This window comes from Lepidochelys kempii, chromosome 4, assembly GCF_965140265.1.
Source record: "Lepidochelys kempii isolate rLepKem1 chromosome 4, rLepKem1.hap2, whole genome shotgun sequence".
NCBI lineage: Eukaryota > Metazoa > Chordata > Testudines > Cheloniidae > Lepidochelys > Lepidochelys kempii.
Genome location: NC_133259.1, coordinates 29,555,475 through 30,642,807, shown reverse-complemented (window position 1 = coordinate 30,642,807; position 1,087,333 = coordinate 29,555,475). Strand labels below are relative to the sequence as shown.

General features: G+C 40.8%; 10 protein-coding genes across 46 annotated transcripts; 5 read left to right on the top strand and 5 right to left on the bottom strand.

Annotated features, from left to right (window-relative positions):
• The first annotated feature begins 189,029 nt into the window (after positions 1 to 189,029).
• Positions 189,030 to 226,091, top strand: GIMD1 (GIMAP family P-loop NTPase domain containing 1). Of its 2 annotated transcripts, none has more exons than XM_073340849.1 (3): positions 189,030 to 189,105; positions 192,747 to 193,162; positions 225,221 to 226,091. In XM_073340849.1, the coding sequence occupies exons 2-3, from the start codon at positions 192,770 to 192,772 to the stop codon at positions 225,488 to 225,490; spliced, it is 663 nt and encodes a 220-aa protein (XP_073196950.1). In that variant the 5' UTR covers positions 189,030 to 189,105; positions 192,747 to 192,769; the 3' UTR covers positions 225,491 to 226,091. The 2 variants fall into 2 exon arrangements, with proteins under 2 accessions (XP_073196950.1, XP_073196951.1); XM_073340850.1 differs by lacking the exon at positions 225,221 to 226,091 and adding an exon at positions 206,959 to 208,290.
• Positions 209,033 to 273,880, bottom strand: AIMP1 (aminoacyl tRNA synthetase complex interacting multifunctional protein 1). Of its 2 annotated transcripts, XM_073340847.1 has the most exons (7): positions 273,776 to 273,880; positions 238,170 to 238,303; positions 234,570 to 234,683; positions 226,790 to 226,951; positions 223,362 to 223,576; positions 220,099 to 220,267; positions 209,033 to 209,284 (listed from the first exon to the last, which is right to left on the bottom strand). In XM_073340847.1, coding segments are annotated over exons 1-7 (963 nt in total). In that variant the 5' UTR covers positions 273,778 to 273,880; the 3' UTR covers positions 209,033 to 209,117. The 2 variants fall into 2 exon arrangements, with proteins under 2 accessions (XP_073196948.1, XP_073196949.1); XM_073340848.1 differs by lacking the exon at positions 273,776 to 273,880.
• A 167-nt stretch (positions 273,881 to 274,047) lies between these two features.
• Positions 274,048 to 555,064, top strand: TBCK (TBC1 domain containing kinase). 21 transcript variants are annotated; one of them, XR_012158510.1, is made up of 40 exons: positions 274,049 to 274,267; positions 290,522 to 290,750; positions 292,976 to 293,048; positions 331,203 to 331,317; positions 333,096 to 333,169; positions 335,741 to 335,882; positions 336,921 to 336,981; positions 338,869 to 338,930; positions 339,727 to 339,788; positions 341,175 to 341,323; positions 342,514 to 342,652; positions 344,997 to 345,096; positions 347,336 to 347,385; positions 347,807 to 347,936; positions 348,910 to 349,008; positions 351,864 to 351,926; positions 352,820 to 352,946; positions 353,653 to 353,703; positions 363,764 to 363,847; positions 369,339 to 369,424; positions 378,098 to 378,134; positions 385,864 to 386,025; positions 402,452 to 402,627; positions 436,617 to 436,792; positions 445,778 to 445,937; positions 460,302 to 460,690; positions 469,458 to 469,523; positions 479,029 to 479,185; positions 482,481 to 482,590; positions 483,328 to 483,553; positions 484,139 to 486,251; positions 489,859 to 490,248; positions 490,339 to 490,483; positions 504,058 to 504,107; positions 505,790 to 506,034; positions 506,757 to 506,914; positions 508,489 to 508,563; positions 510,627 to 510,685; positions 544,230 to 544,396; positions 547,325 to 555,064. XR_012158510.1 is itself a non-coding variant. In XM_073340839.1 (26 exons), exons 2-26 carry the CDS (start codon positions 290,558 to 290,560, stop codon positions 460,410 to 460,412), a joined length of 2,682 nt encoding a protein of 893 aa, XP_073196940.1. In that variant the 5' UTR covers positions 274,049 to 274,267; positions 290,522 to 290,557; the 3' UTR covers positions 460,413 to 462,115. The 21 variants fall into 21 exon arrangements, 1 of the variants encoding a protein (XP_073196940.1); XR_012158518.1 differs by lacking the exon at positions 489,859 to 490,248 and adding an exon at positions 276,440 to 276,640; XR_012158520.1 differs by lacking the exon at positions 489,859 to 490,248 and having other exon boundaries at positions 506,788 to 506,914.
• Positions 312,815 to 320,237, top strand: LOC140910769 (zinc finger and SCAN domain-containing protein 29-like). Its single transcript, XM_073342560.1, has 3 exons — positions 312,815 to 315,461; positions 316,038 to 316,182; positions 320,213 to 320,237. Exons 1-3 carry the CDS (start codon positions 314,876 to 314,878, stop codon positions 320,235 to 320,237), a joined length of 756 nt encoding a protein of 251 aa, XP_073198661.1. The 5' UTR covers positions 312,815 to 314,875.
• Positions 509,997 to 613,850, bottom strand: NPNT (nephronectin). 6 transcript variants are annotated; one of them, XM_073340843.1, is made up of 15 exons: positions 601,226 to 601,291; positions 599,558 to 599,645; positions 598,306 to 598,406; positions 581,111 to 581,161; positions 555,602 to 555,694; positions 549,273 to 549,365; positions 545,189 to 545,308; positions 544,222 to 544,341; positions 542,785 to 542,919; positions 541,705 to 541,827; positions 537,779 to 538,237; positions 520,726 to 520,821; positions 520,276 to 520,374; positions 514,570 to 514,826; positions 509,997 to 512,920 (listed from the first exon to the last, which is right to left on the bottom strand). In XM_073340843.1, the coding sequence occupies exons 3-15, from the start codon at positions 598,379 to 598,381 to the stop codon at positions 512,825 to 512,827; spliced, it is 1,818 nt and encodes a 605-aa protein (XP_073196944.1). In that variant the 5' UTR covers positions 598,382 to 598,406; positions 599,558 to 599,645; positions 601,226 to 601,291; the 3' UTR covers positions 509,997 to 512,824. The 6 variants fall into 6 exon arrangements, with proteins under 6 accessions (XP_073196944.1, XP_073196945.1, XP_073196941.1 ...); XM_073340844.1 differs by lacking the exons at positions 599,558 to 599,645; positions 601,226 to 601,291 and adding an exon at positions 613,679 to 613,850; XM_073340840.1 differs by lacking the exon at positions 599,558 to 599,645 and having other exon boundaries at positions 601,226 to 601,569.
• An 8,067-nt stretch (positions 613,851 to 621,917) lies between these two features.
• GSTCD (glutathione S-transferase C-terminal domain containing) lies at positions 621,918 to 746,174 on the bottom strand. Of its 6 annotated transcripts, none has more exons than XM_073340830.1 (14): positions 745,619 to 746,174; positions 744,995 to 745,148; positions 743,094 to 743,274; positions 731,518 to 731,949; positions 727,101 to 727,562; positions 721,543 to 721,797; positions 720,743 to 720,836; positions 648,343 to 648,458; positions 647,450 to 647,494; positions 644,988 to 645,116; positions 636,605 to 636,738; positions 634,326 to 634,356; positions 628,863 to 628,932; positions 621,918 to 623,561 (listed from the first exon to the last, which is right to left on the bottom strand). In XM_073340830.1, exons 4-14 carry the CDS (start codon positions 731,926 to 731,928, stop codon positions 623,425 to 623,427), a joined length of 1,884 nt encoding a protein of 627 aa, XP_073196931.1. In that variant the 5' UTR covers positions 731,929 to 731,949; positions 743,094 to 743,274; positions 744,995 to 745,148; positions 745,619 to 746,174; the 3' UTR covers positions 621,918 to 623,424. The 6 variants fall into 6 exon arrangements, 5 of the variants coding, with proteins under 5 accessions (XP_073196931.1, XP_073196933.1, XP_073196934.1 ...); XM_073340832.1 differs by having other exon boundaries at positions 746,001 to 746,174; XM_073340834.1 differs by having other exon boundaries at positions 623,469 to 625,026.
• Positions 745,708 to 778,293, top strand: INTS12 (integrator complex subunit 12). The gene is made up of 7 exons (XM_073340836.1): positions 745,708 to 745,846; positions 760,863 to 761,026; positions 762,614 to 762,766; positions 763,336 to 763,523; positions 770,020 to 770,179; positions 772,802 to 772,954; positions 775,961 to 778,293. Exons 2-7 carry the CDS (start codon positions 760,871 to 760,873, stop codon positions 776,540 to 776,542), a joined length of 1,392 nt encoding a protein of 463 aa, XP_073196937.1. The 5' UTR covers positions 745,708 to 745,846; positions 760,863 to 760,870; the 3' UTR covers positions 776,543 to 778,293.
• Positions 778,294 to 785,338: 7,045 nt separating this feature from the next.
• Positions 785,339 to 841,487, bottom strand: ARHGEF38 (Rho guanine nucleotide exchange factor 38). Its single transcript, XM_073340837.1, has 14 exons — positions 841,286 to 841,487; positions 824,831 to 825,021; positions 821,639 to 821,762; positions 812,724 to 812,871; positions 810,107 to 810,124; positions 805,755 to 805,954; positions 805,099 to 805,232; positions 803,100 to 803,204; positions 802,526 to 802,648; positions 799,272 to 799,592; positions 797,456 to 797,596; positions 793,502 to 793,700; positions 793,091 to 793,347; positions 785,339 to 786,365 (listed from the first exon to the last, which is right to left on the bottom strand). Exons 1-14 carry the CDS (start codon positions 841,485 to 841,487, stop codon positions 786,180 to 786,182), a joined length of 2,349 nt encoding a protein of 782 aa, XP_073196938.1. The 3' UTR covers positions 785,339 to 786,179.
• A 15,165-nt stretch (positions 841,488 to 856,652) lies between these two features.
• PPA2 (inorganic pyrophosphatase 2) lies at positions 856,653 to 903,775 on the top strand. The gene is given in 12 exon segments (XM_073340829.1): positions 856,653 to 856,682; positions 856,684 to 856,935; positions 862,065 to 862,109; positions 874,956 to 875,009; positions 878,124 to 878,243; positions 879,456 to 879,542; positions 882,777 to 882,903; positions 891,530 to 891,657; positions 893,877 to 893,962; positions 896,694 to 896,763; positions 902,411 to 902,450; positions 903,582 to 903,775. Coding segments are annotated over 12 exon segments (1,068 nt in total). The 3' UTR covers positions 903,611 to 903,775.
• Positions 903,776 to 952,412: 48,637 nt separating this feature from the next.
• Positions 952,413 to 1,037,555, bottom strand: TET2 (tet methylcytosine dioxygenase 2). 5 transcript variants are annotated; one of them, XM_073340826.1, is made up of 11 exons: positions 1,037,234 to 1,037,555; positions 993,726 to 993,998; positions 980,775 to 984,165; positions 978,773 to 978,863; positions 970,368 to 970,461; positions 968,903 to 969,111; positions 967,423 to 967,573; positions 965,049 to 965,138; positions 963,131 to 963,268; positions 961,038 to 961,398; positions 952,413 to 957,116 (listed from the first exon to the last, which is right to left on the bottom strand). In XM_073340826.1, exons 3-11 carry the CDS (start codon positions 984,118 to 984,120, stop codon positions 955,720 to 955,722), a joined length of 5,877 nt encoding a protein of 1,958 aa, XP_073196927.1. In that variant the 5' UTR covers positions 984,121 to 984,165; positions 993,726 to 993,998; positions 1,037,234 to 1,037,555; the 3' UTR covers positions 952,413 to 955,719. The 5 variants fall into 5 exon arrangements, with proteins under 5 accessions (XP_073196927.1, XP_073196926.1, XP_073196925.1 ...); XM_073340825.1 differs by lacking the exon at positions 993,726 to 993,998 and adding an exon at positions 985,429 to 985,659; XM_073340824.1 differs by lacking the exon at positions 993,726 to 993,998.
• Positions 1,037,556 to 1,087,333: the final 49,778 nt, after the last annotated feature.

Genomic DNA, 1,087,333 nt, shown 5'->3' with positions numbered 1-1,087,333 from the left:
CATATGTGCTCTAACAGAGGTTTTCCTTAGGTAAAAGACTGTAGCTCTGGAGCAGGAAAATCTGATTTCTGTCCCCCTGCTGCTATGAAGTTCTGAGTGACCACAGCATGCATCATACTGACAGTCTTGATCTAGGGATTTGTCAGGTTGTTTTTAATTTCAGTGCACTTCTGGACTTTCTTGTTCTGGCCAGGGTTGGAAATGGGAGCACCAAAATAGCATGAGCAAGGCTGTTCTCATAGTACTGACAGGAAGTAGAATCTTAGTACAAAAATTCCCACTAGCGAGCCTGTTTTCATCAGATTTCCAGTTCAAAATTTGCACTCAGAAGGTTCAGATACTTTAGAGAAGTATACAGAATTCTGGAAATTTATCCAAATCAAACTCCTACTGTCAAACCTTTTGAGGTTCGCCCATCACAAAGCCTCTACAGGATATGCATTGTTATACAATTTTGATTATACATGCAGCATAGTATGCCTCCAAAACCTGAAAGTTAAAAATATATAATGCTGGTAGTAAAAGTTAGAATTGACATGTAACCATCTGGCAATGTGAACTGGTATTGTTTTCACAGTCAGTGCATAATTTATCCAGTCAAGGAAAAAAATACACCCTTAGTGTAAACAGGCACAACTCTAGCAAAACCTAACCAAGTTCTTCAGTGACACCTAGACTACACAAACATTCCAGCACCATCTGTATATATGCTGTACTGTAGTATACCATTCATCATCCACAACTAATGCAATATGCCTTTTGTGTGTTTGTAGGGGTGGACTATTTCTTGAAGATAAATATTTGCAAAGAGGCAATTCGTCTCATGACACCATAAACCTGTGCTTGTGATATCATAATTTCTGTGCCAGGAATGGTTTTGTTACCATCATCAGGGAAATAATTTCTTTGAACAAGCAAACAGAAGGAGGCTCTTAATGAAACGATTTTTCAGTACATACAAAGATTTAAATAAATTAGTAATTGATTTTAATGTAGGCTTAAAAATGGTTTTTGAAGGGTTATTAAAACTCATGCTTCAAGACTTCAGCCAATCTAGCTATAAGGTGTTAAGATTCATAGAAGGCAAATTATCCCACAACTGCCTACTGTAGGGTTTCTTGCACGGTCTTCTGAAGCATTTGGTGCTGGACACGGAGAGAGAGGATAGTGGACTAGATGGAACTTGTGTCTGACCCAGCATGGCAATTTGTATGTTCCGATGTGCTCTGTGGCAAACTGGAAGGATCTAAATTATAGAACAGGGGTGGCCAAACAGTGGCTCCTGAGCCGCATGTGGCTTTTTTTACAGTTAAAAGTGCAGCTCATGGAGCCCCTTCCCCCCATTCTCCACCTACCAGACCTACCTACGCGGGGGAGGTACCTGCCAGGATGCAGGGTGTGCCTACTGGGGCTTGGGACCCAGAGACCCCGCTCCCCTCAGGACAGAATCCCTGAGCCCCAGTACCTTGCCACAGGGCAGAAGTCCCGAGACTCAGCTGGCACGCCCAGCTATTGAACTTCTGAAGATTATTGTATATGGCTTGGAAGGTCAGTAAATTTAGCAATATCCCCTGGTTTTTGTTACACCTCAGTGCAGCAAACTGAAAATGTTATGATAGCTTTGGGTTTATTGAATTAAACAGCAAAAGGAATAATACAAGTAGTTCCTATCAATTGTTATTTATTTTGATATCACATTCCAGTTATATTACAATGCCCCCCAGTTTTCATTGCGCCACAGATTTTTTTTCAACTAGAACACGTAACCGCTGTACGGGATACCACACACCCATCCCTGAAGCGGTTAAAGGTGGCTAAGTGGGCCAATTAACCACTTAAGCTGCACCTGGAGGAGGAGCCAGCGAGCAACTAATTAAAGGATTAAGCTCAGCTGGGTAGGAACAGGCAGAGCTTGTGAAAAACAGATAGCTGAGAGCAGGCAGGGCCTGGAGGAAGGAGATCTGCAGTCACTCTCTCTGTGGCTGGGGATCGTAGGAACAGGAAGCAGTCTAGGGAAACAGCTGCAAAGGGAGGATAGTGCAGACTTTAGCTGCTGGTTATGGGGGTCCCTCGGCTGGAACTTGGAGAAGAGAGGGCCTGGGATCCCCTAACAGCTAGTGGAGAAGTGACACTATGGAGATGCAGTGAATTGGAAGCCTGTGTGGAATGGCTGGTACAGAAAGACTTTGGTACACAAACCCCCATCCCCAGAAGGGGAAAACTGCAGTGACCTGTCTAGAAGACAGGGTTTGAGCCTTGTGAGGGAAAGAGACAGAGTGAGCACCTGCAGGAAGGGGCATCACACTGAATGACCTTCTCCCCAGCTGTGGCTATAAGGGGAGGGTTTCTGGTTGTGAGTATGGCTCCTTGTGACTCCATGTTCTAGAAGTTGCTAGAAGGGGAGCTGGAGGTTTTGAAAGCACCGCAGGGAACATTCTGGTCCTCTCACATGTTTGGGATAAATACATTAAATGCTAAACAGATCAGCAGTGAAATACTCAAGTTAGCATTGTTATTTAAATTCACGGTAGAGACAGTGTGTTGAATGCTGTAGTTCACAGCTCTCTGAGCTAAAGCTGCTCAAAAATCAGTGACTATATTGCAGTGACTTTTTTTTAAAAAAATTTGTTTTCTATTTTATTTTTAAAAAATCATTTCATGAGCTTTGATTTTTATTTAAATTTTAACCAGCTCTCTTGATTGAAAAATACATTTTAAATTAAAAATTCTTTGGGTCCACTTCTGGATTTTTTTTTTTTTTTGGGTCAAAGTAGAGTTTTTGGACAAAACATTGATTGAAAATTTGAAATTCTGGAAGTTTCCTCCAGCTGTATTCAAAACTATTGTTTCACACTGCAGGCAGACTTAGGGAGACAACACTGGTGTATGCTTTGCTTAATATTTTCAAGGCTACCCTCACAAGCACTAGAAGCCACTTTTAAAAAATAAAAAGGTTCTGGAGCAAAACTCTGCTGCAATGAATGGATTCTAATATAGAAAAAAATGGTGTCTGTATATATTACACTTAGTGCTACTAGGAGTTTAAGTTTGTACTGCAGTGTTACAGTAGTTATTTTTCAAATGTTTCATAAAATGAACATTGTTTGTGAGGAAGCTGAAGGAAAGGTAGATGCACAGAAAGGAGACTGTTCTAAGAAGTATAAGGGGTATCCTGGAAGATGGCATGAGCAGGAGAGTGGGGAAAATATTAGGCAGGAATAACCGCACTGCTATGCAAATAAGTTTGTAATAACAAACGCAAGGCAGGCGCTGCTAAGTATGGAGTGGTATCATTCAATTAATCTCGTCACAAAGACAGTGGCCAGATCCTCAAGGTACCTAGGTGCTGTTCTGCTCAGCACTGCAATATTTTTCACCTAGATGGCCTGCCAGTTAGTGCAATCCTCATCCCAGAGCTAGGCAATCAGGATCCCTAATTCATGGGGATAGTTAGGAGCCTAAGAAAGGGATCCTCAAAGCCAACAAGCTGAGCAGGGAGCCAGCGAAGCCAACCAGGAAAGAGGCAGAGAGAAGAGAGAGGCTTCGTCACTAAGTGGCTGACCTAGTGTGCCAGGCTGACAGGCCTGAGAGAGGCACCTCAAACCCTCTTCTGGAATTGGGCACCTAAACCAGGTCAGCCACTTAAGTGGTCTGTGCCCTAATAGTTGAAACTCTTTCTCCTGCTGCTGTTCAATACCTCTCTCTCCCATGCTACGTTTCCCTGTGCCCCCAGATATCTCTTGTGGGTTTGCTGTGCTACTCCTGCACCCCCATCTACTGGTGACTTGCATCCAGCCCTTCTGCTGCAGGGACTAATAGGCCTCAGGTCTGAGACATACTCAGAGCATACCTACAGGATTGGGCCCTGTCAAGGTTCCTCCCCCACTCTGAACTCTAGGGTACAGATGTGGGGACCTGCATGAAAAACCTCCTAAGCTTATCTTTACCAGCTTAGGTCAAAACTTCCCCAAGGTACCCTTTGTCCTGGGATTGGCCGCTACCACCACCAAACTAATACTGGTTACTGGGGAAGAGCTGTTTGGAAACGTCTTTCCCCACAAAATACTTCCCAAAACCTTGCACCCCACTTCCTGGACAAGGTTTGGTAAAAAGCCTCACCAATTTGCATAGGTGACCACAGACCCAAACCCTTGGATCTGAGAACAATGAAAAAGCATTCAGTTTTCTTACAAGAAGATTTTTAATAAAAATAGAAGTAAATAGAAATAAAGAAATCCCCCCTGAAAAATCAGGATGGTAGATACCTTACAGGGTAATTAGATTCAAAACGTAGAGAACCCCCTCTAGGCAAAACCTTAAGTTACAAAAAAGATACACAGACAGAAATAGTTATTCTATTCAGCACAGTTCTTTTCACAGCCATTTAAAGAAATCATAATCTAACACGTACCTAGCTAGATTACTTACTAGAAGTTCTAAGACTCCATTCCTGTTCTATCCCCGGCAAAGACAGAATATAGACAGACACACAGACCCTTTGTTTCTCTCCCTCCTCCCAGCTTTTGAAAGTATCTTGTCTCCTCATTGGTCATTTTGGTCAGGTGCAGCGAGGTTACCTTTAGCTTCTTAACCCTTTACAGGTGAGGGGAGCTTTCCCCTGGCCACGAGGGATTTCAAAGGGGTTTACCCTTCCCTTTATATTTATGACAGGCCCCAATGGTGAGATAAGCATCCCCACACCTAGTTTGAGAATCCCACTTCAGGGCCTCTGGGGCTTTGGTTTGAGTTAGGATTCCAAACAGCTTAAGAGCTGTGGGGTCAGGGTGAGCCGCAAGTGCAGAAACTTGGGTCCCTAGCAGGACTTAGGCACCTGCATGGTTAGGCAGCAGCAGAGTGACAGGTTTTTGAAAATGGCAGTGGCACCTAAATACATTTGAGGAGCTGGGCCTGTGTCCCTGTCTCCTAGTAAAACAAAGAGCAGGAGAACCTCATACTCCTGGTTTAAATGAGGGCCTGATCCACAGCGGTCAATAGAAAGACTTTGTCCATTAACTTAGATAACCCACTGAAGCCCTAAATATCTTACAAGCCACGTAACTGGAGAATGAAGTGGAGAGATGGTGATAATCCTTCAATCAAACAGTAAAGGAAAGGAGGCAAAACACCATGAGTGGTAGAACCACTGACTACTTTCTTTTGGCTATATGTAGCCTTAACGGTAACATTTTCAGGTGTATCTCACTTGACAGCAGTTAACTGTCAGTTAACAGAAATCCTACTAGATTTGCCATTCCTATCTTGTGAAACCAGATGCCTTTGGTATAGCTAGGATTACAAAATGCTCCTAAAGCAATATGGTAATTTAAATTACATTTTGCAGACAAGTGAGGTGAATATGCTGTAGATGGAGATCTCAGTCAGCATTTTTTTTTAAATAAATGATTGTGACAGTCGTGCTAAAGATGTTTTTCAGTTTCAAGTTTTAATCTATTGTGTGGAAAATCATAGAATCATAGAATCATAGAATATCAGGGTTGGAAGGGACCCCAGAAGGTCATCTAGTCCAACCCCCTGCTCAAAGCAGGACCAATTCCCAGTTAAATCATCCCAGCCAGGGCTTTGTCAAGCCTGACCTTAAAAACCTCTAAGGAAGGAGATTCTACCACCTCCCTAGGTAACGCATTCCAGTGTTTCACCACCCTCTTAGTGAAAAAGTTTTTCCTAATATCCAATCTAAACCTCCCCCACTGCAACTTGAGACCATTACTCCTCGTTCTGTCATCTGCTACCATTGAGAACAGTCTAGAGCCATCCTCTTTGGAACCCCCTTTCAGGTGGTTGAAAGCAGCTATCAAATCCCCCCTCATTCTTCTCTTCTGCAGGCTAAACAATCCCAGCTCCCTCAGCCTCTCCTCATAACTCATGTGTTCCAGTCCCCTAATCATTTTTGTTGCCCTTCGCTGGACTCTCTCCAATTTATCCACATCCTTCTTGTAGTGTGGGGCCCAAAACTGGACACAGTACTCCAGATGAGGCCTCACCAATGTCGAATAGAGGGGAACGATCACGTCCCTCGATCTGCTCGCTATGCCCCTACTTATACATCCCAAAATGCCATTGGCCTTCTTGGCAACAAGGGCACACTGCTGACTCATATCCAGCTTCTCGTACACTATCACCCCTAGGTCCTTTTCCGCAGAACTGCTGCCTAGCCATTCGGTCCCTAGTCTGTAGCTGTGCATTGGGTTCTTCCGTCCTAAGTGCAGGACCCTGCACTTATCCTTATTGAACCTCATCAGATTTCTTTTGGCCCAATCCTCCAATTTGTCTAGGTCCTTCTGTATCCTATCCCTCCCCTCCAGCGTATCTACCACTCCTCCCAGTTTAGTATCATCCGCAAATTTGCTGAGAGTGCAATCCACACCATCCTCCAGATCATTTATGAAGATATTGAATAAAACTTGCCCCAGGACCGACCCTTGGGGTACTCCACTTGATACCGGCTGCCAACTAGATATGGAGCCATTGATCACTACCCGTTGAGCCCGACAATCTAGCCAGCTTTCTACCCACCTTGTAGTGCATTCATCCAGCCCATACTTCCTTAACTTGCTGACAAGAATACTGTGGGAGACCGTGTCAAAAGCTTTGCTAAAGTCAAGAAACAATACATCCACTGCTTTCCCTTCATCCACAGAACCAGTAATCTCATCATAAAAGGCGATTAGATTAGTCAGGCATGACCTTCCCTTGGTGAATCCATGCTGGCTGTTCCTGATCACTTTCCTCTCATGCAAGTGCTTCAAGATTGATTCTTTGAGGACCTGCTCCATGATTTTTCCAGGGACTGAAGTGAGGCTGACTGGCCTGTAGTTTCCAGGATCCTCCTTCTTCCCTTTTTTAAAGATTGGCACTACATTAGCCTTTTTCCAGTCATCCGGGACTTCCCCGTTTCGCCACGAGTTTTCAAAGATAATGGCCAATGGCTCTGCAATCACAGCCGCCAATTCCTTCAGCACTCTCGGATGCAACTCGTCTGGCCCCATGGACTTGTGCACGTCCAGCTTTTCTAAATAGTCCCTAACCACCTCTATCTCCACAGAGGGCTGGCCATCTCTTCCCCATTTTGTGATGCAGCAGTCTAACTCAGACCTGTTGAACAGAGACCATGAGGATGTGAATTTAAAATTGTCTGTCACAAGGGGGGTGGGGACAGACTCATACTTGGCTGGCTGGCCAAGTGAGGAGCAGGGAGCTAGTTAATAGTTCTGTCTAGATTTCTTTCATAATAAAGAAGGGAGAAGGAATAGAGCTCTTTGTCAACTTAATTTTCAGTCTCTGACCTTTCACCTGAATCACCCTGGTTTGAATCCAGCATCACCAAAAGGACTGGAACTTATTCTGATGATGTGACAGTAACATTTTCTTCATGTGCTGAGTTTGGCAGTATTGGCTTCAGTCCCAAAGAACTAGAGCTTCTAGCACAAATCAGTTTTGGTCCAACTGGCAGTATTTGCTCTCTCAGAAAGAGGCCCAATGTGGAAATAAACCAAAGAGAACTTTTTTTTTTCCTATTGACACGTAGGCTCTCCAAGGGCCTGGTCACACACAGTGAAATTAATGAGAGCTTTGCCATTGACTTCAATAGGAGCAGGATCAAACCCAAGTAAAATGGCAAGATACATGGTGGTAAGGTATGTGGGGAAGCCTGTAGTGTTCTGCACTCCACTTGACCTGTGACAGGAGGAGGATTGACACTTTTAGCCTTATCAAAGCATAAAACAAGCTTTCAGAAACACAACATTTTTCATCTAGCAAAGCAGAATGATTTCATTTGTGGCCACCACAACACAGTCCACAAGGAGACGTGATGAATAAGCTGAGAGATTCTGTTCAGCAGACCTGTTGACTTTTCATATGTGGGGAAGAGTGAACTGTTCTAGTGTTTGTTAGAAATTTATGTATTTGCATGTTTCCAGACAGCCTGCTGTAATATCCTCTAACCCATGATGATACAATTTCAGCACAATGCCCTAGAGGCCTGATGCACAGGATCCTGTTTATGCTAAACCAACTCACACATTTGATTCCCTGCATGCCCAGCTGAAGATTTACAGTAGTGACTGACCTATGTGCTCATTGTGGCTATGAAAGAAAGTGGAAGAAACGGCAATAGACACACTAAGGTTTGCAACTTAGGAAATCACGAAATGCTACGAAATATTTGAGGGAGATTTTCAAAACTAACCTCCATTTGGCACACACAAATTCAGGGCACCCTGCATTATGGCCTTTGAGCCTAGGTTGGGGTGATACATTTCCACGGGTGCTATTTCTATTGATCACTTCACTTCAGCCCATCACTGTAACAGTGGAGTGCCTTCCGCAGAGAACTAGCGACTTCATTATTGCGATCAGAAGAGTTTATGGACTTTCTAGCCCTTTTTGAAGTAAAATCTCTGCTTGGGAGTAGGATTTTAATATTTTGTTTTAATTTTATTAATTTACTTTTAAATGTTTTCAGATTGGGGTTTTTTTTGTTTGTTTTCGGGTCATTTCTTTTCCTGTTGGTTGGCTGGGGCTTTGGGGCTCAAGGGGAGGTCTGGTGTGTGAGCGTCATTCTTGCACTGTAAAGCCCATTTGCCTACTCTCCTCCTGAAACTTTTTCTTGTATTTCTTCAAGTTCTGCACTTTGGGACAAACTCTGCTTCCAGTTATGCTCAGGCAGTTTCATGGCACTCCATGCAGTTGTCTATAGCAGTGGTTCTCAACAAGGGGTACATGTACCCCTGGGGGTATGCAGAGGTCTTCCGGGGATACAGTAACTCATCTAGATATTTGCTTAGTTTTACAACAGGCAATTGCACAGTCAGTGCAACTAAAATTTCATACAGACAATGGCTTTAGACTGCTCTATATACTATACACTGAAATGTACGTACAATATTTATATCCCAGTTGATTTATTTCATAATGACATGGTAAAAATGACTCAGTAATTTTTCAGTAACGGTGGGCTGTGCCACTTGAATTTTTATGTCTGATTGTGTAAGCAAGCACTTTTTAAGTGCGGTGAAACTTGGGGGTACGCAAGACAAATCAGACTCCTGAAAGGGGTATCGTAGTCTGAAAAAGTTGAGAGCCACTGGTCTATTGTATAAGAACAGACCTTGGATATATCTACACTGCAGCTGGGAGGTGTGATTCTCAGCTCAGGTAGATATATATACATGCACAGATAGTAGTGTGGCCATAGCAGTGTAGCTGGTGGCTCAGGTTAGCTACCCAAGTACAGTCCTGTCCAACCCCTGATCTCATACTGCCTGGGTCACCGCCCATGCCACCATAACCATACTACTATTTTTAGTTCACTACTTACATGCACCAGCTCTGCTAGATGTCTCCCTCAGCTGGATATCACACCTCTCAGCTGCAGTGTAGACATACCCTTTGTCCTGTGTGTACAACCTAGTTTAGAGGGCTTTTGTTTGTTCAGTGGATTAATGAAATCTTCCAAATTGGGGGGAGGAATACAATTTCTGTGACCCCCCAGTATCAATTCCTAAAAGCCTTTTAAATACCCATTAAATCTATAATTTCCCAGGATCAGATCTAGTGCTAGCATCCTTTGTTTTTAATAATCCATGCCAACTTGCTCTCAGTGATAATGAGAGAACTTTCCCCACAAAATCCTTTAGTAAATCTAAATTCAGATTTTTAATTTCTAACAAGCAGGTATCGCTTGTTAAATACTATCTTTAAAACAAGATTTGTAAGGATAATCTTTACATTGATCTTTCCAAAGTCTCATCTGACTTTGTACACAGTTTGTTTGCCATAGCTTCCACCGTGAAGATGTAGATATAAATTTGTTCCATAGTACTTTTACCCATAAAGAACAGTAATCATTTCTTGCATCACATTTTTGTCCTGCAGTAGAATGCTATTCACTAATCATGTCCGTGTACTAGGTTTAGGGAGATCAAAGGAGGAATTCCATAATGAGTGCTTGATCAAAGAGTGTAACGTAACCTATTTTGTAATCAGTTTTATTTTGGGGGAGGTCTAGTCTAGTAAAAAATACATTCTAGAATGACTGGTAATAAAAGGAATAAAAAGAGATCTCTGAAATGGTTTGCTCTTTCCAGGCGTTGCATGTGTCTTTCGTCTCCTTCAATACACTGAAGATGCCTACAGAAGAAACAAATCTACAGTATCTTCTGAGTACATGTGGTTCAGCATATTCTCCAACAAATAGCACAGCATGAACTTTTTCAACAAATTCAAATGAAATAGAGCTTGCATATAACATAGCAAGGGTTAAGTCCCCAGTTTCTTCCATAACTTAAATTAACTAGCTTTCCTTTTGTATTTGAATGGGATTTGAATAAGATGTTGACCTATTTGAATTCGGAATTCTAGGAAGAGAAACTTCTCCAGAGCAACCTGATTTAAAATATTAATGCTCCTTTGCTGCAAAATGAGCTTCTTAACAGACACAGTTTAAATTAGGGCCAGATTTTCAGAAGTGATCAGCTCCTGCTCCAAAAATGCCATGTACTTTGAATGACAATGTGAATCTGGCCATTTGATTTAGGTGTGTAAATTAGATCTGGCTGGAGCTGAGCTTTTCTCAAAATCTAGCCTTTAAGCTTTTGTTCTTTCCCTTTAATAAGGCGATTCAGCCATTTTATTAAACAAGATACCCCTGTAATTGATTGTGGTTGTCCATGACAGAGACTTTTTGTAACTGTTTTGAATTTGTCTAAATGCTGGTATACTAATTTACTGGGTAAACCAAACCATCCATCTAACTTTAAAAAATGCTCATTTCTCTTACGATAAAAGCATGAGTTGCCAATGCATACGAGTAGACTAACAAAATATAGTATGTAAAATGGATAAGAAAATCAAAATACAATGTCACACAGTATCACACTGGATTTCAAAAGCAATCTACTAGCAGGCGCTACAGGAAAAAAGGAATAAAAGCAACAAATGAATGGCTTAATCTAAAGGCTATTGAAATGGCTTAATCTAAAGGCTATATGGGAGTCCAAAAGGCTTTGGATCAAACCACAAAACAAACTAACTAGAGTAACTGAAAAGAAAGATAATATAAATTGGAGCGCCATGTGATAAAACACTGACTTGTAGTTTGACTAGCCCCTGGTAATGAGGCCATCTTATATTTATGCCCATAAATCCTTTATTATATCACAGATTCATTAAAGTAAAACTTTGCATGTATTGTATGCCAAATATTCAAGCTGGCAGAACAGCTGTAGGAGCAATTTATTCAGGGACTGCTGCATTAGGAAGGGAGAGGTCAAAGGAGATCCTGCTGCTGTGGCCAACCCTCTCCCTGAAGCATCTCCCAGACCCAGAAATGTGCAAAACACTCCTCTGTCCCCTGCCATGTGGCTTTAAGAAAAGAAACTGCAAGGAAGCACCAGCTAGAAGCTAAACCCAGCAGAGAAGCATCTAAAGCTGGGACTAATGGACACTGAAAGGATTTTCCACAATTTTTACTGGATTGTCTCTGCCCTGTGCTGACTGGTAGTTTGCTCCAATCCCATACTGCCCCGTCTCAATCTCTTCACCTCAGTCTCACTCCACATTTGCCTGCCACTCATATCTTCCTCTTCACCCCTGCTCTGACCCCTCACTCTCTCCTTTTCCTTGCCTTGTCTTTCTGTGTAGCTAATCTTCTAACACATCCACTCTCCCACCCTCAAAAATGGCAGAACTAACATGCCCGTTGTCACCATCACATTGATTGCTCTGCTTATGTGTTCTTATCCTTTCCCCTACTCCCTGCCTCTCTTGTCTATTTAGAATGTAAGCTCTTCAGGGTAGGGACTCTATTACTAGTGTTTGTACAGGACTAGCACAATGGGACCATAATATTGGTTGGTCCATTGACACTACAACAAATAACATGCCTTACAATTATCTATCAGAGGAAACTCTGCAAGAAGAAACTAACAGGGGGGCTTCCTTTTCATGGACCGCCTCCCACCGGACTTTCTGTGGAAGGGATGATCTCATCATGGTGAGATCTATTAAAAGAACAAACATCTCACAAGATCAGTGGTGTAAATCTCATATCTTCAGCCATTTAAGCTGTACAAATAGCTTAGAGTGCAGTCCTTCATTGGTAGTGAACTAGATGACCTAATAAGTTGTTTCCATTTCTAATGTCTAAAATCCTTTGATTTGCCTCACCTAGAAATTCAGAAAGTGCAGTGGCAATATTCAATCTCTTGCAGACATAGCAAGTGGAAGACAGAATCCAGACTTGGATAGAATCTCCTACCTTTGGCTGTTTAATGTTGCTTAAACTGAATTGTTCCATAAATGGTTAGACACTCTTAATAATGTGACTATAGCGATGGATCTTGGACATATAAAGTATCACAGATATCCTCATTTAAATGCATGTCTGCCAAGAGTCAGTGACCCATTCCTTAAAATGTGATGTAAAGTCAAAAATCACCAAAATTCTGCAAATCTTTGAAAACATCTGAAGAATTTGCCAGACCTTTCTGCACACTTCTAATTGACCTGCAATTACTTAGTATAATTTTCCATTATGCACTTTTTAAAAACTTACTATGTAGTCTAAAGTGCTTCTGCCATATTCTTTGGAAACATTGAAACATTGGAATATTCCCCATAATTCTCTTTAAAATCAGAATTTCCCAACATAATTTACCAAGTTTTGCAATATTTTCCCAGTGATCTTACCCATTAACTTCTTATTGCTCACATACAGCTTTTCAGGACTCTCACTTGTACCAATCATCATTCTTCCATAAATTCCTGTGCAGCAAAGACCAAGGCTTCTGATTGTATCAGGAAATCTCTGTGCATATCCTTTCTGCTGTTGGAACACTGCATCATTCCTAAGCCACTAATAAAACTTGTAGTAGAATCCTCTTCTGCAAGTCCATTTAATTTCATGTTCTCAGTCTTCAGGTTTCTTGATTTATCCTTCCTTGGACTGTTTCTTTCTCCTTCATATGAAGACAGCACTTTTGATCTTACCCGCAATATCCACAGACTCTATGGGTTTTAATCTCTTGTCTTGCTTCAGGTTTCAGAGCTTCCCTCCCTTTTGCCCCCCACACATTGATCAAGAGCTCCCTAGTGAAAGATCTAGATGCCTGTTTAACTACCGTACTCAGTGTTTCAAAATCGTTTGTCAGAACTTGGATTGTGGCCATCAGAATATGGATATTTTGGGTCATGCAGTTACTCCCATACTTTCTTCACCCCCACATCTGGAAGACAGATAAATCCTCCAGTATCTTGTTTAATCTTATCTCATATTAATTTTAGTTATGAGGATAAGTTAAGAGCTGATTCCTGGCTATTAAGCTGAGCGAAGCTGAACTGGATTCAGGGGTCTGTGACGTGTTGCGTTACCACAAAATGGCATTTGAGCAACATGTCCTGAGATTGGTGGGATGGTAAACTGTGCTATCAAGATCTTTACTATATTCTAAACTTCCTTGACTCATAGTAGGCTTGGCCATTGTCATTCTAATAAGTTAGCCCTGTGCCTGTCTATATTAGCTCTTAGTCAAATGCATGAGCCATTTGCATGATTGTCAGTGCAAACTTCCATTACTAAAACCAATTAAATCCCAAGGCTTTCATTGTCATAAATGACAGTTGCATTGTCCTAAATATGCATCCTGTGCTGCTGAGTAGCCCAACTGTTAGACTCCTCTGTAGGCCCTATGCGTTCAACTCATCGCTATTAATTCACTGGGCTCCTTCCCTTCATTTCACATTATTAGCACAATTCACTGAATGTAACTATGTTACATTCAAACAATTAAACCCTTTTGAAAGGGGGGGATGTGGTGGTGTTGCAGATGCCTACATCTGCTCATATTCAGGTTTTTATCTCCACACAATTTTATCTCCATCATTGTTTTGGGGGTTGTTGTTTTTTTAAAGTGCACAGGGCCAGAGCCTAAGCTGCTGTAAATCAGTGTAGCTTCATTGACTTCATTGGATTTAAACAGGCTGTCAGTCTGGCCCATAATATCCTCCTGAGAATGGTGGAACTAAGGGGGATGAGTGTCCCAAAAATGTAGTCAACATGTAGTCAACAAGTGAATACTTAGGAGCAGAATGAAAATATTCTACTTGTCTATTCTGTTAATTAGCTATGATGAAATAGCTCACATGTATCTTCTGCCATATGATGCAAACAGTGCTTTAATTGCCTGACAACAGGTAAGCTACTGAACCCAGTGGCAGTTGTCAGAGGACCGAGATGTGTAGGGTGGAGTCCAGAAGGTGACAAAAAGACAGTGGAGAAGCAAGATGGCCAATAAGGACTGAGCAAAGAGAAAATGGTGAAGGAAAGGAAGGGTGACAGAAAATGGAAGGAAAGGGGACAGAAGCAGAGAACAGCACATGGGAAAGAAAGACGGGAGAGCTAGAGACAAATGTAAGACCTCCTGCCTGAAATAGGACCTCTTGTCAGTTTGTTTTGGGAAGAAAGGAATAGAAATTGAATAAGAACTCAACCGCAATAAAAATGGTAGGAAACCGTACAGCTTAAATGAGCCACCGAAGAAAGGCTATTTGTTTCCATTAGTGGAAGGGAAACATAGTGACAAAGGAAAGAAAATATTGATGTGTAGTTATGTATGATGTGGGTACACAGAATCACTGGTAAACAAAATGCTAGTCTCAAACTATCCTAAATTTAGTGAGATGCAAACTCAGTGTTATGTATCATGCTTTACTCATTCAACAACAAAATCTTTAAATAGTTTTAATTAAACTTAGCATTTTGGGATGTTTAAAACACTCATCCATTTGAAAGAAAAAAATGGGAAAATAACATAGGGTGAACTCCTGGACCTATTGACGTCGATGGGAGTTTAAAATTCCTTTGAAATAAAGGGGAAGAGACTTTATGCACTACATAGTCTCTGGTTATGATGATTTTTAGGGTAGTATTTGACACCAGGGGGCATCCATTAATGAAATTTTTAAAAATATTGAATTACAACTTTTTTTTTAAGCGCTATAAAGTTAAAAACTAATGCCTCTATCCTGGAGGTTACTCTGTAGTTTTGGATCATTGTGTTCCCCCCCCCCCCCGCCAATGGGCAGTGGGATAAGGGAGAGGGGACTTCACAGAATTGTGACAAATTGCGATGACAAGGCCAAGTGAGTAGCTTGTAATTCAGAGGAATGAAGTGAAATCATTGGGAGGGCAAAAAAGACAGTGGTTATACAATTGCTTTGTTTGTATAAACATACATCTCCAAGGTGGCTGTATGATTTCATTAGGGGAACAACTCCTTGGGTCATCCCATCTCTGTTTTTCATAATACTTCTACTAGTGTTTTGTCCAGTCTAGGTTTAAATGTGTCACTTGGAGGGACTTTCTAACCCTTTATTTAGGAGAATATCCCATAAGCTTATAAATCAATGTGAGGTAGTTTTTCCTGGTACTCAGACATTCTTAATTTTATTCTGTTCTCACTTACATCCTTTTGTATTCTTCAAATATTTCTTTTCCTTGGTGATATGAATACCCATCAAATATTTGTAGGTTGTCACCCATAGTCATCACTGAACCAGTCTACATTTATTTTAATCTCTCCTCATGTAGTAAGTGACTCCCTACTGCCCCTCAAACATTTTGAATGTTCATTAAACTCATTCCAACTTGTCAATCTTTCTAGAGGTGTCCAGAAATGAACAGAAAACAGAAAGAAAGACATGATCATATAAATATTCTTGGATCTGATTCTTCCTCATGTATAATAGAGTAATTCTTGCTAACCGTGATAGGAGTCAATCTTATTTTGGAAAGGGAGTTTCATTAATTTATTTAACTGAAAGCATGTTAAATTTTCACCATGAATCTCTCCTAATGGCTCTTCAAAATTCAGTAATGAAAACTTGGAGCAAAAACCAGGCATTAGTTGTAACAATAGAGAAATATAAGTAGATGCAGCATTTTGCCCCAAAAGTTTACAATCTAAATTAGTCATACCATATACTAGGTAAGTGTTCAAAAAAGTAAAGGGGTGTAGACACCATTATTTCCATTACTGTAGCATCTAGGAGTCTTAGTCAAGGACTAGGACCCCACTGTGCTAGGTGCACTCCAAAGACAAGAACAAAAGGCAGTCCCTGCCCCAAAAAGCTTACAATCTAAGTATCCGACAAGTAACTACTGATACAGACAGGCAGATGGGGAGAGTAAAGGAAACGATGAGTCTTTATTGGCCATCCTGATTGGCAGTGGTCTCAGCACACTGGCACCTAACTGTTGCCAAGGTTTTTTTGGTAAGCATTATGGCAAAGGAGGGTTTTAAAGAGAAATGTGTAGAAGGATAACATGGAACTGTAGATAAGACCTGTGTTAGGAAGGGTTGCACGCGCAAGAGGAAAGATTTCTCTTGACTCATAAGAAATGGGAGGGAATGCCAAACATGGGCTGGCATGCTAATACCTGGGTGAGAAAAGGTAAAAGAGTAGTTATACGGAGGAAGGTTCTGAGAGAGGAGCAAGTGAGAATATTCTTTAAGGGCATGATTCCAAATCCATTGATACCATTGGAAGTATTCATTAACTTCGGTGAGATTTGGATCAAGCCCTAAACACACAACTTGTATACTATGGGTGAAATTCTGGGCCCACTGAAGTCAATTGGCATTTTGCTAGAATTTCCTGCTATGTATATATATTGTAAGTCCAATAACAAGTTGTGCCTAAAACAGCTGACTAATGTGATTAAGCACCTCCAAATATTGGGCCTGATTCTGATCTTGTCACACTGATTTTACACTAGAATAACTCAACTGATTTTAAAAAACAAGCCTATAATTTGAAAAAAATCATTTCTTCAAAACACTTCTTTAAATGTTTACGAAGGCAACTGTGTATCAGAACCTCAATTATCAAATGTCTTTTATCAAATATTGCTTTATCATACCACCTAAATTAAAATCTTCTGTTGAAATACCCTAAATACGTTTTAGAGCCACAGTCAGTCAATAAACTGAAGTCAGTCCTCACTGAGATGGTTTGAATGTTCTGCAGTTATGCATTGAACACAAAACAACTCCATTTGGCACAACAGTTTCACTGGATTCCTCCCCAAAGGAGCAGATTCACTCTCTCTAATTCCAAAAAAAGGATGTGGTAATGAAATGAACTATCCCAGGCCAGAAAATGCAGGTGTACATTGTGCTATTGACACCCAGTGCTGAGTCCACAGAGAACTACAGCCAGAAATGTCGTCCACACCCAGAAGTCTCTCTCAAGAATTAGACAAGAACCGTACCCACTCCCCACCAAACACACACTTAAAAAAAAAACTGGTTGTGTTGTTGCTTTCCCCAGTTTGTACTTTCTCTTAGGCAGCCAGTTTACCTGAATAACACAACCCTTAAACGGTTGTTAATTTAAAAAATCTAATTTCACAGTGGCTTCTTAAAATGTTTTTTAAGTGTTCTAGTTGGGCTACCATTTATTCCATGTGATTCTTCACACATTGCTTGTCCCAGACTAAGACAAACCAAAAGAGTTGCTGGGACAAGAATCTTAAAGCAATCATTTCATATATTAAAGGAAATAGCTTCTGAAGAAGCTCTCTCTCATGCATACACAACTACCATGTCCTACTTTCTCTTTGGCCTCTTTGAAGGCTAATTTGTGAACCCCTAACTCATAATAATGAGCAGTCATTCTCACAAGCAGTTTCATAGAGTCAATAGAACTACTGGGAGTAACTAGTCAATACTATCAGTAAAATGGGTTCACAATAATGCCATTAATAGTCCTACCCACACTGGATGGGATAAAGACATACATGTTTAGCTTCTGATTATACTGGACCCATGCTTCAATCTACGCACACACTTTAGCACTAGCTGGCATTCAGTTCCATGGTGCTACCTCAGGAGTCTCTTCCTTCTTTTTAAAAATAATTTCATATTTCAGAGTGGTAGCTGTGTTAGTATGTATAAGCAACAAGGAGTCCTTGTGGCACCTTAGAGACTAACAAATTTATTTGAGCATAAGCTTTCATGGGCTAGAACCCACTTCATCAGATGCATGGAGTGGAAAATACAGGAGCAGGTATAAATACATGAAAAGATGGGAGTTGCCTTACCAAGTGTGAAATGAGGAATTATAACATTCAAAAACAAGTAGAACACTTCAGTCTCCCTGGTCACTCAATAACAGACCTAAAAGTGGCAATTCTTCAACAAAAATACTTCAAGAAAACAGACTTCAATGTGAAACTGCAGAATTGGAATTAATTTGCAAACTGGACACCATCACATTAGGCCTGAATAAAGACTGGGACTAGTTGGGTCATAAAACCTAAACCTAATGTCCCCCTACTGTTACTCACACCTTCTTATAACTGTTTGAAATGGGCCACTCTCATTACCACTACAAAAGTTATTTTTCCTCCCTTGGTATCCTACTGTCAACTGAATTGTCACGTTAGACTGACCTCACACTTGGTAGGGCAACTCCCATCTTTTCACGTATTTATACCTGCTCCTGTATTTTCCACTCCATGCATCTGATGAAGTGGGTTCTAGCCCATGAAAGCTTATGCCCAAATAAATTTGTTAGTCTCTAAGGTGCCACAAGGACTCCTCGTTATTTTCACTCAGTTGAGTTGTGGGTGGTAGGGGATCACTGAAAGCTAAAACATCCTTTTCCATTTTTAAAACACAAGTGATAGTAAAAAACTCTCCAAATTAAATTCACAAATCCTCATTTACAACTGATGCAACATTGATTTATTTCAATTAGGCCCCAGTTCAGCAAAGGACTTCAGCGTGTAGTTTAACTTTCATGTGTAAATAGCCCAACTGAAGCCAATGGGACTGCTCATGGGCTTAAGTGATTCGCCAAATTGATGCCATAGACTGAGAACTCCCTAGGGCAGAGATTCTGTATTCAATGGTGTGGAGTTGTCATTTTGGTTGGCATCAGAGTACAGCACAAATAGTCACAAAAAAGCCTCTACAATTGCAGGGACAAAAGGGAGAGGAGGGCAAAATGCTGAAGTTGAGGACTGAAGCAGAAAATACAATTGTCTGTCTTGAGCTACAGCATGACCACCACTATCAGATGCTGTTTCTGTGTTTCCTAGGACAACTAAAACAACATTATGCACTTCCATAGCAACACACAACTATTATGTCATGATGCAAAATACATTCAGTGCATGCAGGGGGCAAAGGTTGAAACATATCAACATTAAAGAATAAAATCTTCGTAGAGTTGGACAAAGTTTTTTCCCCCACAGTAATTTGCATACTATAAAATCATACTAGCACTGCCTGTCTGAGCCCATTGCATTGTCAGATTTAGAATGCTTCCATACACTAACCAAGACCATTGTTTGCTTTTGATTTGTGAATTTTTTGCATTGCTTGTCCTGTGCAGAATGAGAAACTGTTCTTTTCCCCCTTATATACGTGGGAGGGCATTTGTCCAGTGCTTCAGAGTAGACAAGAAACTAAGCTTGAAACTGTAGATCTATTTTGTGTTCCAGTTTAGGATCAAAGGGCTTGGAAGTAGCATGTTTAGAATAGACTACTAACTGAATTTTATTCCCAAAAGGGGGCAGGGAGAGTGAAGTTCTGGAAATGGGCTTTTGTCCTGATTGCACTACCTCTGTTCAGTGAGATCTCTAATGCAATCTGAAATATCATTCGTTCCTTAGAAGATATTTCCAGTACAGGACTGTTGATCAGATGTTCGGCCCAATTTGGGACTACATTATTTGATTTTCCTTTTACAGTTTTTGCTGACTTTCACTGGTGTGTTTCACCCAGGCTGTAGCTGACAGGACTGCTATGCAATCCTACATACTCTGCAAATTACCAGACCCAGCATTATCTGTCTTTTCAGATGTGCTGCTGGCTCCAGACCTTTCTCTATTGCAAAAGAAAGGTAAAATTGGTCAGTACCAAAGGCATGTCCCTCTAATCAGTGTCTTCAGAAAGTGTCTAAAGAACATATTTCTCTATTGAAACCTAGCTTCATCTACTTTGCTTTGCATATACCTAGATTTAAATTGTTTGAGAGCCTTCCTCTAAATGCTAATACAAAATGACAATGAGTGGTGTAGATCTTCTCTCTTCCAGACCTCACTCCCATAACTTTAGTCATTCATGAATGTTTCAACTATTCTCCTCCTTCATGGGCTTGGTCTGTTGTAAATACAAATACAAAGACTCTTTTTTTTCATTTTGGCTCATTAGGTTCATAAGCCATTTAAAAAAATCAATTTGTCTCAACCAGACAAATTATTCTAGAGCCTGGGTTGTAGATCAAAGATGTTAACATGTCGTCAAATTCTCATGATTCTTCCAAATGTACACCTTCCCATAATTGTCTAGTACATTTTCGCCATTTTCTGTATAGTTTTACATGTGTAACCCTTCTGCCTGTCAGAGTTGGCAGCAACAAGGGCCAGGTTCAGTATCTAGGGGTTTCATTCCAATAACACAATGCAAAACCGGCTCGAGCCCCCACGCAGTGACCTGGGACAAATATATACCACCCCCGCTGGGCGCCTCCAAGAGGCAATACTTCCCCTCTCGCAAGCACATAGTCTGAGTGTAGCAAAAAGCCTTTTAATAACAGAGAGAAACAATGTGGCATTATGTTGGGGAAACACCACTAACAGGATTCATAACACAACCCATGAGCAAAATACCCACCCCAAGCAAATTAGGGCATGTTCTTTCCCTTCGGTTCTTGAGTCCAGCAACCCAAAATCTCCCAAAAGTCCAACGACGCAAAAGTCTCTGTCCCTGGTCAGGGCAGCCCCAGAGTTCGAACGTGTATCTGCAGAGTTTAACCTCCCAACCTGGGTGGAGATGGGAGGGAGAGGGGTTAAGGGGCACCTTACATGGTCCAAAGCTGATGGCCCCACCTCTCTATGGGGCTCCGCTCTGCCAGCCGCCCCATGAGCATCTCTAGGCATCCAACAAACTGCTCTGCTCCACCAGCTGCTCTGCCATCCGTCCCGCAAACTGCAATGATCTGCTCTGCCAGCCGTCCCGCAAACTGCTCTGCTCCACAAGCCGCTCAGCTCGCCGTCCCACAAACTGCTCCACCATATATCTTCAGGCTCCCCCACTACTTAACACAACACTCAGTGATTTCAGCTTTTAATACGTTTAGCTCTCTTGTGATTTCAGCTTGTAATAAGGGAGCCTCAATACTAGTGCACCATTAGCTCAAAATGAATTCAGCTCAGCAGCCGGTAACTAGACTCCTAATGGAATCAAAATTAGCTCTGATATTCCACAGTAGAGAGAGGAGGAAGTGCAATTAGCATGTAAGGCCCTTACCAGGGGGCTCATGCCACCAAGTATTAATACCTGTCCCCAACCTCTCTCAATTCACAGAGTTTTGGAACCCATGTCTCTTGCCTAGCGAGTGCTACTTGGTTGATGGCGAGTCCCTCCATCATAACAAAAGGCCAAGTACAGTTCCACTGTCCTTGATTCCCATAATCAGGGTAATAACCATTTATTCTTCCTGCCCCAATAACAGAGACATTGGGGATCCCACAGCAGCCAAAGTGACCATTTGGGTAGCTATGGCCTCATTCTAGGCTGGGTGGGTGTGCCTATGCAAATGAGATCGGCCCCTGAAGTTCTTTTCCACAACTTGCCACACCTCACCACCAGATGTCAGGGTGGAGCTCATCCTGACTCTGCTTACACATGGCTAGTGCATATATCATGCTTCCCTCTAGGTCGGTGGTTACCAAAAAAAATCTAGAAGTTTGGTGACCTTTAGGAAATGTTTTCTGTATTTCTTGGTGGACATGTAGATCAAGTCACCAGCAAAATTGTCATTTAAATTTGTCTTCTCAAGAAGACTTGACTTAAAGCAGTCAGTAACTGAATGGTCTTGCAGGGGACATATCTAGGAAAGATTTCATTCTCCAAGAAGTGTTGTCTTCATTACAAAAATATCAAGCTATATCACAACTGGAAAAAGCACAGTTAGCTAACGTCAGATGCACTATTACTTTGAGGTTACTGTGGACCCAGACAAGTGGTGGTTAACGATCTGAGCTGTCCAGAGCTGAACAGAAGTCCTGGTATAATTTAATCAAAAGTAGCTGACATGAAACTGGACACAACTTATTCTTATATATACTGGTCACAAAGCCATGGGCATTATCATGCTAGCTAGCTCAATTCCGCAGAGTTATATTCTGATTCAATAACATACTGTAGTGAAGTCAAGCCCCAAGTCAGAATAGAGGTACATTGGTGACGCAGTGTGGGGAAACTAGCCTGGCTGACCTATCTGTGGAATACAATTATCTCATCTTTGATGGGGAAAGATCAGGCTACAGAAATAAGTATTTACAAGTAAAAGCTATTATCTCAAGAACCTTGGGAGTTAGCTGGAGGAAAAGTACAGTCACTGGAATGAGCACTGACAAATACAATGTTTAATCCCTAAAGTTTTATTTCCCAAAACCGAACCTATTACCTTGAATACTCCATAAATAATATTAATAGAGAGATTTTGAACTGGAAATATCTAATGATATATGAGAGGAGGCTAAAACAGGTTTCACTGAGGCTCTTTTTCCATCTTGGTAATGCTATTAAACGTTGCTTTTAAAATATAAAGCCATTTATAATCTATCTGGATCAAATCCTATAGAAGATCCTGGATTTCAAATATATAAATGCCATCTAAAGCAACAGTTTGGGGAACAAATATTTATCACTGAACTATCAAGATTACTGAATAGAGAGATTGTTTTGGATCTGTATGCTGTGATATGGCCTGATGCTGTAGGCCGGGGTGGGCAAACATTTTGGCCCGAGGGCCACATCTGGGTGGGGAAATTGTTTTGTGGGGTTGAGGCACAGGGGTGGAGTGCGGGATGTGGGAGGGGGTTCAGTGTGCAGGGAGGGGCTCAGGGCAAGGGGTTGGGGCAGAGGACGGGTACGGGGTGCAGGAAGGGGCTCAGGGCAAGGGGTTGGTGCAGAGGAGGGGTACGGGGTGCAGGAGGGGGCTCAGGTCAGGGGGGTTGGGGTGCAGGAGGGGTACAGGGTAGAGGAGGAGGAGGATCAGGGCAGGGGTTGGGGTGCAGGGTGTGGCAGGTGGTTTAGGGCAAGGAGTTGGGGGGGCAGGGTGCAGGAGAGGTTCAAGCTCTGGCCAAGCACCGCTTACCTAGAGCAGCTCTGCGGTGGCAGCAGCGCAGACCGGGGCCAGGGCAGGCTCCCTGCCTGCCCTGGCCCCACGCTGCGCTGCTCCAGGAAGCGCCTGGAACCACGGCCCTGCACGGCCCGTGGGAGTGGGGGGTGCAGAGGGCTCCGCGTGTTCCCTCATCTGTGGGTACCTCCCCCGAAGCTCCCATTGCCAATGGTAACCCATTCCTGACCAATGGGAGCTTTGGGGGAGGTACCCACAGGCAAGAGCAGTGTGCGGAGCTCTCTGCCACGCCCCCCACCCCCACGGGCCGCAGGGACGCGATGTGGCCTCTTCCCGGAGCAGCTCAGTGCAATCCCGTGGGCCGGATCCAAAGCCCCAAGGGGCTGGATCCGGCCCATGGGCCGTAGTTTGCCTACCCTTGCTCTAGGCCAATGGATAATTGTCTCAAGCCTCAGTTGCACTTTAACAAAAAGCGCATAAGCATATGTAGGTTTTGTGAGAGAGTATGTTCAGTAGAAGTGGCTAACTGAGCCAATAACCCACATGCAAGATTGATTTAAGTGGTGATTCAGTCATGTTCTAATACAATAGTATTCAATATAAGAGCAACAGGTTATAGAAATACCTAATCAAAGTTTTAATACATCTGGGATGTTAAGTATTATCAGCCTCATTTTTCAAGTTGAGAAACTGAGGTAAAAAGTTACTTGCCCAAATACACACAGGAAACTTTTTTTTGCAGGGGGGATCAGAGCTTCCTACCTCCCAATGTTATGCCTTAAACAGAAACCGCAATTCTGGAACAAAAGTAGTGAATCAGATCCTCAACTGTTATTAACCAGCATAGCTCTGACTTCAGTGAGGATTTGACCTTGTAATTTGAAACAAAAAGAACGTTTCTGTCTATTCTTGGCTCAACAGCCAATTATAAATCCTCCAGCTCTGTTGGTGGTTCATATTTAAAGATAAGATTTAGCATGATCAATATAAACAAGAGTTTTGTTGAGAGTTATTTCATATGCTGTCATTAATGTCTTAGGACGTATGTACTTGACTGAGTTTCATATACTGTTTCTGTCAAACATTAGTTACTCAGCTTTATAAAATATATTTGTGTTTATCTAACATACCCTATTCAGTGTACTGAATAATCTTGAATCTCAAATGTTTGCTAATTATATTTATACTCTAGCTTATCCTATGATTTATTCTTAACTTCTAAAATAAGACGTATTCTATATAACGTTTAAAGACATAATTGAAAGGAAAATGTGTAAATAAGTTAGTGTAGAGCCTAAGACTCTTTAAATAACACCTACTTAAGCATGTGTTAGAAAAGAATTGACTAGGTTGATCACTTCTTGGGGATACTTTTTGATAAACTGGAATTTATATACATAAAAGTAAATCACACACTTTAAAGCCTTATATGATCCAAGATGCAACATTTTAACCAAAAGAATTAACTCAATTAAATTTTAGATTTAATGTCCTGAATAAAGCCTTACATTAGTGGGCCATAGCTTGTCAGCTGTAGTTCAAAAGTCAACCTACAATCGATCACACATCCATTGTAAAAGCGCAAGATTGGGTAGCAGTTGGTGTCCTCTATACACCACCAAATTACAGTAGGGAACGGGCTAGGGTGACCAGATGCTAAATACAAAATATCGGGACTGCCACAGGGGGAACGCCTTTTCAGTTGTTACACTCACCCGGCACGTTTGGCAGCAGGAAATAAATCTTGCTGCCGAAGACAGAAGTACCCGCTGCCAAAATGCTGCCAAAGTTAGTCAGCGACTGAAGGACCCGCCACCAAAGTACACTTTTCAATTTTTGATTAACAAGAACATGGAGGACATGTGGGGCCTGATTCTGAACTAACTTAGATTACTAAAATCAGGAGCAATTCCACAGAAGACAATGGACTTAGTGATGTAAAGAATTTGGCACCAGTTGCATAGTTGTGGAAAAAATTTCTTGTAGAATTTCCCATTTTTTGAAGTCTTCTAATTCTCCTGCCTGCTCATCTAAGGCCTGCTCATTACTTGAGGGTTCGGACAACATTTGTGCTTTCAAGAAATCTTGCTTTTTGTTGTGCATTTTAATCAGATTTTTCTTTTCTCCATCAACTTGACAGTATATTAGATATACTTGGATTAACGGTATCGTTTACGCTTATTCGTGTAATGTTGTTTTGAGTTGGGATCTTTAGATTTCATGCTCCATTTAGGACAACAAGGCCGCCTCTTCCTCCCCATGTGTTCACTCTTGCTAGAGCTTTAAATGTTTTGAAAATTCTTACTCTTTTGGAAAGTTTTTCTATACATTTAAGGCCTAATCCAAAGCCCATTGAAGTCAGTGGGAGTATTTCCATTGACAGTAATGGGCACCCATAGTAGGTGCCCAGGGTAGAACTGGTAGAAACTTTCACACTAGTAAAACAATTTCTAATTGAGACCTCTATAACTTAAGGTACATTTTCCTGCCTTGCAAAGGACTTGTTCAAACTTGTCTAAATCATTGTAATCTTTGGCGATCACAATTTTAATAAGACCCAGGTGTATTAAACCAGATTATATGACACATGTTAAGGTTCATGTCTGATATCAAATTAAGTATCTGGATGATTTATGGAAGAGTTCACCTCCCTTTCCCCCACATGAGGTTTAATACTAATCTTCAACCAGATCTTCCAACACTTTCTGTATTTAGACCTTCCTACCTTGAAACTTTCAATGTTTTTATTATCACAAGAGACTGATATCCAACCTAGCATCTGTTGTTAGTCCCCTGTCTTTTCTCTTTGGGAGAAGGTCTGAGCCTAGTGTATATCAATGTGATTACTGGATTCTGCTAAATTCCTAGGAAAAAAGCATTGCTTTCCTCTGTCTCATAGAAGTATTAGATTACATTATTACTCTGTGTTAATGTGTTTGGCTGTAAAGGAAATTGTTGAGTAGTTTCTTAAAAAAAAAAAAAACCCATCGCCCACCAACCTCCAACAAATTCCATAAAGCATCAGAACACTCCTCATTAGCTCATACTGACAAGGACTGGCAAGACTGCCTGTATTGGTATTGACGGATCTTTGGCTAGATTCATATTGAGGGACACAGGTGTAAATTACACCTCCTCTTGCCAGCCTTGTCCCCCACACCTTGGGATATTTCACCTCAAGAGAAGGTAGCTGGTGTTACATGCCACTCCTACGCTCTGGGGGTTTCAAGTGGTAGAAGGAAACTTTAAAACACATCAAGTGTTCATCTTAAGCTCCTATCAGTGGAGGCTGCCTTGGTAACAAGCTAAATCAGTATATAATTACAATCTGCTTTTCTTTCCTTTTTCTCAAATCACTGCCGCTTTTTGGATTGTGCCGAACCTTTGTGGTCCTTGGGCATCTGTGGTCTTATTTCTATATATTTCTTTTGTGCTTTTTGGGGCAGGGGTTCTTTCCTTCACTGTCTAACTTCTCCCATCTTTTAGTTATGGATTACCACTGATTTTTTTTCATTAGTATTGTTTTGACTCTATTACCCAGTTGCTTGCAGAGGTACAGAGATAATTCACCTCCTACAGTTAGGTGCAGTGGAACCAGTTCCAACAGAACACAGAGGGAAGGGATTTTACTCCCACCATTTCCTGACCCAGAAGAAAAGCAGAGGATGGTGACCCATCCTAGACCTACAAAGACTCAACAAATTTGTACGCTCCCAAAAATTCAGGATGGTCTCATTGGGCACAATAAGACCTGCACAGGAACAAGGGGACTGGTTCTCAGCCCTCCACCAACAAGACACATACTTCAGTGTATCAATACATCCAGCACACAGATGATTTCTACAATTCACAGTGCACACAACCACTTCCAGTACAGAGTGTTACCATTTGGTGTCTCCACAGCACTAAGAGTGTTTTCCAAAACTCTTGCAGTGGCTGTTGCCCACCTATGCAAACAAGGGATCATATTTTTCCCATGCCTGGATGACTGCCTTAGCAAGGGCCGATCATACGAAGAGACACAAATGGCCACACAGTGTACCATCACTCTTTTCCAAAGGTTAGGACTGCAAATAAATTTCCAAAAATCCACTCTGATACCCATACAACAAATAGAGTTCACGGGGGCTTACCTGGACTCGATTCCAGCCAGAGCCTCATGTCCACACACCAGATTCCTCCTCATTAAACACCTCATAGACACAGTGTCCATCTGCCCAAGGGTTGAAGCCAGAACATGCCTACAACTTCTGGGCCATATGGCAGCCACCACATTCATGGTGAAATGCACCAGACTACACATGAGGTGCCTCCAGGACTGGCTGAGCTCAGTATACAAACCCACCAAGCACAGCCTCCACATGATAATTCTACCCACAAAGCTGCTGCAGTGGTGGCCAAAAAGGGAGAACATATGTACAGGTGTTCCCCATCACCTAAATCCTCCTGCGCTTTTGCTCATGACAGACACCTCCCTGGTAGGCTGGGGAGCATACCTGGACCACCACACCACACAAGGCAGAGGGTCCACAACGGAGACCCATCTGCACATGAACCTCTTAGAATTCAGAGCAGTCAGGTATGCATGTCTTCACTTCTTCCCCCTCATAAGAAACAAATCAATTGGAGTCTTGATGGGCAATATAGCATGCATGTTCTACATCAACAGACAAGGGGGAGCATGATCACACTCCCAATACATAGAAGTCATCAAACTGTGGAATTGGTGCATCCAACATCACACAGACATCACGGCTTCCTACCTGCCTGGATGTTGGAACACTACCACCGACATACTCGGCAGACACTTCTCACGAGAACACAAATGGGAATAAAACCCTTCAATCTTACACCAACTATTCTCCCTACAGGGTTCCCCATTGATAGACTTATTTGCCACAGCAAAGAACCACAAATGCCATCTATTCTGTTCTAGGGCGGGACTCGGGACCACATCCCTAGGAGAAGTGTTGCTGATCCTGTGGAACAAGACACTCATGTATGCATTCCCACCGATTCCACTGGTACAGAGTCCTCCGCAAGATCAGGGATGACAATGTCAAGGTCATACTTATCGCTCCAGGATGGCCCAGGCAGACTTGGTATCCAAACCTGCAACGCATGTCGATCCTCCCTCCAAGAAATCTCCCAAAGAGACTGGACTTCCTCTCGCAGAGTGACGGTCATATCCTCCATCTACAATCAGAGAAGCTCCGTCTGAAAGTGTGGCTCCTACGTGATTCCAAATACATGAGCTGGCCTGTTCAGAGCAAGTAAAACACATGTTACACAGTAGATGAAACTCCACTTGCAATACTTACCTACAAAAGTGGAAACTATTCTCTACGTGGTGCTGGCAGAAGGGCCTCACACCCTGCACCACGTATCTTAGACTACATTTTAGAACTAAAGAATGACGGACTATCGCTCAGTTCCATCAGAGTACACCTCGCAGCAGTCAACACTTTCCATGACAAACTGGACAGCTTCTCGGTTTTCACACACCCTACCACCACCCTGTGGGTGCTCCACTACCCACCCTCCTCCCCTCTACTTCTGAGTTTGATTCAGAGGACTCCATAGTAGAGAAGGAACCGAGGGGGTCAGGATGTGCGTGTGCCGAACAGACTCCAAAGATGCCATGAGACGGCAACTGCACAGATGCATCCCGACCAGGGACTGCTACTGAAGATCTCCGATCAACGCACCATCACTGGGAGTGGAGCACCCTCAGAGGGACACGTCTTGAAGAACCTCAGTTACTGCACAAGGTGAGTAACCTTCTCTTCTAGTTTCAAGTCACATTGTGTGACATGATAGCAGTTTGCTGTGAACTGAAGGCATAGTGTTCTCCATGGATATCCAATGGCCCTTTACTTTGATGCTAAGCAGCATGCATTCTGGGATGTCAGGTGGGTTTAATTTTTTTAAACCCTGTTCTGCTGTCTCCTCCCCAGAAAGTAAGTATGGCGTGGCTCGTGCCATTTTCAAATTGCTACCTGCCAGCATTGACCAACAATGATCCATCCCCTATGTGCATATAGTCAGGTTTCAGAGTAACAGCCGTGTTAGTCTGTATTCGCAAAAAGAAAAGGAGTACTTGTGGCACCTTAGAGACTAACCAATTTATTTGAGCATGAGCTTTCGTGAGCTACAGCTCACTTCATCGGATGCATACCGTGGAAACTGCAGCAGACTTTATATACACACAGAGAATATGAAACAATACCTCCTCCCACCCCACTGTCCTGCTGGTAATAGCTTATCTAAAGAGATCATCAGGTTGGGCCATTGCCAGCACAAATCCAGGTTTTCTCACCCTCCACCCCCCCACACAAATTCACTCTCCTGCTGGTGATAGCCCATCCAAAGTGACAACTCTTTACACAATGTGCATGATAATCAAGTTGGGCCATTTCCTGCACAAATCCAGGTTCTCTCACCCCCTCACCCCCCTCCCAAAAACCACACACACAAACTCACTATCCTGCTGGTAATAGCTCATCCAAAGTGACCACTCTCCCTACAATGTGCATGATAATCAAGGTGGGCCATTTCCAGCACAAATCCAGGTTTTCTCGCAAAAAGAAAAGGAGTACTTGTGGCACCTTAGAGACTAACCAATTTATTTGAGCATGAGCTTTCGTGAGCTACAGCTGATGATCACTTTAGATAAGCTATTACCAGCAGGACAGTGGGGTGGGAGGAGGTATTGTTTCATATTCTCTGTGTGTATATAAAGTCTGTTGCAGTTTCCACGGTATGCATCCGATGAAGTGAGCTGTAGCTCACGAAAGCTCATGCTCAAATAAATTGGTCAGTCTCTAAGGTGCCACAAGTACTCCTTTTCTTTTTGCGTGAGCTATTACCAGCAGGAGAGTGAGTTTGTGTGTGTATGGGGGTGGGGGGGGTGTGAGAAAACCTGGATTTGTGCTGGAAATGGCCCACCCTGATTATCATGCACATTGTAGGGAGAGTGGTCACTTTGGATGAGCTATTACCAGCAGGATAGTGAGTTTGTGTGTGTGGTTTTTGGGAGGGGGGTGAGGGGGTGAGAGAACCTGGATTTGTGCAGGAAATGGCCCAACTTGATTATCATGCACATTGTGTAAAGAGTTGTCACTTTGGATGGGCTATTACCAGCAGGAGAGTGAATTTGTGTGGGGGGGTGGAGGGTGAGAAAACCTGGATTTGTGCTAGCAATGGCCCAACCTGATGATCTCTTTAGATAAGCTATTACCAGCAGGACAGTGGGGTGGGAGGAGGTATTGTTTCATATTCTCTGTGTGTATATAAAGTCTGTTGCAGTTTCCACAGTATGCATCCAATGAAGTGAGCTGTAGCTCACGAAAGCTCATGCTCAAATAAATTGGTTAGTCTCTAAGGTGCCACAAGTACTCCTTTTCTATGTGCATATAGTCTCACTTGTCACTAGACTGCTTGGACTGTATTACAGCACTTAGAGCCAGATGAATTCAGCATTGGACTTTGCCTGTTGAACCACTGAGCCAATAATGTGGGAGCGGGCAAATGGTCTATGATAGCGGCAGCAGGAGAACACTCTGAAGCGGTGGCAGGATGAAGCAGAAGACAGTAGGAGGCTGAACTGTTGGAACAAGAGGACTAATTCCTAGATCACCTACATAGTGTTCAGCACCATTTCTGGGCCCAGAAAACCAGTGTTGATTGGTGGGAGATGATTATTCTGCAGAGCTGGGATGACCAGCAGTGGTAAGAGAACTTTTGAGATCTACCTTTTTGTAAATTCTGCACAGAAATCTCAACTCTAGAGCTTCTCTGACAGCATGCACCTCATATTGGTTCTACACCTGTGGAGGAAAGGGTCCTCCGCTTCCATTTGGAAACTGGCCATCCCAGAATGCCACTGGGATAAACTGATTCAGCCCAAATAGAATATCCTCTGGCACAATACATTGAAGGAAATTGGGGGAGGGGGGAGGGTGTAAAAATCCAAAACAGAGATTTGTACTGAATTTAATGTACACAATAGCCACAACAAGGAATACTGAAACTCCTTCATTTTCATATTATATAGATTAAAATCCTCTGGATTCACATCTACCTGACATTTCTGTAGCTTTTCCTGATTGTAGTAGAATTCAGCTCTTCTATGTTGTCAGTGCACAGGGCCCTGGTTAATACTCCTCTTAGCCTTCATCTTTGCTTTAGAACTATGTCTCCTGCTTTGCTTTCAGTGTTCTAAAAATACACCGAGGGCCAGATTTTCAAGGGTATTTAGGTAGCTGAAGATGCAGAAAGGCGGGTATGTTTTTTTCAAAAGCACCTAAGCAGGTTAGATGCCTAACTCTCATTGAACCAGTGTGAACACCTTTGTAAATCTTGCCCCAGATCATGTGAGTTAGGAGAAACTGTTTCTTTTCCCTCTTCACGCAACGTGGCTTGCTAGTTGGAAACAGCTTAGGTCAATGTACACTAGGGCAGTGGTTCTCAATGAGGGGTACACATACCCTTTGGGGTATGCAGGGGTCTTCTAGGGGGTATATCAACTCTTCTAGATATTTGCCTGGTTTTACAACAGGCTACATAAAAAGCAAAGTCAATACTAACTGAAATTTCATACAGACAATGACTTGTTTATACTGCTCTATATACTGTACACTGAAATGCAAGTACAATATTTATATTTCATTTGATGTACTATATATTTATATGGTAAAAATGAGTAAGTAAGTAAAATGAGTAAGTAAGGTAAGTAATCTTTCCGTAATAGTGTGCTGTGCCACTTTTTTGTGTGTTTGTCTGATTTTGTAAGCAAGTAGTCTTTAAGTAAGGTGACACTTGGGATATGCAAGACAAATCAGATTCCTGAAAGGGGTACAGTAGTCTGGAAAGATTGAGAACCACTGTGCTAGGAAACTTTTAGTGCACAGCGGTAGGGTCCCTAGAGTCATGCAGCAGGCTAGAGCACTAGATTTACACCACACTCTCCGTATAGACCAGCTCTAGGAGGTCCATACCCCTTCAGTTTAAGTGGAGATAATCCAGTTCAACCAGGCCATCATCTGAAAGACATACTGCCATGCCCGGGAGGGTCAAGAAGGGTCACATGCCCCTCCGCAGATGCCTGGGGGAGGAGCACATTCCGCAGGGAACTGCAGCAGCGCAAGGAGCAGAATGTGGGGCCACTGCTCCCAGGAGCCAGCACCCCTTGCCGGCAGCTCCTCCAGCAGGGCTGTATCGGTACCGCCCCCAGCCCTGTTCTCTGGTGGGGCTGTGCAAACCCCAGGAGACACAGCTGCATGGAAGGGCTGGGGGCAGTACACCCACACCCACACTACTAGCATGGGGCCGCCCTCCTTTTGCCTGAAATCAGTATTTGGCACAGTGGGAGGACAGAGGCCCCACCAGGTAACGTGGGGAGGGGACAGGGAGAGTGTGGGGGCCTAGGCTGGGAGCGAGGTGGGGAGGGGTCACTTGGTGGGTCACATGGGGAAATAACACGCGCCCCCCCCCCTTGTGTCCCTCCCATGAGCCGCCTATCTTGCCCTCTACATTCATTGTTTAGTATATCCAGTACCCTTCTTCTCCGTTCTTGACTGCAGCTGCAATTTTCCCATCCCATGTTAGTTTCTGTTCCTTTTACTATTGTCATTTGTTCCCATGTGAGCTATTATCAATAGGAAATCCACAGAATTCATTGGGATATCTAGCAATCTTATTTTGATATAATTAGACCTAAAACCAAGAAGGCAGCAAACCATCCAGTTTTCTTTGTCTGGGGCTGGGCTGTTGCTCATGTGTATTGTTAGGTGTTTGGACATGAAATTACCTGATTTGTTGTTAAAATGGGAATTTTGCATTCAATGATTGGTGTGCATGCAAAACTAGCTCCTGCAAATGATCAACTGGAAATTAAATACTTGGGCCTGGGATTTAATACCTTATTAGCATTCAGTAATATCATAGCCCATATAGGGCTTCAGTGAAACTATTAATGGATTAGAATGCTGCAAAGGTCTCAGAATTTGGCTCATAATTTTTTGAATTTTTTCTTGAGGTGTCAGTAGCATTTTAACTTCTGTGGAAATCTTTTTAAAAAATGGAATTCTTGAAGTTAAACTTTAAAGTTATAGAAACTGTGCTGCAGATAAATGTTAGCTTTTTAAAAGAAACTGCCATGAAAGTTTTAGCAGCATTGTTCAAGTTTCGCCACACATCTCCATTAAAAACAGCTGCAGAGTTTGGAATTATCTATTTCTGGTCATGCCTTCCATTCTGCTGAGAAGGTCATGTTAGAACAATGTTCTATTACATTGTCATCAGTAAGTCTAATTCTTTACTGTTAAGACTTTAAAAAGAGGATTGCACTGCATATATCTAAACAGATTATTTTATCTGGTCACAGACTGCCATGCACATTTCACTAATCCATATTCTAGTCATGTAAATATTTTTCAAAAACACATTTTACCTTTATATATTGAAGTAAAATAGATGTTTCCTTAGTTACATGTTTCCCTTCAAGAAATCAAGGGCAGAATTTTCATCACAAAACCAGTTAAACCACCTGCACTTCTCATTGTCTAGATCTCATCCCTCTTTCATTTCCTCTGGATGTCTGTAGGACATCTTTCGTTCCCCCCCCCCCCGCCCTCAGATGCGGGGGGGAAGGGAAAACTATTCTTTGAAATCAGGGCTGAATCTCCTACCGTATCAAACATAGCCCAGTGGGCCAAGACGTCATATGACTTGAAATAATTTTCTATGTTACCCTTTTAGCTAATCTAGGTAGTAATTGTACCATCTGTGTACAAATACGTATCAGTATGTCATACTTATTCTGTGCCCATGGAAGGCCAAAACCTCAGAGGAACTACTGCCAGGGAATCATTTTTATGAGTGGTGGAATGGGAAGCAGAGACACTATAGAGGGACTCCTTGGCCCCTTGAATGTCATTTCATAAGGGCATTCTCAACAGAAACACAGTGTATGTGGGGAGGGAGGCTGTGTGTGGGCCAGGGGAATGACAATAGCATGGCCTCTAAAGGTATATCTCCACTGCATCTGGGAGCAAGCCAGGCTTACACTAACCCACTAAAAATAGCTGTGCAGCAGTGCTTGGGGCAGGAGGGGCCTGGAGAGCCCAAGCTCTAGCCCAACCTATGACTGGATCTCTGCTTCTTGCTGAGATTCACAAGCTGCCAAAGTCTTTAAAAGCGAAAAACCTAAAGCAAAGAAGAAAGTGCAGATGTAGCACTTGGAAGACAAACAGGAATCTTCTATGGCGTAAAAAAAAAAGAGAAACGTATCCAAATGCTTAGGATAGGATTTTCAAAAGAGTTGATCATTACCATAGAGCTCAATAGGAGCAGAGTTAACGTTGGTCTACGTGCTTTGAAAATCCCACATGCCAAGGTTTAAAAAGAAAATTATTTCCACTCTGACAGAAAATTTGTATCTGATATACTGATATCTCAATTTTGGACACTATTTTCAATTTGAGGCAATTTTACCCATTATAAACTTCATCCCCATTTAATAAGTACAGTATAAATATTGCACATTGTATATACTATATGTATAAACACTGAAGGGTTTTTATACTGAACATGTTAAGAGTACCTCACTGCCCAAACCTTCAATATAAACAAAATGACACTGCATCTTCAGTGTCCTTTATTCTGCATAGGCTTATGATGAGCTATTAGCATTATGCCAGTTATATTTTAGTCCTTTAAACAGCCCATGGGTTGGAAAATCATCAAATGCCTTCTGTGGAAAAAATATACAAAACATCCGAATGCTCACTGCTGAATATGCTAAATGAGCTAAATAATGGGAAACACATTTACAGTGTATTTTAATGGTAAGCCTATCCAATTTGTGATTTAAGAGGTCAAACTATTGGTTATTTTTGCATTCCTGGTAATTTAAGAAGCAGCAGACTGGGAAATGTGTACTCACAGGCCTTATAAAACTGCCTTCCTTATTTTGAATAATAGGCATCTATTGTAAAAGCTGTGCTGGTGGAAAAGCCCCTTTCCATCTTTACATACTCTGGCTGGACAGCCCACTGCCCATGAGGCCTACAATGAAAAATGAGCATTTAAAGGGCGGGGGAGGGGTGGATGAGCTACAGAAAATCCTCCCACCTAAGTCTCTGGAAAATTTGAACGGTCCAAAAGTTGGGACCAAAAAAGCTGCTGACACCATATGGTAACGTTCTCCGTGAAATTACTGCACTGTGCGCAAGTTCTGAGAATGAGTTTCTCTCAGGAGTCTGAGCCAATGCCTGAGCACTGGGCAGACTGAGGCTGGAAGAGATGAGAAGAGAACACGGAACCGAAAGAACTTCTACTATGGGAGTTTTTTTGGAAGGCTTTAAATAGGGGCCAAATTCTTTCCTGATAGAAACTGGTGCAACTCCAATGACTCTTATACCAAAAGTGATTGTGTGCATGGACCAGTCAAAAGATGAGGGCCTGATTCTCCTCAGATTTACACCAGTTTTACAATAGTCTAATATAATTCTACTGACTTCAGTGAAACTACTTCTGTTCTACACAGGCGTTAACTGAGTGCAGAATCAGGCTCCCATGTGTCTATAAATAAACAAACATGTTTTTTATGCAATACAGTATCTGCCTAATTGCTGCCATTAATCCGGGAGAACTAAAGAAACTGAGTTTAAAGAAATGCCCCTTCATTTAAGTAACTTGATTCTTCTATAGCAGCCATTTTAGTTTCTCTGACTGTAAAGAAGGAATCGTGGTACCCACCTTCATAAAATCAACTCAAATATTAGATAACCATATTCACTGTGTTCTGAAAGTCTTTTTTTTTAATGATTAAGGTATTATTAGGAAGCTGAGGAAAAGGCAAAGCCCCCTGTAAAAATGCTTTGCTGCCATCTGAGAAGGGATGCTGCTTGAGGAAGATTACGTTGTAGCCTGTGAGAAATTTTCAGGCTTTGACCTTTTTCTCTATTTTGCATTTTGGGAATCTTCAGTGACAATTTAATTTCATAATGCCATATTGCTATTTTATTAAATTATCACTGAAGACGCCATATTTTCTTCTGAGTTATGGCGCCCAAAGTCCCCTCTTACCAGCCCATTGCCATGGACTGCAATTCTGGAGCAAAGATCTGGTTCTAGTCTGCCACTAAATATGGACTAGATTATCACAGCTCTTTTACTGAGTTCCATGGGACCATAAGGTCTTGCTCCCCCTTCATTCCCTGCTTGTGACTAGCCCGGGGGTAGAGAGCAGAGGTACTTGCCCAATACTCCCACCTACAAGCAAGTGGGCAAGGAGTGGAGGAACCCTGGCTTCCTTTCCCCATCTCATTTGTCAGACTAGCTGGTAGAGCACACAGCAAGGAGTTAGCTGCTCTACAAAAAGTGAAATGACTTACTCCTTTTCTTTTTCCCCAACCAAGGTAACTGGGGGCTGAGTCACAGTCCATTCTCTAGTCTGCTCTTGGAGTAGTGCAGATGCTGATTACCCCTAACTGAACATAGATTGTAAGGTTACAGTCTAGCCCTGTGTGACCTTAGTCAAATCAACTATCTTCAAAATGGAAATAATATCAGTATAGTCACACCTCATGGGACTTTTTGAGGCTTCATCTATTCCCGATACCATAGAATTTCCACATCCTTGGGTAGGAGGTGTTGTACAAGTGCAAAGTATTAATTACTGTTTATCCAGCTAAAAGTTTGTCAAGCTATGGGGTGGTTAAAATTATTTTGGCGAGAGCTTGTTTTGGGCTTGTCAAGGTCACAATGAGCTATTTCATTGTGTACTTAGTTGCTAAATGTACTAGCTGAAATAATTTCAGAAGTATAACTGTGGTGTGTGAGGACTATGTTGGAATTGAAAGTTATTGCTTGAGTGGGGTGCTTTACTGGTCCTGCTTGCAGGCTAGTGGGCTCTGTAGTCTGTGATTGGACTCCATCTGAAAAGAACCAGCTTAAAGCAAAGTGGGGTGCATCGTGGCTCTCTGTTTTAAGGAGCAGCCTGTTTTGTTTCTCTGTTTTGGGGTTCTTGTGTGTTCTGAATTCTAAGAAATAAAGTAGTGTTACCTTGAAACCTTCCAGCAAGAGTATTTTATATTTTTATCTAATTTCTTTGTGTGGTGTGAAATACAATATTTATCTGTTTAGAAGGTATGTTAGCTAGCTCCTCTCTTCATTCTCACTACTTTTTCATTCATTGGTTCTTTCATTCTTCTCTTCAAATTTTGCATCCATCATAACTAGCTATGCAATTAAATATATGCAATATAGATGTCCTCCAGTTTCCACATGGGGGTTAAGAAAAACAAGAAACCTAGCTAGTTGCATGACACTCCAGTTTGAATGCCCTCTAGTGGAATAGTTTCACTGTCAATAGACTAACTCACAAAAAGAGACCACTTTGTTCTAATAATCAGGAAAAATTATTTCTTCCTGAAAGGATTCTACAGTCTTTCCAATTGAGTTTGTGCTCCCATCATCCCCAGGAAACCTCTGTTATCCATTGGAGAACCAGGCAGAATCAGGTGGAGAGGAGGGGTTGTGTGTGTGTGTGTGTGTCGTTTGTTTCTTTATAGTCTCACACCAGTCTAACATCTCCAAAAGCTGTTCATTGCAGAGCCATGTGATAGTGAAATTTCACACACTTTTGATTAATTCAGACCTCCATTTTGCCCACTTGTTCATATCCATATCCATTCCACACCTCTTAACAGCGTCAATCAGTTGCCATTTTTAATATCCTGTCAGAGAACATTTCTCCTCAAAGGTCAACATTTTCTAAATTGATTTTGGGTGTCCAACCTGAGATGCCGTAAAAAAGGCCTGGTTTCCAGACAGCGCTGAGAACCCATGCATTGACTATCAGATCTCTTTAAGATGCGCAAACCATTACTCAAAACCATTGGTCATTTTTCACATTTTTGGCCCAAATGTGAAATTCCCACCTCTAACCCCACTTTCAAAACAAAACAAAACACAGTACTGGTTTAAGGCCAATATTCAGTCCTGCACCAGTTACAGATTAGGACCCCAAATCTTGAAGGCTCAGAAATAGGGACTCTTTGCCACTGGAAAGGGAGAGTCCCAAAAGTACATGCAGACATAGCACTTGCTTCTAGCCCTGGTAGGAAGCAAGGTTTCAGATTGTAAAGCTGTGACATGTTTATGTAGAGAAAAGTTAATGTCATTTTAGCATGTTTAAAAATGTATTATATTATATTTCTTTTATTCCTTCAAAAGTCTATAAAGTTGGATTCATGGTAACTAATCTACCTAGAATTACAGATGGGGGATATATAAGGACAAAGGTACGTATAAATATTATAAACGCTTTAAACCATTTCTATAATTTTGTTACCGTATCGGGTATTCTGCATATTAATGACACTTGTTTGAGAGAAACCTTCGATTGGCAAATCTGAGTTACAATCATATACTATGGTCATTCCACAGTCAAACTGATTCAGATATTTATACCACACAATTGTGTGTTTTGACAGATAACTAACTCAGACTAGAAGGAGCATGGTCTACTTTTTTTTTAAGCATAAGATTAAAAACAAAATCCCTAAATTTCAGTTAAACTGAAATCTACTTGCTGCATGGCCTTGAAAAAAACAATTAATCTCTGAATTTCAGTGTAGCCATCTGTGAAATGGGCACAGAAATACTTAGTCATCTGCCTCACAGCAGTTGTTGTGAAGACCACATAGTTAAAGATGTAAAGTCCTGAGCATTCCTTCAATGAAATAAAAATGAAAATCTGAAAAGTGTAATGTTTTTCAAATCAGTGTTTTCTAAAACCACCTTACACATATCATTTCAACAGAAATAATCTAAAAAGAAATAATATTTTTAATTTTGTTTATTGTATTTTGGGAATATTTATTTTTCATTTTGTCTTTAATACAGATTTGGCAAATAGGTACTCCCTCTAGCATATGACAGGGAAATTATAAATGGCTGGGTCATATAGTATGATTTATAATTCTGTCAATCATGATATTTTACTTGTTAAAGTCTATGGCAGCTTTTTATTGACACGAGGAAAAAACAAATGCAAAGGTAAAAGGTATAAACAAGACTAAGAATACCAATTGTCGAATTATTTTCTGATAGTATGATCTGGAACTCAGTATTTGATTGTTCTTTGGATGCATTCCAGACACACAACCTGCAGGACCATAAACACATAGTGTTTTATGCAGTGTCTACGATGTCCATTGTTTGTTTTAAATTGACTGTCTCAAACCTGACAATGTGGTGGCAGAAGTTTGCAAAACTTTACTGTCATACTGATGCCTCCACCATTTTTTCACTGAACTAAAAATGCACACATGCAAGTGACCATCAGCACTTGCACCCACTTGAAAAATTAGTTTAGTCCTGTGCATGAATGCTAGTAGATGCATATGTGTTTTTTCTTAGTTTTTAGTCATTCAAGTCCCATTCACAGTTATGAACAAGTGGGCCCCAATTCAGGAAATTTCACAATTGGGTATGTTATCCCCTCATTCTTACACTGGACTTGATCTTGCATAACTGAACTCAATGGGAATTATGCCAGTGACTGATGGGAGCAAAATCAGTCCATTGGAATTCATGAGATCCATGTATAGATTGTTCTCTGTACAAAATTGTCCATAACATATAAGTCACATACTGTTTTTGGATAAGCATGTGCCTCCCGTCGACTTCATCTGAGGGCAGAATTTGGCTTTGTTTTTATTTTTAAGACAATAACTTTTAAAGAAACTAAAGTATTTTGTTTTGTTAAGCTACAATTTTTTCAATGATCTGAGCTATCAATTTACCCTCTATTAGTCAATACTCAAAACAATTAGATTATTTTAGAAAGGATACATTGTATTTTTTATACATAACAAAGTTGAATTCTTGGTAATAGCAAAGCTCAACTCAAAATTAACTATAGTGTCTTGACAACCGTGTCCACTTGTCTGTCTGTCCAAGAAAGTGCAACACTTAACTTTGCAACTTTAAAAGTTAGGGAATAACAAAATTAAGGTTCTCCTTGCAGCACTTTACAAAGCACTCTTTTTATAAATAAACAAAATTGCCTCAAAGAAATACCTGACTCTCACCAATTTCTCCTTCTAACTGGAACAATCAACAAGACTCTGAATTTTTTGTTTGTTTTGGTAAAAAGGGGTAAAACAAGCTGGTGCCACAACTCCACCTGTAATGAATGTAATAGGGAAAGCTGGTAATGGCCCATATATTTAGGTCAATTAACGTTTTCCATTATCCTAAAATCCTTTTTTGTATGAGTAAGGGTTGCAGATTGAAGTCAGTTTGTTGGGAAGAAAGAATGTCAGTCATGTACTTGACAATGTAATAAGTTTAATTTTTCTCTATTGTTTGCAGAAGGCCTTTGAAATTTGGTAGGGAGAAAGCCCAGTGAAATGACTCTTCTTTGTCCCATGAAATTCCATACAGGTCTGGCTGAGATATAAACTTTTTAAAATTCCCTTTGCTCTTCTGTTGCTAACTTATCAGCAAAATTTTGGCAGCATGTCAAAATAACAACTGAACATGAAAATTCTAATCTAAGACCAAGCAGCAGACATTGCACAGGGAACCTCAGGAGGATGCAGTCTTTCTGCAATGTGTACGCAGAGATATCTCCTATCATTTGAGTTGACTGACTATATTTATAAATTCTGGCCATTTAGCCGGGGGACTCATTTTGATTAGTAGCAGCAGTTGATGTGGCAACTTGTTTTTCAGGTGTCTCTCTTGGGATGACTGTGTTTTAACCCATGGTCATCCCAAGGGACACACCTGAAAAACATGTTCTCATTTTGTGTTAAATGAATACTTTAAAATAAATCATTTAGTAGCTTAAACATGACACATACCTGGCATCACTTTCACACACCTGGAGAATAGAGTTAAGTGTTCATGCAAATGTCTAATGGCATATAAAGGAATCACTGAAGATATCCTGTACTAATATCCTGGGTCAGGCAATATCACCCATTACTATTGCACTTTTTTCTTCAAGCTACAACATCTATCGAAGGGCTCCACGCTTCTCAACTATGGGACCTGACCCTGAAACCCTTTTTTGTATGAGTCAGGATTGCAGAATGAAGTCAGTTTGTTGGGGAGAAAGAATGTAATAAGTTTAATTTCAAATTCAGTACACATGAAACATTTCATAGACCTTTCTGTATTGTGTTTTATATCCTCACTTCTCATCCCTATTATAAAAACACTCTCGCTCCACATTTACTGTAAGTGCAGACCGTTTAGCAAAATTGCAGGTGTTTGCCAAAAGAGTTACTTCATTTTGGACTTCAGTTCATAGTTTAAAAATTAATATTTACTTTGGCCTCTATTTCATTTTTGTTTATATTTTTCCCTGACAATCTAAGTCCAGCTTCTATGGAGTCACCTTAAGACGGGATAAGATGCTGGCTTTAAACGACAATGGAAAAAGAGTAACATCAGTGATGATTAGGTGTGTCTGTCAAGAACTTTTTTTTTAAATCAATTCCTGGGAGCTTCTATAGTGTGTTTGGATTTATTGCCCCAACTACAAATTAAAAAGTTAAGATAAAAAACTGCCCTTTTTTGTTGACCGTTACAAGGGCGACAGTGGTGGTAATTTCCATGTTGGTATATTGGAAATGATTAAGTACTGAATGTGAGTATAAAAACATTAATTTGTTTCTAAAAATTTGAAAAATCATCACAAATTGTTATAAGTCTGGATTCACAAATCAGTATCCTGAATCTAGTAATATTATTACAGGTTTCATGAGTTCTCCATATGATTTTCTGATTTTTAAAACCCTTCCAATCGTCAATTTGTCAACCTTAAATATGTCAGCAGCCTATTGAACCACAAGTTTAATTCATGTAGCATTTAAATGAATGCATTGCTTTTCATGCAAACTTTGTTAAAATAGGGTCAAATCATTTTGATATTCTCACACACACATTCTGTTGAATCAATAAAACAGTAGGCAAACCCAAAGACAGGGCTGGAAAGAGGTAGATGAAACTCTGTATTAAGCATGCAATCTGTATGATTAATTGAAATGAGATCTTCTGGTCACATTACTTTTTCTGTAGTCACACAAAGAAAGCATCTGCTGCTGCATCATCAGAAACACAGGAGGAAGTATTTAGGCATTAACCCTTTTATACCTGTGAGGTGGTATATCCTGCTGAGAGTGTTAATGCATCTCTCATTAACAAGTACAGTAAAAGCTTCTGACCCACTGGCTATGTGAGGGTTAATGTGTTTCTCATGCATATGACTGCTGTCTCAGTTGTGAGATCAGTTATAGTCCCTGGCCAAAGATAACCACTAAAATGTAACAGATGCTGGTTACTCCACAGCTGAGGTGGAGTATTTTCTTTCCTCCTCACTGGTCAGTGATGATGTCCCAATCCTCTGTTCATTGGAAATGTCAAAGGCACGAGCAGGTGATTACAAACTGAAATGAATAGATTGTTTTAATTGTGTTCATGTCTACAGACACCGTGATGATTAGCATTAGTTTCCAAAACACACACAGAGTAAATCTAAATAAAATGAATTGAATTAAATAACCTTTTTTTCTAAAATGTTGTACAAATAGCAGTGATGTACAGTATGTACTATTCTAATATTTAGAACATCGTAAAACTGCTTACCACTTAACATCTTCAAAGCCATTTAAACCCACTGGTTTAATATCTTTAGGCTCACATGTTCTCAGGCTAAATTTGAGTGCCCAAGCTTTTGTGTATCTAGGGCAGATAGTTAGATGTTTTGAGGCCTGGTCTACACTTAAAAGTTTTGCCAAAACAACTGTCAGGAGTGCAACAAAACCTACACTCCTGACTGACATAGCTATGCCAGGAAAAGCCCTCATGGTGGTTATACCAATACAAAAGTCCTTTTGCTGGTATAGTTTTGTTTTTCCCCAGAGAATGGTATAAGATATACTGGCAAAAGAACTTGTATAGCTGTGTCTCCCCTATAGCTATACTGGCAAAACCTTTCTAGTATAGATAAGGCCAGCTATTCACTTTGCATGTATGCACACGTGAAAATCAGAGTTGCAGGTGTTGCCTGATCTTTAGATTATGTATGTATTATATTGATTACTTAAGAATCCCTAGTTATCACTTTGAGGGTTGCCAGGTTCTTGCCCCAAGATCAGGGCCAGTATTATTCAAATTATTATGTAATTGGGAACCCTGACGTGCACAGTTGCAACTCTTCAGCCAATCGCTCAAACAAATTTTTTTACATTTTCAGGAGAGACTGCCCACTTCTTGTTTACAATGTCACCTGAAAGTGAGAACAGGTGTGCTCGTGGCACTGTTGTAGTGGGCATCACAAGATACTTACGTGCCAGATGCGGTAAAGATTCATATGTCCCTTCATGCTTCAAGCACCATTCCAGGGGACATGTCCCCATGCTGATATCGAGGAGAACACATCAAAAATCCAAAGCAGTGTGGACTGACGCATGTTCCTTTTCATTATCTGAGTCAGATGCCACCAGCAGCAGGTTGATTTTCTTTTTTTGTGGTTTGGGTTCTGTAGTTTCTGCGGACTGTTGCTCTTCTAAGACTTCTGAAAGCATGCTCCATATCCCGTCCTGCTCAGATTTTGGAAGGCACTTCAGATTCTTAAACTTTGGGTTGAGTGCTGTAGCTATCTTTAGAAATCTCGCATTGGTATCTTCTTTGCGTTTTGTCAGATTTGCAGTGAAAGTGTTCTTAAAATGAACAACATGTGCGGGGTCATCATCTGAGACTGCTATAACATGAAATATATGGTGGAATGCGAGTAAAACAGCAGGGGACGTACAGTACTTCCCCCAGGAGTTCAGTCACAAATTTAATTAATACATTATTTTTTTAATGAGCGTCATCAGCATGGAAGCATGTCCTCTGCAATGGTGGCCAAAGCATGAAGGGGCATATGAATGTTTAGCATATCTGGCATGTAAATACCTTGCAATGCCAGCTACGAAAGTTCCATGCAAATGTCTGTTCTCACTTGTCTGGTGACATTGTAAATAAGAGGGCAGCATTATTTTTTGTGTAAATGTAAACAAACTTGTTTCTCTCAGCAATTGGCTGAACAAGAAGTAGGACTGAGTGGACTTACAGGTTCTGGAGTTTTTACATTGTTTTGTTTTTGAGTGCAGTTATGTAACCAGAAAAATCTACATTTGTAAGTTGCACTTTCATGACAAAGAGATTGCACTACAGTACTTGTATGAGGTGAATTGAAAAATACTATTTCTTTTGTTTATCATTTTTACAGTATAAATATTTGTAATAAAAATTATATATACTTTTATTTCAATTAAAAAACAGAATACCATATATATGAAAATGTAGAAAAACATCCAAAATATTTAATACATTTCAATTGGTATTTTATTGTTTACCAGTGCCATTAAAACTGCGATTAATCGCAATACATTTTGTATCTCAATTTTTTTGAGTTAATCACGTGAGTTAACTGCAATTAATCAACAGTCCTAGCTTTTAGTAATCATGTAGTCCATACTTCTAACCGTGCAATGTGATCATGCAACGCTCGCTATCCCAGGCTGCAATATACAGTAGGAAAGATAGTCATTGAAATAGTTTCAACAGCTATCAGTTAAAGGAGATGTGAAGTATTTTTATTTCCTTTTACTATATTTGTCCATATGCCCAGTTCATAAATTTATAAAGAATAAAGTAGCCTCCCACACTTAAATTAAAATGTCTATCCAAAAGCCATATTATTAGGTACAACTTTGATGTGTGAAGCTCTGGCTGTTTCAGTATTGTGTGCTCACAGATCTCAGGTCTTGTACTTCAGCCTTACATGTTTTAACAGAAATTACAGCTTGCATCTTGATCAGCTAACACAAAATGATGAAAGTATACATACAAATTAAATGTTAAAGGACCATTTAGGTTGTACACTTAAAATCAGAAAACAGCCAAGAAATCCTAAAGTTAAGCAAAGTTAACTTCTATGTTATAGATCTGTACACTTTACTGTTTGTCGTATAATGAACAACAATTTACTAAGCTACATGTTTAGCCAGAGAAAAAGAAACAGAAAATGTTAGGTATTCTACAGGCAATGCAGCTATAACTGAGCTCCTTGAGGCAAGAGCCATCCTTTTAAGTGGAAAGCACCTACTACGTCATGGGTATGATCATAAACAAAACAATAACAAGAACAGAGTTTGAAACTTTAACTTTTGCATTCCCTGACTGCCTTCACATTGGATTACCAAAAAGTTTTGATTAAAAGCATTGTAATATAACTGACGTATTGTAAACATTGACAACTAATTTCAGTAACAGAAAAGGTCAAATATCATTGCATGCAAAATGTAAACAGATGTGCAGCTGCACTTTGGCTCAAATTTTCAGGAAACATTCTCAAATCACACTCCCTGCAGTAAAGGAACTTACTCTTGCCTACCATATTCACCTCACTGATGCATGACAAGTGAGCTCAAGGTTTCATGCGGAGGACTTTTAAAATGCTAATGTTTTGTTCAGCAAAGGCAATATCTCTTTCTCTTTTTTATTATATATATATATATATATATATATATATATATATATATATATAATATAAAATGTAAACGTATGGCTATCTGTGCTTTACAACCAGAGTCCTCTTTCTTCTTCCACTTCTGTTTCAAACATTAACAACTGAAACAGATTTACTTTCTGTGTAGGATTATAAAGTAGCAGTACAAATCACTTAAGTCAAGCTTATATATATATGTATATTAGTTCTACCATATTTTCAGAAGCCCCTAGTTTTCATCTGAAATAAGAGCAAAAGTGTACAGCAGTATAAAGAAAGCAGAGCCATCAGTGTTCAGATGACATTTTTGTCTTTTTTCATTCAAGGGAAGATAGGAGACGCAGCCGAGACAATGTACTGTCTTTGTCCTAGTGTCCGACTGAGATGGGGGTTTGGCTAATGCTCAGGTAGGGTGGGGGCAGACACCGTGCAAAATGGCAGCAATAGTATCAATTACCTTTTGGTAATAAAGTTCACAACTTCAGGACTCTTCTGGATTCCCAAGACGTAGCAATAGCTGGGCATGCTTTTATTCAGCTGCATCTGTCAAGAAGCATTTTCATAGCTATGAACAATGCTGCAGTCATCATCTGTGCCTTTGTTACCTCCACAATGGCTTACAGAATCATGCTCTAACTGAGACTACCCTTGGATGTCACAAAGAAATTAGTTAGTGTAAAATATGGCTACTCACTTAGCTTTGCTTCTCAAGTGCATCATTTTTAGGTTTGATTGAAAAATTTCCATTGAAACTGCTTTTCAATAACAAAGTTGGGTTTTCAATTAAATGACCTTTTTTGCCAAGCTTTTTTTTGCTATATGTATCTGCTTTTGTGTGCAGAAAATGTTGATTGGTATTGTGGGGGGGGGGGGGGAGGGAGAAATTGAGCATCTGAAAACCAAAAAGTCTCATTAAGAGGCAAGAGCATGGTGCATCATGGAAGATGTAGTCCATCTATTAAGCTCAGCCCATGGGGAGGGGAACAGGCGCATGAAACACAAAACTACTGATCTAAGGCACCAATACAGCATTTCATAATAAGAGTTTTTCAGTTTTGGGCCAAAATATTTCATTTTTAATTTTTTTTGCCAAAAGTTGAAACTTTCTGTGCAACATAAACTTCATTTTCTGACCAGCTTGAATTATTTTACACCTGTTTTCCATAAACTTCATTATCTGCCTGTATGTTACTGGTTGTAATTCAAGGTTTTGATTTAGATCTAGAGCCTTAACATTTGCCATTTCAGAAGGAAGGGGCTGCCACCTTTCTCATAGAAATTCAAAGTTACTCAGTGGAATTGAATCTGCTGGAAAGGAAGCCTGCTGCATAATTGGTGGATTTTTTAAAATATGTTCAAGTTAAGTAAAAAGAAAATTACATGGGAACAGGGAAGTACCAAATGTTATAACCAATAACAAGTAAGAGAGAAGAACTGCCATCTTTCTCATAGAAATTCAAAGTTACTCAGTGAAATTGAATCTGCTGGAAAAGAAGCCTGCTGCATAATTGGTGGATTTTTAAAAATATGTTCAAGATAAGTAAAAAGAAAATTACATGGGAACAGGGAAGTACCAAATGTTATAACCAATAACAAGTAAGAGAGAAGAACTGCCATCTTCTTCAGTGTTCCCCCTTCTCTCTCCAGCTATTATGGTTGGGGGAGGGGAACCTTAAAAGCAGGAACTGAGTATAAAATCATGCATTGATGTCTGTCACTATTTGTAGAGAGCTTCAAACAACTCTGAGAGGTTTGAACTTTTCCATTCATCTCACTGCAGTCTGAGATCCCTGTTCTCTCCATGTGTGTTTGTCCTGATAATCAGCATCCATTGGGATGTTTTGTTAACAGTACTCAGCAATGAACAGCGTGGGACCAGAAGCTAGGCTTGCTCAATGAAGGAGATGAGTTCCAGTGATCCACCAGAGCCCAAGCCTATCAGCCATACTGAAAGGCTTTTGCCTAAAGCTAGCATCTTGAATGGTAGAATTTTATTTGTAGGCTACAAAGGGCCATTGAATTGACTTTCTGGCATGTCTCTGCTTTAATCAGCATTTTACATTGTACACATGCCCCCAAAATAGGATGGGGGTATTTTTAATAAATCAGAACCATATATAATCAAATTTGGTTCGTTGTAGTACTTCATTATTCATGGTAGACAGATATGACAGCAAGATCTTACAGGCTACACCACTTTTTTTTTTCTTCGTGTCCCCCTTGTGTCTCGTTCCTGTTTAAAATGTCAGCTCACCAACAGTTAGGTTTCACTGAAAGTGAAAATGCTAGATACTCTGATTATGGAAAGAGTTGTCCTTAAAAGGACTGAGCATAATGAAAAGTACTCCTTCCTTTTTAAAATATTCTTTCTTGGTTTAAAAGCAAACTTCATCCAAAACCATCTCCATTCCAAAATGAAGACCATTATTGGTGGTCTTCAAAATCTATTTTTGATAGAGCTCTAGGGTGGCAGACATAGTAGGGAACAGACTTCTCTGATGGTGGTGGTAGTGGTTTTAATACATGTTAAAGGTATTATTTCATAAAACATACGTTTATTATGCAGTTATCTCAGCTTGCAGGCATATGGCTCTCCAGTCTGTATAAAACAGTACATAACTATAACCCATAGAGACTCCAGGTTTATTTAGGTCCCCTGACTCTAAGCAAAAATAACAAAATAGCAAAATGTGAATAGAAGGTTGCTTAAATGTAATGGTCTTTTAAAAATCCTATAAGGAAGCACAGCACTTGTCTAATTTTAAATTCTGTGGCTTATTATCTCTACTGAGATGCAAGTAAAAGCTATTTAAATAATTTTTTTTCCACACACTAGTTTCAACCATGCTCTCTAAATAAATCATGCAACCCTATAAAAATGTTTAAATGGCCAGATGTCATCTGATGTAGTAAGAAACATCTGGTAAGGAACCTGTCCAGAGAAGAGCAATTTTTTTCCCGATCGATCTCACTCACTCACACACACACCCCACCCCTAGCCTCAGAAACACAGGCCCGCCCCCTAAGATCTCAGCCAGTCCCATATTTGATGGTTCTATGTTTGGATATGGTATTGTCCGAGCACTTACTCCCATATACACATGTATCTACTTTTTCACTCGGCAAACTATCTTTAGGAGTTGACTGTTTTTGTTTTATTCTTTATCTAAACCACTCTTCGTCAAGGAACTAAAACAGATGTCAAGCTTCTGAACCTCAAGAGGTGTGTGTAGAGGGAAACTTTTGTAAAAGCCAAATAGAGTTGCACTCTTGAAACTTGCACATAACTTTCCGTTTTCCCATTGCTGAAGCTGCTGCACACATAGTACTTAGTGCTGTTCTTGGGAGAAAAAACATGCATCACATCCGTTCTTGGTTTTCTGCACAAATCATTAACATTTTTCTATAAAAATGAAAATAAAGTTACTCAAATTTGATTTACTTGGAAAGTTGTAGGAAAGTCTGACATAGTTTCCATGAAAAGGGATTCAACAACTTGAAATTATTACACTGTACATTCATTCTGGATTAAAAAATAAGGCCCAAATCCTATGGTGCTATAAATCAGGGTAACTCTATTGGAGCTAATGGACCTATGCTAATTTACATCAGCTAAGGAAGAAACATCACAAATGTTTCCCAGGCACCATCAAAAATGCCATGGGGAGCCTGGGGTGGGACGGGGGACTATTGACATTTTGTGAAATAAAACTCTGTGGAAATGCAGTATCATTAGCAGGATAGTGTAAAGATGTTTACACTGATGGAGATATTCTGTTGTCCTGTTATGCTATATTTTGATTGTTATGATGATAGAATATAACCACTACTTTGATGCATAATTTGCATAGAGTCCATTTATTTGTATGAAATCTACTGAGTGAGCCAAAGTGGGACAACCACATCTTTTTGACAGTAAGTCCATAAGTGTTCAATGGAATTCTGGCATTTCTCTTCTTTGGTGTATAACACGGGTGCAATTATGTTCAAAACTAAATGAACAAACACAACTCCCTAGCCAAGAATATTCAATAAGGTATTTACTTAGTGTAAGAGTGTACTGTTGAACAAGTGCAACCAACTATTAAGGTTAAAAAATGTCTAATGCTTTGCTGAAATTATTTCCTCCAATTTTTCCACCTTGATTTCTCTCTCCTGTTGGGTCTTTCCCAAATGCAGCCCTAACCCACTGAGCAGCAGTAAACTGCACATACTTAAGAGACAGAACTCTGTCCCTTGACAGCCACTTTGTATCCTCTATAATCTAATCAATTATATATTGGTACTTGCTTCTATACCTTGACTGGATAAGCACACAGATACTCATGCATGAAGCTTTGAAACATCACACTCCTCCCTGTCAGAAATCTCTATTTTATGTGTGTTTACAGACAGCCAACATGAAATAGGTGTGAGGAGGGCTGAAGAAAACTCACTAATACACTTCAGTTAATATTTATTCACTTTTTCTGCTGTAATTTGCCTAGCTCTAGGTCCTGATCCTGCACCGGAATCTGTGAGCTCTCTTGTGCAATTTTGTGGAATATCTCTGCACTCTTGTGGAATCATATTTACTTCAATGCAGCGCTGGGGCTTTTAGTAGCACAATGTTCTGGATCTCTCATGCTTTTGTATAGCCATCTTTGTTGTACACCTGGAGCCAGAGCCTGGGAATACTCCGGGAAGAAAGGTTTCAGAGTAGCAGCCGTGTTAGTCTGTATTCGCAAAAAGAAAAGGAGTACTTGTGGCACCTTAGAGACTAACCAATTTATTTGAGCATGAGCTTTCGTGAGCTACAGCTCACAGATGAAGTGAGCTGTAGCTCACGAAAGCTCATGCTCAAATAAATTGGTTAGTTTCTAAGGTGCCACAAGTACTCCTTTTCTTTTTCCAGGAAGAAAGTTACATAAGGTGTTTGCAGCATCAGGGCCTTAGACCATAAATTCTTTTATTTCTTATACAGCCCTGAGAATTCTGTTGGTAACAAACAAGTAATTACCATGAATACCTTTAGAAAAGTAGAGGAAGGAAATGAGCACCCATTTTTCACCCCTCTTATTTTGTTTGTTTCCTATAGGCCAGATTGAGTCTGGTGCTGCACAAGTAGGGGAGAGTATGGAACAAGCCTCTCGCTCATCACCTTGGGACCTTTATGCCGCTTTCGGAATGTGTCTAACACAAGCACTGTCCTAGCCTTAGTACTGCCACTGCCTTTATCCTAGCCAAGGACAGGTGGTCTGGTGTGACAGGGAATGTATACCGCACTATGCAAAAGGGTGTTGGCACTCCAGCTTTGAGGAATGTTGTATGAGTTCTCCTTCTGCAGCGTACCTCCTCCTCCACACCTTCACTATGTGGCTGTCAAGCTGCTTAGAGTAGTTCATGAGCCAGAGTGCTAACCCCACGGCAGCCTGTCAAGGAACAGGGTGCAGACCCCAAACTGGTTGTCTGTTCTGTAATTAGATTTCACCAACCAAGTAACATGTGACCTCCTAAAGCATAATGACAGCCTTAACATGGAATCAGAGACAGTCCCCTTGGGCACTCTAGTCTATCTTGCTGCCCAGGCAAGCCTGCCTTTGTGATGGGCCCCTTGCACCAAAAATCACAATATTCAGATTACTCCCAGTCCCAAAGGACCAGTCACTTACCCCAGCTCAATTGTACTTCAGATCTCAAACCAGAGACAATACTTGTAGCCATCCTATAATACTAAGTAAAAGAGATGTCAATACAAGGTTAATGCATGTAAACATACACAAATGAGATACCTTTTGGAATCTAAGACTAATAGTAGCTGCTATAATATGCAAGCTCTGTCTGTCCTTTAGAACTAACCTAAGCTAAGCAGTCTGGGGAATCCCTTGCTTATGCTTAGAAATATTGCACAAGCTCATGGGACAAGGATTTGTCTGTGCACATCTCCACTTCATGGGTAGGGGGAGAGCAATCAACAAAGTCTTTTGTCCATTGATGTTCTTCAAAGGCTTGTCTGATGTCTATAGGCCTTCTCTTGTTGGGGAAGAGATGACACACCTTTTGTGGTAAACTATTATTTCCCACTTGGTAATGCTTCTCTCCTGACTGTGGGGTTTTACAGTTTTAGGAAACACTTTTATAGTTACGGAGCAAGCACTTAAAATATTACCTTATAATATCGGTATCCTATGTTATAAGTAAGATTAATACATGCAGCATCCTATATGCATTTTGTTAAGTCTAAACATGGTCTTATAACTCGAATATCTACTTTAACAGTACTAACACACAGGTGAGCCAGACTGGTTTCCACCTATGCATTTGTCAATGGTCAGTGAGTCCCCAGGGTCTTGGCATAAGCTGGCACCTGGTCTGCCAGCATCAAGGTGGGCAGTAGCGTATATCCACACTTTAGCAATATGTTCAGTGACGTACAGCAGTTTCTGGTTTTCTTTTCTCCAAACAAACTCACTCATCTGTGTGTAAGCCTAGAAAACCTGTGTATGAGCTGTGCCACTGTACAACTTGCAGCATAGACATACCCTTAGTTTTGCAGGCTTTTGCAACTCAGATTTTCACTGGAATCTGAATTTCATTGCTCATAAACATTTATGGCACAGTGAGACTCGCCAAAATAAACTGCCATCGTTCCATGAGTGGAACTTCTATTAGTGGGCTGGCTCTAGCTTATTGGAATATATATGACAAGTGGGTTTTAAAATAAAAATTATTCAAGATAATAGTGGCTCAGAGGTGAAAGGATTAAGACTGTGTGTAATGAAAACTATTATTTATAGTCATTTCTACTTCACTAACTGCTTTAGACAAATTAATTAAAATCCCAAATCAATACCAGAATATATGTGAAGTCTTAGGTTGTGCATATATAAAATTAAAACCAAACAATTTAAAATCAGTTCATTTTTTTTTATTTTACCTGCCAAGATCTGAATTCAGTCTTCTCAGCTTCTTCTTCAACAGCTGATACCATCTGTGAAAGAGAAAAAAAGAAACTATACTGCTTTAGGTGCTAATGATGCTATCCACTTTTAGATGAAAAGTAGAAAATAATGTGCTCTTGGTAGGTAAAAAGCGATTATGTTAATTTTTTATGATTTTTGGGTCAGACTTGCTGAGTTATCCTCTGGCTGCTTTTGCAACGTTCTGAGACTACAAACCAGCTATAAACCTGGTTTAAGTAGCAGCTAAGAGTGCATGGTTGTTTTGCATCACCGACTTCGTGGAAAATAGCTGGTGAATCTGGCCCATCAGTGTTTTCTATAACCTCCATTATATTGTATTTGCATATGATAAATGTGCCAAGGACAAATGATTTTGCAGTTCTAGGCACTTTTATGTAGCTGTGTAGTGAGGATGATTTATTAAAGGATATCATTCACAGGTTAGTTATGATGGCAGAAGTCATGATGGTATAAGCATCCTCAGATAACACACTGATACTACAAACCATTGTGACATTAGGCACATGCTGTATCCGTGATGGGTTCCAATATGGTGGCTTCTCTTGGGCTACTTGTAGTACCAGCCAGATGACTTCCACAGATTCAGTTTTGTTAAAGTTCCTTTGCCAGATAACACCTATTACAAGCCATACCCAATTTAAAGGCTCAAAATAGTGCACTTACCACCCTTTTTGCCTATTAGACAATCTGCACCACTGACAAAACAAACTCTGATAAATTATTTGCTATTTGTACTACTGGAGCCCCTTAAAGCCTTGGTCATGGACCAGGACCCCATTGTGGTAGGTGCTGTACAAACACAACAAAAAGATAGTCCCTACCCCAAAGCCCTTACAATCTAAACAAAAACCGTGGTCTTTATAGCACAAAAGAATGTAGTTGCACAATTCCAAATTCTGCAAGACCAAAATAGAACCAAAAGTGGAGGAAGAGAGTTTGGGGGAGAAGGAAGCTCATAGACATGTTGGGGAAAGGAGATGGAAGAGGGTGTGGAGGTGGGAAAAAGTGAGTCTTTTGGCAGATGAGGGGTGAGGAATAAGAGGCTGGGAAGCCTAGAGATTAGCATCCAAATCCTTGGGGTCTGTTCCAAATATGACCTCCAAACATTGAGCTTTATCCATCACTAGTGGACATGCTGTTGCTGCTACTTTGATTCTCCTACTGCCTCTTTTCTGAGGGTCAAGCCCTGCTGTCTTTATTTAGGAAAGCAGTCCTGTTGACTGCAATGGGACCATAGCAATGTATAATTCTGTCCTATTCTGTATAGGTTCTTATACCATCCTTGTGGAAGGTACTCAGATATACTAGTGCATCAATCAATATGACTCACATCTGTCACATGTTTGTTCTTTTGTCCTCACCCCAGGGATAGAATGTTTGCAGTATACTCTTGTTTTAGTAGGTTTGGGGATTTTTTTTACATGCACATAATGCTGTGTTTTTCTGTTAGAGGCGGCGGGTGGAAGAAGTGTGCCTTGCACTTAAAGCCTTTAGTTCTTATGGGAGATTGTTCCACAGCATTAGACTGTTCCAAAGGCACAACTGCATTTGAACTACTTTTTTGTACAATGGTGTTGTTGCTTAGTTAGAAAAGAATAATAATGTTCCGCGACATAAAGGACTCCCTGTACCCTTCAACCCCTTCTTTCCCTGAATGACATAGACTTGTAGGGGAAATGGCAAGAACTGGTATTACCTTTTTTTTTCTTTCTTTTTGTGAGTGACCGGTCATAGCCAAAAGCAGCTGAGTACTGTGCATGCAGTCACTAAAGGAATGACTTCACATGTGAGCAAGCTAGTGCTCCAAAATGAAACTGAAGGTTAGGCGGGAATATTGTTGATTGCACACAGAGGAGTAACTGCACCAATGCAGCTGATCAGCACTTGCTGTTTACACTGGCATGGCGCAGTACAGAGTGACACAGCCGTGGACCGTATGCTCCTTAGCTTTGCCCACAGCAAGTGCAGTCACAATGGTGGTGGGAGCATTTGTGCACAATGGCAAACGATTTTGTGTGTTGGTGCATGGTGTGCTGCAGGCATGGTAACAGGTCGCAATGGTGCTGGCCACACCTGTCCTCATGTTTACCAGGTAAACTTCACCAACCCCCTTTTTGTCCTTCTCCAGTGCACCCGCTCAGTTGACAGGCCTGGCTTCCTGCACCTCTCTGTGGTACAACCAGTCCCAGACTAGATCTGTGGGCTGCGGCCTCCCTGTTCCCAGCAATGTTCTTGTGACAGACCCTACTGAGTTTGGCACCTGTAAGCCTTTTCCTGAAGGAGCCTCAGACAGTGGCTGATTAGTGACTCAAAACAGTTTTTTCTTAACAAATCATTATTTATTATTTCACTCAAAGGTACATAGCACACAGAGGGTTAAGACAACAGAGTCCTATAGGCATATTTCCCCATTACTTATACATTAATCCTTCCTTGCCAGTATTTGTAAATTCCTCTCAGCTCGGCTAACCCTCATCTCTGGATGGGAGGATCCAACTGTCCTGCTTGCAGTACTTTCTGTCCTTATGTGTCTCAGTCTGGGTGTCAGCCTCAATCTTCTTACAACCCTTCCCCCCCTCCCCTTCTTCTTTAGCCCAGCATCTTTAAGGCTTTAATATTCCCTTTGATCATGGATTTTTGGTCTGGGAAGAATGTTTCGCCAGACTAGCTGGAGCCAGGCAGGGGGTATTCCCCCCCAATTAATGGTTTCCCCATTGTTTCCTCATGGACTCTTCCTATAGTGTATCATAGCACTTTATCTTTGCCGTTGTTTCATTTCCTGTCAGTTTCTCTCTTACAACTTCCTTTGATATTCTCCTGCCTGAATGCACAGAGTTAAATCACATAGGGAACAACACGGGTGTGTGATATTTATAAAAAATAATTACATAAATATCTGTCTCCATAACTGCAGTCTGGACAAAGCTATGAGCAGCAGAGGTGGTTTAGCGGAGAAATGGTCAGAGTTACACTAATGATATTACTGAATCCTGAATTCAGGGGACAGATTATCAAATTTCTCCATGGAAAGGGATTTAACTTCCTACCAACCCAGATCCACAGAAGCCAAAAGGTATGTCTTTACCTTTGTGGGAATAGATCAACAATCAAAAGCCACAACCCTAGCAGAAGTATCTTGATGGGCTGATTGTCTATGGGCTGCTCAGGGGCATGCTTTCAACTTCAGTGTTTGAATGAAGGCTGATGTTGTACCACAAAACAGCTGTGATGAATCTACACAAGAATGAAGGGTTGCTAGCAGTAATAATACCGCTCTAAACTAACGCAATTCCCTGCTCCTTGCAGGGTGACTGAGTAGCAGCAGACCACACGAGGCGACAAATTTTTAAAGAATGCTTGAGAGTAAACAATGATGCTGGTTACAGAAAATAAATAGAAAATAATTATTTTTTATTTTATTTCTTTGGTTCGCAATGCTGGAAAAATAAAAGAGGCGGTATAGTTTCCTAAACCACACATGCTTCACCACAGACCATCTAATTTTTTTGCTGGTATCCAAACACAAGAGGCATGGGATATCCCCCTTCATCTCTTTGGGTGGTAAATTTGTCATTCAGTCCATGGAGAATAAAAGAAACAGATGCAAAGAAACGAAATTGTGGTCCTTGATTTTACAGGTTGGATGAAGCTCTCCATCCTCATAGCGCTGCTGCTAACCCCATGAAGCAACACGTTGTAATGAGGGTGAAGGTGTAAGCATTTAGCTATGGCACTGTGGTTAGCACACATTACCACTTTGAAGACAGGTTGAGTGAATCTGTAGAGACTGATCAGTCAGCTTTGCAGGGATCCTAACTGAGTACAGCAATGTGGCTGGGTACTTCTTGTCAATGTGTTGGCCACCTGTGGGCACAAGAAATCCTAGACATGTCCAATTCATCTCAAAAACCATAGCTGTGGATAGAATGAGTTAGACTGTACATAGACACGTAATCAAACCAACCAATGACTAAAACCAGCAATTACTCTGATTTTAGTTTCTTGTGTTTTAAACAGGTCTTCCAAGAGAAATAATATGACAGCACTAAAGCAGCACTATTTTAAGGTGGAGAAGAGTTGGACCACTGCTGTGGAATGGTGTTGGTGACGTAGTAAACACTTACTCTTGGTTTGCTATCATTTTGTGGCCTGAGGTGGTGGTATTGATGACCATTTACATTACTTCCAGGTATACATGGAAATATTCAGGAATCTCTAAGCTGCGTAAATAATATCACATATTTATTTATCCAGAAATTTATCCCATGAGTATGTTACACGTTTTTCACTTGTCTCCTGCTGAAAACATTTCAATGATCCTATCAAAGAGCTGAAACAATAACATTTTGAGGAAGCACAAATTACAAAGAGCAAACAGGTGAAGAGTTCACAAACAAACCAATATTCTTTAAATTGTTTGTCTAAATGTATTGACCAACAACAACAACAAAAGCACATTCAAAGGAAATCAGGATTAGTTCCCTAATCCTATAAATGGATAAATTCCTAATGAATATTATTAATGATGAATAGTGTGACCTGGTGTATTGTACCATATTTTTTTCTTAAATAAGGGCTGGACTGCTGTAAACCCATACTGCGCACGCACAGTTATGTTACTAGTTTGCATTTGCAGCTGTTCTGAGTGAGCAAGCGAATTGATACTTGGGCATGGAATGGATAGTTACATACTCTCCTGATACTCTGCATGCAAGCATAGTAACTATTAGATACCCAATTGTGCACTTGCATTTTTGTCCGCCGCTGTCCATGATCTGTTTTAAAATCCAGGCCTTGTAAATCAGGCCTCATTCAAACTCCTAAAGAAAAAAAAGTAGCAGTTTGGAGAAAAAATCCTTTTCTTAATAGCAAAGATGTTTACCAAAAACAGTGATTAATCAAAATGTTTAAAAAAAAACAACCCACTCCTCACAAGGCAATGCTGGAAAACAGGCTTTTTTTGGAATTTTCTTCAGAATGGAACAAATAAATGGCTTTGATACCACAATAGTGACATGTTTTCTAAGTCTGTCTGGATACACTTACAACTGAATCATAAATTGTCCAACCATACTCAGTACCTCACCTGAATGCTTTTGTATTCCCTTTAGCACCACCCACTCAGAAAAAGAGGATTTTAATTTAAGATCTGTTTGAGATTAGTGGGTAAGTTGAATTTACTGGAGACAGTGAATCCCAGATAATTTATTTCAAAGCCGGGTGCTGAATGTAGCCAGAAGATTTTTCCAAAATCTTGTAGCTGAAACTTATTTGAAATAGGATAGTCAGAAGGGGAAAAAAACCCAAGTGGATTTTTAGCTAAAATTGGTCTTTTTAATTAACTGGGGATGATTTGAGTCCACAGACAATTCATTAGACTGAAGCTGCGGTTGCATAACAGATGGTTGGGTTTCATGTGCTGTGTGATACTGAAAGACTTTCCAGTGTACTCGAGCAGAAATCCATGTGAAATATAATTTTTATGTAAATTTCCCAGCGGCAAAGAAAAAACTGCAAGTACTAGAAGTAACAAGCTTACTCTCTAGTAAAAGTAGTGTCATTTGGCTTTTGAAATGCACCAGAAACCTTGAAGAGATTAATGTAGTGAGCGTTAGCAGCCCCAACCTGGACCTACCCTCGTAACAAAGGTACCTGCATAATTTCAAGTATCAGGGTAGCCATGTTAGTGTGTATCCACAGGGGGCTACTACAGTGGTACCCTCAACTCACCTAACAATATTGTTAATCTATCCAACCACACACTTAGCCCGGCGGAAGAGTCTGTCCTATCTCGGGGATTCTCTTTCTGCCCCACAACCCCCACAAACATGATACAGTTCTGCGATGATCTGGAAGCCTACTTTCATCCTCTCCGACATAAGGAACATTTCCAACACACCCACTGAACAGTGCACTGACCCACAGGACCCCTCCTACCAACACCACAAGAAGAAGAATTCTGCGTTGACTCCTCCTGACGGTCGAAATGGCAGACTGGACTTCTACATAGCGTGCTTCCACGGACATGCACAGGCTGAAATTGTGAACAAACAGCATCACTTGCCCCATAACCTCAGCCGTACAGAACGCAACGCCATCTGTAGCTCACGAAAGCTTATGCTCAAATAAATTGGTTAGTCTCTAAGGTGCCACAAGTACTCCTTTTCTTCTTGCGAATACAGACTAACACGGCTGTTACTCTGAAACCTGTCAGAAACAACTCTGACATTATAATCAAAGGGGCTGACAAAGGAGGTGCTGTAGTCATAATGAACAGGTCGGATTATGAACAGGAGGCTGCCAGGCAACTCTCCAACACCACATTCTACAGGCCACTATCCTCTGACCCCACTGAGGGTTACCAAAAGAAACTACACCATCTGCTCAAGAAACTTCGTGGTACAGCACGGGAACAAATCTACATGGACACACCCCAGAGTCCCGACTAGGGGTATTCTATATGGTACCCAAGATCCATAAACGCTGGATGCCCCATCATCTCAGGCATTGGCACTCTTACAGCAGGATTATCTGGCTATTTGGACTCTCTCCTCAGACCCTACGCTACCAGCACTCCTAGCTATCTTTGAGACACCACCAACTTACTGAGGAAACTACAATGCATTGGTGATCTTCCTGAAAACATCATCCCAGCCACCATGGATGTAGAAGCTCTTTATACCAATATTCCACAAGAGGATGGACTGCAAGCTGTCAAAAACAGTATCGCTAATGAGGCCACGGCACACCTGGTGGCTGAGCTTTGTGACTTTGTCCTCACCCACAACCATTTCAAATTTGGGGACAACTTATACCTTCAAGTCAGTGGCACTGCTATGGGTACCCGCATGGCCCCACAGTATGCCAACATTTTTATGGCTGACTTAGAACAACGCTTCCTTAGCTCTCGTCCCTTAATGCTCCTCCTCTACTTGCACTACATTGATGACATCTTCATCATATTGACCCAAGGGAAGGAAGCCCTTGAATTTCCACCCCACCATCAACCTCAACCTGGACCAGTCCACACAAGAGATCCACTTCCTGAACACTAGAGTGCATATAAGTGATGGTCACATAAACACCACCCTATACCGGAAACCTACTGACCGCTATACTTACCTACATGCCTCCAGCTTCCATCCAGGATACATCACACGATCCATTGTCTAAAGTCAAGCCCTAAGATACAACCGAATTTGCTCCAATCCCTCAGACAGAGACAAACGCCTACAAGATCTTTATCAAGCGTTCTTAAAACTACAATACCCACCTGGGGAAGTGGGGAAACAGACTGACAGATAGAGATGGGTACCCAGAAATCGTCTACTACAGGACAGGCCCAACAAGGAAAGTAACACCACTGGCCATCACGTACAGCCCCTAGCTAAAACCTCTCCAGCACATTATCAACTATCTACAACCTATCCTGGAAAATGATCCCTCACTCTCCCAGACCTTGGGAGGCAGGCCAGTGCTCACTTACAGACAGCCCCCCAACCTGAGGCAAATACTCACCAGAAACTACACACCACACCACAGAAACACTAACCGAGGAACCAATCCCTGTAGCGAACCTCGTTGCCTACTCTGTCCCCATATCTACTCTAGCAACACCATCAGAGGACCCAACCACATCAGCCACACCATCAGAGGCTCATTCACCTGCACATCTACTAATGTGATATATGCCATCATGTGCCAGTAATGCTCCTCTGCCATGTACATTGGCCAAACCGGACAGTCCCTACGTAAAAGAATAAATGGACACAAATCAGACATCAGGAATGGTAACATACAAAAGCCAGTAGGAGAACACTTCAATCTTCCTGGACATTCTATAGCAGATTTGAAAGTAGCTGTACTTGGACAAAAAGACTATAGAAACAGACATCAAAGAGAAACTGCAGAACTAAAATTCATTTGCAAATTTAACATCATTAATTTGGGCTTGAATAGGGACTGGGAGTGGCTGGCTCATTACAAAAGCAGCTTTGCCTCTCCTGAAATTGATACCTCCTCATCTATTATTGGGAGTGGACTACATCCACCCTGATCGAATTGGCCCTGTCAACACTGGTTCTCCACTTGTGTGGTAACTCCCTTCTATTCATGTGTCAGCATATTTGTCTGCATCTGTAATTTTCACTCCATGCATCTGAAAAAGTGGGGTTTTTACCCATGAAAGCTTATGCTCAAATAAATTTGTTAGTCTTTAAGGTGCCACCAGACCCCTTGTTGTTTTTGTGGATAATTTCATGATTTTTGGAATGGAAACAATCATTGCCATTGACTACAGAGCCATGGCATGAAGTCCTGAAACTGTAAATGGCCAACTTCAAATGAAACCTAAGAAATAGATAGTGCTGCCTGCCCCTGTGAGGTCATCCAATTATTTTGCTTAAACTGACAGAGACAAATTGTGTCAAATATCCCAGTACAAAAGATCTTTCTCAAGTGCCTCCAGAATTTACCCTACAGCTAGATCCACAATGGAGACTTAGGTGTTGAAACACTAATTCTAACATTTAATGCCCAGCTGCCTTGTGGAATCCACAGCCCCAAGTTAGATGCCTGGCTCCCTATACGATGCATGGGGAGAGTTAGGCACTAAATAAATGGAGCCACAAAAGCAGGCAAGCTGAACAGGAAGCCAGCTAAGTGAGACGATAGGAAATGCTGAAGAGATGGGTGTGGCCTATGCTCTGTCCCTCAAAGGGACTTGGGCATCTAAATCCAGCTGGAGGGAGGAGCCTCCTGCCACTTATGAGTCACAGCCATGAACCCTTGCCTGGAATTAGGCTCTGGAGCCCTTTCTCAAAAAATAAATAAATAAACACAGCACCTGCAGAGGCTGCTTTATAACTATTATCCCTGTGGTTAGAGCTCTCTCACAGGCTGTGGGAGACCACAGGTTCAAATCCTCCCTCTGCTTGCTGTGGAGCAAGGATTTGGACACAATTCTTCTACCTCTCTGGGGAGTGCCCTAATCATTAGTCTATGGGATAATCTAGGCTGAGGCTCTTCCAATTTCTCCCGTTGAAGCTGTTCTACTTTATATAAATAATCACTGGGACAAGAACAAAGACAACTCGACTCACCTACATGACAGGAGAATGCCCTAACTGCTAGTCTGTAGAGTCATTCTCATCCTATGTTTCTGCTGATAAAGGCCCCTAGGTGCCTAAAAATCTGCTAGTGGGCACGTGGGCTGTAGATTCTAGGTATCAGCTAACTTAGGCAAAAGTTGAGGCAGTAAAGAAATGAGTCTACAGACCTGCAGACCTGAGACCTGTAAGACAGTAGCTAAGCTAAACAAGCCATAAGTGCTCAGTATAAGCAGCTAACAAAGAATAGGTCTAGATCATATGATATCACAAGATACAATCCTGTAATGGCTAAACTGTTGACAGCTAACCCCAAGATGCTAGTTTATACCAGCTTGGGATATTTGAAGTTAGGAACATCAGCAGATGTCTGACCACAAGAATGCTATGGCAACTAATTGATGTCCATGCTAGTGAACCTCAGATAAAAGGCTTATAGAAGAGCACCACAACCTTAGAAGAAGAATAAATACAAATAACCCCCTACTGAATATGCATTAGGCATAGTAGTGTCAGCATAACACATTACAGAAGTTGTATCACAGTCTGCATGTCTTGAGAGATCTAACTGTGAGGAGAAGCCAGGATGACAACCAAGGGATGGTGTCAAAGACAGTGATGATAGTGAAGATAATGACTGACACTTCAAGTTATTATGTATGGAGTGGTGTGAGTATGTGGATGTTCAGGTGCCAATTATGTGTTCTCTATCTACCTTGCTACGTTGGAGCATTTATGAAACTTTGCTAACTGTGTTAATAAAAAGAAAAGGAGTACTTGTGGCATCTTAGAGACTAACAAATTTATTTGAGCATAAGCTTTCGTGAACTACAGCTCGCTTCATCGGATGCATTCAGTGGAAAATACAGTGGGGAGATTTATATACACAGAGAACATGAAACAATGGGTGTTACCATACACACTGTAAGGAGAGTGATCACTTAAGATGAGCTAATACCAGCAGGAGAGCGGGTGGGAGAGGGGGAAGAAAACCTTTTGCAGTGATAATCAAGATGGGCCATTTCCAGCAGTTGACAAGAACGTCTGAGGAACAGTGGGGAGGGGGGGGAATAAACATGGGGAAATAGTTTTACTTTGTGTAATGACCCATCCACTCCCAGTCTCTATTCAAGCCTAAGTTAATTGTATCCAGTTTGCAAATTAATTCCAATTCTATTCAATTAGGCTTGAATAGGGACTGGGAGTGGATGGGTCATTACACAAAGTAAAACTATTTCCCCATGTTTATTTCCCTCCCTCCCCACTGTTCCTCAAATGTTCTTGTCAACTGCTGGAAATGGCCCACCTTGATTATCATTCAAAAGGTTTTCTTCCCCCTCCCCCACCCGCTCTCCTGCTGGTATTAGCTCATCTTAAGTGATCACTCTCGTTACAGTGTGTATGGTAACACCCATTGTTTCATGTTCTTTGTGTATATAAATCTCCCCACTGTATTTTCTACTGAATGCATCCGATAAAGTGAGCTGTAGCTCATGAAAGCTTATGCTCCAATAAATTTGTTAGTCTCTAAGGTGCCACAAGTACTCCTTTTCTTTTTGCGGATACAGACTAACACGGCTGCTACTCTGAAACCTGTGTTAATAAAACTATTACAAAAACAGAAGGTTTTTCCTTCTGAGTGAGTTCCAATCATGCATGTCAGGGTTCCCAGCTGAACAGTGATTTTAATAATACTGGGCCTAATCTTAAGAGCAGAACCTACCAAGCCTCAGAGTTTTAACTGGGACTTCTTCAGTAATCAATATAACTAATATACAATCAATAGATCAGGCAATAGCTTAACCATGTAAGTCCTGATACCTGGGCATTTCACTTATGCCTAGGGTGACCAGCTGACAAGAAACAAAATATCAGGACACAGGTCCCCCCCCTCACCAGGGCCTTCTCTAGGCTGGAGTGCTGCTGAAGATATGCCACACTCCCCCGTCGCCCCGGCCCTCCAGAACTTGTCATAGGGACCCAGGCCTCTGTGAGCCTCTTTGGCTGCCCCCCGACTCACCACCTGAGCTGGCTGCATGATAGCTAGCTGGTCTGCCTCCAAATTGCACGCAGACATCTTCTTTACATGCCTGTGCTTCATACCATCCACTTCCTCGCCCTTGCGTCTCACCTCGACACCAAGTAGCAGGACCTGCTGCCACCTGAGAAGGGCCAGGAACTCCATTGGGCCAGTGTGTACTCCACTTTGGTTCCACGGCTCATGGGGGATATTAGTTGGTGGCTCCTCCACGGAGCTATAAGCAGACATGTACCTGGCATGGTTCACAAACTCCCCTGACACCTCTTTTCTGCGGCAAGAGGGAGACACTGGTGCACGTCTACGTAAGGTGCATCAAGTTGCAGCTCGTCTTCTGTCTCCTCCAGAATCTCTTTCTGAGGTTCTGGCTGCACTTCTCCCCACATTTGCTCATTTATGCACACCCGATCTGTGGCCCCACAAAGTCATGAGACCTCCCCATCAGCCTCTGCCTGGCGCCTGGCACTGGTCAAGATGGCCACCCATCATATCAGGAGGAGAAAGCTGGATGCGGAGGTGCTCTGTGACTATGGGGCCTATTTCCAGCCCCTTATCCAATCATGCCTCCAGGCAGAGTTCCTCTGGCCGTGTCCATTGACTCCTTAGACACCTGTGAGGAGCAGTAGGTGCTGTTGGGAGTTCAACCAGAATTTTAAACATTTAACCTTCACTCCTGTCCCTGTTTTTTCATTTGTGGTCCATGCTATTCAGTTGCAACCTGGATCCAACGGCTCCCCTCCTCAGCTCTGGTGGGTGGGCCTCTAGCTTTTGGCAGGCCTGGACCTGCCTATCCCAGTATCCACCAGTAGTACCAGTGCTCCGCCAGGCTGGCCCAAAGCAATTGTCCTCTGACTTTTTTTTTCAGAAACACTTGTACTAGTTTGTGATTTAACCTAATTTACATGGCACAAACAAAAGAAAACAATCAACTGGAAATATTTGTAGAAGTATGTTCCTTTGTCTGCCTGCAGTATTTCAATGGTGGTCATCTTGGTGTGTAAGGCAGCCAAAAAATGTCAAAGAATTCTGTCCCTGACAGCAGAGGTGAAATTTCCCCAGCTGTGCAGAACCCATCAGCTCCTGAGCACATGATTTCAGCCACAGTAGAGCAAGGCCAATGGGAGGACTCTGCTAGATGGTTTGCGTGTTTTACTTAATTCTGCTATTCCTTGTCATACTCCAGTCTCTGTGCATCAAAGGGGTGGAGGGTAATGAGACTGGAGGGATGTGCCTTTCATATTTGTCTGCAATACTTTCCTGAATGGTTTAAAACATAGCTATCAAATCTTTATTACTCTAGCCAAACGGAGTTCCATCAAGCAACGTTCACTGACCCTGTAGATGTGCTGCTTCTGTCAGGCTGCAGCTTCAATGACATGGGAACCCAGGTGAGAGAGGCTGCTGCATGGAGCTGGAGAGTCAGAGTTCTGAGTATGCTTACCCTTCTCTTCTCTTTCTCCATGAAGCCTCATGGACCCAAAGCCTATGTGTACCCAGGACCTGTCAAAACTTTAGATCTGCTGTGTGCTGAGAAAGCCTTTCCCCAATTGCTCACTGAGACACGAGGAAGCAGCTCTGGGAAGGCGTCACTTGATGTTTTGACTTGTATAGGACTAGGGTCAGATCACTGTCCTTTATTTCCCAGTTGTCTTACTTTTTATTCTTGCCTTGGGGTTTTCTCCAGCTCTCTGTCTGGCTACTTTATATTGTGCCCAACCAAAGGCTTGGTCCTGTCCCCACTCCCCAGCCAGTTCATGCTGTTACCAATTTGGGGTTTTCTCTGGTGTCTCTCCCAGCCATGTTTATGCTACTTCAGGCTATGGACTTCCTTCTAGGTCTCGCCTCTCGGCTGCCTTCTGACTGGAGACTCTCTCCGGCACTACTTCCAGCATCTTGATATTACTCTAGGGGATGCGTGTTCCTTTCTTTCCCTGTCCCTACAGCCCCTGTCTTCTCTCCACAGCTCACCCATGACCCCAGTTAACCTGTCCTAATTTATACCATGTTTGTGTTTTTATTAAAGTTGGAGATGGTAGTGATCCAGATAGATAGGGTTACCTAACACTTTCCATTGTAAGACCCAGTTTTCAATTACTTATAACTTTAACCATTCAGGCTGAAATTTTCCATGTCAGTATTGCAAAGAGACTGGGGCCTGATTCTATCTTATGTACACACTATAATTTCAGAATAACAACCGTAAAGTCAACAGAATGACACGACTATAAGTGTGATCAAAATCAAGTCCTCAGATTGAGGTCTTATTAAATATTTTCATTTCAGTGGGTTTAAGTATTTTAAGCATTTTTAAACTAATGTATTCTTTCTTGTCTCTTTTTAGAACACAGAAAATGTGCAAATAACACTGTTACAATACATGGGGGTGGATAGTTCAGTGGTTTGAGCATTGGCTTGCTAAACCCAGGGTTGTGAGTTCAATCCTTGAGGGGGGCCGTTTAGGGATCTGGGGCAAAAATAAGGGATGGTACTTGGTCCCACTGGGAAGGCAGGGGACTGGACTCAATGACCTTTCAAGGTCCTTTCTTATCTCCATATTATTATTTTTATTATATGTGGACAATAAACATTTGTTATTTCAGTCAGATAATCTTTTCCCATAGCTAGCAGGAACAATTTCAAATGACAAACATACAGTTTATTATTTGTAGGAGATCATCTTATCCCTTGAATAATTAACTCAATCCTTTCCTCTTTTCTCCTTTTTACTTTGTATAGGCAAATGAGTAGTCCATAAATCACTTGGCCAAACAACCTGTTGGACAACTTCCAGGAAGCGTTGAGAAATCCACCAAAATATCAAAGAGTATAATTATACTTTCATCATGTGTTCCAGCTCATCTGAGAATAGTCAAGAGACATTAAAGAAGACAATATCATCTGAATCTAATTATTGCTGACATGATGCTCAATATTGCTTATAGAACTCATCATCTTTGATTTGCTCATTAAATAATGGCCTAATCAGTTCCCACATTTCTCTAAGTATTTATTGAGAGGGTCATAATTTAGTGGTCATGAATTCCGTTTCTGGGATTTTGTGATGTATTCTGAACCACACTATCATATTAGGTTCTCCTTTAGTGAGCCAAGGTATTGGTATAACTCAAGCAATATGAAGACTTGATAAAGAGAAAGTTTTATTAAGTGTTGAAAAGTGATATTTTGTTTCAGAAAGGAGAGAGCAACCTACTGATACTGCAGGACTCTTCTGTCCTTTATCATTCTCATTACCAGAATATCTGATTTCAGAGTAACAGCCGTGTTAGTCTGTATTCGCAAAAAGAAAAGGAGTACTTGTGGCACCTTAGAGACTAACCAATTTATTTGAGCATGAGCTTTCGTCCGAAGTGAGCTGTAGCTCACGAAAGCTCCTGCTCAAATAAATTGGTTAGTCTCTAAGGTGCCACAAGTACTCCTTTTCTTTTTTCAGAATATCTGAGTGTCTCACGGTCTTTATTTATTCTGTATGCACAGAATAACTAATTAACTTGTCCAAAGTCATGCAGGAAATCTATGGTGGAGCACTGAATTAAACCCAAGTCTCCTGAGTCCCAGGCTAGAGCCCTAACCACTGAATTATCCTTCCTCTCTTGCTGCTGCTCTCTTTTCAAATTGTAAACTATCAGCTGCTATAAACTCTGGACCATCCATGTTCTGGCTGAAGTTGTGCTGGAAACCACCTTGTTTAATCAATGGAAACCATAGTTGCTAACATGATTTCCCTGAGCATTATGGACAGGCGTTTTTTTTTCTGAGAACAATGCTGGTCAGGCTGTGCATACTGTCATACTATCATACTGTCTGTAGCACAGTTTGATAACATAGTCCTTAAAAAAAGAGATTTCAGGATTCAGCGCAATATGTGCTTTAACTTATGCCCCTTCTTTGCAATCGTTACTCTGTGCCAGCTCAGGAGTGACCCTGCAGTCTCCAGGAGATTTTTTTCCTTTGAACTCTTCCCCCAAAAGTCCTGACAATCTGTTGTGAACATGTCTTTTCCGTTACAGTGGTTCCCTTGGCATCTTATTCCCACCTTTCTGGGTAGTTTGGAGGAGGTCCCAGCACACACAAGTGGTTCTTGAGCCCCCAAGCTTTTCTTCAATGAATTATTTCTACCATCTTCATGTATACCTTTTGCCCCACCCCCTTTCCAATCTTTAGGAGGAAAGGAGTTCTTCAGATGCACCCTAAAGTGCAAGGCCTGCTCAGCAGAACTTCAAAAATCTACCCAGTTTTGATTCAGACATGGTTTGGTGCATTCAGCTTCTCATGCTCTCTCTTGTGGTCAGATTCCGCTGGTTCAATCAGCAGCTGAAAAACTATAGATCCTTACACTCGCTACGTAGGCCACTGTTCCTGGGGAAATAGCAGTCATTAGTGATACCCCCATAAAGTGAGATGTACCCCTCTGCAGATGGTCAGTGCAAAGGTTATGTAGCACATAAGTTGTACTTGGCCCCTCAAAATAGAACTGTATTAATGCATAGGCCTTGTAATGGCTCTCTACATAGGACCCTATTTGGCGTGAAGAAAGGCTTAAAATCTGCATTTTTATTACAGGAAAATAAGGAAACTAATAGGATTCTATCAGTTTTATGGAGTCTGTAATGGAAAAACAAGATGCCTTGTGCCAGCCTCCAAGGCACCAGGGAAGATCCTTAACAGTTAAGATGCATCCTATGCTTTAGTGTACCTATTTGTTTCATATGCTTCATAATCATGAGCTAGTAGTGTTTGGCAAAGTAAAATTATATCATCACTGTTGAACCACATATCTACTGACTATTCAGCCAGAAACAACATCTAGAGCCTAGCGTCCTTTGAATCCAAATGAGTGGAGTTGTCACTTTCCTACTATAAATGTTAGTTGTTAGACATGACTTTCAATGGCATCAGTATGGTCTGGTAAAATATCACAATCTTAAAGAAATAAAAGAGGTGTTACAGTAGCTTTTCAGAAAGGTCATACAGACCTTCAGCAATTTACAGACATCTCAGGTTCTTTTGGTCACTGCATGTATGGTGGCTGAATCCATTTCAAATATTCCATGTCTAGCTAGCACAGTTTCCCACAGTTTTACTATTTATTAGGATTTCAGTCTGAGGCAAACTCTACCAGCGGGCACCCATCCATGTCTTTATATCTTTATGTACATTTATACTCAGAAGTACACAGGAGTTACAAAGTAATAATATCAACCAGAACTGCAGAGTTTCTTCCTCTCACCCTCCAAACAACATTTGATCACCAGTCATGTGCATTCCCATTATGTTTTCCCACCCTCCATTGCCTCAGCCTTCTGCTAATACCTGCTCAAATAGACAGACCTTGCAGAATGCCCAGAAAGTCAGCAAATTCAAGCTATTTCTTGGGGGGCTGGGGTGGTGGCAGAGCATTATAAAAGAAAGGGAACCTTACAACAAACACTCTGCCAGACGTCCCTTCCCTTTTAAAATGGGGTGATCTATGTTCAGGTGCCTCTGCTGATGAGAACTGAGGCCATATGACATGGAGAGAGGTGGTCTTTCAAGTTGGCAGGTTCCAAGCCATTTAGAGATTTAGAAGTCAAAATCAACAGCTCAGACCCCACCCAGAAATCAGTCGGCAGCCAATGTGGACCACAGAGCACTGGTAACACATTTTGCTTAACAAGCAAGCTGCTGCCAGCTTAAGTTTTCAGAGTGGTTTAGGGTGTAGCCCCATGTAAAGAACACTGTCGATTCCTATCCTGAGATAAGAAGATTGGGGCAGCAAAAGCCACATCTGAGAGAGAGACAAAATCTCCAGGCCAGTTACAGATTGGAAAAAATATTCCTATGCTCTGCTGCAATGTAATCAGCCAACAACTAATCACCAACAGCTTGCACACTTACGCTACAAATGACTGTCACAGTTTCAGTCAAAGGGAGAGCTCACACTTCATTGTATCTTGTGGTTGCTTCCTACAATTTCCAGCATCAGCTCGGTCTTCTTCAGATTGAGCTTTAGCCAGTTATGTTTCATCCATCCCCCAAATTCCCCTAGAGAGCGAGTTAGGCATTCAACAGCACTAGCTGCATAAAACACACAGCACCCAGAAATTGTCTGCAACAGATCTTAACAATAACTGAACCTGACACCCTGGCGTGAAAACCTGGCCCCCATTGAAGTCAATGAAAGTTTTACAATTGACTTCATTGGCGACAGGATTGCAGTCTTGATCCTTTGGGCACACCAGACTGAAAAGCTTCAAGCTCAGTGGAATGCGTTCTGCTTAGACTTATTTAACAGTCAGGAACAATAAAGAAATTGAGTCCATAAATATGGAGATGTTTTTGGGCTCCTCCCGCCACACTCTGAAAAATGATCTATGATTCCTAATAAAACTTATTGCAAATCTAGGGCCCATCTCTGCTTCTTCTGAAGTCAATGGTAGTTTGGGCACTGACTTCAACATGACCAGTCCAGTGCTCTCCAAATATGGAAAAATAAATGGATTACTTGATGATTTTTGCAGAACAAGAGATTTTATCCGTTGGTGAAACAATTTTTTAGGAGGCACTTACATTGTTTTGATCTGATGTCAGTTCGACAGCCTGGGTACTGTAAGTCTGCCAAAGAAATGCAAGTTAGTGAGTAATGCGGCTTCAGTAAAGACACTCAGTGACAGTATAAATCCCGCCAAAAGAAATAATTTGTGATTTTGCAGAAATACACGTGCAAAGCAAGTAGAATTGCTTAGCAGCTGCTGTTTGAACTTTTCTGGCTTGTTCATCTTGTAAACCAAATCAACAAAGAACCTTTTCCATTTCTATGGATTTTTGTCCCCCTCAGAACTGCTAGAATAAAACTTATGTACCAGTTGCAAAATACATGTTGTTGGGATTATTTTTCATATTAAATTTGATTCAATTGTTTCATTTTTCAGCAATACATGACATTTATATTTTATGCTATAATTCAATAGGGGACTAGACTGCTCAATAGAAGACAAAGACATGGAAACAAAATATTCTACCTAAAAATCTGCATGGGTAAGCCAACAAAATGGCTCTTACAAGTTTGCCAGTAATTAGAGAGCAACATCCAAAGCACTTTGTGACAGAATATACCCCAGTATTCCCACCTTACATACAAGTGTAATAAACTTTGTACAAACTATGCCTTGTAAAGTATCATTTGAAAACTCATAATTTGATGATCAGTATCATTCTGACAAAATGGATGGCAACTTTGTATGTGACGTTATAAGATTCCACTGTATGTTCCAAACTAAGGTTGGCAAGCAGGTCTGTCTAAAAGCAAAGAAATGTGTGCTCTGCTCAATTTGCATTTAAGCAGTAAGCAGAATTGTCAAACAGAAAGGGAAGCACAGGAAGCTCAAACAGGTGAGGAAAAAGTAGCAGGGACATCCCTCCACATAGACATTTTTTCAAGAGGGGGGACTGAAACTATTAAAGGGAGGGACAGACACTCAAAGGCACCCTCTGTCTCTCTGTGCCTATCCCATTAACTGCACCTGAAGCAACAAAGGAAGCCTTTGTTGGACTCTGGGAGAAGGGGGCCTAACCTAAAAAGTTTGGTCAGCAAGACTGCTGAGAGCATATGGTAAGAACTTTGTTTTGAATTTAATATAGTTTAAGTTAGGCACCAGTTGCATTTTATCTTTATTTTTCTTGTAACCCATTTCTGACTTTTATGCCTTATTACTTGTACTCACTTAAAATATGTCTCTTTGTACTTGGTAAACTTGTTTTATCTAATCCAATGTGTTTAAATTGAAGTGTCTGGGAAATGCCATTTGGGGTAACAAGTGTGTGCATATTATTTCTATTAAATAATTTCTATTCTATTTCTATTAAAGAAATAATGGACTTTATATAGTTTGTACTGTCCAGGAGCGTACTGGGCAATACAGACATATATTTTTGGGGGAGGGAATCTAAGACTGGAGATGTTTTGGGGTCACCCTGCTGTATAACCAAGGCTAGTGAGGGTCAGAGTGTAACCCAAATGTGGCTGGCAGGATGCAGTTATACACAGACACTCAGGGTGTGGCTTGCATGCTGGAAGGCTGTTTCTGAGCAACCCACTTCAGAGCTACTTCAGCAAAGCATTGTAAGGCACCCAAAGTTGCAGGGCAAGGGTGGCACAGTTATTCATTAGTCTGGACTGTACCCTGGTATGTCACATGCTGATATACTGTATATACAATTTTTTGATGAAATAATTATACAGAGCAATATGATGAACAAGACAGTTTTGGCATCCTGCTGAGAACTGAGTCCAGCAGTGCATTCCTAATATTCTGTCCCCTATCCTAATGGAAACTTTGGTTTATTTTTTTTAAATGAACAAGCTGCTAGCAAAATTGTGCAATACCACAAATTCTTTTCTTAGCATCAGAGACTTTTAAAGTAGACCAAGGATGTAGCTTTCATTAGATTTCAAACCAGGCCACTTATTGTTTAGGTGCCTAAATATGCATTGGGAAGCTTAACTGTAAGTTCCCATTTCACAAATATCTAGGTATATGATCCTTTGCAACAAACCCATACTGTTATGTAATGGTATTTTTGCTTTTAAAATACATTTCATGATTACTCACTAAGCTTATTAGGACTAGTAGCCTTAATTCTTTTTGCTTGCTTCATTTTCTGCATGAATATGTGAATAAGTGTTAGCAGGCTGGTTTGATGTCTGAAATAATTTTCATTTGATGTTTGAAATGATTTCAGTTTCCCGATAAAGGGCAACTTTTCCTTTCCAATTCACACTGCAGAGTTCTTCTGCCCTAGTGTTGTGCACAGAACATCCCTTTATGGCTGTGGACATTCTCTTCAGAGTGTGAAATAGGCAATAGAGATCGAGGGTGCCGACCACAGAAAATAATTTTGTCATTAATGAGCAATGTATATAAAACTTTACATTTTACTTCCTACTGGGCACATATCCAATCCATGTTCTTAGAAATTATCAATTTATGTGGCCGCAGAGGGAAAATATACCTCAGAGTTTCCCAATATGGAGCTTAGCTGAATCTTCCTTAAATACTGGTGATTTAAGTACTTGGGGAACATCTTGTACATGATTTTAGGATCTGGGAGTTGAGACTTATATATCTTTGTGTGTGTCTCATAGATTCTACTTTTTCCTTTCCAAAGCCCACACACCAGTCAGCAGAGGCCTAAGTGTATACATTTAAATTGTCTGAATTCCATTATGAGAAATAAGAAGCAGATAGATTTTTCACAACACACATTTTCAAACATCTGTAAATTCTTTATACACCAACATTTTTTCCAGATGCAAATTATCCACCTTTCCCAGGAAATAGCAATAGGACAAAATATAATAGGAACAGGATTCTATAAAGGAATAGGATTTTGGATCTATTATTTGCACAAACGTCTCACAATCCTTTTGTAACAACTTGTTGTGACCTTTATTTTAAATCAAACAAAACAGTCTAGTTTGGCAGCCAACTAAAACATCTGTATGGAGGACAAAGAAATTAGTCCATGTTCACATGCAAAGATGATTAAAATAAAATTCAGACATCAATAATTGATCCCGGATGTTCTTCAGCTTCTTGACCCATAGCTGTCAGTCGTTCCTGCTGTAGTTAGAGAGTCAGAGAGTTCTTTCTTGTTGGTTTTTTTCCAAGGTGATTTGGCAAGTATTTTAAAAGCTTTGAAGAGTCAAATCTAGGAATCCATACAATAAATATGATTTCTGTATGCAATCTAAGGCCAGGCCATAACAATGAAATTATCATTTTTTCCCCAAAGGTACTTTAATCACTTGGTCTGAAGCATTTAGATCAGAAAAAGAACAATTGATCATTTGGAAAGGAAAGCTGCTTGGTTTTTTTGTTTTTGTTTTTGTTAAGCAAAAACAAAAAACAACAAAAAAAACCCAAAGATTCCTATGATAACTTTGAAATACAAGAGATGTCAATGATACACTTTCTCTAAGATCACCGTATGCTACAGGTGAGAAAAAGTATTCTTTTGCATTATGTGTAGAGGCAAATGTTCTAAATTTCCCACATTTTTAGCCTTTATTACAGTGTAAGCTTGAAGATATTCTCACAGTTATAGGTGAAAAAATGGGCTAGATTCTCAGCTGGTGAAAATCAGCAGAGTTCTACTGACGTCCTTTTTTCTGGTGTATCTGGTCCATTGTTTTATTTATGTATTTTTATAGTGACTAAGAATGTGCCATCCTCTTACTAAAATAATAATAATTAATAAATAGAAAACACAACAGCTACCTAGTAGCTGAAAGTGACAAACCTGTCAGTTGCAAAATAGCCACTTAAAGATTGTAACTGCTTGGCTGTGCTAAATTTAAAGGGCCAGCCACTTGAAAGGCATGCTGAGGGGAAAATGACAACCCTGAAGTACAGAATGTTAGAAAAGACCAGGAAATCACCAATGATTTTACTGCTATTGTTTTGGTGGTGTTTTTATCCCAATGGCAGTTTATATATTGATTTATAAAAGATCAATAAAAAGAAATATAAGGAAAAAAATCAGTGGCTAGCTAAATAAGAATAATCTAAGAATTTTCAAAACAATATTTCAGATGTTCAGTATTGTTGCTCTTTTAATTTTTCCACAGATATGAATGGTGCAGGTGTCTCGTATAAAGAACTACATTAATTTAATATTGAGTTTTTTCAGTTAGGCACTCAACAGTCAGGAAAAGACAAATCAATTTAAGATGTAGTATGTGGTGTAAGTATAGTTTACTGTATACTTTTCACATAGATAACTGTCCTGAACTCTTTTTGGTATACACAAAATAATACATAAAACTATAAGTGGAATATATGTCTGTCTAAGGCTGTAGGACAACTGCATTATGTTGAATTATTTGAGAATGTAACATTGGTCATATAATTAACACTCTATAACAATGAATGAACACAAAAGGGTTGAGTTAGGCGAGCACATTCAACTTTAACTTTTGCATATCTTCCCTTCACAGTTTTTTAATATTAAATTAATGTAGATACGTGCATTTAATTTCCTAGGGGAAAAAAGGATAAAATGGACAAACTCAAAAGATACAGTTTCATTCCTCATGACTTCCAAGAGCTGCTGGTTTTCAGAATAAATAAGTAAATAAATCAAAAGAAAAAACTGCAACTACAGTTGCAAATGCCATAGTGAAATTATTTGGCTAGACATCACCTGAACTCTGCCATCCTAGAACAAGACCTTTGGGACATCTTTGCCCTAAGAAGAGGAGGCACTTTTTAACCAGATCCTGCATCACAATTCACATTATTTAATGTCATCATTTAACTAAAGTTATTTCTGTTTAGAAAAAGGTTTTCTTGCTCACAGGACATCTGCTCGCCACACTCAATTCTGCCGCGAAGTGTTATTGTTGAATTGGTGGTTTCACAGTTACTTCTGTGGCAAGTAGACAGGCAAATTCAGATGCAACACACTGTAAATGATGGTGGATGTTGCACATCTGTAAGTTCTGTTTTTTTATTTTGGAGGCATATGCTTTACTGAATATGGTCACTGGAGCTAGAGATTTTCCAGGAACCCTGACAAGAAGCCTTTTGCAAAAGGGAGATCAAAGGAGATGCCTTGTACACATCAAGTAGCCACCATCAATCCAGAATGTAGCAGATTGGTAACATCACATAAGTTATTGTGAAATTCTATGCAAAGCAGAACTGGAACTCAATCACTGATTTCCTTGCAGGAGCATTCAGTTAAAGAGTAAAAGTGGTGAGGGACTATAGTTGTTATTCTCCGGTAATTATTGCCAGGATGTTTGCATACTGTTTTGAAGCATAAACCATGGGGTTTTCCTATTTGTTTTGTTAACCCAGGGGTGGGGGAGAGAAGGGGGCAGTAGGGGTTACTACCCCCGCAGTGGAAATATTGTGGGAGGCTGATCTATGTTTCTGCCTCTACACACTGTTCCCTTTAAATTGCATGGGCTCTGACCTCAGCCTCTGACATATCGCACAAGGAGACTTGTGGCATCTCTGTTAGGCCAGATACAAAACGTTTAGGGTTTTATAAATTAAAACCAGCACCTTAAATTGCATCCAGAAGTGAATTGGCGACCAGTGCAGATCTCAGAGCCAAGGTATAACCAGGACCCTGCTGGAAATGATGCTATGCAAGTAGACCAATAGCTGAAGTTTGTGAATAGACTTTGAGGGTGTACCTCGTTTAGAGCACATTACAGTGTCCAGTGCTGAGGTGACAAGATTATTATATCTGACATTTCCCTCTCTCTCTCTTTTTTATTGTTGTTTTTTTGTGGGGGAACAGGGGTGTGTGTGATGTGTTAGCTTGTAAATTAACATGTCAACTGGAAGACGGAAGAATAAAGCCTCAGCTAAAGGTCAAGAGCAGGACAAATAGCTATTTCCTTGAGTCTCACTATGGCTTATTGAGAGAGGTAGTAGTAGCTAGCAGAGTTTCTGACTCAGCTGCATACAGTCCCTCCTGCCCTGTAACGTCCTCTAAGGAGTTTTCAGTTGCAGCCGTCTGACTGTGGATATTTCTTTCAAAAACTGCCATATGTCAACCCCATTTACTAATGTAGAAAACAGGATGGAAGCAAAAACCGATGATCTGGAGTTTGTGGGTTATATTATTGGAGAATTCTTTACAGCAAAAGCTTCAGTTAGCAAGTGACTCTGATAAAGGGTTAAACTGATGATTTCCCTAAGAAATTGTCATCTACTGTACTTAGAGTGAAGAAAGTTCTACATTGGTCAGGAAAGCAGAAATCTCGAAGAACCATTCTTACTCCTCTGCTGACTGGTTGTTTGCTCCAACCACTCCCCTCCTTCAGAGTTTCCTCACATCAGCCTCACCTCACATATCTGCCATCATCCTTCCCACTATTGTCTCCCCTTTCTTGCTCTGCTAACCCCCCAAAACCCTACCTTTGTCTTCCTTTTGGTTAATTTCCTTTCTCTCCCACTCTTTCCCTAGCATGCATTTTATGTTAAGAACAATATAAAATATGACGTAAATATAATCTCACAACATAAATTGTGTGTATATGTACACAAGATGGAAAATTGTGGAACTTCCATGATGCTTTCACACCATCACTCTGCTTGCACGTACTATCCCTTTCCCACAGCTTGTGCTTGTTTTGTCTATGTAGATTATAAGCTCTCAGGCCATGGAATGCAATTACCCTATGTCTGTTCAGTGCCTAGCATAATGGAGCCATGATTTCAGTATGGAGCTCTCTGAAATCCCCATATAATGCATATAATAAATAACAGTAGCAGCCATGTTCTTGGAACCTAAGCAGAGATGATGATTAAAGTAGGGTGAAACCTTACTCTTTCTATCCTCCTGTTTAAGCAGAGCATGTTTAAAATGCTGAGTCCCTTCTTGGCACTATGAGTGACACCAGAAGTACTTATGTGGCCTCTCATTGTAACAGCAAGGCATATTTAATACAACAACAAAAAATATCAAAATACAGAAATTACTCAATGCACTCTCAACAAGTGGTGGCAATAAAATTGCCACCATCTTATACTTCCATTTTTATATAACTGATTGATGTCACTGAAAGACTTTTTGTTTTCATATTTGTGCACAGAAAAATCCCCCCCACCCTGACTGTCAAGAGCATGCCATGGGCACACAAATTAGCAAAGTACTAATACCCCAGGATAACAACCAAACACAATATTTAATCAACAAACAGTCAAACATACGCTGGGCAAGCTAAAAGCACTTACTTAATGCTCTAAGGCAGCAGTGTCCAATAGGTTCACCACTAGCCACATGTGGCTAATAGGCTATTGAATTGTGGCTAATGCATGTGGCTTTTTTATTATGTGGCTAATAAGAAAAATTCAAAACCACAAGTGTGGCTAGCAGTGTGGCTAGCATCGAATTTCTGTTGGACACCACTGCTCTAAGGAAAGCCGAAGTATTGTTGAAAGATACATGCATCCGATGGAGTAAGCTGTAGCTCACAAAAGCTTATGCTCAAGTAAATTTGTTAGTCTCTAAGGTGCCACAAGTACTCCTTTTTGCGGATACAGACTAACACGGCTGCTACTCTGAAACTTGAAAGATAGCGTTATTCCTAATGGTATGCCAGTGTTTCCTTTTGCCTCAGATAAAGACCATGTGCTGGGCTGTTACACGCCAAACAGGTCACATTTCTATGCAAGGAAAGTTTGTCCTCTCTCTTCCTGAAATAACATGAGCAATCCAGGGAAGTGGTCACAGAATGGATTCGTGAAAGGAAGACTATTTCTCCCATCAGGGGGCCACTAGGGCTGATCTTTATCTGGCTTAGTGATCGGTTCTTTTGGATGAAAATAAATACTAGAGTATTTTTAATCCAACAGTACAAAATAGGTTTTAGTGGATTACGCTATCCCTGCAGTTATACAATAAGACCAAAGTGTTATTAGATTCTTTTAAGGATGACTTGTGCCACAATCCTGCAACTGGAATTGTGCGGGCAGGTTTTGGATTCCTCAGTTTATGGATGCCCACTTGAAAACCTAAAAGGGGCCTGATTTTCAGAAGTTGGCTGTTCCGTACTTTCAGTAAATCAGGCCATCTTAAAGTATGTCAAATTGGGCACCCAAAAATTGAAGCACCAAAAATTACTGGTCACTTTTGAAAATCTTGGGCAATGTGTACTCTTTATCTCTCCCAGCTCCCCACAGCTGGTGAATACAGAAGTTACTTGTACTTACTTACCACAAAATCCCCCATAGCGTGTTTTGTTATAGCCAGTCATCACAAATTATGAGACTGCTTAGCCTATTCTTACTTTAAACCAACAAATCATAAAATAGGTACAGTGCTGTGTCACAGCATCCAAAGTATTTTTTATGTGCAGGGCAAGATTGCCCCCCCCCACAAAAAAAAAGTGGCTTCAGGTATTTATGGTATTTTATTACTTTCAAGTAATACAGATGTGTTTAAAAACGAAGAATACAACCTGTGATGAGTAGCTCTCTCTCAGGATACAATCAAGCCCTCTCTACCAGTGATGGAAATCCTGGAGCTCATAAAAACATTTCTGAAGAGGAACGTTTTGCCTTAGAATTGGCCCAGATTGCACCCAACAGCAGGTATTTTTAAAAAATATATCCCATTGAATATCATCTAACCTCTGCAATATCTTCATCTCTACAGCCCTCTGGAAATTAAGTAGTATGCACACTGTACTGAACTATTGATTTTTCTCACTATTTTTCAGGAATTAAGAATGAGATTCTGTATTGCACCTCTAGAGTTAGAATTACTGTCCTTTTAATCATGGAAGATCACTACAACACAGCTTGGAAGTGTTTAAGATGTGCAGAGGAATTAGGTAAGACTCTTTTTTATCCTTTTTAGTACCTAACTGTTTTCAAACTCCTGACACAATTAATTAGACAAAAAGAAATAACCAAAGAGATTCCTACTGTCACTTGACAATCTAAATGTTGCATGTACATAGCTGGTGTTTTGTAAACATTCTACAAGATCCTGTTTTCAATTTCCTCCATTCTTTCATGTAATAATAGTTTTGGTTAAATCTCCGGATACATGGTAAATTGGACGAAGTTTGAAGCTCTGCTTCTTTAATAGATTTTCTTGTAAAAATGTCTGATTTGAATATTAGTTCCTTCATCGTATAAGACATTAGGGATTCACAAATTAGAAATTTATTAAACCGTTGCAATAAGACTCATAACATTAAAGGTGGGAAAGAGTTATTGGGTCACTGTCATAAATATAAAGGGAAGGGTAACCACCTTTATGTATACAGAACAATAAAATTCCTCCTGGCCAGAGGCAAAACCCTTTCACCTGTAAAGGGTTAAGAAGCTGAGATAACCTCACTGGCACCTGACCAAAATGACCAATGAGGAGACAAGTTACTTTCAAAGCTGGGGGGGAACAAAGGGTCTGTCTGTCTGTGTGATGCTTTTTCCAGGAACAGATCAGGAATGCTCTTCAGAACTCCTGTAAAAAGTTAAAAGAAAAGGAGTACTTGTGGCACCTTAGAGACTAACAAATTTATTTGAGCATAAGCTTTTGTGAGCTACAGCTTTGGATATATTTATTTTAGCGTGACCATGGTGAAAAATAGCGCTTGATATTTCAAAGTGCATGGTCAAATATCTTATGTAAGGCCTCAGCTTAGTCACAGATTGAACCATAACGGATAATGATGAATTTAAGAACGTTTAAGTGCTTTACTGAATAGAGCCTAAATATGGTTCTAAAATACAAAGAAGGCTTCATACTGTACTGTTTTTTCTAAGACACTCAAATAGAGAATAAAAAGAGTGATCCTTTCTGTAGGAAAATAAATGTAAAGCTTTGATGAACCAGACCAGTTACCATGACTATACCAGGAAAGGAGAACCGATAAAGTCCTCTAAGTAGTTTTTACATCAGAGAAGATTCAAATAAGATGGACACTAAATACATTTCCGAAGAAGAGGAGTGCTTTAAAATGACTGGGTTCTGGTGGCATCCGCGTGAAAAGGCCAAATCTCACACAGCACTTTGTCTCTGCGAGGAAAAATCCAATATGTAATTCACCACCAGTGCAGCGCCATTGGTTGTATCAATAGTGGAAACTGTAGTGTAAATAGGGTGAAGGAAGTCCTGTCTACAATACAGATTCCACCAGTGTTGCTGCACCAGGGAACAATTACAGATCCAGAATGCTAGAAAATACAGACTGAATGGATTGTGTGAGATGCATTCACGGTAGAAAGTTAGTTCTCGGTTGGCCATGGAAATTCCTAGTTGTTCACTATATTTTAATGGCTTTTGTTTTCCTTTTGCTTTCTGTGCCTCTAAGCTACCTTTTCTTTCTTTTCCCTTCAGTCTTTCAGGGTCTGTCTTTCCTCAGAATAATTCATGTGAAGTATGTTTAAAAATATTTGTTTTCTCAATTCCGTAAGCTTACCTTGCCCTCCAATATTTTCCTCACTATGTGAGAGATTTGGTATTCTTTAATCGTTCTTCACTCCTCTTACTTAACTGAAGCTCTGAAGAAAGGAACTTATCTCAGGCTCTGATCAAACCAGGAAAAGCAGATTATCTGGACTCCCTTTTCTTCATCTTGACCTGTAATCAATGAAGATATCTTCACATAGCACAATTAGCCTCAGACAAGGTTCTCATGTGCATGGAGTACAAGATCAGAGCAGGCCATACATACTTCAGCAGCTCTCAACTGGGAGCAGACATCAATTCCCCTATGTGCAAGTTCAGACAAGGTTATTGTTTGATGTGGAATAGCTAAGGTGTCTCAGCTTCCTGCCTCATAACATCTTTTGCAAAGGAAAAGCATCTTCCAATACAGTAGCTGTTATCACTTGCTAGTGGTGTTTTGCCCATCCCATTTTCTGGATCATCCCTTAGGGTCATTACTCAAGTGAAGGTGACTTACTTTAAACACACTAATTGACATTGACATTATTTCTAAGAACAATGAGGCAGGAATTTTGGCATACCCATGAAACTCATTAATCCCTGGAGTAACTATTGCCTTCAATGAAGTTATAACAAAGGTGGATTTGGCCCATTGTTTATGGTAAGTAAATCATTAATTTTACAAATGTAAATAAAGAAAAAGGATTTACTTTAAAAAAAACTGGAAGACTATCTGTGCCCTTCACTTCATACATATTTTACAATCCAGACCTACTCCTTGATAACCAATTAAAATAAAACTGAAGTGTAATACCATATAAAAACAAGTTTTGGAATTGAGGCACAAGAGAGTGGGTGAAGAAGACCTGCATGTTAATGTTTCTGTAGTGGTTGCATTGGTGTGAAGAAGCTGCCATCAATGTAATATCAGCATACAGAGACCGTCCTGTCTTTCTAACTTATAACCAGGTTCAGGTAGGCGTGCATTAGATATTGCATTGACCAGTGTTGAGGCTGCATTTATTTCTCATACATTCAGCTTCTGACAAGTGGTGTGATGAGCTGGGCATGGCTGCTGTTCAGCAGTGCACAACATTGCTAGACTACACTTTAAGACAGGAAGTAAACAACACTGGGCCAGATCCTCAGCTGGTGTAAAGCAGCATAACTCCATTGACTTGAATGGAACTACATCCCATTGCACCAGCTGACAATCAGGCTCACTGTTTTCAGCTGAATTACATGTAGAATGTAGGCAGGCAGAACATAGTTGACCAAACTGCACACGTGGTCAGGGTCATAGTTATTTCTTAGGCTTGCTGCTTCCTAAACGAAAACTCACTACAAAGAAAATACACAAATAGTGTAATGTGGTAAAAAAGATTTTAACAGGAGTTTGGGACGGCTAGATTTGTCCCAATGGGATAAAGCTTGTAAGCCTGGTTCACCATTTTGTTACTTCAGTTTTATGGTGGTGTGATTCCAGTGAAACTAATGGAAAAGGCACTGATATAAAACTGAAGTAAAAAAATGGTGAAACAAGCTTCCTGTTTCTAGCCCATCAGGCTTGTAAGATATTGAACCTTCCTCCTTCACTGGAAGACTGAATATTAGCTATCTATGACACGGTGCATTTCAGACCAGTGAGGGGCTGTGTCACCTCCACACTGCAGCTGTAGGTGCCTCCCAATGCTTTGCTGTTGTGGGTCTAAACCTCTTCTTCTCACAAAAATCCAAACAGTGTGCAGGTCACACCCTGAGTGTCTGTGTATAGCCACAGACCTGGTCCAGAAACTCTCACCCCCCAGCAGCCTGTCAGTAACACCCCAGCCACATTCTGGCTTCTAGCAGCCTTGGCTACTACATGCAAGTTGACCCCAACATGTGCCCAGTCCTGAATTTCCCCCAAAAAATATTAGTTCAGATATTTTAGGTCCGTTATCCCTGTAAGGGAACAATATACAGCAACTTGTTCCTTTTTAAATGGAGTTACCACACAGCTCAGTTTAATCACAACACTGGATTAGTTTTGATTAAAGAAAAAAGATTACGTTTATTTAACAAAAGAAGGTAGGGTTTTAAGTGGGTACAAGTATAGACATTAAAACCAGAAATGGTTACAAGAGAAATAAAGATAAAATGCTTCCTGATACTAAAACTATAAAACTAGGCTTTGTTCAAGGTAAAATGCTTACCACATGCTCCCAACAGCATTACAGACCAATCTTCAGGTCAGGATCCTTCCCAGAGTCAAAGAGCTGAATTCTTTTGTTATTTGAGGTTCGAGAGAGATGGCTAGGAAGACATAACTTGGCATTTTTGCCCCTACTTTATAGTTGTTGGCCTTTAAAATGCATTTTTCTGAGACGGAGTGACCCCTAGATAAAGTTCTATCCAGCTGAGAACAAGGAGATACGGAACCTAGTAGGGAAGAGGTGTTATGTTGTTTCTTTTCACTTGTGTATGCTGAAATGCAGATATTCTTTGTCTTCTTTCTTTGCTCTCTCTGTCTTTGGACTCTGTCTACAGCTTTTATGGAAATGGAGGCTTCCATGATCAGTTCTGCCAAATTGGGGCTACGTGAGTTTGAACATATGTCTTTAACATCATATGGGGTGGGCGGGCGTTCATAACCTTACACACAGTGTTGCTATATACACTTCACTATGATGATATTGACCAGTGAGTTGTTATAGCTCACAGGGCATATTTTGTACAATGATTATTACAGTAGTGTGTAAGGAGTGAATACAGTGGAGCATTCGGTCACAGTATCCTAAGAGGTTTGTGAGTTCAAAATGATCTCTGGGAGTGCCTTACCTCTGAAAATCACGGCACTTTTATTTAGGTTCCTGAACATGCACAAAAGGTATCTAACTTTAGGCATACGGGCTTGAAAATGTTTGTCTATGTGTTCTAAAAAGAGATGTGAAAGTTCACAAATAGTAGTTTGAAGCAGAGAGACACAAATGGACAGAGCTGTAGAGGAGAGAAGTTGGATAATGTTGGTGAATTCTAAGTTCATATTATGATAAAATTAAAATGCATATGTTAATAGTAAATTATAAGTAAAGAAAGTATCCTAGATATTAACCATCCACTGATTTGACAACACAAAAAAATCATAAAATATTATGTGTAATCTCTCAAAGAATAGCTTTCTAGCTCTGTCTGATATAGAATCACTTTATTTAGGCAATATGGGGAAACCATAGGGAATATGCATCCTGCAGCACTGAAGAAATTGCTCAGTGTTGTGAAAAACATAAAATTGTTCCTGACATATATAGCACACTAAATAATAAAGACATTACAATTTTATGGCACTCCCAGGATGAATGAAAATCTGTTTTGATAGCAGATTTAATTCTCTCTAGTTATAAAACATAGAGATTTACACAAAATGTTGGGGAGGGGGAGAAATTGGTGATATATGCCAGAAGTGTCACATTGTAGTATAGCATTAATTAATATATTAGGAAAATATCCTGAGACTTAAAATATGTGGGTCGAATTATTAATGGCAATAAGATATTCTTGGAAAGGATACCTATGTGACTTCAGAATTATATATTTCAAGCTTCAAAATGAGACTACCACATGTAAACAATAAAAGTGAAAAATAAGAGGTCACTTTAAATTTGCCTTGCTAGGCAAGTGCATGTGTTACAGATATTGGGAAGGGGTGGGAGGAAAGTTCTTCTCTCGCACTTGTTACAGATATTGAATAAGTAATTGGAAGACAGCTGTTGAGGATAAAGTACTCCTCAACTGCTGTAAAAGATTATAAAGCCGTTTCAGACGTGAAATCCAAGTTGGCATATGCCTCGTGTTAGTCTGTCAGACTCCCTATTCCTGACAGCCCTTCTTTAGGTTCAAGCACTCTTGGTCAGTCAGTTCCTGACACTGAGTTGTAACTTTCCAGATTTCAACTGTTCTGGCATTTGTACATAGAAAACAGGAGAAGAGATCTATGGAATTCCCACTGGTCGGGGGGAAAAAGCAGAAACATCTGTCGATGTGTGGCTGAGGAGCAGTTTTATTGGCTGTATTTAGCAGCAATGCAGAGTCCAAATTGGCTCAGCTATGCTCTGACCAAGAGGTGCCCAGAGCACTGCTGTCAAATAGGATGATAAAGGTGTGTATGATGAAACAGCCAAATAAAGGCATAAATAACACTATCAATATTCTATACGCATTTAGCGCAACCTTCGGATAAGCCCCTCTGTATGTGTGCAAGCAGGTAGGAGGGGGATGAGAAGAATCAGAGGATGCTGTGGCTAGTCACAATGGTAGACATTGCATTCCCCTAAGTGTTTGATTCTATCACTGTTGAGTCATGCAGATGCTAGACACCCCATCCCCCTCTTTGCCAGCTATGTGCATGCTAACCCAAGTCCAGCTGTCACAGTAGTCACACTTGCCTTCTGCTAGTGGGGAGGCGGGAGGGAGGTGGTACTGTATCTAGTCTCTCCATGATAGCTGGAGGGTAGCATGGAGTATTCCAGACCTCCACAGACTGAAAGAGTACTTACACGTTAGTGTTACAGTACCTTCTTATGGAGCACCAGTAGCTGAACCATAGTTATGGTTGTATTACAGAGTTCAGTATTAAAAGAAGCTCTAAGTCTCTTTGTAAAAATCTCATTGAAATGGCAAAAAACAGACACTAAACCTGAGAGCATGGTGGCCCATGTGAAGATGTAAAGGAACGCACAAATCTTTCTTCTTAACAGCTTATTTCCATTGTTTTAAGGTTTTGGGTAGATGAAGTGTGTCTTGAGGATACCTTAACTGCCACTAAACTTAACTTTCATTTGCTAATATATAGCGATAGACAAATGACCAACAGTCACAGCAGAAAGACAGCAAATATTAAAGAATACAGACATATGGTACTCGTGCAGGTAGTTACACTTTGCATTATAGCAGCCTATTTTCAATTGCTTATCACTTTGACAAACTTAAACTGTTAGAGCTGAAATTTGCCATGGTGGGTTTCTGCCTAAGACTGTCTTGGAGAATGTTTCAGCTGAAATGGTTCAACCTATTGCAAGAATGAGATAAGAGAAAAATACTGCTCAAGTTAAAAAAAATTCTTGCACATGTTTTGTTGAGAAGCCCTAGCTTGGGTTTCAAATTTGGCAGGGCTGGCAGTCTGGTGGCAGGGAGGTCCCTTTTCCTGTCTCCATGAAAATTTGGCTAAGTTATGAGCCTCCAAAAAAAAATCTCATTTGCACATATTTAGTTCACACTTGTTACAGGTTAGCATCTAAATTTTGTGAAAATTCCATCTACACTGAACATGATCCCTTGCAGCACAGATCCTATGTGCCAACTGGACTAAGCCTACGTGCCATTCCTATGACTGCATGAGCTGCCCAGAACTTTCACTTGTAATTATTGCTCTCATTGCTGTGAGCCACTGTGGCACCAGGCACTGGGCTTAGAGCAGGAAGACTCTCTCTGTGCTCTCAGTGCTCCCTTCGTTGATGCCAAAGCAGTGTGGAACAGAAAGCAGCTAGACTCTAATGCAAAGAGGAAGAGGTAGAGAGTGATGGGAGGGGGAAGAGATGCAAGACCAGATGGCGTGAGGGATATGGGTGGGAGCAGAGTGGGACAGAAGATGGAGGGCTGGGGGGAGATTAGGAACAAAGGGAAGGAAGGGGAGAGAGGCATGGCTGTGCAGGGAAAATCGGGACAGGGAGGAAGCAGAGGAGTTAGCATCAGGGGAGAGTACAGATAGAACAGGTAAAGCAGGCACAGTAGAAATACAAGCTTCTCATACTACCCTATTCAAGTGTCTCAAGCCTGTTGTGAAGGAGCCACCTGTAGATGTGAGGGGATAGTTCAGGTTCCATTCACATTCAGTCTTCAGCCTTTTTGCTAGAATTTATGGTAATATTCCCATTGTGGACTAATTTGCAACTCTCCTTGTTAAAGGCACCCTAATTCTCTCTTCTCAGATCTCTCATTTATCCAGGTCTAACTTTGTTTTCTAAATTACAGTATCATACATTCCTTCCAGTTTTAAATAATGGATGATAGGAGATTGTGTGGGGCAATGCGATATGTTATTCAGCAAAGATGGTGTAACTTTGTATGGAGAGGTTTTATATAGTATTTGTATTAAACCAGTGTTGTCAATTCGCATACTTTTGTCTTGAGTGTTAAAATATTTGGATCTCTTCTTAAAGCCTCAGCTTCTGGATTCATGGAATTAAATGTGTCTTTTTTGTTTGTTTTAAAGTAAGTTTCTAGCCCTCAATCTTAAAGGCTCAGAAACAAGAAGGCAAATAAATAACCCAACAAATATTTATGATTTGTAAGCAAATCTCATGACCTTTGGGAGTTTGACTTTTTTTTTAATGCCTTGGGTTGGCAAGAGTGATTAAACTATCAAGAAATACAGGTAAACTAAAACCAACACTGAGAAGTATAGGACATAATGTTACAAAATAGATTAACAACCACCAGAATAAATCTGAAAGTGAGAAAAAGAGAAAACACACTTCTGATCTAGGCAGGCCAGTGCTTTAAGCTGCTCAGCCCTACCGCAGGGAGGTTTGAGAATTGAAAGTTGAGAGCAGTAAAGCACAAGCAGCTCTGCTGTTTGGCCTACAGAGCTGGGGTGAGACGTTATGGGGGAGGCATGGCTTGTGCAGCAGGCTGACTTTTCCTTTTCATAGTTTGTCTGGCCCCAGGGCCAGCATCTGCAGCCTTCAGGGACTTGCATAGCTCAGAAAGCCATGTAAAATTGTTGCTGGATCAGGCTTATGGTGAGCGCCCTTTTCCAGCAACATCAGCCGTCTTCAACGGTTCAACTTTTCAACTGTCCACCTGTTAGCACATTTGAAAGGAAGTGCTAACATTATCTAATACATATCAGAATGACAGATACATAGAATAAATGTATCCTGGAAAGAATGCATTAAGTGAGTTAGAATAAATTAGGTTTTGCAGTTCATGATGTAGGAAAGTAACCAAATGATTAATAGTCCAATGAAAGATTATCCTCATTTGATATTTCTACAATAGTAAAAAATCCATCCCAGCTGTAATTTGACATAGGGACCTCTAGAGGTTTTAATCACCTCTGAGTTCATGTACTGTGCATTGTTGTTCATGTCTAGCTTTTAATAACTTTTTAAGTTTGATAAATGTATATAGATTGTAGCAATATGACGACTCTTTTAACCGCAAACTGTTTTGGGGTGCTTTTGTGTTTAGTAATACAGATACCATAAAATCTGATGGTGAATTGTCTCTACTTCATGAGAAAATAATATAATGTGACAGATCCTCAACTATAAATACTATAGATCATGGGGAAGGGTGTTGCCCAAGTGGCATAAAGCTCATTCCCTGATCCTGGGCCAACAGTGTGCCAAGCTGGCACCCAAGAATCTGGTCCAACACTTTCAAGAACTGCAAAATCCTGAATGTGAGAGAAATTTGCCTTCACCTTCACTAGGAAATGTATTGGATCCTTCACACTTTTTCAGTGTTAAAACATCATTTTGACAACATACCAAGAGTTAAAAGTCTGTTATTAATGAGACTCCCAACTGTACATACACTTCTGCATGGCAGAACCAACCCTGAATCCTTCTCTGCCTAGAATGAGTATGTTGCTATGTGAGAGATTTCCTGGTTCATATCCATATCGTTTAAACACATGGTCAGGATTCCAATAATTAGCCTTTTATTTGAGGCTAGATTTAAATTCATAGTTGTTGACACAGAATGCCAAGCACAGAATGGGCTCCTTGGTTATTTTCTAGAATATTCTTGTTTCAGGAACTAAAATTGTTCAAACACATTTATAGTATGTTTGTGCTGGGAATATGTTGTGGCCAAGAATTTAGTTAGATTCCAGGAAGGATTAGGCATCTATATGGATAATGAAAATACCTACAGTTACTTTAGAATGAATAAAAAAGGTTTTCTGAGGGATATAAATTTTCATGCTTTAGAGCTTAAGCCAACCACAAACTGATGGAGATGAGGAAATCCCCCTAGAGGCATGCTATTCCATAATTGTCTATTACAGGGTTTCTTGCACCTTTCTTTAAAGTGTCTGTGATCAACTATTATGCGAGACAGGCTACTGGTGTAGATGGACTGCTGGTCTAATCTGGTACAGCAATTCCTATGACAAACTGAGGCTTCTACCTATTATGCAAAGCATGCTTATTTTGCAATTGCCTTATCCCCTCATCACATCCCTATCCTCATTTAGCTATGTATTCACCTCTTGCTTCTTGTTATAAAACCAGATTGTGAGCTCTGCTCACAGAGACTGTTATTTATTCTTGTTGCTTAGCTATGCAGCACCCAGCCCAATCCTTGACTGGGGCCATCAGATACTGCAATAATAAAAGAATCCCAAAGATTACTCTATGCTGGATTATTCCAGACTCTGAAGTCCAGAAATGTTACTGTAGTGGGGTGAAGATTCACTGCTTCTCCCCTGGGTTAATTTTTTTGTTACTGTTGTATTTGTGTGTAGTGAGAGGTCTCAGAAGAATTAGTGTGGGCATTTTTTTATGAGCCTGAGTTTCCTTCTTTCTATTCCTAGACTTGTTATGTGTAGAGTTTACTGAATGCTATTCAATGAGTAATTTATCCTATGAATTGAATAGTGTTTCATTGTAGTCACTCCTTTTAGTGATCTGGTGAACAATTCACTAATATTCCCAAGTACATACACATTTAATCACTTTAAAAAAATCTCAAATATTTGTTTCTGTTGTTTACCCAGTTCTAATTCTGGAAGTTATTATCACCTGAACATTTTACACCCCAAACCTATAAAGGGTTCTGTGCTGGCAGATGCTGGCACCCATACAAAATAGCTTATAGATTAGGGCATTAATAGGTGGAGACCAGTTTTGCTCCAAGGCCCATAGCTGTGGAGTTGAGTGATTAATGGACTCACCAAAGTTTAGGTTTCATTTTGTCACTTTTACAGACTAATTGATTTAAGTAACATTTCTTCCGTCCGATGTTCTTATAATCTTTGGCCAGTGTAGTCTTCTGACCTAACTTCCCCTTCTTCCCTTCATTGCATGTATTGTCAAAAACAAGGCCACCCTGACCAGAGAGGGCACGCTAAAGAGAAGCCGCTCATTTAGTTTAACAACTTTCCATATTAAAAAGCGGGGGAGAGGAAATAACAATGATCTGTGAGGGTTCATAGGTCTCCAGGAAATCCAGTCACTTGGGAACAAAAGGGGTATTATTACGGTGCATGGGGCAGGAAGGAGCTAGAGTTTTAACTTTTCTTTCACTGTAGAAAGTATTTTTTTTCCTCTATACCAGCTCCTATCCCAGCCTGAGACAAATGGTTGGTTGGTTTGTTTATTTGTTTTCAGAGCCTAAAAGAGATGAAGGATCTTTTGTGTGTGGAGAATGCTGAGCTCCTGCTGAAATTCTTTCACCACCAGAAGCAAAGAAGTCCATTCTATGGGGAGTCCAACCTCTGGAGAGCAGAAATTGACTGATTTCTCTGTCAGTTATCCACAGTGACAGGTCAAATTCCCTTACTAGTTCACTATATTTATATAGGTTTCAGAGTAACAGCTGTGTTAGTCTGTATTCGCAAAAAGAAAAGGAGTACTTGTGGCACCTTAGAGATTAACCAATTTATTTGAGCATGAGCACGAAAGCTCATGCTCAAATAAATTGGTTAGTCTCTAAGGTGCCAAAAGTACTCCTTTTATATTTATATAATATCTGATGTATTGATACAATATATAACAACAGAGGTCCTTCCTTACTGTAACCTTGCTCAGGAAGAACCTAGCAAAATATTTGAAAAGCCTAAGTTTGAGATGTAAAGGTTTTTGGACATAGTACCTTTAAGGAAGAAAATTTAGCAATTTTAATCTCTTCCTCCCCACCTCCCACTTGAATGTAAAGTCTCAAGGAGGAAAGAACCTCTGGACCAGGTTCTCTTGGGAGCAGGAGTGCTGCACCTGGAGTGAGTGCAGAGAGAATGCCTCATGTCCATTTAGTTATTCAGACATTCATGTAACCACTGCTCTGGTATGATTTTAGGGTGTGAGTAGTGTGGGGTTTTGTTTTGTTTTTTGGTCTGTCATTTTTCTCTTGAGAGATCCCATTGTGTGGGCCACAAATGCAATAAAAACACACAAAGAAATTTTAAAATAACTCAAAGTGGAGTGCTTTAAGTCTTTCTCTTACTAGTATAATGCTCTGGGTCCAATCCTCAGCTGGTGAAACTCCACCAACTTTAGTGGAATTACACTGTCTTACACCAGCTGAGGCTCTTGCCCCTTGTATTTAACGGATCCATTAGAAGTTTGTGTTTCACACAAAGGCAAAAGATCATGTACCTCCTGTACTGGAGATCTCCCATTTAATCATGTTTGTTGTCACCACGAAGTTATCTGTCATAAGAAATCAGTAAGGATATCAGTGTTTTGTTGCAGGTATTTCTATGAAGTGGCAGATGTCAGACCTACTTTTCATGTTTCTACCTAAATTATGCCATGTCTCCGGTAGCTTGTGGCATGGTACAACCTGTAGCACCCATCAGACAAGAGTAGAGGTGTTGACATACTGCAAAAGTCAGTTTACTGATATGTATTTAACATGCCACAAAATGTTTATTGAATTTTTAGCTGTACCGCCTCTTCTGTCATTTCACAGAAAATGTTCAAACAATTAGGAGAGAGTTCTATTCCATTGATGCTGACATTTCAAAAAATAATTTCAAATGGAGATTTATTTGCAGTATGTATTCCTGAATTTATTCTTGCTGCTGTGTGCTCATTATCTTTTGAAAATTCAGTGTGCCTATCTTAAGAAAAAGGTAGTTTTAAAGGGAATGAAATATGAAATTAGTACAATATCTGTTCCAGCATGCTTTTTTTTTTTAATTTAAAAAATTGTGTTTTCAGAACCAACGTCATATACTAACTTTGGAGCTAATGTTGGCATGTAACCCTGTGTTCTAGGATTCATATACATCCAAGAACGTTATTATCTATCTATCTCTCCTTAGAAAGCCTAATTTGGAAGAAGTTGCTCCGTACCAATTATTCCACCTAAAGGCAAGAATGTGCTGTGACCCAGTGAACCAGTCTGTCTGGTTCAATCTAATGACTCTTTCTTTCAGTAATCCCTCTGTGCCAGACCTCTTGGAAACCCACTTGCGCCAAAGTGGAAATGATACAGATCTGGAATAAATCCTATTTGGGAGCATAGAAGGAGCCTGAGGATCACTGATTACACATTGTACCCAGATAAAACAAGTATATCCATGTGGCAGGTAAATGAAAAATTGTGCCCTATGTGTGTGAAAATATTTTCATGATGATTTCTTAATGTTTCATTTTTGGTAGTGTTTTGTATGTATTGCAATATCTTTTTTTTTTTTTAAAAAGGAAACTATAGGTGAGGCACAATTAGCAAATAAACCATAGGTATAGAAGTTAACCGTCAGCTTTGTGCCTGCTTTAAATAATAGGAGTCTGATGCACAAAAATGGTAGTAAGAAACAGGGCTTTATTTCCAGGCCCCAGTCAGATTATATGGGTTAGATTCCAGTGACTACTTTTGCACCTTGGTGTTAGAAAATAGAGTAGACTTTTTTTTAATCTTAATTCAAACTTCTCAGCTTTCCTTTTGGTTTCTGTCACTAGCCAGCTTTTTTAGTTCAGTTTTCTTTTGGACAAGTGAATGTGATGCTCCATTTTTCTTTTAGTCCATCAAAGAACTCCTAGCAGGCTGCCCACTTTCCTTCCTCAGTCAACTAAACCTTCTAGGTCTTATGAACTGACTCTTTCATACTGCAATCTATACCAGCACACCCTGGTTGGATAGTCTCTTAGCAGTGACCTTTAATGGACTGAACACAACTGGAGAAAGGAAATTCTATAGACTAATATTTCCGCTAATACCGTCTTCACAAGGCATTTTGCCAAAACCTTAATCTGCAGAATTTCCTTCCTATAGTTTTATTCAGATTTACCCTTGAGTATTTGCAGTGATGGATATAGCTTTTAATGGACTAGCTGTAACTAAGGATGGTCTCAAAGGTAGACAACAAAAAGTAGAACAATGTTCAGTCTGTACCCTGAACATCTGTACCAATGTCTTCATAGATTTTCATCATTGTCCTTGTCTGACTGCTTATCTTCCTGAACTATTTCCACGAAACAGTCACTCCTGTTACAGAATTCCCTCTCTTCCATTCTTTTTGAAGTGTTCATTAGCATTTAACATGACAAGATTTCAGTCAAGAGGGAAGTTTTATAGGGATTGCTCAACATTTTACCAAGTGCAGGAAGAATTTATTTCAGGCTTTTTTTGGGGAATCACATCAGCAATGTTTCAACTCCGTAGATACATATGATCTATATGAAAGTGAGGCCATAATTTAATTTTGAAAAAATAAAAATAGAGTTGAACCTTGCCTCTACTGTGTGGTTTTAAATTAACTTTTTTAAAGCATGTTCTTGTTTTGCTTGAATCATTGTGAATTTCAGCATCTGGGGGCCTGATTCTGCTCTCACATTAGTTTTATATTTGTGCAAATGCCATTAATTCCAATGGAATTACTCCTGCTTTACCAATGTAAGTAATATTGAATCAAGAACAAAGAGAGGTGAGCTCTCTCTATCAATAGTCAAGACACATCTTCATTACTATCCATTCTCCCATAAGGTTTCTTTCATAAAGAAAACAGCAGCAAGGAAAGATGGTTCTGCGGTTAGAGTGCTAACCTAGGCCTTGGGACATCCTAGTTCTCGTCCCTGATTTGCCCCAGGCTTCCTGTCTGACCTCGGGCAAATCACTTCATTTCTCTGTGCCTCAGTTCCCCAGGTATGATAGGATGATATCCCTTCCCATCCTGACAGGGTGTTGTGAGGATAAATTCACTGAAGATTGTGAGGTGCTCAGATACTATAGAAATTCCTAGATAGATTTGCAACTGCAGCTGAAGTCTGCTTTTTTCAAAACTTTATACTATGTACAAATTCCTTTTCGTTTTAAGCAAACATTTTAGAAAGCATCTGATATTGTACCATAAGCGAGTAGTATGTTTGGAGACTTTGCTAAATGTAGAGGCCTGATCCTACAAGGAGTTGATTGGAGGCGCTCACTTATAACCGTTCTGTATTCAGTGTGCATTATAAAGTATGTCTATTCCATTGTAAAAACAACAGGAACCAATTAATTGTACTGCCTCTTTTTCAATTAAACATTTGTATTTGCTGTAGGTGGAGCTACTGCTCACTGGAAATTAAAAAAGATTGAAGGTGGGAAAAGAGGAAGTGAAGGAAAAGACAGGTAGTCCAGGGGGTGTGTTCCATTAATACAGACTATCCCACATATTTTCAGCAAACTACTGTACGTTGTTTGACTCCACTAAGTTTTTGGATGCCTCCATTTTGGGCAATCCCATGGTCTCTGAATCTTTCAGGCTACCAAGGACAGTGACTCTTACATGCTTCCCTCGTGGCTTACAAAACTAGCACAGCAGACATGGCAGAGGACCTCCTGTTTGCCCTACATAGAGGACTGGACTTAGAGATTTCGTAACAAGATGTTCTGCCCGAACTGTTTTTCTCACAGCGTGTGGACTGTGTATCCAAGTAAAGGGAGATTGAATTTAGGATGTCTCCAGCCTATTACTGAAAGAAATCCATGAGAGAATTGAAAATGTATCACTTTCAAACAGCAGGACCTTTAGCAAAAAAAACCCATACAGAATCCATTGATGGGACCAAGGAACAGAAACATCCCTCTGTAGCTACTGATTTCTACTGTATGCAAGACAATTAGGCAATGACTTTTTCTGGCAAAGGAAGAACAGGGCAAGAAGAAAAGAGTTAATGGTAAGCAGTATTTTGTTACCTATGCTGTCAGATAAATTGCTTTACAAGTCTGTGATACCCAGTAAAATGAGTTGTAAATGAAGGTTATAAATGTTTTACATTTACACCAAGAAATGCTCTAAAGAGCCCTAAAGCATTGCCACTTAAGAATACTTTTAATGGAAACTTGTGTGGACTGCCTTATAAGCATATTGTCATGGTGCCAGCTAGTGAGAATAAAATAAAAACAAGTGTTTTTGCACCTCTGCACATCTTTGTTTTCCCAGAAGTAGAAATATAGATAGATCACAAGAAAGCCTGCCCCATTTGGTATTTCTGGCCTTGCCAAAACCAAGAAGCTCTGGAACTCCAAAAATCTCCAGCCCACAGAGGCTTGGAAAAGCACCCAAATCTTTGTGGGCTTATGTGAACAGAGTTTGAATCCACTCAAGCCTTTGCACTTCACTAGCCATTAGTGGTGAAGCATCTCCACATTTGTGGTTTGTAAGATTTTACATCGGCTGTAAATTGGCAAATGCCTAAAAGCTAATAATCCTGAAATATGCAAAAGAAACCACTCTAATATATTACTGTTTTTCTGTTATAAATATGTGTCTGCCTTCCCACAGATGGATTTGTGTAGGAAATCTAAATTAAGTCAATAAAAAAACTAGCCAAAATTAATCCATATCTACTGTGACTAGGTTTTATGCACTGAAATGATCAAAGGCATTTTCAGTGTCTAGTAGCTATGGGGAAGAGGGCTGCTTTTCTACAGGTTTATCCTATAATGAAAAAGTTTGGCACTATTTGAACTTAATACTCTAGGAAATCCAGTTGATTTGGTTGTATTACTTCCTGAATAGCAACTTCCAAGCTTTTGACAATATTTTTGACTAAATCAAAAATACTTTGATTTAGTATCCTATCAATGAATTCAATAAGCAGATAGATCAGAGGTGGGCAAACTACAGCCTGTGGGACTGTCCTGCCCGGCCCCTGAGCTCCTGGCCTGGGAGGCTAGTCCCTGGCCCCTCCCCTGCTGTCCCCCCTCCCCTGCAGCCTCAGCTCATTGCACTGCCAGCACTCTGACCTGCTGCTCCTGCTGGGGAGCGGGAGGTCCTGGGGGGCAGTCAAGGGACAGGGAGCAAGGGGGCGGTTGGATGGGGCGGAGGTTCTGGGTGGTGGCGGTCAGGGAACGGGGGGGCTGGCTAGGCATGGGAGTCCTGGGGGGCCTGTCAGGGTGAGGGTTCTGGGGGACAGGGCAGTCAGGGGACAGGAGCGGTTGGATGGCGTGGAGATTTTGGGGGCGGGCAGTCAGGGAATGGGGAACGGGGGTTGGATAGGCATGGGAGTCCCAGGGGGCCTGTTGGCGGTGTGGACAGGGGTTGGGGCAGTTGGGGACAGGGAGAAGGGGGGGGTTGGATAGGGGGTGGGGTCTTGGGAGGCAGTCCTGGGAGGGGGCGGTCAAGAAACAAGGAGCTGGGGGGCAGTTAAGGGGTAGGAAGTGGGAGGGGGCCAGGCTGTTTCAGGAGGCACAGCCTTCCTTACCCGGCCCTCCATATAGTTTTACAACCCCGATGTGGCCCTCAAGCCAAAAAGTTTGCCCACCCCTGAGAGAGATTATACAGTGTGTTCGTTTTTCCCAAATTTTATTCATTTATCATGATATAAACTTCAGTGAAAGATCCTGTAGGGCTACCCTCTATACCTGTTGGACACCACATTGACTGGGAGGGGGAATAGCTTTGCAATGTAACTTTGTACTCCTCCTCTGTACTGCGAAGCAGGGCTCCATTCTAGCCCCCAACAGATTGGGATCTGTAGACTACTAGATTTGTATCGACATGATGCTAGTAGTCTAAATCCATGGCTTGTAGATGAAGAGGTACTGTTTCTGCTATTCCAGCCCAGATAGGGTAACAGCTACAGAGAGGCCACGTGGCAGCCCTGAAGCACACCTGCCCGCAGGTTGGTGGGAAGGTCTTTACCTGCCCAACCCTTGCAAAAAGTCAGATCACTTAGCCTGTATGTGGGAGGAAGTGGGGTGAATTTCACCCCTAGGAAGCTTCATGGTAGTTAACTTCTGCCACAACTTTAGAAATGTGTGGGAAAGAGTTCTCCTGAAGCACCACTAAAATACTTGATTGAAACTATCAGTACATGGGGATTTGTTGTTTTCAATTAATTTGTCAGTTGAATCTCTTTTCTTCCTTTAGGAAAAAGGGGGAGATTAGCGTATTGTCCATTCAGTTGACTGAACCCTTTGTTTAAAAAGAGAAATTAATAATCAGCCAAGAAACTGAGATTTATAATGCAATTTTTAGATAGGATTATTACTAAGCAGTTAGCATTCTAGAGTAGGGACAGATTTATTGCCATGATCTCAGTGGCCCCATTTACTTTTTGTATGCAGAAAAAAGAAAAGAAAAGAAAAAAAGTCAGATGAGGAATTTGACCAAAACATGACAAAATTAAGGAAATTTAGCATTAGAGTTAGTGACCATCACAATGAAAACAGAATGTAGTTTTCAGTTACACTATCTGAGAACACAGATTCCCAATGAAAATCAGTATGTTGCCAGTTTACTAAGCTTGTGCTGAGAAAAAACAAATCTATGAGAAGTGAATGTCTAAAGGTTCACTGTTGTGATATATATAATTCATGGATGGGGTTTTCTAAAGCACCTTAGTGACTTAAGAGCACAAGTCCAATTGAAAGTCAATGGGATTTGGGATCCTAAGTCACTTAAGTGACTTTGAAAATTCTTCCGTATACATTTAAAATCAGTTCTTAAGACAGCTACCCCCTGCTTAGTGTGGGGCCAACTCTCCTGGAACTCCATCCTGCTTGGTCCTGAGCACTCTGGCCCTGACCTTGCAAAGTGCATGAACAAGTGCTTAACTTTAAGCATGTGAGTAGTCCCCTAGACTTGAACAGAAAATCAAGATTGAAAAATTTCTAGGATCTTTGCAATTTTTTTCGTTTGTTCTAAGGTTGCTACATTATTGTGAGAAATATAGCTACTGTATAGATAATCTTCTCTATTACTTGTGAAGTGTTTTAAGAGGTTCTCAGCAGATTACAGGCAGGGTTATTAAACTTACAGAATTCTACCTCATTGTATATTTCTGTGCAGGGTCATAGAAGTTGCCACTTTTGAGTAAAAATTCTTTTTATATCTACTACTTCTGTTTTCCCCCAACCCACTTAAGTCTTGGTTAAACAGCAGCACTATGTAAGTTTCTTTAGCTAGCTGTTTACCCCTTTTGCAGGGAATTACCCCATCTCCCCCATGCTTCTGAAACTAGAGGTTGGTTGCTGAGTTAGCATCCAAATTAATCCGGTGTGTCTAAGTACCTTCCCATTGCTTATTTTTTCATCCATTCTATGTTCTGATCCATTAAACAGATTTTAGTCTCATAACCACAAAACCCCTGACCATAACCATTATTAACCTTATTCTCCCATTCCCTCCAGCATGCAAGTCATTCAGCTGACCAGTGAAGACTGACTGGATAAGAGAGTCTGAAGATAACTGAGTCACCACTTGTATTCCTGTAAGTACTCTCTGTTGTGCTGTACTTGGGTGTTCCTAATGCAACCTACAGAGACACGTACTTATCACTGACTTATGTAAAGAGTAGCGTCTACTCGCCTGGGTGACAAGATCACCAATAAAAGGCGGACTATGAAAATAAAAAGACAGGGATCTGGGTCAGAAACAACAATATTTGAAGTCAAGTGTAGCCCTAAATCTAGGTCCAACCCTGCCTTATGTTTAAGTTCTTTCTGTGACGTGCTGAACACTTTCAACTACCACTAACCTCAGTGAAAGCTAAGGACACTCAGTACCTTGCTCATCACCTTGCAGGATTTGGTCCTCTCTGAACTGTAATCAGCCCAGTTAATATTTGATCTCAGGTAGCCTACAGGGTATTGGACACCTTATATGCTGTTACATGTTGTCACTCTCAGATAGCTGTGTCAATAAGCACTCATACACAATCCAAAACAAGTTAGCAGAACCCAGCAATTTAAGAGAAGGAGGACATGATACAAGTAATGGAATTTACAGAAATTGCAAACGTAAATCAGCTAATACAACAAATGGCATTTATTTAATCAATTATTTTACAAACAATTAGTCCATAGTCTAGACCAGAAACAAGAGCGGGGAAAAATATATACATACTTCAACACATCAGCTGCTTTTTCCAGCAGCCTGATTTATAGAATCAAATTGAGTGAGTGAAATTAAGATAAGTGTTTAGTGAGTGGAACTCATTTACTATAGATCTATACATTAAAAATTTGTAAATTCTAATAGGGGTATTAGATTTATTATAAATGGTTAAACAGAATGCAGTGTGAATGTAGAGGCTTGCCTTAGGTCCACAACATTTGTCAGTGTACTGCTGGTTCCCAATTCTTACTGAACATTTTCCAGGAATGTACTTAGCATGTGACCTTTACGTGGCTGCACAGTTTCCCCAACTGTTTTCATAGCTCATAAAGTGTTTAGGAAGTGTTTATAAAAATTGCTCAAGGAAACTGTGCCACAAAGAACTTGAGCTTCATGGGTCTCAGTGGTGCAGCTTTGATTTAGTTCTCTAAGAAGGGATTTTGTATTGTAAATGCCCTAGTAACATCTGCATACAGCTCCTCCTGGGATAGCACTGAGACACTCGGGTTTAATGTGTGTTATTTGGCTGAGATTCTTCAACATGTGATGGTTGACTTACCTCCCTCATGAAATCACACATGCAAGTGTTTCTCCTCTTCACTTATTGATGGACACTTTCAGTTATCTGACTGTGATGGGAAGAGATTATGTCATAAATACCATAGCAGAATCCACAAAGAATCCTTTGGAATGCAACATATGTATTGTCAAACCCGAAATGTACTGCTGGATCCAAAGTCCCTGACTTACGGTACTTGACCTATTGACCGGTGAGTATTCAGATACCTTCTCCCGTATACTCTAGCAGTTTATTTGGAGAGATGTAGCCAGAGGAGTGTTACAAACAAGTTCTCAGTATACAGCTCTCCAGAGAATACTTGGATGGAGAAAGAATGATAATGTTTCTAAGAAACAATGGTTAGCTAAACTTAATTAACCAAGCCAAATTTATCACTAGTGTGGAGGAATTCTTTCGCTTGACCACAGAAATAGAATTGATTTTAACTGTACATTAACTTCCAAATTATCACCACCCAGATCAGTTGAGATTCGACAAAAATAATATAAAATAACCAAATTTTCACAATATCTTCCCTTGTTTATAACCTCAGAATATTACTTCTATTGTTAGTTTAACTGTAAGTCCTCAAATGCAGGACCTTCCAAATACCAATCATTTCTAATTTCTGGTCCTGATCAGAGGGGCATAGTACCAGAACAGGAGAACTCTTCTCCCAGACTAAAGTCTTAATCAATTGGGCTAAATAGTTTAGTCTCCTGTGAGCTGTAATACTTTGGTCTAATATTGGGTTTAGTGTTCAGGTGCTGGGTAGTGGTGTTGGCTTGTGGGATGCTGGAGGTCAGACTAGATGATCTGGCAGTCCCTTCTGGTCTTAATCTCTAGAACTCCTTTTAATAATAGCACTTCTCTAGCTCATGGCTGTTTTAACAAAGGCTGAGTATAGTCTGTCCTTCAATTACAGGAACCTGATTTTGCGACTTTAATTAAGTATCTACTATGGAAAAAATAATTGGGTCATTATCCAAAAGGATCAAGTATGTGACACTTCTCAGAATTCATTTGATCATGAACACCAGCTGCAACTGCAGTTACTCATTTCCCAGTTGTAGTTAGGTACTGCAAACTTAAAGAAAATGACCAATGATGGTTGTGATGCTGGCAGGCTAGGTGTCAGCTCATGCCAATGGCCCAGAGGCTCACTGAATACTGACAAATGCATAGCTGGAAGCTAGTCTGGCTTACCTGTAGAGTTTGTATAGTTAAAATAGATATTAGTATTATAACAATGTATTTAGACTAAGAATGTTTGTTGGATGCTTCATGTATTAATCTTGCTTATACTATCTGTATCCCATTGTATAAAGTTATATAGAATGTTTGCATTGTAAACCTCTAATTGTGTGATTACCTCAATTAATGCTTCTTTCCCTGTTTGGTGAAAGTGCTCATCCTGCAAAAGAGGCATTATGTAGCATCAAAGGACAGGGACCTTATAGACTCCTCAAGGAAGGGGAGACTTGTGCATGAACTCATCCCTTCATCTTGGATTCTGGGCTGAAGGGGATAAAAATCCCTGCAAGGAGAAACTGGGACCTTTATACTGTCTGGACTCTGAGGGGCAAAGGTGCCTAAGCATAAGCAAGAGATTCCCATGCTGCTTGGCACAGGTCGGCCTCAAAGGATGTATAGTAGATTATATTACCTTTTATAAATCTCTAACTCTTTTGTGTTTCCCGTTTTAACTTTGTAAACAACAACATTTATTCTTGTAGTTAAACTGACTAAAGATTTATTCCAGGTGTTGTTTGGTTTGATGTGAGTACAGTTGACCTGTGGTAAGTGACTGGTCCTTTAGAAGTAAGTTGAGTATTGTAATTTGTTTGGTGTAAGTGACCATTTATTTATTTAGTCCAGCTTGCCATTAACTCCATGGTAAGACAGAGTGCTTTAGGATTTAATACTTATTAGTGGTTGGTGAAATCTAAGTATAGAACATATAACCCATTTAGGGTTTCTGCCCTGGTTTTTTGACAGTCTGTCCTAAATTTGGCACTCATGGTCATGAGTCACTCCAGACTGAATGACAATGGTATCACTATATTCTTTGTTCCAGTAACACAAAAGGGGCTCCCTTCTGGTTTGAAAAAGGAAGACAGTTAATGGTCTTCATGTCTTTTGTTATTACCAACATAGGTGGTGCCAGCTTTCAGGTCAGTTCTCTCAATTCTCCATTCAGGTGGTGGTGGTGGCTTGAGGAAGTGAACTGCTAAAGCTATCCTAACATTTTTATCCTGTTTTAGGGAGAAAAATGTGTGTTACATCTCCTTCCAGGATAAAATTTCTGATGAATCAGTGGAGGAACTGAACTTGCGCTCTTCAGTCAGAAAGGATTATGCCTGCTGATCATCTGGGAGCCAATTTTCTTTTCATGTCAGCTTGAGTTCATTTTTCAATCTTGTATTTCTGACTGTCTGCAATATGTTTGTATTTTTTAGACCACTCACTAGTTTGTTTGTTTTACATTCACACATTATTCCCCTTCCACCCCCGATCAAGAGCATAACCATGGCTGACCAGATAAATATGATATTGTAATATTCTGCCTTCTCTCCTCTGTTTATGGGATGGACCTGCTCAAATGGTTATCATTTTGTGGTTGCCCCACCCTCTAGTGGCTGGCCAAAAGATGTATAAAAGTCCTGCTCTTGTGGAGAGTGAGATTTTCCTTTAGCTCAGTTCAGATCTCTGTCATTTGAGCATAAGTTTGAGACTTTTCTGTTATCAGAGAGTATCAGGGTTCGAAGGGATCTCAGGAGGTCATCTAGTCCAACCCCCTGCTCAAAGCAGGACCAATCCCCAATTAAATCATCCCAGCCAGGGCTTTGTCAATTCTGACCTTAAAAACCTCTAAGGAAGGAGATTCCACCGCCTCCCTAAGTAACCCATTCCAGTGCTTTACCACCCTCCTAGTGAAAAAGATTTTCCTAACATCCAACCTAAACCTTCCCTACTGCAACTTGAGACCATTACTCCTCGTTCTGTCATCTGCTACCACTGAGAACATCCTAGATCCATCCTCTTTGGAACCCCCTTTTAGGTCGTTGAAAGCAGCTATCAAATCCCCCCCTCCTATTCTTTTCTCTGCTGACTAAATAATCCCAGTTCCCTCAGCCTCTCCTCATAAGTCATGTGCTCCAGCCCTCTAATAATTTTTGCATTTATGTATGCAGTAACCTGAAAACCATGCTGTCTGTGGGTCAGTGGTTATGCATTATAATATTGTAACATATTGCTTCAAAGATTTTGAAGTTTATTTTCAGGATAGAGGCACAAGAACTGGGCTCAGAGTTTCAGAGTAACAGCCGTGTTAGTCTGTCTTTGCAAAAAGAAAAGGAGTACTTGTGGCACCTTAGAGACTAACCAATTTATTTGAGCATGAGCTTTCGTGAGCTACAGCTCACTGTTAAGGAAAGAATGGGCAGCAAGCCTTTCTTTATAGTTGCAGCATTGTAAATTTTAAAACCTATTTCAAAAGAATTTATACTTTGTTGCTGGAGAGCGATTAGGTATAAAAACTTGAGAACACTTATTATGAAAGGGGAAAATATTTTTTTCCCCAGGACACTAAAAAGCTATCGGGATCAATTCAACTCTTTGAATAAATGCCTATCATTTCCTTGTAAATGAAAAGCCAGATTTTTAAAGCTAGTCTCTACCACTAAATTGCAAATCACAAATAAGTGCAATTGCAGTTTTGTGCCTGCATCTATTTGTGGCTGAAATTAAGGTCACTTTGATACCAAAGTACTTGATTCAAGTGGGCAATAAGGAGCTAGAAATCCAAGTGACCTTAACTGAGTACACAAAGGGTTTCAGATAAAAAAATAAAAATGAAGCCCAGTTATGTCTGAGCTGAAAATGTGCAACCTGCTATAATTTTACACAAAGTAGAATACAGTGGAACATGAGAACTTCAGTTAAAACCAGATAATGCCTGCGGTGCAAGGTGTCCTTATGCCCCAGCACCAGGTACGCATATTGTCTAAGGGTGGAGAGGAAAGAAACCACCATGGAACCTATGTCTCACCTCACACGTAAGGCACAGACTGGGTGGAACCTTGGCTCTGCTCCTCATTTGGAGGATGTACTCCACACTCTCAGCAAATTTGCGGATGATACTAAACTGGGAGGAGTGGTAGATACGCTGGAGGGCAGGGATAGGATACAGAGGGACCTAGACAAATTGGAGGATTGGGCCAAAAGAAATCTGATGTGGTTCAATAAGGATAAGTGCAGGGTCCTGCACTTAGGACAGAAGAACCCAATGCACAGCTACAGAATAGGGACCGAATGGCTAGGCAGCAGTTCTGTGGAAAAGGACCTAGGGGTGATAGTGGACGGGAAGCTGGATATGAGTCAGCAGTGTGCCCTTGTTGCCAAGAAGGCCAATGGCATTTTGGGATGTATAAGTAGGGTCATAGCGAGCAGATCGAGGGACGTGATCATCCCCCTCTATTCGACATTGGTGAGGCCTCATCTGGAGTACGGTGTCCAGTTTTGGGCCCCACACTACAAGAAGGATGTGGATAAATTGGAGAGAGTCCAGCGAAGGGCAACAAAAATGATTAGGGGTCTGGAACACATGACTTATGAGGAGAGGCTGAGGGAACTGGTTTAGTCTGCAGAAGAGAAGAATGAGGGGGGATTTGATAGCTGCTTTCAACTACCTGAGAGGTGGTTCCAGAGAGGATGGTTCTAGACTATTCTCAGTGGTAGAAGAGGACAGGACAAAGAGTAATGGTCTCAAGTTGCAGTGGGGGAGGTTTAGGTTGGATATTAGGAAAAACTTTTTCACTTGGAGGGTGGTGAAACACTGGAATGCGTTACCTAGGGAGGTGGTAGAATCTCCTTCCTCAGAAGTTTTTAAGGTCAGTCTTGACAAAGCCCTGGCTGGGATGATTTAATTGGGGATTGGTCCTGCTTTGAGTAGGGAGTTGGACTAGATGACCTCCTGAGGTCCCTTCCAACCCTGATATTCTATGATTCTATGGAGTACAAAGGCAGTTGGGAGATAGATTGACAACAGGAACTTTAATTTCTGCTAGGTGCAAACCAAAGCTTGCAAAACTGACTTCTTTTGTCTTCTACAGTGATGGTACCTGCACTGTCTTCAAGAGACGATCCTCGGTGGTAGCTCAAGTACATTTATTCAGCCTCTTTCTTCCAGTGCCACCTCCTTGCTTTCTTCCTGATTCTGCTTCCAGACTGAACTGTGGTGGAAGGAGGTCTTCTCTTTCCTGCTCTCACCTATATTAAAAGGCAGAGTACCTGTCAGTCACTTTGATTATCAACACAATTATTTTGTGTTCAAAAGCACAAATTAGTATTCAAGAATACCGAAAACAGATAAATACCACAGTTTTAAAACAGGATTCATATAAACTATTTTAGCACCTAAGCCTGAAGTTCTTAGTCAAGAACAATTCCCATTAGAATGATAGTAGGTGTTTAGTTTACCTAAACTAAAAAAAAAAAGCTCTCCTCTCTTCCCCTGAGACCTCATCTGGTACTGCCTCAAATGGTCAGCACTCTTATTGAAGCTGACCAAATCTCAGCAGCTTTGCATTGCCATCTTATAGCTCCTTGTTCATTTCTTTTTATAATCTGACCAAAAATCTCTACCCTACTCTCATATTTCAGATGAAGTTCTTGTAAGGTAGGTTCTCTTGTAGGAGTCAGTTTGGCTACTGCTTACTCCAAGTAGTGTTGAGCGCCATCAAAACAGTTAACTCTTCAATTCCAGCCCAACATGAGCATTGGGTGGATAGGAAATAGAAAAGTATGCATTCAACTAAATGGGGTTAATTCCTTCTTTGCTAAATTAAGCTTCAGTCCTTCAACTGCTGCCAAACAGAAACAAGACATGGCAGCTAGCACCAGCCATTACTAGATCTGGAGACAATTCACCAAGGAAAGGATCCAGGAACATCCTTTAATCCATGTCCTCTTTAGTCAGAAGCAGGGGGGCTCCTCATATTCATACAGGACAAGTGCAAGTAGCTTTTCTCCTTACTCTACAGGTCAGCTGGCCATTTACACAAGCATTTCCTCCAATAAAAATGTGTATCTATTCAAGCATTTAGATAAGTCTGCCTTCTTTAAAATAGTCATTTAACACACACAAACTAACAAAGCAAAAGTGGTAATATGCACTTTCCTCTATGGTCTCAAGTTGTAGTGGGGGAGGTCTAGGTTGGATATTAGGAAACACTATTTCACTAGGAGGGTGGTGAAGCACTGGAATTGGTTACCTAGGGAGGTGATGGACTCTCCTTCCTTAGAGGTTTTTTATGGCCCGGCTTGACAAAGCCCTGGCTGGGATGATTTAGTTGGAGTGAGACTAGATGACTTCCTGAGGTCTCTTCCAACCCTAATGTTCCATGAAACTAATGCAGTGATAAAATGACAGCAACACTCCAATACACTATAGCTTTCTTCTAAAGGTATCAGATGTTTTAAGTACTCTTCCTGATTTTAACATGTAGACCAATCAGGATTTTTAATCTATGTACAATCTAATTCACAGAGGAATTCATAAAGTTAGAAGGAACAGTGCATGCTCTACTCTAATCAAATTTTGTACAAAACGTCAATGCCACCACGCAGGAAAGAAAAATTTCTGTAAACACAAGAGAAGCTCTGATAAATTCAGGCTATCATTAGTCTATTTAGTATGAAAAGAGGCCAGATTCTGTAGAGTTTCTTCACCCTATTCTTAAGGCTGCCCTGGTCTTCAGCAAACCCTGAATAGAGGAGGCATAAGCCTCTTCCCCTCAGTCCCTGTGCTGGTACGAGCACTGAATCTGTGTCCATACTTCTGCCCCTGAGCCTTTTGAAATAGTGAACATAATAAAGCATTGTGAAGGGTGTTGCAAGATTGTAACAAGATAAAGTATGGAGCACATGGAGGGCTGTTGTTATCAAGACTGACTTTTCTGCCATCCCTTTTGACTGTCCTGACTACAATAGTTATTCTGGATTTTCACTGGTGTAAATGAGAGCAGAATTTAGCCCAAGTTTACCAACATTCTTTTGAGTTTATAGAAACATCCATTTTATTCTTCTCAAATTTAAACAACCAGAGCTACCAAGCTGATAATTTCAACATTCATCTAACCTTGAAACACAGCAGTTACTTCTTCCCTAAGGACTATCAAAAGGCTAATAAAGTAACTACCTAGTATTAGCTTGCAGTTCTTGGACAATAGTAAAAAGTGTAAGCTTTTGGATGAAACACCCAAGGATTTTATGATTTGAACACACTTTAAAAGAAAAAAAGGAGTGACTCAAATTTTCATGAGAAATCTGCCTCTAGGAAAAACAGCTGTATAATGGGACTTAATATCAATCCTGCCTAAAAAGCATCAGAACAGATACTGAAAGACAAAAAGCAAATTAAATTGCCAGGAGCTATCCCAAGATTCTATTTCCCTGCTACAATGGATGGTTATTCTGCTACACATATGTTCAGTGTTCTGAACAATCTAACAAAATCATACTTATTATGCCTGTTTAATGATTATACGGGAGAGTCTCTAGGACTCCCTCCAGTCTTACAACACTGACTCTCAGTCCTATCCTGTAGGCATTAGCGAGCAGGATTATGCCCTTGTGTGCTCTCCAGCTCAGGTGTAGCTTGTGTTCTGAAAAAAGGCACATTATGCTCCTGATCTCAGTCTATCCATAAGTTCTCGGGATGACAAGCTAGTGCTTCTTGTATGATCACTTCTGTGTGTGTGTGTGTGTGTGTGTGATTATATTGCACATGGGAGCAGTTACTATAGATGTAGATTTCCAGCCATGTTTTAATAAAAAGCCTGATGATTTTTTTTAAAGCTGCCAGTCGCCTTAAGAAATGGTGCCCCCAGGAAATAAAAGAAAGTGGTACACCATTAAACCCTCCCACATTTCAATTTAGAAGTAATGTAATGTTGGGTCTGATTCCATTGAAGAAGACTGCATACTATGCACAGATTTTTGAGATGGTGAGGTTTCCTTTCATAGAGGTCTGTAAAATTAAAAAAAAAACAAAAACCTTAAAGCAGCCAGTTTTATATTCAGAACTGAAACCTAACACTATTATCAACAAGTGGCCATTTTGATCTCTTTAAATGAAGTATGCAGGACTGAATGTACTCAGCCTGATATCCTCTCTAATGCTTGAAGTAATTCCCGGAATACAGTGGCCCCATGGACAGAAGGTCCATCTACAAAAGGTGCACTCATTCAGGTGCACTCATTCAGTTATTGTGCTTTGTTTTTTCCATTGAAGCTCTGACTCAGTTTAAAACACTGCCCACCCACCCTCCAGGGAAACTCCTGTCTTGGACAAAACAGCTTTGTGTGAAAATGAATCAAGACATGTGTGTCATTATTTCTGTGTGTGTAGTTGTTTTGGTTTGTTCTTTATATTTGTCACAAACCTAATTAAATAAGCCTTAAAATATGCCTGCCATGATATACAACAGCCCTGCCTTGAATCACATGGGCTCTTCGCTGAACCAGAACGGGAAAAAATGGGGAAAAGATTATAACAAAAAATTGGAATGCAGTACTTTCTGTAGGAAATAAAATTCACTCTCCCTTGCCACGCCCTATGCCCTCCTACACTCATATGGCACGCAAGAAACCATCAAAACAGCTGCTTAGAATGGTGTTGATGGGGGAGAAGATGGGTCTCTGAGGAGTTAGAACTTCATATCCAGTTCCTAGAATGTTGCCAGGCTGTAGAACATGCTGTGACATTTCTGTTTGATTCCATGTTTATATAAAACCCTTTTCTTTCTTGCCTTATAACCAATGAAACCGGACAATCAAGAGGAAAATAAAGTCTCGGATAAACTAGTTTGTTAGAGGGGCTTTTTCTGGTGCATCAGCTAGCCACTCCACTAAGCTTATCATGAATTGAACTAGTTTATGACAACTTGCTTGCCCTACTAAAGGTAAAGGATTGAATAACTACAGTCACCGGTTTGCATGCTAATGGCAGCTTAGGGCACTGTTCATTTACACAATTCTGAGGGAAGGCACTCTTGTAGGAGGAGAAAACAAAACCATTGTTTAACACCCACAAACGACTGAAAATAGTGCTCCTCAAAATTATGATAAAAACTATACAAGAGGTTACGACATGACTTTAATCTTAAACTCCTGTTTTCACATGCTTAGAATTTTGTGAAAATTCTCTTTAGAGTCTAAAACTGTCCCTGTTTTATCTTGGTTGAATTATTTAGGAAAGCTTCAGGAAAATCCCAACCAGACATCTTTGACCTGTTCTAGAGTGAGGCAAAAAATAAAAAAAACAAACAAATAAATATTGTTTCAGCATTGAAAGAGGGTTTTTTTGCTCAACAGTAACTCAGAAGGACTGGAAAAATTTTCTTTGAACATACATAGTCTAAATTTTAGGCTTCTTCCACAAACAGCTGAGGCACTAGAATACAAAGGCCATACAAGGAGGGAAGGAGAGAGTGTATTTATAATAGCAAAGATTCCCCCTCTTTTTTAGATAATGGCTGACCCATTTTTGCTCAAAACTTTCAAAAAACAATTCACCCTAAGGCACAGACCACACCTGAATATTTTCTGCTCAAAAGGGTGGCAGTTTGTCAAAGTTATAGCCAACTGAAAAAGGCAACCTCCTGTATTTACTTAGGCCTTTAGGATTATGTCAAATATCCCTAATAGGTCCAACCGATGCTCAGATATCTGCCCAAATCCAAAACCAATTCATACAGTTGCTGTCCCTCTGTTTAACCTGTTGTATTTACACATATACATCTGGCTGTGAACTCTTCTGTTCCACCACTGTACACAGGGAGAACTCTCTTTCCAGGTGTAAGGCTTGAGACCCAGGGAGAAACTCTGCCTCAATAATTTATTCTCATTAGGGAGATTAAAGCAGACACCCAACTCCCTTGCTGCTGGCCACAGCTTCCCCAAAAAAATTGTAATAGAAAACTAACACCACAGCATTTTCTTCCAAAAATAAAAACATTCTTGCACAATCAGAAAAAGAACTCGCAAGACTATGGGGAAACAGCATTATTTGAACATAACACAGGGAACAGTTTAATTCAACAACAAAGTTCATGAAACGGTGAAACCCTTGCTTATCCAGCCCTTAGTAGACATGGAAAACCAAGATGTCACTTTTAAGATTGTACTTCTTTTTATATCATCTGATTATTCAACAGAAAATTTCTCTGGTAGTCCTTACAAATAATGACAACTTTTGCCACACTTACGTTTATTATGAATCGATCACAGATTCTTTCCCCAAATGAGCTATACACAAGTTTCCCTTCAATTCCTCTCTTTCTCTCTGAGATTGAAGTGATTGGTAATAGAGCAGTATAGATTCAACAGTAACCTAACAAAGATGTACTACCTACAGGACCGGCTCTCGGCACCAGCAAAGCGAGCACGTGCTTGGAGTAGCACATTTCCAGGGGTGGCGTTCCGGCCACCTTTTTTTCGCTTGGGGCAGCAAAATACCTAGAGCTGGCCCTGCCAGCGAGCCACCACCGCAGAGGCAGGGGGAGGGCTTCCCCCGAGAGGAGGAGATGCCACCTGTGGTATGGGGCTGAGCTCACTTCATGAGCTGAAAAATTACTTTGAGAGGTTCATAAAAACCTTGAATTCCACAAGGTTTGCCCACCCCTAGAACCAAAGGAATTTTTTTTTAAAAGCCTCACATGATAAAATGATTTATGCCCTGGGGAAAATGAGGAAATCCAGGTACCTTGTTTGTTTGTCTTAATCTCATTTTGAGTTCCAGTTACAAAATATCAGAGCTCCAGATTAATGTTTTTAACCACTTCCTTTGTACTGAGAACTATGAATTAGCAAATCCAAATGTCTGAACTGTGACCCTCACTCCCCACCCTCAAAGTTCCTTTGGCTGATTCTTTCATGAATATAAAATATAATAAAATAAAAACCATTATGTTGGGAACTGAATAGTTTACAAGAATTTTTTTTTTAAACTTCACAATCTGATTTCAGGCCCACCCCAGGGTCTGAAGAGAATTAAACTTGGTGATTTAAGCTCAGCCCCATAGAGGATGTTATTCTGCATCACCAAACCAGAACACCTTATTTTGCAGAATTCGACTCTTATCTGCTGTCTCTCTGAATAAGCAAAATAGAACTTGACATCTATGGAAATTCAATTATCTCCTACCCCTAGAGTCGGTCATCTTCCCAGGTCAGGGTTACATGAATGAGGGACTCACATTTCACTGCTTGCACCAGCGCTATGACTAGACAGAGATCCTGTCTTTCTTGAGTTTTTGACAGGGCTTTAAAAATATAGAGAGAATAATACAGGTTTAAATAAATCATTAGCCATGGAAGTGTATTTAAATTGAAAATTTGGTGGTTTTGTTAAAAGAAAAAAACACGGTCACATGACCCTTCTGAAACATAAGGGAGGTTTGCATTGATTCCCATAAACATAAGGAAAAACATTATGAAATTTTGGAACACTAATGGTGGGGCCTGTGAAAGAAGAGACACTGCAAAAGAAAACAAAGACTATTTGTCAGGCATTGCAATCGCAAGCAAGCAGAGAATGGATGGTTTTGCAAGTAATCTTACGTTTCACAAATGTTTACAATGTATGAAAAGCCTCAAGGCACTTAAAAAACAAAAAAAAGCTGGAAAACAACCACAGCTACATCATCAGGACCACCATGAAAAGTTCTGGGCCCTCAAGAATTTGGAAGTCCAACATAGGCCCCCTTGATTGAATTAATCAGAATTCATGTTTGTTATTCATATATATATTAATAAAATACATACGAGTTCTGTTTTAAGTACTTTATTTGTTGGTTTCACTTTTGGATTGCCAGACAGAATCCAGTTGTTGAAAGCATGTGAATGACAACTTTCTTCCTTGCTGGCCAGTAACTTTTGCTTCAGAAACTATTGCTGTGTTTGGTTTCAAATCCCCTAGGTACCCTAAGCATATACCGATCTTTAAAGATATGAGTAGATTCATTAAACTCATATACTTAAACCTTGGCACATGTTTAAGAGTCTTGATGATTTGGGGCCTTATGGACTAAGGCACAGTAATGATAGGATATATATATAAGCTTTCTTCACTGAATCCTTTGTATAGCATTTAAAATTTGACCAGGTACAGGTGGCTTCAGCCAATACTGCATCAGTATCTATAGCAAGAGTCGTGGTTTCATGCTTCAGAGTTCCCCAGGGAGGTTCAGAACTCCACTGAGGACTTGCCCTTTGATAAAACCAATCTCTTCAACAAGCAAATGGATGAGTCTTTACCCTTGTTAAAAGACTTCAGGAGAACCCTCGCCTTACCAGACATGTATGCTCTAGCCCCGAAGAGGAAGCACTGTAATCAGGTATATAAGTCAAGGCCTCTTCCACAGAGCTTCTACCACCAAATCACCATACAGACTGCCACACAAGCATCAAAGGGTGCAGAGACCAATGTATGCAGCTCCACGCACCCCAATCTGATCATCATCCACCAGCTAAAGGTTACTTTTAACAGGACACTTGGAAGTTGTTACTTAACAATTATGCCATCCCCACCTGTTTCTGAAGTCTGTTTTGGTGGCCATCTAGCATTCCGTGTCCACAACTGGAGACGTATAACAGATGATATCCACTTTGGCTACACTATAGAGTTTCTCTTTCTCCACTGCCTGGGTCTGGCAACAGCACCCAGGGTCTTTATGAAGGTCTTCTTAGTGGTGGCTGCACAGATGAGACAAAATGTCTACACCATCTTCCCATATGTTAAGATTGGCTTCGAACAGGAAAATCCCCATCTAGAAGCTCAGTTGGCCACTGGACCTTGTTCCACCTCTGCATTCTTGGGAATCTGCATAACCATGGAAGACGCTGCTCTGACTCCCACACAGATCATAGACTTTATAAGAGTGACCTTGAATTCAACCAGAGCAAGGCCTACCTCCCTGTGAACAAATTCCGTTCCATGAGCAGTCTGATAAATCAAGTAACTCACAAACTCCAGGACAATGGCAAGACCAGACAACCCAAACCTGGGCTCTCTTTACCCCAGGGCTTGGTATCTGGGTGTGCATCACGCTTTGGCTGTTAATGTTCTGAGGCCGAACAAACTATTCTTAATCACAGCAGGAAACATTCTAACATAAAGTGTTATCTAGCCAAATGGAAACATTTCCCTATTTGGGTGCAAGAGAACCACTTATCTTCAGGGTCAACGGGTATGCCTGCTATCTTGAACTACCTCCTCACTCTCAAGATGTCAGTCTTTCCATTAGCTTGCTGTGGGTCCACCAAGCAGCAATCAATGCATGCCATTCTTCAGATAGATAGATAACCATTATATTTTTACTCATTTGGTATCAACCAGATTCCCAAGGGTTTGACTAATACCTTTCAACCAGTAATGAAGCCAATGTCACAGTGGGACCTCAGTCTCATACTTTCCACATTTACTAGGTCACCTTCCTAGTCATCATTACATCAGCCAGAAGGGTGGGTGAGCTGGGGATCCTCATGGCCAACCTGCCATATGCTACATTTCATAAAGAAAAGGTATCCTTTCACCTCCACCCAAAATTCATCTCAAAAAGGTAATTTCTGAGTTCCACATAAACAAATCAATTCACTTACTGGTATTCTTCCCAAAACCTCATGCCTCCAGCAAAGAGAAAAGACTTCATTCTCTCTATGTCAGACAAACATTGATTATCTATCCTAAAATTGTTTAGGAAATCACCTTGAGTATTTGTTGCCATAGCAGAGTGAGCACAGGGATACGCAATATCTGTTCAGAAACTCTCTACACTGACTTCTGACTGTGCTGTCCTTTGCTGACAAGTTGGCACAACTCCCTCCCCTGGTCGTTCCACTAGAGCACAATCTTCGAGAAGGATATATGCAGGACATTTGTAAGGTAGCAACCTAGAGTTCCATCCACACTTTCACAAATCATTACACTTTGGTCCAAATCTCTTCCACCAAAGCAGCCTTTGGGTCTACAGTGTTACAGGCATCTATACCACCTGCATCCTCACGCCGACCCCTCCTTATCTTTCATCTCATTGTCTAACTACAAATCCTAAAATAATTGTCTCACCGCAATCCTGCTCTGATTGAAGTCATTGGAAAAAAACACCCTTACATTTGGATTGGATCTTCTGTTCTATAAAAAAAAAAAAAATTATTTCTTCAGATTAGCTATCTGGAACCAAGTCACATCCTGAAGAGCCTGTAAACTTGAAGAATCTCTCTATTTACTGAAATAAAAACAAAACAAAAACACAAATTAAAAAAAAATCCATGGTTGCTTGCAATAAACTGGTGATCAACCATCTGTTTCTCATGGAAACAATAGAACTGTGCATTGAACTGACACACACAAGCAAAATTACTGCGGTCTGGATAGACTGATTACATACTAGAAAAGTAAAGGTACCATAATGAAAAGTCACTTCAGATTGCTCTGTGTCCTCAATTAAGATTTTTGGCTTAATCAGGTGTAATATGATGGCAAGAAAATCACCTGGCCATTCTTTATACCAAGTTCTTTGTCAGGAAGAGCATTACACACTAAAACTTCAGGCTCTTAAGGTCAGTTGCAGGACAGGATGTTGGAACCACATTACAGAAAGTACAAAAAGCCTGCTCCATTTCCTTGTTCATCATAAGTGGGTTTTGTGAGCCAAGTGTTTTCTGTGTTATATAGCCAAGGGCATGCTAGAAACAGGGGGTCGGGGCGAGCATACTGCACTTCTATGGAGTTGACAGTCAAAGTGCAGTAGCCTGATACCAGCGGGACCCTTATTAAGAGGGAGCATGTTTCTCTCAGTTAGGATGTTAATTCTTTATTCTATCTGTTTTCTGTCAAATAAAACATCCTTAACGCTTTAGTAATAAATTACACTAAAATATGTCCTATGGTACCTAGAGGGATAACCATCTGTATTTAAGCTGAGTGATTTTCTTTGTTCTTGGAAGTACCTAAAAGGTTCCGGTTTGTTATGATTTAAAAAAAAATAGACCCAGAACTAGAATCTTTGTGCTGCTGTGATTTGTGTCACTTATCTCCTCCCTTCCATCCCATATTCCTCTTCCCTAGCCATCCTAGGTTTTTGTATAGCTCCCCTCACTATAGAATCTCAGCTCTTTCCCTTCAGCTAACAGGCAGGGTTACTATTTTCCCATTGAGCAAAACAACTAAAGCTTTGCCTTATTGCCTGTAAATTGCCAAGCACCTTTTAATCTGCTTATCCAGTCCTTCAGTATCCAAACTGTTCCTCCAGTTGTGGGGCCCTCACTGAAGTGATATTATTGGGTATATCTTTGGATGTGCTTTGCACTGAACCCAGGATGTATTTAAGTCATCCAAAATGGTATCTTTGGAAATTGGACTCAGTAGGGCAAATTCTGCACTGAAATACATCTTGTCCAACCCTAATAAAGCCAAGTAGTGTGTACAGTGAGCTCAGTTTGGAGCAATTTGTTTTGAAATAACTAAAAAGAAAATTCTCCCATTCTGACCACCTAAAAGTCTAGTATTTTACATAAATGTCATGTCTGAAAGGTCAGACAGTCCTTCTGTGACACTGGGTGTTTTGGGTCAGCTGGGCTTCTTTCACTGGGATACAAATGGGTTTTGCCTCTCTGATATTATTTCAGCTGGTAAAGGGCATCCAAGGAGCTATATCGCCTCCTGATGCTGGAAGACAACTCCCATCTCTTTCCCACAAAATGCACCTATAAGGGCTGTTTGCACATACATACTTTTCTGGACTTGTCAGGCTCCTGGCTCAGTAACTACTCCTCCCCTTCTCTGAGCTGGCCATTTCTAGTTCTCTACATTTCAGGCATTCAGGTTACCCAAAGTTTTGGGATCTTATGGTGCTTTTCTTCTCTATAGCATGCTAATAGACTCCTTGTTCAGTATTATCAAACCAACATTTTTATTTCAATTTCCCCAGTTGGTGTTTGTACATTTCTGTGGAAACTGCTTCACTTAAGCCCTGGAACAGAAGGTGTGATACCTAGTGCATAAACTGACTTAGTTGGCTTAGTTACTTGCCTAAGCATGTGTTCAGAAAATGAACAATTGCAGACCTTTAACTGCCAAGCTATTAAAAAAGTGATGGTAGATAGCTCCAGATTAAGCTAAATTCAATGCTTCAGATTCATTGTCATTTTATAATCCATCCTGCTCCATCAATTGTCTCAACTAGAATATTTGATACCCCAGTTAGGTGCCTAGACTATACTAGCTATGTATGTCACTGTAAATAGTCATTCGGGCTGAAACAACTTGCCTCTTTAGTAAATTTCCTCTTAGTAGGAAGGAACAAATTTTTTAAAAGTTTGTTAGCCCTCTAAAGATCATCCTGTGTGCAAAAGTGCAGCTGCTTCCTGCAAATGGGATTACTTTTAATATTTCATTTTAACATTCAATGAATGCTTTAAACGGGAATTTTATATGTATTTTTAAAACCAATAAAACCAAAAATTGTTGTTTTTTCCCCACTAAGATGCTTTTGGGCTGTAATATGCCCTCAATTCACTCCTGAGTTTTGACAGTTAGACCAAGATCTCTTGGGAAAAATCTCACTGTTAGGAACTCCCTTATGGAAATCATGTTTGGTCATCCAGAGGACATATAAGATACTGATGGGTCCTTTATCAGCCAAGGACTTAAGCATGTGAGTCAATGGGACTACTTGCATACTTCGAGGGATCAAGGCCATGGTGCCTAAATACCATTTTCGTACAAGTATCCTACGTATAAATCTTTGAAAATTCATCCCTATATATGAAAGACTACAATGGAAATCATTTTTCCAATATTTAAGAGGAGACTGCAGAATTTTGTGGCATTTTGCTTGCACGTCAGTGAAACAGCAGGCATGTCACGCATCTGATATTCAGCTGTTTTCTACCACAAGATAATAGTTATATCACACACTATGTGGTATGCCACAACAGAAAATGAGGTGTGCCACATGCCTTTAATTTGAGCGAGATGCATAAAACATATGACTGCAAGCTATAAGCCCCACTGCTTCCTTCAGCAATCTAACCTTCTGGTGACAGTAAACAGGATTTGAAAGAGAACCGAGAACAGAAGTCAAATGATCTTTGGCCTTTGTACAATACAGAATATTTTCGCAAAAACATTTTCTGGGATAAGTCATAGTGCAACAGTTTTTTGGACTATCTGGTTCTTGGCCTTCCAACAACAAGATAAATGTGTTTTAGATAACTTTAGTTCCAGTTAGGCTGACAGTCTCTGTTTGGCAGCTAGAACAAGACACCATGAACCAACAACACAAACTTAAATCTGAGTCCAGACATGGGGTTATTATTTGTTTTCACACTGACAATGGGCCAAAGTTTGCTCATTTACTCATAGGAGTCATCCAGTTGAGGTCTGGATGTCAACTCACATGAGTAAAGCGTGCAGGATTTGGCACAATATATTTGATCAGTGCAGATGTGGAAACCACTCCACAGCCAGGAGACAAACAGCAAGATCCATACTATAGGCAAGAAAGGATTTGAATTGATTTCTGCTGACCTGTTCATGTGCTGAGACCCATCTAGACAATCAGACAAACTCCCTAGTGGTAGGGTTTATTGAAAAACCATGCTTGATTTCTTCATATTATAATACAAGGACTGCCATTAAAAATCAATGCTTTTCTGCATCGGTGTCTGAGATACCACAGCATTTCCTTACATAGAACACAGAACAATATTTCCCCCAGTATCTGTAAATAAGGTGGTATCTCAGATATTATTGGGTAATAACTCTGGATAAATACAGACCTTTAAATTGTGACCACTGCGTATTTAAAATTGTGACCCTTGCATATTTAAAAGAAGCAAATTATGAGACTATTGGACAACTGTACAAAAAATCCTGTGAACAACTGAGCTTTTAAGTAAATTTATTTTGTGTTTGTGTTTCTTTTATATGCATTTTCTGCAGTTACTATGGCAAATAGGTTTACTGGCAGGAATGTTGATGAAAGCAGCAAACTTTTAATTATTATTAGAGAATAGTTACAGAAAGAAAAATCTGAATACAGACTGTGATCCTCCTGTTCATGTTGAATAGTGCTTTAATCCACAAATAGTCCCATTGGAGCCAATGGGACTAAATATGGAGTGTGGTTTGCTATCATTATCTGGTTCTTAATCTCTCTCTGATTCAGTTCCTTACCTGTAAAATTAGGATTTTTTTTCTTCCACCCTTTGTCTGTCCTGTCTGTTCAAACTCTTCAGGGTAGGGCCTGTCTCTTACTTTGTATTTGTACAAAGAGACAATCTTTGTTTGAGACAAATAGCACAGAAATAGCCCTGAATGCTTCAGGAATCCATCTAAGAGAATACGCCTATCAGTGCTCAGAGGAAGGCAAAAAGAAGGACTTAGCTCTTTCTAGAAATTGCACAGAAAGGAGGGACTGGGTAACTCCCGGAACTGGAATTGGCACACAGAGATTTTTACCTTTAGGTTTCCAATTTGAATTCATTCTGCCTAAGTCATTAGTAAACAAATTTGTTATGATCTGATAGTTGTTTGGTAGGCTATAGAAACAAGCTAGAGTCAATCCAGTTCCACATCTCTGTTGCAAAAACCACCATCACAATTGCAGCAAACAGCTTGCAGCTAACAGTGGAGTTTCTGAGGGAATTTGTAGGTGAGAATCTGGTGGTGAGGGGATTTTTGTCCTCTCTTTTTCTCTAGGAGTAGGAACTAGGAAGAGAAGATGATGATGGCTACTGAGACAGCACTAGAATTGACTCAAAGCGGAGAGGAGACAAAGATGGTTGGAAGCAGAAGTTGTGGGATGTATATCACCCTTGAGTGAGTATCAGACAGACGCTGCTTATGCAAGAAATCCCACCTGATAGATCTTCTCTGCCATCATCACATGATGATTAAAGATAAAGCTGAAGACAGTGAGGGAGAGGAGAATTGATGATGTAGACAGAACAATGTTTGCAGAGACCTGCCAAACAAAAGAACCTGGAATGCAGACTGCCAGAAGAGGAGAAAACCCATGGAAGAATGTGACCACAAGGAGAAGGCAGAGACAACCAGCTAATGGAGGTAAATTAGAGTTGAGTAACAGGTTTGCTGCCTTGTGGAATGAGGGAGAAAAACAGGCAGAAGATGGGGTGGCAAGGAATTAAAAAAGGAAAGCCAGTCCCTGCAGAAGAGAGGGAGAGCCAATGGAGACAGCCTAGGACCAGAGCCAAAGGAAGGATGAGGATGATGTACAGGGGACTGTGAGACAGAATATAAGACAGATTCATATCAACATCAGAAAAGGACAGGTCTATATGATTGGGGACTGCATACTAAGAAGAATTGTATTCTAAGATTCAAGGCCATGTTTGTATGACTTTGTCAGATCTTGAAACTCTCGGGCCTGCCTGACAAGCTCTGTAGAATGTTCTGTCTGTTAGGGGTCTGTTGAGGACTCCTCATATTGTGTTCTCATAAGTGGGAAAAAGAACTGCCTTCTTCTGAATTAGGTTGCCTGTTCGACAGGATGCATTGCTGCCCCAGAACTCTTCAAAGCAGCAAGTTGAGCAATTCTCCCAGTTGGCAATTTTGAATATGCTGCGGGCCCATGCTGTGTGGGGCAATCCAATTGAGATTGTCAGTGATTTCCCCTACCTCAGCTCTATTGTCAATTACATGGGTAGCATCAAGAAAGAACTTGAAGCTTGCACTGAAAAAGCATAATCAGGAATGAGGCACCTCATCAAGAACATCTTTGTCAAACCAAATCCTGTTAAGTAGAGAGTCAAAGCTGAGGGTACATAATGCTTCAGTGGTTAGTGTTCTGACCTGTGGGACTGAAACATGCCCCCCACTGTCAAGATTGAAAAGAAGTTGGACACCACTCAAATGAAGCACTTCTGAGTGAATTAAAATATCAAATGGTATAAATTCTACTCAAGTGGAGACATCCATTTTCTAACTCAACAGGTACCACTTTCAAATGGTTGTTCAATGCTTTCTAAGGGGGTATGGTCATCTGATTTGAATGCCTACCAACTTCCCTGCAAGACTCATCTTTAACCCATGAAAGAAGGATGGTAAAGAGCCCCCAGAAGACCTAAAACATGATGGCAGAACAGCATCAACTGATACCTGTCCCTCACAGGCATCCTACCCCAGAACACACCGAATCAGGATGGAACATCAGGGAAGTGCATAATGCATTTAATGGACTCTACATTGTCCAAGCCAACAACATGAGAACTAATCAATACTAAGAACTGACAGGCCTGTCACCAGACCAGATCCAGAGAACAGATGACTGTGCTGTTTGCATGGAGCAAGGATCTGAGATGTGGATGTGAGGCTGAAAAGGATCCTGATCAGAGCAGAGAAAAATCCAGTAATTGTGCTGCATGTCAGGACAAATGAGACTGCTATATTTTCACTGGAATGACTCAACGACAACCACATTAGGCTGAATAAGACACTCAAAGTGGAAACTCAGGTGATCTTCAGCAGAATATTTCCAGTTCATAGAGAAGCTGGACAAAAGCATGACAAAAAAATGAAGATTAACAGATGGCTCAAGGACTGGAGCTAGGAAGAAAGTTGGGATGATCAACCATTCAGAGTCATTCACAGAAAGAAGATTCTTCTCCACTCCACTTGAGTTGCTGCGGTATTAACCATCTGGGATCAAGGCTATTTGAAAAGGATAGAAGAAAACTGAGATGTAGGCTGTGGGTGGCCACCCTGAAGAGTGTTGGAAGGCCTTTTCAAGTAGGCACACTATTAATCTTTCTCCCAGCCCCATAGAAAAGCCCATTTTTAAACCAAAACAGTACCATAGTTTAATTCCATACGTCATCATAGCTAAGTTTCTACCTATCGCCAATAAGAAATTGTCATTATAACTGGTTATTAGCATCTAAATGTTGATTTCATGTAGATATGTAACCAAATATTTAGGATGTGTTTTAGCAAGGTGACTACCTTATTTATGTAAAACAGTTACACACCTCTTTGACTTAAGTGTGTGTGACTTTTATATAGTTGGGTGACTAATGCTTTCTGTACTTTTTGTTTTTACTAACAGGCTTGTGACTATGTACCAAGGAATAATTCTGAATCTGAAATGCAGAGACCTTAAACACACAAAATCTATAGAACCATAGCTTACTATTATTAATAAATCATCATTTCCTACTGGAAGTGCAAAGACGTGACTTAAGGGAAGGCATGCATTTGTATTCTCCACTCCCCCACAATTTCCCCCCAAAAACTCTTCAAGTAAAGTTAAGGTTCACAAGATTAAAATTTACATTAACATTTGTGTAATCTTCATGCTCACCTTCAATACACAGGAGGAGGAAAATCTGCTCAATGAAGATAAAGTAAGGGATAAAGAAACATCAGAAGGTAACAGTATGGACAGCAAGGAGAAAAAAACATAAGTATCTATGGCAGTAGTAATCAGGTGCATGATTCAGTTAGTGAAATGACTATGACTAATCCAGCTAGAAAACTGGGTGAAGTCCAAGAAAAACAGCTGATGCTTGTACATGAACTCAAGAAGACTGGGCAATAAAATGGATGAACTGGAATTACTTGTTCAGGAGGTCAAACTGAATATTATAGGGATTACGGAAACATGGTGGAATAGCACTCATGGTTGTAATACAGGAAGGGATTCCCCCTTCCCAAATGTATCTTTTTTTCCTCTCCTTCCTCTGAAGCATCAGAGTTGGCTGCAGCTGGAGATGGGACACTGGATGGGGAGGCTAGTGCCCTGAGGTGGTACAGAGCATTCTCTCTCGCTCAGATTATTGGATCTAACTGTATACCCTATGTGGAATTTTCCCCCAGGTCATATTGGCAGTGAATTTGGGAGGTTTTTGCTTTCCTTTCCAGCTTGGGGTTCAGGTCGCTTACCGGGTTCATCAGGGTATCTTACTGAATCAATTTCCTGCCAATACAGAGGCCTCAGGCATTGGTGCGCCCCTTGATCCCTTCTGTTCTCTGACAGTAACTTATAATTGAGTCTTCTGAGGGCTGTACTGTCTCGGTCTAATTTCAGTTGTTGGTTTAGCATCCAGGCATTGGGTGGTGGTAATGGCCTGTGAAATACAGGAAGTCAGCCTAGATGATATAATGGTACATCCTGGCCTTAAATTCTAACACTCTGTAATTGGCACCCTTGTTGACAGTCTCAGCAGTGAGACTAAAAATTGATTATGTAATTTTTATGCTCATTCTCTTTACCCCTAGTGGGAGGTTCCAGATGGACAGCAATGGTAAATGTAACCCTCAATTCGCCTCATCCCAGATGTAGCATCAGCCACAATAGTACAAGCTTCCCTATACTGCCTTGCAAAAGCCCTCCAATGACAGCCTGGAAGGACCTTCTCTTGGATGAATTTATTATAGATAAAGAGAGTGCACTAATGCTATAATTAGTAGTGTGTGAACTTTCCTGTGATAACCTCCTATATCCAGTAGCTCATAATTTTCCTATATGTCCACCTTCCTCTAACTTAATATTTTGCGTGTGTGTAAAATCTGAGCAAAAATGGTTCCAGCTTTTTCTGATGTGAGGGAGATTAACTAAAATAATCTTCCTCTTTCATAAAATTTTTAACTGTTTTTGAACAGTTTTAGTTCCAAAAACAAAGAAACTTGAAATTTGGCAGAGACATCACCTTCAGTATCTGATGAGGTTCAACAAGGACAAGTGCAGAGTCCTGCACTTAGGACGGAATCCCATGCACTGCTACAGAGTAGGGACCGAATGGCTCGGCAGCAGTTCTGCAGAAAAGGACCTAGGGGTTACAGTGGACGAGAAGCTGGATATGAGTCAGCAGTATGCCCTTGTTGCCAAAAAGGCCAATGGCATTTTGGGATGTATATGTAGGGGCATAGCGAGCAGATCGAGGGATGTGATCGTTCCCCTCTATTCGACATTGGTGAGGCCTCATCTGGAGTACTGTGTCCAGTTTTGGGCCCCACACTACAAGAAGGATGTGGAAAAATTGGAAAGCATCCAGCGGAGGGCAACAAAAATGATTAGGGGACTGGAACACATGATTTATGAGGAGAGGCTGAGGGAACTGGGATTGTTTAGTCAGCAGAAGAGAAGAATGAGGGGGGATTTGATAGTTGCTTTCAACTACCTGAAAGGGGGTTCCAAAGAGGATGGATCTAGACTGTTCTCAGTGGTAGCAGATGACAGAACAAGGAGTAATGGTCTCAAATTGCAGTGGGGGAGGTTTAGGTTGGATATGAGGAAAAACTTTTTCACTTGGAGGGTGGTGAAACACTGGAATGCGTTACCTAGGGAGGTGGTGAAATCTCCTTCCTTAGATATTTTTAAGGTCAGTCTTGACGAAGCCCTGGCTGGGATGATTTAGTTGGGGATTTGTCCTGCTTTGAGCAGGGGGTTGGACTAGATGACCTCTTGAGGTCCCTTCCAACCCTGATATTCTATGATTCTATGATTCAGTGAGAAGTGATTTTGAGAGTTTGGATGAAAATTATTTCGATTTGAACAATTTATGAGGGCTTGAAAGAGTTCTTTGTACATATGCAATACTTTGGATATGTATTTATTTATTTTTCAGAATTTCTCTCAGTATGCTTTGCCAAAGAAACATGGCTAGACTACTTGCATGGTTATCATACACACATCCAAAAGTATACATGAGTCATGCCTCAGTCTCTGTCTAGCAAGGTGCAAAATACTCTGCTTAATACTGTGCAATCTTCTAAGGTGTACATTGAATAAGGCATATTCTGTGCACACTGAACAATGTGCACTGATTTACTCTAGTTTAATAGACTACAGAGCCATGGCATGGCCTCATAAGATCGTTGTTTTGCAATGGCATAATGACCACTGTATACTATTCCGAAAACCTTACAGATCCCCTAACTTGTCACAAGAAGGCTTAGAAAGAGTCTTGGGCTATTCCCAAAGGACAAACTAATAACCTAACCCTGAGCAAACCGTGCTGATCTTTGCACTGCAATCAATCCTTGTTTACTTTTGCAGTATATGTAAGTGTCTGCCTTCTGTCAACAATAAAAGGCCATGTATCACACCAGGCACTAAAAAGCACACCAGTTTTGTGTTCTTTTATTAAATAATTATCCCGTGCACCTCAGGGTGTCACAATTAAAGAGACAGATTGGCTGGAATCATAGCTAGATTTGTGTTAAGTTGCATTAGAAGTATAAAGATTTAATTTAACTTGTTCACTGAAACACTTAACTATTTGATTTGAATCATACAGTGATATTTTTTTCCTTGTATTTATAGTTAGAATCTATTATTTGAATGTATAGGAGTGTGGTGGGTTGATAAACCCCACACTGGAGAGAAGGGGTGCAGGAACAACTCTGGGCCCAGGAAGTCCTGCCCCAGCAGGCCTGCTGGGTATGGTCTGGTGGAGAAGGGATTTAGAAGGCATAGGCAAAAGACAAAAGCAAGACATATGCAGGAGACCTGTCCCCTCCCATCCTCTTCCCCTGAGGCTGCCTAGCCAGGCCAGAAGCCGGAGCTGGGCCATGGTAAGTGCCACCCAGGGAGCCTGGGCTGCTGTGGGGAGCCCCAGACCCTCCACCTGCCATGGGCAAAGGTCCCAAGAGCAGCCTCCAACCCATGTCCCCACCCCCGTGGCATGCCACCCACAGCAGCTGGAGGGTCCGGGGCTCCCCACAGCAGCCCAGGCTCCCTGGGCAGCTCTTACTAATGGCATATCCTGCTTCTGACCTGGCCAGGAGGAGGGGCCTCAGGGAGGGAGAGGAGGAGCAGGGGCGGGCAATGGGGGGCCAATTCAGGATGGGTGGTCATGAAGAAGGCAGTCTCTTCAGCACAAGAGAGCGGACAGAGACAGAGCTGCCCATGGACTGAGTTCCAAGGGATAACCACAAGCCATGACACATCCCTAGAAGGGACAGAGCAGTAGGAAGAGGCCCAGGGAGTGTATTAGCTAGCCCACAAATAGTGGACACCTTCCCTGCAGTGCTCAAAAGGGGCCCCTGGGCTAGAACCCAGTGGAGTGGGAGGATACAGGTTGGTTCCCCTATCCCCAACCATTAGGTAAGGCTGTGTTCAGAGACTAACCACTAGGTGGGGACTTCCCTCCCTGCTTACAAGATGTCTCTGTCAAAGGCAGTTTAGCTTTTGCTATTACACCTTAGACTTTTTTACCTTTATCCTTTTCTCACCCTCCCACTGCTCATATGCATGCACTTACTTAAAATGGCGACATTGCCATCTATTTCATCACATCTGAATGTTGACAAGCTGTTCATGAAGAAATAATGGAGCCTACAAGCTTTGGAACATCAACATTTATATGTTAATTTCCTTCACACAAAAAACATTTTTTAAATTGTATCAGCTGGAGATCAGCACTTGCGTCTGTTATAAATTATCTTGCCAGCTGCACCAAGTGAGTTTAGAATGACTCCAACCCCCTCAAACTCTCATTACAAGTAAAATAAAATTTTAAAAAAACCAACTTCTTCAGTTTATCTACAGATAATAGAAAAATGCTCATCTTTTTCAGTAAGGTGTTTGACTCAGGAGAACCCATATAAACAACGAGAGACATATGAAGGGGGGGAAAAAGAGTAAAAATAATTTTTTACCCACTCAACCAAAATATTGTATATAGAGGAATACAATGAAGCCCTTTAAAATAAAGGTCTGATAAAGAAGTAACCTACTTATAAGAATAAGCTTCCATTGTGCCAAAAAGTAAAAGGCAAGAAATAGTAAATTGACTTGATAGAAAAATAGATCTTTTAAATAAATACTTTTCAGTGAGCCATATGCAAGTAGTATTCAATAAAACAACAAAGACTTCATATAACAATGCTACTTGAAAGATTAAGGGCAAAAGTTTTAAATGTGGGGCCTAAGATTGGGTTGCTAAAGCCAGGGTTTTCAAAAATGTAGATTCCAAATACCTCTAAATTTATTCTTTTTGAATTAACTACTCTAAGCTTTTTCCCTCCATTTAAAATCAAATTTAAGAAACTTTTGCTCTACTTTTTATAATAACCTCTGAAATTAAATGTTTTTTCCTATCAGTTTTGTATTTCATATGGTCAAAATGAATCATCAGTTCCACCACGTGGTTCTGAAGGAACAAAAGCTGACAGAGATGGTCTTTTGAGGGCAGCAGAAATATGGACCACTCTAATCTTAGTATTTAATAGTTAATTCTTCCTCCTGGTATTCATAAACCCACAGGAGAGCTCTGAATGGGAGAAGGATCAAGTTAGCTCCTGTATTGTCTTCTCTAGTTTGACCATTTAAATGGCTAATCTTTCTGTATAACAGTGCTTATAGAAATAGCCTGATTCTCCTTAATCTTATGTAAATCAGGAGTAAATCCACTGAACTCAATAAGAGTTACACCAGAGTGTGGGCAATCAGGCCTTGTTACCCTAATGTGGAAAAATTGTTTTTTCCGATTTTGCTTTTTTTAAACTCATGACATTGATCACATCAGATTATACATCCGGAGTATAGTATATAAAAATGCCAATTCCAAAAAGCAAACAATCAGTATTGGAGAATTCATTGCTGCTTCTTGTAAACTCTGAGTGATCCACATACAGTTGACAGCTTAAAACAGAAGCAACTAAAATTGCGGGGTATAAAATGATTTGAACAACAGAAAAATGAAGGACTGCTTTTTTTTTTTTTTTTTTTTGCTTTTCTTCTTTTGACTTTTGGCAGCTTCATCACAGCTGCCACATGTTCTCTGGGCCTGTCACGCCTCACTAAGAGATTCATTATTACCGACATCTCTATGGTGGAGCCATAGGTTTTCCTGACTTACAAGAAAAGTTTAAAGGAAGTAAATATGCGTAGTTTGGCTAAATGGTCTACAAGTATTTGAAGTGTGAAGACAACAAAGAGAAGTTCTCTCTGGTGGTCCAAGGGGTATTGCTAGAACTAATAGGGATGAAATTGTACAAATAATAACTTAGATGGTCTACCAAGAAATATTCTTGAGTGTGATGTATTGTACTGTAGAATAATCTGCTAGGGGAAGAGATTAAATCTCGTATCTTGAGTGAATTATTTAATCCAAAATGATAAAGATTTGGAGGATATACCATAGGTAAGGCTAAGATTTTGTCATGGATATTTTTAGTAAAAGTCACAGGCAATAAAGAAAAATTAATGGAAGTCCATGATCTGTCTGTGACTTTTTCTAAAAATATCCATGATAAAATGGAAAGGGACTGCGCAGCTGCGGGGTGGCTGGGAGCTCTGGCCCCCCACCACCCGTGGAGACTCAAAGCTCCAGGGTCCACCTGCCCCATGGCGGTGGCCAGGGAGCTGCTGGGGTCCCCTGCCACCACCGTGGTGGCTGAGGAGCTGCCAGTGAGCTGCGGGGGTCCCCAGACCCCACAGAGGCCAGGAGCTGTGGGGTACCCTCCCCTGCCTGCAGTGGCTGGGAGCTATGGGGTAACCCTGCTGCCCATGGCAGCTGGGAGCTTGGGGGCCCACTGCCTCAGGTGGCAGGGGTACCTCACAGCTCCCTGCCACTGTGGGAGGCTGCGGGACACTGCAGCTCCCAGCCACTGGGACTGAAGTCATGAAATGATTGAGTCCTGGCAAGGATGAACTAGATAACTATGGACTACATCATACCCTTCTGCACAGATTTGTATTGAGATGTGGCATAAATACACCATGACAGTAACATACAGATTGCTTCTCGTCATGCCTTTCAACCATAGAGTATCATACATTTTGAAAGAAATGGGGCCAGAAAACCCATTACTCTAGTACCAAACTGAGGAGTGTCATTGGGGAGCCTGAAGAAACATGTCCCTCAACCTGCAGCTGGTTTCAGCAAGATGAAGCACAGGCTTCTACAATTCACATTCTGTATTCCCAGGTCTGTCTCTCACTACCATACACAAACAGGAATGACTTGGCTACACAAGGTATCCAGCTGGATCTTAAGAATCTTTGAGAAGAAGAAGATGCCCCTTGTAACAGTTATTCACGTATCCCTTCTTCCCTCCTGAAGCCCTCCTCTTCCCAGCCCCCTCCCCTCACACTTTAACATGGTTCTCCCCAGACACGTATAAGATGCAGGGGAACCCTGATTGTTGCTGACCTCATGGAGTGGTATGAGGTTGTGTCCATCCCACCCTTTGACTGACTTGTCTCTTCTGATTGTAAGCTTCTGGGGGCAGGAACTGTCTTTCACAATGTATTTGTACAGTGCCTAGCACAATGGAGCTCTGATCCCAGTTCAGGCCTCTAGGTGCAACCATAATATAAACAACAGTAATAGTAATGCCTAGTCACATCTCCTTTCCACATGGCATTCACCTTTTAAATTGCCTTCACCTGTTCCCTCTGTGCTGCATAATAGAGACAAGCATATGGACCTCTTTTTCTAAAAAGAGAATCCTCAATGATCCTTATTCATGGCCATAAAATCTGCCGCCCTGACTGGGAAAACCGAGAAGTCTGCTGCTTGCCAGGGGCTAAGATTCGCGATGTGACGGAGAGACTGCCGAGACTCATCAAGCCCTCGGATCGCTACCCCTTCCTGCTTCTCCACGTGGGCACCAATGATACTGCCAAGAATGACCTTGAGCGGATCACTGCGGACTATGTGGCTCTAGGAAGAAGGATAAAGGAGTTGGAGGCGCAAGTGGTGTTCTCGTCCATCCTCCCCGTGGAAGGAAAAGGCCTAGGTAGGGACCGTCGAATCGTGGAAGTCAACGAATGGCTACGCAGGTGGTGTCGGAGAGAAGGCTTTGGATTCTTTGACCATGAGATGGTGTTCCATGAAGGAGGAGTGCTGGGCAGAGACGGGCTCCATCTTACGAAGAGAGGGAAGAGCATCTTTGCCAGCAGGCTGGCTAACCTAGTGAGGAGGGCTTTAAACTAGGTTCACCGGGGGAAGGAGACCAAAGCCCTGAGGTAAGTGGGAAAGCGGGATACCGGGAGGAAGCACAGGCAGGAATGTCTGTGAGGGGAGGACTCCTGCCTCATACTGGGAATGAGGGGCGATCAACAGGTTATCTCAAGTGCTTATATACAAATGCACAAAGCCTTGGAAACAAACAGGGAGAACTGGAGGTCCTGGTGATGTCAAGGAACTATGACGTGATCGGAATAACAGAGACTTGGTGGGATAACTCGCATGACTGGAGTACTGTCATGGATGGTTATAAACTGTTCAGGAAGGACAGGCAGGGCAGAAAAGGTGGGGGAGTAGCACTGTATGTAAGGGAGCAGTATGACTGCTCAGAGCTCCAGTACGAAACTGCAGAAAAACCAGAGTGTCTCTGGATTAAGTTTAGAAGTGTGTGCAACAAGAGTGACGTAGTGGTGGGAGTCTGCTATAGACCACCAGACCAGGGGGATGAGGTAGATGAGGCTTTCTTCCGGCAGCTCACGGAAGCTACTAGATTGCATGCCCTGATTCTCATGGGTGACTATAATTTTCCTGATATCTGCTGGGAGAGCAATACAGCGGTGCATAGACAATCCAGGAAGTTTTTGGAAAGCGTAGGGGACAATTTCCTGGCGCAAGTGCTAGAGGAGCCAACTAGGGGGGGAGCTTTTCTTGACCTGCTGCTCACAAACCGGGTAGAATTAGTGGGGGAAGCAAAAGTGGATGGGAATCTGGGAGGCAGTGACCATGAGTTGGTTGAGTTCAGGATCCTGACGCAGGGAAGAAAGGTAAGCAGCAGGATACGGACCCTGGACTTCAGGAAAGCAGACTTCGACTCCCTCAGGGAACGGATGGCCAGGATCCCCTGAGGGACTAACTTGAAGGGGAAAGGAGTCCAGGAGAGCTGGCTGTATTTCAAGGAATCCCTGTTGAGGTTACAGGGACAAACCATCCCGATGAGTCGAAAGAATAGTAAATATGGCAGGCGACCAGCTTGGCTTAATGGTGAAATCCTAGTGGATCTTAAACATAAAAAAGAAGCTTACAAGAAGTGGAAGGTTGGACATATGACCAGGGAAGAGTATAAAAATATTGCTCGGGCATGTAGGAATAATATCAGGAGGGCCAAATCGCACCTGGAGCTGCAGCTAGCCAGAGATGTCAAGAGTAACAAGAAGGGTTTCTTCAGGTATGTTGGCAACAAGAAGAAAGCCAATGAAAGTGTGGGCCCCTTACTGAATGAGGGAGGCAACCTAGTGACAGAGGATGTGGAAAAAGCTAATGTACTCAATGCTTTTTTTGCCTCTGTTTTCACTAACAAGGTCAGCTCCCAGACTGCTGCGCTGGGCATCACAAAATGGGGAAGAGATGGCCAGCCCTCTGTGGAGAAAGAGGTGGTTAGGGACTATTTAGAAAAGCTGGACGTGCACAAGTCCATGGGGCCGGACGAGTTGCATCCGAGAGTGCTGAAGGAATTGGCGGCTGTGATTGCAGAGCCATTGGCCATTATCTTTGAAAACTCGTGGCGAACCGGGGAAGTCCCGGATGACTGGAAAAAGGCTAATGTAGTGCCAATCTTTAAAAAAGGGAAGAAGGAGGATCCTGGGAACTACAGGCCAGTCAGCCTCACCTCAGTCCCTGGAAAAATCATGGAGCAGGTCCTCAAAGAATCAATCCTGAAGCACTTGCATGAGAGGAAAGTGATCAGGAACAGCCAGCATGGATTCACCAAGGGAAGGTCATGCCTGACTAATCTAATCGCCTTTTATGATGAGATTATTGGTTCTGTGGATGAAGGGAAAGCAGTGGATGTATTGTTTCTAGACTTTAGCAAAGCTTTTGACATGGTCTCCCACAGTATTCTTGTCAGCAAGTTAAGGAAGTATGGGCTGGATGAATGCACTATAAGGTGGGTAGAAAGCTGGCTAGATTGTCGGGCTCAACGGGTAGTGATCAATGGCTCCATGTCTAGTTGGCAGCCGGTATCAAGTGGAGTGCCCCAAGGGTCGGTCCTGGGGCCGGTTTTGTTCAATATCTTCATAAATGATCTGGAGGATGGTGTGGATTGCACTCTCAGCAAATTTGCGGATGATACTAAACTGGGAGGAGTGGTAGATACGCTGGAGGGGAGGGATAGGATACAGAAGGACCTAGACAAATTGGAGGATTGGGCCAAAAGAAATCTGATGAGGTTCAATAAGGATAAGTGCAGGGTCCTGCACTTAGGACGGAAGAACCCAATGCACAGCTACAGACTAGGGACCGAATGGCTAGGCAGCAGTTCTGTGGAAAAGGACCTAGGGGAGACAGTGTACGAGAAGCTGGATATGAGTCAGCAGTGTGCCCTTGTTGCCAAGAAGGCCAATGGCATTTTGGGATGTATAAGTAGGGGCATAGCGAGCAGATCGAGGGACGTGATCGTTCCCCTCTATTCGACATTGGTGAGGCCTCATCTGGAGTACTGTGTCCAGTTTTGGGCCCCACACTTCAAGAAGGATGTGGATAAATTGGATAGAGTCCAGCGAAGGGCAACAAAAATGATTAGGGGTCTGGAACACATGAGTTATGAGGAGAGGCTGAGGGAGCTGGGATTGTTTAGCCTGCAGAAGAGAAGAATGAGGGGGGATTTGATAGTTGCTTTCAACTACCTGAAAGGGGGTTCCAAAGAGGGTGGCTCTAAACTGTTCTCAATGGTAGCAGATGACAGAACAAGGAGTAATGGTCTCAAGTTGCAGTGGGGGAGGTTTAGATTGGATATTAGGAAAAACTTTTTCACTAAGAGGGTGGTGAAACACTGGAATGCGTTACCTAGGGAGGTGGTAGAATCTCCTTCCTTAGAGGTTTTTAAGGTCAGGCTTGTCAAAGCCCTGGCTGGGATGGTTTAACTGGGAATTGGTCCTGCTTCGAGCAGGGGGTTGGACTAGATGACCTTCTGGGGTCCCTTCCAACCCTGATATTCTATGATTCTATGAAAATTCAGTGGCTGTTTACTTCTGCATCTCTCAAACTCAGGGCAGTGCCTTGTCACAGTCACTGACCTTCAAGCATCCGCCATGCTTCTCCTGGGGTGCTGGAACAATTTTTATCGTGGAGATGCTGATGATGAAAACCATGCATTTGGTGTTTGTTTTTACTGCTTCAAGCCAGGGGGTGCGGAAGCACCCCCAGCACCCCTAGATCCTAGGTCTCTGTAAGGAATGTTTATCACTGACATTACACCACCTATAATTTTCTTTCTCTCCTGTACCTCCAGAACTAGCCTCAGCTGTCTTAGAAAGTCAGTTTTCCTGGTAAATGGTTCTCCACATGCCTGCTTGCCTGAAGAGACAGAGAGCTCCCAAAGGGGGAAACAAAGTTGTGCATTAGGTATTTATGTACTCAGGTTACTATATACAAGTGCCAAGAGGAAGAGAAAATATTTCAAATTTCATGAGTAAATGCTGTGAAATGTTTCAAATGAAAGGAATCTGCCATCCAATGCCAGCTTGATGCGGTTCATAAAGAGGAGTCCATTTAAAAACACTCATTAATCATTCTCAGCATGATAGGGATTTTCAAACACATGATCAGCACAGGACAGATCATAGGGCTCGAATGTCCCAGGAACAGTCATTTGTCTCAACCTGTTAAATTACAAATTTGCTGTTCTACACCATGAGCAAAGAGGATTCTGGGATACTGGAATTTACCTCATCACATATTAAACACAATTGCAGAAATAGGCTAGAATATTGCATATAGAAAAGTTACACAAATTATAATGCATCTATCTGTCATAGGTCCTTAAGCACCCCACTCCCCCATCTCTAGCACTTTTAAAAGGTTCACCCAAGGAAATGACCCGGCAGAGATTGCATCTGCAATGTTAAAGGTTTTTTCTCAGTTATGCTTGGGATGACTTGAGAGGCAGTATGGTCTAGTAGGATCTCAGATTCAGGAGATCTGGGTTTTATTCCTGATTTGGCCATTGGTTGGCTGTATGAAGGCAAATCACATCCCTTGAAGTCCTAGGTCTCAGCTTCCTCATCCACAAAGTGGTGATAATATTTACTGAAACTTATTTGCTGTTAGATTCTTGAAAGATTCTTAAAGCTTTGCATTTCTGATATCTCTATGAAAAAATGTAAATTTGGGAAATTTGATACATTTTTCTCAATGTTGAATATTTTGAACCTGATAAAGTAGGACTCCTGAAACCCTTACAATGTCTCACTTGCAAGTAATTACAAAAGCTTGATTTATCCATATTGTATTATGGCTTTTGTTTTCAGTAAAAGGCCAGATCTTAAAGTCTTTTCTAAAGGAAAATTTCCATTGAAGTCACCACTACCACCACCTTCACTACAGCTGAAGCTAGTGAATAGCCTTATATGTTACATCACTGAATAATACATCAAAAGCAAGAGATGTTATTTGAACCTGAGAATGTCACTTAGAATTCAAAGCTTTTTCATTTTCAGATAGCCATCTAACAGTCTAAAAGATATAAAGTAAGAAAACATTAAATAATCTGTTCAATTTTTAAAAAATCATGTTTGTTCATTTTTACCTTATTGGAAAAGGTTTTAAGACCATATGGGAAACAGCTGATTAATTTAGTAGGATATTTTTAATGTGGACCATATTAAAGACTTAAGGTTCTTTTCTTAAAGTTTGTATGCACCCACTAAGCCTAAAATAGGGTATTTCCTGTCTATTTAAGTTTAAATGAGAATCAGGAGTCCAATTTTCCACTATTTGCCATTCTGAAATCCTTCCCCAATGACTGTATGGAAGTACAGGGGAAAGGCAAACTATAAAAGAATTTTCAAAATAAAATGGAAAGGAGTCATGGGGGCGGGGGAAGGGACAGAACAGTTTAATTGAGAGAGAGAGAGGTCAAAATGCTCAGCGTACAGTATGATGAAGCAGAAACTCCTGATTCTGATCTTTTGCCCTGATTCAGACACTGCCACTCTATCTTTGGGCAAATCATCTATGCCCAGCTCCTCAAAAGGTATTTAGGTGCCTTACTCTCATTAATTTCAATGGGACGTAGACACTTACATATCTTTAAGGATCGGAGCCTTAGACCCATGCTTAAGTGCTTTGTTGGATTGAAACCTTGACCTAATGCTTCTACAGTGCTTTAAAGGTAGGGGCCAGGATTTTCCAAAATGTATGCCTGACGTTAACCTCCTATATCCAGATTTACACACCTCTGGCCTAAATTTCAGAAGTGCTGAGCAACCAGCAATTCACACTCGTCACTTCTGAATCAGCTTATTTAAGCAAATACTTTTTAAAAGGGGACTGTTATATTCACAAGAAATGTGATTCATCGCCAGAATTACCTCCTTAGCATTCATTTGTTTTGTATCACACTAGGAAAAAAAAATTACTGGCTTTTTGGTGCCCAATATTCCAAAAGCTTATATCTTGGAGTACTTGAACTCTTCGGAAAGTGAGAAAGAAACTGAATGCTAACTTAATTTTTGCTGGTGCCTGCTCAGTCACTTATTTGTAAAAAATGGAAAAACCCTGACTCTCTTTTCATGTTGCAATGGCTAAAGCATGCCTGGAACCTTGCACCTCTGTACCAATTTGCCCAACTGTAAACTCAGAAGGTATCCGGATTGGTACGCAGATGGCGTTCTTTAGCTAATTATTTTAACAAAAGAACAAAACAAGAGTGTGTAATTTGGAATGCTCACTTAAGAGAAAACCTAGTTCAGCAACTTCCTTCTTTCCTTTCATCTTCTTTTTTTTTTTTATTTCCCCATCTGCTTTCTCTTTTGTTTCTTTTTTTCCACCTCCCTAAAAATTAAATTGATTTTTTTAAATGTCTTCTTGGTTTAATGGGGATTTAATCTCACTGTGCCTTTTGAAGGCACATTAATAAAATATATTTATTGTTGGCAAATCTGTTGGTTCTCAATAGCTGAGAAACAGAAGTTGATTTGTATTTAAATAGACTGCTTTTTGTATGTTCAATATAAGCCAGGTATTCACACCACTAGGTGTCTGTTAGAGATTACTGGCTGTCTCATAAATGCACGAGTTTAGCAGAGATGGAAAAGAAATCCATCACAGAAAGCATGGTCTCCTCTTACCCTGAAGGAATTAAGTCCAGTGGCCATAATATTCTTTTTTGTTTTTGAACGTCTGTGGTTTCTTGTTATCCTGAATTTGTGAATCTATGCTTTTTACGTGGAGTGATCATGATTTTAAACAAAACAAGCAGGTACCAACATAGCAAAAAACAACAAACATTGCTAAGTGACAACTGCAAACAACATGGGCTAATATGGTTCTACCAAATTAGGGAATGTTTATAAAATATTGGCATTACCTAACAGAAAGTGTTTGAAAATGTTAGTGAGCCTGGTTTAAATATAAACATATTCTGATTGTGAATTATCCAACTTCTACACCGCAAAGTTTAATTTGTGATATTTGATCTTTAGCACAAAAATCCTGGATTAAATGAAGAAATTAATACTCCAAAACATCTTAGGTTAGAATGTGAAAAATTAGAGTGTCAATAGGTCACCTCTCAATGATGCTTACCAATCTATTGTATTGTTCCCTAAAATTACATATGAGCATTGAAGCCCTGATTCAAGGAGGCAGCCCTGAGAAGAAGGATGGTCTAATATTTAGGGCATCAGCCTGTGACCGGAAACCTGGGTTCACTTCCCTGCTCCACCAAGGATTTTCTATGTGACCTTATATCTTAGTCTCTCTGTGCTTCTGTTCTGCAGCTATAAATGAGGAATAATAGTATTGTGAAAATAAAGACATTACAGACTGTGAGGTGCTCAGATATTACAATAATGAGGGCCCACATAAGAATTTTAAATAGATAGGAAAGCATCCCTAGTCATGTATAAATGCTGTTCTGAATAGGGATATTTCCTAATTCAGAAAAGGAAAGTAAGAGGAGGCTGGACCCTAAAGACCACAATATTTTCTTGCGGAGGAAAAGCTATCAGTTATATAAAAATATTCCAACAGCTTGGCACACCTGTATTGTAGGTCTTCAGTGAATAGCAACAACATACAGCAAAATGTGTTTTCTATTGTGGTTTACAGTGCCAATATTTAGACTAATTTTTCTTGACATTTTCCACTACATATCATTACTTTTTTCATCAAAACAGAAAAAAGTAATAATAAAATGGATCCCCATGGGAAACATTTTTCCAGTGTGAAGAATTTGTATCAAGAACCTTGGCCAATGTACAACTACAATAAAATAGAGTATAATGTGATGTTGTGCTTTCCAATCCACCCTCTCTTTATTCTGCTAAATGCAGTCTTGCTTAATTTTTCTTTACTTTAAAACACACCCTACATTCATTTGTACTATGGAAGTAAATTACCTACATTTATCTCACAGAGTTCAATATTTTCTTTTGGTCAAAAAGATTTTGCTTCATCTGTCAGTCAGCTCCTGTGAGGTTTTAAGGTCACTCACACTAGTAGAGAATGTAAATCTCCACCATTGTTACCTTATTAAAGTTTGAAGGTTGAGGTTATAACATGAACTAAGCAGGGACCACAGGGGGCAGAACCTAACTGAAAAAAAGGCAATGAACACAAAGAAAAAAAAAACCAACAATCTTTCCTCTCGGGAGTCTTTGGCCTTAGTATGGCCTCCTCTTCACTCCCTGGCTGACAGTTGCAGCCTCCTAATGGAACTGTCAGTCAGGAGATATTTTTAAAGGAAATGGCCCATTAAGAACCTTCCCCAAAGGCCTGACAATCATCTGAGGAAAAATTGTGCTGGGATGTTTTATTGGCACTAACGTCAACGCAGAGTGAGAGACTCCATCTCTAGGGAGGGGAGTGTAATGAATGTGTGACACATAGTTTTTTTATTTCCTGGCCCAATCTCTTACCAGCACTACTAAGTCACTTAACCAGGATCAATACAAAAAGATGTATATTTATATGAAATTTTGAGGATAAAAAATAAATAGCTTCCACAGCATACAAGATCTTTAAGTGTACAAAGGGGAAGCTACTATCTAAAATGTATCCCATGAGTCATCAATAAATCCTGATCATGAACCAACTCTGTAGTTTTGGGTAGTCAGGAATTTTGCTAAACTCATCAGGAATCAGGGCCTGCAGAAAAGCCCATCTCCAGGCAATCTAACAAGTATAGCTGGCCTATAGTAGGCTTCCTATTGGCACCACCACCTGACTGGAGGGAAGAGTCAGCAGATCAGGTCTTAAGCCCAGCAGCAGCAGTTTTTGGCTGCTCAAAGCATTTCCCCATGGCTGTTATAGCTGCTTGTTTCCAGCCCTGTTCCTGCTTCAGACCCAGACCTGGGCCCAGCCTTGCTCCTGCTTTACCTCGCTCCAGGTAACCCAGCTCTGACCCTGGGCTCCAATTCATGATTTCATCTCTGACCCTTGGCTCTGAAATCTGGCTTCTGACTTTGGTTCTGACCCTCAGCACTGATTCCTGCTCCAACTACTAAGATATGACAGCCCACATCCCAGTCTCTGCATTTTAGGTGCTCAAATGATTTTGTTCTCCTTTGACTTTCCTTACAATTCTTGTAGCACCTATGAATGCTGTCTTCTGGAGGTCACTGATTGGGATGTCTTGCACGCCTAGTGTTTTCTTGAGCTGCTCATTGAGCACTCCAAGTGCTCCAATAATCACTGAGATCATCTTTGTTTTAGTTTTCAATAATTGTTCCACTTCATAGCAGAATTACTCATATTTCACTGTCTTCTCTTATTGTTTCTCTTTTATGTTTGTCTGTTGGTATGGCAAAACCAATTAATATTGTCTTGTCTGTCTTCTTTTCTACATCATGTACATCAGGCCTGTTTGCCTGAATCATTCAGACCATGACACTTGCCAGATCCCATAAACTCTTAGCCTCTTCATGCTCTAGAGCACTTTCAATTTGGTAGTTGTAATACTACATGCCTCGTTTAAATCTATACTTGCCAGAGGCTCCAGTGCAGACCTCATTCTGTCTGTTTATATATTCTCTCCCAGCCAGGCTTCTGCAGATGCTGAACACGTGCTCCATAGTCTCTTCCTTTTTGGAACACATTTTTCAGTTCAGGGAGCAAGTTCCGTTAGTCAGTTTTGTTTCTAATGTAATTCAGCCGTAAGGACTGTTCTTGTGCCCTCATAACGAGGCTGTCTCTTCTTTGAGGTATTCTTCTTCAAGCCATGAGTTTAACCTTTAGTCATTAATGGATTCTCTCTCTCTCCACCACTGTTAATGCACTGATTTCTATGTAACTTGTCAGAGTCTTTCTTTGACAATTTGCTTTCTGCTTTCTTTCATGTTTTCTTGAGTTGGGATGCATATTCGGTCATTGCTTGTAGTCATGAGCAGATGATCTTTTACTCTGGATGCTTCCTCATGTAATTTTGATATTAAATTCCTCGTTGTCTATTGCTTCCTCTACAGATAGCATCTTCCTTCAGTACATCATCAGATGTTCATCCTATCTACACCTTGGCCGATATTCATTACTCTATCCATCACCAAAATCTTTCTTGTTCAGATGTCACATTTTTTCCTTCTCCTTTTAATTCCACTTGATCACTCTGGCAGTTCTGCACTACAGGTAACACTGATATTATTTATTATTAAAATATAAAGAAGTTACTACTTCTTTCATATGCTAATGACTATTTCTGACTCAGTAGGCACCACTGCAGGGGGGAAAGAGCCCTTCAGAATACTATACAGGCTCTGTAGCTATAGTGATGGATACTCTCAGATATTTTGTGGGTTCCACAGCTTCAAAGGCAATTCTAGCTTACATAGGGCTCCTTACTTCTGCTTCTCATCTAGTAAGGAGAAAAATTATAATTAGAAGTTTAATACCTTAACTGAAATCTAATATATAGCATGCAAAACCTCACCTTAAAGGAATGCAATCTTCAGATTGCAGTGGGAATTCTTTATTTTCTTACTTTTTCCAATTTTTATCTATGCAGTTTTAACAGTCGCAAGATAGGGTGTTTTGAATTTTATTTTCTAGGGTAACTTTAAAGTAAAATGGAGAACCAAAAAAGGTGTAAAAGGGAGAGAGGCAGCTAACAAAATCCAAAGAAAATGTTAATTGGCAGAGTTAGGAGTATCATTGGCCAATTGGCAATTGGTCGATCCTTAGCAAAGTCCACAGTGGTCTAACTAAGAGGCACCAGCAATTTAGAAAACACTGACAGATCTACAATCTGGAATAAATGCACACATGAATAGCGTCTCTCTCTAGAAGTGCAGACTCTCAGACAGTGAAAGGTTGTCCTGGACACGTTCAGTATATAATTTTCAAATGTCCATTTCTTTTCATATAATCATAGAATAGTAGGACTGGATGGGACCTCGATAGGTCATCTAGTCCAGTCCCCTGCACTCATAGCAGGACTAAGTATTATCTAGACCATCTCAGAGATGTTCATCTAACTTGCTCTTTAAAAACTCTAATGATGGAGATTCTGCAACCTCCCTGGACAATTTACTTAACCTCCCTGACAGTTAAGAAGTTTTTTCTACTGTACAACCTAAACCTCCCTTGCTGCAATTTAAGCCCATTGCTTCTTGTCCTATCCTCAGAGGTTAAGGAGAACAATTTTTCTCCCTCCTCCTCCCTCCTTTATGTACTTGAAAACTATTATGTCCCCGCTCAGTCTTCTCTTCTCCAGACTAAACAAACTCAATATTTTCAATCTTCCCTCAAAGGTCATGTTTTGTAGACCTTTAATCATTTTTGTTGCTCTTCGCTGGTCTTTCTCCAATTTTTCCACATCTTTTGGCCCTATCCTTCAAGGTGCTGAGAGCCCTTAACTCCCACTTGTAACGAGAGTGCTCTGAACCTTGAAGGACTGAACTATTTCATTGTCTTTCCAGTTTTCTTTCCATTTTGGTATTCGATGTATGGTATCCCTTAATGAGGGCTATTTACCTCCTAAATTAAGCTGCATTTTAATTGAAATGTGATTATATACAATAGTACACACACATCTGAAACACCTGTGCAATACTGGTCATCCTATGTCAAAGGAAATATTATAGAATTAGAGTCAATGTAGAGAAGAATTATGAAAATTTTTAGGGACACAGAAAAATTCTTGTATGAAGAGAGACTGAAGAGATTAGAACTGTTTACTTTTATCATGTCTTCCCCCTCTGACTCACTTCCTATCTAAGGTAATTAAAATGAATGTTAGAGACAAAGCCAAGGGGACATTCAATGTAATGGGAAGGTGGAAAATTCAAAACTGATAAAAGGAAATGTCATGCATTATTCAACTGGGAAACTCATTGCTACAGGATGTCATTGACACCAAGAATTTAGCAAGATTCAAAGAGGGCATAGACACCTATAATAGTTAGGGCCATAATTTTTGTCACTGAGGTCATGGTGGTCACAGAAATTGTAAATTTGAATAGTCAATGAAATCTTAGAAATGGCTGTAAAGGCACATTTGATTAGGCCCTAAACCAAATGGCATTGCTACTTCATGAACAGGGTTGCAATGCCACTCAGGTCTGGCCTGTCTGCCCTTCTGTCTCTATCTACGGAAGGGTGAATGGACCAAACCTGAGCAGCATTGTGACCACATGTGCCAGACTGCCAAAGCAGGGAGCTGGGTCCATCCCCCTTGGGACAGGAGCCATCACTATGTGGTGAGTGAGGGGTGCATTCAATCTCCAACTCTTCAGCCATGGCCTTACCTTTCAGTACCCCCACTATATTCTTGAGTACATTGATGTATCAAACACTACAACATTTGGTGTCCTTTCCATGATTTATCTTCACACCCACTCCACCATCTGTCATGAAATTTACTAAAAATTTCCATGCCAAAATCATAGCCTTAAAAATAGTTAATGCTAACAAAAATGTTGGAAAGGTTATAAAACCTCATGCTTCCAAATTTAAGAAAAATGTCTAGCTATTTGGGATTAGGATGAGATCTTCGTGTAGGCAGATTATTCTACGTATGCCTGCAGCAGGGATTTTTTCATCTTCCTCTGAAGCATCAGGTGCTGCCCATTGTTCAAGAGAGAATACCAAAGTAAACAGACCATGAGTCTCATACAGTGTGGCAATTCCTATGTGCTTATGTAGGGGGGGAAATGTGGCAATTTTCTATAGTTGGAAGTGCTTAGTTGTACACGTTAGACAAAAATGATAAAAGATTTTTCTTGTACTTTGACACACCAAAGAAACAACCAAAACTAAACCCACATCATATTTAAGCAATGGCCAACAACAGAAAATTTCAGCTCACAGGTATGTTTTTAGACTGCGACTCAGCAAGAGCAAACAAGAGGTAATAGTAGCAAGTTAAGATTGGAAAACTAAGTGAATAATTTAAAAATACTAACAGAGAAAATGAAAGAATGCAAGACAACATATGTGTAAATAACTGGTGCTTTGAATGATAAACAATAGGGATCATCAGAACTTTCTGTTGCTTCCATTTCAGTAGTAAAGGATTTTAGTCTACACTATGCTCGATAGTATATTATCTAGTCCAGTAAAGACCATATCTACTGTTGAGGCTTTAATGATGATTTCCCACAAATTATTCCATTATCTAATTGACCTTTACTGTTATACTACTACTTTTTCCTAAAGTCTACTCGATCTTTCCCCTTTGGGAATTTTTGAGTCTGCCAAACAGCACTCATTACTTTGCAGCACTAGTTGCAATTTAGCAATCCAAAAAGCGTTCTTCAAAATATTCCATAAGCAGTTGCAAGTTAATGCCAGAATGAAATCAAATATCTACATTTTTACAAGTATGAGTTCAGATTTTCTCTGCTAAAATGTCAGTAGTGACAATTTGATTCACTATACTCCAGATTTGGTTCACTATTCTCCAGATCTGAACTTTCCTAGAGGTCCAGATTATGAACACCAAATTCATACTGAATAGTACTTTGATTCTATGAATGGTCCCGCTGAAGTCATTGGATCTATTCTCAGAGTAATGTGCTACCTACCTAAGATAAGTAAAGCTATCAGAAATTGGCCAAAAAGTTTGTGAGATATAAGGATGGGTTATGTTTCTCCACTATACAAAAAGGAGCCAACTGTGAAAATCAGGTTTGGATTCAGAGTCATTTTCCTAAAGTTAGGTCTGAACACATCCAATCTCAAATTATTCACGGAAAATTTTTTTTTATATAAAACAACAGATACATTGCAATTGTTTAAGGCCTGAATCAAAGCCCATTTAAGTGAATGAGAAGATTCCCAGGGACTTCAGTAGACTTCAGTTCAGGTTCATTAAATTTAACAAAATATTGTATTAAATGATTTTGTTTTATAATTCTTTGATTTTTGTCTTAAGTCAGATAGGGCCAAATCCTCACCTAGTGTAAATAAGAGTAGCTCTGTTCATGTCACTGTTGTTTCAACACTTTATACGAGATAAGAACTGAGTTCATGACTTCTAAAAGTTTCAGTCACAAGACATGGCCTGTATTTTGGTATAAGTTCTGTATTTTTGTTAAAATTGGCTTTTTTGAAGCAAGCTGAAAATCATGATGTAAAAATTGTGTTTTTTCTCTAGGGTTAATGTTTTGTGAAGCCAAGTGAATTAAATGCAGAAAAAAAGGAACATTTCAGCAACATACATTCTACATTTTTATGTTAATTTAGCTATTTATTCAAATACTGTATCTACTTATTTCCTATCAAACCACAAAAAGGACAGTTGTTAACACAGCTTCTTTGCTGAAATAAAATATTTTTAAACACTGACAAATAAGCATTATGTTTGTCAAGAGCAGACACAGAATGCAGTCATTTACACTTGGCAAACTTTATCTTTGCTGTATGATTAATCCTGTATATGGGCCTCATCCTGCTCCCACTTGAGTCAATGGAAAAATTCTCATACACTTCAGTGGTGCAGAATCAGGCCCCGTAGTAGAGAGAAAACACTCATTTTTTGTAATTCTCGCTTTCAAACTTTCAAGTATGCTAATGCTATAATCCTGTTCTTTCAACTTGTGACTGGACCATTGCCACAACACATGGATCACAAGCGTGACTTTAGTCATAAAGTGATATATGCAAAACTTGGAACAGAATGGCACCTCTACCATGCAACAGCAAAATTCAACATGGAAGTCAAAAGCCCACCAGCCATAAAGAAACAATATCATCAGTGTAAGATGACTACCATTTTTGTGATTACTTCCATATGACTGCAGCCAACAGAAGTTTGCAGAAATGTGATCTTTCCAGAGTAACATATAACTGGTGGGAGGGCAGAGGGGAAGGTGAATGAAACTTTAAAGATTATCGTCCGATTGCTCTGATCTTTATGACTGAATTGTCTAGTATTACACTTTTTCAGAAGGATGAGGAAAAGCATGATACTGTCACTGGTAGAAACTGGAAACTGCCAAAGAACTAAAATGTGAAACTAAAGTTTACTTTAGCCAAACACTAATTGATCATATAGGACCCAAATCTGTTTGGAGGAGCAGGCTCTTAGATTTAAAGCTTTTTTGGACAGAGAATGTTCATCATCAAAGTAAATTGTAACAGTTTAAACAGAGTTATCTGTGAATACCTATTCAGCCCACTTCTTTTTCCTACTACAAGGAGACAGAGGGAGAATCTGGCAGAGCAAATGGACACATTGCAAGTAGGAGATACACTGGTTGTGTAAAATCAGATTGTGTAGTTGTGATTATATTGCCTTCATCAGATGGTGGGACTAGCCCAGTAATGTCTTCTCCAATACTGTGATAGCTGTGAACACACTGCTAATAAGTGGAATTCCTGTTCATCTTGGGTTGGATAATATCATGATCCTTTTTATTACAAGAAGGGTGAGGTCATCCAGTATGGGACTTTGGAAATAACATTAGAATGTGTTTATTTATTTATTTACTCAGAACCCATTCTACTAGGGAATTGTTAAAAATAGGAAACAGTGTTAATTATATTAAAGAAAAGGGATTTGATTTTTAGTTTGTTAAACAAAGCTTATTAAGAATACTTCTTGGAAAGGAGGATATCAGTACTGATCCTTTACAATAGCTCTGCTCAGCCTGGCTACCTCATCACATTACTTGTAAGAAATAAATGTCTGATTAAAATAAAGAAATACCACCACAACAAACTGTGGTCTGTGCTGAGCAGATGACGGGCTACCACCAGCAACGTTTTAAAAAGTATACTCAATCACAAAAATAGATTTCACAAAATGTTGGTGATTTACCTGACATAGCATCTCGTGTCATTTTTAGCATAAACTACACTTCCAACTTGCAGAACAACCTATACAGCATAACACCCTAAAAATTAAATAAATAAATAAATAAATAAAATATTTGTTCAGGTATTGAAAATGCAAATTCATTATAAAATGATTTATATGGGTTAGCATCCCTGCTGCTTTGGGCTCTGATTCAGCTTCTTCAAACAAAACTTTTATCTTGGTAAAGTAACTCACGATTTTTATTAAATTGTTCTATTGTTAAATGAAAACCAACTGCCTGATATAAGAGGATTTGGACTGATAATCCAACAAATGCTTGTAAATTACCTTTTAGAATTACCCTAATAAGATTTTTCTGTTTGAAGATCCTCAGTTGAAAGGTGGGGACACCATCTTTTTGTTTCTCAAAAGAAAACAAAATAGCTTTATAGTAATGTTCTTTCTTCTGGCTGTGGATGTTAAGCCATTTATCAAACCACTGAATATGATCTGTTTCTCCTTTGTGAACCTTTCAACACAAGGAACATTGGCAATGCTCCTCCCTATCCCTCGAGAGTGTCATCTGGATTATAACCACACTAAGTGGGATTAAACCACTTGTAAAGAAATGAATCCTTTTTCATTTTTTTAAACCTTATGATAGCCTCATAAAAACATTAAAAGGAACATTTGTGTGTTTCTCAGGCCCCATATTCAAGTTCTTTTGGAACAAAGCATGACTGGTTCAAATTTTATATTTTCACTATATTGCAAGAATCCTAGTTATCTGCGGGCATGATCATGTAACACCCATTGATGAAGGCAATGGGAATTTTGCCTACATAGGGACTGCAGTACTCGAGCCCAAATTTATAGCTATAAATCTACAACCACCAAAAAACAAAACAAAACAAAAACCCTTCAATCAAAGAAGATTAAGAAAGATTCTTAGTTAAAATTAATACATACACAATCCAAAACTCAAAAGGAAGATCAGCAATAAGTAAAGTAGCAAATAATTTTTCTAACTAGATTACTTAGGGCTTGGTCCAAGCCTATTGAAGCCAATGGAAAGAGAGAGACACACCAGTCCTACCCCCTTGCTCCAGATTATGGCCTGAAATAAGTACCACAACTCATCCACACTTTTTATTCACAGTTTAAAGTGTATCCATATAGCAGAGGATCCTATTGCCTCTGCACTGGGCCACCCCAGGCTTCAGTTGTGGCCTTTAGCATCTGTGAGATACCCCTCTGCAGAAAGCAGGGTGGGGATTAGGGTGACCACATGCAAGACCACTCTACTAGGGACTCTATCGCTGCATCTCATGTGACTAGGGTGACCAGATAGCAAGTGTGAAAAATTGGGACCGGGATAGGGGGTAATAGGCACATATAAGACAAAGCCCCGAATATCGAGACTATCCAGATGTCCCGATTTTAAAGGGTCACCCTACTGTTACAATAAGATTCTATTACCATGACAACCAAATACACAATGCCTATGTGTGACACCAGACCAGCCTAGTTACCAGTGCATTTTCTGGCATCTTTGGCTTTCTCTCCAGCTGAGTTGGACCCTTCTCTAGTCCCCAAGAGGCTACAGCATGGCAGATATGCTTTTAAAGGGGGGGGGCAGCTAAAAAGAGTCTTTTCCTTCTTGGCCTGCAAGCGGTTTCCTATCATCTAGCTCATCTCCCTTGTGGCCTCACTCCAGAATTGGAAGCAGACACACCCTGACAGGTTTGGCTTGACCAGCAGCAAGAGAGATGCAGGCCTGGCCAGGGTGCTTTGAATGGGAGATGAACTCATGAAGAGCAGCCTGAACGGATACTGGAAGAGAAATTCTGGGGAGGGAAGCCAAGTAAGTTGGTAGGGAGGATAGATTTTTGTGATGCAGAAGACAATTTGAGAGAGAGGAAATGTCAACTGAAGGAAAAGGTAAGGACCACCACAAAAAAGGACCTTATAGTAACTTACATTTTCTAAAAAAGTTATTGAACTGTTTGCTAACAAAAGCAGTCATAGTAATATCAGTATGTGTGGAAACACATTTTTATTATTCTATCTATAGCAAGTAGCTTTACAAGACTTGGAAATAAAACATTTTAATCTTATATGAATTAAAATTCTCAAGGGACAGCCTGTTTGTGTACATAGTTTGCCCTGCTATACCAACGTATATAAATATAAGGTTCCTCTTAGTATAACAGTTAGCATTACAGTATAGAGTGACGGTAATTATGCTCTAGTTCAGCTTATATTTTAAACTCATGTTTTCTAATGCTTGTACCCTTTAGGCTGAAGTTTACCATACTTGTTTTCAGCCCAAGTAAAATTCTATTTGAGTTACCAAAGCACAAAAAAGGTGCATTTCATGGCTTAATCTGCTCATTCTACCGCCTTCCCCTCCCCGCCCCCATCATCTATTTCAGATTTTGTACAGTCTTTTTAAATCATGCTGTACCCTGCACATACAAGCTCAGCACACATGAAACTAGATTTTAGTAATCATACAAAGATGTGATTGTCTGAATGGGCAACATTTCACTCAGACAAAGGATATGGCTACACTGCAACCAGAGAGGGCAAAAGCAGCAAGATCAAAGATCTAGCTAGATCAAAGCTAGCTCAAGCAACAATAGCAGTGAAGCTGTGGCAGCATGGGCTGTGGCTGCTTGAGTAATTGCTCAGGGTGCAGGTTATGCCAGCACCCTTGCTTTTTCTTTGTATTCCTTTGAATCTCATCACATGCATTGTAATACTATGGATATCAGTGTTTCACTATGAATTCACTCACTTTCCCCTCTCTGTTCCTTGTTTAGTAAAACAAAGAAGGAAATTCAATTTTCAGAAGTCAATTAACATAAGAATTTAGTGCAAAGAAAACAAGCAAGAAAAATGAAAGTTATCATTCCAATAGCACCATTGTATGTCCCCAGAGCACATATGTTAAATAGCATATGCAACAATATAATAAATATGCACAAGTGGTCCTAGTTATAGTTACTGTGGGAATCATAACTAAGATTTGAAGAACCAGATTTTCAAGAGAGTTCAGCGCACTGTAGATCCCATTGTTCTCAATTGGATTTTTCACATCCCTTCATTCTACTCTAGGACCATTTTTCTGTATCCGCTTTGTGCCATCATGCTGTCAATAGCTACCATTACTATGAAAACAGTGTGCTTTCCCACATTCAGAACATCCATAAAACAACCTCTCTATCTCTGACATGCATAGTAAAGCTAGTTTGCGCCAATTGAACTGTCAGGAGTTCTCTGAAATCAGTTCATCCGGGTCTCTATTGAGACATTTGTAAATTACATTTGGCACGATTCTATGCATACAGCATTTATCTTCCCAGTTGTTGCAATTATCTCCTGACATTTGATTAAATTTGTAGCTTACTCTTCTATTTTGTTAATCTCTGCCTCTATCATCTTGCAGTCATCGGGTATCTGCAGTTGTCAGATAATTCATCACTTTTCTATTTCTGTGTTACTTTTGGACTTTTCTCCAAAATCATTTCCTCTCTTTTTGAGTAAGACATATTTGTTTGCTTTTAATGGGCCACTGAGCTATTTCCCATTAACAGACAAAATGGGGACTTGACCAGCAAGGAACAAATCGCATATCTAAAGAACCCAGCTTTTGCTTTAAACTGTCTCTTGACTCCTGGCACAGTTTACAGGATCTTTGATCAATTTAAAATATTCACTATAAAAGTTTTCAAATTCAAAAGAGTACAAACCCATAAAACAAGTAACACACTTAATTCCTGATTTTATGTTAAAAATATAGCAAAGTGGTCTTCAGTGATTTAGTATGATTTTAGTTCATCAAGACCAAGGTTAATTATGTGTAGAATAGTGAAGTCGTTGAGGTAACAGTTTTCTCATCCCATCCACCTTATCGATAGTATGGCAGGGAGAATGAATACTATAACACACTGTAGGGAGCTCCCCTCTGAACCAGAGGGTAAAGAGCCACCCTCTGAGCCTGAGTGGGCGGGGCCAGGCCAAGCTTCCGCCAATCCCCGGAAGGGGAAGGGTGGGACAGGAAGTACAAAGGGCGGGGCCCTCTACCCAGTGAGGAGAGCACCAGGGAGGAAGACAGACACAGGCTGCTCCCGGCGAAGCCTGGGCAAGGAGGAGCCTGACCAGGGGGAAGGCCTGTGGCAACCAGGGCTGCCGGCCGCTAAATACCCAGAGGACCTGGAGGGGCCTGACTGCAGCCCAGGCCAGCGTGAGTCCGATACCGAGGGGGAGCAGGGGTGGCCCGCAGCAGAATACCCGGAGGATCCGGAGCTGCCCGCAGCGGAATACCCAGAGGAGATGGAGGGACCGGAGCGACCCACCTGAGAGAGACCGGGTAGGAAGTAGCCCAGGGGCCCAACAACACCGTGGGGTGGCTGTGTTTGGTCAGCGGGTGTGGATTGCCCTGCTGACCCAGAGGCGGGACCTTTGCCTCCCGCCACTGTCAGGGCCCTGGGCTGGAACGCAGTGGAGTTGGGTGGGCCTGCGTTCCCCTACCCCGGCGCTCCCCTGCCGGAGGGGAGCACTACTGACTCTGGCCGGCACCCCTTCCCGCTAATTCCAATGCCCGGGAGGTGGGGCCAAGGCCTGCCATGGAGACCATTGCTCTCCATCGCCCCTAGGGGCTCGGAGGGCCGACCGACGCCTGTCACACACAAAATAAACTACAGATACTACCTTAAAAACTAGATTGCTGGATCCAAAGGACATATCTTTAAAAATGGATATGTAATGTTAGACTTCTAAGTCTATATTTAGGTGCCTAAATCAGTGACCTTGTTTTCAGAAGTGTGATATCCCTATCGATTGTCATTAGAAAAAATACTGGAGATATTTTTCTAACCACTCTGGGTCGGAAGTGGAAATATTCTACACAGAAAATGAATGCCTCTCTGTTCCAGTGAAAATTAGTTTGGATTTGATTGAGTTGAAAATTGCACATTGCTCTTGCATTTAGTGTTTTTTTTCACTAAACTTTCACACCTAAAGGAAAACTTCACTGCAGTGCTTGACTAATTTAGCTGCATGGTGAAAAGGGAGTGAGGGTTTGTGTCAAGGTTCCTTCCCCACTCAGAACTCTAGGGTACAGATGAGGGGACCTGCATGAAAAACCCCCTAAGCTTATTTTTACCAGCTTAGGTTAAAACTTCCTCAAGGTACAAACTATTTTACCTTTTGTCCCTGGACCTTATTGCTGCCACCACCAAGCGTCCAACAAATATAACAGGGAAATAGCCCACTTGGAAACACCTTTCCCCCCAAAATCCCCCCAAGCCCTACATCCCCTTTCCTGGGGAAGGCTTGATAAAAATCCTCACCAATTTGCATAGGTGAATACAGACCCAAACCCTTGGATCTTAAGAACCATGAAAAAACAATCAGGTTCTTAAAAGAAGAATTTTAATTGAAGAAAAAGTAAAAGAATCACCTCTGTAAAATCAGGATGGTAAATACCTTCCAGGGTATCAGATTCAAAACATAGAGAATCCCTCTAGGCAAAACCTTAAGTTACAAAAATAGGAATATCCATTCCATTCAGCACAACTTATTTTATCAGCCATTTAAACAAAACAGAAGCTAACACATATCTAGCTAGATTGCTTATTAACTCTTTACAGGAGTTCTGACCTGCATTCCTGCTCTGGTCCCGGCAAAAGCAACACACAGAGAACCCTTTGTTCCCCCCTCCAGCTTTGAAAGTATCTTGTCTCCTCATTGGTCATTTTGGTCAGGTGCCAGGGAGGTTATCCTAGCTTCTTAACCCTTTACAGGTGAAAGGGTTTTTCCTCTTGTCAGGAGGGATTTAAAGATGTTTACCCTTCCCTTTATATTTATGACAGTTTGCATGGCCAAAAGAGTTTTGTTTTATCTCCTGCATGAAAAATGTTTAGTCGTCTGGGCTGCTACACACGGTCACGGTCTAAGATTCACAGTGGACCTTGTGGGTCTTGTAGAAAGGATTTAGGGAGGGTTGCTGTGCAATTTGGAAGGGAGTAGGAAGGAACCAAGCTTGGGTGCATCTCTGTAGCTGTAGGGCTCCCGCCTTGGACCTCCAGGGTTTCCAGTGGTGTCCAGTCAACATTTTTTCCAGACTACAGAAATTACAGGTTGCTGACAATGGTTTGCATGCCAGCAGAGTTTTGAAGTCCCGGAAAGCGAAGTCTCCGGTCTTTGAAAAGATAAAGTAGTTTTTTTTGCATGGAATTTCCTTTTAACACTCAAAAATTAGGAAATGCCAAGTCAAAGTTGCACATGAAGTCGTAACGCTGCCCAATTGTGTATTTGCACTGAGATTCAATCTTTATCTGATTACACATTTTCTCAGATAAAACAATACAGCACACTATTTTCCCTACAAATGTAAATAAAATGCATACATACATGCAGAGAGAAGATTCCATATTATATAAAAGTCAGAAATTTTCAAGGCATGAGGTGCAGTTTAATGCCCAACTCCCATTAACTCCCAAAAGTTATGCCTTTCAATATCTCCCCCTAACTTGATTATGAATCAGTACAAGCTAAAAAATATGAAACGTTACATATTCATCTCAGGTTATCAAATGGTGTGTAATACTAATACATATAGCATGTGACCAGCCGGTAATTAAAGGCTATCATAATGCACATGCACAAGGGATAATCTTTGCTTTGGCATTTTCTGACTTTTGAGTGCTAAACCATGTTATCTTAACATGCTCTTACGTAGCTTTCATCTGGAATTATAATAGGTATGGATGCTATCTTATTTATTTACTGTTTCTTTGGCAGCCGTCTTTGATCTTTTGCCTCTTCGCACTCAGGAGTGCTTTCAGTAATAGATACTTGGCTGAAATAACTGAATGAACCTCTCAAGTGCTGACATTTTAAAATGTGAGAGCCCAAAGGATGGAAATCAAGTTGTAAGCTCTGCTATAAGAAGCAACAGACTGTATCTCAATCTTTCACTACTGGCAGGTTCTGACCTTTTAGACTGCAACTGTGGCGCTCTCTGACATCATGTCTCATCCTTTGTGTTGGTTACAGCACATTGGTGCTTTCAGGACCTTGTCATTCTCTCTGAGCCAAATTCCATTGGTGTAACTCTGCTCCACTGACTTCAACACCAGCAGAGAATGTGGCCCTTTGTCTTTAAGAACGGTAGACATAACTCATCAGAGCAGGAGCCACATTTTCTTTATCATTTAAAGGCCACAGTCTACATAGTGGTTACGGCACAAACACTTATCATTAAGGTGCAGTTATACTCTGGAAAGCGACTAAAAAATGGCATTGGGGAGGTCCAGATTTACTGTCTATTAATGGTTTCCAGATCCATTTGGCTCCTTTATGAAAAAGGTGTATTTCCTAACTGCCAAGCCTCGCAACTCAACTTGGAATCAAAAATTGAGCTGAGTTCTTTACTTCTCACATGCCAATGCTGAAGATTCTGCAGTCAAATTCTGTCCCATCACACCTATGCAACTCCATTCTTAATCTGGTTACCCAGGTGTAACTGAGGACAGCATGTGACTTTCCAGCTTCTGCTGCTGATGCACAAGCCAGAATAGACTCTGTCTCTTTCTTCCTTAGGAGTGTTAATTTTGCAGTGTCAATACATTTTTTTTTTTTTGCCACTGCAGTAATCTGTTCTAAGCAGGTTTGATAGATCTCTGTGAAATGTCAGGTTTGCCCTATGGAATTTTTTAAACTGAGCAGTTTTGAAAACCTGGCCTTAAATACTTAGAAACATTGTCTGCAATTCTTCTGCATTTCCTTTTACAAACTATTAACAGGGATCAATTCCAATTATTTTAAACCAGGGTCTATTGTGCACAGAATAATAGTGCAAGACCAAGAGCATTTTGTGTTGTTCATCTTTAAATTATGATGATTAAACTAAATATAATCAACTGAACAATGAGAACTATGAATCCATTACTAAAATGATAAAAAAGGACCTTATTCAGACCTGGTGTAAAGGTGATCAATGGGAGTTATGTGAGGACAGACTTCCTAAGGGCTAGTTTGTGTACACAACGGTGAGCACCCACAAGCAACTGGCTTCAATAGTACTCATGTTGATTTCAACTCATGTTCACCAATGTGAGTGAGAGTCACAATCTGGCTCAACAAGTGTCCACAGTCTGCATCCTGAGTTTAGAAATAAACTGTGAATCTTTCCATTAATCACCTTAATCCCCCATATCTGTATAATTATTTTAGCAAAATGATGTAGTAAGTCCCAGTCTAAAAATCTTAAATTGAATTGCACAGTCATGCCTATTTAAAACACACTTCCCATTAACCTGTCTATGTAGTAAAACACTGTAGCTTTAGGTCTCCCTCTCTGGTTTTTGGTATTGCATTATTGCCTGTACTCATATCTGCTTGCCAAATCAAATCCACATCTATCCAATTAACCTTGCCCCTTTAATGGTATGCTGGGTATAAAAGTCCTACATGAAAGCAATCTATTGAAGTCTGATAATATGTGAGTTACGTTGTTCAGAATCAGGATGCATAAACAGATACTCTTTGGGGAAATGCCATTCTACGTAACCCATATACCCTATTTCAAATAACAGGGTAAGTGCTTTAATTTTGGGGAGGTATTTTTTATAGCTATCAAAGTGGCTTAATATCTGCTTTAAAAAAACAAACAAACACTCAACCTTAACTGTGGAACCACAATTGGCACTTTCATAAAAACTTAGCTTGAGCTTTTAGTTACTTCTGACCTCTTAATTTCCTTAGTTTTTGTCATGATACATAATACATGGTTCTGTTTCTAGCTGTCACACTTTAACACATTTGTCAGTGTAGACAGTTTTTAATGTCATGTTAATATTGTGATTAGAGCTGAGACTTTTCAATTCAAACAAACATTTTCAGTGAAAAATGCAGATACAGGGACACCAAAACATTTTCCTGAATTGTCAGTTTCTCTGCATTGTCTTAAAAAAAAAAAAATTAAAGTAAAAAAGAGCAAGGGTGAACTATCAGCATATCAGCCTAGCTCACTTAAAAGGCAGGAATGATTAGTAGCTTTTCCCCCACCCCCAAAGGTAGCCCTACATAGTGCGTATTACAGTAGTGAAGCCTGGAGATGACAAAGGTTATCCTGTTCCTGTGACATAGCGCTTGCAAAGTCTAGTCCCCTCTGGCATGGAGAATAGTGTTGGTGGGGAGGGAGGGGGGAGAGGAAGTGAGAAAAGGACCCTCTTTTCTGGTTGGATTTCCTTCAGTCTCACTGATGGGTGTTGTGATGTTTGGGCAATCTTTACTGAACTAGATGCAAAAATCAGCTCTGGCCCATAAAAAACAAGTGGAGAGAGCTTAAGTCTATTATAATTGATGAGTACTATAAATACAACCTTCTTTAGGAGAAAGTTGCCTAACACTATGAGGCAGATGGTAGTTTTGTGCTCTGTCCTTTTTTGTCCTGGATTTGTGCAGGAAATAGCCCATCCAAAGTGACAACTCTTTACACAATGTGCATGATAATCAAGTTGGGCTATCACCAGCAGGAGAGTGAATTTGTGTGGGAGGGGTGGAGGGTGAGAACCTGGATTTGTGCTGGCAATGGCCCACCTGACGATCACTTTAGATAAGCTATTACCAGCAGGACAGTAGGGTGGGAGGAGGTATTGTTTCATTCTCTGTGTATATATAAAGTCTGCTGCAGTTTCCACGGTATGCATCCGATGAAGTGAGCTGTAGCTCATGAAAGCTCATGCTCAAATAAATTGGTTAGTCTCTAAGGTGCCACAAGTACTCCTTTTCTTTTTGCGAATACAGACTAACACGGCTGTTACTCTGAAACCTGTCCTTTTTGGGGGACAGTTAGTGAGAAAGTTGGCTGGGTTAGGATTCCAGAGGAACTCTTCTGGTTCCAGCAGTTTCCTGGCTAGTCTGGGAGAAATCAGATAGGAAAAAAGAGAACTTATAACTGGAAAAAGAGATGAAATCAATTTCCACATAATGAACATGTAGGGAGCCCTCGAGCTGCTGCTGCTAATTGCTGCCTAGCAAGGCTATGAAAATCCAAGGGGGAAACAATTAATACCAGCCAAAACATTCCATCTATTTTAATAGGTTGCAGAAACAACTTAAGGAATTTGAAAAATGTTTTGCTGCTGATAAATATATAAATAAATTGTGTTCATAAAGGATGCTTAAAACTTAACTACTGAGAGTGTTCCAGTGGGAGCCTAAAAGCTGAATGGAAGAGCCCCAGCACTCCAAACAGCCTGATGCTTCATTCCTAAAGAAATATTCATTAATTGTTTTGAAATACTTATGTGCTGGTGCCAAAAATATTTCAGGTTAGCAGCTATGAAGTTTTTTATATTTCTCATGGCTTCAAGGCTCATGTTATAGTTTAAAAAAGTGAGCAAGGAAAGGCACAGTGGTTTGTTAGAGTGCCCAAACTTTTCTCCACCTAAGATTGGCCAGGAAGTAGAGGAACTCTAATTTGCATAAAATGGAGCAAGTAGCAGCCAGCTTTATCTTTAAGAGGGAGATGGGGAGTTTGCATGAACTGCACTTTTTTTTTTAAGCCCATAACACTGAGATCATATTGGGGAAAATTTGAAATTACATACTTTTTTTTCACTAGAACCAGTGTCAATTTTAATATGTAGGTACAATTTTTAAGGACTTCACCCACACAGTGTCGTAAGACATGGGAGATAATTATTTCACTCTAGTCAGCACTGATGAGGCTTCTCCAAAGCAATTTAGCCAGTTTTAGGCACCACACCAACTTACAAAAGTTGTGGACTAACTGGACAGAGTACAGAGGAGAGCAACAAAAAGGAAGTGGTTTAGAAAACCACTATGAGGAAAGGTTGAAAAAAATGGGCATATTTAGTCTAGAGAAGAGGAGGCTGAGTGGGAAAAGAGGAAAACACATTTCAAATATGTAAAAGGCTATAAAAAGGACAGTGATCAACTGTTCTCCATATTCACTGAGAGTAGGGCAGGAAGAAATTGGCTTAATCTTCAGCAAAGGAGACTTCTAACTGGAAAGCTAGTTAAATACTAGAACAGGTTACCTAGGGAGGTTGTGGAATCCCCATCATTGTTCTTAAAAACCTACATGTTAGATGGTCTAGGACAGTATCTAATCCTGCCTCAGTATGGGGGCAATGGACCTGATGACCTCATGAAGTTACTTCCAGCCCTACGATTCTATGGTCATCCAAGAGAGTATCACCTACACTGGCAGCATGCAACAGGAGCCAACTAATGCACGTCCTAGGTGTCTAGCTGCTACACTGCAAGCTCTTCGAGGACAGGAATATGTAGTATTCCATTCGTAAAGCAGAACACAAGTACACACACAAAGTTTAAAAATGAGAATCCTAATTGCTTAAAAAAAAGGCAATAAGAACCCATGATGTTTTTAAAATCTCATGGTTCTTAGGATAACTTCATTATTTCTGGGACCTGATTCATGATTTTGGGGTGCTTGGGAGTGGCAATATGGTTGAAATGAGTTTGGGATTATCCTATTATTCACAAGCGGCGAAACACTTATTGATTTATACAGCCTTCCCAAACAAGTGTCTTTAAAATACGGATACTTCATCACACCATCATGAGTTTTGTTTATACCCCTTTGTTACTTAATTTATGCATATTTTCATATTGTTGTAATACACACAAATAGAAAGTCCCTCCCCAAAGAGTTTACATTCTAAACAAATAAGTCAAATGAAGAGTGGAAGAAAGGAAGTATTACTGTCCCTTTTTACAACACTTCTATTGATACAGAGAATTACGTTTCCTTTTTTGCAAATGTATTACATTATTCAATTTGTGATCCACTATAGCTTCCAGCTCCTTTTCTGCAGTACCGCTGCCTATCCAGTTGTTCTCCATTTTGTTTTTATGCAATTGATTTCTTCTTCCTAAGCACATTACTTAACTTTTCTCTTTAATTTATTGATTTCAGACCAATTCTTAAATTTATCAAGACCATTGTGAATTCTAATCCTGTCCTCCAAAGCACTTGCAACCCCTCCCATCATGGCGGTGTTCACAGATTTTAAGTGTAATCTCTACTCTATCTTCCAAATCATTAAATATTACTATTACCAACCCAGAACAGACCCCTGCAGAATCCCACTAGATACATCCTCACAGTTTGACAGCAAACCATTGATAATTACTTTTTAATTATTGTTTTTTCCAGCCACCTTATAGTTGTTTCATCTAGACTATATTGCCTAGTTTTCTAAAGAATAATTAAAACCTAGAAACAACTAATTTACAAGAATGACAGTGGTACTGTGTTGTATGTATTTGTGGCTGTTCTGGAAAATAAGTCATTTCCACATGCTTAGTAACTGGTTTCAGAACACGTAACAAGGCCATTGGCAGCCAAGCTGTGCACTAAGGTATAACCTTAAGAAATTTGCATTTACCAAAATACTTTGCATTTACTGAGCTTTGCTTATCAAAATAAGATCCTCCTGTATGGAGAGACAGCTCCATGAAACCATGCTGCAAATGACCTCTATTCTTTATCAGACCCTTCTGGCTCCTCTCATTCGAGGGGGGGGGGGGAAATTAAAAATTCCAAGTCTTTAGTTTTTGAATGTCATTTGCTACAGCTTGCACATCAATATTCATAGGAATCGCAGTGGGTGAAGGAGGCTATGCCAGGAACAAAAATATTTAATAAAGAGAAGTTTGTTTTTATTCTGATCCATATGATTCAAGGACTTCATAGATCTTTTTGATTGGCTACGGTTGTAGTTTCTCATTCTTTACATTCCCCTCCTCCCCACCCCACCCCCACAAGCCAGTATTGTTTTGTTTATTATTGTTATCCATTTCTTGTTAGAAAGAACAGACCATGATGAAATTAAAGAGCTCTTTCTGGCATCTCAGGAAGTCATTAAGTTCCACATTCCACTCAACTAATGGTGCTTTGCAATTAGCTTTCAAAAACCTAAGCATTGATCAAGCTAATGCAAATTGAAACTTGCACTAAAAATAACTCTGAAGGAGGCAAACATAGGAAATTCTTATTGTAGTTTCCAGATCCCAAATGTGATCCAAAGTGGACATGAAAATGAAATGGAAGGAAGAAAAAACCCATTAGTTTTAACAACGGCGACATCAACCTGTAAGCTATAATAGTTCACTCTTCTTCTCCGAGATATAGGAACGGATGTTTTAGGGCGCAATTCTGCTGTTGAAAGTCATGAAAAAAATCCATAGTCTCAGATTTTGGAGTTTATTGGGGATATTCTGTTTCTTATATCCCCCTGTAAGGAAAGGGAAGTCCAAGGTATTGTACACCTATATCCCAACCAGGATTCTTATTTTATCTTACATAACTATATTCCATTGTAATTGTTTTCTAATTATCTTGTGTGCCTCCAGTTTAATGCTTGGAGGATAAACTTTTTATTTATTTTACATTAATACAGCAATACTTACCAGATCGCTCTTTTTTGCAAAATTTCTATTAGATATCCAGTTTTGAATCCCTCTCACTTCTGCTGACAAGCATCTCGATTTTTGTCACCAATACTGTTTTACTCTTTTTCTGAATGAGTCAGGTGAGAGCTTTAAATTCAATGCATTGCTATTCTAAATTTATGGTAAATACTAGGGCCCAGATCTTCAAAGGAACTTTGGCATTCCTCCACTCAGTGTCGCAATGCCTAATCCCCCATAGGTACGTCTATACATCAGTTAAACACTCACAGCTGACCCAGGACAGGTGACTCAGGTTAGTGGGGCAGTAAATTGCATTGTAGACATTTGGGCTCATGCTGGAGCACAAGCTCTGGGCTCCAACCAGAGCACCCACACTGCAATTTTACAACCCCATAGTTCAGGCTAGCCACTGGCGTTTAATTGCTGTGTAGATATATATACACCCTATTGGGCCTGCTGCCTAATGCAATCCTAAACCCTAAGATAGGTACCTAGGCTCTCCGTACAATGCCTGGGAAGTTAGGCACCTAAGACAGGGAGCTGCATAAGCTAGCCAGAAGTGAAATCCAGGGGTCTTAGGTGCCTAAACAGCTGCTGACCTGGTGCATGTGGCTGATGGGTCACAAATAGGTGCCCCCCTCCTCTTGGAATCCTGTGCCTTGAACCATGCCCTGGAATCAGGCACGTAAGTCAGGTCAGCCATTCGGCTAGCCCACGACCTAGCAACCAACATACAATCTCCCCTGCCCACTCATGCTCAGTACTCCTCTCACACTGGCCCTTCTTTTCTCTGTGCCCTTTTATGCAGTGTTCTGCTGCTCCCCAACACTGATGGCCTGCATCCAATCCTTCTGCCATGGGGTATGACAGGATTTAGGCACACTCAGAGCATAGCTATGGTATTAGGGCCAGCTGGAAAGATCGGCGTTTCCTTGCCTAATTTGAGAATCCTCCTTTGGGGCCTCTGGGAACTTCAGCTTGAGCTAAGTCTCCAAGTACCTTGTTAGCTGTGAGTGGCATTAGTGGTTAGGCAATTTTCAAATGACGACAAGCAGAAACTTATGTGCCTAGTGGGTTATGAGGCAGCTGAATGGCAGTTCTGAAAAGATCAGTGGTGCCTAAATGGTGAAGCTGGGTTATTGAAGTGGCAGATAGGCCCAGATCCTTCATGGTATTTAGGAACCTAATAGACTAAAAAGCAGTGGCAGACATTGCTTTTGTGATTAAGAATATTGTAATATCAACAAAAAAAGGCAGAAAACACACTGCTTAGGATGTAGCACTGAGATACAATTACTAGTTTGTTTCTCTGGGCCACTGTACTCTCAGCTCATGATTAGCCAGGTGTCACATCTTGCAGTGTTCTCTGTTCTTCCTAGGACATCGTACATGTGAAGTAGTTTGTCTTATGGCTACCCATACAGCTATATTATCTCTGCCCTATAACTTTTATTCCACTGTTTATTACCCTCGGTTCACAATTCAAGTTATTACACAGGCTGACCAGACCTTTATGCATTCAGAGTGAATAGTTGCTACAGATATTCTTTTATGTCTGACTTCTAGTGGATCACATCGAGTGCTAATGGAAGTCTGAAGTGAATGCCTGTACTAACAGGTTAATCATTACAGCTTTACAGGAAGCTAGAGTATTAGCATGAAACCAAATGGAAAGCTAAAGAGCTTTTAAATAAGTCTTAACACTTTGTTATGATCTTCTCAAAGCTTCCCTAAGCAGAGTCATGTCTGGTCAGTAATTGTAGATGGGAGACTTCCCAGGAAAACCTAGTTGCCACAAAAATTTTTACTAGTGACTCAGTAAGTAGCACTCTTAATAGCTAATACTTTGTACTTCTACAGTACCCTTTATTCAAGAGGCCTCAAAATACTTACACAGATTTAGCTATAACTTCAAACTCTTCTTCTGAAGAAAGAGAAATATGGAGATTGCTTCAATACTGAAATGCAACCATATCTGGGGTGAAACAAGGCAACCTTTTAACAGTACACAGCAACACTACACAACCATTTAGGATAGGAATATAGAATACTGAATCAATTGAAGTTGAATGAATTTTAGGTAGGGAGAATGTACAGCAATTACTAGAGCTGGAATTTGTCAGTCAACTACTCTAGCCCCTTTTCTTTTAAGAAAAAGGCCACAGGGTCATTAGTGACCACAAATTGTCAGAACCTTAGTTTTATATCTTTTCTGAAAGAAAACACTTCCAGCAGCCCAGCATGCTAGAGACTGCAAGGAAAATGCCACCTGCTGAAACACCAGCATCCCTCCCTACAGCATCCTGTGTGTTCCATGTTAGGTTTCCTGTTAAAGTACTAATTTGGCCTGGCTATGCTTGGCTTGTGAGATCAGACAGGATCCCCACATGAGGTGGCAGAATTATTATTAGGAGTTATTTGTAAAGAATGGAGTCTATGCCACAACAGTCAAATTAGTCAGTCCAACAAAAATCAATGCTGACATATTTAAGAGATCATGTGAATGTGAATCATTAATTTAATACAATTACTGGATGTTTTTACTGGAAAGTAGTTACAGTCCACAAATTCTCAATGTTATTTCTGGGAAGAGATCTATAACATGAATGAAACATCATGTTTCTTTTGTTTATATGTCTGGTGTTTCACACCACCAACTTGAGTTTGATCATCCCTGTAAGAATTCACAATTTTTGTCAGAAGTCAAATCAAGGGCATGTAATAAACTGTTTAGTCAAAGGCAACAGTCATCTATGGCTTTTGAAAATTCTGTGGCAGTACTAAACTGTTGCCTTAAAATATCCACATTTTGTAGAATATGGATCAGCCAAAAACAAGCTACTATCACCAACCTGAGCACATCAGATAAGCCTCCAGTTACTACATTGGCTTCCCCTAGATAATTACATATTATTAGGCAATAGAGATGAATTTGATACAAGTGCCTAATAATCAGGGGGTGCTGGAACAATTTTTATAGCAGGGGTGCTGAGAGCCATTGAACCAATCTGTAAATCCTGTGTATAATGGAAACCACTTCAAGCCAGCGGGTGCAGCAGCACCCCCAGCACCCCTAGTTCCAGCACCTATGCTAATAACACATTCTGCTGGCCAACTGTTTTAAGTGTCTTCCCTATACTGGCGCAATCCCCTTGTGTAACAGAGCAGAAGGGAGCTCTGTAATTCAGAATTTATTAACAGCTCTCGTTAATACGTGAGCAAGTATAAAATCAAGCTCGATCCCCCACAAATCTGTGTCTCGCTGTTCAGGAGAAACAGTGACATTTCTATATGACAGTAAGATAAGCCAGTAATCCTTAGTACACACAAGAAGGATATTTTACAAAGTCTATATTCAGAATAGAATCACTAACTTTAATTTCCTGAGTTTTGCAAGGTTACAATCTCACAATTAACATTTCATTAGCATGTTACTTTGTATGGAATTAAAGTGGATGTCAACCAATGAACAAAACCCTCACTCAGCGTGAGAATAGTTCTTTACTGTGATGTGTGTGACAACCACTGAACACGTTAAACAGCTTAGATCAATTTTTAAGAAGGTAAGGCCTTTCTAAGTCCATCACCCTCTACTGGAGCCAGATGATGCTTCCTTCCACCGTGTGGCCATGGGGAAACTGCAGACAGGAGTCCTCCAGAGACTCCAGCTGGTCAGAGCAGAAACAGCCAAAGCAGTGACCTGTGGGCATTCAGAGAACTTTGTACAGTTTTGACTGGACTTTCTCTGCCCTGTGCTGATTGGGCCAACCCTCCCCATATTCCATCCCCAGTCTCTTCACCTCAGCTTCACTCCACAGCTTCCCTCTTATCCCCTCATATCCAGCTTATACCCTCCTAACTAAATTCACACACACTCCCCAAAAAATACCACACACTACAAACCAAATTCATGGAACTAACATGATGTTTGCTGCCATCACACTATTCATTCTGCTTGTGTGTTCTACCCCTTTCCTCAGCCTGGGTCTGTCTTGTCTATTTAGATAATAAGCTCTTCAGGCAGCTCCTGTCTACTACTCTGATTGTAGAGTGCCTAGCACAATGGGGCCCCGTTCTTGGTTGGCTCTTAGGTACTATTGTAATAAACATGATTACTTGTAGTCTACAAACAAAAGTTGTGCCACTAACTATAACACTGTAGTTAAAGAAAGCAATATAACCTCCCTAGTGTGAATGCAGTGCCTTACACCAGTAATGCTTCTTCCTGTACATAAAGAAGAATAATCTGTGCTGCTCTAAAGCACCTTTATACCAGTACCAGTGAATCCACATGAGGAATTGCACCATATAACTATTTTGGTTAAAAAAAATCATACCTAACATACATTATATTGGTACAAAAACCAGTCACTACATCTACCCAGAAGAAAAAGAAACCCTGCAGCAGCAAGTCTCAGAGCTCATGTCAGCTGACTCGGGCTTGCACTGAGAGGCTTAAAAAAACAAACGCACAAAAACAGGGTAGACATTTGGGTTTGGGCTGGAGCCCGAGATCTGAGGCTCTCCCTCCCCATTAGGTCTCAGAGATTGGGCTCCAGCCTGAGCGGGAACATCTACACTACTATTTTTAACCCCACAGCACAAGCCCACATCAGCTGATCTAGGCTCTGAGATTCAGTGCTGTGATTTTTTTTTTTTTTTTTGCACTTTGTAGACAAACCTTGCACATTCATGTTAATCTGTTACCTGGGAACTTAAACTTCAAGAATCTCAGGATGCTTAGTAGATCACAATGAGTAGATATTATTTTAAAACAGCAAACACGCTCATTGACTATAAAGTCAGGGCCCGACAAACATATGGAAAAGAGAAATGCTTGTTAATTTACTCTATGCTTACCTCTAAAAATCTGTTTCATCTCCTGTGTTGCCTATGTGGTTCTGAATCAAATTGTCTTCTAATGTATTCCTATGCCCCATCTGCCTTCTGTTTTTGCACAGGTGTGTGCCAGGCAGCAAACCAACTGGAGGCATAGATTTTGACTGCTAACTGATACCAGCTGATTCTTTGCTTCCCATAATTAGTGTGATTCACCGATGCAAAGAGTTTCAATTTCAAATTCTAATTTGGAGTTCTCCTGCCTTACACCACTATCAAACCATAATAGCCGCTTCCTTATAATTCGTGTGAATACTGACTCTTAATAGCTTGGGCTAATTCACTCCAAGCTGAAAGTCTGCATACAAGATCTCAGAGAAGGAGTGAATTTATTTTACCAAGTTAAAAAATAAATAATAACAATTTCAGCCCTTTTAAAAACAATACAGGAAATACAAAATAAAATAGATAGTACATCCAGGTCTGAGGCTGCTGTGTCTAGCTCAAAAATAAAAAATCAGGTTGGAAGACAGGGAAAAAGAGTATTGCACAATATGGCCTAAAGGCACAAGGAAACCAGAACGTATTAAGCAAAAGTCAGTGCAATTATACAAGATATTAAATAATATAAGACTCCACATGGAAAAGAAATGCATGATATTTTATTATTTGGAAATAGTATGTGATTAAAGACTTTTTTTAATGCACTTGGTAGAAACCAAGATGTTGCCAATATAGTAAAACGAAGAATGAAGATTGCTCGTGTAGGCTGTGACATGGAAATGGGCTGAGGAGAATGAAACTAGATCCAGAAAACTGGCACGATTACTCACCTGTGTCCCCACAGTTCGATGAATCCTGCCTTACAAAATTTTCCATGCTTCAAAGAATAGATTGTGTGTGGGAGTCCCCCAGAAGGAAATGTGTGACTGCAGATCAGTAGTATATGCATCATGAGCCTTAAACACAGAATACAAATATGTACAAACTGAGATGGATACTCTTGGAATCACATTTAACTGTGAAGCTTTCATTGTTGTATGGGACCAGATCCTCAGCTTCAATGAAACTATACCAGTTTACACCAGCTGAAGATCTGGCCCCATATGTCTTTAGAATAGTTTGTGAAACTTCTTTAAAATCTGTATTAGCCTTTCAAAGAAGAGTCTGCAGTAGGCACCACCTAGAATTCAGTCTCCTCCTAAAACTTTGGCTATATGACTATAGCACTGAGTTCTTTTTAGGAAGTCATTTAATTATAACTGGCACTTTATCTGGAGCAGGGTGAAACCTAATAGGTTTGGAACGTAAATGCTTAAATAGAGGTTTACAGAAATATCTAAAATATATTGCTACTTGTTTAATCATTCAGATAATTTTGACCCCTAAAACATTTCCCTGAGTGGGTAAAAACCTAAGAGTGTAAATTTAGCTTCAGCATATAGTTCCAATATTTTGGTGGGAGTGGAGGCTATTATTCTCTTGTTTCTTTTGGGTTTGACATTCAGTTTATATTCTCTTCGTCTTCCTTTTTATGAACCGATTAAAATAGTTTGTAAAACCAATGATCTCTGTACCGCATAACCAAACATGTAAATTACCCTATAGTGGAGGTGTGTTCTCTCATTCATTCATGAAATTTCAATTTAATACTTGGACAATGCAGACTTAATCTCCATAAAATGTGGGGTTGTGACTGATGCCATCATTTTAATGCATTCCTCCTATACCATGCTAAAAACTAGAAAGCACTGTAAATACATTTTAAATTTCTATAGCTTTTCTTTGTAAAAGTGTCTTGATAGAACTGGAAATGAGTTCTGACTAAATAAAACTAGGAGTTTTATGCAAGATTGATGCTATCATGGCTGGATTAACCATTTGACTCACAAAGCTTGTGCCTGGAGCTTCTGCATAGTTTGAGTTCCCAAACCTCAAGAAGCCCTATCAACAACTGAGCTGAGTTCCCAACCCCACTGGCAATACTATACATTGCCTATAATGCATAGAGAGACTTGGAGGAGGCAGCAAGAAGTGAACTGTCCATCTCTAGTACAGTTATTACTGTACTTTAATAAAGTAAGTCCTGGAAGCAGGAGAGTCCAGGAAATTAAACTTGTCTAAATTTAGATTGCATAATCTACTTCTTGGATCTCACAAAACAATTCCAGATAACAATTTACATTTGCCTTTTGTCTTCTATAGCGAGTGCCAGCCAATTCCCCATCTATTTCCACTTGCTCTAACATGTTACCCAGCAGTTGTTTATATGTCTCACTGAAGAAGTGATTTCTATTTTACAGCTTATTATTTGTATTACTGTAGTGCCTAGGAATTCTAGTCATGGACTGGGATCCCTTGTACTGTAGGTCCACCAGTTATTCCCTAGTTGTTTCTCACCTGTCATTCTTTAGTTTCATGACTCTACCCTTTAAAGAAAATGTATAGTTTCATAAATTAATGTGTGCATGAACATCTATGTGAAGTTACTGTAGCTAGAACAGGAGGCATGTTTCTGTGCTAATAAATTCTACTTGCTGTAGCAGCTCTGTTCCTTTAGGTAGCAAACAGAGGAATGAGTTTACTCTCAATCCATTTGCCCTCTCTTAATGCATGTATTAATGGATTATCAATATAATGATTAAGGATAGGTGAAAATTTTCCATCAAAAAACGTTTTGGGGGGAGAAGTTGGGTTTTCAATGACCACCCCACACCTAAAGTGGCGGGAACTTTGTCTGGGCTTGCAGAGGGAAGATAGCTATACGTTATGGCTGGGGGGGGGACAGAAGAACGAGGTCAAACTGCTGCAAAAGGTGAACAGTGGTCAGCTTTGCAGTGCTGACTCATCTCCCTGGAATGTGAGGTCTGAAGGCTATAAAAGCATAAGGCCTGGGCATTGGAAGCTCCTTTTCCCCACACAGCAGGCAAGGCAGCACCCACCCTCCCTGCTCTAGAGATGGCAAATATCAGGTTGGGCTAGGACCTGCTGTGGGCATTGCTCCTTTTTAAGGGGGTCTGGGAAGGAATTTTTCCCATACCACCAGATTGGCTTTGATGGAGTGAGGATTTTAAACCTTGCCTACAGTGGGTGTCAGGATAGACCATTCCTGGTGAGGAGAAAAGGTGATTAAGCTATCTGTCGCAACTTATTTTGTAAGTATGGAGTGGATGTCCAGTGCAGGTATTCCCTAGGGAAGGCATCCAGTGACCAGAAAAATGGCCTGGTAAAGGACTTAAAAGGAGTTAAAGGAATAGAATGGGGGAGGAAGGTTGGGGATTCCCATGATTGGTACAGCAGGGAGCCAACCCCACTTCCTCTCCCCCATTCTTATAGCCCACCTTAACCCTCCTACTAGGGGGGTGGATGGTAAGGTCCAAGCCACGGGTTGGCTGTGGGAACCTGGATGGAAAATGAAGGGAGACTAGTGGAAGCCCCATGTAATGATTTGAATAAGCATGAATTTGCCTGCACTGTACACTTTATCTGCTTGGTAGTCCCAGACATCTATATAATAAAGTTGTGGCCTGATTAAAATCCATATCAAGTGTCTCCTATCCTTCTTTTGGTATACCCAGAAAATGAAGTGAAGTGTTTTGTGAAAAGGGTCTGCTTCCTGCAGAAAGTTTTAACTTCTCTTGAAGAAAAGAAATGAAGTTTTTTGGATTGGACTAAAATGTTGATTTGGAAATGCTGCTTTGGTGCCTTGTTGGAGTTGTAGTTTACATGCATTGTGCCCACATTCTCCTTTATAGGACAAGCTCTCTACCTGAAGTAAATTGCTCATGGTGCATCATGGCAACTCAGCAAGAGGTGTCTGTGGTGCATCCTAGGAGATGTAGTGTGGGCAGGGTTCCCTGCCCACAGCAGATAACAAGGGCATGATGTACCCAAACTACAATCCTCATAAGACAGTTTCTAAGCAACATTTTATTGTCTGTTGGGGGGGTAAAAATTTCCAGTACTTGATTTTTTTTTTTTCCTGAAAATTCAATTTTTCACAGGGAACAAAACTGATTTCTGACCCACTCTAATAATAATTTTAATATATAAACACTGATGTAATTTCCATCCTGAATTACCTCAAAGTGCTTTTATCAGCTCCTGGCATATAAAAATCATTTCGTCCACTAATAAAATGCAGCCATTTCTGAAGTTGGGTGGTTGGTATCCAGGCAGACAGCTGACAGTAGTGGGGGAGAAAAAAAAATGTAGTCAGAGACCAGGACAAACCCTTTCTCATTTCAGAAGTATACTAACTATTGTGCATGTCTTTAAGAGCTAGTAAAAAGCACTATGTAGCTTTCATATAGGTCCTTATCAGTTTTATTTGTTATGTAGCTGCCTAAATACTAGGAAGAATCCATCCACCAAGCATCTGCACTTCCATTGGTTTGATTTTTTCAGCTCTAATTCCCCTTCACCTTACCACGTTAGCTTCTCTGTTATGGTCTGTCGCATCACTGAGTTTTGGCCTAGAAATGCCACCTCAGTCAACAAAGCCCACAATTTGCTGTTTTCCATCACATCAAGGCTCATTGTAAACTGGATCAGTCTCCGTTAAAAACTCAACATTTACCAACTATACAGTGGTGTGAAATACTGCAGTTTCTCTCTATACTTGAAAGAAAGAGTCTGAGGCCCCGCCTCACCCAAGTAGAGATAAAGAGCCACCCATACGTTCTTGAAGGGCTCTTTCTGTGCTGAGTGTTGAGGCAGAAACTTTCATATCCAACCACCAAGTTAAAGGATAATCTGTCAGTAATAGCAAAATTAACATCCTCTTACAGACCTCCAGCCATTTAAAGTCAAGCCCATCACATTTTGTGGCTGACAGTTCTCTCTGCACTATACTTCACTTGCTTGACAATACATCAGAACAGGATGTCCTGTAAGAACTCACAGTGAAACCTGAGAACATAAAAATTCAGTGTTCTATTGTGCAAAAACTTTTATGGACAATGAGTCATAGGATAAAGATCTGGTATGTTCATGACTTCTTACTTTCCCCATCCTTTGTTTCTTCTCCTCTAGTGCTTTGATCTTGTATAAAGGAGCAATGGACGCAACTTGCACAGACAATTATTTCAGTTTCACACAAAACACATTTTTTTCCATTTTGACAGTTTAACAAGGTTTCTGCTTCATTGAAGAACTATAAAAAGAGGAACTATGATTATCCAGAGAAAAGAAGACACATTATCCAGAAGAGGTATAAAAGATTTGAGAATATTCCCATTCCAGTCTACCAAGCTTGGGAATATCTCAAGATGTGTGTTATAAAACTGATATGGTCTTCATACAAAGCAGCTATGGTCTGACACTTAAATCAAGGCATTTATGTAGTCAAAAATCACACTTGGGGAAAAAAAGTTCAACAGATGAATACTGAGGTGTGTGGGTGTTTGGCTGTGTAGGGGGGAATTACTGCTTTTCTACATTAATAGTATCACATGAGCAAAGTGGAATAACTTAATATAAAACAGCAATTAATTTTGCTATTAGAAAAATTGCAAATTGATATTTCTTATAGGCAGAAGAAATTCATATTGTTCACAAATCCTAAAAAAGTGTATTGTTAAATTTTCCACTTATGAGCAAAGTTTGTTTTGTTCTTGCTTTTATTTTGCTCTTGCAGAATGTCTTCAGTGTTCACTAATTTAAAAAGAGTGCCTAGACTATCAAAGACTGCTCAAATTATCAGTGATATACTAGCAAACCAACATAAAACTCAACAAAACCTAATTAGATTAAGAGAAAAAAATTAAATAAACTATTACATACATTGTAATACCATTTAATAAATTTACTTTTTTCGCATATATTCCAAAACATATGACTTGTAAAATAAAAATATATCTAGCCTTTAGCTCATGGAGGACCAGAAAACATATGATAAATAGAGAGTAATCTTTCCTTTAAATTTCCTCAATTACTACAATTTATTGTTAAACTTTCAGGGGCACATTTTCAAACTAGCATTACACTGCCTTTTAAAACTTCACATTCAAACCCCACTTTTGTATGGCCAAATTGGATAGATGTGCAAATTCTCACTTTATACATGCAAATACTCATTTGTGCCCACAAACGATGCACACATAACATTTGCTTGGGTACTTGCTGAGGCCTTGAAAAGAAAGTTTGGCCTTAAATGTATTTAGTTTTTTAATCATTTCATCATGAAACACTTTTTCAGAGTAACAACAGAGAGAGAGAGTAACTATATTAAGCCTATCCTTGTTGGAAATGTTTTTAAAAGATTTTTTTTACTGGGGACACCTGTGGATTATCAAAATATTGTGATTTTTTTTCAGAGCTGTACTAGTACTAATGGAGGACTAAAGAAACAATGGGGTGACATTTCATGTGCAGCGACCACCATCTCTGTTCATGCAGTAAGGAATTTGTGGCCTTCATAGCTGCTGCTGTGTGGCAAGGAACTCAGCAAGCGGTCATCCTGTAAAGGCACTTGACCAGCACCTTCTCTGTAATATGAGTGATCTCCTTTTGGTCTCAGGGTGTAGTGTCTAAAGTTGTTCCAATACGACTGTATGACCATTTATAATGGAGGGTACTTCAGCCTCATCAGTTACGTTACTTATCATAGAATATCAGGGTTGGAAGGGACCTCAGGAGGTCATCTAGTCCAACCCACTGCTCAAAGCAGGACCAATCCCCAGCTAAATCATCCCAGCCAGGGCTTTGTCAAGCCTGACAATGGGACATGAGGTAGGGAACAGAGGAGTAACTAGAAAATAGAAAAGGGGGAAGGGAAAGAGAAGGGGCTTGATTTGAAGCCAGAGATGTGCCAGTACTCATCAGTGCTCGCACAGAGGTCTCATTGAGAATAACAAGGCTTGGTTGGTTAACATCCATTGGGATTTTTAAATACATACATTCATGCATAGGAGTATCCCATTCCACTACATCAACTTAAATTAAACCTTAAATTGGGAGCAATGGAAAGATAACTCACTGAGAAATAACAAATATTCCTCCATGGGCCTGCAAAAGACTTACACGTCTCTTCCTTGTCTGCCCATTCCTAAAATGTATCATCCATCTTTAGTATCATCTTGTATGGAGTGAACCAAAATGAATTGGTTAAGGTATTAGATTATTTGAGGGAATAAGGGCATCTCTGTAAAGAATTGTTCGAGATTGTGTCTCCCCATTGGTACAAAATACTGTCCTCAAGAAAAGGACAAGAAAGAATAGGCTGCTTTTTATCCCTTTAATAAATATTCTCTCTCTCTCTCACTTCAGGCTTTTCAAAATAATAAAAGAAATATAATACAACTTTAAATGAGAATTTATATATCACATTCTTTATGACAGCTGCTTTTATTTCATTTTAAATTAGCAAAGCCTTTATGTTGAGTCTTTGGAACTGACCTTACAGAGCAGCAATACTGTTAGCCCCAAAGCACATGTTTCCTATTTAGCATTTCTAAGGTAACATTCCTCATGAGAGTGGGAGAAATGAGACTGCAACTTGCAAGAAAAATAAAAATCCATATGTCTTTTTTTTGAATGGTGTTAGTCGGTATGGACACTTGCAAATAAGAAGTGAAAGGATATAGTCTTACAAAGAGCTGCACAAGAAATTCCCCAATGTTTATCTATTCTATTAGCATGCCCTATCAAGCCAGTCTGTGCCATATGGGAGGTTGGTTGTATTTTGTGATCTCAATTTGAAATGAAAGGTCTGATTTACCACCATGTTACTTCAGATTTACACCAGTGTAACTCCAATGATTTGAAAACAATCAATAGAACTATGCTGTAGCTAAAGCTGTTGAAGCCAACAGATTTACACCAGAGGAGAATTTGGCCTCCTGTGTGCACATGGAGGGCCACGTTATGATTTTGGTTGGAAGCATAAATTCCAGCTCCCAGAATTTTGTGCATGGAAAATCATAGCAATCACAATGTTGCTTTAGCATAGTTATTTTCAATTGCTCAGTTCAAGATGCTCATATTATGTGCTCATTCTTCAAGGTTAAGCTTCTCACCTTCAAGGCTCTGCAAAACTCCTCCTCCCACTACTAACTTGCTTTCTACACTTGACGTATTAAAGGCCCATTATCCATTTTCAGATTCACGCCATGCCTAAAACTCCCTCCTCCTTTACAGGTACAATAATATCCCTGCTGAAGTCAGTGGTAAAACTGCCATCAACGCCAAGGGGAGTAGTAGGATCAGGCTCCTTGTACACCAAATGAACTCTCACTCTTGAACCAAATCACTCCTTTAAAACACACTTCTTCCACAAAGCCTTTCAATAAAATGAAATAATAAATAATAATAAAATCTTGATGATTTAAAGGAACTTCAGCTGGTATATTGGAGAGAATGTGTCTGCACTGTTATTTATGTCCAGTTTAGACTGAGGCCAAGGATTTCAAGAGCAGCCTAAAATTTGGCTTTTAAGTGCTTGCAACCCCTTCCAGCTTATTGCCATTTGCAAATTTTATAAGTGTTCCCTCTACTCTATCATCCAAGTCATTAATGAAAATTTTGACTAGTTGTCTACCCAAAACAGATCCCTGGAAGGCCCCCCCCAGATACACCCTCCCAGTTTGAACCATTGATAACTACTCTTTGAGTATGGTTTTTCAACCAATCAGTTGTGCAACCACCATATAGCAACATATCATGTTTTTAAATAACTGTGTGTGCTTGGAATCCCTTGAAGAAAGGGACCATGGTGAAATTCACTGTCTTGCAAAGGGTGGGCATAAGGCCCACATACCAGTGAGTTCCACTTAAGCCAAAGTTAAGGTGATGTACAGCCAATGTGCTACACCTCTGCACAATGGTTAATTTCACCCTCTATAAATGCAATTCAGATTTTTTCTCCAAATTTTTTATTTATGTCTATAAATGAATTATGGGCATTTTTGTCTCTTTTTTCCCCAATAGCCCTCATTATCATCATATCAATTGTACAGGATGTGGTCATCAGCAAGATGCTATCCATGGCCAGCCAGCTAATAGAATGGCAGATCATTACATTTAAATACAGTTTGAAAGAGTGGGTTTATTTATTGTGTTTTGGACATTCAGTTTTGAATTCATTCTGTTAACATCTATAAAAATGTTCTGCCATGCCATTTGAATTCAGAAAACAAAAAGGTTTTTCTTTTGAGCTAATAGGATTCCTTCAGTGTTCCATGAATAACCATGGACATGTTGGGTCAGAAAAAGCATACATGCCAGTACAATTTAAAAAACTGATATGCTAGCACTTCTGTAATATTCTCCAAAGACAGAAATTCAAAACACTGTGGATTCATTTGCATAGCCTTTCGCCTCCCTACCAGTGCCAAGTCCCACCAGCCAAGAGTTCTTCATAATAGTGAATTATCGGGGGGAGTGGAATAGAATGCCAAGTACTGTGAAAAAAATACTGACTGAGTAACAATTTAATAGTGTTTTCTACTGCTTCCTGTAAACATTCAAGCTCCATTCTGCTAATATGGGTCTTATTTTTTCCTTTCATGTAATGAACTCATTAATTCTCAGTGTATATAGGGAGATTCTTTGCTAATCAGTGGAGATGGGATGGATTTCCTGATGCATTAATGTATAGTATGTCAATCCTATATACTTTGTTTGGATTCTTGGTCCCAATTGTGGGTTAAGAACTGCAGCTCTAAGTAGCAATTTCCTGGGCCTGGATGTGTTTGAGAAACTGATCATTCTTTCACAATGAGGTTATCGCTTGACAGACAGAGTAGATGCTGTAGTAACTCTAACACTTGCACTCTGCAATCAGTGTGCAGTGGTCAGAATCTTTACTATTCTCAGCTAGCATTCTACTTACTGTACATCTGCTAGAAGATATTTAGCTTTACACAAGAACTCCAAATAGACTATGTGCTGATTTATACTTTAAAGGCTTCAATTCAGGAAAGCACCTAAGCATATGCTTAAGTCCATCCTTGTTCAGAACAGCTCTTTAACATATGTTTATTGGAACTTAAGCATGTGCGTTTGAATGCTATCCTAAATGCTATTCCTGAATCAGGGGCTATTTACTCTCTTCTACAATGAGAATCAATTAAAAGAACATGTACATTTTAAGTATAAAAATAGGTTTATTTACAAGAAATAGTATAGCAGACAAAACATGGGCACAGCAGAATATAATTTAGGAGGAAGTCATGTGCCAGTATCTTAACTAGGAAGATGACAGATTTTCTTCACAAGCAGTGAAAATCTATTGCTTTGATCATTCAGTTATTCAAATTTGAAACAGAAAAGAAACACAAAAAAACAATTTTTTTTTCTCCTTACAGCAGGATGACAAATTAAAATAAGTCATGTGAGGTAATGGAAAATGTTGCCTGTAATAAGTTTGTGTTACCATATTACAGTTTTTATTTTTTTTTCTACCAGTACTTCCATTCAGGACAAATATGATTTCCAGAGCAACAGCTATGGGTGTGGCTGCAAACATCAGAATGCTAGGTTCTCCCCCAACAAAAAACACCAAAAACATTCTGGGAAAATTTCACTGACAATATGAAGAAAGCACCACTGAAAACATGAGCTATAGAGAAATCAGTGCAAAAAAATAAACTTCTCTACGTAATGAATTTGCTCTCATTGCAAAACTAAACTGCATTTGAAAACATTAATGCTCCTCCCATTTCACATAACCAATGGCTATATATAGTCTTTTGTTGACTTTTCAGCAGTCATCTTTACTATTATTATTAATCATGTTTATTATGGCGACTGACTCGTCCTCCATGGCTTCCAGTTCTGAGCCATATTGCTCCCCCTTACAACAGGAGGGAGACTGCAGCTAGCAAGTTGCTTGAGAAGGTACATGCCAACCCAAGCTTGCCCTTGTTCAACAACCTTTTTAGTCCACCAGCTACATGTCTTCCATCACAACACCCATTGGGGTCGAGGCTGCCACGCCAGGATATATGACACTATAGTCCCTGTGGCAGGAAGACCGGTGCTTAACATCAACCACCAATCAGTTCCTTGTCACAGACTCTACTGCCAGCTGGCCTGCCCGGCTTTGACTTGCCATGTTGTCAGTGGGCCTTTCTTAACGGATTCCAGGCTGCGCAAGGTGCTGTGCAGCCAACCAGCACCGTTGGGGTCTACGAGACAATCCAAGCTGCAGCTGTGGCACAGATCAAACAGGGATACATGTTGTGGGAGGACTGCCTGCTAACCAAATCCAGCGATCTCCAAGGATGCCACTTGGCCACTAAGAACACTACTGCTTGCCTCAGCGAATATGCACACTTTGGGGGAGTGAGAGAGGGGGTGGGCTGGCTCAGTGGAAAGAAAAGCAAAGGGAGAAGGGACATTGGGGGGGGGGGAGAAATGAGGGACAGGGCACGGCCGAAGAAGGTAAAAAAGTCTGCAGTTTTTCACATGGCAGGGGGAGAGGTGGCCGTACAAGGGTTCCGGTGTCTTCAGAGTTGGGGATGCTTGGGAAGGGGTAGTCTTGACTAGGCCCCATTTTACTTACTCCTCCTCCCCCCAGTCCCTGCTTTGGCTGCTTGTGCAGTTGGCTTTCCTGGGATGTCAGCATGTGGCCTTCCAGCCGTGTGACTGTGTAGGGCTGTCTCCTCTATGTCTGCGTTCTGATAAAAGATCTATTAAATATTGTGTGGCAATAATTTATAGCTAAATTTTCAACAGCAATATTAAATTCACATGCACTAAAATGGAATCCACTCATCTCTACCACAAAAGCCAGTCTGTATTAACCCATGATTTAAACTCATTTGGCTTAATGCTTCTTATTGTTAAGTGTACACATTGGGGATTTAACTAGGTGGATAAAACCCTTAAATGTCTACATAAAGAAGGGACAAGAAATGAAGAGACGTTGTGGCTCAGGGCTTTCCACAGGGCTTGTAATTTAACAGAGCTAATGGAAACTTGTACGTATTTCACAGAATTACAAAGTCAAATTGAAATAAAAACAAACTTGTGCATTGATTGATTTCTAAATCTTTGGCAAAAAGTAATTAGCATGGAATAAAGTCCCTGGGAGGGAAACTGAGGAGGCTTATTATGAGGGGCCAGATGACAATTATGTCCAGCTATACCATAATTACAGCATCTCCATAAAAAATTCTATCAGGATGCACTCTAGCCTACCCTCTACAGCTCTATAGAGTTCCCTGAGTGTTAGATCAGGTCCTCAGTAAGGCTCTGTAATAATCAGCCTACATTCATCACCTACTGTACGGGTCAGCCAGAGAGTGGAGCATTTGCACAATGATCCCAGGCTGTGATCAGAGCTAAAAGCACTGCCTAGCAGCAAATCACACTATGATGGTGTGTGTCTGGTGAAAGAAAAGGGACACACACTGTTGTCAGCTAAGGAATGGTGGGAATGGGATCCAGAAGAAGCTTTATCCAGCTTTTCTGCTCTCCCAGGCCAGAAAGAGTCAGTCACACAGAGTAGATAGGTCATAGATTTTTAGGTTCCAAGGCCAGAAGGGACCATTGTGAGCACGTAGTCTGACCTCTTGTATGATACAGGCCACAAAACTTCCCGCAAGCTGTGAGAAAACAGGCTGGAAAAATATGAAGAGATCTCATCAAAGCTTTGAAATCCTGAGGAAGCAGACAGTATTAACTATTATTTATGAAAGGACTAGGTGACTGTCTGTATCTCTAGGTGCCTAAATACCTTTTAAAATCTGGTCCTAAGTGACTTGTCCAAGGTCACAGAGAAAGCCTGTGGCAGAACAGCAAAATGAACTCAGTTTTCCTGAGCTCCAGGCTAGTACTGTAAGCACTGGTCAGGTTGTGCACACACAGCTGTCCCAGGGAGGCTCGTGTCCCCGGCAATATAAATACCATAGGCAGGTGATTCAAGAAGGGAACCCATTTGTACTACATGCTTCTGTCCCCCTATTGCTGCTCTGCTGCCTCTGAAGACATAGGGCCCAATTTTCACAACTCCAGTTGAAGTCAGTGGACTTGAGCTGTGTGTGCTCAGCACTTCTGAAAATCAGGCCTGTAATGTTTAAATTGAAGTTTATTTCTCATTTTGGCTTGTCAAATTATGATTGTAGCCAAGCAAACAAAATCCAGCCCTGTATTTTACATCAGTATTAGGTTATGTCCTGTCCCTAAATAAAATAAAAATCTCACATCTTATATGGTGAAAGATCCAAAAGCACTCTACAAACAATAGACGATACCACCCAAGAACTGCAGCTGTCTCTGGGGTAGAGCGAAGAAAGCAATGAGTCTACAACATACTGCAAAGCACTGAAGGGAAAATTTTGGCCAAAGCCATACACCTCACTCTGAAAAGTACCCTGGGACTTTTAATGAACACAGAGCAGAAAGGGCACCAATTTTTAAAGTCTAATTTTAAAGATACTTCTTTCCCCCCCATCCCAAAATAACTTGGCACTGAATTTATCTACCTCGGAAGGATGAAGAACTGGGTTGAATGTGCTGGGACCTGGAACCTATGATTCCTTGGAGTCATGTACTGTGTTCAGACCTTAGATCACTTATCTGTTTCCTCCAATTATATGTATTACTCAGGATTTTAATATCCCAGTTACAGTAATTGTTTTCTTTTAAACTTTCTAAAGTACATTACCAAAGGAGGACACTTTGGTTTGTGTAATAATTACTATAGTGTATGTTGTGAGAAACACAATGACTTGGAACTGCAAAATATACTGGAAAAATATCAACTACCTATTTCAAGTCTGATAGGTCTAAAAACTCTGGTAATGATCAGGATATAGGAAATGTCAGTGTTTGCAACTAGTATACTAGTTTGTTTACCCTATGTCACTATAAAATATTGTCTGTACAACTCCAGGGACTTTGCAACTGAAGAGTCCCTCTATATGTTTGTAGGAGATAGGAAGGGAGAGTGATGCATGTTCAAAACACATGGTCCTTACAAATAACTTTGCCAAAACTGTACATTTGTATCAATATAATTTAAGGTAAAAACCTTAATAGAGTGTTGTAAGCTTACAAACACCAAAATATAGAGGAATGAAGATTTCAACTTCTGCTCTGAAAATTGACTCTAAAAATGGCACCCTGGACTTCCATGTGTGTCCTTTCACAATGATTCTAGATCAGACTTGCTCAGTTTACTAAAAAATGTTTTAGTTCACTGCCAGCCCTGCAAACTCAACCTGGAATCCGAGAGTCAAGCTAGATGGTTTCCTTCTCCATTATGAGCAATACAGTTATTAAGTTGCTACAGATTTGCATAGATACAGCTGACTGGAACTGTAAACATCAGCTGAATACACACTAAGCCCTGGTCTACACTAGGACTTTAGGTCGAATTTAGCAGCATTAAATCAATGTAAACCTGCACCCGTCCACACGATGAAGCTCTTTATTTCGACTTAAAGGGCTCTTAAAATCGATTTCCGTACTCCACCCCTGACAATTGGATTAGCACTTGAATCGGCCTTGCTGGGTCGAATTTGGGGTACTGTGGACACAATTCGATGGTATTGGCCTCCGGGAGCTATCCCAGAGTGCTCCATTCTGACCGCTCTGGACAGCACTCTCAACTCAAATGCACTGGCCAGGTAGACAGGAAAAGAACTGTGAACTTTTGAATCTCATTTCCTGTTTGGCCAGCGTGGCAAGCTGCAGGTGACCATGCAGAGCTCATCAGCAGAGGTGACCATGATGGAGTCCCAGAATCGCAAAAGAGCTCCAGCATGGACTGAACGGGAGGTACGGGATCTGATCGCTGTATGGGGAGAGGAATCCGTGCTATCAGAACTCCGTTCCAGTTTTCGAAATGCCAAAACCTTTGTCAAAATCTCCCAGGGCATGAAGGACAGAGGCCATAACAGGGATCCGAAGCAGTGCCGCGTGAAACTGAAGGAGCTGAGGCAAGCCTACCAGAAAACCAGAGGGGCGAACGGCCGCTCCGGGTCAGAGCCCCAAACATGCCGCTTCTATGATGAGCTGCATACCATTTTAGGGGGTTCAGCCACCACTACCCCAGCCGTGTTGTTTGATTCCTTCAATGGAGATGGAGGCAACACGGAAGCAGGTTTTGGGGATGAAGATGATGATGATGATGATGTTGTAGATAGCTCACAGCAAGCAAGTGGAGAAACCGGTTTTCCCGACAGCCAGGAACTGTTTCTCACCCTGGACCTGGAGCCAGTACCCCCCGAACCCACCCAAGGCTGCCTCCTGGACCCAGCAGGCGGAGAAGGGACCTCTGGTGAGCGTACCTTTTAAAATACTATACATGGTTTAAAAGCAAGTATGTGAAAGGATTAATTTGCCCTGGCATTCGCGGCTCTCCTGGATGTACTCCCAAAGCCTTTGCAAAAGGTTTCTGGGGAGGGCAGCCTTATTGCGTCCTTCATGGTAGGACACTTTACTACTCCAGGCCAGTAACACATACTCGGGAATCATTGTACAACAAAGCATTGCAGTGTATGTTTGCTGGCGTTCAAACAACATCCGTTCTTTATCTCTCTGTGTTATCCTCAGGAGAGTGAGATATCATTCATGGTCACCTGGTTGAAATAGGGTGCTTTTCTTCAGGGGACACTCAGAGGAGCCCGTTCCTGCTGGGCTGTTTGCCTGCGGCTGAACAGAAATGTCCCCCGCTGTTAGCCACGGGGAGGGGGAGGATTGAGGGGGTAGCCACGTGGTGGGGGGAGGCAAAATGTGACCTTGTAACAAAAGCACATGTGCTATGTATGTAATGTTAACAGCAAGGATTACCCTGAAAGAGTGTAGCCACTGTTTTATAAAATGTGTCTTTTTAAATACCGCTGTCCCTTTTTTTTTCTCCACCAGCTGCATGTGTTTCAATGATCACAGGATCTTCTCCTTCCCCGAGGCTAGTGAAGATTAGAAAGAAAAAAAACGCACTCGTGATGAAATGTTCTCCGAGCTCATGCTGTCCTCCCACACTGACAGAGCACAGACGAATGCGTGGAGGCAAATAATGTCAGAGTGCAGGAAAGCACAAAATGACTGGGGAGGAGAGGTGGTGGGCTGAAGAGAGTAAGTGGCAGGCTGAAGACAGGGCTGAAGCTCAAATGTGGCGGCAGCGTGATGAGAGGAGGCAGGATTCAATGCTGAGGCTGCTGGAGGACCAAACCAGTATGCTCCAGTGTATGGTTGAGCTGCAGCAAAGGCAGCTGGAGCACAGACTGCCACTACAGCCCCTGTGTAACCAACCGCCTTCCTCCCCAAGTTCCATAGCCTCCACACCTAGACGCCCAAGAATGCGGTGGGGGGCCCACCGGGGCCACAGAGGATTGCCCCAAAAAAAGAAGGCTGGCATTCAATAAATTTTAAACTTGTAAACTTTTAAAGTGCTGTGTGGCATATTCCTTCCCTCCTCCACCTCCCCTCCTGGGCTACCTTGGTAGTCATCCCCCTATTTGTGTGATGAATGAATAAAGAATGCATGAATGTGAAGCAACAATGACTTTATTGCCTCTGCAAGCAGTGATCGAAGGGAGGAGGGGAGGGTGGTTAGCTTACAGGGAAGTAGAGTGAACCAAGGGGCGGGGGGTTTCATCAAGGAGAAACAAAGAGAACTTTCACACCGTAGCCTGGCCAGTCATGAAACTGGTTTTCAAAGCTTCTCTGATGCGTACCACGCCCTCCTGTGCTCTTCTAACCGCCCTGGTGTCTGGCTGCACGTAACCAGCAGCCAGGTGATTTGCCTCAACCTCCCACCCCGCCATAAACGTCTCCCCCTTACTCTCACAGATATTGTGGAGCACACAGCAAGCAGTAATAACAGTGGGAATATTGGTTTCGCTGAGGTCTAAGCGAGTCAGTAAACTGCGCCAGCGCGCCTTTAAACATCCAAATGCACATTCTACCACCATTCTGCACTTGCTCAGCCTGTAGTTGAACAGCTCCTGACTACTGTCCAGGCTGCCTGTGTACGGCTTCATGAGCCATGGCATTAAGGGGTAGGCTGCTAGCAATCCTCATCTCTTGCCTGCCTGGCAGAAGATGGTACAGTACAACTGCTAGCAATCCGTATCGCCTGCCTGCTCACCATAAGATGGTTCAATAGGACTGACTGCAGGACTAAAGAGAATGACCTGGTCAAGTCGCTCCAAATTTAGTCCCTGCACCCATGTCTGGCCAGGAGCACCTCGGACATGACGATGACGGCTACCAGTCATATTGTACCATCTGCTGCCACAAGGCAAGGGGTTGCTGCTACTGTGTAGCAATGCAGTACCGTGTCTGCCAGCACCCAGGAGACATACGGTGACGGTTACCTGAGCGGGCTCCATGCTTGCCATGGTATGGCATCTGCACAGGTAACTCAGGAAAAAAGGCGCGAAGCGATTGTCTGCCCTTGCTTTCATGGAGGGAGGGAGGGAACGGGGGCCTGATGATATGTACCCAGAACCACCCGCGGCAATGTTTTAGCCCCATCAGGCATTGGGATCTCAACCCAGAATTCCAATGGGCAGCGGAAACTGCGGGAACTGTGGGATAGCTACCCACAGTGCAACACTCTGGAAGTCGACTCTAGCCTCGGTACTGTGGAAGCGCTCCACCGAGTTAATTCACTTAATGCACTTAGAGCATTTTCTGTGGGGACACACACACTCGAATATATAAAACCAATTTCTAAAAAACCAACTTCTATAAATTCGACCTAATTTCATAGGGTAGACATACCCAAAGTGAGGGAGCTGGAATGGAATTCTTTCCATTGTGATGTTCTTCCCCTTTAAATGTTTGGGTACTCTGTATTCAACCAGTGAAGACACTTGCTTTTGTTTGTTCCAGCTCCACTAGTTAGGTGGGTGGCCCTTCATTCTCTTGTGTGTAGTCGCCCAGGCACGCACCTTAGAGGAAACTCTCCACGGACCACCTGAATGGAACTCGTGGGCCACTGGTGGTCCGCAGACCACAGTTTGAGAACCTCTGAGTTAGAAAGCTTTTCTAATATCTAACTTAAATTTCCCTTGCTGCAGAGTAAGCGCATTACTTCTCGTCCTACCTTCAGTAGATACTGAGAACAGTTGATCACCTTTTTAAAACAGCCCTTCTCAGCTCATCCCTCAGTCTTCTTTTCTCAAGACTAAACATGGCCAGTTTTTTCAACCTATCTTCATAGGTCAGGTTTCTAAATCTTTTATCGTTTTTGTTGCTCTCCTCTGGACTCTTTCCCATTTGTCCACATCCTTCCTAAATTGTGCCCAGAATTGGACACAGTACTCCAGCTGGGGCCAGTACCATGTAGAGGGGGACAAATGCCTCCTGTCTCTTACATACAATCCTCCTGTTAATGCACCCCAGAATTATATTAGCTTTCTTTGCAGATACGTAACATTGACAACTCATTTAGTTTGTGGTCCACTATAGCCCACAGATCCTTTTAGCAGTACTACGACCTAGACAGTTTTTCCTCATTTTGTAGTTGTGCATTTGATTTTTCCGAAGTTAAGTATTCTGCACTTGTCTTTATTGAATTTCGTCTTTTTGAATTCAGACCAATTCCAAAATTTGTCAAGGTCATTTTGAATTTTAAACCTGCCCTCCAAAGTGCCTGCAACCCCTCTCAGCTTGGTGTCATCTGCAAATTTTATAAGCATAGTCCCTACTCCATTATTCAAGTCATTAAAGAAAATATTGGCTTGTACCAGACCCAGTACTGACTCATGCAGGACCCCACTAGATACACCCTCCCAACTGGACAGCAAACCATTGATAACTACTCGAGTACAGTCTTTCAACTAGTTGCACACCCACCTCATAATAAATTCATCTAGACCACATTTCCCTAGTTTGCTTATGACAAGGTCATACAGAACTCAGTCAAAAGCCTTACGAATATCAAATCTACTGCTCCCCCAACCAGGTCAGTAATCCTATCAAAGAAGGAAATTAAGTTGGTTTGGCATTATTTGTTCTTGACAAATCCATGCTGACTATTCCTTATAACCCTATTGTCCTCCAGGTGCTTACAAATTGATTGTTTCATTATTTCCTTTGGTATCTTTCCAGGTATTGAAGTTAGGCTGACTGGGTCTACAAATCCCCAAGTCCTCCTTTTTAAAGATAAGTACCAGGTTTGCCCTTCTCCAGTCCTCCGGGTCCTCTCCAGTCCTCCAGGAATTCTCAGAGATAATTGTCAGTGGCTCCAAGATTGCTTCATCTAGTTCCTTAAGCACTATAGGATGAATTTTATCAGGCCCTGCTGACTCAAATACAGGTTAAAGAATGTTTAGAGAAGATGTTCTTTCCCTATTTTGGTTTCTATTCCTTTGTCCTGGTTGTCAAATATTAATTGTGTTGAGTATTTTGTCATCAACCTCTTTAGTGAAGACTGAGGCAAAATAGGCATTAAGCACCTCAGATGAGCAAGTATGATCCAGTACAGGGCATCATTTGGCTCATACTATCTGTACTGAAGATGTGTGCTGCCAAGACACACAGTTACTCAGTGAATGTGGGTGCAGGGTGATCAGAGTTGTTCTTAAAAATCTGCATTTTCCTACTTCCAACCGATAGTTGATAGATGTGACTAGACTTAGCAAAAGAAAACAATTCTGCTGCAATGTATGGTTGGTATATTTGTTTTCCTTTCACATTGGTATAGAACTAGAGTGGTGTATATAATCCCATTATAATATGGTATTCGAGGACAGGGAGTAGCAAGAGACTGTTTTATCCCTTACTCAGTAAACTGAGAGTTGCCTGGATCGTCTCAGAGTTTACACATTTCTTATTGTGTAACAAAATTGAATCTATAATTCTTTCTAGATGGAGTACTTGGACTCCATTCTATTTATACAGGACATTGTACAGCTCCCTGGGTTTCTCATGATTTCAGGGAAGGGTGGGAGCCTACATCTGTGTGTGGTAATCCATCAAATGGCCTCACTTGGTTTCCCCTAAGTGAGAGTTCACCAATTCACATCTTCAATTATTTATTGTGGCATTATCTTAAAATAATGAGAGTGCATATATGGAATAAAGTTGTAAGGGATGGGAATGTGTGGGAACTGAAAGTAAAAGAGTGGTGGGATACACCATCCATCTGGAGACACTGTAGGTTACAAAAATATAGAATCTCTCATTTATGTAAAAAATTGCATTGCACGCTATTAAGTTACTTGCAAACTGATCAGATGAACCCAAGGAAAACAAAACAGCTGATTACAATACATCTGTCATACTATTGTAATACGGTAAGTTAATACTATAGATATAAGAATGCAGTTTCCAGTTTCTACCTAGAGATTTGATTGTATTTGTTTTGCCTAGGATTTTCAAAGGAGACTGAAGGGTTCAGGCACCCAATCCCCACAGATTTCTTCAATGGGATTTGAAGCTGATGTACCTTACTCTTTACTACAGTTCTAGGGCAAACTGTGCTGTTCACTCCTTCAGTTCCTCTAGAGTGTACCCTTTAAATGTCATGCCTGGCTCCCTGCACCTCACTCTGGATGGAACCACATGGTCTAACCCGATCTTGGCTGCAGCCTTCTATTTTCTAACCGTGTTAACCTGACAGGCCCAACTGTATATAGTACCTATGAGCCCTTTTTCTCTAAGGACCTGTGAGGTGGTTAAAGTGACTCAAAAACAGCTTCTTCAAAACTAAGCATTAAGTATTCATCCCCCGCCCTCCCAAAAAAGGGTACAAAAGCACAGAATAGACAGTAAAACAAAACAAAACAAAAACAGGCCTATATGCATGGTCCTTACTCAAGAAGTCACCTTTTTGTGGTTACGAACATGGCTATTGCATTTGACTGTTTATTTGGATGCTTATCCAGGCCGTTGGTTTACCTTTCCTTTCTATGGTTTTTTTAACATCCCCTTTTGATGTAACCCCATGGCACCCATCACACACACATACGTATTAATCAAATACAATAAAGATATTTCCTAGTTTACCACAGGCTCTTTTGAAAATTCTAGCTTTTATTATTTGGATTTCTCCAGTAATAATAATAAATAGAAGCGTTCAGCCATTCAGAGCTCTACCAACCCAACAAGTTATAAAACACGAAACTAAACAATAGTTTACGTCACTGACAGCCAATAGCAACAGTTTCAGCCAACTCTGAAAAACAGGAGAGACATCTTTATTGTACCAAAAACACTTTGGCTAATTCTCTGTAAAATTTGTGCTGTGAGAATGACAATCTTGTTGAGGATCTCAGCTTTGAAGCTCCACTCTAAATGTAACTAAATAGTTGCTCAGAACAGAGATCTTTAACATAGAATGGAAGCGTATAAGGATTGCTAAAGAAACTTATTTCAGAGTAACAGCCGTGTTAGTCTGTATTCGCAAAAAGAAAAGAAGTACTTTTGGCACCTTAGAGACTAACCAATTTATTTGAGCATAAGCTTTCGTGAGCTACATCGATGAAGTGAGCTGTAGCTCATGAAAGCTTATGCTCAAATAAATTGGTTAGTCTCTAAGGTGCCACAAGTACTCCTTTTCTTTTAAAGAAACTTACTGACTCTCACTGCTTTGTAACTATTGCCTTTAAAATAAAATAGAGGTTTGCTTTGCATCATGCTGTTCAAAGCTTAATAAAGTGTATATTTTCTTTAAAATTATGTAAAAAAATAAGAATTATTTCTTGGGAAGGTGAGAGATTTATTTGCAGGTTTCTTTTATTTCAGCAGCCCTTTGAAGATTCCTGTCATAATTATCCTGTATTTTAGTGTGTTTTTGCACCCTTACATCTGATATTTTATTTCAGTGAAGGTTCTCTGGAGCAATGGAAGCCCTGCTTACTTTCACAGTACCTGTGAAACAGGCTGATACTGCCACCTTGGGGAAGATTCTTTCCACATAGTTCAAGGATTCTGAGTGTTTGTCATATAAATTGATTTCATGTTTTCCCCGTCATACACCCGCAGGAAGACGACTTCTTAAATCTCTCTACCCATGCAGTCATAAGATCTTTCAGATGGCTCCCAGTTCAGTGGGCATTAGGATACATACTGTAGAGAAATGCCTTTTTTGTGGCGAGAAGTAGAGTTACATTTTAGATTAATTTAGCAGTGTTTCTTTTACTTCAACATTGCTGTTTAGTATTGCCAGCAAGATGACCACGAATGAATTGAGATCCTACTCGGTCTTTGACAGGGTGCCCAGAGCCTGAATTAGCATGCAAACTCATCCTCTTCTTGCCGCTTAGCTTTATTAGGCCATATCCACACTACATAGTTTTGTCGACAAAACAGTGGAGGTGTACGCACTGCCACGCTCCTCCTACTGATTTAATTCTCCTGCTATGCCAACATAAGAAAACCACCTGGACAAGACGCAGAGATATATGCGACGCAGAGTCAGTGTAGACACTACATTGCTGATGTCATCTCCAGGAAATGTCCCACAATGCTCATCATGACTGTGTTGGTCACCATTTTGAACTCCATGGCCCAGCAGCCAGGTACATAGGCATGTACCCCTCTCCTTTTAAAGCCCTGGGAATTTTTGAAATTCTTCTTCCTGTTTTCTCAGTATGAACTGCTCACATAGCATCTTCCCAGCTGACCAAGGTCCCAGGGTCCTCCAGGCAGCAGCAAATACGCTCCTGCCTGGAGGACCCTGGGAGTTGTTGGATCTGCAGGGAGAGGAGGCTGAGCAGTTGCAGTTCTGCTCCAGCTGTAGGAGCTTTGATACCCACAGGCAGATTGCTCAAGGCATGGAGCTCAAGGGGTACGAGAGGGAGACACAGCAGTGTTGTGCCAAGATCAAGGAGCTGAGGCAGGCATATCAGAAGGAAAGGGAGGCCAACTCCACCCCCAAGAGCCCTGTGGATACTTTGGGGAAGGGGGGCTGGAGGCAGCAGCCATGGGGTGAACTCCAAGAATGAAATGATGGATGAGAAAGTGGAGTTGGAAGAGAATGGAGGACAGGCATTAGGACAGTCCAGTGGTGTGGTGAGCCAGGACCTGTTTTTAACTCCAGAGGGGTCTAGCCAGTCTCAGCACTTCAGCTATGGCATGCCTAATGCAGGAGAGGGGCTCTCCGGTAAGTACTTGCTGTGCTTTGATACTGCAGGGAGAAATGAAGTAAAGCTTCCCGCCACATCCCAGGGTAGAAAAGGGATAGAAATAGTAGCACTGTATGCATCTGCTTCGCATTCCTCTGTGTTGCTAAACAGAGGGGTGCCCTGTGGAAAAGTTTGTTGATGCACACTTGGATGTCCCAGGAAACCTTCATAGAGATCTCTAGGAAATGTTCATGAAGGTACTCAGAAATCCTTTGCTGAAGTTTCCTTGGGAGGGCTGCTTTGTTCCTTCCCCCATGGAAGGAAACTTTGCTGTGCCAATCATCAATTACACCTGCAGGCACCAAAGCAGCACACAGGTGAGCAGTATATGGACCCGGTCTTCAACCACACGCATGCAGGGGCTGTGGTTATCTTGCTCCTGAGGGTATCAGCTTCTATCACCCCTGCCTGTGGAAAACTGTGCCAGTATTCAGAATAGCATCCCAAGGTACTCGTAATGGTCCTTCTCAAACACTCCCCTGTCCTTTGTCCTATCTTACCCCCTCCCCCTTGTGCCCAACTGAACTCGACATGGTTAGGGCTCTTGGCATGCTGTGTGCCTGCCAAGGGAAAGTGGTGTATGCAACTTTTATGAATCAAGGCTGTGAGCGCACTCCCAATAGTGCCTCAATCTATTGTTTCTTCAGCTTCTGCAGATGTGGCCTTGAGTCTCCTCCTGCACACTGGCCAAATGCCTCCATCTGATAAGGAGATGAACCAGAGGATTCAGGACAACCTGCTCAGGGAGGTGCTGCAATCATCTGATGATGCTGATAGTGAGCAGACCTTGGAGAGAAGCTATCAATGAAAAACTGAGAATGGATAGCCAAGAGAACAAGGAGTAATGGTCTCAAGTTGAAGTGGGGGGGGTTTAGGTTGGATATTAGGTAAAACATTTTCACTAGGAGGGTGGTGAAGCACTGGAATGGGTTACTTAGGGAGGCAGTGGAATCTCCTTCCTTAGAGGTTTTTAAGGTCAGGCTTGACAAAGCCCTGGCTGGGATGATTTAGTTGGGGATTGGTCCTGCTTTGAGCAGGGGGTTGGACTAGATGACCTCCTCAGGTCTCTTCCAGCTCTAATCTTCTATGATTCTAAGAGAAGAAACAGGCAGGAGTTGATGATTCAGCTGGTCGAGACACAAACAGACACGCTGAAGTCCCTGACCGCGCTGCACGTGGAACACATCGATGCTCACCTCCTTTTGCAGCCCATTCAGAATGGTCTTCCAGGGCCTCCCCGAACTCCCCACACACATTCCTCACATACCGCAGTATCCCGTGTGCTCCACTTTTATGACATGTTTCAAAATGACAGTTGGACATACACCCAGTTGGACATACACCCAGACAATGAATCTTTATTGATCTTCGACCCACAATGGTTGCTGCTGAAATTCATACATAGTGGCAAATCAGAGTATTTGCAGAGTACACTTAATGCACACACAGCAATCATTACAAGGGTCATACTACAGTGTAAGAAAACAATGCCTGGCTCAATGCAAAGACATATAGAAAGACATTACTGAGACTCATTATCAAAATGCTCCTTCAAACACTCACTCGTTGGAATAGCTCCCCATTCAGCCTCTCTAACAGCCCTGGATCTGGCTGCTCAAAAGCAGCTACCAGCCAAATCCATCTCAAGGCTCCACCTCTGCAGAAACTTTCCTCCATTACTTTCACGCATATTATGCAGAGCACAGCAGGCTGCTATGACCATAGGAATATTTTCCTCACTGAGGTCTAGCTTGCCAAAAAGGGACCACTGCAACCCTTTAATCTGCCAAAGGCACATTCAATGGTCATTCTGCACCTGCTGAGCTTGTTGAAGCACTTCTTGCTGCTGTCAAGGTTTCCAGTGTAAGGCTTCATGAGCCATGGGAGCAAGGAGGAGGCTGGGTCTCCAAGGATCAGAATTGGCATTTCCACATCCCCAGTTACAATCTTCTGGTCTGGAAAAAAGTCCCTGCTTGCAGATTTCTATATGGGCTAGCATTCCTGAAGATAAGTGTGTCATGCACCTTCCCTGACCACCCCGCTTTGGTGTCTATGAAACAACCCCAGTGATCCACCGACACTTTTCTATGGTATTGCAAAGTAACCCTTTCTGTTCATGTACTCCATCGCAAGGCGGTCTAGGGTCAAAATGGGATATGTGCAACACAGTTAGGGAATCCCATTACCACAAAGCCATCCACTATTTCCCTCACATTGCCCAGAGTGTCAGTCTTTCGTAGCAGGAGGTGATTAATGGCCCTGCACACTCACATCACTGCAATCCCCACAGTGGACTTCCCAACTCCAAACTGATTCACGACTGATTGGTAGCAGTCTGGAGTTGCCAGCTTCCACACAGTGATTGCCACTCACTTTTTCACAATTAGGGCAGCTCTTATTTTGGTGTCCTTGTGCTGCAGGGTACAGATAAACCTCACACACAGTTCCAGAAAGGTGGCTTTTCACATGCAAAAGTTCTGCAGTCATTGCTTCCAAAGCCCAGTACCGACAGTCCACTGCATGCAGCTGCTCTGTGAATGCCAGCAGTAATCTTGAATTGTTTTTTTCCATGGCATGCAGCAGGGCTGACACCACAGTGTCATGATCAGATCCACAGCTCATGAAGTACTACAGGATCAGCCATGTTGTGTTCATGATGCTCATCACAAAACTAAAGAGCAGTGCAGGATCCATGCTTTCAGACAGAGATGGTAGATGCACAGTTCACAGGTGCAATTGAAAAGTGGCATGAAACATAGTAGGAAGCCCATAGAATGATGGGTCGAAGAAAACTGCATCGTGGGATGCTGAGCCTACCCCCCCCCCCCGATGCGCTGTGATCTCTTCCCAGAGCACCCAGGAGCAAATGGTGGGGAGTTGCACAGTGGGATAGCTACCAACAGTACACTGCTCTATCTGTCGATGCATGAGCACCAACTGTGGACACACTTCACCATCACAAGGACAGTTGTGTGGATGTGCACAAACAGTTTAATTACAGCGGTGGAAGATGATCAACATAACTTACATTGACTTAATTTTGTAGTCGAGACATAGCCTTAGCAATTCAAAAGCAGTAACATCAATCACAGCCTTCGCCTGTGTCCATTATACCCATCCTGGAGGAAACAAGCTGCAGGCTGCCACAACAAGTCAGCTGAATGTCTCAGTTTTAGGCAGGGTGCTAAGACCTGCTAATTGGATGGGTCACCAGAAGAGCTCTGACCCCACTGTTACCATGATATTGGCTAAATATACTACTAAAAGTATACTGCATGAGCTACAGCCAACACACAACTGATACTAGGTACAGAAGTGGTCTGAGGGTGCGCTTCAGACCTAGGCTGTTATAGTTAGGCTAGGGTTGAGGCCAAATTAAGGCTAGGGTTTGGTTTTCACAATGCTATAGTCTCATGAATTTAGTGGAGATTGAACAATTCTTTCACTCCTAGCGATAGTCCCTCCATAGCAAGGATGGAGCATATTGGCAGGATGAGGAAGCTTGGTCTGGTGTTTCCCATATTATGGCCACTCTGTCTAAATGGAGGGTTTTAAGTTCAGATCCTCAAACATATTCTAGGCACTTAACTCCGATCGATTTTAGTGAGTTAGGTGGCAAAATATCTTAGAGGATCTGGGCCTTAGTCTCTAGGGCTGTGAAACAATCTCAGTGCATTTTTAATAGATTAAATAGGTTTCAGGTAATTTATTTTAAATCATGCTGTGAAATATTGGTAGGAACTGTGAAACAGAAGTTTAATAAGGTCATCATAAAAATACAAGAAAATGTTTGCTTTGTTCACACACATCTCTGGTATTTTATTATGCATGGTTTAAAAATATGGGGAGGTGAAATTATCACTAAAACCCTCCTCACTACTCCCCAGAAAAAGAGTGCTGGTTCAACCAGTTGGTAAAAATGAAGGTAATATTTATAGAAGTCATTTTCAAGTGGTCCCAAGGGAAACCAGACCTCAAAACTGCAGGCAAGTAAAAGGAAGTTAATGGGCGATGCTGATTATTGGACAGACTTCTCAGGTACAGAGAGGATTTCTCAGTAATAGATTAACTAGAGTATCAGTGCGTATCAGTCTCTGTGTGGTACACTACCGTTGTCAGTTTCAAAGTTCACACTGAAAACCAGCAGAGTCTGAATGAAGTCCGGGTAGAGGAAGACTTAAGGGAAAGTGAGGTAAGTGACACACTGAAACAGACAAGTTATGAATTTAAGAATGGGGTGGGCGGAGAGGGGGTGGAATCAGCAAAAATCAGTGATAAAAAGCAATACTTAATACTGTAGAGAAGCGTATGCAGCCATCTTGCTGTGATTTTCCTGTGCTGATCTGCATCCCTGTGATTGATTTTCAAAGGTTCTGAGCATGTGTGGCTCCCTTTGACTTCAGTTGGTGGTGGGGATCCTGGGCACTTCTGAAAATCCAGTTCATGGTGACAAACAGTCCCAGGTAATAGGGACAGCAGTTGGTATTTAAAAATAAACACTTTCCTAAACAGGTTTAATGAATCTGAAGTGAGTAAGGGGAGATTATTAATTCAACTATCCCAATTTTCTCTGTTCATTTTCAGTGAAATTAATAAAGTACCTGTTTTCCTAGGTTTTTCCGTAATGATTAGACAGCTATTCCCCCCTTCATTAATATGAATTAGAAAGTTCAATATCTGTACTTCAATCGTCAGAGGATGGATTCATCCTCAGGCTTTTGTTAACTATCGCCACCTGTAAGAGCTAGTGCCTCCTGTAAAATGAGGACTAGTTAAAATTACCTCTTGAACAGGTACAAGAGAGCCTAAATAAATATACAATGTTGGGTGATGGACATTCTAAAAATATTCACTGAATATGAAATATCACAATCATTTAAACAATGCTTGTGAAGTTTCTAGTGTCACTGCTTACCTAGACCGACACTTTATTCCCAAATACGGGCACTGTCTTTTTTGACACGTCCCTGAAATCCTAATTATTTTTAACTATAAAATGTATGTAAAGTCCTTTTGAGACAATCAATGGTCTGGATCCAGGTAGTAAAGGCTCTTAAGACACTGCATTATTTTAAATTAATAGGCACTATAAAGAGGAGCTGTCTTTTTAGTGGTTTTATTTGTGTATGTATATATTGAAAATAAATAATTAGTTGTCTGTCCTCTCCATCACCATCAATCATCATCACCACCTCTCATCTTTCCCTTCCCCAGGTCCTAAGTGATTTTAGATTGCTATAGCACCAATGTGTCATGCAGTGTTGTTATAGCAGTGTTGGTGCCAGGATATTAGAGAGGCAAGGTGGGCAAGTTAATATCTTTTACTGGAAACTTCTGTTGGAGAGAGAGAGAAGCTTTCGAGCGTACACAGAGCTCTTCCTCAGACCTGGGAAATGTACTCAGAGGGTACGTCGACATATAAACTAGATACCTTCTGGCTTGCGGTGCTCAGTCTGCGGCGCTGTTGTATAGCTGTGTAGACTTCTGGGCTCCAGCCAGAGCCCAGACTCTGGGACCCTGCAAGGGGGAAGGGTCCTGGAGCCCAGAAGTTTACACACCATGAAACAGCCCCACAGCTCAAGACGACTGGCCTGTGCCAGCCATGGGTTTCTCTTTGCTGTGTAGACATTCTCAGAGTGTCACAGGTGGAACACATTGTTTACCATAAGTACAGTAACTCCTCACTTAAAGTCATCCCGGTTAACATTGTTTCGTTGTTAGGTTGCTGATCTATTAGAATGGGGTGGGCAAACTTTTTGCCCTGAGGGCCACATCGGGGTTCCCAAACTGTATGGAGGGCCGGGTAGGGAAGGTTGTGCCTCCCCAAACAGTGTGGCCTCTGCCCCCTATCCACCCACTCCCACTTCCCCTGACTGCCCCTCTCAGAACTTCTGACCCCCCCCCCAACTTCTTGTCCCCTGACCATCCCCTCCCTGGACCCCCCACCTCTAACTGCCCCCCCGGGACTCAACTCCTATCCAAGCCCCCCTGCCCCCTGACTGCACAATCCCTATCCACCCCCGCACCCGATGTCAGGCCCCCCGGAACTCCCACGCCTATCCAACACCCCGTTCCCTGGCCCTTAACTACCTCCCCCAGAACCTCTGCCCCATCCAACTGCCCCCTATCCCCTGACTGCCCCCCGGGACCCCTTACCCCTTATCCAACCCTCCCACCCCCCGCCTCCTTACCATGCCGCTCAGAGCGGCGGGACTGGCAGCTGTGCTGTCCAGCCAGCACAAGCCACACTGGGGAGAAGGGGGGGGGGTTGGGGGGAGATGGACCACAGGAGGGGAGGGGCCAGGGACTAGCTTCCCCAGCCAGGAGTTCAAGGGCTGGGCAGGATGGTCCTGCGAGCCGGATGTGGCCCATGGGCCGTAGTTTGCCCACCTCTGTATTAGAACATACTCATTTAAAGTCACGCAATGTTCTGTTATAATGTTGTTTGCCTCACCCCGCTCCGTCCGCCTATTCCAGCTGGGGAGTGGGCAAGCCCTCGACCCCACTCCCCAGCAGGAGCGCTGGGCAGGCAGAGCAGGTCAAGTACCCATGTCCCAACCCTGCTATGCTCCTCTCTCAATCGAGTTTCACAATCATCATTTGTGAGTACAGTATTAAATTGTTTAAAACTTATACTGTATATGTATATGATGTCTTTTGTCAAGTGAAAAAAATTTCCCTGGAACCTAACCCTTCCTATTTACATTAATTCTTATGGTGAAATTGGATACGCTTAACATGGTTTTGCTTAAAGTAGCATTTTTCAGGAATATAATTACAGTGTTAAGGAGTTACTGTAGTTAACACATATTTCAAGGGACCATTCAAGATGAAGTAGCCTGTTAACACGACAAACTTCAACCACCTGTCCATTAAAAACTCTGGAAACACCAACACCAGCAAAGAAAAAAGCAAAAGCTTGTCTCTCTCACCAACAGAAGTTGGTCCAACAAAATATATTACCTCACCTACCTTGCCTCTCGAAAATGGATTAGACAAATTTCTGTAGTTCCAACCTGAAGAGTCTGGAATGTTGGCCATGGCAGATGTTGCTATGCCAGCATCACCTTGGAAAGGGGCAGAGGGCACCTGTTCTGGTGTGTTTGTTCTGGAACTGGAACCCCTTCTGGATCCCTCTCTACTGGCAGTTTTGGGACAATTGGTGACCTGTGGTAATGCTCAAGTGTGTAACTCCAAACAGTTGTTTGACAGAGGGGAGACGAAGGTGAAGACAGAGCTCAGAAATTGGCTGCTGGAACAGCATGTGAGCTACCCGCGTGGTGGAGGACATGCTCCCTAAGTTTTGTGGGGTTTGAGCTGCTTCCCTCATGCCATCAGGTTTCTAGGGCTTGATGTTAGTTTAACTCACAAAACACAGCTACAGAACCTACTCCTCTCCCCTCTGTTCTCTCCCTGTCACCATCTCCTCTGTAATCTCTCTCCCACCCCCTTCCCCATTGTTCTCTCCTTAGTTGGACTGTTTCCCCTACATTGGTCACTTGTGCTCCCTAGTTTCTCTCAGCTCCCTCCTGATTCTCTTGATATAGGAGATCTGCTGATGTGGGACAACTGCTATGGCACTTCAATCCGGGTTCCCTATTTGTGGATAGCAAGGGTGGACAGTGGGTACAGAGGAATGCTCCTTGGGGTCAGTCAGAGGTACTCCTCTGATTGGCACTTTACTCCCCACACTGCCGAAGTGCTTCAGTCAGAGCAGGTCAAAGTGCTTCAAGGTGCAGTTCTTATGGTTTACTGGTTATTTCTGAAAGTTGCTTTGGTATCACCCAGCTAAAACAGCTATTAATAGTATTTGTTCTGGATTTGCTGAAACAGGTGTGTGGACAAAGGCAGATACAATGTCTGACACCGATGAGATGACCATCAATCTTCTCTTGGTTGGAAGGACCCAGAGTGGCAAAAGTGCTGCTGGGAATAGCCTTCTGGGCAGCTCTGACTTTGACAGCCATCTATCCCCAAGCTCTGTGACCACATGCTGCAGTCTCGGATGCAGCTGCCGCATCTCAGGCTTCACACGCCGAAATGGCTACGAGCTAGCCCTGCGGGTTCATGTCATGGACACTCCAGGGTATCCTCACAGCAGCCTGAGCAAAGAAGAGGTGCGGCAAGCGGTGAGGGCAGCTCTGGCTCAGCACTTTGGAGAGGAGGGCCTTCACCTAGCACTCTTGGTCCTGAGAGCTGACTTACCTCTTTGTGAAGAAGAAAATCATCACACAATTCAGCTAGTCCAGGTAAAAAATTCTCTACATCCTGGCAACTCTGTTGTTTTTAGAACTAGGAACCCTCAAATGATATCAGCTGAAGTAGAAAGGAGACAGGTAGGTGCAGTTCCCACACCCACCTCTCCCTCCCTCCCACAGCCCAGGCTTGTTCTAGCTAAAACTCAGTAGCATTTCTGTGTTGCAGACAAACTTTTCATTTTAAATTTGATGGAAGAAAGTTAAACACGGAACAGGTGGCCAAGTATTATTCACTTAATTATAGCAGGGCTAAGCAGAAAGGGGCCTGTGAATCTGGTTTACCATTAAGAATGTTTTTCTCCCCCATCCCACCCCCATAATAGGATTTACATGTATTGCCTTTTGAGGTTTATTATCAAGGACCCAGACCTGTTGAGAAGAAATGCTACTTTAATCATCTGCAACTAGAAGCTAAATGAACTATATGCAAAGAACTACATTAACATGGGGTGAATTAAGGTGTTTTGAATTGCACAAAACCCAGAGGAACTTCAAAAACTAAAACTTTCCACCAGCACCTTAACTCTGCCCCCTAAAACACATATGCATTTTCCAAGAATTGTACTTGGTGAATGTTAAGTTTGTCAATGTTTATATAATAATTGATAGTTAAAACAAGAGGAATGTTTGATCAAAGCCACTGCTATTTTAGTAAGACAGTAGAACCTCAGTTATGAACACCAGAGTTACAAACTGACGGGTCAATCACATACCTCATTGGAACCAGAAGTATGCAATCAAGCAGCAGCAATAAAAAAGCAATACAGTACCATGTTAAGCATAAACTATTAAAAATAAAGGGGGAAAGTTATAAAAAAAAATCTGACAAGGTAAGGAAACTTGGTTTTTTGTTTAAATTAAGATGTTTAAAAGCAGCATTTTCCTTCTGCATAGTAAAGTTTCAAAGCTGTATTAAGTCAATGTTCAGTTGAAACGTTTCAATAAACAACCATGTTCAGAGTTACAAATAACCTCCATTCCAGAGGCGTTTGTAACTGAGGTGCTACTGTACTACTATTCTGCTTTTTTATAGCAGTTGTCATCTGATCTTCTCAAAGCACTTTACAAATAAGAAAAATTTGTCAAAACTCCCCTGTGAGGTAGAGGTTATTCCCATTTACCAGATAAGGAAACCACAGATAGAGATATTAAGTGAATAGCCCACGGCCACACAGGTACCTTGTAGGTAGAACTGGGAGTATAGCTCAGATCATCTACCTCTCTTATAATACCAATAGTGTTCAAAGCTAAGCGGGGAGTAATATACTTTACATTTCTTTAGCAACTTTCCTCTGGTGGGGATTCACTATAACAAATGAGTGTTTCAATCCCTTGCGCTGGGATGGAGACTCCTCCTCCTCCTTTGTAGGTGGCTGAAATTCACCCAAAAATTGCTGACACTTAGCAACAACAACAAGAACGGTCACTCACCTTCAAACTGTTGTTCTTCAAGATGTATTGTTCATGTCCATTCCAAACAGGTGTGCACGGCAGCTGGAAAACTTTTCCCCTAACAGCATCAGTCAGGTCGGCCTGGGTTCCCCCTGGAGTCACGCCTTCAGGGTGCTCAATATAGACCCCAGCTCACCTGCCACTGCCTCAGTTCCTTCTTGCCGGCTACTCCAACAGAGGGGTAGGAGGGTGGGCATTGGAATGGACATGAACAACACATCTCGAAGAACAGATACAAGAAGGTGAATAACCATTTTTTCTTCTTTGGGTGCTTGTTCACGTCAACTCCAATCAGGTGACTCACAAGCCTGAGTTCTGGAGGTGGGGTCTGAGTCATCCACTGATTAGAGCACTGCTCTTTCTAAAGGCCTGTGGAGTGATTGCGCAGTGCATGGTGAAAGTGCGTATGGAGGACCATGTCACTGCTCTGCAGATTTCTTGGGTGGGAACCTGTGCCAGGAATGCCATTAAAGAAGCCCGAGCCCTGATGGAGTGTGCAGCGATTGGGGAAGCAGGTACACCTGCCAGGTTGTAGCACTCATGGATGCAGGACGTGATCCATGACGAAATCCGTTGAGAAGACAAAAGAAGACCTTTCATTCTGTCCACCCCTGCCACAAATAACTGGATGGACTTTTGGAACGGCTTTGTTCTCTCAACGTATAAGGCTATTGCACTGCAGACAGCCAACGAGAAGCCTTTGCTCCCTGCCGCTCAAGTGCGGCTTAGGCTAGAACACTGGGAGGAAGATGTCCTGGTTCACGTACAACTGGAAGACAACCTTTGGGAGGAAAGCTGGGTGAGGCCTGAGCTGAACCTTGTCCTTACAAGAACACAGTATAAGGAGCTTCTGATGTTAGGGCCCTGAGCTCAGACACCCTCCTGGTTATTGCTACCAAAAATACCACCTTCTTTGAGAGCAGGGAGCACATCGCCAAAAGGTTTAAAGGGCAGACCCATGAGTCTGGAAGGGACCAGATTGAGGTCCCAAGCCCGGACAGGCTGTCAGGACCTTTAAGAAAATGGCTGACCACAGGATTAGCAAAGACCGAGTGGCCCTCTGCGCCTTGGTGAAAGGTCGAGATGGAGGCCAACTGGACCCTTATTGATGAGATAGAGAAGATATTCCAGTATAAGTGGTACAAAGGTAAGCATCGGGGGATGAATGGTACTGCGCAGACCAGATTGAAAATCTCTTCCACTTGGCAAGGTAGGTGGCTGTCATGGAAGGTTTGCTACTGCCAAGGAGGACTTGTCTAACCAGGTCTGAGCAGACGAGCTCCATCAGGTTCAGCCATGGAGCTTCCAAGCCATGAGGTGCAGCGACTCAAGCTTCGGGTGTTGGAGACTGTCAGGATCCTGTGTTAGTACATCCGTGAAGAGCAGCAAGGTGACTGGAGCTTCCACGGACATTTCCAGGAGTAATGTGTACCAGTCCTGGCAGGGCCAGTCTGGAGTTATCAATATGACCGAGGCTTGTTCCCACTGTATCTTGAGGAGCACCTTGTGGATGAGAGGGATAGGTGGAAATGCATATAGGAGATGGCCTCGCCATGGGAAGAGGAATGCATCTGTGATGGAGCCTGGGCTGTGATTCAGGAAGGAACAAAACTGCTGGGACTTCCTGTTGCGTCATGTGGCGAACAGGTCTATCCGGGGAAAACCCCACTGATGGAAGATTGAGATCGCAACTTCCGGGTGAAGGGACCACTCGTGGCCACGGAACGACCTGCTGAGATAGTCCGCCAACTCATTCCATACTCCAAGGAGATACGATGTTTGCAGATATACCAAATGCTCTACACAGAAGTCCCACAGCATGAAGGCTTCCTGGCACAGAAGAGAGGAGCGTGCACCCTCATTTGTTGACATAAAATGTTGCTGTGGTGTTGTGTGTCATAACTAATACATCTCACTGTCAAGTGGGCTCAGAAACTCTGGCATGCCAGGCAGACTACTCTCAGCTCTCTGACACTGATGTGGAAAGCGAGTTCCACCTGAGACCAGACCAGGACCTCATGTCCTGAGGTCTCCCAAATGTGCTCACCAGCCCAAGACTGACGCATCCATCACTAGCAAGAGAGACGGCTGGTGAAGGAGACCCCTGCACATACTACTTGTGGTTCGAGCCACCACAGGAGGGAGTAGAGTACCAGACAAGGTAGGGTTACGATCTTATCCAAGCTGTCCTGGACTGGCTGATACTCCGAGGCTAGACATAACTGAAGAGGTCGAAGTCCGAGTCTGGCATGCTGTACTATGTAGGTACAAGCCACCATGTGCCCCAGGAGCTTCAGGCAATTCCTTGCCGTGGTGGTGGGAAACTGCCAGAGACCTTGTATGATGTTGCTGAGGGACTGAAACGTTGCTTCTGGGAGGTATGTCCTGGCTTGAGTCAAGTCTAGTACTGCCCCTATCTGCTGAACCGGGGACAGAATTGATTTCCCCTCATTCAGAAGGAGGCCCAGTTCATCGAAGTCAACTTGTGCCTTCACTTGAGACCTGGATTGGCCCTTGATAAGCCAGTCGTCGAGGTACAGGAATACCTGTACCTGCCATCTGCACAGGAACATGGCCACAACTGCCATGCACTTGGTGAACACTCGAGGTGCTGCCAATAGGCTGAATGGGAGGACTGTGAACTGGCAGTGGGTGGTGTTCACCACAAACCTGAGGTATTTTCTGAGGGACAGAATTATTGCTCTGTGAAAGTACACATCCTTCAAGTTTCCTGGATCCATACCAGTTTCCTGGATCCATTGAAGGAATGACGGAGGCCACAGAGACCATGCAGAACTTGAGCTTCTTCATGAACTTGTTGAGTTCTCGCAGGTTTAGGGTGGGCCTGAGCCTTCTTTTGGCTTTCAGTATTAGGAAATACCGAGAATAGAAACCCTTGCCCTTTTGCTCCTGAGGAACCTCTTCCACTGCTCCTAGTGAAAGGAGTGAGTGCACCTCCTATATAAGGAATTGCTCATTAGAGAGATCCCTGAAGGACAGGAAAGGGGTGGTGGAAGGGCGGGGTGGGGGTGCACAGAATTGGATGAAGTATCCCCTCTCTACCGTGCGGAGCACCCAGCAGTCTGAAGTGATATGGGACCATGCACGGTAGAAAGGGGACAGTGAGGACGAAAAGGTAAGGTGGGGTAGATCCAGTTCTTGTCCTGGTGCGCTATGCTCAACTGCATCTTCAAAAGGCCAGTCTGGGGCCGGAAGGTGGTTTCGGCTGGCCAGAACCCTGCTCTGAGGATGGATGCAGCCTTTTTTTGCCACTCCTATTCCTCCTCCAAGGAGCGTTCTGTGGTTGGTAGAACTGTGATGGAGGCTGCGGCCAGAAATGCCTGTGCTGAGTCGCAGGAGTATGGAGGCCCAAGGACTTGAGGGTGGCCCTCTAGTCCTTTAAACTGTGGAGTCTATTATTTGTTCTCTCAGAAAAGAAGGCTGAACCCTCAAAGAGGAGGTCCTGAATGGTTTGTTGGACCTCGTAGAGGAGACCCAAGACCTGCAACCAGGAACTCTTCCTCATTGCCACCTCTGTGGCCATTGCGTGGGAGGCAGCGTCTGTCCCGTCCAACGCCACCTGTAGGGAAGCTTGTGCAATTAGTTTCCCTTCCTCCACCAGTGCAGAGAATTCCGCATGGGAGTCCTGTGGCAGCAGGTCTGCAAACTTGGCCTTCGCACTGCAGGTGTTATACAAGTATCTGCTCATACACAGAATGACTGCCGCAAAAAAAAAAAAAAAGGACACAAGACGACATTGGCAGACTTGGGGGAAGAATCCAAAACATTTGGTTCTCAATCCCATGCTTTAATCTAAATTTAATTTAATTTAAAATAAACCACAATGGTTTCACAATAGAAAACTGTTAGCGAGTCACCATATATTTGCTTTGACTACAGTAATTTCTGCTCAGGCAGGACTAACTTTTTTTTGGAGTGGGGAGGGACACTACTAAAAGTTAAATTATTTTCTGTTCTTCACAGACAACTGAAAATGATTTTTTCTGGATTTCTAGGGGGAAAAATAGTTTTGGAGGCGTACTGCGGGTGGGGGAGGTTGCGGAGAGAGAAGAAATTCCTTTCCCTTGAACTTTTCCACTGGAAATTTCTCAAATACTTCTCATATGAATGAGCTTCTTTGGAAGTCGGCCAGCGGGTAAACACTGATCATCATTTTCATAGTGTCTATACTGAGCACTATAGGAATGAACTTTCTAAAGAGATACATGATGTTACTCTGACCTAGTAGAGAAAAATCAAGCTCCCAATACCAGGTGCTTTTGGGATAAGGCCCACAGGCAAGGAAAAGGAGAAATGAATCAGAATTCTTTGTATTTAGCCTTTCTATGTGCTATTGGCTGACTAACTCTCTCTGTTGGAAAGGAGATGAAAGATGTTAGGAGATAAGCAAATAGAAGATGATCCTGCCCTCCCCTCCCCCATCTGAATTGAAACCTACTACTTTTGTTTCATGTTTCTGTTATAATTATGGCTCACAGTTGATACAATGGTTAGCTATTTATTTCTAAAAGCCCAGATGTTATGATATCATCATCGAAATAGGGCAGGGCAGCTAGCTGGATCTTGGGGAAACGTTCATATTCGGAACAATAATGTTTATACTTAACTATCCCAGAAGGACACTAGGACCATGAAAACCTTTTAGCAATCAGCAACAATTCTTGATAAGTCACAGCAATCCTCTCCATATCAGAGGTCGCAGATTGATAAACCACCTAGAATATATTTACACCTTTCTGGATTTTCATTTTATTGGTGTGGTCCTGTGAATTGGGCACAGGACTCAGGGCCAGAAATTCCCAAATTCTAATATTGACCTCCCCGCTAACTTGCCTGACCCTAAGCAAACCACATAACTGACAAAATTAATAAGCAGCTACTTTAAAACAAACAGAAGGAAGTACTTGTTCACACAATGCGCAGTCAACCTGTAGAATTCATTGCCAGAGGATGTTGTGAAGGCTAGAAGTATAAATTGGTTCAGAAAAGAATTAGATAGCCATTGATGAGCCTGTCCTCCATTAGGTTATTAGTCAAGATGATCAGGCATGCAACCCAATGCTTTGGGTGTCTCTAAAGTTCCAACTGCCAAAAGCTGGACTAGATGACAAGGGATGGATCACCCAATAATAGCCCTGTTCTTTTCATTCTCTCTCAAACATCTGGCACCAGCCACTGTTGGAAGATAGGCTAGTGGGCTAATGCATAGGCACTGATTCAGTGGGTGCTCCAGGGCTGAAGAACCCATGGGGAAAAAATGGTGGGTGCTGAGCACTCACCAACAGCCTCCTCATCAGAACCTCCCCCGCCAGCACCTCCCGCCCGCTGCCGAGCCCAATCAACTGATCGGCACCTTTTCCCACCCACCGCAAACAGCTGTTTCGCAGCATACAGGAAGCTGGGAAGGAGGCGGGGAGGAATGAGGACGTGGCATGCACAAGGGAGGGGGCAGAACTGGGTGGGAAGAGACAGCGGTGGGGTGGAGACAGGAAGAGACAGGGCAGGGGTGGGGCCTTGAGTCACAGCCAGGAGTCAAGCACCCCACGGCACTTTTGAAAGTCAACGCTTGTGGCTAAATGGATCATTGGTCTGATCCTGTTCTTACATTCTATCCTCTATAATTCCCCACCCCTCTTTGTAAAACCGGAATGATGCTTATCCACATTGCCCCAGGTGGACTGAGAATTCATAAGTTAATATTTTAAAGCGTTTTGAAAATGCAAAGCGCAAGTATATTTCCCTCCATCACACAACAAACATGTTCAGCATGCTATAAATTCTATGCAAAAATGCATTAAGTAACTAATTTGGGAACTTTTCCTTGAAATTTATATTTTACGTGTAAGAAATGGCAAAATTGACCCATCACTATCAACATGCTAGGGCTTTTTATCTTCCTAAGTACAGCAGAATATAAGGAGGTCATGTTCCAGCAGTTAGACCTACACATAGGCAGCACATAATGGAGGCCAGGGGAAACTAAGCCTCCCCACACCTCATGCTATCGGAGGGTGGGAGGGCATGGCAGATTTGGGGCCCCCTGAAAAATCTCCCCCTGCCACAGACCCAGGGCTGGAGGAGCTCTTGTTTTGGGTTACCAACTTTCTAATTGCACAAAACTGAACACCCTTGCCCCAGTCCTTCCCCGAGGCCCCACCTGACCACTTCTGAGCCCCCTCCAACTCCCACTCCAGCCCCCTGCCAGTTGCTTTCCCTCTCCCACCCTCACTCACTTTCACTATGGCAGGAGGTGAAGGCTCCAGCTATAGGCTCTGGGGTGCAGGAGGGGGTTCCAACCTGGGGCAAGGGGTTGGGGTGCAAGTGGTTGTGTGGGGTCTGGGAGGGAGGTAGCATGCAGGAGGGAGCTAACCTCCCCAGTGGGAAGCATCAGCCACCACTTATGGATCTACACATTTCTTTTATTTAGGTGTTATATTTCCTCTTACCAGCATAAAGGCCATATGATTGCTAGTGAAGTAGGAGGGACACAGTCACACACACATTGCACCATAACTACAGCTGCAGTTGTTGAAATATAAACGCCTACTGCTTTATTTACATTAGCGATGTTCATATATGTTCACAAGGCAATATAAAAAGACCCTTGCACTCTCCAGTCCCCCCATAGCAGAAGTTGATTTCTCTCCCTCTCCCCAGTCCTTTAGTCAATAGCAGATGCCTATTTGCTTACTCTAAGAGAGAGAGAACAGTAAAGCATTTTCCTTAGTTGTTAATAATTATCCAGGTAATAATTATGGCATAGAGCAGTTAATATAATTGACAGAATTGCACATTAGTGTTGCACCTGTGACATTTTTATTTTAAAATGCGATTTAAAAAATTTAATTTGAAAGGTAAAACTTTGCCCTCTACTACAGCATGCTTCTGCAGCTACCCAATGTGCCCTACTACCTAGCCCATTTGGCACAGTCTCTTATTCACAATATACAATTTGCCTCATACTTTTAATCTTTAGGTTCTAAGCCCTGGGGAACAGAACACAGCTATATAGCAGAAACTCCCTCTCCTTACTGCCTGTTCCTACCAACTTTATATCTTCCCCTTGAACTAATTACCTCATTAGCACCACCATTGCCTCCAGCTGGCAGCAATCCCCACCATTACTGGTTAATTGATTCCAGTTAAGCTCATGATCTTATATGCAATTACCTAAGAGCCCAGGGTACTAGATCTTACACTGTCATACATGCCTCTCTCTGTCTGGTATTTGTATATGCCCCTCACCACAGTATCTCATCATTTAGATCAGTGGTCCCCAAACTTTTCACATTCCTCCCCCTCTGCAGGCTGGGAGCCCTGCGGGTGGGGGAAGGGCACAGACAGGATAAGGGGGCCAGGGCCAAGGCTGCGACTACAAATGGGGGTGGGTCTGAAGCTGGGAACTGAGCCGTGGCCAGGGACTGAGGCTGAGGCCGGGAGCCCCAGCTGGGGCCAGGAGTGGAGCTGCAGCCAGAACCAGCACTGTGGCAGAGCTGGAGGCAGAGGGGCTAGGTGCATTCCTGCCTGCAGGCCGTGCCATCCCCTGCCCCAGGTTTGGGACCACTGCTTTATATTATAATTGGAATGGCTTGAAGCTGCCTATGTTGACAGTAGTTACCTAACAGCTGCCCAGTCACCTACATCAAAAACTATAGCTCAGTCCAAGTTCTCTGTAGAAAGGTAACCGAATCCAGGTTAACATTTATAAGTTCTGGTTCAAGATGTAGAATAGAACAGTGGCTTCCAAACTTTTTTTTATTTGCGGACCCCTAAATAATTTCAAATGGAGGTATAGACCCTTTTCAAATCTATTGTCAGTATATATAGTTGAATTCTGTTCAATCAATTTTCAGCTTAAGCCTTTCACAGACCCCTGAAACAACTCCACGGACCACTGGTTGAGAAATACCAGAATAGAGGTTCTGGCCTATTGTTTTTCCCAGCTCCTCCCACTTCTGATATTTTTCTTGCAGTCTCCCACCCCTAACTGTTTTTAGTTATGTTAATTATCTTACCACATGGCTTAGGAGAAATAACTGGTTAAGGTTTATCGTCTGCAACTTAGATTCAGACCTGGGTATTGCAGAGACTGCCCTATAGATTGTCCTTTCTGGGAAACTGATTAATATAAAGAGTTCACATTACATCTGACAGCTGCCTTCTAAGCTGTTGACTGTAAGTTGGTGTTGGCTTGACTATGATCATAGGCTCTTGCTGAACATTTCCAGGTGTATTGGAGCAATTGCTCATCAGCCCCAAGAGCTCTTATTCATTATACTTCTCAGACATCCATCTTGTTTATCCAGATGCTCAATGAGTGCATTAGACAATGGGAAGGGTTAATAAGAAGGCATGGTCTGAGGTGTAAATTCACTTTAAAAATACAGTATTTGAAATTCATTAATTTTACATTCACATTTCATGTGACCTGTTTTCTGAATACATAAAATATCAAAATTCATAAAGTGAATAATTCAACTTCACTGAAAAAGGAGTCAGCTCTAAAAAAAGGGTGTGTGGCTTACACAACCAAGTATTTCATACTGACCTAGGATTTTGACTGCCTCTCCATTTCCCACCGTACCTAGGCTATAAGCACCTCCCAGGAAAATAAGATTGGCGTAGCATGATCCCTATGAGATTTCATTAAGTCTTTTGCTCTCCTCCTTTCTCAGAATATAGGAAACTGTTTGCAATATGTTTTATTTTGTAAGATGGGAGTGGCAACTGTTGTAAACGTTGTTATGGCTGTGGTGGAAAATCTTTAATCAGAGAGAAAGCTTCTGCAATATGATCTAAAAGGTATCAGACTCTGGATTAGATTCAATGCTCCTGAATGCTGAGAAGATATGATAACTGGCCCTGTGGATATGTGGAAAGCGGTGGACATGATATATCTTGACTTTAGAAAAGCTTTTGATAGTTTCCCACAATATTCTTGCCAGCAAGTTAAAAAAGGTATGGATTGGATGAATGGACTATAAGGTGGATAGAAAGCTGTCAAGATCATCGGACCCAAAGGGGAGTGATCAACGGCTCGATGTCTAGTTGGCAGCCAGTATCTAGTGGAATGCCCCAGGGGTCCGACCTGGGGACCGTTTTGTTCAACATCTTCATTAATAATCTGGACGATGGGATGGATTGCACCCTCAGCAAGTTCGCGGATGACACTAAACTGAGGGAGAGATAGATATGCTGGAGGGTAGGGATAGGGTCCAGGGTGACCTACACCAATTGGAGGATTGGGCCAAAAGAAATCTGATGGACAAGTGCAGAGTCCTGCACTTAGGATGGAAGAATCCCATGCACTGCTACAGGCTGGGGACCGACTGGCTAAGCAGCAGTTCCACAGAAAAGGACCTGGGAATTACAGTGGATGAGAAGCTGGATATGAGCCAACAGTGTGTTCTTGTTGCCAAGAAGGCTAATGGCATATTGGGCTGCATTAGTAGGAGCGTTGCCAGCAGATCAAAGGAAGTGATTATTCCCCTCTATTTGGCACTGGTGAGGCCACATCTGGAGTATTGCGTCCAGTTTTGGGCTCCCCACTATAGAAAGGATGTGGACAAATTGGAGTCCAGCAGAGGGCAACAAAAATGACTAGGGGCTGTGGCATATAAAATTTGTGAGGAGAGGCTGAGGGAACTGGGCTTATTTAGTCTGCAGAGGAGAAGAGTGAGGGGGGATTGGATAGCAGCCTTCAAGTACCTGAAGCGGGGTTCCAAAGAGGATGGAGCTTGGCTGTTCTCAGTGGTGGCAGATGACAGAACAAGAAGTAGTGGTCTCAAGTTGCAGTGGGGGAGGTCTAGGTTGGATATTAGGAAAAACTATTTCATTAGGAGGGTGGTGAAGTACTGGAATGGGTTATCTAGAGAGGTGGTAGAATCTCCATCCTTAGGGCCTTGTCAAGCCAGGCCTTAGAAACCTCTGGCTGGGATGATTTAGTTGGGGAAGGTCCTGCTTTGAGCAGAGGGCTGGACTAGATGACCTCCTGAGGTCTCTTCCAACCATAATCTTCTGATTCTAATGCTCTTTCCACAGGCAGATTCCCATGACCAAGCATTCCTTATAATCAACTCTTCTGTGTCTTGTTCTGGGCTTTGGTGGACTTCGTCCCAGAAGAACAGAACTAATTTGACTATCATAAATGGTGATGTGGTCTCTAGCTGTAGATGGTGCTTGACATGGTTCATCATACATAAAGGGTTCATATTTAAGAAACATGGGGTAGATGGGAAAGATGTACATAAGCAAAACCTTTATATTTCTAATGACACTATGTATTAAGAATTCAGACCTCACTGATTTTTTGAAACAAAATCAACTAATCAACCTAATTATTACAGCACTTTAATCTGATTTAAAACTGGTAACTTTCAGTATTTACACAATATTGGGACACTTGATGCAATTTGGCTGGCATAATTTATGTTCCGCACACACCTAAATACTCCCTATTGAACATGATAGTCTTTACTTTGTGTCAATATATTGTAAATTGTTGCTGTGTGAAGTTAAACCACTCATGCATATCACATCACCTTGAGAAGTGGCTGCATTTCCATGGTGGGTGAAGAAATTCTTCTGTATCAACTGTGTATAACACAGAGTTCCTTTAAGGCACCAATACCAAGATCCAAAGTGACAATTCTTAACCACGTGAATTCAAATTAGTTTTCTCTGAAAATTTACATACCAATCCCACTTCAGGAACAGGCTGGGTTCTCAAACATACCTTCAAGGAGCAAGACTGCATGATGTTTTCTATCTCTAATTTCTAAAATAACCTAAGCTACTAATTTACTTGATAAAAGCCTATTGGAGCATTCATATTTGGATTTTTAAGAATAAAAACTGTATTTGTCTTACCTGTTTCATGATCACAGACTATTTATGTTAAAAATACTAAAAAATTAGAGTTCTCAAAATATAAGAAATTAAAGACCGGAGTCTGTAAAGCATTGGGCCTTGAATCTTTTAGATTTAAACTCTGACAGCAGAAATTGATGCCTCGCTTCTATGGAAAAATAATGGACTAGAATTCCTTACGTTCCCTCAATTTTGGCTGTACATTGTAGTCTTATCTGCAAGCATAGCCCCCAGAGTTTGTACACAGCATCACTGAGATTAACAGGACTTTGCAATGGCAAGAAGATGTTGATGAAAGATACGGCCTTGCATGTCCCGAGTTGCAGACACCTTTGCTTAAATTACATTTTAGTATCAGGTGCTTTTGAAATAAAAACCCAAATGAATAATGTACGCTACAAGCATAAATTTGCTCTTGCATCACCCACTTTGCATACTTATTTGAAAGAATATTGTCAAGAGATGGTTTTTTTTTTTTTCAAATTTTCCTTTATTTGCCAGTAACTCCTGGAAGATTAAAACTGAATAGCGTTTTCCTTGTGGTGTCACCATGTTAGCAACCATTTTACTGTATGGATGCTAACAGGTGCAGGGAGGACGAAAGAGCAATGAAGCAGCAAAAGCACACAAAGAATTATACTGACATGCTGAACGGATAAGAAAATAAAGGTGTCACATTTTGAGTCTGATTCTTGAGTGTACTTTTAAACAAAATGTGCACAGTAAATACAATTTACTGTAAAACAATGAAATGCAAATCAACCAAAAAGAAAACTTACAATTAATTGTATAGGCAATGAGCTTTAAAGGATTTCATAAAAACAGACCCAACTGAGCTTCATATAAAAAGGGAACGTAAGCCTCAATTAGCAACCCTACCAGGGAAAGTTGTTGTTTCTCCCCTCATCTATGATTTTACATTAAAAAAAGGGATAGGAACACTATTTACAGATATTTGAGTCCATCATACTATATTAACAGTTCTCAACTGTATTTTTAGTATTGCTTGGCATCAGATTATGCTTTCACAAACACAGTGTAAATGTCTTACATAATCAACTTTCATATCTTAGTAGGAAAAGATAACTGTTCCTGTATTTCAGAAGCCTTTGTGGGATCAAGAGATGAAGTTATTTTTTAATTTTGGATGGAGTGGGATGCAAATTCCGTATGAGAGCTTTATGCAATCTGCTTTATAGTCATCAAAAAAAGTCTCTTGACCATCTATCTTAATTATAAATGGTATTAACACCTTTGAAGGTCAAGGAATTGTAGCCATTTACTTGCAATTCAAACTGTATGACCTGGCTTTCTGCCAGAAAGAGAATACTTACTGGTCTGTCAATACATACATACTTTCAATGTTTACTGAATCTAATCTGATGAATGCGGATGGAGATGGAAACAAGAAATGATACCTATTTGAGATTTGTTTTTCATTACAGGAACTTCTGGGTCCCACATGGAAAAACTTCACTGCAATTCTATTTACGCACGCAGATAAGGTAGAAGAGGCAGGATTAAATGGAGACCAATACTTTCATATTGCCTCAGATGCCCTGTTAAACCTTTTGAGCTCAGTACAACAGAGATACATTTTTGTAGACAACCAGGCAAACACACTCCAACAGGAAAGAAAAACAATCTTAAGAAAAATCATGGAATTTATAAGAAAAAATAGTTACCAAGTGCTTCTAGTTAAATAAATGCATGGTGACAAACACAAATTACCTCTCACGTACTCATTTACTGACAGCCATCTTTTCTACTTTGGGATAAAATGACATGCAGAGAAGAGGACTCTAGCAGCCAGCACTAAATGCGTGGCGTATTCATGCCCAAATCAACATTTGCATTTCACTTTTCATAAAATAGATTAAAACCGTTTAGACTACCAAATTAGATACCATAAACATCTATAGTATGCCTACCACCCTACTATCTAACAGCCATTATCACACCAGATCACAGATTCAGGTTGAATTCTGGACAGTATCTCTATCACTGTGTTTACTGATATTACACCACAGGCCATCACATTTTATATTGTAACTCACAAAGAGCAGGTTACTGAGCATAAAATAAGAATACGTTCTCAATGATTGTAGTGCTGCTGTGCATTATTGAATAGCTACCACATCCTACGTCAATTGGTGGCATTTCAGATTTTTTTTTGCATTTGATTCTGCACTATTTACTAAGACAGAAGCACATAGTTTGCAAAGACCCTTCAGATCTTACAGGCTGAAAGTCTCATACTGTAATCTATTTTTCCCCACTGTGCTTCATAATGAATCCTAATTTAAACAGTTTTAACTTCTTAAAGAATATCAGACCTTGTTGGCTGAGTAGATTATAAGGCAGTTTAAATAGCTCCCATGTTTTGAAGATTATTCAGAGTATTTGGAAGAACTAATTATTGCTGCTAGTTCCCAGATGCATGCACAATTAGTACTGTGGGGGTATATCTACAAAGCACATCTAAAAAAATGTGTGTTACTCTCTCCTTTGTGCTTGTCTCTTTTAATTTTATATCATTGTCATTTTGTTGTTTTCCTGTCTTACTGGATGACGTTCAAAATCTGGAAAATTCAGAGACTGAGAAATTTATTATTTCAGTGGTTAGACAATAGATGGACAGTAAATGAAACACAAACTCTTGGAAGTATATTTAAACAGTTATTGGGGATTTGAAAAGGTTAGTTGTGAATTGATATAGTGCTGCCATTCTCAGCTCATGACTTTATATTAATTGTGGCTACTTCCTTTTAACATGTGATGCAGTGAAATAGCTTATTTTAAAGTGTAAAAATAAAATTAGCTGTTCCTGTTACAGTAAAGTATGTGATTCTGTATACAATGAATGTCTGAAGAAATTTCATGAAGTTAAAACACCAAAATAGATTCACTTGATTTTTGTTTCATGCATCAGTGCAGTACTAAAATTTAACTAAATTAATTTCCTTGGTCAGAGTCCATTCTTCATTTATGATTTATGGGTCTGATCTGCCAGACCCACTTCAGTTAAATTGGCAGTCTCTGCTTAGGAGCAGCCAAAAACTACATAGGCAGAGGACTATGACATATCATGAGGGGAACAGAGTTCCACCTATCCACTCTCAGATCACTGACTCTACACTACCTGAATACCTGGCATTAGGGACCTTTCTCTATGAGGGCCCCTGGTTCCTGAGTAATTTTGTGGGTCATAGAGGTTCTCAATCTATCTACCATTGTGGGCCACATCCAGTACTACTTGTATTGCCCTGAGGATGTCACATGGGCCGCAGCTCAGTGCTAATTGGGCCGCAAGTGGACCATGGGCTGCAGGTTGAGAACCACTTTAGAGTGTAGAGTACTTCTCCATCCCTTTCTAAACTAAGCCCAAATATCCTCAGTATCTGCACCCCTTATTCCACTGAAACAGGCTCAAGCATTTAGTTAATAACTATGCACATTATTTAATTAGTTCATATCTTTGGAGAAAAAGAGATCAAAGAAAAATGAATCAATCATGCCTTGGGGGGAATATATTCATGTCTTTATTGTGCTTGCACAGCTTTCCATTTAAGCCTTTGAACAGTTTCTCAGTAAGTGGTTTTATTTATTTGATTCCACTGCTGGCCATCGTCTGAGCCCTGCAGACCCCTTTCCCCTTCACTTCAAATGGAACTCCTTTGTATGTAGCAATGCATTGGTCATTAGTATGAAGGTCAGGTTGGATCTGCTCCCAGATCTTCTTCTTGGGATTAAGTTCCTTCTCAGGTTCTCCTGTTTAAATAAATAAATAAAAACAAGTAACAGACATGAAACAAAAGGAAGAGTATGGGCTGTATGTATGTGTGAGATAGAGTGTAGTAACATTTTCCTTTGAGAATTTATTTGAAGTGATATTGGCTGCCAAAAAATTATCACTTCATCAAGCCTCAGAGTGAAAATTGTCAAGATCATAAATCTTAATTGTGTTTTTTGGGTTGGGTACTTTCTGATCCTTACTTGATAGTACTGTAGGTCCCTGGAAAAGAAAGTTTTATATAGCTAGCTATAATACATAATCACAAAGAGGTAACAGTATGCTGTGTAAGCACTGAGATTACAAAGGAAAAAGGGGAAAAAAGTTTTTATTTAATGATTTTGAGATATGTCAGAAACACAAAGTAAATATTGAACATAGGAACACATTGTCCAGAGAGGCTTAGGCTCATCTACAGCACTGGGCAGTGAAGTTTTAATTATTTGTTTTAGACAGTGTAGGCACATGAAATTTGTACTGAGTAAATGTGAAAGGCACGTGGACAATCTACAACCGTAGAGGGTGAGAGAAAGATGGTCCTGTAATTAGAGTGCTACCCTGGGACTTGAGGGACCTATGTTCAATTCACTTCTCTGCTACAGACTTTCTGTGTGACCTTGGACAGGTCACATCTTTATGCCTCATCTCCCCATCTGTAAAATGGAGATAACAGTACTCTCACAGCGGTGTTGTGAGGACAAATAATTAAAGATTGTGAGATAAAGGGGACCATGTAAGTACCTAACTAGCTTTTTTCAACTACTTTTTTACAGCTAAAGGATTACAATAGAGGAACAAAAAAATAAACGTTATACCTGTTCAAAATATTCCTCCTGTTTGCATTTCTTGCCTGACCATTTAAAAAATGACAAGGGAACCAAAAAATTAACCTGAATAAATTCCTCTGTTGCCAGTTTAAACATGATTTATACTGAATGAACTGCTGTGTGCCAACATCATCTTTCATGATATAAATAAAGCATGACAATCAATTCATTGTACCATTTATTTTCCTTTGCAAAGACCAAATGGATTTCAGATCTCCTAAAGTAAAACAAGACTCCGTCATTTAGCCACAATGCCTTAGGGTGTTTTTAACCCTTTTTATGTGATTCATGTCAGTAGACTGAAGAGCACAAGGGAAATTATAAACACTTCCACTGGGTTAGGGCCCAGTTTAATAATAAATAGCCTCCAGGGGAATTAATGCCATTTCACTGTCAATATTTCAACTTGCTAAGAGTTTCAATTCAGCCCAGTTATTGCACATACAATTAAAATGTTATGTTTCAAAATTCACAGCACATATCTACTTTATTGGGAAAAAATTATATCCCCAAAAGGTAGGACAACAGCCAGTGTACTAGGAACTAACATGACTCATCAAATCAACAACCTGCGCTCTACTTAAGAGGAAACTGCTATGTTCTCTGTAGTAACATACTTCAGTGATGAGCATTCTCGTGTTCTCATTCCATCCCCTCTATTCAGTCCTTGCCAGCCCAGGAAGAAGCTCTTGAGAAAGACTTCAGCAAACTCAGTCAGGAAGATGTTTTAAGACAATAAGATTCTTTTTCCTGACTGGTTAACCAACGGGTCTATTATTAACATTAGCCAATAACAGCTACATACTACTTAGTTGTGATGGCGAGATAAAATTATCTTGTACATGCATTAAGGTTCTTACTGGCTTACATCAGGAACATTCATTAAGCAAAAGAATAATAATAGAGGGTCCCAAAATGCATAAGGAAGGGAAAAAACAAGCAATTGTCCTCAGATGGATGAGTGGACAGCTGCTATTCCAACACTGCCAGCTAATGTTTGTCATTTAGACACTTCAGAAGACTGGGTGCTCAGCTTGTGTACCCTTGGTGATAATTATAAAGAAAAGTTACTTCAGCCTGGTTCTGACTCTAACTTCCATAGCTTTTTTTTTTTTTTTTTTTTTTAAAAATGGGCTTCCACTGCAGGCCAACTTCTCTGTTGAATAGGTTGGCCTGCGACAGCGCCAAGATTCAATGCATCAGTCAGAAATTATTTCTCACAAATGGAGCACTTAACTACGTCAATGTCTTAACACTTGTAGAACTAATTGTATGATTTAAAAAAAAATAATATCTAGAACACTGTCCTGTACTAAATTCACAAAAAGTCATTCCTTTATACCAAAATGGATACATACCAACTAAATAAAGTTATTAAGCAGAATAGCTGCTAAACAATTGTACTGTTCAGAAGGTGAAATCTACCTTGTTTCCTCCCCCCACCCCCCAAATATTACAAAAAGCAAATGAATTTTTCGAGGATAAACTAAAATCTGACTTTTATTACACAAACGCTTTCTGGATCTTATTAAGAGTGTCTTTGGAATCCCAAGTTGAGCTCTCCTGGGATCTGTGGTGAGCTTGTATTAGATTAGCACAGGCACCACTTTTAAACATTACCAGAGCCTCTCCTGTACCCTGCCGCTTTGCATCCCTTTCTCTCATAAGACAAATAATCCTTTGAAAGGATATCTAAAAATAAAACGGAGTAAAATTATGGCCACAATGATTTTCCCACCCTCTTCTTATGGATGTGAAACATGCTGAATCTGCCAAAGAACCAAATGAAATGTATCAAACTGTACAAGTGCTATCAAAGTATTAAAAACCTAAGATAAAAATAATAATGCCACCGAGTGGTCTTGTCAAAGCAGTCTGTATCATTATCCCCAGTTTAGAGATAGGGAAACTGAGGCATAGAAAATTAATGTAACTTGCCCAAGATCACCCAGCAGAAAGTGGCAGAGCCGGGAACAGAATCCAGGGCTTCTGATTGCCAGTTGAGTATTCTATCTGCAAGGCAACACTACAACAAGAGAGAAGCCAGTTGGGCATGCACTGTAATTGTGGTAGAGAGATCTTTCCATCCCATCATAGCTCAGTGATTTGCATTAGACTATATCTTAGGGTTTTATAATGCTGCCATCATCACAGCACTTAGGTGCAAAGAAGGTAAGGAAAGTATGATCCAGTACCTTGAAGCAATTTAACAGAAATATAGATTAATTTACCACTGGGGAGAAAAATCTAGGACTGAAGATAGAGCTTACAACAATGGTGTTAGTTTCTTATCACTAGGAGAGGTAACTGAGCAAAAAGTGGAAAGCATCCACACACCAACATTTTGAATAAAGGAAGTTGTTTATACAGCCTATCCACTGCACAGCAGGTTTAGAATAATATGAATTTCTCTTGTAACTGGTGAACCATCAATTGAAACATCAACTGTTTTAGACCAAAATTAGCATTTGAACCATACACCTCAAGTGACAAATTTGTGGTTGCTGCAGCATTTCTCCACCCTATTTTTCTTTTAAAAGCTTCTATTGTACTGTTACAGAGAAGGGAGGATTTTATTGCAAATTTTGTAACTATTAAAAATGGCTGTGTGTGTGAAGTGGGGTGGAGGAGAAGGGAGTGTCTGTATGTGTGTGGAAACTTTTGCTATGACCTTCATCAAGCAGGTGATTTCACTAAAGTAGAATGGAAACTTTATGAAGTTCTTAATATGAAAAAGACCCTTTCAAAGTTGCAATTACTTGTGGTTTTGGGTATGAAACGTGTAAGACTACTTTCTCATTTTTGTAAAGTAAAATTTAATTACAGTTATTAATAGTGACTGCATAGCCCAATGTCCCTTAGCAAGATATTCTCTATAAATACAGAAAGAGGGGAATTTGAGGAAATTCTCCAGTTTCTGCAGGGAAAAAAATTTGTAAATTGTAAACGTTATTAAATCGGAAATGGCTAATGTTCATGACAACTAAAATGAACATGGAAAGTTACCCAGTGCCGCCCCCCCACCCCAATTCCCCTTCATCATATACAGTATCAGTCTGTTATTTTTAACCATGAGTCCATTCTGCTTGACTTGGGACAGCTGGATCTGCTTTGGGGTTGTTTTTTTGTTGTTGCCGCTGCTGCTACATAAGCTTTCAGTCTTCAAATTAAAATCAGACCCAGCTGTCCTTTCTATTTTAATTTCAGTGACTCAAACTGAATGTTCATGGTTTAAACTACTCACTTAAAATCTATCAGTGTTTAAAATTATTATAACTAGTCTTGGAAATTAAAATGAATTTGAAATAAATAATGTGAGTTCCATATTCCTGGTACTGCTATTTTTGAACTGCTTGGTTAGCTTTGCTTTTAAGAAAGCAGTGGCTCAGCCAACCTTGAGATTTTGGTATACAAAAGCTAAGTAGGAGATTTAGACACACATCTCCCATTAATTTTAATGGAAAATGAGTTTAAACCTCCTGCTCAGCTTTTCAATATCTCAACATAAATTTCTTTCCAAAATCAAAATATTTCATTTTAAAAACAGTTGACGTTTGAAAAAGGGTACCAAAAATCTGCAAAATCACTGCATTGCTTGGATATACATAAGGAGATAAATTATATCAATTTGGGTCTTTTTTGTTAAAAATCTGAATGACTAATAATTGGTAACATTCACATTTTAGGTTTTAATGACAGTCTTTAAAATTTAGGTTCAGAACATACATTATGTGTAAATTACAGTTTTGAACAGCTGCTAATTATTGCCATTAGACAATGAATTTAAAACAGCAAAGAACTGAGTGCTGATTTTATCAATGATGCAAGATGACACTGGGTTAGGGAACCTTCTTAAAAGTTGTAAAATCCATCAGGAATTAATTGATGTCTGAAACAGCCACACATGTACAAGCAACTATCACATTGATAAAGACAAAGCAACCAATCGCTGAATAATCCCCAGCACTCATTTAGAATGATTAAAGATTGAACATTGCTTACATTGTGTTTGGTTATCCTTATGCAATCTTCTAACGACCAGAGCAGTGGTTCTCAACCACACATAGGTGTACCCCTAGAGATACACAGAGGTCTTCCAAGGGGTACATCAACTCATCTAGATATTTGCCTAGTTTTATAACAGGCTACGTAAAAAGCACTAGCAAAGTCAGTATAAACTAAAATTTCATACAGTGACTATGTATACTATGCACTGAAATGTAAGTACAATATTTATATTCCAATTGATTTATTTTATAATTATATGGTAAACATGAGAAGGTACGCAATTTTTCAGTAATAGTGTGCTGTGACACTTTTGTATTTTTATGCCTGATTTTGTAAGCAAGTAGTTTTTAAGTGAAGTGAAACTCGGAGAATGCAAGACAAATCGGATTCCTGTAATGGGTACAATAGTCTGGAAAGGTTGAGAGCCACTGCACCAGAGGACTCAAAGGACCAGCCCTTCACTGCTTGAGAAATTAAAATCTAGTAATTGTTAAACCTGACTGAATTTTTTAGCACAAAAGAGGCAGTCAAAACTGTATGCACAAATATATGACAGAATGAATAATTAGCCTCCAACATCTGGTAATTTGTTTAGCCACTGCTAACAATGTGACCCAAAAGTTAGGACAGTGTCTCAGTCAATGGGCCATTAGAAACAACTCTGATAAGACTGTTCAACAGTCATCAGTGTTCTGGCAAATTAAAACTTTGGTGGCTAAAGACAATGGGGAGAAAAGCTGGTATGATAATGTCAGGCTCTCGGGCAGCTTATGTCTCAGGCAGCATAGGTCAACCTAACTCTAACATCTACACTAAAACATAGCTCCCACCTATGTAACTCACCCACTACACCGACTTAATAACTCTACCTCTGCAAGCGGCGTAGTGCTTAGGTGGATGTAGTTAGGCCGATGCAGCGTCAGTATAGATGCTGCACTGCTTACATTGATTGTTGCTGCCTTTCAGAAGCCATCCCACATTGCCCCACACTGACAGTTAAATCAGTACAAGCGCTCTTGGTGAGGATGCATGCTGTCAACACAAGGAGCGTAGTGCAGACATTCAAAAGCGATTTAATTACTGTGGTGGCTATATGTTGACATAACTTAGGTCAACTTAATTTTGTAGTGTAGACTTGCCCTCACTGAATCTTACTGACCTAATGTTTCAGAACAAACCTTCCATCATGTTAGGCAGGATCAGTGCCCTGCAGAAGGCTGGGGATAATACACATGCCTGTCTGTGTGTGTTTCACAGGTTTTTTTTTGTTTTTACTGTGATTAAATCAGCACTCTCTCCCCGTCCTACTTCCTCATCCCTAAAAATGAACCTAGTGAAATGTACTAAATTACATCTGTTTTGCATTTACATTTTATGTGAAGTCTTGCAAGTTATTTACTCTTAAACAACAAAACGAACCTTCCACGCTATATATTATTTACACTTAGGCTTGGAAGGATTAGACTTTTTAATGGTAAATGTCAATTTCACAGTACACACAAACTGAGGAAAAATACTTCCATTGATGATGTTTGAAATTTATAGGTGGGCAAAGCAAGAAAAATGCTGCTTGAGGACTTGAGTTTGATTTGAAGACACAGACTTTGTGGACATGTGATATGTTGACAATTTGTGTTTTAATGGTTATGAAGCTTAAACTTTTTAAATCTTAACATATACTGTCATTAAATAATTACTATCTGACTCCCCCTACTGTCTGATCCCTCAATCTCCCACAACTGTGAAAATTTATATGGACAAAATCTGAAAGCTTAACACACAGAATTTTGAAAAACTGAAAATTTAAAATTGATAAAAAAAGAAAAGCTTAAAAATAAACATTGATAATATCCTTCAAAATTTTAGTCTATATACTGTATGAATGCATGATTCCTTCCATCTTGTGTGCTGCTTTATACCAATTACCTTATTGCTATTTATAAATACTCTTGATTCCTGCCAAAAACTGACTGTCACTTAGAAGTGTTTCCTTCATAACTAGCAAAAGAATATCTTTTATATCAAGTTGGCTTGCTCTAGCCTTTCCTCATATTTATTGATCTACGTTTTGTATGTTTTCATATGTAATGATTGGTTCTATTCTAGAATGTCTATTTTGTGCTGTTAAGAATGAGTGGTGTATCCTCAAAAAACAGTTATTGGCTTTGTCTCGTAGCTACCAGTTTTTCTGAAAAAAAATATTTTTTCCATTGGTGCTTTAGGGAATAGTTGCCATATTTTGTAGCTAAAATGTTTATCTCCAGAAGTCAATTTAAAGAAAAAATGGTTGTAAAAATCTTCATTTGGCAGCATCAAATCTCCCCAGATGTCTCTGGCTTCATATCAGAAGGAACTGGTTGTAAAGCATAACAAACGCTCTATCATAGACTGCAGGCCACAGGTTTAGTTCTAAAGTACAACTTTCATACAACATTTAATTTATAATACAGCTTTTGTGAAACAGAATAGGTCAATAGAATATCAATATGCACCAACACCTGGGAACAATTTTATAACAAAGGCGGACATAGCTGATTCTCACTATGAAAAGACTTTTGGAAATCTAATGATGGATCGAAGCTTTCCTTAAAAGTAATTCTAACTGTTTTGCTACAGAAGTGCCCCATTAGGCAGGTGGCTTGGTGTGCAAGAACAGACGGGATGCAATGTAACAGAGCTCCATAGCTCTGTGATCATTTTCAAATGTTATTTCTGATCATTTATTTTTGATTTATGAGTTTGGACTCAGCATAAAATATAACATGATAAAGAACAAGTCAAGGCTGACCCCTCAAAGCTGTCAGCAGGATTAACACAAGCATATGGGAATTTTAATTTTTTTGGAAACAATGGGTAATAAAGATAATGCAGGAGTCAACCCAAGGGAGACACTCTTCACCCATCTGATTTAAAAAATAAAATCACTACTTAAGTAGCTTTAGCAAGAAGACACAATGTGGGACAGTTCCAGGTTAAATGTTTACTGTTTTGATCACTGTTCTTAAGAGATAGCGAACGGTCTAACACACAGCTCACAAAGGACATTGGCAGGATTGCGTTCTCACTAAGGTTAATCTGTAGGAGGAGCAGTTTAGAAGGATATGATTTTAAAATCTCTTTGAAAGTTAGAGATAGGCTCCAAGGTAGCCCATAGTGAAAGAAATTACCAGCCATAACATCCAATGTATTTCCAATTACAATTCTGATTCATACTATGTGAACCAGGATTTCTATAATTTAACATTGGGGATGGAAAACATCTACTTGGGTGGATTGGGAATGGAGAAAAAGTGTCACATGAATCACACTTCCGTGTGCCCCAGAAATTTTTACTTTTGTATTTTGGTTCAATCTATTATTCTTTTACGAAACAAATGTTTATGATAGTGAATGACAAAAAAAATTGTTGCAGGATGTAAGGCCAATGAAGGGGTACCATTTACAACTGGGTTGGCAGGGTTCTTCCAACTTTCCGCTTCCCGTACCTTACTACTTTTGTAGACACATGGCTCCTATCAGAAGGAAGCTGTTGTAAAACATACAGAGTCTTCTATCACAGGCTGCAGGCCCAAGGTTTAGAACTATCACACCACATTTAATTTATAATACAGCTTTCGAGAAAGAGACTGTGTCAATAGAATACCAGTATGCATGAACACCAGATTTTTGGGTTTGACCTCAGCATAAAATATGCTTAAGAGAAAGAGCAGTGAAGGCTGATCCTCATGATCCTGTCACTAGGATTTTCCCACTAGCAAAGCTTATTCTGCAGCTTGTGCTACCCACTAGCATAAGGGAGTTTGAACATTTTTTGGAAACAATGAGTAATAAAGAAAACATATATGTTTTCTATTCACAACAATGTGTTTCTCACAACAGCTTTTTTTTTTTTTTTGAAGGCAGATAATTTCAGTGTTTTGCACTCTTCAAGTCTGCCAGTTAAATAGATTGACATAATTAAATAGCACATTTTCCAACAGAATGAATCAGCAGAGTGCCAGCTAAACCACACTGGGAAAATGTCAAAGCAAAAGGAATCCAAGATCTGAAAAAAATAATGTGACTTAAGATGTTTCATCTCAGGGATTTCCTTGGTTTCAAATAAAAAGTGGCTAATATCGGGCAATTATGTGTTCTTTCCAGTTTTGGCATTTACTAATGAGTTAATTTGGTTTAAGGTTATGAACTATTTTTCATGGTAAGTATGTGTGCATATCTCTTATGATATATTTGTAATGACTAGCTCTGTTTATATTTTGAGACTGCCATGTAACCATTTTCTTTAGAAATTCTTCACCCTTCAAACACAAAACACTTGAACAGCAGATTTGGGGTGCAGTTGATCAATACTATAAGGTAAAGGAAACAAAAGTCATTTTTATTATTGGAGATTTCTGGATTTTAGTTCACATTGTACATAATCTACAGTGCATCTGATTTTTCTTCAGCAATAAAATGCTATCTTTTAAAATATATAAAACCAAAAAAGAAAAAAATGCTCCAATAATTATTTCCTCTTTAAACAGGATATTATTTGTAATACACTCTGAATTACAGCAACAAGGTACAGCAGCTAAGTCTTAATAAAATGTACATTTCATCTATCTGAAAAGCACCAGTGCAGAGACTTCACTTTCTCAGTGATATGCCATCCAAAATTTTTTTGTAAGTACCAGAAGATTACATTAAGAAGTATTTATATAAAAGGTATGCTGTGGAGATAAATATTCAATAAGCCGAGTGTCCTACCTTTTAAGTAGTGCGTCAAGTATGGCACAGTATTTCCAACACATAGCAACGCAATTTTAAGCGACAGGTATTGTAGGAAGGAATCAGACCGTATTGACACATACACACCACATCTATCTGGATGATCATTTTCAGAAGATGACAACTTGTGCTTGACAGTGGATGGCTCCGGGAACTGATAATGAACTGTGGAGCTCATCACTGCCTGTCTGGGGTTAAGCTGAACCCATGACATAGAGGTTATAAGCTCTACCACCACCACAAACAATATATTGGCATCTTGGTTGATAGAGTCAACAGGAAGGCTCAGAAAAGAAGTGGAAACTGAATATCCCTCTCATCCTCAGGTGGTGGGTCTGACAGAATTGTGATGATACACTTGGGTGGAGAAACACTCAGTACCATTACCTGTGTGATGCTTATCTGTGAGCAACTAGAATATAATAACTGTACCATACTGGGATGTCAGTACAGCACCTTTCACAAACTCTACACACACTTTACTTGGGGGCTGGAGGTATCTTTCTCCCACTCAGGATACAAATTAGCAAGACCAGGTTTGATTCTATCATAGCAAACTGTCATTTTCAGAATTAAAAAAAACATTTAAAAAAATGTAAAAACATAACCAAATACAATATGTTTATTGGAGCCAAAGATTATTTGAAGAACGCAATATTAAAAACTTTTCTTCAAAATTCACCTTAGAAATAGATGTTTCCCAGAAAACATTGTGCATATGTTTATGAGGTGAAGGATATAGAATTTGGAGTCAGGAAACTTTGGTTCTATTACTAAGTCTGGTGCTGACTTATTATGTGACCTTGGGCAAGTCACTTAGCCTGTCTATACCTCCACGCCTCCATTTGCAAAATGGAAATATTGAAAATGACCACGTTCATAAAGAGAGCTATGGATGAGAATGCACTATGTGTTAGGTATGAGAACTATTATTTTTCCCACAATCCCCAATGTTTGGCTTTCAGTGAGATATTTTAATCCTTCTTTATGCTATGTATTCAAAGAATACTAGAGTATTCTTATAAAAATATGAATTCTTCACATGAACATTACAAATGTCTGTAATTTAACTCAATTTATAATACTTACTGTATAATTAGCTCCAACTGAGAGACAACTATGGCACTTATATGTAAGTTCCTGGCTATGCATTTTTCCCCATTTCCCCAATAATACATATTGCTTACCAGGAAAACCTTCAAAGGTGATTCTTTCTCCAGGAACAGCCCCACTGGGGGGAGCAAGGATCTCCACCTTCTCTGGTGAGCTGGCACACATCACCATTGCCTGAGATACCACTCCCCTCATCTTTGCAGGCTTCAGGTTACAGAGTAATACTACCATCCGGTTCTGCATCTGCACAAAAAAGAACAGATATTCATTTAAAAAAAAATTGTAAGGAAACTGAGTTAAGGTTTTGGGAGTTATTTTATTATAGAAAAAAGAGGATTGATTATGAGGGAGAAAGCTTAATACATGTAATATGTATATATACAGTAGACTGAATATTGTTTGTATACATATAACTATGCTAACAACAACAATAATACACCAGAAATAATAACCACTTGGTTATTAGACTACTTTTTTTAGACTATTAGTCAATAAAAGCCAGGAAACAGACAATTAAGGATGAAACATTCCAGGCTGTCCTCCAGCACCTAGACACAACAGGGTACCATACTAAAGTCTCGAAGGTTGAGCCTTGATTTGCCAAAATATTAGGTAATACATATTTTACTCATTTGCCATGCTTTTGTTGTTTTGGGTCACAACTTTAGGCCATCTTTAGTACAGTGCTGTTAGCAGAGGAATTTCCTTTTAAAAAAAAAAAACAAAACAAAAAAACCCACTTCTACAAACTAAAGTTACTATATAAAATATGTAATTATATAAAAATGTTTGGGTGATTTAAATTTCAGGATACAGATTACAGCTGTGCCGTATGTTCCCATTCAGCCCAAATACCAAAGATAATAGAAATTTTTTGAGCAAATGAAAATGGCTGTATGTACTGCACACACCAACTTGGTCATTTAAAACAATAAACACTTCTGTTTTTCTTAATTAATAAATAATAATGAGAGTAAGTACTGCAACCAGACCCCATTAGAGACTATTTTGCCCTAGAAAAATTAATTTTTAAGTTGAATAAAACTGAAGCAAAACTTTTTTAAACAAAACAAAAATGTCTTCAAATTCGCCCTATTCCACAAAAAATTGTTCTCAGATTGAGATTGCTGCATATTAATGCATAACTTTTTAAAGCAAGACCACGACTCCTTTTGAATTTAATAAAATTTACACATGTGCAAAATTCTGAATATTTAGTCAGAAAATTTAACAAAAAGAAATTTTTCTTAGCATTAAGATACAAATCCCTGAAAACAAGAAGGAATAATGGAAAATAGACAATTTAAATATATTCTTGATATTATATATCTACTGGGTACATACAGTACATTTTGCAGATGATAGTTGTATATTTTAAGCTATTGTTATGAAAGTAAATCTCCAGAAACATATGATGATGTAAAATGTCAGTGGTTCTATTTAAATATTTGAAATGCAAATATCTGAGCTAGCCTGGTCCTGAATGCTGCATTGGTCGAGATAGACCAATGTACAGAATAAAAGGGACATTGCAATAGTATTGTGCTCTTTATTCATACTTGGTTTTGACTGATTACAAAAACAATCCTGGGACAGACAGTATATAGCCTTTAACACTGAAGTGCAGAAACAAATGGAAGTATGTTGTAAATGCATATAGCCAAATTTAGATTGAAACAAAATGGAAAGGGGAAGGATTTTGAATTACCTTCTTCATACACCCCCTGAGTGGCTGTGGTGAGTGACCAGAGAGATTTAATATTATTTATATTCTGAAGAGTTCATGAATAATGTTTCTAGGTACAATGGTACAGGTTAGAAAAGGATGTACACACTTGTAAACTTCAATATCCAGATGGTTTTCTTCCATTAATGTTTCCAGTAAAGTCAGACTAGTATCCTTTTCTGACTGGCTAAGACTCTACTTTTCCAAATGTTTCTCATTATATTATTTTCTTATATTGTACCACATGTGATTATGATTCAGAAGAACTTTAAAGAATGGGCATGAAGACTTTAACAAAACTAAACATTTTCTGGATACACACAAGAAGATGATTGTTTTATGTGCTCTCATTCCAGTTAACATCTCAGGGCTACAAGATGCCTAACACACACTTTTTAAACATGTGTGCTGTTTATGCAGCTTACACTTAAATGAAACTTGGAATGTTACAGGTGTGACAGAAGAATTTGAAAATATCTTTGTGTAGACTTTTAAAAAACACATTACTTCTTCACTACAACATTAGAAACAGAATTATCGGACAGGGAGCATTACCATAAAATTTGCTTTTACTTTAAATAACTTTAAAATATTCCTTTTTTAAGTGTTTGCTGGATGTTCCAATTCTAATATAAAAAGTGAGTTCTGGAAAGAGATCTAATTATTTTAAATGTCAGTGTGTCTGGCATATAGTTTCGATGGCCCAAGACAAAACCTCAGATCCAACACTCAGGAAATCTTGTGAAGTTGGGAAATTGGTGACCAATATCTCTATAACAGACAAATCCAGAAGCTGGAATTCAAACTATCCCTCTACAACACCTCAAGGTTAAAAAAAGTTCAGATTTGGACACAGGCTTTAAAGCTTGGACCTCTCCCTAGTAGGAACCATATGATAATAATTAAGCAGCTTTAGATCCAAAGACTAAAATAAACATCAGTATATGACCAAAAGTCTATGTGATCACATAAAAATATCTGAAAAATCAAAAAGGTCAGCATTTTTCTAATAAAATTGCTTATAAACACACAAATTATTTTATGGAAGCAAAATAAGACATATGAATCTAGAAATTTTAATCTCATTAACACATTTATATTTAGAATAAATTTGCATTTTAAACACCGATATGATAATTTAAACAAAATAAGGAATAAAAATAAGTGAAAAATATGGAAAAAAATAATCATCACAGATTCATAAAAGTTAAGAGTTGGAAGGGATCCATCAATCCTGAATCATTTACTTACAGCATTACGTGCCCATCTATATTATTACCCTACACCGGCCGCCTGAGTGAAATATCAAAATTTCCTTTCAAAAATTTTCAATGAGACTCTGACCTCCTTTAAAAGCGAGAAACTTTGTAACAGAAAGAGTATTTACAGATGCACAAGTACAGCTTGTCATCTAGTTTAAAATCTGTCCTTCCATAGTTAAAATATTATTTTTAATAAACAAAATAAAAGATTAAGATCGCTGATGAAGAACATGTCTTTCCTATAAACCAGGAGTCACTTTAACAGAATTAGCATTAGCCAGCATTCTTTGGGACTAAGACAGTATACATTACACAGCCAAATACTGTGTAAAAGTAATTTCATTTGTACCTGTTCAAGAGGCACATGCTTCACTAAGCCACTAACAACAGTTCTTGGGTTTGTTTCTCCAACATCCACCTCCTCGACATACAGAGAATCCGCATCAGGGTGATTTTTTGCAGTGATGATACAACCGACACGAAGGTCCAGACGAGAAACATCCATCAGTCTAGAGCCATCACTCCCAGCTGCTGGCGGCTGCTGCTTCTTCTCCCTCTTCTCTCCTGTAGTAGTGAGTTTAATTAGATGCAGTAATAACTTCCTAAGATTTATACATATAAACCAACTTGTATGGACAAGAGAAACTACAATCTCAGTGTGAGGTATAAGTACAGTACTTCAGTTCATTTAGTATCACCACTGGATACCTGTGTTCTGAAAGAGGAAAACAAAGGAAAGATGTAACTTCTTACCTGCACGCATTATTTCAAATCATGTCATTCTTAGACCTAAACTACAGTCACTGGTAACTATTTCCCATAAATATTAAAACTTAACATTACGAACAAAACTACTGTTTATTTTCTTTTTTAAGTTAAAAGTCATCTTGATTTTAAATATGGCTATTTTGTATGAAAACACACAGTGTTATGTATGATCTGCAAACAGTCACAGCAGCAGCAGCACACTTAGTACTAGTAATTCACCAGCAAAATGGACACCAAGTATGATACCTAATAAAAAAGTGATGCAAGATCCCTATAGTCTTCTTGGCCTTAAAAAGCCTCCAAGAATGTTGTATATTGATAAAATAAATTGATATTTCTCTTGCACCAATACAAAGATATTTTAATCACTTCTCATCAAATTATTGCTGGAAAGCTGGTTTAAGGTATTGCATCCTTTATCTTAAAAAAATCTGAATTGCTGACCTGCCCAAATGTTTGTCATATTCAGAAGGAAGAATTAATGTGTGTGTTTGATGGGAAATTATCAAAAAGGCATCTTAAGTTTCAATTGATTCATAGCTGTTACTCATATTGATTTAAGAATTGGTTCATATTAGGACTCATACAGATATTCTTCTCTTTTTTAAATTAACAACTCCCATTTTGTAAACTCTCAGGGCTGTAATAAATGATTTCCTACATAAGAACACGTATGCTGGTTTGAAGATGAGACGTTCACATTTGGTTTACTGAATTACAATCCATGGGAGTAGCATCTTAATTAAGACATGTGTATTCCAGATGCTATTTTTTTCATCTAAAGAAGCTGGATCTTTCTGTCATTACTACCATGATATGTAAAATCAAAAGATGAAACATCATCTTCAGGAAGGAAAAAAGGGACAGTGAAGCATCTTTCTTTTCACTGGTAATTTCAGTAAATAACTGTCTATAAATTTTGGTTTATAAATGTTCCAGTACAGGACCGTGCCTGTACAAAGTGGCAACTTTCAAAGATAACATAAAAAAAGAACATAGTTATACATTAGGCAACAGCTCATCTTCAGAAACATATACATTCATACAACTTTCTGAGTAAGGAACTGGAATCGGGAGTTCTAATCATGACCACCTTCTGCCCACCAAAAAAGTAACTGTAAATAAGGTTATTTAGTAGCTCATTATAAGAGAGCACATAGAATAATTTCCAACAAATTATGACGACATGACAGCGTTGCCTCCCACATCCTATGTATTTACATCATACTCATCACCTGACCTCTGAACTGTTGCATTTCACAGTACAATGAACTTTGGAGCCAATTCTGGTTCCCTGTCCCACATTTCCATCTTCTCAGGTCGCCCTTGGCCACAGCCAGAGTAGTGCTTGTCAGCAGGAAAAAAGGAAGAAGAGGTTCTGTGCATATCTCTGTATATACATGTGCACAGGCCACACTCACTCCTTTTCTGTTTTTCCAGGAAGCAGATGCGAGCCTCCTGCTGATGCTACCATATTCAGCCCAGAGCTGTTGTTACCACCACCGCAAGCCACAGACCCACAGAAGACAAGAGGTTTGCAAGCGAGGAGGCAAAGGGGAACATGGGAGCAAACAGAGAAAAAACAAAGAGGGGAACAACTGGGGAGAAAAATTGAGAATCGTGGGAGAAGCAAACAGGTGTTACATATTTCAGTCATTTGTCACACATTTTGATGGCGTGATGCTGCACACTAGCTGGTTTGCAAGTTGAGTAAATGCCCATCACAGTGATACATAAGCCCCTAGATATATCCCTTGTCTCTTAAGATATTACAATAGTATGTTTCAAAGATAATCAAATTAAATTTCTTCCCTTCCAAATTACTGTCATACTGTTAAACAGCTGACCAAGACAAGGGGGGAAAAAGTGATACAAAAGTTAAATATATGTTTACTTTTACAAACCAATTCTTTATTAAACCCGTAATCACTAGATCCCAGCAAAAGATGATCTAAATTGTGCATCACTTTATTGCTTTAGAGATGCCATCTGGTCTCTGCTTCAAATTTTATGAATCCCAGTGATATCCTAGTCTGCGACAAAAGTGGCTGCATACTGAAGACAAGGAAAATGATTATACCCACCTTTCGGTCCCTTTACTGCCATAGGGATGTCCAAATTCTGAAGAAGGTCCAGAAATAAATTCATTTCCATCAATAGTGAATTGTACTATTCATAAACTGACCCTTCCTAATCATGCACTGAGTTGCTAAACAGACCTTTGTGGAAATGTAATCAGTATTTTATAATTATATTTTTTCCTCTTTCTTAAATTATTATCTTCATTAAATACTCTTACATGAAGGTTACTACAGGCAGCTAATAAATATCAAATTGAGTCAAATATATTTGGGTATAATATTTAAAGTCCCAACACACGGTGTTAATTTCCAGGAATGTTATTTGCCTAGCTGATTTCAATGTACTCCCCCCTACCCAAACAATAATACCACTAGTGTTGATAGGGATGAATTTAAATAGGATGTTGAAGCTCATTCGCTAAGAGAGTTTTCCGAAAAGAAGCAGAAGAAACAGTCAAACTACATTGGGTTCTACCCTTTCATGTTATATCACATTACTACTTTTTATTAAGTAAATTCTCTAAGCTAGTTTATGGGCTGTTGCTTGCATGGTATCAATGGTAGAATCAAAATTGAACTATGAACCTCAGAGTTATTTAATTTCATGTGCTGTGTTGCACACAACTACCTCAAAATTTCAGCATTTTATTTATTATTTTGAAAGGGAAGACAACCTACAGTTCAGCCACACTGACACAAATCTGCCCAATATCCAACTTAAAATTTAAGTGCCCCAAACCTATTTGATTATTTTTTTTCATTAGTTGTAAATACTTCCTTTCTCCAGGAGTTTAAGAGTTAATGTGTATGACTTTTCCTACTGTAGCTCTATTGATTGCTCTTTTCTATCCTCTCCAATAAAAATCTAAACAGCAAGTCTGCAAACTAACTGTTGTAGATGCCTAAGGGATTCAAAAAATAGAAATACCTTTTTTTTCTGCTTTCTCCTTTTTTTTCTTTTCTTCACTTCCACCTTTAATTTGGTCTTTGGGACCAGAAGGATAGGATGTGACAGGTATAGGCTGTGGTAAGTCTTCCGAAAATGAAGCTGTAGAAATGGTTCCACTGGATGGAACTGGGATATGTTTCACTAAAATTAAACATGATGGAAGTTAAAATGCTATTTAAGTTCCTTAAAACTATAATTGAAATCAGGGCATTTTATCTGAAATACAAAGAAAATTTAAAGGAAAACAACATAGGAAATGAGTGCTTCAGAAAATAAAATAAACAATATTTCAAATATCCAACTATGTCACTTTACTAAGCAGACCTCACACACCATACAAACCTACAACAAAATTTATTCTGATTAAATAGCTGTATTATTGTTTTTATATTGGGAAACCTAATATTTTTTCCTCAAAGAAAATGGATAACTTTAAAAATACACAAGAAAAAGAAAAAGCAAGAGAGGTGAGTCCATCAATCCTATGCCTACCTGTTCCTTCCCTCCCCCATCTCCATTTAATCTGAGGTTTAAGTATACTCTTAAAAGCAAAACACAACTTTGTGTAAACACATACTCAAAGAGAAAATGAGAAGCAAAGGCCCCGGCAAAAATTTATGCCTATGCTCAACTTTATGTATGTGACTACTTCCATTAGCTTTAATGAGGCTACTCATGTGCATAAAATTAAGCACAAATGTAAATCTTTAGAGAATCGAGGCTTAAATCACCAGGAGACAAAAATAATTTGAAAAGCAGTTATAGCATAATTATAATTTTTAAATGTTGTTATGAAGAATATAAAAGTTGTAGGAGGCAAAATATAATGGAGACTATTACCATCACAGGGTTGGTTTTTTTTGCTAAAATGATACATGATTGATTGAGATTGCAAAAACACTTTTTTACATACAGAAAAAATGTGAACCCAGAAACCATTTTTGAGGTGGGGGAGAACTGGAGAGATAAAGACATGATCTTGGGGTTTAAGTGAGTACAGGACTGTGAGCCTAAGAGAGAATTTAAACAATCATTGTTTCAGTCAACTAAAAAAAAATCGTTCTGGGGCATCAAAAACATTTCTCCACAGATATGTGGTAAGTACCAATGTGACAATTTAAGACATTCCCAAATGTTACATGAAGACTAACATGTCCAATCCTCTCCATGTCTGTTTTTTAGAAGGTAATCTTCTTAGGCAAGGGCTGTCTTTATTTTGTGTTTTGTACAGCACTGGTTGCACTGTGCTTAATAAATAAATAATATATTCGGTAAGTCATATTTTTAACCACATACATTTGTTATTACACTTTGAGGAAACAGACTAGAGGTTTCTATGTAGGAAGAGCACCCAGTGACGGAGAGCTGGAAGAAGAAACTTCTAACAAGCCCCAAAGGATGTATGTTGGAGATACAGGAGAGAGTCTGAGAAGAAGAAAAATTTAACTGGGGAGACAGAAAAAATGAAAGGAGATCACATGTAATGTGATATGTAAAGTTACTGTTACCAAATTTTGGCCTTTGCAACTAAGACATCTCACCTGTTCTAATGAGGTTTGAGCAGCCTTTCTTAGACAAGAATTAAGAAAAACCTTTATTCTGTTCTCCCCCTCCCATATAAACATTGCTTTATTTAAATGCAACCATAGTTTATATTCGATTGTTAATTTTGAGAAACAAGCACTGACTATCTCTGGAAACCTTTTATCTTTTAGACAGGCAGTGATTTGTACCTTAAGAAAGGCCACAAATGGAGGGAATGGTGGCATAAAATGAGATGACCCACTGTTATAATAATGAAGTATGTTGTGCAGAAAATTTTGCATATTGTAAAGCAGAGGATAATTAAACTTATTTGAAGCATGTGTTACAGGAAGTGTGTGGTAACTACAGCAGTAGTAAGATATGTGGTCATGAATAAAGTACAGTACAGTTTTCTTTCAAATCTTAGCAATATTAGTTTCATATTAGCAACACTTGCTGATAAGTAGGATATGATTCTGTCACGGAGGTCACAGATTCTGTGACTCTGCAGGACCTCTCTGACTTCTTCTAGGGCAGGGCTGGAGCAGCTGTCAGCTGCAGCTCAAGAACTGAAGCAGTGGCTGGGGTTAGGTCATCCCTCTGGGGCTAGAGCAGCAGCAGTTAGCCACTGCTGCAGGGGCTGGCAGCCCACCCCTGGGGGCCCACCCGAACGGCAGCTGGGATTGAGTCGGGGCAGTCAGCCCCAGACAGCGCGCTGTTTGTTGCCCTTCCCCCGCAGGATAGTAAAAGTTTTAGTAAAAGTCAGGGACAGATTGTGGGGGTCCATGAATTTTTGTTGATTGCCTGAGACCCGACCCTAATTTTTACTAAAAATACCATGACAGAATCTTAACCTTTCTGATAAGTTATTCTCAGATTGGTTACTTGCAATATTTGTTTGGCAAAGTGAAATATGCTGACAGCCAACAAATTAAAGCTGCTTTCATCACAGGACCACTACAATTTGTAAGCCTGTTATCCAGACAATGAGACAGGGGTACTTCATCCTACAAACATCAATAGTAAATGAGATGTTATTTTCACACGTAACAGCAGGTGGTCCTGTCAAGGTTCCTCCCCCACTCTGAACTCTAGGGTACAGATGTGGGGACCTGCATGAAAAACCTCCTAAGTTTATCTTTACCAGCTTAGGTCAAAACTTCCCCAAGGTACAAAATATTCCACCCGTTGTCCTTGGATTGACCGCTACCACCACCAAACTAATACTGGTTACTGGGGAAGAGCTGTTTGGACGCGTCTTTCCCCCGAAAATACTTCCCAAAACCTTGCATCCCACTTCCTGGGCAAGGTTTGGTAAAAAGCCTCACCAATTTGCCTAGGTGACTACAGACCCAGACCCTTGGATCTTAAGAACAATGAACAATCCTCCCAACACTTGCACCCCCCGCTTTCCTGGGAAATGTTGGATAAAAAGCCTCACCAATTTGCATAGGTGACCACAGACCCAAACCCTTGGATCTGAGAACAATGAAAAAGCATTCAGTTTCTTACAAGAAGACTTTTAATAAAAATAGAAGTCAATAGAAATAAAGAAATCCCCCCTGTAAAATCAGGATGGTAGATATCTTACAGGGTAATTAGATTCAAAAACATAGAGAACCCCTCTAGGCAAAACCTTAAGTTACAAAAAAGATACACAGACAGAAATAGTTATTCTATTCAGCACAATTCTTTTCTCAGCCATTTAAAGAAATCATAATCTAACACATACCTAGCTAGATTACTTACTAAAAGTTCTAAGACTCCATTCCTGGTCTATCCCCGGCAGAAACCCAGCATATAGACAAAAAGAAAAGGAGTACTTGTGGCACCTTAGAGACTAACCAATTTATTTGAGCATGAGCTTTCGTGAGCTACAGCTCACTTCATCGGATGCATATCGTGGAAACTGCAACAGACTTTATATACACACAGAGAATATGAAACAATACCTCCTCCCACCCCACTGTCCTGCTGGTAATAGCTTATCTAAAGTGATCATCAAGTTGGGCCATTTCCAGCACAAATCCAGGTTTTCTCACCCTCCACCCCCCCACACACAAATTCACTCTCCTGCTGGTAATAGCCCATCCAAAGTGACAACTCTCTACACAATGTGTATGATAATCAAGGTGGGCCATTTCCTGCATAAATCCAGGTTCTCTCACCCCCTCACCCGCCTCCGAAAAACACACACACAAACTCACTCTCCTGCTGGTAATAGCTCATCCAAAGTGACTACTCTCCCTACAATGTGCATGGTAATCAAGGTGGGCCTTCTCACCCCCCCCACCCCGCTTTTTTTTTTTCCCCCAGGGACACACACACACACACAAACTCACTCTCCTGCTGGCAAAAGCTCATCCAAACTGACCACTCTCCAAGTTTAAATCCAAGTTAAACCAGAACGTCTGGGGGCGGGGGGGGCAGGAAAAAACAAGGGGAAATAGGCTACCTTGCATAATGACTTAGCCACTCCCAGTCTCTATTTAAGCCTAAATTAATAGTATCCAATTTGCAAATGAATTCCAATTCAGCAGTTTCTCGCTGGAGTCTGGATTTGAAGTTTTTTTGTTTTAAGATAGCGACCTTCATGTCTGTGATTGCGTGACCAGAGAGATTGAAGTGTTCTCCGACTGGTTTATGAATGTTATAATTCTTGACATCTGATTTGTGTCCATTTATTCTTTTACGTAGAGACTGTCCAGTTTGACCAATGTACATGGCAGAGGGGCATTGCTGGCACATGATGGCATATATCACATTGGTGGATGTGCAGGTGAACGAGCCTCTGATAGTGTGACTGATGTTATTAGGCCTTGTGATGGTGTCCCCTGAATAGATATGTGGGCACAGTTGGCAACGGGCTTTGTTGCAAGGATAAGTTCCTGGGTTAGTGGTTCTGTTGTGTGGTATGTGGTTGTTGGTGAGTATTTGCTTCAGGTTGCGGGGCTGTCTGTAGGCAAGGACTGGCCTGTCTCCCAAGATTTGTGAGAGTGTTGGGTCATCCTTTAGGATAGGTTGTAGATCCTTAATAATGCGTTGGAGGGGTTTTAGTTGGGGGCTGAAGGTGACGGCTAGTGGCATTCTGTTATTTTCTTTGTTAGGCCTGTCCTGTAGTAGGTAACTTCTGGGAACTCTTCTGGCTCTATCAATCTGTTTCTTTACTTCCGCAGGTGGGTACTGTAGTTGTAAGAAAGCTTGACAGAGATCTTGTAGGTGTTTGTCTCTGTCTGAGGGGTTGGAGCAAATGCGGTTGTATCGCAGAGCTTGGCAGACACACAGACCCTTTGTTTCTCTCCCTTCTCCCAGCTTTTGAAAGTATCTTGTCTCCTCATTGGTCATTTTGGTCAGGTGCCAGCGAGGTTACCTTTAGCTTCTTAACCCTTTACAGGTGAGAGGAGCTTTCCCCTGGCCAGGAGGGATTTCAAAGGGGTTTACCCTTCCCTTTATATTTATGACAGGTCCTCTAAGTACTCACTGCACATTCCACAAAAAGGTAATGGAAGCACATGAACTATTCATGCGCTTCCAAGATGAAAGGAAAGGGTTAAAGATCCCTTGGTCTTTACTTGGAGAAGACATCACAAGCCATTCTGTTGATCAGTTCCTTAGATTCATAGACTCTAAGCCAAGAGAGACCATTAGGTTGTCTAGTCAGATCTCCTGTATATCACAGGACATTAAAGTTCACCCAGTTACCCATGTACTGAGCCCAATATCTTGTGTTTTGCTAAAGCAGGGGTGGCCAACCTGAGTCTGAGAAGGAGCCAGAATCTACCAACATACATTGCCAAAGAGCCACAGTAATACGTCAGCAGCCCCCCATCAGCTCCCCTACCCTGCTCCCAGCGACTCTAGCCCACCGGCAGCCCAGCCGATCAGCACCGCCTCCTCCTCCCTCCCCGCAGCTCCCAATTAGCTGTTTCCTGGCATGCAGGAGGCTCGGGAGTGTGGGGGTGGGGGACAAAGGGTAGGAGCGAAGGCACTGCAGGCTCAGGGAAGAGGTGGAGTGGGGGCAGGGCCTGGGGCAGAGCCAGAGTTGAGCTGTGAGCACCCCCCAGCAGTTGGCGCCTGTAGCTCCAGCCCCGGAGTTGATGCCTATACAAGGAGCCGCATATTAACTTCTGAAGAGCCGTATGTGGCTCCGGAGCCAAAGGTTGGCCACCCCTGGGCTAATGCATAAACTTTAAAAAAGGCATCCAGTCTTGATTGGAAGACATCAGGAGATGGAGAATTCACCACTTCCCCTGGTATTAGTTCCAGTGGTTAATCATCCACACTTAAAAAATTGTGCCTTATTTCTTTAAATATGTCTGGCTTAAACTTCCAGATATTGGTTCTTGTTATGCCTTCCTCTGTAAAGAGAAAGAATCCTTTAGTACTCAGTATTTTATCCCCATGAAGGCTCTTATGCAATGTAATCAAGTCACTTCTCAATCTTCTTTTCAATAAAATGAACAGATTGATCTCTTTAAGTCTTTTACTGTAAGGCCTTTTTTCCAGACCTCAAATCATTTTTGTGGCTCTTGTCTGCATGAACTCCAGTTTTTCAACTTACAGTTCTGGTGTCCACATTTTGAAAAGCATGTAGTATTCCAATACTGGTCTCACCAATGTCATATACAGATGTAAAATCATCTTCCTACTTTAACCTACTACTCCCTGTTTATATATCCAAGCCTAGCATAAATATCCTTTAATTCTTTATCATCTGGATCCCATATCAGCTTTTCCATTATTTTGCTTTGGACTGTTGTCAGGCTAAGCAGCCAACAGTTAAACTTGCCCTTTGGTCACCAGTTCAGGAAAGGCTTCTTGTTCCTCCCATTCTTAAAAGATGCCTCATTCCATATGCTGGTTTATATGTTCCTTGTAGTGTGAATACATAATAGACTCATAAAACGTTCTTCTGTTCAGTAGAAAAAGGCCTTACATTTAGTTCTGCTCTCCATCCACATAAATTGCCTAAATGAAGAAGTAAAGTCTATCCAAAACATTTGTTAAACAGGATATTAATTCTCTATCCTTTTTATACACTACAATTGCAACCTGAAAACTTTGTATACATAGAGGCTTGTCCCTTATGTGTAATAGGGAATATTTTTCTGTAAAATACTTCTGTGAAATATCAGTAGACACCTCTTACCCATACCTGCTTATCCCACATCTGAAAAGAATACTAAGGTGAACTATTGCAGGTTCTCGGCCACTGGGGGAAAAAAACAGACTCATGGATAGTCTAGCATATTAAAGGGATTAAGTCATGTGAAAGGAGGAGGTTGAACCTCTGCATTTATGAAGTGGTGGTTCTTTTGAAGACTGCACATGCTGATTTAACACCTGAACAAGTCAGTAATGGGAAGCAGTAAGATCATGCTTCACTGGATATTGTCTTATCTGGTTTCCAGTACTAGAAGTGTGAAACAAATAGACTAAAAATGTTTTTTTTTTGTTTTGTTTTTTGATATATTCTTCAAGAACATTTGTTTGCAGAAAATGAAACCCTCATGCTGTATTTGGAACACTGCAGCTTCCTCTTTTTGTTCCTTTTCTCTCAAAAGTAAAATTGCATAATAAGGGTGAGGACTATATCAGCCCCAGGCTTAAAAAGATAGACCCAGACTGTGGGACAATGACAGAGGAGGAACAGTGGTATAACAAAGTCTTTGTTGTTAAGCCACAGGGCTGAGACTCAGAAAAGCTATGTTCTAATCTCAGTTCCACCACAAAATCCTTGGACCACCTTGGTAAGTCATTTAGGCGCAGCTTTCCCAGAGTGCTCAGTACCCTCAACTGTGGCTAGGTCTTCAAAGGAGCTCAGTTCCAGATGAGGTACCTAAATGAGGTACACAGAGTTTCAAACGCATTCGTCACCAAACATCTTCCAGTGTATTGTAAGAGCACCCAGAAACCTCAGTCAAATTTAGGTCCCTATTATGCCAGGCACTGTACAGACATTTAGAAAGGCACGGTCCCAACCATAACTAAACTTTTCATATGTAATTGTCACTTCTGCAACTTACAAGAGAACTTAAATTACAGAGGTGGTTAACCACCAAGAGGTATGGTATTCCAAAGTGTCACCAAAGCAGCCAAAAAATATGCCATGGGTGTGACTACAAGAATATGAATCAGGAAGTATTAAACAAGTGATCAAAACAGCAGTCAAAGATGGTGACAGGATCTATGCCCACACATGTGAAGATATAGTTCTTCTTCCTTTCTCTCTCACCTCCATTCTGAATTTCTGCTTGGATCAGCTCCTGTTTCAGTCCCTCAATTTCTTTCTTCAGTTTAGCATTTTCTACACGAAGCTTCTTCTCTTCTCGGAGAGATGCCTGCAGGACTAGAGTTGACACAATTTACATTAGAAACTACAGGCTCCAGTCATTACGCATCCATTTGCTAAGTGCTGAATGTCACTTATCTGAACAAAAATAGTTACATATTAAAACAGTTAAAACTGTTACATATTAAAAGCAAATAAAGGAAAATTTTAAAAATAATTCAAAGTTATCATTAGAAGAGATCACACATGTTAATGAACATTGACAGTGGTTTCTCAAATATCAACTTTCATGCCTTCCTAATGGATTTACATCTAAATCATAATCAAGCTACTTTTTGTTCCCCTCTCAAATTCCTCCGGTGGCAGCAAACTGAATCTATAACTTTGTAGTCAACTATATGAGGTTCAACAAAATAACCTATATTTGTAAACACCCAGATTTCTGTCCTGATATACAATAAAAAACCCCACTGAAGTTGGCAAACTAAATACAGAATGTACAATGAGGTTGCCTGCTGTGAAAGTAAGGACAGTCTTATTTAAACAATGGAAAAAAGGTTCTATTCCCAGTGTGCCCACAGGCTTCCTGGGTGACCTTCAGCAAGTCACTCAACTCTGTGCCTCCATTTCTCTATTCTGAAACGGTGATGCTGAGAGACTTATTCTATTCTTTTTAATAATTGTGAGGCATTCAAGATATTACATAAATTAGCATAATAGAAAAGATAATAAATAAATACAAATGGACTTGATTCACAGATTAAATTTGGCACTAGCTTTTAATAATACTTTCTATTTTGTTGAATGGTTGATGTGGGGTAACATTGGGATTAAACTTGAGAGCGAATGGTATTTGATTCATTCTTTGTATTTTAAAAATGTATCTTGTAATTTTGTTTAACTAACTGAAACAATGCTGATATGGTTATAAATTGTTTTGAGGGAAAAAAAGACTGGCAATAATGGCTCAACGTTTTAATCTTTAGAGCCCCCTTGTTTCTGACTAAAGAAAAAAGCTGGGGGTATAAGAAAGATGACAAAATGTTTCAGTATAAGATGTTGTGGCATTACCTTTGGGCTATGCAGAATGTGTGTTGAAAAGTGTGATCACTTTAAATTTATAAGCAAAACATTTAAATTACATGCCAAGAGGAACTCTTTAGGAATTCAGAAGATGTAAGGTCCACATGCATTCATTAAAAATGTTAGCAGTCTGAATTCTAAACTATAATACTATCAAAAAGGTGGCAAACACAATATTTCTATTTGGATTGTGGTAGGGCCTAAAGGCCCCAATCAGGTTTGGGACCCTGCAAAAATATAGTAAGGAAAAGACGACAAGAGTAAGCATGACAAACAAGGAGAGAATGAGGACATGGGTAACAGTAAATTCATGCAATTAAATGATTCAGAACATACAACTTAAGTATTTGATATTCTGTTTTGGGGTTACTGAATTTTTTCTTACAACCGAGCAATCATTATGAGTTGTCTGATTTTTGGTAGGTGTCATAGCAGAAGTGAGGAGGGTTCTGAAGATGACAACTAGCAAAACAGTTCAGGGTGGCATCCCATGCAAAAGGAGTGACAGAAGAAAACATGAAAAATGTTTTAAGAGAGTCTTGACTGCCCATTTTTCTCTTTACTTATAGAGTGGACACCGGGCAGTAGGAGGAGGATGAGGGTTGGGGGAGAGGAGGAGGAAAGGGAAGAGGACGATGCAATAAGAGACAAGAGTGAATAATTAAAGAGACCAAGAAATTTGAATTTAATACTGGAAAGCAGGGAGCCAGTGGAGAGATTCAAAGCAAGTGGGGAGGTGACACTGTCAGAGACATGGGTAAGGAAGATGAATTAAGTAGCTGTATTTTGTATGGACTGGAAATGTATGTGTGAGGGTTGATGAAGTGGTTATGGTAATCGAGACGTGATCTGATAAGAACTTGGGAAAAGTTTTAGTGGCATGGATTTTTGAAGTGAAGTGTAATAGAGAAAAAAGAGGCAGGATTTAATATGATCTGACTGCAGTAAGTAGGAGAGGAAAGAAGTCAAAGACAGCCCTCACTTTATGGACCTGAGTGCTAGGGAGAATTATGCTACTGTACAGAATGACAGAGAATGGAAGAGAGGGCAGGACTTGGGAGGAAAGATAAGAAGTTGAGTTTTGGGCATGTTATGTTTCAGCGGGTGGTGAGGCATTCAGGAAGAAATGTCAGTCCATCTACCAAAGCAGAAATTCTGGGAATGTCATATACAGGATTATGACAGACTAACTTAAACCAATGTGCTGCAATAATGCCTATGCACACATATCTAATTTTTTTTGGTTAACAAAACAGACAGTGATGAATGAATGTAAGAGAAAAGATTCCCATCTATGGAGTGATATTTCTTCTATGATAAGTATCAGGACAGTGTACAATGAACTATGAAGGGCAGCACTGAAGTTGATATATCTTAAAAATGTATTAAAAATTATGGAGGTATGTATTAAGACTTTGCTTTGTAAAGAAGACAAGGCAAAAGAGGAGTCTTTGGCCCTCTGATACTGATTAGGAAAAACTTTTTCACTAGGAGGGTGGTGAAGCACTGGAATGCGTTACCTAGGGAGGTGGTGGAATCTCCTTCCTTTGAAGTTTTTAAGGTCAGGCTTGACAAAGCTTTGGCTGGGATGATTTAGTTGGGGACTGGTCCTGCTTTGAGCAGAGGGTTGGATTAGATGATCTCCTGAGGTCCCTTCCAACCCTGATATTCTATGATTCTATGACTAGACACTAAGTTTTGGGAAAGATTTAAGAGATGAATGAGACTATTTCATTATCAATACAATAGAAGTAAATTTTTGACAGCTGTCAAGTGTTCGCTAAATTTATCAAAGCCATGAATGAAAAGAATGGTTTGGCTCATAAGCAGAAAATGCTTATACAAGACTAAAAAATGCCGTTTCCAAATACAGTGTAGAAAGAAGAGAAATGGAAAAAAAAACCTATTAAGATTAAAGCTTGAAAATAGTAGTAGATATTCTTGATGGAGCACCTTCATCCTTTGAAATGAATGTGTATAAAAGTATCGCTCTGTTGAGAATGAAAAGCCCTGTAGTAACTATGACAGACTAAAAAATGGAAATGGAGTTGTTTCATGAAAATACACAGAATATATGGCTAAATATTAGACTACTGAGGACACACCCAAATCATATAAATCCTGGTTTCTGGAAACAAGCTGGGGCATATATTTACCAATATGGAGTATTCCGTTGTCAGAAAGTGATCTAACATTTACATCGAAGAGTCAGGCAGAGAGCTTGCTGACAGCTTCAGAGAATCCTATACAGCAACACACAGTGATGGAAGTGTGTTGAGTCATGTCCCTCCTTGGAATAATTCACTTCTATCCTCCAGGGCTTCCACAATCTGTTTGTGTCATTGAAGCCATCCCCTTTTATCGCTTCCAGAATAGAAAAAACATAACTTCACAGCACTTTCTCATTCCTTCCCTTTCATTCCTGATTAGTAAATTTGCTTTAAGACATTGCTTTCTTACTAGCTTTCTCTTTTAGAAGAGCAACTTGCTGTTTGAGGTATTCAATGACTTGATCCGCCTCTGCACCCTTTTGCTCCAGTCTGTTCAATACTGCATTATTGGCTGCCATCTTTACCAAGGAACGGGCTAAAAACCTGAAACAGGAAAGCGAGAATAATGTGAACATTGCCTTAATGTAATTAACTTTACATTCTTATGCCACATGAATCCGCACTAAAATCAACTGCTGATGCAGTAGGAACATTTGTTAAATGAGCAAGCAGGGCTTCCTCCCGCTAAATGAAAACCCAAACAAACAAAAAGCAATGTTAACCAGATTCTGATGTTTGCCAGCTGCGTTTAAGTATTTTGGAAGACCCATCTGTAGAAAACATGCTCCTGCTTCACAGCAGAGCACCAAACCCTACCTTCCCAGAATGAAAGGCAGATTCCCGAGACAGAGAATGAATCAATGAGCAATGGGGAACAAATTAAAAACAAAGAGGGAAAAAGATAAGGGAAATAAGTTTATACTGAAGAAAAACATGTCTCATATTTGTATATGAAACATTTATGAAATTTATTAACCAAAAATTCTATTAAGAAGAGTAAGAATGCATAAGAATAGCCATACTGGGTCAGATCAATGGTCCATCTAGACCAGCATCCTGTCTTCTGACAATGGCCAGTGCCAGATCCTTCAGAGGGACTGAACAGAACAGGGCAATGTAGAGTTATCCTGTTGTCCAGCCCCAGCTTCCAGCAGTTGGGAGGTTTAGGGACACACAGAGCATGGGGTTGCCTCCCTGATCATCTTGGCTGACAGGCATGAATGGATCTGTGTTCCATGAACTTATCAAATTCTTTTTTGAACCCAGTTATACATCACAATATCCAATGGGTTGACTGCATTGTGTGAAGGAGTTACTTATTTTTGTTTTAAACCTGCTGCCTATTAATTTTATCGTTTGACCTCTAGTTCTTATGTCATATGAAGGGTGAAAACAACACTTTCCTCTTCACACACTCATGGATTTATGGACCTCTATTATATTCCCCATTAGTTGTCTCTATTGTAAGCTTAAAAAGACAGACTGTTCATGTCTTCTCAAATGGAAATTGTTCCATACCCTTAATCACTTTTTTTTTTTTTTTACTCTTCTCTGTACCTCTTCCAGTTTTAATACACCTTTTCTGAGATAGGGTGACCAGACCTGCACGCAGCATTCAAGGTGTGGGCATACCATAGATTTATATAGTGGCATTATATTGTCTGTCTTATTAGCTCTCTCTTTTTCTTAATGGTTCCCAACATTGTTAGCTTTTTTGACTGCCTTGCACATTGAGCATGTTTCCAAAGAACTATCCACAGTGACTCCAGGACCTCTTTCTTTAGTGGTAACAGCTAATCTAGACCCATCAATTTTTATATGTAGTTGGGATTATTTTTTCCATTGTGCATTACTTTACACTTATCAACACTGAATTTCATCTGCCATTTTGTTGCCCCCCGTATAGTAACTCTTTGTAACTCTTCAGCTTTTGGTCAGCTTTGGACTTACCTATCTTGTATCATCTGAAAATTCAACACTGTTCACCTCCTTTTCAAGAGCATTTATGATTATGTTGAACAGAAACAGGTTCCAGTACAAATCCTTGGGGATCCCACTATTTACCTCTTTCCAGTGGGGAAACTGACTATTCCTACCCTTTGTTTCTAATCTTTTAATTAATAAACTACTGATCCAGGAGAGGACATTCCCTCTTATCCCATGACTCCTCAGTTTGCCTAAGAGCCTTTTGTGAGGGACTGTGTCAAGCATGTGGACAAGAATGCTTTCTGAAAGGCCAACTACACTATATCATGGATCATCCTTGTCCACATGCTTGCTGATATCCTCAGAGAATTTTAATAGATTGGTGAGACATGATTTCCTTTTACAAAAGCCATGTTGACCCTTCCCCATCATATTGTGTTTATCTATGTGTCTGATAAATTTGTTTTTTATTATAGTTTCAACCAATTTGTGTGGCACTGAAGATAGGCTTACTGGCCTGTAATTGCCAGGATCACCTCTGGAGGCCTTTTGGGGGAGAGGGGTGTGTGAAAAAAATTAGAATTACATTCAGCTACCTCCAGTCATCTAGTACAGAGGCCGATTTAAGCAATAGGTTACATACCACAGTCAGTAGTTCTGAAATTTCATATCTGAGTTCCTTCAGAATCCTTGGGAGAATACCTTCTAGTCCTGGTGATTTATGACTATTTAATTTATCAATTTATTCCATAACATCCTCTATTGCCACTTGAATCTGGGACAGTTCTTCAGATCTTTCAGGTAAAAAGAATGGCTCAGGTGTGAGGATCCCCCCACATTCCTCTGCAGTGAAGACTGATGGAAAGAATTAGTTTAGCTGTTCTCAGCAAAAGCCCTCTCTTCCTTTACTGCTCCGTTAGCATCTCAGTCATCCAGTGCCCTCTTACAACTTCTAAATCCGCCACATAAGTCAAGGAGTTAGAAGGTAGAGGATATATTACACATTTATGGTTGTCCATAAGCATTAAAAACAGAGAAAATCACATTCTGTTTCTCTTAAGGGCAACTCTCAACCCTAACTATACCATAAAAGGAGGAACCAAATTCCCCCCACATCCCCATTTTTTTTTATTTCCACTTTCAGAGCTATTTTAGTTAATATTTTGAATTCACCACTTCCTTTCCACCTTCTGACTGAAGGCAGAGATTGAGGGCACTCTGTTGATGACACAGGAAAGACACAGAGAAGATAAGAGGACAGTCATAAGGACGGCCATACTGGGTCAGACCAAAGATCCATCTAGCCCAGTATCGTGTCTTCCGACAGTGGCCAATGTCAGATGCCCCAGAGGGAATGAACAGAACAGGTAATCATCAAGTGATCCATCCCGTCACCCATTCCCAGCTTCTGGCAAACAGAGACTAGGAACAACATCCCTGCCCAACCTGGCTCATAGGCTTTGATGGATCTATCCTCCATGAATTTATCTAGCTCTGTTTTGAACCCTGTTATAGTCCTGGCCTTTCACAACATCCTCTGGCAAGGAGTTCCACATGTTGACTGTGCATTGTGTGAAAAAATGCTTCTTTTTGTTTGTTTTAAACCTGTTGCCTATTAATTTCATTTGGTAGCCTCTAGTTCTTGTGTTATGAGAGGGAGTAAATAACACTTCCTTATTTACTTTCTCCACACTGGTCATGATTTTATATACCTCTATCATATCCACTCTGAGTCGCCTCTTTTCCAAGCTGAAAAGTCCCAGTCTTATTGTTTCCTCATATGGCAGCCGTTCCATACCCGTAATAATTTTTGTTGCCCTTTTCTGAACCTTTTCCCAATTCCAATACTTTTTTTTGAGATGTGGGCGTACCATGGATTTATATAGAGGCAATATGATATTTTTTTGTCTCTTTGCTGTTATGCAGGGACAATGGCACATCTAAATCTAGTCACCTCTACCTCCTCTCTCAGGATCCTCAAGAGATCTGCTTTCAGATAATTTTGAAAATTCCTCCCTAACACAGTACAGAGGATCTGTGAGCCCCTGCTCTGCCTCATTGAGAGCCTTCACTTGCTAAATCCAACAGGGCTTAGTCCTTTCCCTTCTCCTGTTCAATGTTTATGTCTAACCATTAAGAGACAGTAGATGCTACTCAAATGTCAGCTATATATTGGTGACGAACAGCTATATAATCACTCTCCTCTGCAACAGACTATGCTTTTCCCATCTACCTGGAAAAAATAAGCACTTCTATGAATTACAGCTAGCTGAATTATAATGAAAGAAATAAGCAGATGACACTGGTGGACAGGGAGAAGCACTCTGAAGATCTCCCAGGACAAAAGACAGCTCCATCAGCTGAGGGAATCTGTCCATCAATCCCACAGGTGTATGGTCTCGGATTCTATGACTAGACTCCTAGGTTGTAGCATTGTCCAGAAACACCCTTTTCATTTCAAATAGCAAGATAACTGAGCCTGCTTCTCTCGGACAATGATTCTGCCACGATAATCTACATCTATTTCTTTGAAAATGAACAACTATAATACTTTCTATCTGGGGCTGACAACAGAATCCACACTGCATGGGTACTTTAAGAATGGAGTTTCAATTTTAATTCTGATTCTCCTGCCTGTTTAATAGTAGTGAATTAAAAGTCATTTAAAGATGTTTGCGGACATAAATTTCCTTTACATTTTATAAGACGTAAATGCTGAGAAGGCATTAAAAGGTAACATCTTATGCTTAATTTATACAAGGTGGCTAACTAAACTTTAGTGATCGTTGAGAAATATGTAAACTATAATTCTCTCAAGGGAGTGTAATACTAACAGCATAAGCTTAGCCAACAACAATAAAACACTACTAAAACTTCAAAGTGAATAGAACTCGTACATTTTATAGTTATTAGCCAAGTCGGCTAATGAACTGAGGATCGGGAAATGAAGTTACATAATTACACCAGGTAGACTTTTCCCCACTTGTCAAATAAATTTCCAGAGATCTAATATTATAAACAGAGGAGAAACCGGTATTTGAGATATTGTTACTAAGAGCCAACAGAATGAAACGAACTGTAGAATATGCAAGAACTGCAAGAACTTGCCAATATGAAGAGATAATAAGATATACATAAAAAACAAAGTTTCTTATAGGTAAAACTTTGTTTAAAATTGTGTACTTAATGTAAAATATAAAACATTAAAAGCATTAACTGAAGGCTAATAAAATTGTGGTTTAATGTTATGACAATCAATAGCTGGGATTTGCATATTCATGTTTTCCTACCACTTGTTTTTCTGCCTGCGTAATCTTTGGATAATATGCTAAGACTATAAGAAGAGAAGAAAAAAACTGAATACTGTAACTTGGTAGAAGACAGAGCCTAAAGGAAAACAGAGAGATCTTCTGACCTTCAACTGAGCCCAAGGTCCAGAAAGTCACTCAAGAAAAATCAAGTCATTGAGATTTAAGAAAACTACATTTGAAAGGCTGCTATCCCTTCCTTCATATAAAATGTAGACATAGAAAACATGCCCTCAGGAGTAATCACCAAGCCTACTCTTAAGCTCAGTATCAGCACCAGGTGAAGGGCTGCTCAATGTTTATGCCTGCATCTGCAATTGCTCCCGTGTCTGCCTTTACCAGCCTTGCTTGGTTTCTAACTCTGGCTCTGACAACTAGACCTGACTGCTAGGAGCACTAGACCTGACTGTCCTGGTCCTGAAAAAGTCTTTACAGTTAGAAAAGTGATCAAGTATGTTTTCTTGATGTCTTTTGTCCTGCTTAAATAATTTTGTTGAAGGCTTTTCCATTTACAAACTTTATTATGAAGTTTACTCCATTCAAGTTTTAAGGTTGTGAAGACGTATCTTTTGATAAGCCCTGTGTTAAAGCCACCGTTAAACCTAAATGAATCCTTGCTATGTAAGATTAATGCCTTGTAAGTAAAAGAAGCATAAGGAGATCTACAAATTAACACCTGGACTTCAGACTCATCCTACATTAACAATAATCAGAGGAACACAAAAACCTATATTAAAAGAAAGGTTCCTGAAAACAGCTATATCAAAAATAGGTTGACACAGAGTTATTAGGCATGCATTTAAATTCCAGTGGGAAGAAATATTTGTTAGGTCCTAATTTTTATTTAAAGTTCTTTTATAATGGATAGTTGAAGCTCAAAGCACGAGTTCCTAACCGTATCCATATGGTTCTACTTGTAATTTGAAATGCAACAGGTCAGATAAGCAGAAAGTTATTTTCAGAGGGGGATATTCCTTGACTGCAATAGATCTTAGAAGCAAATAATTCAAATCTATGTTTGTTAAAATATATTAAGCATTTATTTAAATGCATACAGTTGTTGAAATCACCTTAATTCCTCCAGTTGACTCAAATGGATATCATTTTGTTCTCTAAAGACATTTATTGCAAGTCTGCTACCTTGTTTCTAACCTACAGGTGTTTGCATTTCCACAGTGACAGAAGTAGCCTGTGAAGTGATATGGCTCAATGCTACAGTCCAGGCGCAGGCCACATGTTCACAGCCTTGAAAAGGAGTTTGGATTGGGTACACGAATTGTATACTATTTTAAGATTCAAGGTGCTATGTAAATAAGTGTAAGAGTATCCTTATTGGCTGAAATAATTTTCATGAAAATCTACAGGTGTCAAACCTTTAACTGGGTTGACAACTAAAAGGCCCAACTAGAATAAGCAGTTTACTCTCTCTGTGGAAAATGTCACTTCTTGATAGATTATAGAAATAAGAGAAGCCAAGAGGTCTTGGAATCAATGTTATAGTCAATGGTCTTTACCAAGATGTTAACAGGATTATCATCAATCTATTCAGCAAAAGGAAAATAATAAGCATGGAAGAAAATACAGTAAAGATCCCTTCCAACCTAGAAGTATCTCCTTCTGCTCTTGTTTCTTGAAATGAAACAGGTAAATTTTATGGCCAAATTCATCCCCGGTGTAACTCCAGTGTCTTGGCAGGGAAAAATTTCATTTGGAATGTGTGTCTGTAGAAAAAACTCTGAGGCACTTTTATTATTAAATGGAGTATTTTGAACTAGAAGATGCCAAATCAGAAAAAGGAAATCAGATCACTAACCTGAGCAGAGAAAAAAAGTATACTTTAAGTGTGTCCAGTGAAGTCATCTGATTAACTAAAGTTCTTCAGTTAATCTTAAACGTCTGGCATTCTATCAAATCATTTATATATCAGAGATCTAGAATTGGCTGAAAAGCTCGTTTTCATTACATGAAGAATGATTGACAGTGCATGGATAAGACATGTATGTCTTGTAGATATAATAAAATGTATACTGATATCCAGAAGCTGCTTAATTTCTATTTTGATACAGTTAGAAAACTGATTTAGAGTCAGTTGCTAATTCAGTTCTATAAAGATTATTCATGTGAAAATCAAAAGTAACTTTGCTTACCCACTAATTGAAGACGGCTAATAAGGACTTTCAACATTTCCTTACCCGCATTTCTTTCAGTATCAGAAGCTTAACTCCAGGGGAAGCAGGTTTAAGCACTGCCAAAACATAGGTGATATAGAATGCAAATGAAGGGTCCAAATGAGAGAAATTTCCAATTTTTGAAAAACTATGGAGGGCAAATAAAAAGATCTGGAGGTCTTTACTCCTTCATTTCCTATATGCAGATTTTCTTACCTACTGCTTTTTTAAATAGTTGCCTGCATTCTTCAGCAAAAAGTACCATCTCCGGCATGCTTCGGCAGTCCCGTATGTCATAAGCAAAGAGAAGGGCTTATTTTATTTACTGGTTTATAAAAGAGAAAAAATTAGGGAGGGGCCCAAACAAGACAAAATTAAAATAGATATTCCATAAGAAAATAATACTTTGCATTTACACAGGAGGCACTATCAGAGAATTTCAATGTGCCTACTAACATCGTTAGACCAGAACTGATGTATTACTCAATGGTTCTGACTTTAAAAAAGGGGAAGAGAAAAAAAAAAGTAGTAGTAATAAGGAAAACACATAATAAAAAGATGACTGTGCTGTTATAATTCCCTGCTTTAAAAAAGTAGCCTTTTCTCCCTTTTTAAAGTGTTGCCAATTACAAATGCCTTTTGCCATACTGAAGAGCTAAAGCTAAGGTTCTAAAATGGAGAAATAATAAACTGTTTTTGAACCTATCCACAATCCTGAGATGCATTCAATTAAACTGTGTTTTTGGGAGAGAGATCATTTCATCAAGAAACAGGCTTTAGAAGCCAACTGGTTTCTAAAAACTTAAAAAAAAAAAAAAAAAAAAAAACCCACAAAACTTGAATTTCCAATATTGTACTTTTTTTCAACTTTTCTGAGGACTGCCTAGTTCATATAATCACATACGAACTACAAAAATAGCATTACTTATTCCACATGACTGTAAGGATCATTTCCCATACGTAAATATGTTTTTCTTGGTATATTTGCACTGAAGTCTATTCCAACGACTTTACCTTTATTTTTAGATGGGTATGGGAAGTACCAATACAAATCCCATCACTTAATAGACAATGTCCCCACTTCCTCTTCCTACAGAAATGTGTCTCCAACCTTTCTACTTATTTCAACAAAAGTCATAACCATTTGTGTTTGTCAGCTTGGAGTTTTGCTAAGAGCAAGATTTTCAGATTAATATTTGTCCTCAGAAACCCTTCACTATTACTGCTTCCCCCCCCCCCTCACACACACACACACACACACACACTTCTCCACAATAAAAGAATCAGGTTGGCACAGACTTAGCACACGGATACCATCAGTTAGTGCTTCAACCATATACTTTCAGTGTTCTCATTCTGAGTCAGTCACAGAAAGTAAGTTTCTACATCTATTTTGTTCTAGCCACGGTGAGATTCAGTGTTGTCATGGCACAGTCAATCCTGTTCACAATCAATAGCCGTGTACAGACACTAAATAGACAGTAAACACAGGAGGGGTGGTGATTGCTACAAAATATATTGCTCCTAGTGCATGGCACTTTCATGGACAGGCAACTCAATAGGCCTAGGACGAGGCTAAGAACTGTTAGCAGAGAAAAATACAGGCGATACAAACAATGAAATAACATTTTTCGTTTTCCATTTAGAACATTCCATGCATATTCATTGAGCGCATTAAAAGTTGTTATTACAGCACTGTTTCATTACAGACATGGGACTAATTACATTCTGCAGGTAACTCATTGAGAGGAACATGAGGAAGACAAAATTCCTTCAACACAAATACTAATAAAATCACTAATTTAAAATACAGGGAAACCTATAAAACTACCTATATATGGATAATCACTTTTTCTGTCTTTAATTTGTTGTAACAAATAGCTCTCAAACAGTTTCAGATGTCAATATTTTTTCCCCATGAGGGCTTTTTAAGCTCTTCATTTTGGCCAAGTTGCATAGTGATGCACTGTTTTACTCTACGTATTTTAAATTGCTGCATTATCACCAACAATATCATTTTGCTTCTAAAAAGAATGCTTTGTTCAAATAAGAGGAAGGAAGGGAACAGCTTTTATTAGGATGCTTGTTTTTCCTATACGCAAGGCTTCTTGGCAGACAAACTTAGAAGAGACCATATATATTACAATAAAACATTCCATCTGTTTTCCAGACTCTGCTGTCCTTTACTCTGGAACATGCATGATCTGACAAGCTACTTACTGAACCAGCTGTAAGGCTATCAAATGAGAGAGATAATAGAAACAATAATAAATTAGAAACCCGTCCATTATAGTCCAAGACAGAACAAACAGAAAGAAGAGAACTGCCTTTAAACAATCAAAGCAGCAATAATATTTTATTTATCTGAGAAAAATAAGACTACAGCCTGAAAATTGCGACAACCACGTTTTCCTGCTGAACAATCAAACTTAAAGACTTAGCTGCCAGTAGAGAGATCTGAAAATCCTTTTCTCCCAGCAATCATGGCCGTAGTTAGTTATACAGCATTTTTCCAGACAGATTTAGTGCCTCCAAAATCTAAAATGTAAATTTAGTTTTTTAAAATATTCACAAGCTTTCAACTCCTGTGTAGTCAATGTTCAAACTACAATAACAAAGAGGGTTAAGGAGTGAATTATTAAACAACTATACTTGTATACTTCTGCCACTTTAAACTCACATGTTAAACTTTTGCAATAAGAGAGTCACAGTTACTGATTTATAAATTTCCAAATTGTTAATACAATCCCCAAGAAAGCGTCAGGCCTGAAGAATGACTTCTCCTGATTATCAGGCACTACCCCAGCTGCAGAACTTTGCTTTCCTAGTCCTAAGAGCCTTGCTCTCCCTATTTCTTAAAGCTGGAAACACTAAAAAACCAACCAACCAACCCACCCCGTTAGAAGAAACACCACACAAATAAAAGTGCTTTTCTAGGAACTGCTCAGAATTTACACTAAAGAACGAAGAGTTGACTCCAAAAACTCAGACAGGTTGGAAGTGGCCATAAGGCATTCTAATGTCATTTTAAGAGAAGGACTTCAACACCTAACTTTATGTTTTTACTAATTATTAGTAGATTTTCCCCATTCTATTCCCCCCCTCCTTTTCTGATTATTCTAGAAACCTGATTATCAATGGACCATTTTATCTCTCACAGACCACATTGGGAACAGCTCTTCTAAGCATCAGGACACCAGCCCCAAAGTAATCCTGCTAGATTATCCTTGTCCCTGCCTTTATCTATAAAGTATGTTTCAGGCTTTAAGTTTCATGATGTAACTTAAAAAAAGGTAACAATCAAATGCTTTTGTAACACTAAACGCATACAGTAATATTTAGCTAACTGAAGAAATATATAACAAGTCATCCTTGTTTGCATAGCCTGTCTGCCACTTCTCCTGGAAAAGTTTTATTTTAGAATATAATTTACTTTGACAGAAGGCTATCCTCCTTCCCAGACATGTACTCCTCTTTTCTCTTAACTGACCCTTTTCCTCACAGAAGTAAAGTCCCTTCATCTAGAAAGGTGAAATATGTAGTGTCCTGACATTAAATGACGGAAAGTCACCCCCCTTTCCCCCCAACAGCCACTATATTCTCTCACATAAGGGAAAATTTGTCAAACATTTTAAATAACAAAAAAGCAAAATACAGAATCTGGGCTCAATGCTCACATGACGTATTAGCTTGATACCAGTCTAAGATGAGTTTGAAAACAGACTTTAAAATTATGACTGGTTTTCGGGCACTATCAACAACTTATGTTTTACTTAGTTTGATTTTTTTCCCCTAAAATTTTTGACTCGGCAATATTGATTACCCATATAATTCAATAAAATATCATATTCCAACATGTAGAAATAAATCTCTCTGAAAGGAAAGCTTACCCAACAAGTTCTAAAGAGGAGACCTGTTCAGGAAGGGCAGAAAAGGTGGGGGAGTTGCACTGTATGTAAGAGAGCAGTATGACTGCTCAGAGCTCAAGTATGAAACTGCAGAAAAACCTGAGTGTCTCTGGATTAAGTTTAGAAGTGTGAGCAACAAGGGTGATGTCGTGGTGGGAATCTACTATAGACCACCAGACCAGGGGGATGAGGTGGACGAGGCTTTCTTCCGGCAACTCGCAGAAGTTACTAGATTGCAGGTCCTGGTTCTCATGGGAGACTTCAGTCACCCTGATATCTGCTGGGAGAGCAATACAGCGGTGCACAGGCAATCCAGGAAGTTTTTGGAAAATGTAGGGGACAATTTCCTGGTGCAAGTGCTGGAGGAACCAATTAGGGGCAGAGCTCTTCTTGACCTGCTACTCACAAACCGGGAAGAATTAGTAGGGGAAGCAAAAGTGGATGGGAATCTGGGAGGCAGTGACCATGAAATGGTCGAGTTCAGGATCTTAACACAAGGAAGAAAGGAGAGCAGCAGAATACAGACCCTGGACTTCAGAAAAGCAGACTTTGACTCCCTCAGGGAACTGATGGGCAAGATCCCCTGGGACAATAACATGAGGGGGAAAGGAGTTGTATTTTAAAGAATCCTTATTGAAGTTACAGGGACAAACCATCCTGATGTGTAGAAAGAATAGTAAATATGGCAGGCGATCAGCTTGGCTTAACAGTGAAATCCTTGCTGCTCTTAAATACAAAAAAGAAGCTTACAAGAAGTGGAAGATTGGACAAATGACCAGGGAAGAGTATAAAAATATTGCTCGGGTTTGCAGGAGTGAAATCAGGAAGGCCAAATCACACCTGGAGTTGCAGCTAGCAAGAGATGTTAAGAGTAACAAGAAGCGTTTCTTCAGGAATGTTAGCAACAAGAAGAAAGTCAAGGATAGTGTGGGCCCCTTACTGAATGAGGGAGGCAACCTAGTGACAGAGGATGTGGAAAAAGCTAATGTACTCAATGCTTTTTTTGCCTCTGTCTTCAAGAACAAGGTCAGCTCCCAGACTACTGCCCTGGGCAGCACAGCATGGGGACGAGGTGACCAGCCCTCTGTGGAGAAAGAAGTGGTTCAGGACTATTTAGAAAAGCTGGATGAGCACAAGTCCATGGGGCCGGATGTGTTGCATCCGAGAGTGCTAAAGGAGTTGGCGGATGTGATTGCAGAGCCATTGGCCATTATCTTTGAAAACTCATGGCGATCGGGGGAGGTCCCGGATGACTGGAAAAAGGCTAATGTAGTGCCCATCTTTAAAAAAGGGAAGGAGGAGGATCCTGGGAACTACAGGCCAGTCAGCCTCACCTCCGTCCCTGGAAAAATCATGGAGCAGGTCCTCAAGGAATCAATTCTGACGCACTTAGAGGAGAGGAAAGTGATCAGGTACAGTCAGCATGGATTCACCAAGGGCAAGTCATGCCTGACTAATCTAATTGCCTTCTATGACGAGATAACTGGCTCTGTGGATGAAGGGAAAGCAGTGGACGTGTTGTTCCTTGACTTTAGCAAAGCTTTTGACATGGTCTCCCACAGTATTCTTGCCAGCAAGTTAAAGAAGTATGGGCTGGATGAATGGACTATAAGGTGGATAGAAAGTTAGCTAGATTGTCGGGCTCAACGGTTAGTGATCAATGGCTCCATCTCTAGTGGACAGCCGGTATCAAGTGGAGTGCCCCAGGGGTCAGTCCTGGGGCCGGTTTTGTTCAATATCTTCATAAATGATCTGGAGGATGGTGTGGATTGCACCCTCAGCAAGTTTGCAGATGACACTAAACTGGGAGGAGTCGTAGATATGCTGGATGGTAGGGATAGGATACAGAGGGACCTAGACAAATTGGAGGATTGGGCCAAAAGAAATCTGATGAGGTTCAACAAGGACAAGTGCAGAGTCCTGCACTTAGGTCGGAGGAATCCAATGCACTGCTACGGACTAGGGACCCAATGGTTCGGCAGCAGTTCTGCAGAAAACGACCTAGGGGTTACAGTGGACGAGAAGCTGGATATGAGTCAACAGTGTGCCCTTGTTGCCAAGAAGGCCAATGGCATTTTGGGATGTATAAGTAGGGGCATTGCCAGCAGATCGAGAGATGTGATCGTTCCCCTCTATTCTATTGGTGAGGCCTCATCTGGAGTACTGTGTCCAGTTTTGGGCCCCACACTACAAGAAGGATATGGAAAAATTGGAAAGAGTCCAGTGGAGGGCAACAAAAATGATTAGGGGACTGGAACACATGACTTATGAGGAAAGGCTGAGGGAACTGGGGATGTTTAGTCTTCAGAAGAGAAGAATGAGGGAGGATTTGATAGCTGCTTTCAACTACCTGAAAGGGGGTTCCAAAGAGGATGGATCTAGACTGTTCTCAGTGGTAGCAGATGACAGAACGAGGAGTAATGGTCTCAAGTTGCAGTGGGGGAGATTTAGGTTGGATATTAGGAAAAACCTTTTCACTATGCGGGTGGTGAAACACTGGAATGCGTTACCTAGGGAGGTGGTGGAATCTCCTTCCCTAGAAGTTTTTAAGGTCAGGCTTGACAAAGCCCTGGCTGGGATGATTTAGTCGGGGATCGGTCCTGCTTTGAGCAGGGGGTTGGACTAGATGACCTCCTGATATTCTATATGATTCTATGACCTGCAACTAAAGGGCAAGCCAAGCCAAACCACTAGCTAACAACATCAGAGAAATCACAGAATGAGTTTATATACAGTATGGTATAGATATATGAATAGATTTTAAAGCCTTATCATGGGCTTAACATGAAAGAAAAGCTTCCTTTGAAATCTCTATACAATAGACATTAAAAACTGAACATCTACCACCTGCAGTAGACAAAATTACCACAAATATTGTGGTATTGCCCATTTCAAGTGCAGGGATTATATGCAAATACTTCAGTGTAGTAATCATTCATAGTTTAATTGCACCTATCATCCGAATAATACTTTAGTCGGTGTACCACATTGCTCAGATGAAAGGCAGAATATGGCAACCTTCCACACTTCTAGGTGGCTGGTCCAAGTATAAACCAGATTAGTAAAGTGGGACCAAAAGCTTCCACTGCTTCACTGCTGTTTGTTGCTCTCAGTCCAATTCCCAGTGCATGCTTGTCCACCTCACAAAAACCATGACCATAATTTGAACCCTTTTTAGTCATCTCAGCAGAGGTGCCGAAGATTACATAGGGCACTGAGACTTGGGGAAAGCCTAGAGTTAGTTGGGGATTGCTTTGAGCAGGGGGTTGGAATAGATGACCTCCTGAGGTCCCTTCCAACCCTGATATTCTAGGATTCTATGATACGTTACAAAATTAAATTGACCTAAATTATGTGGACACACAGCAACCACAGTAATTGAATTGGTTTTGCACGTCCACGCTAGGCTCCTTGTGTCAGCAGTGCACGTCGTCACCAAGAGCTATTGCATTGACTTAACTGCCAGTGTGGGGCATTATGGGACAGTTTCTGAAAGACAGTTACAGTCAGTGTAAGCAACACAGCATCTACATTCACACTGCATCCACCTAACTACATCGACTTAAGCATCACACCTCTTGTGGAAATGGAGTTATTAAGTCAGTGTAATGGGCGAGTTATACTTGAGAGAGCAGTATTTTAGTGTAGACCAGTGGTCTTCAACCTTTTTATGCCCAAGATCACTTTTTGAAGTTAAGGGCAACCCAGGATCTACCCCACACGTTCCCCGAGGCCCTGCCCCCGCTCACTCCATTCTCCCCCACAGGGCTCCGGGCTGGGGTTCAGGATGGGGTTTAGGGTGCTGGTCTGGGAGGGGGCTCAGGGCAGGGGGTTGGGGTGCAGGAGGGGGTTCGGAGAGCAGGAGGGTTATGGGGTGCTGGCTCCAGGAGGGGGCTCAGGGCTGGGGTGTGGCCTCTCGGCAGGCAGCACTTATGTGGGCAGCTCCTGGTTGGTGGTGCAGCAAAGTTAAGGCAGGCTTTCTGCCTGCCCCGGCCCTATGCTGCTCCCGGAAGGGAATAACTGTGGCCTCTGGGAAGGGGAGCGGGGGCACTGCCCCCTCTGCTCCCCTTGGCCACAGTTCCCCGTTCCTGGCCAATGGAAACTAATGGGAGCCCCTGCAGTTCCCCTTTGGGTATGCAGGAACTCTCAATGATAACTATTTTATATTTAAAACGTTTAAAAATTCTTTCCAGCAGGTAAGGAACATTTCAAAGACCATTCCCACCCCCCCCCCCCAACACACACACTTACCTATAAAGAGCTGAAATAGAGATGCAGAAAGGAAGTGCCAACTCAGCATTAAATATAGATTCAGTAACACAACAACATCTTTACGCTTAATTCAAAAGGTATCTGTTTCAACTAGATCGTACAATACTCCTAGCAAGTTGAAATCTCATCACAAGAGTCATCCTGTGAGCTATAATTTTTGGTACCAGCTGCTGGCATTTTTTACTTTTAAAAATATTAAACAAAAAATACTGATTTCCGAATTTCTTGCCTTTTTAAATTCCCCAAATTAACATTTGGGGATAAGAAAAATACATTAAGCTGATAATGCAAGGTAAAAAGAAAAAGTAGTTTTTAATCACTGTGGTAAACCAAATGCCAGGATCTAAAAATAACCATTAACAGTTCATGAAAGCGTGTAGCAAATAATACGCAGCTGTATAACAACACATCTAAAATGAATAAGTACATCAAGACTCAACGTCACTTCCATTATATATTAAAATATCTAATTTGGATGTTTTTCTACATAAAATAAGTTTATTAAGAACTATGTGAAATTTAATTGAAAGCAAAAACATCTGTCCAAAAATAATGGCAATAAACACATTTTAAAGAGCAGCAATGAGTCTCTCTTATAAAAATATAATCAATTTTAAATATCTGACTTGCAGTTTTATTGTCCCATTCATAAAATAATTAAAAAATAAAACACTCGGCTTCCCCTTTTCACTACCTTGTCCAAGTAAAATTCAATTTCTCAAATGTAAAACCAGTTCAATATTTTAAGGCAAAACAGAAAAAAAAAAGTAATCTTCTACATTACCGAATGAAGAACAAATTATTTATTCAGTTTGCGAATGAAGAATCTACACTAGTTTCTAAGTCACACTGATTGCTAATGTCTGCTGCCAGCAACTGGTCCTTGTCAGTCATTTGTAGTCACACTTCACTTCAACAGCATACTACAGTGGTATCTGCCATCTCATATTTTTGGAAAGATACATCATCTTCAAAATTGGTCTTTTGCAAGAATGTCACCTGCAGGATTAATCCAAATTTTGTAATGTTTTTGCCTAAAATGTACATTTTCTAAAAATGAATATGTCCACATATAAACTGACAACAGTGCTTCTTGGATCAATGATTGCTATGGTCCTCAGGAAGAAACAAATAAAAAGCAACCACAAAAAATCCCTCCACTTAGAAAATCCATCCTGAAATATTTTGTATTTCAGAGATATTTTACATGTTCTATTTTTCATTCAGAATTCCCTGTACACTGTTATAAAAGCTTTAGAGTTTCTTTGGATGGAAACGATTTCTTTCCAACAGGAATAGAAAAACTACAGAACTCAGAAGCTGTGACTATACAAAAGCAACATATCTGCTTGTTAATGTGGTGGATTAAGTATAGATATAAGGATGTTTGGGGAAGAAATGCCTATTTTCATATGGATTGGGTGTAAAATAAAAAGCAATGTTGTGGCATGGACATTTCAGATATACACTGGTTTGAATACAAGACGATTAATGATAGGAAGCCGTCCCTCCACTACACAAACAACACTCCCCTCTTTTCTATAGTGTGTTACTTAAACTTTCTTTCATTGAAATAGAGATATGCAACTTTCAGTGAAATTGATATATGCAAGGCAGAGATCAGATGCTCAAATTTTCCTTTATTATGCCAGAAAGACTTTGTAGTTTTTATTTAGAGTGGAACTGTTATTACAACAGTTTTAATGAAAATTAACCCAAATCGCTGCTTTCATTATCTGTTTTTATTTTTAAACTTTTCTCTTTAAAATGTTTGCAACACAAACATTTGACCTTTTGCTATTACTGATAAGCCAAACAAGGAATTGATGAGAAACAAAAGCGAAACTGACTGGTCTATTTTAACTGTCCAATTCTATTATGAAAACAAAGAATGTCAGGTTTTACTAGTAATGCTAGAACATTTATCTTTAAAAACATGCTATTTAAACTTTGCAATCTTCTTCCAAATCGTTCTGTCCCAGTCTTAATTTTTTTGTTGATATGTCCAAAATGACTAGAAGTGACTGAGCAAGAGCATGTTTTAAAGTGGCCCATCCAAACTACACCATTACAACTCCACTGTCACCTGCCGCACAAACCTGGATTCTGCATCTTGGCTGCTCCAGCTGACCCAGAGCTGGCTGAGGCTGCCAGCATCCCTAACAGTAGAGGCTCGGTCCAGTTTTCTTGGTTCCTGTCCTTAGATGGGTTTCAGACCTGCAAAACTCCTAAATTTTGTAGAAGTAGGGCTGAAGAATGGATCTCCACTCCTGTAAAACTTAGGAGGGCTGCAATAGACAGGTAACACACTTATAACCATGGGAAACACAGATTTTTTTACTTAATCATGGTTCACCTGCTCATGAAACATACCACTTAAGTGTAACCTATTAAATCAAACAGTAACCAAATATAAATTGAAAGCCTTCTATAAAAATAGAATATCTAAAACAGGGAAGATGCAATTGAAGTTTTAATCATTAAGACAATGGCAAAAGGCAGGCAAATCTTCCCTCACAGGCAAACAGAGGAAGTAAAAAAATTAATATCCCAAACTGCAAAGATTACACATATAAAACAACCCTTTCAAGAGTCTGCTTCTAATTTTTGCAATACTCCTGCACACACTACACCATCAAAACATCTGTTAAATGTTTGTAATGTTAGCTGCAAAAACCTGGTACAATTTGATATCATTTCCCCCCCCCCCCCATTAAATTAATATTACAGACATTCAGTGGATGTCTTAATGAAAAGTCTTCATGTGTATGGATCCAAGGAGAACTAAACCAAGAATTTCACTCCACTAATTTCTAAAGATCTGATCCTGCAAACACATACTACCTGGCTGCAAAAGGGACTATGCAGTATGTCCAATAGCAAATGTTTGCAGGATTGTGCCCTAAGGAATATTATTTATTGTGTGTAAGGTGGACCAGTTTAGCTGAATTATTAGAGCTTTGGTAACTACAGGACAGCTACATCTGTTGGAAAACATGAATACATAATCAGAGGAAACAACAGCATAGTATAAAATAAATCAGCAGCTTTTACATCCATTGCACATCAAAAGTTTCCTCTATTTTGAGTGAGAGTGAGCATGAGAGAAGGTATTTGGAGGCAAATGCTTTGAACTAACTCTTTTTTAAACTGAGCTGATTTCAAATTGACAGGCTTCCTTTATGTGCAGTTTGGGCAGAGCATACGTAAATGTACAATAGGCAACATTCCCGTCTTGGCCACTGGAGATGGAAAGGATGGATGAATGCCACTTGAACTAGTAATATCTGTCAAAAAGAAAACAACTTTTTTTAAGGACAGTCAATACCTGTTGCATTTTTCATCTGAGAACCTCAAAATGTTTGACAAAAGTAAGTTTAAAATCACTATCCCCTTGCAAGAGGTCAGACAGCAGGCTAATATAAGAGCAAGGGATAGACCAATTCTCCAGACTCCCAGTTCAGTGTCATTTCCCCTGTCTATGTTGATTCCCATACTGTGTAAATTCTAGCAGCTATAAAACCATTTCAGGCAGAAAGTTTCAAACCTTTTTACAGTAAGCTGAGCAGGGACATGAATTTATGGCCTTCAGCTCCAGAGCAGCTGTTGTTAAAAGGAACTATACTATGTTCAGCTATGTGCAAAGAAGTACATTCTTCCTGAACTAGCAATCCCTTGCTGACCAAGCCAATTGAGATTGCTGGAACAATCCACTCGCTTATCTTCTGAGTCTGAAATAAGATGCCACAACAAAGCTGTGTGTTACACTGTAATGGAGAAACGCACTGGAATAGAAACTAAACCTAACAGCCAAGGGGTGCTTCTGAGAGGAGGGTCCTGAACTAAAAGACTAAGCAGTAAAACATCAATTCATGCTCAATGAAGATCATGTCAGGAAAGCTCCTGGAGAGAAGGAAATTGAAAGAAAAGCCTTCTGTAATAGGAAATTTAAGCCAAAAAAAACTGTACCAAATATCCTCATGAAGTCTACAGGCTCAATAATTTTTTTTTTTTTTTTTAAGATCATCAGTATGTTTTATGCATTGTCAGCACCTTTCACAACCTTCCCTCGTTCCCCCTCTCCCGCAAAATTCTCACCTAATTAGGATATGCAAAAACACACCAGAGAGTCACTTATGACATGGATCCAATTTTCTTTAACACAAAGACCAATAATTTCTAATTAGCTAGCTAGCCGAATAAGAAGAACTTTTATTTTCAAATGTACTTTTCCTATTTGTTTTTATTTAAATGGAAACAAACAGGTTATTATAGAAACATCAGTTTTGACTCCACAATTAAGGCTGCATGTAGACATCCAATATAAGTCTTATTTTCAACCTCCCTGTAAACTTTTGACTGCCGCAGCTGATCAACTTGCAAACTGATATACTATAAAATGGGGTAGAAGAAAAATATTTCCACAGATTGAGAGTTTATCATTAAAAAAATTAAATGCTAGGTTATCAAGAATGACCTCTGTTTCAAAATTATTCTTGGACTCGCATGATTTATCAGCCCTCATGCTCTCAGAATAGAAAAAAATACATAAATCCAAATTTCACAAACATTTTTATACAATATACCATAGATTATTTTCTTTAGAAACTGTAAGCAACAAACTATTAAATATGTCTAAGATTTAATAAAAATTTATTGCACTGAAATATATCAACTATATCTACTTCAGGTCTCTGCCCCTCCCAACTGATTAATCTATGCCTTGATCCTGCCCTGTTTTGGTGGTTATTTTATTTACGATTTTTAATATATTCAAAGTATTAACACTGGAATTTTTTAAGTGTTGTATTTCCCCAAGCCATTGTCTTTCACATAGGAAAACGATCAAAATGGTTTACAAAACCTGCAGTAAAACACTGGGAAAACCATAAGGTTTGAAAATAGTCTCAAACTACTGATCCTGCACGGGTTGCTGAAGCAATAACATTTAGAAAAAACAAGGAATTTGGTTTAATTTTTGTGCTGCTTAGTTATTGCATTTTATAAAGTAAAATAAAGCTTAAAAAAAGTAAAAGTATTTATCAGAGGCGTAGCGAGTGTTCAGACAGGTGCCTCTTGTTATAAGTCTAAATAAATATGCTTTTAACAGTTTAGGAATATTTGAATGATTATTCTGACAATCTATTTCAAAATATCTGGATCAGCTGCTTCCTATCAAGCAAAATAATACTTTAATACAATAAGTGCTCTCCCTGTTCTGTATGTCAATTAGGTCACTATTTTGCATCATGCTGACAGGAAACATGGAGGCTACATTTTAAAGGGGAAACACCTGCTTGAAACATGCTGTATACCTGCTGTGAATTTAGCAATTCAAAGTCCAATTCCATATTTTAGTTGATCATATATACAAAAAAGTATTTGGAAATTGACTATGAATATGGACAGATCACACCAAGAACATCTTTAAAGGAGCATAATTTCTTACTTGACAATCAGATTTCTCCTAGATCTCATATGCCAACCCAGATGAACTAGTTAATTCCTACAATCGGAAGACAGAACAGGAATGGAAACGCGGGCAGAGGAGGGGAGAGATAAGAAGGGGCACTAAGCTTTTTGTCATGTCCTTCCTTGTAGTACACCGACTCTGTGCTGTCTCGCTACTTCTTAGTAGACTTCCCGTGCAAATATGGTTTAGTTCCTCCAACTAGCAGATGGAGAACAAAAGAGGGAGAAAAAAAAACTGTTTATGTCCTTCCTTACACAGAAGGTGGGCTACCTCACTACCTCCCAGGAAACTTCCTGAGCAATATCACACTCGTATCTCTGTTCAATACTTGAGCAAAATTATCACCAAAAACCAGCAAGGGAGGAGTGTCTTAGTAGGGTGCATGTATAAGCCAAACAAACTTAGAGGGATTACTCTTCTTCAGCTTCTTCTTATACCTGCCCTAAAGAGTGAAAGTGAACAACAGCATCCAACAGATCAAAAAGTGGATTGAAAACTACTAGTGAATGTTGTCTGAAGAACCCAGCTTTCTAAAGTGGCATCTATTCTGCTATGACAGAAATGCGACTAATCTATATATGACATAAGTTTGGAGTGCAGATCAAGCCTATGTTGGTATAACTACAGCACTCAGGGGTATGGAAAATCCATACCCCCAAGCGACACAGTTACACCAACCTAACCCCATGTAGACAACACTATGTCATTTTCCCATTGACATAGCTACCGCCTCTCAGAGAGGTGGAGTACCTATGCCAATGGCATAGGCTGCTGTAGAGCTGTGTGTGCAGAGTCCTTAGGAAGTTTATGTTCTTATTGCCCATGGAGCAGAGGTTGCTCTTATAAGTAAGGCATGATGGTAGCAGAAAATTCATTATTCTTTGAAATATGTAAGACTTTCTGATAGTCTTGCAGCCAGAACTCTGAGGGGCTGCAAGTCATTTAAAAAAGCTGACAAACAGAACAAAGAATGATCAGACTTCCCTAAAACTCAAGAACAAAATTTGTAATGTTTGTTTCACACAGAGAGCCTACAGAGATTTCTCTTGCTTGTCAGACGTACAATAGGAAAAGGAAGACTTTTGGTCCTGAAGTTTTTTTGCCGAAGGATGGTTACCTTTAAATCTGCTATTGTGTGTCCAGGGAGGTTGAAGAGTTCTCCTACAGGTTTTTGTAGATTGCCATTCCTAATATCTGGTTTGTGTCCATTTATCCTTTTACGTAGGGACTGTCCAGTTTGGCCGATGTACATAGCAAAGGTGTACTGCTGGCACATGACGGTGTATGTTACCTTGGTGGGCGTGGAGGTAAATGAACCGGTGATGGTGTGGCTGATCTGGTTAGGTCCTGTGATGGTGTTGCTGGTGTAGATATGTGGGCAGAGTTGGCATCGAGGTTTGTTGCACAGATTGGTTCCTGAGTTAGTTACTACGGTGCGGTGTGTAGTTGCTGGTGAGAATATGCTTCAGGTTGGCGGGTTGTCTGTGGGCGAGGACTGGCCTGCCTCCCAAGGCCTGTGAAAGTGAGGGATCGTTGTCCAGGATGGGTTGTAGATCACTGATGATGCGTTGGAGAGGTTTTAGCTGAGGACTGTATGTGATGGCCAGTGGAGTTCTGTTGGTTTCTGTTTTGGGCTTGTCTTGCAGCAGGAGACTTCTGGGTACACGTCTAGCTCTTTTGATCTGTTTCCTTATTTCCTTACTTCATAATAAAGGCTGTAGCACTCTCTTACTCTCTTGGCTGACAAGATGACAATCAAGAAATACTCTTCAAAGTAAGAAACTTCTTGGACCTCTGTCACAAAGTTCAAATTTCAAACTTTTTAAATTTTGGGGTGAAGTTTCCAAGAATCTGATATAAGATAGCATCTTCCCTGTGTCTTATCAGAAGTTTTGAAAAACATCACTACCCTTACACTGGTGCCTCAGTCCCTCCCCAACCCAGACAGATCTCTTTGATGTCTGAAAACAGTCTTAACCCTCAGAGAGTTGATAATTATGCCTCTTTTTCCACATCAATTGTAAACATAGGAATTTCCAGATCACAGTGAACAATAGGATAGTGTCCAAAAAACTGCAACTAAAATTGGGGAAAAGGGGTGTCAGGGGGAACAGGTTGGTTGGTTGGTTGGTTGCTTTATTTGCCCTCTTTAAAAATATATTAGGTGGAATATAATATTCTTAATAAGACTCTGATCTCAGTCTAAAGATCCTAAATTTAAATATATTTAAATGTATTTGGAATACATTTCACCTAGAGCAGCCCAGTGGTTCTACTGTCATTTTTTATATTTAACGATGCTCTCAAAAATTATTCAGGCACCCTGTAATTTTATTTAGCATTCTTTGGCAAATAATAAAAACTTCTGTAAGACTATATTTCCCGCTTTCTTTTCCTGCATGGCCACAGGTGTAAAAATCCAAACAGTCAGTTTAACACTTCCTTCTTTTATTAGGAAACTCATAATTTGACATGTAGGTTTAGCTCTGTTTATGTATAGTAATTTCCCCTGCATACATACATACATATATATATTTGCATAAAATTGGAGAGATGCTTAATAGTGAAATAAATACTCTAAAAAGTATATATGGGAGTCATTTTAAAGACTTCATAGTCTTAACAGCAAAAATGTTCAGATAAAACCTTTATTTTAATTTTATATCTTGACAACTCTTTTGGTTAAAATAATTTCTATACAATCTACAAGATAGAGCATTCTTGGCAACAGAAAGTATTTAACAAGGCTAACAATTCTATGGTGTATTCTGCAGTTTTTAAACTATCAGCCAATAGCACAACAAATTTCTAATATTCATCTCAGAATTGATCAGATAACATTTACCCTCATCTTATTACAAAGTACAAAGCAGCAAACAAAAGACAAATATTTAAGATGGAGAAAATGTTTCTTTACCTCCTATTTAAAAGGAGGAAATTGGGGGAACAGACTCCCATGTTAGTGCAAAACTCTTCTTCACTAAAAAACTCAGGGGCAAGTGCATTAGTAAAACCATGACTCAGTATATTAGACTGGGACACAGATGAACGTCTCTCTGAGAGATGGAGAAAATGTTTTTCTGCATGCATATTTCTTCTAAAAGCCAATTCCCAATACAGATCCTTATCCCTGTCCTTTTACCTGCAGACAAACAGTAGAGGAGCAATTTCTTTTTTAAAAAAACCTCTGAGTATTTCCAATAATGTTACTCGAGAAAGCAACAAACACATTCTGGTTTCCTCTGAAGAAACCAGCTGTCATTTTTATGGCACTTGAATTCTTAGCATGATTTAAGTCAGGAGATGTTACTTGTCCTCATTCAGAGACACTGCAAGAAGTCCAGACAATCTTTGGGAAGCACACCATTAGATTAATGCAGTTTTACTCAATTTACTAATGCTTTCTTCAGCTAATCACTGTGACTAGTTTGTTATATTCTGCTTGGATAGGAAATCAAATATAGGGCTTTCTGACCCCCTTTTGACTGCAAAAGCCAAGGATGGCCAATCTCCCTCTTGTGGAGTTTGATCATGGGTTTGGAAAGTGGTATCTGTGGTCATCTGTCATTCAGAACATAACCATTATTGGTTGCTTTTTTCAAGTGGTGTGGCTATACTGCCATTATCACTGTGCCTTGCTTAGAGAGAGGAAAGTCAATGATTGCCACACTCAGAAGCCTAACCTAACGCTACAGTTATGCCAATTTTGCCCAGCTTCAGACCCATTCCTCTCCTTTTAGGGAGGCAATGAGAAAGCAATGACTATTCACAGGTTCAGATGCCCTTTACACCAATAATAATCAAGATAAGTTCCAGCCTGGGTTCTGTCCTTGCTCTGGAGTGATGACTGCTCATCAGGATGATGAACGATATACAGCTCTTGTAAGACTTTATATATCTTGCCTCTTCAAACCTGCAAGTTCAGTAGTGGTCTTGAAGGAATACTGGCAGATGGACAGGCCAGAACAACCTTTTCCAGATCACTGAGAAAATTGAAGTCCTGAACACCCATATCCACTACATTATGAGGAGGCTCCATCTTATGTAATGTCCTTATTTTAAGGTTTCAGCAGTGCTCTTTCAACTGCAAACCCCATGGGCCAAACATGGTACCAGGTTTTGATGTCTCTCTCTTCTCCCTCCCCCATTACACAATTTGTACAGGACACACCTTTATTGATTCTTTGACTACTTCATAACGCAAGATGTTATGCGATTGCCGCCACATCTCAGGTCAGCAAAAAATTATGCTTTGCTGTCATGAGCCCTAGGGTATAGAACTTTCTTCCTTCTGTCATTGATCTCAATAAATTTCTCCCCACTTTTAAAAAGCATCTTATAATATGTTTCTACAAGTCTTTTTGGTGTGACCAATATGTGGAGTCAATCACATATGATCATCTCTCCAAAACTGTCCCTCTACTATATCCCTCTTTCTTATTTATTTGAATTTTAAGGTGGTGGTTTTAATCAGATTATTATATTTTAAAATGTTATGTTGCACAGTATTCAGAGTACCTCATTTAGGATGATACTTTATAAATAAAATTTGTATTATTGCAGTTTTAGAAAGTTTTCCTCCAAGAATTCAATGTGAAAGGGAGAACAAGGATCCTCAACTACATGATTTGGAAAATCTGATCTCACCACCAGGGTGCTGGAAAAATAGAAAGTGAACTCATTTAGAAGCAACATCTTTGCTAATTTTATGAAAGTGAGAATGAATAAAAGAAATTACATGTATAGCCAAACAGGTGCTAATGACACATAATCAGATAATTCCGTAGTTCTGACCAAATAGATGACAATACCAGGATTGACTTGTATTTGTATAATCCTTTCATTGAGACAGCATCTACTTGGTATAATGCTTTGCAGAAACTGAGTGACACATGAAAACAATTTAAACTGTTAGGCATGAAAAAGTTTACCATTGTAGAACAACATGTTGGCTAAAATTCAGTTTTTATGGAGGTGTAATGTATTAATAAATAACAGTGTTCACTAATAATGTGTTACGTGAGAAGTCAGTTTGTTGCTGTTTTCCCTCCTCAGTATTTCCCAAGTTAGCCTGTTCTGTTATTTAACACTTCCTTTTAGTCTTAGGGCATGGCTACATTTGAAACTTCAAAGCATTGCCGCGGGAGCGCTCCCGCGGCAGCACTTTGAAGTGCAAGTGTGGTCGCACGCCAACGCTGGGAGAGAGCTCTCCCAGCGCTCCTGGTATTCCACCTCTACGAGGGGATTAGCTTAGAGCGCTGGGGCACTGTTTACACTGGTGCTTTACAGCGCTGTAATTTGCTGTGCTCAGGGGGGTATTTTTTCACACCCCTGAGCGAGACAGTTGCAGTGCTGTAAAATGCCAGTGTAGCCATAGGCTTAGTGCAAACTATGGCTTGTCAGGGAAGATAGTAAGCAAGTGTAAGCCACTATGGTAGGGCCCTGTAGCTTTTATCCTTCTTTTCTACATCTTTGAAATTGCAGAATTGAATGGGGTTAACAATTTAGAAGAGCTGGTTGTGTGCACCTGAGATATCCAACTACTTCCAAAGACTGAAATTAATAGTCCATACATAGCTCCATTTAAAATGCTTAAAACAGTTTTTGAAAAGCTGCTGTACAAGAAACTGACTAGCCAGAGGACTAAACATATTTACCAGATATATACGTGTGTGTGCGCAATGCCCTGCCGAGAAGCTCAGCCCTGCCCCACTACTATTTACAAATTGCAATAAGGAGAAGAATGTTAGGATCCATATATTGGAGGCTGTGTCAAGACTCTGCTTGGTGCTCCATCTTTTATATTGGCCTCTGGTTGGATAGTTTCTGATAAATTTAAAATTCCCTTCTTCCCAGCCCCTCTTGCTGGAAGAAAGATATATTTCAATTTCTCCCTCATCCTTAAGAATCTCCTGGTTAGTGCTGGGATGAGATGACATGGTTGTAGTCATAGATTCACAGACTTTAAACCCAGAAGAGACCATTAAATTGTCTACTCGGTCATACTGTATATCACAGGACATACAATTTCACCCAGTTACCCCAGTATTGAAACCAACAATTTATGTCTGACTAAAGCATAACTTCTAGAAAGGCATACAGTCTTGATTTGAAGACATCAAAAGATGGAGAATCCACCACCTCCTTTCGTAGTTTGTTCAATTGGTTAACCACCCTCCATTAAAAATGTGTGCCTTATTTCTAAATTTAAATATATACAGCTTTAGGTTCCAGCCATTGGTTCTAGTTATGCTTTTCTCTGCTACCTTAAAGAACACTTTTGTACTTGGTATTTTCTGCCTAGGAAGGCATTTCTGCACTGTAATCAAGTCACCTCTTATAAGTTTTCATATACTAAACAGATTGAGCTCTTTAAATTTCTCATTGTAAGGAATTTTCTCCAGCCATTGAAGTATTTCAGAATCAGTCTAACCCAGGGGTTCTCAAACTGCGGGTCGGGACCCTGCAGGGGGTCGTGAGGTTATTATATGGGGGGGTGGCAAGCTGCCAGCCTCCACCCCAAACCCTGATTTGCCTTCAGCATTTATTATGGTGTTAAATACACCTCTACCCTGATATAACACAAATTTGGATATAACACGGTAAAGCAGAGCTCCAGGGGGGCCGGGCTGTGCGCTCCAGTGGATCAAAGCAAGTTCGATATAACGCGGTTTCACCTATAATGAGGAAAGATTTTTTGGCTGCCGAGGACAGTGTTATATCAGGGTAGAGGTATATATAAAAAAGTGTTTTTAATTTATAAGGGGGGGGGTCACACTCAGAGGCTTGATATGTGAAAGGGGTCACCAGTACAAAAGTTTGAGAACAACTGGTCTAACCAATGCTGTAGATCTACTCCTCCTCACTACTTCCTTGTTTACATATCTAAGGAGCATATTAGTCCTTGTCGCCACAGCAATGTACTGGGAGCTCACATTCAGTTTCTTGTCCACTGTGACCCCTATATCCTGTTCAAAGTTGCTGCTTTCCAGGATACCAATCTTTCTCTTTCTGTCTCTGCCTCTGCTGACTTCCAGTCCCCTGCTTTAAACATCCTTCATCTCCAGACAAAGTTAATGGTTAACCTGTTCCTTCCTGAATTTTGTCTTGTAACCTCTCCCATTTCTCATTAACTGCTATCACACTTAACCTCCTGTTGCTATTATTCCTTTAAGTGAAGACTGAAGCAATATAAGGGCTTGCTACACTGCTGTAGTGCTTAGTGAAGATGTTACCTACACTGATGGGACAGCTTCTCCCATTGGCATATGTACTCCACCTCCCTACGAGGCAGTAGCTATGTTGACAAGAGAAGCCCTCCCATAAACATAGTGCTGTCTACGCTGGGAGCTCAGTCGGTATAACTCCGTCACTCAGAGGTGTGGATTTTCCATACCCCTGAACAACGTAGCTATACCAATGTAAGTCTGTAGGATTTCAGTCCTCTGCTTTCTTTCCCGATGAAATAGGAAAGCTACACTTCTCCTTTGCCATTTTCTTGCTTTTAATATACTTTAAAAACTTTTTTCTTGTTCTCTTTTACATCTTCTGCTTACAGTACCTCATTTTACATCTTACTCCCATTTCATGCTTCAATTCAGTAATTACAAAATGAACAATTTTCATTAACATATCTTGCTCTTTTGGAGCTGGTAACCTTCCTCCTACTCAAAAGTTAGTCTGAGTTTTTAAAAATCCTGTGGTAATCCTGGACATACATGAAAAAGACACTGCTGTTTAAAGTTCAACAAGTATTTTATTTGAAGCATTACAACCTAAATCATTTCCACATGGCTCTGGCAGAAATACGACACTTTAGTCCATCACCTACTTTTTCCGTTTGAATTCCAGATCAAGGCTGCAACTGGCTCATTATCAACAGCAGACTAGCATATAATGCAGTGTTAATCCCTGGCAATAAAGATTTGTTGGTAATGTAAGATACAGAAAAGACCACTTTAAAGATTGTCTGGACATTGCTGGCAAAGCAAAATGGAAAGTAGTAACACTTCTGGTAAACTGAAAAGTCCATAAAATAGAGAAAACATACACAGGTGTACTGGAAGAAAATCCAATAAAGACATTCTTTTGAAACAAATGAGATGACTAAAACAACTACTAGCTCAAGACATTTGAAGCAATGCCATGGCAAGAAATCCAGAATCCCTTACTATTCACAGATGATGGGAATGGGAAAGGTAATGAGATTTCCACCTGAGGGGCCATCCTTCATAACACTCTTTGTCTAGTGGGTCTCTGATAAACCTAAAGCTCTTTCTTCCTCCCTGTCCCCCCACAACTGTTGTGTCTTTTCTCTATTCCCAGAGCCTCCTGGGTACTGAAATAGGTACAGGTCTTCATGCTTCTCTTCCCCCAGATACTCCCCACTGCTGTGAACAGATGGGATTCCAATACTATAGCCCTTCCCCTCGACTCATGGCTGCTGTGAGGAGTGACCAATCTCCATTCCTCATTCCCATTCCATTTTCTGCATCCTCATCCCCTGTAATTCAGCATCTGGCTCTGCTCCTCAGAGCAACCTCAAAGTGCAGTAGCCCAACATGAAACTGACAAGATTCTTGACCTTTTCCATTAGACTAACAGCAAAGAAACTGGTGACTATCTCATTAATTTCACTCCATTAATGACTGGCAGATCCATCTGCAGATTAGGGAGAAAACAATGCATCAACAAATATAATGAACAGAAGCTTCATTTTTAGAAGTTTAAATTATGTAGAAATTGATGAATTAGGCTTCCTTGTATTCCCGGGAAAACACCACACATACTACTGGTGAACAGATACTTTGAGCTAGGACTACAATGTGTGACCATAATCTTATGTTATACATTTCAACTCTAATTGCATTGTCCTGTCTTATTCATGTTGCTGATGTTTATTCACATTTCTCATTTCTTTTCATGTTCTGGGGATACTGGGTGGTTGAATCAGAAGCATTCAGCAGGAAAACGTTCTTACACCCTGTCATCCCTCCTTCCAAGCTTGGTTGATGTAGCCCAGCAACTTCCACTTCTGCTCCCAATTTCCTGCAAGACGTTGGTTGCTGGACATTCTCATCTCTTCAAGACAATCTATAAATAGTAACCTTGTGCTCAAACCAAGTAAGAACTATTGCCATTTTCTTTAAGGTACATCATTTCAACGTACATATATTTATTCAACGGCGAAGACAGAAGAGCATTATAAGCTATAAATTTCCTAGAATCAAAACAACTTTTTCAGCTTACCAAAACCAGATTGTCTGTGTTCTAGGTGTGGGGTTTAACCTAATCCCTTGCAATTTATGCATTGAGCAGTAATCAAGGCCTCAGCAGAAAGATTCATGAAGAACTGACCCTCCTAGCACTCTCACTCTTCCTCCTCCATCTCAGTTCAATCTGTTAAAATCAGTACAGTATCCTTATTTTATTTACTTTTGGTTTGTTTTATGTCTTAACATCCCCTACAATTACATGTATCTGAAGGATAGTGTCAAAGTGCAAACAGCATTTTTTGGCCAAAAAAATTTCTCATATATATTACAGAACAATGGAAAAACTAAATCCAGCCAATAAAATATTGCAAGGTCAAGAGACTTGCCATTTTCAACTCTGGTCCTAAGCTACATTTTGTGGATTTTATACCTTCCTGATGCATGAAGAGGCCCTATATTTGACAAAAAGATATGGAAACAACCATTAATGTAGATATGCTTTTTTTAAAAAAAATCTGAAGGCAACATATTTTCATTATAATTAGGCTTAGCTGAATTTATTTTGTATTATCTGTTGAAATTAATCAACGTTTATTTTAAGCACTTTTTAGATTTTTATAATATAAATTTTAATAGCAGGAAATTATGGGGGGGGGGCACACAATTATTTAATGATGGAAGACATTGAGGTTCAAAAAATTAAAACTTTATGAACGATTAAAACAATGTCAATGTCATGTCAAAATATACAAAATAAATCGCCATAAATCAACAAAGGGAATCATTGGAGTATGCTCCAAAGAGACATTTTCTGAAAATTGTAACCAGAGTTATATACGCAGAGACTGTTTATGAGTTGCTGAGCAAATAAATTATTACATGCAAGACACATCAAAGAAAAAAGATAAAAGCCAGGATTGGAAATGGGGACAGGAAGGCAGATTAGATGAGTCTGCATACTTACGGAGAGAGGAACACATTTCTAAAAAATTACAGAATGCTTAAATAAATTAGAATTCTTATTATCCAAAAATTGCAAACAGCAGGGTTTCACTGATTTTATGAAGAAAATTAAAGAAAAATGAGACCCTCTTGCACCACTAGTTGCTCAAACTATTTAGGATGTCAACATCAGTAAAATTACCAGTTTTGAGAATCAGCATAAAGTGTGGTATTTGCATGGTAAGATGTTTTTGAAATAAGACTTCATGCTCTTCAAAAATATTTAAAAAATAAAACAAGGATATCTAACATTAAGGACATGACCAGAGAAATTCTAGGAATGCACTGCAGCTTACATTATATGGCATCAACCACATTGAATATTAAAATTTACTTTACAGCAAAATTTGGCAAAGGCATACCACTAACTAACTAGGATGCCACAAAAGCTTCCAATATACTGGGATCTCCTTTACTCAAGTTCACATGGAATTTTAAGATAGCCTGAATTGATCTGTCGCATTTAGCAAGAGCCTGGTAAGCTTCAGGAGGGGGTTGGTTTTCTCTTTATAATGTCAGGCAATTAACTTAGGGCAGGTCTACACTTAAAAAGCTGCACCAGTGCAGCTGCGCCATTCTAGTGCTTCAGTGAAGATGCTACTACACTGATAGGAGAGCTTCTCCTGTCAGTGCAGTAAATCCACCTGCACGAGATGCGGTATCTATGTCAACAGGAGAAGGTCTACATCGGTGTTAGGTTGGTATAACTACATCACTCAGGTATGAAATCGATGTAAGTTTGTAGCTGTAGTGGCTCCAATCTCTGTCAGGTAAAATACATAGCAGTAACAACAACTTAACTAAATGGATGTAAGAACTCATGCAACTATTATGGAGAACATCGGCTAACTTGCAAAAATGGACAGACACTTGGATTGTTTAGCCCTTTTCCATCCTATAGACTTCTCATCTAATAAAAGGTCTCAAATCATAGACTACCACTGTTGAGTCAGATGTTAAAATTATAGCTATAATCATGTCAAATTACCTCAGTTAAGGCTCCTATTTTTCCAAGTTTAATTGTTTTCTTGTCCATTTTATGCCCAAATTTATTTCCAACTCACAAATTTTATGAACTGTAACACTGAATCTTGAAATAAAGAATATAAGCAACTACAAAAAAGTCAGAGAAGACTACAATATTTCCAGCTGCTTCTCTTGCTATTTTCATATATGCCAGACATCTTTATTTTCCTTCTTGAAAAAGCATAATATTTCATTTCTAATCTGTCCCTCTAAATTTATCTCCTGGTCTCAGCATTAGGAGTGAAAAGTTGTGTTCCCATTTTATCCCGAATATTTTTTAAAATAGCTTTTACAGAAGGTACTAAAACGTATAATAGGGAATAAGCCAAGGCCAAAGGTCTTTTCCATGTCTAACATCTTTAATTTTATGAAAGATTTGCTAGTACGTCATTTCCTATCATAGGAACATTTATCCTATATCACCACATATCCATGTCTGATGCGCAAGACAATTCAAGACCCATAGGGCCCTATTATTCTCTCAAAAGAAACAAAATAACTCCCAATGAAGTAAAGGTAGTAAGAGAAAAAGGAAACAACTATGTCCCAGTTGATTGGCTCTAAGATTTTCATTACTAATTTTCTGAATTACATCTGTTAAAATTAAACATGCAGCTCCACTCACTGTTTCAGAACTGGAACATTTTATGCTACCAGCCCCTTCACTGGAGTTAGCAAAATATTAAGTGGAATATTGTATAACAAATACAAAAGTGTATTTTAAAATCACTTTAAAAAGGCTGCATAACCTTATTACATTTCAGTTTAAAATACCGTCCCTCCAAGTTCTGAAAGGAAATCTTGTCATTACCCACAACCAGTGAAGCATATGACATCTTCAAGTCCTGTATTTCTATATGGAATTAAAGTAATGGGAAGTACTGATACCTCTGGTGGGGATGGATAGAATAGCTACCATAGATATGAAAAATAATCACGTATTGAATTAAGATTAGACAGGTCTCTGGAGACACTGGACATAACAGCTGAAGAAAGATTAGCCACATCATGCTTTACAGACTAATGGCTGGCTAATTATACATAAATTGCATCACCTATGAACCAAGGGGCTTGTCTGCACTACCGCACGGGGTCGATCTAAGATACGCAACTTCAGCTTTGTGAATAGCATGGCTGAAGTCGACGTACTTAGATCTACTTATCGCGGTGTCTTCACTGCTGTAAATCGACAGCTGACGCTCTTCTGTTGACTCCGTTTGCACGTCTCGTTCTGATGGAGAACAGGAGCTGACAGGAGAGCACTCAGAGGTCGATTTCTCATGTCTATACTAGACACGATAAATTGACCCCTGCTGGATCGATCGCTGCCCGCTGATCCTGCAGGTAGTGTAGACAAACACTTTGATTCCTAATGAAGGCTCTGGTAATTCTTTCTTCATAATTTCCAACCTCCTCAAAGCATAATGAAAATTCTGTGGACTGAACTGTGCTAAAATGACAAGATTAGAAGTGAGAGTAAAGAGCAATAAAACAGGAAACCTGATTATTGGCCATGACCAGTGTCATGTTTACAACTTGCAAGACAGTGAAATGAAATTCTTACAAGGTCACGTTGGAGGGAGAGGGAAAGGTGATCTTGGCAGGCCACAGCAAGGCAGCTATCATTCTCTCTTACTGAATATTACAAAATTGTATACTTATGCCCTGTCTTACATCCACATATATATTAAACCATGTTAAACCAAATGCAACTATCCTTTCAATTGAGGATGGCAGCCAGCAGGTGGAGAACATCAAGAGTGCATAACAAAGGCAAGATGATATTTCTGACCAAAGGCACTGGGGATTATTCAAAGTTTTATTAAAAGCATTCACGACATCTGTCTATTCATGAAGGGCAGAGGGAAATTGTTTTTTATGATCTCCAATAAAAGAGCCACACATAGTAAACTGAAAAGGAGTACTTGTGGCACCTTAGAGACTAACAAATTTATCTGAGCATAAGCTTTCGTGAGCTACAGCTCACTTCATTGGATGCAAGCAGTGGAAAATACAGTGAGGAGATTTATATACACAGAGAACATGAAACAATGGGTGTTACCATACACACTGTAACAAGAGTGATCAGGTAAGGTGAGGTATTACCAGCAGGAAAGCGGGGGGGGGGGGGAGAAAAACCTTTTGTAGTAAGGTGCCACAAGTACTCCTTTTCTTTTTGCGGATACAGACTAACACGGCTGCTATTCTGACACAGTAAACTGCATGGGATGTGGAATGAATCCCAACAACACTACTGCAAAATAAGTATTTTAGGAATAGGAAAAACGAGGCATAGATATATTAATTGACTTGCCTAAAGGATGCCAGTGACAGAGCTGGGAACAGAACCTTAACATCTGACTCCCAGTAAATCATATTCCCATATCACTTACGTAACCCACAATATATGCTAAGATTTAAAATGTATATATGTATTCATACATTTTAAATCTTTTCAAATGTCTCTTCTGAGGGTGGGGTGAAGGAGCTGTGATATTACTTCATTCATATTTGTACTATATTAAGCAAAACAGTTCAAATGTATAAAAACATAGTTGTAGTCAGAAAAGTTCCTACACAAAATGATGCCTTTGCAGTCAGCAGATCTGTTCTGTGTCTGCGTTCTAAATGACATTCAAGGCCCCATGTATTTTGTGGCTATGGTAGATACTCATCCATCCTTCAGCACACATTGTCTTCCAGAATTTAAGCTTTCATTTACAAAATAATGCCTCTAATATTAAAAGAACCTTACAACTATAACCCAAATGTTAATCAAAATAGTATTGACTTCCTGAGCCTGCAGATAGTCTGAAAGGGTAACTCAGAGGAGCATTATGTCATTTGGTGGATTGTTAGCCCTGAAACGTGAAGATTAACAACATAAACGTGAGCGTTTAACTATTTCACTACTCATCGTTTAACCTTAAACATACACCTAAGGTGTTTACCTCTATAGTTCCCACACGTGGTCCCACACAGCCCCAGCTGCTTGAAACGTCCAAGCCTACAGCTTCCCCAGTTAACTCCCATTATGGCGGCTGGTACAAAGACATGCGGGTCACTGAATAGCGTGAAACACCACAGTAACACGGGGGCTGCCCTAACGGCGACCGACTGTCACACTCCATCTGGAGCCAAAGGGAAGCTGCTGTGGCGCCTGCACGGCAGCACCCAGGTCCCTGCAGCGGGAGGCAGGACAGCGTAGGCGCCGCCTGCCCCGCGAGCACCAGGCGCTGCGAGCAACAATGCCAGCAGCGCGCGCCTGCTGCCGTTGGCGCCCGGGCCGGCGCAGCGGCGAGTTGAGCCGGAGCCCCGCCGCTCTGGCGCAGCATCGGCTGAGCGGAGCGCTCCTAACCGCCAGCGCAGCCGGCCGCGGGGAAGCACAACCACCGAGAAAGCGGCCTGCAGAGCCCGTCACAACGCGAAGGGCCGGGCCGGGCCCGGTAACGGCCGGCCCCACGATGCCCACAGTGCCGACACCTCCGACGGCAGAGCCGAGCCACTACGCTCGAGAACTGCTCCGGGGGGGGCGGAGGGGGGGGGGTCCCCTGTGATTGTGGGGAGGGGGATGTGCGCGCTCCAGGGCGGGGCTGAGCCCGGCTCGCGGCTCCGCGCGCACACGGTGGGAGGAGGGGAAGGAATAATGGAGGTCTCATCCCTTTCTCCCCCGCGGATCAGCACCAGAGAACACGGCTCGGCCCGAAAGAAACTCACATGAACCGGGGGAAGCCGGAACCGAGGTCACCGCCTCCGCCGCAGCGCCCAGAGGAGGCACGAGAGAAAGGACCCTTCAGGGCTGCCCTGAAAGGCGCCTGCCATTAAAATGGATTGTGCAACCTTAGCTCCCCAAATGAGCCATTTACAGCAGTTACATACCCTCCGCACAGAGCCCGCGTCTGTACCTCACGTTACAAATAATTGCAGTTGCTAGGCATCCGCAGTGTCACCCGCTTTCCCGGAAACCAGGGTCCTTCTCCTCGCGCCGGCGCTGAGTGGTGAGGTAAGAGACGCGCGGGCGGGCGGGCGGGCAGCCAGTTCGGCGGCACCTATTCGCGCACGGAGGGGTGGGCCCTCGCGCTCGGGAGGCAGTGGCGTCCTCGCCAAGGGCCGGGGAGTTTCGGAGACACACGGCAATGTGTGGAGTAGCAACGGCGGCGCGAGGGCCCCTGTAGGTGGCTCGTGCCTCACGCCCAGCAGCTGTAGCAGGTACCCACCCTTGCGCCCTGTCTCGCCCAGCTCCGCTGCAGGGACTCGCTGCTCCCCGCGCGCCGTGCTCCCCGGGCGGGGGGGGGTCCTTGCAGCCACTGCGCTGCTGGGCCCGGCGCGCCCTACCCCCGAGGGGTGTCCTTGCAGCCAGACTCTGATGCGCCCTGTGCACCATATTCTAGTGCCCGTTCACCAAAGCTTTCCACCTTCTGATCCCTTTTTTTCCCCTTTCCCAAATTAAAATGAATACAATGATGTTCTCTGGAGAAAGAAAAGATGTATAGGATTGTATCTAGCCTATCCTCTTCCTGGGAGCCAGTGCAGGATTCTTCCTTGCAGGATGTTGCTGTTTGTGCTTTTCAGACTGATGCCTTTAGAGCACTTCGGTATGCCTTCGCCCTCCCCCACGACAAATCTATCCGTCTTTCAAGAAGTGATTTTTCTTGCTAATTGCTTCAAGGACTGAAGAAATCCACCTGCTAGTGGTGAGGGGAAAACCATCTCGAGAGTGTGGAGGCCAGTGCATTAATTTTCGCAAAACTAATGAAAAGAAGTTTCAGGTCATTATCCTTAGGAAGATATATGCACTTCATGGTAAGATGGTTAAGCTTGTAGTGAGCTGCTTTCCTGAGTCTGCAGATAGAAAGCTACAGAGATCCTATTAAAAAGAAAAGGAGGACTTGTGGCATCTTAGAGACTAACAAATTTATTTGAGCATAAGCTTTCATGAGCTACAGCTAAAATAAATTTGTTAGTCTCTAAGGTGCTACAAGTACTCCTTTTTGTGGATACAGACTAACACGGCTGCTATTCTGAAACCAGAGACGCTATTGCCTTAGTAGCTTTGCCAAGTAGGTACAGAGTAAATTTACATGACTTCCTGTCACTTTCTCTTCTGCTTTTCAAAACCCTAGGAAGCACAGTGAAACTCATAAGACTCAGGTCAATTAATGCTGTTGCCTGGTAATAGAGCAAGGGCAGAGACGGAGTCCAACTATTTACGGGTGAGGATGACCCCAAAATGACAGCTGGAGTAGAGGGGAGTTTGGGGAGTAGCAGTATTGGATCCCTAACTGCCAAGAAGAATGAAGGGGCAGAGAGCTGCTTCCTTCCAGCAGTCTATCTTGAGGGGAGAGGCATCAAATTGATCACCCAACTGTTACCTAAACAAAGATAGAGGCCCCCGATCGGGGTCTAGGGAAAACAATATTTCCATTGCCCATATTCTTGGGGTGAGACTGCCTTGTCACAATGTGTTGCCTTTGGCTATTCTGCTGAGCCTACTCTCAAATTTCTATCTGCTGCTAGCTAGTAGGAAACAGCTACGTGTATCATGTCCTCGACCAGTCTGAGACTTGCAAGCTTTCCAGCAGCAGTTCAACAAACTAATTAAAATAAATCTTCACCCTGGGAAGCTGCTTCATGTCTTTTATTCCCTGAATATTTGTGGATGATGCCTAAATTGAAGGGGTAGCAAATATACAGGAGAACAGAACTTTTTAAGTGCGAAGTAACCTGGAGATAGTAAAGCATGCCTTGCTGCAATGAGAATGCCCAGTATTGAGCCATGAACCCGGGAGAGAAGAACCAAATATTGTGCATACAGAATTGAGGGAAATGATCAAGCAGCTGCATCCAACATATTAAAATGAGATTATTTTCATGTTGTTTTCTTAATACTCTCCAAATATTACTTTTCTTTTAACAAAATACCATAGTTATAACCAAGGAATTGGGATCATAGGTGTCCACAAGAGGACCTTGATGGTCTGAAATATGAAAATGTTTGATTTAAAAAAAAAAAAGCCTCTTAATCTTCTAGTAGTCTGTTTTAGTTTTAACCTTTATAGAAGAAGTGGCTTTAACTACTTTTAGAAGACTGTCTTACTTTCTCCTGTGCCTGGATTTTGTTGTTGGACAGAGTGAGGCTAACATGTACAACAAACATACAACAATTTCCAATTAATCTTTTCCCATTTCTCTTCCTTCCTCCTCAATAAGAGAGACTGTGAAGTGATGGTGTCTGCGTAGTTTCTTACTTTCACTGTTTTACAAGTTGCATTGTTCTGTAATGAAAATAATGGGCACCCGGGATGTGAAGGGTCAGGAGACATGGACATGTTTAGCTCTTCTGTCTGATATAAATAAGCCTCTTTCTCAATTCTTTTTCAGTCTGAGCTGAGACCTAGTTGTTGGATTGTCCTCAAGGTCTCACCAAATACACTCTTTTTTTCATAATTTTTTCTTTAATGAACAAACCACATCTGAAATTTGCCAACAATTATTTTTGCAAAATCTAATGCACAAAAATTGGAATTGGAAAAAACAGAATTGGAAGTAAAATCAAGAGGAATTCTTGAAAATTACAGGCAGGTATGTTACTTATTGTAGAATGAATATAACTGAAATGTGAAATAAAGTGGACTACAATATTTAAGTGGAGGACTTATAAGGTTTATGTCTGCTAAACTTAATGAATGACACAATAAATCTATTACTTTCATTGTACAATAAGTTTGACAAATCCAGTATATTTCTGTAAAACTGATTCCACTTATTTTCTTTTTTCTTAAATCTACCTAAAATATTAAAATATGTAGGTAGTTATATTTGGTTCCTCAACTAGTTTGGATAGCTGTTTTGTACTTCTAGAAGGATTGCTTTTAATTTCAAAGATCATCTGGATAGCCAACAAACTTTTAAAAAGAGGAAGTACCATATATACTCGTTCATAAGCCGAATATTTTTGGTAAAAAAGTGACTCCATCAAAGAGCGGGGGTCGGCTTATAAACGGGTCTACACCAAAATGTGATGATTTTAAGCTCTATGAAATCATTGAATTGAATATCTAATACATTGTCTTTTTGTTTACCTGGAGCGTCTGCAGACATGGAGCCCCTCAGTTCCCTGTGGCCGCGGTTTGCCATTCCCTGTTGTTCCCAGTCACTTCCCGCAGCTCCCATTGGCTGGGAATGCAAATGGCGGCCACTGGGAGCTGAGGGGCTCCATGTTTGCAAACGCTCCAGGTAAACAAAATGTCCTGACCCGCCAGCGGCTTACCCTGACGGGCCGGGAGCCAAAGTTTGCCAATCCCTGAAATATAGGGTCGGCTTATGAAAGGGTCATTCATTTTTACCATTTTTACTTGTCTATCTTGTGGGGGTCAGCTTATAAACAAACCAGCTTATGATCGAGTATATATGGTAAGCATATTTCAGCATACTTAAGTGCTATCACATTTTCATTCTCAAGAAAAATCTTTACAGTGACAAGTTCTTGGGCACATTCAGATTTCTGAAACTTACGGTAAAAGCGATTTAATGAAGCAGTATTGTTTCCATTAAACTTTACACTTCATAATTCCATTTCAGTATATCTAACTAGTTTACAAAGGGGGGGGGGGGGGGAAATGTCAAGGTAGTAATTTTAAGTGTTCGTATGATGCATTTGACTACCAGAGCCCAATTCACTGTCTTTTATGTCCAAAGAGGCTCTTCTGTATCTCTTGTACTTTTAGAACATTATTGAAACTGAGTTTTGTCCAGCCTGTTAACTATTTTTGCATATTTTTACTATGAATACCAATTTTAAATGAGTGCTTCCCAAACTGAGGCCTGTGGAGTGCTTGCTCATGGTCATTGATAGCTGGTTGATCGCATGGTCTGGTTGTCCTTTCTTGCTTCCAGCTGCTAAATTTTAATATAGACAGTTAAAAATGCTTTTTCTTAATCTTGCTTTTTCTAAATTTGCAATTGCTGTAGTTACAGTGGGAATGTTATTGGGATTGGGAATGGAACAGAGGATGGTTCATAATACAATTTCTATTAAGTTATGGATTTGGTTAAAAGAATCAACTACATTAGACACGTTGTTTAGTTGCTCCTAGAATTGTTCCTTAACTATTTTTTTAATTATCACTTTAAAGGCAGGATTGTTTTAGTCTATTTTAATTCTAGAAAACTGCATGCTTTAAACAAGAAACAAAATACCTATATTTGCAAAATTTTGAAACTTATATTTGTATTTCCTTTTCCTATAATTAGAGGTGGACATTCAAGTCCTAATACCTACTACATTTGCTGAGGAAGACTTATTCATCCATGGTTTGTGTACTGTGGAGACTTTCCAGCTTAGGGCTTGAGCCGGCAAACATTTATTGCCAGCTGTAATAATCACTAAATGGGACTAGTTATGGTAGTGTGCTTGTAGTAAGTATTTGCAGGATTTGGCATTAAAAGAAAAAGGTACAGTGAGACCCATAAGATAGTGTTCACCTCACATATGAACCTCTTAAAAATATTAGGGTTGTAATAGGATATTATTGGTGTTGGTTAGTGTTTGTGGGTCCTGTAATGGAAGTGGAATTTTAAGATGTATTTGAATGGAGATAATGGAATTGGGAGTATGTTCTAGGCATGGGATGCAGCATAGTTCACTTCTGAGACTAAAGTTTCTGTGCAAGACCTTCTTAGCAGTTGTGTTAGCCTATCATGCCTCTTTTCTACCTCAGATACTTAGCATATCAGACCTGGAAGCAACTACTTAGTTTTTTGCCATTTTGAAAATGCCAAAGTACAAGTAAACATAATCATCTTCTTTTCCCTCCCCCACCCAACTACAGTTGCTTATTTAAAGTTTTATTCATGTCTAGTTGTATTGCAAAAAAAAAAGCAAAGCATCTTCTTCTTTTTTATCATAATTGGTTCTTATAACTTATAGAATTGTTAAATTTCTCTAGCAAAAAAGTTTTGTGTACAATCAAAACCAAACAAGTGCTTATGGGGTGAATATGTTAAGTCTCCAGTCCTGCAAGCACTTACGCATGTGCTTAACTGTAAGCGTAAGACTGTGTGTGTAAGTGTTCGCAGGATCAGGGCCTTAATTTATAGAAGGCATACAGTTAAAGTGTTGATATTGTGACTTACTCGAAACAGGCAGACCCTTGCACTCACACAGAGCCCCTTTGAAGTCAGTGAGGCGCTAATGTCTATTTGTGAAGGATCAGGGTCAAATAAATATACACTTAACTGAAGAAATACAAATAAAGTATATCTTTTTAAAACTGTGTTGAGTAATAGAATAAAGCATTACTATAAAAACCTTAGTCTATGCTGTTTCTCATTTATTTTCTTAAGATAGCAACTATATAATGGCACAGAATATGTATCTGATTACTTCTGAAGTTAGTATTTTTAATGCATTCATTTGTGGTGGAACAAATGCTTAATTCTGTCATGTGTTTGTAGATTATATTTGCTGTGTACAACAACCTTGTTTAAAATTTAAACCAAAATGGTGCCACATCTTCTAATTTTTGTTGTTGCAAATCAGGATTTTCAAAATATAAAGAAAAGTCAAATCTGAAACTTTAGTAAGAAATTCGATTTCTTTTGTCCAACATAAGTTTCAGTGTGTAAAGTTAGGCAGCATTAGCTTAAATACAGCACGCATTACCTAAACATTAAATATACAGCCCATAGATTTGTTATATTTACACTCTAGTATATTGTTTCTACATTCAGTGTATGTTTGTTCAATTTTTTTTAACTGGAGGGAGAGTGATTCACAAAGGGAAGCTGAGAAGCCCATGCTATGAACAAGGTGGCATTCCTTCAGTAAAGAGCTACTCTTGACTGGCATATTTTTTTAGTATTATGTGCTTTATTTTTCTTGGATAACTTTCTCAGTGTTAGTGAAATGCTACAGGGCAATATTAAGACAGAAAGGAAAAAAACTAACTAGTTTTCAGACTCCTCAGTTCTTTCTAAACAATTTTATTTTACTAAGTGTGTTGTTTCATGTCACTGTTGAAATGTAGGAAACACGGGGGGGCTGGGCTTCTGGGTGCAAGAGACTGGCAAAGTCATCACACACATTGGAACTCAGCTTCTGATTCCAGCATGTATCTCATCAGAATCATCTACTGAGCATGCCTGGCCTATTTTATAGCTTCTCCTTACCTGAGCTCTGATGGCTCAGTTCTCAAATTTTGAATATTTATGACTCCACATACCGGGGGAATTTGATCATGGAAATACTGATCTACCCAATGACTACCAGCCCTTAACTTCTGGATGGTTCTGGGCACTTCAGGTAAATGGTCTTACTGTGTCTTACTGCATGTGTACACAGACAGAGATACAAACAAACACAGTTAATTTCTCAGCGACCTCCCTTTGTCTCTAAATAAAATTCTGCAATGCAAAAGGTATGTGGATTGTTTTTTTGGGGGTGGGAGTTATGTAAAAAGGGAGAAATAGCAGAGTGTGCAGCCAGAAAGAAGCAGTGCCTATATCAAAGCAGAACAATAGGAAGAAGGGACCACAATCTGGGAACTGGACCAAAAAAAACCTGCTGTGGCTGCAGATTGTAAAAAAGACCCTATTTGGGAATATTTTCAAGAAATTTCTGTACCGCTAGGTAAAAAAGGAACACGTGCCAAACGTAAACAGTGCAACAAAGAGATGCAAGGTCTGGCTGTCCGAATAAAACAAGATTATGAAAAAGGCTCTTCAGAGGGCAGTGACTTTGAAGATGATTATGTGGACATGCTTGAATAGTCTGGATCAGCTAGTTAGTAAATTTATTTTGCACCATTCTTATGGACTGCCTACCATATTTTATTATGCTAGTAAATGATAACTTAGATTATTATTATATACTTGTGTTTTGGGTGGATTTCTTCACTTATGAATTTCAAAATGTTTTCAAAATATAATTGGTATGTTACTTTGTTATGGGAGTATTTATCAGTTACGTTTTTACTGTTACTCCTCAACTTACTTATTTTATTGCTAATTTTTATTTTATTGATGATCAGACATCCTAGGTGAAGATTTCCTATTTAAAAGTAAAGTTTTATTGGGAAGTTATTAATTTTAAGGTTTAATTTTTTTTTCAAACTGTTTGGAATGGTGCTAGAGATAAGGGTTTAAATAGATATAGATAATCCTTTCTTGTTAATTATATTCCCTTTAAAACTGGCTTTAGAATAAATTATATCAGTGGTAGAAGCAGCTGCAGTATGAGGAATTGTTTATTTACAACCTTAGTTTTTTAAAGCAGTGAACTCAGTACCACTTCAGTGGGTGAGTGATTTTTTTTTTTTTAGGGCTGTCAAGCTATTAAAAAAATTAATCGCGTGATTAATCACGCTGTTAAACAATAACAGAATGCAATTTATTTAAATATTTTTGGATATTTTCTACATTTTCAAATATATTGATTTCAATTACAACACAGAACACAAAGTGGACAGTGCTCACTTTATCTTTATTACAAATATTTGTAATGTAAAAAACAAAAGAAATAGTATTTTTCAATTCACCTAATACAAGTAGTGTAGTGCAGTCTCTTTATCATGAAAGTTGAACTTACAAATGTAGAATTATGTACAGAAAAAAACTGCATTCAAAAGTAAAACAGTGTACAACTTTAGAGCCTACAAGTCCACTCAGTCCTACTTCAGCCAATCGCTCAAACAAGTTTGGTTACAATTTGCAGGAGATAATACTGCCTGCTACTTGCTTACAATGTCACCTGAAAGTGAGAACAGGCGTTTGCATGGCACTGTTCTAGCCAGCATCGTAAGATATTTTTGTGCCAGATACGCTAACGATTCATATGTCCCCTCATGCTTCAACCACCATTCCAGAAGACATGCGTCCATGCTGATGATGGGTTCTGCTTGATAACGATCCAAAGCAGAGTGGACTGACGCATGTTCATTCTCATCACGTGAGTCAGATGCCACTAGCAGAAGGCTGATTTTCTTTTTTGGTGGTTTGGATTCTGTAGTTTCCACATCCGAGGGTTGCTCTTTTTTAAGACTTCCAAAAGCATGCTCCACACCTCATCCCTCTCAGATTTTGGACGGCACTTCAGATTCTTAAACCTTGGGTCAAATGCTGTAGCTATTTTTAGAAATCTCACATTGGTACCTTTTTGCATTTTGTCAAATTTGCAGTGAAAGTGTTCTTAAAACGAACATGTGTTGGGTCATCATCCAAGACTGCAATAACATGAAATTTATGGCAGAATGTGGGAAAAACAGAACAGGAGACATACAATTCTCCCCAAGGAGTTCAGTCACAAATTTAATTAATTCTTTTTTTTTTTTTAACTGATTTCTTTTAGCATAAGAGGTTCTGAATCTCCATCATCTGCAGTATCTACAACTTCAGTGTCATCTGCAGGTACAGTAGAACCTCAAAGATACAAACACCAGAGTTACGAACTGACCAGTCAACCACATACCTCATTTGTAACCAGAAGTACACAACCAGGTAGTAGCAGAGACCAAAGGAAAAAAAATAAACAAATACAGTACTGTGTTAAACTTCTAAAAAAAATAAGGGGAAAGCAGCATTTTTCTTCTGTATTGTAAAATTTCAAAGCTATATTAAGTCAACGTTCAGTTGTAAGCTTTTGAAAGAACAACCATAATGTATTGTTCAGAGTTTCGAACATGTCAGAGTTACAAATGTTCCTGAGGTGTTCATAACTCCTGAGGTTCTACTGTATCACCAACAGTGCTGCAACTAAACATATGTCAGACAATAAATTACCTGTGTTTGTGTTTAAAAAAACCCAAAAAGCTACATCATCCTGTAAAACCACCAATCATAATCAGGACCAGCAAATTGCAGCAAACCTCCATAGATTGTTCAGTTCATTTATGCAACAGATTCTTCTCTTTGTCTTGTTCAGAACAAACCATTCAGTGACCTAGTTCAGTTATTATGACCAAGCTACTCTCTACCTAGCAAAGTAGACATTGCTAGAAAGTTGCTGGATATAGCGTATAAGAAGGAAATTGAACAGAGTGCAAAAAACATTGATGGGAAAATTTCTTAATCTTCTCCATCAATCAAGACTCAGTGTACACAATGACCTAGTATTATGTGCTTGTGTGACAACAGAAGATGGGGTTGTTTATCTCTCAGAAACAATTGACACATCAGGAAAGGCCTATTTCGAAGAATATTTAAAACTGTGAACTAAAATTCAAGTGTGTAGTTTTCTCACAGATAATGCTGCAAATCGTTGGTAGCAAAGATAAGAGGGAATTTAGGATAAAAAGAATGAAAGGAACCTGACACTTATAACCTACGAGTGCAGTGCTCATTTGATGCATCTTTTACCCAAAGACTTAAGTACAATTTAAGAATAATGGACAAAGTTGCTGAAATTATTTCTACAACAACCACTTTGTTTCATTTTCTCTGAAGAGAGCAGGAGGATCCAAATTAATTCTTCCCCAAGATGTGCGATGGAATTCAGTGTTTGACTGTTTTGAGCTATTTATTAGGAGCAGGCCTATTCAGATGACAATTTGTGAAGAAAACTGTGACAAAATTCATGGAACTATCCCAAGCAAAGTAGTTAACATGGGACTAAACAGAAATGTAAAGATACGCTGAATATACTGAAACATATTTCCATAGCCCTGGACAAATTGCAGAAAAATTGTTGCCGTATTGGTTGATGCTGCTGAAATTTGGAAAGGACTTCAAGAAACATGGAAGAAATACCCAACAACAAACTTAAATTGTAGGCAGCAAAGAAGCAGATTTTCTTGCCAGTATTGTCAACCCAAAGTACAACGGGTAGGTGCCTAACTGCTGAAAAACATGCTGCTGCTATGCCATGGGCATCTAATAAGCACTCATCAGTTATGCCAACCATATTAAATTTCAGGGCTGGAGGTGAACTATTCAAGTAGTACATTTTTGCTGATGTTTTAGAGAGTCCCCATTCAACTGGTGAAAGTCACTAGCTAAGCACCTGGAGGGTTGAAAAAGGAGGAGTACTTGTTTTTCTCTTCCAGTGTATGAATAAAAACGAGGAGGGTGGGGATGTACTAATTGTAAAAGTTTGAAGGAGTATTGTGTTTGAGACTGTCTCATTTTGAAGAGACTTAGGGTACGTCTACAGTACAAAATTATTTCGAAATTATTCTATTCCAATTTTTGGAAGCGATTTTATATATTCGGTCTTCCGTGTCCCCACTAAAGCGCGTGAATTCGGTGGAGTGCATCCACAGTACCAAGGCTAGTATCAAATGTCGGAGCGGTGCACTGTGGGGAGCTATCCCACAGTTCCTGCAGTCCCCACCGCCCATTGGAATTCTGGGTTAAGCTCCCAGTGCATCATGGGGCAAAAACATTCTCGCGGGTGTTTCTGGGTGTGTGTCGTCAGTCGCTCCTCCCTTTGTGAAAGCTACGGCAGACAATTGTTTCACGCCTTTTTGGTGTGCAGACGTCATATTGCTTTCAGCAGACGGTGCACCGCTGCTCTCCTGCTTCTATGAATCCACCTCTCATTTCCTCTCATCTTCCTACGTAATCTCTACTATCTACTCTTTCTCTTCCTCAACGAACGGTTCCGCTGCCAACTCTGCTCGGCCATCGTGAACCGAGCAGCACAGCTTCCACAGCCAACTCTGCTTTCCTGCCATTGCTGCGCTTCCGAGCTTCTCCATGTTGTCTGTCCTGGGCTCCCACCTCCGTGAAAGCTACAGAAGACAACCATTTTCCGCCTCTTTTTGGCTATCATGAACCGAACAGCACCTCTTCCACTGCCACTTTGCACTCCTACGTTTTGCACCCTTTTTCCAGGATTACCCATACAGGCGCCATAGCCATGGAGCCCGCTCAGATCTCCCACTGCAGTTTTGACCATTGTAAATACCTAGCACATTATTCAGCAGTATGTGCAGTGCCTGCAAAACCGGGCAAGGAAGTGACGACAGCGTGATTACGATAGTGATGAGGACATGGACACAAACGTTCCTAGAAGCACAGCATGTGGCGATTGGGAGATCATGGTGGTGATGGGCCAGGTTCATGCCATGGAATGCTGATTCTGGGCCTGGGAAACAAGCACAGACTGGTGCGACCACATAGTATTGCAGGTATGGGATGATTCCCAGTGGCTGCGAAACTTTTGTATGCATAGAGCCACTTTCATGGAACTTTGTGACTTACTGTCCCCTGCCCTGAAGCGCAAAGACACCAAAATGAAAGCAGCCCTCACAGTTGAGAAGTGAGTGGCCATAGCCCTGTGGAAGCTTGCAACACCCGACAGCTACCGGTCAGTTGGGAATCAGTTTGGAGTGTGCAAATCTACTGTGGGGGCTGCTGTGCTACAAGTAGCCAACGCAATCATTGACCAGCTGCTATCAAGGGTAGTGACTTTGGGAAATGTGCAGACCATTGTGGATGGCTTTAATCCGCTGGGCTTCCCTAACTGCGGCGGGCTGATAGACGGAACGCATATCACTATCTTGGCCCCAGAACACCAAAGCGGCCAGTACACAAACTGCAGGGGGTACTTTTCCATGGTGCTGCAAGCACTGGTGGATCACAAGGGACGTTTCACTGACATCAACGTGGGATGGCCGGGAAAAGTGCATGACGCTTGCATCTTCAGGAACTCTGGTCTGTTTGAACAGCTGAAGGAAGGAGCTTACTTTCGAGACCAGAAAATTACTGTTGGGGATGTTGAAATGCCTATAGTTATCCTTGGGGACCCAGCCTACCCCTTAATGCCATGGCTCATGAAGCCGTACACAGGCACCTAGGACAGTAGTAAGGAGCAGTTCAACTATAGGCTGAGCAAGTGCAGAATGGTGGTAGAATGTGCTTTTGGATGTTTAAAAGCGTGCTGGCGCAGTTTACTGACTCAGTTAGTTCTCAGCACAACCAATATTCCAATTGTAACTGCTGCTTGTTGTGTGCGCCACAGTATCTGTGAGAGTAATGGGGAGATGTTTATAGTGGGGTGGGAGGTTGAAGCAACTCGCCTGGTGGCTAGTTTTGCACAGACAGACAACAGGGTGATTTAGAAGAGCGCAGCAGGGCGCACTGCACATCTGAGAAGCTTTGAAAGCCAGTTTCATGACTGGCCAGGGTACGGTGTGAGAGTTGTTTGTTTCTCTTGAAGTTACCCGACCCCTGTATATATGAAAGGAAATAAAGTCACAATTGTTTAAAAACTGTTCTTTATTATTTGTTGCACAACACACTTAGAGAAATAAGAAGGTACACCCGCGGGGGGGGGGGTGGAACTGGGGGAGGGGAGTGGAGGAGGAGGGAAGGACAAGTCCAGAAACCAAATCAAAACTTCGGATATGCGAGCTTTCTGTTGCTTGTGCAATCCTCTGGGGTTGAGTGTGTGGGTCCCCATAGCCTCCCCCTGCTATGTTCTTGGACGTCTGGGTGAAGAGGCTATGGAACTTGGGGAGGAGGGAGGATGGTTATACAGGGGCTACAGCGGCAATCTGTGGTCTTGCTGCCTTTCCCGCATTAGATCCACCATACAGCAGAGCATGTCAGTTTGCTCCCCCATGAGCTTGACCATAGCATCCTGCCTGCTCTCATCGCGCATGTCCCTCCTCTCTTTGTGTTCATGTAACGCTTTACGGGACTCGGCAATTGTTCGCCTCCATGCATTCAGCTGGGCCCTATCAGTGTGGGAGGACTGCATGAGCTCGGCGAACATGTCGTCCTGACTTCGTTTTTCCCACCTTTTAATCTGGACCAGCCTGTGGGACGGACTAGATAGAGGCCGTGTTGAAACATTTGCCCCTGTGGGAGGAGAAAAAGGGAGGGTAGTATTTTAAAAGATACATTTTTAGAGAACAAAGGGGACACTCTCTTTCTCAGTGAAATAGGCAATTCATAGTACACAGCACATGTTCTTTCTGTACAAGGTCGCATTTTGCCTTTTGTACTGAAGTGCCTGCCACTTGCAAGCCATCACATGCAGCTGGGCAACAGAATTCAGCTTGCAGGCAGCCATGGTAAGCCCTAGGGGCGTGCGGGGTTCTGCTTCTTCCGCATTCATTTCAGTGCTTTCAAACTGCTGGGCCCCCTTTCCCATAGCAAGCAATGCCTGGTGGATTTGCCATTTAAAAGGAGAGCCTGTGGGCTCTCTAGGATGATCACTTCACACAACACCCTCTTTCCCTCCCCACCCCCACACAAACCGACCCACCACATGGCTCTGATGAGGCTCTGAGCAGGGATGAGCCCTTTAAACTAAACGCAAACAGCCCAGCGAGGCTGGGTTTCCCCCCGCCTCCCACCGCGTGGCTCCGATCAAGCTCTCACTCATCAGAAGTGCCTTCTCCAGGGCCATGGTCTGGGAGCATGCCTTGGGAGTGGGGGGAAGCTATTGGCTCCAGCATTAAGAATAGTTCCTGGATTGGGGGGAAAACGGATTCCCCACTTGCTGCATGTGTACTCCCCTCCTCCTCGCTCCGTGCTACTCCCCCCTTGCAGATGTCGACGGACAGTGGTGGGGTAGCGGTCGTCACCGCCCCATAATTGAATGCAGCTTACGGTAGAAGTGGCATGTATGGGGCTGTGACCCAGAGCGCCTGTTCGCCTCCCTGGCTTTTTGGTACGCTTGCCTGAGCTCCTTGATTTTTGTACAACACTGCTCTGTGTCCCTGGAGTAGCCTCTTTCCATCATGGCCCTGGAGACTTTAGTGTACATATTTACGTTTCTTTTTTTGGAACGTAGTTCTGCCATAACAGATACATCTCCCCAACATACGATGAGATCCAGTACCTCCCGTTAGGACCATGCTGGAGCTCATCTGCGAATCCAGGACCACATGGTTGCCTGTGATGGTGGATTCTGCATGGTCGCCTGTGATGGTGGACTGTGCTGATGGTCACCTGTGTTGGTGGTAACCAAACAGGAAATTCAAAAGTTTCCGGGGCTTTTACTGCCTACCTGGCTAGTGCATCGGAGTTGAGAGTGTTGTCCAGAACGGTCACAAGGGAGCATTCTGGGATAGGTCCCGGAGGCCAATAACGTCTAATTGTGTCCACATTACCTGTAACCCAGAACTGCGATTTCGATTTTAGCGCTACTCCACTTGCCGAGGTGGAGTACAGAAATTGGATTAAAGAGCCCTTTAAATCGGAAAAACTGGTTCCGTCGTGTGGATGGAATCAGTTTTATTTCGAAGCAACTCGGCGAATTTCAAAGTAACCATGTACTATAGACCAGGCCTTTGGCAAGTAGGAACTCTAGTCACTTTTACTTAGGCATATTTAAAAGTTTTCCCAGGCTGACCTGAAATGATCAGTTTGGTTCACTGACTGCAGTTAATCCTTCTGTTTCTTTAATAAATCATTTTAGTTGTAAATAGGAAACATGTTTTGATAAGAGAAGTTTATGTATTCAAAGCATTTAAGGTGGTTTTGTTTAATAAATATAAATATTATATGCGGTCTTGTGTGTTTAATTAAATTCCGGTTACCATCCTAATGCGGCTTGACACAAATCATGAGCAAAAAGTTTATGTAATAGAAAATCATGAATGAATTATTACGTATTTAAATACTAAAATGTACAATTAATAAGCATCTGAAATATTAAGGTATAGAGTTGTTTAAATAGATCTATATATTTATAGAGTCGCCTCCTAAGTAGAAAAAAATGTACCTTTTTCTTTCGAAAATAACTGAAGTACAAATTGAAATGTTGATCAGAATCATTTATTTAAATTGAGACGTTCCACTTGGTGATTTAAATCGCCTTGATTTAAAATCAGTCCACCCTGAATGCCAAGTTAAAATTCTGTATTACTTATTTTATTCCTTACTCTATCTTCCTTTCTGTCCTTCCACTCACTTCTGTAATCTGTTTCTCACGTGCCTCGTGCACACACATGCACTTGCTGTCTCTTTCACACCTGCTGGCAACAGGGACAGTCATGTCTAACGATGGCCTATGCTGCCAGGCTTCACAGCCCAAAACTGATTGGGGAAATGGGTTAAGCAAAGGGTTTAACTTGGATTTAAACCTGGAGAATGGTCAGTTTAGATGAGCTATTACCAGCAGGAGAGTGAGTTTGTGTGTGTATGGGGGTGGGGGGGATGTGAGAAAACCTTGATCTATGCAGGAAATAGCCCGACTTGATTATGTAAAGAGTTGTCACTTTGGATGGGCTAGCACCAGCAGGAGAGTGAATTTGTGTGGGGGGGTGGAGGGTGAGAAAACCTGGATTTGTGCTGGAAATGGCCCACCTGTTGATCACTTTAGATAAGCTATTACCAGCAGGACAGTGGGGTGGGAGGAGGTATTGTTTCATGATTTCTGTGTGTATATAAAGTCTGCTGCAGTTTCCACGGTAAACATCTGATGAAGTGAGCTGTAGCTCACGAAAGCTCATGCTCAAATAAATTGGTTAGTCTCTAAGGTGCCACAAGTACTCCTTTTCTTTCAGCTGCATTAGATTCTGATACTTGGTCCTTCATGTCAAGATGTTAGCAGGCCAGCTGAAGAGGGGGAATTTGTGACTTAACCTGTCAAACATGTATTTATTGGCGGGGGACATGTTGTTTTTTGTTTTTGTTTTATTCTTGTATTGCACAGCGGTGACATATTTTTCCAAAAAAGCGTGAGTGAAATTTTAACTCTAAATTAATTGAAATGCCATGTAATGCTTGGCCCAGACTAGGGAACTTGCTTCCCCAAGAGATAAGAATGATGATGGAACTCACCACTTCTGGAACTAAAAGCAAAACGCATTTCTTTGAATCGGTGTTTCCAATAACTTTTTCACATACGGACACTTCACTGCCACTCTTACACATGAACATAAAGAAGCAAACCAAACCTACCACCTAATCAAGCTGTTTCTCATACTTGGCTGGGAAAGAAGTGGGGAGGGGGAAGAGAAACTCTTATTTTCTATTTTTGGATACTTATGAGATGTTAATATACTCCAGTGATGAAGGGTTATCTGCGGTACTAAGGACACCTCAACAAACAGTGTTGAATTTTGAGAAACGTAACTTGTGGTTTGCTAGTATGTGGTGTGGTTTTAAGAATATATTTTTCTTTCATTCCATTTAAAATCCATCCTTAACCATCAAGATAATGCAGACTCTGTTTTATTTTAAGACTGCTTAGCTTCTTTTGTTGGTTGCTTTATTTAACTTGATATTAACACAGTCTTCACTATAAATCTAAAGTTTATTTTAATCCCTGAACATTGTTTAACACTGTCTAGCTTCCCTATTACTTTTGTAATGCAACAGGGCTGCATAATTGTGATAACTGATGCACAAGTGTATTTTTTTTTTGTTTTACTAAGAATTATGCTTTAGTGGCTTTATTACTTTAAATCTATTCTATCTAATATTTTGGCAGTATTAATAATTTGTTAATCACAAAACCCTTTTTGCCATACTTCAGATTTTAGGTGAAATTCTTCATTTTCTTTTCAGGCGTGTGCACTGCTTGGAAGAATTTAAGGGGAAAAAATGTTTCCCTTGAAGGATGCTGTGATGGGTGCCTCCACTTTCTTTGCTTCAGCTCTGCCACACGATGTTTGTGGAAGCAATGGTCTTCCTCTGACACCAAACTCCATCAAAATTTTGGGCCGTTTTCAAATCCTTAAGACAATCACTCATCCCAGACTTTGTCAGTATGTGGACATTTCTAGAGGAAAGCATGGTGAGTGTTTTCTTTCCTAGGGAAATTGCATTTTTATGCAAGAAGATATTTTACAGTAATGATTTTGTTGATGTTTGAAGTTAACTGCCCCAGTAAAAATTTTTCCTTTGTGGCTTACTTTGGAGAAAGCGTGCACATTTTGTTTTCAGGACAGCAGTGTGGCTCTATCTGGACTGACTCTGTAGCAGTCTTATTGCTCTGTCATTACACATAACAAAAGCACATGTAAGAGAGACAAGGTGGGTGAGGTGATATCTTTTATTGGACCGTCTGTTGATGAAAGAGACAAGTGTCACTCTTAGTAACTTTCCCATACCTGAAGAAGAGCTCTGTGTAACTCGAAAGCTTGTCTCTTTCGCCAACAGATGTTGGTCCAGTAAAAAGATATTATCTCACTCACCCTGTCTCTTTAATATTCTGAGTCTGACATGGCTACCTTAATGCTCCATAAAAGCAGATGTAGGTGGTTTGGCTGAAGGTCTCTGTAATCTGGTTATCCACATAACAAGGAGTGATAACTTTTAGGTATTTCCTTTTCTTTTTCACAAAGTTCTCATCGCTCTCTTTTCTTTCACTGCCCCTCCCTGCCCGTCCAATTTTTTTTTCATTGAAATCTGCAGATTTCTTCATTCACTTGCCTTGTGGGTTTCTGGAATTCATCAATTTGTCTCAATTTTTTTACATATTTTAATTTCTTTAGCCTTTCTTTTAATCTTTAACCTTTAAAAGAAATATGTTCTACAGAAGGAGAGCCCAGCAATTCCCTCCCAATCTTCTATTATGTCTTGAATCTTAAAAAGGAGTGTGAATTTTGTAAGGCAAATTGACTTTAAAGTAGAAACTAGGGCTGTCAATCGATTAAAAAAATTAATCGTTATTAATCGCGCTGTTAAACAATAATAGAATATCATTAAAATATTTTTGGATGATTTCTGCATTTTCAAATATATTGATTTCAATTACAACACAGAACACAAAGTGTGCAGTGCTCACTTTATATTTATTTATGATTAAAAATATTTGCACTGTAAAAAACAAAAAGAATAGTATTTTTCAGTTCAGCTAATACAAGTACTGTAGTGCAATCTCTTTTTCATGGAAGTTGCCATGCAACCTCCTGTTTTCACTGTTAGGTGACATTGTAAATAAGAAGCAGGCAGCCTTATCTCACGTAAATGTAAACAAACTTGTTTCTCTTAGTAATGGGCTGAACAAGGAGTTGGACTGAGTGGACTTGTAGGCTTTAAAGTTTTACATTGTTTTGTTGTTGAGTGCAGTTATGTAACAAAAAAAACCCTATATTTGTAAGTTGCACTTTCACCATAAAGAGATTGTACTACAGTATTTGTACGAGGTGTATTGAAAAATACTATTTATTTTGTTTATCATTTTTACAGTGCCAATATTTGTAATAAAAAATAACAGTATAAAGAGAGCAATGTCTACTTTGTATACTGTGTTGTAATTGAAATCAATATATTTGAAAATGTAGAAAAACATCCAAAACTATTTAAATAAATGGTATTCTATTATTGTTTAGCAGTGTGATTAACTGCACGATTATTTTTTTTAATTGTTTCACAGCCCTTTTTCAAACTATTAACTATCAAGGCAGAAACAATGGATGTATTGTGCTTGTACTCTGTGATAACTCTGTTATAACTATTTAAGGTTATACTTCCAAATAAACTAACACTTTCCTACTAAAATAGTATGGTGACTAGGCTGACACTAATATGCCTGGCAGGTGCAGAGCATTCCTCTCATTAAAAATAGCAAGGTCAATGTTTGGTGAATTTTGATATGTTCTTGGAAAGTATTTTTGTTTTTGCAAGTGTGTTTCATATTACAGAAAGCTGTCAGAAAGGTATGTTGTAGTGAAAATTAAACATGGAGGCATCTCTAATATAGGTAGTCTTCACTATTCGCAAAAATGTTTCTTTAGTAACAATTGAAAAGGTGACAGGTCTTGGTGTTTTAAATTTATCTGTGAGCATTTAAAAAAATCTGCTGTATTTTATATATAAAAATAAAGCAATTTTGTTTCTGTGCAATCTGAGTTGTAAGCATTTTGAAGGATGTATAATGTGGCTATATTCAGTGTATGCCAAGATATTTACAGTTCTTTAAAATAAGGCATTCTCTTAGTCACTAGCTTATGAAATGTTGAGATAATGCTGTGTGTCCGGATTCTAAAATTGCTGTTGGTATATTCTTTTAATTAGAGAGGCTGGTGGTGACTGCTGAACACTGTGAAAAGAGTCTGGAAGATTTGCTGCGAGACAGGAAACCTGTGAGGTACAGTATCAGGGAAAACACAGGAAGAGAACACACTAATTAAAAGCTTCAGATACCTTATCATTTAAAGTCCAGACACAAATTTTCTTTAACAAAACAAACTACTTTTATAGGTCCATATGAATTTAATACTTATATTGGCTAATGTTTAACCCTTAAAGCACTGTCTACCAGACTTAACACTTGCTTAGGAGGGTTTGTGTATATTTCTTCAGAGTCTAAAAGGTGAAGAATTTTAAACAAAATTTAAAATTAAGAAATACTTTTCTGCACACTAAACCTTGTTTTTATTTTAATAAATGCTGTTTGGAATAGAGTGAAAGTTAAGAGAAGGGGTTAGAATTTACATAAATTAAAATGTAAAAACAGTGTTTACAAAGATTTGGCAGTTGAGGTTTAATCTTCTTGATGAAAATACCACTTTCAAGGAAAAGTAATTATAAACAGTTTATTCTGATATCTTTCGTTTGCATTTCTATGCATTAAAAATATTAATTGCTTCTCTGCTCATTTTTATGCCAGGTATATCACATTTGCAAAATGCAGTTCTGATACAAATACAAAAAAGTTCACAATACATTTCTACACAAGTAATATAAATGTAGCTGTGTGCAAAAACTCACACACCACAGTTCTAATGTGAAGATCTCCATCAAGTTTGGTCATTGAAGATACTACAGTAATGCATTCCATGGTCACTACTGTGACTTTTATTGCAACTTTAAAGTAATTACTGTAAGGAAATAAATATTATCGTTAGTAGTTTCAGAAGGGCATATTTCAGGTAAGGTACTATCCAGATATGTTCCTATGACTTAGCACATAAATCTGACTTTATCTGTATATGTAGAAGGTTTATATACAACATGAACCATCCTCGCTGCTACTCTGAAATCTATTTATTATGTGAGTTAAGTAGTTTCTGTGGGCACTATGTGTCCATATTATATTTCCATAATAATTCATTGTTAACTCTAAGGTTGCACAGTTAACCATGCTGGTCTGTATCTGTGACGGTAAAGAATGAACATGCCATTTTCCCTTTGTGCATATCCATAAGTATTACAATACAGTATTTACATAATTAAATACTAATTCTCAAATATTATAAAGTTTTTGGTACTCTGTAAGGTAATTAAACACCATATCTTTTAAGGAGCAAAGTTAAAGGTTGAATGCAGAACCTTAACTTTAATGCTTTCATACCTGTATATATGCTGTGTATTCATATGGGGCCTGATCCAGTGCCCATCAAACTCGATGGAAAACTTTCCATTAACTTTGGTGGGCTTTGGATCAGTCCCTTTCATAGTCCTACAAAGCTCTAGAAATAATTAAAGCAGGAGGAAAACCTCCCCCCTCCCCACCTTGCTCTACTGTACCACTCTCTCATGGTCCTCCCAGAAACGAATGTTTTAGTGTGGGATGCGAGGGAGCACAGATTGACTACTGCCTGTGAGCTAGTTTTGAGAAAAGTCCACTTAAAACAAAATAGCTATTTGTTTTGAATTAAATAATAAAAAGATGCCTGTACAAAGGCGTAGGTGCCTTGGCAGTTAATTTTACAATAACCCCAGCAACAATAAAACAGTTGTTCAAACAACCCTCTCCCAGCCCTCCAAAAAAAAATCAAAAACAAAATCCTGTTTTCTCTCCTTTTAGAGAAATAGCCTCAGTCTTCTCTAAAAATCTTCTCAATTAAGTAATAGCTTTTGCAGCAGTGGCAACTGGCTCATTTGCTTGTGCAATGCATTTCTCAAGCCCCTCGACTACTGTTCATTTTTACAGCACTTGAAGATTTGCTAGGTATCTTAGTACCTCATTTTTGAAATTCCCTAACTTTGTTCAGTTGTTATGGTTTGTCTTCACAACAGGCAAAGTTCATCCTCAGTAATGGCTAACTGCATTAGTATTCAGAATTTCAGCCATTTTTGCTGTGGCCTTGTCCCAAAAATGGGAGAAGTTTGTGTGGTGTGTTTTTGTTTTTGTTTTTTGGGTGGGTTTTTTTGAGTGGGGAGGAAATATGATGTAGGGGTTTGGATTTTTTTCCATTAACACAAAAATGCTGAAAAGTTTCTACTGAGACGTTAAAGTAAATCTGAGTTCAGGTATTGAAATTTATTTCCAAACAGGAATTTTTAAAGAAATAACGAGATTATGAAATGGAAAGTAATTCCTATATCCTCAGTATAGTAGGTGCTTCTGCTTCAAACGTTGCAGTTGATAGCATATGTAGTAGAAGCTAAAAGATAAGTTCTCTTCAAGCAACGTTTCCAGTTAGACTAAGACAAATATTTTCCCTTTACTTGTCCTTTGTGAGACTCATCAATAGCCAGAAATAATTTGGACAGGAGCAATTCCCAGTTATTTGATCTGTCTATGTCTATTAGCTTTATAGAGAACTGTTTGGCTTTTTCCACGTATTCTGATTGCATTAGTCTATGATAGCAGAGCACATTTAATACCCAGAGCTGATGAGTATGCTATTGTAATTAATTTCATAAACTGTTTATGGAATGGAGAAGCTGCTCTTACGGTTTCTAGATTAGTTTTTCCCACACTTGCCAGAAACTAAGTCCTTTGCACCTGTACCACACTTTGATGTAAAGTCAGCAGGAAATCTTCTATTAGGTTAGTGTTGAAATTCAAGACCTACCATTGTGGACTGTCCAGCTTTCCATACATGTTGCAAAACAACAGGCTGTCCAGCTGTCTGGTAGTTATTTGCAGTTAATCATCTAAAGTCATGCATCACTTACGGCATACATTACTTACAGTCTGATTTACATTTTTTTCTAAAAAAGTGAACAAGAGCATCCTTCATGTTTAAGGTTAACTATCCTCAAAGTTTGACCAGGACCTCATACCCTGGGGGGTGGGAGGTGTTCATCAGAATTAAGTTTTTTGGACTCCTGGGCTCTGCTCTGTTGTGGGATAAGCACAGTGTGGTAACTACTTGTACTGGGAAATGGGAGTATGGAGCCGCTGCTGCTGGCCCTGGGGCTGACCACGCTGCTGGACTCATACAGTCTTAATTTTTTCTGTGTGAAATGGAGATTTCCAGAACCTGAAGGATTAGAAATTTAATTCTTATTTTAAAGGAGAGTTTAAATGATGAAGGGCTGCCTGCAAAGTGCCGATACTTACCACCACTGTCCTATGGCTCAGGCCAGACTCTGTCAAGAGACAGAGACAAAACTATCCCTTCCATGCTCACTATAGCCTGGGAGACAAATTAAAAATATCTCAGTTATGTTAGTCATGGGGTACGGTTCAGGCAGTACCAGGAGTCGATAGATTCAGAGAGGAACAACATTACATTGCATTTATGACGACATTTCCATAGAATGTACAGCATGGCTACACAGGACCTTAAGACACTAGAAAAAGCCAGTCAAATGTGTGCACACGCACGCTCACACACACATTAGGTTCCAGATACCTCCCAATGAAACAGAACAAAAGTTCTGAGAACTTCCTTCCTATCACATATGGGCAAATGCCTCACATCCTGCGACTTTCAGAATCCCCTTAGCAGAAGTGGAGAATAAATGAACAACTTCCAACAGTGGATCGAGGTGTGAGTGGGGTTAGGAGAAGAATCCTGTGCAAATGGTCAAGAGTCCTTATGGCTAACCAGTGATGGATTCTCCACCACTGACAATTTTTAAATCAAAATTGGATGTTTGTCTAAAAGACATGCTCTAGGAATTATTTGGGGGAAGTTGTATGGCCTGTGTTATACAAGAACTCAGACTGGGTGATCACAATGGTCCCTTCTGGCCTTGGAATCTATGAATAAACTGTTCTCCAAATTTGTGGATGGGAAAGAATTTCCCTGGGGCACATTGGCAGGAACTTGGCAATATTGTCACCTTTTGAAGTACTGAGTTGGGATTGCATATTAGGCTTCCATGCACTATCCTATAACACTGCAGAGGTGTGGTCCAGAACACTGGTTGGCTTTGTTCCGTCCTGTCTCTCTTTTTTTCTATATTCTCTGGTTTGTCATATGTCTCGGGAGCCTGCTGTGTTTTAAATACCAAAGCAGTTGTTCATCTCTAGAAAACAACAATATTAGTTCCCTGTATTGTTAACTGCTGAGTCATGAACTAGCCTATTCCAGACTGTTGATTAGCCTTTACTTGTGTTGGGGAGGGTTGGCCTCCATAGCAATGACTGGAACTCAGGAGACGGGAGTTTCAGTTAGTCATTGCTGAGTTCCAGGCTCAGCCACTGACGCCGTGTGTGTTTAGATCAATCACTTTCTCTTTCTGGCCTCAGTTACCCATCTGTAAAATGGGGATGATAATCTTTTTTTCCATCCTTTGTCTTTTCTGTTTGAGTATGTTCTGCAGCATGGGTTGTCTTTCACTATGTGGCTATGCAATGGGTCTTCCAGGGATTGTTGTAACATAAATAACAATCAGAAAGCTTGATAGAACTTTCTTTTATGATTGGAGCTGCAAATGAGTATCCTAACTAGTATGAGTGTCCTAACTTCTGTTTAGCTCAGACACTCATATTACCTTTTCTAGACCTGAAGAAGAGCTTTGTGAAGCTCAAGCTTGTCCCTTCCACCAACAGTATTTGGTCCAATAAAATGTATTACCTCACCCATCTTGCCTCTCTTCTAAGCATCTGTAAAATGGATTGTTACTCCAACTCATCTGGTCTCTCAAAATCTAATTAAAATAACTCTTATTTGTGTGGTAATAGTTCAGATCCCTCCACTCTGAGGAGAGGAGGTGAAAAACTGAAAGATCATGCTGCATGGTGGGAGTAGAGAAGGGAGAGAGTGCCACCTTCACACATTTGGAAACTCTTAGAATTCCCCTGCCACTGCTTTGGCGTGGCCAGGCTTTGTAGAATTTTTGGGGTGGAGCCAGGTGCAGGAAGGTTTGGAGTTAGACCGTCTACTCTCTTCAGTATTCTCCCTTGTTTACCATGGAAATATTCATATGGATAGTTCACCTGGAACTAGTACTGTTTGAAGCAGCATTAATTCCTGTGAGTTCTCTTCCTGGCTGCTGTGATGACATCAAATGGGATTCTGGTAGCAGCAGCACAGCTCCATTTGAAACTGTAGTGCCATCAGGAAGGTAAGCAATAGCAATGGTCTAGTGATAGGCATTGATGTGGGAGTCTCTGGTGACTTTCTTATCCTGGAGCATTTGGGCAGCCATGTCCTCTTTTTATGCCACACCTGTCCACCAATTTTGTCCTCTTGAGAGAACATGTACAAGTAGATTATTCTATAACCCATTCAGTTTCTAGAGGTAGTGTTTATGGGCTTCTCAGTATGGGAAGGCATGATCTAGATAATAGTTTCTTTTTCACCTAATCATAGTAACTTGCAGTGTAGTTTTCCTCACTGTAGCTTTAATTTTCTTAACAATTGCTAACACAAAATCAGTTTTGAGAAGTATCTTCTGGAGACATCTTACTACCAGTTTTTTTTAAAGGGCCTGGCATTTGTATACACAATAGTTGCACTCCTGATTTGTATGTGCAGAGATTAGGCCCCAAAAACTTGGCCCTAAGCATCTAGTGAATTGCCTGTAGCAATGCCTGTGTATGTAAGGGTTCTTGTGAATATGCTTCTCAAACATCTTCAAAATGAGCTAAACAAAATACCTGAAAAATCTGAAGGGGGAATAATAAAATTCCAAAGTCCATCAAGTTCAGTAAGGTCAGTTCTCACCATTGTTTAAAGCTTTATTAGGTTTGTAAAGTTATGTCTGCTTACCACCACTTTGATACCAACAGATGACAAGTTAAGATATTAAAAGATGGGAAATTAACTTTTTTTTTTAAAGCTATTTTAGAACTATTCCTTTGGGATCATTTTTCCAGACAATATTAAAGAAGCTATAAACAACACTTCATTGATGTTATAATATGAATTATGTGTATTTTTCCTTGCATGTCATACTTGAAGTGGTTTTCTTTTTCATTCTTTGATGAAGTTGATCTGCACTTGTATCCTTAATAATAAAAATGCCAACAAATGTAGCATTCAGACATTTAGCAGACTTCTGGCACCTCCAGTAGTGTTTCTGGATTGGTCTTAAATTTGTGACTAGGACAGTCTATGCATATTTCTTTCTTTAATACAAAACAGTTTTCATACATTTTGAAAGTTATGTTTAAAAAACTACCAGCGAACCATCAGAGATACAGAGGTATAGTATGTTGTACATGGACTCTTTGATAGGAAGCAGGCTATGTCTGCAGCTGCTTATTTGCTTGGTGGAAAACATGATCTGACTGTCTTGGATGAGTAACTTTTATTTGCGCTTGTGAACTATTGTCTACTCGATTAGATTTCTTCATTCTGTTCTGGAAAGAATGCAGTTCTTGGGGTGAAATTACAGTATGAAAGATACTGTAGAGAAAAAGATAACTTCCATATAGCTATCGCTTTTAAAAAACCTGGACTTACAGATGGGTGCAGGTCTTCTAAAGTCTTTCCTATGGTTTGAGTTTAAAAGCTGCACATGACCAGGGCATCAAGGGATGCATGTTCTCTGCTTTGAATCAAGACAGTGGGCTCAAACTTTCCATGAGAAACCCATGTGCTATAATGAAGGTATACTGAACAAGGGTAGGTGATGGAGTAGTAAAACACACTAGCATTAACAAACAGAACCTTTTAAAAAGTAGTTTCTCTCTTGCCATGTATAAGATAGTATACTTTGGGGCATTTACTAGCTTCCGAGTTTTCCTTTTAATTCTCTACCAGAGGTTTATTTCCAAAACAAAATGTATTTTAGTGAAAACACGATGTAAGAATAACATTAGTCAAAACTTGTTTATTCATTATCTAAAGCTAATTTTCTTAATATAGAAATCAAACACTTTTGTAACTAAAGAAATTGGAGTTGGAGCTATATTGTAAAATATAATTAACTGTAGCATTCCTTCTATACAATAGATATATTTTGCATTTGGTCTTTTATGTGAGTAATTACGAATGTTCAAAATGTTAAACAACGACAACAAAAAGTAGCTTACATGAGGTATTGCATACGTGAGGTATTGAATACTTGCCCAGTTCTGTTCCATTTAAGTCAATGGTGTTTTACCGTTTTCTACAATGGGTGCAGTAATAAGCCGTGGGGGGGGGGAGAGAGAGAGAGAGTGTGTATACAATTTACTATATGCCATGTAAGTTACACTTTTTTCTTTCATTCTAAACATGTCCTGTGTGTGAACTATAGGGTTTCTCTTCACAGACCTGTATTCAGGGTATAGTTTTTCTTTCCTCAGATGATAGAGGAACTAATACAAATATTCTAACAAATTTCTTTTGTGCTGAAACTGTCAGTGCCCAATTTTTGGGGGAAGAAAAGTTGGTCAAGATCAGTGGGACAATTTTTCATTCATTCAAATGTGGAGAAAGGAAAATATACTTAATGCTCCTGTCAGAAATTTTGAGTGGACAGAGTTTTAAACCATCCTCTCTCCAAAAATCCTAGCAGAGCAGCGCCATCCTCCTGAGGGGAGGTATCTTGATCCTGTTAACACGTTTCTGCCACAGACTTTGTAAGGGTATAAGTAGAATCCCGTTTTGTATAAGTGCGCATGTTATCCCTAGCAAACCACCAGACTGGACAAATAATGTGCCAATGAACATCAGATTTGTGAATGTTGAAATCTTACTAGTTTACATAAGCTACAGTGTCATAGAAAGCTGGTAGTGTTTTTCAGCTTGATTCATTGAGCCAATGGGTAATATAAACTTCAGATCTCAACTTGAGATCCCAAGAAGTGGTTAGTTTTCAATGCTTGTCCTATTTTTTTCTATATAGGTTATCTAGCATGAGGAACTGACCAACCCATTAAACTTAACACATGGTGTATGCTTTACCTTTGTTTCTGTCTTCTTGAGCAAGTGGCAAGTTGGTGACTAGTATTAACTTGCAAGCTACGGTGTCTCCTGAGAAGTGAGATCACAGAACATTACACACAGAAACACCATCAAATTTAGCATCACTCACTAACTTAATGGATACACAACTTAAAATGTGCCATCAGATAACTTGAAATTTAACTCTGCCACCACTCTCTTATTTGACTCATGAACCTGCTTTTGCTGTTGTGTCTTGCTGTTTAAAATTAAATGTAAATAGGTGCGCACACATTCCATTAGTTCACCTCCCTGGCCCCAGGGTTTTGAGATTTTAAGTAAAGGTGGCAGTATATCAGTCACCTTCTGCCTTGTCTGTCTTTGTGCTTTCTGCAGTGTAGCCCCTCATATTGAGAACAGCCTCTCAATTAATGCGTATCTAGCCTTCTCCCTCTAAGTCCAGATTACTTTTTTTGGTCAATGAATTTGTACCCATCAATGACTTCTAATTGTAAATGCTTATAGGGAAGTCCTGAACCCAAGTGAGTTTACATCAGCTCAGACCTTAAGTCTTCTGTGAATCTCAGAATAGGTCTGTCTCAGTTCTTCTGTAAAATTCCCAAAAGTATTTCTTGTGGTATTCTGTCCAGTTCTTTACATATGTTCCTAAAATAGTATTCTGAATGGAGCACTGAACTGACAAATTAGGGATGAATTTATTTGGATATGTTAGCATGCTCATGAGCCTCTCTAAGGGTTTCTTGTTTTGTGATCTTTTTGTTTGTACATTTGCCTCCCCTTTTCTTGGGTGCAGTCAAACTCCTTAATCACTGTGTATCTGTCTGTATTTTTGGCAAAACATTGGGATCTATATCAGTGTAATGTATTCTTTAACACATCTCGTCTGTTAAACACCTTATTAAATTCTTTAAGAATTTAAATCTGACTCAGTTGGTAAGTTATTATGCATCCACTCGATCACCTGCACTTGCAGACTGTTCTTCAACCAAAGCACATGTGACTTTCTGTTCCACTAGTTCAAACCACTGAGTAGCATCTGTTATGCCTGCATGCCATTTCACATGGGTTCAATTTTGAGCCTGCCAGGTGCACCAAGCTTAGCTTTTAATCTTAATATTGGGTGGTCAGTGACATTAAAAGAACACTAAGGTTACAAAGTCAAGTTCTCAAAAATTAGGAAATGACAGAGAATTAAGGTTATGCATTTACCCTTTTTTATTTAAGGTTGTACTTGTCTTTTTTATTTTATTTGGTTTCAGCTGCCTTTATTAAAAATAATAATAATAATAATTCTCTTCGAATGTTTTCGGTCTACAGTGAGTCCACCGGGCCTGTTCTTTATGAACTGGCACTGCTTCACATAATCACAGAAACCAGAGCTAGACGAGATCTAGTTGATTTTACCATCTCCCTGCTAATGCAGTATTGTTTAGTATATGATTGATGGGAGATATTGTTTTCAGTACTATCAGTTTAACCCCACAAAAAACACTGCAGTAAATGCAGTAAGACCATTTTATTTTTAAATTGGGGGTGAAGTTTTTTTTGAAGAAACATTTTCATTAGTGAGATTTTTAGTGGGACTCTGCTGACTGCTTAGGGACAAAAAGTGGAAATAAAGTGTGGGCGGGTGGGTGGTTCCTGTACCAAAATTAGATGCGGGAAGTTTTCAACATGATTAGAGTTAAACCAAGCTCCTTTCATATGTCACTCATAATTTCCTTTGCCATCTTTGCTCATTATCTATCAAAAAGACTTTTATTTTAAGCAAGGGTAACTCACTTCTCTCTGTTCTCCTCTTCCTACTTGGTTCTTCAATTACATGATACTAAATTAGGTTCCTAAATGTCATTAATATAAAAAAGTAATAAATGCAGGATTATTATTTAACTGCAGAATTGAACAAAAGAAATTGAGCAGTGAAGGAAAAAGTTTTTTGTTCTGTTCTTTATCCTCCAACGCCTTCTGGTGCAAGGGGTCCACCAGTTTCTGCTATTTATTTCAGTCTTGTGCTCATCTGTTCAGGCTTCTGAGTGTCACGTTGAGGAATATGACTTCTTTCTCTATTTTGTGTAATGTTTCTTTAGGTCACCCTCTTTTTCTGGGTTGTGTTCATATTATCAGTTGCTGTGGAAGCCATGTTGGTGGCATCCTTAAGTCATGCCCTAAATATCACCTCCATCCTCTTACCATATTTGATACTTTAGATCGATTTGCTCTTCTTAGAAATTCTGACATTGCAAAAAACTCTTTGCAATCGACTCTGAAGATCTTCCGCAGGCATTTACTTTGGAATGAGGGTCACCAAATGAAATTAATAGGCAGCAAGTTTAAAACAAACAAAGGGAAGTATTTCTTCACACAATGCACTCAACCAGTGGCACTCTTTGTCAGAGAATATTGTGAAGGCCAAGACTATAACAGGGTTCAAAAAAGAACTAGATAAGTTCATGGAGGATAGGTCCATCATTAGCCAAGATGGGCAGGGATGATGTCCCTAGCCTCTGTTTGCCAGAAGCTGGGAATGGGTGATAGGGTATGCATCACTTGATGATTACCTGTTCTGTTCATTCACTCTGGGGAACCTGGCATGGGCCGCTGTCGGAAGGCAGGATACTGGGCTGGTGGATCTTTGGTCTCACATAGTGTGGCTGTTCTTATGAGTTGATTTTTATCAATCTCTGTTGTAGATTTCTTACTCTGCTTCATAAGGGAGGCTGATTTTATGCCAGTGTTAAAAATTCTTTGTGTCAGTGCTAGACACTTTATTTTTCTAAATCTTTTCAAGTTTATGCAAGTTGTTTGCTGCTTTTGCTATTTGTTGCTTGACATGTAGCATGGGGTCCCCATCATTGCACATTTCACTCCATAGATAGGCAAAAGGACTTTTTCTTCGTTTATTCTAATGGTTACTTTTGGGACAGTGATAGCCATATATTTTGTTTTTGCCTTGTTGATGAACAAACCAACTTGTTTTGCTGTTTCTTTTCTTCCTTTAAGTGATGTATTGAACTAAGCAGGACAATGAGGTCATCCAATTGTGTTTTATTATTTGTCCATAAAATTCCTCTGTTGCCTTCTGTAGTTACTTTCTTCATAACGTGGTCAATGACCAATTCAGGCAAGAGTAGAGACCTACCTGGCCTTACTACAGCTGTCATTTCAGACCATTGACTCAAGTGTTGCTGTCTACAAATGCACATTTGGCATTATCATGTAGATCCTTGATTTTTCTAATTATGTTTGCTGGTATTCCATAATATGTCATAATTCTCCAGGGACTTCACTACAAAATACTTTGAATAATAGTAAAGTAAATACTGAAAACTGGTCAAATAAATTAGTTCTTACATAATTTATTCCAGGAGGGGCGAAAATAAGCATTTTCCTTGTGTGACAGCCCCATTAGTCTGTGCTTTTAGAATAATTTTGTTTCCATACCTCTATGTATTCTCCATTCTTTAAAGATACTGTTGGCACAATTTTCTCATGCTTTAGTCTTGTTGTGCCACTTAGAGTTGAGTGAAAGCTTTGGGAGCTTCCAAGTTTGTCTTGCATTTTGTTGCTTTTCTTTTGTATGTTTATTTGTTGTGTTTTGGACCATCCAAGGCACTTGTAATTTTTCTTGTTTCCTGTGGCATTGGTTCGTTATCTATTGCTGTCATAATAAGAACTGTGTCTCTGTGGTTGTCTGATCTTATTTCTCACTTCTACGATGACATGGCTAGCATGTGTTTGATTCTGGAGCAAGGAGTCAGTTTTGTTTCTCAGTGCAAAACAACGTGGTTCAAAGTTAAGGAAGCTTCTTAGAGCTTTGCTCCTTTCTTGGAGGTGGGAGGGGGGAAGATGTCTCTTGGTCAAGTTTTGATAGTTTTGTTTTTCTTCATTTGGGCTTATTCTCTTTCACCATTTATTGAATTGGGGAGGAACATTATCTTCTTTTAAGAAAAACAAAACAAAATCTCTAGATTTATGCTGAAAGTATTAAGAAAATCCTGTGGGAACTTCAAAGAAGCAGAATTACAGATAAGTAATTTTTTCCCTTTCCCTGTTCCACAATATAGAATGTTTGAGAGTGGCCAAAACAATTTTAGTGATCTTGAAATTCAGTTAAGTGCTTGAGTGCTGAGCTAGTAACCCTAATTTTATGTGCCTGAATGAGGAACTCAATATTTACATATTGAGGAATGAGTTAAATACATTTTTCCTTCAGCATAGTAAAGGGTGGCATATATTTTGCTGTTGGGAGAGCTTGAAAGATGAAGGGATGTATTGGGTAGTGTCAGGCTTACTTAGTCTGTGAGTAATTTGGCTTCCAGGTATGATTTAACTTCATGAATGTAGATTATGATGAAAATATGAAGGGCATGCATGTCAATCTTCTTTTCTAGATGACTGAAATCCTATATAGTGACTGTCTGCTAGTGGTAATTTTAGTAGTTTCCAAAAGAAATTATTCTTGCTTTTTAAAAAAAAAAAAGAAAGTAAAAAAATCTACATCCTATAGCTGCTTGCATAAGCTTCTGATACAATTGCAAATGATATGCTTTGATCTGTGATCTCTGGAGATCTACAGAATTAACTTTTAATTCAGCAAGCTTTTAAATGAGTGCTGTAGACGTGCTCTTTTTTTATATCGGGGATGGGTATTTGATGCCTTTATATGGAAAATTTCCCTGAAATCCATGAGGAGACAGCTCTATCATGGTCTCATATTCTAACCTATATGTACTAATTCCCCAAAAGCCTCTCCCCTGCATCTACCTTTTTAACTTGGTCAAAAGATGCTAAACAATTACCGTTAGTGCCAGCCATTCTCAACTTTTTCATGAAAGGAGCTGTTCAAAGGCTATTTTTATAATCGCAAAAAATGCACACAGAGTTACATTACCATTTTGGCCTTAAACTTAACTTTTATTTTATTACTTCACTAGTAGTACAATGTTAAAGTGGATAAAACAGATTTAGAATATAGTTGGTATTCTCTAGTAGATTTATTTCATTGATAATTATTGATTTTGCAAAAATACTTCATATCTAGAAATGGTATATTTGGTAGTTTCTTTCAGTATGTTTATTTCTTCCTTAGGATGTTTTCCTTATTGCCACTTCCTATTCAGGTTGGCAGTTTTTATAGCCTTCCTCCAAAACTCATCACTGCACACCTGGCTGTCTCTCTAAGGTTCACCAAATACTTGGCCTCCCTGTTGATTTTCTTTTATCTACGATCATTGCAAGGGCCATCTTACCAATATAACCCTTTCAGGTCTCTACTAGACATGTCCATACCAACATAGCGTGTCTTGCCTCAACGTGTCTTCAATTGGAGCAACTCTCATTAGGTCCCTCACAGCCTCAATTTTTTCCTAACTCAGTGTGTCCAACCATTTGACCATCTCAACATCTTCATTTCTGTTGAGGAGAGCATATTGATTTCTTTTCTTGTGGCTGGCCAAATCTGTCTATACATTGGGATGGGCTGACTTACAGTTTTATACACTCTACTTTTTAACTTTATTAGCATCATCTTTGTCACAGAGAACTGGGGTGCTTCCGCCATTTGCACTAAGCAGCTTTGGTACAATGCCAGGCATCACTCATGAAGACACCATTGATTGCAGCCATTGATCCTAGGTATTTAAATTCTTTCACTCTTTTAGATCTGTAATAGCCTTTTATGGTGATTTCTCCTCCTTCGGTTATCATAGCCTCAGTCTTACCAATGTTTGCTCTAAGTCCCATGGGTTCAAAACTGTATTGCCACTGTTCAAAGCTGGTTTGTAGGGTCTCACAGTCTTCTGCATATATCACTAAATTTTTTAATAGGCAGCAGGTTTAAAACAAACAAAAGGAAGTATTTCTTCACACAACACACAGTCAACATGTGGAACTCCTTGCCAGAGGATATTGTGAAGGCCAAGACTATTAACAGGGTTCAAAAAAAGAACTAGATAAATTCATGAAGGATAGGTCCATCAATGGCTATTAGCCAGGATGGCCAGGGATGGTGTCCCTAGCCTCTGTTTGCCAGAAGCTGGGAATGAGTGACAGGGAATGGATCACTTGATTATTACCTGTTCTGCTCATTCCCTCTGAGACACCTGGCATTGGCCACTGTTGGAAGACAGGTTACTGGGCTAGATGGATCTTTTGGTCTGACCTAGTATGGCTGTTCTTCTGTTCTTACAGCTTTTCTAATAAGGTATCAGTCTAAATATAAACTCTCTAGAGACCCATGCCCTGTTAGTGAAGTCATCAAATAAATACTGTGCCCAGTAAATACAATATGGCATGTGAACTCAAGTCTCATTGGCACAGATTGCATAGTCCTACTGGAAGTTCTATATTCCTTTGCAAATGAAGCATCTGAAACCTGCTGCCAGAATGACAGTATGCAAACTGTTACTTCATTGTTGGTCACGTACTATAAAGGATCTCACTATGGCCCCAGTCCTGTCTTTAGAATTCCTTAGGAATAAGTACATTTATCATTACATCTCTAAGACTTAGTTCCTTCTTGTTCATTCCTTACTTTAAGAAAAAAAGATAATATCCACATACCCCTTTTCTTTATACTTGCATCAAATTAAGCTTGAGTGGTATAGTAGTTGTGAAGGCAGTTGGGATTTGAAAGAGAAATTATTGGAATAAGTTTAAACTCAAAATTATATGCAGCTATTAAAATGTGTTACATTAAAACAAGACTTCCAGTACATAACCCTGGCGGCCTTCTGTGACAACACTCTTTCATTCACTCATGGCTTTTCCTTTGATTAAGTAAATATAATCCTTCTGGCCTCAGTATAAAGAGAGAAGCTGTGCTAAATTAACCATGGCACAGTAAAACATATTTGGTGATTTTTCTTGAAGAGGCTGCAGCAAAGGCTGCAACTGGTAACTCTATGCAATAATTTCTTTCTCTTTCTCTCAAGGAAAAAAAAGAGGTGGTTGTAGGGAGGCAAGAAAAATGGTGATGGAATTAATCAGCAATTTCCTGGCAGGAAATCTTTTTGAAAAGTAATAACTTTGGTTGACTAATGCAAGTAATACTAAGGTTAGCTGTTTTAACAGTTTCACAGCTGAATAAGCATATGGACTCCTCTAGTTCTAAAATTTACTATTTAAAACTTTTGAGTGGTTTTTGGGTATTCATTCAGCTGAAGAGTAACCAAGGATAGGTAGGTTTGTTTTTTTTAATCGTTATGGTTTCTGATAACTGTCCTTACTGGTTCATTGTGGCAAACCTGTCTTGATGCTGAGCAGTTATTACTATTCCTGTTTCTTGATACAGACTTCAGCCAGTATTTTAAAATATCATTTGAGCTCAACCATTCATTTGAGGAGAGAGGAAAGGAAACTGTACCACTTTTTTTTTAACAAAACAAAAAAGTGGTACAAAATATTGTGATGGTTGTAGGTGGCTGGATCATGTTGTATTGCCTTAATTGAGAAATAACATAATAAGCCACACTCGATGCTGACACAAGGTATTAGCTGATAGGTAGTGTAAATGTAAGGTATTATTTCTCCCAATTATAGTTCTCCTGATACCTGGAAGAATGTATTAATTTGTGATGATCCTATATGGATGTTTCACCTATTATACATTATATCAGATTTACAATGTTGAAAGACTTGGCATCCGATGTGTACTTAATATTCTTGAAGTTTCATCATCAGTGGTGAAATAGAAATAATAGACCAAAACCTGTTTTGTTACATGGATGTGACCATGATTGATCTCAGTGAGATTTGCACCCATGTAACTAAGAGCAAGATTTTGGCCCAGTGGGAGCACTTCCTGAGACCTGGTCTCTTCCTTCTTTTTCCTTATCCCCTGTTTAAATTCAGTGATCTTGACTTTTTTTCACTGCCTTCTCAAGACGAACTTAATATGCAGAGATGTGAGAGTACCAGCAAAAGTTGTCCTCTTCCATATGTAACTTTGGGTCAATCAAAACAGCAGTGGAAAATGTCCAGACGCTATGGGTACTTCAGAATCCTGGACCCTTTTATGAAACTGCGTAAAAGTCACAAGGACACACTAATTCCAAAGCAGTATCTCTATTTTTGTACATATACAAAGTAGTGTCAAAAGAAGGTGGAGATTGCTTATTTTTCATCTTTACTGCTTCTTATAATTGCCTTTATGTCTCCTTGCCCCCAAACTTCACCGTTCAAACTGCAAAAAAACCAAAGCGGAATATCTTCATTTGTATCAGCTTAGTTTTTATCTCCTCCTACACTGAGAGCTTTGGGGTTCGTATGGGTCATGGGACTTATTTCTACCTTGACCCTCTTTTCTCAGTGTTCCTAATATAATGATGCCATTCTTCTCTTGATGGTGAACTTTGTTCTCCTGGTAATGGGGGCATAGTGTGGGAATCTTGTAGTGCATCGCATCAACAAAATGGGAATAGGCAGTTTCGCACTAATTTGTGGCTGTGTATTCTGAATACAGTACATCAAAACTTCTTATAAACTTGTCATTCCACTTTGGTTTCTGCTGACCTTTTTAATTGGTTGGGATTGTTTGCTTTCTGATCTCACTAGTGGTTTGAGATGGAATTGCAGATCCTTTATGCACTCTGGAATGCCCCGTATTCTTTTATGTAATACTTCATTACATTGCCAACTTTTGCCACCTTATTGTGAGTCTCATGATATTTGGTGCTTTTGAAAAGCTTCTAGAGTTATTTGATCATGTGAGAATCTTTTATTTTATTTTGTTAGTTTCTAGTCCTCTTGGTTGTAGAGAAAAGCTTGATAATGTGCACCTTAAAAGCCTTGAAACCCAGAGGAGTTTGTTTTTGGCTTAACAACCGTAAGAGGAGTTATGATTTTGGGGGCCTGATTCATTATTTTTGAATACTTGTGATTGGCAATAGTGATTCTGTTGCTTTGTATTCCAACAGTTCAAAATTATGTGACTGTATTTTTTCACTAATAAGACTTATACTATAAAATCAAAAGCCTTGTTTATTTTTCCAAAACCCCCAAATTAAGTTAATTTAGGCTTAATCTGGGCCAGTTCTTCATGTAAATGCTTAAGTAGGATTTAGGTGCCTAATATTAGGCACTGAAGTTTGAAACTGTGGCAATAGTACGTTACTCTGATAATTGTACTTTTAAGAGAAGGGTTAATATTTATAAAATAACCGAAAATGGTTGTGACTTGTGACTTTCTCCCTGATGTCATTTGTCAATTTTGTCTTCCAATGACTTTTTGAAAACTGATCTACAGTCAGAAAGCCCACTAATGCCACTGGGATTTATAGGTGCAGATTGGACTTAATTTTCAAAAGTGTATGTAATTTTATCTTGAGGAAAAAGAGAGATTAATAGGTACACACAGGCACTGTGCAGGCTTCCCTCCCCACAGAACCTGAGGCTTGTCCTTCAAAACCCCTGCTATCCCAGTACTAAACTCTCATAAGACTGCTAATTGTACCAAGTTGTGTGGTGGTTTTGTTTTGTGGGCAGATGCCCACTAGGGACTACAAGGGAGATCACAATTTTTTTTTTTCTTATGACCTCAGTTGGGATTTAAAATTCTGAGCTTTATAAGTAAATGGCTAGTGCATTGCAGCACAGTGTGCCTCATAGCCTTCACACTGGTGAATAGGTCTAGTTGTCCGGGCCAGGCCAGACTACAGATGATGAGACTCCTCAGAGTCTGGGAATCCGTGTGGAGTTTAATTTCTCCAATAAAGTTTTATTTTAAAACAAGAATATCCTTAACCACAGTCTCCCTGGTAAGTGTATCCTGGCGATTGAAAGTATTAAGGAGAATTGCTGTGTTTGCTTGTGGGTTGTAATCGAATCATGATGGAAACTATGCCAGCAACATTAACTCTAAAATGTGCAGGCCTAGTAGATGTACTTATATTTTGATTTAGCTGAAGCCCACGATAAAATAACCTCTAAAATGGGGTGAAACCCTGACCCTCTTTGATGTTAGTTTTGCTTTTCTGTCACTAGTTTGCTCTCTTTGGAGGAGGGGAGTGCAGGAGGATGTGAGAGGTTTGTATGGCTCTCATTTCCATTAAGGAAAGGGTGTCCATGTGAAGCGTGAGGTATGTTAATAATCCTTGTTAAATTTAGCTTGTTATTGTATGTTCAGATGTCATTACATGGCCTTTTAGTGAGAGATTTTATTTAATGTTTTTTCCCCTGTTGTCCCCATCACATCCTGTCATATTGGTAAATTTTTTACCTAGGAATGCGTAGACCAGCATCTGGTTTTCAGAGAAGTCTGTTTTTACCTAATTTTTCCATCTGGTGACCGTTTTGGCCGAAAATCTTGTCGGTTGCATTGTTTTATTTGTTGGTCCAATAAAAAGTATCTTATTATTTTACCTTATACATCTGGGCTGACTCAGACTAAGGCGTAGGAGAAGTGGTGTGTCCCTGGTCAGTCAGTGGCAGAGTCAGGATCAAAAACTGGTAACATGGATCACAAGTATTTTTGGTCTAAGCACTAAACCACATGGCTTTGCAGATAATTCTTTATAAGGAGTATCTGTTGTTTTCCAAAGGACTTTATTCATTCACTTGCCCTTTTTATAGGATGAATGCTATAGACCTTAAAGAAACTCAAGGTGTTAAGCTTTAAAACTTCTGCTTTATAAGCAGTCAGGCCCATTAAATCATTCATAGTGACAATGCAGTGAAAAAGAAAAATAGCACATTTATTAAAACATCCTGAAGTACAGTATGCTATGTATTGGAAGCAACTTTTCCTTTTCTAATTATACCTTTGTTCATTTTCCTCATGATTTACATTAGCACCGGATTAATACTGTAGAGTGGTAGGTCTGCCTGCTGAATGCTTCACAGCCTGTGATGTGATTTCACTCATTTAGACACTTAAACATTGCCTTCAAAGTCATCCTTATGCTTTTGAAAAGTATAATAAAACCCAGCAGTATTTTGAATCCTCTCATCACAATTGGTGTGAGTCAGATGAAGATGTGGTACACCAAATACCCATGTGCATAAGTTAGAGGTTTCCTGAGGAGTTCTATAATAAACTTAATTTTTTGTGTTATATTCTGTCTGCTACATTTCCTTCCAGTTCATATAATTGATAGTATAAATGCTTTCCCAACTAAATTAGCTATGTTTACCGTCACAATCTCAGTGCATCTTTTTTAATCAAACACATAATAAAGTGCTAAATAAAGGCATTCCCACCTGCATCAAACTCTTGTTGTTCTGTGTAGGGTTTTTTGTAATTTACTTACCCAGGAAGACTCATGTCAGATGTACATCTGGTTTTCAACCAGGTCCTGCTTTTTATCCAATTTTCCAGCTGGGTTGATGAAGACATAAGGAGGTCAAATGACTTCCTCAAGGTCACATAGTGATTCAGCATCTCAGCTGGGATTAGAACCAGGCTGCTGTAACCATTGGACCACACAAACTCTGTATTCTAAACTCCTCTACAGGGGGTGAACAAGTTAGTAGTCTATCTGCATGGTATTCTGCAAGCTAACTGCAAACTTCCCTTCCTACTGCTTATAGTTTTGCATGTGCTACAGTAATGTCACATAAAGGACTTATTCCCGTTACAACAGTCACGGCCTCGTCCAGTCCTGTTCTTGGAGAAGATTCAAGTCTGTTGTGATCAGATCCCATGTGCTGCTAAGCTCCTGGGATCTGGGTGTAGTTAATGTCAGTGTTTCTGCTCCAGGTCACTCAGGCGCCCTCTCTAGGTGCAGACCCTGTGGAACCCCGCAATCCTGCCACCTAGACCCTGGAACCAGTGTCTCAATCCTCCCAACCCCCAGAATTGTATAGGCATGTTCCTTCTGTGTTCCTTTTATGTTCCTTCCTTTTATGGCTAACTTAGAACAATGCTTCCTCAGCTCTTGTCCCCTAGCGCCCCTACTCTAGTTGCGCTACATTGATGACATCTTCATCTGGACCCATGGGAAGGAGGCCCTTGAGGAATTCTACCAGGATTTCAACAATTTCCATCCCACCATCAACCTCAGCCTGGACCAGTCAACATAAGAGATCTACTTCCTGGACGCTATTGTGCAAATAAGCGATGGTCAAATAAACACCACCCTATTTCCGAAACCTACTGACCGCTGTACTTACCTACATGCCTCCAGCTTTCATCCAGACCACATCACATGATCCATTGTCTACAGCCAAGCTCTAAAGATACAACCACATTTGCTCCAGTCCCTCAGGCAGAGACAAACACCTACAGGATCTCTATCAAGCGTTCTTAAAACTACAATACCCACCTAGGGAAGTGAAGAAACAGATTGACAGAGCCAGAAGGGTACCCAGAAGTCACCTAATACAGGACAGGTCCAACAAAGAAAGTATCAGAATGCCACTAGCCATCACCTACAGCCCCCAACTAAAACCTCTCCAGCACATCATCAAGGATCTACAAGCTATCCTGAAGGATGACCCAACACTCTTACAGACCTTGGGAGACAGGCCAGTCCTCGCTTACCGACAGCCCCCCAACCTAAAGCAAATACCAGCAACTACACACCACGCAACAGAAATACTAGCTCAGGAACCAATCCCTGCAACAAACTGCGTTGCCAACTCTGTTCAAGGGACACCATCATAGGACCTAACCACATCAGCCACACCATCAGGGGCTCATTCACCTGCACATCTACCATGTGATATATGCCATCATGTGCTAACAATGCCCCTCTGCCATTACTTTGGACAAACCAGACAATCTCTATGCAAATGAATAGATGGACACAAATCAGACCTCAAGAATTGTAACATTCAAAACCCAGTAGGAGAGCACTTCAGTCTCCCTGGACACTCAATAACAGACTTAACAGCTGCAATTCTTCAACCAAAAAAACCTTCAAAAACAGACTCCAATGAGAAACTGCAGAACTGGAGTTAATTTGCAACTTGACACCATCAAATTAGTCCTGAATAGACTGGGAGTGGCTGGGTCACTACAAAAAATAATTTTCTCTCTGTTGTTACTCAGACCTTCTTCTTGTCAACTGTTGGAAATGGGCCACATCCACCCTAATTGAATTGGCCTCGTTAGTTCTGACCCCCCACTCACTAAGGCAACTCCCATCTTTTCATATGCTATGTATTTATACCTGCCTACTGTATTTTCCACTCCATGTGTCTGATGAAGTGGGTTGTAGTCCACGAAAGCTTATGCCCAAATAAATTTGTTAGTCTCTAAGGTGCCACAAGGACTCCTTGTTGTGCTGATGCAGACTAACACGGCTACCCCTCTGAAAGCTGTCCTCCTCCTGGGTCTCTTGTTTCAGGTGATGAAATGGCTTCCTTTGGCTTGGAGAAGCACACGTTTAAAACCAATCTCTATGTCTGTCAAGCAGAAAAAGCTGCAGCTTTCCCATCTATGTAAGTGGATCAGAGAGAGTTCCAGCTCCCTTCTCCCAAATGAGGTTTTGGTGAAGAGTCCATTCAAAGGAAAGGCCCAGCTGGCAAAAAACCCATTGTTCAAGCATGAGAGAGCCAATTAATGTTAATGTTAATGGCCCTTGATTGCTTTTTCACCACTTTCCAGACATAGCTTCCTCACTATGTTTCAAATTCCTGCTACAAAATGGATGATCTAAGCCCTGGTCTACACTAGGACTTTAGGTCGAATTTAGCAGCGTTAAATCGATTTAAACCTGCACCCGTCCACACAGTGAAGCCCTTTAATTCGACTTAAAGGGCTCTTAAAATCGATTTCCTTACTCCACCCCTGACAAGTGGATTAGCGCTTAAATCAACGTTCCCAGCTTGAATTTGGGGTACTGTGGACACAATTCGATGTTTTTGGCCTCCGGGAGCTATCCCAGAGTGCTCCATTCTGACCGCTCTGGACAGCACTCTCAACTCAGATGCACTGGCCAGGTAGACAGGAAAAGAACCGCGAACTTTTGAATCTCATTTCCTGTTTGGCCAGCGTGGCAAGCTGCAGGTGACCATGCAGAGCTCATCAGCACAGGTGACCATGATGGAGTCCCAGAATCGCAAAAGAGCTCCAGCATGGACCGAACGGGAGGTACGGGATCTGATCGCTGTTTGGGGAGAGGAATCCGTGCTATCAGAACTCCGTTCCAGTTTTCGAAATGCCAAAACCTTTGTGAAAATCTCCCAGGGCATGAAGGACAGAGGCCATAACAGGGACCCAAAGCAGTGCCGCGTGAAACTGAAGGAGCTGAGGCAAGCCTACCAGAAAACCAGAGAGGCGAACAGCCGCTCTGGGTCAGAGCCCCAAACATGCCGCTTCTATGATGAGCTGCATGCCATTTTAGGGGGTTCAGCCACCACTACCCCAGCCGTGTTGTTTGACTCCTTCAATGGAGATGGAGGCAATACGGAAGCAGGTTTTGGGGACGAAGAAGATGAGGAGGAGGAGGAGGAGGTTGTAGATGGCTCACAGCAAGCAAGCGGAGAAACCGGTTTTCCCGACAGCCAGGAATTGTTTCTCACCCTAGACCTGGAGCCAGTACCCCCCAAACCCACCCAAGGCTGCCTCCTGGACCCAGCAGGCGGAGAAGGGACCTCTGGTGAGTGTACCTTTTAAAATGCTATACATGGTTTAAAAGCAAGCATGTGAAAGGATTACTTTGCCCTGGCATTTGCGGTTCTCCTAGATGTAGTCCTAAAGCCTTTGCAAAAGGTTTCTGGGGAGGGCAGCCTTATTTCGTCCTTCATGGTAGGACACTTTTATCACTCCAGGCCAGTAACACATACTCGGGAATCACTGTAGAACAAAGCATTGCAGTGTATGTTTGCTGGCATTCAACCAAAATCCGTTCTTTCTCTCTCTGTGTTATCCTCAGGAGAGTGAGATATAATTCATGGTCACCTGGTTGAAATAGGGTGCTTTTCTTCAGGGACACATTCCTGCTGGGCTGTTTGCCTGTGGCTGAACAGAAATGTTCCCCGCTGTTAGCCACGGGGAGGGGGGAGGGTTGAGGGGGTAGTCACGCGGTGGGAGGAGGCAAAATGCGACCTTGTAACGAAAGCACATGTGCTATGTATGTAATGTTAACAGCAAGGTTTACCCTGAAAGAGTGTAGCCACTGTTTTATAAAATGTGTGTTTTTAAATACCGCTGTCCCTTTTTTTTTCTCCACCAGCTGGATGTGTTTCAATGATCACAGGATCTTCTCCTTCCCAGAGGCTAGTGAAGCTTAGAAAGAAAAAAAAACGCACTCGAGATGAAATGTTCTCCGAGCTAATGCTGTCCTCCCACACTGACAGAGCACAGACGAATGCGTGGAGGCAAATAATGTCAGAGTGCAGGAAAGCACAAAATGACCGGGAGGAGAGGTGGAGAGCTGAAGAGAGTAAGTGGCGGGCAGAAGACAGGGCTGAAGCTCAAATGTCGCGGCAGCGTGATGAGAGAAGGCAGGATTCAATGCTGAGGCTGCTGCAGGACCAAACCAGAATGCTCCAGTGTATGGTTGAGCTGCAGCAAAGGCAGCTGGAGCACAGACTGCCACTGCTGCCCCTCTGTAATCAACCGCCCTCCTCCCCAAGTTCCATAGCCTCCACACCCAGACGCCCAAGAACGCGGTGGGGGGGCCTCCGGCCAACCAGCGACTCCACAACAGAGGATTGCCCAAAAAAAAGAAGGCTGTCATTCAATAAATTTTAAAGTTGTAAACTTTTAAAGTGCTGTGCTTAATGTGCTGTGTGGCATTTTCCTTCCCTCCTCCACCACCCCTCCTGGGATACCTTGGTAGTCATCCCCCTATTTGTGTGATGAATGAATAACGAATGCATGACTGTGAAGCAGCAATGACTTTATTGCCTCTGCAAGCGGTGATTAAAGGGAGGAGGGGAGGGTGGTTAGCTTACAGGGAAGTAGAGTGAACCAAGGGGCGGGGGGTTTCATCAGGGAGAAACAAACAGAACTTTCACACTGTAGCCTGGCCAGTCATGAAACTGGTTTTCAAAGCTTCTCTGATGCGTGCCGCGCCCTCCTGAGCTCTTCTAACCGCCCTGGTGTCTGGCTGCGCGTAACCAGCAGCCAGGCGATTTGCCTCAATCTCCCACCCCGCCATAAAAGTCTCCCCCTTACTCTCACAGATATTGTGGAGCACACAGCAAGCAGTAATAACAGTGGGAATATTGGTTTCGCTGAGGTCTAAGCGAGTCAGTAAACTGCGCCAGCGCGCCTTTAAACGTCCAAATGCACATTCTACCACCATTCTGCACTTGCTCAGCCTGTAGTTGAACAGCTCCTGACCACTGTCCAGGCTGCCTGTGTACGGCTTCATGAGCCATGGCATTAAGGGGTAGGCTGGGTCCCCAAGGATACATATAGGCATTTCAACATCCCCAACAGTTATTTTCTGGTCTGGGAAGAAAGTCCCTTCCTGCAGCTTTTGAAACAGACCAGAGTTCCTGAAGATGCGAGCGTCATGCACCTTTCCCGGCCATCCCACGTTGATGTTGGTGAAACGTCCCTTGTGATCCACCAGAGCTTGCAGCACTATCGAAAAGTACCCCTTGCGGTTTATGTACTCGCCGGCTTGGTGCTCTGGTGCCAAGATAGGGATATGGGTTCCGTCTATAGCCCCACCACAGTTAGGGAATCCCATTGCAGCAAAGCCATCCACTATGACCTGCACATTTCCCAGGGTCACTACCCTTGATATCAGCAGATCTTTGATTGCATGAGCTACTTGCATCACAGCAGCCCCCACAGTAGATTTGCCCACTCCAAATTGATTCCCAACTGACCGGTAGCTGTCTGGCGTTGCAAGCTTCCACAGGGCTATCGCCACTCGCTTCTCAACTGTGAGGGCTGCTCTCATCCTGGTATTCATGCGCTTCAGGGCAGGGGAAAGCAAGTCACAAAGTTCCATGAAAGTGCCCTTACGCATGCGAAAGTTTCGCAGCCACTGGGAATCGTCCCAGACCTGCAACACTATGCGGTCCCACCAGTCTGTGCTTGTTTCCTGAGCCCAGAATCGGCATTCCACAGCATGAACCTGCCCCATTAGCACCATGATGCATGCATTGGCAGGGCCCATGCTTTCAGAGAAATCTGTGTCCATGTCCTGATCACTCACGGGACCGCGCTGACGTCGCCTCCTCGCCCGGTATCGCGTTGCCATGTTCTGGTGCTGCATATATTGCTGGATAATGCGTGTGGTGTTTAATGTGCTCCTAATTGCCAAAATGAGCTCAGCGGCCTCCATGCTTGCCTTGGTATGGCGTCCGCACAGAAAGAAGGCGCGGAACGATTGTCTGCCGTTGCTCTGACGGAGGGAGGGGCGACTGACGACACGGCTTACAGGGTTGGCTTCAGGGAGCTAAAATCAACAAAGGGTGTGCCTGTACATCAAGGAGTATTTCAGGCAGGACTGCACGGAGGGTTCCAATAAGAAATGGTGCACCAAAGTTATCGTTCTTATTGGAACAAGGAGGTTAGCCTGGCCTCTGATTGATACATGGCTAGATTAACCTCGCTGCGCCTTCTCTGTGACTGACTGCAGTGTGATCTAGACAGGGGAGGAGGAAAATGAGTCCAAAACAAATCTGGTCTATGTCTTGTTCTGACCCACTCCATCGATTCTTTACATCTTTGGCTGGCAGCAGACAAAAAAGGCGCGAAATGATTGTCTGCCCTTGCTTTCAGGGGGGGAGGGAGGGTGGGAACGGGGTCCTGACGACATGTACCCAGAACCACCTGCGACAATGTTTTTTGCCGCATCAGGCATTGGGATATCAACCCAGACTTCCAATGGGCAGCGGAGACTGCGGGAACTGTGGGATAGCTACCCACAGTGCAACGCTCCAGAAGTCGACGCTTGCCTCGGTACTGTGGAAGCGCTCCGCCGAGTTAATGCACTTAATGCACTTTAGAGCATTTTCTGTGGGGACACACACACTCGAATATATAAAACCAATTTCAAAAAAACCGACTTCTATAAATTCGACCTAATTTCGTAGTGTAGACATGCCCTAATTCTCAGTGACTGTTGTGCTTACAAATAGCATTAATAAAACCACATATGGTTCATAACTGGACACAGAGATATTCAAACTGTCACAGCAGTCATGACATTGTAGCTAGTGAAAGACAGTCATCTTAACCAATTACAAATAACGTGATTTGGTTTGTGTTAGTACATCATGTTTTCTACTGTTCCAACCTTGTATTTGCAGCCACGAGTACTAGATCACCTTAGCGTATGTCTATCAGTGCATTCTGACTAGCTTTCCCATAGTGTACTAGCCACTGCCAAAGAATATAGGCGTTTGTTTGGTTTTTTCCAACCAACTCCTAATCCCAGTAGGATTATGACGCCAGCTCTGGCTGTTCTGCAGCACCCAGTATTCATCTATCTTGACAATGGTGTGAATGCTTTGTCTAGGAAAAGGAAGTGCTGCTGGGAATCTTAAACTGGTGTGTGTCTTCTGATTATTACAGCCCAAAAATCTCTGTGGGTCCAGCTTGTATGTTGCGGCATCACATAAGTGTGGGAGCAGACAGCTATGTTAGGACTGAAAAAGAAAGGAGTATATTTTTCAGTTAATGCTCTGAATATGCTTTTGCTAAGTGGTACAATGTACAGGTTCCATATTCAGGCTGCCATTAACTTTCTTTTTCAGTGTGCTTGTATGAACCTACAACCTGCTTATTATCATTCTGGCTTGCAAAAATATTTTCTTTGTCTTCTTTTGGCTATTTATTTTCTCATGTCATTTTCTTTTCAACAACTTCATAGGTCTATCTCTTGAATCCAACTATCTCAGAATTCCAGTTGTGTGATTACTGGTCCTTGCGGTCTAAGAATTCATAATGCACGTATTGAGGAATTTTTATTTCAGCCTCTGAGCCATCTGTGGTGCTGCCGCCAGCTGTCAAATGTATCTTGCAAATTCCCTTTTCCCACTCCCGGGCAAAGAAATTGTTTTCTTTGTTCAAAAAACAGTGGTATTTGAAATAACTTCCTGGAAGCTAGAACAATGGAATGTCACACAATAAAATGGACAGTGCTGGTAATATCATCAAATACTGTTGTGAAACTGAATAGTAAAAAAAAAAATGGTAATAATAATAGCTGACTCTTATACAGTGTCTTTCTGTAGAAAATAGCTTCAGATAACAGCTAAAGTAATAGGTCATCCTCTGCACAGTCAATTGCCAAAGAGATGGAGGACTTGGAATAATGAGTGACCTGTTATAAAGGGTGATTGCTGTTAGTTCACACAGGAGTTACTTTCTGCTCTAGCTTAGGGAGAAGCAGATGTTGACATGCTGGTCTTAAGGACAACTTTTGTTTTTCTTTTGAAGATGCCTGAAAATGCAGAAAAATTAAAAGGGCCCTTGATAACATCTTTCTAAAATGGACAGCAACCAGATGCACCATGTTGTTTGTCCTGAAATGTAGAAGGTCAGATGTCTAACCCAAAATCCTAACCACATGTACAATCTGTAATGTCCTCTTCTCCTCTTCCAAGGGGGCAGACTTCTTGCTAAGATTGATAAGACCTGTAGGAAAAGGTAAGCACTCTGTGTCTGTTTCTTCTCATTCTACTTCATACTTGGATTTTAGTATTTTTTTTTTTTATCCTGACACAGCAGAGTTTAGAACTGTGCCTTGGTTAATTCCAAAGAAAAATGCCTAGACATTAATCAAGCAGTATCTCTCCCTCAACACAAAATGTGACAAAAGAAGAATCTTGAATATGTGGTCTGAACTCTTAAATGTTATCTGGGAAGGACAAACGTTCTGAGAAACGGATTACCCTATCATTTCCTTTGAAGTAGCACAAAAAGGCAAACCACTTCCAAAGCAACTGTTGCTTTGGTGGTTTAGTTGAGCATACTTCCAGGAAAGGTTCTCTTATCTCCAGTCTGTTAAAAACTCATTAGACCAGAGGTCAAGCTGACTCCTGGATAGAAATGGAAATGGCCTCTATAAATCTGTAATTCCATCCATTTGTTTTCTAATCATGAGTGTGGACACATTAATCATTAGGTGCAGTTTTTGGCTGATAAATTCTGAAGGCTGTAATATAGTATTCATCATTTTTTATTAGTCTTAAAAACTCTTCTTTTCCCCAGTCTAATTCAGCTCATTTATATTACTTTTGAGAGCTTGCTAGTATGGATTTTTGGAGCTACTTGCTTAAGAATGGGAATTTTTTTCCTCCTTCTAAAATGGATTTCTGAGAGAGCAGCTCCAGTAATCCCTGTACTCATTCTGCTGGTGTTCTGTACCGTTGATGTTACCCAGTTCAGTTTTTTTATTTTTGTTTATAACTAATTCTTAAAAAGCGTATCCTGTGCCTTAAGTATCTTTTGACATAATTAAAAGTGCGGTGACATAAAAGATAAAGCACCTTTTAGATACTTCCCCTCATCCCCTACCCAGAGATAAAAATCAAACCTACAGTACTCTGCCTTCACCTAGACATATCATCCCTTGTTATTGCTCCTCCCTTCTCAAAAAGCCTTAATAAAGAGATAACATTTGAAGCACGTCCTGAAGCTCAACATGCATCAGATGAAATGAGCTGTAGCTCACGAAAGCTTATGCTCAAATATATTGGTTAGTCTCTAAGGTGCCCCTAGTACTCCTTTTCTTTTTAACAGATTTAGAGTATTTCAGACTGGGGCTGGAGGGAGGGAACTGTAATAAAAATAAAAATAAAAAAAACCCCAAGAAACAAACCTCTTCCCCCCCCCCCCCCCCAAAAAAAAAAACAACTCTTGTTGGAAATTATTGAGAATCTGTATTCTTGGTTCATCTGTGCAGCACCCCTTTGCAGAAAAACTCGTTTCTTCTGACTGTCCAACTGCCTGTCAGTCTATTGTGAAGAGAGAAGAACCCAAGAATAAGGCTTACTGGGGCAACTCTCAGGAACCCCTGGAGAAAAATTCGCTTTTCATCCCAACTTCCAAAAATGTTTCACAAAGAATATTCATACAACACCACGAAAATGCAGTTGTCTCTGGGATGGGTGAGCACAGTCTCACTGAAGGTTTGTCTATACAAACTGCGACAAGCTGGGATGTAAATCTACTCTGCACTAGCCTTCTGCATGCTGTCTGGACCATGGTGTTGTGCACTAAAATGTCCATAGTGTGTCTTGATCTATCTCGCTTCAGAACAGGGTAGATCAGAGTGCTTTATGGAACTTTTAGTGAACCTCCAGAGGGTCCATATGGACACTTTGTGTGAGGAAGGCTTGTTCAGGGTAGATTTACCACCCAGCTTGCTATGACCTAAGTGTGTAGACAAGACCTGATGCACAACATGTATAGCAAACACCTATCTGTGGCAAAACCCAAACAAAGCTATGGACTGTTAAGACTACACCAAGCATAGATACCTCTTGAGGTCTTGCCTGAAAGATGTTCACACAGTAAACTGCATGGTGTTTCACTTATCTACCTCCATAAGGATGAAACTCTGATCTTTGAGTCTTTGGTCCTGTCAGTATCTATAATTCTAGGGAATTTAAGATTTTTGGACCTGATATTAATACCACTCAGACATCCCATCTTTCAAGAAATGTTTGGACTAGTGCAAAAAATAACACTGAAGACAGTGTTGATGGAAGATTGCTGGTTTAGAATGCTTATAAAGAATGATAAATGTAACATCTAACTTTGTGCATCAACAAGGATACAATATATAAATTTAAATATATGCATTGGCAGTGAAGGACCATTGTAGGATCTGACCATTAGATGAATTCTTTGGAGGTTGGAGGAGAAAGAGGTTTGTTGGATTAATCCAACACCTATTTTTAAAAAATTGAAAAACATTAATAGTAGAAAATTAGTATGTGGGTTCTTTTTATAAGTTTTTCCCTACTTTTCTTTCTCCTGCAAACAGTTATAAGTGGAAATTCTATATGTAATTTTTGAATATATCTATATATATAATAAAATTCAAAGCTTAATTTTAATTAAAAAAAAAATCCTGCTCCACTGTAACAAGAAAAACAGTGGTGTTCATTAGTGAGTATGATATTGGTGCACTTCATGGGTGGTTGGCATGAAGCTGATCCACTGCATCTGAGGTATCCCTCAAAAGCCTACCATGGTTTATTGCTACATTGAGCCAATTGTTTCAAGGATATTCTTGAAGTGACTGAAGTAAACCTCCAGGATGAAGAAGAATCATTTATAGCAGTACAAAGTGTATTGCTTGGGTGGTGTTCTTAATGTAATGGTGTATGTTTGTTTAGACCAGGGGCGGGCAAACTTTTTGGCCTGAGGGCTGCATCGGGTTTCGAAAATTGTATGGAGGGCCGGTTAGGGGAGGGTGACGTGGCCCGGCCCCCACACCCTATCCGTGCCCCCTCACCCCCTCTTCTCGCCCCCTGACAGTCCCCTCCCCCGGGACTCCTGCCCCATCCAAACTCCCCATTCTCTGACAGGCTCCACCCCCCCCAGGACCCCTGCCCCATCCAACCACCCCTTCCCCTGACTGCCCCCAGAACCCCTGCCCCCCGCTGCCCCATCCAACCCCTCCCCGATCCTTCCTGACTGTCCCCCCGGGACCCCTGCCCCCATTCAACCCCCCTGTTCTCTGCCTTCTGACCGCCCTGACTCCTATCCACCCCCCGACCACCCCTCTGAATTCCCCTGCCCTCTATCCAACCCGCCCTGCTCCCTGCCCCTATACCGCACGGCGCAGAGCACCGGGTCAGGCTGGTCTATGCTGCTGCGCTGCCCCAGGAGCTCGCAGCCCCGTCGCGCCGCCTGGAGCATTGTGCTGGCAGCGCAGTGAGCTGAGGAACAGCAGGGGAGGGGCCGGGGGTGAGCCTTCCAGGCCGGGCAGGAGGGTCATGCGTGCCGTAGTTTGCTCACCTCTGATTTAGACTGAACATTAGGCAATACTTACTCATGCTATGATGTTATTGGTGAACAGTCTCCCAGAAAAAGTAGAATTCTGACCCTTGAGGAACTTAAAAATAGATTGGCTTAAGCAGCAATGTATGTTCTGGAGGGAATACCCTGCATTGGCTGGATGATCTAATGGGTGTCATCTTTTTATAAATATATATGCAGAATGTCTTCATATTTAATCACGTGCCATAATGGTAACTGTATAAAACGTGGCACATCTTTTTAACACACCAATTTCATTGTTAAACAACTTTTAAGATCCATAATCCATTTTACTTCCCAGAAGCAAGGTTTCATGGTAGGCCGGAGTGTTCAGTAATATCATTCTTGTCTCTCTTGTAGTGTGATGCCCAAGTGAAAAAAAGTTTTAAGGCTTTCCAAAGACGCTTTAGTTGTAGTTTGTGTACTGACAATTTATCTTGTTGATATTAACATCTGTAATGGCCTTCTAAGCAAGAACAATACTTTTAGATGAATTCTGAAATATTTTTTTTACATGATTATAGAAGGTGGTAAATTCAGAAGCATCTAAGTGACTTAAGATCACAAGTCCCATTAGAAGTCTCCTCCTTGCCCCCTTAGGAAAGGGAAACCATGGGTGACCTTCACCTGACACCCTAACACGTGGTCTTTAAAGGCCTACATATCTTAATTTATACATCTTCGATCCCCCTTGCTAGTCCTTCATATATCCTCCCACATGTGCGTACAAACTTCAAGACAGTGGTTTTCAAACTGTAGGGTGGGCCTCCCAGAGGAGGCACGGGAATGTGTTAAGGGAGGCAGGAGCTATGTGTGGGTTTTTTTGTTTGTTTTTTTTAAAGAGCTCTGGCTTTCAGTCCCATGTGGCTGTAGCTTGTGCAGAAGGGTTGAGAACACCTGGGAGGCGGGGATAAAGGAGACAACTGGAACTCCACCGTTCTGGGGCCGACAGCCAGAGCCCCGTCATCTGGGCTTGGGCTGTCCTCCCCCTCAGTTCCTCACCAGGAGACAGTTCAGGCTCTCCTTCCTGCACCCCCCCATCCCCAATCACTCATTTGCAGGTGGCGGGGCTCTGGCTGTCAACCCCAGGGTGGCAGCAGCAGCTCAGAAGTAAAGGTGGCAATGGGGCATTCAGTCTGCTGTGAAAAGTTATATTGATGAATATCACTTTTCACGTTGCCACCCTGACTTCTGTGCTGCCGCTGGCATGGCGCTGCTTTCAGAGCTGGGTGGCAATATATGTACTGGGGGGGGCGGGAGCATAAATCACTACAGACACAAAGAAGTCAAATAAGTTTGAGAACCACTGCTTTTAAGAGAGGCTGGGATAGGTCTTCATAATATGGTGGTACTTATTTCTTACCTGCTTTGATGAGCAATGAAGTGGTTGACATGATGATATTAATGATGGTTGACATGATGATATTATGACACTTGCTAAATGAGCATCCATTAAAATGCATGGGGCAGTTTACACCATGGAGCTATTGTTTCAAACTCTCTGCAAATTTGGGCAGACCTCTCTTTATAAGTTACATTTGTTTTGTGTTTTGAAGCTTTCTCTATGTCTGTAATAGCTAAAGACTTTGGAACAGCGGTACTCTGGACAAGTACCGCTTCTCAGGCCCCTCCCCATTCTGAGGAACACTGATGTAGCCCAAGTCATCTTATTCACTTGGAGCAAGTAAGTAAATGCTTACTAAGGAATCAAATGTGACTAAAACCCATTATCATCGAAGGGGTAATGCAAGGTCAGTGGGATCTCCAGGTGGCAGTGTAAGTTGGGAGGGTACAGCTTGTGCACCCCCTGGTGGGACAGTTCCATTAGTACCTGGAGAGACTTGGAAGGACCCAAAGCAATCTGAGAAGGCCAGATGCATCGCTAGCCTGAAGCAGTTTGCTTGGGGAGCACAAAGACTGCTGTTGTGCCCAGCCTTATGTCGGTGCATAAAGTGCCTCTTCTGCCCATTTCTCACTCACTTGCAATCATTCAAGTTTGCATACGATTGTCAGGCTAATAGCAGTTAAACGTAAATCATAGTGGTAATAACCACAAGCAATACTCTTTCCTAAAGAAGGGTATCTGATATGCACAGCATTAAAGTTTTGGTAATAGAGTATTTGTTTACTTATGGAAGATGTGCATACTCTGTTTCTCAGTGACCATTGCACTGAGATGCTATGGTGATAGCTTTTGGCTACTGGGATGCAGTGCAGTTTGAATTGATTATTTTTTTCACCATTTAAAGGTTGATCAATATGAAAAGCAAATGTGCTCGTATTTTTACATATACATTTTTAATCCATTTTGTCAGTCAATGAAACTACAGAGATCAGGATGGCAGACCTTCTCTTTTATGTTTAAAAACAACGAGGAGTCCTGTGGCACCTTAAAGACTAACAGATTTATTTGGGCTTAAGCTTTCGTGGGTAAAAAAAAAAACCCACCTCTTCAGGTGCATGGAGTGTATGGATGTTTATCCATGCATCTGAAGAAGTCGGTTTTTTACGCACGAAAGCTTATGCCCAAATAAATCTGTTAGTCTTTAAAGTGCCACCGGGCTCCTTGTTGTTTTTGCGGATACAGACTAACACGGCTATCCCTCTGATACTTTTATGTTTCATCATTCTGGAACTGGTATTTAATGACAGAAAAATCTGAAGACATTTTCAGGCATTCTTGGAGTAGTTTTGTGGCCACGCTTTTACCCATTCTGTGTGGTCACTCAATTCAAGAATGATAGGTGTGCAGCTGAGGCCCTCTAGTGTAACAGTTGAGTATATCTTTACTCAGGCAGATACCCATTTAAGAAATTTATTTCAAATGCAGTCATTCTAAGGCCCTCTGTTCAAGGGACCACTTTGTCCTACAGTGTGTCTGATGACCTATTAAGAGAGACAAGACAGGTGAGGTAATGTTTTTTTATTGGACCAGCTTCTGTTAGTGAGAGAGTCAAACTTTTGACTTCTTCTTGACATCTGGGTGACTTACTCTGAATGTCACAGCTAAATACAAGATGGAACAGATTGTTTTACAGATGATCAATACATTTTTCAAGGGACCATTCAAAGTGAACTGGTTAGTTAGCCCCCAGTCAGAGGAGAGAAAGGAAAGAATGGAGAGCTGCTGGTAGAGGGGCCGGGGGTTGTGTTAATGGGTTTATATACATTGTTGTAATAAGTCATAAATCCAGTCTCTCTATTCAGTCCATAATTTTTAGTGTCTAGCAAAGGTATGAATTTAACTTTAATATAAGGTCCCAGGCTTATCTTTTAAATGTGTTGTGCAGGTTTTCTTTGAGGTTGAGTACTAATAGGTTGGATATAGAGAGATCACTTTGTGATCACTCCATATATATATCCACAGATAATACGGTGTTTTTGTCTTTTATCATTTTCCTGTGTGAATTCATTTGAGAGCATAGTGATTATCAGGTTTCACCCCTGTAGTTGCTGTTTGAGTGTTTAGTACACTGTTTGAGGTAAACCACATGTTTTTATAGGCATGGGAAGGAGCCATTGATCTTGAAAGGTGCGTTGTTGGGGTGTCGATCATTGTAGCAGTGGAGATATGACTATAGGTTTTGCATCTGTTGTTCTGGCAGGGTCTGGTGCCCCTTTGAGTTGGTGTGTCCTGGTCTGTGGGGAGCTTGTTTCTGATGATGAACTTGGAGAGGTTGGGGGTTGTTTGAAGGCCAGAAGAGGGGGTTCAGGAAAGATTTCTTTCAGGATGGGGTCTCCATCGAGTATGGGTTGTCATTGTTTGATGATACCCTGTATGGGTTCCAGTGTGGGGTGGTAGTTGACAACTAGGGGTAGGCGGTTGAAGGGGGGTTTATTCCTTGTATTGAAGCAGGTTCTCTCAGGGTATTTGGGTGACCTGTTCCACGGTGCGATCTACTTTTCTGTGGATCATCCTTGTTTGGTAAAGGTGATTTTGAATGTGTTACAGTGTATATCCTGGTCTTTCTCCTCGGAGCATATTCTGTGGTATCTGAGTGCCTGGCTGAAGATAAGATTTCTTGGGTAGTTGTTCATTGCTGAAGCAGATCGTGGTGTCCAGGAAGTTGATGCTGGTATGTGAGTGTTCCAGAGAGAGTTTAATGGATGGGTGGTGGTGGTTGAAGTTGTGGTGAAAATCTATGAAGGAGTTTGTCATCTGTTCAGAGGATGAAAATATCTATATAGCTCAGGTACATGGTGCATTTGTCCGCTTTGTAAGATAGATTACCATTCACACCATATCCCTACTTCGCTGTGAAATCTTCTACCTGACTGTGAAATCTTCTACCTGCTACTTCATTCTCAGTGTTTTGCTTGACAAATCACTGGTCATCCAAAGACCCCTTTTCTAATGATATAAACATTTTTAAGCTCTGTTAGAATGAAAGATGATTTTTAATATCTTTTATTATGCGTTTTATTATGAGAGCTTGGGAACGACTAGCACACTGAAAATGTGAAGAAACTATTTTTTCAACTATCAACTACATAATGCTAAGTTTTAGTAGTCATATTCCTTGTGTTTGTCCCAGGAATGACTAGGAGGGACCTGGTATCCTTACATTGATCAAGCTCTTCGCCCTGGGTGTTCAGGTGGTAGCATTGCTTCCAGAACTGCATTTGTGTATTCGCTACCTTGCACCATTATTAAAAATAAAAATTAAATTAGTGAATCTGGAAGACTTTTGCATGTGGGCCTTGCCCTCTAAATTTATGGGCCTAACTCTGGTGGTGTCTCTTTATAAACAAGTGTCTGTTGCACCATTATTAAAGACTTCATAAATTTAAAATTCCTGTCACATCCAGTAAAGGTAAACATTTTTGCTGGAACTACTTGGGAGACTGAGAATATTCATACATAAAGGAATTTAAATAGCTAGTGCTCTTCTGTTTCCTTTGTTACTAATGAAGATGTCTCTAACAAACCACAATGTTTTCTTACTCTGTCTGCAATGAAATTTTAAATTTTTATTTATGATGTCCATCTGTTGCTGTGGAACTGCTATGTGACTTCACTGGTTTAAAACTGTTATTAGCAACATCTAAGTGTGTATCTTAAACAAGAGGCTCACCTTGACAATCAGCCAACCTGGGACATGCTGGTTTTGTTTTGTTTTGTTTTGTTTTAAATCAGGGACAGACCCTGAAATGTGGATATTTGTTTGGTTTTTGTTTTCATCTAAAGTCTAGAACAGGGGTTCTCAAACTGGGGGTCGGGACCCCTCAGGGCGTCATGAGGTTTTACATGGGGGCTCGCGAGCTGTCAGCCTCCATTCCAAACCCCGCTTTGCATCCAGCATTTATAATGGTGTTAAATATATAAGAAAGTGTTTTAATTTATATGGGGGGAGGAGGGAGGGTCGCCCTCAGAGGCTTGCTATGTGAAAGGGGACACCAGTACAAAAGTTTGAGAACTACTGGTCTAGAAAGTTTGAGTGGCCAAACAGTGTGAGAATTTATTCAAAATAAAAATAAATAAATTATTGGAATCTGGAAGACTTGCATCTGGATCTTGCCCTCTAAATTTAAGGGCCTAACTCTGATGGTATCTCTTTATAAACAAGTATCTGTGCAGAGGGCTAGCGAAGAGCAATCTGTTTATCATTCTGATGTTTTCCATGGTTTTTGACCACACAGTTGTGGAGTGTGTGTGAGAGAGAGAGAGCGAGATTCTTTTTTACTGCAGGGAAGGCAATAAGAGTCTATTAAAGCTGTCACAGTAATTGGTAACTCTCTTGGGGTGCAAGCACATGTTGGAGTAACTACTTTAAGTTTCACTATTATATCCACGGAGAAAAATTGCACAAAACAAGGATCAGTTTTAATGCAGTTATTTTTATTTTTTAAAGGTGAGGTGAGTGTGCTACATACTGTTTTATAAGCACGTAAACTATGCTCTATCCTGCAGATTCCTGACAAGTTCAACACCGTAGTGTATGGGTGCCGTAGAACATTTGTTCAAATTAAATCTGTCCAGGGAGGCTGGCAGCAGCACTAGTCTATTTTGTTGCAAGTGAGATTAGTGTGCTAGTTCATTTTCAGTTCCTTGTGGGATAATACTGTTAATAATATGTGGGATAATATTGCACAGAATTCAGTACAATTTGTCACTGATGTCAGCCTCTCCTTAAGGGGATATTGATGACTAAGGCAAGATGGAGAATTTGTACTTTGAATACTGAGGATTTATAAATGGCACTTAATATACGAGGTACATACTACAGTATTATAACCTTATGACCTTTCTGGAAATGGAGTACTCTAGTTATCTGCGTCTCAAGTAATTGCAGTGATCACTGTGTTTTTTCCTGCCCTCTGTGCTACCAGCTTAGACAATATGCTGTCTCTCACTCCAATTGGAGGAGTGTGCTACTGCAGTTACTGAAGGAGTAACATTTTTTATTCCCCTCTTGTCAGGCTAACCATTTTGATACACCTTGTGTACCACCTCCATTAAACCTGGGGGGATTCCGTCTTCCAGCCACTTGAATTTATTTCATTGGTTCATTTTGGAGGTAAATTCTAAAGTAGAGTTGGTAATACCATGTAGGAGGAACTGTCTCTGGCCAAGGGCAATTATATGAAGGGGTGATTAAGAGTTCGCGGGGGTGGAGAGTGCACAGCATTCAGAACAAATCCTTCAGTCTGAGTATGAAGAATATGAGAATCAAAAGATTTAAGGAATTAATCTAGCTTCAAGTAGAATACGGGACTGAGGTGCAAGATGGAGTAATTAACTGACTTTCTGGATGCTGCTTCTCCTGGCATTATTTTTGTTTTTCCTCGCCCTCTCCCCAATATAATTGCCCTAGCTCAGACACCGTCCTACTATTATACACCTACTTTATCCCAGCAAGCTTGCTTTGCACCTCTTGCTTGTGTTCCCTACCCTAGCTGATCAACTATTTACCTTCCCCTCCTACCTCTACCCTCACTGATGCTTGTGATATGCTCCAGAATGTTCTGAGTACTAGTTTTTTGGTGACTGAACCCCCCCCCCCCCCCCCGCACCACCTTTGGTGAAGAATGAGTGCTGCTGCTAGATGTGAAAAATAAACTGGCTGAGGAAATCTGGTGACATCAACTAAACTACAACTAGGAAGCAGCAAACAAACATAACTGAACAATATGAAAAAATATATTTTGATTTTGCTTATTTAAACTTTGCCTCAGATTGGGAAAGAGATTTGCAAGCTCCTTATGAAGCCTAAACTTTGCAAGTGTGGAGGATTGTGTGGAAAAAAATTGCCCCCCTCAACCTGATGCAAATAATCCCCGCTCACAAAAACTTCATCATCAGATGAGAAGGAATAGCTCAATTAGAGTAGCAGTGTAACAAAAGGAAATCAAATCATCGGTGTCCATAACTTACATACTTATTTGCGATTTTTTTAAAAAGGAAATGGGTACAGAATGTTGTTCTACTTTGCAGCCTTTCAAGGATTTTACGCATAGCATTTGAGGTATTGCAGGGTTTGCAATATATGAACAAACATGGAATGGTCCACCGAGCACTCTCCCCTCACAATATTCTCCTGGATCGAGAGGTAAGGCTACTGGAATATCCTATTAAGCAATCAAAGTTAGTGCCACGTTGTACATTTTGGGGCCTGGACAGTGAGAAATAGCTGTGGGATCCTTCTGGATGAAATTTTTCTATAATTGAGACATTTTTACAGTCAAAACAACAAGTGTTCTCAAAATGTATAGAATTTCAGATGTGTTTACAGCTTCGTCTCTTTCGTCCACATCTCCCAGCCCAGGCTTTTTACCCTTTGTCTTTTTTTTTTTTTTTTTTTTTTAAAGGAAGTTGTACAATTGTGACTTTTTTTTTTTTTTTTTTTGTATTGGCATTCCTAGACCTTCTTGACTACTGCTGTAGGATAATTTAACCCTTAAGTGTAGTTGTGGGTAATGCTGCGTATATCTCCTCCCCTCTCTCTCTCTCTCTCGCGAACAGAATTTAGTATTTGCTTTTTAAATGGTGGTGTATTTATTTGTTTCATAATCTGAGTGGATCAGTACAATCCCAAATTCTGATCACTCTCTCTCATCTGTCACAGATTTTCTAGTTTGCGGAAAGGAATATAGATGCCATGCACAAAAAGCAAGAAAAACATAAGGATGTAGTCAGAGCAGTCACATCAGTGCACTGAAACTAAGGAGCCTAATTGTGCTTTTTTTTTTTAAACTCCTCTTTAAAGGAGCCAGATAGTAATGGGGCTACCACTACCTCTCATCTCAAATCCTACCTTTGCAATAAAGTGGGAAAGGGAACAAGCAGAAACACTTCTGTTCTGTTTCCTTGCTTTGGGTAAATGACATGTATTTCAATTTGGTGAAAACTGAGTTAATAGAAAATGAAATCCCTGAGGAACAAAAATACTCAGGATTTTAAGATGATATTAAAGACTTAAAATAGATGACAGGAGACGGGGAGCTGGAGAGAGCAGTTACATGGACTTTTAAAGGGTTGATTCCCCCCACCCCCCCCTTAAATTGCTTAAAAACCTGATGTGTTGTAGTCTTCACCCAGACATCAAAGCCATTTGGGTGCAGCCTGACTTGTGACCATGGTAAAATGAGAATTTGTATGTCAGGCTTGGGCCTGCAGTTATTTCTTTATAACTAAATAACCCTGGAAAACCTGGCTTTATATTGGGAGCGTTAACGTAACCTTCTCTAAAGCAGCACAGATGTCACTGCTCTGACTTCAGAGAGGAAGGAACTGTGGTAATGTATAGGGTTAATATGCAGAAAATGTTCTTCTAACATCATTATGGATGGGAGACGAATGAAAAGGAATGAGTTAGTGCTGGAGAGGAGGCTGGTAATGAAAGTTAGGTATGGAATTAATGGGAATGGAGGAAGGAGAGGGACTGAATAAATTAAGTGATAAATGGAATGAGGGAGAAGAGAAGACAGAATGCACTCAGATTTTTAAACCTGAGTAGAAGTAGTTGGGGAAAAAATGTGGTTTGGATGCAAGAAGAAAAGAATGAAGGAACATTGCTTATGACTGCACAGAAAGTAAGGAAACTTAGCTTAATATTCTTTTAGTGTGGTGTGCATTTTATTTCCCACACAAGTAAAGGCTCTCATTAATTTTCAGTAAAGTTTTGTCTGCATATAGGAATCGGGACCTGAGAAGCTAGGTTTTGTATTTTTTAAAAACACTTGGGACACTAGAAAATGTCAGTCTCCAGCTCTTTCTGACACTCATCAGGTTGCTAGCACAATTTAAAAGAATTTATATATTTTTAATTTTTTCTGTGGCTTATGTAATATGTAAAGTTCCATTGCTAATATATTTTTTGTTTTACAGGGACATATTAAATTGGCTAAATTTGGACTATACCACATGACAGCTCATGGTGTTGATGTTGATTTTCCTATAGGGTAAGGATACATACATGCAATATAGACATCTTAGGCATTGTATATTTGATAGTAAATTGTTGGGCGCACGCATTGAAATGTATGAAAGCTTGCAAGGAAAGATTAAACATTAGTTAAAGGGAAACATTCCCTTAGAACTTTTTTTAATCTGTAACTCTGTGTGCTTCGTACTTTTGGGTGAGTGAATAAATAATTCATTTTGAAGAAAATGTTTTTGAGTCACTTCAACCACCTCAGTGGTCATTGGTTCCTGGAGTCTGAGGTGCTAAACATGGCTGGGCCTGTCGCATTAACATGGTTGGGAACCAGGGATCTGCAGCTTGGAGATCCAATCTAGGAGTGGTTTGACCACAGGGTTCTACCCAATGAGAGGTGCAGGAAACTATCCCTGTCAGCTGAGGGGATACTCTTCGGAGGGACTAAAAGGAGTTAAGATGCAGTTCTTTCTGTAACTGTGACACCTAATAAGAGTCAAAGAGGAAATGGGTACATATATGGATAACAAGAATATCCAGATAATACAATTACAAAGTTTTGGCTTAACCTAACAACTAATTATTAGAGGTTAGATTTATGTTTGTGGAGACAGATTATACCACATATGCCTTCTGTGGGATTCTTACACACTTTCCTCTGAAACATCTGTTGCTGGCCACTTTCAGACACAGTGGCCCTCTTGTCTGATCCACTGTGGCAGTAGTTATATTCCTTTGTAGAAGTTGTTAATGTGACATCTACTTTCAGCCCCCAGATAGTATAATTATGAGCCTGGTATGCAGGCCAGACACAGGAAATGGGTAGAAAATGAATAACAAAACTTTTACAAAATCAGAGTACACCAAGAAATGTAATACATAAAAGAGAATGAAATTAAATAATACTTACAAACACCCATTCAGGTTATAGCTGAATGCAACATGCTTAAATCTATTCATTTGGGGTGTCCAACCTGAGATGCCTGAATGGGATTACATTGGGCTGTCTAACTGTAATAGAAACAATGTAGGTAACTATAATTAAGGAATTTTTTTCACCCACAGTTTCATCATTGTTTTTCAAACACAGAGTTTAAAAAAAAGTTAATTAACAATACAATTTCAAACTTTAGCCTTTTGAGAGTAACTATGATGGCAAGGCAAATCTCACATAATTTCACCACCATTTAGCCAAATACTTTAACAATAAACCAGTTGGACAGCTTAAATAAACCGCAATTTCTAGTTCTAAAAGTGTCCTTAGATATTAAGATTTAAGTTACTTTTAACTTGCCTAACATTTATGTTTTAATCAAATTTATTTTGGTTCATTTTTATTTTTTTCCATGTTACTTAATCACTTCATTTTTCTGGGTAATGTTTCATGTATTGATGTGCCCATGAGTGAGAAAGATATCTTGGTGTTGTCCACTATTAGTTCTCCTTCCCCAATAAGTAGTGGTCCTCTGCTTTTCTTTGTCTTTCTCTTACTCCTAATATATGAATATAACTTCTTTTATGCCCCTTGGTATGTGTAATTCATTTTGTGTCTTAGCTTTTCTTTGTCCCAACATACTGGCATTATTCTTTTGGACTCATCTTTAGCAATTTGTCTATGGTCCTCTACCTTCAGATTTGCAACCAATTCCTCTTTGCATGAGGAGGGCTGCCCGCCTGGTTGCTTCTTCCATGTTCACTTCCAAGAACCTATTGCTTCAAAATCTTTTGTAGTTCCCTGTAAGTGAGAGAAGGTTTCTTCAACTTCTGAATTATATTGGTCCTCAAAGTTTTATGGTCTCATTCTCTGTTGCCTCCTTGCTTTTTCCCCTTTGTCCTTATTAGTAACTTCCTGTATATGTCTCTTTTTGTACACACAAAATGAAATTGTTTCACTTCAGTATCTCTCTAGCTTCTGTAGTCAGGCTTCTTTTGACGCCTTGTAATCTTTGGGACATTTTTTAACTAACAATGGAACTTTGGCTTCTGCAGCTACGTACATCAGCAGCTGTGGCCTTTCTACCCCAAAAAGTTGACTTCTCAGTTTTAAGTATTGTACTATCTATGGCTGATTCATACTGAACTTTAAATGGAAAAAAATTAAGATGAGTTGTTGAGGCCATTGTTGTTTTTTATTTGGTTTATTTTCCATCTGTTGCTAAATTAACTTAAAAGTTGTTTGATGGTTATGAACTAAATATTGGGAATGATATAACTGGTGACATTATAAAGAAATCAACAAGGAAGAACACATACTGAAAAAGCACTTGTAATATTAGGTTAAATACAAGCATATGGTAAAGTTTAATGAACATATTCTGTGTTGTGTAGGACACTTTTTTTTTTAAAAAAAATGTTGCTACCATTCACTCCTCACAAAAAACACTTGTATAAAGAAAAAATGGATTTTTCATATAGTAGATATTACAGTAGCTCTGTCTGCACAGTTTGACCTACTATGCTTTCTGGGCATTCTAAGTTGCTGTGCACTTTTAGTGAGTTTGCTTTTATCCAGTTTTTTTTTTCAGTACAAGAACTTATTTTAACTAGTGTAGTTGACAAATGTCTTAATGTACAAATTCTTGTTGCATTGTTATAGGTACCCATCATACCTGGCACCTGAAGTAATTGCACAGGGATTTGTCAAACCTAGTGATCACACTCAGTGTGAGAAGCTGCTGCCTTCTGGCCCTAAATCAGACGTGTGGTCTCTTGGTATTATATTATTTGAGCTTTGTGTGGTATGTTACTGAATAATTCTTGTGTGTTTTTATCATATGACACTCTCAGTGAAGAATTTTGTGTACATGTGTTTTCACTTCGTACCTATGTCAACTCAAGAAAAGCTGTTTTGCAAGTAATGGTTAAATTAACAATAACTATTCAGTGGATACTAATGATGCTTACTATTGGAGCATAACACTGGGAAAACTCATCCTGTTACCAAAGCATTGAGTTCCTGTATGGTGTCACGGATTTAAACAGAAGATGTTGCCTGTTGGGTCTGTGACTTCAGATAAATTCCAGCTACTTAGTTTTCACTAACTATACATGATAAATTGGACTTCTTTATCACAAAGATGATGATGTACTATTATTCAGACAGTAAAAATGTTTGTCTTTAATCTTATTACATTAAACAGAATTTAAGTTATCTGAATTGCATTGTCAGGGCAGTGGAATCTAATGGTTAGAACAAGCCATTGGAAATCTGGAATCTTAGCTTCGGTTTCCTGCTTTGCTAACTTGCTCTGTGACCTCAGACAAGTTATTTAACTTCTTTGAATTGCTTCCTCCTCTGTAAAATTGGAATAACATTAGTTGAAAGCCACTATATAAGAGCAAACTATGACTATTTGTCATAGACATTAAAAACTAAATCTTAATTGTAGTTGTTCATAGTGATGTGAAAGATTACACAATATTTCCATGGTAATGTGTGTGGTTTTTAAAATCCTGTTCTTTTTGAGTTAAAGAAAAAAATCAGATACATTAAGAAAGCTCATTCACCTCCCTGAATTTACTTCCTGTTTTAAAAAACAGCAACCCCAAAAGGTAAACAAACAAACAAAAATAAACCTTACCGTCATGATAGTGGAATGGTAGCTTTGCTATAGTTAAGGTTGAGAGTTGCTTACCGTCTGACAGCTAACTTTTCTAAGAACTCTAAAATCTACATGCTGACTCTGATTTTCTTTATATATACCTAAAGTTGCACAGGGCATGTACTTGTGACAGATTGACATTTAACTGTTGACATAATTTTCTGTTCCATTTAGGGTAGAAAACTGTTCCAGAGCTTGGATATAGCTGAAAAACTAAAACTTCTGCTTACATTAGGTGAGTGACCTAAATGTAAGTACAGGGTTCAGTGCTGGTCTTCCTAACTTCCCAAATAAGTCTGTAACTAGGGCGATAAGTAAGCTCAGGATGCACAGGCCTAAGATAAATTAATTTTGGAGATGCAATTTTGGAAAGATCATGGGCATCTAGCAGTTTCACTTGAGCTGGTATAGGGGAGCAGCAGCAACTGCATGCCAGATATGCACAGCAAAGGAGCATTGTGCTTGTAGTCTGTTGAATGAGTGGTGAATGGTGGGGTAGAGGAGGAGTTGCTGAGAGGAGCCAGTTCTGATGGTTATTTGTTACTTGGTATGAACAAGTCAAGAACACGGTCTCTGTGCCAAAGATATAAGTATGCAAGACACTAAACAGATAAAGGATTGAATGGAAAGATAACTGTTCAGGCAGTGACAGGCATGTCTTGCTAGTTCCAGATTGTTTTTCTTATAGTCCTTCTTTTTTTTAATTTGTCAACAGTGTTGTAGACATGGAGGTGTAGGCGTGATTTGAATGAGACAAGGCTCGTAGAAAGACTAGCAGTTTTTGAAATGACATTCTAGCTTCTTTAAAAAGAAAGACCTGCAGCAAAGTAGTGCTGCGACAGACTGGCCTGGGAATGATCAAGTGTGAGGGAAAAGAGGCAGGTCCTCAAATTGAGACCTGAGGACGCATGTTAAATTGGTCTAAAGCTGACTGCAGTACCTGTAAGGTTAACTACTGTTAATGCAAATATCCTTTTTCTTCAGCAAATCGTTTTCTTTCTAAATCTCTCACTATTTTGAATAGTTATTAGATCACAAAATAAAACCCATGGAAGCTGTCACTGTTTCAGAATGCACCTGTATTCCTCTTCACCATGGTCCACTCCAAGAGAGCCTAGTCAGGTCTCTAGCCTTTACCTGTCTTTGAGCTGGGTTTTAAGACAGCCCAGGTCCCTGTCTTACACTGTGATATCCCCAGCAAGTCAGTTTGCCTAAAGGCCAGCACCTGTGCTTTGCTTTCTCCCTGAGGATTATGAACAGTGTATTGTGGGCAGTGACAAGTTACCACACAGTTCTTTCTAAATAAGTACATTTATTCTTAAGGTGAAAGTATTATGAAGAAAGCATAATAAAAACAATACACAGACTAAACACACACTAAATATATCAGGAGGCACCTGGCAGTCTTATGGAGCTCAAGGAGGCCGAAGACTGTCCAATCCTTCCTCAAGGATCCGTGCCCCCATTGGACAGCAGGTCCTGTTGGTGTGTAGGATCAGAAAGAAGGTCCTGAGTCAGTTTAAACACAGCCTTTTTATGCCAAAAGCCTGTTGGTCTCCGGAAAACCCAATCTGAGCCAGTATATGCAAGCCTCCCCAGGCCATGGTTTCTCTCTGGAGGTGTTTACAGACTAAGTGATTCACCTTAACCACCCTCCCATACACATACTGTCTATGGTTCCCAGAAGAGTTGTGGTAAACCTCACACAGTGGAGGGAATTCATGGGATATTTCATGGGATTCCTGTTTTTAAAGGAAAAAAACCTAGAAATTGTAAAGCTCTCAGATGCTATTATGATGAGCCACCATAAAGCCAACAAGGAGTCCAGTGGCACCTTAAAGACTAACAGATTGATTTGGGCATAAGCTTTTGTGGGTAAAAAACCCACTTCTTTAGATGCTTATGTCCAAATCAATCTGTTAGTCTTTAAGGTGCCAACAGACTCCTCGTTGTTTTTGTGGATACAGACTAACACGGCTATCCTGCTGATACTTGAGATAAAGCCAGTCAGTCAAATAAATACTTTAAGAAATTGGGAGGAGAGGAAACTTTCTTTGTGTCTTTTTAAACAGTAACACTTTTTCATTATAACCTTTGTTCTTCCTACTGTTCTATTTTATAGGCTGCATGGATGACATTGTAATCGTATTAGCTGAAGAACATGGTTGTCTGGACATCATTAAGGTTGGTGAACTAGTCTACTCATCAGTGTTTTCTTAACTGAAATTATTTGTTTTGTACATTTTATGGGATACTTTTTTCTTCTTTGCTGAAGTGAATTCAGTCCAAAAGATTTGTAACTTATTTGATTACTTTTATTTCCATAGTATTTTTTTACTATAGTGATAGTTTAGACTTTAGATGCTGAAATGCGTAGGGCCATCACTATTCAGAAGACCTCCATCCTTTCCCAAAATTACTGACAATCCAAATAAAATGTAGACAATACTTTTCAGACTCTCATGATACGTTAGTAGAAGACCCAGGCTTCAAGTGATGCAGATTTTTAAAATCTGGTTTTGGTGTTGTAATGACTGGTGAGCTAATCCGCGATGCTGTAATAATTCTATTGGTATATAATTACACAGCTGAGTCCAGATTTTCAAAAGCAACTTGTGACTGTGTGTGGCTCAGTTTTGGGGTGACTGGACTGAAAAACTATAAAGGGGTGGAATGATTTTTTTTTCAGGGGTGAGAATGCCGCATGTTTTAAGGCTTCTGAAATTGGACACCCAAAATCACTAGTCAGTTTTGAAAATCTTGGCTTTAATATATTAATTCTGACTTCTAGAACATTTTGTCCAAACTAAAAACTATACTCATGACAGAGTAGCTAAAGCCTTAAGTAAATATGTAGTTCCATTGACTTCAGTAAAACTACTTACATACTTAAAGTTTCATGTATGCTTATGTGGCTTGCTGGATCAGTGTAGTAGTAATCAATTGTTGACTATTATTTTTTTCACCTTTTATGTTCTAGGAGCTTCCTGAAAATGCCATAGCTCTACTGAAGAAATTCCTTACATTTCAACCTTCCAAAAGGTAAATAGTCAATACAGATTTACAGGAAATTGAATACTTCTTCTGGGCCTAAAGCAATTAACTAGATGAATCTGAACTGCGTTCAGTATTAATATTGACATGAGTTACATAAAAGTGTATGCATGTATGCTCATCCATATAGTAATACATCAATTTATTACTTGTGTACTACTTTCCATCATCATTTAACATTTCTTTTATATGTGTTGGAATAATATATTGTGAGTAAAAAGTGAAAGAATACTGTTAGATTAAACCAGAATTAGAGCATCCAAAAATTTGGATGAATTTTTCCAAACAGGCTTGTGTTTTCCCAGCCCATGACTAAACAGAACAGTACCAAAAATGACCATCCAATAGAGCTGTTTACCATATATGATTGTTTCTTTTAAACTCCAAGAAAAAATATTTGGAACAATTGCATTGCAGGATGAAACGCTGTGGGTAATTAATCAGAACTGAGACAAATCAACTTTGTTTGGGGAAAAGGGGAAATAAGCACATTTATGATGCTTGATGTCTAAAAATGAGTTATTTGAATCAGGACTCCAGTTTATTTTTATTTTAATAAAAAGTAAAAGACGAGCTTTATTTTTTTGAAAAAGCAAGATTGAATCTTGGTGTTTGGAAGTAAACTATTTAGTCACTTTTAAGTTGCCAGGTTTTCCCTTTTTGGAAATTTGAGGTGTTTATTGTAGCTGTACCATAACCAACATGATTGGTAGCATTCTTGGTCTCAGTATATTAGAAAGAAGAGGTGGGTGAGGTAATAACTTTTACTGGGCCAACTTCTGTTGGAGAAAGAGACACAAACTTTCACAGAGCTTACACAGAGCTCTTCTTCAGGTGACTTGAAAAAGAGCTCTGTGTAAATTTGAAAGTTTGTGTGTCTCACCAACAGAAATTGGTCCAATAAATGATACTATCTCATCCACATTGTTTCTAATGTGCACTGGCATGAGTGACCTCTCTTTTAAAAAAAAACATTTTAACTACAGCATAGAGCCACTCACTAACCAAAGGTGAAAAAAGTCTCATTTATGACCAAAAGAACACTGGAATATCTCATTGCGTTACCTTTGTTAATTAGTTTATATCTTCGGTAAAGACAGAAGAGCCTAACTTTTGGTTGAGAATGCTTGATCATAGATAGGCTGTAAGATGTAGAATATACAGAATTATTGTAAATAAAATGGCTCACAGTGAACTGATTACCATATGAAGCTTTACATTTTGATTTGATTAACAAGAACATTTCTTTAGTGATATGAGAGTCCACAATCTTACCACTTTTCATTTTTTTATATTAGCTAGATTTTTTTAAATGGGCTTTACTTTTTTTTTCTTACTGTTCTTTTTTCCACTTTTTAAAATGCTTTACTCAAGGCCAACTCCAGACCAGTTACTGTGTGACAATGTGTTCAGTGAAGTGGCCTCTGTATACCCTCCCTTCCACAAACCTGCCAGTCTGTTCTCCTCCTCTCTGAGATGTGCTAATTTAACTCTTCCAGAGGACATCACTCAGCTGTGTAAAGGTAAAAGTGGGTAGCAGGGATGGGGTGTGGCAGAGAGAAAAGGGAAATAAAAAATAAAATGTTGCCTGTAGAGGACAGAACATGAAGGAATTGATTTTTTTTTCTGCTTACAGATTGCTAAAGTATTAATATTACATTCTTGTAGCAAGATCTTATTGTTTCCTAATGGTTATTGAGTAGTATTAAGGGTTTATGTGTCTGTGGGGACACTAGAGGACAGAGAGAGGGTATGTTCACTTTATGCATCATCCTCTATAATAGTCACCTATTCATTGTCCTTGATCTGCAGGGTGAGGTTTTTTTTATGACGTTTTTCAGCATAGTTCTGAGGTGCTGATTATTTTTTTTTTCATATTACTATGTGGTCATTTGCAGACGGGGCTCCTTGGAAATATCATGTGAAGGTTGGCTGTAGCTCCATTATTAAAATTTACATAGGCAGCAGGTGTTGGAAGTAGTGGAAATTATAGGCTGTTGGCAATTGTTATAAAGCACAATCTGTGTGGGAGAGGCTACATTTATAAAAGTCTATGTTAAAACTTTGCACTTACCTGACAGTATGTTCAAAAGCGATGGAATTTTCTTTTACCCTTGTTTGAAATCCCCACATGAGTGAATGGGCTGCCATTACCCTTTCCGATAAGCTCAGAAGTTTCTTTTTATTTTGGATATTCTTGTTTATTAATATTGTGAAGCTAAAGTTACAATTGTTAAAATTGAAGCTGAAGCCAGTACCAGCATGTGTGTGCTGCATGTAATATTTTGGTAAATTGAGGCTTTTAAATGTGAATCACTGGTTCAGTGGTTGCTGTTTACTCTTAGCTCTTTGTATTGTAGAAAAGAAATAAAATTTTATATTATGGGTAAAATAAGCAAAAAACACACTTTCATTCAGTGTACTTATCTGACTTGTTCAGTTTTCTGGCACCAAATCAAACTGCAGACATTCTTTCACTTTTTTTTTTGAATGCAAGACAACCCTATAGTGTGTCCAGCTGCCTTTGTCTTCCCATGAGCCTTGCTTTAGGATATTGCAATGGGAAGATCACTTTTCTTCTAACTCTGCAGTAGGCCATATGACCCTTCAAATCTAATAACCTCTTTCTAACTAAAATGTGTTTAGAATGATTATGAAAAATATGAACTGCTTAAAAAGCTGTAATTCATTTTAATTTGGCTTTTGTTAATAGATGAAGACTGTGACTACCTAGCAGAAAGATCGATTGAAGAGGTGTATTATCTCTGGTGTTTGGCTGGAGGAGACTTGGAGAAAGAACTTGTCAACAAGGAAATCATTCGATCAAAACCACCCATCTGCACGCTCCCCAAGTAAGGAAAGGAAAACACTTCTTGGGGATGGAAACACGAGGAAAGGGGTGGACAGAGAAGTGTAATGTTTCCAAAAAAAAAAAAAGTGTTTTTAGAAGTTCCAACTTCTTAGTTTCAGAGAGCAATTTGAAAACAACATCCTGAGCAATAGTAAAAGCCTCAACACTTCCCCATATAAGCTACTATCATTCACTGTTATCCCACTTGATTTTACACCACCCACCCACGCTTAATATTGCCTCTGAAAAATTTGCAGTAGTGTCTGGAAGGTTCAAAATACAAATTATCAACAGGCTATAAGATTCCATTTCTTAATCACATGATCCATTTCCAGTATACCATAGCACTAAATTATGCTACATTACTCAGTACAAAAAGCTGCATATTTAGTTACTATACAATATAGTAAATTAAAATAAAAACTTGCCAGTTCTGTTTACATTTACATAGACCTACAATCCCATACAGTCAACACATTTCACCAGAGATTGATCAATCATTTTCTTTTCATAAAAATGATATTCTGCTGTGCAGGATTTATGGAATTATGACATAACTTAATGTACCCTGGAACTATATCCTTTTTGAAATCTTTACAATGTGTTTAGGCTCTGGTCCTACAATATAATATAAGTGGGTGGATCCCTGTACCCATGCAGATCAGATTGCAGGATCAGGTGTTTAAGTAATATGTAAAATCAGCTGTGTATTTCCAACAGCATATTTATTTTTACAGAGCAAAAGATAACGACAAAGTTAGCGTTTGGTTGGTGGCATGAGATGAGTGACGTTTTAGTGAGTGCAAAGTAATTAGTACAAAATAACACACACTAGAAAAAATAACCCCAACTATACGTACAAAGTATTTCTTCACACAATGCACAGTCAGCGTGTGGTACATGTTGCAAGAGGGTTTGTGAAGGCCAAAAGTATAACTGGGTTAAAAAAAAAATTAGATAAGTTCCTGGAGGATAGGTCCACCAATGGCTATTAGCCAAGATGGTCAGGGACACAACCCTATGCTTTGGGTGTCCCTAAACCTCCAATTGCTAAAATCTGAGACTGGATGACAGGGGATGGATTACTCAAGATCACCCTGTTCTGTTCATTCCTTCTGAAGCATCTTGCACTGGCCACTCTCAGAAGACAGGATACTGGGTTAGATGGACCATTGATCTGACCCAATATGGCTGTTCTTATGAGTGATTATATGACAGCAGATAACTGACTCAGCTCTTTATCTGTTAATTTCCAGAGTTTCAGGGTGGGGAAAGGGGGTGGAGAGTGTGTTTAAGCAGTAGAATTTTTGTGATGAAAATCATTTTGTGGGTTAGTTGGCCTCCATTAAAACATACTTCCATCCTTTTGTTTTTAGTCACTTTTTTTACATTTAAATGACTTTCTGTATTATTTGGATTGTAATCTCTCTCTCTCTTTATTTTTTTATATATAAAATATACACACACACACATTTCTGCCTCTGAGTTTAATTAGTCCCATTAATATCTATACTGAAGATGAAATATTTCTTCATTCAATGGGCAGATCCTAATTTCATCTCATTAGTGAGAAGCAAATAGAGACTCTGGTATTATAGATTCATAGTTTCCAAGGCCAGAAGGGACCATTGTGATCTAGTTTGACCTCCGTCCTGTATAACACAGGAAAAAAAAAAAACTACATGGCCAAGTGCTCCCAGGATTTGAACCCATGACTTCTGGTGTAGAAGGTGGGAGCCTTACACCTGTGCCCATAGCCTGACTAGATCCATGTGAACTTAGTTTCTTGAAAATCAGCTCAGTACAGTATGTTCTAAAATACTCATTCTGTTGGATCACCCTCATTTGGATGTATCCATAGTTCTGAATAATTATTCTGCTACAGCCACACAGATAAACACCTTATAAGATCCTTTTGAATGACAGAGATATTTATTTCCTCCTTCCCTCATAATGCAAGAAGCTCGTGTATTTCCCCCTGTTAATCATGTTGTGTGCAAGGATGAGGAACAGAAGGGAATGTTAATCTAGTTCTGTTCTGCTTTGAAGAAGGTGTAAATGGTATTCTAATATGTGTTCAGTATCTAGAAAAAAAGATAAATAAGATTTTTTTCATTCAGAATTATTCAAATATTACAAGCTTTTTGCACACTGCTTTTGAAGGCAGTTCAGTGTAATCAGGAGTACGGTACAGTATAGTTCTAGGAGTTAGTGGTTTTTTTTTGTTAAACAGCTGATTATTGTAGAATTTTGCTCTTTTTGTTTGTTTGTTTGTTTTTTAGTATGCGATATTATTATGTCCTTTAAAATAATCAGGAATTGGGGTTCTGTCTTTCTCTTTGAAGCTTTTTGTTTGAAGATGGTGAGAGCTTTGGGCAAGGACGAGATAGAAGTTCTCTCCTAGATGACACAACTGTGATACTGTCGCTGTGTCAACTCAGAAATGTAAGCAAAATGCATTCCCTGCTGCCTAGAGAGAGACAAGGGGGAAAAGGTAGTACCTTTATTGGACCAGCTTCTGTTGGTGAGAGAGACAAGCTTTCGAGCTTACAGCGTTTTTCTTCAGGGCTGGCAAATGTACTCAGTGTCACAGCTACATACATTTTACTTTTTACTAAATGTATTTAGCTGTGACATTCTGTGTACGTTTCCCAGACCTGAAGAAGAGCACTGTGTAAGCCAAAAGCTTGTCTCTCTCACCAACAGAAGTTGGTCCCGTAAAAGATACTACCTCACCCATGTTGTCTCTCTAATATCCTGAAACGGACATGGCTAAAACAGTACTGCATACCTTCTTAGCTGCTTGTAACTCAATTGCAGAAACAGTTTATATTTGAAAGAATGTAAGAGAACAAGTGCTGCTGTTCTTTCAAAATACCATTTCAGGCATTCTCTCCTGGACATTTGGCTGCTCTGGATCCAGTGGAAAACTCCTTGCCCCAAGTTAATTAGATTCTGAATTAGATATAAAATAAAAAAGAAACCATTTTGTCTGGGAGAAATTACTGAACTGGGTTTTTTTTGTTTTGTGTGTGCTACTCGGTGCATTATGTTGCAGTAGCTATGTTTTTACTGGGTAATTGTGACATCCAGTGGTGGCTTAAGTTAATAATAAAGAACGAGTTATCTTTGCTTCAGATGATACATCTTTCAGAAGTTTCATTTCTGTCTCAGATCAGCTGACTTTACTAAATGACATGTTTACTACGGTTGCTGAGTTTCCCATGGTTTAACCTCAGTCTTTGGAAACTTGAATCAAGTCTGCAGCTGTTAGGCAACTGGTTTTAAGAGATCACCTCAAAGATTCCCTCAAAATTACTGAATATAGTTCTGTTTCACCTCCATTAGAAAACCACATTGATTAAACAATAACTAATCAAATTATTGTTAGGGTGCTTCGGGTGATTGCTGATTCCAGGGTTTACCATATTTCTTACTGAAATGTTGTTTTTTCTCATTGTCAGTTTACGTGTTCATTCACATGCGGTTTTTATTTTAGAGTTCTATGTTAATGCTGCACAATTGGTATTTTGTATTTAAAGCAATAAATAGTATCCAGTATTAGTTTGAGGGAAGATGCCATACAAAAATTAAATGGATGTTACAAATGGATAACTCAGAATTTTGGTCCATTTTGGCTTGAATCCCTTTACTTTCTAGAGTGTTACAGGAAATGAAGCATGAGGTAATCAAGTCTGTGCACTCTGCATAAAAACATGCTGATGAAGCAACAAAACTGCACTATTTTACATTTAATGCATGAAAACTGATCAAATAAGTGTTTTATTACAACATGCAGCAACTGCAGTGGGGTGAGTTTCTGGCATATAAAATCAAATATCTGTGCCTACAGATACAAATGCAGTAGTGGATAAATATACAGAGCTTTCATTTTTGAGAGGATAGTAGCCTGAATCTTGCTAATCTCTTAGCCAAACTTGCAGTGTTAGTTGAAAGATTTATATTTATCTTTTGGAATCTTCCAAACACAACTCATGGAACAGAGCACAATGATTGTAATAAAAAAAGGATCAGTGATGAGTGAACTGAGACTCTGAACTGCTCTGTCAATCCCCAGGGGAGATGGCACTATACCTTCAAGTTAGAGATTGACCTGCATAACAGAACACTACAGGGAAGATGGTATTAAACTTTAAGCACGTTGATGTCTATAAACTTCCGTCTCACCTGCCTGTCACCTTTCCCCAGAACGTCTCTATTACTGTCTGTCTCTCAGAAGTCATTACTAAAAGAGATTTAATTAGCATAATTTTAATTTTTATGTCACAAGAAGTACCAGATTCTGTTGTTGGTTTATAACTACCTGAATCAAAGTCCTTGTCAAAGAAAAAAAAAACAGCCATTTAACAGTGTTAACCTATTAATATGTGGGGATGTTTATGTGAACAGGATTAATTTTCAGAGTTGCTCAAAGTGTAAACAGAATGGCTTCCATTGATTTTTTTTTTTTAAGAGTCATATTATTAAATTTTGCATGCTACTTATCATTTAAGGGTGGACATTCCTTCTTTATCAGAACTAAATTAATATTTAGGCAAATATTAGTACAAACAGTTAAAAGTGACTAGTTCTAAGTTAATATTTTTCATATTCCTCAACTGTACCAGTTAAGGTACTGAGAAGCATTTTGATATTAAATACTTTTTTTTAATCTTAATTTCAGAGACTGAAAGATGTTGGTGGGGAAGCATTTTATCCATTGCTTGAGGACGAGTAAGTATATATAATAGCATTAATTATTTTTGAGTGGAGGTTTGTATTATAGCGGAACATTGCACGATTGGACCAAGGATTTCATAAAGAGAAATCTAGTGTTAACCTCCTATATCCTATTTAGATTCCTGAAGCCAATAGGAGCTGCTATCTGCTCAGCACTTCAGAAAATAGGTCTGCTTATTTAGGTGTCTAAATGTGAACTGAGAAGTGTAACTTTAGTTACTTGGTCTTGCAAATCTGGACTTTGGTATTTACTGTATAGCACTGAGTGCACAAATGCTGATCAGTAGCTAGTAACTTTTCCTTTCAAAATTGTTTTCTAACTTAAAAACTCTTTCCATTATACATTCTTCTTTTTACATCTGATTGCAGGTATTGTTATTTAGCCAGTCTTCACTGCTTTCTCACTCTATTCCAGGCAGTCAAATTTACCCCATTCAAACAGTAATAATGAGCTATCTGCAGCGACCAATCTTCCTCTGATCATCCGAGAGAGGGACACAGAGTACCAGCTACACAGAATTGTTCTATTTGACAGGCTACTGAAGGTATGGATTCTTAACAGTACTGCAATAACCTCAGTTATCCATTAATCGAATGGATTAACTAAAGAACTAAGCAATTGCAAGTGGAAGCAGAGAAGTGAGAGAGGAAAATAGAAGAGAACTAGATGCAGAAGTAAATCCAAGAGAAGAGGGAAAATAGGAGTTAGGAGAAACTACAAAAGGAAGAGGCAATTCTAGAAACCCCTACAATAAGAAAGGCCTTCAAAATAGAAATACAATGAGTCATTACTGTTAACACAGTTGCATATGAGAGAGGACACTGAAGCATCTCGTATATTTTCTAACAGCAGTGGGCAGTGCACACAGCCAGCAAATTAAACACAAGTGGTGTAGCCTCAGATAGGACAGTAACACTTTTGCATTGCACATTCTGGACTGAACACTGGTCTTGCACATTCAAACTAGTCAAAACTGTGATATCACTGTGGAGGGGGAGAGGTTTATTCTTATGCCAGGGTATTTTGAATTTTCTCAGCAATATGATTATACACATTTTCGTGTGGCTCGTGTGTGTAAGAATACACATAAGTAAAGTGATGGGTTCATTCAGATTTTTTTTACACATTGTAATAAGTATTGCACTAACTCTGAGACATTTTTTTAAGAAGTCAGGTATATATACTATGAAAAGGAATACTTAATGCAGAAGAAATTAGAAACTCTGCAGACATTACTTATATTTAAACCTTTCAAATGTAACAAAACATGATAGGCACTTTCTTTCCTGTAAAAAGGTGTTGGACTGGATTATCTGAATCAATATAAGTAGATGCTTAATCCTTGTCTTTTAGAGAGGAATTGCACCCCTTTTAGATTGTAAAATTTATATACATTAATTAAGTATAAGCAGATTTACTGTGTTTGTCTCCAGTGGCTGAGAAATTTTTCCTAAAGGAAGGATCTTGTTCATTTCAAGGAAGTCGTGGGGGGTTTTTTTGTTTGTTTTTTTTTGCAGGCTTATCCATACAAAAAAAATCAAGTCTGGAAGGAAGCCAGAGTTGACATTCCTCCACTTATGAGAGGTTTAACCTGGGCTGCCCTGCTGGGTGTTGAGGTAAGAGTAAGAGAAAGGATGATTCACACTAATTACACATACTAGGGAAAAATGAAATGAGAATAATATTTGAAACTATGTGAATAAATACAATGTTGGGGCAATTTTTGCTTCACTTCATGATTTCCTTTCTGTACAGTCAAGGAATGTTGAACTTGCCTGGGTTTTAGTTTATTTTTGACTTTTCCAAAAATGATAAGTGCCTAGGCATCCTTGGCAATATTTAAAAATGCCACTGCTGTTTAAAAACAATATATTATTATTATTATTATTATTATTTTATTATATAATAGCTCCAACAAATACATTTAGCAATCTCCTCCCCAATCAACAAGGGCTAAAGAAAAAAATAAAAACTCTGAGGAAAAAAAAAATCTCCTTTCCATCCCACTATGACATTCCGGGGTTCAATTCAGACCACTGAAGGGTTGTGTCACTATTTGCCGTGCAACCTGGGGTGCTTCTCAATGCTTTTCTGCTGTAGCTCCCAACCTAGGCTATTTACAAACAGCCAAACAGCATGCAGGTCATATCCTGAGTGTCTGTTTATATCCACAGTCCTGGTCCAATAGCTCTGACCCCAGCAGCCTGTCAGCAAACACCAGCCACAGTCTGGCTTCCAGCAGCCTTGGTTACTACTTGCAGGGTGACCCCACCATACTCGCAGTCCTGGGTTTTCCCCAAAAAACATGTGTTTTGGAGTGTGCAAACCTCTTCTGGACAGTCCAGATATATTAGGTCCATTGCTTTTTTAAGGTAAGATAAGATCCCATGGGAAGCAAGTTTAAGGGGGGAAACAGTTCAAAAGAGTTGGCAATTTTTCAAAGAGACATTATTAAGTGCACAAAAGCAAACTGTCCCACTGTGTAGGAAAGATAGGAAGTATGGCAAGGGACCACACTGGCTTGACCAGGAGATCTTCAATGATCTGAAACTGAAAAAAAAAGTCCTACAAAAAGTGGAAGCTAGGTCAAATTACAAAGGGTGAATATAAACAAATAACACAGGTAGGTAGGGACAAAATCATAAAGGCACAAAATGAGATTAAACCAGCTAGAGATATAAAGGATAACAAGGAAACATCTACAAAGACATTAGAAGCAAGAGGAAGACAGAGGATAGGGTAGGTCTGTTGTTCAGTGGGGGCCAGGGGGTGGGGTGGGGTGGGGTGGGGGAGATGACAATAACACAAAATGTGGAAATGGCAGAAGTGCTAAATGAGTTTAGTAGCAATTGGACATCTAACTTAATGACAGTGAAAATGAGGTAGAATCAGAGGCTAAAATAGGGAAAGAACAAGTTAGAAATTACTTAGACAAGTTAGATGTCTTCAAGTCACCAGGGCCTGATGAAATACATCCTAGAATTCTCAAGGAATTGACAGAGGAGATATCTGAACCATTAGCTATTATCTTTGAAAAGTCATGGAAGACAGGACAGATTCTGAAAAGGGAAGTATAGTGCCAGTCTATAAAGAGGGGAATGAGGGCAACCTGGGGAATTACAGACCAGTCAGCTTAGCTTCAGTACTCCCGAAAGATAATGGAGCAAGTAATTAAGCAATCAATTTGCAAATATTTAGACGACAATAAGGTGATAAGTAACAGTCACTATGGATTTGTCATGAACAAATTGCATCAAACCAACCCGATAGCTTTCTTTGACAGGGTAACAAGCCTTGTGGATAGGAGGGGAAGCAGTAGGTGAGATATATCGTGACTTTAGTAATGCTTTTGATATTGTCTCACATGACCGTCTCATAAAAAAACTAGGGAAATACAACCTTGATGCAACTATAACGTGAGTGCATAACTGGTTGGAAAACCATTCCCAGAGAGTAATCCGTGGTTAACCATCAAGCTGGAAGGGCATATTGAGTGGGGTCCTGCATGGATCAGTTCTGGGTCCGAATCTGTTCAATATCTTCATCAGTGATTTAGAGAATGGCATAGAGAGTACACTTATAAAGTTTGCGGACGATACCAAGCTGGGAGGGGTTGCAAGTGCTTTGGAGGATAGGATTAACATTTTAAGTGATCTGGACAAACTGAAGAAATGGTCTGAAGTAAATAGGATGAGATTCAGTAAGGACAAATGAAAAGTACTCTCCTTAGGAAGGAGCAGTCAGTTGCAAACATACAAAATGGGAAATGACTGCCTAGGAACGAGTACTGCGGAGAGGGATCTGGGGGTCATAGTGGATCACCAGCTAAATATGAGACAACAGTGCAAAAAAAGCAAACATCATTCTGGGATGTATTAGCAGGACTGTTGTAAGCAAGGCACGAGAAGTAATTCTTCTGCTCTACTCCATGCTGATTAGGCTTCAGCTGGAGTATTGTGTCCAGTTCTGGGTGTCTGGGTATTCAGGAAATATATGGACAAATTGGAGAAAGTCCAGAGAAGAGCAACAAAAATGATTAAAAGTCTGGAAAACATGATGTATGAGGGAAGATTGGAAAAAATAGGTTTGTTTAGCCTGGAGAAGAAAAGACTGAGGGGTGGTTATGATAACAGTTTTCCAGTACATAAAAGGTTGTTACAGGGAAGAGGGAGAAAAATTGTTCTCTTTAACCTCTGAGGCTAGGACAAGAAGCAAGGGAGATTTAGGTTGGACATTAGGAAAAACTTCCTAATTGTCAGGGTGGTTAAACACTGGAATAAATTGCCTAGGGAAGTTGTGGAATCTCCATCTTTGGATGACAAACACCTGTCAGGATAATACTTAGTCCTGCTGTGAGTGCAGTGGTCTGGACTAGAAGACTGCTTGAGGTCCCTTCTAGTCCTACACTTCTATGATTCTATATATTGTAAGGGCTTTTTTGTTTATTTAACATGTTCTTCTTACACTTTAGGGTGCCATTCAAGCAAAGTATGATGCCATTGATAAGGACACTCCAATTCCTACAGATAGACAAGTAAGATTCCTTTTTAGTTTCAAGTACTGTCACTTAAGATAGAGCCAAAGGTTTTTCCTCCTATTAACTGTAAGTCAGCTGTTTTATTGCAGCTGATGCTGCTGATTATTATTTAATATTAAAATTTTTTCTCCCAGTTTTGTAATATGTTTGTTCAGCACAAAGCAAATTGGAGGGCCACCAAAAACAAACAATAGTAACCCAAATTTAACAAATACGTAAAATGAAATCTTGCATTTGAGTCAAAAACAGTATTTTGAAACAACAAAGGTAAAGATGTCATTAACAACCTAGCAAACATTTAAAAAAAAGTCCCTTTCCCTTCAGTACTTATTATGCACCTTGGATTTAGATTCTGAAAGACACACGTCATCCCCAAATCCCATCGGCTTCAACTGACGCTGAAGGCACGCAGTACTTGGCGAAAATGGGTTCCTGTTCAGTTAGGTTCTCCAAGAAGTTCTGTCAAATGGTAAATGGCTAAAGTCCTACCAAATGGCTTTTCAACTAGCCCAAGAAATTTTTTTCATCGAATTGGGCCTTTTATTGTAATAAAGAACAAAGTGACATTAGCATCCTGAGAGATGCAATATGAGAGTTGAGCTAGAAATCAGTACAGCAAAAAATGCCCTTTTTATTTTTGAGGGGAAGGAGCTGTATTTCAAGAGTTCTTTTGTATTTTTAATCTGTGTGTGCAGCTCATGGAATGCTCCCTTTTCCCCCAGTTCTGTTTTGGAAGGTGAGGAAGAAAACAGATTGTTTATGTCGGTGGTTTGACCTAAATGCATTGGCTGCATTCCAGTTCTGTCAATGTTGTGGAACTTCTGTGGTGCCACCTCAAATATCCCTGTTCTCTTTTTTTTTTTTTTTTTTAATGTTTGTCTGTATTGCAGATTGAGGTTGATATTCCTCGCTGTCATCAGTACGATGAGCTGCTGTCATCACCAGAGGGTCATGCAAAGTTTAGACGGGTATTAAAGGCATGGGTAGTTTCCCATCCTGATCTTGTGTACTGGCAAGGTGCGTTCAACACGTTAGTAAGTTTAACCATTCAGTTGAAAATCTGTATAAAAGGGAAGATTTACTTTAAAATATATAGACACTTCCTAAGTAGATCAAAAGCAAACACACACACTTCTTTTCTCTGCTATTTCTTTTTTTTTTTGTTCAGGAGAATTTGAACTTCGATTCAGTTGTTCATTTACAGATGTCAATATAGAAATGTCTGGAGAATATATCTGTGAATTACTGAAAATTTAGTATTCTTATATATTCCATTCTATTTGTAATGTAAATTTGCCTCAATTGTGTTTTATAAAAATTGATCTTTCGTCGTGCATTTTAGCATTCCTTAAACTTCATACACTTTGTTTTTAAAATGTTCTGTTGGCTAATGCTATTTAGTGCAAAGTTAAACTGCACTGAACAGTTATTAAGTTAGATTTTTTTTAAGAGTAATTTGCTGGAGCATTCCTGAAAACTGTGACGAAACTGGAAAAAGTCCAAATAATCTACTAAGTGCTGTACTTCTAGGTTTTAAAATATTTTTATTTGCCTGCAGTTTTCATATTTTTTCTCTGTATAGTACATTAAGGGTAACATTACAGGTGTCTTAATCCATCTTAAATATGTAAGTCTCTCTGATAAATGAATGCATTTATCTTATGTGTTATGATAGTGAAAGAGAAGCTTTTCATAGTTTCTTCGCATTTTTTTCTTCCCTCAGGTCTTGATTCGCTTTGTGCACCATTTCTGTACTTGAATTTTAACAATGAAGGTGAGTACCTTCTCTCTAGAATAAAACCATATCTCCATCCGCCTCGTGTGCCCACACATACATATGTACACATGTGCGATATATACCACGTTATATATCACAAACAGGTATAAACAAGATTTCAGTGAGTTTTTAACTACAAGGGAAGTTTGAAGCTAAAATCATTCGGAACAAATGGTCTGTTGCCCAGTGCTAAATTTTCCTGAAGGATTTATTTTTAAATCATTTTAACTCTCAAACTAATTACCAGATTCACTTGCAGATACTGAGAACGTTTATTCTTCTTCGAGTGGTTGCAGATGTGTATTCCACTTAAGTGTGTACACGCTCAGTGCACCAAAGTCAGAAAACTTTGTCTAGTAGTACTCATAGGGCTGCCTCTTGTGCCTTCTGGTTTGTCTTTCCCCTGGCTATTTAAGGTTGGTGCCACTCGGACTCTCCTCAGTTCCTTTTCATGTCCCGTGTTTGATTCGGAGCATTCTGTGTGGTATTTACCTCAACTTTCTTTCTGTCCAGTATTTTTGGAGTTTTCTGTAGATAGTTAGCAGCTTAGTAGTACCACCTTAGGTTTTTCGTTAGCAGCAGTCTTTAGCCTGGTGGGATGCCCTCACCAGGTTTTAAATGTTGCCCATCATGTGTGCGCCTGGGAGAGGGACACATTAATGAAAGGTGCTCTCTCTGCAAGTCATTTAAATAAGAGAATGCAAGTGGTGAGGGGCTTGTTAAGCAGCACCTCATGGAGCAGGCCATGAGGCCCATTTCAGCACTCGTCACTTTGTTCAGTGCCACAGAACCCTTCGGAACCAACCCAAGATGTTGCTCCAGATTTGAGGTCACTTTCCCCTATTAGGAAGATGAGTCATTCTCCTTCCTCTTATTCTCCAAGGAATTGGTCCCCTAAAATGGACTGAGGCCATACCAGGCCTCAGGGATATTCCTCTTTGTCTTCTAAGAGGAGTGCTGACCGGCACTGTGATTCCTCGGGGACAAAGGATAGAGCTAGGCTGGATAGACAAAGGATAGAGCTAGGCTGCCAAGATCAGCTGGATACCATACCATCAACTCTGGTCCTGACCATGGGGCGTCCATTGAGTCCATTACTGATGGCACTGGTGTCAGCAATAACTGTCTCTATGCCATTGGCATACCAGGTGGCATCTGACTTGCTCTGCCTCTCTGTTCCTGATTCCCCAATAATCCAGGAGCATTCGCCTACCATGGCTGCCGCTGCTTTTTCTGCTGTGTCCTTGGTGCCGTCTGGTTTGGTCACAGAGTTGTCTCATTCATCAGCAACATGTTCTACAACATGTAAATCTCGGTGCAGACTTGAGGTCATCCTCCTTTTAAGCACTCATGGGTCCAGCAATGCAGACATTCCCTTGGCACTGACACTGTTTTGGGCATGGGTACCACTCTCTGCTCCTGCACTATTGTTTGCTCTGAGTGGAAGTGCGATGCTTCTTTCAGTACTGAAGGCGTCAACTGCTCGTCCATCCTCCATATCAATACTATCTCTATAATGGTTTTTGGACAAGGCTGGTCATTTGCTTGCTCCGTTAGGGGTGGTTCTTCTGCTACCATTGTGTGACGTCAAGCGCATATCAAGATCAAGTTCAGAGTCATCTTCCTCCTCTCCCTCACCTTGCAAGCAATGCTCTTGGAAGTCCTTAAGACCATCCTCAATTCACTATTGGTACTAAGATCTGCACCTTTCCTGCAGCAGGGGTAGACACTCTTGGTCTAGTACCTAGTGACTACTACTGTCTTACCCTTATTCCCATTGGCCTTCTTGGAATTTTTGGGACATTCCTCAGTCTGCAAGATCCCGTTCTTCGACCCATTCTGGGACAAGGTCACCAATCTTGGCTGCAGTCTGTCTTCCCGAGCTACCTCTATTTCAGACACAGTCATTCCTCCTGAGCTGCTCCAGCCTGATCCTATCATACAGGAACAAAGTTCTCCCTCAGGAACCTCCATTCATCCTGCTCCCTTCTTCCTCCTCACCGCTTGACTCCATGGTACCGGACTCTTCTTCTCCTGTCCCTGAAGATGTCATGCCAGGACCTCTTGAAGCATATGGCTTCTGCCTTGTGTATTCAGGCTGAGTTTGTGCAGGAGAATATGCATAAATTGCTAGATATTCTCCAGTCCTTAGCTCCAGGGAAGATGGCTCTACCGATTATATGAAGCTTAGCATATCCCACCTACCACAAAGCATTCTGAGAAATGGTATTATGTCCCTATGAAGGGCTTTGAGTGTTTGTATTCCCATCCATTCCCAAACTCTCTCTTTGTGACAGCAGTGAATAACAGATTACAGCTGGGGAGATACAAGTCCACGCCTAAGGACAAAGAGTCTAAAAGGCTGGACTTGATGGGGAGGAAAAATTTACTCTATTTCGTCATTACAGATGTATATTGCAAATCAGCAGGCGCTGTTATCTAAATATGACCTTGTCCATTGGGATACTATGTCCATATTTGCAGATGAGTTAATGAAATCCTCCAAAGAAGAGTTTAATGCATTTATTGCAGGGGGCTACCGGGTGGCCAAAAAGTTGTTGCATTTGGCTCTGATCATGTCAGACACTTTCTCCAGAATTATGGCATCAGCTGTGACTATAAGGAGGGCCTTATGGTTACAGAATTCTGTCTGAGCATAGAGGACTTAGTTTACGTTCGTTGGGGTTTATACCCTAGCCACAAAGAGATGTCATTACGGAGGGCAAGAGCAACTGCAGTAATATTGCTCACATCTCTTTTTTGGACATTCATCCTTCCCTGTTAGGCAGCAGGAAGGAACATATTTCAAAGAGAAGGAGGCTTTCTGAATCCAGTTTTAGCCAGCCAACCCATCATCAAGCAAGCAGCCCGGAATGTAATGGTGGATCATCTCAGCAGATCCGTTTCCTCTCATCACAAGTGTTCCCTTCACCTGGAGGTCACCAGATTCATCTTCCAAAGGTGGGGGTCTCCCCAGGTAGACCTGTTTGCGACCAAGCAGAACAGGAAATGCCATCAGTTTTGCTCACTATGTATGCACAGCCCGGAATCCCTCTCTAAGGCCTTTTTGCTTCCATGGACAGATTGCCTGTTTCACGCTTTTCCACCAATCCCTCTGGTTCACAACGTCTTCCTAAAAGTCAAGCAGGACAAGGTGAGAATTATTCTTATAGCCCTAGCATGGCCATGTCAACTCTGGTTCGGCATGCTCCTGGATCTGTCAATAGCAATCCAACTCTTGCTCCCACTCCGACTGGACCCAATCTCACAAGACCACGGCTGACTGCTTCACCCGAACCTTGTCTCCCTACACCTAACTGCATGAATGCTACATGACTGAACCCAGAAGAACAGGCCTGTTCAAAACAGGTTAGGGAGCTCTTGCTAGGTAGTAGAAAACCATGCACAAGGGCTGACCAAGTGGAAGCACTTTTTTCGATATGAGCATCTCAATCTATCTCTCTGTCTGTCTCTCTCTCCCTTCCTTCCCCCCCCCCCCCCCAACTTGTTTTTCCCTTCAGTCTGTCTTGGACTACTTCCTCCATTTAAAGCTTGGGTTCCAGCTTTGAAACACTAGCATCGTGCCCCCTGCTGCTTCTCTTTTGGAAGGTTGCTTTCTTGGTGGTGATCACTTCAGCTAGAAGGGTCTCTGAAATCAAGGCCCTTATGTCAGAACCACCTTACATGGTGTCCTTCAAGGACAAGGTCCAACTGCCCCCCTCCCTGGCCTTCCTGCCAAAGGTGGTGTCACAATTCCATAGCAACCAGGCAATTTTCCTGCCAGTCTTCTTCCCAATGCCTCACAAGAACTCTGAGGAACAGCGGCTTCACTTGCCTTCTATATCGAGAGGACTAACCCCTTCCACAAATCCATGCAACTCTTTGTAGCAGTAGCAGAAAGAATGAGAGGGCTATGTGTCAGCCGAGAGGATCTTGTCCTGGATAACCACCTGTATTTGGGCTTGCTACAAACAGGCAAATGTCCTGCTTCCAGCCATCTTAACCACTCCCCAAGAGCCCAGGCTCCGTCAGCAGCATTTCTTTTGCAGGTCCTAATCCAGGACATCTGCAGGGTCACAACCTGGTCGTTGGTGCATACCTTTGCATCTCACTACGCCATCACCTAACAGGCCCGAGATAACGCCAGTTTTGGGAGACTAGTGTTGCAGTCAGCATGTCCGTGATCTCTGAGCCCATCTTCTAGGGTACTGCTTGTGAGTCACCCATGGAATGGACATGAGAAAACACTCGAAGAAGAAAAAATGGTTATTAACATTTTCTAACTGTTGTACTTTGAGATGCGTTGCACATGTCAATTCCACAACCCACCTTCCTACCCCTATGTCGGAGTTAACCCACAAGAAAGAACTGAGAGAGTGCATGGCCAGCAGCGCCCCTTAAACCGGCACATAAGAGCGTGGCACCAGAGGGCAGTAAAACCGGTCTGATGGATGCCACCAAGAAAAAAGTTTTGACAACAGTGCATGCGGTGCGCACACACCTAGCCAGAGATTTTTTTTCCTCAGTTGTACCCATCAGACCAGTTTTACTGCCCTCTGGTGGGAGCGTCGCTGGCCACGTACCCTCTGTTTCTTCTTGCGGGTTATCTCTGACAGAGTGGTAGAAGGGTGGGTTGTGGAATCGATATGAGCAACACATCTCAAAGAACAACAGTTACGAAATGTTAGTAACCATTTTTTCATATCAGCATCCTGGAATGTCAAACCATTTACAGAGTGCGTAGGGTATTTCAAGTGCAGATCAAAGGCACAGTGATTCATGTACTCACCAGCAACACCACCATGATACATTATGTGAACAGGCAGGGAGTAGCCCACTCTAGCCAGCTTTGTCCAGAGGTGATAAAGTTTGGGCAGTTCTGCATCAAAGAGAATATCTTTCCCAACAGCTACTCATTTACTAGGGTCCCAGAATTGCTTGGCCGATTGTCTTGGCAGGACTTTGTCCCAGAATCACCAGTAGTCTCTGAAGAGTAGTGTGCTGAGTTTGTCTTTGGATAAGGGCATTCTTGTTCTTGACCTGTTTGCAACAAAAGGACAACAAGAAGTGCCAACAACTTTGCTTTTGAGTGAGTCTCAGCCAACACATTTCATCTGAATTGGGAATCTGCTCCGACATATGCTTCTCCCCCAATCCCAGTCATTCCTCAGGTCATCCTCAAGCTGAAGATGGATCATGCCAGACTGATTCTTGTTGTACCAACTTGGCTGAAACAGTGTTGGTTTTCTGACCTCCTCAGTCCTTCTGTTCATCTGCCTATTCCTCTTCCTTGTTGTCTCTATCTACTGACACAGGGCCATCGTCAGATTTCGCATCCAGCGCTGAGCAGCTTGCATCTCACAGCATGGATGCTGTGTTGCTAGATAGCAGAGGAGCACTGTTCTAAAGCTGTTCAACAAGTTCTACTTGTTAGTACAAAGCGATCTACTGCAGCTACATATTTGAGTAAGTGGAAATGTTTTTCTATTTGATCCGTGGCCTGGGGAATTCAACCAATGCAGGCCTGCATTCCGGACATTTTGGAGTACCTGTTATTTCGTCAGTCCTCTGGTCTGTCTGTCAGCTCATTGAGAGTCCATTTAATGGCAATTTTGGTGTTTCAGCCTCTGATCCTTTGCATCTCACTACGCCAGGAAATCTGTTATCTTGAACTCCGTGGTAGTCAGATTTTGAGAGGAATCATTCATTTCTTTCCTCCAGTAAAGGAAATGATTCCTCAGTGGGACCTTAACACTGAATTGACTGTCCTTATGGGTCCTCCATTGGAGCCCTTGGAAACTTGTTTTCTCTCTCTCCTGTGCCAAAAAGCAGCATTCTTGTGGCCACAACTTCTATAAGAAGAGTTAGTGAGCTGCAGGCCCTAATGGTCAACCTTCTGAATACCCTTCAGGCCTCATCCTAAGTTTTTTGTCTAAAAGTGTTTCACAATTTCATGTTAAGTCGGCAAATTTTTACCTGTATTTTTTCCCAAGCCTCATTCAAATGCAGATGCAGCATCTTCATTCCTTGGATATGAGGTGATGCTTGGCATTTGACTCGGAAAGAACAAAGTCATTTCTTTCATCATCTCAGTGTGTCCCTAAGAGCATCTCTGTGCCACAATGTAAGAGACTTATTTGTATCTAGCAGTGAGTTTCAGCTGGCTTGACCAGCTCAGTGTACCCCAACTCACTATTATTATATCTATAAGGTGTCATGTAATAGGTCATTGGAAAACCAATAATTCACTACTCGTTAATATGCTTGTGTGATGTTTGTACATTCAACCTACAAAGGATTATACAGTAGCTAAAATATGTTTAAACCAGCCATTAAATGGTTTTTTTCAAGACAAAGGAATGCAGTAATTGAGCAAGTTGTGACCAAAGACAAAGAAAAGCATATTTGCATGCCATGCAAACAAAGCTATCAGGAAAGCAAGTGGAGAAAAACTGATCACTTAATAGTCTCAATGGGGGATTGGAAATTGCAGTACTAGGAACCCTTCCTGCCTGTTGAAGCAGGGGCAATCAACTTTGACAGAGAGAGGATTTTCAAAAGATTACTGGATTGCAAAGAGAGGAGTGGTGAACCCCTAAATTATCCTCCACTTGAAGAGACCAGTAAAACCAGCACCTTAGGCTTTGTGGGCATCCTAGGTAAGAGCTACTCAGCCATTGCTAGAAAAGGAAGATTGGCCAGGAAATGAGCTTGAACAAAAACTATACTTGTTAAGCTGATCATTTTGTTTGTTTGTAACCTTTTCTATCTTTATCTCTTATAACTTGAACTCACTTAAAATCTCTTTTTGATTGAATAAACCTGTTTTACTTTTTATCTAAACCAAACCCGTGCTTTGATTGACTTGAAGTGGTTGTTAACTCCAGTCAAGCAGCTGTTTGTCTGTTTAAAGGAGCACCAAACTTAAAATCTGCTGTATATGGACAGTGATAGGGCTGTGCATTGCAGAGACATCTCTGAGGAACTCAGGTGCTGGAGAGCTGACTGTTACCTACTAGGTAAGGTTGGGGCTTGGAGAGCCCTGCGCATTTGCTGGCAAGGCAAAGACAAAGGTGTGTCAGGGAGCTGGCATAGCTTAACTGCAGCAAAGCTCCCACTACTTCCTGAGGCTGAGAGGAATAACTGTGTCTCACAGCTCTGGGTATCTCCAGCAGCTTGTCACACTCATCTTTTTGTTTCCTTTGTGGCTCAAATGAAGGGTCAAGTGGTCTCCCTGCAAACAATTTCTGGGTGGATAACATCCTGTATTACAGCGGGACAACTCAGAATTGGCCTCCACAGAGGTTAAGACACAGGTGGGCAAACTTTTTGACCCGAGGGCCACATCTGAGTATGGAAATTGTATGGCGGGCCATGAATGCTCATGAAATTGGGGGTTGAGGTGTGTAGGTGGGGTGAGGGCTCCGGGGTGAGGCCAGAAATGAGGAGTTCAGGGTGCAGGAGGAGGCTCCAGGCTGGGGTAGGAGGTTGGAGTGCACAGGGGTGTAACTCTGGCTGGAGGTGTGGGCTTCGGGTGGGGCTGGGAATGAGGGGTTGGGGGTGCAGGAGGGTGCTCTGGGCTGGGACTGAGGGATTTGGAGGGTGGGATGGGGATCAGGGCTGGGGCGTGGGAGGGGTTCGGGGCACGAGTGGGGGTCAGGTGTGCAGGCTCTGGGTGGCGCTTACCTCAAGCAGCTCCCGGAAGCAGCAGAATGTACCTCTCCGGTTCCTACACGGTGGCATGGCCAGGCAGCTCTGTGCGCTGCCCCATCTGCAGGGTGCCACCCCTGCATCTCCCATTGATCACGGTTCCCAGCCAATGGGAACTGTGGAGGCAGTGCTTGCAGTGGGGGCAGCATGCAGAGCCCCCTGGCTGCCCCTATGTGTAGGAGCCAGAGTGGGGACATGCCGCTGTTTCTAGGAGCCGCGCAGAACGGGGCAAGCCTCTGACCCCACTTCCTGGCTGGAGCGGGGAAGGCCCTGGTCCCTAGCGGAAGCTTGAGGGCCAGATTAAAATGTCCTAAGGGCCGGATTCAGCCCCCGGGTCATAGTTTTCCCACCTCTGGCTTAAGAGCTCATTTGACAAAGGCCTTTGCGAAATCAAATGCATTTTTCAGTGACTTTTTGATATTGTACGTTTGTAGACTTGGTCTTCCATGCATACTTTTACCAAGCGTTATGCTATTACAACTGCATCTAGATCAGATGTAAATTTTGGGAAGGCAGTTATTAGTTCAGTTAACTCCGCACGTCACCTCCTTGTGATACTGCTTGAGAGTCATCTGAGTGGAATACACAGACGTCTGCAACATCTTGAAGAAAAGACCTACCTGTCAGGTAACTGTTGTTCTTTGAAATGCAGGTGCAGGCGGGTATTCCATGGCCCTCCTTTCCTCCCCTCTCAATCAAAGTTTCAACTCTGATGTTCTGTGTGAAGGAACTGAGGGGGTTTGGGGTTTAGCCCTTAATTAGCCAGGAAAGGGCGGGGAGAAGGGTTCAGAAGGTGTTCGCACCACCCCTATGGTACTGCTAGGGAAAGTTCTCTGACTTTGGTGCACAGGGTCACATACGCCTAAGTGGAATACATGTCTGCACCCATATCTTGAACAACAGTTACTGTACAGGTAGGTAACTGTCTCTTTTCTTACTGAAAGAGTAAGTGCTGAAATTTGGGGGATAATACACTGTATTCTTCAGGTAACAAAGTGGTTGAATCCCTACTTCAGGTACAAAATTTGTTTTTACCTATAGACCTGCCAGCAGCACTTCTATAATATACATATGCCTCTTTTTCTATGAATGTTCTGTAGTGGAGCCTGGTTTCTACTTTCTTGATTCTAGCTTTCCAAGTCCCTAGCTCAAGTAAGATCCTACATGAAAACCAGATAGCTTAGTCTCAGTCCAGGCAAAACAAAGATTTGTTGGGAGAGAGGAATTGAGAGGGGTTGTGACTGCTCCATCTATCAACAGTATATATCTACCTTTTGTCTTGGTGGTTCACAATCTTGATGGGCTTAGTGGGCCATCCCAGCCCCTGGATTCTTATATCACTGCAGCATTCCAAAGCTGTCTATCTCTCATATTCTGCTAGTTTAGAAGTTGTAACTTTCCTGTCATTTGCAGACAGCGGTACAGTTACACATACTTTGTCATTTCTTTGCCATTGTTAGGACATCATAAACCAATCAAGAGCAACTTTTATCAGTGCATAGTAAAAATAAACAGTGTAGGGTTGGAAGTAAAGATTTGATTTAGCAGTTGTTTGTGTTCTAGTAAGGCTTGACGCCACAACCTAGATCAGAATCCCATTTTGCTAGATGCTGTAGGTACTAGGGAGAGAGCGAGGGAGACCAAACCACACAGGGCAGATGTTAGTCACATCACTTATTGCGCCTTTTGGAAGGCACCCAGGTACTATGGTGGTGAGGGTGGACTAAGAATTTCTATATAGTAGAAACAGTCTAACAATCAAAATGTAATTAGAAGAGGTAGGAAAAAATGTGAGGCAACTGAGTCACTGAGATGAAATGTCTTGTCCAGTGTCAAGAAGTCTGTGGCAGAATGTGTAATTGATCTCTTGAGTTTCAGTTTAGCGCAAGAGCCACAAGATTATCCTTCATTCCTAAAGAATTCTTTCTAAAAAATTCCATTGCAACTGCAAGCAGACTTTAGGTAGACAGATGTGGTCACTCAAGTTTTGGAACTTGGACAAGGTTAATGCCTATATTACAGTAATTGATATGGGAACACTACTGATCTGAAAGTCCCAAATTTTTGTACTTCGCCTCAAAACTAATACATGGTAAAACTGAATTTATTTGGATTGTTCATTGCATAGTCAGTAGCAATAGGATATTTCTTGAGTACCTTTTAAAATATTTTTTAAAAGGAAAAGTGTTGTTTTTCATGCATTTTACACCGTTAGTTACCATCTGCACAGACTGATAACAAATCAGGTATAAACACTTCTTTAGTAATGAATGTTTTCCAGTGTAAAGATGTTTTTTGCAGACTCTACCTTCCTAGCTAATGGTGTCTTGTCCGAATTCTCTTTTAGCTCTTGCATATGCCTGCATGTCTGCTTTTATTCCCAAGTACCTGTATAACTTCTTCTTGAAGGATAATTCTCATGTCATTCAAGGTAGGTTGATGTTTGTTTCCCTTTTCTTCTAATAAGAGAGTTTATGGAGTAGTTATTAATGCTGTGTTTTCAAGTAAATTTTGTTTTTTCTTCAGTGGTTTTTTAATTGACAGAAGTAGAAGCATACCCTTTCAGTATTATAGAAATACCCACTTATATCTTCAAGTAGCTTATTAGGAGACCAGGGTAGTAATCGAAGGAACAACGGCAAAACCAAAACAAAAATAAGTAGGAAAGTGTGTGAAGATGAAAAACTAACCAAGCAGCAGCAGCAAAAAAACACTTGTTGCTCTCTGAAGCAGTTTTAAGCAGGAACCAATCAATGTAATGAAATAAGAATGCTAAAAAGACTCTCTCTGCACTTCGTATCATGGTGGTCTATCATTGAGGCAACTCAAAGCCACTTTATTGCAGACTGCCATTCTGCTTCAGAACAGAAGGTGAGAGGAGCAGCAGATATCAGTGGGTGTTTAGAGAATACATTTACTTTAGTAGAGGGTCAAGAGTTTGATGGGAGTGCCCTATGCCTATACTTAAAACGCTACAGTGGCACAGCTGCAGCATTTAAGGGAAGACACTTGCTACGACAGAGGGATCATCCCCTCACTGTAGGTAATCCACCTTCCTGAAAGGTGGTGGCCCAGGTGTATGGAAGAATTCTTGGGTGTACCTAGTTCTGTCTACTCCAGAGGTTATTTTGGCTTAACTATGGCTATAGCTACACTAGAGAGCTTACAGCCATTTATTAGCCATTTATTAACTTGCATCTAGTGTCAATCTAGTATAGCCACTCTACGCCTACAGGAGAGAGCTCTCCTGTCGGTTTAATTACTCCAGTGCCCATGAGCAATGGTAGCTGTGTCGGCAGGAGAAGCTCTCCTGCTGGCATAGCACCATGCACACTGGCGCTTAAATTGGCATAAATTAATAAATGGCTAATTCATACCCCTGAATGACATAACTTGTGTCAACTTAAGCTGTAGTGTAACCATAGCCTATATCTGCCAGGGTTGTAGATTTTTCACACTCCTGAGAGAACTAGCTATGTGGATGTAACATTTCAACATAAACCAGTTAGTAGATCAGTTGTATGACTGATCTGAGGACAAGTCTTCCTAAGGAAACTGCTCCATAGCTCCTGGTTGTTATTTCTTAGCCTCAACAGCCCTATAAGTAAATAGGAGGAGGAGTGGGCTGTCAGTTCCTTTTAAAATGGAGACAAAGTGGAGAAGAAATTTGGGAGGATTAGGAAGCCTCCCAGAGAAGATTTGCTGAAGCCATCCTATCTGAATAACAAATTTAAAAACATAGAGGATCTTTACTTCAATCCACACTCTGATGTCCTTCTTGTCATCCTTTCCCGCATCACTAGCCATCAGATGTGCAGTTGACAGCAATTCTAACAAGCATTATTCTAATTTGAATGATTTAACACCTCGTGCTGTTTGTGAGATTCGTGAGTCAGAAGTGTGTCTTAATAGCTTGGTTAGGGCATTGTCTCTGTTGACCTAACAATGTTTTTTGTCTTGGGAGTCAAGTTGGCAGCTGTATGAAAAGGAACAAAAAATTATTCTTCAGAAACTTTAGTTAGAGCATACAGGAAAATACTTTTGAAGTCTCTTGCCCTTTTTTTTTTTTTTTTTTAGCAGAGGGGAGAAAGAGAGAGATGGAAAATTAATGCTAAAAAGGTAGATGTTAATAATCATGATGCATAGCTTCTCACTTTTTTTCATTGGTTACGACGATTTGTACCTGTTTAACAAATAATACATCTTACTGAAATGCACCATATGCACTTATAATCCACAAATAAACGTTATTACAATACTTTCCCTGTATGTCTTCTGCTGAGGAACAGCATTTATTTCCTCCCCTCATCTCCAAAAAGATATGGGAAAGTTCTCAGAAGGTCAGCAAAATGATTGGACATTAAGATTTGGGGTAGGCGGTAATATGAGGAGAGACTAAAAGATTAGGACTGCATAGTTTGGTATGGAGATAAGTGAGAGTGGGGGTGTGACCCGGACATATGACATAATGAATGACGTGGAGAAGGCCAGTCAGGAGATTTCCTGTTTGCACTCTATCATAATATAAAGGCAAAGGGGCACCTGATGAAACTAAAGGAGCATATTTTTAAAGAATAAAGTAAACTGTTATTTTATACAATAAATAATTTGCCTGTGGAATGAACTGCTTTAGGGTTTTTTAAGGCCAGTGTAGCTTAGTGAGATTTTTTTTTAAAGGTTGAGACAGTGATATGTAGAAGAATATCATTTGTAGTGTTGCTAACTAGGATACAATGAGAGGTATTGATTGTCATGTGTCCAGACCTGAAAAAATTACCAGATGGGGATAGGCACATAGTATGATATTGCTCAAGTAAATGTATGATGTGGTCTTTACATCTTGCACTGCAGCATCTGGTATGAGGATATTAGACTAGCTGGACTGTTGGTGTGTTCTGATTTGATTTCTAGCTGTTGGTGTTCAATATCAACATATTAATATAGTTTTAAAGGAAGGTTTTGTGATGGTTTTGTTTAGTTTGGTGTGCTGAGCTTTTTCCTGTTCTCTGGAGACACTGTGAGGAACATGGCAGGATGGATCGTGTCTGATTACATCACTGCAATTTTAGCACCTCACCCCTTAATGGAATAAAAATCTTTCCCAGTGCAGAAAGGTTCAGCATATCTCATTTCTGAGCCTGCCCTAAGCAGTTAAAGCACAGTTTGTCAGATTTATCAGATGCATTTCCCCATATGAAGTAAGATGTAAGAGCAATTAAAGGTTTATAGCTATAGAATATCAGATTATGCGAAAGAATAATTCATATCATAAAATTCCAGCCAACAGTGTTTGGCAGGACCTAAATAATGTGTTTTCATGAAGGATTGTGTGTCTTCAATAGACCCTTCATTAATCATGTAATCTCACACAATAATTATATTTTATGAGTCTGGCTATACAAATAAAAACGATATTTAACAAACTATAGTGTATCTGTGCAGAACCACCATAGGCACAAATTTCTTGTTTAAAAGGAAATGTGCTTTAAGGAAGTTAATTGTGAATCTGTTTTCATCAGCACGCATATGACTGTATGTGATTACTGGCTTTATATGGCTTGGTCTGCACTACCAATTTATCACAGTATAACTACGCTATCCACACCCCTGAGTGACATTATTATACCAGCCTAACCCCTGGTGTAGACAGAGCTATGTCGATGGGGAGAAGCTCTCCCGTCGACATAGGTAGCGTCTTCACTAAGCGATACAGCAGCGCAGAGCGTGCAGCTGTGCCGCTGCAGTGCTGTAAGTGTAGAAAAGCTCTGTACCTTACCTATGGTTGCTGGGTATTTTATTAACTCAAATGTGTCAGCACTGAATGTGGGAAAAGCTAAATTAAGCCTGGCTTGTCCAATAAGCTTATGTGGATAATACATGCATACAATGAGATTGGGGGCTTGTCTTCATTGCAGTATTAGCTTAAAGTATAACTTGAGTGTTGTCCCTAACTTGAGCCAACTTGAGTGTTGACTCCTGTTGATGCATAAAAATCTCTAGCTCAAATTAAGTGGTACTTTAAACTTTAGCTAGCTGTTCTATCAGAATATGTGAGTTAAAACTTGAGTGATACTGGAGCTGGTAATGCAGTGAGGATGCAGCTACGCTGTCGTAGGTTTCACTGCTTAAAAAGGTGTGATGTTATGGCCAGCAAACACGTGATTGTTATCTTGTTGCAAAACCTTAAGTGGAGATGGGGCACTTGTAGTATTCATGGCGAGATAGATTGGTGAGGTCAGCATTATGCCTCCACCCCCCACCCCTCCAGCCTGTGATTAACCTCAGTGGGATAGCTGATGGGCATTAGTTATCCTCGGGTAAAACGCACACTTTTTTGGTCAGTGAAATCAAGCCCTATATTGCTACATCCAGTCATTCTGTGCTGCTGATCCATTGTGCAGATCAAGTTTTTTCTTGTATAGGCACCTATTTCCCTCCCCCCCCCCCCCGATTTTTCACACTTGCTATCTGGTCACCCTAAATTAAGATAACTCAAGACAAAAGACAAGCCCTGATGCTGGTGTTTGTACATGGAATGTTTGCAAATTAAGGAGGGGCAGTTAGGGGACTTCCTAAGGCACTGTAGCAGCACTTACTGACCGTTCACTTCAGAAGCTTTTATTAAAGGGTGCCTGGCTATGACTCCTTCGCATGAAGATGCTGCCTTAGCAGAGTCTTTGATGGAGGGGCCTGGAAATCTCTGCCATTGGGGCAGGGTTATGTAGTGTCAGGCAGCAGCACTGTTGGAAATTTGAGAACTTTGTGGAAGGGAAAGGGAAATGCAACCTGTCATGAAATTGCAAGGATAAAGTCTCTTGATTCTGAGCCTAAGAAAGGCTCCACTTGCAGATAGAAGGCAAATGAAATTGTGTGTAAGGGGGAAGAAGAGGAGAGAAGCCTTTCGGGGATGAGTTTCCATTTTGGCTTCTCCGAAATTAAATGTGAATGATAATTGAGGCGATTGAGTTAAACTGTGCCTTTCAGCTTGATGTGTAGAACTGGGGATATATTATTAAATCTGTCCTGTAATAATTCTTTTCCCTTTCCAGAAAGGAAAATAAAGAAGATAGGTGTTAATAAAGGGAGGAGAGACTTAACACTTCAATCCACATAATGATGTAAACAAGTTCACTTAGTAGCAAATACGTTTAGTATGGTGATATCTTTGTAGTTTTCAGTGCATGTCAGTTCCTGGAAATTACTTGGAAGAACCTTGTTCTAATTTACTTTAATCAGTGTGATATGCCCAAGGCCTAGTTCATATTCATGCTGAAATATTTGCTGTTTTTTAAATTGTGTAATTTGCAAGTGTGTAACACATCAGGCTATGAGCACCAATGAAGTATTCCATTTGTTTTAGCTGTATCTGAGTGGAAAAGGAAGTATGGAAAGTCCTAAGGACTTATCTACATGTACAGCACTGCACCGTTGTAGCACTTAGTGAAGATGCTTCTTACACCGATGGGAGAGCTTCTCCTGTTGGCATAGATACTCCATCTCCTTGAAGGATGGTAGCTGTGTCGACAGGAGAAGCTGGTCCTGTCTACATTGGGGGTTAGGTCGATATAACTACATCGCTCAGGGGTATGGATTTTCCATACCCCTGAGCAACATAGTTATACCAGCATAAGTTCCTAGTGTTTTAGACCAAGCATAAGTGTAAAGAAGATAGCAGCTGTGTACTGTTGAAGATGCACATGGTATAAACAGGGAGTGGAGAAAAAACTTTAAATGGATTTTAAAAAATATATTTGTCCTAATGGGTAATATAATAGTTAAAATGGTGTTGTATGTATAAAGAAAAGTGCAAGCTTCATAATTAATTCTGTTCTGAGCACATGTATTCCTTGTGTGTGAGTTAAGTGTGCCGTTGTGTGTTCTCTTTTTTTTGGCAATGATCTTAAACATTGTTGTCATTTCAGAATACCTGACAGTGTTCTCCCAGATGATTGCATTCCATGATCCAGAGCTGAGTAACCATCTCAATGAAATTGGCTTTATTCCAGATGTAAGTGCTAAGGGTTCTTGTAAATGCTGTATAATAAAGGTAAAGAGAAGAAAAAAGGAAGAGAGGGTAATTCTAATAGGGTGTTTCTAGATTGTTGCTGACACAATGAAAGTTGCCTACAGAAGAACTTTACCTCTGTCACTGGAAGTTTGATCTGGACACAGTGGCAAAATGAGGACAGAGACATGCATATAATTAAGTGGCAGGCCACAGCTTTTATTAAATTTCAACACAAGGGAGGGGCACTACCTGACATTACTCATAATCTCTTATACTAGGCATTTACTTAGCTCAAGTGGGCAGCAGGGGAGAGGGCTACAAGACTCCTTACCATATAACCGGTAGCTGGCACCAGGATTACAGGACTCCTTACCATAATTCGAGGTAGGTACGAGGGTGCAGCAGGGTGGGGACCTCAGACAGTGAAGGCCACAAGGTCTCACCCTATCACATGAGCCCAAAGCTCACCATCAGAATCCCAGGTCTTTTACCTCCTGGGAACTGTTCATTTTTATTCTCTTAACTACACTGGAAACTGGCCACAAGTTGCAGCAAATAAACAACTCCACCCCAGAACCTCAGTACTAAGGAACTAAGGATATGTCTGTACTACCCCTCAGATCGGCAAGCAGCGATCAATCCAGCGGGGGTCGATTTATTGCATCTAATCTAGACACGATAAATGGACCCCCGAGCGCTCTCCCGTTGACTCCTGTACTCCACTGCTGCGAGAGGCGCAGGCAGAGTCAATGGGGGAGCAGCAGCAGTCGACTCACCGCAGTGAAGACACCGTGGTGAGTAGGTCTAAGTACGTTGACTTAGCTACGTTATTCACATATCTGAAGTTGCGTAGCTTAGATCAACACCCCTTCTCCCTCCAGTGTAGATCAGGCCTAAGTGAGTTCCTACTTACAACCCACTGTGGCTTGCAGGTGCTACGAGGAAGGCAAAAATCTTCATGGTCCTCCTTCAGTTGTCCCATGGGAGAAAAAATTCCTTCATGACCCCCTGAACAGGCAATGGGATAGTCCCACAGCATCTGTCAGGCCAGGTTCCCATCCCTATTTTGGGTGGATAGAATGGTCTGCTTGAACTGAGCCAAAAGATGTTCCATATGGTCCCTGCCTTGGGCTAAACCCTGGGACCTGGGGAGTGCTGTCCAATCAGCACGCCTCTCCCACAGCTGGCCAATGGGTGTTGGAGATTCTCAGGGTAGGAGCTATTTATTGTCCCTTGGCGAGTGTCTCCCTCCCTTGCTACTGGGACTGCTTCCCTTCCACCACTGGCCCCTACCCGTTGATTCTGGTGGGTGGCACTTCTCGAAGGGCTTATGATTAAGGCTAAAATTTTGTCATGGATATTTTTAGTAAAAGTCATGGACAGGTCGTGGGCAAGATAGAAAAATTCACATTAGCCCGTGACCTGTCCCTGACTTTTACTAAAATTATCCATGATAAAGTGGGAAGGGACTGGGCAGATGCAGAGTGGCTGGAAGCTCAAGGGGGCTTAGAGCTGCAGGGTTCCCCTGTCCACTCCCTATTGGGGAGGAACTGCCGGTGTCCCCTGCTGCGGCAGCAGTGGAGCTGCTAGGGTACTCCCCTGCCTTCGGCGGCCGGGGGCTTGGGGGCCATTGTCTCAGGTGGCTCCCTGTTGCTGCGGGAGGCGGCAGGACCATGCAGCTCCCAGCTGCTGGGGCTGAAGTCACGGAGCTCTTTGGAAGTCACAGATTCCATAACTTCTGCGACCTCCGTGTCAAAATCGTAGCCTCACTTATGATGAGATAGTTAAACTTTTTGTTGTTGTTCAACTTCATTCTTAAAAGAAAAATATCAATATCAAAAATCACACCCCTGATCGACGACATAATGCTCACCTAATCCTCCCCTAAACCTGTAGACACAGCTATGTTGGTAGAAAAATGTTTTCATTCTAAGGTGGTAGTTTTCCTACACCAATGGAAAAAACATTTCCATCAAACTAGGCTACGTCAACACTACAGGATTATGCCTGCATAGCTATAGTGACATAGTCTCTGTATTGTAGATATACCTTAAGCCTGTACTGAGGTGACACATTGAAGACTCTAAAGAGAAGCATTGTTAACTGATACGGGCAGCACTCTTCAAAAAGTCTGGTCAGGTTATAAAAAGAAGTCATTAAAAATACATGGCAAGCTTCATGACAGTACATGTAATAATCAGTGTGGGCGGGGAGAAAGGAGGGAATCATCACCATGGAAGAGGGGAATACAGGTTCAGTGGAAAGAGGGGAAATATAAGGTGTTTGGTTCAGGAATATATTTTCTGAACAGTCATGATTATCATTTTATTAAAAAACTATGTTCCTTCAAAAATGTTAAAGGTAAATCAGTGCTTTTGCAGAAATTGCCTGCTGTTACAGGGCCAAATTTGCAGAACTGATTTTTTCATACACAACTTCTGTATGAATTTGTGTATACTCATGAAGTGATCAGGAGTTTCATATTTAAAGGATACTTATGCATGTAATTATCAGGTTTGTGGCCTCAAATGAAGCTTTTGCCAGGAAAGCATAAATTAAGTCTGTTGTACAGTTTTTTTTCTTTTTGATAACAGTGTTTCAGGGTGATAAATAGGGTTGTTTATAAATGATCCAACTTCAGATGGGATATAGCGACACTTAAAAACTAACGTAATACGTCCAGTCAGCTGAAGAGACCGGCTAATGTAGTGGGTTACACATGGATGGGTTAAACTTACTTCGGTGTAGAAAAGACCTTACTAGGCCATATGCATCACTTCAGGCTAGTGTCAAGGGGGGAAGAAATCTATTCATCTATATAAAGCCGGTGAAATCAGGGTTTTATGTAGATGAAATGCACAGGACTTTGAAAAAGCAAAATGCAAGCTCCCAACATGGGGCTGGGGCACAGGGCTACAGCATAGCCATCCAAACACACTTTGGCCATTAATTCAGTATGTGAATTGGAATAGCAACATAGAACGTGTACATATGTACGTTCCCTGACCCATCCTTTTGCCTATCCCTATCATTGCCATCCATACCATCCTACGTGGACCCACTGCAGAAAACCATCTGCAGAGCTCCTCAGACAATGACTCCAATCATGGGCCTCTTATGGGCCTTCAGACAAATTGTAGATGAGATATGAATAAACAAACCATTTATTTGTACATATTTTTAATTATTTGTATTATGGTAGTAGCCAGGAGTCCTCATCAGTATCAAGACTCCACTATGCTGGTTGCTATACAGATGCACAGGCATACTCAGGCCCTGTCCCAGAGACCCGAAAGCCTAAGATAGATGACAAATGAAGGGAGTACACTAGAGAATCCAAAATATATACCAATTAGGATGTACAACTATAAATTTTTTTTAAAAAGTATTTGCATCATACAAATAAATGTATTGGCAATCCCCGACTGTTCTAAAGGCTAGCTACACCTCCTAAGAGGAGTCATTCTTCCTAAATCACCTGTCACATCAAAATATTTCTGTTCTGGGTTCTGCCTTTTAGATTAGTAAGAGAGAGGAGTGTTTTTGCACCTGTAGCAAGACAGCCCAGATCCATCAAGGTGAAGGATATGCACTTCAGTAATGAGATCCGAACCAGAGTTTCGTGCTTGAGTACTAATCCTATCAAAGTAAACCCTGATTAATCTTTCATCATTGAAAGGCAGGCTCCCGCTGCAGGAAGGATTGTGTTTCCTGGCACCCTTCCATTTACTTTGGGTCATGTAGCTCTCAGAATATTGAACGCTGCTGAAGCTTGAATAGTTGTGAATATTGTTAGCTGATGTGGTGCCTGGATTAAATATATTGCAGTGGCTATGTGATTTACATGTAAATGGAGATATCCGTAAGGTGAATTTTACAGGGTTTTTTTTCTTTTTCACTGTTGTGGAGTATGAACTTATATAATGTTTTATAACATCTGTTCTGTATTTTACTAAATAATTCTAACATCAAAATCCGTCCATTTTTAAGGGAAGAGAGACAAGGAAATGAGCCACTTTACTATAAGGGAAACTGTATCCATAAATTATTCTGAATAGCTTTCAACTGCAAATAATAGAAGCTAGACACAGTTGTCAGCTGGCCATTAACAGAGATGACAAAGTCTGGCTGCAGTTACTTAATATCATCTTGGTAATGGTGCTGTTGTAGACAGACCTCAAATTGGATTCAGTGATATGCAGGAGGTATCTGTAATAAGGCTTTATCTAACTAGAGTTAAAAGAACACCGTTGCCAACATATTTTTCGTTCTTTTTATTTTCCTGTTTGTTTGTAACTACATTTGGAAGCCTGAATTAAATTGTCCTTACTGAAATATACTTTTCTGTCTTGCAAGCACGCACTTGTTCAGTCAGGAGTGTTTGACGGCTGGTTTTTAATTTTTATTTAATAGGAAAGCAATTGTTTTGTGTTTTACATATTTGGAATGAGAGATGGGGATGGATGGAATTAGGTTTAATCCTTTACATTTATCTTGCCCGCTTATGGGTACTCTGTCCCCAGTCCTTCAAACATTTATACATGTGCTTAACTTTAAGCATATGAATAGTTCATTTAAGCACTTACACAGTGCTATAGAAATTAAAATTAAGCATGTGCTAAAGTGTTTAGAGTTTCAGGGCCTTCATTACCAGTATCTGGATAGGGCACTGAAATAGGAGGTATAAAATTTGAGTTTTAGTCCTGCCATTCTGCCACAATATTGCTCGGTAACCTGGGGCAAGTAATTTTTAATTCTCTGTGCTTGGCTTCCACTTCTTCACAAGAAGTCAGTGAGGCCAAAAACTTACCAAGATTCAGAATAGGACTCAACGTTTATATGGCTATCAGGAATACGCGGGGTTGTCACAATTATAAAAACCTTGGAAGGGACATTAAACCTGATGCTTCAGGGTTTAAGCCAGTCTCTAACTAGGAGGAGGAGACCTGATGTGGGAGGCAGACTATCTCACATTTGTCCTCTTTAGGATTCTTATGCTTTCTGTAGCATCTGAAGTAGCCTTTTTAAGAGACAGGGTACAGAGAGTTGATGGACCTTGGGTCTGATCTAGTATGGCAATTCATATGTTCCTGTATTTGGTTTGTGAGGAAAAATGTTTAAATTTACCAAAGTTGTGAGTGTTTGAAAATCACACTAAATATGTATAGTAGATATGTTTGTTCAGTTTATAAATTTGCCACTTACTTAAAGAAATGTATATCACATGTGTTGGCAGTTACAGTAATTAATTTTTCTCTTTGAAGAATTGCTTTGCCAATTAATAAAAAATACTGAACCAATTGTCTTCAGACTTGGGTTGTTTTGTAGATTATGTTGATGATGATTATCCTGTAATATATTTTACTCCTAAGTAGTAATAGATACTCTCAACCTTAACTCTATCTTAACAAAGTTTTTGTCTGGAAATTTCCTTCTCAAAATGTATACCTAATGGGTAAATCTACTTTTTGTAAATTCTCAGGAAACTCGTTGTGCATTCAAATGATGATTGCATTAATTTTGGGGAGGATAGGCCGTATTCTTCATAGATTTAAAAAAAGTGGTTGTATCGCTGATTTTATGTGTACAGCTGAACTCAACCTTATCTATTAAACATTGATAATTATGGGACTGCAACTCATGATCTCAGGCTGTTTCTCAGATAAATGTACTTTTACAGTTGTAATGAAAGTATATATTTTGATTCATTGTTTTTACTAATTCTCTTTTGATGTGGAAGTTCAGCTGATCTGTTTTTTCATGTGACTTAGTGTCTATGAAGTTCAAATATTGCTCTTATTGAGTACTGTGTAAATTTTCTTTAAAATACTGAGCAATACTCATTTGAAGGGAAGATACAGGGAGACCCACCAGTCTGCAAACCCATTGCAGTTTGAGCTCCAGTGGAAAAAGGTTGAAAACGGTGAAAGTTTTAGCCAGTCCTACCATGCAGTTATTCTTCCCAGATGTTGCTAGGGGGCAATATTTACTAAGAATATCTTTATTTAGAGTATAGTGGTTTGACTATGTACATATGGCAGCATATTTGTTTTAAATTCACGTTTGTGAGGCAAGTACTTTAAACCAGATACATGTTGTTCTCCTTTTGGATCTTCATTTTCCACTTTTGACCTGTTACAGTGGAATAATAAGACATGAAGGAGGGATGCTGAACAATGCGGTAGCTCTCTTTGCAATAAAAGTACTGGAGATAAATTATCATATTTTTATTCTTACCTCTACCCCTTCTTGTTGTAGCATTATATTGTAGAAAATAACAAGGATAATTTCCCCTTCAACTCCTATTGTAATTTCCCTAATAACTACCTACTACTTAAAGATTGTCTGGCCTAATTTTTTGACATATTGGGTAGTTGTCAGGATTGGTGAGTGACATTTATAGCCAGGTCTGTCTTTTAGGGATAAAGTTTTTTACTATTTGTCATATTTATAGCATGTTAGTGTTTTCTGTTATGTCCAATAGTTCTGTATATTTCTTTTACTTGTGTGTTGAAAAAATGTGTACACAGCTAAAGCTATAGGTGTTGGTATTTACATTTCTGTGTGTGTAATTTTGAATGTGTGCAAGTCTACTTGGCTAATACAGTTTTTTTAAAAATCAAATTGTGAGTCTGAACTGATCTACTTCCAGTTCTCAACGAAATAATTTATGAACAAGGGGGGCTCAGGTATTTTGCTGTGGTCAATTTCTATCTCGAAAGCAAAAGGTATGTCTACATGGGGATAAAAACCTGCGGCTGGCCTGAGCCAGCTGACTTGGGCTCATGGGGCTTGGGCAGTGGGGCTGAATAATTGCTGTGTGGATATTCGGACTCAGGCTGGAGCCCAAGCTCTGGGACTCCGTGAGGGTGGAGAGTCCCAGAGTTCAGGCTGCAGCCCAAGCATGAATGTTTACACAACAATTTTTGGTCCACAGCCCAAGCCCCACAAGCCGGAGTCAGCTGACCCAGGTCAGCCAGGTCCATGCCATGGAGCTTTAATCTCCATGTAGATATACCTAAAGACAAAGCATTCAGCATATCTGGAGTCGTCTTTTCTAGTGGATATACTGCACATTCTTGCATGTGAACAAATTATTTCAAACGTAATGGCAGGGCAAAAGCACTATTGCAGGCTTTTCAGATGGTAGTGGGGAATATGAAGTTGTTGATGGAATGCTTTACAAAAATACACGTGTGGAAGTAGATTGTGCTGGTGTATCCCATCAACAATGGTAGAGGAATTTTTACTATCAGAAACGGAACCTTTCTGTATAGTGAGGTCCATTCATAAAGACCTGTGTGAATGCTGAAAATACTGGCAAGTTTAGTCATCTCAGCTTTTCTGCTGCTGTTATGAATAGTTGGTTAGAAGAAAGGTACACATAGAGTAGCTATTATAATAAATTTTGGAGAGCTCTATGCCAAGGAGTACTGCAACAGACATACATTCATCAGCCTGACCAGTTAAGAGTGTATTTAATACAAAAAACACACTACTGCAATATTAAGCTTGTTCATTTAGTCACTAGACATAAGGAAATGCAAAATGAAGGTTCATTAGCAGCACTAACTTGTGCATTTCATGACATAAAGAGTAATATACTAAGCTATACATTTAACTAACTAAAAAGAACCTCTCCAGAAATGGAAAATACTGTATATGTACAGTTGAATTAAATTTGATATTGGATTTTTAACTTTTGCATTCCTGACTTGCAGTGACTTTCTGTGCAACTTCAACATAGTATCCACATAGATTTAATTTTCTTAGTATTTTCTTTAAAATTAAGAATTATGCTTGAAGTGGCATAAGCACTTAAACTGTCTCAGTTACTGAAGAGGACGTACCTTTTTAACTGCCTTTCATATTTACAGTGCTATACATGCATAACGTAAACTGTTCGAAAGCTTACAGTAGCATAAAGTTTTTACGGCCTAGAGAGCCCTTAAAGCAACATAAATGCTTACGCTCCTCATAGCAGGATAAGTGCCTACACCACCTCAAATCCTTCACATGACATAAACATTAGGCATAAGCACCTAAACTGCTAAATGCATACAATACGTTGATAAGTGCTTTAAGTCCTTAAGGCTGAATTGTACCTATTGCCATTCATTGAAAAATGTTCCCTTGGTACATTAGGATCACATTTAATAGATGTCCATACAGGGGGTGTGGGGGGAAGCAGATATGCCCAGTGCTCTTCTCAATAAGTGTGAATACCCACATCTTGCTGAATGTTCTACTGCAAGGAACAATTTCCTGTTGTTCATAACTTCATTATCTAAACTGTTTGGTTTTTCATACTTGGCTATGTACTCTTCAATGAAGATTCATTGAATGCCAACTTTCAGATGTCCAAGATCAGTCGTTTTTGAGTTATCTGTATGTGTAAGTGGGATGGGAACTGTGATCATTTAATCAAACAAGGCTTTGGTTTTTTAATTTCCATGAAACTTAAAAGTGGCTGAGACGATTCTGCTCAGCCTTTAAGCAAAGGAAAATTCAGCCCCAAACGTGAAGTTCTGTATAAGTTACATTTATGTGAAAATGGTCTTATCACTGAAACTTGAAATGCTATACAGCTTTAAATGTAATAGAAAATCAACCTTGACAAGGCCTTCAGCACATAACAAAATGTGTCTTTTATCCCTTCTCTTTCTCTTGTAGCTGTATGCTATTCCTTGGTTTCTCACAATGTTTACACGTGAGTATATTTTTTTTCTTTGGTTAAATATCAACACTGTATGTTTAACTTCTCCCATTTTTCCATAGAATATACATTTCAGTTTAAAAGGGAAGAATATAGACCCTTCACTCCTAGATGGCTAGTTCAGATTCACCCCAGGTTAACTGGAGTCCACAGGGACTTTGGTTTAGTACACTGAAAACCAGTCTTTTCAGTTCCATGCATCTATGAGAAAACTGGCCTCTTCCAGCTTTTGGGAGGGGGGAGCCTCCCATTTCAGAGATCTGTTACATGTTCCAGGCTTCCCCTAGTTGTAATTTGTATCCTCCATGAACTTATTTAATTATTTTTTGAACCAAGTTATACATCCCAATATCCATGGCAATGAATTCACTGCATTATGTCAAGAAGAACTGCCCTATGTTTGTTTTAAAGCTTCTGCCTACTAATTTAATCAGGTGATCCCTCGTTCTGTTTTATGTGAATAGGTAACACTTCCCTATTCACTTTCTCTATACTGTTCCTGATTTTATAGACCTCTGTTGTGTCATACTGTATATAGATTCCATGGCAACTGGTACTTTTTCTTATTCCTGAAACCAGGGATCAGTACTGAAGGAGGAAGCCCTTACCTAGACAGAAAATCTTCATATATAATTTGTCACATTTTAAAAAAAGTAGAGCCAATTTTTTGAGGTGAGAAAATGATAGTGACTTTATTGGGTTAAAGGCCAGCATATGTAAATACACCTTAATTGTATAAACCAATACTTTACTATTGCACAGATCTGTTACTACCCTACCATGATTTTATATTGTTCCTTGGACAAAAGGAGTATTGTACCTGAGTAAGGTTAAATGATAGAGATGATTCTATATGGAGATAATGCATTATTTCAATTGTAAAGTAGGAATAATCCATTATACTTCCTCTTCCCCTCTGAGATATGGTTTCCAATTTCATATCAGATGGCATTGGAGTTAATTAAAAAATAATTGATCAGTTTTCCTATTAGGAAAAGAATGCAAGTTTTATATACTGATGAAATATCAGAGAGTTAAAGATTGCCTGTGCAATAAAGCAGTGTTGTCTATTGACTACTGTTGGTCCATTCAGTTAAACCTTTTGTGAGCATAGCAATTCTACCCATTTTTCCTCTATTCACAGATAGTTAAAAAAAAAGATTATTTAAGCGTGCTGGATAGGATAAAGTCATCTGGAGTATTTTATGTGCAGATTGCCATTAGTCCTTTTTTTCCTGAAAGAAAAGGTTCTTCTTCGAGTGCTTGTTCACATCTATTCCACATTAGGTGTGCGCGTGCTGCGTGCACGAGCGTCAGAAACTTTTTCCCTTACCGGCTCCCGGCGGGCCACCTGAGTGGTGCCACTGCACCTCGCATATATACGCCCGCTGGCCCAACCCCCTCCAGTTCCTTCTTACGGTCCGTGGCAGCTTTGGAACAAGTTTTCTCTCTCTCTCTCTGGTAGAAGAGCAGTCCCTTAGCCTTTAGAGTAGCTATTATCAGTTCGTTTACATATAGATTGTGAAAACTTAAGTGATTAGGTGCTTGGAGGCCTCCAGCACCGGCCGCGGGGCATGTCGCAAGCCCACGGCTTCAAAGCTTGTGCCACATGCCGCAAACCTGTGCCAGTTAGTGACCCCCCACGACTCATGTCTACGTTGCCTGGGGGACGGACATCAAACTGAAAGGTGTAGGATTAGCAAGACGTTCAAGCGAAGGACAAGGAAAGAAAGAGACTTTCGCCTAAAACAACTGTTGATGGAGGCCGCACTTCAGCCGCCGGCCCCGGAGCACCCAATGCTGGCTCAGGCTTCCTTGGTGCGTAGTGCCCTGGAGCCGTCGGGAGACCCAGCACTGGCGAAGCAACGTAAACTGTTGGCCCCAGAGCGTCAGGCTAGGCCCCGGCATTGATCGTCCTCCCCGGTGCGGCCCCCGGCGCAGCCGAAAGGAAGGCCTGGTCGTTCCCCGCACAGGAGGCTGGCGCCTCCCAAGGCCCCGAGCACTGACAAGAGCGGGAAGGCCACGGTACTGGTGCTGACACAGGCAGTCCCGGCGGCACAAGCCCCACCGAGCCCAGACCTAAGTGAGCTCAGTGCGGACAATGGGCTCAAGGGCATAACGGATCAGCCCTCCACGCCCGGCACCTTTGAGGCCGCATAGGACCTCATCGAGCATTCGGCGGCGAGTCCCCTCCTGTATGGGGAGAACCCTCTGGCACCCATTCCTCTGGCACCGTCGAGGGGTAAGCCGGCAATGGTGTGCCGCTCGAAGACACCGTACCGGCACTGCTCCTGCAGTTGGTCCTGGTCGAGCTCCGACTCCACAGACTCGCACTTGTCAGCGGCCCAGAAGGAGGTTGCAGCACTGGCAGTGGGTCAATTGCGAAGAAGCGCCAGGAAGGGCACACCGTTCTCCGGCACCACCCAGAGACCAGCACCAGGAGGAGTTGAGACTACCCTCACCAGAGGTCTCCCACAGATGGTCCCGGTCCAGGGAACGCTGGTCCCAGTCCTGGGGGTACCGATGCTGCTCCCGATCCTGCTCAGCCAGGAGCCACTCATTCTCCCACTGGTGCAGATTGTTGGCACCGCCATGGCCTTCGCGATCAGTGTTTCCACAGTCCGGCACCGGCTCCGGCCGCTATAGCTACCTGTACCGGGGCCCGGACAGCAGAGACCCTCAGGGGAGCTGGTAACCTCAATGGGGGCCACCAGGCCATTGGCCCTTCGGGACCCCCTGGGCCTATTAGGAGCACCAAAGGGCCCCTTCCAGGGCAAGTTATTTGGTGCAGCGGTCCCAGTCCCCGCACTGACGCCAGACAGTGCCGGGAGCAACAGTACCCAGGCCTCCAGCATCTCCCCAACGTAGACCGGAGAGTCTGGCACCGAGCCCGGTGCTGTCCCATGGACTCCCGCCCCAGCCTGAGCCGGGGGCCCCTGCTACAGGAGATGGGGAGCAGGAGGACTAACCAGAGGGGATCGAGCAGCAGCTAACCTTCTCGTCTTCCCCCGATGAGGCAGTGGCCGGTACAGAGGTATCCGGCCCTCTGTCAATAGACCATAGAGCCCACCAGGAACTGCTGCGCAGAGTTGCCCAAAATTTGGGGTTGCAGGCCGAGGAGACGGTTGAGCAGGGGACCCCATGGTGGACATTTTGATCCCCAAAGGGCCATCCAGAATAGCGCTCCCGCTCATTAAGACCATTCAGTCTAACTATAAGACTATATGGCAGACCCCGGCCTCCAGTGCTCCAACGGCTAAAGGAGTGGAGCATAAATACTTTGTCCCATCTAAGGACTATGAGTTCCTGTTCTGCCACCTGAGTCCCATGCTCCCTAGTGGTTTCGGCGGTGCACGAAAGGGAGAGCCATGGACAGCAGGCCCCGGCCCCTAAGGCCAAGGAGGTGAAACCCCTGGACCTTTTTGGTAGAAAGGTGTACTCATCTGGGGGCCTTCAGTTAAGGATTGCTAACCAGCAGGCCATCCTCAACCGGCACAATTTCAACCCCTGAGCAGCTGTGGGGAAGTTTAAGGACAACCTCCTGCAAGGTTCCCAACAGGAGTTCACGGCCCTGGTGGATGAGGGCAAGGCAGTAGCCAAGACCTCTCCCCAGGCCTCCCTGGATTCCGCAGACACGGCGGCTAGAACAGTCACCTCAGGGGTGGTCATGAGGCGCTCTGCGTGGCTCCAGGAGTCAGGCTGCCCCACGAAGTCCAGAATACGCGAGGCTGCATATTTGGAGGGTCTGGGCTCTTCTCAGACCAGACAGACGCGAGGCTGCATAGCCTCAAGGACTCGTGGGCTACGCTCAAGTCGCTGGGTATGCACACCCCAGCGACCCAGAGGAAGCCCTTTAAGCCATAGCCTCCCCCTCAACGCCAGTACCAGCCTGGCCATAGGCATGAGCCTTACCGTAGGCGAGGCAGGGATAACAGGCGACGGTGCAACAACAATAATAACAGTAATGCGCCAGGCCAGAACCAAGGCCAGCACAAACCTTAGCCGGACACTAAGCCAGGCTTTTGAAAGTGTGCTCGACGACAGCATACCAGACCAGTCACCGGATCCGTCCCTTTGTTTCCTGAACTGCCTGTCCCGTTTCTCCCATGCGTGGTCCACCATGACGTCAGACCGTTGGGTCTTACGCACGGTGCGGAACGGGTACTCTCTGCAGTTCACCTTCCTCCTCCCCTCCGACCCCCCCCCTTCCCTGTCCCTCTTCAGGGACCCCTCTCACGAGCATCTCCTAGAGGAGGAAGTCCGCTCGCTGCTATGGGCGGGGGCGGTAGAGGCAGTGCCTCACGGCCTAAGGGGAAAAGGGTTCTACTCCTGATACTTCCTCATTCCCAAGGCCAAAGGGGGCCTTAGCCCAATCCTAAACCTGCGCAGGCTCAACAAATTCCTGATCAAGGCCTGGTTCCACATGGTCTCTCTGGGCACCATCATCCCTTCCCTGGATCCGGGGGACTGATAAGCCGCCCTCGAAGTGAAGGACGCATACTTTCATATCGCCATTTTCCCAGCACATCGGCGGTTCCTACGCTTCACCGTGGGCCGAGAATGTTATCCGTTTGTGGTTCTCCCGTTCGGTCTAGCCCCAAGCATGTTCACGAAGTGCATGGCGGTGGTGGTGGCCTTCTTATGGAGGCAGAGAATCCAGGTGTACCAGTACCTTGATGATTGGCTCCTGGTGGGCCAATCCGAGGTGGAGGTGCGGGGCCATGTGGAGGTGGCCCTGAGATTGTTCCGCGAGCTGGGGCTCCTGGTCAACGTCTCCAAGTCCATGCTCGTACTCACGCAGAAAGTGGAATTCATAGGGGCGGTCCTGGACGTGATGCAAGCCAGGGCAAGCCTTCCGGTATCCCAATTCCGGGCTATCCAACAAGCAGTGGCCTCCCTGCGCCAGTTTCCAACAATAATGGCCAGGTGCTGCCTGCGGCTGCTGGGCCACATGGCAGCATGCATGCACGTGGTCAGGCATGCCAGACTGAGACTCAGGACTCTGCAGGTGTGGCTCACTCAGGTGTACCGCCCAGGCAGGGGCCCCCTGCACTTGGTAGTGACAGCCCCAAGGGATGTGCTGGACTCCCTGCTGTGGTGGCAGTCCCAACCTGTGGTTTGCGAAGGGAACCCTTTGCCGCCCCACTTCCGGACCTGACGCTGGTGTGGATGGGGGGGCTCACCTGGAGGACCTCATGACGTAGGGGTTGTGGTCCGAGGCAGAGTGGTCGCTCCATTTCAACGTGAAGGAGCTCAGGGCAGTTCGTCTCACCTGCCAGATCTTTCACACCACTCTGAGTGGTCACAGCATGACAGTTCTGACAGACAACACTACATAGGGCGGGGCTCCTTCCTCGCCACTTTGTTGCAAGGGTCTCCTCCTCTCCTCCTCCTCCTCCTCCTTTGCATAGCCCATGCGATTCACCTCGAGGCGTCCTATCTCCCTGGGGTGCGGAATGAGCTGGCGGACTCCCTCAGCAGGTCGTATCACATGCATGAGTGGATGCTCAGGGCGGACGTGGTGCTTTCGCTCTTCTGCAGGTGGGGTTTCCCCGGGTAGATCTGTTTGCCACCAGGGCCAATGCCCAGTGCCCATGGTTTTGCTTATTCCAAGGCCGCAGCCCGGGCTCACTTGCGGATGCGTTTGCAATCCTGTGGAGAGGGGCCTTGATGTATGCCTTCTCCCCGCTCCCCTTGGTGCACAAAGTCCTACTCAAGGTGCGCAGGGACAGGGTGGTGGTGATCTTCATAGCCCCAGCCTGGGCCTGCCAACACTGGTACACATCGCTCCTAGAGCTGTCGGTGGAGGCCCCAGTAGTGCCGCCCCTACACTAGGGCCTCATTATACAGGACGGCGGGCGGCTTCTCCATCCCGATCTGCAGTCACTACATCTGATGCCTTGGAGGCTCTGTGGCTAAATGCCCTGGAGAGCCAGTGCTCCCTTCCTGTGCAGCAGATTCTGCTTGGCAGTAGAAAGCCCTCTACCAGGGTGGCCTACAAGGCCAAGTGGAAAAGGTTCTTGGGTTGGTGTGAATGCCGACAGGTGCAGCCAGGCCAGGCCCTGGTGCAAGCCATTCTGGAGTACCTCCTGCATCTCAAGCAGCAAGGGCTAGCCCCAACCTCACTCAGAGTGCACCTGGCAGCCATCTCCGCCTTCCATCCAGGGTTCTCGGGGGGCTCGGTGTTTTCCCACCCAATGGTGGGGCGGTTCCTTAAAGGGTTGGAGGGGGTGTTCCCGTACTCCCACCCCACAGTCCCTCCATGGAACCTTAACCTGGTCCTTTCTAAACTCATGGGACCCCCTTTCGAGTCCCTCACTACCTGTTTCTCTCCTCCACCTTTCCTGGAAGGTAACGTTTATGGTTGCCATTACCTTGGCCAGAAGGGTGTCCGAACTGAGGGCCCTCATCTCTGAGCCACCATACGCAGTATTTCACAAGGACAAGGTGCAGCTCCGGCCGTATCCCAAGTTCCTCCCTAAGGTGGTCTCCCAATTCCATCTGGGCCAGGACATTTGTCTGCCGGTGTTCTTCCCGAAACCCCATACGGACCTGAGTCACCGCACCTAGCGCACCCTGGATGTGCGTCGAGTGCTGGCATTCTATTTCGAGCGCACCAAACCCTTTCACAAATCCGCACAGCTGTTTGTGGGTGTAGCCGAGAGGGTAAAAAGCCTCCCAGTGATAGCGCAGCAGTTTTCATCTTGGATTACAAGCTGCATCCAGGCGTGCTATGAGCTCGCAGGTGTTCCGGTCACGGCCCACTCGACCAGGGCGCAGGCGGCTTCCACGGCATTCCTGGCACAGGTCCCGATCCAGGAGATCTGCAGAGCAGCCACCTGGTCCTCGGTGCACACCTTCACGACCCACTATGTGGTCAACCAGCAGGCCAGAGATGCAGCAGTTGGCAGAGCGGTCCTCCGAGCAGTTGTTCCATGACTCCTACCCTCCTCCAGAGGTAAGCTTGTAATTCACCTAATGTGGAATGGACGTGAACAAGCACTTGAAGAAAAAAACGTTACTTACTTTCTTGTAACTGTTGTTCTTTGAGATGTGTTGTTCACGTCCATTCCACCACCCACCCTCCTACCCCTCTGTCGGAGTCACTGGCAAGAAGGAACTGGAGGGGGTCGGGCCGGCGGGGGTATATATGCACGGCGCAGTGGCGCCACTCGGGGGGGCCCGACGGGAGCCGCTAAGGGGAAAAGTTTCCAACGCTCGTGCACTCAGCGCGCGCACAGCTAATGTGGAATGGACGTGAATAATACATCTTGAAGAATAACAGTTACGAGAAAGTAAGTGACCGTTTGTTTTCAAAGGAGAAAAATCCCTTCTGAAAGCTCAGTCAGCTAAGAAGCATTGCATATATTTGTTTTTCACTCTCACCCTTCCCCCCACCTCCAGTAGTATACTCATGCATAATTACAGATTGTTCCAAAAGAGAAAGAAATATCACTAAAGTGTGTACTTAGCAGCAAAAAAGAAAATAATCCGCAGAAGTAGATATTTAACATTGAAATGAAGTGTTGATTGCCATAGGGAGTAATAAATCTACATATGAAAACAAATCTGAGGCTAAGCAAGTTTAGTCTCGTTTGTTCCCAAATTAAAAAGCGGTAACTTTGAGGCAACAATAAAACTTATAGAAGGTTAGTCATGTATATTTTTAAACCTTAACATTGTGTGTTATAATTAATATTTTGTTGCCCGTGCCATCTTGCAGATGTCTTTCCACTGCACAAGATTTTTCATCTGTGGGATACATTACTGCTTGGCAATTCTTCCTTCCCATTCTGTATTGGAGTGGCTATTCTGCAACAGCTGCGGGACCGGCTTCTGGCTAATGGATTCAATGAATGCATTCTGCTCTTTTCAGATTTACCAGGTATATAAATGGCAATTTTTTTTTCTTTTCTGGTGTCCTATTTTTAAGCATTCTGTTGAACATATGTATGTTTATGTCAAATATTTTATAGGTTTGGAAAATTAGGCTTATGTGAACCTATGATAGTGTTTGGGGCCTGGATCACAGCCCACTGAAGTCAAGAAAGTCTCCATTGTCTTCACTGGTGCTTGGGTAAGGTCCATTATCAGGGTTCAAGTAAAGCATGGAGAACTCAGTCAACTTTAGAATAATTTAAAATAATTAATGAATTGAAAAATTTGAATCACTGATTGACATACCACAAACAGGAAGTGGTGCAGTTAGTCAAATTTATCCTCAATGAATTACTCGTTCAGATTTGCTCCGTATGCTATTACTATGGTTATCTCATTATATGATGATAGCTCTATCCTTCCCTCCTTTGGGAGTGCATTTCTTGCTACAGAAGCAGTCACTAGAGCAGAAATACAAAAAGTTGTTTAAAAGCCAATAAAGAAGCACTATTTAAAGCAGTCTGCACTTGAAATTCAAAACTTATAAGAGACTGTTTACATAAAAGGTTTCAGAGTAGCAGCCGTGTTAGTCTGTATTCGCAAAAAGAAAAGGAGTACTTGTGGCACCTTAGAGACTAACAAATGTATTTGAGCATAAGCTTTTGTGAGCTACAGCCATAAAAGTGCAGGCTGCTTCAGGTTCCTTTAGCCACTGGTCAGCAACTCTGCCATCTTATTCAATGTATACTGATGTGACTTAGCTCAGTACAAACTTGTGTCTCCTGAAAATATAATAGTCCAGCATGAGGCTTCAACCTTACTTGTGAGCAAAAGCGTTACTGGTTAATGAAAAAACATTTGAATTAAATAAGCTTAAGTAGACTGGAATATGCATTTCCATGCACTTGTGTTTAATCAACATTCAGATAGCTCACTGAACATGTAAAACATTACACTGCATAATTATACATTGTTATTTCTTTGGCACAGCAATTTGCTTTAATAGCATCACCCCAATTTTACCACTATGTTCAGTGGTAAAAGAAAAAACATACCTTTTTTGATTCATCAAGACACACACAAGTTAAAACTAAATAATCTTGTCTCCATAATCAGTCATTTCTAGACTCCCCTCCTTCCTGGTGTATATTTTATTGTTGATTCTCTGTTAATTTTGTCATGTATACCCCAGTCCTATAAACAGAAACATGCTTAAAACTTTATTACTGTGAGTAAATTAAATCAGTGGGACTACCCCCAGTAATAAGATTAAGCAAATTCATAAGTATTTACAGGATCAGGGCTTTAAGATGCTAAACTTCTCAAAACAGGGAGCTGCAGGTTAAATAAAAATTGTGGGTTCTTTTTTTTTGTAAAGAAACAAGAACAAAATCAGATTTTATGTAAACCTTAATTTAATTTGATATCCTGTTCCATATTGTATTTTAATTTCCTTCTGCATTCTTGGTCAATTCAAATGCCTTTCTTAAAGTTCAAGAATATCCTTTGAAGTTCTGGAAGGTGTGGGCCAGTTCAGAGGATCTCCTTCTCCCATTCCATGGCTGTTTGGCTAAATGCTTTGGCTAGAGCTCAGTTGAAAAATATTATAATTATTTTCTTGCCCAGGTCATTTCTCCTGATTTATTTCCCTGAGTGTATCTTAATTAAGTAGTTCAATTAATCTTAAGCCAAATAAATTGTTCTTACGTTCTTATAGGTGTACTGTACATTGTAGTAGCATTGTGTATGAATAAGAAGTTATTAGCTTTCATAGTACTGTAGACTTGAAATATGCTTATGACTCTTTTTATGATAACCATTTTCAAATTATAGAGTATTGTAAGGAATTTTGAACATTTAAAGTACGATATACTGAAGTATTGTTTAATCTTACGGTGTATGACCCTGAAATTATTTAGGATTATTGAGATTTATTTTGTGTGGTGCAAGAGTTCCAGAAACCATAAATATGTCATGTTCAAAGCACTTTCAAAACATTATTAATTTTATAATAAAATATTAGATACGTCAAGTAAGAACGCTGTCCACCCCACCCTGTGTTAGAACACATTAAATATAGACTACACCAGGAATTACTAGTTGGCTTTCTATTCAGAGAAATAGTGAGTCACCAATGTATGTATACTGAAAAAAAAGAGAGAGACTGTATGAAATATCTGACCCTGTTTTTTGAAGATTGAAAACACATATTTAGAACCATAATATGTGAAGAGCTCCATTGATAGTAACTGTTGCAGAAAATCGTTGGTGCTCCAAAGATGCCAGTAAGAGTGCTTCTGACCTTTCTTAATGACCTGCATCACAGAATGGGGTACATTCAACAAATATCTTTACAGTTCTTTTGTTTACACCATCTTAGCTGCTTATTTATGAAAACATGTCTATTTGCATGTGTGTAATAGAATACAACTTCAACTTCAGCCATGTCTGCCCATACTTAATTTTGCCTCAAGCTGCCATGAATGCCCGTGAGCCTTGTCATAGTTCACTGACTGTCAATATGGGAATGTTAATAAATATTAATTATGACATACACTGCTTTTAGCAAGGTTATCACATTATACTAAGCTATTTGTTAACAGAGTTTTTATTAATTTTTCTGATGTTACTGGAGGAATCAAATTGCAGTAGCATGATAATATGCTAGGTAACCTCTGAGAAGCATTTTAAAAGGAGGTATAGGTGATAACAAATGCAGATTGTATGAGTTGGGTTTTTTTGTGCCATAGAAAATATCGTAGGTAATAACACAGTATAGATCAGAGTTCTGACGTGAATTCAAAATGCAACCCAAATTGGCGTCTTGGAAAAAAAAACCAGTAAGATAATCATAAAGTAAGACAATATCAGCATTATTTGGAAATAAAATACACCATTAGTATAGCTAAAAGTGAAGTAATCAATATCTTCTCTTAACATATAATGATTATGGTTATATGTCTGACTTTCCTACATAAATCTTATTTTTGGTTTAAAGGAATAGCCTGATTATTCTCTTAGTCATCTGTATGCCCCAAGCAGGGTTTTCACTATTTTGATTGAAATAACCTTTATGTCATGGCTGAAATTTTTCTGAGACTAATTCATAGACAGCTTTCACCTAAAACTGGGTCACTCTGAGAAAAAAATTACACTGTTGAAAACATCTGCAATAATTTCAATCCAAAATCAATTGTTACTCAGCAGCCTAAAATTCCTGTGGTTTTAAATTTGCTGCATACCTGAATGGATTATCTCAGACTGCCAGTGAAAATTACTTGCTTTCCAGTCTAAGTCTATTTTATTGCTCCTCAAAATTGTAAGATTATAGTTTTTTAACATTTTCTTGTTTATAATTTAAATAAAAGCTCACTGAGTTCTCAAAATCTGTATATTAATAACAAAGGGCCACATGTTCTATCCGGTGCACTGGTAATTATATACTCACAGGGTTAGAAGGGACCTCAAGGGCCATCTAGTCTAACCCCCAAGAGCAGAAGCCACCTTCCCCAGGCCACTGAGTAATAATGCAGTTTCCATAGCTGTTTGGGAAAGTTAACAATGCCAGTAAAAGGAGGGGCATATGTAATGCCATCCTATGTGTGAGATGGGATCCCTGGGGCGCAACCTGGAACTGTGCAGTGCCCTCTTAACTCTCCAGCCTGGGCTGTCTCTCACAATGCTTTGCTAGTGACAAGCAGCAAACCCCTCCAGGTGCTGTTATCACTCAGTACAACAGGACGTGGAGCCCCACACTGCTAAATTGCATGAATGCTTTCTGAACCACTCATGAATAATACAGTAAAAGGCACCAGCAAATCTCCCAAGCCCCCAGCCTTGCACCCCAGAACTGTACCATCTTGCCCTGGTTAGAAGCCTAACCAGTGCGTACGTTCATTACCCAGTCCGGCCCTACCTCCACGTGGAGGGGGACACACACTAGCTTTTGTAAACTGAGGTGAGATTTCCTAAGCACTTCAACCAAAACACACTGTTTTAGGTAAAATATAAAACAGATTTATTAACTACAGAAAGATAGCTTTTAAGTGATTATAGTGGTAGGCACAAAAGGTCAGAGATAATTACCAAAGAAACTGAAAGGTAAGCATGCAGTCTAAATCCTAACCCTGATTAGACTAAGCAGTATTCGGATCAAGCAGTTTTTCCTACACCTTAATACACAGGTTTTCCCTTTAACCTTGGAGCCAACCTTCAGTATAGGTGGGGGGAAAGAAAGGTAAAAGCATGATGCCACTGTCCCCTATGATATATCCTCAGTCCAGGTGCCTGGAAAACGCTAGCCCAGAAATGTCCTGGTGTGCTTTGCTGAGTCAGAGTTGAACAGTCCCCCATTGTGTGATGCTTGTGCAACTCTCTTACAGAACTATAAATCCCTTGCTTACAACACCCCTTCTGATTAATGGTGGTTTAACACCCACCTGTGTGTAGATCACTTCCTTTGTTGTCACTAGAGAAATAGCAGCGGACAACTCCCAAATTTACAACATATTTCAATAACAACCATATAGCAAAGTTTCATGACTTCATACATGCTAACAATATACATATTTTAACAGAATAATGGATTTCAGCAAATCATGACCTTTCATATGATATCTTACATAGCATGTTTCATATGAAATATCATACCCATATATAAATGATGGATATGGGCATTACAGGGTGCTACTCTGTGGTACAGCATGTCACCATATGATACTAGAAAATTATCTTGAAAACTTTTTACAAAGGCAGTGACTTTCTTGATGTGTTGGCTGTGTTTTTTCCTATGATGGACAGTGCTTGGTATTTTCTGGGAGATCTCTTTATACCTGAATTTAACAATCTGCCAAGAATAATTTTGGGGACAGAATATTCATCCAAAGTTATCAAACCATTTTATGCAATTTATATCACATGGCTTCATAGTAAAGTTAACCTTTATGAGCAAGAGAGAAACAGGCTAATTAAAAATACTTACTTTAATTTTGGAAACATACCACCAGTAAATCACATTTTAGGGTTTGATTTTCTTATTTGATAATCCATCTTTGTAAATGCATTAAGTGTTTGTTTCTAACAGTCATTTAAAATTGACTCTGTATGAAGGGAGTGTTTCCCCTGTAAAGGTTTAAAAAAAAGTCAGATTTCATCCCACTATATTTTCTTCTAAAAATGACTATTGCTCTTTTGCTTGTCTGTAAACTTTCAGTTCGTGCAGCTGTCAAGCCGTATATATCACATTACTCAAACAATACCTATAGTAAAACCATTAAGATGCCACAGCACTGAGAGAGCCTGTATTGTGTAATATCACAGTTTGTTAAAGTTTTGAATCCCGCGTCTGACAGCACTGTACTCTAAGCTAAACTATCTGAACACAAATCTTACTAATGGAACCCATAATATTACAATGTTTACCTCAAGCCAAGAAAAAATTAACATGTTGGAAATAGCTCCACACAAATATTTGGCCTTATTGTAAAGATAGGTGCTAGCCATATTCTTGACTAGGACGGTACATCTTTGTTGTCAAAACACATTTCATTGGCCCATGAATTCCTTGTCTTGTGACCAACAAGCAGCATCCCAAGCTCATTGTTATCCATCCCCTTTTCCTATACTTGCATGCATGTCTAGCATTTTGGGGAGACGTGTCTCCTACAGTTTCTGACAACTCTGTCAGTTTATCCGGGTTTCTCTCTCATTCTCTAACTTTCCATGCCTATAACGGTAGGTGCCACAAGTACTCCTTTTCTTTTTGCGAATACAGACTAACATGGCTGCTACTCTGAAACCTGTAGATATGAATATGCTGCTTAGTTCAAGGTGGACTTTTATTTTCTGAGCAAGTCAGTCATGTTATTGATAAGACTTGTAATTAACTTTAGTATTACAGTTTTGTAGGAGCAGCAAATTTGTGGCCACTCAGTAGCCACTTCACATTCTTTGGTAATCTATGCAGTTTTAGCATAATAGTAATTTCCTCATATGTTAGAAATTTGTATTACAAGTTTCTGACAAGATACAGATTTTTTTTTTTTAACTATCTATAATGAGGTGCCAGTACCATGTATCCTGATTGGAATATCTAGCTTTAAAAGGATACTGACAAGGCTGGTACAATATATATAAAATTATATTAACTTAGTTTAAGTTTATGGGAATGTTTATGCATATTACGTTGTCTTTCTGTCTACTCTAATTTTTGCTTTCAGAAAGACCATACAAATATGCAAAAGTCCTCTTCTCTTTTTGTGAGACTTGTGTAACACAGGTCCACGGGTTTCTTATTCATTCCAATAATGTAAGCACCAGAAAAACGTCAATTGACCAAAAAGCAAAGCCAACCTTTCAGCTGCAAACTTTGTTTTGTTTGTAGAATGTGAGAATTTGAGATTTAGAACAGTTCACTCCAGCACATCCAATGGTGTGTGTGCACAACTAACACAGCTGTTACTCTGAAACCAGAGATAAGGTTGTACAGATAAACACAGCTTTGGCATTTGTCACTTCAGAGTGCTTAACTGTGAACCCTTAACACTGGTGTGATGGATTTGGAGTTGCCTGTAATTTATTACTACTGTATCTTGACCAGGTTACTATTCTTTACTGCATATGCATATATTGAGTTATCTCACTAGCAGACACAAGGCCTAAAACTGAAGGGGGTGCACTCAGAGAGAGACCGAAGAAGGGGCAAAGGTTCAGCTAGCCCTGAATCATGACAATAGGTTATTCCTCCAGAAACTGAGTTATTCGAATATTAAAAATTTGTTGTAGTTAAAGCTGCTAACTGTTCAAAAATTGACTTACCACAGATGCACTACCAGTGGTGGTGAGGGTCGAATAAACACTTAGATGGATCTCACAGCTCTAAAAGAACCCAAATACTAAAAAAAACTATGGAAATTCTAAACCGAGGTTACATAAACAATTCTGACATGCACATTTTCACTGACGGAACCAGAACTAACTGCTAAAGATACTTGCACATCAGAGCTTGGGTCTGCTGGGTGCACACCTTGAGGTGAGAATCTCTCCCTTTTGGTGAGCCACCTAACTTCTAATTCCCTGTCTCCCGGGACATGCTCTGCTCACCCCTATCCATGACCCATTCAGCTCTAACTGCGGAAGTCTGTCAAAGGCACAGACGGCTATCCAATGCCCAGCTCCCATTGAGTTTGTGGCAGATGAGTGCCTAACTTCCTTTTGTGCCTTTTGAACATTTCCCCAATAACAATTAAGATATTAATTGTGAGGTAATTAAAATGCAACGCTCTAAGCAGCTAGTGTAGCTCTAATTAAAAACAGTGAAGATATTAATGTTTTATATTATTAAATGCCTGTATGTTGTAGAGAAATGTGCATATGTGAGAATTTTGAAGTTTGTAGAGTATTTAACTTTAAAGTTAGGGGTTGAAGGATCATGACAGAGTATTTTTACCTTTTTTAAAAGGGCTTCTTTCAACTTTTTGTACTACAATTTTGAAAAATCTTTAAAAATTTCCTCCTTTAGATTCAGGGGCTAAGGGAAGAGGAGGTTAGAACAAGTCTTTTAATAATGAAGCCCTTGTAACACCTTAACTATGCAGTCACGACAGGCATCTCCGAAATAATGTTCCCAAGCTAAAGAAATTTGCCTCTTGTGCAAAACGTTTTGCAAGGTGATTGTCACAGAGTTAGTGGGGCTATCCTGCTGTACCAAATGACTGTATACCTGTGAAGAAAAAAACAATTTTGGACTCTGTCAAATACATACACATACAGTAGCCATGGTATTATACTATACTTTGGTAGTTTCATATAAAAAATTAGATTGAAAATACCATAAGACAACAACAAACAATGCTGCATTCTTTATTTTTCCATTTCAAGAAGAAGAAACAGTCTGGATTGACATTTGTGGAAACATCTTGGTCCCACATATTCCCAGTACCTGTTTTGTGTTTGATGGCTTTGTTGAGATGCAAGTGGCAGGGGTGTTTATAAAGCAATTTATGAAGATTCATCACTGATAAATAATGGTATTTGTGAAACTGAAGCCATGCATATTTGCCAGTAATTCTTTTTTTATTGCTTGCTGGCAGAAATGAGGTGGGGAGCTGGCTTTGGTACAGGAGCAGAGCGATTTGTTAGTGCACACCTGCTCACCAAGGTTGTTCTGCAGTGTCAAAGCCTGCAAGATTGATGTAATTTTACCTGAAGCTGCAACTCCTTTAATTATTCACATTTTCCACTTGTAGCTACATGATGTTCATGCATCTCTATTTATAACTTTCACTATGATGGGATTAAAAAAAACAAAGGAAAAACACTAAAGAAACATCCATTATTTTATTTATATTTATTTGTGCTTTTGTTACTGTGTAGTTATTACTAGCAGAAGAAAATCACATGTATACTCTTTTCTAAAAGACAGCTCTAGCTAAAAGGTATATTCATTTTAAAGAGGTTGGTAGACAGTAAACAAGGAAAAAGTCATTATATAGCTAGAGCCTTCTTTAAAACAGCTGTTGTTGAACAGGTTACATCTCTCCTGTTTTAATACTATCTCTGTATTTTCTTTACAGCAAAAGGAAGAATGTGTGTATAGATTGGGGCCCTTAGGGGGCCACGAGCAGGTTACTAGCAATATTACCCATAAGGGGGAAGGATTGCAAGCCAAAATAGGAAAAGAACAGATTAAAGAATATTTAGATAAGTTAGATGTATTCAAGTCAGCAGGGCCTTTTGAAAGTCATCCTACGGTATATAAGGAACTAGCTGAAACAATCAAACATTAGCAGTTATCTTTGAGAACTCAGGGAGAAGAGGTGAGGAGACTGGATTAGGGCAAACATAGGACCTATCTTTAGAAAGGGGAACAAAGAGGACACTGGGAATTACAGACCAGTCAGCCTAACTTTTGAAACCTGGAAGATACTGGAACAAATTGTTAAACAATCAGTTTCTAAGCACCTTGAGGATAATAGGGTTGTAAGGAATAGCCAACATAGATTTATCAAGAACAAATCATACGAAACCAACCTAATTTCCTTCTTTGATAGTGTTCCAGCATAGTGGATAGGGAGGAACCAGTAGACATGATATATCATGCTTTTTAGTAAGGCTTTTGATTCAGTCCCACATGACTTTCTCATAAACTAACCAGGGAAATTTGGTTTAGATGAAATTACTATAAAGTGGGTGCAGAGCTGGTTGAAAGAGTATACTCCAAATAGTTATCAGTGGTTCATTATCAAACTGGGAACGTGTATTTAGTGGTATCCTTAAGGGGGTCAGTCCTGGTTCCAATATTTCAGTTAATTCCGCATTTCAATTAATGACTTGGATAATGGAGTGGGGAGTATGCTTATAAAATTTGCAGATGACACCAAGCTTGGAGGGGTTGCAAGCACTTTGGAGGACAGGATTAGAATTCAAAACAACCTTGACAAATTGGAGAATTGGTCTGAAATCAACAAAGAAATTCAGTGAAGACAAGTGCAAAGTACTTCATTTAAGAAGGAAAAATCAAATGAACAATTAGAAAATGGTGAATAACTGGCTGGGCAATAATACTGCTGAAAAAGATGGGGTATAATAGATCACAAATTGAATATAAGTCAACATTGTAATGCAGTTGCATAAAAGGCAAACCATTATTTTGGGGTATATTAATAGGACACGGGAGGTAATTCTCCTACTGTACTTAGCACTGGTCAGGCCTCAACTGGAGTACTGTGTCCAATTCTGGGTGCCACACTTTAGGAAAGATGTGGACAAATTGGAGAGAGGAGAGTAACAAAATTGATAAAAGGTTTAGAAAACCTGATCTATGAGGAAAGGTTAAAAAAACTGGGCATGTTTAGTCTCGAGAAAAGAAAATTTAGGGGACATCAGAAAACAGTATTAAAATATGTTAAAGGCTGTTATAAAGAGGAAGGTAATCAAGTGTTTTCCAAGTGCACTGAAGATAGGACAAAAGCAATGGGCTTAATCTGCAACAAGGGAGATTTAGGTTAGGTATTTGGAAAAACTTTCTAACTATAAGGGAATTTGAGCTCTCGAATAGGCTTCTAAGGGAGGTTGTGGAATCCCCATCATTGGAGGTTTTTAAGGACAGGTTAGACGAACACCTGTCAAGGATGATCTAGGTTTACTTGTTGCTGCCTCAGCACAGGAAGCTGGAGTTGGTGACTTCTAACGGTCCCTTCCAGCCCTGCAATTCTTACTCTATGAACATGCCACGTGGTGGTATTTAATTTCTCATTTTATGAATTATACATAGGAGTCAAAAATGTTTTGAAAGCATAACAAGTAATTGTTGGATCCATAGATCCTTCTAATCCGATATGCTATTCATTAAATGCACAAAAGCCAGCATTTGGATAGTATTTTGTGTTGTGATATTAGTACTCTTAGACATACTTTTTTCACTTTAAGTAATTTATGTTGTATCCTTAATACAGATAGTCCAAGGAATTGCTGACACAATGGCAGTAATGAAGGAAAAGTTATAAAAATGTTGGCATGAAAAATTGAATGGAAATTAATAGCATTTTGCATATTGTTCATATAGCCATATGTTGTACTGTATTCAATTAAATGTGTACTGATTGCTTCTTTCTTGGTTTATTTCTCCACTGTGCACAAATGAATATATGAACTTGCAGCTATATGTGAGGTGCTTATTTGGAAATATATTTCAAGAAGAAAAAAAGCAAAGTATCTTTATATGGAGGTGATTTCTACCTAATCTCAACATTTTCCTAGCTACTGCCTTCTAAAACCGTTGTATCTAACTGGTAAGATTATAGTAGTTTTAGCAAACGTCTTCAGCAATCAGTTAGGCTAGGAAAAAAAGATGAACATAAACTTATCTGCTAGTAACCCACCCTAAAATAACATTGTGAAAGATAAAGAATAAATGATTGTCAGTTTCAGTTACAATTATGACAGATATGTTTTTAATGGTGTGCTTTTTAGACCAATATTTTCACGTGTAACTTGATTCAGAATGCCTGAGTTGCCATCTCCATTCTCAGTATAGCAGCTGGCAGCAAAACAAATCCGAGGTTGAGGATTTTGGTGTGCTCATCGTTTCCCTGCATCCTAATTTTTGAGCTCAATTATTTTTCTTCCTCAGAGAGAGAGAGAAGCAGTTCTAAACTCCTTTACTTTTTTAAATTAATTAATCGGGTTGAACAGCGCACCAGACAGTGGGGAAAAAAAGCCCCAAAATGCGGAGCCTCACTGATTGGTTCAGCCTGCAAGGATTTGGACTGATCTGGGGAGTCTTCCAGCCAGCTGGATTTTCCTGGGCCTACTTCCCAATTATGCACTAAGAGATCGGTGTAGGATCCATGACGCAGCTCAGGTGACCTATACCAGTGGTACAGCAGACCCTACTTGTCTTCGGCTAGAGACCTGATGTCTGGCTGGCATAAACTTTGTGATAGGCATGATGAGCTTTGAAACCACACTCCCCATGTGTGCCTCTGTGCAGAGTAGAGTTAGAGGGAAGTAGAATGTCCTGATGGCTAGTAGCTGAAGTAAGCCTCATCTAATATTTAGAATTTACAGATTTCCACACACAAGAACAGACATTCTGGATTTTTTTTTCTCCATTCTGTTCCAAGAAGGAGGGTAGTTTCTGAGATTCACTTGTGGAGCCTGCAGACTCTCAAAAGTCAGTGAGAATATTTAAATATGAAGATTTAGCCTACCTTTATTAACTCTTTTCTAACACCCACCAGTTAAATCCAAAGGGACACCCCTCTTCCCCCCCCCCCGAGAAACTGCTCCCAGTCCATTGGGCCGTCACTTCCCAAGGGTCTGTACCCAGAAACATCCAGATATAAATTTTTTTGCCACAAGCCGGCCTTTGAACTGTGTTCATTTCTGGACAATTTATAATTTATTTGGGGGCACAATCGTATGGTTGATTCCTTTGTTGTTTCTGGGCTAAACTAATCTCCTGTTCACATTTTTTAAAAAGAAGCAATTCCTCTTCTCCCAATGCTGTAGACAGAAAGACTGATGGCTCCTTAAGGGGAAAAAAATATTACTCTTCCCTCACAGCAATCCAGAACTAAGCATTCTGTATGCAGCTAAGCATCTGAATATATCTTTAGGCTCAGATCCCTTCCCCACCTACCAGCCAGAGTGAGAGATTTAAAAAATGAACAAAAAAAGGAGTAAGTCTGGTGACAGCTTTCGTCCATGGTGCATGAGACTTATGTCATCATGCCAGTCCATGAGAGAGGAAGAGCAAATGACCATTAACAAAGCAGTGGAGACAGACAACTACACAAAATGTTCACAAATGCAGAAAGTAAGCTTAAAAAAAGAGGACATTGTTTTTCTCTGGCCTTTCAGTTACAGTCCTCAAGTATTAGTAACAATAATAATAAGTAAAGAAATACCAGATCGAAATGTGATTTTTGTTTTAAATTGATTGTGTCCCTGTCATTATGTTACCTTAGTATTTTTGTATGGCATACGTAGGTAGCTTGTAATCGTTTATCTCTATGCTGTCCTCTCTATGGAAAGGTCACAAGATCAAGCTGTCTGACCTGTTCAACTCCTTTGCTTGCAGCATAGTGGTGTCCTTGGGCACATAAGTATAAGGTGTTTTGGGTGTGCAGGGGGAGGGGTGGCAGGACAGTAGTAGAATGCTTGTGAGAGAGAGGTCAAACCACAATCTTAACCTTAGCTTTTCTCCAAAATAAGTAGATGCAATTTATCTTGTCCACATTTCTTCTTGACATGTGTCCTCAACCCAAAGGAAAAGGTTTCTGAGATGGATTAAATTGTGCACAAAGACCTATTCAGTATAATTCTTCACTAAATAAATACCATTTATGACAGGATTTGCTTGAGTAATCATTTGTTCAGCACGCTTTTTCTGTGAACAGTTAAAACCAAAAAAAAAAACCAAAAAAATCTTCCATATGCAGTTGACCCAGGCATATTCCCTTAAGTTGGTGCTTTGTGTTTTTTGACATCCACTCAAAATGCAGACAGTTGGAGATTTACAAAGGTTGCTGTATTGTACTGAATCTCAGATATTCCATAAAGTTCATGTTTCATTACTGATATCAGTTATTTTTCACAAGCTTTTAAGACTTCAGTTTGTGAATAGAATATATGGCTTATTGGATGGAGTTATATTAATGACACGGTTTTGAGTTAGAGCAGCAATGCATGTCATCCATGCCTTCCAGACTTTATCAACCTAGAGAGATTAATGATTGGTTTTGTTAGAAAATATAGCAGCTAATTTGCCCGTGTTTACTTAAAAGATTAGTTTATCCAGCTCATCAAACCTTCAGGAAATAAATGTATTAACTGGGTATATTTAATGGTACACAATAGTCTTTAGTAACTTTCCAGCCTAAAGAGGAGCCGCTAGGGGAGAAAGCTTGAGGTTATATTTTAATTTTGCCCCAAAAATAGGACGACAAATGTTTTGATTTGTGAAAGAAAGTTCTTACATCCTGATACAGAAGAAAAGCCATCCATCTTTTTTATGACAGAATGCCCTAAATGTGCTCGCCTCTTTCTGTGATAATATTCATTAGACATATTCATAAAAACTAGCCGTGTCCATATTAGCCAGTCGTCACACTGAGGCATCCTTCTCACTTCAGATTGATTGTGTTAACAGAAGAAGGAGGCAGTAGTTATGTCTGGAGAGGAGAATTCAGTATATAAGGTTCAAAAGGGGAACAAAATAGTAAAATAAGGTTTAGGAAAATAAGTGAAATATTTTTGTGGGCTTAGTATTTTTTGAAAGTGTAGCAAAATGCCTGTTGTGTGTGTTGGATCATTTATATTTGGAAGTGGGAATGACATTTGACATATAATGTTAGCAGCACACAAAAAGGTCTCTCTCTTTTACTGACCAAATTATTTTCATAAATGTAAAACTCTAGTAAATTTAGGAGACAAAAAAGTTTTTAATGTAGAGTAGTGGCTACTCTACATTAAAGGGCAGTCAATTCCTTTTTACTAGAAGGTTGCTGGTTTATTGTAAAAAATTAAAATTTAGGGAGGAGAGGGCCATTGCTACGGGCCAAGATTTCCAAAAGTGACTTGTGATTTTTTTGAGTGCCTCAATTTTTAGATGCCCATCTTTTGAGACTTCTTGTAGGGGCTCAGTTTTCAGAGAGTGTGTGTTTAGCAGGCTCCCTTAAGATGTCTCCAGGTGTACACCAAATATGTAGGCAACCAAAATCACTTGTCACTTTTGAAAATCTAAGCCCAAATGTCAAATATTTTCATGCCGGTTTAAAATTCCTCTCCTTCCTTGACTTTTTTGTTTTAACAGCTTAGGGGTATATGTAGACTCTTATGTCCTCCCACAATTCTCTCTGTTTACTTGGGCACTGTTGGAGGTGGAGGTGCTCAGATGCCTTTTTACACTTGCTAAGGCATCCTACTTTTATCTCCCTTCACACACAAGTATTGCTGAAGTTTTCCTAACAGTCGTGTAAAACATTCCAAGAATCCCAGGTGTAGGGGATATAATTCATGATAGAATCAGGCTGGAACTGTCTCCCTACGGAAAAATAAGAGGTTGTAAACATGTCAGAGAATTTAGTTGAAGTTCTCATCTCCATACAAATAAACTGAGCCTTTTAAAATCTGAGCAAAATCTGTGTAATATCAATGACTTGGAACCTGTATTCTGAGCCATAGAATTGGTGAAGTTTTGCAAACTTTGCTTAAATCAGAAAGCCTGCATTAGTTTTGCCACTTTCTCAGATTTTCCTGGAAGATATTACTAAACAGAAACTTTTTACCAAGTCACCTGTAAAATGAAAAATTAGTAATTAAATTGACTAGTAATACATTATATAAAAGAGTGCATTTTGTTGTCAAAGAACTTGACATACAATACCCCTGAGAAGAATGATCCTGCATGAAAACCCTTGAGTTGGAAGAACGGAGGCTGTGATTTTATCCATGGCCACAGCAGGATGCTTGTTAGAGCTGACATTAGAACCCAAAAAGAAAAGGAGTACTTGTGGCACCTTAGAGACTAACCAATTTATTAGAGCATAAGCTTTCGTGAGCTACAGCTCACTAATTCTTAGCTCCCAGCCTGTACTCGTTAAGTCCCTCAGTCAAGAAAGCATTTTAGCACAGTGACTTTAAGGGGACTTAAGCGTGTGCTTAAAAGTTAAGTACTTTTCCTGAATAAGGATGGCTTCCTAAATAGTCCAAGTCTTTCTCTTTAAACATCAAAAAAAAAAAATTGGAGTAAGTAGTCCTGTCTAACTAAAATATTCTACCTTAAGTTCCAGCCTAAACTTGGTAGTGTCATAATGAATTGTTGTCCATCCCAGAGATATCTAGAACTGATACATCCAGTGCCGGTCGTACTTATGTCATGTCTTGTGAACTGTTATAAGATGAAGGTTATGGTAATTCTACACACTTGTTAATTTGTCCCGTTTATGAGACTGAAGGTCTGGTGAAACAAATCAACTGGTCCTTTTGCTGTGCTCAAGAAACCATATACTCTTATTAACTGCTTTGGTCAGAACTGCAACACCCTTGCTTTCAAAACATACATAGCCCTGATGTTATCACTTCTGAAATGATGTTTGTCATAGTATCACTTTTGGTTACACATTTCTTCATTCTGCTTTGATAATTTGCAACTGGTGATAGCTTATTTTATATTTTAAAACATTCCCAAGTTCAGTCATGTTGTGTCATGTACTTCAACCAGTATGCTGCCCTGTGAGCTGCAGCCATTTTTGGATTGAATTCAAAGTAAGACTAAGACAAATCCATTTTGTGTGCCATCAAGCACGAAATAATGTTGAGATTTCCTGTTTTCCAGTAGACAGCATATAATTTTGTCAAAAATAGCAGGCAACACAAAGTTCAAATTCAAGTTCAAAGTCAAGTTTCACTGGACTCTTTTAATCTGGGAAGTAATAGCTTTTAACAACTGTAACCATGACAAAGAGGGCATTGATTTTTGGATCAGCTGAAAGTTCATGCATCATGTAAATAGATGTTACTTGACTTGCTTTCCATTGTACATCTACATTTATGAGCATTTTGGTTTACAGTATGCCAACAAATTTTACTGAAGTATCTTTACTATATAAGTAATTCTATTAATCTATTAAAATATCCCTATAGCTTCAATTGGTTATGGTACTTTTTCACTTCCTGTCTTAAACAGTTGTATAAATGTAACTTTGCTGCCACTTTACATTCCTGAGGTGGCGGCATTTCAGAGGTGGATAAAATTAATCCCTATATAATTTGTCTGTAAAGTCTCTTGGATGTCTTTTGAATAAAAATTAACTAAATAGTTACTAAAAATTGAAGATGTGTTTTCAGCAGTTGTTTCACTGGTCTAACTTTCTGATTTTACTAACTTTCACATCTGGGTTTTTGCTTGTTCTTCAATCCTTGGTCAGAAATTGACATTGAACGTTGTGTCCGTGAATCAGTCAACCTTTTTTGCTGGACCCCTAAGAGTGCAACATACAGACAACATGCACAGCCTCCAAAGCAAGCCAGTGAGGGCAATGGCTCAAGAGGTTCAATGTCCTGCTTCACAACAGATTATCAGGATGCACCTAAAAGTGACCTGGTGAGTGTTTTAGGATTATGCTTTCCTGGCTCCTTGAGAAAAAGGTGTAGTGTTAAGGGTAACACTACAAAAAAAAACTTTATTAAGAAAATCACACCTCTGTTGTTGTTTTTATTATTATCTGTTGTTATATTGTAATTCAGGTTTAGCTTCTTTTAATGCAATACTGTATTATTATTCATTAATAAACATGTATATTGTTAGCTCCTAAAGACCTCAAATATGTTGGGATCTCATTGTGCTAGTCATTATGTATACACATAATAAGTGACAGTCCCTGCCCCTAAGAATTTGCGGTCTAAAATACAGAATCTTTAAATGTAATATTTTAAAATGCCTTAGATCTTCCTAAAATAGGTTTTCTGGAAAAGGTGTATTATGAAGGTCTTATGTTCATCATACAAGATTGGCAGTATTACAACTTGTGAGTTAGTGAAACTAGAAATGAGTTGCACCGATTATCCTAACCAACTGACAAGAATGTGTGTGTAATAAACTGTTTGTATATTAATTGATTTCTTTCTACACTTTGTATTGCATTTAGTGCCCATAAAAGTGAGGGATTAGTGGTGTTGGTTTGATCTAACCACAGTGCAGAAAAGGGATGTGTTAAAATTCTCCACTTGGCTTTGCTAGTGCACTTCAATCCTTACTTGAAACATCCTTACTCTTTTGTTGTTGGATTTCCTCAAGCAGAGACTAATTGTTCTGAATGGTTTTGTGATGTGACCAGATGAGACTACACCTATCTCCTTTCCCCTGGTGACCCAAGATAGATTTTAACTCTCCATAGATGAAAAGTATTGCTTAACCTGACATCTCTGTAATCATGGTTTTCATGACTGATATTGTTACAGTCCCAATAACGTTTATGGTTACAAAACCCAAAATTTTTCCCTTCAAAGAGCACTCGTATGAGTGGTGAGTGAAAAGTGTGTACTTCTAAGAGAGAGAATGGTGGTTTACTTGATTAAAATATTTTATTGTTGGAGTATGTGCCTCAACAGTAAAAATGGAAAGGGGACAACATTGGTGTGTGTACTGGATCCAATTGGGTATCACCCTTATTTTCCTCTGCAGTGTGAATTTTTTTTCCCACCCCAATCGTGGCTTTTAGTTTCAAAGTCCTCGCATACCTGCTGCGTATATGTCTATGTACTTCCTGTCCTACGTAATGAGTAAGACCTCGTGACCTTCCCTACAAGGTAACAAAGTGTCATTCTAGCACATTTTACAAATATGGTAATGCAGAAGTTGCACAAATTCATTTCAAGCAGAGCTAGGAGTAGAGCCTGAGGTCTCCAGTACAGAAGACCTAAGTCTCTTCCACTCAGCCTGCTGTTCTGCCAAATCTGTGGGGCTGGGAGTCCTGCCTGCAACTGCTGCTCCAAACACCTGGAACTGTTGAAGGTTGAGAGGTGTGTTTGTTTTGAGGAACAGTTTATTGCAGTGAATGAAAACAGCTCCTTCTGGGAGGCAGTGCCTTCCTCCCCACCTGTACGTGTTGAACCTTCTGATTTTTGCTCTGGTTTTGATATCAAGGTGATCTTTTAATTTTTGTTTCAGTACCATTTTGATCCTAAAGCTGCTGTAAGAAATGTGCCAGTAAAATTATTTTATCTTGTGCCAGGACATCCTCCTACCCCATCTCCACTCTTTCGGCTCTGTAAGCGTTTTATTTCCATAACAGAGTATTATCAAGGGCCTGTCTGCAGGACTATGAGCAAGCTCTTGCTACTGAAGAAGAATAGTGAAGGGAGTAAAGTTTCCTTGAGAGGGTCAGGAAACTTTGCACTAATGCAAGACAGGCTGTGGTCACTTTTGATTGCTTTTTCCATCTGGCATGTCACGTTACAGTTGCTGTTCAAATCTTGTAAGTGAGCAGATCTTGGGTAATAGTGTGTGAATGAGTCCCTGTGTTTTCTGTTACATTTTTTCACAAAGAATAGATTTGTATTCTGTAGCAATTTTGCTTGGCAAAAATAATTTCCAGATGTTCCCTTGTAGCTTCTCTTACTCTAGCCTGATAGTTATTTCATTGTCAAATATGCCACCTTAGATTAAGGACATCAGGCTATTTTAAACTTTCCTTCTTCAGCAAATGCTCAAATCTCCTGTTGAGTTTTGCAAAAGATTTTAAAATAATTTGAATTTGTATCACATCTTGAATCAGAATTTTTGCAGAGCTGGCATTGCAGTTGCTTACACAAAGTACATTATTATTCAGTAAGTTATGTTAGGCCATTAGAGTTGCTTCCATCTGTTCTTTCTTAACCATTCAGAAGTCAAGGCAATAAAGTGTGTGGCTTAAATGTACCTTACTATCGCAAATAGGTTTTTCAACCTCAGTATCATCCTCTGACAAGCACAAATATTTCAATATTTTTGTTTTACATTGTAATACAAAAATGAAGGATGGAACTTCTATAATCTCTTTACAAAAGTGAAAAGCTAAATATAATACTGAAGAGGAGCAACACATTGGCTTAGCCCTTGTGGACTATAATCTTTCACAGTAATATCTTAACTTAATAACAGGAGCTCCAGCTGCTTATTTCTCATTATAGTAATTAAGGCTACAGTTGAGATTAGGGTTCAAATACCAGTAGGTTTACAGTTTCTTCAAACTGTTTTTTCCCTAGGCCTGGCAGCACTACTTTAAAAGTCCACATTTTTGCATTTTGGTCAGTCCTCTGCTCTGAGATGGAAGAGTGCTTAGCATATCATAGTCGTGGGATCTGCTTCTTTAAGTTGAAGAATTCATCCCCTGCTCAGGTCATGAAGTATTTGGCTGTGGAGTCACATCAGTGTGTTTTGGGCACTTGCCTGTAATATATATGAGCTCCTAAGGATGGTATCTCTTTATTTCTGAAATATCAAGGTGGCCATGTTAGTGGTCCTCACTTGAGCTACAAGGGTTTTAAAGACAGGGTCTTTATCCATTTAACTTGAATATTTTATTTTCCATTAAGGTAAAATAGTACTGAGAAACATGGAAAAATTAACTACCTGGAGCAGTTATTTCACATGTTATAAGACTTCTACCTTTTACTCAAACACAAACTCCAAGAAGAAACACAAATGGCATACTTTGGGCATTGGCCAGACACTGGAGATGTACTGTACTTCAACAAAACTGAACAATTTGGAAAAACTACTGACTTATTGATAAGCTTCCAGCGGAAACAGAGGAAAGAATTCACTAGGGTTCTATTTCCAAATGGATATGTAATTGTGTCAGGGAGATGTATAAGGCTAAGGGACCTTCTGACACAGCATGTACTCTTCCAGATCAGTTATGATATCCTGGACTGAATAGTCTCGAAGACCTTCAAGGCCCAACATTCTTAAAACACTACATACTCAATGTCCAGGACTCAGTAATTTGCAGTAATGTGCAGATAACCTGTGTCCCCCTTCCCTATTCTGCTAGACACAATCTCTTTTTTGCTCTCTGTTCATTAACCACAACTGGTTGCTTCCCAAAAATAAAGGATGTAGAGACTTGCATCTCCAAAGAAAGCTGTAGCTCATGAAAGCTCATGCTCAAATAAATTGGTTAGTCTCTAAGGTGCCACAAGTACTCCTTTTCTTTTTGCGAATACAGACTAACACGGCTGTTACTCTGAATCCAAAGAAAATGTTATCCTAACTGTCCTTTTCTCTTTTCTGAGATGGCAATGATCTGACCCCTTTTATTTTTGAGAAGGTTTTCTTTTGAATTTTTTCACCTCAAGTGTCTACTGTTCACTGACAGAGCTGTATTCTCATGCAAGGCTTTGTCCAGTATGTTTATCCATAGTGTACATAGTTACGATCATTTCAGTAATTTTCACATCAATGTAATTGTTATAATAAAAATGTTCCTGTAGCACATTTGTTTCCAATCTGAGGGGTTGCAGACACTTTTCCCTTTCCTTATGGCTAGATGGGGGTGGGGGAATGTCTTGAACCATATGGGAGAGTGTCCTGACAATTTTTTGGGCCTGTCTTAGGAAAGGACATTGAAAGAGACTGGCTTGTTTAGGCTAGTAAAAAGAAGTCTGCAAGGAGATATGATTGTTCTCTGTTAATACATTAGGGAGGGTAAATACCAGGAAGGATGAAGAATAAATGGATATAAACTGGCCATGAATAATTTTCTAATCTTCAGAGGTGAAGTTCTTGAACAGTCTCCCAGTAGGTGTTGTGGGGGCAAAATACGTAATTTAGTTTTGAGAGAGAGCAGGATAAATGTATGAGTTTGCTTGTATGACTAGGTTGCCTGTGATAGTAGAGGGCAGACAGAGCTCAGCAACCCTGCAAGCTCACTTCTGGTTTGTCTTATGGTCCTAAAAGCTCATGCTTCAGAGCTTCAGCTGGCCACCTGCTGGAGTCAGGAAGGGATTCCCTGCTCCATTTAATTCTGTTTGTCCCCTCCGTCTGAAGCTTTAGGGATGGCTATGGCTGGAGATGAGACAGTGTCTGAGAGGGGCTCTGAGGTAAGCATTCTTTCTCAGGCTCTTGTCTGGCTGGTTCTTGCTCACATGCTGAGGATCTAACAGATCACTCTATGGGGGTTGGGAAGACATTTCCCTGCACATCAGATTGGCAATGAGCTTGTTTTTCATCTTTCCCTGCAGTGTATGTATGGGTGTATGTCACTTGCCAGGATGATCTGGGTATATCTCACTTAATCACTGGTGTTGAAAGCCTTAACAATTCACCCTTTTGAACCTCTGACTTCAATATCGGCATTCTGTCCCTCCAACCAAACTTGTTTTCTGGTCACCATTACATTTGCAAAGCGAGTGTCAGGGGTGGCAACGTCCTCCATGCATGTTCCACAATGCCGAAGTGGTGCTGTGAACTCCACAATCATTTCTCCCCAAAGTTCACTCTTTTTTCCATGCCTCTCAGGAGATTATTCTTCCCTTGTTCTGTCCCAGGCCACAGCATCCGGCCAAGAAGCCGTGATACAACTTGAGCATCAGAGGAGCACTAAAGAATTGCACTAAACATACAGAATCCACAAGAAGGGCAGACACACTGTCTCCTTTCATCCAAAGTGTCAAGGACTTGAAGCTTTCAAGCTATCCATTGCTATGTGGCTCACACTGTGCATCCTGGGCGCCTATAAGGGTATCAAGCATCCCTGTTCCAGAAGAAATCAAAGCACAGTCCAGATCATCTATAGAAACCTCATGGGATGAACAAGCAAGTGCTTCCACCACGGAGATATGCAGAGCACCACATGGGCATCGACTAACATGTTTATCAGACACTATAAAGTGGAGATCGTCATTTGCAGAGGCCTTCTTTGGCAGGAAGGTGCTACAGGTGGTGGCCCAGTATTGCCTTTTGACTAACATTAGTGGGTGGGATTCCTTTTCTAGCTCATTCTATTTACTTTTTCCTTATCCCTCCCTACTTCTGTTTCACTGCTTACTACTTCCCAGACATAACAGAGTTGTGGCAGACGCTGGGCTGCAGAATGGAAAATTTCGTACCAGATAATTTCCTTTCTGCTAGTAGCATCTCCCACAATTCTACCCAGCCTGCATGGCTCTTAAGCCAAGGGGTCAGCTTTGCATAGTAATGTCCAAATAAAGACAATTGCCTGCTGTACGTGGTTAATAAGTTGGCATTTGATGATGTAAATCTATTTCTACAAGTTTCACCCGGCTTTGGAATGACTCATCTGGCGACAAAGGAGACATGGCCAGCAAACACTGTGCTGCAGCTTTGATCCACTTCTGGAAACTTCAGTGTGTTGGGGAGCAGCCCGGACATAACAGAATTGTGGGGGATGCTGCTAGCAGAAAGGAAATTATTGTGTAAGGAATTTTCCATTCTGTGTTTTACAGAAGGGGGAAGCCAAGGCATAGAGCTTGTAACTTGCTCAAGGCCACAGAGAACGCTATTGTTAAAGCCATGACCAGATATTGGGACTACTTGATTCCCCATCCAGTGCTTAAACCACTGAACCACATTTGTTGTTAAATTATGATTTGTATTATTGCAACATCTAGCATACATTTATTTGTATTACCTAGACATGGACCAGAACTCTATTCTGCTAGGTGCTGTACAAACACAGAACAAAAAGGGTCCTGGCTCCAGAGAGCTTACAATTGAAATATAAGGTAAGAGATGTTAGAGAGCTTATTCCTTCACTCTCCCACTTCCCTGGTCCTTCTCGCATGAACAGAGAGCAACAACACCCGAAGTCCGAAGGTGCAAACAATTCAATGTTTATTGGGGTGAACTTCCAGCAAGCTTCAATACAAGTTCCTTTTTCCTTATTTTCGAATCCCAACTTACTTCCTGTTTGCCCCTAATTTATATAGTAATATTCTTAGCTATACCTTAACCAATCATTCTACTGAAATTTAACTAACCAATCCTAACATATTGTAACATGATTAGCTAACCAATTATACCCCACCACCTTAATTAGTTTACACCCAGCAAAATTAATTATACAGCAGACAGAAACAATCACAGAACCAGACAGAGACCATGCCAATAAACAATAGCAAAATGGGAACTATAATGACAAAACAATACAGAAGTGAGGATTTCACAACTACATCTATAAAGACATAAGAGTTTCCCAGCTGTGTCTATTGATAAGTGAGTTCTTACCAGTCAGAAAACTATCAACCTCAATTTTCTTTTACATCTTCTAGGCACTTCCCTTTCTCTGGAGATGATAGGCACTATCAGGACAGCATTGTATTCCTAACAGCCCAATAGCACCTTCTTTCAATGTGACTACTTTGGAATGTGAGAATGTGACCGGTCGCTTCCCAGCTTATGGCTGCCTCTGTCGCTTACCCAAAGGCCTTAGCCTAAGAACAGGGCTTCAGACTGTCACAGTAAGAGAAGGACCTTACACTTGCAGACAGTGATTTTGATTCTTTCTTTTATACCTCTAACTAGCCAAGTGATAAGAATACACCTAAATTCTTAAAGTACAGGCCTTTACAGACAGGCCTGAATATCTATATCCTAACAAGAGACAACACAGGGATACAGACACACCTGGGAGTACAAGAAAGCAATGAGTCATTTGTCAGCATGAAAGGCAGTGGTCAAAACACACTTGCAGCCTCACTGTTGTCAAGCTTTTTATAGGCATCATGACAAAGCAGAGTGTTGAGGGATTTCAAGGAGATGATGAGGTAGCTTTCTGGATGGTTACAGGAGTCCCCCTGAGCGTGATGGGAGTTTCCCCTGACGGTGCTTGTTTGAAAATGTAACAAGTGAGAGATGGAGGCTGGCATCCTTGGCCAATTGAAGGCAGGAGTTGACCTCTCCGTAGTGAATGAGAGATGATAGGTAAGGTAGGGATAGATGAGCCTTGAAGACCCCTGAAACTGAAGACAAGTTGCGGGTGTTTAATGCGAAAGAGAAGGGGAAGCCAATGGAGGGATGCAAAGAGATTATAATAGCTTTTTTAAAACTGTTCCCTCTGGTAGTAAGTGAACAAGGGCCTTCTTTGCAGAGGGCTTGTCCATATAGACAGCTTTTGCTTGCCTGTGGTCAGTCAGCACAAGGAGATCCAAAACTAAGAGAACAGTAGGCATGTGTGAAATAGTCTGGTAAGATATTTTTCTTAACCTCGAAAAAAGTTCCACTGTCTGAGCCAAAGTACTGGTTTTATCAGAAAAGCCTCTTTGATGTTGCTCCACAATTCCTTTCACACCCCTAAAGGACTCTGGATTATACTAGATTTATATTGGAACTCTCTTATTTTTATATAATTCTTTTCATGCCATGAGCTGTATTTCCCCTGAAGCCAGCAATAGACTCATCCAATCTACCAGTGCCAAGGAGTTAAGCAAATGTTTATGCTATGTAACACAAAAGAGAAAAAATTAGTATTGTAGTTTCAGCTGCTTTCCTTTTTGTTGTTTTTATTTTCCTTCTCCCTCCTAACACATGTTGTATTTTATGTGGAGTGCTTCAGTGTGAGGGCTGTGTCCCTTCTGAAACTGAAGGGAAATCAGGCTTTCCAGGTACTACTGCAGCATACTAGTTTACCTGTACATTCTAACATGGTAAAGACTTATGAATATACTCAGTTGTTTTAATGATTATGAGAATATGAATAATGTGGACAATTGTACCATGAGGGAGCTATTCAATAGGAAGGTGTAGTCTATAAACATGTTCATTTTTATGTACTGTAGTTTTTTGGCAGACTTCCAGTCATGCGGGTATGGAAGTTAGTGTGTCTAGTGATCATAAGGGGCACCTGGGGAGTTTAGACTCCTGAAACCAATTTAGTCTGTCACTGGCCAGCAGGAGTCATGTTAGTCTTCAAGTAATGTTTCTAAAAGTTCTTTGAGATCTTTAGATGAAAGGTATATGTAAGTACAAAGTAATGTTGTTGTTCTCTTAATCCTAGGGCCATCTTTCCTTTGACTTCCTCACCTACCTTTCGTAATAAGATTTGCTGCCAGGGAGAATTTGCTGCCATTGCCAGTAATGGGGCCAGATTCTAATCTTCAGTGTACAGCACAATCAGTAGTGGATTTCAGAAAATCCAATGTATTGCAAATCTAGCTCTTACAAGCAAATTTCTCATGACCCCTCCTAACTGCCTTTCCACTCCCTGAAACAAGGCACTACTTCTGCAGTATGCTTGTTTCTCCACTAACCTGGTCTCCAGTTTCATAATGACATTTATCTTTTGAGGTTGGGTGTTTAGGAGTGGGAACAGATGGAAAATGGCACCCTTGATGGAAAAAACACAGGCTTTATTATGACTTTTAAAATTTCAGTGTTTAATTCTAAACACTGACTGTCTCGCCATGTATTTGTATTTTTCTTTAAGCTGCTTGACTTGGTCTCTTGAGTGCTTTTTATTGACTATCCAAATATTTGCATAGTATATGTCAGAATGTTACAGTACTTTGGTTACCAATAAAATTAGAAGTGTTTGCCCCGGGTAAGTATTTTTCTCCCCAAACTATCAGCTGGTAAAATTAAACCTGTTTTTTACCCTTACTTAACTTTCTTGTTAGTGACATATAATTGCAGCTGCTTTAGAAGGCTCAGAAACCTACCTCCTCCCTAGACGTCCCAAATATGTAGCTTAATCTTTTACTCTTTCAGCCATAAAACATGTTTCTACTGAGATATTATCTAAAAAGGAGAGAGAAATGTGTCCCCTTTCAAGAGGATGCAATATGGCCTCAGATGGAGTATCTACCAAGCCTACTTTCAGCTTAGGTACAGCTTAGCCTTTTAGTGTTGTTTAGTTATTTTATTGGTTTGTGGGTCTTTTATTTGACTAAAGGTGACCTTTTTTCCCCTTTCAGACACCTCTTCCTTCCCCACCTCTCTTCTTGGGGGCTGTTGTCATTGCCGTCACCATGATATGCCAGGATCCCCAGGCTTGAAGAGCTGCCACCTGCCAGGAGTTCATTTCAGTTAGTGATGGATGTTCTAGGTGCCTCCACTGTTTGAAAGAGACCCACATACCTAATAGTGTAACATGTGCACATCTTTTAAAAGCAGATCTAGAAAAAACAGGAAAATCAAATTTAGACCCCTCATGAGGGAGCAAGCCCTGAGGCCAGCCTCTGATCCAGGTTCAGAGGAACCTATACAATGGCTTTTGAATGTACTTCAGTGCTCCATCCAATACCAGGTTCTGCTCACCGAGATCTTTGCAAGAGGAGGGCACCAAAGGGAACTAAAAGTCTCCAAGGAAGAGAAGTTCTAGATCTCCCACCCGAGAGCCTTTTTAAAAAAAAAAATAATTTTGGAGACCTCAGGTACCATTGAGGCACATTCCCCAGGAGCCACAGTACCAAGCATACTTCGGTATCCAATCCATTGTTAGTGCAAACTAAATATGATTGCTCCACCAGCGATTCTAAGCACTCTGCCCTTAAAAAACTGGTGCCATCTCTGGACCCCTCTGAACTACCCATGATACTTAAACTGATGCCCCAGAAACCGTCAACATCAGACATGTTCCATCCAAGCAGTGTACTTGGCACCAGCACCATCTTTCAGAGCAGATCAACCAAAGCAGTCAGCACCCTTGGTTTCTATGCAAATTGCGGAGCCTTTAACCTCAGCTCAAGTATGCTCCAGTACTGCAAGAGTTCAGATACTCCAGACACATCTTTGTTTCAGATGAGCTATAGTCTTCATCTGTAATGGTATCAAACATTTGCTGGTACTGAAATATAGTGGCTCACCGAGACCTCATCTTTCTCCAGTACCTCTCAGGTCCCTGGTACTTATCACGTGGGGCAGGCAGTCATCTTAACTCATATTGTCTGCCCCACCTGTGGTCTGTGTTGAAGATGATTCCTCTGATTCTCAGATTTCTGTCCAGGGATCTCTGTGTACCACAAAAGGGATGTCTCTTCTGTCACCTACCCAGAAAAGAAATTTCCAAGGGAGAAACAATTTTGTGCACCTTCTCGTTGGTTTAAGCAATGCTGGATGCCACCTTCTGTACCTTATGGTTCCCCTCAGTGGCCACATTGAGAATTGTGGCTTGCTTATTGCCAGCAGCTCTTGAGAGCTCCTAGCTACTCCTGTAGGGAGCAGAGAAAGACATTTGCCTGTTCCTTCACTTCTCAACAGCCTCAGCCTCAGGAAGAAAATTTTGAGGAACAAGGCATCACAAAAGGATCACGAAGAGGTGAAACGTTAAGCAAATATCTCATTGTCATAGCCAGATGAGGCTATAAAGCCTCCATTACCTACTTTCGTAGATGACTTAAGCAGGTTTAGGAGCTGAGAAAGCATATATACTTGATGCTTTCTGCACAAGTAGTGTTACCAGTGAATTAGTTATTTTATTACTGGAAACTGCCACTACCGTCTGGAAGACTCTTGCCATGGCTCCCCTTCCATTTAAGTGGGCAGTTTTTGTTTTCCCCATCCACCACCAAATTCTTTAGTTGTGGAGGCAGTCAATGAGTGTGGCAGCCAACACCATGCGAAGTCTACGCCTTACAATCAGAACTGAAGTGACTCAATCTGTTAGGTCGTAAGAGTTTTCAGGAACCCTGCAGTTCAGGATCACGAATTGTCAAATTCTAATGACAAAGCACAGTCACACCAATTATGGCGGATTCCAACAGCTTTATTGAACATCTTCCTTGGGAACATTGAGAACTGCTCAAGGCCATCGTAGCCAAAGGTCAGCTTTCAGCAAGAACCTCATTGCAGACCTCCCTAGATGCAGCTAATGCTATGGCTCAATCAGTCTCCACTGTGGTTGCATGCGTTGAGCATCTGCAGATGTCCAGTTTTGCTTGGGAGGTCCGATATACTGCAGACGATCTCCCTTTTGATGAACTCTTTTCAGACTCCACGGACAAATTTGTATATCCTTTAAAAAGATCCCACGGCCACACTCCGGTCTCTTGGAATATATATGCCTGCAAATAAAAGGAAATTTAGTAGAGTGCAGAGACCCTGACTAGCCCAATTTTCTAACTATCATAGATTTACAGAACCACCTAGAAAGAGGCTGAGATATCAGAAGAAGAAACCTCCTACCACAACTAACAACACTACCCAACTGTCATCTTCAACCAAATGACTATTTTGATGGCTGGGTCGAGGGTCCAGAACTTCCCCATGTCCAGTAGCTTCAGCTGCACTACCTTCATAGATAAGCTTTCCCATTTTTGACCAGCATGGGAACACGTTGTCGATATACAACACGTTGGAGCTTATAACATCCGGTTACTCCATCCATTTTACCTCCATCTCCCCATCCTATCTCCTAACCCTGTCCCGTTTCAGGGACGCATCTCACAGACTTGCTGAGACATGAATTCATCCCTTTCCTAAGCATAGGGACCACACAACCAGTTCCAGTCCAGCACAGAGGGAATGGTTTCTTTTCAAGTATTGTCTGGTTCCAAAAAAGAACAGGGAATGGAGATCGATTTTAGATCTTAGACTCCTGAACACCTTTGTGAAATCACAGAAATTCAGGATGGTGACTCTCGCAGCGGTAATTCTATCATTAGATTACAGTGATCGGTTCTCGGCCCTTGACCTTCAGGACGTATATTTTTCACATCACAGTTCACCCCTCTCACAAAAGGTTTCTCCACATCACAGTCGGTCAGGACCACTTTCAGTATCTAAGTGCTTCCTTTTGACCTATCTGCCTCCCCAAATGTACTCTTAAAGGTCCTGGCAGTAGGAGCCACCTACCTTCATTGTGTGGGGATAATAGTCTTTCCATACTGTAATGATTGATTTGCAAAGGCTGGTCTTACAATTAAGTTTGTTCTGCAGCGAAGACAGCTATGTCCCTGTTCGACAGATTAGGTCTTCAACTCACTTTTGAAAAGTCCACTTCAACAGACTGACTGTTTTTAGGGGCCTCTCTAGATGACATAAAAGCCAGGGCTTACCTTTCTTCGAATAGGTTTACGATATTATAAAGATTCAAATAAGTCCACAGACATTTTTAAAGAATTGCCTCCAACTGCTAGGGTACATGGCAGCATGTACCTTTAGGTTACATCTGCACTGTTTCCATGGACAGCTAAAAACAGTTTATACCCAGAACGCACACAGTGTGGACGGGATGGTTTCTGACCCTCATTGGGTTCTGGACTCATGCAATTAGTGGAAGAACCTATCCAAAGTGTGTGCAGAAATTCTGTTCAACCAATCGACTCTGTCACCATAACTTCAGATGCATCCTTTATGGGATGGTGAGTGCACCTGCCCCCCCGCCCCTCCACAATCATTCAGGGCAAATGGACATCTCTGCGTCAGCCTCCTGGAATTAAGAGCAGTCTGGAACACCTGTCTAGACTTTCTTCCACTCTTCAGAGGCTAATCTGTAAAAATCATGATCGTGAACATAGCCTGCATGTTTTACATAAACCACCAGGGGGAGTGAGATCTCCATACCTCAGTGCCAAAATAATAAAACTATGGAACTGGTGTATAGCCATCCACATCTTCATCTCAGTCTCTTAACTTCCAGGCATTCATACTACCATGGCTGACAATTTGAGTCAGCACTTCTCTCAAGATTATGAGCGGGAACTTGACTATCAGACAGACATTTCTAACTTTGAGGTTCCCAGAAATGGACTTCTTCCAACAGAAAGTTCAAGAAATTCTGCTTGAAGGGAAGACTGGGTCTTTAGTCCTTGGATTCTTGGACACAGGGCCTCCTCTACATATATCCACCCACACCCCTCCTCTTAAACAAGATCAAGCAGGACAAAGTCAGGTTCCTTCTAACTGCATCGATTTGCCTGAGACCTTTACCTGATTTATCTTGCTTCTTGATGAACTTTACTCCTCCCAACCATTCCCCATCTGCTGTTGCAGAATTCCAGTCAGACACTCCATCCCAACCTGAGCATGCTCTGAGTCAAAGGCTCCTCAGTGGTTCTCAGGGATAGAGATTTTGTGTTTGGCAGAAGTACGACAGGTAATATTAACCTGTAAGAAGGTATTTATGTGAAACACCTTCAGAAATGAAAATGATTTTTCCCTTGGTATGTCTTTTTACCGTTTTTGCCTGTTCATTCTTCCCTCTCCATGGTTCTTGATTATTTGTTGGAATTAAAAATGTCAAATCTTTTCATGAGTTCTATCAGGGTTCATGCAGTGGCTATTACAGCCTTTCATTCATCTGTAGAGGGATTCTCAGTGTTTGCCCACCCCATGACAGCAAAATTCATCAAAGGGTTGACCAACTTTTTCCCTTAGATTAGAGATACCGCCCCTGTAATGGATTTAAACTTGGTCCTTAATTGCCTTATGACTGCTCCCTTCATTGGCTACCTCTTCCATACTTTCACTTGTCTATGAAGATGGCTTTCTTGGTGGCTCTCCCTTTTGCTAAAAGAATTGGTAAAATGTGAGCTTTAATTCTCTCTCTACAGTATTCTTCAGAGAAGAAGTTTTGTTGCAAACACATCCTTAGTTTTTTACCTCTCAAGTATTTTCTCAATTAATCCGATTAATCACCTTCCAGGTCTTTTTTCCACCCCGAACCTGTACCAGACCAAGGAGGAAGCTGCCTCCATTCCTTATATGTCAGAAGAGTGTTAACCTTCTATTTTGTCAGAACCAACCATTTAGAAAATCTCCCAGACTGTCTTGTTTCATTTGCAAACAGATCCAAATGAGCCACAGTTTCCACTCCAGACTCTCACAGTGCGTGTATTGTCTCTTCTTATGAGGCTCCCAACATTCAACCTCCTTCTAGAGTACTAGCCCATTTCTACAAGATCCCAATCTACTTCTGTGGCACTATTGAAAGATATTCTAGTTTCTGAAATTTGTAAAGCTGCAGCCTGGACCTCAGTACACAATTCCTCCAAGCATTATGGTTTGGTTCATACTTCCAGATCAGACACTGTGGTTGGCAATGTAGTAATCTCTCTTCAGTGTTAGATCCACTCAGAAGCCCCTTCTTCTCTCCAGGCATACTGCTCAGGAGTTTGGTGAAGTGGACTACCCATTGGAACACTACTCAGAGAAGGAGGGGTTACTCCACCTTCTTCAGTAACTGGAGCTACTTGAGCTGTGTGTCCTTCTGGATGCTCCACCTCCTGGCCTCCTTCCCCTCTGCTTCAGGGTTTCATTTTGCAGGATTTCAAGGAAGAGAAGGAACAAACAGTAACTGGTATAGTGGAGAATAAAAATATGGGACCTAATCTTTCTCTCCTCCCATGCCTGGAACTCATTGAAGGAAGGAGTTGTATGCTGGAGAAATGAAGGATCAGGTCTGTAATAATACATTAAACGTGCATTAAACATGCACAGCCAAGAAATGTTGATGGCAAATATTGAAAGAACTAAAATAAAAATATTCATCATGGTTGAGCTGAATGGGTTATGTCATTCTCCGAGCTTCCTGTGTAATTTGGTCGTAGCTGGTTACCACAGCGATGACAGTCTCTGACCACATGCAGCACAAGAAAATATAGTATCAGGATGTTAGAAAAGCTTTCCAGAATCCAAAAAATCTCTCTGGCCAATAAATTGCATGCCCATGCACACTGAATTTTAATTATGGTCACAGGTATAGTTTAGCTTGTGGGCTCTGCTAAATGACAAGGGTGGTTTTTGCCATTTATCTTGGTTAATGCTCGTTGACTAGCTGCTAATTACTGGATGATCTGTTTCCCAGCTGGTGCCCAATTGCTAGATTAATTATCTTATGTCCCCTCTTGGTGATATGACGCTGTGTGGATCTCACTGTGTACCACTGCAACTGGATCAAGATCCTGCAGACGTTTTAGCTGGGTTGGTAGAAGGAAGGTAGTCTCCTTTCTGCTTTCTTGACCAAGCAAGTAGTAGGTTTGTCGTAAGCAAAAGTCATTCTGTGGCATATCTTGGACTGGACTTGCCAGTTAGAGTGAATTGTTTCTCTATGGCATCTTCTAATGCTATAACTCTCTGAAGATGTCCAAACAGCTTTGTATGCTTCTTATCTATCCCTTGTTTTTGCAGCAATAAATTCTACTTGTTTCTCTTAGAACTGAAAATGTTCATCATTAAAGCCTGAGACACATTAAGAAGAAAAATAATTAGAGGTTCTTGTCCTGAAATCAAATAACTTGGTAGTGTTAGCTGTGTAATCCTTTGACTAATAGCTGTTGGGCACGTTCTCCATTCTGACATATTGTTTAATTACAAAATTAATTTTTTTTAAAGTGCATTACTTTTGATAACGACTTACTAAATAATTGTTTAGTGCTTTTTGCACTACAGTGTATAACTTTATTTCATGTTACTCTCCATCCACAGGTATTGTACAACAAACCGTGAAACACTGAAAATAGTGTGATTTTTTTTTTCTCTGACATTTGTTTTAAAAGAACAGTTAGAAATATGTCATGAACATCACATAAGAAAATATGCCCATGGGAACCAACAGATAGCATACTTGTGTAAGCCTGTTGGAAGTGCCAGATTCAGAACTGGATGCATAGTTGTTTAAGGAATACACGTTTCTTACATTTGAGCATTAACCCTGGCTATTTCTTTGAGAGACATCACTACTAGAAATAAATCTTTTGGCAGCTAATATGTGTGTGTGGCGCAGTTTCCTGAGTATGACAGTTTTATTTCATATTTGATTAAAGAGGCCATATTTTTATCATAAAAATAGTAGTCTGTGTCTACAAAAGGAAAACGAGAAGAGCACCACAGTGCCTATTAGGTTTCGTTTTAGTTCAGAAATAATTCACTGAGTAAATCCACTGGGTGTGCTAAAAATATGCTTTAAGATTGGAATTGGTTATAGAATTTGCCTTCAGCTTTGCTCTACTTCTGGTAAGCCAAGTTTGTTTCCAAAAACAGACCTGGTCCATTTTGTTACTTTCTGTTGTGTACCGATAGCATAGTAAAATATTGGAGATTAACAGTAACAGTTTTTTCTGTGTAAGGTGACATGGGAAAATGGCTTTCAGAGTCCTAATAACTGTATAAAAAACACACACACACCCCTCCCCCCACCCCCAAATCAGCCTGGAATAATTTTCTCGTATGCAGCGTATCATCACTAGATTTTGGGGGTCATTTTAGTGAAGACCTAGATTCCTGTCCTAGATATAGCTAGTGTTGTAAAGACATAATAAAGGTGTGGTGGAGCAAACAGTTGAAGTTGGGTAATATGTGGGATAATATGTATAATATAATAAATAAATAAAACCACCCTACACTAAAAGAACAATAGGGTTTCATTTCTCCCATCCCCCCAATGTGCCCCTTTCCCCAGGCTCCATGTCTCCGTTCCTGTGCACCCTGCAACCTCTCTGTCCCCTTGTCTCAGTTCCACCCTTCTCTTGTCCCAGTCCTCCCCTCATCCAGCCTCCGCTCCAGATTCCATTTCCAGCATCCTATGGCTCTGAGTCCTGGACTTGGCTCCTCACCCCTCCCTGCGTTTGAGTCAGGCTTTTTCTGCTTTCTCCTGCTTGGTGTCTAAGTGCCAGCAGGAGGAGCACTGAGAGCATGGAAGATACAGTCTCCCAGTTCTCAATTTCTTTGCTTGATGCCACAGCTAGCCTTGTGCAGTCAAGAAATTGCAAGGAAAGTCCTGCTTATCCCCTGTACCCCCAGGATTAGGCATGCTCAGTGCAGATGGAATCTTCAGAGAATTTAGCTGTCAATCGCTAACCAGCCTCTGCTAAACACATGGCAGCTGAGATTTTCAGGGGTTTATAACTTGGCCAAATGTAGGCATATTTTCACAGGAATAGTAAAAGGCACATCCCGCAACAGCAGGCAGTGGTGCTAGAACTACGGGTACTGGGGGCTTCCGCAACCCCTTTCTTGAAGTAGTAATAACAAACACTAAATATATGGTTTCCATCAGCAGCGCCCCCCACTATGAAAATTCTTGCAGCACCCCTGAGACCAGGGCAACCCTCCTTCCAAATTTCAACTCCCTGCTCAAATGCATGAAGGCATTAGAGCTTCTCAACAAAACGGTTGTAAAAATTGGTTAACATGGGCAAAGCAATGTATTTCTCCCCCCTCCCCTCCGCAACCTCATTCTGAGAAACCCCTGAGCATGTTTTTCTGGAATTTAAAAAAAATAAGTTAGCCTGAGGCAGACATCCAGCATGGAAAACTTTGTCCTGAATGGTGAAGTTTTACTAAGTTATAAGTAAATGAAAACAGTGTCTTAAAATGGAAAATGTTGAACAGTCTTTACTCTCGAGGCTTTACTAGCACCATATACAAACATGAGGTTGTGAGATATACATTTCTATTACCGTAGTTTGGGGATTACTGCATTACAAGTAATCCCTTGATTGGGCCAATAAAAATTTTTCTCTAGCAACCCACAGCAAACTGTGACAGGGACAACACAGAAAACTCTCTTAACCAAACTTGGAATTTTAATTTGTAGTGTTTTAAAAAAATCTTTTTCTGAATATGAGAAACAATACTTCCGCTTATTAGGACCACCCTTTTATCTTTTTAAACCTCTAATGAGCACTCTGTAATGATTGAATTTTTACACTTGAATTGTTACACTTGTTATATTATTACATGTGGTAATAGAGAGAGCATGCACTGCATACCATGCTAGATGGGAGTGAATCAATAGATCACTCTGGTTCCAAGTATCCCAGGATAGAAGCTCTTCGTAAAAATCAGGTTAGGAAAAATCTACTGGGTCAACCAGGTCCTTCTCCTGCCATTGCAGAATGGGTCCTTAGGCTATATTTACAGTCTCTAATTTAAAATGTCTCAAACAAATGGGACTTCCACTGCTTCCTTAAAGCTAAATAGATTTTCAGGATGTTAAGAGTAACAAGAAGGGTTTTCAGGTATGTTAGCAACAAGAAGAAAGTCAAAGAAAGTGTGGGCCCCTTACTGAATGAGGGAGGCAACCTAGTGACAGAGGATGTGGAAAAAGCTAATGTACTCAATGCTTTCTTTGCCTCTGTCTTCAAGAACAAGGTCAGGTCCCAGACTACTGCCCTGGGCAGCACAGCATAGGGAGGAGGTGACCAGCTCTCTGTGGAGAAAGAAGTGGTTCGGGATTATTTAGAAAAGCTGGAGGAGCACAAGTCCATGGGGCCGGATGCGCTGCATCCGAGAGTGCTAAAGGAGTTGGCGGATGTGATTGCAGAGCTATTGGCCGTTATCTTTGAAAACTCATGTCGATCGGGGGAGGTCCCGGACGACTGGAAAAAGGCTAATGTAGTGCCCATCTTTAAAAAAAGGGAAGAAGGAGGATGCTGTGAACTACAGGCTAGTCAGCCTCACCTCAGTCCCTGGAAAAATCATGGAGCAGGTCCTCAAGGAATCAATTCTGAAGCACTTAGAGGAGAGGAAAGTGATCAGGAACAGTCAGCATGGATTCACCAAGGGCAAGTCATGCCTGACTAATCTAATTGCCTTCTATGACGAGATAACTGGCTCTGTGGATGAGAGGAAAGCGGTGGACTTGTTGTTCCTTGACTTGAGCAAAGCTTTTGACACTGTCTCCCACAGTATTCTTGCCAGCAAGTTAAAGAAGTATGGGCTGGATGAATGGACTGTAAGGTGGATAGAAAGTTGGCTAGATTGTCGAGCTCAACGGGTAGTGATCAATGGCTCCATGTCTAGTTGGCAGCCGGTATCAAGTGGAGTGCCCCAAGGGTCAGTCCTGGGGCCAGTTTTGTTCAATATCTTCATAAATGATCTGGAGGATGGTGTAGATTGCACCCTCAGCAAGTTTGCAGATGACACTAAACTGGGAGGAGAGGTAAATATGCTGGAGGGTAGGGATAGGATACAGAGGGCCCTAGACAAATTAGAGGATTGGGCCAAAAGAAATCTGATGAGGTTCAACAAGGACAAGTACAGAGTCCTGCACTTAGGACGGAAGAATCCCATGCACCGCTACAGGCTAGGGACCGAATGGCTCGGCAGCAGTTCTGCAGAAAAGGACCTAGGGGTTACAGTGGACGAGAAGCTGGGTATGAGTCAACAGTGTGCCCTTGTTGCCAAGAAGGCCAATGGCATTTTGGGCTGTATAAGTATGGGCATTGCCAGCAGATCGAGGGACGTGATCATTCCTGAACTCTGCAGTATAACCATTTGGTTATAACTACTGAAGAGTTTTATAGCAGTTAGTTTATAAGGGATCAAAACAGTCTAATGTGCTTTAGCAACAAACTCACTCAAGATAATTGGCAGGGTTTCCAGACTGATGTATCTGGATTATCAAATAAATAAATACAGTTCTTCCCTACTTACAACTTCCATTTTTCTAACTACAGCTGATCACTACTCTCAAATCATAGAATCATAGAATATCAGGATTGGAAGGGACCTCAGGCGGTCATCTAGTCCAACCCCCTGCTCAAAGCAGGACCAATCCCCAACTAAATCATCCTAGCCAGGGCTTTGTCAAGCCTGACCTTAAAAATATCTAAGGAAGGAGGTTCCACCACCTCCCTGACTAACAGTCCTCTAATAATAAACAGGATATTTTAATCAATATTGCATAATATCCAAAGACAGTGTGGGAAGAAGGAAACCCATCCAAACTGTAGAGCTTGTGAGCCAAGGTAAGGTTGGATTGATACACCACACCAGTGCCAATCTCTTGTAACTGTGTACCTGTGATAGAAAGAAGCTATGGTATTATTAATGATGTTGAATACACAGGTCCTTAATTGACACTTCGTCTTTTGGTGGCTGAACTATCCATGATTTAACCTGCTTTGTTTTTGATTGAAATTATTTTGATCATATTTACTATGCCTTAAAATTTTGTGATGATTTAAAAAGCAGTACTGTGAAAGTAACACTGTTTCTGCATCAATCTTCTCCCTATTTTAGCCAATAGTAATACCAGTATATCTCCACCAGCAGCCACTGGTGTTTGAAGCATGCTGTCAATTAGACTTCCACAAGCAGAGCTAGATGACAAGGGACTTAAAACACCAGTAGCAACCAAAGCATGTCTGGAATAGGGGTTCTAACGTTGAAGGATCTAAATTGGTGTTAAGAATGGTGGGCAATTTTTACAAAATTTCTGTGGTGTAGACAAGGTCTATCTTATCGCATTCATGTCCTTTTAATACACTAGCAATACACTATTACTGCTGTGAACATTCTAGAGTGAGTCAAGCTGTGAAAAAGGAAGCTGTATTTTCACATCTCCATCTCATCTGGCAACGTTATCAACTAAAGTTCTGTACTTTGGATGGCAATGTAAGTGGAAGAAAGAACCCTGCTTGGTTTTCAGATTCCAGGCTGAGCTTGCAATAAACGTAGTCAGAAAAGTCTTGGTTGGGGGCCTAATCATGCAAATACTTATGCACATGCTTAACTTTGTACATGCACGTAATTCCGTTGACATTAATGGAACTATTCATATGTGTAAAAGTTCATAGTATTGAGACCCTAATTTGTAAATTGAGAAAATATATCAAAGTCACAGAGAGGATAAATGTGGAGCACGGATATCATTTTGATTACCTTTTCTGATTATAACCATATTTTTAAACTTTGAGAATCCTGCAGATGAAGTATGGATCCTAAATACTTTACTGAAAAATATTTAAATTTGTCACTGCTAATGTAGGACATAAACAGTGTATTGTTGTCTTTCAGCAGGCCCTAGTAGCAGCTAACACACTTTCCAAAGCTGTGCTGATGTTGCTAATGCTTATCCATAAAATAGAAGGGACTCTATTAGAACCCCAGAAAAAATAAATATCTGCCAAATGGAACTGGTCATAATTGGAGGGGGGAATTTTTGTTCATGCTAATACAGTTTTTTTAAGTGGGATATAAAACAACAATTTAAAACTACTTAACAAAACAAGTATTCTTCCAGGAACATTTCTTTCCTAAAGCTAAGTAGCATAACTTGCTAATAAGTCTAATTACTTATAATTTCCAAAGGAAACAGTATCCAGCAATGTAAGAAATTAGTCACTGGTTGAAAGTGCAAGAGGAAGTTGTCACTTCATTCCAGTTTCGTCACTTGCACGGTTTCCCATTGAGTTGATTTACATTAACCTGTGCTTTGTGTGTTTAAGACACAGCTAGACTGCAGCTAAGTTTTATAATTTAAAATGGTTTCCCACAGTGGTAGGGAGAGGTATTTAACCTTTTACTGAACCAGCAGTAAATGAGACTTTGCAGCATGCCCACCCAGCATATAGTGGAGTATTTTCCTTTCTGCTGTGCAAAATCAGCCGAATCATCCAATTTTTTTATTCCAAGGAGAAAGAGGTGGATTTGCTTGGTAACAAGGAGTTCTGGCAAAATGGCAGAGTTTGTTTATGCTTTGTATATTGTGAAAAGTGTGTGTGTTGTTTACCATTTTATAAGATCTGTGCATTCTTGATTGAATATGAGAGAATAACATGAAAGTGTTTTTCTAAGACTCATCTTTAACAATTTACTTTTTCTCCTTGTCCCTTCTGCCAGACATCCTTTTCTTGTTTTTCTGATTTAACTTACCTCCCCTTCCCTAATGTCATTAATAGTGGACTTAAGCATGAACATCTTCAGCGGTGGTATGCTGGTAAAGCACTTTACAATTTCAAGGCCATCAGTTTGTAATATTAAAAGTATTTTGTTTATAAACAAAAAGGACATTATTAGTAAGGGCCCACTACCCCTTGCAGAAGTTCTTAGCAGACTATGCCTGCCTAATTATAGAGACTACAGATTTTGAATTCGTTTGAATAATATGCAGTAGCAACATCCAAGTAGTTGTTGAAGAGAGTTTAGAATGTGTAAAGCTCTTTTTGGGATAGAGGCAAAATGCATAAAGCTACCACCTTCTCATCCTTAAGACTGACTTCACCTGTGATGTATACAGAAAACTGCCATCTGATAATATCTAGATAAGTTGACAGGAAGTCAGCTGGCTCTGGGCCCAGTCGCCTAGCAAACCAGCGTACTTGGCTGGGCCTAATAAACCCTCACTAAATGGCTGTGCTCCCTGATCAGGGAAAAAAGGGCCAACAGGTCACTTAAGCCTTGCAGCAATGACTGTACAGTGGCTGCTCAATGCATTCCGTACCTGCAGCTGTGCCAGACCATCTTCCTGCACCAGCCCTTGTTCCAAGTTGTGCCTGCTCGCGCTCCAGCCCTAGTTGCTACCTTCCTTAGAACTCCTGACTCTAACCATTGACTTATCTCCTGCCCATGTCTTTGGTTCTTTGTCATTTGGTTTTGCTAGGCCAGACTCCAGTTCTGACCACTAGGTCACACCGCTTATACTCTGCTATGTGACAGTGGTGAATTGTGATTATGATGACTGACTGGTGCTGATTGGCATTTTGCTGTGAATATAGCTAGTCTGTGCTTTACCACTCCACCCCCTGTCCTCCGTCTCCCCTGTCTCCTTATTATTTCACACACCTGTTAGGTCTTGTCTGTTTAGATTGTGAACCCTTCAGAGAAGGTGCTGTCATATACTGTGTGTTTGTACAGCACCGAGTACAGGGGGGCTCTAACTTGTTTTAAAGCCTGTTACATTTAGGTGTAAAGCATCATGCATGGTAAGGGAGCCTTCTTTGGTTTTGTATATGTTAAATGAGAGGGACGCAACTGGTATGGTCAGTGACATCTTTGTAGTAAGAGTCATCATTGGTCTGCAGCAGTCTTTTCCAGTTTACAGTATATTCGTAGTTGCTTATGGTCTTCTGCTTTCTTGTTTCCTGGGTGAAATAAAAAGCAATTATCAGATCAAGCTCTAGGAAATCTACTTGGCTAAAAACATGGTATAAGCTTATCTCAACTTTAAAAGTAATTGTCTTTCGTTTCTGAACATAGACACATAGGTATTGCACAGTTAAATAGATTGTGTGGAATGCCACCTTCAGCAGAACACACGGTTCCTAAGGCATTTGAAATTATGCAAAAAATCGTACTTGGTCCCTTGCTTACATAGAAATTGATTTAATTCAGGGGTTCTCAAACTTCATTGCATCATGACCCCCTTTTAACAACAAAAATTACTACACAACTCCGGGAGGGTAGGATGGAAGCCTGAGCCCTACCGCCCTGTGGGTGGAGGGGAGGCAAAGCCCAAACCCTGACCCAAAGCCTATAACCTGAGCCCCGCCATCCAGAGCTGAAGTCCTCAGGCTTCATCTTTGGTCCCGGGCGGTGGGGCTTCGGCCCCAGGCCACAGAAAGTCTAACGCCAGCCCTGGTGACCCCATTAAAAAGGGGTCGCGACCCACTTTGAAGCCCTGACCCCCAGGTTGAGAACTGCTGATTTAATTCAATGCTGAAATACCTTTGTTTAAAAAAGGCTTTTTTTTTAATGTGATAAGGAATGCCATGTTCATTTAAAAACAAAAAGCAAAAAACCTGCAGCCTATTTTAAGCCATTCTGTTTCCTGGACCAAAACTCAGCTAAATGCAAGAGCTATTATCAGATGGAACTGCTAAGTGCAGGTCCAGCAGAATCAGAAAAACTTAATTTCTTTTCCATAAAGGGTGTATCTGCATGTGAAAGCCAGGATGAAATGCGAATCGGAAATTACGGCTTAATGGAAATTGAGATGGAAGTTCTGATTGTGTGGCCTACCGGTGCTAGAGCTCTTTAATCTTTCTGAAGCTCAACTTCTAATTTCAGAATATTTATGTAGCTTTAATTTCTAATATTAAAAACATTAAAATTCCTAATGCCTCCTTTTTATTAAGAGCAGTAAATGCATTCAGCTTAGTAATTCCCAGTCCTGTTTAAAAGCTAATGGGGTGAGAAGAACAAGTGCTCTAATTTAAAGGATTTAGGGGGTAGTCAAGGAAACACATAGGATGAGAGTAGACTTCTAAAGCCAGCCCATATAAATCTTTTTTCTAAATCGTGCTGTCTGTTAAGCAACCTTCCCTGGTGAACAACTTCTCATAGGTGAATTTTCTAAAATGAGATTCCACACTAACGTTAGGATACGGGAAAATTAAAAGTTCAGAAATTTTACTACAGTGTAACTAGGAGCAGATTTGAAAGGACTTTTAAAGAAAAGGACAGGATAGTCAGTGATTTGCAAGCGTTTCCCAGCTCAGGCAGTAAGGTCACTACCAAGAACAGAACGAAAAGGAGTACTTGTGGCACCTTAGAGACTAATAAATTTATTTGAGCATAAGCTTTCGTGAGCTACAGCTCACTTCATCGGATGCATCCAGTGGAAAATATAGTGGGGAGATTTATATACACAGAGAACATGAAACAATGGGTGTTACCATATACACTGTAACAAGAGTGATCAGGTAAGGTGAGGTATTACCAGCAGGAGAGTGAGTTTGTGTGTGGGGGGTGGAGGGTGAGAAAACCTGGATTTGTGCTGGAAATGGCCCAACTTGATGATCACTTTAGATAAGCTATTACCAGCAGGACAGTGGGGTGGGAGGAGGTATTGTTTTATGATCTCTGTATGTATATAAAGTCTGCTGCAGTTTCCACGGTATGCATCCGATGAAGTGAGCTGTAGCTCACGAAAGCTCATGCTCAAATAAATTGGTTAGTCTCTCAGGTGCCACAAGTACTCCTTTTCTTTTTAAGAATCTGTTGTCTGTGAGCAATATCAGGGTATGCATTAAAAAGCCGCATGCACGCACACACAGAGTTGTGGGTTATAGTTATTTAAAAAGATGTGTTTAAAGGTCAAAACTAGCAGACAGCAAACTGCAACCAAAATATAGGGATGAATTAAACAACGTTGCTCAGAAAAATGAAAGACAGTAGATAGAGCTTTTACAACAACGTTCTGCTCGCTTTTCAGAGTGGCAGCCGTGTTAGTCTGTATCCGCAAAAAGAAAAGGAGTACTTGTGGCACCTTAGAGACTAACCAATTTATTTGAGCATAAGCTTTCGTGAACTACAGCTCACTTCATCGGATGCATGTAGTGGCAATTCTTCAACAAAAAAACTTCAAAAACAGATTCCAATGAGAGACTGCTGAATTGGAATTAATTTGCAAACTGGATTCAATTAATTTAGGCTTGAATAAAGACTGGGAGTGGATGTGTCATTACTTTCCATTATTTTTTAAAAAAAGTTTTTCTGGTAATTTTTCTCTGTATGCAGTATGGAAAACCCTAAATAGGTCATATCAGAAGGGTAACAGAAGAGAGTAAGTTATAAATGCATCCTCCTATGCTATTTGGACTGTATTTGTTAATTTTTTCTCCTAGGTGTCCTGGTCTATTGGACCCCTTCTTTTTTTACACCTGCCTGCCAATGAGCCTTACTGCCCTTAGAGCTGCAGTTTGTAGCCTAGTGGCTTCTTTCAGCTCTCACTTTCTATTGTTTTTTTTTTTTTTTAAGTAGGCATTGATTCAGCAAGTACATGTTTTAACTTTAAGTATGTAAGTAGTCCCAAGGATGTCCATGGGACTATTTGCAGCTTAACGTTAGACAAATGCTTAAGTACCTGGCTGAATCAGGCTCTTAATTGGGAGCTGTTTTATATTCACAGCTTGGTGGGTTTTTTAAATGAATTTAAAATGTCCGGTGATCACAAATTGCTGCTGAGAGGACAAGTAATCTTTCTGGAGGCTTATTTTCAAATGGTCTCTCTCTCCCCTCCCCCACAGCTGGAAACTGGTGCCTAGCTATGACACCACCAAAAGACCTAAACGAGGAATGAGGCCAATCACTGGGTACAGTTAAGAATTCTGTCTAAAAGTCTAGCTGTCAGCCTAAGCTAAACATGGCTCTAGCGGTGCTCTTAATCTTCCTCCTGAGACCTCCTCTGCACCTTCTTTCTCAGTCATTGTGAACAGCACCACCATCCTGCCTGTCACTCTGGCCCATAATGTGGGCATCATCTTCGACTTGGGTATCCAAGTCCTTATATCAGGCTATGTCTAAATCTTGAAGATTCTTTCTGCATCACATCTCTAAGATAAGGCCTTTCCTATGTATCCACACAGCTAAAATGCTCAGCCAGGCTCTTGTTGTCTCATGTCTCAATTACAGCAACATCCTTTTCTCTGGCCTTGACAAATGCAATTTTGCACCGCTCATATTCATTCAGAATGCTGCTGAAAAGATTATTCTACTAGCCTAGCACAGTCACCCCTCTCTTTTTTGTCCTGTCATTGGCTCCCCCTTCTATCACATCAAACATAAGCAACTTGTCTTCATTATCAAGGTCCTTCACAGCCAATCCCCAAGCTACCTGCTGTGTCTCATTCAGCATCAAGAGGTCAATTCCTGCCTCCAATTGGTCAATCATAGCAGTCTCTATCACCCATTTGTTAAATTTTCAGACAAGCATATTTTCTCTCAGACCCCTTGTGCTTGGGAGGAGCTCCCCATAAATATCCGCAAAGCCACCTCATTACCTTCATTCAAATCCCTCCTTAAAACTTTCCTTTTCCATGATGCCTACAATAAATATGACAATGGTTATGCTGCTGGTGCACTAATACCACTGCCTGTTATACTGACCAATACAGTCTTATTTTTTCCATGAACTTCTCTGTCTGCCTTTCTATATTGGTTGTTGCTTGCCATAGATTTAGGGCATGTCTAAACAGCAAATTAGCACATAGCAAATCTACAGTACTCCAGCATGCTGTGCACTCTAACTGTCCATGTGGACCGTGCTGCTGCACTCTGAAAGTTCCCCAGTGTGATTTGCATACTGCTGTTTCAAACATTCAGGGTGCAGCAGCACGGTCCACATGGACAGTTAGTGCAGCATGTAAGTGCACTGCAGATTTACACCACAGCTTGCCTCACACTTATGCTTCGTTTAGACATGCTCTTAAACTATAAGTGCTTTGGAGCAGGGACCATCTTTTTGTTCTGTTTGTACAGAGCCGAGCACGTGGATCTTGGCCCCTGAGTAGGGCCGGTAGACGTTATGGTCATGCAAATAAATGATGATGATAATCAGGTGGAGCTCTAGTTAAAACCAAATATCACTGCTGTCACAGCAGATTGTGGAAGATGTGAAACTATATTTAGTGTGCAGAAAAGAGTATAAAGATTTTGGTTGGACTGTCCCAAGCAGAAAATCAAGCTTGAGAGTAAACCTATTTTTTAGCTGTGAGCAATAGTCTTTGGAGTGAGGGCTCTGTGCCCATATTGCTCTCTCACACCTACAGTGCCCTGAGGAGTGGAAGTGATACAAAACATATACAGGAAATACCTGAGAAGAAGAACTGAACAGACTTGGTAGACTCCTTGAGACGTTGTAAACTCAAGTTCTAGACATAAATTTAGAGAAAAGTGCTTTATATGTTGACAGTTTTTTTAGAGAATCTCCATGAAGAATCTTTCTCTGTGAATGAGAAGTATGCAGGCATTAGCAGATACAGACAAACTTTTAAAGGTAGCCAACCCCCTCCCCACCTCCAAAAAAACACCAGTTTTATATATGAAGAGTAGAGCTGTTCCTTTTTCCAATTGTATTTTCATTAACACAGTCTTTGAAAGAAGAAATGACTTTAATTAAAACAGTTGTAAATGAAGGAATTGATTCAACAGTTCTATTTCCTGCAAAACTGTGCATGAATTACGGGCCACACCTTGATATTCTGGGACATCATACAGTACAGATGGAAATTGGGTATCCTAGATCAGAAAAGGAAGAGAAGGAATCATAAGAAAGATAGTAATGAACTTTACAGGTGGCTAACGCCACTTAGGATATTTATTTTAATTGAGTTGCAGTTATGTTAGTGGTTACTCAGCTGTTAACTGGAGATGATTTCTTAGGCTATGTCTACACTGTGAGCTAGGAATATGGTTTCCCTGCTTGTGTAGGGTAGCTCTCATCAAGCTAGCTTGAATACAAATAGATGGGTAGCCCAGGCAGTGGCAGCGGAGGCACAGCTGAGTCGGGTCAAATACAAACTCTCCTGAAACCACTGAATATGTACTGAACACAGCTCAGCCATGCTTCCACTGCTGCTACCCATGCTACTGTGGCTACAAGGCTATTTGTTCTCCTGGTAGCTCACTGAGTGCTTGCACGAGTATATGTATGTGAGCAGGGATATGGCATCCCTAGCTCATAGTGTAGCCATAGTCTTACTTATGGAGCACTTGTTTACTGTTTACCCTTTGGGGATAATGTAGAATTTTGATGATTATGACTTCTATTATACAAGCATAGGAAATGCCACTTTTAAGGTTGCCAATTCAACCTTAATTCTTCCCCTGTGTGCATCCATCCTGTGCACTGAATTAGGCAGGTATCTTGGTGGGGGGGAGGGAATAGTATGTGGTCATATAATTAAAAACTGTTCTAATGCAAAGATACTTGGGTGCTTGAATTAAGGTTACAATACTCTTTCATGTTTGAGTATTCTATTGTACTTAAATTAACAGTACAGTATTTAGAAACTCAGGGGTGTCTTTTTGTCATAAAGTGTCCTTTATTATTTTCACTGGGGTAAAAAAATCCTGCACGCTGAGTATATCTCATAATAGAGACCGCAGATTTCTAAGTCATTGTGTTCTGCAGACTGTAACAGAGAGACCAGAAAAAAACGTGTAGTAATTTAGCATGGTCTTGTTAGTCCAGTAGATGCTGTCTATAATTATGAATACCTTTTGATTCCCTGATCATAGCAAAGGTAAGTGTAATTGTACATAGGTTGCCTAAGGACTGTTTTTGGAGGTATACTGTACCACACCACTATATTCCTTTGTTGTGTAGCTTAATTTTGCCTTTACTGTTTCTCCAGCACATTCATGTAATTCTTTTCCTAGTTAGTAGCAAAACTGTACAGAAGATCATAAACTACAATTTGAGTGGGAAATCAATAATACAGTAGAACCTCAGAGTTACAGACACCTCGGGAATTTAGAGTTGTCTGTAACTCTAAAATGTTTCAGAGTAGCAGCCGTGTTAGTCTGTATTCGCAAAAAGAACAGGAGTACTTGTAGCACCTTAGAGACTAACAAAGTCATTAGAGCATAAGCTTTCATGGCTTTAAGGGTGGCAATTTTGCAACAGAAAAGCTTCAAAAACAGACTCCAACCAGAAACTGCTGAGCTTGAATTAATATGCAAACTAGATACCATTAACTTGGGTTTGAATAGAGACTCGGAGTGGCTGGATCATTACACATATAGAATCTATTTCCCTAAAGTTAAGTATTTTCACACCTTCTTGTCAACTGTCTAAATGGGCCATCTTGATTATCACTGCGAAAGTTTTTTTTCTCCTGCTGATAATAGCTCATCTTAACTAATTAGCCTCTCACAGTTTGTATGGCAACTTCCAACTTATCTGATTGTATATATATTTCTTCTTACTATATGTTCCATTCTATGCATCCGATGAAGTGGGCTGTAGCTCACGAAAGCTTATGCTCTAATAAATTTGTTAGTCTCTAAGGTGTCACAAGTCCTCCTTTTCTTTTTCTAAAATGTTTGTAACTCAGAACAAAGCGCAATTTGGGCTCCAGCAGCTGACACTCCAGGCCAAGGTCCAGCAGCAGCTCTGCTCGCTCCTCAGCACTGGCAGCTTCTTTCAGACTGAGTTTGTAACCTTGTCCCCCTCCTGGCCAGGGGAAGGGGGTAAAACAGCGCATCCCCATTTCGGCGGGGTGGGTGGGTGGGTGGGTGTGTGTGTGTGTGTGTGTGAAAGCAGCACTGACCCCAGCGCTGCTCCTGCTCTGCCAACTCCAGCTGCCTTGGGCTGGAAGCCCCAGTGTCTTCACATCCTAGCTGTAAATGGCTGCCCTGCATGTAGGGACATGCAGCCCAGATGTGCCTACCTTTAAGATTCAATACAGGCACAGTACAGTATTTGCTTTTTCTTTCTTTCTTTTTTTTTTTGGGGTGGGGGGGTCCCTGCTGCTGCCTGATTGGTTACTTCTGGTGTCACATGGTGTCCAGTTGATAGGTCTGTCTGTAACTCTGGGGTTCATATCTTTGAGGTTCTGCTATATCAATGGAAGCTGGCACATGTTTACAATGCACCACTGAAGCAAGGGCTAGCGCTAGCAGTAATTACTTGAGTTAATTAACACTAGACTTGATCACTAATTTTTCATTGCACTGGGTTTTTTTTGCTGGAAAATGTTGATTCATAAGAACTGAAACTGTTTGCAAAACAGTTGATGGTTTTGACAAATCTGACTTGAAATTTTGGGGGGGAATAAATTTCATTTTTCTGAGTTTAAATTACTTTTTATTTTGACGTTTTAGTGAATTTAGACTTAAAGCTTAAAAAAAGAGAGAAGATCAAAACCAAAATGAAATGTTTTGAAATTGTTTTGAATGAACCAGAGCAAATTTTTTATCGGATTTTTGATTTGCAAAAATTGTCAAGATTTTGACTTTTCATCCCAATTTGAGATGGGAAAATGTTTTGATATCTTCAAAATATTCATGGGACAGGAAAACCATCTTCTTCTCAGCTCTATTTAATACTCTGATTACAAGTGCCTCAATAAGAAAAGGAGTACTTGTGGCACCTTAGAGACTAACCAATTTATTTGAGCATAAGCTTTCATGAGCTACAGCTCTCCTGATTGCTAACACTACTGTTTCCTCATTGAGAAGTGAAAATTGCAAAGCAAATGATAAGCTAGGTACTGAAAATCGGTATGAACATTTCCTACATATATACAAGAGACTAGATGGCAAAAATAATCCTATGAACTATGGTTCTGTTTTTCTCTAAGCATAAAATTCAGCCCCCTGATACTCTTAGAATAATCCTGCTTTTAAACAGCACTTTCTATATTTAACTCTTAAAATCAATCCAGTAAAATTCACCAGTAATGTAGGAACACTTTTTAAATTTTTTATTTTTCTATTTTGTATTTTACATCTGGGCTGTATTTACTGTTTAATCTGCTTATAATGTCCAGTAATGTAAAAGGGAGTAATACCTGCACTGGGGAGAAGTGGCCCAAGCATCTTTGTTGGGTATGGAAGAATTGCAAAGCACACGTTTGGATTTTCTAAACAAAATAGCTACCTTTTAATTTACACAGAAAAAGTATTCCACCAGTAACAGTCACCAAAACAGTAGTCTGAACAGCTTCGAGAAGATGCTCACTGTAGCAGTTCCCAGCTATCCCATACAGATTCATCTCCAGACAAGCCAGAATAATTCACTGGAAACAGCTGAACACTCAGAAGTTATAAACAACTTTTGCCTGTGTTTGACCTCAAACACAGTAGGAGCACAACAGTTGCACAGAGACAAATTCAGCCCTGGTGTAAGCAAGAAAAGCTCCACTGGAGTCACATACAGCAGGGCTACATTTTGGCACAATGGAGCTGAATTTAGCCTTTGTCCATTGGTGACTGACTTCATTAACTCTTTACTGCTAGGATAAAATATTATGCAAATCAGACACCTCATTACTAGGCAATGAAACAAGCTGGACAAAGTGGTGGTAGGTACATGCTACTTCTGCAGACTACAGTAAAGCACAATGCAGTGGTGCATTGAAGCCTCTGAACCACATGTCCTGTGCTGGATTTTCTAAATGTAGAAAAAATTAATGTTTGCCTCGGTATGGGTGCTTTGAAAAGCTGGTAACATTTGAAGCTGAAGTATTGAGACTTCCCCATAGAGTTCCATTAGCTGCTGAGGCAAAATTGCTCTGCATAGAGGGGTTACTGGTGAAAATGATCTAACTCACTTTGGCTCAGTCCTGTTTAGAGATGATAACATGGTGGGTATAATGCATTCGACTATTTTAAGTCCTTGGGTATGTTACCATCTCTCATGAGATCAGCTGGGATTTTCAACAGTCCCTAGATTTAAACACCAGGGTGTTAGTAACTGAACATTCTCAATGAGTTTGCATGACTGGAATTCACGTCCCTGCATCACTCTTACAGAGCCTGAGTTTCCTGGCCTTTTGAGCACTCTGCAAAGTATATCTGTTTGTCATGGTGTTGTTTTTGTGGCGGGGGGAGGTTTGGTGGAATGTGTTGGATTGGGTAGAGGTGGTTCTTCTACAGTGTGGAGCTGTTTTAAAGTTAACTTCTTAAAAATTCAGCAATTTCACAATTATAAATAGGGATTATGGCTGGGAAAGCTCTACCACACTTTGTGGCCCAGCTTTCTGCATTTTGTAATTGTCACTGAAATTCACTGTACATAAACTCGGCTATAATTTAGTGGTTTTGTATTCATCATCAATTATCAATATATTTGTGAATAAGATGCACTGATTCACTTTTCTGAGATTCAGGATGCATTATTTTCTTTTTTTGTGTGTGCGGGCTCAATTACATGTTTTTTCACAATAATAAAAAGCAAAAGCACCATGGATTCTAGTGCTTGTGAATATTTGTGAGAACATTCACAATGGAAAGGCTGTTAAGCAAATAATAGAGTATTTCTGTGTCACCACAATAAATTAGCTAAGTGTTCCCAAATAACTTTTATAAAGCTTAGCTCATCCAGAAACAATACCAAGTGACTTATTTGACAAATAGTATGGTTCAGTGGGGGAATAATAAATAGTGAATGGGCACTTGGAGAGATTCTGTGCTGCACCTCAAAGATGCAGGACAGAACTCACAGCTAAGGGGAGGTTAAGGTAGCTTTAAGTCATCTTTGCATCCTCTGGGGACTGGAGTAGCCTCTGGCGTAATTTAGACAGCTCCATGGAACAGTCTAAATTATGGTGGGTTTCCTAGTTGATCTATGGGCCCTCCTGCTGCCCAGAATATCCTCCCCACTCACTACACATCCATCCCATTCCTGACATGTCCTCTACATGAGGGCTTTCAAGGGGATCCTTGAAGGACAACTTGTGGCTGTCTACATCAGTTTTTAAACTGGGAAAGTCCTCCACTGGAGAGTCCCAAGGCTTTTAGGGCCTCTTTACCTTGCATAAAGTGGCCAGAGTGAAGGAGAACATCTTATCAGTATTCAGAGTAACAGCCGTGTTAGTCTGTATTCGCAAAAAGAAAAGGAGTACTTGTGGCACCTTAGAGACTAACCAATTTATTTGAGCATAAGCTTTCATGAGCTACAGCTCGCTTAATCAGATGTGAACACTTCATGAACCAAGAACAGGTTTTCTCAAAGCTTGTTTTCTCAAGCTATTCCTTAAACAATTGTAAATTACATGTTCATAAAAAATCTATTTATGGATAATTTTCAAACAGAAAATAGAGCTATCTACAAGGAATAATTTGAAAAGTTCTAGATACAGTGCTATATGGCTTATCTCAAACTTGTCTGTAGTTACAAGAAAGGAATGTTTCTGTGCAAAATTTCACTTTTATATTTAGGATAATCATATAAAGCAGAAGTTGCAATGAATGCTGGATAATGCCTAAACAGTTAAGTGAGAAACTAGGTAGGTGAGGTTATATCTTTTTTTGCAGCAACTTTTGTTAATGAAAGAGAAAAGCTTTCAAGCTTGCATAGAGATTTTCTTCAGGTCTTTGTAAGCTCGAAAGCTCATCTCTTTCACCAACAGAAGTTGGACCAATAGAAGATATTAACCTTACACACTTTGTCCCTCTAACAACCAGGGACCAACAGCTACAGTAACACCACAAATAAATAGTTACATCATTGTAAAGATTTTATTTTTCTCTCTTTAAAGTCTAGGGACTCTATCCAGTTGAATGACCTGAAGGCAGAAATGTCACCGCGGATTTCAGCAGAAGATCTGATTGGCTTGTGTGAGCTGACGGGACCTAGTCACTTCAAAACGCCTACAAAGAAAACCAAAAATAGCAAGCCAAAACTACTTGTAGTTGACATCCGTAATAGCGAAGAGTATCCTTCAAATTGGCCCATTCACCACTACTGCTACCTATTTTAATTGGGCATGATAAATATTTTAAATAGAGCTATAGATATGCAGCAGAGAGTCTGAAGGTAGGGTTGATAGTGGAAACACTTTCTCTGTGGAAAAGAGGGCAAAGAACTTTCCCTATAAGTTAGTCTCTCTTGCTCCTCAGGCTGTGGGCTGGATCCTCGATCCCAATGAGATCACTTTGTACCACTGGAGCAGCACACAGTGACATTAAAGCTGCCAGGGGCACCTGAGGATTCTCCTGACATGATAGAATCTTGGACTGGTGGAAAGTTGGCATAGCTGGTTTTACATCAGTAGCTCTGTGCTCCACTCCTTCCCCTCCATTGGTGCAATGGGTGTGCAAAGAGGGGATGAGCTTTTGGGGGCTAGAGGGGAAGCGGAAGCGTTGGTATATGATGTGTTCTGCCAGTCCTCATCTAGAAAAAAAATTCCTAAGGAGAGTATTGTAATTGGCATAAGTTAAAGTAGCCCTGTGGCTGCTCTGACTTATGCAGGGAGGCTTGTTCAGCTACCCAGCTGACTCACAATCAGGGAAGGTATAAAGGCAGCCTACAGCCACCTGTTTTCTCAGTGCAGCTGAGGACTGTACCCAATATATTTTTCATTATGTCCTTCAAATATGGCTTTTAATTCAACATATACAACTTCAAGGATTTTTTTGTTGGGTTTCTTTCTTTCTTTCTTTCTTTCTTTCTTTCTTTCTTTCTTTCTTTCTTTCTTTCTTTCTTTCTTTCTTTCTTTCTTTCTTTCTTTCTTTCTTTCTTTCTTTCTTTTCTTCAGTTATGTGATTCTTTCAGCAAGGAGCATATCTCTGTCAGCAGTTTCCATCAAAAAGTGGGATAGATCACAACACATTGTTAGGTGAGTCTCTTAATGTCCTAGGCAGCATTTTACAGTATAATTATTTATTTGTAATTACTTATGTACCGTTTTATAAAAAGTTCCTTTCATAACAGTAAAGCTGATGCAGATTATTGCTTTTAAAGGATATGTACCTCATTTTTCTAGGTAACAGGCTGTAATGTCTCAGTTAAAGGGTCAGGTCCAAAGTTCCTTCTTTTGTATACCAGCAAACAGCTCACAGTAACATGACTTGTCACAAAATGTTAGTGCAGATTTTATTGCAGTTTAGACATCCACAGAATTAATACATATTGCAAGTATATATTCTGTACTATGCAAAATGTACCATGCTGTATGCATCTGAGAAAAGAGCTGTGAATTTTAAACTATAGAATACCTATATAAGCTTTCTTTTACACAAGTATGGTGATCTAGAAGAGTAGGATTGCTAGAAAGTGTCCCATGACATACGTATCAAATGTCTTAATCTTTTAAAATCTTTGTTACTGGCTTTTTCAGGAGTTTACAGCTTGATAAATCCTTTCTTTTAAGGAGAATGATAAACTTAGGAAGAAGCAGTGCTAAAAGTATTTTCCTCAGTGTTTAATATTTGAGACTTTTTACTGCAAAACAGAGCTTGGTAGAATTGGGAGACTATTCCAAAGCATAACTGGAAATATGCCGAAACTTGAATGCTCAACACGATCTACTGTCTAGATAAAATAAAGAAGATCAAAGCATGGAAGTGTAATTTTTTCCTTGTATTTATTAATTTCATGAATCAGTTGATTTTCAAGTTAGTCAAAGGCTCAAGTATCTGAATCATTTGACTCATTGTCCGAACTTCAGTGACTTTTTTTCCCCTCACAGAATTAAGGTTAATTTTTAAGCTATATTCATAGTAAAGGTCAAAGGAAAGACTTTTAATTTGGTCCTCTTTTCTATCTACCGTGTTATTTAGAAGGCCAGCAGAAACTTGAGCTATTATACAGGAAATAGACTCTTTATCATAAAGAATGTAGCTATTATTCTCATAATAAATCCTCATCCGAATTTCACTAAGTGGTTCTCTTGTTATCAGACTCACTGTTCCAAGACCCTGGTCTATCTTTCTGGTCCGTCTGAGGCATATTAATGGGTGGTTCAGTGTGGGAAGCTGCAGTTACTCATGCTGTACCTATTCTGTAGATAAATAGCAGACAGACATCAGTCTCCAGGGTTGTAAGAAGTGAGGAGTCTCCTTGCTCAAAAGTGAGCTCATACTGGAAATAAAATAATCCACTGAGTTAGTTGACCTGTTGTCTGGGGATGTCCCAATATCTCCCGGAGAACACATTATACATAAGAAGTTGACTGACTGTCAGGTATTCTGAACATGTAGGTGAAATGCGAAGAAGAAGAGTGCCTCACCTATGCTATTGTATATCCACTCAGGGATGGGAGGTACTCAACCTTCAAATATTTTCATCTCAATGCAAAAAAGTCTGTATATTATCACTGTATTTCCTGTGATATATTACTGTTACCTATCTTCAGAAAAATGCTATACCGCTTTGTGAGTTTTATAAGAGAATATCTCAATATCCGCAATTATAAGAGAATCTCTCCATAAGAGAACCATTTTGTAATTTATTTTAATATTTCACTCATATGATGCCCTTTCATACACAACTTTATTGTTTTACAGGAAAGAAAGAGCAGAGTAGCTTTTAATGTGATTTGGTGGGAAACAGAGGACTTTCAACAGGTTTCTTGTTCATTAAATTTTTTTAAACAGTGTCCAGCATAACTTCACTATAAGGCTGTCCTTGGATACTAAGGAATTGCTGTATTGTAATGAAGTACATATTGTGAGATCTAGTGACCCCTTTCTTCCAAGATTATTTTACCAAGAGAAAACTTTGTAATGACAAGGTAATGTACTCTTAGCGTTCTCTATTGCAGTAGAAAGCCAACAGTTCTGTCGTAGCCTCTTTTGATTAAACATGTTAACAGAAATACTGGCAGTATTCCATTCCTTTTATGAAGGTCCTAGCTAAGTACTTTATGGTCTTTCAGCCTTTCACAAAATCTCTGCCTTTGTAATCAGCTAAGAACTGGAATGGTTAAGATGGTCACTTAAGATTAGAAATACAAACCACAAGAAAAAACAGTCTGCATAGTTAGATACTAATGTCATTACTCTAAGTAAATGTATTTTATTCTATTTAAAGGTTAGGTCAGTTGTTGCATTGAGCAGCTTAGCATACTCAATATGGGCAAAGTCATGTTCTATCTAAAAGAACTGTCCTATTTTTAAACTTTTATCTTACTTAGTACTATTTACAATGGAGCTGTGAATAAGAACTTTTTGTACAGTTTGTGGTGGGGGCGAGATTCTTCTTTCCAATTAGACACGAATAAACGACAGTAATTAATGGTATTGGGTTCTTGCTCTCATTAATCTTTCAAAAGTTTTTTTGTAATGCTTTCCCATCATGTAACAGTGATAGTCATCAAACTGGAACTGTTCACACTAATCACATTTAAGAAAGGTATTGCGGTATTAATCTTAAAAGATTAACTCTTAGCTCCTTCCAATGCAACTTCTTGTAATTAAAGCCTGCAGTCTACTAGCCTTCTACAAGTACTGCCATAAATAGTGACTAATCTCCATACTTGGGACTGGTATACTTTTGAAGCAAATTCTGCTTTTACTTCCGTGCTCCCCCAAACCTACTCCTGTACCTTAGGGAAAAAAAGATATCTGTCATGCTCACATGCACAAATAGTCATTTCTGTTGTAAATTCTCTGATAATTTTATTCAAACTAGTGGAAGAATGGCTCAGTGTTGTTGTTTTTCTGTTAATTGGAGCCAAAAGATTTCACACAGGTTTTCATGTTCATTAACTGTTCATAAAATCTTTATTAGGCTATTGTACCTTGGGAGCAGGACATTTAGGTCTGGATATATAAAAGGAGTTGTTTGTTGTGACTTTGGAGCAAGAGGACTGTATCATGGGTGTCCTATATCCTGGGTGAAAGCTCTAACCACCAGGCTATAAAGTCATTGCTGGGTTGCGCTCTCTAGCCCAAGTAACTCTTGGATTATTTAACCAAAGTGGAACAGCTTTAAGAGAAGAGATTGAGAAAGAGAGAGAGAGAGACATCGGAACATGGCATGTTGTTGTCTTTCGTGATGGAAGATGATGCTGATGACTGTATTATGGGTTATGAGTACAGTTGTGGTTTAAAAGACCGATGCGCAAGTGACAGTCCTTTCCACATGAAGTGCATAGCTTGATGCTGAGGAAGGGATTATAGTCTGTGCTTGTTGAATCTGCCACTGTTTACAACTCAGCCTCTGTGCCTCAAGATTCATACGACAGTTAACCTTGAACTGGGTAACCCCATCATTGACTACTGCTCGCCAGTGTGGTCTTCCAGTTGCTGATAACTCACAGCTGTTAGTCTCAATGTCGTGCTGTTTCAAGTTATGCTTCAGTGTGTCTTTTGAAGCATTTCTTCTGGCCACCTCCTTTGTGATTGCTCGCTTTCCAACTCCTTTGGCATCCTGGTGTCATCCATCCTCAGCACATGACCAGCCCAGCATAACTGTGTTGTGACAAGCCTGGCTTCAATCCCTGTGGAGTGACTACATTCCAGAATTTCATTATTGGTAACTTTATTCTGCCATTTGATACAGAGTCTGGAATGCAGATGTCGTAAATGGAACTTATCTAGAAGCTTAATATAATGCCTGTAGCAGGTCCAGGTTTCACACCCATACAGTAAGTTGGACAGCACAACTGATTTATAGACTTGGTTTGAAGTTTAATACCATGTTGCCACCAAACTCTTCCTGATAGTCAACCAAATGATGAATTGGTTTTGCTGATATGATTTGTCAGTTCCTTGTCTATACTAACATAAATCTACAATATACTACCATGATAGCAGAAGTCTGTAACAACATTTAGCTGTGTGTTTCTGATGGTGACTTTTGATTTCATGGAGGGTACCCTAGTGCAGGTTGATACATGGCCTCTGTCTTTTTCAGAATATAAGCCCATATCTTTTTACAGACTTTGCAAATCCATTCATATTCAATTGTATCTGGTCTAGAGCAGAGTCATTGGCACACAGCAGCTCATGAACAACTGCCCGAAGACCTTTGTGGAAGATCGCAGCCTGTTCCAGAGAACTGGAAACCTATTTTGATACTGGCATTCTGGGCTCTTGTAGCATAATCAAGCATTGCTGTATAGAAGATATTAAACAAGAGTGGACCAATTATGCAGCCTGCTTAAAACCTTTAGTGACATGAAATGGGTCAGACAGAACACCATCTACGCAGACTTAAACGAGCATTCTGTTATGAAATAGCCTCAGAATGTTGGTGAATTTTTCTAGACAACCAAACTTATGTAATAATCGCCAAACCCACGTCTATTGATGGTGTCAGATGCTTTAGTCAGTTCAATAAAGACAGTGTAAAAGGTCACGTTGTTCTCTGCATTTCTCTTGCAGGCTACAAATATCTTGTCTTCCATTCCTTCTGTTGGCCTAAAATCACATTGCAACTCCAGTAACGTGCATTTAGTGATTTTGCATAGCAGACAATCAAAGAGTGTTCTAGTCAGAACCTTTCCAGTGATGGAGAGTAATAGTTGCCATTGTCAGACTTTTCAGCTTTCTTCTGTATATGATGACAAAGCAGAGTCTTTGAAGTCTTACAGTAAATCTTCATTGCTCCATATATTGAGAAATAGTCCATGTAGTCACCTCAGCAGGATCTCAGCTCCAAACTTGAATATTTCTGTAGGAAAGCCATCAGATCTGGAAGCTCTGTAATTCTTCATGGTACTGATTGCAGTGCTGACTTAACCAAAGGATGGGGCTGCATCCATGTTGTCATTACAAGGTGGCTGATCCATTGCTTTTATTGGTGCCTTGTCCGTGATGTTGGACAGCATGTTCAAAAGATCACTGAAATGCTGTCACCACCTCTGAAGGATTTCTCCTTTGTCAGTCACCAGTGTTAGGCCCTCTGCACTCTTCAAAGAGACTGTAGTGCTGTATGTAGGACATATGCATCTTTTGAGGCAGCATAGAAGTCTTTGGGCTCCCGACAATCAGCATAGCCTTCATCTGCCTTGGCATTCCATGATTGATCTTGCATGTTTCTGAGCTAAGATTGGATATCATGACACAGATGCCTGTATGTTAAAACTGTGCCTACAGGGACATGGGATAAAAAATGTGATTATACATCTCATGTTTTTTAGTGAGTAGCTGTTGAACTACTGCTTCATTCTCATCAAACTGATCTTGATGGCGTTGTTTTGCTCTACTCAAGGTGGCGAGAGCAGCTTGATATATGGTATTGTGTAATGTCGCCCACTCACTGTTTACATTAGCACCAAAATATCTCATAGCCCAATAGTTAAGGCATTCATTCACCTGAAAGGTAGACGATACCAGATGAAATCCCTTCTCTCCCTCAGATGAAGTGGGGACTTGAACCAGGTTTCTCCCACATCCCAGATGAGTACCCTAATGACTGGGCTAAAAGTTTTATGTGGAAGGTTCTCCTTTTTCTCCCCAGCTGTTTTGTATGAACTCCCCTGAGAGGACTGATCTGGCAGGCATGCTCAGATTGTACCTACCATTTCAGGCAACTTAGGTGGCTGAACACCTATCTTCCATTGACTTAGATGTCTGGACACCCAGAGAGAGGAAGCAGAGACAGGAACATAGGTAGCTAGGGAACTTGTACTACAAAAACTGAGGGTAAGTACCTACAAGCTTCAGCAGAGGTTTTGTGCATCATAGTGGTGCCAAAACTGGGATTTAGGCATGTAACTCCTTTTGTGCATCCAGATTTTACCTAACAACTTCTAGGAGTTGTTGGCTTTTACATACTAACCCTTTCATGGGTGTCCCATACGATACACAGAATTTCTTGATTTTAATAAGGTTGTAAATAAGAATTTGTCTAGCACCTTTTGTCTGAAAACCTATAAAAACTTTAAAATATTAAATAACACTCATAAAACCTCTGTGAAATAGGCAAATAATATCCCAATTTTAAAGATGTGAAAACTGAAGTATACGAAGTAAATGCTTCTCATTTAGTCGGTAGTGGAGCCAAGAATAGAACCCCAATCATCTGATTTCCAGTTCAGTGTATTAACCCCAGAACAGTCCTACATTTCATTGGTCCTTCTTGTAGTGCTTAAGTTTCTGTTGAAACTAAGAGATGCAGATGCTCGTGAAAATTTTAAGAATAAGCAAATAATAAATTAAACAAGCTCTTTCAAACTGCAGTTTTGAGCAGGGTGGATAAAAATCAATGACTTTTTTTAAAAAAAAAGATTTTTTTAATTTAAATTGGATTTTTTGATAGGTTTTTCCCTCAAAAAACATTTTATCTAAAGATAGTTTTAATTAAGATACATTATAGCTCAAAGATATCTCATCATGGAATAGGGATTATAAATGCTAATTTTCTAGTACGACACAATGTATTCATATAATGTTTAAGAAAAGTTTTGTAAATGACTTCCAATAGTTCATGGATTAGGGACCTAATCTTGTAGTTCCATGGGCTTCTGTGTAGATTATTTAGGTTGATCTTTCTATCTACCCAGTGGGACTCAGTGGTCAGTCTAGAAGATACCATCAGAGATGCTTAGTTTTGCATTTCTCAAACTGTGGATTTGTGTCTCCAGAGGTAACATGCTTGTTAACAGCAAACATGTTTTTAAATAAATATATAGAGGTGAGAAATAACAGACCTCAACTCTATTGTCCTTCTGCAAATTTGAGTACACAGAGTCAGTCCCTTATCTCTTGCTAAAAGTGTAAAGTTTCAGAAAGTTCAATGAATAGAAGATTGTTGGGAGCAGAATAGATCCAGAGAAGGAAAAGAAATCTGTAGCTAAATGTGAGAAGCAAGGGACATGTGCTTGTTTTGCTAAAATATTATATGTTTGCTGTTGAAGAAAAAAATCCAGAATACTTAACATTGTTGTTTTCGTTAAATAAAACAATGTAAACGTCTGTCTGGTGATGTTCTCCTCCTAATACAGCATGGCAAGAAAATCCTCCAAATATTGATGATTAACCTGTTGAATTGGAGATAGTTCACCTCCCAATGACTTTATAAATATCTGCTTCAATTACCTGACTAGTGATTTAAATCAAATCTGCCCTTGTTTTGAGTTCAATTTCAGTTTGGGAAATGTTCTTCCATTTTTAGTTAGCTGAGATTTTGTTCATACTTCATACCTTAAAGTTTAAATGAGGGCAATTTCAGAATGGCAGAACTAACGTAAAACAATGCAGAAATGTGAGACGCTACTCGGCTTGACTGAATATCCCTGTATTCAAGATTTTAGAGGAAAGTTCATAGTACTTGATATCTAAAGGGTTAACTACTGTAGTGAGGGCAAAGTAGTTGCTCTACACAGAAGAGTTTCATGGCTGTTTAAGCATAGTTAAACCTTTACAAGGCTGCATGCTGATAAAACAGACAGAATGATGTGTCCCTGAGCATAAATCTCTGCTTCCTCATGTGAAACTAAGTACTCATTGACCACTGCAGAATTCAAAATGATTCCATCTGTCACTTTTTAAACAGCAAATAAATCTTCATGCTATTAGTTTTCCTGTGAGGTGGCAGCTGTTGTTTTCAGAATGGGTAAACAATAAATGAGGTTCTTGATATATACTAATCCAGTAAGAACAAATTAGCCTGTGTCACATCAGACGTTGGGGAGGAGGCGGGAGCTACTTATAAATTAGATAGTTTGTTTCACTTACATAGATCTTTGGCATTAGCAATGAAGAGAAAGAAAAATACAAAAAAAGTTCATTGTTTAGTTATGAGTTAAAGCTGTACCATCCAAATTCTGTGCTAAAATTGAAAGTCACGTTGACTTCAATGGGAGTGGTGCGTACATACAAATCTGAGAGCTGGGTTCACTCCTGGTTTATTTGTTTATATTGTGGTAGCACTTAGAGACCCCAGCCCCACTGACCTATGTGCTTTACAGCAGGTGTGGGTGTATCCAGTTTCTTTTTTCATGTTTCCCTTAACTGTGTTGCCCGTCAGCTTTAATCGCGGCCACATTTCAGGCAGCATCAACATTCCATTTGGCTCAGCATTCACTGCGGAAGGAGAGCTCGTCCAGTGCCCTGCTACTGCCACACTCCAGAGCTTCAAAGGAAGAGTTGTTGTGATTGTAGGACATGTGGTGAAGAGCACGGCTTCTGTAAGTTTATAGCTATAACATATACTCACTCTAAATAAATTCATGAAAGATAAGTCCATCAGTGGCTATTAACCAAGATGGGCAGTGATGGTGCCCCTAGCCTCTGTTTGCCAGAGTCTGGGAGTGGGCAGCAGCGGATGGATCACTTGATGATTACCTGTTCTGTTCATTCCCTCTGGGGCACATGGCTTTGGCCACTGTCAGAAGACGGGACACTTAGCTTGATGGACCTTTGGTCTGACTCAGTATGGCCTTTCTTAAATAATGTCCAGGCCCTGAATATTAATTTTTAGGCACCAAAAAATAAATATCCCTGTCTGTTACTTAGCAAATGGATGCCATACACATGTTTTGGGAAGCCCTGGTTTGTGTGGGTTTTTTTTGTTTGTTTTTGGCCTCTTTCCAGTTAAAGAGAAAAGGATTTGTATTTCTTTTAAACATTTAGTGTCTGGAAAATGTCAGTGTTTGATGAAAAGGGATTGCTAAAAAAGAGGTAATTGTCTTACAGCTTTAAAAAGTTCATTTTCAAAATGACCAATTTCTGAATTTGCAATGGAGAGAGCTAGTTTTGTGAAATGGCTTGGTGATCTTGCCATCTCTGTAGAATTACAAAATTCATCCAAATTTCCAACATCCATGGAAAGGGGGAATAAGAAGAACGGTTTTAAGTCTAAACAAAATGAAATATTATACCCAGCCAGGAAGAATACTGGCACTTACTGATCAGGCTTCCAATATTCTGGGCATCCTTGGGCCACTCTGCCCCAAGTGCTAAGGAGAAAAAGGCACATCCCTTTAAATATGCTACTGTCGGGTGACAGTGGTGAAGTGTCTCTGTTTTTAAGCATTTGGAGGCAGTGATCAGACTTGCCTCTTTATTTCTGTAGCTGAACATTAATGACTTTACAATGACTCTTGACATTTTTCTTCTGAAGGGAAATTAAATTGGAAACTTTCCTTTTGTTAGTAAAGTTCTTTGACAAATTATCTTCCCTCTCTAAATTCCTTTCTGAGAAAGAGTATAACTTAGTTTCATCAAAATCTCGAAGTCTCTGCACTCAGAAAGGACATGAGTTAAAGGCCTGATACGGAAGATTAGAATGCTGTGAATTACCAGTGACTCTTCACATGGCTTATAGCAACAGAATGCATCTGTTTTTTGGATTTGTTTGAAGCACTTCACTATATCCCTAAAGGAGGAGGAAAATAAATAGAAACGTCCGTGTTGGTCACTTACAAAATACATTCAGTGATAAATATCTATTCACTTGGATGGTACCAAACAGAGGTAGTATGTGGGCTGACTATACAGCAGATCTAGAGTAGTCTCAGATCAGTGAGTGTCTTGGCACATGCAGTTATGTGCATTACAACTGAGTAAGTCTATGATAAATATTTCAATGTGAAAATCAATTTAAATAATCACAGTAGCTCACTAAATGCCTGAACACATAAATCCTTCCTCGGAGGAACAAGTGCAGAATGCATAAAATGCTCAATGCCAAGTGGAGATGATTTAATGGAAGTTTTAAGCATTTGATGGTGGGTTACGCAGAAGCTTTCAACAATTACATTTTAAACCACTAAACATCATCATCTATCTTAATAAGAGCTTTACCATTCAACGACTTCCTGGGAAAAGGGGACAGGGAAATAAAAATGCCCTGGTGTATCAATGATGAGTCTCATTATTGAAGACATCCCACACATTTGCAAATCAGTTCTCAGCAGTTGTCTTGAAGGATCATTTTTGGAAACACTTTATTTGAAACACAGAGGCAACATGGGTACTAATTTAAGAAAAGAAAAAAAGAAAAAAACTGATCAAGCTACCAGTGGGAGTTGTCTTAACTAAAGACTGGGTAAAGGCTTAGGGATTTGACCTCTCCATCAGTCACACTAGATTTGTATGAAGGGTCCTGTACTTCCCTTTTTGCATGATATGATGCCGCTTTGTATACCAACCAGAGTAACCTGGGCTTTCTTGCTGCCATATCCAATTTCAAATTCATGTTTTTATTTATTGTCCACTACTGCCGTAGGCAGGGCTTGAAAAATTTACCCCACCCTACTAGACTCAGAACTAAACCCACTAACCAAGGTGAAAGATACCTCCCTGTCCCCAAAGCCATGCTCTCTGCAATCTAAGAAAACACAGTCTTTGTGTTTATCTGTACCATTGTCAGTAATCTATTTAATATATTTTGAAAAATGTAACTTACTCTGTTCATATTGGTTTTGTTTTATGATTCTTGATAACATTACTGCTGTCCAGGGAGGTTTTCTAAATAGCAACAGAGAAACTGACGAAAGAAAAGGATTTTCATAAAATACTTGCACTGACTAATATTTTTTCCCCCAAAAATCACTCGAGTACTGAAACCTCACTTGTAGAGCCTGATTAAAACTGTCTCTATTAGCTCTTTATGGCTGGTACATGTTAAAACTGTATCAGATTGCCTCTGTTCAGAAGGTTCATAAATTCAACGACTTGTGTTTCTGCATCTCTCTATAAAAACCATGGCAATACCAACTTCATCCTATACAAATGTTTGAAGATGTATTTCACCAAGCTGAAATTGGGGGCATGGGACTGGACTTGTCCAAAATAGTAGCTATTAATTTATTGTTGAACATGGAACAATGAGCTAGTTAAAGTCACTAATATGAAAAACAGAAAATAAAAGTGTAAAACCAAACAAAATGTTGCACAATGAAAAGTTGTAATAAACTCTTAATTTTAAGTGTTGTGTCAAACTATTCCAAGTAAAAAAGAAATTAGTGTTTGTTAGTGCCTAATCCAAAAAAGTCACTAAAATGATCAGATGTTTAAATGTATTGATTAAATACAGGACAGAAGGAAGGAACATGAAAAATGCTGCTGAACAAAGTGATTGAATAACTGTAATTAGAAAGTGGAAGATCTCATTTTAATTTGCATTAATGCCTTGCTTTATATCATTACAATGCATCCAAAGTTGACTGTCCCTGAATTGATTTGTAGAGAATTCTTCCTTTTCTACATGCATCCTTTGTTATTGGTTTAGCTTCCACATGATGAAACACTTAGACTAGCTTTAGAAAGTCCTTTCTTCCCATATAGACAAAAACATTTGCTTTCAGCAGGAGAAGCAGGAACACAGCAATGGTAAAGAAACTAGTTCTGTTTTGGCTTCATTTAAACACTTCCGTAGGCCAGGATTAAGCCATGCTAAATCCTACTTGTCAATAACCCCTTAATTTAACTCACCCTGAAGATTAAACGAATAGGTTGGCTGATATATGAGAGCCTGACTGAATGTGCTGTTAGCAGAGTAATATTAGCATGGAAAGAAACTGAGGCTGAAGCTGAGTGTAGTTAATGCAATGCACTGTGTTCTGGCCCCCCTGGAATGTTTGTTGCCTTGAGGATGGCTGTAATTTTATGTGAATGTGCAGCTTCTGGGTGGTTACTGAGCCTTCCTTACTGGCCAAATAATAGCCTATATCTTGCAACAGCAAGAAACCACTAAGAAAAAAGGGTGATGGGAGAGAGTTAAACAGTCTGAATTGAGTCCGAGTAAACAACCTTTAAATGATTGAAATAACATTATATTCTTATGCTTCTTATGCCTTACATTCTCATGCTAATTTATGTCTTAAATATCCCCTCCCTACATTTGTACATGGGAAATGGACTCTTAAATTTCAGCAGGGATACTGGATAACTGAAGTGGAGTGTATAACGGTTAAGCTGATATTTGGATATGCACAACAGCAGCTCTTGCTTAATTTGTGGCTGATAGAATTTCAATACATATTTAAATCAGTGATCGAAGTTTGAGAGTCAGCGAGCTAAAGATGGATCAATGGTGTAAGTCACAGAAATGTGGCGAGGGGCTAGTTTTGTGGGTAGGAGGTCACTATTTACTTATCCAAAAATATCAATTCTGATGCATTATCTGTGGGGGGGGGGGGTTTATTTTTAACAAAGTCCTGCTTTTATCTGTGTTACAGCCAAGTTGACTGAAGTTAGAAGAGATCAATTGACTTGACCAATGTCAGAGAGAGAGTTAGTGGCTTAGCCTCAATAGTGACATTCACTTCTACCTGGGCTGGTGTCCTTGGAGAAAATTTACCATTTTCCTGACTTGCCCAGATTATTTAATGCATCTCTTATTTTTAGTTAAATGTTTAACTGGAAAAAAATGTTTTCAGACCATTTTTTCCCTGATAGCAATACAAATACACAGATTATATTAGCCTAACTCTGTAATCTTAAATCACCAGCCAATCATTTCTCAGCAGTGAAGCAATCTCTTTAACAAGAAGGCATGTTAATATAGTAACATTCTTAATCTGTTGATGATAATAATTAGACTCTGACTTTTTCTTACTGTGGGAAAATATTATTGGATGGAATGCTGGGAATAGTGTAGGATCTCACTACAGAGAGATGGCTGGTCAGCCATGGAGCAGAACTAAATGAACCATCAGTCTTGTGTTTTTATAGTTGTACAGTGAATCCTCAGTCATGGAGTTTGAACTTTTGGTTGTTTTTACATTGATTATTTTGACCTGGTAAAGTCATTGCTTTATTATTAATCCATTATGTAGATCATTTTTTAAATTCCTCTTGCAAGCTGTTGTACCATAATACTGTAATAATTCTAACCAGTCAAGAGTAGCTATGAGATAAGATCTATGAATTATCCCCAAAGCAAAGACAAGCAATCTGGGTTTTGTATGAGGTGGTCTTGACTCTTTACAAAGCACAAAGAAAAATTTAAGTTCAGCCTCTCTTTAGTATGACCCATTCCTGGCCCAAGATGATGTCTTCTACCTTACGAAAATGACATATTGTCTGAATCTGCCTGGTGACGCTTTCACATGGCAACCTTTCCTTTTCCTTTAAAAAAAAAAAATGAGGTTTGGAGGAAATAGGTAGCAACTGAAAACAGATTATTTTATAGCATTGAGAGACAATTACCAGAATGCATTTTTGCTGACTACATTCTTTACATGACTGAAGACTGAGTGTAGCATGGTACTGTTAGATAATTACTTGCCAGACTTCTGAAAGTCAGCAAAATTTAAAACATAAGCATCTAGCTGTTACATTTAAATTTTAAAATAATTATTTTTCAATAATTACATTACATTTAAATCTATGTTCAAGTCCGCAGGTAAGGTAGTCAGTGTATAATTACCAATATTAATGAATGTTCTTGTTCCTAATTATCTTAGTACTGCACTAAAGATGTTGCATTGTCTGTTTAAAGTATTGAATTTGTTACTGAGAAGTTTGATGGTTTCGATTATATGGAGGCTGGGAATTTTCAAAGGAACCTAAGGGTGTTAAGTGCCCAGCTTCCATTGAATTGCAACTGGATTTTGATACCTAACTTGCTCTCTTGAAAACCCCAGCCAAAGAGGCTAGTCTCTTCAGGGTAAAGGTTGGTGCTACTTTCATGTTTAAAAACCCATATTTTGATACATGCACACCCTACTAACTTAATTAAAAAACAAACAGAAATCTCTGAACTTTCACATGGGTGAAATATTAACCAAGGGTCACTTTTTTTTTTTTTTTTAAAAAGACTGAGAGCCAGATTTACAAGTGCAGGTAGGCACCTAGCTGGATTTACAAAAGAGCCTAAGCATCTTAGGGTACATCTACACTTTGAGCTGGAGATGTCAGTTCCAGCTTGAAGAGATATATCTGCGCTAGCTCTGATTCTATTAGCATGCTAAAAAATTCTAAAAGAAGAATGTAGCTGGACACCGTGAGTGATGGGGGAGGGACTAGCTGCCCTGAGAGCATATCCTTCCAAGACACTAGGTACACGCTCAAGGTGGCTGACCCCTCAGGTCACTTGCACCGCCTCTGATTTTAGCTGTCTCTTCAAGGTGGAGGTATAAATTCCAGCTCAAAGTGTAGACGTACTCGTCGGCACCTATCTGCATCTAGCAGCAACTAAATACCCTTGTAAATCTGGCCCTGGAGCAAATATATAATGTGCATGGTCCCAGTGCAAATACGATAAAGTCCTTATGATTCCCAGTGGACATTTTATGAAGTTGGGAAAAAGAGAGCTGCTGTCATCCCCACTCTATAATTCCAAACACCACAGGATCACAGGAGAGTGATACAGGGCTGTGAGCCAGGAGGTCATCCTGAGTTCTTATCTCACCCCTACAACTGGCCTTAATTACTTTGCACTTACAGTTTGCAGTACTACACAGACATTATTTAGTTAGGCTTTACGTTGCCCTGAGCAAGTAGGTTAAACAAATAAAGTTAAAAAAGAAACAGAGTCAGGAGAAGTTTCCCCGCTGTTCCTTTGCCAGCTCATAAATCAAAAGCAGCCTGGCCTAGAAACCCCAAATGTGTATTATTCTGTTATCCCTGATGAGGTTAATGCCTCTGACAGTTATTAGAAAGTTTGGGTTATTTTAAGGAGGAGTTTGATCTGTCTGTCTGTTTTATTAGATGTTTCTGGTTCTAGGAGGCACTGATAGGCACTTGTGGAGCCCTGAGCTTTACCTCCCCAGAAATTTCCATGAATTCTGGGGGAAACACTGACATAAGGGAAGCGAGACTGGTGCTTCACCTCCCCCGAGCTGAGCCCTCTGTGAGGGCATGAAAGATTGATGGGGCTGAGCCAGTAGTTTGATCTGGAGATGCCGTGCTCGAAGGGTTCCTTCAGAGATGTCAACCTTGCAGGTTATGTTTTGGAACTAGGAAGCTCCATGTGGGCCTTGCCTTCCGCTATCCATATGGTACAGAAAAAGGAGACTAGACTTCAACATGATCTCTTCTCTGAGCAGGAACTTTAAGCCCTAGATGGACTTCTGTCATTGAGCAATTCTTAAACACTTTTAAACAAATAAAGCAATTCTTAGACAAAAAAGAAAATAACTGAAGTTAAAATTAAACCAGCATACGTCTGACTTTTGGGCTGGAGATGGGAGGGGAAATGTTTCAAAAGAACAATATCCCATTTAAAAACAAATCCCCTAAACGAAACTTCTTGGAAATTCTGGATGACTAAGGGCCTTAAAAAAAAAAAAACAAAAAAAACAACCAACCAAAAAATACCAAACACTTTATTATCAATTGATACGTTTTCTGTTGAATCCTAAAATGGTATTTTTCCCCATTATTGTTTCACAGCCCACTCAACCATATTGATATGAGATGTTAGATTTCGTGGAAGTGCTTTGGTTGGTACAAATTAGCTGCGTTACAAGAATATTCTCAGGAATTGGGTTACTTTTCACTTTCAGCTGTTCTCAGGAATGTTTGTGTTTGCTATTGCATTTTCACATTCCTAAATTGAAGATTCAACGCTTAGGGCAGCATCATTCTCTTTCATGTACATTGACACTCATATAACCTTATCTGATTCCAGATAATAGCTGTCCATCTATGTAGATGAATGGAATATTTTCATTCAAACTCTTGTGTGTAGCACCTTTCAGTTATCACTTTGTAGCTGAAGTTATGGAATGGAAAGTGTATCTTCAGTATGCAAAGAATTCTTCCTTGATCTTGTTAGAACAATAAGTGCATTTTTAACATACTGTGTGTTTACACTAAATTTATACCTTAACTCCTTCCCTTTCTTCCTTTTCAGTATATGGTGCTACTTTAATAGTTATCAAATAACAGTGCCTAGCTAATTGCATTTTTTAATGTCCATCACCTGAATATCAAAGTGCAATGTCATTTATCGGGAGCAATAGGTGAAAGCACATGGCAGAATGCGATAGCAGGATCCAAATGGCCAGTTTGTGGGTGGCAAGCTAGTGTGCACCCTGTCTTGAACTCACTAAGTCTCCAGGTAGACAAGCCCTTAGTGTTTAGAAGTAGTTGTACTAAAAATACCTTCTCTGAAGCAGTGGGATTCAGTGTCTGGCTAGTGCAACAGAGAAAGCTTGTTCATGGATACTAGTGAATAATTTCTTTGCTTGGTTCATGTCTACTCTCCTTCACTAGAATCAAGGGCAGCCTACTGGTTCCATTTTACAGTAAAACAGCCTGCAGTCCCCCAGCTGAAGCTTTTGTAACATATGTTTACAAAGCAATAGAAAGAAATGAACATTTGAGGAATCTTGTAACAATCTACAGGTAGTACAAAGTTTGGATGAGAGAGATCTCTGACGTGAGTATCTCATTGCCTTCCGATTCTTTGTGTGGCTTTGCTTCCTTGTACTGATGATTGGTCACAGCATTCTTTCACTTAGTATTCTGGTACACTATGCTATTCCTCCTTCCTTCCCCATGCATCCTTTAATTTTCCCTGGCCACAGGAATGTCTGTTAAAGCAAGAAATTTAAACAGCACTATCATGATGGCCAGCCTGCAGAGAGTTGGGAACTGACTGTAATCCATTATGGCTCAAACTGCATTCTGTCACAGGAATCTCCACTATATACATTCTGAGACCATGATGCGTCTAGTGTAATACAACTGGTACCCTTGAAAGCTGTGTGGTTTTACTGCTTTGAGTAGTCTGGTATAAACACAGTTTGATAAATGATCCCTAGGGGGATCTAAGGTTCCCAGTTAAACCATGGAGATCATTATGGCTCCTGATACATGATGGTACTTAAATGATGGAAAGAAGGGTCAAACGTACTGTGTATATTTCTATGTAGAGCTGCTGAAATATGGCATCCAACACTAAATTAAAATGAATTTGCTTCAGCTGTGCCTGTGCCTCTTTTTGAGCATTTGAGTAAAGGAGTTTTATTCACAAGAATGCTTAAATATCAAATATTTGCAGGCTCAGTAGTTCACACTGAAAAGGGCATATTTTATGCGGAATTAATTGGTGCTTAACCCAGAAAATGGGCAGATTCCCAAAGCCGTCACCAGAAACCTGGGATGGTAGTGGCTAAACAATCCATTCAAAGATCTCCATGCACCCTCCACACACTCAATTATTTGCTGCGAATGTGACATGAGGAAATTAAATTGAACTGTGCATGCAGCTAGTAAATTTCATAGTGCCCTAACATTTTTGGAACAATGACTTCAGCAAAGACTATGTGACCTAGAAAAGAGAGTCAGTCAATTTTTCTAGTATTTCTTAGTATTTCCTAAATCCTAGTTATCTGGTGCCTCTCCTTGAGAGACTTAAAGCCCTTTTCCTGAAGTTATACTTCTCCAGTCAGGGAATAAAAACAATGCCATTCCACTTTTGTTGTTCAATGACAAATAAACATACCTCAAATTTTGAATATTAACTAGTGAATTCTTGCAAATAACTGTTTTATCTGAGTAACTGATACATTTGAGGAAACCACGATCTGTTTGTGAACATTGAGATTTATAAGAAAGGGGGACACAAGAATTTTACATGTCACAAGGATAGTTGGAATTGAGATTTGAATAATGCTTGCACAATTTATGTATATTCCAAGAAGCCTTTTTTAAAAAAAAAAAAAGTTTTACAGGTTATTCCAAACTAAGCATCCCCAACACCAATTGGCTTCTGTGCTCACAGTACCCTGTAAATCAGGTCACTTTTATTTAGTTGCAAAATAAACTATTTAGGTGCTAACTTTAGGCCCCTGTTTTGATAGTGTGTCTTAGTATTTGAAAAAGAAAATATCAGCCCATCTACAATGGATAATATGGTAGAATGACACAATCATGTGAGGACATGGGGGGAGACTAATTTTTAGCATTCTGAAATTAGAGTTTCTGCTGCTGACACCATAGAAGAAATCTATCGGTGGCTCAGAAGGTCACACTACTTCATGGTATTTGTATGTCAGGAATTTTACTCATTTTAGACTATTAATTCTTAAAGTCTGTGTTTGAGCAACATTAATTTTCTCTTTGTATTGTTTGTTTTCTCATGTCTTTAAAGTTTTACTACGTGATATTTGTACATAACTGTTAAGTTGTGAAAAAGACTTGAAGTTGATGTAAATATTTGAAATAACCTTTCCTCCCTGTTCCTTTGAGCAGTATACATGCCAGAAATAACCCTTTCACCTTTTTTGATAATGCAAGCTGCATACAGTGTACCTTGGCAGGATAAGATTCCAGGTGGCATTAGAACATTTTTCCATACAATTCCATCTCCAATCTTATAATTAATGTGGGATGCACAGCTCCTGTTCTTCTCTCTCTGGCTGACTTGCCTATCTGCAAGAAGCAGGAACCAATGCATACAAGAAGAGAAATATAAAAAGTTAATATTTTAATTAGGGAGACTGAAGGAAGTTTTGATAATGCCAACAAAACACTTCAAATATAATCTAATGCTGAATCCTACAGCTGTTTCTGCTTTCAGAACAAAATATACAAATAACAGAACATGAAATTGGCATTGTCTTTTCTTTTCCCCCTCCAGTAATCAGATCAGGTAGTTGTTAAGCTAGGGTCAAACCCTGGCCCACTCCAGCTCTGCAGCATGGAGCCATCTGATGCTGTGGAGCACAAATGTTCCCCAGGGCTGCAGAGTTCTCTTGGTGTGTTGGGATTAGGAGTTAGAGAGGGATCTTGTATGACAGCCAGGAAGCTCCCTCATAGTAATGTTTGTGCCCCTGTCCTCCAGCTGTCACCCACAAAGTTGAGAGTGCTGGGGATGACATCAAGGGAAGACAGTACATCTCCAGTTTCCCAGAAGAAGAGTATGGGGTGTCTCTGACTGCTGGTGGTTAAATGAGATGGGTTGAACAGCACCTAAAGCAAGCTCCTGGTTGACCACTCTACACTGGTATAGTCTGGCAGAGCAAAAACATCCCAGTATGCTTATCAGGAGTTGAAAAACACATGCATGGTAATTCAAAACTCTCTGTGTGGTGTGTTTTATTTTAAATACTACTTAAGGACCCAGGATTATGGTCCCTGCTCTCCCCTCTGGCAGTTCTGGAAGAGTTGCAATAACCTCCACAGGCAAAACATGGAAAAATGGGGACAGGGAACCTCAGAGAGCAATTAGGGTGTGGGAATGTCACTGTGTAAGTCCCCAACCTGAAAGATTCTGTGCCTTGCTCTGGCAGACTGAATACAAAGCCCCTCTGTCATCTTTCTACACTGGGAACAACTGTCCTCAGTTAGTTGACTTATGAGGAGCTTGATTACATGCAGGTAGAAGGCTAATATATGTCTTGCTCCTGTGTGACTGAGCTATGATTTAGGCTTTGACCAGGGTGTCCTTTGTCTGGCCAGGCCTACTAGCAGCTGACTATATAAACATCAGTGTGTGGTGGTTGATGTGATCTAACTGCTTCAGTTTGTGTTCGTGATATTGTCCTAGATGTTTGTCCCTGGTGGTCTTTGATAAGTCCTGTCAATGGATTTCTTTGAGTGTCCTGATGAATGGTCTCTACAGTTCTCCCAAATGCTAATCATAGAATATCAGGGTTGGAAGGGACCTCAGGAGGTCATCTAGTCCAACCCCTTGCTCAAAGCAGGACCAATCCCCAACTAAATCATCCCAGCCAGGGCTTTGTCAAGCCTGACCTTAAAAATATCTAAGGAAGGAGATTCCACCACCTCCCTAGGTAACGCATTCCAGTGTTTCACCACCCTCCTAGTGAAAAAGTTTTTCCTAATATCCAACCTAAACCTCCCCCACTGCAACTTGAGACCATTACTCCTTGTTCTGTCATAACTACCACTGAGATCAGTCTAGATCGATCCTCTTTCGAACCCCCTTTCAGGTAGTTGAAAGCAGCTATCAAATCCCCCCTCATTCTTCTCTTCCGCAGACTAAACAATCCCAGTTTCCTCAGCCTCTCCTCATAAGTCATGTGTTCCAGTCTCCTAATCATTTTTGTTGCCCTCTGCTGGACTCTTTCCAATTTTTCCACATCCTTTTTGTAGGGTGGGGCCCAAAACTGGACACAGTACTCCAGGTGAGGCCTCACCAGTGTCGAATAGAGGGGAACGATCGTGTCCCTCGATCTGCTGGCAATGCCTCTACTTTTACATCCCAAAATGACATTGGCCTTCTTGGCAACAAGGGCACACTGTTGACTCATTTCCAGCTTCTCGTCCACTGTAACCCCTAGGTCCTTTTCTGCCGAACTGCTGCCAAGCCATTCAGTCCCTAGTCTGTAGTGGTGCATGGGATTCTTCCGTCCTAAGTGCAGGACTCTGCACTTGTCCTTGTTGAACCTCATCAGATTTCTTTTGGCCCAATCCTCTAATTTGTGTAGGGCCCTTTGTGTAGGTATCCTGTCCCTACCCTCCAGCGTATCTACCCGTGACCCCTTCAGCCTCTCCCCCAGAACAAGCATATACTTTTTGTTAAATTTTCATTAGAATCAGTACCTCCTCCTCAAATTCCTGTCAGCTCGTTACTTACAAGAGCTCTTACTCTGCCACTTTGTTCCCATCTCACGGTTACTTTTGCTGCCCTGCCTCTCTCCTAACTATTTGAATACTTGCTTCTCTCTACAATATCATGTCTTTCTTCAAATCACCCAACTAGCAGACTCTGTTTCTCTGATGGTCTCCCCACTCCAACTGCTGTTTCCCAGTTGTCACAGGCCTCTCCAGTCTAGTTACCATGGGGCTCCCTCAGCACACCAGCAGGATTTACATGGGCCATTTGTCAAATATGCAGTGAAAGCTCATTTCTAACTATACCCTGATTACTGGGGCATGGCAAAAGTATTGTGTAGCACAAGATTTATGATGTACAAACCCTAAATGAGAAGCAATTATGTGTGATTTAGATTCACTTTTTAAATAAAATGAAATGGCAGTCATATTAAGACCAATGTGTGGTAAATCCCTATTTATAGTTAAAATTTAAAATATTAATAGACACTGTATGTAGCTTTTGAAGAGTTATGAGTAAAACGTGATAGATATATGATGTAGGTATGACGAGGTATAGATACGGGATGAGATAAATATATGTCATTAAGAGCGTATGGTAATTTTTCCAGCATATTTTTGATGAATATAGCACAGGTACTTCTTTTTAAAAAAAGAAACATATCCATATATGTGTTTGTGTGTGGTTAGTGACTGTAAAGATAGTGGGGGAGTCTGAATACGCCTCAGGAATAGTTAAAATGCATATCGCAAGAAGCTCTGGTTCATAGAACTTTCCATGGATGCGGGGTATTTATTCCTCTGTTGCAAGCTGACATCACTTGGCAGCTACATATCCCATCTTGCTTAATGCCTGTAATGTTTTTCTTTTTGATCCTTTGAATCTTCCACTGACTGACAGAAGCCAATGAGGAAGGAGAAAGACACATCAACATAGTCTGACTTTGGTGTTCCCTAGGGTAGTACTTCTACGAGACATGACCCTAGGAATTCCCTGACACTGATCAGCTGTGACCCCTTATATTATCTGAACAAATCTTCAGTGATCAGAGAGCATGTGCTGAATTCTCACTCCCTATTCACGTCTAACCTGAATCACTTGGAAAGGAATGCAGTAACTTTGTTTGACATACAGATGTACAAAAATGAATTATGTGCATATTTAAAATGCCTTTTAAGGGTGACATAAAACACACACATTACAAGGTGAAAATTCCAGCTGGGGAAATTTAATACTTGGCTACTATTAATTGTTGTTGTTTGTCGCCCTCAAAGGAAATGCCGCGGTCTTTCTGTTTTAGCATTGAGCAGGTAACGCTGAAGCACGTAGTCTTAAGCCTTGGTAGCTATTATAGCGTCCTGGTCATTTAAATGGGAAGTAGACAAAAAAAATTCTTCCAGCTACAGTTTAGTGTGCCAAATTCAGTTCACATGGTGGCACTAGAATGGAAGTTATTGCCCTGTTGGAGTTGGTAATTTAGTTGGCTGGCAGAAGTAATTCTTAGTGCTTTATACTTCCTGTGAGTTGTGCAAATGGATAGTAAATGGTAAAAAATCAGGAAGAAAGCAAACGTACAGACTTGTTAAATTGTGGGGGTGGGAGTTGGCTGTGTGTTTTCCAAACAACATTTGGTTGGGAAAATTGAATGTCAGGGTAACGCACTGATCATAATGACAGATGCTGGCAATTGGATGACTATGGAGAATTTTATCTCCACTTTTAAACCACTAGAGGATGGTTCCTCTGGATCAGATGTTAAGGAATAGTGATGAGTGAGGAAACTGGACCTGCAGATGTTTGTACAATACATCATCTGTAAAGAGAATTCAGAGCGACCAATGTGAGGCTTTTCACGACCACCAAATTTAATGCAATGCATACAAACAAACAAACTCGTATAGGCTGCTATGCCATAGTAGTTAGTAGGAAAGCAGTTCTGTTGTGGGGTTCACAGGTGAATGCAGATATTATACAGGGATATTATTAAGGTTATCCTCTGTTTCACTTCGCTTTCTTAGCTCAGAAAAAGGAGTGCAATAGACAGCATACTAACGATGTGTATTTGTTTCAGTTTGCAGCTCATCTAGTGCAAATCAAATATCCAAGAGTCTGCATTCTGGATGGAGGCATAAACAAGATCAAGCCAACTGGTCTTCTGACAGTTCCTTCTCCACAGATATGAACCACTACAAATTTTGAGAGAATTTAAAGTTAGAGGGTTCTGTCGACTGTGTGTGAGCATCATAAACCCTAAGGGCATTAAGACATCTGCAGTATACAAGAAATCCAGATTATTAGTGTCTTTCCATGTGGATCTGGAGTGAAAGAGCTTTGACATGGAACTTCAATTGGACTGGATGAAAAATGTGAAGCTTTAAGTCTGGCAAGGGACTTCTTTCAGCAGCAATGAAATCTGCATCGAGCATTGTCAGATTCCAGTAGAAAAGCAGTGTAGCTCAGGTAAATATTTAGGGTCTATACATATTTCAGCAAAACAGGAGAAACCATTGCCAGAGAGATCACAGTTGCATTAAATAGATTATGTTTTAGAAATATTTTAGAGAGTGAACATTGAAAGTAATAGGCTGAAATTGTATCACACACATCTTACTACAAAGAACACTTTTTTTCTATCAAATCTTTAAAGAATAAATGCTGCATTTAATGATCCACTTTTGCTCTGGGCAGCTGTTTTCTGATCTGAGCAGGAAAAGAAAATAAATAAATTCCAAACTGGAAATCGTGTTCGGAGTGCTGCTGAATATATCCAGATATATACCTTCTTTTAGAGAATTGTTCATTCAGATTTCCTTTGCTCTGTTATTACCGTAGCTGTTGCAGAGTAGGCCTCATCCTGTGCAAATAATTTAATGACGTTTCCTGAAACATGAGAATTCTTAAAATATGCAGGAAAAGTACGCTTCTGACTGTACTGTGGGAAATGACAAAAGATTAATTAGCCAAACAATAATAATAGTGGTCCATGTTTGAAACACTGATGAAGGAAAAAAAGCAGTTCTGTTTTTTCACACGATAGGACTCCCCAACCTTTCATAGAAATATACATTCTAATTGAAGGTGGAAAAGGTGTACTGGGTGATCTACTTTATTCCACCTGCCAATGTAGTCACTTTTTGAAGGATCACTTCTTGAGTCTGAACTTTAAAACTGACACACTGATTCAGCAGTCATATCTCTAAAATAAAATATATGCCAGTGCTGCAGTTTTGTGAAACCAAGTACCACAAGTGGGATGAGATGGTTTTGGGTAAAGAGAATTTGGAAATGACTTTTCTTGCAGTCAGAAGCCAAGAGTGTCAAAATCAGAGATAGGAACAGGAAATGGGGTCTGTCTGCTGCCAAGGAGCTAAAAGGGAGAGTGACTTTATTTTTTGTTTTGTTGTTTGATTAAAGGCTTTATTTGTGTGAGACTCACCTTTTGATTATGGTGAAAAATATCTGAATTCTATGCCTCATAATTTTAGCTTAACCACAGTTTAGCCCCAGCTTTGCTATGGTTCCAAAAATTAATTTTTCTAAGTAAAATTTTTTTAAAAACCTCCAAAAATCTACAATAATCTATATCTTCCTGTACATCACTGATAAAAGTACAATATCTTTAATCCCAAAAGATGTGATGCAGGCTGTAGGCTCCCTAAATCAATAGCATTAAAATAAATGTATTGTGCTCGAATGCCCTGAGAGCAAGAGCCAGTGAGGGAGGGCTGATGTTTAAAGGGAAAAAACTTTGAGATGGTACTAAGAATCTTCCTATAACTTTAAAATTAGAAAACTTCCTTGTGCATTCTTCTGAGTATTATCTGATTTTATAATGTGGTTGTAGATATTAAAGTAGCTTGTAAAATAAAAAAGCATTAAAGATTTGTTAGTGTGAGCAGATGGGAGTTTGTCATTTGAGTTGACACAATGTTCCTTTTTTTAGAGTGGTCCATGAACTGTAAAGGTTTACAATAAAAGTACAGTGTTAGTATACAAGGACTTACTCTGGAAAAAGTGACTAAAACTAGTGCTTGCCCTAGTTTGGGAATTCATGTGATGATTTGGTTTTAACTTTGCAAATAGAGCATTGCAGCAGCTCAGTATATTTACATTTTTTCTTTCCTTATGTCATAAAAGATTAATTTCCAATATTAAGCCATTTGAAGAAAGGCTAAATACGGACCATGTGCTCTTCTGTAGATCGCCGACAAGATTATCTCATAACTGAAACTGTGGAAGATCAGCGTCCTAGAGGGAGCTGTTCCACCAGAGCACTTGGATCTGGACTGCTCAATGAGCAGAAAGTTTTATTCTGAAGTTGCTTCAGAGGTTCACTTGTGGCACACCATTAGCAATTCTTGATATCACCAGGTGACTGTGATCTGAGCAGCCCTATATACTGCATTATTCTTCATACATGGAAATGTATGTCAAGAAAAAAATTATTTACATGGACAGGAGTCACAAAAAAAGAAACGTGCAAGACCAGGAAATGCACAGAATCATTGAGCAACATCTAATTACAGTGAAGCAATTAGAAATGTGTTATGCCATTTACCTTAACACTTGAATAACTTAAACTGGACTAGATTGAGTTGCTAATGTGTAGCACTACTTATTACTTTGTTACTGACATTTTAAAAGGCTGAATAGATGGAATGAGGATATGCAAAACTTGAGACATTTTAAAGAAAGGAATTGCACATAATTTCTAGACTCCACTTTTATTGGTGTGTCTCAGATAGGCAGGGGTGAAAGTAATATAAAGGATTTACCGTTACACCGGAGTCCTGAGCAGGGGGCGGGGCCTTTAGAGATTAAATTGAGATTTAAAGGGCATGGGGCTCCGGCTGCGGTAGAGGCGGCTGGGAGCCCTGAGCCCTTTAAATCACCGCCGGAGCTACCAGTTGCGGAGGTGGCTGGGAGCCGCGGGGCTCAGGGGCCATTTAAAGGACCTGGGGCTCCGGCCACCGCTACCGCAGCTGAGCCCCGGGACCTTTAAATCACCACTCGAACCCTGCTGCCAGAACCCCGGGGTAGGAGCAGTGGCAGAGGGCTCCGGCAGTGATTTAAAGGGCCCGGGGCTCCTGGCCACTGCTACCCAGAGTGGAGCCCCGGGCCCTTTAAATTGCTGAAGGAGCCCCAGGGGCTCCGGCAGCAGGGCTCGGATGGTGATTTAAAGGGCCTGGGGCTCCAGTCACTGCTACCACCCTGGGCCCTTTAAATTGCTGTGCGAGCCCTGCTGGTGAAGCCCCTGGGGTAGCGGCGGCGGCCGGGGTCTCTGGTGGTGATTTAAAGGGTCTGGGGCTCCTGGGCCCTTTAAATTGCCTACAAGTGCCCTGGGGGCTCCCGTCTGCCACCGCTACCTCAGGGCTCTGGCGGAGATTTAAAGGGCCCGGGGCTCTGCTGTGGTAGCTGCGGCTGGGAGTCCTGGGCCATTTAAATCACCACCGGAGCCCTCAGCCGCCACTACGGCAGCAGGGCTCGGGCGGCAATTTAAAGGGCCCGGGGCTCTGGCTGCTGCTACTGCCCCGAGCCCTTTAAATCGCTGCTGGAGCCCTGTTGCTGGAGCCAGCAGAGGTTTAAAGGGCCCCGGACAGTAGTGGCGGCTGGAGCCCTGGGCACTTTAAATCACTGCCTGAGCCCCGCTGCCGGAGCCCTGGGGTAGCGGCGGCTGAGGGCTCCGGTGGTGATTTAAAGGGCCAGGGGCTCCCAGCCACCGCTACTGCAGAGGAGCCCTGGACCCTTTAAATCGCCGATGGAGCCCCAGGGCTCTGGTGGCAATTTAAAGGGCCTGGGGCTCCAGCCACTGCTGGGAGCCCCAGGCCCTTTAAATCACCACCTGGGGAAGCCGGTCTGGTACGGGGCACCGACTCTTGCTGGTATGCCATACCAGACCTTACTGGCTTACTTTCATCTCTGCAGATAAGTATTTGTTACAACTAAAAAAATATCACCACACACAATGGGTCTTGCAGTCTGAGAGCTCTTCATGGAAATCTTTGTGTATCTGGATTCTGTTGTTATGCCAGTTCCAGCACTCAGTGACAAAATTTGATTTTATCTTTTCCTCTTAGAAGTGTGAGATTCTTGTAATTGTTTGGTAACTTGTTCTCGCTACAGAGTTCTGTTTTTATGCTATCTGATTTAAAGGAGAAAAGTAGACCTGTGTTTTGGTCATTGATATTCTCACACTACATCTATTTCACCAGTTCTGGCACTGCTGGGAAGTCCTGCTGTTGGCATGGAGGTATGTCAAACTGCCAGGATGTCCAATGAAAGCAATAGAAAAACGACATCCACTATGCCCTTCTTCTAGCAGTCCCATTCCCCCTTGGCCTTTACAGGCCATTATGTAATTGCTGTTCTGCAATATGTTCTCCGCAGCCCCAGTGCTCGGCCCAGAACCATCCTCTGATATTTTCATTATGTTCTCCTTCCAAAGGTTTTTCTGGCACCCAAAGATATTTGTGTAGTGAATTTTTTGGGCAAAGGCAGTTAGTTCTCACATCCTTGATTTCTCTCCTGCCTTTATGCTTGGCAGGGCCCTTCCTTTCTGGCTATAACTTTGTCCCTTCCTCAACCTCATTCCTCTGATTCCAGAGAAAGTTCTCCATGGTCCTGTCAAATGTTGCCAATTCAGGGTGGTCCTTACTCATCTAGGAGTAGCCAAAAATGACTATGATGTGCCACTCACCTCAAGGCAGATGTAGGCCAGGTTCCAATCAATCATTTTTCCCCAGGACTGCACCTTGAGGTGGTGGGAGGCTTGCATGCTCCAGTGACCCTGAGAGCTGTGCTTGAGGGAACAGAATTCCTGGAAGGGCCATCCAAATCAGACAGGTCAAAGAGTAGGAGCCAGATTAAAGGCAGTCCACCAGTCCTGGTAGGGAGTTGTGAATGAGGCTAACAACCTATCTATGCAAAAATACTTTCCGTTACAGAAACAATGCAGAGAGAAGACCAGTCTGCCACAGATTTGACAATACAGGCATTAACAGTGGAGAACCACAGTCTGTTGGACAAAAGACAAGTTACTGGCCAACCAGCAATCCAGCCAAAATGATGATGATGGAAAATCAAAGTTGCAAGGAAGTTCTTAATCTGAAATGGCATTAAGGTTAAGACAAGAACTGGGTGTTGGAATGTTAGCTCACTTTGGAGCATAGGTAGACTGATACAAGTTATCAGAGAAACGAAAATTTGGCCTAAGTATACTTGGATTGAGTAAGAGGAGGTAAATTGAGACAAATTATTGTTGGAAGGTGTGATTGTTTTATATACTGGAAGAGAGGATGATGCACACAGGGAATGTGTAGGTTTATTATTTAGCAAAGAACTTACTGAAAGAATGGGAACCTGTAAACTCAAGAATAATGACTACTCACTTTGTGACAAACCTCGCAAAAGTCACAGTTCAGTAGTATGTGCCAGCGAACATTAGCAAAGGATGGTTCAAAGACCGTTTCTATTGATTGCAGAGCCTCCTTGATAAGATCCGTAAATATGTCATTGTCTTATGGAAGATCAAAATGCACAGGTTGGTGATGATAATACTGATATGAATACATTATGGACAGATGTGGCACTCCCAAGACAGATGACAATGGTGAATGATTTTGTTGAACTCTGCATGCTAAGCAATCTTTGCATTGGGATTACACTTTTCCACACAAGGAAAGCCAGAAACTGACATGGATAGCAAATGATGCTTCGCCCAGAAACAGCATACTCATGTCGCTATTAGTAGGCGGTGGAGAAGATCTCTGTTGGATGCCAGGGTGCTTATAGGTGCTGATATCAAAAGTAACCTCCATCTTGTTATTGGGACAATCAAAATAAAACTCAAGAAAGGTGTCAGCATGCAAGGTAGAGGATATGGATGATACGAGAAAGTTAGTAGATCCATCTGTGTAAGCACATATTGAGCTGCAACTTCACAATGGATTTGAAGAGTTAAAGACACTGATGGAGAACATAGAAGAATAATGACAGTTTTTCAGAGAAACTACTGTGGATGCAGCCAGGAATACAATGGGTGTGAGAAGCTTTCGAAAAGAAGAATGGTGCCAACAAATACATGGAGATTTGTTGGATTCTCTAATTCAAGAACAAGACAGCAGAAAAGGAGCTATTCTGCCACAAGAATATGTGGACAAACAAGAAAGTTAAAGGATCATCTAGAAGAGATAATAGAGAATGAATGGAAAACTAAGCAAGAGAAGCTGAGGAGGTGTACAAGAGAGGAGATTCTAAAAAGCTTTTTTTAGTATCTACACAACTGGTATCACAGTTCTCGAACCATTGTGTCCTGTTGAAGGCTTGAGTTGGTACAATTCTAACCACAGAGAGCCTGTTGGATGAAACATTTCCAGGCTCTGCTTGACCAGCCAGAACCATTAACACATATTGAGAGATAGGAAAATCTGCTATTTCTTCATGTCACAAGAAATAATTGCCTTTGATGAAGTAAATGAAGCTATAAACCAACCGAAGAGTGGTAAAGCATGAGGCTATGACCATATAGATATTGAAATGTTAAAAGCTAGGGAGAAAATGATGGTAAATTACATGTGCAGGTTGTACAGATTGGTTTGGGAAAAGGAGATCTTTCCTAAAGATTGAGGAAGAGGTATTATCATCTGCAAAATTCCTGAAAAGGGGGACAAGCTTATTTGTGATAACTGGAAAGGGGTGACACTGCCACCTGCAAAAAATTTTGTAGTATTTTGATTTGAATAGGATGAAAACTGCTGTTGACAAAGTACTCAGAGAGGAATAGGCTGGATTTCAGTCCAGAAGGTTGTATTCAGACCAGATTTTCGCATTTGAGAGGACTCATTAAGAGAGATTTAAAATACCAGCAGAAGATAATTTCCTTGATTTCATAAAATCATTTGATAGAGTTCAGACAGAAGCCCTCTGGAAGATCCTGAGACACTAAGGAATTCCAGCAAGGATTGTTAATTTGTAAAAGCTTTGTTTGCCAAGCCTGTGTGCTGCATCAGGACAGAGAGCAGAGACCCACAATGATTTAAGATTGTTACTGGCGTAAGGCAAGGTTGCATATGATCTCCACTTTTCTTGTGCCTTGTAATGAGAAAAGTGACCATGGCTGCTGAGGGCAATGTGTTCAGGCAAGAGAAAAGATGCATGATTTAGATTTTGCAGAGTATATGGGTTGTATATGTGTCTGGATGTGGGCTTGAATGGCAGGGTCAACCACCCAAATCTCCCTCATGTGAGTACTGGTGACACAAGAAGGATGCTCTTCTGGGCATCTGTTAGCTGGAGTTTAAAGCCACAGACTATACATTGAAGGAGTTAATCCCTTCCCAGGAAAACAGAACTTCAGCAACCCGGAGGCTGTGTCTTACATTGTCATACAGTGAGACACACTGAGCTCCTGTCTTTGATCAGAGGTGATCAGGATTCTGGGCCTAAATAATAGATATGTGCAGTCTCCAGAAATTCAGAATATAACGTACAACAAAGGCATGCTATTATATTTGGTCTACAGTTGCAACCTGGGTGTAAGCCCTAATGAAGCTTCTTCAGTCAGAGAATGTTTATATTTTCTCTTTGGTTTTCACAAAGGCATGAGTTCATATGTTGATATCAGGAGCTATGAGAATCACTGTGGCCTTGTTTTCCCCACTTTTCAAAATATCTTTTCCTATCAAAAGGATTAGACAGGCCTGTGATGGGTTGGGTCACAGAGACACCCGCCCCCCCCCCCCCCTTGAGACTGTCATCTGATGTGCTGAGACTGCCTCTGAGCCCATGTTCCCTGGCAGCATGAGACTTCAGTACCCTGTCTTTTTGAGCCAGATACACTAGCCTGCTGCAAACACAGACCCAGGTCTGAACCATGTCCCCCAAAAGCTGCAGACTAAACTGAAAACAGCTTAAGAAGTGCTTCTGTCTCCAGCACCCAGATACCCAGTTCCCAATGGAATCCAAACCCCAAATAAATCTGTTTTAGTCTGTATAAAGTTTATACAGGGTAAACTGATAAATTGTTCTCCCTCTATAACATTGATAGAGAGAGATGCACAGCTGTTTGGTGTCCCAGAAATTAATTACTTGCTCTGGGTTAATTAATAAACAAAAAGTGATTTTATGAAATATAAAAAGTAGGTTTTAAGTGCTTCCAAGTAATAACAGACAGAACAAAGTAAATTACGAAGCAAAATAAAACAAAAACACACAAGTCTAAGTCTAATACAGTAGGAAACTAAATGCAGGTAAATCTCACCCTCAGAGATGTTCCAATAAACTTTTGGCACAGATTAGATTCCTTCCTAGACTGGGTCCAGCAATCATTCACACCCCCATAGTTACTGTCCTTTGTTCCAGTGTCTTTTAGCCTCTCCACCCCAAAGAGATGCCTATCTTCTGAGACAGCTGAAGACAAAATAGAGGAGTTTCCAGGGCCTCTTATATTCTTTCTCTTGTGGGAAACCCCTTTGTTCCTCTGTGCAAAATCACAACAACAAGGTGGAGTCTGTAGCCACCTGGGCAAGTCACATGTCTATGAATGATTCAGCTTTTTGCAGGCCAATGCCATTGTTTATATGTTAGTTTTAACATTCCCAGGAAAGCTCAGATGTGGATTAGTGTCTCCCGAAGTCCATGGTCAGTTAAGTGTTTCTTGATTGGGCACTCACTGAGAATAGTCCTTTCTCAAGAAGCTGACCAAATGCTTCACTTAGGCTACTTAGACTCAAACAAATGCAAAGCCAATATTCATAACTTCAACTACAAAAATGATACACACATATAGACAGCATAATCAAAACCAGCAAACTACAACCTTTCCATAGACACCCCACTTGACCTCCTCTGTATAAGAACTGGTGCAACCCTGGTTGCAACAATGATCTATATAGTCACAGTTTATGTCAATGTCACAAGGCCTACCACTCTCCTATATGAAGTTGGAAACTTAATTTGCTCCTGTAAGCCTTGTCCCATCACCTTTTGAGTCACCATACTGTGTTCTCATACTACTTTTCCCTGGGTTCACCCTGCACAGATCCACTAAGAGTGCTTAATGAACTATTATCTCTTCCAGAAGATTATTTCTGTCCAGGAGGAACCAACTGCTTTTGATCTGTGAAGACTGATTTGACATCAGGCTTGTGTGTTCGGCTAGAAAAATATTTTTTTCCTTAACTGATCCCACCTTTCTAATGCCAGCATCATCATCCTTTTTGATTTGCAGCTTGCGAAGCAAATTGATGTCAGAGATGACTATCTGTTTTTGGAAGAAGTTTATATAGTCTCCCAGGTAAGTGTTAAGCTATTAATTTTGTGGTGAACAATACTCTAAGTGATATCACTGTAATATCGGTAGGACAACTAAATCTGTAGTCTATTCATTATCTTAACAAACCCATTTAGTATCATCATAATCACATTACTGAACAAAAGTTAATGTTGCAGGGGGCCGTCCCAGCTGTCAGTGTGAAATAATCCAATATCTATTATGTGCAGTTTAAAAAATATGACTGGCAAAGTGAAGGATCTGTTTACACTGACTACACTGTATTTTTGGTGTCATGCATTGGATGAGTTTAGATTAGACATAATATATTGCTTGCAAAGCTTTTGGGCTCCTTCCAAAACCTGTTCAATCATACTGTAAATCACTATGATGGTTTTGTTCTAAATCAACTTGTTGTTGTCTCTTGGTGTTATTACTACAGGATGCCCTCAGACAGTACACACTTGTAATTCAACTATTTTATTTCTAGATTAAAATTTTATTATACACTTTAGCAGCCATGTTCCATGATACACTGATACATAACAATGCCCAGGACACAGTAACCTGTCTAAGGGAAGAGATAAAGTACATAAACACATGGATTTATGTAGTAATCATTATGTTAAATGAGATGAGCATAGCCAGAAGTTAGAGAGCCAACTTCAGAGTGATTACATTGAGTTACTGACTACAACAGTCTTGAACTGAAGGGAGCCAAAAATCTATTTATTTATTGATTGATTTTGATTGATTGATTGCCAGATATGGTATCTAGCACAACATACTCTTACAAAGAAGTCTTCGTGGTTTTAGTTCTGGTGAAAGGTGCCAGTTTGATGGATCAGGGGAATAAAGTCTTAGAACAGAAGTCTTAGGCGTCTACAGAACAGGAATATGGCATAATTTGTTTTTTGGGAGGTCCAGTGTTTAGGGTGCTAGCTTGGCTTGTGGGAGGTCTGTGCTCAGTTCCCTTCTATAGACTTCCTGTGTGACCTTAGGCAAGTCACTTAGTCTCTCTGTGCCTCAGTTCCACATCTGTAAAATTAGGATAATAGCACTGCTTTATCTCTCAGTGGTTCTGTGAGGAGAAATACATTAAAGATTGTGGTACACTCAGATACTGTAGTGATGGGGACCATATAGGTACATAAGAAAAGGTAGATACTTTGTTCTTTGGAACAAGTGAGTCCTTTGCTTTTCTAACATATCAAGCAGTCAGAAGCATGTGACAACCGGACTCCACCACCCCGATGTGGGGAAAATGGACCTGGAGCTATGGAACAGAGCAGAGAGAAGCTTGAAGGACCTCATCCAGCTGGGCTATGGGGTATGTCTCAGGGTACTCCTGGACTCTAAAGAAAACAGTCTGGTGGGACTAGAGGTTCTCCTCACCCCCAAATCTTAAAATGACTCCTAAATGTCCTGGGGGAAGGAGCCCATAAACAGTCCCCCTCCCTCCCAATTGAGCAGAAGGATGGAGGCAGCAAACCTCTCCCTGCTCTAGAGGACTGGGAGCCCTGGAGGAATCAGAGAATTCCCTAGAGGGCTTCAGGCACTGTGGAAGGCAAGCTGTAAAATACCTCATCAGAGCCACAGCAGGGCACCTTGGCCTGTGAGGCGGGCTACAAGGGCAAAGAGACCAACAAAGAGCAAAAAGAGAAAAAGGGTTGGGGGACAGGGAGGAATGTGCTCTCTGACTCTTCCTCCTCCTCCCCCCCACCCTCCGCGCAGAGAAAGGAGAGCTATTGAGCTGTGTAGCTGAGCAGGCTCAGGAGAAGACACAGCACAGATTCTCCATCCATCCCCACCCGCACAGTTTGAAGCCATGTACAGAAAGGTTGTATCTACCATACAGATCCAGCCTCAACAGGCTTCAGAAAGCAAGCCTCAACTCAAATATGTACCCTCAGAATCCTCTCCTAAGGCTTCAATTCCTTGTACTCTTCCTTTGAGGATGTGATCACGGAGGAGTGGGACAAGCCTGACAAAGGCAAACATATCAGTAAAAATCTCTTTGGGTTCTACAGGCTACAGGAGCCAAAGAACTCTGTTGCTGAGGTCCCAAAGGTCAATGCTGCTGTTGCATCCCTAGCAAGTGATATGGTTATCCCCTCAGAAGGAGAATTCTTCCCTAAGGACCAGACAGGAAAGTGGAGACCACTCTCATAGAAAGACTTTGAGGCCTCTTCGCCTAACTTAAGGGTGTGTCTGTCAGCAACATGCTTTGCTAGAGCATGTCTCCTGGCTGGAGGATCTCAGGGTACTGAGGGACAGATATCACACTTATTTCAGCCCTACTCTTAAAAATCTCCGTTGCAGCAGTGTTTCTAGCCAAAACTTCACTGAATACAACAAAGTTTTCAGCCAGTTCCATGGCATCCACATGGAGCTCCAACCTTGGAAGGTGGATTCCCACTCTAAACAGGTAGTGTGCTCAGCAAAATGTACAGACTCCATTCTCTTTGGACCAAAGCTAGACAAAGTGGTGGTGAAAAATTAAAACAAAAACAAGCAGTTCCTCCTGTTCTTGTTAAGTGCCCTCCAGAAAGAATACAAGCCAATGTTCAGACAGAGATTCTCCTTTCACCTCTCTACCTCGCAGAAGTACCAGTGAAGGGAAAGCAGATTCTTTACAGGTAAGCCCTGAAATCAAGGTTTGGGGGGAAAAGCCCAGAGGTGGCCCCGCAGCCTTCAAGACCACCTCATGGTAGTGATCATATGTGTCAACTCCCAGAACTGAAGCTAGGAGGCAGAATTTCTCACTTCACGGAACAGAGGTACGCATCCACAATGGACATATCGGTGAAGGACACAGTGAGCCAGGAGTACTCCCTCAAACTTTAGGGCTCCACCTTATCCTTTCTTCATCCAGTCACTCATTTCCGGCAGCCCCGAAAAACATGAGCTAACCTAGAACAAGACTTCTCATCTTCTGGATAGAGGAGTATTAGAAAGCATGCCCTCAGAAGAAACAGTCTTAGGGTTTTACTCCATCTTCTTTATGGTCCAGAAGTTTGAGGTGGGGGAGTTAGAGCCATCCTCGACCTCAAGAGGCTCAGCAGCTGGCTGCCAAGGACACAGTTCCAAATGGTAACCTTGGCCTCAACAGTGCTTTGTTTTCTCAAGGAGACTTCCTGACATCAGTGGATCACGTCACTGCAGACTCCTGAGATTCCTTTATGGCAGGAAGCATTACCAGTACCAAAACCTGCCTTTTTGAACTGTGTTTGGTCCCCAGGGTCTTTACAAAAGTAAGGTAGTGATTATAGCTAGGCTCAGGGCACAGTGTATACCCTGTCTCGACAACATCCTGATAAGAGCCCCGTCCCAAGCCAAGGTGCACAAAGCCACAGCTTGGACTCTGGACCTCCTAAAAGCATATGGTTTTGCCTTCAATGTAAAAAAGAGCTCCCTGATTCCTTCAACCATCATCTCTCACCTAGGAGTGGACATAGAAAAATCTCTCCACCACTTGAAAGGTTCTACAAGATCCAGGATCTTGTCATCTGTGGAAGTCGTACTATAGCACAGTGTTTTCAGCTTTTGGGTCTTCTGATATCATGTATCTGAATCCTCAATTGGGAAAAATCGCACAACAAGTGCCTTCAATCCTTTCTCCTAGAATCACTCCCCAGGACACATGAAAGACCAAGTACAAGTCCCAGTCCAGGCACTCAGCTCCCTAAAGTTGTAGACCATCCATGGGAACAGTGGTTCTCAACCTTTCTGGACTACTGTACCCCTTTCAGGAGTCTGATTTGTCTTGTGTACCACACCTGTCACGGTTCCTCCCCCACTCTGAACTCTAGGGTACAGATGTGGGGACCTGCATGAAAAGCCTCCTAAGCTTATCTTTACCAGCTTAGGTCAAAACTTCCCCAAGGTACAAAATATTACCCCCGTTATCCTTGGACTGGCCGCTACCACCACCAAACTAATACTGGTTACTGGGGAAGAGCTGTTTGGACGCGTCCTTCCCCCCAAAATACTTCCCAAAACCTTGCACCCCACTTCCTGGACAAGGTTTGGTAAAAAGCCTCACCAATTTGCATAGGTGACCACAGACCCAAACCCTTGGATCTGAAAACAATGAAAAAGCATTCAGTGTTTTACAAGAAGACTTTTAATAAAAAATAGAAGTAAATAGAAATAAAGAAATCCCCCCTGTAAAATCAGGATGGTAGATATCTTACAGGGTAATTAGATTCAAAAACATAGAGAACCCCTCTAGGCAAAACCTTAAGTTACAAAAAAGATACACAGACAGAAATAGTTATTCTATTCAGCACAATTCTTTTCTCAGCCATTTAAAGAAATCATAATCTAACACATACCTAGCTAGATTACTTACTAAAAGTTCTAAGACTCCATTCCTGTTCTGTCCCCGGCCAAGACGACTACAGACAGACCCAGACCCTTTGTTTCTCTCCCTCCTCCCAGCTTTTGAAAGTATCTTGTCTCCTCATTGGTCATTTTGGTCAGGTGCCAGCGAGGTTACCTTTAGCTTCTTAACCCTTTACAGGTGAGAGGAGCTTTCCCCTGGCCAGGAGGGATTTCAAAGGGGTTTACCCTTCCCTTTATTTTTATGACAACACCTCACTTAAAGACTACTTGCTTACAATATCCGACATAAAAATACAAAAGTGTCAGAGCATGCTATTACTGAAAAATTGCTTACTTTCTCATTTGTCTATATGAAATTTTAGTTTGTACTGACTTCGCTAGTGCTTTTTATGTAGTCTGTTGTAAAACTAGGCAAATATCTAGATAAGTTGATATACCCCCAGGGTATGCATAGCCCTGGTAGAGAACCACTGCATGAGAATATCTGCAAAGGCCTGTCCCTATGCCTTCCAGATTCTCTTGTCTTTACTCTCATATGACCGTGAGGAGCTGGGGAGCTAGGGTGCTCATCTGGGTTTTCTCACCACCCAGGGAACTTGGAACCTAGAGGAAGCATAAATCTTTTAAAATAGAGAGCAGTCACGCTAGTAACTTTTTCAGTACTGTGAACTTAAAGATGCTCGAAAAAGTTTGTACACCCTTTTACGAAAGTTCTGGATCTCCCTGAAGGGAAATCACATCCCAGTTCAGTCAGACAACACAATTACAGTAATGTACATAAACAACCAAGGCGGGACAGGGAGCCCAAAGCTACATGTAGAAGTGATGAAAATAATGAAATCACAGAGCAGTCTCTCCTGTTTCTCTTTTTGCGAATACAGACTAACACGGCTGTTACACTGAAACCTTATCTTATTACTGGATTTCTAACCTTATATTCCAGATCACTGTTCACTGCTTCCCAGATGTGTCTGTTGTGGAGATGCTGGGAAGCAAAAAGGAAGATTTCTCACCAATAATCTCCTTTCCGCTAGCAGTGCCTTCCTCGATTCTACCCATGCTGGATGGCATTATGCCAAAGGGTCAAATATTTTCTTTGTGTTGTATCATAAAGATGCAGGCTATATGCCAATTATTATACATAGTACATAGTTACTGATATCCTTCTGTGAGTTTTACACAGTTTGGGAATGACTCAGCTGGCAGCAAGAAGGAACAGGGATGCGTGGCCAGTGCACACAGTTTTGCATCTTTGGACCACCTCTGTGAGCTGCAGTGTGGAGAGGAGCAGCCCAGATGTCTCAGTATTGTGGGAGACGCTGGTAGCAGAAAGCAGATTATCGGTAAGAAATCTTCCATTATCTAGGTTTCAGAAGTCTGGAACAAGAGGGGGAATATCTGTAAACTTAGATTTGCATTTCTTGAGCGTTCATGGTTACAACGGGGTACAAGCTTTTTCGAGACTCTTTTAAGTTCACAGAACTGAAAAAGTTACCATTTGTCTCAACCTTCTTCTTATTCATCCAGAGGTCAGTTATGTATTCACATGCCCATAATCTCTAGCTAGATTTGCTCAGACAGCAAGGAACAAACATTTAGTCATCATCAGTACTAAAGGATTATCATCATCATTATTGATTATAAGAGCTGATCTTAGGTTTCATGTCAAAAGATTATGCAAACTCATATACAGAAGCCTCACTTCACAGCTGAAATACAGCCACCTCTAAGAGGAAACCTGGCACAACCCCATACAAAAGTTTAGGACCGAATGTGAATAATACTGTATCTAAATGAAGCTTTGGAAGCCATTTAGATAGGCAGAAGATTTGTAATTACCAGGGCTGGAATTTGGTCGACGCTAGGGTTTACATCCCTACTCTTGCAATAAGTGCCATTGGATTATAGATGACTATAAGTTAAAGTACTTCCAATAGTCCAGTGCTTTAACAGCAAACCTTTGGCAATGGACCAGCACTAGTGAAGAGTGCCACCCACTGAACCGAGAGACTGCAAAGCTGCACCTTGAATGAGGGAGCAATCACTCCAGCTCCTACCTGCTCTCCGGGTGCTGTGGTAGCTGCTCCTGCCCCTCCCGGTCTCGCTCTCACCTCCACCCTCCATAATTGCCACCATTACTGCCTGCCAATTATCAAAGGTGGTCCTTGCCCCTTCCCACTGCTGGACTGAGACCTGACCAGAATCTGTTGGTCTCTCAGCTCCCAATCAGCCAATGGGAAGACAGTAACTGGAGCTAGGTGGCATGGGGTGGAGTTGGAGGGGAAGCAAAGCTGAGCAGGGGGTGTTTCTAGATGTGGGGGCAGAAACATAGATCATCTCCTCCCCAGACCTCTTAATTCCACCGCTCTTGACTGAGTCCCTATCACAGGATGTTAATTAGAAAAAAATACCTGAATTTTCATTCACACAAATATAGTCCAAAACCAACTTGTGATGAAGAAATGGCGTGGCGGAGGGGTTAGATTAATAGATTTTAAGGCCAGCAGGGATTATAGTAATTGTCTAGTCTAACCTCTTGTATAACACAGGCCATCTGACTCCGTAAATTAATTCCTGCCTCAAGTCCACCTGATGTGCTTGAACTAGAGCATAGCTTTTAGAAAAATTCCCATCTTGATTTAAAAATTTATGGTCAGGGAGAAACCTGCGTTAATACTTAGTAAACTGTTCCAAAGGTTAATTGCCCTCATTGTTAAAAATGTGAACATTATTTCTAGATGGAATTAGTCTATCTTCAACGTCCAGCCATTGAATCTTGCTGTGCCTTTGTTTGCTAGATTGAAGAGCCCTCTATTATCGAATTTTTGTTCCCCGGGTAGGTACCAATAAGCCGTGATCAAGTCAACCCATAACTTTCTCTTTGTTCATCTAAACAGATTGAGCTCCTTCAGTATATCACTTTTAAGGCGTTTTCCAATCCTTTAATCATTCTCGTTGCTTTTCTCTGAACCCTCTCCAATGGTGAAGTTTGGAGTTGTAGATGTATACTTGCTATATCTTTCAGTCATATTTATGGTGCATATATGAAAAACTGTATATTGTTCCTGCTACAGTTAAGCAGTAATGAAATATGATACAGTTTGCATTGATTAAAATACTGGCAGTGGTGTCAAATATTAATTTAGATTAGCAAATGCTGTAAAAATAAATACGAAACTTTTACATTCTAGTTCTCCTATAATAAAATCAGATCATAGCTTTGCCAATAACCATCTACAAGGCAGAAATTGTCTTTGTACATTTTTAAAAAACATTGTCCTTTTGTTCTGTTTTCCTTCCAATCTCTCTTTTTTTTTAGGACTTCAGAGTAGCCTTGTGGTTTGCATTGTAGGAAAGTGATGAGTGGAAGATGAGAAGCAGACCTGAATGTCTTTAAAGTTTGCATGGATCCTGTATATCATGCTCTTAAAGAGCAACTGTAGTTTGTCATGGCCTGTCCACATTGGGATCAGAACTGTGCTAGCTCTAAGCTTGTTGAAACACAGGAGAGGACTAGCAGAGTTCTCTCATGGCATCCCTAACCAGAGTACACTGGATTTTTTGTCTGAGAATTGGAACCATGGAGCCATGTTCAAAAACACACTACATACTATATAGGAGGCTAGCCTATAGCATTGTTTAGCTATTATGGTTTTCCTTAATAAATAAATAACATGGCCCCAGATAGAGCCCTGCTAGCAACAATCACATTTAAATATGCTTCTAGCCAATATGGTTTGACTCCAGTTCTGTGGCTAGTGAGGCTGGCTGGAAAACAAGAATTCTGTTTCAAGAAAAATTTTGAGGTTTCAGAATTTGTTTTTGTTCTGTGGTGGAATGAAAATGAGATCTTTGGAAAGTTTTCATGAAAAAACGAGAGAGAAATGCCCTCCAGAATATCCAGTAGCCTGGTGGTTAGGATACTCACTTTTCTAGCTCAATTAATATTCAATAATTTATATAAAGTGGAACTGCTCCAAAACAAAAAAGAGAGATTGACTCTGTATCCCAGTTAGGGCACTTGCTTGGGCTGTCAGAGACCTAAGTTCAAGTCCATGCTCTGAATCAGGCAGAGCAGGGACTTGAACTTGGGTTTCCCACAGTCTAGGTGTGTTTCCTAACCAGGCTATTGGCTGTTTGGGTTGGGTGTTTCTGTGGCTCTCTGGTTTTGACCAAAAATTCTGTCCTGGACCAGAGAATCATTTTGACAACCTGGCATTTTCTGATGAAAGAATGCCTCAGTTTCCCATCTGTAAAATGAGGATAATAGTACTTCCTTTCTCTCCCTTTGTAAGCTCTTTTGGGGCAAAGAGATGCATACCATGTATACATACAGGGCCTAGCACAAGGGTTCCCTTGTCTCAACTGGGGCCTGTAGGTGGTACTATGATACCAATAACTAATAAGTGAGCAGCTACACATTTTTGGTTCATATCTCTATTTTCACCTCCTCACCTTTATGTCTGTGTCAACAACAGGAGTTGGTGCAGAGCAAATCTTGTATTTTACCAAAGATGTACCAGAACCAAAACTTAGGGTCTGAATGCCTCATAAACTTTGGGAAAGTTGAGATCTGGATCCAAACTTTTAGACTTGGATCTTATTTCTCTGGTACTTAGTGTTTAAACAATGTAGCATGTGACATGTTGCAGTTATTATAGATGCTGTTCTGGCTTTCTTAGCTTCCATACTCTCATTATACAAAGGGAATGAACTTGAACAGCGGAACTGGAATCCCTATTCATTCTCCAGGTATTCCCAGGTGTTCCGTCACCTGTCTGAAGAGAGGTTTTTGTCCTTAATATTTATTCACCTGGTAATATCACAGCAAGCTGACTCCAAAGTGAGTCATGGTTAAACCTCTTTTCAGGCATCTCTGTAGGGGAAATTTTATCTTGCTTCTGGGGTAAATACATAATTCTGGTACCACTGAACACAAAAGTAGCATGATAAATCTTTCTTCTGCTGTGTAATTGTTGATATTACTTAAAATAGCAAACATATAACCATCTGAGGATTCAGGAACATGTATTATTGTACGCAAGATATTTGAGAAGTTTTAGTTTTCTAGTCATTACATTGCTGAATTTGATCTGTCCTCAGCCCTGTTCCCCACACTAAATATCTCTCCCTCTTAATCCTTTGAAGCTTTAATGATCCCGTTATGTTTCTGACACTTTAGAATTCTACTCCAAGCAAAGTTGTTTCTGCAAACCCAGTTCATTGAATGAAAATGGGTGCTAGATGTTCATGGTGGAACTTGCTGACTCTGAGTGCTACAGGTTTTCACAGCAGGACCAGTTAAAATTCTACAGTTGTAACTCTCCGCATTGATTAAGGTACTATTATTTATCCTCTTCTAAATGTAGGAAGATACCATAGTTTCTGCAGGTACTTGGAGCAGGGAATATTGAGATTTTAGTAGCCATTACTGTAATATAGCTAACAAATGGTTATCTTGAAAAAGAAGTTAAGAACTTGCAAGTCAAATGGAGGGTATTGTGAGGAGTTGTGCCCCCTGTACCAGTCAAGGGTGTTGTCTCTAGAAATTCCTCCATAGCAGTGTTTTAGATTTACCCATAATGCTTTGCACTTATCTAGTGCTTTTTCATCCAAGAATTTCAAAGTGCTTTACAGAGGCAGATAAGTGTTATCCCCATTTCACACATATGGGGAAACTGAGACACAGAGAGCAGAAGTGACTTGGTAACACAGCTGAGGCAGTGGCATAGAGATCCCAACTCTTGTAATAAGCCTTACTTCTAACTATTCTAACACGGTCTCCTTCATCTACACAGGTCATTCTCATTTCTCCTGACCACCTTGCATTGCTTCCTCACAGCCAGTCTGCACTGCAAGTGCATATGCTACTAAACACTTGCCACAGATTTCCTCTATTGACCCCTTAAATAATCCAATGTCTGCCCAGCTGTCCCCTACCTTTCACTCTGATTTTACTGCAGTTCCTGGACCCTTCCTCTCTGCTCTTTCACATGCTTAGAGTCCCCTTCCCATGTGCTCTTCTTTCCTGAAAGTGTGTGGGGTTTTTTTTGGGGGGGAGGGGGGCAGGAGGGTTAAAATGTGTCTTTTGAGCTGTCTTGTCCTCAGAGTTATTCATTTCTTATTAGCACATGCCTGGAGCCAACGACATTAGGATTAGTAGTGAGATGAGACAACTGTTGTACAAGGGGTGGGTGGGATGGAGAGAGGTGGAAAATTCCATTCTAAAAGGTATCTCATCAAGAAGAGTCTTCCAATGATGGATGGAGAACTGTGGGGATGGTGGGAGGCAGTTGAAGGCAGCAAGGAGTTATTCTCTCATTACTTCTTCCTTACAAGATAGAATAATTGACACTGATGTTTGTGCTTCAGACTTGGCTCATCACTTGTTATGGGACACAGGCCACCCTTGTGGACTGGGGCATCTCAAGAGTTATTAGAGTCCTAAGACAGCAGTGTGTGCTGTCACCTCCCATTCCAGCAGGGGTGGGTTTGCCTTTTTTTTTCCTAATTAGCAAGGAATCCAAAAGTTAAAGTGCCCACATTTTTGTGCTATACTGTACATAAAGGTTTTGCATTAAACAGTCTCAGTTGCATAGTACTAGAAACATGAGGGCAATAGGAATTTATTAAGCTTGCCCTTAACTTGTGCATTTCCTAACTTTCTGGTATTTATATTGTGATGGATGTTAATGTTTCATTTATATATATTTCTTGTGTTTTATTTCTTTGGATGGCCTCTTCAGAGAAGAGGAAAGAAAATCTCAACCCTTGTCTTTTAAGTCCTGACTCTTCCTTCTGTATTCAGGATCACACTCTCACACTCACTCACTCACACTCTCTCTCTCTCTCTCTCTCTCTCTCTCTGGAGTCCCCTCCATGTATCCAGAACTGAGCCCTGACCTAGTCAAAGTTCCAGCAGTGAAGGTCTCAAACTTTGTTCTGTGTGCGCTTCAGACACTCAACAGACTTTGGTGTGTGTGTGTACACCCCTAAGGATTTAGGTGCCTAACCCAAATCTGAACATTTTGACCACGGTTTGTGTGTGTGTATTAATATACATATATAATATATTATAAACTCAACACTTCAACACCTACACTCTCCCAAAGTACATGGTTGTTTAGATATAGGGGTCAGGTGAGGATTGTTCTAAGTACCATGTTTTTCTTTACATTGCCATACAAACAAGTGTCAAGCTGAGGAGGGGCCAGGTCATGATAAATCGGCAGAGACAATTAACTTCTATCTAACTCCTTTTTGTGTTTAAGAATTTATGAGAAACTGACAAGCAAAACAGGGACAAATGTAGGAGTTAGAACACAAGCTGGTTGCTAACCATTGTCTTAAATGGGCATGAGTCATTGTTAGAGCTCAGTTAGACTACAGACTAACAAACCAAACCTAGTATGTCATAGACTAAGAGGTCTCAATTTGTGAGTAACATTGATAATTTAGCCTTCCCCTTCCCTCACCTGCTTGTTTCATCCACCTACGCTTCCTTGTTGCTAACCACAACTGTAAACTCTCTTTAGGGCTCTTTGTACAGTAGGTAACATAATAGGGTCCTGATGTCTCGTTGTGGCCTCCAGTTGCTAGTGTAATACAAATAACATGTTTAATTAATTAAAAATTACTGTTTACAAAGGAACCAGATTAATAAATTTTAAATAGTTGAAAAAAATTAGAAGCAAAGGAGAGAGAATTTAGAATATGTCAGATCAGAAATACATATCTGCTGTAGCTGTGTTGTAATGTGGCTGAATTTTAAAAGGGAGTTGATCATTTTGACTAGTAATGAAGTATGTAACAAGCAACAAGATACAAGTAAGGAGAATCCAATATAGTACTTCAATAAATAAACTGACTACCCCAGTGATCAAGAAGGAATCATTTTCCTTGCTTACATTTTTAGCTTGGAGCCTGCTTGTTGTTTTCCTTGCATGGAGGACTTTTGCCTTACTCTGAATTTTCAGGTATTTGGCCACTTTCAGAGGCAGAATGAGAGAAAATGGATTTGTGACCTGATTCAGTGTATCAAAATCCTCTGTACCTATATCTTATGACTCCAACCTACATTGTCCACCTTTTCATTTCATGTAGTAGTGTATTGTCCTACTGTTCAGCCCAGTCCTTGATTTAAGATCCATTCATACAGGATACAGCCTCAGCTTCTCAAGCAACTTTGTGTCCTGAAAACAAAACAATTACCAGGGATCCTCCAACTAACCACTGGCTGTGTTTTTCAAGGACCGGAATTGCAGGCTCTTCTCATAAGAAGTCCAGAGTAACATCAGAAGGCTAGCTAATACAATAATAATTTTAAAAATACCAGCACAGTTGGGAATAGGTCATCTTTGGTTCTCCTTTCCTGCAGCAGAAAGGACATCGCTAATTGCAAGATTTTTCAAAAGAGCTCAGCAGTTTGAACAAAAATTTTTTTTTTGAAGGTCGGACTCTTATTTAAATGCCTAAATGGGATTCAAGATCTCAATAGTGAGTGCTGAGCACATGGAAATCTGCCCTTAGAGGGCTCAGAATTTTTAGGGTGCCAGTTGTAAATGGTTTCAGTGGGAAATGCTAGCAATGCAGTCACTCCAATCAATAATCATTAGTAACCTGTTGCTTCCCTAGCATTTTGCAGCTCTAGTTGTCTACCTGTTCTGCCTGCACAATAGAGTGAACCTGGTCCCTGAATGAACCATTCAGTGCTGAATGATGTCCTTGCTGTAGCCTCAAAGCAGGTAAAAAGAGGTCCCCTAATGCATCTACCTTACTATTAGCCTTTTAGGATATCTGAAAAATCCTCTGAGGGTCTGTGTTCTGCTCCCTTTAGATCTGCTTCAGACTTCACTCTCAAGGTAACGCTTTTAAGAATAATGGAGTTTAATACATTCTAATGCTAGACTTGACATTAGCTTTACACACTTTGGCCCTGATTCAGCAAGGTACTTGAGCATGTGCTAAGCATGTGAGTAATCCCAAGGACGATTGCAAGTTGAAGTCAATGGAGCTATGCTAAAAGTAGGTGTGTGTTTAAATAACTTGCAGCATCAGGGCCTTTATCCTGTTTTGTCTGCAGTGACATAGAGACAAATTAAAGCGAAGAAGATCAAAAACCCAACTTGTGCTTGAGCCTGCTAAAGGAGCTGAGCTATTCCTTTCTATCTCTCACTTTCATCATTTTCACTAGCTTTTGATCAGGCTAAGGAGCAGCAGTTGCCAGCACTGTCCTCTTTTTGGAAAGCAAAACAAAAACAAAAGCCCACCCACCAACCCTGTGCATCAGCAGAAGCAATGTCATTTACATTAAAACAGCAAAAAACATTGCAAGCAATGTGAGAATGTGCACACCTTTCCTGGAATCTCTCATGATCAAATTACCCATTGCACTTGTGTGCAGTTAGTGTCAGAGGGAGAAGGGGCCCTTCATGACTGTTTGCTGAGCTGCAGTTTACAGTTATGTAATATTTTGTTTCAGGAGCGAGGTCGATGGGAAGCAGTGCCGAGGATGTCTCTACTCTTGGTGAAAACCACAAGGGAAAAAAATCTCATTAGCTCTTGGCCAGGGGACGATATGCAGCCAGAGCACTCTATGTACACACAGCACGTTCCCCATTATACAGTACAGCTTGTAATTGCTGAATGCTTCTAGGCTGATGTTGAAAGCCTGCCAAGCTGTCAATCACAATCTAAAGTGTAAAACAGTGAGTAACCTTTATCCAATCTAGTTCAGCACAAGAGCCGCAGAAAAGCTATTTGTATGTTCAAGCAAAGCTATTGAGAAAGGTAGAGAAAGGCTCAGTAGGTTTGAGTCATCTAGAGCTCTCACGAAACGTAGATTTAAATCCTGACTGATCATCCTGTAGTTAGATTCTTACTTTCTTTGTGTGCTCTAATACATTTCAGAAGTGTTTTGTTTGTCACCCCTCCCCGAATCCAAATTTTGACTGGCTTGGTTCTGGTAGAATTTTGAGAGGAAGTAATGGAAACTGTTAGTTGTAACTTTTATGTTTATAAGTGAGCTTACTGGAGTTCACATACAATAATATGCCTATAATTTAAATTCCCCTTTTTGCAGAAAACCACAGAATTTCCAGAAACGATGGGATTTCTCATTTATAGCAGCATATATTGTATACTCCCCAGAACTAACTATAATCCTTATTATACTGTGAAATGTCGAGCAGAAAACAATATCTGTACAAAAGGTAGCTTTTTGAGCTTATTTTTTTAAGTGTGTGTGACAAGGAAGGTGCAGTAATTTGCCTTTTCATCACTGTTTATTTTAGGCTTGGAAAGCCCCTGTGAGTGAAGAAGAGTCAGTCTGGCAGAAGATTGGAATATTGAGCGTAATACAGATCTGTCAGTCTATCATCACTTGAAGAAAGAATATCGTTTAGGAGCAGCGAGTGCTCAGACTCTTCCCTCTGCGGCCTTTCCATCTCACCACAATAACTCTTGGTTTTTTTCACTCACTCACTCACTCACTCTGTTTTTTAGTTTCCTTTCCCTGACATGTCTCTGTCTGTCCTTAGATTGTAAGCTCCTGGGGCCAGGGTGTTCCCTTCTTGAATGTCTGCGAAGTGCCTAGTGCATTTGGGTACTACTGCAAACAAATAAAAATTAATAATTTAAGCCATGTATTGACATTGTACTAGCCCAGTCACATATGAGTGGACCTTACGTGACAAATATTCTGAGGTCAAGCTGTCATTTTGAGCTCAGCAGCTGCCTGAGCAGGAAATTGAATTGCAAACTCATGGTGTTTCTTTGCACTCATTTTCCCCTGCCTTGGGAGTTGGGGTTTTCCTTCCCCTCCAAATGGATTGCAAACCTCTTCATCTGTCATGTTTCAACATCCTTTGAGAGCCCGGATATTTAAGCCAGAGGCTCAGTATTTCGGTGCTACTTCCCCATCCTCCTATGGCAGTATAGCTCCATATGGAGTGATGATGTCCCAGTCTCCCTAGCAGCAGCTATCCATAACTCACCCACCTCAGAGGCTTTGTGTGTGGAGGGGCAGTCCATAAGAATTAAGTTTGACAAGGTCAGTATTAATTCCCACACTGGCTTGGAGGAGCAGACTCCCACAGCAAATTGCATTTCCTGACTCCTTCCATTTTCCTCCCATCTGTGCCTCATAACACAAGCGCACGCATGCACACACAGACCAAACCAGGTGGAGAGTGAACACAGAGTTTCTGTTCCTGCTGCCTTTATTGCTTTTTGTGTTCCCTAAGTGAATGAACATCATTTTGGATTCTAGTTATGGTGCAAATACTCATGTTTTTCAATTAATATTTTCTGTCTAAGATTATGCCTTCATATTCATTATTTCAACAAACATTCTTGCTACTAAACCCATGCACATAAATATTCATGGATAGTGAACACACATAGTGCCTGAACATAGGCAAAGCTCATTCAATTTTTTATTTCAACAAATATTGTGACTGTTTTATTATATTTGTCCAACTTTAGCTTTAGCTGGGCATTCAGACATCGAGTCTTCAGCTGGGGCAAATAAGCGTAAGCTCCCTTGAAGTCAATAGATCTATGCCAATTTAACTAGTTGAGAATAGCTATAAACACTGTCAGTTTGCACAACCAAAGACTTGTCTTGAACAGTAGATCCCAAATCAATGGACATGGTCAGTACTTGCCTTTATTTTGGTAGGTCTTACTTAGATGAAAGAGTTTTGTTGGTGGTACACAACTTCCAGACATCCTGACTTCACATCCATTCAAGGTCAGCTAACACAGACAAAGCTTTACACATCACTTTTTTGACTGGGGGCTTAGCAAGAGGATGGGCTTTAGTTTGCGTCTCAAGAATTCAAGACGTTTTGCAGGTTAATATGTGACATTTTTTACAAGCTCTCTGCCATCTACAACCATGAAGCCTTAATGTTCCACCTTTCCTGCAGGAAGGGAATGTCTTTATAGCTCAATGTTATTCACTTCCCTTAATACAAGTGGAATTTTGAAGGCTTTGGGATTCTAAATTCTAATGGGAAACCCAACTTTAAAAAAAACAGAACTTTTAAAATTGTAATGAAGATAAAATATCTTTGTCAGAAAATAGCTTATTTCTGGCTGTCTTTTCAAACACCACCACATTCTACAAAACAGGACCTGATCCTGCAATGCAGTGAGCACAGATAGAGCCCTAGCCCAAGCAAAGCTCTGCTGAAGTCACTGAGACACACTGAGATAGTGGGCAGCACAGATCTCAACACAGGGCCAGGGCTAAGGTTCCTCTTTCCTTTTGTCCTTTTTTAATGTTCCCTTTTTATTTATTATTTGTTCATCCCCATTTCCCTCCTCTGTCCTTTCTTCCATGCCCTTCTCTCTCCTAGATGCAGGAGAGCACAGCAACAAGAGTGTGGCAGAAAAGGGCAGGTAGGTAAGTGCTTGGGACCAAACCTCATGGGGGTCTTAGTGAACTTGGGGGGAAAAAACTTCCATTAGTACAACATAGGCACTAGGACTGTACTTCTAAATGGAGCAAACCTGGGAAACCAGGATGTCTGGTCACAAGATCTAGAGAGCAGTTGGCTTGAACATGTGACTAGCAACCCTCTGACTAATGGAAAGCAAGAATAGTTATGAATGGAGAACTATCTGTGATGCTGACAAATGGGCTGTGCACAGAATTTTGTGTGGGGGTTGTCTCATAGGCTGGAATTCATGCATGTATTGTCTTTATGGCAGCAGCTCTGTTTTGATTAGAACAAGTGTGGGGGAAGTCCTTTGTACTTGCAGACTGGGTTTATTAATGTGTGATGATTTATATGATAGAGGCAGGCGCCATGTTCACTGTAAAACTGTTCTCCAGAAGAACCTGAGATCGCATGGTAAATAAGTGGTTTCTGGGCAGATTATTTGTACTGAATTACACTTAATTAGAAGGAATGCTTTACTGCAGCTTAATCCAAAGATCCCAGGTCCTGCAGAATCCCATCCTGGCCTCTCTACGCTCCACAAGGACTGCAAGTGCAGTTTAAAGTTACGATCAAATACATTTCAGCTGACAGAATTTGGCCATTAGTATTGTCAGCACCCACAAAACCAGATTTGGCTTTTAGAAACAAAGCTAGCCTCTGCCTGCTATCTGAATTCTCCTTTTCAGTCTCAAGTCCTCTCTTTATGAAGTTCAGGGTGATTAAAATACAGCAGTGGTTCTCAAACCTCTTCAGAGGGCAGTCACCTCTTATGAGGAAGGCTTTCTCAAAGACAACCAGACCTTCCAGTCAGACTCTGATTTTCAGTCACACTGTCTTCTTCTTCCCCCGCCCTTCTCCCATGATCTTTGTCCTCAGTTTCCCACCCACACAAAATTAATTCCCCTTCCCTTTCACTCACTGATCTTGTTTCCAACAAATTCAGTCACATCGCCTTACACCCAGACAAATAAGATCATTTTCTTGCCAACAGTCAAAATTAGTTCTCCTCAACCCCTTCCCTTACTCCATTTCTCCTCTAGGCTGCCTGGCTGCTGCCTGAGGCATCTTACAGGGCTCAGCCTCCTCCCTCCCTCTGCCTGCTTCAGCAACCTTTTCCTGGCTGTAGTTCCATTTGGTTCCCAGCTCAATCTTTCTCCCCCCATCTCCTATGCCATTCATGGCTCCAGAGCAGCCTCCTTTGTCCCCAGTCTGAACTTCATCCTCTTTCTGCCCCTCCCCTCAGAATCATTGTGTAAGTCTGCTTCCCCGACATAATTCCTATCCCTATTCTCACTACTCTGGTGGCTCCCTCCAATAGCAGTGGCATCTTCAACTGTCTTCCTCTGGTGGCAGTGGTTCTCTCCTGAGGTGTTATCTCCATGTAGTGGAGGTGGCTCCTGTTACTCGTTCTCAGTGGCAAATCTAAGCCTTTCCTAGATGTTCCCACTGGAAGCAGCAACACCATGCCACAGTGACTCTGGCAAAGGCTCCATCAGATCTCAGTACCAACTCCCATATGTTGGCCATTTCCTCCTGTTGGAAAAAGTTGAATCCTGCAAAGCCAAATAAAGAGGTTGGGCAGCATTCAATCCATACAGTACAAAATGTTTCATACAATTAAAAAAAAAAAATAGAAATTGTACTCTTTCTCCTATGTGCCAAGTAGTTTAAAATGACAATAAGAGTCCTATGGTGTGTTTTGTTTAAATATGGAAGTAATTTAATATGTACATAAAGAACAAAACCAGAGGTAACATATTAATGTCAAAAGTGATGCAAGGCAATTTTATTGACCGGCAACCAGTGACGCATTTAACTAAGCCTGAAATGTATCCATTCTAACTGTACTACACTAGTATAATGTTTGTTTCAGAAAATATTAATTTGTGTACATCATCCATGACGACCTAAGTTTTATACAGAACAACAGATGAACATGTTTTTTTTTCCCCCTAAATCTCAGCCATAATAATAGATGAATGAGATGCACATCTGAGCTACCTGCCGGAGCTAATGGACCTGATCCCCAGGACCAGCCATTTAGTGCTTGGTGCATTGTAGTTTCATATCTAATTTGCTGCACACTATTGCCTAAAGGTCTCTTCCAATATGGTTGCTTGCCAGATTTCTCCCACTCAACTGTGTTTTTATTATTATTTTATTTTATTTTATTTTTCCCCAGATTAATTACCTTTCATTTTTAGAAGTTGCATCGAGTTCTGTTATTTCCTGCCCAGGTTTCTAATCTCTTTAGGCACTGTTGTAGTATTATTCCCCAGTCTTGATTGGTATCTGCATCTCCTTCCAATTTAATTTCATCTGCAGATTTCAGTATTGTGTTACATGCTCCCTGTTATATAGATCATTGATAGTCTTTCCTTTTTTAAAATTTTTTGTTTTTCTTCCATCTCCCAATACCTCCCTAATTGGCCACAACTTTTCAAATATAATTATTTCTGACCAGTAGCACTATCCCTATTCTTCTTTTCTTATATATCTCTATTTACGTTTCAACTATGAGAATCATCCCACCATCTCCATTATATGCACTGGATAATATCAGTCCATTAGTAAGGCTACTTTCTCATCTAGCTTGCATTTGTGTAAAGACATTTTAGCTTTTCCTTCCTGATGTTTTAGGAACCAGTCCCATCTTCTGCTTTATTTGTATGTTGGAAATACATACCAGATCTTTTGAGTTAGGCAAAAGTTTCCTTTTTCTGAAAACATGTGGTTTAAAGGCCAATTAACAAGTCTTGCCATCTTTAAACCTAGGTGGTGAGTTCACCTTCTATTTAAATGTAGACCATCTAATCCAAACAGGTTTTTAAAACAGAAGTTGTTCTGATGCTGTATGTTTGTCTCCTAGCACTTCTCTCTTCTTTACCAACCCACCACGCAGCTGGTCTTCAGTGATCATACCTCTCCTTTCTTTGCTTGCACAAGAAGCACTTCCTCCTTCACTTCTCTTCCCAGATCCCTGAAGTGAAGCAGTGTCACAGCAAGTCTGTCTTTCTTGGTATCAGTTGTTCCCACATAGACCATATGACATTCCTGGTATACTTTAGACAGCACCCTTATTATAGTATTTTCAGAATCATCACTCAACATTACTTTTCTTCCCAGTGACTCCCTTTCACACTGTTCTTCTGATCACTGATGGGTTGCTGGTCAATCTTTTCCTTACTTGAATTGCCACGTTATAAGAATGCTAGATCAGCCTTGTTCTTTATGGTCCACTTACTCTGTAACACCTAATAAAGATCCAGAACCAGGCCTTTCAATCTCCTTCAAATATCTGTAATTAGCCAGGGCCCTGGTTAATGTCTGTCTCAATCTTGTCCAGTGACAACATGGTCAGTACAGAGAGAGGATAGAGAGAACAGTGTAATGAGGAAAGATGATCAGTGGTTAAGGTGATAACTTGGGACTCAGGAGACCTGGGTCTCCAAGTCCTAGTTCATTTCCCTGCTCCACTACAGCCTTCCTATTTTACCATAAGTAAACTTAATTCCTCTGCCTCAGTTCCAAAATGAGGATAATAGCACTTCTCTGTCTCACAGGCGTGTTGGGAGGATAAATACATTGAAGATTGTGAAGTGCTCTGATATTGCAGTAATGTGGGCCATATAAGCTCTTTAAGAATCTAGAACATAGATTGCGTTCAGAGAATATTCTGACGTCAGAACAGCACTCTTGGCAGCCGTGTAGCTGCAAAGACTCTTAAACCTGAAATGACCTGAAAAAGGAGGTGAAATAGAAAAAGAGGGAGCCGCTGTGGAAGCCTGACTCAGAACAAGAAGAGGGCAAAACTGATGACCTCAACCAGTTAAGCTCGCTCCACATTCTAATGATTAGCTTGAGAAAGTGACTCGCTATCCCTTTGGCACATGCTGTTGCCAGGAGTGATGAGGTGAATCATTTGGACCCAAATGTTGAATACGAGAATGAAGGTGATTTGGTGATTTTTTTGTAACTCCGCTGCTGCCTTACATTTATACCAGCATGAGGGGGTGAGTAAAACTATATATTTTTCTCCCCAGTGGAAAAAATCCTTTGAAATCAAAATGGTCACTAGACAAGACATAGCAGCTGGATATTAATCTCCAGCTTCATCTGCATCATCTTGGTCAAAATCTTCAAGTTTGAATGGATGTTGAAGATGTGATGAGGAGCCCCAGTGTTCACGTAATCTTTTGGTTTTTCATTAATTTATATAATGATGTCTGTCATGTTAGTTTTGTTTGTTTGCTCTGTATGGCTGGTTGTACATTGTTAGGGCTTGATTTTCTGTCACTCTTTTGATATGATGCTGCTGTGATTAACTCTGCTATTGTTTCCTTTTGGTTTGGTGCCCTAAACTACTATTTTTAAGAGTTCTGGCGGTATGTTATGAAGCTGCTTGGATGCAGCAGGCAGTGTATATTCTAGGTACAGTAAGTAGGATGCTGTTTGCCATTTGATACTATGACTTTTGTGCAGTGGTATTTGAGCTGATCATGTTGTTTTAGTTTAGGCATTAATAAGGCATGCCAGCACCTCTTTCTGTTCTGTCAGCTGAGATGTTTAGCATGTTGTTATTGCTATGTGTGCTGTGAGGATCCTTTTCCTCAAGGAGTGCTGGGGGGAGGGGAGGACTCCTGTAGACAATACACACTATTTGAATTTCCAGTAATGTGAGAGAGAGCATATCTCAGCAGGTAGGGTACTGAATTCACACTCAGGAGACATGGGGTCTATTCCTGGCTCTACACTGCCCTGCTATGTGACGTGGGCAAGCCACATCACAGTGCCTCTCACACTGTGTTTGTCTTGTCTATTTAGACTGTAAGCTCTCTGTGATGAGGATTGTCTCTTTCTGTGTGTTTGTACAGAGCTTAATGCAATGGAACCCAGTCTCCAATGAGATTTCTAACTCAATTTGATTTGAAACTCAAATAATAAATAAATGTAAATGCTGAGTTATTTAGTATTCATTTTTTGAAATCGTTATTGAGTTTCCACCTCCAGTTTATTTGCTCTCTCTCTTGTCCAGTGAGTTATTGCGTTGCACTCTGTCTTGTGGTAAACTGGTAGGACTGTAGTGATTCCTGCAGATGGGGATGGTGATGATTGCTGACATGTTCCAATATCCGTGGCAGGTTATAAATATTCACACTTCCTATTTAGAGTCCATTTGGTAGGATGCTGCAGATAAGCTAGCTAAAGATGGTTATTTGCTCCTCTGTCTGAAGCTAAAAGTTGATCTGTAAGATACAGTATATCCAAAATATAACCCCCGTAGTTACATTCATAATGGCTATAGAGGCCCTGAAAGATAGTTTAGGGGGACACCAATCCAATGTAATAGGTGGTCCTAGTTGAGCACCCTGCCCATGTTTGTCTGTTTATCTGCTTTTTGTCACAATCCAAGATTGTGAGCTCTCTGTGCAGAAGGGACTGTCTTTATTTTATTTATGTGCATAGCACACTGGGCTCTGACCCCTGATTGGGATCTATAAATAATCATAACTATAACCTAATATGTGTTCTGGGTTTTTTATCTCCTTCCTCTGAAGCATCAGGGATGGCCACATATGGAGACAGGACGCTGAAAGGGGTGGGCCAGGGCTCTGAGATGACACTGAGCGTTCTCTTTCTCACTGTCTGGCTGGCTGGTTCTTGCTGACATGTTCAAGGTCTAAGAGTGTCACTGTATGTACAGCCAGGAAGGAATTTTCCCCCAGGTGAGAATGTCAGTAACAATACGAGACTTCATCTTCCTCTGCGTGTGTGGGTCCGGGTCACTTGTGAGGATCAGGGGGATATCTCACTTTAATCATTTCCCTGCCTTTGTAGGAACCTTGGACACTGATACTCCTCAGTCCCTCCTATTCTTTGCCTGTAGCACACAGCAGTTTAGTCTCCTGGAGACCGCAGTACTTTGGTCTAATTTCAGTTGTTGAGTTTAGGGTGCGTGTTTGTGCTCTGGGTGGTATTGGTGGCCTATATACAGGAGGTCAGAAGGGCGGTCCCTTCTGGCTGCAAACTGTGACTCTATGTGAGCAATACTGGTCTAGCCATTATTGGCTCAAGGGATATAATGATCAAATGTAAAAAAATTAGGAATCCAAGAATAGCACAGTGTTAGTCATCCACAAACTATGGAAGGGGTTGTTTCTGCCACAGTTGTATGAGTTAATTAAAAAATTACAGGATCATTAAAATGTAGAACTGGAAAGGACCTGGAAAAGTCATCAAGTCCAGCTTCCTGTGCTGAGTCAGGGCCATGTAAACCTAGACTGTCCCTGGCAGGTGTTTGTCCAACCTTTTCTTAAAAACTACCAATGATCTGGATTCCACAGCCTTCCTTGGAAGCCTATTCCAGAGTTTAACTACCCTTATAGTTAGAAAGTTTTCCCTAATATCTAATCTAAATCTCCTTTGCTGCAGATTAAGCCAATTACTTCTTGTTCTACTTTCAGTGGACATGGAGAACAATCAATCTCCATCCCCTTTATAACAGCCCTTAACATATTTGAAGTCTGTAATCAGGTCCCCCTTCAATCTTTTTTTCTCAAGACTAAACATGCCCAGTTTTTTTAATCTTTCCTCAAAGATCATGTTTTCTAGAACTTTTATCATTTGTGTTGCTCTCCTCTGGGCTTGCTCCAATTTCTCCACATCTTTCCTAAAGTTTGGTGGCCAGAATTGGACACAGTACTCCATTTAAGGCTTACCAAATGCTGAGTGGAGTGGGGCAATTACTTTCTGTGTCTTACATATGACAATCTTGATGATACAGCCCAGAATGATATTAGCCAGTCTCTCAATTGCATCATAATGTTGACTCATATTCAGTGTGTGATCCACTATAATCTCTGGATCCTTTTCAGCAGTACTACTGTGACGGGTTGGATCACAGAAACCCCCTGGAAGTTGCCAGCTGATGTGCCAAGACTACTTCTGCCCCTGCTTTCCTGCCCTGTCAGCTTAGGACTCCAGCACCCTGCCTGGTTTGAACCAGACCAGCTAGCCTGCTACAAACCCAGACCCAGGTCTGAACCATGTCCCCTAACAGCTGTAGGCTTAACTGAAAGCAGCTTACAGAAGTGTTCCTGTCCTTGACACTCAGATTGCCCAACTCCCAATGGGGTCCAAACCCCAAATAAATCCATTTTATCCTGTATAAAGCTTATACAGGGTAAACTCATAAATTGTTCGCCCTCTATAACACTGACAGAAAGATATGCACAGCTGTTTGCCCCCCCCTCAGGTATTAATACATACTCTGGGTTAATTAATAAGTAAAAAGTGATTTTATTAAATACAGAAAGTAGGATTTATGTGGTTCCAAGTAGTGACAGACAGAACAAAGTGAATTACCAAGCAAAATAAAATAAAACATGCAAGTCTAAGTCTAGTACAGTAATAAAAACTGAATACAGATAAAATCTCACCCTTAGAGATGTTTCAATAAATTTCTTATACAGACTGGACACCTTTCCAGTCTGGGCACAATCCTTTCCCCTGGTACAGCCCTTGTTCCAGCTCAGGTGGTAGCTAGGGGATTTCTCATGATGGCTGCCTCCCTTTGTTCTGTTCCATCCACTTATATATCTTTTGCATAAGGCAGGAATCCTTTGTCCCTCTCGGGGTTCCCACCCCCTCCTTCTCAATGGAAAAGCACCAGGTTAAAGATAAATTCCAGTTTAGGTGACATTATTACATGTCCCGGTAAGACTTCATTACCAACTTGCCAGTACACACATATACAGGAAGACTTACAAGTGAAACAGAGCCATCTACAGACAATTGTCCTGGTTAATGGGAGCCATCAAGATTCCAAGCCACCATTAATGGCCTACACTTTGCATAACTACAATAGGTCTCAGAGTTATATTTTATATTTCTAGTTTCAAATACAAGTGTGATACATTTATACAAATAGGATGACTACACTCAGTAGATTATAAGCTTTGTAATGATACCTTACAAGAGACCTTTTTCATGAAGCATATTTTAGTTATATTATATTCACACTCATTAACATACTTTCATAAAATCATACAGAGTGCAATGTCACAGCTACCACCTAGCCAGTTATTCCCCACGGGGTAGTTCCTAAGTGTAATACTTTGCACTTGTCTTAATTGAATGTCATTTTGTTGATTTCAGACCAATTCTCCTATTTGTCAAGATCATTTTGAATTCTAATCCTGTCCTCCAAAGTGCTTGCAATAGTAATTTCATCCAGATTACCTTTCCCGAGTTTGCCTATGAGATTGACATGTGGAACTGTTTCAAAAGCTTTACTAAAATCAAGATACATCACATCTACTGCTTTCGCCCCATCCAGCAGGCCAGTAATAAATAAAAAAAATAGGTTGGTTTGATATGATTTCTTCTTGACAAGTCCATGCTGGCTATTCCTTATAACCCTATTATCCTCTAGGTGCTTACAGATTGATCAATAATTTGTGCCAGTATCTTTGCAGGTATCAAAGTTAGGCTGGCTGGTCTATAATTTCCTGGATTCTCTTTGTTCTCCTTTTTAAAGATAGTTACTATGTTTGCTCTTCTCCAGTCCTCTGAGACTTAACCATCCTCCAGGAGTTCTCAAAGATAATGGATAATGGTACCGAGATGGTCGGTAAAAATCCGGTCGGCAGCCCAGCGAGGGCCTGGGGCTAAGGCAGGCTCCCTGCCTGTCCTAGTTCCGTGTGGCTCCCAGAAGCAGCCACCAGGTCCTTGCAGCCCCATGGCACATGGGCAGTCAAGGAGGCTGCACGTGCTGCCCCTGCTCCGAGGGATGGCTCTGCAGCTCCCACTGGCCAGGAACTGCGACCGATGGGAGCTGTGGGGGTGGCACCTGCATGTCGCCCATGCACCTAGGGGCTGCACTGCAGGGACCTGGCAGCCAGTTCCAATAAGTGCCACTGGGACCCTGCAACCCGAACCCTCTCCCGCACCCCCACCTCCTGCCCCAGCCTGCAGTCCTCACCTGCACCCAAACTCCCTCCCAGAGCCTGCACTCTCCCAACCCCCTGTCCCAGCCCTGAGCCCCCTCCTGCACTCCAAGCCCCTCAACTCCTGCCCCACCCCAAGTGCCCACACTCCCAGCCAGAGCCCTAAACCCCTCTCATCCCTGGCCCTGCCCCAGAGCCCACACCCCCAGCTGGAGCCTGCACCTTCTCCCACACTCCAAACCCCTCGGCCCCAGCCTGGAGCCCCCTCCTGTACCCCAAACCCTTCATCTCTAGCACCTCTAACTGGAGCCCTCACCCCCCTCCTGCACCCCAACCCCCAGCCCAGGTGAAAGTGAATGAGGGTGGGGGAGAGCAAGCAATGGAGGGAGGGGGGATGGAGCGAGCGGGGGTTGGGCAGCGGGGAAGGGGCTGGGGTATTCGGTTTTGCACAAATAGAAAGTTGGCAACCCTAATTGATCCAGTACTTCTGCATGCCTTTGTGTAAAGGATGAGTTCTGTGTGTATTTGTAATGTACTTTAACCATCACAATCCTGATTTTCTTCAAAGCCAGTGCTACCCTTATTCCGTGCCATCTTAATCAATTGAGCCTGAAGAGCTTCCCCCACCAGTAGCAGTGTACGCTGGTCCAAACAGAGCCCATGCTGACTGACTGGCTGACTGACTACCAACAAACTGTGCCTCAAAAGGGGAGAGAGAAAAAAGAAAAACTGACAAGGGAAGCATCAAGGACACTGCAATCTGAGCTTGATGCAGCGTCAGCAGCTAGAAAGAAACAGAGCAGAGAGGGTTGGTTGGGGCCACTCCCCCTTTTAGATCCTCAGAACCCTCCAGGATGTGGGGGCGGGAGGGACAAGAGGGTCCAGTGGACCCTGCTTTCTAGAAGGTTCCAGAAGCTCATGGCATAGACGCCTCGATCCCACAATGTGAATATGCTGAGATGAAATACTCCAGTTCCAAATAAGTAATAATGGATAATGTTCTCAATAACCTATGCCGAATACAGTCCATAATGACGTGGTGCCTGCCCACTTGGATTAACTGTCGGTCTACTGTATAACTTCTGAAAGAAAGGAGAAGTTGAGGAATGAGGAGAGCCAGATGCTGAACCGAGCAAAAGTATGAGAGTGTGTTACAGGTATCCTATTGTGAATAGGACTAATTGCCAGTGATTTATTTAAATTACAGGGAAGTGAAAAAGAATATCCCCTGTATAGTTAAGCAATAACACACGGCAAATGTGTTTGAAAAGGGGTCAGTATGATCAGGGCCACCCTGTTACATCTCTTTAACCTCTGACAGTCTACTAGAGGCAAAAGTAAATGTGGGGAATCATTCTGTACAAACTGGCCTTCTTCCCAGATTTCCCTCTTCCAGCTTTCCTGTTTTTAAATAATGTTAATTACATTTGATTTTTCAAAAAGAGAGGCTACTATATACATCATTCGCGCACTGACCAACCAAGAGCAGTGTTCTTCCTCTTTTTATACCAGTGTAGTGCTGAAGGACTGCTCTTTCAATGAATGGCCAGGCACCCTGTTGGCAAGTAGAGAGAATGTTAAAAGCTCTTTGGATATAAAAGAATTACCCTGACCTTCTGATTTCCCAAATTTGGAGATGACTGATTTATTCAGCTTTTGCTTTAATTAGGTGTTAGGGTGGGAAAGTTATAAGAAGCTGATTTCCATTGTAGTTCTGCCAGTGCTTCCTGATGGAAAAAGACACCACCCTGATGTTAAGAGCATTTGTGTAAACAAAGCACTTTGGGAGGCATAATGAAGCCAGGTTATAAGGGTAAATCTAATGGAGTTTAATTTGGTTGGGAGATGAGATGCAATAGTCTTATTAAAAGCAGACAACCTTCCTATGTGAGAGAGGTTACTCCACATTAGGAAACACTTTTAATCTTTTGATGTACATGGTAAAGGAGAGAGAGTCAGTCCCAAGAAAAACACATCATCAGATTTGTCAGATGTTGGAGTATTTCTAGTTTTCTTTGAGGACAGTGTCTCGCTACTTTGTTAAACATGCATTATTTTCTGTTTTGTCTGTTTTATCATTAGAAGCAAACTGCCAAGGAGGTCCACTCTTCTACGCTTATGGAATCTTTTCCCTGTAGGATTAAACTTCCTTATTAAATGTATTCAGAAGAAGTCTTAATTACTGCAAGACAAAAAGTATTGAACCTCTTTTATAACTGAGAGATAACGTAGACACCTAACTGAAGAGCTCTCTGAACATTGGCTAAATATATTATTTGCTTTCCAGAAAACCTCATAATTATTAGATTGGTGACTTCTATGACCTCTTTAACCATCTCTGTGATGTAAGAGTTGCAACATGATGCCCTTGCAGTGCATAGCATTTTGTATTTGTCTTCCAGAGGTGGTATTTAGCGGTTAGAGTAGAGAAATGGAACCAAGACCCATTGGTTCAGCACTGACATTGACTTGCTGTGTGATCGGGAAGTGGAATCTAGTAGAACATTGCATGCGTCATAAATTTAGGAGGTGTAATGAGACAGTCAAAAAATAAATTTTCTTGGAAAATGTTCTAAAAAGCACATTATATATCAGCATTTTTGATAGGGTGACTAATATTTGTCCTTTGGACAAGTTATTCCATAATTGTCCAGTGTGGGGTTTCTTGGTATGGTCCACTGTTGGAGACAGAATATTGAATTAGTTGAACTAACTGGTCTGGTCCACCACAGTAATTCCTAAGCAAGACTTCAATAAGACACTATGGGCCAGATCCTCAGCTGGTGTAAATCAGTATATCTCTGTTTAAGTCAGTAGAGATGTCAATTTATATCAGCTGAGGATCTAGTACAATGTGCATAACATCCACGTAATCCATTCATGTTTTTCTTGCATATATGAAATTTCTGCTTTCTGTTAGAGAGATTATTTTGCCTGTATGACTTGGCTCACTTTGGAATTGTGAACCCTTAGATGAGTAATAGAGACATCTTGAGGAATGCGTAGATTATTGAATTATAATAAAAATAAACAGGATTCCACAGGACAGATTGCACTCTTGCCAAGTAAATCATGTGACATTCATGTTTCAATAAGATATTCAGCTTGTTTTCTGTATATCAGGTCCAAATTCATTCTAAAAACTGTAAAAGCCCTAAAAATGTCAGTTTGGAGAAAGGATTAGATATTCAAAATGGCTCAGAGTGGTACTGTCTTAAGTGCCTAATAAATCAGTTTTATACAAAATTCTTGTAATTCTCTCGGGAGGAGGGAGAAAACTATGGAAATGAATAATTTCCTCTCTCTCTAGCTCCTGGAACTTTAGCAGTTAATGAGATCCCTTTCAGAGGAGCTTAGTATGAGAGTATTTGTTCAACTGACGCTGTGATTCTCCAGGGCCAGTTTAAGAACACTGTGGTCCTGTCCCACACAGCAGCATCTGCAAAGGGCAGCTTCCAGCTCAGACAAATTTAGCACAATATCTGCTGCTGTTACCAGAGGGTTGCCTGACATTGTAGAGCTGTGTGCCTGCCAACTGCAAGAGCTCTAGTTCAGGTCCTGACTGTGGTGATGCGCAACGCGGACTCCAGTCACCATACAGTGGGACTCTACTAACTGAATTAAGCCTGCTCCAGTACCGTGTCTTTTTGTCTACTACAAATTGGCAGTCAACCCATCATATCCCAAAGGTGGGTTTCCAAAATATAAGCAGTTGTTGACTCAGCACCTTCCTGTTCCATACCTTTGCACTTGCCTGATTTTGGACCAGTTGTTCACTGGTCCAGACCCCAACATAAACTAGAGCACCAATACTGGGAATAACGGTGGCAGAAACCTAATGTTCCTTGGTGAGTTGTAGGAGGCGGAGTTATTGGTGGCCCAAAATCATGCAGGGAAGACTTTTAACCTAGTACTGCTATTACATTTTTAAAAAAATCATAGTCTGATATCCTGCTTTTATTCTCCAGTGACAACCTCAGCAACTCACTCCCATCTGTGATTATAATGGTATCTAGAATTCCGTATTCAGTTTCTGGACACCTCAAAACCAGGAAATTGTCACTAAATTGAAGGGAATTACCAAGAGAAGCAATAAAAACGGTCAAGGGACAGAAGGGATTAATTAACAAGGAAAGATTAAAAGAACTAAATGCTCCTGGATGGCCCAGTGATGATTAAGGTTTGATATGAACCATATAAAGGTATCTTGGATGGTTTCAAGGGAAGGAGTAATTTGAAGTTAACCAAAACAAAAATGTTGACTTTGTCAGCAAAAACTTCCTAAAAGAGAGATCTGTTAGTGTGTGTGTGTTTACATTTAGTAGTGCCAGAAGCCCAGTTAGGAGCAGAGCCCTGAAGTGTCTGTGAAGGGAGGTGGTGGAAGCTCCATTGTCTGGAGCTTCTTAAAGTGTATTAGAGAAAGTATAGAATTTATTGTTTGGCACAGACTCACTGAAAGAGGAATCGACAAGATAATCTAGTAGGTTTTCACAGTCTCTAATTTCTATGATTCTGGGTTAGAATTGAGCAAAACATTTATGGACATTCATGTTAAATTTGTTTATGGTTCACTTCACATGCTTTCAAACATCCAGAAATTTGAGGAGACTGAATGCTTTTTCTTATAGTGAACTCTGAGAAAACTTGGCAAGCTGCTGAGAATTTGCACATGTGAAATTTGAAAACCATGCTGCTGGAGAAAGTGGTATTCCTACTCCCTGCACATATACCAAAACAAATTCCCCAAAATATATGAGCTAAAGGGAGACCACAGAGCTGGGACTCTGGAGATCCTGCATTCCGTTTCCCATCACTGCTGACTGGCCTTAATAATATTGTGCACATATGCAGCACTTCACAAAGATTATTTAGTTACATATTTAGCTAAATTTATAAATAAGTAAATTGACTTAGTTACTGCTCCCCTGTATGACTGCATCATTTTGTAGACGGAGGTGTGATATTGGAAGTGGGCTTCCTACGTAGATCTGTGCAATTTGTACTCTGCTGAGTTTCAGCATGGTCACAGCTCAGCTAAGTCAGTTAATAAAAGCCCAGTTAATGTTGTTGGCCTACGGTCCACAATTTTTCCTGCAGTCAGAGTTCAAGCAGAGGAGCCAGAAAGAGAAATAAAGGTAAGGTAGATCACCGAAATTGCCACAGGAGCAGAAATTAAAGAAAAAAATCTGTATCTTAATCTTCTGGGATTTCCTTAAGATCAAGATGCTTTGTTCAATTTGGTCCTCACTCATGGCCTTGAAAAATCAATCACATATATTGCTGATAACATTCTTCGTCACTCAGCTCTTTATAAAACTGTATTTCAGAAGGTTCTGCAGGCATTCCCTGATTTTCTTGTGAAATCTGGTTTGGAGGTAAACTTGGTTAATTTGTAATTAGAGGCCAAAAGACCCAAATGCCACCAATGAATAAATCTGGAACATAAAAGTTTCTGAGACAAATCCTCACCTGGTGTAAAATGGCATAGCTACACTGAAGTCAGAGGAGCTAAAATGATTTACATCAGCTGAGAATCTGGCCAGTTGTTTTTTATTTTATTTAAAGAGACAAGGTGGGTGAGGTAGTATCTTTTATGGGACCAACTTCTGTTGGTGAGAAAGACAAGCTTTCAAGCTGCATACAGCTCTTCTTCAGGTCTGGGCCTGTGTGATTTTTTTCCTTAATGTAGTTTTGCTATTGGACTTGATCATACACCTATTGGTAAAGTTCCGACACCTGGTGGCTAGATGCTGGAAGCAGATTTGGCCATGGAGTGCAGCCTTCCGCCCAGTGGTTTGATTTGAACATTTGCTATTGTACTCAAAATTTAAACAGGGACTTTCTGAAGTGGGATTGAAGATTTACTGGTTTGCTAAAGCAAAGAGCGAAGCTGTGCACACTGTCTGTGGTGCTGAAGGCAGTAGAAGATGACAGCGAGAATAGTTAAAAAATACAACAGACTTCTGTACTGTCCCAGGTTACAGAGAGCCTCTGGTACTAGTAGCTTAATTCTCTATACAAATGTAGCTATCAGCTCCAAGTGCACTTGCAGGAGCAGAATGGCTAGCTAGAACCCAGATGTATGAAGCACTGCTACGGAGCACCTGAGAGTTTGTACAACTCGTCAGTTTCACTCTGTTGCTAGCTGTACAGAATGGAATGGCAGGTAAAGCTGGGTGAAATTTTTTGGACAAAACCCTATTACTGAAAAACGCTTATTCCAGTCGACCGAAACATTTAACATGTTGCTATCAAATTCACCTCATTGTTTCGATAGTAAAAAAAAATATTCCAAATAAGTCTAAACATTTCAATTTGACATTTTCTAAATTCAATATTTTCATTATTTTTATTTGAGAGTACTTTTCACTTTGAATTTTATTTCTGTTTTTGACTAATAATAATAAACCCCTCAAATGAAAAAAAATGTTTTGGGTTGAAAGAAATAAATAGTTTGACCCCAAATGAAATTTTCAACTTTTTAGTTTCACTGAAAAATATGAAATATTTTCATTTTAGTTGACCTGAAACAATTTGTCATTGTTTTGGTTTAATCACCACACTGAAAAATCAGTTATTTGCATAGCTCTAATTGCAGAGGACTATAACATGGAATTAAGCTGAGAGTGGATGTAGACAATTGTCTAATTGCTTGGGCCAGGTAACTGAGAGAGGCACCTTCTCCCACCCCCACCCAGTGCCTCACTGGCATGACAACCCTGCCCCATTCCCAGCTATGTTTTTTCCTTTAAAGAAAAGAAGGGTAAACTGAACAGGAGAAGTGAGCAAAGGTGTTGAGTGATTGGACCTGAGAATGTTGGTCAAAGGCCATAATAGTTAGAAATAATTGCTCTGATGTGCTGTACCCAAATGTACAGCCTGAGCCAATAGAATTAAACTGACTACAAATAAAAGATAGGTAGGGTCCAGTCCTGCTCCCATCGAATTTTAATGAGCATTTGGCCAGTGAAATCAATGGAGGTGGGTTTTTGCACTAATTCTTGGGATATGCTTAATCTGATGGTCATTAGGCAATTTACATAAAGATTGTTACACCTTCTAAATAAGAGCCTAAGTGTAGAGAGAGAAGAAAAAATGTGAAAAATATATGGAAATATCTCAAATCAGTTAAAAAAAGGAGTACTTGTGGCACCTTAGAGACTAACAAATTTATTTGAGCATAAGCTTTTGTGAGCTATAGCTCACTTCATCAGATGCATTTTCCATTGAATACATCCAATGAAGTGAGCTGTAGCTCACGAAAGCTTATGCTCAAATAAATTTGTTGGTCTCTAAGGTGCCACAAGTCCTCCTTTTCTTTTTGCGGATACAGACTAACACGGCTGCTACTCTGAAATCAGTTAAGCAATAACTTGCAAAGATTTACTTAGTATTTCGTCAGTGCAGGCTCTCATGCAATGGCATCTCAGTCAAGATCCTAATCATTCCATCTTTTCTGAATAAATTAGAGCAGATTAGTTAAATTGCATGTATTAAAATAATTTCAATTAATCATGGCCCATAAATGTCCGGACTAATTGAATCCATTTATTTTTATTTTGAAATACTAAACCCCTCACACACAATTTACAACAGAGGACACGCCAGTATTATAGGAGTCATTTCATTCGAAAAGAGATGTCACCTTCTTCAATATTTATATTGACAGGTTTCAGAGTAACAGCCGTGTTAGTCTGTATTCGCAAAAAGAAAAGGAGTACTTGTGGCACCTTAGAGACTAACCAATTTATTTGAGCATAAGCTTTCGTGATTATCATACACATTGTAAGGAGAGTGATCACTTTAGATAAGCTATTAGCAGCAGGAGAGTGGGGTGGGAGGAGGTATTTTTTCATGCTTTGTGTGTATATAAAAAGATCTTCTACACTTTCCACAGTATGCATCCGATGAAGTGAGCTGTAGCTCACGAAAGCTTATGCTCAAATAAATTGGTTAGTCTCTAAGGTGCCACAAGTACTCCTTTTATATTTATATTCTTCTTCTTTATATTCAAGGCATAGGGAGAAACAGACTATATTTGGGATATTCCCTACAGCTCTTCCTGTAATTGCTTAGGGAAAATTAAATTTAGCATTTTTCTGAAAAGAAAAATACCCAAAAATATGAAAACATAGTTGTGGCTGAACTATGTTAAAATATTTTCAGGAAGATGAGATGGTATTATGGCTAATGTGCTGGACTGGAACTGAGGTGGTCTGCATTCTGTTCCTAGCTCTGCCAAAGACTTCCCGTGTGACCTTGGGCAAGTTACTTAATCTTCTTGTGCCTCAGTTTCCTATCTGTAAAATCGGAATAATAGTTTTCTTCCACTCTTTGTAGCTGTCTTGACTATTTAGACTGCAAGCTCTATGAGGCAGGGACTGTCTCTTACTATATATATGAACACCACCTAGCACAGTGTGGTTCTGAGCTCAGTCGGTGCTTCTAGATGGTACAGCAATACAAATATTTTGTTTTGCCTGTGAGGACAGAAGAATACCAGTTATCCTCATATAGGGATCTGTATTTTAACACTGCTAAAACATAAGTTTCCTAACGTGCATGGACCTAATTTTTTTAATTAAAACCCACCAGCACAGTCACAAAATCTACTCACATGTCCTTTACTATGTTGAAGGATGATCATTTTTGGAATTACTTATATTTCACCCACTCTGGAAACTTTAAAAAGCTGTTGTAACAAGTTTTTATGCTGTCCTCACAGGCAAGAAGAGACATTGTTTTAACATAATTGGGCCATAACCATATTTCATCAGCCATGTGTAAACATGGATTTTATTTTTATTTTTTTAGTACACAAAGGGTCCAAGATGCAACAGACAACATCCAAACGGTGCCATCAGGTGAGACTGTTCCTGTATACCGTGTATCTCTTCGTACACAGTTGATTGTTTTTTGTGAAGAAGCAGAAAGATGGCCCTGATCAAGATCTCAGATGCTGTTGCATGCTTCCCCCAGCCCTGCCCAGAGAAAACAAACACCATAGAAAGGATACGGAGAGAAGAGCTGGTTTTTGACAGCTGGCTAATTTTCTTGGCTTTGGGTGTAGGCAGCGTAATAATAGCTAAGTGTGTTTGATAGACTGCCCTGCTCCTTCACTGCTATTAGGAAAATACTTTGGGAATTATTAAAAAAAAAAAAAAAAAAAACACCAACAAACCCTTAGCATTCCATGCACGAAGGGTGTGACTGCTGAAGTAGGAAAAAATATCCTGACATCTCAGTTTCTTGTGTCAGATAATTCCTGTTTGCCTAACAGCTATCTCAGAGGTAAATTGGTCACTAGTGCCAAAAAAAACACTCATGGGATCCTGTGGGTCCTGAGGCAGGGAAAAGTTGTTATTCTTAGGGCAGGGTCCTGAAAACACTACCGTGCACAGTGCTTATTATTGGAATGAGTCCAGGTGGGAGATTGGGCCCTTAACTTTAAAATATGCAGTTGAGTACAAAGAATTTAATTAGTCCCTCAGAGCAGTTTATCTCTAAGACTTCAAAAAGCTCAAAACAAACAGCATGTGCAAAGCTGTAAGGACCTGACCTGAAGGCAATAGCCTGCATACCAAGATCTGTTCTGAGTAGCATCCTGGCCCCCCCTTACACTGTTCTAATAGCAAAAATGGCAGGACAACAGCTAGATCTCTCCACTTCCCCCTTCCCCTGTAAAGAATGACCTTGAGCTGCCCTCCCACACAGCCCTCATACAGGGGTGGGCCTAAGCGCCTGTATGAGTGAAAGCTTGTGTGTGGAATACTCCACACTGCAGCTGTTCCAGGCTTTCAGATGGTAACTTTGAGAGCACTGCAGCCAAATGTAAATTAGAGGCAAGGCTAGTTTATGCTAGCAGCCCTATAATTTAGAAGGTAGCATAAATCCCCCTTTCCCCCTCTATGCTGCAATCACTTGAGCTTGGTTGCATCTCAGAATCAGGACTCAAGTCAATAGGCGCTCAGAAAATATTAATAATAAGTGGTATTCTGTGCTAGTGAAATCAATAGAAAAACTTCAGTTGGCTTCATTGGGACCAGTCTCAAGTCACATATGAGCAAATCCAAGACAAGACTTTATATAGACACGTTATATATAATAATTGTCATCTGCTGTAGAACATGGCATTTTGAAATATTCCATGGTGTTAGGAAATTTTGTATTAACATCAGCAACTGCTCACTGTACATTAAAAGGACATAACACCTGTTCTCTAATTCCCTGCTAACTTCTGTGATGTTCCTATTTAAAAAAAACAAAAAAAACCCTCTCCCCTGTTGCTATGTGAAAGACTCACACAAACAGGGGAAAGTGACATATGCGGGGAGAATAAACATTGCAATCAATACACGAAGTAAACTGGAAAAAAAAAAAGAAAAAATATATTCCCACTTCTAATCTCTTTCAGATAAAGTAATCTTCAGTGTAACTTGTAATAACTGGAGGTAACACAGTTTCACACAGAGGCATGGTTTTAACGTTCATGGTGTCCCTTAAACCACTTTATAAGAATTATTATTTATTATTTGTATTACTGTAGTGCCTAGGAGCCCCGGTCATGATCCAGGATCACCCTGTGCTAGGTGCTGTACAAACACAGAACAAAAACAGGGTTCCTGCCCCCAAAGAGTTCACAATCGAACTGTACAACAAGCAACAGCAGATGGATACAGACAGATGGAGTGCAAGGAAACAATCCAACGATATTGGTCAGCATATTAGGCAGTGTTATCCACACCGAGGCACCCAAACCATTGTCAAGCTTTTTTTGGGCATCACACCAAGGTGAGTTTAAGGAGGGATTTGAAGAAGGATAGTGAGGTGGCTTTGCAGATGTTTATGGGGAGTTCCTCCCAAGTGTGAGGGGCAGCATTAGAAAAAACTCGCAAGTATTTGTTTGAAAATTTAACAAGTGGCCAATGGAGGCTGGTATCATTTGTGGGAGTAGACAGTTCAGTTGAATGAGAGATGATACGTAGGGTTCTGTAAAGGGCCTTGAAAGTGAAGACAAGCTGGTTCATTTATGTGACAGAAAATGGTGAGTCGTGGAGGATGCAAGGAGAGGGATGATATGGCCATAATCGTGGGCTGGTAGAATGATTTTTGCAGCAGCATTCTGAAGGGATCTGAGCAGGGCAAGACTGCATTTGTCAAGATCAGAGAGAAAATTGATGATGTTATCAGGATGTGAGATGATGAGAGCCAGGACAAGAGTTTTAGCCGTATGGATGGATAGAAAAGGCTGTAACTCTAGAGATGGGATGCAGAAAGAAAGACATAGCCTGGATGTGAGGATTTACGGAAAGGTCTGTGTCGAAGATGATACCCAGGTTATGAGCTAGAGTGACAGGCAGGATAATGGGGGTGTCCACAGTGATCAAGAAGGGAGGTAATGGAGAGGGTTTGGGAGAGCGACTAATCTGTGTGGATTTCATTATGGCTAATATCTGTAATAAATGCCAAGAATGATGTCTTACAAATTCAGTCTGTGGAAATTTCCTTTAAAGATATGTCCCAGGTGAAACATATGACTTTTAGGCAAAAACGATTTCCCCCAAGATCCGGGGTATCAAAATAGGAACTGCTGAAGTTGGGAGCCACAAGGCGAGGACTGAGATGCTGCATTGGAACAAGAGCACTGGAACCTGGGTCTCCCACTGCCTAGGTAAGTGCTGAGTGATCGTCATAGTCCCTCTCTCTGGGCCAATGCTCAAACCACACCTATTGGACGGAGTGATAGGCAGGGGAATGTGTAGATTGTGAATCTCCCTGGGACTTAGGTGAAGAAGTGCTTAGTCTGGTCAGGATTTAGGCAAGACTTAGTTGTGCACATGCCAGTTGCTGAAATTTAGGCACCTTGGGGTACTTTAGAAGAGAAACATAGGGACATTTGGTGCCTGTAGAGTTAGGTAGCAGCTGAGCAGGGGTGTTGTGAATGCGGAGGCATCTAAATTGGCAGTTACGCACCCAAGTCCCCCTTGTGAGCTCCACTCTAAAGCTCTTATGGATCTAAAGAACAGGGAATGTACACTTGCTGAATGTTTCTGACAAGCAGCAAATAGTAAAAAGTGGAACTAGTAAATGCTGATATAGAAGAAAACTGTAAGGGGAAAAGGGAATCTGTGAATCCTCAACAGAATGTAACTTAGTATTTTCAGAGTTCAAAAAGACCCTTGTGACTGGTTCTGGCTTAGCTTAGCTTACCTATATTTTGAAGCCCTTTTTATATTGGACACAGATGCTAGTGCTTATGGATGGGGGGGCAGCGTTAACATAAGGACTATCTGAGAAGATATTGGGGAAAAGGAGCAATGAGAGCATGGTCTCATCATTAATTTCTCCTCAAAACTGAAACAACCCACAGGGCTCTGAGCTTTGGCTAACCACTTGGGTCAAAAGGGGGAATACTTACAAAAATTGAAATTATATGTCGTCCATTACAGATCACTTAAGTGACTGTGGGATGGAAGGGTAAGATTATTAATATCACCAGTGAAAAGTTATATTTGCTTTTCTTTGTTGGAATGGTTAGCATTGTGGATGTGGTATGTAATAATGTAAGAATATTGATCTGCTGTAGTAATCTTATGAACACTATATGGGACCTAGTCAGTGAGGAGAAGTTATTATATATTGGGTAATGACCTTTCCCAAATCAATGCATTAATCTAGTTTAATAGGGAGCCATTGGTAAAACAAGCAGGAAAGCAACACAATGGATCTAGATAGTGGGAGATCCCACCACTAAATCAGAGGGGAGTGCAGTGGGTTGTGAGTTTGCCACCAAGACCCTAGACGATTTTGGAGTGCCTATAGGAAGCTTGGACCTACCTACATCTCCATGTGGAAGATGGATTAAAACCTGGTAAGATGGACATATAGTCTGTTTTTAAGACCTATTTTTGTGAAAGTCTTTTGTTCTAAATACTTTGCTTTAAGACAAGGTGGATGAGGTAATATATTAGACCAACTTGGTGAAAGAGACAAGCTTTTGAGCTACACAGAGCTCTTCGGTTACTGGATACACACAGTCTTTGCTCCCAGAGGAAAGAGAATTGCAAATATTGAACACAAAATAGATTTACTGAGGTAATTACGGCTGCAATATATGGGGCTACAGCCCAGTCGGAAAATAGCATGATTCCATCCCAGGTGCTGACCTGAGGCCCGAGAGAGGGGTAGAGGTGCAATTAGCCTGTAACTGTGACAGTAACAGTGCAACAGCATTATCTCCCCCAGACTCCATGAAAGATATATTCAGAGGACTACAACAGCATGAAGCAGTGTTACACACAGGGAGAGACAGTTCCTTAAGTAAGTACTTATGCACTTTGTAAAGCTGCACCTCCTTGCAGTAACAGCAGCTGTTCTGGGGTATTATCTATACATGATACGCCCAGAATTTATTCCAAACCTTGACCCAGACTAAATTGCATGATCCATAGCCATTTTACTTTGTCATGCAGACTTCTAACATGTTTGTTTTCCTCTTGCAACTTTTCAGTCTACCCCTGTGCAAATTTAAACAAACCCAAACCTCAGTGGATTTTGATTGTTTATGGTCTGGAAAGACTGCAGTGAAAAGCCTTGTGTGCTTACAGTACACAGGTGTACAACAATGGGTAATGGAGAATGTGATTTAATGAGCAAGGGAGTTTTATAGTAACCTGGTGTCTGGTTTTCTTGCCTACAGAAATAATAAATGGAGTTAAGTCTGCTACATATGGTTTTGGTGAAAGCCAGGTGGTTCTCTGTTAACTAAAATTCCCCTCAGACATCTGAGAAACACAGAAGGAAGATTTGGAACAGTTTGTTGTGTTCAAGTGTAGGGACATTAAGTGATGAAATTAATCAATGGCAAATATTTCCAAAATGAAAGTCTGTTACATCCTAGTTAGTTTATAAGCTCCAAGGTCAACGTCATCAGTGTGGTACCATTCAACCTAAAATATTTTGTCTGATGCCCCATGTAAGTTATGTTTGACTTTATCCATGATTCATAACGAATGTTAAAAATTAATTTGTAAGAATTATAGCTGTCCTGATCTGTAGAGGCATTGAGTGGAAGTTACAGGTACTTACCAACTCTTTAAACAGAGTGAACTGCTTTTGAGTTGACACTGTCAGCTAGTAGCTTGATCCAAAGCCCATTGAAGCCAATGGGAGTCTTTTAATTGACTTCAGTGGAGTTTGGATGGAGCCAAGACCATTATCGTACAAAAGCATCATAGTTAGGAGGGAACAAGTGGCAGATAGCTACTGGAGGAGTTGATGTTTGTGCGATAAGATGCAAAGGTGGACGGAGAAACTGTTGTTGTGTTTTCTCCCTTTGAAAGAACATAGAGTCTGAGGTAGATTCTGCTGGTGAAAGCCGTCTTCGGTGTGTGGATTTTTATCTTGGAGCTAAATTGAGTCAATCAGCTGCCCAGCATCCCATGATTTGTAATCACAATCTTCAGTCCCTATGTCTGTCTAGACTGATCTCTTAAGGAACCCGACTATGAAAACCCACGGGAGGCTTGGCCACATTTCAAACAATCAGGATGGGATTTTTGAAGGCAATCAGTGTTGACGCGCCTATTAAAGCTTTACCAATAGCTAAAAACTACACTAGGAACAGACTTAGACCAACTCCAAGTTTTTTGAAAATCCCACCTATTGGATTTTGAAGTGAGTGGAAATTAAAAACATAACCAGGTAGCTATCACTTCAGTTGTACTCACTTTAAGGCCAAAAAAATGCAAATTGCCAGTGTTAATCAGTGCCTGTAATTTACAAAGATACTTTTTATTTTCAGTCAGTTTGGGAGGAAAGTTAACATTTCTTCAAAAACTTAAATTATAAGACAGTTAAGATGATATACAGTACGTTTGATAACAGTTTCCATTAGAGGTTAGCGCAATATCTTCTCATTGACACTTAGAGAGGATTTTTCAGGAGGATTTTCTTTAGAACAAGCTATGCAGTTATTGAACAATAAAGGAAATGGGTAGCTATAAATGATGTTTTAAGGCTATATTCAGATCTCATATAGTCATCTGCACACCCGAAATTGTGCCTGAAATGTATGGAAAATGGTGCTCTCTGCTAACATAGTGCAGCTTGTAGAGTCTGTTAGTTACATCCCCAATTAATGAACTCCATGTGGGCAGAACCCTCCATCCTTGCTAACTGCCATTCACTTTGGTGACATGCTGCATGGATTCAGGGGTGAACCTACATAGAGCTCATTGCAAGATCAGGGACTTTGGCAGGAGGACTGAGAATCATGCAAAAAGATGACCCAACAGAGCAAGTTAAATGTTGTCTCCTCTACCAAAATGGAAGTGGACTGAACAAGCTCAGTAACCTTAAATACTTCTTTTAACCTTTTGCAGGGGGCCAGTGACAATTCAGTAGACTCCGTCAATCAAATCAGGCAGAGTAATCTTTAGAGGTGAGTGACAAACTCTTTGACTAGGGGTGGTTTGGAAGCTGAGCCATTATATGCTGTACACCAACAAAGTGAAAATGTAGCTGTTTATAGTATTAATCTTGCCTCTTGCTATAATGTTCATTTGTTTAACCCATTCAAGCATAGATAGTGGCATAATAATATTGTATACTGCAATACTGATGAAAGGTCCATTCACTACTTGTGAGACCAATGAAAATTCAGAGATCCACCTATTGGTACATGCCTGTACATTTGCATGTTGAAAGGGCAGAAGAAATGCACTGACCTGTGATATACCATCTGCACTAACAAAACTTCCATATGCCCAGTCCTAATTGCAAAATGATTAAAACCTGGGTGGGTCTTTCTTCTGGGGATGAAATAGATCCCTATTCTAACCAATTTACCTGAACCCTGAAGGGCTGTAACATGTTTTAACTGTCTTACCAAATCATATCTTGGTACAAAGTATGTTTTAATCCTTTTAGGATGAGCTAACCCAAGGTATGTCCCAATAAGAATTTGAAATTAGGACTTTAATGTCTTGCAATGTCATCCTTATGGACAGGGTGTGCAAGACTAGATACAGGTTTTTGTTGAAACCAGAAATAACTTTTATAAGATCATACATAATGATACATTGAGCTTACATTTAATTATTTTAAAAGGTCATAAGGCCTTTTGTCTTCTGGCTGTACCTTTTTGAAATAGTCTTCCTAGAACAATTAACTTTGCTTCTAACTTTCTTAAAGATAAGTTTGTCAAATTTAAAATTGATTTCAATGCTGATAATAAAGCTTTTTCATTTAAAAAAGGCTAGACAAGTGGAGAAATTCAACATTTCTCCATGGAGTTGTACATTTCTCACACCCAAAATGGATGACTAAAAGAAAAAGCCCAATATTCTGACAGATATTTATTCCATCTACAACTAACATTTTAGCTCTAAACGTTGTGTTGTAGTTTTCTAAGCAGTCTGGCAAGGACCTTGTACAGATGCAAGATTCAGTGGCCAGTTATATTTCAATGCATTAGCGCAATTGACTCACTTGTGCTGCTTAGATAGTAACAATTATTATCAGCACAGACTGTGGCCCATCCTGTCAATAGCAAAAGTGCCACTGACTTCAACAAGCTCAATGCTGCAGATAGTAAAAGCACCTCCTTAGAGGTGCTCAGCATCCTACGCTCCCAGGGAGATCAATGGGAGTTAATAGTAGGCAGCATCGTGCTCATCAGCTGGTGTAAACTAGCTTAGTACTATGACAACCCATTGAATTACACACTAGCTGAGGATCTGTCCCTTTGTTTTCAGTCATAACCTCATGAAAAAAATCACACTAGTATTTAGGGCCAAACGATAGAAAATGTCAGGACACTGCTGATTTATCAATGGTCACTAGCAGAGGGTCAAAGAACACACAGAGCTCACATACTGTATTTTAGCTTGAAAGCATAGCTGCTATTTACCTTGCAGCTGAACTCTGTAAATATAAGAAACATAAATACATTAGTAACCACACACATTTACACAACACAGTACTAGCAATATTAAGGGATGCAGTGCCTACTCTACATAACAGCCTTTTGTTAATATAGATACAGCAGAGTAAATGCTATTTGATACGCAACACACCCTTCTTTAAAAGTTAATGGCAGTAAAATAGCCAAAGTTCAGGTCCAGGCCTCAGTTGACTTCAGATTATGAAGTCAAACAAATCGCACAGCATATCTTTATCATCAGTGTGTCATTATCATCAGTATGGCAAAACACAGAACAGCAGTTAATATTACCACTGTGAGTTGGAGATCTCTTCTGAAGACATTTAGCCACATTTGGCTCTCCTGCCCATTTAATAGGAGCATCTTTCAGGCATGGTACACTGTACCTTTATAACACACAAGTATGTGGACAAGGAATAATAGTAAAAACACCCAATATTGGCTTGAAGTTTGCATCCTTACAGACAATTTGCATTATTTTAAGTGGAGTTTCACTGGGATTTGCACAAAGCGGGCTAACTAGGTGATCACTGTCCATATTTTCCACTTTGGCCCACAGTTTTCTTTTAACTTGATGGGAATAGGATTAAAGGGAAAGAGAAATTGTATATGTTCTTTGCCAGTCTAGGGGTGTTGCTAATGTTCTTCAGAGCAGCGGCCTTTCCTCAAGCTCACATCATCTAATCCAATGTCCCCGGTTCTGCCCTTCCCTTTTTCACCTTTGAAAATAACCTGGGGAAGGAAATAAGACACAATCAGATGTAAACTTAAAACAACTTGACAAGAATGGCTACCTGTTCTGAAGGGTCCCAGCAAGAGCATGGTCAGTCCTAGCCTCAGGGAACTTAGAGACATATCCCTGGATGTTGGTATTTGTAATGGATAAAACACTTCCAGTGATCTATAGAAGTGTACTTACTCTACTGATGGAAGCAGTGTTCAGGGAGGAATCTCTGTCTCCAAAGATGGTGGTCCTTCTCTTTACTGGAAGGAATGATTTAAATATATCTAATCCATTGCTTTAAAGATACCTCTAAAGAGCCATTTTATTTTTTGTAGTATTTTGAAAACATTTTCCCTTCCACATCGCAAATTGATCAGTTTGAACACTGGATGTATTATAAGCTGGATCTAGAAATAGTATCCCCTGTATAACATGTTCCAAGCTTCTGCAAAAATGTGCTAATCTAAGGCTTCCTACAACGTGATATAGCAAATGCTGCGTATCTGTGTTTTAAACTAAAAATGCACCTAGTTTGAATGAGGGAGAGCTCAACAAATTTAAAGTAGGATGAAGAAGAGACTATAAGGTGAGAGGACCATGGCAGAATAATATGCTGTAGAATGTTCCCTAAAGCCAAACTGGTACTAAACTCTACCTGAGCCTGTTTATTTTAATCCATCCACAATCACTAGTATCTATCACCTGCACGGCTGCACTCAAAGACTGAACTGTTTTAACATGAGCAAACGTTATTTTGTCCATGGTCTGAAAATTAATCAAACATTCCAGCAAGATTCCCTCCTTAGATGGGAGAACCTGACACATGCATGCTCCTTAAAAAAAAACCAGCAACAGGATATGTACACAGTGACCCTGTCAAAACTAGAATTTAGATAAAATTCATGTAGGATTTTGCAATACTTTACTACAATCAGACTTTATTACTGATGTAGAAAAAGTCAATACAAAAGCATGATCTACTATCAATTCTGTAAAATAATTCTGGTGTTTACTACATTCCCTTTAGGCCTTTTGGATTAATGAGGGAAGTTCAAGCAAAAAGACAGTATGTATATTGGATATATTGGCTTAAATTTTCAGAAACAACAAATAGTTTTAGATGCCCACTGGAGGCACCTTAAAAAGACCTTTTTTTTTTTTTTCAGAAAGTGTCGGAGAGCCCATAGGGCTGTCAAGATGGGCATCCAAAAACTAGGGTACTGAAAATCATTACTCATATTTTAAAATATGAGTAATCTTGCAAATGCATCTTGTTGTTGGAGTTTCTGTGATAAAGGGGCTGTTTGCTGAGCTGTGATGTTGCCTTATTCTGAGAGCCAATAGACTATTTTTAAAAGAATAAGGAGAAAAGGAGCGGGTGTTTATAAATCCATCTCTAGGTGCTGTCGTCCTTGTTCACAAGTTCTAGTGACCTCCTATATTTGTTTAGTTTTTAGTCAGGCAGAATATTTTATATTGGTACTTAGTATTTTTACATATGATGGAGGAAAAATATGTCCCTGGTGTGACTCCACTGCCAGGCATGAATTGGGCCCTTTTATTTAGAAATAAAACATAGGCTGATACTAGACCTAGGAGATGCTAGCCCAATGCTTCAACCTCTTATATTGAAAACTGTATAGACAGCTATACTTACACTTTTGATGCCTGAGTCTTGCAAAGTTATTTGCGTTTGTCTCCAGCCGTGGCCACCATTTCTTCCCCAAACCGCTGGTCCATGAGCACCATTTTTTCTTAAAAACACTTGGAGTAGACCAGAGTGTAGTCCAGATACCTTATGTCTAAAGGACAGACACAAGTCCCCTGAATGACCTAACTGGCCAAGTGGCAGGACCAAACGTGCTACTTTTCCCTCTTTGCCTTTGGGTTCAGAGATAGTCACATACTGTCCACCTGCAAAAGAAAAGGCAGCTCTTTTTAAATGTTTCCAAGCAAGGTCAGTACCCTTCACGTACAAAGATGCATGTATTTGATGTGCCATGAATCTTGCAAATTCCTGTCTCTTAGGGATTTCAAACTCCAGAACTTCTTAGAAATCACTGTTGTAAATGTGTTGCTGTGCTGCATTAGCTGTGGTAGAGGAGATTTAAATTTCCGTTACAAGTCATTGACTCTTTGACAACACTGCTGCATAGGAAATTTCACTCAGAAGACTTAACGATAAACTAAGCCTCCTAAATATTATTCTAGATAGCAGTTATGAAATGACAAGTTTTAGGCATTCTCATTAATACATAAAAAGAAAAGGAGTAATTTTGGCACCTTAGAGACTAACACATTTATTTGAGCATAAGCTTTCATGAGCGACAGCTCACTTCATCGGATGCATGCAGCTCACAAAAGCTTATGCTCAAATAAATTTGTTAATCTCTAGGGTGCCATAAGTACTCCTTTTCTTTTTGCGGATACAGACTAACAGGGCTGCTACTCTGAAACCTGTCATTAATACATTTACATTATGAACAAACGGTAAAATTTTTGAAAAATCTCAAGTCCCATTTTCAGAGATGACTTAGGCATTGAGTAGCCTAAGTCTCATTGCACTCTCCGGTGAGTCTTCTGTTAGAATGATACTGTTCATGTGAACGTTGTGACGTTGCACCCCATAATGCTTTATAGAAATATGTTTGAGTGTAAATATGGCATAACTGGAATATGTTTTTTGCTAGATATGCCATGTAACACATCTTTGCAAAGGTTATGTTCTACTGAATGTATTCATCCTATTTGTATGCATGTATCATTTTTATAGCTGAAGTTATGAGCGTTGTCTCTATGCTTGTATTTAAAGTGTTTGCTGTAGGAAGCACCTAAGGCAGCACTTGATCAACATAGTGTGAAGGTGTTATTCAAGTAATTGGGAGTACTTAGCTAACAATGGACCTTGATAGACACCAATCCACATCTGAACTTTCCTGGGAACGTTCAGACTAATGTGGGCAATGGCGTCGGCCTGTAGAGATCTGAGTCGTGCATGGACATGTGATTTGCCCATGTGACTCCAAAACTCCATCTTGTAGCTGTGATTCTACACAGGGGGAGAGAGGGGTTTCCACTCATGAGAGCGAGACTATATAAGCCCCTGGAAATCCCTCCATTTTGTCTTCAGTCTAGCCTGTAAAAGAAGCTTATTGGAACATCTCTGAGGGTGAGATTTACCTGCATTTAGTTTCCTACTATATTAGGCTTAGACTTGTGGGTTTTTGATTTACTTTGTTCTGTCTTTTATTACTTGGAACCACTTAAATCCTACTTTTTATATTTAATAAAATCACGTTTTGCTTATTAATTAACCCAGAGCAAGTAATTAATTTTTGGGGGAGCAAACAGCTGTGCATATATCTGTCAGTGTCATAAAGGGTGAACAATTTATGAGTTTACCCTGTATAAGCTTTATATAGAGTAAAATTGATTTATTTGGGGTTTGGATTCCATTGGGAACTGGGTATCTGGGTGTTGGAGACAGGAGCACTTCTTAAACTGTTTTCAGTTAAGCTTCAGCTTTTGGAGGATGTGGTTCAGACCTGGGTCTGTGTTTGTAGCAGGCTAGCATGTCTGCCACAACCAGGCAGGGCACTGAAGTCCCAAGCTGCCAGGGAAAACAGGCGTTGAGGTAGTCTCCGCACATAAAGTGGCAGTCCGAAGGTGGTTTCTGTGACCCAACCCGTCACAAACGTCATTCAAAAACCCATTAATATCCCCATTCCTTTAGTGAGAGATACCTGCACATAAATATAATGCAATAAATGAAAACTAGAAGACCTCATGGCAGGACATTTGTAAAAGCCAAAATCAAACATGTAATCCCAACAAATTCTTCTAGTGCTCCTTTTTATGTAGACTGCTAAACTGTGATAAATGAGATTTTAGCTCTTCTAAAAATCCCATAACCATACCAAGAGGATTTTTTTAAAAAATTTGAACTGATTAAAGCTAGAGCAGGGTTTCAAAGTTGGAATGGGACCCTAGGATAGGGGGAGGGAACACAATTTTTTTACAAATCTGAAATTACTAGAAAAAAATTACAAAACAATAATATCCAACTGAGAACTCCATGTTCTAACCATAAAACAAACAGCTTTGATATCACAGCAGAATGTCAAAATTCACTTTAAAGGTCTTAGCATTTTCAGGCTCTCAGACTTCAACAGCTCACATTTCATGGAACATTTCTGATTTACTATTTTTTCCATATTGTAGAGAGATACAGAATTTACTTAATTATAATAGTTCAACCTTTTACTATGAAGTTTAGTCGCAGTTTTAGTCAAACTAGACTTGAATGTTTCTTGTTGAGTTTGATCATTAATGTTGCATAAATGTTTGTTCTAAGCAAAGCTATAATGATTTTCTTTAAAAATCATTTCTTTGCAAGAAAATATGAATGTGATTTTAACGATGTGCCAAAACAAAGCAAACAATTGAATTACAAGAAAAAAAAGTCTATAATCTTCAGCAAAGCATTTAAGCATATGTTTAAAGTTAAGCATCTGCCTGAATTCCATTGACTTCTATGAGACAAATCACATGCTTAAATGCATTGCTGAATTGGCTATTCAGACAGGAACAGTCATGCAGTACAATCTACTTAAAAAAATGCTATGCTTTGTCTACATATCGTTTTTGGAACTGTACAATAAAATTGGTAGAAAAATTTCTGTTAGTTCAGTATGACTGTCTAGCATGGACACAGTTATACCAGGATAAAGGTGCTTATTATATTAGTACAAACACTTTAAACCAGTAGAACTGCATCCACTCTAGAGAGTTGCACAGATTTATCTAAATCAGTAGGAAAACATTTAATGATGACGAGATAACTGGCTCTGTGGATGAGGGGAAAGCAGTAGACGTGTTATTCCTTGACTTTAGCAAAGCTTTTGACACGGTCTCTCACAGTATTCTTGCCAGCAAGTTAAAGTAGTATGGGCTGGATGAATGGACTATAAGATGGATAGAAAGTTGGCTAGATTGTCGGGCTCAATGGGTAGTGATCAATGGCTCCATGTCTAGTTGGCAGCCGGTATCAAGCAGAGTGCCCCAAGGGGACACTACAAGAAGGATGTGAAAAAATTGGAAAGCGTCCAGCAGAGGGCAACAGAAATGATTAGGGGACTGGAACACATGACTTATGAGGAAAGGCTGAGGGAACTGGGATTGTTTAGTCTGCAGAAGAGAAGAATGCTGGGGGGGGATTTGATAGTTACTTTCAACTACCTGAAAGGGGGTTCTAAAGAGGATGGATCTAGACTGTGGTAGCAGATGACAGAACGAGGAGTAATGGTCTCAAGTTGCAGTGGGGTAGGTTTAGGTTGGATATTAGGAAAAACTTTTTCACTAGGAAGGTGGTGGAATCTCCTTCCTTAGATATTTTTAAGGTCAGGCTTGACAAAGCCCTGGCTGGGATGATTTAGTTGGGGATTGGTCCTGCTTTGAGCAGGGGGTTAGACTAGATGACCTCCTGACATTCTATGATAATTAACTTCATAGAGTGTGTGTGTGTAGACCTTCACCTGTTTTCTACATACAAGGTAAACCTGAAGAAATAGCATAGCACCTTTAAAATGCAGCTTTTGACAAACCACTTTAAAAAAACAACTAAATATCAGGGCTTTTGAAAGCCAACAAACAATTGGCCAGTTGCAAGAATAAATCTGTGAAATAACTGGGGTTTTGTTTGGTTGGTTTTAACAGTTTATAAGTAGCAGCAGTGTATGTGTATGAAGCTGGGGAACATAGAATGTAACTGGTAAAAAATATATATATATATATATATAAGAGTTCTAGCCAGCTAGCCAAGTGATATTTTTTAAACTGATGCTTTTCAAAACAACCCTTGAGTAAACAAAATTCATGCACTTTATAATCAAAAACTCATTGTAGGCCACACTTTGTTCGAGGACACAAGCATCTTAAACCTTATCTGTATGTCATGCTAAATTATGTCTTTTCGGAGCCACATGAGAAAGGAGTAGTGCTTAGGGGCACCATATAAAGTGTCTGGAAGGCATAATACCCATACAAGCCTGGAGGGGAAGTGTGGAGATCATGCTCCTTGCTACACCTGTTGAACAGTTTTAATCAGTACTGCCCCCAGTGCAGCCACCCTTCAAGGATGATGGCCCTGGCCTGACTCCATCAGATGAGGATGCCTCTATTGTAGTGCTGGAGGAAAGGACTTCCTGCACCCTCCCACCCACACTGAGGCTATGATTTAACTCATAGTATTTTACAACTGGGGAATGCATTTCTTTTCAGTGTCTACAATCCAATCACAAGGCATTCTGTCTATGATGTAATCCCATAGGGTCTAATGGAGAGCTAAAGGAGTGTGTTTAATCTCCATCCCTTTGGTGAGAGGGCTGAAGGGGAAGGCATGTTCAGGACTGTATGTTTAAAACAGAATTTCACCGTATAGCTCTCAATACTATGTGGAGACAGATTTGGTGGCAAAAATTGACTAGCTTCCAGCCTTGTTTTTTTGTCTAAACTCACTGTATTCTTTTTGTAAAGAGAGCAGATTTTCTGAGGTGTGTCAGTATGCCGTGGTTCACTGCCCTGAGTGAATACCAATTGGGATCCAGAAAGAGCCTGTGATTTGTGACATGGTTCATTAGTGCCCTTTTTTGTTCCATTCAGCTCAATATTCCAAGGTCCCTTTTTGCTACCCAAGATGTACGCTGCAGATTTTGAAAAATCATATATAGTAAAAATCTACCCTCCTTCCCTTTTTACTAAAACAGTTTTCTTGTGTACATACTTTTGTAATATTTTATACTGGATTTCTGTAAACTTTGCTCTGACTTGAGAATGTTAAGGTAGAAACAGAGCTTTGTACAGTAGAGCCAAAATTATTTCCAGCTTTGCCCACAATTTTAGTATTACCATACAAATAATTATGGTGGAATGGCAATTTTAAAAATATCTCCTCATACCTTCGAACTATAAATTTTACTTCAAATAGGATAAAATAAATTGGGCCACATTCTAAGTTCTATTCTTTCCTCCTTAATTGAATAGGGAAAACACTTTACTGTTCCTTCATAAACATTCCTATTTAAAGGATACAGGCTAACAAAGAGCCAGCTCCCCAGTTGAAATATGTTGGTGTAGTTCCATTAAATTTTGGTAGCAGCCTCCCCCCCCTACATTTAATGTGAGCAGGAGCAGGTCCTAAAACCATTGAGTTGTAGGCCATTTCTTAAACTACTGTAAATTAGCAAAGTTTTGAGAATTTCCTTCTGCTCAGATTAAATGTAATGGGAGCTCTGTCACCAACTTCAAAGGGAGCAAGCTTGGGTTCTTAAACTAAAACAGGTGTGACTAGACAAAGTTATTCTACCTGATGGATCTCTAAATGGTTCCCAGTGCAAATCATCATCTTTATCTTTGATCCATCCACACAGACCACTATCAAAGTTACAGCTGTGCACCAGGATACCTGCAAAAAACAGACCAGAAAGACACATCATAACAGTTCTTGATCCTTAGGGCTGGTGGACGACTGACCCACTTTTTGACTGGATAGAATTTACAAGCCTTACAAAAAATAAAGTGCAATATATTGAGCCATGCAAAAAGAAGCTCCAGCAATATTAACAAGTACTAGGCAAATAACAGTATCACTTAAGATACTATTTAGAGCACAAACCTGTGTTAATAAAATCCATGTTTGTAAAAAGAATGAGACCAATTAGTTGACGGGACAAAGTTAAAACACAGATGGTATAAAAACAGCTGATATGCAGGTATCCTGCAAAACTCTATCCTGAATAGAAAACTTGATAAGTACCTGGATCATCGTTCGCTTCATCCTCATCCGCACTAATCCCTCTTTCAATTTCAAATATTTCAAATAGATTATTGCTCACTCCAGGCTGTCGTGGTACTGTAAGAGAAAGTAATTTTTAAGGAAATGAATGAGGTAGATAAAAGTAGTCAATGACCTACTTCCTTATCTTTTATTAAAGGCAGAGAGAAAGCCTCAGGCTTAGGCTCTTCTTGATGAATTCATTATATTTAATTACATTTCACATGAAGATTCATAAACTTCCCGCCTCAGTGATTTATGCTGGAACATTTATCTGAGCTCTGTAAAAGGTGATTCAAAAAAATTCTGTCCTTAAAATAGGATTTTCTCTGCAAATACATTTTCAAATAAATAAAACAATCAAATGTACTCTCTGCTAAAGCATCATCAGCACCAAGTCAGCGTCTCAAAGGTTCTGGATCCAACTTTCACTGATGGTAAGAGGAGTCTGATGTCACACATGTGAGAATCTGCAATAATACCCCATGCACCTGACTAGCATTTAGAAACACACAATTAGACATTGAACCATCTCACTACAAAAGATTAGAATAAAATTTGACAATCCCTAAATGATGAAGATCAGGATTATATTTTGGAATAGGTGATACGGTTTACAATACTGCTGCCTGAGGATCAAACAGTAATCTGAAGAGATAATTGAGCATGCAAAAGAGAAAATGTGAAGTCAGATGTATTTCAGTTGAGTAAGTCTACCAAAAAATCCAGGCTTCTGCCTCTGTGCTTTTTGTCCTCCTTTGCACTATTGGTTAAATTTATTCTATGCAAAAACCTAGTTTAATGTAGCAAAATAATAGAGCCAGGTCTTCTATTTACCAGAATTTCACTTAATACACATGCTGAGTACTGCTCAAGAATGGGACATTGAGGAACACTGGACAAATAAGTAACATAGCAACTTGCTCCCAGTCCCTCTCCCCCACTGCTGCTGCCTGTGGAACTGAATGATGTGCAATCTGGCAAAAGGGAGGAGAGGAGGCTAAGGAGGTGCTCTGGGACTGGGTGATGGGTGGCTAAGGAGGTAGCTCCTCCCACCCATCACCCAGTCGCCGAGGACCTCCTTAGCCTCCTCTCCTCCCTTTCCCAAGGCTGCATATCATTCAGTTCCAATGCAGGAGACGTGGCATTTCCAAAGGACGATGTCACAACCTCTTGATTTGGTGCTTCCCAACCCTGAGAGCTAAGTACCATGTGCACCTGGGAGGAGGAGGAGGGAAGAAGGATTAACCCCCAACTAGGAGCATCAGAACCCCTCTGAACACTGACCCCAATACCACTGCCTTGCTTTGTGATCTTGGACAAGTCACTTATCCTCTCCACATTTTATTTTGCCTACCCAATAAGGATGTTGCAAGGCCTCACTAAAGAATATTAAGTGCCAGACTAAATTCTTTGGGGGTGGGGACTGCCTATTCTGTGTTTGTACAGTACCTGTCATGGGGCACTGGTCTCTGCTCTACTACAATACAAATTATAATCACAGGCCTCCCAAGTGCCACACATTTCTCTTTAATGTGCCATTTGCCTCCGTTTTCTCAAACACTGCAAGGCAGCATGAGCCAAATGTCTCCAGGTCTCATCCTCAGGCACAAGGGAGAGAGAAGGGGCGGGATAGGCAGGCAGCCTTCCTGCTTAAGGACTTCCAGCACAACTGGAGCAGGAGAGAGAGTGCAGCTCCAGCCTGCACACCTGGCAAGACACACACAATGGTCAGGTAACAGATGTCACTACAGTGTGAATCGTAGGAACTCGGGATATCCGTTCCTGCATCACCCTTGTGTCTCATTTTATGCACATCTCAACCCCTGCCATACTCTTTGCCTTCACTACACCCTTGTCCTATCTCCTCCAGTTACCTGACTCTCCACTGCTCTAGAGCCAAATGCCTCATTGACTTCCCCTCTTCCCCCGGCATGAAGGACTCAAAAATGGCGAGAGGTATTTTTCTGAAACTTTCCAAAAAAATATCTGGGCAGAGAGCATTGATAATTTCAGCCATAAAGAGATGTGTGTGAGAAAGTTAGGAGCAGTTAAAAAGGGGGAATTTAGAATGGAAGCTGGAATTCAACCATAAACATAGCTGTCGCTATAATACAGGCTCTGTGCCCCAGTTGCTGCGCTCAGCTGTGTAACAACTACACAGAAAGGAAATAATGCCTTTGCCCATGAGGGATTCTTTGACTATGAAACTTGTAAAAGACAGGACTCCTTGAAATTAAAAAGGCCCTGGAGGGATTCATATTTGCAGAATATAGAATGGCTGCAATGACTGTTACTTACTTACACTGCCACTTAAATACACTGACCTTGAAATTCCAGACAGTTCCAGGGACCCTTATTATACTAAAGGTTCTCAGTGCTGCCTTGACTCAAGATATTCTGTAGCATTCTTCTAACCACATCTGTGTGCCAAATTTAGGTCTCCAGATACAGTACACAAATGTTGTGTCTGAAGGACAGCTGTAAGCTGTAGCTAACTAGATTATTGCACTCGTTACAGCTGAATTGAAAATTCCTCTTCCAGCCACACATATAGCACATCATTGATGACAGTAGCAATGCATTTCAGACTTGTCCTCAGATATTAAAGCTCCCTGTGGTGCTTAGAATATTTATGGTTTTATTTAATTATTCATGCCATCAAAACATAAAATAAGAACAAGATGCATGCTCGCAATTCAGTTTTAAAATAACTTCTAAACTGTACCAATAGGCTTTTTAGATGACTGAAAATAAAGATAAATTTAGGTGATTTAAGATTCTGACCAGAAATTAATATGGTTATTTCTATTAAATCACACCCAAACTGAGGAAGAAAACACTTTTTATCCAGAGTCTTTTTTGCACTGGAAGCAATGTGTAAATAACACTGTTGAATGTGTACTCTAACCTGTCAAATCCAGGGAACTGGAAAACACTCAGTAATATAAACAGAATCTTAAATCAGGATCAAATAGTTTTTATAATATATGATTACAACTTTTGGAATTTGAACAAAATAACCAGGTAATGATAAGAGCTTGACCAAACACAAATACGTCCTTTAACGGTAACAAATTACATGTTATGAATAAGATATTTTTAATCCTTGTATGCAACATTCATGTATGTTAATAATCAAGCAAGCTCCGCACGCACCAGGACCCACGAACTCAAAGGGGCACTAGACCCTGCCATAAAAAGAGACATAAAACCTGCAGACATATCTCCACGATTACGATGATCGATCACAACACATGGGTTCTACACATACCGATCACAGGTGATATACCTCATCTAGTGCAATAAATGGCCCAGTAACAATTGTGTGGGTGAAATGAGACAATCACTACACTCTTGCATGAACTCTCACAGAAAAATAAAAGACAAAAACACCATATCACTTGTGGACAAATACTTTTCACAAAACAATCACACCATATCTGACCTCTCAGTCCTCATCTTCAAAGGAAACCTGCACAACACCTTCAAAAGACAGCCCTGGGAGTGTAAATTCATAATTTTGTTATACACTAAAAATCATGAACTCAATAAAGACACTAGATTTATGTCTCATTACAAATTCCTAGAACCCACTAACCCACCTTTCTTTTGTGACTGCAGAGGTGTCAGCTGCCCACTTCACCTTGAATGGTCACTTGCAACATGTTAACTCCTTATGCTAATCAATCTGTTCCACCTTGTATTTAGCTGTGACACTCTGAGTACCTTTCCCAGGTCTAAAGAAGAGCTCTGTGTAAGCACTAAAGCTTGTCTCTCTCACCAACAGAAGTTGGTCCAATAAAAGATATTACCTCACCCACCTTGTCTATTAATCAAACAAAAGGTTAAAAAAAATTCTGCAGTACACTGGATATTTTCCTTTATATTTCGGTCATCTTTAAGAACAGTTATTTTTCTTATTATTTTCTTCCATTGTAAATTCTTTAGCATTAGGAATGTGTCTGTCCATTTGTAAAGTAATGTAGGTCATGTTCTTATACTCTCACTCATGCTGAACAGCACCTCCTTCACAAACAGTCCCAATGACTTCAGTGTGACCGTTTGCAGAGCAGAGTATTAGAATTTGGCCTTTTCATCTATAGCGCAATACATCATTTTTAATAATAGTTTTCGCTATTTTGTTTTTAACATCTGTTTTGCTTATACATTAATTTTCTTTAGCTTTAACATTAGAAAAAAGCCCATATAAAAGCTCTACATACCCTGAAAATAGTTAATATTTATGCTATTGCGCGGTTAGTGTAAGTCTAATATACAAATGGAGATAATCATTAACCTCAGCAAGCCAACAAACCAAAATGGAAAAGCTCCAGAAAAGACTCTGAGCCCCTGTTGTAAACAAAGACCTACTCCTTCCCCAAAACCCTATCCAACAAATGGCATTTGCAGCATGCCCATGTTATTGAGTACAGGCTATTTCAGACCAAAGAGGGGAGCAAGTTTCAGAGTCCTGGGGCCCTCACTGAGAATACCCTGCTCTTCTTTTATAATGAGGGTGATCCAGCTTGAACTCCTCTTCCTACTGGAGCTATGGCAGTAGGACACCGGGAAAGAGATGGTCTCTCAGATAGGCAAGTTTAGCAGTAATGCCTACACAAAAGGTTTAAGATCCATTTCAGTTAGGTGCTTAAGCACCTGCCTAACTTGAAGCATGTGACTAGTGTGATGGATTTTTGTTGAATCAGGGACTTATCAATTGGCAGTAAAATTCCCATTAAGGATTTTTAAGAATTTGTATTAAAAAATTCTAATCGCTACACAGAGCATTACAATCAGAAGTGAATCAGTTTGAAAGATACCACAGAAGTGTTTTTAAATGAAATAAAACAGAATAAGTAACTATCAAAGAGGGAGTCTGCTGAAAGTCCAGTGACAAAGTAGTATAGAACTAGAGTTGGATGAATAGTGAAAAATAAATTTTCAAGAAAATGCAATTGAATAAAAACTGCAAATTTGCTTTGGCAGCCAGAGATCCATTTTATGTGCTATTCAGACTCAGGAGCTGGGGCCTGTCTTGGAAGTTCATTGGGCTTCACACCAGTGGATGGAGCAGCACTGACATCTTATAAGAGAAATTTTCCATGAGCGTTTCCATATGAGGAGAGATTAAAAAAGACTGGGACTTTTCAGCTTGAAAAAGAGCTGACTAAGGGGGAATATAATAGAGGTCAATAAATTATGAATGGTGTGGAGCAAGTGAATAAAGAAGTATATTTACCCCATTACATACACATGAAACAGGGGTCACACAATGAATTAATAGGCAGCAGGTTTAAAACAGCCATAAGGAGGTACTTCACGAAGTGCACAGTAAACTTGTAGAACTATTACCAGGGGGATGTTGTGAAGGCCAAAGGTATAACTGGGTTCAAAAAAAGAGTTAGATAAATTCATGCAGAATAGGTCCATCAATGGCTATTAGTCAAGATGGTCAGGGACACAACCCCAGCCTCTGATTGCCAAAAGCTGAGAGTGGACGACAGAGGATGGATCACTCAATACATTGCTCTGTTCTGTTCACTCCCTCTGAAGCATCTGGCGTCGGCCACTGTCAGAAGACAGGATATTGGACTCAATGTATGATTTTGTCTGACCCAATATGTTCTTATCATCCTACCATCTTTCCTCTGCTAGCCAGAATCCAAGGGCAACTGAATGGCCCTGTAATTTCCCTCTTCTTTCCTAGCACTCTATAAAGGGATGTATAGTGGGGAGGGATTTGAGAATACAAGCACATTGCCTACAAACTTCTAGATCTTATGCACCTGCTGATTGTTGGTTACAATTGCAATGGGTCAGTTCAGGGAAACTCTCTTTTCAGATACATTTATTATCTTGTTCCCATTCACTTCCCTGAGCTTGCCCCATCAGCCAATATGATGCAGTGTCACTTCATCCCATGCTATCAGTACCCAGGACCAGTATTGGTGAACTCCCTGTCCTATTTTGATAAACTGTAACCATTTAACATAACAAAGTTCACCCTGTTAGCATTATCTTTTGCAGCTTTTCTTCCACACATTGTAACCCCTCCTCCCCCTACCTCAGGGCAGCAGTTTAGGGAGACTGGCCAGCAGTCCATGGCAGTAAGACTCTGCAATAGCCATGTTCCCATGGGAGGGAATGGAGAGTATTTTCTGATGTCCCTGAGTTATGCAGGTGCCCTGAGAGCTGTAGGACATTCTGGCAGATCTTTGTGCCTTCCAAGGTTAGGAGAGTCATGCCCACTGCCTGCTACATGGAGACCCTTATCATTTTGCCCACCCCACTTGCAGAATGAATTGCAGGAAATCTCACATGTGAGATGATAGTTTCCTGACCCTAACACAGGTTTTCTAGCTTTACAGGGCAAAGTGGTCCCCAAGTCACTAAATGAAATTCCACTTCCAGTCCCTGTTTACCATATAGACATGAACATTCATGTATAGCAAATTTAATAGAACTATGTATAATTTAGGGCCCCAGATAAAGATTTCTCCAAAACTTCTTCCAAAAGATCCCTTCTAATGTTAATTTCACGACCTTGAGAATGCTTTAAAAATGCTTTTCAGTGCTGCACTCTAATGAAAGGAATGTGCATTCATATCCAGCAAACAAGGGAGCTACCATACAAGACACAGGAATCTTAACATGGTCCATGTGTACTCTTCTTTCCTAAGACCGCTACGTATGCTGAGTGGAGATCCTGGGAGAAAGAATTTGCCACAATTATTTCTTGTCAGCTTTCCAAACCTTTCGTGTGTACTTTACTTAGCATATCAGTGTAGTTTTCACTTTACTTCAACTGTTAGATAAGATTGTTAAATATAAACTTGACTTCTTCTTAGAAGATTCCATGAACTATATACACTGAATGGTATTTCTCAAGGAGGCTGTGTAGTAGAAGTACATAGTTGGGTGAGCCAATACACTAATTTTACAGCATTCCTCAAGTTATTGAGTAAAGTTCTTCATAAAGGGATGGGAAGAGAGGGGAGATATTTTTTTACCAGATACATAAGACTGATTCTCACGCTGCCTTTTAATCTTGAAAAAGTCTTGTTACTTCTCTAATCTGTTCACCAATGGCTAAATTTGGGAAGCTGAGGTATGGTGAGTATATTTTGGGGTTATTCATGATTATGGCCACCTCAGTTTTTTGGCAATTTCAATAACAAAAAAGAAATTGAGAACTGAAGCACAGCTTCATATCGTTATTAATAATACTAAAATAATAAAATATAATGCAGTTTAAACATAGCTGATTCCATACTGGAGCAATTATGCATGCAATTCCCATTTGCCAATAAATGTAATTGAGAAATAGATATGAAAGTTCCATACTTAAAGCAAATTAAATGTGGTTAAACTCTTAATTCAAAAAATTAAAAAATAAAAAGAGGAACAGTTACGAGGTCTCCAGTGCTCACATATATTAGAAATAGCTAAAAGAAAGCTAAACAGTCAGGGGCTAGATCATGGCCCTCGGTCCCTGAACCACTTTGACAGCACTTTCCTATTTTGCTCCAAGCAGGAGAGGAGATTGGTGTGTCTGGGGTTGAGGCAGGAGGGGGGAGAGGGGAAGGGGCAGAGGTCAGACTGGAGGAGATGTACATCATCTTACCCCACCACAAGCCACCCTACCTGCCCATGGTGTGTAACCTAAAATTCTGCAACCTGAGGCCACATTAACTTTCGCTTAGGGAACGCCCCCTGCTAAGCAAAACTCTTTACGGAGGGTTTCCAGTGGCAGCTGCTGGTAGTCATAACTGGCAGTGCAGCTGTATTGCATATTAGCAAGCATCTGGGGGACAGAGAGTCTCTTCGTGGACAGCTTTGTGCTTCTGGCAGATTTCTTGAGAGCCTGGAAGGTCTGCAGGCTTTTGGGTGGAGAGGAACATGATGATTTTGGGAAAACTCTTGCAGTCTCTCCCATTCTTGTGTACCATTGTACGTAGGAGAGGGCAACATGGCCCTAATTCAAGTAGAGCCCAATTCTGTATTCTTCAGGCAGGTATAATGTCCACTAACTTCTTTAACCTAACTCTTGTTACTTATATTGACGTGCACTTTGAACAATTCTACGTTTATACAAGACAAGACATGTCCTGTTAAATCTCTTCAAAAATTGAACTGCTTTTCTTTCAGCAAACAGATCTAGAAGATGAACAATGGCTATACAATCAGTATGAGTCACAGATAGACCATCATAAACAGCAAGCACAAGCTTGAAAGAATCGGGTGTGAACAGAAAATTGCATGGAAGAATTTTGGAAGTATGTGATTTACCCATTATGTAAAGGATTCAGGCCCTATGACTCAGCTCCAGATGCCACATAACAATAAAACATCTATTTTCATAAAAAACATAAAGCCAAACTCATTTTTAAAAGGTATCAGAATAATTGGGCCAAACTAATCCAAATAATGTAACTCCACTGACATCAGTGGCTGAGGGTCTACATTCATTACCTTTAGCACTGTCTCATTTAAATAGATTAAAGGATTACATAACCATACTTGCTGCACCTTCTAAGGCCTTTTCAGTCTTAAGAAGAGGGCCCCAAAAATTCATTAATATAAAACAAGCTTTTTTATAAAAATGGGAATTGAATATCCAAATCTTTTAGGTGGCTTTGAAAATCTCAACCTTAAAAACTAATAAAGTCTGTTCATTAAGAGCCTTATCCAAAGTCCATTTTAGTCAACGGAAAGATGCCTACATACTTCAGTGGGCTCTGGATCAGATCCTAAATAGCTGAATATTAACCCCGTGCTACATTCCAGCAAGTTTTCATTCACGCTGTGTCAATATCAGGAAAAGATTAACCTTGCTGCCAGATGCCATTGCCTCATCTGACAAAGTGGTTCAGAAGACAAGAATAGCAAGTTCATGAACAAAACCCAAACTACTGTCTTGTTTTGTTTCTGACGGTGAGATAGTCCTTTTTTTAGTCCTGTAGTAAATACTGGTAAATGAGTAAAATACCAAAGTAATCTAAAACCTTTCCAAAAAACGACCACATTATCTAAATATCAGTCTAACCTACACCAGTCGGTGATCTCTGTCATCATTTAGGAGACTAATGAAAATTACAGTGGTCCAAATGACCGTGCTAAGCAACGGATTCAGGGACATTTTGCTAGGGATATTTCAGAGAATTTCACCTCATATATGGGGCAGGAAGCCAGAGAAGCAGAGACATGGCTGAGAATAGATTTAGGAAAAATAAATGAAGGGAAAAAAAAGAAAACAACCTGAAATGTATGTTTGTTTTCTACAAGAATATTACCAGGCACATTGTCTTTGCTGATCTGATCAGTAATATGCTGAGGCACCATGAATTCATTGCTGGATATAGTCGAATGGTGCTGAGGCATCACTCTCCTTCACTGTGTGCCCCATATCCTGCCACCTACTGAAGCCCCTTCCTCCCATCCAAGTATAATATACCAAAAACGTCACCCACCTTTTGGTGGTGGTCAGCTGAGCTCCCAGAAAGGGCCATCATTTGCAACATTAAGCTATCATTCAGCTGCAGCACTAACTGTTGGAAACAAGGAGATATTATACTGAAGAAGTTACTTCCTCAAGCCCTTTAGGTAGTGCATGCACAGCTAGAAAGCCAACTCACAATCTCCCTCGATCAGCAATGGCTACCCACCCCAGGGAATAAACCAGCCTGAAGGTCCAAATTTAAAAGCTGCTATCAGACAAAGACAGAACAGGATTGAACAATTGGACAATATGCCCAGTACTGCCCCCTAGCCTGTGCCACAAAGCACCACATCTCCCTGTTTCCCATTTTTTATGACTGCCCCACTGCAGTATTATTGTGAGCCCTCAGCCATGTACTGAGGAGGAACTAGTCTAACAAAGCCAGCACAGTTCCTGGAAATAGTTTACTACACTCAGTTCAGTCCTGCATTACATTCAGTGGGGAGGCTGACCTTAGTAGCATCCACCAAATCATCCCCTTCCAGGTGTACAATGATGGTTCCAACATGTCTGCATTGCTGCTGTGGAGCCAATGAAGCGTGCAAGAGTTGATCTTTTTCATGCCCCCTCAGGTCCCACCTGGGGAGCGACAGGGACCTCAGTGCAATTCACACTTCCCTGGTGACATCTAGCAGCGAGCCAACTACAAAAGGAACAGCTTCTGTTGCCAGACATGGGTATCAATCATGGTCATCGGTAGGACTTAAGCATATGGATGCTAGCCAAGGTGAATCATGGGTGGCTTACCAGAAAATCTGCTGGAGTGTTAGAAACAGCTTTAGCAGGAAATTTTAAGATGTTTATAAGTTTTTAAAACTTCAATACCATATCAAATGGAATTAGCAATGAAGAGAAACTATAAAGAGCTTAGGTTTCAGAGTAGTAGCCATGTTAGTCTGTATTCGCAAAAATATTCACTTCTGAGCTGTAGCTCACGAAAGCTTATGCTCAAATAAATTTGTTAGTCTCTAAGGTACCACAAGTACTCCTTTTCTTTTTATAAAGAGTTTATTTGACCATAACTTTTTAGTTAACTTCTCAGCTGATGTTGTTAAGGTTTTGATTGACTGATTGGTTAATTTTTTAATCTAGAAATAGATTCAGATTTTGATCCACTTTTGGAATGTTGCTTCTCCTTTTGTACAAGAAGGAAATAAATGTCAATATCCTAAACATTACACAGCTGTCTCATGCACTATCTCAAAATTCTGGGCAGCTCTGAACCTCTATCTAATCTATGGCATTTCTAAAACACCTGTCATCATAATATCTAAGCTCCATGAAACAATTAAAAAATGCATACCCTAAAGGGAAGTATTTGCACAATCTCTTCCTTGCTCTCATTATGCTGTATAGATTTTTGTTTGACTGTTTCTACATCTTGTCTTACCTTATCTACTTTCCCACTCCCCCTCCCATTTGTCCAACTGTGAGTGAGTCTTGGAGAGATGTCACTTCCAGGGTGGGCCACTTATCCAAGAAGGAGATGTTGCATTTGGGTTTGAATATGGTCAGGCAGTGTCTGATCTGATCTGGTGACACAGAGGATTCCACATGGGGATGTAACCCACAGGCAGCTGCCTATTTGGGGAGCACACTGAGAATGTGTTTAACTAATTGTAACACTTTCTTTAGGTGACCTCTCTATACTGCTCAGTCTGCTATGTGCTCCACTTTTGGGTATGAGCCCACAACAAAAATCACAGAAAGGGAGAAGGAAGCAAGATACAGGGGATAAGGAGCAGACAGAGGTTCAGAAAAGGAGGGGGAGGAACAACTTGAGCTTGACTTTGAACTTGGCCTTTGCATTACAAAGGAAGGTGGGAACAAAGCTCTAAAGCTACCCAGTAATTTACAGCACCAGCCAGGGGTGGGAGCAGAGCTGGGTACAACTAGTTAAGTCAGCAAGGCTGGCAGCTCCTTTGTGCTATGTATAATGCTTCAGTGAAGCCCTTTCCTCTGGTAATCCCTCACCAAACAGCTACTCTTGCTGTTTCTCTGACATTCTAACAATACATACATACCAGTACTGTACACTTAGGAAAAATCCTAATGTCCAACATGGTACCTTACTGCTGTGGAAGGGAGCTCCAGTGCTGACCTGACTAATCCCAAGGATGATGAGGCTGGTGCAATGGGGTGATGTGATGCACTGAGGCCAAGAAAAGGGTGGAGAGCCTGTTCATACAAATAGAACATTGGAAGGGGATAGGAGGTGGCTGACACACATGGCAAAGAATGCGCAGCATCTGGGACTTCAACTTTAGGAGGGGAGCGGGGAGAGAATTCAGGGCTGACAGGGAGGATAGTTTTCACCAACTGTAATTTTTCACTAAATAGACAAAAAAAACATGTCTCTATGGTAGGAATCTAACGTCTATATATGAATGCAGCCCTTATGTACATTTTCAATCTGGAACAATATTGGGGAACATAAACAAAGCAAGCCAGTATCGTGAAAATACATGAGAATTGCCATCTTTTCTGAATGTGCTAAGTGAGGGAATATAACTGCTTCCTTCCTATATGCTACACGCTATCCCCTCCTTAAATACAAGGACATTGTTCCTTATCCATACCTGAAAGCTCTCTGTGGCAGTAGGGCATGAGAGGGCAACAGGCATGGCTTTCTGTATGCTACATAGTGCTAAGTACACAGACAGTGCTCACTGAATAACAAACAACAAAAACAGAGCTGTGTTGGAAACTGTTTTCCAACCGTGACTGCAGGTTTCACTTTCAGAGTGAACATTATAATATGCTCACTTAATAAGTGCCTGGGGATGGGGGCAGTGTCCACCATATTCTGGGTACTATCAAAATACAAATGTCATAAATATAAAGGGAAGGGTAAACAGCTTTAAAATCCCTCCTGGCCAGAAGAAAAACCCTTTCACCTGTAAAGGGTTAAGAAGCTAGGATAACCTCACTGGCACCTGACCAAAAAGACCAATGAGGAGACAAGATACTTTCAAAGCTGGACGGGGGGAGAAACAAAGGCTCTCTCCGTATGTGTGATGCTTTTGCTGGGAACAGAAAAGGAATGGAGTCTTAGAACTTAGTAAGTAATCTAGCTCGATATGCATTAGATTCTGTTTTGTTTAAATAGCTGATAAAATAAGCTGTGCTGAATGGAATGGATATTCCTGTTTTTGTGTCTTTTTTAACTTAAAAAAGTTTTTTAAGCTTTTAACTTAAAAAAGTTTTTTGCCTAGAGGGATTCTCTATATTTTGAATCTGATTACCCTGTAAGGTATTTACCATCCTGATTTTACAGAGGTGATTCTTTTACTTTTTTTTCTTCAATTAAAATTCTTCTTTTAAGAACCGGATTGCTTTTCTCATTGTTCTTAAGATTCAAGGGTTTGCGTCTGTGTTCACTTATGCAAATTGGTGAGTATTTTTATCAAGCCTTCCCCAGGAAAGGGGGTGTAGGGTTTGGGGAGGATTTTGGGGGGAAAGACGTTTCCGAGCTGGCTCTTTCCCTGTTATATATTTGTTAGACCCTTGGTGGTGGCAGCAATAAAGTCCAAGGGCAAAAGGTAAAATAGTTTGTACCTTGGGGAAGTTTTAACCTAAGCTGGTAAAAATAAGCTTAGGGGTTTTTCATGCAGGTCCTCACATCTGTACCCTAGAGTTCAGAGTGGGGAAGGAACCTTGAAAACAAATAATTTAAAAAATAAATGACAACAAAGCAGGCCTGCTGAGGGTTACACCAGGAGTGCCCTACAAATTGTCAACATCTAGGGCATAAATGGAATCTTGAATCTTGCTCACACCTTTTATTTTATGTATATCAAATAAATATTTAATATGGGATGAAGAGAAGGGATAACATGAGACTAAAAAGCACATATCTGTGGGCTTGATATGGAGGGCAACTGAGTACCAATATGGCCTATTGAAGTCAATGACAGTAACAGGTGCACAGCACCTCTCAGAATCAGGCTGTATTGTGTACTGAAGTGTATTGAAGGATAAACAACTGATCTCAGGCTGTGTATATATTTCAAAAACTACTAATGGCTACTCCTGAGCACTCATGAACAAAATATGATACACACCGCAGATAATCTCTTTTCCTTAGGTTCCTTGCAACTACAATAATTTAAGATCACATTCAAAAAGCAAACAAACTTAAAAACAGTTTGTACCTGCCAGAATTCAAATCTCTATATTTTGATCTCTACATAAATGAAAGCATACTTCTCAAAACAGAAAAATCCTACAGAATTAGTAGATAACGATATATTTTATAGGTTTTTTTTAAACTGACCTATACAATTTAGTAGAAAATTATCTTTCTGCTATAAAATTCTATAGGATGGTTCAAAAAACCCTGTAGACGGGAGATCACTGACTGCTGAATTCTATAGATTTTTAGAGTAATTTCTGTAGAACCCTATTCCATTTTTGTAGAAACCAAATTATTTCATCCCTATTAAATTCTATATGCCTTTTCAATAAGGTTGATAGAACTGCAATCTTGTAGGAGCTATAAGAGGAATTGTCATTTAGTTTCTCAAGGCTGCAAGCTACCTGAAGGAACATTTTACCCCCATTACAGAACACTCATTATCTGAACAAAACCCCAAACATGTCATGAACAAAGGACAGTATTACTACTCCAGGCACACAGAACACAGAGGAAATTAGGAGTGGCAGATACAGCTTTATATAACATTACTTTTAACATTTTAAAGATGTTTCCTCCTTGCTACCTGCAGCTTGTACCAGCCTAAATATGTGTCTGTTACTCATTACTAGGCTGAGAAATTACCTAACTATAGACTTTGCTCTTGTGGGCAATCAGAATCAGTCATCAGAAATACAAAGTATACTTTAGTAATGTAGGATCATAGCAATTAGAGATGGAAAGGACCTATAAGAACATTGACTTGCTGGGTCCATCACCTTACTGAATGTTAAATTGACACTATTTTTACAGAAAACATTTATATTTAAGATTCAGTTTCTTAGACTGAACAAGTTATAGTGATGGTTTTAAAATGACCCTTGAAAAACAGTTTTAAAGATCCTTTGAGTAGTTCAGAAACAACTTTTTATCTTCCTTAATTCTTTCTAGTTCATTTTTTTCTCCACCACAAAACAGTCAAACTGCCTGCAGCAGATAAAATATTACCAGAAAAACAAATCCTTTATTGAATGAAATATTTCACTGTGTAATCATAAAGAACACACCCCTAGAAGCTACTGTATAGAAATCAGAATCACAAACAAAACAAAACAAACCCCACAAGTGCTTGTCCCCTGCTCTGAAACAGTAAATGTTTCCTCCTATACTGCTTGAGCAGCTTTACTGGCTGAAGAAAAGGGCTGATCTAACACACACTCCCAATCTCTATAATTAACTGCAGCCACAATACTAAAGATGAAATAGGGTGTTGAGTATTTCTTGGCAGGCATGTTTAACTATACGCATCAGCTATGTCATTTGTGGTATGTAGTAAAGCTTGCACAAAAATACTGCAATATCTTTCAGGGAAGCTCTCAAAATGATGCTTCTACACACCGTGAGCATCTTCAGTATCATGAGCTGATTTTTGTAGGCACATTCTATAAAACAAGCCCCAGTATTATTTTTTGTGTGTTTTTGTTATGGGTTAGCAGTAAATATTAGAGAGACTACTACATGAATCCACACAACACACACAAAGCCTTACTGGGGTTCATACAGCAAGTGCTGTTTCTTTCAGATTCATGCAGTCACTCAACATCTCAACTTTTAAACCTATTGTCTAAAACAGGGGTCGGCAACCTTTCAGAAGTGGTGTGCCGAGTCTTCATTTATTCACTTTAATTTAAGGTTTCACTTGCCGGTAATACATTTTAATGTTTTTTAGAAGGTCTCTCTCTCTATAAGTCTATATATTATATAACTAAACTATTGTTGTATTGTAAAATAAACAAGGTTTTCAAAATGTTTAAGAAGCTTCATTTAAAATAAAATTAAAATGTTGATCTTATGCCGCCGGCCTGCTCAGCCCACTGCTGGTCTGGGGTTCCGTTCACCTAGGCCGGCAGTTGGCTGAGCGGGGCCTGCGGCCTGGACCCCAGCTGGCAAGGGGCCGGCAGCCAGAATCCCAGACCAGCAGTGGGCTGAGCGGATCAGCCCACTGCTGCTCAGGGGTTCCGTCTGCTGGCTCCTGCCAGCCGGCATCCCAGCTGCCGGACCCGCTCAGCCCACTGCCAGTCTGGGGTCCTGGCCCTGCCCACACACAGTGGGTACCTACCTTCTCCCTGGATCTGGCCATTCTCTTCCTCTCTCTTTGCACTGAGCTGAGGGTGGGAGTGCACTGAGCACAGGGCTGGGGGTGAAGGAGCAGGCTGGGGGTTGGGGTGTAGGGTCTGGCCAGGAGCTAGAATGAAGGAGGGGGCTCAGGGTTGGGGCAGGAGGTTTGGCTGTGGAGCGCTTACCTGTGCAGCTCCCATTTGGTGGGAGGGGTGCAGGTGGGAATGTGGGGGTGGGAGGAGGTGCAGGAGCTCCCATTTGGTGCTCAGGGTTGGGGGTGGGGATGTGGGGGGGTGCAAAAGTCAGGGCAGAGGCCTGGGAGCATGTGAGGGGGATGCAGGTGTCAGAGCATAGGGTGTGGGTGGCCTGGGTATGTGTGGGGGTGCCAGAGTCAGGGCTGGGGTTGTGGAGGGGGGTGAAGGAGTCAAGCAGAGGGCTGGATGTGTGTGAGGGGGGTACAGGGCTCAGGGCAGGGGCCTTGGGGGTGTGCGGGGCTGCAGGGCTCAGGGCAGAGGGCTGGGTGTGTGGGGTGCTCACGGCAGGGGGCTGGAGGGGATATGCCCCGCTTCCCCAAGCCTTGCCCCCGCTTCTTCTCTGCCTCCGCCGGGAGCAGCGAGCACTCTGACTCTGCTCCTCCCCAACTCCCTCCCTCGCAAGGGCCGGCAGGGAGGGAGGGACGAAGAGGAGAAGGAGGAGCAGGAACCCAACACACTGTGGGAAGAGGCAGGGGAGCCGGCAGCTTCTGCCCCCTGCCCCCATGGGAGGGGGCAGGGTGCAGAGAAGAGCAGGCTGGGCCGGATTTTTAACGGCATGCTGCTGCCTGCCGGAACTCCGGCAGGCAGCAGCGTGCCATTAAAAATGGGCTCACGTGCGGTCTTTGGCACATGTGCCATAGGTTACCAACCCCTGGTCTAAAATATTCAGAAGGAGAACAATGGACCTCAACAATGCTAGGCCAGGGGACTGAACTGAAAGCCTGTTAACCCTTGAATGCTAAAGTGAGTGGTGATCTGTATGGCCGTGTAGGTTTAATATGGCACATATTTCAATAGGATAATAAGCGGTACAACATACTTCATATTCACAGAGGCATGCAACGTCCAATGGCAAAAGTCCATACGGCACTGCAGTGGTAAAGGTTATCACAATGTCACCATTTGCAATTTCATATCCTACATACCATCTATGAAAATAATTCTCTGAAGACAATAGAATGCAACATTTCCTTTCACCTGCAATTTACACATCCTATTAATGAAATAGCATATAGGTGTACTTACTAAACACGTCCCCTCGTGGTTTCTGAGGTTCTATTTGTATTCTGTTGTCAACTGTAATTCCTTGGGGAGAGGTAGTTTCAGTGGGAACAAAAGAAGAGTCTTCAGTTGTTAAATGTGGGGTTCTTGCTGTGGGTGCAGGTTTTGATGTTGTAGATGGTGGAGGTGTTGGAGGCCTTGTTGCTGGCTTCAGTGGTGGTCTTGTTGTCATCGGTTTTGGTACAAACCTAGTAGTTGGCTTGGGTGTAGGCCATATTGTTGGTTTTGGTGTAGGTCGTACTGTTGGCTTGGGTGCAGGCCTTGCTGTAATAATAGCTGGTATATGTGGTGGTCTCAGGGGCTGTCTTGTACCTCTGATGTCAGGAATCCTATTGGTCATACCGCTGCTGCCCTTCGGAAGTGTAGTATTGCCCTTGAATATATTATATGGACGAGATGGTTCAATCATAACTTTAGGAATAGCTGAAAAGAGAGTGAAAATAGGAGAACAATTGGTATTTAACTATCTCTCTGCACAAACTAAAATGTTACAATATCACATGAATATATGTAGAGTATTTGTTGAAATTAGTTCCTTTTGTTTGGTTTTCCACTCATAAAAATCCCCCCAGATTTTAGTATTAATACCCCTGTATTATCACATGCATTTATAAAGTGCCTCTCATCATGGTATCTTGAGAACAAGTTATGTGGTTAAAATGATTAAGGACAACCCATTACCAAAATAGGGAGCCTATACTCAATCCCCTGCAGCCCCAAAATGGATAACTTTAAGGGACAGAAGTGGCAAAACCTAGCCAGGAGGGACAGGTAGCAAAGAGCTGGTCAGACAGGTACATCTGACGTTGAGCTCTAAAAGTGACCAAACTTGCACGCTCTCATAAGCAATCTGTCCAGTCACACAGGAGTGAATTCCAGAGGCTAGTTATGGCAACTGAGTGCTCTGCCTCTGTAAACACCTCCCTTAGGATGATAGCTGAAGTCTTCTACCTTTGAATGTAGGGGATTATGACTGACAGAGAGAGTCTTCAAGATAATTGGGACTCTAAAAAGTACTCACATCATTCTGCCCCACTCAAAAGATGGGGCAAACACATTCTGCACTACATTCCAAGAAGCTTTCAAAGTTGATTTGAGGTGCCTCATGTTGTAGTAGTCTAGGACCCAGTTTACACAGAAAGTTGCATTAGGTGTAACTGAACTACTTTTAATTGATATAATAAAACTGGTGTAAAAATCCTAGGTAGACACACCGAACTGATTTACATCCAGGTAATATTGGTGTAATTCGCATTAGTCAATTCAGAAGTGCAAGCTAAACCAATGTAAGAGTGTCTAAACTCAGGAGTTTGCTCTGAACTAACTAAAATTGTTGGGGGCTTTTTAAATGATTTTTGTTAAACTGGTGCAGCTATTGTGTATAGAAGAGGTCTAGATTTGAGTTAACAAAAGAGAAAGGTCCACATCTAAGAAGAAAGAGTTCAATCTCTTGTCCAGTCCAAAAAAAGTGTTTCTGGTCAATTTTGCTACCTTGGAGACTTGGAGTAGAGATGAGTCTAGTAAGACCTCAAGATTTGACCATGGGCGGACAGAGATTGGAGGAATAGTTACAGGCTTCACCAGTTCTTCAAAACGCTTCTTCCTGCCAATAAGCATCAACTCTGTTTTATACAGCTTGAACCTAAGCCACTTTCATCCAGATCCCCTGTCTGCCAAAAGCTGGAAGGAGCAAGAAGATGGTGTCATCTTGGCTATGGTGACCAGATGTCCCATTTTTAAAGACACAGTCCCGTATTTAAGCCCTCCTACAAGTGTCCTGATTTTTTCTTAAAAATGGGCAAATTGTCCTGTATTTTCTGTCTCCCCACCAATCAGTACTGGAGGGTCCTACTGCTGGCCAGATCCCTATTCACCAGCCGCCCTCCCACCAGCGGGGAATAGGGGGGTCCAGTGGCAAATGATGGAAGCGGGGGCTCAAAGCTGGTGGTGGGGTGAAGATGTAGCGCACGGGGCCAGCCGCCCCCACCCTGCCAGGTCATCAGCACAGCCCCTGCTACATGCCAGCTCTCAGCCAGTAGGACCCTACCCCCCTGTCCCATTTCTGGCCAGCACTGGCTGTGCGCTGTGGTGGCTGATGAGTGCGGGCAGGCCTCAAGCAGCTGCCAGTTACATGTTGCCTGCGCTGCCCACCCATCAGCCCTTTACATGCTCCCCCTCTCACTGTCCTCTCCCTGCTTTGCCCCTTCGTCCCTCCCCCAGACCTGCTTCTCCTCCATATCCCCATCGGCAGGGCGCATCCGGCTTCCAAGGCTGTGCGGACAACAAGCCCCTGGTCGGAGTACTCAGATCACCAACAGTCTGGCCTGCAGACTCCTTCCAGGCTGGCCAGGAGGAGCCAAGCCCTGCTTGTACCAAAGTCCTGCACAGCACTGGCACAGGGAAGCCTCTACGCCCCTCAGCTAAGCTCTGGAGTGGCAGGGAAAGGGAGTGGAAACGATTTCTAGCCTGTTCACATCCCGAACTTGCAGGCTCCACAGCAGCCCCTGGGGCAGAGGCTTAGCACCCTCTTCACTCCCTACCCCTCCGCCCTGGGTCCTGCCCCCAGGGAACGTGGGGCTGCTACATCCCCTAGGCACCATCCCCTGCTAAGCCACCTCTCTGGAGGGTTTGCTGAAGCCCCTGCAGTCAGGTTCCCTGGGCCCTGGTGCACAATGCATCCTTAGGGCTTAACCCCTTCCTGCCCATGCTGTAGATAGGGGACGGGTTATGTCAGTGGCCAGCAGCAGCCTGGAGCTCTGCCTTTCGACACTGTGCAGGCAGAAAGGGACAAGCTGCTTCCAGTCACACGTGGCGGGGGAGGGGGCTGGGAAGAGAAGAGAGGAGATCTGCAAAGACATGGGCCACGTCATCCCTTCCCCACTCATCCTCCCCTGCGGCTGGAAGCAGCTCCTGTCCCTTCCCTCCCACACAGTGATGAAAGGCTTCTGCTGGCCACATTCTGGTGTGAAGCCTGGCTGAAATCTGGGGAGGGGAGGGCATGTAACCCTGCATGCCCCCCACCCCCCAACATGTTGCCTCGGAAGACAGGGTGCCACGTACCAGGAGAGGCGGGTCTGTCCTGGAATCCAGCCAGGCATGGAGGGCAGGGTCGGTCAGTCACCCCCCTCACCCCATGTGTGAGAGAGGTATCACCTCTCCCCGTGTGGGTAGGGTGGGGGGGGTAGGGGTGTGTGTGTGTGTGTGTGTCACCCCTCCCTGTGTGAACCCTACAGCCTTAAAGATAAGAAGGTAAATAAAAAGAATCCAACTATGCAGTATTTCTTTTTAACAGGGGCTCTGTCAGCTTGATATTAATTTGAACGTTTGTACTGCATAGTTCTGATCGATTGCCATTGAACTCACTTGAATATGAGTAATTTTACCAGGTGTCCCATATTCAGCATAGGGAAATATGGTCACCCTAATCTTGGTCACTTCAGCATTGGGGTCTGGCTGAGCTACGAGACTGGCACGGAACTCACAGAGTGCATACAACGGACGGAGAAAGAGTAAGAGGTAGTATATGATCAGGCCTTACCCCAGTTATTACACTCTAGCACTCGCTCAGAACAAGAACAATTACAGTCATTTATAGAATGTGGCTGTGAATAGGATTCACTGGATTTCTTTCTAATAACGAAAAGATCTCAAGGAAAGATATTTTTATCCAGGCATGTTAAGACTCCTAAAACTTTGAATACAATATCTGATCCTTTATTATCTTTCAAAAACAGCTGAGAGAAATTGAGAAAACTGATACTACTGCATCTCAAAATTTACCATGTTTCTCAGCTTTCCTAATAAATGGCCTTGGTGTTTGACATTTGGCTTTGAGGTTCATGACACCCCTCCAGCCCCAAAAGAAAAAAAAAAAAGAGCACATTACATACGTAGGCAGTTTATTCCATCGCCTCTGTATCCTTCTTTACATTTACACTTGTAGGTTCCCTGTGTATTGTAACATCGTGAAAAGCTGCCACACTGATACTGGCCAATTGAGCATTCATCTACATCTATAACAGAAAATCATATAAAAGTCATTCACATGAGAGAAGGAACATGCTTCCCCCCTCCAAAAAAACCCTACAATAAGCAGATGTCATCATTTAAAAATATTCTTAATTTTTAAAATTCAACAACATTGTATCACCAGTGAAACCAGGAGAATTTTATCCTAAATTAATCTTTTTCATAGATTTTAAAAGGCGAGAAGAGATTATTATGGTCATCTAATAATCTCCTATATAAGGCATATAACTTGGCATCACCATGTTTAATATTTTGCTGTGGCAACAGATAGTTTCTACAAGTAAATTTTATAATTTCTGTAACCACTTTTTAAAGGTGACCTGTAAGGGTGGGAAATAATTGAGCTCGTGATTTATAAGGCCCTGATCCAACAAAGCACTTAAGCCTGCTCTATATCTGTGTTTTAACCACTATTATACCAGGGTGGAAACTGTTTACAATATCTTATATTATTTCACTATACTAGTGCCACAAACAAGGTCCCTATACCTGCAGGTGCTCTGTGCAGGGCCTTCACATTGAAGTAACTGGAAGCATGGTCACATGTGAAGCAATACAACTTAATCTCCAACATCACTTTTCTTTAATATGATCATCAGCTGAAGCACTGAGAAAAATTAGTGACGTTCACTAAGGCCCCAGATCAGCAACTGCTTGCAAGAAGCCCCAGTGAAATCTACAGAAATCATACCACGCTGAGCCACTTCCAGGATCAGGGCTTAAATGTATATTTTTTCATTTTCATATTCAATGTAATTCTATTTCATAAAATTAATATAGGATAAACTAAAGCAATCTGTTTTCAGCCCATAATAAAGTGATTAATACAGTCTCTATAAGCCAGCTAATATAGTAATATAATAAACCTTGGATTAGTATTACAGGAAACATATGTGTGCTCTATGCATGCAAGACTCACTGAAATAAATGGATTTTATTACCGTGGCATTGATATTTGCCTCCAATGTACATCAGATCGAAGCCTTTATGACACTTGCAGATGTAGCTTCCAAAAGTATTAACACATTTCCTAAACCTGGGACAGACAACTCTCCCAGTAGCACATTCATCAACGTCTGTAAACACAAATTAATTGTATTCTTAATAATATAGCTAAGATATGATCTGCCTCAAATTGATTTCAACTCTCAAAAATTGAATTTGCAATCTGAACTGTCAAAAATCTTTTAAAAATTTCCTCTTTGCCCCATTCTGGTATCCTTATACCAATGCTTGGGCGCTACCATATGGAAGACCTTAATTCAGTTTTTGATTGTGCTCCCTCTATATCCCACATCTCCTGTGCCAACACAGAAAGCACAGCAAGAAAGAGATAGACATTATGCTCAGATTGGTGGGAGTTAAGTTTAGAAATTACCAAGAGTAGCCTTACTTTACATTGACTGTTCTGATTGATTTATATTAGCTGGTTCAAGGTTGTAGAGAGAATCCCAGAAATACGGACAGATTTTGAAGGGTGTAGTGGGCGGTTTTCCTTGGACAGAAAATGGTTACTTACACACTCTGCATCAAGGATGATGGTGTAAAGCAGAAACAAACTGGGGACATGCCCCAAACACATATCTCAAACATCCAGAGTAGTACTTAATTTCTCAAGCACTGGGAGCCTTTAATTAATGGGCTGTAAACTATAAATAATACATTGAATTGCAGGTAAGTAGAATAAATAATAAACATATCCGAAATATCATTCAGACACAAAATGTTTTGAAACTTAGTCCTCCTTGAACAGGTGTGTATATATTTTGTTCTATACTATACAAGTACAGTAAATTTCAAGAGATACATGGCTATCATCATATCTACACCACCGCATATGTGGAGAAGCTGTCCTTCCTTGATGTCTTGATATCCTGCTGGCTACAAATGGGAGCTTTACACTACTGAAGAGGGAAGATTCCCAGATTCCCTGTGGAATGCACAGCACTTGCTTCTATCTTTGGAAGGGCTCAAAATATTGGTCCTTAAAACCATGACTTTTTATGTCTAGAAAAGCTGCTTCAAGTCATTTATAGAGGTTTTATTGCTCCCTCTGAGTCCTGCACAGTTTAGCTATGGCACCTGATTTTACAGGCAAAGGGATATGAAAATATAGTCCCAATAATTTTTTTAACTCTCTAAAGTTCTCTGAAAATATTATTTCTGTAACACGACATACACAGAATACATGACTGGTACTGGTTTGAGAAAATCTGAGTAACATGGCTATCCAAACTCATGCCAATAAATCTTTACACCACACCTTACTATGATGTATTCCCTATATATGTGATAAATTCATTGAAACTGTGTTTTGGTTCAAGAAGAAAACATCCTGAGGAAAACAGTGAAATCAGTAACCGTGACTAATAACTTACCTATGCAGGTTCTACTGTCAGGCCCTAGCTGCAAGCCTGGAGAAGGACAGTGGCAGCGTACCTCTCCTTTCACGACATCACAGCCATACTGACAGTTTGCCATTGAACAAGAGAGAGCATCTAGGGAGAAACAGTTACACATTTAGACCAAATATAAGGACTCAGCATCATACAGGTAAGTCGTTGAAATCTTTGGAGCATTAAGGTCCAGTCCAGCTACCATGAAAGTCAGTGGAAAGACTCCTGCGGACTGTAACAGGAGTTGGGTTAGGCCCTTCAAAAGCAAATATATATGCTGTAAATTTGTGCTCCTCATTTCACAAATTGTATTTATAAGAGACATTAAGTCATAGAGTACAGATTTTAGCTAGCCGTGTTGTGGCACACAATTCCCATGCTGAAAATAAACCCCAATATGCACTAAAAATCCTTCATGGATGGACTCGTTTAAAAATGCCAACTCCTGACTGCAGTGAAGCCTGTTTAATATCTTTAATTAAAGGTTATTGTCTTTCGCTCCTTCTCTGTTCATATACTCAAAATATCTACTTTTATGGGAGAGAGGAGGAACTGGATTTCTAGTAAGATCACAGGACAGTGGTACACTGTGGAGCCAGCAGGCATCTGTTGCTTTAACAATTTTACATGTATGTGGCCATAATATAGCAGCATTGCACATGTCTTGCTGCTGAGAGCACAGCAAGTGCCTATCCCCAGAGGCAGAATAACAGCGATTTACACAGCTGAAGAACAGATTGGGAAAATGGGTAATATAACTAATAAAAATCAAATTATTTATTATTGTTTGTCTGAGTCTAATTTTACCAGATGGATGCACAATTTTCAGAACGAGGAGGCTTTTGTCTTGGGACTGATCCTTGTCCAGTAGATATTTACTGAGCACCTCAAGGGATTAAAAAATATTAACTGGAGTTTGAAAAAAGAAAGCTAAGGAGTCTTGACATACTGGAACATGATCCATCTGGCATAAGCATGTATCCATTCAGACAATAGCATTTGTAGCTACCATAGGTATTCATGCATCGATGTTTGCATGGCCGAGGCTTTAATCCACACTCGTTTAGATCTGAAATTAACAAGGAGAGGAGAGAACAAGCAAACAAACAAATTACGCACAAAAAAGGAGCATTTAAAGTTGTTCTAGTACTTTAAAAGTTGAGAAAAGATGGGGGAAGGGATGAGTCTTTCATATCCAGCTCATCTCAACTATGATCAGATTTGGCTACGTGAGCACTGTTCGGTACCCCACGTGAAGTAAATAATGTTGTTCGGTTCATTTACCAGTTAATCCACTCCCCTTTTTGTCCACATTACAAATTCCACTCTCAGAAATGGCACTAACTGGCACTATTAGCATTAACTGGCAGTAACAGGAATTTCAGCAGAGACGACATTGACTGAATGTGTATGGAGGCTGAATTACCATCTCCTTTCTAGAGGTATTCCCTTTAGATTGCTTGAGGAAATTAGTGGGACAGCATGGGAAAGCTGACATTGCCACTGTTGTACCAATCTGGGGGAGAAATTTGGCACTTCATTATCTAGACCTGTCAGTCCAATACGTTGTCTGAGTACTGTAAATGTAAAATGTAAAAGGCTGCGTGGGGAGAGGGGAGGAAGAAGCTAGGTATATTTTTACCTATCTATTGAAGAAGGTATTTGGCATTGCTAATGTATGTGTTAAAGATTACCTGTGATTTTGGATTTCAGGTTTAAACTGGACTACACAAGGAACTAATGAATTACACATTATGAAAATGTTCAACCCACAATTGTAGCTCTAGCTAACAAAAAAATTGTAACGGAAAATAAAGACTGAACTATGAATGCCCACAAAATTCAAATGAGAGTGAGAAAGCACAGATCTGCTGGTGGTATGAGAGGGAGTACTGACTTAGTACAGAACTAATAATGCATGGCCCACAATTTACATCTTAAAAGGGTAAAAATAAAAACAAACCCTGTTATTCATAAACCTACTTACAAATCTAATTGGTAAATTATTATGTAATTACAGGTTGAAATTGTGGCTTGTTACTGACCTGTAAATCTCTCTGATTTAAAGTACTGTACATTATGGGCCAGATCTTCAGTTGATGTGAAACGATATAGTTCTGTTGAAGTCTATGTAGCTATGCTGCTCTATACCGGCTAAGCACCTGGTTACTCAAAATGGTCAGGTTGTTCATTTGTGAATCACACAATTTCACTTAAAACTTGTTAATTTATCAGAAGCAAAGTCCTATGCTGATGGTAGGACTTCTCCTGTTGGCATAGGTACTCCCCTCCACATGAGGCAGTAGCTATGGCAACCGGAGAAGCCATCCCATTGACATAGCTCTGTCTACATCGGGAGTTAAACTGGTATAACCGTGTCACTCTGCGGTGTGGATTTTCTATATCCCTGAGCAACGCAGTTATACCAACATAAGTTGCTAGTGTAGACCAAGCCTTAATTCCACTTCTGCATGTGAAAGCAGTCCCAGTATTGGTTTTGAATGCTTTCGATTCAGATCTTGATAAGCATGCTGTAAATACTTGGAAGATGCCTGGTCTTTAAACAAAGATGCAGATTTGTTTCAGTGGTAGCATGGCTGTCATGCTAATGGTTCAACATCAAAGGAGAGCCAAAGACAGACCCTTTGTACAGCTCCATTAGATTTAAAAATGTTTTTCCCCTCTGCCTTTGCGCTTTGCTATTGAGAGATAGTTTGTTGTTAATCCTTTAATCTGAACTCATGCTACAAAATCTCCCAGTATTAGTGGGAAGGAAAGTGTTTGTCATCACCTTGATTACCTAACTGCAAGCCAGTGCTTTCAAAATAGGCTAAAATGTTACAGTGTGCTGCTCCATGGGCTTACTAACAGATCTACTGTCCAATTGTATTTTCCCAGGTGTAGCATTTTCAACCCCTCTTTGCCAACACTACTGTAGCTTCTTTCCCAATTTCAGTGTAGATAGGCATATACTCTGTACACCACAGCATGTAATATTCAATTTCCTAGGTGAACGGTCACTGGGAGGTTCATTTGGTTCTTCATAAAATCTTTTATTAACACAATGATGGTTCTCTTTATATAGCTCCACACTCAGACTACGTGCAACAGCATGCCCTTCTCCAGAAGTTTATGGATATTCTGCATATGGGCAAGAGGAAAAATGAATCAGCCAGTGTGCATACATATTGCATCCCTGTTCTCTGGCACCTGTTTACAGCTCAGAAACATTCCTGCTATTAGCATTCTCCATCATCTTCAGATGCTTTATATTTTTGTTGTTTATGTAAGGTCATGTTATTCTTAAACAGGTTCAGGCTAATGTTAGCAGTTAAAGGGTCATCTATAGCAACACACTGAATATACTGCAAACATCTGGGGGTTTTAAGAAAAGGTCAGGTTACTTATCTAGAGATATCAATTTGGCATTTCAAACAGTGTCTATAATGATAGCTCACTTAGAATAAATACTCCTCCATCAAAAGGGAAAAAGAAAACAGCAGAATTTTCCTCTAAAAGATTGAAAGGTAAAAGGTTTTAAAATCAGAACGTTCCATAAATAAAACTTGGACGTTATTTTTATTTTAATATAACGTCACTCCTTTTGTTCCTTAAGAAAGTTATAATGGAATTAAAAATACAAGGTGCATCAACATCAAATGAGGCGTTTAACAAGTCCCATTATACTGCTGACAGAGATCTTCATTCATTATTCCAAACTAGACAATTTTACCATTAAACCACTTAAACTTAAGTGCTGTAATTATACAGTCAATACAAAAATAGCATTCTTAGCTGCAAGTAACATATTAAAAAGTGCTAAATGTAAAAGCAGGTTGGGTATTGGAGGAGCTTGTGAAAGCAGGTCCAGAACATAAGTGCAGGCTGCTGAGCATACATATTACATTTCAAAAGGAGAGAGATGTAAAATGTAAAAACAGTGGAAGGACAAATGGTGGTGTACGGTACATCTGGGTGTGACTTGTTTAACTAGTGTAGGGGCATTGCTCTGAGGCATCACCTTGGATAAAGATTGATTTTCTGTATGCAGGCATGTTTCTTTCCTCAAGATTATGCTGAATACTGTACTTAGTTTTCTTTAATTAGCCCCTTCACAGAATCCCAACAAAGGCCTAGCATTCTTTTGTATAACATTCAAACTTTTGTTTCTATGTTTTGAATATGTTTTTATGTTTTGAACAGAGGTCAAATATTCACTATTGAATTTACTGAGATTAAGCTAGAACAGGAAGCCATTGATAAAATACTCAAGCCTTCATCACCTATACATAAAAAAGATCAGTTTTTATTTTCAGTATGTCATCAGTTTCACTTAAAAGAGAGAGAGTGTGCACAGATTTGCACACCCTCAGACTTGTCTATTCAAATCACACCATTTGTCTAATAGACAATACAATAATAGCCGAACTCTGAAGTTAACAATGGCCTTTCTCTGAAACAAAGCTGGAAAATAAATCACACTGTTATCTTCACCTGAACCTGATAAACAATTTCCATTGCTCTTGGTTTATGTCTGATCTACACTTAAAAGTTTTCACTCCAAGCACCGTAGCTGCGCCAGTCTAACCCCAGCACATGGACCTATGTTGACGAAAGAATACTTATGTTTGGGGACGTGGGGTTCCTTTGATTGGTAGGAAAACTCTAGGTTGTGTCTACACTAAGGAGTTATAGCAGCATAGCTACAGTGACCTAGCTATGCTGGTATAGAAAGGAATTTAGAAAAAGCAAATCAGCAAATCCTGAAAGAACAAAGCAGAAAAGAAACAACAATAGGAAGTTAAAAAGATTATCAAGAGTCAAGTCTTTTCAGAATACAGGCATACAGCAATAACAGCATCAAGGAAGTGTAACTGCATATTTGCTTTGCATGCCAATGATACTGCAAGCCTGGCTTTCACATGGCAGCCATTAATTCATCGTACTTCAGTACATTTGCAAGAACTTCTTATTATCGTATAAAGCCATGCAGGTGGAAGGAGCACACCACCTGAAATAAAGGACTTTCTCACCCCTTGAAGGCACATTTGTTGCATGATGATCCAGGGAGCGAAACAGAGGTGGTTCACTGTGCCGAACAGTTGGGCTTGTATACAGATGCTCAGCTTCACGAAGGGGGAAAAGGCATAATAATAGTCAAAAGGCCAAATCCCTCTAATGATGTATTACTTTATTATGTCAAAAACCATCAATGCAGACTATCAGCTGCATTTAAAAAAAAGAAAAAAGAGATGTACATTATGTTTGTAAGCTGGTCCGGGAACAATAGCATTCAGAAAATCAGTTGTAGAACACATGCTACTGTATTTCTTTAATTTTATATAGAAAACCGTCCTTTGTCTACTGTAATACATCACCTTTCACAGAAAACACTGCAAACATTTTATATTGATAACACAAATTTGAGAGTCTTTAATAACTTGTACTACATATCAATTCACTAAGTAGCAAACACAACACGTATTAGGCCAGGAAAACAGCTACCATTATAGAGCTAGTTGCAAATTTTTGAAGAATATGTTTTGCAAAATATGCTGGTTGTTTCACATCTAGCTTACAAAGCTGGTAAACTTTTTTAAAATTTTCAGCATTCCTTTTTTAACTATCTCCAGCTACCATCTATCTCAAACGCTGACCCAAACTGCAAAATGAGGTTGAAAAAACAAAACTGAAGTGCGAAGGTCACAAAATAAACAATGGGGAGCACTCTGTTACCGCTAGTAGAAGGGTATTGCAATTTAGCTACCAACTCAATTTAACCTCCTAACAACACACTCATACAAAGGTGCCAGGCAACTGTAATTTAGTGTTGATGAACTAAAGCAGAAGTTAAAGGTTATGCTCCAATGCCCCTGGGAAGGGTGACTTTCAGATGTAACCAGTCAGTTAAGTTCAGCATCTCATTATGAGATTTCAGGTGATCCTTTACTTGGTTCACAAGAGGTAAGAGGGTACTGAATAGATTAAATATAACATCTAATAACAGCAGTAACACCTTGTATTCATATAGTGACTTTCATCTAGACAAAACCAAAAGTGGTTTATACCCTGGAGATACATATATTTTCCCTGGAGATGAGTGCATCAGACCGTCTATGCCAGCAACAATGCACAATAATGCTTTTATTGTAGGATGGGAATTGAAATATCTTCAATGGAAACATAAGGGGAATTGTTTTATTCAGGCAGAATGCTGTAATTCAAATTGCAATCTGATTAGGACACTGTGTTAATGATCCTAATCTTGTGATTTGAAAAATGCTATGAACAGGGCTTCAGTTTACAATTCAACAAAAAGACAGAGTAGGATTTTCTTAAGTGCCTAAGTGACTCAGGAGGACAATGGGACTTGTGCTTGTAAGTTAGTTAGGCAATTTTGAAAACCTTACGTATCACTTCCAGTAACAGAGTGTCACTGGTACCATGCTGGAACACTGGCTCAATACTAAGAGACAAGAGGGCCGCCCACCAAACCATCTGCCATACTTCATCTAGCATCCTGGGTTTCTGGGCGGTTTCTCAGGTCCAACACTGTTTTAGCTCAGGACACCAAAGCCGGAGGTGGTCTGTGTACCATACATACGATACTATAAAGCTAATATATGTTACTGTGCATCTAAAACTGTACTGAACACTCTCTAGGTAACGCTCTAAAGTGATCAACACAGCGTACTCAAAATAGTAAAATCACAGCATGCCATCCTTATGAGTGTTGGACTGGAGTGGAAAGAAAAGAGGGGAAATAAGAGCAGAAATAAGGAGCGGGAAAGGAAAGGGGGGAACCATTTATTTCCAAAGAAGTCTGTCAGGAAAGAATTAGCAAATCTGAAAAGAATATATTTTAAAAGAAAAATATATTTAGAAATCAGTGTGCCATAGAAGGATTAGTAAACATCAGAGGATACAATTCTGAATAACAGCCTGGCTGTTTCCTACAACATCCCCATCTGCTTTTTCAGAAAAAAAGGCTATAAAGATTTTTCTATCATTTTAGACAACTGGAGAGGATGACTGTGACTGTCTATGACATATTACTGCATACATACATGCCTTAGTCTTCACAACTTAATAAAAGTCCTGTATTATAATTGTGTGTAATGTTCTGTGCTATATAAATCTCTCTGCGTTTTTGGAGGTCAGTTACATGAATGGAAGACTCTTAAAACTGCGGCTATAGTAATTTAGCAAGAAGGAAAAAACATGGTTTTCAGCTTTTAATTATGAATTGTGTGGGGTGTTCTAGGTAGTTTTGGGTTAACAACACTGCAGGAGAGAATATTTCAATTAAAAACATGTGCATTAAAAATTGTCAGTAAAATAAAAACTATTTCACTATCATAACTTAAGCTTGGTGCCGAAATTACCTCACTACCTCTGTAAAGGGCCAGGAGCTACATCTTTTGGACCTGATTCAGTAAAGCACATATGTATATGCTTAACTTTAAGGAGTTTGTGACAGAAAACACTCCTGTATTCACATCCTGTACACTCTTCTAATGATCTTCATACAAAGTATGCCTTGTAAGTGTCATTTGAAAACTCATAATTTGCTGGTCAGTATTGTCCAGGTAAAATATATGTGGCAACATTGTATGTGAAGTTATAAGGTTTCCCTGGATGGTGTTATTGACACATGTTCCAAACCCCACAGGTCTGTCCTGAACAACGGAATGTGTGCTCTGCTTATTTTGCATTTAAGCAGTAAACAGAGTCAACAAGCATGAAGGGAAGACAAAGGAAGTTCAAACAGGTGCAAAAACCAGACGGGACTATCCTTCCACATAGATTCTTTGGCTCCTGTTCTCAACTAGAAATGTTTTTCCAAGCAGGGGACTGAAACTATAAAAAGGAGGGTCAAACAACCCATGCGCCCCCCTCTCTCTCATTCCATCACATTCACTGCACCTGAAGAGACAAAGCAATGGTTGGACTCTGGGTAAAAGGTCTTGATCTGAGAGTTTGGTCAGTAATCTGCTATGGTGACACACTTTGCTTGAATCTAATACAGTTCATTACATTAGGCACCAGTAAGCACATTATCTTTATTTTTCTTGTAACCACTTCTGACTTTAATGTCTTATTACTTGTACTCACTTAAAATATCTCTTTGTAGTTAATAAACCTATGTTATTGTTTTATCTAATTAACTATGTTCAAGATGAAGTGTCTGAGTAACTCCATTTGGGGCAACAAGTTGTGTGTATATTATTCCCTTAAAGGAATAATGGACTCAGTATATTTGCACTTTCCAGGAGAGCGCTGTGCAGTACAGGACATACATTTCGGGGGGGGGGGGAAATCTGAGATCGGGAGTATTTGGGGTAACCCTGTGGTAGTTTTTAAGGCTGGTGAGAGCCAAGGTGTGGCTGGCTGGCTGCAGCAGACACAGACATAGCTGGGAGTGTGTTCATGCTGGAGACTGTTTGTGAGCAGCAAGGCATTTTAAAGGATACCCCTGGTTACAGAGCAGTTACTAATCAGTCTGGATTGTATGTCACAGAGGTGCTAAATTCCATTGACTTCAATTCAATTTACCCACATATTTAAATGCTTTCCTGAACTGAGGCCTTTACCTGTGAAAAACGTCAACTGAAATCACACAATGACTGCAGGACTTTAGAGATATGGCCTCAAAATTTGGAAATTATAAAATGTAAAACATCTTAAAAATAGGGCAAGTTAGATTGGAGAGAGTTCTAGTCTACTTTTAATAGGTGTTGTCTAAATTGCTTCTCCTGCTTGAAAACACTAATGATGCCAGTGACGCTGCATATTCAGATCACAGCATCAGAGTAGTGTGGACATACAATCTTGTAGAAATCAAGGAAATACTTTAATTGATTATATATTTAATAAGTTTATGTTAATGGATTTAATAAGTAGCTTTGAAGCAGCTTGACTCTCAGCCTTCATAGAATGAAATAACCTTTAATCCAGTATCCCTGAGGTGGCAACAGTTCAGTAAATGTTTATTTTGTGTATGAGGCCTTGCCCATTTTGAGGAAGCATAAGCTGGGATGTGTGGATGGGTAAGGAACTATTTTTGTACTTTTGTAAGTCAAAGGACAATGTTATGACCAGGAAGACAACAGTCAAGAGGCCACTGAAGAGTCTCAGCTGTTCACCTAAATACAAGGGGGTGAAATCATCTTGATAAGAGTTTTCACCACCTCTTATTCCCTCAGTGTTTCTTATTGTGGAAAAGCACAGTCTTGTGGATGTAACTAAGAAACAGTACCCTAAAAGGAGAAACCCCAAAGTGGACTAAGATTCATACTGACATCACCTAATCAGAATCAGACAATGCAGATCCCCTGATTCAGTCAGAAGGTCACAACAGGAAGTCCAGTGGGACAATACTAGTCTGAGTTTCACCCACAATGGACCAGGCAAACAAGGAAAAAGTGTGCTATTCTTGAGATCACCACAACACCGCTACTATGTCTGATATTCATACTTAACCTTTCGAGGAAAGCAGAGACAAAGACATTGCAGACCAGCCAACTAACCCAAGAATGATGTACCTGAGCTAGAAGTCATTGCCTGGCTCCTCAACCTGTAGTTTTTAACTGACTCTGAAGCTTCAAAGACATATAAGCTAAAGAGCACACACTTATTTTTATAAGTAACCTTATACTTTCTGTCTCCTTAGCAGGACATTTGAACATCTATGCAAGGATGCCTGCCAGAAAAAAAATACTTTCTTAGCCTTTTTAGGTAGAGGTGTGTGTGTGTGAAGCAAAGACATTTTTGTGCCTCGGGGGAGCACTCTGCAACCCCCGTATTCCTCATTTATATATGATTGTGATCTTGCATATAAAGCAGGCCATGTGAGGTATCAGGGGAAAGGTTATGATCTCCGGAAAGTCATTTTTCTATCCATATATGTATATCATTAATGAATATGAAGTTATGAGAATTGTGTTGTAAGCTTGTCACTAAAACATGCTGTCAGTTGGGGAATCAGCCAGATATTAGACCCCTAGAGACAACAGCAAGGAAAGTAACCAACGTCCAGGCAGGGTGTCAAACAACCCATCTACAGCCATCGTCCAGCAAGGGAGCTACAATTCAATGACTCACCTGCATGAGCCCACACCAGGGGAATTGTTCAACCTTGCCTGGGGACTCAGCGATGCCCATGAGACATGCCTGGACTTGTGTTCTACAAGCACATGGGACAGAGGGTATAAAACAGAACACAGGGGCCCCATGCTTGGCCTTTCTCCTGCCCCCACCTATGCTGCAAGCAACAAAGACACTGAGAAGAAGACTGAAGACTCCAACAGAGGAGACTGGCCCAGATTTAAGGGACAAATCTGCATATTAAGGACTGCAATATCCATTGGCATGAGAAAAATTGCTTAGTATAGTTGTTGCCCAGTCAAATAGGGTTGAGAGTTTAGACTGCGTGCTTATATTTTATTTCTTTTGGTAACTAACTCTGACTTTTTGCCTAATACTTACAGTCATTTAAAATCTATCTTTTGTAGCCAATAAATGTAACTGTTTATCTTTACCAGTGAGCTTCCCTGAAGTGTGTGGTAAATCTGCTCAGGTTTTGCAAAGGCTAGTGTATATCCACTTTCCATCGATGAAGTGGTGAACCAATTAATAAATTTGCACTGCTCATCTTGAGTTATTTGGGATCCATAAAGATTTAACCTTTAACCTAGTCTTTCCACAAGGGAAAGTATAAACTGCTCAGTAAATGCATAGGGGTAGAAAGATTAAATAAATCATTTAATCATTTGTATTGTGTCAGTTTTATGATTTGATTGCTGGTTGTGCCAATGCAATAACTTGACTAGTTCTTCTTCTTAAATTGTTCTCTTAGTAGTTAATCAATTTAATGTTGTATTATTGTTAACTCTTTGATTTGACTGACTCAATGTATATTATAATATCAATATTAATCATCATATTGTTTACTACTTTAGAGAATTATAAGCAATTATCTAACTTTGCAACTAACACACCAAACTGGTTTTCTCTGATCAACTTGTGATGAGGTGAAAAGCAGCCTAAATTAAAGGGACTTTAAATACCCATAGACCATTGGACTCAAGGGCTAAGAAAACCCTTATTATCATTACACGTTACATCTGTAAAAGACCTAGTACATGAAGTCCATTATGCTGCAAGTGCAGAATACACAGTACATTCCCTTTATGAATTTAATACAGGTATACTCAATTATTTATGAATAAGCAGAAAATTGAAGCTGCTATGCATATATTTAATTTTTTTAATATTATGTAATTTTTTAAGATAAAAATTCTTCTGTAGTCTCATATGCAGGGTTTGTTTGTTTTTTTAATTAAAAGATTTGCTTTCTTACCTTGGTTGCAGGTTTTTCCAGTATATCCTGGGAGACATTTGCATTTGTTTGGTCCAATACATTCACCATGTTTGCATCTAGGCTGACATATAGCTGAAAATAGAACATTTATTATTGTTCTCATCTAATCAACAATAATATATTAATGAAAGCAGCACAAATACTACTAATACTTAGCCCCTGTACCTCACTTCACATTTTAACACCACAGTGCACACATAAAGTGTCTTTTCAGTGATAAAAAACAAATACACATCAGAAAACAGATTGATAATGAGCATTATGTTCTCGGGTTATGGGACATAATGCTCAACTTTTTGGATACTCCAGTTTATGTAGTATCTGACCAGCAAACAGACTCATGGCCTTCCAGATGTACTGTGTGATGCACGTCATTCAGTTTGTTATTACTAGAATATGTCCGAACTGAACAGGAAGTAGGAGTGTCAACATCAATGAGTTATCAGCTCAGTAACAGACAAGCAACAGTGCAGTTCCAAGTATCCACAGATTTTCCCCTGCCCTGGGTTGTTTAGACAATGGCATTTCTTTATCTGGCATTTCTTTATTCTTTAACACTCAAAAAAAGGCTCTGTGTCACCATGACCTTCCCTATTCTGAAGAGAATTGAATGAGGCTCCCTCCAGAGTTTGTTGGCCAGAAGGATACAGGATGGTCATTTACAGAGAGAGGTGATTTGTCTCGGAGGCTGGGATCACGGCTTCCAGAAGGTGGATCCGTGAAGGGAAGGATCACCAGTGCAATCCTACATGCTTTACTCATGTGAGTAATCTTTACATACACAAGAAGTTCCATTTAGTTCAATGACACTACTTGGCTAAGCAGCTGTAGCAGAACCAGGCCCAAGCTTGTAATAGGTCATTCAGATACCTCTTTTGCATGGCCACTATCACAGCAAGGTGGCACAATTTAAATATTTAAACAGTATTTTGAAAGACCTTGTTACTAATTTAAAAAAAAAAAAGGTCTTTATTCACTGTATCTTCTTACACAGCTCATTAAAAGCAGCATTATTGCTGCTGCGCATAAGCCTGATTCTTAAACTTGAGCTCAGAACACATTCAAATTAATGATGGGGAACAAGTGGGGGTGGGACACGGGGACAGCCACAGGAACAAGAAGTCACTAGGACCAGCAGGAGACTGGGAACTGAGGGATGGGGGTAAAACTGAGAAAAGGATTAGAGTGGGTGGAGCAGATTAAGATGAGGGCAGACTGGAGGAGCCAGGGACAGAAGGAGTAGGGGTTGGGGTGCACAGGAGCAGATGGGTTTATAACCAGAAAAGAACATTCTCCACAGAACTTAGAATAGAACCCAGGATGCCCAGAGTCTTAGCGTTCTGTTACCATCAGCAAACAGCAGTGCAACCCACTGGCAAAGCATGCGCTTCATATCCCGTTAGTGGCTGGCCCACATACAGGGAGACAACCTATTAATATTATCCGTCACTCTGTTAGCTCAAGTGGCAGAGGTCCACATGATGGATCTAAAAGGTTCCAACTCTGCTGATGAATCATGTGTATATCAATATAATTCCACATGATGGCATTTCTGTTTTTTCAGTTTGCTTTTTAAAAAAGCCTAGGAAATTCCATACAAAACTCATTAAAAGAACATTAAGGTTGTAAAGGCAAGTGCTGAAAAGTCAGGAAATGCCACAATTAAGCATGAGCAATCTTAATAAAGCCCACTGGTGTATATGTATTGTGATACAATCTTTAATTACACAACTGCATGCTGTTTTTTCCTCATGATTTCTGCCTCATTCAGTGCACAGGATGGCTAGTGCTCAGGGAAGGAATCAGAATTGTGTAGTGAATGAAGCTATTGTCTGTACTGCACCTTCCCATATGTGGCAGAAGTTGGAAGGTGAACAAGGCAGGGGATTGCATGAAGAGAAATGAGGATCTCATTGTTAAGGCAACTGAATGCCACCCTGGAGAACTGGATTCTATCCCTGCCTCTGCCACAAAGTTCCTGTGTAATACTAGAACAGTCATTTAAACCAAACATCCCACAAGTGGCCACTAATTGTGTGTTCCTCATTTTCCAGGTGCCCAATTTAAGACCGTGAGGTCAGATTTGCAGAAACGCTGAGCACTAAAGTTAACAGGCACTGTGTTTTCAACATATAATATGCTATAAAACTTTACGTTTTCTGAAAAATCAGGCTATAGGCAACTCAAATTGGGTTTCCAAAAGTATCGCCTACTTTTAACATAAATGTCTGTGTCTCAGTTCTCCATCTGTAAAATGGTAATAATGATCCAACCTTACTTCACAAGGGTGTTATGAAGATAAATTCATTAGTGTTTGTGAAGTACTCACATATTGTGATGACAAGCTATACTGAGACGCCTGTGTGGAAGTTAATAATTGTGTATTCGGTGAAGGATTTGGATGGTTTACAGTAAATAAGGAAATTAAATATTTTATTAAAATGAAATATTGAACAGATGCTTATTGAGTAAAACCCATCTCATCCTGCGCAGTGACAAAGTAGAGGTGCAATGGAAAAATAGTATGAAATCATATATTTAAAGCTAGTATCATAATGCATATACACCAGGGAGCTGAAGAAAGAGCTGTTGAGAGCCTGACTTTGCAACCTTACTGATGTTCTTTTACTGTATTTTTGTATGTAATTACATGCACACATCTCTAAACACATACACATTTTGTTGTAAGAGAAAGGTAATTTGGCAAAGTTTTAGTCTCTCAAAATTTTAAAATATTATTCTGAATGTTGGACTACAGTCAGAAAGCACAGAACACAAGTGAGGGGTTACTGTGCAAAGGTGGTTTAAAGCTCACCTTTGTACTTCTGTGAAGTGCATTTCCCCAGTGTTTAAACCAGCCTTTAATAGCCACAGGGCCCAAAAAGGCCACTGAGAATTGGTCAGCCCTGCTGCCATTTCCCTTTAACACTCCAGCAGGGAAGGTGTATGCTATGTAAAAAATAAATGCTATATACTGCCAAAGGGTCACTGTTACACTGAGGTGATGATATTCCTGCGATGATGATGCCAGTGCAAAGCAGCTGCATGACACCAGAGAACCCAGACCCAGTAGGTTTATGGCCATTATTAAGCATGAATATAAAACATTAAATAACCCCTCAGCTATTTAAACCCAGCAGCAATAACCCTAAATCACAGTTTCATCGTATTAGTGTACAAATTTTAAGAGGGGAGGAAGGGAGAGTAGTTAATTAACAATTATACCTTTATTTAAAAAAATATATTTTGCCACAGTGGGTGATGTAAACTTTATGGATTGTCTTAAACACTGAGTCATTCTCATATTCCTCAATACATACTGGTTCTAGAGAGAGTTAGTCTGAATGAGGAGAGCTCTGGGCAGAATGCATGTACATGAGGTTCCTTTTAAGCAGGGTGACCAGATAGCAACTGTGAAAAAACAGGACAGAAGGTCAGGGGTAATAGGCGCCTATATAAGAATCCCAAAAAACAGGACTGTCCCTTTAAAAACGGAACATCTGGTCACCCTACTTTTAAGGCCCAATTCCAGCCCTCTGATATATACCAGGTTACTGAGGCTTTCAGGATAATTTATGCAAAGGAGATAATTAAAATCAGCTCTCTCATCATATATATTATCCTATGTGCAATTTAGTGAAGGCATGCAGGGACAAACTGCATGTGCCCACAAGGGGATGTCGATCACTGTAGATGGAAATGACAGAAAACACGAAGAACTTGCTGAATCAAGCAAGCTGCTCCTATTTATCCTCTGTAACTAAACATAGTCACAGTAAATTTTCCAAGTATATTAATCTGCCAAAGGAATGTAAAGCTTGGCACCTCCTCCAGCAGAGGGATAAGAGAATAAAGAAAATTCTGGATGGATCTCCAGAAGTAGTTTCTTCCAAACTCATCCCTCTGGGAGTGGATGGTGAGATTCCCAGCCACAGGAGAAGTGGGATTTCAACTTTACAAACTAGTTGCGGGGAGAGGAAGAATTTCATATTATCAGTATCCAATACTGGGTCAGTTGTTGTGTAAATGAATGTATTTACTTTGTTGATTTCAAGGTAACTACTTTTGGAGTAAGTTGCTACTTGTTGTGAGCAAAGGAATCAATAAGTGGCCACTAGTGTACAGTCAGTCTGGGTGCCCATCAGCACCGCCACCCGTTTCTTCAAACCTATCTTGAGTGGGAAATTTCATTTAAAAAATAAAATTTGAAGTGGGCTAAAAAGCAAGTGTATAGAATGACTCTTTGTTACTGCATACATCTCCGTTATTTCCATTTAGATCACTGACAGATACAAGTGTTTAATACTGTCAACCCTGCTGAACCAGTAATAATCACAGAACATGAAGTTGTGTTCTATTTGCTTCCTGCATCATCAACAATCTTGCCAGCTAAATTCTGGTTCTACAGATGGAGAGTAAATATGGAACACCAGTGGATCACTGTTACATCGACATTTTTCTGAGCCAAGCCATGCTTTAATTAAAACAAATATGAAACAACACTAATAAAAATGTACATGTATTATAAACCAAGTAATTAAAATACTGCAACAGCAAAGCAATGATACTATGGAAAGAAACAGGGAAAAAAATAGGTCTACGAATTTATTTGTATTGCCACAGGATCCACTTCATGCTAATATGATTATTTTTAGATTGCTAAGAATCATTACAACTCTGGAAAACATTTTACAGCTCAAACAATTTGAAGAGGACACTGCGCCAAGCATTTTTTTGTTATAATGTCTTTTTTATTATTAAATACACTGCCTTTAACTCCTTAAAAAGTGAAATCTGTTCCCTTACTGAAATTATTTATTCCAGTGCCATGATATTTTGGTGAATATTTATCATGTATTGACATGTTTAGCACTGTACAAAACACAAAATGCAGACAGTCCCTGCCCTTACGAGTTTATAGTCTAAGCAAAATGGACACAAAGTAGACAAGAAACCAGAGGATGGTATAGCTGGGATGTTATATTTTTACAATTTATTGATTCCATATGTTTCAACTGATTCTGTAGAATAGTAATGCCATTTAGAATTTGCCAAGTAATGAACTAGAGTAAGTTGTCATCTTAATTAACCAGACAGTAACTTGCATCATAAAGTTGAACATATTAAGGACCTTAGTTGATAGAAATTTGTCACACAGACCCCACAAATCTAGCTTTCTAGCTTCCACTCTAGGCCAAGCTATTGAACAGAAATAAATATTGACTATTAGTTCTCTCAGAGCCAATGCAAACAAATCTCTGACCAGCCAAAGATCTTCCCCATTTCATAGACTTTAAGGTTAGAAGGGACCATCATGATCATCTAGTCTGAATCCCTGCACATTGCAGACCACAGAGTCTTACCACCTCCTGAAATAGACCCCTAACCTCTGGCTGAGTTACTGAAGTCCTCAAATTATGGTTTAAAAACATCAAGTTACAGAGAATTTACCATTTAGGCCTGCAAGTGACCTGTGCCCCAGGCTGCAGAGGAAGGCAAACGCCCCCAGGGTCTCAACCAATCTGAGCTGGGCGAAAATTCTTTCCTGACCGCAAATATGGCAATCAGTTAGATGACCCAGAGCACGTGAGCAAGACCCACAAGGCAGACACCTGGGAAAGAATTCTCTGTAGTAACAGCCCTCCACATCTAGTATCCTGTCTCTGGCCATTGGGGATTTTTGCTACTGGCAGTTGCTGATGGGCCACATGCCATCGTAGGCAGTCCCATCATAGCATCCTCTCCATAAACCTATCAAGCTTGGTCTTGAAGTCAGTTAAGTTTCTTGACCCCACTACTCCCCTTAGAAGGCTGTTACAGAACTTCACTCCTCCGATGATTAGAAACCTTCGTCTAATTTCGAGGCTAAACTTGTTGATGGCCAGTTTATATCCATTTGTTCTTGTGTCCACATTGGTGAGTAACTTAAATAACTCCTCTCCCTCTCATATTTATCCCTCTAATGTATTTATAGGGTGCAATTGTATCTCCCCTCAGCCTTCTTTTGGTTAGGCTAAACAAGCCATGCTCTTTGAGTCTCCTCTCATAAGGCAGGTTTTTCATTCCTCGAATCGTCTTAGTAGCCCTTCTTTGCACCTGTTCCAGTTTGAATTTATCCTTCTTAAACATGGGAGACCAGAATTGCACACATTATTCCAGAGGAGGTCTCATCAGTGCCTTGTGTAATGGTACTAACACTTCCCTGTCTCTACTGGAAACAGCTTGCCTGATGCATCCTAGGATGCGATTGCCTTTTTCAAGGCCGCAACATATTGACGGCTCATAGTCATTCTGTGATCAACCAATAAACCCAGGTCTTTCTCCTCTGTAGCTACTAACTGGTAAGTCCCCACCTTATAGCAAAAATTCTTATTGCTAGTCCCTAAATGCATAACCTTGCACAATTAAATATCATCCCATTTCTAGTCCTCCAGTTTACAAGGTCATCCAGATCTTCTTGTATGATATTCTGGTCCTCCTCTGTATTGACAATATCTCCCAACTTCATGTCATCTGAAAATTTTATTAACACATACTCACTTTTTGTGCCAAGGTCAGTAATAAAAATGTTAAATAAGATTAGTACCAAGACCAATGCCTGAGGAACTCCACTAGTGACCTCCCACCAGCCTGACAGTTCACCTTTCAGTATGACCTGTTGTAGTCGCCCCTTTAATCAGTTCCTTATCCACCTTTCAATTCTCATATTAATCCCCATCTTCTGTACCAAATGTCTTACTGAAATTCACACAGATTAGATTGACATCGATTAGATCTACCACAATTTTGTCTAAAAAATCAGTTATAGTCTCAAAGCAGGATATCATGTTGGTCTGGCATGATCTACCTTTTGTAAAACCATGTTGTATTTTATCCAAGTTACCGTTCACCTCTATGTCCTTAACTACTTTCTCTTTCAAAATTTGTTCCAGACTTTCCATAAAATTGAAGTAAAATTAATAGTGCTGTAGTTTCCTGGATAATTTTTTCCCCTTTCTTAAAAATAGGAACTATGTTAGCAATTCTCTACTTATAGGGTTTGACCCCCGAGTTTACAGATTCATTAAAAACCCTTGCTATTGGGCCTGCTGTTTCTTGTGCCAGCTCCTTTAATATTCTTGGATGGAGATTATCCAGGCCTCCGATTTAGTCCCATTAACCTGATTTGTTTGACTTCCACCTCAGATGTGGTAATTTCCACCTCCATATCCTTGCTGCCATTAGCCACCCTGCCACTACATAAGAACAGCCATACTGGGTTAGACCAAAGGTCCATCTAGCCCAGTATCCTGTCTTCCAACAGTGGCCAATGTCAGGTGCCCCAGAAGGAATGAACAAAACAGGCAATCATCTAGTGATCCATCCCCTGTCGCCCATCCCAGCTTTTGGCAAACAGAGGTTAGGGACACCAACTCTGCCCATCCTGGCTAGCCCTTGATGGACTTATCTAGTTCTTTTTTTAACCCTGTTATAGTCTTGGCCTTCACAACATTCTCTGGCAAGGAGTTCCACATGTTGACTGTGCCTTGTGTGAAAAAATACTTCCCTTTGTTTGCGTTAAACCTGCTGCCCACTAATTTCATTTGGTGACCCCTAGTTCTTGTGTTATGAGGAGTAAATAGCACTTCCTTATTTACTTTCTCCACACCAGTCATGATTTTATAGACCTCTATCATATCCCCCCTTAGTCATCTCTTTCCCAAGCTGAAAAGTCCCAGTCTTATTAACCTCTCCTCACATGACAGCCGTTCCATACCGCTAATCATTTTTGAACTTTTCTGAACTTTTCCAATATCTTGATGGGGCGACCATATCTGCACGCAGTATTCAAGATGTGGGCGTACTATGGATTTATATAGAGGCAATATGATATTTTCTCTCTTATTATCTATCCCTTCCTTGATGATTCCCAACATTCTGTTCACTTTTTTGACTGCCACTGCACATGGAACGGATGTTTTCAGAGAACTATCCACAGTGACTCCAAGATCTCTTTCTGAGTGGTAACAGCTAATTTAGACTCCATCATTTTTTATGTATAGTTGGGATTATATTTTCTAATACGCATTACTTTGCATTTATCAACACTGAATTTCATCTACCATTTTGTTGCCCAGTCACCCAGTTTTGAGAAATCCTTTTGTAGCTCTTCACAGTCTGCTTGGGACTTAACTATCTTCAGTAGTTTTGTATCGTCTGCAAATTTTGCCACCTCACTGTTTACCCCTTTTTCCAGATTGTTTATGAATATGTTGAATAGGACTGGTCCCAGTACATACCCCAGGGGGACACCGCTATTTACCTTTCTCCATTCTGAAAACTGACCATTTATTCCTACCCTTTGTTTCCTATCTTTTAACCAGTTACCAATCCATGAGAGGACTTTCCCTTCTTATCCCATGACAGCTTAGTTTATTTAAGAGCCTTTGGTGAGGGACCTTGTCAAATGCTTTCTGAAAATCTAAATACACTAATTGCATTGGATCCCTCTTGTCCACATGCTTGTTGACCCCCTCAAAGAATTCTGGTAGATTGGTGAGGCACAATTTCCCTTTACAAAAAACATGTTGACTTTTCCACCAACAAATTATGTCCATCTATGTGTCTGACAATTTTGTTCTTTACCTTTGTTTTAACCAGTTTGCCCAGTACCGAAGTCAGACTTTATCTCTGCATCCCGTCCTGAGGTGATATGTACCCAGTCAATATGAAATCCCCCATTATTATTGAGTTTTTAAATTTTTATAGCCTCTCTAGTCTCCCTGAGCATTTCACAGTCACTATCCCCATCCTGGTCAGATGGTTGGGAATATATCCCTACAGCTATATTCTTATTAATAGAGCATGGAATTACTATCCATAGAGATTCTATGGTACAATTTGGTTTATTTAAAATTTTTACTTCATTTGATTTTACTCTTTCACATATAGTGGCACTCCCCCAACAGTATGACCTGTTCTGTCCTTCCGATATATTTTGTACCCTGGTATTATTGTGTCTCACCAAGTTTCTGTACTGCCTTTTATATCAATATCCTCTTTTAATACAAGGCACTCTAATTCACCCACCTTATTTAGACTTCTAGCATTTGTATATAAGCACTTTAAAAATCTGTCACTTTTTAGCTCCATCATGTAATTGAAAGGGCCTCTTTTTCATTTGACTGTTTCTCATCAGATCCTAACCGTATTTTATCATCTTCCATCCTCTCCTCCTTACTAGGACATAGAAAATTTCCAATAATAGATCCTCCCCTAAGAGATGTCTTTGTCCAAACCATGTGCTCCTCCGCATCCGTCAGCTTTCCCCCAGCCATTAGTTTAAAAACTGCTCTACGATCTTTTTAATTTTAAGTACCAACAATCTGGTTCCATTTTGATTTAGGTGGTTTAGCCCATCCTTCCTGTATAGGCTCCAACTTTCCCAAAAATTTCCCCAGGTCCTAATAAATCTAAACCCCTACTCTCTACACCCTCGTCTCATCCACGCATTGAGACACTTCAGTTCTGCCTGTCTAACTGGCCCTGCGTGTGGAACTGGAAGCATTTCAGAGAACGCTACCAGGGAGGTCTTGGACTTCAATCACTACACCTAAGCTCTTCATTAGCCTCATTAAAAACTGAGGCAAAGTACGTGTTTAGGTGTTGGGCCACGTCTAGATTATCCCCATCCTCAGTGCTTAGTGATCCCACTTCTTCTCTCCTTGTGTTCTTCTTATTTATATGGCTAAAGAACCTTCCCTATGAACTTTTTCTCCTTGCTTGGGATGCAAGCTTCAGATAGCTTCTGCAGCTTCGACTTAAAGTAATTCCAAGCCTCCTCCAAATTCAGATTCTTGAGTTCTTCCATTAATTTATTAAAGTTAGATCTTTTGAAATCAAAGACACTTGTTGCAGATCTATTTTCGTTTATCCTCCATTTAGTTTAAACTGAATTAACTCATAATTAATGCTACGTTTTAGTCAAGGGGAAATTTTAGTAGAAGTCATGGTCAGGTCAAGGGCAGTAAACAAAAATTCACAGCCTATGACCTGTACTATATGCCCCTGACTAAATCTTCGGGGGGTGGGGGTGGCCTGGGGGCACTGTGGGTGCTGGAGGGGGCAGTGGTGCATGGCCCAGAACCCCTGCTGGGGGGAGGGAGGAGAGGAGTTTGGTGGGGCTGGCAGGCTCCCTACCTGGCTCTGCACCTCCCTGGAAGCAACGACACCCCCCTCCCTCTGTTCCTAGGCGAAGGCGTGGCCAGTGACCTCTGCGCTCTGGCTTTGAGCCAAGCGCTGGCTCCGCAGCTGTCTGGGGCGGTGCCTGCAGGTGGAGGCAGCACGCAGAGCCCCCTGGGCACCCCTTTGCCTAGGAGCCAAGGGATGTCACCGCTTCCAGGGAGCCCCCACTGCAAGGTAGGCATCGCCCAGAACCCTCACTCTCTCCTGTGCCCCAACCCCCAGCCCCCTCCCACACCCAAACTCCAGCTGCTGCTGGGGGAGGAGGGTGCCGTGGCCCAAGACTGCCCCAGCAGTAGCTGATGCAGCTGGCCCAGAGGCTGCCTGAGCTGCCCAGGTGGCCCCTAGGCCAGCCACACCAGCCGCTGCAGAGGTCCCAGAAAGTCATAGAATCCATGACTTCCATGACAAACACGCAGCCTTACTCATGATCACTCGAACCAAGGTTGTTCTCTGCAACCAGTGCTTCTATGAGGTTCTCACTACTCACTAATACCAATTCTAAAATGGCATCACCTCTTGTTGGTTTAGCAACTACTTGGTGAAGAAATCTGTCAGCTATCGCATACAGGAAAATCTGGGCCCTACTGTTATTAGTAGCACTTGTCTTCCAATCTATACCTGGGAAGTTCAAGTCTCCTATAATTATACAATTCCCAGTAGTATTTATTTCATTAAAAACATTAAAGATGTCTCTATCCATATCCAAATCGGATCCTGGTGGTCTGTAACACACTCCAAGCACTATATCAGGGGAACCTCTAGTAGCTTTCTTCCCCAAAAAGAAAAGGAGTACTTGTGGCACCTTAGAGACTAACCCATTTATTAGAGCATGAGCTTTCGTGAGCTACAGCTCACTTCATCGGATGCATCCTCTTTTATTCTCCCTTGCAATCTTCTGCAAGTCATCCTGTACCCTGCTGGGGCTCTGAACTCTGGGTATTTCCATCGGCTCTTCTCTTCTTACAGGACTAGCCGCTCCTCTCTTCGTCCTTGCCCTCTCCTCCTTCAGTTACAGCCTGTCATGCCCCTTCTTCATTTTCCAACTGAGCAAACCTGTTCCTGAGCTCTATTTCTCCTTCACTAGTCAGTCTTTTCCTTTGCCTGGTTCTTGTAGTCACATGCTACAACAGACCACTTTCCTCACCCAGTAGTCTCCCCTCCGAGTTCTTCAGTCCAGCTTGCATCTGCAGGTCTTGACTTTTTCCTTCAGCCTCCTGTTGCCTTTGCTCCATCATCTCAGTTTCGAAGGGGCTTTGAGCAACCATAATTTCCACCTGCATCTTCAAGCCTCGGATCTTCTCCATAAAAGCGACACTTAGAATCATAGAATATCAGGGTTGGAAGGGACCTCAGGAGGTCATCTAGTCCAACCCCCTGCTCAAAGCAGGACCAATGCCCAATTAAATCATCCCAGCCAGGGCTTTGTCAAGCTTGACCTTAAAAACTTCTAAGGAAGGAGATTCCACCACTTCCCTAGGTAACGCATTCCAGTGTTTCACCACCCTCCTAGTGCGAAAGGTTTTCCTAATATCCAACCTAAATCTCTCCCACTGCAACTTGAGACCATTACTCCTTGTTCTGTCATCTGCTACCACTGAGAACAGTCTAGATCCTTCCTCTTTGGAACCCCCTTTCAGGTAGTTGAAAGCAGCTATCAAATCCCCCCTCATTCTTCTCTTCCGTAGACTAAACATCCCCCGTTCCCTCAGCCTCTCCTCATAAGTCATGTGTCCCAGTCCCCTAATCATTTTTGTTGCCCTGCGCTGGACTCTTTCCAATTTTTCCACATCCTTCTTGTAGTGTGGGGCCCAAAACTGGACACAGTACTCCAGATGAGGCCTCACCAGTGTCAAATAGAGGGAAACGATCACGTCCCTCGATCTGCTGGCAATGCCCATACTTATACAGCCCAAAATGCCATTGTCCTTCTTGGCAACAAGGGCACACTGTTCACTCATATCCTGCTTCTCGTCCACTGTAACCCCTAGGTCCTTTTCTGCAGAACTGCTGCCGAGCCATTCGGTCCCTAGTCTGTAGCAGTGCATTGGATTCTTCCGTCCTAAGTGCAGGACTCTGCACTTGTCTTTGTTGAACCTCATCAGATTTCTTTTGGCCAATCCTCCAATTTGTCTAGGTCCCTCTGTATCCTATCCCTACCCTCCAGCGTATTTACCTCTCCTCCCAGGTTAGTGTCATCTGCAAACTTGCTGAGGGTGCAATCCACACCATCCTCCAGATCATTTATGAAGATATTGAACAAAACCGGCCGCAGGACCAACCCTTGAGGCACTCCACCTGATGCCGGCTGCCAACTAGACATGGAGCCATTGATCACTAACCGTTGAGCTCGACAATCTAGCCAACTTTCTATCCACCTTACAGTCCATTCATCCAGCCCATACTTCTTTAACTTGCTGGCAAGAATACTGTGGGAGACAGTGTCAAAAGCTTTGCTAAAGTCAAGGAACAACACGTCCACTGCTTTCCCTTCATCCACAGAGCCAGTTATCTCATCATAGAAGGCAATTAGATTAGTCAGGCATGACTTGCCCTTGGTGAATCCATGCTGACTGTTCCTGATCACTTTCCCCTCCTCTAAGTGCTTCAGAATTGATTCCTTGAGGACCTGCTCCATGATTTTTCCAGGGACTGAGGTGAGGCTGACTGGCCTGTAGTTCCCAGGATCCTCCTTCTTCCCTTTTTTAAAGATGGGCACTACATTAGCCTTTTTCCAGTCGTCCGGGACCTCCCCCGATCGCCATGAGTTTTCAAAGATAATGGCCAGTGACTCTGCAATCACATCCGCCAACTCCTTTAGCACTCTCGGATGCAACGCATCCGGCCCCATGGACTTGTGCACGTCCAACTTTTTTCAATAGTCCCGAACCACTTCTTTCTCCACAGAGGGCTGGTCACCTCTTCCCCATGCTGTGCTGCCCAGTACAGTAGTCTGGGAGCTGACCTTGTTCGTGAAGACAGAGGCAAAAAAAGCATTGAGTACATTAGCTTTTTCCACATCCTCTGTCACTAGGTTGCCTCCCTCATTCAGTAAGGGGCCCACATTTTCCTTGACTTTCTTCTTGTTGCTAACATACCTGAAGAAACCCTTCTTGTTACTCTTAACATCTCTTGCTAGCTGCAACTCCAGGTGTGATTTGGCCTTCCTGATTTTACTCCTGCATGCCCAAGCAATATTTTTATACTCATCCCTGGTCATTTGCCCAGTCTTCCACTTCTTGTAAGATTCTTTTTTGTATTTAAGATCTGCAAGGATTTCACTGTTAAGCCAAGCCGGTCACCTGCCATATTTACTATTCTTTCTACACATCAGGATGGTTTGTCCCTGTAACCTCAATAAGGATTCTTTAAAATACAGCCAGCTCTCCTGGACTCCTTTCCCCCTCATGTTATTCTCCCAGGGGATCTTGCCCATCAGCTCCCTGAGGGAGTCAAAGTCTGCTTTTCTAAAGTCCAGGGTCCGTATTCTGCTGCTTTCCTTTCTTCCTTGTGTCAGGATCCTGAACTTGACCATCTCATGGTCACTGCCTCCCAGGTTCCCATCCACTTTTGCTTCCCCTACTAATTCTTCCCGGTTTGTGAGCAGCAGGTCAAGAAGAGCTCTGCCCCTAGTTGGTTCTTCCAGCACTTGCACCAGGAAATTGTCCCCTACATTTTCCAAAAACTTCCTGGATTGTCTGTGCACTGCTGTATTGCTCTCCCAGCAGATATCAGGGTGACTGAAGTCTCCCATGAGAACCAGGGCCTGCGATCTAGTAACTTCTGCGAGTTTCCAGAAGAAAGCCTCGTCCACCTCATCCCCTTGGTCCGGTGGTCTATAGTAGACTCCCACCATGACATCACCCTTGTTGCTCACACTTCTAAGCTTAATCCAGAGACTCTCAGGTTTTTCTGCAGTTTCATACTTGAGCTCTGAGCAGTCATACTGTTCTCTTACATACAATGCAACTCCCCCACCTTTTCTGCCCTGCCTGTCCTTCCTGAACAGCTTATATCCATCCATGACAGTACTCCAGTCATGTGAGTTATCCCACCAAGTCTCTGTTATTCCAATCACATCATAATTCCTTGACTTTTCCAGGACTTCCAGTTCTCCCTGCTTGTTTCCCAGGCTTCATGCATTTGTGTATAGGCATTTGAGATAACCCGCTGATCGCCCCTCTTTCTCAGTATGAGGCAGGAGCCCTCCCCTCTCACGCACTCCTGCTCGTGCTTCCTCCCGGTATCCCACTTCCCCACTTACCTCAGGGCTTTGGTCTCCTTCCCCCGGTGAACCTAGTTTAAAGCCCTCCTCACTAGGTTAGCCAGACTGCTTGCGAAGATGCTCTTCCCTCTCTTCGTTAGGTGGAGCCCATCTCTGCCTAGCACTCCTCCTTCTTGGAACACCATCCCATGGTCAAAGAATCCAAAGCCTTCTCTCCGACACCACCTGCGTAGCCATTCGTTGACTTCCATGATTCCACGGTCTCTACCCCGGCCTTTTCCTTCCACGGGGAGCATGGACGAGACCACCACTTGTGCCTCAAACTCCTTTATCCTTCTTCCCAGAGCCACGTAGTCTGCAGTGATCCGCTCAAGGTCATTCTTGGCAGTATCATTGGTGCCCACGTGGAGAAGTAGGAAGGGGTAGCGATCCGAGGGCCTGATGAGTCTCGGCAGTCTCTCCGTCACATCGCGAATCCTAGCTCCTGGCAAGCAGCAGACTTCTCGGTTTTCCCGGTCGGGGCAGCAGATAGATGACTCAGTCCCCCTGAGGAGAGAGTCCCCGACCACCGCCACCGGCCTCCATACACACACACGCCGAAACAAAACAAGACCACTGCACCCCCACTCCAAACTCTGCTTACAAACTCTTTTGTTCACAGCTCTGTGTGCTGCACCTATGCTGCTGGAAGACTGTTTGGCTGCCTTTATAGGCCCTCTAATCAGGGAAGCCCTGCCCGCAATCAGGACTCTGCTCCTCTCACAGCACACTGCCCCCTACCAGCTTCTACAAACTGAACAAGGGAAAAAACCTATGCAAACCAGAAAAAAAAAACCCACAACATCCACAAAAAACTCACTTGTTGCACCTAAGGATCAGGAACTTGTTCCTCCCTTCTCCTCCAACAGAACACCCACTCAATCTCCCCGTTTACAGCTCTGTTTGCTGCATCTGTGCCCCTGCTCCCATGCCATCTGATTAAAAGATCACAGAATTTGCAGTTTACACAATTGCACCCACTAAAGCAATTTAGGGTGGAAAGAGTTTGTTCTACCTGCATCCATAAATCACAAGCAATGCTTGTACTCTACCACCCGGAAACTGGTTTGGTTTAAAAAGAAAAAAGTCATCTGGCCCGTGAAGTTTCTTCTCCATTCCAGAGAGAGCAATAAGACTTTGATCAACATTCTTCCAATTTAAGATTTGTTTCTGATACAGAAAATTACACTTAATGGCTTTCCCTGGCAGATTTGTAACTGACTTGCTGCCAAATCTGTCCCAAAGAGCATGTGGGTAGTAATTTTAAAGTTTTTTTTAGTTGCCACTTTATTTGAAAGGCATAGGGGTCGCTGTTGCTAAAATGCAAGATGTCTTCCTCCGAAGAGCATCCAAAAAAATACAGTTATAGAAATTAGATTGTTCTGTAGTCTAGGATAAGGTGACCAAGTAGGAAGTATGAAAAATCGGGACACTTTTTTTTGGAGGGGTGGGGGTTAGAGGGAGGTATAGTTGCCTATATAAGACAAAGCCCCTAATATCAGGATGTCTGGTCACCCTAGTCTAGGTCAACATCTTTCAATTAAATACCTTCTTCCTCTTTAAAAATGCTTATTGTTGTGATGATGTTGAAACACCAATGAGAGAGAGAATATCATACCATCCGTCAACCAGCAAACCTTAAAGAAAGCATGATACATTAATAAAGTGAATTCTCTAAAATTCCCAAAGCAATTATCTGCTTATCCAATTTTTGTTTAAAGTGGTGCCTTACTTAGGGAACTGATGGAAAGTATATTTTGATTAAAGAGCAGTTGAGGCCTCATGGAAAAATAAAAATACTCTACTGAGTAACAATTCTGCTGGCATCAAATTTATTTTCTCATTTTGGTTCTCCTTTTCTTTTTTTTTTAATTAAAAAGGATACTTACATGAAAACAGGATCTTTGTTGCTTTAGAGTTCTACTTTCTAGTTGCTCACCATAACCATCTGTTTGTGATATCACAAAAACTTCACCCCAGTAACAAAGGGTGATGATGATGATGCAAAGGGGCCTGTGGGACCAATCTTCCTCCCATTAGAATCAATGGAAAAAGTGACTTTAATGGGAGCAGGACTGGGTCAGTGCCTTCAGCTGAGCAATATGAGTGAACCACTACTAGGCAACAAAGATCCCATTTTCATGTAAATTTTAATAATAAATAAAAGAAAGACTTAAACAGGGATATACTGATATAGTATAAACAGAAAATCTTCAAATAGATTTTATATTAGATTTCAATGGATCTTGAAAAAGATTCATATATTGAAGATGGATATTTCTAGATAACAGATCTTTTAAAAATATTAAGCACTATTGCCATATCCTTAGCTGGTGTAAATTGTCAGAGCTCCATTATTGGATCTCTGACAATTTACACCAACTCAGGATATAGCCCACTAGGATGACTCAAATGAATTCAGTAGAGTTACACTACTCTAAGTGACAGATGAATCAGGCTTTTATCTTTGTTAAAACTCAAAGAAGAAAATGTTTGCATATTTTAGTGAAGGAATATTTGATTCTTACTATTCGTCTACATGGGGACACTCAGGAAAGTTAATTCAATTGAATTTTTAACGTGGATTAGCTCAGTGTTTCTCAACCAGGGTACATCAACTCATCTAGCTGTTTACCTAGTTTTACAACAGGCTACATAAAAAGCACTAGCGAAGTCAGTAAAAGCTACAATTTCATACAGACGATGACTTCTTCATACTGATATATATACTATACACTGAAATGTAAATACAATATTTATATTCTAATTAATTAATTTTATTATTATATGATAAAAATGAGAAGGTAAGAAATTTTTCAGTAATAGTATGCCATGACATTTTACTATTTTTATGTCTGATTTTGTAAGCCACTAGTTTTAAAGTGAGGTGAAATTTGTGGGTACTCAAGACAAATCAGACTCCCAAAAGAGTACAGTAGTCTGGAAAGGTTGAGAGCCACTGGATTAGTTAGCCTCCATTCCAAAGTGAATTAAGATAAAAGGAATTAAGGCCACTTTAATTCTGGATGAGAAAGCCAACACAGGGGCTTAATGCAGTTTAACTAATCTATTTTAAATTCACACCCTAAATTTATTTGGATGAACTTTCCTAATTATCCCTGTGTAGACAAGATCTTAGAGAAGAGGTCCTGTAACTTTATCATCCAATTCATGTGGTTGCTTTGATCCTGCTTGAGAGACAACAAGGCTGAGGTAATATCTTTTACTGGAACAATTTCTGTTGGTGAAAGAGACAAGTTTTCAAGCTCCACAGAGCTCTTCTTCAGATCAGAGAAGTAATCAGAGTGATTACCTTTCACAGAAGTTGGTCCAATAAAAGACATTATCTCACCCACCTTGAGTCTCTCATATCCTGGGACCAACACAGCTACAAACACTGCAAACAACAACAATGGAAGATCAATCAATCAAGATCTTGTCAATCAACCAAGCAGATGACATTGCACTAGAATGTGGTCATAGCATAGAAAACAGAAGGCATATACTATGTCGTTACACTTAAATGAAAAAAGACGCTGTCAAACTATTTATTTGTAAGATGAAAGTAAGTCATTAAATATAGAAAGCAGGTTCTGTTACTAAATCAAATCCGCTTTCCTGCTAAAAAACCAAAACTGATACATTCATGCCCAAGACTAAGTACGATGTGATGATGCATTACTTCACATATGAAACAAGTGTCTGGAAATCCATATTTGACATTAAACACTATGCATGAAGAACTCTATTAGGGCATATGTTGTGTATTTTAAGCCACATACAGTTGTGCTTGGTAGCTGAAATTCAGTATGTTTTGATTAAGAATGTGAACACATAAAAGTAAAGATTTCAGAGGAAGTCTCACAGCAGCTGTAACTCAGCTATGCTGTGCATACAGTTTATAGCATTTTCACCACTATTCAACACATATTTCTGCATAAGGCAAGGAGAAAAGGTGGACTTTGAAGCACAACCTGAAGGCTGACAAATTCAGACTGTTACAGAGAAGGAGAAAGTGAATTCCAAAGGACCACAGACTTCACAAGCTGCCATATGGAATCATAACATTTTTTTATAATCACATTTGGGTGGAAAAGCAGCATGAGAAATTTAAGTCCAAAGAGTAATTTTGTTCCATAAAGTCAAAAGCATCTACAAAATACAATTCTATAATGTAGACTGATTCCTGAATAGGATTTCTACTTTGTAGCTATTAATACTACTATAAAATTTCAATATCAATTGCTTCCCCAAAAACTCCTTCTCTGCCAGTTTTGAAACTGACATCCCAACAAGTAGTAAAGTGGATTTGAAAGAACAAGCAATGATATATTATTTGCACACATTTGGTAAGAAACTTTAACTATCTCTATTTTGAGCTTTATTCATTGAACCTGTTGGCACTTGGCTGAAAAAAATCTTGGACAGCCGAATCAATCCATTTTGCAGTGAAAATAAGCCCTTCGGTGATTGACAAGCCAGATCCTCGGATGAAAATAGGCATGGCAATAACAGTCCTTTTTAATTTGACCAAAGATCCATGTATAAATGTTTGTTTAAAAATATCAACAGGTTCTCAGGTTTCAGAGTGGCAGCCATGTTAGTTGGTATCAGCAAAAAAAACTGAGGAGTATTTGTGGCACCTTAGAGAGACTAACAAATTTATTTGGGGATAAGCTTTTGTGGGCTAAAACCCACTTCATCGGATGCATGCAGTGGAAAATACAGTAGGAAGATATACACACACAACATGAAAAAATGGGTGTTGCCATACCAACTGTAACAAGACCAGTTAATTAAGGTGTGCTATTATCAGCAGGAGAAAAAAAAACCCTTTTGTAGTGATAATCAGGATGGCCCATTTCAAACAATTGACAAGAAGGTGAGAGTAACAGTGGGCGGGGGGGGGAGGGCGAATTAGCATGGGGAAATAGATTTTACTTTGCGTAATGACCCATCCGTCCCCTGTCTTTTTTCAAGCCTAATTTAATGGTGTCCAGTTTGCAAATTAATTCCAATTGTGCAGTCTCTCGTTGGAGTCTGTTTTTGACTTTTTTTGTTGGAGAATTGCAACTTTTAGGTCTGAAATTGAGTGACCAGGGAGGTTGAAGTGTTCTCCGACTGGTTTTTGAATGTTATAATTCTTGATGTCTGATTTGTGTCCATTTATTCTTTTGAGTAGTGATTGTCCAGTTTGGCCAATGTACATGAAAGAGGGGCATTGTTGGCACATGATGGCATATATCACATTGGTAGATGTGCAGGTGAACGAGCCTCTTCTGGTGCGGCTGATGTGATTAGGTCCCATGACTGTGTCCCTTGAATAGATATGTGGACAGAGTTGGCGATGGGCTTTGTTGCAAGGATAGGTTCTTGGGTTAGTGGTTCTGTTGTGTGGTTGCTGGTGAGTATTTGCTTCAGGTTGGGGGGCTGTCTGTAAGTGAGGACTGGCTTGTCTCCCAAGATCTGTGGAGAGTGAGGGATCGTCCTTCAGGACAGGTTGTAAATGCTTGATGATGTGCTGGAGAGGTTTAAGTTGGGGGCTGAAGGTGATGGCTCGTGGCATTCTCTTACTTTCTTTGTTGGGCCTGTCCTGGAGTAGGTAACTTCTAGGTATTCTTCTGGCTCTGTCAATCTGTTTCTTCACTTCAGCAGGTGGGTATTGTAGTTTTAAGAATGCTTGATAGAGATCTTGTAGGTGTTTGTCTCTGTCTGAGGGGCTGGAGCAAATGCGGTTGTATCTTACAGCTTGGCTGTAGACAATGCATCGTGTGATGTGGTCTGGATGAAAGCTGGAGGCATGTAGGTAAGTATAGCGGTCAGTAGGTTTCCAGTATAGGGTGGTGTTTATGTGGCCATCGCTTATTAGCACCGTAGTGTCCAAGAAGTGGATCTCTTGTGTGGACTGGACCAGGCTGAGGTTGATGGTGGGATGGAAATTGTTGAAATCATGGTGGAATTCCTCAAGGGCTTCTTTTCCATGGGTCCAGATGATGAAGATGTCATCAACGTAGCGCAAGTAGAGTAGGGACGTTAGGGGACGAGAGCTGAGGAAGCGTTATTCTAAGTCAGCCATAAAAATGTTGACATACTGTGGGGTCATGCGGGTACCGATCGCAGTGCTGCTGACTTGAAGGTATACATTGTCCCCAAATGTGAAATAGTTGTGGATGAGGACAAAGTCACGAAGTTCAGCCACCAGGTTTGCTGTGACATTGTCGGGGATACTGTTCCTGAAGGCTTGTAGTCCATTTTTGTGTGGAATGTTGGTGTAGAGGGCTTCTAAATCAATAGTGACCAGGATAGTGTTTTCTGGAAAATCACCAATGGATTGTAGTTTCCTCAGGAAGTCAGTGGTTTCTCAAATATAGCTAGGAGTGCTGGTAGCGTAGGGCCTGAGGATGGAGTCTACATATCCAGACAATCCTGCTGTCAGGGTGTCAATGCCTGAGATGATGGGGCATCCAGGATTTCCAGGTTTATGGATCTTGCGTAGCAGACAGAATACCCCTGCTTGGGGCTCCGGGGATGTGTCTGTGCAGATTTGTTCCTGTGCTTTTTCAGGGAGTTCCTTGGAGCAAATGGTGTAGTTTCTTTTGGTAACCTTCAGTGGGATCAGAGGATAATGGCTTGTAAAAAGTGATGTTGGAGAACTGCCTAGCAGCCTCTTGTTCATATTCCAACCTATTCATGATGACGACAGCACCTCCTTTGTCAGCCTTTTTGATTATGATGTCAGAGTTGTTCCTGAGGCTCTGGATGGCGTTGTGTTCTGCATGGCTGAGGTTATGGGGCAAGTGATGCTGCTTTTCCACAATTTCAGCCCGTGCATGTCAGCGGAAGCACGCTATGTAGAAGTCCAGTCTGTTGTTCCGACCTTCAGGAGGAGTCCACTCAGAATCCTTCTTTTTGTAGTGTAGGTTCTCAGTGATTTCACAAAATGCTTGTGGAACAAGATTCACATTGACTATTCTAGCATAGGCTCAGGCAAACCAGTTGTTTTTGCAGCCGCACAGAATTAGCTTTTAAGCTAACCTCCAAGGGCGATTACTCCTGAGGGAATTCTGTGCCAAAGAATTAAAAAGTCTGCAAACAACATTTTAAAATTCTGCATGCTTTATTTGTCAATAAATAAATGTGGAGGCTCCAACATGGCAGTGGGGAGCACAGGCCACTGGCTGCATGGAGGAGGGAAATCATCCTACAGCCTCTTGGCACCCCACCCCCCTGGAACACTGTCTCAGCAGTGAAGCTGCACCCTACCCTGACTCAGTACAAGGGCCAGGCCTGCCCCAGAAACACCCCAGGGCCCTGCACCTCCATGCCATGCTCACCAAGATAGCCAGAGGGACAGTCTCACATGCATACCAAGCCCTAGCCCCTGATCCAAGTGTAGACCAGACAGGCTCAGCCTGGCAGGATCCAAATGTGGAAGGGCTTCGTATAGGGGAATCCAGCTGTGGCGTGAGAGAGTTCTGTGTGGGGCAATCTGGGTGCAAGGGGCTTGGTGTGGGGTCCGGGCGCAGGAGGGATCTGGATGCACCAAGGCTCTTGTAGGGCTCCAGGTGCAGGGGAATGAGACTCTGCAGTGGGGTCCCGGTGAAGGTGGTTGGGGCTCAGCGGGGGATCCGGGGGCTCAGCGGGGGGGGGGTGCTGGGAGAGAGAGGCTTAGTTGGGGAGGGTCAAGGTACTGGGGCTCATCAGGGTGGCAGTCCAAGTTTGGAGAGCTCATCGGGGTGGTCCGAGTGCAGGGCAGGTGGGGCTCATCAGATTGAGGGTTCGAGTTTCAGGGGCTCAGTGGCGAGTTATCCAGATGGAGGGGTGGGGGTCTGGATGCAGGGGGAGCAGGGAACAATGCGGGGGGAGGGATCTGGGTGCAGGGGGGTTCAGGTGCAGGGGGGAAGAGCTCAGCCAGGGTACAGATGAGGGTTCTGGTGCAGAGCGCTCAGTGGGGGTGGTGGTTCTGTGTATTGTGGGGGAGGGGGATCCAGCTGCACAGGGGTTGGGCAGATGAGGGAGCAGCTCCCCATACAGTGAGCCCTCCCTCCCATGGCTGAGGAGTGATGGGGGCATGAAGTGAGGGGAGGCAGAGCTTCCTGCAGCCAGGGGAGGTTTCTAGGTGTGGGTCTAATCTGGCCCCAGCCCTAACCATTCCTTGCAGAAGAATAAAACCCATCCTCCCCTGCCCAGCCAGGACTAGCAGCCAAGCCCACTGCAGGGCAGGAAGCACCAGCCTGGGTGTCCCCAGACCACCCCAACCCATGGTGATTTCTCTCTCTGACAGCTCCTCCAAGTGCCTGAAACGACACACCCACACTGCCGGGGAGGGAAGCATGACCGCTCTTGTGGATTCCCTTTGCTTTTCTGTCAGAAAGTCATTTTTCTGTGGGGAAGCAAAGAAATCTGTGGGGGAAATAAATTCTGCGCATGTGCAGTGGTACAGAATTCCCCCAGGAGTAGGAGATGGATATTGTGACGGACAATAGAAATTCCAGATTTTTCTACTAAGGTGTCCCCCAGCATTCTGAGAGCCTTTTAAAATGTCTCCAGGTACTTCTTTTTGAATTCATCCTTGAATATCACTTCTATGCAGAATACACTCAATCTGTATTACTCATCACTGTTTTTCCCCTTTTCTCAGTTTCTCTCTCTTTGGCTTGTCATCTTCTTGTTCTGTAGAACTTCCTTCATATATTATATCCACACGGTATTCTATCCATAAGAACTGCCTCATCCAAATTGCCATCTGCTCTCTGCCTTCTCAATTTAAATCTGAACTTCACCTCAAATCTTCAGAACTCAGATGTTCAACTTGACCTTGAACTCAAGGTCAAGAACTTAAGAACTTGTTTTCTACCTTCCCCAGATCGCCTACATTGGAAACAAACTGTCTTGACCATTCTTCAGTCAAAACTCCTCTGTTTTCATCTGCTCTTCCTAAGTAATATAAACTCTTTCTTTATGGTCCACCTAAAACACAATATTTTAAATTCCATTTGTCCAAATGCAGCTCCTCATGTATGCACCTGCCTGGAGACAGTAACACATCACTCAGTCTCAGATACCTGTACTGGATGCCTGTTCACTTCAGAATACAGAACAAAATCTCTTTCCTAATCTTCAAATCCTCCACATACTTCCCCTGAATCTCCTTCACCAATTCCCTGTGTTCCCCTAATGCCAGACTTCTACACTGAAGGAAATAAACACGTTCACATATAGGAACCTTGAAACAGGATCCCTGTTACGCTGTGACCAACTGACTATCCCCTCTGGTTAATGACTCCTACCAATGTCTTCTCCCTGAAGCTTGGCCACTATGCCCCCATCACCTTCCTAGCACATTTTCAGGTACAAACAACAGTACATTATTTTCACACACTAAGTAAAACTTTAACAATCTGCTTTATCCACGTCAATTTTGACCTAGTTAATCTCTGTGGTTTATCTACCTTATAAAATGGACCAGATAAGTTCCTTCAACATGGTTTTACTGCCCAAATGTATATAAAATAATGTCTAACCTACTATACAATAGATTAGATTATAAAAATACGTCTTACCCAAGGATCACATTTCCAATATACTATAACCATAACATACAGTACAGAATTACTCACTAATGTTATTTCCTAAATAACAGAATTAGAAGTACAAACGCACAATTTCTAGGCAGTATCTGGTTTGCAATGGCGCCATGGAACTGGGCCCATGCTCTGAAGGGGCCCCGACCTGCTCTACTTCTACTGCGCCCTGAGACCTCACCAGCCACCTCACCACTGGCTCTCCGCTGCCCACCACTTGCTTCTCTCAGCCAGCTAGCCAGATACGGGCTCCTCTCCGCCCCCTGGCCCCACCTGCCAGCTCCTTAATACATATTATATAAAATATTACATACATATGCATGCTTTTTCTAAAGACTCATTCAAAACATCTTTCAAAAACCATTTACACTTACCTATAGCATTCAGGAGGCACAATGTCAACGTTAAAGTTAAGCTTAAGTCTCTAATGTTAGATGCACAACTACTACATTTGTTCAAGTCAGTCAGAACTATTCAGTTTGCACATACACATGTGTCAATTGAACATCAAGATAATATATGGCAAACAATGGGGGACTATCTCTGGTAATAAACTCTATGCTTGATTATAGCTATTTGCAGGGTACTGCAATGCACATGTAAATTCAGACCACAATCCCTGTTCAGCAGAGCACTTAGGCATATGCTTAACTTTAAGCACATGCTAATGTCCCCACTGAAATTAACGGGACTTAATCACACACTTAACTTTAACCACATGCTTAAGTATTTTCCTTAGAAACCAAGTGAAAATTTCCCCCCAAAAAGGTAATAATCATTTATTTATTTAATTTTGGGGGGCAAATTTTCCAGTTTACATGTTAAATGGCTTTAGTCACATCACAACAATATTTTATACAAGTGCTTTTTACCAACACAAATGTTTGTTTTGAAACATTTGTTACCTGAATTTTTCATGGATTCAATAATCACTGAATTTTAAATTCCTGATAAAGGCAGGTTAGTGTGAGTACCATCATGTTTGGTTGCACTACAGAACTGGGATCTGATTCTAATCTGATTTACACAAATTTAACACCCATTGGCTTCAGTGGAGTTACTCCTTATTCACAGTGATGTAGGTGAGAGCAGAATCAGGCCTCTTGAATTCATCAGATTGTAAATGTGGCATTGAAAGTACATTAGATTTCCAGACAGGAAAAACATTGCTTGGGCCTTGAACAAAAGCCCATGGATTATTTGAATACTAAATTTACATTAGTCATTATTAGATCTGTGGTTAAAACAGTCATCTCTCTACAAATTTCCTCCCACCCCCTCAAAATAAGTAAAAAATAAATGTTAAAATTAATATCTATTAAAGTTTCTTTATATTTCTCATGTAAACTTCTGATTTTGAGACCATGCCACCAAGACATAGGCTTGCCAAAATTATTTCAAGAAATATGTTTAGCTAACCTTTGGGCTGGCACCTTATTCTGGCTATTCTCTGCCTTAAGACGTAGAAAGCTGCAAAACAAATGTCCAAAAAAAGAAATTCCAGCTTTTTTTTTTTTTCTGTAAGGAAGATGGACTTGGCTTGGGTTTTTATCAACTTGCTACATTCCTGGAGACTTACACACATTTAACAGTCAAAGCTTCTCTGAAATAAAAAAAAATTCTGGGACATATTTAAAAATGGAAACACCTTACTATTTTGTTATGAGATTTAACAAATACATGATGTTATATAAAAGTGATGACAATTAATGATGTTATGCTATTCTTATTCAGTCAATGAGCTCCAACTTGGCAAAGTATAATAGCCACTTCATCCAGCTGTAAAAATTATCTTATTTCAGGGTTCAAAGTTCAGTGTTTTCAATAACAGAACATAAACATGGTTTTCTTAAAGAAACAGTATCCTTTCATTTAAATATACAAGCTCATGTAGATTTTCCCATATAGCCAACATAAAAGGAGTTAGCATCTGGATACTAACTTTTGTGTAATTAAAATAATGTGCACTTTAAGTATCAGAATAGCTGTCACCAATAAAGATGCTGGCATATAAATTGCTGGTCATCTTTACAGTGTTTAAATTTTGATTGTCATCTGAATTAAATACTTAGCAACCTTTTCTACTCTTATTAACATATGTAATTAAATAACCTAAAACAAAATAAAATCCAAACACCAGATTTGTGTTTCCCAGTTCAAATATTTGCAAATAAAATGGACGGTCAGTTACATTAAGTAGCTGAGATTAGTAAATTAACATAATGTACCAAATAGCCTGAAACTTACAGTTCTTGGTTTTCTAGCATCACAGAATGTGATTCCGATTTCACTTACACTAGTTACATCAATGTAAAACAAGGGAGAGAATAATAATAAGTCCCTAAATTTCTGTTCCAAAGCCCATTGAAGTCAATGGAAGGATTTCCATCAATTTTGGAACAGGCCCTAAGTGTAACATTTAAGCGCTACAAGAGAAAAATCTAAATGGCCAAACCACACTACTGGAAAAAAAATAGATTACAAAATTCTTGTATTTTGCAGGTGGAATGGGTGCAATCTGAGAGAGGAGGATACTGTTTCTTTAACACCACTTAAAATATTTTCTGACATTTTAAAACAATATGCTTTTGAACTGAAAAACGTAATTGAATAAAAATAGCAAAACCACAGTATTGTTTTACATAGCAATATTAAAGCAGTAGTGCAGTTCTGTATACAAATGTCTGTTCTTTTTTTAGAATATTTAAAGATGCACAAAAAACTTCTGTTTCTTTACAAAAAAAATAGATATGTATAAAATAGATATGCAATATATTGATATATATGTGCAAATCTAGTGAATTATACCAGATTAAATTAGGCCCCAATCATGCAGTCATTGAAGTCAATGTCAAAAATCCTACTGATTTTAATGGGCCCTCTAGGAAACAGCCAATCTGTCTCAACACAGTATTTCCAAGGCTCATTAGCGACACAAAGCATGGTTTTGCTTTTAGTTGAGATTAGTGCATTTTAGACCATACAGAATTGCATTTCCATTTAAAGCATTGTTATGCCCAGAATACAGGAATCCTAAACAATGAGGCCTATTCTCCCATCAATGCATGAAGGGATTTATATGGGTAACTCCCATCAATGCTAATGAGAGCTACAAAAAACATCCATGCAGGCATCAATGAGAGTATAAACCCTTGTGTTTTCAGTTCTCTTTAAAATGTTTATCAATATATTACACAATTTAGAAAAATATGTATTTTATCTCATAAAGACAAGAGCAGCAGCAGCAGCATCTACCATATAGCTTCTCCGCAGCTATTGTGAGAAGGCAGCATCATGCAAAATTTCCAGCAAAGCACTTGGTTACATCTACATTTCTAGCACCCTCTGTGTATACTTGTGAAAGCCCCACTCGTTGGTGTTGGTAATATGACAGCTCTGTGATAGTGCATTTTACTATGATTGGCTAAAACTACCAAGCCACTTCTGCATTACTGGGGCTGGTTTGTGTAGTCTTATACAGTACTTTTACCAATGGGATGAGTATTGAATTGTTTAATTCCTTTGACTGCCCTGCACCTATGCCATTAAAACATAATCACAATTACTTCAGTGGAAGATGGTAGGAAATTTGATCATTGGCCTATTTTTGTTAAAATTTCTTTATAAGATGCTCAATGGTGGAAGATGACAGGTAGATGCTATATTAAGTACACCCACCATTAAAGACTTCTCAGGACATCTCACATAGACTTTGTTATTGCTAAGGAGAGTTCCATTGTTGGATGGCTGAAGGTAATAAATTATATCACTGTTTAAAAAAATCTACAGTAAGAATTTTATTTCAGTTAAACACTTCCTACTGATATGCCACTTCTAACTTTCTGTCCAATGGCATTATGTATTTGAAGAGATGGCAATATCCTCAGGTGGTATAAATTGGTACAGCTCCATTGACTTCAGTAGAGCTGTACCAGTTCATACCAGCTGAGGAGCTGACAGAATAGCTACCACCAATTTTTTTCAGCTGAGGATTTAGCCTTCATATTTGCACATCTTTGAATGTAGGAAGATTTCTTCTTACCACTGTCCCTAGCAAAGGAGTTGTCCAATCTGCATTCAAAATGAAACTTCAAATTGCTTTTTATAGCTATTCTTTCAAAAGATTTACATTTTGGTTTCTACTTTATCTTAATAAAGTTTCTCATTCTCAAAACCTTATTTACTAAAAGAAGTTTATATCTTGGGTGTTATACTTCAACTACAATTTCAGACAATTTAAAATGGAAGACAAATGTTCACTGGGCAACACACAGCATGAATGTTTAGTGTAGCTTAACTATGTAAAACTGGCATACAAATGAGCTGCAAATAGGCATGCAGGCAGGTCCAAAGCAGGTGCATCTTACATAAGAAATATATGGACATATAGAAACAATCTTGTTTCTGTGGTTCTTTCAGTGGCCATACATTTGTAATGTGACTAGAATCTAGGTTCTTGTTTAGCAACATAGAAGTGAATAATTCAGTCAAATGGACCAATAAGTAAAACAAAGAATACCTGCTCCTACGAGAAACTCAGATTATTGCTTAGATAAAATAATGCGCGTGGGGGGCGAAACCTCAAACAAACCACACTGAATTGTTGGCAGGTACAGAACTGCCACTCTCATGCTGAAAAAACAAGAGGGTGTTTCATGGGCCATATAATTTCTATTATAAGGCGCTGCATTGAAACAATATCTTTTTCATCCTGTACCTTAGCTATCTGTTATGCTAAACCCCAGACTAATCCTCTTCAGTATACAGTAATGTTGGGTGCATCATTTATAAATGTCATCTGGCCAGTTAACATATTCCTCAGCATGGTTGAGCCAGATCCTTGGCTAGTGTAAATCAGCACAGCTTCACAGACTTCATTGAAGCTTTGCTGATTTATACCAACATCTGGCCCAACAGAGACATTTGCAAGTTTAGACCTGGATTGTCCTCTTGTATAGAAATATCCAGGGGAGGCAACCCTGGTGAGAAGACAACTACCTTCATAGGGTAGTCTCTGAACCATTCCATCAGAGGAATGCAGTTTCTCCCACCAGAGGACTGCCCTCAAGCTCTGTGGATATCCTAGAATATACAGAGGCCAGGACTGGTCAGAAAGAGGCTAATTACCAGCTCTGGGACTCTCAGTGCCCTGTCAGCTCACTGGCAGGGAAGCTCCATTGGAGATAGGCTGCCAGGATTCCCTTGAGCTGTTGTTGCCTCTGGAATCTCCTTCTGCCCAGGAGCTTCCTATCATAGATATGGAGGCTGAACAATTCAAGCAGTCTGAGGCTGCATTAACTTTCCACTAACTTTTCTGCTGGTGCCTGAAGGGGTGGGGGGGGGGGGGGGGATGCACGCCCAAATCTTTCCTATCTTGGCTCACCTCATACCCAGCTGCACATTTCAGACCCATGGAGGAGGCCTTGGGAATAGACAGCGGGTCCATTGCAAAGCTGGTTACAAAACAGGAGTTTTCCATATAGAAGGTCCTCTTTGCACTACTACAACTGGGGGAACCGTTGAACCCTAGCTGATTCATCAGTTAGTTGTCTTAAGCTAATCAAGTGACAGGCTTGTCTTTTTTGTAACAGTTATCCATACATGCTTTTAAAGTGCATTCACTACATGTGGGCACATATGTAAAAATGCATATAAATTTAATTAGAAACAAAAGAGTACTGTGGATATCTATGCTGTAAACAAAATACTCTGGACTGGCGGAAGACAGGAAGTGAGAAAAAGACCACATGAGCTGGGCTTTAATTTTGTGCAGCACTTGGATACCACAGCAATAGGCATTATGTAAAAACCCAAGAGAGCTTCATATTTTGTGTATGATAACACCCATTGTTGCACATTCTGTGTGTGTGTGTGTGTGTGTGTGTATATATATATATCTTCCTATTGTATTTGCCACTGCATGCATCCAATGAAGTGGGTTTTAGCCCACAAAAGCTTATGCACAAATAAATTTGTTGGTCTCTAGGGTGCCACAAGTACTCCTGTTCTTTTTTGCAGATACAAGCTAACATGGCTGCTACTCTGAAACCTGTCATATTTTTAAGAATCCATATCTTGCACTTGCTGCAGACACAATACTACTACCTAAGTAAGAGTTGCACAACTGGGAATTTACGAAATAATTTCAGTTTTGGACTTTAAAGATGCAAAAAAGCAAACTAAAGCTGAAATGCTACAGATCACTCCACATGGACCAATCGCGGTGTACACTCACAGGCCCACTGAAATCAAGGGAGCTCCAAACAACTGCAATGATCTGCCTGTGCAAGGCAATTTGCAGGATCAGGGCCTCAATAGCTGAATGTCTCCATTTTTATTAATATATATAGACATAAACTACCAATTAAATTATTATATTGGTTTTAAAAGTTTCAGCCACTTCAAACTTAGGCCTGTATGCCAGGTTTAATCCACAAGCCAAATCTCCACATCAGACCTATAAATCCCAGAAACACTGATTGATCCTTCACTGTATTAAATAAGAATTATTTTTAAAAGTCTCTAAAATTAGGCTCCTAAATCCCCCTGGGTCAATTTTGCGAGTGCTGAGCACATACAAGTCTCTTTGTAATCATCTGGAGCTGCAGGTGATCAGTGCCTTTGAAAATCTTGCTATTTTTATTTAGGAACCCCAATATGGATTTAGATAGCTAACTTGAATTTGTGCTGGTGTTCACAAACTGATTCTGGGAAAACATCAGAGGCATAATCCAAAATACTTGGGAGCTCTTTCAATTATTTCTTTAGAGGATGTTACACAACTGAATGTGCCAGTTTTGGAAGGAGAGTTTGGGAGTATCATCATAATGTTTAGCATAGGTCTTTATCTCCTTTCTAACAATTAGGCAGGTTATTTTTACTGAAATGGTACAGATGTGAGGGGCCCAAGTTAGTGGTGATGTTCAAGCCATTGCAAATTCACTAACCGTCAAGTAGACTAATGCATACCTGCTTATCTATGTGTAACAATCTAAGTTTGTGCAATTTAAAAACTGAGGCACTAAAAGGTGAAAAAAAGATGTAAAATTAAAGCAAGAACCAATTTCTTCCCCCACCTGTTTATTATTCTTCCTATTCTCCTGTCTGATGGCTACAAATTACCCCACCTTCCATTCCCTGACACTAATTTAGCCTCAGTAGGCCAAATTCAGAGGTGATGAGTGTGGGAGGTATAAATTACATCTTGGTAAGTAGGTGTGAGTCTGTGTTAGTCTAGAGAAGTAAGGAAGTCTAAGCCAGTGTAGGAGGAGTATTAAATGGTAAAATATGCACATTAGAGAGGTCATAAGAAGGCATAAGTTATCTAGGGTGACTAGATGTCCTGTTTTTAAAGGGACAGTCCCATATTTAAGCCCTCCTGCAGGAGTCCCAGTTTTTTTTCTTAAAAACGGGCACACTGTCCCGTATTTTCTGTCTCCCACTCTCCCCATCAGTACTGGTAGGTCCTGCTGCTGGGAAGATCCCTGCTTGCCAGCCGCCCTCCCACCAGTGGTGAAAGTGGGGGTCTAGTGGCTGACAATGGAGTTGGGTGTGCAAGGCTGATGGTGGGGTGAAGATGCAGCACACGGGGCTGGCCGCTCCCCACTATGGTCTATCAGCACAGCCCCCACTGCATGCCACCTCTCAGCCAGTAGGACCGTGCCCGCCTCCCCGCATCCTGTTTCCAGCCGGCACTGGCTGCGCCCTGCGAGCTGTAGTGGCTGGTGAGTGTGGGGAGGCGCCATGCAGCAGCCAGTTATATATCACCTCTGCTGCCCACCCATCAGCCCTTTACATGCTCCACCTCTCAATGTCCTCTCCCTGCTTTGCTTCTTCACTGCTCCCTTCCCCCCAAATCTGCTGCTCCTCCATATCCCCACCAGCAGGACATAGCCTGCTCCCAATGCTGTGTGGGGAACTAGCCCCTGGTTGGACTCCTCAGCTCACCAACAGCCTTGCCCGCAGACTCCTTCCTTCCTCCACTGCCTCTGGCTGGGCTAGCACCCTGGGAAAGCCCAAGATCCTCCAGCCCGGGGGCACTGGCCTGGAGGAGCCAAGCCCAGCATGTGCACAGCGCTGGCATGGGAAAGCCTCTCTGCCCCTCAGCTAAGTTATGGAGTGGCAGGGGAATGGAGGGGAAGCGATTTCCAGCCTGTTCAAGCCCCAGACTTACAGTCTCCACAGCAGCCTCTCCACTCCCTACCCCTCCGCTCTGAGTCCTGCCGCCAGGGAGCGTGGGGCTTCTCTGTCCCCTAGGCACCCTCCCCTGCTGAGCCACCCTCTGGCTGGACTGAAGCCCCTGCAGTCAGATTTCCTAGGCCCTGGTGCACATGCCTTCTTAGAGCTTAACCTCTTCCTGCCCATGCTGTAGCCAGGGTGGGGGCACAGGAGGCAGCTGGGTTATGTTGGTGGCCAGCAGCAGCCTGGAGATGCTGCCTTTCGATAGTGTGCGGGCAGGAATGGACAAGCTGCTTCCAGTCACAGACGAGAAGAAGAAGAGAAGAGAAGGTTACTCGCCTTCTGTAGTAACTGACATTCTTTGAGATGAGTGTCCCTATGGGTGCTCCATCGAAGTGCATCCCAACACCTTCGATCGGAGATTTTTGCAGCAGTTCCCATACAGGTCACGCATGCACAGTGCCTGCCTCGTGCGCTGTCAGTGTTTGAACAGCACGTGCACAGCCCGGACTCCTCAGTTCCTTCTCTACAATGGAGCCTGCTCCAAACTCCGAGGTAGAGGGGAGGAGGTGGGAAGTGGAGCACCTACAGGGACACAGCTCGAAGAATGTCAGTTACTGCACAAGGTGGGTAACCACCTCTTCTCCTTCGAGAGATGTCCCTGTGTGTGCTCCACTCCAGATGACTGAAAAGCAGTATCTCTTAGAATGGTCAGGATTTTGGATCTGGTAAGAAAGCTGTTAAGACAGCTTGACCCAGTCGGGTGTCGATGATGGACCCTGAGAGTGTAAAGTTTAGTAAACATAAGGTCTGACGCCCAAGTGGCCACCATGCATATGTCGGAAAGCGGGACGTTGCAGAAAAATGCTACGGAAGTGGACACGGGTCTCGTAGAGTGTGCCTTGATTGCCACAGGAGGTTGGACTCGTTTCAACTGGTAACAAACTTATGCAGTCTGATATCCATTTGGATAGTCTCTGGGTGGAGATCCCTTTGCCCTGAGATCATTGAGTGATAGCTATAAAGAGCCTAAGGATCTGTCTAAATGGCTTCGTTCTGTCAAGATAGAAGGATAACGCTCTAAGAATGCCAAGCGTGTGCATTGCTTCCTCAAATGCATTAGCATGGGGTTTTGGGAAGAATGTTGGAAGGTGAATAGGTTCATTTAGGTGAAGGGACGAATGCACCTTAGGAAGGAATTTAGGATGTATACGAAATGTAACTGTCTCTGAAGAAGGCAGTATACGGCGGTTCGGCCATCAGCACTCCAAGTTCCCCCATACAGCTGGTGGATGTAATTGCTACTCACTCAGTTTTCATGGATAGGTGTAAAAGGGAGTAGGTAGCCAAGGGTTCAAAGGTTGTATATCAAAGCTGTGAGGGCCAGGTGTAGGTCCCATGGCTCAGCCGGTGGTCTTATATCTAGGTAGAACATTTGGATACCTTTGAGGAATCTTTTGGCGACAGGATGGGCAAAAAAACAGTAGCATTATCTACCTTGTGGTGGAATGTTGTGATTGCCTCTAGGTGAACCTTTACTGAGCTCAGAGAAAGCCCAGCTACCTCGAGTTCTAGAAGGTAGTTTAGAATCAGTGGAAGAGGGGCGGAAGCCAGAGGGGTGTATCTGGCAGAACACCAAGTGCTGAACCTTTTCCATTTCTGCAGATAGGTAGTGAGCGTGGAGTGTATCCTGCTGTGTAATAAAACTGCCTGGACTTGTACTGAGCATGCTAGTTCCTCATTGGAGAGCCACTGAGTAGCCATGCTTTGAGGTGGAGCATCGCTATATTGGGGTGATATAACTGGCCCCTGTGTTGTGATAGTAGGTTGGGAAGTGGGGGAAGTGAGATCGGGACAAAGAGGTACCATGGTTGCCTGGGCCACGTCGGAGCAATTAGAATGGCCTGGGACCTGTCTGTCCTTATTTTCTGTACCACTCTGTTCAGCAGAGGTATTGGTGGGAATGCATACAGCAGAGTGTCGTGCCAAGTGATCATGAATGCATATTCCAGAGAATGCTTTCCCAGACCTGCTCTGGAACAGAATGTTGGACATTTTTTGTTGATTGTAGTTGTGAAGAGATCCAGCCCTAGCTCTGGAAAATGTTGTGTAGAATGGTGTCGTTTAGCTCCCAGTCATGATGGAGGGGGAAGGATCGACTGAGCTCATCCACTGTGGTGTTTGGAGAACCTGGGGAGATGTGAGGCTGAGATGTGAATATTGTGTTGGAGGCACCAATTCCAAAGTTTTATAGCCTCGGTTGCACAGGGACTGGGATTGAGCTCCCCCTTGTCTGTTTATGTAAAACATACATGAGATGTCATCGGTCATGACTCTGATCATGTGGTTCTTGATGAGGGGAAGAAAATGGAGGCAGGCATTGCGGACAGCTCAGAGCTCTAGGAGGTCTATATGAAGCATGGTTTCTGTAGAAAACCAGAGACCCTGAGTCGGCGTGAGATGGTCCAGGTGTGCTCCACAGCCGGTGAGGGATGCATCCGTCATGATGATAATGGAGGGAGGATCCTGCCGGAAGGGGACCCCAAAACACAGGTTGAGAAAAAGGGTCCACCATATGAGCGAATCTTTGACTTTTGAGGGCATAGTTAGCAGTCTGCTTAGTCTATGCATGTTGGGTTTGTAGACTGGCTAACCAGCCAGTCCTGTAGGCATCGCACACAGGCGTGCGTTTATGACGATTAATGTGCATGCGGCCATGTGGCCTAACAGTTCTAGGCAGTCTCGAGCGGTGACCTGTGGGCTTCTCTGTATGCTCACAATTAGGTTACTCAGTGTGTGAAATCTGTCCTTTGGAAGTGATGCGAGAGCTGTGGTGGAATCGAGGTGGGCTCCTATGAAGTCTAGTTGCTGGGTAGAATGTAAAGTAGATTTATTTATGTTTATTTGCAGGCCAAGGCTGTGGACGCAATGTGTGGTCCCTCGAATGGCTTCTGACCAGGTATGAGACTTCAGGAGACAGTCATCCAGGTAAGGAAAAATAATGATTCCCTTTTTTCTGAGGTGTGCTAGAATTTTGGAAAAAACTCAGGGAGCAGTTGAAAGGCCAAAGGGCAAAACCCTGTACGGGTAATGATCCACGCCCAACACAAATCTGAGAAAGAGTCTGTGGGCATGGTGTACAGTGACATGAAAATATACATCCTGCAGGTCGAGGGCTGAAAACCAATGTCCTGTCTCCAATGCCAGAATGACTGTTGACAGTATAACCATCCTGAGTTTTTGTTTCTTGACAAACCTGTTTAGTTATTGAAGATCAAGAATAGGTCGCCATCCCCCCACTTTTATTTTCGGTCAAGAAATAGCGGGAATAAAATCCCTTCCCCTGGTGTTGAGCGGGTACCTTCTCCACTGCTCCTAGTTATAGAAGATGGTACACCTCTTGACAGAACAAGTGTTCATGAAAGGGGTCCCTGAAGAGGGACGGGGAGGGAGGGCATGATATAGCCCGATCGGATGATTTCTAGGACCCATTTGCCTGTAGTGATAGCTTCCCAGTTGGTGAGAAATGGGAGCAGATGGTGTCCAAAAGGATGGATGGTTGCAGTAGGCGCTGGAGTGCGTGGGAGGTCTTCTATACCCTTGACCAAGGCTTCAAATCTGCTTGTTCGGTGGAGGGGGTTGAGATGCCGTGGATGGTGGGGGGCGTCATTGTTGGGTTCTTCGTTTTTGCTGCAAATAGCTCCTCGCCATCGAAAGGAAGATCTTTGACAGTGTTCTGTATCTCCCGTGGGAAGGAGGAGCAGCTGAACCACAAGGCTCACCGCATGACAGTGGCTGTGCTGTTGGTCTGGCGGCTGTGTCAGCAGCATCAACGGTGGCCTGAAGAGCCGTATGGGATATCATCTGTCCCTCAGAGACCATGGCTTTAAATTGTTGCTGCTTGCTCTCAGGAATGTCATTAATAAATTCCATGAATTTAGCATAGTTCCTGTGGTCATACTTTGCTAATAGAGCCTTATAATTTGCCACCCTAAATTGTAAGGTGGAAGATGAATACACTTCACGGCCAAATAAGTCCATCCTCTTGCTATCCTTATCAGATGGGGTAGACCAGAAATATTGCTGTTTATTTTTCTAGTTGGCCGCCTCAACCACCAACGAATTGGGCAACAGGTGTGTAAAGAGAAACACAGAACCTTTGGAGGGGATGTACTATTTGCAGTCTGCTCTCCTGCGGGTTGGGGATATAGTGGCCGGGGTCTGCCATATGGTTTTAGCTGGTTCCATGATGGCCCCATTGATCGGCAATGCTATTTTGGAAGAGGCGGTGAGTTGTAAAATGTCAGTAAGCTCATATTGGTGTTCAGACACTTCCTCAAGATTAATCTTGAGCTGATCGGCAACTCTTTTAAACAAGTCCTGGAAGTGTATGAAATTGTCAGCTGTTGGTGGCAAAGGCATAATAGCCTCCTCGGGCAAGATAGATGAGTGTTTATTAGTTGGAGAGGTGTCAGGCGCAACGTCCTCTGCTGGTGAAGCTGTTGGTTCGTCGTGTAGCTCAGCATCGTTGTTTGTGGTTGGGGGAGGAGATCTATGATCCTCTCTGCGTGAGGTAGGACGAGTGCTAGAATGTCTGTTATAAGATTCCCAGGGATTCCAGCATGGCCATTGGCCGGGGAAGGGTATGGGTAGTCCCATTCAAGGGTGGCCATACCAGGGTGGGAATTCCCTGGTATATGAGGAGTGGGATCGAAGATGTCCTCCAGTCACAGATGTCTTAACAGGGGAAGAAGAGCGTGGAGAAAAAACGCCATCAACATCCTCCTCCTCCTCAGTCAAGAGGTGTGAAGGAGCAGGGGCTAACTGTAAGTAAGGTGCTGATGGTTCCGGTGAGAAATCAGTGCCTAGTAGAGGAGACTCTGGGGTGGGAGAGATAGCCAGGTCTCTATGGTGGAGAAACTGGACCAGTGTGGCGGCTGACAGTGCTGAATGGTGAAGTGCCGTGTATCAAGAATGGGCCGATGCAGGAGGCAGAGTCTGTACTGGCCGTGCTCTGTGCTGTGCTGATATAGCTGCCTGAGCTATATATAATGCTGAGCCAGTGCCGATGGTGTAGGCGCTACAGACCCAGGGGTCAGCATTGAGAAATATGGCACAGGCAGCATGAGGGGTCGGAGCTTAAATCGGTGCCAAATTTGGATCCATCAGCGCTGCAGCAGTAGTTCATGGCATCAGTGTCGTTACATTAGTCGGTACTGGGTTCTTGTCAGTGACCGACGGTGCCACACTGGAAGCGGGCAACTCAAAGCCTTGAGCCTCGGCACCGGAGCATGTGGCCATCGATGGACAGTTGGTGCCGGAAGTGCCTGGAGAAGTGTACGTGCTGAGCCATGGAGCGGCCAGCACTGACGGAGCTGAAGTCGTCAACCACTGCTTGGAAGATTGTGCTCCCTGAGAGGTAAGGAAGCTAGTCATTTCTTTGCCATTTTTTTAAATCCTTTGAGGATGTCGGTGGTGAATTTTGTTGGGAGGAAGACTGCTGGCCCAGGACTTTTCCAGGAGGATGAGCTTCAGTCTGAGGTCACTGTCCTTCCGAGTCCGGGCTTTAAGTTTACTATAGAGTACGCATTTTGGGGGTATATGAGATTCCCCCAAACATAGTATGCACTGAGAATGGCCATCAGAGTTGGGGATGGTGTCTCTGCATGTTATACATCTCTTGAAGCCTGGAGAACCAGGTATACTGGGAGTCACGAACTCTGAGGTAAAGACTTTTTTTTTTTTAAATAGGAGATAAGTAATAACTAAAACTTATCTAAATAAGTAACAAAAAATTAATTAACTACTTGAACTGTATCTAAATAAAGGCTATGAAGAGTGAAACTAGTGGGACTGCTAAACTCTGTCTCTGGCAGTGGATGGTAGAGAAGGAACTGAGGAGTCCGGGCCGTGCACACGCTGTTCAAGCACTGACAGCGTGTAAGACAGGCACCACGTGTGCATGGACTGTATGGGAACTGCTGCGAAAATCTCTGATCAAAGGCACAGGGACGCACCTTGACCTGAAGTGGAGCACCCACAGGGACTACTCTTGAAGGAGAAGAGATAAGCTCACCGAAGACACAGGCCAGGTCATCTCTTCCCCCTCATCCTCCCCTGCAACTGGAAGCAGCTCCCGTCCCTTCCCTCCCACACAGTGCCAAAAGGCAGCTGCTGTCCACATTCTGGTGTGAAGCCTGGCAGAAATCTGGGGAAGGGAGGGCATGTGACCCTGAATGTGCTTCCCCCCCTTCCCCCAATGTATTGCCTTGGGAAGACACGGTTCCAGGTACCATGAGAGGCGGGTCTGTCCCAAGGGCCCAGCCAAGCATGGAGGGCAGAGAGCGCCGGGCAAGGATGGTTGGGTCAGTAGGTCACCACTCCCTGTCTGGGGGATAGGGAGAGGGTCATGTGTCACCCTTCCCTGTATGAACCCTAAAGCCTTAAAGATAAGAAGGTAAATAAAAAGAATCCAGCTGCACAATATTTCTTTTTAATGGAGGCTCAGTCAGCTTGATGTTAATTTGAATATTGTACAACAGACCGTTGTACAGCATAGTTCTGATTGATTGCCATTGAACTCGCTTGAATGAGTAATTTTACCAGATGCCCCGTATTCAGGGAAATATGGTCACCCTAAAGTTACCCCAATTTAAACTCCCTCCAGACTTTCTTCTCACTTCTGAGTCTGGTCCATTGTAGGTTTATTTTTAATTCTCACTCAATACTTTTTATCTTTGCATAAATGAGATTTGTTCCACTGAATAGTGGGCTCAGAAGTGGCAAAGAAAACACATGGCTAGTAGAAGAAGCCCTGTGCATATTGAGAGCCTGCTTATAGACAGCAATTCTGCTCTCACTGGGAGTTTTATTTTACCATAATGGGAGTAGGAGAATAATTGCACACCTGCATTTTTGGAAACTTTTCAGTGATTTCCCTCTGTACAGTAAACACTCTGAAAGTTCCCAGCGAGGCCTGGATTGCCTTTTTCTATTCCAGCTCGATCTCTCAGATTGACCACCAGCACCCTGAAATGGATAGCTGAGGGCAGATTTGCAATTTAGTTGCCAGCATCAGAAAGATTCACTTTCATTTAGTTTAACCTCCCATCATGAGCTACAGGACAGAATTTTCTAAAGGACTCAGCATCCATAATCAGCCAGATTTCCTCCCCTTCCCACACAAGAGTTTGTCTCCCATTTAAGCACCAACAGGAATTGCCAGTTTTTCCAAAAGAGCTCAGCATGTTGGAAGTCATTTGGCCATAAGTGTCTCAATGGGAGCTGCTGGGTGCTGAGGTCTTTTGAAAATAATAGGCTTGGAGTTTTATGTTTTTAAAAATATAGCAGAAGAGAGATAAGGGGGAGATTTTTGCCCCCATTTTAGTCTACAAAATATTTTAAAGGGAATCTGAAAAAAACTTATTCTTACAGTCACTATGAATTACATCATCCCTATTCAATTCCAAAATCTGAACAGAAAAAATATGAAAGATTTATGTAGTGGGAATTAGTATAGATGTGCTTGCTGCAACAGAGCAGCCCCTTATAATACAAGGCCACCCAAATAATGACATCAGAACTGCAGCCAGTCAATGTTTCTAAGCTTTTAACATCATTCAAAAACAGAATCAGTAGCAAAAGGGGAAGGGTGTACCATCCAGTAACGAAAGCAGTAAGTAGCATAATGTGAACAAACAGCAGAGAGACACCATGACATCCGAAAGGCAACTGTTTTCTTTGTACTACATCTGTAAATATTGAAAACTGGTGGTCTGTAGGAGCTGCTGCCATTTTGTCAGGCATAGTTGATGCAGCATGTGACAGAGACAATACTAACTATGTATTATCTCATGAACACTTAGCTTTTGTTCTTCCTTGTTTTGTTATTTCCCTTAATCTAAAATAAAATTCTAATACAAAATTTAGACTGCAATAATATGGTTACCCGTGTTTATGAAAAAACCTCACAGTAACAATAGAACCATTTTCCCCATAGTTCATGAAATACACATGTAGGAAGCATCTGACTCCTTTTGTTTCTATGACTGAATTCTAAAGGCATTAGGATCAGATGCCTCTTTGCAGTTAAATAAGTAATAATAATAATTTTGTAGCCTTGACATACTTTCCAATTATCCCTGTTGGAAGCAGTGATATCAGGAATAAATTACCAAATATTCCACCGAGTTTGAAACAGAAGATATGAAATTTTCAGAATAGCAAACAAATGCCCGTTTTTCACATAAGTAGACTTGAAAGCATGCCCACAAAGTCACTTAGACATGTCAGTTAAGAAATAAGTAGAGGGAGGCCCATCCATAATTAACTTCCTTTTTAGGATAATTTTGGACTTGACTCTGTGCCTGAATCAAATCTAAGCAGTATGATTTTGAAATCTGTGCGTCAGATTTTCAAGGACAATTTATGGGTCAACTAAAAACAGCTCCTGTGACTAAATAAGAAATATTATGAAAGTATGATTTTTAAAGAGATGGAATACTCCTCTATTTTCTGCTAGAAAATGGTTAATTGTGTCTTTGAGACATATTCAGAACACTACCATAATTCTGAAACATGGAACATACACACTTAAAGAGAATACAGACCACAGGGAAAAGGGGGAGAAATCTTTAAAGTTTGTGTGATGTCTTCCATGCTGCCAAGAGACAGAATGAAGGACTCTGTTACCCTCCCATTTCATAGCTGGTAATTGCTTTAGGACAGCAACACTGTAACTTTAAAGACAGTATCAAATTTTACTCCTAGAACTGTAGGGACATTTTCATGCCAACTGTACACAAAACTGAAAAAATTAAGCTCATCACTATTTTTGCTATAGGGCAATAAAAATTCACTTTCCACTTTAATTACGTATTTTGTGCCATTATCACCATGAGCCATTCACTTCCTGAAACTATAATACAGGACGTACATCAAAGCAGAATTGGCAGTGGTGGGGAATTGAAGGTCAAATATGAAATACAGATTGGTTTCCATCTGAATGTTACCACCCTGGTGAGCTCAGCTCATTGTCACAACAAAAGTGAGAACTTAGCTGGGGAAAGGGAAACCAGGAGAACTATTTAGTAAAACTCACTTATGCCTTGCTGCTTAGAGTATTTGTAGTATGATACACATGCTCTCGGTTTGATTTTCATTTGTATATTTGTGTTATAAAAGATGGCCATAGATTCTATTACCCTTGGGCGCAATCCTTCCCTTTACAAATGTTTATATCAGGGAAATGACTACTTCTCTTACAAACTGCAGTTCTAAAATCCAAAGGACTGATGATGTGGGCTCATGGGTGCTAAATAGAATTTCATGCTTGTTATATTCCAATAGCACTTTACATCTATTTTTAATTAGTCATCTTATTATCCTTTCAATGCTGTACTGTATTAACCTTCTCCCTTTATAAGTGGTAACTATTATTTTTATTTACAGATTTGACCAAAACCTTTGCTTAGAGACTAGACTGGGATCTCTGCTGTCATTTTCACCTGCTGCTTTACTTTCACAGCACTGCAAAATGAGCAGTAATCAATGTTCACCTCTTAGCTCTGTTTGTATATTGTTTGGCAGAAATTCATCTAATTTTGCAAGCTTTTGCCTCTGGATTAAAATGCAAAAGTTTCCAAAGATCTGATCCTGCAAACACCTATGGGAAACTACCCACGAGTTAAGTGTTTTCAGGGCGAAAACCTATAAATGTAACTGAGATCTCTTTCTCCCACCCTGGAAAAAAATCTGCACTTTTGCATTGCTCTGCTTACCAGTGTAATGCTATTTTTTAAAATTGATTTAATGAAGTCTTATTTATATGATTATCAATAGTTATAACAAGGATTATAACAATGGAAAAAAAATCAGATATGTCTCTATTAATATTAAAAGGACACTGTCAGGTTGATTTAAACCCGTAGTTTGGGTTATGAAAGAAGGCTTTAACCTAACACCAATAAGGAACATTTCCAAGATGTTTTTGTTCAAATTCTAGCAATAGGTTGTTTGTTTTCCCTAGGATGTAAATATTTCCTCCCTGCAGTTTTTGCAATCCAAAACACTGCAGCCTTCTCCTAGGCCATGAGAGCTAGGGAGTGAAATTGATGAGAAACAAAAGAGAAACTGACTTGTCTATTTTCATTGCCTAAACAAAATTTAATGAAAAAATATACCAACCAACAGTATTAATAGCAAAAGAGTAAATTAGGTTCAATATTTCTTTCAGCTTTAATTATCTATGGTGCTGTTAATAACACAAATTGCTTCTTAAAATGTATGTTTTTTTAACCTGACCGTGTCCCTTAAATATGCTCCATTTATGTCATAAACCCTGCAATTATGTGTGTATGTGAATATGTGAAATCTAGTCATAGGTGTGTACAAGCCCCTTCTAAGTGGCTAAAAGCCCCAGCAGTGATAATACTCACGTTGGCATTGCCCCCATGACTGACGGGCCCAGCCCCAGCAGCAATCAATTCTACTTCCAAACCGACACAATCCCATAGAGGAGACTATTTGTCTGGGCCACCTACACAAGATAGTTAAAAAAAACAAAAACAAAAACACCCTTATCTACAATTCATAAATCTTTTTTAAAGAACGTCCATGCTACTTTTTAAAATAAGTATCTTTCTGGTTAACATAAATATTTATAATATCTGCTTTAATATTAGTCTGTAGTATTTCTGTCCTAGTGTAGAACTCTGACAGTGTGTGTGTGTGGGCGGGGGGGGGGAGGTGTTAACCAAAGAGACATTTTAAAACCAGAAATAGCAGCACCTAATATACTTTGTAGCATGCTCACTGCTGCCACTCACAGGATGGTCATAAGCAATATTAGATATCTGAATTTTACAACATTTATAAGTAATAAACTGTCATCAACAGTGTTTCAACTTGATTTCACAAATCTGAACTCATGGCTAAGTTTAAAACCTGTCCTAGAAATCAAACATTAAGACAAGTTTCTGTCTTGCAAACAGGCAATAATGGGAAAAGGGGAGTTTAATTTTTTTTTTTTTTTTGGTCTCATCCCTGTGAAATGAAATAGGTTACATTTGGAGTCTTAAATATTCAGAAAGCAATGTCATAAAATTATTACATTTTAACAACAATGTAAAACAAAGCAAGAAAAAACTATTTGAACAAATAATAAAAATAAATATTTGGTATGTGCATGTTAATTGATTTCCATGTACAGTAAAGCAAAGTTAATGTTTTCATTTGAAAACCTATTCAGTCTTTCATTATACATGAACCACTCCCATATTTGTGTTTAAATATTTCACCAAATTTGACACAGTTTAACAATATTGATTACACACATTCCTGTACCTCAACACTTATTTTCACATTTCATTTATCTAGATTCATGTTTAAACTTGAGTTGCTATTTTTTTTCAGTATATTATTTAAATGGCTCTTGGCACTACTTAGGTTTGTATGTTATATGAAGCATTTTTAAAAATCTTGCGGTATATGTCCATAAGCACTTGTGTATAATTTTTAATAATAATCATAATAATTTATTTGATGATTTAATAATAATCATCAGGAACAATACTTAATTTATAGGCACATATATATACAAAATGTGTGTGTGTGTGTATACACACACTTTGTATAAATAAAATTTGTATACTTTAGATGCCATGAAAGACTGCCTACCAAGCCCCATACCTCTTCAAATTGCTTTATGCCAGGTGATACGCAAGAGGGTGCATTACTTCTCACTAGCCTCAGCTAGTTCACCTCTGTCAACAAAGTCCTGAGAAGCAAGAAACCAATTCAGTCTTCCCAGTTCATTCATTTCAAGACCACAGTAAGCTTTACAACAGCCAGGTGTGCTTTTTTTTTTGGCTTGGGGAGTGGGGAAGAAGAGTGGAGAAGAGAGAATGTAGAGAGGATTCCACTGGAGGCTAAAACCTCAAGGCTTCACTTGTTTTTGACCCTAGCTTGAACTCCAATCTCCAGAAGTGAGAATGCTTTGCATCAGTCAGACTTTCTACATACATTTTTAATGATCCTCTAAAGCAGGGGTCGGCAACCTTTCAGAAGTGGTGTGCCGAGTCTTCATTTATTCACTTTAATTTAAGATTTCGTGTGCCAGTAATACATTTTAATGTTTTTAGAAGGTCTCTTTCTATAAGTCTATACTATATAACTAAACTATTGTTGTATGTAAAGTAAATAAGGTTTTTAAAACGCTTAAGAAGCTTCATTTAAAATTAAATTAAAATGCAGAGCCCCCCAGAGCGGTGGCCAGGACCTGGGCAGTGTGAGGTGCCACTGAAAATCAGCTCGCATGCCATAGGTTCCCTGCTTTAAAGGATCAAATCATCCAGGACTTGTTGTGATGAATTATACATAGATAATACACAGGTTGGAATTTTCAGCTGTACTGATGTAGCCCGTAGGAGTATCAGCTGCATAATAAAGTTAAAAGAACTCTGGAGTTGTTCAAACCTGTCATAGCATGCATATCTCACATCTCTTTACAGCTGAGATATGTTCATGTAAGACACTATATTATGTGTAGCTTTTCAGAATTATTTTAACACACTAATATATATGAGTGTGAAAGGGAGATATACACAGGGGGAGGGAGACTCATGAAGGTTAAATCTGGGGTGGCCACAAATTTTTTTTAGTGGTGGAAAAAAAACAAATAAGATGCTAAGTCTCATCCCTCCACCGCACATGTAAACACAGTTTATTCAGTTCTTCACTTTTGTCCATCATAGATGTCTCTTTAGAAAAAGTAAAATCCTGCCATTAGGTAAGTCGAAGTTTCAAAAGAGGACAATCAATTGCGGCTGCTCAGTCATTCCCTAAACTGAAGATACAAACAATGAGACCAACTTGTTTATGACCTGACAATCAGCGTTGAGTTTTCCTTAGTTCCTTTTCTTAGCTTCCCACCACGAGGGGAAAAAATAGGTTTAGATCGCTACACTGAAAACTTCGGACTATATTTAGATGCCAAGTCTTCAGGACTGGCTCTGCCAGAAAGGGTCGGAGAGAGCCGAATGGCTGGTGTCTCTTGAGCTTCACAGGTGCCTCTATCAACTCCACGGCACAACTCAAATCCCCTCGCTTCAAGCGCCTGCACGCTGTCAGCCCTGGACCTTGCTCTCTCCCCCACGAGCCCCTTCCGCGCCTGAGAGCTCGGGGGGTGCGAGGGGGGGGGGGGGTTGCAGGTGCTTTTCGTTACATTTTGCTCTAAGCAAAACCCCCAGGGAAAGCGACTACACTTCTATGTTCTGCTGCCTCTCCCCACAGACCTGCCTCCCCCGGGAGCCACTGGCCAGGGCAGTGCTGGCGAGGGGCTCTCTCCCCCCGCCTTACCTTCCGTCAAACTCCGCCGCAGCCTCCAGGTGAAGCCAGGCCACCGCGAGTAACCTCAGGAAGAACAAATCCATGTTTGGAGGGAGCAAAAAAAAAATAAAAAAATTAAATAAAAAGTCTAGGGGCCCCGGCGGCGGCGGCGGCGTGAGGAGGGATGCAGGGCACCGCAGCTGCTCGCCGCTCCGCTCCCAGGCACTCGCAGCGCCGCCCCCCGCCTCGCCGCGCCGCGCCGCCCCGCGCCGAAAGCTGAACTGCGGGGGCCTCCGGCGGCTGCTAATCCTGGCTGCTGTGGGAGCCGCCCGGCCGCGGCAGCCGCGAGCCCCTCGCGCTCCCTCCCAGCGCGCGGGGGGTGCAGCGGGGGCGAGGCGCCGCCGCCCGCCGCCAGCAGGGGCGCCGGGGAAGCGAAGGGAGCGGAGCGGCGTCGAGCAAACTCCCCGAGCTCCAGCGAGCCCCTGCGCTCGGGCAACCAGAAAGCGGCGCGCTCCCCGCCGGGGGGATAGCACGGCACGGCTCTCGGGGCTCCGTCAGGACCAGCCCCTGGCCAAAGGGGCCGGTTTCACAACACGCCGCCGCCGCCCCTGCCTCGCACTCCGCATCTTCGGTGCACCTGGCAGCGAATAAAGCGACGCTGCCACGAAGTAGAGGCTTTGTACAAATACCTTCCTACCAAACCGCGCTACCCAGACCCCTGCGGCTGGAGGTTTCCGTTTAACTTCCCGCCAGGAGCTGCACTGGGCCCCCGGGCCAGCCCAGAACCGGATGGGCTTAAAGCCACTGCCGCCCCTCCCCCCACTTTCCATGGGCTTTGCCCGTCTGTGCTTCACCTCCTGGAAGCGCCTCGCAGAATCTCAGTCCGTGCAATTTAGGCAGGATGAAAGTATTTTAAAAATTGTAAGGGGGCTTGATGTTGCAAGGTGCGAAGCAGGTACTGAGCCCTCAGCACCTTGCAGGATCAATACATTGCACCACAGCCCAAGCCTTGTTTATTTTACTAGTGGGAGAAGTTACACTGAGTTCCAGAGGGTTGCTCAGGTTTCTGCCCTGGTGGTGGGAAGTTCCATTGTGCCAGAGGGGCACAGTTTTCAACGACAAGCCTCAGCCCAGAATTTTAGTTGACACTGTCGCTATCCTGGGCTCAAGACACTGAGAGCCTTGAAGATAAGGAATGATCTTGAATTTTAACTCAATAGTCTAAGGGAAGCCAGTGCAGAGAGCAGAGGACAGGTTTTATGTGCTCCCAGTAGCCAGAATTGCTGTACCAGCTGGAATTTTCTAAGGGCTTTGCATCCCAGGATAATGCATTGCTTTTATCCAGGCCAGAGAGATGGCAAAGGTGTGTACAACTGAGGTCACTAGTAATAGTTTAAAAAGTGCAAACTGTAATTTAAAAATATTAATTATCAAACACATTCCACAGTGCCAAGCACTGGTTATGGTACATTTCAGTCTTTCCGAATACTGAGCAAAAATATATTAATGAACAATTTCTTTTTAATGACTCAGACACCTGTTTATTTATGTTGATAGAAAGCACAAACTTGTAAGTACACAGACTGACGTTTGGCACAGTATAGTTATACAGATTACATAAGTATGTATTCTGTATACAGTTAAGTACAGTAGTTGACACTAATAATATAATGCAGTGTTAAACAACTGATGTCATGAGTAATGCATGTAGTTATTAGAAGTTGGGTCAATTAAGAGACCTATGTAAACAATGGAGAACATGGGTCTTCTCAGATGGAATTTGTACCATTTTTCATTTGTGCATATGGGACTTGTTCCCATTGAAGTTAATGGCAAAACTCTCATTTACCTAGATATTACTATGATGGGTGCAGTAAAAGTACATGGATAAAATTATTTCTTAAATACAAGTTAATATGAGGTCACAAATATTGTTTTCTAAGAGATCCCTGTATGGACCTAGCCATTCACAGGGGAGAAGTAATTTATGGAAGATTTCCTGTAAATAGGCTGGGTGTGTTTATTGTAGTATTAACAAGGAAAAGCTGTAAAAATTCAAATGGTTGGACAGATACATAATTATATTAATTATCTGTGACAGAAGAAAATGGGGGTCAAATTTACCTCCACTGGTATTGGGAGCTGCAAATTACAGCACACAGCACCAGCCATAGACACTGCTCCGGGAGGAATTTACCCTTGGGATCCAGAGAAATCCTGGTGGTGGGATGTGCTGAATCAGCCGCTTCCAGTAACTTCTATCCAGCTTCCTTAAAGTGCTTTACAAACATTAATGAATTAAGCCTAATACCCAAGTAATTAAGGTACTACCCTTATTCTCCCCCTAGTTTATATAAAGAGAAACTGAGGCACAGTGAGATTAAGTGCCTTGCTACCAAGATCACATAAGAAGTTTGCCACAGAGCTGGGAACACAACCTACATCTCATGCCTTCCAACTCCATCCTTCCTCCCCATATGCACTTGAACCCTATCCAGTTGACACGAAATGACCACAGATGCCAGAGTACCCCAAACACTGAATCACACTCAGACATATATGTAAAATGTATTTCATTTTCATTTCTAGGCAATGATGTGAATATTTTCTGAATTGTTCCTATTATAATACTTGTGACATACATGAATCCCTGTGAAGTTGAGCAGAGGCAAACAATCAAAGTACAAGTTGTCTGTATAACTGTCCTGCTATTTCCATGTGCCTTTTAGTTTCAGTTCTACAATTTTGCTTCAGAACTAAACTAATAGTTACTATATATAAAATTAATATATATAACTATTACCCCACACACGACTATCAGACATGATAGCACCAAATTAAAAGTTACCATCTCTCCTTATATATTTTCTCAGGTATAAGAAATAAACGTACAAAAAGTTGACAGCGCCACAATTATTTCATCCAAAACTACTTGCAATAGATTAACTTTTATATTTAATTAAAGTTTCTTTAAAGACTACTCTGTCATTAGAGGTAATTCTGCAGCAGTCTCCTGGATTCCATTACAATACTGAGAGTTTTCTCTCCCTATTTAAAAAAATCATAGCTTTCAATTAAGAAATGGGGCCTACAGAAAGACACACTGTGTCATTCCACAGCTACCTTATTGTGTGTGTCTCTTACAAATATTTCTAACTGGCTTCTTATTAACTTTGTCCCAAAGGTATTTTGTATGTGCGACCAAAATGATAATCCCAAAAAGGGATTTGCAAGTCCTTTACATCAGGATCCATTAGATCTATCTGAGCTCTTCCTGGTTCCAATCACTGAAGTCTAGAAAAACATGATTATCCATTGATGCTATTTGAGAAAAAGGGATCCAAAGAACCCTCTGCATTGTGAACCTTTTTAACAAAGGACAGGCAAGCCCTCTGAATAATGAGGATAGACACCATTGAACACCGTGCTTCCCACAACCCATCACCAACATCTCTGTGTTCTCCAGACTGAGTTTCAGCCAGCTTGCTCTCATCCAAGTCCCTAGTTCAGCCAAGCATTGGGAAAGCAGAGACACCACAACATCTGGGTTCAATGAAATCAGTGTAGAGCAAAGTATCTTAAGGAGCAGGGTTTAGTCATGCTTCTGTAACAGGGCTTTCTACATAATCGTGGAGTCCTGTTGTTGCCATAATGTAATGAGTCTTGTATGGCTCTTATAAGCCTTCAGGCTATCGGATATTGAAATTCCTCATACGGATCTCAATGCCTCATTTTACACAGTGCATCTATACGAGATCTTTTTTTAATTTTAATTTTAAAAAAATTAAATTAAAAAATGCCAAGTTATGCATCATCTATGGAATGATGGCACTGTAGCCCAAATCATCTCACTATCACCCCCCGGTAGTCTCATATACGTGTTGTACAGAAGAGCTGACAGACTGGAACCCTGGTACAAGGGAGCCATCAAGGCTCATGAGCAATTATCCAACACTGCCCCCCCTCCTGCAGTGATTTATCAGTAAAGTGAGAACATACCATACATACATACCAAATCCCTGAACATCAACACTGCACTCTCTTGCCTGGTAATTCATAATCCAGTAAGGGTCCATAGGTGAGTAAAGAAAACCCCCAAAACTTTATGTTCAACTATATGAAAAGCTACTTACAGAGCCTTAAAAAAAAGACAAAAAACCATCCTGGATTCCCGATCACTATCGACTACCCATAACTAGTAGATTTTTTTTTTATAAGAAGCCCAACAGCAATAGCAGGTCTCTGTCATACCCAAGCTACCTGGCAGACTGTTAGGGATCAAGAAACCTCAGATGAAGCCAAACTTGCAGCACCACAACCCCTTCTCAGTAACCTTAACTAAAACAATAAGGGGATAATAACTGGTGAGATCTCCAACATGAAGACATGTTCTTGAGCATGGTTCTAATGGCAACTCATTTGAAGGGAGCTGGCAGGCTGCCCAAATGTTATCTTAGCCAGCAATGGACCTAACACCAGCCCTCCCGCACTGTTTGAATTTAATAAGCCATTGGGGCATGAGTCCAGCTCACAAGTCAGAACTCCTTGAGCTTCTCAAGAAAGCAAAACTGACCAAAACAGCCAGACAGACATTATATTTATTCCTGGACAAAAGCACCCAATGAATCCAACCTTATCATCCGTTAAATAGATATAAATTCCTTGCAGCAAGAAATACTTGGCTAATTGCAGGCATAGACAAATGTAAAATGATTTACAGAATCATGCTATATGATAGCATTAGCTATAGTATGGTCTTTTAAAATTATTTTCTAATATGTTTATGCCTTGTTTAAATTGGTCATGGAAATGGCATTAGTATCTTTCTAGCAACAAACTTGGTTAAAACACCTAGAGAGACATCTACAGAATGTCATATTTTTGTGTGACCTAGGACTTAGTTCCAGTCTTTAGTCTGGTTCTTTTGGTGTATTTCATGGGCTGCTATGAGTTCTGGCAAAGAGATAATGCTGCACCTGAAGATATTTGTAAAACTTTGGAGCCCTATTTTCTACTCTGTTTCATTCACTTTAAAGTGATGTAACTCCATTGGCCCCAGTGGAGATACACGAGTGTAAAGTCAGTGCCACAAAAGTAAAAAATCAGGCCCCTGTTCTTGATAGTTTCCTCTATCTACCGATAGAGCTACCGAGTCAAGTGAGTTTAGGCTAGCATTCCAAAAAAGTTGGTCTTATTATATTAAATTGCCTGTTTCTATACAGCTTTGGTATTGTGTGGAAAACCCAGGTTAAACTCTGGGATGTCAAAGACGCTTAGCAGGCAAGAAAGAGCAATGTTGGTGTTCATTTTCCTATTTGTGAGTTTCGAGATATTTATGGGATTAATGACCCATTCCTTTGTTTAGATCTGTTTTAATTTCTGGAAGTTCTTTAAAGGACAATGATTTCAATTACCTGTATATAGTTTTGATAAGTTCCATTTGCATTCATGCCATAGAGTTCTTTCAGCTAGAATTTATCGTGTTTTTTTTTTAAAAAAGTATGTATGGCACCTATATATGACCATGATGGGTGCAATAAAATGCCTAACCAGGGGAAAAAAAAGATGTTTGAGATAGGCAACCCAGTAGGTATTTTAGCTGAGTTGTCTGATAGTACTTTGATTCTAATTCCTTTAATTGTGACAGTCTGGCAGGATCCTGGGGTAAACGTAATGGGCCAGATGTTATAAATTAGAATAGCTCAGTTGAAGTCAAATTTAGACCAATCGAGGAGCTGAATGTATGATTTTAGGGTGTAAAGCAAGCATATTTTAGACAAGTATATTCCAATCTATTTCATATAAAGCTATTTGATCAGTTTGCTTTTGGATTAAAGTCGAAAAGCATGTCAGTAATTCCACAACCTTTTTTAGAGTCTTACATAAATTACTGTGCACCTCAAGATTTTGTTTGCTGTTTTCATTAGCAACGATTTAAGGAACTTTAAAATGTTCATAAAATTCATGTCTCTAGAATATATTGAGAGAGACAGTAGGCTGGCATAGATTTAAGGTGGGTTTAAGTGCTCAGCACAAATGGAAATGATGCAGCTGTAGGGTTATCTGCAGCTTTGCATATGAAGCTACCACTCGCTGCCAATTCTCTCTTATTCTATTAAAACAATATAGTTTGATACAATTTTGTTTTATATTCTGTTTTTTTATTAAAACTGTGCCTTCAAAAAAATTTATAGAATTATTGTAAATATCACAGATAATTAGATAACAGAAAGAGAGAAAAGTAAGAGGCATAGGCTAGGGTGAAAGATATGCTTTAAGATGAGATTTGAGAGGAGATGGAAAAGTTGGGGACTGATTCAGTAGTAACATGCCTAAAGTTAGGCACGTATTAAGTGCCTTGGCTGAATTGGGGCTTTGAGGTAGAGCAACAGAGGATGTCTTTCACCAAGAATGTGGAATTCTGGGGAGGGATAAGGAGATATCTGGGAGTAGACAACAAGGTGTTGATGCTGGTGGTAAGGTGGGGAGTGAGAAGAGCAGAAAGGGAAGGGCTGTGAGAAAAGATGGAACAAGTCCATGGAATAATTAAAAAACCAAAAAAGGTAGTTTGCGGATGGCACCAAAATTGGAGAGGTGCAAATAAAAGAAAAGTTCAGATTGTAAAGTGTCATGGATAGAGCAGTAGGGATATCAGCTAGCATGAGGAGGTTTGGAATTAACTAATATAAACTAATATATAAAATACTACAGAAAGGGAGAGGAGCTAGAGAGCACTGACACATAATAGGGAGAAATAGCCATGCCGCTGCCACTTGTCATATTTAATTGAGTTTATTTTCTCCTTAATACTAATACTTTTGAATGTAACCATGCAGGTTAGCTATAGCAAGGTATTAGGATTGGAAGATGGAAAGGGAAAAGTGCCCATGAAAAGATCTCCCTCAACCTTAGAAAGTGTTCTGCAATATGAAAGAGTTTGAGAACCACTGTCCAGACAACTCTCAAAATATATTGCAGAAATCTGAATAAGGAAGAATCAGCAAATTGGTAAAAAGGACCTTTAACTTTACAAAGATGTCAGTTCCTGAAGACACTGGGAAACAGTCCAAACAATGAGGTGTCATTTTGTTCTGGAGAAAGTAAAGAAGGAAGTGTTATTTACTCCTTCTCATAACACAAGAACTTGAGGGCACCAAATGAAATTAATTGGCATCAGATTTAAAACAAACAAAAGGCAGTATTTCTTCACACAATGCACAATTAATCTGTGGAACTCTTTACCACAGGATGTTGTGAAGGCCAAGACTATAACAGGGTTCAAAAAAGAACTAGATAAATTTATGGAGGATAGGTCCATCAATGGCTATTAGCAAGGATGGGCAGGGATAGTGTCCCTAGCTTCTGTTTGCCAGAAGCTGGGAATGAACAACAGGGGATGGATCACCTGATGATTACCTGTTCTGTTCATTTCCTCTGGGGCACCTGGCATTGGCCACTGTTGGAAGACAGGATACTGGGGTAGGTGGATCTTTGGTCTGACCCAGTATGGCCATTCTTATGTTCTCTTAGAGTTTAGCTAGAGAATGTTGTCTGCTCCTCAGGAGGCTAGAATGACAGACTTGTGAAATTCCCAGTTTCTGCTTCTAAAAAGGCTAATGGTAGTGAAATTATAGGGAGAACACAAATAGATTTTTAAATAAGAAAATTAGGAATAAAGCCAAAGATCAGCGAAAACCTATTTATATAGCGTCAGAGGTGCACCTTGTATTGTAAAAGAGGGAAACCATGCTAATAATTGGATTTTTTTCCCCGCTCCCCAATGTTTTTTTTAATGATCTTGGGTCCCAATACTACAAACATTTAGCATGTACCTAACTTTATGCACATGAGCAATCCCTTGGCTAGCCCAAGCCTGAACCTCTACATCACAATTAAACAGCCCCTTAGCCTGAGCCCTGCAAGCCTGAGTTCACTGGTATGGGTCAGCCACAGGTGTCTAACTGCACAGCAGACATATGGACAGTGTTCTATTGAATTGCTGAAAAGCTTCAGGAAGCAGGTGGGTTTTCAGACATTTTGCAGCACCCACTTAGGGGATCCAGCTGCTTTCCACTCCCTTTTGCACTATAACAGCAGCACAAAGCAGGGGCAGGGGAGGTGGGCGGGAAGGGGCCTCAGGGTTCAGGCCACTAATTTATCCTATTTGCCTCTTATTGCTATTTACTTTCATTCAGCATCACGGGGTCAAGTTCAGCTTTGATTTTATTGGTTTTATCCATTTGTTACAACAGCTACCTAATCTTGCTTGTCAGTCATCCTTAGGGAGAGTAAAGGCCTCCTTTTCTGGATGGGTCGAGCCTGAGGGCACAGAGAATAAATTTTACAATCTGGAAGATCACTAAAACAAAGGAGCATTTTCCACTTTTCTACAATGAAAGGAATTACCTGCACTCACATGAAAAGTAGACAATGTTTACAGAAAAGTTACATTACTTAACAAAAGCTATGAATTTTGGAGGGGTTGGCCACTCAAAAATTAGGTGTTAATGAGGACAACTAAATAGATTTTAAAATAGCTTTAAATGAAGTGATTAAATAACTCACAAAAACTGGTCATTGGTCACAAAATTGGGTGACTGGGCAACAAAATGGCAGATGAAATTCAATATAGATAAATGCAAAGTAATGCACATTGGAAAACATAATCCCAATTATACATATAAAATGATGGAGTCTAAAATTAGCTGTTACCACTCAAGAGAGAGATCTTGGATAGTTCTCTGAAAACATCCACTCAATGGGCAGCACCAGGCAAAAAAAACTAACAGAATGTTGGGAATCAGTAGAAAGGGATAGATGGAAAGACAGAAAATATCTAATGCCACTATATATATCCATGGTACATCCACACTGTGGGCAGTTCTGGTCACCTTATCTCAAAGAAGATGTATTAAAATTGGAAAAAGTACAGAGAAGAGCAAAAAATGATTAGGGGTAGGGAACAGCTTCCATATGGGGGGAGGGGGGGTGAGAGAGAAAGAAAGACTGGGACTGTTCAGCTTAGAAAGGAAACAACTAAGGGCAGGATATGATAGAAGTCTATAAAATCATGAATGGGGTGAGGAACATGAATAGGGAAGTATTATTTCCTCTGGGTCACCCAATGAAATTAATAGGCAGCAGGTTTAAAACTAAGAAAGTACTTCACACAAAACACAGTCAACTCTTTGCCAGGGGATGTTGTGAAGGACAAAAGTATAAATGGGTTAAAAAAAAGAATTAGATAAGTTCATGGAGGAGAGGTTCATCAATGGCTATAAGCCAAGACGGTCAGGGACGCAACCTCATTTTATGGGTATCTCTAAACCTCTGACTGCCAGAAACTAGGACTGGATGACAAGGAATGGATCACTCAATAATTGCCCTGTTCTGTTCATTCTCTCTGAAGCACCTGACATTGGCCACTGTCGGAAGACTGCATACTGGGCTAGATGGACCATTGGTCTGACCTAGTATGGCCGTTCTTATATTCTTAGCTTTGGTACTGGTCTTTTCTGCATTGCACTGGCTCTTCCTTTGCCCCCTTTTTTTTTTTAATATAACAGATAAGTAGGTCCATATTTCATGAAAATCATAGTGGTGGTGTTCTGTGCCTGAACATTTAAACCAACCTCTGCATGTAACAGTCAAAGAATTAGCTGAATACCCACATGCAAAAATAGGAAGTCTTGATTTGCATTCAATAGCCCAGGTAATTTATCCTGAAATCCTATTATCCCTATATGTAAGGGCTGTAAATCTACTTGCAACGTGAGTATTTGGCTAAAGCTACCCTCCAATATAAAGAGAAGCTTCTGTTCAGATTACTTAATGACAAAATTCAATGTCATGAATGCAACCAGAGGGCCATATTCAGGGAAAATGTGCCTTTTTAAAAACATGTTGTTTAACTCTTTATATTCAGATATAGATACTGAATACTCTGTAGTCCCTTACTGGGCAATAACAGAGCTGTAGACCGGTGGTTCTCAAAGCCGGTCCACCACTTGTGCAGGGAAAGCCCCTGGCGGGCTGGGCCGGTTTGTTTACCTGCCGCATCCACAGGTTCAGCCGATTGTGGCTCCCCCTGGCCGCGGTTTGCTGCTCCAGGCGAATGGGGGCTGCGGGAAGGGCAGCCAGCGCATCCCTTGGCCTGCGCTGCTTCCCGCAGCCCCATTGGCCTGGAGCAGCGAACCGTGGCCAGTGGGAGCCACGATTGGCCAAACCTGTGGATGCAGCAGGTAAACAAACTGGCCCAGCCCGCCAGGGGCTTTCCCTGCACAAGTGGTGGACCGGCTTTGAGAACCACTGCTGTAGACTATTCTATTATAAAGTCTGCTCATCTGATGTCAATGTTGCTCTAATGGTAGCCTGTAGACTCCACTGCACCAAAATGACTGTATATTCAAGAGTTATGTTGGGACTCAGACCACTGTTTGCACTGCAGACCCCAAAGGCAAGAGTGCTACACTGTCAAGAGATACAGACCATTGGAAAAGACACTAAAATATGGCTATTCTATAAGCCATGGTCAATGTTTAGGGATATGATTGAGATCTTGGGACACTGTTACATGAGCAGGGCATAATCTTGTGGTTTTAGAGCCTAACCCAACACTCAATGAAGTCTACCAATGACTTCACGGAGATCAGAATCAATATCTACTATTTTCAGTGAGATCACTATAGGTTAACTGTGAATAATAATAACAACAACAATACTTACAGCAGCATTTACATAGCGCTTTTAGTAGAGGATCACAAGCATATTGCAAACACTTAAGTTTATCAAAAAACTTCAGAAAGTCTCAGTTTCATCCAGAAGCAAAAATGGGAGGAAAAAAATCAAATACTCAAAAATATTCATTGGATGGGAAAACTGTTTCATGCCCAGCTCTCGTCAACACTTAGTCTCTTGCTTTAACGGCCAACCCATAATTCCTCATAAGATTATACATAAGATCACAGAAGAATGTGTAATATGTTCAGGCAATTATGGCATGTGTGTGACCGTATCCAGCCTCTGAACTATTATTTGTTCAGTGCTTACACAAGATACAGAATTCCGTGCAGTCCCCTGTGGCTGCGTGAACACAATTCAGAATTTGAAGCCATTTCTTTTTGTGAATATATTAAATCTGTGCTCCACAATCAGTCTATTGGTTTCTGGGTTGATTTTAAGATGTTGGATTTGATGTACAAAGTCCTGTTTGGCCTGAGACCCACTTATCTAACAGGCTGCCTCTCTCTCTGACATACAGTTGCAGTATGGAGGTCAGTAGAGGAGTCTAAATTTGAAATCTAGTGGTAAAACAGAGAAGCAATTATCCATTAGGTTGCTGAGCCTACAGAACTTGTTTCTACCCTTAGTCCACAACAACTTGAATTCGTTAGCCTGCGGCAAGGAACATCTTTTTTGCCTTGCCCATAAGGACATGGGTATTGAATAAGACTGGCCAATGCAGGGATGAGAGTCTGGTTGGGATTTTGTAGAGAGGTTAATTATTATTTGCTGGGTTATTTTATTTGATATTGGTGTAATTGACAACTCTCTTTATTTATACATGTACTTTTAAAAAATTGCCAAACGTGCCCCATTGGAGGGATGCTCTTTTGCAGCAGAGTAGAAAAATTTACAACACAACATGCACAGACCTAAAATGGGTATTTGCACATATACACAGGCAGTTGGACATCATAACGTGTACACATATTATAGGCATTCGTACATATTCGCTAGGAGCATGCAAAAATAATGTGCACAGTTGCATGCAGCTATTGTAACTACTGGCCGCTAGCTGAAGACACATAATGTTCTTTTTGAGTAGTTCTTGTTGAATGAACCTTTATTAAAAAAATTAAAAATTCCAGAATTATTGCCAGTCTGCTACACTCTCATAGCTTCCATCCTACCGTAATAACATATATTATAGTTCACGAACTCTAACAATTGGAGCATGAAAGCTAATATCCATCCATAAATAGAATCTACGATCTATGCTGAGGTACATGAAGAGAATGTTAGCCGTTCAAAAATTACAGTACATTAACAGGGAGCAGCACAGTTTAAAAAAAAAAAAAGGATCCGTTACTGTAGGCTCCAATTAGAGGGGCATTACAAAGAACAGAACACCGGAATTGCCGCAATGGATCAGACCATGGTCCATCTAGTCCAGTAGTTTATCTCCAACAGCAGCCAGCACTAGTGCCCTGCTTCAAAGACATGTCCCTTAATCTTTGTAATAGACAGTTGTGAAATAGCCAACCACTTCCAGTATGAGCATGAAGACTTATATCCCTCATAATTCTGTTCGCCTATCTATTGTAACAGTGGATGTTCTATATCCTTAAAGACTATTCCTTATTAAAAATCCTGCCAAGAATTCAGCCGCAATGATATCTTGTGGCAGTGAGTTCCACAGACTAAGTCTGCATTTTATTAAAAAAACATATGTTTACTATATACAATTCTTTTATTCTTTACCTTTTTCTTCTTTTTAGGACCTCAGGCTCATGACTTCACTCCATATGATGCCACGGTATCCACTATGTTGGCGATGTTACCACAGATCATCTTTTTGGGATATTTTCTTTGTAAAACTGTAAGAAGATCCATTGGATGTAAGCTGTTAAAATGCATATACATTATTTTATTTAATAATCTTTAATGTGCCATTGCATCTGCATGCATGACAGACTGAATACAACCAGATCTTAAATAAATCTAGTTATAAAACTGCATAAGCAGCCCTTCTCACTGTTCCAACTCCAACAGACATAAATAACCCACTACTGACCATAGTCCAGCAAATAGCAGAAAGCTATGTTTTTAAATGCACAATGAAAATCAGTAAAGCTGAGCTTTGCTAGAGAGCGTTCCTCTCAAACAACTTCCCTCCCTCCCACCTCCAATCCATATACAAGAAGCACCTCACCTCATGTGATCTCAGCTGTCTGGCAGCATAAAGGTCATGCAGTACATTTGAAAGATTCTCTTCAATGGAAAAGCAGTTGCTTTCTGGCTTTCTTCATTATCCATAGATATGACATTTTAATACCAGACTCTTCCACATTTATAACTTAACCATGAAAATCCATCCATTTCCTCCTTGCTTAAACACATTTCACATTAAGACCTCATATCTTAGCCATAACATGTTCACCCAAAGCCTGGGGAACCTTTAGAGTCCATCAATGCCTCTCTTTCAGAGTACAGAAGAGTCGCTATTGTGTGACACATTCTTTAATTCCTTCCTCCAAGGGACTGAGTATGCTCCTTGAGGGGAACGTAAGCCTGGATTGGGTTTTCCACACAGTGGGTCACAGTACTGCCATTGGGGATGGATTTACTGTCCCATCACTTCTCTCAAGAACTCTCCAAGGGTGACATGTAATGCTTTTGCAATTTTCTGCAACATATATTTTACATGTTTCTTTTGCATGTTTTGTCTTAGTTGTTTCTTAAGTCTTTCACATACTGTAATGTACTGTTTCTGTGTTAATTTTTATTAGCCTAAGGATGTATATATGAGATGTTTCCATTTCAGCTTTGTAGGGGCATGATTTTAGAATTGCACTATAAGAATTAATGTATAATTTGATTTCATCCTGCTAGCCACCCCATGTGAATAGCAGAAAGGAATGACCCTCTGGGACTATGAGATTCTGTTTTCCCATATCCATTACAAATTGGGCCCTCTTTCGTTGTTTTAAGGTTTAGTTAGTAAGAGACAGGATTCTGTATTGTGTCTATGTTAAGTAGGTTAGAGGAACATTGAAGGCCTGGGTCTCAATGTAAATTGTCTTGGTTATTGATTGTAAAACTTAGCAAGGTTTAATTTGCAATGCCTTTTTGCTCGATATAAAATACTACTGTTTGTATTCTCAAAGTCTCTGTAAAAAACTGTTTGGTCTCTGTAAGAGACTGCTTGTGTGAATAAGGAATGCATGGATCAGGAAAAGATAAGGTGCGAAGGCCATTGTTAACCAGATGATCAAGAAAGGAGGAGCGAAGACACTTATCAAGATTTGTTGACCCCAAAGAACCATCAACGCGTATCCATGATTGATGAAGGGCAAACTGAGAACCCTGAGGTGAAGGCTGGCACCCCTAAGACAATTGATTAAAGCGAAACCAGGACAGGATGACCCTCTCAGAGGTGTTTTGGAATGTTAACACCAAACAAGGAGTAACCGGTCAGACACTGACACAGCAAAATGTATAGACTTCAACAGAGAAAAAGGACTATAAGAACAGGGTGCTTTGCCATGGGACTTTGGGTTTGTCTTGCCACACTCCAGGAGCATCGGATTGCGACCGACAAAACCCTGCTCCCCTCTGCGACCAATCTGGCAGGCCACTAGATTGATCCAGACTCTGGACTGGTAACTATAAACATCAACTGGGCAGGACTGTGTGCGTGTGAGAGAGAGATTGAAAAGCATAAATGCAGCGTGCTGCCTTCTTCCCTACAAAGATCCCGTGTGCTTCTTATAAGTATAACATGTATAAGTATACTTATAAGTATAACAGCTTTACTGATATAACTTGGAATTTGGAGTATATAATCATTATGGATTGTGACTTCCAGTGTAAGGTTGGTATCAGTTCATGGTAGGCTAAGAGACACTCATGAGAATAACTTTCTCTTCTCTTTTTAAAATGTGTCTTCTACAAGCCTCCTGGTCAAATCCGAATTACAGTCTGAAAATAGAAAAGGAGTACTTGTGGCACCTTAGAGACTAACCAATTTATTTGAGCATGAGCTTTCGTGAGCTACAGCTCACTTCATCGGATGCATACCGTGGAAACTGCAGCAGACTTTATATATACACAGAGAATATGAAACAATACCTCCTCCCACCCCACTGTCCTGCTGGTAATAGCTTATGATCACTTTAGATAAGCTATTACCAGCAGGACAGTGGGGTGGGAGGAGGTATTGTTTCATATTCTCTGTGTATATATAAAGTCTGCTGCAGTTTCCACGGTATGCATCCGATGAAGTGAGCTGTAGCTCACGAAAGCTCATGCTCAAATAAATTGGTTAGTCTCTAAGGTGCCACAAGTACTCCTTTTCTTTTTGCGAATACAGACTAACACGGCTGTTACTCTGAAACCAGTCTGAAAATAATATACACAAATAGCAACAACCAAATACTTTTAAAAGTGTTACAAATTATGATTGCTAAGTAACAAAATGACTTGCTAAAATAAAATACAGTGCCCTACAAGTACATGGATGTGTTATCCTAAACTAAATCAGGCTTTTAATACTTAGAAAAACTGTTAACAATTAAAAAAATATTCATGGCATGAAATTTGGCTTAGAAAACATGTACTGTGAGAAGAAACCGCCCCCCACAACCACTATTCAAAAAGCACACCACCACTTTGCAGATGAAATTACAACCTATGTAGTTTGGTGGGAATTTTAACATGAACTAAATATGTTGATGCATTACAGTAAACAGACAGACAGACTGTCAAAGAGCTTTTCTGAAATTAGACTTAAATTACAGCAAGTGTGATATACATAGCTAGGAAGCGGAAATGCCTTTTCTTTTCTATGCACTGTATCCTAAGGCTTTTATGTCTATGAGACTTTAGTTTTTCATCAATTTAATCTCAGTTTCATAGCTACATGTATCGCTGCCTGAAAATCTAAATTGTTTTAGTGCGCAAACAAAAAACCTGATAGGGCTCGATTGTCCAATTACACTGTGTAACTCAAGTTGGACAAAGAAGGCATTTTTAGTACCAGAAGAGGATAATTAGCACCAAAACTGGTAACCTTGGCACATCAACCAAGGTGATAATGAGGAGCTAACCATGCTCTGAGAGGGCAAATGCACTGAAAAGAGGGTGTGATAAACACAACAGTAGGCATAACAACATAACATAACAGGGACAGCATTAAATTATTTCTGTGCTGTCAGATCAGATAATGATGATGTTGTTGCCAGATAATCATGATGAACTAGAGCTGGCAGAGGAAGTGTGCATACATAGTGGATCAACAATGACACTGTCCTGTCTTGTAGTATCTTACAATCCCAGACATCACCACAGAAAAAGTGAGCTGAAGTTGGGCTCTGTGCAATGTGCATCTGTGTCCTTGAATTGGTAGATATGATGGTCATTTTATGAGATTTCTATGGAAGATCTGGTTAAACAGAGTTGCAATACAATGTAATATATGTATGCCCCTAGATTATTTTATGATCGATCTGTGAAATAGCTAGGAATTGTTAATACATTATTGACTTTCCACTGTGTGCTTGTGTCTTATTTGCTTTGGCCACACTCTGTACACAGTTGCTGGCTGTGTTCTCCAGGTTGTCACTGTGTTACACATTAGCCTTGGTGCTTGTGTGAGCAATGGCCCATGTTGCTTGGGTGTCTGCTCCATTCTGGTATCTCATACTTTTTACCAGATTCAGCCATCTGTGACCGTGCTGAGAGCTTGTTCTGGGTTCATACCATTTTTTCCAGTTCCGCTGCATTCCAGGGCCATTTTCCTCTCCTCTTTCACTATTAGTCTTGGCAACCTGTTTGTTTAAGGGGAGAGGGTTTCTGGGTGATGCCGTTTAGTCAAGACACTTTGCAACAATTCACACATGCTTTTAGCTCCTTATTGGAAATTCTGTGTTCTTTGTAATCCTTTGTTAATTTAACATCTCGTTTGTTTAAAGTCAAAGGGTGATATTATGGTCCCATTAAAGCCAATGGGAGTTTTGCCATTGACTTCAATGCAGCCAGGATTTCACCCATCGTATATACTGAATAGTACTGTTCTAACTCTTAAAACCAGAGGGAGGAATAAGAAAAGGAGTACTTGTAGCACCTTAGAGACTAACCAATTTATTTGAGCATAAGCTTTCGTGAGCTACAGCGACACTGACAGTTTATCCCTGTGACTTTAGCAGGGAAGCTACCAAAGCCATATGGGGAGTGCACTGGACAGGGGAAGGATAGAAGATGATATCTATTTGAAGCAGGAATGCATGAGGAGTATTGGAGGTTAATGGCTCAGGGCCTGTGATTGATAAACAAGACAGAGTTTTGGCAAACTTTCAACTCTGGTGCCTGGCTTACATTTCTGAAGGATATTGGACAACGCCTAGAAACTTATTTTTATTAAGTTAGTTACTTAATAGGTTAGTACTAGAATGACCACTAATTAATATTATTGGTATTCATTATTTGTATTAGTATCACGTAGGGACCCCATAGCAAGCATCAGGCCACACTGAAGTAGGTGCTGTACAAACTAGTAAAAAAGACAGCCCTTGACCTAGAGAGGTTCACAATCAAGGCTTATAACAATATGCAACAAGTAGACAAAACAGACCAATGGGTGAGGGCCAAAGAGTCAATGAAGAATTTAATCTCTGGAATCACTGACTGTTTAATCAGTTAACAGAAAAACCTCAAACTGTTCAATTTTGCTCCAAATGATCTCATCTCAACCACTAGTTCTAAGGAAATAAGAAAGTATGTACAAATTTAAACTCTTGAGCCCATGCTTGTTTTCAATTCCCAGTTAGCAAATAAACAATTTGACACACATTATAAAGTCAGAAGCCTGTCACTTTTCCACTCAAAAATGGTTTGAGTGATTTATTTTAATTTACCCAAAATATGTTTCCTCAAGCCTGAGATTAACCGGGAGAATTTTCAAACATTTTGAGTGGAACAAGGGATTGGGGGAAGGGGCAGCTTTTTACACCCTTAACTATGGAGTCAATAAGAGAGATAATTAAAAGTCAAATGAAAAAAGTTTTCAGCTTCACTTTTTGCATATAACTTTAATCAGTTATTCATTTAGGAGACCTAAAGCTTCATTTAATGTTTTGGTATAATTTTGGAACTTGCTAGAGACTACTGAATTTAACCCATGAAAGCCACTGATCGTTTCAGTGAAAGTTTCTGTATGTGGAATGTGTTTTTGTGTGCCTCCTTTTTGTTGAAAAGCTAGCCTTGTAAATAGGTAAAATGTTATTAATGGCCTTCATTCTTTTCAAAGTAATAATCTGGGGATAATCTAGAGCAGCGGTTCTCAACTTGTGGTCCGCAGGCCACATGCAGCCCAATTAGCACATAGCTGTGGCCCAGCTGTGTGCTAAAGACTGCTGGGCCGCGCAACAGGATCCAGGTTCCCGCCGCCCAGGTCTGGGCTGCTGTCCGGCCCGACATGGCAGGTGTCCAGGGCTGCCAGCTGGCCCCACGGGGTCGGAGTCTGCTCCTGGCCCCACCCTGTGGAGGGGTCTCTGGGCGGGAGGCGCTAGGCATAGGGATCTGTCAGGGGCTATGTGGGGAGGGGCGGGGGGGGCGCTGTGGTTCTCAATCTGGGGCCCACAATGATAAATAGGTTGAGAACCACTGATCTAGAAGAACTCAGATTGAGTCACACACCAGCAAACATGGAATCATACACAATGATCACAGGTTCATGGGCAAAAACATGGTTGCTGTAAAAATCACATATGGAATTTTCAACTTTACTATTATCTGTGCTTACAGAAAAGATTTAGGAACATTTGCAAAAGTGATGGACTGTCACCTTAGGTATCCAATAACCTTTCAAGGAACAACACATTTCTAGTTCAATATGGTTCTAATAAATGAAGAACGGAAATCATGGGCAGAGCATATTCACTAATCCCAAACAAAAATCTTAACTGAAAAACAGTTATAGTAGATAGTTTGTATAAGAAACAAGATTCATTTTTTTTACAATGAGAATAACTGCGCCTCTTGGCAGGACCTGCTGTTTGTCACAGTTATATCATTATATTACAATATCATATTAATCCTTTGAAGTCTGGTATCCAAAGTGCCATTTCTGCTATTGATTCCATAAGACTACTTTTGAAAACATGTTCCAGAGGTCCATCAGACAACTAACTCAAAGTCAAGCATTCACGTGCCTGGAAAAAATCCCAATCAAGAATTTTTGCAGCCCCACGAACAAAATGTTTTACATGCATCACTGTAGAAATAGCTAATAAATAATTTGACAACATATGTGTCTTTCATAATTAACTACTAGATCAGTTTAATGGAACAATATCAATGTCATCATCATGCATTTCATTAAGATTAAATTAAGAAGATAGTAAGGAGGCATATTGCCCGCACCCAGGATGTATGCATTTGTGCATTAGTTCCACATAAATACAGCAATGCTAAAATGTATTGAGAGATTTAGAAAGCAGCTAACTCACATAACAGAAACACAGAAAGAAAAGGGGCAGAAATAAAGACACCCGCACACAGATGACTACCTTGATGTTTGCCCAGAATTATCTCCCCTGCTTCCTAGGATTACTGTTCTTTTTTCCTTTTATTCAATGGCCATCTCCTAGGCAGATGTCTGCAGATGTTAACTCAATGTTAGCTCCCAGCCCCAGCCCCTTCTTGCTTATTGATGGATCCAAGACAAAATGACAGGTTATTCAAATAGAAACTCCAGAGATTTTATAAGTATGATATCAAATTATAAATGTAGGTTCATAGAAAACCATCTGTTACAGTAGGATACTAGACAAATGTGACCAGCAAAGTCTACTCCTTAAATCCACCTCTTAGCAATCACCAGGCTTAAAACCAACAGCATAGGGCTTGCCTAGATAGATGTCTCTCTCTGATGCAAGCCTCTAAAGTAGACAAAATGGAGCTTGCACCGTGTGACTTACCCTGGTGAGTCCTTCCTTCTGTGCAACATGCAGTAAATAACAAATTTCCTCTCTCCACACTTTATTCCTGGATTCAGCTGAAGTGAATTTAACTGAGATGGTATTCAGACTTGGAACAAGTTACTGCTGCCTCTAAAACTAACTTCTGTTTGAGTATGCTTGAGAAATTACAGGAGGCATCGGATGCTGTTATATATTTTGAGCTAGATTCTCAGCCCACAATGTGCAGTTTCTTTGCTGTTACTAGAATGATACAAGAATAAGATCACACTTCCTTCCCTGACCTGTCAAGAAGTTAGTGTAAAAGCATCATAGTGTAGTCAAAAATTCAAGATGCAGGTATGAAGTTATATCTGCTTGTGTAGGCCTGCATCTCTAAATGAAGCAGCATGTAGGCTTCCACTGCCATTCACACAGAAGGACACCTAGACCCTTTGGAGATGTAACCATAAAATAGAAAAAAATTCAGAGGATGGCTTTCCTTTCCCCATCTCTGCAAACATCGTGTAGATTCGTGTGCAACACTCATTGAGAGTTAAGGTGATAGCCACACTGACAAAACTTTAGTTATATTTTAAATTAACAAATTTCAAAATTCATAAATGCACCAAATCAGTAAACCTGTCAAGCAAATTCATTATATTCTATTTTGATTTGTGTTAATGTCAATGAATGATGCTACTAATTTAAATTAAGATATAAAGATGCTACTACACAAGAGGTTCATTTTCCTTTTACTGTAACACAGTGGTTCCCAAACTAGGGGTACCGCTTGTTCAGGGAAAGCCCCTGGCGGACAGGGCCGTTTGTTTACCTGCTGCGTCCGCAGGTTTGGCTGATTGCGGCTCCCACTGACCACGGTTCACCACTCCAGGCCAATGGGGGCTGCGGGAAGGGTGGCCAGCACGTCCCTTGGCCTGCGCCACTTCCCGCAGCCCCCATTGGCTGAGAACAGCGAACTGCAGCCACTGGGAGCCATGATCGACCGAACCTGTGGACGCAACAGTTAAGCAAACCGGCCCGGCCCGCCAGGGGCTTTCCCTGAACAAGTGGCGCTCCTAGTTTCAGAACAACTGCTGTAACATATATATGGGAGATATTTTCACAGGGTTCCCATAATGCATCTGTCTACACATTTTAAATTTAGTAAAAATAAGTGAAGATGACAGATAAAAATTCAGCATTTCCAAATATAACCATTACTCTGTTTTAGGAACAGCACAGACATCAGCCAGCACTGACAACGAGTTTCTCAATCTAAGATGAATAGCAATCCTTGCCAAGGTAAGTAGTGAGGTATCAGGCATAGGTAGGTATCTCTTTTGGTGAAAAATGCATAGTCAGCAACAAACACATTTTGTGAATTCATGTCAATTTTGCCAAAATTATTTTGTTTAAAAAATATCTAAAATATCTAAATGTTTTGTTTTGACATTTTTGAATGAAACATTTTGATCTTTTGATTCAAAATTACTTTTTGTTTAAAAATTTCCTTTAATTTTACTAAAAACATTAGATGCTCAAAATGGAAACACCACATTTCAATTCAGGACAAATAAAACATTTCATTCAACCCAAAATTATTATTATTGTTACTATTATTATTATATTAACCAAAAATATTGAATAATTTCATTTTCAAATCAATCCAAAACCCTTTTTTTTTTTTTTTTTTTTTTTTGCCAGCAACCAAAAAACTCTGTCATATATCCAGCTCTAATCAGGAGGCTCACACAGTGTCTGCCTCTGTCTGTCTGTTCAGTGGATAAACAGAAGGATTTTGTTCTAAGAGGCTGTCCACTCTTTCAGATTCCTCAGCACAGAATTCTCATGCCACACATCCAAAGAAATTTGAAATGTTAAAAACAAATTAAGAGATTAAAATATGTATTTTGATGAGTAGAATGATGCAGAAAGTATTTCAAGGATCTTTATCAAAAACAATACTGTTACAGCAGTGTAGATTTTTTATAACAAAAAGTCAACTAATGCCATACAGTATGTACGATCTATTATTGTACAGACTGCCCATAAAAAGTCACACCATAAATATGTGACTAGATTTTTCAAATGTAAGTACAAAACATTCAGCAACTCTTACTGTCCATCTGGAAACCTACATTGCTGTCAGATAAATACTCAACCTGTGAACATAAACATGGTTTTGAGTTGTAATTTCAAAATATGAAAAACCAGCGGAGATGGCTGTACTGAAAAGAAAATCACCTTTCCAGCAATGAAACCAAAACTTTTCCAACCTTTACTGGTGGATATTACTCTGTGGACAGGTGAACACTTCTGAGGATTCTCATTATGAAAGGCAGCAGTCATTTAATAACATATTACAAGTAGGATTTGTGATGCTCTGTTGGCAGCCAACTTTCCAACCCTTTTCCTGCTACTTCCTCTTCTGAAGACCATGGGTTCAGGATGTTTGATGTCTGCTTCCCAGCAGTTTGAACCCCTGGATGTTATCAGGCGTTGATCATGATTGATGCCTAAATTAAAATTAAATATAAATCTCTTAACCTAAATAGGGACACCCACTACCATGTTGTTCTTTGGGGAGCAACTCTCTGGCTCCATGGACATCACTTGGACAGAGTAGTTGCCTCCTTCTGCAGCCCATGCCCGATCCAGATCCACCAGCCCCATACAGTGTTTTCCTAGAACACCAGAACAAAAACAGAAACATTAAAAGACCTCCTTAATTTTTAGTAGAAACATATGATGTACAAAGAAATGTACCCTTTGGCATAAGAATCATAGAAGATTAGGGTTGGAAGAAACCTCAGGAGGTTATCTAGTTCAACCACCTGCTCAAAGCAGGACCAACACCAACCAAATCAACCCAGCCAGGACTTTGACAAACCAGGCCTTAAAAACATCTAAGGATGGAGATTCTACCAACTCGCTAGGTAACCCATTCCAGTGCTTCACCACCCTCCTAGTGAAATAGTGTTTCCTAATATCCAACCTAGATCTCCCCCACTGCAACTTGAGACCATTGCTTCTTGTTCTGTCATCTGCCACCACTGAGAACAGCCTAGCTCCATCCTCTCTGGAACCCCCCTTCAGGTAGTTGAAGGCTGCTATCAAATCACCTCTCACTCGTCTCTTCTGCAGACTAAACAAGCCCAGTTCCCTCAGCCTCTCCTTGTAAGTCATGTGCCCCAGCCCCCTGATCATTTTGGTTGCCCTCGGCTGGACTCTCTCCAATTTGTCCACATCCTTTCTGCAGCGGGGGGGCCAAAACTGGATGCAATACTCCAGATGTGGCCTCACCAGTGCATAATAGAAAGGAATAATCACTTCCCTCCATCTGCTGGCAATGCTCCTGCTAATGCAGCCCACTTTGCCGTTGGCCTTCTTGGCAACAAGGGCACACTGCTGACTCATATCCAGCTTCTCATCCACTGTAATCCCCAGGTCTTTTTCTGCAGAACTGCCGCTTAGCCAGTCGGTCCCCAGCCTGTAGCGGTGCATGGGATTCTTCCTTCCTAAGTGCAGGACTCTGCACATGTCCTTGTTGAACCTCATCAGATTTCTTTTGGCCCAATCCTCCAATCTGTCTAGGTCACTCTGGACCCTATCCCTACCCTCCAGCATATCTAACTCTCACCCCAGCTTAGTGTCATCCACGAACTTGCTGAGGGTGCAATCCATCCCATCATCCAGACATTAACAACATTAATGAACATTGTTCAGTTATTAGTGATGTCAGAAAAACATAGCAGTAAATAACTTAGAATCTAGAAGCAACCTAATCCAGATGTACCACATCTCTAAATCTGCTTTCCCCCATTTTACCTATATTTTTATTTATTTAATTAAATAATTAATATTTGTATGGCAACCATTATTTTACGTGTGTGCCTCACAAACCTCACATGACAAAGAGGTTGGATTATTATCCTTTTTTATGGACGGAGAAACACAATGTGTTCTTTTCTATTACCCAAAATTACGGGGTGTGGGATACATCACGTGTACGTGGCAGGTAAAGACGGCTCCTGGTACTAGGGAAAGATTGGCACCAGCTCCTCATGGTGGGGTAGGGGTGGTCCCCACTTCCCATCAGCCATAGCCATTTTCCTAATCTCCTTCACGTCTTGTCTAAAATCTGGAAATCTTCAAGTGTTTAACAGAAATATTAGCCCATTTCCATAGAAAATACAAAAATAAAACAAAACAAAGTTTACTCAGGGTGACTTGCTCACCAGCAAGATCCAGAAATGTTCCACACCCACATCAATGGGCGGGGGAACTTGATGGGGCCAGTTATGAAAGGGGGACAGTCCTAGTAGAAGGGAGGGAGACACTCGCCAAGAGACAGTAGGTAACTCCGCCCCATGGGAGTCTCTGGAACCCACTGGCTGCGGGAGAAGGGTGCTGATTGGCCAGCACTCCCCAGCTCCCAGGATTTAGCCCAATGCAGGGGCCATACAGAGCCTCTTTCAGCTCCGTTACAGCCCACTCTACCCACCTGAAGTAGGAATGGGAACTTGGCCTGACAGATGCTGCAGGTCTAGCTAATCGCCTGTTTAGGAGGTCAGGATGGAATTTTTCTGCAGTGAGGCAATTGGAAGGGCACCAGGGAGTTTTCTGATTTCCTTGCAGCATGTTCAAGCCAAAAGAGGTTGAGTAGGAACACACTTAATTTCTAACTGAGGTACTGGGGTGGAGTTGTTTATTCATTGCAACTTGCAGCCAGTTTCCAGTACAGTTAAGAGAATAAAATGAATGGTCCCCAACCTTGGGCTCATGTGATAAGGTGAACCTTTGTGGGTCAAGGTCCTCACCCTGCTGCAACTCCTGTCCCCCTTGCAGGGGGGGAAGGAGCTAGCACTGAGAGAGAGCAGAGTACTGGGGGGGGTAGGCTGAGGAGAGCCTACCCTGCATTATGAGCCTACCTAAGGCAAATTATGATTAGAGCCTACATAATGCCAATTATGATTATATGGTAAAGAGCCCTGTAACCCTTCTATTGGAGCCAATTAAATGCCTGGTATTGGAGAGCATGGATAGTGGCAGGTAGTGCCCTCTCCCTTGTGTTAGAGTTTAATACAAATTGCGGACTGCCGCTTAATGCCATGCATGTGTCTGCCCTCATCAGTTACATAGAGTTTAATTACTTCTAGAGATCAGAACAAAAACTTCATTTTCAAAACATTTCAGAATAAATCTGAGCAACTGTAGAGGAAAAGACTGAATTGTTCTTGGTTTAGAATTTTGTAGCATAGTAAAATAAAGCCAAAGCCATCTGTTTTATTTATAGATTTCAGGTGATTGTTATTCAATACATTTGCTTCCTATCTATGTCCAAACTATCTGAACTGATACTTCACAGAAAAGTTAGAACTTTTAGCAGTTTCACAACCCTTACAAGAAAGTTTCACCAATATCTTGAGATGTATTAAAGATTCATAATTATAAAGTCCTGAACAAGATGCAAAAGGTACTATAGTCTCTCCTTTTCATACTCCAATGCTCTTATCTATGGCTTGATAAAATAACACAATTTAATGCATTTGGGATCAGCGAGTCACTACAGTACATTTCACAAAAGCTGACACACAGTTTTTTAGTCACAGATACCTGATAGTAATTGGTACTATATAACCACCATTGATAGATAAACAGACTGAACTGTTGTGACCAGGCCTTTAAGTTTGAGGTGTTTATCTGGTGTCACACGGGCAGCATGACAAGCCAATAAACCTGTACTATTTTACAGAAGTTGTGTGACCCACAGTAAGCATTACTACATATATAATTTTTTCTCAATCTTAAAAGACTGGAAAAAAAAGCAGAATAAGCCACTTTCTCACTATCTACAAATATAGAAAAAAAAGACACCCCGCCCCTCCAAAATTGTTTCCATGCTTTCAATCATTTAAAACGCTTCTTTAAAAAGAAAATCTGAAGTGCATTTGATGTAGCTTTTCAATACCTGATCTTGTCTTGTCAAAAGAACATGAATCTGACACAAATGTAGTCTGACTTAAACCACAGCAACCACACCCCTATAAAGATTTTCAGTAGAACAGAATAGTCTAATGGAATAGAATAGAATACAAAAATAATGTTCATTTTAAAATAGAAATCCCAATGAGGGTTTTTTTTTCTTGGGGAAACAAGTTTGTGAGGAAAAGTGTACAATTTCTATGAGACAGAGAACATACAAAAAGTTGAAATGATTCAAAAACACCTGACATTTTGTATCAAAACGCAGACAGAAGCTCATTTGATGTCCCTTCCCTCTCTTTTGAACTGGCAGTTTCCTTCCCATCTCCCATGGCTATCTCACAAGCAAAAGAGAAGACACCCTTCTCACTGGGTGGAGTATAATTGTCAGCTGTAACCCTGACCATTTTTTTTTTCCTGTCTAAATATAGCAGGGATAGCAAAACAATCATATCTATTTTTAAGTAAAATTGGAAATTATCTCAGAATCTGCAGTATTTCCTTTAGTAGTCTGAACTATAGAAAATACCTTGAATACCGTAAGTGCAGCTTTTTAAAATGTATTTAGATTAGTTGTTCCTACTGCCTTTGACGTATTTCATAAGTGTTTTTGAGCCAAGAATATCTACCTGCACTCCCCAACAGTGTCTGCCCTACCTTGGCTTGAATCGTTTTTTTAACTTGAAAACTAGTTTGTAGTCTCCCTTTTCCCTTTGGAAGATTAAATATTGCAGACGAATGATACATCCATCTGCCACAGTTAAGCTAATTCTTTGTCCACTCTTGAACATCTGTCATTTGTAACTACCCTACACAAGAACGAGACATGGACTTAAGCTGTAAGATGTGGATCTAGGTTCAGATATCAACCTAGCGAATATCTATGTTTTTGGGGACATTTCCATCTGGGATCTAGTAAAAGCCTTTCCTTAAAAAAGTAATAGCCTTCCCCTTTACTTTGGATTAGCCTCTCCTTTTTAATTAATATATGGCTGACTTGAGCCATAACTGCCAACAGGTGAGGACATTTTCCAGCACTTAATGAGTAGCTGAAGGAAGCGAGAGACCAATGCACGTTAGTCCAGCTGGTCATTAATTGCATGGAAATGCTCAACCTGCAGATAGTTTTTGCTATTATATACCATGACAATATAAAAATGTAAAACAGAAAAACATAACTTACCATTTAATACATCAAATAGCTAAAACCTGAACTGCACATTGGCACAGACATATTATTGGTTTTTTTCCTAGGAGTTGGAAGCCAGTACACTAACCAAGTAGCTTCATTCTCAGAATGCTGCTAGATTTAATTATCCTTAATTAGTCTTTAAAAACGCACTCTGACCAATGTATCTAGCTTGTTCTTACTAGTGAAGTTGAGTATATAGGTCTATCTTCCTGTATCTTTCCTTGATAATTCCCTTTATACAGGGGTTACAGCAACTTCCTTTCTGGTCACTTAAGTCCTTCAATTTCAAAGAAGTTTTAAATATCTCTGCTAAAGATATTCCTATCTTTGCTACTTTCTGCACAATTCTTGGACAGTTCCCATCTGGCCCTGGATGTTTGTCAGAGAGTTTTTTAAATGATTTATCACCAACTACTATATCATGTTTAATATATCTAGGGGTTTCATACTGCCACCCATTGCCAGAGTATCTAAATACTTTTCACAGGAGCTAGATTGGCTTCAGGAAGTCTTCTCCCTTTTCAGGGTATGGAGGGGGAGGAGCTGGTGCAGAGACATAATGATCAATAAAATGTCAAATTATACTCTAGCTCATATTTTAAAAACTTCAACCAGGAAAAATGCTTCACTACCAGAGTGAAAAAAGATACAGCAAGAGAAACACTCAGTGCTGTAAGTGTGCTGAGAAAACAGCAATTTAATTCCCTATTGATTAATGTACCAGTGTTTCCCATATATCATAAGCTCAGCCCATCACTAAATATAGTGCATATATTCTACACAACAGCTGATCTGTGGAAATGCATACCTATTAGTCTGCGTTCGGGTGGAAGCTGAACAGCTGTCTGATCTGCAAATCTGCAAAGAATCATGTGCTCCTAGAATTAAAAAAACACAGAAATATGGTTTTATTTCATTACTCTTTAAAAGTTATTTAATTTCAGCATAAAAAACCTATTTAAACATTCAATGGTACCAGAAAACTCTGTGTGTTGAATATTTTTCTATGACAATTAATTTATACTTGTACTTATTTCAGCTCCAAGTCAGCCTTTGAAAGTGTGTACCACTTAAGTTTGAATAACCACACCCATACTTCTACTTCCCTATATTTTTGGGGAAGTGAGTTTGTCTCTGGATCAGACTTCTCTATTTCCATTCAGCAGGGGACTTGGACACAGCCCCCAACAGCAAGGCAGTTTTCTTGAGTGGCATACTTCAGGCTGCTTAAGCCCTTCCCGTATGCACCAACCGGCAGCCAAGTCATCCTACTGCTACTGGGTCAGACTTGGACGTCCTCTCCCCATTTGTGGGTAGCATTCAAACTGCAGTGTGGAGGCACTCAAACATCCTGCGTCTTCTAGCGGTAATGATTCAGAAGCAGAAAAGAATCACCATCACTCTTGTTGGGGACAAGGCAACGTTCCACTGCTCAAATCCCACCCAAATCAGTGTAGAATCAATTTGAAATTGGAGTCCAGTGTTCCAGACCTTGACATGGGGAAACTCTCTCAACTCTATAGCACAAAATAAATTTAAACAAAAGTAGAAACTTCCCTATAAGATATCAAGAACTGACTCTGACTTCAATTTTTAGCCTTTGGCTAGCAAGACAAATGAAGCAGGGGTAGGTAAGTTAACCATTCTCACAGTGGGATGGGGAAAGATTGTGATGCAATGACAACTGAAAAGAATGCTCCTGAAAGCTATACTAAGTGGGACACCTGAAATTTCAAGTGCTAAGACCTAGCAACCACAACCAGAGCCAGCGCTAGCCATTAGCAGACTAAGCAACTGCTTAAGGCCCCAAGCAGCAAAACGGAGCCCCTATTCACTTTTTGTTATGTGTTGGGAGGAGCAAAATATTCCTGCTTAGGGTCCCCAGAGGGCTAGCACCAGCTCTGGCAAGAACTATTTCAGAATTGTCCAGCTTTATAGAGCCCTCTGTAACAACAGATGGCAATACAGACATGAGAAACTTTTCTACAGAACATAACAGAGAACCAAAGTTAGAGCTCTGAAAATGAGTACCTCTTTCTTAAATCAAACTAGGTTATCCTTTCATTCTTGGTTAATATAAAGAGATGATTTGTAAAGGTTCAGTCCCTGCATTAGGTGAAGGGACTGCAAGCTCAGATGTGTGTGTCTGACTTCTAACTTTTTACCAGCTATTCGGGCTGCTGGAGCAGCTGTTTGGGAAGCTTGAAGAAGCTGGAGCAGTTGGTCAGAGCAGGAAGAGCTGCTAAGAAAAAAACCCCAAATTAAGCCTCCAGGCAGAGGCTTCCAAAAGCACCTGGCTTTGGTACAGGAGGGGCAGTCAGAGCTAGTGGGAAAGGTACTGGAGGAGGCTCCAAGTAAGGGAAAGCAGCGGCAAGTAAAAACAACTCTGAGCTGGGAAGCTAAGCTATTGTCATTTCAGTGAATGAATGAAGGGTAGCTCCTATATCTCAGGCTGTAACATCGCCTCGGTAGGGTATGGGGCCACACTCAAAGTCTCCAAAGAAACAGGCTCAGCTCAGTTTTCTCATAGAAAAAATGAGCATACACAAAACTCCCTGCCTTCATCTGGTTACCCCACCCAACCCAGAGAGCCCACTGCCCCTGCCAGTTCTGCAGCCTGTTAAACCAGATCTGAACTCTGAGGTAAGCATCATCACTCAACTAACTTGAAAAATGAGGACTGGCTTGTGAATACACAAAAACATCTCACTTTGCTGTGGAGACAACCTGAAAGTTTAACTAGCGTCCAGGTAACGACTATATAATTTCCCCTTCAAAAGAACAGCAACCTGTCACATTTCCTGATGGTAGATATGGCGCAGCCATTATCAGGACAAAGAACATCATAATTAATACTATCCAGCTTTCTGTGTGGTTAACTTGCTCTCTAGAGAGAGCAAATTCTACTAAGTTGTCAAAGCTAAATATGAGAAGTAGTTTGGTTCCTACCTTCCAACCATCCCTCAGGGAAAGATAAAAAATGTGGCCATTGAGTGTCTTCTGGCGCAAGCCTACAACCACCATAGCCCTAGTTTTGCAACTTTAAACTCTAATGAATCAAGGCAAATGTTCCCATCAGAAAAGTAAAATGATAGCAGATAGACCAAGGTGACCAACAGTGAATGGATTCCATGTAGACTATATCCCTGTTGGTCTATTATAAGTCTTGTTATGTACAAATAAAGTAAATTGGTTTAAAAAAAATCAGATCTATCATTATATGGGAATTGTCATTCTTCTTGATGTCTCCTTTGATCTCTCAAAGGAAGTTAAGAAAAATGAATTTAAAATGGGAACTAAAGGACACAGGCAATGTCTGCCCACCACATTGAAACTTTAGTCACTAGTCAATAATTTTAACCAATATACTAACATGACATACAAAAATACTTATAGCTATCTGTATAACCAAAAGTTAATTATAATTAAGGCTGTACAAAAATCTCAGGCCATGATTTTGTTGTGGAAACCATAATTTCCAGCACTCACTGCAACTATTTTTGCAATGCCCCTCACTGAAATTTGGCCTGACCACCCCTCTGTTATGACAGGGGGGCAGCCAGGTGAAATTTTAGTGAATGATGTTGCGATGTGGCACCACCAGGGCTTCCCCTGGTCCTAGCCCTATTGGAGGCCCAAGCACTAGCACCGTCCCCACACACCAGCAGCCACGGTTGAAGTCTTCGAGGTTGTGCTTCTGCTCCACAGGCTTGGCATTGCGATCTGGCACATGGGGTCATAATGCCACTGAATCATGCCCTTCTGTCATGATGGCAGAGTGACCAGGCCAAATTTCAGTGAGTAGTGTTGTGCCAGCCTTCCACAGGGCCTCCAGAGGTCTCTGAGCTGAGAACTGTTCTAGGGTGCAGGGGTTCAGGCCCCCTCATACCCTGGGCATTGGAGGAAAGGGGCTGTATCCAGAGGTGTGGCCCCTCTCCCCCCCAACCACCAGGCCTCCAAGCATGGACGACAATCTCAAGGACTTTGCTTTCCACAGCTGCCAGTAAGAGGAGCTGGATGGAGGGACTTGTGCCTCCTGCATGGGTGGGAAAGGGGACTGGCAATACCAGCCCCCTCACAGGGGCTCCAGAAGTGGGGGCTGTGGGTAGATGACCTTGAGAGTTTCAGTCCTGCACCCACCTCCACTTCTGCCCAGAGTGGGCCCCTGCCACAGCAACACTGCAACTTTAACAAACTGGTTGCAACTTTTGGAACCTCTCCTCCCGACAAAAATCACAGCTTTCTTATAGCCTTATTTATAACCAAAGTTATTTGAGGTACAGTAAGCTGTATTTATTATGTTGTGGTTGACCTAGGCACTACGGCAAATACAAACAACAACAAGAACTAGCCAATACCTCTACACTAATTATAAGATTCCTTATCTAAACTTTCTAGGGATGAATTAATTTAAAAAAAAAAAACATGTAAGGTAGAGTGGCTTGTTAACACCTCTGCAGTCATAGGACAAAAAGATGGGATAAGTGGATTAGTGCAATAAGCCATAAATCTAGTTTGTCTGTTCAGTCCATGATTTTTAGCGTCTTGCAGAGTTATGAATTCAATTTCCCAGGCTTGTCTTTTGAAAGTGTTGTGCAGTTTTTCTTTGAGGATGACTAAATGCAAGGTGGAAAAGATTGTTTAGCATAAATAGTTAGCATTTAGCTGTGACACTTGGAATACCTTTCCCTACATTTCTCAGACCTGAAGAAGAGGTTTGTGTGGCTCAAAAGCTTGCCTCCCTCACCAACAGAAGTTGGTCCAATAACAGGTATTACCTCACCCACTTCATCTTTCTAACATGCTGGGGATGACACAGCTACAACTACAATGCATGTGACAACTTAAAAGTCCTCAGACTTATTTGTAAATTTGTCCCAACATTGACAACTAGTTCGTCAAAGCACTATGAAAGTGACATTGACACAGATATTCAGATTATTTATTTATTTCTATGGACACAGAATGCTAGGGGCTGAAAGAAACATGTGGCGTTTTCTTCCTACTGTTCAAGTACGAGGAGGTTTCTCAAGGTTCTAGGGACTTTCTGCAGTTAAGTTACTGTACAACATCAAGAGTCCTAAGATGTCCACAGGGAGATCTGAGAAGACAAAGCAAAAATGCTGGTGAGCATTTCCAAGGTAGGTCCTCCAAATACAGGATCATGACAGACAGAGGCGACACATACCTGTTGGTAGTGGGAGGTAGGAGGGGAGAAGGGGAAGAATTTAAAGGTTTTGGTGGTATGCAGCGGGATTCAGGGAAAGGCATATAAGCCCTGGCAGAAATCTGAGAGAGCATGTTATCCCGCGTGACCCCCCACATCACCTCTGATTACAGAAGAGGTGAGAACTGGCTCAAAAATCACATATAAGGAAGCAAATTTAGGCAAAAGAAACAGTAAAATCCATTTGTCCATGAATGAGAATTCATTATTGAACAAAAAGTCCTCTCATTTTGAGATCAAAAATTTTAGTTAACACTACACCCAGTCACACACTGGAGAATGATTAGAGAAAGAGATACTACAACTATTCAAAGGTTTGTTGATCAATGACATTTTAAACTCATCTTAAATCATATATAACATATTAAATGTATATTAAATACTTTAATTTTAATTAAAATTTAATTAAAATAATTGCTAAAACAATCTTAGTAAAGAATTGTATTTATTATTTATTTCTATTTTAAAAAGTGCCTATCCAATGCTCGAGGTACAAATTAAGGAGAAGCACTATCATTAGATAGAGAAAAATCTGAAGCTTACAATAGAGTGTATTGACTTTAATAAATAAGTTGCTGTACAGAAAGCAAGCTAGTTCTTTAAATATTTTTCAGATAAGAGCTATTGGAAAATGAGTTCTCTAGAAGCAAGCAGTCTACAAAAATGCTCCTATACATTTAATTAGGTCTATATACCTAAGAACAATCAATACTTACACTAAAGTCTATAAAGTGAGTGGTATCCAGAAGATTTTAAATGAAGCATGTCAAAACACGAATCTTAGGGGTGTTTTACTTATCTTTACTAAGGGATAAAGTTCTTTTATGGAGAAATCATCTGATTTTATTTTACTGAAAATAAGCCTTTTTTTTTTAAAAGTGGAAGGAATGTGAGTAGATCTGAATTATTAAACATCATTTACATTGTGTGTTCATCCTCATAATTAAAAGATAAACACAGATTATTCATTCCACTACAAACCGCAGGGAAAATGCAGAAAAGGGCACACAAAGAAAACCTAACCACTGAAACACGTTTACATACCTTATAGGATAAAACTTCCTTGAACCGATGACTGAAACAGAAAAGGAGATTGATTCAATCAACATTAGAAATAACCAAGATTGAAAACAGAAGTAATTTTTAAACACTTGATTGAATTCTAAACAAAATATTTTTATCTGGAGGCTGTGAAGCTATATTCAGAAGCAGAAACTATGACAGCTTTAGTTCACTTGAGTAGAAAAGGCACATTACAAGTAATTTTATGTTTTACTGTACTATTTATAGAAGTTTTTTCTTTAACCATTATAAATACTACACATTTTTATAAAACTGGCTTTGTCTATATTCTATATAAATACTCTGTGTCATAGCCACATATATCCCCTACAGCAGCCGTTCTCAAACTGTGGGTCAGGACCGCAATGTGGGTCACGACCCCGTTTTAATGGGATCGCCAAGGCTGATGTTAGACTTGCTGGGGCCCGGAGCCCAAGCCCAAGCCTCACCACTTGTGGCCAGAGATGAAGCCCGTCGTGGTGGGGCTTGGGCTTTGACCCCCTCTGCTTGGGTGGGGCTCAGGGGTCACACAGTAATTTTTGTTGTCAGAAGTGGGTTGCAGTGCAATGAAGTTTGAGAACCGCAGCCCTACAGTATATATACACATGCCTTTTGTGTCTGACGTACCACAAAACTGCATTATTTTTCACTAGAATTGAATTAAATACTTTGTGCCCAGTTACTGTGGAATGTTTTCTAATATTACCAACTTTAAAAAAATTAAATTGTAGTCCCCAGGCTGAGCTGCTGCATTGAGAGCTAGATAGTCTCCTATATGCTTTAGAGCCTTTAAAATTGTAAATGTTAATAAAAAAACACGACACTTGGCATTTCTACAGCACCTTTGAACAAAAGATCTCAAACATCTTCACAAACCTTAATGAATTTCCAGTCTAAAATTGTAATTAACTTGAAGTTAATGATAACTTATTTTTTAAAGGCTGACTAGATGCTGAAAGTAGTTTCCAGTATTATATCTGCCCCTATATCCCCCTGCCCATCTTTGCAACTTTACAATTGTATTATCCTGTTTTTTAAAATATGTTTTCCTCCTTCTTGCTATGTGAAAGATGCGAACAAACAAAAGAGGAAACATACTATACAGGATATAGAACACAACTGGAGGAACATCATGTGCTGTCAAATGCACAAAGTAATCAAACTGAAATAACAAATAGTTATTCTCTAATCACTTTCAGTTACAGCAATCTTAGATGTTTCTTGTAAAAGTAGTAAGAAAAATATTTTCAAACAAAAATATATTATTTTTAGGTTGATGAATCCCTTTTAAGATAGAAAGACTTATTTATGTCAGCCAATATAGATCCAAAGAGCATTGTATTTTCTAATAAAACCCGAATTTTATAACCTTGGAAATTCAAAAGGTAAAAGTCTACTTCAAACTATAAACCAGTCTGAAAGTATGAAAATACACGATTAAAGCTACTCAATCTCAACTCTGCCCTGAAACACTCTAGCCTTCATTCCCATATACCTACTTCTTAAAATGTGTTATTTTTGGATCAAGGGCGTTAAAAAGCCCAAAGCCTAAGGGTTATGAACATGAACATCTTAAATCTGGAGAAGACAATAAGTACAGTTTGTGGTAGAAATATCAAAAAGATTAACCTAAGAGCAGTGGGCTTGATTGACCAGGTATTACTTTAGTTTTATGCTAGTGTAAATCCACCTAAATCAATGGGGTTTCACTGGTGGTGAACTGCAGTAACATATTTGTCAATCAGTCCCATTGTAACTGACTGCATACACATTATGTGTCTAGCACTGAGCGTGATACTCCCCACACCACACACACACTTCATTATCCATTATTGTTTTAATGAAATTTCCATAAATTCATTATCTTGGAGTTGGAGGTTAGTACAGTACATGTTAATTCCCTAGCACTATATTTAATAACACTTATGTAATTGGTGGCATATAAAATCTTTGTGAACTGTGTTGAATGACTGTCTTTGACACGGAGTCAGGAATTAGTAAAGTATCCCCTTTCTCAGTGAAGTATGTATTTCTGGAAAGAAGGCTGTAGGTATCTTTGTGGTCACTGATGAGGTGAACCTGTTTGTCCTGGATAGTTAAAGTCAACTTACAGTTTTTCAGTGTTGGCACAGAAACTTTATGGGGCAGAGTTAAGATTCTTTGGGTGACATTGTCTATTTACATACTTTTGATTTTTTCCCCTCTTTATAGTGGAAATTTAACTTTACATTTCCAGTCCCTTGTACAACTAAATTCTTCACCTTCGTGGAAATGTAAATTTCACTGTATTCTGAATGAAACCATAACAGCAAGGGCAGATGACAAAGGCTGCATGAGCCTCGATGCAGTGCTCAATCACCATATCTGTTGCCACGCCACAAGCATGCAGAGCCACCTAAAATATATAAAAAAAGAAACCTTAACAGCACTGTTCTGTTCACTTACAACTCTATTTCTTAGCAGTTTTCTGGCTGACTGAATTATCTGAACATCTAAAGAAAATTCCCATCCAAGCTACCAGGTGAGGCAAAGGCCTATTCCCAACCACTCAGCTTCTGTGTCTCATGGCTCTGTCAGACATTTCTTTTGCTCATTTTAATGCCAAGGGAACTTCATGAACCATTCATGTTGGTGGAGAAGCTACAGATGCTGAACTAAAGTTACTTGCCAATGACATTTTACAGGACATACCATATCAATTCAACTGAAGATACACATAAAATACATTTTAAAACAAACTCTCATGTTAGTTAGTAAAGAATTTCAGTCCAAGTAAGAAATCCTTAGAAATGTACAGAAATATTTTAAAGCTAAATTTTATAATAAAAACAATGTGTGAAACACAATAATCAGGAACACACACTGTGACAGAGTTCCTCCTCTGCCTTGGTGGGTCCTGCGCTTATTGGTGGATTTGCTCGCCTCAGAGATTCACAGCAGCCCTCAGTTTGGCCAGTTTTGCTAGTGGCTCAAACCTGCCATTCACTCAGCTAACCTCATCACTGGTCAGCATGGGGAAAAGGAGGAGAACAATCCCCGCAGTCTCTGCTGACCCACCTAGTGGTTTGGGGGATAGGCCAGGGACCTTCCCCTCTGGTGGGACCCACAGTCCAGGTCACCTCCTCTTGTCTCAAATAGGGAGTTGAGGGGGTTGGGGGGAACCTGGGCCCACCCTCTACTCCAGGTTCCAGCCCAGGGCCCTGTGGATTGCAACTCTCTATAGTGTCTCTTGTAACAGCTGTGTGACAGCTACAACTCCCTGGGCTACTTCTCAATGGCCTCCTCCCAACACCTTCTTTATCCTCCCCACGGGACCTTCGTCCTGATGTCTGGTAACGCCTGTACTTCGCAGTCCTCGAGCAGTATGCCTACTCACTCTCAGCTTCTTTCGCCTCTTGCTCCCAGCTCCTCACACACGCCTCACTAACTAAAGTGAGGTCCTTTTTAAACCAGGTGCCCTGATTAGCCTGCCTGTCCTAATTGATTCTGGTAGCTTCTTAATTGGCTCCAGACATCCTAATTAGCTTGCCTTAATTGGTTCCAGCAACTTCCTGATTGTTCTGGAACGGCCCATTATCTTACTCAGGGGAAAGGGACCTGCTTAATCTGGGGCTAATATATCTACCTTCTATCACTCTCCTGTAGCTATCTGGCCTGGACCCTGTCACAACACATATAGGTCACATTATATAGCATCTCTCATTGTAAGAAAATCTTAATACACTTTTGACTACTTGGTTTCTGTAAAGCCAAGAAAGAGGAAAAATATATTTCATCAAATTTAGGTTTGTGAGACAGCACCTTCGTAGCTGAGGTAGTTGATAAACAGGTATCTGACTAGTGATTCCAGGTGTACTACTTGAGAAACCTTACCAAAGTTTGATTTTCAAATGTTGGGTGCTCAATACTTCCCACTTTGTCTGTCTTGTCTACTTGGACTGTGAGAGCCCTTGGGAAGGAACTGTGTCTTACTATGTGTTTGTACAGTGCTTTTCACAATAAGGGCTGCAATCTTGGTTGGGGCCTCTGGGCACCATCTCACTACATATAATCATATCCATATAAAATTTGCCAGTCTGTCACAATCTTTTTGTTACCAGACTAAATTTTAAAAATTAAAGGCCAGATTGTGCAACTAACGCAGAACCTGGCATTGAGGCAGCGTGGAACCACAGTGCCCTATTTGTCCTGGAGCTTCCCAGAATTCAGGAGGCACACACCCACTGCACCACCCCTAGTGTCCATTCCCCTCCATGACCAGTCATAACCCTATATCCTCTCCATGCTCTTTGGAATGAATAGTGCACCAGGGAGCACTTCCCACACTAGTGGAACTCAGAGACTGCAACTGGGCTTGGCCCCTGTGAAGGAAGCACCTGGTTCCTGTACAGGGAAAGATCCCTATGTGCCAGTCCCTATTATGTAGCCACACAGGGGACAGAAATAACCTGGCCCTAAACAAATATGTTACAGTGACATAGGCAGCTACTACTGACTGATTACATTGACTTTACCATTTTGACGAAGGCAAGTTAATCATATACAGTATCCACATAAATGGTAGACCTTGTTATGGTATTACATGCAATAACTATACAGGATTCCAGTCAACGTATTACTGAGACTGGTAATTAAATAATACCCCTCCCCGCCACTATAAAACATAAACCTAGGTACTACGGAAAAATATCTGCCCACAATAGACTACATCAAAAGAACATTAAGGCTAAGGATACCAATTGATACAAGCCATTCGCATGTAGAGGAGAAAAGGACCATATATGCTCAAATACTTGAGCACAATAGGTGACCATATTAATGGTTGTTAATTTTCTCTATGGTCTCTGAGCAGTGGAGAAATTATAATGTGTTTTCCCTTTAATTGAATATTGTGCACACAGACATGCATTTGTGTGTGCTTATATAAATGTGTTTTAATCAGTCTTTAGCATAGCAGTTTTGAAACAAGGTTTAAACTCATATTTAAAGGTTCACAATAAGATTTTTGACTACAGAAATCAGAAGGCAAAATAACTTAAATCCCAAATTGGTGTAAAATCAAAACAGAACAGATAATGTGCTACTGTTGTCTGCAAATTGCTTTATGTAAGCTCAGTGAACAAAGCAATCAATCAGTACCTGTAGTTAATACAGTTGCAAACAGAAGGATCAGAAATATGCTTGTTAGTGTAGGAAAAGGTGTTATGGCTGTATCAAACAGACTGTTCATCATTGTATATAAAAACAAAGTATTTGAACAAAAATAATTTAAAAACAAGAGAAGATTTTTAAAAATCACAGCTACCAGGTTCAACACTGACTAATTCCTGTCTTCTCCCAGTTCACTTGTGGGGGGCAGGAGCTCTTCTTTCAGTGTAGTGATAAAACACAGATCTGGTACATGTAAAAGAAACATTAACTGCTGCTAACTAATATAGTAGAGAATTATTTTATTGATCCTGCATGACCTTTAAGCCCACTGACTTCTCCTTTCAGCTCAGCAGAATCCACAGAGTTGAAAACTGGATGTCATTAACAACATCCAATATAGAGTTTTGTCATGATGTCCTATTCTATTGGACTTCATATGAATCTGTACAACTAATTCATTTAGTCCTTAATGTATGCATTACAGTCACAAAATTGTATAATGATGGAGACACTTCCCCAAACACAGAAGCAACACAGCTGATGTAGTGGTAGTGTAAATCTACACGCTGTGCGTCACATATCCTGAATGTCGGGACACCTCAGCATGGTTTACCATCTGCAGACAAGTGGCAGGAAAAGGAGGACTTATCAGGAGACCATATTTCTCTTTAATCTTTAATTCTTTGCTGTATCTTTGCCAGATTGAAAGAGACTCTAATGAGCCAGAAAACCAAGCCAAACTTTTCAACTGTTTTGCTTAGGTCAGCTCTGACAGTATCAGTATCATCATTAAAAATAGCTAAGATCTTAAGGGGTATTCTGAATCTTGACATTTAAATGAGGACAATTCCACATTACGAAGGCTTTTTCTACTTTTAGACTCCAGACCTTTGCTGTGCTTAGTAGCGTGAACTAGATCATATGTTAGAATACTCTGTTTTGGAACCGTGTTTTTCATTACTCCATGCATTTAAAATATTGCAATTTGATCTCATGAATAACAGCAATTATTTGGCAGACAAGTTCTTCTTAACTTACATTTGAAAATGTGAAGCTAACAATAAGCTAGCAACCAAATAGAACAGCACATCTTTATCTGAAGGTAGCTCAAAACAGTTACACATATTCCCCACTAATAAAAATCCGGACAGGTCAAGACTTCTTTGTCAGGTTTATACAAAATGTAATTTTTTGCCTCTTCCTTGTTTTCCAAGTACATAATATACAGCAACAAAATGAACAATGACAGGTTATTTTCTGCAGTGATAACAAAAACAATCTTTATTTTGATATTCATCTGGATGTCCACAACAAACTGAACAGCCTGCTTCCATGTTTATCCTCAAAGTCATGACCAATGACTGCCTCAATCAGGAATATTTCATTGAGCACAACTAAGTTACACAGTGCTTAAAGAACATTTGAGTTGTGGCGGATTGGTTTAAAATGTTCAGTATGCAAACACTGTCAAGTAGTCTATACTGTCTGTGCCGCTGCTATGCCATTTTATGAACAATACAAACAGTATTTCAAATAATATGCTACGAGAAACTTAAAATACTTCTTTCATAATCAACCATATTCAGGGTACATTGAATTATTTTATTTGAGAAAGTCTTTCTAGGACCTTTGAAGAACCGTATCAGTTGTCAATTATTTCTATACGGTTTTATTTCTGTGTAATGATATTACTTGGCTGTTGCATCGTGTTTAACATTTATCATTTGCAAATTATAACAATTTTGTCAATGTAACATGATTATTACTCATGAAATAAGAGTGCAAATGTATGTAATGTGAAATATTTGCACTACACTTCTGTTCCTTAAAGGCAAAATTAGCCAGCTTGAGTCTGAAGTGAAGCAGACTCTCTAGGAAAAATGACCTTATCCTGAGAAGTGAAGAGTAGCACATGATCTTATACTGCAGTCTTAGAGCCTAGGCTAAAACTTCTGAAGTGACATTGGACCCAATAAAAAAGCAATGTTCCAGGTTTTCTTTGTAAATAACTTACATAATCAAGTCACTGAAACATGAACGAAGACCAGCACTTGAATAATTTTCAGCTGAAGGTCTTCTGACATATCCTGTAAAATTCCTCTAGTCACAAAACTCAGAAGTATAACAATTACTCCTATAAAGTACAACTCTCATACAACTCTCACTCTCATTTAATTTAGCCTTAGAATCATAGAATATCAGGGTTGGAAGGGACCCCAGAAGGTCATCTAGTCCAACCCCCTGCTCAAAGCAGGACCAATTCCCAGTTAAATCATCCCAGCCAGGGCTTTGTCAAGCCTGACCTTAAAAACCTCTAAGGAAGGAGATTCTACCACCTCCCTAGGTAACGCATTCCAGGGTTTCACCACCCTCTTAGTGAAAAAGTTTTTCCTAATATCCAATCTAAACCTCCCCCACTGCAACTTGAGACCATTACTCCTCGTTCTGTCATCTGCTACCATTGAGAACAGTCTAGAGCCATCCTCTTTGGAACCCCCTTTCAGGTAGTTGAAAGCAGCTATCAAATCCCCCCTCATTCTTCTCTTCTGCAGGCTAAACAATCCCAGCTCCCTCAGCCTCTCCTCATAACTCATGTGTTCCAGACCCCTAATCATTTTTGTTGCCCTTCGCTGGACTCTCTCCAATTTATCCACATCCTTCTTGTAGTGTGGGGCCCAAAACTGGACACAGTACTCCAGATGAGGCCTCACCAATGTTGAATAGAGGGGGACGATCACGTCCCTCGATCTGCTCGCTATGCCCCTACTTATACATCCCAAAATGCCATTGGCCTTCTTGGCAACAAGGGCACACTGCTGACTCATATCCAGCTTCTCGTCCACTGTCACCCCTAGGTCCTTTTCCGCAGAACTGCTGCCTAGCCATTCGGTCCCTAGTCTGTAGCTGTGCATTGGGTTCTTCCGTCCTAAGTGCAGGACCCTGCACTTATCCTTCTTGAACCTCATCAGATTTCTTTTGGCCCAATCCTCCAATTTGTCTAGGTCCTTCTGTATCCTATCCCTCCCCTCCAGCGTATCTACCACTCCTCCCAGTTTAGTATCATCCGCAAATTTGCTGAGAGTACAATCCACACCATCCTCCAGATCATTTATGAAGATATTGAACAAAACCAGCCCCAGGACCGAACCTTGGGGCACTCCACTTGATACCGGCTGCCAACTAGACATGGAGCCATTGATCACTATCCGTTGAGCCCGACAATCTAGCCAGCTTTCTACCCACCTTATAGTGCATTCATCCAGCCCATACTTCCTTAACTTGCTGAGTAGAATACTGTGGGAGACTGTGTCAAAAGCTTTGCTAAAGTCAAGAAACAATACATCCACTGCTTTCCCTTCATCCACAGAACCAGTAATCTCATAATAAAAGGCGATTAGATTAGTCAGGCATGACCTTCCCTTGGTGAATCCATGCTGGCTGTCCCTGATCACTTTCCTCTCATGCAAGTGCTTCAGGATTGATTCTTTGAGGACCTGCTCCATGATTTTTCCAGGGACTGAGGTGAGGCTGACTGGCCTGTAGTTCCCAGGATCCTCCTTCTTCCCTTTTTTAAAGATTGGCACTACATTAGCCTTTTTCCAGTCATCCGGGACTTCCCCGGTTCGCCACGAGTTTTCAAAGATAATGGCCAATGGCTCTGTAATCACAGCCGCCAATTCCTTTAGCACTCTCAGATGCAACTCGTCCGGCCCCATGGACTTGTGCACGTCCAGTTTTTCTAAATAGTCCCTAACCACCTCTATCTTCACAGAGGGCTGGCCATCTCTTCCCCATTTTGTGATGCCCAGCGCAGCAGTCTGGGAGCTGACCTTGTTAGTGAAAACAGAGGCAAAAAAAGCATTGAGTACATTAGCTTTTTCCACATTCTCTGTCACTAGGTTGCCTCCCTCATTCAGTAAGGGGCCCACACTTTCCTTGGCTTTCTTCTTGTTGCCAACATACCTGAAGAAACCCTTCTTCTTGTTACTCTTAACATCTCTTGCTAGCTGCAGCTCCAGGTGCGATTTGGCCTTCCTGATATCATTCCTACATGCCCGAGCAATATTTTTATACTCTTCCCCGGTCATATGTCCAACCTTCCACTTCTTGTAAGCTTCTTTTTTATGTTTAAGATCCGCTAGGATTTCACCATTAAGCGAAGCTGGTCGCCTGCCATATTTACTATTCTTTCGACTCATTGGGATGGTTTGTCCCTGTAACCTCAACCTTAATCTCAATAACAGAAAAATTGAACAGAGATTACATTGAATGCAAAACCTAGTGATTAATTTAAATGATGAACTACAATTGCGTGTTTTGTGTACAAGTTCTGGATTGAAGTAAATTATAAAGGAGATTCTGGCTTTTGGAAAAACATCTTGGGCTCCCAGTGTGAGATTTCTGTGATTTACCATAGCACAAATAGTTCAGCTGTACAGCTGCAAATGAATGGGCCTAAATAATCAATCCTTCATACTTATTCCTGAATTACAAGATTAAAGAAAAAACAAAAACACACTGCAGAGCACTGAGGATGTACCACTGAGCCATATGAACCACAAACCTGCAGTTATGTAAGCAGCCTAAGCTGTGGCCAGGACTGGCCTGCAAAATGGGTGACTTGTATGGCAGTCAGAACACTGAAAACTAGGAGTATTCCAGCCTGGGTATAAAGTCTGAGCCTTTAAATGCAACCTTTCCCTTCTCACTCACTCTGATACATATCCACTTGTTCCTTCTCAACTTCACATCAAATTTAAGTTCTTTAAAGATCTTGACCTTTGAGGCCTTTCATAACTCCACTCTGATCTTGTCTTATTGTTCCCACTCTTCTGCTCCCTTTACTCTCCGAACACCTTACCACCCCTTTGCCACCTTACTACCCCTTTGCATCCTTCTCTGAATTCTCTCTATATTGAAAATATTTTTAAAGTTCACATCACCATATATAAAGGTAAGTTTTTTACACCATCTTCCATGCTGCACCTTTCATACCACCTTGAGTCTCGGTGCAGTGAATATTGCTTTTCCATCTTCAAATCCTTCCTCAAAAAAGTACTGTTCTTTCATGAACCACTCTAACCATGAAGTGCTATGATAAATTAAAAAACAAACAAAAATACTCACCCTGCTACATCACAATACATCTCCACCATATAATCACACAATGCTAATATACTTTAAAGATCTTCTTAGACACCAACCTCTTTGGAACAAGAATATCTTCCTCATCTGTATTTTGCACATTGCAGAGAATTGTGATCACTCAACAAACAACTAAGAGCAGGGGGATAATATTACCTTATCTCCTAACTGTAATAAATTCAAAGCTGATTTCCTGCTGACAGAAAAAAAGTTTGTATAGCATCAGAAATGCCTGGCTTCATATTCCCAAGTACTGGAATTGTTTGTAAGGATACTCAATCACCTACAGAAAGAAACATTTTTTCTTAATAATCAGTAGACTCTAACGTTGAAAAATCAATCACTTACCCCAATGTTAAAAGTTCCTTTAAAATAGTCCAGGTTTGCTTGAATGAACCAAATATTGTGTAATCCTAATTCATCACTTCTGTCTTTAGCACGTACCAATGACAACTCCTTATTTTCTATCAGCACGACCTGGATTTCATATACAGGAAAATAAGTCAGCAATATTGCTCTAAAATCAAAATAAAATGATACTCACTATACAGTACCTCAATATTCTGGTGTAAAATCTTTACTTAATTTCTTGAGACTGGTGATGAGATCTCCCCGAAAGTGATATGCTAGTGAAATAGACGGAAGGCGCTCAGTATCTGCCAGTACCAAGGGACTGACAGATATGATCTGTTTTTCTGAACAGAATTTTTCTTTTTGCAGTCAAGTCCCACATCTATTTGGAACTAACCAAACTTTGAAATTCTAATATTTGCATATGTTAGAAACTAAAGGTACTCTGCTGGTAGGGGTTTGTTTTTGTGAGGGTAGGTAACATTTCTTTTTTTGGGCACAAATATATTACAGAAACATGTTTAATAAGACTGTATGATACAATTCCACCAGCCCCTCCTTGTCTCCTGCACTAAGTTTGACATTAGAATACAGAACCATCTGTCTCTAAAAATCAGTGCTTTCAGTTGGGTCAGAGTTGATAGGGATTATTTGTGGCCCTGTAAAGTTCTTGGGGATACAGTACTGCAGTTTCAAACATTGTTAGTTTGCCCCTTTCACAACCATAAAACATATATATGAAAAAAGCACATCACAACACTATGTTTTGTGCATAAAAATATTGAGAACTGTATAAAATGGGTGGACTTTGCAATTAGTAATTACCTGATTAAAAAGTTCCACTGACAACTGCTTTCCAGAGGTAGCTTAATTTTATCTTCAGTTCTGTAACTCATAGTTCTGTTTTGTCTACACCATATATCAAGACAGAAGGTGTCATTTTTTTCTTTTGATGTAGCCTCCCTAACTCAATCACTTTTTAAAGCAGATATTCTCAATGTAATCTGTGTCCTGTTCCTTCACTGGGCATGACGACTACTCTGAGTTAGGGCCCTGTTAGAACAGTATACGTTACTATTAGTACTAATACTTAGCTCCTAGAAAAGGAGTAAACCTTGAAGGGATTTATAACAGCTATCATATATAGTATAAGTAAGCCACTTCGTTTTCAGTTTAAACTGATTTTTACTGAAAAAATCCTGGGTTTTACAAAAAGTATTGTTCGTTTTTTCCAATTTTCACTCTACTTTTGTATCATTCAAATATATAAAAAATAACTTGTTTTCTTAGGAAAATATAATACTTTGCATGAGATATATGCATTATGATAATACAATTGTCTGTGCATATACAAAGTTGCCTGTTGAAGTAAGGCAATATTAGTCTAGAAGATACACACAATAAACAAACAGGCATGCACACAAGCTCTGAAGTGCGTGCATATCTAAACATACTGATGAATCTCAAGCCCACCATGCACACTTTTCAAGCTTTTAGCACATAACTGTTTAAAGATTTAACACACGAAAACAGGAAGAAAACAAAGATCTGTATCATCTTCCATCCACCAAAATAGACCCTATTTGCCCAGAAAAATTACTAATAGTGTTTTGCACTGATTTTCACCTGTTTTTGTTGTTGTAGTAATAAAACAAACACCGATAAATTCTTGGGAAAAATTAAATAAAAACCAAAAACAAAGGGCCATAAGTATAGGCTGCATCTAATCTCCACACAAGTTTGAGGAAATGGGGCTTGTGAGCAATTACAGGTTTTAGTTCCCAATGTCATTTGTTATCTGAACCCTACCGTTCGTGCTGAAAGTGGCTGGAAGTGAACCAACCCTTTCAGGTTCACTTGGAGCCTCAAGCACAATGATGGAAACATCCTCTCGAGACTTAGGACAGAGCTGCCCTCAAAGGGAAAGGCAGTGCTTACCTTTTTTTGCTGTCATGAGCATATGTAAGTTGGGGAGTCAGACTTTTTCCCACAAAATGACTTTAGGACTGATCAAAAAAGTGGGCCAGTGGTTCCTCCAGGAAGCCTTCAATTCAACACTTCAATTCAGCAGAGAACTTAAATGTGTACTTCAGTGCTTTGCTGAATAGGGATACAATTCACCATGTGCTGCTACAAGTTAAGCTTGTACTTAAATGCCTTGCACACCAATGAGATGATCAGGCCCTGAGGACTTGGCACTGTTTCTAGCATCTTTTGAAAGCTGATTCTTCGAAACTATCTTTTTCATGGGTGACACACACTGCACAATTCTGTAGTACAACAAATATTGATATATGCACAAATTCAGAGCCTCAAACTAGAGTATAAATAAAGTCTCTAAATCATCACTGTTAGCAGTCTTTGTGCTTTCCATCTAATGGAATTTTTTTAAAAAAAATGTTGTGAATTATCAAAGTCTGGAAGACTGCATTGTCCATATATTTTTATTGGGACTTTACCTGGCATGATGGCAACATGTGAGCAAGAACAATTCCGACATGGCCCTGTGAAAACCAAAAAAACATGAGTAACTTTTCAAACCCTATGCAGCTGACCCCCTTCACAATGATCCCCTTCAAGAGTGACAGAGTCTTTGTAAAGCAGCTCAGATTCCAAAGTTTGTACCTTTTCCCTATGTCATCCCCAAGAGCCACCCCCTCAAGCTCTCAGGATGGCTATGTAGGCATCCTTCCCCAGTTAACCGATTTCTGTACTCTTTAAATAACTCAACTCAGTTCAAAGTCCCCATTGGGGTCTACACTGAGTCCAAATATACCCCCAAAATAAAGTCTATTCCTTCTCTCTGCTCCAGCCTCAGGCTGTCACTCAACGACCTTCACTCTCCTCAAGTCAGAGACCTCAGCCTTCCTTCCTGGGGCTGGGTTCAGTTCAGTCTCTTTATTCCTTATTCCTTGCAGCACTCACCTGAAGCTGCTTTCTACAGCTATTTGAGCAGCCCAGGCTTTTGTGCTGTTGCTCAGCCAGCTCCTCTCTCTAGGAGCACACTTTCCAGGCTCCTTTCTCTGGTGAACTTGCCTACTGAGCTCTCATGGGAGCTCCTCTCCTCAGGAGCTTCCAGCCTCTAGCATCCACCTTAACAGGACCCTGGTAATTTTTTATCAGGTTTGTTAACTAATTAGCTGCCAGACAGCTGCCTAGCAATTTAATTATTTGCAGGTCGGTCTGAACTGGCTTGTTCTCCCTTACAGGCGCCTGTCACAGGTAGGCTGGTCCCTGACTCCCCTGAAAGTTCCATCCTCCATGAGACTCTGTTTTGTAGTCATGTCCTACTGGATTTGTAAAAGATTTAAAAAAAAAAAAAGTTGTATTTTATACAGAGAACATATATTACCCCTCCACTGCAAAAATCCACAATCACATCTCCGGGTTTAGATAATTTTGTCACCATGGACACCAGATTGTTCAATTGCTGCTGTTTCCTCAGAGCACGATCACTGGACATCTTTCCTGAGGATGATGACAAAGGAAATAAATTAATTTATTTGACTAATGTTTTGACTAATTTTTAATAACTATTCCACAATATTTCTAACTTTCTAAATAGTTATAAGAAAACTATCGTGGAAATCCTAACAATTAATTATGAGATTTTCAAAGATGTCTAGACAATTTAGACAACAAATCACATTTGGCAGATTTAAAAATCTTGGCCTAAATATTTTAAAATTGTTCAACGTATTTCTTTAGCACATTATGGAACTACGTATTCATGTTGTTCCTGTTAAGGCACCCAGATGGCTTTGTGCACCAACAATTACAAACTGAAGTGAATTGTTATTATATAGTAATCAAACCCTCCAACTCTACCTTAAAGCGTATTTTTACCTAGTTACGCAGACGCAGAAACTGAGCTTTGACTCAGATCAGAGATTTTACAGGATAAAATCACGCATGGTCTTTAAGCACCTTGTCTTAGATTGTGATGCTCTCACTCATGTTGAGTACCACCTTACACTACAAGTAGTAGACATTTATTTAAATGACTCTATTTGTAGAATAAGATGTTACTCGTAGCTGTCTGTAGAACAACTGGAATGTCCTACCTCCATACAAAAGAAAACTAAAACCTCACTTCTTTCAACAGTACTTGATAAAGGCCATGATATAGCTTCTTGAGATGGAATGAATTTGTTTGGCTAACATTTATATATTCCAGACATGCTCTTTGTATCAGTGAAACTAATGAAGTGTTGAGGGACCTTATTATTTGTTCAGATAAAGAAAAAGTCCATAACATCCCTTTTCTTTGCTCAAAAATATTCAGAGCTGTAGACATTTCTAGTAGTGAAAGTGTCATTCATAAGCTAATCTTTGAGGTAAGAAGAAAAAGTACATAGACAACTCTTCCTTCTTTTTTCTTCTCATTAAATTTTCATGCACATCACATCACATTTGTTCTACATCCTCAGAAATATAAATACAGGGCCTTCTTTGAGCTTTGCATTATGGTTTTGCGCGCTAGATATTGCTTATGAACTGCAGGCTCTGTTTGGACTTGAACCACTGAACAGATCTGTCTCTATTTTTCTGCAATATTCCTTGCTTGTCTAGTCTACAAAAAATAAGCTTCTTCTCAGAATTAAGGGAATAAAGTTTTAGGGATATCTTACTACAAGAGCAAAGTATCAAATAATGACTTCTAGCATGTTTCTAAAGAAAATGTAAGCTTCCTGATCACTGCATCCACAGGAGTATATTTCCCCTACCAAATTGGGGCAATGCCTTTGTAATTTAAGGCCAGATTGTGATATCTTTTCTCATGGTAAGTAAAGTCAATGGATCTACTTGTGGTAAAAGAGTATCATGATCTAGTTCTTATTTTTCAACTAAAATATAAAAGATCGACTTCTTACAGTGTCACATTCTATGCCATTTATGCAAAAAAAACAGAAAAAAGCTGTAGAAGATGCTACAATAAGCAATAATATTGAGATGCTTACAGTATTCATCTATGCTAAATAAAATATTCTGTGTTAAAAGTATTCTTTCAGAGTTTATAAATAACTTGAAGCAGCCTAGAAAGGAAAAGAAGAGTTCAAAAATTACTTACTGAAGTAGAGAAAGTAGTATTTTGAGAACTGTGACTAATTTCAAAAAGTTGAATGTTTATTTCTTTTTTTGGTCTGGTACTGATGCCTGAAACTCCAAAACACACTAATGAAAGAAAATGGCTTTACGATCCATTCCTGTCTTGGCTAGAACCAATTTTCTTGGTTTTCCAAAACAATCAATCTGAGAAAGTGCTGCTTTTGATGAAAGGTCCTCAAGTAGTCCCCTGGCATGTAACTTACCCTCCTTGGGTAATTTTCTTTTTCCCAGCCTGGCTTCCCAGAAAGTTAAATATAAACCATTTTTATTGTCATTCAGGCACTGTCCTTGATTTCCTGCAGAGCACGGGCCTTACTTTCAAAGTTAAGAGATTTTTTTTTTTTTTTTAAAAACAAGCACTTTTGCTCCAAAGTCAGAAAAATGCAAAGAAATTCTGCACATTCTGATCAAAAGTGGTAGCTCCAATTTGTAACACGAGAACTAGTGCCAGGCATAACATTTCATCCAACAATCTGGGCATTTGATTACATTTTTTTCATTTTTTTTTTTTTTGCCTAAAACAATAAATCACCTTACAAATTTAATTTAATTTAATTGTGCATAGAGAAAGATAAGAAAACATAAATTACACTTCTGCGTTAGGAACATATTGTTGTGCTTTTTAAAATCATTCTTATGTGACATCATACCTCAATGACGTATTCTAACATTTGGCACTTCTTGATAGGAAGTCAAAAGGTAAAAACACAAACTCCAAAAATATATTAAAGAATATTTTTTCCCATTTCTGTGAGTGCCAGATATTGGGACTAAATGACAAGGGATGATGGATCACTTGATAATTGCCCTGTTCTGTTCATTCCCTTTGAAGCACCTGGCATTAACCATTGTCAGAAGAAAGGATACTAGGCTAGATGAACCTTTGGTCTGACCCAGTATGGCTGTTCTTATGTTGTTATGTAACAAAGAAAGACTCAACTACACTTTCTAAAAATGATCATGAACACCACACACACATGACTTTCCTTTTAGGATTCAAAACCCAACAGGTCTTTTTTCCTATTTTGACCTTGCTAGTTGAACTGTTGATACAAAAATCCAGAAAACTATGGTTTAACCTGTATAGAATGTTAAAATGGTTGCCTAGTGAAATACCAGTCTTTCCCTGAGTACAACAGACAATTAATTGAACTAAATCATGCATGCCTAAATACTCCTATTCATCTATTCTTTATTAGTCTTCATAGGCACTAGAAGTAAGCAATGTATATGTTTCTTAGAGCCCAATAAGACAGTCTCCTGACACGTTTTTCTTTGAAGTTTATTCCTACACAGTAAAACCTTCTTGAAGAATGTGACCTTTTCTCACAGTACATTGCAACACCAAAGTAAAACATTTTTCTCTTTTGTAAAACTCTGCTGACAGACTGCCATACATGCCCAGCAGGCTCTATTTTTCTTTTTCATTTGTGGTCACAACAAAAATAATTCTTTTGGATTCATAAGCTGAACATTGTTATTAATCCAGATCCTGTGATTAGGAATATAAAAGTCTACACAGCCTTAAAGGGCCTCTTGGTTTGGCCCAGAGAATTAGTACATTTTAGCATGCTGGAAAACTTACAATTTGACATTACTTTTTTTGCAACATTTGAGGCCATGTAAAAAGTCACTCAGTGCCCCAAAAATATTTTCAGATTTTCCCATACATACTTTGGTTCAGTATCACTTTTGTTTTCTTGAGTAGGCAAATTTCACTAATTATATGTTTGAGAGCTTAACTCTCTTTAATTTTAATTTTGAAATCATTTTCACTGAATGACATACCATACATGCAGTGTTGCTGCTCTCACAATTTTACCTCAAGTCTCAGAACAGCTTCTGGACTCATGTGATTACATAGGTATCTCAGTTTTATGGAGAAAAGCTTGAAAACATGACTCCAGTGTATCCTAAAGTCTCAAAAACCAGAAAGCAAATAAAAAGAACCCCAAATTTACATATTTATAAGTGGCATGATTTTTTGAAGCCCAACTCATGATTGTTTGACACTTGAGACTGGTAACACTGTACTTCTAATTATTCTCTAACACACAACCGTGCCTCTTTCACCTTGAAGATTTTACCTCACAACAATTGAAGTCATGGCTACCCATGCCTGTCAGTAGTTTCTACAAACACATCATTTGTCATTTCAAGCCACATCCACAATTCAATACCCCTTACAGTAATTTCCATGCAATAATTAAACAAAGCATCATTCATTCAGTGATTTTGCTAGGTAGCTGATGAAAACTGACAGCCCTGCTGACATTTAGCTGTAAATAAATATGCTTCCTGCTCAGAAGAAATACCACTTTAACAGAGTGTTCAGCTAACTTCAACAATTAAAGAAAGTCCATCTATCAATTACCTAAATGCAGCAAGAAGAATGTCCTTGCTATGATTTTTTGAGTAGATTTGGTGCTAAGTATGTATTACTCATGCACATATTCTTCCTTTGACTGCAATGAACTCCATATCCAGTATACATAAATTTGCAGAAGTAGTGTGAGGGGCATCTATTAATTTGTTTTCCTATTTACACAAAAACACTTTCTTTGGTATAGTTATAAAAAAGGAGGCAAAAAAGTACATTAAGCTGCACTTATTTAGAAACATTTACACTTTCTTCCTGATAAAAATGCTGGCTACGGTGATAATACAGCAGAGTGCGCAACAATTGCATGTGTTATACATCTGTCTGTGCTCATATACCCAGAGATGGGGGAAGAAGGTGAGTATCCATGTCAAAAGGTTGGCAGCATGCACTGTCTGGATTTTAATTTAAGTATCTACCACTTGATACAACAACCTAGCCCATTCCAAAAGCAAAAAATCTGTCCTTTAGAAGTATTTTATGAGCCTAAGGGTTCAGCCATTTCTGGATCCATAGAGTGGGTGAGAGTCCATCAGAGGCAGACAAATGACCTCAACCTGCCATTTACCTTCTGGGACAGTGCAGCTCTGTACTGACCCCCAATGCAGGGCTGTGCCTAAAAGGCACAGCATAGTCCTTAATGATTTTGGTAGTATGTTGCTTTTCTTATGTGTAATTATATTACTGTTGTATTGCTTTATGAGATATATCTTGATTTGAGTAAGGCTTTTGATATAGTCCACATGATACTCTCATAAGCAAACTAGGGAAATGTGGTCTAGATGAAATTACTATAAAGTGGGTGCACAACTGGTTGAAACATTATACTCAAAGAGTAGTAGTTCATTGTCAAACCGGGAAGGCGTATCTACTCAGGTTCCTCGGAGGTCAGTGCTGGGTTTGGTACTATTTTATGTTTTCATTAATGACTTGGATAATGGAGTGGAGAGCTGGGAGGGGTTGCAAGCACTTTGGACACAGGATCAGAATTCAAAACAACCCTGACAAAGTTGGAGAATTGGCCTGAATTCCATAAGATGAAATTCAATAACAGGTATAAAGCACTTCACTTAAGAAGGAAAAATCAAATGCACAACTACAAAAACAGGAATAACTGGCTAGGCAGCAGTACTGCTGTAAAGGATCTTGGGGTTATAATGGATCAGAAATTGAGGATGAGTCAACAATGTGATGCAGTTGCAAAAAAGTCTAATATTCTGGGTTGTAAAAAACATGGGAGGTAATTTTCCTGCCCTACTCAGCACTGGTGAGGCCTCCCCTGGAGTTCTGTAACCCATTCTGGGCTCCACAGAAAAGGAAAGCTGTGGACAAATTGGAGATTCCAAAGGAGAGCAAGAAAAATGCTAACAGGTTTAGAAAACCTGACCGCTGAGGAAAGGTTAAAAAAAGGGGCATGTTTAGTCTTGAGACACCTGAGGGGGATCTGATAACAGTCTTCAAATATGTTAAGGGCTGTTATAAAGAGGACAAGGATCAAGGTAGGACAAGAAGTAATGGGATTTATCTGCAGCAAGGAAGATTTAGATTAGATATTAGGAAAAACTTTGTAACTATAAGCTTAGTTCATCCCTTCAGGTTTTTAAGAACAGGCTGAACACACACATCTGTCAGGGATAGTCCAGGTTTACTTGGTCCTGCTCAATGCTGGGGGCTGGACTTGATGACCTCTCAATGTCCCTTCTAGTCCTTCATTTCTATGAGTCTATGATTCATCCCTGGCTGTCCATGTTGGTGACGTATTAAAAAGGAGAGCTCTGCAAGCATGTCCCTTATTAGTATCAGATTACATATTTTGAAATTTGTAACAACTCTCTTACTCACAAGAGTAACTGCTCACCACAGTGAGTAAAAGGTTCACAGATTACCCTGTATTGAGGGAATCAAATGGAGAGTTTGGAATGGGACATATGGGTGATTATATGATCGGAGAAGCTTACACTGATGTATGAAGTGATGTTACTAGCCAGCAAGATACTGGTCTCTTGACCTTGAGAAACATCTACCTCTTTGTTGCTAAAGGAATGATACCATAGGAAGGAAACAAAAAGAAAATCAAAAAACATTTGAAAACTGTGCATTTCTCAGTCACGTCCAGACCTTGAAGTCTGACACACATCAGTGCTAAAAACAATTCGGTTTGACATTTTTAATGTAATTTTAGAGGCCTATAAGGATGCAAAATAGACTGGAAAAATGCAAGAGGAAAAGCTTATATCTGGACCAAATGTCCAGGATCAGAAAAAGTTACAAATTCTGCTGAGCTTGGCAGTAGTAAGAATATCCCAGAACAGGACAGGAATATAGTGTAACTTTGGAACTACACAAGTTCATACTGATAAAAGTCAAAGCCAGACACAAATTACCAAAAAAGGCTTTACTGATTGCAGTGTGGGCTTGCCTTTAACAATCTATAAAATTAACTTGTGAAATAGATGAATTTTCAGAATATTCCTCCTAGCATGCTAAATGGAAGCAATTCTAATCCTACAGAGCTTTTTTGCACTAACGTAATAATTTATCAAACACTTTCATGGGTAACACTGGATGCAGGAAATAAAAAAAAAAAAATCACACCTATATTTTTGGAGGGGTAAATATCAGGATTGGCCACAAAAAATAGCATTTTATACAGCCCCAAAACAAATACTTCCCTGGCCAAACTTCCTGGTGAAAAAGAGCATTTGTATTACAATAAAACATACCATGAAGCTTTGGTATTTGCTTTTCCCCTTGCTACTCCTTGTTGCTAGCTCCTTTCAGGGAATTTTCTGATTCAGCTTCCTTTACACTACATATACTGAAGAAGGAGGTATTGGTGGACTACGGCAAAGAAGTGCTTAGCATTAGCTAGCAACTTGCTTGCAAATCCATTGTAAAACTCCCATTGATTTTAACAGGAGCAGAGTTAGGCTAATGCTTGCCACCCTAACTGTTTAAACAAGTTAAATCTTTCATTTTTCAGCATTGGAGTTTCAACAGATCAATGGTGCCATAAAACATTGTTTGGATTGTTTTATTACAATGATGGTCAAAGTGGAAAATAAGTGAATAAATAAAAATAGTAATATTCACTGAGAGACTTTACTTTTATTATTCTTCTGCCTCTCATCATATACTCTCGGAGCAAAAACATTATACAGAAAGGAGAAGTCATTTTTGTATAAAAGGGAGATAATTTTACTTACATCCAGAAACATAAAATAAACACGATCTTCCAAAATATCTACCAATGTTTTGCCATTTTATAAAATGAACTCCGTACTACAATATGCCTTTTTCATGCAGACAGAAAATTATGTTATGAATAAAAGTATCAATTTGCCTTCTAGGAAATACTTTTTCTTAATATAAGTAAATTGTTGGATTGAAGTACCCAGTCACTGACAAAATGATCCAAAAAGCTCTGAAGAACGCTTTTTCTGAATAGCAGTTTATTATGCACGGTGAAACTAAAAAGCTCTGAAGTCCTGAAAGGACAGAGGGCTTGTCTATACCATGGGGTAATGAGCTCTATGGGGATATCATTTCTAAAGTGCACTAACATGCATTAACTGATTCGTGTAGGCCCTGTTGGTGTGCACTACAAGTTCCCTAGTTCGCTTTAACATAGTACTGTTTCAAACAGCACTACAGTGAAGTGCACCAGCAGTGTCTACATGGACCAATTAACATGCAACAGATAAGTGTGCTTTAGAAATCACACCCCCATAGAGCACCTTATCCCAACATGTAGACAAGTCCTTATCTGTCAGTAACAGAACAAAAGTCAATGCCTACTTCTTCTGAAACCTCTTGATTTCTTGCTCTCTATCACACACACACACTTTTCTCCAGCTTTAAACACTCCTAAAAGTCCCCCACTAAATGGAGAGAAGACAGTAACATGTGAATCTCCTTTAGACTGGCTTGACAATCGAAATTGTTTGGCTTCTTTTAGTTTTTGCTCACTGGACACCTTCCATGGTCATTGTGTGTCTAAGCCTTCACCACCTCATAAAAGTGAAATAGATACTTAGAGGAAAAACCCCGTGTTCTATACAAACCCAGCATTCTATACATCATCAACAGAAAGGCCAGCACTTGTTGCCAGCTGTCTCATTAGACATAAAGGTAGATGCCTGCCTAGTAGATACACACCAACTAGAATGCTTAGGCCCTGATTCTGCAAACACCTGAGTAACTTTACACACTTAAATATTCCCATTGACTTCTACAGAACTATTAATGTACATAAAGTGACTTGTGCACAAATGTTTGTTGGATCAGGGCCTTAGACTGCACACATTTAAATTTGTTTCAACATCACAAACAAGGAATGCAACAGAGGAAAAGGCCTAGGTAGGGAGCGTCGAATCGTGGAAGTCAACGAATGGCTACGCAGGTGGTGTCGGAAAGAAGGCTTTGGTTTCTTTGACCATGGGATGGTGTTCCATGAAGGAGGAGTGCTGGGCAGAGACGGGCTCCATCTTACGAAGAGAGGGAAGAGCATCTTTGCCAGCAGGCTGGCTAACCTAATGAGGAGGGCTTTAAACTAGGTTCACCGGGGGAAGGAGACCAAAGCCCTGAGGTAAGTGGGAAAGCGGGATACCGGGAGGAAGCACAGGCAGGAATGTCTGTGAGGGGAGGGCTCCTGCCTCATACTGGGAATGAGGGGCGATCAACAGGTTATCTCAAGTGCTTATATACAAATGCACAAAGCCTTGGAAACAAGCAGGGAGAACTGGAGGTCCTGGTGATGTCAAGGAACTATGACGTGATCGGAATAACAGAGACTTGGTGGGATAACTCACATGACTGGAGTACTGTCATGGATGGTTATAAACTGTTCAGGAAGGACAGGCAGGGCAGAAAAGGTGGGGGAGTAGCACTGTATGTAAGGGAGCAGTATGACTGCTCAGAGCTCCGGTACGAAACTGCAGAAAAACCTGAGTGTCTCTGGATTAAGTTTAGAAGTGTGTGCAACAAGAGTGATGTAGTGGTGGGAGTCTGCTATAGACCACCGGACCAGGGGGATGAGGTAGATGAGGCTTTCTTCCGGCAGCTCACGGAAGCTACTAGATCGCATGCCCTGATTCTCATGGGTGACTTTAATTTTCCTGATATCTGCTGGGAGAGCAATACAGCGGCGCATAGACAATCCAGGAAGTTTTTGGAAAGCGTAGGGGACAATTTCCTGATGCAAGTGCTAGAGGAGCCAACTAGGGGGGGCGCTTTTCTTGACCTGCTGCTCACAAACCGGGTAGAATTAGTGGGGGAAGCAAAAGTGGATGGGAATCTGGGAGGCAGTGACCATGAGTTGGTTGAGTTCAGGATCCTGACGCAGGGAAGAAAGGTAAGCAGCAGGATACGGACCCTGGACTTCAGGAAAGCAGACTTCGACTCCCTCAGGGAACGGATGGCCAGGATTCCCTGGGGGACTAACTTGAAGGGGAAAGGAGTCCAGGAGAGCTGGCTGTATTTCAAGGAATCCCTGTTGAGGTTACAGGGACAAACCATCCCGATGAGTCGAAAGAATAGTAAATATGGCAGGCGACCAGCTTGGCTTAATGGTGAAATCCTAGCGGATCTTAAACATAAAAAAGAAGCTTACAAGAAGTGGAAGGTTGGACATATGACCAGGGAAGAGTATAAAAATATTGCTCGGGCATGTAGGAATGTTATCAGGAAGGCCAAATCGCACCTGGAGCTGCAGCTAGCCAGAGATGTCAAGAGTAACAAGAAGGGTTTCTTCAGGTATGTTGGCAACAAGAAGAAAGCCAAGGAAAGTGTGGGCCCCTTACTGAATGAGGGAGGCAACCTAGTGACAGAGAATGTGGAAAAAGCTAATGTACTCAATGCTTTTTTTGCCTCTGTTTTCACTAACAAGGTCAGCTCCCAGACTGCTGCGCTGGGCATCACAAAATGGGGAAGAGATGGCCAGCCCTCTGTGGAGATAGAGGTGGTTAGGGACTATTTAGAAAGCCTGGACGTGCACAAGTCCATGGGGCCGGACGAGTTGCATCCGAGAGTGCTGAAGGAATTGGCGGCTGTGATTGCAGAGCCATTGGCCATTATCTTTGAAAACTCGTGGCAAACCGGGGAAGTCCCGGATGACTGGAAAAAGGCTAATGTAGTGCCAATCTTTAAAAAAGGGAAGAAGGAGGATCCTGGGAACTACAGGCCAGTCAGCCTCACTTCAGTCCCTGGAAAAATCATGGAGAAGGTCCTCAAAGAATCAATCCTGAAGCACTTGCATGAGAGGAAAGTGATCAGGAACAGCCAGCATGGATTCACCAAGGGAAGGTCATGCCTGACTAATCTAATTGCCTTTTATGATGAGATTACTGGTTCTGTGGATGAAGGGAAAGCAGTGGATGTATTGTTTCTTGACTTTAGCAAAGCTTTTGACACGGTCTCCCACAGTATTCTTGTCAGCAAGTTAAGGAAGTATGGGCTGGATGAATGCACTACAAGGTGGGTAGAAAGCTGGCTAGATTGTCGGGCTCAACGGGTAGTGATCAATGGCTCCATATCTAGTTGGCAGCCGGTATCAAGTGGAGTACCCCAGGGGTCGGTCCTGGGGCCGGTTTTGTTCAATATCTTCATAAATGATCTGGAGGATGGTGTGGATTGCACTCTCAGCAAATTTGCGGATGATACTAAACTGGGAGGAGTGGTAGATACGCTGGAGGGGAGGGATAGGATACAGAAGGACCTAGACAAATTGGAGGATTGGGCCAAAAGAAATCTGATGAGGTTCAAGAAGGATAAGTGCAGGGTCCTGCACTTAGGACGGAAGAACCCAATGCACAGCTACAGACTAGGGACCGAATGGCTAGGCAGCAGTTCTGCGGAAAAGGACCTAGGGGTGACAGTGGACGAGAAGCTGGATATGAGTCAGCAGTGTGCCCTTGTTGCCAAGAAGGCCAATGGCATTTTGGGATGTATAAGTAGGGGCATAGCGAGCAGATCGAGGGACGTGATCGTCCCCCTCTATTCGACATTGGTGAGGCCTCATCTGGAGTACTGTGTCCAGTTTTGGGCCCCACACTTCAAGAAGGATGTGGATAAATTGGAGAGAGTCCAGCGAAGGGCAACAAAAATGAGTAGGGGACTGGAACACATGAGTTATGAGGAGAGGCTGAGGGAGCTGGGATTGTTTAGCCTGCAGAAGAGAAGAATGAGGGGGGATTTGATAGCTGCTTTCAACTACCTGAAAGGGGGTTCCAAAGAGGATGGCTCTAGACTGTTCTCAATGGTAGCAGATGACAGAACGAGGAGTAATGGTCTCAAGTTGCAGTGGGGGAGGTTTAGATTGGATATTAGGAAAAACTTTTTCACTAAGAGGGTGGTGAAACCCTGGAATGCGTTACCTAGGGAGGTGGTAGAATCTCCTTCCTTAGAGGTTTTTAAGGTCAGGCTTGACAAAGCCCTGGCTGGGATGATTTAACTGGGAATTGGTCCTGCTTCGAGCAGGGGGTTGGACTAGATGACCTTCTGGGGTCCCTTCCAACCCTGATATTCTATGATTCTATGATTCAGAGGACTTAACACATCTTGCTGGAAAACATATAACATGCACTGTCAAAATGTTAAGCTAGAGGAAAAACCTTAAAGCATGTAGTGTTATAGTATTTGTTTATTATTATTTTTTACAGTCAAACTAAGTAATATTTTTAGACAACCAAGAGGAAAAACAAACTACAAATCATGATTTTTGAATAAGTGGGTCAATAATCAAAAGGTCAAGAGGGACAACTGAACAACATGAGAATTTTTTCTAATTTTTAAACTTACTTGTCATCCCTTTTGATCCTGTTAGTCAACCTGATCTCTGTTAAGCTAAGCTTTGTAAAATGGTTCATCATTTCAGGCATAAAAAATTAACCTTGTCTCATGTATACCTTTTTCATGATTTCCTGAAACGCCCAAGCAGCTATTAAACTGCCCTTAAACAACCCAAACAGGAACTTGGGCAGATTCTTTTTATAATTTAACTGTATTAGAGGAACTTATTTGGACAAAAAACAAACCAAATCAATCTATAAAGAAACAAGTACCAGTGGGAGCCATTAAAGAGGCATGAAGACTTATGCTAAGCTTCCACAAAATTAAATGTAGCTAATTCATGCTTGTAAAATTTTTTTTCTCAAATTGACATCTTCATGTTTCCCAAAAGACATCTGTTTAACAGCTGACAAGAAGCAAACTAAACAAAACATGCTGCTAACATTCATTTTAGATTTTGCTCTCACTGCAGCACTTTTTATCCTCTGTAGTTTTTGGTCTATACTTCAGCTGATTATGAAGAATCCTAACTGAGAAAAGTCAGTGAGTATTATCCCCACTAGCATGTACCTGTGAAAAAGTCACAGGTTAGTGGGACTGTGACATTACATGTACAACATTGTCAATCGCAAAGTTTCAAAAATTGTAAGTCAGGGCACACTGGAAATCATGAGATTGGTCTAAAACTCCTCAGATTTTATAACAACTATTGGCATCTTTTTGTCTGCTTCCTGATCCACTGAAGTTCATATTTTCAAACTTTTCTCCACAACCATGAGGACTAGGAATTGACTGTTTTAAAATGAAAGCTGAACATTTCATATAATCTTGTGACTCCTTCTTCATCCCTTCTCTTTCTCCTTCCTTCTCTCGATTCTCTTCTCTCTCCATCTTCATCTCTCCTACCGTCTCTTCTTCAGAGCTCCATGAGCTGCAGCCACCAGAAGGCAACATAGTCAGACATCTTCAGGAATTGACAGTGTTTGTGAGGAGAAACAGACACACATGAACCTATACATTATATTTTACAGAGGCTAAACTGAGCCAGAGTTTAAATGGCTCGCTCAGCGAATCGTTATCAGAGCTGGAATTTAGATCTCAGAAAGCTTAATTCTGATCTCACAACAACTTTTCGCCAATCTAACACCACTGACAACAATTACTTTTGATTTACATCAGTGTAAATGAGATCAGAATGAGACCAAGTGATCCTGGCTTCCAGTCTCAAACTGTATTCAAGAACATATCCCTCCCTCTTTTTATTCAGTCAGTGTTTCATAGAATCATAGAATATGAGGGTTGGAAGGGACCTCAGGAGGTCATCTAGTCCAACCCCCTGCTCAAAGCAGGACCAATCCCCAATTAAATCAAGTTTATATGGGCTTACAGTGTAGGTGTTAAAAATTATCAGTCCTATAATGCCCAACCTTTCAGATAGAGAAGTTACACTAAATTAAACTCTCTGAGTTACACCTTATGCTAGTTCCAATCTTATAATCCCTTTATGACCCATTTTATTAGACTTTGGAAAGGGCATGTTGTTTGATTTTGGTATTAGCTTTTAAGCAGCTTAAGCTCCAGTCAACTAAAGAAGTTTACTTTTTAAGAGAAAACCCTTATAAACTACCAGAACATGATTTACCCCTTACAAAAAACCAAAAACAACCCCCCCATTAACCCTTAATATTAAGAGCAATTAAAAAAAACTATTTTTTGGAAATAATACTAAGGGAAAATATTCCAGTAAAGGATTGCCAAAATTTTTCCATTCAAGTTAAAATAAACTAAGACTCTTAGCTTAAACAAGTAAGCAAAATTGATCTGCATTAGTTTATTAAATAAGAATGCAAACAGTACTGAAGAAATCTACATAGCTCTTCAACCAATTTAATTTACTTGTTTTATGAAACAACATGTTGCTGTTAGGGAGAAGATTAAAAACAGTAGCATAGAGCATACACTGTAAGACTTGTTCTTACGTATAGGTGAACACTCCTGTGCAGAGGGAGAGCACAAGGCCTGTATACCACTTTAGTCCCACTAAATGGGACTTAAATGAGGCACAGACATCATGCTGGCCTTCTGCATTGAGGTGTATTTTATTACACTGTAAAGCAAAACATTAACCAATGCACTTTACTGCAACACTGCAGCTTTATGTTAGCTTACTTATATTCCAACACTTTAAATGTTATTTTTAAATACTGATTTTATTAAATGACTTACTTGGGTATTTTAATGCATTAGCTTTTTAGCCAATGGAGACCTATATATTTATTATTATTTAGATTGCATCTGGCGATAGTTTGAAAAATAATCATCTTCCGAGTCTTTAGATGAAATGGCTTTTCCACATTAGAAAATTTTTACTTAAAATTTCCCACGGTTGCTATGATCAATTCACTTGCACCAATGGCGGTAATAGCAGGAGTTATAGTACACAAGGCACCTGCCTCATCTGCCATTTTAAGATAGACTGAACATGGTTAGAAAATGAACCAGTGCTTTAACACTGGCAGCTGCTTGGAGCCCTGTATACACTAGCCCTGCCATAGTTGCTATCACTAGCAAAGCTGAACCCAATGTAGCAAAACAGCATTTGGTATCTGAACAGATTGTAGCAAAAATTTTCTAGCATGGACATAGCCTATAAGAAACAATGCTTCATACAGATATTATTTCAGTTTTACAGATATGTAAAGAGAGACTTGCCAGGAACAGAACTCAGATATTTTCATACCATCTGCTGATCTAACTACTAGAGTGTTTATCATTACTGAATATTAAATATATTTAAATATGTATTTTTGTGTAACAATTTAAGCATTCATGTATCTACAAGACAGTACCTAAGCACGTAATTTAGTATTCTGTATCTCCTTTCCTTTTGTTTTCTCTTTTTATTTTTCCCTTCCATTATATAAATTTGAATCTCTCTTCCTCATTTTGTCCTTGTCTGTCTTCTCTTCCATTTTCTTTTTCATCCCTCCCTTTCCTCTCCTGTCTTCATAGTTTCTCAGTATCATCGTCTTATTCCTATCAGTTTCTGTTCCTCATTCCTAATCTCTCTTCTGTGCCACATTCTGTTATTTCTCTTCCCCAGACCCATAAATCTCACTACTTTTTGGTAACCAGTGCTCTTACTCTTTCCTTTTGCTTCTAATCTTGCCAATCCACCCTCCATTTATGATGATTTAGCAAAGGTGCTTGAGTCAAGAGGTAAAAGGGAAAAAAGGAAAATCAACACAAACAAGAAAAAAGACTCAAAGGGGAGAAACAAAACCTTAATCTAGGTTTAAAGTAAAATGTAGTCCTCAGTAATAATGAAAGAAATAAAGCATATCGCATGAAAAGATGAAACAGAAGTCCATGCAGTACACCTTCACATAAGATAAGAAAAGCCATATGCAATGAGAAACGTCATCTCACCAGTACTGGATGAAAGGTCTGAAAGATACCTTACAATCCTACAGTCATCCACTGAGTCTCACCACACATTTAACATACAAATCACTTTAATAGGTTTTTTTGTTGTTTTTGCTCAAACAGACTCTCACCATTTTGAATTCTCCTCAGCAGAGAGCACCGAAGAGTTTGGGAGACAGAAGAAAAGGTGGGTGTGGAACAGTTACCGTATTTGCAGCTATAATGGCATGAAAAATCTTGGATAGTGACAGAGAATCTTCAGTCACTACCAAATGAAAACTCAGTGTGTGAAGTGTTGTTGAACATAGAAATTTGAAATTAACTGGGCCATTCCAACAACTGAACAATATATGCAACATGTCAATAGGGCTGTTTTTTTATACACAGACTTCAGAATGAGACACTTCAGTTACACATGTTGCATGAATTAAACCAAATGCTCCTTATCTTCATATTCTGTGGAGAATCCAAACTAGTCTGCCATCTCATTCAGTGCACCACTGCAATTATCAATGCTTGTTTAGCATGATCCTGTGTAAATATGAGATTTATGGAAACTGTTAGGCTGGATCAATACTGATCTATAAAATATAAAATACTGTTTAATTAATAGTAAAACTGTTATTTATATAGTTTTAATTAGTTAAAAGGATCAAAACACTGTTTCAAAGTTCATGTGAAACTTTCAGTAATGAAATGCTTCCATCATACAATTTTCATTTAACATGCAATAACTGATTGGCTACTTGTAGCTTTTTATATTTTTTGTCCAGTTTGAAAGAAAAAATACTGTAAACACCTAATAAAAGCTAGGAATGTTTTCTAAGTGGTTTTAAACAACACCACTGAGCTTTGACAAGTGCTTTGTGATCCTATGACTTCTAACAGCAGAATCTGTTTTCTCTTGTGCCACCTACTCCTACTGTAAAAGCAGGCCTTCAGTATTAAAGCTTGAATCACCTCCGGGATTGTATCCTGAAATAAATCAGTTTGTATCACAAAAAGTATGCATCAAAGTGTGTTTTTGATTCGTACTTTTCTTTTCCTCACCCTTACTTAGGCCTGTGTTTTCTGACTCTCCTTCATATTACGAAAGGGATGCTGAATGTGTAAGAAGGGCCAATACCAAGTGAGATGGCAGAGTGTCATTTGGGTATAATTAAGTTCTTAAATTCAGCTACTGAATGCTGGACATATACTTTTTCATATCGTTTACCACAGCTGGGTATGGTTACCTGGTATTCCTCAGATATTTTAGTTTCTCTGTGAGTATCCAGGTTGGGTCAGAATCAACATTTTAATACCTATCCATTTTAATATTTATCTTAAGAACTTTTTGAATAATATCTCTCTGTCTTGACTCTTCTGATCCAAGGGTTTGCCAAACCACCTTGGTACACAGCTTCCCTGCAAGAATGCTCAGAGGCCTTAATACATTAACATTTATTCAGAAAGATAACCTGTAACTATCTCTGCTGCATTTATATTTGCCATTAATACAGTAATTATCCATATGAATAGAATCAAGACATTTGGGGGGTTCATTTGTTCAGCCTTCCCCCTCCCCACATTAGTTTTTTCATTGTCTTCAGTTTGCATATATTACACCTGCACATCTGATACACCACACCCAGAACCAGATAAAGCATACTAATAATTCAAAAACCACAAATGATTAGAATCTATTTGACAACAAACTAGTGCAAGAAACTTAAAACAAATATTTCCTTGTTCTGTTTAAATACATTACAAAACCAAAGTAATATATGGTTAAACTACAGTTCCGTGTACTATGTGTCAATTGATGCTTTCCAGTGTCTCTTGGCTAATACACATTGTCTCATTGTGCATCCTTCAAAGGAAAGGCTGTGAAACAAGACAATTCTTTCACACAAAGGAAGCAAGAGGTGATTTTACTGATTATCCACAAACCAACCAATGTGTGAAAACTAAATATTTTATGCCTTTCCTTTTTCAGAAAAGCGTATTTTTTTTAAACATGTAAAATTTTCAAATAGTAGCTTTGTTTTATTTTTTAAAATTATATGTGCCGTACTCCAGACAGGGGGAAAATACCTCATATCCATAACATAGATTATGCAGAGTATGCTATCCCTGATTTATTTTAAAAAAATCACAATTAGCTATTCTTTAAGAAAATTTTAGTATAAGCATAAAGAGCCAATTAAATAGGGAGAAACTTTGTGTATATCATTTCTGAATGGTGCATGAAGATAACAGTGGTATTTCTGATATTTCTGGTATTGTTACACAGGATTAATACTGATTAAAAATACTTTCAAAGAAGCTAATTGTATTTGGGAAACACATAGACAAACACGTATTTTTTTTTTTTTTTTACATAAAAGCAAAGAAGAGTCATCCTTATTGATATAAATTTAACAGATTTTCAAAAGAACATAACTCATAGCTCACACAAATTTCCACAGGTTAGCTAATCCTGTTAAAATCCAAAATAAAGACAAAAATCAGCCCAAGTTTCCAAGACTGAGTTTATACAATTATAATTTAATAGGTACTCCCTGCCTAGCTAACAGCTAATCCAACTTCAAAAAGATTATAGCTCTCTTGCATTGCACAGCTTTTTTCAGGGTGGGCCTTTGCATTACTTTTAGACAATTTATGAAAACAAAGTGTCAAGAAATCCATAAATCTCTTTATTGGCCTTTGAAATAGAGACAAGGGTCTGGATGGAAATAAAAACTGTGTGCTCTGCTGCAAATGTGGACACCACCCCAGTTCTGTACTCAAATCCTCTTAACTTCACATTTAAAAACTGAAGGAAGAATGGAAAGACTTGGACAGTTTGGTCCTCATATAGCAAGCTTTTCCAAATAAAAGCTGGCTGATGAACAATGTAGCAATTCTTTACGTGTCCATTTTCATGCTAGTTACGGATGTCCCTAACTGCACCATTTCTATCTGTGGCTAAAATGTAACTAATTTCCATAAATTGCCGCAAATGCAATATACTTAATAAAACCGCATTGTGAACATATTGCACTAGTGCTCCACAAACTCCACTGGCTGCCTATCCACTTCCAGATTGAATTAAAAGGCCTGGTCTGCACCTAGAAGGCCCATAAAGCACAAGGCTATCTCAAAGTCTATTATCCCACAAAGACAGCTATGATCTACAGGGATGATGCAACTAAACTGATCTATGACAAGACTCTTTGGTCAATAGGGCAGGCTATTTTCAAGAGGCAGGAGCCTAGCTATGGAACACTTTACCACAGATCATCAGACTAAACCTAATCCTGACCATGTTTGGGTCTAAATGCAAACTTACCTTTTTGAGGGGGACCAGCTTCTCTCAGGACCAAACAACAACAGGGAGTATGGATGGAAGTAGAAGAAGGTGGAATGGTAAGAAGAAACATCCCAAGAGGAATAGTTGATTTCCCTGACTGGTTTTATGAAGGCCCACTCTTTCATCTGGTTATGTTGTAATTTTGTTTTGTGGGAACCTTTCGTTTTACCAGCTGTTGACTCTTCTAATAGGTCTTATATGAAGTATATATTTATGGACCATCTGCTCAATATCCTTCTTTGTTGGAACCCATTGCCTATTTCAACAGCAAGAGATAATTAACTCAAGTAACTTAACAAAGAGGTTTGGCCCTCACTTACCAAACAATGCCAGAAATGACAGGAAACAGGACACCTCTCAAGCCACCTTTCCCTCTTTGGCTCTCTCATCCCTCCAGCAATGTAACTTACTGCACCCAGGCACCCAAATGCTTACTCACTGCATTGATCTCAGGAGTTGAGGAACCACTGGATGTAGGGACATGGAGGCCTCAAGAGTTGTACTGGGGTGGCGAGGATACCGCAGCTGATTTCCTCTTGTAGAGGGACGGGAGGCTGCTGTATTAGACCAAACCTTGGATTCCACATCCTTTTAAACGTACAGTGTGACCAGCATCCAGACACTGGCTATATATCTGGCCTTCAAGTGCACTCCTGGCATACACATTCCAATGTTGCTATCCCTTCTTAGGAATGGGGCCCCCACTAGCTGTCCTAAGGCTCAAAACCATTAAAGACCCTCCAACTCTCCTTAATAGCTCTCTCACATGCTCTTTCCCCCATAGGTACTCTTGGTTACTGTTTCACCCTTCAGAAACTTCGTGACAGTTAAAGCAAGAGGGACACAGATTTTACAATGGTACTTCTAAACTACACCCTTTTCCCTCATAGACAAAACACAAAAGTTATACAGATCTACAGAAAAATGAACACTTATATGCAAGATCCTGCCCTCAGCTTCCTCACCCCTCCCGAGACTCCTTTGAATCTTAGTAAAAAGAAAAGGAGTACTTATGGCACCTTAGAGACTAACCAATTTAATTGAGCATGAGCTTTCTTGAGCTACAGCTCACTTCATCGGATGTATGCCGTGGAAACCGCAGCAGACATTATATACACACACACAGATCATGAAACAATACCTCCTCCCACCCCACTGTCCTGCTGGTAATAGCTTATCTAAAGTGATCATCAAGTTGGGCCATTTCCAGCACAAATCCAGGTTCTCTCACCCTCCGCCCCCCCCCCCCCCCACACACAAACTCACTCTCCAGCTGGTAATAGCCCAGCAGGTAATGGATGGGCTTTTACCAGCAGGAGAGTGAGTTTGGGGGGGGGGGCGGAGGGTGAGAAAACCTGGATTTGTGCTGGAAATGGCCCAACTTGATGATCACTTTAGATAAGCTATTACCAGCAGGACAGTGGGGTGGGAGGAGGTATTGTTTCATGATCTCTGTGTGTATATAATGTCTGCTGCAGTTTCCACGATATGCATCCGATGAAGTGAGCTGTAGCTCACGAAAGCTCATGCTCAAATAAATTGGTTAGTCTCTAAGGTGCCACAAGTACTCCTTTTCTTTTTGTGAATACAGACTAACACGGCTGCTACTCTGAAACCTGTCATTGAATCTTAGTGCCTTCCAAGGGGGCCAGGATTCTTTTGCACTCCCCATCCTACCCACTCTTCTCTTCTGGCTCTGGTCTCCCCAAGGATGGCCAGTGAGAGAAACAGCTCAGAGCAGAATTTTCCGTTTTATAAAGTTCCAGTTCCCTCCTGAGTGGCTTCAAGGTCTTTATCAGGTGATTTGCTGGTTAGTTCCAGACCACCTGCAGTATCAGACTGGGAAAACTGGTTCCCCTGGGCTGCCGCCAGCCCCTTGAACTAGAGTACTTCCATCTGAATGGAAGACTATCCAGGCTGACAACTCTTAATTGCTCTCCATTATTAGCCCTGTGCTAGATGCAAGACACCTTTTGGGTGTTTCAAGACTTCAATGTCAAAGTGAAGGCACAGTGCAGTTTTACAGTCAAAGTAGTGTTCACAGAACAGAAATGATTTGCATATTAATATAAGCATACAGAATTACACTCATCTATCACAGATGCTTTGGCAGGATGCATCTGAGGTTACCATGCCAGCTACCCACTGCACAATCCCCACATCCCTGACCTTACCTCTTGCAGCCAGGTCCCCCACTCACTGACGAGAAATAAGAGTCCCTGGCAAAGATGGTAGCCCAAGGAAAAGATCGGTTCCCTTCCCAACAAGGGCTGACTTATGGGACCAGCAGTAGAGTGCTCAAAATGCTTCAGATTCAAAATTCCTAGAGACAAAAAGCCAAATGCTTGTATCTCCAGCAAAATTTTGGAGACTTGGTATGAAGAGATATGTGGAAGGAGGAATAAGTTTGAACGTCCTCACACTCTCCCATCTAGCACTGGGTTCTCTCCATCAGAGAAGGGAGGAAGGACAACAGAGTCCACACCCATCTCTCTCTAATGTATTTTAATTGTTGTGTGGCATTAAGATAGTATGGTGACAGATGCATTAGAAATACTTTCACAGGGAGAAACTGGACCTGAGTCTTTAGTGGGGAATTACAGATTGATATATTATGAATGAATTGCATATATTCAGTCATTCATACATTATCTGCTGCATTTTTATAAGCACTTCTGGAATTGATTAGAAGCCAGCAGAAATTAACAAACTCCTTTTCAGCAGAAATGAATTTCTCATTACCATACAGCTTTCTAACTTTTCCATTGGCTAGATTCCTGATAGCAAATGGGGTCCTAGTGGTATGCCCACCCATTTAACTTCAGAAATCAATTCTGAGATAAAATTCAGAAATAAACACTAACAAAGTGATAGGTCTAAGCAGACTTGGTCTAACTTTCAGCACATAGTTTGAACTTTGCAAAATATCCACCTTCTGGAAAAGAACACTACATCCTTTCTACGGACAGTGAGAAGACATGGTCCACCAGTCCACCTGTCAAAATGAAATGAACACACACAAAATTATGGATTAAATAAAAGATCTGTAGCTATATACCACTTGACTACCTCAAATTCTATCTGATTTCTAACACTGGTAAATTAATGGCTTATACTCTCTCCATCTATCAATTATCATTTTAAAATGTAATTTCTGATTAAAAGATTCATGGAGCTAATGACCACTTATTCTTATACATATCTGGTATTCTATAAATTGAATAAATATTAAGATATAATTTATTAATAAATTAGATTATACATATCTGTTCAGCTAATTATTTGATTCCATCTTGTGGTAGTGCCTATTATAATTATTTATAAATCAAGAAGTTTTTCAAAATTCATGTATAAAACTCCATTTAAATGAAAAGTGAAAGATATTCATTCCTTTTGCAGAGAACCTTATTTAATTTTTACTTTTAAGTTTATGGATTGTTAGTAATATGTTTAGCATCTGTAGTTTTCCCCGGACACTTATTTATATTGTTTTTGTATTTATGATGTGAAGTTATAAATAAATATCTCAATAAAAATAAATTACAATTAGTCTAAATATGGACCCCACAATATTGGCCAAAACAATAACCAGCAGGACACAAATGCTATTCGAAGGAGATCAAGGAATGTTTCTACAAGGAAGATCAGACTATAAACATCTCAAAATATCCACATTTCAACCAAAATGGAATGTGTATCATCATAACAGATTAGGCCTAATAAGGAATCAAAGACAAAAGTAAGTTTAGACACATAAAGGCTATTTGTCATAGGGACTTTTGTTTGGCATATTTGATGGGAAGAACTTTGGCCTTAATATATACAATTGGATTAAACAAATGTACACAAAGCTAAATTTAGAATTAATTAAACTGCCTATACAAGTTTTGTTCTTGGGGAGCATGCTGTCACCTCTTTTCTGTCAAAGATTCTCTCACTAACCCAGAATGCATGGGAAGACATGCAACACCTGTACTTCAACTATACATCTCATCAGATCTGGAGTTTGGGCACAGAGAAAGGATTAGCTGTAAATAAAATATGCTTGTAGGTTCATAAACCAATTTATAACTAGACATAGTAGAGGCATTAGTATGAACTTCCAACAACAGTTATGAGGACAGTATATATAGTTCTCCCTCAGTGATTGTATCTAACGTATAGAAGACCTCTCAATATCCCTTATCCATTCTTTTAATATGCTACTGAATCATTTTAGCTTTGGGAAGAGGGAGAAAAGACTCCAAGAAAAAAAGTAGCTACTATGATATTTACATCACAGGCAAACTAGCCTCAGGGTCCAGATATAAATCTGTATGCTAGTGGATAACAAAGACGCAACACATAGTGTGGTATAAAACCCTGTCTACACTAGTAAGTGTTACCAGTTATACCAATAAAGCTATACAGCGATAACCCCTCATGTGGGCACTCTTATTCCAATATAAGGGTGGGCTCTTTCTGGCATGAGAGACTACATGGGGTTTTTACCAATATAACGATAATAAGTTTACATTCACATGTCAGATTCAATTACAAAAAAAATTTCCATTCTAGACAAGGGCTAAATTAGGAGAATGAACACCATTTGTAGAAATAGGATGTGCACTGAACCTTCAATAGAATTAAAAAAATCAAGTGATATTCAACTCTAAGAGAATGTATTTGTTGCAATGGTATTTGGCCAGAAGGCCACCTTGCCTTCCACAGATATCACACAGTAGTGAACTCTAACAGTCTCTACACAGAAAATTCTGGGGAGAGGTAGTAAAAAAGTCTCAATGTCCTCAACTCTGGAAATCACTTCCCCCTTTGATTCGACAGAGACCAAGTCTCCTGACCTTCAAGAGATATTGTAAAGCTCATCTGATCTCTCATGATTTTGCTTCAGTCGAGTAGTGGGCAAAAGAGCGGGTAGGTTAGTATAATGCTTGTTTGGGAAAGGTCGTATTTATCCCTAATTTATTTTCATGGTTATAACAGGCAAGTATAACAATTCATCATCTTGTGTAGTCAACTGGAATTCAGTTGTGGATTAGGTGAGCATTTTGAAGCTGATTCCGTGGTTTAATCAAGCAATAAAAATTGTCACAATGGCAAAACATTCCTAAAATAAATTCTACTTATTAGGTGCATAGGTCTTATGCTGGCTCTCTGCTCAAAGGTCAGTTTCACCCAAGATGATCCACATGCACAAAGGCTTTGCAAATGTTTGTTGGTGGAAATACAATACTTGCCTGGTAACCAGGTTCCCAAAGAAATATTTGATGTTTTATTTTTCCTCTTCCCAACCTATCCACATATACATATCAACTACAGCCGATAAGTAACATTTCATTAAATCTAAAAAAATTAATCACAGGATCATAAAAATTCTGCATTTTCCCCATGTTCCCTTGCAAAACACTTCACGTTATTTTACAATGCTCACACCATAAAAATGACAATGAATTTTCCCCTTATTTGCATGTCTGCCAATGGGCATGACAGCATGGAATAAATGTTCACTTCTGAGGTAATATTTTTTTTAAAAGGTCAGGGAGATTTGTAGTAAAAAGGCTCTCAATTTGTAGAAAATTGTAAGTATAAAGGGTATTTCATACTACTAGATAAATTCACAGTTCAATATCTTACAAAGAGCTTGAGCATTCAACTGCTATCAAAGTGAGAAGAGAGCTCATTGGATTTATTTGCTGCTTGTACTATATTCTCATTTTTTAAGTGTTTAAAAATTTATTTATTACAGGAAGAAGCAGGGGAAACAGCTTCAGAAAGCTCTGTCTGGGAGTTACAAGACTGGGTATGAATTGTATTCCAAATCCTGATTTCCAGATGGCATAGATATAAATCTATTGTGGATAACAAATTATTACTACAACAGTCTCCTTGTTTTTATACTGAAATTACATTCACTTGCTGCAACTAATCAATTTCAGGAAAATAAATTTTCAATTTAAATATGACCTGCAAATAATTTCTATAAATGCAGCAGTGACAGTCAGGGTTAGAGGGGCCTTCTGTATATAATTAGTTTAAAAGTTAATGCAACATAAGCATATTTTAAATTTGAGGTCCATATTTTACTCCTAATCTATGTTGACATTAGTGGAAATTTGGAGTAGAATGTGACCCAAAATATGTTGAACGTTTCTCTTAGCTATTGGTGACATACAAAACATAATTCTAAAGCAGAGGAAATGTTTAAAAAATGCAAAATCATCTTCATTCAAAAAAGAGAAAATGCCACAAGGATATTAATACTGCACTTTTCTTCAGTGTTATCAGTGTACTGTAAATGCATGAAAAACTAGCAAGCAAAATACACTGGTGATCACAAATATGGAAAAGGAATGGCAAAGAAGGAGAAACTGTAAATGATAAAAATATCCCCCTCAATCCCTCTCCAGGAGGCAGCGCGGGCTTGGGATCTCTTTTTACTCCCCCTCCCCTCATCACTGGTGGCAGCCCAGGCTCAGGCTCTCCTTCCCCTGCCCTTCAATCCCCCCCGGGGAGGCGGCGGCAGCAGCAGGGCTCCAGCTGTCAGCCCCAGAGTGGCAGCAGCAGCGCAGAAGTAAGCGCCCCATTGCCACCCTTACTTCTGCCAGAGGTGAAAGTAAGCCGGTATGGCCCGGTACAGCGTACCGGGACCAGCTTTCCCAGACGGCAATTTAAAGTCCTGGGGTAGCGGTGGCGGGGCTCCAGCACGGATTTAAAGGGCCCCGGAGCTCCAGCCGCCACTACCGCCCTGGGATCCTTTGAATCCCCGCCTGAGCCCTGCTGCCCGAGTCCTGAGGTAGCAGCGGCAGGGCTCTGGTGGGGATTTAAAGGGCCAGAGCAGTAGTGGCGGCTGGAGCCCTGGAGCCCTTTAAATTCCCGATGGAGCCCGGCCACTGCTACCCCAGGGCTCGGGCAGCAGGGCTCAGGCGGGGATTGAAAGGGCTCGGGGATCCAGCAGCTGCTACCACAGCGGAGCCGCAGGCCCTTTAAAGCTCTGCCAGAGCCCAGAGCCCCAGGGTAGCGGTGGAAGCTGGGAGTCCCCAGGGCTCCTCAGTGATTTAAAGGGCTGCGGTAGCTGAAGCCCTGGACCCTTTAAGTCGCCCCTGAGCCTTGGGGCTCCCAGCCGCCTCTGCAGCTGGAGCCCCAGGCCCTTTAAATCAAGATGTAAAGGGCCCCGGGGATTTAAGGCCCTGCCTCTTCCGGTTGAGGCCACACCTCTTCCAGTTGATGCCACGCCCCCCGCTCAGGACTCCAGCGTACCGTAAATCCCCTAACTTACTTTCACCCCTGACTTCTGCACTGCTGTTGGTGCGGTATTGCCTTCAGAGCTGGGCACCCAGCCAGCAGCTGCTGCTGTCCACTCTGCCTTCAGAGCTGGGCAGCGGTATATGTACTTGTGGAGGGGGTAGGGCATAAGCAACTATAGACACAAAGAAGGGAGGCATGATCAAATAAGTCTGAGAACCACTGCTTTATATAGTTGCCTGTGATAGTTTGCTATCCAACACTGGTATAGCTGGATGCAATTTAAAAACACAGATTAAGGGTGTTGTAAGAATTTAACAAGTGATTTGACCTTACTTAAACATCAGATTCATTATTTTTAAAACAAAAACTATATTATATAGTCTTAGTTTCCTTGGCTGTTCTGTTGTCTAAGAATGTTAATCTTCAGACATTCATTATGTTTAAAGTAATATTATGAACGTGTAGTTAATTAGTTTCATAACAGAGATTTACAGGAGTCTGTCCTAAAATCAATCCTGCATGCACGAGTGACTTCATATAATATCCAGTTCAATTCAATGAGAGTACTCATATGAACATGTGTTTTCAAGATTGAGGCCTTAGTATTTGTCATGAAAGCATACTACCATACCTAACTGATTAAAATGATACAACAGTTGGCCCTATATAGGATGAAGTCTAGCATTCAAGTAGTCTCATTTTATTTTAAATCAACTATCTTGCTTTGTTTCATTTTTAGATATGAGGTGACAAACACTGATAATGTGTATACAGTTGGCTGTTTAGTCCTAAACCTACATGCTATCTTTCTAGGGAAAAAAATATTTTCAAGTTTAGATTTCTGAAATGGCAGGGTTTGTTTTTTGTTTTGTTTTTGATTGTTTGATAAATATGTTTGGGCCTTTTATTTTCATTGAGTCTATAAATTATTTCTGGTAAATATAAAGTAAGCCACAGTATAAATAAAATAATCTTCACTGGTTAAATGTTTTAGAACCAATATTTTAAGTTGTACATACTGTTTTAAAGGACGTATTGTGACAGCAAAACCATCCATGACAAACAACAAAATGGAAAATACATTTGTTTGAAATATTTTTGCAAAACACAATTCAACAAATTAGTTCAGAGATGAAGTGTCTGAAATGTAATTACAAACTGAGAATTTAATAGATCTATTATTAAAAACTAATACATGTAAGTTAAACATTTATTAGGAATGGGCATCAGCTGTCTAGCCCACTATATTTTAACTCACCATCCATTTCAATCTCTGTGGGGATGAAATCTGGGGCATTATTATTGACTCCAGCTTTTAAACAGAACTCACAACTGGCTTCAAAGAGAAGTTCTACTTAAAGACTGACAACATGATACAGCCCCAACGCTCACAGAAGACAATGGAAAGACTCCTATTGACTTCAGAAGGTTTTAGATGGGCCCTAAAACTTTGCCTGTGGAATACTGGGATCTACAGAGTACTTTATACAGTAAAAGTATCACCTTGTTTCTGATTCTACCTGTCTGCTAGAAGAACTCTCTTTTAACATGACTAAAGGGAAGCTTTCATTGATTTTCGCAATAACTCCACAATACTCTTTCTTAGCAAGGTTCTATATAGTCGTTCTGTTTAACACAGTACAATGCAGATCCTTGCTCCCCACCTAATTATGTTACATTTTTCTACAATCAACTGCTTTTGCCAAAAGCTGGCCCAAAGCTCCTTTGAATCTGATTACATATCCTCATTATCTGCTCTGTGTCTGAGCTTTATTTTTGTAACAGTTCAATTGGCACAGCAATTGCTGTTGTGTGTCAAATGAGATGTTTGACTACTCTGTCTCTACTTGCAAGAAGGTAAAGGATGGTCTTGCAAGTGGGGAGTACAATGTTAGGTGTTCTTGCTCTGACCTGCCCAATGTAAATGCAACTGCTGATTTGTTTTCCAAATGGCAGGAAGAGGACTCTTAACATGGTGATTCTCTATTGCAACTTCCAATACTTGCAGTGTGTAGACATCTGTGAAGCTTTTTTATTTTTAATGTGATTCCACGATACCTGAGACAAATTTTTAACGATGATAATCACCAAGCATAAAGCTTCTGGAATCAGAATTTAGCTGACTGATGGTACACGAGACAAAGTAGAATACAGTTTTTCTTCTGCAGCTAACAGGTCCCAGTCCTGCAGCTTGTGACTGGGAGAACACTATGCCCAGTTGGAGCCCACTGAAGTTAATGCGTGTCCGGCTGCATGCGAGAAGTTGCAAAATCAGGGCCAGAGACTGCAATGAAGTGCTGGGAGGAAATATTCAGAAGCTGATTAAGCCGTCTTTATGGCCACTGGAACAGGGGCCAATGATTTGGTCCTTTGTTTTTGAAGTATGGCTAATTATTCAGCTACTATTTAGTTATGACTGAGAATGTTGTTATAGCTTCAAAAATACAGTTCTTTGAAATAAAAAAAATCCATTACTATATTATAATCCTAAAAACATTTTAAATGAAGGGAAAAAACTGCACATGCAAGATGCTGAAAAAACAGATACAAGTCTGACTGTAGGAAGTCTGATTATAAAGTTTTCCAAATATAATAAAAGTCTGCATAAAAGCAGAGAAGACAGTAGGTTTTGTTTGTTTGTTTGTTTTATGTTTGTTTGTTTTTCTGCAAAGTAATTCCCCCTGGAGGAATCCTGGACTACTGTTTACTTTTAAACAACAACAAAAGTCTATAGTGTGTTTGCGTGCATACATAAACACACTCCCAAAGCCAGCTCCTCAGCTGGAGTAAACTGATATAGCTTCACTGCAGCCAGTGGAGCTTTACTGATTTATACCAGCAGAGGATATGGCCTATACACACTCTTTTTCAAAGCTAACAAATTGTCTTAAATTACTTGAAAACAACAAGATTTGCTACAAACAGGCCTCATTATTGTAAGAGTTTATTATTTATTTCATCATATTTATTCACTTGGAGGTTGACACATTCCATTTTAGCAACTCTTGCACACACACAAAAATTGCTGGAATGACAGAAGATAAGTATGCATTTCATTATCATAAGCATCAGTAAAAAATTCACAAAATATGCTTTTAATTTTATTCATGCAGCATCAGCTAGATGTGTTATGACAGGACTAAGTAGCCTTTTGTGATACTTAATTTCACCCTAAAGCTGTTTTTAGTTAATTTTAAAAACAAAGTAATCTTCTCATCAGTAACAAATATCACTGCTAAATTTAAGAGACCAGAAATAACATAGCAAACAGAAGTTAAATGAACACTATGCTAGATACATAGAAAGATGAAATCCAATAGGAAATTAATATATTTTGGAGCACTTCAATATGTGGCATATTTTAGGTACAAAACAGACATTGTGTATTAAATAAAAAGTAGACCTTAAAATTATCTCACAATTTTTTAAATATGTTACACAGATATTATTTTAGATAGATACATTTAAATGGACACTAATAAATTAAGGCCCTGATTCTACTAGCACTCACTTGCTTAAATTTTACACATGAACTCAATGGCACTACTCGTGTATAAACCTAAGCACATGCATGTTTGCAGAACTGAGGCATTAATTAAGCTCAAAGCAACCATTTTATAAAAGAAAACTTTAAAAAAAAGCTAAGAATAAAATAAATGTTTCTATGCATTTTTCTGAAATTTTTAAATATACTCTGTTCTTAAAGAAATATTTCCCCAAAGTGTTTGAAACACTACAGTACTAATGTGAAACGGTCCTGATTCATTTTCATTGTTCAAGCTGAGAAAAATGAAAAAAGTTAATAAAAGGCATACATGTTGACAAGTAAAATATACTGTAAAAATTCTTTCACTTTAATAACTTTTCAGTGTTACTAATGAATTTTGTTTTCTTACAATATATGAGTTTCCAAGCTAGAAGTATCCCTTTAAACATATTCAAATAAACTAATATTGGCAAGTAGAAATATGCTGTAGAAACCAGAATGTTTTGATGCACCATCAAAACGTTCAGCATACTCTAGGCCAAGCAATGGTCAGGTCTGTGTTAAAATAATAAACTCCAAAGAAACTGCATTTATGAGAAAGATAAAAATGTATATATTCATAAACTCTCTTCCTAGAAGTTAACTTAAGCTTGCAAGAGAGTCAGGAAAGATTACAAACAGAGGCATAAAATCTTCTCACCAGCCCCAATGATGAAAAATTAGTGAAGACATTTTAGAGGGCCCAATTCTTGGGACTCAAAAGACTGGCCACATGTGGTGAAGTGAAGTGTGAACAACCAATGAGTTTTAGGATAAATCATTGTGTTAACTATACTGATCATTTTATATTGTGAAGGCTAGTTCCACAACACAAATAGCTACAAACTTTGTTTTTTTAGGTTCTTTTTTAAACAACCCTGATACCATGCCCTGGGTGAGAGTATACAGTACACAATGTTCTCTATCATATACTCTACAATGAACAATGCTCACCCGCTAACTGGAGTGTGTAATTGGTAGACCCATAAGTAATGGAGACACACACCCCACTCCCTTTCGGTGTGGGGCTCCCCTCATCTCTCCTACCTGTGGCATGGATGAGCGGGACAGGTTGGGACTCTGGGATCCACTGGGGTCCCTGAGCAGGCCAGGAGGTGTAGAAGTGGCATTGCCTTCATATCCTTCCTCAAGTTTGTAGAACTGGGGGCCACTTGAGCCCAGCTGAATTCTGTAGTAGAATGACCCTGCTGACTAGTTCAGGAAGGACTCCTCACTGGTTAACAGTTTAATAAAGTTGTGGACTCTGCATTTAACCATACTCTGGCTTGTGTGCCTTGTTGCTTCAGTGTCTGTGTCAATATACCCTGTCCACTGTATGCATGTCCTATCTCTGGTAAAATATTTACACCACAGTTTATAAGCATCAGTAAGGCACAGATGGTGGAAAGTAAACAAATCTGTTAACTATTAAACAACAAAGAAGATTTTGGTGGTAGAATATGAAAATAATACCACCTCAATTATTTTGTTTACAAAGCACTTAAACTCTAAGATCTAAAAAAAGCCTGACAGTCTTGAAGATTTGATATATCATCTCTACAAATGTAAGTAACTTCATCCAAATAAATCACTTCAACCTATATTCCAACATAGATCAACAGGGATCACAACTGCATCAAAATGACAGGTTTCAGAGGAACAGCCGTGTTAGTCTGTATTCGCAAAAAGAAAAGGAGGACTTGTGGCACCTTAGAGACTAACCAATTTATTTGAGCATGAGCTTTCGTGAGCTACAGCTCACTTCATCAAAGTGTCCAGCACAAGTATACAAGGAGGAATGCCAGATATGTATTGCAGATAAGTTGTAAAGTTGTATGTCTGGCACAACTGTTTTTCAGTATCACATAACACTGGCTAAAAATTGTTCCATGTCAGCTCAAGTTTATTACAGTGAGGTCTTCTGAGTGTGTCTAATTTTGTAATCAATAAATCATTTCTAGTCTTTCAAAAAAGGAAGCATGAATGAACTAGGAGGATAAAATGAAAGGAATTAAGATCTGACTACATCCACCATGAGACCTATATACAGCATTACACCACATTTAGGTCTTTTCATTCAGCTCATTCTTATTCTCCTTCCTCTTTTCCAACAGCACACTGTAAAAATAAAATAAACATGAATAAATGTAACTTCAGGTCAATGGTAGCCTCAGACTAATGGTTGAATCCCCAGTTATATTGGCTTTTATGATTTGAAAAAGCTAAACTCAAAGTCGTCACAAGACCAAATAAAGCCCTGTAACTAGCCCCCTAAAAACTCAATTTCTACTTCTATCTTTTTATCACTATGTTTTTCTATTGCCATAGTAACACTATCTACACAGTAAAGGGCTTGATTTTCAAAAGTGATTGTGGTTAAATTGCATACTAATTTCCATAAGCAGATGCACAAACTAATATTTTCAAGCGCAAATGGCCATTCAGGGAACAGACTATTTACATGTGCGAGTGGACAGTTTGCATATACAATTGCTGTAATTGTACATTAAAAATAAAAATGACTGAGTTACTTTTTTCATCATGATCTTCATTTAGGCACATCAAAAATCACCCATTACTGTAGTTTCTGAGTGCATCACAATATTTAAAGTATCGCAAATGTAAAATGGAGATAATAATATTTCCCTATTGCAAGGATAAATACATTAAAGACTGAGAGGTGCTCATATACTACAATAATGGGGGTCACATGAATACTTAAGTTAGACAGACCATTTTATTAACACTAAATAAATCAGATTGAGGATCTAACACAGTGGTGGGCAACCTGCAGCCAGCCCATCAGGGTAATTTGCTGGCGGGCTGCGAGACAGTTTGTTTACATTGACTGTCCGCAGGTATGGCCACCCGTAGTTCCCAGTGGCCACGGTTCACCGTTCCCAGCCAATGGGAGCTGCGGGAAGCGGCACTGACCATGGGGAAGTCTAGCTGTCGCTTCCCGCAGCTCCCATTGGCCGGGAACCGGATAATAGTACTTCACTCTCCAGGGCCTTATGAGGATGAATACATTAAAGATTATGAGACATTCAGACACTATGGTGACAGGGCCACAAAATATTTAAGATAGATAGAAGGAGAATTAAAACATGTAGATCCCATTTACACTGTAATACAAGTAATAATGACAAATCCCTCACCTTAGAACTCTAGTCCAACAGATATGTAAGGGTACAGAATAACCTACAAACAATGAATCCACAGTACATTACTACAGATGAACTTTGGATACAGAGTACCTATAAGTTTATTTTGTATTTTTTTTTTAAATTATAAAATTATATTAGAGCACCACCTTCAGGTCAGCTCAAATTACTAGACCTAATTGGCCAGATTCTAACTTACATTACCGTGATGTAAATACAGAGTACTTCCAGAGAGCTGAATGGAAACACTATAGATTCCAACCAGTGTAACTGAGATCAAAATCTGGTCCAATGCCTCAAATTAAAATGCAACAATGAAATATTTTGGTGATGGTCTGAATTATCTTCTGCAAAGAAACAGCTTAGCTAGAAGTAAGGTCACACAGGTTGCGCTAAGTAACTATTACAGAAGTGTATAGACCTACTTGTGTTGAAGAAAATGAATTAATGATCATGCACATCCAATTAAATGGAAGTGTTAAATACAGCTATTCATAAAAATTGAACAAAGCAATAAAAGGGAAGAGGCTTAGTGATTACCCTTGAAAAATGAGGAGAAATTGTAAGTGCCTTATACTGATTTGGTAAAACAAAAGTTATGTAATTCAACAGCTAGCTTGTTCCCTCTGTGGGAAAAATTCTCATGGGGCAGAACTCTCATAGTTTTCCCTTCAGAAGTTCCTCCAAATTGTCCTATTGGTAGAGGTGACAAGTATAATGGGGCTTTTCCTTTGAATGGTCTGACGGAGCATTCAGACTCCAAACCTGTGACTATCCAGAGACACATGCCAAAACCAAGGGCCACTATGTGGATTTTCAGTTCCCCATGGCAGCAGAACTCCTGCAGGAACTCTGCATCCACTTAGACCCTCCTTGCCACTTTCCAAACAATACCATTTGGACAATGGGGGCTTCACTCAGCAAAGCTGGTTAACCAAGAGAATGGTTACAGGGTCAAAACAAACTTACTCTGTACAATGCCCACAGGCTTTCAAGGAGTGAGTGGCACACTGTCACACAGAGCAACAGTTTCTCCTCCCCACATCTGGGAACCACTCATTCCTGATGCTTCTGTGATACTAGAAGCAGAAAAGAGGAGACAGACCTTGTGATTCATTTGCTTGTACATGTCGTTTATACAATATATTATAGTTTACTGAAAATATGAGTACGAATGTTTGAAAATACGTTGAAGATGGATATCAAAGATTTTTGCAGGTTATTAGACTTCATAACTTGAACTTGCAAAAGTTATTCTTTAACAGGCAGAATTTTGTAGATTCTCAATTACAAATTTTAAAGGGGGGAATACATATATTTTGGTTTGAAATTATCCTTGTTTTTTCTCTCTCATAGATAACTAAATATTTTTGGAGTTTGTTGCTTTGGGCCTAGTTTCTTTTCTTAGTATATAAATTATAAATTTTCTTAATATATTTTTTCTTTAGAAACATTGACCTATTCCATAAGAAAATAAAACATTTAAAGACTAGTAGTCCATATAATCAAATCTCTGGAGTTCTTAATAATTGTTAAGACTGCAAAATAGGGTGCATTAATATTTTACATAGATTTAAAGTTTCCATATCCCAAATTCCAAATTTTATTCTCATGTAAATAAGGAAAAAACCTCCTCAAGATTTCTCTCTGCCGCATCTTTTTTGATCAAACAAGTATTCTCAGTAATATTCAGTCTTTACAAAGGGAAACCCTGCCTACTGAAAAAAGTTATTCCCTTAAACTTGCAGTTTGATAAATACTGTGGACCACTTAATGACAGAAAAACCAAAAGCATTCATTCTCCAGTGCTGTCATTTCCCATTTAAAAGGATCTCTTGCCAACAAGAATGGCAGATTTACAGTAACCTCTTTGTTTTTGTTATCTGTCAGGTAATGAGCCACGAAACTCTGCTACATATCAAACCCATCTCATCATCTGTTGCCACAGGCTTTAAACTTTTCATTGGATGGTCTTTGTCTATGTTCAGATATGTTCAAGATACAATTTAGTCACAAATATACCTAGGAAATTATTGGACTTTTGTCAAGTTATTGCCAAAGAAACCAATATCTTGTAATGACTGTCTTAACCTTTTATTAATTTAGCTCTCTGTCTCTTTATATATAAATATATTCACATTCAAAAGAATGAAAACACATATTTCTGACCAAAATTCAATATAAAGCTGCTACTACAAATATTCAAGCTGTTATGGAGAGATTTACCATTGATGTTAAAGTAATTTGTCCTATGATTTTCTGATTTGAGTAATAAAGATTTTTTCTTCATAACTTTCTTGACAAGTAACTATAACAGAAGTTGAAGTACCTGAATAGAAAAACATCTGCTTAGTTTTAAACACAATGAAGTTGCATTTGATCTCACAAAGTCCCATATGTAGGCAACTTTTTTACCTACCACCCTAAGCAGTAATAGCATGTTCTTAGAGTCATATTCCAACAGGACTTTTGAAGTTCTCTTACTTATAGTTCTAGAGTAGTCTCAGTACATACTACGACTGAAATATTTTGGGGTATCAGAATGACAATGTCTATCAAAATCAAAAAACAACATTCACACTGCACAATACCTGGTAAATACTGTCTGTATAACTAATTATTTTATTTGTATAGTACCCCTTCTTCCCTGCTGCACAATAAGATCCTCCAAGCTGCTTTATGAGGACCATCACTTCTTAGGTAATAGCACAGTGATCCTCCCTTAAAAGTCTTGACTAGCTTCAGATAGTCAGATCCCGACTCCCACTAGGAGCTGGGTTGTGGAATATGGGTTGTGGAATATGTGGATCTGTTTAGGACTCTGGGTGAAAACTTGCCCCCCTGAAGTCCATGCCAAAACAACCCACTGATTTCACTGGGGGGTCAGGATTGCACCCAGTACCTTATGCTGATTAACGTACAGTTAGAGGTAGGGTGAAGCCAAACTTCTCAAGTGGAGTCTGGAAAGCTGATTATGTATTTCAGATCCATTTACAAACTGAGCCAATATTAGCAATGAGTGTAGTATCCTGCTGGGAAGTTTGAGTTTTTTTCAACCTACACTTGTTTAGAAAAGAAGGCTTGCAAGAGCATGGAAAGCAGTTGAGAAGTGAGATTAGAGTTTTGTCCAATTCATCATATTCCCCTTGTTCCAGAATAAGCGTTGGCCTCTTTCAGCATTCTTTGTGGAGACTGTCAGAACAGACCAAAAAGCTCTAAAGATCTAAGTTTGTAGGGCCAAGAGGTATCAGAGTCAAAAATTAATCAATAAATGAAATAGTCCATGTCCCATAAGGTCCAAAAACACAGGAATGAGTTTAGGGGTAGGATTTTCTAAAACATCTAAATGACTTTCTACCTTTGGTGTTCATGGGGTTAGTGGATTAATGTTGACCAAGTGACTTCAACACCAGTGCAAAGCCCAACATCCCAGTCCTAGATGTATTAAAGGCTTAAAGCAAATTGCTAGCATAAACTGAAGTACAGGCTTCATGTCATCTCCTCCTGCATCAACGGGATTTAAAAAAAAAAAAAAAAAAGCAAGCATGTCCTACAGCTTTAGATTATAATATAATTGTTTTTAATACTATTACTATTTTCCCATTTCTCTATAATTCAAGGTGATCATATATGGGACTAGCTCAATTTCCTGTTTGTTTGTCTTTGCTCTTGAATACTTTAAAAGTCAAAAAAGGATGTGAACTCCTTCTGATAGTGCTATGGGAAGATGCCAGACATGAGCCAACAATTAACTTTTCAGAAGCTATTCCAGAGCATCTGGTCAAGAGTGTTTTAACTAGGAAATAATTAATACCACCTTCACTAAAAAATACTGAACACACAGTAGTCTGGACTTTACTTAGCACAATTAAAAGCTTTAGAATAACGAAGACTACTTGGAACATATTATGAACTGTTCATAATAAAATACTTACATAAATTTGATATGTTCTTACAACAACATTGACTTCTCCAAAACTACTGATTAGAATTCTAAATGCACACACAGTTTAAGACCTCACTTTCAGGAAAAGCCAGGACAAAACTCCTGACCTTGTCTAATGTGGGATTGTACCCCGTTCAAGCAATGTATTCGTGCTTCTTAATGTAGAAATCTAAAAATACTGCAAATGCAGATGGAAATAATAAGTAAACTTTAACAAGCAGAAGAACTCTTCTTGATCTCAGACATTGTCATAAATGATTGAGAGTTTGAAACAAAATCTGTCCCTGAATTTTTAACAAAGACCAAGCTAAATGAAAAAAAAAATGTATGTACAGCCATTTGTATAATGCTTGCATTTACAGCATCTATTAAACCTACATTTCTAGCATAAGCATCAAATTACAAACTAAGTATATTTTAGATACAAAAGGCCTTGTACTATGAGATTTGTTTTACTTCAGTAAAATGCAATATACAATATATGATTCATAAACTCCTGACCAAATTTTAATAAACAGTCCACACAAATCTATTGACATTGCACAAAACTGAATGGTAACTAGGACTTTTCAACAGATGCCAGCTCATGCCAGCTAGGAATACTTTCCAAATAAGGAGAATTAAGTTGAAAAATTAAGTCTTTTGAAGCAAATCTTCCCACTTCTCTCAGAGAAACAGGCTAATTTTTAAAGAATATAAATATTTCTAATTACTGTGATTATATATGTCTCTAGTAAAGAGTCAGGACAACTACATGTGATAAAAGTAAACAATAGCTTTACAAATAACTTCCTTTTTCAGATGTTGGAAGTACTAAATAAAGTAAAGGAGGAGTCAAATAGAACTTCATTAATCCAGCAAAGACCCCAGCAAAAAAAAGGTTTCACTGTTAAAAAAATGTTCTGACAATTCAAAAATTGCTTTTATTTTGAACTGGGGAACCTGAAAACCCTCAGAAAAAGTACTGTCAGCTACTTATTAAGCTAATATTTATTCATAAAACTGTCCCAATGTTACATATATACTGTACTTATCAATCAATTGTAGTGTTTCACAATGTTTTTTCTATAAAATTTTTTTATAGTTCACTAAAAACAAACAATAGAAAAAAATCCACATTTTTTCTCAGTTTGAGAATAAATTCACATCAATAATTATTTGATAACCTGACATGGTGTAATCCTGTTGAACAGATGATAGATAGTGAAACATGTTAATAAGGTTAAAAAGATTAACACAGAACACCCAAGTCACACAAATTACCATGTTCTCTGAGCTATGATCAAAATTCTCAAACTCCAGCGCTATATGTAGAGCCGTGCGCAGATACAAAATTTGTATCCGCATCCAGTACACAGCCATGGTCTGCGGATATAAAGTGGATATCCGCAGATCTGCAGGGCTCTACCTATATGAGAGCCTGACCATGCTCCCTGTGAAGTAAGCTAGAGTTACACCATTCACCTGAATGGGAACAGGATTAGACCCTAAATTTGCAATGAAAGGGATATTTTTTCCTTAATACCATTTCAGGAGATCTAGACAAAACATTAAATTTAAGAGGTGCCTACTGCCTCGAAGATCCAATGCACTGCTATGAAATTCTTAAATATAATTAAATTACCCTCACCACAACTTTCACAAATTCTTCTGCATATTTCAGATATGGATACACCCTAATACATGCTGAAAATACAGTAAGGTGGCTCAAAATGTTAGCTACCACCTGCAACATTGAGAGAGACTTAAGAGATGCTAAGAATTGCTTTTTAAACAAAGTGAAGCTTTTAAAATGCCCAACTACAAATAACAGTAACTGATCCTTTCTTGGCTACCTCTGGAGAGAGGCCCAGGATTGGAATTGGAGACTGTAATATTCTCTCTCTCTACAAGCAGCCCTTCCAGGACAGGGGAAGTGAGTATTAAAATGCAGTAAAGATGATGTAAGACACACACAAAGCACTGTAATCCTCAACAACAACAAAGCCCAAACATACATGTGGTCTTTAAAAAGCTCCCCCCGAAGAGGTCATGAGTTCTATCAAATAAATAAGTTTGAATTTGTCCCATATGACATTTGTCCCTTTCGACATGTTTGGAGTATTTTATTAGCCAGGAAGGGAGGGAGCAGTGTTTTTCATTTATCTTTAGTCAGTTATGCACAGATAATTAAAGGTATTTAGGCATTGCAGTGTTCGGTGTTGCAACGCCTAAATAATTTAGGAACCTGAATCTCATTTTCAAATCTTCAAATCTCATTTTACCTCTTGTCTTATACTAAATTGTCAGCTCTTCAGGGCAGGGAGCATCTTTCTATTCTGTGTTTGTACAGCACCTGGCACAAGAGGGCCCTGAGCCATGATTAGGACAACAGGAGCTACCTCAATACATAATTGTTTAAGGCACCAACTGTACCGACAAAAAAATCTTGCAAGCATTCTCAACAAATGGACACAAATGGTTGCTGCAGCAAGAATTGCAGCTAGCCCCATTAAAATGTGGCACGTCCTTTGGAGAGTTCTTTGTCTGCATAGATATTGTTTTCCATTTATCTCTGTATTAACAGCTTGTCATCCAAATAGATCTTGCTGCCCTCTAGTGGCTTGTGAAGATATATAAACTATAAAAGTTAGATTCCCGGAGGCTCATGGAAACTCTAAAAATCCACTCTTAATTTGTCGTTCAGCTTGAAGCAATTTATATTTTTCTCTCGCTTCTATTTAAGAATAAATTGTGCATAGTTGGACACTATACCTACAGGGATCAGGAAGCCTGATGTCTTGATGCCTTTTCTAAAAAAGGACTGCTTCAGGCACTATAGCAGAAATACAGAGAATGACTACCCTCAGATAGCTGTTGCACTGATAAATGAAAGGATTACATGAATATACTTGCGTCTACCACACCATATGGAAAAAATGAAGTTTAAACAAGCCAGGGAAAAACTGTGAAGAGTCAAAGAAAAAATCTTGATTTAAAGACTTTTTGTGCTGGTAATTAAATGTTGCCATACCAGCCTGTAAATGATGGGACCTCATGAAATGAACACAGCCAGAAGTGTCAGTGGGTGACACAGAATGCCTCGAAGAAAGGAGAGTCAGAATAATTTTGGACTTAGTTATATAGTAGTTAACTCCAAAACATCAGTAAAGCTGGATTTGAAAATCTGATGAATGAATATAAACAAAAATGCTCAGAAAAACAGGAAGGCTCTTTATAGCAGTAAATATCACAGCACTAATGGAAAACAACCATGAAGTGGGCAGAGTAACTCATTTAAAATGAACACTGCCAGAGCAACGTTTTGCATTAAATTATATAGCATCCAGAATACTCAGGTCATTACAACATCACAGCAGAATGTAAAGGAAATTAATGTTCTTAACACTTCAACGTTTTTCATCAGATAATAAATAGTATATTCCAAATCTTTTGCGACAAAATAAAGATAGACATTAAACATAACAGATTTTTTATCGGAAACAATAATATTCAGGTACTTATATGGTCTTAATCACCAGTATCTGAATACCTCATGCAAGTTACAATGGAGCTTAAGTAAAATATCAAAGATCAAATCCTGATCCTGAAGTGGCAACACTCTCATTGACTTCAATGAAGTCAGGGTTCAACCCAAAATGTGCAGAAGGATTTAAGTGAGTTCATGCCCCCATAAGAGGATACCCCATTCCTAAAGAGTCAAACTGTATGTTAAATTTTATTCCACAGTTTAAAAACACAGAAGATAAATATATCCCAATTAAAGATCTGATTAAAGGAATCTTGAACTATACAGGATATTTACATAAAAATCAGTTTCCTGTAAGCTGGAAAGGATGATACATGATCATCAAACTGCCAGAAGAATGTTCACACCTACTACTGGAAAGTGTCTTGATGGCTGATCTAAGTCCAGGTCAGGCGGCCTGGTACAAGGTAGAGACTAGCGAGGCCTAACTACATAAGCATTAGAGACCGTAATTACTTCCCAGACCATTTGCCCATTCTGCCAAGATCACATGCTCCTGTCTGACTAGGAAGAAATAGCTGATCCCACCAGTCATAAACATACCGCTAAGGGTAGCATAAAATCCCTCCTTTACTGTAAAGGGTTAAGAAGCTCAGATAACCTGGTTGGCACCTGACCAAAAGGACCAATAAGGGGAGAAGATACTTTCAAATCTGTGGGGGAAGGTTTTTGTTTTGTGTTTCTGTGTGTCCTCTAGGGAGGCAGAGAGGCATCAGGTCAGGGAAATCCATCAAACAATCCTGAAAGGAGTCTCTGATATTACAAAAAGTGTAAGTAAACAAGGCAAGGTACGTTAGGTTATCTTTCGTTTTAGCTTGTGAATTTTCCCTTTGCTAGAGGGAGATGTATTCCTGTTTTCTGTAACTTTGAAGTTAAACCTAGAGGCAAATTCCTCTGTGTTTCAAATTTTTTGTTACCCTGTAAAGTTACCTTCCACCCTGATTTTACAGAGGTGATTCTTTTACCTGTTTTTAAAATAAAATTCTTCTTTTAAGAACCTGATTGATTTTCAGTGTCCTAAAGACCCAGGGGGTTGGGTCTGTGCTCACTTTGTAACCAATTGGTTAGGATATTATTCTCAAGCCTCCCCAGGAAAGGGGGTGTAGGGGTTTGGGAGATATTTTGGGGGAGATAGGGCTCCAAGTGGTCCTCCCTGAATGTTTGTTTAAATCAGTTAGTGGTGGCAGCGATACCAAAGGCAAGGAAGAAATTTGTGCCTTGGGGAAGTTTTTAACCTAAGCTGGTAGAAATAGGCTTACGGGGTCTTGAATGTGGGTCCCCACATCTGTACCCCAGAGTTCAGAGTGGGGGGAAACCCTGACACTAAAATCCATAGTGGGCAGGCATTAGGTCCCTGTGAGCCAGTTAGAGGAAAGCTGGAGAAGGGGATACACACTGGATGTAAGTGAATGAATCAGAAGTGATAAAGGATGTATTGTATGCATGTGTGTATACACTTGGTTAGGGAGCAAGCCTAACAACTGGTGCCTTCATCTGGCTTTGTACATACTTTGCTAGTGACGTATGTACTTTTCTAATTATGAGCTTTTCACTTTTTGCTGCATTCGATGGAAGTGCAGTTCTGAAGAAGGGCAGACAGTTGCTGATTTTATATGAGGACCTTATGGAGGAAGTAAGACAAACAAGACTGCGTCTTTGTAGTTCTTAATACACTATTCCAGCTGGACAGCATATGAAGCCAACGCTATGAAATTACAGCATTGCAGGAAGGGTCTCACTGAGAACAATCAAAGTTTTCCATTAGCAGTGCACTGTCTCCTTAAGAGTAGGGATTCTGCCCTGGATAAAGAGACCCAAAACAGTATGTTTCACCACCATTTTTCTACAAGCTTATGCGCCATGCCACAGCACTACCTCTGCATGCTGCTGTTCCGCTGTACCAAGGTAGCACCATGTTAATGAAGTTGGTCTCACTGTTTTCTGGCTCCATCTAACCTGCCAGGCTGTCATTATAGTTCAGCCATACTTAGCAGAAGGCTTCTTTGCAGAACAGATTTGTCATTTTCCCTGGTTGTCCATTTTCCAACCACTAGACTCCTGGAATCAGTCTTTCTTTCCCTGATTGCTATCCTCTGCATCAACTGAGTCAGGTTCTCTCTGCATTGCAAAAGCAGAGCTAGACCAGCCAGCAAACCCCCTTCCTTTAGATATTTGGCTTAAAAGAGACCTTACAATAGCTATATAAGTACACGAATTCTAATAAATACTCATTCAAATAATCACATTTTGGGACATAGAGCCCTAGAAATGTGCAAGGAACAACGCAATTTAGAGTATGAAACATATAAAGACAACAAAAGGACACCAGGTATGCTGGAATCATAACAGTACCATCCAAAGGAGGGGAGGAAGAAAGGTTTAAGATATTTCATTACTCAATCCCACAACATACATGTCATAATATTGAATATCAAATCTACTAAATTATATCTAAAATTAAAGAAAATAGATATTTCTTTATTATATTGTCCATATTATATTTGCTGTATAGTATGTCATGTTGCCCTAACAGGTGGAATTGTAATGCATGTATTTAAGGTCAGAGATCAGGTTCCCGTGAGAACTTCAACTCTGAATTTCCTCAGTATTGTGACTAAAATCTCAGTAACTTAACCTTATAATAATATAGGGCTTTTTTTTTTCTGGATGCAAAATCCAGGTGTATGAACTTTACTGACAAACAACCAGGACTAGTTATTATCCTGGGAGAAGACCTGAAAAAGTGCTTTTCCAGAAAAGGAAACGTGTCACTTTCACAACAGGAACTGAAGAAATGAAACTCTAGTAATGAGAAAGCTTGAATAATTCAGAGTCCTCAGAAATGCCAGCAGCAGCTAATAAAAGCATCACCACATCATCAGGGACTAAATAAAGGAAGTCATCATTCAGTAAGAAAGGAGCCACCAAAAATGTGAAAAATATCATTCTTAGCAACTAATCTAGAAATACCATACACTGTGTACAAAAACACTGAATAAATTAAGGGAATCAAAGGCTGGAGATAAATAGCAGACTATTTGTTTAACATTTATCAAATATTTATGAGGAGGATAAGAAGTTTATGAACCAGAGCAAAGACTGGGCTATAGTTTAAAAAAAAAAAAATCAAAAAAATCTCCTCGCAATCTCTGATGGATGAGCCCTCCCAATGAAGATCATACCAAAACTTTATTTCAATTGGTCTAATCATGTCTACACATTACAACTTATTTTAAAGTCTCAAGATGTAATTTCAATTCTGCAATGAATGATAATAAGAATATTGTTTAAGAAATACCAAAGGATTTTAGAGCAGATTATCTTAATATTTAACAAGTCCACCAACTAAAACCTAGTCCTGCAAACATTTAAGGACATGCATAACACTTATGCAAGGACTCCTGATGCCAATTGGCAGAGGGTACAGGGCAGTGATACTCAATAGGCGGCCCACAGGCAAAATGTGGCTTTCTGCGTGGCCCACCAGCTCACCTTATAAAAATAAGGCAGCTCTCATGCCTCACTGCACAGCCCACATAGAGAAACTGACCTGGATGCATAGAGCGCCTGGTGTTGCCATTCAACCCCCACCCCATGAATGTCCCTCCATGCCCCCTAGATACATCCCTGCCTGCACACAGCCCTTAGCTACCCCCTTCCTGAACTTCACCCTCCCACCACACAGCCCCTAGCTACCCCTGCCTACACCCTGAGCTACTCTCTGCACACAACCCCTAGCCCTGCCCCTTGCTACACCCTAAGTGGTTTTCATACTTTTTTAGCTGAGTTCCCGTCCCCCCCTTTGAATTATAATTTTTGGTTGTGCCCCCCCCCAATCCAAACAGGTTGGGTGGCCTGCTGAGATGAGTCAGGGGGTGGAGGTGGTGCTCCCTCCCTGGACCCTGCTGCATGGGGCTGGACCGAGCCCCACCGGGCTCTGCCCCCACAAATACAGAAGTCAAACTATGCCTATGCCCACCACCCAGGGCTGACAACTTGAGCCCTGCTCCCTGGGGCTGAACTCAAAGAAAGGGCACCAAAATATAAGTTTGCCCAGGGTCCAGATGTGGACACTGCCCATTTTTTCATTAGTGATGGGACATGAAGCAAAAAATGAATGCGAATGTGAGTAAACGTCACAAAGTTGACAGTGAAAAACAAGCTTTTAACCCAAACTGAACAGTGGATTTCCTTTTTATTATGCCACCTCATTTAAACACAAAACCTTTGTGTTTAATATGCCAGACCGCTGTATCCATCTGTAAGGTTGTCAACACAAGGTGCCATTTTGAATCAAGCACAGTAACTTCAGCGTGGCCTAGCCTCCTGGCAGTGCTGCAAGACGTGACAAAATTGAAAAATCTGAAGTAGTCTTTGGATCACACTTCAAATGTTGTTCTCACAACATCAGTGACTGTTTAGGAAAAAGCAACAGCTGCTTTTCTTCGGATAACGTGGAGCTAGCTAAAAAGAAAAAGCCTTTTAATGTAAAGGAGTGCACACTGGAAATGCTGGAGCAGCTTTATGCTGGAGATAAAAACAAATATGACATTGTGACCCATGTGAAGTAAGTTCCCCTGTCTGTTTCCATGGCAGTGCAAAAATTGGAGGTAATTTATGAGGATTGTTTGTCGACACTGCTTTCTGATTTAAAAAATGGCAAATATATGCCTTTTGCAGGGGATAAATCAAGCTATTTAAGTGACACTGCCCACTGTCGCTATTGTTAGATTTTATGATGGTGAAATTTTCAAGGAAGAATTTTTGCACTTAATACCATTAGAAACCTACCCCACAGGAGATGTCGTTTTAAAAAAGGTAAAAGGCTTTTTTGAAAAAAATGGTTTAGATCTGCAGAAAGTAAACTTGCTTGTTGCTTGTCTTACAGAGGTCCCTCCATGACAGGGATAGAAAAGGTCTTTGCTTCATGTTTGGCAGCGATACACCCTTCATTAAATACATTTCACCACATCATTCACCAGACAGTCCTGTGCGGTGAATTGTCTGGGGACTTGAAAAAAACAATAGGTATAATGATGAGTAGTAAACTATATACACTCAACTTCTAGCTTGCAACATTGCTGTGAACATGGCATGGGTTTTGCAGTCAAAAATTCATTAGCATTCAAAGTTGAATCTCCCTTTACCACATCAGAATGTATATCACTAACAATATGTATATCACTAACAATAGGTGGCTTTGCCAATATCATCAGTATATATAAACCAACATTTCCTCCGTTTCTGAAGGGAAGGACTTGCTCTGTCATAACTCAATAACATCATTACTAAGCTACCATCGGCCACACAACTCTATCTGTTGGGATTCTTCAGGGCTAGAGTCAGCTCAGATCACAAGATGTAGCCACTATGCATTGGCCACCACTGAGTGGGAAAAATAAATGGCAATGGGAAAAGACTACTGGAGCTCTGCCAAGGAATATGCATTACTAACACCTTCTTCCAAGGCAGTCACTGCTGGAAGGTCTCAAGGAGACACCACATATCTGGACACTGGCACAAACTGAATTTAATGATCACCCATAGAAAACACCCCAGGCTGTGCTCCAAGGTTGCATTTTTCAGAGTGCAAACTGTGACACAGACCATGGGCTTCTATCCTGAAAAATAAGGCTTTCACTGCAGAAATCTCATTGTACTAAACAAAGATGTTGTCCATACATTAACATCAACAAGATAAAGACTGGTTTGCAGCATACCCTGAAGAAATGCTCCCAGTCACTGAAGTAAAACACTCTCCAGCATACCTCCACCACAACATGAACCCCCCTCCAGAGAAGTGTTTATTCATAGTGGCCAAGAACATAGTGGCCAAGAACATATGAACAGTAAGGCAATGTGCTCAATCACCCTTGCTTGATACAAGCATCCTTTGAGAATGGAGATCTAGAAGTTATGTGATGGAATCAACAAAGCAATACGTCCTTTAGCCAAAAGATTAGCTTTACTTAAATTTCTTAATGGAGTTATCATAATTTCCAGAAGCAAACAGATGCAACACTGGGTGGAACACTATCACAAACTTTATTCACATGAAACCACTGTTTCTGAAGTGGCTTCAACTGTGAACCCCAGGCTCCAAACTATCTAAGTGCTTGATCTAGAACCACCTATAAATGAGTTTGAAAAGGCAATCTCCTTCCTAGCAGCAGGAAAGGCCACAGGAAAAGATGGAATTTCAGCTGATAAGTACTAAGGACAACAGGTTGTGCTTAAATAACTGCACAACAACATCTTGATTGCCTGCTGAAGGGAAGGAGGTGTACCACAAGACATGAAGGATACCATCATAAGATTATATAAAAATAAAGGAAATGAGAGTGATTGCAAAAGAACCTCTCTCCTTACTATTACATAGGTCATTCTCAACGAACCAAATTCTTGATTCATAGATATCAAGGTCAGAAGGGACCATTATGATCATCTAGTCCGACCTCCTGCACAACGCAGGCCACAGAATCTCACCCACCCACTCCTGCAAAAAACCTCTCACCTATGTCTGAAGTCCTCAAATCGTGGTTAAAAGACTTCAAGGAGCAGAGAATCCTCCGGCAAGTGATCTGTGCCCCATGCTACAGAGGAAGGTGAAAAACCTCCAGGGCCTCTTCCAATCTGCCCTGGAGGAAAATTCCTTCCCGACCCCAAATATGGTGATCAGCTAAACCCTGAGCATATGGGAAAGATTCACCAGCCAGATACCCAGGAAAGAATTTTCTGTAGTAACTCAGATCCCACCCCATCTCACATCCCATCGGGCCTATTTACCATGAAGATTTAAAGATCAATTAATCGCCAAAATCACGTTAACCCATCATACCATCTCCTCCATAAACTTATCGAGTCTAATCTTAAAGCCAGATAGATCCTTTGCCCCCCACTGCTTCCCTTAGAAGATGTATATCCAGAAAGTCAGCACGTTTTCTCTCTATGACCTCCATAGATATTCCAAACACTTCTGACTAGGTTAGCAAAAAGGACCTTTTTCAATTGCTAGAGAATTGGCTTCCCCCTAATTCCCCACAGTATGGTTCAATATTTTCATGATGGCATGAAGGCTACAGTCCAGTATGATGGTGGTCAATCTAACAGCTTTGAAATCTACAGCAGAGTAAAACAAGGGTATGTTTTGGCACCAGTGCTCTTCAATGTATTTTTCCTTCTGTTCATTCACCATGCTTTCTCATCTAGCACTGAGAATATATATCTCCATATAGGAACAGATAGAAATCTATTTAACATTGCACATCTAAGAGCAAAAATCAATGTTAAACATCTGTTGATAAGAGAATTTATTTTCACCCATGATGCAGTGCTCAATGTACATACTGAAGAGAAGCTCCAGAAACTTTGCAATAGCATTGTGATAGCTTGTGATGAATTTGGACTAACCATCAGTCTAAAGAAGACAATGACTATGGCACAAATATATTGACTGCACCAGAAGTTTTAATAGCTGGCACTACACTAGAAATTTTGTACAAGTTCCGCAATTTAGAATCAACTATACTGAATAACCTAATAACTTGTCTCCAGGCTAACTCTTGCATCAGAAAGACAGCTACCACATTTGGTCAACTGAGCAAGAACATGAGAGGTAACAGGAAACTGACAATGAACACCAACATATGAGTTTACCAGATTTTCATCTTGAGCATGCTGCTGTATGGTCACGAGACCATCTACAGCAGACATGAGAGAAGGAAGGCTAACCACATTCCATTCCTGCTGTCTTTGTCATATTTTAAGAAGCAAGTGAGAAACCCAAGTTACTGATACTGAAGTACTTGAAAAAGCAAGATTGCCAAGCATCTTTAACAGATGTCTGGGCTGGCTTGGCCATGGTTTGGATGAATGCATTCCATAGGACCTCCTATCTGGAGTGCTTGTGGATCCTCCACCTTAGGATCAAGGATGTTTGCAAGAGGAATTGAAAACTTTCAACACTGACACTGCAAGCTGGGAAGAGACAGCTAGCAACAGGCTACAAAGAGGCAGAAAAGGGGCAGCTGAGAGAGAAAAAAGTTGAGAGAGAAAAGAGGAAAGTGCAGAAGGCCTCAAGCATTAGTAGTGTGCCAGTTTCATCATCTGGCTCTGCACCTTACGCCTGCACATCTGCGGCAAGGACTGCCACTCAAGAATTGGACTTTTTAGCCACTCATGACACTGCAGCATGACACTTAGTAACTGAACTGCTTTGGTGCTTACACCATTGTCCTTTGAGATGGAGGGATGCCTTCTATACATCTAGTAACAGACAAATTTAACTATTATTATAAATTATTTATATTGCAGCATCACCAAGAGGTCCCAGACAGGTTGAAGTCCCATTGTGTTAGGCACCGCATAAATATAATATAAACAACAGTCCCTGTCCCAGAGAGCTTGCAGACTAAAAGACAAGGATAAAACAGGTTGGGCAAACAAACAAGAGTTGGATGGGTGAAGATAGGATGGAAGAGCAGTAGTAATAGAACATTTTAGAAGAGATTAGCTGCATACAATCCATAGGTGTATGTGCAATTCATAACTTTAAACTGCTTAGAGAAAAGTTAGTACTGTATGTATCTGAAATTAGGAGGAGGTATCAGATAGGGCTTGTCTACACAGCACAGCAAAGCATGCTACAAAGGTCCAATTTGTAAAGCATACTTAACATGCTGTGTTCCACGGGCCCAGTGGCATCCTCTATAAGGGACCTAATTTGCTTTAACATCAGAACTGTTAAGATTAAATTAATCTGAACTAGGTACCTTTTAGAGCACGCCAACAGGGTCTAAACAGGGCATGTAGACCACAGCACATTAGTGCATTTAACTAATCACACCCCACGGCCATGCTTTGCCAGCGCCATGTAGACAGGCACTCAGTTACAAACAAAGTCTCACCCTGCCAAAGGCCAGATGTGGGGCACAATATGTAACAAAGTGACAAAATGAAGAACAAAAAAAAAATCATGCACAAAACTAAAATTCTGTGGGAATCATTCCTTAAGGATAAATAAAATAATAAAGAAACTGAGGTGATAAGAGTTATTTCAGATAAATAATTTTCAATAATAAAAGTGAGGGGGCAACAAATTCGTGTGGACCACAGGTAACTTGGGGATCTGAAATGATGGATATCTGCGAGTTATTGTTACAGAAAGGGCTTATTAAGAATTTCTGTCATGATGGATGCAACTTTCCTAAGGTGAGAGACTGAGTTTTCCAGACTTCAGACTGGAAAAATACAATGCAACTGTAAAAGTCGTTCAGACTTTTAAAATAAGTATGGAACTGAACTGCAGCAGTAGGGAGAGGTTAATGAGAAGCAGTTCTTCATTCATTTAAGCTTCACTGGGATTGTTACCCATGTGGTTTGCAGGCAAAGAAGTGACTGATATGGAAAAATCAGCTGAAGAAGAAGGATGGAGTTCCTGCTTTAGGATCCCTGAGATGGAAAAAGGCTAGTAAAACTATAAAAACAAAACTTCAAAGCCCTTCAAAAGTTCTGACAGGTTTGGAAGGGAAATAGAGAACTTTCAAGTGCTTCTTTTAACTCTTTTTTTTAATAGAATAAATGACTTCCTGGATCTCATTTTAGAAGCACTGTTAGACTTGATTTTTAAAGCAAAACACCACATTTTAGACTCTTCTGCTGCAATCCTGCTATATTTTTCTTGATTGGCAGGAATTTTAATAAAAGATCAATACCTTCATGTATTATGTGCCCTGAAAGCCTCTCCCATGTCTAACTTGTGCTAAAAATGCCAAAATAAAACAGTTTAATCTGTGACACTAAGTAAAATGGTGTTACTGTGTGACGTATTATCAACTTCAGTAGGTATTCAAAAGTCACCTATATTTAACAGACTAGAAAAATTATTTTTGGGTTTTTTTTCGACCAACCCTCTAGCACTCTCAGTCAAGGTTAGTACAGCAATCTGCAAGCAGAAGTGCCTTTTCTTGAGTGGAAGACTTATACACACATAACTTTTCTGATGTGTCTGAGGTTTGGGGAATGTGACTTGAGTCAGTTTTTCATGACCTGAATTCAAAGCCCACTGAAGTCAATGGAACAACTCCCATATTCAGACACAAGTCCTCGCATGAAAACACCAATGAAATAAATTCCTTTGTTGACCAGCCTTAACTGAAATTATTTTACCACTTCCAAGTTTTTCTTGCATAGGTTTATTTTCAGCTACTTATGGGAGGCAGTAACAGATATCTGTGCATTTAAATACAAAGACCAAAAACTCTACAGGTGTAAATAGGTCATTACAATCAATGGAGCAGCAGCCATTTACCTCAGCAGAGAATTTGGCCCAGTAGGTGTTAAACTAGTTAAAATGACAACAGAATTACTCTTTTAGGTTTGTTTATTTTATTTTCCTATCTTATCTCTGCAGCATTATTTCTTCCATTACTCTAAATTTCTACTAGATAAAAACTGGAGGCAGCTTATTATCTATCCAGAATGGATATTCTCCAAAGCATTTGGGAGCTGTCAGTCACTGAGGTTATTATGTTGCCTTAAGACCTCTCTCTATACAAATTAAGTTTATAGTCAATATAGCAACAATATGAATTGACATTAAAATAACAGTAATCTAGAATAAAAGTGAAGTTCCACATAAGAGAAAGATTGTTCAACTAAGGTAAATCCTTAGGAATATAGGACCAGATCAAAAGTTCATAGAAGTCAACAGGAGTTTTTTCATCCATTCCAGTGAATGACTGATCAGGCCCATAGTCTCTTCTTGATTCATGAACATTTCACCACCACCACTAAGGCTAATGCTGTGAGTACTGAGAAAAGGATTAAAATTATGCCAAGGTTCAGTCTTGGCAAATTAAGAAGCCTCAGTACTTCTTCCAGTTGAAAGGTCAGACTAAATTAAAGTGATCCCATACTTCACAGTACTGGAAGCTGAAGTCTAGCAATGGTCCTAGAGGAAAATATACGACTTAGATTGTTTTAGTGGAATGTTATTTACTTCTGTAAAACCACATCTCCTCTTTCCTGCCTGCTTGTTATCCACCAGTGTTTTTCATTTTTTACAAACATTTCTACATTAGAACACTTTAAACACTTTAAACTATGTACTTATTGTTCTGAACACTTCATATATATGGACTTAAAATATGTCTATTTACCAATCAATTCTCATAAGTCTATCAGTATATTATTTGATATTGTACTTCCTATATGGTAGCTATACCTGCATTAGATGTTTCCCCCGAAAATATCCAAATTAGAAGTATATTCTCCCACATGTGAGATTAATTGAATATCATGATCACATAGCCGTATCTCTTATTTTTCATTCTTTAATGAGGCAACATACAATTATTATTTAAATCAAGATTTGATGTCTTTCTAAAAATACATATTCTAGTTCAACCACAAATTGGGATGGGTGCAAGCTGTGGGGGTTTTCCCTCGTTATGTTGTACGTTAGTCTTACTGTTGAGTCTATGTGAGTTTTACTGTTTTGCATGAATACTGTGTGTGCCTCAGTTTCCCTGTGTGCTACAGCAATACCTTGGTGGTGGGAATAGGGGTGTGTGACTTTGGCGGAGACCTCTTGGGCAGGTGAGGCTGCTCCAGCTGCCTGCACATATTCTATGACCAGTGCCCTTCATAACCGGAGAACCAGAAGGGGAATGTAACTAGGTGACGACCAGGTGACTCTTTGCCCGGGAAGCGAGACAAAGACAAGGAGAAGGAGCAACGGGGGTGTCTGAAAGCTGGCAGTCTGCTTGTGGGGACTGGAAGAGGGGGAGTCCAGGGCTTCTGGCCCAGGACTCCCCAAGATGGACTTGGCTGAAAGTCACTGATTTCTGTACTAACAAGTTCTGTTCTACACTGTGTTGCTGTCGACTAATAAACCTTCTGTTTTACCAGCTGGCTGAAAGTCACATCTGACTGTGGAGTTGGGATGCAGGGCCCTCTGGCTTCCCCAGGAGCCCTGCCCAGGCTGACTCGCTATGGGAAGCACACGGTATGGAAGGGGATGCGGAATGCTGAGGTCAGACCCAGGAAGGTCGAAGCTGTGTAAGCTTCTTGCCCTGATGACAGTATGCTCAGAGAGAGGAGGCATGCTCCCTCAGAGTCCTGACTGGCTTCACACAGAGTAGTTCCAGAGCATCACCTGGTGACTCCGTGACACAACCATTACTCACTAACATTTTATGGCCCATATTAGGCAGGGGGTTGGGCTAGGTGATTGCACCGGCCCTTTTAATCTTAAAATTCATGAATCTATGAACATAAGAGAGACAAAAATCAGTCAAGAAATGAAATATAAGTTAATATTGCTGATGCAACCAGGTCAAGAAGTTGTTGCCATCTGGTGGTTTTTGGTGTCCGGTGCCCAATCAGTTGATTCTACCAGACCACTAGCAGACAAGTATAGAAATCATAAAAAGCACAATCACTTGCCCTGTTGACAGTCTCTTCAAACACTAAAGGCTGCATAGAGGCCAAGTTCTCTGATGACATAACTAATGGAGTTATGCCAGCAAAAAATAGCCCAGAGACTGAACTACAGAGCGGGTTGTCTAATCTAGGTCTGGCCTGAAGCACATCAGCAGAGCAGTGTTGGGAAGCTGGCAAGGTTGCTGCTTTTGCTGCATCTCTTCTGTGGTTAAACAGAGCCCTTCAGTCTCCAGAGTTGTCAATCTGACAATTTTAACATGCACTACATCCAGTTTTTTAAAACACAATCTTAGAAAAAACAAGTCCGACTACTAATATTTATTTTATTTTTTACTGGCTACCTCTAAACAAAGAGCAAACCAAGTATTCATATGCCCTCACACAAACCTATTCCATTCCTCACCTGAACATTTTACTTTATTTTCAAGCTACCTCCTAATATAAGAGACCTCCACGTACTTTATCTAAAAACTTGGAATCTGAAGTTTCCCTATGGAATCAGCACTTAGGGTGAGGATATGTGAATGTGTGTATGGGGAAAAATAACTGATATGATGCTCTGTATTTACAAAACACTAAAGGTGGTCAATAAGTTCAGTCCTTGAGAACTGACCTCAGAGGAGAAAACAAATTGCTTTGCAATACTGAATCTTAAAAGAATGAGAAATCTGCCTCCAAGATCAATGGTTGCCTGACCTTCAAAAAGCATTTTTTGCCCTCCAAAGCTAAATGCTCTTCTGTTTGGTAGAGATTATTGTTCCTGATGGATGCCATTCTAGTGCCTTGAAAAATACAAATCAAGATGACCATGTGCTAGGCAAATATCTCTAATAAATTTTTCCTTTTGTTGGAAAAAACCCTAACTTTATTACGTCTTTAAATGCTGATCGCCAGAGCATAATTTACAAATAACCCAACGCCACATACAGATAATATCAGGTAAGCAAACGCTGTGTGGGACCCAGGAGGTGAGTTTTACTTCCTCAGGGCTGTAGTGATGTTTTTTTTTTAAAGGTGCAACTTTAAATGCCGTCAATGTCGAGGCAGAAAGATTTGTGGCCTAAAAACCTTGATAATGTCTCTGTAAATATATAGTGCCAAATTCTCTAGCAGTGTAAATGAGAAGCCAGTGGATTTTTTTGCCCTTCCATATTCAGAATTCATAACTACTTTGACTACGGATAAGAAAGGGGCAAGGGAAAATTATACACACTTCACCTACTTATTAATATTCTATTTAATGCCTCTTCTCAAAGCATAGACATCCTGGACTTAATCATTTAAATCAACAATTCATTTCACATCATATACAAATAATTTGAGACTAGTAGCGACCCCTACATCATCATATGTTCACAAACAGCTTCAACATATTTTTTGCTACAGACATGCTAGCAGGAAAGAATCCTAAAATCAGACGAGCAGTTCCCTCTAGAAAAAATATTGAAGCACATACCAAATGAAAAGGAGAAGGAAAGTAAGAAGTATCTTCTGCTCTAAAAATTTATGTATAAGGCATTAAGTTAAACTTTCTCCAGTCCACAGTATTTGCCAATATTTCTACTCAACATGCCTATGACTAACCAATTCTGGAACCGTTAATGAGAACTAAGTTACTGTAAAACATTACAATAAAGTAAGCTTTCTCCCCAAAAGACATTCAGGACCAGAGCCTCATCTGGTGTAAAGCATGGTTTATTAAAAGAAAAGATAGACTACAGCTACCTTTAATATGTTGGATTACTCAGGTTTCCTGAATTCTGCTTCTTACAGAAGTTCAGTTACAATATGATATGAGCAAAAAGAAAAGGAGGACTTGTGGCACCGTAGAGACTAACAAATTTATTTGAGCATAAGCTTTCTTGAGCTACAGCTCACTTCATCGGATGCATTCAGTGGAAAATACAGTGGGGAGATTTATATACACAGAGAACATAAAACAATGGGTGTTATCACACACACTGTAATGACAGTGATCAGGTAAGGTGAGCTACTACCAGCAGGAGAGCGGAGGGACGGGATAGGGACGGGGTGGGGGGTTATCACCTTTTGTCATGATAATCAAGGTGGAGGCTGCTAGGCAGCTCTCCAACACACTTTCTACAAGCCATTACCCTCTGATCCCACTGAGAAAAGAAACTACAGCATTTGCTCAAGAAACTCCCTGAAAAAGCACAAGAACAAATCTGCACAGACACATCCCTGGAACCCCGACCGGGGTATTCTATCTGCTACCCAAGATCCATAAACCTGAAAATCCTGGACGCCCCATCATCTCAGGCATTGGCACCCTGTCAGCAGGATTGTCTGGCTATGTAGACTCCCTCCTCAGGCCCTACGCTACCAGCACTCCAGCTATCTTCGAGACACCACTGACTTCCTGAGGAAACTACAATCCATCGGTGATCTTCCTGAAAATACCATCCTAGCCACGCTGGATGGAGAAGCCCTCTGCACCAACATTCCACACAAAGATGGACTACAAGCCGTCAGGAACAGTATCCCTGATAATGTCATGGCAAACCTGGTGGCTGAACTTTGTCCTCACCCATAACTATTTCATGTTTGGGGACAATGTATACCTTCAAATCAGCAGCACTGCAATAGGTACCCGCATGGCCCCACAGTATGCCAACATTTTTATGGCTGACATAGAACAACGCTTCCTCAGCTCTTGTCCCCTAATGCCCCTACTCTACTTGCGCTACATTGATGACATCTTCATCATCTGGACCAATGGAAAAGAATCCCTTGAGGAATTCCACCATGATTTCAACAATTTCCATCCCACCATCAACCTCAGCCTGGACCAGTCCACACAAGAGATCCACTTCCTGGACACTAGGGTGCTAATAAGTGATGATCACATAAACACCACCCTGTACCGGAAACCTACTGACCGCTATGCCTACCTACATGCCTCCAGCTTTCATCCAGACCACACCACACGATCCATCGTCTACAGCCAAGCTCTACGATACAATCGCATTTGCTCCAACCCCTCAGACAGAGACAAACACCTACAAGATCTCTATAAAGCGTTCTTACAACTACAATACCCACCTGCTGAAGTGAAGAAACAGATTGACAGTGCCAGAAGAGTACCAAGAAGTTACCTACTACAGGACAGGCCCAACAAAGAAAACAACAGAACGCCACCAGCCATCACCTTCAGCCCCCATCTAAAACCTCTCCAACGGATCATCAAGGATCTACAACCTACCCTGAAGGACAACCCATCACTCTCAGATCTTTGGAGACAGACCAGTCATTGCTTACAGATAGCCCCCCCAACCTGAAGCAAATACTCACCAGCAACCACACAACAGAACCACTAACCCAGGAACCTATCCTTGCCACAAAGCCCGTTGCCAACTGTGTCCACATATCTATTGATGGAACACCATCCTAGGGCCTAATCACATCAGCCACACTATCAGAGGCTCGTTCACCTGCACATCTACCAATATGATATATACCATCATGTGCCAGCAATGCCCCTCTGCCATGTACATTGGCCAAACTGCACAGTCTCTACGTAAAAGAATAAATGGACACAAATCAGACGTCAAGAATTATAACATTAAAAAAACAGTTGGAGAACACTTCAATCTCTTTGGTCACTCGATTACAGACCTAAAAGTGGCAATTCTTCAATAAAAAAACTTCAAAAACAGACCCCAACGAGAAACTGCTGAATTGGAATTAATTTGCAAACTGGATACTATTAATTTAGGCTTGAATAAAGACTGGGAGTGGATGGGTCATTACACAAAGTAAAACTATTTCCCCATGTTTATTCCCCCCGCTGTTCCTCAGATGTTCTTGTCAACTGCTGGAAATGGCCCACCTTGGTTATCACTACAAAAGGTTCCCCCCCACCCACCCCCACTCTCCTGCTGGTAATAGCTCACCTTACTTGATCACTCTCGTTACAGTGTGTATGGTAACACCCATTGTTACATGTTCTCTGTGTATAGAAATCTCCCCACTGTATTTTCCACTGCATGCATCCGATGAAGTGAGCTGTAGCTCACGAAAGCTTATGCTCAAATAAATTTGTTAATCTCTAAGGTGCCACAAGTCCTCCTTTTCTTTTTGCCGATACAGACTAACACGGCTGCTACTCTAAAATAGGATATGAGGTAATTCAATGAACTCTACCCATATGTGAAGGACAAATATCTATTAATGACAACCACTTTGAAGAGTAATCTTCTCTTTCAATCTTGGAATTGTTTCAGAGTAACAGCCGTGTTAGTCTGTATTTGCAAAAAGAAAAGGAGTACTTGTGGCACCTTAGAGACTAACCAATTTATTTGAGCATAAGCCTTCATGAGCTACAGCTCACTTCATCGGATGCATACTGTGGAAAGTACAGAAGACCTTTTTATACACACAAACCATGAAAACATGGGTGTTTACCACTATAAAAGATTTTCTCTCCCCCCACCCCACTCTCCTGCTGGTAATAGCTTATGTAAAGTGATCACTCTCCTTACAATGTGTATGATAATCAAGGTGGGCCATTTCCAGCACAAATCCAGGTTTTGTCCCCCTGACAAAATCCCCCCCAATAAACCCTCTCTCCTGTTGGTAATAGCTTATCGAAAGTGATCACTCTCCTTGGAATTAGTGTTCTCCAAATTTTGTTGTTTTTAAAAAAATTATTGAAGTACTTTACAAATCTAGCAACGCCCTTAGAGGCCAGCAAGGTTAAACATATACAAAGGATGAGCATCAATCAATACTTTCTCTCTTTTCTAAGATGAACAGTTCCAGTTATTTTAGTCTCTCTTAATATGGAAGCTGTTCCATACCCCTAATCATTTTTGTCGCTCTACTTGTTTCCCCCGCCCTCCCCATTCTAATTTTTTGAGATGAGGTGACTGGAACTGCACACAGCATTCAAACTGTGGGCATACCATGGATTTATACAGTGGCAAAATCTTCTGTCTTATTATCTATCCTGTGCCTAATGATTCCTAACTTTGTTAGCTTTTTTGACTGCCACTGCACATTGAAAACGTTTGCTCAGAGAACTATCCAGGATGACTCCAAAATAATTTTCCTGAGTGATAATAGCTAATTTAGAACCCATTGTTTTGTATGTATAGTTGGGATCATGTTTTCCAATGTGCAGTAACTTGTATTTATGAACAGTGGATTTCACCTGACATTTTGTCACACAGTTTAGTGAGATCCTTTTGTAACTCTTTAGTCAGCTTTGGACTTAACTATCTTGAGTAATTTTGTATCATCAGCAAACTTTGCCACCTCACTGTTTTACCCCCTTTTCCAGATCATTTATGAATATATTGAACAGCACAGGTCCCGGTACAGAGTCTTGTGGGACTGTGCTATTTACCTCTTTCCATTCTGAAAACTGACCATTTATTATCATCCCCTATATCCTGTCTTTTAACCGAAGAGAACCTGCCCTCTTCTCCCATGACTGCTTACTTTGCTTAAGAGCCTTTGGTGTGAGATCTTGTCAAAGGCTTTCACATGCTTGTTGACATACCCAAAGAATTCTAATTGACTAGTAAGGCATGATTTCCCTTTACAAAAGTTGTGCTGACTCTTCCCCCACATATTGTGTTCATCTATGTGTCTGTTCTGCTCTTTGCTACAGTTTCAACCAATTTGCCAGTACTGAAGTTGGGTTTACAGGCCTGTAATTGACATGAGTGCCCCTGGAGCTTTTTTTTAAAAATCAGTGTCACATTAGCTATCTACCAGTTATCCACTACAAACAACGATGAGTACTTGTGGCAACTTAGAGACTAACAAATGTATCTGGGCATAAGCTTTCATGGGCTAAGACCCACTTCGTCGGATGCATAGAGTGGAAATACAGTAGGAAGATATATATACATAGTACATGAGAAGATGGGAGTTGCCGTACCAATTCTAATGAGACAATTCAATTAAAGTGAGCTACTATCAGCAGGGGGAAAAATCACTTTTATAGTGGTGATCAGGTGGCCCATTTCAAACAGCTGACAAGGAGGTGTGAGTAACAGTAGGGGGAAAAATAGCATAGGGAAATTAGTTTTTATAGTTCTTATAGTGACCCATCCACTCCCAGTCTTTATTCAGGCCTAATTAGATGGTATCCAGTTTGCAAATTAATTCCAGTTCTGCAGTCTCTCATTGGAGTCTGTATTTGAAGTTTCTTTGTTGAAGAATTGCCACTTTTAAATCTGTTATTGAGTGTCCAGGGAAGTTGAAGTGTTCTCTGACTGTTTTTTTAATGTTATAATTCTTGACGTCTGATTTGTGTCCATTTATTCTTTTGCGCAGAGATTGTCCAGTTTGACCAATGTACATGGCAGAGGGGCACTGCTGGCACACGATGGCATATATCACATTGGTAGGCATATATCACCCATTATTATTGGCTTTTCTGTTTTTGTAGTCTCCCTAATCTCCCTAAGCATTTCACAATCACCATCACCATCATGGTCAGTAGTGTATTCCTACTGCTTTACTCTTATTATTCAAGTATGGAATTTCGATCCATAGAAATTCTATAGGACTCTAGGAATAGTTTGATTCATTTAAGATTTTTACTATATTTGACTATATGATCTTTTTCCCCTCTCCTGCACTAGCGCAATATAGTCTGTCATTCCTATGTATTTTGCACCCCAATATTACCATGTCCCATTCATTATCATCATTCCACCAAGTTTTTGTGAAGCCTCTTATATCAATATCCTCATTTAATACCAGGCACTCAAGTTCACCCATTTTAGTATTTAGATTTCTGGCATTTGTATACAAACACTTACAAAATTTGTCAACCTTTAGTTGTCTGCCTTCATGTGACGTAACTGAATGGGACTCTTTTTCATTTGACTGTCTCGCTTCAGTTCCTATCTGTACGTTATCAACTTCTATCCTATCCTCTTTACTAGGATATAGAGTATTTCTTTTAATAAATCCTCCCCTACAGGATGTCTCTGTCCTAACTGTGTACTCCTCCACACCAGTCAGCTTTCCCCCAGCCCTTAGTCTAAAACACTGTCTACAACCTTTTAAATTTTACATGCCAGCAATCTGGTTCTTTTTTGGTTTAGGTGGAGCCCATCCTTCCTGTATACGGTCCTCCTTTCCCAAAAGGTTCCCGAGGTCCTAATGAGCTAAATCCCTCCTTTTAATGCCAGGATCTCATCCATCATTGAGACCCTGTATTTCTTCCTGTCTAACTGGCTCTGCAAATGAACTGGAAGCATTTAAGAGAATGCTACCAAGGTGGTCCTGGACTTTAATCTCTTACTTAAGAAGCCTAAATTTGGCCTCCAGGACCTTTCTCTATATCACTGGTACCTACATATACCATGACCACCAGCTCTGCCCAAGCACATAAGTCTGTCTAGATGTCTCGAGAGATCCACAACCTTCACACAAAGTATGCAATTTAACATGAGGTTCTTCCAGTCATCAAAAACCCAACTATTTGTATTTCTGATAATCAAATCCTGCATTACTTTTACCTGTCTCTTCTGAAGAACATGAGTCTCTTCCCCCAGAGGGGTAACCTCAGTGTGAAAGGATGCAATGATATCATCTGGAAGGAGAGCCCCAACAGTGGGATTGTTTCCCTCCACTCCAGCTCGATGTTCTCATTTCCCAAGACTTTCATCCTCCTCAACAGCCCAGAGGCTGTCAGCCTGGAGGTGAGACCTCTCTACTGCATCCCTGAAAGTCTCCTCTATGTATCTCTCTGTCTCTCTCAGCTCTGCCAGTTCAGCCACACTGGTTTCAAATGCCCATTCTCGGTCTCAGAGGGCCATGAGTTGCTAGCACTGAATATACATCACCTACCCATGAAGTAGGTAATAGTATATGCTGCGTTCAGTGCAATAAACAAGACAGTCCTCACACTGCTCTTCTGCCTGCTTTATTTTTTCTCCTGCAGTATTTTTTTTTTTTAGGACAGTTATTGACTTAAATTTAGAGTATGTTTTTTAGTTGTATTTGCCACTAACACTCCCTCACAAAACTCCTGTTTGTTGCTCCTATTCGCTAGCTCCACTGGTAGCTGGAGCTGGCTTTTTAACCCCCTGTTCTCCCTGAATAAGCCCAGCCTCCTTGTCAAGGGGTCATAAAAGGGCTATGGATCAAAGGATGGCAGGCTAGTCTCATTAATTAGCTCTTAGCCTAGTCTAGCAAGCTGCTTGGCTCAGCGCACAGACCCACAACAGACTACACTATAATCTTCAAGCAAGCAAGCCATTATACAAACTATCAGACAACAAGCTAATAGACAGTCATCCCAAAAGACACAGTCTCTCCTTCACTAGGAAAACTGCCTCGCAAAACTCCTGTTTGCTGAGCTGGTTTGCCAAATTTCAAGTTTTAATTAAAAAAACTACACTCATTACAAACTATGTTATGAAATCTACTACCTCTATGCCTTGCCTCTCCAAGCTGCAAAGTTTAGCTAGCACTTCATCCACTGTTTCAGCGCACCGTTCATTCATTCATTTGCTAGAAAATTTCATTTAAGGAAAGCAATTCCCTCTTGCCTGGGCTCCATCTGCCATGGTAATGGCTGTGCCTTCTGAGGAAATTTAAGGCACTCAGCTCTGTCCAGAAGGACCCCCTAAGACATTCACAAACTTACTAACTGCAGTTTCTATATGTTACATACAGCTTGTAGTCCTACACCCGGGTAAAGTATGTCCCAAGCAAGCAGACTGAGTTAGTTACTGTCTGGTTTTGAATTTCACAACTGAATTAAAAACAAAGAGAAATGAAAAATGTTTGTTTTGAAAAAAAATGCTTTCCTTCTAAAAATAATTATAGCCTCTCTCTCCTTAACCTCCCCTTCTCCTTTCTCTTTTCAAAGTGAATTTAGTGCTTAGGAAAGGTGATAGCCTTGGAGACTCAAATCACCTATCTCCCAGTAGAACAAGGGCAGTTGTTGTGAAAGCTCCCCATACTTCCAATATGCTTCAGGTGAACCTAAAGGAATCACCAATACTAGTTCCAGGGTAGCTCAGTGACCCTGGCTCTCCCAATCTTCTTCTTGGAGACAAGGTCTGGCATAAAAAAAAATGAAATTCAAGGTAAAAACACTTCCACAAAAACAGAGCCAGGAGCACAGACAACAACTCAAATTAAGACTTCAGGATCCAGCTCAAGACCAATTACAATGTTAATAGGGTAGAGAACCCTGCACTGCTGCCTACCAGAGACTAAGTCTCCCTTAGTTCTTCATCTGGGTGAGAAGCCTGTTCAAATATAAAAAGAAAAGAAAAAGGAGGATTTGTGGCACCTTAGAGACTAACAAATTTATTTGAGCATAAGCTTTCGTGAGCTACAGCATCCAAGCTGTAGCTCACGAAAGCTTATGCTCAAATAAATGTGTTAGTCTCTAAGATGCCACAAGTCCTCCTTTTCTTTTTGCGGATACAGACTAACATGGCTGCTACTCTGAAACCTGTTCAAATATAGTGTCCTACCTCTCATCCATCATCTTAAATCTTCCAGAGAATACCATCATCACACATACAGTTATTTCACAAAAATTAACTTTTCAGACACCACCCTGTCAGAAGAAATTTTTCAAACAATGTCACATGACACTTTAAGCTTGCTCACAACTGATTTTGCATTCTTATTGAGCTCAGTATTGTTTTATTTTATGACACTCTGCTTCCACTGTTGCTACTAATCTATATATTGCACGATTTGCTGATGTATTTTGTAATACACCCTCTATTCTCATCTTTACCACCTCCACCATGTTATCCCATCCTTCTATTTACTCTCTACAACTCTTATATCCTCTTACTTCCTCTCCTCCCACCATCCTAGCCTTCTAATCTATTCACATCTACTGGGCTAAAATGCCCGATGTGACGCTTCTTGGGGCACCAAGAGGTTTGAGTCATTTTACCACCTGAGGGGGAGTCTTGCATGTGCCACCTGGTTGTTAGCACAGTCAGCCACTCAAGCACACTCCTCTAGGCTACACCAGCCCTGTCTTTTCCTTGCAGATTGACAACAGAAGCCCCCCAGCCCACGAGTCCCTTCAAAATGTCCCCTGATCACTGGATACTCACAGGAATCCCACATCCTCTGTTCCCAAAGGAACAGTGTGCCACATTGAATCAGTTTTACCTTGGACCACTGTTCCTGTATCACACACAGCACTTGAGTTCAATTACAAAACAAAAGGAAATGTATTTAAGACAGAATAGAGATTCAAATAAATATCAGTGAGAGACAGGAACAAATGGTTACATATAAAAAGTCATAAACACATATTCTTGAGCTTAAATATAACTAACAAGTTATGGTCCTATCTAAAGGAGCTTATCTCACCCCAAAGTTCTTTCCAGTGTTTTCAACCAAGCTTGGCTAAGATTCCTTTTTCATGAAGCAAACCCACTGTTAGTTTACTTGCTAGGTGAAGGATGCTAGAGTATCTCTCTGCACTCTCAAACATACCAGAATAGACCTCTGATGTTCACCTCAAATTAGAGGTCCCTTCACTGTTTACTTCTTACTGTTAAATTATTTCTGAATTCCCTACCAGATGGTCATTAGCATTTGACTTAGAATGCTAACAGACTCCTAATGTATGACATACAATACATACTGGTCCACCATGGATATAAGCATCTCCCATCTCCTGTCTGGAGAAGTTTGTCTCAAGACACACTAGCTATGAGTGATCTGCTTTTAACCACAGACCTATAAAACATAATTTTTAGAATACATACATTACCCCTCACATATATTCCATATATACATCTCTCAATGATTATGATGACCAGTATGAAACAGGCTTTCAGTTGAGAATTTACATGACTGCTCTGGTGAACCCATGGGATCTCTGTACCCCATGCCCTCTGCCAGCTGGCATCAGAGATCCTGGAGTCACAACCAGGCCCCATGGCTCCTGAATGCCTAATTCATCTCATCTTTGCTCGCATTTCTCTACTTAACTTCTCTTCTTCTTCTGCCTCACCAATAAGACAGAGCAAGGGCACAGTTTGAATGAAGAGCAAAAAAGCATTTAATTATAAATTTTGCAATGTAAGAACCATGTCTACTTTTATTTTTGTACAGCACTTACCACGGCAGGGTACCTGATCTTGGGTGGGGCTTCTGGATGCCACAGTAATATAAATGTTTAATACAAAGCAATAATATCAGGTTTCAGAGGAGCAGCCGTGTTAGTCTGTATTGGCAAAAAGAAAAGGAGGACTTGTGGCACCTTAGAGACTGACCCATTTATTTGAGCGTGAGCTTTCAACCTAAATAAAATGTGCTAGTACTGCCATCCTCAAAAGCTCCTTGCTGTAATGAGGAGCTATGACAGCAAGGCGGTCCAATTAAACTTCTGTAGTGAAAAATGCATTCTACGAACTTCAGTATGTTCACAACAGAATACAAAGTATGAATGTTTAATTTAAGATAGTTTAAAGCTAGTACCAAGTATATTTTTCATACTATTAAATGAAAATACTATTTGGCAGCAAATTAAATTAACTGTGGATAAAAACAAAGTGTATCTGAATTGAAACATTTGCTCCCATTTCTCAAATTTATGAACATTAATAAAAGGAACTTTATTTACCAAACTATAGGAGTAATCTGTTTGAAAGCCACTTTATACAATAGAAATGCATTATTCAAACCCAGATTTAAAATCTTGTCACATCCAATCACTTTGTTTTCCTACATGTCAAGTAGGGTCTAATAATAAAACACTGAGAATTTATATAGCCCCAATCAGTCTCCATCTGTAAAAAAAAAAAAGCAGATGACATACAGTGTAGTAACAGTCAGAACAGCAGAGCTGAACTGGTAGCTAAATCTAATCGAAAGGCAACACTAGTTCTCTAACCTATATATTTTTTTCTTCAGTATGGTTCCACTGTTCTGTACAGAAATCATAATCCATGGGGTCCCTCTCCAATCTTGCTAAAGAAGGTAGAGTTGTTTTGGGAGGGAAGGGAGGCAGAAACCTCCCACTGCTGGCACACTTGGTGAGCTAGCTACGCATTCCCTAAATAATATTTCCAAAGATGATACAAAACTAGAAATGTTGGAGGTTTTTTTGGCAAACTAGGATTGAATAAAACACTCATAACCATTGTGCAGATGCCATTATTGTGACTATTTCAGCAAGCCTGCCAGCAGGAAAAGGTATCCACTTCCAAAAAAACCCCAGAAAAACCTCCAACTCTTCCTCCATTTAGCTATCCAGCTCTCCAGATGTTTTAATCCAGCCCTCGAGTTCCTGCCGGGGTGGGGTCTGGGGTTTGCCCTGCTCCGCATGGCTCCCAGAAACAGTGGCATGTCCTCCCCACTATGGCTCCTACACATAGGAGCAGCCAAGGGGCTCTGCATACTGCCCCCGCAGCTCCCACTGGCTGGGAACCGTGGCCGATGGGAGCTTCAGGGGCAGCGCCTGCAGACAGGGCGTTGCGCAGAGCCTCCTGGCTGCACCTCCATGTAGAAGCTGGAGGGGGGACATGCCACTGCTTCTGGGAGCGGCTTGAGGTAAGCGCTGCCTGGAACCTGCACCCCTGACCCTCTCCCGCACCCCAACCCGCTGCCCCAGCCCTGATCCCCCTCCCTACACCTCAGTCCCAGCCCTCCTGCACCCCCAACCCCTCATCCCCAGCCCTCACCGCCCTCCCCACCCCCCACAAACACCTGAACACCCAATTTCGTGAACATTCATGGCCCTCCATACAATTGCCATACCCAGATGTGGCCCTCAGGCCAAAACGTTTGCCCACCCCTGAATTAGCTGGATGGGCAGGATACCCTGTCAATTATGACTGCTTTTTTCCCCCCCAGAAAACTGGATCCAGCACAAGAGAAATTTCCAAAAAATAATGGCCCCTATGAATCACCTCTTCAGACGTTTTCCTATCCAACAGAAGGAATCAGCCACCTAGATACAGTGTGAATGGAAACTGCCAATCCAATATTCAAAGACAGGAAGCAAACAAAAAAATCAATTTGACTTCCACAAACGTTAGACTCTTTTAATATAACTTTTACCTGTCACCTTTATGCAATTTATCAGCCAAACTAGAAAATTATTTTAACACAAGGGCTCTATCCACAAACTGACAAGAAGTCTGAAACAGCATTATGTAATACTGAGAGATTCTATCTTAAAGGTTAGGAGTACTTGTGGCACCTTAGAGACTAACAAATTTATTAGAGCATAAGGTTTCGTGAACGACAGCTCATTCACTGGATGCATACCGATGAAGTGAGCTGTAGCTCACGAAAGCTTGTGCTCTAATAAATTTGTCAGTCTCTAAGGTGCCACAAGTACTACTTGTCTTTTTACGGATACAGACTAACACGGCTGCTACTCTGAAACCTATCTTAAAGGTTATTTTTCTTTCAAATATTAAAAGAAACTGGGCAACAATAATGCAAGCAGTTGCATAACTTTCCAGCAAGAGAATTTCTCAGCAGGAAACCAGCAACAGAAAGTTAATCTTAGGAAGACAGATATATTAAATTATAAACCATAAATCTATTCATGAAGCAGCTCAGGGCTATCAGGACTTTGAGGATCGCACCTACATCAAACACAGGTGCCACCAATTTCTGAACTGAAGGGCACCACAAAATAATATTACATGGCAAGAGATCTTATTTCCACATAAAGAGGAAATGTTTGCATATACGCCCTTGTGGGTCTTAAGTGGATTGAATTTGTTATTTCAGTGTGCTGGCCATTCAACCAGTCTCTAAAATGATGTTTGTGCTTTTCAAAAAAGAAAGCAAACCTTTCCCACTTTTGCAGAGGGATGTTACCTTTCACTAGCTTCATGGGGGTTGGCAGTATATGTAGGACTTAAGAGAAACTCTATTATACAAGTTTATATACAAATATATAAACTCTATTATACAGCAGTCAAACCGCCCATGAAAAGCCTAAAAGTACTTCAGGACCAGTGACCTGTTTCTAAGTGCTCTCTGCCTACACAGAATCCATGTACAGCAGACTGCCAAGGTCCTAGCAAGGCAGGGGTGCTGGAACAATTTTTATAGTGGGGGTGCCGAGAACCAAAACTGTAAACCCTGTAAATAATGGAAACCACTACAAGCCAGGGGGTGCAGCAACACCCAGAATTCCAGCACCTATGTTTCAAGGTAAAATAATATTGTCAGGAAAGGGCCAAAATTATCATCATGATTCCAACAGTCTGTTTAGAAAGCTCACATAAATACAGAAGCAGTATACTGGCATTAAGATTCTAATATGCTCTTAGGCCATCATCTTTAGAGTACCTTCCCTGAGAATTCCCCATTATCTGGATATGTATTTCTTCATTTTGCAGTTGTAAATCTGGAATAGGCATGTCCCAACAGCTGTTTTACGACATCCTAATGCAATTCCCATTCAGAATCCACATGTTCTGGAAATGTCTGCTCAGGAAACTAGCCTGTAAATTAGAATCTCAAGAACAACCATCACCAGCAGGGTGGTGGTGTGAATAAAAAAATTCCAGAGGTTACTAACCTACATGAACAAACACAGAACCTGCTACCTGTATCAGTTGATATAGTACAAGTCCATGACATCACCTGCAAGCCTGTAAGTGAACTAGATTCACACAAAAATTCCCTGCAATTCCAATGGCTTTATGAATAGTTTATGGTAAGTGTGTAACCATCTGGAAGACAATGGATAGTATATGAGATGCCTGCAAAACGTCACCATGACTTCTAACATTACAAACTGTTTTAGTGCACTCCTGAAAACACATTGTATCCTTCTGGCCACTGGGTTAAGCAATCTAGATAAAAAACTAGGTACATAAAATAATGTGGGGTGGTCAACCACATGCAGCTCTTCAGAAGTTAATATGCGGCTCCTTGTATAGGCACCAACTCGGGGCTGGAGCTACAGACGCCAACTTTCCAACGTGCCAGGGGGTACTCACTGCTCAACCTCTGTCTCTGCCGCAGGCCCTGTTCCCAGTCCACCCCTTCCCGGCCCCTGCCCTGAGCCTGCAGTGCCCTCACTCCTCCTCCCTCCCTCCAGAGCCTCCTGCACACCACGAAACAGCTCATCAGGAGGTGCAGTAAAGGAGGGAGCTGCTGATCGGTGGGGCTGCCAGTGGGTGGGAGACGCTGGGAGCGGCAATGGGGGGGAAGCCGATGGGGAGGCAGCTGACGTATTACTGTGGCTCTTTGGCAATGTCCATTGGTAATTTCTGGCTCCTTCTCAGGCTCAGCTTGGCCACCCCTGAAATAATGTATCAGTTGGAGACAAGATGTCATACATCTCAGAAAGAATAAGATGACAATCATGTTCCTGTTCTGAACTCAAACACCCAGTTGCCAAAAAGCACAAGTCTTTCCTTCTAGCAAACACTAGCAGCTCATTTTTTGTGGCTGAAAGCAAGACCTAGATTTTTTTTTTTAAGATTTGGTGGGCATTTTCTGTTGGCACTGCCTAATTTTCTCTGGCCTTGCCCAAAACTGAAGCCTTGCCAATGTAACTAGATAGCCATCACAACTATACTTTTAATGAAGATGCACAGCAAGTCCTTGAGACCACAGAGAACACTTTAAACTGACAGATTCTTCCTGGTTTCAGAGTAACAGCCGTGTTAGTCTGTATTCGCAAAAAGAAAAGGAGTACTTGTGGCACCTTGGAGACTAACCAGTTTATTTGAGCATAAGCTTTTGTGAGCTAAGTGAGCTGTAGGGCACGAAAGCTTATGCTCAGATAAATTGGTTAGTCTCTAAGGTGCCACAAGTACTCCTTTAGATTCTTCTTGGTGTTGACAGCCTGGGGAACTTCCTCTGGGATTACATCACAGTGACATCAGAGAACATAAACCTTTTCAATCTATTCCTGTATCCAGTCCCTAGCTTGCATTTGAAGCAACTGGAAATTATTCCATTTTATGTGGCAATTAAGGTTTCTAAAATTCAAGATAAAACTCAGAAGTTCAAGGGAGTTTTGTGGACAAGGAAATACTAGGATTAATGCCTTAAGACAGACTGATTTACACTTCTGTCCACGCCTCCTCCAGTGGAGGTTTGGCAGTTTACTTTTTACTTCCTTATTTTTAAAGCAGTACCGGTAAAACAATGTTGAAGAATTACTTATCTGAGGAAAATTTGCCTTAGCCACAGGACACAGGAGAAAAAGGAAATAGACAGCAATGATTTTTGTGAAACAACACTATGTCTGGCAGACTGAGGAGCTATCTCCCATGAAGGGAAAAAAGTCTGAATCCTTGAAGAAAACACATTTGTAGTCTGAGTAACTAGAAGCCTCAAGAGGTTCCAAACACATTTGTCAAGGGTCTGAGAAGAGATCGTTTTCTGAAATACTGCTGTTTTGAACCAGACAAAAACATTCAGAGTCCCAGGAAAATTCAGTATGCAGGTATTTGGGCTCACAGGAATTTACAGATGCGAATAAGAATTAAAGGGCCCAGCGGTGCATGGAACTGTACACATTCAAAACAACCTACCAACTCTTCTATGGAGTCAGAGAACGCTACCTAATGTGCTGGAGGAGTTGAAGAGGAAATCGTAAACCTACACAAGAGAAAAATGGTGTAAAGTTTCCAAGTCTAATTAATGTAAGATTTCTTGTGCAAGGGACTAGAATCTGCTGATGCTTCAGGGGGGGTGTATAATTCATAACAACACTCACCATACTGATTAGTATGCCATCACGAAGTTGCAGTGGAAAACATAGCATTGGACATAAATGGAAAAACATTTAATAGTTTTCTTCCCCAATTTAACTGAGTCTGTCTGGGCAACAATTAAATTGGGGAAGAAAACTATTAGAGCCTCCCCTGGGATAGTGCTTGGGGTGTGCTATAGACCGCCGGGATCTAATTTGGATATGGATAGAGCCCTTTTTAATGTTTTTAATAAAGTAAATACTAATGGAAACTCTGTGATCATGGGAGACTTTAACTTCCCAGATATAGACTGGAGGACGAGTGCTAGTAATAATAATAGGGCTCAGATTTTCCTAGATGCGATAGCTGATGGATTCCTTCAGCAAGTAGTTGCTGAACCGACTAGAGGGGATGCCATTTTAGATTTGGTCTTGGTGAGTAACGAGGACCTCATAGAGGAAATGGTTGTAGGGGATAATCTTGGCTCAAGTGATCATGAGCTAATTCAGTTCAAATTGAATGGAAGGATTAACAAAAATAAATCTGCAACTAGGGTTTTTGATTTCAAAAGGGCTGACTTTCAAAAATTAAGGAAATTAGTTAGGGAAGTGGATTGGACTGAAGAATTTATGGGTTTAAAGGTAGAGGAGGCCTGGGATTATTTTAAATTAAAGCTGCAGAAGCTATCGGAAGCCTGCATCCCAAGAAAGGGGAAAAAATTCATAGGCAGGAGTTGTAGACCAAGCTGGATGAGCAAGCATCTTAGAGAGGTAATTAAGAAAAAGCAGAAAGCATATAGGGAGTGGAAGAACGGAGGGATCAGTAAGGAAAGCTACCTTATTGAGGTCAGAATATGTAGGGATAAAGTGAGACAGGCTAAAAGTCAAGTAGAGTTGGACCTTGCAAAGGGAATTAAAACCAATAGTAAAAGGTTCTATAGTCATATAAATAGGAAGAAAACAAAGAAAGAAGAAGTGGGACCGCTAAAAACTGAGGATGGAGTGGAGGTCAAGGATAATCTAGGCATGGCCCAATATCTAAACAAATACTTTGCCTCAGTGTTTAATAAGACTAAAGAGGATCTTAGGGATAATGGTAGCATGATAAATGGGAATGAGGATATGGAGGTAGACATCACCATATCTGAGGTAGAAGCGAAACTCAAACAGCTTAATGGGACTAAATCGGGGGGCCCAGATAATCTTCATCCAAGATTATTAAAAGAATTGGCACAAGAAATTGCAAGCCCATTAGCAAGAATTTTTAATGAATCTGTAAACACAGGGGTTGTACCGTATGATTGGAGAATTGCTAACATAGTTCCTATTTTTAAGAAAGGGAAAAAAAGTGATCCAAGTAATTATAGGCCTGTTAGTTTGACATCTGTAGTATGCAAGGTCTTGGAAAAAATTTTGAAGGAGAAGGTAGTTAAGGACATTGAAGTCAATGGTAAATGGGACAAAATACAACATGGTTTTACAAAAGGTAGATCGTGCCAAACCAACCTGATCTCCTTCTTTGAGAGAGTAACAGATTTTTTAGATAAAGGAAACGCAGTGGATCTAATTTACTTAGATTTTAGTAAGGCGTTTGATACTGTGCCACATGGGGAATTATTAGTTAAATTGGATAAGATGGGCATCAATAGGAAAATTGAAAGGTGGATAGGGAATTGGTTAAAGGGGAGACTACAACGGGTCCTACTGAAAGGTGAACTGTCAAGTTGGAGGGAGGTTACCAGTGGAGTTCCTCAAGGATCAGTTTTGGGACCAATCTTATTTAATCTTTTTATTACTGACCTGGGCACAAAAAGTGGGAGTGTGCTAATAAAGTTTGCAGATGATACAAAGCTGGGAGGTATTGCTAATTTAGAGAAGGACAGGGATACCCTACAGGAGGATCTGGATGACCTTGTAAACTGGAGTAATAGGAATAGGATGAAATTTAATAGTGAGAAGTGTAAGGTCATGCATTTAGGGATTAATAACAAGAATTTTAGTTATAAGCTAGGGACGCATCAACTAGAAGTAACGGAGGAGGAAAAGGACCTTGGAGTATTGGTTGATCATAGGATGACTATGAGCTGCCAATGTGATATGGCTGTGAAAAAAGCTAATGTCGTCTTGGGATGCATCAGGAGAGGTATTTCCAGTAGGGATAAGGAGGTTTTAGTACCGTTATATAAGGCACTGGTGAGACCTCACCTGGAATACTGTGTGCAGTTCTGGTCTCCCATGTTTAAGAAGGATGAATTCAAACTGGAACAGGTACAGAGAAGGGCTACTAGGATGATCCGAGGAATGGAAAACTTGTCTTATGAAAGGAGACTCAGGGAGCTTGGCTTGTTTAGCCTAACTAAAAGAAGGTTGAGGGAAGATATGATTGCTCTCTATAAATATATCAGAGGGATAAATACCAGAGAGGGAGAGGAATTATTTAAACTCAGTACCAATGTGGACACAAGAACAAATGGATATAAACTGGCCACTAGGAAATTTAGATTAGAAATTAGACGAAGGTTTCTAACCATCAGAGGAGTGAAGTTTTGGAATAGCCTTCCGAGGGAAGTAGTGGGGGCAAAAGATCTATCTTGCTTTAAGATTAAACTCGATAAGTTTATGGAGGAGATGGTATGATGGGATAACATGGTTTTGGTAATTAAATATTCATGGTAAATAGGCCCAATGGCCTGTGATGGGTTTTTAGATGGGCTAAGATCCAAGTTACCCGGGAAAGAATTTTCTGTAGTATCTGGCTGATGAATCTTGCCCATATGCTCAGGGTTTAGCTGATCGCCATATTTGGGGTCGGGAAGGAATTTTCCTCCAGGGCAGATTGGAAGGCCCTGGAGGTTTTTCGCCTTCCTCTGTAGCATGGGGCACGGGTCACTTGCTGGAGGATTCTCTGCTCCTTGAGGTCTTCAAACTACAATTTGAGGACTTCAATAGCACAGATATAGGTGTGAGGTCTTTTTTAGGAGTGGTGGGTGAAATTCTGTGGCCTGCATTGTGCAGGAGGTCAGACTAGATGATCATAATGGTCCCTTCTGACCTAAATATCTATGAAAACACAACATACATTCAAGGAAAGTACTGTACACTTCCATTGTTCCTACTAAAACCATTATGTAGTTTTATTAAAAGAAGTATATTTTTTATAGGAATAGCTTGAAGAAAAAGAAAAGGAAAAAAGAAAGACCCTACCTTCTCCAGGACTGACTGCTGCTGGTAGACTGTTCCAATCTAGGGTCCACCTAGGGCAGGGATGAGGAGAAAACTTTGCTTCAATACCGCTTTCCTGTGGGTAAGAAAAAAAACTGATCTCTCAAAGACAGATTCAAACAGGCCTTATGGTTTAAGCCTATGCCCACTGAAGTCAGTAGCAAAGTTCCCATCAACTTTAATGGTGCAGGATCAAGATCTAAGATGCCCTTAGCTACATGGTTGGGCTACTGCCATTCCATACCATGGAGTTATATTTTCTTTCGCTTTCATCTTCCTATGCATATCTTTTACGCAGAAATGAATGTAGATTTTTAAATTTTCTTTGACAAAACTTACTTGGGTTTTAAGGTACTCAGAGCTCTGAACAAAACTGAAAAAATCATAGAAGACAGAATATTAAAACTAAATACCAAAGGACCATTTTATTTTTGGTTCTGTAACAGCCTAATTTTGTTTGCTTGTTTCATAATATATATACCAATACCATTGTGTACTTTAATAATTTTATAATCTGGTTTCCTCCGGTAACAAACTTTATCATTTTTTATTCAGAGGTTAAATTACAAATATATATATATAAATAAAAAATTATAGCTCAATAGTTCTGAGACAGAAGCCAGAATATAGAAATAGCCCTTAATGAGCTGATTAAGGCTTCCAACGGTGTTTTCCAAGCACTTCTAATTAGTTACTACTTAGAGGTCTGTATTATCCTAAATTCAGAACTGTAATAATATCATCATCATCATCGAAAATAATAAATTAAAATGCTGAATTACCATTAACTTTGTCATGGTTGGCCTTGGACCACCTATAAACTGATTGTCTTCATGTTCTTCCTCTAAGTCATCAGGAATTGTATCGAAGTCTCTCAGCTGCTCATCTGGGAAAGACAGCAAATCTGGAAATTGGAGAAACTGCATATTGCACTTGACAGCAGCGCTCTTTACTCCAGGCACTTCCTGAACTCTGTGGTACCAACTGGATATCAAAGGCAAATCTAATAGATTTTTGTTGTGCTTCTTACTGAAAACCTAGACAATAAAGCAGAAATCTTACTTAGTAATGCAATTTTTTGCACTAAATGCACAGAATAAAAGAGCTGTACTATAGAGCAAAGCTCTGCTCCTCCCTTTTCCCCAACATGTTATGGATGCTGGTGGACAGGTGGATGGGGCAGAAGCTGGCTTCACAGCACCTGGAAGCTCCCCGCACCTTCCCTCACACCTGGAATTTTTTGCTGTCCATTTGCAGACAGATTCTGTAACACCTTTGTGTTGCCCAAATATTGGATCATAATTATGAGTCTGGCCCCTGGGAGTCTCCCTACTGTAACAGTTATAACTTTGGTTTGTAATGATGTTTCTGCTTTAAAAGGGTGCAGAAGAAGGAAGAAGAACCCAGGATTAAATAGTGAAAAGTAAAGTATGAATGGTCAGCCAAAATCCTTATACCACCTGTTTGGACCAAGTAGCCACTTAGTAGTTCCAAAAAGCAGAAGAAAGGGAGAGAAAACAAAGCTGAGTGTAGTTCATCATAATTAATTCTGGTTCATATTTTAAACTGATCTTGAAGGGAAAAGGGGCTTCAAAATAACTAAGATACACCGTTAAAATAGATAAGAGTTTTATTTTGTTATTTATATAGCACTCAAAAAGCATGCTGTCCATTTTACGGACAATATTTCAACTCTGAAGAGCTTACCTGACAGAGCCATTTCTAAGTGTGGTAGAAAGGAAATCTTGCATTCTCTCTTGCTGACTTGGAGATGCGGTGTGCAAGTGTTTAAATTGAGATAGGACAATTTATTTCAGTCTTAGTTTTCAGTGGTTAGATGGTCTAAAATGAGGACCAATTAGTGTACATCTCTCCTTACACATACAATTCAGATAGTGCCAATGGGAATTACATGTATAGGATACATTACATAGGTTAAGGTCACAGTGTATAAACACTTGGGAGAATTACTGTGAGTGTAAATAACAAGGAAGGGTTTAATGTCAAAATCAGATAAAATACTTTGTCGTCTTTAGAGCTGGCTGTATCTGGATTTTTAAATTACTAGTTTGTAATTTTTATTTTGCATCTTCATCAAATAATCTGTACTGAAACAATCTGTTCATTTTAAATTGATTTTCTGCATTTAGAATGGGCTGTTTAAACAATGTACTATGGTCTTTCTGGGGCAGCAGTGGATCTAGGATTTTTCAAAGGTCAGTTGGTAGGACTGACATGCAAATAAGTAATATAATGTAGGACTGTGGATTAATCACAGCTAACTCACGCAATTAACTCAAAAAAATTGCAATTAATCACAGTTTTAATTGCATCTTTAAACAACAGAACATCAATTGACATTTAAATATTTTTGGATGTTTTTCTACATTTTCAAATATATTGATTTCAATTACAACACAGGACACAAAGTGTACACTGATCACTTTATATTATTTTTTATTACAAATATTTGCACTGTAAAAATGATAAACAAAAGAAACAGTATTTTTCAATACACCTCTTGCCATCCTTGGTTCTCTTCACACTTACCCATTGTGCCCCCTTTCCACTTACTCCTAGTCTTTATACTTTATTTACCCCCTCAGTTTTCTTCCTTTCACATCTCATTGTTTTCTTTTACTTCCCTGAGCAGACACAAGGACTAGATTTTTACTGGATTACTGAAATCCACCGAGCATCTGATCCAGAATCCTTCCCAGGCATGGAATCAATAAGTCAAACAATCATAAAAAATTATGCTACGCTTATTTAGAAAGGTCTCGGAAAAATGAATGAGGCTAGAAGATCTGATCATTCTTAAAATATTAAGAAAACATTTTGTTTTGTAGCTTTTATTGGTTGAAACAATCCTTATAAAGGTAATTGATTATCCTCAATTACCTATGGTTGCAAAACAAAAACAAAAAAATACTGATGTATTTCTAATCTGGAGTCTACTGTAAAATAACTTCTTCACAACTCAAAGGAACAACCTTATTGCTACTCTTGGGTGGAAATTCTTGTGACAATACACAGAGTCATCTGGAGATCATGTTTTTACTGCAAAGAGCTATATAGCGGGTTTTACTACATGTACCAATGTGAGTAAGTGCTTTTCTTGATTTTGGAGATTACTTCTATGAACCTGATAAAAGCAGTTCTGGGAGAACATACTGTCTGTTTTCAACCACCAGCAAAAAAATTTAGCAAAATACAAAGCTTAAACTCACACAACTCTCCTTTTGGCAATAGACTCTAACAGGCATTCCATGGACCAGTTCAGATATCAAACTTTCCTGAAGTATAAATACTGAACATGGCCAATGAAACAAATATCATTGCTATGTTCTTTCAAGTGCATTTTACATGTGTGGGGCTGCACTAGTGTAAAAAGTGACTTGCAGAGGTATGGTTTATCTTGGTTTCAATGGTATAGCTAAACTGATGCAAAGAAATCCCAGCATAGACAATCTCTTAGTTTTAACCCCTCAAAATGTTCTCTCTCAGGACCTCCTATATATGGACATCTTAGCAACAAGTGCTACAGTAGTGTACTTGTCGCAAAACCAACCTTGGACAGGTAATAAATCAGTGGCACCTCCACAACAGAGCCAAAGAGATATTTCCTCCATCCCACAGGAAATGTACCAGGAAGTACCCAATAATGATAGAATAGTAGAAAAGAAAAATTAGGTATAAAAAAATTAAAAAGGAGAACAAATAGTCTGGCTGTCAGAAGTCAAAATGAATAAGGTATTATAAAAGGATACATTTTTAAAGAAAAAAAAATCTGAAAGTTTAGCTCCAAGAAAATCTCAAGAAATTTGAGATCACCAGAGGGCAAACTTTAATACTAACCTCTGAGGAAGTTTGCCATTGGATGATACTTGAATAACACTTAAATTTTGCTGTGTGAAAGGAAAGACAAGGTGCTATATCACTAAAATGCCATTGTCATCTCTGCATTCCTTTCCTTTCACTTCCTCCATAAAAAACACACTCACTTTTCTAAGAGACATTCATTTTCTTTTAGACCTGTCCACCCACATCCTGATAAGATCACATAAAGATTCATGTTTCATCTGAAAAATGTTTCAATTCAGGGTAACATTTATATAAACAAGAGAAACAACAAAACTGTATCAAAATCAAATTTTGCCTTGCTCCACCAATATGCTGTTGTCAGAATTAGCATGCAGGAAAATTATAGCTGTGACTCTCTCACTCCTACTTACTTTTGTTTTACCTTCATTACAATGCACTTTTATTAATTGAACGTCCATTAAAAAGCTGCCTAAGACATCCTGATTTTGGCTCCTAATCTTGTTAAATTATTCATTTTATAATTCTATCCCCATTTATAATTTGCACTTAATGAGAGCATACAGATTCCATGATCATAAAGTGGGTGTATTCAACTTTAGTAAATATTCACTCTGCTAGGCTACAACTCAACCAGCTGAATTAAAACTACAAAGTATTATCTTCCATTTATAGTAGGAAAAAGGTTGAGTTTAAGGTTAGGTTTAACTAGCACATCTTAGACCTAAACTTGATCACTTTTCCTAGGCAAGTCAAACTCTACTAAAACATTTTGAAATTTTAACTATTGCTGGGGAATTGTCTCATAAGACTGTTCTGAATCTGATTACCGTCAGTAAAGATACAGACACGTCTCTTTCTGTCAGTTGTGTCTGGTTTTAAAGACAGGACTTGTTTGCTGTAGCAATGTAAGAGATGAACTTAGGTTTAAATGTTACAGCAGTGTAGAATCAGTTATCAACAAGCAAAAAATAATTTAGTTTGATTCATGCTAACTGTTTGGTGTAACAGATGAGATAAAGATGTGTTTTGTTGAAAACAGGAGTATCTCCTGATTTGGGGGTATCCTCGGCGTAGAGAGGCAAAATTAAGATTAATTGAGCACACAGAGTGATGGTGGTTGATTTTATGAGTAACTTTAACTTTGAATTTACAAGTTACCCTTAGTAACTGAGAAAAGCATAGTATTCTCTTAATAAGGGGTTTTTTACCCATTAAGTATTTGGTATTTACAGATGTAAACCCAGTTTAACAAGTTTTTAGCTTGGGAATCTACATACATTTAAAAAAATATTTAGGATTTGCTTCGTGACAGGAGTCTTCTGGAATTTGCAAACTTCACAGTGATGGACTCCAGCCCCCCCACATAAACATAGCTTCCTCTCTCCTGATCCCCAGATTAGACTTCTCTAATCTTCCATGTAGTGCTCTCACTTGCCACACCCCTCAGATTGGATCACAACTGATTCCCAACCTATTGCTTCCCCCTCTCCTTGGTATGCTGCTTCAGGTATGGAAGAGGCTACTGTCTGAGATGTCACAGCTTTTCACGTGAGTTTCATGGAGCATCTCTGGCCGCTGCTGGCCCTGTGTGACTCTGCAGGCACTCCCTGCCTGAGTTTCCTCCTCCCCAGGATTTTCTGTCTCTCTTGGCAGGTCATGTGGCTCAGTCCTTCAGATGGGTCATTCTGACCTCAATTCTCTTTTGAGGTAGGAAGTCCAAACAAAAAAAAGTACTTTCTCCCCACCTGGGCTCCTTTCTAGCCTGTTCCGGGCTCAGTTTCTAGTCCCTTCCAGGTTATCTTTAAAGTCTCTGGCTCTAACTCTCAGACTTCTTCCCCGGAGTTTCTAGCACCCCTCAGTCTACTGCAGACCCTCACTCAGAACCTTCCAAAGAAGCCTGCTCACTCTCTGTGGTTCCGCCCAAGTTGAGCTTTTTAGCCCTCTTACATGGCCTGGTGTCCATTAAGTATCACCTAAACCTCCTTAGTCCCACCTTCTCAGTCTGGGAAACAGCTAATTAATTATGGCATAAGTGTGGCTGGCCCCATCTCCCCTTAAAGGAGCCCGACACCAAGTGACACCAAGTTTCAAATGGCAGATGTGACAGAAGTCATGCTCTACTTTGCTTTAGCAGACCCAGCCCATTGTGAAGACACACACAGCACAAAAATATATGGCTAATGAAAGTGCTTAAAATAAGTATTAAAAGAAACACTTTTAGAACATCCTGTGTCCAGAAGTATATTTCAGTATACTCTAATAGTAATATATAGGATTCATCTGGCCCCTTACCAACAACTGTCTCTCATATATTCTACCTTTTAGTTATAGATAGAGAAAACTCTTCATTTCCTGTGATACACATACAAAACAATTAACAGAAACTATTCTGTGCTGTGTAGGGTTACGTAGTAAATATTTTGCTTGACTGTGTCTTATATCAAGTAGTTATGTAACTTTTCAGACTCTAACAGACATGGACACTATTTATTAATTACAGAAGCTGTTTTCTTACCAAGAATTGATGGATGCATGGCAAAAGCACTACATCTGCCAGAGTGAAATAAAGCCCCTCAGCAAAAACATGCTCCAGAGGTGGGAGATCAGAGGTTTTTGTTTTCCTGATGTGAGAGGGCTCCCTGTTGGTTGTAGCAGGTATTTCCTGCACAACTAATTTTGAGAAAGCTACTCTCAGTTCCAGACTTGCAGGTTCTTGGTCCTTGATTTCTTCTGGGCTAAGATTTTTTGTTGCTCTTTTAGCGAGGGCAGGTACTACAGTCTTATCACCTGCCTTTTGCTGTTGAAGTTTCTGCCGTCGAATTTTGTCATCATTGTGCACTCTCACAGGTTCTCCTAGCTTCTTCTCAAGAAGCAAAACCTCAGGTGGAATGGCCTGATACTGATCAGGAGATGCATTCAATAAGCTCTCAACAGCCTGAGGGATGCTGATCTCACAAAGTCTGGTCCACTGACTAACCTGTCGTATAAACATAAAAAAGCACAGTCTCATTAGAACTGTTTGGATTATAACGCAGACATTCAAAATTAAGGGCATAACTTAAATCCTGTAAAGAGCTTCATGGAAAGGCTGAAACTCCATCCTTAACATGCCATGCATGCCATGCCTTCCCATGTGTACTTGCAATGTCAGAAACTCAAGGTACATATACACATATATATATGCATGCTACATTGTTTTATGTGAACAGGATGAAGTTTAAGCTCTCTGAATTTCCTTGCTTTTGTTAGTTTACATTAAACCCTTAATAGACTAATTTCCAGTATAAGTCTGGAAACTAAATTTTATATATAAAAAGAATTAATGTTGGTCTGGTGTGGTATATATGTCTTTCATCAGCATCAATTTGGGATGGCTGTATTATCCAGAAGAGATGAAGCCATGACTAAATTACATTGGTCATCTCAAGTGAGTACCAGTAAAAACAGAATATCGCACCATCTATGAATCCCACAAATGCCATTTATTTTACAGAAAATCTATTTCAGAAATGTTTTACACAATGTTGGAATTGCTTTTCTGCTTGTGATGGCAGAAATTTAAGATATAGGAGTCCAACTGTAATGATATCTTAACAAAATTCCAATTTTTCTAATTCTTGCCCCACTTTCCTCCATTATTTCTACCCAATTTTTTTACAACTGTCTTTAAACTCAAACTTCTCCTCTTCTCCTCATTCACCGGTGCAATAATCCTGAATTTATGGCATCAAATACTCTTTTTTAAAAGAGTCTCTTAATTCACTCCCATCACTCTTTTGGGGGCTATGGGAAATAGAAGTCATAACTTCCATAAAAATTATTTCACCATTGCAACATCTTTCTACACACACACACACACAAAATTAGTTGCATAATCTCAGATTATAATCTCTTTTCACTGGAATGTTATGGATTTTCATGGAAATTGTTTCCCCAATTTATTTGTAATAATCTGCAAACTACACACTTAAATGCTGCCCCTTTTTAGGAATGGCACGATATATCAAGCCAAAATTTGATCTCTACCTGTGTCCTTGTTTTTTTTCAAACTATCTCTAAACAATCTTATATCCGTGAAATCCAATTCTTACCAGTGCCACAAGTGAAAAAAAAAGTCCCTTAACACTTCAAATGACAGAACAAAAAGCTCTTCACATCCTTTGTTTATATATAAACGCTGATAAGAGTACATACTCTTGAAATAGCAATAGTCATAATTAACAGTAATAATTAGGAAGTACAAGTTTATTATTAGTCAAGTCTGCACCAAGTACTATGTCCAGTGGACAATTCCACTTCGTAGAATAGTTTACAGTAGCCCAATCTTGACAGTACAATTTAGTTTGATAGTTAAAGACCCTTTCCACCCTGAAACTAATTTTTGTTTGGTCTCTTGGCTTATTGCTTAAATTTCATAACTTCTTAAAATACCAAATTTTAGGAGTTTATGTAATTTATAGTGTATTAAAATTAAAGGTTAACAGAAATTATTGTTAAATAAAAAAAACTTCTAAGATCCTAAATTAACAACTGTATACATGGATAGACTTAAAAGATACAACTCCCCTATCTACCCCCACTCACTGTATTTTAGTATCATCTATAGGGCCTCATTTACCATTATGTTACTCTAGTTTTACACAATTATAATGGTATTTCAAACGAATTATACCAATGTAAAAGGAGGATAAAATGTAGTAATGGATGGAATGAAGGGGTTTACCTATGGAAAGGTTTAACAAAATTGAGATCCAGGGAAAATATTTCAAAAGCATCTAACTAACTTAGAAAAACCTAAGTCCCATTAATGAAAGTTAGGAGCCTAAATACCTAAATCTATTTTAAAAATGGGATTTTGGCATTTTCAATAATTTTATCCCGAGTTTTGGGATTATAGATTTAAGCTCTGATCCTGCTTTCCTTGCAAACCCAAAATGGCCACTGACTTCAGTTCATACAGCCTCATTGATACCTGTTGGCTTCAAAGGGAGTTTTGGATGTTCAAGGTACACAAGAGATCAGAACCTAATAGATTATGTGCTTGAAGTATTTTATCTTTCTCAGGGCAAGGCCCTGCACATTCCACAGCCATGGAATTTATTGCATTCTCATTAAAAATAAATATTGTTTCCAGTCTTTATGGTTGTAAGAAAACCTCTAAAATGTGCACCAAGTGTAAACCAATGTATTGTCATCTGTCTGGATCTGCAGAAAATCTGAAATAATAGTTTGAGCGTGAACAGTCCCATCCATCTAACACAGAACACTAAGACTCCACAATTACATGGCTGCATCATCTGGCATTTTCCCAAGATGCTACGGAATTCAATATTTTACTGCAGCCAGACACCCAACATTTTGTTTACCTTCTGTCAAACCGTGCTACTGGGAAATGCCGGCAGCTGTCTATTGCCCTGCAGTTTTCCTCACATGAAGAAATTAATTAGATTAGTGTATGCTCCCTGCAATGAATCCTGGACCTAGGCAACAAGCAGGAGCCTGGTCCAGCTTGTAGCCTGGGAGCAGAGGAGACAGAAATGTAGGCTTGACCTGGGAAGCTGGAGAATAGCACAGCAGCCACGGACCTGATAAGCTGCTGAAGACAGCTAAATAAAAGGAGGATCTGTGCTGGGTCTTCAGGACATTATGGGAACCGAAGGCAGGAGACAGGGTACTTGGAGAGTGTAATGAAAAACCCATCTTCAAAAATAATCAGGATTGAAAATAAGCACCAATAAATTTTACATCAATGAGTATTTTCATATGCAATAGTTGTATTTGTTTTGGGGAACAGGAATGAAGGATATTTCATGGTGATAGAACAAATTAATGTCACAGAATTTGGTCCAGAGTAAATATGGCCATGACTAAGGTTTATTATACAATTAAACTTGAATGAGCTGAGGTCACTGGACAGACCAGAACTAAAGACTATAAGGTTACCCTATGACAGAATATATGTAGGAACAGTTTAAGAAGGTATTATTTTTCAAAGTGGTGAACAAGCAAGCAGATCTTCTAAATAAGATGGTTTAGACAAGTAATATTCATATTGAAAAATTAAATGAGTACATGGAATTTCAAAATGGCATTAAAGAGTTTCACAGCTTAGAGTACCTGACCTCCCTTTCTGGGATGTAAGGAGTAGGCTCTTCATTGAACATGTTCTGCCCCATATCTACATTGCCCATAGGAGTTTCATTTGTTGGATTTTTTTGCACAGCAGTGCCTTTCCCTTTCTATGGTATAAAACAAAGGGATTTTGTTGTTTTGCTTTTACATTTAACTTCTTTAATGTTAGAACTAGACTGACTCGAGTTGTAAATTATCAAGCCTTTCCTAGCACAAGCAGCCCATAAGGTTGGTTCTGGACCTAAACTACTATGTAACTAGATTTAAATATTATCTTCTCTTTTACACACCTTCCAAGACCTTAGTTCAGGATTCTGTATTTATCTTAGAAGAACTGAGGTCATCCTGAACACCTGTGTATAAAGAATGAAATTCACTGATTTGATTTAGGGGTGAGTAATAACACCAGCTCTCACACACAACCCTAAAATCTGAGCATGGCAGATAAAAAAAACCCTGAATTTCTTTTAAAACACATGGCGGCAGCTTCTCAATGGGTCTAAAATGGAATAGCTCCATTGATTTCTATGAAACTACACCTCATTATACCACCTGAAGATCTAGTCCATATTTTTAATCTTAAGGCTGCTTATATTGTTAAATATTTAGGGTAGTTTTGTTTTTGTTTTAAATCATTACCATTCACTTTTATGCCAAAATCAATACAGCTGCTGTTGTATCAACAATAGGAAACCGTACTATAAAATATCTTAACTGGATATTCCAGCAGACATCCACATTGAAACCCAATTATTAGTGTGAACTATATTTAAACATGTAACAGAAAAAGATGCACTCACTTCAGCACAGGCTTTTAGGCAGGTCTTTTTAAACCCCAAAAGTTCCAAAACCAACTTCTTTGATGGATCTATCTCATATGTTTTCTGTATTATGTGCCTCAACACAACAGAAAGCCCAGCTCGACAGAATTTGCCATTTTCTTCAACTATAGCAGGCAAACAGCAGCTCTGGACAACCAAAGGGAGTTGACACCTTGAGATGAAGTGGACCTCTAGGTCATCAGGCTGTGCTTTACCAAATAAATGGTCATCTGTATTGTCACTAGAAGGTACTAAGAAAACTTTGAATAATTTGCGGTCACAATAGGACAGCAAAAACAAGGATATTGATGTGTGGAGAGGAAAGATGCAATCTTCAGACTGGTGGGAGTAGGCCAGGTACATATGTTCTTCAGTAACACCACCTTTCATTTTCCTTCAGAGCTGAAGTACCTGAAACAGAAGTCAGAATAACATTTATAAAGACTTGAAATAATGACCGCTGCACTTGTTTGAGACAGGTGATTTTAACTTCAGACAGGCATTCCTTTAAATATTTGCCAGTTCAAACAACAAGAAGTGTACTGCAGTCCCCTCTGAGATATGAGTGGTTGCAGATGTGTATTTATATATCTTTAATACCTCACAAATGAGCCCCACTCACACTCAATGACTAAGGCCCCAATCCTTTAGCTGTATGCGCACAGGTCTACTCATGTGTATGCATTTGCACTATCAAGGCCTAAGTGTGGAACAGGCACTGTATTAAGCCACCCATTCTGCATTTTAACTCATCTATTCTCTGCTGGGGAAGTGGTGTGTTAAGAGATGCTCACCCCCAAAAGCTTGTGGGAGTACATTAGCAGTTATCTGTCATGAAAGAAAACAAACTGATCATGAACTAGAAATGAATAAGACTGAACTGTTAGAAATGGGTCTAGACCAGTGGTTCTCAAACTTATTTGACCCTTGTGTCTGTAGTTGTTTACGCCCTCCTCCCCAAGAACATACATCACCACCAAGCTCTAAAGGCAGAGCAGAGGCTGCTGGCTGGGGGCCCAGCTCTGAAGGCAGTGCCGCACCAGGAGCAACACAGAAGTAATGGTAGCAATGTGGAAAGTGATATTCAGCAATATAAATTTTCACAGCAGACATAGCGTCCCATTACCACCCTTACTTCTGTACTGCTGCTGCTACTCCGAGGCTGACAGACAGAGCCCTGCCACCTCCAGGTGTGGGATTTGGGGAGGGTGGGGGGAAGGAGAGCCTGATCCCAGGTGGCGAGGTTCCCTGTTTATCCCCAGCTCCCGAGTATGCATGGTCCTTCTGCACAAGCCTCAGACACCTGGAGCTGACAGCCAGAGCAATTAAACAAAACAAAACACACAGCTTGTGCCTCTCCTGACACATTCACGGGCCTCTCTTGGAAGGCCCACCCCATAGTTTGATAACTGCTGGTCTAGACTCTTTTGATTTCCCATTTGTCTCCTATCCTTTCAAAATTTCTTCTGACCCTCCTTCTTCGTATGGCTGAGGTAAATGTAGAGCAACAACTATAATTTTATGTTTAGATAGTTAAGCCAGATAATTGCATCTGGAGTAGCAGAGTGTACTGCTGGCGACACCTCCTTTGTATTTGTGAATTGGGCACTGAGTTCCATGGTCTGTTCTGGGTGATGACAGTCACACATTGGAGAGTCTTTAATTTTCCATTACTGCAGCAAGTATCCACATCTGCCATGGTTTGTACAGATATGGTTTAGGGCTGCTCATAACCTTTGTGGGAGATCGAAGCCAGAGATCTTCCTCATGGAGTCTTCCATGAAGTGTTTATTTGTGATTTCTTGTGAATTCCATTCAGCTTTGTAAGCTTCATCAGGGTTGAAGTTGCATTATTGAAGATTAAATGCATGGGTCCAAAAAGGCTTGTGCGATTTCAAGTGGTGGTGAAGAACATTGTTTAGGTCCTGGTGGATGGGAAAACGCTCATTTTCCACGATCCTCTGAAATTTCTGAAGGGTTGTGGCATCATGGCAAATGGAGGGGGGCTCAATGTGCGACAACACTGGCAGCCAAGGTGTTGGGGTCAAGCTGAGGGTTCCAGTGATGAACCACATTGCAGTGTTTAGTTGGACATCAACAAGTCGAGTATGGCTGCTTCTGGTCCATACCGGTGCATAGGCTTTGGCTAAGGAGTACACAAGGGCCATCGCTGATGTCTGTAACACTGATGCTGACGCTCCCCAGCTTGTGCTTGCCGGTTTCTGGACCAGGTTGACCCTTGTCTTCGTCTTGGCAGCTACCTTCTTCAGATGGTCATGGAAGGTTAGTATGTGGTCCAGCTTCACTCTGAGATTTGCTGGAGTGAGGTCATGTAGCACCGTGTTGCCACAGAAGGTCACTTTCAGGATGTGCTTAGTGTTCCTGGTATCAAGATGGAATGTAGTGACTGTTGTTTTGTGAGGATTTGGCTTAAGTCTCCATTTCTGGAAATATTCCTCTCTGATGTTTAGGTCCCTGTTCAAGGTGGACTTGAAGTCACTGAAGGTGGCTACTTGAGTTGCCAGGGCAAGGTCATCCGCACATGCAAATTTGCATAACTTTGTTGGAGGCATGTTGCTCATGTAAACATTGAAAACCATCAGCGCAACTACTGGACCTTATGGCAGTCCGTTGTTCAGGAACTGGGGCAAACTGACTTTGTTGCTCAAGAGGACACGTAGCTGCCTATTGCTCAGCATCATCCATAGCAGACAGTGTGTTTCGTCAGGGGATGATCCTTGTGAGCTCCAGCATCAGACCTTTAATCCAGACTGCCCCGAAGCAGCATGAATTAAAAAACTAAATAACTCGCTGTAATTTATAATTACAAGTCTACTTCCTCCATACATGTGATCTTGATATAATTATATTAAAATATTTTTATGTGTGTTAACATTTGTGCATTTTATTTTATTCCTGACAAAAGGACATTGGTTTTCTTAAAGCCCAGGGCAGAAAAATTCAATAATTAAAAAAACAACAATAAAAATGGATTTTTAATTACATACATTTTTCTTTTTCAAAATAACCTATTTTATTTAAACTGTAAATTACAACCTATACTTAAATTACAACAACCTATTAAGGCCTATGCTTGTTTTCTTCTTCCAATCTATGAATAAAAATAATGAGAGAGGATGAATCTACTAGTTCTAAAAAACTGAAGGGCATGGTGGCCAGAAACAAGTACTTCGATTCACTAACTACAGATATAGTTTAAAAATCTGTGCCATCAAGCATCCTCCTGGTTAGCAAAAAGAAGTACGAAATTAGTGTAAAACCTATGTCTAGTTGCAAATCAACATGTCTTAATGATTACCAATCAATGTTTCTTTAGGAAAATAATTACAAAGTACAAATGCAAAACAAGATTAAAATTAATTATGTAAATCAAGGTGTCCTGCCCACTGATTTAAATCCCGATTAAAATGCTAATTTAAATCACTTTGATCAAACTGATTTAACTCAATCAACTTTGAGCCTTTGAATGGTTTTATGCAATTTACTATTTGGTATTCTTAAAAATGTGTAAGCAAGCACTTAGCAATTATGGGAACAGGCGCTTTAAAATTCAATAAATATATAGTAGTTAGATCTCTCCCACTATTACCATGCATTTTTAAAAAATCTGGTACTGCTCATATGTGCATGACTATAGCAGCTGATTTTATCAGGCACAGATTTGTGTTTCTGAGATCACTATAAGGCCAATACAACATATTCATGTAACCAGAAGACAGCATTAGTTTCTATACTACAAATGAAATCTAACTTCTGTAGGGTCATTCGCTGAAGGCATGAGCAAGCAAAAAACAGACAAGCGGAATGGACCTCAAGAATGCTATATATGTGCATCTCAAACACACACAATTCATTTAAAGAGAAGTTTGACTTAATTAAAATAATACTCATGGCTCACATTAATATTCTTGTCATCAGATGAAAAAAAATCAATTCAATTTCCTTAATACTTCATTCAAGAGTCACAGTTTCCTCTATCAATCTTACACTATTCCAGGGCAGTTTAAGAATTATGATGTAATAATTGTTCTGCACCACCACCTAATAAAATTCTCATCTACTGCCTTATAAATCGCAATTCATATTTCAATCTTTAGACACTAGATGGCACCCTTTTGAAGCAATCATTGTAGAAGCACATAACACCAGCAGAGAAAGGGTATCTTAACAGAACGAAAAGATGCCACTATGAATGTTTTGTATAGAAAGCAAATGACTCTGGATCAATACTATTCCTGTAAAAAAATTATCTAGGTTAATAAGAGATCCTGGAGCAATTACATGAATATGCTGTAATTATTTACTTCCACAATAAAAAGGGTTTGGCTTTGACACACACACACACACACACAGTTAATGGATATACATGGGTCAAATTAACCATTTAATAACATCACTATAACTGGGCCAAAACTGTTGTTCTAGGACTTATGTATGAAAAAATTTCTAGTCTACCTTTGAGACTAAAGTAAAGAGCCAAATTACTGCAATGGTTATATTACAATTTTTTTTAAAGTGATTGATCACACACTTAGTGCAGCACTAGGGAGGACACTGTAAAGAGTATCGCTGTGCACTATGGCTGCTCACACCTGGTTGTCAATCAACCAAGTTAACTCTGCAGTGAAGGCATATCTTTAGTTGATTTCTAACAAGGTTCTGAAAGCAGCTACTCAGTGAAGATGTAATGCCTACCCGTGCCGCTGCTATTGCTTGCACAGTTTTCTGAAACGTAAGGAAAGCTATTTCCACAATCAAGTAGTGACAGAAACTGGGTTGGGTTTTTTGTTGATAAATGATCATTTTAAGTCTCTACAAGTCTCATAAAAGAAAGACCATAAAAACAAACTCTGGATTTTCCACTAGCTATCCTAACTAATTTTTTTAAAGCCATAATTATCCAGTGCAACAAGAGACCTTTGAGTGTCAGTCATATTTAGGATATGTGCCATTCATATAAAATGCCTTTATGTAAGTCTTCAGAGTACATTTACATTTAACTGTTTTTACACCTTCATGTGACAGTTGTTTGAGAAGTCTATTCCCTTCTCCTGGAAGGAAGCAGCTATCAGAGACCACACTGAAAAAAGATGATGATAAGCAATTGCTGGCTGCAGCAAGGAAAAACACATTGCCCTCCAGACTGAAGCTCAGACTGAGGGGTAGATGCAGGTGCTGAGAGGTGTTTCCCTTAAAATAATCATCAGTGTACTAACTGACAATGTTGATATTAACGTGTCATCATTAGGCTTCTGAGAGAACACTATGTTCACTTGAACAGTGGCACATAACATTTCTCAGAGCTATTTTGGAGATTTTCAGAATTCTTTGTCTGCAAAGAAGATGACACTATATTGGTACATATTTGGAAAGTTATTTTTGCAACCAGAGTGGCTAAGAAAATGTTTTTAAATTAAATCTCAAATTCTCCAGACTGTTTAACAGACAGAGGGAAAAAAAAACTCATACCTTTTTAGGTACCAGAGTAACAGCCGTGTTAGTCTGTGTTCGCAAAAAGAAAAGGAGTACTTGTGGCACCTTAGAGACTAACCAATTTATTAGAGCATAAGCTTTCGTGAGCTACAGCTCACTTCATCAGTGAGCTGTAGCTCACGAAAGCTTATGCTCTAATAAATTGGTTAGTCTCTAAGGTGCCACAAGTACTCCTTTTCTTTTTAGGTACATTATCACTGTCCATTTCATATCTATGCTTTAGACAACATCTTTCCAGCAGAGAAAAAACATTGTGCCATAAAATTACTCCAGTCCTTAATATCTTAAAATAGAATTAATTTTCAAAATATCGTTCAAACAAAGTTAAATCAAAACAATTTGTTAGAGAAAAAGAATAAACATTTCTAAAGAGATATAATAGGTCACCACAGAGAGTTTCGGTTGTTTCTGACTTTATGATATGTAAAGCTGGTCTGAAAGTGGGGTTTGGGGTTTGTTTAATTTTATTTCATTTAATTCTTCTTGTTTTTCATATAAAACGTTCAGGTCATGGCAAGGCTGGAAGACTCCGTGATGACTGGAAAACTACCAAAATGGTGACATCACAAGAGCCAACAGAAATCTGAGCAATGGAGAGGGGAAGAAATTTTTAGTCAGTCTGTTTCAAACTTTTTGTTTTTAATTTTTACAGCTACGTCATTTCAGTTACTAAAATCCCAAATAAAGTGAGCACTGTTAAAGATTCAACCTCAATTAAGGTGTTAGAAGTCTCAATAAACATCCCTGAGACCTCCCAGAGGGTCCTCCAGCATAACCAAAGACGACCACATTAGACATACTTGATATTTATAAAAAAACAAAAAAATTAGGGAAAAAAACCTTCAAACACAACAAACTTTTCAGGCCTTCTTTATATATCATAAAAGAGCCCAAAAAGGCAAAAAGCCAATTGTTGAAAAATATCCGTTGGAGGTCATCTTTAACAAACCTCTGACTTCTACAAGCAGGTAATCTATTATAATTCCCGTTTCAGAGAGGAGTGCTAGAAAAACCTTCCTCCCTTGCTTACACAAACTGGTTTGCAAAGAATTCTGCAGTATAATTTCTGACCTCTAACTTCCACACTCAACCGTACCAACTGCACAATTATATGCTCAGCTTGGTCTCTCAGTTATATTTTCCATTCATCTTTGAAGTCTGAAGGCTTAGATTAATCCAGCAGGTTTCTCTTGCTCTCACTTTCCTAGCCATCAAAAACTTTTCCGTCATGAAACAGATCATTCATTACCTCAAACATTTATCTAGGAAATTTCTTATTCAGCCTCAGACAGATGGTGGTGATCAATGCAAACCCAACTGCTATATTCAAAAGCACCTGTTTTTTATTCCCAGTTAACTGTTCTCTCAAATAGCTTTTCCTCTCTCCCTTTAACACTGCAGTTTCTATAGTTAATGATACTGCCTTCATCTTACTTTTAAAAAATGACAACTGTACATGAAAACTATACAGGACACATTAAATATGGTCAAAAATGTAGTAGTTCACATAACCTACACTAGAAAAGTTACCATATTGCTGACAAGGGCTTCAGTTGAACACAGTAAAAGTACACATGTAGACCAGTACAAGCTAAGTTCAGCATGATTTCAGAAAAGAAAATGACTGTTTCTGTTGTTTATCCTGGTCTATAATTGCTGTTCAACCATGTAGAGATGCTGCTGATACTCACTGCAGCAAAAGTTAATTTTCCAAGGTTACACTAGGCCATAGTGAGTTTCACTGGCTCCTCCTGCTGGAAGCACTAACCCCTTGCCTCATGTCATTCAAACCACATGCTCAAGGTGATCTAAATCAGATGCTCATTAACTGGCATTTTCCTCCTCTTCTTCCAGCTTTAAATTTTTTTTTCTGTCTCTTAGCAGAATTGAGCAATAATAAATTTAAGCAAAATTGGACAGAAAATAATTATGGGGAATAGATATGCATTTTCAAATAGTTGTCATCCCTTTGAAAATCAGAATGGAGTAATGTGAAAAGAACTAAGAGGAGGAAGGATTTTTTGCTGATCACCTTCTTCTTCCAGATTGGTTTGGTCGTTATTTAACATGGGACTTTTTACATTTCCTCTAGCACAAGAAGTTTGAAAGTGTGTAAGACAGAGATGGCAGAGTCATTATTAAACTGTTCCAGACATGACGGGCTCTCACACATGCCTCTAATTACTGTTCAACACATTATATAAAGTTGTACTTGGGTCTTGTTTCAGTAAAGAAGCAAAGTATTTTTATTAAGTGTCAATAAGTGACATAGGGATGGGACTAGTGGATTTTCCATTCCAGCTTATCACATTCATTAATGAATTAAACATAAAAAAGGTTTTAACAGATATTGTCAGTTCAAGTTTTGTCCCAAATTCAGGGCTCTTCTGAAAAAAATAAGACCATGAAAAATATGTCCATGAACTTGTCTTTAAGAAAACAGTGGAAAAAATTATTTTGAACAAATCTCTGTAGTGTTTGCATTTTGAGTGTTCTTAGTAGTGCATGAGAACCAAAAGGAAACACTAACTAGAAAGAAAGTGAAACTGATTAATGCTAGTGTTGTCAAGCGATTAAAAAAATTAATCACAATTAATCGCACTGTTAATAATAGAATACCATTTATTTAAATATTTATGGATTTTTTCTACATAGTATAGTGCAATCTCTATCATGAAAGTGGAACTTGCAAATGTAGAATTATGTACAAAAAACTACATTCAAAAATAAAACAATGTAAAATTTTAGAGCCTGCAACCCACTCAGTCCTACTTCTTGTTCAGCCAATCGCTCAAACAAGTTTGTTTACATTTGCAGGAGATATGCTGCCTGCTTCTTGTTTACGTCACCTGAAAGTAAGAACAGGCATTCTCATGGCACTGTTGTAGCCAGTGTCGCAAGATATTTACATGCCAGATGTGCTAAAGCCTCAGATGTCCCTTCATGCTTCAACCACCATTCCAGGAGACATGCGTCCATGCTGATGACGGGTTCTGCTCGATAACAATCCAAAGCAGTGCGGACTGATGCATGTTCATTTTCATCATCTGAGTCAGATGCCACGAGCAGAAGGTTGATTTTCTTTTTTGGTGGTTCAGGTTCTGTAGTTTCCGCATCCAAGTGTTGCTCTTTTAAGACTTCTGAAAGCATGCTCGACACCTCTTCCCTCTCAGATTTTGGAAGGCACTTCAGATTCTTAAACCTTTGGTCAAGTGCCGTAGCTATTTTTAGAAATCTCCCATTGGTATCTTCTTTGCATTTTGTCAAATCTGCAGTGGAAGTATTCTTAAAATGCACATGTGCTGGGTCATCATTGGAGACTGCCATAACATGAAATATATGGCAGAATGTGAGTAAAACAGAGCAGGGGACATACAATTCTCCCCCAAGGAGTTCAGTCACAAATTTAATTAATGCGTTATTTTTTTAATGAGCATCATCGGCATGGAAGCATGTCCTCTGGAATGGTGGCCGAAGCATGAAGGGGCATACGAATCTTTAGCATATCTGGCACGTAAATACCTTGCAGTGCCAGCGACAGAAGTGCCATGCAAATGCCTGTTCTCACTTTCTGTGGCATTGTAAATAAGAAGAGGCAGCATTATCTCCTGTAAAGGTAAACAAACTTGTTTCTCTTAGTAACAGGCTGAACAAGAAGTAGGACTGAGTGGACATATAGGATCTAAAGTTTTACATTGTTTTGTTTTTGAGTGCAGTTATGTAACAAACAAAATCTACATTTGTAAGTTGCACTTTCATGACAAAGAGACTGCATTACAGTACTTATATGAGGTGACTGAAAAAACTATTTCTTGTTTATCATTTTTACAGCGCAAATTTTTGTAATCAAAAATAATATACACTTTGATTTCAATTACAACACAGAATATATATGAACATGTAGAATAATGTCCAAAATATTTAATACATTTAAATTGGTATTCTAGTGTTTCACAGTGTGATTAAAACTGAGATTAATCACAATTTTTTTTAATTGGGATTAATTTTTTTAGTTAATTCCGTGAGTTTACTGCGATTAATCGACAGCCCTAATTAGTGCCTAGTCTCACAATCCAAGACAAGAGAAATGCAAAATATGAATATCATTAACAGTGAAAAGTAAATTAGATTTTTAACAGGGCTGTCGATTAATCGAGGTTAACTCACAAAGGCTCTAAAATTTTACATTGTTTCATTTTTGAATGCAGGGGTGTTTTTTTTTAAAACATAAATTCTACATTTTTAAGTTCAACTTTCATGATAAAGAGGTTGCATTACAGTATTTGTATTAGATGAACTGAAAAATACTATTTTGTTTTTTTACAGTGCAAATACTTGTAATCAAAAATAAAGATAAAGTGATACTGTACACTTCGTATTCCATTTTGTAATTGAAATCAATATATTTGAAAATGTAGAAAACATCCAAAGATATTTCAAATACAATACCACTTTTTAATCGCAAAAGGAACAGGAGTACTTGTGGCACCTTAGAGACTAACAAATTCATTTGAGCCACAAGTACTCCTGTTCCTTCTTTGGATACAGACTAACACGGCTGCTACTCTGAAACCTTTTTAATTGCGCGATTAGTCATGATTAATTTTTTTAATCGCTTGACAGCCCTAATTTTTAAGTTATTTCAGTTTTAATAATCAAAAGTGTGTGTTAAATTACACAGGTAAGGAAAAATGTACTCCAATCCTGCAAATGACTCCTTCCTCACAGAACCAGCTGCAGGACTGAGACAGGACTTTGTGGCCATCCTGAATGTCACATCAGCCAAACTTTGAATCATCCATCTGAAATCATTTTCTCAGTACTGTTACAACTTATAAGCAACTGCAGCATGCCTTTGGGCACCAGCGATATCATCAGACATATGTTTAACTTCCTCTCCCCTGTGCAGACTGGCTGCTTGATCAAACTCCTCCTGCAGTTTCTTCACATCAGCCTTATGTACCTGCACTCCATGTTCTCCTTCTTCCTTATCTTTCCTATATATCCTTCCACCACCCTTCCTTTGTCTTGTCCTTTAGCTGATGCTCCTTATAAAACCACACCCAAAACATTAAAAAAATCACAGAATTAACACAATGTTTTCAAACCATCATGTTGTTCACTCTGCTTGTATATTATCTTCTCCCTTCTCTCCATTCCCTTTTCTATTTAGATACATATACACTACAATAAAAGACCAGCAGCACAGCTGCAGCTGGCCCAGATCAGCTGAGTTGGGTTTGTGGGACTCAGACTGCGGTGCTAACAGCTGCACTATAATGTTCAAGCTCAGGCTGGAGCACAGGCTCTGAGATCCATCCCCCTCACAATAGTGCCTGGGCTCCAGCTGAGGCCCAAACATCTACATGCAATTTTTAGCCCCACAGCCCAAGCCCTGCAAGCCTGAGCCAATTGACCCAGGCTTTGAGACCCAGTGCTGTAGGCTTTTTATTGCAGCGTAGACTTAGAGTGCAAAATCTTTGGGACAGGGATTGCCATTTACTCTGTACTAGTACTAGACACAACAGAGCCCCAGTCTCAGTTAGGGCCTCTAGCTGCTGCTGCAATACAAATAATTAACAACATCTGCTATACTGCATAGCTTGAAGAGCAGATATTGTAAACAAACAAATTTATTTACCTATGGAACTAAGACAAGCTTAGTTGGTCAGAACTAAAAGAACGTTAAAAATCCAATTTACTTTAACAAATTATGCTGTTCACTTTTTAAAATTTCTCCAACATGGGCTAAATATCAATTAAGTCTGTTTCACTGTGCTACAAATTTGGGTTTCACCACAGAGGACTGTTTATTTGTTTAAAAACATGTTTCCAGGAAAATATAAACAAAATATGGAAACATTTCTATTGCTCTTAGTTTCTGCAAAATGTTTTGTTTGTTTGTTTTGTTATGGAAAAAATAAAACTCCGGACAACATTTAACAAGGTTTCTTTTTCATTTAACATGTATCATATCACATTAAGTTATTTACAAATGTAATGGTTATTCCAATAAATATGTAGAACACCAAAAATAGTACCTGTGTTTTTAAGACATCAGACTCGGGAGATATAATTTATATTCCCATTTACGTCAATTTGCTGTGTGACCAGGGAGAAGTCACCTAACCTCTGTGCCTCAGTTTCCCCATCAATAAATAGGAATATTCAGAGGGTTTTATATCATTTGTGAAGTTCTTTGAGTATCTCAGATGAAAAATGCTATAAAAACAACAACAACAGAATTTAGGATGGGCACACTGATATAACTAAAATTACCTAGTCACCAGATATACTTCAGGAATATAAGGGACACGTGAAAAATTAAAGACAAACTTATTTTTAGTCTCTCTTCATATAAGAATTACTGCTGAAATTAAGGCACAAATCCTCTTCTCTACATTCAAACCTCACTTAATGTGCAATGGCAGTCAAAAAATACCACAAAAAAACCAACAACAATCCATAATCAAACAAAAAAGTTGACATACTGTGAGGCCCCCAACCCTAGAAAATTTGAGCATGGGAGTAATTTACTCACATGAACAGCCCCTTAAGTAGTTGAGGGAATAGGATTTTAAGCATAGAAAGAATGGATAGAAAAAATACATTAAATATTTACACTACACAAATTGGTGGTATGTCCTCACTTGGAATACCGTGTTTAGTTCTGGTCACCTTATTTCAAAAAGAATGTTACAAAAATAGAGTATACAATTCAGCTATTAAAAAAGTGAAAGTGTTACATTTAAAGAATTAACTTTCTGGGAAAAAGTTAAACATTTTTAGTTTTCTGATGAAATATTTTTAAAAAATTCAAAGAAAGCACACGCTTTCTGTAAAAATTTTCATTTAATTTTGTTCAAAAACGGTTTCCATGCATAATTTTCAATGAACCCTAGTTCACAAAAAGCTCACAAGAATGACCAGATAAATAGAAAATATTTTTATATGAAGAGAGATTAAAAACACTGGGTATCAGAGGGGTATCCATGTAGGTGTAGCCACAAAAACAACAAGGAGTCTGGTGGCACCTTAAAGACTAACAGATTTATTTGGGCATAAGCTTTCGTAGTTAAAATAGCCCACTTATTCAGATGCATGGAGTGAAAATTACAGATACAGGCATAAATATACTGGCACATGAAGAGAAGGCTCACTACAAAAGCAATTTTCCCTCTCTTGGTACTGACAACCCCTCATCAATTATTGGGAGTGGACCACATCCACCCTGATTGAATTGGCCTTGTCAACACTGGTTCTCCACTTGTAAGGTAACTCCCTTCTCTTCCTGTGCCAGTATATTTATGCCTGTATTTGTAATTTTCACTCCATGCATCTGAAAAAGTGAGGCTTTTTACCCACAAAAGCTTATGCCCAAATAAATCTGTTCGTCTTTCAGGTGCCACCGGACTCTTTGTTGTTTTTTTAAAAATACCAGGACTGTTTATTTGAGAGAGGAGACAAGATAGAGGTATACAGAATAATTAAAGGTATAAAGAAGCTGAATTGAGAGTATAAATTAACGAGTAACTTGTGGAGATTTGGAGAACATCTCCCACAGGCAGGTTATTCCATAATTATTCACTGTGGATTTTATTGCCCTTTTCTCTGATGCTTCTGCCCTTGGCCATTCTAAGAGATCACAGGATACTGGATTAGATAGAACACTGGTCTGATCCAGTATTGCAAACCTATGTTCCCAAAAAGCTTCCTTTTTCAGAACAGATCAACCTATTTGTTGCAAACCATTGATCTGTCACCCTTTTATTTGGTTCATTTGGTGATTTCCCTATGTATTCATTGCTAATAGCTCTGCAGTGAATGCCAGTTATAACCATATCTGGATCTTTTAGCTATTCATGTATCGTACTGGCAAGGACTGTGTTGCTGCCTTCTGCCTTGTCCCCTTTAACAGAAGATAACAACTGACTACTGTTACCTAGTAGTGGAGAGTCTCCATTAGCTCATATAGTAGAAATCTGTGCTGCAGGGCTTAACATCCAGGATTCAAACCCTGTTGACAGACCTTCCTGAAGGCTGCCACATTCATAGCCTGGACTATGGTCTCTGCCATGCATCCATGGCAGTGGGGGCTGTGGAATTAGTTACCAAATATAGAGGGTGTAGGTCATTCTCCCAGGGAGTGGGGGACAGTTCCCCAAGCCCACACCAGCAAAACCCATGGGAAAGTAAATGAGAAATTGAGGGTGAATGTCCCAGAGCCCTGTGATGAGTGACCACAGTGACCCCAGGTAACAGAGGACTCACCCCATGTCCTCAATACCTGTCCCTCACAAAGATCCCTGTGCCTCAGGGGTTCACCCCACATACTCAGCATCTGCCCCACACTGCGATCCCTGTGTCCCGGGGAGGCTTCACCCCCCCCGCCCCCAGCCTCAGCACCTGCCCCTCCCTGTGTCCCGGGGAGGCTTCACCCCCCCCCCCGCCCCCAGCCTCAGCACCTGCCCCTCCCTGTGTCCCGGGGAGGCTTCATCCCACATCCTCATCCCGTCAGTGCCCTGGGCCCGGCTCCGCGGCCCCACACGCTCCCAACCCCGCTTACCCCGGCCCGGCCCCGGCCCCACGCGGCAGATTCCCCGCTCCCCCGCCTCAGTCCGCTCAGCCGCCTCCTCCCCGGCTCCGCCTCTTCCTCCGCACGCTGCCTCCCGCCGCCGGTCCTTCCTGCCGCTCCGCGGGCTTGCGAGCGCGGCCGGCGCCCGGGCTCCGCTCTGCGTCACGAGCCGCGCGCCGGGGAGCGGTGAACGGGACGGAGCCGGGCCGGCGGCGAGGGGTAAGGAGCGGGCGGAGGCTCCTGGGAGGGGCCGGGTGAGGTGGGCCCAGGGCAGGGACAGGAGCCGGGGCACAGGCTGCGCCCCGCACCCCCCAATGCCGTCCCTGAGTCCCGCGGGCTCCCCAGCCTGCCCGGCGGTAGCGCTGGGCCTAACCCGCGAGCGGCCGGGCCGAGCTCGGCGCTGCACAGCCCGGGTAGGGACGGAGCCCGCGGGTTCACTGCAGACGTGCAGAGAAACCCCTCCGGTGCCGGGGGCCGGGCGAGCTGCCCCGACCCAAAGCCGAGGCCTCCCTCCGGGCCCGCTCAGGCTGTCGGCCCCGGGGGGGAGGGTGGTGTTATTGCAGTGCCGGGGGGCTGATCACTGGGCCGAGCCACTCCCTCTCTTTGACTGGCTGGTTTCCTGACGATGCGATTATGCCTTCAGGCTTTTAGGAAACTTACCACTGTACAAACCAACGGTTTATTCTCCACCTAGTGATGAGACCCTTTCCCTGCCCCCTGGCAGTGCTGAAGTTTCCCTGTAGGAGAATAAATGGCCACTTTATTTTGCTTTAATCATCCGTGCCGTTTTGTTTTTTTGCTGTACACAATGAGTAATTCCCCTATCCTGCCACACAGATGCGAGCACTTGATTTTTGTAGACAGTGCTGAGTTTAGGTCATTATAGTGACTGATAATGGAAGGTTCTCATTAGCTGTGCTTCTGGGCGCTGTTGGTGGGCAAACTCTTTGGCCTGAGGGCCATGTCGGGGCTCCAAAGCTGTACAGAGGGAGGGGTAGGGAATTCTGTGCCTCCCCAAACAGCCTGGCCCCCGCCTTTATCTGCCCCCTCCCACTTCCTGCCCCCAACTGCCCCCCTCAGAACCACTGAACCCATCCAACCCCCACTCCTGGGACCCGCCGCCCCTAACCATCCCCACCCCACCCCCGGAGTCCCACGCCCTATCCAACTCCCCCAACTGCCCCACCCCTATCCACACCCCTGTGCCCTGACAGGACCCCTGGGACTCCCACACCTATCCAACCCCCCATTTCCCATCCCCTGACCGCCCCCCACCCCAGAATCTCCGCCCCATCCAACCACCCCTGCTCCCTGTCCCTTGACTTCCCCCTGGGACCTCCTACCCCTTATCCAATGTCCCCGCTCCCTGCCCTCTTATCATGCCGCTCAGAGCAGCAGGACTGGCAGCCATGCGGCCCGGCCTGAGCCAGCCACACCGTGGCACTGCCCTGCAGGAGCTCGCAGCCCACCGCCCAGAGTGCTGGTGGCACGGCAAGCTGAGGCTGCACGGAAGAGCAGGGGAGGGGCCAGAGACTAGCCTCCCCGGGAGCTCAAGAGCCAGGCAGGACACTCCCGCGGCCGGTAAACGCTAGCAGGAAATTGTTTCTGTCAGGGAACTGGTCCTAGTAGGTCTTTTCCAACTCTGATAGTATGATTTTTGAACTTCACTTGAATACTGAATCTCTTTCCAGATTAAAACACGTTTTCCTTTGAAGACGCAGCCTGTATATTCACACCTGAGTTAAATGTAAACTAGTTAAATGGTTAACATTGGAATAAAACTGAAGGATTTGGCTGTGGACAGTTATTCTTTATTTGTGGTAGCACCCCATCATGTGATACGTGCTTTCCATATAGAGAAGAAGGCATAATGCCTGCCCCCAGGCACTCACAATCTAAAACCAGACAGAGAGCGGGTTGAGGGATTAGATCGACAAATATTCAGTTAAGAAATGAATGCATGTAATTTTGGCATAATTTATCTTCATGTGTAGTATAGTCAGCCTATGGTTTAAAATTTGCAGTGGTGAAAGACTATAGTCACTTTTTGACCTTTATATTTTGATTTTGTATATTTAAATAATTCTCAAGACAAGGAATTAGTAGATTTGAGATCACTGCTCTCTTCTTAAAGGGAATCTAATATAAAGCCTTACTTGGCACTGGCATAACTTTTGTTGGTATACTCTGTCCAGTTCTGGTATCCAGAGTTCAAGAATGATATTGGTACATTGGAAAGGGTTCAGAGAAGAACCACAGGAATGAATAACGAATTAGAAAACATGCCATATAATGAGAGACTCAAGGACTCTTAATCTGTTTATCTTAACAGAGATTTAAGGGGTGATTTGACTGCAGCAGTCTATGACTACTTGGTGAACAAATACTTAATAATGGGCTCTTCAATGTAGCAGAGAAAGGTATGACACGATCCAATGGCTGGAAATTAAAACTAGACAAATTCAAATTGGAAATAAGGTATAATTTTTAGCAGTTGGAACAATTTACCATGGGGTCATGAGGGAACTGGGGATGTTTCATCACTAGAAATTTTTAAATCAAGATTGGATGTTTTTCTAAGAGAGATGCTCCAGAAATTATGGGGAAGTTCTATGGCCTGTGCTATACGGGAAGTCAGACTAGATAATCACAACAGTCCCTTCTGGCCTTGGAATCTATGAATGTAAATAATTCTTACGTCCAAAGTGGGTATATTACAGAGGTTAAAATTGTGCCTTTGTGATTGGTCCCAGAGTTCAGTTTTGATCCTCCACCTGAAAATCTCCATGAAGACAATATCTAAGGGCTTTCCAGAACCTGGTGAACTTCAGTTTATTAAACAAGGTGATGCATTAATTAGAAATGGTTGGAGAGGATAAACAATTGAGTATAAACCATGAAACAATTAACCAGTGACCTAAATCAACAAACCATAACGCGCACTTAGGCAGTGTCCAGTATCTCTATGTCCACTTCCCCGAAGTGAGGCAGCTTTTAGGCAGCAATCAGTAAGTCATGGTTATATGAATGCAGAAACAAAGTCTGTCCTCAATCCAGGTTCCCTGTCAGCATGTCTGTCTCCATACCCTCCTTTCCAGAAAAATCTCCTTAAGATAGACACCGCGGGATCACCTCAACCCCTTAACCATGCACCTTCACCGGTGCCCACTGGTGAAAGACATGGACCAGTACAATGGCATGTGAACTAGGGGCAAGAAAATTAGAGAATAGGAGCTAAAACTGAATCTGAACAGCAATTAGCTAATACAAAGATGAAAATATATAATTGTTAGAAGCAGGTAGCCTCCAAGAGAATTGGTGGGTTTCCTGGGCTAGCAGGGGGAGAAGGGAGCAATTATGGAAAAGCTCAACTGATTCTTTGCATCTTTCTTAATCACAAAGACCATAGTTTTCATATAATAAAGCTTGAGGTATTCTTTGGGACTGAGGTTTCAGAAGAGGAGGTCCTGGAATAAACTGATAAAGAACAAGAAGTCAGTGGATCAAATAGTGAAAATCAGAGTTCTGAAGGAACTTATGTGGCTGAGCTGCTAACAAAAAATTCAGTCTCATGAACATAATTCTCTCTGTGGGAGGAATGGAGAGTAGCAAATTTCACTTTCATATAAAAAGGCATTGGGATGGTCCTGGAAATGACAGACCAATGAACTGCACTGAAGTACAATGAACGTGAGTTATGAGGAGAGGCTGAGGGAACTGGGGATGTTTAGTCTACAGAAGAGAATAAAAGGAAGAGAAGAGAAGAAAGAGGGGGGATTTGATAGCTGCTTTCAACTACCTGAAAAGGGGTTCCAAAGAGGATGGATCTAGACTGTTCTCAGTGGTAGCAGATGGTAGCAGATGACAGAACAAGGAGTAATGGTCTCAAGTTGCAGTGGGGGAGGTTTAGGTTGGATATTAGGAAAAACTTTTTCACTAGAAGGGTGGTGAAACACTGGAATGCGTTACCTAGGGAGGTGGTGGAATCTCCTTCCTTAGAAGTTTTTAAGGTCAGGCTTGACAAAGCCCTGGCTGGGATGATTTAATTGGGGATCGGTCCTACTTTGAGCAGGGGGTTAGACTAGATGACCTCCTGAGGTCCCTTCCAACCCTCATATTTTATGATTCTATGAAACTTGAATATAAAACACAAACAAACTAGCACTTATTCTTCAGTGGAAAATTATTAGGGCTGTCAAGCTATTAAAAAATTGAATCATGATTAATCGCATGATTAAAAAAATTAATTGCACAATTAATTGCACGGTTAAACAATAATAGAATACCATTTATTTTTGGGTGTTTTCTACATTTTCCAATATAGTGATTTCAATTACAATGCAGAATACCAAGCGTACAGGGCTCACTTTATTTTTATTACAAACATTTCTACTGTAAAAAATGAAAGAAATAGTATATTTCAATTCACCTAATACAAGCACTGTAATGCAATTTCTTTATAATGAAAGTTGAACTTACAAGTGTAGAATTATGTACAAAAAATAACTGCATTCAAAAATAAAACAATGTAAAAGAACCTACAAGTCCACTCAGTCCGACTCCAGTCAAATCTGCTGTGACAGTGTTCTTAAAATGGAAATGTGCTGGGTCATCATCCGAGATTGCTATAACATGAAATATATGGCAGAATGCGGGTAAAACAGAACAGGAGACATACAATTCTTCCCCAAGGAGTGCAGTCACAAATTTAATTAACGCATTATTTTTTTAACGAGCACCATCAGCATGGAAGGATGTCCTCTGGAATGGTGGCCGAAGCATGAAGGGGCGTATGAATGTTTAGCATATCTGACATGTAAATACCTTGCAACGCCGGCTACAAAAGTACCATGAGAACGCCTGTTCTCACTTTCAGGTGACACTGTAAATAAGAAGCAGTCAGCAGTATCTCCCGTAAATGTAAACAAACTTGTTTGTCTTAGCAATTGGCTGAACAAGAAGTAGGACTGAGTGGACTTGTATGATCTAAAGTTTTGCATTGTTTTGTTTTTGAGTGCAGTTATGTAACAAACAAAAAAAATCTACATTTGTAAGTTACAGTTTCACGGTAAAGAGATTACACTACCGTACTTGTATGAGGTAAATTGAATCAAATTTCTTTTGTTTAACAGTGCAAACATTTGTAATTAAAAATAATATAAAGTGAGCATTGTACCCTTTGTATTCTGTGTTGTAATAGAAATCAATATATTTGAAAATGTAGAAAAACATCCAAAAATATTTAATAAATTTCAATTGGTATTCTATTCTTTAACAGTGTGATTAATCATGATTAATTTTTTTAATTGCAGTTAATTTTTTTGAGTTAATCGCATGAGTTAACTGCGATTAATCAACAGTCTTAAAAAATATGTTGCTCTAATTTACTAAATAATGGATAAAGGAGAACTGGTTAATATAATTTATTTGGACTTCCAAAAAGCTTTTAAGGTCCCTAATGAGAGGCTAAAAGCCTTTCTGTGAAAGGCCGTGCTCTGTCATAGAGCTAAAACTGTAAACAAAGAGTAAGAATAAAAGGTCAATTTTTAGCCAGGCGATATGTTATATTGGGCAATGGGTGCATGCAGTGTGCTAGGGTAGGTATTTAATATATTGGTGATCTGCAAAAAGGGTGGGGTGTCAGTGAGAGCAAAAATTGCAGACATAAAATTATTTAATTAGTCAAAACCAGAGAAGACTGTGATGAAGTGGAACCAAAAAAACACAGGTGAACTGACAGCATGTTGACAAGTGAAATGTAGTATTGACAACTACAACGTGAAACATATTGGAAGGAAAATTTTGAACTATTAATTGACATTTCTGGATTCTAAGGCCTGGTCTACAGTATGCGTTTATTTCGGAATTAGCCGAGTTAATTCGAAATAGAACTGATTCCGTCCACACGACCAAACTGTTTTTTTCGATTTAAATTGCTCTTTAATCCAATTTCTGTACTCCACCTCGGCAAGTGGAGTAGCGCTAAAATCGAGATCGCAGTTCCGGGTTACAGGTAATGTGGACGCAATTCAATGTTATTGGCCTCCGGGAGCTGTCCCAGAATGCTCCCTTGTGACCGCTCTGGACAACACTCTCAACTCCGATGCACTAGCCAGGTAGGCAGTAAAAGCCCCAGGAACTTTTGAATTTCATTTCCTCTTTGGTCACCATCAGCACAGGCGACCATCAGCACAGTCCACCATCATATGCAACCGGGCAGAGTCCACCATCACAGGAGACCTCGCAGACTCGGATTCATAGACGAGCTCCAGCATGGTCCGAACGGTCACTGCATGTTGGGGAGACAAATCTGTTATGGCAGAAGTACGTTCCAAAAAAAGAAACACAAATACGTATGCTAAAGTCTCCAGGGCCATGACAGAAAGAGGCTACTCCAGGGACACAGAGCAGTGTCGTACAAAAATCAAGGATCTCAGGCAAATGTTCCAAAAAGCCAGGGAGGCGAACGGGCGCTCTGGGTCACAGCCCCATACATGCCGCTTCTACCATGAGCTGCATGCAATTATAGGGGGTGACGCCACCAGTACCCCACCACTGTCCATGGACACCTGCAAGGGGGGAGTTGCACGGAGTGAGGAGGATGAGTTATTGGAGGATGAAGAGGAGGAGGAGGACAGTGCACAGGCGGCAAGTGGAGAATCCGTTTTCCCCCTAGACAGGAACTATTCTTAATGCTGGACCCAATAGCCTCCCCCCACTCCCAGTGCGGGCTCCTGGACCATGACCCTGGAGAAGGCACTTCTGGTGAGTGAGAGCCTGATCAGAGCCACGCGGTGTGGGGAAACCCAGCTGCGCTGGGCTGTTCGCATTTAAAGGGCTCATTCCTGCTCAGAGCCTCATCGGAGCCACACAGTGGGTGTGGGTGGGTGGGTGTTGTGTGAAGTGATCATCCCACAGAGCCCGCAGGTGCTCCTATTATATGGCAAATCCACCAGGCATTGCTTGCAATGGGAAAGGGGGCCCAGCAGTTTGAAAGCATTGAAATGAATGCAGAAGAAGCAGAACCCCGCATGCCCCTAGGGCTTACCATGGCTGTCTGCAAGCTGAATTCTGTTGGCCGGCCATGTGTGATGGCTTAGTCACACCAAAATGGCAGGCACTTCAGTATAAGAGGCAAAATGCAACCTTGTACAGAAAAAACATGTGCTGTGTATTATGAATTGCCTGTTTCACTGAGAAAGTGTCCCCTTTGTTCTCTAAAATGTATCTTTTAAAATACTACCCTCCCTTTTTCTCCTCCCGCAGGTGCAAATATTTCAACGTGGCTCCTATCTACTCCATCCCAGAGGCTGATCCAGATTAAAAGGTGGAAAAAACGAAGTCAGGACGACATGTTCGCCGAGCTCATGCAGTCCTCCCGCACTGATAGGGCCCAGCTGAATGCATGGAGGCAAACAATTGCCAAGTCCCGTAAAGCATTACATGAACACAAAGAGAGGAGGGACATGCGCGATGAGAACAGGCAGGATGCTATGGTCAAGCTCATGGGGGAGCAAACTGACATGCTCTGCTGTATGGTGGATCTAATACGGGAAAGGCAGCAAGACCACAAATTGCCACTGCAGCCCCTGTATAACCGTTCTCCCTCCTCCCCAAGTTCCATAGCCTCTTCACCCAGACGTCCAAGAACATGGCGGGGGGACGCTACGGGGACCCCCACACTCAACCCCAGAGGATTGCACAAGCAGCAGAAAGCTGGCATATCCGAAGTTTTGATTTGGTTTCTGGACTTGTCCTTCCCTCCTCCTCCACCCCCCATCCCCCAGTTACTCCTTCCCCTCCGGTGTACCTTCTTATTTCTCTCAGTGTGTTGTGCAACTAATAATAAAGAACAGTTTTTAAACAATTGTGACTTTATTTCCTTTCATATATATAGGGGGTGGGTAACTTCAAGAGAAACAAACACAACTCTCACACCGTACCCTGGCCAGTCATGAAACTGGCTTTCAAAGCCTCTCTGATGTGCAGCGCGCCCTGCTGCGCTCTTCTAATTGCCCTGTTGTCTGGCTGTGTGAAATTGGCCGCCAGGTGACTTGCCTCAACCTTCCACCCCGCCATAAACATCTCCCCCTTACTCTCACAGATATTGTGGAGCACACAACAAGCAGCAATTTCAGTTGGAATATTGGTTTGTGCTGAGATCTAACCGAGTCAGTAAACTGCACCAGCGTGCTTTCAAACGTCCAAAAGCACATTCTACCACCATTCTGCACTTGCTCAGCCTATAGTTGAACTGCTCCTTACTACTGTCCAGGGTGCCTGTGTATGGCTTCATGAGCCATGGCATTAAGGGGTAGGCTGGGTCCCCAAGGATAACTATAGGCATTTCAACATCCCCAACAGTAATTTTCTGGTCTGGGAAGTAAGTCCTTTCCTGCAGTTGTTCAAACAGATCAGAGTTCCTGAACTTGCGTCATGCACCTTTCCCGACCATCCCACGTTGATGTCGGTGAAATGCCCCTTGTGATCCACCAGTGCTTGCAGCACCATGGAAAAGTACCCCTTGCGGTTTATGTACTGGCTGCCTCAGTGTTCCGGGGCCAAGATAGGGATATGCGTTACATCTATCACCCCACCGCAGTTAGGGAAGCCCAGCGCATTAAAGCCATCCACAATGGTCTGCACATTTCCCAAAGTCACTACCCTTGATAGCAGCTGGTCAATGATTGCGTTGGCTAATTGCACCACAGCAGCCCCCACAGTAGATTTGCCCACTCCAAACTGATTCCCGACTGACTGGTAGCTATCAGGCATTGTAAGCTTCCACAGGGCTATGGCCATTCGCTTCTCGACTGTGAGGGCTGCTCTCATTTTTGGGTCTTTGCACTTCAGGGCAGGGGACAGCAAGTCACAAAGTTCCATGAAAGTGGCCCTACGCATATGAAAGTTTCACAGCCACTGGGAATCATCCCGTACCCGCAACACTGTGCGGTCCCACCAGTCTGTGCTTGTTTCCCGGGCCCAGAATCGGCGTTCCACGGCATGAACTTGGCTCAAAGCCACCATGATCTCCCAATTGCCACATGCCGTGCTTCTAGGAATGTCTGTGTCCATGTCCTCACCACTATTGTAATCGCGCTGTCGTTGCTTCCTCGCCTGGTTTTGCAGGTACTGCACATACTGCTGGATAATGCGCGAGGTATTTACAATGGTCAGAACTGCAGTGGAGATCTGAGCGGGCTCCATGGTTGCCACACTATGGCGCCTGCATAGGTAATCATGGAAAAAGGGCTCAAAACGTAGGAGAGCAGAGTGGCAGCGGAAGAGGTGCTGTTCGGTTCACGATAGCTGAAAAAAAGGTGGGAAACAGTTGTCTTCTGTAGCTTTCACGGAGGCGGGAGCCCAGGACAGACAACATGGAGAGTCTTGGTAGCGCAGCAATGGCAGGAGAGCAGAGTTGGCGGCAGAAGCTGTGCTGCTCGGTTCACGATGGCCGAGCAGAGTTGGCAGTGGAAGCGGTCGATGAGGCAGAGAAAGAGTAGATACTTATAGAGATTACGTGGAAAGACGAGAGGAAATGCGTGGTGGATTCATAGTACCAGGAGAGAAGCGGTGCACCGTACTGCACTGTCTGCTGAAAGCAGTATGGCATCTGCACGCCAAAAAGGCGTGAAACGATTGTCTGCCGTAGCTTTCATGGCGGGAGGAGCGACTGACGACACACAGCCAGAAACACTTGCGAGAATGTTTTTCCCCCATCATGCACTGGGAGCTTAACCCAGAATGCCAATGGGCGGTTAGGACTGTGGGATAGCTACCCACAGTGCAGCGCTCCGACATTCAATGCTAGCCTCAGTACTGTGGGCGCACTCTGTCGAATTCACACATTTGAGTGGGGACACACAAGACCGAATGTATAAAATCGCTTCCGAAAATCCGAATAGAATAATTTCAAAATAATTTCATACTGTAGACGTACCCTCAGTTGCTATTTCTGAGGACAACCTAGGTTGTTATCGTAAATGAAAAAGGGCTTCTTGATAATTAGTGGTAGTCAAAATAGTAAGCAGTGTTAGGTTTTATAAAGAATGGGATTGATTATACTGCACTGTTATAATACTGTCATATAAATCAGTGGTGTGCCATTTCTCAGAATATTGTGTTCAGGTCTGGCACCCTATCTCAAAAAAGATATGACATAAATAGGAGTTCAGCAACAGGTGATGCAAATAATTAGAGGAGTGGCGAGACTTCCATGTGAAGAGACATGAGAGAGGAGATGAATAAGAAGAGACATAAAAGGGATATACAAATAATGAGTAGAATATGAACAGTAAAGTTGGTGCTTCTGTTTAGCCTTTTCAATAATATAAGAACAAGAGGACCTTTAAACTGAAAAACAATAAATTTAAAATGATAAAAGCAAATACTTTTTGCATATAGTACATAATTAGTGTGGAACTCATTGCCACAAGATACCATTGAAGCCAGGAGGTATAGGCTTCAGAGGAGTATTAGACATACATATGAATGAGAATATCCTTGTTTTCACTATATGGAGTGGAGGGTTTTTTGTATAAGCTCTCAGGCCTTACTCAGCCAACCACTGACAGCAGTTAAGAAACCTCCCATAGTGGGAGGTTATTTTATAATTGTCCATTATTGGTTTCTTGCATATTATCTAAGATACTACTTATATCACCCACATTACTATAGTATTTTAGTGCTTCACTGTCTTTATTTCTCCTCAGAACTGTGCAGTATGGAAATATTGTTATCCCCATTGTACAGATAGGGAACTGAGGCACAGAGTGACTAAGTGATAGGCGCAAGGCACTCTGTGACAGAGCGGGAAATTGAACCCCAGTCTGCCAAGCCCCAGTCTAGTGACCTAACCACTGGATCATCCTTCCTTTCATTACTGTAATGTTTGTAGTATTGGCCACTGTAAATGGCAAGATGCTGGACCAGACAGACAACTGGCCAGTATAAAACTCCCTATGTTATTGTGTTCCAATCAGAGAGCTGTGCATGGAAGGAGAGCAGATCATCAACCTTATTTTTGCGTATCACATCCATTTTTAAGTTAGCATATGAGCATCTCACTCTGGTAAATAAATTTTCCCACTTTCTTTATCTTAAAAAGCAACAAAATAGATCTTTTTAAATTTAAAATTCATTTCCAAGTTTCAGCCTGCTGCACATTTTAAATAGCCTTATAAAACCCCTGAAAATGGGAGATTATAGTAGAGACAGACAAATTCTTAACTGTGACAATACTGGCATGCAGCATTATGATGATATTAACCTTGAGATCAGAAGAGAGTTAGAAAGCCATGGTATGCAGATCATAGAATCATAGAATCATAGAATCTCAGGGTTGGAAGGGACCCCAGAAGGTCATCTAGTCCAACCCCCTGCTCAAAGCAGGACCAATTCCCAGTTAAATCATCCCAGCCAGGGCTTTGTCAAGCCTGACCTTAAAAACCTCTAAGGAAGGAGATTCTACCACCTCCCTAGGTAACGCATTCCAGTGTTTCACCACCCTCTTAGTGAAAAAGTTTTTCCTAATATCCAATCTAAACCTCCCCCACTGCAACTTGAGACCATTACTCCTCGTTCTGTCATCTGCTACCATTGAGAACAGTCTAGAGCCATCCTCTTTGGAACCCCCTTTCAGGTAGTTGAAAGCAGCTATCAAATCCCCCCTCATTCTTCTCTTCTGCAGGCTAAACAATCCCAGCTCCCTCAGCCTCTCCTCATAACTCATGTGTTCCAGTCCCCTAATCATTTTTGTTGCCCTTCGCTGGACTCTCTCCAATTTATCCACATCCTTCTTGAAGTGTGGGGCCCAAAACTGGACACAGTACTCCAGATGAGGCCTCACCAATGTCGAATAGAGGGGAACGATCACGTCCCTCGATCTGCTCGCTATGCCCCTACTTATACATCCCAAAATGCCATTGGCCTTCTTGGCAACAAGGGCACACTGCTGACTCATATCCAGCTTCTCGTCCACTGTCACCCCTAGGTCCTTTTCTGCAGAACTGCTGCCTAGCCATTCGGTCCCTAGTCTGTAGCTGTGCATTGGGTTCTTCCGTCCTAAGTGCAGGACCCTGCACTTATCCTTATTGAACCTCATCAGATTCCTTTTGGCCCAATCTTCCAATTGGTCTAGGTCCTTCTGTATCCTATCCCTCCCCTCCAGCGTATCTACCACTCCTCCCAGTTTAGTATCATCCGCAAATTTGCTGAGAGTGCAATCCACACCATCCTCCAGATCATTTATGAAGATATTGAATAAAACCGGCCCCAGGACCGACCCCTGGGGCACTCCACTTGATACCGGCTGCCAACTAGACATGGAGCCATTGATCACTACCCGTTGAGCCCGACAATTTAGCCAGCTTTCTACCCACCTTATGGTGCATTCATCCAGCCCATACTTCCTTAACTTGCTGACAAGAATACTATGGGAGACCGTGTCAAAAGCTTTGCTAAAGTCAAGAAACAATACATCCACTGCTTTCCCTTCATCCACAGAACCAGTAATCTCATCATAAAAGGCGATTAGATTAGTCAGGCATGACCTTCCCTTGGTGAATCCATGCTGGCTGTTCCTGATCACTTTCCTCTCATGCAAGTGCTTCAGGATTGATTCTTTGAGGACCTGCTCCATGATTTTTCCAGGGACTGAGGTGAGGCTGACTGGCCTGTAGTTCCCAGGATCTTCCTTCTTCCCTTTTTTAAAGATTGGCACTACATTAGCCTTTTTCCAGTCATCCGGGACTTCCCCGGTTCGCCACGAGTTTTCAAAGATAATGGCCAGTGGCTCTGCAATCACAGCCGCCAATTCCTTCAGCACTCTCGGATGCAACTCGTCCGGCCCCATGGACTTGTGCACGTCCAGCTTTTCTAAATAGTCCCTAACCGCCTCTATCTCCACAGAGGGCTGGCCATCTCTTCCGCATTTTGTGATGCCCAGCGCAGCAGTCTGGGAGCTGACCTTGTTAGTGAAAACAGAGGCAAAAAAAGCATTGATCAAAGGATCAAAGGATTGAATATAAAGAGTGCTCTTTTTTTAACAGTTCCTTGACAGTAGAGTTCTTAAAACCTGAAGTTAGAATTAGATCTACAAACTGTTACCTGTTAGAAAACAAAATTGTCCTTGTGCTGTTGGACTCAACATTGCTTATAGTCATTTTCTCAGAGTTCTTTTAGTTCAAGAAATCGCATTTAGCCTGATGGCATCCTGAGTTTGGCTGGTTTCTAGTATCTGTTCTGACTATGTCAGTATGTTATATGGAGACTTGTAAACAGGAAAACTCACAAGAAAGGAACTTCAAGTTCCTCAAGCAGTGCATTATTCCAATATCTGTGATAAGGGTTCTGTTATCCCGCATACTTTATATCTTTGTGGATTTAAGAGAGACCTAGAGATACAGTGTATGCTACTGAAACACAGACTGTAAATACTGAACAAAGAAAAAGAGCAGGTAATACAGCCCACACAGATCACAAGAGTGGCCTGAGCAGTTACCATAGGTGGATGTATGAGAGAGGAGGATAACCACTTTCCACGTGCATTGAATTCCATTTTTATAGACATCAGAGCGAAACTGAGTTGCCCTGAGATGGGCTTACACTGTAGTCTTTGCTTGATCAGTACAAAACCAGAGTTACTGGTGTTTAGGAGATAATAGTAGAAGTTCTGTGGCCACTGAGATATGATTTGACAAGAAGCAAAGATTAAGGAACAGAGAAAAGGTTCTGAATAGAATTCTTAGCTCTCTGCTGGGTCCATTGATAAAATCCTTATGAAGTCTATTATATGCTGAACTCCTTGATGATCTTGGTAGAGTGATTCTCTAGTGTCTTGTGAAAGCCCAGCATGAAATAAAGACTCCTGGAGACTTCCAGGCAAGCAATGATGGAGCAGCTTGCCACTGCTGGTGGATTGTCCAGAGAGGTTAAAGTTCACTATTTTCACTGTGCTTAACATAAAAAAAAAATTCAGTCAGGCAAGACTCTGCAAGCTAGAACCAGAGTACATGTCCAAGCTGTGCTTTTTAGGAGAGTGGCATGAAAGCTCCTTTAAAAGAGTTTTCTAAATTATAGGATTGGAAATAAGAAATCCCAATAAATGTGGCATGATGATAAAAGAGATTAAGAATACTTACATCTCATGCTTTTTGGAAAAGACCAGAAGCCATTATTTGCTGTAGCTTTCCTTAAACTGAAATAATAAAGATATATTGCTGATTTGGGAGAATTTCTTCTTTTGTAAGGAGGATCTCTTATGTAATTGCCCTTTCCTGGAATTTATGTTGCTGAGACTGACAGCTCCTTGCTTATCTAGGTAGAAAGAATTAGTTATGTAGCTTAACTAAGTGGAGAAAACTCAGATGTGGAAAAAAATTGCTGCTATCAAGAAAAGATGTTTTAAAATGAATTCTGTCCCTTTCCCTCATTTCACCTCATTATATATTGTGGCATCTCAAACCCTAGATAATTTTTACTTGTCATAAAATGCGATCAGTAATCACAAAGGAACTTGGACAAATAATTGCCTGGATACTTAATTTCCTTGCTTTGTAAGTTAAAATTAAGCAATTGACATCTAGATTTTGTCATTTTGTAAACCAAAAATTGTGAAGTAACTGTTCTAAGTACTATAATGAGAAGCTATTGTTCTGAAAAGTTCAAAAAGTGAAATTGTGTCTGCAAAGAAAATTGTTTTTCCAAATGTACATTGGTGTTAGTGAGCAACCAGATGAAAGGCAGTGTGCATGCAATGAAAGTTTAGTACAGTATTTTATTATATAAGGAGGAAATCTACAACCTATTGGTTTCCCTTCTTGAAGCTGTCACTCATTTTTAATTTATTACACTTAAATTGTGCTCATGTTCTGAATAACAATATTCTGAAATACATGTTGCATTCTCATAAATACAGTACATTTTGTTTTCTGACTTTGTTTGCCAAATTCAGAATCTGACATTACTTCAGCTGTGGGATAAGATGCTGCTACTCTGTCTTTCTAGAAGGCAGCAAATTCATTGTCTCCTAATGGAGGTGGTAGTTGGCTTTTGTGACTGTGTTTATCTGTTTTGTTTTTTAAATTCATATCTATGCCTAGAACTCATGTGATAAATAATGTGCCCATTTCTTCTCCCCAAAAGAGTTTTCTTTGAGATTATTAGCTCTTGTGTTATTTGAGTTGTACTCCATATGAATAAAGTTCAATGTCTTCTTTTTCATTTCCTTTCAAAGAAGCTACTATGGCTGCTACAGTGAACCTGGAACTTGATCCCATCTTTTTGAAAGCCCTGGGCTTCCTGCATTCAAAGAGTAAAGATTCTGCTGAAAAGCTAAAAGCTCTGCTTGATGAGTCTTTGGCCAGAGGAATTGATTCAAGCTATCGTCCTTCACAAAAGGTATTCACATGAATAGAACACGTAGGTCATTTTTATATGCAGTATTAAAGCTCCAGCTATTCCTGTTTCAAGTTTTATAGCTGAAGAACTATGAGAGCCAGAAAGGGGGGAAAAACAGACTTGCAGAGTAGCTATGTTATTACTTGATCACTGACCTTTATGCATTTGTTCCTGGTGCCATTGAAGTTAGAGGAAAACTTCGTATTGACTTCAATGGCACAGTGTCTGGTCCTGGAAGAGAGCTGTTCCTTGTTAAGGTGGGAGGGGCTCTTTGTAACCTGGTGCTTTCTGAATACTTTTATCCTGGCTTTGGTGGTGGTATGTCTGTTACTTCTGTATCATGTTGCTCATCCATCCTGAATCAAAATTAGAACTAAAAGCACATAAAAATGCAGGTTAATTATTGTTGCTGAGCATAAATCTTAAGCAATGTAGCCAGATAATGGTAAAACCACATCAGTTTTCTGAACATTCTGTTGATTAATTTGTATGCGGCAAGAAGAGAAAAAAAAAGTTGAAGGGCAGGTTTTAAAGCCAAAATGATTTGCAGAACCAAAACAACTAGCATACATGACAAATGGAAAAAATTGTGTGTCATGTTCTGTTCTGTATAGGTTCTTATATCGTGCTCATCACTGCAGTATGTGAACTTCTTCCAGTAGGACATTAAGCTAACAAGTACCAAACACTAAAAACACACTAACTAGAATATTTAAGATGGAGAATATTATATTAAAGGGACCCCGCCAGTAACCTACTGATACTGCTTTCCACTGCCAAGTGGATAACCTGCGTTAAGTGCCCAGTTGTTGTTTCTTGTTCCCAAAGGAACTGAGATTTCAGTCATGGCACCTTGCTCAGTCTCTGATTTTCACATATATTGCTATGGCTTTGGGGACTAATTTAATCACTTATGTTCAAAATTGACCTGATTATTATCTATCACTGACACAAATAAGCAGCTATTGACTTGTGTTGAGATGCATATCAAGATTTATTGACCCAAGAGGTAAATATTGACCAAGATTAAGCAAAGGTCAATATTTTCCTCCCAGAAGGAATGAAATATTGATGTTCACTGACACCAGAAGTCAATTTATATATGGTTACGTAGATTGAATTTTGTCATCAGAACTATCTGAAAATATCTGCTCGTTGTGGCTGTGAATTTTGGAAGTATGAAAGTTTTACCTTTGATATTAGTGTTTCAAAGGGAAGATGCACTTAGGGATCCAGAAAAATAAACAAACCTCTCTCTGAAAAGGTGACTAGTCAGAGGAGATGGAGGTGGGTTAGAATTCACTGCAGAGGGCCAAGGTACACTTATGTGATTTGATTCATTAATGTTGTTCACACTTATGTGATTTGATTTGTTAATGTTGTTCTAGATCCCAGTAATATTTACCTCTGTGAAGATAAAAAAAAATTGAAACACTTGTTACACGACTGGTTATGCAATGTTGTGCCATTTTTTAAATGAGTATATAGAAAATGTAATGTTTACCTAGATTTGTGACCTAAGCAGTTGCAAAGTAGCAAGTGTCTTATGTGTTATGTTTGTTATCAGCATTTTTTTCATTTATTTAGGAAGTAGAGCAACCCAAAGTGTCTATTACCAAGCCGATTTCCAGTAAGCAGGAGCCTAAAGCTTCGTCCAGTCTGCCTTCAGGCAACAATAATGGCAAGCCCGTCACAACAGAAAAGGTGAAAAAAGAAACAGAAAAGAGGACTGCTGATAAAGTAAGGCCAATTTTGGTTCTAATCATGAAATAATTATGGACTAAAAGAGCTCCATTTGTGCTTGAATTTAAAATTATTATTCAGCCAAAACCAAATTGTTCATGCAGAACTTCGTTAATCTGACCCATTTTAGTTGCATCTGCAGCATGTCACCTTTCGCTCCATAGGATCATAAGTTAGCACAGGCCAGACAGTACAACAGAGGATTTATCATAACTTTTCCCAAATGTCTTTATATACTACTTTTTATTGGGAGGAGAAGAATCAATGAAAATATGCTAAACTGTTATCTCCCCCACTCTCTCTCTCTCTCTCTCTCAAGACCACTGAATCTTTTACAAATCATTGTGAGTTGTACAACTGATGACTTTTCTACGCTTTTAGTTCACAAATGTTTTGGTGGGAATGTATTTCTATCTCTAGGAAAAAGTGCCAGATGTATTGTGCAGATCCACAGTACATAATTTACCTACTTGTATTTGTAATTAATTATGCCAGTTAGTTGCTTAGATAAAAACTAACCACTAACTTTTCACATTTTCACCATCTCCATGTGTGGTGTTTAATAGATGAAAGTAGAAATTGGTGAAGGAGTTGATGTTCCAAAGAAACCCAGACTAGAGAAACAAGAGGCTCGTTCTTCCCCGATCACAGTCCAGACTAGCAAGGATTTAACCATGCCTGATCTATCTAGTTTTGATGAAACCAGTGCCGATGATTTTGCCATGGAAATGGGCTTAGCTTGCGTTGTTTGTCGGTAAGTGACTTATGCTTTGTCAGACACACAACTCCTTCTAATGTGTTCTTCTGTGAAAATGACAAATTATGTTTATCGTCTCTCAGTGTCTCCATATCAAATTAGACCAGGGTGTTTTTTATTTTATAAATAATCTTAGACCTGATTGTAGAAAGCACTTAAGCACATACTTCAAATTAATCATATGCTTAAGTGGCTTCCTGAATAAAGATGCTTTTCTAAAATGCGAGGTCTTTAAGAAGAAAAATATCTAAGTCACAGTAAGTCAAATATCAAGTCTTTGGAGAAATTATTTACCATAACAATGTTTTGCTAATTATAAGACTACTGTACATCTTACGGGGAGGGGGAGAATCATTGAACATCTTAAGTAGCCAGGATAGAAATACAGCACAAGTATTCATTTTAATTACTGGTAGCCAAACTTTAGAATTAATCACTACCTGTGAGCAGTGCACTTCAAGTTAGGGTCTATTCTGAAGTGTTTTTTAAAAGTGACATTGATAACATTCTATGTTTGTTTTTCCATGTTTCCCAAATGATTTTCAATTGGTTTACAAGTAAAAATGGTTTGTTTTTTGGTCTGTTTTTTGAATGGCCAGCCCTGAAAATTTATCTTGGAATGCATGCGTCAAGATAGGTTTGTCTGACTCATACATCTTAATTCTGACTCATACACTATTAATAATGACTTTGAAATTGGAACTTAATTGACAGTTCTGTTTGTGACGTACAAGCTTTGCAGTGCTGGTAAAAGGGAAAAGTAGCAAGCATGTATTTTGTGAATACACACTCACACAGGAATCAAAGTTGTTGAATAAGAAAATTTATCTTATTTATTTACTTACTTACTCAGTCACTTTTCAGGCTCTTGCTATGTTAATTAAGGAGTATCTCGGGTCCAACAATGGATAAGTTGTTGCAGTTACAACTTCATACAGTTAATTATGGTTTTAATTTTCATGTCAAGTTATTGCAGACTTTTCTGATGATTGTTATAAATGGGAGAAAGTCTTTTTAATCTTTTATTAAAGACACAGAAAAAGAAGGAAAAACCGTTAACGCATTTGAAATGCAAAGTATTAAGTAAAGCTTTCATTTTAACAATTTACCTTATTCCCTTTTAGCTGAATAGAGTCTTTTACCCCAACTTGACAGACTTTTTAGATGGTATTAACTGTCCTTTTGAAGGGAAAAGAGAAAAGATGTGTTTAAATGGTCTTGAGCTGTTGCTGCTGCTGTTGTCCATGAAGTCAGATCCCATTTCTTTTAAGACAAAAGACATGCACAAAAGAAGAGATAAAAGAACAGCCAACAGTCTGTGGATCTGATTTTCGCTTGCAGCCTTGCTGCTGGAGAAGCACAAGCCCAGCATATGTTTTTTTTAGCCACTCCATGACTTGGAAAACTTTTACCATTGTCAGGCTTGTTAAGGCATTGCTTTTAGCTAGGCTTTTTTGTTACAGGTTTATAGCTCTGTTGCAAAAGATTGAACTCCCTTGGCCATGTAAGGCAGATCCTTATTAAACAGATGAGAGAGAAAGAAGAGGAGAAATGAGATGGGGGGTGGGGGAAATGACACACTAGAGAGGCAGTGAAAGCAGAAACCCAAGGTTCAGGTGATTATCCAGGATTTAGTTGTAGCCATTGGAGGTGTTGAAGTCATCTGGTTCCCCCTTTCTGGCTCATCCTGATCAGAACATATTTCAGGATCAGGATGATGAAGGTCCAACAGTGTTACGGTGGATTCCCACAAGATAGTGGGGAGGGCAGTATCCATGAAGGTAAAGATTTTTTTCTTCCACTCCACCTGTCCCTTTAAGTGACCCTCAAATAAACATTGTCCAAAAAGGCATGACAATCTCATTCCTTAAAATAAGCAGTCAAAATACGTTTTGGTGAATTCAGCTATAAACATTTCTTCACATTTCTTTCTCAATTTATTGGTATTCCAACTCATGACTTTTCCAGGAGCCTTGAATACTCTTTTGTCACCATTTCAGGTAACTATACCTATATTCCCCCCACTCATGGTCCACCAAAGCACCCACTCTAGGCTCCTGGCTCCTCAGCCATCATCTCTCTTAGGCAGAGACTTGAGTTCCCTTATTTACACTGTGATATCCCCAGCAAGCCAGACTACCTAAAAGACCACCAGCTGCACTTAGTTCTCTCTGCGAAGGCTATGCCCAGTGTAATTGCCAGCAGTTACAAGTTACCACACAGCTCTTTCTAAGCAAGCATATTATTCTTAAAGTGAAAGCATTACAGAGAAAACATGTTAAAAACAATAAAAGAAACCACATGCATGCTAAAGAGCTAACTAGAGGTCATCCCCGAATCCAACCTCAGGCAGTGAGTGGCGTCAGTCCTTCAAAACCCACAACTGGGTTTCACCATAGTTACAAGTCTATAACTGTCTTAGATTCAGAACTAGAACAAAGACTGGCCACTTCAGCTGTTTCTTTATATAGCTCAGGCTACGTACACACTACACCTTATGTCGGTATAAATTATGTCACTCAGAGGTGTGAATAAGGGTGTGAGCAATGTAAGTTACACTGACATAAGCACCAGTGTGGACAGTGCTATGTCAGCGGGGAGGTCTCTCCTGTCGGCTTAGGGCTACTGCACTAGCAGCGCTATAGTGACACAGCTGCAAGCTCTGTAGTGTAGCCATAGCCTCAGCCTTTATTCACCAGTCTCTGGGCACAGATAATTGGCAGACAGAAGCCCTCTGCTCAGGGCATAGCTTCAAAAATCAGATTTTTTGCATAACTAGAGGTGGGGAATTTACATTAACTTCCCGCTAGGTATTTCCCAAGAAATCCACTTAACACTTAAACTTTCCGTTTAGTACAACAGACTCCAAAGATACTTAAACTGAATTCAATAAGATTTTTCAAGAAAATTGCAAGAAGCTGCCATATCTGTCACAACTTTATCCCAGTTCTTTTAACAAAACCAATACAGTTTGGACCAATCTTTCTATCTTCAACTTTTGCTTACCTTTATAAAAATTGTATTTAATAGTCAGAGTTGAACTTTTTTTTTACGTGGGGCAACTTAGAATACAGTCCTGTGCACAACATCCCAACCATATTTTAAGACAGCAGATACGATGCTGTTTATTAGTTTTATTACAACTATGTAAGACGTGTTCTTACTCTGTCAGATGTTTTATTTACCTGTCCTTGCTTCCTCAGTACTACTCAAAGACACTCATTGGTTGTGCCCTGCTATAGTCTTGAATTAGAAAGTTTGTTTATTTTATTTAAGGCTTACTGAGTGAGGCTTCAGTTGCTAGGGCTGGGATTTCCAGTATTAACTAATGTTTCAACATTGGTGCTTTTTTGTTTAATCTGAGCAGAAATACTGAATACTGTAAACAGATATGGTTTAGACACTTCTAAAAACCTAAAAAAAAGTGTCAATGTTAAACACAACATTTTAACAATGAGTTATCGAATTCTTCTGTAAAATAAAGCAAATATGTATAGTGTTTTGAAAGTGAAATTTCATAATATTTGGCTAACTGCTAATGAAAGCTTCATATCCAAATGTGAAACACTTATCTAAACTGAATTATGAAAAAAAGGAGAGCCCAAATATTATTATTATGACTTACATGCATTGCAATAGCACTGAGGCACCCCAGTCCTGGCAAAGACCCTGTTGTGTGAGGCAGTGTACAAACACAGAACAAAAAGACAGTCACTTGCCAGTTTATCTGTACTGCTATCTGTATTATTTCCATTTTACACATAGGGAATCTGAAGTGCACAGAGATGAAGTGACTTGCTCAATGACACAGAGCAAGTCACTGCAGAGCCAGCATTAGAATGGAAGTGTTCTAACTCCCTGAAACCTGCACTAACAGTGAGACTGCATATTCACTTTTTGCACTAGTATAGAGTGGGATCTGAGTGCAGCTTTGCTAATTATAGGAGTGCAAGTAGAAATTCCAGAGTGACCCCCATTTTCTTTTCTTTTCTTTTCTTTTTTTTTTTTAATGGGAGGGTGGGAGGTAAAAAATCCCCTCCCTCTAATTCCTGGCCGTCCCTTCTGCATACAGATCTTTAAGGAAAAAACACAAGTCACTAATTATGGGAACCTTAAAGAATCAAAAGTAAAAATATTATAAAGGAAAATGTTGTGTGTGACTTGCAGGTGACATTGAAGTCCTGTCAAAGAGAGAGCGTTTAGGAAAAATCTGCATTCTCTTTGCAAGACCAGCCTTCTAAACTGTAATGAATAAATTAATTTTGTCTTCATTTTTAAAAGATACAAAACCATTCAGGCTGTCTCTTGATTTAAAGACTAGCTTAAAGTACGTCTGGCTTTGACTTTTCTTGGCATAAAAAGTTTATTTTTTTGTAATCCATCCAAAATTATCCTTTATAGTTTTAAAATATGGAGATTAGTCTGTTCCCTTGTCACATGCAGTTGAAACTGAGATGCTTTGTTCTGACCCAATCTATTTTTCAAGAATCAAATGGCTTCTGAAATATCCTGAATTTAAATAATGTGCTCCAGAATTTCTGAAACATCTCCTCCTTTGTTTTTAAATAGCCTAGTTAAAAAAAAAAAGATATTTTTCAAAAATTGTTCTTACAGCTATATTGACAACATCTTCTGATTTCATTTCCTTGTTATATAAAGAAATAAAGTACTATGTTTCCCCACCCATCCTCAAATAGAGTTTCCATGGTTACCTAGGTACCTGCTCCTCAGGGAGATGAGCAAAAGCAGCTTAGCAATTAAATAGCCTGATTTGTCATCTGAAAGAGGAAGTCATTAGGAAAATGCAATTTGGCTATTTCACAGATATACTTCCAGTCATGTGTACGTCACTAATTTGTCACATACACAATGTGATTCTTTTCAGCAGAGGCCCACGCAAAACTAAGTCCTCATCACCAGCTTACATGCTTGTTTCAAGGCAGAACTGCATAGCTAATCCTTTCTGTTCCATCTCTCTATGATGTTGGTATTATGTTATGTTTCTAATGTCTGTCTGTGATGGGGAGCGAAGGATGGTTACTAAAAGTTCCACAAAGAAGCGTGCTACTTGCATCCTGTTTTTTTGAATCCTTTAACTAAAAGAATTAGTCGTGGGGGAATTCCATGCAAAAAAAATTAAAATTCCACACACGCTATTTTAAAATTCTGCATATTTCATTTGTCAAAATAGCACAATATAATCACGCCAGTTTCAGTTATTTTGGTAATTTATTTCAGAATACCTGTCAGCAACTATGTCTGTAACAATACAGACAACAAAAAAGATGCAGGAAATGTTTTGTGACAAATAGATTCCTTACTAGGCATACTAATACATAACTCTGAGTAATAATTCATTGAAACTACAGTACAGAAACCTATTTCCAACCTCCCTCAGAAGCAGAGAAGTCAAGGATAACAGAGGAGCTGAGCGAGAGGGAAGTAATTGCTGGGAAGGAGCCTGGGTGTAAACTTGGAGGGTTATTGAGTGTGGGTGGGAGAAGTATGGAACACATTTTGGGGGCGGGGGAGGATTGTTAGGGAGCCTCCGCCATGCTCTCTCATTCAATCAGGCACATTTGCCCCTATCCCTATGTGTCCCTGCACCCCCCCATCCCCTGTGTCCTTGCACCTCCACTCAGCCACTTCCCTCTCCTCATGTGTCCCTGCACCCCACTCCCATCCAGCCCCCGCCCCAGTCTGTCCTCCACACTAGCCCTTCTGATTCCCAGTCTGACACACACACCCCCAGCAGTCCCACGTGCCCCATGCTGTCCATCCCCCCATATTCTGTGCCTCCTGACCAGGCCCCACGGGCAGGGTGCTGTGAGGAAAGCAGCCTCTTTCTCTTCCATATCTGCTGCTGGGGCTGTTCCTGTCCAGGAGTGGCGGCTCTCTGTTCTGGTGCCACAGCAGCCCTTTGTGGTTGAAAGGAGTAACTGCAACTCCTTTCTGGCAGAATGTATTTTCTGCGGGGAGAGGGGAATTCTGAATAGCACATGTATTCTTCACGGGCACAGTGGCACAGAATTCCCCCAGGAGTATAAGAATGGTTGTCATTGAGACACTATTTGTTGTTGAGCAATACAATTCAACCTCTTACAGCAATATTATTCCCTAGGCACTCAGATACTACAGTAATAGTACTAGTAATAGTAATAGAACATTTTTCAGAGCTTTATACATCATAAGGGAACAAACCAAATGACTTTTTCCTTTACAGGTGACTTGTAGATGTGTTTATAATAATAATCTAAAATTCTTAGATTTTCTTTAGAATCTACTTTAAAGCAACAAAAAGTTTGCAAGACAGTTATTAGGAAGAACTCATACAGTAGAAAAGGGATCTTTTTCATTTTGCCAAGAATAGAAAGTGTATCCGTAGCGTAAGAATATTTCTAATTTTTTATATTAAGCCTTGCAGCGATTACAATGACTAGATAACCTTAAAGTGCTTTATTCAGTAACCTGTTCTCAACTGTTTGTTCTGCAGGCAAATGACAGTTACTTCTGGAAATCAGTTAGTAGAGTGTCAGGAGTGCCATAATCTCTACCACCAGGATTGTCATAAACCTCAGGTGACAGACAAAGAAGTCAATGATCCTCGCCTTGTATGGTATTGTGCCCGCTGTACCAGGCAGATGAAGAGAATGGTAAGAGTCAGCTTTTTGTCTAACATGAGTAGTATTGGGAGACAGCAATTCATTTGGGCTGTTTTAAAACAGGATTTGCAGAAACTTTTAGAAGATGTTGGAAAATCATTTTTCACAGCTGCATTTCCTTTTGCTGCTGCTCTGGTTATTTTAACTGTAGTCTCAAAGAACATTCAGTAATGTTCCTATTAACAAAATAAAATAAATCACAGAATTAAAAGTCAGGCACGATCAAACAAGTTTATTTCTTCCTCACTGGTAGGCAATGGAACAAATAATTAGGCTTATATAATTTATCATCTAGTTGTTATACTGATCTACTAAATAGTCTCATATTTGTCATTTTCTTCTCAAATTTAGGGCCTGAATGAATTGCTCCTCTGGAACTTAACATTTCTCTAACAAAGGTCTACACATTTTGGGCCAGGTCTTGTTCAGCAATGAGTGACCTCAATTTCTGTTGAAGTTGATGATGAGACCCATTATTTTCATTGAGCTGTGTGTTAATTTCTTTAGTAAGCAGGCTGTTGACTTCTGAGTTTCATAATGAGTCAAAATCTGTTGTTAAAAAGTGTCTTTTGCTATTAGAAACAATTTACAAAAGCTGAAGATAACTTACTTTTATGTTATCACTGGAGTAAGAAAACATCTTTATTTTCACTAAACATAAATCATTAGCCCATTCATCTTTAATTCTGAGACCTTTTAAAACTGAGATGTTATACAGAAGAAATTTTGTTAAATTTTGAAGCTATTTTGTGATAACCCGGCAAAATGTTACCTGTTGAAATGACCTTTCTATTAGGAAAATCTCATTTAAAATGTTTTTGCTATAACCAATGAAAGTTATTAATTGATTTCAGTAGTTGTTTTAGTACTTTGATTATCTCCAGTCCTTTGAACTCAGGACTGCTTTCTTGTGCTCAGTAAATTGCACTGAAGTACCATACTCATCCACAGCTATAAATATTTCACGCTCACTGTGATGTTCCCCTCTGGTGTTACCTGGACTGGTAGTCTGCTAGATCACTCCAATCTTTGACTCTGGGAGCCAGCCTTACCCTGTTCTGCTGTGAGAACCCCTATTCCTGAGCTGTTTACACATGGCCTCTGGCACGTAAGCTGCTCCTTGGATTGTGCAACCGAATGACACGAGCCAATATCTTAGGTCGTGGACACAACCCTAGGAACCTCCATCTTGCAGTGTCCAGTTATGCCGACTGGACGCTGCAAGTTTATATGAGTTTGTCAGTTTAACAAAGAAATTGATATGCACCAGGCTTGTTATCCCAAGGGGAGTTTCAGACACGCTTCAAGCCAAATGCACTGCTTCAAATAGAATAAACAAACAGATTTATTAACTACAAAGATAAATTTTAAGTGATTATAAGTCAAAGCATAACAAGTCAGATTTGGTCAAATGAAATAAAAGTAAAACGCATTCTAAGCTGATCTTAACACTTTCAATGCTTACAAATTTAGATGCTTCTCACCACAGGCCGCTGGTTGCTCTTCAGCCAGGCTCTCCCCTTTGATCAGCACTTCAGTCGCTTGGTGTGGTGTCTGTAGTTGTAGGTGGAAGAGAGAGGAAGAGCATGGCAAACGTCTCTCTCTTTTATCATGTTCTTTCTTCCCTCTTGGTTTTGCCCCTCCCCCTTTCAGAGTCAGGTGAGCATTACCTCATTGCAGTTCCAAACTGACCAAGGAAGGGGGCGTGACTCACTCGAGAGTCTAACAGATCCTTTTGTTGTTGCCTAGGCCAGTGTCCTTTTTTCCTGTGAGGCTGGGCTGGATTTGTTCCATACATGCCCTGATAAGGTGTGAATTGCCTCTCTGTTCTTTGCCTGGGCTTGCTTTAAGCCATTTTCAGCCTCATTAACTATATACATGAAATTATAACCTATAACCTTACTATAACATTACTGTAACAATTACTATAGCATCACTATAACAGCCATGCTTAGTGCATCATGAGCCTTCTGAAGACACCCAACATGACAAACTTTGCATTGGATACCAACCACACAATCATTTTATAAAGATGAACATGGGGGTGTAGAGTGTTCCGCCGAGGTACAGAGCGTCACACTCACCTCCCCGTCAAACTGCCATACGTCAGCATTCCCTTTGCAGGCCACAGTTTCCTTTTGCTCTCTCAGCATAAATGCTGCCACCTTACCAGCTTTCTCTGAAAAGAGCCCTGCAATCTGCTTCCCAGAAGCTGGTTTCTAACCATAACCTTTCCCAATATTTTCCTTCTCTGTCCCTCCATCCACCAGTTCCCTACACTCCTCCATCAGGCCTAACTCCTGACTCCTCCTCCCACCTATGTTTACCCACTCAAATATATGGTCACACCCATGCCTTTTAGCTGCTGGAATCTTCCCATTTTATGTGACTCAATCCCACCTACCTGTCAGCTGGAAACTACTTACAAATCCAAGTTGTGTTTCCACCTGACCTGTTTTCTAAATGCTTAATTTCCAGATCTCATCTAAGATAGTATTCGAAGGGCTAATGTTGTGATCTCATAATGCTCATGTTTTCTATTGTCACTCTGATGAAATCTTCGTCGTTAGTACAGAAACATAACTAATTTGAGTTTAATTATTATTTATGCAGGCTCAAAAGACTCAGAAACCACCTCAGAAACCAGCTCCTGCAGTAGTTTCAGTAGCACCAACTGTGAAAGATCCATTAGTGAAGAAACCTGAAATTAAGCTCAAGCTGGATACCCCAACAACTTTCCTAGCATTCAAGAGGACAGAAGTCAAGGTGCTGTACATTAAACTCTCTCTCTCTAAGTGCTTTTATTTTATTGCGTATATGAAACATTCTTGCTTAAATGTCGTACAGCTGTTTTTTCCCTTTTCAGAACCCCACCTTGCTCTTTCACGTGATCAAAACCCCAAATGAAAATACAGGCCCTTATTCTGTCTGTATTCAGTAATGCTGTAACATAGTGGATTTTCAGTTTCTTGACTTTTTTATTTTATAAGAAGGAAAAAAATTAGATTTTTCTGGTTTGTTTTTTTTAAATGGCATTTCTATAAAAGTAAGAAATCTTCATACTCATAGAAAGGATGTGAATTGCTGTCCATTCTTATGTAACATGCATACATTTGCAATTGCAAGACTCTTCTTATGATACTGTTGCTTCTGTAAGATCTAATTTGTGAGATCCCTTCCTCTTTTATATCGTGTCTCATGTTTCTCCTTCTCTGGGTTATTCTGTGTTAAAGATTGTCATGAGGTGGTAAAAGGAGATAAACCGGAAGCCGTAGCAACAGCATAATAAATATCTTCAGTAGCCTAACAAACTGTGACCCCAGTCCAGGAAAGCACTTAAGTGCATGTAAAACTGTAAGGCTGTGTCAGTCAGGCTGTCTGGAGTGGCCCACGAGCGTGGGTGCCAACTTCAGGCCAGACTGTCAAGAAGCAGGGCACAAAACCTCAAATTGGTTATATATTCTATAGTTAGATTTCACCAGCCAAGTAACAAATGGGAACTCCACAAGCTCTATAACAGCCTTACCATAGAGTCACAGACTGTTCTTTTGGGCAGTCTGATCTGTCTTGCCACCCAGGCAAGCCTGCCTTTGTGATAGATGATCTTTTACACCAAAAGTCGAAACAATATTCAAATTACTCGCAGTCCCAAAGGACCAGTCACTTACCCCAGGTCAGTTGCACCTCAGATCTCTTACCAAAGAGAGTGCTGATAGTCAGTCCTGTAATAAACTAAGGATTTATTAACTAAGAAAAAGAAACAAGAGTTATTTACAAGGTTAAAGTAGGTAAACATACACACACGAATGAGATACAGTCTTAGGGGTTCCAAAACGTAATAGTAGCTCTTATAATATGCAAGCTCGATATATCCTTTAGGGCTAATCCAAACCAATCAGCTTGGGGATCTCTTGCTCTTGCTTAGAAATTTTGCCCTCTCTGAATTTCAAGCAGCATAGTGATCACAATTTCTCTTTAACAGGAATTTTTATTCCCTTCCCCCAGCATTCAAGATGTGGTGGGATGAGGGCTTGTATGGGTACCCACTTCATGGGTGTTGGGAGAAGCAATCAACAAAGTCTTTTGTTCATTGATGCCTCACAATGGTTTGACTAGTGTCTATAGGCCTTCCTTTTGGGGGGAGGAGACAACACCTCTTGTAGTATTTCACACCTGGTAATGCTTCTCTGTTTACAGTCTTAGCAAGCATTTTTATAGTTATAGAGCAAACACTTAAATATTACCTTATAACATGGGATACAGATGTTATAATTAAGATTAATACAGGTAGCATCCTACAAGCATTTCATGAAGTCTAAACACATTCTTGTAACTCTAATATCTATTTTAATAATGCTAACGCACAGGCAAGCCAGACTGGTTTCCAGCTAGGCATTTGTCAGCATTCAGTGAGGCCCAGTGGCCTTGGCATAAGCTGGCACCTGGTCTGCCAGTGTCACAATGTCTTCCTTACGGGGGGCTATGCCAGCATAGCTAGTGTAGTTGCAGCATACACTGACAGAAGTTTTGCTGCTGGTTTACGAATACCACCTCTCCGAATGACGTTGGCCATGTCGACAGAAACATTCTTCTGTCGGCATAGCTGCGTCAGCAAGGGGGATTTTATTGTCATAACTGTTTCCTTAGGGGGTCGTTTTTTCACACCCTGGCTAACATAATTGTGCTGATGTAAGTGTTAGGTGTAGACCGAGCCTAAGCATGCTGAAATCAGAAGAACTATTCACATGCATAAAGTAATTCATATGTTTAACTGCTTTCCATGTGTGGGAGCCCATATGGATAATATGATGCCTATGATGCAAACAAGTATTCACGTGAATAACTTTATACATCCGAAAAGTTACTTGTATAAATGATTGCAGGATCAATGCCTAATTTCAGTCATAATTCTCAGCATTTAGAAACTGCATGGATGTGCTGTGGGGGGGAAAAATGTGGTTTGAGCAGAGGATTGGAGCTGAGAACCTCTACACCTTAACTCAGACTCACTGAATAACTTTGGGTGAATTATTTAATATCCATGTATCAATTTTCCCCAAATGTAAACAAAGGCTAACTATTCATGAGGTGTTGTGAAGATTAATTACTGTTTAAAAGCTATTTGAAGATGAAGAGCACTACAGAAGTGCTGAATATTATTCATTGTAGCTCATTAACAGAAACACTAAATGGAAACAAATCCAGTAACTTTTGTGGACAGTTTAAGTGTGTATGTGGTGGGGGCATGGCAGGTATAGGGAGACAGGAATCAGGAGGGCTGGGGGAAAATACTGTTTTTTATAAAATGATCAAGAGACTCTGGTATCTGCATTATTTTCATTGCCTGGGGTCTGACTATGTGATAGACCATCTCTCATCTTCTTAAAAGCTGCTCAGGGTAACAGAATCACACACAATCTAGTGGACTGCCTTTCTCGTTTATACTTCACAAGTGTTGATCTTTTTAATTACTTTAGATAGACTGCCTTTTATAGAGTTTAGTGAAGGATCATTGTGCCATATGGTATCTGGTTCGCTGGTTAGAAAAAAGGGAAGAAATGATAATATTAACTTCATTTTCAGTGAAGACAAAGGCTCTGCACCTGTCTCCTTTCCTTTCTCTGTGTTGCTTTTGACTGAGATGATCCAGGATAAAATATCAGAATATTGTCTAATGGATATTTTTGTGTAAAGAATCTGAAACTGAAGTTTGATCATAACCATTCCTGCTATTTGTTGAAACATTGCTAATATAGGATTGATTGATTTTAGACCGCAGCAGCAGTTTCGGGGAACTCAACCAGTACCAGTGTTTCCTCTTCAGCAACCAGTGGCCTTACTGGATGGGCGGCTTTTGCAGCCAAAACCTCCTCCACGGGTCCATCAACTGCCAAACTGGGATCAACAGCACAGAGTACCAGCGGAAAGCCTGTAGCCTCCTCTAATAACCAGAAACCTGTGGGTTTGTCAGGGTTAACAACATCTAAAACAGGACTAGGGTCAAAAATAGCTTCCAGTAACAACAACACAAACCCTGTTCAACTAAAACCTCTTCCACCTCTGACCTTGGGGAAAACAGGTCTGAGTCGTTCAGTTAGCAGTGACAACGTCAGCAAAGTAGGTCTTCCTAGTCCAAGCAGTACCGCCTCAGGCAGCAGCAGCCAGGTGAATAGTGGGAATGGAAGCAGTAGCACAACAGGTAACAGTGGGAGCAGCACCACCAAATCAAGTGCAGATTCTGGCAATCAGTCACTATCCCTAAAGGGCCCAACTTCTCAGGAATCACAGCTCAACGCTATGAAAAGGTTACAAATGGTCAAGAAGAAGGCTGCCCAAAAGAAACTGAAGAAGTAATAGAGCTGTCTGTTAATCTTCTTTCTTTGTTTCTTCAAAACAAAGATATGTGTGAGGTATAACATACTTCATTTAATAAATATCCATGCAGATAATTTCTAGATTGGCTTTTTTTCCTTATAATATGCTTAACAATGTAAATCTGTGTATTTTCTCCATCTACAACAGACTGTAAATATACTGTATGCTTCAGATCTAGCGGACTAACATGTTCCCTTTCCTTTCTCATGTTTGAAGAAATGTTTGTTCATATTTGTTTAAAGTTTGCGTAGACAATGTATTATAGCATTTGCCAGTGGTGATGTAATAACTAAGGATATGATTTAGTAATGGAGGTCATGGATTTACTGGCCGTGACTTTACTGGATTTCCGTACTTCGGCTTCAGCTGTCAATGGCAGGGGCGGAGCCCGGAGCTCCCGAACTGCAGCTGGAGCAGGGGCTGTGTTGCCGCCTCGGCCCCTGTGGCAGTGGGGCTGAGGCTGTCAGTCCCCTCCATGGGGTCCCGGTGTCATTTCTACCCTCCCTCCTCTCCCCGTTATTTTTAGTGATAGTCACAGCTCCCGTGAATTTTTTTTTTTATTGCCTGCAAACTGTCCACTCCTTTTTCTAAAAATAACTGTGACAAAATCTTAATCTTACTTATAATTAAGGATGCAGATTGGTTTACAATGTTACATTTGTTTATACATGTGCATAACTTTTCTAACAATTCTCCTTTGAGGCCAAAACTTTATTTGGTCTCTGTGAATGACTTTGGGAAGTTTGAAAAACCTTTAAGGAAGTTGTATTCTGTATTTCGCACTACTGTGACCACTCCTGAAATACTGTGTCCAGTTCTGGGGTCCACACTTCGAGAAGGATGTTGAAAAATTGGAGAGGGTTCAGAGGAGAGCCACGAGAATGGTTAAAGGTTTGGAAAACATGCCTTCTAGTGAGAGACTCAAAGGGTGAATCTATTTAGCTTATCAAAAAGAAGGTTATTCACCGTCTATAAGTACCTACATGGGGAACAATAATTTTAATAATGGAGATGTTATTTAATCTAGCAGACAAAGGAGAAATAAAATGGAAGGTCTGGAAGTTGAAGCTAGATAAATTCAGACTATAGATAAGGCAAAAAAATTTAAGTGAGAATAATTAACTATTGGAACAATTTACCCAGGGTTGTGGTGGATTCTCTGTTATGAGGTTTACATCAGGATTGGATATTTTTCTAAAAGATGTGCTGTAATTCAATCACAGGTATTGGACTCAAACAGGAATTAATTCAGGGAAGTCCTATGGCCAGTGCTATGCAAGAGCTCAGACTGAATTATCCATAATGGTCCCTTCTGGCCTTAAAACATAACATGCTTTTTTTTTTTCTAAGCTCAAATCACTTAAACTTCGGTATTTGTAAGTATTATATGTAGGGAAACACATTTTTATATATACACTTCATGAATTATACTCGATGCGTTATCATTTTCAATCAGCATGTTAATATAAGTATTATACATCTATTAAACTGTTACTTTCCTGAAGCTACAGCATTTCTCTCACAGTGAGTTTTCAATGGAGAAGTTGTGCAGAATTAATGAAATTCCAAATGAGAAAGTTCCTTAGGAAAAGCTATTATCTGAAACGGATTCCATGAAGAAACTATTTAAACATATATACCTCTATTGAAAGTGACCATTTGAAAGAGTGCATTTCATTTTCAGCTATCAAGGAAGCTTATTAGCAGCCGTGTTTTGTTTCTTTCCATAAGTCACCGTGGCACAGAGGGGAGCAAGAGCATTAGAAAAGAGACATATAGGCTCCCTCAGCTGAAAAATATGGAGGAGCAAATATAAAATATTAGTATGAATGTTCTTTTGAGTTCACTGATGCTACAGAAAACCTTAAGAGATTCTGGTTTTAAGAGGAATGAAAAAATAGAAGTAAAGGTGTGGTAGAGACAACTATCTGCAGGCTTAGATCTTGAACTAAACACTTATATAACACTTTACTTTCTCCAGTAACTGCAAAAGTATAAGCCATTGAATCAATTTCTTGTGTTTTGGTGACGTGAGGAGGGGAAAGCTGAAGAAAAGAAGACATGCCAATTGTTAGCTTTCTTATGTGTATTTCTAAAGCACCTAAAATCATGAGATTATTTTAAGTATTCCACACTTTATCTACGAGCTACAAAACTCACAAGTTTTGCTTGTTGCAAGGGAATAACACACCAGCATAGCCCAGGAAATGAGGCCTCTATCCCCTTAACTGTTCACCTTCCATCATAACAAACATGATGATGATTTAAAATGTGTGATTTGTTGAATTCAGCTTTTTCCTAGAAAAGATGAGCTAAGATACCTTTCTGATTCTCAAGTAGTAGTTTTATTTACAGAACTAAAGAAAAACCACTGTCAGGTGCTAGTCGAACTTACATTCTTTTTCAACTGTACTATTTTCTGAAAGAATAAACATTTTCTTTTCTCTCCTTTTTATTGTCTGTTAACTGCCAAAATAGTTTGAGTAACAGCACAGATGATAAGAAATAAAGAAATGTGTATGGCCTCTGCATCATCCCTATTTCCACCCTCATTCTAGCATAGAAGGTTTTTTAATGACAACATGGGGGGGGAGTGGAGACTGTGACAAAGTTCTTGCTCTACCTTGGTGGGTCTTGCGCTTATTGGCGGATTTGCTCGCCTTGGAGCTTCATGGCAGCCCTCAGCTTGGCCGTTTTCTGAATTCACAGTCCAGGTCGACGACTCCTGTGTCTGACCAGGAGTTGGGAGGATTTGGGGGGAACCCGGGCCCGCCCTCTACTCCGGGTTCCAGCCCAGGGCCCTGTGGAATACAGCTGTCTAGAGTGCCTCCTGGAACAGCTGTGCGACAGCTACAATTCCCTGGGCTACTTCCCCATGGCCTCCTCCCAACACCTTCTTTATCCTCACCATAGGACCTTCTTCCTGGTGTCTGATAATGCTTGTACACCTCAGTCCTCCAACAGTCTGCGTTCTCACTCTCAGCTCCTAGTGCCTTTTCCTCCCGGCTCCTCACACGCATACCACAAGCTGAAGTGAGCTCCTTTTTAAAACCCAGGTGCCCTGATTAGCCTGCCTTAATTGATTCTAGCAGCTTCTTGATTGGCTGCAGGTGTTCTAATCAGCCTGTCTTAATTGTCTCCTGAAGGTTCGTGATTGTTCTGGAACCTTCCCTGTTACCTTACCCAGGGTAAGGGGACCTACTTAGCCTGGGGCTAATATATCTGCCTTCTGTTACTCTCCTGTAGCAATCTGGCCTGACCCTGTCACAAGACATTAAACTAGATTTTTTGTGCAGATAAGGAATTTTTTTCCTTGTAAATGGTGTTCTATGGGAATGGCACATATACTATGAAATGAAACATAAAAAATAGATTTCTTTAATGGCAAGTTTACACCTAAGTAAAGCATTTACTTCATTGGTAAAATTTATTCTGGCAGGAAAGCATCAAAATCCTAATTTGCAAAGTGGTCTCAGCACAGCCTCTGAACATGTGTATAGTTTTGCTCATGGATAAATGTGAGGGCCTAAAACCTTGAAACTTCAAATTATGTGATTTGCTTTAGGTTTGTCTGGACTAGAAAGAAAAAGAAGTGTACAGTTTATTTGTTTTTATTAGCTAGTTTGAGATAACTAACCCAATTTGCAATACCACTAAAGCAGCTCACCTAGATATAGTTTAATGCTGTTACAATTGTATTATCTGATAGGGAGTTGGTGCTAAGTTGCCTCTCTCCTCTTTCTTTTTGGAATATTAATGAGGCTAAATCCTTAATACAAGTCTGTCTCTTCCCATCTAGGTAGGCCAGGTCTACCTTTGAAAGAATTTGCTGATATAACGATACCAGTAAACTCCGCCAGTAGAGAGACAGATAATATCAGCAAAAGAGTTCTTTGGTATAGATTGTACCAGTTCCCTAAATGAAATAAGCTATACTAGCAAAAGAGCATGTAACTGCATCAACACTAGGGAGGCGTTTTGCTGGTATAAATGTGTAAAGATTAACTCCCCTAACTGACGTTATATCATCAACAGTTTCTAGTATAGACCTGGCCTAGGGCAAATGCTTAACCTGAACTCATCACACACAAACTGTTGGAAAACAATAGAATGCAGGAAACAATGGCTTCTCTGCTTTAGGAAGCATAGTCAGGACAGAAGGAATAAAAATTCCATCTGTCTGCAAGAAGAGAACGTTCATTTTACAGTGTTGTTCAATGGAACCTACCTTACCAAGGAATCTGTTCCATGAGAAGTACAAGGCTCCAGAACTGTCATAAAGTGTGATCTATTATTTAGAGACTGGAGAGCAGGACTTTGAGGTTCTAGGTTGACTCTGCATTACTATGTGGTTTAGAAGTAACAGCATCTCCCTGCCTTAGTCCAGATCTACACTACAAATGTTTGTCAGCATAGCTGTGTGGTTGGGATGTGGAAAAAACTCACCCTCTAGCCGACATAGCTATGCTAGCAAAATGCCGTGTAGATGTAGTCATGCCAACAGAAGAGCACTGCTTTTGGCATAGGCATTTGGGGAGGTGCTGTTACTGTACTGACAGGTAAAACTCCTTCTTGTCTATGTAAGCTGTGTCTGCAATAGGGAGCTTCTGCTGGTACAAGTATACCAATAGAGCTATACTGGCAAAGCATTTGTAGTGTGGCTGTTGCCTTAGCTTATCCATCTTGTAAATAGGTGGTCTACTATTTTCCTTCCTCTGAGAGGTGTTGGGAGGCTTATTCTTCAGAAATGACCATGTTCTGATCACTTTGCTTTCGCTGAATGCTACTTTATAAGTGGTTCTGCAGGAAGTAATTGGGAATCTTACAGTGCAAAGTGCTATTCATTGTGAGTAAGCGTATCAGAATCTGGCACAAAGTTCTCTGAAAACTGGGAGTGAAACATGCTTTTCGCTATTACAACTCATGATTGATCCTAGAGTAAGACAGAGAACTAATAATATTCACAAATTAGGAGCCTAGATTACAGCTAGGGAAGGACAGAACCAAACTAACTGCTCCCCAGCAGTTTTCTCAGAATATTTTTAAACCTTGTTCAGTGCCTAAATGGAACTTTATAAATACTGATAGATTGACAAGATAGATAGGTATAGACAAGTGCAGTGTATTATCTGTTTGAAGCAACTGTTCATTTCCTCTGCTCTGCTACCATCGTGATCACAGCATGATCTCTAGTTGATAACAGAACGGAAAATAGGTCTTGGATCTGTGTTCTATTGTGACACCATGCTTCAGGCAGAAATGTATTATTTTTAAAAGAAGACAACACAAAAGTGCAAAAATAATGTTTATTATTACAATAATTTAAAAGGAGAATTTAAAAATTTGTGTGCAAACAATATTGCTATAAATGGAATTTACAATAATAAATCTGGATTCACTCAGCATTGTCAGAACTATATTTTCTATTGCAATTATTGAGTCTATTCCTGAAGCCCTTTCTCATACAGGAAACCCAACCCCACTACAGCACTGGGCCTATTATGTGCATTTTTTCTGAGCTTTCATAAAGTAAAAGCAGGAGTGTTTTTGAAGTTTACACATAGATGCTAACACACTGAAATGTATTAATTTAAAACCAAGTATTGGAAGGAATAATTCTCAATGTTTTCCCAGAAAAAGTGAATAATATCCTGTCTAGGACAGGGACCGCAAACACCCCCAAACAAAAGGAAGATAGTCAAGTAGGTGGTTGCCAAAGATAAAACTTGAGTCCCTGTGTCACTGTTTGGCTTTGGAATCTACTGGGCTTGAAATTGCTGTGCAGAGCACAATGGCATCACTTTTAAAAAAAAATCCTATCAAAGAAGAAACACTGTGACAATGTTGGCGCCAAGGTCTACAAACACTTAAGCAAGTTCATAATCCCCTTGACTTAAAGTAAGTACAGTGCCGTGCTTAAGTGTTTGCAGGATTGGTGCCTTATTGGTTTACTAAACTGGAGCCTACTCTTACTCCACTGAGGTCAATGAAAGTTTTGTCATTGATTAACAGGAGCAGGCCCTTGGAATACTGAAGTCATGTCTGCATTAGAGAAAAATTGCCCCTCCCCCCCATCACACCTTTACTAAAACCAGATTGCCTCCACTGATGTGAGCGATGTAGGGAACCCTAATGTAGATGGGTCTCTAGTGTTTTAAGCACTGTCTCAACTAGATCTGCTTTAGGCAGGTCCCATTAGAATTTTTGCCAAATTCCTCCAGTGTAGGCAAGGCATTAATTCAGACAGCTTCTCATCATCATCTTGGCAATGCTCTTGGCTTGAATTTATTTTAAAAACAGATAAAAGTTGGAAAAATAAATATATTTTCATTCATTTATAATAATTAAAATTGAACAAGGTTTCAGAAATGATCAAAGTCAATCCCATGAGTCAATACGGAGTACATTACAAATGAAACTTTTTGTGACTCCAAAGTGATTGTGGTTGATGGAAGAAAGCGGATATAATTCAAGCTATATAGATTTTTTTTATCCTAAAATATACAAAATATATTCTATGCACCAGCAGTTAAGGCTGGAGTTTTCAAAAGGGCGTGAGGGAATAGGCTCCCAAATCCCAGTGAAATTCAGTAGGGCTTAGGTGTCCAACTCCCTCAGATTCCTTTGAAAAGCCCATCCTTTAATACTAGAGTACAGTCCTTCATTCCTTGTGAAATCAAGACACTTAGGCCAAGATTTTCAAAAGTGACTAGTGATTTTGGCTGCAATTTTTTTAAATCAATTTGAGACACCTGAAAACTGGCTGATATTCAGAGACCTTTAAGAGGCTCAAGCTAGGCACCCAAACACTGAGGCATCCAAAATCACTAGTCCCTTTTAAATATCTTGCTCCCTAGTTCTTTCATTTAACTACAGTCCTGAGCATACAAAGCTTCATCACTGCGTTTCTAGGAGTTTATTAAGCCTATTACACAATTCAGCTACTTTAAAAAACTTTCCAGCTACTGCAGATAGCAGATCCTCTCTAATTAAGATATTCTGAAATATAAGACATGCTGAAAAACTTCTTGTGCGGGATCTTTCCAATAACAAAACTTTTTTTTGTTTTTAGTGCAAAATTAGTGCAATTTGTTATTGGAGTATATTCAACTCTACGCGCTGGGCTTTGAGCCCCATAGTCCCCATTAAATATAATGAAGGTTGCGGAGCACCAAGCTGACATAACAATCGACCCAAAGGTTTTTTTTGTTTTTTACTTGACAGAAAGACAATATTTACAATATCAACTGCATTCTGAACGGATCAAATGGGATGGTAACATTTGTTGAAGGGATAGGCACATTCCTCTAATGGAAATTGCAACAGCTAGGTACAGTCCTGTGCATCACAAATAAGGCAGTGTAACCACATTGTTAATTATTTATCATTTGGATTGTGATCGATCACAGAAGTTCAAATACCAAAATCTGTATGTCCACACCAGTGAACTTTTCTCAAGCCTTTTCTGTCATACAATGTACAGAGCGCTAAAGTACTTCAATGACCTGCCACACTTCTCCTCTTCTGAGAATTCAACAAGTTTCTCTCCCTGGGAAAAATTAAAGCTAGATTTTTCTTTTAAGAGACCTCTTTGTTTGCAGTTCATGAGCAATCCTAACCTCTCTCATCCTTCCTTCGCTGGTAGTCTCCTTTTATTCTGAATCCTGTTAAATGGATTTTATCTTTAAATGCTACATTTGGGCTCGGGGAGCAGGAAACTTGCAGTCAGTGGCTTTATTATGACAGTTGCCTATACGTATTGTTGACCATGCAGTCTGATAATCAATTTTCATAGTATTGTCACTATCACAGTCAGTCATCAATGATGTTGTGGGACAGAAAATACCTAACAGGGGCTTATGTTAGTAGGTCACCATTTCAGGTCAGAGGTGGGCTACAGGTCTTATCTGATGACTACGGTAGTCCATAGGAGTCTTTCCACTGATTTCCATGTGTAATTGATAGGAACCTATAAGAGCAGTACTGCAGTGATCACATCTTTCCTCATAATTTTGAATTTCTGTGTTCACTGGTGATATCAAAGTATTTAAAGCTACTTTAGTGATCAAAGGTTGGCCCCTAATCCTGCAAACACTAGAAAATCTAATTATTGCACAGTCAAATACATTGTTTTTTTCCACTGTCCAGTCTAATGGTCATATAGTCCAAGACTAATAGAAACATCTGAAGGAGATACTGTGTCACACTGTGAGTCCTGGCACTTAGATGCACTTCCTCAAGGCTGTTGTCTCAATGATTAGTCATGCACCCCCAAAGGGGTCACATACGCAATAAAGCAGTGGTTTTCAACCTTTTTTTATTTGTGGTCCACTAAAAAATGTTAAATGGAGGTGTGGACCCCTCTGAAAATTCAATCTGTGGTCCATGGACCGTACCATAGAAGTCTTAGACTGAAAACTGACTGAACAGAATTCAACTATAAATGTTGCATGTGCTCTCAGCACAGCATTTGACGCAATGTGAGAACGGGCACTAAACTGTGGGCTTCTATGGTAACAACAACACTTCCAGGTTTTGACCTGTAGGTGGGAGTAGTCGCATACTTTTGATTGATCAGAAAAACTGAATGCCTTTTCTGGAATCTGAAACTGTATTTTCATAGTCACCTTTTGCAGACCCCTTAGACATAGTCTGGGGACCCCTAGGGGTCCACAGACTTCAGATTGGAAACCACTGCAATAAGGCATTCAAATGAAGTCACCACTTGATTTTATTTTAAAGTCTAATAATTGCGAAAAAATCAGGATTTGTCAATGTGCAGATCTCCAAATATAAACATATTAGTGGGGCATATATCTAAAGCTGTATGGTACAGATTTAAGTTATGAAAAATTACACATTGTGCATACTACATATGTCATTATCAAAAGATAACTTGCTTATTTCTCAACCAATTTTTTTTATTCCAAATTTGGCAAAGTGCACTTCTCTGAGTGAAGGCTAGGTACTTGCCAGGTTTTAAGTTTTAAAACAGCTCTTTTTGAGTGATCAAGTACCAAAAAGGACAATGTTCTTAAAAGACAACTTTTTTCACCTCTAATAATTGATAAATGGCTTCATGGACTTCCTATAAATGTTCACAGCCCAAAAGTAAAGTTCTGAGAATTAATAGGGAGTTGGGGAATAGGGAATAGTCATCTCAATCTGAACAACAGAGTCTTTACGGCAATTCTGATGACACAATTTATCCTTTTCCAAGGTTAATTCTCTTGGGTTCACATATTATTTGCTAAATATGTTGGAGAGGCACCCCTAGAAAGGTATACGTTTAGCTGTGCTTTTTATTTATGTGTTAACTCCTGACTTATGAAGTATAGTACTAAGAGAGTGAATGAATGAGTAAAGAAATAGCAAGCTCTCCAGGACATTCATCAGAGAGAATCTTGTTAAACACTTCCTCTTCCTCAGGTCTTGACAAAGTAATGGTTTTTAGCATGCAGGAGTTCTCAGTGTAGCTTATGTACCTCTCCAGATATTATAGCTGGGTTATAAATCACTTGTGCGTTCACTCTGCTTGCTGTAAATTAGAACAAATTATTATTTTGACTATGAGTCACTATTTCAGAGAAAATGATCACAACAATCCTTTCTGTTCCTATGCATATGTCATCTTCCCAAGGTAATTAGCAGGTACATATCCTTTCTGTCCTTTGGCTTCTGCTAACCACCATTCTTTATTGCCGCTCAGGTCAGAAAACTGGAGTATCCGAACCCGCTGGTACTCCTGAAGGCTGAGTTCCTGATGGCTTCTTGCTTGAAATGCATAAACAGCATAGAAAGTCTGAAAAAAGAACCAACCAGCAGAAGGGGTACATTTTATATAAAAAAAGGCAATTAATACAAAATAAACTTGATAATTTCAACAAAAAGACCCAACAAAATCTGCTGTAACAGGGTATTCTGGCCTTGTAAGAGTAGAGGGGGCCAGAAGACCCCATTCCAGGGAGTTGGAATGAACAAAGGCCCAGAAAATGGCCTGGTAGCAGAAGAAGGGAAGTGGTCCCAGGGAATTAGGAGTTGGATGGGAGGGAAATCCCAGGACACTATTCCTTTAAGGGCCTGGTGTCAGGAGCCCTGTAGTGTGGGTTAGGGGTCCCCTCTGTTTCAGTGTATCAAGAGGAATTTTCTGGTGAGGGGGCAGCATATAGGCTACCTTCTCCCTCAGAACAAAGATGAGCCAAGCTGCTTCGGCTGGCCCCCAGCTGTAAGGAGGTTGAACATTGAAATTGTCAATGGAGGATGTGGGGAGAGAGAAAGTTGCCTTGGTCTACGAAGGAGAAGAAGTAGGGGGATGAGGAATGGCCTTAGATAAGGAGAAAGGGGAAAAAAACACTCAATATAATCAGGATTTAAAAAAGTAATTAAATGAAAAACAGGATAAAAGTCAACATTTCATAGTAGTCATATCAGTGACAGAAGATGTGAAAATAGGAGATGTTAACCCAACCAAAATGGCAGAATGGATAAAACAAAGTGTTGGTGATGTACAAAAAGCTAAAAGAATGCAGGGTGGAGCTCTATTGATAAAATATGCACATAAGGAGCAAGCTGAAAAACTTCTTAAAAATGTAACCTTAGAGAAAATGAAGGTTACTCATCAACTGGCTAAATTCCTGACTGAAGCAAGAGGGTGACGTATGGAGTGCCACTAGGATCGTCTGAGGATGATATAAAAAAGACAACAGGCAAAGAACGTATTGTTTGTTAAATGACTATTTAGTGGGAGAAAACCAGCCATTTTATTTACAGCTGTACACACAACACTTTGTCAGTCATAATGGGGCAGCCTGACCTAATGGTCAGAGCCAGGGGGCAGCATCAGGGTCACATTCAAAAGTCATACCATAGATCAAAGCCAGAGTCAGGAGACATGCCAAATGGGTCAATGCTGGGGTCAGAATCAATAGCCACACCAAGGATTTAGACAGAATTCGAGTGAGGTGAGACACCAAGGGTAAAGTTGGAGTCACTGGAATTCGGATGAGGAACCAGCAGCAGGAACTTGGACTCAGGAGTCTGTTCAGCAGCAAGCCCAACAACTAGTTGCTCAGCCATAGAGCGGGACAGCAGCAGGAAGCTTCATGCCTGTGTGGTGGCCGGGCAAAAGTCTGCTGCCAATCACTTGACCCAGCTGAGTAAGTGGGTGTAGCCTCTGGCAGGGAGATGTTAGCTGCAGGTCCCTCTGACTTGGTGGTGCAGCAGGTAAGTCAACCCCACCGGTGGAGTCTGAGTATTAGACCACCTGGCATGCTTAATGGAGGGATGATCCTTTCTGGGATCCAACTGTGGTATATATTGTTCTGTATTTCCCCTTCCCCACCCTTGTGAAGAGCTATGATTGTTAGAGATTTAGGCATGCACCAGCCATTTGTAAGGGAACAATGAGGTGGAAAAAACAGAACCTAGTTGCACAGTGCTGTATATAAAGGATGTACAGTAGGAGAAGGAGCTCAGGAAATACAAACAATTATAATTATTCAAAAATTGTCATATGTTGAGGCTGCCAAAAGGTAGGCACTGCAGAAAATAAAAAAAGAAAAATATGTAAGTAAGAGAAAAGATGTACATGGGCAGCAGAACACATCTCTGGGCAGGGAGGAGAGTATGAGAGGAATGGTAGATGATATATTGCTTATAGATAAAGGGAAGTTTATAACATTCATTAAGAAGTAATTAACTGCACCTTACAGACGTGGAGAAAAAAAAAGAAAGGATTAAAATCATAGCAAAAGCAGCAGAAAAATATCTAAAAATAGGCAATCTCTCCATAGACCGTATTCACCCACTTTTAAATGAAGGCACTAATACAGCTTATTAAAGGTTTTAATGATCCTTAGCTGGTATCCTTATAGTTTAATAATGTATGGAGAGGAATTTCAGAAAGCCAGCTTTGAAATGGGAAAAAAGCCTAATGTGATATGTGTGCAAGAAACATAGCTAATAAGTAAACTTGTGTTCAATCTACCAGGATATGATATACTCTAGAGGAATCAAGTGGCCACCAGAGGAAGGGGTAGGGGGGTCTGTATATTTATAAAAGACTTAGCTATGTCAAAAGCGTGTGCAGAAACTAAGTTTTTAGTATAATGCTACTGAGATTCCCATGCAGAACAAAAACACTTATATATGGATTTTTGTTTATAATCCATGTAAAAATTAGTTATCTTAGAACTAGAAAAAATAGTTATTAATGTAGAAAACCTACTCCCAATTTGTGGAGATTATAATAGTCATAATGAGCAATGGGAAAGTAAGAAAACTACGCTTAAAACAATTTATTGATCTGCATAACCTGGTGCTACTGAATGCAGAAGCACCTTCTAGATTTAATTCAGTAAATAGCTCTGTTTCTGTTTTGGATCCAGGAACTACAACAAATAACGTAGTGAGTAAATGCAGCTGGGAATTTTATAAAGAAGACAAAATGGGAAGTGTACCAAGGTTCAGGAAATGTCAAAAACACAAGAGTTACTAGATTGAATTTTCAAAGAGTTGACTGGGACTTTTTCAAAATTAAATGTGATGAATATTTTTTCCAGTAAGTATACAAGTAGCAACCTAGGAGAATTCTATGCAGATATAATAAAAAGAATTACAGCAGCAGCTGATCTGGCCCCCCAATGTAGAAACCCTGTTCCCTGGTGGAATGAGAATTGCAAAGTAGCAATCAAGGAAAAAAATAAGGCATACAAGCAAACAAAACACACAATTAGTAAAGACTGATAAAAGGTGTAAGGTGGTGGCACAAAGGATTATAAAAAAAAAATACAAAAAAAGTTGGAGAAATTTCTGTGGGAAATTGACAAAGATTCAAATCTTTCAGAAATATAAGCAAACTCACCGAATGAATGGAATTCAAAGTAAAAGTAAATGTATAGCTGTTCTTATTGTAAACAATGAAACTGAGGTCTCCAATTTAGGAAAAGCAGACATTTTAGCAAAAGAATTCCAAAAGGTCAGTACTGATCTGATTCAAAACAATGAGTTTCATGAAAAAAAAAAAAGAGGAGGTTTATTGAGGATAACTGTGAACTATTAAATGCCTGGAGAGAATATACTGATGATGCATTAAAAAAATGTAGCATGCAGGAGCTTATTGTAGCCATAAGGAAAAGGAAAAATACAGCTCCAGGTAAAGATAATATAAGTAATGAAATGCTTCGACACAGGTCAGACGGGAGTCTAAAGATTCTTTTGCAGTTAATATAATGATACAAGGGAAAAGGAGTGCTGCCAACAGAATAGAAACAAGTTTTGCTGAGACCAGTTAGGAAACCAGGCAAGGTACACACAAGACCAGATACTTATAGGCCTATTGCCCTCACATCATATGTGGGGAAAATAAGGGGGGAAATGATAAATGTAAGATAGTGAAATGCTTGGAGAAGAATGAGGTACAAAGTGGTTTCAGGAAAGGAAGATGCACAGTTGAGACTAGAAATGGAGGTACGAAAAAATATAAGGACTAAGAACTTTATGATAATCTGCCTAGACAGTGGAGAAGCAGATTACATGTTATGGAGGGAAGGGAAGGCCTCCTATATAAAGAAGCCAAAATTGGAATAAAAGGGAGAATGTTTGGTGGATAAGGGACTTTTTAAGTGACAGAACTATACAAGTCAAAGTGGGAACAGCTTTATCAAAAATGTACAGGCTTACCTTACAAATGGAACTCTACAAGGGAGAGTTATCAGCCCTACTTTGTGTTCCATTAGGATAAATGACCTCCCAGAAAGTATGCAATGGGAATAGGTATTTCCTTTTTCACAGACGACTATGCTATATGGACTAAACATAAAAGACTTAGAGTAGCCATGGAAAAGACAAATGAAGCACTCCAGAGAATTTCCAAGTGGGGAAATAGGGATTTAAATTCTCACTTGCAAAAACCAAGAGAATACTTACTTTTAACAAGGAAGAAAATTAGGGAAGAATGGTGAAAAAGTCAGATAGTTCAAAAGTTTATGTTCCTTGGAGCAATGTTTGATAATAAATTAACTTGGAAAGGACACATAGATAATATCATACAAAAATGTAAAGTAGGATGAACTTACTTAAAAATGTAGCTGGAAACAAATGGGGTACCGATAAGACTGTATTGACGATGAACAGAGCATTGATAAGAGATGTGCAATGGGCTGCAACTGTAATTTTATCTGATTCCTGGTCAGTCATAATGACAATCAGAACAGGAACTTCAGAAAGTCAAAATGCCATAATAAATGAAATAATGTTCCTAACTATGGAAATAATGCAAGCAGATATCTCTATAACAATAGCCATGGGCAGCGAGTATAATAGGCCAGACTCCCGGTTGCGGGGTTTGGTAGCAAAATTTTTGTTTTATTATGCCCCATGTAGGTTCCGGAGGGCCTGAGAAGGCACATACCCCTCCTCAGCCGCCCTGGAACCTGCATGGGGCCTATCAAAAGCATCTTCTAACAGATGCTTTTCCCCTGGGTGGGTTGGGTCTGGGGAGGGGAGGCATGGCACAGCATGGCTTTGGCCAGCCCAGGGCTCCTCTTGGCTGGGGAAGGAGGGTGCTTGGGGCTTCGGCCAGCGCAGGGCTCAGGGCTGGGGGGAGCTTAGAGCTGCGGCCAGCCCGGGTCTCCTCCAGCTGAGGGGAGGGAGACACTCTGGGCTGCACTGTGGCCAGCCCAGGGCTCCTCCAGGTGAGGGGCAGGGCACTCCAGGCTGCACCGGCCTGGGGCTCCTCCAGCTGAGGGGGAGGTGCTCAGGGCTTCTCTGGGTGGGGGAAGAGGGGACAGGGGGTCTCGGGACTCTGGCCGTGGGCAGAAGGGGCGGAGCAAGGGACTAGGCTCCCCAAGGGGGGGCTCCACCCACCGCTCATGACAATAGCATGGATTCCAGTACATAGTATAATACCTAGAAACGAGATGGCTGACAGAACAGCAAAAAATGAGGAGGTACATATTAAGATAACCTTAAATAGACAAGAATTCAAAACTGTGTCATGAAGGAGGTTGCAAAGGAGTGGCAAGAACTATGGACTAAGGAAACAAAAGGATGAAGTTTCTATGATGTATGCTAAAAAATCAAAGATAGTACTATACTCCACAATCATGGTAGAAAAGAATGAAGCAGTAATTTTTAAAGTGTTAACAGGTCATTGTGCCTTAAATGGTAAGTTAAACTTATTAAAAAGACATAAAGACAGGCTGTGTAAAGTGTGCAAAACCAAAGAAACTGTTGATCATGTTCTCTGGCACTGTTGGCAACATTCTATGCAAAGAAATTTTCTTTATAAAAAATTGAGTTGGCTTGAAATCAAAGATTTTTTCCCTAAAGGGACTAGTGAGAATGTCAGGGAAATGGAATAGTGCAAAAAAGGCCTTGCTGTGTTTTCTTAAGGATACTAGAGAGTGAATAGATTTAAAAAAAAAAAAAAAACTTGGCCAATAATGAATTAAGAAAGTGGTGGCCATAGCCCCAGGTAATGAGGGTGCTGCACCAAAAACAACAAAGGAGACAGTGAAAAAGAAGGAAGCCAGGGTTAGAGAGCTGAGCTCCAGCCTGAAAGCCTGGGACTGGTGGCTTTGGGTAGTGCAGACTGGGAAAGAGGAAGAGCTATAGGTATGTCAGAAGAACCATGGCTGAGTATGAATTTTTATGTTATTGTTATGGACTTTATTTTGGGAACTCTAAGGATTGCTTGAACATTTTCTGTTATTAAACTAGCCCTAGGTTTAGGGTGCTGTGAGCCATAATGGAGACTATGTGTAGTTCTTTTAAGGGGTCCACAAGTGGGGGGCCAACAGGAGCAAAATGCCTGCTGCGCCACCCATGGCCACAAGAGGGCACATAGTACATCGCCAGAAAAATGAAATTCATACCCTTAAGTCACTGCTGAAAAAGAACCTTAAGTCACTGCTGAAAAAGAACCAGACAAAATAAGTAAGAATGAGCTAGGGTAGGTCCCAGGCATTTAAATCTAGCAGCTGCTAACTTGAGCGCTTCAATTCTCTCAACCACCAGATGTTCTATAAGGCACACATTGCAGCAATCTGTTGTAGATAAAGGCATAGGGTTCCTTATCAAAAGAATCGTCATGACCTTCTTGCTAAAAATAGATGAAAACAGCAGAAGGCAGAACTAACTGCTTTAGTGGGGATTAACCCGGCTCTCTTTGTAAGGGTGGGGAGGTGGCTTTACTGCCCAGGAGCAGTTAGAGGCATTGGGTCCCCATGCGGTGTTTCAGCTCCACTCTTCTTTCAATTCAGGATTATGGATAAATCCCACAATTTAACCGTTAAACATTTATTACCTTTTCACACATTGTGTGGTTCATTAAAAACCCAATGAACATTACATCAGAGAGCTGGAAGGTAAGAATGTTGTGTGAAATCCTATGGCATCCTAATAGATTAGAACAGTCCTTTTATAAACTAAGGTTGCCCCTTTAAATTGTAAGCAGTAGTGCACAACTTTTATATTTGGAATAGGAAAAACAGATATAGATAGATATGCTGCATGTATTATGCTTACATGTTGATCATCCACATCATGATCAGTCTCTGTCCCATTAATTGCAGGTTTTTCACATAGGCTATTACTAGATGAGCTGCTGTCACTCCTCTTATGTCCTAGATTTCTTGCACTGCTATCATTGGTAGGCCGTGAAGAGACAAAAAGGCTGATATTATCGAAATCATCATCACAGAAACTGGTTTCTGCTACATCCTTCTGCACCTTGGCTGGATTGTAGGGTTTCAGGAAGGAGGAATACACATACCCTTTAAGAACTAGATATCAGATTAAAAAGAAAAGAAAAATTATTTCAAATATTTTTCAGTCACCTGTTTTTTACAAACTGTTGAGGTAAACAGATGGGCCCAGACTGAAAAGAAAATCAATAGCCAAAAGGAAAGCTGTTATTGGGATAAGCAAAGGACTTACTTCCTGTGTCAACAAGCCACCTGCTTGTACTTCCAAAAGGATCCTTTTGCTCAACAACAGCCACCAGCTCACCTTCATATAAATCAATATCAAATTCCTGTGTGGCATTGCATTTGCGCTTAGCTTGATATAGTGATTCTGTGCTGTATGTGGACAATAGCTTGGATCTCTGGATCTCTGTCTGACGTGGAGACTCAGGCTAAAAATGGGGAAAAAAGAGACACTATTAATTGGGAGCAGTGTATTTAAGACTTCTGGATTAACAGCTGGGTACAAAAGAAACTAATGCACACCCCATCTGATTGCAGCAATCTACATTTGAACAGGCAGAGCATGCAATTACATGCCTATTGGATAGTTAGGAGTATAATTTCCTAAACTGTGCCCTCAAACCTGTGAGTTTTGTGTGCACAGTAGGTGTGTGTGTTCACCTGTTCCACTAATGGCTGAAACTATAGTCACTGAAGGATAAAAAAAAACTTACTGGATGTTAACTGTCAGGTATTGGTTTATGCAGTGTTGTTGTAGCTGTGTTGGTCCCAGAATATTAGAGAAACGAGGTGGGTAGGGTAATATCTTTTATTGAGCCAACTTCTGTTGGTGAGGGAGACAAGCTCTGAGCTTACACATAGCTGTTCTTCAGGTCTGGGAAATGTACTCAAAGTGTCACAGCTAAATACAATGTGGAACAGATTGTATAAGTAGTTAACATATATTTCAAGGGACCATTCAAGGTGAAATGACTCATTAACACCCCTCCAAGTCATAGGAGGAAAAGAAAAAAAAAGTGGGTGGGGGGTTAAGTGGGTTATAGATTGTAAACCATAAATCCAAGGTCTTTATTCTGTCCATCATTATTAGTATCTAGCAAATTTATTAATTTAAGCTTCCAGGCTCATCTTTCAAAGGTGTTGTGCGGGTTTCCTTTGAGAATGAAGATGGATGGGTCAGATACAGAGGGATCACTGTGTGAAAAGTGTTCACCCACTGTTTTTGTCTTTTATCATTTTTCTTTGTGAGTTCACTCAAGAGCATAGTGAAATGAGACAATTACTACTCTCTCAAATGAAGTCACACAGAAAAATTATTAAAAGACAAAAACCTGTGGGTGAACCCTTTCACAAAGCGATCGCAGACCTGTTGAGGTTACAGGGACAAACCATCCCGATGAGTCGAAAGAATAGTAAATATGGCAGGCGACCAGCTTGGCTTAATGGTGAAATCCTAGCGGATCTTAAACATAAAAAAGAAGCTTACAAGAAGTGGAAGGCTGGACATATGACCAGGGAAGAGTATAAAAATATTGCTCGGGCATGTAGGAATGTTATCAGGAGGGCCAAATCGCACCTGGAGCTGCAGCTAGCCAGAGATGTCAAGAGTAACAAGAAGGGTTTCTTCAGGTATGTTGGCAACAAGAAGAAAGCCAAGGAATGTGTGGGCCCCTTACTGAATGAGGGAGGCAACCTAGTGACAGAGGATGTGGAAAAAGCTAATGTACTCAATGCTTTTTTTGCCTCTGTTTTCACTAACAAGGTCAGCTCCCAGACTGCTGCGCTGGGCATCACAAAATGGGGAAGAGATGGCCAGCCCTCTGTGGAGATAGAGGTGGTTAGGGACTATTTAGAAAAGCTGGACATGCACAAGTCCATGGGGCCGGACGAGTTGCATCCGAGAGTGCTGAAGGAATTGGCGGCTGTGATTGCAGAGCCATTGGCCATTATCTTTGAAAACTCGTGGCGAACCGGGGAAGTCCCGGATGACTGGAAAAAGGCTAATGTAGTGCCAATCTTTAAAAAAGGGAAGAAGGAGGATCCTGGGAACTACAGGCCAGTCAGCCTCACTTCAGTCCCTGGAAAAATCATGGAGCAGGTCCTCAAAGAATCAATCCTGAAGCACTTGCATGAGAGGAAAGTGATCAGGAACAGCCAGCATGGATTCACCAAGGGAAGGTCATGCCTGACTAATCTAATTGCCTTTTATGATGAGATTACTGGTTCTGTGGATGAAGGGAAAGCAGTGGATGTATTGTTTCTTGACTTTAGCAAAGCTTTTGACATGGTCTCCCACAGTATTCTTGTCAGCAAGTTAAAGAAGTACGGGCTGGATGAATGCACTATAAGGTGGGTAGAAAGTTGGCTAGATTGTCGGTCTCAACGGGTAGTGATCAATGGCTCCATATCTAGTTGGCAGCCGGTATCAAGTGGAGTACCCCAAGGGTCGGTCCTGGGGCCGGTTTTGTTCAATATCTTCATAAATGATCTGGAGGATGGTGTGGATTGCACTCTCAGAAAATTTGCGGATGATACTAAACTGGGAGGAGTGGTAGATACGCTGGAGGGGAGGGATAGGATACAGAAGGACCTAGACAAATTGGAGGATTGGGCCAAAAGAAATCTGATGAGGTTCAATAAGGATAAGTGCAGGGTCCTGCACTTAGGACGGAAGAACCCAATGCACAGCTACAGACTAGGGACCGAATGGCTAGGCAGCAGTTCTGCGGAAAAGGACCTAGGGGTGACAGTGGACGAGAAGCTGGATATGAGTCAGCAGTGTGCCCTTGTTGCCAAGAAGGCCAATGGCATTTTGGGATGTATAAGTAGGGGCATAGCGAGCAGATCGAGGGACGTGATCGTTCCCCTCTATTCGACATTGGTGAGGCCTCATCTGGAGTACTGTGTCCAGTTTTGGACCCCACACTTCAAGAAGGATGTGGATAAATTGGAGAGAGTCCAGCGAAGGGCAACAAAAATGATTAGGGGACTGGAACACATGAGTTATGAGGAGAGGCTGAGGGAGCTGGGATTGTTTAGCCTGCAGAAGAGAAGAATGAGGGGGGATTTGATAGCTGCTTTCAACTACCTGAAAGGGGGTTCCAAAGAGGATGGCTCTAGACTGTTCTCAATGGTAGCAGATGACAGAACGAGGAGTAATGGTCTCAAGTTGCAGTGGGGAACGTTTAGATTGGATATTAGGAAAAACTTTTTCACTAAGAGGGTGGTGAAACCCTGGAATGCGTTACCTAGGGAGGTGGTAGAATCTCCTTCCTTAGAGGTTTTTACGGTCAGGCTTGACAAAGCCCTGGCTGGGATGATTTAACTGGGAATTGGTCCTGCTTTGAGCAGGGGGTTGGACTAGAAGACCTTCTGGGGTCCCTTCCAACCCTGATATTCTATGATTCTAAGAAGAATTCTGTGTAAGCTCAAAAGCTTCTCTCTTTCACCAACTGAATTTGGTCCAAAAAGAGGTATTACCTAACTCACCTTGTCTCTCTGTATCAGTGCACTTACAATTCTCATGTAAAATGACTGAAAGCATTTTGAAGTAACCCAAAAATTGGCAGAGCTGTACTGAGGTCATATAACCCCTTACAAGGCAGGAGCCATATGACCAATAATCCCTGGACCATGATATTATATGAAATGACTTTGCTATATAAAAGGCAAGGTATTAATTATTATTATATTAAGTGGGGCTCCTGCAGTTCTGTAGCTTCTGGAGTACTCTGTGTGCTAGGTATCTCTGAATTCCATGGTAGATTTTTCAGCTCCTGCTCTAGCTATATAAAACCATCAAACCCACTCACAAAACTTTAACAAAATAAACTTCACAAGATTAATATATGTGTGAGAATATTTAACAAGTGAAATAAACTATAACTTGCATGCTTAGTCTTAGGCTGGGTCTAGACTACAGAGTTAGTGCCTGGGCTTAAATGCTTTATGTTGAACTAACTATGTCAGTGTCTTCGCTACACTACTGCCTTGCTCCCGCTGATGTAAGTGCCCTACTACTCAACATAATAACTCCACCTCCACAAGAGGCGTAGGGCTAATGTCGGTGTATTTATGGCGACACAGAGTCTGTGTGGCAAATCAATGCCCAGGCCCCAGGAGAATAAAAAGACGATGCGTTTGACACACATTAAATTTTCATTGACAGAGGCATGATACTCACCTGGGTAGGGGCAGGTTTCTTCTTTTCAAAGCTCAGTTTTCTCTCAATAAATGTAGCACTGCTGTTTTCTTTTACAAAATTTAGATTGTGAAACTCTTCCATCACCTGATTTTGTAATTCACAGATACTTGAGGAAGACAGCTGTAAATACACAAGAAGATTAGATCTCATGTACATTACATAGGATAGGGAGGTAAGGAACAGTAGCTCTAATCTAGTGGATCAAGCACTAGGACTCATGAAATCTGAGTTGTTATTATTTTGATTTCTGGTAGTGCCCACAAGGAGCTTGGCATCAGGCAGATATAAAAGAAGGTATGATCCCAGCCTCAAAGAGCTTAAAATCATTGCTGTTTAGGGCTTGTCTATACACAGAAGTGTTATCAGTTTAACTTAAATCAGTTTAAAAACCAGTATCTATTTAACTCAATGTGATTTAAACTGGTCATGTCAGTTTAACTTGCCACTGTGGTGTTGGATCTGTGGATTTGGCTCAGGTCCATGCCTAATTTTAAACATGATGTAAACAGCAAAACTCAAAAGTGACAATGGGAAAATCCCCAGTGAAAACAATGCCTGGTATAAGCAGCTTCCCCAGAAACATAAAGCCCTCTTTAATGATATAGGGCTTGTCTACAGAAGGAAGTTGCACAGGGGTAGCTAAAAGTGTAAATTTATACTGATGTATTTAAACTGCTGTGGAAGGCTTATTTTGGTTTAATTAAATCTGTTTTCTAATTGACTTAAGCTAAATGGAATACGCCACTCTTGTAATGAACTGTGTGTGTCCACACTGTCTTTTGCACTGGTTTGTTATATCAATGTAAAAGTCAATTCAAGTTGTACTGGTGAAAATTCCTCATGTAGGAAAAGCCCTCACTTTCCCCTTAAATTGCAAAGCTCTGTGTTGAACCCTTGCATGGATTCTCACTTCTAGCTTGACAGGGAGTGGGAAATAGCCTGATCCTCCCCTGGAAGGAGTGCAGTACAGCACCCAACAGTAACCTCTATGGCTTACTAAGGAGTGGGGTGGAATCTTGTCCAGATGTCAGCCAGGAGAACATGGCTTCTTCAGAGTGTGGGGGGTTGGAACTGTGGGGACAACCTTCGGACTCTCTGAGTCAAAGAGAGGACTCATTTCCTCTGGGGGGGAAATACAACAAAACTGTAGCATTGTTTGATATTCACCCCAAGTCAGTCATTATATTTAGATGGAGTGTGGGATCCATATCTTAGAGTTCTGATTAATGCTGTGTATGAATAGAATGTTATGCAAACCAATACACTTCCATGCAGCTCAGTAGGCACTGTCTAAATACACCTCAAAATATTAAAAGTGTTGATGTAGCTCATATTGTAGCCGAACAAGAAAGCTGTTCCTTACTCTGAAGGAGGCGTCTGCAGTAGGCTTTTGTGACAACAGCATTGCCCTACCATTGCCAACACGCCCCAGCTCCACCAGAATTAGCAGTGGTGGGAGCATACACGTAGAAGGGATTCCAGTGGCTGCTGGCATTCTTCCCAGTGGGTTGTCTAACACTGCTCAGGGCAGCGGTAAATAATACTGGGGTTAAAATGCTAGCAACTGCTGACTCCTGCCATTGCTACTTCCAGAGGAACAGCAGCAGCAGCAACAACACTGGGGTCATTCTCGGCAAAAAAAAAAAGCTCCAAAGCAGACAAGGGTCAAGGACATGAAATGTGAAAAAATATCCACTGTGATCCCCAGAACAGACAGTAGGGGGGGTTGATGTATGTGGATTTTTAAGTACCTCTGGCCAAATACCGTACACACACATGCACACAGTCTGCTCACCGGAACAGGCACCACAATGGTCGAATATGACTGAAATGCTGAGGACATTGTGTCCCTGAGGAGAGTGATGAAGCAATGCAGACAGTTCATCACAATCTTCTTGGCCGTCCTGTTGAACACCTGAAGTTCCTCCACGAGCTGTGCATTGAGAGCCTCATAGTCCTTCTTTGTCAGATCCAGTTCATCTCCTGCTGACCTTTCAAGGCAGCCATTGTAATCCAGCAACTTGTCATAACGCTTCTGGATAAGCTTCTGGGGGCCTGAAAACAAGGCTTGCAGAGCTGAGAGAGGGGTCAAAACCAGCTTTTCCAATTGATCCACCTGGGAAGGGGAAAACAAAGCAAAAAATCAGTCCAACAAATAATACTTCATTCTCCCATTTGTAGCACTTACAATTGTGTTCTAATGTTAAAAACAAAGCAAAAATAATACTGCATTCACCCATTTGTAGCCCCCACATTGCTTTCCAACAGTAACTAATTAAGCCTGACAGCACCCCTATCAAACAGCCGAGTAACAATTCTAACTGCACAGGGCGTTGTTATTATCCTCATGGGGAAACTGAGGCACAGACAAGTTAAATGGGCACACAAAGGATGAGTGTTAGAGCTGGGATCAGAAAGCAGGAATTCCTGCCTCCAGTCACCTGTGCTAGCCACGGGTATTAATATTGTGAAGCTTCATTGGGACTGGGACCTTTAAACTGGGAAGGACCATCCGAGGCAAGAGGCAGTGCAGTTTCAATTAAACGGCAGTCTTTCCCACTGAATAAAATAAAGGAACAACCACTTTCCTGGGGATAACTCTAATATCCTGATGATGCAGTATAAATGCCTATACAGACAGATAGAAAGATTTGATTTGATTAAAATGTGGTATGCTTTCTTGTAAGGTTTCCTTTAGTTTACTGAAAGTGAGTCATACATTCACAGTGCTGGAGGCTAAATAAAATATATTTTAAAAAAAACCAAAACATGCCTATGGGTGTCTGGATGGCTCAAGGGATTAGTATCAGGCTTAAAGATAATTTCACCTATAAGTCATTGGTTCATATCCAGCACAGACTGCTAGCGACTGAAACTCATTGCCATCTAAAGGCTGCTGGATAGTCTTGTGAAATGAATTGCTGGACTCAGTGCATTAACAAGATCTCCTGCATAACAAAAACCACGGCTGCAAAAGGCTGTATGTCCATCGTCTCCAGGAGTGGTCCCTCAAGGTGAGGACTGACCTCAAGGTGAGGAGTGGTAGTTTCACATTGGTACTGCCTTTGATATCTAATTGTTCTGTGGAGAAAGCTTTCCATGACAAATGCTTAGGTAAGCAATTTTTTAGCACCTTAAACAATTGTTTATTGGAACTGTTCGTTCTGGAGCACAGAAAAGGAGAGGCTATTCTTGATTTGGCCCTAACTAAGAGGGCTAGGGAGATGATTCAGTATTGACAAATGCAAGGTAATGCACATGGAAAGAAATAATTTAAACTATTCATCCCCATAGCTGGGTTCTCAACTATAAGCACTCAGGAAAAAAACATGAAACAGCACAATGATAATCTGTGCTCCTGGTGAAATGGTGGTCAAAAGTGCAAACAAAATGTTGGGATGTATAACTAATTGGATTGAAAATATTGTAATTCTATCATATAAATCAGTGATATGCCCTTGCTTGGTATACTGCATTCAGTTCTGGTCAGAATACATCAGAAATAGATATAACAGTAATAGAAGGGGTCAGAGACAGGAAACAAAAATGATTACGGGCATAGAAAAACTTCCATATAGGGAGACATTGAAAAGACTAGGACTTTTCTCAAAGGAGATGAATAAAAGAGAACATGATTCAGGTATACAAAATAATGAATGGGATCGAGAAGGTAAATCAGGCACTTCTATTTACCTAGTCTCACAATATAAAAGCAAGGGGCTATTTAAACTGAAAGGCAGCAGTTTCAAACTCATAAAAGGAAATACCCTTTTACCTAATGCATAATTAATCCCTGGAACGTATTGCTCTAGATATCCTTGTTGCCAAACTCCTACTAGGATTAAAAGGAGAATAGATCTGTATGGATATTGTAAACATTTACAGTTATAGTAGATAGAATAAAAAAAATTTAGAAGGGATATGAACCTTCATGCTTCAGGTCATGAGCCCAACTTCTAACCTACAGAGGTTAGGCAGAAACTTCCCCTTTGCACAGGTTATGCCATAATTGTCCACTGAGAAGATTCTTGTGCCTTCTTCTGAAACATCTCATACCAGCCACTATTGCAAAACCAACTGCACTCAGTGGACCATTGTGATGGGCCAGAATGGCGATTCCTGTGTTCCTTTCTTCACTGTATTCATTTTATTTATTTTTTAAAATATACTTTTAAATGATGCAATTATTTTAAATGGTGGAATTAGAAAGGAAATAGAATTGCAGTTACAGAGCCAGTTTTGGTGGTTTGGTTTTGGCATGGAACAACTTATCTTTTAGGAAAAAAATATAACTAGTAGTCCTTTCATTGGTTGCGATGGAGTGATCTGTCACTGAGCGTATATGCTGTTAGTACGGGGACTCCATTTTGAGTTAGGTGGAGGGAACTGGAGGACTTTTTGGAGTTTAGGAGGGGTAAGAGTAAGGAGATATAAAATTTGCCCCTGGCTTGAAAGTGTTAGTTTAGCTTGAGAGCCTGGTTCAGGCAGAAGTTTTCCCTACCTTGAAAGATGTACTCCAGCCTGTATTGCCAATCCCAGGAATTCAAAAATCACAAGTCAGACCGCAAAAATCATGAGATTTAAAAATTATATGTATACTGGGTTCTTTTTTATTTGCCTTCTGTTTTTTTTTTAAATGTTAGAGCTCACGTTTTCAATCTTTTTCTCTGCAACCACCAGAGATAGAAATGTACATAAGAAAAGTAAAGAAAAGCTGCAATTCCCACACATTCATATGATTCCAGGAGCTGGGGGTTTAAGTAAACACCAGATATCATAAGACTCATGATAAAATTGTGTGAATTGGCAACACTGCAAGTTTAAGCAGAGGCCTGATCCAGCTTACGTTGTACTTAAACTGACAGGAATTTTTGTAACTTAAATTATTTTATTTCCTACAGAAACTTAACTGAAAAGTTATATTTTTCTCAGTATTTCTAATGGAGTCCTACATTTTTCTGCTCTTTTCCCTTCACTGTATTTGTATGTATGACCCACAGCCCATACATTTTGACAGCTGTGTGATATTGGCATGTTTCATGAACTTACAAATCTTTCACAGGGGTTTCCAATGTTATTCAGCATTTTTGAACAGCCATTGTCTTCATCATCTTTGTTGTGTAAAATACCTTGTAGTTCAGTTATATTCTGTGCAGCTAGAAGCATGGAATCCTAGAAAGGAAAAAGGTGGGAAAATTAAAATAGATTGATAATTTGCTGTAGTACAGTATACTTGTTCATGCAAACCCTGCCATAATATTCACTGAATTATAGGCCTTTTCCATTTCTTACATCTCTTTGGTTATCTAGACCATCCCTTACCAGTGCAAGATTGTTTCCTATGATATATTATCCCGTGTTTTGTCCAGTTTTGTTGTACATTTCTCAAGGAACAAGGTTATCACCATTCAATTTAGCAGATTATTCCACACCATTAGGGCTTACTCAGAAAATGTGAAATTCACCTTTGTTCATTTCTGCTGCATTTTGGGTCATATACATGTGTGCAGGGCCATTTAGGATTTGGTATTACATGACACTGTGAGAAGTGTGTATTAAACTGCTCACATATATGTTTTATGTGTGCTTAGCTCATATTGATGTGGGTGTATGGTATACCCACCTGTAGATGTTGTAGGGAGAATGAAATATTCTTCACACAAAATTTCACAGTCTTTTCTAAACTTCTAAATAGCTTTTCCTCCTTATTAAAGGTCTGGTCTTTCACCTGAAATAGATGTTTACATGATGGTTAGGGCAGCAGTGAACTAATGAAATGAGTGGACAGAGATCTGCTAGAAAAAAATCTAAAGAAAAGCCTATGAATTCCTCTCTGTGAAGCTGGATCACTGTACTGCAGTAACTCTTCCAAACCCACTTACAATTATCAGGTCTAAAGAGAGGAAAAAGCAAGGATACTGGAATGTGTATGATAAAGATATTGATTTTTGCAGCGCATTAAGGTAGCATGAAGTTATTTAATTGTAGGCACATCTATGTTTATCAGTGACTCCCTCCTTTTTTATGTTTACACAATTTGGGCAAGAAATTATAGATAACAACATAAGTCTTTTCACATCATAGCCATGCTTCCTCCAGTGTTCCCTAATGCAGATGTGGGCAACTGCCTGTGCAGAAATTTTGTTGCTATTATTTCTGTAGCACTGTGCGACCCTGTATATGTTACAGTCCCATTATCTCTAAAGGGGTTGTTTTACTTCTTTATGGTATATAAAGAAAGTCTGGATTTTTTTTAAATTCTTCCTTTCTGCTTGCTTTTTACCTTAGAAATATGAGAACTGTCAAGTCTAGTCTTCACTGCTTTCACTGTCAGAGTCATGGAAAGACTCAGAGATGTGCGTCATGAGTTCTCAGCTTCCAATTATAGGAGAGGGAACGCTGAATCTTTAACAAAGGCATCTTTTTTCCAAAGTGATTCTCAAGTTTTTAGAATTCAAAAGGTGTTAACAAAAACAAATAGTAAATAGGAAGTTCTAACAGACTGAATAAAAATAATTTCCCCTCTCAGTCAATTTCACTGTATGGTTATCTCTGATATCATAATCCTATTAATCCTCCAGTCTGCCATAGGAAAAACAGAAGTAAATCTGAATTTCTAGTGTAAAAAAAAATGGGAAGTGGGGGTGGGGGATGGGGATGGGGAGGGAGAAATGTCTCCTCAAAAAGAAAGAAAACAGAAAAAAGGCACAAGGCTGCAGGTAACCTTTCAAAGGGCAAATGTTCTTGTATAAGCAATCATAGTAAAGTATACAGGGTAAAATGTTCAAAAGCACCTAAGCCATTTAGGAGGTTAAGTCCCATTGAGTTTCATTGAGACACAATGTCCTAAGCACCCAAGATACTTTTGAAAATGGGGCTTGAGTGCAAAGAATTCAAACACTTCTTTATAGTTTCATTGCCCTAATTAAATTATTTATTGTGATAACATTTTCAAAGGCATCTAAGTCACTTAGGAGCCTAAGTCTCAGTGAAAGTCAATGGGACTTAGCCTCCTAAATGGCGTAGGTGCTTCTGAATTTTTTTTCCAATAAACCAATAATTATTTAATTAGGGCAATGGAACAATAAAGTAGTGTTTTGATTCTTTGCATTCAACACACTGCAGCAGATTTATTTTAAAAAATGTGTAGTCATCTATTCATTTTGACAGTCAAAGGTTTTTATGTTTTATTTCTTTATGGTATATAAAGGAAGTCTGTAGGGGAAAACTCATTGCCCATACTAATCAGCATATAAGTCTTGTTTGGTGGTCTTGGTGTATGTACTAGGGCCTGAATGATGCTGAATAAAATGTACAGAAAATGCCCTCTGTAGCTATCCCGCACCTACAATATCTTCTACAAACCCATCTGTTGAGCATTGACCTCCATATTCATTTTGGTGAGAACTGCTGACCAGTATGTGCTGCAGGTCAGAGATTTGTAGAAAAGGCTAGATCCAAAAGAAAAGATGGAGGACACATTGAGAGGTTTTCCTTTCAATCTAGGGTCATAGTATCTTTTCTTCTTTGATGTGACACATGGGAAATTACATGATAAATACCATAAAACAAGTGACATTATGAAGTCCTCAATGCAAATTTGCAAATGGCTGACTAAGTACCTGAGGCTCTCCCCCCGTCAGAATTTTCAGATGGCTAGTAACCCTCTTGGATTTCTTGCTAATGGAGTGAATATTCAGTTTGGAAAACTTCTCTTTAAGAGATTCTTCTTCATCATTCTTCTTATACTTCAACACTGCAGAGAGAGAATTTCACAACACTAATAATCTAAATTCATTGGGCTCTAACACAGCTCTGCACTCTAATATAAGACCATTTGAGACAAGAGACTTTGATGTCCCTTGCTGTAATCTTGTGTGAAACTGCTGGAAAGAGGTAGTAAAGTTAAGGCTTAAATATGGCAGGTCTTTAAAAATATCTTTATTAACTATTATTAGTGTTAGCAGTAGCATCACTGACGTTAGTTTAATGTATTATATGCAATACTGTACTATATTCATTTTCACATTTTTGAAGTTTACATCCCTAGTGATCCAACCTGGATGTTTGTTTTTAAGTTTGAGACTACAATGCAGTATATACACCAGTTATGTATCTCAAAACCCAGCATGTTTTGTAGCCCAGATAAAGCCAGAAAACAATATCATAATTGGTAACATAATTGGAGCTGAAACCATCTCCCATAATCACCAGCCAAAATCTACAATGTGTGAATACAATTAATAGGAGAAAGGAATATACCATCTCTGTTCCCTACCTAAATCTTTCCTTCTTTTAAGTTCATTGATGTTCACATTAATGTCTTTCACAGCAGCAAAGGCATCTTGCAGTGCCTTGTGGTCAGGGTGGGAAGCAGGAGTTGAATTCAAAAGCTCACACAGTAACAATGGGTATTTCATCACACGCTGTATTGGTTTGATCATCAGGGATCCCATGTCCATTAAATTAGGTTTTCCTCTATTATTTACACAAACAAACAGAACTGTCATGTAAAATGGCAACCCTAAGAAGAAAAAAATGCATAGTCCTATCTAGTCAGTGAAGTTATTACCTTTTTAAACCTACAGTTGAGTTTTTAATTACCGAAGATGTCAAAACTGGGGCCTAGTTTTACATTCAGTGACACAGGTGCAATTCCCATTTAAATTGAAAGATTAGGAGACACAGTCAGTGGGGAGTCTGGGTTGGGGTAAATTGAAAACCTTTTCTGGCTCCCTCATTATGAAAGTTATACCAGCTTAGACTTTCTTAGACTCACATCTACTCACTAACATATAATTTCTACCTAACCTCTGAATTTGGCCCACTGAGGCTAAAGGAGTCTGTATGGTACACTTTACACACCAAGGAGCTGGGAGATAGGGATGCAGTAGGAAAAATAACTAACATTTAAGTATTAAAGTAGGCATATTACACCTCATTTTGGCACCTCAATGTGAAAGTGACATCAATTCAAAGTTCCTTATTTACACCCACTATTGTGTACCTTACACCGCTGAGCTTGCCTCTGTAACCATAGTCCTTTGTTATACTTTCTGCTGCAGTAGTGATAAGGTCGATTCTAGTAGCTGTGGTTGCTGATTGGTGGATTACAGCTAGTGATGGGCGAATTTGAAAAGGATTCAAAATTTGGTCTGGATTCTCCAGTTTGGATGTTTACCCCAGCCTTATCGAAGCCATCTGGATCTCTTGACCCCATTCCTATCATGCTGTGACTCCCTCCTTTCCCACACAAGCCATCCCACCGAGTGGCAAACATTCTAAAGCCCTGCTCCCACCTCTTTCTGCAGGTTCTTTTATGGAAAGATATTGGGGTAATTTGCTTCCTCTGCAGCACATGGGTAAAAAGGGCCTGTTTGCCTTTTCACTCATGACAGTGTTTCCAAGGGGAAAGAGAAGGAAAGAAATTTCTGGACACACTGGGAAACTGCGACAACCCCATGTTGGTAGCAATCATATATAAACTGCTGGGACCTTCTTGTAGGTTTGCACTTTAAAGGAGGGAGGGAGCTATTGATAATAGTCTGAAGACGACAGGATCCCTAGCTGTAATGCAGCTTTTTATGACAGAAACACAGAGCAGTGCTTCCATTACATCCTAAAGAAAGAATTTCTGGAAGGAAAAAAGTTCTATGAGATTAACTACGTGAGATTTAATGAGAGGTGAGCAAGAATGTTTGAGCATGGGAAGGGACTGGGTTAATGGAAAATAAAGGGAACATAGAGGGAATACCCACTGAATATTGCCAACTGCCAACTTTTGTTGTGGTCAGCCACAAACACAGCTGAAGAAAGAAAGAAAGAAAACTTTGGCTTCCACTTATAAAAATATACTGGAGCACTATTGACTAATTAAGTAATGATTTGGATGCTTTGGAAAAGAGGCATCTGCATATTTAAGCCATCTCTCACACGCAGGCACTCAGTATAAAAAGTCCTACATGAAAAAAGGAGTTTTAACAGTAAATGCTTGTTAAAGCCTCTTGATGTCCCCAAACCTTTTCATCATTTCTCTTTTCTCTTCCTCCTCCCCATTTATTCTGCATCAAATATAAAGCTGTTTTCCCTTCTTTTAGCTTCTGGCAGCAGGAATAAAAATAATCTTAAATTGTTATTGTTTTTCCTGAAAAGCTCCATGAATGCAAATCTTTTAAAAGCTGCCTCATGAATGGAAATCTTCAAGTGTCTTCTCTCCATACAGTTGCACTTTGGACAGCCGCCCAAGTGATAAACAGCCCTCTGTTCACATATCTGCATGACACAGTCTAGCAATATGGTTTGAAAGATAGTAGGTTTGTTATGAGATGATGACTCCCTGCGGCACAAAATGCCACAAAGTTCAACTCATCTAATTCTACTCAGTAAGATCATTTTATGATAACCACTCTCCCTTGATTAGTCCTGTTTCTAATACACCCCTTTAGAATACACTGCAGCCAATGAGAACACTGCATTGCCACACAATTTAAACAGATGTGTAATGACTTGTGACATCTTCTGTGCAGAAAATTAAGCTGATAATTCATTTGTAATGCCACTACAGCCACCCAGTCTTATCATGAATTTAGCAAGTAGTTTAGTGCCATGAATAGCTGCAGTAATCTCATTGCAAATCATCGCTGTTGTTTTGCAGTCATGTAAACACAGCTGGTTTAAATGCATCAGGTTCCACTGCACAACCCTCCGCATTGCATGCAACAAAATAAAGTCACGGATGGGGTGGGGGCATGGATACGTACGTCTAAATAGTCGTGGTGTCAATCTAGGAAAAATATACTATTCAATTTTAAGTTTGGCATGCTCTCTTTATGAAATATATAATTCTTTTGTGGAACACACTAGCAGAAAATGTGTTAAGGTGGAGTTGGGGTCACATTAAGTTTGACAGTTTTTATTGCTGTGTGTGTTTGTCATAACTTGTAATGTTACTTAAACATTATTTTTGTGTGTGCAAATTCACTGTTTCACAAAATCTACAGGGCATAAATCACTATGGCCCATATTCTGCTGTCACTTACACCATGCAACACTAGTGAACTCAATGAGGTTGTACAGGTATAAGTGAGGGCAGAATTTGGTTATATTTGATTGTCCAGCTGGAGTAACCCATCCAACTGATGGCGAAGTGGAGAATGCTTTAATACTGAAGACTATGTTTTTCCCTGTTATACTACAGTGAAAAGCAATCTGTAGCCTCACTGTTCCAGTGACCTCAGAGATGCTTGGGGTAAACACCAGTGTACTTTCTAAATCAAGATAAACCAGCTGTGTAGAGCAGGAATGGAAGAAGAAGCAATGGATCCCATTGAGACAATCCTTCTTTTTATAGGCTCCCAGACTTTAAGACCAGAAGGGATCATCTAGTCTGATCTCCTTCACATTGCAGGCCACAGAACCTCCTTCAAATTGCTACAAGGTAAGGGCTCAGTGGGTAACCACAGTCCTGAGGAAGGGATGGCATGACACTGTAACACCCCAGGAGAAGGTATTTGCTGTGCTCCCTGCACATACTACAATATTCCTTAGCATTCCTAAGCACCTGGACTATGGTTATGTCTGGTCCTTACGCAGGAGAATGGCTCCTTGCACCTGTCACAAGCACAACCACATGAGCACCAGGCACAGTTTGGCAACTCAGAGGTAACTGCTTATGAATCCTTGATCAATTTAAACTCAGTGAGAAACTCACAATTTAGTGTTTCTACGGGACATTCTTTGAGGGATATAAGAGCATGTTAATTTATGATAGTGCAGTGCAAGTCAGTGTGGCCAGTTCACACTATAAACTCACACACTCACACTTTCAACTATTTGCTTTTTTTATTTCATAACTGTAGCCTTAACTTAGAATTTCCTGGCTTTCAAGTGTTCCTTCTCCACCCCGATAAGGTCTTTAAAACAGCAATTTTAGCAGAGCAATATAACTTTACCTCTTCTCTATCAGAATTAGTATTTTTGCCTAAGATTGTAAATTTTGTTTTCAGTTCAAGCACTTTCTTCTCCCACTCCTCTCCCAAGATATCTTCAGAATTGTCCCATTTTGATGGCCCTGGGTTTGTGGGTCTCCCAAAACTACAGTCTAGGAATGTACCCTTCTTTATGTCCTTATTTAAGGCAGGAGAGACAGTCAGTAGCTCAGAAAGAATTTTATTCTGAGAAGAGTCTAGAGGGGTTTTGAATCCAGAGCTCAAATCTCTATCACCTGGATCATTGTTGTGCTAGTGTAGGATTTCAAAGGACAGCACTGTTGTTGGTTTATTTGAGAAGCATGCTTTAGAATCACAGAAATACATCTGTTCTGAAGGGAGGCGATAAAATTAAGGACTCTGGCAGGATTGGGAACCAGATTAAGTAGCTTCATAAACCAGTTTTGAAAAATACTGCAAAGCAGGTACAGTAGTAATTAGAAAACCAGATTGACTTTTAATTTTTCCTAATCTAAGACTTTTTCACCAATGTCTAGGAGAAATCTAATTTCTGTTGCTGCACAGGATTACCTGGTACTAAAATGATGCTCTTGTTCTGAACATTTCCATACATGCAATTTTAAGCATTTTTAAACATTTTTTGTTTTCTAAAAAACAACAAAAAAGTTGGCATGATACTTACTCTTCCTCATATATCTTTCTGCAAAAGGAGAAAAACAAAACAAGTATTAGCTTCCCCCTAAGAAAAATATATACAGACTATGGGCGAAATTCACTAATGTGTTCAGTGACACAAAGCAACTGTAATTGGCCAGTTGAGCTAGGTACTTCACAAAGCAGCCAGTGGATACCAGTGAATCTGGCCCTACATCTTCTTGAAAATACAGCCCTTAATGGGTAAGGACTTTAATAAACCAGGATTTGGTGATAAAACTCAACCATCTCATAGATAGTTTATATAAGGGAGTTGCTGTACTGTGCGAGCAGTAATTAATGCTTAAGTCCTAGCTACAAAATCACTAATCAATAAAAGAAAGAGTGTAAATTCTTGGGCTCTATATATGTCCACTCTATTCTTTTTAAATAGAAATAAAATTTTAAAGAATGAAAGATGGACGGTGTATTTTAGTCTTTTTGAATATACGTTTCCTTGTATTTTTATTAGGATTCCCTTTTTTTTTTTCAATTAAAGATTTACTTCCTGAAAGACTCTTTTTGTAGATTAACTTTCAAAAGCAGTCAACAGATGTGTATATACTATGAATTTATACACCAAAAATATGCAGGGATATGTGCTAATGTTTTGGAAACAAACACACATAGATACATTAACATGGGATATTTTATTAAAGGTATGATTTAACATACAGAAGAAGTTTGGCCATTGGACAGGATGGTATGTGTAGTGAAACAACACATTAGAATCAGAAATTCAGCATCTCTTAATACCTGACTTCTCTGTTGCCCAGAGCTGAGCAATATTCCCTCCCAATATCATCACCCACTGCGGTTTGGCTGTCCACCACAAAGCCCCCTCAACTGCAGCTGACTAACTGAGCATCAGGAAGCTGATATAGTAGTGCTGCAGTGTTCCTGCAGTGACAGCTTTGGGAGAGCTCTCTTTGGTAACCAAGATGCTTCTGACTAAAAGTAAAGCAGGTGATCACCAGCAACATTTAATGTATACAAAATTAATTTCATAGGCTAAGCTAATGCACAATATCACTACTGGATTATAAGATTCTACAGAATTTACTAATGCTGATGTCTCCAAAGCATGACCTACAATTTGGATGGAATTTCTGGCATGTTGGAACTCCTCTGCAATCAGCATGCGGTGTAAGAGACTGGACAAGGGTAATTAAATACAGTGTGCCTGCACAGGTGTGCAGAGTACAAACCTCACAACAGTCCTAATATGGAAGTCTTTTAATACTGTACAATACAGCTCAGCTGAGAAGCAGCAGCTCCGCCCCTTAATCATTTGGATCCAGTTTCAGTATTTTTTTTAAATTTAGCAATTCTTTGCTCAAACAAAAATGTCTTTGTTTTTAAGAAGTGAAATTTTGCAAGAATAACAGTTGTGGGCACCTGAATGTGTTATGCTGCATGGAGGAAAGGAGTCTAAGCCTTATTTAGTAGGAACTCTAGTTAATTCCTCCTTCTGAGCCATACTCTCTACAGGATAGTTACAGATTCAGATGAATACAGCTATACATTTTGATTGTGTTCTTTCAACTCTTTTTTTTTTACTAACATTTCTGACACTTGCTGAAGTGGATATAAATGTTCTGCTTGCTACCTTTAGTCACTGTAAACAAAACCAAGGAAGAGAAAAAGCAAAACCCACAATGCAATACACATAGTGATTTTTTTTCTATTAGTTCCTGAAAAAAGATTAAGGGTTAAGCAGGAAAGAACAAAGTGGGGGAAAAAGACATCATAGTGATATAGTTTAGAGCCACTTCCAGCTATGAAAAGCTTAGCAAAGCTCTGAATTGGGGAATCCAGTAACTAAATGCATTATGGTGGTTTCCTCCCACAGAAGCATCCTGCAATGGCCAGGATCAGAGATAGGCCATTGGACTAGATGGCACAATAGAGACGGAAAGTGAATTTGGGGATTGGGATTGAGGTGCTCTACATCAAGAGATGACACAGATTCATATGGCTAGGTTTAGGATTAAGTCACATTATCCTGTTCCATGCCAACTCTGAATAGAACTTCTCTAAAGAACTGGAAATTGAAGCTGTGGAACTGAGCAAATTCACTTGCCATTCAGGCGGTCACAGCATGTCTTAACTGTGAATTCTAACACCCACAACACAAAGTAGCTAATAGTGCAGTCACTTCTAATCCCTGTAGCCTGAGAAAGCTGTAGGGAGACAGAAGCACGAGTATGTTGTCCGAGAAAGCAAATAGCTACAATCACGTGACATTTTAATTCCACTGACGTTATTCTGTGCACGCACATTTGACAGAATTACAGCAGATGGGGGAGTGTGTGACAGGTCTTTGGGGGTCTTGGGCAAGGTTCTCTCAACACCGTTTATGATACTGCATTTCTCCTAAGGGAAGAGAAACCTTCCTTGTGCTATTTTTTGGCCATCCTAGAGAGAAAGAAATCTAATCATGGCCCCTGGCTTGTCATCTTTTCATGAAAGCAGCTTAAGCCAGAGCTCCCAGCAAGCCTCATAAAACTCCAGATTTACAGGGGACCTTTCATCTACATCCATTTAAAATGTTCCCTGCTAGACAGCTGACTATGGACGGAAATCATCATTTGAAAAGATCTTACTTTAAGGACTGTACACAGTGTTTTAAATGCTGTTTCAGTTCTTCATCCTTTTCATAGAATTCAAGCATGGCGTGCGCATCGTCATGGTGGTAGCAGTAGATTTTATATGTGTCTTCTAGTGGGCCTTTAATCTGCAAGAACACTTCCCCTGTTAAAGAGAAAAATAAAGCATGTCAAGCCAGACAGCAGCATCTCAGAAGGCGTTTTCCACAACATTAGTCATGAGCTAAAAATGCTGGTTTCCACTTTACTCTCCTTAGAAGCTACCTTGTGTGTGTATGTGCATTATTTATCATATGCCTTTCTCAGTTGCTCATCTTTGTCATAGCTGGGCAGCATTATAACAGTTTGAAAGAACAAAAATTCCCTCAGGGAAAGGTATGAAATGCTCTCTTCCTCCCCCGCTTCCCCCACTTCCCCCAACGTGCCCAATCCCCATCAGTTTACAAGTAAACCAGACTGGGTGGTTTAGCTCTTAAAAGAAGAATGGTGGTGTGTGTGGGCATCAGGGGGAAGGAACGTAAGCATGCTAATTTTCTTTTTGATGCTTTTTCAGCTGCATATAAACCTAAATGGGTCATAACAGGAATAATGACTCCAGCCTCCTGTTAGTCTATTTGTTTGTCTCTTTTGATTTGTTCTGCAGAATACTGAAGTAACAACAGTTGAGGCCCAGGATAGAGTTTTTCTTCACATCACTGAGAACCAAAGAAATACTGTGGACTGGAGTCATTATTATATACCATTTAGGTTTACATGCAACCAAAATGGAAAAGGATAAAGGAACACGCTTACATACCCTTCCCTGCACACTCCACACCCTACACTATTCTACCATTAAGAATTATATTTGGGATTTTCAAATGTGCTTCCATCTCCTATTGAATATAAATTGGATTTGTGTGCCTAACTCCCTCAGCCTGCACCCCCACCATAAACCTCCTAGCTTGGTTTCCTTGTTAGAAAGAGACAGTAAGCTGAGTACATCTGTTTTCCTGAGTGGCTTTATTGTTTGTAATTCTAACCCTAAGTAATGGTGCCAGGATCAACAGCAAGATGTACCTTATAATGCACATAATAAATAATAATTATAATGTGAACTACTGTATAGGGCATTTATAGAAAAATTACACCTGTGTGGCAACCAGTCAGATTCTTCTCCTTTTATAAACAAGAAGGCTCCATTGGAGTTATAGTAATAATGACTAAAGTTAAAAGCAGAATGATACATTAATTGGAATCCATCGCCCCATTCACAGGTCAAGCACAGTGCTGTCAAGTGCAGTGTATGTGCTGCCTTTCAGCCTGACCACTGCATTCCATCTCATAATTCATTGTATGAACCACTCTGTCTTGAAGTGAAAGTGATTCCGTTTCCACAGTAACAACAACTCTGTTTTTTTCCTCATATCAGAGAAGGTTAACTGGGCTGTCTAATATGTGTTGGTTTTAAGGTGTGAATAGGGAAAGAACAATGACTGAGATAAGACCACCAAAGTTCATTTCACTTAGTGTAGGACCACAAATCAGAAATCTACCAGAATCCTGTAGGCCAGTGGTTCCCAAACTTGTTCCGCCGCTTGTGCAGGGAAAGCCCCTGCCGAGCCAGGCCGGTTTGTTTACCTGCCACATCCGCAGGTTCGGCTGATCGCGGCTCCCACTGGTTGCAGTTCGCTGCTCCAGGCCAATAGGGGCTGCTGGAAGAGGGGGCCAGTACATCCCTCGGCCCAAACTGCTTCCAGCAGCTCCCATTGGCCTGGAGCAGTGAACCGCAGCCAGTGGGAGCTGCGATTGGCCGAACCTGCGGACGCGGCAGGTAAACAAACCGGCCCGGCCCGGCAGGGGCTTTCCCTGCACAAGCGGCAGAATAAGTTTGGGAACCACTGCTGTAGGCAAAGGTACTTACATCATCTCTGTTCTGTATCCTCTGTGATAAATGATAATACCAACAGCTAGCAACATTCATTGAAGACTGACTTTCCTATTAACCCTGTATAGACCATTATTATCCAGCAGTGCAAGGAAAACCATATAAACATTCACTGGGTCCTGTTCCCTTAGTTCTGATTTGGGCTGGTCTATACTATGGGGGGGAAATCGATCTAAGTTTCGTAACTTCAGCTATGTTATTCACGTGCTGAACACTTGCAGACAAGCCTTGAGATGCTGACTATTCAATTTCCACTGACTTCAATAGGAGCTGCGAGTGTTCAGCACAACCTTTAGTGTATTAGCCTCTGATAAGAGCAACAGTTTTGTTGTCTGCACCACAAATGCCAAATACAGGCTCACAGTTCATCTCAGCAAATTCCCAAATACGACCAAAAGTGTTACTCACTTCCACAAAATAAATGAGCTCCACAAAATCTGTGCATTAGTACAGTGTGCCACTATGTCAGATTAATTCATTGGAGTTTATGTTGTTGCTAAACAAGAGATTATGTACTGATTTGACTCAAATGATAGATGTATTTCCTAAGTCTAAAGTTCTTCTCTGTCCCAGACCATATGAACTGAAGCAACCAACACAGACATAGGTAAATTATTATGGCAGCTTCCAGTATACTCTATATCAGAGTTGGGCAAACTATGGCCCACGGGCCACAACTGGCCCACGGGACCCTCCTGCCCTGCCCCTGAGCTCCTGGCCCAGGAGGCTAGTCCCTGGCCCCTCCCCGCAGCCTCAGCTCACTGCGCTGCCGGCACAATGCTCTGGGTGGCAGGGCTGCAGAGCCGCAGCTGCCTGTCCTGGCAGTCTGGGCGATGCGGCTGTAGCATCGCCAGCCACCAGGCAGCGTGGTAAAGGGGCAGGGAGCAAGGGGCATTGGATAGAGGGCAGGGAAGTTCGGGGATGTGGTCAGGGGGCGGGGCTGTGGATAGGGGTCAGGGCGGTCAGGGGGCGGGGAACAGGGGGTTGAATGGGGGCAGGGGTCGGGGGGGAAGTCAGGAAGGGGGGGTTGGATGGGGCAGCAGGGGGCAGTCAGGGGCAGGGGTTCCGGGGGCAGTCAGGGGACAGGGAGTGAGGGTAGGGGGGTGGATGGGGCACGAGTCCAGGGAGGGCCATCAGGGAACAGGGGGGGTTGGATGGGGCAGGAGTCCTGGGGAGGGGGCTGTCAGGGGGTGAGAAACAGGGGTGTTGGATAAGGGGCGGGGGCCAGGCCACGCCTGGCTGTTTGGGAAGGCTCAGCCTCCCCTATCCAGCCCTCCCTACAATTTCGGAAACCCGATGAGGCCCTCAGGCCAAAAAGTTTGCCCGCCCCTGCTCTATATAGTCCAAACTATTGGGTTGTCTTTGAGGACTGGTATTACTTCCAGTCTCAGTCTTCTGAGTAATCTGGGGACTCCAAAGCTGACTGCTCTCCTGTACTGCATTCTAGAGTGCTCTGGTAAATTGGTCTTGGAGATGAAACCCCAGAAAGGCTTGAATGAGGGAAACAACCTTTCCCCAGAGCTTTCAGGGGTGCTTCCTGTGTCTACAACAAAGGGAAGGGGTCAAATGGTAAATTGAAGCCTTGCTGAAATTTCTAAAACTTCATATTCCTATGTGAATGGGGAGAGAAAAAAAATATACAGGAGGAGGAGAACTGGAAAATGTGTATTATCTCTGCTCAATATATTCAAAAGGGTGAATAATATTTTATGATGTGTGGAATGTGACAGAAAATAATATAAGGTCATTATGTAGATCAATGGTACCTCCCCACTTGGAATACTGTGTTTAGTTCTAGTCACCCAGTCTAAAAAAAGATACACGAAAAGAAGAGGGTCCAGAGACAGATACCAGTAATAATTAAAGGCATGAAGAGACTGAGGCATGGAGAGAGAATAAGGCCTTGCCTGCACCACAGGGGAAATTCGATCTAAGCTAGCAATTTGAGTTACGTGAACAGCATTACTCAAATCGACATAGCTTAAATCTACTTACCGCGGGGTCCACACTACACGATGTCAACAGGAGACGCTTTCCCGTTGACTCCCCCTACTCTTCTCAATCTGGTGGAGTACAGGAGTAGAAGGGAGAGTGATCTGCGGTCGATTTAGCGGGCCTTCACTAGACCCACTAAATTGACTGCTGATGGATCGAACGCCGCTCGTCAATCCCCCGATAAGTGTAGACAAGCCCTAAGAAGACTAGGGCATGGTTTACACTAGGAAATTCGGTAAATATAACTACTACACCCCTGAATGACACAGTTAAGCCGAGCTAACCCCCAGCGTAGATTGATGAGACAATTCTTCCTGAGGGAGGTGTAATACTTGCACTGACAGGAGAAGCCCTCCAGTTGGCATAGGTTGGTGTAGCTGCTCCGCTACAGTGTTTTAAGTGTAGACAAGGACTAGGGCTGGTTAGTTTAGAGGAGATGAATAAGAGGGGACATGATGGAGGTACACAAAATAAGGAATATCATTAGAGAAGGTAAAGTGAGGTGCTCCTATTTGCCTTTTCTCTTAATACAAGAACCAGGGGACATTAAAATGGAAACCAACTACATTATGGTCCTTTCTACAATAGAGAAATAGGCAACTTTAATGTAGTTTTACCAGGCCAAACCCCTAGTGAGCACACTGCACTGATATAAGGTAGAGTTTATGCTGGTACAATTTACTTGGGTAAGTGTGTCCATGTTAGGGATTTACCCTGGTGTAACTAACTACATTGATGTTATTACACGAGTGAAAATTTCTCAAATATAGACAGGACCTATCTCATTTCTGGTGTCAGACTGGTGAATTAGCACTGCAGCCCAACCTCACACTGACTGGTTAGATTCAAGAGAAAGATTGTACATTGGGAAAATGTCTACATTAAATATATATATTTTTAGCCCCTAGCCACTGGAGAATGGGTTAAAGAGTCAGAAATTATTTTTGGGATCCTCTTTTGTTCCCTTTCCTCAAGACAATTGTTTTTTCAGGGGCTTGTTTTTACACCCCGTACAGTGAATATTAGAACCCCACAAACAAAGCTATCTTCACATGTTATCCCTTTGAGATGGCAAAGGCTCTCTAATGATATTACTACCTCTTTTCAGAAACTAATGTCACAAGAAGGAATCACTCTTTCACCTTTTCTCAGCTCTATCCTGCCCACTCTAGTCATTGACACAATATGGTTTAGCCATCCATCTGAACCAGACCCACATATATTTTCATAACTAACTCTTATGTCCATACTGCTTCCATAGCTAAATTGAAATAGCTAAATACCTAATAAATTGATGACATTGTTTGTCTTTTCTCCCAGACACGGTAGGAACTCAAAACACTGACTCCCTTTGCTGCGTAGGAAACAACTGCCTGATACAATGCAACATTTTTTATTAGGTGTGTGAATCACCATGACGCACAGTTATTGAAATACCATCAAACAGCACAGTCTCATCAAATTACATTGAGCTGGGTGCCTTGGCAAACAGGATACAGACTTACTAAAATCAGTACTTTGGCCAAGCATCATCTGCGTTAAAATCTGTGGCAAATTATAGTTTCTTTTCAATTCTCTTGCAAGAACATGGGGCTTCTCTATAGCATGTTGCCTCAGGCTTATGACTAATTTGGAAAAAACAAAACAAAAAACAAAAAACCCCAAACTACCCTTTGACTACTCTTTGTGCGTAATGGCTTGGTTGAGTTCTGAGTATGGGAGGTGAGCACATTTGCTAAGCAACGTGCACAGCTTTCATTAAAGTGGGTCTGCAAAAGGTTTCTGAATTAAGCTTGGTATGAAGGGATGTACCAGGCATTTGATGCCTCCCTGCTAGAGGCTCTCTCACCTTGACACCCCGTACCCAAAAGAGGTACCTTTTGGGAGAAAACAGCAGTCAGTTTAGACCTTCAGGAGCTGCCTAGAGAGACCATGCAGGATCAGCTGCTAGCAGAACCAATGAGAATTGGTCTTCCAGAAGCTAGAAGAGCCACGCCCAGAAGGCAATTTAAAAAGAGCTCGTGCTGCCTACTGGGGGCAATTCTGAGACAGGAGAAGAAGGATCTCCTCTGTCTTAATCGAAAACCCAACGAATGCCAAATTTGATCTTCTCTGGTTTTGTTGGAGGATCTTCTGGCTGACTCAGAGCCTACATAAAGTATTATCATATACCTTGGGCAATGGTGTTGCATATTTAACAAAAACTTATTTCCCCCAAAATGTTTATTAGTCATTGAAATTAAGTAGCTGTTGACAAAATACAAAGATGGTTAAATAGTCTGGCTAAGAATTCTTTCCCATCTCTGCTGCTCAGGTTTCATTCTCTTGACTTTTGGAAAGCACTAACAGATTTTGGAAGCTGAAACTACAGAATAATAAATGTTACTTCTTTTTCTGTGTTTTAATACTAATCAAGCTTTTCTCTTCTGCTAACTCCTATTTTTTATAGGTTGGTCCACTACACCTGGAAGGAGATTTAAGCTTGAAAAACAAGCACTAATTGATTGTGAAGCCCAGCTGGGCAGGGGCAGGGGCAGGGGCAGGCTGAACTTGTATAAAGCCACCAGGATGAGAAGTAGAAGGGTGCTGCAGAGGAAATAGTTTGCAGTCACTCCCTGGGAGAAGGGAGGTGTGTTTGAGGCTACAGAGTTTGGCAAGTAGTCAAAGAGGGAAGTAGGAAAGAATCTAGGAGAACAGCAACAGGGTTTTGGAGCAAGCAAACAAGAGTTGCTAGACATAGAGTGGCTACTGGCCACTGGGGAAGTGGCATGGGACCTGGCCATGGAGCAGAAGACTGTCTGAAACAGCATATGAACAGCTGATACAGTGGGCCTTTGATACCCTGGAAAGGGAGGACTAGACAGTGACTTGGCTAGAGGGCTGAGTCATGAAGAGGGAGCTCCATGAGGAGGAGAAGAGCGAGGAGGAATGTGGCTTGAACAAGTATTAGCAGGGGGCATCAGACCTGACTGGTGCTAATCCTCAGATGTTGCCACAAAGAGGGGTCCAATGCTGAGCAAGCCCTCACAGATTTGCGAGGAAGTGATGTAGAAAATAAATGGGACTTAAAAGTGAAATCTCTCTTCAAGTATATGAAATTTTTTATAGAATTTTTATTATCCAAAATTGGATTTCTTATCCAATAAAACTGTTGCATATATATTTAGGGGTAAATTATGGCTGGCTGTGAAGGGAAGACAGCACAAGGAAACCCTCTGTCCCTCCCAGTGCACCTATGCAGGAGACAGCCATAATGTGGTGGGTTGTGCTTAGGAATGCAAGCAGTAGGAGTCTGCTCCAGTGCTTTAGGAAGCACTTTTTGGCCAAGACGGGGTGAGGGGGTGGAATTGTCCTTCCTATGCACCAGTAAGCACTAGCAGGTTTTCACTGATGGGAGTGCTGCCTCCATGCTTTTAGAAGTGTAGCAAGTGCCACAGCTGAGCACACATACCCTAGTGCCCTTGGAGATTTTGTGCCTTATGGAGGCAAAACACCTTCCTCTCCCAGTATGGGAGCACAGTAGGTGCTTCCCATACTCCAGGGTTCCAGCGGCTTGCATCGGCATAATGGGCCTGTAATGTCTAATAACCTAAAGAGCGGATTTATCACATCCTTAAAACCACACAAGAACTCTTGAACGTGTGACTGTCATGATGTATGTAATCAGTCCATCTGATTAAAACAACTGCAAACTACAGGCATAAATGCACAGCTTGTCTTCTGCTTTACCTTCCCTTGTTGACCATGAGCCACACCCTGTTTGGAACTCTATTCCAGAAGTTCTCAAACTGTGGTCGGCAAGCTCCACTGAGGCGGTCTACAGATAGTTCCCTCTAGGGTGTGTGCCTGGGTGGCCGCACACAAGAGAATGAAGGGCCACCCACCTAATTAGTGGAGCCGCGCAGGCGTGGTTTCACTCATGAGGTGCCTGGACCTTGGAGAAGATGCACATGTAAAGTGAGGTGGTGGCCTTTGGGGGAATAGGGGGTAGATGGGAGGGGGAAGTGGGGTGAGGTGGGGGAAGTATGAGGTAGGTGGGGAGGCAGTGGGGTGAGAAGAGGGAGTGGGGGGAATTTGGGACGTGCAGGGCTGTGGCGGCCAGAGAAAGAGGCGACTTTCACCAGCACCAGGGCTGCGGCTGCTGAGGAGTGACGGCCCTCCTTCCCAGCCTCAGCTTGGGGGCTGCCGCAGCAGGTGAGAGAGGGAGAGACCCTGCCCCCCCCTTCCCAGCTTGGGGGCTGCCATGGTGGGGGAGAGAAGGCACATGCATTGCATCAGAAAGGTAAGACTACTGATATTAAAATGAGTTGTGTGCTTTTATTTGAAGAACAAAAAAATGTTAATTATTATTATGGTTTTTTATATACAACTTTTATCCAAAGCGCTTTACAATAGTTAGCTAACGGTACAAACAACATTTGGAAAGATCATTAAATGGTCCACCAAGACCCTCAGCAATTTTCAAGTGGTCCACAAAAAAAAAAAAAGTTTGAGAACCACTGCTCTATTCACCATGCTCACATCTGAATAATTCTTGGCTGAATAATATATTGCAGGTAAACATCAGTACGACGATGTTTTGATATTTTTATTTTTCCAATCATTTTTTAATTCTTTACTATCACAGTACTATATGAAAGTTTGCCTAATTATCTTAGTAGGAAATACCAAATGGGGGGAGTGGGCCCTGTGGTTAGTACCTGTGGCATTGTAGTCAGGACTCCCTTTCACAGTTTTTACTCCCCCACTGAAATCAAGTAAAGATGGAGTAAGGGCTACAGGATCCAGCCTTTAATGTGAATGTAATACATCACTAGATAGGCTGTACATTTTTTATTTTTATGTATTATCATGGGAATTTAGTAAGGGCCTGCTCCCAATGGAAGTGGCACTAGATTAGAACAAAGGCTGGTGAGGGTATGGGGTGGACGAATGTTCTTATATTATCCTTCATACCATTTTGTAGGATTCAAAAAGACAATAAACATACCAATTACTTGCATGGGTGGTTCCACGTCTGCTGTGGCTTCTTCCAACAATGACAGCAGTTTGGCTGATATTTGATGGACTGTTTCAATGTTGCTAAACAAGCCAGCCACGTCAAACCTAACAATCTGATGGAAAACAAATATTGAGCAACTAATAGAAGCATAAGGAGGGACACTGAATAGTGCAGGCTTTTTCCTGCTTAGCCTCAAGTGTTCAAAACTCCAGGACATGCCACTTTTTGCAAAAGCCTATGTAAACATCCTTGCTGCAATTTCAAGGACACATGTGCAGTGTTTTAATTAATACAACTGGGCTAAAGCAGTTAACAAGGGGCACTTTATCAAGTGTATTTAAACTTATTTTGAACAATTCCTAAAGGAATATGTGTGTCTTGGAGAGAGGTAAATATTATTAGCTAGCTAAAGGAAGAGCTGTAGCTGGCTAAAATGTTTACTTACTTCCTCACAAAGAAAAAAGACAGTAAAACTGAAAGTGACAATTATGAGAGAATCTGATCCCTTTATGGTGTTACCCATAGAGACTGCATAAATTGAGCCCTGATTGTTTGTTTACATAGGTGCCACATATCAGGCAAATAACCTTTCTGTACTAGAAGAGGCCATTTTATGTGAGGAGATAGGAGTAAAATCAAGGCAGTGTATTTTGGCTAAAATAAACAGATTTATGGTTATTACAGAGACAAAGTGGGTGAGGTAATACCTTTTATTGGACCAACTTCTGGCCTGAGAGCTCTTCCTAGCCTGAAAGCTTGTCTCTCTAACCAAGTTGGTCCAATAAAAAATTACCTCACCCACCTTGTCTCTAATATCCTGGGACCAACACAGCTACAACAACACTGCATATGTAGATTTATGATTAGTCATTAATATAATCTGTGTGCCAAACCCTCTGCTGATGCAAACTGGCACAACTTCATTGACTTCAATGAAGCTAAACCAATTTACACTAACAGGAAATCTTAATACATAGGGCAAAATTATCTCACTGCTTATTTTGAAATAGGCAAAAAAAAAAATTTTTTTGAAAATATACTCTTCACACTGGCAACTTGCTTCCATGGACAGAAGGACAGTCATTAAGGTTATGGAACAATTAGAGTTACCCAGTATGTGGAAAGGCAGAAAACTAAAGGCAGTGTTGATTTTGGCAGATATGCTAGTCCTTCTGAACATGCCTAACCATTAGTAATAGAACTGTGTGTTTACATAGCAGCTTACAGAAGGAGTCCAGGAGAATCAAATTGCATGTTACCGTAACAGAATCAACATCATGTTTTAATTGCTTGTGTAGTTAATTTCTGATTATAGAGATTAACAACATTTTTGCTCCATTAGGAAATGTGAAATATTCATCTCTAGCTCAATCTTCTAGACACAATTTTTTTTCCTGTTGAAGCAGTCTGCCCTCAAATAAATAAAAAACAAGCTTTCAAATGTGGTTATTCACCTCAAAAATAATCTTAAAAGCGTATGACATTCTTAAAGCCTTCTTTTAAAAAATTGAGATTATGTTAAATTAAAAATGTAGGGTTGTGATCTTGTTTTTATAAGATTTTGTCTTTTATCAGTGGATCTCTGATACCTTACCTACTGCAATGTGCACGTGGTATTCAGAAATACATGGGCACATAATGACAAAGGTGCAAACTGGTATATGTGCCTAACTGATAAAAGTAGCAAACAATGGAAAAAGTGTCTTCAGTATGAAGAGCAGCAAATGGATACATAAGGTGGTTCCAAATGCCAGGAGCTGCAGAGAAGAAAGCTCTCACATCAACATTGGCAAGACTGTAATTGGTGAGTGCAGCTAGAGAGGAGAGGAAGAGAGACAAGGAGCAATGTTGTCCTCTCAGTAACACCAGCAGGTGCCAGGGTTTCTACGGGCTTGTCTACATGGTGCCAGCAAAGCACATAAGAGCACTTTACAGATCACACCCCTCTAATGTGTTGTGCTACAGGCCCTACGGGCGCAGGTTAAAATGAACTAAATACCTTACAGAGCACACCAGCAGGGTCTACATCAGGCTGTAATTGAGCAACATGTTAGAGTGGTTCACAAATCACAACCCTCTACTGCACTTTGCCATGCCTAAAATAGATAGGATTCCAGGAGAGATGGAGTCAAGGCAGTTGAAAAATAGTTTGGCACAACTTAAGCAGGCAAATTGTTTCATATGGAACCATACATACACAGTTCAGATAACTGGCTAAAGACCCAGTGTGGATTCTGAGCTGTGCTAGTAGCATATAGCAGCTGCCTGGCCTGGTAGACTGTGAGGTAGGAGGACAACTTAAATTTGTCTGCCAGAACCTGTTGCATAACCAGCATGTGAGTGCTCCCACCTGCAGGGAATGCTGGTACTCCAGCACACAGTTTGCCCAAAACTGCAAAGGTTTTTGGGGAAAAATGTGCTCTCTCTGAATAGCAGCCAAGCAAGTTTGAAGTTTCTGTGGAAAAGCAGAATGGGTATAAACTGAGCTGTAAGACCCGCAGGAAAGATGTAATCTGATCCATCCTGCTTACATGTAGCTTCACTATCTAAAATGCAAATACCTCAGGACTCACTGGGTTGCCTTGCCTAGCATTTTCCCACAACAGCTGTTCAAGCAACCAGGATGAGTTTGTTTGAATAAAAGCGGTCTTCAAGGGTGAAATTCACCATGGTGTGAATAACATTCAAGCCCCTTACTAGGGAAGTTGGTGTAGTGGAGCTTCCATAATGATGGGACAAAGTCAGGGGAGGGGACGTGTAATCTGTGATTACACAGGAGGCTGCCCAAGCAGCATGGAAGAGCTGAGGCTGCTATTCTATTTCACAGCCTGGAATAATGGCCATGGGGTTCAGGGTGAGGAGGTCTGTGCTGCAGTCCTGTTTCTGCCCCATTTATTCCAGCTTTATGCAGGTGAAATGAGCTTCACCCTGAAAGCCTTTAGCATTTAAAGTATTCCTGCTTGCCCTCCCTGCAGAAAGACCTACCCCCTCCAAAAAGTCAGGCCTAGAATTGTACCTTTTCTATTCACTTTTCTATTCACTTTTTCACCATTCCTGCATATCCCTTAGCAGACATTTGTGTTTATTGTTGATTGCAGACAGAGCAGTGGTGAATGCAGATCTCTGTCAAATCAGCCTTTCCTCCGAAACACAAAACAAATAAACCCAACACTTTATTACCTGCTTGTTTCTCAAGGGCTGAACCACTTCCCTGATGCACAGCTCCAGGTCACTGAGGTAGTCTTTCTCTGTCTGCACCAGTTCTGCAATGATTTTTACCCTCTTGGCCATCATTCGCCTGGTCAGCTGCTCTTCATTCTCCTGCAGTGAAGTGACGGGTGACAAGGACCCAGCTTGTGGGGCCATCTTTTCTGTTAAAATTTAGCACAGAAAACTTATGAGAACTGTAGTGTAAGAACCTTTATTCCCACTGTCATACCTACTCCGGTTCAAGTCACTGATATATGTTTAGTCTATTCAGAGTCATGGAAGATGCTTGGTGTATCTCAGACAAGGATAAACCCTGCCTCATTGGCCAAAGCAAGGAAAGCCAAACAAGCAGCAGACTCGTGGTTTCATTGCCCTGGAATGGGGAGCTTCACTGTCGGAATCCTGTGCACCGAGCAGCATAGCTCCTTCCAGGGTTTGCTCTGTGTTAGTGCAGGGGGAGAATATGGAGTCAGAAACAATGCTAGTGTCCACTGAAGACTCCCCTAGCCACATGGGCAATGAGGGGAAAAGTATATTCAGCAGAGTAGCTACATAGGAATTGCTATACAGGATCAGGCCAGTGGTCCATGTAGCCCAATTAACCTGTCTCTGAGTGCCCAGTAGCAATTGCTTTGGTGGAAGAAACCCTGCAACCGGCAGTTATGGGATAAGGCTGTGGTCATCTGGGGCAGGTTACTATCTTAAATTTAGGCTGGGACTTTTGAAAGAGCTGAAGGACTTAGATGCATATCTCCCATTTAAAATTATTAGGATTTGTGCATTTGACTCCTTTAGAAATAAAATCTTGGCCCTAGATTAACTCTTTGGGGCAGGAAAAATTTCACTTCCTATGTAAGGTGAAGATTGCGTTTAACTGAGCCTCACTGGAATAACCTTTGCCCTGTTGAAAGAGATGAATGTGTGGCTCAGGGATACAGGAAGTTGTGCTACAAATTCATCTGTCCATGATGATGATGAAGTCTGTAATTCTATCTGATTAGGTTCCGTTGCCCATTGCTGAGAAATTCTAGGAGAATTAGGTCAGCTGTGAGATCCAGTAACAAAGGATCCCAAGGGCAGGAGACACGGGGATGCAGCCACTCATGGCTAATTTTCCTGATAATAAACCCAAAATACCTATTTTATCCCAGACATTCGGAAATGTTCCTTTGATATTGGTGAGTCACATATATGTGTTACAGGTAGAGAAGAAGGAAATTTGCATGTTTCACAGAGCATGTAAGTCTGTAATGAGGTTCCTTCCTTTCATAGGTTCATAAGGCATTCGGTTTGCCAAACTGGCAGATACACTATGTGTGAGCTGCGTAGACAGGTTGTGTATTTTATCTGTAGGCACAGATCTACCTCTTTTTCACCAGGAAAAAACACTTGATAGGAAGAGAGACTTTGGAGGGTGTTTAAGATACTGCTAGCCACAAGATGGTGTATAGAACCACCAAAAAATGGACATACCGTTACTGAGTGTCAGTGCAATACTCCTATAACAGTTTGACAGCAGAGAGACTTACAGCTGAGTGGCAATGCAGTGGCACCCTCTGTTGAGACCCAGACTCTTATGCTATTTGTGTCTACATTTTGTATACACCCTATTGCCTAACAAGCCAGTAACAAGATGTATCTTTCATTTTTGCAAGGTGATAACCAATATTGAATCTTCTGTAGTTTATGAATGAACTGCTTAGCAGGAGAAGAGTCATAAACATCCAGCAATGCCTGCATAAGACAATGAAGGACTAGGTCTCTGATACTTGTGATAATGTTTATGAGAGAACCAACAAGCTTGCAAGATGGAATATTCTGAGTTGTTCATCATCATGGGTCATAAATTGTTATTGATCCGACATGTCATCATCATCTTCTATAATTATGCTGAGTGCTGACCCTGGATATTCTGAAAGGGCAGTTGTGTTGCTAATCTTACCCTCATTATATGACACACTTACTAGTAAGCCTGTGTGGCCATGGGTTTTTTTAATCAGAGCATTTCTTTGCCTCAATTTTGATATTTTCAAACACAAAGGATGAGCCTGAATAAATGTGTAGCCCTATCCAGTTAGGGACTTTTCTGCTTAGATTTTTTTTTATTCTCTTGGGCAATCATTATTTCCACCATTGAGCTTCTCAGCCTTGGTGTGAAAATAGAAGAGGGGTGATCAGGAGGGGTGAATATTTTCTTCTTCAGGTTGAAACGTTGCCATCAAAATGGCAAACTAGGCAAAGGATGTTTATCCTCTCCAGGCCTAATTGATCCAGATTTTTAGATCAAATTCAGCCCTGACGTGAGCAGGTGCAATTTTACTGACTTCAGTGAAGCAGCATCCACTTGTAATACCCATTCATCATGAATGCTGCAAAGTGGAATAAATGAACAGGCTGTTGCTATACCCAGCAATTGGCCCACACCGGTAAAGAGGAGAACAAAGGGATCATTTGTACCTTTTCATGGCCTCCTTCCAATTACTTCTCATTTCCCAGCTAAAAACATAGGGCCAGAGCTTTCCGTCTGCTTCCTCTATGCAATAGTGCACTCATTTTTTAAATAGAAATCTTGATTTGTGACTATACTTAAAACTTCAGAGTGAACCACTGAAAATACTGCAGAATTGAATCCATTTAAGTTCTATGTGTAGTGATCTCTGTGCAAAAATCAACATTTCCACTGAGGTGGCATGTGAAAATAATTTAGTTTCTGAAAATGCGCATAAAGCACCGGACAACATGGAAAATCCCACTAGTATCACTCTGCCTGGCTATCAGGACTAATAGGACATTATTGGAAATGTGAATGTAAACAGACTTATTGAAGAGAAACATTCTAACCTTACACTATAATTTTTTTTCTAATGAACAAAATAAACTATTGCATTCCATTTTGGGCTTCAAGATGTAACCCTTGAGTTGTTCTTTTCGTTTGTCATTCAAATTGCTTGATCAAATTCAATCCTTGTATTGTCAGTACTCACTTATTAGTCTTAATATATGGTACATAATATAGGTACCAGGAAATAACTATACTCAACCTCAACACTAAGAAATAGCTAGGAGAAATTTCAGTATATCTTGTTTTCTTTGTATTTTTGTAATATAACTTTACATTTTTGCTAAATATATTTACTTTTTCACTTTGGATATGCCTGTCTCTATACAATGCAAAAGGGAGCTACTGAATCAATGATTACAGCAGAACTTGTGGTTTTATGTTCAGCTGATTGCTTTTGAGCCCTTTGAGGATATTAATAGGATTCTATGGTCAGAAGGGAAAGAGGGAAAGCTTGAGGAATGCAGCTACAGCAAACACATACTTCAAATACAGGCAGACTTTCTTTTCTATCAGGCACCTGCATCAACAGTGGTATAAGTCTGGTGAGGGCTGGGGGAGGAGAAAGAAGAAGCATTGCTTAGGCGCAGTGCCATTGCTAAAAACATAGGGCCAGAGTCTCTTTGTCCTTAGAGATGTTAGGTTATAAGAGCATAACATTCTCCAAGTAATGATACTGTCAAAGCAGCTACCTGTGTTTTACTTGTTCCTTTTGTGAATATACAGTCTAAAAACATCCCTCAAAGATAATCACAAAGAAGCAAATCCCTGCACTTACCTCCACGGGTACAGAGGGTCTCCTGGCAATAGGAGGGTCTGGGTAGGATTTGTGGAACTATATGCCTTGTGTGCAATACACAGTAGATCCCTCCTCTGCAATAGCTCCCTCACAGAACAGCAACTTGCAGGAGGTGTTGAGGCCTGCTTCGGGAGAAGCCAGAACCAGAAGATCCACCATCCTCCAGTCCTTCTACTTCATAGAACGGGCAGCCCTGGGAGTAGGAGTCTTCCTAATTTCCCAGATAAGGTAGTCAAGTTGGATGCTAGATGTGCTCCAAGGGCCCTGTCCTTACTTCCTGTGTACATACCCAATATTCTCATTGAAGGAGAGTCGGACAATTGAGTTGATGGTGTGTTACATGTCAGTGAGTATAATGTTGTAAAACAAAACTAGTGGTCCTACAGGATGAAATTGCCCCCTCTGCAGAAGGTCAGTACATAAGCCTTATGCTGACACTCTGCAGTCAGGGGCATTTCACCCAAGTAATGACAGAGAGAAGCTATGAAAATAACCAGTGCGTAAGAAGAAAAAAAAATACAGTATTTAGAACACAAGAAGAGGAATATTATAGTATATGTGAGTTTGCATGAGTTGCCAGGGCAATGAAATTTCTCAGAACATCAGGACCAGAGATAGTTTGTAATTAGGTAATTCAACCCTCAGTCATTATTTGTTTTGCATCAGGTATAGAAAAAAATCCACATATTATATGAAATTCCTTTCTTCAGTTCCTTGACATTAGACTGTTAATTCTGTGTGTGCTGACAGGAGAATAGAGATATCCCCATGGGAATGTGCAGGAAGAGAAAGCTTATTGCTGTGTGACAGAAGAATGCCTTGACTGTTAGTGCTATTACCTGCAAATAAACCTTTCCAATATGTCATGGACTGGTGTATTTATATCAGTCTTATGCTACTTGGTTAATGTTGGTAATGGAAGACCTGAGGAAGGGCTACATCCAATGATATGCACATGTCAAGCTTTGGCATGGATAGTCTGAAAGGATTGTCAGGTGTCTCTGACCCAGGATCTAACAATTTTGATTAATAAAATGTTTATTCGTGGGTCTGACCGTGTGTATGGAGATAGATATCCTATACACTTTAAAAACATTGGGTCTTAGTCTTCACTCCCTTAGAGTATGTCTATTTCAGTAGCCCTTTGGAGCCTCAGTCATGGTCCCCATTGTGCTAGGTGCTGTACAAACATAGAACACAAAAATGGTTCCCCAAAGAGGTTACCTCAGTGAAACTCCAAAGAGTTCAACAGAGTTGCTCCGGATTTACACTGGGGCAAGTAAAGGAGACTTACGCCCACTGAATAGAAATTTGAGCATGGAAGGACAAGTGGACTTGTTGTCTGATATGATCTCAAGACAATGGGTATATTTACTGCACTAGTGTAATCTATGTAAATTTTTAGCCCTAATTGGACTTTAATTCAATCAAGAAAACAGTGTGTATGATAACACCCATTGTTTCATGTTCTCTGTGTATATAAATCTCCCCACTGTATTTTCCACTGAATGCATCCGATGAAGTGAGCTGTAGCTCACGAAAGCTTATGCTCAAATAAATTTGTTAGTCTCTATGGTGCCACAAGTCCTCCTTTTCTTTTTAAGAAACCAGCTGTTTCAAAGAGCAACAAATTTTGCAGTGCAATAAGAAATTAGCTCTATGTATATTTAAAATCTAAATATAGTCCAAAGCATATAAGGGAATTGGGGAGAAATATGTGGGCTTTCAGTGAGGAGATGCAGTAGCAGGGGGTTGGAAAAGCTGTCAGCTGACAGGAAGAAGAGGCGTACAGTTCAGTGAGGGTTAGAAGAAAGAAAAAGGCTGGGGGAGGGGTTGTTCTCTGACTTCTTATAACATCAAAGGGTAGTGCTGCTACCCTCCAAAAATACTGCAAACAATCTGATATTACAGCTGATCAGTACAGCACTAAAATGACAAGTCAAAACCAAGGGTATTAATACTAGATAGACTTCCAACATGAAGATTTTTCAAAAATATTTATTACCTTCAGGTGAAATACTGCAAATCCCTACATCAGATACTTTCTGGAAACCCACCTTTTCCATAATCCCTCAAACAATAATTCATCCCCTTATGCCAAGCTCTTATCTAGCTAGTTTTAAAAGAAACAAACGTAACATAAGTAATCTCTTCCAATATTTTGTGTGTTCCTCCTACGTTTACACGACTGCAGCTCAACTACAGTACTGTAGCTGATGGAGGTAATCCATCTTTCTTAAAGGGGGTAAGGCCAATGGAAGAATTTTTCTGTTGACCTAGCTGCATCTATACAGGAAGTTAGGTCAACCTAACTGTGTTGAACAGGGTGCAAAAATTTTCACAGCCCTGAGCAACATAGCTAGGTCAATCTAATTTCTAAGGGCATGGCTACACGTGCAAGTTAGAGCACATTAAAGCAGCCCCGGGCACCCTACCTCACGACGAGTCCACACTAGCAAGGCACGTAGAGCGCACTGACTCCGCGGCTAGAGCGCTCCTGGTACTCCACCTCAGCGAGTGGAATAACATTTTGGGTACCCCCACCGGAGTACCATGGTGCCAGTGTGGACTTTCTGGCCTGTTAATGCGCTCTGATCAGCCTCCAGAAGTGTCCCACAATGCCTGTTCTAGCCACTCTGGTCATCAGTTTGAACTCTACTGCCCTGTCCTCAGGTGACCAACCATCAGACCTGCCCTTTAAATTCTCTGGGAATTTTGAAAATCCCCTTCCTGTTTGCTCAGCTAGGCGTGGAGTGCTCTCAGCGCATCTTTCCAGGTGACCATGCCTCCATGAGCCAGGCAATCCCCTGAATGGAGCAATGGCGAGGTGCTGGACCTCATCAGTGTTTGGGGGGAGGAAGCTGTCTAGTCCCAGCTGCACTCCAGCCGTAGGAATTACGATACCTTCGAGCAGATATCAAGGTGACATGATGGAAAGGGGCCATGACCGGGACACACTGCAGTGCCGGGTTAAAGTGAAGGAGCTGCGGAATGCCTACCGCAAAGCCCACGAGGCAAACAGCCGCTCCGGTGCTGCCCCTGCGACCTGTGGTTTCTACAAAGAGTTCGATGCGATACTCGGAGGCAACCCCACCTCCATTCCAAGTACCACCATGGACACTTCAGAGCCCAGTTCAACAAGGCAGGAGGAGGAGGAGGAAAGCAGGAGCAAGGGTGCTGAGGTGGAGGAAGACACCCCCCCATCCCTAGACGTATGCAGCCAGGAGCTGCTGTCAAGCCAGGAGGAAGGTAGCCAGTCGCGGCAGCCAGTGCTTGGGGAAGGACAAACACCAGAGGAGGTTCCCGGTAAGCAGCTTTTATTTTGGGAAGGAAGTTATTCGGTGTGGGCTCTTGGGGCGAGGAGGGTTAGGGCTCCATGCATGCTTAGATGCGGAGTAGGGCGTTGATGTGCTCTCTCACATCGCAGTAATCGGCCTCAGTGATTTCTTCAAAGGTCTCATCCAGAAGTTGGGCAATGTGCTTGAGCAGGTTTCTTGGGAGAGCCACTGTGGTCCTTGCCCTAGTCAGGCTAACTGTGCCATGAGGGGCGGGGGGACAATTGCTGCACACAGGCAAGCTGCATATGGGCCAGGGCAGAAGCCGTACTGTAGTAGAAGACCCTCCCTTGCTTCCCAGGTCACCCTCAGCAGCGAGATATCTTCCAGGACGAACTCCTGTGGAAAATGTGGGGAGAGTGTTCAGTATAGGGGCCTGCTGCAGCTGTTGGCTCTCCCCAAGGCACAGAAACCTAGAGGACAGTACAGCTGTGAAACAATCAGTCCCCCTTGACCCTGTGCTTACTCACCATTTTGGGGCTCCCGTGGGTTATGTGCGCTAGCTTTGGGATGGGCAAATTATGCTATTGTGTAGACTGTGCTTGCCCTTAAGTACGGGGGAATCATTGCTCTGTCTGGTGTGAACAATGTTGCCTCTGTTAAGTGTTGCATTTTGCCTTTACAGATGCAACCTTGAGATCTCAGCCGTCCGTGTTATCACCAGCTGAAAGACTTTAACGAATTAGGAAGAGGCCATGTAAAAGCAAAGAAGACATGCTGCATGAAGTCATGCAGCAGTCCCTTAATGAGAATCTAAAAGTGCAGGAATGGCGGGACAGTGAAAGGAGGATCCACCAGCAGACTGAGGAGCGCCGGCACAAAAGCACGGTGCTCTAGCAGCAAAGCACGGATCAGCTGATAAGCATAACGGAGCGCCAAACGGACTCAATCCAGGTGCTCGTAGCCATGCAGGCGGAGCACTACTGTGCCCGCCTCACCCTAGACCCCTTGTCCAAAAACCTCTTTCCCTTGTGCCCCAATGTCACCTCCAACCCACTTTCTCCAGCATCTGGGTTCTTATCCCACCAGCTGCCTCCAGCACCTGTAGCTTCACCACCCAGCCCTGAAAACTATGACCCTTACCCAGTGCACTCAATGCCCATCACCATGCAGTAGAGCCATCCTGAAGTGCAGCACTCGTTGCACACCACTCCAGACAGGAAGGCTGAGTATGAGAACAGGGCATATGCAAATCTGTGATTGTACCGTTCCCCACCCCATCCCCTTGCCCTTTCTGTTTCCCAAGCAGTTGTGTTTCTTTTCAATAAATGAATTTTCTTTTCAATAAATGGATTTTTTGGCTTTGAAAACATTCTTTATTATTGCATAAAGTAAAGGATACCTTAGCCCAGGAAAGCAACAGGCACTGCAAGTCAGCGTAGCAAACACCGGTTCCTACAAACATTGGAGTCACTGCACTTCACGCCTCTGCAGGGCACCAGACATTACTGATGGCTCTCAGCCTCAAATTGCTCCTTCAAGGCATCCCTAATCCTTGCAGCCCCGCGCTGGGCCCCTCTAATAGCCCTGCTCTTTGGCTGTTCATATTTAGCCTCCGGGTTCCATGCCTGAGGGAATCTTTCACCCTTCCTTTCACAAATGTTATGGAGGGTACAGCACATGGATATAACTGAGGGGATGTTGTCATCGGCCAGGTCCAGCTTCCCATACAGAGACTGCCAGCGGCCCTTTAAATGGCCAAAAGCACACTCCACAGTCATTCTGCACTGGCTCAGCCTGTTGTTGAACCACTCCTTGCTGCTGTCAAGGCTCCCTGTGTAGGGTTTCATGAGCCATGGCATTAAAGGGTAAGTGGGGTCTCCAAGGATCACAATGGGCATTTCGACTTCCCCTATGGTGATCTTCTGGTCTGGGGAAAAAGTCCCGGCTTGCAGCTTCCTGAACAGGCCAGTGTTCCGAAAGATGCGTGTGTCATGCACCTTTCTGGGCCAGCCTGCATTAATGTCAATGAAACACCCATGGTGATCCACAAGCACCTGGAGAACCATAGAGAAATACCCCTTCCGATTAATGTATTCGGAGGCTAGGTGGGCTGGTGCCAGAATTGGAATATGCGTGCCATGATCGCCCCTCCGCAGTTAGGGAAACCCATTTGTGCAAAGCCGGCCACAATGTCATGCACGTTACCCAGAGTCACAATTCTTCTGAGCAGGATGCGATTAATAGTCCTGCAAACTTGCATCAACACGATTCCACCGGTTAATTTTCCCACTCCAAACTGGTTAGCGACCGATCGGTAGCTGTCTGGAGTTGACAGCTTCCAGATTGCAATAGCCACCCACTTCTCCACTGTCAGGGCAGCTTTCAATTTTGTGTCCTTGCGCCGCAGGGTGGGGGCAAGCTCTGCACACAGTCCCATGGAAGTGGCTTTTCTCACCCCAAAGTTCTGCAGCCGCTGCTCGTCATCCCAGATGTGCATGACGATGTGATCCCACCACTCAGTGCTTGTTTCCCGAGCCCAAAAGTGGCGTTCCACGGTGGTGAGCATGTCCATGAATGCCACAAGCAAACTTGTGTCGTATGTATTACTTGAGTCGATATCATCGTCTGAGTCCTCACTGTCAGTTTGGAGCTTAAGGAGTAACTCGGCTTCCAAACATGACGTGCTGGCAAGACTCGTCAGCATACTCCTTAGCAGTTCAGGCTCCATTCCCGCAGACGGAAAGGAAAGACAGAGCACGCAGTACAAAAAATGTTGAAAGATGGTGCCAAACGTGGACGGAAGCACAGGGATTGCTGGGATGTGAACTGATGCATCACGGGGCATTGGGACAGGACCCAGAATGCCCCACACCCTCCGCCCCCTTCCCACAAGCCACAGCGCCAGAATGGGGAAGAGGTGCTCTGTGGGATAGCTGCCCATAATGCACTGGTCCCAATGCCGCTGCAAGTGTGGCAAATGTGGCCACGCCAGTGCGCTTGTAGCTGTCAGTGTGGACAGACTGCAGCGCTTTCCCTACTGCGCTCTCCGAAGGCTGGTTTAACTCAAAGCGCTCTACATCTGCAAGTGTAGCCATGCCCTAAGTGTAGACTTGGCTTCGCTTAAGCCCGGATCCTGCAGACACTTATGCATGTGAGTAACTACACTCACTGAACTCGAGTCACTCAGGTACAAAAGTGTTTGCAGGATGGAGGCCTCAGAGTAGTCCAAGCCCAGCTATGATGCAATACATAAATGTTTACATAGATAACAATGATTTTCACTGCTGTTGGTCCAAGTTTTATAGGAAAGACCATATCTTACTAGAAGGGAGACCAACAATTTGTTTTAAAAACTGACAAACTAACCATTTTATATGATTGTTAAGGACAGTAGTAATTTCCTCACTTATTCAGTCAAAAGCAAATGACATTATTTGCAGGGGACTGGGAGTCAGAAGTCCTAAGATGCATCTAAGCACATATAAGAACCCCACCAATGTTTCTAAATAAATCACAAGCATTAATTAATTATCTTCATGACATCCATGTACTGTAGTAACATATTACCCCCCAGCTTTACCAGGGAGAGAACTGTGGTATAGAGAAATGACTTAGCCAAGGAATCTGTGGCAGATCCAGGAACCAAACTCAGATCTCCTGAATTCCAACCAAGTTCCTTTTTATTTTGGTTCTGCCACTGACTGAGGTGCTCTGTGACATCAATCAGTAGGTGCCTAGGTTTACCCATATGTAAAATGGGGCTAATAGTACCTTACAGAAGATACTGAGAGACTTAACTGTGAAATTTAAGAATGAAATGATGCTATTGAAGTGCAAAATGTGCAGCCTTTCTCAAAAGGAATTTTTTAAATGAATGAAACATCAAGATGTTGAATGACCACTCATACTAGATAAGTGCATTAACTGGATGTTTCTGGTATAATCATTAGTTAACATTTCCATAGCTATGCTGCTAATTAAGTGATTAAGTTTTAAAGTGAAAAGCCTTTACAATGAGAAGTTCACACCTCTTGTAATCCTTTTGTTTCAATATCTCGATTCACAAAGCTAACTGAGTGCCCCTGGTTATCTTTGCAACCAGAGATCGAGTAACTCTTTTTAGATAAAAGTTTAGATTCTGTAGAAAATGGCAAAATCTAATGGAAATCCATGGGGAGGCCCTAAATCCTTAAGAATTATGGATTTTTCATGTCTGTAATTCTACTCATACAAATTGCACGCACTTTTCTTTGGTCCTAACAACCTTTTAAAAGTACATTCTAGTGCCTGTGAAAGGGCTGGAATGACAACAGCACAGTCATAGCATGGGTTATAGCTGCTCTCATCATCTTCTAGGCCATGTCTATGCTACGGAAGCACAGCAAGGGTGCAGCTGCTGTAGCACCTTAGTGTAGACGCTTCCTACATTGATAGAAGGAGTTTCTACATCAATTGTAGTTAATCCACCTCTTTGAGAAGTGGAGAGAACTCTTGGGTCAATCTAGCCATGTCTACACTGGGGGTAGGTCAACCTGATTCTCAGAACATAGGATGATATCACTTTTAACTGTGGCCACACCCTAGTGAATATTCTGCTTCGATTGATGTGGCTACTATCACTCAGAGATGGTGTCCGTTCAGCAACGGAAAAACCCCTTCCATTGACATAGGCTGCGTCTACACTATGGGGTTATATAGTGACATAGCTAGGTCAGTCTAAGGGCTTGTCTACACTGGCACTTTACAGCGCAGCAACTTTCTTGCTCAGGGGTGTGAAAAAACACCCCCTGAGCGCTGCAAGTTTAAGCGCTGTAACGTGCCAGTATAGACAGTGCATCAGCGCTGGGTAGCTAGGCCCCTCATGGAGGTGGTGTTTTTAGAGAGCCCTATTTTGCACCAGTACAGTGCACCTACCTTAGGGGTTTCAACTGGTGTTGCACAGTCAAAACTCTCACAAATTTTCCTAATATAAACAGGCTTCACTTAAATACAAGTTCTTCACTTGTAGACAAGATCTTTTATGTGTGAGGCCTTTTCAACAGGACTGAGTGCCCAGATCTGTCAAGCTATCATTTTTCACTTAAACTAAAATTTCTTAAACCCTGCCTCTGCCCCCCCCCAAAAAAACACTATCAGAGAATGTTTGATAAGACACTGTTAACTGTCAGATCAGTGCTTCTGTAGATCTTCTACAAGCCATTACCCTCTGATGCCACTGAGAGTTACCAAAAGCAACTACAGCATTTGCTCAAGAAACTTCCTGAAAAAGCACAAGATCAAATCCGCACAGACACACCCCTGGAACCCCGACCTGGGATATTCTATCTACTACCCAAGATCCATAAACCTGGAAATCCTGGGCGCCCCATCATCTCAGGCATTGGCACCCTGACAGCAGGATTGTCTGGCTATGTAGACTCCCTCCTCAGGCCCTACGCTACCAGCACTCCCAGCTACCTTCGAGACACCACTGACTTCCTGAGGAAACTTCAATCCATCGGTGATCTTCCTGATAACACCATCCTGGCCACTATGGATGTAGAAGCCCTCTACACCAACATTCCACACAAAGATGGACTACAAGCCATCAAGAACACTATCCCCGATAATGTCACGGCTAACCTGGTGGCTGAACTTTATGACTTTGTCCTTACCCATAACTACTTCACATTTGGGGACAATGTATACCTTCAGATCAGCGGCACTGCTATGGGTACCCGCATGGCCCCACAGTATGCCAACATTTTTATGGCTGATTTAGAATAACGCTTCCTCAGCTCTCGTCCCCTAAAGCCCCTACTCTACTTGCGCTATATTGATGACATCTTCATCATCTGGACCCATGGAAAAGAAGCCCTTGAGGAATTCCACCATGATTTCAACAATTTCCATCCCACCACCAACCTCAGCCTGGTCCAGTCCACACAAGAGATCCACTTCCTGGACACTACAGTGCTAATAAACAATGGTCACATAAACACCACCCTATACCGGAAACCTACTGACCGCTATTCCGACCTGCATGCCTCCAGCTTTCACCCTGACCACACCACACGATCCATCGTCTACAGCCAAGCTCTGCGATACAACCGCATTTGCTCCAACCCCTCAGACAGAGACAAACACCTACAAGATCTCTGTCAAGCTTTCTTACAACTACAGTACCCACCTGCAGAAGTAAAGAAACAGATTGATAGATCCAGAAGAGTTCCCAGAAGTTACCTACTACAGGACAGGCCTAACAAAGAAAATAACAGAACGCCACTAGCCGTCACCTTCAGCCCCCAACTAAAACCCCTCCAACGCATTATTAAGGATCTACAACCTATCCTAAAGGATGACCCAACACTCTCACAAATCTTGGGAGACAGGCCAGTCCTTGCCTACAGACAGCCCCGCAACCTGAAGCAAATACTCACCAACAACCACATACCACACAACAGAACCACTAACCCAGGAACTTATCCTTGCAACAAAGCCCGTTGCCAATTGTGCCCACATATCTATTCAGGGGACACCATCACAGGGCCTAATAACATCAGCCACACTATCAGAGGCTCATTCACCTGCACATCCACCAATGTGATATATGCCATCATGTGCCAGCAACGCCCCTCTGCCATGTACATTGGTCAAACTGGACAGTCTCTACATAAAAGAATAAATGGACACAAATCAGATGTCAAGAATTATAACATTCATAAACCAGTCGGAGAACACTTCTATCTCTCTGGTCACGCAATCACAGACATGAAGGTCGCTATCTTAAAACAAAAAAACTTCAAATCCAGACTCCAGCGAGAAACTGCTGAATTGGAATTCATTTGCAAATTGGATACTATTAATTTAGGCTTAAATAGAGACTGGGAGTGGCTAAGTCATTATGCAAGGTAGCCTGTTAGCTCACGAAAGCTCATGCTCAAATAAATTGGTTAGTCTCTAAGGTGCCACAAGTACTCCTTTTCTTTTTGCGAATACAGACTAACACGGCTGTTCCTCTGAAACCTGTTTCCTCTTGTTTTTTCCTACCCCCCCCCCAGATGTTCTGGTTTAACTTGGATTTAAACTTGAAGAGTGGTCAGTTTGGATGAGCTATTACCAGCAGGAGAGTGAGTTTGTGTGTGTATGGGGGTGGGGGGGATGTGAGAAAACCTGGATTTGTGCAGGAAATAGCCCAACTTGATTGTCATGCACATTGTGTAAAGAGTTGTCACTTTGGATGGGCTATCACCAGCAGGAGAGTGAATTTGTGTGGGGGGGTGGAGGGTGAGAAAACCTGGATTTGTGCTGGAAATGGCCCACCTGATGATCACTTTAGATAAGCTATTACCAGCAGGACAGTGGGGTGGGAGGAGGTATTGTTTCATATTCTCTGTGTATATATAAAGTCTGCTGCAGTTTCCACGATATGCATCTGATGAAGTGAGCTGTAGCTCACGAAAGCTTATGCTCTAATAAATTGGTTAGTCTCTAAGGTGCCACAAGTACTCCTTTTCTTTTTGCGAATACAGACTAACACGGCTGTTACTCTGAAATCTGTAGATCTTATTTTTATTAACAAGTTTGACCAGCCCTGCAGATTTCCTTCCCCACAAATAAACCCTGAATTATCTCTGCTAAAGATCTGCTAAGTGTAAACTTGCATGGCCCTTTCCAAACTGGTTACAGTTCATTTTGCTATCAAGAATGACAATTCACTAGAAGAGGAGTATAGTTCTGAAACCCAGTAGCCCTGATCTTCTCTCACTTTGTTAGTTTTGCACTGCTGTAACTCCATAGACTTCTGTGACTTCCTCACTCCTGATTTACAGTAGTATAAGTCAGAAGAGACTCAAGCCTAATGTGTGAGAAAAGAAGGAGCAGCAACTTCAACAAAGATCACCTATCATGTATCCTGGTATATACTAATACTTAAGTTCCTTTTCTCTCTGGACAGAACAATTAAGTTAGATTTTTCCCACTTTACTAATACAGTTATATTAGTAATACTGTTTTTTCAAAATATTAAGCTGTAAGTAACTCAAATTCCAAAGCATGATTTGTTTTTCACAAAGCAGCAGCAAATTAACTAATAGTGAATTCTTCCTTAAAGTCAGTATTGCGGAGAGGAAAAATTAACCTAAGAAATTAACCTAAAGCTCTTCATACTTCTTACTACATCTGAATAGGTTGCATTTTAGTCACTGAAAGGGAATATCACCAAATCTGTTAACTGCATTTCAACAGATCAGTAGCTATGTACATTATATTTTCTGTTTGAGGGAATGCTATTCCTTTATTAAACGCACCAAAACCATACATATTGTAGTAAAACACATTACTGTTTTATTCCCTGATACAAGAATATTGCCATGAATGGTATTCTGATGTCATAGTTCATCTATTAGTGGTTTGAGCATTGGCCTGCTAAACTCAGGGTTGGGGGTTCAATCCTTGAGGGGGCCATTTAGGGATCTGGGTCAAAAATTGGGGATAGGTCCTGCTTTGAGCAGGGGTTGGACTAGATGACCTCCTGAGGTCCCTTCCAACCCTGATATTCTATGATTCTATGATTAGTACTGTTTTAGTAGTACCCAAAAGCCCCAACTAGGAATTGAACAAACACAGAAATAAGACAATTCCTGTCCCCATGGGTTTATATAAAACATTTATGTAATTTTACAGGTTTCTGCATAATTTGAAGAACTGGGCTGAATTTCCAACCAATTCAGAGATTGACAAAATTTTGGAGTCAGATAATTCATGGATTTGAAAAGTCATTGTAGGTTTATAATTTGAATCAGAGTCACCATTAAAGGCATGTTTCAGAGGAACAGCCGTGTTAGTCTGTATTCGCAAAAAGAAAAGGAGGACTTGTGGCACCTTAGAGACTAACCAATTTATTTGAGCATGAGCTTTCGTGAGCTACAGCTCACGAAAGCTCATGCTCAAATAAATTGGTTAGTCTCTAAGGTGCCACAAGTCCTCCTTTTCATTAAAGGCATGTAGTTGGATATACTTGAAATTCAGACATATGCAATCTAGATAAGAGATGAACACACAATTTTTCTTTTCAATTGAATCAAGATTTAATTTAAACAAAAATATCCCTTGCCACCTCTATTAGTTTGACAGTGTATATCCCATTCCACAAAATACTATCAGCTCATGCGGAGACATATTTTCAAAATACTGAAGAACTGGTAGATAATATGGCTAACATGTAGAGTAGGATTTCAGTTCCATGTATATTTTGTACATAGGCTTTAAAAAGCTGGGCGACATATGAATCCCATTTGGAATCCTATGCAAGTGGCATTATTTATAAATATAAAACCAGCCAGGAATGGTTACCACAGTGGGGGGCTGGGAGGGGGGGAGGGATGGTCACTTAGATTTTAAGCTTTTTGAGAGAGGGACTTCTGGCTTGTTCCCTATTTCTAGGGCGCCTAGCACAATGGGGTCCTGGGGTCCTGGTTTGTGATAGGGCTGCAATACAAATAATAAATAAGTCATTTTCTTCCCGTTACCTTGTAACTTCTGGCTGTATTCCGTCCTGTCAGACTGGCTCCTCCTCAAAGTGCCAGAGTTACCCTGGTCCCCAGAAACACTGTTCTCAACAACGGTGTCCGTCTTCCTTCTCTCCAGCATGTACAGCCTGTGCTTCAAGAAGGTCAAATTCTTCCTCTTGGCTCCCATGCCTTCTTTCCCAGGGGCTTCTTTGGTTTCCATTTTCAGCAGTGACAACCCTCTTCCTTGGGAGACTGTCGATTCTTAGGGAGCTGAGTTGAGTGCTTGTTTCCCAGGCGAGTGCAAAAGCTGCCTATCAGCTCCGCTCACCTGTCTTTGACTCCACAAGTTCACTTGTTCCCTGGCTCAGGTTGCCTGCCACCTCGACTACAAGGCTCCACCCCTATGAAGTCATCCTCTGCTGCCCTTGGAGCCTGACTGGGCAACCTGCCACCTGCTACCTGAGAGGCCAGCAGCCCGGGCTCGGGCAAAGGGAAGGGCTGCGCTAGCAAGCCGCGCTCGGGGTGACCCCGATGTCTGGGGGCAGTGGGCCCCTTCTGAACACAGAGGTATGCCCCAGGGACAAAGGAGGCTTTAAAAATCGCTGTTTGGGTAGTGACAGGAAAGAGTCTCTGAAACCCTCCCCGCCGTCTCCTGGGGCTTTGCGCTGGGGAAGCCCGTGCACGCTGTTCCGCTGGGCAGGCAGCGATCACACACAGCAGGCTCGCGCTCTGCTCCCCATCCCTTGGGAGCCGAGCAAACCACAGCTGGGGTGAATCCGTTTACAATGGCTGCCCTGAAGGCTTTCCCCTTCTCTGTGTTCATGCGACAGTAACTTAGTGCACCAGGAACTTGCTCCATGGCTTTTCCTTTCTCCATTGTCAGTGCGAACAGACAACTCAGCACAGGAGACCTCATTCCTCTCCCACCCAACCCCTTCTCCCTCCCAGGGACGAGAGGGGAGACACTCTCTCGTGCAGTGGTTTCCAACCTGTGGTCCGCAGAATATGTCTAAGGTTTTCAATGGGGTCGACACCTCCATCTGAAATATTTTAGGGGTCCGCAAATGTAAACAGGCTGAAAACCACTGGTCTAGAACTAGAAAGGAAACTGTGGGTGTGGGTGTGTGAAATGGGTAATGAAAAAGTTGTCTGAGGTGGGACACTGAATCCACCTGAGGGCTTGCCTAGATTAGGGAAACTGGCGGGTTTCGGACTGGTACCCTGTGACTATGTGTGGGGGATTGTACTGGGAGGACTATTACACCACTGCAGATATCCCTGACCTACATAAGCCCTAAGGCAGCCAAGACAAAAGTAAGACAGAACATGACGAAGGACCAAGAAAAATATAAGTGCCACGAAGGGAGAGAAGAAGGGATAGTGGAACTAGGGGAAAGATATACACAAAGGACTGTACTCCTAATGATTTCCTCCTGGTGTCCGACTTTGAGATCTCTGGATGAAAAGCATTATATAAACTTGCTTCAATACATATGGGCAGACTCCCACCTGCACTGACTTCAGTGGCTATTGTGTCAGGCCCTGTAAGCGACTATAGTGTTATTTTCCATTGTGCCTGGCATTTTGAACACTGACATGTAACCTGTCTGAGAGGGTCTAATCAACAGAGTTAAAAACACCGGCAGCTGGTAAATCATCTGCATTAGGACCTTGCCTACACTAGGGACCCAACTCCACCATTGGTGGCAAACAATGGATGTAGCTGCACTGATACTCTGGCCTAAGGCCTCATCCTCACAAAGAGATGGGGGTTATAGCACCCATCTTATACTGTCTGCATAGGTTCTTATACTGCATTTAACACTGTAGTATCTGAGCACCTTCCTGCAGTCCATAAGTAATATGACTACTGCCATACTATAAACTATAGCATGCCTATAGTTTGATCACTGCAGCTGACATTGTGAAGGACTGCAGGGAAACAGCAAAAAGAAAAGATGCAGTGCCGCAGTTCTTGTGCCTCATTTCAACATTTATTTTTCCTCAAATGCCTCAGGCTGTGAAGCAGCAGGAGTCCATTGTCCTGTGATAATTGTTCTTATTTCATTGACATTACCTCTTAATTAAAGCTCCTAGTTTCTTCCAAGTGATGAAACTAAAGGATTACAAAACTATTAAATGAATTAGCATGCTAAATGCAGCAGTTTGTTGGTGCTGCGTGAAATGCCCACCCCTAACACCTAACAGAAGAATAAAGCAGTTAAAGGTTTACTGTGAAGACTTTGTATATACCAAGAGCATACATATAAGAGATCGCTCTTACATTTTAAATTGCCCTAAATACCTCTGTCAATATGTTAAATAATACAAGTTTCTTAAAGGTGACAACTGCTCTGGATGCACTGGTAAGAAAAGTATGAAGGTGCTAGCTAGCACTGTGATAAATTGCAGAGCCTTAAGGATCTCAACAGTGAACAATAGATTAAGGTGGGGGAGCTCACTGGCCCATTCTTTTCATTTGATGCTTTATGAACTCTCCCTGATCATGGCTGTCAGGGTCCATGACTTCCACCATTTTCATGTGGTTTTATTATATTTATAAGTAACGAATTTTGGGGGAAGAGACTACTTTCCACGTAGGCAGGTAGATGTGGTAGTAAACTATGGAACAAACGTTATTCAGTCCTGGGCTTCATTGGGGGCTCTGCCCAACTTACCAAGGGTTATGACCAAGTTTCACGTTTAATAAAGTTTAGTCAGCTGTTTACTGTTACAGCTACCTACCCAGAAGCAAATATATTCTCCCCCTTCCCAAAAATCATTCTCCAGAATAAAAGTGTCTTCCCTTTGCAAGGATGCTGTTTCAGGGACCTTGGTTGCATTATGCTGTTTGCTGCATTATTTGTCCTTGAAATGGTTTAAGGATCTACACAACACCATTACTTTTGATGGAACCCTTCTGAAGTATCCACATACAAGACAGCTTTCTGGGACTCCTGAAGTACCTGCTGCATTCTTTCCAGCACTGTTATTGAAAATAGGAACTTTTAGGTAATTTCTCAACTCAAAGGCATTGCACTGTGGGTTGAAATTAGGGATTGTGACTTCCTGTCCACACTGCAGACAAACCATTGTAGATTGTCCTGGTTCAGCCAGCCATGAGCCAAAGGACTTCATCACAGGGGCTTCCACAACTGGTACAACCAATGTTTGGTAAAAACAAAAGTCCTGTGTGATAGCCCAGATTAGAGGATGGAGGTTTGGGGTATGTAACAACAAGACACCAGGTTTTAACTAGACACCCTTGTAAACTATTTATTCTCCTTCATTCTACAATATTTTATCTGGCTTGCAATAAAACTTACACAAAACATTACCAGAACTCTCTGTGAACTGCTTCAATTTAGCTGCTAAACACAATGCATGATAGAACTAAAGAAATAACTCAAACTCTAGAAATTATTCCTGTTCCATTCCAACCTTAAGACCAATTAATGAATGGATTATATTAAAGTTTAAACAAATTACATGTGTTTTTTTAAATTAAGGTGAAATCTGCCTAATCCCCCCACACCTTGTCTTCATGTAATTCTTAGAAAATTGGAATCTAGTTGATGTTTGCATTCATATGAGTTATTTATAAATTGTGCTATTTAAGAGACAGAACAGGTGCTGATCTCAACATGGAAAATATTGGCATTGTGTTCCCAAGCAACAGTATTAGGTTATTGTTGTGTGGTCAATGATAATCTTTATCTGGATCCAGAGACATAAATGAACCAGAAGCACCATCAAGACTCTGATAGCCAGTAAGTAAGCAAACGGTTATTTGTTTTTGTGACTCCTCACAGCTGTTACATAATATTTCTTTATAAACTACTGAAAATAATGTATTTGGACTTCTGTGCATTTATATAAAATAATGGGCTTGGTTAACTACCATTTTTAATTTCAATGAATTTATACCTGTTTAAAGCTGTAGTAATGCAGTGGTGAACCATTTTCAATTTTATTATTGAAACTGGACCATCTAAACCATGGACTATTTTAATCTAATCAGGGCTAAGGGACAAACTCTGTTACATTACACCAGGACAACTCCACTACTGTTACTGCAGTTACAATGACTTAATTTGTCCGGGATCACCATGGTGAAATACCCCTTTCTGTTGAACTCAAATGCCTAGGTTGGAAAGGCAAATAATAGGCATGTTGGTTCCATCAGTAGTCCCAATACTATTTGGTAGCCCCAACCATGCAAATCCATCAGTAACCCACTTGGCATTGCTAAGATGTATGACCGAGGGCAGCAGCACCTCTTGATAGATGGGGGCACTGAATGGCTAGGGACCGAAGGGCTTGGCAGCAGTTCTGCAGAAAAGGACCTAGGGGTTACAGTGGATGAGAAGCTGGATATGAGTCAACAGTGTGCCGTAGTTGCTAAGAAGGCTAACGGCATTTTGGGCTGTTTAAGTAGGGGCATTGCCAGCAGATCGAGGGATGTGATCATTCCCCTCTATTCATCACTGGTGAGGCCGCATCTGGAGTACTGTGTCCAGTTTTGGGCCCCACACTACAAGAAGGATGTGGAAAAATTGGAAAGAGTCCAGCGGAGGGCAACAAAAATGATTAGGGGACTGGAGCACATGACTTATGAGGAGAGGCTGAGGGAACTGGGATTGTTTAGTCTGCAGAAGAGAAGAATGAGGGGGGATTTGATAGCTACTTTCAAGTACCTGAAGCAGAGTTCCAAAGAGGATGGATCTAGACTGTTCTTAGTGGTACCAGATGACAGAACAAGGAGTAAAGGTCTCAAGTTGCAGTGAGGGAGGTTTAGGTTGGATGTTAGGAAAAACTTTTTCACTAGGAGGGTGGTGAAGCACTGGAATGGATTACCTAGGGAGGTGGTGGAATCTCCTTCCTTAGAGGTTTCCAAGGTCAGGCTTGACCAAGCCCTGGCTGGGATGATTTAGTTGGGGATTGGTCCTGCTTTGAGCAGGTGGTTGGACTAGACGACCTCCTGAGGTCCCTTCCAACCCTGATATTCTATGATTCTATGATGTGCGCACCAAACTGGTAAGATAGGGACTGGTAACAATTGGGGGTGGTAACCTTCCATATAGCAACAGCCAAATGCTCCTCCACACTGAGAAGAACTCCCATTTTGGTATTCTGACATTGCAGCTTCAGGGTGAGCTCTGCACAGATACTTAAACTGTAAATTCTTTGGAGCAGGGGCTGCCTTTTTGTTCTGTGTTTGCACAATGCCTAGCACAACAGAGTCCTAGTCTGCTCCTGGGACTCTTAGGCACTATGATACAAGTCACCCCGCTCCAGCGCTGAAGGGGTTAAAACAGCCCTGGGAAAGGGCTGCTTGGGGAGCCAATAGGAAAAGACTGGGAGGCAGCCAATCAGGGCCAGGCTGGGCCCTATAAAAGAGCTGCAAGGCCAGAGGTGCTGAGGAGTTTCACTCTAGCCCTAGAGTGGGAAGGGCTAGCTGCTTGAGAGGAAGGTACCTGAAGTAGAGCAGTGCTGGGGAAGGCAAGAGTAGCTGGGGAGCTCCAGCCTGGTAAACCCCCAGGCTGCAGGCCTTGTTAAAGGCCCAAAAAGGTACTGGGGCTGCAGAGGGGCAGCCTGGGAATAGGCAAAGGCAGAAGGTCCTAACCCTTTGCCAATGATGAGCAGCCATGACAGACTGCAGTCTGCCCCAGTGAGTGGAGGCTAGATGACAACTAGCAGTAGCCACTGAGGCAAGGTGGGTTTACAGGGTTGGGGGTTCCCCTGGGAGGGGAAACCCAGAGTATGGGGGTACTGCTGGGGGCAGAACCCTGAGGTAAAGGGTTACTGGGGTTTGGCAGGGATATGGGGCCTGAGGCAGGTCAGACACCTGCAGGCAGAGCGTGCTCTGAAGGCTGGAAAGAGCTAATTCCCAAGATGACCAGCAGGAGGTGCCTTGCCAGTGAGTCGTGGCTTTGCTACACTTCCACATCCTGAAGTTCTTGCTGCCTCTGTTGGCCATCTCAATTCTGCAGCACTATATCTTGTCCCACCAGTTAGTGTTAGCTTGGCAAGCCCAGAAGCAGCACTCCAGCAAGTGAAACCACTCTAGGAAAATGTCATGCAGAAGTAACAGCTTGATTTCCTCCTTTTCCTCTTTCAGGAACCAAACAGCATCACAGCAGTTCTTTTGGGGGTGGGCCTCAATTCATGGAAAGCCATCTGGCTGTGTGACTGCCAATACATCTGGAGCACCTTGTTTTTATCAATGATTGTCAGTCATGCCACTCTGTGTTTCCTCCAGGCTATTTGACAGCAGTTTGAAAATGGTACTACCTCACTAAAACCATGTAAATTATGGAATAACAAAATCGCATGATTCCTTCCTGATAATTTGACCCTAACCCCAAGAATTCCAGTAGCATATGGCAAGTGTCCTACAATGTGCTGCGAGAAAAATCATGGTGGAACATTGTGTAACGGGGCAGGTTACAATTGCACCATTGGATAGCTGCCAGATTGCTGTGAAGTAATTTAATAAAAGCATAGAGTTACATGGCCACACAATGATTCATCAGGGAAGTAGCATAAGCCAGCATATGCAAAATGGTATGGATTCACTTTTGGTGAATTTATAATGGGGAAAACATACACAGAAAAACTTTCCTGTTAGACAAGGCCTAAGACCAGAATTTGTCTGATTAGTTTTTAATTATTGAAATGTAAATAGCGTTTAAGGGCCATTTTGATCTCTTCAATGTCAATGGAATTTTTGCCACTAATTTCAGTGAAGCCAGGATTTCAACATACAGTTCTGTAAGGGTGAAATTCACCCCTGTGCCCAGGTTAGCACAAAGCATATGCACTAAAAATGGAGTTTAATTTTATGCCTACACTTCGAGCTGGAGGTGTGATTCCCAGCTTCAGAAGACCTACCCTTGCTATCTCTGGTTGAGCTAGTCGCAGGGGTTCTCAAACTGGGGGTTGGGACCCCTCAGGGGGTTGCAAGTATTACAGGAGGGGTCATGAGCTGTCAGCCTCCACCCCAAACCCTGCTTTGTATCCAGCATTCATAATGGTGTTAAAAATATAAGTGTTTTTAATTTATAAGGGGGGGGTCACACTCAGAGGCTTGTCATGTGAAAGGGGTCACTAGTACAAAAGTTTGAGAACTACTGAGCTACTGCCCTAAAAAACAGGGTAACTGCCATGGTATGAGCTGCATGACAGGCTCTGCCCTGAGTAGGCCTAGGATCTCCAAAGGGGACAGCCTTGGGGTGGCTAGCCTGTTCTGCAGCTTCCGCCACAGCAGCTATGCACTATTTTTTAATACACTAGCTCAATGAGATTTAGCATGGGTATGTCTCCTCAAGCTGGGAATCATACCTCCAGCTCAAAGTGTCGATGTATCCTTAGAGGGGCATAGGTTTGAACTAGCCCTCTGCACAGGGCTCACTTGCACTCAGCATAATCTTAGATGGGATTGTAGTCACAACTGTCTCCGAAAGTGCTTCATTTGCTTTTCTCTCCATGGGCCTACTTGTCTGAAACAGAGAAACAGTACGCTGTATGAAGAGCCACTCCCTGCACTTGCTGTTTGAAATTTCTTTGCCCTCAGTTCACACAGGTGTAAATGACTACACAAGGCAGAAGGTGGAGAATCAGAACCTACAATGATGACGTCCCCAAGAACTACTTTCTTGTCTGCCAGCTACATAAGTAGAGAAAATAAAGAGTTCAGATGTCTCTCTTAGCCCCTGGCCTCTGTAAAAGTAGATATTGCTATACATGTAATCTTTTTTTCTATCAGCTATCACTCTGATGGCATGCAAAATGTTAGGTGTACTAAAACACACGTGGGAGAGTAAAGTTGAGATGTAAATAGTGATAAGATCTACCACATGACTGCATGTCAGAGGACTTTGAGCACTGGAACCTATTCATTAAAAGTTGGTAGTATATATACAGTATATGTCCTCAGCTAAACCATAAGATAAGAATATGATAGATCTGGGATTAAAGTGGTGAAAATGTGTGGAAGTAGGAGTCTGCTTCTTGATTTTTTTTCATGATGAATGATTCAAAGCTGAGTTACCTTGACACATACACTGAAAGAGCTCCCAAATGAACTGCAAAAGTAATAAGAACCCAAACCCATGAAGTGTTTGGCATATGAGTGTCCCCTTGCCTCCCACTGTTGATCTTGCCAGAGGGGAGCTTTCAGTAGAGAAAATAAGTCTTTAAAAGTAAGTGACCAGTGGTGGATTGCTTGCTTTTTAGCTACTTCTATTGCAGATGTTTATGTGAGATTAATGAAGCTATTTTCCCTTGAAGGAGCCAGGGGGACTGTGGGATTTTTCAGAGCTGAGAGCTCAAGTTAGCAGGCTGTGCAACCAGGGAAGCAGCACTGCCTATCTTTCATCCTTGAATAAAGACTGCCTGAGTATACACATACAGAAATGTTATGTATTGTAGAGGCGGACAAGATATTCAAAAGGAAACACCGGGAGAAGGGCAGGGTGGACGGTTACAGGAGGGCCATCAGGAAGCGCTGCATCAGTGAGAGTGGACACAGACTGGAGAGGATGATGCAGCAGAATCTGTTGCAGCAATCTCCTTGAATGGTAATGACAGGATTGTCAAAGCCAAAAGGGCAAAACTTTAAACCACTTTCGATTCTTGCCAAGGCTCACCTCAGTATTCTCCACATTTGTCCTGGTCTGTGACCCAGCCCATTTAGGGCCTTGTCTGCCTGAAGAAAGAAAAATACAGGTCAGGGTATGTGGGCTTTCTGGTATTGGTGTGGCAAAAGGACCTGTCACGGAGCCACCGGGTGATGCTCTGGAACTACTCCATATGAAGCCAGTCAGGACTCTGAGGGAGCATGCCTCCTCTCTCTGAGCATACTGTCTCTAGGGCAAGAAGCTTACACAGCTTTGACCTTCCTGCATCTGACCTCGGAGCATTTAGCATCCCTTTCTCACACTGTGCACTTCCCACAGCGAGTCCGCACAGGCGGGACTCCTGGGAAAGCCAGAGGACCCTGTACTCCAACGCAGCAGTCAGACGTGACTCTCAGCCAGCTAGTAAAATAGAAGATTTATTAGACGACAGGAACATGGTCTAAAACAGAGTTTGTAGGTACCGAGACCAGGACCCCTCAGTCAGGTGCATCTTGGGGGTAGGGAGCCCAGACCCCAGCCAGCTCTAAACTGAGACTCCCTCCAGCCACTCCTCTGGCCTTTATCTCTTTCCCGGGCCAGGAGTCCACCTGATCTTTGTTCTCCAACACCCTCAGTTGGCACCTTTGCAGGGGAGGGGCCCAGGTCATCAGGAGACAGGGTGTTGGCCATTCTCTGTGCAAACCGCATCACACTGGCCCCCTAGGGCTCTGCAACAATCACACACCCTTATCCCACCACCTACATACTTCAGAAAGACATAGGGGAAACTGAGGCACCCACACAGTATTCGGAGAAAGCATTAAGAATATTTCCACTTCATCACAGGACCTGTGTTTCTAATTCCTTGTGGTAAAGTTCGTAGACCATTTCCCACTGCTGCATTGACCTGCCATGCAGTGCAAGTCTCAAACCCAGAGGTTACCAAGTGAGAGCAGTTGATACCACACAAACAGGGGCTACACCCCTGACTCAGTGAGACCAGCAGACTGCTGCTTGGTCACTTCTTAGCATAAAGCTTCCACACCCCATGTTGCTAGGCCTCCTGCCAGCCAGAGTCTTCCTGCCTCCTCCTTTGGTTCCCGCTCCTTGTTCCTGTTGCCTTGTCTTGCCCCTGCTCCCTTGCCCTAACTCTAGTTGTTGACTCTGGATTGAGCCTTGGTGTGACACTGGTTTGATCGTTGGTGTGGCTTCTAACTCTGGCTGTGGCCCCTGACGCTACTCTAGGTTCTGACCATTAGGTCAGACTGCCCACATACGGGCCCAGATGTTATCTCAGCCACTGACCAGGGACTGGGAGTGAAGAATGATGATTAAAAGCTAGTGATAATTATGGACTGGGACACTGCCCAATCTGCATTGGGACAAGCTGGAAAGTATGGAATCCAGGGTTTCAGTGCTGTAATTTATAAAGGCAGAATGACTTGTCCAGTCTCTACTTTCACCATTCTTACTAGCTTCCTTCTATTTTTATTATCTTAATTAAAAATTAATTCTCAAATTAAAAATAAAATGCTAATCCCTCGTTGTTCCTGTTGGGAGAAATCATGATCCAAATTTGCATTTTGCTCACTTTGATCTCTATACTTTTTTTCTCTTTAGTGCGGAGGAAAGGTAAATTTACTAAGCAAGGGCTAATCTGGCTTTTTCTTTGTTAGCGGGTCATAGAAGTAGTAGCAGCACTATTCTCCCAAGAAAATATTCTGACTTGATTGATCAAGTGGCTGGGACTGTGACATCAAAGCTAACCAGGGGAAGCAAGAAAATGAGCCAGGGAAAGATACAGGGGGACAAATCCCGAATTAAAAAATAAATAAAATAAAGGTGTAAAATTTCACCAAAGGCATAGAAAGTTTGTATTAAAATGATGTGAGGTTTTCATGTCTGAAAACTTCACAAATCAAGAGAAGAAAATGGGACCTCAAGGCACTGCTGCAATATAAATAAACAAAATCGTATCTATTATCTATTTAAATTAAACAAGTTTCCAAATATTGCAGGTATTGAACTATTAGAATTAGAGCCCCTAAAAGAACATAATAAAATAAACTCAACTCTACTTGCTGTAGACTTTGCCCCCTTTAATTAATGACAGAATTTCTTATTGCTACAAGGTAGTATCACAAATCAATAGGTGAAATTTAAACCCTAGTTTGAACGGGACAAAGTGATGCTCGGGTCTTGTGCCAGCCCCTTTCCACACAGGGGTGAGTTTCACTCAGGAAGTGCAAGAATGGCTGAATCTGGTCTGTAATAGTTAATGGTCTTGTCAGCCTTGTAGATGGAAGTAGCATTACACTGAATCTTGATGACAGTGTGATTGCAAGTTGAGAGCAAAAGCACTGGACGAGCACGTAACATATTAATGAAATGCTTTTATTAGCTGAAAAGATAAAAACAATGATTTTCTCCAGAAGGAAGGTAAAATGGGACACTGAGTGGTGTTTGGGATTTTTTAGTGATAAAATGTTTCAAAATGTTTTTTCAGTATTGAAATTGATTGCCATGATAGCTGATAAAAAACGTTCATGGGGAAAATGTATTGATAGTATTGTTGTAAAATACAAAAGAAAAAACATGACTGCAGTATATAAACTCAAAGCAAAGACGTCCTTCAGAGTTAGGTGATTATAAAGCTGGAGAAGTTTTGCTTTGCTCCAGTGACTTTCTGAAAGAGTAAAATTCACCCGTCTGTGCTTAGGACAAGCATAAAGCCTTCTGAACCACGTAAGTCCCTGTAAGTCTTGTGGACTGGATTCTGCTCCCTTTGAGATAAATGGCAACACTTTCAGTAATTTCAGTAGGAGTCAGCTTGAGCTCTGTAAATAGGGCTTAAGTGCTGAATAGGCCTTGTGCTGGACCCCTGTACAGAGTGATTTTAACCTGCAGTAATCAGAGCAATGCAGGGGTGCTGGAACAATTTTTATAGTGGAGGTACTGGCAGCCATTGAACTAAACTGTAAATCCTGTATATAATGGAAACCACTTCAAGTTGGGGAGTGCTGCAGCACCCTCCGCCCCTGTAGTTCCCGCACCTATGAAGCAAAGCCTTTAAGATTTTGGATATGTCTGCACTTCAAGCTGGAGATAAAAATTCCAGCTTGAGGAGAGACATACCTATGATAGCTCTAATCAAGCGCCCTAAAACTAGTGTTGGTGCAGCAGTAGGAGGGGCTAGCTACCCCAAGTACTGTACATACCTGTCCATGACACTAGGTACATACTTGGGACCGCTAACCCCGCCCACTGCTGCAGCTACACTCTATTTTTAAAAAGAACAGGAGGATTTGTGGCACCTTAGAGACTAACAAATTTATTTGAGCATAAGCTTTTGTGGGCTACAGCTCCCTTCATCGGATGCATTCAGTGGAAAATACAGTGGAATGATTTTATATACACAGAGAACATGAAACAATGGATGTTACCATACACACTGTAAGGAGAGTGATCAGTTAAGGTGAGCTATTACCAGCGGGAGAGAAAAAAAAACCTTTTGTAGTGATGATCAAGACGGGCCATTTCCAGCAGTTGACAAGAACCTGTGAGGAACAGTAGGGGGGAAAAATAAACATGGGGAAATAGTTTTACTTTGTGTAATGACACATCTACTCCCAGTCTTTATTCAAGCCTAATTTAATGGTGTCCAGTTTGCAAATTAATTCCAATTCATCAGTCTCTCATTGGAGTCTGGTTTTGAAGTTTTTTTGTTGTAATATTGCGATAGTCTCTACGTAAAAGAATAAATGGACACAAATCAGACTTCAAGAATTATAATATTCAAAAACTAGTCGGAGAACACTTCAATCTCTCTGGTCACTTGATTACAGACCTAAAAGTCGCAATATTACAACAAAAAACTGCATGCATCCGATGAAGTGGGCTGTAGCCCACGAAAGCTTATGCTCAAATAAATTTGTTAGTCTCTAAGGTGCCACAAGTACTCCTGTTCTTTTTGTGGATACAGACTAACACAGCTGCTACTTTGAAACCACTCTATTTTTAGTACCCTCCCAGGAAATTCCTTGAGCTAAAAATTACACTTCGAGCTCCAGGTGTAGACATTCCCTCCTAAGAAAAATTGTGTGCATAAAAATTAGGTGAAAGTTATTTCAGAAGAAATTACTTTTTTTAAGTACTTCAATACATCCAAAGCATTTGCTTAGTATATAGTGCAGAACCGACACTCCCTTTTGCATTAAGGATACAAAATCTCATAGAACAGCTGGAAACTTCATTCTAATAATGAGGCGGTTTCTTACCTAAATATGACTTTAGGAATCTTGTGTATAACTTTAACAATACTAACATATATGTATAGGAAGTCTATTGGGAGCTTTATTATTATTTGTATAGCACCTAAAGTGTGCTAGGTACATAAGAGAACATAAAATAGTCTTGTCCCTGCCTACCCTGACAATGTAGGCAGGGTACTATGCACAACCTGGAACCCCTCTACATTTTGTTGTAAGCTTGCAGCTGACTGCACATTACAAGATGAGTCCCTAGATAACACCATGCTTACCTTACAAAGTGCACAAAAACCCACCCTTATTTATGCATCTTACAAGGCCCTTCCTCCAGCCCCAGGCATTGGTAACAATTCACAGCTTTGTATTTCACTACATAGCTAAGTTAGGCAAGCAGAATGATATGTCCTGAGATCCTCCCTTAGCAGTCAACTTTACAAGTTTAGCAAAAAACTGCCTGTGCTCAGTAAGTGACTTTCAAAGGCTCCTAAACTGGTCAAATATAATCCAGCGTCCTTTGCAAGTGAAAGAACTTCCTAGTGAGAGTTATTTCCATGACATGTTAGCGTTCAACTTCAGCTGTAGGCCTAATCAAAGAAAGTTTACAAGACTTTTTACAATGGGAGAAGTCTATATTTTTTCACTCTCTTCATATTTGAAAAACTGTAGAAATGTTTTTTTCCTAAACTTTAAAAATAAATGAGCTCCAAGTAGAGACTACACATGGAGAGTTTCAGTCCTCAAATGTAAACGTTTCAGAAAGTTATAGCTGAGCTGTGACTGAAAAGAGGAGGTCTGCTGATCTCAGTGAAGAAAGATGCCAACTCCTTGCAACTCATGTTGCTGGCCTGCTATGAAATACAGGGTATGATTTAGCAGCTTTTATGGAGATGGAGATGAATGTCCCTTGGTCTGCAATACAGCCTCCATGTTATTGTGAAGACTCTGTTGTAATATACTTAGCAAATGATCACGAAAAATCACAGAGAAATACAATATTTTATTTCTGCATAGCCCTTTTTGCCAGGAAAAATTCCAAGAAGTTTTTGCATACTACAAATGGTAAATAAGACACTACTAAAATACTGCCAGGTGTAGGGTAGCAGCTAATTAGCATACTACTGCGTAACAGTAGGAAATATTGGACATGGCCATTGGGAAAATCCTTATTCTTACAAAAAGTACCATGGAATCTTTAGTGTCCATATAGAACAGACAGGGCCTGTTGCTTTTAAGGTATGAACCACAACATAGAGCAGAAAGCAAAGAGTCTAGGAAACCATCAGGTTGTCGCAGGCAGGAGGCAGGGTAGAGAGTGGGAGCCTGCACGCGGAGTCCTTGCTTCTCCCCCATCCGTCCTGAATGCTGCAAGCCAGCTAATTGGCGAGGGGAGGAGGGGGAAGGCGCTGATCTGCGGGGTCTGCCGGGGGCGGGAGGGAGCATAAGAGCTGATGGGGGGGCTGCCAGCTGTGGACAAAGCAGGCAGCCAAAGGACATTATAGCGCAGCATTGCACATCTTTAAATGGAGCCTGTTCTGTAACTGAGCAGGGACATACTATTGAAACAATGTTAAGCGAGAGGACGTTAAGGGGGGAGTTACTGTCTAATATTTTACTTCCAATTAAAAGAAAGACGCTATTTCTTCCTTAGCCTAGTCTGCCTAGGGGCTCCAACTTCTGACAAACTCTGACTTCTCACCCCAGTTTTGTGCCTTCATTCTATATTTAGTAGGGATTTTTTTATTTTTGTTTGTTTGTTCCTTTGTTTCCTGTTCTTTTCTCCCCGTCCTTGAAACTGATGAAGTTGGCCAGGCATTTTGTCAAAACATAGCATCATCCTGTATGAAAATGTTTGACCCTTCAAGGAAGAGGTGGGAGGGAGACATTGAATCACCTCTCTAGTGGCCAGTTATATCCAGTTTGTTTTTTTTTAATAGAAATTAGCGAGATAGACATTGACCTAGATCAACAGTGTTTGCAAGTCTCACGAGTCACGCACTAGCTGCGAAGTTTGCACTATTCAGAGGCGTTCTTAGAACGCCCCGCCCCGCCCCGCCCCGCCGTCACGTGGGTGCGCGAGCGCCTGGGCTGTCCCTCGGAAGAGGAGACGTGTCGGGGGCTTGAAATCGGAAGTTCGATACTCCGAAGGCACAAGAGCAAGAAAGCAACGAAAAACTCCCCGTTTATCGCCTTGTTTTTAAGCCCATCTCATGATTTTGGGGAGGGGCCTACTCAAAAACGGGGCACGCTTGGGGCTGACGATGTGGGGTACGCGATCTGCCCCCCCCCCAGCCCCTCCAACGGGTGTCGGCGGGGGGGAGGCCCTCCTGCCGTTCGCACATTCCTAGCTGACGGCTCCTAGGGCGGGAGAGACCTGGCTCCCACGCCTCACGCCGGCTGCCCCTGTTTCTGCCCCCTCCCCGCCCCTCCGGCTTCCCCGCCGCACCCCGCTTTTGCACCGGGGCGCGGCAGAGCCAGCCAGGGCAGCGGCCACCGAGCATGCTCAGACTCTCCGCTCCCCCGCCGGGCGGGCGGGCGCAGGACGCGGAGGGAGCCGTGGCAGGCGCAAGCATGCGTGCGGGGCTCGGGCGGGCCTGGCGGGGGCTGCTGCTGCCGCCGCCGCCGCCGCTGCTGCCGGCTCGGAGCTGCTCCTACGCCGGAGCGGGAAGGCGGAGGCGGCTGGTGCGGCCGCTGCCGCGCTGCAGCTGGCTCAGCACCATGGCCCAGTTCGGCACGGAGCCGCGGGGGCGGCCCCACTCGCCCGAGTACCGCCTCTACTTTAGTGAGTAGCAGCCCCGCAGGGGCTCCAGGCGCCGCCGCCCGTGGCCGGGGAGCTGCGGGGGGCGCGGTGGAACGCGGGGCGGCGCTGCGTTCTACGCCCGGCGGAGAGCTCAGGGGCGCTGCCCCCTGCCAGCCGTAATTGGGGGCCGCTCCTTAAAGAGGGTGAATGGAGAAAGCCAGGGTCTCCCCCCCCCCTCGCCCAGGACATGCCTTAGAGCTTAACTAGGAAACTTGGCCGGGGGCGCTAACATGGGCACCCCCTGTTGCTGTGTCCCCCGGGGGGCGCTGGAGCATTGGGGTGGAACCTACAGGCTTTTGCTACAAGTGAATAAAGACTAGGGTGTGGCTAGATGCATTAGTCCCTCCTAGGCTTATGCTGAGGGCTCTGTCTCCAGCCCTGCAGGGAATTTGAATGTCCCAGAGAAAGAGCTGAGGGCTTGTCTCCCCAGAGGGTGACTTTAAAAAAAGCACCCTAAAATTAATCCAGTATGAAGAAGTTTCTTGCGACCCACTGGGTGAGACTTGTGGCAGAGAGGGCCTTTCAGCCGCCAGCAGCCCCCCCCCCCCAAGGGGCAAAACACACAACCCAGAAGAGAAGACCATTACAAATATAAAAAAAAAAAAGTGTAGGAAACTTTTAAAGTGGTGCATGAGTTTCATTACTTTAGCAGGAATAACAGTGGTGAGTCTACTCTCCTGATGCAATAATGACTGCTCCAAATATGCTCATAGTAAAGGGAAATTTGCATTTGAAATGAGGACATCTATTTTACTGACGGCCCACTGAGCAGTCAGCATGTATGAAAGTATGAATGAAGCTCTAAGACATAAGTCAAGACAGAAAAACCTCGTGTGACATGTGGAGGGGAAATATCTTTTCTTGGACCAGCTTCTTTTGCCTCACCCACCTCCTGTCTCTAAGGCCCTGGGACAACATGATTACACCAACATTGCAAACAAAAAGCTGGTGTGTTTAGTTTCAATTTCACACTACCTTTTTCTAATAGTTATGAAGATTTTTAAAAAGCCACTTTCTGATTTTGCTCTTCACACTGATTTTTATACCATTATGATTCCATTACGTTCAATGGAGTCACTTCTGATTTACATTGCTGTGAGAGAAATGGACAGATGTAAATGGTCAGTTGCACCCTGTCAGAAATCTGTCACGCTGACTGCACTAGAGGTCGGGTGCGATAGGCTCGATCTAGTGACTGTCACTTCAGTTTGAACAGTGGCCTATGACTAGGGCCCTGCCAAATTCACTGTCCATTTTGGTTAATTTAACAGTCAGAGGATTTAAAAAATCGTAAATTTCATGGTTTTAGCTATTTAAATCTGAAATTTCATGGTGTTGTAATTGTAGGGGTCCTGTCTCCAAAAGGAGTTGGTGAGGGAAGGGGGTTGAAAGGTTATTGTAGGGGGGATTGCGGTACTGTTACTTCTGCGCTGCTGCTGGCAGTGGCCCTGCCTTTGGAGCTGGGCACCTGGAGAGTGGCAGCAGCTGGCTGGGAGCCCCACTCTCAAGGTACAGCCGCCATTAGCAGAAGCAAGGATGGCACGGTATGGTATTGCTACCCAGACTTCTATGCTGCTTCCTGCAGTGCTGGGCCCTCAGTCAGCCACCGCCACTCTCCAGCCGTCCAGCTCTGAAGGCAGCAGCGCAGAAGTAAGGGTGACATGGTATGGTATTGCCACTCTTACTTCTGCGCTGCTGCTGCCAGGGCGCTGCCTTCACAGCTGGGCGCCCGGCCAACAGCCACTGCTCTTCCAGCCGCCTAGTTCTGAAGGCATCGCACAAGTAAGGGTAGCAATACCGCAACCCCCCTAAAATATGCTGGTGACCCCCTGCAACTCCCTGTTGGGTTAGGACCCCCAGTTTGAGAAATGCTGGTCTCCCTGTGCAATCTGTACAGTATAGGGTAAAAGCACACAAAAGACCAGTTTTTGCTGGGGGAGACCAGATTTCATGGTCTGTGATGCATTTTTCATGGCTATGAATTTGGTAGGGCCCTATCTATAGCTAAACTTTATCTTTTATTTCCTGGAATGTAACACCATATTTGTACAACGTTTGCATAACAATTGTTTCTGTGTTTCAGGGGTAGATGTAGTGCAGTCCATAGGCCAAAGAGGGCCCATGTCCACACACTCTTTTAATATGAATAATGCCACCTGATCAGGAGGGAGCAATGGGTGCTGGAATTTGTGGCCTCTAAGACTTGCATCTTTCTATTGACTGCTCTATTTTTTTTGCAAATTTGGCTCAGTCACTGAGCTCTTGGCAAGCTCAAAATGTGTCCCTGAATTAGACAAAGTTTGGGCACTCCTCCTGTCTACTTAGAAGTCTGCTTGCATGTGAGAAGGGAGGGGGAAAGGCCTCATGGAAGCCCATTAGAATTTTGCCATGGACATCAGTGAGGCCAGAATTGTACCCTAGAGTGTACTCTGAAACCCTAGAGTCTGTCATTGTTCCTTTTAAAACAAAATGTCTGAGCAGTTAAGGTTTAACTAATGTATATTGCTGGTCAGAATTGGTATAAGCTGTTTAGCGGTGAATGTTTGCTTTATTGATATGAAATTCAGTTTATTTGAAATGACAAGCCATGCTAAGGGAATACTGTAAAGTTTTAATAGCTGCAGTATTTTAGCTGCTATCTGAAATTTTTGTTTTAAAAAATATCTTGATCATGAAGAAATTATTAGCTGCTGAAAAAGAAATTTGAAGTATGACTAAAATCCTAGGTAACCTAGGAACTGGTTTTCTCTATACATGTCTTATGACATTTCCTCTCCATTAGTGGCTCTGTGTAGGAAAAATACAAGGTTATTGACATCTTTACATAGTTCATTTTGCCAGTTAGGCTCAAAGGAATGAGCAGGCTAAAGAGAGGAAAGAAGGGCACAGTATAGCTGCCAAAGCTGAAAGTTCTGATTTTGGTTTGTCCCTTAAATTGACCGTTTTATTGTAAAATTTGGAGTTTGACTCCAGAAAAGGCTTTGTTACAACATAAATCCCCTGGCCAAGCAGTGTTTCAATTTAAAATACCCATAGACCCTTGTCTGTCTGTAATGATGGAAGCAATAGGGACATATTTATTAGTAATGTGGACATCTTTCAGCATGTTTGGTTTAGATTTGTAACACTTTTTTTGTCTCGCAGAGAATGCGGAGGGTAAATATATTTCCCCGTTTCATGACATTCCTCTGTTTGCTGGATCTAAAGAGGTATATGTTAGACTCAAACGCAGTTATTATTTCTTGAAATGATGGATGTTGTGTTCTCTAATGGTCAAAAGCAGGTGGATTTTTCTTTTCAATAGAAATCTTGTTTTATTTTTAGCAATTACTAAAATAAATTAATATATTTTAGGACCTGAAGGGACCTTTATGATTTTGTGTGACTTCCTCTTTAGTACAGACTGTAGAATTTCACCCAGTAATTCCTGTGTTGAGTTTAATTTGTGGTGGAACTGGAGTGTGTGTGTTTGAAAGATATGCAGTTTTGATTTAAAGACTTCAAATGATGAGAAGTCCACCATATCTTTTGGTAAGATGTTAAAATTCTGTGCTTATGTGCACTAATCTAGAATACAGTTTCTACTGTTACTATTCCTAAGTCTCTTTGTGTTTCACCAAACCCATGTAAATTGCTATTTTTCTATAGTACCAGCAGTTTTGCAGCAGAAGAGGCTTACACAATACATATTTATGTGAATGGTATATTTCTTTAATTCCCAAAAGGCGTGCTGTAATTTGAAGGCAGCAATAATGCCCAAGAGAGGAGTGGTAATCACACCTTTGGAGAATTACAAGGCAAGAGGTGCAACCAAGCACTTTCATGTATTGTTAGCCACGTTCCCTGGAGTTTCATTATTGCTATAGTGAAATGCCTGTTTTCTACGTCATCTGTGAAAATTGCCAGCCTTCAGTTTAGTCTGAGAAGAGGTTTGCTTATTATGGCATACTCAAAAACAAAATAGTTTGGGAAATTTTCAGCCTTTAAGGTTTGTTGCCTCAACTGTTTGGTTGATTTGTAGCTGGAACACTGAGAAAAATCTGCAACTCTATCATGTGTCCAGAGGGGTTTTTCTAAACAGATAAATGCTACATCAATATCATTCTGTTTAATCATTTAAAACCAGGGCTTGAAAAGTGTACCTGATGCCTTTGTGAGGGAGGACTAAACTTGCTGGTGAGAGGTTGGTGAGAAAGACAAGAGTTGGAAGGCCTTCCAAGGAAGGTCCAGGGGCCCTAACTTTACTAGCACCTCTTAGCATCTTTAGCTGCTGGGAGGGAGGAGGGTGCTGGCATTTCCACTAGGATGCTCTCCCTGCATCCTCCTTTCAGTCTTCTTTTAAACTTGCCTCTGGCAAGCGGATGTCTGATTAATTTGAAGATCCTCCCATTCTGGCTGCTGGACAAGGGAAAAAATTTCTGTTTCTTCTGTCCCTCCAGAGCCTCCAGGCTGCTGGCAGAGAATGGGTCTTCACTACTTTGATCTCTCTCCCAGTCTCCTAGATGCTGCAAGGGGACTGGAAGATGAAGAGGCCTCTGCTACTCTTCCTCTCCTCCAGCCTCTGTCTTTAGGGTCCTCCTCGCTTGTGAATAACTCCAATGCCTGCTGCTGTTTATAATGCAGTTCACAGCCTTTGCAATCAGCAGCAGCAGAATGAAACTGACCTGGTTCATAACAGTTTTGTGGCTGTCTACAGGGATCTGTCAAGCAGCACTGAAACTGACCGGTCTTAATTTCACTCAGCTGGTGCTTGACAAAGAAAGGAGATTTGTCCATTTCTGATTCAGGAAGATGAAAATGCATCAGTTCACATTTGGGAGGTTATAGCCTTACAACCATTAGGAAATTTAAATGTTTTTAAAATGAAAGTTACAGTTATAGAGAAATTGATGGCTTAGGTCCTCCTCCCCATATTCTCAAGGACTAGCTTGCCACTCATGAGTGGATTTTTCAAGCCCTTTTAAAAACTACTAATATAGTCTGTGTAGAATCTACAGTGTAGTAGTTATTTATACAGACACCGTGGTATTCTTTTCTCTAACATGAATATATTTTGGATTCGACTCCCGTAAGTGAGAGTTTTAAATGCTAATTTTTTTTTTTCTGTATAGGATAAGGAGGTTCCTGCGAAGAGATCAAAGACTAATGGAAGTGAGGTACAGTTAGAAATTATTTTTCATGAAATGTAATTTTGCTGTGCTCTAGTTGTAATGGACACATTAGAATGGGGCTTTCAATCATGGTGGGCAAAATGAGAGCTGTTCAGTACCATGCATCTTTCACTGAATACAACTGATAAACCTTCAAATACAAATGCCATGGGACGAGGGACCTCAAAGGGATTTTAAATCTCCTGATCAAATGGGCAAAAAAAGTCAGTTTTTATTTATTAATCAAAATGTTCTAAAATGCAAGTGTTTTTATATTTTTCAGTAGAAGCTTCCTTCTGACAGTTGTAAAGTTGATGCATTGTATTTTCTCCTATTACATACAGAAGCCTGCTCAAGTAAACTCTCTTAGTAAAAGATTCACTAGCTGCTCTGACTGCAGAGTAAAATAAAAACAATTAGAAATCTTTTCTGTTAAAGCAGTGGTTTTCAACCTCTTTTTTCATTTGCGGACCCCTAGAAAGTTTCTAATGGAGGTAAAGACCCCTTTGAAAATCACAGACATAGTGTGCAGACCCCCCAAGGGTCTGCAGACCACAGGTTGAAAACTGCTGCGTTAAAGGGACATTAAGTATGATGGGCCAAAACCCAGACTTTCCAGCTGTGTTTTGGACTGAAGGCATGTGCTTTTCTGGGATGTGCAGATGTGCACAGTCGAGGAAAGTGCCCTGTGCGGGTGCTCAGAATTGCTGCTGGTTAGAGGGAGAACGAGTACCCAAGGTTGGTTTGTGTGAATGTTTGTGCAGGAGTCTTCTTTTAATTGTATAGTTTCTAGTAAACGTTGTCTTGGGACCTAAGCGGGGGCATGGAATCACTTTAAGTAGAATGCGAAAGAAACAAGTCACATTTTAAGGCCCAGATTTTCAAACACGGGTTCTTAAAGATGGGCTCTTTAATCCCTATTTAGGCACCGAAATATGTTCTGAATAACCAGCAATTATTAGGCAGTATCTCTGTGACCAATCAATTGTATTTCAAATACCGATAAATGGCATTTTAACTCGACAGAGCCACTCTGATGGTCTGGTTTCTAGCAGCATTTGAAATATTATTTCCTGCCACTGGTATGGTCCTGTGTACCATCCTCACACATACACCTTAATTCTCTCTCACTCATAATTCATTTAACCCATAAACACCAGTTATATGTACTATTTAGATTTCAGGCTTTTTTCTAATGCTGACTTAAGAATTATTTAAGTAGGTGCACAGTCATTTATAAACGCGAATAAAAGATAAAATGTAAGGAGGAGCTATATGGCTGCTGAAAATGGGTGATGAGGCATGCACTCACATGGCATATGCTGTGAATTATAACTCTAGCATGCAGTCATGTATTCTGTTTCTTATCTGTATGAGCAGTGTGTGACAATATCTGATCCTGATCATCTTGCAGAGCCTACTCTAAAAAATGGTTAAAACTATATGAAACTTCTGAGCTGTAACGTTAATATTTATATGTTAATATTTTTCTCATTTAGTGGAAATTTTTTTAAACTTGACTAAAACAACATCGTTTGCTATGTGCTGTCTAGAGCCCTGACGCTACAGATGTCCTCGCAGGATCAGTCTAATATAGTGCTTATTTAGACGTTTAACTTCATTGAGTATTGTTTTTGCAATATCTTACATATGTTTCCTTTCATCCAAAAGGATCCCAAAATGCTTCACAAAAGTGGGTATATTACAAAATCTGAGCGTGTAATTCACTCACTCAGAGATAGATAGAAATAAAAGAATTACTTTGCTCACCTTTTTAAAACATAGCCATGTCTAGGATGAAGCATAGAAACTTTTTAACATCACCCACTAATATTACACAGCAGTTCAGGACAGGAATACTATACTCAGCTGAAAAGGCAAGAGACATTATGGATGCAAATTGTACAGTAGATAACCAAACTGGATACCTTTCTTAATCCCATGAAAAGTGGCATAGCTTTTTTTAATAACCGCATGTGCTCAGGATCTTGCTTATTTGTTGGCATTTCCAGCAGTATGGTGCCTCCTAAAAGCATGTGTTAAATTATACTAGCCAAGTGTTTCTTTGGTAAATCATGTATATCCAATGTCAGTTTAGATATAGAAAATAGAAGTAATTTGGCATAAGTCGCCTCAGTTTATCAGATTTATTTAAAATTGTTCTGAGCACTTGTGATATTGAAAAGGGGACTAGAAAATATTGATCTGTCTTTTGATGTACTTAATTCAGTTCTTCACTGAAGTAGGGACATACATCTTAGCAGTTTGCAAGATCAGCTTGCTTTGGTTTGTTCTAATAAAAGGTTTCCCCAACTTTTTCTTGGTATGGGGCATCTTGTAGTAGTAGTGAGGCCATATAGTAGTGAGGCCATATAGTAGTGAGGCCATATCGTGGGCCATCTCCCTTTCCAAACTCTGATTTACTCTCAGATTTGCAGTCACGTCAACCCTGTGTAACTACTGTAATTGCTAGCATGGAAAAGAGAATAAAGAAACTATTTATATATTCGAACTACTTAACGAGTTGGGTATGGCTGCTTTCCAGATGTTAGGGGAGATAATTACCTTTTGTCTCAGATCATTACCATTTTGTAATCTGAACCTGTGCTTTGTTTTAAGTACTACAAGCACTGAAAATTCACTCTCGCCCAGGTAAGTAGATGTGAAAAGCATCAAAAGTTTCAAATCTCCATCGTGAATGCTGGATATTCTTCCTATAGTTGCAGTCACAATTCTGTCCGGGGCTGGTTCTGTGGTCTTCAGCGTATATCTACACTGCAGTTAAAAACCCCATGGCGGGCCTGTGCCAGGTGGCTCAGGTTAACAGGGCTTGGGCTAAGGGGCTGTTTAATTGCAGTGTAGATGTTTCGGCTCTAGGACTCCGTGACAAGTCAGCTAGCCTGGGCCAGCTGGGGTTGTCTGATTGAAGTGTAGGCATACCCTTAGTGTCTTGTTGCGGGCAAGTTCCTAGAAGCCATACTTGTCTTTGAAAGACGAATCTGAAATGTTGCTCCCAGCTGCACTGAAAGGGCTTCTAACCAGCTCATCATTGTATGTGCCTTTGATGTTTTGTTTGTGAGTGACTTGACAGAGAGACAGGCACTTCGGGAGGGAGTTCAAAAAGGTGTATCGGTGCTTTCTCATGATAAAGCCAAGACATACCAGTGTGAAGGAGGAACTTGGCAGCATTGATCACTCAGTACAGCAAAAACATTAGAAATCATGGGATAAGCTCTAAGGAAGTTAACTGTCTTCCCAGCAGCATCCTTTATGTTTTTCAGATGTGCTGGTGATTTCCTTGTGATTAGGGCCTCCTGGACTATACAAGGAGCCATTGGAGCTACAAAGCAGTTATAAGTGCTGCCAAGTCATTGCTTGTGCTCCATTTGTGGAGACCATCACAATGTTCCCACTCAAGAACGCTTTCCATACGATATTTGAAAAACTTCCCCTGCAGTTGGGCAGGTTAGCAGAGACTGAGAACAAATGAAGTTGTCTTGCACTCCGCCACCAGATAAATATCTAACCTAGGAGAGAGAGTTTGCCAAGGAAGCCACAGCAGTGAATTAATAAGACTTAATTGCAAATAAATAGTTGCTTCAAGCTTGAGAAGATTGATGCTACATTTTCACCAGTGGCAGAGATTCTTCTTGGTCCTGGGTCTTTTCACAACGCTAAAGTGTCCAGTTACTTGCTTATCTTGTCACTGAACATCACTAAAACCAATTCTTGGTTCAGTGAGCTTGAAGTAAAAACTCTTCCCTTGTGCTATCAGACTCCCCTTTGCTTTTCAGTGCAAAGACTCGCAAGATGAAATGTCTGCTTGTTGACTTCAGAGTGGACATTGTACTTTTTTGGCCATTTAGCTTTGTCAAGTTATATTGGAAAAACTCCAGAGGCTTGTCTTTCAGGCCAGAATGTTTGATCTCTAGATATAGCTGGAGATCGTTGGTTTGATTTTCATTGGCCAGCACCTCATAGCAAGTGATACGTTGAGGATGGGGCTCATATTGTGAACAAGTCCATAGTAAGCATATCTCCATATATTTGTGGTCATGTTTCATGATAGTCCTTCTTTTCATCTCTTTTCTCTTCTGTAGTTAAAGGCACTGGGCTGTGGCTTGCTCTGTTCACTCTCCCTTAGAACTTCGGCTCAGGCTGCCACTTATGAATGTACGGCCTGTGATGAGAGTTGTAAAATCACAAATGAGCAGCAGCTGCGTTAAATAGTTACGGAAGAGAAGTAGTTGAAGTAGAGCTGTTGTCTTCTATCTTTGCCCTTGTCATGTTACAAAGCTTAAGAGAGGTATGTCAGCAGGTCCAGAATGCTTTTTTTTTTTTTAAATTATATTTTCCAAAAGCCCTTTGCTGTACAAGTGCTAGAGTTACTGCAGACTTTTCCTGGGAAAACTCACCATCCTTTTTGTTCCTCATTTTATCTCCTCCTCTTCCTATCAGTTTTGTTCTCTTCCTCATTCTCGGCACAGGCTGCCCTGCATTCTGCTTCCTCTTCTACTCAAAATTGGTTTATCCCTTTAAAAGTTCCACAGCAGCCCCTAAACTCTCAACTTCCCATCCCCCTAGGCAAAAATCAAATTTCTTCACCCCCTCCCACCCATTCAAAATAGGTTCTAATCCCTGCCCCACAGCCACTGACCTCACATGATCAGGAGCTCAGAGGACTGGGGAAGGAAGTGAGCAGCTCAGCAGGGAAAGGATGATTTACCAAGAGAGGAAAAGGGTTGTTTGTCAGAAGGGACACTTCAAGCCAGAGGGCAGCTTGTAGGGAGGTGGTCCAGGAAAGGAGCCAAAAACAGATTTCTTCAAGTAAACTATTTGCAGCCCTCTTTCCTCCTTCTTCTGCCCTTCCTGAAACTGCTTCTTTGGCTATGGGTTGCTCTTATATGTCATAGACAAAATATTGTAATTTAAGGGATACTACTAAATATTTTTTAATTGTTTTTTTCCTGTTGGCATATTGCATTTTAGAAACTAGAAAATGGAATGCTTTAACTTTTCTCCACTTTGCAACCATTGATTCCCCCTCTCAGCTCCTAGTGTATATAATGGAGCATAAGCAAAAATGACTGCACTCTATATTAATGTGAATGAACAATACAGTCTCGGTTCTTATATATAAGTAGAGAATCTGTGTGTCCCTGAGAACTGTGAGGATCCAGCTAACATAGGCTGTCCTTGTCTGTGTTACAAAAAACTGTTTTGTCCTGTTTTTGCCCTAAGCCCCACCAGACTGGTCTTCCAAAGAAGCCACCACCCAACGGAGCTGGTGAAACTGTAAGTAGGCGGTGTGAACAAATATGCACCTCAGGAACCACCTCCATCCAGGTCTATCATACAGCCTGCCCTCCATGAAGCCCCTCACACACACGTATGAGAGTCTGCACCATGTGGAGTCTGGGGCATTGCTCCCAGGGGTGAGCCTACAGGGTGCTCACCATGTACAGGAGGTACCCCTCAGACCAGGGTTGGCATCTGTACTTTCGCTTGCTTCGCCTGTAACGGGGGGGCAGCATGTTGTGGCAAGGTACAAGGGATGGTGGAAGCAAGAGATATTCATGGGTGGAAAGGCAGGACTGAGTCTGTCTGATGGAGAGAATAAGAGGGGATGCTGGGAAGATCCAAGGGTGAAATCTAGGAAAGGAAGGGAGAGGAGAATGGAGAAGAGAAAGTGAGGGGACAAAAAGAGAAGAGACAACGTAGAATATATGAGAGAGGAATAAGCAGCCTTTTCTCTCTTCCCTTTCATCTCCAGCTGTCAAATCCTCCTGTACATACCTCCCTAATCCCGATTAAAACCATCCCATAATGAACCCTCTGCACGCAGGGCAAGGGCTCTGGTTCATCCCTGGAAAAAATTGATTGTCCCATAAACAAACTGTTTTTATTTTTAAACATAAGGATTGCATGAAGCTATTAAACTCTTGTAAACATCCGCAGCAGCTGAAACTTGGGCAGCTCAGCCTTTCCAGAGGCCTTTTTATTTGTTTTTGCATATGAATTAATCTATTAGGCTGTTATATTTAGTGCTCTTGACCATTTGTGTTCAATCGATATCAGAAATCCTGAGGGCCAGATTCTTGTCTGTGATAAATCAATGTAGCTTCACTGAAATAATTTGTGCTACACCAATTTACGCTAGGTGAGGTTCTGGCCCTAAGAGTCTTCCTTGACTCACTGCAGGCCTCAAGTACTTCTTGATGAATTTAAGTTTTTAAAAAATCTCTATATTCTGCAGCAGCCACAATTACAGATGCAGTCAGGAAAATGCACATTTACAACACAGGTGTATGGATAAATCTCCTGCAGTCTCGTTCACAACAGGTTCTGGTGGCAATAAAAGTTTATCCTGTAATATTTCAGCAAGACTTTATAGGTCCTTTTCTTGTTGTAATTATGAAAATCAAAATGATTATTTAGTCTTGTTAGCTTTTTTTTTTTTTTTTTTTTTTAAATTTTATTTAAGAGCTCCACACCAGAATTGGCCTTAGCATTTTTGGAGTGGGCCTGTTAAATAGTGTTTTGCTATCTGTCCCCAACTGAGAGAGCCTGTCCACCATAAGTGCAGTAAGCCCAATAGTTCTGGGGGAGAGTTAGAGATGGTTGTCAGACGATCCCCATAATTGTCTCCTCGCAATCCTGCCCTTATCTGCTTTTGTCTCTTATCACACTTCCATCCCTATTATCTCTCCTTCTATGCTGGCAGCTCTGAACCCTTCTTTCATAACTATGTTCTCTTTCTTCAAGATGCTCTTTACCCATGGAATATTCTCACTGAAATGATGCTTAAGGACTCTGTGCTCTCTTCCTTGCTTATTATCTTAGGTTGTTGACTTTTCAGGAGATGGATTCCGTCTTATGAATGCGAACAGCGCATTGTGGACATGACCGTTATACAAATTAGTATAGAATGTGTTTTGGGATCTTCTGGCTGTGAGAGGACTGTGAATTACTTGTGACCTTGAGGAAAAATCAGTGAGAGGTGACGATTGAGATTCCCTCTTGCTTGTTTTAGTTCATCTCTCAAATTTGGGGAAGAGGGTACAAATTTGGAACTGCAGAGGCTGGCGTTAATCAGACTATTGTATCAGCTCTGGAAATGTATTTGTTAGTTAATTAATATAGCAGATCACTAGGTGCAAAAATCCTGGTACTTCATGTCAGTTTCTGGGTTAACTGTGCCTTTGACACCCTCCCCCACAAACCAGTCTTCTTTAAGCACCCACTTTAGGTTTAGGCTCCCAGCAATCACCTCGCTTGTGTGGAGACCTGTGTGTCTCTCCGTCCAGACTGGGGGTTAGGCCTGCAGTCCTTCCACACCTCATTGTGATATCCCCAGCAAGCCAGTCTGGCTAACAGCTAGAATCTGTATGATGCTTTCTGTCTGAAGGCTATGAACAGCATATTGCCAGCAGTTACAGTTTATCCCACAGCTCTTTCTAAGTAAGCACAGCTATTCTTAAGGTAAAAGCATCACAGAGGAAACATATAAAAACAATTGAAGTTCCTACATGCTTATCAAAGGTCACTCCAACTCCAGCATAGGGCTCTGGTAGATGTCAGTCTTTCCAATCCTTCCAGGGGTTGGGTTCTCCTAGGACCCAAGGTCCTGTCTGTTTGCTGAATTGAAAGAAAGCCATGTGTTAGTTTAAACTCAGCCTTTTTTATACCAAAAGCCCTTTCTTTGTCTTTTGGTCTCTGGAAAAAGCAGTTTGAACTGGTAAATGCAAATCTTCTCGGGGGGAGATATCTTTCTGGAGGTGTTTACAACGTGAGTGATTCACCTTAATCACCACCCCCACTGTTTTTATTTCCTGGAGAAGCTGTCATAGCCATCCCCCAGGAGTTGAATACAACCCTTGGCCCACAATAATACAAAAAACATTCCTCAACTCAATACATTGTGGTCCCCAAAGATGTTGCAATGTCTCTTACACTTTTTATATTCATGTAAGAAGTGTCTCTTAGGGTCCTAGGCAAGGTGACATTCTGGGACAAATTCAAGCCTGGTGCAATGACTTCCAGTGAAGTCAGTTTGGCATTTCATCTTTCTTTTTAAGAAGTCATGTTTGGCATTGTCTACACTAGCACTTTCGTCGTTAAAACTTGTGTCGCTCGGGGGGAAGGGAGTGAAAAAACACCCCCCTGAACAACAAGAGTTTGAATCACTAAAAGCACTGTTGTGAACAGTGCTTTGTCGGCAGGAGCCGCGCTCCTGATGAGGACACTGCCACCCCTCATTGGAGGTGGTTTTATTTTGTCGCCGGGAGAGCTCTCTCCTGGCAATAAAGAGCAGCTGCACACCGCACCGTACAACGGCGTGGCTGCAGGGGCACGGCCATACTGTTGTAAGGTGCGCTGTGTAGACATCACCTTAGTTTCTACAAAGGAGTGGTGTGTCTGTCATTGAGTGGAGCAGCAGCACTGTGATGCATCTTTAATGTAAACAGAAATGTTATCATCAATAATACACCACGAATAAATATTCTTATTTTTGCCGTTGCTTTGTTTTCTGACATTTCTGTTACGCAGAATGAATGCACTCACACGGGAAATTATTAAAAGACAAAAACACCACATCACCTGTGGGTGAACACTTCTCACCAAGTGATTATTCTCTACCTGACCTATCAGTCCTCATCCTCAAAAGAAACCTTTTTATTACTGACCTGGGCACAAAAAGTGGGAGTGTGCTAATAAAGTTTGCAGATGATACAAAGCTGGGAGGTATTGCTAATTTAGAGAAGGACAGGGATACCCTACAGGAGGATCTGGATGACCTTGTAAACTGGAGTAATAGGAATAGGATGAAATTTAATAGTGAGAAGTGTAAGGTCATGCATTTAGGGATTAATAACAAGAATTTTAGTTATAAGCTAGGGACGCATCAACTAGAAGTAACGGAGGAGGAAAAGGACCTTGGAGTATTGGTTGATCATAGGTTGACTATGAGCTGCCAATGTGATATGGCTGTGAAAAAAGCTAATGTCGTCTTGGGATGCATCAGGAGAGGTATTTCCAGTAGGGATAAGGAGGTTTTAGTACCGTTATATAAGGCACTGGTGAGACCTCACCTGGAATACTGTGTGCAGTTCTGGTCTCCCATGTTTAAGAAGGATGAATTCAAACTGGAACAGGTACAGAGAAGGGCTACTAGGATGATCCGAGGAATGGAAAACTTGTCTTATGAAAGGAGACTCAGGGAGCTTGGCTTGTTTAGCCTAACTAAAAGAAGGTTGAGGGGAGATATGATTGCTCTCTATAAATATATCAGAGGGATAAATACCAGAGAGGGAGAGGAATTATTTAAACTCAATACCAATGTGGACACAAGAACAAATGGATATAAACTGGCCACTAGGAAATTTAGATTAGAAATTAGACGAAGGTTTCTAACCATCAGAGGAGTGAAGTTTTGGAATAGCCTTCCGAGGGAAGTAGTGGGGGCAAAAGATCTATCTTGCTTTAAGATTAAACTCGATAAGTTTATGGAGGAGATGGTATGATGGGATAACATGGTTTTGGTAATTAAATATTCATGGTAAATAGGCCCAATGGCCTGTGATGGGTTTTTAGATGGGGTAAGATCCAAGTTACCCGGGAAAGAATTTTCTGTAGTATCTGGCTGATGAATCTTGCCCATATGCTCAGGGTTTAGCTGATCGCCATATTTGGGGTCGGGAAGGAATTTTCCTCCAGGGCAGATTGGAAGGCCCTGGAGGTTTTTCGCCTTCCTCTGTAGCATGGGGCACGGGTCACTTGCTGGAGGATTCTCTGCTCCTTGAGGTCTTCAGACTACAATTTGAGGACTTCAATAGCACAGATATAGGTGTGAGGTCTTTTTTAGGAGTGGTGGGTGAAATTCTGTGGCCTGCATTGTGCAGGAGGTCAGACTAGATGATCATAATGGTCCCTTCTGACCTAAATATCTATGAATCTATGAAACCTGCACAGTGCTTTCAAAAGACAAGCCTGGGAGCTTAGACACTAAAAATCATGGTCTTAATAGAGACACTGGATTTATGCTTTCTTATAACACTCTGTCACCCACTAACAGCCCTCCACCCTTTCTCTCCCTATGACTAGAGGGGTGTTAATGGACCACTTCACTTTGAATCGTCCCTTGAGATATGTATTAACTACTTATGCTAAACAATCAGTTCAAACCTTATATTTAGCAGTGACACTTTGAGATAGGGCAGGCCTACAGGTCTTGCAGCCAGGTCGGTTTAGGTTGGGCATTAGGAAAAACTTCCTAACTGTCAGGGTTGTTAAGCACTGGAATAAATTGCCTAGGGAGGTTGTGGAATCTCCATCATTGGGGATTTTTAAGAGCAGGTTGGACAAACTCCTGTCAAGGATGGTCTGGATAATATTTAGTCCTGCCTTGAGTGCAGGGGACTGGACTAGATGACCTCTCGAGGTCCCTTCCAGTCCTATGATTCTACACTTAAAACTCTGGGGCAGCACTGCTGCAGAGCTTCAGTGAAGACAATACTATGCTGATGGGAGAGCTTCTCCCGTTGGCATAGTTAATCCACCTCCGCAAGAGCTGGTAATTGTGTTGACAGGAGAAGCCCTCCCATCAAAGTAGCGCTGTCTACACCAGGGTTTGGGTCGGTATAACTGTCAGTTAGGGTTGTGGATTCTTCACGCCTCTGAGTGACATAGTTATACTAATGTAAGTTTGTAGGGTAGACTTGGCCTTAGTTTCCCAGACCTGAAGAAGAGCTTTGGGTAAGCTCGAAAGCTTGTCTCTCCCACAAACAGAAGTTGGTTCAATAAAAGATATTACCTCACCCACCTTGTCGCACAGAAAATAAGGCATAGGAACACAGGAATTGCCATATGGAGCAGAGTAGTTTTGCCCAGTATCCTACGCTCAACACCGGCCGGTACCAGCTGCTTCAAACTAAGGCGCAAGAAACCCCTGCAGTAAACAATTATGGGATAACTTGCTCCCAGGGATAATTTCCTCTTAACCTGCATTAATTAGAGGTTAGATTTTGCCCTATTCTGTTCTCTGTTGGTTCTTAGATACTCATATCACACTCATCTCTGTAGTATCTTCCACTAGTGCATTTAGCACTGTAATTATGCATCTGTCATGTGGTGTTTGTTCTCTTACCCTCTCCCCAGAGGGTAAAGCATTTGCACTGTAGTGTCTTGATAGAGTATGTGGGGTTATTTTGTTCTGTGTTTATGCTTGAGTTTATATTCCTTCCAAAACTCCCGTTTAATTTTTAAATATCCATTTCATCTAGATAAAATCATAGAATATCAGGGTTGGAAGGGACCTCAGGAGGTCATCTAGTCCAACCCCCTGCTCAAAAGCAGGACCAATCCCCAATTAAATCATCCCAGCCAGGGCTTTGTCAAGCCTGACCTTAAAAACTTCTAAGGAAGGAGATTCCACCACCTCCCTAGGCAACGCATTCCAGTGTTTCACCACCCTCCTAGTGAAAAAGTTTTTCCTAATATCCAACCTAAACCTCCCCCACTGCAACTTGAGACCATTACTCCTTGTCCTGTCCTCTTCTACCACTGAGAATAGTCTAGAACCATCCTCTCTGGAACCACTCTCAGGTAGTTGAAAGTAGCTATCAAATCCCCCCTCATTCTTCTCTTCCGCAGACTAAACAATCCCAGTTCCCTCAGGCTCTCCTCATAAGTCATGTGTTCCAGACCCCTAATCATTTTTGTTGCCCTTCGCTGGACTCTTTCCAATTTTTCCACATCCTTCTTGTAGTGTGGGGCCCAAAACTGGACACAGTACTCCAGATGAGGCCTCACCAATGTCGAATAAAGGGGGACGATCACGTCCCTCGATCTGCTCGCTGTGCCCCTACTTATACATCCCAAAATGCCATTGGCCTTCTTGGCAACAAGGGCACACTGCTGACTCATATCCAGCTTCTCGTCCACTGTCACTCCTAGGTCCTTTTCCGCAGAACTGCTGCCTAGCCATTCGGTCCCTAGTCTGTAGCTGTGCATTGGGTTCTTCCGTCCTAAGTGCAGGACCCTGCACTTATCCTTATTGAACCTCATCAGATTTCTGTTGGCCCAATCCTCCAATTTGTCTACGTCCTTCTGTATCCTATCCCTGCCCTCCAGCTTATCTATCACTCCTCCCAGTTTAGTATCATCCGCAAATTTTCTGAGAGTGCAATCCACACCATTCTCCAGATCATTTATGAAGATATTGAACAAAACTGGCCTCAGGACCGACCCCTGGGGCACTCCACTTGACACCGGCTGCCAACTAGACATGGAGCCATTGATCACTACCCGTTGAGCCCGACAATCTAGCCAACTTTCTACCCACTTTATAGTGCATTCATCCAGCCCGTACTTCTTTAACTTGCTGACAAGAATACTGTGGGAGACCGTGTCAAAAGCTTTGCTAAAGTCAAGAAACAACACATCCACTGCTTTCCCTTCATCCACAGAACCAGTAATCTCATCATAGAAGGCGATCATGTCCAATCCTTTTTGAATCTTGCTAAGCTGTGGGCTTCAATGATATTCTGTGGCCATGGGTTCCACAGGCAAATTGAGCATTGTGTGAAGAGCTGTATCATAGACCAGACTGAAAAGCATCATGGAGATTTCTGCGTCTGTCTTAGCGGTTACCCTGTCTTCTAATTGGGGGAAGATGGAATAATGTTGTGAGAAACCATAGTGTTGTAAACATGTTGCATCTAGAAAATTAAATGCCTGAGTTGTTAGTGTCGGCAAATATTGCTGTCAGATACGGAAGAAATAACTTATCACACAAAATGTTTATCACCAACTTAACTTTATTTTAAATACTTCAATTTTTTTTCTTTTTAGGTAGTGTTTAACATGGTTGTAGAAGTGCCTCGCTGGTCAAATGCTAAAATGGAGGTAATTAAAAAAACAACCTTGGTTTATTAAATATATAGATATTTGCAGAATTGATGGTGGTGTAATGGTTTCCAACGTTTTAGAAAGTCAGTTTAATCCTTATATGTAGCATTCTTATTACTAGAATGTTCTTTTGCAGTTATTAATATTGACGTTTTTCCTGTAGTTAAAAAAATTAAGGGCCTAGTTTTGTCTCCCTTACTCACATTGAGTATTTCCTTATTCCTCAATAACCCCATTGATTTCAAGATGGAGTGTAAGGTGCTACTCAACATGAATACGAGTGGCAGAACAGGTCCTAAAAATGTTTGAGTTCAGGACACCATCCTGCAATTTATCTTCCTCTCATATAAACAGATACAGTAATTTATTTAACTTTGGATTCAAAAGATTTAATCCCTCCATGAGCTTTATCGGTGAATAAATTATAGTGTGCCAGTCCTAATCTTGACCTCTCTGTATTGGCACTTGAAAAGCATCATCTTTCATCTAAGAGCAGTTGTTGGCACTTTACTTTTGATGTTTTTTTTTTCTTCCTGGGAAATGAGCTTCTGAAATTTTAAAAGCAGAGCCTGACTGGAGCATTCCTCTGCAGTGTCACAAAACAAAGGCGTAGGCATGCTTCATTAATAGTGTAGGTAAAACACTTCCTAGATTGTACAGAAACTAGCTTGTTCCCTAGGTAGTATATTAATTTCCCTTCCCCAAGGTTTTATGGAAGTTTGGGGGTAAGTTGTTAATAGTCTTGCCTGTGCTGGTGCCCTGTCCAGAGCTTAACTTTTTTTTCCTGATGCTGAAATGATTTTGAAGGTTGGATTTTAAACAGTGTTCACTATCACAGTTCATACTTGTAGGAATAGTGCTATTTTTTCTTCTGTCAAATAATCAACCTTACATTTTAAGATGACATCAGGGGAAGGCTGAGTCCACTTGCCAAATGTTCTAATTTCACTGCACTATTTAAAGGCTTAACTTGAAATCTGGGTTGCTTTTAAATGTATTTTATTTTCTTACCTAACACTTCGCATGACCTCTGGCGATATAGAGACACCTGCCATCCCATTAGAATCAGGTTCCAAAGTGGTGTGAAATCCTTGTCTGGCTTCTCCACCTCTGACTTCTTGCAAGAGACAAGAAATGGCTGCCTTTACTTTGCCGTGCTAGCTGATCAAATAATTGCTGGGATATGGAAACTCTTACAATACTACTCTGGCATAGATTATATCGGTGCCCATTAGGTTTCTGTTCTCCTAACCCCTTCCTTGCTCCCAGACACCATCCTTCAGATTGGACGATGGTAGGAAGCCAAAACTAGACACAGATCACCACACATCTGTGACTCCTGGACTGCTCCTCCCTTCATGGGAAGACTTTCTTATCTGATCTAAAGAATTTAAGAAACAAAGTTATTGAAACTTGCCTCCCCTGCTCCCTCTTACTAGGTCACATTTCCTGCATGTCACTCTGCCCCAACAGTTCACATAGTTTCCTGTTGGCCTTCCTTGAGGTCATTCTCATTTTTGCATCTCCAGCAGCCTCTTCCAAGACACTCTGGCAACATCAGGCAGGGGCCAAATTATTCTGCTCAGTTACATCACTGTACATCTGGAGAAACATCACCATTCTCAGTGGAGTTACTCCATATTTTGCTAGTAGGATTTGGCCAAATGCAGGGTAAAATCCTGACTGAAACCAGAATTGCACAATCAGTCACAAATTTTGGAGCATGCTTTGTGTTTTTTCAAAAAGGAGACCTATAATTAGAGGCACAATGTCCAGCTCTGACCTGGTGTAAATGGGTGCAACTCCTTTGGAAGTCTATGGGCCAATTTCAGTGATGATTTAAATGGTGGTGTATGTCACATAGAATCATAGAATATCAGGGTTGAAAGGGACCTCAGGAGGTCATCTAGTCCAACCCCCTGCTCAAAGCAGGACCAATCCCCAACTAAATCATCCCAGCCAGGGCTTTGTCAAGCCTGACCTTAAAAACTTCTAAGGAAGGAGATTCCACCACCTCCCTAGGTAACGCATTCCAGTGTTTCACCACCCTCCTAGTGAAAAAGTTTTTCCTAATATCCAACCTAAACCTCCCCCACTGCAACTTGAGACCATTACTCCTCGTTCTGTCGTCTGCTACCACTGAGAACAGTCTAGATCCATCCTCTTTGGAACCCCCTTTCAGGTAGTTGAAAGCAACTATCAAATCCCCCCTCATTCTTCTCTTCCACAGACTAAACAATCCCAGTTCCCTCAGGCTCTCCTCATAAGTCATGTGTTCCAGTCCCTTAATCATTTTTGTTGCCCTCCGCTGGACTCTTTCCAATTTTTCCACATCCTTCTTGTAGTGTGGGGCCCAAAACTGGACACAGTACTCCAGATAAGGCCTCACCAATGTCGAATAGAGGGGAACGATGCTTAGCATAAATAGGTCAGAAAACATGTGTAGGCCATGAAGTCAGACTTGTCTACTTGGGAAAATTGGCCAGAATAGCTATTGTGGAATAAGCTATTCTGCAATAGATCCCCATGTGGAGATGCCTATTTAGGAACAAGAGTGCGTTTTTCTGATTTAACTTAATCTGCTTCCAATCTTGCACCAATTTGGTGTTCATTGGGTGTGCAGAATGAGTGTGCAGAACAAGTGTAATTTATATACTATGGGTAGAGAAAGCAGATGGTGTAGGAAAACAACTAACAGTTAAAGCAGTTTTCCGTCATTGTCAAACCCCTGTTGTCTGATCAGCTTGGACCCCTATTTATGTTACTGCCAAATTTGGCCCATAAAGTGCAGTGCTTCCAACCTAGGTCCCCTTCAGTATTTGTATCTGACCACGAGAGACTTCTTATAATGATATAGCTTTGCGTGTCTGGGTCCAGTTTTTTTTTTGCCATGAATACTTCACACCAAAGCTTAAAACATTAATAATAAGTCTGTTTTTGAACATAACCCTAAAGAATTAGTGAGGCTATCGCACTTTAATACTTTCCAGACCTCAAGCTTGCTCTCCCCACTGCCCAAAATGCAACTTCTTACCCAGTTCGGTACAGGATTAATTGCTGTGCATTTTAGAATTCTTTACTCTCTCTCTCTCTCTTTCACAATCTGCTTAGATTGCCACCAAGGAACCATTGAATCCCATTAAACAAGATATAAAGAGAGGCAAGCTTCGATATGTGGCCAATATCTTCCCTCACAAGGGTTATATATGGAATTATGGTGCCCTCCCTCAGGTAACATTTTTGTTATAATGGTGAAACCTTCCTGTCTTCTGAATAAATTGCCTTATAAATCCTGAGCATTGCCTGAATGCAAATATGTTGCAAGAAGGATGTTTCTGTTTGATAGATTTGTAAATTAGGAATTTTTTATGCAGAACTTTAGTGTGTCCATAAATTTTGATCAGAATTGAGGCATGTGTGTGCTATTTCAGGAAGGAGTTAAGTATTAAGGAACCTTGAATTTATGTTTTACTTCCCTCTACTATGTGACAGGATTATGCTGCAATCTTCCTGTCATTCAAAAGTACTTAAAACAAGTAGTAGTAACATTTTTTCCCCTTACACAAAGTTCAAGTGGTAAATTCATGGATGCCATTCATATTTGGCAGTGCAAATAGTAACTGGAATCTCTTAACCTCTTTGACAAAGGAAAAAAATGTAGGGACTTTGGTTTTTGGGTTAAACTCTAGTTACATGTACTTTGACTTATTTCACTTTAAACTTTTAGACTTCTTTGATCATATTTCATTTAAAATTTTATGTTTCGTGTTTATAAAAAGTGACTGAAATTCCAAATTTGGTGACAATAAGGATTTAGATGTTTGCTCATGAGCAACCAGTTGGGAAGTACTTAAGGGTGCCTTGGAAGAAATTTCACCACGAGACTCTTTTTTCCCTCTTCCTAAAATCCATATTTTTTGGTGGAAGGGCGTGCGTGTGTGTGTGTGTTTTTCTCCCTCATTTCTAGTAGATTCATTACTTCAAACATGGAAAAGAAAAATCTCCAAATTGAAGCAATTACCTACTTCAGAGGATATAAAAATCACAAAAAAAAAAGTCACTTATAGCAGGAAAATAGCTATTGATGACAAACTTTTTCTAAAAGTGGAAATAACTAAGTTTTAAAACCATCCCCTTTAATTAAAAAACCCAACAAACAAAATGTTGAGCATATCTTTAGAAACACATCCAGCCTTGACTTGGCATTTGTACCTGAAGAGGGACTTTAATCCCAGACCCTCAGATTAAAAGGCTGGTGCTCTACCAGCTATTTTACCCAGGCTCATAAAATCTATCATCTTTCTTGAGCTAAGCATGCCTATTGCCAGAAAAAGGGAAGGTTGTATCTTTATTTACTGGTGTTTTATTAATCTCTGTAATTTATAGATAAACTAAGGAATTGTGATTGGAGATTAATTATTGTGTTTCTCAATCCTTTAACAGACTTGGGAAGATCCACACCATAAAGATAAGGATACAGGATGCTGTGGTGATAATGATCCCATTGATGTGTGTGAAATAGGCACAAAGGTTTGTCTTAATAAACATGGTTATTTTAATATTTTGGTGGCAGCTTTTTGGATAGAATGGAGGGGGCAAGGTGGAAGCAATTGACCAGAGGGAAAAGGTTACAGTATTTGTGGTTGGGGGATGACCAAAGTACAGGGCCAGGTTTAGGGAAAATGGCACCTGGGGCAAACTTGCATTTTGGTGCCCCTGGCCCCCATGGGTGTGGTGCCCCCTCACATTGTTCCTGGTCCCCCATGGACTCCCCACCCTCCCTTCCCCCCTAACCCCTGCACTGTGCCACCTTCACCCCTAATGCCTGTACCTCCCTCCTGCTCCCCTAAACTCCTACACTGTGCATACCCCCTCACCCCAACCCTTGCATTCCCCTCCTGTGCCCCTAGTCCCTGCACCCCTTCACTCCTATCCCCTGCGCCCCAACTGTTTCACTGTGCCCACGTCACTCCTGCCTCCTGCTCCCATAAGCCCTGCATCCCCGTCCTGTATCCATGTGGGGAAACTGACCTGGATGCACAAAGCAGCTGGCATTGCTGCTCGCTCTCCCACTGGACTGCTGCTCCTCTGCCCCATGCCCCCCCGGCTGAATAAGGAGACGGCAGGAGAGCAGCAGCTGCTGATGCCTCAGCACAGCCCAGGTGAGGAAGTGACCTGAATGCAGGGAGCCCTGGTGTTGTGTGTGTTGGGGGTCGGGGGGGGGGGGAGGAGAGGAGAGGAGAGAGAGATTGTGTGTGTGTGTGTGTGTGTGACACAGTGTGTGTTGTGTTGAAGGGAGTGTGTGTGTGCCTGAGTGTATGAGTGCGCTGTCTCTTTAAGAAAGCACTCAGTTGTCAGGAGCCTGAAGGCTTGTGTTCAGAGACATGCAGCCGCCAGCAGCTCTGGACCCAGAGAGGCAGCAGCGCACACACAGATTTCCCCCTGTCCCATCACCCCAGCTCAGTGGAAATCCGGTGCACAGGTGAGGGGGACGCCCTGACATCAGCCCCCAGTAGACAGCAGGATGCTCCCTGTCCGGAGTGGCCAGGGCAGCTCCGGGCAGGAGAAAGGGGGTGGGGGGAGACAGGAACAGCAGCAGCTACACATGCAGAACAGCGGGGAAGAGGGAAACCTCTGCTCTGGAGGAGTCACCTGATCACCTGGCTCGATGGCTGGTTGTCCAACTGCCCTCTGCAGCTTGGGTCTCTCCCCCTTGCCTCCTCTCCAGCGCTGCTGCCTGCCTGCCGCCAGCCCAGCTGGCCCTCAGCAGGTCAGGTGGGAATCCAAACCCTGCACATGTCGTCCTCTTTGGTGGGTTGCCCTGGGCGGGGGCCCGAATGGCCCACCCCAGAGGCCGGCCCTGCCAAAGTATGGGCAAGGTTCTGTTGTTAGAATCTGAGAGGAAACTGAGGGTTGCTTGTGTTAATAGGGAGGGGTTTAAAAACCCTGGGGCTCACTTCAGGTTTATGTCTTATATTCCTAAAAGCTCATGCTTCAGGGTTTCAGCTGGCCTCTGGCAGGGGGTCAGGAAGGGATTCCCCCCTCTGCCTCCCAAATATTCTGAAAGTGTTTTTATCTTCTTTTTCTGAATAATCAGGGATGGTCATGGCTGGAGGTGGCACATTGGATGGGGCAGGCCAGAGCTCTGAGGCGGCACCAGTGATTCTCTCTCTCACTATCTCTCTCAGGTTCTTGGCTGGCTATTTGTTGCTCACGTGCTCAGGGTCTAACTGATGGCCATATGTGGGGTTGAGAAGAAATTTTCAGATTGGCACTGATCTTGGGGAGGGCGGGGTTTCAGCTTCCTCTACAGTGAGTGTGGGTATAACTCATTTGCCTGGATTATAAGGTTATATCTCACTTAATCATTTCACTGCCATTGTGGGAGCATTGGGCACTGGTGTACCTTGGTCCCTTGCATTTGCCTGGGGCACACAATAATCTAGTCTTCTGTGGGCTGTAATACTGGGGTCTAATTTCAGTTGTTAGGTTTTGTGTGAGGGTAGTGGTGGCCTGTAAAATCTAATCTGACCTTTCGTAGGACTTGGTGGTCCATTCTGGCCTTAAACTCTATGAAATGGTGAGTTTTGGAGAGGGGAAAAAAGGATTTCACAAAAGCTTGCGTGTTGGATGAGAGAGACAAGAGGAGATAAAAATGGCAGGTTTTAGGGCTTGAATAACTCACAGGGGCAGTGCAATTCTTAATGGCGATGGAAAAGAGACAACTTTTTTTTTCTTTTTCCCATGTTGAACTTGAATTGCCATGGGAAACCTAGGAACACGAGACAGAAAAACAAAGATGTGAGACTAGAGTGAGGGGGATAGATTAGGTGAAAAGGCAGATTTGGGAGTTACCTGTTTAGAGATGGTAGGTTGAGGCCATCTAGAGATGAGAAAGGAAAGAGGGTCTATGTAGCGCTTATGGGATGTTGACTGGGATGGGTGGAGAAGGAGACTCCGAAGGATCATTTGGAGTGGTAAGGTGGTAACAACATGGAGGAAGAAAAATTCTGAAAGTCCACAGAGTTAGGAAAGGAGGTAACAATAATCAGTTGTGCTAAAGGTGGTGGATAGATCAAGGAGAATGAGTTTGCAGAAGATGCCCCTGGGACTATGCCAGAAGGAGACTGATTGATAGTGACCTAAGTAAAGGCTGTGCCAGTGGAGAAGAGGAACCTGAATTTGGATTACAAGGGATCCAAGAAGGAATTGGAAGAGAGGAAATTGCTGCAGCAGGAAGAAACCTCACACTCATGGGGCTTGGAGGAAAAGAAGAGGAGAGAGAGGAGGTGCTATTTGGAGAAGCCAGGGTGAATGTAGAGTGTGGAGATAGGTGTATGTTTGAAGGCTAGGAGAAAGGAGCCAGGAGAGTGAGAGAAGAGATGAGGACTTGGGATGGGGACAGGAGCGATAGGTAGAAGGGATTAGAAGATGAATGAGTGGTGCCTCTGGATCACAGATTAGGGTAAATATAGAGGGAAGGGAAGAAAATTCTTGCTAGAACATGTCAGTTTTCTCCTTGAAGAAATTACTGAGATCCTGCACAGAGAGATGGAAGAGAGAATCAAAGGTGAGAAAAGACTGGAGAGGGACAAGTGGGCCTGGGAATCTGTTAGGGACGGGAAGTAAAACTCTGGACAGGAATGTGGCAGAGTTGAAAGAGAACAACAACTTTTTGGTCTGTTAGAGGAAAACAAAGAGGTTGTGACTGTGTAGCCTTTTCTATACCTTACTGAGACAGGAATTGTGCTGCTGTGCTTTCAGGTACACTCTCTTGGTGAGATCATTCAGGTAAAGGTTCTTGGAGTTATGGCTCTTATTGATGAAGGAGAGACCGATTGGAAGATTATTGCCATCAGTGTGGATGACCCAGAAGCCCAGAAAATTCATGGCAAGTATCTTTACCTGTCCTCAAACCATCCATTTCAGCAAGTGAACTTTGAGGAATAGGATAAACCTAGAACTTGGAATTGGTAATACAGAAGTGTGGCCTAGATTACTAACTGTGCAGCTCCAGATTTAAATATTTGCACCTTGCTTTTAATTGCATGGCCAATAGAGTGGTCTCTGACATTTACACACAAAGGATGAGGCAAGGCAGACAGCCTAAAGAAAAGGAAGCATGTATTAAACATCTTCTTTAGGGAATGCATGTACGTATCTCACAGTAAGCTTTAGGAAGGCTAACAGCTATCTCCGGACATCCTTAAATGACCTGTCATACACAGAACCTTGTGTGGGAGAATATGATTTTTGAAACATGATTACCTTAGTAAGTAGTTGGGAAAATTATAAAGTTTAAACCCTTGCAAATGTTATTTACTTCGAACAGCCCTAATTTCCATTGGCTGTATGAGGGGTTTTTGTTTATGGTATTTGGGTAGGTATAGTTTTGCACTCTGAAGATGCCCCTACATTTTCAAAGTGTCCTACAGGATTTTGACAACTTGATTCCCAAGTAATTGAGAATTGTTGCACGTGTGAAATTAGTTGGTGGGCTCATTTTAGCTTTTTGTAGTTCACATTCAAAATCAAATTGACGTTCGTGTCAGCAGAGGGAAGGTAGAGATTAAAGGAACACATCTAACTTAAAAAAAATAAAATCACATTTGTCTGAAAAGCTTTTACTTGCATCTGTGAAATAGTTTGAACTGTTGCTGAAAGAAATGAAAAGAAAAAATTAGTTTCAGTGTTTACTTTCAGTATTGTTAGTTTGCCTCCCTAATAGCCATTCATCCACTGGTTTGTTTTGTTTGGATCCTTTGCACAGTAACAGAGGAAAAAAAATACTAAAAAAAAGTGTGATTGTGTAGCCACAAAAAATGGGTGGCAGGACTCCAAGGCAGGTTTAGCACCTGAAATGACCTTTAACTTATTTTTTACAAATTGGCTAGATTTCAGCTTGGCAGGGTTGCTTTAAAGTGGCATGGTAACTGGATTACCTTCCCATTCCTGCAGGTGTTCCCTTCAGAAGAGTTAAGCATGTGGTCTCAGCGGTTCAATCTGTGTTTGTGCCATACCTATCCTGTAGCTAACAGGACTTCATTCTTAAAAATAAAATCATTGGGAATCCAAGGGCTAAAATCTTGTGCAAGTGGTGGACAATCTTTGTCAAGGTAATAATTATGTTCTGAGGCTAAATATCCTATGTACTCTCAGGTACTCGAGGTCAGGGCTTATCCTTTTGTTGGGATAGCGCCCTTTTTAATGGTCGGTCTGCAGTAACGGATGTGTCCAATAGAGTTCTAGATGTCTGAGGAATTATGCTGCTCAGCCATTGAACCATTTTCCTGGTGGCTGAATACAATATTAAGGCAAGTTGTTATCTGCATCAGTGGGCCGCTACCTAGATGGCCCTCCCCTTTTCATTGTTTCCACAGGTCACCATGATTTACAGATTACCTGTGATGAAAGGATAAGGAAGCTCTTAGGCTAGTAAAATCACTGAGGCAGATCAATTCAGCAGAGTGTTTTCTGCCTTCTCATACTGTGTGTTTGTTACAGAGATCCATAAGTTTAGTTTAGGGAAGCAGTGAGATGTCTCAGCCTGCAGCTTCATCAGTGTGAAGATGACACTCTGATCTATGACTCTTTTTTCATCAAAACCAGATACTTAACTCTTTGCTTTTGCAGTGAGCAAAGTGGTTCAATCTGGATGAGACAGAACTAATGCTAATGGCATAAGGAAGCATTTACATGAATGGATAGGTGATGTTAGTGTGCCTTCTGCCTAAGGGGCTTGCTGGTATGGTTCATAGTCACACGGTTATCTTGGATTCATCACTAGCCCTGGATTTTCAGGTGACAGCTGTAGCACATAGATCCTCTTTCCATCTGCTTTTAGTTTGAAGGCTGTGACACCTTGCTTTTTCCCATGGACCTTGCCCCCATGATCAGAACGTCTGACAGCCCTTAGAAATGACTTTGAAGCTTCAGCTAGCCACACTGTAGTTGCTTGTAAATAGAAAGGCACAACTTGTAAGAAGGGCTAAATGATTTGAGATTCAGTTATCTGAGAGCATCTCTGTCGTCTTCCCCACCTCTTTCTCAGAGGAACTAAGATCTGTGGAGTTGCCCTCAATGTTTGCACCCAAGTTTACAACGTTCCATAATGTTCAGTGGGTATCCATATATATTTTGTAATAAATAAGAACCACTTGGTGGCTGGCTAAGTGATCTTGACAAGCAATTAGTGATATATTTTTAGACAACGGTTTTTCTTTTTTAATCTCTTATAATTTTTTTTGACCATAACTTAAAGTGATTAAGAAATAGTTTAGTATGACAAATGTAAAATATAGAAAAAAACTGAGCCACTGTTTAATACTTAGTGCACTAGTGCTGTCTTAAATCTGGTTTTATTTTGTTGAGTAACATTCTTGCCCTAAAGGATTGGATACGTTGGTGACAGAACTCCAATTTATTTGGAAATAGACTATTTATCTCTCTTTTTTTTTTAAACAAAACCAAAAACTATGAACTATGGCATGTGATGTGTGCGCGCACACAGATTTTCATTAGAGAATATATTTGCACGAATAGCCAGTCCTTTAATAAACTGCCTTTGGTGTGAGATCCTACGTGCAATTGGCCTGGGGTAAGTGGCTGGTCTTTTAGGACTGAGAGTAACCTGAATATTGCTGTGATCCTTGGGGTAAGGGCACATTTGTCACAGAGGTAGGCTAACCTGGGTGGCAAATCAGAAAGTACTCAAGAGGAATGTCTGTGACTCCATGTTGAGATTGTTATAGTGTCTGAGGAGTTCACGCTTGACGATTGGTTGGTGAAATTTAGGCATAGAACTCACAACCAACTGGGGGTTTGTGCCCTGGTTCCTAACAGTCTGCCCTGAAGTTGGTACTTCCGCTCTTGAGCCACTGCAGGGCAGCTTGACAGATGGAAAATACACAACTCTGAGGGTATGTTGACACAGCAAGCACACACCTGCATCTGGCCCATGCCAGCTGACTCCGGCTTGCGGGGCTTGGGCTCTGGGGCTGTTGCATTGCTGTGTAGGCTTCTGGCCTCGGGCTGGAGCCTGGTCTATGGGACCTTGCAAGATGGGAGGATCACAGAGCTCGGGCTCCAGCCTTAGCCCAGAAATCTACACTGCAGTGCAGCAGCTCTGCAGCCCAAGCCCATGAGCCTGGGTCGGCTGGCCTGGGCCAGCTGCCGGTGTCTGGTTGCTGTGTAGGCATACCCTGAGACGCGTCCACCTAACAATCAGAGGGTGAAGAGGGAAAACATTTCTTAAATATAAGAAATGGTCACTTCAGAGATTGTTTGAGTAGTCCAAGGTTTGGGGGGGAGGGGAAGTCCCCCATTTAGTTTAAACAAAACATAACTGTAGCTTGCAGTGGTTAACAGGAATCCCTCTTCATTCTGAAAATAAACAAATCTGGTGGAATGTGCAGTACAGTATGTCCCTTTATACTTGTTTTCCCTCCACCCCATGAGACTTTTTATTTATTCAAATGGACAATAGCTGTTGATAAAACTAAGAAACCTCTTCTAATAACTGACAAGCTGATATCATTGCATTATGGCAGTGGCATCAGTCAGTTTCTACTATTCACTTAATATTTCTGATTTGGTTGAGAGTTCTTATGTTTGGTCTCTGCCCAGCAAGGACCTTTCCTGTCTTCTTTGTCCCCTTCAGAAGTCTGAACAACATCTGGTCAGTCTTTTTTGTTGTGCTAACATTTGTGAAAAATGTTTAGGTTTTTTTTGCTTGGGTGACTCAGGCCACTTTATATTAAAAGTTTAGTTATGGTAAATCTGGAAAAAAAATAATTTAGGGACAGTAAAGTGCTAAATGCTTGAAAATCCTGTCCTGAGCTTGTGCTGTATATTAATTTTTTTCTTACTGATTTAAACACGCACCAGGTACATCGTATTTCCCCATCTGGGTTTTTGATCATTCTCATAACTGCAATTGATTTCCAAAACAGAATTTAAAGCAGAGCATTTTCTGAGCATTTCCCATTGTTTATACAGAGTCCTCCCAATATAGAGGCCTCCAATTCTGCAGGCATTTATTGATAAATATTGCTTAAACTGGAAACTGTGCCTAGAACTCTCTCATATAGAGCAATGAAAAAGCTGTAATTTGCATTTGCAATACCTGAATGGTACGATTTGGGGCTTGAGAGGTGCTTGGCATCAACTCCCATTAATTTCATTGGGGATTAAGCAGGCACAGTTTCAAAGGGCTGGGCTTTATGCATTATGTTGGGGCTGTAAAATTACAACTGTTAATATTGGAAGGGGTGGGGACAATTCCTGTTTCAAATCGAGCTGCAGTTCAGACACTGGCTTTTTAAGTGTGTGCGTAAGTTAAAAAGTTTAACTTGAAAATTTTCATTGGTGCAAGGGAAGAACCACCTGTTTTAATATAATTAGCTTTGGTTTAACTCTGCCCTTTACATACCTGAGCACCATTTTTTGCCCAGGCAGCTGGTAGCCAGATAACCGTTGCTGGACTCAGTGAAGCAATTTAAAAACAAGGACGTGGGTCTGGATGTGGATCTAAAATTTGGTTCCCCCACTCTTGAATCTCTAAAGCAGGCCTGAACTTTGTGTAATATCTTGGCCAAGAAGAGAGTCAAATTCTTGAAATGGAAAATGTTTTTGATCACTTGTCTCATAGTGGGATTTAATTTATGTATTGAAGTTCAAATACAGATCAGGACCAATTTACCTTTCCTGCAAACTCAGAGAAATATTTGGGCATGATTATGTTTAGCCCCAATTACAAAGCCCTAAAATGAGATTCATACTGGCCAAGAGCTTTAAAAGTGACTAGTGATTTGGGGTACTGGGTTTGAGGTGTCTTACAGATGCTCTTAGAAAGTATTGAACACTTACCCTCTAAAATCCAGGCCCCTTAAAGGTGTCTCAAGGTTGGCACATAAAAACCAAGGAACCCAAAATCACTGGTTATTTTTGGAAATCTTGGCCAGTTGGTTTTATTCTGTTGGTCATTGGAATGATGCCTGTATATATACATATCTGTAAATAATTTCTGTCAATGTTGGTATATTAATAACGCATTGTATAGTTACTGTACAATATCAGCACCCTTCTTTCCCCCCCTGAAAAATGCTCTCTGCTGTTTATAAACATAATACATAGCAATGGGCAGTGTCTTGGGTTGTTTTTATTAATTATAGGTGATGACCATATGTGGTGGCTTTAAGTCAGTTTTGAGTTATGGGGTCAATCGCTGAATGATGAAGTATATTGCACTTCTTGGTATCATGTACTGTGTATATTCCCTTTCTGTACGTAAGGGTATATTTATATGCAGAAGAGGCCCATGAAAGCTTTTGTTGGGAATTTGTGTAAGCATTCAACATAAAGAAATTAATTGTCTGTACCAGGGCTGATTTTCCCCCCTTGCTGCAGAAAATACAACAAATGCCTTTATATGGAGTGTAGCTGCTGCTTCCTGTAAATGTTTATAAGATGTTATTAAAAACATATGTCTTCTCTTCCCACAGACCTTGTTTAGAAAGCTTGTTGCAAGCATGTTGCTTTAGCTTTGCTTGCAAGAAACAGCATCTGTTATACTAAAAATGGTAGTTTTCTACAAACGTTTTTATCGTTTCCTTTTTTAAGGCCCGATAGACTTGGGAGCCGCATTTTCATTGGCTCTGTCCTTTGACAAAAAGCAAAGCCGTAGCCATTTGTGCTGGCCTCTAGAGATTTCCCTTATTCAAACCAAGCTGCTTACACTCACTGTAATAACAGCTGACTTTTTTTCATCTGCTTTTTTAACCCTGGGGTCACCTTTGATGCTTATGAAGGTGGACCTGGAAAATGCATACAGGCAATATGCAGAAATCACACCCCCATACTGGTGTTAATGCATGTTAATAGTGTGTGACCTGCAAGGCTCCTGGCATTCGCATCCTGGGCCTCTTCTGAGCAGAGATTGACAATACCGATACATAGGACCAAATTATATTGGGCTATACATTTGTTGTTCTACACACGTTTAGTTCCCTTTGACTTCAGCCTGAATACATAGTTTCAATGGAGACCATGTGTACATAGCCAGTACCAGAGTATGGCACCTAATGACTGTGATGTGGGGAAGGCAGAAATTAATTGACTCCTATTTGTTTTATTCTAATACAGATGTGAAACCCAGGTTCTAGAGACTAGTGTATTAAATCACTGCACCTGCTATCCTTTCTTCCTGTTTTTCTGCTCCTTTATCGGAACCCTGTGAATTCCTCCTCCTTTCGCTGCTCTCTCCCCACCCCGCCCCTCCCCCCCAACACACACACTTTACATCCACCTCCCAAGTCCTGTGTGGAAGCTGTCATCCTCTTAGTTTTCAGTGGACTGAACAGGCTTTCTTTCCAGCTTGTCCATGATGTCTCTTAAGTGACTAGGGTGGGTTGCAGTTGAGTAATGAGGCCCACAGGAGGTTACCTGTGGCTGAGTGCTGGCTTTACAACAACAGGACTTACGGATTGTAACACTTCCCCAAATTAAGAAGAAAAACGTAATAAAAAAAAAATTAAAATTGCTGAATAATCACATGGTGCTTATGTTACTGTTCAGTTCCAACTGCTTCTGGAGCCTATTAGAGAAAGTGGAAACAAGGAGGAGAAGCCAAGCTAGCCCAGGTGCCTTTACTGACGGTCATGGGCCATGAAATTCAGTGGTGTCTGTAGTTCCCCAGATTGTCCTTATTTCCCTTTTTATAGATGGGCACTATATTTGCCCTCTTCTAGTCCTCTGGAATGCCTCCCATCTTCCATGAGTTTTTGAGGATAATCTCTAATGACTCGGATGTTTCCCCAGGAAATCTCGAAGAGATTTGAAGGCATCTGATTTGTCTAAGTACTTCTTTAACTTGTTCTTTCCCTATTAGCCTCAGACCCTGCCTCATTTTCACTGGCATTCACTATGTTAGACTTCCAATCACTACTAACCTTTTTGGTGAATACTGAAACAAAAAAGTCATTTATCACTTCTGCTGTTTCCACATTTTCTGTTCTCTTTCTACCTCTCATTGAGCAATGGGCCTGCCTTGTTCTTGATCTTCCTCTTGTTTCTAATGTATTTGTAGACTGTTTTCTTGTTACCTTTTATGCCTCTAGCTAGTTTAATCTTGGTTTGTGCCTTGGCCTTCTAATTTTGTCCCTACGTGTTTGTGGTGTTTGTTTATATTCATCCTTCGTAATTTAACCTAGTTGCGTTGTTCAGAGTCCTTGGGACGATTAGGACTCAATAAAGCAGGTAGGGCTCCTCTGCCACATGAGGCCACCACATACTGTGTGACCTTATCCTCTCCTGCCCAAGCAGCTGCTTCTTGTCTGGCTTGCTATAAACCCGTCTGGCTTCCTTTGTTCTATCTTTCGGGTAACTTTCCACTGCGCTGACCTCACCCCTCTCCTTCAAGGAGTTAAACTAAAACTGGTTTTTTATGGATGCAGCTGTCTTTAGTATAACTTTTGTGAGGTCTAAGTACCATTGTTAATGTTAGAGAGAGAAGGGGAGTGAGATAATCTTTTTGGACCAACTTGGCATTCCTAGATAATCTTATTGGACCAACTTGAGTTGGTGAGAGAGAATTGAGCTTTCAAACTTACATAGAAATCTTCTTCAGGTCTGCTAAATATTTCCCATTGTCCTTGTCTGATTTGTACCTGCTACAGGACCTGTCAGCAGTGATGGGTCCGTATACATACAGGCACTCATGTTACAGAAATGTTTCATAATACAGTTTCACAATAACAACCAGAATTCATAAGTCGTACAGCCATTTTCCAAATTCATCATGCTCTGCCAAGGGCATGCATCCCTCTTCATGGCCTGTCCTATGCTTGCACGGCAGGAACTTTCTCATTCTGCTGCCAGGTGCTCTGCACCTGCAGAGGTAAGGGTAGAATGTGTTAGCACAAGTAACTAGCAGTAGGTGTTAGAATACTTAATGCTAGAAGCATTTACCTTTTCTGTATCTAATGGGCCAAATTCAGAGGTAATATGTGCTGTCAGGTGTGTTTTTAATATACATTTTGTGTTTTCCTTTGCTACACCAAGTTTATACTTTGTTTTCAGGTGCTAGTTTAAAATCCGTGAGCTAAAATTGTTTTTGCCAATTATTTTTCCATTATCAAAAAGACGCACTGGCACAGTTGCTGGGAAATAAAATGTATAAAGTAATCCAAGTCTCTCTCATGAGGTACCTAGTGAGATGAAAGCCTATAAATATGGAATTTTCTTCCCCACCTGCTATAAAGGTGGTCATTTTATTTATTGGGCCTATGGGTCTTAATTAATGAAGACTGGGAGGTGCCTGGCTTATCTATTTTAGTGTGGTGGTGAAATCATAAAACATCAACTATGTGCAACTGAGGAAGAAACTGAAATTCCCTGATGACTTTGAAAGAATTCACTGAAATCAAATTGCTTGCAAATATTTTACAAGACTTCTAAAAATTGATGTTGCCAAAACTGTGAGTAAAAAGGTGATACTTTTTTTTTATATATACCTACAGATATTGATGATGTCAAGAAACACAAACCGGGTTATCTTGAGGCTACAGCTGAGTGGTTCCGATTCTATAAGGTCCCAGATGACAAACCGGAAAATCAGTTTGCTTTTAATGGAGAGTTTAAAGACAAGGTGAAGATGATATGGATTTAAAGATGCATCTTGCTGGCATGTGTGGTTTTTGGAATGATATATCCTAGATTTTTTGGAATTGCTTGCAAGGAAGTGGTTGGTCCATCATAATGGAATAAAGCTAAGTCAGCATTCTTTAAATGCAGTATGGAGGGAGTAGGAATATATTATCAAACATCAGAACTTTATTCGGCTTATATTCATGTGTTTGTAAAATGAAAACCTTAATCCATATAGAGAATTTTGAATAGTTGTATTTTTGTCTGTGTGGATATTTAGGCAAACTTGCAAAATTAAACATATCTCAAGAAAATAATGGCTTTTGAACAAGTGGGAAAAATATTAGGTCCCACTCCTGTTGAGATTTACACACACGCATATGGGTCTTTTCAGTATCTTTGTCATCGTAGGAAAGAAATGGGGAATAGATTTTGAGCATAGACTGGCAAATCTTCATGACAGTTTTGCAAGACTGTATATTTTAAAAGAAGCAGTAGGTTGCAGACTTTTCCATGCTTGGTCTTTGCTCTGAAGTGAATTTTTTTGGTAATTTTGAGTAAAAATGTTTCAGCAGTTTTTGTCTTCAAGACTAAGATCTTTTCTCATCTTAAGAAAAATTCTCATGAGTTTTTGACACCTGTGGCTAAAATAGCTGATGATTGGAAGTGCAGTGGACATGGGAATAGCGCTCACTGTAGAGACTGTGCTCACTGTGACCTTTTTCCAGGTGAAATTGGGTTTGATTTGAGTTTTAAATGTTTTGAAAATCACATATTATGCACAATCTATAGAGGGATTTTTTCCCTAAGCATTATAAATGGGTTCCAGAGAAATGATGCCTGTACACAAATTGGCTATAAACTGTCTCAGCTATAAAATGGCTACTAACCAACCCAAACAAACTTTCCAATGTTTTCTGGGTGTAAAGATCCTCTTATTACTCTTCTCCATAAAATGAATCATTAGCCTGGTGGAAAATACCCAGTGTTACAAGGGCAGACAACCCAAAACTCTGTTGCCAGCTCCTCCACTGTCTGCCTTTGTTAAGTACAGACTTTGCAAAGCATATTCAGTGAGGCTTGAACAAAGCTGCAGCCAAAACTGCTGGAATTTTGGGTCAGAGTTCGCACTGAATACTCACCCCCTGACCAACTTGGATGCGCTTCATTTGTTTCCAGAGACTCAGGATGTAAAAGACGTGCATGCATGTCTCCATGCATCTGAAGAAGTGGATGCCCACGGAAGCTTATGCCCAAATAAATCTGTTAGTCTTTAAGGTGCCACCGGACTCCTCATTGTTTTTGTGGTTACAGACTAACATGGCTACCCCTCTGATACAGGATGTAAAAGAGTTACTCTTCCCCAAAATGTTCCAGTGGCACTGGTGAAGATAGGGTGCCCAGATAGCAAGTATGAAAAATCGGGACAGAGTGTGGGGGTAATAGGTGCCTATATAAGAAAAAGCCTCCAGTATCGGGACAGTCACTATAAAATCTGGACATCTGGTCACCCTAGGTGAAGGGTGGCAACATCTCAGTGGTATCTAGCCACCTAGTCCAATTATGAAATATGCATGCTCTGTCTGCAAGTGTGTGTTAGTCCATACAGCTGTTAAGTCTAAAACTAAAAATTTTTTGAAGCTTTTTAATTTCCTCCCCGTATTTCCCTTTTTAACAGCAACAAAACACCAACAAGAAATTAAATTCCACACCAAACAAAACTAGGCAATTAATATACCGCGTTAATGCAACACTAAGGTTGGATGGTTAAGCAATCAAATCGGGAAATGCCAATATATTGCTGCATGTGCAACATTAACTTTGATCCCTGTGTGTATGCGTTATAATACAATCTTTAATAACAGGATCATGTGTTTCTCAAATAATAATGCATCATACAATGTTACTACATCTGTAGCTACACATGTAGAATATGATGATTTATTCCTGTACACATACACTGATGTCATTTTTCATGAATTCTCCTTATTGTGTCTGGCCACCAACCAAAAAGTATCCTCAATGTGATGCCAATTTATTTGGTGGGTAGTGAGGTCTGTTTCTTACCTTAGAAAAGTGTGATTGTAGGGAGCCTCCCGTGAAGCCTTATTAAAAGTTTTGGAAAATATATCTTGTGAAATTGCATATTTAATAAATTAATTATTTGGAATGTATTTAGTAGCTTTTTATATCTCAAAACTTTTTCTTGATATAAACTAGGATTTTGCTGTTGAAATTATTAAATCCACCCATGAATACTGGAAAGCTTTGCTTCATAAAAAGGCTGACAGAGGTGCTATAAAATGGTAAGTGTCCATTCAAAGCTATTCCTATTTGTATTGTATTCATTCTGTCAGTGTGGTAGCTGTGTATGAACCACTTACATTTTTTGTTTTGAGGTGGCAGTAACGTTTCTGTTTTTACAGCATCCTGATAGATAATTGCTCTTGCATGGTAACTACACAGGGTTTACTGGAAACTGCTCAGAAAATATATATTGATCATCTGAGTCCTGCAGATTATTTATAAATAAACTTTAGTAAAAGCTCAAAAACCAGTTACTGTGTAATCTGTTGCTTTTTGCACAATACTGATCATTTTGAATTTCTTTGAACATGTCCTGTTATGTAATTTGATAATATAGCCAGGTGTAGCTTGTTAATATTTAGAAATTATTTAATTAAAAGTATTCACTTTAAGCTGGAGAAAGAAGGTTAGGGTTGTGTTAGCCATTTAGTATGGTGGCGTTACACAGTTACACTGTAAAATGAAATTTATGAATTCTTTAAAATGTTAAAGATAGTAACCTAACCTAAGGAAAAGCAGAGTTATTGCTGTCATTTTGTCCTGACCACCCTATTGTGTATCACTGTAGATGTATTTATGATCAGCTTCTGTTCTAAAATTCCTGCAGTTTTTAAATACAACAAGGGAATTAAGTTGTCAAGTTAGTCCTCAATTTTGAATTTCCCTTTCTTCCATAACACTGTTTGGGATTTCCCTGAGAGCCTCCATATTCCGTACAAAGCCCTAATGCATCCTCTGCCTATCATTTGTTCCATACTATTATTATTATTTGTTTTGCAGCAGAACCAGGAGTCCCCAACTGAGATTGGGGCCCCAATGTGCTGCACAGACACATAGTGAGAGACATTCCCTGCCCCAGATAGCTCAACAGCCTAAATAGGACACAGTCAGAGAGTTGGAGAACAAGTGTATTGTTATCTCTGTTTTATAGATGGGGTATCTGAGGCACATTGAGATTAAGTGATTTGCCCAAAGTCACACTGGAAGTCTGTGGCAGAGCCAGAAATTGACCCCAGTTCTCCAAGCCAGCGTTCTTTTTGGACTGGCTGGGTTTGCGTTAGAAGCTAGTCACCAAATCATCTTCGTTGGCAAGATGTGATCGCTGTTGAGTGATACCATTCTTAATATTAGTTGTGTTTAACACGCTTTGTTTAAATATACTGTAAACTGGTAAAAACGAAAAACAAAATTAAACAGAGATTTATTGCTATTTTATTTGGTTGAGTCTCTAGGTGTATCTAATGGCTTACATTGCAACTGGAACTATTTGCAGTTTTTCCATTAACTGTATAAGAAAATTCAGTGAGATATCAGAAGGTAGCAGGGTATATTTGTGCATATTAACATAACTATGGTGTTGTTCATTGATCTAAAGTAATGGGCACTCAATCAATGTCTAGGCACCCTTAGAATACATTAAGTCAGTGTCACAATCAAAGCATAGGAGTAATGAAATGGTTAGCTGTTTGCCAGGATATTGCATGGCCCTCACCCAACCCTTCTGACCCTACAGAGTGAACTGTTATGATGTAAGCCATGGCATGCAAAGATTCATTGGAATCTGGGAAGTGGGAATATGGCTCCAATTCAGCAAAGTGTTTAAGCATGTGGTTAAAGTTAAGTATTGATATCAGTGTGATCTTAAGCACAGCTTAAAATTAAGCATGTGCTTAAGTGCTTTGCTGAATGGGGCCCCGTATTGCTCGTAATCTGATATGTGTGTATATTGATATGTAACTGTGTATATATGCGTTTTTAAAAGTTTTGTCATAAATTCTTTAAAATGTTACGTTTTTTAAGTAGTTAGTCCTCTTGAAGGCTCAACTGCCATTAAATACCAGGTTTTGGCTTGGTACACATTTAAATGGCCTGTTGTCAAGCTCGCTGAGCGGATTTGCAGTGCAAATACTGTCAGCACAGAACCTACAGGGTGTGAATGTTTTGCCTGGTCCTCTTTTAATACTATGGGTGCCTGCCATTAACCAAACATGTAATGCAAATTCTGATTCATTATAGTCCTTCTATATGTTTCCTGGAAAAATGGGTGGTCTCGCTGTACTCTAGGGTTGTCCAGCTCTGTTAATAATTGGATAACTTGGTAATATTGAGCTTCATATTTTTTTATTCCAAAGCACTTAGGCTACATGTTGGTATAATTTATAAAAAAAAAAAAAAAATCACAGCCTTACTTTGAGGAATAGGATAAACTGCATAGTATTCGATCAGATAATTTAGATGAGACCTTACAAACCAAAGTCCAAATTCAATCCTGGTATAGATGGGTACAACTGCACTAACTTCAGTGGAACTTTAGCCATGTACACCAGCAGAGGATTTGGCTCCATGTTCCCATCTGCTCGCCATAAGCATTAAAGATCTTGGACACTTTTTTTGAAAGAGCAGAGGTTTGCCCCAGGTCTTTGATCAAAATTTCTCCTTTGCCACCAGTGTGATGTGAAGTCAGTTTATTGGATCCCCTACCCGAGGGTTGTCTCCTCTATAAATGGACACAATGGCATGAACTTTGGGATCTTTTTAAGGATGAAAGGAACTATATAAATGTAAAATATTAAATGTATAAAATGCTGGTTATTGTTGCTTCATTTTTGACTACTCACTTCTTAGTAGACATAAACATTTGGGTTCTTTGCAGAGACTGTTTATCATAGGTAGGTTTTATTATATTCCATTTTTTTATTGTTAACTATCTTATTAATTTTTATTTTTCAGTATGAATGTTTTGGTGCATGACAGCCCCTTTTGTTGCAGCGAAGAGGATGCCAGATTAATTGTGCAATCAGTAAGGGCAAAATGCTTTTAATGGAAGTTTTTTATTTTTAAAAATTGTTACTAATGCTCGCAAAAGATCCAAAAATCCAGCACTGAAATAATATAGGTAGACAAAGTGGGTCCTTGCATTAAACGAAGATGTGAGGTTTAAAAAATAAAACGTAGAATATAGAGATTATGGGGGACATATAACCATTATAATATAAACCTTTTTTGCTGCAGTATAATAATTGTGTTTTCTGGCAAGTTCATTACTGTTTTGCTGATTTTCTATGGTGCTATTTCTTCTGATGCTAAATAACAAGATTGACTATGTATATCTAGCCTGCTGTCTTCTCTGTCTGCCCTGTTGCCATGAGTTACCACCCAGTGCTAAAACTCGTTGACTAGCTGACTGTACTCTCTAATCACTAAGGGGATCCTTTGTTTGCCTACTTGCATAATTAAATGCATCACTGTACAAGGAAGGGGGAAATGTTTTTCTAACTGCTTGTTAATTTTCAGAACAAGGCGCTATTCTTTAATGTAAAATTCAAATACATGAGTTCTCTGTTTAAAGTAGAAAAATGTCCTGCAGGTTTGATACTTGCATGTGCAAATGTCATTGGAGAAGTATTCCATTTAAATGTTATATTTTGGAGACCACAACTTAAGCAAAAAAAAAAAAAGAAAGAAAGAAAGAAAAGAAATGTAAAGTGCCTGATTTAACAAAAAAACCCCCGAACATTTCTCTCACGTATTTGCTTTGGCCGTTCCCATGAGCATATCGGGTGTTTTGCAGTTGCAAGTGGCTGTATAGGCAACTAACTAGGGTTAACTCAAACTCTCTCAGTTGCTCGATTTGTGCACACAGTTATAGCAATAGTGTAAGTGTCAAATGAGACCTCATGCCTCTTAAAACCAAGGTCTGGAAAAGCTAATGTTTTTACTTTCAAAAACCAGACATACAGAACATATACATATTTGGAGGCTTCTTTCCTAGTTGCCTCACTTTTTCATTGTTTACTTGTAAGATACACACTAATATCTTCAGTAGCTTACACCAACAATATATCAGTCATGCAAAATCCAGGACCTTTTATGTATTGGGAGGGTGAGTCAGATATTCCTGTTTATTTTAGCTAGTTGAGGACTAATAAATTTCTCTGTAATGGGTGCCTATGGCATTGTATCTGCAACAAGCAGTTAAAAGTGAACTCCCTCAAAGTCTTATAGTAGCCACCAATGTGTTTGACTTTTTTTTTTCTTCCTGTTCTCATTCCTCACTTTCTTTTTTTTCTTTAATGGTTTCATTATTTCTTTGTAGTGTTTTACTAAACCCCAATCATCCATGATCCTCCCCTGCTTCTGTTCCTTTTACAGTTTTTCTTCTTTGATTTTTTTAGGGCTGTGAAGTGATTAAAAAAATTAATCACGATTAATCACACGATTAAAAATATTAATCATGATTAATCATGTGATTAAACAATAATAGAATACCATTTATTTAAATATTTTTGATGTCTACATTTTCAAATATATTGATTTCAATTACAACACAGAATACGAAGTGTACAGTGCTCACTTTATATTTATTTTCAATTACAAGTATTTGCACTGTAAAAAAAAAACAAAAGAAAAAGTATTTTTTCAATTCACCAATACAAATACTGTAGTGCAATCTTTTTATCATGAAAGTTGAACTTACAAATGTAGAAATATGTTTTAAAAAACCCCTGCATTCAAAAATAAAACAATGTAAAATCTTAGAGCCTGCAAGTCCATAGTTTGTTTACATTTGCATGAGATAATGCTGCCCGCTTCTTGTTTATAATGTCACCTGAAAGTAAGAACAGGCGATCTCATGGCACTGTTGTAGCTGGCGTTGCAAGATATTTACGTGCCAGATGCGCAAAAGATTCATATGTCCTTTCATGCTTCAACCACAATTCCTGGGGACATGCGTCTGTGCTGATGATGGGTTTTGCTTGATAACAGTCCAAAGCAGTGCGGACTGACGCATGTTCATTTTCATTATCTGAGTCAGATGCCACCAGCAGAGGTTGATTTTCTTTTTTGGTGGTTCGGGTTCTATAGTTTTTGCATCCGAGTGTTGCTTTTTTAAGATTTTGAAAAGCATGCTCCACACCTCGTCCCTCTCAGATATTGGAAGGCACTTCAGATTCTTAAACCTTGGGTCGAGTGCTATAGCTATCTTTAGAACTCTCACATTGGTACCTTCTTTGCGTTTTGTCAAACCTACAGTGAAAGTGTTCTTAAAATGAACAACATGTGCTGGGTCATCATCTGAGACTTCTATAACATGAAATATATGGCAGAATGTGGGTAAAACAGAGCAGGAGATGTACAATTTTCTCTCAAGGAGTTCAGTCACATTTTTTTAATGAGCTTCATCAGCATGGAAGCATGTCCTCTGGCATGGTGGCGAAAGCATGAAGGGGCATACGAATGTTTAGCATATCTGGCACGTAAATACCTTGCAGTGCCGGCTACCAAAGTGCCTTGGAAATGCCTGTTCTCACTTTCTGGTGACATTGTAAATAAGAAAAGGGCAGCATTATCTCCTGTAAATGTAAACAAACTTGTTTGTCTTAGCGATTGGCTGAACAAGAAGTAGCACTGAGTGGACTTGTCGGCTCTGAAGTTTACATTGCTTTGTTTGAGTGCAGTTATGTAACAAAAAAAAAAAATCTACATTTGTAAGTTGCGCTTCACGACCAAGAGATTGCAATGTAGTACTTGTATGAAGTGAATTGAAAGATACGATTTCTTTTGTTTATCATTTTTACAGTGCAAATATCTGCAATCAAAAATATTTCAATTACAATGCAGAATACAATATATATGAAAATGTAGAAAAACATCCAAAATATTTTATAAATTTCAGTTGGTATTCTGTTTAACAGTTCAATTTAAACTGCGATTAATTGTGATTGATTTTTTTGAGTTAATCACGTGAGTTAACTGCGATTAATCGACAGCCCTCTTTTTTTTGTTAATCTAGTTAGTCTAGTTACTCTTAATATATTTATCCTTGAGTAAAATGCACAATATGTTTTAATTGGTATTTTTAATGTATGTAATTTCCAATCAAAAGTAACCTGAAGTGGAAACAGTACAGCCTTTAACATTCCCTTGAGAGCAAAACGTCAAATTCTAGATATTAAATTTTAAACAGGTGTCTTTTCCACAGTCTTGCATTGCCAGATTCAGTTGTCAGACATTCAGCTCTTGCAAGCTCAACTGACAGTATACAGAGATCACCTGCAGCATCTTAATGGCTGTGGGTTTTTCACATGTACCTGGAAATTTAAAAAAAAAAAAAATTCTACTTTTACTTTCTTTCATTGGCTTATGGATAAGAGCAAGAGAAATCAAAGCTATTGTTGTGTTGACTTACAAGTATAACTGGAAACATATTTCCATATTCCTGAGTCACCTGCACTCTTTGGAACAGCTGCCATGCTTGTTTCTAACCCATTTTACAGAGAGAAGATTTTCGTATTGGATGGGTGGTATATACCTTTTACTTTCATGAGATATATTAACTGCAAAAATAAAAGGCATACTCTGTTGCTATAACTCTTGCATTTTTACGGAGAGTAGAATGCCTAGAATTTCCATGCCTAAGAACAAAGTCAAAAGCAAATGATAAAGAAGTCTTTATTGCACTGCTTCTACATATATAATTATAGATGGGCCAGATTCTGATACCCTTGTTGGGTGACACCTTACTCCATGGGTAGACCTGTTGACTTCAACATGATTTAGAGTGTTAGCATCTGACCCTTTATGATTTTACAGGCATTATATTTGAGACTCAAATGACTTGTCAGTATTGAGAATTAATTTCTGCTCTGTTTCTGCCTTCTTTTTAAGTATCCAGTGTTGACTGCCTTCTAAGAGTGTGTGTTTGTGCATTCTCTGTCTCTTAAGTGTGTGTTACTTTGTTGATCTTTCCTCCTTGTCTCACTTTACTCTTCTCTGCCAGTTGAGTTTCAGGACAGTTGGCCTAACCGTGCTCTGACGTTAGTGAAAGTCAGGAGCGTTCCACTGCAGTTGATAGAGTTACCCCCAAGTAAAATTGGCACAATCAGAGAGATCAGAAAAGGCAGTCTGTGTATGACAGCAGTAGGTATGAGCATTTGAAATACCCCAAATTACCCTGGCATTCTGTAGCCAGACATACACCAGAGTTTATAACTGTCTGTAGATGGTGAAAGTTTCTGGTGTTTTCTGATCTCTTGTGCTATCTTTTTCTCAGCACCAATGTTAGTGCACACTGAAAATTAGGTGCTGGAACAATAAAACATGAAGCTAGATATGTCAATGTTAAAATTTACCATTTACTTTACAGTAAGTGTTGCCATCTATAAAACTGACCTGGGCAGCCAAGCCTTTGTTTAACATTAATCCCAAGAACTGCTTGCTCACTCACTCTACAAGGAAGCTGCTTATAAAATTGGAAAACCTCCAAGATAAACTATAAATAGCTTGAACAGTTTTTCTCAGACTTATCACATTATTCTTCCCTTATAAAACTGGAAAGAAAATATGGTAGAAGGGCTTTTCTGAGAGGGGTATCTTTGATAAAATAACTTTGGTAGGAATGCTTTACAGGCAAAAGTATCTTTTAAAAGAGAGAGTAAGGGGGCAGTCTTCCCCTCAGAACTTAAAAAACCCAACCAAACAAAATAACAACCTGGTATATTTTCTGTAATGTTGATAATGATGCATGTGGACAGTAGGAGGGTTATGGCTAAAACCCAGGGAAGAGCCCTAAGCGTGGTGAACTCCCTTCCCCTTCCCTATTCATCTAATGGGGTATTAACTCTATAGCCAGATGCTGATACTTTAAATGTCAGTATTAAGTATTTAATTGCTGATAATTTTAGCAGATGGGATGGGAGTGAAGCCAACATGGAATTGAGATTTGCTGGAGAGAAGGAATTTCAGAGGGTAGGAAATAGAAGCGAGGAGAGAAATAGGAGGATGGGAAAGGAAGTGAGACTAAGGACAGAAATAATACTGGTCCTAAACGTGAAAATATTGTCTCACTGAGTGATGCTAGATGTGACAATAGGTGGACAAATAAAATTAACAACCAAGTTTATTTGCACTAAGCTATATTTCCCTAGCACTGATCTTTGTGAAACCATGTGTAAATGGGAGATCCAGTGTGGGCTGAAGGATATATGTAGCTTTAAAGTTATACAAAGCCCCATGGACCACAGTTAAATATAGAATGTATTCCTTCTACAGAATGAGTTTGACTCTCCTGTTTTAGAGATTGTTTTCCCCCCAAAAAACATAGTTGTGGAAAGATGTAATTGTAAATTTACTAAGAAAATTAATCATATAGTAACCTTGTTGCAAAGATGTTTTCATCTTTGTTGTTTTGCAAATCAAAAAATCCGCTTTATCCTACAAGAGTAAATCATCTTTATTCTGCTACTGGTAGGTCTGTGCCTGCGTTTGAGTGAGACAGATTACAGGTAGTAAGAAAAATGGAGGTGTGAGAGGGAGGAGTATTGTCTTACGGTGCCAGTGGTATGTTTCTTTTGTGCAAATAACTGTTGACTTTCACAGTAGGATAACCTAGAGTTTGGACACTCTACATATGGAGTGTTACTAATATTGTGGGTTTTTTTCTGTAGACACCACCACCTGCGAGAGGAGACTCTGTTTCTGCAGAAGGTACAGTTTATTGTTACTCCGAATGACAACATGTATTTTTGTTTCATTTGCTTGGGGAAAAAATGATTTAAAAATAGATCAGTTGAAAAAGCTTTTGTGAACTAAACATACTAAGCATGAGAACTGATAAAAATGCTTATATAGGGCCAGATTATACTGCCCTCACTTCTCTTGAATAGTACCTTAGAGAGTGAGTAGTTCTACTGAAGTCAAAGGGACTACTAGTCAAGTGGCATAAAGTACTAATACCTGCTCTGTGTCTATAAGGGTATTGTAGTCTTAGCCCATGTCAGTCTAGAATTAGATGAGCAATCATAGTAATATTTTTCTGTTTCAGAAATTATGGAGGGCCATATTTATCCTTTTAAGAAATGTTGCTTTTCTTGCTTTTATTTCTTCCTTGTGGTAACTTTAAAAATGAAACAGAAGAAACTATCCACCAAAACTAGGCCAAATTTACTTTTTCAGTGTTAATTAAAGCAAAATTGCCTTTTCCCCATTCTTGTGGAACTGGTTTTCAAGTTAACAAAAATGATAGTTTTAGTTGAGGTACAGGAGTCCGAACTAAGTTTGTTCAATATGCTTTGTTTACTTAAAAAAAAAAAAAAAAGCTGTTGACTTTTTAATGCCAAAAGCACTGTACGAGAAAGGAACTTACAGTACTACAAATTGGAGGGCAGAAGGGAAAGACAACAAGGAACTTAAAATCTTGAGTCTAGTTCCAAATTCTTCACAAAATAACATCTGTGTAATCAATTTCATGGGAAAGCAAGCTGCATTCCTTTTGCCCTTATATGGTATGCCAATAAATAGCATTTATTTACTAAAATATTCCATCTCAAGCCTCTGACAGAACTGACCACAGTCTGCCTCATCGTTGATGTGTGCAATACATCAGGGCTGTACGCTGTTGCAGGATTTAATTTTCAGCCAAGTTGTATCACAAAATAAAATATGTTTACTTCGGGGGCACTCTTTTCATGGATTGCTGATATGGTTCAAGGAGCTGTATATGTTTGGGAGGGGAGAATAGGAAAGAAGCTGAAAGTGTAGAGTATTGCATATCCAAGAGTTTGCATCTGGTTGTCCATGTAGAATTAATACCATTCTTGACGTGTATTTTTGTTTTAGTTGATGTGTGGCACTTTCTTAACAAATGATCATCGGAATGTTCTGAAGTCACATCATCAAATCTTAAATCGTCCCTTTTTTCCTGAGTTTTGAAGACAAGCAGGCGAATGTACTAATTGCTGGGTTCCTGTTGGAACAACTTTTCAAGTAGCATAAACCCTCTGTCATGTAAATAAACTGACATTTTAAAATGGTTTCCTTTCTGCGTGTTTCTTTGTGTGGAGTTTTGTTTGTTTCTAATCTTGAAAACTCTGTGGTTCCTTCTATACATCCAACCTGTACCAAAACAGGTGGGGGACAAAGGTGGCTTCAGTACACATTTGCATCCTCCAGGTGTAGAGGTTGATTTGGGATGGTCTGGTATATGGCTGAATATTAGAGCAGCCCTCAAACTGCTCTAACATAAGCCAGCTGCTGATGGCCCTCAAGGGGCTGCTCTGGCAACCAGGGGTCACAAGGGTGTAGGGATATCCTGGCCATGATCCCTTTCAAACAGACAGTATCACCTACACTGTGGGCTAAATGTCTGTGCAAATATGCAACGGTACACAGAGTTCGACAGTTTGTGCCCATAATGTGTTCACATCCACAATTACCTATTTGCAAGTTTCAGCTAGTTTGTGTGCAGCATATTTGCTTATTTAAAAAAAATAGATGAAAATAACAGCACTTCAGAAAATTAATTGAATTAGGAAGTGCAAATTCCATGATGAAGCACAGCAAGGATGCGCAAACATGTGTTCTGTGGAGTACATCCTGTTTTGATAATTCTTGAACTTGATCCTCCAGGAGGGATTTTTATCCCTTGGAAAACTTTTCATTTTTAGAATTGTTCATGGTTGGGAGGCTTTTGATGCTTCATTATCCAATGGGGCAAGAATTGTGGATAAAATTTGTGAAATTAAGCCTTATATCTTTGTTAGGGTAAAAATACCTGCCAGATTTCCTGCTTCAATAGGCAAGGCCATGTATAGCAGACTTAACATTTTTTCTAAAAAATTTCCTATCATATCTCCACTCGTGGAACGGAAGGAGTGCTATGTAGACAGACTACTAGTGTTTTAACCACCATGTCATTGGAACCTACTGTGAAAAGGGTTAGAGGGCACAGTGATTAAAACAGTGGCAACATTAGCACTCCTCCTGTTGTCACCACTTGCTGAAGCTGCATTCATGCTATGACAAGAGGGGAAAACTTCAGAAAATTGCTAGCGTAGACACGGCCTGCGAGACGGTGGTGCTAATATAAAGGATGAGGTAGATTTATATTATTACTTGTTACTCAGCAAATTATGATTGCAGAGAGTCATTTCACTGGCTTAAAACCTCTTTAGTAGTGTGGCCTAGTAGATAGTGCTTGACTGGGACTCAGTAAACCTAGCTTCTATTCCTGGCTCTGCCACTGGCCTGCTGGGTCACCCCCGTACCTCAGTTTCCCCCATTTGGAAAATGGGAGATAATCAGACTGACCTCTGTGGTAAAACTCTTTTTTTTAAGATCAACTGATGAAAAGTGCAATATGAGAGCTAGTTAGTATTATCATTAGCACTTCTTACATCATACTTTTTCATCGTTAAGGCATATTGCATCTGACACATTCTTGTACAGGAACTCCAGTATGGTCATTTATTCAGGGATCTTGTAGCAAAATGTGTTAGACCTATACATTCAGTGGCCACTGTTTGAAAATAACGTGTTCATTCCAGTATCCTGGGCCTACATTCCTCCTCTTAATGTAAAACCATTTGCTATAGGTGAGCTATTGTAGCCTACCCGTGGCTGTAACAGTATCTAACATGGTCTTATGAGGTAATATCTTTTATTGGACCAGCTTCTGTTGGTTGGAGACAAGCTTTCGAGCCACACACTTCTTCAGGTCACGCAGAGTTCTGTGTTGCTCGAAAGCTGGTCTCTCTCACCAATAGAAGCTGGTCCAATAAAAGATACTACGTCACCTACCTTGTCTCCAATATATTGTGAAAAGAAAAGGAGGACTTGTGGCACCTTAGAGACTAACCAATTTATTAGAGCATAAGCTTTCGTGAGCTACAGCTCACTTCTTCAGATGCATATCGTGCATATCCACGATATGCATCTGAAGAAGTGAGCTGTAGCTCACAAAAGCTTATGCTCTAATAAATTGGTTAGTCTCTAAGGTGCCACAAGTCCTCCTTTTCTTTTTGCGAATACAGACTAACACGGCTGTTACTCTGAAATATATTGTGACTGACACGGCTACAACTACACTGCATACACACCTTATAAAGCACTTAGGGACAGGTGGACTGTGAAAGGGTCTTTCTAAAATCAAATTACACTCTATATATCATTTGTAATTTTTAAAAATTATTTTTGAGTCTCAAAAAGGAAAAGACAGGGTGTAAACAAATACAAAGACCATAGGTGAAGTATTGGTTATAAATGAGTATCTATGGGAACTACCTTTGACAGTTAGGCCATAATCAGTATAAACAGAGTTTGTCAGAACTCTGTTCTTTAGCCCTCAACAAGGATTTCAGTAACTTTTTATTAGTAATAAAATTCCTCACTAGATGAGCCATAAAAAGCCAGATTAGAGTATTTGGGACTAAACTACTGGGGAAGGAAATAAGAGATTGTGTAAGTCTATTTAGACTGCAAGTAAATAATGTTAACTAGGGGAGAGGAGTGCTGCACAACTAAAATTATCTGAAATGTACAGTGCTGTGGCAAATGTTATTTAAAACGTTAAAATATTTCATACATACGGAATATATGATATGGCATTGTCTCTTCACATTGCTTTCAACATCTGTTTGTATAGGTTTTCTAAAGTTTTTCTTTCCAGATGCGATAAAAAGACATGCAGTAAATTTTAGTAAGAAGGTTAAATGCTCCTAATAAAAATCTATTTCAGAAGTGAATAGAATGAAAAGATTAGAAAAGGAAAGTTGTGGAGAGAACATCTGCTTGTGAGAGGTGTAAGGGGATGGGAGATAAAAACTGAGGAATAGATTTGCAGATCTCTTTACAGACTTACCCTCTCTCAGTTATTCTAGTTAAAGCCTTCTCATATTCTATTAAGGATCTTGGATGTTGTATTTAAAACTCAATCCAATGTGTTGGGAAGCTTAGCTACTGTACAGCACCAGCCACTGCTCTGTAGCCATTACATATGAAAGCTGTTGGTAACAAACATGAAACCCAAAACTAGAATATTTCCTGGAAAGAAGTCTTTTAAGAGAATACATGTGTATTCGGCAAGCTATAATAAACTTTTGTGGGAAATAGGTCTATTGCATATTTCTTCTAAGGACAACTTTCTTGGAAAACACCAACTTAATTTAGATTTTGAGGGGGGTGCTTAATGTAGTGGTGAATGCTCCCTTTACATAAATAAGGCAACAGCTGCTATTGTAAATAGTTGCTAAGCTTCTGATGACACCAAACCCAAGCCTCAATACCACAAATGAAAACAGGGTCTGAGTTTTACTTAAGTGGAAATAAGCATCCAATAAAAACATCACTTTCTTTAAAGAGTGAAAATAATAGGATTGTGAAAATGATATTCTATTGTCACTGTCAGGATGTTATTTTCACTGCTGTTACTAGCAGGAGATAGCCTTTAAAAAACAAAGTAATCGCGTCTTGAAGTGGATTTTTTAAGATTTTTTGGCGGTGGTACATGTGGGGAGCAGAACACAGCTTTTAATCTTCATTCATTTGGGATGACCTACGGCTAAGACTTGCTGTGTTGCTTGGGAGCTACCTCATGCAGCCATCCCTAAACTCATCAGAGTGTTATTCCACACTTCTCCCTTGCCTTTCTCCAGACAGGAATTTTTCTTTTAATATGTTTAATTTTGCAACATTTCCTCAGTTTCACAAGGGGAACAATATTATACTAAGACAGTGGTTTACAGGACGAAATCCTCTTCTCTTTACCAATGAGTTTAAGATGACTTCTTACAAGGTATAACCTGGGCCCAGCCAAGGATCAGATAAGAGGGGAGAGACCTAGATGGTGAAGGGGTGAAAGAGTTAATTGGAGGGAAAACAGGTTGGAAAACAGATGGGAAAATGGAAGCAAATGTAAAATTGGAGACAAATCATAAAATAGGGATACAATGAAGTTGGGTTTTTTTGGAATTTCCCCAAATATTACAGCAATATACATGATATCTTCTTGCTGGAGATTTCAAGAGGACATGATTGCTTCGGAAGATGCGGGTGTGGAGATTTGGGATGAAATCCTATGCCATTGACTTCAATGGGGCAGGATTTCACTCTTGGTTGTCAATGGGACAGGAAGGGGAATAACATGCTTTGGTTTTATACATTGGTCGAATTGACTTTTTGAATGTTTTAATGATTTGTTGAGTCTGAGACATTCCTAAATTTATTTCTGGACGTGTGCTTTTTTTCTGTGCAGTAATTCATATACTGGCATCATTACTTCACATAGATACCATTTAGGCTTATTGGTTTATTTGCATACAGTCTTTGTTTTCATATGGCTTGCCTTTCTAAACTGCAGAAACTGGACTGGGGCAGTGTTACCTTATTGAAACTGCAGACAGAGTCTGTAGATAGACCAGAAATGACTGAGTAGTAAAAACTCCCCGGTTCATCCCAGTGGAGTGTCACTTCTGAGGCTTTGTGGTTATTTAAATGTCAGAATTAACTATTTCACTGCTGATCATTGTAGCAGAAACAGTCAGATATGCTGGGAATGTGCGCAGAGTTTAGGTGAAGTACCACACCTCGTTTCCCATATTTCATCTGACAGACGTCACATAACTGAACATAGTCATTCAACAACAAAAATCTGTTGTTGGAAGTTTTTTTGCAACCGTAAGGGCTAAAAACTTAATCTAAAAAATGTGAAAGGAGAAAATAATGAGACCTCTATTCATACATGAAATATCTCAGTGGCTGGTAGATTATGCACCATAATGCTAAGACCCATCAACTTTTCCCCTTTCGGCATCCTAATTGGATCTTTAGATTTTTGACATACATCACCAAATTCAGTACTAATTTTCATGTCTATTTTCTTTGAAAGGAACTCTTAACTGCAATAGTACTTGCAGTCCCAGACAATAGTACATATACAAATTCATCTGTCCAGTTGCATTCCTTGTCCCAGAGTGTTGATATATTTGTGCTATTAGTGTGCTTTCTTGAGAATTGAGAAGTCTGTCTACCTGTAGACAAAAATCTGTTCTGAAGTGAAATTCCCAATTTGTTTACTTGTTTGTTTTGTGTTACGATCATTGTTAGTTGATCCCTAGAGCTTGTCTTTCAGTGCAGAAAGTCAGGGAAATGGCTGCACTTAGCGGAAAAGCCAGGTATTATCAAAGGTGTACTCTTTCATTGGTTCTTAAAAAAGGATAGAGATATAGGAGTGTTATGAAATTGGTCTGAATAAATGTTTGCCGTGTGCATCTGAATCTGATAGCTGCTGCTGTGGCAACAGTAGAAGATGTTTCCAAGCACTTGGTTGTAGGGTGTCTTTTAATGTGCTGAGCAGTGGAAGGATCTTGTGGCTAAGGCACTGGCCTGGGACTTAGGAGATGTGGGTTCAATTCCTGGCTCTGCCACAGACTTCCTTTGAGGCTTTGGACTAGTCACTTAATTTCTTTGTGCCTCAGTTGCCCATCCATAAAATGGAGATCAGTGTCCTTTGTAATTTGCCTGACTTCTCCTACAGGCTGTACAGCTGTCCTCATTGGCAGGAGAATGCAGACGGAATTGGGCCTTGTCTACTTAGCTACACTGGCAAACCCTCCTAGTGGAGCTGCAGATTATACCAGCAAGTGTCCTTTTGCTGGTATATTTTATACTAGATCCAATACACTAGAATGAAATAATCCAAATGGGCAAAAGGCCTCTTTCGCCAGTGTAACTGCATCCACGCTTGGGTTTTTGTTGGCATAGCTAGGTCAGTTAGGGGATGTGATTTCTCCCACCCGCAACTGACATACATATATGCTAGCAAAGCTTTTAAGTGTAGACCAGGCCTTGGTCATCCTGTCTTCTGCAGCAGACTAGTGTAAATTATTAAGTAGGCCCTTTAAGTCACCTGCTGACCTGTTTATGGATAGTCAGATTCAAAGAGAAAATGGAGGTCACTTGGGAGTTCTGAAATTTTGTCCTTAAATCACAATAGACCTCAATACAGAGCCGTTTTAGGATGCAAGTGGAAAATCTCATTGTGGTTCCTCCATTGTAGTTCCTTCCTACCGGTTAGGGCAGAACTCTGCAGGAAAGCTTACTTAGTACCCATTGTTAATGCCTGGCTCTAGCGTCCTCACTAACGTCTACTGTGTGCCTAGGTGGATCTCCCACCACCCGCCCTGGGATGCCACCTGATGTACCGGGATTTCACTGAGTCTGCCTGCTCCACTAGCCTGGGCTCCCTCTCCCTGTTTTACTGAATTAGGATCTCTGGCCTCTGGCAGGGTGTGCGTACACGCACAAGCAGTAGAATCACACAGTCTGCAAACAGCCCTCTAAGAGAAGACTCAGCTAGGAAATTGCCCAGCACTCAAGTGCAGCTCCACTCTGGAAAGTACACCCAAAATAATGTCTTGCGCTGTAGAGAAATCTATACAAATTAAGCATACAAATTCTCCTCCTCCCTCAATGTGGAGGAAGATGTGTACAACTTCTTGCGCCCCCAGTTAGAAATTGCAGAAACTGGGTTTAATAATAAACAAAACAAGTTTATTAACTATAAAAGGCAGATTTTAAGTGATTATAAGGGATAGCAAACAGAACAAAGCAGATTACCAAGCAAATAAAATAAAACACGCATACTGAGCATAAGATCTTAAAGAAACTGGTTTCAAGAAATAATTTCTCACCCTAAATGTTGTTTTAGGCAAGTTGCAGAGTTTCTGTAGCTTAGAGTTCCAGTTATTTCTCCTTATAGACTAGACTCCTGTCTTAGTCTGGCCTCATCCCTTGCCTTTCCCACCACTCAGTTCCTTTGTTTCTTCAGGTACTTTCAGCAGTCTTTCTTCTTGGGCAGGAAGGCAATGGAGAGGAGTCCTGTTTGCCTTACTCCCCAGTCTTAAATAGAATTTACATAAGGTGGGAATCTTTTGTTTCCAAGTCTTGACCTCCCCGCTCTTTTAGTGGAAAATTACTTGAAGTCCAAGTTGGTGTTTACTACCAAGTGATAGGACCACCTGACCTAGTTGTGTCACAGCTACATCCCAGGATGTCTCTCAGGAAGGAGAGAGATTAGTATCTTCAAAGTCTTACTGTTTCTTCCTAATGGCCCATCAAGGCTGATGGGCTGTTGTCTGGTGGGTGTCTCCCAAATATACACACAGTTGTAATTATTACATAGTAAATATTCCTAACTTTAGATACAGAAATGATACAGGTAGTGATGAGCTGCCAAAATCTTAACAACCGGTTCCCTATAAAAAGTTCTGATTTAAGGGATGTGCCAAAAGGCGGAGGGGGCTTGTTGCAGGGGGTGCAGTGGCAGGGAGGGAGTGGCACAAAGGAGAAGTGGGCAGGAGGGGGTTGTTGCAAGGGGCTGGCAGGCAGGGGTGTGTATGTGCCCGGGGTTGTTGCATGGTGAAGGTGGCAGGGAGGGGTTTGCACAAGGGAGGAGTGGGCAGGAGGGAGATGGCAGGTGGGGGTCCTGAGGTTGATGCAGGGGTGAAGGTGACTGTGGCTGGGTGGGGGGGTTGCCGGGTGGAGGTTGCCCAGAGACAAAAGTGGCAGGACAGCGTGGGTTGTTGGGGTGGGGGATGCACAGGGGAGGGGGTGGTTGGGGGAGGGGTGCCCGGGTTGCTCCCACATACACTATTCCCCAGGCCAGGGACAGGAACTGCTCCCCGCGGCCTGGCTAGCTACCTTGCAGGCGGAGTAGACACCCAGCTGCTCCACGCGCAGAGCAGAGCACAGCTGCGCCTTCTTCCCTGCGCCGCGGGCCAAGCCAGGCTCTCTGCCGTCCCCGGGGATCTCAACGGCGGGGCAGGCAGCCAGCACCCCCACACCCAAGCTCTGCTTTTTGGCACCCCCCAACCACTTGGCACCCTAGGCGGCCACCTAGTCCACCTAGTGATTGCACCGGCCCTGCCCGACAGACCCCCTGGAACTCCCACGCCTACCCAACCCGTTGCCCCCCACCCTCCGTTCCCCGTCCCCTGACTGCCCCCACCCCCCGAACCTCTGCCCCTTATCCAATCCCTCCTCCCAGTCCCGGCCCAGCCCCCTTCCCATGCCACTCAGGGCAGCGTGTATGTGCGCTGCGTGGCCCGCAGGAGCTCGCAGCCCCACCCCCTTACCATGCCGCTCAAAGCGGCAGGAGCTGCAGAGCTGCCCAGGAGCGGTCCAGAGCGCTGGCGGCGTGGCAGGCTGAGGCTCTGCGAGAGGGGGGGAAAGCGGGGGAGGGGCCAGGGGAGCCTCCCCAGCTGGGAGCTTAGGGAGCCGTAACAATTTTTAACAACTGGTTCTAAAACTGCTTCAAAATTTAACAATCGGTTCAAGCTCACCACTGGATACAGGCATACAAATTTGGATAATCACTTTTAGTAAATTACAACCTTTGGATGATACCTTACAAGACGCATCTTGCACAAAATATATCTGTTTGCCATATCCATATCATAAGCATATTTCCATAAAGACTGTGGGGGGTAACGTCACATAGTGTTTCGGTTGGGAACCAAGAACTTCTGAATTCTAATTCTTGGCTTGGATGCTGACTTGTTCTGTGGCCTGGACAATTCACAAAGGCCCAGATCTTCAAAGGTGGTAATTAGGCATCTAACTTTCTCATTGAAATCTATAGGAGTTTGCCCATAACTACCTTTGAGGATCTGGGCCTTAACCTCTCTGCCTCCATTTCTCCATCTGTAAAATTGAGAAAATACCTTTTTACCTCCCAGCGATGTTGTGAACATTAATTGATGCTTGAAAAACACTAAACATCAAGTAGTCTTTTATCATGATCAACAGACTGCTCTGCCACCCCACAGAAAATCACAAAGCTTCTAAATAAATTTCTTAAATCAAATCTATGTAGACAGCAATAGCTTTTGCAAGTGGAATTATGGAATTGTCAGACTAAATTTTTATTGCTGAGTGTGTGGGTATGTCTACACAGCAAAGAAAAATCCCCGGTTGGCCCGTGCCAGCTGGCTTTGGGCTCTTGGGGCTCAGGCTGCAGGGCTGTTGCACTGTGGTATATACTTCTGGACTTGGGCTGAAGCCTGGGCTCTGGGACATTGCGGGATGCACGTGTCCCAGAGCTTGGGCTCTAGCCCAAGCCTAGAAGTATACACCACAATGAAACAGCCCTTCAGCCCAAGCCCTGCAAGCCCTTTGCTGTGTAGACATACTGTATTTTGTGGGGGGGAGCGCTGGCAAAAAAAAAAAATCTTGCAAGACCAGTTGATCTGGGGTGTGAGGATAGTGCAGTTCAGAGAGGATCCGTTTAAAGTATGAATGGAAAAAGAGGACAACTTTGAAAGACTGATGTATCAGCAGCATGAGAAAAGGTCCAGGGAAAACAGAAGTAATTCAGAAGATACCTGAGGTATGGAGGTGATGAGTTTCCATATATTACAGAGACTGGATAAATGTGACCCAGATGGAAGGAAAACTACACCTCAGGGTTCTGCCAATAGCAGAATGGACTAACACTTCAAGATCTTGGGGGGGGGGAGTTATATCCTCAGAAGACCTTGGTCTATTTCTATATAATTACAATTGTAATTGTAATGCAACGAAATTGTAGGTCTCTCTCTCTCTCTCTCTCTCTCTCTCAAAAAACCTTTTCAGTTCTCATTTCCTGGAGGCAATGACACAGTTCTTGAAAATATCATAATGGTGTTTCTGTGACGTATACATTCCTTCAACTGTACACACAGTATGGCTCATCAGAATCATACGGGTACCCTCAAAGTCTACCTGAAAGTATCTTGGGTGCTCGTGGCAAGGCCTGGGAAATTTTTGAAATTTGAATGTATATTTGAATGATGTCATATAGAAACAAAAGAAAGACCTAGAGGGGAGGAAGAAAAAAGGTTGACAATTGTTTTTGTTCAATAAATTTTGATCAACTGTAATGCGAATTCTGAATTTTTAAAAGTTATGCTGCTCTGTGTGAATAAAAAGTCATAATTCCAAATTGGCTACAGGGATTTTCATCAAATTGTTCATATACACAGAAATCCCCATTTGCACTGAAAAGACCTGGAAAATCAGCTTGAGACATAGTTTCTGACAGGTTGGGGACTGAACCTACTTCTGAAGCTCTTTCCAATGTCCTAACCTCTAGGTCTTCCTCCCTCTCCTCCTTCCTTCTTCTAGCCTTAGTCCTATATGAGGTCAGCTCTTTGAGTCCTTCTCCATTCCAGTCTGTCTTGAAGCAGTTGCTCGGAAACAACACAACTGATCAAATCCTTTTGTATCCATCTAATTTTGGGTTTTCCAACCCTTCCCTTACCCTCCACTTCTAAGTTTAGCACCCTTGTTTCTATATATTCTTCTGATCTTTTCACATGCCAAAACCATCTAAGCCTGGATTCCTTCCGCTATCCTTCCACCTTCACACTTCCCATAATTTGTTTGTTCTGAACATGGTACATCCTTGTAACTTCAAGCATCTGTCTTAACAATTTCATTTCTACCATATTCAAGATCTGCTCCCATTTCTTCCTCAGTGCCCAGAATTCAAAGCTGTACAAAATTGCAGATCTGATGACCATATTGTAGATTTTACTACACTAAAATCTTAATAGACATTCTTCTGTTGCACACACTCCGCTCATTTTTCTCCAGGTGAAGGGGAGAAAGGGTAACTGTGTGGTGGTGCAAGGACACACGGGGACGGGGAAGATGTGCCTGACTGAATGAGAGAGGCTAGGGGTCAGCCATGGTCTGCATGGTGGAGGCTCCTTATCAATCTCTCCCTGCTCAAAAAACCCCGTTCCATACTTCTCCCACCCACAGCTAACAACCCTCCAAGTTCACACCCAGGCTCCTTCACAGCAATTACTTCCCTCTCCCTCAGCTCCGTTACCCTGGACTCCCCCTGAGCCATTGCATTTCTTTTGAGGGGTGCAGGAAATATGCTTCTGTACAGGGGTGGCAGGTTTGTATTTTTTTTTTTGGCGGTGCACATAACAAAATTAACGGGGTGCGGCTGAGGGGTTTGGAGTGTGGGAGGGGGCTCAGGGCTGGGGCAGATGGTTGGGATGCCGGGGGGTGAGAGCTCAGGCTGGGGATGAGGAGTTTGGGGTGTGGGAGGGCCTCAGGCTAGGGCAGAGGGTTGGGATGTGGGGGTGAGGACTGCAAGGTGGGGCTGGGGATGAGAAATTTGGGATGCAGGCAGGCTGCCCCAGGGCTGGGGCCAGAGAGGAGGACTCCACAGTCCCCCCAACCCTCTCCCCACTGGCAGCAGCGAGCTCTGAGGGAGCAGCCTCCCTCTCCCGCCTGGCAGCACACTCACCTGGCACCGTCACTGAATGTGCTCCTAGGGGCCAGGCCCCTCTCAGGTCCAGGAAGCCCCCTCGCCTCCCCGGTAGCGGGTGCCGGGGCGATGTGAGGGGGGCCGCCATCACATGTGTGCATCCTCTCTCCGCAGCCTGCCACCAGCGCTGCTCCCTTTTGTAGCTGGCAGCAGCCACTGAGGGAGCGCAGTGCGGAGCGGCAGGGCAGCCGCCCGCTGCCCAGGGCGCAGGCAGGGACGCTCTGGGGGAGGCACGTGGAGGAGGCAGGTGAGGCGGGGGGATGTTCTGGGGGAGGAGTGCAGGTGGCAGGCAGGGCCGGGGAGAGACCGGGCCCCAAATATTGGTGGAGCCGGGTCCCCAGGCCCTGAATTTGCTGGAGCACGGGCACCACGGGCCCATATAAATTGCTGCCCCTGCTTCTGTATTGTAGTTTAAATAAATTATTACTCCGAGTTCTGTATTCATATGTGTAGTAAGGAAACTATTTGTCAAAAAAACATTTCCTGAATCTCTCTTGTTTGTATTGTTACAGACATACTTACTGACAGGTATTTTGAAATAAATGCCAAAATAATTGAAACTGGCATGATTATATTGTGTTATTTTGACAAAATATGCAGATTCTTGCCAAATTTTAAAATATAGTATGCAGAATTTTTTTATTTTTTGGCTGAGAATTTTTAGGTGTCTCATCTCCTCCCCATCCCCTGCCCCCGAATTCCCCCAGGAGTAATATGCTCTTTCTCCAGGCATCATCTCAATCCTCACGATGCAATTAAGCAGTTGTCAATATGTTCATGCATTCTTGCCCACGCACTTCCATACTTCTGCTGTTATGCCATAGAAACCGAGAGCTTTCTTATTTTTCATGTTTCAGAGTAGCAGCCGTGTTAGTCTGTATCCGCAAAAAGAAAAGGAGGACTTGTGGCACCTTAGAGACTAACAAATTTATTTGAGCATAAGCTTTCGTGAGCTACAGCTCACTTCATCGGATGCATTCAGTGGAAAATGTATTTTTGAATGCATCCGATGAAGTGAGCTGTAGCTCACGAAAGCTTATGCTCAAATAAATGTGTTAGTCTCTAGGGTGCCACAAGTCCTCCTTTTCTTTTTTGCTTATTTTTCATGTTGCTCAATGCTTCTGCAGCTTCTTTCAGACTAGTGCATCAGACCCTGGTTTGGTTTTATCATACTGCGTAGTTCTCTTGGATTCTCTTCATTCGTAAGTCTTTCCAAGTAATTTCTCCAATGTTTTCATTGGTTGATGTATTTCCACTTTCATCTTTAATGAATTTGATGTCACCATTGTCTTTAGTTTTCTTATTGTGGGTCTTTACCTATCTATATATTTCTTTCTCACCCTCCTTTGTTTCAAGATAGCCATATAAAGTCATCTTCCATCTCTGAATGCTATTATTCAGTAAGTAGCAGCAAAGTTCTCGGTGCTGTACCTGGCCCAACATACAGTCCCTGTTCCAAAGAGCACACAATTTAACCAGGAATAGTTTTAAAAGAATTTCTAATGTACTTCCAAATAATAAAAGTATAATACAGCAAGGACCTCATTTAAAAAGAAACTCTTCCATTAGTTTGATCTATATTCTTCCATCTTCATAGCACTGTCTGTCTGGACTAAGTATCACATTTTGCTTTTGTCTGGAAAGTAAAGTCCTGTATTCCCAAGAGCGATAAAGTGCACTATTCAGCTTGGGGAGATATTTTTCTTTCCACTGGGCTAAAAGCTGGTAATTTTGTCCTTATGCCAGGTGCATCTTAGAGCTTCCTGAAAGAGAACATAAGTTCTTTTCTGTTGTGTAGCCAAATTGTGATGTGACTTATTGTCCTTGGGGAATTAAGCTGCTGTCACTTCCATCATTTTTGTTAACCTCTTAAGCTTGGTAATCAGAATTTACTGACATGCTCTGTTAATGTAAAACACACACTACTGTCAGGGAGCTATCAGCCTAGGGCTGGTCCCAAGGGGATGCGGTTAAAATTGTTCAGCATGCAAGGCACTGTACATTAATTTGCTCATGAGATGAGATGGCTCTGAAAATGAGCGCATAGTGGGGGGACAGAGCGTGGGGGGAGAGAAGAAAGGAGAACAGGATGCCAGTTTTATCTTTGTTTACTACCAATCTGTCATGTAGATAAATGCATGAAGTTGATACCTTTGGAGTTACAGAAAAGCACTAGATCCGTATTGGTACAATGGGATGAAAGTCATTCTGAACACACTACTCCTACAGTGTTGATAACTAATTTCAGTTGCTGATTTTTCCATTAACCAGAAATTCTGGTGGACCAGTCAATGCATATTTTTGGCTTTATCCAAGCTGATGACGTTCTTTCATGGAAAGTGTGGTGTTTTGACCACATGCTTAAGAGTTAACATGTTCTATGGCAGCTGCCTCTGCATGCTTACATTAAAGAACTCTAAGCCACGTCAAAGTCCAAGAGGGCTGTTTGCAACTTTATTAAGTGGATTACACTGTTAGCGGCAGAAGTAATTGGGACGATTGAATAACCTCTTGCTATGTTAATTTTCAAAGCAGGTTCAGGTAAAGATATCCTCATTCCAAGATTGTTTTAAATATTAGTGGAACTGATAGTGCTGTTCAACAGAGTGAGAATAAAAAGAAAAACTCTAATTGGCCCTTGAGTGTACAAGAAAAAAGAAAAGCTAAGTCCAGGTTTTACCCCTAACTCTTCCCTCCTACCGTTGACTAGAAAATAATGTGTATTTCCTTCATTTGACATTTACTATATTTTTCCAACATTGAACTTCACAATACTTCATGGAGGTAGATTATACACAGGGGCAAACAGAAGCATGGAGAGGTTAAATGCCTTACCTTGGGTCACAAAACAAGTCAAGGGCAGAGTTGGGAATAGAAGGAGCCCCGACTTTTGTTCTTTGCTCAAAGCACTCGTCAATGCTATTTCTACATCTCCAGTTGGGTTAGGACTAGTGGTGGGAGGGTAACCTCAGAGTCTGTAAGAGCATACAGTATTTTGGATGCTGATCTAAGGCCTTGTCTACACTACACAGTTTTGTTGACAAAAGACAGCTTTCTTTGACAAAAGAGTGGAGGTGTACACACTGAAATGCTCCTCCCGCCGATGTAACTCTCCTGCTACTCTGCCATAAAACCACCTCCAGGAGAGGCAGAGAACTTTTTGTGACCTCGTCAGAGCAATGCAGTGTCAGTGTCAACCCTAATTGGCTTCCAGGCAGTGTCCCACAATGCCCATCATGACCACTCTGGTCGTAAGTTTGAACTCTGCTGCCCTGAAGGTACACAGGTATGTGCCCCTTTTAAAGCCCTGGGAATTTTTGAAATTCCTCTTCCTGTTTGCTTGGCATGGACAGTTCATCTTCCCAGCTGACCCTGCTCGCTTTCCACAACAGATGAGCTCCCATGTGGAGTAAACCAGAGCTATTGGATCTGCTGGGTCTGTGGGAGAGGAGGTTGTATAGTTGCAGCTTTGCTTCAGGTTTAGGAACTTTGATACTTACATGCTGATTGCTAGTGGCAAATAGGAGAAGGGGCATGAATGGGACATGCAGCAGCTGTGCTAAGATCAATGAGCTGAGGCAGGTGTACCAGAAGGCAAGGGAAGTCAACTGTTGCTCTGGTGTGGTGCTGAAGACATGCCACTTCTACAAGGAGCTGCATGCCATCCTCAGTGGTGGCTCCACTGCGACTGCCAAGAGCTCCGTGGATACTTCTGGGGGACTGGAGGCAATAGCCAGTGGAGTCAACCCCAAGAAGAACGTGGAAGACCAGGAAGTGGTGTTGGAGTAGGATGTGGAACACACGACAGAGTCATCTAGTGGTGTGGTGAGTCAGGATCTATTTTTGAGTCTGGAGGGGTCTAGCCAGTCCCAGCACTCTGGCTCTGGTGTGCATGAAGCAGGGGACACGAGCAAGGGTAAGCACACATTTTGCTTTGATATGTCACTGAGAGAGGAGATTGAGCGCTCACTTACTTTGTTATATGGTGGAGAAGGGATATGGGACATAAATTAACAACAGAGCCTATGCAGCTACACAGTGGGGGTTCTGCGGAAAAGTTTAATGTACACCAGGATGTGTCGGGAATCCTCCATAGAGATCTCTAGGAAACTTTCTTATCAGTATTCTGCAATTCTCTGCCAAAGGTTCCTTGGCAGAGCTGCCTTGTTTCTTTCCCCGCTGTAGGAAACTTTTGCCACGCCAACCGGCAATTATTTCCACAGGGACCTGAGCGGCACACAGTCAAGCAGTATACAGAGCTGGTCTGAAGCTGCACACCTGCGGGAGATGCACTCTGGAATCCTTGGTAACCCCCAGGAGTAAGATATTTGGTTTGATTACGCCTGCCTGTGGAAAAGGGCGCCAATATTCATTGCTTGTAGGAACCCCCTTCACTGACCACCCAGACCCCTTGTACTTTCTTGTCCATTCCGCCTTCCCACCCACCCTGCCAAACTCACCATATTTCAGACTCGCGCCAAGCTGTGTGCTAGCGAAGGGACAGCGAGAAAGAGATGTGTGTAACTTTTGTGATTCACGGCTGCGAGCACATTTACAATACTTTCTCTGTTCGTTGTTTCTTTGGCTTCCGCAGATATGCCCTTGAGGACCCACTCTGCTACACTGGCAGAGCGCCTCTGTCAGATAAGGCGGTGAACCGGGAGGATTAAGGAGGATATATTTTGTGAAGAGCTGCAGTCAACAGATACAGAAGACAGCAAAACAAGAGCGTTGAGGGAGACAGTTAATGAAAAATGCAGGCTGGAAAGGAGAGGGGGCAGGAGAGGATGATTAAGCCACTAAAGGACCAGAGAGAGATGCTCAAGTCTCTCATTACACTGTAGTCAGAGCACATCCGTGTACAAGTCCCCTTGCAGCCAATACAGAACACCGTTCCATGCCCTCCCCAAACTCCCCCACCACATTCTGTGCGTGTTCCTGGTCCCTCGCATTACCCCTTGCGCTCCAACCCTAGGGACTGGTTTCACAGTGAAAGCTAGAGAGACTCAGCTGTGAGAGCAGTAACCAAGAGACTGTTCCTCATTTCCATGTCCCCTGTTTGACGAAAAATGTGTATTTTTTCCTGTTGTTAAACTTTATTCTTTGATACAAATTGACTCTTTGTGTCATACATACGTTAGTTAGTGCTAACATTCAAACGCAATGGCTATTGGCAGGAATATTTTCTCAGTACAATTAACGCTCAGGAATCAAGCACTACAGGGGTCATTCAGGGCAGCAAGTAAAGATTGCCTGGACAAATGCCTCACATATAGACACATTCCCAGGAATCATTGTCAAAATGCTTCTTCAAAGCCTCCCTAATTCGAGTAGCATTCCGCTTTGCACTGCTAATTGCCCTAGTATCTGGCTGCTCAAAATCAGCAGCCAGCTGATCAACCTCAGCATTCAACCCCCGGGAAAACATTTTCCTCTTCGCTTTACAGATATTATGCAAAGTACAGCAGACTGCAATGACCATTAGAATATTTTCCTCACTGAGATTTAACCTGCCAAAAAGGCAGCACCAGTGACCTTTTAATCTGCCAAAGGCACATTCAGTGGTCATCTGGCACCTGCTGAGCCTGTGTTTGAAGCACTCCTTGCTGCTGTCTAGGTTCCTGGTATAAGTCTTTATGAGCCACAGGAGCAAGGGGTAAGCTCACTATAGGCATGTCCACATTCCCCCATTGGAATCTTTTAGTCTGAAAAGAAAGTCCCTGTTTGCAGGTTTCTATACCATTCCTAAAGATGCGTGCATAATACACCTTCTCTGACCACCCCACACTGTTGTCCACCATCACCCCTGGTGATCCACCATCACCTGCAAGACCATGGAGAAGTAGTCCTTGCAGTTGATATACTCTACTGCAAGATGGTCCGGGGCTAAAATTGGGATATATGTTCCATCTATCACCCGCTACAGTTAGGGAATCACATTGCCTTGAAGCCATCAAGTACTTCCTGCACAATACCAAGAGAGACAGTCCTGCGCAGAAGGAGATGATTAATGACCCTACACACTTGCACCCCCGGTGGATTTTCCAACTCCAAATTGATTTGCGACTGACTGGTATCACTCTGGAGTTTCCAGCTGCCACACAGTGATCGCTACTTGCTTTTCAAATGTGAGGAAAGTTCTCATTCTGGTATCTCTGTGTCACCAGGAAGGTGGATTTGCACATCTGAAAGTTCTGCAGCCAATGCTAGTTATCCCATACATGCATCACAATGCAATCCCACAGCTCGGTGCTTGTTTCCTGAGCCCAGTACTGTTGGTCTACCATGTGCAGCTACTCTGTGCATGCCAGCAGCATTCTTGAATTATTTCTTTCCATGGCACACAGCAGGGCAGGCACCATGGATTCACTTTCTGTTTCGTAGCTCATTAAATACTGCAGGACCAGGCGCATTGTGTTCCTAACATGCATCACCAGACTGGGCAGCAGTTCAGGAGCCATGCTTTCAGGCAGAGATGTAGGCACACAGTTTACAGAGGCTGTTAAAAATGGTGCAAAATGAAGTTGGAAGCCCACGGGATGATGGGACAGTAAGCATGCTTCCATGATTCACCACAATCTGTTCCCAAGGTTCCCAGTGGCAGAGGGTTGTGAGTTGCACAGTGGGATAGCTTCCCACGATGCAACACGCTCTGTCGATACAAGAGCAGCAACCAAGGATGTGCTGTGTTGACGTGCACAACCAATGCAATTAAAGCGGCTTATGACTGTCGATGTCACTTAAGTTGACTGAACTCTGTAGTGTAGACATGGCCTTAATCTCTTTGGGATGGAGCGAGGTTGAAAATTGCATGAGAAGAGCCTTTCTTACAGTGTTTCCTCTTCCATCTGAAACCAAGAACTATAGAGCCAAACTGGCAAAAAAGAAGAAGCTGAAAGATTTTAACGGTTTGTGGTTCACATGTTGGGCAAATGTTCCGGTGGTTTGTTTCATCCAAACTTGTTTACATGTCCCCAGTTATCTCAGAAAGAGCAGAATTAGAGGCTAATGGGGCTAAGCCCCACCAATATCGACACAACTGTGTTATGCTGCCAAGGTACTGCAGACTGCAGTATCACCTTCTGCCACTGAAAGATTTCAGACCTTGGAAGTTGCAGTATACCTGACTGCCTTTTAAGAACTTCTGCCTTGCAGCACAGAGGGAACAGGGTACAGAGCAGAGCTGATGATCAAAATCTGAATTTCAATTTTTTTCACAAATTGTTTGATCAGCCCTAGAGCTCCTGGAGAAATTTCAAAATGTTTCCATATGCAAAAGGGACACTTCTGCATCTGGGCATGTGTTTTTTGAGTCTGGAGGGTTGTCTATGTGAGAGAGGTCCAGAGCCAGGGGATGTTGCTTGGCAGGATTTAGTGTGAGGGGAATTAAGTTAATCGGTGAATCAGGTGGGGTGAATTTGTGGCATGGGAAGGTGACTGGGGCAATGAGAGAAAAAAAGACAGCAGGATAAATACTATTCTCTCTCACTCTGCCCATTACTGTAGTGTCCTAGTTTTCCATTCTGAAGGAGGGAGGGAATGGGAGAGAACCCTTTCTTTTACTTCTCAGTGCCCCACCAATCTCTCTTAACTCCCAAGAAAATCCCATCAAACACAAACTGTGACCACAGAGTCAGTTTCTCACTTTGAAAACATGATCCACTTTGAAAACAGGGCTGGAGCAATGGTGGCGAAGAAGATTGCTACTTACAGATGCACCAATTATTTTGAGCACCAGCTGCCACTGAAGGAGGACCAGATTAAAGGGGTACAGTGTTTTGTTGACTCATGTAATTTATCACCTGCCATAAACTGGGGTTCTTTCCTAGTGAGTATCCTTTCCCCTCTTCTCTGCAGAAGAGAGCCAGAGATGTGCAAGCACTTGCTCCACTCTGCCTCCCCCACTCCCATGATGAGGTGGAAGCGTCAGAACAAATGAAGGGAGTACTTCCAGGTTTATAAAAGTGTAAATTTCTTACCAGTTTCATTGATGATTTCTGCATGACTTTAATGAAGAGATCCAGTTCCCCTCAATAAGTTACAAAAGACTCCCCTATCCCCCGCCACGTATGAAATAGATCATGTTTGGACATGAGTTGAAAAGCACATTTCAAAGGTAGGCAGGTAAACAGAAGTTTAGCATTTAAAAAAAAAAAACTTTGAAGAAAATGTAAAGCTTAATTACACACTTGTAACCTTCCATCCAAAGTAAACAGTTAGCCTGTCCAATTTCCCATTAATTTTTCCTTTCTTGGACTACCTATGAAGTGACAACTGATTCTGTGAGTTCAAGATTGAAAGCACAGCCACATATAGCAAGACTTGACTCTCAGTAGATGTTTTATAAATGTTGATTTGTATACACACTTTAGTGATGACAGCCAGAGACAGGTTAGGGCATCAGGATTTTCGAGTTTTATTCCAGACTGAGTTGCTTTGTGACCTTGAGCAAGTTAATAAGGTCAAATTTTCAAAGCTGGGTGCTTAAACTTAAGCACCTTACCTCATATTTAGGCACCTGCAAAAATGGCCTAATCTTAAATGGTGGTGAACACCTCCAGTTTCTGTTAATTTCAGCTGATCCAGAGCAAATGCAAATCCACCTTTATCAGGCTTTCACTACAGGAAAGCAGAAACGACCTCTGCTAGGAGGCTTTTAAACTCTGAACAGCCTGCAGTTCCTGCCTCTCGTCAGTTGGAGTAGCTGAGCTGCAGCCTTCTCTCTTGTTTATCCAACAGCAAGCCCTTGCTCCTTATCCCCTCTGACCATAGCACTGGCAAGGGGGAGGGAAAAAGAGACACCAAAGTTTCATTCCCCCCCTCATGCATACACATGCACTAACCATGGCACCATCTTCCCAGGAATGTGAGGCAGGAGGAGGAACAGACAGATGAGCCAACTCATTGACTGCTTTGCCTCTAAATTTAGAGGTGGGACTCAGAATTCTTAGACTTCGCTCTTAACATTAATGTTGCTCTGTATGAGATTGAGATTAACACCACTCTCTCATAGCTGGCCCTACTGAACAGTCAGCCATTCAAGTGCCTAACTGTAGGTCCTCAGCAATGTTCCCTCTAATTTTTGACAGGCCGTGTGCGCAAAAAATTTCTTCTATGCAAATTTTTGTGCGCGCGATGTTTCGCTGTGTGTGTGAAGTTTAGGATCTGTGTGCGCGCGCACACGTGCACAGCTTAGAGGGAACAGTGGTCCTCAGGTATGTCTATTGCCCTCATTTTGTTCCTTACTATGTCCATCTACCTAATGGCTGTAATACCATTTACCTCACAAGGGTTTCATGATCCTTTATTAATGCTAGTAAATAACTTTTAAGATCCCTATGAAAGATAGTATAGACTGGGGTATAATTTCATATGGCAGGGCCGATCCAATATTCTGCCATGTTCAGCGAAAGTTAATAAAACAGAAACAGATAAAGATAAACCAGGTTGGTAATTTACTTATATTCACCATTTGACTTATCTGAAGTGTCTTTTTCTTTGACTTGCCAGTTTTGGGGTATCTATTCTCTAGTTGTTGAATAAGCACTCTTCAGTGCCACTTCTCCTCGCCTGGACATGTACCATCTTCTGCCAGACATATACCTCTACAGAGCTTCTTAAATGGAACCAAGTGGTTCTACACTTGTATGTGAGGTTTTGTTGGATTGCTGCGCTGAAGTCTAGACTGCACGAGTGTGATTTGTAGAGCTCATCACTGTATTGCACTTTAACTTCCTCGTGTGGACCCTGTTGGTATGCACTAGATGTTCTTTCGTGTGCATCAACATAGTCCTGTTTCAAACAGACTTACATCAATGCACATGCTAACCAAGTCTCTACAAGGGAGTTAGAGAGCAACACACTGGTATGCTCCACAAATCTCCTCCAGTAGCATGGACTCGGGTTGTGCAGACAAGCTCAAAGTTTCATGGGAAGTCTGTAGGCCCACTGAAACTGTTCTTAGGGCTGGATCCAGCCCGCGGGCCTTACATCTGACACCCCGGGTATAGACTGTAAGTGGAAATTAGTAAAGTCATGTTGTCTAGTTCTTACAAGAATTGTTTGCATATATATAGCTCAGTAGTCTGTGTCTTTGTGCAGCAACTACTGTACATGTCCAATCTAGTCTGGACAACTGAGAAGTCACTCATGCTGCATTTTTCTGTTCAAGCTATTAAATTGTTTTGCCTCCCCTCCCCATGGTTTTTAACATTAAAAATGATGAAATTCTAAGGCATTTAGCCAACAGTCTTGCAGTGTGAAAATGAATCAAGGATTACTTAGAGGAAGTGAAACCAGTGAATGACTGCATGTCCCTCTGTTTCACATTATACAACATCAAAAAACACGCTACGTAAAAAAAAAAAAATTGGTCATATCATTACCCTTAAAAATACTAAAACACAATGGGCCAAATATAAATGGTGTTCCTCAATTGGTCATCAGTGGAGTTACACTGGAGGAGAATTACATTCTGTTTTAAAAATACATACCATGGGTTTAACCCCAAGAGTAAGCGGGAGAAGGAATGTGGGGAGAAAATGGGAAAATAGCTAACTCATTTAGCCCCTTTGTCATAAACCTACCACACAATGAGGACTTTTTCATAGGGCAGCAGAAGAGTAGGGGACAGAAGAGGATGCAGGGGGTGGGAAATAGCACCACTCATGCCCCACTTGGGATGGGCTAAGAGGATATGAATCAGAAACCTCAAATCATCATGACCTCAGGCGAGTTTCCTGTAATTAGAGGGAGGGATGGAATTAGGATGAAGAGGAGTATGGCATAGGCCCAGTCCAGCACCAATTAAAATCAAAGGGCGATCTTCCTTTTACAGCTGTGGGAATTGGAGTGGGCCCAGAGTGACTATATGATGTTGGGCCTGGCCACCAGAAAAGATTAGTGCCCCCTACTCATGTATGACTGAGGCCTGTGTTTTGAGAACTGAAAGCCACTGGTTCTCTGGGGTCTGTGTGAGAGATCCTTTTCTCAGCCATCTGGCTCTGTTATACCCATCTGCCACTCCTTGATGATGAAGGGCCTTAGGGAGATGGTGCCCTACAACCTCCCTGCTTATTCACTACCATAGGTCATTCTTACATGGCAGAGGTTATTTGGTTAGACAGTCATGGTGTAGCTATCTGGGCCATCCCTCATCAAAACCCATCAATGCGAGTGTATGTTTGCAAAACAGCCTAAGCAGATGAGTCTCTAGCACTGCAGTTCTTTCATTTTCTCAAACACACTCTCGCTCTCCTTTTAAACCTATTACTTTTTCATTGGGGAATTTTTGACTGTTCCGATTTAATGGCTATTCTTCAGATGTTGTTGTCATTAAAAATCTCTAGTGTGAGCCATCAAGAGAAAATAACTCTCTTCACTCAAGGTGAATGAAGTTCATCACTGATTTCCTGCAACTTTTCAACTTGCCACCTGGGCAATGGCTTACAAAATTTTTATGCTAATGGTATAAAAAGCTTAAATAATGATATTGAAGATGTATAAATGCATCCTGGGAGTCATAAATTATGGGAGCTACCATCAATTACAGTTGGAATTAGATGTTTGGAAATGACCTAGTGTGAGGAAATTTCATCTAACCAGATTTTGGTAAATGCTATGTACCGGTTAATACTTGGGTGACCACTTAATAACAATGCATTAATTTTTTTTTTTGCTTCTGTGTGTTAGCAGAGCACATTATTTTTTTAAATAAAAGGTTAATAGTGAATTTTGAATTCCATAAATTGAGACATTTTAATACAGTTTCCACCACAATGTTTTCATTATACTCTCACAATGCTGCAGGGTGATTTATTGCTCAGCAAATAATATAAAGGAAGGACACTAACAACTGGGATACTGGTACAATTTGTAGCATTTGTTTAACTCTATATGCTGATTCATCTTGAAGTGAAAAGACTGTGTTGTAATGAACAAGTGTTAAGGTTGCTGGGTGAATCATTCCATAGAATGTCCTGAGGCTATGGTCAGTAAAGAGACTATATATTAATAAAAAAGGGGGGGGGTTCTGTGTTGCTTAACAGATCTTAATAAGGCCAATCCTGAAAAAAATGGAATGTGAGAAAATCCCAAAGACCCCTGTGCCTGGAGGGTTCCCTGGTCAGATCTGTTTACTGTTCTGAGGAACCTATATTTGCTCTGCAGAACCAACATAGCTGAGAGACAGTGAGCTGCGTTGTATTCTGACTGGTGCATCCACAACAACGACAAAATTGAATTGTGTTACAGCTTCAAATAAGAGAGGAAGAAATAACATGAAATAAAGGCTTGGAAACGTACACTTTTGACTTTCAGATTCTAAGATGAGTTTCAAAGGCCAGCGATTACATAGCCCTCCCCCCATTTCTATCATGAAAACTGAGTCGATTTGATCTGGAATCACTGGAACACAGTAAAAATGGATCTCTGCAATGCTATTTGTAGAGTCCCTTTTCAGAGTAGAATTGCACTTCAGGGTCAATTAATTTAGCCCAGCGGTGGCCACCCTGAGCCTGAGAAGGAGCCAGAATTTACCAATGTACATTGCCAAAGAGCCACAGTACTATGTCAGCAGCCCCCCATCAACTCCCTCCCTCCCCCGCTCCCAGTGACTCCCACCCACCAGCAGTCCCGCCGATCAATACCTCCCTCTCCCTCCCCGCACCTCCCAATCAGCTGTTTCGTGGCGTGCAGGAGGCTCTGGGGCGGGCGGAGGGGGAGAAGCGAGGGCACAGCAGGCTCAGGGGAGGGGGCGGGAAGGGGTGGAGTGGGGGCAGGGCCTGTGGCAGAGCTAGGGGCTGAGCGGTGAGCGCCCCCTGGCACATTGGAAAGTTGGCATCTGTAGCTCCAGCCACGGAGTCGGTGCCTGTACAAGGAGCCGCATATTAACTTCTGAAGAGCCGCATGCGGCTCCAAAGCCACAGGCTGCCCACCCCGATTTAGCCTTTCTGGGTAAGACATGGAAGTAAAGGCACTGGAACATGCTGAGGCAGAAATGTCAGACGTGTCATAACCAAAACAGCATGGAACTTTGATTAAGCTCAGATTCTGGTCTGTACCTTGCGGTTTGGACCTCTTCTCAGCAATATATGCGGCACAGGGCCATTTCAACTGGGTGGCTGTGTGTGGTTTGCCAGGGACTTGGTGTGTGATGTAAAGAGCAGCGAGGGCTAAAGGGGGGGAGGCGGGGAATGGATGTGTCTGACTCAGGAGGTTGCAAGCTGTGGTGCCACCTGCAATGCCTCCTTGTAGCCACCATGTGGCATCAGGCACCACAGCAACCCTCCCCCCACAATGTCCTGCTTAGCTGCCTGCTGCCTGCTTTAGCTGTTCAGGGAAGCAAAAGGGACTCAGATTCCCAGCTGCAAGGAGCTGAGACCAAGAAGCCAGTGGAGCAGCTTTCCCCTTACCCAGGGGCTCTTCGGGCGGGTCACAGGAGAAGAGAACTGGGATGGAGGAAGGAGACTTGGAATAATGACAGTGGAAGAGAAGTGCTGGATTCTTCATCTGACTCAAACCCACGGTGTCCAAACAGTGATTTGGACAGAAGCCTGGCCTGATTTAAAATGCTGCAGCCCCTAGTAACTCACAACCTGATATACATTAAACATGTCAGAATAGAGGTAGCCACAGGAATTACATAGTGTAATAGGTTTCAGAGCAGCAGCTGTGTTAGTCTGTATACGCATCATCGAGGATCTTCAACCTATCCTGAAGGACGACCCATCGCTCTCACAGATCTTGGGAGACAGGCCAGTCCTTGCCTACAGACAGCCCCCCAACCTGAAGTAAATACTCACCAGCAACCACACACCACACAGTAGAACCACTAACCCAGGAACCTATCCTTGCAACAAAGCCCGTTGCCAACTGTGCCCACACATCTGTTCAGGGGACACCATCCTAGGGCCTAATAACATCAGCCACACTATCAGAGGCTCGTTCACCTGCACATCCACCAATATGATATATACCATCATGTGCCAGCAATGCCCCTCTGCCATGTACATTGGTCAAACTGGACAGTCTGTACGTAAAAGAATAAATGGACACAAATCAGATGTCAGGAATTATAACATTCAAAAACCAGTCGGAGAACACTTCAATCTCTCTGGTCACTCGATTTCTGACCTAAAAGTGTCTATTCTTCAACAAGAAGACTTCAGAAACAGGCTCCAATGAGAGACTGCTGAATTGGAATTAATTTGCAAATTAGATACAATTAATTTAGGCTTGAATAGAGACTGGGAGTGGTTGAGTTATTACACAAAGTAAAACTATTTCCCCTTGTTTATTCCCCCCCCCACACACACACAAACACTGTTCCTCAGACATTCTTGTTAACTGCTGGAAATGGCCCACCTTGATTATCACTACAAAGGATTTTCTCTTCCCCCCCCCCCCACTCTCCTGCTGGTAATAGCTCATCTTAAGTGATCACTCTCCTTACAGTGTGCATGATAAACACCCATTTTTTCATGTTCTGTGTGTATATAAATCTCCTCATTGTATTTTCCACTGAATGCATCCGATGAAGTGAGCTGTAGCTCACGAAAGCTTATGCTCAAATAAATTGGTTAGTCTCTAAGGTGCCACAAGTACTCCTTTACTTTATACTGTAATAGCAAGGTCTAGATTAACACATACCCCATATCCATCTTTCTCCCTTGCTACCATTCTGGCAGTGTAGGTTTCTGTGGGGAAACACTACGCTATGAGGTTTGTGGGGTATGTGACACCCATAAGAGTTAATGTATAAAAGCCAGTTCTCTGACGCTGCATGGGCGGTGAGCCCAGAGGATCACTGATCAGCCAATGGCAGTTTGGTGTGATATGTTTTATTGGTTGAGTACTTTGTCACTATAGCCTGCAGGGGAGTTTGGTGAGGGCTGTTTTCTGTAAACCAATATGAACTGGTTCAGCCTGTTTAGAGGGTATTGCAGTTTTCTTGTTCGTCCAGTTGAATTTCAGCACTTTCATTAGAGAAGTAGCTTTTCTTATTTGCTTCTGGACTCTTAACGGTGTCTGTAAACACAATAATGATGTGTGTACTGATCTTTTTTATCTTCTAACATGACACTGTCAGGCCTTTCTTAATATAAGAAGGGGGATATCGTCCTGCCTTGAATGACAGTTTTCTGTTCTCTTTGGAAAATAAATATTTTAATACACTACGGTGGCATCTGAGCTTGCTCTCATAAGATCACCATGATCCTACTACTCCCAATACCATGCATTTGAAGTGCCTCCTGTCCCCTTCCTCATGCTTTCTGAGTGTTGGAATCTTAGTGCTTTTTTGTCTGCCACCACGTGACATCTGTGTTAAGGATTTGGCCTGAAATATTCCCCACCGTTGTGCCCACTGATTCAGATCCATCAGTGATACTGACAGAGGGAGAGCTAGCATAGCAAAGGTGCTCTTGGTCACCAGATCTTTTACATCTTATGTCAGCTTACTCTTAGTATGGTTAGATGACAGGGTGCTAAAAACCAGTTGTTGCCTGGAGCCTTATCTACACTCATATTTTCGCTGTTGCTGGATGTGTTCCAATGCTAGCAACAGTGAGAAAAACTTAGTGTACTCACAGTTCACACTGAATGCTAGAATTATGGGACAGGTTTCAGAGTAGCAGCCGTGTTAGTCTGTATCTGCAAAAACAACGAGGAGTCCTTGTGGCACCTTAGAGACTAACAAATTTATTTGGGCATAAGCTTTCGTGAGCTACAGCTCACTTCATCGGATGGGAGTGATTATAATTTGTCATTTTAAAATAATATATACATCTTGTGTATAAAACTTATAATAAATGTAAGAAAAATCAGCCCAACATCAGCACAGGTTTTCAAGTTGGTTAAGGTGACCTAGCACCCAGCCTCATTATTACCACGATTCAAAACTACACTGTATGTTTTTCTGACTAAACAATATGCATAACAGCAAGAAATAGGAAAAGAATTCTTCCAGCTCTGGCTGGTACAATGTGTTAATAGCCCTGTTCATATAATACTTGAGAAGGGAATCAACCACAGACTGTCTTTAGATGACAAAAGATTTGAGGTGTTGTGTATTATGCACACTGCCTGTTGGTGGGATGGATAAATTCTCGCTTTCTGACCTAAGGTCAAACTAGTTTTAATCTGAGCACAGAAGTAATTCTAGTTGCATATAATGTATATCTGTGTATACAAACCTCCTCAGTGAAATAAAACTGAGGCCATGTCTATGCTCCTGTATCAGCTGCCTTTTACCTCAGGCTTCAGCATGATTATGTGCGTGTGGACAAGTGCATGCATGCTTTAACTTTTTACTAGACCCACAACTAGTCCTGGCAGCAAAGGTGGGGGCTGGGGCAGGCTAGAAAAAGATAGGATCACACAGTTACATTTAAAGTACACAGTTAAATGAAGGTTTTCTTCCACTTAAATCAATTAACTGGAATGAATGGAAGAACTGACTTTCACATTTTCACATTTTCAAGGTAAACTAGGAGGGAAATGTCCACAACAGGAAATTCATTTAACATTGAACAGCATAACATTTTTATGTGTAAAGGGAGGCAACAGCAATGAGTAAAAACAAGGAAAGATTATACATGCAACTGTTCTATTTCTACAGAGCTTACTATTGTAGCTTTGTTTCTCCACTTTATATGCTCATTTACAGCTGTGCAAAGTGGGTGTGAAAATGCTACCAAATCAAAATGGCAATGTGTTGCACACACTGTGCCCAGGTGTCATCTATAGTAAGGCAAGGGAGAATTTGGCCCCTTAGCTCCTCCCCACCCCTCTTTTGGGGGTTGGTTTAGCCACAGCTCAGAATGTAGTTTCCTGTGATGTCAGGTCCCCAGTTCTAAAAAGACAGACAAAGTTCTTCAGGAAAAGAGGTCAGCACTTGAGATTTATAATGCAGAAAAACAAAGGAGGGGAGGAGGGACTCACAAAGTAGGGCTTCAATCTCCCTTTTGCTTGAAGGATACAGCATATCTTCTCCAAATTTACTGCACTATCTGTAAGCAAATACTGAATTTTTTTCTGGAGATTTTTCAACTAAATCTGTAAGTTTGACCCAGACAACTTCAAAAAATGAAATATTTAATAATTTTTCAGTCTGGCCTATTTCTCAATCCTTTTGCTAAAAAATGGCTGGTTTGAAAGGAAGAGAGGAAGAAATAACATGAAATATAGTTAATACTCACTGCTAGCTACCTTTAAATGTATATTTGAAGTAATTAGGTTCTTCTCCATTGCTGCCCCACCCCATCCCACCCTTACCATTATATTCACAGTTTTCCTTTACTCAAAATGGCTGCCATTTCTTCTTGACTTACAATTGGACTGAAGCTACCTATACCCACAGGAAAGTATTACTTCACTGAGTCACACTGTGTGTCAAAAGCCATTGAAAAGTGTATAAAATAACCAAATGTGAAACATGTATTTTGTGGCGCAATACACAAACGATAGTTTTTTGCTATAACACTTGTTTTTATGGATATTTTTTCACAGTGTGAATTAAAATAAGACCATTGGAAAAAACCTAATTTCAATCATATAGCCCCTATTTCAAATATTCTCACTCTTTGCATGTACCTGCATGACACAGGCATTTAGGGAGAATCCATGACCCCTTTCCATGCCTCTCACCCCCAAACTGAAGCAATTCCATAAATAAAAAACTTCATTTAAAAGGGTTTATGGTTGGGCAAATATGAATGAGTGGACAGATTCAGTGTGTGGGGTGTTATGTTTTTATGGGGGAAGCATAAGGTTGTGATTAAAGTTTTGTGTTATTCTGTGAGGGAGATTAATGGGTTGTGTGTAGTGTGTTTCCTTATCAGTTGGAGGCAGAAGGAAGTTCCTTGTGATGATGCAGACTCTGTCACTGTCAGTGGAAACATGCTGTGTTGGCTTTAGGACACAGTTAAATGATATCCCATAATTTATTATTGCCTTGCTTCTGTGTATTTGGGTGGATGGGGATGTCATACTTTCACAACCATAATACATTTAAAAAGAGTTTTTGTGTGTGGTATATATATGAAGATATATAATCTAATATACAATTTTTACTCTTCGCCTGTATCATAAGGACATAGGAACTGTCAGTCCAGAATAGATCAATGGTATATCTAGTCTGGTATCCCATCTCTGACGGTGGCACAAAGGTTCACCTACATACTTTGGCTGGCAGGACCAGGGCCCTGGTGAACAGCTAATGTCTGGGGATTTATGAGCCTTGGGAGTTTTGAATCCTAGCTTGTTTTATAGAAAGGTTAATTTTGGAACACTAACTAAATGGGAAGATTGTAGTTAAATTGTTTCTGACTTAAGTCATTTCAGATAGATTGTTATTGATACATGAGATTTGCTTCTGTTCCAGCTAAAATGTGTAATTTAATTTGTCACCTGAATGTTACTGATTTCTTTATTCCATGTTTACTTTTACTGCTTCCTCAACATGTAAGCATGGGGTTATATTTTGCAATTGTTTCTCATGATTGGGTACATGAACATTTTTGTAAAGATTGCTGGAATGGGAAGCTTCTGTCTTTGGCCAATGTTGTGTTTGCTTTTATAAGATCCGGATTCGGATTCCAGCGTGATGGCCCAGAGTAAAGCACTACTTAGTGAGCGTGTCTGCACTAGGATTATTAACTAAAAAGTGTTAATTAACACACTTAAAAATCCTAGTGCAGACAAGCCCAGTGTGAGTAAGGCTGGCAGAACGTGACCCAAGGGGAATATATACATATATAGTGAAATTTAGGCCACCTTTATTAGGCAATCTTCTGTGTTAAGGCCACTTACAATGAAATCTTTAAAGTGCTCAGTACCGGTCTATTTCACCTTTACTAGAAGTCCATCTCTGTTAAAGAGCCATTTTTGTCTGCAAATGATTTTAAGAAAATCATTTTCTTTCCTTTTATGATGTATAAATAAGGCCTTATGCTCTTTAGGTTGTGTTGTGTTCATTTATTTTTTTTTCTCCCTCTCCTTACTTGTTTGATATCATGAAAATATGTGTTTCTAGGGTTTTTGTATAAAGATCTCTGGATGGTCTCAGGGATTTTTCTTTTATAAGCTCAAACATCTGACTTGAAAGGAAAACGGTGTTGATCTTTAAAAAGGCTTCCATTATCCAAAACTAGATAAAACTGCATTTAAATAGACGTTAATAAAAAAAAAGTTTTGTTTTATATAGTCTGACAAAAACTCCTTTCCTCTCTTTGCTACTTAACTTTCATTCTCTTGACTCTTTGAATGTCACGTTTTTACTAGATATCCAGTCATCCTACAGCCTTCTAGCCTGGATGGACCAAATTTCTGTTTAAATTTGCAGGTCACCTGAAAATTAAGTGCAAAGAAACTGAGGGCTGGATGTGGTGGTCTTGTTTAAGAAAGGATTTGAAGGTGAGTTGTCTGATTTGTTGGTTAATAACTTACATTGGATGAGATTATTCACGGTGAATGCCCTTAAAGTTTCTGTTTTTATGCTTCTCAGGGTAAAACATGAATATATTGTAGGCTACGCGAAGATGTCAAGAAACATGTGAAATGACTGTGAATTTTGACCTTTTAGTATATAATTTAGGTGTTTCTTTAAAAAGTTTTTCCCCTACAAGTTAAGAATTTTCTCCTCCCTTATCTTCAGTTGTAGTTTGAGCTAAACGTATTTATTAAGCAAGTTACTGTGTTGCTACCTTGAGAGGGGGATGGGAAACACAAACAAATGTTGCTAGCTTCTGTCACTTTGGCAGTGTGTTGTCCCAGGGACTGCTCTTCAGTTATTGTTTCTACTATGAGGTTAAAGTCCCTCCCCACCTAGCAAACATTAACTAATGTGCATGCCCCTCCCTGCTTACAAGTGAACACACATGACAGAGGACAGGATTTTCTCAGCCTTCCTGAATTGATGCAAGTGATCATGGTAACTCATCTTCCTGATGGCTTCTTGCCTAGGAGCTAACAGTGGGTGTTGCTTTTGGTGGGTAGTGAGTACCAGATGAGCACATGGGGGAGAGGGACTGCAAAACAATTTACTGAAATAATCAGCTTTTAAGGAAAATTGTATAATGCAAAATAAAAACGGCTAAAAATAAACGGAGTCTTGAAGCCCTTTTCCCATCTGAAGTTTTTCAGCAGCCTTATTTACATTAATCAGGAAAAAGTGTTTAGTAGAGGGGAACAGTACAATACCCTGTAAGGTTGCCAACTCTGATGGCAGCTATTCAGTAGTCACTGGGAAATTGATGCTGATTCCAGGAGACTCCCGGCCAATCCTGGAGGGTTGGCAACCAGGAGACTTTGGGCGCTTTCATTGAGTTTAGCAGTGGGCTGTTCCTTGGTCTCTCTCTCTCTCTCTCTCTCTTATCCACAGGAAACTGTAATCAAGACTGGCCAATTTAAAATGTAAAGTTTCCTGGGGAGGAGGGGAAGAGCAATTTCTCCCTAGGGAGGATAAGCCGTGTTTCCATAGTGGTGGTGCTTGTCGTTATATATTTATATTGCAGAAGTGCTTAAGGATCCCAAACAGGGATAATGATTAATTATTATTTGTATTAAGGTGATGACTAGATGGACTATTAGTCTATGCTAGCAATTTAAATATTTTTAATGTGATGAATTAGCATTTCCCCTGGATGCTTTATCCATACCTCCTTCCTAGCTGGTACCACCCACTAATTAGGATGCACTGGCTCCTGGTGGATGGGTGTTGGTGGCTGCATTGTCTCATTGCAGATGTCTGTATGGTGGTCTTTCTACCACCAGGGAGCCTGCTACTGCAGAAGCTAGAGTAAGCCAAGAATGAATTTGATCTTTCTCCTGCATATTTCATTTCTCATTAATTTCACCAGCTGAGATGTAGACCCAAAGTCCTGATCATTTGCGGACCTTTAGTTATATCACCAGGGGATCCTTAAAGTTGTAGGGGTGTTAACACCACTGTTCAGCCAAAGGCCAGCTCTGAAAATTATATTCTGCCTTCCTAAATTTCCCCTGCAGTTTGTTTGTGAAATCACTTTCCGTGCTAAACCATTGTGTTCCATCCCAGAGGTGGCTGAATTTCTTGGGTAGATAGTAATCTCTTTTAATGGTTTGTGTCTTTGTAAATGCCTGGGGATATAGAAGGTGCTTTGTCAAAATATTATTTAAACAGATAATGTGTCATTCAGTAAAATACATTATCCTTTAATAGAGTGCAGAAATATTACAATCTTATAAACAAGCTGCCTCCTTTCTCTTTGACCTGGCTTCCTAGAATATTGCTGTAGGCGACTCTGAATTCACATCTCAGACTATCCTCTCTACTCTTCCTTTAACATAAAAACCAAAGAATGGCTATACTGGCTCAGACCAATGTTCCATCTAGCCAGAACTGTGCCATCTGACAGCGGCCAATGCATATGCTTCAGGGGGAATGAACAGGGCAATTATCAAGTGATCCCATCCCATGTCATCTAGTCCCAGCATTTGTCAGTCAGAGTCTTAGCCATCTTGGCTAATAGCCACTGATGGACCCATCCTGCATTAACTTCTGTAATTCATTTTTAAACCCAATTATACTTTTGGCCTTCACCACATCCCATGGCAATGAGTTCCAGAGGTTTACTGTGCATTGTGTGAAGAAGTACTTCCTTTTTGTTTGTTTTAAAACTGCTGCCTATTAATTTCATCAGATGATCCCTATTTCTTGCAGTATGTGAAGGGGGAATTAATACTTCCCTGTTTGCTGTTTCGAAACCATTCATGATTTTACAGAGCTCTGTCATATCGTCCATTAGTCATCTTTTTTCTAAGCTGAACAGTTCCAATCTTTTAAAATCTCTCCTCATAAGCTGTTCCATACCCCTAATCATTTTTGTTGCTCTCTCTATACCTTTTCCAATTCTAATATGTCTTTTTTGAGATGGGGCAACCAGAACTGAACACAGTATTCAAGGTGTGGGTGTACAATGGATTTATATAGTGGCAAATTCTGTCCTGCTATCTATCCCTTTCCTAATGGTTCCTAACATTTGGCTAGCTTTTTTGACTGCTGCTACACATGGAGCTGATGTTTTCAGAGAATTATCCACGATGACTCCAAGATCTTTCTTGAGTTGTAACAGCTAATTAAGGCCCCATAATTTCATATGTATAACTGAGCTTATGTTTTCCAATGTGGATTACTTTGCACTTATCAACATTGAAATTCATCAGCCATTTTGTTGCCCAATCACCCAGTTTTGCCAAATGCCCTTTTAACTCTTCACACTTTGCTTTGGACTTAATTATCTTGAGTAATTTTGTATGATCTGCAAACTTTGTCACTTCACTATTTAGCCCTTTTTCTAGATCATTTATGAATATATTGAATAGAGCTAGTCCCAGATCCTTGGGAAACCTTGCTATTGACCTCTCCCTGTTCTGAAAACTGACCATTTATTTCTGCCCTTTGTTTCCTGCCTTTTAACAAGTTATTGATTCCTGCGAGGACTCCCTCTTATCCCCTGAATGCTTATTTTGCTTAAGAGTCTTTGGTGTGGGACCTTGTCAAAGGCTTTCTAAAAATCTAAGTAAATTATATAAATGGGACCACCCTTGTCATATTTATTGACTCCCTAAAAGAATTCTGATGAATTGATGAGACATGATTTCCCTTTACAAATGCCATGTTAACTCGTCTCCAACAAATAGTGTTTGTTTATATGTTTGATAATTCTGTTCTTTACTTTAGTTTTGACCAGTTTGCCTGGTACTGAAGTTAGGTTTACTGGCCTGAAATTGCCAGGATAATCTCTGGAGCCTTTTCAAAAAATTGGCTTTACATTAACTCTCCTGCAGCCATCTGGTACAGAGGCTGATTTAAGTGATAGGTTATGTATCATAGTTAGTAGTTCTGCACTTTCATATTGGATTTCCTTCATAACCCTTGGGTGAATGCCATCTGGTCCTGGTGATTTATGACTGTTTAATGTATCATGTCACATTTCCAAAACCTTTCCTACTGATACCTCAGTTTGGGATAGTTCCCTAGCTTTGTCACCTAAAAAGAATGGCTTAGGTGGGGAATCTCCCTCACATCCTCTACAGTGAAGGCTGATGCAAAGAATTCATTTAGTTTTTCTGAAAAAGCCTTGTCTTCCTTGAGTGCTCCTTTAGCACCTTACTCATCCGGTGGTCCCACTGACTGTTTGACAGACTTCTGCTTCTGATGTACTTAAACCAAAATTTTCTGTTAGTTTTTGTGTCTTTTGCTAGTTGTTCTTCAAAATCTTTTTTTTTTTGCATGCCTAATTATATTTTTACACTTGTCTTGCCAGAGTTTATGCTCCTTTCATTTTCCTCAGGAGGATTTGACTTCCAATTTTTAAAGGATACCTTTTTGCCTCAGTCTGTCTCTTCTACTCTGTTGGTATGCCATGGTGGCATTATTTTGGTCTTTTTACTGTTTTAAAAATTTAATTACAGCCTCTATTGTGGTGTTTTTTAAGTTTCCCTGAAGCTTGCAGGCATTTCACTCTTGTGACTGTTAGTTTTAATTTCCATTTAACTAGCTTCCTCATTTTTGCATAGTTCCCCTTTTTGAAGTTAGGTGCTACTGTGGATGAGTTTCTTTGGTACTTCCTGCCTCACAACCCCACCCCCAAGGATGTTAAATTTAATTACATTATGGTTGCTATTTCCAGCTGATTGAGCTATATTCACGTCTTGGACCAGATCCTGAAGAATTGCTTCTGCTCTTGTGGGTTCCAGAACTAGCTGATCCAAGAAAGTCATTAATGATTTCTAGAAATTTTATCTCTGCATCCCGTCCTGAGGTGACATGTACCCAGTCAGTATAAGGATAGTTGAAATCATCCATAATTATTGAGTTTTCTGTTTTTGTAGCCTCTCTAATCTCCCTGAACATTTCATAATCACTGTCCTGGTCAGGTAGTCGATAGCATATTCCTACTGCTATACTCTTATTATTCAAGCATGGAATTTCTATCCATAGAGATTCTGTGGTACAGTTTGATTCATTTAAGATATTTTACTATATTTGACTCTGTTTTCTTTTACATATAGTGACCTTAGAACCTATTAAAAATTGGGTACTCAAAAGTGGAAGCACCCCAAAATCACTAGTCCCTTTTGGCATATTTAGGCCATGTAGCTCTCGAATTCTAGACCTTTTACAAAGTTGTTTCATATTTTTCCCCTGCCGAGAGAATCACAGGGGCAGCCTTTTGAATATTTGGTGTTAGACTTCAGTAAAGAAAGCTTAAATTTTTATTAACTTGTTTTGACTCTGAGATAAAACAAATGCACATTTAAGTCTGCTGTAACAGTGGATAATCCTTTTGCCTTGACTACAGCCTCATCATCTAAGAAAAATGTTCAAGCAGTTTTTTGTCATTTGCTATTCCCAGTTTATAATGATGTTGCCCTTAATGCCCATCGAGCTGGCAAAGAAATTTTAGATGCACTTCTCTGCAGCATTTCAGTCTCTGTGAGACGTTGTAGAGACTTTTAATCAGGGCAATTATGTCATGAAGGAGGCTCAGAGGAGTTTTGCACAATGGAATATTTTGTTTAGCACTTTTTTACAGCTAGCTTCAAATGATGAGACAGACAGTGTGTGCATAAAGCTGGAGGCTATTCTTTTTGCATTAAATGTTACTGTTGCAGACAACAAGCTATGCTTTTGTAGAACTGTGTGGCACTTCTTTAAAGCCGGCAAATAAAATACTAGTTGTGGTATCATAAGGCATCAGGAAAGAAATAATTTGCTATAGATCTTTATTAGCAACAGGTCAGCAGATCTATATTTGTTCTTTTGCAGACAGATGACAGCATCTTTCCTATCTCCTGGTGATGCGCACAGGATTTCACTGGCCATACTGAAATATTTTATTGATCACATTATGAGAAATCAATTCAAAAGTTGCCCAGGTTGTCAATTCTGTGATATCTTCTATGTATGCAACATCAGGTCTGATTGCTCGTCACTGTGGCTGAGAACAGAATACCTCGGGGTGCCCAATTATAACTGAAGTGAGGGAAAATTCAGAAAAGTAATTTTGGCTTCTTTCATTGCCTTTATGTTGGCCTCCAAATGAGCAACCATTCCACTCCTTTCAGATTTCACAGCAGCAAGAGCACTAATGGCAACTCTCTGCAATTTCAACTTCTCATGTCCATGAGTTTGAATCAATGCTTTCCTCTCCACGTTTAGTAAAACAATTTTCCACACATGCTGAGCAGCTATTCTTGTCTGTACATGTTTTCAGGTGGGCTAGATAAACTGGAAAATTTTATGGAGAACGTTCTCCCCCGCCCCCCCATCAGGTATGGATCGATAGCAGACCACAATTCTTTGAGGGGGTTGGGAGATCATGCAAGTAGGGGGACCATTCCAAAAGCAAACCCCTTAAACAGGGCTGAAGAAGTAGGAAAAAATGCAGGTCCAATTAGCAAGATCTTTTCCTTAGGGATAAATTTTCAGATATGAAAGTGAAATGAGTTAACACAGGGCTGGTTCTAGGGGTGGACACCCTAGGCACAAACATTATTTTTGTTTATTCTGCTGATGGACCAGGTGTGTTGTGGGTTTTTGTTTGTTTGTTTATTTGTTTTGGTTGGCCACTATGGAGGGGTGGGCTAAAAATGCTTTTCCACCCTGGCTGGCAAAATGGTTAGGGCTACTCCAGACTTAAGATAAGCAGGAAAGAAAAACAAACTCCTCCATTTCTATCTAAGGTACATACATTAGTCCCCATTACCAAAGTATCTGAGCACTCACAGTCTGTAACATGTATATCTTCACAACACCTCAGTGACATAGGGAAGTGAATATAAGACCGTAAGAATGGCCATACTGTGTCAGACCAATGGTCCATCTAGCCCAGTATCCTGTCTTCTAACAATAGCCAATGCCAGATGTTTCACAGAGAATGAATGGAACAGGGCAATTATTGAGTGTTGTCCATACCCAGCTATTTGCAGTTAGAGGTTTAGGGAAATCCACAGCATGGGGTTGCATCCCTGACCATCTTGGCTAATAATCATTGATGGACCTATCCTTCATTAACTTACCTAATGCTTTTTTGAACCCAGTTATATCTTTGGTCTTCACAACATCCTCTGGCAATGAGTTCCACAGATTGACTGTGCTATTTGTGAAGAAATACTTCCTTATGTTTGTTTTAAATCTGCTGCCTATTAATTTCATTGGTTGACCCCTGGTTCTTGTGTTATGTGAAGGGGTAAATAACGCTTCTCTATTCACTTTCTCCACACCATTCATGATTTTATAGAGCTCTGTCATATCCCACATTAGTCATCTTGTTTCTAAACTGAATGGTCCCAGTATTTTTAATCTCTCCTCACATGGAAGCTGTTCCCTACTCCTAATCATTTTTGTTGCCCTTTTCTGTACCTTTTCAAATTCTAATATTTTCTTTCAGCTGGGGTGAACAGAACGGCACACAGTATTCAGAGTGTGGGCATATCATGGATTTCTATAGTGGCATTATGATATTTTCTGTCTTATTATTTATCCCTTTCCTAATGGTTTCTAACATTTGGTTAGCTTTTTTGACTGCCACCTCACACTCAGCAGATGTTTTCAGACAACTATCCACAGTGACTCCAAGATCTTTCTTCAGTCGTAAATGCTAATCTAGACCCCATCATTTTGTATATATAGTTTGGATTGTGTTTTCCAATGTGCACTGTTTTGCACTTATCAACATTGAAATTAATCTGTCATTTTGTTGCCCAGTCACCCAGTTTTGTGAAATCCCTTTGTAACTCTTAGTTAAGTCCAAAGCAGACTGCTATCTTGAGTAATTTTGTATGATCTGCAATTTTTGCCACTTCACTGTTCACCCATTTTCCAGACCATTTATGAATATGTGAATATGCTCTAACCATTGCACTAAAAGTTATAAGGTGGCACCATCATCCCCTCCCTCCACCTCTTTCCATTTTGTGGGGAGTGGGACAGGCTCCTAACCATGGGCGGTGGCTGGAGCCCCCCTTTGGGGAGGTTAGCCCTGGCTCCACCACTTCCTCCCCGCCACCAGGTCTGGAGCCCTGAGATCCCCTGCCCCTTCTCTGCGGGTGGAGCCCTGAGAGCCCCCCGCCCCCAGTTGGCCGGAGGAGCCCTGGGCCAGCTGGAGGAGCACCAGGCTGGCCGAAGTCCCAAGCACCCCCCCCCCACACACACACCTGTTCAGAGGAGTCCTGGGCCAGCTGCAGCTGTGCCGCTCCTCCCCTCCCCAGATCCCAACCCGCCCATGGAAAAGTATCTCTCAGGTCCAGAAGAAGCTTTTTATTATGCCCCATGCATGTGACGGGGCGGCTGAGGAGTCCAGGGAGATTACTGATGAACCCAGGAAGCTAAATAGCACATACCGCCTCCTCAGCCAGCCCAGAACCTGCATGGGGCATAATAAATCAGAAACTCCCCCCCCGAATCCCACAATTGAGGGTCTGGCGGCCATGACAGCACCAGGGGAGGCTGAGCCTCTCCTGGCCTATTATATCCACCACCCATGCTCCTAACACGTTTTTACAAGACATGACTTTGGTGTCTAATCTGTCTGACTCCAGGAGAGGGGTTCCCAGTTGTGGGCCACTAGCAAAGGTAGGCACCCCTCTTTGGCCCACACTTAGGCACCTATCTCAGTGAGAGGGGTAGAGCTGAAAACATACCTCTGTTGTCAACATCTCCATTTGGCTAGCATAGGCAGCTCCGCACCTAAGAATGTGAATCACATTCTTAGGTGCCTAGCTCTCCCCAGGCATTGTATAGGAACCCTAGATACCTAACTCAGGTTTTTTGGATTGCAGTGTTGTTCCTGGGATTTTCTAGGCACCTGAAAATTAGGCATCAAAGTTCCTTGGTGGATCCAGGCCTCAGTGACTTGCCCAAGGTCACACAGGAAATCTTTAAGAACAGAGAATTGAGCCTAGATCTCCAGTCTCAGGCTAGCATGCATGGGTCAATCTTTCTCTCAGTTGGTGTTCAACCCAATCCTCTGAGACTGGGTGTCCAACCTTGCCATACGATATAGGGGCACTGCCCCAGTGAACAAGGGATTAACCTCAAGTCAGATTCCCCCATCCCTTGAAAATGTGCTCAGGGTAAGAACTATAGAAATGGTTTGTACCAAAAACAGAAGGGAGAGGAGGGGCCTTTGAGAAGGTCAGGTTTCACACCCAGGATCTCTAGAACTTCTATTTGGGCTAGGTTTCACTTCTTCCCATTACAGGAAGAAGGGCGAACATATGTTAACTTTATGATCGGTTTCTTTTATGGTATATAAATGTGTCTACTTTAGCTGATAGAATAAGAACTCAGTTAATTTACTATTCACGAGAAGCTAATATCAGTACAGTTCTTGCAGCAGACATCAAGTCTCTGACTTTGTTGAGTCATATGTACTGGAATTGTGCAATTAAATATGACCAAATAGACAACAATCATATCTGTAGGGAATCTGGGTTTTGTGATATTTCTAGTCATGTGTATTTATTTAAAAAAATCTCGATGAGTGCAATGTTCTCTCTAGAGACAAAACCAACAAACTGCGTTGTGCGATTTATATAAAGAAGCAATTAGTCCCACTCAGAAAACACATTTATCATATATCCCAGCTGTAACTAGAAGAATTAACTGGGGTCTTTCTCAGGGAAAAAACTAGCAGCTGACACTCCTATCTAAAAAGGCATATATTAGTCCTCTTCTGCAAGCACTTACACCTGTGCTTAACTTTATGCACATGAGTAGTCCCGGTAAAGTCAATTGAACTACTCCTGTATGAAGTTAGGGGGTGTCCACCCACCGTTTGGAACACTTTGCAACACTGAAAAAAAACATACAAAATGAAGCACCACCGCCTTAATGTGTTATGTAATTTATGGGCAGCCCCTTAAGCACATGTGTAAATGCTTCCTGCATCAGGGCCATACTTAGAAAAGCCCCTCCTCTGAGGAGATCACATAATTTTCCTATTTCAGTTCTTTCTGGAAGGTAATTTAAAGCTCCTGTCCCCCTCCACAGTTAGTGCTTAGGAGTTCTTTGTTTAAGTACAAAATGTTTCCTTCCATCTACTCTGTTTCATCAGACTTCTTCATGCAATCAAGTTATAATATCCTAATTTGTTACCAGACGTATTGTCCTATCAGAACTAATGGACTGTATCATCTTTGCATAGAAAATGATCATAAGATGGACTCGGAGGACCTCCCCCAAACATTCATTAATATTAAAAATTAAGTTAAAGTTTCCGTAAATAACAAATGTTCTGATTCTTAAACATTTGATTTTAAAATGGTCCATGCTGTTGCTGAGATTTGTAAAGACTCTGTTTACACAGGACCCAACACATTTTTGCATTGCTACTGTAAAGCCAACCATCAGAGGGAGGACAAGTTTATTAGCAAGTTATTTTCCCAGAGTTATATGTGGGAGAAATCAATGTGACTGATGCATAGATGAAGAAATTGGCTAAACTTTTAATTTTATTGGTTAATTTACCTACTTAATTTCAAGTTCAATTAGGAACAGATGGTGGTGGTGACAAAGCAATAGCTGCGAAATAGCAATAATAAGCACAGTGGTGGAGGCAATGCTTTTTTCATGCACTGTAAGACGTTGCAGACAATAGAGAAGGAGAGAGCTAAATAAGCTGGATATTTTTAAAGCACATTCTTTGTTATCAAAAATGCATTTTAAATCTTCAGGCTTTGTTCTGAATTTAACAGATATCACAGCAACCGTGACACTATCTGTGAACACTGAAAAGTATGTGATGCTACCTACTCAACAAAATCTCCATCAGCTGAAAATAAAGATTACAAATCTGCAAGCAGTTCAGTGTCCTTTAAGCAGTCATCTGGCAGAAAAACGACTTTGTCTCATTTTCTTTGATGTCTAGAGTTCATACTGTTGAGAATGTCTGTACTGCAGTATGCCATGGAAAGCCTTTTAAAATCCCATTTTAATTTTTTGTCCCCTCTATTGTCACCATTAGACAGGCACCACAGCAGTGGAGGTTGATCATTGCAACTATCTACTGTCCTAATATTAGATCCTTGGTTCCATCAGTTGGTGTTTGGTGCCTAAGGCTTCAGAAGGATCTAATATGTAGCACTCTTTTCATGGCCAGGGCACTTTATGGTTGTTATCCAATTAATCTTCACAAGAGCCAGGGAATCTGAGACAGAGAAGTTAAGTGACTTGCCCAAAGCCACTGGTGGAGTCAGTGTGAAAGTAAGGACTAGAATTCAGAATGTTCTGATTCCTAAATCATCTGGCTGCTCCCTATACCTCAGTGTAATTTTTTCTTTACCTGAAGTAAGTACATTGGTAAGTGAATGCTTAGCACCTTCTAATTGCCACAAATTATAATTCTAAAGGTCCACTAAAATGCACTCTCCTGTGTGAATAGTGGTAACCAATCAATACACAGCATAGCAGGGAGGATCAGGGAGAGATATTTGGTCAAGGCCAGTGGGATTAAAAGAACCATGGCTTCTTTAAATTACATGCAGAGCAGAGAGGACCTAGGTTTTAAAGGTCTTTCCTGCAAGACCTACATGAAATTCTTTTAACCTGGATGAAGGACGGAATCAACCCTACTGGGATTTGAACTTTTGTTTGCAGGGAATCTGGGTATTTGAAACTTGATGCTGAGGTTCTACCTCACAAAATGAATATGGAAAAAATGAGATCTTCTTACCCGACAGATCTACTTCCTTTATGTGGTCTGTCATAAACATACAGCTAAGGGTAGCATAAAATCCCTCCTTTATCTGTAAGGGGTTAGGAGCTCAAATAACCTGTTTGGCACCTGACCAAAAAGACCAATAAGGGAAGAAGATCCTTTCAAATCGGTTGCGGGGCGGGGGGAGGCTTTGTTTGTGCTCTCTTTGTTGTTCTCTCCAGGAAAGAGAGAGACCAGGGCAGGAAAAAAATTCTCCTAAAACCCTACCTGAAATAAGCATCTAAGATTGCAAATTGTAAGTAATAGCAAGGAAATGCATTAGATTATCTTTTGTTTTAGCTTGTGAATTTTACCTATGCTAAGAGGGAGGTTTATTCCTGTTTTTTGTAACTTTAAAGTTTTGCCTAGAGGGGAATCCTCTCTGTTTTAAATCTTATTACCCTGTAAAATTACCTTCCTTCCTGATTTTTACAGAGGTGCTTCTTTTACTTTTTCTTTATAATAAAGTTCTGTTTTTAAGAACCTAATTGGTTTTTAGTGTCCGGTCTGTGCTCACCTTGTTTACCTATTTGGTTGGTATATTATTCTCAAGCCTCCCCAGGAAAGGGGGTGAAGGGGCTTGGGAGGATATTTTGGGGAAACAGGAACTCCAAGTGGTCCTTTTCCTGAATCTTTGTCTAATTCACTTGGTGGTGGCAGCAATACCGTCCAAGGACAAGGAAGAATTTGTGCCTTGGGGAAGTTTTTAACCTAAGCTGGTAGAAATAAGCTTAGGGGGTCTTTCATGAGGGTCCCCACATCTGTACTCTAGAGTTCAGAGTGGGGAGGGAACCCTACCATCTCTGCCACCATGTCAGCTTTTAAGTGATTTAGGAGCCTGAGGCTATGTCTTGACTACAAAAAAGAAATGTGTGTTTCACATTGAAATAGCTAATTCACTGCAAAATCCTAGTGGAGACAAGACACAAGTAGTTTTTACCTCATTATAGCTAGTCAGGCCCAAGTGGGGCTGTAGGATTGACTTTGACTATGAGTCTATTAGAAATTAGTTCTTTAAAAGAGAGAGACAGGATATTTTTAAATTAAAACACAGTAGAAGTTTCAAAAAGTTGAACTCAAAGAGAGGTTCTGTGGCCTGCGATGTGCAGGAGGTCAGACTAGATGATCATGATGGTCCCTTCTGGTCTTGAAGTCTATGAGTCTATAATCTGTTTGAATCCAATGCTAATTAAATTGAAAAGTGTCATGTTTTTAGAAGAGAGCTTCATGAAGGGTTTTATGACTTCTTTTGAATCATTGTGTTCTTATCATGATGTGTAAACAAGGGCTGAAATGTTTATTTTATTTATAAATATATTTTATTTATAGTGATATTATTGCTTATTACCTTTAATATCAGAAATATCACATCTGGTTTTTCTGTAATACTGTTTGGAGAGCTCAATTTATGTGGACTGAATTCTCTCTCCTTAACTGAAGGATAGAATAAAGTGATGATGGTGGATCTTTAATTAAGACATTTCATAACAACTGGGGAGTTTTCTTTGTTTGGGTTTTTTTTTTTTGAAAGCAGGGGAAAAAATTGAAAAACTCACCAACAGCAAACCTTCTCAGGCCTCTTTTATACAACTTTATTTTCCCTATGCAGGTCACTATTAGGCAGAATGTAAAGTTTAATTCTGTTGAACCATCACAAGCAGTTAATTCCTTTCACAATATTTATCTTAACAAAACAAAGTGAGAGAAAAAAGTCACAGACCAAAAGTGAAGGGACTTGCTTAAGTACATGAGGTCAGTTGAAAAACAAAATATGTGGTGGTGAGTGATAGAGAAAATTGTCAATTGGCTCTTGGAAAAATAAAATTGTCAGGCCACTCTTTCTGAGACAAAGTTGTCAACTGCTGTATGTCTCAAAGAACAAAATGATTAGTTGCTGAATAAGGTAAAAGTAGTTGGGTGTAAAAGAAATTTCAGATGCGTATTTTTTATGCAAAGTTCTTAGCCATGTCAGTAAAATAATAGAGTATTAATTCACTTGCAAACTGAAATTTATCATTTTTAACATCTGCGCTGTTTGAACTGAAGTAAACGTCAGCAAGACAAGCACGATATGCATAGCATAAGCACAGAAGAAATTAAGGCCCCCCCAGTTCCGCAAACATTTAAATACTACTACTTATCTGAATGATCCCACTGAGTTCAAGACATGAATAAAAGGTGGCGCGTGTATCTTTATTATACATAGATAGGCCCAGGACACAAACTACACATTTGAATCCAGAGTTTAATTTCCCCACTTTGTGGCCCATGTAGGTAAAAGGTTTTGTTTTTAAAATATTTCCTAATGTGTGTCTTAGATTAACGGTAGGTAGTCCATACTAGGACGAAGTCTTCCACTTTTAATAGGTCATAACTTTCTTTGTGGCTGATATTTCCAAGCTGGGCATTATCTCAGACGTTTGAGCAAAATCACTATAATTGCTTTTGAATTCTACTTGTATACATTAAAAAAAAACACCCCATGATCCACTCCTCAGTTTTGCATATTTTGTAACTCAAATATGTCTGAAGAAATCTTGTTCTAAGTTGTCTTATTTTGTAGACATTACAAAGATCTAAGGCATTAGCCAGTTTTATAGGAAATTGGCTTAGTCGCTTCATGAGCATTTGAAGTTCATCCAGGCACGCTAATATTTGTTTTCTGCTTAATCTAAATCTAGAGCAATTTAGAACATTTTCAGTGCAAAGAAGTGCTTTAGCTTTGGATTAGTATAAAGTGTGGCACCCTAAATGATTTCAACAATGTTGATCTACGTGAATATGAGGAAAAAGCAATTCTACTTGGCGTTAAGGCCTGAAATATCACACCACCTTCCTTATTTTACACACACAATAAGCCTCTTCAAGTAGAATTTAATGGGACAAAGTTTGTGTTTAAGTGTTTTGCTGATTCAGGGCCTCGTGTAAGGAGATAGGTGGCTTTTCAAACTTAATGGCATGTCTACACAGCAAAAAAGTGTGTATGGGTTAGCCTACCCAAGCTAGCTTGAATCCAGTACGCATGGGTAACAATAGCAGTAAAAATGCTGTGGGTGTGGGAAGTGCCCAGACATTAGCTCCCCAAAGACAATATCCAGGGGGGATAACCAACACCTGGGTGTGTGTTGAAAAACTACCAACAGCCATTGTCCAGCAAGGGAGCTACAACGCAAGGACTCACCTACACAAGGCCACACCAGTGGAATTGCTCAACCTTGCCAGGTGGTGACTCAGCAATGCCCACCAGACATGCCTGGACTTGTGTTCTCCAAGCACATGAACTAAGGGTATAAAACAGAACACAGGGGCCTCATGCTTGGCCTTTTCTCCTCCCCCCACCTATGCTGCAAGCAACAAGGGCACTCAGAAGACTGATGGTTTCAACAGAGGAGATTGCCCAGGTTAAGGGAGAAACCTGTATATTAAGGACTGTAAGATCCAGTGGGGTGAGAACATTGCTTGATCTAAATACTGTCTAGTTCAGGAGTTCTCAAACTTCACTGCACCATACCCCCCTTCTGACAAAAATTACTACATAACCCCGGGAGGGGGGACCGAAGCCTGAGCCCGCCTGAGCAGCACTGCCCTGGGCGGAAATGGAAGGGGTCAAAGCTGAAGCCCAAGGAAGGGCTTCAGCCCCAGGCAGGGGGCCTGTAACCTGAGTCCCAATGCACAGGGCTGAAACCCTCAGGCTTTGACTTCAGCCTCAGGCGGTGGGGCTCGGGCTTTGGCTTCAGCTCAGGGGCCCAGCAAGTCTAAGCCAGCCCTGGTGACCCCATTAAAATGGGGTTGTGACACACAGTTGAGAACTGCTGGTCTAGTGTGATAAGGTCTCTCTCTCTCTCTCTCTCTATATATATATATATAAAAAAAATTTGGTAACCATTCTGCCTTTTTGCCTATCACTCTTTTGTAATCAATAAACTTGTTTTACTGTTTATTTTTACCAGTGAGTTTGCCCGAAGTGTGTGGTTAATCTGCGCAGGTTTACAAAGTATATCCACTTTCCATTGATGAAGTGGTGAACCAATTAATAAACTTGCATTGCTCAAGAAAGGGTCTTGAGCAGTGCAAGATGGTATATTCCTGAGGTACAAGGCTGGGAACTGGGTGGATTTGGCTGGTGTCTTTCTCTGTGTGATTCATAAGTGGTTTTGAGAGCATTCATGCAATCTAGATGGGTGTGGGGCTCCACATGCAGTTGTGCTGAGTGATAACAGGGCCGGGGGGGGTTTGCTGCTTGTCACTAGCAAAAGCATTGTGAGAGACAGCCCAGGCTGGAGAGTTAAGAGGGCACAGCAGTTCAAGGCTGCACCCCAGGAATCCCATCACAGGGGTATATTATAGAACTCTGTAAAATCATGAATGGTGTGGAGAAAGTGCGTAAGGAAATATTATTTTCCCCTTCATGTAATACAAGGACCAGGGGCCTCCCAATGAAATTAATAGGCAGCAGGTTTAAAACAAACATAAGGAAGTACTTCTTCACACAATGTGCAATTTGTGGAACTCATTGCCAGGGGATGCCAGAGGTATAACTGGTTTCTAAAAAGAATTAGATAAGTTCATTGAGAATAGGTCCATCAATGGTTATTAGCCAATATTGTCAGGGATGCAACCCCATGTTCTGGGTGTATCTTAAACCTCTGACTGCCAGGAGGTGGGACTGGATAATGGATGGATCACTCGATAAACTGTCCTGTTCATTCCTTCTGAAGTATCTGGTGCCGGCCACTGTCAGAAGACAGGATACTCGACTAGATGGACCATTGGTCGAACTCAGTATGACCATAATTATATTCTTGTACCAATAAAGTCAGTGGGATTATTCCCTCATTTAAATTTTCTTAGCCAGCTCCAAAACAGGTGTTAGTGAAGCCGGTATTAGTGAAGTCAATGGAACTATGCTGATTTGCAGTAGTTCTGGCCCACTGTGTTTGTCAAGCCTCTCAGTGACTGAAGTCATGCAGCTTGCAGGACATTCAGACAGTTTCAGAGTGCAATATTTTAGATTTTAAACAGTTAGACCATTAGATTTTTCCCCATGTTCAGCCTAAACTTTCTTGTACTCAACTGTATCAGGAGTAATTAGTTAGACTATCCTTCTTAACCCACCCTAAATAATATTTCTTTTGTGGCTTCAAACTTTAAGTATTTAATAGTTATGTTTTCCCCTTAGCTGCATTTAGCAAAGCAATACCTATTTAACTCTAGTTTCTCCAATACCCATTTAACTCTAGTTTCTGCAGTCCTTTTGTGACATTGCATCCCATAATGCTTTATAGCAATATGCTTATGAATGTAAATATGACATAACTGGAATATGTTTTATGCTAGATATGCCGTGTAAAATCTCTCTGCAGAGGTTATGATCTACTGAATATATTCATCCTATTTGTATGCATGTATCATTTTTGTATTTGAAGTTATGAATATTGGCTATATATTTCTTTGATTCTAAGTAGCCTCAGTGAAGCATTTGGTCAGCTTCTTAAGAAAGGACTATTCTCAGTAAGTGCTCCGTCAAGAAACACTTAACTGACAATGGACTTTGGAAGATGCCAATCCACATCTGAGCTTTCCTGGGAACGTTCAAACTAACAATGTAAACAATGGCGTCGGCCTGCAAAAAGCTGAATCATTCATAGACATGTGACTTGCCCAGGTGGCTAGAGACCACATCTTGTGGCTGTGATGTTGCACAAGAGAGAGGATATAAAAGGCCCTGAAAGCCCCTCCATTTTGTCTTCAGCTAGCTCAAAAGATAACCTCAGCAGCCCCAAAGAGATACCTGAAAGAAACTGGAACAAAGGACAGTAACTACTGGGGTGTCAGTGATTGCTGGACCCAGACTAGGAGGAAGTCTAGTCTGCAAAAGAAGCTCACTGGAATATCTCTGAGAGTGAGATTTACCTGCATTTAGTTTCCTACTGTATTAGGCTTAGACTTGCATGTTTTTATTTTTCTTGGTAAATTACTTTGTTCTGACTGTTATTACTTGGAACCACTTAAATCCTACTTTTTATATTTAACAAAATCACTTTTTACTTATTTAATTAACCCAGAGCAAGTATTAATACCTGGGGGAGCAAACAGCTGTGCATCTCTCTCAATCAGTGTTATAGAGGACAAACAATTTATGAGTTTACCCTATATAAGCTTTATACAGAGTAAAACGCATGTATTTGGGGTTTGGATCCCATTGGGAACTGGGTATCTGGGTTGGAGACAGGAGCACTTCTTAAGCTGTTTTTGGTTAAGCCTGCAGCTTTTGGGGGACGTGGTTCAGACCTGGGTGTGGGTTTGTAGCAGGCTAGCGTGTCTGACACAACCACACAGGGTACTGAAGTCCCAAGCTGGCAGGGAAAACGGGCTCAGAAGTAGTCTCAGCACATCAGGTGGCAGTCCCAAGGGGGTTTCTGTGACCCAACCCATCACACTTTTAAATAATTTTTCTTTGGCTTCTTCAAATCCTTTTCAGTTTACTGACCTCTTCCTTGACCCGAGCAAACCAGAATTGCATACATTCTCTTGTTGGCTGTATGTGCTTGGTAAAAATTATTCATCATGAAAGACAAGTTTCTGTAAGACAGACTTTAGAGTGCATTAAATAAATATAAATTTTATTAAAAACACCCACATCTCAGCGTTATCAGGAATGATATAATAATAAACAGCTTTAAAATAACCTGCATTCATTACATTACAATACTTACAGTATTTATAACCATCCTCAGATTTTTATAGACTTACCAAACATTTCATGAAAATGAGTGAAACTAAAGTTTTTTAAAAAAAAAGTAGAACATAAGCATGGAAAACACACACAGAAGTTCATTATCTTAGTGTCAAACTGCTAAAGTTTCCTACACAAGTTAACCACTAGCTTTAGAAGTGAACTTTACACCACTGTGCATCAATCAAGATGAAAAATTCATTCAAGTAAAGTTGACACCACTCAGAAGCATCTTCAAGTATGGCTATAGTCAACCTGATAATCCTATACACGCAATTTTATGTCTGCTTTTTCATTCATTCTGAGGCAGGGTTCTGTACACCTAAATTACAGTTCAGGTATTTACAATACATAATTGAATCCCCAACTAAGCTTCCTGCTATTGTTTGCCAGCAGTTTGGCAAATGACAGTGAATGGTATATTAACCAAACATCAACTATGGATGGCATGATGGATATGATTCAAATAAAAAAAATCAAGAGATTAAATTTAATGATTTAATTAACCTAATACATAAGGAAATTATAGTTAAGGTTTTAAAAACTTAAAACTCCTGTTTCAATGAAAACAAACATTTTTTTTAAAAATTTTGTATTTATAGTGGTTAAAGCCACATATTAAGAATTTCAAAAATTGCCAGAATATAAATATTTGACCAATAAAACCAAAAGGCCTCCTTTTATTGAATAGAGTTAGTTTGTAATTCTGCTAGACAACATGTGTTTAGATCAATCTTACAGTATATTGCACAACAAATATCTAAGTGATGGAGGTTTGCTTGTTTAGGGAAGCCCTCATGCAGACTGTACCTTTTTTAAAAAACTTATTTTATTCGTTACAGTATCCCAGAAGCCTTGTTTAGAGAGCGATTTGAAACACTCTAGCAAACGGTCACTTGCCAAACCTCTGCCTTACAATTTTCCCTTTAATTAGCTCAGTGCATTCTACTTTCTTTGTCTGAAATAGGCAAAACAAGTCTAAAACTTTTAAACACTTTCATTACAATAAAAAGAGCTAACAAATTTACAAAATTAGTTTGTTACATCAATACATATACAAGTAAAAGTAGAAGAGGGATTCAAAAGAGAAGAGTTAAATCCCTGAAAAAAATAAAAAAAACCCACAAGAATAATATATTTATTAACCTACAACAGCTTACATACACACAGGTGACATGTTGGCATAAGGAGAACAGGAGCTGAAATATCCCTGAATTTTTAGGAAAAAAAAAAAAAAGCTTGAAGTTCAAGTTATACTTGCTAAAATATCAAGTACTGAGAAAAAAGGTATTTTTTTCAAAGGCTATGGGAGGTGGGGGAGGTGGTATACAATATTATAAACTTTCACTCTCAGTTCAATATCCTATTGCCAAACTAGTGTTGAGGTATATGACAAGTAGGAACATCACTCAAATCTTTTAATGTATTTTTAGCTCACATTATGATATATTTGTAGCAGGCTGAGTAGCACCATGATGTGAATTCAGCTTCAAACCCAAATATATATCTCTGTGTGTGTGTGTGTGTGTATATACATATATATACACACAAATTTTTACAGTACTAAAATACTAAAGCATTGCATTAAAAAAGGTTTTGTTTACAATTTAATTTACTATACAACTTTTGCTTTTTTTTATAGAAATTAATGATTTAAAACCACCACAGCAAGCCAGCTGCCTTTTCCCCTCCATTTAATCAATGGAATCACACAGAACTAACCCTTCTTCATTAATTTTATGTAGGCATCAGTCTGCTCAATCTTCCTGGAAAAGAGGACACTTGCACTGAGAAATGACATACACCACAATTTACATAATTATCAACACAAAAACAATCTGCCATTCAATTATCTGAAGAAGCATACAGATCTTTTAGAAATAGCAGAAACCTTAGCTAACTAGTTGTAGAATCTGTCACATGCTGCCAATTATTACCTGTGGTTACTATAAAATTCTCTCCTTAAAACTGTACTCATTTGAGCAATAAACTTGTCATAATAATTGTAAAAAACTGTTACAATATAGCTGTGAGAGATGAGCACCAGTAAAATATGTGTTGTGTACTAAAGTATTCCCTCTTGTATCCAGTAAACCCCATTTCTACTGTAACTGACTTATTAAAAATGGATATGTAGCCCACCAGCAGATGTATGGCTAAAGCCAAAAGTATTTAAAAGCTTTTTAAAAAAAAATTCTTTGCATTTTAAAATCAAAGTAAACGTTCTTTCTTTCTTTTAACGTCTTAGTACCTTAGCACTGTTCAAGTTGCCAAGCTTAGGTAGACAAAGTGCTTCTGAAACACTATTTAAAAAAAATATCTCTCTATATATATATTATTGTCCCTTAACCAGGACTTGACTGGATGAGCAAAATCCAGAGGTCTTTAATTCCCATAGGTTAAAAAGTAAGCGTGTTTTAGTAACAGGCAAATTTGATACAAACATGAATGAAAAGGTCCCCCCTATTGTTCAAGGATATTTGAATACACCATTAACATTTTAAACTATTATAAAGGCATTAACTGTTCAACGGTTATAATAAAGACACCATTTTCTTAGATAGCACCATGTTTTAGAATATCCAAACAAATTCAGTGTTTTGCTGTCTATTCATTATGTTCTATATGTATCTATTTTGTTAAATAAAATCAAGAGACTATTAAGATTACAGTAAAAACTGCATGTTAAAAAGCCATAATTCCAGTATTTCAGTACATCATAGATTCAGCACCAGATGGTATTTTAAGATTCCTTCTGTTGTAATACTACAGTATTTTAATTTTTTGCTCCTGTTCCATGACTATGCAAAGTCGATATTATTAAAAGTGGTCACAGATGTGCAAAACTAAGGAAAAAAGTTACATTTGCAGATTCTCTCTTCCAATAATGGAGCCAGTGTTTTTTAATGTAAATTGTGAAACACTTTTTTTTTTTTTTTTTTTGCATAGGATGCTTTGGTCTTGTTTCCACATGCCATCTGTGACCACTTACAAGTCAGTGGAAAATAAGTGCGGTGGTAAGATTACCTCTTTTTGCTGGTGTGCCGAGGTTTTTCCACTGACAAGTCTAATGAAAATACTGTTTCTTTCCCTGCCCACCCCTCCCTGCAACCTAAATGAGAACTATTCTATTGACAACTTGTTTTTTAAAATGAGGTAACCAACAAAGGTGTGAAGTTATATATATCTGTTGTAAGGCCCTGTAACCCGTGTAAAGGCATATGGAGATGTAGTTACTGTGGAGTTTGTGGTGACTGACATAGTCCTTTGTGCAAGAGACTTGACAAAGCGCACGTATGTTGGTTCTGAGGGTTCGTGTGATTCAGTAGGCTCCCGCTTTGATTTTTTGCCATAAGATTTTTGAGGCACGTAATCAGGACCATATTTTTCACACTCCTCTTCTTTTTCTCTTGCCTTCTCAGCCATCTTTGCCTCCCACAGAGCCAGACCGTGTTTTGGCTCATTCATACTCTTATGTTGATAGAAGACAAGTGATATCCTGGTGGGATGGTTCCTGTTGGGATTTTTCAAGGGGGTCGTTGCATGGAGCTCACGTTTTGCACATTCAATGAGAATTGACCCATGAGATGGGGCAACTGCCACTCCTCCAATATCTGCATCCAGAAAGCTGTGCTCGCTATCTGACCAGACATCATCGGGATCCTCTGCTTTTTCTGCATTCAGACTATCAGTTTTATTTAAACCATGTTGGGGAGTAGTCCTATCGTGGTTAAGACCTGGAAGCATATTAGACAACCCATTAGCTGTGTGTGAAGTCATTTCACTATCCTTATTTTGGAGATGTAGTGAATGAGGAGGACCACTGAATATACTTGAAGCTGAGTGGTAATCATGTGCTAGATGTGAAGGTGGATGTAGGGGATGTTCACCATTTTTATTCATGGAAGTATAGTCCACACTTGGATTACTAAAATTAGATTTTAATCTTGAGGCAACATCCATAAAGTGGCTGTCAGCCTCAAGGGTGGAGTAAGGGGAAAAAGACCCTGCGTGGTGTACATTTGGTCTATTGGTGCAATTATTGAAGGAGTCTACCTGCATATTTTGGTTTCCATAATTCAAGTACTTGGGACCAAAACTCTGGTTATTCCCAAGTCTATGCTGGTATAGTGTATGAATGGGTGGCAGACTTAGTTTAGATAAAGGGTCTTGACTCTGACACCTATATAAGTCCAAGTGTTGAGGTTGTGAAGGGTAGGAACCCAAGTAAGAGGGGAGGTTGTCCATAGGCATGTTTCCATTGCATTGGTAAGGTGGATATTGGTTATTTTGACTTAATGATCCTGAATAAGGGTTCATAGGATTGGAAGAATTCAAATAAGACCCTGAAGGCTGTGATGAGGTTCTATAAAGGTTCATGGGGTTGGACCCTCCATAGAGATCTGAAGTGTATGAAGAGCTTGGATGAGCATTGGCTGGATTAGGTAGCCTCATATAAAGATTGGCAGGACCTGAACCAGAGTAAGAGTTGACAGAGTTTGACTGAGGGCTGTTAGCGAGAGTATGCTGTTGCTGTTGTTGTAACATGGCTGGTCCTGAAAGACGTAAAAGATCTGCAGACGTGAAAAGAAAAAAAAACATTTTACATTGACTCTAGATGAAAATATCAAAGCAATTTCCATTAAATTTCTCACAGATTAACAGAAAGATCCCTTTCACACAAATCAAAAACACAGTTCCTCTTACAAAAAGAAAAGGAGTACTTGTGGCACTTTAGAGACTAACCAATTTATTTGAGCATAAGCTTTCGTGAGCTACAGCTCACTTCATCGGATGCAACAGGTGCTCTTACAGTTGACTAAACACTTCTACTTTTCCAAGTTTCTGGCAAGGTGATATGTGAAAACTTGGAACAAAATTCATAGTGTGACCTGTCCTAAAGAAGAGTCAAATGCATAAAATCTAAGGGCTAAATTTTCAAAGCAGCCTCTAAAAGGAACCTGCCAGATTTTAAAAGGTATTTATGGTGCGTAGTGTTGCAGATAAGTGCCTAACTCCCACTGATGTAGAGTTAACACAGAGGGCTTTAGGTACCTATCTGCATCTCTAGACACCTAAATACCTATCAATTCTATGGGCCAGAGAATCAGCGAAATATAGGGCTGGAAGGGACCTCAGGAGACAGGACTAAGTATATCTAGACCATCCCTGACATGTGTTTGTCCAACCTGTTCTTGAAAACCTCCGATGATGAGGATTCCATAACCTTTTTTGGTAACTTATTCCAGAACTTAACTACCCTTATAGTTAGAAAGATTTTCCTACCACCTCACATAAAACTCACTTGCTGCAGATTAAACAGAGAACTTCTTGTCCTACAGTCAGTAGACATGGAGAACAATTGATCACAGTCTTCTTTTTTACAACCCTTAACGTATTTGAAGATTGTTATCAGATCCATCCTCAGTCATCTTCTCTCAATGCTGAATATGCTTAGTCTTTTTACCCTTTCCTCACAGGTTTTTTTTTGCTCTTCTCTGGACTGTCTCCAATTTGTCTACATCTTTCTGAAAGTGTGGCACCCAGAACTGGATGCAGCATTCCAGCTGAGGCCTCACCAGTGCTGAGTAGAGCAGGATAATTACTTTGTATGTCTTACACAGGACACTCCTGTTAATACAGCCCAGAATATTAGCCTGTTTCGCAACTGCATCACACTGTTGACTCATACTCAATTTGTGATCCAGTATAACCTCCAGATCCTTTTCAGCAATACTATTGCCTAGCCAGTTTTTCCCCATTTTGTAGTTGTACATTTGATTTTTCTTTCCTAAGTGAAGTACTTTGCCCTTGTCTTAACTGAATTTCATCCTGTTGATTTCACACTATTTCTCCTGTTTGTCAAGGCTGTTCTGAATTCTAATCCTGTCCTCCAAGTGCTACCAACCTCTCCCTGCTTGGTGTCATCTGTACATTTTATAAGCATATTCTCCACTCCATTATCCAAGTCATTAATTAAAATATTGACAAGTACTGGACCCAGGACAGACCCCTGTGGGACCCCACTAGGTATGTCCCCCTCCAGTTTGACAGCAAACTGCTGATAATTACTCTGAATATGGTATTTCAACCAATTCTGCATCCGCTGTATAGTAATCTAACCTAGATCACATTTCCTTAGTTTGGTTATGAGAATATCACGTGGGACTGTGTCAAAAGCCTTACTAAAATCAAGGTATCATGTCTACTGCTTCCCTCCATCCACTTAGCCAGTTGCCTTGTCAAAGAAGGAAATTAGGTTGGTATGATATGATTTGTTCTTGACAAATCCATGTTGCCTATTACTTATCACCCTATTATCCTCTAGGTACTTACAAACTGATTGTTTAATAATTTGTTCTAGTATCTTTCCTGGTATCAGTTACACTGACTGGTCTATAATTCCTCAGGTCCTCTTTGTTATCCCTTTTAAAGATAGGTACTATGTTTGCCCTTCTCCAGTCCTCTTGGACTTCATCCATCCTCCATAGGTTCTCAAAGATAACTGTTAATGGTTCAGAGATTGCTTCAGCTAGTTCCTTAAGTACCGTAGGATGAATTTCATCAGGCCAGGCTGACTTGAATACATCTAACTTACCTAAATATTCTTTAACCTGTTCTTTCCCTATTCCGTCTTGCATTTCTTTCCCCGTATTAATATTAATTGAGTTAAATTTCTGGTCACAATTTACTTTTTTAGTGAAGATGGAAGCAAAATAGGCATTAAACATCTCAGCCTTCTGGATGTCTTCTGTTATTAGTCTTCCTTTAATTAGAAGACCTACACTTTCCTTTGTCTCTCTCATATTGCTAATATATTTATAGATGCTCTTCTTATTGCCTTTCATGTTCCTTGCTAGATGTAACTCACATTGTGCCTTAGCCTTTCTTATTTGGCTGTACATGCTCATGCTATTCTTTTGTACTCCTTGTTAGTAATTCATCTATGTTTCCATTTTTTGAAGGATTCCTTTTTTATTTTCAGATCATTATAAAGCTCCTAATAGACATGTTGGCCTTTTACTATTCTTCCTATCTCTCCTTTACATCAGGGTAGTTTGCTGTTGCACTTTTAATATTGTCTCTCAGAGAAACTGCCGGGTCTTTTTTCCTTAGATTTTCTTTCTATAGGCCCTTATTTCCCAGTTCTCTGAGTTTGTTAAATTCAGCTTTTTTGGTGTCCATTGTCCTTATTCTGCTGCTCTTAAGTTTCCGTAGAATCATAAAATCTATCATTTAATTTTCACTCAAATTGTCTTCAACCTTCAGATTCACAACCAATTCCTCACTGTTAGTCAGAACGAAGTCTAAAATGGCTGTGCCCTTGGTTAGTTCCTCCAACTTCTGAAACCAAAAGTTATCCCAATACATTTCATTTTCTGGTTTGCTGTGTTACTTTAACTACTCAGATTTCTGTTGTTAAAAGTCCCCCATTACTACCAGGCCTTATGTTTTGGAGAGTTCCTTTATTTGTTCTAGGAATGCCTCATCCACCTCCTCCTCCTGACTTGGTGGCCTATAGTTAGGCTTGGCAGGATTCAATATAAATCAATTTATGTTGGTAAACATTGATTTCACTTGAAACATTGAAATGGATGGAAAAAAATATTGATCTGTAACAGTGGGACTGCAGTCTCCCCTGCTTGTGCCTGCAGGGATGGGATGTCACCAGCCCTGTGGCAGCGCAGCGAGCCATCTGCAGCTCCGAAGTCATGGCCTTGCTCACTCGCTCGCTCACTCACCCACCCACCATCCAGGAGTGTTCGAGCCATCCTCGGGCAGGAAATGTTCGTCAGTACGCCATGGCTGGGGGCTTGTCCACTTCATTGCAGTCCTGGCTGGGGGTCTCTGTTCTGCCAGGTCAGGACTGCAGCCTCTGTCACACCTTGCTCCCCAGTGTCTTGGGCCCCTTGGTCATATAGAGAACCCCCTGCAGCCCCGATGTCTGTGCTGAGAGCCCCATCCAGGCCCGCTGTCAGTTCTGCCCAAACCCCAGCCCCAACCCTAACTAGGGTGACCAGATGAAACAGACAAAATATCGGGACACATGGGGGAAGCAAAAACAAAAAAAACCAGCCGGAGCGGCCAAAGCCGCAATATCGGGACAAATGGCGTCCTGACCGTCAGGACATGGGACAAAGAACTAAAAATCGGGACAGTCCCAATTTTATCAGGACATCTGGACAACCTAATCCTAACCCCCATTAATTTCCAAAAACTGTTAAAACAAAAAAATCTTAAACAAAAATTAATAGTCAAAATTAGAAAAAAAAATCAAATTCTGCCAAGCCTATCTATAATAGACCCCTACAATGATATCACCCTTGGTTTTTATCCCCCTTTTATGTTTACTAGAGACTTTCAAATGGTCTGCCTCTCACCCCTCTTTCCGTACCTCATGGTTTTCTCAAGACTTTTTATAAACTGCCTTCACTTCTATGGTTAATTACTGTTATTAACAAGTATACTGACTAATAGAAGATTCTTGCATTTACCTGCTAACTGTTTTGCATGACCTGCAGCCTCCGAGCTGGCTTGTTTATGGCGTGCTGCTGCAGACTTATCTTTTTCAGTTTTGCTAGAGCTATTCTCCAATGAGGAAAGCTTTTCTGCTGCTGCCTTCTTGGCTTCTAACTTCTTTTGCCTGCATGTCTTAACAGGCTCTGCCAGCATCCTTACTTTGCGCCTAAACGAGCTGAGGACTTGGATGCTGCCATTCTTCTTTTTCTGTTCCTGGCCTTCAGTACTTCCAAACTCATCCACATCAGAGACTTTGTATAATGGGAGTACATGCAGCTGCTCATCTTCTGGCATTTGGCCAGTTTCACGATTGTCTTCTCTGGTTAGTGTGCACACCTGTCCGAAAGGTATGGTAGAAAAACTATCAAAAATTTGCATTACGCTGTCAACTCAGATAACTCTATAATGGCAAGTAGTTGGCCAGTAACATCAGATTGCAAGGCTCATGACGTAACAGATGTAATGCCAAATAGAGCATCCAATGTGGGGGATCAACTGAATGCAAACCCCCCGCCCCCCTTTTTTTTTGTGTGTAGAAAATTTTGGTAAGCTTTAAATTTTTTTTTTTTTTTGCTTCTAGATTCAGCATCCAACTCTCTCTCTCTCCCGCCCCCCACCTTGGCAATATTAAGGGACACTTTATATAAAATGCCTATTTTCCTCACATTCCATATTCCGCCTGGAAGTAAGCAGAATAGCCACGTGTTCCCAAAAAATTAAGTGAATTCTTTGGCCAATGATTCCATGGTCAGGGAACTGAAATGCTAGGCTCCCTGGAACTCTACAGCCAGCAAGATTTTTTCTTAGGGTGTGACACGATAGCTAGCTACATATTGGCAATGCTGTTTAGTATAAAAAAAATCCCATGACATGACATATACTTTCAAAGACCACCCTAAAATTCCAAGGGCAGCGTAACAGTATGGCAGACTCTAGGGCCTTGTACTGGATGCAGGCTCCTTCACTGAGTCAACCACACGTTAGATGTTTGAATGCCAGATACAGATTCAAGGAACTGCTGCAGAGACATAGCAGTAGGCAGACCTTGTGAACTCCATCCAGGATATAAGAGATGATGGGGGTATCTCTCAAAAGGAATGAGAAACTGCAAGACAGAAAGATCTGCAGGAAAACCAGCCAGTCTTGGGGAGAAACCTCAGGCGAAGTGTATATTTTGTTAATGTTGTTTTGAAGAAAGTCAAGCCCCAGGAAGGGAGTAAGTTTAGACTTTGTAAAATACTTGGATGTTCTGCTCAGACCATGGTGGGAATAGCACCTGCTTACAGGCACTGATGCACTTACTTCAAATTACAGCAAGCTAGTCTTGATTTTTTTGCATATTTTCACTGACAGCATGCAGTAGATAGAAGTAAGTCATAAACTCTCCTATTCAATGAAGCCAGCTAGTCTTGCTCAGCTATTTCTTTCAGTGTCGAGTTTTGGAGAGAAGCAGAGTTTTGTGGGACAAGAGCAAGGGTTTTATTTAGTACTGGCCAAAGAACAGAAATTATGTTTGAGAGGATTTTGACATTTGTTTTTATTCTGATTTGAAATTAAACATGAACATTTTGAATTTTCTGCAAAATAAATCTGAGGGGAAAAAAAATCTTTCCAGCTCAAAATGCTTTGGTTAGAATATAATATGAAATAAAGTTGAAATTTATAATGTAATACAGAATTTTAAAAATTCAAAGTGAAAAGTCAAAGTGAAAAATCACAATATTTCACTCCAAAATGTCATCATCGTAAATTCCATCCCCCTTTTTTCTCCAAAATGGAATTTTGGAAAATCTACATGATTTCACGAACTGTTTCAATTTCAAACTACATTTTCCAGTGGAAAACTGTTCCACTGAAGTTTTTCAGCCAAATCTATTTTAGATCTTTCTCTAAAGTCTGATTTAAATAAAAAATCCTGTCAGGATTGCACATTTTAGCTCCAGCTACTGATGAACGACTCTTCTTTTAGCAGTTAGCTTTATGTGCAAACTTAATAGAAATATAGATAATGAATTAAATATGAGAAATCAGTGCTGAAACAAGGCAGCTTTATGCAGCACTGACTTACCAATGTACTCCCATTCTGCATATTGTGCAAGTCTCTGTGAGCATGAGCACAAAAATCCAGGCAGGCAGTGACCCCTGAGAATGGACGACCTTCTTTTAAACCAAGACGGCACTCTGGCGCTCTGTGTTCATACTCAATCTGGAACAGAAGTCAAGTAATCACTGAAACTTATCTGGACAGCCCATTACACGGAATTACTACTGAATACCTTACCCTCCTAATATCTTGGCAATGGCAGAGTATAGTTCTTAGAGGTGAACAATTCCAAGAAATTACTTTACGGTAATAAAAATGGGAATACAAGCTCCTCTTTCTTTTCTTGCTACTCAGTTCCACGTTGCCTTCCATTGTTCAAGCGCCATGCTTCTGCCATTATCATATTTGTGTATTTAGCTGACAGTACTTCTCCTTCAAGATTACTTTTCATTTTCCTGCCATTGTCCAGTTTCTTCAGATGATAAAATACAGTATATAGTTTGAATGTCTGGCATGTTGTTAAGTTATAAACACAGGCTCAGAAATATTGAACTACCTAGGAAGAGTGCATTTCCTTGGAAAACTGACTTTCAGTGGGCTGAATGGAGAAGAAGTCAGTGCAGAATTTGACCATTAGATTGTAATTTCTTGGTACATTGACAGCCTTTCACTATATTTGATATAACACAAGCATGATGGTGCTCAAAAATAGACAACGGATAATCAGCATAATATTTTCTATTGTGTTTTCATTACTGATTTTGTGAAATGTTCACACTGAAACCAAAAGTCACACATAATTCTTGGTTTCACATTTTATTAGAAAGTTAGAAGTTCTCAAAAACTTCGCGAAGATTCATGAACCTTTCAGGCGAACATGGGCCCTATTTTGAGTAAATGTATGGACTGGCATTAAAATGTGAAATTTGAGGTTTGGCTTCCACACCAGGAAGAACCTGGCTAGTTTGGTGATTATTTTTATTTTTAATTTGAGATATTTATTTCATTCAAATCTGAAAATCAAAGCAAAGCTTGAGAGATGTGAACCCGTGCAATCTGAAACAAGAGACCGTGGTTGGATTCAAATCTGGATTAGAGTGAGGTTAGGGTTCTGGTTCAAGGCCAACACAAAGACAGGGTTCAGAGTAACAGCCGTGTTAGTGTGTATTCGCAAAAAGAAAAGGAGTACTTGTGGCACCTTAGAGACTAACCAATTTATTTGAGCATGAGCTTTCGTGAGCTACAGCTCACTTCATCGGATGCATACCGTGGAAACTGCAGCAGACTTTATATATACACAGAGAATATGAAACAATACCTCCTCCCACCCCACTGTCCTGCTGGTAATTACCAGCAGCTATTACCAGCAGGACAGTGGGGTGGGAGGAGGTATTGTTTCATATTCTCTGTGTATATATAAAGTCTGCTGCAGTTTCCACGGTATGCATCCGATGAAGTGAGCTGTAGCTCACGAAAGCTCATGCTCAAATAAATTGGTTAGTCTCTAAGGTGCCACAAGTACACCTTTTCTTTTTACAAAGACAGGGATCATGTTCAGATTCCATGGGGCTGAAGGTGCATGAGATGTTCTTGTAGAATTTCTGCGGGATCTAAATTGGAAAATCCAATAATGGATTTGCCCTGGAATCAAACATGTTGAGACAGGTTTACATTGGAGTAAATCAGGGAAATCGAACATCTGTCAACTTAGCCAGTGAATAATGCTGAATCTGGAAACCTTAAGGACCTTATCAATCACAGGAGCAAAGCTTTTGCTAGAGTGTTAAACACTATATAATGTATTGAGTGAGCAGGATTTAGTCTAAGTAAGAGAAATATTGGCACAAACTGTAAACAATTACTTACAGCAAAGAACATGCACTGGCAAAGTAAAGCAAAGATCAGATTATTTTAGTGACTTTGCCAACTCCTTTTGACCTACCTGGTTGTTATATGCGTCTGGTGCAAGTTTCTTGTAGGTAGGTGCCATTAGAGTTGATAGATTTTGCAAATTGGACTCTAGCTTTTCTTCCTGTTATCAGATGAAATCATTTTAACGTATCATCTAACCACCCACATTACTATACATGCAATCTACCATCTTTAGAAGCTACCGGACACTATGATACCACAGAGATGACTGAAATAAATGCCTAATATGCATTGTAAATGCCTTGTAATTCTTGCTGAGAAAACAGCCCCTATAAATTTCAGTTATAGTGATCCCTTTTACTGTTTTTAAAAGCACAATGTCCAGAAATGAGCTTCTATGATCCTTATGAGGAAGCATCATACAATGCTCATCTGATTTATAAGAAAAGATGTACCTTACTATGTAAAGATTCAACCCAAGCACGAAATAACTAGTTATTACAGTTTTTTCTGGAAAAAAAATTTCCCCTTTAAAAACCTTGAGAGGGAAAAAAGAAAAGAAAAGAAAAAATAACAGACTACCCAATCAGCATCAATTTAATCCATCTAATTTGAGAGTTTTACATACTGAAATCATAACACTTCAACACAATGAAATTCTCTCTCCATGTAGCAACTTAAAATTATTGGAATACTTCAGACTGAAAAAATAACAGTTTTTGAGCAATCAAGAGTTGTGGGTGTGGCTAGTGTAGTAGAGCAATTTGGGATACAAATGACCACTTACTTTTTGTTTTTGAGAGAGATACAATCTTTCAAAATGAAAGGCTCTTAAAAACATGAAGTGCTCTAATAAATTTAAGTTGCTCCACTAATTTCTCATGCCCAGAATCCTAATTTCAGATCTGTTTCTTAAATTAAAAATACAGGCCTCATTGCAAATGTTTAAAAAGAGCAGCAGATTTACACAGAGAAATGTAATCATTTTTGGAATTTGTATGTTCATGAAAGCATGTGAAAAGCTATGAAAAATCCATCAGTTTTGGTATGCACTAATTTGGTTAAAAAAGTTTGACCTGCCAGTTTCAATCTGAGTTCTGGGTTCACAGGAACCCAAAATCACAGTATGACATTATCAAAAACCTTTCACTGTGTCCCTTTTTTTAGTTGCTATCGAAACCTGGAATCATTATGTTGCTTTCCTTTCCAGCCTACAAGTTACAACTCATAAAATGTCACTTCTTCTTTGAGTCTTTGTGTAGAACCCACGTGTGATGTGTATCACGCTTTCTTTGTTGCCCTCTCATCAAGCATAGGTATTTTATAATAGAGGGAAAAAGAGGGTCAAAGGTTACAACTGTCTCAGAGATGCTAACATTTTTAATAGAATATCAAATGTGCTAACATAATCCACAGGCCATGTTATGCCTGCTAGATCTAGGCATAAAAATGTCACATGAACAGACGGTTTAAAAAAAAAGTTTTAAAAATTCCATGAAAAATGTTATCAAAATTCTTGCCTTTTTCATAAAATTTTTGAGAATCCAAAAAATCTGACCCCCTCGCTAATTACATAAGTCACTGACGACATGTCTGAAATGCTAAATGTTATGGGTTTTGCATAAAATGCCCCAAGCTTTTAGTATGTTATGTGGCCCATCCATCACAGTGGACAAGCTCCATCGTAAGGGACACATTTGCTCTTGTATGTGCCAAAAAAGTGAGCCAGCCAATCAGAGAGTAGAACCCTCCACAGAAAGGTAGCCCATTAACAATTAGCAGGCCTGTTAGCTGAGGGTATCTAGAACCCACTGGAGTCGGAACTTCAAAGTCAACTTGTTCCCCAGCTACAGGCATGGCTGCTGAGCTCCGTGACATGCTTTGATATGATCAGCATGCAGTTCTGGGTCCAGTACTTACAGCATCTTAGAGGCCACTCTGGAAACCTTTCCTACACTGTCGGCGAGGCAGCAGCATCCACTGAATGAGTCCTCCCAGTCCTTTCATTCTGTCACTCCTACTGTATCTCACAGCTCCCTCATACTGTCTCCATGCAATTTAGTCCAGCTCGGAGCTGCAAAAAGTTATATGCCTCAACCGAGTACATCCTGTATTCTGCCATTGTGGAAACTGCAAGTGCAAAGCTTGTCTGTGGGCCTGATATAGCCACAACTGTTCTGGGTGTGCCCTTTCTTGCTCTTTCACAAAACCTGCATATATCATTTTATGTCTCATGGTTTTGACCTGCTGCCAGCATTTTGGCAGTCAATTAAGCTGGCTCAGTGGCTGGGGTAAATCCATTTTGACTGACACTGACTTAATTTCCCTATGTGGGTGGATTTCAAATGAGATTCTGGCCCTGTGTCTACTTTACCTCAGCTCCACAAGAACAACAGAAACATTTTATACAATGAGGCAAACTTCACTTTAAAATTAACACCAACCTCTTTTGGATCATCCCCCAGCAGCTTAAACTTCCTTGGGACCTTGCTTCTGGCAAACTTGCACCCATTGTAGTACATGCTCCAGGAGCAACCAAAGGAAAAAGAAGCACCACAAGTCTCAGGGTCCAGCCCTTGACATGCACAAGTCCGTCTAAGAAATAAGAGAAACATTTATGTGGCTATCAACAGCATGTAGAGCTGTACATGGGTAAAAGTCTGCATGCTTAAAATTCATGCAATACATGTAAACCATGTACATGTTCATGTATATGGGGATAGAGTTCTTTTGTGTGGCATTTCTCCTTATTTGCCCACCATCAGTGCAGGATTTCCGCTTCTTTTTGGCTTTCTGTGCTTGAATAGCCTGGCCCAGGTTTCAGCCCCGTAAGATAAAGCTTTGTTGAATAAATGGTCTTTTGACTTTCTAGGGAAAATGAGTTAACTCACTGCTGTTTGCCAACTGGGATAGGACTAAGTTCCTGAAACAAAGCCATGCCCATGTTACCAAAAAGAGAAAACAGAATATTTGTAATTAAGTAAGCCTTGTTCTGAAAGCAGTTTCTTTCTGTGTATAGCCATCAAAGGGAGAAAGGGAGAAAGAGGAAAAGGAGTGTGCCCTTTCTTGCTCTTTCACAAAACCTGCATATATCATTTCCTAGCTGTAAAATAGCTGACTCAAACAAAGATGTTACCAATCATTAAATATTTTTACAGACTATCAAGGTTTTCTTAGCCAGTGCTTCTCTGTTTAAACGAAGCCTTGAGAGAATTTGTGCTCAGTTGTCAAATTTTTTGTGGGTGATGGGAGATTTAAAATGAACTGTCATTAAAAACTGTAGCTACACAACTTAATTCTATATAGAAATCATACAGCTAATTCTCTTTATGCACTCCCATGAGCCTAGATGGAAAAGCTCATATATTGAATGTCTGTTTTATATTGAGATTTTTGTAATTGTGAGTGCCGAAAGAGGTCTTCATTGACTTTAATGAAGCTGAATTTGTCTCCCCCACAAGGACAGTAGGGTTTCAAAATCTCAAAAGTACCTTGCTTTTGAGAGAAGTTTCTGCGAGCCCTAAATACGTAACTTGAATTGGCTAATTTTAAAAACGGTATATGTACACATCTTGCAGCTTCTGAACTAAAATCCTCCCCCCCGCCATGACTTTGCTGGTATTACATGGGGGTGAAATCCAACACAGAATTTGTCCTACTGGATCTAGATAAACTTTTGTGAGTCAAATTCTGCTCTCAATCAGACAAGGGCAAGTACAGTTCCTACTGAAGTAATGAGCCCTGTCGTGTTCTCATTTACACCAGCCTAAATGAAGAGTAACTCCAGTGAGGTTAATAGTGACACCAGTGTAAAACCAGTGAGAGGAAAATTAGATCCAAGACGTAAGTAGAGCTTGTGTTTGTTTTTGGCTGTAGCTTGATTGCATACTCAAGGGAAAGGAGAATATGATTTGTTTCACTTACTCTTCATTCAGAGCACACCGTCGGTTTGTGAGTGTGCCATACTTCCTTAGAGTGTCGGTGAGTTCAGAATACAGCTTGTCTGCCAGACTCAGGGAAATCCCCTCCCATACCAGGATAAGGATCACTATCACTGCAGTTTCACAGGTATGGCCAGCTCGTTCCCGCACCAAGCAAAGCAGCTTTTCTTCGTCACTACTTCTACGAACTACCTGCATGTACGGCAACACCATCCCCCCACCCCCCAAAAAGCATTTCTTAGTGAGAAGCAAGAGAACATGAAACCTCAACAGTCATGGTAAAAAGTTACATTTGCCAATATACGTTTTCCCCCTTGATGCTTCTGACACACAGATTCTTGCCTCTATTGGAGTAATACACTGATAAGGGCCAGGTTAATTCTCTTCTGTTTCCTGAAACACAGGGTGGGTCTAGATGAGATAGATACTGTCTGAAGAGCACAGAAGAACTGGGGTAGGTGCAATGACACCTTTGCAGAATATCTCCTTTTTTCTCTGAGAAAACAGAAATGTGTCCAGGATGGTATTATGGCAGAAAGGACTACTGCTGTAGTAGAGGGGGCAGAAAAAGCTAGATACTCCCCATGGTGTTTCCCTCTGCAGAGATGGCAGCAGATATTTGTACCCAAATAAATCCTCCCTAAAGCAATGGTGAATAATTTAGGTCTCTCTTCTGCAAGAGCCACACAGATTTGGGGAAGAGACTAGAAAAGCTTCACAGAGGAGCCTGCCCTCATTTCTCTCCCCTGATTCCTGCTGTGCCCAGATGATAAATTGCAAACTTGAGGTCAGCCTCTGTGTTTTGCGACCTCATGTGTCCCTATTATTAATTTTCATGTATAAACATTATGGCAGCATGCACACAGTGGCAGGTAAAGTTCAAACAAAGTAGGAAGACAGGTCCTGCCTCTCAGTGCCCATATGACTGTGGGTATTTCTACAAGAGGGTACAGTCTGGCATACCAAAAGACTATAATTAAAAAGGCATCAATTTGTCCTCATCTTGTCTCCTACCAAGCGACCCAAAGTACTCAGTACTGAGTCTGCCAGAGCAGACAAAAGAGCGTGCTGGCTTCTGTTGATCAGTGTGCATATTCAAAACATTGTACTAGTGCTGTTGCACCTCTTAATTATTTCTACGCTAAATGTAACAGTAAGAAGAGTGTCTAACATTCTGGATCTTATATCTAAAAGAATGCATCTTCCTTTTCATAACTCTAGGCCAAGTTTTGCTTTCACTCACACACATGCAACTCAACTGAAGGAACTGCACAGGTGTGAGGTCAAAAACTGGCTCAGAGTGGGCAACTGGGCAGCCTGAGATATTGTTGGTACTTAGCTGTTTTAATTTTACTTCAATTAAAATAAATACATGTGTCATTCCCCTTTACTTACATGAATGATCAAACTGAAGTAGCTTATTAAGGACATGTAGACATCACTCTTACCCATTTAGCAATAGGACATCCCTGAGAACTTTTGCCTTCTTTTCCAGTATAGATGACCCTCTCAATCCTTATAGCTTTACCCTTCTGTCCAAATCTTAAACGAACAAACAAACAAACAAAAAAATACAACAAGCAGCTGAATTTGAATGTGGTCTGCACAAATACTTAAAGTTTGAGCACATTTCAGAGTCTTATCTTAAGAAATAAACTCTTAACTCTAAGCAAGAAGGGATGAATCATAATGTTTCAGTCTTATTCATATCAGTACAATAATATGTTGCTATGGTGAAAGAGGCCATTTTGTAAAATGTATTTAGTCGGTCATAAAAGTGTAAAAATTGTCCATCTGTGCTAGGCTGCCCAGGTGTCCTGATTTTATAGGGACAGTCCTGATATTTGGGACTTTGTCTTATACAGGCGCCTATTACCCCCCATCCCGTCCCGATTTTTCACACTTGCTATCTGGTCACCCTAATCTGTGCTAAATTTTTAAAACCAGATAGCTCCTTTCTATAGTGAATTTGCTGTATTTGATCATTTGGAAACACACATTTGACAGGTATTTTAACTGTAGGTAGTTGGTCATTTTTTAAGTTTATCGTTGTCATGGAATAGTTGGGATGTAATAGTTACATTCAACTCACTTTCTATACTGATTACTGCCTTAGACACAGCGTAAGTCAGCAAAAAGACATGAATCATTTATTTTAAGACACACTTGTCGATTATCATCCATTCTGAGTTACCTGTTGCATTTAGTTAATAAGTATGGATAAGAATTATGCCTGCCTTCTATACCTAAGCAGGGTTATAGGAAGTACTAAAATAATACCTTTGATAATGTGTCTGTAAACCTTTGCAGATTTGGAGATCTGGTTTGATTCTCACTTATCTTGGTGTAAATCAGGAGTAATTACATTTTGGAGTGGAATCTGGTCCAAAGCTGTGAGTGTGTATGAACCAAAGGCAGTAGCATACACCCCAAAGGGGACATAGTCAGCTCTCCATGCCCCCCCCCCCCCCACTCCCATGCACTAGCTGGCAGTTTGAGGCCTGTGCTAGGCAGAACAATTACTGCATCTATAAAAGAACTATGAGATCTGTTGTCATTTCTAAACACACTCCCCCTTCTGTGTCCCCCAGAGGCATTTACCGAAGGCCATTGCTGCTGTTGTGGTGCCCTTCTGCACAACACAATAGCGTACCAAAGTTGAAACAGCCCACTTAGTTGCAAATTTGAACAGTTCTCAGTAAATGCAACATCATGGTTCCAACAGCAACATTAACTTAGCCACATTTCACAACTGGGCAAAATTCTGTTTTCAGGTGCACTTGTGCAACTCCGTTGTGTTGTAGGGACATAAATGAAGGTAGCATTTGGCTCAGATCACAGACTACTATATATGTAATAGTCTAACCAGTAATAGAAAGCATTACACATGTTGTGTGGCCAAGTTAACTGCTTCTGGAACGTTCAGTTTGGCTTTTCTTATTTGTGTATTTAAATTAAATACAAATGTTTGTATTTAATTTTCTTCATCAGTAAAGGAAGGGGGAAAAGGAAGAATTCCCAATCATGTTGGACTACACGTGTGCTAAAGGCAATTACTAGATCACCTTTTTCCTAGTTAAAGGCTGAGATGTGAATGTACAGCTGTTTTTTAAAAAAAATTAACCATGTGCAAAAGTTGTAATTCTTTATAAAACCGTTTTTCCTATCAATTAGCTAATCAGGTTGCACTGAAATTTGTTTCTATAATATTATTCTCACTCTTCTGACATCTTTCCTTAAGTTGCAAAATAGGAGCTGATAGTTTTGAGTTATGTGAGCACTGTAGAGGGTGGATGAGGGAAAAGATAAACACACATTCCCATGGATTCATGCAACACATTTGTTGTCGCATAACTAGAAATTCCAGACCTAGCTTGTTTTGTAGATCTAAACACTTAAAACTAAAGCCAAGTGTGTTGAAAGCCAGTTCAGTAATGTCAACGCTATATTTATTTAAACTCAGTAATTGCATACATGTGTTTTAGAATATTTGTATAGGTATTTCAGGGTGTGTTTTAAAGGAAGGTTGACTTAGGGATGTAGTATTAGCTTAGAGAGCCAAATAGCTTTGTAGTTCCTCAGCCATCTTGAACCACACAGCTCTTACAATATAAAAGACTCCCAGCCTGTTCAAGTAATTTTTGAGCTTTTCTGGTGAAGCCAGCTGAGAGTATGAAGGCTGTCAACCAAAATACCTCTATATCTTCTCCTTATGCCAAAACAGCAGAAATTAAATGCAAACAAGTGAACACAATAAGCTGTGAAATCAAGCCCTCAAAAGTCAAAAAGTTTGAAAAATTAAGGTTTCTTCTATAACACTGCCAAAGTCTCATACGGAGGATTTTCTGTTTTACTGATTAAATATAAATATTAAGGCCTAAATGGAAGAACTAAAGCCCTGAGCTGGGAATGCTGTGCAGTTACAAACATACTGCATCCCAGGTGTGGCCTGTACCACCTTCTAAATGTGCGTGCTCCCTTGCACAGTGAGGAGTGTGGGATATGGTCCACCCACCCTCTCAAGCTGCCCTGCAGTGGCTCAAGAGCGTGAGTACTAACTACAGGGCAGACTGTCAGGGAACAGGGCACAAACCCCAAATTGGTTGTGAGCTCCTTACTCAGATTTCACCAACTAATTATCAAGTGTGAACTCCTCGGGCACTATAACAGCCTTAACATGGAGTCACAGACAGTCCAGTGGGGTACTCCGATCTGTCTTGCCACCCAGGTAAGCCTGCCTTTGTGACAGATGAACCCGTACATCAAAGATCACAGCAATATTCAGGTTACCCCCTGTCCTAAAAGACCGGTCACTTATCCCAGATCAGTTGCACTTTATATCTCACACCAAAGAAAATGCTTGTAGCCAATCTTATAATAAACTATCTACAGATTTATTAACAAGGAAAAGGAAACAGAGTTGTTTACAAGGTTAAAGCAGGTAAACATATATACACACAAATGAGTTTGAATCTTAAGTTTCAAAAAGTAATAGAAGCTTCTGTAATAAACAATCTCTAGATGTCCTTTAGAGCTAACCCAGGCTAAGCACTGGAGATCTTTTTTCTTATGCACAGTCCAAGCAGCATAAAGATATGGTTCCTTCTTGTTAGGGGTTTTTGTTTCTTTCCCCACTTGTGCTTTGAGTTGCAAACTCAGCTGATGGGAAGAATAAACTTGGATGTCCTTACTGGTCCTCTCTCCAAGGTTGGGGTAGGAATCAGGTTGGGTGATGGTGTGTACATTTCTAAAATCCAAACAAAATCTCATGATTTATACCTTTTAGGTACCATCACAATAGGAGACCCAGGGGCTTTTTGATTTAGTGATCACTCCCACGTCTACAATGCTCTACAATTCCTCCTGAATTTGTCTTTGCATTTCACTGTTAGCATAGGCTCTGCTAGGAGCAGGGCAGGGTGCTGTAATTACAATAGAATGCATTATTTTTTAAATTAAACCTGGGAGGTTGGAAAATGAATGCCCCTGCCTGTGGTATTTCAAGAGAGCCAATATCTCCTGCTTTTGGCTGGGTTCAAACCCTCTCAAATCTCAGTGCTCTCCAGAGTAGTCTCTTCCTTCTCTCCTTGACCAAATCCATTAAAGGCGAAGAAAATGTTCCCTCAGAAAACCTACCCTGCTATAATTGGTCATTAGGGCAGTAGCCACAGTTTCCGCTTGTACATTAGATAGAGCTCTCACTTCAGGGTACCTGGTGGCAGAATCCACCATAGCCAGTATATATTTCTTTCCATTCCTGGAGAGTTTATTTAATCTCTTATGCTTCTGACATAGGACACAACTCTTACAGTACTTTTTTTTTTTTTTTTTAAACTTTCTCACACATGTGAGGGCCAATAAAAATTCTGTTGGAGCCTATCACAGGTTCTCTTCACCCCTAAGTGTCCAGCAAAGGGGCAATCAGGAACTACCTGCAGCCACACTGTCCTGTACTTATCAAACACCTGCTTGCAAGCTTCACCACGGTGCCTTTTTTTCCTTATAGAAGCCTCCCTATACAACAAACCTTCTTCTAGAAAAAATCTACCCTTTCCTTCCCCAGTCAGAGTATTATTCTGAGCTGCACTCCTCTCCTGGTGCAGGGAAAGATCAACATGTTGAGCCTCAATAAATTCCTTTTGTGTTTCACTTAAGTTAAGAGCAGACTCTGGCAAAGCCATGGAATCTCCAAACCCTTTCTCTGGGGACAGACTGTTACCCTCCGTCCTTTATAAGCTGTATTTCCCTCCCACTTGCAGCCCACCATAGACAAGCCAGGTGACGTACAGCTATACTCTTTCTCGCTGCAAGTTCTGACATTAACCTGCTTAGACATGGCTAAGGTATCACTACCTATTACAACATCAGTGGGAAGTAGATTCTGAATGCCCACAATAATATCTCCTTTAAAATCCTCAAATTTGAGGTAACCTTGGCCAAAGGTACAGAATATTCAGCCAAAGCTAATATATTTAAACTCTTATCGGGAAGTCTGTCTTCCTCCCTTACCAAACTTTCCTTGACCAAAGTGAGGGCTGTGTGTCCCTCCAGCCCTTACAATCTAAGCCATTGCCCTTTAGCATTTTAAATAAATTCTTCACAACCTTCCTAAGGTTCAGTCCTAATATAGTTCATGACTGACACTGTCAAACATTCTGAAGTTTCTATACTTCAACTGATAGGTCTCAGGGGTAATCTTAAATCTTTTCAATACATTTTCTTTCTATTTCAGATACCCCATGGCATCACCCTCCTTCATATCATTAAAAACTTAACTAGATTAACTGGGAAAGCCAGACAAGAGGAAAGACATCTGTTTCTCTACTGGGATATAGTGCATCCCACATAGTCCCTCAAAGGTGGACAGGAACTCTTCTGTACAGTCAGTTTCTTTATAAGTTGGGTGGACTTTCTCCCATTCCCTTGCATGGTGTATCGTAGAGCTTGGCTGCAGACAATGGATCGTGTGATGTGGTCTGGATGAAAGCTGGAGGCATGTAGGTAGGCATAGTGGTCAGTAGGTTTCCGGCGTAGGGTGGTGTTTATGTGACCATTGCTTATTAGCACCGTAGTGTCCAGAAAGTGGATCTCTTGTGTGGACTGGTCCAGGATGAGGTTGATGGTGGGATGGAAATTGTTGAAATCATGGCGGAATTCCTCAAGGGTGTTTTTTCATGGGTCCAGATGATGAAGATTTCATCAGTGTAGCGCAGGTAGAGTAGGGGCATAAGGGGATGAGAGCTAGGAAGCCTTGTTCTAAGTCAGCCATAAAAATGTCGGCATACTGTGGGGCCATGCGGGTACCTATAGCAGTGCCGCTGATTTGAAGGTATACATTGTCCCCAAATGTGAAATAGTTATGGGTGAGGACAAAGTCACAAAGTTCAGCCACCAGGGTTTCTGTGACATTATTGGGGATACCATTCCTGACGGCTTGTAGTCCATCTTTGTGCGGAATGTTGGTGTAGAGGGCTTCTACATCCATAGTGGCTAGGATGGTGTTTTCAGGAAGATCACCGATGGACTGTAGTTTCCTCAGGAAGTCAGTGGTGTCTCGAAGATAGCTGGGAGTGCTGGTAGCGTAGGGCCTGAGGAGGGAGTCTACATAGCCAGACAATCCTGCTGACAGGGTGCCAATGCCTGAGATGATGGGGCATCCAGGATTTCCAGGTTTATGGATCTTGGGTAGCAGACAGAATACCCTGGGTCGGGGTTCCAGGGGTGTGTCTGTGTGGATTTTTTCCTGTGCTTTTTCAGGGAATTTCTTGAGCAAATGTTTTAGTTTCTTTTGGTAACCCTCAGTGGGAACAGAAGGTAATGGCTTGTAGAAAGTGGTGTTGGAGAGCTGCCTAGCAGCCTCTTGTTCATATTCCGACCTATTCATGACGACGACAGCACCTCCTTTGTCAGCCTTTTAGATTATGATGTCAGAGTTGTTTCTGAGGCTGTGGATGGCATTGTGTTCTGCACGGCTGAGGTTACGGGGCAAGTGATGTGCTTTCCCACAATTTCAGCCCGTGCACGTCAGAGGAAGCACTCTATGTAGAAGTCCAGTCTGTTGTTTCGACCTTCAGGGGGAGTCCACCCAGAATCCTTCTTTTTGTAGTCTTGGTAGGAAGGTCTCTGTGGGTTAGTATGTTGTTCAGAAGTGTGTTGGAAATATTCCTTGAGTTGGAGACGTCGAAAATAGGATTCTAGGTCACCACAGAACTGTATCATGTTCGTGGGGGTGGAGGGGCAGAAGGAGAGGCCCCGAGATAGGACAGATTCTTCTGCTGGGCTAAGAGTATAGTTGGATAGATTAACAATATTGCTGGGTGGGTTAAGGGAACCACTGTTGTGGCCCCTTGTGGCCCCTTGTTAGATAGTTTAGTGACCTTTTTCTTTTGTAGAGAAGCAAAGTGTGTGTTGTAAATGGCTTGTCTAGTTTTTGTAAAGTCCACGTTATTCCTAGTCCCAAATGACCAGTAACTTACCCCAGATCAATCTCAATTTAGATCTTACACCAAAGACAACGCTTGTAGCCAATCCTACAGTAAACTGTCTAAAAATTTATTAAATAGGAAAGGAAACAAGAAAGCTATTTACAAGGTTAAAGCACATAAACATATATAGACACAAATAAGTTCCAATCTTAACTTTCAAAAAATAATAGAAGCTTCTATAATAAACAAACTCTAGATGTCTTTTAAGGCTAACCCAGACTAAGCACGGGGGATCTTTTTCTTATTCCCAGTAATCCTTGTCCTCCAGAATCCAAGCATAATAAAGACACAGTTCCTTCTTGTAAGGGGTTTTTATTCTCTTCCCCCCTTCCCCTTTCAGCGGCAAACTCAACTGATGGGAGGCATCCACCTGGATGTCTCATCTTCATTGGGAGGAACAGACAACAAAGTTTTTGTCCTCTTTAAATGTTCCACAATAGTTTGTCTGGTGTTGAGAGGCCTTCCTTTGTGCCAGGACATAACACCTTCTGTTGGAGATCAGCACTTTACATTAGTTAACGTCTCTCTCCTGTCCGGTGATATACACAATCACAGAGGCTTATAATACAACGTTCAAATATTACCTTACAATATGGGACCCTGATGTTATAATTAATGATGATTAATGCATGCAGAAACTTATAAGCATTCAATACAGTCTAAACAGTAATCACATTTTTATAATTCTAATACCTATTTAAACAATATTAACACACCGGTGAGCCAAACTGATGTCAGCTATGTATTTGCCAGTTTTCAAGTGAGGCCTGGGACTGTGCCATGAGCTGGCACTTGGCCAGCCAGCATCACACTCCCCTGTTAGAGTTGCTAATGCTGCTTACCATGATAGCCAGAAGTACTTGGGCTAGTGCAAGGTCTGCAGCTGAGGCCAGCCCTGCACGGGAGTCGCAGGGGAAAGAAGCTCCTTATACTGTACCACTCCCCTGTGCACCTGCTAGCTTCAATCTGGCCCCAATAGATCAGGTCCAAATCCTGCAGTTCTTACTCAAGCAAACTCCAAATAGCCTGGGTATGGAGTAAGTAAAAACACAGACACAGCAGAGTGAGGACCTCAGGATTTGGCACATAGTGTCTATGCATGCCATATAATATATGGGCTGTGCAATATGGCAGTTTTCAAGTAGCAGGAGAACCTTACTGTTTGCTGGAGTTCTCCGATTTAACACCTTATTAATGTTAGCAGTGTTTTATATTTATATAATATGTAAATGATCCACATATCTATATGACTATTATATGCATATCCTAAGCATTTGTTTTGCTGGTAATCTGGAGAATGCTAGTAATGTAGTATCTTGTGACATATAATTTATTCCATCAATCTGAACAATACTGTCTTCATATAATGGAAGGGGGGATGTTTTGCTAAAGAATTGCTTATTGAGTTTCAGGACCAAATCTTACTTTGCTCCCATTATTGTAATTGAACACATTGCAGGAGGAAAGTGAGTAGGATTAAGCCATTTGAAGTCTTTTTGTAGATAACATTTTGCTTGAATTTGCTTTTCGGTGCTCTCATGCCTCCATCTTCTTCCTATCCCCCACTGTGAATACCATAGCCAACACTCTTGCTTGGCAGGCTTATGAATACTTGTCCCCGCTTGGGTTTGCTGGCATCTGTCTCAAAGTGGGCAGCCTGTGCCAGCCAGCAGACTATTAGCCCTGTCAAATATTGTGACTCTCTGGTGAATAGCACAGTACGTAAAGCTGGCAACACTGGAGTAGCTAAGCCTACAAATAATTACTCCATTTGCAATTGTTTACTTCTTTATGTGCAAAGGCTGGAAAAATTCTGACATACACAAAAGGATAAATGTTAATCTGTCCTGTTCCTTTGCGCTAATTACCTTTCTTCCATGATTTCTCTAATAGCTGCCACGTTAGGACCGGCTCCTAGATGGGTATAGAAAGGACCTTCATCTTTTTCAATAATTTGCTCTGTTTAAAATAAAATAAAGGTTATTGCCTTAAAGTGTAATTATTTAATATAAGAAATTGCGTTGCAAAGCTTGCCCACAGCTGGCCAGGTAGGACCCTGTTATGAATTTTTGGGGGCCAAACTTTCACATATACTTGTCTAAAGTAGGCCCACAAATTATGCCCAAGTGTATTTGCAAACCATGAATTTACACATATATAATGGGTGACAGTGTATGCAAGTAGATATTGCATCCCATTGTCCCTTTTGCAAGCACAAATGCTTGTTTTATATTTTCAGTTACCGTGAAATTAAAAATTAGCATTTCCCAGTAGTTACTGAACAGTGATTTCTCACCCCCGTATTTAGAAGGGAGGATTTTTGTGGTCACATTGGCAAACATCACTTCGGGGGCTATCACGTATCTGTTTTTTGCATGTATGTATAACTTATATACCTAAGGCTTGAAAATGTGGCCCCTAAAGTTAAACACAGCTTGAATGGAGAGTGGACTCTTCTTGTTGAGTTCACAATTGCTGTATTAGCTGAAAAAGGGGTGGGGAAGACTGGGGCAAAGATGAGATGAATGCTAGATGTTGAAGAAAAGCCTCTTTGTGCCAAATACATTGAAGAAATTGTCTTAATATATCCATTATGTGAAAATGCAGGGTGACCATCTCTGTAAGTATCAGGGACAAGTTAAAACTACAAATGCAGAGAGTTTTGATTTCCCCATTTCATTTCTACAAGGTTTTCTCAAAGTGTGGCAAGGAGAAACAAGAAACCAACTTCCAGTTTTGTATTTCTCCTTGCAGTATGGTAATGCACTACTTTTTCCCTTCGTCCCCATGTTAATTTTCCTGAGATTCAACTCAAAACATTTTAGAAGGGGGAAAAGATCAACTTTGCTTTTGTAGAGAACTATATTTTCAACTTTATACCCTGGGGCAGGCTCTGTGTGTGTGTGTATATAAAATCAGGGAGGTCACAACAAAGCTATTTGTCTTCACAATGAAGAACTGTACATTTTGTCTCAATCCAACACAGCAGAGAATCATTTCTCCAGAAAAATGACTTCAAAATGTGCCCATAGTAAGAGGCAGAGTGGAGACTCATTTCGCCAAACAAAACAGTGTGTGGCAGAATGAAAAAGAGGAGCATGCCAGCTATTACACTTATGCTCTCCCTACAGTTCCAGTCCTGCTCTGTGCAGAGTGGGAGGTGAGCCATGGTCTTGCCCCTTTGCTGCCTCTTGGAGGAGAGCAGAGAAGGAGCAGTCACTGTGCTTCCTAAAGCACAGTGACTGAAGTTCTGCTTGGCCCTGACACTGGTCATTACCAGGGGAGTGGAAGGGAAGAAAGGAAGAAGGCACCTATGTAAAGGGTCATGCAAAATCCAACCCTCTGTTTTTAAATCAGCCCTTACTCAGTCAAACTCTCAGTAATTTGACTGTGTATCTGAGTAAAAATGGAGTAAGGATCTCAGGTTTTGGTCCCAAGACATCTTTCATACAAACAGTATCTCCAACCTTGACTTAAATAATACTGCATCAAATTAAATTGTGAATCTGATCTTTTTATCAGATGTGTTTGCATAATATATGCCTGCTTCTGAAGGAGACTGGATACAAAGAGATAAACAGACTGAAGAATCTACTTTATATTAGATTTGTATGCCATACATTCATGTGCTAGCACACAAACCAGACAGCTTTGTTACAAACATACGGTGGAGTTCTATTTTTAATGTAAAAACTAGTGTTGCTGGAAAGAAACTGAAACTCTCCCTTGCTAATGGCTGGCATTCTCAAAAATCAACCCAAAATAAAACCAAACAAAAAACCAAACCAAACAAAACCCCCAACCACTCTGAAAGCTACCTTCCTAATTGTGAATTAACAATGTATTTTTAGTACATTTCTTGCCACTTACCAACACAACTGCATGATGGGAAATCATATTGGGTTTTGACAGGTGTGTCCAATAAATTTTTTACAGGAGTATCCAATAACTTTGAAGGGGACTCTAAAAAATTATTTAGGACAGATCCAGCTGGTTTTTTAGTTGGGGTTTTTTCAGCAGAAGGAATTGCTTGTTGATCTAAGGTGGAAGTGTGGCTGTCAAATTCTGCAGCAATAGAATTTCTTGATAGGATAGTGAGAGGACCTGCGGTTTCGACCTTCACATGCTTAGGTGATTTGATAGTAAGAGCTTTGTGATCAAACAGTGATTTGACCTGAATTTGTTTCAGCTGCTGTTCCATTGTCTCAATGATACTCTTTTGCTGCATGTTCTCACAACTGAAGTGCTGATTCTCTTGTTTAATTGTTTTTTTCCATGTTTTGTTTTCCAGATGTCCAGTTGATAGATGCATGCAGATATGAGACTTTGAGCCAGCCTCAACTTTTATAGGCTTGTGCGTCACACTGGGACAAATTTCAGGTTTGGGTTGTTGTTGTATTTGCTGCTCTTGCTTTTGTAAGAGATGCCACCTGAGAGCAGCATGATTTTGAAAATCCTTGTGGGGTTGAGCCTGAAGGTAACACCCTCTCTGGTCTTGTGGGAGAGTTTGTTGGCTGTGTGGTAAGTACCTTTGCTGAATCGGTGGAGCTTGCTGGCTGGACATACCTTGTTTCAAATTCCCACCACATCCCTCTGGTTGTTGGAGTGGTCGCTGTATAACTGAAGCTTGTTGAGATTGTTGCTCTTGTTCTTGAAAGCAATGATGCACCTCTTGCTTTGGGGTCATGCTATTTGGATAATATTGCATATGTTGCAAGTCCTGCATTTTGTTTATTCTGAAGAGTTCGGCATTTATGGTGTTTTCCTTCTTCTCAGAAACCAAGTGCATACGGCCAGGATGCTGCAGATTAGTATTTGTTTTCAGAATCTGATTGTAAAGGGAAGTTTTACTGTTGCTGCTTTGCTCCTGCTCTGGTCCAAGCTGAGGGTTATGCAGGAACTCAGTTGGTTTTATATACTTATTTTCGGTTTGAAAACATTCTTCTAGTTTAAGCTGACTGTAGGATGCCCCATCTATTTGCTGTTCATTGTTACTTTGGGAATGGGAAAAGGTCTGAGACAGTTCTTCGCTTTTCCTTTGCAGGGTTTGCTGGTGGTGGTGGTTTGGGGTTAACTGTGGACTGCGCGACAGTTGTGTTTGCTGAGCCTGTTTTTGCAACATCTGTTGTAAAATGTTTGAATGTAAGAATGGTTCATTCTCTGTTGTCTGGGGAGTCAAGTGCTGCTGTTTTAACAGGGCCCCCAAAGGCTGCTCAGTTTGTTGTTCTTGTCTTACTTGGAAATGAAGCTGCTGTGTATGGTGCACATAGGACTTCACCAGAGAATTCCCCTTTGTGAGCTGTGGCTGGGGAGAGTGCTTTTGGAACTGCCGCTGCTGGTCAGCTATAGGATGGACTTGCAGTTGTGCTGCCTCGCTTTTGTACAGTTGAGGCATTTGTTCCTGTTGTATTATTTTCTGGCTATGGGGCTGTCCTGAAGGCTCTTTTAATGCATCGGGATTCCCAGTATACTGGTTTAAATGCATCTGTTCCATTGGATTTGGCTGGAACTGGAGAATTGACCTCAATAAAGCCTCATTGGGCTTCTGTGGGGAAGCTCTATGGTGAAAATGAGTGGAAATCAATTCTATCCAACCTGGTTTTGGATAATGTTGTGGCTGCTGTTTCACTTGGTCTTTTCCTTTCTCAGGAGGCATCTCGTGTTCTTTTTGTCCCAAGTGCTGCTGAAAGTGTTGCTGCAACTCTCCGTTGTTCCCAACTACCTGCAGCTCTTGGATGTGTGGTTCTGATGTTGGCTTTATTTCTTCTGTGCGTTGCTGAATGGAGGTCATCATGGTAGCTGGCAGATCACTTTCACTGCCATCCTGTTGTGACACCTCAGGCTTCCGTGGAAGCTTCTGTTGAGAGTTAGGCTGTTGCTGGGCAAGGCCAGGACTCCTGGACATCAGTTCTTCCTGCTGCCCTTCATTCTTCACTTCTTTAGGAAGAGTTTCAACATTTCTGTTGTCATAGGGGTGATGTCCTTCTGTAACCCCAAGGGACAGAGTGCTGTTCATTTCTGGAGCTGGGGGAGGAACAGAAGCAGGAGGAGGAGTGAAGGAATCCTTATTGGACACTGAGTTGTGTTTAAACAAAGCACCATTTTTTTCTGCTTGCTCTGAAATCCCCTCCAGGCTATTGTTGTGAGATTGCAGATTACTGCCGGAACTTAGAGAGAGATCTTGGTTGGGTGCCCGCCCCATATTTCTATGAACACTACTGTTTCCTGTGGGTAACGGATGTGTATCATAGCCTGGGTTTTGTTGCTGAGGCTGTAGTTCCGATTTCTGAAGTGAACAGCTACCTGGTAATCCAGGTGGTTTACTGGAGTCTTCCGTATTGTAGACCTCAGTAGCCACTACAGCTGGCACTTGAGGCAGCTCAGAGTTTGAGGTCTGTGGGGAAATGATCTGCCCTGAGGTATGGGATGAATGTGTTGTCTCATAGGACAACACATTAGTAGCCTGACTGTTAATGGCATTTATGTGAGATGTGTTTTTCTGCATTGCAATGGAAACATGGTCTGGATAATATTGAGACAGTGTTTTTTCTAGGAGTTCACCATGCATGTTTTCCATGGAAGAGGCAGAAACTGTAGCACCATTAGGCATTGGCACTGCCTTGTTCTTAAGTAGTAAGACAATGTTCTTGTTGTGGCAATTAATGTTTTCCCTCTCTTGCTCATTCTGAATCTGGAGATCTTCAGGATTTTCTGAACCATCACAGTTGTATCTTGAAGACTGTATAAAATCAGAAGCTGCATTTTCTTGTCCAGTAAAACTCTCAGATTCCTTCTCATTGCATGAATTGGAGACAGTTGGTTTTTCATTGTTTTCCCCTGGCTCATCTTTTTCACCATTTCCCTCTTCATCTCGTTTAATTTTCTTGTTCTGATGAAGGCCATAGAGAGAAGGCTCACTAAAAGTGCGTTTTATCCCACCATTTTGCATATACTTGGAATACACTCTCTTTTCCTGTAGGAGGTCAGGGCTGGTACGGTTATTTGGGTTTCCCCTCACGTGAGGTATTCCATAGCTGTTCTTAAAAAGTAGCCACTTATGGTCACCATTTACTTCAGCATGGGTTCTCTCTGTTAATGGACTTCCATTCTGCAGCTTCACTGACAAAGGCTCCACCTGGGAAACATGAGAAGGATGTGGTATTAAAAATGGGCTCAATCTATTGCCATCAACATGGTTGGTTCTATCCTGTTCCATCTGGCCTGCTCCAGGGCCATCCACAAGGCTGCCCTTTTAACGTATCTGAAAGAGAAAAAGGGAGGGAAAAGGGTCTATGTTTAGTTTTAGTTGATACACATCAAATCACTGACCAGACACAATATTTGAGCATTGCCCTCCTATCTATGCACAGCATCCCAAGTTACAGTGGTCTCTCCCGTTTGATTGGTCTCTTAATCAAACCAATGTTTTCTCAGGGTGTTTTCAATAGCATTGGACTTATAAAGTGTCATTTGGTATTATAAAGTGTCATTTTTTCATGCTGCAGTCTGATGTATTTTTAATAAATTAAAGGTGAAGCCTGAACTGAAACAATATCAGATTGGGCATGAACATGTGAAGCTGATGGTGGTATGCAAGCAGCGTGAAACTGAACCAGACAGACTCGCTTTTAAAATGGTGCAGAAAAAATGCTTGGTTTGTTAACTTGAAACCATTATGCCTTATAGCAACATACTGTCTTAGTTCATATTTTAATTTGACACGCTTTCTGAAGTTCAGCACATGATTAGTTCAAGTGTGTTTTCAAACTTGATAAGAACATTTTCAGCACTAAGTTCCTAACAATGGATGCATAGGTGAGAAACTCAGATTAGTATAGAAAAGGGCATGCAAAAATAAACTGGGGATGAGAAAATGCTCTTCTAACAGAAATATACTTATCTTAAGGCTAAATCTCTTGCATGATTAATGATAATTTTTTAATGAAAATATAAGTATTTACTGCTTTGCCTGAACTTTTCTGTAATGATTTTTATTCCAAGTAAGGTGGAAAATCATGCAGAAACTGTAGTTCCCAGACTTAGAGCTAATCCTGTTACTTGATTATAGTATGCCAAGCCTCTTTTGTCTGATTTGAAGGATTATTGCCACCAAGCTGGCTGGTTAGAGAGGCACCCCTGCACCTCTATTCATCAGCTGTTTGACAAGGTCATTTGAAGTTGGTTTTCCAAAGATCTCACCCTTAACAAAATACACGCATGAGAAAACAAAACAAAAACTGACTACTCTCCACTGGAATCCCTATACTTATTCATTATTGTTACAATACTAACATTACCATTATGCATTTATTTAAGGAAAAAAATTAAAATCATGGTACATATTCATATGCAACAGACTGTATTTGCTTGATATTAGGAACGAAGCCTGTGAGCATGTCTTTAGAATTGTATTTTTGTTGTTGTTCTGCAGCAAAGCCTAAAATCTGTGTGTCTTGGATATGAGTTGGGTCGTTTGGAAATTCTTCTCTTCAATAAATATCTTAATATTCAATAAAATATTTACCTTTTATTTATATAAAAAAGGTTTCACATTGGATAAACGTGCTGCCAGGGTGTAGTGAACAAATTCCACCTAACAACTGTCCAATTCTGGTTAGGCAGATCAGCTGAAGGTTCAGAATGACAGAAAAAGTAGAGAAAGCTGTTGTTGCACTCTCTCCATAATTTGTTCTTTGTGAGTTTTATCGTTCACCACCAACAGCCCAAATGACAGAAGAGAGACCGACAGAGCACCCTGCAGATGTTAGAAGGATTTCAGATTGGGAAAGTTAGGAAAATGTGTCAAATAATAAATACATAATGTACTAAAAGGTACAAATGAGTCTAACGTAAAAATTTTGACTCACGCAAATTTTTGCAATGAAGACATTACTTCTAGTTTGCACAGAAAGGGAATATGAAGGGCTCTCTATTATTAATTCATATTTGCTTGGACTGCTAAGAGCCTCACAAGTGGCTGATATTACCACTCCACAGAGAGGACTATTACATTTGAAAATTTCTCTTATCACAGTAGATTTGCCTCCAAGAGCACAGAACAGGATTATTTATCCTTCTCTAATTTTTTTACAATATCAAATTACACCTAATTTATACAATGTGCACTGAATTCCAGGGTATTATTACCTTACTAAACTCAAGTGAATAACAGAATTCAGAAACACTCTTTACATAAGAATTGCTCTTGGGCCATGTAAAATTATTATAAGCAGAATTGATAGCATTATATAAGATTACTGGGATTCCCTTTCTGTTCAGGGCGCTAACTTCAAAATAGGGACAATCAAAGCATCACAGGTGCATGCTAAGCAAAACTGGACAACTAGACATGCTAACCGCACCCCCTCATTTGTTCTTAAATGTGCTTTTAACCCTTAAAACTCTTTTCTCCATGTGCTCGAATTATTCTTTATACAATGAAAATATGCTATGGTCACATTGCTTCCCAAACCCCACCACTAACAAAGTGAGTTTATAAAGTAATTTGGAAAACAGAAACTAGAGATGGAGAAGATCAGTTATGTCATCTAGTCTGCTCCCCTAATAAAGCAGGATTCTTCTGTGTACAATATATATTCCAGCATCTTGGCTTGGCTAGCTTTAAGAGTCCCAGGTGATAAGGCATTCCCAACTTCCCTGGGGAGACTATTCCATAGCATAATAGACATCACTGTTAGACTGGCACATCAGGAAAACTTTCCAAGTTCCCCTCATTCCATATAGTTCTTTTAAGTAAAAAGGAAAAGTAAGGGATGCTGCAGAATTACATTCCCTCCCAACGGGGTTCAAGAAACAGACATTCACCCTAACCTGAAATTGCTTCCCTTTCATTCCCTACCTGCTGTCTTTTGATACCTGAGCTTGCAGCCCAACAACTCCCAGAGGTGAAAGATGAGTGTGTAAGCTGCTAAATGACACAGTATTCTGAGCAAAGTACAAAGGAACAGTAATTAACACTACCCTATCAGATTATTTTTTATTTCTATCAAAACAAGGTATTAGTCTGTGTGACTGAGCCATGGGAATCCTCTCCATGGTCCTCAAAGCATATCAGTATTTTAACACTGGTGGTTGAACTCTACTTTATCACAGAGGGTAAAGTTTAACTCTCATTAAAAGTTTTCAAAAGCTCCTTTTGCTCTGTGTTTTGTTGATGGATAAAAGAGCCTTACTACTTGAGGAATGTGTGGCCTGTATCTAAGCTCAGCATGCAAACCTCTGTGCAAAGTGTGCCTGCTTCTCAGGAGGGAAACTCATGATCCTTGAAAGCCACGTATTTCCTTCCTTATTATGTGACAAAAAATACATGCACTCTTCACAGGCTTCTCAAAAGCCTCACACTACAAATCAACCAATCCCTTGGATTCTGATTGGCTCCAGCATAAAAGGAGGTGGTGGAAGGCATTCCAAAGCAGGATTAAACCATTTGACTCTTCAAAGCCTCGTATGAACTCATTGGTTTAAAAAGCCTCACACTTTCTTTCTTCAGAATAACTGTTGGATTGGGGTTACTTTGCATTACTCTTGATTCCCCATGTATAAACTCAGTTATGATTCTATTCACAATCCTCCTGAGTCTCGTCTTATTACAGACCATAAAAGGTGCTCAGACAAACCACAGTAATGCAATTTAAAGTTAGAAAAAACCAAGCAATGGTATACCTCTGGTATTTATTTCAGCTAGTACACCATGCATGTGCTTTAGATGCTACTGTTGAATTGTTTAGGACTGCAAAATCTGGACTCTATGGTCTTTTTACATTTGTGGTGGGGTGAACTACATTTCTTTTAAAGAAAACTTACATTTATTAAAGGATAGTAGTTTATTTTTTCTCCTCCAGTAACAGGTGTTTGAGCCAATACACTTAGGAGCTCTAACATATTTTTCCCCAGCCATAATTTATTAGGAATTCAAGTCACATCAGCAGCATCTGTGAAACAATTACTGCATCTAGGACTGACTCTGCAGTCTAATCCATCAGAATTATGACTGGTCTCTTTGAAGATGCCATGATGCATGACTTAAAAATAACACATTACTGTGGAAATGGATCAGCATCTCACATCCCACCAAGTTGTAATTCTGCCCATCACTATTTGACTTCTTGAAGTATCCAGGAACATACATGTAATTCTTGCCATATACTGGGCACAAACGAGAGATAAGGAGTTAGAAGTAGATTATTGTTGGTTTTGTTTTTTTAAAAAGATGTGTAAGTGCCTCTTTGGAGTGCTCCTGCAATCTTCATGAGCACAGAATATGTAAGAGAGTGACTCATGTACAATTAGATGACAGGAAAAACATTTTTTTTTGGTCAAAAGTAACCTTGGTTATGTTGATTTGCTTTCTTTTGATAACTTATCTATTTTGAGCCAATTCCTGAGGTTCATATTTTATTAACTATTTGTATTGTGCTGATTTGCTAGCTAGGGACTTTGTGAATGCAAAGAAGTTTGGCTGAGTAAACATCCATGATCAGATTCTAACCAGCCCTTGTACATACATCTAGTGCAGGAGGCGTAGGAAGAAAATTGGGGTGAGTTCCCCCCTCCTCCGGCTCTTCCACAAGGGCAGGCCAGAATCCCATTAGGAAGAGCAGTGACTGTTCTCTGTTAGGATGTCCATGAACACTTGCTGGCTGACAGAATCAAGATGGGTGGTACTATAGCCCCTCCGTATCAACTAGAAACAGAGCAGAGAACACACTGCATCTTCTCCAAGGTGACTTGCTGATAGCCCAGCCATTCACAGGGTATTTATGCAACCAGACCTCCTTGGGCTGTGATCTCAAACATAAATGGGGTTGAACTTGGTCAGTAGTTGGATGGGAGAACACAAAGTAAAAGTCAAGGAAGTACAGATAATAGCAATGGTGTGACAGTCTTTTCTATGTCAATACTAAACTGCTGCCCTGCCCCAGCATGACGCTTGGGTCACTATACTGCTAGACACTTTTGGATGAAACAGAGGTCTAAATCATTTGCAGTCATTAAATTCCCATGGCAGTTTCTGCAAGAGAAGAGTGTTTATCTAGGTGCCCTGGCCAAATTCCAGTTTGGGTCGTTAAATTCTGCCTCCTTTAATTCCTCTTCTAATATCAACTGAATACAATAGTAGGCTCACTTCGGGACTTAACTTGTTTAGCGTTACTGTGCACAATTAAACAGTAGCCTATCCTACCCCAGCAGTGGCTGAATTTCAGTGATGGGCAACCTCATGCCTCTATCTAGTTTGTAAAGCACTTTGAGAGTCTTCTGGTTGAAAGAAGCTACAGAAGTAACAATTTACGAATTTCAGCAAAGAAAGGGAAAAAGCTCAAAACAGCCCTTCTCTGTAACATCATAAACCATTACAAACCATGGGCTAAATCCTGAAGTCTTTACTTGGGTGAAAAGCTCCTGAAGCCAATGGGAGTTTTTTCCTGAATTGCACATGGTAGATAAGCTAATGAAATTTTCAGAGTCTTGATGCAAGTTTATCCCTGAAGGTAGTACTGCCAAGCAGTCAAGCAGCCACAGTTTGAACTTCTGTGTGGTCCTCAAGAGTAGTCCTATGTACATCACAATGGATTATTGTAATCTATAAGCAATAATGGCATGGATAAATTCTATATCTGAGGAAATGACCACAGTTGCCTTAACAGATGAAAAAGGGGTGCTTTTGACCACCAGCACCCACTGAGAATCCAAAAGCAGTCAGAGCCAAACTCACCAAGCAATAAAGCTCTTTGACAACTTCCCCAAAAGAAATGTGGGCAGGGTCCAGTGCCTCCACACCCTCAAGATGCCACCAACATACCCCAATCTACTAGCATCACCCTTGACTTCTCTGGATTGAGCAACATTTTCATCCAAGTTCCCATCTCAGTCAAGCACTTGGAAAAACAGATAAATCACATCATCTGGATTAGTTATAAGCCTCATGTCACCCATATATTGATGGCATCACAGTGAAAATCATCTTGCTATCCTCAGCAGTCTTAGAAAAGAAGCCTGCAGAATCTCTGAGGTTTTCATTGACTCCAATGGGCTTTGGAACCCAAAATAATTAAAATACCAATATTTATCTCTCTCAGAGATGCAACAGAATGAATATACATACATAAACACGTGGTTCAGTGTATTCGATCCATGGATTTCTGGGCCCCAAATCCCTTATGGACTCTCAAAATTCATCCAATTGCCTTGTTTTAGATTTTGTATTTGCACCACTTATTTAGCAGAAAGTTCTATAGTAACTATACATCTAAGGAAGCACTAAAGAATAATTTATCCCTTCCCAAGTCAATTGTAATTGATGCTTGCTAAATTGTTTCTAGATCCACCTTTTTCAAACAGTAACATACGAACAGCTTAGGAAAATAAACCCTCTGGTGAAGCTCTGCCATCAGAAACGCAGAGGACAGGTGGAATTGAGGAATGGCATTTTTTTTTGGAGGACAGCAAAGCACCTTAGGAGCAAATATTTGGTATGGATATTGTCATCCCTTCAAATACATGATGACATTTTCAGCTTCTGGAGACTGGATTAGAAAAGAGAATTTGGTCCCAAGTCTTGATCTTATTTTTGGACTAGCCAATACATTATTTTAAGAAGATCTTAGGCATCAACTAATCTCAAAGAAAACAGCATAAATCCCAAATTGTGCACTAATTATAAGTCAAAAGAAGCAATTTTCAAGTTACATCAATATTTAACAAGAAGCCACAGTGTGACTCCCTTAAGACTGTAGGAATATGGAAACCTTGTTTTCTGAGGTTAACATTCTGGCCATAGTATTTTTTTTTTTCCTCTAGGAGCTGGAGCCCCATTTTATTTTTATTTTTCTGGAAGGCCATTAACTAAGACATTGTACTAAGCCAAGTTTGGAGTTAAAGCCACAGACACCAGAATGCTCCAACAGCATTCTGACAAATTTTTGAGTTCTCCCTTATACTCAGCTTACTCCAGTACACACAACTTGTTTTATTTTCACTGCCTTTCAAAACTCTGCAACAGTTTAGTAAGAAACTGACACTGAGACGCCAAATTGATGTATTTCATGGCATGAAACATTTGGTTAGAAAGGTTTTAGGAAAAAAGTTGGAGGAAGACAGGTGGCTGGCCTTTTTTTGGAAACTGCCTTAGTGGTGAACCAGGAAAAAGAGTAGTCTTTATAGACAGGAAGTCTATTTAAAGGTACTGTCTTAAAGTTAAGCTTCACTGGAGCCACCGATTTCTAGAACAGCATAAAAATTCAGCACTACTGTGTTGACAAAGGTTATGGGTTGGAATCCCAGAATGAGCTGACATTTCAGCCTTCCTTCAATTTCCTATGTTTCAAAGCACATTCTTTCCCATGGTAAAATGTACTCTTTATGGCAAGATGCAGCAGGAAGAGCTAGAGAACTAACTAAAAGAGGAGAAAAATGGCAGATTGTGTTTTAACTCTAAGTAAGGCTTTTAGGCTCCAACAGTAGATCCTCGTAACAGTGATATTTATACAGTTCTACAGGGAATTTCAGTACTCCTCTCTGGCACTCCTTTTAAAATACTTCCAAAGCTTTGAAAACAGTCAGTCTTTCTTCATTCTGGCAGGCTGACATTCACTGCCAACTCAATTCAGCTCATAATCTTCCAAGGCCTCCAATAGCTCACGTGGATTTAAGAGAATTTTAAATGGCTGAAGTACTAAGACATTTTGGGGTATTAAAAAAAAAACATATATCAAATTTTAAATTAAAACAAAACATAGCTACACAAACTTTTGTTAGTTTTCTACAAAGTTAGCTTCATATTCTGCCATATTCTTCACAAAATGCTATTTCACTAATTGATTATTCTCTGTCCGGGATGTGGACATACTTCTGGCGCACAAAGAAGCAGTGTGAATTACAAAGCTCATCATTTTTAAGCAGTAGTGATACTTTTTTCAGGACACTGAGGTCAATGTATGTGTATATATACACACACACACACACTGACCTCGGTGTCCTGAAAAAAGTATCACTACTGCTTAAAAATGATGAGCTTTGTATACACACACACACACACCTCTCTTTGGCAGAGACTTGAGTGTTGTGCTGGGTTTGAATTAAACTTAGGATTCTCCTAGCTGAAAAGTCTGAGTTTGGAGAAATATCTTGGAGTTTATCAAGTAATTATAAGTCAAAAGAAAAAAGCAACTAAATAATAATTAAACTACTTCATCCATCCCTCCCTCTTTGCTCTTCCAAGAAAGGGCAGCAGATGAACTTTGTTTTTTCTTATTTTAATATACAAATCCCACCAGCAAGGCCGAGTGGAACTCCTCATGGTTGTAAGCACTATAGTAAGTGTTTGCAGGGCTGGACTTCCAGCTTGAAGTCTGATAAATATGGTCTTCAGCTAAAGTAAGAAGTTAAAGGAATGTCTTGCGTGTATAAGTCAAATTCCAGAGAGAAGTGTGTGTGTAAGCGCGTGTGTGCCGAAAGCTGTTGGGCTGCAGTCCTGAAAGAACTGTAATTGTATGCCGTTTCATACCACAGCTGTTCCTTATTATGCCAGCAGCAATCTTCAGGTTTGTGAGAGGTTTTTTCTTTCTTTTTTAAAAGGCAGGTAGGGGCAGGGAGGAGGGTAGTCAGGTTTTAAGCTCCAACACATACAACTGGTTTAGCTCAAAAGAAAAAAAAAATCTGCATTTGGTAATATAACTTCTATAGAGCCTTTGGGAAAATGAGCAGCTGCTTTTTCTTAAAAAAATGGAAAGACGGGGGAGGGGAGAGACAGTCATGAGGATACTAAATGTTCAGTGTAGCCATTTAAATTGAAATGCACACTGCTGTCAAACGCATAAAGAGACATTAGATTTTGGGTTTCCTAAAAATATGATGGCTAGCCAGGATGATTATGACAAAATGAGCGAATAATTTCACTGTGGGGGAAGGGGAAATTGCCAGCAAGAGCTATCTGCTCATTATGCAATCTAGCAGACCACCCATCATAAAAACCCCATCTAGCTCACATATGTTTGTGTGTATATATATGTAATAAATCCAAAATGTATTTCAACCAATATCTTAAAAATTCATGATAGGTATGGATGACTAAAAAATGTTCTGGAAAGCTAGCTATGCTAAATGTGGAAGACTGAAAATGAGAGATCTGCCCTGGGCTACATGCAATTAACTTGCAATAAAGTAGTACATGGGGAACCAAAGCAAATCAGACCAACATCAAAATTTTAATGGGAAAGATAATCTGGTTCACTGTGCACTTTAAAGGGCACAATTCCGCAAAGTTCTTCATAGAAGTTATTACTCATTTGTATTGTGGTAGTACCTGGAGGCCTAGAACAGCTCGGACCTGTTGAGCTAGGCTCTATACTACTGTGAGAGAGTGGCCCTAAAAAGTGCGGAATCTCCTCAACTCCCATGAAAGTCAATGGGAGTGAGAATGGTGAGCTGCTTTCTGGAGTGCTTAGCAACCTGCAGGCCAAACCCTCTACATTTAGAGCTTTAAATTAGATCTGACTCTGAGATCTCTATTTGCTGGCCTTAAATGGAGGGTGCTTAAGAACATAAGAATGAACCGTATTGGTTTATCTAGCCAAGTATCCCGTCTTCTGACAGTGGCCACAGCTGATCAGTGATCCATCCTGTTGTCCAGTCCCAGCTTCTGGCAATCAAAGGTTTATGGACACCCAGAGTATTGCACTGTGTTCCTGACCATCTTGGCTAATAGCTATTGATGGACATATCCTCCATGAACTTATCTAAAGGACAATGCCATTCAAAAAGACAATGAAAAAGAAAGGAGACGTTTCAATGAAAAGCAAATACCTATGTGCCATTGTCAATTATTTCTCTTCAGAACTTCTTGGTCCATTATCCAGAGCTTCTTTTTAACTTTTAATGACATGCTCAAATTATTTGGGTTCTTAATGAATATTTACATAGTGGTAGTCCAATGGTTGTCTAGGAGGCTCAAAATAAGAGAGATATCTATTTCTGTGAAAAAGTGTATGTGCAGCAGAGTTCTGTAGACCAGCTGTACAAAAGAATCATGTATTTGCATTAAAGTATAATCAGTATTCAGGATCAGGTTTTCTTGACCTATACAAAAATACAGGAAATGATCAGAAACACTGCAGCAGCGCAGCTGTAAATTACATTGCTTGGAACCATTACTGTTGAGCACATTAGTATACTTATAAGGGAATGTACATTTAACACATCCCTACAGGTGTGCATGGCACTTCACAGAGAGATCAATGACACAGGCCCACTACCTGCCCAAACAAGCTTAAATCTATCCTGCAAAAAGATCAAGTTCTTGCTTTGGTTTGTGGTGTATGAATCATGATGGTCCTGCATTTATTGGTTTGGTTAATTGTGTTTGTTTATAAAAATTTATCATAAAAGTTATTTTACATAATGAAGTCCACTTGTATTTTAAAAAATAAGCTATACTGATTGTGCATAGCAGGATTGAGGATAGCAGGGAGAAAATCTTGCACTGTGGATTTTAAACCAATATGGTCATCCGACTTTCTTTCATGGCAATCTGTTAGAGTCCAAAGGCGTGTGCTGACTATATAACAGTTAGAGGCATGAGGCCTGTATCCGTTAGCATGTGTAGTCTATCTCAAAAAACATAAATAATAATAATAATTTAAAAAGTATGGAGATGATTCAGGTTTTTTACAATAATGGCCTCATTTTTCTCCTTACCCTTATCAAGAATACAGATATGCAAAATACATTAATTTTACTGATAAATACTTCGTGGGCTGCATATCGCATGTGTGCTGAATACAATACATTCAGAAGAGAAACAGGTAACTAATTAAAATACCAGACTTCACTAGACTGGTTCCTGTGTTGTGTCCTATTCAGCAGTCACAGTTAAGGCCAAATTCTGTAGTACTCACATAGGATGCCAACTGACTTCATATAGGTGAAATGATCATTAAAGATACCTAGATTTGGGCCCCCCTTCAGCAAAGCACTTAAACATGGGTCTTAAATCTCATTTACTTCAACCTAAACATGCTTAAATGTTTTTACTAATCAGGGTCCTAGTCTTTAAATTCTGCTATCTTTAGCCCTTGCCACAGCCCCTTCCCCAAAACTGCTTATCTTACTCTGACCCAGGGAACCTCATTTGCTGACTATTGTTCTTTCTGAGGAGGAAGATACTTTTTATTTTAATTGGTGCAATGTAGTGCCTTGTTCCCTATCTGCTGTTTGTCATGGCAGATCACCACACTGCAAAGTCAGACTAACAGGAATAGCTAACTATTTGAAAAAAACAAACACTGAAATGTTCCATGGCTACTTGGGTTGGAGAACTCCAACGTTTACTGTACTGAATAAGCTTCTGATTCAAACAGGGTTGGTTCTGGTTTTTTTGTTCAATTTCCTTACTTTTGAGTAAAAGAGGCCTATATCAGAGTAGCATTACACATCTCAGTATTGATAAGCCTTATCTTTCGTACTTGCACCAGAATATTTTCCTCCCATCTAATCTACTTCATTACTTTTGAAGATGGCCTAACTTGAATTACTTCTTTCCTGAATCACCAACTGCAGGATGTATAAGGCCATAACACTGGCTCTAACTATATCTGGAAAACCTTCCTCCATCCTGCAGTACGCTGGGGTTACTGAATGGCTCTGTGGATTAACAGCATGCCCCGACACATGGTCAGCAAGTCATGTTCCAACTAAAACAGGACATCAAATAGTCAACTTTGGAGAATTATTTTTCTTATAGGTTACAGAAGTTAATACAAATTGATATTGTTATTCGTTTACAGGCAAATACAGTACAAAGTTCAGGTAATACTAATTTTGGAAGTATTCGTTACAAACTGTTGTCCCTTTATGATTAGAATTTATATATATAAATTGGATATTGTTGATAATCAGCAAAGCATAATGTAAAATTTAGCCAATTCCTTTGACAAACGTTTGCATTTCACACCAGGAAACTGGGATTGTGACTACTGCATGCTAAATAGTAAGAGTCTGTTTCAAGGACTCATGCTGGTTAGATAGCTCCCAGACCTATAAGGCTAGGAAACCGTATCACCACCCCGATCCCTGTTTACAGTCCAGTTAGAAAACTTAAAGTAGGATGTGGCATTTTGCAATCAGCCAGCTTGTAGGCTAGCACACACATATTTTGCATGTATAATCATTTATATGCACAATATCTGCATTTGAACATGCACATTGAATTGTGCTAGCATGAAACACTGATAACTGTACATCTAACTCCGCTATTTGTCATGTGTGAAACGGCACATTCCACCCACACAAACAGGCATATTTTTGTGGGGCAAAACTAAAGACAATGGTTCCAACCACAGCCATCTATGTCCAGAATTTCAGAGATGAAACAGAGCAATTATAATGGGCCTTGTGAATGGAATGGCAACTTTTCTGTGTAGCTAAATCTTAAATGAAAGCTATTCACTTGAAATCTATTTAATTTCTAGAAGTGGATTGAAAATAGTTTCAGGTGCTATACCTCTTCCTGAAACTCCCTACTCATTTGTGGTTTGTGGTTTGTGCAGTGAAACTGACCATAAACAAAGTGCTATCAAATGTGCTAATGGAACAAACTGGAAAGATAGAGGGTGAAATCCTGGCCCCGCTGAAATCATTAGCAAAACTCCCATTGACTTCAACAGAGCCAGGATTTCACCCAGAGACTATCGTTATAGTTACCGGAGGTGTCTGCTGTAACAATAGTAGGTTAACTCCTCTTCCCAGCAAAGATCAGGCAAAAGTACCGTCGTTTTATATTTGTGGTGTGTCTGTCATGCAGTTATAATTTAGCAACACTGAGTATTTTCATTCTTTGGCCATTTTTATTTGCATTCTTTACACAAAAATTTCCCTTCCTAGGAAGAATATAAATTCGTGAGGGTTTTCGGTTTTTTTTTAAATAAAAAAATAAAAATAAAGTTAGGGTTATACTGTACTTTTTTGATCTAGAAAGAGTAGAAAGTAAAATGTAGACTGAATCCACCAGGCATGAATAAAGAAAAAATGACTGTCAAATTGAAAAAGGACAGAAGTTTACTAAGAGTACAGATGGATCTCCTTCCCCCATACCACCTATGTATGATATCTAGAAAATAAGTTTGATAGACGTAAGCTATCAAATAGATCACATATTAGAAAATTTAATACAACATTCTATCATTTGTAATTAACTTTCAGGTTTGATACAATTTAGAATAAAAATTAAATCATAAGATGTATTTGATATGAGACTTCGTAATTTTCTTCTACTTGAAGAACCTTGATGACTTAGTATATGTGCAGTGTTCCAATCACAGTCTCGTGCTCCCTGACCTGGTACTTCGGAACATAAATCTCAAAATCCCATCAGTCTTCATTACCGTCTTATTGCATCACATGTGCATACTCAATTTAAGATCGAGAGCCTAATCCAAACCTTAATGAAATCAAAGAAAGGCCCCATGTCCTTACAAAGGACAGATGATAAAAGCGACCAGCTATAATGCCACTTAAGAGCAATATCCACGGGCCAGACATTTCTAGTATACATACAACTTTATTTTCATATAACATCTTTATTCCAACAGAATCCCAAGACACTTTACAGTTTAAACACAATTAGTGTGTTCATAACAAAAGGGAAGGGTGAAAAGATATATTTTCAGTTGGAAGTTTACATGAAACGATTAGTTGGGACTCTATCCTGAAAGGCACTGAAAAAGCTGGTCCTACTTCAACAAAGCACTTAATACTCCTGGGGGAATTCTGCGCTACTGCGGATGTGCAGAATTTATGTCAGAAAAATGACTTTCTGATGGGGAAGCAAAGGGAAGCCACAAAGTGCGACCCTCCCTAGCAGTATGGTTCAGGTGCCCCAGGCAGCCGGCAGAGAGGTAATTCACTGTGAGGCAGGAGGCGGGACTGCTGAAGACCCGGCTGGTGGCTCCTACCTTGTGCTAGGCTCAGCTGCTAGTCCCAGATGCGAAGGATGGGACTTCCTCTTCCCCTGCACGGCATCCGGGGCTGGGTCAGACCCACCCCCAGATTTCTCCCCCAGCTGCAGAAAGCTCTGAAAACTCTTTCTTCCCCCTCACCACCCCCCAGCTTCCTGCACCCATTGCTCCTCAGTTGCAGGGCAAAGGATGCCTGTAGAGGAAGCTGCTCCCCCACCCACCCAACCCCATGCATCCAGAACCCCTCATACCCAGACCCTCCCAGCAAGCCTCACCCCTCCGTACTCAGAACCCCGCCCCCAAGAGCCCCACTCTTCCTGCACCTGGACCACTCCGACAAGCCACCCGCACCTGGATCCCCACCCCACTGAGCCCCAACCAGCTGCACCTGGAACCCCATCCCACTGAGCTGCACTCCCCCAGCATCTAGACCCCCCACTGAGTCTTCCACACCCAGACCCCCCCGCTGATCCCCAAATACCTTCACTTGGACCCGGCTGCAGAGTCCCATTACTGTTGCACCCAGAATCCCCCAACAAGCCCTGTGCATCCAGATCCTCCACTGAGTTGCCCGCACCCAGATTGTCCCACATAGAAACCTTTCAACCCACACCTGGATCCCCCCACTAAGCCCCTTGGATTCTGCCTTGCTGAGCCTGCCTGACCACACCTGGTGCACCTGGAACAGAAGGGCAGGGTCCTGGGGTGTTTCTGGGGCAGGCCCGATCCTTGCGCTGTGTCAGGGTTGGGTGCAGCCTCACTGCTGAGTCCGTGTCCCAGGGGAAGCTGCACAGTGATCTCCCACCTCTGTGAAGCCAGTGGCCTGTGCCTCTCAATGCCCTGCTGGAGCCTCCACATTTATTGGACAAATAAAATGTGCAGAATTTTAAAATACTGTGCACAGAATTTTAAATTTTCGGTGCAGCATGCCCTCAGGAATAACGTAGGGCTTGTCTACACTGGCACTTTACAGCGCTGCAACTTTCTCGCTCAGGGGTGTGGTTTATTAATGTTTCAGGGACGAACTCTCTTGCTGGAGTTTAGGCACAGAATAAGAATCTCTTTGGATTAGGGAATAGGAGTTAAAGGAACAAGTAATCTTTGTCACCATTTTGACATTGTTTCTCCTTCCATTTTTTGGGGTGTTTTTCCAAGTAGTAGAGAATCTGCTGGCTCATGCTATGCAGGGGCAAGATAAAAACTGTGTATTAGGGGGAGCGTCTCTCAAATAAATAGGTTGCTATTTAAAGGGGAAGGGAAAGAACAAACTGGTTCGGGGAGATACTATACGCTTTCATAGATTCATAGATTCATAGATATTTAGGTCAGAAGGGACCATTATGATCATCTAGTCTGACCTCCTGCACAATGCAGGCCACAGAATTTCACCCACCACTCCTAAAAAAGACCTCACACCTATATCTGTGCTATTGAAGTCCTCAAATTATAGTTTGAAGACCTCAAGGAGCAGAGAATCCTCCAGCAAGTGACCCGTGCCCCATGCTACAGAGGAAGGCGAAAAACCTCCAGGGCCTTCCAATCTGCCCTGGAGGAAAATTCCTTCCCGACCCCAAATATGGCGATCAGCTAAACCCTGAGCATATGGGCAAGATTCATCAGCCAGATACTACAGAAAATTCTTTCCCGGGTAACTTGGATCTTACCCCATCTAAAAACCCATCACAGGCCATTGGGCCTATTTACCATGAATATTTAATTACCAAAACCATGTTATCCCATCATACCATCTCCTCCATAAACTTATCGAGTTTAATCTTAAAGCAAGATAGATCTTTTGCCCCCACTACTTCCCTCGGAAGGCTATTCCAAAACTTCACTCCTCTGATGGTTAGAAACCTTCGTCTAATTTCTAATCTAAATTTCCTAGTGGCCAGTTTATATCCATTTGTTCTTGTGTCCACATTGGTACTGAGTTTAAATAATTCCTCTCCCTCTCTGGTATTTATCCCTCTGATATATTTATAGAGAGCAATCATATCTCCCCTCAACCTTCTTTTAGTTAGGCTAAACAAGCCAAGCTCCCTGAGTCTCCTTTCATAAGACAAGTTTTCCATTCCTTGGATCACCCTAGTAGCCCTTCTCTGTACCTGTTCCAGTTTGAATTCATCCTTCTTAAACATGGGAGACCAGAACTGCACACAGTATTCCAGGTGAGGTCTCACCAGTGCCTTATATAACGGTACTAAAACCTCCTTATCCCTACTGGAAATACCTCTCCTGATGCATCCCAAAATGACAAAATTTCCTCTTTCCCTGAGCAAATTATCAGTGATACTGGTAGGACTCTAGCAAAGTTGCAGTGGGGGAGGTTTAGGTTGGATATTAGGAAAAACTTTTTCACTAGGAGGGTGGTGAAACACTGGAATGCGTTATCTAGGGAGGTGGTAGAATCTCCTTCCTTAGAAGTTTTTAAGGTCAGGCTTGACAAAGCTCTGACTGGGATGATTTAATTGGGGATCGGTCCTGCTTTGAGCAGGGGGTTGGACTAGATGACCTCCAGAGGTCCCTTCCAACCCTGATATTCTATGATTCTATGAAAAGTAGATGAAAATTAAAACAAACAAAAAAACAACCCAAAAGTTGGAAGAAGGGAATTTTATCCATGTAAAATTATCTGGAAACCAAAGATTAGCATTCAGCTAGAAAATTTAATTGAGCTTTCAGAGAGAAAGAGGAAGAACTTCCTTTTATCATCTGATGTAATGTTTCTTTGGAGGAGGGAACGGAAGGTAAAATGGAAGGAAAATTTTCCTGTTTGCTGGCTACAGGAACTAAGTAATTCCTGTAAGCCTCTACCTGTTAAAGGCAGGCATGACTTGCAATTCCCTGCTAAAAACAAAGCTGATTTACACTGATGCATGACAGATCCTACAATGTGACTGTGAAATGGTACAGTTTCTCCAAAACGACAGATGATGGGAGTTTATCTGAGGATAAAAGGGGAGGGATTCTGTGCACAAAGTCAGTTTAGGAGAGATGTTCAGAGCAAGAGCAGCTGTCTGCACTCTCAAACCTCTAATCTAAGAGGACCACGTCACTGCACTGCCTCACTAAAAGACAGGTTAGACTGCACTGCTATTGCACTATCAACCATTTAAGTTGTTTTCTCTTTCACTGGCTTTTGTTTTCTCCCCTATTCAGATGTAAAATAAAATCCAGGGGATTTCTGAATTGAGGTCATCTTGCTTCTTTTGTAATGGCAGCACCACACTCAACCCTGCTGTCACCCAGAGGGCTTTTTCAGCATTTCCCAAGAGCTCTGAGGATAATAAATTCATTCAGGTCTTCACCCAATAGATAATTTTTGTGGTCTATTTAAGAGAACAGATTTTGAGTATTGTATTATTTCCATTTTTGGTGCAGCCTTCTCAGTTGCTGTGCATTTCCTGTTTATTATAGAAACATCTCATTTGCTTTGAATCTACATTTTAGCTCCAAATATTAACAAGAAATGAAGCAAAATGGCAAGGAATGCCTTGCCAAATATGTGTACAGCAAGTCACTGATTTCAGGATGGTTTGAAATCAAGGAATGTAATGAACATTCAAATCTACTTTGACGTATGCCCTGTGTAACCCCATTGGTGTATCAGCATGACTACATGATACAAGTAATTGTTCTGCCTAACATGTTTTTTTAAACTTCATCACCTTCGCAATCAATATCATACTCCTCCTCCTGCTCCTCCATCAGGTCAGTTTTGTTTTTAGTAATCATGGTAGTCAAGAATACACCTAATTTCTCAGATTAAATGACTATTTTAAAGGTACTGCCACTTAAGTGGACTGTTTAGGTCAGGGGTGGCCAACCTGAGCCTGAGAAGGAGCCAGAATTTACCAATGTACACTTTCCGAAGAGCCACAGTAATATGTCAGTAGCCCACTATCACCACCACCCAAGCTCCCAGAGCCTCCCCCTAGGGTGACCAGATGTCCCAATTTTATAGGGACAGTCCTGATTTTTGGGTCTTTTTCTCACATAGGCACCTTTTACCCCCCACCTCCTGTCCCGATTTTTGACACTTGCTATCTGGTCAGCCTACTCCCACCCACCAGCAGCCGCACTGATCAGCGCCTTCCCCTCCCTCCCTGCACCTCCCGATCAGCTGTTTTGTGGCATTCAGGAGGCCCTGGGAGGGGGAGGGAGAGGAGTGAGGGCCTGGCATGCTCAGCAGTGGAGTGGGGGCAAGGCCTGTGGCAGAGCCAGGGGTTGAGCAGTGAGAACCCCCTGGCACATTGGGGCTGGAGCTACAGGTGCCAACTTTCCAGAGTCAGTGCCTATACAAGGAGCCGCATATTAAGTTCTGAAGAGCCGCATGTAGCTCCAGAGCCACACGTTGGCCACCCCCGATTTAGGTCCTCTGCTGTTCAGTTTACCATAGAAAGAAGGGCACAAATTGAACTCTTGACTAACTCCTTTGACATCAATAGTTACACTAGGGATTAATTTGGTCTATTACATGTACATTATGCGTAGGGTTTGCAGAATTTAATTTTTATTTTTATATGCTTTTTAGGATTTTTATCCATTAAAATGTTCATAATTGTGGGAAATTATGGATGGGGGTCAGACACTAATTATTTAATGACAGACAGATTCAAAAAGTTAAAGCTTTATAGCTGTTAAAATACTATTTGTCAACATCAGATATCAAAACATACAGAGTAAATATCCTTAAATCAAACCCTAAGTTCTCTAGCAGCATATTTTCCCCTTTGCCTACCTGGAAATTTTAATTATTGATGGTTATTATTGATATTTTGACTATTGATTATTAATATTTTTGTCAGTTGGTGTATATACAGTGAAATTGAAATTTACCAATAAAAATCTAATCCTTCCAAGCCTAATTATGTACTTGTAACAGTACATCAGTCATTAACATCAGGAAGTTGCATAAATAGGAAAGTGGACAGGACAGTCAAAGTTTTATTTATTTTTGCTTTGTGATCTGCACAGTAATGACAGTTTCAGTCTTTGGCACAGAGCAGTCCTCAGGCTGATGTTCTCTTTTCACTAACACACTGTATTTCCTCAGGGTGCACACCCTTAACTTGCCATCTATTTCACAGTTCTGCACCAATCTCTCAAACTCCCTCTTGCATATGGCTTTGTGCCAAGCCTATCTCCTACCTCAGGGTCTATTAAATTGAGGGGAAGAAGAAGAAGGCAATGAGAGCAGGTGATCAGAGTGGTGGCCTAATTGCTACGTGAAGAGCTACACACAGAAACATTATTCCCTTGTGCCAAGTGAGGGGAGAGGGGATAGTGATAGTCCCTTTTATAGTCCCCTGGCAGAATTTTTCCAGATTGTTCCACTGGAGAAGGCAAAAGCTTGCTTCCACCCCTGCAGGACTGGCAATGGATCAGCTCCAAAAGCTCACATGTCCTAAGACCAGCTGGAGGCCCAGACCCCCTGACTTCAGACCACCTGTAGCACCGAATAAAGTCACACAACCATGGGCTATCCTATGCAGATGGAAACTGTAGCAGCTCTGTTGGCTCCTGAAGTGAAAACTATGATAGGCTTTTGGCTAGAACAAGGCTCTCAAAGTCAGGCTACAATGAGATCCTCCTGGGTTCACTCTGTTCCTGCTTCTTCCACTAACTTAAGTGACTTCTGCAGGTCACATAATAAAACTTGCCTATACTAGGAAAATAACCCATTGTTGACCACTGCTGTCAGCAACGGGGGCAGCTGGAAATGGTGCTGAACATGATTTGTCTGTTCACATTTGCAAAACTTGTAGTTTAACTGTATTTAGCACCTGTTACTGACACACAGCAACGGATAGCCCTCATAGCGTAGTCCACAAATTAATCTGTCTGGTCCTCAGTTTTACCATCTATAAAATTGGGATACAAAGTATTTCATCGGGGTGCTGGGAAAAACATGTTTGTTAGTTACTTTGAGATCATTTGCATTTCTATAAAAGTTTTCAAAAGTAGACTATGATGATGTCCCACTATCACACAGATGACTTTTTTTTTTTTTTTTGATGATGGAGTTGAGGCAAGGAATGATGCTGGTGCAAACCTGAGCCATAACTGAGAGGAAGAGGGTATGTTCAAAGAACTGAAAAACAATGAAAACTTCACATTGAGGTGCCTCCTCTGCCCTGTTAATATCAGTTAAAGCTCTTCCAGCATAATCATCTCAGAAAGTCCGATTCTTTGGAAAGTTGGTCACCAGGGACAGGCAGATTTCCCTGTGTCCCTGATTGAATCATGATCACACTTTTTTTCTTTTTTTTTTTAAAAACCAACAGCTGTCACACACAGAATCTACCTTCTGCATTATCTTACAATTAACATGCTGAAAAAAATGCCACTGGTGTCTTCTGGGAGTTTCAGTGACACAAAACATCATTTCATTGTGAGACACAAAGCTGGAACCCGTTAACAGTAAAGTAACCTGTGTTTTGAAGCCTGGAAGCATCGACTCTGTTGTAAGAAGCAGTCACATCATCTTTTTCAAGAAATCTTTAAAAAGAGAGAGAGAAAAACTCTCCGAGGCCTGGTGGATGCATTAGCTTTTGCAAAGAAGTTTCAGTCACTGACAAAAGCTACCCAACTATTTCAGCTCATTGTGCTGGGATACATTCACACTGTTTTGGCTTGAATCCTTCCTTCCTCCCTCCTATTCCTATTTGTCCATAACTCATCCTGTTTCAACATGAGCTCTGAGCAGGAAGCTCCTTCTAATCAGTGTTCCCAGGCGGCCACTGCTCCTGCTCCATACAGCTACGGTGAAATCCCACTCCAGTCCTAAAGAAGCCAAGCCAGAGTTTACTGAACAGCTGGTCACTGGCCTCGCTTAGATACACCCACAGCACATAACCCCTCCCCTCCCTCCCTAGCAAGGAAAAAAAAAAATCCCTTTGCAAGCCAGAGATCCTGGCTGACCTAGGTCTGCCCACGGGGAAATGTTAATTGAGAATGCTGCTTGCCAGCAGAGACTGTTCTTACACAAATGCCCACAAAATGACCAAACAGTATATAGCGGGGTAAAAAGCAAATATCTTTCAATACCTCTTCAGGAAACATAGTGCTGTGAACACAGAGATTTTTCCTTTGTTTACTTTGTGAACAAAAGGAAAGAACAGGGGTGAAGAAGGGACCCCTTAAGGAACAGTTGCAGCTGAATTAAAAACAAAATGTTACTTCCCAACTGTAGTCGTTTTAGCTAACATTGCTGTGAAGATTTGTTCTGGTTCTTTAAAACTGGGACAGGAAGCCAGGCAACAAGGGAATGTGGGTGGGTTCTAGACAGAAGTTTTACCCAGAAGGTGAGAAAGACAAAGGAAATCCAGGATAATAACTGTTAATTAGAATAATAAAAACTTTCTTTTTCAATGTTAGAAGAAAGTGACTCTTTCTGTAAGTCACAGGAGAATTCTGAGAATCTACCCCAATGCCACCTAGAACTCTCTTGTTCAACATAGTAAGGGTTTGTGCCTCATATCACTGTTTTTAGAAATTAGAATGCATTGCAGAAGGGGCGTGGAAAGTATGCTGCATATTATGATTCCCCTGAGAAGCATGAATAGTGCCAAATGGACATACTTCTTAATTGCATTGTAGATAATCATACTGCAATCACAGAAACATGTAAGTAATGGGAATTTTAATGCATGAAAAATAACTAGATTGTGTAATGGGGAAAACCATCACATGCAGAAGAAAGCAACCCTGAGATGGTCACTGATTAATGAGGAAAAACAAGAATTTCCTCATTAATCTGAGATCATGGGGCAACAGAGAGGCTCTTCAGATAAATATATACGTACAATAGTGGGTATATTTGTCCCGTACAATAAAGAGCTACAGAACTGATTATGATTTCACTCTGGTGTGAATCAGGAGTAACTCCATAGTCACATGGGATGTAGAACTGTTATATGTGAGATCAGGCCCTGTGCCTGCTCTGTATCCCATTAAATTGAAATCTTTTAACAAGTACACACTAACTAGCATGCTGTGCAGAGAAGATGAATTTGCTCCTTGTGGAAGCCTCAATAGGCAGGGCTGGAGAGGAGCGTGGGTAGATGCACTTTTCAGAGGAAGGCGTGTGCACTTCCACATGCCAGAGAGGTGGTCTGAACAGGTGACCAGAGAGAAATATGCTGAGAAAAGGACCACTGGAGCCATTCTTATGCCAACCCTGTAGTCAGGAACCCCTGCATGTGGGGTATGGAGAGGCAGCAGCCTTTATTCCAGCCTATGATCTGGAACAGTAGCTGTAATAGGCCTGTGCTGAACTCCCATGACTTGACCCTGGACTGCAGGTAGCCTTTTTTTCTCCCTTCAAACACTCATTTAGGACAGCCACCATGAAATTATTTCAACAGTTTCATTTTTTTCCTTTATCCGAAACAATTAACCTAAATAGACACACAGTCACAAAGTGTTTCAGGAAGCCCAAATCTGCATTTTCCAGTGAAAAAATATTTTAGATGAAAAAGGTCAACCAACTCTGAACTTAGGTCAAACTGTTAAAAAGAAAAAGGCAGCAGCCATACCACTTTGAGCTGTGAGATCAGTTTTTGCAGGCTGAGCATGGTCAGACTAATTCAGGAGAAAAAAAGCCAGGTGCAGCAGGAAGTGGGTCTAATATTTTGTTCAAGGTGTGGTTATCTTCTCTTGGTGCCAGTACTGGGCCCACACCACAGTAAGGTCAGCATAATGAATTTTACTGTTCACTTCCACTCTGCACAAAACCATGGTCATGTTCCAATTCAGAAGTGACTGAATTTCTGTCCTGGGAGAAAGTAACCCCCAGATTGTGTGTGAGTTTTCTATATTTATACAAAGTGTGTAAAACACCCTGAAATTCTTCAGGATAAATGGGGCTAATAATATGTGAAGTTTTATTAGTGAGACTATTGCCCTGGATTTTTCAGTCACAATGGATTTTGTTTTGTTTCTTGCTATAGTAGTTTTAAATCATGTCATTGTTATTTAGAATGAAATGTTACCGCTTGTTATGGTGATACAATACTCTATGAAAATTGCATGTTTTGAGACTTCCTCAATTGCCCAGTTGTTTTGCAGTTTCTACTGGATAAATACCCTAATCAAGATTTTTACATTTTTTTTTGAGGTAGCAGCTCTATACCCTGAATCAGGTAATTCTGCAATTAGTGGGTTATTGTAAAAATCAGCTCTTCAAAAGAATGGAGCCATTACCGTGTATTGTATTCGTATCACTGTCCATTTAGAGAGTCAGTGGATCAATAAACCAGTAGACGTTGATGGTTCCCTTCAGAGCTGCCACAAGTCTATAGCATCAAAGATCACTTGGAGAACTTATTCGCTCTTGCATCACTAACCCAATCACCAACTCTCTCAAAGCCAATGCAATGCAGTGAATTAATATGGGTACTGAACATGCATAAGTAATCTGACTGCTAAAAATGTTTAAAAAAACCCATACTGTGGATGCACAGGAGCTACTTATAATAACTATAATAATAATAATTTAATTGTTTTAATTTTTTTAAAATGCAACTGATAACTTAAATAAGCAACCAACAATTGATGACCTTTAAAAATGGTTTTCTAGTTAAAACAAGGTGAGTCACAGAAAAATGGCAGTAACATTCCTTGGTAGTGGTATGAATGATAAAGTCAGAGACCACTAGTCTTATTGGAATTAAAGGGTTAAGAGACATACCAAGAGTAGAAAACTATCCAAGAGGCAAAGACACAATTGTGATTTTTTTCTTCAAACACTAGAAAAGGAGAGGAGACCAGACAAGACAAAATATGGGAACAATATTTGGAGGGAGAGTTTGGAGGGAGGGGAGAGAAACACAGAGAAAGTTGTAACTCGTGCAAAGCTAGCTAGTACTTCCAGAGACTTCTTGACTTTGTGAAACAGAGGGGGATTAAGTAAGTAGGTTTGTTAAAGGCAGTGTAACTTCATAGCTGCTGCTGCTGCAAATGTCACAATGGTAGCAATGCAATGGAGGGCCCTAATCTTTGGGTACAGTGAGATGGGGGTGGGGAAGACAACACATACAAACAAACAAAACTTTCTGAGCCAGGGACAACTTATCCTTTGTGACTGACAGATCTAAGGAATGAAAACCAATAGGTTGCTTTGTGACAGAGGTGGTAATTTGCGTCGACTGTTTTCCTGTTGTTGTAAAGAGAGAAACTTTTTAGGGTATGTCTACACTCGCATTAGCATTATGCATCGCAGATGCATCCCATGAAGTGAGCTGTAGCTCATGAAAGCTTACGCTCAAATAAATTTGTTAGTCTCTAAGGTGCCACAAGTCCTTCTTTTATTAGCATTAGCAACTCTAGTGTTTTGTGGGAACCAAAGAACAGAATGGTTTGGTCGTAAAATGGCAGCACTGCTGACAGGAACAATGCAGTGACCCAGAGTAGTGCATTTTAGAAATATCTCCTGAACTCATGTGGTTTCATTCACACAGCTGGTTTTGTATGAATTTTATTATTGTGATCATGGGTTATCTCACAGAAACATTTAAAAAGCTTTAAAGTGAAAGACACGAGGTTCTCAAAGCCAAAAAGGGAAAGGAAGTTGGGAGTATGTTAACAATCTACAAAGGAATTATTCTAATTTGACCACCTTTGGAAAAAAGTTGGTTGCAAAGTTTGATGATAGGAATTAAAGAGAAAAAATGAAGGCTGTGATGGGGAACAGGGTAGATACTGGAGCACAAACCATAGAGTAGAAGACTGGGGGTGGGGGAATCCACAATCAAACCTAGTGCTATAACAGCAAACGGACTGCAATGAATTAAGCAGGGGAAGGGAGTTGTACATTTCCCGATATAAATGCAGGTCTTAATTAGATTAGAGAAATCAGATGTGAGGCCTTCTTTGGGCATAGAAAAAAGAAAGATCAAAAGAAGGGACCTGAAAGGGAGCGAAATGGATGAATGAGAATGTGAAACAAGGAAGGTTAGATTTAAAAGAAAAGAGGTTACAGATACAGTAGAGGAAAAAGCCTATGAAGGCTGGTTTTGAAATAAAGCAGTGATCCTTTTCACTCTGTAGGATGCGAGCAGAGCAAGGAAAAGGTGAAACCAAGTTTGCAGTAAGAAAGGAGACCATAAAGATATTAAAGACCTCCTTGTCTCTATCCTTTTAAAGCTGTGGCACTAAGGGAGCTGTGAATTATTCACTCTCTGTACTTGGTGGTAGTTCTCGCCTCATTGTAAGCCAAGTGCCGAGTGACCAGATACTTTACCATAATGGGCAAGATACAAATGCCTATAATAACTGAAGACAATAAAATTTCCAAACCTAATGAAGACAGTTTAGGAGAATTTATAAAACAGGTTAGTTGTGTAGTGGACACGTGACTTTCTTATTCAAAATGATCAACAAGCAAATACAATTCTCCTCCATCACCAGTGGAACCGAATCTGTGTCAATGTAAGGTCACTGCACTGTCAGTTGGCTGACAAACCTAGCTGAAGAGCTGACTAGGGCTTTCAGCCAGTGGATGTGGAGCAAGTCACAGAAATGACGCATTGGCTGGAACTTATCCATCAAAAGAGCTAATCAGTTTTATACAGTGCCTGTATAATTAGCTAATTCATAGAGAGGCAATTGTGCCATCTCTGAAGATGGTTGCTTGTCTGACCACGCGGATGGATGCATAGCTGTCCTGGCCATGGTTAAAGTTCTATATAACAGAGAAAAAGACTAGTCAATAATCAGGTGCCAATTCATATCTAGATTCCTAGGAAGTCTGAGATTGCTCACAGTGAACATCCTGTTTGCCTTGGCTAGGAGTTTCTGGTAATTTTGTGAGAAATGAAGATAATCAGCCAGATCTTCAGCTGGTGTAAGTCAGGATAGCTCCATCAATTAACAGATTGACACCAGCTAAGATCTGGCCCAGCTTTCCTGTACGATTGTACCAGAATCTGATCTCTTTTATACCTGTCTGAAAACTGGAGTAACTCATGGTTTTTCAAAAGCGTTATGCTGGGAATACAATGGTGTAATTACCACACTGTTGTTTAATGCTAATACTTGGTGCTCAGATTTTGTTAGTGGGTTACCATAAATAAAAATGATCTTGGCTGTAGTTCAATCCTCTAAACAATACCATGACAACTGTATGTGGCTCTGCCTGTCAGGTTCAAGCAAGGACAGAGCCATGCACACCATCACTGGCGCGGCAAATGAGGTAATGCGTTATCAGCAGGCAGGTCAGAGGCTGCATATATCAACTCTTATAGTGTACAGAGACTAAAAGTAACTTTCTGTTTCAAGCACCCTTTTCCTGAAGAAGGAAATGCACTTATTTTAACACCTTCCACCCCAAACATAACCAGGAAGGGCTTATCACAATTCCGATATCCTCCAAGAGTAGGTCTGGCTGGATTAGCGGATAAAGCATTCTCCTTTCACCCTAGGACCAGAAATCAAGTGTAATGTAAAGTCCTAAATTAAATGAATTTGGTAATCCTAGCTCAGTTCCCATCACTAAACTACCACTATATGTAATTTTGCATGTAAATCTGTCTCTGCTCAGGCAATTCTCACACCAACTCAGTCATGACCATTAACTAACTCTCATCCCTAAAGAAGCAGATATCTCCAGGTCAAGACCAGCAAAAGCATAAGCAACTTCACAGGGCAGCTGCCTGATTGACATGAATTGTAGGTAGAGAGACGAATTCTATTAGTTACTTTCATAAGCTTGAGCATTCACTCATATTTAAAATATGTAAATAAAGAGAGAGATCTTGAACAAAACTATGGATAGTATTTACTATCGAGCATGCAAAAAACCCTCAGGATGGTAGGACTAGGTTCATTTTCAGCCTATAGTATATTCTGAGGTATACATTTTGGGTAGGGTATAACTGGCGTTTTTGGTTTCACCATGTTTGCAAAAAGCTGCATTGTACAGTGTGCAAAGATGGTGGGTCTGATTCTGAAAGTCACCAACTCCAGTGTTGGTTAGGAGTGACTCCAGTGAAGTCTCTGTTCTCAGATTTCTAGTGGTGTAATTCCAGAGACAGACCCAGTTTCTCTAAGAATTCAGACAAAACCTGGGTGCCTAAAGCTAGGTATCCAAATCCATATTAGAGGCTGCTTTTATTTGGGTGCTTAATTTAAAACATCTGTGGGAGACAAGTTTTACTTTTTGTACAGCTCTGAATAATTATGGTCCTGTACCTTTCAGTTCCTCATGGTGTTTCTACTTCTACTTTCCCCACTGTTCTCTTCTAGAGGTTTATGCTAATAATTTACTGACCATTCTAATCATGTCTAATTAGGATGAGTGGAAGAGTTATGACTCTAGAGCACCACAGCAAAAGGCCAATCTAATCTTTTCCTAAAGATAATACTATTAGGACAATGCCGAATGAAGGGCAAGATAAAAAAATAAAAACAACCTTATTTATTTACTTTAAATCAAGTGCTATTTCAGCCACTTGCCTTGCTTATCAATATAGTATCTGACATCAAATGACGCAAGATGATTGCTTCAGTGCCAAAAGCAATAGCACATTTTAAAACATGATTCAAGTTTACTTAAATATATAAAAAATAGCATGTATTCTGAAGACTAAAAAATTCAGTGCGTTGTTAACACATTCACAAGGGACTGAATTCAGCCTTAGTGTAAGAGGAGCAATTTGGCCTGCTTAAGTCTGGATTTGGTCCATGACTAACTATATGGCAAAAAATTGTGCTGAACACAGTCCTCACCCCGACATACTGCACATCATAGCAGCAAGTCAACTTTATCTTTAATAGTAAGACTTCCTATCCTTCTCTCTCTTGAAACTACTCTCCCATCATCCTACTCAGGCAACTTTCTCTAATTTCGCTTTAAAAAGTTTACCCTGACAATTGCTACTTGGGTAAATAGCAGATTGCAAATGGTCATTTTATTTTTCTATTCCTTTCAAAAGTTAAACTTAGGTGAATGTTATTCTTTGTAACATGTAATTGATGTGCACGAGCCAACTTTCCACTCAGAACAAAAACTGTATTCTTGGGAGACTGTTGAGTATTCTTGTTCATATCACTGGTTCCCTGAAGGGATGCGGATCAGGGGGAGGTGGGGAAGAGAAGCAACTTTTAAATTTTGGCTCACAAGAGTCATACAGATACATCTTGCTATTTGGCTCTATCAGATAAATGGTAATATGACAGCGCACGTTGCCAGAATAAGAACACAGGCAAAATTTGAGAGGGCTGGGAGAAATAAACTGGTTTTGGCATTAAAGGATTTTTATCTCTTTAGATATGCATTACCAGAAGCCTTGATTCACTGAGTAGCATGCTTGGTTCCGTGCGTAACTCTTTACTTAATAAGGCTTCAAGTCAGCAAGATACCTAAAACACATGCTTTACTATAAGCATATGAATATCTAACTTAAAAAAAACCAAACCCGATGGGACTATTCACATGCTTGCTGAATCAGAATCTAAGGGCTTAATCTGAAGCCTGCTGAAGTCAATGAGTCGTCCCATTAATTTCAATGGGCTTTGGGTCGGGCCCAAGAAAGCACCACATATTTTCTTAGTGTTTTAAGAGGATTGCTTTTCTCAATATTAAAAAAGGAGAGAGAGAGAGAGAGAGAGCACGCGAGAAAGAGCGTGTCCTTTCATGCAGTTTCATCCTTTGTGAGAAATGTATACATGTCAACACACACTATTAAAATGCAACACCTGTAATTTAGAACATTGCTCACAGGAGATACACTCATGCTCCTCAAAGATGTCAAAAAATGTGTTGTTTCAGAGGAACAGCCGTGTTAGTCTGTATTCGCAAAAAGAAAAGGAGTACTTGTGGCACCTTAGAGACTAACCAATTTATTTGAGCATGAGCTTTCGTGAGCTACAGCTCACTTGTTGTGATACAGTCCTTATGATGTCATAACTTCCCAGCTATCACTGCAGGCCATTGTTTTTGACACAAAGGGGAATCCTTTTCTGGAATACAGATCTTTGTGAACCCTCACAAAAGTCATTCTTTTAAATTTGCAAGAGGACCTCTGTCTCACAGCCTCTAGCGGCTACCAGCTTTAGTAAACATATCAAGGACTGTGTGTTCAATGTCAGTTCATGTTTAAGGACTTGATATTCACACTTTTTTCAAGCAATAAATATAAGGCTAAATCCTGCCTGCCTTGCTATGTAATTTCATTTAGGCTACTCACAGTTCTAAAAATTAGATTTTTTTAAAATAAATCTATTTTTATACCAGAAATGTGCACAAAGGATGAAATATACCCCTATTCAGATGTCAGCACAAGATTATGCACTTAAGTATCACTATGATAGCTTAATGAGACTTAAGTATTGGATAGGCCTTATGGTTAGTCCTCTGAACTGGGTTGAATGTCACTCACTATCAACTTACTTTGAAAACTGCATTGGATTTATATTGCTTATTATAAAGATGGAGTATAGAATGCCAGTAACGATATCAGGCACTTTTGGAACCAATCATGTAGTCCTTACTCACAAAAGACTCCCATAGACTAGGGTTGTTGAGAGCTATTTTTGTTAATTTTGCGGTGTTTATTTTACTTGTGTTGAATCAGTGCTGGTTAGATGTGGAACCCTACAAGAGTTATTGCTTTTACCACCCTATGCATCCATCGATAAGAATTCTGGACACTAGAATTGTGTCTATTAAAAATTTACTCTGCAACTTCTATACACACAATAAAAACAAAATAACCCACATGCTAGTTATTCAATGGTAGCCTGGAAAATAAATGAGGCTATTCATTCTGCTTTCACTTTATTTCAATCAGATGTGCATATGGGACACACCATAATAGATTAAGTAGAAAGTTAAATAGGCTGTAAATTCTTACCTACACCCCCAGCCTTATTAAAGCCATGGATGTACCCCCTGAAAGTTGAGAAATTTGTTCAGATAAATCAATGTATCAGAACTATCAGATGCCAGAAAATGTTAGCAGAAGAGAACATTCATGTCGCCATGTTCTTAAGATATTGTGATTGCCATTTAAATATCAGTATTTCCCAACAGCTATAATTTGTGCCTGCTGGACAACTGTTTTCACTTATCATGAGCAGGTACCGGAAATCCCAGTTATTTCCTATAATAACTATGGGTCGGATTGTGTGTTCCTTGTTCACATCGGCGATCAGTTAATCCCATACATGGTTCCATTGACTGCAGTGGGAGCATATGTGGTTAGACATTCATAGTATAGCCCCGTGAAAGGAACACTGATATCTCGGCTACCTATGGGAGATCATCAAAGACAGTATTTGCCAGTAGTCATCACTGCACATTTACATTACTGCTTACGCTATTGTGAATGACCATCTATATTACAACAGGCAGCATGTCACTATTGCATACCATGTCAAATTTGTTTTTTTTTAATCTCATGATCCTGCCATGTGTTTGATTCATCTACCTGTTGTATTTTTCCATAAAACCTATTTTAAACTCTTTGGGGGCAGGAATTGGTTTTTTACTACATGGTCGCACAATACCTAGCATAACTGAGCACCGGCTGAGATAGGGCCTCATTGTGCTAGGCACTGAACAAATGTATATTGAGAGATAAGTTCTTCAGAGTAGGGGCTACAAGTCTAAATTGACAAACAGACAGAGGCCAGGTGAGGAATCACAGGCACAGAGATGTGACCACTTGCTCATGATCACAGTAGTTCAGTGGCACAGTCTGAAATAGAACCCAGTGGGCTATCCACTGGACCACATGGTCTCCCAGGACTCCTTATGACAGGATACTAGGGACCGATTATTCCTGTTGAGCTTTGCCCTGTATGAAGTCTTCTTTCTTGAGAGCTGCCATGTAATTACCTAAAATAGCCTATAATACATCTACTCTGAGCACAGCTGGGAAAAGTTCCTTCATGCTATCAGTCATGGATAAAAATATTCCTGTTACAAAAACAGGCATGTTATATTGGGCTGAGGGAAAGAAGAGACAAAATTATGTCAGTCTCATGGCAAGTTAACTAGTCCAGAAAATGTGCATGTTCTACTGAACACACTGAGCACTATAAGGATTTGGAGTTAGTTTCAATGATTTTTCCATATCAGCTGCATTTCTGAAGTATAAACAACTCTCTGGTTTGCTTCTTATTTATTTATTTGGTTGTCTTAGCAGAGGGATAAAGTAGAAACAAGAAAGTTGATGTCATTACTTCATGTGGCACTTGTTAAACGTCATCTGCAAAACTGTGTGCAGCATTGCTCCCTGTACCACAGAAAGAATCTTAGTGAACTGATGAGGGATACATAAATTAAAGATATTTAATCTAAAACACTATTATAAATAGACAATGGAGTCAGGAGTCCGTAATAGTGTGTATGAAATAAAGCTACCAAGTAAAGTGATTAAAGCAAGGAATATAAGTATGGCCAAGAAACACTCTGATTTGTCTCTGGAATCAGAAGTTGAGGATAATGATAAAACGGGAAGGTGGGATTCAGATCAGGCTCAAAAAGAAGAGGCATTTTGGGTCACACATGTTTTTCTTCTTCCTAACTTTTTTTTATGTTGTAACAGGAATTTATAAAAGAATCAGATATTGTCTTACAGAAATAACTAATTAAATGAGTGAATTTGAAGATGAGGAAATTGTCATATTAATCAGGTATCTCATAAGTGACAATGTGCTCAACACTGTATGAGACAGACTACAGCCAATCCATACTCTGAAGACTTTAAGTAAAGCAAGAGAAAATGTTTTTAATGGGGAAAAAAGAAAATAAATACAAACAGGGCAAATGGGTGAGGTAGGCGTCGAAGGGACCCACTGGTTAAAACTTATAAAGGGTGGAGCAAAACTGGTCTGCGAGCCTCTAGGAACCTTTATTTAGTGTAGGTTAGGACTTTTTGCAGATTAGACCTCAGCTCATGAGTTTTAACAAGATGCCTAGATTTTATGAAAGGGTATCTATTTCTTTTAATTGTTGTTGCTGGAACTTTGTGAGTCAGATTCATGTATTTCTTTTGGGATCTTAAAATTAAAGTACCTCTTTATATATATATATATACACATACATACACATACATACATACACACACACAATATATACACACACACACACACACACTTACAATGGACTTCTGATTCTTTCTTCCCTTCCTCTCATCATTCTTTCCAAGGATCTTTCATAGAACCCTCATTTCCTGCGCTACAACTGTAGTGCGACTGACACCCAACTTTTCAATCCGCTAGACAGCCAGAAAAGTTTGCTCACATCCAGATGAGGATGTAACTTTTCTGTGTGGTTTTGCACAAGAGAGTTTCCCCATCCACCCAAAAAAGACCTGCTGTTTCTACTGCAGTACTAAGTCATTAGTACTTTTCTTCATTTTTTATTTACTGGGACACTTAAAGAGAGTGAGACAGCTGTAAAAACTCAGCTACAATTTTTTTAAATTCTCCAAAAGGGAAGTCAAACCAGTAAGCACAACATATTAATATGAAAAATGGAATAAAGCACCAAGAGTGCGGGTATTTTTCTACACATAGAGGAAGGCAGGTGCGTTCATTCTGAATTTGCTTTTATTCTAGATGAAGAAAAACAAGAAAAAATGAAACCAAAGTCTCCTTGAGAGAGCAGTGTATATCCCCATGTAACAGGCTGCACCTACTTGGAGAATATGGTGGTTGCACTCTGTGTTTTGTGTTGTTTTTTTTCTTTAGATATGCAAAGGTGCAATAAAAGGACACAGGCACCACAGTTTCATAGCTACACATCTAAATGTTGGATTTGAAAACTCTAAAAGCTCATGGTGTCTGGATTATTCATTTATTTAGGTTCCAACCCATCTCTAATATAAGATCATTTAAAGTTGTCCATGTTTCCTGTGGATTTTTCAGGAAAACTTCCTAACAGAACTAAGGTTCTTGTGGATTTCTTTTCTAAACTATCTTTGCTTATCTCCTTTCACTTTTGGTGTAGTTTCAAGCAGCTCCTCAGTAAGCCACAAAAATGTTAACTATCCAATTCAGTGTAAGTGGGTCCCAGGTTAAATAAATAGTCTGCACAGGCATACTACCTTTCTTTTCCCTTCTATGTTAGTCCTGAATGCACTCACTTCACATAAATCAAGGGCATTTAAGTTGTTTAGTGAGGAGACCATGCACTGCAAAAAGTATTGCTTTCATAGTGCTGTGTTTCTATAGTAACCATCTTATTAAAGCACAGCAGCCATCTGCTTTAAATATTAACTTCACAAGACCATCAGGACTGGTTTTAAAACAATATCACATGTTCATTAAATATTAAAACTAGAAACAAAGGGCTAGAAGAAAGAGCTTTCCTGTTCCTTGAATTTCCTCTGTAAAAAAAGCTGTTTGTTGCCTTTCAAAGTTAAACAATTTTAGACTTTGTTCCAAAGAATGGTTTAGATAACCATGCTAGGTCACGTCTCTAAAGCTTAAGCTGAATTTTTAGATGCTCACCAAATGAACGAAGAATTCAGTTAAATGAGTCATACATTTGCATATATTTATTTGTAATAGTCAATTTTATGTACCATGTTTTCATAGTAGTAGTCTTCTGAATACTGAAGTGGAGAATGTTTTGGGGGCTGCACACACAGGGATACACTTCTCATGTACACGTGAAGTGCCATATTGAAGCAGAACAATTGTCCATTTAGTTCTGGTCTGCTACATCACACATGCTTCAGTGAAAGGTACACGGTCCCACAGTAATGTACCTATCAAGTGAGCAATATTGTTTTCTTTCTGATTACTTCTAGAGTTCAGTTTATATCCTGAAGCATGAAAACTGAAAACCCCTATAACTTTTATCCTAGTTAGTGTAATGGCAGGGACAGTTCTTATTTCATACAACTGTCCGCTACTGTCACTACTTGCATACTAAATGACTTGCCTCAGTAATATCCCGTGACAGCAAGTTCCTTGTGTGATTGCACTAGTTTGTATTGATTTCCTTTTATCCAGTTGAAGTGTATGCCTTTTAATTTTACCAAATGCTCTCTCTTTTTCTCATACCATACTATGGGAATGAGTAAATGCAAATGCCTGGCTGGCCATACCATACATACTTCTATCATACTATATCTACTCTTGTTCTTCTACATCATTCCTTCCCTCGTTTCTTTCATTGCCCTTTACTTGATCTTTTCTATTTCTGCTCTCGCCTTTGTGAAATTATGTGACCCAAACTTGTATACTGTATGCAAAGTGATGATGTACATGGCCTTCTAGGTTGCTCAGAACTCCATGGTAACAAGGGGGATAGAATTCAGATCCTCCTACTGCAGCAGGACAGGCCTGTGTCACTTGAGCTAAAGAACAGGAGGACTTGTGGCACCTTAGAGACTAACCAATTTATTTGAGCATAAGCTTTCGTGAGCTACAGCTCACTTCATCGGATCATGCATCCTTTTTGACTATTACTGCAGAGATTCACAATAAAGTTTAAGTGCTGTGCAATTGGTTCGACATGCAGAGTGATCATGAGGAGTTCTTTAAATGGGTAGATAGGAGTTATCCATTTTCAATAGTGCTGTTTTTAAAAAGAGCTAATTTCTAGGTCTCCTATATACAGTGTAAAGAACACTTACAACACCCATTAGTAAGAAGACATCAATAATTAGGGCCCTACCAAATTCACAGCTGTGAAAAACAGGTCATGGACCATGAATTCGGATCTCCCCCGTGAAAAGTTCCAGTCTAGTTTTATTTTCAGACAAAAAAAAGATTACAACAAACTCAGAACTCAGCATTTCTCGTACTTCAAAGTTTCATCCAATATACGCTTCTTTGTACTTGTCAACATTGACTTAATCTGTTCTCATGCAATCTGATGTTTTCTTAGGTGCTTCTGGAGTTTCTTGTATTCCTAACCTAAATATTGTGTCTCATCAGCAGATCTTGCCACCTCACTCAGTAATCACACCATCTTCCTTGTTATTGGTTCTAGCACTGATACATGGGGAATACTTACTATTCACATCTTCCTGTGGGAACTCTTCCAAGTTAGGTTCTAATCAAATTTGTAGTTTCTTAGGTCACAGGCCTTGAAGTTCAAAAAGATCCTGGTTTAATCAAACCCTGTTTTCCCATAGTCAAATCTTCATGCAAATACATAGGCAATGTTCAGGTTGGGTTGGTTGGTACACTTTTGTATAGATTCTTGCGGGATTTGCAGGATTGTGGCATCCTTCTCTTCAGTGACAGTCAAACTACTACAAGAAAAACCCATCAAAAATTTAGTGTTGCTCAAAACATTGGGCCTGATGTACAGCTGTCTGACATCTATAGAAGTATTTTTCCATATATTTAAATTGGCTCTCCGTCAGGCTCATTGCATAATTTCTCCTTTGTTCTGTCCACTGAAAGAGGAAATAGGTTGTATATGTGGTAGGGAACCATGTTCCGTTTAGGGAACAATAGGTAAAGGAGACCCAAGAGCAACATGGAGAAGTAGATGCTCTCCACCAGATTCATGGAGGGCTTCTTTTTGTGAATCACTAAGATCCACAGGTTTTAGTGGACATACCTCATACCACATCCACAAGGCCATAACTCCTGTCCCTCAAGGGTAGAATTCAGTGGAAAATCCATAAGATAAATAAGTCTCTCTCTCAAGTCTGATTCACCTCTCTGTGGGATTTTAATCTGATCTTCTGGGAGGTTATGATATATGTGTCCCCTCTACTGGCATGCTCCAAAAATCAACTGTTCCTAGATGTAATTATTTATTGTGTTAAGAAATGCTTTCTCCAAGTCATGTGACTATCAACCAGCAGATTTTCTACACTAACAGAAATTAGAGGAGGGTTCCAAGTCTTCTCTCAGATACCTGGGTGCAACTCATTCACTTCAGCAGGAACTGTGCCAATGTATCTGAGGACATAATTGGACTTCAGGTGTGACTTTTGCTAAACTTGTTAGACAGGATTTCCTTTACCCTTTTTATCTAGATGACAAACCCATGACAGAGTCTGCATTTTGAGATATTCATCTAAACTGACACAATATCATTACTTACTTTTTACCACGCAAAACTAATCTCACAGCACTCTCTCCCCCACCCCTCTCACCTCCAGTGCAAAGAAGTTCATTTTCATCAGCAGTAACAGCTCTTTGATTACACCTGCTTTATGGAGCAACTTAAAGATATTCTTTTACAATGAAAATTACTATGAGAAAAATGTCACCAGATAGGTTTCTGGTGTCATCAGAATCTGTTTTTAAAAAACACTAAGTTAAATATGCACTACAGATGTGTTAATTACAGTCTGCATGTTCACCTCACCTCCACCTATGTGGATCTTATAAGTTAAGTGTGAACTTCCACTGCAAACAAAATACTGTGGGTGTCATTAACACTAATAATGAGTAAAAGGCAACTTTTTGTTTCATATAAACAAGCCTTGAGTCTTTTGGTTTCTGAGCATTTTCAAAATGCTTTCAGCTTTTCTTGAAAAATGTTCCAGTATTACTCTTGATGAGAATTCTAGTGCAGGATGTGCACAGTAAAAACCTACTGTTATATTTAAGAGAGGTTTTTAATACCAGCACCCTACTTTGCCTTCCATCCTTTTTGACTATTACTGCAGAGATTCACAATAAAGTTTAAGTGCTGTGCAATTGGTTCGACATGCAGAGTGACCATGAGGAGTTCTTTAAATGGGTAGATAGGAGTTATCCATTTTCAATAGTGCTGTTTTTAAAAAGAGCTACTAATTTCTAGGTCTCCTATATACAGTGTAAAGAACACTTACAACACCCATCAGTAAGAAGACATCAATAATTAGGGCCCTACCAAATTCACAGTTGTGAAAAACAGGTCATGGACCATGAATTCTGATCTCCACCGTGAAACCTGGTCTTACCTGTAAAATCTGGCTAGTGTAGGGGAGGGGCAGGGCTGGGGATTCTTACTGTGCACCTGTCTCCAGATGCTAGTCCCAGCTGGGCTGGGGAAGGAAAGGACTTCCTGCTCCTGGGCTGGATCTGACCCATCTCAAGGGACCTCCCCCGGCTGCAGGTAGCTCGGCAGCTGCTGGTTGGGAGCCCTGCTCTGAAGACAGTGCCGTCACCAGCAGCAGCGCAGAACTAAGGGTGGCAATACTGCGAGCCCCCCTACAATAGCCTTGCGACCCCCCTTCCCCGAGAACCCCCTTTTTGATGGGGACCCCCATGTTTACAGTACTATGAAAGTTCAGATTTAAATATCTGAAACCATGGAATTTACCATTTTTAAAATCCTATGGCAATGAAACTGACCAAAACGGACAGTGAATTTGGTAGGGCCCTATCAGTAATCAATGCAAATGCCTTTGTTCTCACATGCTGAATACAATTTAAAATTAGCCAAATGAGGAGGCTGTGTGCATCCAGTGTCAAGTCAGGGCCTAGGATACAGAGCATTTCTCCTCCTGCTGTAGTTATCTGATAACTATTTGGTAGCCCATATGAAATGAATTCGTGGTTAGTTCAGAACTGGCATGTGTCTACATAAAAAATTACCATAGCTGATACAGGATAAGCTTTTGTGAGCTCAAATAAATTTTAGTCTCCAAGGTGCCACAAGTCCTCCTTTTCTTTTTGTGGATACAGACTAACACAGCTGCTACTCTGAAACATAGCTGATACAGATACTGGCAGACCCAGCAGAGAACATGCATGGAAGTGAGGTATTGAAAATGAATGGGGAAAACATATGGAAAATGAACTACCACCATACTTATAAATGGTTCCTCCAGTAGTGAGTTCGAGGTATATTGACAGCGTGATGTGGGAAAGATTGTACTGAATGTTCAGGAATTTATTCTCTAGGGCTTTCAGTCTGGCACCTTTGTAAATATTAATCTCCTTTTAGAGATAAAGGGTTAATAAAATATATACAGCATACCATGTAACTCTTAAAGTAAACAGATTTAGTTATAACTTCCTCCTAGATCCTCAATTTATTTTTAAAATACGTACATATTAATCTACACTTGTAGAATGATTTATGCCTAATCAAACCCTTACAATAATCATACAGTTTGTTATTCTAGATGATAGTAACACCCAACCACTCTGGACTATGTAAATTCAAAATGGAGAAGGAGAATTATTATTAAATACCATAATGACATTAACTTGAGTCATGTAGTGTAGGAACCATGTAAAAACGTGTGAGCCATTCTATATTTGATATATTTTTATGACTAAGCAGAAGAGGAAACAAGTAATCTTTGCTACTTTGGGGGAAGAAAGTCCTTCATCAAATAATTGGTTTTTATAAATTGTTTCATTCCAAAACTGAAAACAGGAAGTGGTTTATTAAAGGGCCTGGATTGTTTTCAGTTAATTTAGCAGCATTTTCAAGAAAGGCCTGTCCATCTCTGGCAACCAGTCACATTTATGGTTCTCTTTTCAAGATACAAAATAGCATCTTCTCTTAAATAATATTTTTTTTCCTAGATCCTCCAACCCATCAGTGAAATCTATGTCAAAAGTTAATTTTCTGATGGGTTGCTTGCCGTTTCTAGTGAACTGCTAATTTCTAGCAAGACTATTGCCTTCATGGAACTTAAACAGTTTTTTAAAAAGTTTGGCATATTTAACGTACCAAAATATCAGTGAACTTTCATTGCAACAGAATATGGAGCATGCAGTACATTAATTCTGATTCTTGGTTTGTTCCTGGGGCAACATGACTATTGCAGCACCCTTTTTCCAAGCTTCTTGGTGAACTTACAATTGAGTCTTTAAGCAGTATTCCTATTCAGCACACCCAGGTACGTTACTTCAGAATACTGAGTCTTTTCATCTTTCCACAACTGAATTTTAAAGCAGGAAGTTTTCTACAAAACATGCACAAAATGTCTGAGGAAATGTTTTAATAAGGAATAAAAAGGGACTGGGAGACTGGGGTCACAAGATCACAGTGTTCATTTTTTTTAATGCAGTGAGAGTGTGACAGTAGCTTTACATTGCTTTGTGTCTTTTAAAAATATTTTCTGAGTTAGTTTGGTTAAGAAACAAAATTACGATGCTTAAGAACACAGTCACCTTTATCCCTGCATTGCTAAAACACTTACTGCTATTTTATATCTGCAGTAGAAAATTCTCTTCTGATGGCAGTGATGTTTCCAAACAACTCAGAAGTAAAATTATCTGCTTGAACATCCAAAGTGTTTTCTAGTTTATGTTTTGTACAAGCGTCTCAATATTCTCTACAGCACTCACAATGCAGGTCACCATAGCTTGCGAGATACGACACTTGCCGGCTGTTTCATAACAGACCTTATGAATTCTGGGATCATGTTTGTAAACACTGTAACCATGTGCGCGTGGCCACGTGGCGAGTCATCAGAATGACCTGGAACTCCTACTTGAGAGGTAAACCCTGGCGCCAATACTAATGTAACTAAGCCAACTAACTCTCTTTAACTCTCTCTTCAGTAAAAAGAAAAGGAGTACTTGTGGCACCTTAGAGACTAACCAATTTATTTGAGCATGAGCTTTCGTGAGCTACAGCTCACTTCATCAGATGTTTACCGTGGAAACTGCAGCAGACTTTATATACACACAGAAATCATGAAACAATACCTCCTCCCACCCCACTGTCCTGCTGGTAATAGCTTATCTAAAGTGATCAACAGGTGGGCCATTGCTGGAAATGGCCCACCTGTTGATCACTTTAGATAAGCTATTACCAGCAGGACAGTGGGGTGGGAGGAGGTATTGTTTCATGATTTCTGTGTGTATATAAAGTCTGCTGCAGTTTCCACGGTAAACATCTGATGAAGTGAGCTGTAGCTCACGAAAGCTCATGCTCAAATAAATTGGTTAGTCTCTAAGGTGCCACAAGTACTCCTTTTCTTTTTGCGAATACAGACTAACACGGCTGTTCCTCTGAAATCTCTCTTCAGTGTACTCCCATTGCAGGCGCGTGAAGCAGAGCAGGAGGTCATCTGAAGGGGAAAGTGAATTATTTGCTTGCATACAGCACACATGAATGTATGTTACATTTGTTTGCATCAGGACAGGCCCCCTCCTCAGATGTAAACAAATTAACAGTGCCGAGTATTTCATTATTTTCCTTGAAAACCTAAGAAATATTTATTTCTGCTCCGAGAAAGAGAATGCAACTTTGAGCTTGTCGGTCCCTGTAACACAGCCCTTTGAAAAAACAAAATACCCTCCCCACATACACTACCCCAAATCCCCCAACATTCATGATTTTCAAAGGGCGTGTAGCCAAAGTTTCCAAGTCAACTTTGGACACAGATAACACAGATACCAAGTCTGTAGTATATTGCTGGATCTATGCTGTTGAAATTAAGACCACAGTTCAGGAGTTTGAGGAAGTAGCCTCTAAATTATTTCTGTTTATCAGCAGAAGTTGCAAGAAGCTATAGATATGGCCAGTACAAATAAAAGTCACAAGTCTTTCATTTCCTCTTAACACAGGATTAGCAATTACAGCCACCCAAAGAAAGTTTCTTGGGACCTGACCATGTGTTCTATGTGTTCCAATAAATACCACAGGAAAAGGGGGGCGGGGGGAGAGGGAATAAGCAGTGTCCCTGCCCATCTATAGTGATTCTGTTTCAAGTGTAGCTGTAATCTCATTTTCTGTTGAGAATAGGACAAAGAGTTAAACTGTTACCAATCCCTGCTGAGTTCGTACTTCTCAGGCCATTTAAGCTTCTGTGGATGGGAGGGGAAGGAAGAAAGACAAATAAATCACACCCCAAACCAAAACAAGGGGGAAAAAAGGATACAAAATGTGATTTTTTTTTTATTTTCCTGAGTAGTTATATCTTGTTATCTTAATGCAAGGTACAGTAGATAAATGAGTGCTTGAACTGTGAACTCCTAAGGAGAGCTGCAAAAAGTCAATACAATTTTAGCTGAGTGACTGGGAATAAGAGTGCTGTGTCTTTTCTGCTTAGGCTACAGGAGGCAATTTAATCCAGTGACACACAGCTATTTAAACCTCTTGTGTGCTATATTCCAATGGCCTGCTAAAATAAACCAAGATGATGGCATTTCTCTCCTAGCAATAATGGGAATGTGGCATCAAATGTTAGTGGCTCCAAACTATTTACATTTTGCTGAGGCTCATCACTTGAACCTGAATAGAAAACGCTCCCCAGTTTGCTACTTAAACTGAAATGAGAAAAAGTATCCACTGGTTTTAGAATGTTTTTGAAATCTTGCCAAATCATAAATGTTCCTGGAATTCCTAGTAGCCTTTGTGGCAAGCAGAAAACAAATTTACTTTCTGTCTTACGCAAGTTCAACTAGCGTTGTCCAGCTCCAGTTCTTTGTCAAGCAAGAAAGCTTCTATCTTTAGTTCACCACATACAACCTCCTTCTAAGCTCTAGTGCTGAATATTGCTTAATCGTAACACAAGGGAGATTGAAACAGAATTTGTTCGTGAACTACCCTGACCAGTCAGCCCTGTAATTTGCAATGGTGGCTATTAGTAATTGGAAACCTGCACTGGAAATATGGATTTTGGGAATCTCCGCTAACACAGCTGACGCTTGAAATATTGCACCCTCTGGACTGTTACATAACAGCCCTGGGAATTCTGGGACCATGTTTGTAAACAGTGCAGCCATGTGCGCGCAACCCACGTGGTGACGCGAGTCTCACTGGATCTGAAAACTCTTAATGAGAAGAAATGGTGTGGAAGCAAGGGAGAGAAAAGTCTAAGTGTGTTTCTCTCAATCTCTTTCCAAAGGTGTCGATAGCAGCACTGGATCCCTAAATATGACCCAAAAAAAAAATTCCTTATACTCTAGTGACCATTTCCTTGGACAGCATTTGTAGGAATAGCTATATGAAACTCAGTCTCTATATGAAAATTGTTTAAATCCTAAAGAAACAGGATCCATTTTTATTTTGCTTTAGAATACATTTCAAGATTAATTATAATATACCATAATTCCTGGTACAGCCTTGCGTAAATGCACTGCAAAATGAAGTTTACAGATTAGATTAGCCAAGATTTCACAGAGCAGGGATATTCCCAAATAAAAACTAAAGAAAGAGCTGAGTATCAATGTGAAAGATCAGTGAATGAAGAGAGAGAAATTTACCCTGTGTGATTCAGGTTTCAGAAATAACAGATGACATTTAAAGGCCATTAGTGCTTTTAGGATTATGTTACAGACCCCTCCTCTCACTGCTAACCACATCTGTGTACGCTACCTCCTGCAACAGGGAGTATTTTTGACAACAAATGGAACTTGCTCTTTTGATGAGCTCAACTGCTACGTATGACATTTATGTGAGGGTTCATGAGTTCCACTTGGCCTTAAAATTGATAAGCCAAGTTATAATGACATGCACATGGTAGCTTTGAGCAAATTCATGGGAACAGTTTGCAGACTGTGGGAGATCTCATCTTTATGGGAGGATTTAGGGCACTAAAGGTTAATGGGAATTATCGGAGTACCTTGCTCATTAAGCTGACACTATACACCCCTCTTCCATACACTGCAATTAGCTGACACAACATGCTATTTTAAACTCAAATGAGCTCATAGTGAGAGCTTTTTTTGTTAGAGGTGTGCAGAAGTACTGGCATTGGCAGTGAAATTGTGATAGTTTCCTTTCCTCTCCACACCCCCCCCCCCCAACATTATCCCCATTTCACCTGAAGGGGTTGTTTTACCTATTTTGCTATCAAAGTAATAGTGATCAGCAACCCCTCCTCCAAATGAAAAACTATATTAAAATACAACTTGCATCATTTTGTTTGAGTGGTGCCAGCTTAAAACCACAGAACAACTCCACCAAAGGAGGTTGTACTCGTTCATGGACAGAAAACACGAATAAAAATTTGCCTTAGAAATAAGCGAAAAGCCATTTGCTTCTGCTTCTAGTTTCCATTTCCTAACATTGCTACTTCTGTTATCTCAGTAAGAGCAGCCAGTTATCTGTTAAAGTCTGCTTGGACAGGAAAGAGGGTTAAGGCTCTGGGACTCAGGGTTCTGTTCCGCCTCTGCCACAAACTTCCTGTGTGTACTTGGGTAAGCCATTTAGGGTTTGATCCAAAGATTACTGAAGTGAATGGAAAGACTCCCACTGGCTTCAATGCTGCTTTGCATCAGCACCTTAATATATCTGTACCTTGGGTCCCAACCATTGCCTATAAATTGTATCTCTTCCTCCCACCTTTTGTCTGTCTTGTCGATTCATAATGTTAGCATTTTAAGGCAGAAACTTTCTTTTGTAATGTTGGTTGGGATTTCTATGCCTTCTGTATTACAAACATCAAGTAATTTTAGTTTGTTTTGAAAATTATTCAAGAAAGGGATTGTCTGAGTCTCCCCCTGTAGCAATGCTTCTGTTGTTGAGTTCTGAAAGCAAGCTACTTCTACTCTTATCATTTTTCACTGTCTTACTTTTTGACAATCTACTTTGCTGCAGTAAGTGGGACAGGGGCTGCCTTATTTTATGTTTGTAAAGCTCTGGGCACAAGGGGACCCTGGTCTTGATCGGAGCCCAAGGTGCTACTAGAATACAAATAATAGTCATTCGCTATCCATTCTGCTTCTATTTAAGAACATCAGGACTGCCACTACCAAATTAAACCAGTGATCCATCTAGTCCAATATCTGGTGTCTGACCGTTTAGTATTCCATACCAGATGCTCCAGAGGGAGGTTAAAAAAAAAATCTGAAAAACAATTGCAGTAGATAGTTATAGACCAACCTGTCCACAGGGAAAGTTTCTTCCCAATCCCCATTAGCTACAGGGTTTATTTTTAAAGGGAAATCATTAACCTGAAATCTAGTCAAATTTTTAGAAGTATTACAAGTAGTTTCAGCTACTACACCTGCCCCTGAGTCCTTCTGCCCATTTTTTATGGTTTAACAGCTACATTTCCCCCCTTTTTTAACCAAAAACAAAATAACATTTTTTTCTCCCACCCTGCCCCCATTTCGGAAGAATGTAAGAAGCTGACTAAATAATGCCTCAATTCTCCAAGTTGCTGTGTGCGCACAGGCTCTTTTGTCCCTGTGGAGCCTCTCTGAAGCCAATGGGGTTCTATGTAAGCAGCATGGTTTGTGAGCACAGAGTAATTTTCAGGATCACAGCCTGACTATACAGAGGAGACAGCAGAACTGCCAAAGAGTGCTGTCAAATACAAAAATACACTTTTTTCCTCTAATCTCTTTCAGTTACAGTTCTCAGATGTGACTTGTAGCAATAACAGGCAGACAAGATTCAGAAAGAAGTGTGGTTAAGTTGAAGGTGTCCCTTCCCATTATATGGGCATCACTGGGGCTGTTGATGATTTGCTCTTCTTTCTCATTCCCTCCCCCCCTCCAAAATCTTCCTTACTATGACCAAGGTGATATGCAAATAAGAAGGGCACAACTTTTTTTTTTTTTTTTAACTTTTTAAGGATGTATGGTGGCCTGCAAAGAGTTTTATTTTATTCACTCTCATTGATATTCCTAAAGAGGAGAAATGCAAGTCTGATCTTTCCTATTTTTGGTGGCTGACCTCCTGGAAGTCTCAGAGGAAGTTGCACACATCAACTTAATGGGCAGAGTGCTGAACATTTAACAAAGACTTCCTTTTCCCAAAATGTCTTAGTCATACAAGTTAAATAGGTGTTAAAAAACAGCCTAATTTATAATCCCTTTCCCTCTCAATTACTCAGCTTTCACTTTCTTGACTTTCATGATGTTGTCATTTCAATAACTCCATTAGCTTTCTGGACAGAAAAGATCTGAATTTCTGATGTTTTTAAAAAACGCAAGAAAAAACAAAACAAAAAACTTAGTTAATTTAAAGCAACATTTTTCAGGTCTTCTTTAATATACTAATAAGGACCAAGGGAAAGGCAAAGTCCAATTTATTTTTATCTTTTGCAGGTTCCGTTTCAAGAGTGGCAGTGCGTTTGCTCTAAATTCTGCATGTATTTTAAAACTTCCAGGCTGTCACAATTCTGTGACTTTCGGGGGTGGGGGAGCAACTTCTGGTTTTAGTGCAACAACAGAACATTTTCCTCACAGTAGTCGTTGCCACACAAAGGGAAGTAAAGCAATTTTTACACAAGAAGAAATATGCAGTCATTCTTTTATTTTTGCTTACATAACAGCTGAAAGAGTGGTGTGTGCTCTGGCAAGTATAAAAATGGTATAACTTCAAAGTATGAGACTTCAAACAAAAATGAAAGGGTACCGAAAGAACACACAGATTAAACAAAGATTTAAAAAAAAAAAAAAAGGTAGCAGGAGCAAGAAAGTGGGGTGTGATCCAGGAGTAGTCGCTACCTCTAGTGCTAACTAGAGAAAGAACACCAGTAATAATGGAACTGGATAAGGCCTTAAAGTCAAGGGCAATGCCCTCTAATATCAAGATCAGGCCCAGTATTAACACGGTGTACTCTTTTTTTTGCCTCTCTCTGCACTGGTGGCCCAAGAGGAAGAATAAAAAGGCAATGCAGTCTCAGAAGAGCCATTTTCTAACATCTTCCCTTCTCCATAACCTTTACTCCTGTCTTCCTTACTTTTATACTCAGCTGCTGTGAAACTAATCTTGGCTCAAGGAAAAAACTCCAAAAAGAAAACAAGACAAGTCCCTCTTCATACATTGTGAAGAGTCTGAATGAAACAGAACCAGAAGTTGGATGCTATATAGACAACTGCACCAAGGAAATGAAAATGATAGATCAAAAAGAACCTGTCGGTATGCAATGGTAAAGCACAACCACTGTAATTAAATTAATGCAAGATGGAAGCAACATGAAACAAATGAGGACATGTCACTAAATAGCAGCAGAAATGCATATAACACGGCACATGGATTATTATACAGAGTCTGTTTTATGATAGCAATACCCAGACTCATCTGGATGAAATCAAAATATGCAGAAGGATCCTGCTGTAGGTTCAAGCATCAATTGCTTTCCTGTTCACAAGAAAATAAGCACGTACCCCGGATTCATTTCCCAAAGCATGTGATATGCATTGCCGCTCCCCAAGTACTTGCCTGTGGAAAGTGGTTGTAAGGGCTTTAGAATTTTATCAAACAGCAAAGACTAAAACCCTGCTTTAAGCTGGAGGTAATGTTTTCAGGATGAATAATACTTTGGGAACCTCAGCCAAAAAGGTCTAACAATATGCATGGTGTAGCCAAAAGGCCTCTCTCTACTCTTCCTTATACCATAACCTGTTTGGCAACTTTTTGTCAAATTCACAATGAAGTATGAACTAAATTATCAATTGGGGTGCTTCCAACAGATTTATTTTCATCTGCTCTTCCGGTAACCAGCCTGGCAAATCAACAAAATAATGACCATCCATTTGACACAGATTGAAGGCATTGTTCCTTTGGTTGAGCAAACAGGGAGATGTCTACAGAGCTTCTTATGCTTTATTGAGAACTGAAACTTGCCTTACAGTGGTATTTGCTTTCGCAACAATAACGCCTGTGTGTGTGTCAACATGTCTCATTAAGTAATAACTCCTTCCAAAAAACTGATTTTATTTATAAAGTTGGTATGATTGAGGATTTCATTTTTGTTCGGTAAAGATGGGATTGTTCCAGTATTCAGAGGCAATGAGTCATTCCAAATTAAGGAAGAAAATATAATTTACTGTGGGATTGCTGTATTGTTAAAAGCAGCTTGTGGTGAAAGCTTTTGGTGATGGAATCTTCAAAGAAGAGGGGGAAAAAGGTAGCCTCAAATCAAACACCTTTACAACAAACCCTCTTGAATCTAAAGATCAGTCAACCCCAAGCAAGTGTGCTTGTAAAGCATGAATGCCATCAGGACAAGGGGGCAGGAAGCATTATTTGACAAAGTCTCTAATGTAAAAGAAAATGCAGAAAGTTCAGCCAAAACCAACCTATTGCATTCCCCCTCAACCCCCCCCGAGATCCCAAAGTTCACAATCATTATTTCCCTGTGAGGAGCAAGGACGTTCCCTCTGGTCTGTACTCACTGACTATGCCAAGGCAGTTACTAGGAATTCTGGGATAGTGTTTACAAACACTATAACCATGTGCATGCAACCGCATGGAGAGTCGTCATCCTGATCTTAAACATGTACCCACCTGGTAAGTCGTTGCATCAGTGTTACTGCACTGAAGCCAAATCAGTATCCATTATTCTACTTATGGTGTCTCATGCCAAACCATTTGGAAGACGGACAGAACTCTGAGTTCTTAAGCATTATAAGGGGACAAGTCATTTTAATCTTAAGAACCAAAATGTAATAATAAGTATAGTGTGTTTCATGTTCATAGTAAAGAATACATAGGCAAGGTTGCGGTAATTATCCTACTCTTACATGCCAATGAAAAATTCATGTTTAAACTTGAAGAGTCCTCTGGGATGTTTCTCTGGTGAAGCACAAGTTTTCAAAGTCTCATGCTAGTTTCTACAATGATGCAAGCTTAGTAGTGATATTATACAAGAAAGATACTTTTTCTTACAATTAGATTACATCAACTTAGTTATTTAGAAAACTTGAAGATGGCTGACCTGCATGTGTGGGAAAACTGTCTTGTTGAGCTCCTTATTAAAGCCCACTTTGTAAAGTTATCTAACACACTCATCTCCTCACTTTTTTTTTTACCTCACACAAGAAGAGCACAGAATACTCTTCCCATGCACAGTAGACTTTTTGTAAACTCAGCCTCACTAGCTCACTCTTTTAGCTAGGCACCTTTGAAGTGCCCACCCAAACCCGAAGTGCTGTACTCACTGCCCTAATGTGCAAAATATGCTTTGATAGTAAAAATCCAGAACGATTTTCCAGTAAGTAGAGGTGTAAGACACTGCAGTTGAGAACTGGGAAAGCATTGATTTATATCTCATCATGGAAATTTTACTCATCGCTTTGCTCTTAAACCAAGGTCTACAAAGTAAATACACCTTCCATGCATTACATTTCTACGGTATCAGTATATGGAGGTGCCTTCTTAAAGCACATACTAATACACTTCTGAAAACTTTGAAATACCATTTAAGGTACTTAATTTTAATTTCCTGCTAAACCTGAGCATATGACAGGCCTGCTACATTGCACACGGCAATGGAAATTAAATCATTTTTCTTTATATGTAAGATCAAGCTGAAGGCCCAATCCTGCAAACCATTACTCGTGTCTGGACTTTGCTGGGACTTCTGGCATGAGTAAAAACTATCGCATTAGGGAAGGTGGGCAGGATTGGGCCTTGCCACAAACCGCTACAACACAGCATCTGAATCTTTAACTCCAAATTCACATCCCTCTAGAACACTTTTCAAAAAGGCCCTGAAGTTTGCTTGGATTGATAAGTTTTTGGAAAATGCATGGAAAGCAGTATGTGCCAGACTCTGAAAGGAACAAATCTAGATGTTGCCTCTTAAGAGCCAAGTCTATGTTAAAGAATTGTATGTTAAAGGGGGCTTTAAAGCATCACACTTAAGTGCATTTTACCAGTTTAAAGTTTAAAATTTTTCATTACGAGTGATTGGTTAGGTTTTCTTCGTCTTTTAAATCAGTGCAGTTTTTTAAAATGTGAGCCAAACTAAGCATCTCTTCTCTTCCACCTTTAAAAACTGAGTTCAGGTTATTTGGAAGGTCTTGAAACAAATCAAAACTTTAAGAAACTTTTATTTCCTCTCCCCTCCTTCACTTGCCTACCCTCACACCACAAGACACATGTCTAATCTTTTGAAACTGAACAACCCTTTATTTCCAGTCAGCGGGTCATTGATTACCCTTGGGATTAGCCCAGTTGATATTTCAAGTTCATATTCTCATTACTTGACCTCAGATGTCTGTATGCATTGAGCAATTCCCTGGGACTATGGTAACTGACTTAAAGTCATTTTTCTGATATCCAATCTCTTTCCCCATCTCCATCCACATGGGCACTGAGAAGACCATTACTCGTGGTACTTTCTAGTTCTATGTGTGTGCAGTATACTGGGCAAGTTAAATATGCACTCACTGATAATCTGAAAAACATACTAAATCAAGCCACAATAGTTTGTTCAGTTCTCACCAAACATTCAGTATATAAAAATACATGTCTTCCAGAAGCAAGTTAAATGGATAGATGGGTGTTTGCTGAGTTCAGGATCAGAATAATGCTGAAAATGATTGATGCACATAATTCCTATTTGGCTGACAGCCATGATGCAGTCATATGCTTTATCTCTGGTTCAGACTACAGTCTTTTATTTCCCTTTCCCTTTTGAATCATAGTACATCCCACTCCATCTCAGAATCAGAGGATCAAGCACACAGCCTTTCTAAATGATGTCACAACACTGATTGTTGGCAGAGTGCCTTGACAACAAATTGGAGAGCTGGACTACGTAAATACTGTATATTATTTGGCGAAATCGCTTGTGGTTGTGTTCTGCAGCACAGTTTCCAAGATAACCACCAACTTTACTTGAAACTTGGCAACTTTATTCTACCACTTGTGGGTTCCAATTGTAAATCTGGCTTGCAAGAAGTTTCGCTGCTGCTGGCTTTACTGTACTACCACACTTAAAGCTACTGTGTGGCAGTCAAATAAGAGCGGAAGAGGGTTAGTTTGATAAGCCAGAATTTGAGCTCATCCAAAGTTTCAGCTTGAAAAAATACGTGTTTTAATGAGAGATCCTCTTTGCTTTTGGAAAAACAAAAAAGTATACCACTTAGCGTTTAACTGAACAAATTATTTAAAGTGACTATTTAGACACTCTATTAGAAAACCACTGCACTGCCTTTTAAACAAAAATAATTTAGAAGAAATCAAACATGAAACTTTCCTCATAGCTCCCAGAACGTTTTGGTAATGTTAGCACTACCAGTAAAACATGCATTGAAAATCTGAGCACGTTTATTTTGAAACATGCTTTGTTTTTAGGACCACTTAGATGTCACTAATATTTGTAAATGATCAGGTAGGGGGATAAGTCCCAGGAGTGCAAGGAGTTGTAGTATGTCTTACGATGACTGCTCAGATTAAGTGAAAATGGCCCCTTCTAGTTGTGGCAGCTAAAAATTCCAGCTCTGCAGGTAGGAGAGTAATTCTGAAAGTGCCCTGAGTCATCACACTGAAACCAGACATTTATGACCACCTATTTCTGTTACCTAATGCAGTACCAGTGACAACGAGAGATCTTGGAAATCTGTCTGTCATAACAGTGCCTCGGAAGGCACACGTTCCTTGTTCTTTAAACAATGTTGACATGCCAAAGTCTAGGACCATGCGCACTATATCAAAACAATATCAGTTCCCCTGGCTCTTGGCCAAGAACCAATAAAATGCCAAAGTCCTAGTTCAAAAATCTTACTACTAACAACAATTTGGCAGATTTATTAATCTACGTAACAAAAATGCCTCCCTTCCCTCCCACCTCTTCTTGCCAATATTTATTAATGGTTAGTTCAGTATGTGAAAGCTTCTAAAATGGGAAACACACACAACTAATCTCAGAGGTCCTTGGAACCATTGAGCTAATTCTGAGGAACTCTTCTCCAACCAAATTGTTTTCCACTGAAAGATTGTTCACATACAACAAAGAACAAGAAAATAGAGAACTAATTCAACAAACTAGTCACTACATTTCCCCCAGCCTAGCTGCTGGATTTAAACTTTTGTATGGATTTCTCTGACAGGATTTCTTTGGTACTACACTATATTTCCTGGTTTCAGAGTAGCAGCCGTGTTAGTCTGTATTCACAAAAAGAAAAGTACTTGTGGCACCTTAGAGACTAACCAATTTTTCCTGAGCAACTAAGGAAGTGTGTCAATGTATTGCCCATTAGAGAACTATTTGGCTCCAAATTCTTGCCTTTTACTTGTTCTACAGGAAAGCAACAGTGCAAACAACAGCATAAACTGTATGATACACATAAATAGTACCTGTATGTAGCTTATGCGTATATAGTGGACTACACAAAATAATGGGAAAAGCTTTATTTGCTTGACGGAGTAGGAATAAATCCAACTGTCTCAACTCAGATTTATCAAGACTCTATGGATATTAATGTTTAATTTTGTTCAATCCTTTGAAAATTAGATACTTTAGTAATAGAGAAGTGAAGGGAAATGATCCACAACGGAGTAGAAAGCTTTCAAGGAGAGAAGAGAACACATTAAAATATTACAAGTCTGAGAAATGAAGAGCTGAAAGGAAGTGTTTCTTTATGACATTAGATGGGTTATACATACAATGTGATTTACAAATAGTAATGTATAAACAACTAAATGGGTTGTAACCTGTTTGTTTGTTTGTTTATTGGGTGGAATGTGTTATGTAAGATGGGGAAATACCCAATAAAAAAATAAAATCATCATTATAAGCAGCCATAAGGACTGGCCAATGAACTGTGCTTATCTTCTGGAGACATGAGTAAAGTGTTCCTTTAATCTGCAAAAGCAGCTCATCTGATGGACACTCAATGTTTAAAGCAAATTTGCCTAACTCCTCAAAAGATAAGTAGAAGAATGATTTACAAGTGAAATGTTCAACAAATAGTTTTTGGGGTGCAATTTAAAAAGGTTGTGTATGCTTTGTGGTGTGGGTTTCTTCACCTTTTGATAATCCACATCACCTTCTAACTGAAACTTATTCATGACTCTTGACAGTTAACACCTCTCTGCTGAATTTCTTTTACAAACATGCCCTATTTTGCAATTCACAGCCTCCAATACAAGTGTCATCATGGAATACACATGCAAATACACAAATGAATATACATGTTATCCCTTCCACTGCAGTAAGTCAACCTGCCATTATAATGCAAATATAATGGCCTCATTAGCCAGTAAAAAACACCCACTTACCTGCTTTTACTGAGGCTAATGACTCCTCAATTCTGAAATTCCTACATTTCTGGTTTTAAAGATAAATTATACAACCACACTGCTATTCACTGTTCCTTTTCTCAGTTGCTTATCATGTAGTTCTATCACAGTGTTCATTTGCATACTCTCCATCATGGAAAAAAATCTCATAATGAGACCTTTGGTTGAAACATTTCAGTGGAAGCCTACTATACCACATCACTTTTCTCCCCCACTTCACACTTTGAAAAGGAAAACAGCTAAGCAGAACAAGGACTAGCTGAATTTCCAAGAATCAAAGAGCAAACAAAAAAGCCTCATTTTTACCAAGGGTATGAAAATGACTGCAACAGCTGGAAGAATGGTTTAATGCTAATAAAAACACAACATCAGGATACAGTGATGTCAGATCTGAAAATCATATGTTTTGGATTTTTTCCTATCAGACTGTAGGTGCATGCCTTACCTGGCTAAAGACATTTTTAATCTAATGTACAGTAGAAAGCATTTTTTCTTAGTCACATTGTGTAAGTTGCCTAGATCACAGGATTTAACAAGGATGACAAAAATCATAAAGAAAAAGGAAGGCCTTGTTACAAATCTCTTCTCCATTTCTCTCTTTCTCCTCTAGGATTGGGTTTTATTTCCTTCAGCGCCCCTGACCTTGTAGTCCTCAAACTCCACAATCCTCTTCTCCCCCCCCACCACCTTCTCCCCCTTTGACTGCGCCTGCCTTTGTGTCTGTCTGTCACTCACCAGCAAACCAAATGAAAGCTGATTCATGAGAAGCACAAAGCCAGAAAAACACACTTTCCACGTACAAATTCTCTCACAGATATTTCCTCAAACTAGCCAGAACGCCCAGGCTGTGGGCACCGGATCTATCTTTATCAGAAAGAAAAGACGGTTTTTTTGTCCAAAGAAACTATTCCTCTCCTCCTCCCCCCGTTCTCCCCCATAGCACCAGGCACCCCCTTTGCATTCAATAAACCAACAATAAATGAAAGCTAGATGCAGAAAATCCCACCAGCTATCACATTCAATCGGAAAAATCCTCCTGAAGTGGAAAAAGAAAACAGGCATCCACCGCAGTTTTAAAACACCTCTTGGGGCTCTTTAAAGAACACAATAAAATACAGTGACAGACACGGCGCAGGAAAAGAAGGAAACCCACCAAAAGGGAGGAAAGTGGGACAACAGCAACAACTGTTCATAAGAATCATGAAGTCTTTTTAAAAAAAAATGATGAGCACACTTCCCTGCATTACAAAAATAAATAAATACACCAGCCAGCCCGAGATGCTGAGAGGAGCTGAAAAGCAAAGTTTGGGGTGAGAGCAGCAGCCCAACCCACCGGAGGAAAGCCACCAGCTCACTAGTTTTTAAACATTTTTAAAACTATATTTGTCAGCCATGTTGGAGAAGCTTCAGAACAAAATTTCGTTCCCCTCTTTCTACTTGTAGATCAGGCAGCGGAGCCCGGCATCCCAGCCCCCAGCAGCACGCTAGCCAAGCCCCGCTGAAGGAAAGGGAGAGTTTCGTGGCATTAAGATAACCGCTCTGACCTCTTTATGTCCCTCAGCCTTGCAGCAATCCAGCAAATGCAGCCTGCTCCCCTTGCTAACAAATCCTAAAGGGCAGCCATCTTGCTTCCTTCTGCTCCTTTACGAAAGCAACCCGAGCCTCCACATCAATATTCATAAGGCCCCTTTGACGTCTGTTCTCATCACTTGGTGAAGCCCCAGTGTGGCTGTTCTCCGGCTCCCGGCAGCGGGCGTGACTCGCATGTGAACTGGCTCCACCGCGCCGTGGGTGCTGCTGCGGCACTACACCTCCGGGCTTGCTCGGGCGCTATAAATCCCTCCTGAGGCTTCCCACACAAAGCCTGGCAATGTTTTGGGGGCTGTACATGGACGAGCAGGGCAGGACAGGGCTGCCCTAAAGCTATGGAGTGGAATCCAAAAAGAGAAGGGCCTGGATGGTTTGCCTTATGGGTGTGCGTGTGTGTTTTTTGTTGTTGTTGATTCCCCTGTGCATTGACAGTCCCTTTCCAACCCAGTGCAGCCGGAGGAGCCGGCACTCCTGCCCTGTGCTAGGGATCCCGCCCTGCTCCCCAGGCCTTATTTGGCACCCTTATGACACCCCCCCCCCGTTGTCACCCTCCTCCACTGCCTGCAGCCTAGGTGGGGGGAGTGCTTAGCTGCTCCCCCATCTCCGGTGTTAGCTCCTGTCCCTTCTCCCTGGATGACAGGAGGTGGCCGCCCCAGCTTACTCCCCCATCCATCCCTGTGGCTACTACTTTGACTGCCGCGGCTGGGCCATTGCCAGAGCCCCCACCAGGAAACAGCAACAGCGGTCACGGGTAGGGACTCCACTGCTGCCATGGCTTCCACCTCTACCACACTCAAGGGAGCTCCTCAGCCAGAAGAAAGGGCCAGGGGAAGAAGAAAGGCAAGAGCCCTGCCTGGAAGGTGAAGCCCCCCATGGCAGGGACCGCTTCCCCCACCACGGCCCTGCTATCGGCCACGGCTTCCCTTCCCCCTGCTATTCCCTCCACCAGCTCTGGGGGCACCTAACCCCCACCCCCCAGAGTGTACGCCGAGGTGGCCAGTCCTTCCGCCCACCGCCCTGTCATCTGCGCCTGCCACCTCCCCTAGTTCCATCTCTGGTGGCCAGAGCCCTTTTCCCACCCTGACCAGGCAGCATGGTGTCTGTTGCCTCCAGATGTCCGCCTTGTCCCACGTGGAGACCTACATGTGGACATTGGCGTGGGTGGTGGGGCCCACGGCCATTGTGGCAACCTCCAAGATGTACAGGAAGGTTGTCTTCTTCCTGTCATTGGAAGGCACTGCCCAGGAGGCTGTGGAGAAGGGCCTTGCGATGGAGGGCATCTGTGTTCCTCTTGAGCCCCTGAAGGACCTAAGCATCTGGGTGGTTTTCACCCCTTAGTGCTGTCCTATTGCCCGTCCTCTCTACCTTGGGGAAGTCTTTATCTGTCATCAGCCCTCTCCCGTTGGGCTGCAAGGATCCCGCCCTCCTCCACATTCTCTCATTCCGCCAGCAGGTGCAAATCCAGCTGCCGCCAGCGGTGTGTGACTGAGAGGAACTCGAGGGATCCTTCCTGGTGCCCCATCAGGGGGCCCAGTACCTGGTACATTATTCCTCAGGGGAGCCCGAGGTTTCCTCTGCCAGGCAACGGGGCACGTCTGGAGCCCACCATGGAGGGGTTCTGGGGACCCCCAAGATCTGGGAGGGCACCGGCCCCATTACCGCTTGCAACCCTGACTGCCTGATCTCCTTAACCACCCCTCCTCCTCCTTCGCCCATTGCCGCTTCCACTCGGGCCCCGGGGATAGCCCCCCTATTGCACTCAGATGAGCAGTTGGGCCCATCACCACTGTGCATAGTTGGGTAGGGCCTGTGGAAGAGAAGGCAGCAGAGCTGTCACCATGCTCGGGAGAGGGCCCGCCCCTGGGGGAGATTCCCCTTCCCCTTGTTGTCCCGCCCTTGCCTCCCAGACTTTGCCCCCTGGACCCATCCACACTGGTCAAACCTCCACTACCACGTTGGGGAGCGGGGCGCTTGTCCAAGGGAAGTGCGACAAGTGGGAAGTGCAGGCTCAGCACCTCCCACTTGGTATGGAAGGGGAGGAGGCCCCCCGTAAGACCATGAAGGGTGCCGCCGCCGCTGAGCCTTCAGCCATGCCCCCTGAGCGAGCCCAGTGGGTGGAGCCAGCTGATCGGACCATGGCAGTAACGCCATCCTGTCAGAGTCCTTCCCTGAGGAGACCTCAAAGTGAGCCCCCCACCCCTTTGTCATCTGTGCCCCCCATCGGTGCCATGGTAGATGTTGCCTTGGTTGCTGACAGGGTGGACTCTGTGGCAGAGGATGGGGACTTTAGCTCCATCTCTGAGGAGATTGAGGCGCTGGGTCTGATCCCAGTCACCCATGGAGAGGATGACCATCTGCCAGTGGGCCTGAGTTTGGGCAATGATTTTATCGTGCTGCCCTGTCCTACCCTCTCTCTCCCCTTTCCCAGGCTGCTGCCCCCACTGTTGCCTGTGGGGTGCCCCAGGTCTCCTCCACCTGCCTGGCCGCAGACGGCACCCCACCTGAGGCCACCAAGCCCATTGTCTGGCCACTGCAGACATCCTCAGGGAAATTGTTGACCATCACTCCCTGGTGAACTCCTGGTGTGACCACCACCTGGATGTTGAATCCACCTTCACTGATATCCGGGTGGAGGTTGATTGGTCGCACTACTCCTTGTTGGACAGCATTTATTTATCTCATTTCCACCTTTTGCGGGCCAACTCCACAGCATCCAGCCATCCCCACAGCATCCAGCCATCCCCATTTTCAGACCACCATTTCGTGACTGTGACAGCCTCTCTCACCATGGAGAAGCCGGGGCTGGCCTACTGGCATTTTAATAACAGCTTGCTGGAGGACGTGGGCTGTGCCACATCCTTCCAGGAGTTCTGGCTGGCCTGGTGAGGGCAGAGGTGTGCCTTTCCCTTGGCACAGTCGTGGCGGGATGTGGGGAAGATCCGCTCCCGGTTCTTCTGTCGTGACTACAGCCCGGGGGCCAGCTTGCAGAGGGATGTGGTTATAGAGCAGCTGTAGCAGGAGGTCTTAGAGATGGAGAGGCATCTGGCTGTCAGCCCTGGAAATCTATCCCTCTGCGGAGCATGCCAGGAGAAGCAGGAGGAGCTCCGGGCTCTTGAGGACCATTGGGCTTGGGGTGCTTTTGTTCAATCCTGCATCTGTCTCCTTCGGGAGATGGATTGCGGCTCCCGCTTCTTCTATGCCCTAGAGAAAAAGAGAGGGGCTAAGAAGCATGTCACCTGCTTTTTGGTAGAGGACCGCACCCCTCTCCTGGATCCAGTGGAGATGCATGGAAGAGCCAGGGCCTTCTACACCAGCCTTTCCTCCCTGGATCCGACCGACGCCGATGCCTACAGGGTGCTCTGGTACAGATTCCCAATGGTCAGCTCAGGAAAACAGGACCAGCTTGGCTCTCACTCTGGTCACGTTCTCAGCAGCGCTGCATCTCATGCCCAGTAACATGGGTGGCTTATCGTATAGGCTGGGGAAGGCTGTGCCTCCCCAAACAGTCTGGCATGGCCCTGCCCCCGCTCCTCCCTGAAGCCCTGCTTGCCTTTTCCCCTTGGCCCCAGCCCAGGCAACTGCTCCTCTTCAGGGAAGCAGTGTGCTGGGGCTGGGTCTAGGGCTAGGGTGGCCGGGACTTGGGGTGTCTGGGGCCGCCCAGCACTGGGAGGCCCTGGGCCCTGGGGTGGGGCTGCACTGCCCAGCGCTCTAGGCGGGGGAGCTGGAAGCTCTGGGGCTGCTTACCCTGTGCTTTGGGGGGGACCAGTGGGGACTGCCTGCCTGCTCTGGGCTCATAGGACGAGGGAGCTGGCAGCCACGGGGAGGGGGGCTCCGGCGGGGGGAAGAGAGCGGGTCCTTGGGTGTGGGGGAGCCAGCCGGGGGCTAACCTCCCTCAGCCAGCAGTTCTTCTAATGTTCATCAACTAATAAGTCACCGGGCATGGTGACCGAATCCTTAGGGAGAGGAGTGCTTCCCCTGTCATATGGGCGAGCTGTGCTTGCCTTGCTACCAAACAAGGGAGACCTCCGTGGCCTTAGGAAATGGTATCCAATCTCACTCCTCAGTACGGACTACAAGGTCGTAGCAAAGGCCATCTTGCAGCGCTGGGATCCATGCTGGTGGAGGGGTTCACTCTGACCAGACCTACACTGTCCTAGGCTGTACCATCTTTGATAACCTTTATCTGGTCCGGGATCTCGGTAATAGGGATTGTCTGTCATTTGCCTTCCTGTCCTTGGACAAGGAGAAGAGTGAACCACGGATATCTCCTGGGCACTCTGTGGGCATTTGGCTTCACACCCCAATTTGTGGGTTTTCTACAGGTGCTATATGCTTCCGTGGAGTGTCTGGTCAAGCTCAACTGGACCCTGACCAAACCTGTCAGCTTCAGGCGAGGCGGTGCATCAAGGCTGAGTGCAGTCAGGCCAGCTGTATACTCTGAACACTGAGTCTTCCCCTGGACGAGGAAGGACAGGGCCTGGGCTGCCTTCACAGTCAGGTCCATGTCTTCCGTGTCCAGGCCCTGCAGAGACTACTTTACAGTACAGGTGGTCCAACGTGAAGCATGTTGGCATATGCCTTCCTCTGCCCCCTCCAAGGGCTCCAATATAACCGGCAGCTCTCTTTTACTTCATCCAAACGGTTTTCCATGATACCTCTCCAAGCTGCTGGTCTTCTACCAGGACCTCCTCCAGACCTGGAAGCTGGTCTCAGCGATCAGCTCCATGGTGGTCACCGAGGGGGTAGATATCCTCATAGAGCCCCGCCACACAACCCTCTGCTTCGTGTGCAGGTGGTGGAGTCCCCCTTGGTGCGCCATAGGTTCGTCCCTGGCAGGAGCCACCAGAATCAGAGACCTCCTGGCACTTGGTTGGTGGATGGGGCACTACATCCCTCATACTCACCAGCGTGTACTCCAGGAGGTGAGGGCAGCCTTACCGTCTGCCTCTCTGGCTTTTGTTTAGTGGATCTGTGGGAGGGTGTTCCCTGCCTGGCCTGCACCCATGGCCCTCCGGACCTTTTTATTGGGCCCCTGCCCTACGAGTCCCTCTCTCTCCCAGCCTCCTCCTCCCTTTAACCCGAGCCGGCTATGCAATTTGTAGCTGATTCACTTCCAAACTGCACCAAGGACACATTTGTACACGCTCATGCTCCACACTTTTCATTTCCTCACCCTTGTGTCCCAAGTGGCAGGACCTTTTGCTATCTATTAAAACCAAGCACTTTGCCCATGCTTGTGACCAATGGGTGCTGGAAGAGAATTGCTTGTGGAAATTTGGGGGAGGGATCTCTTGCTGAGCTGAGCTTAGGATGGCAAGGAGTTGTGAAAGTGGGATAATCCTAATTAAAGCGTGAGTATATAGCCTGATCTAGAATGCCAATAGAAGAAAATTTTTCTGGGGCAAGTGATGTGCCCTTTTTGAGTGCCAGAAGGGAGCTGACACAGGACTTTCTCCAGTCATTGCCACAGTGAAGCTGCAGTGCAGCAGAATGAACAAAACATTAAACACTACCACCACCACCAAAAAAAACCTACCCCATGGCGAACTATCCAGGCCCTTGTCTTTAGGGCAGCCCTGCCCTAGTCCTGCTCGTCCATTGTACAGCCCCCAAAATATTGCCAGATGAAAACAGACGTCAAAGTGCCTTATGAATGTTGATGTGGTTGGTTCTCAACCTTTAAAAGTCATTGAGTCATCATTTCCCCCCCCACACTATCCAATGCCCACCTACTGTTTATCTGGCTATGTGAGCTGCAGGGAGAGCATAACAGTCACCTTCCACAAAACAGAACTTTAACTTCTTTCTCTGACTTTTTCCTTAAACATTTTATGACCATAATAATGGATAATATGGTACCTAGCCTCTTCAACAAAACATCCTGTGTTCTCAGCATTTCAGTCCATGTGCTGAAGCAATGGATCTGGAGATAATTAAAAAACAGAGAACACTAGACATCCAGCAACATGGGCTAGATAAACAGCCACTTTCACGCATCTCTAAAATGTGTAACTGGGTTACACAAGTGACTTTGGTTGTTTTGTGAGTGAGACTCACTATAGCACTCTGAAACAATAACTTTATTTGTCTTTGCTAGAGGAAATGATTCCATGTGCACTGACAGCTTGAGTCTTGGAGCCAAATTCTGCTTTTGGTTATACTTGTGCAATCCCACTTACATCAATGGGCTTCTATATGAGTAATCAAAAATGGAATTTGGCCCTTGAGTATTTTATTTTTTAAATAGTAAGTCATTGATTACTTCAGGGCTCAATCCTGCAAACACATATGTGTGTAAGCAACTTTACTCACATGAGCAATCCCACTGAGCTCATGCCACAAACAAAACTTGGACTCCATGTGAGTAGTTACTTATATTTGTACGTGATGATTGCAGTCAGGCCCTTAGTGTTCATACTATAAAGGCCCAGCTTTCAAATAGAGATCTAGATCCTCAGGTTGGCTACTCAATATCCAGTGCAGGACTCAAAGGAAAGGAAAGGAAAGCCACCTTTGCACCCTTTATCTTGGGGCCTCAGGGTTGCTCTAACCCATCCTGGCTAATCATGGTCCCTAAGGATTGCTGGAGTGAAGCAGTATTCTTGGCCAAGCCCTCTCATATCCAGAGGTGCTTACTACACTGGTGAGAACAGAAAGGGGTGGCTTAGAGCCAGCTATGGTAGACAGTAAGCCCTTATCTGTCCTGCTAGGCTATGAACATGGAAAAATACAAAGGAAATGTATCAGGACAGAAGATCTGGCTCAGTAATTTCAGTGAAGAGCAATTTAGAGGTTATTTTGGCAATAAATTATTACATCACAAACCATTTTATTGCATGTTCTCTGGGGACCGGAACATGCACAGAAGGGGGTTGCCTCTCACCCATAGTGCACCACATGTTCATGGGGAACCTGGTGCCAAATCATTCATAGACAACGTGATTCTGGATCAGGGTTTCATATGTAGCAGAGCAGCTACCTCACTGTGATCTGTTGAAAGCCAGCCCTTGCCACGAGCTCATTGCTTGGTACTTTGACGGATTTTTAAAAACATTTCTGCAATGTGAAAATCTATGTAGTGAAAGGTTTCCCTTACTTAAAAAAAGAAGAAAAAAGAAAAGAATAATGAAGATAGATTTCTTCTTAATAACAAGGAGGGACGTGGTCCAATGTATCACCATTTTTGTTCTGTGTTTATACAGCACCTAGCATCATGGGACCCTGGTCCATGACTGGGGCTTCCAAGCAGTATGATGATGATAGAAATCATACTGAAATGGTTTGTTTAAACAATGTCAGAACAGCATGTCAGTCTCATTTTAAAAGTTCTTTTTTAAAACCAGAACCAGAAAAAAAGAAAAGAAAAGAAAAAGCTAGGAATTCTTAGTTCTGTGTGGTATGAAAAGAAAATTTTCTGTACAGTGAGATCTTCTTGTTTTCAAAGCCTGGACCCAATTCTCCTCTCACACTGATTTTATAGTGGTGTGAGATAATTAACTTCAGTCGAGTTTCACACAGTTTAAACTGATGTTTGTGATATCAGAATGAGGCTCTCTGCAGACTAGTTTATCTGAAGATAAGAAGTTTTTCATTTTGTTTGCCAGCAGTTTTTGTCCTTTTGCTTCAGGCTGCAGTTGCCTAGCATCTACCAGGCTTTCACCAGTATTTCAAGCTGTTTAAATTCTACACATTTAATAAAACAAAGAGATTTCCCCCTTCCTGTTATCTTTATGAGACAAATGATATAAAGAAGAGAACTATCTGACAGGCTACAGGCTAGCTGGTGAACACTGGTGTCACTGCATTGAATTCAATGGAGCTAAGCTGATTTTATACCAGCTGAGGTTCTAGGCCTATATCTTTTGTATCTCCTCAGTTTGCCTAATGAAGATACAACATTTACATGTTTAAATTAGGGAGGCAAGATGGGTGAGGTAATATCTTTTGTTGGACCAACTTCTGTTGGTGAGAGAGACAAGCTTTTGAGCTTACATAGAGCTCTTCTTCAGGCATTTCTATCTGCATTGTTCTTTGGTGTTTGCATTGTGTTTGGTAAAGTGATCCTTAAGGTCACCCCTTTTTCATTTCATCTTTGAAATCTCTCCCCACCTCCTTCTACATCCTTCTCTGTTGTAACAGGTGGTTCTTGTCAGCCTGAAATCTTCTCTGGCTTGCACCCAGCTTGGAAACAAGCCTGGCCTTTCTTGCCAACTCTCCCACCCCTTACTTCCACTATGACATTTGTTGATTTAAAAAAGGAGAACACACCCCCTCTTTTTCTCCACACTAGCAAGCCACTGCAAACATGGATAACTTGAGGTTTACAAAGAAAACAGCAGGTTCTGTATAACGAATTTGGATTTATTTTTCTGTCTATGCAGTTAGGGCAAAAGAAAAGCAAAAGACAAGGCAGACAGGACTCCCAAAGTTAGTTGCACTAAATGGGTACATTCTTAAAATGCTTCCTCTTATAGGTGTGGTTAACTGCTTTTGCTCTTTTTTTTAATTTGTGTGTGTGTGTGTAAAAGATAATTTACTGCTGTAACAACAGTCTGTTATAATCAAGTTCCTCACAGACTTGATAAAGCCAGGATCAGCACTTCTGATGAAACAGCAGCACTTTCTTTCTCCACAAAATGTAACCCACACTTACAACAGTATCCTCTGCTCAGTTCTGCTGTTCTAAACTACCTTAGCTGCAGGCCTCCTGGCTGACCCAGTGCCCCTGTCACATATTGATAGCAGCTATCTTTTGGCTTTCAGATCTACTGCTGTCCATTACACATGCAGCTGTCAAGTGCAGCTTGCTTTACAATGCAAATCTCCTGACTTCTATTAGCAGCCTAATAGGAGGCACATAGAGCCAAAATTCTCTCCTGGAGTAGTTCCATTGACTTCAATGGATTTACACAATCAGAAAATCTGACCCATGTGCCTCGACCTATCTCCGCTTATAAAATGGGGAAAATGCTTCAATTAAAATGCTCAGATACCATGGTGATGGTTGATCTTTTGAAAACCTAACTAGATAGGAAGGAAAAACAAAACAAAGTCACAACTGGTAGCCAGTTCCTAGACTTGAAAATTAAAATTGAAATCATGATGCAATGTATTTGCATTCATTCCTAGCTTCCAAATGCTGATTCCTGAAAAACAAGAGACTAAAACATATGCCACATATTTGTGGGAAAAGTGACCTCTGTACAGTACATCAGTAATTGTTGTGAAGGATGCCAGACCTGCTTGTTTCTTTTGTCTGATGGCAGCAGTGCTTGCAGAGTTAAAGAGCATGTTAAACTCAGCAGGAATGCTGGAGGTCTCGGAAAAGTTATTTTTAAAGAAAACAATCCCTCCTCATTAAACTTTTACAGTTTGGGCTTAAAGTTCTAGCCTGAACTTATAAAAAAAAATTGTCATGAATATTTTTCAAACAGGGCATTTTTTTTTTTTAAAAAAGGACACCCAACTTTACTAGGTCTTGAAATTTACTTAGCTCAAAAGTTGTTTGTTCCGCCTTTCTTTAGGCCTATCTTTTGATCCATCTTTTTCTTCTAATCAATTGATCCTTGCAGTTGTGAGAAATGCAAATGATTAAATATATGGCTTCTTGTGAATCCTACAGAAAAAGCAGTATCTATGCATACACTGTTGTAGTGGTTAGGAACATCTTCTGCTTATTTTAGGACATAATGAATTGGACAATGTGACTTTTCAGAAAAAAATGTGGTCTCACAGCCAGAGCACAGGACTGGAAACTAGAAAGTTCTGCGGCCTATTGTGGCACTGAGATTTAATAATTCTGTGGCCTTGGGCAAGTAATTTTAGGGTTGCATTTTAAAACTGTGTGCTGAATTGTGAGTGTGTTTGCATAGTTTGGACAAGCTGCTACCATAGTTATATGTGCAAACTGGATAACCGCATGCACAGAAGATCAATTAGAAGCATTACTGACCATTTGCATATCTGATTATGACATTTGCCTTTACAATTGAAGTAATCACAGGTACATAGTAGGTGAATAAGTGTGACCTAGTAAATAGTGCACTAAACAGGGATGTGAGATGCCTGTCTTCTATTCTCAGCTCTGCTGCTGGCTGAACTTGGGAAAGTCTCTCTTTTTGTGGCTCAGTTTTCCCATCAGTAAAATGGCGGTAATGATATTGCCCTGCTTTGAGATTTACTGATGAAAGGTGTTCTATAAGTGCTAGATAGTATTATTTATAAATCTCTGATCCAGCCCTCAGTTCCCTTCTCATTTCTATCATTTTATGAATGGCAAAGTTTGTGAAGGATGTCAAAGCCGTTTGACAGAGATCCAAATTGCGAGTCATAGCCCAAAGTTTCCAGGGCACTTCCAAAGCATCAGTGAGCAAACTAGGCTCAAATTCATTGAAGGGATGCTATCACAGGGAGGTTGGCACCAGTAAATGAATTAGATCCAGTGCCCAGGAGAGATGCTCCCATGTCTTCAGTTAAGAGGATGAAGTTATAAAGGATCGTGGAGAGACCTAGGCAAAGGGAGTCTAGTGAGTCAAAGCAGACTGGTTCGGTCAGGGGCAAGTACAAGCTGCCTGAGAACAGGAGGAAGTTCTGGAAGGAGGCAGAAAGCATTTCCTGGGGGAAGGATGAAAGCAAGAAAAGCAACAAGAGATGAAGAGCCCGGGTTGAAGGTAGCAGTGGCAACAGCAGCAGAAGGTGTTACCTGCTGGCTCTGAGCTGGAGAACTGGACTCCAGGTTTGGAGAGGGCTGAAGGCCTGCGAGCAAATAAGGGTCTTACCCACAGACATCTCTAGAGGTGAGAAGCTGAATCCTGAGGAACAGTACCAGGGCCATGGGGCGCAACGGATGTTCCCCCTGTAAAGATGATCTCTCAGCAGAGAGGCTGTGAAGAGCAGAATTTCACTGCAGCTGGAAAGTCTGGGGTGGCTGTCCTGGCAAAAGGATGGAAGGGGATGGACAAGGAGACTAGGGGTGGGGGAAGCCGGTGGGAATGCACTCCCAGCAGAGAAGATGGGGTGTTTCCCACTGGGAAGAGTGAGGTTTTAAGGACTACGTGCCCTGGAGGTAATAGGGACTATCTTTTGGGACTCTTGTTATGGGTTGATTTGCATATGTTTTGTAGTAAAGTGGCTCCCAGGAGGGGTATTATTCAAGCAAGAGAGTCTGTGTAGAATCCTGGGGTTACCTGAAAAAGGAAACTGAGACAGACAGGCTTGTCATGCTGTGGACTGCAGCAGGAGGGTGCTCCAGGTGGGTCCTAGTGAATCTGTTTGTTACTTATGTAGGAGAAGATAATGAGTTATATGATGTGAATTCTTTGTCACACTGTACCCTATGTTAATGTAAAACATGGCTTATTTTAACTGTATACAGAATGCAAGACCAAATTCTGCCCTTTTTAAATTTCAGTGCAAACCCCTTTGACTCCATTAAAGTTGCACACGATTTATGTCAAAACAGAATTTTATTCATTATATTTATACCCTTATTCAGCCTATGGTCATTGTTGTGTTCATGAGTCCATTAATGTGTTATTTAGAATAATAAAGAGTTGCGGGGGAAGGGGGGAAGAGGAGTACATTAACCAGAAAATACTCATATTCTATCTCACCTAACAGGGGTGCTGGAGTAATTTGTATAGTGGGGGTGCTGAAAGCCATTGAACCAAACTGTAAATCCCGTATATGATGGAAACCACTTTAAACCAGTGCGTGTGGCAGCAACCCAGCACCCTGAGTTCCAGCACTTATGTCACCTAATCATTTTATTCCCTATAATCTAGAAAATTAGCAAATACAAATCAGCAGGCCTTTACATTCTCACACTCCCTTTTAGCTTTCTCTTTTACTCAGCAGGTATATCTACACTGCAGCTGAAGGTGACTACCCATGCTCAAGGCCTGAGTTAGGGGGTGCTGGGCTTGGGCGGTGCCGGGCTTGGGGTGCGGTCGTTGTTAGTGACAAAAGGGAAAACAGAATGTTTGGAGTAAAATGTTTCAGGTATTCCGTATGTGGATTCATTTTTCACTAACCTCCTAGAATGTTCTGGACCTTTGTAGAATCTCATGGAACCTTCCAGACTTTCTGAGAACTACATTTTCCATGAACCTCCTAGAATCTTGCAAAGATCTCTGCTGTCTGAGCAGGGAGCAAGCAGTTAATGAAAGAAGGGTGGAGCAGGCTGCCTCAATATCTGCTCCCAGAGGATGAAGTGGGCGCTAATGGTGGTTCCATGAGAAGCTCTGTCCCTGCTGAAGAGGCCTAATGATGGCCTATCCTCAACAGCTTGCTGCAGTAAAAGTTAATGGCATATATCACCTTCAGTTCAGTTCATTTAGACATTAATCATCAATCACTGACAATTCCAGATCTTCTAAAGAACATTTTACAGAACCCATGTTATCAGTGCCCCATGATGTAACTAGTGCAAGTGTCACATGGATAGATTTATGTCAGATCTGGCCTATCTTCTCCTTGATGTACATTGGATGTAAGTAGTATTTTGTCTGTAGGGTTCTTTGAGAGAAACTTAGTGTGTGACTACTACTGAATGGCTCTGATATTGGGCTGATTTGTTTTGTCAGTCATGAATTCCATTATTTTTAGATTATTTAAAAGTCTGCCCATGATTTTTGACATCTGGAGATTTTTCTGATGGATGTGTGGGTGAGGAAGCAGGTGCCTGGGGGAAATGAGTAGGTAAGCAACTGTATTCACAGCGTTAAGAATGTAACCTGTAGTTCAAAACAATATCCAAGATATTCTTCCTTTAGTGCCACTTTCACCATGTCTCCTACTTTTCTGAATCTGTACTAGGAACCTTCTTTAAAATTCAGGCTCTTTCTCCTCAACTTCAAAGCTCTCCATAACTCGGCTACTGCCTTCATCTTCGTCCTCATCTCCTCCTCTGTTCTCTCCTACTCTTTGCACTATGCCCAACCTAGCTTCTGTCTTGATTGCTCCTGGATTCATGTCTGTACACCATCCTGTAATCTTGGAATAATATTCAGGAGGCTTTTAGAGAGCAGGGATCGGTGACAATGTTGCAGGAAAATAAGGGACCGAATTGGTGTACTCGCATGGAAGTTTCCCAGCAACTCAGTCAAATACAGGGCAAGAAATGATAGCCATGCTCCTATGTAAGGGGCAAGTATAGCACTCTGGTTCCGCAAAGACAGTTCAGGTACTATAATACATGTCTGACTTGTCAGAATGTTGCCATTATTTCCATGAACTGTGACATTGTCACTGTGACTTCTCCATAATTTGCCATGAGAAACTGACAGCTCTCATCATGGCTTAAAGCCATCACGTCTTCAATTTAACATTATCAACCAGCAGACTCATATGCATTGTGAAGAGAGATTGACAGTCTGGTCTTACCTGAATGAAGCACTTGTGTGTTTGCCAGAAGATGAGGTTGCTGTATTTTAGGATGGGTGCTCCTACTTTCTTTAGAACTCAGCATTGTTTTCCACGGATCTCTTTATTAGCAGTCATTACCTTTTTTATGATGGTTGTGTGGGTGTGGCTTTTTCCATGATTAGATGTACTAATGAAGTCTTGATGAGACGTGGATGTTTGATTCAGGATGCTATCTTTGCTTTTTGCCCTCCACTCTCCTGCCTGTACAAAATAAATAATACATTGCATATTTGTTCTCTGTGGCTGTATAAACAAACTCAGTGAGAAACAGATGGGAAAATACATGAGAAGTAGGGTGCATTTAAATGGGAGATCTGTGGCACCTGGGTTTTGAATATGAACTTCAGTATGACATTTATGTCTGTTAGCCCCTATATATACTGTAGCTATACTAATTTAAATCAAATTGTGTGTGTGTGTGTGTGTGTATGTGGTGGTGGTGAGGGTGGGACTTTAAAGTGTCATTCTGTTCTCTGAATCTGAATGTCTATAAGTCTGTGGGGACTTTGTAAGCCCTCCTGTTAGTTTTATTGTTTGTTTCTTCTAGGGTGTCTTGGGAGTAGAGCCCAGAGACATAGGAGCTCTGAAAAAAAGGAGCTCTGATTGGCTCTAGGGATTGGTAAGGGGCTTTGCCTCTCACCTCGAGATTATCAATTCAAATGCAAATATAATTTCTTTAACAAACTACTGGGGATTTTGTTGGTTGTTTTCCCTTTCTCCCTGTGCAATCAGAATTAAAAACCTGAGAAGAGGAGTTGGTAGCACCTCTCCCCCTTTCCCTCTTGATCTCTGGGCTTTGTCTACATTAGAAATCTTGCACTGCCAGAACTAAAAGCACTTATTTCATTCGGCTCAAAATCCTAATATAGACAAAATTAAACCTGTTTGTATTCTGCTTAAACTAATTTAGCTTCATGCAATAAGCATTACCTCATTATGACATAGCATCAATATTCCATTCTATAATAGAGCATTTCTATTTCAAACTTTCTTTTTGCATACACCAGCTCCAGGTGGAACTAAACATTGTTTTTGGCTCCTATCTCTAATAATGTGTCAAGACGAAATCCAAAACATACCAGAACTTGGGAGAGTTTGCCCATGTCCAGACTTTGGGACTGATCCACCGCTTATTCACACCATTTTTAGAGAGTTGTAACTGTTGTAGTCAATGGAGTTACCTCAGTGTCAAACTCGTGCAGCAGAGTGGAGAATTATGTGCCATTAGGCCCCTCTGAAAGTAAGACTAAGCATGTCTAAGCTGTGTGCTTGTAGTATCATGCTCTTCTAGAATGAAACCATAGTTAGCCAAGGAGACTACTTACTCCCTCCAGCATGGCTGCTTTCTAAGCTGATATTAATCTCACTCATACTCCCAAGTCAACGTGAAAATTATATTTAGCGTAAGTTGTGGCTATACATGAATTTTTTTTAAAGCAAAGGTGGTTAGTCTGTCAGAACAACCCCTCCAATTCCTCTCTATTGTTGATAATGATTTTTAGTGGGAGATTGTTTTTGTTTATGATTTTTATGGCAGGAAAGAACAAACTTTGGACCCAATTTTACTTCCATTGAAGTAATTGGAAGCTTTGCCTTGAGTTTCAATGGGAGCTTTTGTTTAATAATTTGTTCTAATAGATTGTTTACAAGAAAAAACCCTGCCTAAAGAAAGTGTTCATTTCCAGCAGGTACATGAAAGGCTGCCTAGGAGCAGCTCAAACTCTTGTATAGGAAACATAAGAGGGCATGTAAGGAGACTGGTGAATTCAAGATTTTCAAGAGCACATGTGAAAATATTAAATTAATAGGAAGCTCATTGAACTGAGAAAAATGACTGAGAGGTGAGGGAGTTTAATTGTAGTTTAACAAAAGGACAGAGGGGCGGGGGGGGGGGGAGTTTAGCAAGAGGTGACTCTATTACCAGGGAAGAATGTTATTGGGATTTTTAGCTCAAATAGGAGAGACAGCTTGAATAACAGGTAATTAGGTGATTCTTGGGTGTTGCCATATCCCTCCTGGGCAGTTAGAGAGCAGATAAGGAAATATAAGTAAAACAGTTCTTAGTTATTTTCCCCCTGAAAAGCATCTGAGAGAGTGAAAGCCATTTTAGTTTAATATGATAGAGAACAAAGTCATCAAAATCTAAAATATACTGTGTATTTAAATGACTTTTCTCTCTCTCAAGATCTTTACTTTGTTTTAATTAAAAATGGACATTCGCCAAAACATTCATATGTTGATTTGGATCTGAACTTCCTCAAAGCTCAGGGTGTTGGGGATCTGAGATAGTGACTTAGCTCGGCTAGCTATGAGGTCTGGAACTGGATCTGAGTTCAAACTTCTCCAGAGTTCAGGGGACGGGGGAAGTTGGATCTGAGGTTGTATCCTCTAGTTTTAACATATCTGACCACAGAAAGGATAAAGAAAGAAAAACTGTCTTGTTTTGAATCAGTGATTCAGGTCTTTTATTTAATGAAAAATGAAAATCACTATAGAGAAAATAGGCCACAGCCAATAAAGCAGATGTTATACCCACAAATACTGTGATAACAACCATACCAGAGTCAGTTAGGCAGCTTATCACACTAGAGTTGCACAGAAATGTTATGCTTCCTTTCATGAAAACAGAAACAATTTATCAGCACCATAGGAATAATAAGACAAAACTGATGGAGATTTATGGGTAATGGTGAGCAATTAAACATGCAAAAGCAAATGATCAAACTCCAATAGCCACCAATATGTACAGAATGCTCTCAATGGCTGGACAGGAGGGAGATAGAGCATATTATTATCTAAAACCCTCCCACCTTTTTCTTCATTCAGCTATTAATAACCTCAGGTCTAGAGCGCCCTCTGCATTCTGTGCCGTTGTATGAATTGTCAGACTGGCTCACATCCATCCAGTTCAGTATCCTGTTTCCAGCAGTGGTCGGAATCATATGTTTCAGAGGAGGGCCTAAAAGCTGTGCAGTAGGGTGATGTGAAATAATCTGCCCTCCTACATTAGTTCTCATCTTGGTCTCTGGTAATTAGATCTCAAACCAATCCCTAAGCATGAGGTTTAATAGCCCTTTCAAAAAATTGTATTGCCATTAATTGTAATTCTGGATATTCTCATTATCCATATAAATATGGAATCTTTTTTTGAATCCTGTTTAAATTCTTGGCCTTCATGTGGCAATGAGTTCCATGGCTCAATTGCACATTGTGTGAAACAGAATTTCCTTTTATCAGTTTTGAATTCCAAACATTCAATTTAATTGAATGTTCCCTTGTCCTTGTGTTATGAACAGGCAGAACAGAAGTTCCCAATCTATCTTCTCTAGAGCATTCATTATTTTATATACTTTTATCCCCCTCTTATTTGTCTCCTTTCTAAGATAAGCAACCCCAGTCTTTTCACTCTCTTTCATACAGTGGCATCTTAGCCCTAGACCTCACAGCAAGCAAATTCTATAGCAGCATAAAATAAATAGAAAAAGATGGCTCCAGAAATTGGCAATGGGCTCTATAGCCTTTCACTGCTAGGTCTCCAGGTCAGCAGAGTTTGGAAGTTGTTATCACCTGTAAGCGGTTTGATGGCCCACATGAAAGGAATTGGTGATTTACGACTAGTTCCAATTATAGAGGTATTCACATCACAAATGGCACTAGCTGACAGTGTAAGGACCTGAGCTATGTTTTCCCTTCTCAAGGACAAGACAGTGGAAATAATATTATTGTTCTAATAATTTATTATCTATATGATAGCAGAACTGGGTATTCCTATGCACTTTATAGATATCCAGGAAGACACGTTTCCTGCCTACAACCTAAAGAGACAAATAAAGTGATGGGGAAAAGGAATAACACACATACAAGCAAATGTGGTCAGGCTGAGATGTGTTAGTTCAGTATTTCATATATCACTGCACAATTTCTTTTATCAGACTACTTCAGGTGCTTGGCTCAGTGCTACTTACCCTTTGATTACTGATTAGTTGGTAGCTTTTATCCAAAATTTAGAGTGCCTTTTTTCTCTTCCTATCGCTCTCTTTCCCTGATCCTTTTCTGTTTGTGTGTTTAGAATTGATTACAGCTATACTGGTTCCAAAGGACAGAGAGGAGTCACTGAAATAAGAACAGGTTTCAGAGTGGTAGCCGTGTTAGTTGGTATCAGCAAAAAGAACGAGGAGTACTTGTGGCACCTTAGAGACTAACACATTTATTTATTTGAGCATAAGCTTTTGTGGGCTAAAACCTACTTCATCAGGTGCATGCAGTGAAAAATACAGGAGGAAGATATATATACACACACACAGAACATGAAAAAATGGGTGTTGCTATACTCACTATAATGAGAGTGATCAGTTAAGGTGAGCTATTATCAGCAAGTGAAAAAAAACCTTTTGTAGTGATAATCAGGATGGCCCATTTCCAACAGTTGACAAGAAGGTGTAAGTAACAGTAAGGGGAAAAAATAAGCACAGGGAAATAGTTTTACTTTGTGTAATAACCCATCTACGCCCAGTCTTTATTCAAGCCTAATTTAATGGTGTCCAGTTTGCAAATTAATTCCGATTCAGCAGTTTCTTGTTGGAGACTGTTTTTGAAGTTTTTTTGTTTGAATTTGAAGAATTGCCACTTTTAGGTCTGTAATCAAGTGACCAGGGAGATTGAAGTGTTCTCCGACTGGTTTTTGAATGTTATAATTCTTGACATCTGATTTGTGTCCATTTATTCTTTAAATTATTTTTTAAAAAGAGTGGAAAAAATATTTGTCTTCTGTGTCTAGTGGCAATATTGGCAAAGTTACTAGTTTAAATGTGAAATATGTCCTGGAAAATTCTGTCTGAAACCACTGCCTCTGCCATTCCTGTGTCCCTTTTCTTCTATCACGGAGGAGCAGAGCTGCCCGGCCAAAGAATAGGACAGCATGAAAACAGTAGCAGGATAGAAACAAACACTGAAGTGCTATTCAGCATAGCATGAGAGTGCACTGTCCTTTTTTTCCTTCATTGGTGGGGACAAAAGCCCTCAAATTCAACATCGGATGTGAATCACTTTCTCTTTATAACTCAGCAGATATGTCAAAGGATGGTTGATATCTTGACAGTGAAAAAGTGAGCGGTGGTAAGCCTTGAACCTGTGTCTTGGCACATTTCCACATAGGTAGTGCCTTAACTGCAATATGCTGCTGGCTGTCAGACTGAAAAATAGCAGTGATGGTATTTGCAAAAAGAAAAAGGAGTACTTGTGGCACTTTAGAGACTAACCAATTTATTTGAGCATAAGTTTTCGTGAGCTACAGCTCACTTCATGACAGCCTGCTCTGTTTCCTCCATTTAATAGAATGTTGAAAGACCAAGGCAAAAAATTGTTGTGAAGGTGACAGGAACCAAAAACTTGTAGCTGCCGGGATGATCCGTGTGTAGTTAATTTCATCCTAAACAGTCTGTGGAAAAAACTAGAAAACATTTTGAGAATTGGGGGGGGGGGGGGAGCAGAAGCCATGAGAAAAGGAGAATAAGTGTGGCTGTGGATTCTTGAGACCAGTAGCTACAGGTACTGGAACTAGGGGTGCTGCTGCATCCCCTGGCTTGAAGTGGTTTGCTTCATATACAGGGTTTACAATTTGATTTAGTGGCTCTCAGCAGTAGACTATATTTTAGTTCTCTATGGAAAAGCTGTGCGTGTTATTCTTTCCTCCCCATCAGATAACAAGTGTCCTAAATTTTCCAGCGACTATGAATTCTGTATGCCTTAGTTTGTGTACTCAACTTGAGACACCTTAAAGAGGCCTGATTTTCAGAAGGGGATACTCAGCACTTCCTGAAAATCAGGGTCAGAAAATCAAGTTAGGGAACCAAAAAATCATTGGTCACCTTGGAAAAATTTGGGCCAGTATGTGTCAAATTATAATCGGACATTCTCACAAGCATTTAAACAACATAACGTTGTCAGTTCACGATTTTTATCACAAATTGCATGTTATTTGGTGTTTTTCTTAAAACCCCAACCCCAAGTGATTATGTAAAAAAGTTTTTCTTTTAAATGTCAAGTGTTGTGATTGCAGAGAAAAGACTGAAAATGTTACCTGATATTAAAAGGATCAGAAGCCAGAAGATAAATAGGAATAACCCAACTGTGATGCTCCCAATGGTGATGCAAGAGTGAGTATAAACCTCAGGCAGACTGCTAAGAATCAGGGCACAAACTCCAAATTGGTTGTGAGTTTGAAATTTAGATTTGACCAACCAACGGCACCATGTGTGTAGACTCCTCAGGAACTTTAGTAGACCTAACATGGAGTCACAGACAGGTCCCTAAGGTACACTCCAGTCTGTCTTGCCAGATGTCTACCTAGGTGAGTGTATCTCTGTGATAGATAGCCGTTTGCACGAAGAATCACAGTAATATTCAGGTTATTCCTAATCTCAAAGTACCAGTCACTTACCCCAGGTCAATTGCACCTTTGATCTCACATGAAGGAGAACACTTGTAGCCAATCCAGTAATAAACTATATGAAGATTGATTAAATAGGAAAAGGAAATTAGAGAGTTATTTATAAGGGTAAAGAAGGCAAATATACACACACACACACAAATGAGTTACCATCTTACCTTTTAAAAGCTAATATAGGCTTCTATAATCAGCAAGCTGTATTTGTCCTTTAGGGCTAATCCAGGCTAAGCATCTGGGGATCTCTTGCTTATGCATAGAAACACCTTGCCCACATCAGGAGCCCAAGAAGCATAGAGATCCATAGCTCCTTTGATTTGGGGTTTTTATCCCCCTCTTGCCATGTGCTCTGAGCTGCAAACATAGATGATGGGAGGAATCCATTTGCATGACTCATCTTCACAGGGAGAAGAGCAGAGCAACAATATGAATCTTTAGTTCTTGTGTTGATGATTCCTTAATCCAGATGTGGAGAGTTTTCAGTTGCAAGGTTCAGTCGGAGCGTGTCTAGTATTGATAGGTCTCTTTCAGGAGGGGCATAACAATTTATTAATTAGCATGAAGAGCTGCTTTTTTAATGTCGCTCTCCTGTATGACGATTCACATAGTCACAGAGGCTCACACTACAAACTGCTCAAATATTACATTATAGTATGGAGCACAGATATTAGAAATAAGATTAATGCATGCAGCAACTCAGAAGCATTAGATACAGTCCAAACACTAAACACATGCTTAGAATTCTAATATATCTTTTATCAATATTAACCCACAAGTGAGCCAGACAGATTCCAGCTAGGTCTAAGTATCTAGTATCTGTAAGTGTCCAGTTCAGACATGTGGACCTTGACATGAGCTGGTACGTGGCCAGCCAGTGTCATGCCAACATGTATTACTCTTTGAAAAAACTTCATGATTTTTAAGCTAATCTGATTTTTTTGAGGCTGACCTTTGAATTTTGAATGCTTGGGGGTTGCAATACTGTAATGATATTTTGTATTTGCAGTTACATAGCAGCTTGCATCTGAGTAAAATGTTTTATAGTGATGAATATGTATTATGTTTACTGGGAGGGAAACTGAAGCATGGGGGTGGCTATGGTCAAATTGTAAATCCTTAGTGCAGTTGGGGATAAGTCCCAGGTTTACTGACTATCATGCATCTGCTCTATCCATAGACCATGCTGTCTCCCTAATGCATCTATTCATCCTAATCATCCTTCCTTCTCAACTCAACTACAATATACACTACATGTTAATTGCTTTGCTTTAGGGCAGTGGTGACAGTTGCTTGAAAGAAGTACAGTGAGTCCTGCCTACCCATATATTGGTCTCAGATATAGTAAAACCACTGATAGTGAAATAGAAAGAAAGTCTCATGTCATTTCAGTGGACTGCAAAGTACAAATAGAAATTCGAATTCTGAAGAATTTTCACTTCTAGGGTGAAATCCTACATTCCTTACTAAATCAAAGTCCCCCTTGAGTAAAAGTTGTAGGATCAGCCCTTCATTGAATTACTCTCTGAAAAGACATGATTTTACTGTACACGGGTTCCATTGCCTCCCAGTGTCACAGGTTCTCCTGCAGAGTTCTTTTGCAATCAAAGCAGGAAAATGTTACATTTTAAAGTAATATTTGCAAAATGTAATACAGATAAAATAATGGTTTTACTTTTAACATAGAAATAGGGTGTCTTATTTAAACCTTGTAGTCTGAAATAACATGACTATTATGAATATCATTAACTATAATGTTATTTAGAAAAACCCATCTCCTGATTAGTATAAAAAGATGTATGTATATTTATTTTATTTTTAAAATGCTAGGTTCTCTCTTCAGTTAGGAGACTATTCGGTGCAAGCTGTGGCTGGACCAAGGACATCTTTTGGCAGACACCTTGGCTTGAAAGTGAAAGTCAGTTTCAGAAATACCAGAGGTATGGTGCTTGTTTATTCCCTTTAATTTAATGAGAATGGATTAAAATGGGCGAATAAAGCTGAAAAGCTAATGTGGTTAACCATTTCTGACCCAGCCTGACTGGTTTATTCCATCAGTCCTGCCCTTTTATAAACTTCTTAATCACACTGGCCTCCTTCAGATCTAGTCACTGGTTTTTAATTCATTCCAGTCAATTTAAAATTAAGAAGAGCTTGAAAACCAAAGGAACCTTCAAATAAAATGGCCAGGGTTGCAGGAACAATCCTATTAGCCAACAAAAATTTAAATATATTTAAAAAGAAATGAAGTAGTAGTAGAGCATAAGAGAGAGTTAGGAGCCTTTGGAAATGCCAGCCTGAGTGAATACTTTAAAGAACATAGTTAGTATGATATCTTTCCTTTGCCATGCCTCACTTAGACTTATTCATTCTATGTCTCCCAAATTCTAATGATTTGATAGGCACTCCAAAACCAAGTTATGAATAAAAATTCTTGTTACACCACTCTTATAGTACTTTAATCAAAGTAACAGACCATATGCCTTTGATTCATAGATGTTAAGGCCAGAAGGGACCATTATGATCATCTTGTCTGACCTGTGAAACAAAGGCCTTAGACCAGGGGTGGGCAAACTTTTTGGCCCAAGGGCTACATCTGGGGGGGAAATTGCATGCAGGGCCATGAATGTAGGGCCAGGGCAGGGGGTTCAGTTTTGGGAGGGCGTGTGGGTGTGGGAGGGGGTGTGGTGTGCAGGAAGGGGCTCAGGGCAAGGGGCTGGGGCAGAGGAGGGGTGTACGAGTCCAGCCTACTAGGGAAGGGAATTGGGGTGCAGGAGGGGTGTGAGGTACAGGGAAGGGCATTGGGGTGCAGGAGGGGTGCACAGTGTGGGAGTGGGCTCAGAGCAGTGGTGCAGGGAGGGGTGTGGAGTGCAGGGGGGCACAGGGCAAGGGGTTGGGATGCAGGAGGGGTGTGAGGTACAGCAAGGGGCTCAAGGCAGGAAGTTGGGGTGCTGGAGTGGTTCAGGGTGCAGGCTCCGGCCCGGTGCAGCTTCCCTGGAGTGGCTCCGGGGTGGCAGTGGTGCGCACCAAGGCCAGGGCAGGCTCCCTGCCTGCCCTGGCCCTGGCCCCACTCTGCTCCGGGAAGCGGCTGGCACCACATCCCTGTGGCCCCTGAGGGAGGAGGGGCAGAGGGCTCTGCGTGTTGCTGTTGCCTGTGGGTACCTCTTCCAATGCTCCCATTTGCCACGGTTCCCCGTTCCCAGCCAATGGGAACTTTGGGGGAGGCACAGGGGTGGCAATCCCGTGGGCCGGATCCAAAGCCCTGAGGGGCTGGATCCTGCCCACGGGCTGTAGTTTGCCCACCCCTGCCTTAGACTATTACCTAACAATTTCTGCATCAAGCCCATAACTTGTCTTTTAGAAAGAGGCTTCCAATCTTGATGTAAAGATTTCAAGTGACCAAGAACCTACTGCCTTCCCAGGCAAGTTGTTCCATTGATTAATGACTCCTACTGTTTAAAAAAAAAAAAAAAAAAAAAAAGATAGATAGATATCTGTGCCTTTCTGATCTGAATTAGTCTGGCTTCAGCTTCCACCCACTGGATCTTTTTCTGCCTTTGTCTGCTAGATCAAAGAGCCCTCTACTATCAGACCTATGCAAGTACTTATAGGTTATGCCTACGCTACAAACTTTGGTCTATACAAGTTACGTATAGCCATTGCAGTTAGTATATTGCTTATATGTGTGCAAACTTTGCTCCTTGTGTTGGTGCTGCATGTACTCAAGAGGCGTGCTTGTGTTGATGCACACTGGGGTGCACCATGGGTAGGTATCCCAGTGTGCAACCCACCACCGTCCAGCGCAACCCACCACCGTCCAGCGCAGTCTTTTGGGAAATTTTAGCAATGCATGGTGGGGCAGAAACGAGTCACACAGTGGGTAACTGGGAGCAAGGGGTCAACTTCCCTGTGTGCAACTGTCTCCCTCCCGTAATGGTATCTATATGCCATAATTTTCGCATCTTTTCAAAAATCCCACGAACTCATGGAGCCCTCCTCACTGTCCATGGTCTCTAACAGACGCATAGAGCCTGAACAGCTCTGCACTGTTTTCTTAAGCATTGCAAACACAGGATGCACAGTCCTCTGGTATCTGCAGAACTGTATGAAGAACCAAATCAGCAGGGAACAAGAAGTTTTCTTGAAGGACAGATTGCTGTGGGACATAGCAAGACCAATTCAAGGTTGTTGGTGGCATTCATGGAGCAACTGCAGATGGTGGAGTGCCACATCTGGGCCTCAGAAACAAGCACTGATTCTGGGACTGCATCTTAATGCAGGCTTGGGATGACAAACAGTGGCTGCAGAATTTTCGGATGCTCAAGGCCACATTCTTGGATCTCTGTGCCCAGCTCTCCAGTGTAGGGACACCAAAATGAGAGCTGCACTGACAGTGGAGAAGCAAGTGGCAATCACATTGTGGAAACTTGCAATGCCAGATTGCTACTGGTCAGTAGCAAATCATTTTGGAGATGGAAAATCCACTCTGGGGGCTACTGTTATGCAAGTGCGCTGGGCTATTGATCATCTCCTGCTATGCAGAATTGTGACTCTCAGCAATGTGCAGGACATAGTGGATGGATTTGCAGCAATGGAGTCGAACTGCAGTGGAGCAGTGTGCAGTGGCCTGCACATCCCTATTTTGGCACCAGACCACCTTGCCAGAGTACAGCAAGAGAAATGGCTACTTTTCTATGGTTATGCAAGCATTGGTGGCTCAGTGGGGATGCTTTATCAACGTTGGCCAGTCAGGGAAGGTGCATGATACTCACATCTTTAAGAACACAGGACTACATCTTTAAGAACACAGGACTGTTCAGAAAGCTGCAAGCAGGGACTTTCTTTCTTGACTGGCAAATTATCATTAGGCATGTTGAAATACCAATAGTGATCCTGGGGACCCAGCCTACCCCTTACTTCCTTCGTTCATGAAGCCATAGAGTGGCAACCTCAAATGCAATAAGGTGAGAGTTCCTTGACAGCACTAAGGAAAGATTCAGCCAGTGCAGCATGACAACTGAATGTGCTTTTGGTAGATTGAAGGCCACTAATCATTGCTGAATTTTGCCCTTAGAAATGACTACTTCCCTTAGAGGAGACAGTGGTTAATTGATTCTTCACAGCTTTGTTCAAATATAGTAATAGTTTGAACTGTGCACAAGCCCACTGGGAGAGAGAATAAAATAGATATATTTAACAATGGAGATTCTCTTTCATAAAGAGAATTTCCCTTATAAAATAATTAATATTTAAGCTGAATTATTTATCCGTGACCTCTGCACAATATAAATTTACATTATTTAACTTGCCTTATTTGCTACATTTAAAGTGACTGCTATAGGTCATGATAAAAGAGCTTGTTGGCGAGAAAACCCAAAGATATGTAGTAGCTGCTAGAGCGGTGAAAGTTTACCATTGGATACCACGCAGGGACTGCGTTCTTCTTTTTAATATTTACAACCCGTTTGAAGGAGAACAGCAACAGCACAATGCTAACATTTTTCCAGTTAAATGAAAGATGAACAGGGGAACATGATCTAAGATAGGTGGAGCTAGTAGAGACAGGTGGCAGATCCAGTGAGTGACAAAAGCACATTTTAGACCTAGCCAATATAATAAGTCTGGTAGCAACAAATACATATTAAGATTGAAAGTATATATATATTGTGATGGGGCAAGGCCAGATGGCTATAGGAAAGTAGTGAGAAACAGGTATGTTAGCCCCAGGCTAAACAAATCCCTGTTACCATGATAACCAAATGGCAGTTGCTCCAGGTTAATCAAGACATCTGGGGCCAATTAAGATCCTTCCAGAAAGGAGTGGAGACAGCTAAGTTGATTGGGACATCTGAAGCAAATAGGGGCTGGCTGAAACTAGTTAAATGCCTCCCACTTAGTCAGGTGGGGCTGCGTGTGTCAGGAGCTGCTGGAGAAACTGAGCAGTACAAACTTCATCAGGCACGAGAAAGGAGGCCCTGAGGTAAGGGTGACTTAGATATTGAGGAAGTGGGGGCTGCTGTGGGGAAGTAGCCCAGGGAATCTTACTTGTCCTGTTTCCAAAAAGTCAGCTATCAAGAGCTGCTACTATCAGGGTCCCTGGGCTAGAGCACGGAGTAGAAGGTGGGCCCGGGCTCCCCCCTCCCTTCCCCAACTAATCACTAGGACTGGGAGACAATAGAGACTGTGCGAGGGAGGATAGCTTCTCCTCACCTCCCTTGCTGGCTTATGATGAAAATGGCTCAGTAGGCTGTGACCCTTGCCTCTAGAGAGAGAAGGGCAATGTGAAGGGTCACAGTGAGTCTCTGAGGCTAGCGTAATCTGCCAGGAAGCACAGGACCCACTGAGACAAGGTTGGGGCTTTGTTGCTATATATGAATGAATAGAACCACACTGCAGGGGAAAAAGGCTTAGGAGGAGCTCACAGTGAAACAAGCCTCAACTCCAGTCAGTGTACGCAGGATTTGTTATGAGGGGAGGCTAAAATGTTTGGATACTATTGCTGTGGCACAGTCATTCTTGAATTTCCCATGGGGAATATATGGCTCCGAACCTCCTACTCGGGCCAGTGGCTAAATGCCACAATTTGGCCTTTCATGTATAAGGATAACTGCCTAACTTACGTTTCTGCCTCAGGGAGCTAAAGTGGAGTTTCTCACTGAAAACAAGAGGACTGTGCTTAAAAATTGATGGCCTGAGGTGACCTTCTGTATTGTGGAAATGTTTTCCTAGTCAATGGATTACAAAAAGTTAGGGAAATGAAAATGAATTTAAAGAGAATTTGTTGAGAAGGGGCAGTGGGGAAAGCAACTCTGAAACATACCTGAGACTAATGGTACAGACAGGTCTCTAGTAAAATCTCTAGAGAAAAGAGATTCAAACACAAAAGGCTTGTGAGACTGGAAGTAGGAGAAAATAAAAAAAACAACCCTGACTAGAGAATTTGAGTTCCCAGAGAAAGGGGGAAGGAAGAAGAGCGTCTCTTCATCTTCTGAGTCTACATTTGTTTAGGGAAAAACTGCACAGTCAAATGAGAAACTTAGCATTGGGGGGAAAAATTCTCATTACAGGCAGGTGACAGCTTGAAACTCCCTGCTGAATTAAAGCTGCTCTGTACAGATGAGCAACAGATGCAAGGGCAATGTGACTGAGATGGTACAATTTCTCTAAAACCCAGGCTGATAGGATTTTATCTGAAGATAAAAGGGAAGGAATTCCCTGTGCAAGGTGCTCAGAGGGAGAGCAGCTGCCTATACTCTCAGGTGGCTAATAGAAGGGTACAGTTCTCTTACACTGTGTTATCTCACTGAAGAATCAAGTACAGCCTATGGGTTTAATGCGGACAGTATCCATATATGACTTGGATAGAAAAAATAAAAGTTCTGTTATATTTCTTTAAGCATCTTTTTAGATTCCTTTCTAAAATCCTGTCCGAACTAAAACAAATATAGTACTTAAGAATTCCTCAGGTTGCTTTAACACAACCTTAAGATGTCTTGATCAGTCTTTTAGAGCATTTCAGCAATCCTCCTGAACTGCAAAATTGCAAATCCTCCTTAGGCAAGTCCTTGTCTGTAACAGACTGTTCAGTCTCAGTCAATAAGAATCAATTTGTGAATTATTTTTAATTTGTGTGTCTGCTCTCACTTCACTTGTCTCTACCAACTCCTTAGTCTTGAGTAGATGCTTATGACTCCTTCATAAGATTTTGCTTTTATCAGTGATTACTGACTGAGTGAGATGACTCTTCTTTGATCACTCTAGCTGGCCAGTGCCCATCTTGCCAAATTGTCACCATCCCCAGAACCGACAGCTAACTGGGACCGGACATGATCATCACCAATGAGGACCGGAAGAAGATCATCCTGGTGGACGTCACAGTACCATTTGAGAACAGGACCCAGGCCTTCTGTGATGCCCAAGCTTGAAAGGTGGAGAAATACACCCCTCTGGCCAACACCTAGAGAGCTAAGGGTTACCAGGTTCAGACAGATGTGCTGATCAGAGCCCAGGGCACATGGGACACCAATAATGAACCAGTGTTGAAAGAATGCAGAATCAGTCAGCGCTACGCTCGGCTGATGTGGCAACTCATGGTGTCAGATGCCATCAGGTAGTAGAGGGAAATCTACATAGATCACATCACCGGACATCAGCAATACCATGAGGGATGAGCTGTACGGACACTCCTTTCTTAAACTTGTGTACTTTAACATTAGCTTTAATAATTTTTTAAATTCCTTTAAATAGTTTAGGAGCCCAGTTGTGGTGCTCACTATGTTCTGTGCTTCAGTAGCTGCCAGAAACCCATCAGAGCAACCTCATGTATATAGTGAGATGTGGTAGAGTATTATGGGATGAAGCAATGCTCCTCCCTGTTGGGATTCCCTCTGAGACCTTTTCCACTTGGCTTACCCAGAACATCTCATCCAGTTCTGAGAGAACACTTTATCTAGTTTTCTGAAATCCAAGAAATCAGTTCAACTCCAGACTCACTGAAGATTAGTGATTGGCATACAATCATACTAAGCTTGAGTTGATCAAGAGTAAAGGGTGGATATAAGGTATAATACACATCCAATGTACATAAATCAGTTTATGTATACCCTTACACTTAATACTATTGGTTAATATTTATCACACACTTTATGACTTGCCTATTTTTTGTAATCAATCCCATGAACTATCTGAGCTGCAAAGTATGGTAGTAAGTAAAGCTGCAGCTGCAAGCTTATTACGAGTTACTCATCTTACTATTTCTAGATCTACTAGCTACATGTTATTTACAAGGCCACTTATGACTTTATGCTTTCTCTTGTTAACCTGTTTCCCATATTCTCTTCCTTACTACTTTGTGCATTGTTCATGCAAGGTCCGCACACCCCACTCTTACTTCCTGTTTGATTCAGTGGGAGGTGCCCCCACACTGTTTGTGATGCAGCTGAATAAAGTAGCAAGTTACCAGTCTTCAGTCCTGTGAGTAGGCTTTATTATCTATCTTTTGCACTGAGCGGTCCTTTCCAAAACTAGGTCTGGCATGTTTGTGTATGTTTAGTAAACATGGTTATTTGGGACCTGTGGTGGGCTTTGTACCTAGTCAACCCCTTAAGTCATGGGGGAGGGAGGTAACCCCACCTCTGCCTATGTCCATTTGCTAACCCTCCTGCCCCAGTAGTCAGCACAGTGGGGCCCAATAGCCAGAGTCCTCCTAATTCCCCCTCCAAGTGGGCTAGGGCAGCCTAGCAGCCAGAGTCAATACTACCACCTTTGGAGGCAAAATAGTGGGCCTAGTGGCTGGTGCCTAGGGGCCATCACAAGGGGGTGGCAGCCCCCAGTAGGGGAGCCTGGGCCCATCCAACTCCACTGGGCCCCGACCCAGGGCCCTGCCAGCGTCGGAGCAGTCCACCATGGGGTCAGCAGGGAATCCTACCAAAACACACTGACCTTTATAAGGATGGGAGGTACCCCTCCCTGGGTCGCTTCCTACTGGCTCTCCTGCAGCAGTGGTCCATACGGTATTGGGGTCTCCAGGCTCCTCAGCACCAGACACTCCCTGGGGTTCCGATAATGGCAGGCCTCTAGACTAGGTTTCTGGCTCTTCAGCTCTTATGGGTAAAGGCTGTAATGGCTCCTGGGCTGGAGCCCCTGCCAACTGTCCTTCCTCCTCAGCAGTCTGCCCTGACTGAGCAGCTCTGCAGGCTTTTATACCTGAATTCGAGGTGGAGCATGGGCAGCAGTGCCTCAGGGGTGGGGCTTCCTCTACTACAAGGGAAGGATTTAACTCCCTCCATACCAGTGCAGGGCCAATCCACCCCATCACAGGATCAAACTATGTTCCTGTGGTTTCCTTATATTGTTTTTTGTTGTGTAAAGAGCAAAAGACACAATATCCACCCGTCATTCAAGGTGCCTTGTTATTTGCCTTTGCAGCAGTGTGCCCTCTCCCTTTGGACACTTATCTCAGACACCTTCACCTAACTCTTTTAGAGCACCTTCATTTCCCCCAAAAGGTGTTTTTAATACGATCACTGTTTGACCTTCCCCACCTCTTTTCTCCTCCCTTGTATATTCCCTCAAGTTTGTTTGGAATTTTAATGATGGGATTATTATGTTTCATTTTTTATTAAAATATTTTACTACACTTTAAGAGAACCTGAATAATTCCTCAGGAGGGTGGTAACGGGGGTAACTTTTCAGAGAGAGAGGATGAAGGACTCAGTAACAAAGCAGAGAGGAGCAGCAGGGCTGTCCTTACCCATACGCAAAGTACACAGCTGAGTAGGGCACCAGGAAATTTGAGGCACCCAAATTTACTGGTGCCCTATGCAGATGCATGCTGTTCCAGCTCCTACTCCACCTCTTCCCCATGGCCCCTGCCCTTGCTCTGCCCTAGCCTCTCCCCCGCTCCACCCCTTCCCCAAAGCCCCTGCTCCGCCCCACCCCGCCTCTTCCTGCCCCTGCTCCGCCTCAGCCCCTCCCACTGCCCTGAGGACTGCAGCAGGGATCAGGCCTGCACTCACCGGTGGCGGTAAGGGGAGTGACCCAACCCCAGCCTGCTCTGCTCTGCTGGCTCCCAGCCATGCCGCCAGTGAGAGCTGGGGGGCAGTTCTCCCCTACCCACCAAAGCTGGGAGCCAGGGGAGCAGAATGGAGTGGGCTGGGGCCGGGTCGCTCCACTTCCCGGCCGTCCCATGAGTGTGGGGTCGGGCCTGGCTGCCCTGCAGTCACAGGGTGGCAGGAAATGGAGCAACCCAGCCCCAGTCTGCTCTGCTCTGCTCCACCGGCTCGCGCTGGGGGGCAGTTTCTGCCCAACCTCCCCACCCCCACAGAGGCCTGGGGCCCCCCACAGCCCCTCCATTGGCTACGGATGGTCTGAGGAGGGGCCATGTTTTTAAGAACAGACTACATAAACAGCTGTTGGGGATGGTCTAGGTTTAGTTGGTCTTGCCTCAGTGCAGGGGATTGGACTTGAACTCTCGAGGTCCCTTCCAGCCCTACATTTCTATGATTCAGTGTTTGTGCTAAGTGGCAGTCTCCAGACAAGCTAACCTTTATGAAATTATGCATTGCAAAGAGTATTTGTTCTTTGTCAAAGTAGTGTAACTAGTGTGGATTTTACAGGTCATTATCCTGTGGGTAAGTAGAAAGTGAGTTTGATAGCAAAAGTGGTATGTTTTTAGGCAAGAAGCTTACAAAGGCAGATTGAAAAGCAGACTGCTGCAGAACTTAGGAACATGAGTCAGGAAACCAGGGGCCCAATTCTCTGTTGCTCTGCACCTTGTGCAGTCATTTAAAGTGCAAAGTGGGTGTAAAATGCTACCAGATCAGAATGGTAGATAATTTTCATGTGTTTTCCACTCACTCTGCATGGGTGACTGCAGAAGGTTCTGGATAATGGAGAATCAAGCTGCTGGGTTCTATTTCTGATCCTGTACTTGACATTCTATATGATCTTGGGAGCAATTCACTCAAGTTCTCTGTGCTCTGTTTCCCCATTTGTAATAGGGGATAATATAACACTAGCTTTAAGTGCCCTGATTTTTTACCAGTAAAAAGTGCTCCAGCAGCACTAAATATTTTATTTTTACAAGGAAGAAGACAATTCCACTTCATGGCAGCTTCCGAGGTTTTGAAATTTGGTTTCTTTCTGCACTGGAACAAAAACAAAACCATTTTAATGATTTTGCAGAAATTGAATTGTCTCCATTTCCATTTTTGGATCAAAACCTTAGCTTTGCAATTTGGGAAGGCATATGTAGCCAGGTGGCCAAGGTACTGGCTAGGGAAATGGGAGGCACAGATTCAAGTCCCTCTTCTCCCTGATTCAGAGTAAAAATTTTCTTTCCAGATCATTCTCAATCAGCCAGAGAAGGGACCCCCCCATCCCAGGTCCGTACCCTGGTGCAAAGTTAGAGTGTGAGAGCATCGCTTGCTCTCCTGCACTATACCCCAATGAAAACTTCATAGAAACTGATATGTTTCTACAAAACGTTTTCTTTGATGAAACGGCATATTTCAACAAAGTGAAATGTCACTGAAAATGAGCTGACCAGCTCTATGGCAAGAGACCGGAACAGAGGATCAGATAAGTCTCTGCCACGTCTAATTTCTATGAATGAAGTATAAAACACATAGAGGAGCAGCCTTGGCTAATGCAACTAAGTCAGACTAAGTTCTAGACCAGTCATTGTTCATCATACAGCACATAGCCAAAGATTTTTGTTACTCAGAGCATAGCAGCTGATGCTAATTTAGATTTACAGCCAAAGACAATGCCTAGCTTCAGGCCCTAGGCAACCCAAGGAAAGCACCAGGGACAGCACTGGCATTCTGGAAGGACAATTCAGTACTAACTCTTGAGACACAGGAGCTGTCAGTTCTGATACATTTATTACTATTTGTTATTGTTTTTGTGGTTTACACCTCCTCACCCCCCTTAATTTTGGGGCTGTCTTTCTGCCAGTGTATTTTGAAAATATTCTCACAAGGTCTCCTCCCGAAGGAAGTGCTAACTTGGAATTAACAATTATTCTATATTTGAGCTCCTGAAGAAAGCATTGACACTTTTGCTGCTGTTAAGCAACAGACAATAGAGGCTGATCTGTCATTATTTACCTTGTGTGCTCTAATTACATTCCGCAGCACACAACACACATACAGAGTAAGTTCATCTCTTCAGGGGATGGGGGTGGGACAGGAGAATGGAGGAAAGAGGAGTGCTGAACCAGCCAGCCAGGCACAATGGCTGTAGGTACAGTTTGTTTGACTTCAGCTGGCATTGTGGGTGTTTAGCCCATCAGAGGAACAGGAGATAAATCCATAACAGATCCTCAGCTGCTGTCAATTGTACCCTGATTTATGGCAGCTGAGAATGTGGCTCATTGTTCTTAATAAATACCTCTACTAAACAGAGCAGTTGGCTAAGCTGTATGCAGGATTGATACTTTTTCTCAGTCTGTACAAGAATATGCTTTAATTTATAACATCAATGTGGGTGTTTGTGTTAAATATGTGATGTTTCTGATCTTGTTTTATACCCATCATCCCTCAAAGAACTTCTGCTTCAATCAACTGTCTTCCAGCTGAAGATGAAGTTCCGTTTGAAGCCCTGCAGATCAATCAAATGGAGTTACTATAGGCACATGCCACCGCACCAGGGCTCAGCTTGCAGCTTGTGCACCCAGCCTCTGCCCGTCTGGGGTGTAGAAAGGTAGACCCAGAAGCAAATCTTTGTGTAACAGGTCTGGAGTGATAGAACTGGGAGAGAGGAGAGGGCTCATGGAGAAGATAAAGAGACTTTGTTGTGGTTTTTGCTAAAAACAAAAATAGGAAATGTTGGTTTTCAGCAACCAAAAGCCAAAACATTTCCACTCAAACCTTCCATTTTTCAGTTGCCAGGAGTCAACATTTTCCAGTGTTTTTGGGCTGAAATTATTGGTTTTCAGTTGCCATGATTCTTTCTCTCCATTTTCTTTTGAAGGCAATATTTCAAGGACATTGAAAATGTTTTCATTGTCATTGAAATTTGTTCATATGACCAAAAAACATTTCCCAACCAACCAGCTCTACTGAGGACTAAGCTGTGCCATTCAGGCACAACCCATTACTGGGGCGGGGGGGGGGAGTGTGGAGTCACATTGCAATAGGGGGAACTTGAGGAGGGAGGGATTTCCCCTGGGAAAAATACAGTTCCTTCCTGAATATGCCTAGTGCACAACCCTTTTGTGCACCATCTCTTTTTTTTTTTTTTTTTGGAGGGGGGGGTCTCCTTCTGAAACCACTGCTTACCCCAGTCCCTTAAAATAATCAGTTGTCCTAGTATAAACAATGCTCTATGGACCCAAGCCACAGACCTAATGGTGAGCTCCCAGAATAGGATACAGCTGCTGCATCTGCAGTGCAGACACTGGTAATGTGCACCTTTCATGCTCAGACAGTGCTCAGTAAAAGCACACTTGTATTTTTTATAATGCTCAGCAACTGTTTGCTAAGTCTGAGTTTCCATAGAGCAGCTGAACAGAAACATTTTGTCACTCTCATTTTGCTATTTTTAGCAATATTTAGTCTGCACTAAATCTTAACAAATCATCAAGGTTTATTTCACCTTCCAGAACAATGCACTATGATAGAAAAGATAAAGATTTCTGAGAATCATCCTACACAGAAAATTGGTCCTATTTTGTGTGTACAATGTAGGGACTCATATTTTTCTTTCCATTTTTTTTAAAGGTAAAGCAGGTAGTGAAATATGTATTTTTTTGAAAAGCAGTCTTTGCAGATACAGCAAATTCATTAACAGTTTCCCCCAGTTTTAAATAGAAAGTGTTGCTCTCTGCATATCAATGCCAGCACAAATCAACACAAACAATTGTTAAGTCATTAGCAAAGACTGAACGCCGGTAGTCCTAATATTAAGCCTTCTGGTGCTCTCCCTGGAATTGTTTGACTTGATTGCATCCTGTTACATTTACAATCTGTTTTGTGTTATTGGCTGATAGGCTGGCAGCCATTTAAATTCTTATTCAGAAAAATGCAAAAGCACTCACCTTTTGCTCTCAAAAGGATGAGTCACTGAAATCAATGATTGATGCAGGGCATTAAAGAGAAGGGTCCATTTCTGTGAGGTGCTGAGTACCCTCAACTGAAGACAACATCTCACAGGATCAGGCCATTAGCTATTATGAATGAATAGCCTCCTAGAACAGCCTGGGAGAGAGGATGACTCTCTTTTTTTCATGGTGGAGTGCTATCTGCTCTATTCATTAAAATGGAGCAGATTGTTCCGTGTGGCTGCTCACCAGGTCTGCATGGAGTAGTGTGAGACAGTCCCAAATAAGGAGAAGCAGGAGTGAGTAGTTCCCGTGCTCCCTCAAGAACATACTGTTGTTGCAAGTGGCCCCCCAGTGCAGCCATTCAAGGGAGGGGGTCAGGGAGAGAAGGAAGCTGCTTTCTTACCTTTCTGCCTGTGTGTGGCCATGTAGAGGCAACTCTCAATCAGGGTTTGAGAGTTCTAGAGAAAGAGAGGTTCAAGCTTCCATGCAGTGAAGATTTCGGTCCTTGCTTATAGACAAATCCAGTATTGGGTGAAAAAGTAATTGAAGGAATAGGTAGTTTTAATATGTATGGAGGGTTCCTAACTATACAGTCTTTAATTCCTTACTTCACTCTGATGATCCACTTGACATAAACCAAACAAAGCCGATAACAACCAAGAATGTCCTATTGTTGTGCTGACTCCTTAGACGGATTGAGACCCGTCCAGGACGCAGGGTAAGTCTAATGGACCCTTTAGAACTAGTAACACAACACCAACTCTACTAACCACAGTTAATATTTCTTCAGTTAAATCTTATCAACCAAAGAGGTGCTCATTTTTACAGTGATTGCTCTGGGTTCTTGCATTTTAGGGTGACCAGACAGCAAATATGAAAAATTGGGTGTGTGGGGGGGGGAATAGGAGCCTATATAAGAAAAAGACCCCAAAATTGGGACTGTCCCTATAAAATTGGGACTGTCCCTATAAAATTGGGACATCTGGTCACTCTATTGCATTTGCAGAGATTCCTTTTAAGATCAGTCTAATAGTGCACTGCATTATGATGCTCAGGTGGTTTCTTTTTTACCTGTGTGTTTCAGTTGCCTTTGGAGCACCCTCTCCCTTTCTCTGCATCCAAAGAGGGCCTTTACTGGGGTTGGGTAAGGAGTAGGTGGGCTGGGGTAGGACTGGGGAGATGCAAATTATACTCACATTAACTCTACCCATGGGAGTGGGGATTGGGAAGGAGTTCCTACAGGCTGCAGTAATCAGGAGCTTGGGTCTGCTGGAATCACCCTGTTGTGGCGGTGGAGAGAGAACTGTAGTCCCCACAACCAGTCTTGTAGTACTGCACATTCACACAGATGGCTTTGTACTGGTGGATCTGCTCGGATCCACCAGTCATCCTGTGGAGTGCTGGGGTGGGGCAGGATCCTGTCCTGTTGTGCTGACTGTAGTAAAATGGTTAAGGGGTTAACTGGCTTACTCGGAGTATAACGAGTTGGAGCCAAGCTCTACCCTTCCTTACTTCCTGTTCAGCTAGTGACTGTTTCCTTCTCTACTCTGTTTGTCATGTAGTTAAATAAAGAAGCATGTTCCCCGCCTGCAGTACTGTAAGTATAGTGTGTAGTTTTTGTGCATTGAGTGGTCCCTTTACAAAACTGATAGAATTCTCTGGAGGGAACCCTACTGAATTTTTCTCATCAGCAGCCCTGCCAGAGGGCAGTCTAACCCAGCAACTGTGTACCAAGTCCTATTTCCACTGAAGTCATGATAAAAACCACTTGAACAAGCTCACTATTTGGCCTACAGTCAGTATAGCCAACTCATTTGGAATTAGGTTCTTCTGCTTTCTTTTCCTCCTTTCTTTTTCAACACCTTGTTACTCTGTGCATGCTGATAACCCCATTTTGTTTCTCTCAGTATGGGATATGTGAGAGCAACACTGTCAGTCATAATAGACTTTTGGATTAGTATTACTATGCTAATACTTTTAGACAGCTCCAAAACCAGGAGTCACCATTTGCTATGGCCAATTGTCAAAAAATTATGCCCTTTCTTAAATCTGTGCAGTGGGTGTAGCTGTAATTGAGGGCTGGATTTAGTCCCAAATGTTTACTTCAACATACAGGATATGAAGGAGAGTATGAAGAGTCTTTGGATATTGTTCTGTCTTAATCTGCCATGTCAAAAGCTGTGTTTCAAGAAAAAGCAAAGTCTGAAAGAATAAATGTCAGAACTTTTCTTTCTGCTGATAGACCAGTAACTAACTGTTAAACGAATGTATGTCTTGTTCAGTCTGTCAGAACTGATCACAATTTTGTTAATCACTTTTAAATCCTTCATTCCCTGTATAACCAGTAGACATTAAAAGTTCCCCTAGTTATAGTTGCAGACAATTGTCCCTTTTATATGTCTGAATGCTGATATGCCAGACAATTGGCATTTGGACAAATGTTGTGGCTCATGTTTCATCGTGCATATCTCATTCTTGAGAAGGAGCCAAGAGAGATGAGCGAGTATCAGAGAGGGCTCAGAGTACAGCTGGGAAATCCTCAGGAGCACTGTGGGACAGAAGTGGCACAGAGAACAGGTGGGAGGTGCTGACAGTAACAGTGAAGGCCAGTTGTTCAACTAGGAGAGTGGTGGAGCTCTTGGAGACCATTCCAAAACCTTTCGAACTGAATCTATTCTTCCTCCAAACTTTCATTTCAGGAAAAAAAGACCTCGAGCCCACTGCTGTTCAGATGAATAGCAATTTTGTCATTGGCTTCAATGGGAGCAGTGTCAGGTTCATATGCAACTACGTTCTGAAAAATAATTTTGATTATGTTATTAATTGTATATGGGTGTATTAACTTACCCAAGCAGTATTCATTATGCAATAGTTTATGTTCCTAGATAACTTTTAGATATGACTGCCAGTATATTGCATGATCCAGGTCTGCCTAACCCTGTTATGTGCTTCAGGTATTTGTTACACACAGTCTTCTGACATTCTCTTTAGATTTGTACAAGCTAGCTCCTGAGTGTGTATGGATACCAAATGATATTATTATAGCACAAAAACCTGAGCTTACGATGTTGTACAAAAGTTTAAAGACAATCCCTGTCATCCAGTGATTACAATCTAAATATCCCCAAACTGTAGTCAGATCATCAACAGTAGAGAATGTGGCTTGGGCTCTCAAACTTTTTCAAAGTGTGCATCATCAAATTTTAAAAGAGAGTCTTAAAGATTTTGCACTTGCATTGGCCGTCGTCCCTGACAGATGTTTGGACAGGGCTATCAGTCGCAAGAACTGAGCTCACTTGGATTGTGATGTGATACTTGTTATAAAATCCAAATTAAAAAAAAATAATTTCCTCTTTTCATTCTATTTTCCATCTACATTTTCCATTCTGCCTCTTTCTTGTATGCTCTGATTTTTGCTTCTCCTTTACACCTCTCCTTCTCTCATCTCCTTCCACCTTTTCTTACACTCCCCTCTTGTATTCCTGTTCCTTTCCTTTCCTTTCCTTTCCTTCACACCTCTCTCAGCTTTCCTCTAGAGTAGTCTCAAGTGAGCTATTTCCAGGTCAGTTCCCCTCAAATGCTCTATGAATCTTTCTTTGTTTGAAATGATCTTGAAAATCAACACTGCCCTCTCCAATGAGTTACAAGTAGAGCTGCTTGGAAAATGGTAATTTCTGTGGCAAATTTAGAAAGAATTGAATTTTCTTTCTTTCTTTTTTCCCCCCAAAATGACAAACATATGAAAAATATTTAGTTTTTGAAAACCAAAAACCAGAAAAAGTATAAAGAATCAACAAACGTTCAATTTGAAAGGCCATCTTTTGTCATATCATTTTTGATATGAAATCTTTCAATCAGGTGTAATTGCAAAATTTGATTGTGCATAGTAACCATGTACAATAGGTTAAGATTTACAGGAAATGGTGTACATTTCCTTACACTACTACTACTTGTATTACACTTTTCAGACTAGGGGCTCAAAGTACTTGACAACCTTAAGCTTCACACTACTTCCGTGAGGCAAATATTATTATGCTCATTTTACAGATGTGGAAAACTGCAGCCCTGAGGAGTGAAGTGACTTGCTCAAGGTCACAAAGTGAGGCAGTGGCAGTGCCAGTGTAAAATTCAGTTCTGTGCTTGAACCGTGAGACGCTGCCCCCCTCCTTTTTCAAGTTAAACTAGATAGTCAAACTGGGAACAGAACTGTCCTGGGGTAAAATCCTCTTATTAGAAATATTGTTTCTATTTCGTTTGTTATAACGAAAAAAGCAACATTTGCAATTCTTCCCACAGCCCCTAATCCTGATATTTGAACAGACTACTTCACTTTCTACTATAACTTTGCAACTGAATGAGTCCTTTGATTTCCTGTTTTCAGCATTTGCCAACCAATCAAGAGAAATCTGTGGTTTAAAAGCAGTGTCGACAGAACAGATACCAAGACTAAAATATATCATTCTGTTTCCAAAAGACTTCTACCCAAGCAGGCACTTTCTGTTAAATTAGAAGGAGTGTATCTGGAAGAAGTGCATGCAGTGTAGTATCTGTGATTAATAAAATGTCTTATCTCCTTTGGCCAGTGCACATCTTGTAATTGGTTAAGAGCCAGGGTGACATTCAGTAAGGCAAACCAGTGCATGGAAACAGGACAGATTTTGCAGTTCACCAGAGAGATAGCCCTATCATACATCAATAACAGATGGCACTCCAGTTGACTACAGGAAAAACATGACTCAGCTAATACAAAATGGGAAGTTCCAAGGTTGGATTTAAGCAAGGTTGCCTGCCAACTCTCATTTGTTTTGCTAGTAATGCTCACTCTTTTAAAAAAAACAGAGGACCTAAAGACTCAGCGATCTCACACATAACCTAGCCAATAAACCTTGTAGTTAATGATAGCTAGGAAGAAATTACAGATATTTACAGTGAACATGTTAGGGGCCTTGCTGGAAAAATTGTTATCCAAAACTGAGAGGGGAAACTGGAAAGGAAAGGAAAAGCTGCAGAATTTCATGACTCTTTTCTCTAGGAAAGTAACAAGGTGCAACAACATCCTGAAAGAAGCAGTGAAAATCCCTTAGCTGTCATAAATGAGGAGTACAAGAAAGAATGGCTCAGCTATAAAAAGTGCAGTCACAGACAGACACTTTTGCACTTCCAAAGAAAACTGTTCCAGGTCCTTGCTCAGCTCCCCTGAGCCCTGTACCTTTCCCCCTTTCTTTGAAGTTGTCAGCAGGAACAGAAAATTCTCACAAGCAAGAAGAGTAAAATAATGGCAAGTTTTGAAAAGTCAAAAGGTCCTGATCCTCTTTCCTGTTCCATCCCATCTGTGCCACTGCAGATGCACAGAGGGGATAGTAAGTTGGTTTAAATTGCAATCAGTGTTTCCCTTTGTGAAAGGGAATCCTTATGCCAGGTAGAGCTTGGGCAAGGAAGGACTCCTTCAATAATCATGAGGAACTTGAGGGAAGCATGGAAAAGAATATTTGTAAGTGAGGGCATCAAATTTGGGGTCTGCCAACCTGGACTATGGTCATTTAATCATCCTAATCCCTTGCATGCCCTATTTAGGCTACCCAGACCGTGGGTGTCACCACCTCTGTTCTCCAAACCATACTCACCACCTCCTGCGTTCCTTTCTTTTCCTCTTCTGTTATGGACAGAACTGGCCTGGCTTAACACTGCTCCCCACCTAACTGCATTGATCTTCCTTAGACCCTTATCCCTTTGCCTTTGCCTTTGCTGAAAAAGATTCCCCTAGTGTCGTCTTCATCATTTTACCTCTGCAGCTATCTCTGGCTGTGAGCCCCGTGGAGAAGGCTTGAGATAGTGTTTGTAAACCTAGGGGTAAACCTTGTTCTTCATTACAGCTGGTTGGGGGGAAAATCACATTTTTTAATTAAGAAGAGACATATTCCTGCAAAAAAAAATTGTGACAATGTTCCCATTTTTCTACTAGCTCTTTTGCTCAGAATTTGGGATCTCTGTGGTTTCGGTGGGACAGTTTGACAAACAGTTGGTGATGTGATGAAGTGGCTGAGCAGTGATAGGTCAGCAGAGGGCAGTGTGGTAAATCTGCAGGGAAGGGAGGGGCTGTATATGTGTAAGGGTATGTCTACACTACAAAATTAGGTCGAATTTATAGAAGTCGTTTTTTTAGAAATCGGTTTTATATATTCGAGTGTGTGTGTCCCCACAGAAAATGCTCTAAGTGCATTAACTCGGCGGAGTGCTTCCACAGTACCGAGGCTAGAGTCGACTTCCGGAATATTGCACTGTGGGTAGCTATCCCACAGTTCCCGCAGTCTCTGCTGCCCATTGGAATTCTGGGTTGAGATCCCAATGCCTGATGGGGCAAAAACATTGTCACGGGTGGTTCTGGGTACATATCGTCAGGCCCCCGTTCCCTCCCTCCCTCCGTGAAAGCAAGGGCAGACAATCGTTTTGCGCCTTTTTTCCTGAGTTACCTGTGCAGACGCCATACCACGGCAAGCATGGAGCCTGCTCAGCTCACTGTCACTGTATGTCTCCTGGGTGCTGGCAGACGCGGTACTGCATTGCTACACAGTAGCAGCAACCCATTGCCTTGTGGCAGCAGACGGTACAATAGGACTGGTAGCCATCATCGTCATGTCCGAGGTGCTCTTGGCCACGTTGGCCAGGAGTGCCTGGGCAGACATGGGCGCAGGGACTAAATTTGGAGTGACTTGATCAAGTCATTCTCTTTAGTCCTGCAATCAGTCCTATTGAACCATCTTATGGTGAGCAGGCAGGCGGTATGGATTGCTAGCAGTCGTATTGTACCATCTTCTGCCGAGCAGCCCTGAGATGTGGATGGCATGCAGTCCTTCTGCACCGTCTGCTGCCAGCCAAAGATGTAAAAGATAGATGGAGTGTATCAAAACAAGAAATAGACCAGATTTGTTTTCTACTCATTTGCTTTCCCCCCCCTTCCCCGTCTAGGGGACTCATTCCTCTAGATCGCACTGCAGTCACTCACAGAGAAGGTGCAGCGAGGTAAATCTAGCCATGTATCAATCAGAGGTCAGACTAACCTCCTTGTTCCAATAAGAACAATAACTCAGGTGCACCATTTCTTATTGGAACCCTCCGTGAAGTCCTGCCTGAAATACTCCTTGATGTAAAGCCACCCCCTTTGTTGATTTTAGCTCCCTGAAGCCAACCCTGTAAGCCATGTCGTCAGTCGCCCCTCCCTCCGTCAGAGCAACGGCAGACAATCGTTCCGCGCCTTTTTTCTGTGCGGACGCCATACCAAGGCAAGCATGGAGGCCGCTCAGCTCACTTTGGCAATTACGAGCACATTAAACACCACACGCATTATCCAGCAGTATATGCAGCACCAGAACCTGGCAGAGCGATACTGGGCAAGTAGGTGACGTCAGCTCGGTCACGTGAGTGATCAGGACATGGACACAGATTTCTCTGAAAGCATGGGCCCTGCCAATGCATGCATCATGGTGCTAATGGGGCAGGTTCATGCTGTGGAACGCCGATTCTGGGCTTGGGAAACAAGCACAGACTGGTGGGACCGCATAGTGTTGCAGGTCTGGGATGATTCCCAGTGGCTGCGAAACTTTCGCATGCGTAAGGGCACTTTCATGGAACTTTGACTTGCTTTCCCCTGCCCTGATGCTCATGAATACCAAGATGAGAGCAGCTCTCATAGTTGAGAAGTGAGTGGCGATAGCTCTGTAGAAGCTTGCAATGCCAGACAGCTACCGGTCAGTTGGGAATCAATTTGGAGTGGGCAAATCTACTGTGGGGGCTGCTGTGATGCAAGTAGCCCATGCAATCAAAGATCTGCTGATATCAAGGGTAGTGATCCTGGGAAATGTGCAGGTCAGAGTGGATGGCTTTGCTGCAATGGGATTCCCTAACTGTGATGGGGCCATAGACGGAACCCATATCCCTATCTTGACAACAGAGCACCAAGCCTGCGAGTACATAAACCACAAGGGGTACTTTTCAACAGTGCTACAAGCTCTGGTGGATCACAAGGGACGTTTCACCAACATCAACGTGGGATGGCCAGGAAAGGTACATGACGCTCACATCTTCAGGAACTCTGGTCTGTTTCAAAAGCTGCAGGAAGGGACTTTATTCCCAGACCAGAAAATAACTGTTGGGGATGTTGAAATGCCTATATGTATCCTTGGGGACCCAGCCTACCCCTTAATGCCATAGCTCATGAAGCCGTACACAGGCAGCCTGGACAGTAGTCAGGAGCTGTTCAACTACAGGCTGAGCAAGTGCAGAATGGTGGTAGAATGTGCTTTTGGACGTTTGAAGGCGCGCTGGCGCAGTTTACTGACTCACTTAGACCTCAGTGAAACCAGTATTCCCACTGTTATTACCGCTTGCTGTGTGCTCCACAATATCTGTGAGAGTAAGGGGGAGACGTTTATGGGGGGGTGGGAGGTTGAGACAAATCTCCTGGCTGCTGGTTACACGCAGCCAGACACCAGGGCGGTTAGAAGAGCACAGGAGGGCACGGTACGCATCAGAGAAGCTTTGAAAACCAGTTTCATGACTGGCCAGGCTACAGTGTGAAAGTTCGCTTTGTTTCTCCTTGATTAAACCCCCCGCCCCTTGGTTCACTCTACTTCCCTGTAAGCTAACCACCCTCCCTTCCTCCCTTCAATCACCGCTTGCAGAGGCAATAAAGTCATTGTTGCTTCACATTCATGCATTCTTTATTCATTCATCACACAAATAGGGGCATGACTACCAAGGTAGCCCAGGAGGGGTGGTGGAGGAGGGAAGGAAAATGCCACACAGCACTTTAAAAGTTTACAACTTTAAAATTTATTGACTGCCAGCCTTCTTTTTTTGGGGCAATCCTCTGTGGCGGAGTGGCTGGTTGGCCGGAGGCCCCCCCACCGCGTTCTTGGGCGTCTGGGTGTGGAGGCTATGGAACTTGGGGAGGAAGGCGGTTGGTTACACAGGGGCTGTAGTGGCAGTCTGTGCTCCAGCTGCCTTTGCTGCAGCTCAACCATACACTGGAGCATACTGGTTTGATCCTCCAGCAGCCTCAGCATTGAATCCTGCCTCCTCTCATCACGCTGCAGCCACATTTGAGCTTCAGCCCTGTCTTCAGCCCGCCACTTACTCTCTTCAGCCCACCACCTCTCCTCCGGTCATTTTGTGCTTTCCTGCACTCTGACATTATTTGCCTCCACGCATTCGTCTGTGCTCTGTCAGTGTGGGAGGACAGCATGAGCTCAGAGAACATTTCATCACGAGTGTGTTTTTTTTTCTCTAATCTTCACTAGCCTCTGGGAAGGAGAAGATCCTGTGATCATTGAAACACATGCAGCTGGTGGAGAAAAAAAAAAGGGACAGCGGTATTTAAAAAGACACATTTTATAAAACAGTGGCTACACTCTTTCAGGGTAAACCTTGCTGTTAACATTACATACATAGCACATGTGCTTTCATTACAAGGTTGCATTTTGCCTCCCCCCACTGCGTGGCTACCCCCTCAACCCTCCCCGTGGCTAACAGCGGGGAACATTTCTGTTCAGCCGCAGGCAAACAGCCCAGCAGGAACGGGCTCCTCTGAGTGTCCCCTGAAGAAAAGCACCCTATTTCAACCAGGTGACCATGAATGATATCTCCCTCTCCTGAGGATAACACAGAGAGATAAAGAACGGATGTTGTTTGAACGCCAGCAAACATACACTGCAATGCTTTGTTGTACAGTGATTCCCGAGTACATGTTACTGGCCTGGAGTGGTAAAGTGCCCTACCATGGAGGACGCAATAAGGCTGCCCTCCCCAGAAACCTTTTGCAAAGGCTTTGGGAGTACATCCAGGAGAGCCGCGAATGCCAGGGCAAATTAATCCTTTCACATGCTTGCTTTTAAACCACGTATAGTATTTTAAAAGGTACGCTCACCGGAGGTCCCTTCTCTGCCTGCCGGGTCCAGGAGGCAGCCTTGGGTGGGTTCAGGGAGTACTGGCTCCAGGTCCAAGGTGAGAAACAGTTCCTGGCTGTCGGGAAAACTGGTTTCTCCGCTTGCTTGCTGTGAGCTAGCTACAACCTCATCATCATCATCATCATAGAATCATAGAATATCAGGGTTGGAAGGGACCCCAGAGGGTCATCTAGTCCAACCCCCTGCTCGAAGCAGGACCAATTCCCAGTTAAATCATCCCAGCCAGGGCTTTGTCAAGCCTGACCTTAAAAACCTCTAAGGAAGGAGATTCTACCACCTCCCTACGTAACGCATTCCAGTGTTTCACCACCCTCTTAGTGAAAAAGTTTTTCCGAATATCCAATCTAAACCTTCCCCACTGCAACTTGAGACCATTACTCCTCGTTCTGTCATCTGCTACCTTTGAGAACAGTCTAGAGCCATCCTCTTTGGAACCCCTTTCAGGTAGTTGAAAGCAGCTATCAAATCCCCCCTCATTCTTCTCTTCTGCAGGCTAAACAATCCCAGCTCCCTCAGCCTCTCCTCATAACTCATGTGTTCCAGACCCCTAATCATTTTTGTTGCCCTTCGCTGGACTCTCTCCAATTTATCCACATCCTTCTTGAAGTGTGGGACCCAAAACTGGACACAGTACTCCAGATGAGGCCTCACCAATGTCGAATAGAGGGGAATGATCACGTCCCTCGATCTGCTCGCTATGCCCGTACTTATACATCCCAAAATGCCATTGGCCTTCTTGGCAACAAGGGCACACTGCTGACTCATATCCAGCTTCTCGTCCACTGTCACCCCTAGGTCCTTTTCCGCAGAACTGCTGCCTAGCCATTCGGTCCCTAGTCTGTAGCTGTGCATTGGGTTCTTCCGTCCTAAGTGCAGGACCCTGCACTTATCCTTATTGAACCTCATCAGATTTCTTTTGGCCCAATCCTCCAATTTGTCTAGGTCCTTCTGTATCCTATCCCTCCCCTCCAGCGTATCTACCACTCCTCCCAGTTTAGTATCATCCGCAAATTTGCTGAGAGTGCAACCCACACCATCCTCCAGATCATTTATGAAGATATTGAACAAAACTGGCCCCAGGACCGACCCTTGGGGCACTCCACTTGATACCGGCTGCCAACTAGACATGGAGCCATTGATCACTACCCGTTGAGCCCGACAATCTAGCCAGCTTTCTACCCACCTTATAGTGCATTCATCCAGCCCATACTTCCTTAACTTGCTGACAAGAATACTGTGGGAGACCGTGTCAAAAGTTTCTTCATCATCTTCTTCATCCCCAAAACCTGCTTCCATGTTGCGTCCATCTCCATTGAAGGAGTCAAACAACATGGCTGGGGTAGTGGTGGCTGAACCCCCTAAAATGGCATGCAGCTCATCATAGAAGTGGCATGTTTAGGGCTCTGACCCGAAGCGGCCGTTCGCCTCTCTGGTTTTCAGGTAGGCTTGCCTCAGCTCCTTAAGTTTCACGCGGCACTGCTTCGGGTCCCTGTTATGGCCTCTGTCCTTCATGCCCTGGGAGATTTTGACAAAGGTTTTGGCATTTCGAAAACTGGAATGGAGTTCTGATAGCACAGATTCCTCTCCCCATACAGCGATCAGATCCCATACCTCCCGCTCAGTCCATGCTGGAGCTCTTTTGCGATTCTGGGACTCCATCATGGTCACCTCTGCTGATGAGCTTTGCATGGTCACCTGCAGCTTGCCACGCTGGCCAAATAGGAAATGAGATTCAAAAGTTCGCAGTTCTTTTCCTGTCTACCTGGCCAGTGCATTTGAGTTGAGAGTGCTGTCCAGAGCGGTCACAATGGAGCACTCTGGGATAGCTCCCGGAGGCCAATACCGTCGAATTGTGTCCATAGTACCCCAAATTCGACCCAGCAAGGCCGATTTAAGCACTAATCCACTTGTCAGGGGTGGAGTAAGGAAATCGATTTTAAGAGCCCTTTAAGTTGAAATAAAGGGCTTCATCGTGTGGACGGGTGCAGGTTTACATTGATTTAACGCTGCTAAATTCGACCTAAAGTCCTAGTGTAGACCAGGGCTAATTCTGCTGCTACTTTTCCCCCCTGCTCAGGATGGTGATAGGCAGGGCTGAATTAAGATCTTTAGAGGCCCTAAACACTGAAAAGATTATGGTGTCCCATCATATGTAATTCAAAATAAAAACAATACTATACCGTAAAATTTTATTTTTCGAAATGATACAACTTACATGTATGCTGAAATTAAAATAGCTTCTTTCTAGATTTTCTGATTGCAAAATTCTGGATAAGTTCATCGAAGGTGACTTGATGAAGCATGTCTGCTTCCATACACAATAGGGAAAGTGAATCAAGTCTGTCCTGACATGTTGTTCTCTGAGGGTTTTTTATTCTTTTCAGCTGAGAAAAAGAGTGTTCTGTGGAGCAGTTAGTAATCATCAATGTTAGAAAAATACATAGTGCGATCTCTACATTTGGAAATACATATTGTATTCCATATTTCAGTATTGTGTCATGAAGATCAATGTGACTGAATTTCATTTTTCCTGTTTCATTAAACTTTGCGCACATATAACAGTGGAACTGCCGTACTTCTCCACAGAGATTCATGTTCAAGTCAACAGGGTATGAGTCAACTAGCTTTTGGGAACCTTGTGAATATTGTTCGTCAGATAAGTCCATATCGTTTAGAAAAGAAAATCTACTTGATACTTCTTTGTACACTTCACCTCTCCTCTTCATATGAGCTTCAAGTGTATCAAGTATAGCGTAATTAGTAGATACGCGAAATTTGTCTCTAGGATTCAGTGCTGTGTCTGTTGCACTGCTATCATTTGCTTGTTTTTTCCTGATTTGCTTGCGGGACTGGGCTTCTTTGTCGTTAGTATCAGGCAAGATATCTTTTGGTATGTCTTCAAATCTTTCAAAATCATTCCTCAAAGTGTGTAAGTGGTCTGCTAATGATTGACAGAGGTCTGCACATGTTTTCAAATCAATCCTTTTTCTTGGAGAGCTTGACTTGTATGGTAAAAGTGTTGTAAAATTTCATTCCACATGGTCAATATGAATACAAACTCTAGTTCTTGCATCTTGTTTGCAGTGTTTCTGCCTCTCGTATAGTTTCTCCCTTTTCTGATTGGTCTTCAGCTATACTTTCTAATGCATCCACAATCTTTGAGTAGGACTCCAGAATTGCACTTGTTGCCACTGCATGTGCCTCCCAGTGAGTATTAGAAAGAGATTTCAACACACGATCATTGCCCAAATATGTTTTAAGAACTGCCCATCGGTGTGTTGAGACAGAGAAAAATGTATAAAGTAACTGGACTGTTGAGAAAAAACTTACTGCCACCGGACAACAATTAACAGCACTGTTGCCAACAAGATTGAGAGTGCGCAGCACATGGCATGAATATGGCATATTTGTTCTGTTCTAAAAGATTCTTCTGCATTCCTTGATAATGCCCTGACATGTTGGCAGTGTTGTCATAAGTTCTGATTTTTCCCATGATGACTACTTTGATGCTTTTTTTGAAATATCAAATATCAAATTTTAAAAAAAAAATCTATTTTTTTTGGTGGCCCCTGCTTTGCTGGTGCCCTAAGCACGTGCTTGGTCTGCCTATTGGGTAATCCAGCCTTGGTGATAGGGTTACCAGCAGAAGAAAAATTGATGGCAATTCAGGGACAGCTGGGAGGAGTGATGCACAGAAGCAGGTTTGCTGGGGGCACTGTGAGGAACTGCTGAAGGCAGTTGACAAAGAGTGCACAGGGATCCATTAGTTGTTAAGGCCTCATAGAGCATTAGCCCTGACATGGCCACAACACTAGTCTGAGCCATCGAACAACTGGCATGCTATCAGGGACTACATCAAGTTAAAAGCTGGCCCTGAGGCGCTCCAGGCCCGCACAAGGGACCCTGGCTTATATTATGTTAATCAAAGGTGAACTTTTATACATATTTTTGCAGCAGAAATCCACTTTCTGGGCAAAGCTGTGTATTTTCTCAGCAAATTGAAATTTTAACATTTAAAACTCCCTTTTCTTGCCTACAGCAGTGACTTTTACCTAATACTTCATGGAAAGATGACACCCTACCAACCATCACATGCACTTTGGACTCACTTTTGCAGTGGTTATTCAAGCTAAGCTCCCACTAATGTGTGGTGGATATTTTTTTTGCCTGTGTTAGGACAGCAGGATAAAGCCATTGGTTTAGTTGGACTTTTATGTGAAAGACAAATTTCCTTCCTTCACCTTGCAGGTGATCGTCATATGGTATAAAACATGAGGATGTTAAATTTTTCTACAAGGTACAAACAAGCTGTAATATGTCAATTACACATATTTTGGTATTTATATGCTACTGTACTAACAAATCTAGGAACCTCAATAACTTTTGCATTAGTTCCTAAAATGTGTGCCTCATTACTGAATTCATAAGCATTTTTTTTATATGCAGCTCTTAAAAGAGTGTTTTTTAAAGAGATATTTCTGCTAATAAGAAGTTCTGATTTGACAGCTCTGGAGCCTAAAAAGTTCTGTTTATCCACAAGACCGATACAGCGTGGACTGTGGAAGTGCAAGCTTCCCCACCTATCTGCTTTTTTCCTATTCTGGAGGGGCCCCCTAAGAATCGAGTCAATCTCGATTGATGCCCATTCAGTACTAGGCCTCTCTAAGGCTGCTAATTAGGGTGCCAGCAATGCCAGCTCTGATGACTGGATACATGTCCACTGTGAACTGGATTGAAACCATCAGTTCATTTAACATACACAACTGAACGCAGCCAGTCACTACCAATCTGATCTAAGTCTGAACCAGCGGCCTGCAGGTGAAATGCTCTACATCCTCTGACCATTCCTATGAACCACCCAGTTCCATCTCTCAACAGCTTTTGCCCTGATTCTGTCAAAGGGCTTGTGTACCCAGGGACACTCAGGCAAGTCGAGACAAATCAACTAAAGCTATGAAATTAATGTGCATAATTTAAAACATTAAACCCTGGTGTGGATGGACTCACTCAGAAATGAAGTAATTTTCACAGCTCTAATTGGTTGGTCTTATCTTTCCTGAGTGTCCCTCAGTAGACAAGTTTGCATTGTCTTGTGTCAGAAGTTTCTGTGAAACTAATCAATGAGAGACAGAAGAACACCGTGTTGCTCAAAAACCTGCACCTTCCACCAACAGAATTTGGTCTAGATATTACCTCACCTACCCTGTCACTCTTACATTGCTTTGTCTCTCTCGTATCCTGGGTCCAACATGGCTACAGCAATACTACAAAAAACTAACCACTGGTATATTCTCTGTTCTGCTTTGCTTGCTGTTGAAGCAGGTGCCAGATGACTCATCACCAGAGTCATTCTGACTTTCATTTATGGATCCTCAGGTTAGATGTCTTACTATTTTTTCATCTCTGGATGATTCATCTGAGTAAATTGACACTTCTGTCAGAGGCTTCCATCTCAGAACCATTGTCTTCTGCGGTCTCCAGATAGGTGATTCTAACTGCTCACTCTCTAATCTAGTTGCTCTTCTCTTATGCTGCCCACAGTCTTCTGATAAAGGAGATAGTCTTGGCCTTTTGTAACTCTGATACATGTTCTCTCACACAGGGTTAGATTGTGACTTGGACTGCATGGTCACAGTGGGGAGCCAATCCCTATGTGGTTATTCAGATCCTGGGTCCA

Excerpts from the sequence above, each read along its gene's own strand:
- GIMD1 (XM_073340849.1), top strand. The coding sequence starts at position 192,770 with ATGTCTGACACCGATGAGATGACCATCAATCTTCTCTTGGTTGGAAGG. Across the intron at positions 193,163-225,220 it reads ACACAATTCAGCTAGTCCAG|GAAGCAGATGCGAGCCTCCT; the intron begins GTAAAAAATTCT and ends CTGTTTTTCCAG.
- AIMP1 (XM_073340847.1), bottom strand. Across the intron at positions 223,577-226,789 it reads GGAGAAAGCAGAAAAAAAAG|GAGAGAAGAGGGAGAAGAAG; the intron begins GTATTTCTATTT and ends TCACTACTACAG. Across the intron at positions 209,285-220,098 it reads CACCTTTGAAGGTTTTCCTG|GAGAACCTGAGAAGGAACTT; the intron begins GTAAGCAATATG and ends TTATTTAAACAG.
- TBCK (XM_073340839.1), top strand. The coding sequence starts at position 290,558 with ATGTTTCCCTTGAAGGATGCTGTGATGGGTGCCTCCACTTTCTTTGCT. Across the intron at positions 293,049-331,202 it reads CGAGACAGGAAACCTGTGAG|CCTTTCAAGGATTTTACGCA; the intron begins GTACAGTATCAG and ends TCTACTTTGCAG. Across the intron at positions 338,931-339,726 it reads GTTGTCTGGACATCATTAAG|GAGCTTCCTGAAAATGCCAT; the intron begins GTTGGTGAACTA and ends TTTATGTTCTAG.
- LOC140910769 (XM_073342560.1), top strand. The coding sequence starts at position 314,876 with ATGCAGAGCTCATCAGCACAGGTGACCATGATGGAGTCCCAGAATCGC. Across the intron at positions 315,462-316,037 it reads AGGCGGAGAAGGGACCTCTG|CTGGATGTGTTTCAATGATC; the intron begins GTGAGTGTACCT and ends TTTCTCCACCAG. Across the intron at positions 316,183-320,212 it reads GCACAGACGAATGCGTGGAG|ATGCCTGAAAATGCAGAAAA; the intron begins GCAAATAATGTC and ends TTTCTTTTGAAG.
- NPNT (XM_073340840.1), bottom strand. The coding sequence starts at position 601,299 with ATGGATTTGTTCTTCCTGAGGTTACTCGCGGTGGCCTGGCTTCACCTG. Across the intron at positions 581,162-598,305 it reads GTCATGGGGGCAATGCCAAC|CTTTCTACGTCTTAAGGCAG; the intron begins GTGAGTATTATC and ends TTTGTTTTGCAG. Across the intron at positions 549,366-555,601 it reads TGGAAAAACCTGCAACCAAG|CTGAGCATCTGTATACAAGC; the intron begins GTAAGAAAGCAA and ends CCCTTCGTGAAG.
- GSTCD (XM_073340830.1), bottom strand. The coding sequence starts at position 731,928 with ATGAAAGGTGGTGTTACTGAAGAACATATGTACCTGGCCTACTCCCAC. Across the intron at positions 636,739-644,987 it reads AAGGAACTTTTAACATTGGG|GTGGCTCTGCATGCTTGTGG; the intron begins GTAAGTGATTGA and ends TATATATTTTAG. Across the intron at positions 628,933-634,325 it reads AGGAAGTTTTATCCTATAAG|GAGCACATGATTCTTTGCAG; the intron begins GTATGTAAACGT and ends TTTTAATTCTAG.
- INTS12 (XM_073340836.1), top strand. The coding sequence starts at position 760,871 with ATGGCTGCTACAGTGAACCTGGAACTTGATCCCATCTTTTTGAAAGCC. Across the intron at positions 761,027-762,613 it reads GCTATCGTCCTTCACAAAAG|GAAGTAGAGCAACCCAAAGT; the intron begins GTATTCACATGA and ends TCATTTATTTAG. Across the intron at positions 770,180-772,801 it reads CCAGGCAGATGAAGAGAATG|GCTCAAAAGACTCAGAAACC; the intron begins GTAAGAGTCAGC and ends TTATTTATGCAG.
- ARHGEF38 (XM_073340837.1), bottom strand. The coding sequence starts at position 841,487 with ATGGAAACCAAAGAAGCCCCTGGGAAAGAAGGCATGGGAGCCAAGAGG. Across the intron at positions 802,649-803,099 it reads TCTCCCTACAACATCTACAG|GATTCCATGCTTCTAGCTGC; the intron begins GTGGGTATACCA and ends TTTCCTTTCTAG. Across the intron at positions 793,348-793,501 it reads GTGGCTTGTTGACACAGGAA|TTCTTAAAGGGTATGTGTAT; the intron begins GTAAGTCCTTTG and ends TCTGATATCTAG.
- TET2 (XM_073340826.1), bottom strand. The coding sequence starts at position 984,120 with ATGGAACAGGATAGAACCAACCATGTTGATGGCAATAGATTGAGCCCA. Across the intron at positions 970,462-978,772 it reads AGAGAAATCATGGAAGAAAG|ATTTGGACAGAAGGGTAAAG; the intron begins GTAATTAGCGCA and ends TGTTCGTTTAAG. Across the intron at positions 961,399-963,130 it reads TGCAGAATGGGAGTACATTG|GTGTGCACACTAACCAGAGA; the intron begins GTAAGTCAGTGC and ends CCTTTCGGACAG.